Genomic DNA, 1108880 nt, shown 5'->3' on the forward strand with positions numbered 1-1108880 from the left:
ACAATCAGCACAATTTTCAGATCCCTTTCATCACTGCACATAATGTTATTCAGCGTTTTCATGGTAACTGAATTGTGCATCCAAAAAAATGTTTGCATATCCATAGCTCAGTATACAAGGAGTGGCGATTCTATGCATTTGGACAAAAAATCTTAAAATTGTCCCCTCTACTACCTCCTGAAGTAGGTATGGCAGATTCCTCCTCAAACACCGTGTATAACTACCACGCATTATATCTTTAGAAGGCAGTGTTTGTACTATTATCGCTTAGAATATATGTTGGTTAAGTCGAAAATATAGCATTGGCCCCATTGAGAAATTGAAAAAAATATGTATATAGTGACCACGATTTCAAACTGAACAAGATAATGCTTGCATTAAATCGTTAAAATGTATGTTGTTTGAGTCAACGTGGCACGATGCAGCAGCAGCCCCATACATGTATTTCTCTATCATTCCGTCAAGTTTATTTTCCTGCGATATCCTGCCTCTTTCAGAATACTTATAACTTCTCCACTCCACGTAATAGTAATTGCCAAACTTCTTCAATACCCTCATATACGTCTATTTCGACCACGCATTATCTTTCTATAACACAGTACTTATTCTTTATATCGTTACAAATGTATTTTGTTTAAGCCGATGGGATAGCATTGGTATATTCTGAGAAATAGGAACTGTTAAGTACATAACGACAACGCATTCCATCTGTACGGGAAAATGATTGTATTAATATCGTTAAAGATATATGTCGTTGTGTTGGTTAAGTAAATGTGGCGTGATACAGTTGTAGCCACATACACATATTTCTATATATTTCCGCCAAATTTATTTTCCTGCGATATCGTCTTTCCGCGAACCTGAGCGCGAGTGCCTTTTCCTCCTTGTTGCACTTCGAGAGGCGAACGTATGGCACTATCTTTCCTTTCGCCGGTGATCACGATAGCCTTGCTCTCAGGACAACCCTCTCTTTCTTCTTGCCCTCAGCCCTCCCTTGATTCCTAACTCCCCTGAATACCTCCCCCTTTCCCGACGCCTTACCCTGCTCTTCCCCTTAATTTCCCCATCCCCTCGTCGGTATATACAGGGGTGAAAGAATTGTCTGGATTGGAGCGAATACCGATTCTTTACTTGGTTTGCAAAGGCAGAGCAGATTCGGTGCTCAAGGAACCATTCTCACAAAGGTCATCGTAACTCTAGCAAAATCTGCGGTGTACCATGACTATACCCTGTATTTTAAGCAAAAAGTAGATTTCGTAAATTACTTTCAACCCCTAAAAAAAGAAATTAGTAAAAATACTTCCATAACTCCTAATAAAGCTCCCATCGGGCTAGTAATCCACTGAAGGAATATGTAAGGAACATCCTTTTGGTGTACAAGGATAGCCTAATCGACTCAATTAGTGGTGAGCATAATAAAAATGCTCCTTAATTAGATTATTAGTAAACTAGCAGGCCACCCGGCGTTGATCGGGAACGATAGTACCCAGAGAAATGGGAAAATTGGAATTCATGGTCACATAGTAGGATTTTAGGGTAAAGGAACAAAGCAGGTAGGATGGTGCTACACGTACGTAACATGCAAACAATGGAATAAACGATTTCCATGTACTGCGCATGGGAGCAGGTCATCGGCTGCTCCACAACATTGATCGATATGTGTGTATATACGCGTGTAGACCAAAAATATCTTATGAACGAACATCCTAGGAGAAAGGTTTGCACCAAGAGGATAAATAGTTAGGTGTATTATATTTTGAGTTATGCTTTCTCATTGAGATTGCCAAGAGGTGTATCTACCCGGCAGGATGACCAACCGCGCAAGTTGTGTGACGTGACGTGAAAAACGGTAATGAGAAAACGACGCAAAAGACGTTTCGAGCGCAACAAACAGTTGCAATACGGGGTTAGGAGCATATTATTCACCTATGCACTAACTTTGGTTGCAATCCGTGCAGCCGTATGGAAATGCCTATCGGACAGATGAACAGAACATCCTCCATTATATATAATTTAGGTATATATGTGTATATCTCCCCTCCTACTACCTTCTCCCCTCACCCCTCCTCTTCCTTCCCCTCCGCCACGACTTCCTCCCCTCTCGTCCGATGGCCACACTTGCGCTGTGTTTTTGGATTCCGCTGCCAGGGGAAGGTAGTCTCTTCTCCCCCATCCGATCGAACGCGTCGCGAGAAGTTTCACTCCCGGAAAAGGGAAACGGAAAAGATTTATAGAGAGAAAAAGAAATAATGTATAGCACACACAAATAGGAGCGACGTTTTTTTCCTCTCTCTATCTCTTGCTTCGTGGATCAACCTTTTTCGTGAGCTCTATCTACCGAGTTCGCGCCATCAGATGTTTCGGAACTTGGAACGTTTTTGATTCTCGGCGACTCCACAAGTTCTTCCTTTCACCCACGACGTCGTTTCTCTCCCCTCCTCGGACTTGGAGAAGAGAAGCACGTATTACTAACTTTCGGCTCCCTATGGAGACTTGACTCAACTACCTTGCTTGAATCCTTACGTTGAATAATCTTTCCTCGCCCATTTCTTAGACCTTTGTTACCCGTCGGTGGTGGTGCTTGTTTCTTGACTTGTTGGTGTTCGTCTCCTGGGCGATCGAGGAGCCCCTGGACGTGATCTCCACTTGGTGTTGCCGGTGTCCTTCTTCAGCTCCTCGCGTGATTATTAAGAGCGACTGACTTCGCTGCAACACTGTCCGGTGGGTGTCTCAGTTATGCCTTCATCCCTCTATCTCCATAATCGTGCCTCGTATGTAGTGCTTATGAATGATCTGTGAAAGTGATTTACGCGCGTGACGGGATATTTGTTGTGTTAGCCGGTTGATTCGATGCCACGAGAGGCACGTGTTCTTATCGCGCGTGGTGCGCGCTCCGGCGAGGAAGAAACGGCACTCTCCTGCCCAAGTCGCCGCGGCTACGAGCCGGTTGAGTCCGTACGCTTTCCTGACGTCTTCAAATCGTGTTTGAATTCGAAACTCTCAGGAATACTCTGCTGTACGTCGTATTATTTACCTAACACTTTGCATGTTATGGATGTAAAATTACCCCACGCAAGATCCTTCGATTTTTACTACGGGCGTATAATTAGGCCATCCGTCTTTTGAAAAATCATAGTTTGCCATTTTTTAACGAAGTTGTACTATTTTTTTTTGACGAAGTGGTATTACAAATGAAAAATATAGAATCATAATTCATTCTTTAAAATGATACCATAAATCTTTTTCTCTTAGCAAAGGTTAGTTGTTAAGAAATAACACAAAAGTATTGAAAATAGCCAGCACTGGGATACTAATACAGTACTAAGGTCAGCACGGTGAGGGTTAATTATCCAAATACCCAAAAATCAGGTTGTTGTGATCAGTAATTAATTGCACCATTGCCTAACAATTTGTTTCAGATGCTCGATGGTTGATTTTTCCAGTATTATACCTTGTGAAAAATTTTCAGCCCTGTAGAAGCAGGTAAATTTGAAGAAACATGGGCCGAGAATGAAAAATATACAATCATTTTGACCAACACTCGTAAGGTGTACGTCCTATTATTTACTGAACGATCCAAATATCTCGTTATCCGTAAATGTCACGAGTTATTAATTAATTTAACTTTTGACAACTTAGCATTCCATGGGAACCTTTTGATGTTTCTTCAGTGTAGTTCACAATACGTTGTACGTACTAGTCGACTGTTTCGAGTTTTCAGATTTTTTTCTTCGGTGATTTTTTTAATTTCACCGCAGAAAATTTCTGATCCGTAAAACTTACAGTTTGGACTGGAGGTTTGTTTCAATCCGTGAATCGGTTTTCAGCTTATTATATGCTATTAATTTATTTAATTTACATTCGAAGTTTCGGCGAATTTATGGCCATATTCAAGGCGGAGAATTTTCACATAGTAAAGTATGGTGAAAAGTCAGACCTTGAACCGTATTTTAAATGTTCTGTTATATAGTATCGGTATAGTGATGAACTCATGCCGCCGTTTGCGGTAGTTTAGGTACTAATTCACTGACTTAAAATTTTTTCTTATGTCCTCTAAAAGTATTTCTTGTGTGAAATCACTCTCAAGCCTTATAAAGTATACTGGAAAAAAATTGAACAGCCAGGAAATAATGCCTATTTTACCACCAAGGACATCTAAAATTTGAATATCGACCGTAAACGCCCACTCGGACACATTTTTGATCAATTGTCAAAAACCAATCTTACAAGGAAAGTGTCGACAACTTTGATTTTGCTTTATGGAATCCGAGTATGACTAATATATGGCTGCATCAGATTTTTTCGCTGCAGCCAACTTCTGGTATAACTTGCAGAGAGTAGCTCTAGTGTATTCCTTCTGGTTTCATTGAAGATAGAACACTCATTTTGATCCCTTTCAATGGGAATTCTAATCTGAAAAGAAGGAACCATCTGACATTTCAATTGAACTCGAAATGAAATCTCGTCAAAGAGATGTAAGCGCGCGACTCTCTGGATTGTTATGAGGATTAGCTGTAGAGAAAGGGAGGAGAAATTCCCGTCTAGTGCTTATGAAAGACTATACTGCGTGTCTTGTATGAAATGCGGCACGATGTGATGTAAGATCTTAATATTAGTTGAATGAAACATTGTAAAATTCCACAGGATTATTTCGATCACGACGAGTTTTGTTGTTACAACAAATGATAGTGTTGTTGATAATTGGCACTTTGATTATGTTTTTTTTAACAACTAAACGTGTACCTTTGGAAATACCTATCGCAATGTTTCCTTTAACTAGCTCTACCGCGTGATTTCACGGTTCTTGATCTAAAAATATTTTTATGACGGTAAATTTTGAAGAATTTTTCATGTTTTCGAACGGAGAGAACAGATCAATAGAATTCAGTGGCATATTTCAGGAGGCGAATCAGAAAATGGCTATAAATGAGGAAGTAGTATTTGTTTTCCGTCACAGTATTTGACGATTGATCGCAATATGCTCCTAATAGGTGGTCATCCCATGCCAGTTTTCACGCTATTGCCAGTTTTTACGAGCGTACTCAAAACATTTGAGTGAAAAATAATTCGTAAGTGCCATCGACCTCCTCATTCACGATAAATCTAATTTTGCAAATCTCTACTGAGTCAGATTTTCTCGCCATTTCTCACTTCTAAAAATAACTTGGTAAGAACGTTATGTAATAAAAGCCACTATTACCTAGTTTATTGGAAAATATTATTGTCTCATCCTTGGAAGCCATCGTTTAAACGGAACGACGTAAAACGTGACACTGAAAATTGGAGCTTGTCTTAGTTGTTTCAGTTTGCGCACGACGCTCTGGTTGGGGTTGAGAGGAGTCGTAATCTTTCAAAAATTGGAACAGTGCTTAAGATATAGGCATATAATTTGATGGTTCCAGTTCGGGGAAGAATTGTCACAGCTATGAATATATGGAAATACTTGCTTTTTAATGACTTAGCCGAGTGACTTTTGAGACAAACTTCTCCTCTGTGTACACTTGGTGGTGAATGAGAAGTATTACGTTGAAGGTTTACAGCTTCGGGAAGGCAGTGATTTTGGAAATTCAACTAACTGTGGATAAGAAGTCAACTAAGCTGACAAAAATTCTATGAAATCAACGTTAAAAATATGAATAAATGAGGAAAATGCAGTCATTTATCGTATTCAATATATTATTCGGAATATCGTAAAATATTCCGAAATGGTGATTTTGACGTTTTTAAGCTTTTGCCAAATTTTTCGGCAGGATAGTTCTTATATTCCGTTCGGGTAGTTCATATTACGAAACTGTTCAATGTTTTATTCACTCATAAAAATATTTTATGCAAAATTACTCCCTCAATGCTTCTTAAGTACTCCATGGAAACCTAACTTAATCGGTAGAACACTTTAATAATTATTTTATTTTCCTTTTTAATTTAATTACTTTATTAGAAGACTGTTAGTCGAAGTCCGATTTGAGCGTCCAAATTCGTGCGTGCGACTTCATTTTTAAGAGCCCAAATCGGAAAGTGTACACGCAAAAAGTTCTACCTCCAATATCAAGAGAAAATATATTATTTATTCCAAGAGTATTACTGAGATCGACATTTATTATGCTTCTCATATCATTCAATAGGAATGTTTTAGTAAAATGGTCTTGGAGCTAAGCATACAGCTGTAGCGTAATAGTCGTGAAGATCATTCTATCCTTCAAGATAAAACACCAATTGTATTTGGAAGTACGTCAAAGAATATGATTCATACACTTTAATCAGCTTTAGTAGATTTTTGGCCGTTCCATGCCCCTTCATAATTTGGAAAGCAGTATCGGAAAAATTATTTTTGTATCTTTTAGAAATTTTATTTTTCGCTACCAGAAATAAAAAACGGTGGCATTTCGGTGAAAGTATTTCATGTGCTAAAGAGTCTATTTAACCTGCTGACACCGAAGGAAACAGTCATCTGATACAATTAAGAGAAAAATACCCATTTGAAAGTGAATTAGGAGTACATGTGAAGTTTATGACTCAGTGAAGGCAGTGAATTTTTGTTATTCTGGTGAATCAAATATTTTATAGCAATTGATGTGCACCAATCATCGGGGATAATCGGAAAAAGTTCTAAAACTTAAATCAATGAAATCCATGGGCGGGTATCCATTTTTCTTCATCATCCCTCCATTTTCTATGTATTCCAATCAACGCCAACATATCAGTTTTCGTAGAATCTGGGTTATGGCTATCCACCTTCAAAACACGCAATTTTGAGTGGTACGTAGTACCTACGCGTTGTTATCCCTGCAGGTTACTTAATGACGATAAAAATGTAAGAAATCTCACATACCCCAATGAAAAGTTACAGTGCCTCTTAAGGATGAAAATCGATTGTATCCCTTTTCAGCTGTCAACTTATACATCAAAGCATGGAACTTATTTTGATATTCCAAATTTATATATGTAGACAAGGTATAATAATATTGTAATAAAAAGAAATCAAAAGTCTTGAAGTTTCACCGGACGCACGATGCATGATTTTTCGACTCTAAACAAACTGAGGGACTAGAGAGAACTAAGAACTAGCTGCAGATGAGAAAATTCAGATTTTACGTTGATACAGTGGTCATTAAAATTCATTTTTCAATTATTTTCAAGTTCAGATGTAAATCCACCGTGAGAGATGAATTGGACGCACTTAGACGACTCCTTCACAGTGCGCAATCCGTTATCATTAAGTGTGGCGCAGAAGGAAACATAAATTCAATTTTCAAAATCGCTTAAGCATTCCCTTATATTGGGAGATAAACTCATTGTAGTAACTTTTTCCCACCCTAAGAAGCCGAGAAAAAAGCTTGGGGATTAGAGTTTTCTCTCTTTGAATGACGGGTATGCAAGTGAATATTTTGTGTCTAAGCAGTGCTAACTAAAAGATGCAGTCATTATAATGTCAGCCATTGGATGAGACTCAACTCTAGTTATTGATACTAGAAATAAAAACCATAGTATTAATTTGCATTGGTTGGAAATTTTTGTGGAATCTGTGACGAATACATTTTTTTTGATAAAGTAGCCTTTGCAGATAAATTCCAGAGTGCACATACTATCCGGTGAAACGATTATCAAAAACTGGGAGAGTTAGTGATGTATTTTTAATGTTAATTATTATGCATCATTATTACACATTACTGATTTTTACTTTAAAAATAACTATTATTGAGGTAACCTTGAGGAGCCTTAGATGAGAATCTCAACTTACGTGAGGCAGAAACTTAATCACATGCTAACACGATAGAATAATCAAGAATGCCTTGCGTAATTTTTGCGCTAACCATGCCATTTACTCCGAAATCAATCCTTTGAGTGAATTTAATGGACTAAGGAAGGTAGTTTTTGCATCGGTTAAAACGGAGTGGTTGTTTCATCATATTCTTGGGAAAACTGCGAGCCCCTATCTTCGAGACAAGAGAAATGTTAGCTTTTTCCGCGCTTTCGTTTTCACGCGCATGAGACCTTGGTGATCCGAGAATGCGGGATGTTAGTGACGTTCCCTTGTTCGGTCGCCTTGGCGTCCCTACCGCTTGGGGCTACGCGGTAATCGCCCCGGTGTCTCCCCCGCCGCAAAATCGTGTCTCTCTCCGGACGCCGATGCTTTGTGCGCGAACCCTCATTTGGCCAATACTCAAATTACAATTTACCTTAATTTGGACTTCATAAAATAAAAATACTTGTTCTATTCCACAAGTTATTTTAAATATTACGACTCGGGTTTCTGCATACCATGCTATCATCAGGGTAGCATGATGATAGAATGATATGCAGAAACCCGGGTCGAACAAAGTATTTTTATTTTATGATGAAGCAGTTCCAAAAAGTAACGCCGGAGACCGTGTCTTATATTAATTGAGACTTCTTTTTAATTTCCTTTAAATACATTTCCTTCGGACTAGAATGAAGTGCCTTTTACTATACCTCTGCTAAAATGGTTTTTCCTTCTGGGGTAGTGATTTATAACTTTAATTATGTTTTGTTTCTTACAACTGTTCAACTTAAGGCTGGATGGCGATACTTGGTGGAACTTCTTATTATTATGTTTCTCACAATTGTCCCAAGCGTCCACCTAATTCCGCTCGCATTAAGTAGCTCCGTGAGCCATTTATGGTCTAGCATTGCCTCAGACTGTAAAATGTATCACTATTGCTGACATAACTTCCCAAATAAACTTTTTTCCATCAGACTTGGTTCACGTGATTCGGTAATACCTAATTTTGGCCATCTACATTTTTAAGTATTTTGTAGCGGCACCGAATTTCCGCGAAGTTTTTTTCTGTACAGGTTATTTTCTCATACTTGAGACATTTGTTTGAAATTATTTTTGCTAGCAGCAAACTAGCAGGTTTCCTTATTCACTAATGCGTACTTTTATTGATATGAATCTGCGCGCTGTAAATTACCAAAAGATGGGATCGTAAACCGATCTTTGAATTACATATAGCAATATAGTTATAAAAATAATGACACCACCATGTTTCTGCATTAGTTATCACCTACTTTCCAAGTTCTCTGCTGCGAAACATCAAGCCCCCCCTCCTCAGCCAGAGCTCTTCAGGATGTACTTAGATAAATGTTCTCCAGTTTAGATTAACAAAACGTGTTAGATATTACGTACACATTCTCATTAATCCATGTAATATTAGAAGACATTTAATCAGGATCTTTGAGTAGTATTTTTCTTAAGAAGTTCTATCATTAATGTTCAAAGGACCAATAAGTCCACGAAAATAAATGTTCATTATTATTTATTTATTTAAAAAATTCAAAGTCTATGTATCCAATTTGCTTTTTGATCTCCACGCATGGAGGCGTGGAAGCCTATTGGGTAGAGCTAGGATTCTGATCGAACGATCTCGGGTTCAAGTTCCGCGTGAAGTTTCCGGGCATCCCGAATCACAACTCAAAATACTCGAAGCACAATATAGCTCAGGGAATGAAATTGGCTCTCCTACCCTGAAATGTGTACTAGTTGCTTAGTAGGGGGTTACCTCTAGCCTCACATATCCAAACCAAAATTCGGGTTGCATCACTCATGGTGAGCGTTGGATAGTGGATTTCGTCTATGACGGCAATACTTCTTTTAACCCCTTGCTCTGTAATGTCGAGTGTAGCCCGTCATGAACATTCGACGCCAAACCGCGCAATGACGAGTGTATCTCGTCATTGGATTTTCATAATTTTAGCAATATTTATAGGAACAATATAATTATTTTGAAAGCTTAAAAATGTTATAAATACATAGTACGCATAAATAATTCATATTTCATGAAACATGGTGACATTGGAAGGATTAAAATGATTTTATTCGAGCAGCGATAGCTGTGTTCCCCATGTTTAATAATCACATTTTATTTTACGGTTCTACGTTTATTACTCATTACAAAATACCATTTCATTACCTACCATTTAAAAGAGAACCACATAAACAAATAACTAGGGAATAGGAGCAGGATATTCAGAAATTTAATCGAATTGGAAGGGGTTAGCAACATGCGCGAAGAGCATCCGTTTTTGAATCGCGCAGCCTCGAACCTGCCTACTTCCATACAGGCCGTTTTACACAGGGCACGTAATTACGCAGGTTAGAACTGCATCAATTTCTCATTATGACGTGCGATTTTGCGAATGAACGAAGGAAATTAGAACAGGGCTATTTTCCCATCTCACGTCCATGCATTCTCGCGTGCGTTCTAGCAATTCACTTTTTACACGACGCAATTTCGACTGCGCCTTTGTATGCACACACGCCATATTGGACAATTACGTGCCCCGTGTAAAACGGGTTTAAGTAGCGTCGCCAACTTGACCCCATGTAAGCTTCCACGTTTTGGTCGAACGCATAGTATATGACTGCCAGCTGCTGTTTTCCGAGGAATATGATCTTAGCACTAAAATTAACTCCGCTAGCCTCGTGTTTGCGGTCGTTCCGACGGCGCGTCGGCTCGAAATGAACTTAACCGCGTGGCAAACTGTCCTCGACGATGCTCATAACAGTCCAATTATCGCCAGAACACTCGCATAGACAGCGGGGTGAGGCTTCCTTCGGGCAAATAGGTACTCCACCTGGCTCTGTAACAGTTGACTCACGTGGTGCACTTTGCGGCTCTCGCGGAATGTTTGTGTCATGTGGGTCGTGTCAACACATAATGGGTGTTGCATTATGTTTGCCCTCATGCGCGGATTTTATAGGTGCGACTCGTGCACCGCTGCGTCATTGTTTGTGTGGGCACGGATGCGTTTCTTCACCGAGGCCACGAATATTACAAAAAGGATCCTCAAGATGGCCTATACCTGGATGTGTTGTCACCCACCGGGTTGAAAGGAGTTCGCAAAAGTCGCCACTCGCGTCTCTGACGGCAAAAGCGATCCGAGTTTGACGGGGAAATAAGGTATAATTCATCTACATACTATCTCGCAAACTGCCTAAAAAGGTGTGTGGCAGGGGAGTTAGGAGACCAGTCGTTTACATATAAAACGCAAACACTCATACAAAATTACGACTAGCATTTATCAAAGTTCTTTATGGGTGCCGAACAGCGGCGTAGCCAGGGGGGGGGGGGTCCGCCCCCCTCGAGATATAAAAACACAATTGCTTAACTGGCTAAAGCACTCGACCGGGAATCAGGGGATCCTAGTTCGAATCCCGGTGAAGGCGAATGATTTCTGTGTATTTTTCGTACAGAGTGTTTCCGTCTTGAAAAATACCGCCCTACGACTCGTCGGGAGCGTTTGTAATACCATTCCGATTTATGAAGACAGTACTAGCAAATTATTTCCAAAACCATGAAATAAACCACCGAATGCGGTAGAAAAACAACATAAAATGGTATAAATAGTTTCAGTTTAATATTACTAACACCCACTTTAATTTCAAATCATGTGACCATTATCACTTTAAAGGTCTATATTCTGGGTCAATATCACCCAACGCAAGTTGTTATGTACCTAAATCTCTCGCAAGTACTTATGGGTCAATACTTTTAATTATGGTCGCACTGATTTTCAAATATGTCCGTGGGTGTATTAGTACCCGCTGTTACTTTTAGGAGAGGTACAGTGAAAGAAAATAACAATGTTATGGCTTTGAATTCGCCATTAAAGGAAGGTAAGCCTGTCTATATCACCTATAATGTTTTATAATTTTCGAAGTTAATGGAAATTTCCCAACTCACCAGAGGAGCTGCAATGCAAACAGTGAAATACGTCGAATGCACGATAGTTTGATTGGATAGGTAATTGTTGAGTAGTGTTTGAACAGGACCTTTTATGATGAAATAGGGCAATTGTTTAGACTGTTCCGCAGCGCAATGAAGAGAAGCTTTTGATAGATTGTTTGCACATGCATTATTTGCCGGCTGTTTGGACTCCACGCCGCTATTCTATTCACGATTGCATGGAGAAAGAAGCGCTTCAAGTTGATTATTTGAACAATTCAAAAGTATTTATTTGTTGGAAATGTAGTTCTAGTTATTTTACTCCTTATCTGGCTAAATTAAGAAAGAAGAACTTTGTACTTAAATACTATTAGAACATTACAAAACTAATTACCACACAACCTTAACATTGAATTATCCCAAAACAGTTTTTAGCTACGCCTATTTGATCCGAAATGGGCTAAGTGGTACCATTTAATAATGTTATATGACTAAATACCTGTATTCTTCGTCGGAGAAAAGTCGAACTATAATACAGTTTTACAATATAGACAAGAATATCTAAAGATACTTCACCATGTGCTCAGGGTACTTTCACCAAGATCTCTCTCAAAGCGAATGTTTTTCTCCACCATGTCCATAAAGATCCCCCTAGAGTTTTGTCGTCGAGAACACGGTGCCCTTCCGTGAGAGAGTCCATTGGAAAGGGACATTCCAATTGGATGATACTCCCCCCTTATCTAACTCAGAGGACAAACGCGGGCGGAAGGAAAATCGTTGGACCCTAAAGAAACCTACCTTCATTCCTTTGGACTCGGAGAAGGACACGACCCGTACTCAATCACGCACCCCCTCTCGCGGGCAATCCTCGAGTTAAAGGGGAGGGAGAGATTGTGCACGTTAAGCGCACGCGATATCAACCTCGACTTCAGCCTGCGATGCTCGTTACCGTTTCTTTTCCCACAAGCAGAGAGACATACTTTGAATTCGAATACCGCTCGCACTCGGACAGCGGATTACGGCGCGGGCTGAAATCGAAAACAGCGTCCCAATAACTGTAAGAATAGGGTAGTTTCCTTCATCAAAGAAAACGAAAGGCATTGATTGCGATTCATTACCCACCATTAGTGTATTCATAATACACAAATTATTTGGTTTTTGAAATACCGGTTTAGACGAATGGCAAGGGTCAAATTTTATCCTCATTTGAAAAAGGCCAGATTGGCGCCCATGCGATTCCACTCCAGGTGACGTCACAGGGACCTAGTTTCTACACGAGAGGATAGGAGTTATACATCGTCTGAGGTTACCGATGCATGCATGAGGCACAGAGCTCAGGGAAACGTGTCTTAATAATCACCTATTAAAACTGGCTAAGTTCGGAAAGTTTTCTGCGTTTGATAAGGTATTAATAAACCTTTTTTAAGCCAAGCGCTACCTTTCAGCAAGGTACTCAGCTATCCGCTAGCATCCTGCGACGTATCAGCGCTAAGCCTCGCCTCAAGGTCACCTCACCGGGCGGGAGGGGGAACCAGAAATACGACGTACGGGAATATTTCCCGACATTCATACTTAAGCGTCGCGTTTTCGCGCGCTTGAAAATTTTCACTTTTCATTTAATCGCGAAAAATAGATGTTGTCGTTTAAAAATCTAAAAGCGTGAAATACGTACTCCAGGAGTAATAATCTTTCGATTAAAGCAATAAAAAAATAATAGGAAACCACCCTATTGATGCGAAGGCTTCCGTGGTGCGCTGGTAATGTAGGCTGCATTTTCCGGGTTTCACCGCGTCGTGGTTGCGTTGGTGACAACAGTTTCTCCTGCATTCCAGCAGGCGTCTTCAGGTCGAAGTCCCCCTAGAATTTATATTGAGTAAGAATTTGTATTGAGTATGGAGGTTCAAACTTTCCACAGTTGTATTCAACACTTAATTTTTCCTCCTTACCAGTTTACATAAATTGCTTATTTAAAAAAATACATGGCTTACAAGTTGGACAAATTCCGCAGAAAAAACCTGCATTTAATGTTTTTCGAAATTGAAAGTATTAAAACTGGTCGTTCACTTTTTTTTCGTATGTTCCGTATGTAAGAACCTCATTAAAATTTGGAAGCATGGAGAACCATGGGTAAAATGTGGCGTAGTACCTAGTGGATTTCAATCAATACTGTTTGAGTTCATCTTTGTTTATATATCAATATAAGTCAAGTTAAATAGCCTATATTTAATAAAAAAAAAGTTTTTTACCTGATATTTTAGGCGACGGAGTGTGATCTCCAAATAAATTGCGAAGAGTGTTGTCGTCGTATATACTCGTTGTTACAGCATTGTTTTATCTCATCAATAATCAAACCCACGTCCTCTCCTAACTTATTTGGTGTAAAGCCTTGATGGTTTGAAGGCGCTTGGTCTCCGCAGGCCTGATTCAGATAGCTATATTGAATGATATGAAAGATAAAAGAGTAAAAATAATTAGTGAGTAGAATAGAGCAGGAAAAGATGGTTTTCTACAAAAAGAAGAGTCTTCTTACAGCTGAGCATACAAGCATAGAAGTAAGGAAACAATTCTTCAGATGCTAGATATGGAGTATGTTTCTCTTTTGACGCGAGGCTTGGACGTTGACGGCAGAGGAGAAGTCAAGAGTGGAAGCGTTCGAAACGTGGTGCTAAAGAGAAATGACGAAGATAAAATGGATTGACCGTTTAAGTAACGAAGAAGTGCCAAGAAGAGTGGGAGAAAAGAGAAGCCTCCTAAAAATCTTATGCAGAAGATGGGGCAATATAGTCGCCCATATAATGAGACATGATGGCCTGATGAAGGCTATCGTAGAAGGATAGGTTATGAAAAGGTTAGCGGATAGGAGAGAGAAATGGAGAGCTGCGTCAAACCAATCTTAGAATTGTTGACTGATGATGATGAAAAACTTATAATGGAATACCATAAGGTTAACCAAGAGTTAGTGAATTTTGAGCGTTTCATTTGTCTAGTTAGCGTTCGCAAATCGCTGGATAAATGGTGCGAATTCGGTAATTGTGGATATAGAAGGAAATTTATTAGCCTATAGTGACATAAAATCAACGTTATGTGAAATAGTGATGGAAAAAATAAGACTAAGCAAACTGTACTCGGTAGCCAAACTGCTAAATTAAGGTCTATTGGTAACATTTAAATTTACCAGCTCAGATTGATGGCCAAAGGTGTGTAAAATTGCTTTTAGATATAATTAGTAAGCATGCTACCTATTGCTGATTTTTATTCTCGTTTCCTAATCTCATTAACAATTATAACTATTTGATTTTGATTTAATTGTTGATATCATTACCTTTACTTTTCAAACAGACATATCATACTCTATTAGAGATATTTTACTTATAAGTCTCTTTTTTAATTTCCTTCAACCACTATCTTCAAAATATAATTCTATTCCTCCGCCACATTTGAAATTTAAAGATAAAATAAAATCGTCTGAATTATTTTTGGATCCAGCTCACAAATTTTTGATCCATTAAAACTAAATGAAATACTGAGGAAAGCAGTGCAATTCGTCATAAACAACTACCAGTGAACGGTAACCGTTACACGGCTTATAAACGAATTAATTCGGGAGCCACAAATGACTTGGGCGCAACGATAAGCTTATATTGCTGCGGAAATTAAAAATAGATCGATACGGAGAATATTATCATTGAACCGCATTCTCCAGGTCCGACAGCTACGATAAACTTATAGAGATATTTCATCGAACGGATAGCTCTCGAAATGCATTTTCCCCGAACAATAAAGGACTTAGATAGACGATAAGTCGTACTCAGGGAATAATGTCTCAGCTAAATGTTTTAGTACTATAGTAAAATTTAACGAAAAACGCCTCCCACCGCACGCTTATTGAGATGATTTTGGGGTAGTATTTGGATATATAGATGTCAATTTTTTATATTTTTCTCCAATTTCGGCAAAGCATGTCTCAGTAATGAAAATGATTAATACCTTCCTCTTTTGTTGATGGGGTGGAAAACTTTTATCAAAGCATTCATCATCGCGGCTAATCACTTTTTCCCTTATATCCGATTCTTTTGGGGTAGACTTCCCATGGGAACGCATTCCCTGCTTTTCCGCAATGATGATTTTGGAACGCCCAAGAAAGTCTATACACTCCGTGAGAAAATCTTTTGACTTTTCTCCCACCGTAGGGAATCTTCGGAGAGAGTCTTCCCGCTACAGCAGTTTACGAACTCTGGGATGAGTCGGGCTCGTTCATTTTCGCCAGGAAAGTTCGACCGCGGGCCGGCCGCCTTTTGCCCGAGATACACCTCAGGGATTCGACAGTCTCCAATGACACGACCGAAAAACGAGGCTGCTGAGATCCTGAGATAGCTTTCCGTCTTTCTCCCCGAAGTATTAGCGGCGTTATATTACCCACAGGGCGGTCATTCCCCCTACTGGAAAGGAAAAATACTTCATTCGATTTTTATCCCAGCTGAATGAACTGCTTTTAGCTGCAATAGGGTGGTTTCCTATTATTTTTTGATATTCATGTACAGAAACAAAATTAATTATCGACATACCTTCTAAATTTGTCCAAAATTAAAATGTGACGGATTTACTGCCAGGTAAACCTCCTACGTGTTATGATTTCAAACATCTTCAAAACTCCGTGAATCTAAGAATAATCTGAAAACTTTTAACAAGGCTCTGAATAACGTTTCAAATACTGATTTCATAAAATTCAACCATTCAGCCGTTTATCTATCAAGATAAAATATTTCCAGCCTAAATTTTAATTTGAGAGAAAAAGTTGACATTTTCATGGAAATGCCCATTAAAATACATCGTAAATTCGATTCTGAGTTTTGACAATAGGGTGGTTACCTTTTATTTTTTTATTGCCTAAATGGAAAGATTATTACTCTTGGAGTACGCATCTCACGCTTTTAGATTTTTAAATGACGATATCTATTTTTCGCGATTAAATGAAAAGTGAAAAATTTCAAGCGCGCGAAAACGCGACGGCTAAGTATGAATGCTGGGAAAAGCCCGTGTGATGTCATTCTGGTTCCCGCTACCGCCGTGTGAGGTGACCCTGGAGCGAGGGTATGTGCTTTGCTGCGATGCAAGCTGCTAGCAGGTAGCGCTTGGCTTTAGTAAGGGTTATTAATACCTTATCAAACGAAGGAAAATTTCCTACCAAAGGCAGTTTTAATAGGTGATTGTTAAGAAATGTTTTCCTTAGCTCTGTGCCTCATGCATGCATTGGTAATCTCAAACGATGTAAAACTGCTATCTACTCGCATAGAAACTAGGTCCCTCTGACGTCACGTGGAGTGGCATCGCATGGGCGCCAATCTGCCCGTTTTCAAATGCGGTTAAAATTGACCATTGCCATTCATCTAAACTGGGATTTCTAACACCAAATAATTTGTATATTTTGAATACACTAATGATATGTAACGAATCGCAATCAATGCCTTTCGTTTTCTTTAATGAAGGAAACTGCTCTATTGCTGATAGACGGGCCCGGTAGCGGCGGGGTACAGTACTTTCCTATCAAAGGGAGGATTGAAAGGTTCGAGTCCCGTCTGGGTAGGTTACCTAACAGGTGCATGGTTGTGTGTATAATCATCTATTGTAATTTGCTACAAACCCCTGATGTAATGGCCAAATAGTGCTATTTTCGAGGATATAAATAACCATAGTGAGTATCTTTCCTTTCATCCTTGTGTCCTCATCCGTTTCTTCTGTTGGTGAGTGGTAAGCTGCCCCAGTGCCATCTATTGGTTACTCTTGTGGGCCAAAGGAAAGGGAGTTTTCTGTGCATAAACCGCAACCGAAATCATGGTAAACCTAAGCGTCCCGATAGCGTAACTGGTAGAGCACCCGGCTGGGAACCGGGAGGTTCTGTGTTCGAGTCCCAGTAGGCCGCATTTTTACCCTCGAATTACTGGCTTTTTCTATCTACCACAGCACCGATGTCCTCGTCTTATTTCAATTGTATGGTCCTATCCCTTTCTTTCCTTGTCCATTAATTTCTTTGTATGATTGTGCTTAAGGCGCCGTGTGAATGAATGAAGGAGTATATATAGAGATTTCGACCGTTGTTGCGGTTATTCATCCCCAAAATTCAGCAGTCAAGACCATTCAATCAATAAAAACAAGGAGGCACCGTATTCTAAATTGTTATCACGATCTCGGGGTCATGAAATGCTTCTACTACGCGTTAATAGCGCAGTATATCACATAAAATGCTCTACAGAAAAAATTTCATGGATATAAGCCTTATGACGATTACTCTATTTCTGCACTTCATCGATGAATCTGAAAATGGTTCTTCCATCACAGAAATAGCGATAGAAGTCCCTTGATTGTTTGAGTTTCCATGTGTGAGTAAAATGTTGGAAGAGGAATATTATTCAGGTTTATTTATTATTGTCACCTACTAATTGCTTTAAATGCATGATATTAAGCACAAAGGAGATCATCTACCCAAAATTCACCCATTTATGCAAGTAACATTAAAAGTTATTTATATATGATTGTAATTCTTTGCGTCGGTTCTTCTGTCTCTGGTTATTATATCCTTGCTCGTTAATACTAAGCGATTATCCGGAAGGGTGGACGTAGGACAATGGAATTAAGGAGGAAGAGGGAAATTTCGCGAACGCTCGCCCCCGGTATTTCACTTCGATAAGCGCATTGAAACAGCTTTAGACACCGGTATCATGCCTAAATGGGATGCTTGAATAAAAATCTTGCAGACTGAACATTACCCTAATCTTGGATCTTTTGAAAGTCAGTGAAAATAAACACGGATTATATTTTCTTCTTTTAGTGCCATCTTGATCGCTCCTTCTCTTGTCGTTTCATTAGCCCAATTTGATCATTCTTTAATTATTTTAATCCATTTTAAGTTTCCTCGTTTTTTCCCTAGTTAATTATGCTCCCGTGTATCTTCCGTCATCTGATCTTGCCTTGAGCTGACTATTATTTCTCATATACCCCCCAATGAGGCGAGGTGGCTCGAAAAATCTAGGAATTGTGGCTTCAATCAAGCAACAAACAGTTCGTACGTTTGCTTCCTTCCTCATGAGGTTTTGGGTGATTTTTGAACGAATATTACGATAACCTCACTCGGATATGGTATCTAAAAAAATGTTAATTTTGTCATTTATTGTTAAACGCATTCATATAACATCTCATTTCGAGTTCCATTAAAATGATTTCCCATTTCAAATAAAAAAAAAAACTCTCGGCTTGTGTAAGGTAATCGTCTTTCACGTAGTGAAGGCTCTTCGGGTGCTCCTCCAGGTAATCTCATCCATGGCCGCCAACGTTTCGGGTTACGAGTCGTACTCCATCCTCAGGGCTGAAGTTTTATAGTTTCAGCCATGAGAATGGTTTAGGACTCGGTGAAGCAGAGCAGCCTTCACTACCAGCATACAGCAGAAACGAGTACCCAGGGCGGGCTCGCGGGGTCACACTTTGGAGGGCCGGGACTGTAAGTCCGAAACTTTTCGCAAGGGATGGCAATAGAAACTAAACGAAAATAAAACCCAGTAAATTTCAACAGTTTCGTTCCAAAGAGAGAAATGTAGAAAAGAAACGAAATGGATTTTAACCCGGGGAACTAAACTCAGGGTCGATACGAAGTCGGAGTCAAAGCTACTTCGGATCGAAACTAAATTAAAAATCAGGGACGAAGCGAAACGTAGATTATGTTTCGCGCCGGAGGGACCACTCGATTCACCTTCGGACGGTTTAGTTTCGACCCACAAACCGAGTACGCAGAACGGTTGATTAAAGTAGAGGTTCGGCCTACCGGCATTAGATGCATGGGGCACTTATATTTTTACTACAAACAGGAGGACGGTGAGCACAAACTAGCCATTCGATTCGATTTTAAGCTTGATATTTTCACCTGTCTACATGTAGGTCAAACGTAAAAGGTCGAATCATGCCCTCTTATCCCCCTCCAATCAACTTCTGGGATCGAAAGTTAGCTATGAGCAGCTGAGTTTCGATCAATGTAGTTTCGTTCCTGGGAATAAAGTTTCATCCTGGGTCGAAACTAAACTCCTTAATGAATAAAGTTTCTTCTCCTGACCTTCCTTATTATAACAACAATGTAATGTTTATGCTCATGGAGTATAGGTCATGATAAATTAAACTCACATTTGGCCAACGTTTCGGAGATTTATTCTCCTTCCTCAGGGCTCTTAATTATAATGAATGTTTACAAAGAAAATAAAGAAAATAAATTAATTAAGTGGTTACAAAAAATTGAATACAATTGTGCAGTACAAATTCATTGGTAAATTACAAATTGTGTACAGAATTAAACAACATACCTGTGATAGAAAAGTTTCGTTACTAGGCTAATCATGGTTACTTATAAATATTGATTCATTTGTTAACAAATGGTATCTAGGTAATGGTATGGTAACTCCTTAGTGATTTTAATTTCGTGCGGGAACGAAACTAAATCTAGCACTCGTATTTTCTTTTCCCTCCGTGTTGAAACGAAACAATTTCGTTTCGTTTCACTTGCCATCCCTGCTTTTCACCTCCTTCGGGAGGGGAAGAACATTTGAAGGACAAAAGAATAGGACGCGCCGCGACGACGAGAGCCCGATAACACCTCTAAGGATAGGAAAGGATAGAATGGGATAGAAAACCTCACGCCGTCATTAGGGCTACCTGAGCCTATAGCGAAACCAAGATTTGGTGCTCCTACAGAAATGGAAGAATATTCTATAGATAAAAATATTCCACAGTCATTTCTGTAGGTCACTCCCTACTACCAGTATACACCTGGAATTCATCCGATCTTTTGATCATCTTTCAAATTACTCTTTTAGAAATTACCAGAATTACTAAAAAATCAATCCGCCTCCCACTAAATAATACCAGTGGTTCCCAAACCCCCTGGGGGGCGGTGCTCTGGTCTATAGGGGCATAAAGAGCCAAGTGGGCTAGTAAAAGTTTTTTCTCGCCTGAGTTCCTTTTATTGTGTATTAAGTCTTTCGCATAACTGTGCAATGAAAAATTGACATCAATTGGATTCCAAGTAAACATTTGATTAATAATTGTTTTTATTTTAACTATCACAATGTTTGGTTTTTTGGCTATTTACAAATGTAAATTTATTAAACAAACATTTGGTTATTTAGTTTATTATTCTAATTATTATTTTAAAGTTATCGATTAGGGGGCGTTGAGTATAGGTTTATGGATCCAAGGATCCTGGAAATAGTTTGGGAAACACTGATTTATCCTAAGCAGAGGTATTCCTCTCATTGCACTGCTCGGATACTACTATTTCCCCAAAGCCTCTTCATTCCTACATTTTCGGATGCGCGGTGTTTTTATTTCGGAGAATAACGTCTTCCTCTCGCTTGCTTCTCCTCATTCGGATCTGTCCTTAGGGGATTTGTATTCCTGCTCCATTTTCCCAGAGAATTACCGCGCGCAAGCTGTCTTATTTCCTCCCTCTCAGCACAAAAAACACGAGTGTGTTCCCAAAAAAAATCGAGTCGAGTCGAGTGAGAGGCTTGGGCGAAAAGGCAGTCTCTCTCTACCGCCGTAATTACCCCGGAGCAACAGGCGTTTGTGAACTTAGAGGCGCCGGGGCATGCGAGCCAGGGTCCCGGCTGCGTATGGGGGACTCCACCGGGCGCTCCCTTGAGGCGCCGCCCGTTCGCCGTTCCCCTTATTAGCCGCCGAAGATTACAAACATACCCATACTCGGGGAAATTAGTTTTTGGGTTTATGTGCCGGAAGTCGGGATAAAATGGGTGCTGTGTTGGGGAAATGTGGTCGAAACATTAAAAAAGGTCATCTCCAGGAACAACAGGGAGAAAAAGTTGAAGGGAAATAGTTAATACTCTTTTAGGGGCAAGAAGACATGCTCATTGCTCAGTCTACAGTCAAAGGTCGAAAGTTAAGAAAAATTTAATGGGAAATAGTTACTACTCTGTAAAGGGGACTAGAAGGATTGTCTGACTTGCTCATATTTGGGAGAATAATGTCACATTTATAAAATCTGATGATCCAAGCGTTATGGAGCGGAAATTTTCCATACTAAATCAAATGCTTGTAATTTTACGCTATTATAAACTTTTATTCCGACCTAGGTTTCGATATTACCACATACTCTTCAAGGTAAAAAAATAATTTTTACCTTTAAGTTCCCATTTTAGTCACCGTTCCTTGTTCTCTTATTAGCCGCCGAAGATTACAAACATAAACCATACTCTGGGAAATTGGGTTTTGGTTTTACGTGCTGGAAGTCGAGATAAAATGGCTATTGTGTTGGGGAAATGTGGTCGAAGTATTAGGAAAAGTCATCCCTTGGAACAATAGGGAGAAAGAGCTTTAAAAAGATAGATATTAGTCTGTGAGGGTACAAGAAGGATTCTCTGACTAACTCAATTTTGGGAGATAATTATGTTACAATTATGAAATCAGAAGGTCCATGCGTGATGGAGTAAAAATTTTCAATATTGAATTAAACACTTGCAATTTTATAAGACTTTAAAATTTTATTCCGGACTAAATTTCAAAGATGATGAAGTAACGTCGAAAACTAGATCGGGATAAATATTCTAACCGTGGAAAAACGAGCATCAAATAATGATATTTTCACACTATTCGGTGACGCGGTTTTATCAAATATTCGACTTTTGAATACGCAGCACAGATCGTCCGTGATTCTAACTAGATCCGTTGATATGATTGGGTCTTACATGAAGATTTACACATTAGGTTGTTTCAATTCTCTAATCATATTTTTACGAAAACTTATCATTAACATTAAGCATTAAAATATACGACTCCACGGGAATAGCATTAAGAAGAATGTATGTATACTTTCAAATGCACGCGAGATAACTATTCCTTTTATGAAACTATCTGTTCCATGGCGAAATTTACGTTTTTCATATTCTAATTTTAAGTAATTTCCAATTCTTCATTTAATTTAAGGTTTCCAATAAACGCAGTAAAACAGTACTAATGATATGACCTTCAATATGTATATAATAAATAAAACAAAAGAATTGCCGTGCTCGCCATCCTCGCAAGTTTGATGAAATCGTAGATGACGGTTGCATTAAGATTTAGGAGCCTTGTTGAAGTAGAATGACTTGCAAAGTGTTCAGAGTTTTTTATTTATATTGCCGTTTATATTTAAAATTGGTGGAATAATGCCTATTCAGCAATGCAGTATTCGAGTGAGGTATTTGAGATAAAAATTAGTTATTCGTAATTCGACATTCGAATTCGAGAAAAATGCTTTTCGACCCATTTCCAGTTAATGTATATTTAGTAAATCTGGTACAAAAATCACTGACTCACTTGTTTTGATTTAATCCTTTACCTAATCTCTTTTCTTTCAATGCACAATAATTTGCCATTGTATTCTTGTTGCACCAGTTTTGTGAGGCACCGATGCTAGCAGGAATCTTAACCTCTATGCTGGAATAAACCAATAAGTTTTCTACTTTGACTAGACATTATCTGGGCACATACTGCAACGCTTGATGTAGGTAAAACAAAAAAACAGATTATTTTCCTCATAATTCAATGGAGCCCATGGTCAATTTTAAGTTAATAGAAGAAGATTCAAAACATTTTGTGCATTTTTATTGTCTTGCTTTTATTCATGTACCAAAATGCCATCAGCAGTTACTTTGCTCCCTTTACAGCTGCACATTTACTTTTATTGAAGGATGAGGGTTTGTTGAGGAAGTCTTTTCAATTCTTCTCACCGTCGAAAAGAACTCACTTATTCTTCGTCATCCGAGAGAACTCGACTGGCTTACCGGCGAGTATGAGCCGTGACAAAGTCTCGAAATCTTTTAAATTAACCCCAAGAGCTGACGCTCTCTGCACATCAGTCTAACCGATTCAAATTTAATCTCGCAAATTTGTCCTCCCCCTCTAACTTGGTTGGCGCCCAATGAAGACACCCCTTTAAATCTTCCCATTCCATTATAAAACACACCTACCTACCCTCTCTCTCTCTCTCTCTTCATCATCCAAACGCACATTATACCGCCCTCTTCCGCCCCTTTTTGCAAACACTGTGTCGGAAAACTCTCCCTTGTCGGGGGAACTCTCTCTCCTGCTCCCACCTTTTCCGCGAAGGCTCATTTATCACGGGGAGCGTAAATAAATTTTTCCCTTCAGAACCGATCTAATTTGATCTCTCTCCGCGCATGTAGGTAGAGAGTGAAAAATCGGGGGGGGGGGGCTACGGAAGGTGTTTGTATGTGTCTCTGCGCCCCCGTTCTTCTCACAGCGAGTACCAATGATAGTGCTCGAGAAGAGTGTCCGGCTCTCTGAAAAATTGGGTCAATATTAGGAATAATTATTTTCACTGAATACGAGGCATTACCAAAAGTTAAAGTGAATTGTTGATCTATCGCGCGGTGCGATTTTTTTCAATAGTAGTGTAACACTACCACATTGCGTAACACTACTCACCTACTATTTATTTGGTTTCGTGTTATCTTAGGGTATAAAAACACACTTAATTATAAAACAACATGCACAAAATATCACTTTTACACTTTTATATTCAGAATATCAAGAAATAAGACTAATTGGGCCCAATTTACAATCGATCATTATGACAAACAGATTGCATAACTTCCAATTATATTCCAATGGACTTTTAACTCTTCCCCTTGTGTATTGGTTATAATCATTCTAGTCTACTTATCGGGTACACTGCTCGCGTCTCCACTCAAACACTGCCGGATAGTACAGTACTCCACAACTCCACTCTCTGCCTGATATCCTCCTCTGCGATCCCTGTCTCTCGATCACGCGTCCTTCCTTGTATCGGTTCTCTCTCTCTTTTGGGCGCCTCCTTTTTCTTTGCGTCCTCTCTTTTTTTATTCTGCCGATCTTCTAAAACACGTCTTATACGTAGCTCTCTCAACACAACGACTCCCGCTTGTGTATTTCCTCTCCGCGTCCCTAACTACCCATTCTTGCCTCATCACTACCGTTGTTAATTTCAAATTATCTCAACAAACAACATGGTGGCTTGTTTACATTATGTTACAGTAGGCAACACTGAGTGATAGTGAGGGCAGCTAGTACCAATGAAAGTGCTCCAGCAGGGTGCCTGGCTCTGTGTAAAATCGGGAATACCGGGATAAATCAGAGAATATTATTTTCACTAGAAACGAGGCATGATCGAGGAAAAAAAAGACATTCTGAACTGTCTGTTCTACAGTCTATCTCTCTTATTTTATTTATATGATCTGACCTACTGTAGTATGTTGGCGCTCGTAAGATATGGTTGACTTCCTCGGAAAATACACTACTCTTGAACTTTTTTATTTGGTTTAGTATAATTTTCAGTCTATAGTCTGACTGAGATATCTACTCCCCTAATCCCCCCATAGTTATGCCACTGCTGTAGAGTGTCGAAATCTGGGTCGGACCATAATAAAATTTGTGGAACACAGAATAGTATTAAATGGCCAATTTGAGCTGTATTTGGAGGTATGGGAATTAAATAAAATTAAAAAAAATAAAAATTAGTGTATTTGTGATTATATTTCCTGCTACACAAGTACACCAAATATTGCCATCCACCCTGAAGTTGGTATGGAAAACCATTTAATAATGGGGAATTTTGAAATTCCCAGCTGCTGGACACACAGTTGCGGTAATATCGTGGACCATTTTAGATTCCTCGAGAGCGACCCCCCCCCCTCCAATACCGTCACACTCAACCCTCCCCAACCCACTATGAAGGCCTTTCTCCATCCATGACGTCACGCCTCAACCGCGCGCTTATTCATCTCTCTTACCCTCCCCCCGAATGTCGCCATTTCTCACCCCTTTTGCCGTACTCGCTCGAGTTCCCCAGTTCGCGCTTCTAATATTCTGCCTACTCCCACCTTCATTTCACTCTTCCCGTTTGTTATCATACGCCCTCTCTCTCTCATTTTCCGAACCCTGAAACAAAGGAGTGCTCTCGCGCGTGGGCTACATTTTACTCTGAAAAATTCGCCACCCCTTCCAAGTATTATTGTGCTTCTTGTACTCCTTCCTCCGCGCATATAGGGCTTCCATACGCCCTGTAAAAGCCTCATTGTCCTGAATTTGAGCATATGTCCCGATGTCCTGACTGAGCTTGAGGAAAAACCCGCCTTGTTTATCCTGTAGGTAAAAAAAGGAAGCAAGTTATTCATGCATTTAAAAATAACCTTGAATATGTTAAAATTTTTATAGTTATCTGAAAAGAAAGTGTTTAATTTAAATATGTTTTTTGTTATGTATCATAGATATAGAACTCATAAATAGACTAGATGACTTGTAGTGTAGCCTACCAACCTATATAAAACTTAATGCATGTCTCTCAAGTGTATTATTATTTATAACAGCATATGGTAATATAATTTGTTAGTATGCCTGACGTTTTTTGGACTGTGTGGTGTGCATGTGGGAGTCGAATTGCGTGCTGCATGCTGGTGATTGATCACCCCCTGCAAAACACCCTAGAGGCATCATTTAGCAAGTTTGATTTTTGGTAACTTGTTGTCCATCCTCCGCGAATATAGGGTTTCCATGCGTCCCGAAAAAAGCCTTATTGTTCAGAATTTGAGCATATGTCCCGATGTCTTGACTGTACTTTAGAAAAAAAATCTTCCTCAATATCCTGAAAGTGAAAAATGCAAGCAAGTCTTTTACACTTTTAAAAATAACCTTGACACAGGTAAAATTTTATAGCGGCCTGAATAGGTAGTGTTTGAATTAAATATTTTTAAAACTTATCTCTTTGGTTTTTAACATTGCCATCATGTAGTAAAAGTGATTTTTGGTAACTTGTAACCCTTTTTCCGCATGTAGGGGTCTTCAAATGTCCTAGAAAAGCCTTGTTGTCCTGAATTAAAGCATAGCTCCCAATGTTAAGACTGATTCTTTCGCAAATATGAAACTCCTTGTTTATCCTGAATGTAAAAAGGGAAGTAGCTCATTCACGATTTAAAAATAATCCTTGAAAAAGATAAACTTTTATAGTTGCCTGAATAGAAGTTGTTAAAATTAAAGTATTTTTTTATTTTTTCTCTCTTTGGTTTTCAGAATTATCATTATATAGCAAGTGTGCTTTTTGGTAATGGATCGTTTGACATCGAACCAGAGAAATGAGTTCCTAGATATCTCAGGCTTAGGAACAATACTTTGGTATTGAGCATGAGGGTAGTGATGAAAATGTCAATATTTTTACACGAGCAAAAATAAAATGTTTTCCCGCAGGATGAAATGCTTCCATGCCATCGGCGCAGATGATAAGAACTTGTCGAAGTTGGTATTTTATATTTTATCTTAGATCTTACGATAACCCTATGCATGATCGATAGTAATATAGTCAAAAAATTACAGAGATATGTAGTTTTTATATTTTTCAAACCATCCTCTACTCCTCGAGATGATCGTGGTGGAAATACATCCGACTTCACCTTTTCCAAGGTAAGTCGATGACGACACCAACTCCTGCCTTGCGGGCCACCGCGTATTAGATAATCATGGGCCTCGCGCATCAGCCTCGCATGTTTCGCTGTTGTTACATTTACATGAGGGATTCCTCCCTCAGAACAGCGTTTTTTTCTGATCGAGGTAATGCACCGACACTAATGACGCCACCAAACTATAACAAATGAGTGGCAACTGATAATTAGCACAGTTGAATGAGGAATATTTGTGTGTGGGTAAGTGTTCCAGGAGGAATCTGCAATACTTCAGGAGGTGGTGATGGAGATAATTTTAAGCATTTTTGTCCATAAACATGGGGTCGCAACTCCTTAAGTTACTGAGCTATGGTTACGCAAAACGTTTTTTTAGATATCAATCGCAGTTACCATGGAAACGGTTAATCCCTTTCGAAATTTTATTTTATATTCTCGATTTTAAATTTAAATAATTAAGGTTGGACAAAAATGTACGATTATAATTATCTGAAACAATTTATCTCAAAATGGGTCAGATTGTGCAATCGTATTACTCATACGAGCTCAATGCTCTTGTTCAAATAAGCTAAAAAATTAATTGTTTCAGATAATTACAATCGCACATTTTTCTCTCAACCTTAATCATTTAATGTCCTTAAAAATCCAGAGTATTTAATCCCAAAGAAGCTGGATACCCTAGAACAACCTTTTTCGCAGTAACTGCTAAGTGTGTTAAATCATTTTTGCGTTTGAAATTTTCTTTATTCTGCCAAATTAAGGTAGTTAGTGGGCCTTGGTAAAAGTAACAGGAATATGATGAAACTTTGGTCATAGATTCTTTGAAAGATGCACTTTCAACGATTCAAAGAAAGAGAAATTGCCATTCCCGTTTTTGAGATATTTGATATTAAAATTAGGATAATTTAACGTGGGCTATTATGGGGAAATAAGGGTTTTTGGACTATCGAATCTGTTTGTAACAACAAGTTGCTTTGCATTCATTAGAAGCAAAATTTTCTGACAAATCTAAATATGTACGGAAAAGTATATGTCAATGAATATATATTATAGAAAAATATTTACGAAAAACTGCCTGAAATTGGCAAGGCGGCTGGGAATCTCCGGTACCAACATCGCAAAACGAAAATCACTACACCGAATTCGCCTAAATTACGCAAATACATTTAGTTTCCTGGCTTTTATCTACGTTTTGCATGTCTTTTTTTTATAAATAAATATGTATATTTAGAATTTATCAGTTAGATTGTGAATATTTAGTCAAGGTGTGTCGTCAACATTTCACTGCGCAAAGGTTGGAAGCAGTGTTGAAAATAGTCAAGTTGACAATTGTAAATACCGTTTTAAAATAATATTTGACGTTTTCAGTGCGCTGAGGTACAAAATTGCAATCAAATTTCCTTCCTTATTATGTTTTCTTTTGTTAAAAATTTTTGGGGACTCTTTTGCGTACATAATGGGTAGCTTGAGTGCATCACTTGACTTCAGCCGATACCGCTTTAACTATTTTAACCCTTAACCGGTGACCGCTGCGTTTCTAAAATTATGAATATTTTCAAAATTACTATTTTAAAATATCTATAATCCTCGTGAACGTCATAATGTTGTATAGTAAGGACATATCACTCTTAAAATTTAACGTTCTTATTATTTTTTTCCGAAAATTTGCAACTGAATTTGATGAACGGTCTGTGAGACCTCACGTCACTACATTGGAAAAACCAATAAACGTAATGCTGGTGGGAATGATTCAAAAAGTTGTTAAAAACAATTCCTAGTGAATTTTCAAGAATAGTATCAACGATTAATTTGCAAGGAAGCATTTTAGTGGCATTACGTGGTTAATTAAGTACTTAATTTAAAAAAGTACGATAATAATAACAACTCAAGTGTTTTTGATATCAGTTTTTTGATCCTGTTTCTAATAACGATTTTTATTGAAAAATTGGTTCGTATTGGGAATGCATAATATTAAATATAAATTTCAGAATAGTTAATCAGTCAAAGAAGCATTAAACTTAGCAATAAAAATGAATTTGCAACGTTTTATGAATTTTTGTTTTATCGCGGTTTCCCGGACCGCACGTCGGTAGTAGTGTAACAAGAATTGTACGTCACTGGTTCAGGTTTAATTCAATCAGATTCGATTTCATGGTTTAAGGATTAAAATGAAGGAAAGACCCCATTCACTATGAAAAGGAATGAGAACGATTTAAATTTTACTTTCTTTCGTGCTCTAGGAATTTTCGATTCGTACTCCGTCTGTAGCAGTCATATCCCGGTTTATCCGTGAGCGGGGCGAGCACCACGCGCTGTAAAAGTGCTTTTCCACCCCGTCATTTCACCCATCCACCCTCCAGTGGGTGGGGATCAAGGCGTGAGCGAAGCAGGCCGTGCGAATGGCGCCAGGTGACTGGGATCGGTGGCTCAGGGCACGTGGTAACGAACGACCCACGCGGACGAGGAGGGATGGCCTCAGCGGGCGGACAGATACATTCACTCCCCTTTCACGCCCAAGCAGGCGATCGAGACGTGAGGGGCATTGATTCATGCCCTTGGTGCGACGCCATCCCACGGGGATCTGAGCACTAAGTACCCTCCCCAACGCAGTGCAGGCGACGGGGCGAGGTTAATTAATCTACCCCATGAAGAGGGCCCATCACTTGGTCCTTTTAGGACTTTTTCCCCGACGAATAGAAAGAAGCTTTCGCCTCGATTAAGGCTGGAGTTACGCTACGATACGCCGAAATAATCCTATGATTTTATGTACGTCCTATTTAGTAGCCACTAAATTTGTGATCATACTACCATTTTTTCACCGGTGTTAACTTTAATTTCGCGCATACATATAGTTTCCAGGCAAACTTTTCCCTTCCATAAGGCGTTCTTATATTCGATCTTATTCACATAAAATAATAAAGTTTGAAACAGCGATGAGAATCATAATACTTTACAGATGATTACGGCGAATGATTCTAGAATTTACTTGAACATTAAAAGAAAAACTCATTATATGTAATCCCTTCGCCTCCTGCATTTACCAAGAAATCTTTCTTTAAACATCGTTCACGTAAAAGATAAACTATTTGAAGTGTTATTTTGATAATGGCTAGATGGGTTATTGAGTGGATACTTTCTGCCCGCAATATACCCACCCCAACACAGTGCAGGGGACATGGCGAGGTTTATTTATCAACCCCATCAAAATGGCGCATCACTTCGTAGTTTTGGGCCTTTTTTTCCTGACGAATAGAGTTACGCTACGCTGAAATATCGCTTTATTGGTATTCGGCGGTTTTGGGAACGTTATGTTCATCTGAGGGTTTGGAGTGTAATTTTAAAGGAAATTCAGCGATTCATTGCTATTTGATTGGAAATATATTGGGAATCGCAAAAGAAGAGATATGGAGATGACTTTGGTGTTTGGGACCTGCCAGTGGGCAGAAAACCAGTTGATGGTGATGATGATGGCTGTTTTAAACGAGTGATAAGTTACGACAAAAGAGCGTCAAGCGGTAGTGATGCATTGTGATACTTTTAGCTTTAGCAGGAACACTATGAGTATGCATCATAACGAGACTGGTTGTTTTTGGCCTTTTTTATAGAGGCGCATAACTAGTTACTAACTTACGTTATCATCTTGAAACTTTGAGGATATTTAGTATGGAAAGCGTTAGTTTATCAGCAAGTAATGTAAAAAAAGTTTCACCCTCAAAGATGAAGTTAAATAGCAAAATTAGAGTACCCAGAAGATGACAAATTCAATATTTATAAATATAGTGAAGTAAATTTTCCAACTCTTTGAGCCGACTGTGGCAATATTTTTATGTAAAAAAATGATTTACTTGTATTACCGTATTTATTTGCTAATTTCTTGGAAAATGGGAGAGTGATTTTTTATCCTGGTTCTTGGGGGGTAAGATAAATTATGTTAGATTTTTGGTCAAAATTGCATATGAATTGAAATAATAATCATTAGTTTTCCCTATTATCACTATTTTATTTATTATATTTACATAAGTACCTACTGCCATAAGAGTTCGGCTAAGAATACGGATTTTAAAATTCAATTTTCATAAAATGTAATACAGAAAGCCTAGTTTTTGTGCCAACCTGTGGAAGAGCTACCTACAATTAGAAGATTATACGCTTCATTATTAATGGGAATTTCATGCTGTTATTTCTTGCTACAACCTCCTAACAGGGACTTTTCGCTTTAAAACAAATGCGTGCATCTAACATGCTGATTGATCAAAATAAAAAAAAGCTTCTGAAAGGCATCCTTTTAAATTAAAAACATTTTTTTCCTATTGTCCGTCTTCATTTAACCCTTTATAACCCAATGCTGCTTCTAAGCAACATCAAATATGTTTAAACTTTCAGCTCTATTTAGGAGATATCTGAACTAAATATTATTTTGTAGTGTAAATTTTAATGACGAAATATATAGCTGCCAGGATAATTATCATTGAGTGTAAAATTTTCAAGTTTTCAGAATGAAAAATCTTGAAATTTGATTTCTCCCAGAAACAGCTCTGGGTTGGAAAGGGTCAAACAGTTTTATCCGATAATTACCCGCCTTTTCATTGAGATATTACGATTTTTCAGTTTGTATGGTGATGCTGCCAGTATATACTTCTAAAGGCTCCATGGTAACCTATCTTAATCATCTGAATAATTTAATTATAATAATGCCATCTCGAAATGAGTTCGTTTCCCTCTGTTTTCACTCTCCCTTTATCCGGCTCGGAAATATGTGCCCTTCTACGTGTCAGTGGTGGTGGACTCTTGGTATTACGCGTCGGAGAGACGGCTGCCCGTGTTATGCTGCGTGGCGTGGTATGCGGAGGAGGCGAGGCCATGTGACACTCTTTGAGGGAGATGGGCTGCTGCCGGCTGTGACCAGGGGTATGCGTGGTGCGGGAGGAATTTTTTAGGGGCGCCGCCCGTGGGTGGGTGACGGGGATCGAGCGGTTGGCTTTGGAGGTCGTCCTGTACAAGGAAGCGCTGGGATGAGAATGCGAATTCCTCGCGCGTGAAAGGGAAACAGGGCGGGGAAATTTATGTCCCGAAGAATATGTATGATATATGTTGCATTAGGTCTTTCCAAGAATATTACTGTTTTAACAAAATTTCTTGAAATTATGGTTTATTTATTTATCAAGGTAGTTTTCCATGAAGTAATTAAGAAGCATTCTGGGAGTCTCCTGTACCTTCAAGCACTACCCTTCCAATTCACTATAAGGCCTACTCCCTATCTAAAAATCCTATTCTCCTCTTTCCTCTCCATAGTTTTCCTAACATTCTACCTTCTAACACCGTTTTCAACTACCCACTAAGTACTCGCTCTCCTGCGTATCTTATCTAGATTATCGAGAGATATATCACGATTTTTATTGGGCTACTACGCATCTTCAATGGTCAAGTCTCAAAAATGCATCAGCGATGCCTTAAAATATTGTGATACAGTAAATCTTGTTTATGAATAATTTTCTATATCCCATTCTAACTAAAAACCTTATTTTCTTCCGTCTTCTCCCTCGTTTATCTAAAATTCTACCTTCTAACACTGTTTTCAATATTCCCTCCCCGCTATGTACGTCTAGGGTGTATTGAACACCCACCCGCGAGAGATTGGGGGTTCTCCCGTGTGAAATTTTCTAACATTCCCATTTTTTACGCATTTTGGTGACTGAAATTTCCACTTTATTCCTAAGAAAATGAAATTGAACAATTTAAGATATTTATTAAACTGAAATACAACTAGACAAAAATATTAAATTAATAAAAATAAAATGTTTTGACAAAATTTGGGGGGTCATGTGGACCTTGTGACACTCCTCTATCTAATCTATCACTAATTACTTTAGGGATTTTTTCCTCGATAATTATTGATGAATGTCAAATCTGCGGGCAGATTCCAAGATTCCAGTCATATAGGGCGCTTTAAAATTTCATTTATATTTATTCAATACATTGGAAAGACTACATTTGAATACTTGATTATTTTACGTTGAATAATTTAAATGAAAATTTCTCTCATTATCTAAGAATTGGACTTTAAGATCATCATTTTGCTTCCGACTTTCTTATTACACTTTTTAAACGTATTTAATATGGTTTATATGCCTCGTAGGATATGGTGTTACTGTATGAAAATTAAAAAAAAAAAATTGCGTCATGTACTTTAGATATTACGAAATTACATCGATTTTATATATTTCCTTTGCAACCATCATTTTTCTATGAATTTTAAAGGATTTCTGTGGGAAACTTTTTGGTCTTAATTGAGTGTAAAGCGGTGTTAAACCTTAATTTTATTTTTTGTGCCCATTTTGGTCTTTAAAATTGTAATATGTGCGAAACGATACTTGATAAAGAATTAACTCGACTACTACAAAATAGGTCCGATGTTTTATCAACGCTGTAGTCTGAAAACCAGCCGTCAATATCACAAAAAGCAGGTATAAAATTGGAGTGATTAAAATTCGTCCTTGGCCAGTGTTTCAAAAGACACGAGAAAAAATCATATCCGGTGGTTCTAAACTTATTCGCGTTGGACAGCGAATGGTATCGATTTTATGTTGGGAAACGAATTTAATATTTATCTCACGCAGGTTGATTAAAGCAGCTGACACATTTAAATAAAGGAGGCGTTGTTTAATTGAACGGTATCTATAGTGACTGCATTTCTATCCGTCAATTAAGTGACATGTTATCTTACAGAATCGATAAGTCTGTAACTACGTTTGCAATCTGAGTTGATACTTTTTAGGTGGGGTTGATATTTATTTTTTAAATTTGATCGTTTGGAATTGTGGTGAAAATTTATTTAGGTTTTTAGTGGATGAAAACTCGTAAACAGATAGAGAATTGAACCTTTTTATCGTAGACACGGAATCTAGCGGCAAGGAATTTTCGCGTCATTTCCTGTCACGTACTTGTGACATGGACTACATAGAAACGTTAGGCGGACTCTGTAGACATAGTTTGTTGGCTATTTTACCACTATTGACAAGAATATTGATGAAATAAGCTGTAGATATTATTAGATTTTCAATCAATTCAGGAAAATAATAAATTTGCTTGATAAAAATTTACCATTGTTGACCACTACACTAGTCTTGAAAATGATACAGTGTGTCGAAGACAGTCGACAAAAAAGTTAATTTATAGGAAGTAAAGTTATTATTTTCCTAAGTTAAAATGGAATTCTACTATATATAGGCCTTAACCATTCAGAAGAAGCGAGCAGCTTCATAGCATTTACGAGAAGCTTTTCGTTGCTGATGCATTCGGTGGTACAAATGTGCTCTGTATTCATAAATGATAGATTGGAAATGTAGTTTACGAGTTGAATTGGGTGAACTTATAGTGACTACAAGACTGTTATGAAGAGGATGCTCACAAGGTACTCGGGTGAGGCAGAGAAAGTGAATGGAACAGGTGAGCGAAAGGAAGCAGTTAGCTTTAGCATCGCAGTCGTGTCGAGGCTGTTGCCTGAGCGATGCTCATCTCATGGGGAGCGGAGAGAGTCAGAGTGGATGGAATGGAGAGCAGCGCAGAGATACTTCCTCGAGGGCTGTTCATTTTCAGATGGGATGGGTTCTCCACGAGTGGGAGAGTTTTATGGGCTTTCATTCCCCTGCTGCCATCTTTCGAGGAGGAGAGAAAAAAAAACTAGATGGGAGAGGGGAGAGGTTGGATAGGAAAGGGCGATATTGAAAAAATCTATATCGGAATACGATAATTTTTCAGTATCGATAATTGGTGATCACTAAGATCGTGACGATAAATATCGTATAAATAATCGCCTCCCGAGAGAATGTCACGATATATCGTCATGCGATATATCCTAATATTTTCTCGTAATGTATCCTCATGTGACAATATGTCATCGTGGTATTTTATCATGCGATAAATAGGGATATATTCAAAGGCGGATCCAGAAGGGGAGGGCGCGGGGGCACGTGCCCCCCCAGACCCTTTAAATATGCAGTATTTTTAATACGGTTCCATTATCAGTGCGCTCGTTTTGTATTACGAAGTATCCTTGTGCCCCCCAGAACAAAATCCTCGATACGACCTTCCTATTGCCCCCCCCCCCCCAGAAAGAAATCCTAGATCCGCCCCTGGATGTATTTATTGTCGTGATATTTTACCTCGATTATGAGGCAAACAATCGTAGAAGAACAACTTGTAGAGAATTAGGACAAGGTGCGATCCCGAATTAGCTCAGGTTATGAACGATGTAAAGGAGGAGAAATACGTCAATTTGAAAAGGCTAGCGGATAAGGAAGTCAAATGGAGAACTGCGTAAAATCAACCTTCGTTTTGTTAACTAATGATGGTGATGCCACCTGGCCTCAAGTTTTGATTTCTAGTATCGAGCTATTATTATTATTATTATTTAGTATTCTTCCTATTAAGATAGATTTGCTTGGATATTTAGGAAGTATTCTAGCAGTCTCTCCTTCTTTCATGGACTTTTCTCTTCTGTTCACATTAAGGCCTACTCCCTTTCATTCTATCTAAAAATTATAGTATCTTCCTTCCTCTCCCTCGTTTACCTAACATTAAGTATGCCTTCTAACATCGTTTTGAACTACCGACTGAATACTCGCTCAATCCATAAATTCTATCTCCTGCGTATCTTTTTTAGATTATAGAGAGAAGATATATCACGGTTTTTATTGGGTTCACGCAACGCCTACGGTTAAGTCTCAAAATTGTATTAGCGATACCTTAAAATATTGTAATGCAGTGAAACTTGCTTATAACGAATTTCAGATGACCATCGTTCTATTATTTATGAACGTGATTTCGTTATATCCAACTTGCTATCACAAGATTTCCGGCCAATAATCCGTAGATCGTCTTTATGAAAGAAACTGGTACGTAAAAATTCCCCAAGGGACCAAAGAATAGTACGTAATAGCGAGGATTTCATATCATCCGTATTCGTTATATGCAGCGAAATTAACATTGGCGATCATAGGAAAGTCCAAGGGATCTGGAACTCATCTCGTTATGGGCGGGATTTCGTTACATGCGGGACCATTATAAGCGATTATTACTGTATTTTCCGATGTTTAGCAATATCGCCCATGACTAGGTAGGAGCGGCTTCAAACTTATCTTAAGGTGGTTTTACATGGGGAACGGAATTGCTCTTGTTTGAACTGCATTCCTTTCTAAAATGGCGTGGAATTGCGCGAATGCATGAACGAAATTAGAACGGGCTATTTTGTCATCTCACGACCACGGATTCTCGCATGTGTTCTAGCAATTCACCGCTTTACACGACGCAATTTTGACTGTGCCTTCGTACACTCGTCAGATTGTGTAAATACGTGTCCCGTGTAAAACGGCCTTAAGAATTGTTGACCACTGATGATGATCACCCTGTACTTCATCTGACTATTTTTTTCATCATCGCACACGACTGAAATTTTTATTTTTACCATCGAGCAATATACCTATCACAATTTTTATTGTGTTGCCATGCATCAAACATTGTCAGAACTCAAATTCGAATTCAAAAATCGAAGTCCAAGGGAACTCCTCACGTTATAGGCGGGATTTCGTTGCATGCGCACTCGCTATACGCGAGTTTTATTTTATTTTTAGATATTTTGAAGTGTCGCCCAGGCCTACGTAGTAGATGCGTCGAAACTATTTCAGGTTTTTTGACCGGTGTTGATGACCCTGTATTTCATCCAACTCAAAATTTTTATTTTTACTGTTGAGCGATGTATCGCGATTTTTATCGTGTAACCATGCATCGCCAATAGGGTAGTTTCCTTCATCAAAGAAAACGAAAAGCATTGATTGCGATTCGTTACCCACCGTTAGTGTATTCATAATATACAATTTATTTGGTTTTAGAAATACCAGTTTAGGCGAATGTTAATGTCCAATTTCAACCTCATTTGAAAAAGACCATATTGGCGCCCATGCGATGCCACTCCACGTGACTTCACAGGGACCTAGATGCCATACGAGTAGTCAGGAGTTTCACATCGTCTGAGATTACCAATGCATGCATTAGGCACAGAGCTCAGGGAAACATCTCTTAATAATCACCTATTAAAATTGCCTATGGTCGGAAAGTTTCCTTCGTTTAATAGGGTATTAATAATCCTCATTTAAGCCAAGCGCTATCTACTAGCAGGGCACTCTACGCTACAGCCGTGCTCGGCAGCAAGCAGCCTGCATCTTTGGCGTTTATAGCCTCGCACCAAGGTGGCCTCACACGGCGGCGGCCGGAACCAGAAATACGTCACACGAGCTTTTTCCAGCATTTAAACTTAGCCGTCACGTTTTCGCGCGCTTGAAAATTTTCACTTTTCATTTAATCGCGAAAAATAGATATTGTCATTTAAAAATCTAAATGCGTGAGATACGTACTCTAGGAGTAATAATCTTTCTATTTTGGCAATTAAAAAAACAGGAAACCACCCTATTGTCAATACTCGGAATCGAATTTACGATATATTTAAATATTGTGATATTTTCCGATTTTGACATGTCGCACAGGCCTAGGTAGAAGGTCGCTAAGGGAGCCTATGGTGGCCTCGGTAGAGGGGTAAGGGATATAACCCCTTGTGTACAGGGGGTGAAGGAAAGGAGATTAGGGGGTTTAAAAAAGGAGGAGGAGAAGGATGTGGAGGTTGAGAAAGGGTAGGGCTGTGCAGCTGGGCCGGGGATAATCAATGCGCAGACTCCGTTTTGGGTTCTGCGGAAAGAGGGCGGAGGGTCGGGTTGCTGAATTATCTCGCTTCCCATAGCGACGGGGAAAAGTTGACTGTTCCCGTGGAAACTGCGAGATTGGTGCGGCGCCTCGTTTGGAATCGATGGCGCCACTTTGGATTCGGATGTGGCGACGTCGGTGGACGGATTGGGAAGCGAAAGGGGGATGAATTCCCTCACGTGCGTCGTAGGGGGCGCGCGGTTGCTATGGTTCCGGATTTTTATGTCGAGTAGAAGGTAGAGGAATGCTAGGTGAAGGCATAAGCCGCGATCACAGTCAGTTGAAGCATATGTTGCGATGTTTGTAAAGAAAAAGACACCAGAAACAATTTTAATTTCGTGGAAGTTTTATTTAAGGAAAATATTAATACTCTCGAGCAGTCGTATTAACACTCTTTATAGGATTTTTATATCGAGGAGAAAGTACATGCTAGGTGAAGGCTTAAGCCTCGATTACAACCGGTTGAGGTAAATGTTGCGACATTGGTGATTAGAAAACACCAGAAACAATTAGAATATCGTGGAAGTGTTAATTAAGGGAAAGATAAGATCAAATCTCTGAAGCAGTCGTATTAAAACTCTTTATAGGATCGTAAGTCAAGGAGAATGCAGAGGAAATCGAGGTGAAAGCCTAATCCTCGATCAAAACCAGTCAAAGAATATGCTGCGTTGTAAATAAAGAAAAATAAAAAAGAAACAATTCGAATTTCGTGGAAGTATTCCTTCAGAGAAGGATCAGTCCTTTCGAGCAGTAATATTAAGACTCTTTATAGGATTTTTATATCGATGAGAAGGTAGAGGAATGCCAAGGGAAGGCCTAAGCCTTGATCATAACCAGTTGAAATATATGTTCAGATATTGTTAAAGAAAAAGGCACAGTATATAATTCGAATTTCGTGGAAGTATTTCATAAGAGAACGCATCAATCCTCTTGAGCAGTCGTATTAAGACTCTTTATAGGATTTTTATATCGAGGAGGTGCATAAATTCCAAGTGAAAGATTAAGCCTCGATCAAAACTACTTGAGGTATTTGTTGCTATATTAGTGAAAAGAAGACACTTGAAACAATTCGAATTTCGTGGAAATATTGCTTAAGGTACATCACCAAACCCATTGTGCGGTCTTATTAAGATTCTTTTTCTTCGTATCGCTCGTTTAGATCTTACTTCTCCCCATTTGGAATTTCTTGAGCAGGTGTATATAATAAACTTTTTTACTATATTTTCCAAAATATTGAATACATTTATTCTATATTTCAGGAAATAATGAGGTGAAATTATCAAATTTTAGTAAGAGAAAATTGCTTACAGGAGTTAACTCTATATCCCTTTTAAAATTCAAAATGGTAGCATAATTATTACGCTTCTATATCGTCGCAAGAAAATGGTTTATTGAATATTTAATAAGATAAATTTCTGGCGAATTTTATTCCCTTTTGGAAAGAAATTTAAGTGACAATCAAAGAACGTCGAAAGTTTCTTGTACAAATTTTTTCTCCGCCGATTTTTTCTTAAAATTTTCGAGATTTTACCTTTGTTACTCCATATTTGCAACAAAGTTATTGCCTCAAATCTACTTCAACCAACTTTTCATCACATTTGGTAAAGAGAAAGTTTCATTATGTGCCGCAAACAATTTATAATTACCTGTAATATCACTATGTTCATGTATCTAGCTTTCCTCTGATTTGGGTTGGGCTGTTGTCTTTACTTTGTCTACCTATTCGCAAAGTTTCTTTCAAGCTCATTTTTCTGGAGACTGAAAATACTGCCGGTCTCTTTTCATCTCATTAAACACGCCAAATTTTAGCATCTTATGGAACTTAGGTTCTTCCCTATGGAACTTAGCTTCATCCCTAAATTATGCCATATAGCATCGTCTTCCGCAATATTGCTCATCTCTGATAAAATTTATCTAATTCGCCTGCCAGTTCCCAATTGCATCATTCACTTTTAAATTTTTATTAGGACTTTTTATTCCCTTGATGCAATTTATAAATCAACAATGCGATTGTAAAGGTGAAGACTTACAAAAGAACTTTTTCTTTTTTTTTCTAAACGTCTGCTCCCATTAACTGTGTTGTTCGTTGTGGGGAAAAAAGCAATGTTTGCTCCACAGATTCCTGTACATATAAATTTATATTCCGTCTTTCAATTTCTCCAGATATCCTTATTTCTCCTTCCAATATATTTTCAGGCAGAAAATGCATCTTAAATAAGCTGAATTCTTGGATCCATTGTTGCTTATCGAGTTCATGTCTCAAGTATAATGATATATATTTCATTTAAACTTTCTTTTTTTTTATTTCTCTCCAATCATCAATTTACCTTATTTTACTGATGCCATCGATTTTTCTCCATAGCTTCTCGAGCAATATTCTCATCCATAGAAACCATTTTTGTGTCGTTGTATTCCTGTGGACTTCTTTAACTGTCAAAATATTTCCCATATGTATTTCTAAGGATTCCAAGGAAAGAATAACTATTTAAATTAGTAACAGGTCATCGTCCGAAGACTTTTCTATCCAAAGACAACGAATATGATGTTTTTGGTAAATGCAGGTGAAACGTTTACCTAAGTGTGCCATCTTACACCTTTTCTACTTCCTTAGCGTCTGCAGACAATAACTTAGACACTCTGACAACCTTAGATGAGAAATCCTGACACAAAAAGTTCCATTTGTTTGTCTCCGGATGAGTTATTTGTGGGAATAATATTAAGTTGAAATTCACTTAATAATGCGCTGAGGGTACAATGCATATCATCAAAAAATTCAATCTAATGATACATAATTTTAATAGTAAAGCGATGAGAGCACAATTATCATTATCTTCAAATTTTATCCTAATGATACAAGTCTAATATTTACCAAATATTCTCATCTCCTGGCCTGCCTTCTATAAACAACATCACCGCACGCATGGGTTCGCAGACAGCGAGGGAATGACTTTTATAACCAACTGCTTAGGTTCTCTACGTTTTTCCCCCTGCTTGAGGGAGTAGACCTTCTCAGGGTGGTGAAACTTATCGTTCGTGGGGTAATTAAGGCATTCTGTGGGGACAGCGCGGCTTCCCTTTACGGCGAGTCGAGGTTCCTGCGGACGGCGGAGGCTAATCTCGCTGTCATACGTGGGGTCACTCTGCGGTGCGGCATCTGCGCCGCAGGGATCAGAGGATAAGGGGCGTGTGCCCCTGGCTGAAGTAAAGGGAGCAAGCGGCCTTAGGGTGGGCTGCTCGTAGGGAGGGCGCGAGGAGAATACGAAATGGTATCTTGGTAACGGCTCGGGTCGCGGATTGTGTGTCTCTCTCCCTGTCGAGGGTCGTTGGAAGGTGGATACAAAGCGGCCCAGCATAGAGAATAGCGGTAAAATGGGCCAAATAACTTTCCCGACAAATTGAGTAGTGCCACTCAATTTAAGGAATATTAGGGATTTTACTTTAGCATAATCAAAGCACGGGGATCGGGTTGGTGTGATGGTTAGAGTGTTGGCCTCCCGCCCCGAGGACTCGGGTTCAAATCCTTGCGGTGGCAGAGTATTTTCAGAAATTGACCGATACCTGCATGATGTGTGAAGGACATTATAAGCGCAATTCTCCGTCTGCCGGATGGGACGTTAAGCCGTGGTCCCCTAGGTGCCTCTCGTCAAGAGCAAGCTAATGCTGACGCCGAGTTTCTCTCCGCCCTTCCTAACTTACCCATTCCTCATGGCGCCAATGACCTTACCTGTCGGTCGTCCCCTCCAAACACCATACCATACTATGAAAATACTTATCTATTTCCAATTTTCTTTGTTCCTACCGATCCAGGTTTTGGCACGTAGTGAAAATATGCAAATCCATTTTGATGGTAGAGATAACTTGAGATACTTTTTCACTCGTATTATTTTTCTATATGTTTTCTGTGAAAAAGTACCACACCTTTTTAATTCTTTACAATGGGTTTTAACAAAGTTAGGCCTGAAACCATCGAGTTTAACACTGTATTTAGTAAAAATTCATTAATTCGTCGTTCGAAAATGCGTCCAAATGCCAAAGAGTGCCATCAGGAGGACGCTAATGATCCTAGCATGATGCCTTGCGTGATCTTGAGGGAAATCTGTCTGGAAGATAATAATTTTTTGGTTGCGTGAGCGGAAAGCGCTGTCGTCATAAATCACTGGGCAATGAAAGCATATACCCTTCCGTCTTTAGAGTAATGTGTTTTTAATTCCTTATGATCTCCGTTCAAGTCAAACAAAGGTTTTTGCGGCCATATCAGGGTGAGAAATCACCGCTTAACGTTTATTTCAGCATTATGAAGGCCTGTAATCATGTCGTAGTGAGAATTTTTCAGTCATGTATCAGTGACGTCATGCTAAAATTATAAAATTAGCAGTACCGGAATGCACTTTACTCAACTTATTTTAGCAGTGAAATATTACTGTATGTTTTTTATTGCTATTTATTATTTAAATGTTATTACAAATATTTTTGTTTTGATTAAAAATGTGTATAATAGAAATTTTGAGGCTACAAAATTGATAAAAGTGTTATTTGACTATCATGTCTTTTGCTAACTAGTGACAGTATGGCGTTCCGGCACCATGACACCTCCGCCATGTATGTTGTTCGAAGGCCACGCACATGGAGCAGATTGACATGGTTAGAAATACATTTGTTCATTCTTCAATCAAAGAAATTTCGTGAACGCAGACTTTTCATATACCGTGCCTGATCGCCATGAAAAAAATTCTTCACATGAATACCAACTCATTCTCATTGTTTTTTCTAAAATTATAGAAAAAAAAGCCTTTGGTACAATACGCAGTGATTGTCTCTGCAAAATTATTCCCATGGTTAAAAAGTGAAAATATGCTATCCGTGAGAAATACAGTTCAACTTCTTTCTTATTCTTTTCTCATTTTTTTTAACTGTTATACCTCGTTTACTTGCGATGGAGCGTGATTATCTGGAGCTTTGCAGATTAATTTCCAATAATCCTCGTTCAAGTAAAACAAAGGCTTGTATGACCTTATCATGTTTAGAGATCCTAGGTTTTAGATAGAGCTCTTAGGTCACGTTGTGGCAGGAACTCATGTTTTGGTGACATTTTCCAATCATGGAATCGGGGAATACGCCTTGAGTGTCTTCGTAAAATGCTGATAATAAATGAAAAGAAAAACGATGCTATATATGCCATTAAAGTCCGACTTGGATTCTGTTTAAGACTATGCATGTTTTTGACATGTGCTCGTGTACTTGCATTGGATAGTAAATGATAATATTATTTGCTGTGAGAAACTGAGCAATGCCCAAGAAAAATGGTGGCCAAACTATTGATGCTTAATTAAACTAAGTCTGCGTTGTAGGTGGTGAAATAATTTCTTCCGTTTTCAATCGTATTTTAAACCTTCTCTTGTTCTATACCCCATTTATTTGCTTCATGTTTAACTGTGTTGCTAAATCCCAAACTTTTCGTTAATTTAATTTCTTTTGACTTTTCAAGTTAGGTCGGTCACATCTAAATCTCGATCTCTAAAATAATAAGGTATATATAAGGAAATGACGCACGACGAAAAAATCCTTATTCAGCCATTGCCTTGCTATTACAACTAAATGCGAGTTGCCACCCTCTTTCCATGAGCTGTTGATGTCATCAGAGTTTCGGCTCAAATCCAGTCTCAGCATTTATGAAAATATAATTCTTGAATTGAAAAATGATTTTAGTAACAACCAATTTCGTCACTTTGCGACATATTCATGTTCAAATACTGGATATAAGTGGAGTATGACCGAATATTAATTGGGTATTGACCTTATATTCATTTTATTTGAACCCGACGATGTCGCACTTCGATGAAACTGGTTGTTCCTAAAAATCACTTGTGAAATTTATCGAGTTTTCTATTTAACATGAAGCAATTTCACCCAGTCACGCCTCAAACCATCAATTCCAGAATTGAACCAGATTATTTTTAAAATCCATGTTTTGTGTGTTTACTTTGTGCATTCGTGACATCATGGATCAAAATGTAAAATTATCTTGCTATTACAAAAAAATGCGAGTTGCCGCCCTCTTTCCATGAGCTGTTGACGTCATCAGAGTTTCGGTTCATTAGCTCATTCACAGAGAGCTCCTCATTGCTGGAAGGAATCCATCACTGGAGTGTGAACCACGTCAGGTCGATGTGAATGTCCGAAGGGTAGCTGAGACGCGATGATCCTCTCGGCAAGAGTATGTGACGTCATCAAATTATCTTCAAAACTTTGAGAGACGTCGATTGTTGGCCCTAAATTGATCAAGTGGTGGGCTAGGAATAGAGAAACTGAGGAATTCGCGACTCTTTATTTCTCGAAATTTAAAAAAATAATTAGTCTCTTCGATGATAATGGCTATTTAAATTTATATGCATGGCCTAATCTTTCTTCATGGATTTTTCAACGGTTCATATTAAAATAGTTTTTCCGTCATGTTACTTACAAATAAAATTATTTTGTAATCATTTGAGATTTTTAATTTATTTTGACCCCACGGCATTCGCGCCATTATTTCCCTGACAGATGTATTAACTCTGCAAGCCTGTGTCGTATTCCTTTTGATATGTATTCGTTTTTAATTAAGGATGAGGGGAAAAGCAAGATGACAGCCCCTCAGCATGTTAAATGTTCTCTTTCAAAACCTTTTCCCTTTCACGTGATGAAAATGGTAACCAAACTCGAAGCAATTCAATTTCTTTTGATCATAAATGGAAGTAATTAATTTACTACAAACGCAAACATAGAATTGGATCGATTCGTTTTTGAGACGATAAGCGATCTTCAGTGAGTGTGTGAGTGAGTGACCCTGGGGTTAATTTTATTTCATGCGCTAAAAGTGTGTTGGTGATGACGCAAAAAACTTTGAGGACTAAATATTTTCAATAACATTCCAAGTAGCATTCTTATATTTTTTAGGTGCCACTCACGAAGAGCAACTAAAAAGCCGCATTGAAATGCAAAATGTGTGCTAATTTCCCAGAGAATAGTAAACATAAATATTGAATATTCCCTGCCAGAGCCTGGTACACTCATAAGTAGGCTACCATATATTGGGCGGAAAGTTTATGAATTACTTAACACACTAAATTCATTAAAATATGTAGTTATTACAAGTAATCACTATTTTCTAAACATTAAGTTTATTGTCACGTAAGTTCAAAAGCTTTTAGAGCTAATTTCGATTTGTCACTTCCTCCCACATTTAATTCTATCTAGTTATTTCTTCTCCAACTTTGGTTTCCAGTTAAAAGTTCTCGTAACAAAAAAGAATAATAATTATGTTAATTATTGCGAGTTTCAGTTTGGCCATTTCAGGTTCTTTGGGGCTGCAATAGTAAAACAATTCGTCTATGAAGTAGAATATAGTATTTTTCTAGCAATCCTGTTTTTAGATTTCCCGCAAGCCTTCATGATCGAAGTTCATGATGCCCTGGCTTCCCTACGCAACGATCGTACGAGGGCTGTTTTTTCAACCTCCGATAGCTCGTGAACAGAAGGCGAAGAGATCGATGAAAAATAATTTCATTGCTAATATTGAGCATGGAAAGAATTTGGGAAGGACATATCAAAACCCAGCGTTGTTGGAAAAAATGATCACCTGTTCAAGATAAAGTGCCGATCACAAAGGACAAATGCGAAGCAGTTCTCCTTCTTGAATAGGGCCATAAGGGACTGGAACGATCTACCAGCAGAACTATTTGAGTCCTTCCCGAAAAATTGAAATAGTTTTAAAAAGCGGCTGAAGAAGTAGGGACCAAGGGCTTTGTATAATGTTTTCTATTGTTTTTTTCAAATGTTTTCTATTATTTTTTCAAATGTTTTCTATTGTTTTTTTTTTCAATTTTTTTATTATTTTTTCAATGTTTTCTATTGTTTCTTTTTTTATTATGTAACTGTTACCACCAGGCTAAATGCCTACTTGTAACAATTTTAATAATAATAATAATCGCCTCGGCGATTGAGAAATTGGTCGTGCCTGTGTACAAAGTTAACTCAAACTTATTCATAGGATTTTGCCGCCATTGACTTGTAATAGATTTTGCCTTTGTCCTGATGCTCATCGCTCGTTTGAAAACGCTTCCCCCCTAGCCACATCTTCATTTCATCGTCAAGATGGAAGTCACATGGCAAATGTCCCATCGAAATTGCTCAGTTTTCTGGCTGTCGCTTCGCAGTGAACACTTGGCGGTAGAATCAATCGAGGCAGCGTAGTTAATGAGATTGCTACTAACTAAACTAACTAACAACTTACGGTCGAAAATGACTTGAGCGTGTGGTGCGGAGTACTCGCAATGGGGAACATGCACAATTTTTTTAAGTACTGGAATAAGAAGGCCTCTACCTCAAATGTGCTCGCCGAAAATTTCGCGTATGAATAATGCTTTTCAGCTGAGCTATGAGTCTTTAAAAATTGATCTCCATCGGCTGCTTGAAAACACGACGTCATCGGAGCGTGACGTCACGGCATGGAATCCACTGATGACAGACTGTAGAAGTGGATAGAAAATCGATCTACGAGGGCTCAAATGCAAATTTGGCGAAAATAATTGCTGTTGTAACGACAAAATGCAGGCTGTGAATATTTTGGGTTGCCAAGGCGTTGTTGAAATAAATAAAGGGGATTGTTTGGGGAAATTTGGTAAGCAAAAAAAATCAGCCGCCATAAGGAAATCGAGCTAAAGTTAACTGAGGTATTTTGCTTTCTTAAATCCCTCTTAAGTCAATTTGCCCTTTTAGGAACTACTACAAAGCTCGGCGAAGATTTTTACTTCGATATCTTGCATTCAAGGCTATACCACTCAACTCTCTTTAGCGAAGTGAATGGTGTACCGTGCAATGACGTCAGAAGGCGTTTCAGGTCACGTGACTTCAAGCGATATTCGAGCATTTTTAATTAGCAATTATTGACGTTTGCGTAGCGCTAGGAGAGTTTTGGCTTATATATTTGGACTCATGAGAAAATTTCCTATTCAATGAGACTAACTAGCATGATGAACAAATTTCGTGCATGTTCCCCATTGCCCTATCTGCACAGTACCGGCCTGTCGTTTGTACAGTTCTTTTGTTGGGCGATCCGAAGTAGAAAAAAAAACAGTACCTCGTATTTGTGAAAACGAGTTGGGCCGTCTTGCAAGTAGTATGTATAAGGTGCTCGAGGAGAATAGAAATGTACGGGATTTGCTGGGGCGGAACTAAAATACAGCCGGAAGATCCCTTCCTCGGGCGCTGACGTAAGACAACAACCCAAGAGAACCACCCGTCCCAATACATTCCTATATCTTTCCTTCTGAAAGAATGAGACTGAGAGGAAGAGAATGGTGGAAAGAGGGGTTTTTCTTCGATTGGATATATGATTTCCGTTTCTCTTTCCGCCAGCCTTTTCTTACGGTCATGCTGAAATATATGTACGATTCCACAATAACTTAATGGAGTAAAAAGATTATTGTCAAATATAAGCGGCATGTTTTGCACTGGTTCAGTTCATCATCATAAGTCAACAATCCTAAGACTAGTTTGACGCAGCTCTCCATTTATCTCTTCCGTTCGTTGAAAATTTTAACTGAACAAATATTTAATTTATTCCTTTTAGTTCGCGATAATATATGTTACTAAAATAATTCGATTTTGTATTATTAATCAATCATGCCAACATTTAAAAAAATGACCTCGCAACCCATTCATTTCGTTGTCATGTACGCTAAGTTAGATGTTACCACCGTCTGGAACCCATTGCTATAGAGGGTTTGGAATGGGGAGAGGTTGGGAAAATAAGGGGTTATTCTGGTTCCTGGGGAATTCAGGCAACTGGAAAGAGCAGGGTTTTGGCGTTGGGTGGTTGTGGCAGGGGTTAGGGGGGGATAGCGCCCCAGGAACATCCTGGACGGGACCCAGAGGCGCCAGCAAGGGAGGTTTTCTGGGAGTATGGCGCCCTGCTACCGGTGAATAAAAAAAGAACGAGAACCACCCCTGTCGCCTCTCTGACGTCCGAAAACTCTCCACGTGTTCAACCGCCCTCTCGCATACTCCTTCCGAAAAACTCCTCCTCACGAGGTAGGAGGAGCTCTCCCGGTATTTCCTCAATTCCACTAATGCTTCTCAGTTCACTCAGCGTGCATGACAACGTCGGCATTTGTATGTTTCCAACTTCCTATCCTCTTCGTGCTAATAGATTCAACGGTGTCAGACCAGATGTTAAGGGAACATGTTACGAGGATTAATAAAAAGATTTTTGCAATGTCCATTTAAGACTTTTAATTGAGTACATCGTGTTTCAACGCTAATTTGCCATCATCAGGTACACTGGTTTCTGTAAGGTAGAATTTATAGATATGTAAATAATTTGATAAAAAAGGATTTTTCATTGCTCATTTGGACTTGAAATTGAGTACACGGCGATTTACATATCAAAATCAAATAACAGTTGCAATAAAAGATCAGACATCGAGCACCTAAGCAAAATTTATTATTATTTAATTCATCGAAATTAAAATTGTTTAGTATAATTTAGATACCATTTGTTAACAAATGAATCAATATTTATAAGTAACCATAGCTTTGTTCGCGTCGCTTGCTCCATCTGCACCTTCTGCACCGGAAGGTGCAATGAAAATCAGGCGGGTGCAGGAAGGTTCAACTCGTGCGACGCGAACGGCAACGTAACAACAAAAATGGCGCGGGACATGATTATAATAAACATTTTCGAAGAGGATTTTTATGAAGACTGTAATGCTATTTTCCCAGCTTTCATTCAGCCGCAGGATAGATATAACGTGTTATTCCAGTAATTGTTGCATTTACTCGGGTTTGTTATGATTCTGGTTGAACTAATATTGAACACATTTGTTTATTGCTTGTTTGTTGTTTGATTGTATTGGCATTGCGTTGCAAATGCCTCTACATCTTCCTTTATTAAGAATAAGGTTTTAAGCTTTTGCAATTATGGCAAATTTGATATCGATATCCTAGACCTAAGTTTATTAATTGGTGTGAGAAAGGTGTCAATGAGCTGAAGTTACTATTTATATGTAAACATTGCCTTTTCACTTCATATACGCCTTTTAGTTATGCTAGTTGTTTTTGTTAAAGGCTATTGCATTTTTATTACGCATTAATTTCTTTACTCGATTACTTCCAGTAGATGGGAAAATTACTTGACAACTTTTTTAAAAGGATTCGTGACCACCGGGGCTAACAATTTTGCTAATCTCGTTCGAATTTTTCGGGAACACGAAGTGGTCCGTAATGAAATTCTTAAGTGTAATGACCAAAGGCAATTTGGTCATTTGGAAGGCATTGTCCGAATATTTTTGTGTCTGGCATTTCCTTCGTACCTATACTGCCCATATGAATGAAAGGATATTTGTTGCTGCCTCATTCCATATTGATCCAAGTGGTTCGTTGGTTCAATGGCCTCAGGGTCGTATATATAATATAAGTATTACCTCTGTATTCCCAAGATCGTCGAGGAAATCTTTGCCCCTATCTAGAATCTGAGATAGTATTTTTATCGTTGTAAACGACCATCTATTTCATAGAAATCATGGTGAAAAATAATGAAAAACTCGTTCAATACTGCGGAAAGACTAATTAACATTCATGAATCGAACTAACGGAATATCAGTGGATTTCATTGAGAAGGTTGGTGGTGTGAAAGACGTCATATTATTCGAAGTCATAAGTGGTCAGTTGTGGCAAAAAAAACATTTTTATTAATCACAATATCACCTACCATAGCGACAAATACCACTCCATCCTCATCGAAGAGTAATTCATTGTGCTTGTCTACATTGGTATAGCTGTCATTTTAACAACACTACATGGATCCACTCACGATACTGTTTCATTCACGAGAAAAGAATGTATACCTACTGTAACGTTTTAAAAAATTGCTATTGGATTGGCATCAGTCTTCCGTGGGAGTTATAGTAAATGTATAGTCGACGACGCAAACAAATCGTTTTAGAAAATTGTTTATTGATAGGTTACTATGCTAAAACTAAGGTATTTTTCATTCGAATAAGCACTTTCGCCACGTTTAATGAGAAGCGTCCATTTCATTTGACTATATATTATAAGTTCGCTTGTGTTTACTATTTAACCACTTGAAAAAATTTATTATTATTAATATTTCACCCAGTCTGATGTATTTCAAATATCAGATGTTTTATTTCCGAAGAAGTAATGTCAAAATGAAATACCTTCCAATTATCTATCATAGCCATTTGCTTTCCGCCTGTTTTCGTCTGCTATTACCCATGATTCCTGAAGTTGCACCTTTTGCTCCACCTCCGAAGCTGGTGCAAAAGGTGCAGATAAAAGTTGCACCTTTTGAACCTGCACCCGCGACGCGAACAGCGTTCGTCACTTGCAACTTCCGCGACGCGAACGCAAAAGTGGCAGAAAGGTGCAGGAAAGTGCAGAAGTTGCAGCGACGCGAACAAAGCTCATGATTAGCCTATGCCTCGTTCACATTACGATCGTCCGAGCCGTCGTCGGAACTATCGTGCATTCACATTACGATGGTTGAAACCTGTGCTGCTCTCTAGTGCTGACATCTAAAGTGAACGGGAAATTGATGATTAGCAAAGCTGTTGAGGTTTGCATTGACAAGATGTTACTGTTTTCAACGTGTATTTACCGAATAATTTTTCTTCCGCTCATATTCTTCCTTCCTAGGACAAATCCATGAAAATAATAGAGCTTCACGAGCTTTTCGTCCTTCTCTTGTCGCTTCCGTTTCCGGTCTCCCAGCGCCTAACCATAGTAAAGTGGCAACGTTCGGAACTACGTCAACTATAGTCAGAACTTGCATTCACACGGCTAGTTCGGTCAACTATCGTTAGGACGACGGCTCGGACGATCGTAATGTGAACGGGGCACTAGTAACAAAACTTTTCTATCACAGGTATGTTGTTTAATTCTGTACACAATTTTTTAATTTACCAATGAATTTGTACTGCACAATTGTATTCAAATTTTTGTAACCACTTAATTAATTTATTTTCTTTATTTTCTTTGTAAACATTCATTATAATTAAGAGCCCTGAGGAAGGAGAATAAATCTCCGAAACATTGGCCAAATGTGAGTTTAATTTATCATGACCAATCTTATCTCCAAGATTTATATCTCCAAGAGCATAAACATTACATTGTTATTAATGCTACTGCGTCATAATCAAATACACTGGATATTAAAAGGCAATATTTTAATAAAGGAAAACTACGAGGGTTAGTAAAAATATGATTTTTCAATGCCCACTTAGAGTTTTAATGGAGTACATAGTGATTAAATGCAACTGCATCATAATCGGGTACACTGGATTTTAAAGGGTGGAATTTTTCTATCTTTTAGATCTACCCATGGAAAACCAGTGTCGACTTAAACTTATAATCGAGAAAAACGCGTTTCATTGATAATGCATCATCATCAGGTAGTTGCAGTGATTTTAAAAAGGAAAAAAAATTAAAATAATAATTTAAATGAAAAAACATTCTTCCTTTTAATAACCAGTATACCTGACGATGACGCAGTAACGTTGAAACACAATGTATTCAATTAAAAGTGAACATGCAAAATCTTCTCTTTTCAACGCTACGTTGTATCTATCAGGTATAATGGTTTTTAAAAGGTAGAATATTTTTAAAATTTAAATTCTTCATTTGTTCCTAACGCGTTGTACTTAATTAAATGTCTGAGTGGACATTGAAAAATATTTTCTTTGTTAGTCCTTTTCATTCCTGTACCTAAGTTACAATTCTGGAAAGGTAGAAACACGGAAGCGATCAGGGGGCAAAGGCTGAATAAAACCACTCGTAGTACTTCAAATACCTAAGGAGACGTTAGTTAAGGAGCATCAAATAGTCGATGGCATTGCAGGAAGTACGTATGAAAAAACATTCTACGACACCTGCTTTAAAACAACTCCGTTTCAAAGTCAGAATTAGCAGTGACTAACTGAAGTATCAAATTACTTCTATAGATTACCTTTTACGCTTCTGACCATATTTTTTATCTCAAGAAAACTAGTGTTTTCCCTGAAATCAATGGTGGCACATTTCTCTTAACAATTTAAAGCAGTATTAAAATATGACATTCATTGGAAAATTAGGAATTGGCAAGTGATTTTCATATGCGATACATTTACTACCGTATTTTCTAGAATTATAGACGATCATATGAATTCCTCTTTCGATTAGTTTTCTATATTTAAATTTCTACTGAGGCAAAGAAATATATATAAATGTGAGAAAACGTAAGTTAAAAGTAAGCAGGAGTTAAAGATGAAGATTATTATCTCTGGTTCATTCATTTATTCTTTACGATTTTTTCATTCAGACTGTATCGGGGGATATAATTGGCTCGCCATAAACAAGTGTTGACATTAATTAAGAAAAAATGATTTTTTTCGTAATCTTCGACGAAAGATAATACCATTTTAATTACAGAATATCTATAAATACTGTGTATCGCATAGGTGAGTGAATATTATTGAGTTTATGAATACAAACTCCCGGAATTGAACGTGAAAGTAGTTTAATTAAAAAGTTTTCCATTCACCGAGTGAAAAAAAAAACGGAAAATATTAAGGGAAAGGCTTCATATGTAGCAAAATGAAGTCGTCATTACGAATGAATCCCAATAAGGAAATATCTTATATCTTTCTCATTGATCCAGTGTCAGCGTTTATGAAAATATAATTCTTGAATTGAAAAATGATTTTAGTAACAACCAATTTCGTCACTTTGCGACATATTCATGTTCAAATACTGGATATAAGTGGAGTATGGCCGAATATTAATTGAGTATTGACCTTATATTAATTTTATTTGAACCCGACGATGTCGCACTTCGACGAAACTGGTTGTTCCTAAAAATCACATGTGAAATTTATCAAGTTTTCTATTTAACATGAAGCAATCTCACCAAGTCACGCCTCAAACCATCAACTCCAGAATTGAACCGGATTATTTTTAAAATCAATGTTTTGCGTGTTTACTTTGTGCATTCGTGACATCATGGATCAAAATGTAAAATTTGTTGTATTCCACGCAGTATGTAATAAAACACTCAACCGGTTTCGACCTTTTCAGGTCAATAGAAGAACCGAAGCAATTACCTACTGTTACCATGAATCGAAAAATATGGCTACTTTCTCTTGTACAGAAAAAATATTACTTATATCTCGTTGTTTCTTGGCAAAAAAGGAAAACCATTTTTCATATAAAATTAATTTTTGCTCGTTTACTTAAAAATTACTCAACCATTTATTTTTACACCAATAATTTTTTTCTGCAGATTTGGAGAAAAAAAAATAACTTGCTAGGTTGCTAAACATATATACTTAAGTTTGTAAAGGATTTTTAGTGGAAATTAGAACAAAAAATTAGCAATGACTAGAATACAAGTTTAAAAAATGTCAGCTGCCCAAAAGAGCGGTTATTGCAAATAAATAATATTACGACATCACTCAAAAAACCATTCACTTTGATTTACCGGTTGGATACTTTATGCACTATCAGGTAAAGCATGTTATGGTACACTCTACACAAACCATATGGTGCTAAATCGGCTCATCAGTTTCCTTAAAAGTGGTGGCTGCCGCGCAGTGATATATTTTATTGACTGAAACTGATGCTTACTTATTTCCGTGGGATATAAATTTTTCTTCCTTAGTTTAAATTCACATGTTGGCCTTAGAAATCTCTTTCATCACAGAAATTACTACTAAAACGCTTAATGAACAGTTAAATTGAATAAATTTAATGCAACATATTTCCTTTCGACATTATTAGAGGTTCACCACTTGATAATGACGTAAACCTCTTGATGTAAAGAGGAGAACCTCTTGACAGTGACCTGAAAAGGCCGATACCGGTCGAGTCTTTAAATAAATATTGTGTGGAGTACTACTTTTTCTTAACTTTTTAATCCATCATATTATTTTTTCTGCATTCCCTCTCACACCGAAGGATAAAGTGTTGGATTACTCATAGTATTTCTTAAATGGCTCAACCGTTTTCGACCTTTCAGGTCATTATCGAGAGGTGAATTTCATTATTAATTTCATTAATAACGAACATTCACCTCTCATTCATTCATAATTATATCGAGTCTATAGAAAAAATGTCAATATTGAAAGAAGAATTAAGAAATTGGTTGTATGAGAATTATATGCTCTAACATGTACTTTGGACATAATCGGGATGATGTATATCTATGTACATATGTATTCATACACAAAATTGTATGTGATGTGCATATTTGGGTTCTTGAGTGAATGTATCCGTGTATGTCACAGATTCTTTTTCATTTATTTTTGAGTTTTCTTGTGGGAGTGGAATTACGAAAAATATTTGATTTAACTCCGTATTTTTATTTTTTTTCTATACAAACTATCTTATTCACAGGTAAAATTTTCCGTCCACCGAATACCAGTTGACTTTTTATGTAATAGTCCGATCTTTAGGTTAAAAGTGGAACCTGCTGACAAGCCTTGTATGGCTAAGCGGGACCCTATCATTTTTACCATGCATGTTAATCCGAATTTTGCATATATATACTTTTGTCTAGCGAAATATAATATTTATGATATGCTACGAATATGTACCTGATGTTTTTCTCAATAGGAGATATTGATGCATGGTCTGTGTTAACTAAATAAGCGATAAAAATACAATAATGTTTATTTTGTATACTTTGTATACTTGTTCTTAAACTTGTCATTATTATTATTAAAAAATAATTTATAGCTGTAAGTGAAATAAATTATAAAGCTCTTCTTGTGGACTTCACCTCTTGATAATGACCTTTATAAGGTTGAAACCGATTGAGTGATTTCATCAATGCTGTGTGGAATACAAAAAACGTTTACTTTTATAATATATAAGATTATTTTTCTCCCTATTCCCTCTCATATCGAAGGATGAAATGTTGACGCTGGATCGTGGAAGATGAATGTATGTGAGGGGAAAAGTAGAGTTGGGGTGGTTTCGGGAGCATGTGGGGAGGATAGCTTGAAGAGAGTGCTTAGCACAAAGTTTCTCCAACTTTGAGGCGGGTGGCGACGATGGAGGAAGGGTTGAGTGAAGTAGTCGACGCCAGAGTGTTTTGCAAGAAAAGACGATTCGCCCCAAAACCTCACCTCCCCCTCGCCCTACCCTCTCTCCCTTCGGCCGGAGAAACTCCCGATTCGACACGTTCATCGAAAAGTTCCGCTAACCTAACGCGTCGCATTAGCCAAACTCCGTAATGATAGTGATAATAACGACGTGGGGGATTATGGGCGAGTCTGAATATCATCTGCGTTTGCCGCTTTTCCTTACCCTTTGGATATAGCTTGAGGGTATTCTGCTTACTGCGTCGTACCGCAAACGCCAAAAATGCTGTTCCTTGCATGTTGTTGTTGAGGTTTCGTGGATTTTATAGTAATGAAACTCGCTTCCACTAACTCCTTGGTGTTTTTTGTCATATGTATTTGAGGCTTCATGGATTCCATTGTAATGAAACACCCTTTCACTACCTATTCAGTGTTCTTTGCCATATACTATTGAGGGTTCATGAAATTCATGGAAATCAAACATACTGTTTCAATATTTTTGTCAAATGTACAGTATTCACAAGGAACATTTTGTATTCTTCACAGTTTTTTCAGATTTCCAACTGAACCAGTGCTAAACATTCCGCTGATATTTGAAATTAATCACTCTACTATATGAAGTTAATGTTGAATCGAACAAATATTTCAGCATGAACATCAGTGACTTTCAATAACTGACAACGTGCGTGATTTGGTAGTTAAATCTTAATAGTGGATAATTTGAAGAAATACTCGCCAATTATAATTATTAGATAAATGTAATTCCTGTATCATCGTTATGTGAATTTGACTGCTGCTTCTACCGGGCTATTAAGCAGTAAAACCAAAAACTTAACAAGTATTTCCATAGAATATGAATATTTTTATACTCAGTTTTCCTGGTGAAATGAAGAAGGGAAAACATTTCGGGAAAGGCTTCTTTATATAGAACAGAAAAAATTATCGTTGCGCAACAATCCAACTGCTAGTTTCTTAATTTTGCTTGAAGAAGCGATGTATTTTACGAATAATATTTTTTCTCATCTAAAACCTGATTTTTCACAATGTTCTTTCTCACTTATTGATATTCATGCACCCTGGTTATTCCTAATGCGTTCAATTTTCCACTTAACCACCCGCTCATTGCATAAAATTTGTTTTTATTATTTCTATCGGGCCAAAAAACTTCCATCATTGATTTTTCATCATAGGCTTTCAAAAATACTAACTAAAACGATTCAAAAGTCATTATACTTAAATAAGTTCCTTCTGCGACTTCAAGAAATGTTTGTCTGGCGGAAATTGTTGATGCTTTAAGATTTTTTCTGAACTTTTATCTAATAACTTAAAATTTTCACTCTAATATTGCGTCTTCCTGAAGATGATCTTCCATACAGTAAAAAAGAGGAAGTTAATGTAAAAATAGAACCTCGCATCATTTCTCAATATTGGCAAAAAGAAACTGAAAATTCCATGCACAAAGTAACTTATTTATATAAGCGGATGTTTGTATATCCAAAATCGGTGGACTTCAACACCGTTTCACCGGCCACGAAATTTCTCTCATTTATATATTTTTCTTAGGATAAGATTTATTTTGCCATTTACTTGCTCCTAGATTCGTTGAAGAGCACGTGCCGTTATAGTTTATGTTAAGCATTGAGTTTGGTGCTGCGGTTATGGGTTTTTCTTTTTGGAAGTAGTTTCACCCACGACAAATGACTATGATTCTTTTACCGCATGACAGAATAAAACATGTGCCCTACCATTGGAATGTATTTCTTTGTAGGGTAGTGATGGGTAACAGTCAGCAAGATTCCTTTTCCGAAATATTTATCATAATGCCGGGATGATGCCATTTGTAGTGAATCATTTTCATTTGCGTGACCGATTGTAGCAGACGGCTGCGTTCGGTGGAAGTAAATTCACGACAGAACGTGAGTTTTTATAATTTTTCAATTTTACGCAACGTTTATCTAAACTGTGGGACGGCGTAATTTTTTTCTGTGATTTTGGCTTTTATTTGACTACTAAGTTTGTATAGCATTACTTTATATGCATACTTTGCCTCGATAATTCATGCAGCTACCTGGTTCGCATCTCATCATATGGCTGTGTTATGGCACATCAAGTGCTTTTGGGGTAAGAGTCCTGGGGCAAGTGTCCGCATGTGGACTCTTGCCCCATGGGCGCTGACACCTGCCCCATTTTATACCATTCATTTTCGTATGAACTCATAGCTTCTACTATAAATATCATATATAATTTGTAAATATCGTAGATAATTGCATTGAAAGAATATGCGGGTCTGTAAGAGAAAAACCGATTGAATGAATTAGGACAACAAATTTTGTAGGAAGCTACTTTGAGGCGGAGCAATGGATTATCATATACCAGCTGGTCAAGGAATTAGTGAATTGTCTTCGCGTTAACGTCCTCAGGCGGTATGTGTAGTACAAATACATAATGTAAAGATTGCTAATTTAAAAAAAATTACTTAATATCAGAATTTTAGATGCACTTAACTGGTATGTACATATGCATAATACTGTCAGTTTTCTTAGCTACCTGTAACAGAATCGAAACTTGAAGCACGTACGTGGTGGAAGGGCTCCATACTAATAATGAAAGGCACTTTGTTTCTTCCACAAGTTTATAAAAATTTATATTTTATGACCGGTTTAGGCTTTAACATCAAAAAACCCAAACCTCCTCCCTCCTCCCCCACATTAGCAACCATAGTATATCGATGGCTAAGTTCTAGCAACACGTATCTCAAAAATAGCAGATTTTCAGAAGAGCAAAAAAAAAACGATTATTATTTGTTTCTTGCACACTGAAATTAAAAACCAAAAGTTCATAAAATTGAAAAAGAAGCATTCATTTGCAAACAAAGAGTTGTTTTTTGCTTGTATTTTATTTTTTTAAATGTCATTACGATTTGTTTAAGATACCTGCATAAAACCGGCAGAATTTGTGATACGTGTTGTAAGAACTTAGCCATCGATATATAAACCTGCTCCCATCACATATCTTCTGTATTTGATGATGGTGTAGTTGCCGATACCGGTCATAAAATATAAATTTTTTTAAACTTGTGGAAGAAACAAAGTGACTTTCATTATTAATACCTGCTATAGGAATGAGTGCATATTACCCTGGCTCTCATTTTTCCGAGAAAGCGTTTGAAAAATAAGCTTGCAAATTGAGCACCTTTAGGGTCTCTTTTGCTAACGAGTGATTCGGGATTCCACAGTTCAAATATTTATATTTGACTGCCTGAAACATTTTAAATAAAATTAAAAACCCTGATTATCACTGTGGAGGTTGTGGAAATTGTTCTGGGATCCACTAATTGTTGATTTGATAATGTGTTATGAATATAAGCCGTGGAGGAAAGAACGTTGTACCACATATTCGGGAAAGGGAAAGTTCACATGTAATTCACTGTGATTAGTGCTCTAGCCCCTTAAGGATAGGACACTTGCTCCACGTGAGGGGCAAGATTCCTATTTGTATTTCTCTCACATTTTGATAAATAACGGTAATTCTTTATTTTATCTCCAGGAATGGAAAATAGGCAATGCAGTACATGTAAAAGAGAAAACAGTGTGTTAAAATTAAAATAATTGTTTGAACCTGGAAGCATAATTGTTATCATTGTTTGTTCGATGCGTACTCTTGCCTCTCTTTCCCTTAATTGTCTTAAAAAGTTTTTATTTGGTAAATATCAAAAGTTTCTCATTAATCAACTTACTTGTACGAACCTTAAATTTCTGTACGTGAAAAAGAGATAATAATTATTAAACTATATCTTGATCAACTTTGTGGAGTTTCGCCATACTGATGTGAGAAATAACAACTTAGTAATAATAAGACGTTATGTCGATAATTACTATCAATATTACTCCAATCATCAGTGACAATAACTTTAAATTGTATGATTTTTAGCTGGTAAGTGAGTTAGCAAAATAATACCGTTTACATTCGTATTGAAAAGTATTTCCATGTAGTAACGTTACCATATCCATGTATGCTTCTTTAAATTACTTTTTAATTTAAATATTTCTAACCCTGAGCTGTTTCTGGGAGAAATCAAATTTCAAGATTTTTCATTCTGAAAACTTTACACTCAATGATAACTATCCTGGCAGCTAAATATTTCGTCATTAAAATTTACACTAAAAAATAATATTTAGTTCAGATATCTCCTAAATAGAGCTGAAAGTTTCAAAATTTTGGATTTTGCTTAGAAGCAACATTGGGTTTTAAAGGGTAAATACCGAAGAAAAAAGCAAAAAAGTATATGCTAGAGTATTAATGGTAAGATAAATGCTGGTTTTACTTGTATTTCAATTCACTCCCATTTTCACTAAGTAAATATCTGAAAATCCTATTTTTAATTAAGTGTCACACAATTATCTCTGTGACCAGCTAAAGTATATATTCTTTACCACCTGCGATGATAATAAAAGATATTTCTGTACTACTTTTAGTGTCTTTTGCGTACATACTTTACCAAAGAAATATAGAAATAAAGGAGTTAGCTAGTCAGATTTTGCCAGAGTCACAAAAATGAAAGGGGTTATTATTTTAAAATAATTATCGGAACGGTAAAGTGGATTCAAGCTTTGGGAAAGTAGCTCCCGAGTTGCGAACTCTAGCGCATGAGGGTTTGGCGGTACTTTGCTCCGTCATACTCGTGAAATGGGGGAGACGGGGGCTGTTGAGGAATATTAGGCTGTCGAGGAGGCGAGAGGGAGTTGTCTCCATGGTGTTGGTTGGAGGGTGCCAGATGAGGGTACCCCCAGCAGTGCTTCAGTTAAAACTTTCTCCTTCCGAAGCGCTGGTGGGCGGAATATTTTACCTTCCCACCTTCCCCGTCTTCAGAAAACCGTGGGAACACGACATCAGGGTTGTATGGTGGGGCGGAAAAGGGGTCACGCGGAAAAGGGCGCGAATCGAATACGAAGCTCAATGAAAGGGTAAAGCAAAGAGTTGAAACTCAGTGGAGGTGTTGATTCATCTATAACATCGATGCGGAAGAAAAGAAAACCTTTATCTCGACGTTTCTTTTCCTTGAGGGAAATATTACCATCAACAATGTAGATCAACCATTCAAATATATCATTCCAACTGAAATGACTATAGTAATTAGGAAGTCCTAAGAAGAGTAAGATGGAAGAGAAGCCTAATGAAAACCTTTATGAGAAGATGGTAAAACCTTATTGGCCATTCTTTGAGTCATTATAGCCTGATGAATACAGTCGTCGTAGTACAAGTATATAGCAAAAACGAAAATGAACACATCGTATGAAATATTTGGAATAGGTAAAGAAGGATGTGAAAGAAAAGAAACACTTAGGTGTAAAAAGATTAGCTGATAGAAGAATTGAGTGGAGAGGTTCATCAAATCGATCTTTGGATTGTTGACCAGTGATGATGATTTTAAAAAGATATTTTCGGTAGTAATACCTGATTTAAAATAGCTCAGTGCAACATTTACATTTAAACTAAGGTCGAAAAATTCAATTTCTACAGAAATAAGCAAGGTTTAAATTTACCAATTAATTGAGGAATGAGAAAACAATGCTGAGAAATAAAATCAGTGGCGGCGTTGATTCCTTTCTAACATCGATGCGGAAGAAATAAAACATTTACATTAATGTTTCATTTCCTAATAGAAAATTTTTTGTCATCGACATAGGCCAACCATTCAAATACATTTCATAAAATTAATTCGACTTATATAATATTTTTAATGATTTCAATAGTTAATTCTGCTTTGAAGGGATTGCTAAGACATAAATGAGAATTTAAAATTAGGTCGAAAATTTCATATTCTACGGAAATAAGTAAGGTAAAGTTTTACAAAAAAGAGGAGTAAGATAAAATTGCAATTAGCGAAACTCCGTGGCTGTGTTGCATTTCAAGCATCGATGTGGAAGAAAGAATAAACTTTACCTCAATGTTTCTTTCCCTAGTGGAAAATATTACCGTAACCGACGTAAGCTAACCATTTAAGGGTTGGTTTTACGCATATCTACGCTCAACTTTCGTATTTTCTCAGGTAATGAGTTATATTTACAAATGTATTCTATGTTGCAACATCAATAATTATTAGTAACGCATCCAACGAGTTTCCAATTATTGAAAAGAAAAACCAGGTCAAAATATTTTTTTTAATGATGCCATATTTCAAATAGAAATGGAGGGAGTATATTGTGGCTGCTTCTTAAACAAATTCTAGCAGATCACAACACCCAGACTTTTTTATGTTTGTCGTGACTAGCCACGGTGATAACTTTACGGGAGTCACCCGAAATGCACAAATTGTGCGAAAAATCCACAGGCAGAAAAAAGTCCGCTTTGACCGGGATTCGAATTCGGATCCTCCGATTTCCGTTATAAATGCTTCCGGTCGAGTGCTTTAGCCAGTTAAGCTACCGAGGTGACATTTATGACGGAAATCGGGGGATCCGGGTTCGAATCCCGGCCAAGGCGAATGATTTTTTTCTCTGTGGATTTTTCGCACACAGACAGACTTTAAATTCCATCCAATTTCAAGTGTATCAAAATACCGAAATGGACTTAGAAAGTATTGAGATTGAAACCCTTTTTGAAGTACTGAGCCCATGCATGTATCTTATGCTTTCAAATACTTCGCATTAAACTAGTTCAATTTCAATTATTTTGTAATGTTTTAAGAAGTGATATCTGCTTTAAAAGAGATTGATAAATCAAGCGTTTGAATTTCAACTTTGGTCGAAAATCATGTTCTGCAGAGATTAGTAAGGTTCAATTTCACTAAAATAATATTTCAATGTGCGGTGGCCACCACCTTTTTTTTGAAGCTGGTGGGAAGATTTATCACCATATGGTTAAAGCAGTGTGTAAAGTGTAGAAAAATATGTTATATTTGCTATTAACTACATCTAGTTAGTGTACCCTACCGATAAATAAAGTGCATTGTTGTGAGAGTGATGTCGTGATATTTTTTAATTTAAATAAACACCGATTTGGTATGCAAAAATTTTGTTCTTTATTTCTAGATAGACCTCATTTTTACTTTCATCTGCTCTAAAAATATCATACAAACCTCCGTATAATTGTTTCGTTGCCTGAAAAATAAAAATTGATTTTTTTCCAAATTTGAATAAAATAAATGATCTATTTTCAAAAAACACAACTGAGTATTTTTAATTGAACAAGCAAAAATCAATTTTATTCGAGATAATAATTCCTTAAAGGGACGAAGAAAAATAGTTAATAATTTGTTCCTAACACGAGAAAGTAGCTATATTTTTTGATTTACGATACTATTAGCGTTGCATTTCAGTTAAATTTCTATCGACCATCTGACCTGTTGGCGGGTGCAGAGCAAGAGGGTGGAAAGATCCTGCTCGAATGCCCTTGTTGGTTCTGATTCGGGGAAATATGGAGGGTCGGGCGTCTTTAGCCCCCACCGCCCGACTTATAAAGTCAAATGCGGATCGGCTCAACACAATTTTTTTTCTCTCCCAACTTCCAAGTTTTCCCCTCCGAGGAGTCCAAAGTGGTTCGTCTGGTTTAATTAAAAAAATTCCTTGCCAAGGGAAAGAAGTTACCCGTCATCCTTATTCAGAAAACGCACTCGATTTTGAAATTTCGGTTAGGGCTGTTGAGCTTTATTTCCCTTCATTATTTGTTAACTCGACGCGCCTCGTTTCCATATTTTCCCTTAAATTCTCGAAGCGCTACCATTTTTTCAGGATTGCGAATTTAGATCTGGTAATGTTATTGCCATTGAGAGGTGCCCATCATTAATTATTAAGTTTTCGTTTATGTATACAATGTTAAGGTTTTTAATTTTAATGAATATTTTTTTTTCGGAGCAATCTCGTTATGGAACATAATATTCTCATTTCATGTACAAAGGAACTTACCTTAGGCACCAACGAAGGCAAGTGGCCCCTTAAGGAGCTGACCGCTGGATAGGTGTAGGAAGGCTTTCATGAATTAGTTATTGCTAAACGATTCATTGATCGAATTTCTACCGAAAATCATCTTGCCTATCAGACAAGAGTTTCGAAATATTTTATCTATGGAAAAATTATAGTCCAATTAAAGTAAACAAATATTTCCACATTTATTTACTTTAAATGGACTATCTCTAACATCAATGCGGAAGAAATAAAACATTCACCCCAATGTTTCATTTCCTAATAGAAAATTTTATCGTCATCGACACACGCCAACCATTCAAATACATTTCATAAAATAAATTCGACTTAAATAATATTTTAATGTTTTAATTAGTAAATTCTTCTTTAAAGAAATTGGTGAGGCCAACATGCGAATTTAAAATTAGGTCGAAAATTTCATATTCTACGTTTATAAGTAAGGTAAAGTTTTACAAAAAAACATATATTGAAATTCAGGGAATTAATTAGAGCAAAATAGAACGAAATTTCAAATGCCCGATTATTGAATGCTTTAAAATCATTGTGCAAAATTTAAAAATTATCCAAGAAATGGGGAGAGGGTTAAAAATCAGTTACATCGACGAAGCATGCAAACATACGAAGCCAATTACGAGAAATCGTGCAAAAAGGTAACAGTTATGTCACTGTGCTTTTACCCGCGATTTCAGATGCTCAATCCCTCGTCGTTAGAGTGGACGGTGCGAGTGTGGGTACTTCATTTAGAGCGTCCTCTATTGATCCCTGCGAGACCTTTATTTTCAAGCCGAGAACGAAGGCAGGAGGTGGAAAGGAAAATACGAGTGGATGTGTTTTTACGAGGCATTTCGACTCTTCTCATCAACCTATAGCCAGCTGAGTACACTTTTCCGCTCCTGCGTGGACGATTCTCGCGCATGCGCCTTGCCGAACGGTGCCCGAATCATTTCCTGGAGTCATTTCATGTAGCATTCAGTCATTCATTCCGTTATAGCAGAAACAGAGACGGATTTGAAAAATATTCTGGTTAATATGGGTAGGGTAATGGGTAGATATCAACTGAAAATAAGCACAAAGAAAACCAAGATCTTAGAATGCAGCAGAAGAGAAGAAGTCAAGACTAACATTAAAATAGGGAAGCAAAAACTGATAGAGGTGGATGAATTCTGTTATTTGGGAAGCAAGATAACTAGTGACGGGAGAAGTAAGAAAGAAAGTATCAGCAGAATAGCCCAGGCGAAGAGAGCATTCCACCAAAAGAGAGACTTGCTTACAGCAGGAAACTTAAGTATGGAAGTAAAGAAACAATTTATACGAACCTACATCTGGAGTATGCTCCTATACGGAAGTGAGGCATGGACAATGACCGCAGCGGAGAAAGCAAGGATAGAGGCCTTCGAAATGTGGTGCTACAGAAGAATGATGAAAATCAAATGGATCGACCGAGTTAGTAACGAGGAAGTCCTAAGAAGAGTAGGAGAGAAGAGAAGCCTCATGAAAACCTTAACAAGAAGACGGAACAACCTTATAGGCCACATCCTGAGACATGATGGCCTGATGAAGACAATCGTCGAAGGACAAGTGGAAGGTAAGAATGGAAAAGGAAGACCTCGAACAAAATATATGGAACAAGTGAAGAGAGATGTGAAAGAGAAGAAATACGTAGGTGTGAAAAGATTAGCTGATAGGAAAATAGAGTGGAGAGCTGCGTCAAACCAATCCTAGGATTGTTGACCAATGATGATGATTTCATGTAGACTTTGGGGGTGTAGAAAAAGGGGTTTGGAACTCAATCTGGAAACCATCGGTGCGTTAGGGAACTAGATTACGGAAGGATCTGAAAATCAGGTGATTATAATTTATTTTAGTCGAGAGTAAAAGTGAGTTTCCAACCTTCAAACAAACCATAGGATATACAGCATATCTCTGTTGCAGCCAGCGGCGGATCCAGATAGAGAGGGTAGGGCATAGTCCACCCTAGGGTCAATTTACGCTGGATAAAATGGTAATTTTATTCAATTTACGAATTTATACAGTACAGCTGAGTCCCGAAAACTCAAATCGCTATAAATGTGCATAATATTTATATTTGTTTAAAAAACTTAATTCTTTTATAACTTTGTGATGATACAACCTTAAAGTGAATTTGCAAGCCTCAAAATTCTCAAAATAGTCGTAAACTCCCGGAGCCCCACTACTCCTTCAAGGCCTCCCACCTACAATCTTCCTTGTCCCTATCCTGGATCTGCCAATGCTTTGTTGCTTCTTGAGGCTAATGGGAAGATGAAATTTTGATCATTGTTATATTTTTGTTCGTTTTATGACCTGTGCTGGACTCCTTATTCTTAGAAAACGGCATAGATTAGGCGTATACCCCCCAGAGCCAACATTGGTGCTGACATTCTGCCCTGTGGATATACAGCATATCTCTGTTGCAGCGGCGGATCCAGATAGAGAGGGTTGGGCATGGTCCACCCTAGGGTCAATTTACGCTAGATAAAATGGTAGTTTTATTCAATTTACGAATTTATACAGTACAGCTGAGTCCCAAAAACCCAAATTGCTATAAATGTGCAGCCGTTATAATGACGTATACGTTATAAAAATCCGTACTTTCGTTATAAAAAAAATAATAATCATTTGAATACTTAGAATTATATTTATACTGCAGAGATGAATTTAGAGAAATATTAGTTTTTTTTATCTATCCAGTATACCAAAAAGCGAATAAAAGCATACTGTCATGTGAACTGGAACCGCATAGGTAAGAGTGGGATCGTTCGCTGATGATATTTTAACCCTTTTCAACACAGAGCTGATTATGGAAGAAATCTAATTTCAAGATTTTTCATTTTGAAAACGTGAACATTTTACACTCAATGATAATTATCCCGGCAGCTAAATATTTCGTCATTCAAATTTGCACTACAAAATAATAGGTAATTTAGATAACCCCTAAGTAGAGCTTAAAGTTTAAAATTTTTTTGATGTTGCTTAGAAGCAGTATTGGGTTATAAAGGGTTAACCTATCGTCTGGCGCAATGTTGTATATTGCTGAGATCAGGCGAAATGTTTCTAACAGGTAAAGATGTGAAAAAACAGTATTAACTCTTAGCATGGATCACTGGTACGCATTTAAAGTTTATAAAGCACCATTATTAGTAAAGTCAAACACTAAAATGATCTTTCGTGCTATGCATAGACCTCTTTGCATGCCATCCTGTCCCGGACCGATCCAGCAAGGTGCGATATAGCGTGCTCTATAGGCTATTGCGTAATATTATATGCAATGTATTTTAGCGTATCAGTTCTGTAAGATCAGTGTTTTTTAATGCGCTATATTATTTATCTAATCATGGTTTTAGCTTGCTTCATTGTGACATAATTTTGCTTAATTATTCTGAACAATCTGCTACTGATCTGTCGGCCTAAATGCGTAGAGTGTGTCAAACAAATTACCATATGCGTCAAGGGTCTATGCCATCTAGTTTCGCGGATAAATAAAAAAAGCCAAAGTTGCTCCTTTCAGGTCCATTGCGCCAGACGGAGGTTAATTGTGTCTCGAACTAATAATACGTTCTTAGGTTTTTGCTATTATTTCGAAAATTCCCTAAATCATCTAACCTAATCTCCGAGTTAGTAACATGATTGGTACAATTTTAACGAATCACCATTAATATGCGCTCTTTAATCTCTGTAATGTGTGTACCGGAGACCTATATTTTGAAAAAAAAATCATTGTTTATCGAACAAAAAAGCAATGGAAATGTTTCTCGTGCGCGTAAGAAAGATTTATTCATCCGTTCATTGGACACCCTTTGTCAGTTTATTGCGTTGTAAATCAGCGTTGTGGCTTACCCCCTGGATTTAGGCCCAGCATTGAAATCCCGTGGATTCAAAACCCTCCCGCTGTTTCGATTAATACGCCCTCTGGCATTACCCTTGAAAATTGCCCCGAGAACGGTGACAGGTTTTGGGGGAATTGGAAATTGCCCTTTTCCGAGGAAACAAACAAATCCTTTCATTCAAGCCTTGTTTCCAATTGTCTGTCACTGATTGACACGTTTCCATATAGAAAGATTTAATCCACTGATTTACTGCCTCCCCTCCTGCTTGAGCGAGCGGATCGATTGGGAATCTAAATTTAAGACAGCCGTGGTTTTAAATTTTTTTGCCCTTTTTAATTTTTTTTAGCATTTTTTCGTCCCTAGGGTACATAAACACAACGCACGTTGATGCGTTTCAGTGAAGAGGAGATGTATAAATAAAGGTTTTCAGGTAACATGCTAAATTGTGTAATTACAGAATAGTAGTAAATTATTGTAAGAAATCAATGGTTCGCGAGTCCACTTCGTGGAATGGTGACATGATATATTGAAAAATAAACGTTAATATATGAAAATGTAAAAAATTATCTTCTACTAAGTACATATTGAAAACCTCGCCAGTTTTGACCTTTTCAGGTCATTATCTAGAGGTAAAAGAAGTCGGAGAACTTCTGTGGAATTTATTTTTACATGGAAACTATATTTTTGAATCTATTATATTTTGAATGTATAATAATTTCTAACCGGGGGCAGAGTTGGGTTTTCATATTTTCGAGGGTTATTATTTTTAAATATACATGAATGCGTAATTCCGATATATATTCATCGGCGGTCACATTTAGTAGATAGTTTAAACTGAAACTGATGAATTATTGGTAATTAGATCAAATTTGAGCCATTTGTTGGTTAGGTTTGGACCATCTCCTGCAAATTTATTGTTCGTTAAAAGTCGCCTTTTTTGATCCAGTTTTGATAAAATAACCCAATAAAATCAAAACAAATTCGGTTTTATAACACGAAAGGGACAAAAAAATCGTATCTAATGAGGCTGTTTATAATGATTTTTAATGGGATTTGAACTTCTTTAATAGCGATTACGATCAAAGGTGAACATAAACGGAGCAAAGTTATTTGAGAACGTAACTTCCACCAATTTCACTTCTTAGTTTCCCATGTGTTGGTATAAGTAGATATTCACTTTTGATTTTCGTGTAAAGTATCACATTGAAGTAATTGTATATCGTGGTACAGATCATTCATGCTAGAAAATCTGTTTGTTTATCAAAAAGATGAAAGTTCAATCTCAACACTAGTCTATCATGACTTATCATTCATGATTTATCGTTTACGGTTTCACCAATATTGACGAATAATTTGCTTAACTTGATATTATTCACATTCTCCTTAAGTCACCATTCAATTTTTTCACTATTTTCGTAAATGTTTCGGCTAGTAATGGAAAAAGATAGGATTCATTTTACTAACAATGAATCGGTTTACAAAAAAGCGATTGAAATTCTCAGGCAAATAAATCTATTGGAAGAACATAATACTCATTTTTAGGCGAAGATCAATAGCTGTGAAAAAATCATTTCGATGCCATGAATGTGCTCAAATTGGTTTTAAAGCTCACATTCGCTTCACTCGCACTAAGGTTCTTACATTTTTAATTACACTCGATGATGATATTGTTTTTATTTTCGGTAAAAATGAATTCTTCACAAAATACATTCTACCCAAGTGTCTGGATAATTCCCAAAATAGTCTGCAAATGTCGTAGAAAGTCAGATTAATATTGGAGTGACCAGCCTGTTTCTGCAATTGACAGAGATTTATAGACGGATTTAGTGGGAGGGCTGGGGCACGTACCCCCCCCCCCAGGTTCTTAAAAAATAGACAGTATTTTTAATACGTCTACGTTTCAGCGTTTTCATTACGTCGTTTTGTTGCGTGTATTACGGAGCCACAGTCTTTTAATTTTAAATTAATAACTTTCATATGAAAATGAAGAGAACATTTCTTACGGTGATTGTTAATCTCAAATATTAGAATACCGTTTGCCTGTCAGGACCTTGCATATACCTTCCAGAAAAAATCCTGGGTCCGCCCTAGCATATATTCGCAAAAATCATATCCTCTACAAGGTAACCTCTTTGAGGTAGCAAACTGCGCATGACTGAGAACGCAGAGTCCATCTCTTTGGAGGTGTTTTTCTTCCCTCGCGGTTTTCTCTGAAGCATGAAAAGAGGAAGTGATCCAAAAAGGAAGAGGAAGTTTGACGGGACGCATCCAATGGCTGACCTCCCCTTCTTTCCTCACCCGAGATATGGACACACGAGAGAAAGCAGGAACAACAGGAGGATCGCCAACCCTGCACTTCTCTGCCTGCGAAGCATCACAAAAGCTTCCAAACAACATCCCATCCCACGTTACAACCCGAGCGTAGTTCATCGCGGGCGAGAGGTGTTTGTTGGTGGACCGTCGGGATGGGATAAGGGAGTTCTTTCTCCGGCTCCATCCTGCTGGGATTTTCCGGGGGAAAGTTTTCCTCCTTCCGCTCCTTCGCATCTTTCGAAGGATTTTTATTTTACGCCCTTCCTTACATTCTTCAAGCCTCTCTCAGTATCTGACTATCTGTTTCTCACCGAGGAGATTAGAACAAGATATATGAGTTATAACCGAGGTCTAATCTGTCATTTAAGAAAGCGCATGCTCAGGTTATTGCTGACTTCGTGTAACCGCACATCATCAAGTCCAAACTAATGCTTTGAATAGAACATAATATATGAGTTTTTACCGAGGTCTCATATGTCATTTAAGAAATGGCTCATGGATTGGTCCTGCCTGACTTCTATAATATTATTATTATCGTAATCAGTTACGATTAAGCAACTGGCCAGGTGGTAACATGTAAAAGAAAACACAAAATATCCACAAAGTCACACATAAATTAGACTATGTCCAAATTTTAAAAAATCAATTAGAATTTCTAAAAAAAAATAAGACACTTTTTCAGCTTTTTCTTAAATATTTTTACATTACCAGGAAAGGGCTAAAATAATTCTGCAGGCAATCTGTTCCAATCTACAATTGTTTTATTGAGGTAAGATTGTTTTATTGAGGCCTAGTAACTGCTTGGCAGCGGCGTTGCGAGAGGATTGCAGGTGGTTCGGACTCCCCCCGAAGTATAAAAGCACACTAACTTTGCATCACAAAACAAAACAAAATATTGAAAAATCATGAATTTACAAAACATTTCTTTGAAAAATGAAGTTTTTTCGATTTTTGGAAAGTGTTAAATTTACTTTAAAAACCTCTACTTAGTTCTCAGTTTTTCAAAAGTTTTCCCCTGGTTTTAGACCCCCCACCGTGCGAAATTCCTGGCTACGCCACTGCTGCATGGCATTAGGTATAAACTTTTCCCATTATTTTCACGTGGTTTTGGTACTATGTTCGTGGATACATCTGCTCATGGAATTTTGATATTACGCATTTGATTTAATTATAGTTAAAACTTAATATATATTGGTATATATAAGTCGGCTGTTGCCGGCATGTAATCAGTCTTGAAGAAAACATGAAAAAAAGACGAAAAACAAAAGTATGAAGAACCCTCAGGACAGGTTAAAAACGGATTTGAAAACAACTGACACGGAGATGGAAAATTGACCAAGATGGAATGGATGATTTTGCTCGACTCATCATGTAATCTCCTGAATGCAGTTCTAAGTTCTTCTTTTAAGTCGTATAACCATTCTTTATTGTAAGACTTACCCATTTAACGATTGCTAAGACAGCAAATGAAAGAACCTGTATATATCCACACTATAAAAGCGTAACAAATTCACCGTATTTGATCACTCTAGAGTATTTTTTCCAAAACTAAAACCAGAAATCAGATGCTTATTACTAGGTGAAATGATTTTAACTTTCAACAATTCAAATTTATTCTATGAGGAACATAATGAAATGACGTCTAGTCCTATAATTTCCCTGAGTAGCTCAAAAAATAATAAAAGTAAAAGGTACTCACAGCCTCGAAATAGCAGCTAAGATTTCTGCATGAGACAGTAAATCTTTGGCTTAAGCACTCCATGCCGTGTTTAATTTTTCCCTGCTGTGCAAGAGTAAGCACTTTATCTCACACACATCTTTAAATCAATATCCCATCTCTATCTAAAATATTTCTGTGGCAGGGATATAACAATGCATTAATCAATGGTTGAATATAGTACTGCGTTTTCTTAATTCTTTTTTTAAAGCCAATTTTCCCACAAGAGGAATTCAGGCAGGACGTTTATCGGCTGAAATATGATGGGTCATTTTTTAATTTCAGCATTAAAATTAGTATAACGGGTTCATCAATAACATCTGTGAAATTTTTACTGCTCTAACGAAAAATTGCATGTGCATGACATTTGAAAGTAATTTATTACTACGTAATATTCAGAATATAATGCCCTCAAGTCAAATAATCTTCCGAAGTCTCTCGAAATGATGAAAGGGACAAACTACAGCCGGCTCTCAAGCAGCGGCCAAGATTTCTGTGGCAGACTCTAGACCTCACAGTTTCATTTCCCTTGCCTTAAGCGATACGGGTCGTGTTTGTTTTTTCCCTGCTAAGCAAAAACAAATCTTTTTAATCTCGTTTGCGTCGACCGCCACGGGTCTCCTGTAGTCTTGTGGTAACAGAAACCACATCTCCAAATTTCATTACTACCGCGACCTCATCTCCTCCTGAGCCTTGGCTGGGCACTGAGCAAAAATCTATACTCGGAAGCCGTACTTAAACGTCACTTTTTTCCCTAGGGCTTTCTTTTTAGGGCATTCTTTTCCTCTTTTAGTAGTGCTCGTTTCACTAGCGAATAATAATTCGGTCTATGTCTTCCAGCTTTGCCTAAAAACTCAGCCCTTAGATGGACTTTCTTTCATGGGAAGAAAGAAAATATGGAAAGTATTCGTGCTATTCATCTTGCAATTTCTGGATGTTTCAGGATGTGATAGGGAAGACAATTTTTAGAATTTTTTTCCTGCACACATGGGATCGAAACTTCTTACTATGGCAACGCAAACTTCTTTTGGATGTACTTCGCAGTTACCATAAAAACGGATTTTCTATAAAATCAGTCTTTTTCGACATTTTAGTCAATACTCTGGATTTTAAAGGGAATTAAATAACGAAGGTCGGACGAAAATGTGAGATCCAATTGTCTGAAACAATTTAGCACTAAATGGGTGAGATTGTGCAACCGCATTGCTGATACTCGTTCAAAGCTCTTTCTTAATTAAGATCAAAGATAATTTTTACAAAAACGTGGGTGCATGTATGCTATGAATTCCTAGCTTGTCGCCTTGTTTCGCCCTACATAAGATTGGAATCTATTGAATTTGAGAATGACGATGAGATTTAAATACATTAGTTTCATCAAATTTGGTTAAATTTTGCTTTTGACAATTTTGAAATTAGTGTTTCTATTCCTGAATGTTATTCCTGGGACTAAATTTTCTAAAATAATATAGCAGTAGCTTCTGCAATCAGATACTCCGATTTAGTACTGATTCGCGTTATTCTGTTCAGGTATAGTACAGGAATTTTGTTTCAATTCAATATTTTATGAACTTTTCAATCTTCTTGAATCCATACCCTTTGCATATCTTATGCATTTTTATTATTGCGAAATCCTATTCCGTGCCCTAGAGGCACCGGAATAAAATCCCGAAGGGAAAGTTCATCCTTGGTTCCTTCCGCACGGATAATAAATTCGGCATTTAATTCCGAGTGCTTCACCTTAAAACGCATAAACATCCCCCGTTAGGGAGACGTTAAAAGAAACCGAAGCGGCCCCGTGTCTGCGGTCACTTCAGCCTGGAAGGGAATCACCCCACCTGCAAAGGAGGAAGAACCCTGGAAATCCTTTGGGTTATGCAACCCACGTATCTCCAAAGCGCATTAGGTTGCCTACTTCGGTCACGCACGCTCCACACTCACACAAGGTAACCGGTTGACTTGTGCACGAGACCGACCGAGTGGCCTGAAGGGGTTGGTTTTTAAGGTTGCGGGGGAGGGCGACCTACATCGAGGAGGATTCCATGGTCATTGGGCCGACAGAGAAGGGAGACAGCGGCCCTCCATTGCCTCACCTCTCTCATCGGTCTCCTCCTTACTCAGTTGTACGGAGATAGAACCGAAGAACTAGTGTCGCTGTGCCGATATTGGGATGTCACAGAATTACCCTTCCTAAGGCGCGAATCATATGCTGTACCGATAGTTATATACCATAGTTGTGCTGAGATCATTGAGGCCTTTACATGAATAAATATTTGTACAGTATATCTTTGTACATAATTTGTACATTATACCTTTGTACTGTAAAGCGGTCTCACATAATCACCTCGCCGAAGACGCGAATATTGAGTGTGAGTTCAAAACTCTACCAACCAGCCAGTTCGCGAAAGCAAATAAGATAAATGACCATGTGTATCATTGGCAATGTCATATGCTGTTTGTGAGAAATAAGTAAATTAATGAAAAACTAATTTTGAACAAGTTTCAAGAAACGAAATTTTTAAGCCTGCTGCATCGAAAATATTTGGAAAATTGTACTCAACATCTATTTTTTTCAGCCAATCTGGTTGCATTTTGTATCTTTTTTGTTTTAAATGATTATTAAAAATGCAAAATAATGCGCCCCCGTGAATTTTAAAACAAAACAAATACAGCAAATTTAGTTTCACTTATCAATAAAAAGGTACAATTTACTTAAAAATATTACAAATGATTAGAAAAAGGTTCGAAAGGCATACGAAACATTCAAGAAGAGAAGTTGATTAGGCAATGAAAATTGTTTGACATAAATGTGTTAAAAAGCGCCATCAGTTTTGGCGATGAAACGGATTTGAACAGTTTGCAGAAGTTAAAATTGGTCGGTATTTTCGCCGAGTTTATATAGGCCTCGTTCCTCGCTGCTGTGCTGTGATCGGACAGTTTCCTGAAACACTCTTCCAAGCATTAGTTAGATATTTTCCGTCTTCCCTATTAAAATTTCTTGGCGTTTTTGAGATTTAGATATATTCCCTTATCAGCCTGAGATAATATATTCTTTCCTTGGCGATGATATTGGCTTTATTAAATTTTGCGCGGACGCCTGGTGGGATCCCGGTGAAACTATTTTCAACCCATAACAAACAGCTCGGCGAAAACCCGAAAGATGGAAAGGTCAACGAATAAAGAATGTCATGGAAGACTACATGACTACGAGAATACAACTAACGCCGCTGCTGGGAGCAGATCGATCGCCCTGATATTCACGACGCAACAGCTGACATGCTGAGACGTGACAGTTAAATCGATGCTCTGTTTCGTTGCGTCATCACGCCCTGTAGGACTCCCAAGCCTTTGATTTGATGTTGAATCGAAAAATCTCGTAGATTTCACAAAAATATTTTTAATAGCGACAAGTTTCGTCGCTGTCAGAAATCGTCAGGTTTAAAATTATTTTTGTAATTTCAACAAGATTTTTTCGATTCAACATGAAGTAATTTCATGAAGTCACGCCTCAAACTAATATCAATTTTTATTGATTTGAGTATCTAGGGAAGGCATATGGATAAGCTCTTCTTCATTTTGGCCAAGGTTCTCTGAGAGGAAATGTTTTTTTTTCTTGTTGTCTTTACCACAGTAGGTTTGAAATATCAAAAATTTCTTAAGAATCGTCCTATACTTAGTATCACTTACTCATTGAATCCACGCGAAAGCTGATTTCGCAAGGTTTACTTTCCGTCTTTGCATCTTCCTAAGATTTTTAATTTCCTCCCGTCCTTACATTCTTTGACCTTATGTCTATCTTATATCTTACCGGTTCTCGTAGTGCAAGGAGATTAGAAATTGCTACCGAAGTTTCATCCATCATTTTATAAAGCGCGTGGTTCGGTTATTGCTGAACTCTTGTAACTGCAGAGCATAAAGTCCTAACTAATGCCATATATTTTCTTTATTTTCACGTAGGGATCACTCCAGACGAAGAGAAATGCACATGATTAACCCACATTCAAGGTGAGGAAGCCAGTTCCTGTCTATGAGTCATCTCTCACTTCGAGGAGTTTTGTTTGGGGGTGTACAAAGGCTTCATTTGAAATGGGAACCCGGTAACCTTGGGTCAGAAGCCAACTACTCTGCCCACTAAGCTACCATATTCGTCCCTTTTACCAGCTACCTCGAACCAAACATGTAATTATTCTATTTATTCAAGTATTTGTTGCACGTCTCGAGGTATCAAACCTGGCTTCCCTTTAGGAATCCAACGTTCCAGCTACAGTTTTATTCGGCCGCCAATAAATTCGATAGCACTAACATGCATGGAAGGAGCAATATTCACCAGGACTAAACCTTAGGTATCCAGATTCTTTACATGGGACTTGAAACCGGAACCTCGAATTAGTGATGCGCACTACCTTCAGAACCACCATGCTTCTCTCGAGCGATAGTTTAAATAATAAATCTATTCTAAAAAGATTATTGCAACTTACTGTTGTGACTGCAAGGGCTTACTTCATAACAGGTAGAAAATTTTGGTTGCTGGCTTCGTACACATACTTTCATACTTCGGTTTACTCTTTTTCTATGCTACCAAAAAACTTTAGGGTCATCAATCCTGGTTTCCTTACACATATAGAGTGGTTTATTCCTTCTCATTGTCTTAGCTCCTCTCTGAGATAATCTCTTCCTATGAAAAATTCCTTTCTATTACGTGATGTATGTAACTGCCATCATTTTCTGTGCACTCTGAATGTCAGTGGTAAATGATACGGCAGTCAATGTAGATTTCAATGTTTTCAGAATAATAGATTATAGTGATCCCAATTTGTGATATAGTAACAGGTCATCACTTTTTACTGAATTATACAGTCACATGTGGTGCGGTGAGTGGAGATATATTTTTTGTTTAAAACATAATATATATGTCTGAAATAGTTTGCTTAAAAAGAACGGCACATTAGCTCCTAATCTACCCCTTCAGCAATGTCTGAGGGCGCTGTAAGCCACCGCATCGCTACGCCTTGAATGGACCCGCGTGCAAAAGATTCGCCGTGATTAAGGGTAAACCAAGCGTGTGAAAGGGTTGGGAAACCCTTTTTGCCGGAATGCCACCAAAACCCTTTCCTCCGCCCGGCAATTTGCGGTTCGATGGTCACCCAGACGTTACGCACCCTATTACCTCCATCGGTATCGGCAACCCCTGTTGCCCAATGATTCGAATCGTGGTTTCATCGAAGTAAACATCCCAAGCGATTGGAAACGTGTGTCCATTGGGGAGGAATTTAATCACATGATTGCTTCCCCCCAGAAGCGCTTCAGTTCAACCTCGGCCAGGGATTTAGTGACGCTATATTTAGAAACTAAGAACTAGGACTAAGGTACTAGTAGGTATAAAAATAGAGCAAGCTAGTACAAAAACTAAGTTTCCGTTAAATCACAGTGTAATTCTAATTTTTTGGAAAAAAATCCATGTTTGACTTTATTTGTATCATGAATTGTCACCTTAGTATAGCAAAACCGTACGGCCACAATAATTTTAATTAACATACAAACGGCTAGTATATTTAACTTCATAAATTTCTTCACACATCAAATGGCTCTAAATATAAAAGCTAAAATAACATTATTTTTGCTGGAAACTCAACTAAAATGAACACGGAAGCCATAATCTGCTATAAGTTTTGCTGGATTTCACACAATTACTTATACCACTTCTTTTTTAACAGAGCGCGACCCGTGTTTCAATGAATTATCATCATCTTCAGGCGAAAATTATGATTTGTTTATCTTATTATTGTTACCTAGTTACTTGATGAGTTTAAAAAAAACCAAGGAAATTTAAATTATAGGAATTTACAGGAATTAATTTTTTACAGGAATTTTAAATCCAGGAAAACTTGTAATGGAATACTACAAAGTTGATCAAGAGTTTGTGAATTTAGTTAATTATCTGCTAACTCAGCAAAAAGACAAAATCTATTAAAAAACAATGAAAATCTACTTTTGCCTTCCACTTAAATAAACGACCGATAGATGATAAAAGCGACACTACGCGTTCAAATGATGAGACCAGGAGATTAACTACTATGGGCTGCAGTCTACAGTTTAAAGCGGCCCTTGGAATTCGGAGCCAGGGAATTTGTTCAACTATCAGTCGTTTACCAAAAGTATGCTCGTGTGGGTCCCGCTTCAGTAAGAAAGGCATGCATTCCTGTGTGGAATCTTGATTTAAATAACAAAGTGTGAAAAGTTTTTCGATACGAAATTAGGAACTTAATAAAAAGTAAAGACTTTTAATGTAAGGGGTGCTACATGCAATGTAATGAATTTTGAAGGCAAAATTTCAAGAAAGGTGGTGTGTCAAACAAAATTTATAGTGATATTTCTTGGGCAAAAGACTCATTCGTATACCATCAGTTCCACCACCTAGTTTTCTCATCCATATCTAACGAATGCTGTCACATTTGCATTTTTATGTCGCAGTAAACTTTTCTAAATGCCTTATCGATTGCCTTAAATGCCTTACGTCATCTTGATTGCGTTACAGCCTCATGTGTTGATTATAAAGTACATATGGAATTGGATTGCTGGAGATAATTTTTGTTCAGATAATTTTCGATGCAGCGAGTTTGCAAGAATTAGTTGTATTAAATGTTTCTTTTTTAACTGTCTGAGATTTGTCTAGTTCATTTTGCCATCTTTTGTGCTTCGTAGACTTAAGAAGTGATTTATCACCTGGCGCCCTAATTTGCAAAAAAGCTTCAGTATCTCTCCAAGATCTGTCATGAAGGAACTAAGTAGTCTGGGCACAATTTTAGGCGAAATTGTGACGCTATAGTTGATGCAGTCTATTCAATCACCATTTAAAATGCGTGTTATTAATTTTTCCATCAGATGGTGAAGTTTGTTGCACTTCCCAAGAAGAAATCATCTCGCTATCATTAGCGCCATGCATCAACGGAAGTTTGCTTCCGATGAGAGGTTATGAGTTATGACTCATAATTGCATTAGAAAGTTGCTATTTTTCCCAGGCTTTATTTCTTTACCTCGTATTTATTTTCGTCTCGCCCACATATTGATGGAAAAATGTCGGTATAAATTTTTTTTTTCGATCAAGCGATTCTTAATCAAAATAAAAATCTCGAATTGTAAACAAATATTGAGAAATGAACCGAAAGATCGAAATTGATCGGAAATATCGCCGGTATTCAATAAAATACATTATGTACATAAACATGTTTATGATAAATTCGTAAAACAATGAAAAAACGCATTATACATGCAGGAATAATTTTTTTTAAGTATACTTAGAATACAGCGAGAATTATTGGGAGTTAAATTTACACATACACGCACATTTAAGTTTCAGGATCACCGCTAGGAGCCATTTGGCTTGACTTAAATTTTTGTGAAAGAACAGCTATTGCGATGCTTTCTCGATAATCGAGGCCGTGCTTTCCAATTTTACAGGCCGTGGAGAAAAGTATTTTGCATAGGAAGGATGAAGTTATCTTCTTCCTCTAGTAGTGACGCTGCTGAGATTAAAATGAAATGGTCAAGATCGAAGTTAAAAAAATACTTTGGATCGAAACTCGAAAATCAAGGCTCGATCCCGATTTCGTCGATCTCAATTCACGACTCTCGATTTTTGAAACTCGATTTCGACACTCGATTTTGACAATTGATTTCGACACTCGATTACGATCTCGAAACTCAAAAAAACTCTATTTTCAATATTAATTCAAATCCAATTTTCCATCACTAGACACAAAGCATCTTCTTTGCTCCTCGCTTCCATGGCGGCCTTTCTATCGTAGTCTTCGAACTCCCATCAGCTGTAATTACTGCCACCATTCACTCAGTCCCTCTCTCTCCTAATTTCCTCCAGCGACTTCCACGCTCAACTTACCACTCACCCTTTTCCCTCGACGCTCAAGTTTCTACGTAGGCCACGTCGAGGTTACAATATAAGTCCCTTTCTTTCTGCACAAATGCATATGGTCCTGCTGAATAGCACTTTCCCACTGGTGAACACTATGGGGTAGTTTCCTTCATCAAAGAAAATGAAAGGCATTGATTGCGATTCGTTACCCATGCATTTGTGTATTCATAATACACAAATTATTTTGTCTTAGATACCCCAGTTTAGACGAATGGCGATGGTCAATTTTAACCTCATTTAAAAAAAGCCACATTTGTGCCCATGCGATGCCACTCCACGTGACGACACAGGGACCTAGATTCTATACGAGTAGATAGGAGTTTTACATCGTCTGAGATTACCAATGCATACACGAGGCACAGAGCTCAGGGAAACATTTCTTAATAATCTCCTATTAAAATTGCCTTTGGTCGGAAAGTTTTCTTCGTTTGATAGGGTATTTATGATCCTTGTGCGAAAAATCCACAGAGAAAAAATCATTCGCCTTGACCGGGATTCGAACCCGGATCCCTCGATTTCCGGCCGAGTGCTTTAGCCAGTTAAGCTACCGAGGCGTCATTCATCCCTGTGGAAATTTCCACAGGGATGAATGACGCCTCGGTAGTTTAACTGACTAAAGCACTCGGCCGGAAATCGAGGGATCCGGGTTCGAATCCCGGTCAAGGCGAATGATTTTTTCTCTGTGGATTTTTCGCACAATTGTGCATTGCGGGTGACTCCCGTGAAAGTTATCACCGTGGCTAGTCCCGGTATACTTAAATTTATAATCCTTATTTAAGCCAAGCACTACCTGCTAGCAGGGTACTCTACGCTGCCACCATGTTCGGCAGCAAGCAGCCTGCATCATAGCGTCGTTCGTAGCCACGCACCCAGGTGGCCTCACACAGAAGCAGACAGAGGTCACAGGGGCTTTTCCCAGCATTCACTCTTAGCCGTCGCGTCTTTGCGCGCTTGAAAATTTTCACTTTTCATGTAATCGCGAAAAATAGATATCGTCATTTAAAAATCTAAAAGTATGGAATATGTATTCCAGGAGTAATAATCTTCCGATTTAGGCAATAAAAATAATAGGAAACCACCTTATTATTCTTTAAATACCGCAGAGACCAATTTAATGCCGCACTGAAATGGCCTTCTTTCCTTTATTTATACATTAAAATACCGCACTCAAATAGCCTACTTTCTTTATTGTCTTCCAATACCAATTAAAAACTCAATTATTTGCGGAGGTGAGCATTTATTGAATTGCGATTAGGAAACTCGTAGAACATTTAAACGCCAACTAATTTTATATAATATTATATATATGATAAGATATAAATATAATAAATTAATATATAGTATAGAAAAATAAAATATAATTTTATTATATATATTTAATATTAATATTGAAATATGTTACACTTCAAATATTTAAACGGTGTTAGTTATTGGCGTACAGCAGTTTTATTCATTATTATTGATTTTTACTCGTCGAATTTTTTGCATTCTATTGGCGACTCCTCTTTATTTATCTTGAATGTGGTATTAGGATGGTCCGTAATTTTCTATTCATTGAATATTAATTAAGGCCCTTATTATTGAATTGTGAGTCTCACGCTGACTTGCATTCCCACCATACTTACCTGTAGAGCAAGCAGATACCTAATGCCTTCCTCCCACCTCTCCCTGCATCCGGTGAGAAGAGCGGTGGGAACTGCAAGCGGGCTGACGGCGTCGGTGGGAAGGAGACACGACGTGTGGAGTTGGTTTGTAGACGCCTTGTGGAATGGTTGTATCTTAACTCGAATAAAGAGGAGTTATGGAAAGGACCGGGAATTGGTTATTAATTCCTTAATTCCCTTCCTCGCGTTCCCTCTGCGACCTCCGGCGGACCCGAGAGACTTTACAGTGGTGTCAGAAGCGCGATCAAACCGGAGATCGTAGATATCGCGAGGAAGCAGCAAGAATGGCGAGTCGCGTGAGTTTTGGGGGGCATGAAATGCCGCTGCAGAGTGTCATTGATGACTTCGGGGAGAAGATCAGCATTCTGGCTAAGGAAAACGAGGAGCTAAAGGAACGACTCTGCAGCGCGACTCAGAGCTCTGCTCCGTCGCGGGGAAACAAATTCTCGCTCATCAGCGGCATCGATGTATTCACTGGCCGCCCCGGGGAGAGTGTTGTAGCTTTCATCGAGCGAGTGGAAAGCGTGGCAGAATTGAGTGGCTGGACCAGCGAAGAGACCCTGAAGGCAGCGAGAGTGCGTTTGGGCGGTGACGCAGCAGAGTTCTGTCGTATCAAGGAGGAGTGCTACCAGGCGGCTGATTTTTCAGTTTTTAAGAAGTACCTCCTTGATCGATATCGCCCGAAATTAACGGCTCGATTCTATCGCGAGCAGTTAGGATCGGTGAGACTAGGGCAGGGAGAGGACTTAGAGTCCTTCGCGGACCGGGTGAGATCGATTAACTCTCACACGTATGAACTTCCGACCCACGCTGACATGGCTGCCGCGATCAAGCATGAAGCCGACCAAAGGGCCCTGGACGCATTCCTTCGTGGTCTTCCCGGTGAGCTCGGTCGTCTGTGCCGCTTGGCCGTGCCGGCGTCGTTCGACGCGGCCCTTGAGACGGCTATTCGGATCCGCGAAGCTGATCGCAGTCCGCGAGCCCCCTCGCCGGTCCGCCGTGTTTTCCGTTCCCCAGCGGAGGCGGGGCGGAGGTGCTATGAGTGCGACTCTCCAGACCATCTCGCGCGAAGGTGCCCCCGCCGGAGGTGTTATGCTTGCGGAGCTTCTGGCCATATCGCTTATCAGTGCCAGCGGAAACCCTCAGAGAAGCCTTTAAATGGCGGCGGGTCCGGAGGCGCCACCCAGGCCGGACCCCTGTAACCCTGTTCCTTCCACGGTTAGAGGCCGCTAAGCGGACAGAGGATTTAGTGGTGGCAGTTAGCGTCGTGGGAAAAGACTGCAGATTTTTGGTGGATACCGGTGCCCAAGTTTCCTTGGTAGCGCGTGGTGTGAACGGGGGTGAACGAATTAGAAGATCCCCATATCGTATAAAGGGCATTTCGGGGGAGACTGTGTATAACCATGGTGTAGAAACGGTGAAATTAGTGCTGGGAAAGTGTTCTTATAGTATAGATATGATAGTGGTAGATTCGGTGGGAGAATATCAGGGGCTTTTAGGGTTAGATTTCTTGGAAAAATACGGTGGACTAATTGATGTGAGTAAAAAGACGATGAAATTGGGTGACGTTTACGTTTCGTTGAGAGGCAAGTGCAGCGCGCCTGAAGGATGCGAGGAGAGGAAAAAAAAGAGTGCAAGGGTCGTTGGAGTGGACGTTGAAGTTCCTATTAAATTAACTGATGAGACAGTGATTCCGCCCAGGAGCGAAAAATTAGTGTGTTGCAGACTGTCAGATGACGCCCCTCTTGAAGGAGAATACATTACAGAGCCAGAGGTGATAACGGACGCACACAGTTGTGCTGTAGCGCGGGGTGTGTGTAAGTTTGAGAGAGGACGGGAGGTTATGGTAAAAGTAGGGAATTTCGGACTGGATGAGGTTGTTTTGAGACGGGGAACAAAAGTGGCAACTCTCCATGAAGTGGAGAAAATTTTTAAAGGTAACTTCACAGGCATAAGGCACGTCCGAGCAACGACTACCGAAGAGCGAAAGATAGATTTCCGGGAGAAGTTAGCGGATCTGGATGAACCGGAAAGGAAGGCGTTGCTACCCCTGTTGAAGGAGTACCAGAGTTTATTCACTGAAGGAAAAATACCTCCGGCCACAACAATTACCTCTCACAGAATCCCCACGGGCAACTCTCCACCCATTTATCGCCGCCCCTATAGAGTGCCATATCACCAGAAGGAAGTGATTCAAACCCTTGTGGACGAGCAGTTACGGGCCGGGATAATTGTCCCTAGCAGTAGCCCCTGGGCTTCACCAGTCGTCATTGTGCCAAAAAAATCAGCTGACGGCACCCCATCTTATAGATTTTGTGTTGACTTCCGTGGCCTTAATGCAGTGACTACCCCAGACGTGTATCCCCTGCCAAATATAACAGAAACGTTAGACTATTTAGGGAGGAGCCGTTACTTTTCCACGTTAGATCTAACGAGTGGTTATTATCAGATCCCTATGCATCCTGACTCCAGAGAGAAGACTGCCTTTAATGTAGAGGGCGGACATTTTGAATACAACCGCATGCCTTTCGGATTACGCAACGCCCCTAGCACGTTTCAACGCATGATGGACGGCGTTTTGAGAGGACTAAAGCCCACACAGTGTCTCGTCTATTTGGATGACGTCATTGTATTTAGTTCCTCCATGGATGAGCATGTTGAAAGGCTGAGAAGCGTGTTCGATCGGCTGCAAGAGTCAGGTTTGTCGTTAAAAATTGAAAAGTGTCACTTTGCTAGAGAAAGGGTAAGGTATTTGGGACATGTGATCGACCGGGAGGGTGTTCGTCCGGACCCTGAGAAAATAAACGCGGTTATGAATTTTCCTTCACCAAGTAATACCAAGGAAGTGCAATCGTTTTTGGGACTCGCCAATTATTATAGGCGCTTCATAAATAATTACGCTGTGGTCGCAAGACCGCTAACGCGGCTCCTCAAGAAGGGAACTAAATTCATATGGACACCTGACTGTGACGCGGCGATGGAATCCTTGAAGGCGGCCTTGGTAAGCACTCCGGTGCTCGCCTATCCTGACTTCGCAAGGCCATTCGTTATCTCCACTGACGCCAGCAACTTTGCGGTGGGCGCGGTGTTGTCGCAAGAGATAGACGGCGAGGAGCATCCCATCGCGTATGCATCGCGGCAACTTCAAGCAGCGGAAATAAACTACACGACCACGGAGAAGGAGCTGTGCGCGGTCGTATTCGCGGTTCAGTATTTTCGCCCTTATGTGTGGGGTCGCCCATTCAAAATAATCACGGATCACGCCGCCCTCCGATGGCTTTTTAGTCTTCGCGATCCCAGTAGTAGATTAACCAGATGGGCGCTGAAATTAGCCGAATATGAGTATGAGGTTATTCACAAGCCAGGAAAACTCCACCTTAACGCCGACGGGTTAAGCCGAAAGATACGAGTGATGGAGGTAATGGATGATGAAGATTGGAAGAAGTACCAAGCCGAGGATATGGAATGCCAGGAGTGGAAGTCGTGCGAGAGTTTTGAAGAGAAAAATGGACTGCTGTTCCGATCGACAAGTGAGGGATTAAAGGTGGTGGTTCCTGTGAGCCGACGGGAAACTGTGTTCCGCCAACATCACGACCACGCTCTGTCAGGACACCTAGGAGTAAAGCCGACTATTAGACGAATACGACAGATGTACTGGTGGCCCTCCCTTGATAAAGATGTGAGAGAGATGATTGCTAGCTGTGTTCCTTGTAATCAACGTAGCCCTTACGGCAAGACGAGGGCACCCTTGAAGAAACTTCCAGTAAGTACCTCCCCATTTTCCTTCATCAGCATAGATATTGTTGGGCCCCTGCCGCGCACCTCGAACGGCAACCGGTTTATACTTACCATTCTCGATCATTTTTCACGATATTTAGAGATGGTGGCCATTCCCTCACAGACAGCGGAAGTGGTGGCCGACGCTCTACTTAGGCGGTGGATTTTGAAATTCGGTGTTCCTGATTATATACTGTCGGATCAGGGCCCTAACTTTGAGTCGGCTTTGTTCCAGAATTTGTGTAAATTTCTAGGGGTATCTAAATTACGTACATCACCCTTTCACCCCAGCTGTAACGGAAGGTGTGAGAGAGTGCATCGAACCATCTCGCAAATGCTAAGCCACTATGTTAATGGAAGAGACAATAGCTGGGATATGTTGTTAGCGTTTTCGGTGGCCGGATATAATTCATCCTATCATAGTAGCACGCGAGTGACTCCGTTCAAGGTGATTTTCGGTCGCGAAATGAAGACGCCCTTCCATTGCTTAGAGACCGTAGAGACTAGTACGAGAGATTCATATGTGGACGAACTGAGTGATCAACTCAAGCAGATTTGGAAAGAATGTTTGGGGAACAGTGAGAGGGCCCTTGAGTCGCAGGCAAGGCAATACAACAAGAGGAGCAGGGATGTGAACTACCAGCCGGGTCAATACGTTTACCTAAACGACCCCTGTATAAAGCCCGGCAGAATCCGCAAGTTCCACAAACCGTTTTCGGGGCCTTATAAAATCCTTGAGGTGCTCAATGACTCTAATCTACGTTTGCAGCTACGTTTTAGGACTATCGTGGTGCATAAAGACCGCGTTAAAGCACATAGGGGTGTGAGAAATAAGGAACATGAATTCGCAGACGCAATCAGGGGCGAGAAAAGGCGTGGGCGTCCGAGATTACTGATGGCGAGTGGGAAAGGAGTTGAGGAAGCATCAACGTCTCCAGAAATCGTTTCCACCTCCCCTTCTTCCACTCCAAATGCAACAACGAGGAAGAAAGAAATAGTAACAGTTTCCCTCCCTGTCCCTTCTTCGAAAATTGATGCCGTTTCCGATTTGGAGAGCGAGGCATCTTGGTCGGCGGTTTCCGATCATTCGGAGGACGAGCGCGCAGACGAATGGAAAGCCGACCGACCACGCCCACTCCGAGCAGAGCAGCCGTTACCTCAGCGTTCGCCGTACCCGCTGCGAAGTAGGCGGCGAGTTGCTGATAAAGACAAGGAAGACCCCGTGGAGATTGTTGACACGTCGGCGGCGACCTTGCCCGTTATGACCTTGCCTTCCTCCCTGTCCCCACCCCATTTTGAAGATAGCGCGGACCGCGCGAAGATAACGCAGACAGCAGCGGAGACTCCTTCGACCACCATGCCCCCTGAAGCTCTCCCATCCCTCAGTGCAAATTCCCCCCAAGTGTGTCCCGGTGCATATGATGAGCAAAGCAGCGAGAGTAATTGTGAAAGTACGACGCTAGCCGTTTGCCCATATAATTTGAGGCCACGGCCATGTTAAAAAGTGAGTGATGAGGCCATTATGGTGTTGGCCGAGTGTTTGCCCGAGGGGCGTTGAGTGTTTTTGAGTGTATGTAAGTCTACGAATGTAGCATCTATGTAAGTGCGACGGGACAGAGTTTTCCATTTGGATGATGGAGTACTGGTTGAGAAAAATATTTAAAATTGGTGATTGCGTTATGTCTTTTCATGATTCGAACAGTGATTTTGTATGTTCTGGAATTTTGAGTTGGTAATGGTATCATCTTTGCCCAGTTGATTGTATGATAAGTACAGTGTTTGTGTTGATTCAAGGGGGGTTATTGGGTTTACTACGAAGCACGCAAATTGTTCAAATCTCTTTCTAAATGACTTGTGCTGACTTTGAAGGGGTTACCATAATCAATATAGTGTGGGATTGTGATTTTCTTCATAGCGTTATATTGGGTTTTGGGTTCATTGTGGTGTTGTATTCCTGTCTTGTTTTTTCGACATTTTATCCTATTCTCCTATCGGTGGTGACCAATGTCTTATTTTTTATTTTGACTTTTCAGTATAATCGATTGTTTGCAATTTTTATGGAGCTGTTAATGTTAAGTGGTATAAATCTCTATGTGGTGTGGGAATGCAAGTGGTCGGCTGACAGTTAGAAAAATTTCACTATGTTCAATTTTTCTTTTGGAGGGGGGAATGGTGTGAGTCTCACGCTGACTTGCATTCCCACCATACTTACCTGTAGAGCAAGCAGATACCTAATGCCTTCCTCCCACCTCTCCCTGCATCCGGTGAGAAGAGCGGTGGGAACTGCAAGCGGGCTGACGGCGTCGGTGGGAAGGAGACACGACGTGTGGAGTTGGTTTGTAGACGCCTTGTGGAATGGTTGTATCTTAACTCGAATAAAGAGGAGTTATGGAAAGGACCGGGAATTGGTTATTAATTCCTTAATTCCCTTCCTCGCGTTCCCTCTGCGACCTCCGGCGGACCCGAGAGACTTTACAGAATATTAATTTTTGTTCATTGTTTAATTATAGTAGATGATTAATTTGAAACTGTGTTAAGTTAATATCGTAGTACAATACATTCCGTCGAAAGAATAGGACTAACGCCGAATGAAGCGACGTAATTGGGAGCTTCGAACATTGGCGGGAGGTGGTGCCACTTGGGGGTGACGTGCGCTCACTCTTGGGGCCGTATCTCGGGAACCACTGGTCACAATTGGAAAATATTTTAGACGCTGGATGTAAAATGTCCAATGTGTCGTTGGATACTAGAGAACATCATTTGAGGAATACCAGCGCCTTCTTATCGCTATTCATGCCCGAAAAACTGCCAAAAAATGCCAAAATTTCTCAACTTTGACTGCGATGCGATACGTCTTCCCGTTATCCAATCGCAATAATAATTTTTAGGATATGTTTTTACTCCAATTACGATAAAATAAGGGGGTGTCCCGAAAGAAATTCGAAAAATCGAAAATAAGTACCATCCTAATGTGGTACCTATCTCTGTTTTTAAAGGCTGTTTCCCAGGGAATAGTTTTTATAATGGATTTCAATTTGATTCCCATAATAATGACAATTATTTCCATTCCCTTCATGTCCCCTTGTGTTCATTAGAGTGATAACTTCCTTCCTTTATCTTTAGATTAGGGACACAATTCTTATCGAACCTTAATTTATATTAAAACTGATATCTGTTTTTGAAAAAAAAACATTTTGCATACCTACTGCTATAATCAGAAAATTGCATAAATTTTATCCTTCTAACGAATGACACTGGAAGGCATTGAAAATCGGCCCTGACACCATTCCTGCTGTGTTCAACCATGTAAAATTACCTCCTAAATCCGAATATGAACTCCGTTTTTCCCCATTACCCACCATTTTCGGGGGAGCTCCCCCCTCCAATTTTTATGACTTTTCGGTCATTTGGAGTAATTAAAAGGATTATTTTATAGTATTAATTTTTTTCTAGGAGTTTTGAGGGGTGCAATATTATAAAAAATTAATATTTATGGTAAAGAGGTAGTTTTAGGGGAAATTAGTGCCCGTAAATTGTGTAAAAACGCATTAAAAATGATCAATTTTGCCATTTTTTCGCGAATTTTCACGTATTTAAAAAAATTTCCAGCTTCCATTTCACATCATCCTCCCATGAATGATAAAAATATACGACAACAAGAAACAGCATTAACAATAAAAATATTTTGTTGCATAGCATAGCAACAATAATTAAAATATTTCGCAATAGCTCGGAAGATTCACTTTACAACGCTGGCTCTCGCAGTGCCTCTCCCTGGAAAGGTTGATCATTTTTAATGTGCTTTTTAAATCAGTAAAGGAAACTAATCCCCCCAAATTTACACCCTTACCATTAATTATCGTATTTTAGAACTTTTCACCTCTCAAAAACCTAATAAGAAATGTAAATGTTGATATAATCCTTTTCATTCCTCCAAATTATTGCACAACAGATGAAAATTAGAGGGGGGGCTTCCCCCCGAAAATGGTGGATGATGGAGGAAAACGGATGTCATATTCGGATTTAGGAGGTCATTTAACATAAGAATCAGTAGGAATAGTACCAGGGCTCGAGAAAAAATTATTTTTTGCCGTCCAGTGTAATTTTTTGCTCTTGATTTGGTTCAATAATTTTTTCTCGAGCTCTATAACTGAAAATGTATAGGATCGGGTCTCAATAAAATTATTTTTACCACGTTTTAATACACTCTCTTTCTTGTTTTTTCTTCCGGGAAAAATCTTGCCACTCAAATTTCGACCACTTCCCGATTAACTAGAGAACTAAAAATTTCAGGATAGCTCAGAACTGGATGACAACGCAAAGGTATTACACGTATATCACGATTGGAAGAGTACGTCGAGTGATATTTACAAATAAAAATTAAATATGGAGTTCTAAAAATGGTCACTTCATTCTTTCGCTACACTTATATTCGCTTTCGCTGGGAGATTAATCCGATATATAAATCATATTTGAAATTTTCAATAATTTAAATTTCCGTGGGAAGTTATTTTCTTCTTTTCAACAAAACGTGGTTTTTATAAAAGTGTTATTTTTATGCTTAAATATTATTTCCTTTTTTACCCATACAGGTTGGGAGCGTCTGACTGAAAGAAGCTGTTGCATTCCTACCTCTTCTTGCTAAGGAAAAAAGAAACCCCTGCGTTTTCAATCTCAGATCATGCCCTCTTCATCCTTGGGGACCCTGGATTCCTCGGTGGACACTGCCAAAGTTCGGCTCCCTTTCCAACCACACGAGGAGGCTTAGCCACCGGCCGGCTCTATCGCCTCATCTCACCAACTCCTTTATGTGCTTCGTGCCCCGCCGCTAGGGGCCCCTGGTGCACCTGCACGTCTACCGTCTTCGCCGCTTGGACGACTCCCGCGCCAGCCGATCGGTTTCACAGAAACTAGGACGGAGGATGGCGGCTCACTCTGGTGGACCTTCCAGGCAGCGTTCGCTCAAGGACCGGCTCAGAGAGGGCATCACCGGCAGCTTCTCGTGGCAGTGAGTACCTGTTCATTGTAATTTTATTTTTTAAAGGAAAAAAAATGAATGAATCGGAATCATTTGATCGCTTCAGAGATCATGAATCTGCGAAAGTAAGTATTATCTGCGGAAGTTTTCATTTATTTAATTGCGAGAAGGGAACTTGAAGAACATTTAAACACTAACTAATTTTAATTCTGATATAGATATGAGAATTGAAATATGTTACTTACATATCAAATATGTAAATGGTGTTAGTAATTGGTGTGTAGCACTATTATTCATCGTTATCGATGTTAACTCACGGAATTTTTTGTATTCAATTCGCAGCTCCTATTTTCTATCCTGAATATGGTGTCTGCTTTAATTGGTGCATTACTTTACGTGTAGCACTTCATAGATCGGATTTATTTGTTCACTTCAGAGATCAAATGACTCCAACGTGTTCTTATCACTTCAGAGACCAGTATATTCAAGAGAGCTCAAGGTGGCTGCGTATTAACCATAGGCTGAATCAACTATAAATACCCAACTGATAAAAATGTGATTAGATGAGGAATTTACCTTGCTAATGAATAGATTTCCACCGATTCCTTGCACTTTTGCTTCGTATTTAATTTGACGAAAAAGAATATTTTGATCGAAATAATTAATATATAAACAACGCCGCTGTGTTGGTGTATCAATCATATCCATCACATCAATATTGATGGTTTCCGGGTAAATGTGCGTCAAGAATTTAAAATTATAAAAAATACGAAAAGACTAAAAAAAAACGTTGGAACTTAAAACCACCAAACGGCCATTTAAATTCTTGACCATTTAAAATCCAACCCATTTAAAAGTCTTGACGCGGATAACCCCATAAAGCATTAAAGAAGACAAATATGGACTGCGAAAGTTTTAGTAATTTGACAGATCCGTCACATTGTCTCATTTTTTCCATATTGGTTGATTTTCAGATTGGTTTATTTGTATCAACTCAACGGTTACGCCTTGATGACCTTTGGGGCAAACTGCTTCTAGTTACGGAGGTATTTCTAATTACTTTGATGGGATGCATGGGTCGCAGAAGACCTTCATCAAACCGATTTTCTTCCACTCTTAATTTTATTACCTACGCAATTACTATTACGGGCTTAGAAAACTTTTCAATAGTTGGTTAATATTGGTGAATCTATAATTTCAAACATAAGCAAGTATTTGAGAGTTTAAAGTTGGCGCCTGACGAACAGAGATCTCGGATAACGAAATATTTAGTGGCTTTTTAATCTCCTTGACGATATCATTCATACATTTTCTGATCGAGGAATAAAATACTGGATTTTTTGCGTTAATCACTCAATATTTCCATTATCCTGGAGCATAATTATCCTCAACAAACGAAATCAAGCTCTTACACGTTCGCCGGTGCGACTAATGGGCGTAAAATTTTTGAAGATAAAACATTACTGAATAGGTCTGCTGCACAGATAGATATCGAATTGAGTTGAATTTTTTAGCACCAGAAAAATGCATGCTGAAGCTAGGACTGCTGGGGATGGATTTGGGGGGAGGGGGGGTTGCTGTTGACGGGGTTCTCGTATTGTCAAAACGCATATATATATACGGTCTAAAGATGGTATGCATACAAAAAGGCCGCAAAATTTTTTTTTACATATTAAATAAATGTTGAAATACGTAGCTATGAAAAGGCTAGCGGATAGGAGAGAGAAATGGAGAGCAGCGTCAAACCAATCTTAAGATTTTTAACTTATGATGATGATGAGAGCTTTGAGGCACCTTTTGGCAACAAACGACGCTAACGAAAGGCCTCAAGATTTTCACGTGCCAGCACTTAACTAAATTCGAACACCTTCGATTTTGGAAAAAATAAGAAATTAAATTGATTAAAAAAGTACTATTTAAAGCCAATAAACTATTTTCTTCGTGGTCAAAGAATGATTTGGTTACTGAAAACAAAATTGCAATATTTTTTGCTGTACTAAATGATAAATTGCCTATACATTGATCAATAAATTTAAAAAGATATCTGTTATGAATTCACATTTCTCCTTTTGGGTACTGGCCGCCCGTTTTTTTTTTTTAATTTGAGCTTTGAGGCCTGCTATGGCTACTCTTACACTTCAATCACAAGCCACGAAAAAAAGACCTTAAGATTTTCACATGCCAATTCTCAACTTAATTCGAACGCCTTCGATTTTGGAAAAAATAAATACGCAGCTATGGAAAAATAATGTGAAATGGAGAAATGGAAATGGAGGAATGGAAGGAAATGAAATGGAAGAAATGGAAAAAAATAAATGGTATAATGAAGCAGAATAATGAATAAAAATAACTCTGAATGTTGGACGCATAACATTTCTCTCTTCGGGTCTGTTCTAATTTTTTTTACTGATTACATCTATTAGTATAAATAATACTTTTCCTCTTCTATTCTTGGCCTTGTTTAATAACTTTTTATGATATTTCATGGAGTATAGGTCAATGTAAACCAAGTTATAGCCAACGTTTCGATTTATTTAAAATCATCCTCAGGGCTATGAAAGAGAAAACATGAACAATATAAAATACAAAGATGACAACGATATATTTTTACATAAAAATGTTACGATCGCGTTTTTATACAGTAATATAATTTGTATATCGTTGTCATCTTTGTATTTTATATTGTTCATGTTTTCTCTTTCATAGCCCTGAGGATGATTTTAAATAAATCGAAACGTTGGCTATAACTTGGTTTACATTGACCTATACTCCATGAAATATCATTAAAAAAATACATCTATTTACATATCTTCCTTATATTGGAATAATGATATCTTCTTCTGCTAAGTGTGTCATTCCGTTCCGGCATACAAAGGTGCGATTTTCTCCTGGAGCGCCATCCCAGGCGACCAGACCAGGCATAACCTAAGACTTGGAAAAGTTAATACGATGAGCATCGTTTGGATGACGCTATTATCTCCCAGTGTTTTTTTTTCTTCTCCCGCGGGTATTCCTTGACAATGGCTCTGCAATCCTTTTTGGGAGATAACGATGAAAAGGTCACGACCCCAAATGAAATTTGAAATTAGGGGAACGTTGACAGTGATCCTTGACCTTCTCCCCCCTACTGTTTTTATTCCCTGGAAATATGGCGATATGTTTCCACAAAGGAATGAAACGAAAACGCTATCTCGGTCTTGTTGTGGTCCAAATATTGCTTTTTATTTCAAATACGATGCATGACTGATTTCTAATTAGGTTCTTGAGGCACTCTAACTTACTCATAACATATGAATACTTTTATTAAAGTTAAGAAAATCACCTTTTCTTTAATTTTTTGAACTTATTGCGTGAAATCAATTTAGAAACTTCTTACCAATGTTTTTCAACACATCAGTGAAACTTCGCCAGTTTTGACGAGATGCCATTGATCATGGACCGTAATTTTAAATAATATACAACCTCTTCCTCTTCGCCTCAATAGTTCGAAAGAGAGTTGATACTCCATTTAATATTCGTAGTGAAGAACTGAACTAATTGCTGAACTTGTATCACCTTCTTTAATCAACGATGGATAAAAATAACTATGTTGCTTTATTTCTCTAACGAATGAGAGTAAAATTCTTTTCCCCGAGCAAAGAAGCTACCACGATGAGATAAGTCTTTACAATCAAACCAAACTCTCTCCCTTTACGAAGTTGGTGGCGTTGAGTTAATCACTGATAGACGTACGTTATGATTCCATGTTGCTGCGTGGGACATTTAGCGGCCTGGCATTCATTGAGCCAACAGCGCTGATCGAGAGCGTGAAAGATGTATAATAAAAGCAATTCAGGAAACTAAGTTGTTAGCTAGCCTAATAATTTAACGGTAGTAAATCTTGTTGGTAAGTAGACAGATTCAGTAACAAAGAGAGGGGAAAGAGAAAAGCGGGATAGGAATGAAAGTTGAGTTTATGTCTCGGAATCATCTCGTGTGATAAGGATCTTTGGCATGTAAGTGGTTGAAGTTATCGCTCTCCTATTGTACTCATATTTCTTCTACGGAACGAATACTTTGTAATCCATATTTCTCGTAATAATTGTCCATACATTATTCCACATTGCCGTTTAGTTGCGCTCTTTTCGGGGCAATGAAGATAAATAAAAATTTACAGTAAGATTATACGACAGCAAATATTGATGTCAGAGAAATATCATTATAAATTTTGTGCGGGTCATTGTGCATACTGGTAGTTAGTACAACTGTGCGTGCTGGTAGCTAGTATAATTAGCTTGGTGGCAGCAATACCTCCGAAATACCATTTATTGTGCATTGTGTGCTTCATAGTTAAGATACCACAGCAGCCAGTACATTCTATTGTAGATTTGAACGTACCGCTTCCGCGGCGGTAAGGTATCGTAATTGCAATAATGATACACGAATACACCGTAAAATAATAAATGGTTTGTGCAAGCCAAGTTAAGTCTCGCAGTCTCATTTTTAAGCCACATAGTTGGTTGGTAAAATGATCTCATGATAGATAGCTGAAAATTGAGCATTTAATCCTTTGACATTTTCCGCCGTGAATGTAACTTCTTCTCCTTGCAGCTAAAGAAGGAGAAAATGCAGCGGGAGATACCTCCTAAGAATTCCCGTTAAATGCTCCTCTAGGGATATCTTCACCGCGTTCAATTACATGTATACTTATAGGTTCTGGTTTGAGTTTTAATTCACCTCATCAATCTTGCTCCTATACTGCTCTTTTAAAACCCGCAGTGGAGTCCAGCTGCTCCTAAAGCGAGGAAAATGTGCGAGCACCAATTTGCTCTTTTCACTCCCCCAACCACTTACTTGCGTCTCTCTCTTACGGGAAATCTCCAATTCGTAGCCGAAGGCGCATGAAAAGAGATGTTGGGAAGGCGGAGCGAATTACCACGCCGATGCTGCGGTAACGAATAGGCCGTAATTGAACCACGTGTAATGGTGGGGATAGGGAAGAGTTTCGCTCGTAAACGACGGCTTTTTCGATTGCTGGGTAGGCGGGCGTTGGATGCGACGGATAGGGGTGGTAAGCAGTTTGGCCTGGTTAGGAGGAATATTTTGCTATTCGTAATTTTCAGTTTTGTTCTATGCTAACTTCTTTATCGCTGATGTTTTGTCCTCGTTGGTTGGCGACCAAACACTTTTATTTATTTATTCTCAGCAAAAATATCCGCCACAGTGTGGACTTGTGACTTCAATATCTTGTTCAGTAAAAGCTGTCCCGAAGTTAGCTCTGAGAAAATGGCTTGGCGGGGGAACTAGTTAACACGCCTGACCGTCAAACGGGAGATCCGGGTTCGAATTCCGGTCAAGTCAAATATTTTTTCATGGCGAACTTCATCCTTTGGTGTATTTTCTTTAAATGAATTGTCAGTCGATCTGAGTCGAAGTCTTATCATTCATTCGCGCTATAACCGGTATATTACAGCGAGAATATAAGTCCACGTTAAGAAACTATCAGAATCCAAGTGATTATACTGATATCCCATTGCTCCTAAAGTATTATACGTGTATCCTTAGAATGAACACGCGTAAAATAATAAACATACATGGCTTTGTAAACATTTTCGCGATCCATGTGTTGCCAATTGACAACATTTTGGGTTAGTCCGCGTCTTGTGGCTTAGAAGTCAGTGTTTCTTCCCCTATGCCGGGGACTTCTTCAGGACACATTAGTGAAATGGTGAGGATAGGGAGAAGTTTCGCTCGTAAACGTCGACTTTTTTGGACTGCTGGGAAGTCGGGCATTGTATGCCACGGAGGGGGTTGATGTTGGTAAGCCGTTTGGCGTGGTTAGGGGAATCAAAGTTGGTATTCTAATATCCCAATAGCCCCTAAAAAATTATCCATCTACACTTTTGATGAGGACATGGGTAAATCAGAAACCAAATTATTACGTACCATGATACGTTAAACGAATAGCGTGGTAGTCTAGTGGGTTCAGTACTTGGCTGTTGATTATGGGGGTCCCAGGCTCAAGTCCCGGTGAAACCTTCGGACACCCCAGACCAAAATATTTGATCATGGTGAATCAAAAATCAAGTCCTGTTCCACAAACTTTAATTTGATATCGACAAGTTTCAACGGCTATAGCGTCTTTATCGAGACAAATCACATAGCGTCATCATCAATAGAAGACATTGTTTGTGTTGATAATGACGCTATAGCCGTTGAAACTAGTTGACAGCAAATGAAAGTTTGTGGAACATTACTTGGTTTTTGATTCATATGTATGGTGTGGTGTTCACCATGAACATCTCATCGCACCACCTAGTAACGCCAAAATCAGTTGATTTTATTCCAAATATTTGAATTGCGAAGTATTAGTTACCTGGAGAGGAGTTCACTAGCCTGCGACCTAATATGGAGCGAGCTTTACCCGCATTTTATCAAACCAACATTCGGGATATATGGTGTTGTATATGGGGGAGGCGACCGATAGCTGTGGTCATTTGCGCCATGAGGTGAGGGTATGGAAGGAAGGGTGGAGAGAAACCCGGCGTCGGTATTAGCTTGCTCTTAACGAAAGGCGCCAAGGTGACCAAGGCATCCGATCCGACGGACATCCCGTCCCTTAGCGTCCCATCCGACGGACGGAGTATTGCTCTTGAAATGTCCTCCATAAAACATTAAAGCAGAGATCGGGCTGTCTATGAAAATTCTCTGCCACCGCCAGTATACGTTATGTGGAATTAGATAATGAATGTATTTTTCTAAAATCATTAAGCCTACAATGGTAAAACCACAGGACGTAGATTATATTGTGAATCTGAAACGGAAGTCCAATTTTGGAGGAAATATAGGCCGGAGTAGCTCTCAGATTGGTCCACGTTAACCGGTAAAATATTTAAAAAATATAAATATAAATACTTGCCGGCAATGGAAAATATATCTCACTCTTCTAACAATTTTTGTATCGTTTCAAAGCCGCTATAGCACGTCGCCTATTTCGGTCTACGTGAACGAATTTCCCCGGTTACTCCCACAGGAATGCCCACTTAATCTCCGGCTATTCCCTCCTCCAATTCGCGCTGCGGATAAACGACGTTTTATTTTATCGCTGGAATATTTTTTTGGTGGTAGTAAATTAAAAAGAAGAGACTAGAATTTTATACAATTTAGAATATCAATTTTTTATATTATTATTTTAAAAACATTATCTAACCTTTTATGCAATTTACGTATCAAATTATGTACTCATATTCATTCCTAGTCCTAATGAGGGCGTGTAAATATATCGACACGTAGGAAAATTTTTATTTAGTCCTTGAAGACCCATTATCTAAAACCCTGAATCAACGTCAAACATAGAGGTCAAGAAAAAGAAAAACATAGTGTGATATAGATGAATACTTCTCGGGTTCTCAGCCAGGTCAATTCGGTCTTGTACGCCGACGTTTGCAGAGATGACTTGTCTACCATCTTCAAGGCCATGTCACTCTTTGAAAGTGCAATTTCACACTAAAAACGCCTGCGGACAGAATTAATCTGGCTGAGAATCCTGGAAGAATTCATCAATAGTATTCACCAGGAGAAATTAAAATCGTTAATTGAGTAATACACATTTTTTCCGTAAAGAATGTCCCTGATTATTCCCATTAGCATGATGATTATTCATTCGTTATGTAATATTAAATAATGTATTTATTTTTCTTGAATATTCAGCCTAAAAATGTAAAAACACTGGAAGTAGATTTTTTGTGAACTATAAATGGAAGTCTAAGTTTGGAGAAGTGGCTCTCAGAATGGTCCACGTTAACCAGTAAAATATTTAACAAAATGTTAATATAAATGTTAGCCGACAAAGGAAAATGTACCTCACTGTTCAAACGATTTTTGTATCCTCTCAAAGCCGGTATAGCACATCGCTTATTTCGGTCTGCGCGAACAAACGTTCATGATTATTCCCATGGGACTGTCCACTTAATCTCCGGCCATTTCTTCCTCCGATTCGCGCTGCGAATAAATGACGTTTTATTTTATCCCGGGAATTGTTTCTTCGCCCCCTTAACGTCGGATACGATCGTTCTCGTTCCAGGTAAAAATATCGCTCGTCGCCAGCACATCGCTCCCATGAAATCCGCACCTTCCCATCGCGTTATGGAAATCGGTGGAATAAAATTTTATTGAAATCGTTGAGCCACTTTCAGTCTCGGCCAGGATGTTGCTGGCTGGCAGGATGAGAATATCTCCTGGGGACATCCCATAGAAGGAGGATTGCCTCGCGCAGAAAAAAGCAATGCTACGCCGAACTGTTTGTTATCGTTCCATTTGAGTCACTGTCAAATCGATATAAATCCATCACTTTAATTGATGCTGGATTAGCTAATTGAATCCAAGAATCCATTAGTAGAAATAAGCGTATTTCGGCGTAAGCGAATAATCTTTCAGAGTGATTTTATGGAATTAGGATTTTATTTTTATAAGAGTGCTGTACTCTTCCTTTTAGCTTGTCTAGGTGAATGATTGGATGTAGAAAATTCTGAATACATATTGATTTTTTAAAGAGTTTTTTAAAAGTAGTGGAATACTTAAATAATTAATTTAAAGCATTACACAAAACCATCTTTCTGAATGTACATTTTTAAATCATATCGCAAAAACACCCACGATATGATATTTAAACGTCAATTTTATACAGTTATGAAAAATTAAAGTATAAACTTATTGGGTTCACTTATATATTTGATTTTATTTCATTTTCATAGTGTAAAGGTTACACTAGTGTTCATGAAATCATCAGATATATAGTAAAAATTATATTGTAAATTTAATGTAATATTAAAATAATAGTTCCATGGGACTTTTTCTTGGCCTATTTAGGATATTATTGCTTGAAAATCCCACGAAAAGAACATAGGTTTTAACTAAATCTAATTCGTTACGGACACTTATGATATGCGAAGGATCTTGTCTTGTTATCTTAAAAATTCATGATAAAATTTCATCGCAGTATTATTTCTATTCCATAACTAGCGTATTTATTTTCCACTCGTCTCAGGGAACGGGATTTAGTTATTTTTTCGGGAGAGGGTGACGGAATATCTGCGATCCTATTTCTGTATGGGAGAGCAGGAATGCGATTGGATTCTCTGGATTCCCAAGGCTTGCTCGCACAGCCAATCGGAAGGATTTTGCCCATCCTCTCACCCCCGTCTTCGGCTTACCATTCCGAATGAGCGTAGGTGTACCTGCGTCCTCAAAATAGCCTTCTCTACCATTCTGCACATCAATCCGAGCATTGTGTACAAGTCGATTTGTGAGTTACAGCGGGCGGAAATCGAAAAATAACTGTCCAATACCCTCATTTGTTCGTCCATTCATTTCTTATTTTAAAAAAATCCACCGAATGTATATATATCGAATAAATATTTAGGTAGGAAATAATTATAGCCGAATTTCTCTTTTATTGTATTCAATGAACTATAAGAAACCATTAAAAACGACAAAATTAAACAAAAACTAAATCGTAATTTGATAATATTTCTAAGCTTCATGGCATGTGAAATATACATGACAAGTAAAAAAATTCAAAATACAAAAAACATAAACCACAGACATTTGGATTTCCGAGCCACCTCGCCAAGCACTCCTCTGCGCAGATTATGTACCACTACCATGAAACTACTGCGCAGACCACATGCCTACATGAAATATACAACAAAACATAAATCACGGACCTTTGGCTTTCCGTGCCACTGTGCAAATCACTACGATATCCAGTTTCCTGTATTGTCATGGCAATTGTAAGTCGGAATTCCTGATGTCCTTGGTTCCATTCCCAGTCCAGGAGAATTTTTCTCATGTTAATTTATGTATAAATCCTCAATTGCTCGTAAAATTGGAGAAACTTGAATATTCAAAAGCTTTTTGTATCCTATTAAAGCCGCGATAGCACGTCGCCTATTTCGGTCTACGTGAAATTATGTCACTGATTAATCCCATGGCCCTGTCCACTTATTAATCTCCTACCATTGCTTCCGACTCGTGCATTACTTTCATTGTTCCATTAATTTCTATTAGGGATGAGTCGATTACAAATGTATATTCACGATTCCACTGATTCTCGGTTACAGATCGGAATCGATTGCAATGATTGAAGTCGATTCCGATTCCTTCGATTTCAGGAAGATAAATATTTTGAAAATAGACCATAAGATTGAGTCATAAAGGCCGCCACACACCTGAGCCATTGTTCACTTTACATTATCAAGTTCACAATTTATGTCTAAAATAGTTAAAGTATTTATTATTTTATTTCAGCTGAGGATATATTACTATGATACTAATTCGCTATATTTAATAAATATATATCTCAATCATAATGCACATCAATATGATATTTCTTTCGTGGTGATATAGTAAATTAGCAATGTTTTAAACTCTAATAAAAAATCGCGTTGTTTCTGTGAACATAGACCGTCTTTAAGAGCCGATCGCGATTAATGATTATTTTAAACCAAATTAATATATCTGTAATATAATCATGAAGGAATAAGAACGGAGTTCTAATCTCGATATTCGCACCATTTTATGCTTAATGATTAAGTCAAGATCAAGCTACAGTCTATTTTTTTTTAAATAGAATATAAGTTTGGGACACAAAGTATGCGACTGCCATTGCGCACTGTACAGTAATAAGCTAAAAATTTATGTCTGAAACAGTTAAAGTGTTTACTATTTAATTGAAGTTGAGGATGTGCTGCTAAAATACTAATTCGACACTTTTAATAAATGTACTTTTTGGGTTAATTAATTGTCTTTGTTATTTTATTCCACTCAATTCTTAAATTTTAATGACAGCAATTTGACTGACGAATGAGTATCCCTCCTGTTAGTATGAATAAGAAATCGATGGAATCGGAATCGAAATTCGGGAATCAATTTGAAAGAATCGGAATAAAAAAGTGGAATCGAGTCTACCCTTCTTTCAGTTATAGTTATTTTATTTTATGTTTTCAAGAAATTATTATAAAAATATGGTCTTTTCACAAAGCTGTGCCGAAATATTTATGTTTTCATTAAGTTTACATATAATTATAATGCGTGAAAAATATTTTTTTTGTTGCATTTTTTCATGAAAGGTGAATATGTTAATGAGGTCTGCGATCCTCGATCTGAAAAGCAAAAAGGAAAAGGAGCAGTATAGAAAATTCTTTAAGATGTAAATGGATATGGGTGAGGGTCGAAGTAATCCTTATCTCGCTGGAGGCAAAGGAAAGTGTGAGTTCTAGACGGAGCCTGGGGAAATTCCTTTTTCGCCGATAATTCACCGCTTTTCTCAGAAACTTCGAGCGCACACAATGGTTCTCTCCAGGACTGTCCCCTGTCCCACATGGGCCCAGTATACCGAGGGCATTAGATTACCTGCTCGGTTGGAACTGGTTTCGTATAAGTCGTGTCTGCTCCGTAGGCCTTTCCCAGACTCTGAGATCCCTATTCCTACCTTTGTTATTATTCAAATTGCTTGTTTCTTATCTCTCTCTGTATTGGACGACTTCTTCCAAATTACCGGCTTCAGTCGACAGGGAATAGCGCTGAAATGTTTCTCTGCTGCTTATTACCCCACCCTAGAATGAAACCAGTTCACCTGAAGGAGTAGACTGGTTCCTATCTATCAAACCTCTTACGCTAATTGATGGTTTGTAAACGGATCAAATAGCGTTCGCGTCAACCCAGAATAAAATGCTGCCATATCAGACTGGATGACTCAATTGTTAATTCTATGTGCTTTTCATGCTTTCCAATTTTTGTCCATTTTTGTTCAATACATTGTTGTAGTTGATGTTTTAATCGTAGTATATCTTTGTTTTCGTAATTAATTCGTAAAAAAATCAAATTATTTGGCATCTGTTGTATTTTGTACAATTCCCATTCAAATAATCTTGGAATCTTAGTAATTGATAGAATCAATAATAAAAGGAAATTCTGTTCATTTTCATATCTTTATTCAATAGTTATTAGTTTTTCCAATTAGGGTTCATGGTCTTCCTCAAGGCCTTTATCCCTAAACATTATCCCCCAAGATTGTCAATAAGGTCCTCCATGTCTCGCCAAATGCCCCATCCGATATTCTCATATGCTAACGACTAATTTCCTTAAGCTTCTCATCTCCTTATGTTATTTAGTCATTCCTCATTTGGCATTCTGTTTTTACTGTTAATCTTTAGAATAGGTCTCTGAAACCATAATTCGAATGATCTCACTCTTGACTTATCCCTCAGAGACCATTTTCACTGCCATCAAAAGGCCACAGTTCACAGATAATCTTTGAGAATCCTTTTTCTAGCATCAAACGTCTACATTGTGACATTAAGGGTTGATTTTAGACTGGAATGGCGAAAATTTGTATGAAAAAGTCGTCAAACCTTTGTCAAAGAATCACGTTACGTATTGGAAAATTTTCTCGAACGATTTCAGATCGGCAGTGTTGGATCGACTATTATATTTTCAGCTTTTCGCCATTTTAGCTCCCTTTGGCGCTCTCATTTAATCGCTTCCAAGATTGAGATTGGAAACGTGTCGTTAAGTCACAGAGAAGAGGGGGGAAAGTGGGGGGGGGTAGGGGTTGATAAGTATGGAATAGAGGAGGGTTGGAGGATGCCGTTGGGCGCGGCAGAAGGTGCGTGGGTGACGTCGGAAGCACGCGAAGGGTGCGGGCGGAAGCAAAATCAATGAGCGCGGCGTGGAAACCCCTTTTTGGGGAGAGGGTGTTCGAGGAATGCGGGTTGTAGAGGGTTCGAGGTAGCAAGAGGCACATGAAGAGGGCTGAATATACCCGCACAATAATACTAAATATTGAATGTGTTTTAATTCGGAGAGAACACCATATTTTGCAGTGCCCAGAAGCAATATTTTGCTTTTACATTACTATTAGTGTTCACGAACATGGAAAACCGAAAAAAACCTAGAATACTCTGGAAAAATTTGCTATTCTGCTAACAGTAGGGTAAACTCAAGGATTTAATGAAAAAGAGAGATGCAATTTTTATACAAATTTATTTACAAAAGTGCCACACAGTTCGACCTTCATGAAATTTTCAAGTAAAATGTATAAGGCTTTTAATTGAAAATTACTTTTAATTGTACTTGAAAATTTCCTGAAGGTCGAAACGCGTTTCACATTTTTTGAAGTGGAAACATTGACCTCTCTCTTTTTCATTATACCAGGCTGTACCATTCCACAAAATATCGCCTGCCTCAGTTATACCTAATATGAATGCAAAATAATATTAAATTTCTATTGGGTTTGTTCTTATTCGTGGAGAGCACCATTCGTTGCAGTGCTCAGTAGCAATGTTATTGTTTTACAAATATAGCCAATGTACACTTATTTGGAAAAACGAAAAAACCTGGAATACGAAGTTAATTGTAAACCTCAGGGAATTCGGCAAGTGTCCAGGAAATAAATTATTCTGCATGCAGCCTCCGGAATAAAGTATTACAATACGCTGAAAGTAAAATAATAATCATTAATAGACATTATCTAATTTTACCGGAATTATAAATTTCTTTAAAGAATGCCTGAACTAAACTGAAAGTGAATAAATTTCCATTAAAGGGATTTTATACCAGGATATTTACTCACTGAATATCCCTCACTTATTTACATACTTACAGCTCATATTTAGAAGTTAGCTAGCAGCACTGTTTCTGTTCTGGAATGAAAGCATGAAATATTGTTGCAATGTTTTTCACAGTGATAAAATAAAAAAATATAAAAAGAAATCAATTTTACGTAGCGAATTGTGTTGTTAACTATTCTTTTGAACTTAAGAGAATATGGATAAAAGAGACATGATAGGGATAAGCAAAGCAGTTTTGTTGTAAATGTTCACACTCTGGCAATTGTAAAAAGAGTATAAGGAAAAGTATGTTTTAACTATTTGCGGAAACGGTTTTTTGAGTAGTTATCAGCTTAAGTTATATTTAATATGTGGACTGTTAATAGATCCTCATATAGCTGGATATATCAAATAAGGTTTTAATAAGTTTTCTCGCAGCTTTTAAATTGACTTGACCGCTATTTCCTATGTCAGTCAATCCTATTCCATGAACAATATTCAGACAAAAAGATTATGATTAGCACGAATTAGCACACTGGAAAACTAATAAATTTCCTCGGAATATTTGGAAATCTCAAGGAATTTTTTATTTGCTACTCACTGGAAACCGTTTTAATACCCAAAAGTTTAAATTTTACTTTCACAAGTAACGTATATTATATATCTTTACCTATCTCCTCGTTGACATTTTAATGGTACTAAAAATACTTCAGAATGGTGTTTGTTATGTTGTATGTTATGATGTTGATGTGGAGTTATTTTATAAATAAAGCGGACTTCCCCGCGTTGTATATAGATAGGATTACCCGAGAGTGCACATGAGACGCGAATATTCCACAGTGGAAATTCTTTTTGACTTGACCAGGAACAGAATCCGGTATATATGTAAAATCTAGGTATGAAATACGTTCAAATCATAATTTATAATCGATATCGAAAAATGCAGTATTAATAAATATATTTCATAGCATTATATCGTTTCAAAAATACTTGAATAGTACATGCATGTATATCAAGGTCTCCGTATATAGATGCACGAGTAGTGATTCTCTTTTGTTGATTAAAAAAACCGGCTCTATTGAGGGTGCAGCCTCCTCAGAAACAGACTGATGATTGGAGGACCCTAGAGGCCAAGGGGTTCTAGTGCAATGTTTATGATTTCGGAATCTCCAGAATTATAAAAATTACACCGGTAGGGTCCTCATTCAGTTATTTATATCGTCTAAACGAAGTAATTTAGCAGATATTTTTTCCGAAATTATTGGAAAAGGTTGCGTACCGCGGGGCTTATGGTAAGTGTGATGCAAAATCTTCCCCCAAGAGATCGGAGTGTAACTACATGCATGTTCCGTGGGACGGGGTGGACTCGGTGCGGCCATGGGTCGCGAGGGCGACGGGTTGTCTGTGGCATGAGGTTTAAGCCTTCCTCTGCACGAAAATGGGTCAGCTGCAGATCGAAGGGCCGACCGCCTCCACCACCCACATTGACTGGTTCCCGGACCGACGACGCGACGGGACGGCCAAACCGCTGCCACTGCCCGGCCCCAAGTTTCACCCGCACGCCGAGGGGATGAACCCGTTGACCACACCCTCGCTTCGCTGCCAGTGGCGATTCGTGTAGGGAAAGAAATCGAAGCTGTGGATAACAAAACAGCACCATCCCCGCCATGGGAGAATTTCCAGTATTAGTTGAAGAGCTTGAAGCTGAAAATATTTTGTTTCCATTCGATATTATTTTACCGATGATTGCAATTATATTAAAATTTTTTGAGGTGTTGCTTTCTTTAGACAGTTAATCCGCATGGCTTGAGGAAACTTTTTTTCCGTCTTTGATTGAAAAGACAGATGGTTAGCCAGCATTGAGAAATACTTGCTCTCAGTAAGAATTCACTGATGACAAGTATTATTGTGTCTTACTGAAACGAAGTCAAACCTACCTACAGAGATTCGTGAAGGAAAAGACATCGAAGATACGAGTCCCAAAACAGCACGAATACATCCAGGAATGTTTTTAAGGAAACTGTTTTCTCAACACATTTTGAAATCAAAAATCGTAGAAGAACAGGTGGAAGGGATGAAGGCAAGGGATGGCCCCGAATGAGTTTCATGGGACAGGATATAAAGGATCTAAGAGAGAAGAAATGCGTCGCTATGGAAAGGCTAGCGGATAGGAGAGCGGAATATATAGATAATAGCTACGTCATGCCAATCTTAGGATTGCTTACTAATGATGATGAACTTCAAATCTAACATTTCCCGCTCATCCACAAATAATAACTTCAACTTTTCTTCATGGAAAAGTATGTTACACCCTGAATCATCCTTTTGCAGGAAATAATGGTACAATTCTCGAAGTGCTTATGACAGCGGGGTTTGTTTTTAACTATCGATTATTTTTCATAACAGCAATTATTTAATGATGATTAACATATCGGTGCATAGGTCTGAGAATGTAATGCAAAATTGTGGCCAACATTTCTACGCATTTATTATATCAACTTTAGGACTATGAATAATAATGAGTACAGTAAATTAATACATGAAGGCATGAATATTGTTGCAATGTTTTTCACAGTGATAAAATTAAAAAAAATATAAATAAATCAATTTACACAACGAAATAAATTACATAACGAATTGTGTTGTTAACTATTCTTTTAAACTTAAGGGGATATGGATACAAGAGACATGATAGGGATTAGCAAAGAAGTTTTGTTCTTAATGTTCGCATTCTAACGATTGTAAAAGGAGTATAAGGAAAAGTATATTTTAACTATTTGCGTAAACTGTTTTTAAGTAGTTATCAGAGTTCTTTGCATTGTGAATGTGCTTTGTTACATATTTTGTTGCCTTGTGTGAAAATAGTTCTTTAAAATTTAACAAAGGCATTAAAGTTTCATCGGCTCGCTGGATTTCCTACCTTCAACGTTAGTGCACACTCGCTACCTCGTTTGTAATAACTACTGAGATCTGATTACTACTTTCGCTTTTCAGGGTCACTCGTTACTGTTATACCATTTATCTCGTGATCATGAATAACGTGTCACGCAGCCTATAAAGCGTTTTCCTTGCTGAATCAATGAGCACGAGTTCAAGGATTGAGCTGGTAATTGTGCGATTAAAATTGATACCGATATTTTCGAAGGTGACTGTTATGAATGCGTGTTCAACGTAGCTAATCGGAGCAGAACTTTTAAAATATGGCACCAATTTAACGTTTTCAAAATATCTCCTATTCCAGAGACATACTTATTCCTACCATACTCATATTAATACTTACCGCGTCAAAAGTCCGGCTGCTTTAATATCTTCTGCCGAAGAGAAGCTCTTTTTTAGTCTTGAAGGCTGGCAGTAGGATTTAATATTTAACTATTGCTTGGTTAATTGGCTAATTGAACCCGACTGTTTTCATACTCTTGACGCCAAAATTTAAATTCGTGTTCATCGTATTCTACCAAGTATATTTACACATTTTCTTGGGATGAAATATGATTAATGAATTCTACCTTTTAGGAGACGATTGTGGATAGCTAGATAATTTTGAAAACTTTTATACGACTGCTTTTTCCCTATAGTTTGTCCGCGTTAAATATTTTCAGTTAGTATTCACTTGGTTGGAGCAAAAATTAGAGCGCATTTATTGATCATTCCATTTTATAGCCATGCACTTAGGTATTTGAGCCAATTGGATTATGTGGTTAAAAATATTATCGTTCTGAGGCGCTCATAACTGTCATTGGGGAGATGCAAGATGTTAGAAAGTCACCCCGTGGATTTATTTTGCGTGCAACTAGAACTCTGGTTATTATTATCTGGATCAAATCTTTATTTCTAGATGATCAAAATGTATCATCATCGCATACCTACAAATTCCAATATGGTGCCTTTATTTGAATATCAGCAGTTATAACTTTTCATTATCATCAAGGAAAAGATGAATATCTTCTGATATCACATAACCGAATATAAAACCCGTTGATACAAGTATAACTGACCACTCATATGATGGAGCGGCCTTGCTACGTAATGAATGGATGCACGTGAAAATACGCAGGCTTAAAAGAAATGAAAGAACTACGCCCCCTTAGGCCAGAAATATTTAAGATCATATCATGACCACTGACATGCGAGGCCAAAGCTTTTCCTAAAACTGTCGATGATGATTCATTACCACCCTTAACTGATCTCAGAGCTCTCTTTTCTTTTATTAAATTGATGTTTCTTTTATTCTCCCGCAGCTGGCCAGGCGAGAGAAATTTGATACACTTTTTTCACTCCCTTTCATGGCTAAGGCTGAGTTCTTACAGACCCTTCGGCTGATGGCCTTCATATATTTAGCACCAATGGTCAATGCCATATTTTCAGTTTGATTCAAGTGCTGCGGAAGCCGTGAAATCGATTTGAAAAACAAAGATATGGATTTAAGTTCACGCACAAGAAGGGTATACGGACATTAACTGGAGCGAAAATGTTCCGTGTTAAGTCAATTTTACAACGTCATACCCTTCATTTGTAATCCTTAGTTATTTTTCGCTCGATGACTCCCTCCATAGTTCATTATCGTTCGTTTTCTCGCAAAAAAAAACGCTGTGAGAAATAACAAAAAAAGCGAAAAATCCGTCTTCATCTGTCTTACATTGCCTCTCTACTGCTAATTTAATCGTACCAGGCAAAATTTGGTGGAATAGCATTGTAAGCAATAATTAAAGGCTAGGAATTTTGTTCTGTACACGGTATTAATAGACTGAAACAAGCTGCTCATGTAAGATCTTAGATTTTCTCGACGAATCAGGTGCAGAGAGGATTCTCAGGTTCTCCATAGTGTAATTCCCTGCATGTCTCCAGACGTTTCGAAGAACTACTTGTTATTCATTCACAGATAGGTACCAAGATTGATGTACCCGTAAATGCCAGCAGCTACATCAATCGAGACTCAGGATTCAATATCAGCAATGCTTGGATTCCCACCATAACCTCCATCATATATATTTACTATCTTGAAAGGAGAGAGTCAGAAAATACCCTGAGGATGAAAAACAAGTCGTTCTTCGAAACGTCGGGAGACATGCAGCCAATCACCCGGTGGAGAACTCGAGCATCATTCTGTTACTTGAGGAGCTTTGGAGATTATAGGCGTTACAGAGCCGTGCGTTTTGGAGATGATAGAGGACTGAAAACGAGTAAAAAAAAACATCATGGAACTGAAGTCTTTACCTCCGGAAAAACTGAAATTAAATCGTCGTCGAAATAACGACAAAGTTGTTGAGCTCAAATACAAAATATATTAAGGCATAGAAAATAGTAAAAAAAATATACAGCATTAACATAATTTGCAATAACTGAGTTACCCCGCATAGCCACGGAAGGGTTAAGCATGTATAGCTACCGGACATGGTAGCTGCCTGAAAGTATTTCTAAATGTTTACCTTGAAGCGACTTAAGTAATCGTCGATTAAGAGCAATTAACGATTATCACGAAAAAACGTAAGAATTAAAATTCTGATAAAAGTTACATTTCGAAAAAGTAATCGTTACAAGTACACATCGCTACAAAAGTAACCGTTTTAAGTACAAATTATTGCAAAAGTGATCGTTGTAAGCACAAATTACTGAAAAAGTAATCGTTAAAAGTACCAATTACCGCAAAAGTAATATACACAAGTACAAATGACTGCAAAAGTACTCGTCACTAGTAATTAGATTGAATTTACTCGATTACTTACCGACACTGTCCCTGAATCTCCCACCACATTCTCTCCATCTCATTCCTCGTCCCCACTTGCCGCTTCATGCAGCTACTCACACCCCTATTTCCAACCCCGTGAGTCGTCACCATCGCAACGCCAGACTCTCGCGCGAGGCCCTGAATATAAAGCAGGCATTCCATCTCGACGAGCCCCACCAACGAGGATGCTCTTTTCCGAATATCAAACCACCCTTACATCTTCCTCCTCTCCTCTACCGAACACAACTCTGCTTCCACCTTGTTCGCGCTGCCCGTGTTCTGTTTCCGCAACGAGTCTTCTTCCTATTCCGTTCTTTGGTCTCTTTTTTCATTCGAACCTTTTTCCTTCTCTATGTATATAATTTTCTCAGTCTCTCGGTGGCGATAGGTTAAAGCCCTCGATGGACAAATCGACGGTCGCGGTTTGAGTCCCTTCTGTAGAGACACATTATTATTATTACTATTATTACCAAATAATATGAAGAAAATAGAAACTATTAGAGAATTAAAAACAAAGTTAAAAAATTATCTACTGGAGAGACTGTATAACTGATGTATAAAAATTGCTCAGATGTGTATTCTTGCGTCGAAATATTCAAAGGTATTATTCTTTTATGCTTTACTGATACTGATTTTTTTGAGGATAATATTTAAATGATTATGTGCATATAACGGTGGCTATATATTATATATATTGTCTGAGTGCAAACATATAATGAGTGTATTGAAAGGGTAAAGATTTTCATGGAGCCTGGTGATAAGCAAAATGCTTAGCAGGATATATTAAGATATGGAATCACTGCCAGGGAAATGGCGTCAAATACTTAGTTAAACACAATTGTAAAGAACCAAAAGAGAATATTGAAGTTAATTGATACAGATGGTTTCAACTATTGTTGTAGTACTGACCTTAAATCGCTGTGTACTAAGAATGATATATTAACTGTGAATAAAATGCTGAATTGGCTCATTATTATAGAGAACTGTTTCAAAAAAGAGCAAAATTCAATGTAATAATACACTTTCTATGGATAAACGTAAAAGTCCTTCATTGAAAATGTATCCTTACAATAACATGTATGGTAAAAGGTTGCCTAAGTAAGTTGTACCTCATACCTTTAATTGTATGTTAAAGGCTCTATATAATCTAAAATCTTTGGCCAAAATTAAAAGATAAACGAAAGAATGGTTAATTAGTGAAACTATAAACTTATAATTTCTGTAATTAACCTGAAATATACAAATTATGTTAAATTCTCACATTTCGGTTTCAAAGTTCCTAAAATATTTTTGCGTCATTTTATTATATTTTGTTTATGAAGCTAAAACTTGAAATGTAATATAAATGCTTTCAATGTGCCACTATGTAGGATAAATGGAACCTTCTGACAAGCCATGTGACTTAGAAGAACCAAGTTGTGTATGGTATTAAAGTCAGATGTTAAAAATGCGATGCTTATGAATTCGCAATTGAATCTGGGCCCAGTGGCTACGGTGCTCGACTCCTGTGAAGAGGTTTTAAGGCTGAGTTTCATCTGAGATACTGTTTTCATAATTTCTTTCTATTTTTCCTTTTACAGAAGCCTGCTTTTCACATTTATTTTCGTAATTTTTGCTGAAATATTAATTTTTTTCTGTGCGAGGAATTGTTTTTGTGCTCATGCGGCATATGATGTTTTCCCAATTTATCTTACGGAAGGTTCGTTTGAATTATTTTATTTCCTTGTCGCAACGCGGCGCATTTTTAAGATATATAAATACTTGGATTGCTTTTATATTGTAATTCGGATATGTGACCTTCTAAAATTCTTGCAAGCCTAGTTTTCGAATCATTGAAAAAGAACCGTTGAAATCCAGACAGAGCGAGCCTGGGAGGGAATGGGTTCTTCCTCCGGAGTTGGGGACGGTCAACCATAATTTCAGTGAGCGGTCAGTTATTTAATAAGAGGCTTCAGAGAAGCGTCTTCTTGGTAAATTTTGCATTTTCACCAAGGGAATTATCAATTTTAACCATCAAAAACAATAAAGTTTCCGGGTATGTTTTTTCCTACTCTGGTGTTAAAAGTTCAACTAATGACGAAATTCGATTTGAAAACTAGGCATGAATGGTAAGAATGAGTCCAAAATACTATATTTCAACATTAAAGGAAACCAAATGCATGTGTATCTTAAAACTGCGTCGTGTTGCGACACGAAAATAAAATAATTCAAAGGAAGCCTCCGCGTGAAAAACAGGAAAAACATCAGACGTCGCTAGTGTACAATAATATTTCCTCTTTGTGCTTTATTTTCGGCCGTGGAGGGAAAATTGCTGTACCGATGACCCGTTTGAGGAATAATGTTCGCAAAAAATGACAGAATTTTGCTAGCGGTTTTAGTAATTTCATTATTCGACCTCTGGGACGCTACGAATTAAATTAAAACGGCAGCTGTTGCTTCAGGCGGAACCGATTTTGATTAATGTTCCGTGGAAATCAGCAGAGTTGCCGTTGAGTGAAAGTGTATCTTCAGTCTGTCTATTTATCATAATTTTTTTCTTTTGAGAAGGACGTCGACCTGAAACGCTGAATTTGTTCTGACCTGAGAGTTCTTTGTGAAGGGGAGTTTCCATACGGGCGTTTCTTAGTTTGCGAAGGCATCAAGCGGTACTGTATCTCGAAAGTAAGCAACGGATTTGGCTTCCTTGATGCGGAAATCGTTTAAGCAATACTAGATAAATAATTGAAATCCGTAGTACCTATGTACAAATTTCTTCACACATATTCAGTCATATAATGCTTATCCCTTGGCGGTCCTAATGTATTTTCAATTCGAGTTCGTAAAAAAAGAATAATTGACGAGATTTATTGCTGGCCTTTTAAATGTTCTAATTTTATTTTTGAAAGTAAAAATCCACTGGTTGTAGCATTATGCATGTGAAATCAAAGAGTTTACAAATTTTTATTCTTGAAAATTTTCAATGTGTGATGCTTATTAACACTTTGAGACCGAGCGTCATCTGTACATGACGCGCCGGACTCCGCCCATATCCGAGCATCATCAATATATGACAGCCAACTACGCCGCAAGACATTTTCGGATCTGGGCAAATTTAAAATTTTTACCGTCGGGCTGAAAGTGTTAAAACGTTTCTCGCAGCGTCTTGTTATGTTGAGCGCAGGTCGACGTTGGAAATCATGCTAGCACTAACACGTCGTACCACAAAAGGGATAATGGGCTTGCTTAAAGAACGATAGGGAATAGGCCTAGTTATGAAGAAAAAAAGATAAGTTTTCTTCCATAGGTGGAAAAGGAGGGAGTATTAAATAATCCATAATCCTACTTTAATTGGTAGAATATTTATTTTTGTGTAGAATATATTTTTTTATGAGCACAATTTATGTGTACTGAAAATTAGGACTTCCATGATCATGTTGGGAAAACATATATACCTACGGTAAATTGGAGAAAAATGAGGACCAGATGAGTATTTGAACATATTTGGAAGCATAAAAATGTTTACAAAAATGTTTTGTTATGTTCAGAGATCTCTGAAGCAGGAGATGAAGAGTCATACTTTTCTTTCTCAAACACTTATAGCGGTCTAAACCATTGGTTGAATATTCACATTTTATGTATCTATCCACGGTAAGCACATATCCAAGGACTATCATCTCAACGACTGCATCGCTTTTAAATGATTTCGGAAGTCCGACAAGGACGCCCTCAGGCTCCCTCGCATTTCTTACCACTCTCTTTTCGTCGTCGGCAAGCCTTTTTCGGAGTCCCCTTGTCATCTAAGCCACTCGTGAACGCTCGTGCGACGTGGGTTGTATGCCTATGTCACCTCTCGCACTGTCGGACCGAAACACTGCTGCCTGATGTTTACCTCTCCGCCGCGCGAGTGAGACTGAGGGATTGGAATGACATGGTCTGACAACGGCGTGCTTTCTACGTTCTTGTCCGTTGGCAGCTTGGAGAGCAAGGATAAACGGATACGCGTGGGAATGAACTCCTCTGCTCTTACGGGAGAGTCGCAGCCTTGTTCACGCGTTGGAAAGGGGCTGATTTTGATTCAGGTGACGTCTCACTGGTAGACATTGAGGCAAAAAAGAGTTCGCACGCCCCGTGCTACAGGTTAATTTCGATTCCCACCCCGCGCGGTGATCCTCACCTGTTTTTCCGTCGGCGGCGGTCTTGGCGACAGTAGGTATGTGTCTCCTTTACCATTCTGGATGGATTCGCCTTGAGTCATTATTCCTTTAAGAGTGTGGCACATGAGGCAGCTAGTAAGCACAACGAAGCCAACGTTCAATGTTGATTGTTTTTGCATTTTACTGAGAGAGATAAAGTGATTTAACGCACTCCGTAATAGTGTAAAACTTTTTGTTGTCTTTATGTGATGCTTTCTACATTGATGGTGGTAGTAAATCTCTATTCTTAGGCTTTGGTCTGATCATTTATTTCAGCACCATCCCATTTTCGATCAGCAAAATTTCTGCTCGCGATTGTGAAGATAATTAAGTACATTGTTCCTATGGTCGTCTCCAGTAAACCATTGAAATATTTTGATGATACATATACTTGTTTCTTCAGAATGACCCGTACCCATATAAATATAGACCTTGATGGAAAAAATGAATCTGAAGGAAAGTAAAATATTTTTAGACGGAGGGAAGTGGAATGAATTAATAAAATGTCATGTTATAGTAAATTTTGTGATACTTGCATGTTACTAACTGGCAGTAGGCGTCCATATTGAATTCCCATTTCACATCCTTGTATTTCCGTTCGTGGGCTCATTTCAACCGGCTTCAAAAATAAACTAATATAGAGGATTAAGTTATTGCAGGATTATCAATATATTGTGACAATTTGAAAGCAAAAAGAGTGCGGATTTACTTTTATGAGCTTCATACGCTCCAGTGACGTCAGGAAAACTTAGCATCGCCGGAACGCAATTTCCTTAACTTTTTTTAGAAGTGAAACATTAATCTGCATTTTTTATTACAAGCTATTATTTACATTTTATTACAAAATTTTTCGTTTTGGTTACGAATGCGTATATTAGAAATTTTGAAGCAAAGAAATTTATAAAAATGTTATTTGACTATTATGTCTTTGTTAACCAGTCCTGGAAAGGCGTTCTGGTGCGTTAAATTCGCCTTGAGCCTTGAGTCTTGCGCTATGACACCACTGATATGCTCAGAATCTAGCCCTATAGCTACGGGGGGTGTAAATGGGATAAGGGTTCTTATGAACACTACGCGATTCAGGTACTGCAATTATCATGCGAAGAAAGGTGTTACTAGATTATTTTCTGTTTTTTTTTTAATTCGAGGAGGTTAGATATGCTGAAAGAGAAATTTCAAATTCAGTCATTATTGTGATTCCCAGAAACTACTATCGGCGAAAAAAGGTAGATGGCTGAGTTATACGAATTAGTATGAAATTCTGCCGAAGCTCGATAGGGCCGTGTCATATATCGTTTTAATCATACATACAGAGAGGGTCCAGTGTTCCTCTTCAAAATTCAGAAAATGTTTAAGCTTAAGCTATTTACCGCTCACCGCAGTGCTTAGAGCTACGTGGTACTCTCTGTCCATCGACTATTACTATCTGAATTCCTATTTTCGCAATTATTTTATAAGTAGAATATCATCATTTGCCCTCATTTTATGTGCAGATGGGCAGGGAAAGTACATGCCCACATGTACTTTCCCTGCCCATCCTTGCGTTGATATTGACTCCCCTATAGATTTAAACGACAAAGTAAAACGTCTGTAAAAGAAACTGACGTGGCTTGTAATAACTGTCAAATTCGTTTCATTTGATTCTGGACTGGTTAATTCATACGATGGCAAAAAAGCGTGATTTTACTGATTCCGGAACGAGAATTTTCCTCGTTCATACATTGCGGTCACATGCCCATCTCAGAAAGAAAGGCGCCGCTGCTGAAAATGAAAATTCTGCGCATGTACGAACATTTCACCGCAATCTCCACTTTAGGTATTCCGCTACTGAGGTCGCCATAGTAACATGGCCTAGTTTTTCTATTTTCTTTCGTTGGATTTCGATGTCATTTCATGTTCAGCCTAGAGTTAATGCGCCAGCGACCTAATTAATAACGTAGCATCGATTCCGTTTCATAAAAGTCGGTCGCATCTAATTAAAGCTGGTTTATTATCGATATTGTGTGTTGCTATCATGGCCATTCATGCCTTACTGGGAATATTAGACAGCCTGCGCTTGAAAGATATTTTTACTATAAAATCAACTGATCTACATTATCGCAAGCATATTTTTCCTTGGTGGCTCTGTATGTTTTCGCTATATAATGAAGAATTATTGCACAAGGAGTAAAGAATTTGGTCTAAACTTATAATTAGAGCAGAAATTGATTTATTTACTAATTACATTGATGAATAAAAGTTAACTTGAAAAAGGCAGCAAAAATATGATCTAAAATGTGATAAAATCTCTTCTGACAAATGTTTAGATGTGCTAATTGCTAACGGTACATTGCCAATGTTATTTTTCATTAAATTCTCTCTGCGATTTTTATGACTTGGCTACTTCATTTTATTTGACTTAATTTTCACCTAATTATGATTTTATTTTATGACTTTCTTTGCTTAAATTTGTTTTTTTTTTTAACCTGAAATATCTCATTTAGCTTGTTAATAGCCTTAAGCGACTTGAATTCAGTTCCCAGAAATGTCTATTTGTTATGAGTTTTTCTAGGAATTCATTACGAATTACCCACTGGTTTCAACATTTCAAGTCTCTTATTGCTCTGAAATCAAAAATTAATTCAATATTACGGCATTATCCTTATTTCCACCGCAAGTTTTTTTTTTGAAGCACGGTTTGATGTTAGTATATTACCTGAAGAAATTAGGATTCATTAAGCGTATTGTGGGAAAATTTTTCGGATGAGAAAGTAAATCAAAGGTACTATTTCGCACTCGTCCGACCGCGCCTCGAATATGCAGCGAGCATATGAGATCCAGTGCAGAAAGACTTGAACCGTGAATTAAAGAAAATACAAAGGAAAAGAAAGCGTAGTTCCTCAAAAACTGCTATTGGCGTACAGACAGCGTTACCCACATGTTAAGCGAATGAGGCTGTAAGCCGCTGGAGATTTGGAGGCTGCGCGCTTGAGAATGGATATCTTTAAGATCGTCACGGATAACATAATATTAGAGACCCACTATTTTTCCAGGTGCGATACATTAAGAGAGATATTTAGCCGAACGGATAGATATGGGAATTAATTTTTCCCCCGAACCATAAAGGACTTTAATAAAAGCTAATCTTAATTTCGCATTTATTTTTTATGTGTAAATGGCTGGTGTCCAGCAACCCCTGCCACACGCCTTTAAGGCGGCTTGCAGGGTAGTATGTAGATGTAGATGTAGAAGTATTGCAACTAAATTTCCGTTTTTCTAAAATGCCATTTTACTGCATTATATTTTCGATACGGTTCGTGATAGCAGCCAAATTTTGCAATCCAATATAAGTAATAACAGGATTATAATAAAGCGGTTAAACTTTAATTTGTGGTCCAAAAATTTTATTATCATAGGTTTATTTTAACAACCTTTTTTTTGATATTACAATTGAAGGAAAAAGGGCACCAGTTTTTGATTAATGAATCATAGTCTTGGAACCTCAAAGCAAAAATAAATTTGTATGTACATTGCAAGTATCAAGTAATTAAGTACTATCTTCAGTGTCTGTGGAGAAAGCGAAAGGAATATTACAGGAATCGCCCATTGGATATCCGTCATATTTATGCCATATTGAATTTCATCATACATTCATTAAAATTAAATTTAATTACCAATATTTTTCAATTAAAATCTTTAAATTGGTGCTTTGAAGAAATTGCAGTTATTTTAAAAAATCAGTTTTGCACAGGACTTAATGACTAGGATAATTATTTGCCATCAATGCTTGTCTTTGACACCACGTGAAAACTTTACTGCTCTGAAATTTTTGAAAGGCGAGTAACAAAGTATCATGCAGTAAGGATTTGATTAAAATGGATGGTTGCGGAATTCATGTAGCTATCGCAAAAGTTTTATTTTTGAAAAACTAAAACTCTCTTGCATTCCGGCCGCTAATTAATTGGAAATACGGCATAAAATAAGCTCGAGCAAGCGTGGGAGGCATGCATTGATCATCCACCCCATCATAACTATCCTTTCTGGATTTTACCAGGCGCAGTTTTTCCCCTTACTTTGAATACTGTGTCTGGCTTTTACACGCCCACTCGTAATCCTCAAACGGCTCCAATGACCTCGGTATACATTTTGGACTCATTTGGAAGTTTTGGTACGTAGGAACCGCGGCTCATCTAGAGGTTATTTACATTGCCTTCGCAAATATGTTCAGCATCACTCCACAAAATCTTCGTAACTGATTTCATGGCCATGGTTAGATCCTTAGTATTCTGATTCACTTTGCTAGCATGACCATAAAAGTGTATACGTTACTTTTCTAATCAATAAATCATATTGAAAAGGGAAACGATTTTTTCACATTTATGAGAGCTATATAGCAGTTGAAACTTTGGACTTGCATACTTGAATACGGTTGAATTCTACTTAGTTGCATTGTTTTCACCTCATGAAGTTGCATAAAGTATTTACTGCCTACATCTAACCTCTTTACAGATGCGTTACTGTGCTCACATTATTTTTGAATACGCAATACATTTATATTTGTCAGGATTAGCATTAGATACTCTAAAGATATTGATTTCAGATTGCATTTTAAGCCAGAAAATAAACAATGAATGTTGCTGGTGTTCAATGATACCCGTATTCCAAATCAGACTAACAGTGAAAAGACTAATTTAACACTCCCCTTATTTGAGTTTTCCATCACACGGGATGCCTCACATAAGGCTGCATCAAAATGCATCGCATTCCACCCAATGGCAACAAATACCTCGTTCCCACAATACTTCCCTCGCTGAAAATAACATGTACCATCATGAGCCTGCTGGGTGACGTTTGAACTTGTTTTTTTCATTATTATTTATTTTGCATTGTTATGGTTTCCCCGCAACGAGGAGTCGGAATAGATCCATGCTCTAGCGGAGGGGAGCAGCTCACATATCTCTCTCTCACTCTGACGAAAAAAAAGGGAAGTAAGCGTTTAGTTTTGTGCTCGGTGTGGTTCGCATGGAAGGATCTATTTCCAATTCCGGCCGCACGGGTCGTCGCGCGCTCTGCGACTCAGCGAATGGAACGACGGCGGTAGATGGCAGCAGTGGTTTTGGATGTTTAAAGGTAGTATATGGGGCGGATTTACCCATAGGCTAAGCAGGCTTCCGCCTAGAGCCTCAAGATCAGGAAGAGCCTACATTCAAACTATTAACTAAATTAAAAGTCATTGTTATAAAAATAGTGAACACTAAACTCTGAATTGTAAACGAGGAGAAATTAAAAGAAATATCATTTGAAATGCTTGAAGATTATGCGAGGATTTCTTCTGTTTACTGCATTTCATTGTCGGCTAAATTCATAATTAGCTTTAGTATTTTCTACAAGTCGCATAAATATAATGAATGTAATGTTGCACGTATTTTCAGTGAGCTTGAATTTCAGGAATGATTTTTTTTAGTTGTTAGTACATACCTTCAGCCGCAGTCTAAATTTCCTTAACTTCAACTTCAAAATGATCAATGCGTATTTCGTAAAAAATGAAAAAATTGATGTATGAACTACAGAAACTTTTAAGTGCACCACGGCAAAGTTTGAGCAACGCACGTGGATGAAGAATATCTTGCTGCTGTCACGAGATATCTTCATTATTGGGGTCAAAGTGGCATGAATATGTATTATGAAACAGCAGTAAAGCGTTAGTTTACAGTTTATATTTTCTTTGCTCCGACGCTAAAATTATCAATAACTGAAATAATTCATTCCGGAGTTTCAAATTAAATCAAATTTATTAAGTGTAGGTACCTCGGCAAAGTTTAAATAAAAAAGTTAGTCGAGATGGTCTGGTCCTAGACTCTATTTTGGTATTGAGCCCCCTTAACGATGATGGCAGTGATATAAAGAAAAGAATGAAAAAAGAGAATGTGAGAAAAAACGATAGGAGAAGGAAAGGAGGGGGTTGAAGAAAAAAGGCTGAAGGGGGCTGAAAAGCGCTTGGAGCCATAGTAACGATGATGACAGTGATAGAGAAAAAAATTCTCACTATCGCTAAGTATTTCATATAATTTTGCTTTCCACTCATAGATGACGTAATTCGCCCTCTCCACATTGATCAAGTAGTTAATGTGCAAGTAGTAAATATTTACTGCTGTTACGTGATTTATCCATTTTTGAGGTCGGAATTCCATGAACATATGTTGTAAAACAGGAGAAAAGCGTTTTCTACAGTATATATTTCCTTAACATCAACACTAAAATGATCAAGAACGGGAAATTTTCATTTTTCAAATTTCTAATGAACTGAACATTTTGAGTGCACCAAGGCAAAGGTTAAAGTTAGAAATCGAGATAGTCTAGTTCTAGACACTATTACGTCGAGGTAGTGACGATGATGACGGTCATATAGGGAAAGAAAAAAGAATCGAAAAAAAAGAGAATGCGAGAAAGAAAGAGGGGAGGAGAATAAGAGGGGTGGTGAAAAAAAAGGCTGAAGGGGGCTGAAAATCGCTGATTACTCCACGGGGGAGTTCACCCTTGCAACAGGGACATCTGGTTGACTGCGGCGTGTGGGCGTGTCATTGAGAGGATGAGGAGAAAGAAGGGTCGGTGTGTGGGGAAAATAATAATAAAAAAAGAGGGAGAAGATGAAAAAAAAAATTGAAGGGAGAATGGCGAAGAAAAGATGGTGTTGAGGAGAGGGGGGGATGTGTTTGCGAATGTGTTCGTTTCTATGTGTGCGTGTGACGTCACCGGAGTTAAACATGCCTCCCCCTCCTCCTCTTCTCGCTCAAGGTCGATGCTATCGCCAATTCAAATGTCGCAGGGGTTGCATCAGCGGAGGGGAGTGTGAAACGGGGGCAGAAGATTGGAGATTGGGACGCGGCAGGGGTGGCGAAAAGGGGTCTCGTGCTACAAGCGGTTCCTCCTTCAGATTGTCTCCGCTGCTCAACTCTTCCCCGTGCCTCATTGCGGAGCCGAAATCAACTCTGTCGACGCTTTAGTTTTTTTTCGTGTTGACTACGATAAATTTTCCTGTCGATGTTGTTGTCATCAGGGTATATTTTTGGGTGTTTATTCATTATTTACTTCAATAAGTTTTGGCCCACCGAAATGATCTTGCTGGACACTTAGAAAATCATAATCCCGTTTATATGATCAGGGTATTTTTTGCTTGATTATTCATTATTTACTTCAATAAGTTTTGGCCCACATAATTTATCTTGCCGGCGATTTTGAAAATCATAACCCCGCCAGTCGCGAGTAAAAATATATATTCCCGAAATAGATTTAAACCCACTTTTTATATTGTTATTTAAGGAAAATTGAAGAATAATTATATTTGATTTTACTTTCATTCTCATATGTATACGGTGATTATATAACAATTATAATTTTTAATTTCTCGTGAATTTTAGCTAGTACCTATACCAACAAGCACTCTCAGAGCGACCTTCGGGATGGGTTTCATCCGACCGGCAATCGGGAAATCCGGGTTCGAATCCTGGCTGAGTCAAATATTTTTTAGCCAAATGTTTTTCTTCTAAGCGCTTCCAAGTGTTTTGGAAACCTGTGTTCAAAACCATCAAAATAGCAAGGCAAAATCTTCAGCAACACGCCAACCAATCAGAGCGCGCCCATGATGACAGGCAATCAGCAGTCACCTGACCATGCGAGTGACTGTAATAAGCGAGGAAAAATCTCACTCGACACTAACAGCCCTGTGACCGATGGCCGAGTCGGACATCGGAACGCCGGCAGTTATGCAGCTCCTGACCCGGTGAGGATCCCGAGAGCATTCCACGAAGTCTATTCGCCGGAAAAGCACTAAATCTTTTTTCATGGTTTATATAATTACTTTGCTTCTTCCACGCAAAATTATAATTTATTTTTGAGAACACAGAGTAGTTTTATTATGTTTTACAACTCAACGTCAATTGAAGGAGTAGCTATGTAAATATAACACGAGTGAAGTTTTACAAGTATGCTAAGCCATATTCATAATTCATTATACGGAAAACATTATTTTTTGCGCGTGAAAATATTATGCCGGCACAAATCTGAAATAATTTCACCGTTTATTACGTATTGCGCATCCTTTTATTTACGATACATGCTGTCATTGATAGCTTCAACATTGCGCACCTCATTGTTCTACTTCCAAGCGTTTCTCGGCTACCCCAACAGCGTCATTGTCTCAATTTTGCTTACCCTGTCATCCCCATGACCCCCAAAAAAGCACATTTTTTCCCCTGGCAACCTGAAGAGGATTGTGAAGGTGAGGAAGGAAGTTCGGGAGAGAGGGTTATAAAGGAGGGGTCCAAGTACATGAGAGTGGTGTGGAAAATATCCTTGTCTTCCCCTCTCAACTTCTCTGTCTTTCCCGACAGCTTCTCCAACTCCAACGGCCGTCGTTTTCGCATAATGCCTTTTGAGTTGGAGACGCAGGGGCAGAGGAAGGTGCGAGTAAAGCGGGAAAGGGGTTGGCGAGGGAAAATGTAAAAGGTTTTCCGAGGGAAAGGGTGATGGCACTGTTTAGGGGTGATTGCGATTCGGAGAGAGAGATTTCATCGCAAATGGGTGGGCGAAATATGGATCATAGTGTTGGAAAATGGTGTCGTTCGAAATCGATTTTTCGAGAAATCGATTTTTAATCGAATTCAAAAGCTAGAATCTTCTACAAAGATCTAAATTTTAACCAAAAGATCGATAGATCGATAAAATCGACGGTTTATGGAGTGGGTATGTAAAGATAATACAAGTGAGGTTGTAAAATAAATACCATATTCATATATTCCAATCTATTTTAATATTAAAGCAGTTTGTGGAAGAACATATTTTATCAATTTTTCGAGCAATCGATTTTAATCGACATGAGAAGCTCAAATTACCAATAAAAATTGATATGTAAACCTGAACAATCGATGTATCGAAAACAATCGACGGTTTGTAGGAGTTATGTAAGGATAATACTAGCGAGGTTATATACTAAATGTCATATTCATTGTGGAACTCAATGTACTCTATGCGGTTGCAATCTATGAACAAAATAATTTTTTGTGCAAACAAATGTGGGATAGCAATACGGAGAAAGATTTCATTGCAAATGGGTGGGTGAAATATGGATCGTAGATGATCAGTGATGGAAAATGTCGGTCGAAATCGATAATTCGAGAAATCGAATTTTCGAGCAATCGATTTTGAATCGAAATGAAAATCTCGAATTTTCAACATAAATAGAAATTTTAGCCAAAAGATCGATTAATAAAAAAAATGTCGGTTCTATAAAAAAATGAAAATAGTTTGTACAAAAACATGTTAAAGTGTCGGTATAGATCGATTTTTCTGGTAAAAATAGCAAATGAAGCCTCAGCCTTAGAATAACAAAATGAAAATATTACCTACTGCTGAAGGTCCAAATAAGCAAAAAAAACTCACCATATCGTGAGTCACTAATTTCCAAACTCCTCACGTAATCTCTTCTCCAATTAGGTCTCTCTCTTCTCCACCTTGCTTCCGTACGTGATTAGCTCCGGTAATAACATGACGTTGTAAAATGTACGCATTGAAGCGTAATAAAAAGTTAACTTGCGGGAAGATTTGGACGAGATTTTTGCGCTATCTAAATACTGAATCACAAAATCATTTTTCACGTAAACCAGTAATAAATTCGGCTTTGCATTTCAAGAATATGGGAATAGATTTCTTAAGCCATCATTTTCGGCATCACACGGTCATTTGGTGTGGACATACGTTGACAGAGGTGGGCAATAGTAAATTTGAAATTTTCAGAACGACAGGGAATTGGAAACGAGTTATTCGTCGTGAAAAAAGGACAGGTAAATCGGTAGCAATACGTCCTCTTATTATGGTTTCCTTGTTTCTAGACGTAGAAATTTATTGTACTGGATACCACAGCATCAATCAAATGCAAAAATATGGTAATATAGACAGATTCTCGAGCCAAGTCAACAATTTTCACTAGTTAACGTATTGCATCTTTCGTTGCGGAGTAAGAACTGAAGGTTTAAGTATATTATGACTCTTACAGATATAATTTTCACGCTACTAAGATTCAAACAAAGGCTAATAATTTCCAATGAACGGAATCAATTTTACTCTATCAAAAGTACGTTTTAATTTACTGACATCCTGTATGAAAATTCGCACCTCATTGATGATAACTGTATTTGCTCCGAGCTATTTATATTTTCATTTACTTCCAATAATGGATTAAAGTAATGCTGTTGTTCCTCTCATATTGTACACCAAAATGATATTTTTACTTGAGGATGTAGTAACTTAGCAATTTATATGGTTGTGTTCAAGTGTAGAGGGCATTGTTCGTAATTCAGGCCTGTCCTAATTAAGAGTGGCTAATTTTTAATCAGCAAATGGTATTTTCATATGGTAAAATAGTAACATGGCAATGCATAAAACTCTAAGTGATAATTATGTTCCCGTTGTTGAGAACGTTTTTTTACAATTAAGAGCCGATCGTGATTAAGACCCTTTTTTAATAAGGAAATTCATAATACTGTCCAGGAATTCTACGCCGCTGACCCGAGTACTAACCTTGATATTCACATATTTTTCAGCCCGAATAAGACAAAATTGTCTCACGTAGAATTTTTATGCACGCGTTGATGAAATAAAAAATATCAGGCTATGTCTTTTTTTCTGACCGGTCGGATGGTGCTATGCGAATGTTCGCAACATGAAAATAAAGGGTGTGGATGTAAAAGCAGAAGGGTGGAAGAAGGATATTTTTATTTTTGGGATTTTATTAGGGATGAGTCCATTGCAAAAATCGATTCTCGATTCCATCGATTCTCGGGCACGGAATCGAGAATCGATTGCCGAAAGTCGATTCTGATTCCATCGATGATAGGAACATAAATATATTGTAAATAGACTATAAGCTACGGGCATAAAGGCCGCCACACACCTGAGCACATACGGATCTAGGGGGGGGGGGGTCTCGGGGGCACGTGCCCCCCTCAGACCCTTAAAAAATATATATAAGATTTTTAATGTAGTCCCATTATCACTGCGTTCGTTTTGTATTACGAGGTATCCTGGTGCACCCCCCCCCCCCAGAACAAAATCCTGGATACGGCCTTGCTTTCCCCCCCCCCCCCCCAGAAAGAAATCATGGATCCACCCCTGCACCTGAGCCATTGTACACTGTACATAATCAAGTTCACAATTTATGTTTGTAGCAGTTAAAGTATTTATTACTTTATTTCAGCTGAATATACCTATGATACTAATTCGCTATGTTTAATAAATATACATTTCAATGATAGTGCACACCAAAGTGATATTTTCACGTGGTGAAATAGTAACTCAGCAATGTTTTAAACTCTAATAAACGAGGGGGAGAGAAGCCAAGGGATACAAGTGATTTATTTTCTAGACAGAGTAAGGCACAGAAATTGATTGAAGAAAAGTATAAAAACTTGTTTGCTAAGGAAAACGAGCGTCTCTCTGTTCTGCGCTGACATCGAGTGGAAAATCAAATGCACTACTAAATATCTAGTTCATATCGTTTGTTTCCGTTGCCAAATTTCTATACCCAATTCTGCTTAGAGGAAAAAATCACTTGTACCCTTGACTTATCATCCTCCTATACGTTATTTTATTCCTTTCATTACTTAAACTTTATTTACAGCAAGGCTACTGAAATATCATTATCCCACCTTTTCGTGTGAATAAAAATCGATGAAATGGGAATCGGGAATCGCTTTGAAAGAATCGGACTCGGAAAAAATCGACTCATCCCTAGATTATATGGCTCCCTAGGCCCTGGAGGGTGGGAAGGGGTGGTTTGTACATGGGTGCATGTTATGGGTGGGAGGGGTCGATCCTCTTCCCTCATCGTGAGGCATGATGGGACGGGGTTTATTTCACACTCCGCTTGAAGACAAAAGAGGAGACCGTCGCTCTCAGATCCCTCTGTCGGAGGAAGATTAAAGCGGCCGATCTAATCGAATGAATAATAACCCGCAAACTACGTGCCTCCAGGACGTCCATTATGGGTGCGTGTCTAACTATTGAGCCGCATCGCTGACGTCTGGACGTTCTAACCGCGAGGTTTTGGTGGTGGGAAATTGTAGCGATAAGGATTTTCAGTCGGCAGCTGTAGGTCTAGCAATATGGTGCGAAGGGCCAGAGTTATAAAATCGCGTTCACACAGATTCGATGATTTTTCACGCGTTTCATTTTATTTTCGCGTGAACAATCGAACATGGTAAATCGTATATAATACTAATAGCAGGCCACGCGGATTTGCTCGGGAATGATAGTACCCAGAGGTGTTGGAAACTTGGAACTTGGAAGTCGTGGTCACATGACAGAATTTTTAGGCAAACAGACTAAGCAGGTATGATGATGTCATACATGTGTAACAGAAAACAATGGAAAAAACGCTTTACGTGTACCACACACGGGATCTACTTGTATCCTACACAATATTGATTATTTTGTGTCCGCTCGTGCGTAGATCAAAAACGTCGTGTGAACGCATACCGCAGCAAAAAGATTTGCACCAAGAGGATTAATAGATAAGGGTAGAATCATGGCCACCTTTAATACTGGCTGGAACATGCAATTTGGCGACAGCGCTTTACGTGACGTCAGGGGTGCTACTCTGCACATCGCCTGGGGTGCGGTGGATCGGCCTCTCAGCTGTTGACGTTAATGCGGTTTGACCTCCGTCCACCTTCCCTAAAGTTAAGCTAAAAATTACGGTAGGGTTGAGTTATTCGAGTAGTTATATTTCGTATTTTAACAGCTATTTATTAAAAGTAATCGTGAGAACTAATAACAAGCCAAGGGATACGAGAGATTATGCACGGAAATATATTTAAGTACTGCGATCGACGACCCAGAAGTTCAGACCAAGAAGGAAATACCGTTTAGTTTACTACTTAACCCATTGGTTGTTAATATGGAAGAACACCCTATAAAATTTATTGACTTAGAAATAAAGAGCGGCTTTTAAATAAACATCATTTCACCTCCCTGCATAACCTAAAAAATTAACATGTTAAAAAGTAAGGAGTTATTTTCTAGCACCTTTCGTCGCGGTATTTCAGGAGAGAAAAATAATTTATGAAGTTCAACAACATTTATTTAAAATAAAAATCAGATATATACATTTTCCGGTAAACATTTCATATTGAAGAGGTCAAACAACCTCACAATGTCACAAGACATGGCCATCAAAGCATAAATATTACTCCAGAAAGTGGAATAAATAAAAGCTGCCACAGGTTCTTAATTTCAATTTCAGCTGGAAACAACCTCCATAGATCTTGCCATTTGAAGTTCACCAATGAACCGTCACCAGCAACAGCTATCAGTTTCACAGGCACCACATTACCTGAAGAAAAAAAACATGATCAGTACAAATGTTAGGGCTAATTAGAAAACTTTGTGATATAAAAAAAACTAGTCTTAGCATTATATAAATTGGACAACGTTTAAAAAATATGAAGCCACAAGGAAGATAAATATATATTCAATCTAATATTTCTAAACAACAAGATCAGTATAATGAAATATTAACGACTTCCGAATTGGAAAAATGTCTCAACAAATAACATTATACTAACATTTAACTCAATACTTATTAAAAGAAAATGAAATTTTACGAACGAGAGGAAATTATTGAATTAATCTTGATAATGGTAGCCACAACAGGTTCTTCATAATTGATTATATGACCAAATTTTCAAGGTTCACTAACAAACGTTCACTCAAAAGGGAGTTTTAGCTGCAGAGAAAATTATTATATTGTTCTAAATACTACATACATATATGTAATTTCACTCAGCACTCATGGATTTTCCAATATACCTACTGTATTGGAAGGCGGCTAGACGTCAATTTACTAAGTATTTTCAATATGAAAACTTATATCGTCATTTCCTCAGTAGTTCTTTCATGTTCTACTAATTCATACAATATTCGTTCATTTCATCTTTAATTATTTCCACAGATTTTCATGCTTCACTGATCGCAATAAGGAGTTTTACCTGCAAGAGAAAGATGGATTAGTTAAAAAATACCACGTATAGATATATCACTCAGTACCCTTGGATTTTCAATATACCTAGAGTATTGTAAGGCGGATAATTATCAATTAAGGTGCCCTTATCGATACGAGAACAAATATTGACATTTCATCAGATGTTCTTTCATGTTCCACTGATTCATAAAATATTTGTTGATCTCATTTCCAAGATTTACATCTACTTATGTTCACAGGTTTTCATAGTTCACTGATCACAACAAGAAGTTCTACCTGCAAGGGAAAGATGAATTAGTTCAAAATACCACTGATATATTCCGTATCACTTAGTAGCAATTGATTTTCCAATGTACCTTCAGTACTAGAAGGCGGCCAGATGTCAAATTAGCATGTATTTCGGAAATAAAGATAAATATTATCATTTCATCAGCAGTCTTTTCCTGTTCCACTGATTCATACAATATTTCCTGATTTCATTTGTTAGAAGTACAACTCATCTACTTATTTTCACAGATTTTCATGGTTCACTGATTACAATAAGAAGTTTTAAGAAGAGGAGAGGGCCTGAAACACTGTGGGAGTAGCACCAGGGGACTACTTTAGGTGATCTAACTCGTAACTTTTCACTTCAACGTTCTTATTCATGTAAGTTACTCGGTGTAGGATATCCTGCTCAGCAAAATGCTTGACGCAAACTATTGCGCTTGAAGAAAGATTCCAATCCTTCCGAGGGATATTCTTCAGCCACTTCTGTCTACTGCGTTCATCTTTGGTGAACTGGAACACTGTCACATACCCCTTGTTCTTGGTGGATAGGTAGTTGCTTCTGAAATATGGCACACGATAACGCTTGGGCACCTTAAATGAAAACAATGGAAAGTTGCATGAATAAAAATAGTTTCGCTGATCACAGAAAAAAAGGAGTGCATTCATGATTAGTTTGGAAAATATGAATGACATTAGTACCTAGAAACATTAATAGAGTTAATGAGTAGCCATTCTTCCTTCAATAATATACGACGTTATTATAGACACAACTACACATAGTTATTCATAAGGCAACCAAATATAGCAATCACTGTTAACCCAAGAATAATAATATTATAAAAAACAATGCAGCATTTAAATACCCGACAAATACACTTCGTTTCATTTGTGTTCTCTTAATGTTCCTTCGTGGCCGGCCGCCAAGAGACGCAATGCTTTGGATGAAATACTGCTGAATAGCCACTCACAATACACTGAGAATAACTTTTAACTATTTTACTTGCCGTAAGGCAAAACACAGTACAGAAAAATAATTCTTTTTCCCCATTTAAAACCAGTATTGTTGCACTCTCAATTCCACTCCATTAATGGCCGGCCGGCATGTGATCGCAACACTTTTGAAGTAATAAACGTGATTTTCCTCCTTCACCTCCCAAAAATTATCTTTAAACTATTGTACGTACCTTTAGCCAATGGGATATCCACAAAATAAGTCCAGTTCTGCCTTTTTAACAAGAGATTTAATGCTTCTTTGGTTACACGGACACTCTTCACGCATAAGTGGCCATGCTCTTAAGCAAACACAATCGCACCCCGGCACAGAGTTGCCAAAATTCCATGTTCCGGCCTGTATTTAAGGAGGCCATGGTAGAATCCATTGAGTTATATTTTCCCTTTGAGGTGTCAAGAGATGTGCCTACTTGGCAGGATGTCAAATCAAAGAAGTTGTATTACGTGACGTAACAAATGATAATGAGAAAACGACGAGAAAAACACGACAGGAACCACCAGAAGTAGCACCATGGCCTTTTGGAGCACAAGATTAACCTACGTGATAACTTTTGTAGCAATCCGTACAGCCGTTTGAAAATTCATACCGGAAAGACAAACAGAAATTCTCTTTAATATATGCATATGGATATACTGGTGCGTAAGGAGTTGATGATTTGGAAGGTATGAGGATGTGCCGTCAACATTAGGAAGCATTGGCAACGCTTATAGAAAACATCATTCGAGAATAGGTTTATAATTATTAGGTTGTCGAGTAATTTTCCCGCTGTTTCTTTACATTGTAACATTCCGCATATCATTAAATATCTTTAGTTCGATGTATTAAGTGATTTGAAAGAAGATATTTTATTATAACGGAATCTTTGCTTTGTTTTTGAACATAAATTTCTCTTGCTTTTCAGATCATTAAAATGGGATGTCAAGTTGAGAAAAATGAACATTTTCGACACCTCTGTCTTTTTACTTTTAATTAAGGCTCAAAGGCCGCAGAAGCTTCACGCAACAATAGTACTGTATATGGAAAGGGTGTTATAGCTGAAATAACGGCTCATGATTGGTATAAGAAGTTCAAAAAAGGATATTTAAACCTCAAAGATACACCTCTTTCTGGCAGTCCAGTTGAGTTCGATGAAGACAAATAATAAAACGGCGGGAACTTAGTTGTCAACCTTTTTAAAAAACCATCACCAGAGGTTATGGCGTTGATGGTCAATGAAAAATTACTCTAACAATCATAGCGTTATTCTTTAGAGGAACTGAGTCTCTTAGGCATGATTTTTGAATTGAATTTTTAGTATTAGGGCCCAGGTTTAAATCGTGACGGTGATGGAAACGCTTGATGGAGAAGAAAAATCCCTTGGGTCCTGTATATTTGTTGTGTAAATAAAATCACCAGCACAGCGCTGCATTTGTCGGATGACGCATGAGCCCATATCTTTTGGGTGTCTGTTGATAAGAACCTTATTTCCACACAATAGAACATTTGCCAAAGCTACCAACCGCTTCTCGAAATAACAAGATGTTTAAGGCTATTCATATAGAATTGGCTATTGTCTAGAAAATGATGGGATGCGTAGATATGTTCGTTTTGGGGACATTCTAAAAATGACCCAGGAAAATTTATCGTGTGTCAGAAAATAATGTTTGTCACTGTTATTTCAAGCCTAACTCATTTTATTGCGGTTTAAATACCTACGAAAAGACAGTTTAAATCAATTTGAATTTGAGCTAATTGCCACATTGCTAGAAATGCTTATTAACTCTTAAATGCTGTATCATCCCTATTTTCCCGAGAATCGACCATGAGATACCGTAACTTACAACTCAAAGAAATACGCAAATGACTACCAGCAGGTTTGTATTGCTGCCAGGCACGCAATGGGTCAAGTTGTAACCTAAGCGCATATGGATAGACCAAACCGTAGAAAACGAGATTAAGACGACCTATGAAGAGACTCTTTCCCGAAGTATATGAGGAATGAATTTTTCTCGGGAAAAATCCGAGTGGAAGTCCGAGAAAAATTCATTAACAAAGACAATTGGGCTATGACGATTGTATCCTTCACCCATGATTCAAAGCGTCGAAAGAGTCTTTAGTAAGTAATCAGAGGAAGTGCAACATGGCTGCTGACGAATGGAAGTGTTTTATACTTTCGAAGCAAAATGAGCGACAACCTACAAAAGAAACTTGTAAACTTGAAATAACATATTGAAGAAAACTCTGAATTAGCTAGTGATAAAACTTGGTTGGAATGGAATGGCAACAACAGGAATAATTAACGAAAACTAAGAGATCCTTGGCTAGGGATGATACATGATCGACATTAGAATGCTGAGGAGCGCAGCCAGAAATATGCTGTGATATACTAATCACCTGAGCATACCTAAATGAAGAATTCGAAACTGATTGGAATATTTAAGCATGTTCAAACGACCTAAAAGTAAGCTTTGGTGTAGATATAAAAATTTAGTTAGAACTTGTTAATGACCTTGTTACAGATGAATGTTTAGAAATCTTCGGCTTTTACACAGTCAACAACATCGACCATTTCTGTCAGTTCATTCACTTTAGACAGCCTAAGCTTGAAATTGTAGATTTTTTCTTTGGTAAAATTATGTGAATGGATATGCGCAAATTGATATAATTAGATTTATCGATAAGAATTAATTATAATTCTGCATCGCATACGTGATTAATACACGCTATGTGATGAGAACCGACTCATATCGATGACACGTCCCATTTAACGGAGGTGGCTATTTTCATGGCCCCGGAAGACCTATTGACTCGTTTCATCGTTGACATCGATTGCGTGGCTATTCATGTTCGGTGATGAGATTTCCAAGAAATCGAAGGAAAATATCACGGGTGGTGGGTCACAGTGCGTGGAGCTGCTTGCCTGCTGCGCCTCGAAGGCCGGGCCACGCCACGCTGGAATATCTCTTTGTTTTTATCTTTCACCAGTCCTACATAAAGTCTATCTCTGGCTCGTTTCAATAGAAGTAATTAAATTTTAAATGTTCGCAATTAAGTCGTAGTGTGGCTTATGGGGAGGGGATATGATTGGGTAAAAGAGTGAATTTTGGGTTCGGTGTGTTGCATTTGTAGACGGTTCTTGCTTGAACTACATTTTTCCCTCACTGTTATTACTATTATGTTTTGGCGGTTTTGAACCTTCGCGGAAGGTCCTCTTTACACTTACTTTACTCTATTGACAACATTCCGTTCTTTCATCATTTGTGACTGACAGACACCACGCGTAGGAAGGGACCCGCCAAAGGGGCTGGTTACCGCAATCTTGGGTCCCTTTCTCCCCCGCGCATAATGTGTTCCCTTGTTACTGATGTTATACCGCCCCCTATTATTTCATTATTATTATTATTATTACATAAATTGTTACAAGTCGACCATAATGTCGGGTGGTAACATAAAATCAGGAAGTACATAATACAAAGAAACAGAACCAGAATACATATCCATGATAAAAATAATACCCTAATTCTAATCTCATACAACTAAGAATTTAACATTATCCCAATAGAACAATTTAAAAACAATCCATTAAATACATTAATTCTAATATAATACAACTAAAAAATGAGCATTGACCCAATTTCACTCTCTCTTTTTGAACCATTATGTACTTAATCAATAGGCAAGAGCTTCACACTTCTTCCTAAAAATTTTGGCATTTGAAGGGAAGATCTTAAAAATCACTTCAGGTAGGTCATTCCACTCTTTTATTCCTCTATGTAGGAAGCATTTTCTCAAAATGTCTATTTTCTGTTTTTTCAATTGAATTTTAAATTTATGGCCTTTCCTTCCTATGTAGCAGGGTGAGCCCAGCTTTAGACCTAATTCTTTCCAACCCTGCTCTTTTGTGAATGCTTTGTATACCCCGTATAGCCTATTAATGGTTCTTCTCACTTTTAGAGGTTTCCATCCTAAGCTCCCTAGCATTGCTGATACACTTTCCTCTCTTCCATGTTTCCCTAGAGTGTACCTGGCTGCCTTTCGCTGAACCCTTTCAAGCTTAGAAGATTCATTGTTATAGTAGGGATCCCACACCGAAGTTGCATATTCAAGTACGGGACGAACCATGGTCATGTAGGCCATTTCTTAAGTTTCTCTTTTGCTCTCTTTCATATTCCGCATGACCCAATGCAGGGTTTTAAATGATCTCCCTACCACCTGATCAATATGCACTCCCCAATCAAGATTAGATGTGAAATTAACCCCCAAGTATTTTAAGTCCCTAACTTTGGAAATATTTTCCCCGAGCTAGCTGTATGACCGATTCTCCGTCATTACGAGTAATCCATTGTTTATATGCCACAAAGTCTCTCCTATCGGCCACGTGTTGACAAAAGACTCTTCTTTTTTATTTTCGGCATAATATGCGTGCTCTCTTTGGATCCTGTTTCTCACTTTTCTGCATAGGGATTTAATGTAGTTCGCTTCTTATCTTTATCCATTTTCGAACGCCGTAAAGCAGGTGTATCTGCTGTGTTTTGCGGAAGTTCCTCACTGTAGAGGTGGCGTTGTGAGCCGATCCGCGCTCCGCTACTCGCCAATGTTCCTCCTTCTCTCGCCACTTAGTACCACGCCCTCATACGCCACGCCATTGATATTTATTGTCCTGGATCTTCGTTCGCACCCTTAGGGAACGTTCGCGCGAATCCCCGAGAGCGGCCTAAGAGCTTCAGGATGTCAAGGTCACCGGTTCAAGTGGCGTGGGCGTGGGGGATGAAATTTATTGCGCAGGCGCGGAGGTGACAGTTAATGACCGAGATGAGTCCCTCGTGCGCTGAGGTTGACTTGCGTTGAAACCTCAGGATCCAAATTACGGGAGCTGATAGTGACATTAGCCTGTCCTGTAGCGTTACCTGCTACGAGAAAGGTATGCCACCTTGCTGCCTAAAACTTCCCCACGAAGTATTGGAAACAGACTTAGGAAATTAGATATACATGAATATCCATGAGAAAAAATTCCCCTCAAGCGGGAATCAAACCACCCATCTTTGGCTTTCTGGGCCATTGCGTAAACCTCTACGCTATCCAAGTTCCTGAATTCGCAATGCAATTAAACCGAGGCTCATTGTACTAGATATTAAGAAATTAATATTCGTGAACTGTTGATCAATTTATACTTGGGGTTTATTTCAATAGAACATTGAGATGGTAAAGCTGCGATGCTTTTCTAAGTCTTGTCATGTGATTGTGATAAAATTTTGTGATTGAAAAACAATAACTTCGTACTTCCTTATAAAGTAATAAGAAAAGGCAGTGCTCGACATTTCACTTCACCACAAAGTACAAAACACTTTGGCAGTGAAGTATTTAGTAATTGGTGATGAAATGCAACGTACAATTCGGTGGAAGTGTAAATTTATTGCTTTCAATGACAGTAATTAGCGAATTCCACCAAGCCACGATTAAGACAACAGTATAAATTAATAATATGTCCATAGGGTTCCACAAATTTGCATCTGCTCATGGTTGGAATTTTAAAAAATATTCTTAATTCACCACCATGGCCAGTTTTATTGAATATCGCCTCTTATGTTTCGTATTGTAACAATGACGAATTTATTACGCTTAGGTTGGCATGATTTCTTGCCTAGCCTAGTACCTAGTGGCTAAATATGGAGAAAAAATCAGGTTTTATGTTTCTTATCAGTAAGACGTAAATTATAAAGCTCTAGAGAGATGTTGAGAAAGAGGTTCGGTATGGCGAAGAAACGAAATGAAGTCGCAAAATTAAAATATAATTGAAAATATTGAAGATTAATGCGTAACATTGTGGTTGGGAACGAACATAAGTGGGCTTCTGTTCCATTGTTCATTCCATAATCGGGAAAAAGTTACGAGTTTACTTAACTGCCGGTATCACGTTGGTATTGTCACTTGTGAATCACTTTTTTACGGAGCAGAAATATCTCTCAGGACGCAAGCCCGGAATTTTGCTTTTATGGTCTGTATGATCTTATCTTCTTGAATATGTTTCTATGATTCATTATGCCTCGGCGGCGCCGGGGTAATGTCTTCGTCTACCAACGTAAAGGTCACGGTTTCGAACCCCCCCGGGTGGATTTCTCACCGTTACAGGGCATGATTGCATGTGATTACCAAACAAGTATAGTTTAATAAACTACTATCTTGTTCTAAATTTTCTTGTAATGAATACGATACTCTCATTATTATTAGTATTATTATTATCCCTTACTTTCGTAAGATTTATTAAGTTAGTTAGTTCCTGATAATGATTGCAAGATAATCGAAACACGTGAAGTAGAGTTTAAATTAAAATTAAGTGGGCCGTACGATATCCTTGTGTCCACATTTACTCTCCGAAAAAAAGTTTACTTCATTCTCTCCAGTCTTCTACAACAATCATTTTGATCCTGTTGCGAAATAGGGTAGTTTTCTTCATCAAAGAAAACGAAATGCATTGATTGATATTCGTTACCCACCATTAGGGTTTTCATAATATACAAATTATTTGGTTTTAGAAATTCCAGTTTAGACGAATGGCAATGGTCAATTTTAACCTCATTTGAAAAAGGCCAGATTGGCGCCCATGCGATTCCACTCCACGTGACGTCACCGGGACCTAGTTTCTACACGATAGGATAGGAGTTTTACATCGTCTGAGATTACCAATGCATGCATGAGTCACAGAGCTCAGGGAAACATCTCTTAATAATCACTTATTAAAACTGTCTAAGGTCGGAAAGTTTCCTTCGTTTGATAAGGTAGTAATAATCCATATTTAAGCCAAGCGCTCCCTGCTAGCAGGGTACTCGGCTACCTGCTAGCAGCCTGCGTCGTATCAGTGCTCAAGCCTCGCCTCAAGGTCACCTCACAGGGCGGCAGCGGGAACCAGAAATACGTCACACGGACTTTTCCCATCATTCCTACTTAGCCGTTGCGTTTTCGCCTGCTTAAAAATTTTCACATTTTTTTTAATCGCGAAAAATAGATATCGTCATTTGAAAATCTAAGAGCGTGAAATGCGTACTCCAGCAGTAATAATTTTTTGATTTAGGCAATAAAAAATTAATATTAAACCACCCTATTGTAAAAAAACCTGTGAGAGAAACTTGGAATGGAAAGGTAATCAAAACATGTAAAGTTTTCCATCTCTGTTAATACCTACTTGCTGAGTGTGTGCGGATGAAAGAGAATAGTCGAAATTTCCTCGTCTAACCAGGGATCGATCGTGATTCACTGGCCTCTTTCTTTGTTCCCCCGGGTCCCAAGATCCGTGCATTTGGAGTTGAAGGCATTCTCTCTCTCTTTCTTTCCGAAGGTCTTGAGGATTCCCTTTCCTGGTTCGACTTGATGGGTAAGGGAGGGGCTCTTAAATTCCAAACGGTCCCTTTTGAGAAACGTTTGAAGGAATCGAATCCTTTTATTCATGGAATTCCATCACATTGTAAACGCATTCCGCTTCAAGTCCCGCTATCCTCCTCTCGCTCTGATTGGGTGTAATGCAGTTGATTCAATTTCGCCGACGAGGACGTTTTCAAGGAATTCCTGCCATTCAGTTCTCCTCGCTTTTTGCATGGAAATCCGCCATCGATCTTTCCCATCAAGGCATTAGTGCGCTGGCGAATTGGATAAAGAGGGAGAATTCTCATGGCATTGAAAACCTTTTAAAATGAAATGGCGAATTACATTGACATTTGGGAACAAATTATGGGAGTAATTCATGCGAAATGAAGCGAATATATCCTCATTTGATCGCGTTTCCCGTCCAATATGTTTCTTGGAAGAGCTGCTCTCCGTTTGTTGTCAGCTTCTTTCCCAAGATTATATCATTGCAGGTATTTTGCCGGTTAAGTAAGGTTTCCAAGGATAGGATCACTCCAGCCTCTTCCCTCTTTAATTTCTCTTTTCAATTTCAAATTAGATCTACTCACTTTCATTAAATCTATGAATCTTATTCTCTTCCTCCCTCCCACACCCTTACCAAGCATTCTTTCATCTATGATTGATTTTTATCATCCCCTCCCCAATTTGTACTCGCGCTATCCAAACTGTCTCCTTGAAGAATGATCTCAGGTTTTTCCGTCGTTTTGTATCGTGGAAGGTTACTCGGGTTTTCCACCGTGTCAGGTTCACCATTACGGCTGACGTTTCGATAAACAAAGTCGTCCATCGTCAAAATCCTCTCTCATCAGCTCTTTTTTTTCATGAGCGCCTCCTTAGCCAATTCAATTTTATTCCCTATGTCCTTAGTGCTGTGTTCGTTATTATTAAATGTGTTTCCCTGCTGAATTACTCCACTTGCTCAAGTTTTTGACTACCTACCTTTTTCTTGAGCCACCCCGAAAAGTTTCGCCTCCCGTTTTAATTTTTCATTCGTTTATTTTATTTGGCCACCATCGCCTGCCGTCGTGCGCCCAGAGATCGATGGGGTCCTTAGATGGCGCTTATCGAGCTTCTTTTATTTTCTCCTTCTCCCCCTAGGAGGATGAGTTTGTGTCTTGAGGACGCGGAGAAAGTGGAGAGGTGGGTCCAGAGCTGAGGCAGAAAAAAGTTAAGATGCTTGCGGAGCGCGTGCTGCATTTTTTTATTTTTTATTGCCACCGGCGCGACCTTGGTAGGGGGCTCTCTCTGCGGGATATCACTCTTGGCAAAAAAAATAATAAAAACAAAAACTAAACGAAAATAAGGCGACCACCTTGAAGGAATGCGTGCGCTAATTTTTTTCGGAATCGCTACCCTTTCAGTTACGACGACGTCCCGATAGCTTTGGTCATCCGAGGGAGTGGACTGTGTGCTCGTTCATTTTTTTCGCAACACGTTGTGCCCTGTCCGCCCGAGTGCCGAACTGGAGTAAGGTCAAGTGGACGTGGGAGGACACCGCCGATGAAACACACTCGACCGCGACCTTCGGGAGTTTTCATTTCGGCGTTCTTTTTTGTGTTGCGCTCCCTTTTATCATTATTTTTCTAACTAGCAGGCTACCCGGCGTAGCTATGGAAGAATAGTACACAGAGGAGTGAGAAACTTGGAACTTGCATTTCATGATAATAGGGGATTATTATGTTTTATCTTTTATCATGTAAATAGGCGTGCATACCAGGGAGGATGACCAACCGCAGAAGTTGCATGACGTGACGTAACTAACGGTAACGTGTAAACGACGCTAAGTGCACGTCGGACGTAACCGGAGGTAGCACTAAGGGGCTCTGGAGCATGAGAAACACCTATTTACTAACTTAAATCGCAATCATTGCAGCCGTATTGAAAAGCAAAGTGGACAGACAAACAGACATCCTCTTTCATATGTATATATAGATTTTCCATTCCCTTCCCAGGATCGCGTGCTTGAACTTGAATCATACGATTATATATTTTATATCCTTTCCGAGCGATAGCTCCAGCGATCGCTCCAATGAATTGCGGAAAATGCAAGGCAGTGATAATTCAAGGCAATAATGCGTAAATGAGCTAATAAATCATATAAACCACTGATTTAACGTATGTGAGACCATTGTCAACTAAAAAAGACCACTTTGAACACGGTAAATAGCAAAAGTCATACTGAACGAGATACCCTGCCCAGTGGCGCCGCCGAGTAAAATGCGCGTGAAACGGCAACTGACATAACGCTTATCGCCATGTACTTGAGTCACTTTTAATGGTGCACCCTTGGCTGGTACCGTCTTTCAGCCAATCAGAAGGCACGGCCGCTAAGGGCGATTATTGCACCAATCTTGGCTTTTAATTGAACGGCATTTGTTAATAAGGAAAGTGACGGAATAAGGGATGGAAAAAGGGACAGTGGGAATGACCCTGTGATTCAGAAAATGATGGATCGAGCGATCATTCTAGGTCTCTGAAAACCTATCGGTGAAGATATGTACCTGCGATAGGTTTCGCCGAAGGTTCGCCGACGACCGTTTTACACGATCATTTTTCCGCGATGGATGGATGACAATCCCATCCCTTTTTCCACCACTCGACACGTCCCTTCCTCCTTCACTGAAATCATCGATGACACCGTCCCTCTGACAATCACAACGCACGGCCACTAACAGCGACCGTAACGCCACGCTTGGATTTTCATCGAACGACAGTTTGGTATACACGCATGAGCCTCAATTAGGGTCTGCGACAGTAATTATTCTACGATTACCTGAATAAAATTGACAAAAGATGTTGCAGCTGTGGTCTATTTCTCTAAAATTGATGGCCTTAGTTCTTACTGTGTGGAAATGTTGGCATATACATGCTTACTCTGAATAAATTATTGTATATCGTATTGACGGAAAGGTGAGGGGAATCGAGCTGGTGTGGTGGCTGGAGTGTTAGCTTCCCACCTCGTGGGCTCGGATTCAAATCCCGGCGGTGGTAGAGAATTTTCAGAGACTGCCCGATCCCTGCTTGAATGTTGTGTGGAGGACATTTCAAACGCAACACTCCGTCCGTAGAATGAGACGATTAGCCGTGGTCCCCTTGGCGCCTCTCGTTAAGAGCAGGCTAATGCCGACGCCGGGTTTCTCTCCAGCCTTCCTTCCTTACCTACCCTTCCCTCGTCGCGCAAATGACCTAAGATGTCGGTCGCGTCCTTCAAATACTATACGTACTCCATTCATTCATTAAATTTTAATGACACCAATGCGACTGACGAATGAATATGCCTCCTCTTAGTATGAATAAGATATCGAAGGAATCGGATCCAAAATTCGGGAATCAACTTGAAAGAATCGGAATAAAAAACTGCCCGATCCCTGCTTGAATGTTGTGTGGAGCACATTTCAAGCGCAACACTCCGTCCTTCGGATGGGACGTTAAAAGCCGTGGTCCCCTCGGCGCCTATCGTTAAGAGCAAGCTATTGCCGACGCCGGGTTTCTCTCCACCCTTCTCTACCTACCCTTCCCTCATGGCGCAAATGACCAAGGCTATCGGTCGCCTCCTCTAAATACCATGCCGGAACTGTGGGATTGACCGTGAGATTCAGAAAATGATAGCTCGAGTGACCACTTTTTAGTCCCTGGAAACCTATAGCTGGAGCTATCATTCTGAGGGACGTAAAAAATGATCGAGTGATTCAGCCTTTAACCGTCGAGGGAGAGAGAGGACGCGCATGCGTGCGGGAGATATTCGCGTAGGGGCTTCCTTGATTGGTCCCGACGGGGTACCTCAGCGCCGTCATGGGACTCCCGCAGGCATTACATGATTGGCCTCGGCCACGCATTCGCTTCGGCAAAGGGGGGTGATGATTGATTATGAGGCTGGTGGATTGCAATAGGCTGGCTAGGATACGCTTAGTTATACATACATGCACTTCAATTATGGGGCGTGACTATAATTAGACTACGATTACCTGAATTAAATTGAAGAAAGCTGTTACGGCTGATGACCATTTCTCTAACAGTGATGACTTATTGTGTGGAAAAGTTGGTATATTCATGCATACCCTGAAGAAATGCCAGTATATCGTATTTATGATGTAAATGGTAATATTATTTTCACTACGAAAACTTTAATAACGCCTATCTTAATCGAGTTGAAACGGATATACGTTTAAAAAGATTTCTGCAGTGTATACTTGCACCAAAATTAATTTTAAATTTAATCAATTGGCAAAAATGACCATTCTATGGTCTAAAACTCTGGAGTTATTCATAACACGGAAGAATAAACTCCTTAAAATGATTTTTCGGAATAAAAGAGCCATAACTAAAGAGTGCTTGGCCAAAGTATTTCTTTTATCTCTTTATTTCGGCTTAAAAACAAGACTTTCAAAAATTGTGAGAATCAAATAAAAAACAATGACACTCAAATTGGATTTTAAAAGGTAGGTAAGCGATTAGATAGTAGGTATTATTTAAGCATTGACGTTCGAAAATAGTTATGCTGAATAATTGCAGCCATAGCATGCCTACCAATTTATTGATTACAAAATTCCTAAAAATGGAGAAATGACTAAATTTCCTTTAGTTACCACCGTTTTCCTACTATTCATTATTGTTAAGCGGCGAGCGGTTGAATTATCTTAGATGTAACAATGTTTATTTTGAGATTGGAAACCTACGCTATCACCTAAATATCATTTATTAGAATTCCCCTGACAAACTACTACTGTTTACAACTAATTGACATACGCAAGATGCAAATATCTCAACTCTTTTGAAAGCAACGTTAGTGACTGTGTTAGTTAAGGCCTGCCGGGATATTAATGTGGTTAATACTTTGATTCTTTGCTGAATTATCTCGGTTGAATATTAAAATAAAAGCCATTGAAATCTCTATTTTTAATAAAGCGTACATTTTAGTTTTTGATAAATTTTATGCAAGTCTTGAGTGGAATGTTTATTTTGATGCACCGAATTTTCTTTTTTACCGCAGTTTTTTCATAACTTGACCTGTTTTTGTTAATAACTTCAATGCCTAAGATGGTATTTAGGGATAAAAATTATAGAATCGCGAAATTTTAGGCATTATAATGTGGATTATTTCTCCGGTTTCCAGCCATTTCTTTTGAGTGTGTATTTATTAAAGGCAGCACAATGATATAGGCTTCCGTTATATTATGCACGTGCTCGTTTTTAATTCTTTGAGGACGCCGAGCGTCAGGAAAAAGTATGCAAACTATTTCTTCGACTGTAACATTGACCCATTTGTCAATAGTTCATAAATCTACCGGCTGTTTCGAATGTTCGCGAAATGAAAACATCGATCGTGAAAAAAAATACAGCGAGTTTTACTCTCTCGGGTCCCAATTAAGGCTTTTGGAGGTCGACAAACCGGTGGCTTTTCTGTAAAGGATTTTAATGCCCGTATCTCAACGGGAGACGTTTCATTAAATCATATTGGGAGATAAGAAAGAAACCTTGGTAGTGATTCAAGCCCAGGGTCAAAGGGAGTGGACGACAATGACCTTCTCCCATTTTTTTTACGATTCGCGGTGGACCTTTTTGTTTATCATTTTTTAATTACCCGATGAGGAACAGATAAAGTTGCAATCCAGTTTGGTTGCCGGCCGGCGCGATGATCAGCCCGCGGACCAACCAGCCCGCGCATAAATGAACTTGTGGGACTGCTGCGGGAAAGGAGACTGAGGAGAGTAGGCCCAATGCCATCTCATAGAAGGCTGATTATTGCTGCCGCTTCGGTCGCATTTTAAACGCGCGAAAGATCCACAGAGAAAAAAATCATCCGCCTTGACCGGGATTCGAACCCGGATCCCCCGATTTTCGGTCGAGTGCCAGTTAAGCTACCGAGGCGTCATTATTCCCTGTAGATATTTGTGGACACTACCGGACAAGGTGTAGCTAGACTGCTGAGCATATGATGCCACAAGCAGTCCAAATCGTGCGCACAGCGCCACAGCCGGAGAGCAGGCCCGGACATAGAACACAAAGAGGTGTTCGCTCTTCACTAAAGTATACCGGGACTAGCCGCGGTGATAACTTTTACGGGAGTCACCCGCAATGCACAATCGTGCGAAAGATCCACCCGTGATTTTTCTCTGTGGATCTTTCGCACGATTGTGCATTGCGTGTGACTCCCGTAAAAGTTATCCCCACGGCTGGACCCGGTATACTTTAAACTAGCATTTTAATCGGCTTTCAAAAAAGTCCGCGGCGCGGCGATGAGTGCAATGCGATCCAATTTTATTCCAATATTTTGCTGCATAATGTTTATAATTGCGAGGAATAGCATTGAAATGTTATGAAATTGATAGATCACGTCACCACGGATATGAATTTTGGCTAACACCCCAAAATATACCATATTTCCCCTTGAAACTAAGATCACTTTGTGCGACGCGAGTGGTAACTTTTGTAAACAGATTTAATTGCTCGGCGGTTGACAAAAAATGTAGAGGTCGACTTGACGATCCTATTTTACAACTTTCGTGTCTGCGGGAATCGTCTGGGGCGGCATTTATGTTTTTTTTCGCTGCTTTGCGTGGGGCAGCTGTCCGGCGTTGTATTCAGTGTCGTGGACGGGAATAGTGTCGTTATATTCTTAAATGACTGTTAAAATTTATGGAAAATATAATAAAATATTAGTAATTAGCCATAGTGAGAAATTTAGCGTTCACAAAAAACGAAATTTTCCATCGACACTCTCGTTTTCGACAGAAACACCTTTTCTTGGCATAATTAAACGAAATATTGTGTTCCTCCCGTGAGAGATGACGTTTACAGTTGAATTCCGCCTTATTAATTTCTTTCTTTCTGAAGTTCACTTATAATTAAATTCTGGAACTTCTTATCTATTTCCAACTAAATTTTGATCAGTTGAATTATTGGCATAATTTTCAATTCTAACAGTAGCGAAAGAGTTGCTTTGATCTTATTCCTCAGGTGTAAAATGGAGAGAAAAAATAGTTGCATTCCGAAAATTGTGAATGAACGTCAATTATATAGCTACCACTGCACGGCGGCATTACACCGATGAGAATTCTCTGTTTCAGTGGCGCCGCAAATTTTCAGGCTCTAGCGGCTTGGCGCGGCGGCGCCCGAGTCTACGATAAAGAACCAAACCTTCCGCGCGAAAATCTTACCGTAATTTAAATGTCTTTCCGCACCTCAATGCGTGAGTTAATACCTCCCCTAGTCTTTCGTCTGAGGTGACTACTACTCTAGACTTCTTGACAATTAATTACGACGGTGTCCTTCGCAACAGCATCATTTCCAATATCTCGTTTTCCCATCTTTATCTCCGAGCATTGTTGGTACCGCCTCCATCGAGAACCTTATTTTCTTTTTCCACCTAGAAAGTTTTTATCGCGGCATTAGCACCTGGACTGTCTTTACCGCGCGAATTGCGTTATACGCCTCGACCGTTCTATCGATGCATTGACTTCTGTGGGATTGTTCGTCCTAGATGTTATCCTTCAGGCGGCTCCTTATCTGGTATATCTCAAGCCAGTCCCATTCCAGCGAACGTTCCCAACACATGGAGGAGACGTATCACTGTTTAAGTTCTATCTCTCCCTACCTTTCTCGCTTCATTCGTTGTAAAGGTATTACGGGTGCACACCAATAGAATACTGCTGCAAATAATTCTTTCCGTTCTCTGTTATCTCGTTGGAATTCAAATTGGTTTCACTCATATTTGTCGCCGGAGAGTTGTTGACCATGTTTCACGCCCGAGACTCAATTCTCTCGCTATTGAGGGCTTCATGCCTTCAGTTCGTTTCTCAATATCTCTCCCTCGAATCACGCGCCTCTTTTGTAAACCATTCACTCTGCCAGGCTTCCATCTTCTTGTTCCTCTTCGTCAGACTTAGATTACCGTTTTGAGTCCGTGTCTGTTCATTGATGCTCCCATCTTTGCATATCATCACCCGTGTACTTCTCAGTTGGGGTATTGATGGTGGCAACCTTTCTATCACAGGCTGTGACATCACAGCTGGTTTCCGAGAGAAAATGACCTTGTGGGTTTTAAGAAAGATCTGAGGCTTTCCCGGCGTATGATGATGTTGAAGTTGTTTCGGGTTTCCCACCAGGTGAGGCTCTCCATCTCTGCCGACGTTTCTATGGCCGTGTTATCCATCGTCATCAGGGCTTGTCTCCGAGTTCAAGTTCAACAATCATTTATTCCAAGAGATATACAATAAAATAATATAGTAACATAAGAATATAATAACAATAACAAACAGTTAAAAAGTATCTCGTGTAACTGCTTAGGCTTGCGCCTCTTCAGCACTACTAGGGTTGAACACTGGTACCTACGGGAGTGGTATTGGCCTGGCATTTACCCTAAGGACGGCGGGAAACCCGTAAAACCGCCGTCAGGCCACGACGGCACAATAACCTATGAAATATCATCGTGCCAAGGTCAAACTACGTTAATATAATTACAAAGAATAAACAACTTAAAAAATAAATATATGGATAGTATATAAGTTAATAAATAAATAGTCTCTACTTATAATTCAGTGGAATTGATATAAATAAATAAATAAATAAATAGTTTTTTCACTGGTATGTTGCCGAGTGATCCGACTTATACAGTTTGGACTCCTGGTCAGGTGACTCGTGATAGATCCGCCTTTTTTCCCGGGCCTCTCTGATGTATTTAAGCACCGATATCCAGGAGTTGCTTAAGCTGTAACCAGCATCACGATTCATAGTGTTAGTCGCCATTCAAATTTCAATTGCTTTCTTTGCCAGCCTTTCTCAGAATCTGTCTACACGACAAAGGACCTTCCTTCGTGTTCTCCCAGTAAGAAAAAAATTTTGGGTTTTACTTATCAAATTTCAGGGTGTTAAACTTGCGCAAACTGGGACTGGAGTTTGCCGTTGACCTCTCACATTTGAATGAAAATTGCTAGACATACTTTCCTCCTTAAAAAAAAACTATTTATAGGTTTGGTGAAAATACAATACCAAATTAATAAATGTTATTTTCAAATGGCAATTTTTCACGTACACTAGATTTTCGTCATAATATTTTTTGGGAATAAATTATCATGAACAGTTGTTTGAGCGATTATTTTGATAATAAATTTTTAAATCCTAAATTTTATTATTGTATTATTTACTTTTCTATTGCTTCATCCTCTCTAGTATTTAATGGTTTCTGTCGGATCTGGAAATATAGTAGTACGGTTGTAAATTGTTATTTTTTTCGCCCTGTAATATACATATTATTATGAATGGCTCAAGCATCTTAGCCTAGCGCGTAGTCTCTAGCTGCTCCTAACCTACTTCTTCCAATAGCTGTACGATACTCTTGCAATAGCAAGGTTGGACGAAAATGTGCGAATATAAATGTCTGAAACATTTATTCTTTGAGCATAATTTGACAAGATTTCTAAGTGAGTATCAACAATATATACCATCATAATTATATGAAACAAATAATGTCAAAATGGGTGAGGTTGTGCATTCGTACTGTTGACTGTTGTACTAAAATTATCAAAATAAGTGCTAAATATGAGTATCAAGAGTAGGATTGCACGATCTCACCCATTTAGAGATTATTAATTTCAGACATTTATAATCGTTTCGTATCATTATCGTTTTTCTTGGTAACTGCAAAGTGCGCCCAAAAATGTTTGCGTTTCTATAGCTCAGTAAATATGGGGTTGCAACCCCATGTTTATGGACAAAAAATGCTTTACACTGTCTCTCCTACCACATCCTGAAATGTTGAAGTATCCTAAATATTTCTCCTGAATCACCCTGTAAAGTGACATTATACTTGTATCAATCACATCAACTTCCAAATAATTGACCCATCTCATTCTAGTGGGATTTGGTATGTAGAGTCGCTGGTCGATTTCAATGCACTTTGTTCCCTCTAATCTCAATTTTCTCCGTGTATCTTCCTCGCATACCGTGATATTCATTGCAGGCCTTCGGATCTCATTCTTCTTGCCTCGCCCTTCCTTTTCCAGAGATGTCACGCCATCTCCTACGTCTACATTTCTCGACGTTATCCTAGCGAGCGTCGACAAAAAGCGTTCCTTTTCCGAGGGTGATTGCTTCAGGGCGTACCAGTTCATAGAAATCGTTCCTACCTGCGGTTCTTACGAGCTTTTGTGAACAAACACATAGATTGGAAGAGACCTGCGTCCATGTTAATCTAGTTGGTTGCCTAGTGCCCAACGCGTATCCTCGACAAGCCAAATCAGATAAATATTTTTTTAATACGCGGAGTACAATGTTTAAAGTTACGCGATAGGAGTGGATTCTTTTCAGTTCTTTGAAAGGAGAATGAAATCTGTCCTCTTTTATATTCGTTTGAGAGCAACTGCACGGCCACATAAGACAAGCTTTTACCCTGAAGGCTGGTTAATTTTTATGTCCAACATGCCCCAACTGGCGTAAATGAAAATTCAGTCTCATTCGAGATATATATAATATTTATTTGAATACTAAGGGAACTACAAGAGACTTTGTCCAAAATAGTCCTTAATAGTGTTTGTGAAAAAATAAGGTTTCCATCATTTTTATATGCTCAAAATGCTTTTAAATTAAGTAATTCAACATTTATTGGAACTTGCCGTGTCTCAAGTGCTTAACTAAAAATGTTAGAATAATATATGTTGTGGAAAGAATTTATAATTTGATTATTACCGTGTGTACGCGAATATTCTTTGTCTTAGTTGTTTCAATTTGTCAAAACTTCAAACTCAGTTAATCTCGGCTTCTTCAAGCGAAAGAGTTTTTCTTACTGAACATGGTAGATGATGAGGACGGCTATTAATTCATTGCTGTTTGCATAATGGCTATTTTTGCCTGGTTATCCTTAAACTAAAACTGTCATTTTTTGGAAGCACCCTCAGTTAACTTCAAGGTTGAAGCTGTCACAGCTGAGGGGACTCGTAAGACAGTGAAAGTTGCATTGAGATTCCATGCATGTTAATGTAGTCCTTCTGATACCATTGATATTATATGAATGGTGACAAAAATTCAAGCTTCTGAGAATAAGGCTGAAATCTGTCACTTTAAAAAATCATCAGTTCTCATTATAATCACGATTTCCATGAAAACTCTTGCGAGAATTCCAATTTTTTACCTAAAATTGCAGCCAAAAAATGAACATCTTGCACGAATTCTCTGTCTGCTAGTTCTACTTGCTCTATCCCAGAATAGCGGAGAGCTCAACGTAATACTATATCAAATAAAATAACTTCTCCTGTATGTCCCTGCCTGGAAATAATGCAAGGCGCGATTTGAAGGCCCAGATGCTGGCCAAAAGTGCATTAAATAATTATCAGCACCTTGTGATACAATTCAGAAGAATCCCCAACGACTTATCTCATTTCGACGCTTACAAGATGAGTGCCCTTCTCAACAATGTAAGCTTTAGCCTCGATTTATCCTAATGTGGATAAATGTGTTTCCATTTATTATGTGGGGAAGACGGAAAATTATTTTTTAGGAATGCCAGCTTGAGGTCACACATACTTTGGATTCGGAAAAAATTCGAATACATTGGCTTCCTGTGATACGATAGAGGTAAACGGAGTGAAGTATCCACAGTCACCTATTTTTGCCATTTGGAGAATTATTTTGTATTTAAGCATAAATTTTCAGATTTTCCAAGTAGATAACGACTAAATTAGAGCTGCTGTTGTCATCTGTGGTCAATAAATCTCCAAATTAATCCAATCACCGTGCAGTGCAGTAATGTTCCCATTTGTTATCACAAGGATAACCAATAATAATTGGTGAACATTTTGCTTTCGTTCTGATTAAATATTATCCAAGAAAAGGAGAGCATGGCCTCGATTGAAACCATATCTTGTGTTACGGCAGTAAAAAAACTCATACCGAAACAACCAAAAAGATTTCATGCATACGTCGTTTCATTCATTAGGCAGCTAATTATATAATTCACATATCAAATTAAAGGTTTTCTATTAAAAATCTATTCCCGAAAAAATGTTTTAGAGCAAGTTGTTTTCAGTTATTTTCAAACATACTTTGAGTAGGAATTAGGTCGAATAAAATCAAGAGTTTGCCACTAAAATTTATTTTCGATACGTTCGAGGGTTGTCTGCTATAATAGCATATTTCTCTAGATTATGTGTGGGGCTTCCCACCGGGTTAGGCACTCTATTTTTGCACACGTTTCGATGAAATACTTTTCTCCTGACCTTCATACATATAGAAAATTAATAGAAGTTAGACATTGTTTATTTTATTCCACCAAATTCCTGATTCCAATTCTGAAAATATTGAAAATGAAATACTAAAAGCAGAAATATTTTTTCATGGAAACGTCGGCAGAAAAGGAGTGCCCGACCCGGTGGAAAGCCCGAGAGACATTCACATCCACCATTCGTCGGGAAATAATCAAATCCTCCTTCATATTTCGTGGCTTTTAAATACACGCGTTTTGCATTTTTTTACCACGCTCGTTCCCTTCCCTGTCTTTGAAGTTCGTGCTGTCAAAAGTCGGAGCACGATGCGGAAGCTGGGTGACTCTTGGATTAGTCGCTCCAAACGTGCAATATTCTCCTCTTTCTCGCCACAGTATTTCTTTCTCCTCCGGGTTGCCGCAGTGGCGGAAACAAAACGGCTTTGGCTTATTAAGGAGGGCTCTATAAAAACCAGTTTGTTTCCAGGAAAAAAATAGAGGAGAACGAACCAGTAACAAGCCGTTCAAAGTCACACACGCGAGGATCTGGTTTTATAGTGGTTTCAGACGCAGACTTTAGAGATTTTTTTCTTTTCTCTTCCTGAGTGACTGCAACCGGCGTCCAAAAATATATATTGTCGCCCTTAAGGACGTCCCGCGGTGCCTATCCCATCTAGACTCAACCCTGTCCAGTTTTCTGCCTTACTCCATTATCTGGGTCAGCTCCCATCCAATGGCAGAAGACAGCCGCTGTCCTTCTGAGCAAAGCCATGGACTTGATGTCCTATTGCAGTATTTTCGGCTTCGTCTCTTGAATGATGCGAGTTGAAAAATAATGTCTCGTAACTGTGCTCAACATACTTAGAAAAGTAACTTTATTATATATAGCTGCATGAAGCTTACATTTCTTGCCTATACAATGGAAAGATATTTCTTGTATCCATTTGAGTGTTTTTGATCTGATATTTTTTCGCTCTCCAGTTTTTGACAGCTTACAGGTCTTTGATGCTACTGGAATATTGTAGAATCATCGTATAGAATTTGGAAAACAAGTGGTCTGTACGTAGACTTTTTGGCGAGGAAATGAACACTCGCTTTCTGTACCCCTCACTTATTTATTCAATAGACTTGCTTTGGATACAAAAAAATGGAAACCGTATTTTCAGAGTTTTAACCGGAGAACGTAACTTTATTCTACTGCTCCTCTATTTTATCAGTACCAAATTTTTCCCAAGAATGGCTGTGGGTGAAAACATTTTAAAGTAATTCCATGGGCATTCGTAAATTATTATATTTTTAATTCCTTTGATTTAGGATAGGTTGCGATGAGTAGGTATAAAAAAGCTGAAATTTTTGGCGCAAAATTTAAGAAATATAAATCTTGTTTCATGGTAAATAAAAGCAGTGCTGATCATTCACCTTTATCATGACGCTTTGAAGCCTCGAGGAAATTTGAAAGAGGTACTACTACTCACCTTTTGGTGACGTGACAAAAGACTATCATCGGGCGTTGCAAGGTACGCGCTTTATCTCCTCTGATAACACTCTCGTCAGTCAGAGTTATCACCTGACACTAGAGGTCACTTGAATGTGATCCTCCCTGAATGAAGTTGACATTTCTCTCTTTTTTGACCGTAACGTAGAGGGCAGTAAGATATGTCATCAGCTCTCGTTTCATTTTTTAAGTCTATTTTTTCATCCCTTAGTCCTCCTGTTTCTTTTTATTTGTTTTGGCAACTCTGCGGCCTCTTTTTTTCACCCATTGAACCGTATTTTATCTCTTCCATCTCCACCACTGTCGTAGCGACATGTCACAAGTAAATATCACATCCATCTCCGCCGTTGTGAGCAGCCTTTTTCGTTCGCGTTTTTTGATATCTGTCATATGACGACGCGACGAAGTAAAATCCTCGCTTGATGAGAGAGTCCATTAGTTGGTATCACACCCATATAAAATGCAATATCTTAGATAGAAAATAGTGTCTATAAATAATGATAAATAGTGTCTATCGCAGAAGAATTTATATAATTTTACCCCGTGCATGGAATTTGGCACAAAAAAAATGTTTTGACTTAGTTGGGATTCAAATTAGGATCTATGGATTGTCGATCAGGTTTTATATCAGTCACACCATCTATATTTTTTCATGGTGAATTTTATCACTGATAAAAATAATTTTTCAACCATGAGCGCGACAAAGTTACTTTTTTCCTGCAGTGGGTAAGTAATTTATTAAACTAGAAAATAAAGTGGAGCCGAAAAGAGACACACAAAATATGGATAGAATGACTTTGGGAGGCTTAGGGCATGTATAATACACTTTTGATCACCGTCCTATTCACCCGGGTGTATTGAATGGGAGTGTTTTTTAAATTCAAGGTACTAAATTCTGGGTTGCATAGCTGTTTGTCGCAACAAAATATTGAGAAATTATACGCCTTGAAACACAGTTGGGCTTTAAGGTGAAAAAATTACAATCGTGGGAATGTTTACTTTCTTATCAGAAGAAAGGTTACGTTACCTATGAAAGCGCTTCAGACCTGGCGTGATGGAGATGCGATAATACCATGGTAAAATATAAACAACTATAGTTATTTCCACTCTTTCATATATAACTCCACCATGGACCATAGTTTTCACAATCTAATCATATTCAAGACGGTGAAACGTTAGCTTGCCTTGTAAATTGGACAGTTTAGTTAAAATTGTTAAAGAAACTCACGAGATTGTTTTCTTTCAATCTTTTGAGCGTGAGAGGATTTGCCATTTGAGACCCCTTTACTGCGTCACCGCTGAGATACTTGGGTAGCAACTTCGCCCCTGGAGAAGTTGACCCCGTCGCGTTACCATCGAGAGTTGAAATTTTTTTTTGAGGGAGGTAGAAAATGATGTGGGGTGTCCACTTTATTGGCTAACAAGAATTTAATTTCTGAACCGTGTCTGGTTTTTCACTGTCACATGATAATCTAAATTTAACGCTGCATATGTTTTGGAGAAAATTTTCAATGGCAAATGGGAAAAATCACCTCAAGGTAGTGTAAAACCGGAGAAACCGGTTGCAAATTCCATTCAGATCCGAAGGAGACGAATGCATATTTATGGCATCATCCGCGAATAAGCTTCGACGTTATTCTTGGTAACACTCTGCATTTTTACAAAAAATAAAAAAATATCGTGTACCTCATGAAAACATTACCGTTTAAATACTTATTTGCCTATATTTATTCCGACGATAGTGGTAAAAGTTACATTTTTATATGAAATGAAAGTTCTTCCGGTTACATTTTCCTGCTTTAAATTTGATGGAACTCTTTGCTACTTCGACTAGGTTGTGAATTCGTATTGAAATTTAAATTACTTTTCTTCTCCGTTTGGTATGAATCCTCCAAATTTGGATCCAATTTGGTCTGAGATTTTTTTGACGTTTTGATAAATGTATTTCATTGCTAAAAGGTGACACTGAATAAAAAATTCACTGATTTGACGCTTAAACCAATTTAATCAATAAAATTGGATACTATCGATTATGTCGTTTTGTTAGCCCACAAACGGTCTATTTCGTGTTTATTGGGACGACCCATTACATTTCGTAATGAATTTTTGCAATATACATAGAGAAATTCAAATAACTACCCTTTCTACTAAGATTTTCTAGCCTAAAAGGACGCTTGGAATGTAATTGCCTTTTATAATTAGCTCAAAATCACTGCTGATTATGTTTTTCGGGTGCATCACTTTATCTGAGATACTAAGGATAGATTTTTGTATTTGTATTTGTAAGGGTTCATTTTGAATATCCTCTACGGAATAACTATTCTTATTCCCTTATAAAAACTGGTCAGCAACGGTCACGAAACGTCGGGCAACAAACCCAATGAGTATGCGGGGAACACCCGAAAAACATAAACAGCTGTAATGACCCGCAAAAGCTACAATGAAGAAATAGCTCATAATCGTAATTCACTCCTTAGGCATGGTTAAAAATTATCTACAAGAGAAATGCAGATGCATCAGATTTGGTAATATCAGAGTAATTTCTGGAAGTTTCATCGAAATATTTTACGAAACTCCAGAAGAGACTCTGTCATCTATAAAAATCCATGATTAATGGAAGGATAGTAGCAGTAAGAGACTCGTTATTAACGTTTCAGCCGCACCGGTAAACCAAATTCACCACAACAAAACGGTTTACACTACAATAATTTTCTTTGCGAATTTTTGCGTTTTGCGTGTTGCTCTTTTTTAGCAGAAGCTTAAAATTAACAATTTTGATATGATTCGGAAAGACAGAATTTTTTAAAACAAAACAGAATATATATATTTTAAATAATTATTTAAGAACTTTTTATATTTTATAATATAAATTTTTTTCGGTTATTTTCGTTTTTATTTATTTTAATACAAATAGCAATTTCAAATTTTTAATTTTTTTTTCTGGAGGAAGAGTTCTCGGGTTTCCTGCCGCGTCCGAGGGCATTTCAGCACCGACGTTTCGAGGGCGAAGTCTGCCATCGTTTTCAGTGTGAATTCATTACAGTTCCCCAAAGAAAATAAGGCAGGCAAAACGATCAAGTGGAAGCAGGAGAGACTTCATTCAAAGAAGTATACATAAAATAAAAATTACGAAAAATTCTTATGAATGACGTCCCACCGTCATGGTCATTCACCCTGAAGACGATGGCAGACCTTGCCCTCAAAACGTCGGTGCTGACAAACCCTTGGACCCGGCTGGAAACCCGAGAACTCTTCCTCCAATCTATTCGCCGGGAAAACCTTGGATCCCATTTTTTCCTGTTTTTTTTCCATTTTATTATAGTGCACACATTAGATTGCTTCATTAAACGTTTTAAACAATTGACCTTAAAAAGCTATATGAAGGAAAGGCTCATAGAAGAGTAAATTGTTTAGGCATAGCGTATGTGGTTGCAATTAATTAATCATGATCCCAAATGTATGTAATTGGAGAATTTGAATTCATAAGATAGTTTTGGATCCAAAATCTGGTCCCGTGCACTGAATAATCGCTTGCCCTTCCAGCTTCTTCCCCGCGAGGCCGACCCCTGTAGACTTGTTTACATGCGCTTGGAATCCACCGTCCAACGTGAACGACCGTGGCTTATATATTTCGGGCCGCGAGCCAAGCGACTTATTTTTTTATTCCTTCTGACGGGAAGGCTATAGGCGATCAAGGTCCTCTCTTCCTCCTTCTTAAGATCCGATTCCTTACGAGTGGAGAGATTCCGAGTGACACCCGACAGGGCACTTAAGCGATGATTCAGGACCGCCATTGCGCCATCGCTGGTAGGTTTTTTTAATGAGGAGAAAAGAACTGCTTTTAATGTGAAACCTGCTCATCACCCTAGGGGAGAATTTTTCGTAATTTTTATTTTATGTGAAATTCTTTGAATGAAGTCTTTCCTGCTTCCAGTTGATCATTTTGCCTGCCTTATTTTCCTTTGGGGAACTGTAATGAACTCGACCTGTTTTGAGAATGACACCTCATTTTCACGCCCTCCATCGTTAAAAGCAGGTGTCAAAGTTAAAAGAGTTCGCATAGTAATGAATCACGGTGACACTACCCTTTTTGTACCTTTTTATTGGATAATCATCGTGTTTTCACCTGTTTGAAGTCCTTAATTGTTAATGATATTTGTAGGATATGAAATTGACTGGAAGCAACGATATCTGAGAGTTAAAGAATTGAGTGCTGTATTATTTTTCCTGATGGAAATTATAACAGCTCATATAGAAATAAATAATAAGCGAAATTATACGGTCATTTGAAGCAAGAGAGTATGATTTTTTAAGGAATAGAGGATAGGAACCCAGCGTCAAAATTATTAAATTTATGTTCACTTTTCAAACAAGCATTACATTACTATAACGACAACTATGCGCCAATTTTTAAATATCTTTCTAAACTAGCTAGTTGGGATAAGTTTTACACTCCGATAGAGCTAAATGGTAACGCGTCTTCGGCGCAGCCATCGTCGTGACATACGCTACGCAGAATATCGCTTTGTTTATGTTACTCAAGTTCCCAGTTTTGCAGTTGTCGGCTGAGTATTTCAGTAAAAGTTGGTTTCACAAATATATAAAAATAAGGTGAAGTAATGGCACAGTATCGAATGTAATTAGGTTGGGACAGGAATCTGGGAAGGCTCATGTGCAATTTTTGGAACTTTTCATCGTGAGATAACTACAAATCTATTTCAATCGGCATTGAGAATGAAACTGTCAAACGAGCCCAGTATGCGAAACCGAACCATGATACCGAATCTCTTTTTGATGACTAGAAACGTGAATTCAGTCGCCATCTTCTCCACCGTCTGGAACCTCGCTCCAGATGTGTCTCGCCGTAAGATCGAATTCCTAGCAATGAGCGCGGGGGGAGGAGAGCGAGAATCACTCACGTATGTGCGATGCGAAGCGGAGAAAATGCCAGGAGACGAGAGGAGACAGGCGATGCATCCGGCGAAGGACTTCGCGGAGAGAGATGCAATCAGATGCCTACTATCTCTTAACTACGCTCGTGCATCTCGGAGAGACGTCTGCTTGGCATGGGACGCGCAAAAAGTATCGCCCAGTCAGCGTCATCATCGTCAAACGTCGTGTGAGGAAGATGAAAAAAACACAAAATGTTTGAATAAATCAGCCCAGAAGGTATTGACGTCGCTGTGTCGAGTCTTTCGATTCAATGCCTCCGCTGTGGTGGTCGCGTCCATGGACTCGTTAGGCACGCATTGAGAACCAATCGCGCAATCTTTACACATTATTTCTTTTCTTACCCCTCCAACAATTCTATCATTCCTCTCTCCGCTTCTCCCCTCCCCAAGCTATCCTACGGAGTGTCTCTGCGGGCGGCAAGTGACCGTTGAGGTCGCCTAAGACGGCAGAAAGGGCGGAACGTAATAAGCCCAGAGTTTTAATGAATAATATAATTTGTGTGAAAGCGACAAAGATTGAAAGGGCATAATCCGAGATCACATATACCCAAGAAACATAGGGATATCTTTTTGATATCATTTTGCATCTATTTTTTATCAATCAATTGTAAAAAAGATTTCACTGGTTATATTGAGGGTATTTCAAAATGAATAGCAGGGTTATAAACAGGGGTGGATCCATGATTCTTTTCTGGGGGGGGGGGGGGGCACAAGAGTCTGACAGGTCTTCTCATGTTTGAGATTAAAAACAATATACTACAATTACATTGGACAATATTCTCTTTATTTAGGTTTGAAAGTTATTAACATGAAATTAGATGACTGAGGCTCCGTTATACACAATATAAATCGTACGTAATGATAACCATATGAAAATTATTATCTACTTTTTAAGCGCCAGGGGAGTCACGAGCCTCCGTGCCCCTCCCCTAAAAATCCGCCTATGGTTATAACGCTTTATGATATTTATTGCAATTACATACAGCTGCAACTCAAACAGTTTTTTGTCGTCATATTTTTTCACATAATATTTCATCCATTTTTATCACTCAATTGTAAAAACGATATTACTAATGATATACTTGGTGTGTTGAAATGAATAGCGGGGTTTTAATACTGTATAATATATATTTAATACTTAATTTACAGCTGCAAATCATATATTAAATGAAAGAGTAACAATTACGTTTGTTAGGAAAAATGCGCATATGTCCCCAATTTTTCCGCCACCATCCGTTAGAAGGAGCTAGTATAAAATACTCGAATGACACTTATCAACGTTTGGGAAGAACACATATATCGTGTTGATGTGTTTCGTGTGACGAATTGTGCTCAAATTGAACACTTGTAGGCCTTTAAGTTAAACCGTTTCAGTTTATCTTTCATTTGATGCATGATCCATAGTGGCAAGCTTAGTGTAATAAGAATTTGAAAATTAGTTATAGAATAAACAAACGATATCAATTAAATATTCAGAAGTGCATTTTATTTTCTACTCGATGTCAGCACAGAGATTTTTGTGTGTTTCTTCAAACAATTGACTTTACCTAACTATGTTGAGAAAAAAATCACTTGTACCCCTTGGCTTTTCATCCCCTCATTTGTCTTAAGAAACTAATCTCAAAATGGGTGAAATTGCGCAATCTTATTGTTGATACTCGCTCAAAGCAAGCATTTAAAGTTATGCTAAAAAAGTAATGGTTATAGACAGTTGTAATCGTGCATTTTTGTCCGATCTTAATTATTTAATTTCCTTAAAAATCCAGAGTATTGAATAAATTTTCGAAAAGGCTTGAAATCCGACAAAAACCAATTTTCATGGTAACTACAAGGTGTATCCAAGAAAATGTTTTCGTTGCCATGGCTCAGTAACTAAGTCGTTGCTATCTCATCTTTATGGACAAAATTACCTAAGAATGTCTCCCCTACTTCCTCCTAAAGAATTACATATTCCTCCTGAAACACCGCGTGAAATACTAAAGCATTGAAAATTTTGGAGAAATACTTATTAACACCACAGTAGTGTTCCGAAAGTCAAATCGGCTCCCTCGTATATTCCGTGGAAATAAAAACCTGTCGAATTTCAATCATATTGCTAACGATTCACTTCAACGTTGCCTATCCTTCAAAGTGTTTCTGAAATTTGTCAACCACCAATAAAATATATTTTTGACAAATAATTGGTTATGAATTAACAACAAGAAGTTATCGGTAACGTAGTGATTTCAGCCGAGTTGCAAATCTATTGCTTAGAGGGAAATACCGCACGATATTTGTTACAGTAGAAAAAAAAAATTAAAATAAAAAAATTTACACATCCACAGTGATACATATAACCAACCCTGGTTTCAACTGCTAGTCACCTTGGCTTACTCGACACCTTGGTAAAGACACCTAGCGATGTATGCAAGAGACTGTTACTATATATTTCTGAGGCATTTTGCATAATTTATATTTTTCTGGGCAAGCTGCGAATCAACATATAAATAAGTATATACGAGTTACAACCTCATGTTTGTAAGACCAAAAATGCTTTAAATTGTCTCTCCTGAAGTATTTAGAACTCATCCTGTAACACCTTGTATATCAGAGGTCTTCTATCTTTTTTAATGCAAGGGCCAAAAATCGATTTCACGTCGTCCGGAAGGCCACAATGCTCCACGTCACTTAACCACCACATTAATAAAATAAAAATAAACATATTACTTCGAAATGCAATAATGTTTATTGCTTAAGAAGTTCAATCAATCAATGCGATTTTTGACATTTTTATTTTTGACGAGTGTATCGATACTTGGTTCGCGATACAATATTTTCCTTAACTTCTAGGGGCCGTAAGAAATTAGCCGACGGCGCGGTCCGCGCGCAGGTTGAAGAACCTTGTAGCAGATGAACGCCGGACGTTAATAACTCAACTCAGTCCGGCCGGAAAGGGATATTTCCTGTACGTGGTGTGTCTGTCTGAGGCCATGTCTCATGAGGGATGCGAGGCGAGTAAATAGGCGCCCGAGGAACCTAAATGGCGTCGAAAAGCTATTGGTAGGGGAGTTGGACTCGCGTCTCGACTGCCGCTTCGAAGAGGAGGAGATAGTCCGAGGACTCCCGCTGTCTTTAAATGCTCCTTAAAAGGCTTCGAGATTGAGAGCAGGTGAAGTATACTCGCACTTTAAACGTAGGCTCTTCTGAAGCACTCCTGCCTACACACACGTCCGCTGAATCCATATTAGTCAACGTTTCCGATCGGGAAAATATGATCTCTCTGTATACGGCGGCTTGTATACGCCGAAAGGGAGAGAGGAAAGTCTTGGAGTGTGTGTAAAAGCCCTTGTAACGAATAGGTGTATGAAATGTTGTGGTTTAACGGCTATTAAGTCCAGGCAAGCGTTTACCTGGGGGCTCGCAGCTGAGTTCATCCATCCATCTAGTCGTTCCACGTTTCAACATTGTGTTGTGTCCAGCTGAACGGTGCGTGCAAGGTGGACTTGCAGATGAGGGATCGAGATTGGAATTTTGGAATGGGCGCGTCGAGGGAGAAATAGATCGGTGGAGTATATGTGATAGTTCAGATAGAGTTTGGTGCGAGAAACCGAGTAAAATACGTAATATAAATAATAGCAGCGGGCGTGACAAGGTCGAAATCCCTTACCGTCAGAGTCGAAGGAATAAAATCTTCGCTTTTTCTACATGATAATTTATTTTGTCCGACCATGGCTTCGTTTCCGCGTAACATTTTCGAGATGTTATAAATTTCGGCTAAGATGGGAAATAAAGGTGACCCCCTGGCAAGGCAATGACTTTGAGAATGTTGGGCTGTAACGAAACCAAATGGACAAAATAAAACACCCAGTGGAAAAAGCGGTTTTAATGTCTAACCTAAAAGCCCAAGTCCTTCATCGAATGACGGTAAAAAAATATGACTTACGGAGCTGTCATTTTTAGAATTCGCCTTCATAAATTAGCATTTTCATGCATGTTTTTATGAACACTCTAGTCTAAACATACTAGTTTTAAGTATTAGCTAAGTTATTACATATTGGTTAAGTATTGCTCGAGTATTGCAACGTCGATCACTCGTAACCCCCTGTCAACAAAATTTATTTCACTTCATTAATACAAACGAGTAGCCTTCCATCTCTCTTCAAAAATCCCCTCCTCCAATCTAAACAAAACCTTAGCAACACAAAATTTACAGGTTGAAGGTCTTTAAACGCAAGCTCACCAATATACATAGGTATATCGAACACATAGGCATTATATAGAATTTATTTGGACGTTACAGTATAAATCTTTTAGGTGAAAAACGAATTCAATGTTCCCTAGACCGTATTATATATTATATAAACAAGCCCAATATCGGACTACTGATCCAGTTATTAGTTGCAGTTGCAGGCAAATCACATCATATGCATGAAAAAAGCGCCAGTTTCGACTCAAATAGCGGAAAAATGAATTAAATATATAAGGATTGAATTATCCTAATTCTCAGTGCCCTAGATTTTCTGTACAACCTCGATGGGTTTTGAATCGCGCATTCCTACCTCTCAAATGCATTACTCGAAATAATGTGGTTGATGCGTAAATATCCCTGAAATTGTCTTTAATTAGTTACACCTAGTTAATGAGCATTACATATAAAATTGATAAATTCAGTCCTTATGTGGTGAAAATGATCTATTTTTGATGTAGAATAAAGATCTTTTACATTTAAACATTAATTAATTTTAACCCCACAGCGTGTTACACGGCTCTGTGGCATACTCGTGTAGTATGACGCCCATGATAATACCACGGGAACTGAAACGCACCCTGCGGTTCTTAAAGAAGTTTTGTAGTAATTACGAAAGTCTAATATATATATCATATTCAGAGAATTTACGTCAAACCACCTTGCGATGCTTGGAATTTACTTTACGTTGTTCATATTTCAGAAATTTAATTTATCCCCATCAAAATTTAGGTTTAAAAGAGTCATTTCATTCCAGGTCTTCACTTTCCTTACATTCGTTATGAATACAGCTCATTGAATGCTCAATTTAGTTTTAAATATCCCGTTTTAACAGATTTCCGGAAAGGTAATTTGTGGTAGAATCAAATGGAAAAATTATTGGAAGGAAGGGAAAGTTGATTAATTTCTTTGAAATCGTTGGTGATGAATGGAACGTGTTGTGTAATAATTTATTTAACTGATCTTACTACAGTAAGATTTAAATTTTTTATTTGCACACGGAAAATGCTATTTTTATGACAACATACGGAATTAATTGCAGTCAAAGTTTTTTTTATTGACACTTCAAGAGTACATTTGTTACGAACTCTCGTTTTTCTACAATGATTTGTAAAATAATGCATGTTTTTTACTAGTCGTGATGTTCTTATGGCATTGAAATCCTTAACTGCTTTATTAGAATAAATTGTTGGAGTTGGAAAGTTAGGTTGTTGGAATTATTTTTTTAGGGCAATTATTTCCGATACTTATTGAGCCAATCATATTTCAAACGTTCTCAACGCTCCAAATGAACACCTTTCCCATTTTATCACCTAACTTCACGAATGAAACTATTACTAAACGGTGCCCCGCTAGTTCAAAATAAAGACCGTTACGAGAAACACCTGAGGGTACGTTAAAGGGACTTTACATGGCTATCCGAGCCAGTTTTCTCTTTCTGGAGTTTTCTCGGCATTTATTTTATCCGTGAGAACTTGTTCTATTCGCTATGATGAAAGCCGCGGAACAACTACATTCACGTGGTCACGAAACTTCCTTTCAAACCTCTCCGAAGAGGCGATCTTTGTTCAGAGTGAAGTTGAGAGGGGAGGTAAAAGGTGAGTTTCTTGGAAAACGTATGTGATAAACCTTTCTGCTTTATTAGTATCGGGTGACGCTTTGGAAGTCCGATAAAACTGGAAGGCAGGTGTGTTTTCTTGAATTCCATCAGCTTCGTTTATAACTTTTTCTAGCCTCTAAAAGATATTTTCGTTCCATCAAAAGCGCTCTAGAGCTTGGCTTTTTCGCGGGATCAAGGATAGTAAGGGATAGTATTGTTTGGTTCATTTCATATCGTATCCCGTTCCTACTATGCATGTATAATTATTTTATTTTTTTTCATGTATTACTGTCATAAGTTGTTCACCGGAGATCCCATAGTTTCAATCCATGCAGATTAATTTTAATAGCCTAACTCCCCTTCACACGATGGGGTCCTCTGCTCCCCCAAAATCCGCAAGAAAAGATCTGTGGCCTTTCCTGCTCAACCTACCATGCCTAACAATTTTTGTCCGCAGTTTGTTCCTAAAAGATCGTTTTCTTCGGTCAAATCTAACCTACTTTAATCGAATCCTAGGAATACCAAGCAGTTCTCGGCTTCCATACTTTCTGACTTTTACAAGATGTGGACTAATGGCTTCTACAATGACTTTGGTGACATAAACAAGCTTCTCCGTGATGTTCAAATTCCTCATTACCGTCGGTTTTTTTGACCCCTGAATTCTCCCAAAATTATAGACATAGAAGCAGTTCGCAACAATGTAATAGTTTAGAAATTTACTGTGTTGACAATTTTTCCTAGGGTTTCAAGCAGTTTTAGAGGGGGTGGATTCTTAAACCTTTTGTCGTATGTTGTCTCGTCAACCCTATAAGCATGTATGAATCAGCCAGACAGTCAATGGTCGGAAGTTGGTTTTAAAGTATAGTGATTAGATGCTTCTTCCAGCAACAGAGGCGCGCTGGGGTGCGTAATTTCTAATTATTCACGCGATGAATTTTTTCTTTTTATCGCGATCGAGCAACCATGATGCTCGGAAAAGAGGTTTAATTTTTTTATTGCCTGACCTTGCATTGTTATTTATGGTTTTAAATTAAGATACATGCTTTCGAGTTTCACGGAAACATATTTCATGCCTGACTTTTAGGTTCAGCCTGAAGCATTTTTTCATGCAGAGCTCTTGACGATTCATTTTTTCTCATTCATGATTCTCTCCCTTCATCTTTTTCTCTTTTTAAAATACCTAATGAGGTCACGGTTTCGGGCTACTTATGCTTAAATGTCAAAAAATGGCCATTAGCCGCGGATATCCTGCGCTAATTTTTCAAAAACATTGTGTTCTGCGACCAGAAAAGTACTCTGTTCCAACGGCAAAGTCTAATTTACAGTTATTTTTAAATTATCTCCAAAAAACGTCAAGTAAATTTTTTGAGATATCATTGCATGAGACTAAAATCAGAGTAACGTTTTTCTTAAACAGACGACCATTGTGTGGAAAAGATTTAATTTATTATTAAATCTGTCAGTTTTAGATGCATACGGCTCGCACTCTGCATATGAATTACGTAAGAGAGTTTTTTCAGAGAAGGGAAAAATGCTTTGATTTTTTTTGCTCTCGTCCTCTTACCTCACGCTCTTATGGGGAAGTACACTCGATCAACAGGTGCTCATTTACGTAAAATGGCGGTAAACCGCATATCGCACGTTATTGGAATGCCGGCAAAATAATCCACCGGTTTCATTCAGAAGTGCCCGCATATTGCTTACCTCATTAAATTTCCCCTAAAGCTAATCGCAAAAATCACATTTAGCAAAATAATATATCATATTATGGAAAATGAAATAAAAAACTTTATTGAGTTCGCAGAACCTTAAACCCTCTTGTTAGCTGCTGCTTTTCATTAGGAAACTTCCCTCCTCGATGGGAATGCGCCATCGTTATTTCGATTATAAAAGCGGATAGCAAAATTGACGTCTCAAACTATCGCCCAATGTCATTGTTCCCGATACTTTCTTTCTGTATTTCCGATACTGTGAGCGCATAAACCTCAACAGGATGAATTATTTCTCCTCTGGTCCATTCTTTTTTAGTTTTATATTGCTATTACATATTTTTTCTTTCATTTTTCCGAAAAATTTCGCTGTAAATTGGCGTTGCGGCTGTATGTGAAAAATAATATAAGCAAATACATAATATATTTAAAAAGCACTACCGGGGTAAACGCCCGTTACATAATTACCCGTAATACCCAGGTTGCGCTTTTTATTATATTATTGAACCTAACAAAGTTAATTTTTTTATTTTCCACGGTGGAAAGGTTTTACACTAGTAAACAGGAATTTATCAGTTATATCTTTCATATTGTTTCCGAACGAGCGCCTACAGCTTTTTTTGCCGAGGCTATTATTTAAAAGATCTCTCTCATTGTATTACGAATTTAGTACGGGATTCTCTCTCCAGTATTGCTAATATATTCCGGTTCTTTCATCAGTTTAGCTACAGCTGACATTATTTGACGCCAAAAACATAGACTGACAATCATATTGAGAGTCGCTTATTTTTTGCATTTAGCATTCAACTAACAAAAATTTCCATGAATAAAGAAAATTCCCGAGATCTACCTTCTGTCATGCGAGGATGAGAGATCGATAAAGTTGTATTAGCACAATAGACAACAATAGACTCATAAAAATATCATTGTGCGGTGATTTTTCGAGGTGTTACTCCGGTCTTAGTTTTCACGCACAAGAAAATACGAATAAAGTCGAATTTATAATGATTAGAGTTCAATATCTTTATCCATGAATGCTTTATAATGTATATTTAATTCTCTGAAGTACTTGAAGAGTTTTTAGTCTCATTTTTTGGGAGGATGGAAGTAGTATATTACAAAAAAATAAATGTTTTACCTTTTGTTTAGATTTTATCTAGAAATCTCATTCTTGCCCTGGCTTCGGCAGATATTTTTCATCCTCCAGAGCTACGCTTTAAACAGAGCTTTTATTGGTCATGCATTTTAGAGTGACTACAGCTAAACCTACTCTTCGCAATATAAATCACTCAATCAGTCTTTACTTCTTAGTCATCGATATCCTCCCATTAAATAAAAAAAACTCCGAGTCCTTCCATTAGCGAAAGGAGCTCTTTCTAAATCTATCTTTTCCATTTATCTAATATTTATAAGTAGACCTTCCTCCCGGGAAACAAGTAAACAATCTCACTGAGTACGTAGTCGAGAAGGGTTGGGGAAGGTTGGGTTGCCATGGCGACGGTGACGTGGACGAACAAGTCGAGGAATGAGTAAAAGAGGACAGTAAATCGACGGAGAAAAAATAAGGATTGGTTTTCCGACCTCTACCTCGAGTTACCCCTTGTCGGAATTCGTAGTATTAGGTCGTCTTTGTCGCAGCTAATTCATATCCCTTGAGGTCCATTTATTCCATTCCATCAGAGAACATTATTTTAAATATCTATATTGATTTTCAAACATTACTACACATTTTGTTTACATTTATATGCAGTTTTATAGTTTATATTTAAATGCTTGACGTTTCCTCATTATTTTTGTGCAATTGGTAATAGTTTTGTTGGTGGTTGTTTTCGGGAATTGCTGCGTAGGTAACGTTTTCTTACTCGACGTTTCACTCATCCTACTGGGAGCATTTTCAAGAGAATGGGAGGGAAACCGTTCTCGTCCCGAGCTTATATAGAAACAACCGGTCCAATAACGATGTATAATACTCTCCTGTTATTAGTTTTCCCTTTACCAAGTAATTGATGTAGATAATTGCGCATATTCCCTATATATCTTTTTCATGATCAGTCCGGCCCATTTCATCGTCATCGACTGCTTTGGAGCCCGTTCATCTTCAAAATTCAATCGCTTTACCTGCTCTTTTGTCCCTTAAGTGTTGTGATGAAAACAGTCTCTGAGTTGACCATACGGTTACGTTTTTTTCTCCACTGTGAGTAAACGCGGCTTGCGGTAAAATCTTGCCAAGATTTTTTTCACGAAATTTTCTTGTAAAATTAAAGCAATTGCTCATTACGATATGCCTATGCTAGACCTTTATCGCGCACTTAGATTCCTCTACCACTTAAAACTATATCGTGGATTTTGCCAATCATTATGGGGAAAGGCACTACCACAGGACGTCCGGTACGATGTTAATTTTTATGGATGTACGGCCTGGTTAAAATTCAATCACCCAATTGTGAATTGTTGCAAACACAAAAGCAGATGTGGTATGAACTTTATGCAACTCAGCTTTGATTTCCTTCCGCGTTAACCCTGTCAAAAACAAGTGTTTGATCACCGCACGAAACTCCCTTTTATCCATTTTTATTGACAAACTAAAGTTGTTCACTACAGTTAAATTGGTATCAACAATGAAAGTATGGGATGGATGTAATGGACTAGTCACGAGTACTGATTTCTGATTAACGTTAATTTTTGATACTAAGAGAGCAATTTCTGGGAGATTCTAAGGAATTGAACAACCCTCGCACTACCTCCACCTCTTTATACTTTGCCCTCCGTACTGGGGGAAAATGATAATATTTAATGAAATTTAAAAGCAGGACTCGCTTTAAACAGAGTTATTTAATTATGTATCTGACAAGCGGCTTAGTAAGTTTGAGACTGGCTCACTGGTGGAATATTCCCTTCGCATATACGGCAGCGAACATTCCAGAAAATGCTTCTAGAATTATCTGTCGCTCACAAGATCTTCTCATACTAGAGGCCAATCATCAAGGGGGCCTCCGAGCTTTCGCCTCAGTATTTTTTCTACGTCTGCTCTCGAGGAAGTGAAGGTTAGAGCAATAGGCTTGCACCCCATCCTCTCATGGGACCGCTATCTCATTGAAGCGCTCTATGACCAACGAGTCATGCCTAGAGCGAAGACGAGACTGTGAGCAGTCAAGTTGGATAACACGGGGCAGCTACAAAATGTGGCATGCGGTGAGAACGCTCGCTATCTAAGCGAGCAAAAGCTTCGCAAAAATAAATTACCGCTCACCTGGGCGCCCCGTGAGGCAGGAGGTGTAATCTGCTATCCTTTCTCTGCAGCAATTCAGTGACCGGTAGCGGTCAGCCCCTGTCCACGTTGGTCTCTAATCCCCAACGCTAATGCCTTCTCTCGTATTCTGTCAGAAGTTTTGCTTAGGAGTATCTAATTTCTCCGCAGTGTTACATTTCCTCCCATTACTTCGCGCAGATAAGGAAACTATATGGAAAGGTTTTCAGCCTTAATCGATGCAATTTCGCCTGTTTTGACCCTGGAACTTCATTCTAGAACATGTTCATGCTCGCGCCTGCGTGTTCACTGGGTAGGTTTACAACCTTGCCATTTTCTGCGTTCATGCTCTGACAAATTATATAAATTTACTAAAATTATCTCCTCTTTAATTCATGTAACAAAACATTGAATCTCAGAGCATTATTATGGCCTTTTTACACGGGGCACGCAGTTGCACAATGTGACGTGTGCAGGACGTCAAAATTGCGTCGTGCAAAGCGGTGAATTGCTAGAACACATGCGAGAATGCGTGGACGTGAGATGAAAAAATAGCCCCTGTTCTAATTTCGTTCATGCATACGTGCAATTCCACGCCATTTTAGAAATTAATGCCGTTTTAACCGGCGTAATTCCGTGTCCCGTGTAAAACGGCCTTCATGAATGGGAAACTTGCAACTAACGCGCATGGTGGCTAAGTGAGTGGGGCGTTGGACTGCTGATCGGGGTATTCCAGGTTCATATCCCGGTTGAAGCTTTGAGACACTCCAGTATAAAATCCCTCGAAGTGCGAGGTGATCTAGGAAAAGGAATTAGCCGTCCTACCGTGAATGTATGGGGCGAGCTCTATCCTCACCTATCCATACCAAACTTTGAATCACCGATTGAGTGAGGGTTTACGTAGCATTCTCAAGGTTATCATTTTCAAGGATATATAGATTACATTCTACTATATATTAGTTGGTGATGCGGAAGTATTATATTCAAATCATGTTAAAAACAGGGATGGCAAGTGAAACGAAACGAAAACTTTACGCTTTGACCCGGAGCGAAAATAAAATACGAAGTCTGTGTTTAGGTCCGTTCCCGCACGAAATTAAAATCACCAAGGAGTTCAGTTTAGACCCGGTACGAAACTTTAAATCAAACGAAACTTTGCGGCTCAAAGTTAAGTTTCGATCCCAGAAATTGAGTGGAGGAGGATAAGCGGGAATAGTTTTGACCCCTTACATTTGACATACGTGTAGAGAGCTTAAAGAATAGAATGGCCAGTTTGCGTTCACCGTTCTCCTGTTCGTGGTAAACATATGAGTGCCCCATGCATCTAATGGTGGTAGGCCGAACCCTGTGGCCGAACCTCTTCTTCAACCATACTTTGTACTTGGTGTGTGGGTCAAAACTAAACCGTTTGAAGGTGAAGCGCGTGGTCCCTCCGGTGCGAAACATAATCTTTTGTTTCGTTTCGTCCAAGAGTTTAAGTTTAATTTCGACTCGAAATAGTTTTGACTCCGATTTCGTTTCGACCCTGAGTTTAGCTCCTTGGGTTTAAATCTATTTCGTTTCGTTTCTAAATATCGCTCCCGCAGCTAAACTATTAAAAAATGTTTTGTTTTTCACTTCGTTTCGTTTTATTTGTTTTACTGGTTAAAAACCTTGAGGCCATCATGGTATGCAACTTGTCGTGGCAAAATCATATACTAGCCATCAGCAATAAGGTTAATATCATCAGCTTAAAATTAAAAAAATATCTCCGAACCCTTCATATAGGTAAGCAAATTATCTCCTCTCTTATTTTCCCCCAATTAGACTATTGCTTTCTTATGTCCCATGAACTTACTGAAGAGCTTATTGTTAAGCTAGAACGTCTACTGAATGTGTGTGTAAGGTTTATCCTTAAACTAAAGAAAGATAATCATATCTCCCCCTATTTCACCAGGCTTACATGGCTAAAGGCCAAAATCAGAAGAAATATTTATAAATAGTTTTGCCGAAATTGGGGGCAAATGTTGTCTTTTCCAAAGAAGGTGCTAATGCCGAAATGTATCCTTTAAATTAGTATGTAATTCATTTTTATTTGTATCGTGCTTTTATTTTCTTCTCCTTCCACTAAAATGGGAGAATTGCTTGTATCGGACGGTGTTAGTCGTTATCGATCTCCATCATCGAAAATAACTCCCTTCGTTGTGGCGTAAAAAAGCTCAAAATCCTCGGTCGTAAATTGATACCACACGAGCATAATACTAAAACATTTTTTCCTTGTGGCTAAACTGCTCCCCGCTCTGAGTTTCAAAATGCGGTGCTACCAGCTAAAATGGGTGGCCGTCTCAATGTGTTCTGCCTTAATAGCCACTCCGTCGGTGCTTTTAACTGGCGAAATGGTAGTTTATCGCCGGGAGGGAGTCGAGGGACTTCATCTGCTGAGGAATTCAATATAAAATGCTTAGAATGCGGTCCTGCCTGCTCCAAGATAGGCCTGGTGTGCGGTATGGGAAACTCTCAGTCGTTTGAGAACTCATGCGGGCAGATCTACTCGAGAGATACCTCTGATTAACTGCTGAGATACGTTTTTAGGGGCCTATTATCGCGAGTTCTTTCACCATATTAATGTAAATAAAATGACCCTGACCCCGTGTTGTAAAATAAACGGCTACGTTGGTAAGTAAGTCTTCTGGCTCTCCTCCTCTTTATGTTCCCAATGATGTCTTTGCACACGTCAAGTTCTAAGCTCTCTGAAATAGTATATTTGTTATTGGAAATAAAGAAATAAAACTTTGTAAGGTTCACTATTACTCATAATTACTTATAACAGTGAACCTTACAAAGTTTTATGTCTTTATTTCCAATATGGAGAGGTTTCACAAAGTAAAGCCTGAAGTTATCAGTTAGATTTTTGTTATTGTTCATAACAATGTAACAGCTTTGAGGATCACTGTGTTATCGATCTCAAACGTGCATAAGGGAGTGAGAAACCAAGGGGTACAAGTGATTGTATTTTCTAAACAGTTAGGTAGATAAATTTAGGCAAAGAAAACAAAAATAATCTAGTTGATATTTAGTGGTGCCTTTGATTTTCCACTCGATATCACCACAGAACAGGGACTCACTCGCATTTCTTGGCAACCAATTTTTGGTATATTTCTTTTATCAATTTCTGTAACTTATTCTCTCTTTTAAAGAAACTCTTTTGTACCCCTTAGCTTCTCACCCCCTCATATGTACTTTGTTGTATGTTCTTGATAGACTAAGACGTACAAGGACAATAAATGTACATTCTAATCTATTCTACTTTCTCTAAACGTTTAGTCAGTGCGGGAAAGGAGAGTTTCCTAACTTATTACAGCTCACATTCATCTTCTGTTAATATAATTTGCTAAGTTATAGCAGTTATGTGGCAAATTTAACTGTTTTTCTTGTCTGATGCTTGCTTCGATGGTTTGTAACAAGTACGATTCCTCAGGGGCTGAGATTGACCGGATTGAGGGTTTAAGATACGTTTAAGGGGTCTATAATCACGAGCTCTTTCACCATATCAATGTAAATATTAAAATAAAATAACCCTGACCCCGTGTTGTAAAATAGATGGCTTCGTTGGTAAGTATACATGTCTTCTGGCTTGTCTTCTTTTTATGTACCCAATGATGTCTTTGCACACGTCAAGTTCTAAGCTCTCTGAAGAAGTATATTACGAGAAGTGATTAGTTGTACTTTAAAGTGTGAAATGGCGTTGCATGAAAACTTGACCGGTCAGATATGACTCTATATTTGCCTCTGGAAAATTATTAATAAGCGAGCATCCCAGGAGCATCATCTGAAGTATGACTCAAGATATTTTATACGGCTTAAGACGAGGCCACAATTTGGAAAAAGGAATAGGAGATAAATTAGCAAATATTATGCATGTGTGACACCTGTAAGTAGAATCAAAATACCTTTTTAGAATAATTTTATTTTGTAATTTGATGGCTCAATATCGCTGGAATGCCTCAGTGGTGAAGCAACATTACTTGCTGGCTATTCAGAGGTGTTGGACTGCCGGGGTTGAAGTTTTGGGCGAACTATTAGCCAAATTGATACGATAGGAACTTAAATTAATTTTATCAGAAATTTTAGTTGTTTCCGCCGTTTACAGTTAGTTTCCTAAAGCCAATTTTAAATTTGTTCTTTAAAATTTCTCTTTTTCATCTAAAAGGCAAAATTTGAGTAAAACTAAACTCTTAAGCACAAACTTTAAGAGAAATGCAATTCAACAAGCTTCAATGAGCCATTGTTTTGTTCGGAAGCTGGTCATACGTTCGCGACGTATAAATTGTATCGACCTAAGATATTCATATAAAACAGAATTTAACATCAATTTTTGAACAAAAAGACCTGCTATAAGAATTCGTCTAGAAAACATTGACGTACGCGATCTCAATGAAGGTACTTGAAGTTTTTCCATCAAAATGCATTTATACAGTGACCCACTTTGTAATGTGTCCCCATATATTTTCGCGTTTTGTCCCACGTTTTTCCCCCAAAACACAGGTTATGAGTCACCACTTTCCATAAGGGAAGATCTCAAAACTGATGCTTTGAGGGGACAATTCCTTTTCCATTGTTTCACTCGAAAAGCCTCAGCGAGACCGTAATTACATAGGTTCCTCAACGTCCGTGAACCCACCCCACACGTCACTTTATACCACGAGGAATTTTATCGTCGATATACTCGGTCGTTATCTATGTATAGACACAATGAATTCGCAGACCTAGGGGCCTAACCTCTTCAAATCTCATTCTCCATTTGTTCCGGCATTGTTTTTCTCCATTTCGGAGCATTAAAAAAAATTGAGAAAAAAGAGGTGCGCTCTTTCGAATCTTTTGAGTTTTTAAAGGAGCCATTTCTTTGGCGAGCTCAATAAGGTCTCCGTCGGGAGATAATTGAGTTTTGCGAAGACTTTTTTGCCTCTATAAAAAAATATCGTACCCACTTCTTTCTTTCCCTCATTCTCGTGGGACATTTCCTGCGATCGTTACATTTTAACACCCTTCGACTTCGATGTCATACTTAAGGATTCTGGCTGATTTGAGGTCAAACATGCAGTGAATTTCTTCGTGTTGCTTCGAATCGTAGTTCTTAATACACCGGATCCTATCGTCGGCAAAATAACTGATGGAATTCGGAGATTCTACTTGTACTGTCTAGGCAGTGTGTTACATAAATTACCCCAGTGCAATCAAATTTTTTTAGCACATTGTAAACATATAAATACCTTAAGGGTAGAATATTTAATTCGCAAAAAAGTGGCAGGGAGCGGTGAAAACTGTTTTTGAAACTAATAGTTCTTATTGTTCTTTTCTGGAGAGTAAATACGGGTTTAATTGGGCACATATATACGCAAAAATCTAACTAACCAAATCAAAGCTTAATTCAGAGTATACAAGAGGACATGGCATGTCTGCTTTAAAAAGGTAATTGGAAATTTACTTCTTAAACAATAAAAATTAGTTAAGCTATATCTTAAGACCGAAGATACACCAGAAATATGCTCCTCCCACTTCAACGTGTAGTCTAGACTTACTCCCAGAAAATACTTAAAATGAGTTCCAACTTCAACCACGAATTCAGAGTTAACTTTTGCGTAGCATTTTTGGCCTCAATATATAATAATATGCTCACTTCTTTTCTTTGTTTCATTCTCTTGGGAAATTACCCGCCATTGTTACATTTTAACACCCATCGACTCCGATCTCATATTGAAGGCCTGATTTGTGGTCAAACATACATTGAATTTTCTCAGCTTGCTTCAAATCATAGTTCTTCATTCATCCGATCCTACCATTTTTTTGCCTAACTGCATTTTGTTTTATTATATTTAGTCGTCGACGAGTTTTGTTGCAGTCGAAAGATTCCACTCACATGCCTTTTCTTTTAAATTAATGGCAAGAAATAAATGATAATTTAATTACTCAATAAAAACGCAATGTTAGCCATTAATATTATTATAGTATTCTACCGATTAAGGTAGGTTTCCACGAAGTACTATCACGCAGGACTATCTTACTCCAAGTTCAAAATTTGCAGTCACATCACTAGAGCTGTGCTTATGTAGCTTAATTATGCCCATCAATTCGGCAGCGGTATGAGGAAAAATTAGCCGTGTCGAATATATGCGTAAGATACTCACTAAGAATAATAATGCAAGCGTTCTCACCGTAATAAAAAGCATACAAAATTGAAAACGATTTAGTGCTCTATAATGCAGTTTATTTACAAGCCATGCCAGCATGTACTCCGTGTGAGCAGGATGGAGTCGAAATTAAAACGAATTTGACTAATATCATAATGAACTCCATAAGTAATTCCATAATGCTATTTCGTAGTTGAAGTGAATTTTTTTCATAAAATTGACGCATGATTTATTTTTGAAACCTATTAACGATAGCCACTCTGCTTTTAAAACTTCCAAACTTTCAGTACAAAAAGGTTCTCAGAATAAATTGAATCAGCTTCAGTCTAAAGCTTAACTTTGTGAAACTTAATTATGAGCGATAAAAAGTGATTTCTTTTCGTCGACGAGCTTTATTATAGTGGAACGATTTTAGTCTTATGCGAAAAAAATCAAAGGTAATTTTATTTTCTAAAACAAAACGCAATGTTAGCCGTAGGAGCATAAATTTTATGTACAGCATTGTGTGAGAAAAACATTTATTAAAACATTGCAATGCTTCAAGAATCTTCTACATCTCATCCAAAAATGCTGAGTTAACTAAAAACAGGTTTTAAAAATGACATTTGAACTCAATTTTTGTTTTTTTTTGTCGTCTCTATGCGGCTATCATATCACATTGGCGTTTTTTATTCTAAGAGTTCTATGAGAGCTGGCTATTATAGCTATTTTTTCAAATTATTGTCATTTTTCACCTCAATATTACAATCTAGGATGTTGACGTGTTAAGATTCTTGTCTTCGAGATGAATAATGTAGACATAATGGAATAAAATTTTCCTTTTGACTTTGAGCCATCGCATTTTGCTCGAAACCATTACAGCTTGGTGTTCACCTGAAAATTATGTTTTAATGCTGAAAATCTGGCAAGACTGTCCTGTCTGAAAATTCTTCACATTTCTTGTGAAATCTTCGATAGCACATACATTTTACAACCACTAATTACAGTAGAAAAAGATGTCTTTGAGCATTATCAGACATTCGTGTGTGACTTTCAAGCGTATTCTTTTTCCACTCGTATTGCGTGGAGAACTGTTAGTATGAGTAACTATTCCACCTTTGATTTTTGTTTATTCTTACATATATTCTGAGGTAAAGAAACATGAAAAGTGAAGGAAAACGCTTGATAGAGTGTTATAGTGACAAATATATTAGTAAATTAAAAGTTAATAGCAATTTTTCAGACATGCTTCAGTTTTTCTTCACCAACAGTATTAGTACAATGCATAATCCTCACGTGACCTCTAAAAACATTCCGTTTAAAAAAACCCTGGAGGGGGAACGAAATGTTTTCAGAAAACATTTTTATGCCAGATTTCATGCTTTCCGCTCCTAGGGGGTGAAAAATCTAGGATTTTTATAATTAAAGAAAATATTTTTTTTGAAATACTTTGCGCTCGCTGGATTATTTTGCAAGACTGTCCTGTCTGAAAATCAAGGCTTTCAAAATTTTCAATTGGTTCTCGCTCAAGAGTGCCTATTCAACCCATTATAACCCAGTGTTGCTTCCAAGTAACATCAAAAATGTACACATTTTTAGCTCTTTTCAGGAAAGATTTCAATTATGTGTTCTTTTGTGCTGTAAAGTCTAATGGCAAAATATGTAGATGCCACTATACTTATGGCTGAGTGGTAAATTTTCACACTTTTTAAATGAGAAGTCTTGGAATTCAATATATCCCAGAATCAGTTTTAATATTTTGAGAAATCACCCTAAGATAATACAAAATGTATCGAAAACGGCCGTGAAGAAATATCAAAATGTTGCTCAAAAATTGCCAGTAACTTTTAATTGAATGATTTGTTAGACTTCTGCCAGATAAAGGCTAACACTACTTTTTTTACTAGTGCTTTGAAATGTTTGAGAATGTGGAGGAAAAGATTTGAAGGAAATGGGAGAGGGAGAGAAGAGAAGGAGAGGGTTGATAAGCTTTGAGAAATAATACGAAATGTATCCAATCCAGTCGTTAAGTCAAAGTGCTTCTCAATAATTTCCCACAACTTTTAATTGAATAATATGTTATAATTTCACCAGATTAAAGCTGAAACACCTCTTTTCAGTGGATAAACTTTTCTCGGGATTCCCATCGGGTTAAAAACACCAATTTATTCAACGTTTCAAGCTCCAATTAGGGGTTCATCCCCAGGGCTGCTGAATGTCGCTTGATTTAAATTATGCTGATTATAAATAAAACGACGTTCAGCAGCCCTGAGGCTGATTCCAGAGTCGGAGCTCGAAACGTTGGCGAAAATAGAGTCTTTAACCTGGTGGAGATCCCGGAAAACTTTTAATCTACATAATTTGCCGAGAAAGTATCAAATCTTATTTAACTCTCTTTAGTATTGCTATGAAATTTTAGAGAATGTGGAGGACCAGCGGGGTAGCAAGGACTTTTTTCAAGGGGGATCCAAATTTAGGGAGAAATTTTTGAAAAACAGTGTGCTAAGCACAGGGTTTTAGACTAATTTTAACACTTTTTATGATAGAAAAAATATTTTTCAAAGAAATTTTTTTTGGTAAAATCACAATTTTTCAATATTTTTTTTCTTTTATGAAGCAAAGTAACTGTGTTTTTATATTTCGGGGGGGGGGGGGGGTGATCCGGACACCCCGGACCCACCCCCTCGTTACAACCACTGTGGAGGACAGCTTTGAGGGAGAGGGGTTGAAAAGCTTTCGTCACCATCACCCTATGCGCCTGGATTCAATCGATTCTCTTCCGGATATGTCGCCAGTCGTACATCATATCACTGCCCACTGGTCACATCTCGGTTAACCTCCTCCGTCCGGATTCCTCTTCAACATTTCCTCTCCTCGCTCATTCTCATCGAATCCCGTTTCCTGAACAGACTCGTTTCAAGTTTAGATAAGCCCCAAGTTAAATCTCGTCCCGGGGGGGACAACATTTGCACTACCCCTCAAAGGCTTCGTAAACTATTGCATGTTCAGCGGGAAAGTAGGGGAAAATAATATTCATATAGCCCCATAAAACCACGCTGAAGTTCATTAACCGTTGTAATATTTATTTATTTTTATCCAAAAATATTTATTATAGGTACATTTGCACAAAAAAATCATAACAATATTCTTAAAATCTATCTACACTACACTACACTTTTACGTATATTTTACCTTGTAAAAATAAGTTTTCCTGGATATCAGACAATTACTTATACCACTTATTTTTTTGCGCTCTGATAAAAAATAAGTGGTATAAGTAATTGTCTGATATCCAGGAAAACTTATAATGGAATACCACAAAGTAAATCAAGAATTAGTGAGTCTTGTAAAAATAACTTAAGTGCGCAATTCGTTTACCTAGATATTATAAATTATAAATGTTAACAATATAAGTCCTCCTGAGCCACATGGGTTGTCAGGAGTTGCCTGCTTACATAGATGCAGTTAAGTAGATTAACTTCATTTATTTAAGTAAGTTAACAATATAAGTCCTCCTGAGCCACATGGCTTGTCGAAAGGAGTTGCTTGCCGAAATAGATGCACTTAAGTAGAAGAAAACGCATTAACATGAAATGCAACAATAACACATTTAAGGAACTCAAGTGTTACAATCTATATGAATTTCATTAGGTTATAGTTGATTTTCTAGTAGGAGCTTCATAAATTTTCTTATTAATTCAACGATTGTTGCAATGTTTGGTATTTTATCATTTATATAATTGAGTAATTTTGATATGTTTACCCGTAACATTCTGCCTCAATAGTTGGTGTGTGTTTTTGCAATGTCATACATTTATATACGTCTCAAATTAGTAGTATGTTTTAAGTCTTTTTATTTTTTTTAATTCCTGCTTATTTACCTGAGAATTCCGCCAAGAACCATGCAAATGAACCTGGTGATGGGAGTCATGTGGCATTTGGCATCCAATACAGCCACCATCTTAGTATGAGAGTATTTCTGACACAAAAGGTTGGAATTCAATCCGTACCAAGCCAGGAGTGAGAGATTGTGGGTTGTTTAGGCAGTTCCATTACCAGGATCACCCGTAATTTCTCCCTAAGTCCAATCACTGAGGAGTAGAAATAAGCTGAGAATTTCTGTCCATCTAGGCCACTATACCGCCGTATGTTCAACTGGATGACTCTATATGATTACCCACGTGATGAACTCATCTAAAGTCATCATAAGTTTTGCTTGACCAGTAGCTTCCCTCACGCTGCCTTCTATAATCAAATTTACAAGGGCTTAATAAGTTATTCTTACGGATATCCCCGCGGTAAGAAACTCCATGATTACCTACCAGCGAATGAGATCTTGTTTGCTGCTTTCAGTGCTGAAGGAAAAATTGGCCGTTTTAATTAACCTCTTCCAGAAGGTCAGGTGCTTGTAGGCTCGTGGCTTTTTCGTAAGCTATAATTTATAGCTCAGGCATTTGATGAGCGATTTATGGCTTACTCATCGGGAATTGCTTCATTTTGATCTCATCTCGATTGCTCGTGCTGTAGAGTATGCCTCTGGAATTCATTGATGAGAATTTTTGTGTTCATCGCCTGAAACGAAGGAACACCCTATGCTTGAAAGATCGAAAATAAAAACTGTAAACATATAGGATTATACAAAAAAAGTCGAATATGAGGCCCTTTTCAAGCTAAAATTAAAAAATGAATTTTTGGAGGAAAATGAGGTCATTTCCTTAATTGAAAAGGTCATTTAATCTATAACGTCAGAGAATTTTTGGATTTGACCGGACATTCGTCTGAATGAGCCCAGGAGCACTCTGCTCCCAAAGGCGTATTTTAGTAAAGAATTAGCCAATTAACGGATGCATAAGACGAGTTTCTGACTTTGCTAGGTATCGCCATCGAATATTGTAGTACTTAATATTTTGATAACATTTATGGTATCGTAAATACTATCTAAACATTAAGTATTGAAATTCTCAGCCCAATTTTTATGCCTATATATTTTAATTTTAATATGTAAGTTAGTATTCTTCCTTGCATGGAGTTACCCGTGACCAAATCGGTTTGAACATTACTTTAGATAATTTGCTTTTATAAATTTAAACATTACTAATCACCCGTAAATATTTACTGTATTTCTCAAAAGACTTTTTTTAACTAAAGATTTTTTGTTGAAAATCTTAGGAGTGACTGCTCGACATGACGACTTTAGTAGAATTTTACTCGTCTCTGCTGCAGTAAAATAAAGAGAATTTTATTGCAGTGAATTAGGTGGGATAAAAAATATCCCACACAATGATATTTAAGTATGAATAAATTATTTCTCAAACCACGATACATTATTTATTTGGTAATTTGAGGAATTAAGTACTATTTTGTAATTATAATGTAATTTCGAGGTCTCATAAAATGAAATTGATCTCAATTGAGCATTTTGAAATAACTCGGAAAAAATTGTGTCTACTGCAATTATCTTAAAAATAAAGGGCAGTATAGAGCTACCGTCTAATTGTTTCATTGGTATTTGGAAGAACTGTGTTTTTTGGAAGAAAATTTTTCTTTTAGGACGTTTTCACACCATTACTTTTAAATATTTTTATGACTTGTTTTGGCGTTTTCTTCACCTGCTATTCCTTTGCAAAATACGTTAATTCCCTTATCAGCTAACCTTCAACTAATATGTGTATGACCCCCTGACATCTTCGTCTCTGACTAGATCCTAATTTCTCAGTTTTCCATCTTCACACCTCCGTATAGGGATCACCTATTTTGATGCATTTCTCGTGTGTGTTTCTTTAGCACGTTTATTGCTGAGCTAATCAACAAAGGCACCACTGAGGTAATATAAGAGAGAGGGGACAACTTAATTATCTATTGTTCACTTTGGTTTGATGCTTCTAATGTGTATTCATATCTGTAATATTTAAGTATGAGCTGTAAAGGTACTATTCTCTGATTTGGTAACGACATGTTAGGACGACAGATCATCAACGTAAACCGCTGAAATGATAATTTCAACGATTGTATTGCTTGACTAGTAGGAGAGGGTATGCTTACAGGTTATTGGTTTCTGTTAAAAATTTTATTACCAATAATTTGAAAACTCACGACTAAGGGGTCTATCAAAATTTTAATTCAAATTATTCACAACAATTTGATTTTCTGAGTTTTTACATTTTCCATTACAATATTCAGTTTGAGAGTTTAAAGTTTGGCCTTGACATTTCAATTTAGGCTACTGCTCTAATACGTTGATCGTTGTGTCTCTTTAGTTTCTGAGCGTGGGACCAATCTTGAGATGACGAAATCCGAGATCATGTGATGGATCTAATTAGGTTTCTGTGGCAGTAGAGTTTGTTTTCATGTCGTCCATTTCGATTGGATATTTTAATGTTATTAAATTGAATAATCCCGGAGGATGCGGATCAGAATTTAAATAAAATCCATTATATTATCCAGGATGGAAATTGAAAACATTGACATAGTGAGTGAAGTATGTATTTTAGTAGCCGTCCCCATTTTCCATTATAGCACGGGAGTCGAGGTTTCAAAGTTGGCCCGCTGTCATGAGCGCAATAGGGTAGTTTCCTTCATCGAAGAAAACGAAAGGCATTAATTGCGATTCGTTACACCTTATTCCCCGTGAAACTCGGATCAATTTGTCCATCAGCGACGAGAGTAGCGACTTTTGTATTCTCATTTAAATGCGCGGTAGTTCACGACATGTTAAGAGCCGGTTTTATGCCTAGTTATTGCTAAACATGATATGATACAGCCTTCCACTTTGCTAGGCAGTGACTGAAACTTATGGTAAGCTTGAAGTATGATCTTATAAAGACATTAAAAAGAACTTTCAACCACCACCAATGAAAGCGGAAGGCTTTGTCATCATGTGGTTAGCGTTAAACTGGCATTATAACTCTGGCCCTTATAGGCCTACTTGAGGATCCTCATTTTTAATGTCGTGTGTTCACTATTGGAATTTGGACGACCGATAACTTGCCGATTTCCCAGCCGCCCAAAATTGGTGAAGGTGTGCAAGGAGCTAGGGTAGGCCTCATAATCTCAAATGTAGAGGGAGCATTGTTGTCAGCTTTCCTTGTTTGTCGAATGTTAAGGAGCAGGGATGGCAAGTGAAAGAAAATGAAAATTTTTCGTTTCGATCCGGAGGGAAACGAAAATACGAGGGCTAGGTTTAGTTTCATTCCTGCACGAAATTAAAATCAACAAGGAGTTTAGTGTCGACCCGAGTCGAAACTTTAATCCCGGGAACGAAACGAAATTAATCGAAATTCCGCGACTCAAAGTCAAGTTTCGATTTCAAAAGTTGAGTTGATGGGGGATAAGAGGGAATATTTTCGACCCATTACGTTTGACATACGTGTAGAGAGGTTAAAACATCGAGCTTAAAAATCGAATGGCCGGTTTGCGTTCACCGCTCTCTAGTGGTAAAAATATGAGTGTCCCATGCATTTAATGTCGGCAGGCCGAACCTCTACTTCATTCAACCATACTTCGTACTCGATGTGTGGGTCGAAACTAAACTGTTTGAAGGTAAAGCACGTGGTCCCTCTGGTGCAAAACATAATCTGTGTTTCGCTTAGTTCCAGAGGTTTAGATAAGTTTCGACCCGAAGTAGTTTTGACTCCGATTTCGTTTCGACCCCGAGTTTACCTCCCCGGGTTTAAATCCATTTTGTTTCTTTTCTACATTTCTCTCCCGGGAACATCTACATCTACATAATACCCTACGAGCCACCTCTAGGGTGTTTGGCAGGGGGTGATCAATCACCAGCATGCAGCATGCATTTGGACTCCCACATGCACACCACACCGTCCAAAAAACGTCCCGTATAATAACAAACTATACTACTATATGCTGTTAGAAATAGAATATAGAATAGAAATTCAGAAACATGCATTAAGTTTTACATAGGTTAGTAGGCTACACTACAAGCCATGCAATCTATTTACGAGTTCTATTGCTGCCGTTATAATCTCTTATTGATCGTGGAAAAAATGACATTCGGAATCTGTCTGTTCTACAATCTATCTCTCTTATTTTATTTATATGATCTGATTTTCCGGAGTACGTTGGCGTCCGCAAGATATGGTTAACTTCGTCAGAAAAGACACTGCTCTTGAATTTATCTAAAAGGTTTAGTCTATTTTTCAATCTACGGTCCGACAGAGATTCCCATCCGAGTTTATCTAAGAGGTCAGTTACACTAACAAGACTATCGTAAAGACCTTTCACATACCGGGCAGCTCTTCTTTGCACGCGTTCTAACTCTGTTATTAAGCCTTTTTCATGAGGGTCCCAAAATCTGGCAGCGTATTCCAAATGTGGTCTAACGAGGGAAAAGTAGCTAATTTCTCTCACTTTGTCGTCGCACTTTCCTAATATTCTTTTAACAAAACCCACGAACTATTAGAACGAAACTATTAAAATTTTTCTGGTTTTGACTTTCGTTTCGTTTCCCTTGCCATCCATGGCAACAATCGACAGTCTTTGTGTTCACGACGACGGCGCGACGCCATCCCGTTTTGGTGGTTGCCAACTCCGGCCCCGACCCGAGAGTGACGTCAGAGGCGTGGTGGGAGGGGCGTGGCGGGGGTGGCGAATCAACATGTGATCGCCCTAGCACGTTCGCCAATTCCCCGCTCCCGAAGTCGGTCACCTTGGCAGCCAGGGTCTCGCGCCGTGAAAATGATGATGGCCTTCTGAAGACGACGCTCAATAAAAATGACTCCGCCTCTGTTTTACCCGTATCCATCGATAACACCGCGAAAAAGTGTTTTTGTTCTATTATAATGCATAACGACAGTTTTTTTGCAATTGTATGACAGATAGGTTGACATCATGGGCAGACATCAAAATTCTTGTCTTTTATTTTTCATTTATGTACAGTGGCATTTTTTTTAATATTGTAAAAAATATCATTGTAAAAGTTGTTCAGACCTTCATGTTTTTTATATATTGTAGCCATTATTCGTAGCCCCAATGAAGATATAATAAAATATCTAAACGTCAGTAAACATTTTGCATTTTATTTCATTGACCTACACTCCAAGATATAATCAATTACTTAATTAAATATTAATTTGAGGTCATGACGAAGAAATCGATTTAAAATGGGCTGTGGAATCTACCTCTTTGTCATCATAAGAAAAATATATCATTTTCATTTTAAAAATTTTGGTCATGAATATTCTGTTGCCTACTCAAAATGTATCAGCCTTTGTAATGCATGGTATTAACTTAGATAATTTGTGGGCGTTTTATCATTATTTTCAATCGTTTCTTATAACTTGTAGATATAAGATTCTGTAAAAGAGATAAGGGACTATGCGATAGAAGCTTTTCATATTCAACCTCTTAGGGATCATAAAAAATGTAATTTACGTGTATTGCGTAAATGATTTTAGTTATGAATATTTGCTTGCCTAATCAAAATGTATTCGCCCTTGATATCCATGGTAATAAATTAGATAAATGATGGGATTTTTATCATTTTCAATCGCTTGTTGTAGCTTGTAGATATCAGGTTAAGTAAACGTGACAAGGGGAAATGTGAGTGCTGTTTTTCATATTCTGATATTATCCATCATCAACATTGACCTCATTAAATTGGATTTTATCATTCAAGATGACATGAATCACTATTTAAGAGTAAATAAATTTCTTTTTCGAGGTAAAACAAAGCATCTTAAAGTCTTTCTAGGTGTGGGAATCCAATTGAATGGATAAATAGTATGAGTAAATGGGGCTCATTGATAATCAGGCGTTGATTAGCTTGCTGAAGTAGTGGATACGGAGAAAAAATATTCTTTAAATATCTTGTTAGTATTCTTTAAATATGTTGTACCTAAGTAATCCAGATCACATCCCCTCAAATAGTCGAGTAAAGTCATACGTTTCTTCTAATTCTCAATGACACTTAATCAAATGCCTTTTTTTCGAAGAAATCCTATCAAAATTCACCGACTCATTATTAACTTTGTGGTATTTCATTCTAAGTTTTCTAGGGCATTACGCTATTACTTATACCACTTATTTTTTAGATGGGGCGACCCGGGTTTCGATGAATTATCATCATCTTGAGGCGCAAATTATGATCATTTCGTATCATCAAATCATCATCATGATTTAGGCCTGAAGATGATGATACTTCATCGAAACCCGGGTCGCCCTATCTATAAAAATAAGTAGTATATGTGATAGTGTAGTATCCAAGGAAAATTATAATTCCTATCCAAACTTCCCCAGTTAAAATTTTAATAATCGCCAAATTATTGACCCTTCAAAACTCAAAAGTAATCAATTTTACTCCACATCACAACTCAAGTAGCTCAATTACTTTGGACCCCATGGAGTCTCCGTTCTTACTGCACCATCTTATCGTTTACCTGAGATTCCACTTCCTGTCACATTAATCACATTTCCTTTCCTTGGTTCATGCTTTTATAACAGTGCTTGGTAAATTTCCCATGGGCTATTTTTGCTCCATGATGCAGGTCCTCAAAGCAGTTAACTTCTATGAGCGGCTGCGTGCAGCGAAGTACGTAGATCTTTCCGATAAATTTGATTTATTTGTTGGTTACAGCCAGCAGCGTGACCCGAGCAATGAGGCTGGAGGTGCTATAATTTGATATCTTCTAATGAATTACCAACACTCTCCCTGGCAGATTTGTAGCTGTTGCTTTAATATTTGCTCACCAGAGCTTTCAGGATGGAGGTTCATAAAATATGTCCCACTATTTGAGAAGTGCTCCTGGAGCTCAACCTCTTAATTTTAACGAGTAATTGATCCTAATTCAAGTAATGGTTACTAAAACTTCCTTAATCTTTTACTCTCCTCTACTGATCATCTTGAGGTATTACTTAGACAGCCAATGTAACCCAAGTGATATATATGTGCCGTTTGAAGAGAGAGCCGAGGAAGTTACTGATAATATTATTAGAGTTTAATCAAATAATAAGCCTTCATTCGTTTACGTTTGTTGTTGAATGCAGAGATTGTCAACTATGTGCGTTCTGTATTACATATTACATAAAAATAAGAATCCATGAAGAGACTCGTTTTTATCGGGCAAATGTAAAATTTATTTCTCAATGAATATTATCTGCTCTGCAGCCATCAAAGGTTTAACTTTTAAATTACTTTCATAATCGCATATCATATTGTTAACTCTTTCTCTGGAATGAATCTTGGATGTCATTCTCATATTATCACTAATGTAATATGCTCCATATATTTGAATTTGCCTCTTGGTGAGAATTTTCAGGTGCTTTACATTCCAGTAGCAGGTAAATTGTACCGAAAAATTAAAATACACATATTGGCGTGCGTAAGTGTTATTTTTTTGAACAGTGTTATGTAGTACAATTATAATGAGAAAATGCTTACTTCGAGCAAAGACTTGGACTAAGGAATGGAATTTGGGATTATGGAAAAATAGTTTTAAGGAGAAATTCAAATTCTAATACTGCTCTTTAGCCCGTAAAATCAGAGTTCAAAATTTCGATGAACGATTACAATTTTTACGGAAATAAATGTAAATCTCATCGCAGTTCACATGAAATGCAATAGAGAATTACATGCAATCGAGATTTTGCACTGATATGAGGGTCAGCCTTATTGTAGCCTTTTGTAGCCTTATTGAAGCCCTTATCTCCTTTGCGATGCAATTCTTAATGGATGGAAAGGGCGCAGTGTCAGGGAACATTAAGTTATCGTGAAATTACCAGTGTAATAAGACTCCAGTATTTGGCGTAGTGGCCTACATATTATCTCAGGAAAGGTGGATGGATTTAATTCCGGCTGCAATTGTATTTTTTCCAAGTTAAATCATCAATGCATCATATTACCATCGATTTATTAGGCGTGGTAAGGTGTTTTTAGGATGAAGCTTTTGATCTGCACGATTGGAGTTGATACTGCAGGCTTAACTGGGTATTTGTGTACATTTACTAAAATGTGCCATCATTTTCTGTGAAATTACGCCGGTTGTATCGACAACTGAAAAAGGAATAGTAAGCATCGGATTGTTTTGATTTTAGTTTACTGCTTTTTGAAGGCTTTGGATACAATTTCGAGAGTTGATAAGTTTCTAGTAAGGAGATTGAAAGTTAAATAAAGATGCAAACTCATCTCATTGTTTGCCAAATTAAAATTTTGGTGAGACATTATTCTACCAATACATGGCATAGTATTTCGAGGATTCGAACGGCAGTTGGTACCATTTGCGCCACGAGGAATAGTATGAAAGGAAGGGTGGAGAGAAACCCGAGGTTGGCATTGGACTGCTCATAGCGAAAAGCGCCAAGAGATCATTACTTAACGTCCTATCCGACTGACGAAGTGCTAAGCTTGAATAGGCCTCACAACACTCAACCAGGGATCCGGAATCTTTGAAAGTTCTCACCACCGGGATTAGAACCCGAGCCCACTGTGAGGGAAGCCAACACCAGCAACCACATCATTCCGATCCGCGGCTATCAATAATAATTATTTATTGTATTATATCATTTCTATATATATTCATTACAAATTTATTGTATAAACAATAGTAATGACATTTATTGATATTTGACATTTAACGTAAAAAATGCACGATAAATGAATTATAACTTGTTACAAAGTTAATGTATAAACAAAAGAATTTCGTGCATTCATTAATCATATATTTCTATAATTAATCGTCACTATTTTAGTCCTGCCAAGTCCGTTTGGTATTGTCATTGGATAAGTCTTTACAAAATTTATCTGCTGTATTGAATAATCATTTCATGCCCTTAATCAAATTGTTTACATTTATAATGGCATTTTCTCTTTTGTTTTTTCGTACAGTATGCAGTCTTATCTGATTAAATGTTGCAATTGGCATTCCTTTACTGTTATCACTTCATATAAACTTTTGATATCCATGCTTGGTATTTGAACGGACCCTTTTTTTTCTTCCATATTCAAAATACATTTTTTATACAATATGCAATTATGTCCAAGATTAACGTTGACTACTTTATCTACTACTTTGAAAGTAATTAAGTAGAAGTATCTTTATCAAATAGGATTAATAATTCTTTTGATTTAATAAGTATTGGGCGCGGTTACCAGGTCATTTCCAGTTGTGGGGCGTAGTTGGCACATCGCTTATACAACAATCAAGGCCAAAATGATCCATTGCTTATTCGCCGCGCGCATTCGGATATCCAATATGACGCCAGGCGATCCCCATGGAACCAAGCCGAAAAAGGGCTCGTACGCTAATTCGGAGTCCAATTCACGTCGTGACCGAATGTTTTGAAGACGTTAAAACGTCACGCGCTTCGACACTATCGTAACGCTTAGTTTTATTTTTTCATCCGGTCTTCATCATCTCATTCTCATTCTTAACGTCCGTTCAAGGGAGGCGCGAACGAAGGTGGGGCACTACAGCTCCACGCATACTCGCATTCTCGATATGTACCGCAGTGTTGCCAAATGGAGGCGAGCATATCTGTATGATGCATTGGCTTTTCTCTCAGCGCATCTGCGCATTCTATTATTCTCTATGTGTACCGCAGTGTTCCCAAATCGATGCGATCTTTTTTCGTATGTTGCGTTGCCTATTCTCTCACCATTGTATCTTCAATTTGCAGACCGCCTATACCTACCCTGTGCCTATTAGGTGCTCATGGTATGTTTTATTTGAGACCATGTTAACTGCTTCCGTGTTGTGTTAGCTCTCGTGTTAATTCTTTTCGTGTTAACTCTTAAATGTTCATTGCGAGCAGAACGACACTATTTAAATTGAAATCTAGCGATAAAATATCCCCGCAATGATGAAATGATTTATTGATGCTCTGGGAAACTCACAAGAGCAGAAAACCTAAGTACAGAATGCATTACGCTCAAAAGTACAATAATTTTGAAATAAGGGTGACATAAATGAGAGTAATTGAAAACAAAGACTCAAACAAAAATTAAATTAAACAACGCAAAGATTCTTACAAACAACTGTGATACGGTTTTAAATATTCATATCATTCCCTCTTAACAGATTCTGGGTAGGAGAAGCCTTTTATTAAGGGGAATTCCCAAAACTTGGATGCAGTAATAAGGAAGGAATGAAAGCATTATTTAGTTGGTACTTGGGATATGTGGAGAATGTTTAGGTCTAACCAAGTTATTCTGACGGATATACTAGTCCTATAGGTGAATAAGATACAGATGCATTCAGGAATTTGAGTATGAAAGAGGTGGAATAGAAAAGACCCAGGGAGTATCTGATTAGTTCGGGAGCCAAGAGGCAGCTACTTCAAGGCAAAAAAGTACTCATAAACATGATCTCCGCAAAGATCGAAAGATACGGATGACAAGTTGAGAATTATTGCAAACGTTTAGTTAAATTAAATTCAGGTTGATTAATTTAATACAGCATATGAGCAGTTCAATTAGTTATTTAAAAGGTCGTAAGTTTTGCCTTTCAACGGAAGATTTTCGGTGCAGCCAAATATCCTCACAAAAGCACCGATTTACTGCACAATCTGAATCGGAACCTTCAATGCCAAGGTTTTGTCTACACGATCTAGTGCAGTTGTACCGATTGTACTTTAGTACGTCAGGCAGTAGTATTTTACTTGGAATTAAGGATATCATAACAAAGATTAACCTCTTACTTAAATCTATTAATTAGATCAGAATATTATTAATATAAAATTTGAATCAGTTAGTTGGGTTTGATGAGTTTGCTCATTCTATCGTTATAGTGGCTAAATAAAAGTTAAATTGTTGGATGAAATAAGGATCTTTTTCGGTGAATGCAAAATCTTATCAATTTGTTTTCAAATGTGTTACGCATATGTACTGCGGCGCCATTTCAATGATTTCTTCCACGAAAAGCAAGTTGCCTTCCCTGTCAATTTGTTAATTATAGGTGGAGCATGACTTTCGGAAATATCTTAGATGCAAATTTTAACATGCAAGGGATTGAGCATCGCTTTTGGTGCGTAGATAATAACTGGGACAAGGTGAGAATTGGATGTATGAGAGGCGCGGCCTTCTGTATAATCTCCTGTCTTGTTTTCTCTGCGCGGAGGTAGTGTCGCAATCAGTTAACGAAATAAATATTGAGATAAGTCTTTGAATAATGTTTGATTTATGCTGGCCCATTTGAGCTATTTTTTGGAGGTAGTTGTCCCTAGGAAATAAATTTTCAATTCCATTGTCTGATAACGCATTACGTATTCATTACCTATCTAGTTTTTACCTTATTCCTTCGATATATTCACAAACCGTGAAGCGTACAGTTTTAGATAAATATTTTGTTCCCTGTGCTCATTGCATTTTCCGAGGCTAATAAATTTCAGTCAAAATATTCAGTGATTCTGATCGAAAGAAAAACTTTAGACTTCGAAGGTGGAAAATTTTCGCAAATGAGAGTCACCTATTATGACAACTTCTAAGGATTAAATGGCCCCATAGATAAAACACCACACCTTACATCCGACGTACAAGAAAAAATCATTGCTTAAAGCCACTATTGCGGTTACTTTTACAGTCATATATAGGTTTCAGACACGACCATATTAGATTAGGCATCGCCTTTTCATTGTTTCAAACGGAAGGCAGGTTTGGATTGGTGAAAAAGAGAGTTCACCCTAGACTAAGCCGCAAGGATGTATGACGGCTTCGATTTGCAGATTAATGGAAATTTTTCAGGTAAACTTCCGGTGTGTCATATATATAGTAACCAAATCCATAAACTTTTAACATGCACTTACGACTTTATTTAGGGAAAAACACAGAACGCCATCTTTTGCAATACAAAAGATATTAAAAAAATGTCATTCAATATTTGAAGCCGCCAACAGCGTTTACATTTGCTCTTAAATGATGCCTTCGCACTAACAATGTGAAAGTAATATGGGGGCTGGTGAAATATTCTCGGGTTTACCACCGGGTGAGTTGCTTGTAGGCCGACATTTCGATAGCTACCTTTGCCATTGTCCTAAGGGCATGACGATCAGTGCTGTAGTTGGAAAAAAAATTAGGCGGTACTCACCAAAAATTCCAACAGCTGAACATGTATTACACATCCGGCAGCGAAGGTATTTTAACCGGTACGCTTAAAACGAGTTTGGATTTTAGGGGGTACGCCGTACCGACCCAACTACAGCACTGATGACGATACGACAATGGTACCTTCTTATATAACGGTCTGTTTCGCGCCAAAAATTGTCAGGTTGCTTTTGATTGCCTCGTGCTGATTTTTTACCTTTTTCTCTTGATTTTTCGTTGTGCTGGGTTCCAGGCGGAGATTAAACCAATATAAACCAATGTTTCTTCTAAATAACATGATTATCATAACCTGTGGACAATGGCAGAGGCAGCTATCGAAACGTTGGCCTATAAGCAGCTCACCCGGTGGAAAACCCGAGAAGATTTCTCGCGTATTACACGCCGGGAAAGAACAAAATCGTATAGTAGCTTGTTCCTTTTCCTGGGCCACCTCGCTCTAAGCATCTTATGGTCCAAAGGCCTCACCAAAAATATGAACCGGGAACCTTCGATCAGTATTCCTCCGATTTATTAATTGGCCACCGCCTTTTATTGTCAAAGTATTCTACCGATTAGTGTAGGTCTCCATAGAGTGCTTAGTAATAATTCTGGAAGCCTCCGTTTCCATCAAGTACTTCCCTCTTCAATTCACTGTAGAGGCCGTTTTACACGGGGCACGTACTTGCACAATCTGACGTGTGTATGAAGGCGCAAAAGGCAGTCAAAATTGCGTCGTGTAAGGCGGTGAATTGCTAGAACACATGCGAGAATATGTGGACGTGAGATGGCAAAATAACCCTTGTTCTAATTTCGTTCATGCATTCCCGCAATTCCAAGCCATTTTAGAAATTATTGCAGTTTTAACCTGCGCAATTCCGTGCCCATTGTAAAACAGGGCCTACTCCCTTTCATTCTATCTAAAAAATCCTATTCTCTTCCTTCCCCTCCCTCTACCTTACATTCTACTCTCTGACACCATTTTCAACTTCCCCCCACCGCTAAGTACTCCCTTCTGTCTCCTCCGTATCTCATCAAAAAGCTGCTATAGCTATGATAAAATTTAAATCGTTTCTCGATGATAATCTCTTGCCGTGATGCGATAAAATGAATTCCCTCGAGAGAAGCAATGCCATCTCATTATCAACTCGTATCCATTACACTGCAATCAAAAACAATTTTTGCTGTCATCAAAATGAGGAGCAGTCATAAATTTCACTTCCTGACCCACAAAGTGGTTTGAGATGCATGGTCATTTCAACTTCGCGAGCGCAGAAGTCTTGTCTATTTTAATGATTGATCAACCCACCAATTATCGTTTTACTAATTGCAAGTTTTCAATCTCTTCTGTTAATCTCTAGAGAGAGAGAGAGAGCTACTAAAGCTTGTCCCCGCCTCCCTGATAGAGGTTACATTAATCAATACCGTAATATCACCGCTGATGACTGGTTGAGTTTGCATCGGACGAGTTTCTGACCGCGGCAGAAAAAATATTTTAAGCCTTAAAACCAATACCATTAATTTTTTTGGACGCTTATCCAAATGAAAATGCTAAATCCCTCCAGAACTGGTTGCGCGTTGATTTGATGAGGGAACGTTGTTTTGTGACTAATATTCACTTCTGTTGGCGCTGTGCCCCTCAGGGCTCATTAGGCTTGTCCTCGAGTGTGGAATGGGGAGATTCCAAGGCGGAGAAACGGTTAATGAAACGAGTTCGCTCGAAGGAATGCATGCATTAAATTTAATTAAGAGCTTCTATTCAATCTCCTTTGGATTTCTATCAGTGATAGTTTTTATCTTTCCGAGAAAACTCCCAAAGAATGGTTATCTATAGTCACAAAGGGCTTAATTAATATTTTAATAATTTAATATATCGTCCATAGCCACATATAATAGCCATTTTTTCTCAATGACTAAAGGCCTGTTTACACGAAACATTAACACGTACCAGTTAATCTGAATGAACGATTTTTGGGGGTCGGAAAGGACCAACGGAACACTAATGCATGAATCATATTAGAACAGGTTTTATTTCCTGTATATGCAATCGTACATGTTGGCTGGTTACACAGTGCATTTTCGTGATCATTGACGCGTTCATACATTTAGACAGTAGCTCGTACGGGTTAATGTACCCTGTAAACAGGCTTTAATTTATCATGATAAATTCAAACATGAACTTGATTACATTCCACACAGTATTCATTAAAAAAATCTATCGGTTTCGAACTTTTCACGTCATAATCAAGAGGTAATGAAAAAATCAATAGACAGACAAGACAGTTTATGTATATTTTTGTAGGATCTCACAATAGCTCTATCACAATCAGCAATTTATCATGTCACCATTCCACGAAATGAACCCGCAAACCATTGATTTGATTATTTATCCCGATTTTAAACCTCTCCCCTTAGGATCATTATTTGGTAAAAGAGCACTCTTATCAAACAGAACGAGGATAGTGAATATTTCCTCAATTGCTTCCTTATCACGCTTCATTGCGCAAACAGATAACTCGATATGTTCATGTTTTCAAGTAATTTCCCTGTTCAATTATGTTGTATCATGTATTCACTCAAGGGTGTAACCATGATCAAAACTAGAGGGGTGGGGGGCTCAAGCCATTGTCGTTCAAGTTGTAATATTTTAGCAGTGAAAAGGTGAATAAAACCAACATTGTAAGAAAATTAAAACAGCGCTTTTTTAGATCTTTAAAATATTATTTTTTTGAAAAAACAATTATTTTAGTCACGTATACCTTATAGTTATATTATTTTTGTGGGATCAAAGGAATTTTGTTGAAAACTTTCGTTTCAATCCAGTCCTAATTTTCCTTAAAGTTTTTTTTTTGCGATTTTTGCTTCTAGGGGGGGGGGGGGAGGGCTCATTTATACACCTAATGGTTTTAATGTATACAACTAATGGCTCTCATTATTGATGTATCTCGTGAAATAGTTTCGTGGTGAAAAATAGGCAAATCTCTGCTCTAAGAAACGTACTTTTTGAACCCTTATTGAGACTTCACAATTTTGGTGCCTTAATTCAATGTGTTCTTACACGCATGAAATACTGAGCTTAGAGATGGTCCAAAAAATGGTGGTATTTGTAATGGAATTCTTGCTGGAATTATGAAGATTAAAGTTTGCCAGTAAAGTATGGCAATGACAACAGGCCTTACATTACGAAGAGAGAGCAATCTTCGTTATGAAAAGTCTCTCTTCGAGGCATGGTATTTGGAGGTGGCGACCGACAGCTGAGATCGTTTGCGCCATGAGGGTAGGTTATGGAAGGAAGGTTGGAGAGAAACCCGGCGTCGGCATTAGCCTGCTCTTAACGAAAGGCGCCAAGGGGACCACGGCTTAACGTCCCATCCGACGGACGGAGAGTTACCTTCGAAATGTCCTCCACACAACATTCAAGCAGGGATTGGGGACTCTCTCAAAATTCTCTGCCACCGTCGGGATTTGAACCCGAGCCCACGAGGTGGGAAGCCAACACTCTAGCCACCACACCAATCTGATCCCCGTCTCTCTTTGAAAATGTTCTAAGTTAGTTTGAGAAAGGCTGAATATATTGATTCCTTTATTACGAAGGCATGGATATCTTCTGACGTAAATATACTCAACGCAAAGTTCTATTTGCTTCCTCGCCGTAGCCGTGTAGCCGTTTTAGTTTTTTTTTAGACATTCATGGACGCTTTTCTCACCATATCTTATTTCCCTTATAGCTTTCTGGTCGATCATAACTCCCATGCATCACAATCATCCTGGATAAAATTTCATAAACATTCGAAAACAAGTTAAAAATAAAATTAGAAAACCGCCTTTCTTTCCAAAAAAAAATTTAATTCCAATTCTTCTCGACTCTGCTCGAGCAAGGTCATCGAAGGTCTCTCAGTCGCAAATGAAAAGCTGGAGAAAAGATTTTTTAAGGCAGAGCAAGAGATTTTTAGGGGTTGGAAATGGCAAGAAGAAAGGATGGGAAGTTCTTGTCGAGGATGAGGCTTTTTTGAATATTCGAGGGGCTGAAGCAGAAAGAGTTGCGAGGGAAAAAGGATACCATGGAGACGGAGAAGAGAGGCAATGAAAGGCGAAAGGGAATGGGGGGAAGAGATTGGCCGGGTGAAAGGGAGCTGAAGGAGCACTGTCGACATGAGGACAGTGCGAAAGAGAGAGGCGGGGACTATTATGGGGGTTTATGATGTGGTTAGCAATCGAAGGGGTGTGTTGTGGATTTTTAACCCATTGAGTACCAACCGATTCTCTGCGCACTATGCTTAAAGTTTCGAGGCATTTTTGCTGATTTTGCAGTAGGTTAGGAAAAAATAGGTCTCAAAAACAAATAAACTAACTAATTATTTAAGACTAAAGTTTATAAGTTGTTTATGATAATTCATGCAAATTCCCAGTGTAACTAGCCATGCTAAGGTGATTGATTACTGATATGATGAGGGAAGAATATATTTTGCATTCATGATATAATTTTCTATTGGTCCTACGTTTTTCTGTTAGACCTGAACGTTTTCCTGTGAATAAGTAGTGATATTGTTTACAATGTATTTAAAATGTCTGGGAATGTTGTATGGCTAGATACCCGGGTATCCATATTTTGGATGGAATATTTTATGTATTTTGTTCCCTCCTACTTTGCTTTTTTATTTTTTGTATTAACTGAGCCATGCTGTCGTGTTTTTTCTTAATGTCTAAAATCTAATAATCTCTCAAAAGCTTTTTCCTTAATGTTTGTGCTCTTGTAAAATTGGCCAAAAAGGCCGAAGATAATGAATTAATTATATGTATTGAATAAGCTGAAGGTATATATTCAAAACTTTAGGAAATCTTTATTTATATGTGGTTCATCTTCTTAATGCATTATTTGACGAATTTTTGGTAATTTGATATAATTTATATAATTTAAAGAAAAAAGTGTATGTTAAAATACAATGAGTATTGACTATTGAATGTTTAGTGAACTACCAGCATCTAAAAGTGACATTGCAGGAGCACTTTTCACGAGAGATAGGTGGAGTACGATAGCACTGTGGGTTAAGCGGGTGGGCATCGTTGGGAAACACAAGGCGAGGAGGGTTAGGGTAATAATAATAATGATAATGGTAATAACAACAACAACATCAACAAAAACAACAATAATAATAATGACAGTAATAATAAAGAAAGCCAAACTATAATTGGTGGGTTGATCAATCATTAAAATAGACTTCTGCGCTCGCGAAGTTAAAATGGCCACCAAAAAAATTAATGGTATTGGTTTTAAGTCTTGAAATATTTTTTCTGCCGCGGTCAGAAACTCGTCAATTCAAACTCAACCAGTCGTCAGCGGTGATATTACGGTATTGATTAATGTAGCATATATCAGGGAGGCGGGGACAAGCTTTAGTAGCTCTCTCTCTCTAGAGATTAACAGAAGAGATTGAAAACTTACAATTAGTAAAATGATAATTGTTGGGTTGATCAATCATTAAAATAGACATACTTCTGCGCTCGCGAATGTAAAACGTCCACCTTTCAAATAAGTAATCACTTTATAGGTCAGGGAATGAAAGTAATGCCTGCTCCTAATTTTGATGAACTAAATGTTACTAAGTTTAATCGATTCATTAAATAGACACAATTGTTTTCTGAAATTTTGTAGGATAGGGGGGGGCGAATTTGAGGGTGGGAAGAGGGTAGATTTTCTCCAGATGAAGAAAGATGGAGCTTTTATCAGGGGGGAGAGAAGGGAGTTCTGCTACAGAAATGTAGATGCTGGAGGATTTTCGGGGTCTTGGGTTGGGAAGGGAGAGAGATGAGAATAAAAGCGAGACTTAGAAATGGCCATTATGTGGGGCACAGAGCTTGCATCTCACTCATTTCCTTCCCTTTCGCTGCGAAACTCTTCCTCCTCATGCTTCTCCCTTCCCTACTGCTTTTAAAAGCCCCCTTCAAACCCCCCCCCACTGATACCATTGTCCCCCCCCCCATCCTTCCGCCATGTTTACCACCCCAACCCTTTACCCTTGGACCGAGGCTTCATCCACACCCCAGAATTTCTTCTCGAATCTGAAAGTCTTCAACTCTACTCCTCTCTCTTTCTCTCCGAGATTACTAAGTCTTTTCTCTCTTTCTCAGTGAAGAAAATGGCGTCTCTTTATTTTTTTATATCTTTTTTTTCGTTCCCGAGATGAACAGATGGTGAGTAGAACAGTGTGGTCGTGATGGAGGATCCTCCATTTTAAACGGCGCAGTTAACCTCAAGTTTTGAGGTTCTCATCTTCACTCTGCTTACGATTCAAGACATCAGATGACTCATTGTAAGCACAACGGAGTTGGCGAGGTTGAATCAGTGTTTTTTTTTGTTGATAGGATGTATGAAGCTTCTTCGAGTTCTCAAATCCCAATTTTAATCCTTTTTAGAATGGCCAGTAGATCAGTAGATTTACGCTAACAACTTTTGTTAATATTCGCTGATTGCTTTATTTCGTGTGAAGCGTTTCGACGCTAAGGTGTCATCCTCGGGTATCGAAGAGAGAAGGTGGGTACTCGAGAATGACGGCTTTGCTTCGAAGCGCGTCGTACCAAATAGAGCATTCTGTGAAGAAAAATTCACTAACTCATTCTTTAATGCGTCGAATTTCATTATAAGATTTCCTGGAAAATTTACTTTTACTAACTACTTTTAATGTATGACCTCTTACTGAAAATTCTAAAAAGGATGAAAATTGAGGTTTGAAACTCGAAGAAGCATCATAAATCCTGTACAAAAAACCTCTGATGCAACCTCGCCAACTATATTGCACTTAAAATGAGTCACCTGGAGTCCGGATTCGTAAGCAGTAGTGATATGAGTAAACGTGAAATGTCCAGAAACCTTATTCTGTGAAAATCTATAACGGTTACTTATCTTCATTCAGTATGAATTTTCACCGAGTAAAAGCCGTCTCTATCGATTTCAGTAGATCAGTTGCTTGATTCATTCGTATGTCTACATCTACATAATACTCCGCAAGCTGACTAAAAGGCGTTTGGCACGGTGTATTAGGACAACAGCCGTTGAGAAATAAAAAGGAAGTGCTCTAAGGTAATTACGACTAGCATTTATTGAAACCCTTTATGGTTCGGGGGAAAAACGTATTCCCATATCTATCCGTTCGGCAACACATCTCTCTTAATTTATCGCTTCCGTCGGACCTGGAAATATAGTGCGGCTCTAATACTATGTTCTCTGTGTCGCTCTTAAAGATATCCAGTCTCAATTGTTCAAGCAATCTAAGCCTAGCTGTCAGCCTCCGAGTCTCCCAGCCAATTCGCTCAGCATCTGGGTAACGCTGTCTGTACTCCCGTAGCAGTTTTTGACGAACCGCGAAGCTTTCCTTTGTATTTCGTTCAGTTCGCGGATTTAGTCCTTCTGCACCGGATCCCATACGCTCGCTGTATATTCAAGGTGCAGTCGGACGAGTGTGAGATAGCACCTTTCTTTTATTTTCTCACCCGAAAATCTTCCCGCAATATACTTGACGAATCCTAATTTCTTCAGGGCTATGCCGCAAATATTTCTTTTGTGTGTTCCCCACGATAGGTTCGAGGTTAGCGTAACTCCTAGGTACTTCACTTCATCCGTTGACATTATCTTAATACTATTCACAGCATAAATATAGTTAAAGTTGGACGAACTCTGCAAAAAATGTACCGACATGCATTTGCTCAGATCAAGTTCGACCGGGGTTTAACTTTCATTAGTTTACTTCTAAATTTTCAGAATATGCAATACGTCATTTTACACTTAAAATGCCTCATCAATGAAAATATTTGGCTTGCGTGGCAAATTCTTTTCAATTTATGCATTTTATTCATGCAACTACTGAAATTCTGTGAAAGAACCCTGGACCAGGAGTAGAGGGGGCCAGATTGCGGCCTCACTTGGCCAGTAAAGATTTCTCGGATTGCAACGGGTCAAGTCCTCCGCATCTCTTTCAAACGTTACGATAAGCGACTCGCCCATCGTCTTCAGGGATTCAGGAATCCAGTATTTTTGGATTGAATTCCTTAATCCCTGAAAACGATGGGTGAGTTGCTTATTGAAATGTTGGATGAAGATATGGAGGACCTGAGGCGAGAAATCGTTATTTCTGATGATGACTAAAGTTTCAACTTAGTCATGTGTAGTAATGCAAAATACAAAACTATCAGTTGAGCGTGAGTTATCCATCCGAGTTGAAGATAAAACAGCAGGATTTAACGATCCCTCAAACTTTGCTTGTTTTGGGTAATTTAAATCGCTCTCTCTTAGATCTTTCTCCCTCAGACGAATTGAAGATTTGGACATGAAATGGCTTCTCAATCCACTCAGGGAGATTGCTTAACACCATTAGAGAATGAAACCAGTAATTCAACTCGAAGCATGTATACGTCTCGCTATGAATTGACCTTGCCTTCCTTCTGCATCACCTCAAGATATTTCCCATCAGGTCATGTCTTGTGTTGCATAATTTGTTTTCATTTCCTTATAATCCATAATTACTTTGAAACTATGAACACGGCTCTTTCGCTGTCGGGCAGAAAGTGTGCCAAGTTCACGCTCCACTTAATAATCAGGGCTATTCGATATCCAGTCCCAATTTTGTTTCTTCGAAGTTTCTTATCTGATTTTCTTATTGTATAATTCCGATAATTTATGATATGGCGTGATGCGATTTTGAACTTTCTTTCGTCAATATTAAAAATGCATTAGTTTGATATTTAAAAGTTAGCAATACAGTTAATTTGTATTTGCTATCTGTGCATATTATTTTAAAAGCAAGGAATTAGAACGATGGCAGTCGAGTATGCATGAGCAATCATACCGACTTTGATATATAATTTAATCGTATTCTTTAATAAATATCTTTCAATAGACACATGCTTAATAGCATTGCACCGATTTTGACCCAAGCATTAGGCGAATAAATAAATATTTAATAATATACAAATACATTCATGGGTTACAAAATAAAGGGATAGGTACATATAGTAGAAAAAGGACGACGATAACTATGCTATGGTAGATTAAAAAAGTCAGAAATTAGACGGAAAAATGCGGCCTGATAAATATATGTTTAATGCAAGTATTAGATGAAAAGATACTATTAAATAAAAAATATTCTGTACATAATGAGGCATTTTAAAATATATTTTTCTATTAAGGAGAAAATAAGCGCATAATTTCAGAAAAATCATTTCCTCGAATATTAATTGCTTTGTTGACACTATTTTCGATCGGACTCCAACTGCGTAGATGTGGAAATGATAATTTTGTGTTACCTTTGCACAATAATTGAGTGATAATGTGTTGTTGTACACTTCTTTTATGTAGAGGGATTCGACTATAAGCGATTCCTGTACCAAAATTCGTCGTGAGAAGAAGATTAGACCCAACGTGCTTATTTGTATATGTTTAAAGGGTAACATAGTTCAAAGGGCTCTAAAATTAACTATTAATTCTCTCGTTGCAAATGTTTTTGCTGGAGTATTCGTTCACACGATGTTTTTGGTCCACGTACTAACGGATATACATGACGATCAATGCTGTGGAGAAGGGCTGATTCCGTGCACGGTATAAGGAAATCGTTTTTCTATAGTTTGCTATTACATATGTATACCACCGGCATACCTGCTTCGTTCCTTTCCCTAAAATTCCTGCCATGCAACCATGAATTCCAAGTCCCAAGCTTCACGCCGGGTGGCCTGCTAGTATTGGATAACCGGTGAGCACAGGGGAGCGGGTGGTGGGCGAGGCGTGATGAACAGCCGTAAGGAAAGATTTAGTGTGTCATTTTTTTCTGGGAACGTTGGGGGACTATAATGGGATTAGGAGTTAGTGTTTTGCGAAGGTCAGGAAAGAAATCATGGATCCAGAGCTTACCTTTTTTCCCCCAGCCTTTCTCTATTGCAATTTTTTTTACGATCTCCGGAGGATTTATTTTTTATTTATTCTCATCGCCTGGCCATTCTTTCAGAGTTATGGACGATTAATCTTGTTTTAACGTTTTCTGTATTGCTTAATTTTGATTTGGGATTGAAACTGGAGAGATATTTTTCAAACTCTTCAAGTTGCGTTACTCGTTATGTTGGTTGAAATTGTCGGTGGGTGGCGAAATTCATTTATCATATTTATCCATCCTTCTGTTGTTTTTAAACATCCCAAACCTATTTGCATCTCCATATAAAATTTCTATTCAGATGGAAAAAGAATAGTTTCGACGAGTAATACTTAGCCTGTTTATCATCTTACGTACTTTCTTTTGGTTACGAATATCCTTTTGGCGAATGATTATCAAAATGATTAGGTGAAATAGGCGATTAACTATCAAATTAGGCAAAATGAAGAAGAATTTGCCCTTTTTTTGTTTACCTAGTTTTTACTGAAGATGCTAGTGCATTAGCTAAGCTCTCATACTCTGCAAAATAATTTTCTCGATTACTTAACTTTTTGTTTAAAAAACTATTTAGATCGGACTACATCTACCTTCCGTATATTTTGGTTACGAATATCCATAAATTAGCTTACCTTAGAAATGTCTTAGCTTTCACTGAATATGCTATGTGATAAATTACAGCAGCTCTTGATGGGAGTTTTGTGCAGCCAATCATAAAAAACACAAAAAAGATCATAGAATTTTTAGAGAGAATGAATTGGTATTGGCCGTATTGGAAGTTGAAAAGGTAAGTTCAATTTGGGCGTAGAGAACAGTAGGAATTATTCGAAAAATGCCCCATGTGAGCCAAATTTCCCTGCAGTTATAAGAATGAATATCTCAAGCAGGCTAACTAGTCCCAAATGAATTTGAGATATTCTATTATCACTAGAAGCACCAGGCCCGTCATTTTTGCGGTTAATCTCTATTTAATTTATCATAATGCCTAATATATTTTTCTGTCTACATAATTTTTTCTGAAATTCATTTATTATTTAATGCGCGTATTCTGTTGAAATGTAATTTAATTTATTTCACATAGAAATGGAGTTAAACCACCTTTCTACCTTAAAGGAACAACACCCCACAAAATATTTTTTTCAATTTACCTAGTGGAAGTGAAGACATTAATTTAAATAAGGATGCTTAATTTTTGTGAATAATTCCATTTCTTGAAACTTGTAAAGACCCCGCTGGAATGGAAGAATTGAATTGGAAATATCATGAAACTCTAGGTTCACCTTATTCTGATATTCATCATGTAATTATGGTTTGTTATGAACCTCCACAGTGATCTGGGATATCTTGAGAGTTACCTGTAATCAAGGATCGGCATTTAGGGCTCAATTGATTTCACAATTCTGAACTTAATGTGGTTTTAATCTCTTGAAAGAGCTCCAAAACTTTCTTTCTCGTAAATTTTGAGCTGTTAGCGTAATTTTAAAAATCTCCCTAATAAAAATAAAGATGGATAAATAGCTTATCGACGAGAACGTTTTAGTAGCTCCAGATATGAAGTGTTCCTTCCTATCCGAGAATTAAACATGAAGCTTTTTATGGCCTGTTACAATAAGCCATCATTTTGGTAAAGAAAGACATGGCCTTATCTCTGTCGAAAATGGTACTTGAATTTTATGCATCTCGGTCATTAAATGTCGCTCAAATGTTTCGTCTGATTAATGATTCATGTCGCCCCCCGAAGGGCTGTAAAACTGAAGGAATTTCAATGCGTGAGCGGCGATTTAACGAACGGTGGTTCGTTTATTGCGCGCAAAAAGCGATATTAATCGGAGATGGTAAACACTTTTAAGCGTTTTTTTTATCAAGACATTTTTCGTGGAGTTCGCCTCGTGTTGCGGAGCTTCAGCATTTCCAAGTTGGCCGCCAGGGACTGAATGGTTTAGCGGAAGAGTTAAGTATGAGGGTGGACAATTGCTTCGTTGTTGAAGGATTTGGAAGAGAACTTGTGAGCAAAGACCTCAACAGGTTTCAGCACAATCTTCACCAGAAAAAATCAATCTTTATTATATGCCTATAACTGTGGCATCTCAAGGACCTTTCGTCTTGGCGATGATGCAGCATTAGAAGTTAACTTTTTGGAAGTAATTCTGTCAAGTTCAAGGGTGGAATTCATTAATTATAACATGATATTGATTGGGCACATGTGCATTTAAATCATAAAATATTTTTATATATCAATGCTACTTATCTTAACTATTTATTGTTTGTTGAGTTCAACTTTTTTACATTTTGTATTCTTCCTCAAACTAATGGATACATTTTTCATTTTTTAAATGTTTATCGTATAAGTATAACATATTGTAAAAATGTGGAATCGCTGAAAATTTATTAAATATTGTTCTGCTTTAAAATCAAGAAAATCCCATCGATAGTATCCAGTGTAAATGTACTCTCTAATATTTTCTTCAAGATATATTTTATGTTATGTTTTCGCTTAACCCTCTGGTTACCGAGCGGGGTCCTTTAGGGACCCCACACTTGAAAAATTGTTAATAAATAGGAGAAAAATTTTTTCACGTTCATGAGTCTCCAGGTATGTGAACAACTTTTTAAATCCGAATTATTGGCCAAAGTAGGATCAAAATTACGTTTATTTGGAAGCTGTATCAATTAAAACACGGATGGGGTCCCGGAAGGACCCCACTTGGTAACCAATGTTCCAAACTGAATGTTTGACTGTTTTGCAAATGTGTGCGTGTACAACTGATTCATTATTAATAATTATTAATATATGTTACTTCTATTCATATAACTAATTTAATTATAAACAATTGACATTATTAAGTATTATTTTTTTTCTCTGTCATCAAGCTTTGGATTTTGGCGATTTTCATGAATGATATCTGACGAAGAAAATTTTTAATATGGGATTGTTTACTTAGCCTACTGTCAGTCGTCTCAAACTGCACGAGTGTTTGAGTAATATTACAATTACCGCACGGAAAGAGCCTCTTCATAGCTTTTCCCCACTTCTCTATCTATATTGTGGTCCTCTGCCCTGCTTTGCGTTCCTTCACTCGTGATCTTTAGCACATGTCGTCCGTGCGTATAATCCATACATTTTCCCTGTGAAATACTTTGTGATTGAGAGTGCGTGTTCTTCTCAGTGGTAATTCTCTGCTCGTTTCAGTTATACTTATATCCACTATTACAGAGGTAATTCGCATTCGAAATGTTTTGACTTTATTTTACATTTCGACAAGTTTGCTTGCTGGTAAATATCTGCGGTTCTTCGATCAAACTTTGTGTTGTAATACCATTTACGCATCGAAATTTCGACTTTTTTCATCGATCATAACGTCCAGTTTGACTTCTTACCGTTGTGAAAAATAGCAATCATACATTGTGATGGACCACTAACCAAGTTATATGTTTACTACCCAGGTTTTGCATCATTTCGCATCAGCATGTATACAAATTGCGTTGAATACCGGTAAGAGAGGTATTGGACACTAGGTATCGAAGGGTGGTGCTGAGTATAGGAGGCTGGAGGGGTGTGGGAGGGAGAAAAGGTTGGGGAAGATAAAGGGCTGGCCTGGGTTTTCCTGCATTGAAGGCCTTCGCGCAGCGGGGGTGTAGCAGTTGAGAAGACAGAAGTGAAACATTAGCAAGGAACGCATCAATGCGGTGTATTTTCTGAGAATTCATATGAACAGTAGGCGATAGTGATCAGCAAGTCCAAGGTATTAGTAAGCTCCATGCTGTGCACCACTATCAACCCAATGGGATGGAATGCGGGGGGACACATTGTTTCCTCACTTGCTTGGGCTTGGGTCTCGTGTCCCCGTATTTACTGATACCAAGAAATAGTTTTCCCGATGCCAGTGCAAGTGCCATTCCACTCCCTTCGTCAATCTTTCCTCCAAATCATCAGCCTTTTCATCAATGGTTTGGACTCGCTCATAACCATTGACTAATGTGCATAAAAATTCTAAGGAAGTTGACCGAATTGATGAGTTCCTTGCAAAACCTTCCCATTCCACTTCTCTACTACACCTCCACTGCCCAAATATCCTAAACGTAGGAAAACCCCAACTGGCCTTACTCGGCCCCATACCTTCCCAACCCTTCTTCCTCCCACAACCCCTCTTCCTGCCTTCAAAACCACCCTTCAATGCCCGATGCCGATTTCCTCTCCCACTGGAATGCACTTGAATTTTTATGTATACGAACGTGAAATGAGCATATTCAACATTCCAATATTTTTTTATGAACGATGATATCTAAGGTGTTATAGTGGAATAAAGGAATTCACTAATTTGAACGCTTGAAAAGTGTTCAATGAGTTGTAAGTGAAGCACCATAAAGAAAATAACTGGTCAATTTGAGTATTGATGAACTGGATGCATATATTGGAACACTATTGACTGCAGGTGCTCTTCGTTGTGCAAAAGAGAATGTAAAGGAGTTGTGGTCAACTGATACCAGCATTCGTAGAGCTTTTTTTCACAGCAACTATGTCCCGCACAAGATTTCAACGAATCACGAGATTCATGCGATTTGATGACAAAGATACTAGGGGTCAAAGAAAACAAATTGGCAAATTAGCTGCTGTCCGTAATGTCTGGGATAGTTTCGTTAGAATTGCCAAAATATGTTTGAACCATGTGATTGCGTGACTGTTGATGACCAACTGGTATCCTTCAGAGGAAAGTGCCCTTTTAGGCAATATATCAAATCCAAACCAGGGAGATATGGGATAAAAATCTGGGCTGCAGCTGATGTCGAAACTTCGTATCTCTTCAATCTGCGAGTTTACACAGGGAAATTACCTAGGCAGCGAGCTGAGAAGAACCAAGGGACTATAAGAGCCCCAATAGATTGGTCAAAGATATCATTGAGCCTCTATATAATACTGGCCGCAGTGTCACAAAGGACAATGTTTTTACTTCCGTGGAGTTGGCACTCTTTTTTGCATTGAAAAACGTAACTCTTCTAGGAACAAAGAGAAAGAATAAGCCGGACACTCATTATGACTTGAATAGCACTAAAGATCGTGAAACTTTTTCTTCTAAGTTTGCTTTCTTACACAAAGAAGGCCATGGTCTTGTACATGCCAAAGAAAAATAAAATGGTGTACTTGTTAACATCGCTATACTTGGATAACAAAATATATGACAGTGAATGTAAAATATATTTGTCCACGAAATATTGATTTTAAGGTAAATGTAAGATGCTGTAAGTGTAAAGTGATGTTTTTTCAGAACATCGCCACGAGACTGTCACAATTGTAAGTAGTAATGAAGGGTGTAATTGAATTTTCCTCTCATTCACAAACAAATTTTGTTCACTAATTAATATTTTTATGAAAACATTGCATAATTTTCTGTATTATTATGGTGTGTTCTGATCTTTAATTAAAAAATCAATAATTGAGTTAAGTAGCTGAATTTTCATATTTTTTGTAAACAATTTTTTGTTTATTTATAAACAATTTCATGCAAAAATTGTTTAATTTTTTGTAATATTATGGCCTACTATGATGTTTTTTCAATAACATCAATGCATTGATGAAAAAAATTGTTTTTATTTCCCTTATTCATAAACAAATATGTTGGGGTCCCAAAAGGACCCCAACGGTAACCAACGTAATAAAATGAGGGTCGGTAACCAGAGGGTTAAACGTTGGTCGGGTATTGAAGAAAGCGTCATCATTAGGTAAGTAATTTCGTATAAAATGGAAACTTAAAGCACGTACGTGGTGGAAGGTCTCCATATTTATAATGAAAGACACTTTGTTTCTTCCACAAGTTTATAAAAATTTATATTTTATGCAAATAATGGTGTAATAGCCTAAACCGGTGTCTTTCATCATTTATAATTTCGTATGCTCGTATTGTTATTGATTTTTTTTAGCTGCACATCCTTTTACATAGTAATTTGTTAAATATATATTTTAAATTTTAAAATCTATTTCCCACACTTTCAATCTGTTACTTACGACTTTTTCACCACTTTTACTAAGGGGTTTACCTTGCGCCCCCTACTCACGGAGGAACATAAAAAATTTTTTTTTTAATAAGGTGTACTCGTCAGTTTTAGTTCGCGCAACCTGGGTTTCGTAACATTACGGCAACACAAGCCTCCGACTAATAGTGTAAGCAACCTTTTTTGTCACCTGAAGATTCATCTACGAAATCAGAGACGTGCACACAATACTTAGCAAGAGAAGATATTCAAAGTGTAGTTACTTTACTTTCGTTTATACATTTGTTGGTTGAAGCATAGGAGGCATATGATTCCTTTTCCGTTCCGATTATATTACCGTAGAAATGATAACTTTTGATAGCAGTATTATATGTACTACAACGTCTGACATAAATACCAATTTAAAGTGATGATTTCGCGGGTTTTAAACCAGTTAAGGTCCTCCATATGTCCTTTCGACGTTTCGATGTGCAACTCGCCCATCGTCTTCAGGGATTGCGGAATCCAATGAGACATCACAGAAACCACACATCACATAATACCAATTCAGTTATCTCGAAACCTAAATTTTGATTTTTTTTTGCGAAAATGTGAATGACACGTTATGGTGAATTATCATTTTGTTGAAAGTTTTTTGTTTTGCATAAGCGACAACAATAGATCAATGGTGCCACGGCAAAATAAGCAGTGCCGGTACGCACTTTCCTTAACTTTTTTTTTAACAAGAGAAATATTACTCTGTGTGCTTTTCAATACAAGCTATTATTTACATTTTACGATAAAATGTTTTTATTTGGTAACGAATGTATATATTAGAAATTTTGAGGCACAAAAATTGATGAAAGTGTTATTTGACGATAACGTCTTTTCTTAACCAGTGCCATAGAGTAAACCATAAGCGATACCAGCGGATACGAAAAGGCGCTGGGGGATGAGTGAGCACCAATGGTGAAGGGATGAAAGGCTTGGCGCTCTGGTGGCTTACGAGGAGAACGGATGAGTTTGCGGCCTCAATATCGTCCTGCTTTAATGGCGACAATACTCCCATCGATGACATCTCTCCTTTCCGTCCCTAAGCCCTCTCGCTAAATCCTCAACTGTATGAAAAGCCCCCTTGATTCCTCCCTTTTGCTCCGTCCCTCGCGCTGTTTGGTTTCGGATCCATTCTCTCCCTTTCATTTTTCACCCCTGTCTCCTCTTCGCACCCTTATCCTAGTCGATCTGCTCTCCCCCTCTGTCGAGAGAAATTAGAAGTGTGGTGAGGCGTTTTGAGCCCTGGATTTTTTTTGGGGATGCCTTGAAAAACAGCTATATACCATGCTAGCTAAACCTACCGAAAGTTTTCATGGCCATAATAAATGGTGAAGCATTTCCTTGAATGGATATAAAGTTTTCAATTGAAACAAAAGAATGTAACCAAATACTGTTGTCGCTGTCAGTCAATCAGACTCATCAGATCTATTATTGGGGGATCCCTTCAGAAGCAGCTATTTGCCATACTAGTAAAACCTGCAGCAAGTTTTCCTGCTTGCGATGTTACTTTGCTTCAGTATATCTGCACTATTACAAAAAGTGGCACTTATTAATATAGGAATATTTTGAAAATATATGTCTGTTCTCAAAGTAATAGGAAAGTGTATTGAATTAAACTTCAAAATCACTTGTGACAAGAAATAGTCACAATCACAATTTATTATTAAAATTAAAGGTTGTTATCGATGAAAAATTCTATGGATCGTATGAAAAGAAAAGGACCACTTTTTCGGGTGAACAGTTTTTTTCAGCAAACAAATCTACTGACAAATTTGGAGAAAAAAATATTTAGTGGTTAGAATTAGAAACTTCATTTACTCTCCCGTCCAATACCAGAAAAACCAGCTAGAAGTTTTCCTGTTTGCAATGTTTCTTCGCTTCAATCTAGCCACACACAAAAAAGGCACTCATCCATGCAGGAATATTTAAAATACCTGTCTAGTCTCAAAATAATACGAAAAGATAGTATATTAAATGTCAACCTCATTTATCTGTTGTCAGAAATAGTCAAAATGACCGTTAATTATAAAATAAACGCTTTTTATCAATAAGGTACCTGATGATGATTGCAAGCCCATTAAAATACGTGTGATAAAAATTCCATTTGAAAATTTTCGAAGAAAATGGACGATTTTTTTTGCACAGCTTTTTCAGAGAAACATCTGCTGACGGATTCGAAGCTCAAAAGGTTTTATGTTTAGAATTAGAAACTTCACTTATTCTCACATCCAATGGAAAAGCCCCATCCCTGTACATTAAGAGAAAGTAATTTTTAAAAGAAAAGTATGAATCCGCTTATTCACCAAACCCAATGATTAGTATAGATCAGCGGGGGATAGGAGAGGGGATGCTTCTCATTCAGTAATATATTCAAAACCTAAAAATATAAAAATGCCTCATTTGCATCCCACTTTTCCTAAGTCGGATACTTCATTGTGGTTTTGGGTGATAAACTCCAGAGAGACTCTATCAACGACAAAAGGAATCGCTCACTGTGGTGTTGATAACAACTAACCACTAAAGACAAATGTGATGAGGCAGAGGAGAAGCAAGGAAATTATTATCAGCAGAATAGCTCAGGCGAAGAGAGAATTCCACCAAAAGAAAGATCCACTTACAGCGTGAAATTATGACAGAGAGGTAAGGAAACAATTTACCAGAAAGAATTGATCGACCGAGTAAGTAATGAGGAAGTCCTATGAAGAGCAGGTGAGAAGGGAAGCCTCGTCAAAACTGTGATAAGGAAACGGAACAACCAACATCTTGAGGCATGATGGACTGTTGAAGACAATCGCTGAGGGACAAGTAAATGGTAAGAATGGAAAAGGATGGCCTCTAACAAAATATATGGAAAAGGTAAGGAAAGATGTGAAAGAGTAGGAAACCCAAGGTGAGAAAATATTAGCTGATCGGAGAATTGAGTCGAGAGCTACGTCAAACAATCTGAGGATTGTAGACCGGTGGTGATGACTTTGCCATGGCAGGGACACAAGGGAAAAGGTGATGGCAAGAACGGAAAAGGAAATTTTGAGCAAAATATATGGAACAGGTAAATATAAGTAAAAATAAGTAAATAAAAGAGAAGAAATACGTAGGTGAGAAATGATTGTTCTGATTGGAGAATTGAGTCGATCTTAGGATCGTTCAACAGTGACGATGACTTTACCATGGAAGGAATATGAGGGACAAGTTGATGGCAAGAACGGAAAAGGAAAATCGCGAACAAAATATACGGAACTGTTTAAGAAGGATGTAAAAGAGAAGAAACGTAAAGTAGGTGAGAAAAGATTATCTGAGAGGAGAATTGAGTTGATGGCTTCGTCAAACCATTCTTTGGATTGTTGACCAGTTGATGATGTTATATAAATTTCCTCTCGAGTTTCTCACGCGCAAAAAATCTCCCTTTTTTAAGCTGAATATAGTGCAATCGTTGGCCATAGCGTTGGAACGAGCGTTATAGTCGGCAAACGGCCGAATTGGGTGGGCGGGGGCCGTGCCAGGAATTATGTCGTGTTGCGCAAACGGGCCGTCGCCACCTGTGAGCTCCCGAGTGGAATTCCGCCCGAAAATCGCCCCCCCGAGACCTCCTCTCTTTTCGAGACTCGGCTTTTGACGTCGCCCTTGTCCGGCACGTCGTCATTATGTCCGAGGAGGCGGCTTAGCGCTCCCGCGTCCTTGTGGTCTCTCGACCGCTCTCATCGGCTGGCCCGAATTCAGGTCCATTTGGGATATTCCTCCACCCGCACGCCTCCCTACGTGCGATTCCCCATCTCGCCCTACCTTCTCGGAAAAATCAAGATAACGGAGAGGTTAAAAAAAAACAACGAAAGGCCTCATTGCGTTAGTTCCTTCTTCAGCTCGTGTGGTTGAGGATTGTGGATTCAAGGTGGTTTGGGCCCACGCTTTTGGAGTATCCCTTATAAAGTAGCAATGTAGCGAACAAGAAAAACCTACCAGAGGTTTTCCTGTCTGTTATATCTTTCCCTTAGTATAGCTGTAAGTAAAAAAGAGCTCAAAAAATTTTCCAAAAATATTGAAAAATACATTAGAGCATAAAACATAAGCTTCTCATCACTCGAAGAAGAAGGCTTGGGTACTTATTAGGTATATTAGAAATTAGTGTAGAAGAGCCAAAGGATGAGTAAGTATTGGCGCGAAATATTAATATCTAAACCTAATCATTACTCTCCAAGTGATGAAGAGGTAATTTCTTAAATTTTTATTACATATTATACTGTTTTTTTGACAAAGCGTGTTTTATTTACATCCACATTTATTTTATTTTTACTTTCCACATTTTCGAGGTGAATCATTTCATTGATCAAACAGAAGTTGTTAAAGAAAATTCTGCCAAAAAATTGTAATTCACGCCATCCACAGAAAATTTAAAGCTATTTTATTTTCTGAGTGGTTGAGGCCTTAACTTTGTAGAGAGTCTCCTGTACCACTAGTCTTGAGAATCATAGAGTGTATCGAAACTAGTTGACGACAATATGCGTGTGTTTTTAGAAAAGCAAGGTTGCTATCTTTCCTAACCCTATATTATTTTCCACATGGAAATTTAGTTGTATATTTATAGCGTAATGAAGCAAAAATTTTAAATGTATTATTACTGAATAATTTATTATTATTAGAAGCAAGCAAATACGCAGAATTTCAAGCCAATCCGACGATAAGGAATGGGTTGTAAATAAATTACAAAATTCCATCTATGAAACAGACGTAGCCAGTTAAGAGAAAGCGTGTAATAAATACTCTATTGAAATAGGGATGGGGTACAGATTTTGCGGTGGCTAGAGTGTTGGCTTCCTACCCCCTGTGCCCGTATTCAAATCCTGGAAATGATGGGGATTTGTCTTGGACAGCCTGATCCATACTGAGTTTTTTTTTTAGGGCACAAGTGCAGCACTCCGTCCGTCGAATGAGACGTAGAGCTGAGGTCCTCTCGGTGCCTTTTGTTGAGAGCAGGATAATGCCTACGCCGGGTTTCTCTCCAACCTTTCTTCCTTACCCTTCTCTATAATGACCTTAGCTGTAAGTCGCCTCCTCCAAAGACCACGCCATTTGGAAAGGGGAATATTATTTATTTATATATAATTTACTGCTGGAATTTTAACACCTACTTAGCCCCCCCCCCCCCTTGTTCCTATCCTGGATCCACCACTGCCCCAAATCATCACTTAAGGTTGTGAAATAAAATTTTAAACTCACACACGCATCCCATCAGCCGCAGTTCCATCGCTTCTCCCAAAATTCTCGGAAGATCAAGATAATGGTGAGGGCAAATGATGTATGGAAAGTCCTCTTTGCGTTCGTTGCGTCATAAGGTCATGCATACTGGAATCGTGAATTCATGGTTGGTCCGTTTGCGAGGAAGATTGTGAGCACGATGCCGGCGTTTGCAGGGCGTATCAACGTCAATTCAGGGTTTGACTTGATCATAGGTGATGAGTCAGAAATTTTACATCAATCCTGAATGTCTTCGATTATAAAACACGAAAACTACGAAATAGGTGGGGTTCGGGTTGGTGTGGTGGCTACATTGTTGGCTTTCCAGCCCGTAGACTCTAGTTCAAATCCAGGCGAAGGCATCGAATTTTCAGAGGTAATCCGATTCCTTCTTGAACGTTGTGTGGAGGACAAATAAAGCTCAGCATTCCGTCTGTCGGATGGGACGTTAAGCCGTGGTCCCCCTGGCGCCTTTCGTTAAGTGCAGGCTAATGCCAACACTGGGTTTCTCTCCATATTTCCTCACATACCCATTCCATCATTGCGCAAATGACCTCAGCAGTCGGTTGCCACCTCCAAATACTATGCCATACGAGCTAGGTCACACGTTTTATTTTGCACGAATATCCTGTTCGGTGAAAATAAAGTACAAGGGTAGTTTTCTTTATAGCCCGCGTTTTATAGAAAGGTGGAATATGTCATGGGAGAATATGTACATATCACCGTAGTATAATTTGAAACTCGTGCCTTGTCTTCTAGCATTTTCTCTAAGCATCTAGAACATGAGTGAGCTACCCGAATCAACTCAACAGCGAGGTTTCTCTACCGTTTTTACCCGACTGAAATTCATTGCCGACATTAAAGGAATTTATGCAATGTTATTCAAGCCAATATGACTCCTACTTCTGTATTTCGTAAACCTGAATTCCAACCTTTCCCACACGTCACATCAAACTATCAGTTAAAGATTTCAGTATCTTCTTCGCCGTCTCCATGGCTTCATCTCTATAAAGCCTTCACCTTATAGTTTCGCAAATTCCGCGTCAAGTCGATCGATGGGTCTATTCCTTCCTTATCTTACCTTTTCCATTCTTAGCTAGACCTACATGAAAAATGGTCGAAACATTTAATTACATCACTGCGAATATTTTATCTTTATAGTATAGGTTAATCAGTAAACTTCTTTTACTTGGTGTTGCTATTTCATTCATGTTTTTTAAGTTATTGTATCAGCGTAGATATTTAATGAAAGTTTAAAGACACGCTTACATCAGAAAGACCAGATAAAGAAAATGAGCTCCAAGCGTCGTAAATATGAGTAGAACAAGGGGAGAAAAAAATTTGACGTTGAAACTAAACTTCGATAAATAATGTTCAGTCTATACCCTATGATTTTCCATTGTTAAACGTTAAAGAGTTGGGTATGAGTTTGAAAAATATTCATCATAAATCATCCATGTTGCTGAATAAATTTAAAATGGAGTTCCGCAGTTATTATAAAGGTTTCTAAAAATCTTGATAAACGGTATTCATCTGTAAAATTTATCATTAAAATACTAATTTTATAACTTTATGTAGGTACTGTAGAATCTTTTGTAATTTAACTTTTCCAATGAGATGGGTTTTAGCGGTAATGCTACCAGTTAACTCCAGAGTTTTTTTTAACTTTGTCTATCCTATCATGCCTCGTGCGACAAGTTGTCTCTGCCTTCCTCCAAACATTGGAATCAAAGCGTTACCAACCTTGTCGCCCGAGCGTCAAGAACGTAGCGTGAAGTGGACCTGTTGTTTACGGATAGGATCTTCCGGAGGGTAGGTAGGAGACGCGAATGTTTACCGAGAGGTTCATGCTTTTCCTGTGTGAGGCGTTTTCATTTATTTACACTTCTCAACATTTTGCCTTTCTCCATTCTTTTCTTCTGATATTTCTTCCGAGTTTGTGAAAATTATTCCGGGAAACTGAAGGATTATCCGATGGGGAGTGCTAAATTTCTCGGTTTCCAACATAAATTAGAAAAATACCTGAATTTAATTGTCCCCTTCGGGGAGACTCCTCTATGTTAGATATTACTGATCGTAAGCATCTGCATGTATAAACGTGAAATAACTTGCGAAGACCAAAATCTGGCTTAGGTCTAGTGTGTGGATCACGTTGACACTCATTTTAAGAAAATTGTTGCTTCAAAAATTCTACGCAACTCAGCACTTCAACAGGCATTTGATCTTTCATATAATAAGGTGTCCTTCGTCATCATCATTAATCAACCATCCTAAGATTGGTTTGACGCAGCCCTCCATTTCTCTCTCCTATCCGCTAACCTTTTTATAGCGATGTATTTCTTCTCTTTTACATCCTTAATAACCTGTCCTATGTAACGCACTCTGGGTCGTCCTTTGCCCCTCTTTCCTTTCACCTGTACTTCTATTATTCTTTTTATCAGACCATCATGTCTAATTATGTGGGCAACTAAGTTGTCCCATCTTCTGCTTAAGGTTTTTAGAAGACTTCTTTTTTCTCCCACTCTTCTTAGCACTTCCTCGTTTCTTTCACGGTCGATCCATTTTATATTCATCATTCTTCGGTAGCACCACATGGTGTGAAATATTTTATTGATACATTAAATTGTTTCTTCTGAATGACCCTCAGTCATATAGCTACAATGGATTTTACACTGGATGAGGTCATAATCTAGTGCTTTTACGCGACAAGTTCTACGAGTGACCTTGATAGACAGGATGAATCTTCAGAGCAAGCATCTTTGGAATGAAGGAAAGTGAAAATAATCTGTACAGTACCATTCCCTGTTTACTTTCATGTTAATTGCAAAAATTTGCCGAAAGTAGGCGTCCATATTGAGTATCCGTTTCCTATCTGTCTATTTTCCACAGTTGGCCTATGTCGACCGGCTTCAAATATTGGCTAATTAGTTTCAGTGGCGTAGCTAGGCGGGAGGTCAGGGTGGTGTGGACCCCTCCACTCCCCGAAATATAAGAGCTCAATTACTTTTCTTCACAAATGAAAACAAAATATTGAAAAATCATGAATTTACAAAAGGTTTCTTTGAAAAATGAATTTTTTCGACTATGAAAAGAGTTGAATTTAGTTTAAAACCCACTACTTAGTATCCTGTTTTTCAAGAATTTTCTCCCCTGGTTTTGGACCTCCTCCCCACAACGAAATTCCTGGCTACCCCACTGATAAGTTCATTTAGTTATTGCAAACTTCAACAACAGGTTTGTGACAATTGGACTGCAAAAAGGAATGCAGGTTTTCTTCAAGAGGCTCACATGCTCAGAATGGTAGGATGTAGCCAAATGTCTCAGGTGAGCAGAAATGGTTTGAGATCATATCTTGGATAAATTTGGGAGTTGATGAAATTTTAATTGAAGATAATAAATAAATGTTTCGGTACCAATCGTGATTCTTGACATGGCAAGGCTACGAAACGTCTTTTATTAAGTCATCATTGCTGAAGGGAAGAAGTGATCCTCGTTGATGTACGAACCCAGGCGCGCAGCTAGGAATTAAGGCTAGGGGGTATTGGGAGCAACTAATACTGAGGGTTATGGAATACTGGAATAGCGGGTACCTTCCCCCAGAAAATTTTTCAGATAAATGGTTCAAAATGGTGAGTTTTACGGCTTTCTGAGGGATATTTTTTATTAACCCTTACATTATTCTATAAGTAATATTTATCCAATTAAGTAAAGTGGATTAAATTTAAAAATTTCTCTGAGTTTTTTTTTTTGGGGGGGGGGGGATGATCTCCGAAACCCCTCCCCTCCTCGCTGAGCCACTGTACAATTATTAGATTCGGGTATCGGTACGCTACCTGTATACCCTCCAATTTGAGGCATTCTTCATTTTCAATTCATCGAAATGCCATGGAAAATGCCATTCATTGACATTTGAGGATATGCAAAAACAATAGGCACGCTAAATTTGCGATTTACTTATTACATAATAAATAATTACAATAAAACAAGCAGAGGTTGTACCTAGCTTCAATTACATAACCATTTGCCTTCTGTACTGTGTACAGAAAATAAAGTATTCAAATCACGCGGTCATTATTCGATGCCTCCCCTTGTGAATGTGAGATGATCAAAACTGATAAACAATAGAAAGTAATGCTTTCGTCCTGTTTATTGTCTGGCAGTTAAGTATGCTCGTAGGCTCTATTAATGCATACCCCACGGTTCGATTAAATTTATTTGTAAGGCTATTTGAGTTTAAGAAAATATGTTACGGATAATGGGATCAGAGATCGAAATAGTTGAAAGTAAAAACCACCTCGACAGACTGTATATTTCTGTTTCATAATTTGTATGAGTTTCAGGCATTATTTGTTACTTATGGATTAATTTGTGTAAATGAGGGAGTTCTGTATTGCTTGGTAGTTTATCTGTGTTGTTATAGGGGAATCAAAAAATGATATCTTCTTTTTCTTTGCAAGTATTACCCATAGACGCGATAAACGTATTTTTATCAAAGAAATAACTAAAAAAGAGGCCAAATTTTCTCACATATACTGGCAGCATTAGTGTTGACAAATATTTTTCCCCAGAATTTCCAGGAAAGGAAAGTTTCAAGTTGATATATCTCTCAATTTTTACACAAACGACACATAATTATTTTATCACGATATTCAATAAAATGAATTTTACTTATTACTCCATTCAAATTTGACGTGAACGATCTACCTTGTATTCTGTGAGGTTTTTATTTGGCCCAGCTGTTATAATGGAAAAGAAACTCATATCTTCTTTTTCTTTGCAAGTATGACCCATAGATGCAATAAATACATTTTGATCAAAGTAATAGCTCGAAAATCGAGGCCAAATTTTCGCACGTATATTGGCAGCAGTGGTGTCGAGAAGATACCGTGATCAATGCCTACTGAGACGACCAAAAAACACGGAGAAGCTCCAGGTCTAGAAAGTCATCCGGACGAGTCAGTAAATGCAAGAATAATTTCATTTCGCTAATGAAGCGGCCTGAGAACGAAGTCGCCAATACCAGCAGCTGCTGTATCCCGACCAGAAATCAAAAATTTCGCTCCACCGACATCAAAGTGACTCCTCTTCTGTGTGTGGCATTTTCTTTTTTCGACGGTTGTATTCAAATGAGCCAAAGCGTCCCTTCGTCATCCCTGTGGTTTTGTCTCGAGGAGTCGGACTTTTGTTTGTTTTATCCGTTCTCCATGGTAACCTCTCTCCACTCCTCCCCCTCCCATCTAGATCCTCCTCGGATCGCTGAGCCTTCAAAGTCAGTCCAGTGGAGCTCTCGACTCCTGACACGGACCGTCGAACACAAAAAAACATGGTTCTCGTACGGAATATGGGGTGTGCCTTGGGCGAGGCAGTGTCGTGTACCATCCCGCCTGAACAAAAAAAAAAACAAATGCGCGAAAGAAGTGAAAAAAGGATAAAAAAAGCTCATGCCTTCGACCTCTCTTGGACAGCAACCTCCACAGCGCCTTATTTGGGGTTGATTTAATATTTTTTTAGGCTTCAAGCTACTCCACCCATCTTTCATTACTTTTCTCCGTACCTCATCTCATTGTAGCAGTTTCATTACAGGTCCACAATTCCCCAATTGTAATAATAATACCATTTTTTTAAAATCATTCCTTACTCACTTCTTGCTAAGTCACCTCTAGAACGATCCTTTTACAGCGATTATATACTTTTATTACTAACCCCATCCACATTTACTACCGTAGATGAATCACATGAAAATATAATGAACTTAGGAGTCCTAAGATTTGTTCTTCATTCATGTTCCTCAGATTCCGAGATTCAGATCCTTGCAAATCCCAACGACATCAACCGAAACTCAGGATTCCATATCAGCAATGCTAGGAGACCCATCATGACCTCCATTTTATATAACAAAAAAGGCGGGAAAAGCAGAACACGCCAGAACCAATCATATTAAACCTGCCCTATGGATCCATAGGGGTGTATATATGTATACCGGGCAACCTTGAGAGACGGCATCCCCTGCGGATGAACAACAAGTTGTTCTTGAAAACGTCGAGAGAGTCGAGAAATTCAAGCAGCCAATTGTCCGGAGAGGACAATTATCCCATCGCGGCGGCGCCTCTATCCTTTTTCCTTCCTCTCCAGCCCCTCCCCGGGTGACCGGACGTATAAGCCACGGGCTTGGTTCCTGGCCCCGGTGTGTTGTAACCTCTAAGGGCTCCCCTGAGCCCTCATTCTTTGTCCGGAAGAGAACTCGAGAATCCTACAAACTACTCGTGGTTCAAATCTACAGTGTTGTATTCAGGCCTGTTTCATCTGCTTCGCAGCCTTGATGACTTGCTTGTGTTAAAAAAAAGGCGTATTTTTTATATGGCATGGTATGGTATTTGGCGGAGGCGACCGACAGCTGAGGTCATTTGCGCCTGGTCATTTGTGAGGGAAGGAGTAGGTAAGGAAGGGTGGAGAGACTCCCAGCGTTGGCATTAGCCTGCTCTTAACGAAATGTACCAAGGGGACCACGGCTTAAAGTCCCATCCGACGGCCGGAGTGTTGCGCTTGACATGTTCTCCACACGACACTCAAGCAGGGATCGAGCAGCCTCTGAAAACTCTCCGCCGGGATTTGAACCCTAGCCCGCCGGGTGGGTTGCCAACACTCTAGCCACCACACCAATCCGATCCCCATTTTTTACATGATATTAATATATGGAAGGCAGAAAACTACAATGTTCTACTCATTGTCACCCCTGCAAAGCATTCATTAATGTCGGAAAACTATTTTTTTGCTATAATTATAATCTATTGCTCTTCTTCTGTCCACAGTTTTAATACACGGAATAGAGCTATTCTTGTATGATCTTTGATCTGCCTGGCATATGTGGCGCAGAAACGATTTCCAAGTTCTTCACCGGGTTGCTGATTGCATCTGCCGACGAGCGAAGACCTGGACGGCATACCTCCTCCTTTCTTTTATCATTCTGCCGAGAACTATTACGTTAAAAATTTACAACGAACGAGAAAAAACTCATGTCATAGTCCACTCTTGCATGACCACCTCTGCAACGCTTTCTTCACTGCTGATTTATTATTATTTTTCCTTTCGGCTCCGACCAACCCCACCACCTCACCGTCCCTTTTCCGATGTAACAGCCGGACCGCCCCATCGCACCCCGCCTACCAAGTCCACCTACACGCGCGGACCCTCATTATCCTCCTTTCTCCGAACCCTCTTTCCCAACCGCATATATTGCACGCCTCACGCCCGATGCTCAAATGAATGCGAAACTAGGGAGGAGGCGGAGGAGGAGAAGGCCCCACCCTCTCAGCCAGCCATATAACGTCGCTGTCTATCCCTCCCTCTCCCTGTGAACACCCACCCCCTTCCCCAATCTCATCTCCCAGCAGCGGCATCGTGACCTTCACCCACATTCGTCACTCGTTTCCAACGCTATTTTTTTCTCCTCCCCCTCCTCCTCGCTATAATCACCCCTTCCCCCTACCAGAAAACATACTCTTTCCTCCACCTATCCCTCCCTCTCTCTCTCGTGTATATAATGTATCTTCCCTCCACCGTTCACCGTTTCTCGAATCCAAACACAGATGCAAGGGGAGTGCATAGGGGAGGTCCAATTCCATTCCATCGATGGCTGATTGCTGTTGCCACTTCGGTCGCATTTTAATCCGTTTTCAAAAATGTCCACGGCGCGGTGGTAAGAGGTGATTGATTTGATGAGCGCGGTGGGGTATTACTTAATAAATCATTTCAATTTAACAAGAAGTTGTATCAAACTGCACATTCGTTCATTTCTAATTGCCTTCTGCCCTATGCAAAAAAAGTATAGCATACGAATCACGAGGTCATTGTTCGATGCCTCCCGTTGTGAGGGCAAAATGAACAACTCTGATAAAAACAGTGTTGTGCTTTCATACTGCATATTGTCTGGCACTCAAGTATGTTCCTAGACTCTAATAACAAATCCCACTCGGTTCGTTTACATTTCCTTGTAAGGCTATTTAAGTACAAGCAAATATTATATAAATATGATATCTAAGATTGAAATGGTTGAAAAAAAGCAATGAAAAACTGTTACATTCGGTCTCGTCATTTTTCAATGCCTTTTTTTTCAATATTTTGCTCTATTATGTTTGTAATTGCGAGGAATAGCATTGAAAAGTTATGAACTTGATAGAACGCATAATCATGCAGCTTATAAATGTAGATCAAATACGTTCATTATACCTTATTTTTCCGTGAAAATCGGATCAATTTGTCCGTCAGCGACGCGAGTGGCGACTTTTTTAAACCCATTTAAATGCGCGGTGTTACAACACATTTAGAGGCCGACTTGAGGATCCTCTTTTGTAATATTCGTGTACGAATGCACGATAAAGACACACATAATGCAAACATATTCATAGGCAATTAGAGGAGGAGGAGATATTATTAGATTCGGATATCGGTGCGCTACCAACATACCCTCCATAATGAAATAAAACATAAGGAATTAAGACCTTAACTTGGATATATTTTGGAGTCGATAAATTTTCATTGAAGATAATACATACATATTTCGGAACCAATAATGTTTTTTGATATGGTAAGGCTTCGAAAAATCATAAAATAGTTCTTTATTGCTGAAGAGAAGAAGTGCTCTTGGTTGATACTCGAACTAACGAGTATAAGATTTGGATATCGGCAAGCTCTCCCAACGTATTAATACTTATCTTCGACTTATGCAATAACTAATAAATAATACCAATATACCAAGGAGAAGTTATACCAAGCTGCCACTACATTATCTTTTCTATTCGCTTTTTGCACTATGCACAAAAAGTGTAGCATTCAAATCACCCGGTCATTCTCGATGCCTCCCCTTGTAAGATGAATAACATTGATGAGCCACATCGCGTAATGTTTTCGTTCTATATATAGTGTATTCCTCCTCCTAATGTATTCCCCACTTGCTTCCCTCCATCTCCTGTGTATACCGTCTCTTCCCCGCCGTTCACCGTTTCTCGAATCCAAATACAGCAGCATGAAAAAACACGCTCACACATAATGCGTTCACATTCACGGGTATGGAGGGAGAGATAGAGGAGTGGTGGGGGCAAAGGTGACGTTTATTCATCCATACGTAAGATACAGAGGAGCGTTACGAGTTTGTTCGTCACTTCTTCACTCGTCACCTAGCCAACGTTTCATTATTTCCTATCAACGCGTAGCGTCACCCAGCCTGACTGACTGACGGTGTTCAACTCTTATCGCTCTTTCTCATTTTTTTATTGATACTATTGCGTGCATATGAATCATTTTTATTTTCATAAAGAAGTAATAATACTTCTTTTCTTTAATTATTTTTACTTAAATTTTAACTTAAATTTTACTTTACTTTAATGCTTCGTTTTACGTTGGAAACATAGTTTAAATTTCACTACTTAACGAGCTTTTCCTCGTGACGTAAAGAGGTTTTTTGAAGAAACAAAGTAAGCATTCTTCATGAATATGTCAAAATATGCTCCTCTTGTTGTGCTCATCATTGAATGATGGTCACGAAAAAGATATTTTTCATCTAAAATTCGCGGATGTTACACTTGAGGTTCTGCATTCTACCATGGCTTCTATAGCAGAACTGTCTCGTAAAAGAAAAAATGTATGTTGCACTATGATTATATGAGCCGTTTTGGCAAAAAAAACTGATACAATGTTAACGATACAAAACGAATAATGATAAAATAACATCTAGGTACGAAACCGCGCTACTTTTTGTGTCATTAGCAACTGGGTGTTGTAATGGGCTCGATCACTTATACCCGCAATTGATGTTCCTCAAAAAATAAAGTGGATGGAAGTGAAAGTGAATTGAAAGCAAAATCAAACGCAATCGAGCTATTCTTTCATCGGCGCAAAATAACAAAACTCGAAAGTTGTTGCCCCGTCTTTTGAGTTGATGACGTCATTAGTTTCGCCTAATTAACTCGATCAGAGAGAGAACCACTCATTGAGGCAAGAAATAGCTCGCTAGACTTCGAACACCACCAAACCACCAGGGGTAGAGGCCGAGGAGTAGCGGGAGGTGGTTAACTGCTCCGCAGGAATTGTTGGCGTCATCCACTTATCTTTGTAAGGGTTAAATGGAGTGATTTCCGTAATGGATAGCTCAAGAAGTAGGCGACGGATAAAGAAATGGTTAAACATGGGTTTCATTATTTTTCATATTCTATCACAGTCGACAATAATGAAAAATCAATAAACGAGCCATTTGTGCTCAAAATGAGTTAGATATATGAAAAAGGCACGACGGTCGAAAAAAAACAGCTCAAAATAGCGTTAAATTGTAAATATAAAGAATGTTTTATCTACATACCGTATGCCCTGAATTTTCTATAACCTTTAATGGATATCGACTGTGAATGCAAGCCTATTTTTTAATAACGTCCGCGAGAATTACTTGTTTTGAAACGCGAAGGCGCAAACCGTACTCCTTTACTTCAAACATCGTTTATTATCTTTCTCCATTTCTCATCATTTAAATGCTTTTAGATCTCTTCATTGTTTATGTTTAATGCATTATGAGACATTTTTACTCGGAACTTAATATTACCTGCCCCATTGTTGCTTTACATATCTGTTAAACTTATGCCCACATAATTCGTATGCCTTTATTTTTCAAGAGAAGCATTTTTTGTGTGTAAATAGACACTCTCATTCGAAAATTATTTGAATTCATGAGAATTTCTCGAACGTGATGTGAATATGTTACTAGAAAGCTTATCGACACCCATTGCCTGAATATTTTTCGCTATGTTTTCGATTTATCTTTCATCCTTCCTCAAAAAAATGGTAATATAACCCGCTAATTTTTGCAATCAGAGAGAAATTAAATAGAAAAACGTAAATCATAATCTATCGGAGAGTATGCTTTCCGTAATATCCTCTCAATTCTCGTTGCAAACAAGCAACAATGCGTACCCAGCTGCTAAAATAAATACTAAAAGATGATAACTAACATTGAATTTTAATTTATTCTCCAATACAGTACTTCTGGACAGTTTTTTCATTTCAAAATGCATAAATGTGTTGCGCCTTTCACTAACTATTGGCGGGTGATGACGAGCCTAATAATTCCAGGGAAAACTGTTAAGGTACCCTCGATATCCCTGCAAATCTCTTCTGAAGTGGGGCAAAGGTTGTATGTTTTTTCACTCAACGACGAATCCATCGATCAATCTACTAATCTCACGCCACCATCACGTGAGAGAGTAAGAGAGAGCTTCTTTATCCATGTTTTTCACCTCTCGAAGAAATAATCTTCTCTCCCGAAAGAGTAAACGGAGTAGAGGGTGAAACTGAATGCCTCTAAAACCTTTTGTTCCTTTGAAAAAACCATCCCCGGAATAACCTTTTTTATTGATCTCCCGGGCTGAAAAAAATGACGCCGTCTCCATAAAATATGAGGTATCCGTCAACCCTCTGCCTTGGCGCTCAGCCTGTCTCCCGATTTTCCCGGAGATGGATTTCCTGGGCGATAGGCGCCGACAAACGGACCGCAGGGAAAAACGAACGGAAAAGTCGAAATTCTCGGAATCCTCGGATAAAAAAAAAAACAATCCAACTTTGGAAAATACCCTCAGCATTTCATCTCTTTTCAACCGCGTCCCGTTTAAAACTCCTCCTCCGAAAAGCCTTTCAAATATCTGTGTGATATGTCTCTCTCGCAAGGGAAATTGATTCCCAAACCCCCTTACCCCCCCCCCCCCCCCCAATTCTTACATCCTCTTGGTTTTTCAGCCTCATTTCCCCCGGGAAAGTCGAGTTTTGGGGACATGAATTTCAGAATCTCCCTTGAATAGGTATGAACCTGATTTCGATGTATCCAATTCCATTCAAACATGATGATTCTTATTGAGGAGCAATGGATTTATCTTATGAAATGCTTTTCCCATTAATCAGGCTGAATATGATGATCACAAATATGTCGACGTCAAATATGTGACTAGGCAACCCACCGCTTGCGCCCACCCTGATTTTGTGGGTGAATAAATTAAATTACACGCCTATAAAGAATTTTTACATTCCTTTTAAAGCTAAATTGGGCGTAAATTGAATTACACAGGCCAACAGAAAAATTATGTTTGAAAACTTTTTTATTTTAATAGCTGATCTTTATAGATTTTTATGTGCCGAAACCAAACCTGGCCTTAGTTTTTTTCTATCTCCCATAGTTTCCAAGCAATATGTACGTAATATTTAGTCTAATGCCCCTATACGGTATACAGGAAAATCAATAAAACACTGTGTTACATCATAAAATTGTTTGTATTTACTGTTCACTTCATCGTGATAAAATTGTTTGTATTTACTACAGCGTGATACTACAGGGTTCACTTGTCAACTGGAATTGGTCTACATTTTCTTTCCCTTTTTTCCTTGAAGCTTCTTGCGTAGCTTTTTCTGCGATGAATCGCTTTCTGAACTTCTCGGTGAAGTACCAACAGTAATCCCCCATTATTTTCGTTCATTAGACCCACTTTTTCAATTTTATTAAACTATAAAAAAGCTGTTAAATTAAAAAAAATTGCTTGATTTCATAAATTTAACTGTAAAATGTGTATAAATGGTGGGTGATACAACTTTAAAACCATCTTATTTGGATTCAGCAACTTTAAAAACATAAGAATAAGGTATTTTCAGTAAAAAAGGTTTTTCATTGTTGGCCTGTGTTATTGTTGGTTCCTATCAATATTAGAATATATTAGAAGTGTAAAGTAGGTTCCAATGAAGTTGATTTTCCAACACGGGAAATTTTTAATTGTAATGTTTTTAAGCTCGAAAATCCAGTTTAATTTTTTACTAAAATCAGTCCTGTAAAAGTTTCCTTTAATTTCGACGCCCTACATGAACTCTGTTTTACACATCTTCCGACTAACCCTCGTCACGTCGTTACGTCATCGTGCTAAAGTTATCGGGCACCGGATGAAATCATTGTTCTAATTTGAAAAGTTGGAACAAAGTTTCAGTGATATTTATATTCATGGAAATGTTGAATTTTTAGGAATTGGGAGCAATCAACTGAAGTCCTTTTTATGAAACATTTTGGGTGAGAAATGGAGAAAATTTAGGTGGTTTTCTGGTCGGAAAAACAGGTTAATTAATCATTTTCGTCGAATAAATGCACACCGTAATGAGTTTTAGAAGAGTGGAGTATAATTAATCATCATCTAGGGTTACTCCTAAATTGTAGGCACTCTTTTCTCTCCTCGCTAGCGATAAAAATGCAGAATGTCGTTTGTGTGAGAAAACTCATACTCATGTAGCATTTGTTGAATTAAATTTTATCCATCTTATGAATTGAAAGTTGGTAATTTTACCATGCCAGGCTACTTTTTGCGTGAATTTCCTTTGAAATTATTTACGATTAATGGCGAGAGTTGACATAACACGGGAAAAAACAGTTTAAAAATTCATGGCATCATGTCAATTTAAGTAACAAAAGTAACTTCTTAAGCACTCCATGGAAACCTACAATAATCGGTAGAATACATTGATGTTTGAATTATCTAAGGTCTATTCTCTCCACAAAGATGGATCGAAGCCATTAGTGGACCCAGAGTGGGGTTAAGGGGGGCTGTAGCCAGGAATATCGTTCGTCCGGGGGGGTTGAAAAACAGGGTAGTAAGTAATGGGTTTTAAACTTATTGTAACACTTTTCACAGTCGAAAAATCTTCATTTGTTAAAGAAATATTTGGTAAATTTATGATTTTTCAATATTTTGTTTTCTTTTATAAAGGAAATTAACGTTTTTTTTATATTTGGGGGGGGGGGTTCGGACCCCTGGTCCCCCCTTGGTTGCGCTACTGGCCGTAGCCCCCCTATTGGGTATCCAATTGATACTAATAGTTATTTTGCTCGGATACCCACTACTGCTGAGAGGTTACCCTCCACAACTTCCACATATCCCCCGCTACTTGCTATCCTGGATCTGCCACTGATCGCTGCTGAGGAAATCGCTGTTGAGTCACTGTCTGCTCACGCTGCGAGCATGGGCGAACTTCTCGTGAGTAGACCACGCATCAAACTGACTCAGTTGCTCCCCACGCTTTCACCTCGCTTCGCTTAACCTTCCTTACAAGCCTCCTCCCTCCACCGCGAGCCCATACGTAATAATAAACCACGCCCCCTCTCTGCTGTCTTGCTCTTCCCGGGGATCCGACCCGTTGCTTGGCGTGATCGCCTGTGGCTGAGGTGAGGTTCTTCGCCGCGATAACAGGTGGCTCCCCTTCCCTCTGTCTCACCCTCCCCCTCTCTGCCACTCCTCCTCGAACATGAGAATCTTGACGCCAGAGTCATCTGTGAATATACGATAACTTGACACTCTTGCTACATTGTGTAAACTTCGTATTTTCTTTCATCTTATTGTGTTCTTCAGTGAATTTGAGCAGTTTTTAGTAATGATATACTAGCGGTTAAGGTATTCTAAAAATAGGATTTTTAACATCAACCCTTACTTGTAGCTATTCCAACATTGAACTTTCTGCTGCGTTATAACTGATTGCTTGGTTCCTAAGCGTTGACAGCAGAGACATTGATCCATATTGCTTCTTTTCCTCGCCTTCATTTCTCATTCTCAATTCTTTTCCATACCCGTCTGACTACTTCATCTCTTATTACTGATGTAGCTGTTCGGAAAAACAAAGCAATCTATTAGGGCGGTACAAAATTTCAAATGCGAGCATCTGCAATGCATACATATTATTACTTGTACTTAGTTAGTATTACTAGTTCTTAGTATTAGTTCCATCTACCATTAATATTCCTCTGAATCTCATTAAGAAGTTTTCTCTACTCACCTGCTATGTGAAAAACACTTCCTTGTTTTTTTCCTCTCCATTTCCTCTTCTCCATTCTCCTCCATACCCAGGTGACTGTATCAACTCGTATGACTTATGTATGCGTTCTACTTAGTAAAAATGTTCACATAGTAAGTACTTAGTTTTTCCACTTAGTAAGTATGATCGAAGCATGGCTCAGGTAGATGTTCGGTGACAATGTCACCATCGGCAAAAAAAAACAATCTATTAAGGCCAATGCAGAAACTTCATCTGTAAGCCTTAAAACTGTAGTTAACCATGCTGACAATCGCTGTTAAAAAAATTAAGCACTAAATTACCTACTCCCGATGGGCGTAATATTGCTGACAACCCTTAGGAACCAGGCCTGAGTTTTTATGTTTATGACCGATTCTCATGAAGGACCGGCAATTTAATTTATTCCCATGTTTGCTCTAAAATATTTTGCCGCAAAATAATCCGGGCAGAGAAAAAGCTATCCTGCCAGCAAAATAGCATGACTTTTGCTAATTAGTATGCTTAGTAATCAAGGCAGATTAAGCTTCAATGAAGAGGGTCTCTGCAAGCATCATAGGTATGTAAAGAAGAAATTTTCATATCTACTTTTTTTTAAACCTTTCCCTTTCTCATCATCGGCCAGAGTGATACTTGTTATGACGTTAAGATCATTTAATGCCAACCAGAATGAATTCAGGTTATTATCTTGATACATTTTTTAATATAACGAGGTGATAAATGTATCTAATCGGCTCTTATACGCATTCCAATTTCTTTCTTTTCCCAAGATGTCATAGTTATTTGACCGGTGGTCAGTTGGGGGATCCGGAGACCCCCCGGAATATAAAAACACAATCATTTTCCTTCATTAAAAAATATTGAAAAATCATGAATTAAAAAAATAATTCTTAAACAGATGAAGTTTTTTCGATTATGAAAAGTGTTAAAATTAGTTAAAATCCCGTTACTTTTTTCCTTGTTTTTCAAAAATTTCCCCCCTCGTTTTGGACGCATCCGAGAGAAATTCCTGGCAACGCCACTGCCAGTGGTTTCATAAAAATAGTTTCAATCCTCTCAGTAATGTATGACGGGCGCGCAATACCTATTTAATGAAAATTCGTTGTAAGCATCCTTGGTTTGTTTTTCTTGAAATCGCTGTCGACGCTTTTTTAAGTTTTTGGCTGACAAGGCAATCAAGAATTTCAAAAGTCAAGTTCGTTTCCAAGGTAGTCCAGATATTTCAACTTTTATCGGAGTAGTAATTGTGGTCATCGGCGACAGAAAGCTTCATTTTGTGCAACTCCCCAGTCATTGAGTGCGTCCGCTCTGCAATAATCTCTGCATATTTTTTGCTCAATCAATTATCGACAAATAAGGTGACCGTTATGTAAAGAGAAGTGCGGCTAAATATATCTCAGCCACCATCTTGAGGTCCTTGCCCTAGAATAAATGAATTTATTGCATTAATCGTCCCCACAAGCTTCAGCACTTGTCATGATAAACTCTCACGCGGTTCGATAAAAACAGTTTGTTCTATACACTTCACTCCGTAACGTCAGCATTCTTTGATACCTTTATGAGTGTACTTCCAAAGAGAAAGATCTTATTTAATGCTGTGAGGAGGGAAATTATATCTTAATCTTAATCATTTGACGTGTAAATGGTGTTTTTATGGTTTTTTGGTAAATGGTCTTGTCATGGCAAAAAGAACTAGAATTTTGTTTCAAGATTTTCGCAGCTTCCTTTATCTATCTTGTAAGTCCCTTTCGGGAAAGGCAGCGTGGAAAATGTTTTTCGCTCAAAGTTTCCTGAAAGAAACTTAAAATGTAGAATAAGATTTTCCTTGCAAACATTTATTTAATTTTTGAAAGAATTATATTCATCAAAATATGGTATGTTGTTTGGTCGGATAAAAGTAAAAAACGTTAAGCATATAATAATATGGGAGTATGGTAATTTACCAAATAGAACGCTTCGCTTCCAACCTCAGGGTCCTCGGTTCAAATCTCGGTTGAAGACCTTAGACGACCCAGTTTAATAGGTTAGTTTCCTTCATCAAAGAAAACGAAAGACATTGATTGCGATTCGTTACCCACCATTAGTGTATTCATAATACACAAATTATTTGGATTTTGAAATACCGGTTTAGACGAATGGCAAGGGTCAAATTTTATCCTCATTTGAAAAAGGCCAGATTGGCGCCCATGCGATTCCACTCCACGTGACGTCACAGGGACCTAGTTTCTACACGAGAGGATAGGAGTAATACATCGTCTGAGAATACCAATGCATGCATGAGGCACAGAGCTCAGGGAAACATGCCTTAATAACCACCTATTAAAACTGGCTAATGTCGTAAAGTTTCCTTCGATTGATAAGGTATTAATAATCCTTATTTAAGTGAGGCGCTACAAGCCAGCAGGTCACTCTGCTACCTGCTAGCATCCTGCGTCGTATCAGCGCTCAGAGCCTCGCCCCAAGGTCACCTCACTTGCGGCAGCGGGAACCAGAACGAAGTCACACGGAGATTTCCCAGCATTCATACTTACCCGTCGCGTTTTCGCGCGCTTGAAAATTTTCACTTTTCATTTAATCGCGAAAAATAGATATCGTCATTTAAAAATCTAAAAGCGTGAAATACGTACTCCAGGAGTAATAATCTTTCGATTTAGGCAATAAAAAAATAATAGGAAACCACCCTATTCTCCGAATTGCGAGGCGGCCCTGTGAAAATAACTGCCGTCCTTCCAGCCTGAATGCTCGAAACTTTAACGCAACTCTGTAACAGCGTGTAGTGTGCTCTGCTCTTACCTATTCCTTTCGCCCTTTGGGTTGAATGAGTGGTACTTGTTTTCCCCAGAGTTCACTAAACTTTCATTAAATATCCACCAATGTTATTTTTTTGCATAAGAAAAGTTAACCATCTTTTGATCATCGATTTGAATTTCTGTCAGTAGGATATTTTATGCAAATGTAAGTCGATCAATATTCTCAAATCACGAAAATTACTCCTACCTTAGTTTGATGAATTAGAAAAAAGAACTATAATATAAAGTGTTAAAGTGAAAATTACATTTTACAGCGGTCCGATTTGCTGGCCCATTTTCCTCACAATCAATCTAGAGACGGGGAAAATATTGTTGATATTAGATGAATACACTGTTTGCTTATTACCCTTAGTAATGAAGAACCTTAGTAACAATTATTTAAATCTAATAGTTGAAGCATTTATTGAACGAAATATCACCTGAAAGGTTTCACGTTATCGGGATGCATTTTTCATTAGCGTTTTCTATGATTTTGCATATGCACCAAGTATGATTAATGAAGTTTGTCCATTTTGCACATGCTCCATTAATGAAATTTGACGATTTTTTCCATCGATTTATGTGTATTTCTATATACCATATCCATGAAAATGACTAATCTCCATTTGAAAAATTATTAACGATAGCAGTTTAGCGAGGATACAACCTGTGGTTGGTAGGTTTTGATACCACCTTTATTTGGTCTACCACCTTTTATCTTCCACAATCGTATACTCTTCTCTCCAAAGGATTATCCCATATGCATTATTTGATGTCTCCGTGATGAATAACACAGGCCAACAAAAAAAAAACTTTTTTTTTTTGGTGCCGGGAGTTTTTGAGCTGATATTAACCAAATTAGTGGTGCTGAATCCAAATATGATATCCGTTTCTATGTAACAGCTCTACTTTTTTAAATACGGCGCATTTTATGATTATATTCTTTCAAATTTTTTATATATTTCAGAAAATATTTTTCAAATTTAAGTCCATCTATAAATAAACTTATTCATAATCACTCTGCAGTATTTAATTTGAAAATCACCTTTATACCTTTGAGAAAGGGGTTGGGGAGGATTTGGCGTGTTTGAAGAAGGAGGATACAGGCGCACAGAGCTGAGGCAGTGGGAAAAGATACAAATGAGGGATGGTGGTAACCCACGGTGGAAAAGGACCTTAGTCATAACTGTAGAATAACGACACGTGGGAAGAATCACAGATAAGTGGAGAAGAGTAAAAAAGGGGGGATAGGGTAAAGAGAGAGTGTCTTGGAAAATAGAGAGGCGGGAGTAAGTAAGCAGTAAGGGGATTTCCGGAAACAAATGGTCAAATTCTCAAAGTTTTTGTAAAGCAGCCTCTAAAAATGAGCTCAATTCGAAGAATCTGTGTTAATCATTGTGATGTGCTTTGTTACATTTGTGGGGAATATACTTTAAAAGAAAATAGGAAAAACATTACAGACTTTGTGAAACGTACATGCCTAGGATATTTTGGTGTTCAGCTTGGTAACCAAGGTAAAAAGTAGGCACCGCATGTTGTGTGTAAAACATGTACAGAACATCAGCGGTATTGAACTACAGGAAAAAGGAAAAGTTTAAAGTTTGATGTGACAATGGTTTGGAGAGAACCTACAAACCATATTGACGACTGTTATTTTTGCATGGTAAATGTTTCGGGAATTAATCAAAACAACCACACAAATGGAAATACCCAGATTTGCCTTCAGCTAGACACCCGGTACCCCATTCAGAAGAAATCCCAATCCTAATATTTCAGACATTACGAGATGTATGTGATGATAAAAATGAGCCTGATTCTATTGACGATAGTGACAGAGACTACGAGGCACTATCAACAAATCCTCAACATCAATCAAGATGAACTAAGCGAACTTGTTAGAGAATTGAACTTACCGAAGGAAGCATCTGAACTACTAGCTTCAAGGATGCATGAAAAGAATTTAATGGAACAAGGTACAAAAAATTAATTTTTATCCCACAGTTGAAAAGGATCTGCTACCCCTCTTTACTCAAGAAGACAATCTTACATTATGTTTAGACGTTAGAGGTCTTCTGAAAGGAATGGGACTACCGCAATATGAAGCCAGTGATTGGCGTTTGTTCATTGATAGCTCCAAGCGTAGTTTAAAATGTGTTCTTCACAATGTTGACAAGTTTGGCTCAATACCAATCGCTCATTCAACTGAAATGAAAGAAGAATATGATACAATAGTATTGGCCTTACAAAAGATAAAATACTAGGGACATCGCAAGGTGATTTGTGTAGATTTAAAATTGGTGAACTTTCTTCTTGGGCAGCAATTTAGCAACACAAAATATCCTTGTTTCTGGTGCCTCTGTGCTAGCAGGGACAGACAAACCACTGGATTAAGAAGGAGTGGTCAAAAGGAGAAAACTTAATTATTGGGTAAAAACATTATTGCTGAGTCTTTGGTGAACGGGAGAAAATCACCTTACCGCCCCTTCATGTTAAACTAGGCTTAATGAAGCAATTTGTAAATGTTCTTGACAAGGATGGACCATGCTTCGGCTACATAAGAATAAAAATGCCGCAGATAAGTATTGAAAAACTTAAAGCTGGTAGTTGTGATGGGCTACAAATCAGACACAGATGGGCCACAAAACTGCTTTTGTCAAGCCATTGAATGAGATTGAAAAAAACAGTTGGCTTTCATTTGTTGACGTAATAAATTTTTTTCTGGGAAATCATAAGCGAGAGAAATTATCTTGAGCTGGTAAACAATATGCTCACTAACTTTAAACCACTTGGATGTAATATTAGCATAAAAGTTCACTATACACAGTCACTTAGACTGTTTTCCTGAAAATTTAGGCGACACAAGTGAAAAACAAGGCGAATGATTTCACCAGGAAATCAAAAAAATGTAAGATCGCTACCAAGGAAGATGGGATAAACATACGATGGCAGATTACTGCTGGTGCTTAAAACGAGACTGTTTTAACAAAGTGCACGCAAGAAAATCGCGCAAAAGGAGCTTCCGTAGTGTTGAGTGACGTTTTTACGTCTTTTTTTCTTTAAATTGTTTTATTTCAGTGAAAAATGTTACTATTTGTATTCAATTGTATTGTAAAACTATTGTAATTGTAGGTGATTTAACATTCCTATAAACAAATCAAGTCCTTATATTTTGTGGGTTTTATCATTTATGTAATATCATCATATTGAACATTTTTTTACGTAAGTAACAACATATCTGTATCTTGAAAACTAGAGCTGATAGGAAAAAACTAATATCATATTTGGATTCAGCACCCCAATTATACTTGGAATCAGCTTTAAAAGCTCCGGCACCAAAACCACTGTTGACCTGTGTAATCATTCATTCAAGGCGCACTTTCTGCACGGACGGATTAAGTTTGTTGTGAGAGCGTTCGTCACCTTCCTCGGCGCTTTGATGGTATGAAACAACTTGGTATAAATAACGTGTCTGCTGTCTCATATTCTTGGAGAAGTGGATTTTAGATATTCATTAATTATTTTTAAACATCATTTCTTTCGCAAGTGAGATGAAAAAAAAATTGAAGAGCCACCTTAAATATCATAATGGCATCAAGTTTTCTAGAATTTACCGGAGGATGGGGGTGGCCGTCCATCCCCTTCCCAATCACTCACTGTCTTTCTGTTTACCTGGATTCACATAGAGTATTTTAGTAATTACCCTTGACAGACCAGACCCCCCCTAACGCGTAGAATATTCCCTCTTTAATTTACTGTACGGCCTAATCCGTTTCATTAAATAGAATTGAAGAAGAGGTTGGTATAATCTTACTTTTCTGATGATTATTAAAAGATCCTCGATAATTATCTTGGCCACACCTCAATTTAGAAATTGGGAGTAGTAATAGGGTCGTCGAGGAATGGGGGAAGAAAGGGCTATAAAAGGTGGATAGGCAATGTCGTAAGACTCGTTGTTTGCGTGAGGAATTCAAGATAGAAGGGGATATGGAAGGTGAGGTAAAAATAGGAAGAAAGTGCTCCGATTAAAGTCAAGAGATATACATTTGTGACAGATGAATAAGCAAATAAGAAGAAGGCCAGGAAAATAAGGCTGAAAGGGTGAATTGAAGGGTTGCAGTTTACCACTTTGGTATTTTATAACGATGAATAAACGTTAAGGGGATCGGGTTGATACGGTGACCGATGCCCACACAGTCATGACAGCGGTCGATTAAGGATGTGAAACAAGAATTATGAAGGTGATGAATTATATATTAGCTGATAGAGGAATTGAGTGGAGAGCTGCGTCAAATCAATATTCGAATTGATGAATGTTGAAGGTGATAATGATATTTAAATGTAAAATATCATGGTGCCCTTACACATTAACACACCCTTACATTGATATTGATCCACCGGCTATTATTAGTGGTGACTTGCCACCCCGTGGGCTCGGGTTCAGGTCCCGCCGGAGGCAGAGAATTTTCAGAAATCGTCCGATCCGTGCTGGAATTTTGTGTGGAGGACATTTCAAGCGCAACACTCCGTCCGTCGGATGGGACGTTGAGCCGTGGTCCCCTTGGCGCCTTTCGTTAAGAGCAGACTAATGCCGACGCCGGGTTTCCCTAATTCCCTTCTCTCCACCCTAGCCATCCCTCATTCATTCATTCATTCATTGCGCAAATGACCTCAGCTGCCGGTCACATTCCCCAAATACCAATGAACTTCAATTCAAAATAGCTCATTTAAAAACCCATATTAAGCCAGGAGAGGGTATCAGTACCCAAACATTACCATTTTCCCCACCCCTGTGATTAGGTTCGTCGCACTAATTTCGTATTCCCTATTAATAATGCTTTTACTCTCTACTTCAAGGTAGCTGCTGTATTTGATATCTTTCCTGCTCAAATTAAATCGTCGATCCGTCTTAATTCTTTCTCCTCATAAGCTCTGACATAACCGGTATTTAATCCACTTCCCCTGGAAGGTAAATTTTTGGACCCATGCAGAGAGCCTCGTCTCATATATTTTTAGCCTAAGCTTATCTTTACCTTAAACCGCCGCCACCTGAAAACCACTCATCATCAATTAGCATGTTCTCTGCCCTAATTTTTTTCTTTTTTCAACGACTTATGGAGGCCAGAGTTTGATCGCGGTTAAGTATTACGGATTGCACCTCCTGCCAACCTGAGCTAACTTTTGAGTGCGCGCTCCCTGGTATGTTGGGAGCCTCGATTAATTGCCGATTAGCATCCCGCAGAAGCTCTCATGATGCGAATTTATCGCTCTTTATTCTGTCAAGCGAGTCAAGAGATCCTGCCGGCAGTGGTACTTCATCATCATTTTTGGATTAATTTTTCCGCTTCTTACAGCCCCTCCTCCCGCGCGAGGTTGGACATTTTATTCCCTCTTAGTTTCCATGCCCGTGACTGATATTTATTATTTTTGTTTGCGGAAAAATAAAAGGATACCGCTCCCTGCGTCATATTTAATTCCGGGACCAAGTGTCAACATCTCTTTTTTTGCGTTCTTCCTGCGTGGAATGGATTCGGCAAAATAAATTTTCAGACAATATTTATCTTCTTTGCATCCCCGTCCACGTAAACGCACTGTTCTCTGAAACTCTTGCCAAATATTTTAGTAATTCCAGGAGAGGGTACTCAAATAATAAAGGGAAAACGATATTTGACAAACAATGATGTTTTCCGTGTATTGCTGTACATATTTGGTCTCTGGGAAACTTAACAATTCACTCCGTTAGCTGTTTGCAGATCTAGAATATGGGTATAATTTTCCAGGCAAATTTATTTGCAGAGAGTGAAGCGCTATTATTTTAAAATGTACATAATTCAGCATATGTAATCGCGGTTGGTTATTCAAATCACAAAAATTTCATTATTTAACTATGGAGAACCTGGGATTATATCTATGCTAAAAATTATCTTTAGGTAGAATGGAATTCTGTATTGCAAGGCAATTTTCAAATTATCGAACATTAATTTCAAATTTGTGGTCATCTCTTTCTCCAAAATTATAATCCATTTGGATATAAGTTCAGTTGGATTCCCTATTCATATCCCTGCTTTCTAGTGATCAACTAAATATTTCACTTCTCTACTTATAGTACCTGCAGGAAATTTTAGTAATTTTTCTAAGTTTTCTAAATTTTGCCTTCCGGCTATGTTACTTTAAGACTTAGCATGAGGCAATAATTTCATGTAATATTTAACGCAAACCATTTTCTGGCCAAATAATGGCCCTTTCGAAGTATAATAAGAATCTCGCGGATTCAACGTGTCTGGGAAATTTCATTCGGTGTTCTGCAGAAACTGCACCGCTAGTGGTCGGAAAAGCGCCTCGCGCCCTATCATCGAAAAGGACGCCGATTCAGTGCCCTCTTGGGCTGTTATCATGGAAATAACCCCCATCCCTATGTTCTTCTCCTTTCTGATTATAGAATTGCATCAACGCATTCTCTAGACACTATCCTTTCATATACCTATGTTGCTGTGTGCCGATTTATGAACATTAAAAAAATATAATAGAACTAAACAATTTTGATATTCAAATGTATGTGTGCTGTGCAAGAGCGGGATAGAGAAAATAAAATAATGTCACAATATTTCCAGGTTCGATGGAAGCGATAAATTAAGAAAGATATTTAGCCGGACGAATAGATGTGGGAATTCGTTTTTCCACCGAACCATAAAGGACTTTAGTAAATGCTGGTCGTAATTTCCTTACAGCACTTCCTTTTCATTTTGTATGCGGCTGGTGTCTTAACACCCCCTGCCACACGCATTTTAGACGGCTAGCGGGGTATTATGTAGGTGTAGATATAGTGAAACCTCTGTTCACGCCCAGTCTGATTTACGGGCAGCTCTGATTTTATATAATGATAATAATATTATTTCCACTTATTCATAACTTACAAAGTACATGTACAATAAATAAAAGAGTAAAGTAGAACATAAGTATCCCTAAGGCTAATCTGAATTGGGGTTATCATCATATCTGAAAGCAGCGGCTAGTGCTGCTTATGAACATTAAAATAAAACATAATAGGAAAACAACAATTTGATAATCAAAAATGTATGTGTGTGCTCTACAAGAGCGGAATAGAAAAAAGAAAATTCAAAGAACAATAAAAAATAACAATGCAAACACAAAAGCAATCAGGAATTTAAAGAATAGTTTAACAGCAGTATTCAATTTCCCCACAGAAAGATATATATGAGATATGTATAAAGATGGAATCTCTGTTATATGAACACTCCTCCTTATGGACTCAGGCACCTTGCTGGGCACAAGTCTTCTCTTATACGGATATTATCGGCTTGTATTTTCTGACCCATCCCTTACAAATGGAAATGTTTTCATTTAAAAATAAGGTTTTTTGAATAGCTCAGGGAAATTGGAGAGCGGAAATTGAGAAGCCAGGGAAGCAACTTGCACGTGGGAAACGAACGATGGGGTTGTCCTGGAATGCATCCTTGGAAATGCTAATCCAATACTTTAAGAGCACCTCGTCCAGAAGCACCGAGGACCCTTGAGTTTGCGATCACCTATGATTGGTATGTGGCAGTCTCTAGAAAACTCGTAGATTTAAAAATCTTGCACTGTTCTCTACGAGAGGTACGCGGGCGTAAGGGTAAATTGTTTTCCAGTCGACGAAACATTTTTTTACGAGAAAAAGCGCTTGAAGTTGCATTAGTTGGCTAAAATTCTTACAATTTAATATTTATTGGTGAAGTAAACTGTAAAAACTAGGTTTTTAAAATATTACTCCTCCAATTTACGGACACCTCTCACTTACGGATACATTTTTAAGGATCTTTTAAGTCCGTAAGCGAAAGGTTTCACTGTACTTGTGTGCGATTATCATCTAGCCCACCGAAACCATGGTAAATCTAATCGTCTTGGTAGCGAAACTGGTAGAACACTAATGGTGGCCGTTTTCCAATGGGGAACTTGCATGAATTTGTTTTATTTCATAGGCGGACAGAAAATTATTTTCTGAATACAACAAAGAAAACAGCATGTAAATCTGAGTTTTCCTTCGCGAGATATTTAATAATAAATATAACGAATTTTAAAGCGCGGGAAAAACTCCCTCACCCCCCAAGCCACTGCCGACGAAGCCTCGATGACGTCAAAGGTGCCTAAACATCACGCGAAGCTATTGTTGTGATTGTTTGTAATAGTTGCCAGCAGTTGTGAGAGCTTCGTTTGTTAGACGTGTTGATTATTTTATATTTAAAGATAAATATCCGACGATAGAGGCTTGGAAGCCCTCGTTTTTTGCATTATTTATAATATTAATATCTGAGTAAGGGCATAAAATATAAAACTGGAGCAGTTAAACCAAAAATTTGATAATACCTAAATAACATCGTTGTAGGAGTCTGAGCCACGGACATTGGAAGGGGGATACGTTAATTGTAAGTTGATGTTATCGACGGCATATCATTCATTTAAGTATGTAATTAGAACGATTTTGATGTTTACTAATGTCCGCTTAGCTTTTGTATGCAATAACTTCATCCGTTTATTCGAAGGTACCGGAGAATTCGTCGTTTAGGACTGTCTGTGCTTGTATTATGGGGAGAATTCCAGTCAATGCAACTTTTGCTCGCTGATTGGAGACATCTAGGAACATTTTTGTGCCAAAATAGTGTTGTTTTCAACGTGACATCTCCCGTTAAGCTACTACTACTAATCACAGTGCCAGTGGTTGTAATACACAAAGTTTGACAAGGTTGAAAAATATTGGCCAAGAGTTATCAGTGTTCCATCGTGATTGAATTGTAAAAAGTGCTATTACGCTATCGATAAATGTCTAACAGTAGTGTTAAAATTGTCAGTGGCGTGCTAATCTCAGTTGTTCACCGTAGATATGACATTTCACGATCACGCTATTGAAATAAAAACTGTGTGTGAAGTTTGTTATTCCATTATTTCAACGAATAGTAGTTAGAAATGTCACCTGTGTCACTTGTGTGGGCTAATTGAAGGGTTTAAATCAGTGAATAAATAGTTGTATTCATCATAACGAGTTCTGTTACTGTAAGTTGTACGTGATGAATATAAGAATGTGATGGTGACATCCAGTTTTGATAAGAGTATTTGCCTATTTCCCACTATATTTTTATGGTATATTCTAGTATATTGTTTATGGATTTACCTATATTATTGAAATAGGTTGTAGCTTGTGTGTGTGTTAGCAGCGGAACCGATTCGCGATCTCACATGTGGATTGTGTGCAGACTGTTTTGCTGTGAATTCGTACCGTAGGACGGATAGGACTACCTTCTCCGTTAATCCGGCGTTGCCAAATTACACAGCACAGCTTCCTCTAATGTCAACAGCACAGCTTACGATCGTTATCCTCCAGTATTACAAGTTTCTTTTAAGACTCGATTTGCCGCCGACGTATAGCAATAATTTGTCTTAACAAATTCCATGAGGGTCGTGGCATCAATTTTTGGTGTCCTAAAAAAAGGCTGGTGTCCTAACACCCCATGCCACACGCCTTTTAGGCGGCTTGCGGGGTATTATGTAGACGTAGATGAATTTCAGGTGTACTATTCGAACGAGTGGCAACGTTATCATCCATTTTTCTGATAACCAAAACACACGAAGTGAAACGCTTGTACTTCATCATCCCGATGCCGCATTATTAATATCCCAAGTAATAATCTAGGCACAATAGCAATAGGAAAACTTGCCCAAGAATAACAGAACAAAATAAAGTGACGATGAGCGGCTAAATACTCCCTCAAAACAAATTTTACACCATGCGTTCAGCGTATTTCCCTACTCCCTATGGTTGTTTAGGCACCTATGACGTCACGCCTGGCCTCGGCAACGCTCGGGTGTCTTCGCGCAGTGGTCGGCTCAGAGAAATTTTTCTCGATTTTAAATGCAATTTTTTTATTTCTTTTGATGTTTAATGGAGAAACTGAAGGTATTTTTGCGAGCTAATGTATCCATTTGACTTATTCAAAATAGTTTTTAGAGCAATCTACGACCCATGCAAGTTCCTCATTCGCAATTATTAACCCTTCGTGCACTTTTCATTCGTCAACTTACGGATGTGACGACAGCAAGGGTGAATCCAATCGGCGAGGGCGCAAGGGAACGAAGGGTAATAAGGGAACGCGGATGCTCCCTCGTTAACGTGCCCAAGTAGGAAGTGGGCGTGAAAATGGCGGCAATGGAAAATTCAGAAATCTTGAACTGGAGTTGTAAGTAGTTTTGTGTTTATTATGTGCAATGAGAGCGTCCAATCGGTGCCAGAAAAGTCAAAATACTAAGCAGTATAAATAACAAGCGTAAACAAACCGATAAGCAGGGTGAAATTGATTCTTAAATCAACTACCAGATGTCCTAACACTACCTTGCGCTTCACATTTCGTTACTGTCAATAGTTCGCATTATTTCCGTTCACACTTTACGGCGCCAGTAGAGCATTAGTAAGGGAGCAGGGTGCAAGGGAGAAAGGGAACGAGGGAATGAGTGTATACTACGTGGATTGGAAAACGGCCTATAACTGTGAGATTTTGGGTTCAAATCTCAGTCAGGCCACATTTACCCTCTGATTTCTGGATTTGTCCATCTACTACATCACTGTTGTCCTCACTTTTTTCTTCTATATGTTCCTATCCCTTCCTATCCTACCCCACGAATTTATTTTATATATTTGTTTTTAGATGGCACCCCTAATTGGCCCCCTTGTCCTTTCCTTTTGAGTCTCGCTTCCCTGCATTCACTGCGCCACAACACACGCCACATTCGCGTGCGAGCGTAAAGTTAGATTTATTTTTTTCTTCCCCCCACCGTAAATTTCTCTTTCCACCGATAACCTTGAACTCGTTACGATCCTGTTTCCTGCGCTTGGCGGGGATAAAGGACGTCCGCGTGCTTTTGGTCTTCTTGGTTTCGTAAACTTATCCCTGCATTCAAGAGCATGCGTCACACGATTCACTGGAAGATTTTTACTCGAAACCTCGATGAAAGGGGTCTTTTGCGCCGTCTCGGGAAAAGGGTTAAAAAATTGGACGGGAATGTCTTTTGATGATGGGGTCCCGAAGAAAATGATATAGAGTTAGTTCTCCTGGTTCCATTCTTCTTGTGTGTTTACGAATAAACTCCGAAGGAAGGTAGAAACGTGAGGCTATACATCGGCAGAGTTTCATGAAAGAAGAGAGAAATCCAAACTCCTCGATTTTTTTCGAGTGAAGACTTATCGGGGCCTATGTCAAGGCCTTCTCATGCTTGATATTTGGGTCACATCTGGACGTGTCTTTGGAAACTGGTTGTAGTTACAATATTAGGGTCATTTCCTGTCTTATTATTGCTGCTTATGGTTGGTCCATTAAATATTCATTGCAATCTTCATTTCGAGTGTTAAAAATTGGATATTTTTCGTACATTTTTTATGTATAAGAGTGCAGTGAAGCAATTTCATTTTTTACTTTTTTTAAATTGACCTGTGATTGCTAATGGATTGAAGAAAAATTAAGGTTATCATATCCACATGAACTTTGAAGTTTTCCGGTAGATGAATGTAGTTTGAAATAGAATTTAACCGGTTTTTAAGAAGAATTACACTTCAATGCATTTATCAAAGTAAATGTTTTAAAATTGAGACACTATTGTGGAATAGAATAGTTTAGTATTTTCATTCAAAATTCATCTTTGAAAGCTATGAATTAAAATTGTTGTAATCTGAGAAAACAAGTAAGCATCCAAAAACAGTTAGCGACGATCTTGTGATAATTGGTGGTGGATAATTCAATTTAAATACGACTGATTTCTATGTATTTTTATTTCTGGAGTTTTACACTAATATTTTCGCCATTTTCATTAGACTGTAATACGGAGTTCGTCATCGTGAAGTAAAAGCACTAATACCTAATGAAAAAGGTGTAAATATACAAGATACGTTCGAAATGTTGCTACTTTAAGTTACAATAAAAAAATAAACAACTATCCTACTACATTTATCATATCTTCAGAATCACAATATCGATAGACTGCGAGAAAAGGAATCGTGAAGCAGAAAAATTGAAGTAAAGATGAATGAGTATGAAATTTAAGTACTACGATGGTAATCGATGGTAGTGCTTAATCAATAAATTAATAGAAACTACAGCGTTCATAAGTAATGGCTATTATATATATATGAATGTTCAAAAACACAGTCACTAAACATAGACACGAAAAAAAAGAAGAAAACACTCACACGAAAAATAAAACTTTTTTTTCGTGTCTATGTTTAGTGACTGTGTTTTTGAACATTCATATTATGTGCTACGTTGCATCGCATTTCTGCAAAACATTGAATATATATACTTACTTATATATATATATAATTACTTCATTCATTCACACGGCGCCTTAAGCGTAAACATACATATAAATTCAGAGGTAAGGAAAGAAAGGGATAGGAACATGGAACGGAAAAAGGACGAGGACAATGGTGCTGTGGTAGATGGATGGAGGTCTTTCCTTACCTCTGAATTTATATATATTTGTATTTATATTATTATTATTGTGCTGAATTTGTATATATATATATCCATTGGTGGATTTAAGGGGAAGAAGGGGGCACGTCCTCTCCCCCCTCAGACGCTTTGAAAATAGACAAGATTTTAATACGGTTCTTTACGTTCGTTTTGTTTTGTGTATTACGGAGCTTAAATCATACGATTTCATATTAAAATAAAGGGAATATTCGAATATTAATTATTGCCTGCTGTTTTTAGACTCAAATATGAAAAGACCATTTGCCTGCCTGGCCCTGGGCCTCTGGCCCCCCCCCCAGAAAATATCCTGGACTCACCCTAGTTCGAATCCAAAGTTTCAGCATCTTTTTTTCGCCTAAGTTTTCCTTTCCGCATTTTCCTCCGGGAAGAAATCTTACCAACTCCAATTCGACAGTGTGCCATAAATGAAATTCAAGGATGAAATTATCTATTCAGAAAACTAAAATGAGTCAAAGAGGTCCATATCCCGGGGGGCTCCTCCTTGGGTCAAGATCAATGAGTGCCAATCAACTTCATTTTGGTCCGATTCTCGAGCACTCAACGCGTCTGGGAAATCTGATTCGGGTTTCTGCAGAAATTGCGCGGTTAGTGGTCGGAAAAGCCCCGTGGAGCTCTCCCAGGAACTTCAAAACTTTCCATTCCAAGAGGAAGTCTTTTCTTCGTAACCGAAGCATAATTAAGAGAATTTTGCAAAGGAAGGACAGTGATTTACAATTTTAATTGGCCCTCTCCGTTGAATTGATGGCAAAAGGTTTTATTGAGGCAGAATTAAGAATCAATTTTTCTTCGCACAAGATCCACGTACTTCGTAATCGTGTAATGAACTTTCCTTAAATGGATTATTTTTTTCTTCTGTTAATACTTCTTATTTGGAAAAGGTCAGAGGGACTTCCGGTTTAACCATAGTTAAATAAAAGTAAAAACAATTATTGTGGTATATAACTGTGATTTTCTCGTTTAAAACTTCGGAGTACTTCAAAAATACGCCCCCAAATAATTAATTCATAATTTTCAGTGGCAGAAGCGGTAATTAAACGCATAGAATGCACCTAAAAAGGTTGGAATACATCTTTTACTTGCGAAAGCATTGCCTGGCACCCCGCCACCCGTCAGTGGTATGAGCACCTCTTTATAACCTAGGTCATTCTTTTTGTGTCAGTTCTACTTTTATTTGCTCCAACATTTCTGCTTAACGCTTTCTTTTCTCGCTGTTATGTTCATAGTTTAGTACTAAAAATATTATAAGTGCAGCTGGCTATTGGTATACAGTATTATATTATTATACAGGTAAAAAGTTGGCTATTGGCAAGGAGTTAACATTATATTTAATTAAAATGGTTTAAATGAAAAAACGTCATCAAAATGAATCTAGACCAGTAAAATTTAAAATAGCAATGAAATTAATTTTCCAAGATTAATTTTTTACACCTCTCCTTGAAAAACTTTGTGCTACTAAGGCAGGGCTGAAACAGTCCTGTACGGAGTGTATTCCATTCATTAATCGCCCTGTTGAGGCTCGCGAATTTTTTTACGTTTGTTCTTTGAGGCCGGCATTTCATCTTGTCATGGTGATCTTCATTTAGAAAAATAATTTAAGCATTCGATTGTTATGACATAACTTTCGACATTTTTAGTCTTTACTATAAGACTATGTTTCGATCCAATTAAATTAAATTTCAATTTTGTGATTATTTATGACGTGTTGAGAAGCCAAGGGGTACAAGTGATTTTTTTCTTAGCACAGTTAGGTGAAGTTAATTGTGAGAAAAAATACACAAAAACTTGGTTGCCAAGGGATACGAGTGAGTCTCATTTCCGTACTGACATCGAGTGGAAAATCAAATGCACTACTATACAGGTGGAACGAAACCCTTAGAACGGGCTCGCGGGGTACACTTCCTGGGGCAGGGACTGTAAGCGATCAGCTTTTCTCCTCTACCACCAGAAGGGGATGGACGAGAAGGATAAGGAAAGGAGGCGCCGCCGCGATGAGAGCCCGACGACGACGCCTCCAGGGGAAGGACGGGGAAGGAAGGGAGAGGACGAGGAATCCTGCACCGTCACAAGGCGGGCAGGTCCTACCATCAGCGAAACCAAGCATACGCAATTAATATACTAACGATCTTGGAGGAGTATTCTATGAGGAAGAATACTCCAACGATCAAATCGTTAGATACACTACTATACAATTGATCTCGTTTGTTTTCTCTACCTAATTTCCGTACCGAACTCTGTATAGAAAAAAGAAATCACTTGTACCTCTTGGCTTCTCGGCCACTCACATTATGACTATATTATCACATGGCTTTAATATTGGAACTCCTAAGTCATGAATCCGAAGATCGGTGTAACGGAGCTCTCCTCTTCCACTCTCTTAATGCAAACCTTTTCATTTTTATGCATTTCTTCTCTCTTACATCCTTAACAAATTGTCCTATGTAACTCACAAGGAGTCGTCCTTTCCTCTCGTCCACGTGTCCCTCGCCAATTGTATTCTCCAGGCCGTCATTATACTTGCATTTCCTGTACGAATAATACAAATGAGAAGCTTTCTTTTTTCCTCTGCCCGTCGTATGCCTCATTGTTTTTTCATACATTCATGGGATCATTGAAAAATGTTTGTATAGAAATAGTGCTGTTTTTTTAATTAAGCACATACTATTCGCTTCGTGAAGTCATGTACTGACTATATTTGTTTCATTTGAGAGGCAAAGCGATATCCATGGAAGCGTGAATAAGCATTATTTGTAGCGGACGGTTTCTGCTGGATGAAAGAGTGGAATTAATCTCCCGGGGTTGTTCCAGATCTTGCTGAGGAGATCGGATCGGGATTGCTATTCATTTGCCGGCCCTGTTTCCATGTCCTTGAAGGACTTTCAGCGTTATGGAACTTTTATGCCCTGACTGAGATTGCGAGATCAGTAGAGAGAGGAATTCTTTCGCATTAAAGATCAAGACTATATTCACGCTAACGATTGGAAAGGATTTCAAAAGTCTGCACTTTCAAATGAACCTCCTCGATCCTGGCGTACTGACATGGGGACTGTTTTGAGGAGGACCAACGGGGAACATGCATGAAATTCGTTCATCATGCTAGTAAGTCTCACTGAATAGACAACTTTCTCACGAGTCCAAATATATAAGCCAAAACTCTCCTAGTATTCCACAATCGCCATTAAGTGTTCATTAAAAGTGCTCGAATATCGCTGGAAGTCACGTGACCTGAAACGCCTTCTGACGTCGTCGGACGGTACACCATTCACTTCGCTAAGAGAGTAGAGCCGTAGAGCCTTGAATACAAGACATCGAAGGAAAAATAGCAATTATTTTTGCCAAATTTGCGTTTGAACCCCTGTGTCGACCAATTTTTTATCCACTTACTCAGTCTGTCAACAGTGGATACCGTACCGTGACGTCACGCTCCGATGACGTCGTGTTTTCAAGCAGCCGATGAAGATGAAGAATCATAACTTAGCTAAAAAAAATTATTCATCCGCGAGATTTTCGGCGAGTACATTTGAGGTAGAGACCTTCTTATTATAATTATTTTAAAAAATTGTTCACGTTCCCCATTCTATCCGATAGAAGTCTGATTCTTGGGCCCGGAATATTATATTCGCGAATACTACAAAAAAATACCCTCAAGTAGGAATCTAAATGTTTTGTCACTTGCCCCGTATTTTTAAATGTGTTTACAATAGTCGCCACTCGCGGCGCTGACGGACGATTTGATCCGGGTTTCACGGGGAAGTAAAGAATAATTTCGGGTATCAATCGAAATTTACGCACATTTTGACGTGATCTATCGAATTCATTACTTTTCAATGCTATTCCTTGCACTGACAAACATCATGCTGAAAAATATTGGAAAAAAGTGGATCGCATTGCACACATCATCGCGCCGCAGACATTTTTGAAAACTGATTAAAATGCGACCGAAGTGACAACAGAAGTCAACCTGCTTTTGGATGGAATGGGGCCTCCACTTGACTAAGTATTAGAAGGAGGATTTTTCCCTTAAAAGGCATACCTAAAGAAGACCGAATGGTGTAGACCCTATTCCATGTAATAAAAGGCTAATATCTGTTGCCACTTCGATAGCATTTTTATAGGTTTTTCAAAAATGTCCGCGGCGCGGTAATGATTGCAATTCGATACACTTTTTTGCGAATATTTTGCAGTATTATGTTTTTAATTGCAAGGAATATCATAGACAAAGCCATGAATGTGATAGATCACATAATAATGTGCTAAAATTTCGGTATTATTTATTATTTCCCCATGAAAATGGGATCACTTCGCCCGTCAGCGACGCGAGTGGCGACTTTTGCAAACCCATTTAAATGCGCAGTAATTGACAACATATTTAGAGGCCGACTTGAGAATCCTCTTTTTTATATTCGTGGGTATTGTGTGCAATACATTGAGGTTTGAAATTTTTACCGCTAGCTGAAATTAGATTGTTAGTTCAATACTTTGTGGCAGATGATAGCATCATTCTTTCGCATTAAAGATCAAGACTATTTATGCTGACGAGTGGATAGGATTTCAAAAGTCTGCTCTACAAATTTACTAGTCATATAATCAAAAGGTTTTGAAGAAATACTAAGAATAAATAAAATTGACTAACTCCAATTTAACTATGTGGTATTCCATTATAAGTTTTGGTTGAATAACTTTTACTCATTCTACTTATTTTAGGACATGAAACATAAGGATGATGATATGATAATATCCTACGCGTGGCATAGCGTAGAATAGTCTAAGTGAAACTGACTATTGCTCGTTTTTTTTAATTTGACCAGCTTTTTGCTATTTTTTTCTACTTTTCCCTGGTTTGATAACTGGGATGAAATCTTCTAAAATCACCTTTAATTTACAAACGAATGTTAATATGCACTATCGGTGATTTTCTTGAGTCTAATCAGTTTTTATACTATTTATTTTACTCATTTATTTATTTAATCCGGTCCACAAACAGCACGAGGGCAATTACAGAGGACTACAATAACAGGAGAAACAATTTAATAATATTAAGCAACGTAACCAATGATGAACAAAAAAATATTCAACAGTATTTACAAATAAATAACAAATATTGGTAAATTTCATAGTGTGTAAATATTTAATAGCTACACAGACTTGATACGTGCGTTAATGAATGAAAGATCCTAACCATGATAACAATAAATCGATGTCTCTGCATACTCTTGGCACAATAGGCTAACCGATAAGATGAAAAAAAAATATATATTTTTTGCGCGTGACTCGGTGGATATTGAAACAGATCCCGAGCGGAAAAGCGATTAATAATTGTCGGGAAACTTCGATGTGCTTCACATTTCGACGGTCTGAAAAGATGGGCGGGGCTGGAGGGAGAGACTGATTGGAAGGACGAGGAACGAACGGAAACAAGGGTTGAGGGGACGGAAGAGGAAGGGTAGAATGGCGAACCGATGACGGGGTAGCAAGATGGATAAGGAGAGTGAGATGGAACTTATTTTGGAGGCGAATTGAAAACAAAAAGAAAAAAAAAAGGTTTCCATGACTCAGGATGTTGTTTAAGAAAAAAAAATGTGATGAAAAAGTTGCGAGCAAAAAAAAAGAATATCGGAGCGAGCTCTTTTCCTTCCAACTTTGAGACAAATGAAGATTAATCCTTTTCTTTCTGGATCTGCCCTTATGTCTCCCATCAAAATCTCCATTCTTCGGAGAACAGTTTCTTTTCTCATCCCTCACTCTTTCTTTTAGTTAAGACTTCGCCCTCGCCGAAGCCAGCCACGAGCCCTTCCCATCCCCTCGGTATACGGTATGGATTTCCTAACTTTCCTCGCGAAAGGCAACCTTCTTCTTCTCCATCTACTCCTGGCCCGTAAGGAGAGGCCTCGCCAGAGACGAATTTATCTTGTCACCTTCTCAGCCACAATTTTCTTCCCCACAAGACACTACGGATTCTGACGCGGGTCTAGCTACGTCCAAATGGATGGCCAAATGGAAGCCGGAGGAAGTAATGCTTTCAGGGCGACGAAATAGGAAGTTATTGAGCTGGCCTCGAGGCTAAATTCAGTGAGAAATCAATCAATTTTGACCGTTAGTTCATCATCGCCGCCCTCAGGAGGGAAGGAATTGTATCAAAAATATTCTCTCTTGTTCGCGTTGTAGCAATTCGGTAACCAATCCATCGCACGGGAATATGTGGAAATGAAAATCAATTACCTATAATACTGCATTACAGCAATAACAGGTTTCATTTTTTTAATTACCTAAATCGAAAGATTATTACTGGATTATTATATTTACCTGGAGTGCGTATTTCGCGCTTTTAGATTTTTAAATTATGATATCTATTTTTCGCGGTTAGATGAAAAGTGAAAATTTTCAAGCGCGCGAAAACCCGTCGGCTAAAAATGAATGCTGGGAAAAGCCTGTGTGACGTCATTCTGGTTCCGGCTGCCGCTGTGTGAGGCCACCTTTGACAAGTGGATGGCAAGGAAGATCTCGAACGAAATATATGGAACAGGTAAAGAAAGATGTGAAAGAGAAGAAATATGTTGGTGTGAAAAGATTAGCTTATCGGAGAAATGAGAGAAGAGCTACGTTAAACTAATCTTAGGATTATTGACCAGTGATGATAATGATAAAAAAAAAAAAATTCCGTCAATTTGGAGTATTTCGGCACACGTCGCTTGTCTCTGGATCGATTGAGCATTATCTTGAAGTCAGTAAGTACTAGCCATTCTAAATTCAACTCACATGTGTCCGATGTCAAAATGAGAGGGCCAAAGATTTGGCAGGAACATTAAAAATGATGTGGCTAAAACTACTGCCGAGACAGGCACATTGATGGAGAAGAGGCTACGAAACCGGTCTCTCGGGGGACGACGTTACAGCCGGCTTTTCATAAATGACGACCTCATCAGCAAGTCGATATTTTCGGTGCTTGTACAAATTATTTTTCAATCAGATCTCACCCTTATTTATGTCCCATCCTACGCGCTCAATATTTCTCAAGGAGCTTTTTTTTGGCATGAAAGGAGAAATCGTTTTTCTAGAATCCCCAACTTCATCAATCAATCATTCATCAAATTTAACTTTTTCACTGGATTTCTTGAGTTAACAAAGCTAACTGGTTCGCAAAAAGGTATTACTTGTCGGAATTATTGTGTCCTATATATTTTTAACTATAATCAAGAAGTTGGACTCGACGCGTTACAGATTGGACTCAACAGAGATATCGTGGGACGCCAATTTGTAATCATTCATGAAACTTAATTACTGCTTACAGATTTTCGCCTCTTTTTCAACATTTTAAAATAGGCTCAGTCATGGAAATCACACAATTCAGATTACTATAAATTAAATTCAGTGATAACCATTTAAAAGAGTCGTTTAAACGTAACATATTGGACGTTTTTCAATCTGGTCGAATAGTGGTAATATTATTTGCTGGTTAGTTTTAGAGGTTTATCCATATTTTTTGTAATAATTTATCCTCGGCAGCCAACTTTAAACCTTTAATAGTGGAAATTATCAAGGTTTGGGGCAACTTGTTGCGTAAATGTTCTGTTTAATGAAATACGAAGCGGAGTTAAACCGTATGTTTTTCACCATTACCTTGAACATGCGTGAAGTCTACAGCGCTTAAATCTAAACGCTGTCAAAATCCAGTTTATTACGCGAAAGGATGAAGTTCGACATGAAAAAATATTTTTTCATGGCGAACTTCATCCTTTGGGGTATTTAACTTTGCACCCATGCCCGTGACTGCGTACAAAGTTGTTTCTGCAGTGCTTTCCAATTTATAACATTGGCTTCTAGACGAAAGTTATTAATCAAGGGAAAAAAATCTCTACACAACAAATAAACTATACACAATTTTGGAAAATTAAAGACTAATCTGATTATAAAATATTTTGTTTTTTTTTTTTACAATTATCCGTGTGTGTACAACCTAATTTAAATATAATTCATGATTTCTAAACTATATGGTATACAGTTATCACTAGTTTTCATGTCATATTGCCAACATGTCTATATTCTGATAATGTGGACATTTCATTCATTCAACAACAGAACCCCTCCCTGGCCCTCATTAATTCACTAAATGAATTATGAAATATTTTGATGATCTAGAGTGTGGAAATGAATGAATTTTAAGGTGCTGGGTTAACTATACCCCCTATTGTAAAGTCGGGAAAGGTAGGCGTTGAATGTAGTTTAATCGTCTTCGACGGATGACCTAGTTCCCTCCCATCTGATGCGGGGGCGTCACATACGTCGGTTTTCGCTTACCTCGAACGCAGATCTATTTTAATAGTAAAAAATGGTATTTTTGGATGGAAAAAATTCACCAGCCCTTAACAATCAGTTCTAAAATAAACGAAAATCTTTCTTTCCAAAAATACCAGGTGTTTCAAAATGAATATGGTATTGTATGATATTTGGGGGATGCGACCGACAGCTAAGGAAATTTGAGCCATGGGGGATGAGTAGGTTAGGAAAGGTGGAGAGAAACCCGGCGTCGGCATTGACAAGTTATTTACGTAAGGCGCCAAGGGGACTACGGATTAACGTCCCATCCGACGGACGGAGTGTTGAGCTTTTTGTCCTCCACACAACGTTCAAGGAGAAATTGGATTACCTATGATAATTCTCTGCCTCCGCCTGGATTTGAACTAGAGTCCACAGGGTGGGAAGCCAACACTCTAGCCACCACAGCAACCCGATCCCACTCTCTCTTCGAAAATGTTCTAAGTAAACCAGTTGAGAAAGGCTGAATATGTTGATTCCTTTATTGCGAAGGCATGAATATCTCCTGACGTATCCACTGCACCAACCCGAACCCCACCTAGCCCGTAGTTTTCGTGTTTTATGATCGAAGACATCAGGATGGATGAAAAATTTCCGACCCATCATCTATGATCAAGTCAAATCCTGAATGGATGTTGATACGCTTTGCAAATGCCGGCATGTTCCTCACAATCTTCCTCGCAAACCGACCGACCCTGAATTCACGATTCTCGACTGCATGAGCTCATGACGCCTGCTCTCAACGGGATGAGCCAAGTGGACCACGGCTTGACGTCCCATCCGACGGACGGAGTGTTGCGCTTGAAATGTCCTCCACGCATCATTCAATCAGGGATAGGGCAATCCATGAAAATTCTCTGTCGCCGTCGGGATTTGAACCCGAGCTCACTTGGTGGGAAGCCAACACTCTCGCCACCACACTAACCCAATCCCCTTCAACATGAATAGCGGGATTTTAACGCTTCGTAATATCTATTACACAGAACTAACAGCTATGAATCATAGATCGATTTGTTTGTTGACATTAGTAAGTATGTGCGCGCAATGAATACGTCACCATTCGTTAGAAGGCGCTAGTAGCAAAGATGGCGACTTGTGAACAGAAAGATTTTTTGTATTTTATACTTTGCAAATACAGAATCGTGCAAACGTGCAATCTGTATTTGTAGTTAAATGCAATCTACCCACTGCAAGGTGAAAATCTTGAATTAATAAACAGGATTTCAGGAATTGTGGAAAAAATTACTAGTGAGACACTGGTTGAACTATTTGAGTTACTCTTTCATTTGTGGTTTTTATTTTAGTTAAATAAATACTACGAAGTTTAAAACCTCGTTATTCATTTTGAAGCACCCGGTTTAATATGAAATATTGTTGGAAGCCGGCGACACTGCATAAAGCCATATTCAGTGTCGAAAATCATTTTTCACGGCACTTCGCATATTCGTCGTGAGGACTTGAATTTCAGAGGAAACTCAAAGACGATGTATTTTAGTTTCGAAGAAAATATAGGTCTCAAAATATCTTTCAACAAGAACCATCTATTTTTCCGTGTCTCGAGCGCGAATTTCTCCGGAACCCGAAGTTTCACTTTGCAAAAGTCCACTACTGAGTTTTGCACACTTCTGTTCCATAAGTTTTATTCACAGGAGATGGTCGTTACTTTCGTGGCAATTAATATGAACTTCTCGACTGAGTTCAAGATGACGCGTGATATGAAATTTTGGGGCCTCATTTAAGTTTCCCTTCTTTGCGAGACAAATTGAGCTACTTCGCAAACTTCTCGGAAGTGTGTGTCTTCTTTGTCAAACATTCCTTGCAGGATTTGATTCTCTTTACTACATTTTAAAATCTTTATTTGAATTCCTTAAATATTCAATAAAGCAGTTGTGGAATTACTCGGTTACTGATATCAATTATTTGGTTCATTGAAATTGGAAAATATTTTATGCACAATAAGAATGTGATATTCGTGAGAAACTTTGGGTATTTGTGTTAACCAACTTAAGATCTGTATTCCGAAAATTTTATCTAGGAACTTATTTTACAAAAGACAATATTTTACAAAAAGTTTGGAAGAGAAAAATACTTCATTTTATGGATTGCAAAATTACGTACATAAACATTGGTGACAATTTTTTTTGTCATGTATGATATAAATGGGTTACTGAGGCAACATAAAAATATGTTTACTGTTTGTTACTGATGTTTGAAGCATGTTCCAAGAAAAGAGAATTTAGTTTAGAAAAGAAAAAATATTTAAGAATCTTGTGCCACAAATTAGGTCGAATTTTGATCATGCACTTAGGATTTTCACTTTCATTATTTTATCGATGATTATTATTTTTACTATCTTAATCATTGTAAAATGGTATTTATGAAATTCTAAACACAAATACCCAATTGTCTGATCTCAAGTGATAGAATATGCACAATGAGATAGTTGATTAAAAGCGGATTCAGCCTTGTTATAAAATAAATTAGAAGATATCTTTTTATAATGCTCATTAAAGTATATCTTATCCTGATAGAAATCGTATTATTGACAACATAGCTTTATTTGAAAGTAAATAGCTTTTTCAAATTCTTGAAAGTCAATGGTTGGATCCACCATACTGCCTAAAACCCCGTTGGTAATATGTTTATCGGTTACCAAGCCATAAAAGTACTAAAAATTGCACTTTAATAATGTGAACGGTTAGAAAAAAGGTTTCAACTGAACAAGACTTCTTCAAAATCCTTATTGGCTCGGAAAACCTGTAATATTTCCATTCAAGCTTGGCCTATTATTTTGATTAAGTAAGTTACTGGAAATCCAAAATCGAATGCAATCGGTAAGAAAACAAATCACTGAAGTAAACAGAATAAATTTATTTTTCATGTATGTTAGCACCAGTCATGTTTTAATCAGAGTATGATGGTAGCCCCAAAACTATTCCACCAAGGGATACCTATATATTCCGCAATTATTAAAGGGTTTTTGCGATGTAATGTATTTTAATATGAAAGGAATAAAATTATACTATATCATTTTTTTTCCAAAGAAGTGTTAGAGGGTAGAATGTTGGGTAAACGAGGGAGAGGAAGGAAGAGAAAAATATTTTTTTAAGGTAGATTGAAAGGAAGTAGGCCTTACTGTGAAATGAAGGGGGAAGTTCTTGAAGGAAGGGGAGGCTCCCAGAATGATTCTCAACTACTCCATGGAAACCTACCTTAATCGGTAGAATGCTGTAATAATAATGGTTCTGAATATTGCGGCAACGAATCTAAATAGCTATGCCGAAAGAATTCTCTCTGAGACTTCCGTTGAGTATACACCTTTATTAAATGTTGCTATTATATCCTTTCCTCAATTCGCTATAACCTCAGTCACTCGCACGTTTGTGGGTAGAACCAACGCTTGTTGCTGTCCTCATTAAATAGTGTCAGCGCTGCCAACGCCAACAGTTTTCCGTATTGCGTGGGCCATCCACAGCGTCTTCATTTCCCTTTTCCTAGGTTAATTAGCGGAAAGTCCCTTGAGTCTAAGGCTACATATACTATATTTACCTTCCGTACTGCTTCCGAAGAGGCTATCTACCCATTGTACAACGCAGGATAAATTAACGTTTCGCCCGATCGCTAATTGACTACATCCAGATGTAGAGCGGCTATCATTAACCGAACAAAATTCGCTAACTCTTGATTAACTTTGTGTTATTCCATTATAAGTATTCCTGGATATCAAGCAATTACTTATACCACTAATTGTTTTACAGAGCGCGACCCGGGTTTCAATGAATTATCATCATCAATTATATTTATGAGTTATCCTCATCATTAATTAATTTTTTTTTTGTTTTCAACAAATCATAATTTGCGCCTGATGATGATAATTCATTGGAACCCGGGTCGCGTTCTGTAAAAAAATAAGTGGTATATGTAATTGTGTGATATCCAGGAAAACTTATTATTGACCGTTTCTTTTCAAAGAAAATAAAAGAGTATAAAAATATGTACTTCATTTTATAGATTGCAAGATTACGAAATTACATAACTAATAGTAATAAATTGTTTTCTCATGCAAGGTATAGTTGAGTTACTGAGGCAGCATTTATAAATTTTGATCATTTGTTACTGGTGTCCGTAACATATTTCAAGAGTATTTGGAAGGAAAAATATTTTTCGATTTTGCTCCGCCGATTAGGTCGAATTTTTAATCAAGTACATGGGATTTTTATCTTAAATTCTTGGTTCAATGGTAATTGTGAATATTTTCAATAATCTTAAAGTCATATTTACGAAATTTCAGCCTAGCTGTTTCAATCCAAGGGATGAAATTTGCACAATTACATAGATGAAGAATAGCGAACGCCATAATATTCAGCCTAGGCATTAAAAAAATAACCAGGATAAAGTACAATTTTTGAAAGTATATCTTTTATGAGCATTAAAGTGTATCCTTTAGCAATTGAAATCGTGTTATATGCATCATTAGTTTATTTGAAAATAAATAGCTTTTTCAAATGGATAAATGTTTTCCGGTTTAAGGCCGCGAAGATTCATTTTGGTGGACGACAGTTTCGGTTGCAGTCCAGCTACCGTTTGCGGGTTTTAATGATTTAGAAGAAGCTATGAATTTAACATTTCGTCCGATCACTAATTGACTTCATCCATATGTTCCGAGGAGATCCATACGTCGGTTACTTCATAAGAAACCGTTAAGCACATTCAACTCTTCGTTCCGAGTGAAAAAGTTGTCGCTTGAATTATCTTTTAAAATTTTTCTCCGTCATTCGACTCGTGCCTCTAAATTGGCAAGGCAGCCATCCCCATAATTAAAAAGCGATTCCGGCCGGAATTAACATTAAGAGTTGCGGGCCGCGAAATCTTGATTAATGTAGCCCTCATTATAACCGGAACGTTTTGGTATCCATTCGCATGATTTTCGAGCATGAGTTCTCGCAATCAGTAGTCATTTGTTAACGCTTAGTCAGCAAATTCTCACTTTTTTTCCCCCCCGAATCACCTCACGCTGAAGTTTTCCTCGGTGGAGAGGCAGCTTTACAGAACTCTATATTACTAGGCTTGTGAGGTGATTGCATGGATCTAAAATTCAAGGAATCGATTCGACGAATAGCAATCCGATTCAGACTTCTGCTAGTAAAAAATTTTAATTAACCATCAATGTCACAATTTTTTAATCTCAACATCTGGCGCGTTCGTGGGCGTATTAAAATTCCATCGGTAAACCATATTCACCCCAGCCAGCCCGTCAGCAATGCAAAAATTGTGGAGCGCGTTTGTTTGTGTTGTGCAAGTAGTGTGTTGTTTGAATTAGCATTAAAATATATATTAATACTGAGAACATCGATCAAGACATTTTTATGCAAAAAACTATTTTCAGAGCAAGTATTTTTTGCTATTTTCTATTATGTTGTCTATTTTTTCATTTAATTTCGTTATTTTTTCTATTTTGTTAGCAAAGTTTTTGTTTCGACCCTTTAAATTTTGATATCTTGCGGTGATAGCCCTGAATTTGGTAAATCTCTTACCAAAAAGGTTACCATTGTCGTAAGCCTCCAGAAAGATGTCGTAACTGTAATTCATGCTAGTGGTTAAAAATATTGAAATAGATTTTGCTATAGAGGTAGTTTTGGAACGCGAATTTATTCCAAATTATTAATTGAACTCTAACCAGGGTTAGACACATAGGTAAGCTTTTTTTACGAAGTTTTTAATCAGTTTTTCGATGCATTCAGCTAGATTTTGTCGAGTTATTACTTTTTTCGTCATTTAAATTCCATTATTCAGTAATCCCAATATGCAAGGAACACTGGAAGGCTTATATTACTTCCCGCATAATTCTACTAACATTCGGACCTGAAAATCATTTTGAATCAAATGAGTGTTTTTTTCCAACACTCAGTTTTAATGGAAAACTCATTCATTATTAATCCCAGTTTTCTCCGTGGAGTTAAAAGGTTTATATAATCAAAATTATTGACGTACTTTATAAAATGGACTCATGTTATATTATGCAACGATATAATCATATTCATATATTTCCTACCTTCATCCCTCAAACTAGCTGCATGCATAAACTGAAGTGACATCTTTTTCTAGTATAGCAAAGACAAATTTGGAAATCAGATTCTCACTCAACTTACTAGAGAGAAGCTTCAAAATAAGCTCCATAGTTCAAAATACCATGCCATTTCCCTTACCTCTTGAACCATGTGTAAGAAATTTGGAATTCAAAATAATCCATTATTAAGGCAAGCAGTTTGCTATCAAAATATACTATTGTTACCACAAGTTGCAGGTTATCAAATAAACTAGTGTTAAATTAAATCACCCTTGAAGAAAGCTGAAACATTCAAGTGAATTTGATACATCTTTTCAAGTTTCTCATATAATTTCAGTTCAAAGTAATTGGTATATGCAGCGATAAAAATAAAAAGTTATGTATTCCTGATTTTAAATGAATATTAATGATTTATTTAGATCTCACATGATGACTTTTAATTCCCATTTAAATGGTGTGCCTCATGGTGCGGGTAATTCGTAAAAACATGCAATAGCCTTAAACCATAAACAGTGGGCGTGGATTACTTATAATGATAATGAATGAAATATATAATTAAAGACTCTATACGACGTCAGTAAGATATGTTTGAAAATTAGCTTGTTTACCCTCTATGAATGCTAAGTGCAATTAATAATTCCAAAATATATGGATGGTTGACTAACGCATTTTTTGGTAGTCATGGTAGCCTTGAATCTGCCTGAATGAACATACTTTACCTAATTGTTTTTGGTTTTACTTTAGTACATTTATGATAGTAACTATCTTTTTAAACACGCAAGCATGCACGAGGGAAGTGATAATTTTGCCGATAGCAAGGTAAAATCTGCGTATTTCTTAAAACAACAAAAAAAACGGATTAACAGGCTGAGTAAATCTGGAAAATCCATGCCTTTCATGAAGCAAGCACCTGAAATCGTTGTCTTCCTCTCAATTTTAAATATTGTATTACTATTGGCTTCAATCCGGTTATGAACCTGTCAACGTGTTGACGAGTATCCATCCTGAAATTTGATGACGCTACGTTGAAGGGGAAAGTGTGGAGGGAGGTTGAAGGAAAGGTCGCGAACATTTCGCTGCTGACGTCACATTTCGTCGCTCGTCGAGTTCGAAGTGCGCCTTTAAAAGGATACAAGGTGTTACTCCATGCTCGGAATTTTTGGGTCAGGATATTTTTTCCCCTGAAAAAAAAGAACATGATTTTCGTGCACACTCCTGAGCTTTCAATCCCCTAGATGAGGAAAAATACATGTAGACTGTGAAATATGACGCGGGAAATAATAGTCATGAAAATATATCTACATACGAGTACCTATATAAAAGAGGATATCTGTTTGTTTGTCCGCTATGCTTTTCCATACGGCTCCACGGATTACAACTTAATTTATTACGTAGATTAATATCATACTCTCAAAGTCTTTAGTGCTGTTTTTGGTTGCCTCCAAGTGGTACCTTGCTTCGTTTCCTGATTGCTGTTTGATACGTCACGTCATAAATCTTCTGCGATTGGACATCCTGCCGGGTAGCCACTCCTCTGAACACGCTCGAAGAAAAAACACATAACTTTAATTAAATATTCAACACTTAACTATTAATCCTCTCGGTGCAAACCTTTTTGCCGGGGTTTGCGTTTGTTCAGGACATTTTTGGTCTATGCACGTTCGGACGCAAATAATGAACAAAGTTGTGGAGTAGGGTATATCCTGATCCTGTGCACGGTATAGGGAAATCGTTCATCATAAACCCCCGCCGAAAGCGTCCTGGTAGCGCAACTGGTAGAGCACCTGCCCGGCAACCAGGAGGTTCTGGGTTCGAGTCCCAGCCAGGCCGTATTTTTACCCTCTGATTTCTGGCTTTTGTCCATCTACCACAGCACCGTTGTCCTCGCCCTTTTTACAGTCTTTATATCAACTCACCAACCTGTCTGTTTGTCTGGTACAAATCTTGTAACTGAAATTTGACTCACTTCCTGTGAAGCAAAAACGCTGAAATTTTGCACACTTCTTCATTTCCGATGACAATACATGAAAATATAACTTTTTCTCTCCAACCCCCCTTTAACCACCCCCCAGTCAACCTATAGCCCCCCAAAACATGTTTTTGATCAAAGAAGTTCCAAATGGTCGATTTTCGTGTTTTGCGACCACAGTAAAAGTTATCCACCATAAAATTTCCCATCGACTCAGCCCTAGCTTGGGGGATTCGTCTTGCTTTACTCGGCGAGACCCCGCTTTCGAAAATTTTTCAAAGTCCCTCCGTCGTCTCGGGTCCGGCTTCGGACTTAAAAAAAAATTTCGTCCGAATTCCGTCGTCCCAGGTCCGGACTCTGGACTGAAATTTTTCGGCACTTACAATTAGATTTTTTTCGAAAATCGTCAAAAAAATTTTCTTCCCTTCGCGCGCGGGCAGATTCGTAGTAATGAATATAGTGACTTTTTTAATACGTCACTTTTGGTTTTTCGGGGTCACTGAGTTTTTTTGCTTTATGTCATATATAAACGTTGCTCATCCCCTGTAATCTAAATATAAAGGCTGGTTTTTAAAAAAAAATTTTTTATAAGAGCTTATTTCATTATATGTTCGTATCCCTTTAATTGACAAGTAAGAGAAGAAAGGGATAGGAAAAAGCACGAGGACAACGGTGGCTTTAGTTGAAAAAAATTATCACCAGTTCAAGATAAGGTGCCGTTCACAAAGGACAAATGCAAAGCAGCTCTCCTTCTTGAATAGGACCATAAGGGACTGGAATGACCTACCAGCAAAAATATTTGAGCCCTTCCCAAAATATTTACATAATTTTAAAAAGCTGTTGAAGAAGGTTTCCTTATGATGTTCTCAATTTCTTTTTGCATCGTATGTTCATGTTACCACCAGGCAAATGGCCTACTGGTAACAATGTAATTATGATAATAATAATAATAGTAGTAGTAGTAATAAAGTTAATAAATCACAAGTTAATTGATACCAAGACCCCATACCATGAATACCACCCCGAAACAGTGCTTGAAAACAGCGTATTTAAAATATACTACGATTTGCCTATCCAAATAGATAAAATTATAGTTAATAATAGACCAGATATAATGTTGATTGACAAGAAAATAGAACATGTTACATTGCTGATATTGCTGTACCACTGTCGCATAACATTGAAAAGACATTAGCCGGAAAAATAAATAAGTACCAAGATTCGGCAATAGAAATAATAAGAATATGAAATATGGAACAGATTTATATAGCTCCAATTGTCATCTCTGCTATCGGTATGATCCCAAAACATATACAAAACAGTTTCAAAATACTCAACCTTCATCCAAATACATACATCAAATTACAAAAGGTTGTAAAAATTTTAACCTTTCATATCTCGATAAAATTTCTCAATGCAATAGAACAGTAAAGAGTTACGTTGGTGAGAACCCGTGCTCTTTAAACAAAATAACCCAGTGAAAACTGAAGAAAATTTAAAGAAAAAAATAAATAATAATAACAATCCCTTATGTTCAGACAAACCGAACACAGTAGTGCCTTTTTCTCCCATATATGAGAAAATGCGCTAAAAAGAAACTCTTTCGACGTTCGTGAAACTGTCTTGTCTCCGGATGTCCATCTGTACTTGTCCGTCCATTTATGTAATTCCTCCACGTCTTCTCAAAAAAAATCCTCCATAATTTCGGTGAAATATATTCCCTTTCCCTATCTTCCTTTTCCTCCTCTACTTTCGTACATATTTCACCATGTCCCATCCTCCCTTGGGGCAAAGTAGGTACACCCAAATTCCACGGACGAATAATCACCATTGAGAATAACCTTCGAGTGCATGAAAAAAAAATAATGACTAAAGAGCTGATGTTTATGTATGGTGAGGATAATGACGGAGCGAGAGATGAAAAAAATATATCAAAAGGATCAAATCTCTTCCTCCACCCCCTGCCATATTCACCAACCTCCCCAATTTTTCGGTGCACATAGCCCTCCAGAAGCTTAAAAGCTTTGTCACCATTCGTTGGAAAGTAGGACAAATTGACAAACTCCACCAAAATCAATGGAACAAGGACGGGAGCAGCCAGTTGGCGACTCGCCAGATTGGAAGGAAACAAAAGATTGGGGGGGGGGGGGGAGATGAGAGGGGTTAGAGAGGGAGGCAGGTGGCGCCTCCGTTCGCCCCGTGGCGGGGAGCTGAATTTCGTCCCCACGCCAAAAAAACTCGCGACTTCTCCCCACCCCTTGCATATTCACCCCCTGCCAACCTCCATTCCGTCCTCCTACCCACTCGGATGCGTGCTCTTACTTCCGCCTAATTGCCCGATTACTTTCAACCCAAGGATCGCGGTACCTCAAATGCTCCATAGGCATATTCAAGGGACTGCATAGAGGAGGCCAAATCCATCCCACTGATTTCTGTTGCCACTTCGGTCGCATTTTAATCGGCTTTCAAAAATATCCGCGGCGCAGTGATGAGTGCAATGCGATCCACTTATTTCAATATTTTGAAGTATGGTCTTTGAAAATGCGAGTAGTAGCGTTGAAAAGTTATGAATTTGATTGATCACATTACCGTGAATTGAAAAATTCAAATCAATCACCATGAATTTCTCCCTCAAATCAAATCACCATGAATTTCTCCCTTCTGAACACTCCTAACTATACTTAAAATCCCTGTGAAGCTTGGATCCAATTGTCCGACAGCGAGTGCGCTGACTTTTGTAAACCCATTTAAATGCTCAGTGGTCGACAACACATGTAGAGGCCGACTTGAAGATCCTTTTTTTTTAATATTCGTGGGCATGAGAATAAAAGTACGGCAGCAGCAGCACATTCATGGTTTTGCTTATATTTTATATTTTGGGGTAGTTTCAAGGTCGCGGAATAATCGATGAAGGATTCGTTTGGAGGAAATTTTCAGCAATCTTGGTGGTATGGTGTTAGGAATAAGGAAGCAAAGAGTAACTATAACTGCATGCATGAGCATTCATATAAGTCATTTTTTTGTGTATGTTACATAGTTTATTCACTCACTCAGTGATTCAACCCGAAGGTTGGTTTGTTTGGGTTAGGGTACAGCTCACACCGGACTAGGCCACTGGCGTGTGATCTTCACAAATTCAGGGTAGTTTATTTCTCTGGGCCACATCGCACTTCGAAGAGTTTAATTCGGGGTGTCCGAAGGCTTCACCCAGGACTTGAACCAGGGATGCCTTGATCAACAGTGAAGTGCTCTACCGTCTAGGCTACCACGCTCCCCGAATGCCAAATATAGTTTCAAAAAATTATATCTTTGAAACAGGTTTTTCGATTTTCACTTGAGCCCATCTTGAACATTATAATAATGTGTAACACATTAGTCTCAGAAATAAATTTCTTACTAACATGAACGTTCCCATGGGATAAGACCAATTCATAGCATGCTATTTGGAGGAAGGGACAAACAGTTGAGGTCATCTGCGCTCTGAGGGAAGGGTGGAGAGAAACCCGGCGTCGGCATTAGCCTGCTTTTAACGAAAGGCGCCAACGGAACCACGGCTTGACGACCCATCCGACGGACAAAGTGTTGTCCTTGAAATGTCCCCCACACAATAGGCAAGTAGGGATCGGACAGTCTCTGAAAATACTCTGACAACACCTGGATTTGAACACGAACCCACGGGGTGGGAAGCCAACTATCTAGCCACCATTCCAACCCGATCCCCTGTAGTAATGCTACAGAACCATTCCCTTGATACGTGGGAATCGGGGGGATGTAGAGTAGATAGTGTGTTTACTTCCCACCCTGTAGGCCCGGGTACAAATTACGGCGATCAAGGAGATTTTTCAGGAACTGCCCGATCCCTGCTGGAATACTTAGGGGAATGAATTTTAAGTTCAGCAATCCGTCTGTCATATGGGACGTTAAGCCGTGATCTCCTTTGCACCTTTTGTGAAAAGGTCGACTTTACATAGTTTAAACGTTCTTCTGATTTGTAACCTCTTCAATATGATAGCTTTATTTATGTGATTTTACGTTATCCACCAACTGTCGTATATTTTAGCCAGTTTTTTATAAGCACTCTTAATATCCTTGCATACCCTAATACATCTCTAAATTCTTTTTCTCATTCAAGCAGTAACAAGCTAAATTATTTTTACGCAATGAAAATGCTGAGGTGGGGCATGCGTATCGAAATTTTTTTAGCACGACTATTCATAATTTTTAGAGTATACACTCGAACTGCATCTCTAATAAATTTTGGTGTAACCCCATTTTAATATTTGGGTAGATTCAAGGTGGAGGAGTAATCGATTAAGGATTTATTTAGAGGTTTTTCAATTTTTCTGCAACCATCCATTACATTATGTAACAATGATTCTCCTTGATACTTGGGAATCGGGTAGATATAATGCAGGTAGCGTTTTGACTTCCCATTCTGTGTGTAAGGCTTCAAAGGAGATTTTTCAGAGATTGCCCGATCCCTGCCTCAGTGCTTGGTGGAGTTTATTAAAAGTGCATTTGACGGTCTCGGTGGCGGCGGCGGGTAAAGTTTTCTCCTGCCACACGAGAGGTCGCGGGTTCGAGCGAGGTTGTCCCTTTTCATTCCACAGGTGTTCGTCTACATTTAATAGTTATTGACTCGTTGAAAAACGCCGATGTAAAAGGGCAATGGTGCTGCTTTGCATTGTGTAGGAATAAATTTTTAAATTTATCTAAAAAAAAGTACAGCTCTCCGTCCGCAGGATGTTTTAAGAGATTTACTGAGTACGTACTTGGGATTTTTAGACGTTTATTCTTGAAAATTCTGTTGTGATTAGGATTTTGAAATTTGGCGCATGTAAGACTTATACATATTTATTATTTTTCCACGCATCATGGGTCGCTAACATTGACTTGCATTGCTAAAGAGATCACCTGCAGGTCGCTGATAGGTGATATTTTTCTCCTGAAGAAATAGGATCAAATTCTATAAGGCCTAGCTTCATGTATCTCATCTCCGTTCATTTTCGCCATAGCCCGGGGTTTGCAACCTTTTGAGAAGGAATAGCCAAAAGTTATGCAACCAAATGTGCAGCTAAATTTCGACTGTGCTATAATCTGACTACTAGCAATGTATTTTTTATAGGGACGCTCTATCTACCATCCTTGCTTTATTAATTCTTTTTATTTTGTTTGCAATATTTTTTATGTTTTGAAAATTAAATAATACAATTATTATTTTTGCGCAAGGAACTACAGCGCTGCAACATGGGATCGTAAGAGCCGCAAATTGATATCAAAAAAGCCACATGCGGCTCTGGAGTCGTAGATTGCCGTCCCCTGCCATATTCCATCAAAATACGAGGTTTTATTTGTATACTTCTGTATTTATTTTAAGTCTCTTGGTCCTAAGGATTCCTTTTTCAGACTGTATATATTTTCTGGTTTATTCTGCCAGAACTTTTGGTTAGTAGTGATACATTGGCAGTGTTAGTGCCCTCTAACACGAAAAACTCGGCTAACAACTGATAAAGTTCATTCTTCACTTGGACTAGTGTAGCTGAGAACCGCCATCGCTCTTTTTAGAACTTAAAAGTCTAAGATAATAATCACGTATAGTCGAGTCTAAGATAATAATCATATATGAGCTCCGAGTAGTGCTATCTGCAATCTTGAATCGCAAGAGGATGACAGAAGCGTCGTCGACTCAGCCAATAGACGTCTTCGACGATTCTAGAATGAGTGTAGGTCCCTGATTGTGGAGAAAGATATCAAACGGGTTTATTCCTGGAAGATTCTGGGGAAAGTTTGATGTAGATAAAGAAGCACCGCTGGAGGCCGCTACATAGAACGTGACTCAATTCCAACGTGCAAACCGTCTCGGTCCAGTGAGCACTCCAGCTCAAGTCGAGTCTAAGTTGTGATTCATATCATGGAAACTCGATACCCTAGTAGGGAAGGTACACATGCGGCGAGAGTGGGATCTGATACAACAAATAGTGAGCAATAAAAAATATTTTTTGAAATTCTTTTTTGAAAAACTTTTGTTGGAATTTTGACAGGAGTTTTTTTTTTTTTTTTTTTTTTTTTTTTTAAGATAGCCTTAAGATAATTTTGAAGTCCTTTTCATACGCACACGTTAAAATATTTTCTCTTAAATACTGTGCTGTATTTTGTATTGCTTCCAACTCTTTGCTGAAGCAACGCAAATACCGATATAGCATTTGGGAAGGACTAATCGGTGAATGTAGGCTTTGATGTGGGGACTCATGGAGTTTTTTTTATCCTTTTTCAGTTTTTATTCTGCCAGCTTATCGACTCTGAATATTTCTGTCATCGGAGATATAAATATATAAGCTGAGCAGAAAATTAAAAAATAGCATACACAAGAATGATTGTGATATTACACTTAAGTGGAGAAATGTGTAAAACAGAGTGAAATGCGCAAAAAATGAAACGGTTTTACTATATATCTCTGTATAGAAATATTCTGTTTGAGCATAGAAATCGAAATAGACTACCGCATTTATTTTTATATGCTCTCAAATTCATGTATCTAAAATCCTGGAGAGGAAAAATTTCTTTTCTAAACTTTGCAAAAAGTGCCAAAAACAACGAAAGCGCCACTAGTCTTCAATTCCAGAATTATATAAAATTGAAAAATCTGCTCATCGCATCTAGTGGTTAGGTCCCATATCGAGTAGTACTCCTGACTCTCGAACATGTTGGAGGACCACATCTTCGAAGTATCACCAGTTATATAAAAAAGCAGATGGCATTTTATTGTGACGGACGTTGGAGGCCGTATGGCTTTGCTCTGAGTCGAAGCCTTGAATGGCTTGACTGTGCGCCCCACTATCTCATAGACGATGATAAGGCACGTGGTGGAATAAGACGACACCCTCCTTCTCAAAAACACACCAACCATAAAATCACAATAGCCGGTGATACTTCTGCTTGGATTGACGTTTGTCGAATAAGCTGTAAAAATGATAAACAGCCTGTTTCACGAGAATTAAAACATCCTTTAGGAAAAACGTTTACTCTCTGAAGTCCAATTTATTGCATTTATTATTTCATCATCTATATTTATTAATCATCTAACATTGGTAGGATAAAATACTGGGTTTTACCTGAAGTTAATTGCAATTTAAACGTTTGCAAAAGGTAAAATGAATAGATTCACAGATAAGAGAGCGGAATGGAAAGCTCCGTTGAACCAGTCTCACGATTGCTGACTTATGGTGACGATGAAAAAATCGTATACAGTAACTTATTCTAGAAATAGATGAAGGGCTATTTTTGGTGATAAAGATATGTTTTCTAAGACCGACTGCCTTAAATGCAAAACTGAAAGTGATAACATATTTTAAAGGGGCCGAAAAAAAGTTATGCATGGCAAAAAATTTGCCTTATCCATAGGTCTAATGGAAGAGACTTCAAAGCAAAATTGGTAATGAGGAAATATCTACTCGTCCGTAGCAATTAAGGGAAGTGCGGAAACGACTTTCCGCATGTATTCCGCTCTATTTAGTGAATCCACGTGGAACCAAAAACGTTTTTCTGGTTCAGTTATCAATTTAACTAAATGTTTAACTAATTTTTTAAAACTAATTTAGTTAAATTGATAACTGAATTGATAACTGAATACATTCTTAATTATTTTTCTTTTGGAAGATTTTTCAAGCATAGCCTTAATTTTCTAATTAATTGAGTGACTTGAATAAAAATTATAACAATTATTACAAAAAAAGTTTAGAATTCTAGTTATCAATTTGTGCACTCTGTCAATAGTTCTCAGCAATAGCCTGGCGCTAAAATTGATAAAAGTTGGAAAACGTATTTATTTTTACTGTTTTTGCAATAGAACCACATGAGTATTTAGGGATCAATGAGGAGGCATTTTCCATGATATTTTTGCAATATTAAATGTCATTTCAACGCTAGTAATATTAATGTCTGAATATGAGTGGTAAATCGTTTAATTTGAAATAAAATATTATTTAGGTATCATTTTACTAGCATTATTTCATAGTGGAATAAAAATCTTATTTGCTCAGTGTTTATACAAAAAAGTTTACGCAAAAATATTTTACAAATTTATAGAATAATATTTGTTTTCACAAGAACAACTTAGTTAAAACACGACAAAATAATTAACTAGTTGTCTCTGCTTGAGAGGATCCTATGATGCCATATTATATTTACGGAGCATCTATACCTACTCTTTATGTCTTTTATTTGTTATCCACGTAAAAAAGTATTAATGCAAATAATACATTTATTTCTCCTGTAAACTTTGATCCAGGTGGCCAGTATTTGAAATGAGTATCTATGCATATAATGGGGTTTTTCCACTTAAAAAAGCTACTGATTGAGTCACCTCATATAAACTTCTGTACTGCTAATGATTACATTTCAATAACGCCATCGACGCGAGTTGTATTCCAATTTATTTTCCACAATAAAATAACTGACAGCACATTCCTCTTAAGGTGATGAAAAGTAATGGTCTATGTAAATCAAATTGCGTGAAAATGCGTTCGAAATCCATTAGCCTAATTTTCACCGTTAAATTCAAAGTTTATCGCAAAACCTCTTTCCATCGTCGCCTTCCGGCTGAAGAATTTTATGCTTCATGGATGATGCTGGCTATCAAAACATTTGATCATGCACATGCAGAAGGATCTCGCTTATGCACGCTGGTCGGAGATGTGGCGTTTGACCTCATCAAACTGATTATGTTGCCGCTTGCATAGTTATTTCAAAGCGTTCCAAATGGGTGAAGTTACCTCGGAAACACCCGATTAACCTTCATTAACGAATCAAGCCGGATAATCGAAGCGGCTAAAGTGGACGTCGGACCTTCAGCTATCATTCCATTCAGACCGTCAGGCATTCTCAAACACTCACCACGTCATTGGATTTAGTTTATTGAGTCTTCAAGTTTAATAATGATCTCCGTAAATTGGCCGAGTTTAGCTCTAACCGACTTCATTTTCTTATTATAACCGCAAGTGAAAGAAGGCCTGCGGGCATAACTTCTCGATTCGAACCCGTCCCACCAATGATTTCGTGCACCGCGTGAGATCAAATGCATTACTATTTTAATCGCATCGGCCTTGAAAAACGCGGCTCTACATTAAGTTCGAAAGTACGACTAGACTTTATCAATTATTGACGGAAAGGTATGAACCACGAATAATACAAAAGAGGACCCTCATTTGTTGCCACTCTCCGCACATTTAAATGGGTTTTCAAAAATCGCCGCTCGTGTCGCTGACGGCAATATTGATCCCTATTCAGCAGAGATATAACCTATGATCGGATTAATTTTATTCAAATTTTTACTGCACCAAAATTTATATTCCTTGTGATATGGTCGATCAAGTTATAATTTTTGAATGCCCCTTTCTTCGCAACTGCACATGCTATGCCGCAAAATATCGGGAGTGTGCACCCATCGCCTATCTATGGACATTTTTGAAAACCGATTAAAATGCGACCGAATTTGCAACAGAAATCAGCCTTATATGGAATGGAATTGGACCTCCTTTATGTTGTGACCATGGTAAGAACTCTTTTTGGTAGATTTATCGGAAAAATTAGAAACAAAAGAACTTTTTTTTACATCCTCTCTCTCTTTCCATTGACTGACACTCTTAAGAGAACGCAATACACCCCTTTAACCAGTATCTTTTCACTATTCATAACGTGTTTAAATACATCCCAATCGTTGTGTTGCCCACATTTTCTGGTTATAAAGAGTAAGGGATCAGCTTGGATTATGGCTAAAGGGATGATTTAAAGTGCAACTAATTCTTGGGGATCTGGGGGGTATGAAATACCAGACAAGGAACGCCAAGGGAGTTGTGGGGTTCCTCCCCCAGAAAATTTATGAGATAAATGGTTCAAAATGTAAATGGAGAGTTTTACGTCTGTGTGAATGGTTCAATGCTTTGGTTGTGAGTCATACCTTCTCCTAATATTAGTTACTAAATTTGTCACATTAAAATATTTTAATAAAAAATATTCCCTCAGCCCTGGGGGATTTAATCCCGCAAAACCCACCTCCACGCTGCGCCACAATAAAGAGTAGAAAAAGAGTTTAGCACTTTCTTGTAAACATTAACCTGCACCCCATGTTTGAAAAGGAAGATGCTGACGATGATCTATCATTCAATATTTTGCAATATGACCGATAATTGATTTAATTTCTAGGTGGCCTAAGGTGCCATTCTGCCTCAGTTTTGATGTAAAAAATTCACTCAGTATATTCCACACCATTAAGTCTTTGATCTCCTATCAGGGCTCATTTGCGCAGCATTTATTTTCAAGTTAAATTTACCATACCGAATATATTTGGAATTTTCTGGCTTCAAAGGCATATTGCCTTTATTTGGTAGGAATAGATTAATACCATAGCTTGTTTCATATATAGCGTGTATGTTCCGTGGTAGATGTTTGTGGAAGTAAATTTTAATCCTTTGGCCCACTTTGGTCATGGTTCACATCCTGCCAAACACGCCTGAAATTTGCATGGTCAATGTGCAGCTAGAAATTAAGGCTAGGGGGGTTTTAGTTGAAATTAATCCTAGGGAGTCTGGAGGATATGTAATACCCGCCAGTGTATGCAGGAGGTGCGGGTGCCCTCGCTCAGAAAATTTTTAAGATGAATGGTTCAAAATATTGAGTTTTACGGCTTTCTGAGGGATGTCTTATAAATCCTTACACTATTCTAAAAGTAATATTAATCCAATTAATTTAAATGGATTAAATGTAAAAATTTCTCTGAGATCTGGGGGGGGGGGTTAATCCCCAAAACTCCCCCCTCGTTGTGCCATTGTGCAGGGTTATATGCAGGGATGGCAAGTGAAACGAAACGAAAATGATTCGTTTCGACCCGGAGGGAAACGAAAACACGAGCACTAGCTTAAGTTTCGTTCCTGTACGAAATTAAAATCACCAAGGAGTTTACTTTCGAACCGGGACGAAACTTTACTCCTGGAAACGAAACTAAATTACTGAAAATTCCGCTGCTCATAGTTAAGTTTCGATCCCAGAAGTTGAGTGGAGGAGAATAAGCTCTTATAAAAAAATTTTTTTTAAAAACCAGCCTTTATATTTAGATTACAGGGGATGAGCAACATTTATATATGACACAAAGCAAAAAAACTCAGTGACCCCGAAAAACCAAAAGTGACGTATTAAAAAAGTCACTATATTTATTACTACGAATCTGCAGGCGCTCGAAGGGAAGAAAAATTTTTTGACGATTTTCGAAAAAAATCTAAGTGCCGAAAAATTTCAGTCCAGAGTCCGGACCTGGGACGACGGAATTCGGACGAAATTTTTCCAAGTCCGAAGCCGGACCCGAGACGACGGAGGGACTTTGAAAAATTTTCGAAAGCGGGGGTCTCGCCGAGTAAAGCAAGACGAATCCCCCAAGCAAGGGCTGAGTCGATGGGAAATTTTATGGTGGATAACTTTTACTGTGGTCGCAAAACACGAAAATCGACCATTTGGAACTTCTTTGATCAAAAACATGTTTTGGGGGGCTATAGGTTGACTGGGGGGTGGTTAAAGGGGGGTTGGAGAGAAAAAGTTATATTTTCATGTATTGTCATCGGAAATGAAGAAGTGTGCAAAATTTCAGCGTTTTTGCTTCACAGGAAGTGAGTCAAATTTCAGTTACAAGATTTGTACCAGACAAACAGACAGGTTGGTGAGTTGATATAAAGACTGTAAAAAGTGGGAATAGTTTCGACCCATTTCATGATAGAATGTAGAGAGGTTGAAACATCGGGCTTAAAAATCGAATGGCCAGTTTGCGTTCACCGTTCTCCTGTTAGTGGTAAAAATATGAGTGTCCCATGCATCTAATGGCGGAAAGCCAAACCTCTACTTTATTCAACCATTCCTATTACTCGGTGTGTGGATCGAAACTAAACTGTTCGAAGGTAAAGCACGTGGTCCCTCCGTGGTGCGAAACATTACCTGCGTTTCGTCTCGTCCCAGAGTTTTAGTTTATTTTCGACTCGAAATAGTTTTGACTCCGATTTCGTTTCAGCCCTGAGTTTAGAACCCCAGATTTAAATCCATTTCGTTTCGGAATGGTATGGTATTTGGAGGAGGCGACCGACAGCTGAGGTCATTTGCGCCATGAGGGAAGGGTGTGGAAGGAAGAGTGGAGAGGTACCCGGCGTCGGCATTAGCCTGCTCTTAACGAAAGGCGCCAAGGGGACCACGGCTTAACGTCCCATCCGACGGACGGAGTGTTGCGCTTGAAATGTCCTCCACACAGCACTCAAGCAGGGATCGGGCAATCTTTGAAAATTCTCTGCCACTGCCGGGATTTGAACCCGAGTTCGCCGGGTGAGAAGCCAACACTCTAGCCACCACACCAACCCGATCCCCTCCATTTCGTTTCGTTTCTACATTTCGCTCCCGGGAACGAAAACGATTGAATTTTTACTGGTTTTGACTTTCGTTTCTTTTGCCATCCCTGGTTTTATGTAGATGTTACGCTTGTGAAACGTCACTTATCACGGAACGCCCCCGTCTGTCAAGGAGAAAATCTTCTCTTGGCTGAAAGAGGGAATGTGGGCGTGCATGACCGTATGAGTGAAATGAAATATCGAAGAGAAATTACTCCCTTCTCTTCTCACTCGTTTACTATACATCGCCTACGCACGGGATAAGATTCGCACACAGACACACTGGCTCGGTTAACGGTTTGGAGGGGGAGTGGTCGACTCGATAGCTCTTTTCCCCACCCCACGCCTCCTCCTCTTCAACATCCACTCATAATCAGCTGCACGAAGTTGCCGTGCGACGGCGTGTCCTTAACCTGCATTGCTCCTTTGACTGTGAGCACTGCTATTACGCCTCCGCGTTCAGAGCAAAAATCAAGGGGATTACTCATTGAGGGGCCTTTGATTTATGCTTACAAATCGCTGGCATTTTACTGGATTTAAAAATAAATTGCTTCGTCTGTCTTTTTTATCGATGGAATCTGATAATTGATTTCTAACCCACTTCCTATTGTGAAATTTGGCCTTTTCTTGCCTCTGATAACAATACAATATTCAATAACCAGTCTTTTAAAATTTTATTCTTCTGTGCTCTAATCAATTAAAAATATTTGCGCAGGGATAAATTGCTGAAAACTTTCTCAATAAATGGCGTTAATTATCTGGAATCCCTGTAACAGCTTTTGTTAAATCGATTACATGGTTACATTACGCCATTAAAAAGTAGAAAATAAAAATAAACTATATTATATTTTAAAAACACACTTGTAAAAAAACTGGATACATTGCTTTTTAAAAGGTATACTGTAATTTTTAAGAGTGGATTGAAGTTACATTCATCATCACTATTAGTCATTGATTGCAATATTGGTTTGATGTAACTCCCAATTCCTCTCTCCTACCCGCTAGCTTTTTCATAGCGAAGTATTTCATCTTTTTTACACCCTTTATAACCTGTCCCACGTAACTCATTCGGGGCCGTCCCTTGCCCTTCTTCCTTTCCACCTGTCCTTCTGCGATTGTTTTCATCAGGCCATCATATCTCGTAATGTGGCCAACTAAGTTGTCCCACCTTCTCCTAAAGGTTTTGAGAAGACTTCTCTTTTCTCCCACTCCTCTCAGAACGTCCTCATTACTTACTCAGTTGATCTATTACATTTTCATCATTCTTCGGTACAGGTAGCATTTCTAAAGCTTCTTTCAAATCAAACCTTTGATTTCTCCGCTGCTGTCATTGTCCATGCCTCACTTCCGAACAAGAGCATTCTCCAAATGTAAATTTTATAAATTCTTTCCCTTTTTTCTATGTTTTTATATCCAGCGCTAAATAGATATTTCTTCAAGTGGAATGCCGTTTTTAACTGCCTTTGCCTACTTTCATTTTAAAATGGAATGGAAGAAAGATTTGGTTGGGAATGGATGTTGGGTGTTGGTTGCTAGTTGAGAGAGTAGGTTCCTGCAATCCGGATACCAGATTCATCTCAGGGGGGTGCTGGACCTTGGCGTTCTAATTTGTCATTCTCGATCGATGATCTCGTGGAGATATTACCAGCATGAGGTACATTTAGTGCCAGACCATTCTAGTGGTTACAGCTTTGAAAAGCTGCCCCGAACGACCTCACCGGGTTAGGCACCCCGTGGAGGTGAATCTTTGTACAGGAAACGAATTTCCAGGACGTTGCGGTCTTGATCCCAAATTATAATCAAAGCTACGCAAGGCCTGTCAGTGACGGCTGACGCTGGGAGCGCCACGCTATTTTCAGTTGAATCCGTGGGATAAAAGGTCTTTTGAAGAGACAGTACAGGCTGGCTCGAAATACGACGCCCTTCTACTCCATACATTGATTTCCTTATGTTCTTTCCCAACGAAATTCGGTGCGAACCGTATGATAAAACTATGGAAATATATTTTTAATGTAAAATTTTTCGGAATTCGATTGGGTAATTGCCATGGGATTTATTTCCCCTGCTATCGTGAAGGCTTTTTAAGCCAAAATTTGACTTAACATAATTGATCTCTCTTTTGGTCTGAAGAAGCAAACTGAATAACTGGCGAATCACATCTCGTGGAAATGATTAGACAGGATAGAAGTAATGAGTAGTAAGTAGTAAGCAGAAGTAAGCACTGCTTACTTCTGCTTACTAAGCACTAAGCAGTAGTAAGCAGAAGAGTAAGTAAGCAGCAGATTTCTTACTACTGCTACTTATTACTGCTTACTAAGCAGCAATACATTTTTATGCATTAGACTCGTAAAATTTTTCATATATGTTCTACAACCTCTCCATGACTACATAAATTATGGAATTGAAAGAAAAGTCTGCAAACAATTTTGATGTGAAGGCTCAGTATGTTCAATTTCCATTTATGAATTCAAAACTGACTCCGATTTATTTTAAGTCAAAGCATTTACATGATCTTCAGTTTTCACCCACAAAGCCTGTTTTGTGTTCTACTTCTTAGAGTAAACCTAATAATTCTCTTCAAGCGTAGCAGGGACAATTTAAGGGGTCGAACTAAAATGTGACCTCGGGAAAAATAATTGATTGGCAAGGGGAGAATGTCCTATAAACAGATTACCTAAACGAAGATCGCTCAGTCAAGCTGGTGGTTCGAAAAAATATAGTATTGAGCTTCACGCTGAAGAATACGGTCAACATTTCACGTTCAGTATCGGTAAATATGAATTGACTCCAGTCTATCCTGAAAATCCATGATTTGAATAAGGTCATTTCTTCATCCCTGTTCAGAATTTTCAAGAAAGATTTCCTTGGATATAGTCCAAGTCATAAAACCATGATAATAAACCAAATAGTATTTTGGAATAGCTAAACAAAATATTGCAGTATTTACACTGAGTTTATTTGAGCACGATACGTTTCGCTGGTTCAACAATTGAGAATTTCGTTGTTCATTTTTTACACTGACCTGTTAGTAACAACATTTGGAAAATGAATTTTTACAACAATTGAACGATGAATTTTTTAACAATCGAAGAATTAATTTTTACTCTTAGTTACTTTTAGTTACAAAGTTAGTTTAGTTACTTAGTTAAAATTTTAACTCTTAGTTACACGTCTAGCGGGGATTTTGCCGCATTTTTCAAAAATTCGAAATAGCGCGTTAACTGCGTATGGATCACTGTTGGCACACTTTGGTTTTCCATTTCTGTACTTTTTCCTCGACCAAGAACATATGTTTGCGTCAATGTGACGAGCGGTTAGTGCGTTAGAATCTTACAAAGTAGGAACGGTGTCCATGCGGGTGATTTGTCGCTAGTTTCCGTTCACGCTATACCATAGAACTTCTGAAAATATGCCGCTACGATGGAACCATATAAGTATAATTCTTTTTCCAATACTATATTAAGTAATGTTGCACTATTTCTATATGCTGCATCCTCCTAAAAAATTATATTTGAACGTAAACTAGTGGTTTCTGCACGGGAAGTTAAATTGCCAATCAAGTATTTTGCTACGAAAAAGTATTTTCAAAATGGAACTGCGAGAAACTTTTTTGATTCTCCGCACAATTTTTGTCTCCTATTCACATACAATAGTCAATGCAATACTGTAATCAAAGCGTGTTGATAGGCTGTAATACTTCACCAACTCGCTTCCTAATAAATAGCTCATTAGGCCCATAGGTTGTTTCATTACTTTTTGGCAATCAATTTGTTTTAATGTATTGTTACAACAAATGAACAACGAAACGCGCTGTACTCAAATAAATTCATCGGAATTACAGCAATGTTTCATTTAACTAATAGTAATGACTTCCACCACTAAACGCCAAACTTCATACAAAGTATTTAAAATATCCAGCAAATGTAGTTGAACTTGAACTTTGCACTCTTTTCAAAGTGAAAAGGATCGAAATCTTTCCTTTTGCCTGCTGGAGGGAGTATACCAAGGTGCCCCCTAACTTGCGGCATAGGAATTTCCCAAAGACGAAATTCGCTCATCGATGGTGATGCATTTTTCGTTCACTCCGTCACACACCGTTACCCAATTGCCCTTGAACGCACAGACGCCGAGACAGATGGTTGACAGCTGAGGTCACCGCGCCCTCGGGATATACATTTCTCGCTCTCTCCATCCCTCGCTGGTTACGTGGAAAATTCGGCGATCGTGGGGCGTAATGCCTTCACACTATGAGAACAGGATGGTCTATTTTGACCCATATGTCATGTTGAAAATGAAACTTAACTCCGATTTTCTATCCTATTCCTCTGAAAATTCGCCACTTTGTGTATCATTACGTACTAATACTTTGATCGTTTCGAAAGGAAATTTCGCAGAAATGTTTATAGTGGATGTTTTACCTAGAAGGACGGCCATGGGTCCTTTTGACCCATACGGCATGTTCAAAATGAAATTTAACTCCCGCTTTCCATTTTATTCCTCTATATTAATTTATTATATTTATTAAACTTGTGTTACAGCAGTTATAGTTATAAGTTAACCTTATGTTATTTATTTATTGAACATGGCATACGAGTCATAATGACCCATATATTTCCTTCTAGGTTCATGCTTGAAATGAAATTCAACTCTCGCTTTCCATCTTATTCCTCTATATTCTAAATATTTATTAAACTTATGTTACAGCAGTTACAGTTAGAGTTATTGTTAAATTATGCTGTATGTTTCTTGAATATGACATACGAGTTATAATGACCCATAGCTGTCCTTCTAGGTTCATGTTCATAATCAAATTTAACTCTCATTTTCCATCTATCTCCTCTGATAATGATGCTTTAACATATATTTCTTGAACATGACATACGGGTAAAAATGACGCTTCTATTTCGTTCGAAGTAACATTCAAGTCTCATTTTCCATCCCATTCCTATGAAATTTCGAGATATTATGAGTGAATTCTTGTACTATGCTAATCATCTTTATCAGCTGGTTTTCTGCCCTTCGTTGGCAAGTCCCAAACACCGAACTCGACTCCACCTCACTCTGTCCTAGGCCTCCCCTTCAGTTTCCGTGTGGCGTCTTCCTAACCTCACCGCATCTGTCATCTTCAGCCTTCTTCTTCCTCTTTTCTTTTCTCCTTCCACTATTCCCTCAACTACTGCATTCGAAATTCCCTTCCCTCTTAAAATATGCCCTATCCAATACTCTTTTCTCTTCATTAAAGTTCTCAATAATGCTCTATCCTCCATGATAAATGCTAATATAAAAGAACTATGCTAATATAAAATAACTATGCTGACATTGGCGGTTTTAAGGGGGGCCACGTGCCCCCCCGGACGTTTAAAAAATACACAATATTTTCAATACGAGTATCATTATATTTGTTTCATTTTGTTTATTTCAGACCCTCAATCATTAATACCAATAAATTTCGTACCAAAATAAAGAGAATATTTTCTAAAGTAATTGTTGTATTTTGTTTTTTATCTCAAATATGAGAAGACCCGTCGGACCATTGCGTCACCCCCCAGAGAAAATACCGGATCCGCCCCTCTATGCTGATATAAAAAGAAAATATAATATGAAAAAACTATACTAATGTTAAAAGAAAATTCCGTAATGACTCGTATACAGTTTTATAATGGCTGTTATACCTGGAAGGATGGGTGATTCTGCTCGATTTGCCTCCCCGGTTTCCCCTTCGGTTTTCCCTCTATTTCTTTCGTTACACCCGGGGTATTTATTAACGGATGAAATAACACGTTAGAGTACATAAAGAACAATAGCTGAAGCCTTTTCATTCCATTTCTATGTTATTCTCCGTAAATATAGATCATATTGCGTTGCGAGTTGGGTTATTCACATTTTAATATAAAAGATGGTTGCACTTTTCCTCAATTATTTAACGTGTATGACGCATTTCGGCTCGCAGATGATGGCTCTGGTTCTGCCTTGTACCAGGTAATGGCACTGTGAGCCGAAACGCATCGTATGCATTAAATAATTGCAGAAAAGTTCAACTTTCTTTTCTTTGAATGCGTCAAACTTTCACTATTAATTCACCGATTAATGCTGGCAATTAAATAGGATAATTACCAGCAATAAGCAGGGTTAATTGTAGTAAATAAGTGGAATAAAAATTATATTCAACAATATATTATATTTTAACAAACAGCGTAACCCCGATACCGAAATGTGTTCATGGAATTGATTAAAGAAGTGATATGATAGTTTATCATTTACTGCAATGAATTTATCTTGCATCAATGCCCGAGTGAAGTGTTTATTCTTATTTTGTGATCTTTTGTGGGTCGTATGTGGGTCAAAATAGTACTTAATCGAACGACTGCTCCTTTTTCATTCCTTAATTAGAGATCGCTCGGGGAAAAATTCCTGGTAAATCAATTATCACCAGCGTCCCGCTTTGTAGCCGGGATGCAATTTAATTAGCATCTTGCTCGTTCGTTCCCTCTACCATTACGTCCGGTACGGAACTTCATTTCCTAGATTAATGTCACCACGCGCCTGACAGTCAATGACACGGAGACCACATCATTGCCCCTATAAAACCCTTTGAATGACGTGGCATTAGCACGCCGATGCAGGCACTAGAATATTTCTTTCATCGATTTGCCATCTAGCCATATCTAATTTTGAGCGCATAAAGAGCTTCGCACCATGGGGATGGCGTCAGTTTCATTACCTAAGGCATTACAGTTTTGCGAGTGCCATAAATATAAGTGACGTGAAGGTCACCGCGAAAGTTGGTCCCGCCCAGCTGTTCACTTAGCCCATTTGAAATGTCAAATTCAGCGCCTATTCTGTGGCTTAAAAGAGAGCCCATTACTCCTTCTTAACCGGTCGTGCTTCGTCTTTCATTCGCGTCTGGTTACTCGTTCGAAACTAATCGTACCATTTTGAAAATTTTATCGCCTACGTAATAGAAATTTTCTGCTATTGCCAGTATCTTAACTCTCTGTTTCTGCGGGTCAATATATTGGCCTTTGCTTCTCAGCCGAAAAGTGCCACCAACCGAAATTTGAGGGAGTTAATTGTTCAAATCATTAACTATCCAGCGACTAAAGTCTTGAATAAAAAAATCAGGATTACTTATGCAATTAAAAATTTATGTAATAAGAGTACAATAACATCATGTTGATGTACTTAAAAAAAACGGGACAGTCTTGAAACTGGCCGACAGAAGTGAAAACTGAAAAAATTACTATGCATTTATTTTTTATATAGATTTAATATTATTAAAGAACTAATTTTTACAGTAATACTCATTTTTCAACAAAAATTGAAATTATTTTTTTCAGCAAACTGTTTATTATTAAATATATATTAAAAATACGATGTGTATGAATAGAAAGTAACATCATTTATATATTAAAATATAATATGCTTTTATTTAATATGCTTTAAACCTATAATTGTTCACTATGCACATAAAAGAAACTGCCTTAAATTGTACTGACCTGTATTTTTATAGCGTGTACACTCTTCTGCACGTTCATGCGAGAGCTCTTTATATTTAATGAACTTATACAATATACACTATAGATTTTTATTTTCAATTTTAATATTTTTAAAACAAAAAGACTTTAACAGTCTATATATTAACAAAGTGTATTATATATTAATTTCTATTAACAGTCTACAAAATAATACACACTGTATAGAAAAAGTACATGTGTACAGTATAGAACTAGAAGCAGACAGATGCCAGTATTCAGTATGTGAAAGTATAGCCAGTATAGTAGGTGAAGCAACCTATGCCATTGCATACACTATACACACTATTTATCTCGCTGTAGCGATCGCGGTGTCGGGTCGGTGACGCTCACGCGAATTCTATGCTTTTTCCCCATCCCGCAAAAGTGCTTAACGCCGCTAAAGAAGTTTTCACTTCATAAATGACGTTGCAGAATTTTTTTCGGAGATGTTTTATTTTATTTAAATGCCTTTGTCATTTCTAGTTTTTTTGGCACTACAAGTAGGTGGCACTAAGAGGGGTCAATATTTAAGTACGGAAACGTACCTTATTTTTACAACGGATAAATACGAAATTTTAATCTTGAATTACTTGAGAATATTAGAGTCTATTGTATATTCCTTTAAATTTTCAAGACGGTAACATACGTTTTAAAACGTAATATGTTGCGATAAATATCGAGCGAGCAAGAGTGATGCGTCTCCTTAACGTATCTTTGGCTTAACACATTACGGTTGTAACTTACAAACCTAAAAGTTTCAACGCTTAATGTATATCTTTCGAACTCTTTATTTTTTAGTGCATGAAGCGTGTGTTATAGATTCCTCTACTCGTAGAAGATTATGAGCTGGTTAAAATAAATGACCCTCACTCGGGCATTGATACACGATAAATTTATTGCTGCAAATGGTAAAATATCATGTAACTTCTTTAATCAATCCCATGAATACATTTCGCTATAGACACGAATCATTCGTTGCCATTAGAATATTTGACATTTTAGAACACTTGACATATTTTTAAACAAGTCGAATGTTACCGTAGATCTACGCGGCTTTCCAAACTCATTTGACTAGTAATTATAAAACTATTCCAAAAGTTAATACTTGAAGATGCAATGCAATGAAGATGAATGAACATATGCATCAATACCTCTATGAAAGTTCTAGACGCTAGACGTTAATCAAATCTATGTACGCCAAGCCTTGAGGTTACAAAAACTCCTTTCGCGGATTATATTTCATCGATTTAATGACTAGGCAGTCGTAGGCGTTGCTATTACTCGTCTCATTCTTCATTAATAAGCAGCTGAAGGGATTTTCATTAGGTTGTCATAATAATTGCTCCGGACATGTGACTACCTCCTTCCCAGAGGTTGTCAAACAGCTGGGGGGAGAAAGAAGTTGGTAGACTTGGCGGAAGTGAAGAGTGGCGAAGATTACTTCGTTAAGGTATGATTGGATTCGGTCGAATTTAACTATAAACCACGCTGCTCTATTGGTGCCGATCATTATGCATTTTTAATCCTGCGATATATTAAGTAGGTTTCTCTGAACATAATTTTTGCAATTTCTCACAGTATAACTATTTACGATTAATGAGTGGGGAGGGGACGTTGAAAATGTTCTAGGATGGAATGTCGAGTAAGCGAGGGAGAGGAAGAAAGAGATTGGATTGTTAGATATAATGAAAGGGGGGAGGCCTTACTATGAATTAAAGAGGGAAGTACATGAAGGGAGAGGAGGCTCCCAGAATATTTCTTAAATACTAAATGTAAACCTACATTAATCGATAAAATTATGTAATAAAATAATGTCAATTTTATTTACTCAACAATAATATGTACTGACCTGTCTATCATAGTTAATCCCTGGAAGATTTGGTATCCCAAAGAGATCACTTGAGTATCGAAGTTTGATGCCGCTGATAGAAAGTGTCATGTATTTATTACTGTATTATTAATTAACATAAGTGTTTATCACCGGTTAACGTAGATTTACGTGGAGCATTTTGAGGAATACCCCGGCGTATCCTCATTACCCATCGTTTAATCCACACATGGTTTACAAATATAACACGCCCTCCTAAAACTTCCGACTGCTTTAAATTTAAAAAATTAAAATTAAAACTACCGAAACGCCGTTGTTATTATTATTAAGCACTGATTGTTTATAATTAAATTATTTATTAAGCCAAATATAAGCACTCATTTCTCTTATATTTCAAGTTTTTGACCCCCTACTTTTATCTTTAGCCTTGCATTTCTTACTCACGATACTTTACAAAAAAGCAAACAGTTTTGGTCTTCTTGCGATTTGTTTTAATGGCACGTTCCTCGAACCGTTTCCCTAATGCACCAACCAGTACCTGCAACCCTTCCGCCGACTGCATAATCATTGCCCGAACATATGTTTCTTCTTTGAAACTAAGTCTTCAAATCCGTATTCTCTTCGGTGATATTTTTCACATGATGGGTTCGGTTATAACTCCCCTATTCGCTCTCTCGGGAGTTTAAGTGCCCTTATCAAGATTGGCCGCAAAATAAACGCAACCTGTTGCTGGTGCTGGCGGAGTTTGCTTGGCGTTGCCGTGGCCGTGTGTCGCCGTTGCCCTCGGAAGCCGGTTCAGGGAATCAAGGGCCCTCCCTTATCCTCGAATGAGCTCTCATTGAATACTTAGCAAAGTAAGTACAATCATGAGGGTCAATCATTGCCGGCTTCGCCGGTGGGGTAAAGTCCTTTGAAAGTTGAAAAACCCGTTGTAAAGGCCAAAATGTGCTGTTTACGGGGATATGGGAAATAAATAAATAAACAAATCATGTTTTTCTCATTAATTGTTATGCAGTTTGACCTAATTTTTATGAACTTTCATGCCAATTCTCATAGTCTGTTCTTTGATTTGAATTAAACAATGATTTTTTGGTGTTGATGGCCTTATATTCCCTTCCCGATACTTTCGGCGATAAAACGATATAAATGAACAGTTATGTATCAAAAGAAATTGCTGAATAAAAAAGAAAATCTGGAGTTCGGTTATGAGGTATTGAATATTAAAGTTTATACTCTCTAGGTAGTGGTTGAAAGTTTTCGTTCTAATGCACTTTATTGCACATAATTTTAAAGTTCTCTCCGTTTCCTCTCAAAATCTATATTTGAATATTATAACTATGTTAAAACTTGAGTTACAGAGGTATTTATACAGTTAGACATGCTAAAATTTCTAAAATTCTACCTCAATTATGCATTGTAACTTTCTTGTGAACAATTTGAAAAGGTTACAAATTGGTATTATATCCTGATTTGCAGGGGCTACTAAATATGCAAAATTTGACAGGAATCGGCCATGATCATATTAAAAAAAGTGTGTTGAAAGCGTTATTGCAATGAGCGTAGTTGTCACGCCATAGCCGTCCCTTTTCTTTTGTATTCCTTGGGGCCTTAAGATATGGACTACTAGAAAATGAGGAAGGACATTCACCCCTTCTAATCAGCATTCATTGCATAAAGCTGAACGTGAAATCTCATCACAATTGGTAGCACGCATGGATGTGAACGATGAATGCATTACGATATCGAATGTTTAGCATTGGTAAGAAGACAAGAGATCTGAGTTCATTTTTCCTAAGATCATCGAAGTATAACATGACTATTTCACAATGTTAAACTATTATTTTCAATCAAAGTTCCACTCCTAGATATATGAGATTCATTGTGAAATAATAAAGCTTGAGGTTAAGGCAAATATTATCCATGTTTGGTCTTCAGCTAGCCCATATATTTATGGATTATGGCGTGATGTTTAAGCGAGTAATTCGTCAACAAAAAGGAGCGACCAAGTGGTAGGAACGTGACCTCTTAATAATGAAATATCACGAGGAAATTATTGGGGGCCGAATCATAAACCACACTGTTAATATCTTAGCCATTTGCTTACCTTGCTTCGTGGCCTGGCTAGTATAAATTTTCATTTATGCATTCAGTTGGGTATAGTTGATAGGTCCCTAAAATGAAATATTTATTAAACTTAAGTATCAACATATTTTTCTTTTCAATAAAACTAAGGAAATCGATTTGGCACAATGCGATGACTGAAAGAAACTCCACGATTTCCATATTTTGCATTCTCTAAAAATACTATACTTGTACGTCAAATAGTGATTTCCATGTGCGAAGTGAATCTGCCTAAATAGGCCGTATCAAGTCTTTTGCTACGAAAAAATACTTCAACATTTAACTGCGAGATACTACTTTAATTCTCTGCTCCATTTTTGTCGACTCCAATGAAATATTGTGACCGGAAATTCATGATTGCCAAATCATAAATTACACTCTTAATATCTGCACAATTTGCCTACTTTCATCCGTGGCCTGACTAATATAAAATTTCTTAAATACATTCCCACGGTGTAAGTAGGTAAAAATATATGATCGATTGGAAAGAAATATTTATTAAACTTATGGTCTTGCCTCGGTGGCGGTGGGGTAAAAGTTCTCGCCTTGTACAACGAAGGTCGCGGGTTCGAACCCCACCTGCTTCAGTTGCTCCTATCCATGACCTGAGTGTCTGCGTATTTTAATTGTTAAATGTTATGAAAAATCCAATGGCTAAATAACAAAGTTTTCGGTGGTGTACCAATTAAAAAATAACAAAGTATATTTTTTCAATAGCAACGCTAACTGACTTGGTACAATCTACTGACTGAAGGGAACTCCACGATTTCTGCACTTTATCTCTTTAAATGCAGGAATCACATCTCAACGCACGGTAGAGGAGCTGTTCGATTTTTTAATTCAGGCAGCATGGTAAGGTACACTATATAAAAATAAATGCAGGCCAAAATGATTAAAACACCATTTCATAATGATAGGCGTGTTTCCTTTTCTAAACCTCTAGTCTTTCGTAACGATTGTTTTCTTCCCGCGGACCTAGATAATTTTATTTTGAAAGGCGGACCATAATAGTCCGTTACGACACAAATAATATCTTGCTAGTCTCCCTCGGGGTATTTGTCATCGCGAGCGCACTCTTACAACGATGGAGAGACCCATTTCACGGGTCACATACTTAACGCGCCTGATAAATTTCCGTTGGTATCACTCTCCCCACTTAAAATTTGCTCTAAATACACCATCCATCTACGGAGGCTGCTAACCATCAAAGAGAATGGGTTAGCTTCGAATGACCACATATTCTACGGTTCTCGTGTGGCTGCCAAATGTCGTCGTAACCGTGAACTTGCATTCCATCTGGAAAGGAACGTAAACTTTGCAACTTTATTTCTATTATTTTGGCAATGCGTAGTTCATATTGTTTCCATACGTAGTGCAATGTTTTTGTTAGATTTTACGAATATTATAATTTAATTCTTTGTATTCGTTTTCTTTATACAATGACTTTTTCATTTAATGGTCCTTCCTTAATGAGTAACCTTCTTAGGTTAGTCATTAAGTAAATTCTGAGGCTCCAGATGAGTAAATCTATCTAATTATCCAATAATGGACCTGCATTTTAGGCCACTGCAACAAATTGGGTGACATTGACGAAGTAGTTTTCAAATTATTCTAGAATGAACAAGGTGTTGCGTTCACGCAACGATGGGAGAACTTCAGTAATCCAGGACAACGGCGGTAGCCATTAACAGCATTTATTTTCGCACTCAATAATAAAAACCTTTTCTATAATACGTTCCATTTTTAATTTTCTTGATTAAATTAGTTTTCATTAGCAACGCACGAGAAAATCCATTTATTTAAGTGCGATAAATGCGAAATTAAGTGAAGAAGTCAACAATGCCTGGCCCGAGAGCAGAGCTTGTAGAAGGGGAGACTACGTCGGTGATATGAGCAAAGAAAATCTCTGGGTTTGCGAAACTTAACTTTTTCCATGTTCCTTCGCCGTAGGCGACTCTAGGCTGCTAGAAATCGGAACGAGTGGCACAAGAATTGTAATCTATTATCTCGATAGTCTGCCTGTAGTGCCCCGGTGTGTTTTTTTCACACTAAAAAATCCCAAAATGCATCATTGAATTGTAGGCGGTTTGCACATGTATATTCTGCTTCGCTGTGCATGGTATAAAATTTCACTTTCACGCAGTTTCCCTTTTGGAAGTATTAATGTAAATTCGGGTAAAATAAGATGAAAAAATATTGCAGTCTTATTTTCCTATCATGGTTATTTTGATGTCATAAACTAGTATTGATGTCAACGCACTCTTTGCCACACGACACACGTCCATATTTTTGCAGACTAACAACATGGCCCTACTATCTCAAAAACACTCGCTGTCCGTCGTAGGTACCTGGTGTGAGCACCCTCCCCCCCCTAGCTACGTCGCCGTTCTTGCCCTTACGCCGGCACTGACTGTTGGTGCGTAATAATCTGCCTGCCCGCCGGCTACTTGGAAGGAGCGAACGAAAGGAAGTAATGGAGGCCAGTGCTGACGGTACACATGTGACTCCGGATTGGAGGGAGTGGACGAAGAGGAAGTGGACGAGGAATACACCGGAAGAGACGTCCATCCCAGTCGCATAAGGTGGGAAAACGATTGCAAAGGGTAAGCGGGTCATGCAGTATCAGTCCCATCACACACGCAGAGGGCACGAATATTACAAAAAAGGATTTTTTTCTTTCTCTTGACCTCTATGCATAATGTTTACACATTGCCTTGGTTTATTGGTCATGCATATTTTTAAATGCAAATATTTTCCAACGTTTCTGTATATTTAAACACCTTAACCCTCTATGCCCCAATTTTTTACTTGTGCATGTGCAGAGATCTGACAGAGAACACTCTCAGAAGGAAAAAAACAAACTAAAAGTAATACATGAGAAGGGATTGGGTAGGCTAACTGTTACTTCGAAGTCACAATGGTATACGGAGGCCAAGAAATGAAAAATAAATAACAAAAAGTGCATAAATGCGGTATGTTACCTCAAAGTCACCCTGGGGCATAGAGGGTTAATCAGGGCTATGAATTATTATGAGTACATACTTTTGTTGCATAGAAGGATTATAAAGGAAAATTAATCATTATTTAACCAAGCAAAACTGATGAGTAACGATGCATTATACCAGCCTAGCTGTGGAATGGGACCTATCCCTGGGGGCAAGGGAGCGAGTTGTGCAATATCAGCTCCATTGAACACTCACACCGGGTACCTACGACGAAAATCGAGTGTTCTTGGGATAGTAGGGCCATGTGGTTAGCCTGAAAAATATAGACGTGTGTCAAATGGCAATGAGTGCGTTGACATCCATATTAGTCCATGACATCAAAATAACCTTGATAGTAGAGTAAGATTGCAATATTTTTTTCATCGATGTTGCCAAATTACCCTGGAAGTAAAACACGAATTTACCAGCCTCGGGATCTACCATCACCCCGCGCCAGTAGTTAAGGGTTAACTTGAAACCTAGATCCGCCACTGCTTACTTACTACTCTTACTACCGCTCGCATCCATTCGCCTGTCAGAAGACGCATCGTCCGTTTTTCCTGACTCCCTTTGGGTCGGACCGAATCAACACAACTCCCGTGACCTCCTTTCCCATCTCCCAAGACCACCGCCATCGCCGTCGCCGCCCGCCGCGAGATTCTCGGAAGAGAGCCATCCACATCCGAGCCAGCCTGAAGGAGGCACCGTTACGACTGCACGCATCAAATGAGGTACTAACGTCGAACAGCTTTTTAAATTTAGCTTTAGCATAGCATTGATGGAGGGAGTACTTTGCTGGGAGGGGATGTTGAAAACAGTGTTAGATGGTAGAATGTTGGATAAACGAGGGAGAGGAAGGAAGAGAATAGGAATTTAGATATAATTAAAAATAGGTAGAATTGGAGAGGGAAGTCCATGAAGGAAGGGGAGGCTGCCAGAATGCTTCTTATGTATTCCATGGAAACCTACCTTAACCGGTAGATTACTTAAATAATAATATTGTGTAAATTATCACTTTCCACAAAACTCAGCATATGTTATGTTAACATATCAATCGAAATCATTAAATTTTCCAAGAGGGTAGAATGTAGGGTAAACGAAGGAGAGGAAGGAAGGGAAAAGGATTTTTAGATAGAGTGAGAGGGAGTAGGCCTTACAGTGAATTGAAGAGGGAAGTACATGAAGGAATTGGAGGCTACCAGAATGCTTCTAAGGCTTCTAAGTATTTTCCCTTGAGCCGGCACTGCCTGCAGTTGCGTGTCTAAGGGTGTGCTCCATGAAAACTTACCTTAATCGGTAGAATACTTTAATTATAATAGTAATGATAATAAAATAACTAACATAGCTTGACTCAGACTAGATGAAATAGGCTCTGCATATGCACTTAATGACTTATTATAATTGCCAATACTAGTCATGTGAATTCATTTCTTGGTACGTTATAACTCATGCACGAATCACTTCCTAAGCTAACTCTTTGTTTCATATTACTATCTCATAGTTTTATTTTCATATTAGCATGTTTGTTTCCTTAGCACTAATTAGTTTCTGGTCGGACCGCACCTCGCCGTCTTGTGTGCTTAGTCTGTGCCCGGTGAAGGAGGGTGGGTCTGATTAAGGCTGAATGAGTGCTGCATGCCTGGTGTGTAACTACCCCGAGTCACACACCCCAGAGGAGACTTGCACTGTAACACGTTGACGTAGATATTAAAAAGTTTGACGATTCTTCTCCTCGGCAAACATACTGGTGAAGAACGATGATGTTCATTTTATCAAATGATCAGGTTACATAGATTAGAAGGTGTTTTCACTATTTCATGTGGTGCTCGGAAAACTTCATTAGACTCTATTGGAATCCTTTGACAATAACTTTGATTTAAAACTTCTTCTTCCCGATAAACTCAGCAGTAAAGAACGATTTATTAAGATCCATTAAATGCAATGTAATATTAAGCATTGATTATAAGGTAATTGAACTGTTTTCGTGTATACCCAGTAAACTTCACCCAAACTCTTTGGAATTTATCGCTCTTTACTTTTTGAATTCCGAAAAAAATTGATGAGAGAATTTTGGAAGGCAAATTACATCACGCATGTATTCGGAAATTTAGTTGTTTGCAACGCTCGATGTCCAAGTTAAAGGTGAGATCTATGAAATGCTACTTATACTTCTGTTTTTAGTAATCTTTTTAGGCATAAAAGCCAATTATCGAGTCCTTCTTTAATTTCAAAATAGGCAACTATATCCGCTACATTTTGACTAGCAACCACTGGATCGCAAGGTTTCGTGCGAACTATTATTTCGGATTTTTTATTAAGCAATTCACGACTTGGTCATCAGTCAGTCTTCATCAATCTGTAGCAGACACAAATGCCTCAGATAAGTAATTACAACTTGCATCTTCGAGGACTCACGTATGGAAGAAAACGGCTTTAAAATTTTACACCAAACAAATCCAACCTTACAACATGTGCAACCTTAAAATTACAAGTTAATAAAAGTCCAACTAATGTGTAAATTTTCATCAAAATAACTGCTTCTGTCCAGACTACCATGTTTCTTATTTTACGAAATAAGTTGAACAAGGGCGGATAGAAATTGTAGTATTAAAAGTATTTTCAATACTACCTATCCCTATGGCGCCATTATACTTCAAACGTCAACATTCACAACTAAAAATAGGTCAAACAATTATAATGACACTTTAAATTTTATAATACAGGCTAAAGTGAATCACTTTCTCGGATAGATTTCATACATTTTTTTTCTCCGCTTGGACTATTGTGTAACATTTCGTCTGCCTATTTTCGCCACCCCTAATTGTTCACCATTAGTTTTGTTACTATGGGAGCCCGACATACTATCATCTTGAAGTTTATGTGTAACTGCGAAATCTTTCTTGTTACATTTGCCCATGCATGCGTGAGATTTGGTAACGGGATATGTGATCGCCAGGAGGTGAACGTCTCATGACTCCGGTGAGGAACCGCTCTGGATGTAAAACCTTCTTTATGGGAAAATTCAAAATAATCGCGAGTTTTTATCTCTCTCGACATAAATTTATTTGACATGTGCGCATATAGTAAGTTAGTGTAAAAATATCGCCCCTCAAATAAAAATGCAATTTCATTTCCAAAGTCAGAACGGGATAACAAAAAAATATTTTGTTTGAAATATTTTTGAGTGAAGGCATATAACCACGAATGCGATATGCCCATCTGCCATAAAAATAATCTGAGGATTATGTTACCTTCATCGCGTGATGATTTACCCAACCTAGATAACGGCAGTGTATTCATTCTAGTGATTCCACAACCCCTTATCGCTGATTTTATATGCTTCAAGCGCGGTTAATATTTTGAAAAATAAATTCTGAAACTTGATTATCACCATTTTTATATCAATTTTATGTGGAGTAACGCAATTTATGTAAGAAAACTGTTATTCGCAGTGTACTTACATTCGCAAATATTTTATCATACCTTAAACTTTTTATCGCAATAGAATTAAGATTAAGAAAAGGAGATTCTTGGGCATATTGTAGACATGTATTCATTTTGCTCGTTTGTATTCAGTATCGCAATGCCTACCTTAAAGTATTCATTCACGCTTAATCTTGATCTGAAGACCAGGAAAATATCTATAAATTTAGATTCACCCTCACCATTATGCATCAACAATCCTAAGATTGGTTTGACGCACCTCTCCATTCCTCTCTCCTGTCCGTTAGCCATTTTATAGTTGTTTTTATTTATTCTCCTTTATATCCTTTAAAACCTGTCCTATGTAACTCATTCATGGCCGTCTCTTGCCCTTATAAAGTTACAGCTGTCCTTATATGATTGCCATCGGGCCATTATGCCTGATAATGTGGCCAACTAATCACGTGTAAATCAATATAAAATTAAAAATACCCCCTATTTTTTCCTGTTCCGCATATCTTCACAATTTGCGACTGCAGAATGTTTAATTTAAATGTTTAACCAACCTGAATTTTTGATGATTATTCTCTTTAAAAATATTATATTTAAAAGGAAAAATAAGTTTTTAGTAGAGATAAATGCTGAGAGTTCGTAATGCAGTGTTCCTGCCTTGTTATATTTAAATATTTACATTTATTCGGGAGATGTTTCATTACTCTCGCTATTTAACGAGATAAAGCATTCAAATATTTCATGAAACGGTATGTGGCGCCCTTGGCCGGGCGACTCGACGTATTGGCGCTAGTTGACGCGGAATGCATTTCATAGAACATTCGAGACGCCGCAAGGTCGGCGCGAACTTGTATATATACCCCAAAATTGTGAGAATAAAGTTCAGTGTGTTTCCTCATCCGAGCTACGCGTGTCATTCCTCGAGAAATCTTACCTTACCTCCGCAGGTATTTATGTATTTGGGGTCCTAATATGCTCTCCGAGTCACTGTTAAAGATCACCATTCTCAATTACTCAACCAATCTATCTAGTGTACAACCTTCGAGTCTCCAGCGGCTCCCAAACTAATTTGCTTAACACTTAGAGTGCCGGCTGCTAATTTTAAATTCCTACTGAAAAATCCAGCCATTTTTACTAAATTCGCAATTTTTTTTAAAACATTAGCACCAAAAATATATTTATATCGATGTGTATTTCAATAAAAATGGACTTTGCTCTTCTTTATGAATGAGTTGAATAACATTTATTGCTAACTTTTAAATATATATTTTTATAATGAAAACCTACTGTTTTTGAAAAATAAAAAAAGTTGCAACAAATGACGTACCGCCATAAAATGCATAATATTTTTCTTATGCTCAATTTGAACTATTTAAACCATGAAAATCATACAAAAGCATTGTTTCAAGAAAATCATTCAAAATCCTGGATGACAGAAATGGTCACTACACCCTCAACGAACGGTTCTTTCTTCCAAAGAATTTTCACACAAAGTAGGCTGAGATAAGGGTGCCGGTAGCTCCCGAGGACTTTTCGTCCTCAAGACATTAAAAGAACTCTTTTTCCATCGAGCAGTTGATTTTTGAATTAACAGAACCACTAAGCGGTAAACTGGAAAAGTACCATGTGCGAAATATTACAGCTTCACGCAAACAAAGTCAATAAAACAGATAGACGTAATATTACGTCCATGGCAATCCTCAGAAGGATTAGCAGGACGTAATATTACGCCAACGGCACGCATAGTATTAACATCTGGGTAACGCTGTATGTACACCCTTTGCAGTTTCTGACGAACCGCGCAGCCTTCCTTTGTATTATATTCAGTTCGCGGATTAAGTCTTTCTGCACCGGATCCCATACGCTCGCTACATATTCCAGATGTGGCCGGACGGGTGCGATAAGCACCTCACTTTTATTTTTTCATCAGAAAATCTTTCCACAGTAAGCTTCATGAATCCTAGCTTCTACAGGGCTCACAAATATTTATGTGTGTTCCCCATGAAGTTTGAAGTCGCACAGCTTTCCTAAGTATTTTATTAATTTCGCGAATTAATAACAGCTGCCCCGGATCCCATATCCTCGCTGTATATTGTGCTTATCTGGTTCATATCTATTTTTGGTGATATTCTTCAATGTTAATAAATGCAAGAGGCCCTGCATATATATCTCTCAATACTTTGAAGCCATTCGCGGGGCTGAACATCGAGCCTAAGCACGACCTTCAGCAAAAGAAGAACGAGGATAACGTAAGATTTGTTGGGTTCCCTTTGTATCCTAGAAACCTTGGGCCACGGAAATTTTCTCCACGAAAAATTTCGAATAATGTACCGTTTAGTCTCGGTGTAAGAGCATCCCGCTGGAGGGAAACCCATGATCTATGCTACCCAAGGTTGATTCGCGAAAAAAATTGTACCTTTTGTACCTCCGCCTACGTTTCGAATGCAGCATTAAGGTATTCGACGAGACCCTGACTTTCCAATCCGCGATTTTTCTCCACCGAGCGAAACGCGGGCCATTGTTGAGCGTTCTCTCAAAATGCGCATGCGCTAACCATGCTCCGTTGACTTCGGGAATACCGTCGACAATGGATATGCCTACCTCCGCCCTCGTTTTATGGACAGATATGCATAAAGAAAACTGGTGGTGCGTGAAAAATAGCGGCCGAAGATCTGCTCGGATGTTTGCTGTTACATTTAAGCGCCTTTGTGCGCCGTTTCTATACGGTGAGGCAGAGTTTTTAAATTCTCTAGAACATTGGAAAATATTGGTATCTTCATAAATTGAGTTTTTTTTCTTACTCTAGACCTCTATGTTTAATTCTGATTCAGTGTCTTTGGGTATAGATGTTGGGTTTTCTTTTCAATGCAATAATTTAGTATCTTCGAAAATATTAATTAAAATCTGCATTATGTCATGCGAGTCACGTTTAATTTATTTCAAGATTCGTTGTTTCGGGCTTGACTTCATGGAATTGACTTAATGTGGCGAAAACGTTTTACTTTTTATTATTTTAATTTGCTTTTCCGGGTGAGACTAATAACCAGCATCTCACTCACGCTCTACGTTGTAATAAAAAAGATAAGATAAAAAATAATGCGTAGGTGTCTATTCTTTTAGGTGGTGTGTGTTCTAATTTAGCATGCATAGCTCCGTGCAACCGAAGACTTCAATACTCTTTTAGAGAAGGGTGAAATACATAAACAGTGAGTAATAAAAATAAGTCTATCTTTACAAGACTACAGTGGAAAATGATATGCCGCTGAGAATTAAAAGTGATTAATTCTCAAAAATAGTAAAAAAAAAAATCAGCGCATCTTCAGAAAAAATAAAGAATGAAAAAATAATATTTTCAGTCCTCGTGGATTGATGCGCAGCTATTGCAATCCTTTATAGTGCGAGGATATAATGACAACATGCCATTATATCCTGGCACAGTCGCATTATAACCTGTTATCTATGATTAACTTGAAACAGGACGGTTAAGAAATTTTAAAAATAACACACCTGGGTAGAATTGCGTCTTTTGATGTTGGTGCCAATTTTTACTGATAATTTTCCGTCAAGAAATGAGTACTCGTCTTTTTTCAGTGAGTGCAGTTCAAGAAAGAAATTCTCATATTTCGTTTCTATATCCCGGGGTATCTATGATCAATATTTACTTACTATTCTGACCTTTTCTCAGCATTCTGCTCCATTTCTGGCGTCCTAGTGCGAGATACTAGCATCAGCGGTGTACCCTTGACATTTATGTTCTATGCCGAAGGGGACTAAGACTCTAATTCTTTGGATTATCCTTGAAATATCTGAATCCCAAGTCATCATTAATCATTGCCGCACCTGAGAGTCTTTCTATCTATTCCCACGCGTTGCATAGACCACGCATGAGGTTGCAATCAGTGGAACGGCTCCACACGCTTTGCAAGTGGCCCTAGTGATAGCAGGTTCCCAGTATTTACAATAGATTATTTTTATTCGTGGGGAATAGAATACCGAAAAGTTAGGAATTCGATATCAATACCACGACTGAAAATAGAACGACAAGGAAAAGTGGAGGACCCATATCCCACACAACGGATTGTGGGTCTCGCGATTGCAGTAAAAAATTATATTAATGATTAGTTAAAAATCATATTTAGAGAATATCAAGTACGGTATGATAGGAGGAAGAGTATTTTTTTCATAAATTGGGCGAATCATGTATAAAGGTTATATTCTACTAGTAATGTATTGGTAGGAGTTTGTCCAGATTGACTGATTGGTTCATCACCGAACAGCCCTAACTACCATTGATAGAACCGCGACAGTGTGTGGATGTATCTGTGCTGCGGTGACAAAAGCCACACTAAGGAAGCATTTTTTAACTAACAGTTTTTGCTGAATTTTCACCACTAATGTTAAATTGTTCTCCCGAACGAAAAAATTGAATTTTATACCTTTTTTTCTTTTACGTAATTAAATTATTTTAAATCAACGTTTAGAACTCACAATAGATATTTTACTTAATTTATTGTGAGAAATATCCGGCATAATAAATAATATCGGTTCCTAAGGTAATTAATCATATTCTAATTGATTTTAAATGCAATTCTAATCCAACGCTCTGTCTTCGCAAGAGTGAAAAATGTGAAGATGATAAGTGTTAATAAACACTATTTCTAGTCCATAATGACAAAAACACTGAAATGCAATCAATTAATATCAGGAATAACTTCTCATTTATTTGTTGATTGACTCCGTCTTAATATTTTAGCGAAAGCCTCGAAGGGAAGAAGACATGAGGCCAAGGGGAAATGATGTTTAGATTCTATTACCATCAATTCCGTATCTGAAAGCGAAAACGTGGGCGAAGCGATGCGATAGGCGATGCTCATCACACGTACTAAGGCCATAATGATTGAATTGAAGGCTTCAAACCGGTTTAAAGCGAGTAAAACTAAATGTATCACAATTTCTTGGCAAACTTCACTTGAGCCATTTGTTAGCGCTCGGTTATTCGAGAGAAAAGGCCAAATAAAACCGAGGCTGCTGTAAATTTATTATAAAATAAGGTACATGCGTAACGACGTTTTACAACTTAAGATGAGTGCAAAGGTATTTGCTTTGGAACGTATTCAATTCCATATCGTTGCCCCGGGCATTTTTTGTCGACCAGTAGTAAGGAGAGAATGCCAATAGAAGAAATAAAAAGAATATAAAACAGGTCTTGTACATCTCGCATCCTATTCCTTGGGATAAAAGTTTTTTCTGTGATTCATACAATTACGACCCCTCAATATTTACACAGCCCAGCATCGCATTTTTGCGATTTCTAAACCAGTGATAGCTTTTAACCTTTTACCGGTGATGCCATAGAAAATATATTTTCATATACGGTGCTCACTTTCCAGCGACATTTTATTATACAAGAGCTCATGTTTCTTCCAATAGATAAGCTTTTCGCTATTATCACAAAAGTTTTGTTCTCAGCGAAATCGCATGTTTCAAATATTTTTTAGCTCACGAACACTGGGAAAAGACCCGCGATAAAGGTCTTAGTAACATATTTCTTTAGTGAGTGGGTAAACTTTTCTTTGGACTCCCACCGGGTTAAATTTTCCATAATGGCCAACGTTTCAAGGTCCGACTTGGGACTCATCCTCAGGACTGCTGAATGTTGTTTTATTTGTTTGTTCTTGCTAAGTCTCATTGTTACAATAAATTTAGTTAGTTAAAATATAAATAAAAAAAACTAAAAAGTATGATGCCAGTTATTTTATCGCACCCATATGTAATTTATGAAACAATATATTTCCTTATGTGACCTCTTTCAAAAATTATGTCCTTTCCCTGTAATAACGAGCAAATTTGGTCAACTGCATCATGATTGGCTAGCTGTGTGACGCTGGATGTCGTTAGTTTCGGATTTTCGTCTTCGCGAACTTATCTCACTTAAAATGCCTGACGTAGAACAGGTTTCCAATATTGTTAATGGAATACCCGGAATCTCCATTGAAGTCATTTTCCTGCAGATTTATTTCTATTGCTTCCTATTCCTATTTTTACGAATTTGCATTCCCAGAAATGGATTTTGACGCTATTCTGGCACTTAAAAGCCAGTTAATAGTAAATAAAAACAGCATTCTCTTAATTTCAATGGGAAAAAATAGTATGATGAAAATTGAGAACCTCACTGCTTATGAAATTTGATATTGCATTATGGATCTATTATCGATCACATAGCGTTTTTTTTTTACTTGAAACTGAGCTGAAGTCTAATAAAAACCTCTAAAATAACCTTTTCGAATAACCCTTTCAAAAAAGCATCAAGTTCTCTTTTACCTTCTGACACCTTTATATTATGTTTATATAATATTATTACACAGAGTATGTTGTAAATAAAGCAACCAATGAAAGCGTAGAGTTTTATTACGGCAAAAAAACTTTGGTTTAAGTAATATGAGTATTACTTTATCAAACCTTTCACATACGCTTTCCACGATATACGCGAGCTTTGTGGGGCCCCCTAAGCTCGGGGGCCTCGGCGATCGCCGACCAACCGACCTGGTCAGACTGCCCCTGATGTTGGTGGCTATTTCAGAATCATAAAATAATAAGATACCAGAAAGTGAGTTTCTTTACTATGAAAACACAACGTGGGCAAAGGTAAAATTATGTCCTGGCGTTTGGTAGACGCCACTGGACCAACTGCGTTAATTGTGTGGTCTTGGTTCACACGGTGTTCGGCAGTGGCAGATTTTTTTAATATTTTTTTAGTTAAAACGAATAAGTCTATGGGATTTACACCGAGTGTGTCCCTTCGTAGACGACAGTTTCACCTGCGAAGGATCTGGCTTCTCCGAGGTCGATGAAGTGCAGAGAACGGCATGACGGTGCTGCGAGCAGCTTTTATTTGCGCTCATCGATGCTATGCGATTTTTTTGGATTGTCCAACTTATTTTTTTTCCGTATTCAGCTACCCTTGCCTAAATTTTTAGACGCCGCTCCGTCCATTTATGTCCCAACTATTAGTTGTATGTATAGATAAGTCCTTGAAGATTAATTCCGCATTCGTTTTCAAGTTTTCGAAATATTTTGTAGACTTTTCCTATATAATGTCTGCGACATATTTTATTTCATCCATTTTATATAAGGCCTCGTTATTACGCCACCATTTCATTACCAAGATTGATCTCAAACACTTTCGCTCCTCGATAGGTATTTATTTTTTCGCGATGGGAATTATTCGCTGAAGAGCAGATAGATGGTATCGACCATCTTTTATACACATCCATCGTAGTCAGGCATCTCCTCTTTGGTCCATAAAGGAGGCCGGAGACTTCTCATTGGTCCGTCTTCCCTGGCACTTTCGTTTTTCTTTTTCTCGCGAGTTGGTTTGAGCTCGTGGAACTTTAGCCCTTTAAAGGCCGAATCAACTAACCAACTGATTTTTATTATTTATTGCATAATATATTCATTTTGCAACTAATTAAGAGGTATTATGAAATAAAACCCGAATAAAAATTTTTGAATGCGGTTTCAAGCATATTTCCAAATTGGAACAAGCCGCAAAATTTTGCAATTGCTTGAAAAATAAATATACACTTGATAAAAAACCTAAGTTTAACATTGTAATACATATTAATCTTTAAAATAAATGAGCATTTGTTACTGGAGAGCGAGTGTAGGGGAAAATATCAAAAAAACAGCATAATCACAGTAGAGGTGATGAAAATAACCAATTTCGACAAGGTAAAATTAATGACCAATGAACATACAAGTCATAGATTTCACTTTAAAAAATACCACCCAATACCAATACTTTATTTACGTTACAAAATCTATAAAAGAAATCGCAGAATCGAAACATAATTTTCATGAATTTTTACAAATCTCTTCTTAAACAAAACATCCTTTAAAAAATCTCTTCTTTCTAAAACATTGGGCTGTTAACGGTTAACTCATGGATAAGAGTACTCAAACCAACTCGGGAGAAAAAAGACAAATCGAGAAGCATCATTCTGAAAAAGTCAGCTACAATGCCGACGAAACTGACGTCTACAAAGATGGACAAACGCTCCGCATATCTCGTAAAACTCTCCGCTGAATCTTCACCACACTGCGAAAGCTTACAAAAGAATATTATTTTAGTAACAGTTCTTACCTCTACTTTGACTAACATGAATTGCTCGAGACAAAATTTTGACGAAATTTGTACCCCTAACGCCCTACCACGATTGAACTCCTCTGTATCCGCAATATACAGGGTGTTTCTAAATGAATATCGGGCTTTTAACGCCTATTAATATTTATTACATTTAACTTACAGCTATAAATCATACATTAAAAGAAAGAGCTACTCAAACCGTTTTCTATGATAGCCTATAAATGTTCAATGTGTGCCCTATCCGTCATACGGCACACATCAAGACGAAATGCGAGTTCCACCCAAACGTCTCTCGAGTAATTGTCGCAACATCTGCTTCAATCATGTTCCATTAATTAGGAAAGGCCGCTATGCAGTGGAGGCACAGATTTTATTATTACCTGGAGAATCACAACCGAACTTAGTATGGAACACATGTTACACAATAACGACAGATTCCATCTTTGCAAACTGTAAAGGCCGTTTTACACGGTACACGGAATTGCGCAGGTTAGAGCTGCATTAATTTCTAAAATGGCGTGGGATTGCGCGAATGCATGAACGAAATTAGAACAGGGGCTATTTTGCCGTCTCGCATCCACGCATTCTCGCATGTGTTCTAGCAATTCACCGCTTTACACGACGCAATTTTGATTGCGCCTTCGCACGTACGTCAGATTGCGCAATTCCGTGTACCGTGTAAAACGGCCTTAAAACACAAAAGTCTTACCGTTCAATGGTCGCCATCTTTGCTACTAACGCTTTCTAACAATGGCGGCAGAAACAGTGAGAGCACATGCACATTGTTGCCAACAAAACAATACTGTTTGAGTTTCTCTTTTATTTGATGTATCATTTATAGCTGTAAGTTTAGTGTAACAAATATTGTAAAGCGAGAAAATCCCGATATTCATTTAGAAACACCCTATATGTTGTCCTACCTTTGGTACTCGATAATGAGTGAGAAAGATTATTGAAAACCCCGCCTGTATGTCGCGTGATCGCGTCCACTAGCTGAGCTCGTGCCAGGAGTAGAAATTAAAGCGTTCCAGTCATTAAAGCCATGCGTGGAGTTCTAATGTATTCTTTGAGGGAGTGATTACGTCATACTCGCGTCTACTCTTTCCTCTTCCATTCATTAAGAGGAGATTCATAAGCCGTATCTCAGGCGATATATCAGTCAAGCTTCATCACAATGGCTCTGGAGTCCGCAGAATTTATTTTCCGAATTAATCAAATCTCTTCACGATTCAATGATTTAAACTTCTGTAATAACGACTGGGAGAGTAGTTTCCTGTTAGCCTGGCTGTAAAAGTGGGCGCTTTTGGTTACGGGGTGGAGGGATTATGGATTAGTGACCACACCTTGAGTTTTCGTAACCACGCTGTTAGTGCCATTCGAAAGATTTCGCATTATATTTTCCATTTTAACTCTACATGAGGGACGTTAATTACTTAGGCACAAGTGGTGACCTTAATGTCGGGCCAATATTTTTTCTGTTGAAACTAATATACAAGCATTAAATTGGTAGCGCAAGGAAGTGGAGGAGATGGTCAATTTTTTCTTGCATTTTACGTCATGCAATGTCCTGTCCTTCTACGATTGTTTTAATCAGGCCATCATGGCTTATAATATGGCGTACCAAGTTGTCTCGTCTTCTGCTTAAGGTTTTTTGAAGACTTATGTTTTCTCCCACTCTTCTGAGCATTTTCTCATTACTTACTCGGTCGATCTATTTATCTTCATCATTCTTCGATAGCACCGCATTTTGAATGCATCCAGTCTCGACTTCTTCGCCACTGTCAATGTCCAAGCGTCGCTTCCATAGAGAAGCACACTCCTTATGTAGCATCTGATGAATATTTTCCTCTACTTCTATGTTGTATTCTCAGCTATAAGAAGATTCTTCTTTCTGCAGAAAAATTTCTTCACTTGCGCTATTCAACTATCAATTTCTTTCATACTTCGTCCATCGCTGGTTGTTCGGCTTCCTAGGTGACAAAACTCGTTCTCCTCTTCAAGTATTTGCTTCCCTAGTTTATTTTTTGTCCTGACCTCCTCTCTTTTGCAGCATTCTGGTAACTTAGACTTATTTTTGTTGATTTTCAGCCGATATCTGGCCATGGTCCTCTCCATATTTTTCATACTTATCCAAATTTTTGGCGACTGCCTAGGGTAAATAAAGAAGGTCACAGAGGAGAAGAACACGAGGATAATAATAAAATAAGCTTGGGAAGAGGAGAAATTAAGGACCTGAGGATGAAAATGGATTACGATGAATAAATGAATGAATGAAGGAAATGGTTATGAACCAGGTTCAAAGTATGGATAGACAGATGAAAGCGCTATGTAATTATAAATTTCTCCCAGGAACAAGGAGGAACCTTAGCTACTTAAGGGAGCTCTCTTATTTTACCCCTTTAGATGCTGTAAAAACCGCTGGTTTAAAAGGAAAAGAAGACAGAAAAAAGTCACATGCGACTCGTGCTGTGCTTCTCTCACGAGCTGTTGCATCGGAGCCCTCCTTGTGACATGGCCTTTGAACGAAGCAAAAATGTTTCCCATCCCGCAAATCGTTGACTCGAGCCCGTTTGTGCTTGCTAAATCAACGGAGCATGGCTGCCTATATGGCGGGTAACCCGGGGAAAGAGACACGGTCATAATGAGGGCGCCACCAGACCGAAATTACATGCAAACACCACCCGCTCTTCTTTTTTTTCTGCGGGTGGGACGAAGACATTATAACGATTGAGGCTTCAGGGACTTTAAAATGAGGGTAAAAAAAAAGAAACGAAACGAGTTGGGTACATGATTCTTCGAGGAATATTTGCAAGAGCGTTCGGAGCTAGAAAGAGAGAATGATGGAACGATAAGGAGAAAGGTGGAGGCACTAGTGGATCTGAGTCGTTCGTGAGTGAAACGTACTTCAAGAACGACTCATTGTCAGGAACCCATTGAGCCTGATTGCGATCATTTCTCTGAGGCTAAACATTGTTGAATTTTATTTTATCGTGAATGAAAAAAAAGACTTGGTTATATTTCACCAATTCATTTTCAGGTACAATTAGTTTCGACGCAGCGGCGTCAACTTCCGGTACCCATCGCCCCTGCGTGTGGAATATAACAAAGTTTTTCTTTTCATTTACGACCGAATTACAATATTCGTCATAAATAGATCATTTAGTATATTAGAACCGTGGCGATAATGAAGGGGCGGGAGTATGATCCCCTCGAAAAAACATTGAAGAAAGCAAATATTCAAGTGGTTTCCAATGAACGTTTTTATTTCACTAGATCAAAAAAGAATTCTTAATGATAAATGGAGATAAAGCCATTGTCTAAGCAGTAGCATTATCGCTGAGAAGTTTGACATACCACCAATGCGCCGCGGGAAGTCATGAACCTCCACGCCCCTAAAAAACGACCACTCCACTCCTGCGTCGAATGAAGGGGAACAAATAGCAAGGAGGATGCATAGAAGAGGCTTCAGTCCGCCTCGAAGAAGATTGATTAATGATGCCCATTCCATCTCTTTTTAATCGGTTTTCAAAAATGCCCTCAGGGCAGCGATGACTGTAGAGTGATCCATTTATCATGATAGGGTGGTTTTCTGTTTTTTTTATTGCCTAAATCGAAAGAATATTACTCCTGGAGTGCATATTTCACGCTTTTAGATACTTAAATGGCAATATCTATTTTTCGCGATTAAATGAAAAGTGAAAATTATCAAGCGCGCGAAAACGCGTGGTCTAACTATGAATGCTGGGAAAAGCCCGTGTGACGTCTGACTGCTGCTGTGTAAGGCCACCTGGGTGCGAGGTTATGAACGCCGCTACGATGCAGGCTGCTTGCTGCTGAGCATGGCAGTAGCGTAGAGTATCCTGCTAGCAGGTAGCGCTTGGCTTATATGATGATTATTAAAACCCTATCAAAGGAAGGAAACTCTCCGACCATAGGCAATTTTAATAGAAAATAATTATTAAGAGATGTTTCCCTGAGGTCTGTGCCTCATGCATGCATTGGTAATCTCAGACGATGTAAAATTCCTATCTAGTCGTATAGCATCTAGGTCCCTGTGACGTCACGTGGAGTGGCATCGTATGGGCGCCAATCTGACCTCTTTTAAATGAGGTTAAAATGACCATTAACATTCGTCTAAATTGGGATTTCTAAAACCAAAGAATTAGTATATTATGAATACACTGATGGTCAGTAACGAATCGCAGTCAATGCCTTTCGTTTTCTTTAATGATGGAAACTACCTTATTGTATAAAACCCACCTCCGACCACTTACTAACGGTCTGAGTGAGTGATTCAACTGTTTGGGATGGACGAGACGAAATACTACAATAAGTCATAGAATCGATCCCCTTTGTAATCGTTTGAAACCATATGAAATTTTGGGAATACTTAATTTTTCTCTTAAAATAAAAATACTTTGTTATGTTCCACACTATTTTTCAATTTATTATGACCCGGGTTTCTGCATATCATGCTATCATCAGGAAACAGAAATGAAACAATTAAAATAATAAAGACCCGATGACCCGGGTTTCTGCATATCATGCTATCATCAGGTCTTTACTATTTTAATTGTTTCATTTCTGTTTCCTGATGATAGTATGATATGCAGAAATCCGGGTCGTACCTTTTGAAATAAATTGTGGAATACAACAAGCTATTATTATTTTAACATGAAATAGTTCCACAAAATAACGCCGGAGACCGTGTCTCACCTTAATTTTTCTATTTATTCCAGTTTTGCCAAATCTCTCTATTTTTTGGGAGCATTTAGGGAGGTCAAAAATCGATTTTCAAAAATATCATTTTTCGAATCTAGGCAAAGTGATGCGTAGAAAAAAAAGAATTTTTGTACCGATCGGGAGCACTTTAAATTTCTGAAAAATTGTGCAATTTCAATATTTCGTGAATAATTTTCTCAACAAGAGCTATTACATTGCTACGTGTTAAGGTTTAACTTGCTCAAAATTTGAATTAATAATTCTCAGGTTACCAACGGATTCATTTCGAAAGATTAGTAAGACTGATCTCTGTGCCACAGCCGATTAATCGGCTCGAGCGGAGACCAGATTTAAAACCACAACACGTTAATACATATTGCTTTATCCTCATCCAATATATTAGCACACTATAAATAGCCAAAAAATACTTTTTAGTAAAATATAAAAACATTAATGATTACTAAAATGGTAACTTCATATTATGCTTCTTCAAAAAGTGCCGCTAAATTATAAAATATTACGTTGGGACCTTTCGCAAGTACAACCAATTAGACCAGATTTAAAATCACAATACGTTAATACATATTGCTTTATTATCATCCAATGCATTAGGATAAAATAACAAAAAAAATTTTCTTTTTAGTAAAATATAAAAGCATCATATCGATATCTAAAATGGTAACTTCATATCGATGGATAAAATCTAACAACACGTATCTCAAATTCGGCCGGTTTGAGACAGGTGTCTCAAACAAAGTGTAATGACACTACAAAAATAAAATACAAGAAAAAAACAACTCTTTGTTTGCAAATGAATACTTCTTTTTCAGTTTAATGAACTTTTGGTTTTTGATTTCAATGTACAAGTAAAAAAAAATGAATCGTTTTTCTGCTCTTCTGAGAAATTGCTATTTTTGAGATACGTGTTGTTAGAACTTAGCCATCGATATAGTTTTTTTCGTAAAGTGCTACAGAATTCTAAAACTTTACGTTGGCACTGTTCGCTAGTACCACCAATTTTTGGAGGCACTAATAGGGTCATAAGAACGGTTTAATAGAGTTATAAGAACGATTCAACTGCATGAACCGAAACGTGTGACTCAAATCATCGAAATGAACCGGAAGCCCCATCTCTAGGCATTAACTAAGAGAGAAGAGTAAGAGTAGAGAGAAACCTTGAGAACGGTTATGGAGGAGATGGAGGGGCCTAGTCGGGTGGGTGAGAGGGGTCTTCATAAAATCCGGGGGGGGGGGGAGAGGAAGAAGGGGTGAAATAGAGGGGGTAAGGGGAGCGAAGACAAAGGGCCATTCAGGTGACACAGGGTATAAAGGGAAGATGGAGGAATCGATTTGAATCAGAATGAGGTAGATAATGGCGGCCTTCGGTTTAATGAGCGAAGATGCGGTTGTGAATATTTCAACGGAGGGGTGCGACCAACTGGAAAATGGTGTGGGGGGGAGTTGGGTAGGGGAAAAGAGGTGGAGTCATGTGACGGGTAGGATTTGCTGTTACTTAAACGATTTTACGGCCCCACAAAGCGAAGTAAATACCGGTAATCGGCTTTGACGTTGGATCGTTGGTTGTTTAAGGTGGCGTCTGATAGCAGGTGTAATTTGCGCCATTATTGATTGGAAAGGCAGGAAGATGTATCGAAAAGGAATCATGTCTTTAAAATTATTATATAAGAAAAGCCTATCTTAACTGCAGTTAAAAATAATATAATGAGTAAAACAATGATATTGAGAGAATTTCAGGTTAAGCGCGATATAAAGAAGAGTAAAATGAATTATTTTAGTAATATTATGATGTCAGTAAAGAGGGCAAAAATTTAAAGTTTTAATAATTTCATTAAAAACAGTTTTTTAAGTTTCTTAGAAGAAACACTGTCAAACATTCAATCCTAAGACATGCGTTATTTCTATAAATCTAGTTATTTATCATCGCTGTGACCTACTGTGATTCGAAGCAGCAATCATTGCTGGATTGCCGTACATAGCAAACTATAATGCTCTCACACAATTACAGTGATGGCTGTATTCCTGTAAAACATTTACTTATCAAACTCGAGTACATTAATAGTAGAGTATGTTTTACAAAATGGTCAGTATTTAACTCCACCGGAGTACTAAAATTACTTTAAAAGGGGCCTATATCTAAGAGAACTACAGTGGAGATAAGTCAATGACAGCATTCGTATTAGCAGTGCCACTATACGAGTTAGAAACATGGATATTTGGCGAAGCTCATTATAGAAGTCTTTAAGCTCTGGAGTCATGGTACTGGCGGTGTGTCCTGTAGGTCAAATGGATGGTTAACAGGAGAAACAATGTGTACCAGAGAAAACGAGAAGAAACTGTTGAGCCAGTGAAGGATCTGATGGGTAGGCAATTCCATAAGTCGTAGCAATTAAGTGAGGAAGATAATAAGGGCAAGTTCCCTTGGAAGACATTAAGACAAATATTTTGAATTAATGAAGGATGCCAAAAGGAGGATGATCATCAGGAAAGTGAAGAAACTGATTAGTTAAAGGGAGAGTTGGAGGGACTAAGTACACCAACCTTAGGATTGCAATACTTCGAAGAAAATGTCACCTCAAGTGATTTACATCTACATACTACACCGCAAGCCGCCTAAAAAAGCGTAGGACAGGGGATGCTAGGACACCAGCCGTCTACTTATTAAAAACTAAAGCTCAAACAAAATTATGACTACCTTTTATCTAAGTCCTTAGTAGGTAGAGGGAAAAATGAATTCGCATATCTATCCGTTCGGCAATGTATCTCTCTTAATTACATGTTTTGAAAAAGAGTATCGGTTACATTAAAAAGAAATCGATTTAGTAAAACAGAAAGATGGCAATTTTCCACAACTTTATTTTATAAATTAAGACGCGTTTCGATCGTCAGGTCATTTTCAAGTACAATGCGAAATTGTTGATAAAGACTTTCGCGGGGTGGTGTAGCATGCGTAGCAAGGTTTTCGGGTTGACCTCCGCGTCGTTTCGAAACGACATGGAGATCAACCCGAAAACCTTGCGGAAAGTGGGTGGGAAATGTGTCATTGGATTGTGCACTTGGGTAATGGGATGGCAAGTATTGGAGCGTAGCCCATGAATGGCGCAGCAGAGAATAGGAAAAAAAGGGTACTGATGTGCACCGTGCGCCATATAAGGATGGCCATATCATTACTCATTAGTCGTAACCACGAATATCACAAAAGAGGATCCTTCATATCGGCCTCTAAATGCGCTTTCACCCTCCGCGCATTTAAGTGGGTTTACAGAAATCGCCACTCGCGTCGCTGACGGACAAAATGATCCGAGTTTCACGGGGAAACACGGTATAATTAGAGTTTTGAACCGAAATTATTATATATGATGATGTGATCTATCAAATTCATAACTTTTCGATGCTATTTCTCGTAATTACATGCATAATAATGCAATATATTGGAAAAAAGTGGATCGCATTGCACTCATCACCGCGTCGCGGAAGTTTTTGAAAACCGATTAAAATGCGACCGAAGTGACAACGGAAATCAGCCTTTTATGGGATGGAATTGGGCCTCCTCTACGCAGTCCCCTTGGTCTCAGCAATTACGTGAGGAAGGGCAAGTTCTCCGTGGGAGACATTAGGAGAGTTAGAAGCTTGGAAGAGTTGAAGGAAGGCCTAAGGTGGATGAGGATCAGGAAAGTGAAGGAACTGGTCGTTTCACACAATAATAATAGTGAAAACTGTACAAATAAGTACCTATCTACATTGCGACTCTGCAGAACCATCACTGTAAGTATCAAAAATTAAAATTATGAATATTTTGAAATTATGAAAATTTTGAACGCAATATAATTTAACATATATATTATATAATATTACTACTATAATATATAATACAAATTATATGATGCAATATATTCATTTATGAATAATAATATTGAATATAATTTGAAAATTTTGAAAATATTGCCTCATAAAATCTTCTTTTTCTAGATCCCCTAACTTTTTACACATTCCTTGTTCCTTTTTTGACTTCACCTGTAGGTGGAACTTTGCTTAACAGCCTAAATAATATCGCTTGAGGTGGCTACAATAGTTTTTATAGCCAAGGCAAGTTTTATTCTATCAAAATTCAATTTAATTTCGTATGTTGCCCTTCATTCACTACGCTGTCATGGTTATATTGTGATCGCCCATATCCAATCTTAATCGAAGCGCCAATGTTTTTTACAGCGTTTTTTTTCGAAGAACAAATTCTCCGTTATTGAATGGAATGGATTTGATATCTTGTCAAAACTGTCGGGTATCCAATACACATTCAATATCTGTTATAAATCGGACATCACGAAAAATATTTTTTATTTTTTTTATTTTTGAAACTAGCTCGCCTAATTGCCGCGTTTCAATTTTGAGATATGTTAAGTCGTTAATTTGATCTTATATATTTTCGTGATTCTGCTCTTTGAAATAAGGAAATTCCAATTCATTCTTTGGTATATATGTCATGAAATTTCAAAGAATTTTAATTAATAATGAATAATGTAGAAAATTCGGGCTTTAAAGCGCTGGCCGTCGACAGAATTTGAATTTTAACTTGTTGAAGAAACCACGTTTTGGCTTGGACTTCAATCTCAGTATAAGATATAGCTCGGATGGCTCTTTCCGTCAATGCAATCTATCAATTTAACTCGCCCAATAATTGAGAAAATATGTTGAGTTTAACGTTACTTTTTTATATTAGATACACGTTTAAAATTTCTTCTTTCGTAAAAGAATGCTCTTATTTCACGCCGTACTTGAATAAACCGGGCTAGGAAACAGCCAAGAGTTTGGATCACATTGCAAAAAAAATGCAATGGTCTATGTGCTGTTACATGACAGGAAGATATAATTTTAAAATCCTTGGAAATGCCTCATTACCCAAGTATATACCAGCCTTACTATTTCCTGGATCCTTCCTAGTATGCTTATTTGTTTACCTGTCCTAAGTACTCATCTCACGATCTAATTCGAAATACTACTACACACGAGTGTCCCTGTCCTGATTTGAGGCAACGTACCTAGGCGGGACTCGAACCCACGATCTTTTGATTAGCAGGTTTACCCCGCAGCCACCTGAGGCCGCTTGAGAACCCATGTACAAGAGAATACGTAACGCCTTTCCATATGTTGGGAAACTTATTTGATCTGTAGTACCTTCTTGTAACACACATTCCCAACAGCTGAAGGGTTAATATGGAAGGCTTTGTTGACGCAAAAAACCCGCTACGAAAAGCCTTCGCCTATATTCTTCCCCCGATTATTTTTTTCAAAAGGAGGACGGCAAACGCCTTCGCGATTTGGAATCACAAAGGGAAGCGTGGATCGAAGGAAAAAAAGAGAGAGATATATTATATCGAATGCAGTTGGGTGGATAATTCACGACCGATGTTTTGAGCTGGAAGCCGTGAAAAACTAATGGTCTCCCTCGTCTCCACCGCGCATTCTATTTCGAGGCGGCGGGAGGCGACCAGGTGATCGACGGGTCGTGTGTCGTTGGCCATGCGTCAAGTCACCGAACGCCGTTCTTTCCTTCTCAGAAGGTTTTAACCTTATTTTTCCCCCCGGATTGTCTCCGACAAATCGCCGGACAGGCCTTCACTCGCGTTTGATTCATTAGCTTTTGCGTCAAGCCACGTCGCGTCGGCTCCTTACCGCCTTGAAGATATTCCAGCTAGGGTATAGACGGCCTTTTAGCCCTCCATTAGAACCAATAGGCTTTTGAGTTTGACAGCGAGGAGTCGTAATCTGTCTCGTCTCTAGGCTAACCAAATGTGTGATAGGGAAACATTACAAAAGCCTTGTTCTGCTAAACTTACGGAGTTAAGTACGCAACAACACGAGTCAATAGAAATTCTCTCATCGTATTTTATAAAAAAGGTTTCGCCATCATGGACAGCATCCACCTAGATTAGAAATCAAAGTATGGGATTAGAGAATGTGAATCATTCAACCCATATAATTTTAGGTTATCTCATTTTCCAGGTGTTAGAGCTGATTTTAGAGCCATTTTCATGTTGCGAACGTGAGTTCACTTCAATTATGGCATGTATTTGATAATAATTCAAAGAGTAATCCAGTGATTACCAATTTTTACTTTTAACAAGATTCTCAAGGCCTAGCAAACTTTTTAAACTGTTTTTGCCAAAAAATTGGTGTGTACTTTTAGCATTAATTATCATTATTCGTATAATTGAAAAGTAATGAAGAAGCAGGAGCAATTTCCACAATTTTAAATTTATTGGTACCTGATGATGCTGTAAGCGAAACCGGTAGTACCAATAAATTTAAAATTGTGGAAATTGCTCTTGCTTCTTCATTATGTTCCGTTTCCACTCCATCTCGACTGAAACCTCAGATTATAATCGAAAAGTATTGGAACAAGAAATTATCTAAATGTTTTGAAACGCAATAATCAGAGAATAGTGCAAGAAGAGCCTATTTTATATTGATTTCAGTGTATGTGGCACATTTATACGTGCATATTTTGAAATTTATTTAACGAAATTACACTCGTTTGTTTCTGGAACTAATCTGTTTGAAATTTTCATCCAACTTTGGTGTTGGAATTAAAAAAAAGAGCACTTACTCCAGGTTACCTAGGGCGTCCCTATTTTTCAGGCGACGAAATTTTAGCGAACAGTGCTGCTATCATCTTCAAGCCAAAGGCAATAACGCTGTAGGGAACCTGGGAGAATGGAATCAGCATCTGAGTCCCGTTAAAGCCTTCATTCATGCAGGAAAAGAGCATCGTCTGGTTCATGGCAACTTAAAAAAAAAGGCGTAAAAATTGGTCGAATTTGCTTGGTCATTAGCTGATAAACGCTCAAATTTTTCTGGAAATGAACTCATAAAAATAAATGTACTTTTTTATGTAGAGAGACGTATCTACACATCATGTGCTTTAAAAAGGCATATACCTCCCAATCGATTGGTCTTTTTTGGTACCGTATTACTTGCTTAAAACTCACGCATTGATTTCGAAATTTTCTGGCTATATTAAATTGATTCTGGTTAACATTCGACTGTATCTCAAATTTTAAAATTCTTAATCAAAAATTTCTCAGGTGCAATTTTCATATATTTGAGTAAAAGGCGAATGCCGATAAGAGTCTACTCTTTGTACTAAGACGTTTTCACTTTGTACGAGTAGGGTAAGTAAGTTTTCAAGAAGTTATACGTCACCAAAAAGAGAAAATACGTCAGGTAGAGAGGGAGGTAGAAGCCCTTCTAAGATCTCTTCCACAGATTTCTCAATTGATGCGTGGTTTTTGCTGTTACCATCATGTACTGTTCTGGTTAGCAATAACTCCTGCGGCGCCAAGTTAATAAGTTATAAACGATAGTTAAGGTGTTGAAATAAGAATCAAGTTTGATCTTCTATGCGCCCAATAATCTTCGCCATATTAAGTCACCAATTCGATGAATGGTTCGACCCAGTTCTTCACTTTGCTCTCCTATCTGTTCACTTTTGATATTTACGCATTACCTCTCTTTTTTCATCTTCAATAACATGACCTATGAACCTTGCTCGTGGTCTTCCTCTTCCTTTTTTCACGCCCACCAACATCCCGGGAATATTTCTAAATTTGATGTTTATTACTTTCACCACAGGGCCTCAATGGAGCGGGCGGCGTACCAAGCATTTTATCCAGCCGTAAAATGAGACTCCATACGATGCCTCACTTAATGGGTAAAAATAAAGTCTCAAGATACCTAATGGTAACACGTTGAAGGGAATGTGTTTGAAACACATATATTTCTAGGATACCCAAAATAACCTATCTCTACTTGTCTAATCTCTACTTGAAAATGCATAGTTGTTCGGAAAGGTTCCACTTGAAAAGAAGACAGATCTAGAGTGGAAAAAACCTAACTTGAATTGAAAAATGCAATTAAAGGAGGCCCAAGAACATGGCGGTTAAGCAATATCTCTTGACATTTCGCGTGCATTTTATTTGGCGGCGGCACTATGCAGCAGTATCCTAAATGATTGTTTACACGGTACGTTAACCCGTACGAGTTAATGTCTAAATGTGTGAACGCGAGAATGAACACGAAAATGCACCGTGTAACCACCCAAGTTGTTCAAATGCATGCGCGGAAAATAGAACCTGTTTTAATTTGATTCATGTATTCGTACATGTTCCGTTGCGGTCCACCAATATCATTCACACAAACCGACATTAACTCGTGCGTGTTAATGTATCGTGCAAACAGGCCTTTAGAGGCGGTATCTCGTTCAGTGTGACTTTCGCCATTAACCGTAATGGAAGTGGTCTTTTTTAGTTGACAATCGTCTCGTAGGTGTTAAATGTGTGATTTAAATTGTTTATTGACTCAGATACATACTACTTTCGTGTATTTCCTCGTGAAAATTGGATATAGATGACTGGTAGCGCCGCGATGGTCGAATTATCCGGTTTGAAGGACTAACTTGATAATCCTCAAGTGCAGGGGTCGGCCACGTTATGACACGGAAGAGCCAAAAATTATGCAACCAGCTGCACGATCCAATTGAAAGTGCTTTAATTTGACAACCGGGAATGTATATATTATGGGGACGCTTTATACTCACTCCTTCTATAGTCATGTTTTTTTAAATCCTGTTTGCAATATTTTTTTCGAGTTTTGGAAATAAAACATAATTATTATATTCTTCGCATGTGAAAGGAATGCCACAATTTGACATCAAATTAGCCGCGGCTCGCGAGCCGCAGGTTACCCTAGCGCAGTGATTCCCAACCGGTGGTACGCGTACCCCTAGGATGTACGCGACGATCCAGTCGGGGGTAGGCCGATAATAATCAGTAATGGCAAAGGATGTGTTCCCTAATAGTAGTCGGGCAACAGTGGCACGCCGTAAATCTTAACCAGGAAAAATTTATGCATAATTTATGGGGTATTTGAAGCAAGGTTTCAATTTTTTTTTTTTTTTTAAATAGAAACCTTGCTTCGACATCTATTTTCCGCGACTAAATGAAAAGTGAAAATTTTCAAGCGCGCGAAAACGCGACGGCTAAGTATGAATGCCGGGAAAAACCCGTGTGACGTCAGTCTGGTTCCCGCTTCCACCGTGTGAGGCGACCTTGGAGCGAGGATATTGTGCGCCGCGACGATGCTGGCTGCTAGGAGGTAGCAGAGTACCCTGCTAGCAGGTAGCGCTTGGCTTAAATAAGGATTATTGATACCTTATCAAACGAAGGAAACTTTCCGACCTTATGCAGTTTTAATAGTTGATTATTAAGAGATGTTTCCCTGAAGTCTGTGCCTCATGCATGCATTGGTAATCCCAGACGATGTAATACTCCTATCTACTCGTATAGAAACTAGGTCCCTGTGACGTCACGTGGAGTGGCATCGCATGAACGCCAATCTGGCCTTTTCCAAATGCAGTTAAAATTGACCATTGCCATTCGTCTAAACTGGGAATCCTAAAATCAAATAATTTTTATATTATGAATGCACTAATGGAGGGTGACGAATCGCAATTAATGCCTTTAGTTTTCTTTGATTAAGGAAACAACCCTATTATTTATAGCTAAAAATGCCACCTACCCGTAGTGAAATTATGTAATAAAATGTGCACGTAACATTTTTGGGGGTGCAACATTAGCCATAGAGGAGTACGGGAGGAAAAAAAATGTTCGGAACCGCTGCTCGAGCGCAATATTCGTGGTATGAGCATACAGGCCGCGTTGTGTGCGCGGAGCGCAACGAACCATTTTGAGAGGAGGCTTAAATGGGGTTGGAAGGATGCTCCCCATGCCCCGGAGGCCTTTGCCGTGACGGGACGACAAACGATTGCTTGAGCAAGAATGAGGGAGGGTGTGGGTGAAGCGGGGAGTATTAGGGAGGAGGTGAAGGGGGGTCTAAATGTCTTCTCCCCCCCCTTTCTTTTGTCTCGCCCCGTTCATCTCGAAGCGGTGGAACGCGGCGGCGACATTAAACAACCCAACCCGGGCACAAAAGCAGGGCTCGTTCCCGTTTTTCATTATCCTCCCATTCGGGAGAGAGGACTATGGAAGGAGTTTTGTAGTGAAAGATACGCAGTACTTACTTGCATAGCAGCAGACGCAGTCGGTCGGCAGGACAAAGGCCCAACGGGAGGGAGCGGTCTTTGGTCCGGTCTTTTATCTCTTTATGCTCCTAGGGGCCGATCGGGCAATGCACACAGATGCGTTTCTGGCGTTGTGGTCGAAGTATATGAGTACCGCGAGCACGCACGAATACTCAACACAGTGGGAAGCGCTAGTCTTAGATTGCTTGAACAATTGAGAATGGATATCGTTAAGAGCGACATAGAGAACATAATATTAGAGCCACACTATATTTTCAGATCCGATAGAAGCGATAAATTAAGAGAGATGTTTTGCCGAACGGATAGATATGGGAATTCGTTTTTTCCTCGAACCATAAAGGACTTTAATAAACGCTTGTCCCAACTTCGTTAGAGAATCCAAGTAGGCTTCCGCGGAGATAATGATGATATTTAGTGATTTTTCCGGGTATTCTTCCGCGTTCATCCATTTTGTAGGACAATATTTCGCCAACGTTCCAGTTGGCATCCTCAGGTCCACTGAAGTGTCGATGCAGAAAGTTGTCCTACAAAAATTACTAAATACACATACAAATAAAAAAAACTAGTTGAAATATTGTCCTACAAAATGGATAAACGCGGAAGAATACCCGAAAAAATCATTAAATATCTTCGTTAGAGAGCTTCATTTTTTGTGTGTATATGGCTGGTGTCCTAACACCCCCTGCCACACGCCTTTTAGGCGGCTTGCGGGGTATTATGTACATGTAGAAGTCAAAGAGGTAGGATTTTTCCATATAAATGCGTACGAATTATGCATTTTTCAATCAAAGCCTGGTTTTTTTGCTCTAGTTCCACTCTTCTAGTTCTAGTTCACTCTTCTGCCCTTCCCCTGGAACATTTACGGACAATAATACGTTTTCAAGTAAAGATTGGACGGGTTTTTATGGGTATACTACCATTTAACGTGTTTTTACGTACGTTCCCCGTCACATGTTACCATGGGGATCGGATTGGTAGGTTGATCTCCCACCACGTACCTCGTTTGAATCTCGGTGATGACAGAGAATTTAAAGAGACTGCTCAATCCCTGCTTGAATGTTATGAGGAGGACATTTCAATTTAATCCGACGGACACTCCGTCCGTCGGATGGGACGTTAAGCCGTGGTCCCCTTGGCGCCTTTCGTTTAGAGTAGGCTAATGTCGAAGCCGGGTTTCTCTCCACTCTTCCTTCCATACTCTTCCCTCACGGTACAAATGACCTCAGCTGTCGATCGCCTCCTTCAAATACTATACCTGGGTTGGGTAAATTAAAAATTAATTCATCTCTACATAAGCCTTAATTACACCGCAATATTGAGATAATATGGTAAAGTAGTGTTGTTTAGTGTGCCAGGCAGTACAAAGCGATGGATCAACTCAAATCTCCACCGATGTGGCTCATAAGAGACGGTCCACTCGCTCAGGATTTATATGAATCGCTAACTGCGGAAAGGCATCATCTCCAATTTGAACGATTTTTCTTTTTTTCTTCTTTAAGTTTGTCATTTCAATTAGTCAGTTTTTATTTGTCTTTGTCATATCCGCTTGATGTTATTAGAATGACATGTTTCCTTTCTGTGGGAAACGTTGAGTCTAGCACCTAGCAACAACTTAAAGAGAAATGAAAGAGCGTCCAACTTGGACATGATGCTTCTAAGCAGTTCACGATTCATATGGTTTCGGGTCAAAAAACGATATTTTAAATAAAATGATGAACTATCTCTTTCTGCAATACGATCAAATTCTGTATAAAGCTCCCTTTAGTAGTATCATCACATTATATCTACAATGACGAAGTCGTTAATACTAGATTAATGAACTTCAAAATTTGTTTTTCCTCAGAATTTTTATTAAAACGCGACCGTGGTTTCAATGGTAAATGTTATATTCTGGCGAGGGATACATTGGTGCATCATCTTAAATACATTCCTCAGAAGAATATTACGTTAATTGTCGTTACCGACGTCGTGTTTTAATAGAACCCAGAGGAAAAACAAAGTTTAAATTGTATCCATCGAAAATATTTAGCAAATTCCACAAAGTATTGCCGGAAAACATCAACTTAATTAAAACTGTGCTGGGTAAATTACAAATAATTTATCAGTACTTATGCCTTAATCACACTGTAAGACTGAGAGAATATGGTGAAGCACAAATTCTTAATGGGCCAGGCATTATAAAGCGATGAATCAAGTCATTAAATCTCCATGGCTCATAAGAGACGCACCTCTCGCTCGGGATTTTGACAGTCCCGGGTGAAAAATTGAGTACCTTTGGCCCACCCTGTTTTTTTTCCCTCTTTCCCCGAGTAGAGGAAAAAGGATTGTCATCATCGATTGCATCTTGACTTTTCCTCTCAAGGAGCGATGTCAACTCAAGACGGCAGAGAGCCCGCTCCGGTATTTTTTTCGCATTCATTACCACGCCGGAAAGGTTTGCTGGGAGATCATTATTTTCCATTTTGAGTGGGGAAGAGCTCCCACTGTTTCACGTCTCTTTCTTGCCACAGGGACCCCACCTATTTCCACAATGGAAAAGACTTGACTTTCAGCCATAAAAAAATTCTCCCTTGGCAGTGATTTAATGTTTGGGTAGCAGGAAAGGACGTCGTCCTGAATTGCGCTAGATGATGTTGGTGCAATAGTAATTTAAATTGAAGGAATTCGGGTCGAGACGTTTGAAAAGTGGAACAATACAGAAATGACTGCCGAGCGTTGTCTACGAGTAGTGTTCATACTCAATGGGTGCTTTAAAATTCCCATTTATACATTTCAATTATTATTGCCTTCGTTTCTTTATTCTGGGTGACGGGGTGAAGTCCTCGCCTCGTAAATCGAAGGTTACGGGTTCGATGCCCGTCAGGGTATAAGTTGTCTTTGATTATCATGGTTCTGTCGTATTATAAATACCAAGTAACTTTCTTCAGCTGTTTGGCATGAGAGTATTATTTTAATATAGATAATTACATCTAACTCTTATTTTAATGCTTATCGGGCACCAGGAAGAGATTTGCGTTAGCAAAGGAGGCATTCATAAGCAGGAAGGAGCTCATACGAGGATCTTTATGTAAGAGTTCTAAGAAAAGACCAATGGAGAGTCTGATCTGGAGTGTAGCACTTCACGGTGTGGAAACATGGACACTAGGGATTGAGACGTTCCAGAGGAGGGTGCGGAGAAGAATAAAGAAGGTGTAGTGGATGGGGAGGAGGAGGAACAAGGAAGTGTTGGACATGGTGAGTGAGGAGAGGCAGCTTCTATATGAAATACCGACGGCACGGAATGTACGGATAGAGTTAGCACTTAGCGGGGAGGGGATGTTGAAAACAGTGTTAGAGGGTAGAATGTTCCGTAAACAAGGGAGAGGAATATGGCGAACAGGAGTTTCAGGTATATAGAATGGAAGGCATTAGACCTTAAGTTACCAGGAAAGAGAAGATTTTGAAAAAACACGATTAGAAGCAGCAGTAATTAAATGAGCTCCACAATGAGAATTGGCTACAACAATTGAAGTTGAAGTGGATGGAAAAAGCGGAAAAAGAAGGCCTCGTATGAGGAATACAATGTTTGAAATGCAGGTGCAATTAATGATAGCTGTAAAATATAGACAACATACTTTTGTGAAAAGAATATTACAAAAGAGGATCCTCATGTCGGCCTCTAAATGTTTTTTCAACCACCAAGCATTTAAATGTGTTCACAAAAGTTGCCACTCGCGTCGCTGACGGACAAATTGATCAGAGTTTCACTGGAAAATAAGTTACAATTAGGGGTGTTAATCAACATTTATATATTGAATGATGATGTGGTTCATCAGATTCACAACTATTCAATGCTATTCCTCGCAATTACAAATAATATGCTGCAAAATATTGAAAAAAAAGCGAATCACATCGCACTCATCACTGCGCCGCGGGCATTTTTGAAAACTGATTAAAAATCGACCGAAGTGGAAACAGAAACCACCCTTCTATGGGATGGAATTGGACTTCCTCTTTGCAGTCCCCTTGGAAAAGATCATTTGAGTATTGAGAAAAGAGGCGCTTCTAACCAATCGCGAGATTTTGTCCTTCGATTACACCTAGCTTTCTCATGCCATTTTCTGTGCCTGTCGTTGAATTGGAAGAAAGGAAGAGGACACTGTTTACACACGAGAATCAACTCGCGTCCGTTCGAAGCGTTTGACTTTCAAAATTAATCCAAGCACGCGCTCGCATCTTAGAATCGAATGCTATTGCGTACTTCGACGGTTTGTCAATCCACGTTCTCCTCGTTCGTTCTCCATCGTGCCTTCGCCCCTGTGTGTGTCGCATCAGGCTGAAGGAGAAGCTTTTAGAAAGGACTGAAGGAGATTTCAGGGCAACTGAACTACACAAAATGAAGCCTTAGATACTTGATAGCTCGTATAGGCCACACACAGCCTCATTGAAAATCAAATCGTCGATGAAAAATGGTATCAACGATTTGTCCTATATCTTTATATGAAAACTCTTCGCAATGCTTCATAGTTATTTATATGTAAGATATAAAGCCTAGTAATATCTAGCTACAGTTTCTTCGATATTGCCGTGCAAGAATCAGTAGAAAAACTTATAACGTAAGCATTTTAAATTATTTATCTTTTTAGCCATTAATGAAATAAGGTAGGCTGTTGACATTCGATGGTAAAGGACAAATTTCCAGGTTCGACTTGATATCTTCATTCTCTGGTCAAAAATTTTATAAATGTATGTTGAAAAACTAAAGGACAACTGAAGTCCATTTTTCCTAAACGGGGGGAAATTTTTGAAAAACAGGGTACTAAGTAATGGGTTATAAACTAATGTTAACGCTTTTGATAATCGGAAAAACTTCAAATGTTAAAGAAATATTTTGTAAATACATGATATTTTAATATTTTTTTACTTTTATGAATGAAATTAATTGTGTTTTTATTTTACGGGGGGGGGATCCGGACCCCCCACTGCCACCCCCCACCCTGGCTACGTCACTTCACATCACAATCCTATCCATTCTCTCGTCTTCCTTTCCACCACTCACAGTCAGTGTCTTGTAGCAAATATATAAATTTATGAGCTAATCTTCCCAAGTCATTTCTCTTCCCGGAGGCTAGGGTCTGCCTTTCAAATTTTGGTTCGTTTTCACGAAAGTCGCGCGCCCTCTGCCCTCAACCCCCGGAAAACTTGGACCTGCCTCCTAGTCACAAACAGTGGCGGATACGTATGGAGTCATAGGGGGCATTGCCCAACACTGTAGATCTACAACTGTAACTTTGAGGATTAATCACAAAAGGACTAAGGTAATGCGGTTTTGTAAAGCATTGCAAGCGAGGAATGTGAGATTCAAGATAAAAGTAGGTGGGGAAAACCTTGAGCAGGGAGAGCATTTCAACTATTTGGGCAGCACATTAGAGGACAACGGATACAGTAGTAAGGACATCATGAAGAGAAATGCATTAGTAAAGGAGGCGTTCATGAACAGGAAGGAGCTTCTGAGAGGATCGCTATGTAAGAGTTTAAAGAAAAGGTTAGTGAAGAGTTTGATCTGAGGTGTAGCCCTCTACGGTGCTGAAACGTGGACACTGAGGAAAGAAGACGAGAGAAGATTGGAGGCATTCGAGATGTGGGTATGGAGAAGAATGGAGAAGGTGAAATGGACGGAGCGGAAAAGGAACGACGAAGTGCTGGATATGGTTGGCGAGTAGAGGCAGCTTATAGATGAGATACGGAGACAGAAGGTATGGATGGGAGGAGTTCTTAGCGGGGAGAGGATGTTGAAAATGGTGTTAGAGGGTAGAATGTTAGGAAAACGAGGGAGGGGAAGGAAAAGAATAGGATTTTTAGAGAGAATGAAAGGGAATAGGTGTTATTTTGAATTGAAGAGGGAATGCATGATGGAAGGGGAGGTTCACGGAATTCTTCTCAAGCACTCCATGAAAACCTACCTTAATCGGTAGGATCCTTTAATAATAAACTTGATTATTTTAATTACGATTAAAGTAAAGGTAGCTCAAAATATCTTTTGCGCCCCAACCTCTACTTTTTTCTGTATCCGTTGCTGGTCACAATTATATTTTAAATGAACTTAATTACGGGTAATTCCTCAGACTTTATTAGCAAACCGTTACTATAAAATATTCGGAATTTAATTAGGTACATTAGAAAATGGCAAATAAATGACACAATCACAGAAGTGCTGATTCCATTCAAGGTGTGCCTCAACGTCACAAAAACAACAAAAGGAGATGTGTGCCTCATTTCGTGGCAGAAGTGGTTATTGTCCGTGAATCTTCTTCCAAGTACCGTAAGAAACCAAATGAGTTCAGCGAGGATGATGGAGGCCAGTGCACATGAGGACATCATCAAAGTTGAGATTGGCTACTAATTTATCACACTTTAATGGGGACATCCGTATATACAATGGGAACTTAGAACTGCTTGCATTACAAAGTAAAGTTTGGACAGGCCATTTGAGATTTCCGTAGTAGCTCCAGTTTCACGTCATGAATTTCCTGAAAAGAGACAAGGAAACCTTTCGTTAGAGTACTGAATTCTGTTTGGCTCGACAAGTACGTAGTTGGAGTAACACACACCACGGAGGCCACATTCATGAAATTTTTAAAATTTTGTAGACCAGTTACACTAAATTTCCTGCCAGTTTTCGGTCGGGGTAAGTTAAGCGTTTCAACTTCCCCCATTACGTATGACTTTGCACTCCAATCCCCGTGCGCCAGTTTAAAACGAGTAATTGTTTGCGTAATAGGGAGTCTTTCCGTAGGGAGGGATGGGAAACCTCGAAAGCTACCTTCGTCAACGAAGTCTAGCGTAAAAAATATGTACCATTACTTGGACATATATACTGGACTTATTCATGGACAACCTCTAGGACTACCGTAGCTAAATTTCAGCGGTAATTTCGTATTTAAATAAAAAGATCTTATTTCTATGTCAAGAGAAATGCCAAATGATGATTGAGTGAAATAATAGTTGCCTATTCAGAGTGAGATAAAGTGATAACATTGCAGCAAAAGTCATACTTAATCAAAAATATCTTTTTTATTTCAAAGGAGTAAATAAATGATGATAGAGTGAAATAGATCCTATTCAAAGCGAGTGAAAGTGGTAACATAAATGAGAGAAAGTCATTATATGGTGGCAAACCTCATGTTTATTAACCAATATCTTTCATTTATGTCAAGGTAATCAATATAGATGATGACACAGTGAATTATAGTGGCCTATTCAAAGGGGGAGGAAAAGATAACATTGAAACAAACCTCATTATTTACTCGGTGATGAGGTGAAAACAAAATAAAACGTATAATGCGCACCACTATAATTCATGAAACCAACTAGTCGGTGGCCGTACCGACCACCTTTTTGGTGTCGGCACGGCTACCGACAATCTCCCGTCCTCACGTCGGCGCCGCACCGATCGGGTTCGTACAGAATCGCACGACTGCTTGCCGGGAGTCGGTGTGACGTCGCACCCGACGAATCGGTGCCGCACCGATCGGTTTGGAGTTACAGAATACGGTCCTAGTTCAGAAATCTGCCGACAGGAAGCGCTATCATTATGCTTTATTACAATTGTGCAAAGGTTTTCACTCATGGCTGTTTCTGGCAGTTTGGTTGCGTATATATTGATTAAATTGACCATATATTACAATAGTTTAATTAATTTCAATAGTGCTCATAGAAATTTTCAAGAGATTTTAATTTTCATCTCTTTATACTGACACAATTACTACCAACATTCCTTTTTATCTTTTCATTTTTACATCAAGCTTAGTATTTAGAAACGAAAATCCACAATGGTATTTGAAAAAGAGAATATGTTGTGACATACATATTGTCATATTGCCAGATCCAGAAATGATCAAACTCGATTTGACTCTATACTCGCGAGTAGTTTTCAACTCGACTCGAGAACAAACAGCACTACTCGCACATCCCTAGTAATAGTACTATGGTAGGTAGTTTTTTGGACTTATTATCCCTCCAATCTCTAAATTCTACTTAAGTGTAATTATGAAGAGATGAGCGTCTATTTCGTTATTTATCAGTGGCCGCCAACTCACAATAACGAAGAAATTAGCGATTATCGCCACGATGGTTAATCTATATTTTCAATTTTATTTGTAGCTTACCCCTACAAACAAAGTAACAGGTATTAATTCTTGAGGTGCGTGTCCCGGAATTTTGGTGGCTTAGGGTTTTTCCAGACATAAGTTGATAATACCACTACCGCATCGAAATTACGATTCACTTACACGAATGTTTTATTCAAGAATAATTCAATGCACAACATCATTTTTAACAAAAAACTCATTTGAAAAATCAAACTTCTATTTAGAATCATTAGGTTAAAAAAGGGAAATAAATGTATAGGTATAAACCATAAAAAGTATTGGTTTAAAGTATACCGGGACTAGCCGCGGTGATAACTTTTACGGGAGTCACCCGCAATGCACAATCGTGCGAAAGATCCACAAAGAAAAATTGACTAGAGAACTTTCCACTGTTTCACATTTAACCTCACTACTAACCCGGTCTTCGACTTTTTGGGAGTCATCATCATCACAAGGAAAGTGAACAACAAAGGTATGTGTTATGTGCTCATTGTTTATACCTATGATCTTCTTGTTTGAGTTCACGATAAAGTTAAGGTAGTAAGGTCGACATGGTAGAACTGTTCCACTACCTAACGGTAAATAAAAATGCAGTTTGCCCTTTTTTATCACTATTTAATGAGGCGACCGGTTACGATAAATTGTATCATTTTCGAGGCTTGAGTAGAGTAAACTCGATGTGACACCTAGTAAGAAAACCGGTCGCCTAATTAAATAGCAGGAAAAGTGGAAAGTCACATTATATCTACCGGTAAACTTGTGCTTTCAGTTGATAATGACGCGCAAATCCTTGTAAACTGTGTATGAAAATAGTAGGAAGTAAATGTATAACATCTCAAGGTGCTCAGGTATAGATGTTGGAAATTAGCAACCTCTTGCATTACCAAGTGATTATTTTCTTTCGTAAGGATGTTCGACCAATCGAAAAAAGACGATCGGTCGAGATAGAGTGACCAGTCCCCTTGACGTTTAATATTCATTTATGCTGTGGTCGCTGCCGACCCTTGTGAGAGGCCCTGCCCCATGGACTCCAAAGTCTAGGTTAGGAGTCTCCAAACTTTCAAAAGTAATGGCCACATTTTATACTTCCCGCATTTATGCGGGCCGAAGGAGTAATAAATAATAAAAAACAAATCAGTACCAGTAATTTAATTTTCCCCAACAATTAGAGTGTAAATATAAAATTTAAAAATATATATATTAAATATAGAAAAATAGAAAAAAACTAGAGTAGACTAAATAGATTCCTTGCTTTAGTTTTATGCAATTCTTTAAAATCAGGTTTCAGATTAGATGAACCAATTGTAACCAACACACAGGGATTTGTTAGGCGGGTTTGATGAAATTATGTATTGGGCCGGATGTGACCCGCGGGCCATAGTTTGGAGACCCCTGGTCAGGGGCCCGTGGACAACTCCGTACCAAACCATATCCAGGATTTATTATCCGAACTTCGATACACAAATTTGGTTAGCGTCATCACTCACCTGTTTCCTTTTCGCCTCAGCACGATGTTCCTGAAGAATTTCTTCCTTTATCAAAACATCAAGCTCGTGCTCTCGCTTTTTCAGCTCCAAAATATCCTTCCGAAGCGTATGTAGCTCTCTGTTGTTTCCCGTCTCCTCATTCAGTTTTGTCATCCTTTCCTCCAATACTTTATTTATAGCAGCTTTCCTCTGGCGTGAAGTTGTGATATTTGAGGATGTAGAACCCGCCAACAAACTCTCAACTCTGATATCCTGAGCTGCAACTCTGCTAGGCCCTTCCGTCCCTTTAAAAAATAGAAAAGAAAAATAGTAATCCTTTGTCAACATTTTTCTGCACGCCGAATTCAAATAGCTCTCCTCGAAACGTTCTCCGATGAAAAATTTATACGACCAATTTCGTCCTTTATTAATTTGTAGTTCTGTGCAAAAAAATCGATTTCATTTGCAAATGCAACTTACCTTGTCATTCTTTATGAGAATATATGCCTACTACATATTTGTGCTAACCTTTTACTCTCATAGTGTATCAAGCCGGAAGTTGGTTTCAATACGCCAGGGTAGAGTTCACCCCAGACTAGGCGACTGGCGTGTGAATTTCGTACGTTACGGTCAGAGAGGCCAGATTTCGCCCCACGCTACTTCGCACTATGAGTACATTCTTTTAGTGGTGTCCTAAGATTTCCCCTTAATTTAGCAGCCAAGCGGTACTTATAAAAGGCTACCAAGCTCCCCAAATGAACCACAGATGCAAAAACTTGATAAAACGACACGATGCGTGCCGCTTTGAAGGTTATGGCCTCAAAGCAGGGATGACAAATGAAACGGAACGAAAATATTTCGTTTCGACCGGGACGAAACTTTACTCCCGGGAACGAAACTAAAGTCAACGAAACGCCGCTGTTTATAGTTGAGTTTCGATCCCAAAAATTGAGAGGAGTGGGATTGAGAGGGAATAGTTTCGACTCGTTACGTGTGACATACGTGAAGAGAGGTTGAAATATTGAGCTTTAAAAATCGAATGGCCAGTTTGTGTTCACCGTTCTCCAGTTAGTGGTAAACATATGAGTGCCCCATGCATCTAATGGCGGTAGGCCGTACCCTGTGGCCGAAGCTCTACTTCATTCAACCGTACTTGGTGTGTGGGTCGAAACTAAACTCTTTGAAGGTGAAGCACGTGGTCCCTCTGGTGCGAAACATTATCTGCGTTTCGTTTCGTCTCAGAGTTTTACTTCAGTTTCGACCAGGGGTGCCGACTTACAACAAATATTGGGGGGGCCCAAACCGGGGATCTTGCCCCGGAAAATATTGTAAGTAATGAGTTTTTAGTTTTTTAAGCATTTTAGAAGAGTCATATTATCAACATTAGAGCCCTGATAAGTCGAATCTGGATATGTAGACAATCCGGGGAAAATCAGCAAGCCAGATACATTTTTTCCTCACACCCATAACGAATTTTGGAGGGGGCTCGGGCCCCCTCAGGCCCCATGGAGTCGGCGCCACTGGTTTCGACCCGGAGTAGTTTTGACTCCGATTTCGTTTGGACCCTGAGTTTAGCTCCCTAGGTTTAAATCCATTTCGTTTCGTTTCCACATTTCGCTCCCGGGAACGATACTATTGAAATATTACTTGTTTTGACTTTCGATTCGTTTTACTTTCCATCCCTGCCTCAAAGGCATAGAACTACCGTTCAAGGAGAGGAAGTTTTGGGGAGAAAAATTTGAGGAGGAATTAAACTTCTCACTTTCTTAGGAGGGGAAGAGCTTACCCTGCACGGATCACAAAATTACACGTATTCAGGCTTAATTGTTTTTCAATTTGGTGCGGAATAATTTAAGAATAAGAGCGAAGGCCAGCTTAGGTCCATGAAATTATGGATAGATTAGGCTGTGCTATGACGATATTCGAGTAAAACGGTCAATGTCAATTGAGCCTTGCCTTGCCTCAGAAGCGACCAAAGGGGAGAAATTTTGTAAAAGGACGAATTGCCTACCAAAGGAAATTTTGACTCATGACTGTGGAGATGGCGTGTAATGGGTGAGGTTGCCGTATTATTCCTTCCAGGTGTTACCCATTTGTTTACCATCACTTGTCGCATGTTAAACGTGTCGTAAACCTTCACCAAAGTGACGAGTTGTTAGAGGGTGGAGAATTTTTTTTCGCTTTTCCAAATAAGCGTTAGATTGATTATGGTTCATATAGCTGTTGCGTTCATTGTTCTTGAACGTGCTTGAGCGATTTACTAGGAAACAAAAATCGCGCGATGGGGTATTATTTTATGACAAGAGTTGGTCAAGGCAGATGCGCATCAATACTTCCACTGCGCAAGCCCTCAACAATCGTACACCGAATCAAATCCGCTCACCTATAAGCCCAACAATACGAAAGCGCTTATTGTTAGCTGGCAGTAGCCGGAGCACAATCACCCACGAAGCTTGAAGAATTGGAGGTGAGCGTTTATGCTCCGACTACTGCCAGCTGAGCGCATTCGTATTGTTGGGCTCCAAGATGAGCGGATTTGATTCGGTGGACGATTGTTGAGCGCTTGTGCAGTGGAGGTATCGGTATGTGTGGTTAGGAGAGCTCATTCAAACAAGACTGAAACATTTTATTTCTAACCACCTAGGGTCAACAAAAACCTTGATTCTACATAACCCAAGCTGAGGCAAAAAACAGAAGGAATTTCGCAAGGATTTGTCATTGTATATTTACCTTGGTCATCAAAAGCATTGACGTTACCCGTGAACGGATAGAGTTCCCATAGAATACTGGATTGAAAGAAATAAGGAGTAGATTTCAATCAAATCTCGGCATGAAAATGTAATATCCCAGGTCGACAAATGGGTCTATGAACATATAGGTTGAGATATTGCTTACAACTTTCAAGAATTGAAACAAGATATACATGTCATGATTGCAAGCTACGTAGACACGAAAGAGTGCCTGTGTTGAGGCAACCTTCAGATGATATATACACACTTAACATAAATGTATAGTACATAACAATTTGCAAGTTATCTCATTGTAAACAATCATTCATATAAAACACACTATTACATCAAAAGTTAAGTACATCGGAACACAGAATAACTTCTGTAATCTTCCACTTCACCTTATCTACAGGAAGAATGGACGATATATTGATTTCGGATTACATTACAGTATTTATAATCTTTGCGGAAACTTAGGGCATAGTGCTGATGACGATCTAGAGACTGGAAGAGTCTATTTTATTAGTGGCGCCATATTGGCCGGTCTTTCTTGGGCTCATTTTCTCTTTCATTTGTTACCAAAAGTTTCACTCCCTCTGCTCTGCTTCTCAACACTGCAAGCTTTCGTTAGGAATGCATTTAACTCCATAAAGGGGTCTCATGATTGCAAGGAAGATCGCATCAGTGACATGATGCGTTTTAACTCATAACGCTCCTTAATTTCCGCGAATAAAAATTATGTCCATGGCTTCATATTTTTTTGCATTATAACACGATTTTTAGTGTTCGTGGCGCTATTCACGATGTTCTCACTATTTTGGATTTTGTTTGGTCGTTAAAACCACAGCAATAAAATTCTAGCAAATATGAGATCTCGATAATACGCATTCTTTAAAATCAAAGAGCTCTATTCGAATAGCCATAGCAATAAACCATTAGTGATAAACAATTACTGTGTTAATAATATAATGCTAACACATGTACAACAGGAATGGTCAAATCAAATTGATTATGACAGCGTAAAAAAATCATTATAAAAAAGCTTACAGTACCTTCTTCCGTCTGTTTAGGGACGTTTACTCCTTCAGTGCCTCCGACGTTGTGGGATTGCAAATCGAAGTCTTCAACGTTCAACTCCTGAAGTATAATTGAAGGAAATTCTCCGGTTGGGTCTTCTATAGTGACGTTCGTGCCTCCTCCAGTTTCAACTATTTCCCTCACCCTCGTGGCAAGGGTTCGTTTTCTTCTCATTTTTATGTTGTCCCAGGCTTTCCTGAGCCGCTTCCAAGAGCGCTATTTGTTGAAAAAAACATTGAAAACATCTTCAATAATATAAATAAAATAAAAAAATTTCATGTAGCACTTTTGATGCAGAATTTCCATGTTCATTCCACGCGTGATAAATGGCCTGTGAGCAACTTTAAGAGTGTTAGGAAAGTGGTTAGCTCTCACCAACCGGCAATGTACTACATTTACCCTTCATGGTCTCAAAAACATCCATAACACGAGCACACGTATGCAATCCGTGTAAGCTTCAACCAAGCTTTCTATACAGCACAGCACCGAAAAACTAATTGTAAGTTCAACTGATTCAGGCATTACATAGTGGAAGCTCGAATTATTTGAATGACAGGTAAATGCACTTCTCCAAAGTAATATTATTGTGGAAAAGTGAAATTGCCTTTCATTTCAATACCGCAACACTATTTTACATCCGCAGAATGATAACACTTGTGATCGGTTAGTAAGTTCCATTATTAACAGTAGTCCAAAATTTCACTTCAATAGAACTACGGGTAAATTATCGTTTGATTAACGCATGCATGAGTTTATAATAGCTTTACGGCACTCAATCATTGAAAGATACTGTTTGAGCTGTGGTGAATGGCGTGAATAAAGAACTGCCAAATGTATATTTTCATGTAAATAATTTTTTCACGATACGTGGCACTTACTTGGGTGACGTTTCCATGACTGTTAAATCTATCAGCCACCTTCTGCCAGCATTTCATTTTTGCTTGAAGCGTCGCCATATCACATTTCTTAGTATCTATTATTTCCCTGTCCTTCTGCACCAACGAAATTAATAGGTTCCTCTCACGATTGGTCATCCTCTCGTGCCTCGTCGCCACTGTTACGATGTTAGACTTGATTCCTTGAGACATACTTGCAATAGATGGCCGCTGTCACGATTAGTCCTCGCTTATCCATGCACCAACGGAAAACTTGGCAATTCGTTCGAGAGTTTCTTATGCCCGCTGAAAGATTGTTGCGAGGTTACCTCGACGGAGGACGAATGCCAGCTTACTAAAGGGAGCCTCCCGGTCGAAGCAGGGCAGCTGCGCAACTCGTTTTGAGTCCCCCCCCCCCATTTCCCCTCTCCTCTATTGCCCCGTTCACACTACGTTCTTTTTACGCCGGTTAGCCCCGACCATGGTTACAAAATGAGGTGTGAACGCAAGTTACCGTTAACCGTGGTTGGGATTCTGACCACCGTTTTCCGACTATGGTTGGCGGTAGTTTATGCGTGTGTGAACGCAAGCTGGTTAGAAAAAGAAGAAGGCGAAGCAGCAACAAGGTGGGATAGGAGGAAAGAAAACAGAAAGTAAAGCATTCGAAGGGAAGACGGCCATTACTATTGAATTATATCCGTCAGAATTAATTCTAAGGAAAGTGCTATAGATTCATTCCGTAATTAGTTGAATAGTATTACATTTTATACTTGATGTAAGTTATGCGATATGCTACAGTTCGCCGCGAATTAGCCGTTGGCTCGCATTGTATTGTTACGGACATATTTAATAATCTCTATAAATATTTTGCTGGAATAATGTTAAATGTGCGAAACTACGTTAATGAAAATCTAATGGTCACAATGATTTTAATGTTTTGGTAAGAGTTCTTTGTCCCAGTTTAAAAAACGATCTCTTATGTTATCCTTGAACAAAAGTTCCTCCCATACCAATAAAAATATCAGGCTAACTGCTAGTTATATATAACTATAGAATATAAAGTTAGAAACGTCGGGTGATAAGTACTAAATATCACAAAAAATACCACGTTCTCTCTCTTATTTTATAAGTTTAATTCCAACAATATTCAAGTCACATTTCTGCAAGTTATTTTTCCACTATTGAATTGAAGTTAAATAGTTTTAATTTATGGCATAGCATCAGATTGGATCATGTCCTCTGTCAAAATCTAAAAACAATAATTGCTAAGACTGCAATGCAGCGACAAGTGTATCTCAATTCCAATTCACCAAAAGTGTGCCTCAGTTGACGCTTAAGGCTCAAGATAAGGTCCTCTTTTCTTCACCTACATCAATGATTTGTCAACACATGCGAATCAAGGGAAAGTAGTAGTATATATTGTTAATACCAACCAAATTATTACTAATGATCACTTTAATGCGGATTCAATAGAGCAGTAGAAAAATGCAAACCACGCTATCGATGAAATGATTAGTTGGACGAACACATCTGAATTAACTTCTACGTAGCAAGGAACAATTCCCGACGACGCAGGAATGCAATTATTTAATTCATGTGCAGCTCATCGTTGAAAATCTTTGCAATTAACACAAGAACTTTTTCCTACACATTCCCTATTTCCTTCCAACAGGTTATTCGCTCTTGTTCATTCATTTTTCACTTGGACTTACTTTACCTCTCATCAGATGTCGCCAGTGTATAACCATGTCTAACCATGGTATGTGTTAACGCACGCTGGTTCTGACGTCATCTTACGCTGGTTGAGATTGATGGTAGTGTGAACGGGGCATATGGCGGGCGATAATCAGGAGGGGGAAGAACTTGTAGCGCAACGGTTTTCGAGTCTCCCTCCATCGCCGGTCGCTTCGTGGAGGAGAGGTAAAGGGGAAAAGGAAGCGTTTTGAGCCCAGCTCCACTGTAGGTGCCTCTATGGAGGGGAGGTTGAAGAGGAGGTAGGGAGGGAAAGAGCTTTCCTCGTGTTGACTGTGAAGGCGGTAGGGAGAGCTCTGTTTCCAAACCTCTACGCCGTGAAGTGGTGCCATGGAACGATGCCTCGAAGATAGCGCAACACCGCTACACAAGTTAACTTGACAGGATAACGAGGAAAACGAATATTACAGTAGAGCGTTCTGCCCGCTAGAGGATTCTAGGAAGTCCGCTGCTAGAATTGTTGTCACTACGCGCGCATTAACATCAGATTTCAAAATCGCCACTCGCGGCGCTACCATTCATCTATATCCACTTTTCAATAGAAAATGCACAGCAGAAATATGTAACTCAATCATATAAACCGTACATTTAAAGATGCGATTGTCAACCAAAAAAAGACCACTTCCACTAAGGTTAATGGCGAAAGTCAAACTGAAAGAGATACCACTGTGTAGTGGCGCCGCCGAATAAAATGCGCGCAAAATGGTAATAGGCATAGTGCTCAACCGCCATGTTCTTGGGCCTCTTTTTATGGGATACCATAAGCTGGTGCATAGGCTATGAATTAGGTCTTTTGGTGGGTAAGAACCAGGGACTATTGAAGGAAACACTACTCACACGGCCAGTGGCGCCGACTCCATGGGGCCTGAGGGGGCCCGAGCCCCCTCAAAAATTCGTCATGGTTGTGAGGAAAAATGTGTCAGGCTTGTCGATTTTCCCTGGATAGTCCAGGATAGTCCAGATATCGAGATTCGAGTTATCAGGGTTTTAATGTTGATCATATGACTCTTCTAAAATGCTTTAAAAACTTAAAACTCACTGCTTATAAAATTTCCCGGGTAAATTCCCCGGTTTAGGCCCCCCAGTATTTTTTTGCAATTCGGCATCCCTGCACACGACCTAAACCCCGCTGTCTGTAATGAAAAAAAGCGCGTCGGTTGTCACCCAAGGAAATGTCAAGCAGTCAATATGTAAATAGAAGAACTAATACGTTTCAAACTATCTGACGTATGAAAATACTCCTGCCTTGTTTTGAGTGACGGAAAATTATGTCTTCGGAAGTAAATGTTTATTTTTTTGGTGGATAAATAAAGTGGTGTGGATATCATAACGTTTTCTCTTTTTACTTGGCTTAAATATCAAGTTATTTGCTCATTTTCCGGTATTTTGACAGGAAGCCATACAAATAATACTGCATCACATTTCTTCTCAGAAACGCAGTGGTATTACTATTACTATTACTCGGTATTCCCATCGATATTTTTTAAACGTAACACACCAGTTCCCCTCAAGTTTCACTACTTTTTTACCGATTCCAGAGATAGAAGGTATAAAATATATATTATAAGTTATATTGGATACAACATGTTACTTTTTTCTAGCTATCATCAATTACCAGTTTCTTTGTGCACCTATATATTGAGTTATAAATGGCATAAACATGTGCATTGCCTTCACTTAAGTTTTTTTTATTTTAATAATATGAACTTTTTCTTTCTTTACAGGTAAGTAGCCTTCATCTACTGGTCGATCCTTTTTCATTCTGCTGCACAAGACCTTTGCTGATTCTGCCAGTAGTAAGTTTATTTTTTTTCAACGTTATCTGACTCAGATTTTTTGTTTCCCTTCATTCGACAAATTTGGTACGTTTTCGATATTTTTCAATAATAAGTGCAAATGATTTGCCATTTGATTAAACGGAATGAAGGTAGCTTTTGGTGGATAGACTTTGTATGACACCACCGGACGTAAGCGTTTTTGCTATTCTTGTAGGCGTATTTGCTTTCTTACCTGAGATCCATAATTAACACCGCACCTTTTTTTCCGTTTTTCTCAATCAATTTTTGCACTTCATGCATTGAATTGGCCTACTGTCTAAAGACATATTTATGTTTATGTGCTAGATACTTTTGCCACGTTCACTGTGTCACAGAATGGAGCCATCCAATCGATACGTTACAGTTGTAATGGGATATGATGGGTTTATTATGACCACTCATACCTTATTTTGAAAAAAAAATTTTCTGCGAATTCTTTTATTCTTTTTTGCTTTCAGTAAATATGGTTCGTTATCAATATTATCAATTATAAAGGCATATGGTTTGCAATTTGATAAAATTCATTTCCGGTGACTTTTGCCGAGTACACTATCTTTGACACCAACTGACTTAAGTGATTTTGCTATGCTTGAAGTTGTATGCACTTGCTTGCCTGTGATAATGAAGTTTTTAAGGTTTCAGATTTATGATTATGTACCTACGTATATTATTTCCTGTACCCACCTTCGGTGAATCATGAATTCTGCTTATTTATTTTTCTTTTCACTATTATACGTAGGGTAAAGAGAAGGAAATCGGACTCTCGTAGAATATAAGTTCGGCGAGTCTCCGTATTTTGCCGGATACAAATAAAATTAAATGAGATAATAATTTAATACTATTAGCCGTTTACCAAATTTTGAAATAAATATTTGAATTTTTATGGTTTTTCTGTTCATCCATAAATATCCACCTTTATTGAGATTGAGTCTTCTTTCAGACTTGCCTTACAGAAGATTTGTTTTCTGGCGTAGTCGGAATTTGATGACAAAATTTACCATGTACACTGGGATATAGATTATCTTTAATCACCTATGCGCCGAGTTCATCCTTATTTTAAGAATGTATTGGGTAATATATCTTCATTGTTATTTTAAACGGATTATATGTAGTGACCGAACTAAAACGTAATCGAGTAAGCATGCGTTCATATATCATTGCTCCAAGTAAAGGTATGGATCTCATTTGCGTGATGGAGGGTTTTATCACATTCTATCAGAGGGTTTTACATTTAAATGGAATCCCTTTGCTGGCGCAACGTCTCATTTCAATATCATCATGTTTTTCAACTATGAGATTAAAGAATAACAAATTTTGTGGAAGCCCTTGAATTTTTATCGATTTATACAAAAAGCAATATTAATAAAAATAATGCTTCAAAGCAAGAATATGTACTGTATCGATAAAGCTGTGATCTTTGTGATCTTTTTGATCTCTTTTTACTTTCCAAAGAAACATTTCAGGCTTACCTTCAAGTATTTAGTGAAAGTGTAAACTTTTCCTTTCCTGCAAGCGGAATTCTTACATGGAGACATCACGAGAGAGAGATGTTCGGAATCTAAATGCCAATGTAATATTCTCAAACCACACAGGTAATGTAGGAAAATTATCGCGGCTTTTTTCTCCATAGATAATGGCAAGTAAAGATTTGGCTCAGCATAACTTGCCTCGAGCAAGAGGTTTACTTTGAAATTGATGAACAATCTATCAAGCTTGTACCGAATCGACTTGGGCCTTTTGTATGTAGTCCCCTTGATTAGTCCAGTGAATATTACAAAAGAGGAACCTCAAGTTGGCCTCTTAATATGTTGTCGCCCACCACGCATTTAACTCTTCCGTGACCGTGCGGGGTAACTCAGGTACCCCGCAAATAATGCTAATGTTGTATATTTTTTTTATTTTTCCCCCCGTTATTTTTTGTATTTTTGCTGAACCAATGTTTCGTTATTTCGGTGACGAATATTTTTTTTACATTTAAATTGTTTTTGAAAATTTCAATTTTTGTGACGGGGTGACTGAGTTACCTCGTACAGCTGTTGGTAGTAAGAAAAAAACCTTATTTATTATTTGAGTGCCAGGATAAAAGTCGAATACAATAAATTTTATTGGCTATGTACCTTTATAGCTTCAATGACGCCAATGTTCTACATGATGGCACCTTTTGTCCTTGTTTTTTTTTCATAGTATGTTAGTCTATGAACAGTTACAATAGAAAAATATGAAAGATTCTTCCCATTTCGCACAAAATCAATGTTAAAACCTAAATGAAGCCTACAATGTTTTTATAAATTATGCAAAACAAGATAATATACCATTGAAAAAGAGACCATGGCGTTCAAAAATAGAAACGACTAAAATACAACATTTATTACTATATATGATTTATAAATGGGGTACTTAAGATACCCCAAACAGTCATTAGAGTAAACAGATTACCCCAAACAGTCACAGTAAACAAACAGAAAGTTTTCGATGCACAGTCACGGAAGGATGAGATGGGTTTTACGAACTTCACCAATCGCTTCGACGACGGACAAAATGGCCCAAGCTTCACGGGGAAATAAGATATAATTTGAGTTGCAAACGCAAATTTATATACGTGATGATGTGATCTTTATCATTCATAACTTTTCAATACTATTCCTCGCACTTGCAAACATTATACAGCAAAATATTGGAAACGTAGGGGACCGCATTGCACTCATCACCGCGCCGCGGACATTTTTGAAAACCGATTAAAATGTGACCGAAGTGGCAACAGAAATCAGTCTTTTATGGGATGAAATTGGGACTCATCCATGCAGCCCCCTTGATTAGTCCAATGGGAAAACAAAAAACAGGGATTGAATGTGTTAGGAAACTGTCGTCTTTCTCGTAAGCCTCTCGTTCCATTGGAACGCCTGTGTTATGCCGTAGTGCGCTGCCGACCGGTGGCCAGGCGAATGCTAGAAAGAACGACTCGCATTGAAACGCTTGTCAGGTTTATGGGTTATCCATCGACGTTCCCCTGACGCGCAATTAGAAAGCTTCGATGTATGCGGGCGATTTGCAAATGAGGGCCTCCTATCCAAACACAATGGATCGCAAACAGAGACATTAGAATAGCGTTTGCCAGCGCGTGAGTCTGATACCGATAAACTGGCCCTCGCTTTGCCCAGAGATTGATCTAATCAAAGGTGGGTGTTGCGATAAAGACCCGGGCTTAGCCTGCATATGCGAATTTGAAGTACATACTTAGGCCACATGCTACTGTAATATATTGTTTCGCTTCAATTGAAGACAAGGGTGGGCAATAGGAGGCAGCTTACTATATTTTTTCGTGATATCTTAGTTGCTGGTTACCGACATGTTCAAATTGATGCTAGGTATAATTTTAGACTTCAGATAGGCATTTGATAAGGATTCGTATTTAAAGGTGATTCAAAATTTCGAAGCATACGGTGTAGATAAGCACGTACTAACTCAGATCAAGAATTTCTTAAACGATCGTGAACAGAGGGTTGTTTTCGATGGAGCTAGCTCGGATACTAGTCATCAGGAGTACCTTAAGGAAGTGTCATAGGTCCTTTTTTTCCTTCTTTACCGTAATCGCATTACCATCGTATTACGGGAAAAACCCATCTGTATTCAGGGTATTATGTAAATGTAAGGGACAACGTTTTCTCTTGCAAGTTTTAAGTAATGAGAAACGTAATATCAAATTTAAGTTAGCAAATGCTTAGGTATATGGTACTTCTGTGAGATTTTGACATACATCCTCACATTTTTACAAAAGGAAAACGCTAATGAACGTCGTCAGGAAAATGAGACATAAAGCAATGAAAACCGTTGCCTGAGCAATCACTAGATCATATTTATATAAGCAGTTAAGTACTAAATCAAGCAGCTTTGCAGAGATTCTTTTGCCGGTAAAAAATAGTTAATCTTTAAAGCACACCTCCGGAGATTTTCTCATATCCTTGGTAAGTCGGAGTTTAAAGTGTTTGAATAAAATTAGCTTTTGGAGATGCAACGTCAATCTCATGACAAACTTTGGATGAACTAAATGTCGCGAAGAGCAGACATGGCTGAGGAAGTTCGTTATAAATGTTTTGAATATTCATGACAAGCGCACGAAAAATATTCAACCTTTATGATTCATAACATCCAAAAATATTTTCATCATTATTTGACAAGTAACCTGTTCCGGTAACTGATTTCTCTTGCCTCCTTTGGAAATAACAACATGGTTTGACTCCAAGGAATTTGCTTTGAATTTCATAGACATCCATCCTAGCTATCATTACTTGCTTTTGTGATGACAAGAAGTGTCCAAGGCATTGTCGTTCATAAAGACATAGTTTTCGATGCTTTGAATATCTTATCTAACTATATATTATGTGAATATCTTGAAAGTTAACTTTTTATCAATGAAACTCGGATATGCGATTTAAGACAAAAGTTGTTGTGTTTACCTCTAAGTTTCTTGTATTATTTCCAAATTATTTTAATACTTTATTACAGCGATTTACAAACAATAACCCACATTGCTCCTTCAAAATAAAGTGTAAGTTTTTACCCGTGGAACCTTCTAAATATAACGAGGAAAAATTTGAAGTTATCTCTCGAAATAAAAAAATAAAGTGGAAGCCTGACTACATTTTTATTTATTACGAGAATTCTATTAAAATATAAAAAAAACTTTAAGCTAGAATGAGAGATAAATTGAAAATTTCATGTTGAATAGCCAGACCGGGAAGCATTGATACTGACATAAGAAGCTAATTCCATCTAGAAAGAAATTCCGACTGAAAATCTCATTCTTCTATTGTTCGCTAGATACGTTTTGACGGTAATCAGCTTCGCTGAGTGCCTAAGCGTTTCCCTCTTTAGTGCCTAATCGAATTTCCCAATATGGCGAACAAATATGCTTCGATGAAATTCAGCGCTCTAAATATATGACCGGGGGACGACAACCCCCAACCCGAACCCCTGTTATTTCCATTCCATCGCCCCAAGACAAATGTTTGTCCTTAAAGGGGACCGCTTGGAGGTTCTGGGAAGGAGGAGAGCGCATGATGGAGAGTGACTTAATAGAGATCCGTCTGCGAGGAAAACTAAAGGAAGACAAATGGGGATATTACTGAGGGAGTGGGTGCAGTTACACAAGGCTGCGGGACTCTCTCGGGTTAAGAATGCATTGTTGCCGTGCGGTATCCGCGGCGTGTGACCTACTACTACCTGTTCTCCACCTGCTGTGTTTTTTTCCTAGCCGAGGCTTTTTTATGATTCACTTGCGGGCCACCCGGCTTTTCTCGGGATGGGTAGTGCCACAAATATAACAAGAGAGGGTCCTCAAGTCGGCCTCTAAATATATTGTCATCCACCGCGCATTTGAATGGGTTTACAAAAGTCGCCACCCGCGTCGCTGACGGACAAATTGATCCGAGTTTCATGGGGAAATAAGGTAAAATTGTGGGTGCTAACCGAAATTTATATACACGACGATGTGATCTATAAAATTAATAAAAGCTCAATGTTATTCCTCGCAATTACAAACATTATAATTTAAAATATTTGCAAAAATTTACAATATTGCTCTCATCACCGAACCGTGGCCATTTTTGAAAACCGATTTAAATGCGACCGAAGTGTCAACAGAAATTAGCGTTACATGGGATGGAATTGGGACTCCTATATGCAGTCCCCTTGGATAGGGCACAGAGAAGTGAAAAACTTGGAATTCACGGTCAGACGGCAGGATTTTAAGGTAAAGGAACAAATTAGTAGTGATGATGGTGTATTTGTCACAGCAAAAAATGGAATAAACGATTTCTGTATATCGCGCACGAGATCAGCTTATACCCAGCTCCACAACATTGATCGTTATGTGTCCGTACGTGCGTAGACTAAAAACGTCGTGTGAACGAATACTCCATCAAAAATATTTACACCGAGAGGCATAATAGATAAGTGTACAATCCTTTGAGCTATATTTTCCAATTGAGTGTGTATAGGGGTCCGCCTATCCGGCAGAATGTACAACCACAGACGTTGTATGACATGACGTTAAAATCGGTAGTAAGAAAACGACGTAAAGGATGCGTAGAACACAAGCAGACGTAAAACTACGGCCTTTGGGAGTATGAGATACACCTATGCTATGATAACTTTGTTTGAAATCCGTGCAGCCGTATGGAAAGGCATAGCGGACAGGCAAACAGACATCCTCTTTTATACTTATAGATTTTCTCTTGGGCGATGGAAAATTATGCCATTGTATAAGTTTTTATTTTTAGTGGATGAATGAAGTTGTGTGGATATCATTAATTTTTTATTTTAAATTGGGTTTAAATACGAAGTTATAATTCTCATTTCCCGGTATTTTGACTGGAATCCACATAAATAATTTTTAGTGTCTCACAATTCTACTTTGAAAAGTAATGGAGCGAGTTTGAATATTTGCATCGCTATTTTTCAAACGAAAAGTGGTAGTTCTCCTTTAGTAGGTACCATTAGTTTAGTACCGATACCAGGATAGTACCTGTAAAATATTTAAGGGAAATTATGCTGGATGTATCATTAATATTTACTTGCTATTGTCGAGTAGTGGGTTTTTGTGTGGTAACCATGGCGTGTAACCAACTAGTACCTTTTCTGCACTTGCTGTTTGTTTCCTAGCCGAGTAATTTATTTTGTCTTTTGTAATATCCTTTTCTTTCTCTGGTGCCACCCTAATGCAATTTACCACGTCAGTGAGATCTTGATTTCTTATTTCAACTTCATTGCCGGACAGTTTGACGTTGGAAAAAAATTGCGACCTTTCCAAACTGGATTGAATAGGAATGAAAAATGAAGGATTGTTTTGAGGAAAAGGTATGTGTCTGTCCTCGCTTATCCTCTTTGAGGAGAGGAACGAATGATTTATTCGTATGAATTGGAGCAAATTAATTCAATTTGCAAACAATTGTAGTCCATGGACATGAGATTCAAACAGCATGTCTTCCGTCAGAATTCCATCATCTTGATCTTAAGGTTTTTTTCACTGTAGTCAAGCACCTTTTATCATTGCCATCTTCTTTCTATTTATTCCTGATGCACAAAGGCAAAATTGGTACTCGAATTTTAATGTACCCGTATATAATATATTATATTTTATAATATTTGTACAATGTCCAAAGATCTTACGGTAAGATCTTTGATTTTTCCGGCGTATCAGGTGAAGAAAGCATTCTCGGGTTCTCCACGGGGTATTTGACTGCATGCTCTGCGATTCTTTGAAGAAAGACTTGTACTTCATCCTCAGGGGATCTTCTGAATGAAGATCACTTACACGGATCCCCAATTTGGAAGATCCCCTGAGGAAGAAGAACAAGTCGTTCTTCGAAACTTCGGGAGAAATGCAGGCAATTACCATGTGGAGAACCCGAAAATCCTATTTGTACCATGTATTTATACCATCAAAACCATCAACCATGAATTTTCATCGTTATCAACAGTCAACAATCTCACGATTATTTTTACACTTCCAATTTAATCTCCTATTCGATAATTTTAGCTGAAATTATTCTTATGTTGAGCATCCTCCATCGTCTCTCCTATTCTTATTTTCCCGTTCCTCTCTATTAATTCTCCTTCAGCAATTTTCCATATCAGGCTAACCACATATCTTATGATGTGGCCGAAGATGAAGATATCCCTTAGGATTTTCAAAAGACATCTCTCCTCTTCGTAAAGGGTTGCACGGTACATTAATACGTGCAAGTTAATGTGTAAATGTATGAACGCGTGATTGAACTAAAAAATGAACCGTGTAAACCCCCCAACTTCTGCGAACACATTAACAGAAAATAAAACCTGGTCTGACTTGGTTCAAGCATCCGTACATGTTTCATTCCGACCCACCAAAACCATTCATGCCATCGTACATTAACTCGTACGTGAAAGTGTATCGTGTAAACAGGTCTTTACGAGCGAAGGACTTCTGAAAATCCTAAGAACTTCGACATTACTCACACCATCCATCGATTTCCATTTCGTCATTCCTTCCATGATGAAACATAGTGGTTATCTCCACACTCAATATCATATCATCCTACCTGGGTTAGGGCAGCTCAGTGTCATCTTCTTGCTTGGATTTTATTACAGTGTTTCATTATTAACATTAACAACCTCAAAAAAGTCACGCCTGAAACAATTTCTTGTATTTCTCTCGATATCAAACGCTTCCAAACATGACTCATCTGCTGTTGTTACTGTTCAAGCCTCACTACCATTAAGATGAATCTCCTGATTTTTACAATAACTAATTTCGTTCATACTTACGTTCAGCGCTTATATACTTGGCTTTGAGAGGATTGTTCTGTTTGAAAACTGCAATTTTCGATAGGGGTATTCTACTGACAATTTTCCTCTTTGCTTCCTCGGTCGCTGCTCACTCAGCTACCCAGGTTGTGGAACTGCTCTAGCTCCTCAAGCAGTGGCGTATCTAGGATTTCGTTCGGGGGCGGGGGTCCAAAACAGGAGGGAAAACTTTGAAAAACAGAGTACTAAGTAGAAGGTTTTAAACTAATTTGAACCCTTTTCATAATCAAATTAACTTCATATGCCAAAGAACTATTTTCTTAATTCATGATTTTTCAATATTTGTTTTCTTTTATGAAGGAAAGTAATTGTGTTTTTATATTTTGGGGGAGGGGTCCCGGCCCCCCGGACGTTTCCAAGTTTAACATTGGCTTAGCATCCTCTGTGGCCAACCTGTATTTTTGTTTCCTTTGTATTGATTTTCAGCGGGTGCTTAGCCATTATTATTCTCCTACTTGCTAGAATCTTATTCAGATATTCTCTTCCACCTCTGCTTTTTCTTCGGTGAATGGCAGCTCATTATATTTTCGCGGCTGCTGTGGCTCCATTTTTTTATTTCATCCAAGGTTGTTTCAAGGAAAACATTGGCGATTTTGTAGAACGAAGCGCAACCTTGCCTTACTCCTTTTTTCTCTCGCTTCTTTGCATCTTGATCCAGATCTAATCATAGAGGCTTAATTTTAATATGAATTGCTGATAATGTTTCCGATAATTTTGTGACACGACATTATCTCTATTGATTGCAACCATTGCGTTCCAATAAAACACCATCTCTTAGTCCACAAGCTTGATTAATTTTTGGATAGATTTGAACGTAGGTTTTTGTACGTTCTACGCTACAACATACGTTCAAAGCTATCCAGCCTCTACGGGAAGGAAATTCACCAGAAGAAGCGATTATTTTTGTTTATTCTCCTTCATTTTCTTATCTACGAACCGTTTTAGGCAAATTATGCTTCTCTTCTTCTCTTGAATTTTCTAAATCAGTATCTGTCAGTCTTATCTCAAATATTCACACTTCCTAGTTTCCTAATTTTAGGCATGGGAACTATCTTTAATTTTATTTTATTTTGACTTTATTTTAATTTTTAGAAATTCTTTACCTGTCGCAAAGGATGTAATGAGTTTGATCGCGATAAATTGCATGTAATTTTATGCTTTTTAGTTTACTGTCGCATCTCGATAGATTAATTTGGTAAAAAATAAGGTAAGTAATTTTTAGCCACATGCATCCATTTAAAATGAATTCGTGAACTTCTGTCATAAGGTAGAATTTCGTAAGTCACGTTCGCAGGCATTTTGTTGTATCAGTCACTTTTCTACCGAGTAAATAGAATCATAAACCATTCTAATTTATGATTCCTTGAGATTGACCGTATGGTTTTTCAGTATATATCATTGTGATGTATGAATAAGAGCTTGCAAACATCACGCTCCCGTGACGCGCCAAGGCGTAGGTAAATAATTTTCCTTCTTTCGTCGGATCATCATAGAAATTGGTACTGTCGCAGAATGAACAATGATAGTTTGCTTAAGATGCGCGATTGAATTATCCCATTAATGTGCCTAAAAAAGGGGAGAAGGCCAAATGTGAAAACCAAGATGGAATAAATCATGATGATGTAAATACCTGAACGTGACCGTAAAGGTATAAGTATATATTTACTTGAGTTTTGTATAATCGACCTAATTTTTTCTTTTAGAAAACTTTTCATTCCCTTATAATCTCACTTCATTTTACTTCATTCACTTCACAATTCTTGGAAATGCTTCTCATGTCACAAAGGATATAACGAATTTGATCGCAGTAAGGTTTACATTTAAGTTTCTGTACTTCAATGTATTGCCACACCTTGATAGAAAATAATGAGGTATAAATAAAATTAAGTAAATAACTATAAACCACATGCATCTTAATTCAGTGCAGAGGGATATTTTATTAAAGATTTCAGTTATGAATCGAATGAAATCAAATGAAATTCCAATTGAAGTCGTGAACTTCTTTTAAAAAATTAGAATTTTGAAAGTCAAGTTTGCACGCATTTTGATATACATTAATCACTTTTCAATAGAGTACGTAGTATCATAAACCATTTAAATATATGATTCCCTGAGATTGTGCGTTTGGTTTCTACAGTGTACCATTGTGATATCTGAAAGATGACTTGCGAACCTCAAGCTTCCGTGGCGTAGGTAGATAATTTACCTGCTTTCGTCGGATGGCCATAGACATTGATATTGCCGCAGAATGACACATGATAATTTACTTAAGATTTGCGATTGAATTCTGCCATATATGTGACTAAAAGGAGTGAAGGCCTAGTGTGAAAACAAAGACTGGAATAAATCATGAAGCTACGAAGACTTGAACGTGACCGTAAAGGTAAAAGTATATAAATTTATTTGAGCTGAGTGGATGCTATGATTGTGCTGTGGGAGATACTCTCTCGTGCTATAAATAGTACGTTGATTTAATAAACTTGACAGGTCAAGGCAACGAATGAGCATGGAGGTGTGGGATGATGGCTTATGGTTTGTGCCAAATGGGCGGCGACGTGCCCTCCTTACGAACGTTATTCAGATATTAACATTGAAATAGATATTTCTTATCTCTACGCGTTCCACGATTGTCCTTGCCTCATGAACCGATATGGACTTGACATATAAGCCAATTAGTTTGACGTTACGGTGCGGGTTGCCCGTTTTCTACTCTGAGTGCTTCCCATAATGGATATCCTTGACTGGCTATATCAATCATGCATTATGAGGACAATATAGTTTTACAAATAGGCCTAGTCTTCTCCCTCAAAGGCTATATATGTACCAGAATCTTGTATCACAAGGGTACCCTTGCCTTCCTATGTCTATTACAAAACTTTTTCATTGCAAAATTGCTTTCTGGATCCAGGGCAAATCATGAAAAAAATGTCTGTCGTACCATACACAATCGTGAATGGAACATAATATTCTAATATTCTAGCAGGCCTATTGGCCTACAAACCATCGGAATATTACTGCAATACTGAAATGATCCTATATTTGTGTACCCATAGAGTGATTTTGGAAGTAGAAATTCACCTTCCATCAAAAATGAGACTTATAAGGTTAGATTTTTTTGTTATTAGATTAGAGTCATTAGACTTATTGGATTAGTCACTAAATTAGTCTTTAGACTTATACGACAAGGGAGAAATAGGAACTGATCAAACTTCAATTCTCAATTCCATGATAGAGTAATCTGTCATGTGAATATTTGCGTTAATTATTGTGGCGATATATCGGCTGCTGTCATTGGTAATCGGTCCGGGGATAAGGAATACCCCCCCCCCTAAGAGAGTGGGGCGTTCTCATGTGTAAAGTGATTTGTAGGGAGTGCTATACTGTACGACAGGGGTCTCCAACCCTTTTTATTGCAAGGGCCGTAAATCGATTTCACATCGTCCGGAGGGCCACAATGTTCCACGTCACTTTACCACCACACCAACAAAATAAAAAAAATATATTTTAAAGTGCAATCATTTTTATTGGTTAAAAAGTTCAATCAATCAATGCAATTTTCGAGTGTGTTTATGACGTGTGTGTTGATATATATTTTATGTTGCGAGGCGCGATAAAATATTTTCTTTATCCTCTTGGGGGTCAAGAAATTAGCCGGCGGGACGCTTGAGGCCTTGGGGCTTGCTCTACCATAATTTCAACTGGAACTTCTCTCGTTTGAGTATTGTAGCCATGTTTTTTTATACACTCTATTTACTCTTTTATGAGAATACAAAAACTATTAAATTAAAATGAAAACTTTTTTATAAATGTCGAATAAAAATTTTTGGGCTATGTCACCGCGTCAATCCACAGGGCCACAATGTTTCATGTCACTTAACCATCACACCAATAAAATAACAAAAAATATAAAATTTTAAAGTGCAATAATTTTTGTTGGTTAAAGAGTACAATCGACCAATGCAATTTTCGAGATTATTTACGAGATGTGTGTTGATATATATTTTATGTTGCGTGGTGCGATAAAATATCTTCTTTATCCTTTTGGGGGTCAAGAAATTAGCCGGCGGCCTACGTAATGCCCAGGTCGTATTGACGCGGCGACATAGCCCAAAAGTTTTTATTCAGCATGACGAGCACACGCGAAAGTTTTCACGAAGAACTTTTTTATAAAATTTTTGGGGGATCATGCCCCCCTTTACCCCCCTAAACCCACACCTGGTTTATTCGTATTTGTCGACGCTTCATTTAAACCTCGAGAAAACCACTCCTGGTTTGGGTGATTCCCGGGAAAATTTCAGAGACCCTTGATCTTAATAGCGATCAGTCATGGAATTTCTTGACGTTTACCTTAACGAGCGATGTCCGAGTTGACCCGTTGCAGTCAAAGGAAGGTCGCAGAAGACGAAGTATGCGAACGGACGATTGTGGTGATTGATGGCTGGCAGGCTTGTGATCTGTAGTTACAAATGGACTATGATCAAAGATCAGTACCGGTGATTAGTGTCACAATTACATGTAATAAATTTGATCGGTGCTCTTTACGCAGGTAAACTACCGAGATTTTCCTCGCATTGGACGAGCACGAGTACGAAGATTGCGGTTCTAAATATTGCAGTTTCATTTTTAGAATAGGTTTAGCTTTTATTTCATATTCTCGTCCTTCAGGATGAACAAAAATGTTTTCAAGCTTATATGGGATGAATTTGTTTTACGTTGGTCTTGGATTTGTTGAACATTTAACGTAAAAAATTCCCCTATGTATTAATCTTACTTGATGAAATTATTTTCCTGGTGTTAGTCATGGCCATTTATTTATTGCTATTTTTAGATCTGGAAATTCAGTCAATTATATTTCTAGGTCTCTTCAAAATGATTTATAGCTCATATTAAACGAGTTAAAATCTTTTATACTCTTGCACGCTCTTTTAGACTAGACACATGGAAAAGGAAACACTCAAGTTATTAATTCTTTGAAATATAATCTCATAAGTGCACAATTATAGCAGCAGCAGAATTTTGAAGTTCGGTTTGGGCAAATTTTAAATGTATGTGGGGAGTACTAGTTTGTATATTTTTCCTTCGTGGTGGATAAATTTTATGCAAAAACCCATTCGATATCCATTAGGTTTGTAAGTCCTCTAACCCATCATTCATGAGAGATTCACCAGACGTTAGGCGCTGGTTATTAGTGATAGAATATAGACCCTTCCTTCTTTTTTCTAGAAAACTTTATTCTTAGTGGCAATGCTAATAATATCTTGTTAAAATTTTCTTTGTAGACTTCAGAATGGAAATAATTCATGTTCCTGCTCGACATTGCAATAAAATTTATGAAGAGGCCTAGAAATATAATTGACTAAATATCCTCATTTAAAATTAGCAACAAATGACCCTGACATACAGAAGGAAAATAATTTCATCAAGTAAGATTTATACGTGGAGACATTTTTTACGTTAAATATTCAACAATGCCAAGATCAACGTAAAATAAATTCATCCCAGATAATCTTGGAAATAATTTTCTTCGTCATGAAGGACGAGAATATGAAATAAAAGGAATAACTATTCTGAAAATGAAACTGCCATATCTGGCACATCTATATTCGGACTCGTGCTTGTCTAATAAGAGAAAATCTCAGTAGATTACCTATAAAATATTTTCTGTGCTTGAAAAATGGTTGGACAGCCGAAACTGATCAAAAAATAAATATATGGTGGAAGTGACAAAGCGTCTGTTATTGATAACTCTGTTCGGTGGTAGCAGTTTTGAGGGCAGTCAAAGTATGTGGAAGCTAAGCATCTGTAAAGTAGTTCCGCTGCAGGGGCGGATCCAGGATTTCTTTCTGGGGGGCACAAGCAAGGATGCATCCAGGATTTTGGTCTGGGGATGGCACAAGGATACCTCGTAATACAAAACGAACGCAATGATAATGGGACTGTATTAAAAATCTTGCATATTTTAAGGGTATTGGGGGGGGCACGTGCCCCCGTTCCCCTTCCCCCTAGATCCACCTATGTTCCGCTGCAACGGAATCTTGCTTACATCATTTTTTAAGCAAAATAAATGAATTAGGATTGAGTCATGCACATGGCGTGTAGTGCTTGTTTCTAATCTATTAACGCGTAAACACTTGCAAGCCAAATGAACAACTTCGGCACGTAACTCAACTATCCACTGATAATGTAATTTTCTCTAGTCACGCCATCTCTTTATGCTGAATAAAAATTGTCCGCGCGTAAAGGTTGTTAGGAAGTTTTCACGGAGGGGATTTGCTATTCTTCCTCGGCGGTCGACCGCACGTTTAGCATCTCTTCCCTATCTCCTCCTCACTCATCACGCACAGGAATGCACAGTTGCGCGCGACGTTCTTCTTCCACGCTAATCCGACACGGGACGCGAGATTAACTTGACTGGTTCGACGAAAGGGCTGTCTTCATGCGGCTGATCTATTCTCCCCACATTTAACCTGCCTCGGTAGGTAAGAGATTCTGTTTTCCGCACAGATCCCTTGCCTTGTCCGTGGCTTTCTACATTACGCAAATCACCCCTAACCCAACTTTCCTGACCGCGAGCGTCCAGGCTTCGCATAGTGCTGCCATGCCATCGGCATGAAGTCGTCTATCGGATTTTAAGTAGGTATAAAGTTAAATACTACACAAAGAGACCAAGAATATACCACAAATTAAGAAAAATATCTCAAATATGTGTTTATTATTAGGAAATACTTTAAATAGATGTTTTTGTAAATAAATAGTTAAAATACATGTTTATTGTAAATAAATAGCTTGTATATATGTTTATTATACATAAATTCTCTAGTCACGCCATCTCTTTATGCTGAAAAAAAATTGTCCGCGCGTAGAGGCGAGAAAATTCGCGTAGACGTCGCGTCGTTAGTAAGTTTTCAGGGAAGGGATTTGCTATTCTTCCTCGGCGATCGACCGCACGTACATGATGACAGCCCTTTTGTGAATGTTGCAAACAGTGTGAGGCAAACTATATTTAATTTTTTTTCATTCGTAACAAATACCAAACATATTTTTTGAAACTCATTTATAACGCTCTAGTAAATACCAGACTAAAACTGTAACAGTAACAGAATAACTATATTCAGTTGGGGTGCTGCTTATAAAAATTCTATAAGATCCATTGTTGTACTGCAAAAAAGACTTCATCGTGTGATTTAAAAAGAGCCGTCTTGAAAGTTCCTTCCCTTTATTTTGTAGCATAAGTTTGCTCCTTTTAAGACATCTTTTTATTTACAAGGTTTAACGTCGATTTTTTTATGAGAAGTGGAAAGTGGAAGTGAAGAAGAAGGGGTATTATTATACACCCGTCCTTCCCTCACCCTATGAAGATCACGTATTTCTTTACCTAGACCTTACGCTGTATAAATGTTGTTTCTTGTTTATAGGCCCAAAAGTGTATAATTTATTACCTGATTCATGTCTGAAATCGAAAAATAACTCAAATATGATAAATATAGTCTTGGTTGTTTACAATGCAAGGTATGGAGGATATTTTTCTTTGATGTAATGCCATGTAACACATGTATGTTCGTACTTTAATTCAAATGCTGTGTCTAAAATGTTTCTATGTTAGCATGACCTTTTGTAAATGATGATAGCCATAAACAGGTTCTACTTAATGGCTACATAAAGTTACTCCTTTTATCAATACTATTCTGTAATCAATTCTATTCTGTACTTTTTTATTTTTAGAGTAATAAAGACAATTTGTTTATTTATTTATTTGAATAGCTTAAATGCATATTATTAAGAATAAACAGATAAAGTACATGTTTAATGTAAATAAATAGCTTAAATTTATGTTTATTGTGAAGAAATAGCTTGTATACATGTTTTGTAAATATATGGCTTAAATACACGTTTATTAAGAAAAAAATAGCTTAAATATATGTTGCTATTATAAATCTTATGCGAAACACACTTCAAGAAACTAAGTCAGTTCATTTCATCTTTCATACGCCAACACATGACCTTGCATCTAGCACCCTTTATGACAGTCATAATATGTGCGGAAAACGGATGCACTCATTTTTTCTTATCTCTGGCGCGCTTCCTTTTCGTGATTTTATTTTTTCTCTCCTTCGTCACGTTGCACGATTTAAGTCGCAGTGAGCAGCACTGGGCGTGAATACGCATAAGATCTCCGTGGTATGTGCTTCTTGGCTTACTGCCTTCTCATCACTGGAGAGATGACCTCAGACAATGGCGCAGGTAAAAAGCGCATTTGGCAACGGCTGATCTTGGTTTCAAACTAGAAGGACCAGACTCGTCACTTTGAGTGGCGACCTCTGCTTACTTAATCAAAATGCCTAGATTTTTTTCAATCTTCTTCATTTATTTTGGCTTTTAATTATTTTTTTGGTACATATTCTATTAAATTTCAATATATATTTTCTGTTTAAATTAATTTTCTAATCAATTACTTAGCTCGGAATCGTAACCCCAAATCCAATTTGGGCCAGTTGAGAATTATTATGCTAAGACACAAGAATCTTCAGACACCTGCCATCATCCCATTGATTTTTTTTAACTTTTGAACTCTGTTACATTCACTACATAGAAAAATCAGGCCCAGGATGAAAGGGCTAGTTTTAAGGAAATATTTATTATTTATTTTTTGAAAATTCGTAGTTTTTCACCTTCCGCCTTTTTTATTGTTACGGAAAAGGTCCAAAATAAAGTGCTCGTATCCTTTTATAGACATTGTGTGAACACTTAATTTTACAATACTATTTGATGGTATGAATTGGTTTGTGCGTGATATCACTGCAGCTGATTACCTCAAACACACTTCCAATTCTTGCCCAAAAACATTTGGTAGCAATAGAATATCCTAGGAGAACCTTTTGTTTAAAAAACCTGTGTGCTTTCTGAGTTGGGGAATCCAAATGCCTCGATAGGAAAACAGTTGAGGTTTATTTTATCCATTTTATTAAATTAATAAGTAATTCGTTTTGACTATATCTAACTCTCACAATAGTTTTAGTTAAATTCTTGGAACTAACGAAGCTTCACAGATAGACGGAGCATCCTCTGGTGTCTTCACTTGTTTTATTCAGTGTCCAAGTGCGCATGAAAAGATAAGAATACGCGAATTATTCCCTCTGCCGTGCCGTCCAGTCGTTAACGTGGCGTGCTTTGCCCGTGTTACTGGCGTGAGGTTTTAAATCACGATGCGAGATACCATAGGAATGTTTTTCGCACCGACTCGGTGGCAAAACTTCGCGTAACCTGAAGTCCGCTCTTTGTAGGCATCTGCCTACCGCATCCGCCGTTCGCCACTGGATATAATAAGATAGCGCCGCAGCAAAACCTGCCGTCTGGTCCGCGATTAACCATTTGCAAGGCCTCGTAAATGTTTGATATGAGGGTGCGCCTGTGGAAGGCATAATCTTATGCAAAAAGTTTGACTACCTAATCTTGCTATTTTTCGCCTTCGACCTCCTCTTAAAAACCAGTATCACTCGTGATTCACCTTCATTTCTGCTGGAATTATTTTCGATACGATTGATGCTATTTTGCTCTGTCGTAAGAAGAGTAGGAGAGAAGAGAAGCCTCATGAAAACCTTGAAAGAAATACGAAACAACCTAGTCGACCATTTCTTGAAACATGAAAGCCTGTTGAAGACAATCGCTGAGGGACAAGTTGATGGCAAGAACGACAAAGGAAGATACTGAACAAAATATATGGAAAAGGTTAAGAAGGATGCGGAAGAGAATTAATATGTAGGTGTGAAGCGATTAGGTGATAGGAGATTTGAGTCTGCAACTGCATCTTTTATCAACCGTTATGTTTAAAGCATGGAGGGTGAAGAAACGAATTTTAAGATTCAGAGGTTAAATTCAAAACACAATATTGGTGAGAAAACAGCGTTAATAAATACCTCCCTTTATGTCGCCTTGAATACTGGTTTATCGCGAGGAACTCGATAGAAAGCGTGGCAGTTATTGGAGACTCGTGGGATTGTATTTCTTTTCGAAAGGTGGATAGTGGAAAGCGATTGTAAAAATGAAAGCGTACCTAATTTATTTTTTAATTGATTTAGGCAGTCTCCTTAAGCTGTAGTTTCAGGTATAATCTCTGACATGAAGTATAGCTGGCGGAGAGACCTTTTCATCGCTAACTCTACGTATGCTTTCAGCAACAAATTGGAATAAACTCAAGCGAACTTAAAAGAGAGACTTATATCGCTAATAGCTATTACATTCCTTTAGCTTCTTCATATCGAGGAAATTCTTTTGCATTCTCCTTTCTTACATGGTGCCCATTCCTCATTGTTATAAAATAATGCTACCGTAATATTCTACTGTATAATTTTATGTACTTGCTCATTTTTCTGTGACCAAACAGGGGTTAGGTGGAAGTAGGGACTTCTTAGTCTCAATCTCGCCCGAATAAAGAAATTTTATTATTATATTTTTTTTGATCGTTAATTGCTCTAAAAGGAAATACTAATTAAGTAATCTTCTTACTGGAGTAAATGCGAGATCATGAGGTGCAAATTTTGAGCCTATATATTGGTTATTTCACTGCTGTATTTCATAAGGAAGTTACGATTTTAAGACGTTCAGCTGGAGTGAAAGAGGAGTGGGGAGTCTTTCAATACCTTCTGCGCTTCCCATTCCCGGTGACCGGAAGTGGTCCCGACAGCGCCGCCGCATTCAAAAGGTCAGCCTCTCGTTTACTGCTCCGTAGGAAAGGTTGCTGCGGCGACATCGGCCTTTGGTAGGTGCACGCGACTTAGCCGCGGCAGTGTTTTTGACGCGCTAAATCACGTCGAGAATCCACGTAGGGATTAGTTTCATTCTTTTTTATTTTTAGAAAGTTTCCCCGCGACACGAGACGCACTCTCATGCTAGCCGTTTACATGCGACTTTGTGGGTAGTTTTAGTTAAATTCCTCGGTATTTTTTTTTTCCTTTTCTACGTCTACTCATAGATAATACCGCTCAACCCACCTGAATAGGCGAGTGGCAACAGGTGTTGGGACACGAGCAGTTAAATTGTTCGTGTTTACATTAGACCCTCTTTTTTCGACATTAAGCCGTTCCGGAGGACCGATCATAAGGCGAATTCTATCGTATGTTAAATCTACATTTCCTCCGAACGAGGCATCAAGTGAAAAAAACATGAAATTAAAATGTTCTTGTTGACAGAAAAGGTGTTGTATTAAATAATTGGTGACATAGGTGCTGAGAAAGAAGGAATAAAATCTGCAACTTTTAAATTTAAAAAAGCGTGCTAAAAGTCAGCTTAGTATTTTAGCTGAATCCACAGTAATGCGGGAATTACTGACTTAAAAAATTAAATGCGTGCACTAAGAGTTTTGGCTTCCTTTTTTATGAATAAAATATCAGCAACTCATGAAACGTTGCCTTTATATTTTCATTACATCATGGTATTTTAGCCATAGGAATTTTCACCAACTTCATTTTCATAGGTGATTGCACTCACAGAAATAAATTTATATTACCAAAAGAAATAAATACCCGCTCAATTCATTCGGAGAATACCTAAGAAACATATTTTTCTTTTCCATCATATGGAATGAATATAAAAATTCAGTAATTTAGTTTCAAAACAAGTTCAAAATGAAAATTATTACATTTTGTACCTTTATCATCAACATGTAAATTTCCTTATGGTTTGTCCCCAGTTTAAAAGTATGGCATATGGTATATGGACTATGGTATATTTAACGAATTGGAGTACGGATTTTTATAAATTTCAACTCTACTGGCTTTAATTTCCTGAAACGTAAGTAATAATCAAAAAGCTAGATGATAATCAGAAAAGCGCTTTTGAAAATGAATTATAAATGTGTGCAATGTGTATTTATAGAAGCCGAAGAAAAAAGGCTGTAATTATTGCGAATCAACTCTGCAAACTTCTATCCGTAATTGCAATTTTGTGTAAGAATTTTCGGAATTGGGTGATTATTATCTTTTGAATAGATATGATCTATTATGGGATTCGTGGGAGCAATGATCCGAATCATACTTTTTCATAAGTCTATAGCATGTTTTTTATGTGCTCTCATTTTTTGTCGGAAGGATAAAAAAGAAAAAAATCACCTTTCTCATCTCTCCGTCTTTCTCTCGATCTCTCTTTCTGAAAAAACAAAAAAAAATATCCCGAGGAGTGTCGATGGAAAATAATACCGGGCGACTGCGAATGGTGAGTTCAACTTCTTCTGTTCGTGTGCAGTGTCGAACGATATCCCACTCGATATGAACAGGCCGTTCCAAAATCCTCTCATTTTCTCCTTTCTTTTTTTCTCGCATTTCCTTCCCTCTCTGCTTCCCTTATTGTCTCGGACTCTCGAAATCTTAAAAATCTTTCCTTCCACGATCAGCGCGTCCCCATTGTTTTTTCATATATTTTTTCCCGTAACTTGGCAACAGCGTTCACTGGCAAGAACTTGATTTTTTTCTCTTTCTCTCTCTTTTGTTCCTTTCTCACTTTGAGTACAGGGCTCGGTGGCGGAGGGGTAAAGTCCTAGCCTACTAATCCAGGAGTCGCGGGTTTGAATCCCACTTGGGTGGATTTTCAACCATTCAGGGCATGAATGTATGTGCGTGTCCATCAAAATAATTGTAAGAAATTACAGTATAGTCCAAAATTCGGTTGATAAGTAAATACGAAATTATTATTATTATTATTTTAATTGCTATTTTTATTATTATTATTATCATTAATATTATTATTATCTTTTTTCCTTAAATTATCTTCAGTTTTCACGGAGTAGTTTTACTGCAAAGAGCACGGGTTTTCACCTAGGTTACTCTTTACTGTTCTATTGCGTTGATAAATTTTCTCGTGATATGGCAGGTTGAGATTATTACAGCCTTTTGCAATATGACGTATGAACCTGTTCCATATTCCGTATAATTTTATTTGTATTGCCAATTCTTGGTACTTAATTATTTTTCCAGTTTTTGTTTTTTCGATGTTATGCGACAGTGGCGCAGCAATATCAGCTATGTAACAAGTTCTACATTTCGTGTCAATCAATATTATAACTGGTATATTATTGACTTAGTATAGTTTTATCTGTTCGGATCGGCAAGTCGTAGTAAAGTTTTAATAAGCTATTTTCAAGCACTTTTACGGGGTGGAAAACAGCTCGGGGTGGTTATTATAGCTTCTTATAGTTATATAGCTTCTTTTATATTTGATGCTGTGATGAGGGTGACAGCTGGCAGTGTAGCATATAGACGCCTATTAACGTCGTTCAGTTTCACTTGGTTCTTCACTAAGTATCAACCCAGGAGAGGGCGCGTGGCGAAATGTAACATTAGAAGGCGCGTGGGGTGTCACCGACACCCCAAAAAAATATTTTTTTCTCTTTTCTTGAAATGATAGAGTTATGCTATGTTCTTTTTTTAAATAGGTCCACCGAATTAAATAAAGAAGAACCATGCGGTGATACACACCCCGCGCGCCCTTTTCCGGGTTAAGAAAATTTGATATCTGTCTACGATTGATAAATATAGTTTCTACTACCTTTGGATACACACGTATCCCCTTAAGCTTTATTAAATTTTCTTTTCCAATGGATGAAAACAGGCCAGTCACTAAGGATGTATAAGAGAGAGTGCAAATGCTATTGTATTTGCAATGGGAAAACGGATCAAGAGAAAATTAATAAAATTAAATAATATGTCAATTATCAATATCCGATACCCCTCTACGATGGCAACTTGCATTTTCGACTAAGTTTTTCTTAAAATAACTTTTTTCTTGTTTGCCCAAGATGGAATAGTAGTAGTAGTAGTATTTTGTTTTTAGGGTGCCTCGACAACTAAGGTCATTTGCACCACTGAAATCAATAAAATCAAAATTTTAAAAGATGCATTTAAAACCATTCATAACAATTTTGAAATAAAAGGGGTAGTCAGATGATAAAAAGGTTGGAATTTCGACGCTGTTAATTAGCCCGGTCTCCATTAAAAACTTTATGACTCGGCTGACACTATCAGGGTCGTCTCCTAGGATGTGTCCTAGGTCTCCCCCGATGTTCAGCCGATGGAGCATAGCATAGCACGGTATTTTCCACACTCTGTCAGTAGAATAGTCTAGTCAAAGTATTCTGAGTTGGCTCATTTTTCTGCGAGTTTTAATACGAGAAATACTACTGTAAGTCCCTTAATTTATTCAAAACTCCAGTTAAATAAAAATTAGTTGTGCTACACTCTTTTTTATTCCCGTGTCCTTGCTTTCAATTCCTTTGTTAAGTTTTTCCTCCTCTAAGTAGGCAATTTGTTTTACCATTTTCTGTTTTTTTTCTGGGTTTTCACTTCTCTTTATGTCGCACCTAATTTAGTAGCAAACTTATTTCATACAAATAAACATATTTTCGTGGATCAGTTGTTTAAAAATTGAAGTAAGGATTTTTAGTCAAAATTCTGTTAAAAACGTTCGTTTTGAGATAGTAGATGATGCAGCAATGAAGTAATACTCTCATTCACGAATGATAAAACGCATAGTGTGTAACTTCTTTCGACTCGGGTCAAATTCACTGTTAAGTTGCAAATTTTCTAGGCATCAAAGGCTTGCTCGGATATTTTCTTCAGCTTAACTAGTACTCTTGGTGAATTCGTCTCCTATTTAATGATCAAACAATTTGTCCGCAGCAAAGTTACATTAAGCTCCTTAGCCACTGAAGCTTATTTTATTGCGCCACTAACTCCGTGGGAAGAAATTCAGAACTCTCATACTTTCAAACAGACCGTGAAATGGACTAAAAACTTTATATACTCACAAACATTCAACCTTTACGACTCTTCATTTGCATCTCCACATCAGGGTTTGCTCAGTCAAGCATTGAGATCGGTCTTAAATGGAGTACAAATGAGCCATTTTTAAATTATCCTCAGAAATAATTAACGTGGCAGCTATTTTGTCTACTGATAACAAACTTTTGAACTCTTTCTTGGATATCATCAAACCCCATTGATTATTCAATGCGTTGGTTACTTTAAAAATGATACTATTAAAGCCATGATTAATTTAACTCATGTTCACCCAAAAATTTTTCTGCTTGCGATTATGAAGTTTTTTAGGTACGTTACTCCTACGGTTGTTTTAAGCAATTCAGCGAAATATTTTGGTATGTTTCTTCACAATATCAGTGGCTGTATACCTTCACTGGATGGTAACGTGGCCAGAATCTAATATTGTTCAATTTCTACGAGTTGCCTTGATAGTAAGGATGAATCTCCAGGTGAAGCATATTTTTGGATGGATGAAACTTAAAATAACTCACACAATGCCATTTCTGATTTACTTTTATGATACTTGTGCATAATTTACAGAAAGGAGGCGTCTACATTGGATTTCCGTTTCGTACTCGTCTCTCTCTCTCTATTATTTCGACTGGCTTCAAACTAAACCAATAAGTTGTTTAAGTTACTGTAACAACACTATTGTGACATCGACATCCTCAGCATGGTTGGATTTTAGACATGGCCATGGTGGGCGGAAATGCAAACGAAAATCACCATCTCTTCATTTCAAATTCGATTTTGGGCGAATACGATATTTATATTTAGTCAGCTTAAATCGTAATCGTTCTGAATAAACTATTACCGTATATTAGCCAATCGCTATCTTCGTTACTACCACAAAATCCCCAACCAGGTTATTTAGGAGCAAGAGATCGAAATCATTGTGAGAGACGCTGATGTATGGAAGTGGGTTATAAAATATAATAATATTTATTTATCCATATTTTAAAATAAAGACATTTGCAAGAAGTAAGGATCTTTTGGTAACATAGGAGCTGATGCTGTGTTTAGGTTGCCTTCATTATGTTATAATCCTCCTTACATCGGTTCATAAACAGTGGAAAAAAGTACCAACATTAAAAAATAATACCTTTAACAAAATATAATATGTAAAGTATCAAATTTGATTTAACAAAGGATTTCTTCAATTTAAGTATAATTAAACAGCCAATTTTTTCACAGTTTTTAGAAAAATATGAAGATTTACAGCCCTTTTTTAATCGGATGGTAATACATTGTAAACCTTTGGCCGAATGTATATGAAACCTTTTTCTGAGGGGAATGGGTCGGTGTGGTGGCTAGAGTGTTGGCTTCCCACCAAGTGAGCTCGGGATCAAATCCCCGTGGTGGCAGATAATTTTCAGAGAATACCCAATTCCTGCTTGGGTGCCTTGTGGGGGTCACTTAAAGTACAGCACTCCGTCCTTCGGATGGGACGTTAAGCCGTGGTCCCCTTGGCGCCTTTCATTAAGAGCAGGCTAATGCCGACGCCGGGTTTCTCTTAACCCTCAGGGCGCAAATGGCCTCAACTGTCGGTCGTGTCCTGCAAATACCATTCCATACTTTTTCTGAGCGGTGACAATTTGTGCCTCGTTAAAGGTGTTTACACTCTACGAAAATACCTCTTTTCCGGCGTATTTGACATTGGTAATTTTGTTCCACTCATCGTAAAAAATATTCTAAGTACACAGGCGGTATCCCCGACGAAGCAGGTGGTATATCTTCTGTCGAGACGGGGAGTTCAACGGTCTACTCGTCAGTATTCTCGTCAAAGGCTTTCGGCTCATCCTTTACATCGGGTCAAACTCATTCGCCCTCATCTCCTCCTGGCTTTCTTGCTTCATTCTTCCTCAAGTAGGCCTTGCCACTGACGGGCAGTTAGAGCCACTTGGCTCCAATCGAATCCATTCCGCTCTCGTCGCGACGCGGAAGTTGGAAATGGTGTATCAAACCTGCTGCGTATCGCGTGCTATGTGCAATAAAATGATAGGGGTATCGCGGTCTAATTCTTTACGTAGTAATTATCATGTGAATGATGAAAGCGTGGTTGGTGCATCTACAGAGTGTTTCACGAGGAATCTGCAGTAATTCGTAAGGTGGTTGAAGAGACAATTTTTTACCATTTTTTGTACATAAGCATGGAGTCGCAACTCCTTAATTACTAATGATACATCAACCTTCGGATTGACTTTCCGAGTAGAATGCATGGTGTTTTTAGAAAATATGTTTATTTTATAGTGGTCAAAGCAGTGAGACCCAGTGTATTAAAATACTCTAATTTTGTATTCACTCATTAGAGATTCTAAGTATCAAATGGGGATGTATAATTTTACACAAGGCCCGCGGAGTCATTTCCAAAGTGGCCCGCTCGGCAAAGTGGTCCGTGCCGGCCTCTGCGGCGGCGGGATAATGCCCTCGCTTGCCAATCCGAAGGTCGCGTATTCGAGTCCCGCCTAAGTAAGTTACCCTAATCAAGGGAATGGATATTTGTGCACGTTTGATTTTTACATGTTATGTCATAATCCCCTGTGTAAAAGTGAAATAGCGCTGTTTTCGGTGGTTTGGAAATAAATTCACTAGTGTGGGACCCGTATGAAAAGGGACAAACAGAATCCATCGAGAAGGTGCAAAGAGAGGCAACAAGGTTCGTCATGGGGAAACACAAAAAGACCGAAAGTGTCGGTAAAATGCTGAAAGTACTGGGATGGGACACACTAGAACGGAGAAGAAAAATAAATAGGCTTTGCGCACTCTTCCGCACACTGAAAGGGGAAAAGGCATGGGGGGAACTACGGAAGAAGATTGAATACCCCAACTATATTGGTAGGCATGATCACCAATACAAGATGAAATGCCGGCCGCAAAGGACTAACGTAAAGAAATTCTCGTACCTCAACAGGACTCCCTGCAGAACTGTTTAAGCCCTAACCTAGCAACGTAAGGATTTTCAAGAAGAGGTGTAGAGGATTTATATTGGAAAATTAATATCATTGAATTTTAAATATTCACTATCTAGTTTCATTTTGGTAATGTATTTCTCATTTGCAATATTTTTGTTTTTCTTTTTATTTTGTATAAACAGTTACCACCTGGCAAATAGCCAACTTGTAACTTGTACATATAATAATAAAAAATAAATAAATCATCTAAGGTGGATACTTCTGTCTACATACTATCAGGATAACTGCCCCAAAAGACGTGCGGTGATTGGTGCTCGGACGTCAGTCGTGTACGTGTGCGATAATGTGAAAACAATTATTTAATCATCAGTACCGAACTGGTTTCAAATTGCCCTAACAGCAAAAAAAACCTCAATATTAAAGTGCGGGCTCACATTTGGATGAGCTTATTACAATGATGTAAGCAAAACAGTTGCATTTGCAATTTAAAGTGGAAATATTTTCAGGATTGTTTATGCATGAGTTAAAGTGTCAGCGATTCTATTTTTTCCTATGCTAATAGCTGACAATCTCTCAACGTTCATAAAAATTTGTGCAATTGCTCAAGCAATTTAAGCTCAGCGCGTAGCCTCCGAGTCTCCATCTAATTCGTTTTTATTTATTTATTTATCATGTTTTATGTTCACCCAACATAAATACATAATTACTGGGTGAATAATTCAAGAATGTAACTAAAAAAAATTGAAAATAAATTGGTCACAGCCACAAAAATAGTGACAATCATGATAAAAAATGCTGAAGAATATTAACTAAATACTATCGCAGTCGCAAAACATATTATTAACATCTTTTACAAATCAGTATTTCTTTTGATACAAGTCTAGATCGTTGAAATTTTAGTTGTACACTACAAAAATCCTTCGTTTTGACGTATTGGAACAATAATTTGTTTTAACCTTTGATATGTAAAATGCTCTTTTCAACCGGCTATTAAAATTTGGAACTATAATTCTTATTTCCTCCAGTAACTCGCAACATAGGCCCTTATTGATGACATCATGCAGAAACAGCAGATCCTTTATGATTTTTCTATTTTGCAGGGTAGGGAGACCAAACACTTTTAACAAATCACTATAACAAACATAATTTTCGAAATGCGGATACACATGATATAATACAAACTATAGAAATCTTAAAAATCTCTTTTGAACCTACTCTATCATTACAATATGTTTCTTTAAATAGGGGTTCCAAATGAATAACATCTATTTAACGCTTTGTGTACGCCCGTTACAGTTTAAGACGAATCGCGCAGCTTTGATTCTGGTATTCTTCTTGATGAGTAAGATCCTAAAGCCTTGGGGGATACGTTCGATTTGAACCCCATCCACCACCACGGACGGCATTCCGAATGAGACGCTACTGTAGTGCGTGTGTGTTATTGATTTCGACGCATTTGTCACGCTACCCCGTGAAACTAAAGCCATTGATCAATATTCATTCCCCCTGCCCGGAACGTGCTCATGCATGATTTAGCACGTATTATAGGCTCCGAGGTTGGCGAGCACCTTCCTCGAAAGACAAAAAAATAACGCGTTTTGGATCTGCTGTGGAACGCAATTAATTAATGTTATCTCCTCTCACTGTTCACAGCAGTAAAATTTAGACTCGGTGTCGACATGCGTGCAGTAGATATGGCACGCGCTAAGTTATACTTTTGTTTGTTCATCCATTTCGTAGGCAAGGATACAATTCTAGCCTATTAGCACGGTCTCTGTCATTGACGTGTTCATTATAAGAGATACATGAGGAGCGGAAGAGCGCAAAGAGGTGAGAAATAACGATACTCTCGATACTACCAGAGCTAAATGGGAGTTCAAAGTATACCGGGACTAGCCGCGGTGATAACTTTTACGGGAGTCACCCGCAATGCACAATCGTGCGAAAGAAACACAGTGAAAAAATCATTCGCCTTGACCGGGATTCGAACCCGCATCCCCCGATTTCCGGTCGAGTGCTTTAGCCAGTTAAGCTACCGAGGCGTCATTCTTCCCTGTGGATATTTTGTGTCCGGTAGTGTCCGAAAATATCTACAGGGGAGAATGACGCCGCGGTAGCTTAACTGGCTAAAGCACTCGACCGGAAATCGGGGGAACCGGGTTCGAATCCCGGTCAAGGCGAATGATTTTTTCTCTGTGGATGTTTCGCTAAATGGGAGATTTGAAAAGCAGAAAATAGAATATATAGCCATAATATAAAGTTATTCTGTTGTTTAAATAATCCTGATATCATATGGTAATCGTATTATGATGCATCTAGGTCAAAGGTAAGGAATGAAAATTCAAAATATACTTCATCCAATGGGACCCCGTGTTATAGATAAGACTTTTCGTTGACGTCATACTTGCGGATTAAAATCCTGGAACTAATGCCGTCCCATTTGCTGAGTAATCTGGGAGAGGTGAACATATATTCCAGGTTTACCTCGATAAGACCAGAGGAAAAATAGAGAATATTCCGAAATTCTAATCGCTGACCCACGGTGGTAATCCCTTTGACGCGGGAGCATGGGATTGGCGGATCGCATCGGTGAATATAACGCTGCTCTCCATTTTATTCACCACGTATTTCATCGGAACCGGATTCCCAATGAATTCGATGAAAAATTATTTAGCGATTTAACCTAGTTTCTACGATCCAGTGGAAGTTTTTGAGATTAATAATTTCAGATCAAAACCGAAAACAAGTTTTGCTGCAACACATGGTCCTGGGTATGATGCGTGTAAAGTATTTAGCATTCGTAACAAATTTATTCTCGAAGGCTTCTATGATATGTGTTTGTGCCCGTAGCATGAAATCGCAATGGCCAGTGCAGAAAATTTCGAATACATCGTATCATCATAGGATTCCGTATAATTTAAGGATTATTTAATATAAATTATTTACTATTACTTCATTCATTCACACGACACCTTAAGCGTAAACATTCAAATAAATTCAAAGGTAAGGAAAGAAAGGGATAGAAACATATCATAGAAAAAGGACGAGGACAACGGTGCTGTGGTAGATGGAAAAAGCCAGAAATCAGAAGGTAAAAATGCTGACGTCCCAGTCAGTTAGCATTTTTACCCTCTGATTTCTGGCTTTTTCCATCTACCACAGCACCGTTGTCCTCGTCCTTTTTCTATCATATATTCCTCTCCCTTTCTTTCCTTACCTTTGAATTTATTTGATTTTTTAATATTAAATATATGCCCTACTACCACCATTCACAAAGCAGCCTAATAATATTGAGGAACATATGTTGATGGAAAACATATCCAATAACTATTGGAAGAAGACAAAAAAATAAATAAAAAGCTGAACTCGGAATACAATAAAAAATTAACATAAGTAACAATCAGTTTCCTATAACAATACCAATATAATTAGATGGTTAAAATAAACATACCTGCAATCACTATCAAGCCGATAATTTAAGAATTTCATCATTGCATTTGACAGCACTTTCTCCGAAAAAGTTTACATATTATGTTTTATCTTCACCAAGATGAAAGAGTATTGAGAAGCTACAATAAGTATAGAAGGCAGGCTAGTATCTTATGACAAAGATTGCCGCTAAACGTGTTCCTGGAGATATCTTGATGTCAACCTTCCGCAGGAGATTAGGGCTAACGATAATGCCTTTCTCTGTTATAAATAATAACATTATGTCACATACGTCACGCCTGACCTTCAGTGGCTGCTGTCCAAACTGGATTCATATCATTGCAATAGAAGCTTGAAAATAGTAAAAACTCAGTTTACATCCTTTGAGTATGAACACATTATCAGATTTAGTGTTGCCTCAAAATTTTCTCGTGAATGCGCAAAAAAGTACACGGCTGTCCGTGCAAAAACATAAGTATTTAAAATAGTTCACTTAAGATACTGCGTACGTTCCCTCTGACAATCAATATAATCAACATAGTCATTCTAGTATTATCCTATATACCCTTGTGAATAGAATTCAGGGGATCCTTGCTTGATTTGTGGTCGAGACGACTGTTTTATACTCTGTGGTAGTTTTGAGCATTCTGTAATGTTGCGGATGAACAACTGAATATGTTTTATGGCTGATTAGAGCGCGGATGTTTAAAGAATGTATGTCTATAAATATTTTTTTCGAATTAAAATATTTTGTAGTTTTTTTGGTCCGTAAAATTTAAATAATTCTTTGGAATCAATTTTCTTTCACGTTTATGGAAAAAAATGACATGGCCATGCAAATTTAACATCATAAAATCACACATCAGCATTTGGCTGTCAGTTACCATCAAAGGTGGATCTAGGGGGGGGGACGGGGGCACGTTCCCCCCCCCCCCACCCCCAGACACTTGAAAAAATATACAAGATTTCTAATACGGTCTCGTTATCATTGCGTTCGTTTTGTATTACGGGGTATTCTTGTGCCCCCCAGAACAAAATCCTGGATACGACCTTGATTGTGCCCCCCCCAGAAAGAAATCCTGGATCCGCCCCTGGTTACCATTATATTTGGAGCTTTTAAGGCATTGAAAAGTTTAGCTATCGAATTTATACGCTGTGATTACTTCAATTTACCCATCAAAACTTTTTAGCATTTCAAGTAAAATGGGGACAGAAAAAAATAGTGTCTTTCAAATTGTCTTTGACTATTTTGATACGAAGGTGTCGTCCTCTGCTCATGAAGTCTTTGAGTATGCAGAAAACTTTCAATTCAAAATAATTGTCCAATTCGAAATAACTTATGTCACTATTGACATTCGTGGTAAGCAGCTAAAGTTAATCGAATAAAATGTAGACTATAACTTTTGTTTTTGAATTAAAGTTTTATTCAATTTTATTTTACATAGAGTGAAATATTTTTAACGTTGACCGATGTTTATATTAACTGTGATTTAAAACATAACCTAAATGAAAGAAGTTTGTAAGGGCTTTGTAATGTAAACGAGATCTCCATTCTAGTAAAATGAGTAGTGAGAAGTTAATAAAGAATCCTATATCTTTTCGCATCACATGTATTATTTTATCCGGGAAAATAAAGAGATCATTCTCTACTCAAAGATGTAAGATTGTTGGAATTAAGGATTCTGAGTGGTTTTTATACACTCGCTCTATCTCGTGTAAGAGGGTAATAATTGTGAAAGTATTTTTAATAAGTGAGGATTTCATAGAGATGAAACATTGGTTCGTAGCCAACTTATTAAACGTTGCATCACTCGGACTGCGTGTGATAAACTTCCGGGAGTGAAATGTTGGTACTCAGCAGGAAGGTACCCTATGCCTTTCTACGTTACGCATTTGATTTGCAAGATGATACTCCACTCTCCATGCGAAGGATGGGGAGATATCTCTCGGGTTACAAAGCACTCGCGAGTTAATATGCACATTCCTACTCGAATTCCTAGACGGTGAATCATCGGACGAGACGTAGAAATAGAGCCGTAGATGAGTGAATCTTTTGAGTGGTGGGGCAAAATTAGTTGGACGGATGGCAAAAAATTTTCCATTGCTGTCCAATTGTCCAGTTCCTTTTTACCAGCTTTTTAAATGCATTTTTCCTTAATTGCTTCGTCTGTTTGTGTTTTTTGATTCTGCAACCTTGTAATTTATTTTTTGATCCAATACCTATTGTTGAGTCGCCTTTAAATTTTCATTGCAGATCGCAACCAGATTAAAAATGTATTCTTACACTGTTCCTTAGACTTCTGAGGCAGTATGAACCACCTTTTTTTGACAAGTTATATTTTATCTTGCCATGTAAAATGCTAATAAATGCCTTATATTCTGCGAGAAAAGTATTCAATAGACAAGTTATAGAAGCGTTCTTCAATTAGACAAGATGGGAGAGTAAGAAGAAAGAAACTTCTCGTTCACAAACAAGACAAACTTCTGCCGAGCGGGTTACCGTTTCCCCGCTACTCCTCAACATTGAACGTGGGTCTCCATGAAAAAATGTTCTGTTGTCATTGTTGTGAGCAATTCCTCATTACAGAGAATATTTGAATTCAGCCTAGGAAGAATTAACGAAATGGAATTCTATTGACGTCACCAACTCACGAAAATTGAGCGAAAACTTGCGCGTAATTTTATTTTTAAACTATTAGAGAATTGTATTGATTATATGATAGGATTATAATAATATGTTTATCATATGATATTTACTGATTATGCCCGCGTAGTGAAGAAGGACTTGAGCAAGAGGATGGCTCTGTGAGCCGGAACGCGTCGTACGCATTAAAACATTGCGGTAAGTGCAACTACCTTTTATTTCAACACTGGAGAGAAGGTTGATTGTTCCCGCGGTTCTTGTTCTTGAGAAAATTTCGATGGTAATAATCATTCACGGTAGTTATAACTGTCCTATGTTACTCTTATTTTAAGAATCTTATCTCACTTTTGAAATGTGAAAATTTTCTACTTAATCATAATTGCTGTGGCAGAAACATATTTTGTCATTTAACTTTACAATACAAAAGGACACGCAGTTTAAATCTTTAATGACAATGAATGCGGCTAAAAATGTATACATTTTTGATGTTACTTGGGAACAACAATGGTTTATAATGGGTTTCCCATAACGCATAATTGACACCAAAATCTTCCCTTAACTCTGGCAGCAATATATTTCGTCATTAAACTTTACAGTTCAAAAGGACACGTAGTTTAAATCTTTACTGAATACAGCTGAAAATGTATGCATTTTTGATGTTACATAGAAACAACATTGGTTTATAATGGGTTAACAGAACGCAAAAATGTCACCAAAAGCTTTCCTTAACTCATAGGTATACCTTATGCAGCGATCGTTGGGTCTCGGGTGAAAGTTTGAAGAGAACGGATGTGCTTAATGATCTCGGCCGAAGAATATCTGGTGCAATTCCAATGGAGATTGAGTCATCTCCCTTGGATTACAGATTTCCTTTTCCTTCGTTGGGATTGCGCCATTGTGTGGAGGATTTCGTGGTTGCTTAATTGAGGTCCTCAGCAACGGGACGAGGATAGAGGGAGGCTAGTCTCGAATATCCAACTTAAATTAGTTTTCGGCGAAGCCATTTGAGGAATGATATTTTTTCCTAGTTTATCCAGCGTGTGGAGATGAGAAACCGTAATCCGGTTCTGATGATGGCTTTAACTATCTTTTTTCACTCTTAATAGGCGATTTATATGTAGTTGTAACTGATTATATCCGCGAAGCGAAGACGGGACAACTTATTTGGCCACATTATGAGGCACGATAGCCTGATGAAAGCAATCGTAGAAGGACAGGTGGAAGGAAAGAAGGGCAAGGGACGGCCCCGAATAAGTTACGTATGGCAGGTTATAAAACGATATAAAAGGGAAGAAATTCGTGGATATGAATAAGATAGCGTATAGGAGAGAGGAATTTAGAGCTGCGTTAAACCAATCTTGGGATTGTTGACTTATGATGATGAGTGTTACAAGGATGTTATTTATTTCAAAAATCTTTCCCTGATTTACGGGAAAACTCCTATTTTTGTCGGACAAGATTAAAGTCATAAACTAAAAGTATCTTAGCCTGCGCTACAATCAAAGCTTGGATTCTTGAGACTTAAATGGTAAAGCCTTGAGTCGGCTCATTGATTATCCTCATATTCCAGCGCATATCTTGATGATCTTTGACCCCAGCATAACCTTTTAGGGCATAAAAGGCCATTAAGTCAAGACTGTAAAGCTTAGAAGATGGATCCACAGGCCTTAAATTTGCATTCTGATATTTTTCCTGCATTTCCTACATTAATTATGCTACCAAGTATTTCTTATAAAATCAAAAAGTATTTTCAATTACTGTGGGTAGATTAACATATTTTATCGTGTAAAGACTATTTTTACGAAGCCTTCACAGGTAATTTTGGTCTTGAAAGCCTTCAGTCTTTTCTACTTATCTTTCGTTAGTGTCCACGTTTCCGCACAAGTTAGCACACTACAGATAAGGTTCTTTACTGGAATCAACTCGCACCGCTAATGTAACGCATCGATCCTTTCACCGAAAGGTCTGATCTCTCAAAAGTCTCACTAATTTCTCGTCACTTTACCAGTAGCGGATACAGAGAAAACTCAAGGGGGGCGCAAAAGATATCTTGAGTTACCTTTACTTTTATCGTAATAAAAAATAATCAAGTCACATGCAGAGCTTCAGAAATTTTTAATCAAAGCGATTATACACGTATTCAATACAATGCTATCTTATAATATAGAAGTTACAATTGTGGTTCTGCTGTGTTTGGCAATACGGGTGGCCCCGCAAAGGGGGGCGCGCCCCCATCTGTATCCGCCACTGTATTTTACACGAAGCAATTTTGATTGTTCTTCTGTAGGTACACACATCAGAATGCTCGCGAAAATGAGTCGCGTAAAACGACCTTATGAGAGAGGTTGAAAGTTGGTAATTGTCTGTCGAGTTATTTTTAATTAATTGCGATTTTTGTTCCAAATTAAAGTCGCCACTGCTTTTCAAGGAAAACTTCACAGCTCCTGTTGAACCCAATAGAGAAAAATGGCACGGTTTTCTCATTCTTTTTCTCTCTCTATATAGATATCTCTCTCTTTCTCTCTCTCTCCCTCTCTCTCTGTGCGAAAATTTTGCTGTAAATGCTTATTGCCCGTCCGTGGGAATTTGGGTGGTTGTTTTCGTTCCAGATTACAAAATATCTACCCAGCCGAGGTCTTGTTTGCACTTACACCTTCTCGCTTGCGGGCATTCATTCGTGACACTCGCCCATTCGAGACAAAAGCTTCACCAGTGGATTTCCACTCCCTCATATCCGTACTGGCGCGTGTCGATTCTCACGCAAGTGATTTCTAGACTTTCGTGGTGGTAAACATCCTCAATATTCCCGCAAACTATCTGCGATCGGTGACCTCATCGAGCTGCATCAGATAAGCTGTATTGGATGACAATATTTTCAAACACTTTCAGGAAGTTGAGAAATCACGATCTATTGGGTAAGAATTTAGGAGAAGAGTTCACTGGATTTAGAAATGGATAAACTTTTCGAGCGGGTAATATTTTCCTTAGAATGCAGCTGATCGGAAATTAGAAATCAATTCCAAACTTCAAATTTTCTATAGAAATTATAAAATCTATCTCTACAGTAATACTTTCAATGATTGTCACTTTTAATTGGTATGTGCAACATAACTATAACCTTACCTGATGACATCAATTACTTAGGATTCAAAAACAAGTTTTGAAAATGCCGTTCAGTATACACTGCTTATTATGCAGTCGGTAATTTTCCGGCTCATCGCCTGTAACACTCTACCATTTTCATTGTTAATAAGAGTAAATCCTTATTGATTCTACATTAGTACCCATGAGATGATGGGTTCAGAATTTCGCGTGTTTAAAATTGGGAATTTTGTTAACTTGCTTAAAAGGAAGAGAGTGTTTAGACTGAGGAGGGAAATGATTAATATATATCCTTATAGATTCTGGAAATTAACCCGAGAGAAAAATTTCATGGGCGTTAATTGAGAGCTAAAAGTCGGCTTTGAGGTATAAAATAAGTCAAATTTTATGCCGTCACAGGACTGTTTAATACGGAAATAAATTAATTATCAAAGCATCGACTGCTAAAGTACTCAAGTGTCATCCAAGTAAAACTTTTATAATAATTCAAGAACTCTTTCAACTTTTATATAATCTAGGAATTCCCAGAATCGTATTCCAATAACTTCATGAATTTGTGTTCTCGAATGTCAGTCTTCTTGGATCGATTGATTTGGCATTCTTTCGGTTTGCATGATATAATTAGCATGACCACGAGGACACAAATACTTAACAATGTTTTCACTTACAAAACAATTCGTGACTAATTTATCAATGAACATATTTATATTCAAGGGGAAAGCAGCTTCAGGTCCCATCCGACAGACAGATTCCTCAAGCTTAAGAAAGAAGATCACGATGGCCTTGTAGGTAGAGAAATTCTGACTACTAATTCAATATATACCTATATTTAAGCAAAAATCTCATCGTTGAACATGGCCATTAGTTATGGCTGAGTTTAGCAACCAAATGGCGCTTATGTGTTGCGATCAAAATTTTCATGATTATGTGGAACGCCATAGTTAATATTTTCCCGTGTTATTTTACTGGGAATCGAGTAGGCTGCTGTGATTTTAGCAAAGATAACCACTATCAAGCCAATCACTCAGAGCCTCAACCAGAAGACTAGTTTGAATGATAGAGGGTGGAGATCACCCCACGGTAAGCAACAGGCGTGCAGATTTTATACACCCAGGGTTAAGGGTGAATGTACTTTTGAACTTGGATTTGACCCTGAATCATTGAATTAGAAGCCAGAATTTTTCTACCTACAAGGCTGCCATGAACCCGCTTTTTTAAGTTTGAAGAATCTGTCTGTCCGATGGGACCTTAAGCTGCGTCCCCGTTGGAGTCTTTTCGTTGCCAGGGCTAAACAGATGCCGAGTTGGTATGGTATGGTATGGTATTTGGAGGAGGCGACTGACAGCTGAGGTCATTCGCGCCATGAGGGAAGGGTATGGAAGGAAGGGTGGAGAGAAACCGGCGTCGGCATTACCCTGCCCTTAATGAAAAGCGCCAAGGAGACCACGGCTTAACGTCCCATCCGACGGACGGAGTGTTGCGCTTGAAATGTCCTCCACACAACACTCAAGCAGGGATCGGGCAGTCTCTGAAAATTCTCTGCCACTGCCGGGATTTGAACCCGAGTCCGCCGGGTGGAAAGCCAACACTCTATCCACCACACCAACCCGACCCCCGATGCCGAGTTTCTCTTCATCCTTCCCTAAGGCGCAAATGGCCAAAGCTATCGGTTACCTCCTACAAATTTCTTACCATCCAAAACAGAGTAGCTCCAGCGATAGATTTTTAAGGAGAAAAGAAATGATGGAAACATTTTTACTTATTTATCCAGTTCTCAATTATGATGTAGCGAGGCCAGAACACCACTAGGAAAGGAAAGATACATTTTCAGGAAAATTCTGGGTTGTAACCTGGGACTCTTCGTAGAGATGGATGGTCTCTACTAAGGATGCCAGGTTATTACGCACACACACACTTATGTGGTGGTTAATGGAAATGTTACTTCCACGCCTGGGACCACCACAGACCATAGACACTACCAAGAAGTATCCTTTGCGGGGCTGTAGTGACCTCGCTAAGGTAATTTGGGTTATAACTCGTCCTCCTTTGCAGACTCTGCTTAAGGATGCCACGTTTTGCCACAATCACACTCACAAGCACTCAACATAATCACTGAAACAGGCACTAGGGCACGGATTTCTGGTAAACCGCTCAAAGAGAGCGTGGTCAGGATAACACTAACACTTAGACAAACGAACGAGGGTGATCGCGTTTGTCTGCCTCCGTGGCGGCAGGGATAAGTCCTCGCCTACCACACCGAAAGCCGCGGGTTCGAGTCCCGCCTGGACAGGTTGTCCATTCCAGGATATGGTTGTGTGTTATCGTCTGTTGCTGGTTATTAAAACTCCTGATGTAAATGAGCTCTACGGCCTCTGTCATCATCATCACTGGTCAACAATCCTAGGATTGGTTTGACGCAGCTCTCCACTCAGTTCTCCTATCAGCTAATCTTTTCACACCTACGTATTTCTTCTCTTTCACATCGCTCTTTACTTTATATTACTACTTACTTTACTTTACTCGTTCCATATATTTTGTTCGGGGTCTTCCTTTTCCATTCTTGCCTTCCACTTGTCCTTCGACGATTGTCTTCATCAGGCCATCATGTCTCAAGATGTGGCCTATAAGGTTGTTCCGTCTTCTTATGAAGGTTTTCATGAGGCTTCTCTTCTCTCCTACCCTTATTAGGACTTCCTCGTTACTTACTCGGTCGATCCATTTGATTTTCATCATTCTTCTGTAGCACCACATTTCAAAGGCCTCTATCCTTGCTTTCTCCGCTGCGGTCATTTTCCATGCCTCACTTCCGTATAGGAGCAATAGATAGGTGAATCAAATAGGCTTCTCAAATGGCCGTAAAATTTGACACCACTCGTCAAAAACAAAAAAAAATAATAGCCAGAATACCCTCCTGTGGCAGTTTACAGGAATTACTCATTGTGCTGTTTTCGGGGGTAATTGAGATAAATAAAAAAAATAGTGAAAAGAAAATGATCGTGTGATTCAGATTTCAGGCAAAACATCCTCCCACTACCATCTAACTGTATCACGCTACACAGTGGGATCACTTTCACATAAATTTCGGACATGAAGTAAATATTTGTCCGGTAAGCTCCAAAACTTATGGGGACGCTGTCGATCGCCTCCCCCAAAGATCATACCATCTGATTGCAAGGCAATCGATGCATGTGTAGGAACGTTCCTGAAATTAAAATTGAGTGGACAGTAAGATCTATATGTATCATTTAATATGCCGTTCCTTCACGCGTCTCCGGAAAAAAGTTGACTTCTCTCTTGGATTCCACACAAAATTTAGGCCGCGATAAAAAAATGATGACTTAATGTCACTGTAAGAGGGATGGAAAAATGTAGGAAGTGTGCAACGGAAGGGGGAGGAAGATTCGGAATGGAGGCGTTATGTTGCACACCGACGATTTAGTTTGGATAGCGTAGAAGGAGAGAATGAGATGGGAGCTCAGAATTCGGAGGGAAAACAGTCTTAAGCCGTGTCCCAACTGGTTTGCCAATGGGCCCCATGTATTTGGGCAGCCAACCTGAAAGGAACATCAATCGGGACATCTTTACGCAGGTGCTGCCATCTGCTGAGCCTTAGGCCAATGAAAAACAAAAAATATGCGGAATGATTTGAACAAATGATGAACAAAACACACATTCTTAACATGGGAAAATGATTTTGAGTTTTGGATGTGGGAGAGGAGAATTTTATCACGATTTTATAATCTATCGATTTTATTGTATTAGCCAACCTTGTTGTTTTATTAACAGTAAAGTAGGGGTATTCTTTTAAAGTCGTAGATTACTTCAATATTCATTAACTCATGATTATCTTTGCGGCATTTCAATATAATTTTTCTTGGGTATTACACAATTACTTATACAACTTATTTCTTATAAGACTTCTTTTTCTTCTTTCTTCTTCTTAAAGAAGTGGTATAAGTAATTGAGTAATATCGAAGAAAATTTACTTCAATATTGTTTATTTATGTAAGTAGTAGCTTCGTTTGTTTTGAATGTTTAGCGTACATTAATTTACTTTAGTTTATAATATTTCAGTCGTTCTCTCAACCAAGTACTTTTTAAATTTGCTAATAATTTAGAATTTTACTTATGTATTTTTAAGGACAGGTTTATTTGATCTATCCATACGGTTAGCATCTAACTTCGTAATTATTTTCTAAATCGTTACAAAGTTTTTCATTTACATTTTTAACCAACTTATTTCAACATACATATATTTTACGTACGTAAATCAGGTTTTGACATTTCGTACTTCCATTCTTATCATCACATTAGATTCTAATTTTCGTGACTTTTTCTGATTCCAATTTCGGCCTTTGTCCAATAACGCCGAATTCTCTTGTCTAGTTTTCACTAATTTCTACAATTCTTTTAACGCTATTTACTTATTATAAACAGAACAAAAATTACCAAGTACTCGAATAAGTCTTAAAACATCAACGCTACTTGCAAAGGGATACTTCCCCTGGTTGCCTGGTTCCTCTGATATCCTCCTGAGGAGGCTTTTCACGCTTTGGATCATGGGAGAAGTGGGGAGAAGGATGCACTCGTCGATGCCCAAATCTGGCGGCCAAATTGGCTGCCCAAATTCCCTCCCTGATACTGGCTAACGAGTTGGGACATCCTTCCAATATGGCGCCATGCCCAAATCCTGGGTTTGGCATAGCCAAATGGCCTATTGGGACACGGCTTATTAGTGACCGCATCTGAAGATGTGGCCAGGACACGAAACGTCATCTGAAATCAACTTCGACGGAGAGAACGATATTTGACTCAGCCGAGCGATGAAAAGATTCAAACGTCGCGTCGATGTATTGTATGCATACGCCAGGACCGAATTGGGATTAGCGAAAGTGCAAGAAGAAGAAGAAGAAAGATGCAGGAAGTGTGCAACGGAAGGGAAGGAAGATGGTATGAGTTACGAAGACGATTGAGGTTGGATATAAACGTGGAAGGAGATGGGAGCTCGGAGTGCGGAGGAGGATGGGGCGACAATGGCGGGAGTGGCGAGGTTCGGCCACGGGAAGAAGGGGCCGCTGCCCCCCTTCCGCTCTTAGCCCCCTCCCCCCCAAAGGTGGGGGGCAGCGTTCTCCTTGAGGTCGACTGGTGGGCTGTGAGCTGGCTCGCCGTTGTGAGGGCACGCCGCTGCCGAGGAGGGCGGGGCGCCCCGCATGGGGCCGTGGAGGGGCGGGACGGTGGTAGGGGGTCGGCCGCTGAGGCTTCCGCCGCCGCCTACCACCCCACCACACACGGCGCGCTGACAGTGACTCCGTGGCGATAGAGGAATACGCACGCATTCCCTCATCAACTCTTCCGCTATTTTTTTATCGTCCGAAAAAACTTCCGAGGCAGACTTGAAGAGGTTGAGCTTTCGGCTTTCCAACCCCCCTTTTCGATAAGCTCAAACCTTTGCCACACTTCACTAGTACCACCATTTAACCCCCTGATAAATCCTTAGTGTTTACAGCCGGGAACATGGTACGCCCAGACGCTGCTGCGGGCCGAAGGATTGCAGATCGACACCGGAACATCACCGAGGTCCACCCATTAGGAACCCTCTGAAGTCATCCGGTATATTTTGATAAGGGCGCACTTGAATATTCTCCCAGTGGTGTAGTTGAGACGCTGGTGTGGCCCACAGGACTGCTGGCATCCACCGGAACAGCACCGAGGCCCACTCAAGACGGACCCTCTGAAGACATCCGGTATATTTTGATAAGGCCGCGCTTGAAGATTTGCGCAGTGGTGTAGCTCCGAAGTTCTGTCCGGCGCTATCCTTTGTTTACATCTCTTGGGCGACTGGAGCTACTGGCAGACCAGTCTGCACGGAACCGGTGTCCTTGCCCACAACAGTGTGGCTAGTGGACCGCGAAAACCTGGGGCGGTTCCTCAGTAGGAGTGATTTGTTTGGAAGCCGGTGAAGCCGCTGTTCATCGAGTCCACGAGCGGGCACTACTAAGTACACTAACTCTCGAAGGCGTTGCTTCTCGTGTTCGATTTTCGGGTGCCCCCCTGCCGGTGACTTGAACGGCTGATCCCGTGAGCACTACCCACCTTTCCGTCGTCACCTCGTGCTTGTGCAAGTGTGTGTGTGGAGTGTTGAAGCGTGTGAGAGATTATGGGGAGATAAAATATGTCCCAGCTTGTTCTCGCGCCAAGTGTCCCTCTATCTTTTAAAAATCAATTTGACTCGAGAGTTTCGGTTCGCTTGTTTCCGAAGTGTGGTCACCTCTCCTGAAAGAGATTTGAGTTTGAGATAATTCTTTGGGCGTTGAAAGCTTCGGACGTTGTCCTTCTCCTTCCCTTCCCATTGGCTCTTCGACGCCTTTTGTTTTGATTCGTGTGTTCCTACGTTCTTCTTTTCGGTTGTATGCTCCCCACGTGTTCGTTGAATCAATGATATTCTTGTGTCACTCGATTTAGTCGAGCCCAAACAGTGCCGTGGATTGTATCGCTAAGAATCCGCAGGTTTTTTTTCGTGTTGCGCTATGAATCTAAGATGCTCGATGTACTTGGCATCCTATTCATAATTTTTAAATTTCGTTTTTTATCTTACCGAGATCATTGTTTAAATAGTTCGATTGATTCTCTTCAATCGGTTAACGAGGTTAGTCCGTTCATTGCTTAAGGCAGTGTTTTAGAGAGGAATTTTACCACCGGACTCGGACCGCCTCAACCACCACCACCACAATGTTGCAGACCACGTGGAGTACCCCGTCGATCCCCGGTCTCCTGAGACGAGAGTCCTCTTCATCAGCATCTTCCCCTAGGGGATCTCTACGAGGGAGCATAGACTCTCCAGGACTGCTTGTCGCCACTTCTCCAGAACCGTACCTACGGGAACCGGAGGAGAAACCACGCCGGAGGAAATCATGGCACCCGAAGATAGAGAGGAAACGGAAGAAGGGAGTGGTGTCTACGACATCTCCACCGCCCCAGGTGCCGGGGATGCCGCACCACAAACACAAAAGGGTGTCCTGGTGGAGCATATTTGTGCCGGATCATTGGCCAAGGTGAGAATCGTGTTTTTTCCCTATCCTCTTCATTGGCGTACGGATGTTACAATTTAGTGTCATCCACATGGCCTGAGGCGGCTCCTCAGTTGGAGTGATTTGTTTGGAAACCAGTGAAGGCACTTCATCGAGCCTATGAGCGGGCACTACTAAATATACTAACTCTCGAAGACGTTGCTTCCCGTGTTTACTTATTTTTTTATATTTTACTAATTTAAAGTTTACTAATATCACCACTCGAGCGATGCGGATTTCTCAGAGAAATAAGCTGTTTTTAGGACTGTTATCCGAAATGTATATTTAAGGTCTCATGATCTAAATTATTCATAACTTTTCAAAGCAATTCCTCACGAGTGCCAATACTCCATTGCAAACACGGTCGCTATATGCTCATCGCTGCACTACGGATATTCGTCTGATTAAGACTAGGATGAGTGGTGCATGCATAATGTGGATATTACAATTCAGGATTATCTAGTCGGCCACTAAATGTGATGTAACCTACGCGTATTTTACACTTACCGTGCTGACCTTAGTGCTGTAGATCTCTACCCCAATGCAGGCCAAGTTCAATGCTCGTGTGTTTTTTTATGGACCAACTTTGAATCGAGGAATAGATGTTTGGTGTAGTTTTAAAGATTGAATTTGGCTTTTTTTATTTGTTCATATAGAGGTTACTACCACTTTGTTAAAATATGTTAGACTACGATTTTTCAAAACACGGATGGCGTAATATTATGCTCATAGCACGCTTAGTGTTAAATAAGCTTGCTGAAATCGCCAAGTACGTTACCGGCGGTCGAGCGATCCGGATTTTACAGAAAAATGAGCTGTCATTAGGATATTTACCCGAAATGCTTAAGTATCCAAAACCGTATAACTTATAGTAATCGTAATTTTATTTTTTATTGTGTAATCATTTACGCTGTGGCCGTTGTGATGTGTGTTTATGGTTGGCCTGAGGCCGGCAAAGGAGCGTGTCTGATTACGGCTAGGATGAATGCTGCAAGGCTGGTGTGGAATCACCTAATACCACACATCCTAGTGATAGCTTGCACGGTACCTCGCAGACGTATGAGTAATTTTCCAATGCCATTCCTCGCGAGTGCCAATACTCTATTACAAACATTGGGGGATGAATAATCGCTCTACGCTCAATGCTGCCTTGCGAATATTTTTGAAATACCGATTAAAAATGTGAGCTAAGCGGTAGCGTAAGTAAAGGTTCTTTGAGACGGACTTGGGGGGCCTTCTCTATCTAGTCCCCTCGGACGTTCTTGACACTCCGTCTTCGTAGCCGTAACTCAAGCCTAGAGCGGTCTACTTGCCATCTTGAGGTTGATGCGCCCGTTTCTATGGCAGCGTAGTTTCTTTTTCAAAGCTGGATCCCAATGCACGTGACCTTTGGTGCAGAGTTACTCCTATTTTTACTCCAACGATGATACTGTTATTATTTCTTTGTCGTGTGCGGTTGATGGACTTGTCGAAATGCGGTCGCTTCCGAAGCATCGGAATGTTTTTCCAACATGACGTGTCGTGATCACGAACGAAATACTTACAGTTGTTATCGTTTCTTGTTGAAGCCTAATCATTTATGTTTACGTTGCGCTTAAATTACGTTGATTCGTGGCCTACATTTCCTCCGTTCGGGAAACTTAACGGACTTTATGTGAAGTTAGGAATGTATATTTTAAATCCATGAGTTCATGACGTCTTTTTTGTCATTCCGATTAGAGTTGTGTGGACTTCAATCTGCGCTAGTCGGTGTCCAATTTTTATAAATGTGCGTGTAATTATCTGGAGCCATAGCGTGCGAAAATATTCATGGTTTATCCTGCGTTTATAATGAGTTTTATTTAGTTGCAGCGCTATGTTTGATGGTTATTGAACTTTTTGTGGTGTATTTTATAAAATAGAGACAGCAGTAACGATTTGACTAATGAGTTAATATGATCAATCGAACAACCATAGAATTGGAATTAAAGAAATAAAACTTTGTGAGGTTCACTATTATTTTAATATGGGCACGACTCGGGTTTTGTAACGTAGTTACATCTTGTAAGATGACACATGCTGCATCATGAAGATGTAACTACGTTTCGAAACCCGGTTCGTGCCCATATTAAAATAATAGTGAACCTTACAAAGTTTTATTTCTTTATTTCCAATATGGAGAGGTTTCACAAAGTAAAGCCTGAAGTTATCAGTTATAAACCATAGAATTTTTGTCATCAAACTGACTTGCTGGATTATTAAATTATAACATGCACAATTCATATTCACAAAATAGGTATGTAGCGTCGTTTAAATACTCACTGTACTAAACTCACTGCACGCACAAATGCACTGGTATTATTCGTGCAGTTCAATGTTGTCTACTAGCTAATAGTTCTATAATTTGGCGTGGATTCCTTTATCGCTCAGTGTGGGTAGATACTCGAAAGGCTCGTGGAAGTGGTGTCGTCCTTTTGGTCTTGAAACAAGCTCATTGGGAAAACAGGTTTTCGATTTATCTAGATCTCGTCTCGCGTGCAGTAAGCCATGCGACAACTGTCCTAGCGATCATCGTTGAATCATTGTGGTCGTTGTCACATTTATACCTTGGTTCTTGGGAAATCCATCATGAGACAGGCTAGATTTATTTGTTTCTTAAGCACATAAATTTTCTAGCGTGTTTTAAGAAGAATGTATTCGAGTTTTTCAGGAAAAGCAGTGAATTTTTATTTCGACTCCCCACACTTATTGTACTAGTAATTTAACTCTTGTCAAAAATCTGCAACGAATTTTTTGCACAGTCATTAAAGTCTCTCTACGTTAAAAGTGATCGTATTTGAATTTAATTTCTTTCGTTTTATTTCTTTGGCTAGCTTGTTGAAGCCAGGTGAGTTAGCTATGGTTATGGTTAAGTTGTCGCAATGAAATGACTCGTGAAATATGAAAAATAATAAATTCAAAACTTTCGCTGATAAACTATGTGCGGTAGTTTTCTGGAGTAGGTGGAGTGCCAATAACGTAGGCCATAGATTGCATTTTAGGGATACATAATGGGTTCCTTTTTAATCCTTTATTTGTTGAAATGGCCTGGGAAGTACGAGTATTAATATTTCTAGTTTGGTTTACAGTGTCTTACCAGAGCTCGTAATTGCATTCTGCATTGGATTAAGGGCCCTCCTAGCCCATTTCAATCCTTTTTAGAAACGCTGAAACTCTTTTTGCCTCAATCGAGTAGTAAAATTATTATACAGATAATATTGATAATATTAATTACAGGAAATCGTTAGTTCCATTTTATGGCGCTAAGATACTTTGCTCCTCACAGAGTGAATATTTGCTGGAAATATGGAATTTGGCCATTCCATATGCTTAAAACTTAAATTTTGTCTCAAATGGTTCACAAAATTCTCCATAAGTTTATACCTCAATCGTCTCCTCCCGCGACCTCCAACAGAAAATTGCATGTTTGTTCATCTTTCTTTCAGCACGTCCTGTAATTGGGACCTTAAACTGATCGATAGACGGTTATATCTCCTATCCGCGCGTCAACATTACCAACCGAGCATTCTTTTTTCTCTCCCTCTTACTCCCATACGTATGTGATTTAATAGCTCATTTTTTTTCAAATGTGACATTGGATTGAGAGTTCAAGTATATATATTTCAAAAATGGGTCCCCACTATGTGTCTATCAAGGACGTTGTGGTGAAGCGGAGAGGAAAAAAAGGCGGCTGAACCACTCTATGACGTCGAAGCGAAGGTTTTGCCTGAATGCGAGCGAGAAAACGCAGCGGGAGAAAACGGTCGACGTCGGCCGACGCAGAGGTTTTATTTGGATTGTAAAATGTCGAGTGAACACCACAAAACGCAGTCGAGCAAAATGATATCAATTCAGGATGACACCGATGGACAGTGAGCATGTCTGGTTGGTAGTACACTCGCGAATATCACAAAAAGAGGATCTTCAAGTCGTTTTATAAATATTTAGTCAACCACCGCACATTTAAATGGGTTTGCAGAAGTAGTCACTGGCGTCGCTGACGGAAAAATTGATAAGATATGAAGTGATAGTACTTTTCACTTTTCCACTTAAAAATTTATTTCAACAGAGTCGACATGTTTAACTGCACTGCAGAATTATCAAGACTCATATTATTTACTTACTGAGTCTTGATAATTCTGCAGTGCAATGAAACATGTCCACTCGGCTGAAACAATTTTTTTATGTGGAAAAGTGCAAAGTACTATCACATCATATCTTACAATGGATCTCCACAAAGTATCTGCTTCTTCAATTCAATTTAGACAAAGTGATCCTAGTTTCATGGGAAAATAAGTTATAATTAATGGTGCTAACCGAACGAATTACATTCATAATGATATTATTTCTCTAATTGGTAACTCTCCAATGCTATTCCTTGCAATTACAAATATTATGTCGTAAAATATTGGAAAAAAGTGGATCGCAATGCACTCATCTCCGCGCTGTGGATATTTTTGAAAACCTATTCAAATACGACCATAGTGGCAACATAAATCAGCCTTCTATGGCCTTAATTTTTTACCCATTCGGATAGAGAACGTTTGTGCCTATCAGACACATGCGTGAGAGAGCGAATGCATTAATATGCTGCATCAGAAAATCGAAGATTTAGTCACCGTATATTTACTTAAGTGGAGAAGTAAAATATCCATGATTAGGAATATATAGGACTGCTAAATTTAGTGCAGTTGCTCTATATATGCCTTAAATGATCTCCAGTCTTGGAAGGTATTTTTTTCCTAAAAAAAAAAAGAACTCAACCATCTCAGAGGTTTTTTATTTTAACAGCAGGCCACAGGGCGTAGCGCGGGAAGGATAGTGCCCAGAGAATTAGTAAACTTGGATGTCATTGTCACATAGGATTTTTATGTTTTCTACTTGAGCGAGTTAAGAGGTGGGCCTACACGGAAGGATGTCCAATCGCAGAAATTGTATGGCATGACGTAACAAATGGTACAGAGAAAATGACGTAAAGAACGTGTCGATCGCAACCGAAAGTTGCGCTACGGGTTTTGGGAGCATGACATCCCCCTACATACTAACTTCGGTCGATGTACGTGCTGCCGCATGTAAACGCATAGCGGACCAACCAACTGATATAGGAAATAATTAATCCATGGGGGCGAATATTTATAATTCCATTGCCATTACTCCATTGAAATGCCGTGCATTTCAGACGCGCCTGAACTTATTTTAAACGTGAGTGAATGAGAATCTTGAGTAACGCCTCTACTTAACCTTAAAAGATAACGTTGGCGATTTCCGCAGGAGAATTTATATTCCCTCCTCAGGTCTCGCGGATTCTTTTGTAATCCGCCGAAAAATATGTTGAAACTTTGGTCGTGGGAAAGAAATCCTTGGCTTGACTCTGTAAGTGTTGTTCTATCGTCCTTCATGGTGGAGGCTAATAATTTCCTTGACTCTCGCAAGAAAATGGGGCCAATTTCAACCTCTATTTCCTTAAAAATAACGACTCGTGAATTCAGACAGTATAATATGGATACCTCGACTTCAATGAGGGAGGTTTTTAATGCTTAAAAAGCAATATTACATTAAATATTCTCATGCAGCTTAGCTGTAGAGGTTCAAAGTGAGGGAATGGAGTTTTATGTCCGCACGATCGTCTCTTTTTAATCTTTCTTTAAAGCTGTTCAAATATTTTAAATGATGGAAAAAAGGATGTCATTAATTTATGAGTTTTAAGGGATTTTGTTACTGGTTAAACCTATGGCATAGTATTTGGTACTTAATGAGCCATAGACAATTTTATTTCCGAGAAAAGAATTGGTATCGACAGCAACTGTTTGATTATTTTTTGTATTATTCGCATTTAAATATTAAAAAATGGCATGAATGAAAAATACGTATTTTTTCATAGAGTTATTTAAAGTAACTAGGAAACCATTTCTATCTCCCATTCCCGGTTGTAGATGCCGTATCTTCTCACTACATTCTACTACCACGCTCAACACAATCATTCACATGATGTCATCCGTCTAATAAATGAGTTTAGTCTACAGCATCAATTTCATATTTTATGTTATTTTAATAGGACGGCCCTTTTTAGGACGTTTGCCTGTATCACATATATTAAAAAAGAGACTTTAGAGAAAATACTGAGCATATAATTAGAGATTTGAAGTGGAGGTATTCCTGACAAGGATGTACTTCATACGCCCCGAAAATTTCAAGGTGATACCCAAGGTTTTACCAAATTATTCTTCGCGAAAAAACTATCAAACTCTATTTATGTATATTCTTAAATTAATGTTCACCAGCACATGTGCCCCTGCAGATAATGAAAAATGTGGCGCGAAAGTTGTTATTACTCTAATACTTGAAGGACTAAAAATAGCCCTTAAAAATAGTTATGAATACGTCCCTTAAACTTTTCATGTGTGCAATGGCATGGATTACACCCGAGTCTTATCATACCTTTCTTTCTGTAGAATGTTTCTCCGAGAATAACCTCATAATAGTTCTATTCTGCAGACTCAAGGCGTTGTTGACCCTTCCCACTTATATGTAGGGCCTTGGAGAGAGGTTGAATAAACCAGAGATACCAACGCCAGATGTAGTCACTTTCAAAAATAAATTGGTAGCGGAACGGTATGCCGCATTGTTCAACATATAGGCGCTGTGCTGGGTGAATTGCGGAAGATTGATAGTGACACGTTTGGCTAACAGTAGATTAGAGGTATGTAATGGTGGGAAAAAGGGCTACTTGACTTTTATCTCCAGTGTTCCCATTACTAAAACGATCTTCACGATATTCTCTTGGCTTAATTCAACGAAGCAGGTTTATTCAATCAGTAATAGATCAGTTGTATCCAAAGTTAATGGTTCAGGGGTACTTCCGGATGTGTTATGCATTCATTAATTCAAAAGTACTTCCTAAACCATCTATTGAGTGACGAATCGGACAGAGATAAGGAAAATGGCTATCTATTTTCAATTCAGTTTGGTAGATCGATAATTGATGATACAATTATTATAATTTATTCGATCAATGCGAAAATTTACTCGTCCGAATTAAGATATGAAGCTCCAAAATTTTAAACGGAGTGACGTAAGTGGATTCTTTAAATACGTGTAACACATATACAACCCTTGACAAAACTTAAGGAGAAGCATATCTGTGTCAGCTGTTTCACTCTTCGATCTTTCATTAACTAGCAGTTGGAAGTCATTTCTAATTTTAAGGTTAGTTTTATAGTTCCATTTTTAAAGAACGATCGATTATAGGGCATATTTATGTAAAGACGTTTGCTCGAGTGATTAATATGTTGTTTCATTATTTATTAAAAAATATGGGCCTCCATGCGCTGGGCTTTGTGCTAATTATGCATTTGAATTAATAATGGGGTCAAAAATTTGGCGATGTATGTAGTAACGAGGTTAAAAAATAATTTAACCGCCACCCAATTAAAATACTTATAAGGAATAATATTACCAAAAATATTCCGTTACAGATCGATAGTGGTACTTTTGGTTTATTTTCATTTTGTTTTATTTTCTAAATAAATTATATGGGTTACTTTAATAATGTAACATTATTTATTTCCATGATAATCAAATTTATATTGCTTAAAGTAGATTCCTAACTGAACAGTTCTAGCAGCGCTATCTATTTTTACATATCAAGAGTATTAATAATGTTGCACATATAAAATATTTTATAACAAATTTATTATCCCGTTATTAATGTTACTAATTCGTACTTCTATTTCATTATATTTTATTTAAAAAAATTTTTTCAAATACTTTTTAATACCATATAATTATTTTTTCGCAGCGTATTCAATTTTTTTAAATAGGTAACGTCATCTTTCGATTACTTATTGATTTTATGACTATAATACCTAGTTTTTTTTAGCTCTAATGCGTGTAGCATCTTGCAATATCATTTTTTCCCAACTCTAACTTTTTAAATGAAAAGTTGTTGCATAATTTTAATTAAATTTCGTTTCCTGATGTACTTCATGGTCCGATCACTTGCTTCTGGTGAACCTTCTTATTAGATTTTCGACCATCGTTACGTTTGCAGAAGATTTTCTTTCTCACAGAACTCCTCAATGCTTTTTCTAGTGAGAGCCGGCATCATTGTTCTTGAGGCTTTCTCGGATCGTTCTTCTCACGGTACGTCGTCTTTTAGATAATCTCTCGCTGCTGGGGTATTTCAAATTGCATTAGCCTCGCGACGAAATTCCCTGATAAGTTTGTCCTTTTCCCCCCTAAATAGTCAACGTTTCCCTGAACTCCTTACTCAGAGGTTTACTTGGCTTGGCGAAAGCAACGCGTCCGCAATATGTAAAGCCTTGGAAATCCTCCAGACCTAACCTCCACGCATTCATGAAATGTTTGGACGAATCCTTTCGGTATATCTGCTTTGGTTAAGAGCGTGAGAAATAACTTCAGGTCATTTCGCCCCATTTGAGAGGCATATGGACGGAGAACTTGCCATATTCACTTTCGCTGAGTCATACCGATCGCTATTGAAAGGAAAATTGTTGGCAATAAAATAGCAAGAATGAAAATAAATTAAGCCCATTGATGCTAGAGGCTTAAAATAGCCCTTAAAGAATAGTTAATGCCTTCCGTTAACTTTTTATGTGTGCAAGGGAATTCCTCCCGAGTTTTATCATAGATTTCTCTCAGTAGAATCTTTCTCCTAGAATAACTTCAAATCTGTTTGATTCTGCAGCCTCAGGGTGTCATTGGCTCAATCCATATTAGCCCCTTTAATAATCAATTTGCCATCGAGGCTCCATTGCTAATGTTACCACTGTTTCATTCTACTAAAACTTTCCCAATATTGTGACTAACACTGGAAAACTAAAATTTCTGGTCATCAAGTTATTGACAGATAAGTCTCGGAGGGGATCGGGTTGGTAGGGTGGCTGTATTGCTGGCTTCAAACCCCGTGAGCCTGGGTTTGAATCCCGGAGGTGACGGAGATTTTACAGAGGTCACCCTTTTTTCCTGGATATAGACAGTTACTTATACCACTTATTTTATAAGAGCGCGACCTGGGTTTCAATGAGTAATCATCATCATCAGGCGCTAATTATAATTTGTTTATCTTGTTGTTACCTAGTTACTTGATGAATTTTAAAACAGACGCCAGAATAGGTGAAAAGGATGGGTAGAGGTATTCATTTATAAGGGTACTATCTTGATTTTCAATAATTTTTAAAATTTCTAACTGTTCCCTAGAATCCAGTTCTCGACGGTCATTGCAAAAATTTAAAATATTCATTTTAAAGTCGCTTCTGTGGCAGTTACATATTAAGTGCTTAGCAAAATTACTCTTTTCATCTTTATTATGTTTGTAAGCACTTAAATGTTCTTTTTTCCTAATTTCAAAACTTCTTCCTGTCTTCACTTACTGTTTCTTCTTACAGTTTTCACAGAAGCGACTTTAAAATGAATATTTTAAATTTTTGCAATGACCGTCGAGAACTGGATTCTAGGGAACAGTTAGAAATTTTAAAAATTATTGAAAATCAAGATAGTACCCTTATAAATGAATACCTCTACCCATCCTTTTCACCTATTCTGGCGTCTGTTTTAAAATTCATCAAGTAACTAGGTAACAACAAGATTAACAACAAGATAAACAAATTATAATTAGCGCCTGATGATGATGATTACTCATTGAAACCCGGGTCGCGCTCTTATAAAATAAGTGGTACATATAAGTAACTGTTTATATCCAGGAAATAATGGAATACCACATAGTTAACCAAGAGTTAGTGAATTTTAGAGGTCACCCTATCCCTAAGCGACTGCTTTGTGGAGGGCGCTGCAAGAGAAGCACTCCGTCTGTCGGATGAGACGTTAAGCCGTAGTATCTGTGGCACCTTTCGTTCATCATCGTCACCACTCAACTATCCTAGCATCGGTTTGACGCAGGTCTCCACTCAATTCTCCTGTCAGCTAGTCTTTTAACAACGACGTATTTTTTCTCTTTCACATCTTTCTTTACCTGTTCCATATCTTTTGTTCCAGGTCTTCCTTTCCCGTTCTTGCCATCTACTTATCCATCGACCATTGTCTTCATCAGGCTATCATGTCTCCAGATATGGTCAATATGGTTTTTTCGTCTTCTTACATAGTAAAGAGATGGCTAATGCCAACACCGGGTTTCTCTTAATCTTTCCTTCCTTACCCTTCCCTATAGCAGTCGATAGCCTTATCAAAATACAATACCATACGTTTTTAATGTTAAATATTCACACTTAAATTGTTGGAAAAAAATAAATAAAGACAAAAGTGATGTTAACTTGATGGAGTCGTAGGTATTGCATTATATAGCAATATCATTATGTGTCAACGTCACAACGTAGTAGGGTTTGACTATAATAGATGTTCACTACTCACTAACCTCCAACTGAATTTTCATTCCATTGTGCCTTGTGAGAGTGGGTTTCTTTCATCGCGAGACCGTCTTTCAATTGACAATTCTTCCTGCTCATCCGAGTTAGCATCAAGCAATTGGGTCACGTCGCGTCGTGCCTTTGAGCGGTGAGCTCTAATTATCCCATGTCCTCTCGCATTTTTCTTCCGATTAATTGCTCTCAATTGGTTGTCCTACTACTCGGCGCCCGCAGTTTTAATAACCAGTTTGCCATCTTAAGCTCCGCCGATGGCTTTGTAAGGACTTCTTCGATACAGAGAGGTGACGATCCAACGGATGACCGATCTTCCGCTTGTTCTGAGAGCAAAAGTTTTTGGAGAACATTTGGAAAGATTAAAATATAAAGGCTCAATAAAGTTGGTGATTTCCGGCGTTATTTTGTGGACTGTGGGCACAACAGGTGCTTTAATAAAAATTATGTGGAGAAACAAAGTTTAAATGTTATTCATCCAAATTAAGGCTCTTTAATAAAATATCATTTTTATCACAATGAGTTCCATTTCACTGTTTTGTTACTCTGGAAAATGATGTTAAATAATATAAATGCGTCGTGTAGTGCAAGGAATAAAGGTTTGAATTTCGACCGAAAAATTCTCTTACATTTATAATGGAAGGTACCAAAACATCTCACAAAAAGCTTCTGTTTTCATGGATAAAGATATTTTTGTGGAGTGCAAATATCATTGGTGAATCCAAAAGTTTTTTCAAGTGCCATTTTATTTCATATATCTCGCATATCAATTTAAATTTATTCCTAGTCAGATCTGAGGATCCGTGTAGTAGCTTGTGGCTTCATCCTACACATTAGCTCCTCGTTTTTCAAAGTGGACTAGCTCAAGTTCTTCGTGAGTAAACCAAAATCTCTCATAGCACTGTGTAAAGTCTATTTTGCTGTTAATCATTCGTTTCGGGACACTTTCAGCATTTCAACAGCATAGTTGTTTGTTTTTCTTAATACGTTTCTATTTTTATAAAAATTAAATGCCTTGTTTTAAGTTCCAAAAATCCTAATTTATAATGGTTTACTGCGGCATTTTTCAACTTGCCGTTCACTAAGACTGAGTTTTGGCTGTGCTCGCATTGGTTAGTTATATGAGGGAGGTATTGAGCGAATGAATTCATAGTGCGATGATATCGTTTCACTCTACCATTAAGGGACGTATCACTACTTCTTCACTCACGAAAAAAGATAGGACGAGCTGAATTGATGCGCAATCTATCCTCTTAATTGGGGGATCTCGGTTCCCACCCAGGTTCGGATGTATATTTTCATTGGTTTTTATCATGTTCTTTCCGCATAAGTGTCAAAGCTATGGTTCCATAGCACTCCTTGCTTATATGAAGTGTTCTCCCTCTTCACTTGTGTTTTATACTTTACACTTGTCTTTTTTCCACTACGAATTACTCGTTCAAAACTGAAAATTTCTCCGGACTTAAATATGCTCCAAAATGACACTCAAACCTCTATCCTCAGTACCGTGATATAAATCGGATCCCACTCCAAAATGAAGAATAAAGTTCGTACTCGCATTCCAAGCCAACGAAAATTCAGTAATTTCTCAATGAAGGGTTCCATAAAATTTTAGCTGCAATGGTTTCAGGCGTTACTTGATGAAACTCCTTCATGACTGTTCGGAAAGAATACAACTTGGCTAGTTTCACAATAATTTATTCACTTGCGACCGGTTTCAATACAGTGTATAATCTTCTGACAAAGTTTAAAAATATCGCAGACGTTAAATAGGAGTATGCACAACGAAAAAAGAGGGCCATCTACAGCACCTGCACGTACAAACCAGCATTCTACCCCCACCAAGCGTAATACTCCTTCTCCTCTCCCATACCCCCTCACGCACCCCTTCCCCTTTTTTTCCTTCTCCGTCATTTTTCCCTCTAATTTTCCTATTTCCAACAATAATTTTTAGGTTATGGATTTCAATTATAAATAATATATGAATAAATCGTTTTTAAGATATCGTCGGTGTAAATAAACGTTATAGTAGCGGAGATAAAATTTTTGCAGAGTAGTCATTTCACCAGAACTCTTTAGCTGCGCAGAATAATCCAGGCTTCTCTGTTTTTTCATCTCCTCGGATCACATTACAGTCGCTGTTCGTAATTGACGCTTTTATCCACAGCTATGCGGGCGGGCGTTTCCTGAAACATGTTGATAATGTCACTGAGCTCCTCCAGAACACTCACATGATATTACAGTAGGGGAGGGGGGATTTGTTATGAATCACTGATTAGTGTTGCTATGCATTTTACGTACGTAGATTAAAAGTTCCTCCGCGATATTTAAGGCCGTTCTATTTTGTTTTATTTTAATTTTCTTGCCTCCCCTTTCTCACCCTTATAGCTAGGCAATGAAAACAGGCACATGCAAGAATGAATGTAGAATTTGCAGCTTTGATGGGTAAATTAACCCTCACTTGCCGGACTAACTTACCAACTGATTTTTATCATTTTTTGCATATCCGATTTACTTTACAACTAATTAAGAGATATTATGAAAGAAAACTCGAATATTTAAAAATGTGTTCTCAAGCATATTCCCAATTGGGAACATGACACAAAATTTTACAATTGCTTGAGAAATAAATATACCCTTGATCAAAATACTAAGCTTAACAATGTAATATATATTGATCTTCTAAATAAATGATCATTTGTCGCTGACGGGCGAGTGTAAGGAAAAATATCAAATAAACCGCATACTCGCTACAGAGGTGATGAAATAAAACCAATTTTGAAAAGGTCTAACTAACGAGTGAGGCTAGATCTAAGTAAATGGCTTAGATGCATAGCCTTCATAAATTATGTTTTTTTCAGCTGCTGTTTTATATAACTTGGATGTCACCTAATACTTTCAACACAGAATATAGCATAAAAGGAGAAAATTTTCTCACCGCTGAATCCACATTAACAAGAATCCCTCTGTATGGGTAATCCAGCGGTTAATAGGACACCAATCTAAACCGCGATTGGCAAGATAGGCGTCATGGTCTTATACTAGAGGCAATTTCTTTGAGATCGTATATATACGATTGGGAGATCATAATTTAGTCAGCCACTCTGATTTTCATTCAAAAATATTACGGACAAATAGTACCAATGGTATTGGTCAGTCTCTCAGCACTGTTTATAATGAATCTTTTTAGTTGTATTTTTCCAATTTTTTCCATAGATAGAAATGCCAGTAAAATATATTTTGATGCTTTCCCGGCGAATAATGTGGGTAAACTCTTTTCGGGGTTCCCGCCGAGTTAATTTATCCGCATTGGCCAACGTTTCAAGCTCCGACTCGGGGCTCATCCTCAGGGCAGATGAATGCCGTTTTATTTGCTTATGGCTTCTAAGTCTCATTGTTACAATAATAATTTTAGTTTATTAAAATTAAAGAAATAACAAAAAGTATGAATCAAGTTCCTTTATCGTAACAATGAGACTTGACAACCACAAACGAATAAAACAACATTCAGCTGCCCTGAGGATGAGCCCCGAGTATGAGCTTGAAACGCGGGCGGTTATGGGAAAATTAACCCGGTGATAATTCCGAGAAGAGTTCAATTGTTTCTCACATGTTTTCATTGAATTTTACTCACCTTCTGCCTTGCTCTAGCTAATTTCCTAGCACGAATTTTTCTTTGCCTTTTGATGGTTTTGGTTTCACCCGTTTTTACAGCACTTCAGCGTTCCATACTCTTCGGTTAACTAGTTCTCCATTTCACAATCTCTGCTCCGGAATAGGGTTGATGTGATTGGTTTTTCAGAACGGCCACGAAGAACTGCTGCACATTACGTTTTCTAAGGCGTAATGGATACATTCATCTTGCCCAGCCTCTCAAAAATAAGTACCCATTTTTCTTTCCTTGCATCATTTTCCTCGCAATGGGTCGTTCGAGCTCCAATATTTTCTCCATTGTCCGATGCATGCGACCCTATTGGCCCCAATTCGCCTGAGTCCTTTATCCTACGTTTCCTGTGCCTGCTCCTTTGTTGAGTCTACAGTGGTTAGTTTTTTTCTTCTCTGCGATGCGAGTCACTCCGCCTAATAATAAAGAATGATCGCTTCTGCTCTATCGCCGAGCCAAACAGTGATGGGCCAACGTAGATCAGGATCCTTTCAAGCGTTCATTCATGGCATATTCTGCCTGACCCAAGATGGTTATAATGCAGCCTTCCAGTTTTCCCTTCCTCAATCTTGTTGCTTTAGTTTCTTGAGGCTATTCTTCCTTCTATTCTTCTTGATCTATCCTAAGCACAAGTCTCTTAGCCTTCCTCGAGAAACCATACCTTCTAAATTTTCATCCCTTATATTTATCACGTTATCATACTTTAACCCCTTTTAAATCCTTATATTTCTAACTCTCAGATTTTTATTTATTACTTGGATGGATAAACAATGATATTGCACTGCCCAAAAATTTAATTCTCACAGCCCACCACACGTGCTTCGATTGCTATACAATCATCATTACGTTCTTGTCATCCAGAGAATAGAATTGTACATGATGATGATTGCATAGCAATTGGAACACATACTGTGAACTAATAAAATTAGTTAGCTGTACGATATCTGCGTTTATCATTCAATTTTATTCCACGATACCTCTCAGAAAAATTTGACTTCATTACTTGGAATTTTATTGGATTAATTAATCAATGCAAGTCGAAATCATTACTCACACATATAGGTAATCGAACTTCTACGAAATGCAAAATAAAATTTATCCATAATATCCATCCATTATCTACGCCTTAAATTTGAAATGTGCAACAATTCAAAGTGGTCGTTAAAAATCAGTTCATGCCCCACACTGGAGCAGAGATTGTGATTTCGAGAGCCAGTTCAACGAAGAGTATGGAACACTTGATAAGTTATGTAGTGATGTAATTTTCATAGGTATCTATCGTAGGTCCTTATTTTCCTGAAAAACACGTTACACTGCAGTAGTTTCGTCATATACTAGTATTATATGAACTTGGAAACTAATGAAATACTTTTAGAGAGTGCAGAAATTGATATTGCCTGGTCGAAATAGAGTTTTTCAACTTTTATTTCACATTTTTACAGCTATCATTTTATTCGATTTCTCCTTTTCCAGAATTTGAAGGTGAAACTCGCAAGAGAATCCACTATTGACCGATATATACTATCTTCCATATTTTTATCATTCATTTACCACTAATCAAACACAATCATCTATCATTTTAAGTTTAGAGGGGATCTGCCGGATCAATCAGGTATCGATTGGGATCTTGGATCAAAGCGCTGTTTGAGAAGGCTGAATCTCACTCCCGTAAAGTTTAAAGGAGGGCTTGGAAAGCGTAATTTCACTTGGGTGGATGCCGATTATTATTGGAAAATTGAATTGCATCGAATCCGGAGTAGCAGTTAACCTCGTTAATCATGCTTGATTTTTTTCATTTTCATCTTTGCACTTCATGAAATTACACTTTCGAGAATCCTCGAAACTTAAAACGAATTTTATTTTTCAATAAGCATGCCATTTTGTCGAACACCGCGGTGCGATTCCTTGACAAATTGATTAGGTACACAGGAAGGACGAGAACGTTTTTGTCCTAGAAATGCTTTTAGAGCAAAGTGCAAAAAATTCTTAAGTTAATTAAATTCGTTTAACTAGTTTTTGTGCCTACATTAAGGTGAAAATTCAAGATATTAATTTGGGTTTCAAATAGTTCGACCCTCACTAGTAATTTAGGGTGTGAATTTTACTAATTCAGTATCTTTCGTCTAGAATTTCGAAGTAAGGAAGTGATATCGTATCTTAATGTTTTCTTTTACAAAGCGACATAATCATTCCATCTTTATTCGAAAAATGCATCGGAGATGCTGGAAAATTTTTCCACTGTTCCAAAAACGTCACAAATGTGATAAATGACTGTGGTCAGGTTTTGTGTAACCTATATGTTTCGAGGAATCAATGAATATTGATCATAGATATATTAGTCAGTGTTGATTTTTCAGTAGTCATTTTGACCGACAGATTCAGTAGCAATGAGGTTTTCATTATGTTTTAGTAATCACAGTCAGCCCTCTCGCTAGAGAAAGTGACGGTTTTATACGTCTTTCTAAAAATAGACTGAAAAGATGCCATACTGAATCTAATACCAATAAGACGAAATAGATTAAAATATGACCGCCTACTCGCAAAGAAAAAAAAATTGAATGTAAATTAAATGAATTACAGTAATAAATAGTGGAAACCTTGAAACTTATTTTGACTAACTTGTTAGCACTTTTAAAGAAGTTAGTTTACATTGAATACCCACGCTAAAATTTGCATAAATTTTTATTCAAGAGCCTGTCAAAGTTGTATCCACAGTTCTCAACTTCGATTATTAATACCCATTATCAGGAACAAGCATTTCTCCTGGCTGTAAGAAGTAACGAAGAGAAAATTAACTATGTCTTATTTTCATGCGAATACGGTATTTCATTAAATCTCAAATAAATGCATTTTTTTACCTTTTAAGTGCGAGAGTCTCTCAAGCTCATATCCGGGAAAATTACGAATGAAGACCGTGATATTGACCTCGGCAGTTAGCGCCTGTTGTGGCCTCACAAATATTTTGTTCGCGGCCCATTGCCATTGTTTTCGAGAGCGTGAGATTCCGTGAGATCACGCGTGTGTTTGTCTGAGCCAGTCTTGAGTCATATGAGTGTGAGACATTCCAGATAGGTCATCGGGTCCTTTCTTGCCTAAAGGTGGTTGGTTATTCCAGTTGCTTTCCATAAAAATTTCTTTCAGTTCACCCTTGTATTCAATCTTCCACACGAAACAGAGCCAAAAGTTGTGCTCTCAAATATTGTTGATCTTAGTCAGTAGAAGTCATTAGTTAAATAATACATTGCAATATTTACACTGGATTTATTTGAACACTATACGTTTTGTTGTTACAGCAACATTCACACAATCCAAGAACAAGTTCAAGTTGTCGCAACAACTAAACGCGTCGTGTTCGAATAAATCCTGTGGAAATATTACAATGTCTCATTGAACTAATATTATTAACTTCCACCACATCATGCCGCATTTCAAGCCGAAAATACAATACAAGTCAGTTCTCACAATAATCCAGTCGTATACGGTTTCTTATATGAATATCCATTACTTATAGCACTTTTTAAAAAATAAAGTGGCCCGGGTTTGACGAACAACCATTAATATGAGGCGTGAATTATTTTCTGATACCTACTACAATCTAAAATAAAACTATTATTTGCGATTAGAAAACAAAATTCGAGCTTAGTAATAGAGTCATGCTTGAGTTATAACTTGCCAAGCAATGCATGCAGATAATCCCTTATGCACTCTGATCGATTTGTCCGTCAGCGACACGAGTAACGACTTTTGTAAACTCATTTAAATGCGCGATGAGTGAAAACATATTTAGAGACGACTTGAGGATCCTCTTTTGTAATACTCGTGCCCCAGACGCTCGTAAGGAAGTTTGTAACATGAATTTCAGTGCCTTCGAGTCTAGCTATCGGTGGTCTGTTCATCGTATACTATATTATTTTACGCAGGAGCGGATCCAGGATATTTTTCTGGAGGGAGGGGGGCAAAGGCGTCTGACAGGACTACTCATATTTGAAATTAAAACCAAATTACAACAATTACTGCAGAAAATATTCTCTTAACTTTGATAGGAAAGTTATTAATATTAAATTTATGATTGTGGTTCCGTAATGCACAAAATAAAACGAGCGTAATGATAGCCGTAAACTCGGCCCACTGGCGCACTGTTTCGGTCTTAATCTTGTATTTTTTAAGCGCCTTGGGTGGGGACGTGCCTCCGAACCCCCTAAATCCACCGATGATTTTGCCCCTTCTTATCTTTGATGTATCTTATTCTCGGCGAATCATTTTGGTGAAGTCTTAGACGTATAAATAATTACAAATATAGTAAGTTATTAACGGTACATTCTTTACGGAGTCTTTTTTACCTAGTTCAAGTCAAACTAGCATTCGTCAAGTATACAACTGCAGATGAGGATGGAATTGTGACTATCGTATGACGAATACGTGCGTCGTTCCCTGCCGAACAGAAACCCAGAAAGACCGGGCCCCGACGGCGCACTGTTTCCGTCCTATTTCTTTCTCCCTTTCATCAGCATTCCTCTCCCATCATCCGATTCGTCCTTTCCCTTTGTTGACCTTCGCTGGATTCCGGGCGAGGTTAGGGCCGACCCAACCCGCCGCGTCACTCGGGCGAAAACCGGCATGCTTGTGTGCGCGCGAGCTTCGTGGAATCAACGGAACGGTAGACGACGTGAGCAGCGCTTGGGAGATTGTTGTGTGGGTAAAAAGGGGAAAAAATATCCATTAGTCTCTCATTCAGTCGAATTCCCAGATGTTCGGAAGTGTGTAACATGAATTTCAGCGTCGTCGAGTTGGCGTTAGTTATAGGTGGCCTGTTCGTTATATAGGTACTTACTGTATTTTTTGCGGCTTTATTATCTTTTATGTGATTTTTTCTCGGCGAATCATTTTGGAGATGTCTTCTCAGAATTTCCTCCACTAAAATCCTTTATGAACTGCCAACCTTTCTACGAACGACTCGCCCGTTATCACTAGGTTCAGTGCACTTGAGTTAGTTGATTGAAACGGGTCAATTGAACGGTTCGTATCAACGGTTTTAATTTACTGAAAAAATACTCACTCTGGTGACGATACACGAGTCATTCATAGAACGATTGGCGATATACAGGATGTTTCAGGAGGAATCTGAAATACTTCAGTTGGTGGTAGGAGAGACAATTTTAAGTACTTTTAGACCATAAACATGAGTCGCAACTCCTTAGTTTCTGAGCTATGGCAACGAAAGCATTTTATGGTAGCTCTTTACAGCTACTATGAAAACGATTTTTTTCGAGTATCAAGTCTTTCCGACATTTTATTTAATATTCTGGATTTTTAAAGAAATTAAATAATTAAAGTAGAACAAAAATGTGCAAATATATTTGTCTGAAACATTCTTAAAAATAGGTGAGATTGTGCACGCTTAAACCTCTCGTTTAGTTTAGCTTACATATTTTTATTTTCATGTCCTTCAGTAATGTACTTTTTTATGCTCAATATCTCCTTATTATAACCTAGAATGCTTTTTTTAGGATTGGGATCAGAAAGTGGGGTGGAAATGTTCGCTTATTTGCGTCATTTTTCTTCTCGTGAAACTAAAAGCGGCTCAGTGAATTAATCTCTGCAGAGTTTGAGGAAAAACGGCAAAGGTAGGATATTTTTAGCTCCCTTAATACGTTGCCTACTGGTGGAGTGTTTAAATGCAAAGGGACAACGTGCCTGGGCAGAGGTGCTGAGATTGAAAATATACGTCAATTTGGCCGAGCTACCTTTGGTTTAAACATGGTTAAAAAGCCAACGTTTAAAATAAAACATTACCTAATCAAACGTTACGTTGAGTCCATTCATAATAAGTCACGAACAACAGCTGACGACATGCTATCATATACCTAGAGCATGTTTCAAAATTGTTTAAGTTGACGCACCTAAATGACGAGAATCTTCGTTATCCACCCGGAACGCTTTGGAAAAAAAGACGAGAATTCTCGCCATCCGTGAGCAAAGTGTTAATTATCAACATTACATGGTGTACGAAGCAATCATAAATGAATTTACAAACAACTGCTCATCCGATGCGGTCTCATTTTGCTCAAGTCCGGAATTCCACGTTAATTCCCCATCCGGTTTAGAGGGGTTATGCTTGACACATATCGGAATTATTCCGATTTGCCTGTCATTACGTGCGGTTGGTTCCGAGTGCATGGTAACGCGATCGGAATTGGTGTGTTTAAAATTTTTCACTGCGAGAGCTCATCTCGTTTTCGGGGGGAAAATATTCTAACACACTAATTCCCGATCGCGCTCAACCACTCGTATTCGTCCCCTCGTTATAACAACCGATTATGAATCAAAAATACATCCCCTTAGGGTGTGCGCTTGAGACAGATCGGAATTATTCCGATCGGTTTACATTCCGAACGGTTGATTCCATTTAGCTCAAAATGCGATCGGAATTAGTTCTGTTCGAAAAGTTTTATTCCAATGACGATATGAACCGTCGTTGTGAGTTGCAAGAGTGAGTTATTAAAAAAAAACATTCCGATCGCCTCGGAACCAATCGGAATCAACCGTTCGGAATTCAAGCAACTGGACATCCATGGCGGTGGACGATAGTCAATAGTCAGTCCACTCATCGTCCTAAGAGCAATCTAGTCTCTCATATCAATATGCATTCCATTTTGACTATTATCAGATATAGAGCATAAACTAGTGGCGAAAACCACTTTATTCTAGTACTATGTACCTCCCAAATTAGTCTCGCTTTTAGCCGGGGATGGTGCCGTAGGAGGGCTCGAAATGTGGTAGCCGAGGAAAGTAGAAAAATTTCAAATGTTCGGAGAAATCCATAGGTTACTTCATAAATGAAGCTATTGTTAACGCCTCGTAATTAATAAGAATATTTGATATAAAACAAATTGAGATATAAATAGTGAGTGGCATCAGCTGAAAATTAAACGATAGCTTGCGTGACTGTGTAGATCATTAATTTTGATTCCGCTAACACGTGAATTTTTCCTTTAGGATTTTTGTTATTATTTGCATGAATTATGCAGGTGGTTTCGCCAGTTCCGGATCAAATTCCCGCCCCCATTCATTATCGTGAAGCATATGTGCGTGTAAAGATTCGTATTTCAAATAACTTCTTTCTCGTTTAAAAAAAAAGGTTTTTTACGAAAACAGCCTTTTTTTGCATATGAATGTCAATAAAAATTAAAGATTGAATCTACATTATTATTTAGTTTTGCGTAAGCAAATCATCTGTAAAATATGCCTTAATATAAAGAAAGTATGCACAAACTGAGTTGTGTATGATAGTTTATAAAGGGAGAGGAAACACGATTGATGCTACAAATAGATTGTAATCTCAACATTTGCAACTAGCAATATTGCAGCAGTCAAAAATTGTTAATCGTTGTCATTTAGTAGAATTCGGGGGGAAGTAAAAATATTTACGATTGTGAAATGGATTTAGGATGCAAGAGATTCGTTCTAGCGTCGTAAAATTATTTATTCCGACCGGCGGCGTGACGTCACAATAAATCCGAAGGACGATCGGAGGGCGTTGATATATAAGGTCCCTCCCCCCCCCCTCGATTGTCTCTGCCCCCTCTACCCTTGGGGATCCACGCGCTTTGACTTTGGACGTCCCCGTCGAAGCACGCAATGTCACGACCGCGCCGCGCTGCTGTGGGCGATCACGCATGGATGCGTGAGGCTTGGACTCTCGCCCGCCCCCCAAACAAATTGCGTTCCTCACTCGCCTTCCTCCTGACCTCCAACGCCTATCTCGCCTCTCGTGGATTAGGTTGGTATCCTATAACCAGCTGGTTTCCCAATTCAGCAGGTTTCTGGTTCTCGTGGCTGCAGCGGCGGGAATATTTTGTTGCGGAACCGGCCCTTACTCGACTGATGTGCTCAAAGAAGTGCCTTGACCAGGATCCTTGGGCATTACGGGTGACTCCCGTAAAAAGCTATCACCCTGGCTCGTCCCGGTATACTTCAATCAATAAATAAGAATGGTTTTCATTAACTGCGGGTGGAATTATGATCCATCAATTCCAACTATATACACGCTGCGTCATCAAGTTACTCTTCTACGTGTCTTTCGAAAAATGAAAAGTTTTAGTTTTGAAGTATTATATGCATGGCGTAAAAGATAATTAATAAAATTCAAAATTTTAAAAATTTCTACTTGCAATTAAGAAGAAGGAAATTACCACAAAAATGGAAAAACATATACATTACCAATAAAAAAATATGAATACCTTCACCTCTTCACCTTGTGCACTACTTTCATGAATTGACGTTATAAATTGCTCTGATTCATGTTCTTGTTGTTCATTTTTAAGATTTTGCTTACACATAAAATCGCTTCTTACACAAATGCGCTAAGTAATTATTGCATTGTTAACTAGCTGGTTGGGGTGAAGATAGTTTACCGGGAGAGCTTTTAACGCGCCAGGTAACGCCTGGGATAATGTAAGTGCCTTCTGCTAGGGATGTGCGAGTAGTTCTTTATGACCTTGAGTCGAGTCGAGTATGGTAATTTCTGGACCAGGCAGTACTACAATGCATGATCCAGCATATCTATGGCTAAGTTATTACAACACGCGTCTCAAATTCGTCAGGTTTTATACAGGTATCTTAAACAAAGTATAATAACATTAAAAAGTAAAATACAAGCAAAAAACAACTCTTTGTTTGCAAACAAATGCTTCTTTTAAAGTTTTATGAACATTTGGTTTTTAATTTCAGTGTACAAGTAAAAAAATAAATAGTTTTATTTTCTCTCCTGAAAAATTGCTATTTTTGAGATACGTGTTGTTAGAAGTTCAAACAATACTTATCCCAAAAACGTACGTATCACGTGGCGTTAATACCCCTGGGTTAACACCCCTTTCTAACTTAGAACTTAGCCATCGATATTCTCTTTTTCCAATCCCCTGGCACACATTATATTCTGAATGCTTATCCTGATGTAAAAAGGAATAAAATGATGAGGAACGTTGATGCTAATTGTGTCAGCACTAGGAGATGAATGGAAATTATGCGTCTTAAACAGTTGCAACAAAGTCTAAATAAATTAACCCCTTGTTATACTCGTATGTCGAAAATTTAATTAGTACGTGCATCCAAGCGACTTGGAGGAGCCCTGAGTAAAGGTATTTGCACAATACTTGAAAATTACTTACGTAAATAAATCACTTTGGCTTCGACAGCTCTGTAACAGAAACTTGTCGACTCGACTCGAAATGTCGAGTACTCGCACGTCCCTACCTTCTGCACATGTGAACAAGTTTGAAAAAGTAAATTTCAGAATCGCACGATGAAACACAATCGAGGAAATTACCTACAGGAGCTTACCTTTTCGGAGTCACCCACAAGTTAATCTCAACGATGAAAATTCCACTGGAAAAGTATGCCTTTGCCGAAATTCAAACCCGGATTACCCGCCTTCGAATCATGGGAAGGTCTAATTGGCTGAATACGACAGCAACTTTAGTTTTGCGCTTCTTATTCCCGCCTAAAATTTTTGTTTCTTTTAAATTTAGTATTCACGTCTAAGAAATAGGTACCATAATGTAAATATATATGTATAGTTATTTGCCTTTCTAGGTTCAGATTAATTCGAATGCTATATCCTTCATCACTTTTTGCTATAGATGTACTCTATAGTTGCGAGGCGATAGGTATTGGTCATTACTGCTGATAATCTACTGAGGCAGTATTGAATGGGCTAAGATTGGCCAAATTTAAAATTACGATTAGCCACTTTAATTTTTTTTTCATGGGATCTTCAATAAAACTACGTATAAATTGTTACTGTCAAAGGTAATTTGCCTAACATATCTGGTTAACATGGATGACTACATTTATTTTACTAATAAACTGTCCGCAATATCACTGTGAAATTATTTCTTCAGTTCGACTAAAGGCCAATTTTTTCTGTTCTAATTCTTTTTTCTTTCCTTATCTCTTCCTCCGTAACTTACAAATGGCGCTATATAACATGTTTTGCTGAGGCGCTCAACGAAGCGATACATTGTCGATAGACTGAGCTGTTTTGTCAATGATTTATTAAGTTATTTCCGAATGAAATGCGGAAAATGCGATGTCTTGTTCCCTTGAGACTACCTCAACCATACTAATAGTAACCTGGTTGATGCAGAAAAGTGGAGCGCCCTACATCCGAGCAGAGAAACCCGAGAAATGTATTCTGATCTTGTGAATGGCCGTTCAAATTTCTTTGAAAAATTGTATTCAACTGCGGCATTCGAGTGAGAATTTATTATTGGTTTCTTGATTTCGGAGAGAGGTATCGGTATTAATCGTTTCCCAAGATTTCAGACTGTGATTGATGGAAACAAGGAAGTAAAATATCAAAGCCAATTTTTATAATTAAACAGTTCACTGGAAATATGGATTGGAATATTCTAATGAACCGAGGATAGTATCAGTACCGCTAGTTAATAACTTGACATAATTTTAGCTATTTAGAACCAAATATTCAATTATTTTTATAAACCTGGAGATAATTGGAAGGCAATTTGCTGTTTTCTAATGCACTTTGTTTAGAGTTGTAGACGATTTGGATAAGCGTTTATCTATGACACCTAACGGTTTTCGGTTTTTAGGTGGATAAAAAATTGAAGTATTTATAGAGTTTTTACTTAGATGTTTACTTTGTGTTACCCTTGTCTTGTGCTACCTTAATGATATCTATTTCCGCAAGTGCAATATCCGATTTGCCACATCAGTTGTTTGCATATGAAATAATATCTACCATCAAGTTTACCAGCCGTCCAGCAGCTACAGGTAATAAATATGTATTCACAACGAAAAATTACGCATGGAATGGAGATTTTCTTTACATTTAATAATAAATTCCCTTATATTCAAAGCACAACACCACGACCAACGATTAGTCCTCTCAAATCCTCTTCAAAAAACACTTCGAAACCGGTTTATCCCTCGAACTCGGATTTTGATGGGATGTTATACCTGGAAAAGAAGGGGCCGGTTCTGAGGAAGGTAGGCCTACCATGGCTAACTGCCAGAAATCTGGATCGATCCCCAAAATTCAAGGCCTTCCATCGGTAGTCAAGGCCGAGTGATAGAATCCCGGCTGAGCGACAGTACCAAAAACAAGTGCCATACTAGGAGAAACTTTTTGTCCACAGAAACAGTATTACGATGTAGTATTACAGATTATTCCCATGAGATACTAGTATGATATATTGATGGAAATATGACGGTCGAAATCGATTTTTCGAGCAATCGATTTGAAATCGAAATGAATAATTCGACTTTTCAACTTAAATCAAAAGTTGAACCAAGAGAGTCGATTGATTGTTACACTCAAACCTGCTTTCGACACTTTTGACGCTAAAATCAAATTTTATGCTTCACTCGTGATTTATGATCATTTGATGGTACAATCGTGTATAAAATGTGTATGTACTTGCATGAGTTGCTAAGTCACTCTCGTCAACGTTAATCAAAAGTTTAACCAAGAGATCGATTGATTGTTACTCTCAAACCTGCTTTCGACACTTTTGACGCTAAAATCAACGTCTCGCAATATGATTCCCATTCAATTTAATACAAAACCAACAAATACTCGATATTATCTCTTATTAAATATTCTTTATTAAAATCGTATATTCGATATTATAATTTAATAATTTTGATACACATCCCTCTTGAAAAATCGCTAATACTCATTCCCTAAGGTATTTTTAACGCAAAAGTTGAACAAAAGACCCGTTTATTTTCGTCAGCACATGAGGAACGAGAGATAAAATTGGGTAAAATACGCAATTGATTGGTTCCCAAAGAGCAGGTTCTAAACTGGAATTACGTACAAATAACCTCACCGAAAACCCGCGTTTGCCCTCATTTGTTGGCACAGAATGTCTACGGATGCTTTTTTTTTAAACGTCTGAGCACGTTTCGGGAGAGTACGGAGCAATTTTGATCATGTGACGGGAGTGGAGATAAAAATCTTTCATTTTCTTAACGGCCAGATGGGACGATCTCCTCTCCACGGATCGCAAGGGCGTTTTCCTATCGACGCACATCTGTGCTACGGGGACGGAGCCTGCCGACCGCCACCGCCCGCTTGTAATCGCGGCGCGTCGTTACCGCCGGCGCGCCCGCCACCTGCACCGTGGCAAATCCCCGGCAATCATGCATCACGTGCTTTTCCTCTTAAAGCAACCCTCTCTTCCATTCGCCTTTTAATCCCTTGCGCTGAAATAACGAGTCTAGCTAGTACAGTAGCAAATATTTTGGAGGTTAAACAATGTTAAAACGTACATAATGTACGCATATAATTGTTTCAGGCTTGACTTTGTGGAAATTCGATATATGCATGATAAAAACTACAACTGTTAATTTCCACACTTAAATTCATAACTCAACTACCGACCGTGGTTTCAAAAAATTATGTCATTTTCAACGGAAAATTTTGAAAAATATGTATATGACATATTGAAACCATGGTCGGTATTTGAGTGGTGAATTAAAGTGTGCAAATTAACATTTGTAGTTTTACCATCCCATAGTGTAACGAATAACTCACATTTCGTGAAATATGATGCATTCGAAGAAATAAAATGATTTTATAGGAGTAGCGATATCTGTGTTCATGATGTATTTTACTCGACACTTTAAAATATGAAATAATATTAGCTCTTCATGAACTTTCTATGACAAATCTCGCAATGACTAATAAAGCACATCATCAGGTTTTCATAATTTTATCACAATGTAGGGGAACAATATAAACATTTTGAAAGCAACAATATTAAAACATCCATAATGTAAATAAGAACTCACATTTCATCAAATATGATGCACAGGAAGTAATTAAATGATTTTATACAAGTAGCGATAGCTGTGTTCTTGGTGTGTTTAACTTGGTGTGTTTAACTTAACTTGTGTTACTTTAATGAAGAAGCAGAAGCAATTTCCACAAATTTTATATTTATTTTAAGACCGGTTTCACTACAGCATCATCAGGTACAGCATCAGCGTATCACCAGATGATGCTGTAGGCGAAACCGGTCGTAATATAAATATAAAATTTGAGGAAATTGCTCATGCATCTTTATTATGTTCCGTTTCCACTCCAACTCGCTTGAAACCTCAGATTATATAAGATACTTTAAAAATGAAATAATAATCACTTTATATTTCACTGTTCCACGTTGATTATGAACTAAAAATATGATTCCATTACTTACCATCAGTGGCGGATCCAATTGGGTATCCAATTTACACTTGCTAGAATGGTAATTTTTTTCGGACCCGCAATACTGCAGGGAGGTTTACCCCTACTTAGCCCCCCCCCCCCTTGTCCCTATCCTGCATTCACCTCTGCCTTCTACTCCATCTAAAAAGTATCACGGAAAAAATATATTGAGGATAGGAGCACGATATTCAGAAAGTAAATCGAAGGAGAAGGGGTTAAGGAAGTGAGTGGGGTTCGGGTTTTCGTGGTGGATAGAATGTTGGCCTTTGTGACGTCTGGATCCAGGCGGCGCGGCGGCAGAGATTTTTCAGAGACTGCCCTATCCCTGCTTGGGTGATTTGTAGGGGCACTTCAATTGCAATGCTGCGTCCATCAAATGGGACGCTAAAGCGTGGTCCCCTTGGCGCCATTCGATTGGAGTCAGATATTGCCGACGCCGGGTTTCTCTCCGCTCTTCCCACCCTTACCCTTATCTCATGACGCAATCGGCCTCAGCTGTCGTTCACCTCCTCCACATACAATACCCGTGAATCCGACAAGTAAATAAAATATTACTTTTATTAAAATTTCAAAATACGCTCTTAGAATTAAGGGGTTGAGAAGCCAAGGGGTACAAGTGATTTATTTTCTCAACAGAGTTAAGTAACGTTGATTATTATAAGAAATACACTAAAATTGCTTGCCAAGGGATACGAATGAGTCTGTTCTGTGCTGACACGGAGTGGAAAATAAAATGCTTTACTGAATATCGAATTGATCTCGTTTGTTTTCTGTACCTAATTTCTGTGCCTAAATTTGTATAGAAAAAAAGAAATCACTACTACCCCTTGGCTTCCAACCCACTCAATTTTGTTCCTTCGACTGACGCAAAAAATATATAAGCATGGTCAAAATATCAGTCGGAGCAATAATGTCAATCCAAACTTTCGGAACTCTGACAGCGCTTAAAACTCGAAAACAGCACCTCCAGATTTATCAACCTCCTTGCTTCTTATCCTTGGAGGCCACATTGTTTTCTTCATCGCGTTGCAGCTCACTATGGCGACTGAGGTAGCATTTAGGTACACCCGTCATATTCCTCCGGCCTCATCCAACTTACCGTTCGCGCTGTCTCGTGCGTTGGCAACTCTTCCCACTCTACCCGTCCAACCTTTGAGCGCAAATCATTGCGGGTATAGCTGCCGAACGAATCATGTCATGGCGAGGAATGAAGGTTAAGCATGGAATATATAGATGCTTTGCACCAGAAGTCAGTGTAAGGAGTAAGCAACATATTTTCTCTTTCGAATATTTATAAAATATTCTACCGTTTGCATGGAGTATTTAGAGGTACAACGGCAGTTTCCCCACACTTCAATGACTTTCCTCTTCAATTCACAATAAGGCCTCCTCCCTGTTATTCTGTCTTAAAATCCTTTTCTCTTTTTTTCTCTCCTTCATTACCTAGCATTCTACCCTATGGCACTGTTCTCAACTTCCCCTCCCCTCAAAGTACTCTTAAGTAAGACCTACTCTTTTTCATTCTAACACTCCTATTATTTTTCTTCCTCTTTCTCGTTTACATATCATTCTATGCTCAACAACCCCTCCCCGCTAAGTACTCGCTCCAACCATACCTTCTGTCTCCTCCGTAGTTCCTCTAGAAAACTGCTTCTCCTCACCCACCATGACCAGCACTTCCTATTCCTCTCCGTCCACTTCACCCTCTCCACTCTCCTCCACATCCACAACTAAAACAACATCGAATCTTCTCTTGTCCTCCTTCCTAGATATCCACGTTTCCGTACCGTAAAGCGCAACGCTTCATATCAAACTATTCACGAACCTTTTCTTTAAACTTTTATATAATGATCATATCGACAATCAAATCAACCCCATAATCACTTTGCCGGCGTAGTTTAGTTTCCTTAAAGATCCCATTCTATGAAAGAAGGTCAGAAGTTTAGGTGTGCTGTTGATACCCCCTCGCGATCCGCGTAACACATGTATAGGCCCAAGGGGACTACACAGAGGAGGCCCAATTCCATCCCATAGAGGGCAGATTTCTTTTGCCACTTCGGTCGCATTTTAATAGGCTTTCAAAAATGTCCGCGCCGCGGCGTGGTGATGAGAGCAATGCGATCCTCTATTTTCCAATATTTTGCCGTATAATCTTTGTAATTACAAGGAATAGCATTGAAGAGTTATTAGTTTGATAAATAACATCATCATGAATGTATATTTCGGTTTACACGCCTATCTTTTATTTCCCCGTCAAACTCGGATCAACCTGTACGTTAGCGACTTCTGTAAACCCATTTAAATGCGCGGTGGTTGACAACACTTTAAGAGGTGGAACTTGAGGTTCCTCTTGTGTAATATTCGTGTTTAGGCCATTAGATTTGTTTTTCAATGCTCTTATTTACGAGTAGTAGTCAAGATAAAAGATTGTTGATTGTTCGTTTTTCCTCGTCTAAGAGCGTGCATTTTCTAGACACTTGAGTTCCATAATTTTACATCTATTGAAATAGTTAGTATCCGAGTTGAGGGTACGTAACAGATATCTTAGCTTTTCCTCTCAATGAATCTTTATGTTAAACTATTACGTAATTACAAATACCTCATTCATTTTTACTCCAAATGACCTTTGTCAATTTTGAATGTGAGCAAATTTTTAATTCCAATTTAGGTGTCGGTGAAAAATGTTATTTTTTCAAATCAGTTTTCTCATTTTGTTAGAAGAATTATGGTCACACATCAATCACTGAATAAATAGAATTTAGCGAAAAATAGCCAAAAATGTGGCTGGTTTTAAACAAAGCCCTTTTCATTACAAACTTAAGGAGTTAATTCAAACTAAATATATTTTTTGGTAAAGAAGTAAAGCTAGAAATATTGAAACATAATAGTCACCTTGCAAATAGACATCGTTCAGCGTCTAGAACTCTTCTGAAATTGATTAAATTAAACTTCTTCAGACATGGAAAAAAGTTTTGAAATATGTAATACATATCTGTTCATACAAGGCTGAGAAAACCAATTGGTAACCAGAATTTAATAAAATACGGAATGCATTTATTTTCCAAACGTAGTAATAATGTTTTTTAAACTTTCATCTCTCCATTGATTGTGCAATGCATGTGTCCACCTGTGTGTTTTTATCATTATTTAGGCCCTACGCTATTTGAAATATGAGGCCTTTGAAGTATGTAGTCCAGATTCGATATCAGTGCCCAATATGATTTTCGAATACCTAGAGAGTTTAGCTGAATTACAACTAAGAAGTAAATGATGAGAGAAATAATGAATATTCGAATTTGAATCATTTTATTAAAGCGACCTTCTTTCTGGTTCGCCCAAGAAAGTCGGGGCCCTGAGCTATAGATTGCTCATATAGATTACACATAAAACCTTCACTGTACGTGTTTCCTATTCCTCTGTTGATCCTTCTGTTTTGAACGTACTTATTTATAGATTCGGATATCGATCCAAGCTAGTGGCTAAATGTCGCGACTACAAGTGGGCCGGGGGCAGTTGGGTTCTATTCTCAACAAGCGCGAGGCGTTGGAAGACATTGCTTCTGTTCCGATGGCACCTGAGCCCTCTCTCTTACGTTATGCCTCGCTTCTTCTGCACTCAATCTTAGCCTCTTCCCCAACGCCATCGTGGAGGCTGATTCGGTAAAAACGGGCGGTGTTACTATAGTAAGCTGTAATATTCTCCCATGTATTTTGTCATCTTTCGTACTCTATTTCAACATTATCCCTCCCTGTTTTTATTAACGTTTTTATAAACTCGCTTTGTTGTTGATGCGTAGTTTTCCGCGGCGTTGTCTAGATGATGTCTCCATGTTCCTGGGCTTCACCGCGTGGATTTTTCTTTATGACGACAGTTTTTCCGGTATTCCAACCGGCGTCTTCAGGTCGACCTGAAGACGCCGGTTGGAATACCGGAAAAACTGTCGTCATAAAGAAAAATCCACGCGGTGAAGCCCAGGAACATGGAGACATCAACTCGCTTTGTTGTTTGCTGTCTAGTCCGTGTCAAATCTTGCCATTCAATTTTGACCCACTTTCCATTTAGCTATCAAGCGGATATTTTTAGAATAGTTCGGAATGATAATGCAATATTCTAACACTTTCATTATGATTTTTACTGTACCTTGATTGGTATTTTGAATTAAATGAGGAGATTAGTTCAAAACATGGCCACGAGAATCTGATGGCAGCGCTGCGATCATTTAAGGGAACGAGAATGATAGAGTCGTAGCAGTTTTTTTTGCATCAGATTACATTGGAAAATTGATTGAACTCATAGTATAAAAGTTTTCTTGCATTCTTTATATTTCGCGATTTTAAGTTATTTAATAAAAAATATTTTTATTTTATATTATTAGCACTTTGGTTCAATACAGTCATTATTTTGTGCTGGTGACTTCTTCTTGAAATTAAGTTTGTGGATAGCAATAATATTCAATATTATCAGATGAAATATGCAGAGAAGATGTAGGTTTGAGAAGATTAGTTGATAGAAGAATTGAGTGGGGAGCTGGGTCAAACCATTAGTCGGACTGATGGCGATTAATGATTTCTTCATCTTTTAGTGAGCTGGGCGTCATATGATACATAGCGTTCGCATCAGTAGGGTGACACCCGACCCTCCAACGCCACCCCTCGGTGCTTCCTGACACTTACCCTCCTCTCCCCTTGGAACACTCTTTTCCCCCGGGGATGGTCCGACCAAGGCGAAGCGGTGCCCCTTACTATTTTATAGCCCCTTTTTATTTTTATACATACTAGGGATGAGTCGATTCCACTTTTTTTCGATTCCGAATCCAATTCCGATCCTTTCAAATCGATTCCCGATTCTCGATTCCGATTCCATTGGTTCTAATTCATACTAACAGGTGGGATTCTGATTTTTCAGTAACATTGCAGTTATTAAAATTTCATTCTTGAATGACCTAAAATATCAAAGACAATGAAGTGACCCAAAAAGTATATTGATTAAAATAGCGAATTATTATTTTATTGATGTATCCTCCGCTGTAATAAAATAATGAACCCTTTAGCTGTTTCAGACGTAAATTATTAACTCAATCATGGATATTGCACAATGGCCCTGTTGTGTGGTGGCCTTTATGCCCCTAACTTATGGTATATTTTCAAAATAGTTATCTTCCTGGAATCGATACAGATGGAATCGACTTTAGGCGATCGATTCTCGATTACGATCTCGTTCCGCAGTTCTACGAAATTTCACGAGGAAGAATTACAAGGGTGGATTCAGGATTTTTTTCTGGGGGTGAGGCACAAGGGTCAAACAAGCACGCGGTCTTCACATATTTGATATTAAAAACAAAATAAAACAATGACTGTACGAAATATTCTCTTAATTTTAGCATGAAAGTTATCAATAAGAAATTAATTGTTTTAGGCTCCGTAATACACATAACAAAGTGAATGTAATGACAGCCGTATTAAAAATATTGTCTATTTTTTAAGCGTCTGGGGGGGTGGGGTACATGCCCCCGAACCCCTCCCCTAAATCCGCCTAAAAAGTAATATTTCGTCATTTGCAAGTGGTAACCGCCATCAATACGAAGAACGGAATCGAATTTAGATGATGGATTCTCGATCCCGATTCCGTGCCAAAGAATCGGTGGAATCGAATCGACGCTTGTAATCGACTCATCCCCAATTTATATCCCCGGGCACGCTTCCCCTTCCCCTTCCTCTTCACCGTGAGCGGCCGAGCGACTCATTGGCTCCGTGACCTCCTCTGACCTTATAACCCCCATAAAGTGAGGCGGCGGCCGTGTTAAGGGGAGGAGAAGAAATCCTAGTCTTACCTCTCCTCTCCTTGATCCGCAGGGCTCCGAAGGGTTGATCCCTATAAAGGCACGCGAAGAGAGGAGGGGAACGGGCTAACGTGTTAAGGCTTTGCAAGAAAAGGGATAGAAAGGGGGGGATTGTTGGAGAGGGAGGGGGAATCTAGACCCTGATCCGCGGACTACGTCCTCCGAATCCCCAAGTGCTCATCGCGACGCGGTGGAGGTGACGCAAGTGCCGCCGTCAGGGCGCGGTGGACGATGGGATAAAAAGACGCCCAAGTAATATAGGCTAGTATCGGCGCACCGCTTCCCATTTAAAGTGATTCCGTCGTGAGTTGGGTGGAATACCGTTCTCCTCATTTTCCGTGATTGTCGTGGGAGAAGAAGATATTTTGGTATTCGCTATTGATGCTTAATCAGTGATTCATGTTTCGTCATCATTAGTCAACAATCGTAAGATTGCTTCTACGCAGCTCTCCATTTTCCTCTCTATCCGCTATACGCTAGTATTTTCATAGCGACGTATTTGTCTTTTACGAAATTGTGTAGGCCTTAGAGTGAATTGAAGAAGTAAATGCTGGAAGAAAAGGGAGTCTCCCAGATTACTTCTTTAGTACTCCATGGAAACCTACCTTAATCGGTAGAATGCTATAATAATAATCATCCTTTATAACCTGTTCTATGTAATCGAAAGTGGCTATTCGGGCTTCCAGCCGAGTGGTCTCCCTCCATTCTGAATGGAGGGAGACCACCCGGCTGGAGGCTCGAATACCCTTTTTCGAATATATTCGGCGGGATCAGATTTTTGTTCTATGTTATGACTACAGTCTACGTGATGTCCATTGTTGGGTCAAAATATGTAAAAGTGAACCCATGATAACACGAAGGTCAATTAATGTATGGATTTCAGCATCACCACGCATAGTTTATTTGTTTCTAGTATGAGCGAATGTGCAGCACGTCCTTACAATTCAGAGAAACTGACCACGATCCCTGGACATGTATTTTGGTATTTGTAAATGTGCGCCTCGTGGGCTCATAACGAGTTCTTCATTTTCTATGCAACCCGTTGAACTTCATCATCACCGTTTATCAACCATCCTAAGATTGGTTTAAGGCAGCTCTCAATTCCTCTTTCCTATCCGCTAGTCTTTTCATAGGAGCTTAAACCTCCTTTTTTAGATCCTTTGTAGCCGTACGTAGTGTGTTACAGTTAGTAGATAATTATTAGTTACAATACGCAGTTGTTAAAAGATTAGGTGATTGAATGGCGGTGAATTCTTCTCGGGTTTCCATCCGGGTGAGCTCCATCTCCATCGCTGCCGTCGCGACGTTTCGATAGAATCCTTTTCTATCGTCATCGGCTCTGATGACGATAGAAAAGGATTCTATCGAAACGTCGGCAGCGATGGAGATGGAGCTCACCCGGATGGAAACCCGAGGAGTATTCACCGCCATCATACGCCGGGAAAAAGTGAAATCTCACATAGGTGATTGAATAATTGAGTGGAGACCTGCGTCAAACCAATCTTAGGAATGTTGACCCGTGATGGCGATGATGAGCAAGATTACAAAGATATCTCTTTTCATAATTTTAACGTTCCGGATAGATTTGGACGAGTGTCTGTATATCTTGATCATCGTTTCACAACTACCTTAAGATTGTTTTGACGCAGCTCTTCATTCCTCTCTCCAATCCGCAAGTCTTTTCACAGCGACGTATTTTATCTGTTTTACATCTTTATGACTATCCTTTATGTAATATAAAATAGGTTGTTGGGAAGGAAATGTCCGTGGTGGTGAGTACGATGGTGGCAGGTGGGGAGTGTAGCTTCCTTTTTCCCTGACCTATCCACCGACCAAAGGTTACACCTATCTAGACAAAAAAAATTTATTATTATTATATATTTAAAATAGGATGTCTGTTTGTCTGTCCACTATGCATTTCCATAAGGCTGCACGAATTGTGATAAAAGTTAGTACATGGGTACATCTCATGCTCCCTAACTCCGTACTGCTACTCTCGGTTGCGTCCGACGCATCTTTTGCGTCATTATCTCATTACCGTTTGTTACGTCACGTCATACAACATTTGCGATTGATCATCTTGCCGGGTGGGCACATCTCTCGACACGCTCAAAGAGGAAGCATTAAAATCCTATGTGATAATGAAATCCAAGTTTTCCACTTCTCTGGGTACTATTCTTCCGAGCAACGCCTGGTGGCCTGCCAGTTATTATTGAAGTATTCTACCAATTAAGGTAGGTTTCCATGGAGTACTTCAGAAGCATTCTGGCATTCTCCATCCTTCCTAACTTAGGGCCTAATCAATTGAAAATCAGTTCTTGTGCCAGTAGCATGTAATGTAGAAAATACTTAGCCTGTAGCATGTTCAAAACATTGCTGCGCTAAGTACGCTATTCATTTGTTGTCAGGACGGAAATCTGGAGACCGTTTAATAGGTCGAATCGCCGTTATGACACCACCTCCTTCCTGGTTAACCTCTCTTTCTCTCAGTGAGGCAACGCCCCCCTTTCCTCCCCCTACCACCTATCCACCCTCTTCCTCCCACCCTCCCTCCACCCCCTTACGTAAGGGAAGGTTACCGGTTTAAAAAATCGATGTAATAGGAAGCCTCTCCCCATTGTGTGCGACGCGAAGACCGACGGACGTCTCTGGCCTTCGCGGGCTGTTCCCTACGGCGGTGAATGAGTCATTACGTCTTTTACGGTGGGACCTTGCACGGCCGAACTTGGATTAATTAAAAGCTACCCTCCATTTCCCACGCGTCCATTTATGCGTTACGATTCCTTTTCCTTTACGATTTTCGCTTTATGATTCCGAGATAGGGCTGAGGGACCCAGTCGTTATCGTGTGAGAATTTGGGCGATGCAAGGGTGTTTAATGTCGAGGATGTAAACGCAGGTAATGACCGGAATGTTTTTTCTTTCTGTAATTTGGTGCTGACTTGGGATTTTCTCCGACTGATCGGAAGCTATGATAATTGGGTTGTGATCTCGTGATGAGTAGTGGGGTTCTTCACTAATGGCAAGCTATTAAAACGGAAATGAATGATGAATGTTTTAGGAAGCACAGTGCATACAGTAATTTCCCTTAATGCAGGGTGTTTAGGAAAGAATGACCTTATTTTACGTGTTTACGTGTTGAATAATTTTGAGCGTCAAAGCTTACGATAAATTTTATGATGAAGGCCAATATTAACCCATATAGTAAACGGTGTTGTATGTCTCCTTTTCTGGAGTACGGTATTTGTGTGTGATGATTTCCTAACGATTCAAAAACATTTGCTGAAACGGAAACTACCGTATGCAACCCTTACATATCTTATTTCGAAATGTAAGTTCATATACCCATTAAATAGATCAAATTCTGGAAAGCTACGAAAGTTCAGCATCGGCTCACTGACAAATTTTGTAAAATCATGCATGTTTTATTTACTTTTTTAAGGTAATTCCGCTGGACTTCATGGTCCCTAAGTTAAATCCCAATTTAAAAATACAGTATGGATTTACCGAATTATTCAACGTAGGCCGATACCAAAAATATCGTCATCAAATCTAATATCCTATTTCGACAACCAAAATATCACTCATCAATATCTTACGGCATTATCTTTTTATCTTTTTACTCTCTGTACTGTCTGCTTAACAATTATAGCACGTCATGGAATTTAGTTTCAACCTCAGGTGATAAGCTGTAGCACAGTCGAAATTACTCAATAAATCTTTACAGCGGCACTTAAAATTGTTCCATAACATTTTTTGGCACCCCGTATAATTTTTCAAAAAGCCAATTATCGCAGCATTCAGGTTACAAGTTACCTGCCTCTTTCTGCCATCATAAAGTCACCACTCTGACGTTTCCATGACACTGATTGGTATTCATTTCCTATCTTTTGCGGAAAGGATAGCTTTGAAACGTTTCGCATCTTAGGGGTCATGAGCTGGAATTTAATCGCTGTTTGAATAACGGTAATTCTAACGCATTGTTTCATTGCCTCTATAATCGCTCTTCGCTTGATATCCTTACTGTGATTCGGCTTTCGTGGCGGAATGGATTTACCGTCTCGGTTCGGGAGGAGAGTTTGTAGCTTGCCAAAAGCGACAGGCTGTAACGGAGATTCGTCTTTTTGAAGTGTCTTAATTGGGTCAAGGGGCCTCTCTCTCCCGCGATGAAAGCGCCCCCGTATCGACCATTGTAATCACGATTCCGGAGGGGCTATTACGTTGCACGAATGATAAATAAATAACGCACGGAGACACATTCGATTGAGGTGTCGTAAAAAAATATCGTCGAGAGGAGAGAGATGGAGTTAGTTCACCGAATATTTTCGAATGGAAAAGATTTAAGGAGGTCAAGTTCGCCCTGATTGAATTATGCATGTCCTTGCGCAATCTTGAGGTCAAGTTGTCGTTGCGAAGTCTTGTGAGTTACTTCTGCGTCTCATGTGCTGGCACGTGGTGTGACGATGGTTGGTTCTTGATGTACTCGGATGAGCCTTCTTCTGCCCCTTGACATCTGATCGGAGGCTTTATCTCTGGTGAAAAATTTTTTGGTTGTTTTATAAATGATTCCTCGAGACTTTATCGTCCCTAAGTTGAAATCCAATGTTAAAATACTGGATTAGCCGGATTATTTAATGGTAGACCGATGTAAAAACTTCCGTCACCCAGTGGCGCAGCGAGGGGGTTTTGGGGGATAACCCCCCCCCCCCCAGAGCTTAGAGAGATTTGTAAGTTTAATCCATTTTACTTAATTGGATCAGTATTACTTATAGAATAGTGTTAGGATTAATCAAAAATCCCTCAGAAAGCCGTAAAACTCGCCATATTGAACCATTATTCTTAAAATTTTTCTGGAGGAGGGCCCCCGCAACTCCTGCTTACCCTGGCGGTATGCAATACCCCACACTCCTAAGTATTACTTGCGCCTAAAACCCCCCTTAGTTCTTAGTTACTACTAGCCTTAATTACCTTGCCTTAATTCTTAGCTGCGCCCCAGCCGTCATCAATTCCATTATTCTATCCCAGAAACCAAAAGAATACTCATCAATATTTTAAACTATTATAACGTCTCGTATCGGTCAAATAAAACCATTTTGGTCGACTTTGTTCCAAAATACCACCGTCAGGTAATATGCTGAAGCACACTCAGATTTACCTAGCAAATCTTTACAGCTAACCCTAAAAAGTGATCAGGCTAATTTTATGATAGCTTATATTATTTTTCAATTCAAGTTATCTTACCTTCTTTTTCTATCAGGAAGTTACCACCCTGACATTACCATGACACCTAAAGGTATTCATTTCCGAACTTGAGCGGAAAATATAGCTTAAAAAGGTTTCGCATTTCAGGAATCATAAGCAGGCTTATCTTTCTGAGTCTTCGGATTAATACCATTCAGCGGCCAAACTCGTTATTAAACCTTATCACTATCTTCTAGAACGTTTAAGGCAATATAGATGCTCGTGGTGGAATAATTAAATGTTTTGATGTCCAATGAAATTGTCTTTGAAACTAGCGAAATACTTTTCATACTAAGACGTATTATTATGAATTCAAATTTTTGTATATTTGGGGTACGTGCAATGTAGACAAAGTTTTACTCTAAATTCCCGAAAATTAAAAAAAAAATACTTCAGTTTTAAGCTATTAATGCGTCATATTACATACCGATAGAGAATGTGCATATCTATCAATATGTGTTTATTCTATTCATCCTTATTAGCCCCAAGATAGATGTGCGCTCATGAATCCATGAAAAGTAAATACTCTTTCGTGTAAGCGGATCGCGTAGACTTCACTAGGCGTAACCTGGCATAACTATGGAGATGGCAACTTGAGGAAAACGGCTACAGCTGCCAGTCGAGTGGGAGTGTTGCTTCCTCTTCGGAGTGAATATATGCAAGAGTGCTCATAGTGGATGTGTAATTACCATAAGCTAGCTTGTTGTCAGAAACCAATTTGTTTGGATTCTTTAATCGATTGAAAAGTTTAGTCATCGAGAGCAAATTAAAAGAATACCTTTTTAATTTTCCAACATTTTTTTTCACAGTACTTCTAGTTACGACGCAGCGGCGTCATTTTCTTGAAACTTTTGTAGCTGAGGATGACGCTTCTGTGTCAGAACTAGTAGTACTGTAAAAATAAATTGGTGGAAAAGTACAAAGTGTTTCTTTTCATTTGCTCAAAATGAACTTCCGCAGAATTGAGCCTTAGGAAATAGACGTTTGAGTTATCGTATTTTTAAAAAGTGATCATTTCAATTTTTTTATAACCTTACTGTCTTTTTTGACATTTCAAGTATGATAAGAACAAAAAAAACAGTATTATGTCCTTCGAATAGTCGAGTCTATATTGATCTTCGCTTTCGCTCGCCTGCGGCCTCGCATGGTTGTTTTTTATTAAAAGTAAAGGCTTGAGGTCTTTTCAAATCACTCTGCCAGCTCTTTTACAATTTTTGCTGAAACTTCTCACGCAGCACCGTATCTTCCTCCATTTTTCGGATAATAATTCACGAAAAAGTGAAATTGCACGATTTGATCAAAATTAAAATTGCTCCGTAATAACGGTTTCTCAGCGTATTGCGTGGTCTAGAATAGAAAAATTACAGTTTTGAAAAATCAATTTTTGACTCCCAAATGTCCCCTAAAAGTATAGTCATCTAGCAACACTGTAATAGATTGAAAACTTAGTTTTTCGACAACTTTTCATAAAGTTTCAGAGGATTTTAGAGCGGATAGATTCTATGACTTTTTTGTCACATCTCGTCTCTTTCGACCCAAGCATCTTTATGAATCGGTTAGTGAGTAATCAAAAGTCGGTTTTACCGTATTCAGATACTAATGTTGAAACTCAAGTTTTGGTATCTCTATGGGAAATGGAAATATTTTAGAAAAGTTAATACCAATAATTAGATAACGTTATAATATTGATGTTTCTCCTTCTTCAAGAGCACTGAATTTTATTCGAAAAAAATACCATGTAAAACGGACTGAAGCTGGCGAGATGCAGTGGAAATAATGAAAATGCTGGTTGAAGAAAACAAGATAGCACTTTTTCCACAAGTTCTCAACCGCTAGGTCAGGCACAACTATGTTCTTGGTAATGACTTAGCGGTTGAAACGCGCAGTACCAATGTAAAACACGCGAAAAAATTGCTATCTTCTTTTCTTTAACCAAACACCTTGTATACAAACGCTGTCATCGTGGTTAGCTAAATATTCTCGTTTGATCCATCACGTGATCTCGGAATCATCCCCTTAAATCTTGATCCCTTGCTCAATAGACGGTTTTTCTTCTTTATATTCGCTCTCACTGTTAGTGGTTCTAGTCTTCCAGTTGGAGAGAACACATAAGAATTGTTCATTTCGTGAAATGTTCCGAAACATGATTATGGCTAGTTTCTGAGTCTTGGGGATTATTTGGGTTCAGTGAAAGCGCGCGCGGCTTGGTTCTGGCGCTGACAGCGGCGGAAGTGAAATGGCCCGGGGGCAGGAGGGCGCTCTCGGTGGCCTTCTGGTCTTACGCACGGACGACTGAACCCGGCTGGCCCCAGCGAAAAAGCCTCCGGGGCACTAAAATGAGGGGAAGAGGTAGGAGTAGGGCTCCTCTCGGAATCTTTTCTTTTTTCTGCTCCATCATTCCTTTAAGCACCCGGCATCTTGGCCGGTGCCCCAAATCGTTGGTATTCTCGGTCGAATCGGAATTGGGATTTCTTTTCATCTGGACACTATGACGCAGATTAGTCACCTTCTTTATCGCAATGGGATTCATTTTGTAATACTCCATTAATCCATTATTAGCCATAATATGGATTTAAAGGCCGTTTTACACGGGGAACGGAATTGCGCAGGTTAGAGCTACATTTATTTCTAAAATGGCGTGGAATTGAGCGAATGCGTGAACAAAATTAGAGCAGGAGCTATTTTGCCGTCTCGCATCCACGCATTCTCGCAGGTGTTCTAGCAATTCACCACTTTACACGACGCAATATTGATTGCGCCTCCGCACGTACGTCAGATTGCGCAATTGCGTGTACCGTGTAAAAAGGGCCATAAGTATAGGCGTCTGGTATCCTCAATCGCCTTGGTATTCGGATGTATTTTTTGATATGGATAATATGACTCAGATTACCCACCTTATATATACCAATGAGATTCATTTTATAATCATTAATATACTTTTTATTAGCCACTATGTTAGAGGAGGCGCTTGATATCCTTAGTCGGTTCGCAATTGGGATTTATTTTCATCTGGACACTATGACAACAAACTAGCCAACTTCTTTATCCCAATAATATTAATTTTGTAATACTCCATTCATCCATCATTAGCCATTATATCGTTTTGAGTGTAGTCGTTTTGGTATCCTCAATCAATTCGGAATTTGGATGTATTTTCATGCGGGCACACAATGACACAAATTAGCCACCTCTATATCCCAACGAGATTCATTTTTTAACCCTTAAAACTCTTTTTATTAGCCATTGATACAAAATTATTTGATATCTTTAGTCGGTTCGGAATTGGGTTTTGTTATCATTTGGACACTACGACACAGATTAGCCACCTTATGTATCCTCTTGAGACTCAGTTTTTTATTCTCCATGCATCCATCATTAGCCAATCTGTCGATATACACGTGGAAATTGGTTGTAGCCCATAGGTAAAGCGTTTAGTTGTTGAATGAAGGGTCGCGGGTTCCACTCCAAGTGAATCTCCTGCAGACCCCAAACATGGATATGTCACAGGCTATTACGTTAATATCTTTTGCTCCTTGATTCTTTTAAAACCCGCTATTGGGATTTCTTATCGACTGGGCACAATAAGACACAGACTAGCCACCTTCTCTATTCCAATGGCTTTTATTTTGTAATACTCCATGCATCCATTATTAGATGACGTAAACAGTTCACGGGTTTTAATCCGGGTTAAAGCCTCCATCTCCGTCCTTGCCGGCGTTCCGAGGAATGACTTATTCATCGTCATCGGGTGTGGATCTGGATCTCACGTTGTATAGCGGGCCAAATGCGCGCATCCGCTGTCCCAGTAAGCCATGTTTACCACGACCACCCAGTTTACAATACAATGAATGCTTTTTTTAGCGTATTTGTGTGTGTTGGGAGCGTAGTGTTATGTTTGCGTCATCAGAAACAAAAATCCGAAAACGATTGGTAACATTTGATGAAAAATTCATTACTACATGAGAAATATTGGAAAATATTTGGAGTTAGTCCATTTTTTTTCATTCATATCAGAAATTTATGTATCGATGGCTAAGTTCTAACAACTCGTATCTTAAAAATAGCAACTTTCATGTTATAATACATTGTTTAAGATACCTGTCTCAAACCGGCCGAATTTGAGATACGTGTTGTTATAACTTAGCCATCGATATATTTACTTGTTTTGAAGCAAGCAATTTTCTTAACGTTCATCGCTTTTATAAGTTTTCTTTTCTATTCATTTTTTAAATATTTGGATTGATATTTTTATTTTTTTCTCGTAGAAATTTATCAACAAAATAATATAAAAATTGACATTTCTAGGCCAGTCGAGTCGAGTGGCCAGGTTTAAATAGGAGTAGGGCCTGGTAGGAAGAAGGAAAAAGTTTCTCTAACGCCTTTGACTTTGATTCTCGGAAGATGAATCATAAAGCTGGCAAATGTCAAGAAAGCTATTTTGTTGAAGTGGATCTATACTCCGCGATGTGTGCGAAGAAACGAAGTCGTGATTCGAGCATTTATTATTTATTGGGAGAGCTTGAGTTGCAAGGTGATGGCACGAGGAGAAGTAAGCGTCAAAATATATGGAGGTGATCGGTGGTACGGTAGGAAAAATCGTGGTGGTGGGTTAGTATAGTATAAGGGATATTGTTGCGAAGGGAAAAGTTACGAGCATGACGGCGCTGTGGGCGTTCTGAAGCTCATGGATCACGCAGCTTCTTCGGGCTGCCACCCGCGGCGCTGCGGGAGATAGATCATGGACGCTCGTGGCATGACACGGTTCAATTCTCTTCTCGCGTCAGTTGAGAGCTCTCTCATTCCTCGAGTACCTCCCCCCTCCACTCATCCAACGCCCGTCTTCACAACAATGACCACCGCGAGGCCTCCATGCGGCCAAGCAATCCGCTTTACCCGTCCGTACCTTCTGTCAACGGGATTGGAAATCATCGCGTCTCTGGATGCTCTGGGATTAGCGATCCACCATACACGATCCGGATAATATTCAGTGCAGTTCATTAAATTCCATTCTTCTCTCTCGTAGCCATCGCGGTGATAATTCGAATTTGCTTTGATTGATCGAGGGAAAGATTTTCACTCATTTCTTTAGCCAAGAGAATGGTAAATTTTTATTCAGCTTCAAAGTAATGGCAATAATTATAACTCCCCGATAGACTTCATCATTGTTCGACACCGTTGAAAAAATGCAATTTGCCTATTGCCATTTAAACGACGGACGTTTCATTTTTTACCTAATTTTGATTTTTTGCATACTTACATTATGCAGTGCTTTGAGGTCATCAAGCTTGAATATTTTTGCATTGAATTTGATATTATTGCAGTAGAAGCTAAAGATAACACAATTAACATAGCAAATTGCTCAAAAACGCTGAAAATACCTGCGTTGGGTATTTTCTTGAACTTACAAAGTGAAAAGACTTTTTAATAGAATATGCTATTTTTTCGATTTAGGCGGATTAAGAGGGGAGGCACGAAGTCACGAGCCCCCCCCCACCAAGATGCTTAGAAAGTATGCAAAAAATTGTTTACAATTATCATTACGTTCGTTTTATTTAGTGTATTTAGCCTCAATCATTTAATTTCATATAAATAACTTTCACATTAAAGTAATGAAAGCATTACGTACAGTAATGGTTTTATCTTGTTTTTGACCTAAAGTAAGAGAAGATGGCTTGCCTGCCAGACCCTAGTGTCCCCCCAGGAAAAAATCCAGGACCCGCCCCTGTCACTAGGTAATATTTTAGGTGCATGGTACTAACGTTTCTACGGCTAAGTCTTCCGTTGTCCTAAGGGGTAGAAGGTAATTCCTGAAAACAATGGCAGACTTAGCCGTCGAAACGTTAGGACCTTGTAGCCAGATCAGTACCCGGTGGGAACCCGACAATTATTTCTCCATAATATTATATAATGGTCAAGTAATTGAATTACCTGAATTACTTGAGGAGGGTTACAATTTTGGGTTCTTCGTGAAGGTTAAATTTAAAGTAAGGATTTCCAAAGGAGTTATAAAGACAGAATCTTTCGCAAGCATAAGTTCCGATTGAAGTAAGGAACATTTTCAGCGGTGTAGGACTTTTTACTCCATTAATTGCGCTCTCATTCGATTTCACTGTAATAATTTCAAATTCCATTCACAGAATTTCAGACTTCATGAGCTCAAGGCAATACCCACCGTGGGAATGTAAACATTGAGATTACCGTTAAAATTGAAACGTCTCTTCGTTTAGATGCCATAAGCAATTTTATTGAAAGGCAACCTCGAGAACTATGCATTTGGTAAGCCGGAAAGTATGGAACAAGTAGAATTAAATGGGACACTTGTGTCCAATCGCGATTCGAGAAAAAAATCTCGGCGACGGATAAGCCAAGGACAATCTTTCCGGACGACATTGTTGATGCGTCGTTGATGTGTTCGGCGCCATATCGGTTTACAGCGCCCCCAACCCCCAAAACAATCAAACGGGGCTCAACGGGTATGAATTTCGCATTCATCATCTTGTGACAACGCCATCCGCGAATGGATGGATCACCGGCGAAGTTTCCGGCCTCAGCTACGGCTCAATGTCCGTCAATCGTCGACGGCCACTGAGCCATAGTTGCTAAGCGCCACATCTGCATAACAAGATTGTTATTATTAAAGTATTTTACCGTTTAATGTAGATTTCCATGTTCCAATGTGGAGTTCTTAAGAAGCATTCTGGGAGCCTCCCCTTCCTCCATGTACTTCCCACTTCATTTCACAATAGGGCCCACTCCTTATTGGAAATAAAGGAATAAAACTTTGTATGGTCAACCATTATATTAATATAGGCACGACCCGGGTTTCGTAACGTAGTTTTTTTTATCTTCAGGTGACTGATCTTACATGCATCTTATATTTATACATACGTCAGAGTCCTCTATATTGCCATATAATGAGAGTAGTGTTGAGAGAGCAATCTAGAGGACTCTGACATACGTATGATAGTAACGAAATCTATCGGAAGGGAATGGGGACTGGTTGAGAGGGCGGGGGTGGGGGTTAAGCAGGGAATTCGGGGCGGGGGGGAAGGGGCAGCCTTGATTTGGGACGAGTGTTTTTCTTGTGAGGATAGGAATTTGATCAGCGGGGTAAGAGCGTGTGAGGAGACGTGAGCTAAGGAAGGTAGCGGTGTTGGGGAAGAAAGAGAGCATTAGCGGGGTAAATTGAGTTATCCAAATCGCAATAGTCTATGGTAGGTCAATGAGTCCCGCTGAGGATGGTGCGGGCATGGGTTAATGATTTCCCCGAAAGATAAGGGTCACTGGGGGAATTTTAGTAGAAGCACCAAAAATGAAGTCCTCGAAGGGCCAGATGGGCTAGGGATAATAAAATGGCTCTCATACTCTGAACACGTGATTTTTTACTTGTTATTAGGTAAGCGATTGTGCTTACGGTAAATTGGGCATTTTAGTAAGAAGTTTGCATTTTAATAAAAAGTTTCTCTAACGACTTCAACTTTGAGTCCGAAGCACTGCGTAGTATCATTTCTTGGAAATGTTAATGGTACACAGGTGGATAGGCATTTAGAAATTTAAATTTTGTCACTGTAGGATTTCACTGATGGGGATGGAAAAGAAGGGGAGTACTTGTTCGTTAGCATGGTGGGTGTCATTCTTTAAATGTTGTATTATCTCCAACGTTTCTAGGGCATCGAGTCTCCTCTTGTTTCCTTCTGGGTCGCGCCCATATTAATATAATAGTGAAACTTACAAAGTTTTGCTCCTTTATTTCCAATATGGCGAGGTTTTACAAAGTAAAGCCTGAAGTCATCAGTTATATTTTGGAAGTCCCACTCCCTTTCATTCTATCTAACATGCTTTCTTCTCTTCCTTCCTTCGCTAAGCACACGCCCCACTCACACCTTCCGTCTCCTCCATATCTCATCTATAATCTGCCTCTCCTCACCCACCATGTCCAGCACTTCGTCGTTCCTCCTACTCTCCGCCCATTCTTCGCCACACCTACATCTCGAACGTCTCCAGTCTTCTCTCGTTCTCTTTCCTAAGTGCCCACGTTTCCGCACCGCAAAGCGCTACATTCCAGGCATTACTACAATAAAAATCAAAACGAAATAAGAAGCGAAATGATATAAATCGCTCTCTATTCTATTAATGAAGCTAATATTTTTATTCTGCTTTCGAAAACATATTCACCACGCAAATCAGTCGAATTTGCGTGCGTGATGTATAATGGTTTTAATAAAATAAGTGTTTGAACCGTTCGGAAAATATTTTTGGTCGATCTTTTGACATCTACAGGTATTACCATCTTTGATTCATCCTGACAGGATAAATTATTTATTTTTATGAACATTCTTTAACATTCACAAAAGTATACTTCCCAACTATTTTTTTCGCCGTATGAAATCATTGCCATCACGCATTCACCATTGATATTAAGTTTTAGGCATTCAAAAAGTTTTGCTGGTGGATACAAGGAGGTCAAATGTGTCTGTGATGCAGAAAAACCAAGTGTCAATGTTTCTTTATTCTTTTCGCTCAACTCTTTTCAAAATTTCTTATCTCTCTCGGTCACGTTTTATTTTTATCGTCTTCAGTGCGGTATATTCTAGTTCCATCCCGAGTCCGTAGCAGCCACGTCGCTCCACAACCCGTCGTTGTTTCCTAATCGCTTTCTTTCCCTGCCGCAACTAATACGCTGTTTTTCATTCAATTCGTTTTTATAATCAGTCTTCACGGAGCAAAATTTTATGATGAATAAATCGGGAAGTTTAAATGGAAGATGATGACAACTTTCTCATTAATTAAAAGATTTGTGAAATACCACTTGGCGTAAGACTTTCATGCTTGAGTGTATTTTTCCCCATTTTTGGCAAGATTAGGTTGTATCTGCCCTCTTTTTGAACAATAACTTTCATTATAATTCAGTGGCCCCCTTCTAAACCTTCATGTTACGTCTTCTAGTGGAATTACTGGCATGTGCATAACGATATATTCCGGTGCGATGATAGGTTCCGGTAATGTACCGTCGACTCGTTGCAAGGGTCAGCGCTAGGGCAAACATCGCATAAAAATGAAACCTCTTTCAAGTATTCTTCGCTGTTGTTTTATGCGAAGTGCCCTTTGTCTTATGGGGACGCGCAATTCCCACAGCCCGCGTGGCTATTAGTCGCCAAGGCCAAGGCCCGACGTCCACGTATGCGTGATGCTAGTGCGAAGCGGTGTAAGGGCTAGACGAGCAGTCGTAAAATGTACTGTTAAACAAGGTCATCCCCATCTTATTTTCACAATGTTGGCGAATACCGTAGGTTTGTTATTTTTTAGAATCCCTTGATGGCGAAGTGTTTGATCTATTTTTAAGGCGTTTTTGGTTTCGTTCCGTCTGACATATCGATATCGCAATTTTTATGACAATAATTGGCATAAGCACATGAGATTTTTTTATCATCCAAAATATTTTATTTCACATGGAAGTATATAATGGATTTTGATACTGCTCCCATACAGTGGCGAAGCGAGGGGGGGTTTAGGGGGATAAACCCCCCCCGAAGAGCTCAGAGATTTTTAAGTTAAATCCATTTTACTTAATGGCATTAATATTACTTATAGAATAGTGTAAGGATTTATAAAATATCCTTCAGAAAGCCGTAAAACTCACTATTTATCCTAAAATTTTTCTGGGGATGTCCCCGCACCTCCCGATTACCCTGGCGGGTATGCTATACCCCCACACACCCCAATATTAATTGAGCCGGAAACCCCTCCTAGCCTTAATTCCTAGCTGCGCACCTGCTCCCATGTGATAGACCATCAATTTATCTCTTTGGCTGGGTTATACTTTCAGTTAAAGCAACTATTTTGTGCTGCTATTCGATACTCTGGATCATGAAGTCGATAATTAAATAATTGCATACAAAAAATGTTGGTTACCTTCTTTTCCCTTAATTTGTTTATCGATGGAGAGATATAATTGTCAGTAGGCAAAAATTTCTCCACGCATATGAATTGAGTTCATGATTCCTTATTTACATAGTTGCGATTTAATTGAAGCTTGAATTCCTCTGTGTTATTGATTTCGGAGGAGTCTTATGTTATTCAAATAAGGATTCATAGATGATCAAAAATATCATTCTATGATTTTGGTCACATTGAATCAAAATAAAAAACTAAGAAAGTGGGGATATTATCATGCTTTATTATCATTATAGGTTTGACTCTTATTCTTGTTATAAATTCCGGCCATACATTTAGTTTGTATAATGTAACAGTCGTATTTTGTCATTAACTTTGCTTTTGATTGGATTTCTATAAGCGAAAAATAACTATATTTTCTATATTTTACGGTGTCGCCATCAACCTCAATGCCTCTATTTCTTGGGGCATTTGAGGGTCGAAACATTGACGATAATGAGGACTTTGGACATCGCCGGAAGCTTGTTGATGGCATCAAAGTCATTGTGGCAGCCGCTAGTCCACTCTTCAGTTGCAATCTGAATCATTTCCACGCCTGGACTAACGCTCTTCCTTTGCCATTAAGGTGGTTGGAAAGCGCTTGTCCATAATCAGCTTGCACGGCCATATTTCTTCCTTCTCGTCTCCCATTTCCGTTTCGCTGGAGTCCGTTTTCAGCAAAAAGTCTCTCTTGGCTGACCACGCTCTATCCATTCGCGCACACGTGGCTCTCACGCCGGTGCGGCGAAGTGGCGAAGCGAGGAATTTGTGCCAATCTCGCTGAAGAATCGAAAAAATTCTCGCCAGACAGAAGTCTACGCCTTGGAAGGAGATGCGCGTGACGGGACTTCCGCATCGATTTGCGCTTGGAGTACGATCCATCGCCTCGAATCGCGCTGTACACGCTCGCGATGACTCTTGAGACGTTGGCCGACGTCTGAGCGAGGCGGAGTTGATTGAACGACGCTTTGGTCATTTTATTTTCATCGAAGAATGCGATCGATTTGATAGCTTTGAAACTGTTGGAAGCAGGGATGGCAATCAAAACCAAACGAAAGCAAAACCAATAAAATTTCAATAGTTTCGTTCCCGGGAGCGAAATGTAGAAACGAAACGTAAAATTAAGTAAAACCGCGGAACTAAACTCAGGGTAGAAATGAAATCGGAGTCAAAAACTGCTTCGGGTCGAAACTAAACTAAACCTCTGGGACGAAACGAAACACAGATTATGTTTTGCGCCGAAAGGACCACTCGCTTCACCTTCGAACGGTTTAGTTAAGACCCACACACCGAGTTCGAAGTATGGTTGAAAGAAGTAGAGGTTCGGCCTACCGCCATTAGATGCATGGGGCACTCATACTTTTTTCAATTAACAAGGAGATCGTTGAACGCAAACTGGCCATTCAATTTTTAAGCCCAATGTTTTAACATCTCCACACGTATGTCAAACGTAATGGGTCGAAACTATTATCTCTCATCCTCCTCCGGTCAACTTTTGGGATCAAAACTTAAGTATGAGCAGCGGAGTTTCGTCTAATTTACTTTCCTTCCCGGAAGTAAAGTGTCGTCCCGGGTCGAAACTAAACCTTTTAGTGATTTTAATTTCGTGCAGGATCGAAAGTAAACTTAGGCCTCATATCTTCGTTTCCCTCCGGGTCGAAACGAAACCTTTTCGTTTAGCTTCACTCGCCAACCCTGGTTGAAAATGGGTTGGCCGCCATCGTCTCCGTGGTGGGCCGTTAAATGCACTTTTCGTTGGGATTTGCAAGGTAAAATGTATAACATCGATTTATAAAAATTTTCATTATCATCTTTATGAAGGATACATCAATCCACTCAATCAGCCATATTTTGTTGTTTCCTCGTTTATAACTTACGTTGATTTTTAACTTGTTAATAACTTACGTTAAAGTTATAAAATTTGCTGGTGTAGACAGTAATAATAGCACTTTATTTAAAACGAACAGGTAACACCAATCACTAGGGTATAATAGCGTCAAGTACTATGTGCAAAAATTGTTGTATAATAAAATTAATAAATAAAATTACTAGATAAAGATAGTATAAATAAGTAGTCAGCCTAACTAGGTAAGTAGTTTCCTCTTAAGACTTCTTTATGAGTCGGAGACAGTATAATCATGCCTACATTTGCTTTACTCTAATATATGATCTCGCTATGAAAATTCTAGGGGGCTCTGCCCCCCGTGTCCCTGCACCCCCTGTAGGTCTGCGGCCTTTTCAGGTAGCTCTGCCAGTTCTTACAATTTTTGTCTTCTGCTTGTTCCTCAAGGATAGTTTTTTCGGTGATACCTAGCCTACTTACATTGAATCCTAGGTATACCAGACAGTACTTAGCTTCCAGGATTTCTGACTCTAGCAAGATGTGGACTAATGATTGCCACAATGACTATGGTGCAATTAACTGGCATCTTCGCAATCTTCAAATTCCTCTGTACCATCGATTTTTTGACACCCTAAATGCCCTCAAAAAGTGGAGGCATAGAAGCAGTTGGCATAAATTTCATAAAGAGAGAATTTATTGTTTCGATAATTTTTCCTAGGGTTTCAGACGACTTTTGAGGGGTAGATTATTTAGCTTTTTGTCATATCTCGTCTCGTTGACCCCAAATAATTGCAACCCCTTCGTTCACCCCAACAAAAACAAAAACGATCAGTCAGTCAGTCAATGATCGGAAGTGAGTTTTATAGTACATAGATTTTGAATGTGAGAGAAGCCTGAGACGATATTTTTTTATACGATACACGGGTAAAAGTTGACGAGGGTCTACGTTACATGTCCTGTATGCCTGAAAGTTTCAAGCAAGAGATAAGTCAGAAAAAATGGTTTGTCGAGCACGGGTAGTTAATTCGATGCCTTAAAGGACAAACTCCTCTAACTTCCCTCGTTCCCTTAACTTCATATTCTTACTTCACCTTAGCAGGGACACGGGGCATGATGCATCCAAAAAGTTGCAAATTTCGAGGTACGCCAATCGAACGATGGTGTCGGTGCGGTGAACTATCCGTGTCCTTGTGCGAGCACCTTTAGTAGGTGGTGACAGTGGGAGAGTTGCGTAACTTCCGTCTGGCCGTAGAGGACGCCGGGTGGTTGGGTGGGTGGCAGAGGGGGTGGGGGGAGGGAACTGTCCATGATGGCCTGCATCCCTGCCTTGCTCCAGATTACGACACTAGTGCACGGTGACCCTCAGACAAGGCGCGCGCTGACAACTCGCTTCGGTGTAGTGCAGCCCATTATAATTTGCTACCTGTCAGCAATCATAGCTGTGGACGAAGTTTTACAGATCTCAACTTCTTCACTCGAGCAACCATATACACCGGATACCAATTGACTGAGCTTTCTTATTCGGCGACTATTGAAATGCATTCATAATTATTACATTTCCTTGTTTTTTTATGGCAACTAAAATAATAAAATCTGTCACGTTCCCGTCCGATCTGTCCGACTTTGTTGTGTCTATAGATTATAAATGTTTTTTCAGTTACCTTCTTTATTTTAACTTAAAAAAAACTGCGCCCCAGCAACTCGCTTCGCTGTTATGCCGCCCATTATAATTAGTTACCTGTCAGCAGTCAAAGCTGTGGACGAAGTTTTATGGACCCCCTCCTCCTTGCCTCGAGGAATCCATTGCATACCAAACTGCTGAGCCAGGTTATTCAAGCACTGGTGAAATTCATTCATCGCCATCTTATATACTATTTTGTGTCGGTTGTTTAAAGTTTATATGTAATTGTTTGCTCCACCTAAACTGCAGTTAATTTAAGAAATTTCTAGGTCAAATTTAGCACGACATTTATAAGCTTCCAAGTGATTTAACCCATTATCACCCAGAACAATGTCTGCAAACGATTTTAAAGATATTTAGAGTCTAAGCTTCTGTGTTCATCTTAATTTAACCTTTTAAAGTATTTATAACATGCAATCATCTAACAGTTTCCACCATATGACCGATGGCCACATGATTACACTAGGCAGTAGTAGGGCCAAAATCCAATGTTCTAAATTTTATTCCAGCATAAAACAGGATTAAATATTCAGGGAAAGCATATTTTTGGAATAAGGAAAGTTAATATTATCTTTCCAATGTCCTCCTGCTTTTGCTTCTGTTATAATCGCATCTTATCAATGAGCAGTAAGCGTCCATATTGAAATTCCGATTCACAGCCCTTCTCTTTCAGCTAGTGAGGTTGTCTATCTGTTTAAAGAAACTGATGGACGGATTTGGTTAACAAAACATTAAAAAGTATAGTTGTGGCAATTCATTACAAAATACTGCCTAGTTTTTTATCCAGATAATCATTTGCCCAGAACGGTAGGATGGAGGTACATGGGTAATATGGGCGGAGATGGATTCATTCAATAGTTACTTATTTACTCAAGCACGATTTTGTATTGTAACTATGATTTATGAAAAGGACTTCCGCTTCAGACTGAGGATTAAAACCTACTTGTGGCATAGTTTTGACCGTCAAATTGATTCAAAGCGGAAATTAACAAGGAATTAATGATTTTCTGTATTCTTCCTTATGAGACAGCACAATTTTTTTCAGGTATGATGCCTTGAATCAGGATTGTCTCCAATAAAACTTTACGATTTTTTCCCTAGTAGTAGTGTCATCTTGATTTGACCACCATATTAATTTAAAGAGGAAACTAACAAGGAATTCATGATGGTCCGTATGAGATTACCCAATTTGTTTTGAAGCTATGTTTCTTCAAATCAGGAATCTCTCTAAGAAAGCTAGTGTTTTAATCCCTAGTATTATAGTATCATGCTTAAATAGCACTTAAAGTTCAAGCTATAAGAAGGCAGCGCATAAGCTTTTAGAAAGACTACCCCATACTGCAACGGAGAACGTTTGGGAACAAAAAATATTTAGCTGTAGTTATTAGTTTCTTAGCATTTAAAAACTACTCTATTTTTATAGCTGGTACTAGCATCATTCGCGAATAGCATTTAAAAAAGCTTAACACCAAGCTATAAGAAGGCAGTGCATAAGTTTTTAGAAAGACTACCCTATATTTCAACGGAGAACGTTTGAAAACAATAAAAAACATATGCATAATTTTAGTAATTAGTTTCTTAGTATTTCAAAACTAGTCTGTTTTTCTGCCTAGTATTATTTCTATCATTTGCGAGTAGTGTTTAAAAAGTTCAACACATCAAGCTATAAGAAGGCAGTGCATAAGTTTTTAGAAAGACTACCCCGTATTCTAACTGAGAACGCTGAGAAGTATTTGCCATTCTATTTAATAGAAAGGCATCATGAGAGGATATTCGAACTGAGCCCCATTTCAAGGCGGGATCGTCATGTGCTGTTTCCGACACGTGTTTAGGTCAAGGCTTCGGTGAGAGTTCTCTCTTTCCAATTTTTTTTCTTCCTCGAGTACCATTTCGGGAGGCTCCATACAACTCAGCTGCACTTTCCAGAACTCATGGGTAAGACACCCTCGAAAAGAATATGCTCCCAACATAAGACGAGTAGTGTTCCTATCGCTTTTTATTTTCTTTTTGCTATTTTATTCCCATCGCACTTTATCCGTCGCGTCTTAGCATTTCAAAATGGATTAAAAAAATATATAATGGATTATTTTTCTCTTGTTCCCATTTGGCTGTTCGAGAGATGGAGCAAAGCTGTCTTTTGTTTTTTTTTTTATGCGGACCTTTTCGTCTTGCTTTTATTCCTACTCTCCTAACACATGCCTTCTCAGTTCGCAGCGCACGCGGAAATATTTTTACGGCTTGTCGTGGCGATAAAGTTTCAAACGTAAAGCGTATGCATTGACTGCAAAGTACGCTTTAAATGCATGCACTCATGCGAAAATGCTCTGAGCATTTTCCCATGCTTGTCAACTTGCGGAAAAACACTTTCCTCCATTCATTTATCCTGCCTATACCTTGCCCTTATAACGCGAAATAAATATTGAACGATATCGGCTCGATGAATTTTTTCGTGAAGATATAATTTGCGAATTCTCAATAATGAACTTGACAGCAAGAGAACAAGACGGAAATTTCTCCGAATACGCGGATCATATAATCTTGCATTTTGTGTTCAAATGAATGCCTTAAATTCTGATTACCTTACTAAAATGAAACTTCATGCGACTTTTGTGAAAGCCAATTACTAAAACACATGGAAATTTTGATATCTCAATCCATTTTGTTGTCGAAAAGCCGATAAAGCTTTGTTGCCAAAGAATGCGCTGAGATGTGTTTATTAATATGCGTACAATTTCGTCATTAATACCATTAAATAGATAACAATTCAATCGGTAAATTCAGAAATAAACAAGCTTTAATGTGATGTACCCTGTCAAAAATTGAATGATCGAGTTATTATCGGTCTTATTTTATTTTAATGACATTAAAAATTTACAATGCAATAAGTAAATGTAGAAATTAACAAGCTTTAATTTGACTTACCCTTATACAAATTGAATTAGCGTTGATTGAGTGATCGGTCTTCAAACTCTCGCAACAGAATTTTTCAACTGAGAGTAGTTGCATGTGCTCTTGCGAAAGTGCTCATAGCATTTTCCCATGCGTATCGTGGCGCGAAAAAAATCAACATACTTCCCTTTCTTTCTCTTTCCTGCAGCGAAGGGCTTGCTCTAGTGGCACTCCTGCAGGAAGACAGCCGTCGCTTGGGGGGGAATCAAACCTGGTTCCTTTTTCCGTTTAGAAAGGATAGTGTGAAAATAATCAGCCCGAACAGCTTTTTCTTTTTTCTTTTCCACCGACCACCTATCGCTCGGGTCATGTCGTGACTAGCGTTAAGAGCCGTCTGCAAAAAACGCGCCGTAATCATTATCCGACTCGGCAGTACCTAGACGTGTTGTTTTCTTTTGAAGGTAGTGAAAGCTTGCAGACTTTTCTGCTCGCTCCTTTACTCATTGTCTCCGATAATTGATACTGTACGGAGTCTGATATGCTTTCAGTCGCAGCTCGATAACTTTGATGGGATTTCCTGATGAATTACTTTTAAAGATGAGTTACAAAGTTTAATGTCTCTTAGAAAAGAAATCGTGTAAATACCTGACTTTCCGGCTTTTATGCTCGGTAACTCTTTCAGCAGTTTTACACTTGTAACGTCGTAATTTTGGAAGATGTTAATGGCTATATTGAAAAAAGATTGTATTTAAAATAATTTAATAAACTATGCGTTAATATGCTATCTGATTTTTTTTACTTTTTGCTCACAGGAAAAGCGATGGTATATCATTGGAAGGGACTCAAGGGGTAGAAAATTAAGAAATTTTATGGTATCTATCCGAGAAAGGAAATTAAACTATTGATTCCAAAGAATATGTATTTAATCGGCTATCGTTGGGGAAAATATCTTTAGCTCTTTTCAGAGCTTTTTCACGTTATACAGTGCTTCGGTATAGAAATACGTTTCTTTACTCGGGTATTATAAACGGAATAGGCTGTACAAATATTGTAAATATTTTTAACAGACTTAGGAAATCTTTGAAAACTTAAGTTAAAACTAACCGTCAGCGGCTACGGGTCAGTCAAATTCATGGTATTAAGGAAAATAACATCTCATGTAATTACTGACTTTCATAGATGACTTATAAATATTAAGTAAAACATGTTTAGGTGTTTTCGGTGTAAGGTGCTTTTTATTGCAAAATAAAAGAAACAAAAAATTGGCTGACCTGAATTTTTGGCCTCGTTCGTGATGAATAATGCCGAAATATAGGACTGAGGTGCTAACATATGTTTTATGAGCATTGGCTGATCTTTATCGCCATTTTTGGTATTTTCCCGCTAAAACTAAGCGATTTTTCGGTTGAGATGATGTAATTGGAGAAAAACTGTTTAGATTTGATGAAGGATGAGGATTTTGGCTGCACGAACAACCTTCAAATGCTGAAAACTCATTAGGTTCGATCACGATTTCCGAAATCCTAAGTTTCCATCCGTATTTTCAATTTACTAGCATGACCGACCAGTAGAGGATTTTTTTCTATAGAGTTAGTGAAAGGAACGCAGAATAAATATTTGAAAAGACGCTTAAAGTTTCGCGGTGAGGGTAAATTTTCGGAATTGTATCAGAATAGTTTTACTTTATAACGTTGAAACGAATTTCTGAGTGTATTTCTGTATCCGATTATGAAGGTTGGGCTACCTTTTATTGTATTTTCATTTTAATTTGTTGGGATCTTCGCCGTGAGTTTTGAAGTAGTGAAACTCTTTATCAGTTACCACACAATTTTTTTTTCTTTCAGATGGTACTTGGTTGATCTATCATATACAAGGGGGCTCCAGGATTTTTTTTCTGTGGGGACACAAGGGTCTGACACGTCTTATCAAATTTGAGATTAAAATCAGAACACAACCATTGCTGTAGAAAATATTCTATATATTATGATGTGAAAGTAATTTATATTAAATTAAATGGCTGAGGCTCCGTAATATACAAAACAAAACGAGCGTAATGATAACCGTATAAAAAATATTGTCCACTTTTTAAGTGTCTAGGGCGCCCTAAATCCACCTATTATCTTAGTTGAGGGAATTTTGGGACTCAGTTGTGAGTTATCACCACTGTCTCGAGAATGGAGGTATGCAAAATGTACAAAAGGGCTGAATATTACTTCTACGATTAGGAGACCGCGCATTTGATAAAAAATTAATAAGTAACTTGGGCTATGGAATATGATATACATTGACTGTTAAAGAAAAGTTTGACTAATGTAAAAGTATTGGTGTTGTATATTATTGGTCAGTTATCAGGCAAAGATTTGAAATGTCCACTCCATAAAGAGAAACACTCTATAACTCTATTTTATGAGTTTTAATTTAGATAGACAATTTAGATAGATCTGTAGAATTTAGACAGAAAATTCTACAGATAACTTACACAGAAGATTTCTCTCATCTCAATTTTCCTCCTAGGTGCAATAACGAGGAAAGGTGATTTTTCAGCCGTTTTACATGCATTGTTTCAATCGCAAGCTCAGATATTTCAAACAATCCATTACGAAGAGTGAAATCATGAGGAGACCTTAACATAAATCAAGTGTTCAGGTTTTACATTGTGGAACCATATATCTACAGTGCGAAATAAATCATTAGTAATGTTCCACAAAATTTTACTGTTCCCACCCTTGGTTTAAACTACTCCCTATGTAATGACACCTTGATAATGACAATCTTGTAGTTGAAACCCAGACTCGAAACAGTAAAGATTTGTGAAATATTTTTATTTCGCGCTATGGAAACTTAGTACTTGGAAATTAAAACGTGTCAACTTAAAAGCCCCATCATAGGCGTCAGGTAATACTATACCCATAAATGTTATAAATACGATTCTCCAATCCCGCGACTCCATTTATTCCCGCCGGTCGCCATGAATAGTGGCGCTCCAGTCGTTAGGATACATATCAATATACGTATAAGCCCGCAAGAGATACGCTACGTGGCGAATTTAAATCAATTATTCCTGGCAATTAGGTAAGCTTGTAGATAGTTGACATGAACTTAATTTTTAGCAACAAACGATTACTTGAAAGAGTAATTAATTGCAATTAGAGTTAAATCGTAACAGAAACTAAGCGCTTGGAAATGGAAACGTGAAATCGGAACGGAAACTTAATATTCCGAAATTAACACGTGTCAGCTGAAAGTACATCTTATGCACCGGTTACTATTAATGGAATTATTTAGTAAATTATATGGTAAATTTAATCGTTTAATGTTAAAAATTTAGCTCGTAGATAGTTGACATGAGCTTAGTTTTTAGCAATAAACTATCACATTCGCCGCGTAGCATACGTCTTGCGGGCTAATGGTATATTGTCAAGTATCCTAGCGATCGGAGCGCCATTATGTACAGCGACCTGCGGGAATCAATAGAATCGCGAGAGCGGAGAATACTGGACCTCCTACAGTATTAGAAACTCTATGAGTATACCTTATAAGTGATTCACGAGGTGACGCTAACGCTATTTGACAGTTTAACACCGTATACTGTTATGCTTTACCCTTCGGTTCACTCGGCAGATCTCTTTGAATGGACACACAACCGCGCTGTCATTGGTTTTAGCCTGACGCGCGTCTCAAAGACATTTTAATGCATGCGCATGCTTCGCTGCCCACTCGCTTTTCTCTGTGGTGATCCGATCATTAATCAGTATTGATATCGCTCCAATTCATACCTTGAATCACGATCTAATGAGACAAATCAGATCTCCTATGACTTTATATTGAATCTGGGGTGTATCAGCTCACGATCGAGATAGTCAATGCTGACTAAGGCCATCGTTACTACATCCATATACTACCCCGTAAGCTACTTCAATAGACGTGTGGAAGGTGGTGTTAGAACACTAACTGTGTACAAATAAAAAAGATATGCTCCGACTAAAAAATGCCAAGCATTTATTAAAATCCTTCATTTTTCGGGCGGAAAAACGAGTTCTCATACTTGTCCGTTGGGTAGAATATCTTTTATCCTTTCTGTCGGACCTGGAGATATGTCGGGGTTCTAATATGAGATTCTCCGTGTCGCTCTTAAAGATATCTACTCTCAATTTCTAAAGTAATTCAAATCTAAATTACCTACGTTACTAATTACGTGGCCCAAAAAAGAGCCACAAAAAACTAGAATTAAGTGCTTTTCAAATATGCCAAATGACTGATGTTTTTGGTGCTTCAAATTTTTTCTATTCAATTTTTTAAATATATGTATTTACACTTAAGCATTTGAAATGAAGCTGGATTTCGGGGAAGATGATTTAAAGCCTCCTTTAGTTACGGAGGTCTGGTGTTGGCCTCCATTTAATCGAATTTGATGATTATATTAGATTAAGATCAGTTCAATCATATTGCATTTCACTATTTTCCTTCTTGACCTGTATCATCTTGTAGAGGCACATCTTAAAGTGGAAGAGGTCAACTTCAAGAAATATAAGCTGTTTGTTATAGTAATAACAAAAAAATTAGAAAGAAATTTTCCGTACACATTATATATTATTTCTCCAAAGGGTCTTTAAATACCATAGTCAAGGATTTGTGATTTATGGAAATTTATTCGCCATAACTTAGCTTAATATATTAGCAATAGTGTCGGTCGTAAAGAACTGTGGAAATTAATAAAACTTTTTGTGTTATAGCGAACGGCTTACAAAACTTTTCATTCTGAGTAGTAAAGCATTGAATCAAATACACTTAAAAATACCTTGAAACTGACCGTAAATTGATTTTCTATCTACTAATTCTATGATATGTATGTCAGCTTTCCAATAATTACCGTTATTAGAACAGTCGTCCCCTTTTCACTGAAAATGTAGAAGCTGATGCAAACAAAAACTGAGTAAATGTGAAGAAAATTCATTTGATTTAATGTGGGAATTAAGTATGATTGAGGCCTGAGGCGATGAAGTAGTTATTCATTCCATCGAAACATGTTTAGGAAGGAGGGTCATAAAGAATCATAAAGCAATCGAAGATAACTTTCATTAAAAAGTTTTCTAAGTTCGAGATGCAGCTTCCATTTTCTTAACCATTGCGCGTGATGGAAATTAATGAATTGGTAATAGAGGAGAGTTAATTCAAAGTAACCCAACATTATGACTCACTGAAAGAAATAATAACTTATCTCGTAACTGAATTGAAAATTGTAAGCTCATTTTGCTGGGTTTGGTCACTTCCATTAGCTGCATCGTCGATTCCAGAGGATATTTCAAGTAATAGTTGACGCACCGATTTTGCGTTTGAAGATGTGTCGATATCTGTTCAGGGAGAAGAGTCAGAAAGCAATCTAAGATATCTATCATTCAAAAGTTTTCTAGGCTCGAGATGCAACTCCATTTTCTCCGCTGTTGCAAGTAATTGGCCAAAAAGGAATCGGTAATAGAAGGGAGTGAATTCAAAGCAACCCAATCTATGACTCATTGAAATAAATAACAGCTTATCTCGTAACTGAATTCACAATGTTAAGCTCAATTTGATGTCATTGGTCCCTTCCATTACTTGCATCGTCAAATCGAGGATATTTTAATTAATACTAGACACACCGCGTTTGCATGCGAAGATGTCTGCTCAAGGAGAAGAATCAGAAAGCAATCTAAGATAACCATCATTCAAAAGTTTTCTCAGCTCGAGATGCAGCTTCCATTTTCGGTCCAGCGTCCGCTTTTCTTTACCATTGCGCGTAATGGAATTTAACGAATCGGTAATAGGAGTGAGTGAATTCAAAGTAACCCAACAATATGACTCATTGAAAGAAATAATAACTTATCTCGTAACTGAATTGAAAAGGTTAGACTCGGTTTGATCGGATTGGTCCCTTCCATTAGCTCTGCATCGTCAAATCCAGAGGATATTTCAATTAATATTTGACGCACCGCTTTTGCGTGCGAAGATGTGTCGGATCGATTTATCACTCCGTCTATCCATCAGGTCGTAGCCCATTTTCGGTTTGACGTCCGCTTTGAACTAGAGTTTGAAACCTGAGCTCGGAGAACCTCTTTGAATCGCGAGAGGTCGTGACGGCTCGTGAGGCGAGGGAAGTGGAGCGTTTACCGCTTTCATTATTTCGGGTTGACGTGATTAGTCCATTCATGCACGAATCTCTAATCACGTTCTCCACGATACCCGCCTACCCTTAGCCTATACACGCTCTCCTGCGAGCCCCTCGGGCTGCTGTTTGAGATCGACCGTGTGGCAAGCTAGGCCGAAAAGAATTCGACTAATGAAACGAGTTAATGTATCTAAGTTTTTTGCTTATCCAATGATTGGCAGTATAATGCCGGTACGAGATAGTGCATGCCTGCCGTTCGTTTCAATTCCGGAGACCTATTTCCATCGCTCACTCATTTGGTAATGAATGGGCTAGCTCATACCTAAGAATTTTATGGTGACGTGACGTATTTTATTTTTTCACAAAAAAATGCAAAGTTTTCGATAAAAATATGAAAAAATATTAAACATTGAAAATATCAAAATCAAATCATTTATAACTGTTGAAAACAATTTAAACTTTCAAAAATGCATAGTGGTTTAGACAAAATATCAGTAGTTATTAAGAAATTAAATGAAAAAATTGGGGATCTGGTATGTCCCCACGCCAGCACTAGCGTCTCAAAAAACCGCGCCAGTAGTTAATGGTAAATACACCTCCAAAATCCAAATCCAATGCAACAGAGTTGCTATATAATGTAAACTTATCGTGATGTTACTGCCGACTAAATACATATCGCCCTTTTGGGCGAGAACAATTAGCAATGGCAACTAGGGCAGTATAATATAATAGAATAGAATGGAACATATATTTATTTATCCTAAAGGGATACCGTTGGAGAAAAACACAGCACAATTTACAATGATTGGCTCATCGAAAAGCTCAAAGTACATGAAAAAATCAAGTGATAACGATAAAGAAGTATGATACACAAATAACAATGATTTAGCAAGTTTTAAATTTAAAAATACACGTAATGTGTAGGCTATATTTTATGTGGGAGTTCATTTTCGCTCTCCGTTGAGTAGAGCTATATATAATTTATAATTAAATGCATGGTTGGAGCCCTTCTGTTTTAGATCCTCAGGGAGAGAATTCCAAAATGTAGATGCCGTTGCCAGAAATGATTTCTGGTAGGCATTTGTACGTAAGTCGATCAGGAGTGGTCTATTAATAAATTATGATGATTACAAGTGAAATTATTTATATTTCTTTGTCATTGTTTTTTCCAGATTCTATCTGATAAGGCTGAATTAATTTTATGACACCATTTGGTAACTCGTCACAGATAGTTTACTTTAGGTAGCAAGTTGTTTACGTGGTATGTGGAGAATTGTAATCACAGTGAGAGTTCAAATAGAAAAACTGTAATTCGTCTTTCTAATTGTGTGATTGAATTTCTATTGAACATACTCCTAGTGTTTGCAACGTAGTAATAGTGTACGAGAGTAAGACAAATGTAACATCTTTTCTAAATATAAGACACTGAGTATCACTTAGATTTTCATGTGCTGCTCGCCCTAAACAGCCTATCGGGCGTTACCAATTTTGTGCTCATGAATATTCATAAAAGATCCTACTCGAAATAATTTTTCTCGTTTATGGACTATGGACTATACGGAGGAGACAGAAGGTATGGATTGAAGGAGAACTGAGCGGGGAGGGGATGTTGAAAACAGTGTTAGAGGGTAGAATGTTGGATAAGGGAGGGAGAGCAAGGAAGAGAATGGGATTTTTAGGTAGAAGGAAAGGGAGAAGATCTTACTGTGATTTTAAGAGCAATATGTATGAAGTAAAGGGAGGCTGCCAGTACACATCTTATATACTGCATGCTAACCTATTTTAATCGGCAGAATACTTTAAATAAATAATGTCATATTTGAATCATACTTACGAGCACAAACCGTAAAATCATATTTGATTTTCTCTTCATTCAGGTCCTAGGGACTCATAATTCAATTATTATTACAAAATGCAAAATGAAGTAATATACACCACATCACTTCCCAATGGTACTTACGTCAATGCAAATAAACGAGGTATCTATGACGCAACTAGTGGCGTGGGGACATACTGAGCCCTCAGATTACTTTGCACAATGTTAACACTTCACAAGGGTGAGATAGACTGACAGAAATAAGTTTGGTAGTAGAATTGAAGCTACTAAGTAGCTAAGCGATGTTGCCAAATCACCCAGGAAGTAGAACATAAATTTACTAGCCTGGGGATATATCAGCACCCCGCGCCAGTAGTTCAAGCAATAGGGTAGTTTCCTTCATCAAAGAAAACGAAAGAGATTGATTGCGATTCATTACTCACCATTGGTATATGTGTACATAATATACAAATTATTTGGTTTTAGAAATCCCAGTTTAAACGAATGTTAATGATCAATTTTTAACCGCATTTGAAAAAGGCCAGATTGGCGTTCATGCGATGCCACTCCACGTGACTTCACAGGGACCTAGTTTCTATACGAGTAGATAGGAGTTTTACATCGTCTGAGATTACCAATGCATGCATGAGGCACATAGCTCAGGGAAACATCTCTGAATAATCACCTATTAAAACTGGCTAAGGTCGGAAAGTTTTCTTGGTTTGATAAGGTATTAATTGTCCTTATTTAAGCCAAGCGCTACCAGCTAGCAGGGTACTCAGCTACCTGCTAGCATCCTGCGTTGTATCAGCGCTCAAAGCCTTGCCCCAAGGTCACCACACTTGCGGCAGTGGGAACCAGAACGACGTCACACGGAGTTTTCCCAGCATACATACTTAACCGTCGCGTTTTCGCGCGCTTGAAAATTTTCACTTTTCATTTAATCCAGAAAAATAGATATGGTAATTTAAAAATCTAAAAGCGTGAAATACGTACTCCAGGAGTAATAATCTTTCGATTTAGGCAATAAAAAAATAATAGGAAACCACCCTATTAACACTCCGTATTAATACGCTGTGAATCGTTTCTCTGTTACACATTGAGATTTGAGATGAATTTTCCATGTCTGTCGTCAAATGTTATGCTGCTGATAGTTTAGCTACGCCAAGAAAATAGATTTCATTTCATTGGATTTTTTTCCTTTGTTACAGTACATTATTGTACTTTATTATTTTTTAATCGGGATTCCTTCCTTAGATAGATTTTGAGAAGGTTATGCTGCTAATATTTTAGCAAGGCCAATTAAGTAGTCTTAAAAACTTCATTAAATATTTTACTTTTTTTAAATTACATTATTGTAATTTAGTCTTCGTTTATCGGGATTCCTTTCTGAAATAGGTTTGGAGAAGGTTTTGCTGATAACAGTTCACCTAGGTTAAGAAAGTAGTCTAATAGTTAAAAAATAATCTTAAAAAAATCTTCGAATTTTTTTAGATTTTCTTACAAAACACTATCGTAATTACGTTTTTCATTGGGATTCCTTTCTTCGATAAGTTTGAAGAAAAGAATGATATGAGTTTCCGGATGAGAAGACAGGATCAGTGCCAATAGGGTCTTGAAAAGGAACGAAATTAAATCGGAGTAAACGTCGGATGAATCCAGTGAGAGAAAAAATACAGATATCTGTTGTTATTGTTCAAGTGTTTATCTTTATTTTTCCCTCAAGACTACGTTTGAATATTTTTCTTTACGCTTTTCCCTACATCGGATATTTGCATTTCATTTCCTCTCCAATAACGTTTTCAGGGATTTTCCTCAAAGAGACGATCCATTGTGAAGAGAGACCTTCTTATTTTTTGTAGGTGAATCTCGATTGGCTGGCTCAAATATCGTTGGAAAAAGAAATGAAAGATCTCAAAAAACGTCTTCTTCCCAACTCGCACCTGGGAAGTTTTGACTAGAAATATTTAATCGTTTCTGCAGTAAAGTTCCCTTCAGCTTTTCTTTCCTTTACTTTTTGTTGAGTACGGTTCGGTTGTATTGCTTTTGATATAGCCGGATTTATGCTTGGAGGAAAATAATAAAGTGTAGGATATGGTATCGTTTTTCAAGGGACAAAAAACAGGAAGAGGGTCATCGATCCTCCATGATTCCACGAAAAAGATAAAACCTCAAACAGTTCCTTTCATTTTGTTTTCTTTTTTTTATCTTCTTCCTTATTTATTTTTATTTCACATCCGAGAAAGTTTTTGGGTGTTCCCAGGGCTTCCAAGAATCTTCTCTTTCTAGAAGGAAGCGTTCCATCCCTCTGCAAGTGGCTAATGTATTCACACATCTTCCGCGTACTTTTTCGAAGGTCCTTAATAAGAAGATAGATACATAACTTAGTGGCGTATTTGACCTCTGTTTTCTTAATGTAATTGATGTGGAAGGAAATTTCGCAGTACTGAGTGTTTCGGCATATTTTGCTGTGAAGTTTATTTTATTACTTTTCAATAAAATCAGCTACTTTTCTGATGACATATCTCCCAATAGGAACGAAACCCTTGGGTTGGGTTCGCAGGATACACTCCTGGAGCAGGGACTATAAGCGATCAGCTTTTTTCCTCTGCCACCAGAAGGGGAAGGACGGGAAGGAACGAGGAAAGGAGGCGCCGCCGCGATGGGAGCCCGACGACGCCTCCAGGGGTAGGACGGGGAAGAAGGGGAGGGGACGAGGAATCCTGCACCGTCACAAAGGCGGGCAGGTCCTACTACTAACGAAACCAAGCTTATGCAATTAATATGCTACCAATTTTAGTAGATTTTCCTATGAGGAAGAAAAATCTATCGATCAAATCGGTAGATACATATCTCCCAAGTGTGCCTTCTTTATAAACTCAACACTCCGTTTAAATACAATCTGAATCGTCTCTCTGATATAAATTGAGATTTCAGATGACATCGCCATGTTTGTCGTCTGAAGTCAGGCTGAAAATAGTTAAGCTAGACTGAGAAAGTAGTCTGTATAAAGAAATCATTTCTGATTGTTAATGTGTCACCGAATCTCAATGTTGTTACTTTAAAATATCTGTCGCAAATTATTTTTGCTGGAATACCAGGGTTGTTACTTTCCACTTGACGGCTTCGGTGGCGGATTTCTTTCGGCTTCGGCCTGCAAAACAAGAGGTCGGGGGTTCGAGTCCCGCCTTAATAGGTTACCCCTATCCATGGAATGGTTGTTCATGCCAGTCAGGAAGTTTCACTATGCACGAAAATGCATGAAATCTCTTGGAAAATGACATGAAAGGCATGGAAAATCATTTGCGTCGTACAATTTATTTTACTATTTTTCCTCATACCTGATATTATGTATATTTATAACTTCGATACTTGAATATCCCAATTACAGCTTTCCATTCAGACGTTTATGCTTAAGTGTGACTGTGAATGTTACTATCGTGAATTTTGAGTAACTGGTGATAAGGTATAATTTCACTACACTTAACCACATTTTCATCACTGATTAAGATGAATTTTCCTTATGGTACAATTTATGACGTTGACTAGAAAATAGTTAGTCTTGCTGTTCCTGGAAAATCGGGAAAAATAGTATTTGTATTTCAACGGCATATCTTGGTATTTGAATGATCTTGATATTAACCAAAATTTACGTTTGGAGTATACTACTCTACGGAAATAAGGTATAGACAATGACATGGCCTTCAATAAGTGGTACTACTGATTAATGATGATCATAAATGGATCGACCAAGCTATTAATGAGGAAGTCCTATGAAGTGTAGGAGAGAAGAGAAGCCTCATGAAAACTTTAATAATAAAACAAAGCATTTCTATAGGCCATATCTAGAGACAAGATTAAGACAATCGTGGAGGTACTTGTAGATGGAAAGAATGGTAAAGGAAGATCTTGAACAAAATATTTGGAACAGGTAAAGAACTATGTGAAACAGGAAGAATACGTAGTTTTGAAAAAAATTAGCTGATCGATGAATCGAGTGGAGAGCTGCGTCAAACCAATCTAAAACATTTTGACCAGTGATTATGATTGAAACGTCATTTACTCCATCGGTTTCTGCGCTTTACTTAAAATTTTGTTTCCTTCTGAATTTACTGCCGCTCGTACTCTCTTTACAACGATTACTTTACCGTTAAATACCTAGGAATTTCAAATTGAAGTAAAAAGAGCAGGAATGAGTGAATGAACGAGTTTATTGAGATTGCTTCTCTTATCTAGCAGATAAAATTCAAAGCTTCCGCGTTGAAAAATGTCAAGAGCTTTGTGCTGCACCGATAGAATTCTTGATGCATTCCATTGCCTTCGAATTGCAATCGTGTTTTTCTCATGTTCTACGCTTTTGCCCCTCCCCGCGGTCGAGTTGCTTGCCCCAATTCACCCGAGTTTAATTTGCAAAGTATTCTCGTTGCCCTGGAAACGGGACGTCGAAAAATAAAAAAAGATTGTTTTGTTCGAAATGACATCTTCGACCTCCATTATTGCCCTTTGGATGTTTGTGTGTGAGGGATATCTTGTGGAAAACGTTTTCCAATGTTCCGATTTGCTGAGAACGCTGGACTGCGACGCTACTTGAGCGTTTGAATGCTGGGAAGCCGATATTAGTCCTCGGTGGTATGGCTATTCACTGATCGAGGAATGCCATTCTATCTCTCGTAATACATATTTCTCTCCCTTTCTCTTCTCCTCTAATTTTAATTCCTTTTTTAATTTTAGTATGTGCGTAGGATTTTTTTAATCAATTTCCTTTTGTTGGATTAATGAATAAATATATTTTGGTAAATCACTCATCGAGAATTTTAGACTATTACCCTGCATATTAGTCATTCCACGCCACTTCAAACTGGAGTTGATCCTTGACCTTTGCGATGTCCATAAATATTGGTACAAATGTTTTCCTCCTTAAGTAAAATACACCATTTTCAGTGTTTCAAGATGCACTTTATAAATGTATCCCTCGTTTTTGAGATCATGGCAATTATATTTCATCTAATAGGTATATATTGTTATTATGTATAAAATCTGAGCATTTCCAGGTGATAATGGGCAGAATTTTACTCCCTCATTATTTTAATGAAAATCAGTAATGTTTATATCTTACACGATTTAATTTAATAATTCTAATGAGCTTTCCGGAGCTAATAAATGAAAAACATTCTCGTTAATTATCCAACGTATTTGATATTAGGTAATTCATGTAAATATTTGAATGCATTCCTTAAATGGGTTTTCTTCGCTTCGTAGGATCAGTGTTAGTTGTATGCATAATACCAAATATATTATAAATATCCCATTGTACCTTCTAAAGTATTGAAGCATATAATTAAGGAAATATTTTGAAAAATCAACATTTCCTACATGGTATGTTATCTCGAGGAGGCGATCTACACCTAAGGTCATGCGCACCATGAGAGATGAGCATGGAAGAAATGGTGGAGAGAAACCCGGCGTCGGCATTAGCCTGCTCTTAACGAAAGGCGCCAAGGGGACCACGGCTTAACGTCCCATGCGACAGACGGAGTGTTATGCTTGAAATACCCTCCATCCAACATTCAATCCGGAATCTGAAAAGGGATCAGGGATCTCTGGGAAAATTCTCTGCCACCGCCGGGATTTGAACCCAAGTCCATCGCGTGGGAAGCCAACACTCTAGCCGCCACACCAACCCGATACCCATTTTTTTCATTATATTTGTACGTTTATCACGAAAAAATACAAATTCCTACCCCCTTTCGTTTGGAGACCTAGGTATAAATTGGATATCTCTATAGTATTCTACCCTCACTGCCAGCTGCCGCATTCTATTTCCGTTTATCAGTAATTTAATTGCTAATATTTAAATGAACCATTTTCTTGAAGTGCTATAGTTGAGTTTTTTGGAATATATTTGATCATTTTTACCTCCTCGATAAATTGTTAAATTCAGTCCAGGTTTAGCATTTATGGTTTTGGGAGTCGATGCATACCGGCCGTTTCCCTAGACAGTACTCATGGCTGATAACTCGCGCATTGCTGTTATTAAAAAATTTTTCTCACGGCAAGATATGTAATTATAGTGGTTCACTGCATTCCCAAGAGCCTTTCCTCCTTTTAAAGAGCGGCAAGTGGGAAAGTGATTCACGGTCATTCTGGCCGTTGTAATTGGGCTGAGGCTATTCTCGGAAAATGGGGTGCATTTAATGAGAGTGCCATGCGATTATTATAGAAGATATTTATGTCATGTGGCGGAATGCTCATGCCGGTGATTTACGCGATCCAATTACTTCTTGAACGTTTTTTTTTGTAACGCTCGTTACCTCTATTGCAACCTCTGTTTCAGCAAAGGCTAATCCTTTTTTTCGCTATATTTTTTCGAGCCTTAGACTGAATTGGATTTTTTTTCGACTCGCCCTCAAATTTCTACCATGTGCATAAATCGTGAAAGAGTACTCGGGATTTCCACCGGGTCAGATTCTCCATCACGGCCGACGTTTCGATGGCGGCTGACGTGAAGGAGAACCTGATACGTTGAAAATCCCGAGTGATATTCCACGATCCAGTAAGCCATTGAAGCCTGCGATTATTCTTCATGTGTATGAATACTTTTCTAATACAGGGTTATCGTAAAAGAATGGTGCGGTTTCAGTAAGTTATAGGAAGATAGTTTGAATAGGGTGGCAGTAATTTTTCAGAGGCTGCCTGATCCCTCCGTGAGTACCTTGAGAAGAGCACCTCCAGTCTAGCACTCCGTACGTTAGATGGGACGTCAACCCGTAGTCACCTTGGCGCCTTTCGTTAGAGGTAGGCTAATGTCGATGCTTGGTTCCTCTCTTGTCGTACGACTAAGGGTGCAAATATTGAAAATTGAAATTTATTATTTACTAGAAAAATGCTGTTTAGGACGGCAAATTCGAGAAATGAAATACATAAAGTGTGAGTAATTCAAAGCCCGAACCCTGGTAGAGCGCCTTGAGGAGGGCACTTCAAGGGCAGAACTCAGTCCGTCGGATGGAACGTTAAGCCGTGGTACCCTTGGCGCCTTTCGTTAGAAGTTTGTTTTTGTCTACGCCGAGTTCTCTGTTGTAGAGAGACTAAGATATTGATATTTAATAATTATGTATGGAAAAAATGTTCGAAGGGACAAATAAAAACAATATTTTAAAAATTAAACTGTAAATAATTCTGTTTTATTTGATTGTTCAAAATCGCATAATTCTTTCGTTATATCCCTGTATTTAGTATTCGAAAAAATGCAGATATCCTTATAATTTGGTAATCTGCTACCTGTGTTTTTACTTTGCCACTAAAACGGGTTAATTACAAAAAAATTTTCATTCAATATTCACATCCTATTCAATTTAAATGTGTCGAAAGTTGCATTAACGGTTATAAATTTTGAGTAGAAACTAGATTAAACGATTACTTTGGCGATGGTCAGTTTGCCTTCCGGATAGTCTGTTGCCCCTGCACGTACCTAACAAGCCCCTGAATGTTATAAATGTTCTCATTAATGATAACTTATTTGGAGCTCTCCACGTGCGGAAACGTAGATGTCAAGGGGACTCCATAGAAGAGGCCAAAATCCATCCTAAAGAAGGCTAATTTCTGTTATCATTTCGGTCGCATTTTAATCGGTAAAAAAATTCCGCGGCGTGGTGATGAGTGCAATGCGATCCTCTTTTTCCAACTTTAGGCATTACAATGTTAGTAATGGCAATGAATTAACATTAAGGTTTTATGAATTTGATATATCACATCATCACGTATATAAATTTTGGTTAAAATCGCTGATTATACCTTATTTCCCCGTGAAACTCGGACCAATTTGTCCGTCGGCGAAAAGAGTGGTGACTCTTGCAAACCCATTTCGTCAATTTAGAGAAAATTCATTGGAGACAAACAGGGCTCTACGTACAACAAACCCCTCTGAAGGAAGGCTGGGGGAGCGCAATGCATCATGGTAATCGCATGACCGTAAAACACTAACTTCATGTCTACAGGTCCATCAAGAAAATTAAATTGACTCGATGAATGATTTGAGTGCAATACTACCTCCTCGAAAATTAAGCATTTCCATTTTCCATTTCCTCTAGAGCGGAAGACATATATGTAGCCACTTTTCTTCTCGCAGCTATAGCAGAAGTGGAAAAATTCTACATTCGTGTTTTTGGTTTGATTTCACGGGAACAGCGAAGAACTTCTGGGAAGAATAACAGCACGATGGCTCAAAGTCACGAAGGAAAGTTTAGACACGGTCACATCGTGGACATAAAAACTCCTCTCCTCAGATATACTCATTTCGACCTCACGAACTGCGCACATTCTGAATGATCTGTCTCTTCAGTACGTGCCTGAGTACAAATACTGACCGAAGCTACATAAAATCCCTCACTAGAGAAGAGCAGGTGAAACGACGGATACGCAGAGGCACGTGCAACAGGTAAACTCATAAGCGCTTCGAAGGAATCTATTGTTCTGTGGTATTGACGTGAGGGAACTATACCTAGCTAAAACACAAGATAGTACCTCTATGCGGAGAACGATGACATGGGATTTCAAAATATTATTTATCGAAAAGATTTATCAAAGTCAAAATCACACGTCCATTCTTGTTGACTGCGTTATTTATGAAATAGGATAAAGCAGCATTAGGACTCTAGTTTTGAATGAGGGAAAAGTTTGATCCGGATATTCTGTCATTACAAAACGGCACATTCTGTGCCTCCATTGCGATGAATACAAAAAAAGGTCCTTCGTCCACCTGAAGGTTTCATGTTAATTTTTGATAGAGTAAGAAATGACACTAATATGCAAAACAAAAGTTGTTTCTACTCTGTCAAGTTTATACTAATCGATTCTTAAGTGCTACAAGTAACTCTTTTGTTTCTCTGAAAATATTTAAATATGACAATTGATACTGTATTGAGCGTTTGAATAAAGAGCAAGGGGTTTTTTCTTTTCAAAATCTTAATATTGAAGCCTATATATATAATGATCTAAAACCAATATTGTATTTTTAACATATAGGCTACCTACCTACCGTTGTTCATGAAAATATTGTTCTAGATTAATGTAAAATAATAATACCAAATTTTCCAGAATAACAAAATTTAATTTTGCACTGTTGGGAGATTTTTATAACAAATAATTTCATTTTATTTCCAAATAATTTAATTTTATGTAATTAAAATATAATTTAGATAATACTGCTCCCTTAAAATTTTTGTATCATTTGTCCCCCTAGAGCGCATAAAACGCACAATCAAAACCGCTGAAGAGGTGGTATACAGCTGGACCATTACCCAGTATATATTGGGGTCATAATTTTGGTGGGACGATCGAACATGGACAATTCTGACTTGAAGAAGCTAGTAGGATGGCTGAAGAAACTGCCGGCGTCTTAAGAGAAGACTACACGGAAGAACGTCCAAAAGCCATTGCCAATATGGAGAAACGCCGCGGCGACCTCTCATCCTATTTGATCCCAAGGAATTTAAGTTCCACTTATCGGGTGCCGCTGGTGTTGCTATACTTACTGGTTATGCATATGCCATTTGACGAAGAAATAAGTTGATTAGTAGCTGCTTTCGGACGTTCCTCCGCGTTGTGTTGTCTAAAGACGGCGTTTCTCCAGCCATCCTGATGGGGTCTTAAGTTCAGAAGTATCGATACACTAAAATTGCCCGTCTCATATAGGAGCTTTCGTGTCGTAGGTCGGCTATGATTGTTCGTATTAATTGCAGGTGAACTCTGATTGGTCCTTTTCCACAACACTACCCGGAGTAGCACCCGAAAGCCGTTAGTTATGTGGAGAAACGCCACGTAAACCTCAGATCCAAAGAAGTTCATTGCTTTTTTTGCTTCCTATTGTCTTCAATTTGCCATGAAGGAGGTAGTAGCGATGTGTAGGGGTAGAGTAGAGTTAGGGGGAGGGGTTAGAATAGAGGAGGAGGCGATCAGGGGAGCAGGCAGAATCATCCAAGGGCATTGAAGAATGCATGATGGGAAGAGTGTTGCGGTCGATCGATCCCCGAACCCTTTCTCCGCCGCTCAACATTCAAGGGAGGAAGGGTCCCTTTCACCTGGCCAAGGGGAGTGAGGAACTTCGGGTGAGGGTAACTAAAGGCGATAGTGGTGTCGCGACGGAGCATCATTGGTCCATCGCCCCGGCCGGTGCATGCATGTACGTTGCGAGAATATTGGAGGGTATTGGTGATTATTTTTCGGGTTAATTCCGCGTCGACTCATTTTTTGCGGACGACAGTTTCGTGCGCGTTCCAGCTCCCGTCTTCGAGTCCAAAACGTTCGGGTTCGGGACCTGGTACACACCCGAAACTGTCGTCCACAAAAAATGAGTCGACACGGAATTAACCTGAAAAATAATCATCAATTTAATCACCGCGAGAGTCTACGTGATAATTGGAGGGTATTGTTTAAATTCCTCCCCCAAGAAGATGAAGATAAAATAGCTCGACCGAGTAGCTAATGAGGAAGTTATTTTTTTTCATGGCATACAGGCAAAATTTGGCATAATCTCCCTGCAGGAGTACACATTTTGTCACAATGTCGATGCCATGAATCGATGGCCGTGGCGAAGACTTCTTTAGGAGTCTATTTTAACCATTGGAAAATCATGCGAAAAATCCACAGAGAAAAAACATTCGCCTTGACTAGGATTTGAACCCGTAATTCCCGAATTCCGGTCAAAAGCTTTAGCCAGGTAAGCTATCGAGGGGTCATTCTTCCCTGTGGAGATTTTTGGACTATACCAAATAATGTGTTCCCGGTATTCTTAAATTAAAAAAAAATGGGAAAATCGCATAAGTAGTTTTGTTTTGTTTTCACTCGATGTTCCGTCTTCATTAAACTATCGCAACCACGGACGCACTTTCGACACATCCATAACTCCATCGCCATACATATCCTTCAACTGTTAATGAAATTCTACTCGTGTCACACCACGATAATTCATAAAACTAATTGTTTCACAAAGCTGTTCTTGTTTGGAAAACGTCGTCATTTCAAGTATCTTAAACAGTTCTCATTCCAGGCGCTGCCGAAAAATTTCTTTCTGTCCTACAGTTCAACCATCTCTGTCATGTATTGACAATGAGTGCGTACTCATTTTAAAACGATACTCTTGTTTTCATTATACCTAGCTTATTTTAAAAAACTATCGCAGACATAGATATTAACATGACGACTTATGTCATGATGCTATTTCAAGAAGAAGAAAAAACGACTTACCGTAGTCGAGTAATTCCTAACTTTGAGGGTTGCTAAAATTACAATCGCGTGGGAAGAAAACGCGCCTAGCTTACCACTGCTCATAAACAATCTGGCCTCCCGCACCGTCCGTTAGGCTGAAATTCGTTACTAATCGCATGAGTCCCAGGAAGAGCTAGGACTCCTGCTGCTGTATATGAATGCATGAGAGAAAAACCGAGCTCGTCATCTTACCCGACTTTCCTATATTTAAAAAATTGTCAGGGTGTATACATTATATTCATATATTATTATACTTATTAATATTTAAATTTATCTGAAATATGAAAGTTTTCCTTCCGTATTTATTCATTTGTTGGTTGAATCCTAGCCACTTATTATGTTCCTAATTCTTGTCTAATCACCGAATATTCCGGTTTAAGAGGTCTTCCTCTCACACTGTCGTATTTTTGTCATTTAGGTGATGTATTAAAACATTTAAGATTTGCGTCATTATCTTGATATTATAATTGTATACCGTGTACACCTTTTTAATCGTCTTCCTCTATCTTGGAAAGAAAAAAATGCTAATGACAAAATTATCGTCGCTAATCAACAAGTCTAAGACTGGTTTGACGACCCTCTCCACTCAATTTTCCTATCAGAAAATATTTTCATACCTACGTATTTCTTCTATCTGACATTCTTCCTCTAAAGCCTACTCGCTATATGTTTCCCAACTGACATAGCAGTACTATGTCGTTTTGTTCGATGGATGTTGACTTAGTTCGGGACCGTGGGACGATGCATGCGTGGGCGATGAACTTGATCGTTTATTTTTGCCCCACCCATCCGTCTGCAAGCTATTGTTTTTTTCGTCTAAATTCATCCCGTGGGAGTCAGTGAACCTGCCAGCAAGTAAGCCATTCGCATCTGTGGGTGGTGTATGCGCGGGAGGTTGGTTACCTGCAAACAATAAGAGAAAAAAAACCTGTTTTCGTGGAGAGAATCGTGACTGTGTGGGAAGATTGTGGGGTTGGTTTGACGACCCCTCTGGCAACGAATCACTGACGTGCCTCATCGGATCTCTTATCTGGACCCATGTGCGCGGCTTTGCTTCATTTTTAATTCATTCAACTCATAGCAGTAAAATTGTAATATTGATACGCTGCAGCTAGCGATGTAAAAACGATTTTTCTGATAAATCGATTTTTAATTCGATTCTGATAAATCGATTTTTCTGATAAATCGATTTTTTTAATGAAAAGAAATGAATGAATGAATCGAAGAAACGAATGAATGAATCGAAATGAAAACATTTTCTTCTCAACTAAAATCGAAATACGAAAAAACACAGACCAATTAAATGAAAAAAGTCGACCGTTATTTTCAGAAAAAAATAAGTAGTACAAAAACACGATTATTATTTATTAGAATAGTCATCAAAATTCATATCTTAGTGGTAGAGGAAATCCCAAAAAAATACGCTAAGAATACAAGATAGAATTTTTATTAGTAAAATTAAAAAAAACCTGAGACATTTAGGTTTTGGGATCACTGCTTGGAACCATTCGTCTCCTCTAAAATTTGTAAGAATGATCAACTGATTGAGATGCTCTCTCGATGATGATGGACGTGTCTTACTAATTTTACCGGCCTTAAAGGAAGGTCTTTCACTTGGGATGAATGGCATTATCATAGACCGGTAGTGACGTTGCTAAGATCAAACGGAGTAGTTAAGATCGAAGATGAAAAAATCGAGTTTGGATCGAAACTCGAATTTCATACTCCAACTTTGACTATTAAAAGTCGATGTCGGTCAAAATTAAAATCCATTTTTCTATCACTAATCCAGTGCCCGTTCTTTTACCTTCCTGAGGTACTTCTTCCTCCCATCCTTCTTCATCTGCCCTGTGTAAATACTTGTCTATTGGTCTCCCTTTAGGGACCTTACCATCAATTTTTCCTTCTCATGTACCTGCCGTGTCTCTTGCGTGGAAAATTCTCCGTGTTCGTCTTCGGCGTTCGGTAAAGTTGGCCGTGAAAAGGTTTTTTTTTTAACCACGGATCAAATTTTCTCAACGGAGAAAAGTTGTGTAATAATACTAGGTTCTCGCAAACAAAATTTAAAAAAATCAAATGATGCTAACCACTGCCGTCTAAAGTTTAAAATTTTACAAAAAAATCAGGATAATATCATAACCGAATGGTTATGGAGACCAATTTGTTGCTAATACGGGATAATTAATAATATCATTACAATGGATGCATATTTATAGATTACTTTACTGAAAGTTGAAGTTCACCGGACGAAATCTATGGCTCAAGCAATGCCTATGGACGAGTTTCGAAGTAGTATGCATCGATCGCTCTACACAAAACATTTTTGCCGAAATTAGTAGCACATAGAGGTCGTGTGGCGTGATTTACATGGTAAGAATTATATTTTTGCTATCCTTCTGCGGTAAAATAGTATTTCATGATTTTATACTGTCAAAAATTTGTATCCACACACCTGAGATTGTTAAATTTCCCTCATCAAAGGTTTTTCAGGTCATTACGAATGAACTAAAGAGTCTAATCTAACCTATAAATTTTTTCTTCGTTAAGCCAACCCCGTCACATGTAACAGATCTTCGTGCATCTATTTTTCTTGGTTTCCATCGATACAAAACATGAATTTCCTTAATTTGCTAATGTTTATTTAAAGTCGATAAATTTATTTAATTTTTTTCTGAATAGTTCTGTGAAACTTAATGTACCCTTTATAAGGGTTATAAATAGCATCTACTCATTTTTTTCGTGAAGGCTTGTTGTTTTTTAATTGCTAGCAATCCACACGTGACTCCTCTCTCTAGGTAGAATGGATCACTTGTGTCGACAGGTTCTTCTCAAAGAACTCGGTCCCAAGCGACATGTAGCTAGCTAATTATCTCAATGGAGAAAAGAAAGCGTACACGTTACATTTCTTTCTTTAAGAGAAACAAACTTTAAACGGGAAATATTTGGCATCCAACGCCGAAAAGTTTTCAAAAGAAATCTCTCCGTATTCGCTACGAGATGAGGAAGACGATAAAAAAAACTTCTCGGGTCGAAAATTAGGGCACCTCTTTCCGAAACCTTCGAAGCAGACAAAAGGGTTCGGGAAATTGCCTGTCTCATTTATTAACCTTGCCTCGCAGGATGGTAATGTAAAGCGTATGTGTCAGAAAAATAAATATCCTTGAATCAGATGAGTATAATTATTATTATATTCTCTATTTATAGCTAAAACGATGTCGAATTTTCCATTTTTCCAGTTCGAGGCGATAAAGGTTTACCATTTTTTTAATGTGAAATTAGAAGCTTTTTGAAATTGAGATATAGATTTATTTCCCTGAGTTCAAGGATAATGTTTTATTCTTATTACGGATATCTTACTTATTAATTTTTCCTCGTATTTGTCACTATCATTGGTGATAGGCCCTTAAAATGCTAGCAAAATTGTCAGAGAATTAAAACTCGGTGTAATCAAAATAATTTCAGTGCTACAACATACAAATGAACAACTTTTTTATTTTAGGATTGTTGAATATTTGCCCTTAGACAAATTGAATTTTTTCTCACAATATTTTAGTTTTCGCATTATGTTTTCTTTGAAATCATGTATTTCTCACCAAATGAATTCGCTGTTTTTGTAACTCTACTACTCTTGCAGTAGTGATAACTTATATCATGAAATTTTTCCATAGTTTGCATTATCTGATGAGGGATTTATACGTCGAAATTCGATTAGGCAGATTAAATTAATGTGGAATGGCAAATTTATTGATTTTCCATGACAATCCTACGTAGAACTCATTATGTCGTGATCAAGTTCAAGGAAACTGATAATTATCCTAAAATGAGTGATCAAAAATAGCCATATTCTTTTTATCTTGCTGAAAACGATACTATTGTGTATGGTTACATCAGTGGCCTGTCAAATATTTGATCATTCAGCCCGGAAGGATATCAATTCGACTCTGCCTGACGGCTTCTGCGGGGCTCCATCTAGTGTTCCTATCCGTGCCAACAATCTACCTCCCTCAGAAGCTCAGGTGAAGTAGAGAAGCAAGATTTCCTCTCATTGAAGCTTTCCAGATGATCTTGTTTCGCCGAAAATTTCCCCTGCAGCTACCTTCAATACCCAAGGAAGTGTGGTAGAGAGAGAATCATTTGAAGGATAGAAAAAACTCAAGCGAGCAGCGTCTTGGAAGACTTTAATTCTTTATTATTTTTTTGGCGGTATGAGATCGCAGTTTGTGCGAATAGATAGTGAGGACCCACACCCGTTTTTTGGATTTCAGCCCGAGGGGGGACAGGGTGATGCGAAGGCTGAGGCCCAATCAACATTCCCTCGTGGCTACACGGATCGAAACAGATAGGTAGTTTTTTTTAACTTTCAATTTTTTTGTATTTCATTCAAGTTAAAGGTTTATGAGGACTAAGGGAAGTTACACTGATGAAAAGCATTATCATTATTATTATTTTTTATGATATTTTCACAGCATTTTTTCTGGTTTTAGGCGAAGTACGGGTTTCACAAAGCTCTCTCGTCTTTTTACTCTGTGCTGAAACATTTTCTGACAATCCGACATGTATTTAAAATTGCTGCTTTTTGTATTGTAATGAACAAGTTTTTCGGCAGTCCAATAGATTTAAAACCTTGATGGATTCAATGAGGCACTTCTCCTGTGGCAGAGATAATTATTGGTATTATGTGTACTTTATCTGATTTCCATAATCTCTGAATTTCATCTTTAAGTTCTTCATACTTTCCCATTTTGTTGACGTAGGCTGTCGTGATGCTATGCGAATTAGGTACGGCTTATTATTATTGTTATTATTATTATCTTTTTTTCCCTGAATTGTCTCCAGTTTTTACTTAGTTGTTTTAGTGTAAAGAGCACGGTTTCTCACCAAGGTAACACTTTTCTGTTTTATTGCGTTGAGAAATTTTCTCGTGATATTATAATTATCATCATTGTTATTATTAAACACAGTATTTTTGCTGGTTTTAGTCGAAGTAGGGGTAAGTAAGAATTTATGAATATAATTCACCAGGAAAATTTAAAATCGTTTATTATAAACAAATTTGTTTTGACGAGGGAGTGAGGGCGTCATTTTTATATGAAATATTCAGCTTATAATTCCATGAGAATCAGCTACGTATATTAAGACGATGATAGTTCATGCATTATTTCATCTTTTAGCATTGTCACAGTTATGTCCTTATTTTGCTGCGTTTATCTTCCGTGGAACAATTAAGATTTTTCGTAGAGATTGTTCAATTTCTTTCTTTCTATGCCATTTATTGTGTAATTCACTTGAAACTATGTTTTTTTCTTATGCCTGATGTCATTACCACTGCATCCACGAATCTTCAGCATCTCCAACAACCTTCGCTCTGGTTCTTCTCTAAAAATTGACTAAGTGTGTCCAAGGTTTCCTTTCCCTTCCATTCCTTAAGCTTTTTCTTTCTAGTTTTGTTTCACCGAATTCGTGATACACATTACATCCAACACGCCTCGTGCACTTGTATCACCGCATCGCTATGTTAATTATCGATTCGGGTTTAAGGTGAAGGTACCCTTAACTTTGGAATGGTTTGGTGAAAGCATCCTCCGAGCAATTCTTTGGCCATGAAATGAAATTAGGCCACCTTCATTGTTGAAAAAATTTCGAAGGACGCGCTAAAAACTGGAAGTTTGTATGCTTCAGGGGTGACTTTTTGAGGATGGGATGAATTTTGGGAAGAAGAACCTTCAGTCAGAAGTCAAGACGACCATTTCGCCGATCTCATAGTTGATCGCGTGTTCTTATTCACTCTTTCAACCGTAGAAACTAAAAGTTTATGTTTAAATAATTTTTAATTATTTATTGTTGTAGTTGGATAAAAAATGAGTAAAACTATATATATGATACGACCCTATGGAGCTTCGGCAGAAGTTTATACAAATGCTTAAAGTGCAGCGATCTACCTTTTTTAGCTGTAGTAATTTTCCGCACTTTTTAGTATGCTCAACAGGTTCCAATGTATTCACATGATTACTAAGAGCTGTTTCCTTATCAAAAGTTAGATATCAAGATATCTCCTTGATAAGGAGGCAGGCTTTGATAATGATTTGTATTCATTGAAACCGGTTTAGCATATTAATAAGTGGTGAAAATTACTTCAGCTGGTTGTATCATTACCATCGATAAATTTTTACAAAGTAAACTCGTCGGCATATCAAAGGTAAAAATTAAATACCACAATGTAGCGATCATAAAACATAATTACAAAAAAACTAATTTTGTATGTTCCACAATTTTTTTAATAGCCTGAGCCAGGTTTTGAAACTATGCACTATTTGCATCCTATCCATTCTCTAAGGAGAAAAAGAAAATTTGGCGAGCTATCTTTATCAAAACTGTATAAATAAGCTCGCAAAATTTTCACATTTGAGAATGACATAGTGTGCAGAGTTGAAATCAGGGTCAGGCTTTTAAAATAATTTTTGAACATACAATGTTAGTGTGCCTGTGATTATGTTTCATGTTAAACAGTTCCATCAAATATTTCCATCCACCCTTATGTTGGCTAGAGATCATAAGATTGGAGCACAAATAAAATAAATTCATTGAGCGCTGGTCTCGTAGTAATGCCGTACAGGGTAATACATCTTTCAAGAGAAATACAGTATCCCATAAACTTTTAGTTGTACTGCTACGAAATAAAAGTCAAGCATTATAAAAGAAAATATGCATCAGTTCTGTACTAAAAAAAGTTCAAAACCTAACCTTTTTGGTAGGTATGTATTCTTTTTGGTTTTAATTTTTCTCGCCTAAGATAATTTTCTATCCGGAAACATAGAACGATTTGCTGATTTTCACTTCACGTTAACCAATTGTTCGAGAAATAACATCGACTTTGGCAACTAACACATTAAAATTAGAGATAATTGGTGATGGAATGAATTTTTGTTGATACCAGTAAAAAAATTCAATTATGGTATATATACATTTCACATTCTACGTAGATTATAGCGTTCTCTTTCATAATTATGAATTAACATGGAAATTTTCCCGGACCCCCCTTAGTCCTGGGGTGTTTCCATAAGGGCCTCAAAGGGGGGAGGGCCCCCAAATAGCCGGTAAACCCCCCTCTCCCCATTTCAAAATCCAGGCTATGCTGCTGACGGTAAACAATTGTTCAACTAATGAAAACATTAAAATTAGAAATTATTTTTGATGGAATGTATTTTTTTGTAACCAGTAAAAAGTCAATAATGGCATATATACATTTCACATTCTTTTTAGATTATAACGTTCTCTTTTTTAATTATGTATCAACTCATTTTTTTGTCACATCCATATTTTCCTCCCAACATTTCAACCGGAGTCCAATTCACAACAGGCCCTTCAAATTGCTTATTACGACTGGACACTTGAACAGTCAAACCGGTCCCCGGGCTGTCTACGCATGTTGCAACATCCGGTCAATTAGCTCCATAGGAGGCTGTGAAACGCAATAAGAAATAAATGACTATCGCTCGTGATTAGAGACTTCCTGTGCCATTTATTTTATACATTTCCGTTGCTGGTGTCGCTCTCTCGTGATACCCGTCCGATTTACTTTCGAAACGACTTTTTCTCGCACTTCAAGGATTTAATGGCTAGTTTTTTTTTGTTTCTTATTTTCGCGTTTTTGTTACATTAAAAACTTATTGTTCCTTTGATGTGTTGTTCACGATTCTTCCGCATAGATAGCTCCGAGACGGGAATTTTTTCACCAAGTTGTTTTCATTGTAGATAGGAAATTTGTGGGGGAAAAATTACCTAATTATCAACGTGAAAAATTCTATTATATCTTTGTTAATGTGAAGTAAAACCGAATTTTTCAAATAAAGAAAACATATATCATTGAATAAAATTGCTATTGGCGTGGCATAATAGAAGTCAGATTATTATTTGACTTTGCAATGGAAGATGAGCTCTATCCTTTATATATTTTTAATTTGGTTAGCAGCTGACATACCATTTCACTCCAAAGGGTGAAAACAAAGAGCTGCATGAAGTCCATGCACGTTCAGAAGTACCAAAAAAATGCTTGACCCGCTTGGCATGAGCTGGTGACGTAATCAACTTGTATGCGTGACGGTTATGGCTGTAGGTAGCGAATAGCTTGAGAAGTATGCGTCGCGTCGTAGAGAAAATCAGAAAGATAGGGATCGTTATATTGCTCAAAATCTAACACAATTGACAGTTAAAATTTGGTTTACGAGCGCATTGATAGGACAGATTTATTACGCTTTTCAAGGTATTTCAAGCGTGCTGACAATTAGATTATATTTTTACTTCTGCTGCTCCATTTCCTTTTAGTGCTATCTTAATTAATTTTTTCTCTATTTTCGTTGCGTGATTCCCGTAGAATACATTTTTCGCTTCTTTGGTGTACCCCTCATGAAATCAATTGAGCTCACGGATATCTCTGAAGGGTTATAAAGTCAAATTGTAGCCGTAAAATCTCCGTACGTAAATTTTTATTAGCCCCACTAATTTCGATGATTTGGATTGAGTTTTAAGGTAGCCGTGGAGACGCACTGTAAAATGGAGAATGGCTTCAGGCTGTGATATTTGCGTAATTCACCAGCAGTTTTGAAACAGTTTATGAATCACCTCTGGTTTCATCAGGAACTTGATTTAGTATGCCTTGGATCTTATTCGAGCAAATAACAAGCGCATTTGGAATGTTTTCGCCGTGTTTTCTATCTTTCCTCAGCTGCGTACAACCTCGTTAGGTACATCCCGCTCCGTGCTTTATGCAAATTGGGTGTAGAACGCAGAAGCAACTCCGTTTGATTCTGCGTTCTCAGAAACAACTTTTGTGAACGCGATAAATTTGGGTGATATTTAAATTTAATTTCCAGCTCTTTATTTGTTATTTACATAAAAATTCGTTAAACATTCCATTCAACACTAGCCTCCAGGGTATTCTCTCTTTAAAATTGATCGTATTTTGTATCCTGTCTTCAGATTTCCATAATTTATATTTCAGAGAATAAAATTAATGAATCCAGTAATCTCAATTGAAGTTGAGTCAATTAGAACACTTCCAGAAAAATATTTACCTATCCAATCACTGAATCTGGAGTAAGCCAACGTGTTTCCTACCACTGAAGATGAAATGTCTTTCTCGCCATTCAAGTGATCTACTCTCCTCTGAATAAATACTTTGGTTCTTAGGGTTTTCGTAGTGTGGTGATGATGATAACCTTACTGACCTTTGCACGCCTTGAAATGTTTAACCATTAAAAATTGTCAGGCCTGATTATTTTGAATGTATCTGGACCTTTTCAATTATTCATTACCTTTTATACTTTTCCTATAGTACTCAGTGGGCGTTATGTTTAAAAAAATGCCTCTGAAGCAATATGCACCCTGGTATTTTGTGTTTTCCATAGTGTGTTTTAAAATACATGATGTTTATTTTTTGTGATGATTAGGATTAAAGATATAGTTGCTATATTTTATGTAAGTACATTAGTTAACAAATTTTCAGCCTGCTTTTTAATCTAATTTATCGATTTATATGGTAAATACTATTATACTTTAAATACTAATATGGTAACTAACGCCTTGCATTCTTTCTTTCTAGGTAAGTGTTTCATCATTGCCTGGTCGTTGCTGTTTTGCGTGATCGGGAATAATAAGTTTGTTAAGGGTACGGATAATGTAAGGAAATTTGTTGACATCGACAGGTAAGGGAAAAAATTGCACTTTTTTTAAATCTGATATATTTGGTATTGGTATATCGAAAGAAAAAAACATACCTATTACTTGAGGAACTGAAATCTCTTCCTGTTTCATTCTCCGAATTATTTTTCTCGTGGAATTAATGTTAGTAAGATTAGCTAAAAGCATAGTAAAACTCGCTTATAACGATCCCGAATGGGACGCCATCCCGCCGATAAAGAGGTGAGTTCGCGGGCCCTTCGACTTTCCAATGATCGCCAATGTTAATTTCCCCACGTGCAACGAGTACGGATGATACTAAATCCCGGTTATTACGAACTATTCTTTAGTCCCTTGGGGAACTATTTCCTCTTTTATAAATAAATTAAGGCTATCTTGGCCACTTAATCATTCCTTACTTTATCATTAGTCGTTCTTACTTGTGGTTATCACCGCACAGTTCTGCTGTTGAACTTAAAATACTTCCCTTTAAAGCCGTTTGGGGCATTAGTTTAATGTTACGAACCTGTTGCTTAAATATAGGCGATTTACGGAATATTAGCCGGCAATCCTGGGGTGTATTGGGCAAAATCCTCTAATATGAATATAATGAAATCCCATTCGTAATAAAATAGAGCGATGGTCCCCTGAAATTCGTTAATAGCGAGTTTTACTGTATTTCATTTTAAAACGAATCGTTAGCATATTGATAAAGTAGGTGCAATTGTACATAAAGGGTCCTTTCCAGGTCATATCACGTACTCTTACCCCTCTTAGTAATTGGAAAAAGCATTGAAATAATTTTTATTCGAAATAAGTCAAATAATAGAAATCGAAGAAATAGTCAAATAATGTCTAGCTCATTGCCGCCATGCTATATCTTCTTCAAATATCGGGTCTAGCCTTGGGGGACACCGCCCACAAAAATCTTCAAATTTCAAGAGAAAGAAATGACACCACTAACCCTGAATATGTGATATCACACACCTTCTGCATAGTCTGGGGTGAGCTCTACTTTCATCTCAAAGAGAAGGACGCATCACTGAGTTCCTTCATTAGTCATGCTAATGCCACTAAGGCAGCCCACTCAAGAGTTGATTCATTCTCGATTTCACACCATCACCACTTGTGTTTGTTATTTGTGTGTAAAATAATCAGTCTTCACGGTCCTTGCGAATAAAGAAAATCAACCTGGCGCGATGGGTTGCGTAACGAGATGATTTAGGTGTGAGATCATTTGGAACGGGAAAAATCATCATCTCCTTGAAGCATTTAATGGGAAATTAGGGTGCGGAATAAAGCGCGCCCGGTGACGAAATTTTGGAACTCCCCATTGTGCGGTGGAAGGAAAAGGAAAGGTTAGCCGCGAAGTCCGTGAAATCTGTCGACGGAAGGTCAAACAAGTGCGAAGCGGGGAAGGGCGGACTTTGAATCTGAATCTTGCCGAAAGGGTGACCTCGAGATTGCCGACGAGGTCAGCATAGGGTGGCCCCAGGTCCCTTGGGTCGCCCTCTCGGCTATTTCTCACTGCCACGCCGATCGAAAGGGAGTTTTAAACGTTTGTAAGATGTAAAAATTACGAGAGCAAAGCAACTTCCCAATCAATGTAAAACCACGAGGGGAAACATGGTGAAAAACTTAGGGGTCATTATGAGCAATACGCCAACGTGGAACGGACATGAATCCACTATTTCTAACAAGGTACATAAAACATTGGCACAGATCAAACAATTCAAACGCCTAATCCCAATACAACACGACGTACGTAAATAGTACGACAAAAATTGGCAAATACCTTGCTGGTTCCACATATGGACTATTGTTTCCTTGTTTTTTCCAACCTAACTGGTGAATTATATCAGAAGTTACAACCATTGTTAAATTCTGTGATTAGATATATATGATATAAATATCCAGTAGCAAGTCACTCCTTACTACAAAAGTTGAAGTGGTTGAAACCCCAGCAGAAAACTAAATTCCTGCTATGTTTTTGTATGTAAAATATTGTCATCGATAAAACCTGATTACCTTTATAAAATGATTACATATCACCAGAGTGAAACTTGCCGAATAGTAAGAGCTAGAAGATGATTTAAATTTCCAAATTACCGAACAACGGTGTACTAATTGTCAACTTTAAACTCTGCCATAAGGATATGGAATGAAATACCGGACAAGTTTTTCAACTGTAACACTGTAAATCAATTAAAAATGAAAATGTTTGCTTATTTACTTGAAAAATATAATTGTAGTTAAAATACTGTAATACTATATATCATTAATACTGTAAAATTATTTTCACTTTTGCTTTGTTGCTCACTGCTGAGACATTTGTAAAATGTGATATGTTCCATAGTACAAGGTCCTAGAACCATAAATTTATAATTATTACTAAAAAAAACCAGCGCTGAGGGAAAAAATTAGTGAGGTTAGTTCAAAAAGTAATGCAACACGTTTTTTACGGCCAATTATGGTTGAAAAAACTTGCAATTTCTTATGGGACATTATCAAACATTCCCTCTTTTTAAGCATTGACTTCCGATCGGTGACCGCGCTGTACGGAGGTGTTAGACTGAAGAATTTAACGGAGGAGCCAATGGGACTGCATAGGGGAGGCCCAATACCATTCCATAAAAGGCTGATTTCTGTTGTCACTTCGGTCGTATTTTAACCTATTTTCAAAAATGTCTGCGGCACGGTTTTGAGTGCAATGCGTTCCACATTTTTCCAATATTTTGCATTATAATGAATGTCATTGCGAGTAATAGCATTGAAAAGTAATGAATTATATAGAACACATTATCTTGTGTAAGTAAATTTCTCTTAATATCCCTAATTATACCTTATTTTGATTTGAAACTCGGATCACTTTGTCTCTCAGCGACGTGAGTGGCGACTTTTGTAAACCCATTTAAATGCGCCTTTGTTGACAGCACATTTAAAAGTAGGCTTTGGGATCCAATTTTGTAATAATCGTAAGAAAGAGTTACAAATTACGAGGACAATTCAGAAAGTAACCGCCGAATCGCTGTAAAAAAAACAAACCATCACAGAAGGAAAAATTATTTTCATAGCAAAAGGTACAACTCTCCTCTATTTTTAAAAGTAGTTCATCCCATTATTCAAGCATTTGCCGTATCGATTAACCAATTTACCAATTCCTTGTGCAAAAAATTGATTGTTTGAGGCGTAACTTGGTGAAAGCGATTCATAATTAAATTAAAAAGAAGAACTTTGTGCTTTCACATTAATATTTATTCACGACCATGGTTTCAACGTTAGGGAGGGATGTCCCTACCCCTCCTAGCCTGGTATAAAAGGATGTGATGGACTTCTGTAGAGTTCACCTGATGATGACGTCTAACGTTGAAACCATGGTCGTGAATAAATATTAATGTGAAAGCACAAAGTTCTTCTTTTTAATTTAATTCCTTATGCGTAAAATACGGCCATACATAAGCCAGTATGTCACAGCTTTAAGTTCCTCATCGTCAGCATAATGTATTCTCCCGAGCCAAATCTTCATTGCAGTGACCAGATTGCAATGATCAGAAGGAGCCAAGTCCAGGATCACAGGATTGCTGCAAGAAGAGGAGAGGTTTTGCATTAATTCTATTGGGATGTGTTTCAACATCCACCCTATAGCTCGAACTTGGCTGCTTCTGATTAGATTAGATCTTTGCTAGTTTTTTTTTACTGCGACTCGGATACATTCCTAATTACCGTCGTATATTCCATTTTAAGGAAGATTTGATAAGTTCACAGGGAAATACCTACGGTTAACAGAAATTTATGGAGGTTATAAAGAAAAATAAAGGTACAAAATCATGTTTAATCCGATTCTTATTTTTGGTCAATACTTCCCCTACACTTCAACCGACTGTGGTACCATTTTCGGTAACTAATTTAATTTGAATCTTTTATACTTCTGATTTGAAATTTACTCAAAAATCAGTTCAGTGACTTGCCTCAACATTTATTTTTACCACGGTTCTTTTTGCCTTGAACTTTTGTGAAAGTAACACTTATTTTAAAGAAGATTAACAATTTTGAGTGGTTACGGAAGTGTTGCAGGAAAAACCTACGTAAATATTCAACTTTTCAAGTTCTATTAATGATAAAATATAATAGTAAAGTTAAGGATCATCACAGGACTGATTTTTGAGTAATTTGTAAATAAGAAGCCGTAAAACAATTCACATGAATTTCGTTGGAAGAAAATGATAAAACGTTCGGCTCAAGCGGTGGGAAAAGGTGTTGAATAAAAAATTTAAGGATCAAATGAAACATTTTTGTACCATTGTTTTTCTTAATGACCTTGATGAATTGTATACCTTTATCACGCATCTAGTGCTATAAGTGTAAAAAATATTAAACAAGAAAAAAAATCGCGTCGTGCTTCTTTTCTTCTGGCATTCTGACTTCTCCTTCTAAAATGTTCTCTCTTCAACCCTTTGGCAATTAGGAGACCCAGCCAACTGCGACCTCAGCCCGATAGAATTGTATGCTGGCAACGAAGGCCAAATAATTCCGCTTAAGGTCGGTGTTAGGAACCTACAGGAAAAGCGTGGGTATTTTTTTGTTCCTTGTTAGAGAATTTTTCTCGAATGAAAAAGGCACGTTGAAAGAATTCGCTGTATTTCTCTGACATTCACTCCGGGTGGTCGCTACACGTACAATGACGACATTCGGCACAAATGCTTGGAAACCTCGGATTCTGAAAGTGCGGATGCTCTTGAAAAGATTTTTTTTTTAGCTAATGGCTCCCCAAAGAAAGAGCCGCCTGATAAAAAACCTCAGCCCACGCCAAAATATCGAAGGTAGATCTTTTTGTAGGTACAACTTTAAACTCTCGGGAAACATCAAACTGATTCCTTGTTGAGGAAAACCTAGAATGAGTGGCCTCAAAAGTTTTCAAAATGCCCCTCAACCTGCGTGAAGAAAATCGGTTATAAGGGGTGAACAGCTGAATATTTGAAAAAATTGTAATTAAGTCGCAAAAAATTTTTAATGTAAAAGTTTTATGTTCATTAAAAAATTTCTTTTAGCTGAGAGTTTTGAAATTAATCCGATTGCATTGACATGAGTATCGTTTGAGTGAAGTATGTTCTCGGGACAGATCTTGATAATGACGTGTAACCGTTGAAACCAATTGATGGAATAAAATAGTGTGGAAAATAATTACAGCTTTTTGTATCTTATTACAATGAATTTCCACGAAGTGAACACGTCAAATATCGATCTGAAAAAGGAAAAGTGTGGTTATCAATACATTAGGGTGAAATTCTACCAAAAGAGAGACCTGGTTACTGCGAGACACTTAAACATTGAAGTAAAGACACAATTTAAGAACCTACCCTTGGAGTTTGCTAACATATCAAAGTGAGGCATAACAAAGACAGAAGCGGAGAAAGCAATAATAGAGGCGTTCGAAATGTGATGCTACATAAGAATGATGAGGATCAAACGGATCGACCGAATTAGTAACGAGGAAATCCAAAGAAAAATAGGTAGGAGAGAAGAGAAGTCTCATGAAAACCTTAACAAGAAGATGGAACAACTTTATACGCCTCATCTTGTGACACAATGGCCTGATGAAGACAATCGTCGATGGACAAGTGGATGGCAAGAACGGAAAATAAAGACGTAGAACAAAATATATGGAACAGGTAGAGAAGGATCTGAAGGAGAAAAAATACGTAGGTGAGATAAGATTAGCTGATAGGAGAATTGAGTGGAGAGCTGCGTCAAACCAATCTAAGAATTGATCACCAGTGATGGTTATAATGATGATGATGAGGGTGAAACTGATCCCAGACTAAGCCTTCTCACTCACTCAGCGTATCAAGCGGAAGATGAGGGTACAGAGCTCACCACGGATTAATGCGTAGGTGTTCGAATATCGCACATCCAGAGAAGGGAGCCATAAACCTTTCCTTGTCCATCTCGCACTTCGAGGTTTTTTATTTGGGAGGTGTGAGAAGGCTAAGATATATGCAATTACTAATGTATAAAATTCTTTTCTTTTGTTAGTCCCTTCTAGTTTTCTTTTGGAGACTGAACGTGTGGTCAATCACCATTTCCACCTGTGCATCTGTCGTTATACATCTACATATTACCCCGCCAGTCACTTCAAGCGGCGTATGGCGGGGAATGTTAGAACACCAGAAGTTAACAAGTAAAAAGGATATGCTCTAACGAAATTACGCCAAGCATATATTAAAAAATCCTTTATTTTTTGGGGGAAAAACGAATACTCATCCCTATCCGTTTAGCATAACATATCTCTAAGTTCATCGTTTTTGTCGGATCTGAAAATACATTGGGGTTCTGGTATGATGTTCTCTGTATCGATCTTAAAGATAACTATTCTCAATTACTCAACCAGTCTATGTCTAGCACACTCGTCTGAGGTACCATAGAGATTCAAGAGCCATCTCACGGTTATATTAAAAGTTAGGGGGCCAAAGGAAATCACAAAGAAAATAGTATGAAGCCGCACATGATAAAAGTCGATATTTTATTGCCCATCTCTCGCTCCTTCTATTACGTCCACTGTTTTTTTTACCACTGCCCCCATTCGGTTCACGATCCTTCTCCCCGCTTTGCCCTTTACTCCTCTTACGACCTCTTTTTTTATGAGAAACCTTTTTTATGAAAAACGAAAATCTCCCCGTCCCTCATTTTATTTGGTCACTAGCAGGCCACCCAGTGTTGCTCGGGAAGGATAGTACCTAGAGAACTGGGAAACTTGGAACTTGGATAGTGATCAGATAGTAACTTAATATTTTCTCTTTGAGCTTGTCAATATGCGTGCCTACCCTTCAGGATGTACAACCGCAGAAGTATTATGATGTAACGTAACCAACGCTAATCAAAAAACGAAGACAAGAACGCAACTGAAAGCAGTACTGCGAGGTTTGGGAGCATAAGATGCACATATATACTAACTTGGTTGTAATACGTGCAGCCGTATGGAAACACATAGCGGACAAACAAACAAACATCCTTCTGGATGATGTCTCCATGTTTCTGGGCTTCACCGCGTGGATTTTTCTTTATGACGACAGTTTCTCCGGTATTCCAACCGGCGTCTTCAGGTCGACCTGACGACGCCGGTTGGAATACCGGAGAAACTGTCGTCATAAAGAAAAATCCACGCGGTGAAGCCCAGAGACATGGAGGCATCATCTAGACAACGCCGCGGAAAACTACGCATCAAAAACATCCTTCTGTATACTAGCAAGCCACTCGGCGTTGCTCGGGAAGGATAGTACCCAGAGAAGTGGGAAACTTGGAATTCAAGGTCACATGGCAGGATGTTTAGGTAAAGAAACAATGCAGGTATGATAATGGCATACATATGTAACAGCAAACAATGGAACAAACCATTTCCATTTACCGCGCACGGCAACAGGTTACAACCCGCTCCACAACATTGATCATGATGTGTGTCCGTACGTGTGCAGACCAATAACGTCGGGTGAACGCATACCCCCGCAAAGGGGATTGCAATGAGTGGATTAATAGTGAAGTGAATACCTTGAGTAATATTTTAAGCGTGAGCGTATCAAGAGGTGTGCCTGCTCGGCAGGATAACCGAACGCAGAAATTGCATGACGTGACGCAACAAATGGTTATGAGAAAACGACGCAAAGTACGTAACGGACACAGCCAGAAGTAGCACTATGGGCTTTTGGAGCATGAGCACCTGTGTACTAATTTTGGTTGCAATACGTACAGCCGTATGGAAGTGCATAGCGGACAGACAAACTGACATCCTCTTTTACATAAATACATAGATAATCTCCTCCCTCTGTAAACAGTTCCCCCTTTCTTCCGTGTGGTACTGCTCTTTAATCTCGTCCCTCCCAACCCAAATCTCCCCTTCCTTCCGTGTCCTCTGCTTTTTTCCTCTCGCGATCTATACGAACACACGCTCACAGGCTTTACTTTCCACGTGCCTTGGGGGTGTATCTACGTTGTGAAGCGTTGGGAGCGGAGGACATATCATTTTCCCCGGCTGAATCTTATCGCATTCATTTCAACTCTACTTCTAGATCTGCATATAAATGTACACTTTGCCATGCAAGTCACCTCTATGGTTATTTGGTTGAGATGTTAGGTCACCAGCCGTAAATAATTAGATTAAAAGTTAAAGAAAGTGTCTCCAATGAAAGAAAACCCTACTGTGGTAAATTTGGTGGTTTCTGATGATACATTGTGGAATTTGCTGATCATTTTGGCAGAAAAATATTCAAAGTTTGTTTTTCCATAGATTTTTATAAACACACGGCAATGGTTTCGACGGTTAACGTTACATTAAGAAAATGGCGTAAACAGTCAGCGTAAAGATGTACAAGTAAATTGTTTTTGCTCTCAGAAGACGTATGTCCTGGAGCAATAAATATCTTTCTTTATCTATATCTAAATTATTTATTATCTTTATATAAATCTAAATTTAAACCATCGAAAGTGTGGTCGTGTTTTAATAAAAATCCTGTAGAAAAACAAAGTTGAAATCTTATTCAACTAAAAAAAACCTTCTATGGTAGTTTACGAGTGTATTACTTCCTCGTCAGGGACTATCACAGCACAACCACTAGTGGCAAATCACTTACTTTAGGATATTATCTTTGGCTCGGTGAATATTTTTTCATTTATGGCGATAAAAGTTATTCCATTTTTACAGCACGTCATAAGCACTTTTTTTAACGCAACACAAATGCACAAAAACGGTTTTATTTACGTCAAAAGAAATCTTTCAAAATGCAAACTTGCATGCAAAATCATAACTTTTTTATGAGTGAGAATAACGTGCGTTGTTCACTGCGGGAGGTATATGGACCAATTATTTCATGAATAAAGCCTTTTAAGTGTAATTTTTGAAGCTTGGCCGTTGTTCAACGGAAATATTTATCCAGGCGTATCTGCTTATATGGTTTCAAAGTAGAAAACTGTGGTTGAAATCCTATGGAAGTCAGACTTTCTGTTTGAAACCATAAAATTATTTATAGGTTCACGTCGAAAGACGTCTTCGGTGACGACTTCAATTCTTGTTGTTGATCGCTTGTATGTGGCTCCCTCCGGGATGGGAAAGAAAAGACGCAGGAGGAAGGGAATGGTGCTTGATTTTGATGGCGGTGTCGCTCTTTTTTTTCTTCATGTCTCACACACACAACCCCACCAATAAACACAAAGCTTTATTACAATCTTTGGCAAGGGGGTTGAAATCCTTTGAGTAAAAATAAGTGAGCCCCCTTCCTTATGCCAGCAAAAAGTCAAAATGTATACCGCAGGCCTTCGATGGGAAGGGTATGACTTAGTACGAGGTTAGTACCATGATAATATATTCAACCATCGTTCGAGTTGAATCACTGAGTGAAAGAAGATAAAAGAGGCTTTAAATCCATTTTTAAAGCCATTTTTCTCTCTTTTTTCTTGTTGTCCAAACCTTATCCATCGCCCTCTATTTTCTTTTAAATATCCATATTTCATTAGGTAGAGCCATTGTTAGACATTTGAAATAATTATTCACCCATTTTTTCCTACCTGCCATTAAAATGTAAAAGGAAATGGGGAAAAACTTCAGCAGGTAGACCAATTCCACTATTTGGGCAGCGTATTAGAGGAAAACAAATATAGTAGTGAGAATATGATAAAATCATTACGTTTGCAATGGACGTGTTCACGAAAAAGGAAGGAGCGTATGAGAGGGTCGTTATGTAGTATAAAGAAAAGGTTAGTGAAGATTTTGATCTGGAGAGTAGCTCTTTACGGTGCGGAAACGTGGGCACTAAGGAAGGAGAACGAGAGAAGACTGGAGGCATTCGAGATGTGGGTGTGGCGAAGAATGGGGAGGGTAAAATGGACTGATAGTAGGAGGGACGACAAAGTGCTTGACATGGTGGGTGAGGAGAGGCAACTTTTAGATGAGATACGGAGGAGACAGAAGAAGGATGGATGGAGCGAGTACTAAGCGGGGAGAGGATGTTGAAAAAAGGTGTTAGATGGTAGAATGCTAGATAAACGAGGGAGAGGAAGGAAAAGAATAGGATTTTTAGATAGCATGAAAGGGAGTGGGTCTTATAGTGAATAGAAAAGGGAAGTGCTTGGAGGAAAGGGAGGCTCCCATAATGCTTCTTCAGTATTCCATGGAAACCTACCTTAATGGGTAGAATAGTATAATAATTGAAATGTCTTAGTAACAACTGTTGTCATTGAAACATAGGCTTTCGCAGTGAGATTCATTGTTATCAAACTCTTGTCCTAATATCGGAAAATATTAAGCTAAGGGGGCTTAAAGCAAAACTCCTGTATTCCTGGCTCCATTCTTACCATGACAGACCTAGGAGAAATTCAACTCTGTTTACGCTATATTTTGTTAAAAATGGAAAAAAATCACTCTAGGTATTGAATGCGAGTGGTCAAAACTTGTTCAAATAGTAGCCGTCACCTTACGTGTGTATTTTAAAATGTTTTCAAAAACAGGCTGACGCCTTTCAGAGCTAGATAGGGTATAGAAGATGTATTAGGAATAAATGTGGTTCAGTTGTGAATAATTGGAAAAATAATGGTCGAATTTTAAGTAGCGTTGAATCTTAAAATAGCTCATTTTCTATGAAACTCTAAATTTAGATGTGTAAGTTTTGGACACTTTTCGTCCTCAATTTTCATCATCAGTAAATTGTGCTAATTTAGCTTTGGATTAATTTTTGATATAACTATTATATATTGCTATCGATATATTTTCGTTTTTACAATATGAGCTTTAACGTTACAGATTTTTTAGCAATGATTCTTTTTAACTTGATTATCTGTTCAATTTATTACACTTTTATTAAATCTTTAACTCTTCACAAATATGCATCATAACCTATGTATCCATCTTCTTGTACATGCATAAATGGCTTTGTTTGATAGCTAATTATTATTCAAAATAATAGTGATTTGGGTGATTAAAGTGATATCGTTTTTTCTACACAAACTTCAACGTTTCAGACGCTTTAATTATGATTCTTTGTAACTGGATTTTCTATTCAATTTATTCCATTCAGCTTATTAAAACAACTTGTCTGTTTCCACACTATTTTATTTTTACCGACCATGGTTTCGGCAGCTTGTGCCATTGTCAAGGTCTGGCACAAGCTGCCGAAACCATGGTCGGTAAAAATAAAATAGTGTGGAAACACACAAGTTGTTTAAATAAGCTGAATATAAAATATTTCCACCGCATCACGCCGGGCACTGTATCTTTTATTCAATTTATTCCACTTTTAATGGTATCGTATTTTTACATATAAAACAATAAAATATCATTCATTTCTCATTTAACAAATTTTAAAATTATTTTATTTTCCTGTTTTGAGTGCCTTTTCGACGTCGTGGATAAAGACAGACGTAGATTCCGTATGCTCTCTTTGGAAGCTCTAAAGTGATTCTCGTAAACTCCGCTCTCCCTGTGTAGGTTTGCTTGAAATATTTGTCATCCTTTTGTCCGCACACCGTCGAACCTTAGCTTGCGCCCCTTTCAGCTGATTCTTCCTCCGTTGCTGAGGCATTCATGACCGGCGAAGGGAAAATCCTTCGCCCTTCAAACCCTTTCTCGTTCTCCGGAATCTCGGTTCCTTCGAGGAATGTAGCGGAAACCCTCCCCTCACGCACTTAAGGGCGGATGTCCCTATATCATGCGCATCGCTCCGGACCACGGAAAAGCTATCCTCTTCCAGAGCCCGTTCTCTTGCCTCGCAAACCTTTTCTCTATCTCCGCGTTTCTTCGTTCCGTCCTCGCCCTATTCTTCTTTTCCAAAAGGTCACTTCTATCAATCTTTGGGAAATGATATTATGCAATTTTTAGTAGTAATAAGCTACCTTCCCTTTCCCATAAGCATTCTACGATGGTTACTTTAAGTAATATGATATTAATAAATTCCAATAGTAACATTATCATAACTCAACAATCCTAAGATTGGTTTGAAAATGCTCTTCACATCAATACCTATCTAAGAAAATCAGTAATTTTGAAATACTAGAAAGCGATAATATATATACTTATACAATTTAAATAGGAAGAATTTTATTTTACAAGAAAATGCACAAGAATTTATTTACTTGTAGTACTATGATTATTAATGAATTTTTTGTACAAGAAATTATGTACTTGTAAAAAGAACTCGAAGGAATTTTATTTTACAATAAGTTGTTCAAGAATTTAGATGTCTGTACAATTATGCGCCCCCTCTTTTACTTCCCAAACCTTTTCTCTGCCTCCGTGCATCTCCGTTCCACCCTCGGCCTATTCTTCTTTTCCCAAAGGTTCGTTCTACTAATCTTCGGGTAATACTGTTCTTTCATTTATAGTAATAATAGATTGATATCCCGTTCGCAAGAGCATTCTAAGATGATTATTTTAGGGACTGTGACTTAATTGCATTCCAATTGTAATGTTATCTTAAGCCAACAATCCTAAAATTAGCTTGACGCCGCTCTCCATTCTGCTGTCCTGTCCGCTAGCTATTTCATACTGACGTAGTTCTTCTCTTTTACATTCTTTATAACCTATTCTATGTAACTCATTCGCGGCCGTCCCTTGGATTTCTTCTCGCCTACCTGTCCTTCAACGATTGCCTTTATCAGACCATCACGCCTCAAGTTGTCTCATTTTCTTCTTTGGTCTTTTAGAAGACTTTTCTTTCCTCTCTTTCTTCTTAGCACTATCTCATTACTTACTTTGTCGATCTATTTTATTTTCATCATTCTTCGGAAGCATAGCATTCCGAATGGTTCAATTTTTGACATCTCCACTGTTGAAATCTCAAAATTCGGCTGCAACTTTGCGAAAATTTATGATGAATGCCAATAAACACACTTTTGAAATTTTGATTGAATTTATTAATTTTTTGAAAGGTACTCGAGAATGACGCCTTAGCATCTAAACGCGTCGTACCAGCAAATAAATTCAGTGAAAATTTACAAAAAGTGCTTATTTTCATTCATGTAAATACTATTGTTTACTTCAAATCTTATTGAAATATTCGAAGATACGAATTCTCCATCTCAAATTTGTAGTGCTGACTTCACACCCTGTATGCCCAATATCAAATCCTACATAGAGATTTCTTACGTGTTGGTTTAATTGAGCGTAGCGGGGGCGGCATTTCAGATACAATGGATGCGTTTGTAAGTCGTGGTTCCCTTGGCGACGTTTAGAGCAGACAAATGCCGAGCCTGGGTTTCTCTCACTGCTTCTGCAACCTACCCTCAAGGTGCAGATGACCCAAGCATTCGGTTTGTCGGTTTGGATATGTCTTGGCGATAATAACTTCGTTTTATTAACTTATACAAAATCTATGCTTAGAACCATACTCCTCCATGACTTATTTCCTCCATATGGGGTCGAATTTTCTTTTTTACTTCGTATATTCGTATTTTAACAATTTTGCAAAGATTTTGACCACCTTTTTGTCTTTATTGATAGTTAATTTTAAGGGGATTCACATAACTTACTTTCATCTTTACAGAAAATTGTAATATATTTTTTTTACATTCTAAAATGCTCATTTATTGTTATCGCGCCGTACTTATTAGCACTCCACCTCCATTTTAACCGATTAAAAATTAAACTCTTAGTTATAAAACAACAAAATGTACCAGTAAGCAGTGAGCTACAATACAATCGTACTACTCCTGGGATAAATATTTCATAAACCCAGTGCTTAATACTGGAAATGTGTAGAACTTGTTCCTGATAAATTAACTCCAAGGGTTCCTTGTAACCCTTGAAATCATTAAATGTCTCTTGAATTGATAAAATCAGCTCTTGCTTTTTAATATCGTTAGAGAGAGGTTGTTTGAGCATTAAAAACTTGCTGGTGTAGCGTATTTTTGTCGCAATATATATTTACTTTGAATTATTTTTATCATAGTTGAGTTATTAACTGCTAACTTTTTAATATATTTTCTTTAGGAAGCATCAAAATGTAAATATAATATTTTTTTAATGTTTAAATTTAAAAACTAGCTAACAAAAAATCATATATTTGTACGATTTAACTCCTGCGATTTGTATAGTACAAGCTCCTATCTACTTGTTTTCTTCACTTCCTCTACACTGGATAGATAAATCGCACAACATCTTGACCTACATTTCACTCGCCTCCGTGCTTTCGAAGTACACCCCTGCGAAATTTATGATAGGGATGCATAACATGATGCGATCAGGGATATATTCCTGACAATATCCTTCTAAGGTGGAATCGTGGGCGTAGAGGGTGGTATAGGAGGTGAATATTTTGTGGGCAAGAGAAGGATTTTATCCCTTCCTATATATCCCTCCTTCGAGAACCCGTCAACTTCCCCCACCTTCGGATGGCCCGAGGGAGATATAGGGACTCCATATCAGGGCAGAGGGAGGTTATGGGCCTAAGGAAGGTAGCGGGGAGGGGATGGTTAAGTGAAGCGTGTGTCCGGGTATCCGTTCGATAGAAGCCACCGCCGGTGTTGTGTGTTTATTTTTGGACACCAGCGTCGTCGTATCGTTGACCAGGAGAACACCCCCACTTTTACCCTCCCACCACCCCTCTTCTTTGTGGCCGCGCACTTGTAGTCAGATGCGAGAACCTTAAAAAAAATCTCATAAATCTTGGCCTATAAGTAGCACGGTGATATTTTTACCAATAAATCTTTTATCTGTACTTCACCATACACCGTTTTCCTTCGTTTTCGTGCGGGAACATAGAAACAGAATAGAGTTATATCTATAAGTAAAGTGGCATGAATATATTTTACTACTTCATTCCATTTCTTTGCCTTACTTTGCCCCCATTTCTTCAGCTTTTGAGCATGTAGGTAAAAATAAAAAATAAAATACCTCTTGAATTTGGTATCTTATATATTGGCAATGAATATTTTTTGCTTGCTTCACTATGCCTTATTTTACTATGTGTTTTTAGCAATAAATTAAAATTTAAACAGTAAGTTAATAAATCGAGGCTATGTAGAATTTTGATTTTTAAATGATTAATCTTATATCTGTGCTTCACCATGAATCGTTTTCCTTCGCTTTCGTGCAGGAATATAGTAACAGAAAAAATTTATAACTCTTAAGTAAAGTATAATTAATATATTTTACACCATTCTTTTACGCTATTTGCCATATTACATTCTATTTCTGTGCCTCACTTTTCCTCCATTTCTTATGCTTTTGTGGAAGTACGTAGGTACAGAACGAAATAATAGTTCAGATTTTAGTATCATGTTTTGGCAATATATATTTTTTCTGACCTTCACTAAGCCTCATTTTAATGCTTTTGAGCAAGATATTGAAAATATAATCAGTAATTAAATAATAAAATTTTGATATTTTTACCAATAAATCCTTTACCTGTACTTGGCCATGCATCGTTTTCTTTCGCTTTTGTGCAAGAATAAAATCATATTAAATATAAGGTTATATATAGAGTGAAGTAATATGTATATATTTTACATCCTTTCCATCCATTCGCGTCCTTTTGAATGTTGCATCGGTAAATTGCTTGCATAAAAAGGATTTAAATCGTACGGGTCACGTAGGTCCTGCCGAGTGATACTCGTATAGTATGAAGTATGCGTCATGCCTACCTAGGAAATTAAACTCCATCGTAACATTATCAGTCTTTCATGTTCAAATTACTTGAAGGTTTTATAACATGTCGCATCGCATAGCCTTTAAATACAATTAAAAGCTGTTTAATAAAATTATGGATCACTTAAAGAGCAAAATACTTGTGTTGCCTAATAATTCATTCCTCTCAAGGCTACACTAGTATTAATAAGAACGAGAATAGTTGTAAGTTTATCTTTGTTGTTATCATCATCTTTCTGGGTACCGAAGTAAAGTCTTAAATTCTGTGTCGAAGTAGCTCTAAATGCGAGATAATAACGCGATTAAACATTAAATTAGGTAGTTGTACGATTATGAAACTTAGCTGTTTCCACTATTAATTAATCTTTACTCAGATTTTTTGAGATTTGAATGTTTTTTATTTTATAACCTTTTCTTTGCTCCCAATTGGAGTTTCACAAAAAGAATACATTGCCCTTGATAACTGATGGGAGTAGGATTCTCAAGAGTTTGACGGGGTCAAATGATTAGTAAATGCTGTAATAAGGGTGGAACATTTTGCATGGAAGTTTATTAAAGCGAGAACAAAGCCTTTATTTATCATATTGTGGAAAATCACTTAGCTTTATACCACAAAGTGGAATGAAATCGGTATGGCATCTCGTTTTTCGTAGCTCGATTTTAGTCCATGGATACGAAGGAATTACATCTCGATTTTTTACTCCATTTTCTTGCTGTTTTTCTCTCTCCCTCGACGTAGCGAGGAGAATTCATTTAAAAGGCTTAAACAACAGAATTGCAACTCGGCCGTAACAGGACTGATAAAAAGAATGAAAAAAGCTCCCGACCAAAGCTCAAGCTGAATTACACTGCTCACGGCTTGGATCGCCCGCGGAGCGAAATTAGTCCAGCAGGAGCAGAAGGAATTCATTCATTGGGAGGGAAATCGACTTTAGCACCTCCGCACCGCCCTAATTTAAGCGGGACGATAGCGATCCGGCATCCTAAGCCCCGGTCCCCTTATTGCCCTGAGGCGTTATTCCCCCTGGTACGGTGAAGCTTGGGCTTATTTACAGGGTCCAAGATTCGTCGCGGTGGTGTGAGGACAAGGATTGTCCTTCCTCCAGCATTTTAGGTGACCTGAGCGAGGAATCTCGTTAGAATGGAGTGGAATTTCATAATTTTAGGATTAATTGGGTGAGGATTGAGGAATGAATGGTATTCGAATGCTTTGATGATTAGGGAAGAGCATTATTCTAGCAATGAAAGACACTTCGTTACTTCCATAATTGATTTAAAAATTAATACCGGTGTTACGCCATTAGCGATTTCGCAAAAAAATTTAAAAAACAAAAGAAATTTTCATGTACATGTCATGGAAATTTTCAGCAATGAAAGACAATTCGACTTCCATAATTTATCTCAAACTTACCACCAGTTTCGGCTGGTCATTATCAAGTACGAAAAAAATTAAAAAATTAAAAGAAATTTTTAATGTACTTGATAATTTCGTGAAAGCCGAAACCGACATTAATTTTTAAATAAGTCGATGGAGTAACGAAATATCTCTCATTGCTAATATGAAGCTCTTTCACCATGTACATTGTGCGATCTTCTAATTTCGATTCAAGAACATTATGCATTTCTCCTTGTTATTGCAAGCATAATATTGAATTTCGTGTGAGAACAACGGCGAGAAGGGAAGGAAAGAATGTATTTTTACCTGATACTGCAAATATATTATTGAACTTTGGGTAGTTTGTGTACAAGTATTTTCGTTCCTCCAGCATTTTAGGTGACCTGAGTATGGAATGTCGTTAGAATGGAGGGAGGGTAGGAATTTGATAAATTTAGGATTAATTGGGCAAGGGTTGAGAAATGAATGGTATTTGTAAGATTGGAGGATTAGGAAAGAGCATTTAGCATTTCCTGTGATATTTAAAGCAGAAATAAGTGGGACTGTGTTGAGAAATAAATGGTATTTGAAAACTTGGGTGCCTAATGAAAAGCATTATGCATTTTTATTTGATTTTTTATGTAAAATATTGATTTTTGAGTGGTTATTTGTATTTGATATTGCGAGTATATTATTGAACTTAGTGGCGTGTCGCTGGAGAAAGGACTAGGATTTAAGTAAAGCGCTAATTGAAGTCCTCGTTTGAGATGCATAAATAAAGTTATTGAGGATGAAAAGGAAAATAAAGAGTTTGCCAAAGAAAAGATTACCTCATTGGGGAATAGTGTCAAGCATTTCAATGCATTACAGTGTTATATTGAAGAACACTATAGTTATGTACCTAAATATGTTAGCGTAAATTCGCAAGCTTTACAGTGTTTAAGTATGAAATTAAAAGACCCTCCATAAAACCCATATATCAAGAAGTAAAAAATCAAAACGAAAGGAAATAAGTTAAGTTAAAAAGAATAGCTGAAATTATTGATAGTTAATAAGATAGCTCCTAAAAACTTTTTTTAGGACGTTAAGGCGATTAAAAAACAGGAGTATATTCTTGATGGACATAGTGATTAAACCCAGATATATTTGTAAGGATACTCCCAATCAGATAAACTTGTAATTGTTGCATGTAAATAAGTCCACATTAGGATTTTTTCATGATCATCATATTATATATAAGTATGCAGCTGTGGAGCAAAAAGAAACTTAACTAGAAGTTAGTTATAGCATGAACCTTTTTCCGAATTCCGCAGTATAGTTATCGCAAACTGCAACCTGAAAATGTGCTATACGAAATGTGCTCGTATCTTCGTGAAGCTAGCACGGTAACTGAGGTGGAATGATTGCCTTGATTATGATTTGTAAAGAGTTGAAACTTAGGTCGTTAAATAAAAAACTTCTGTGAAATATAACCAAATGAACCTATTTCCAAACAAAGAATTTTAAGGTTTTACGCAGGCGGGAAATTTGGTGATGAAAGTATTAGAATGAAACCAAAAAGCATCGGGATATATGATCTGACGCGGGTAATTAAACGGTTAAGCGAAGCCACTCGGCAGTGTGCAAGGTGGAGCACTTTATGGGGACGCTAACCCCATACGCCTTAGTGGCACTAAATCATTCCGCACAATTAAACGTGGGCACGAAATTCCGAATGCTCCCACAAGGTTCACTTTCCCTCTCCACTCCACTCGACTTGATGAGCGAGGTCAACCGAGAGCAAAATCTGCCGCTAGCCTCACACCTCGCCGGGTTGAGGATAGGACACGAACGAGTCCCGAAGTCCTTTCGTTTAAATAAATAAATTAATTAAATAAATAAACTTTATTGGCTCTAGGAACCCTTTCCTTTGGAGCCTAAATAAATACATAATCATAAACACTTAGACTGAGAAGGTTAACATAAAAAAAAGAAGAAATCATGAAACACTCAACCAACCAACTCAAACAACCACCTTTATACAGATTTCCAAGAACATGAAACAAAATCAAAAACCATTAAAAAAACATGCAAACCCATAAATTGCAAGTTGTGGACGCTTATATAATTCAGGTATCATAAAAATAAAAAGAAAACAAAGACTTTTTGAAATTATTGATCGTTGACATATTTTTTAACTCTTGAGGAATCGAATTCCATACATGACATGAATTAATATAAAATGAATTTTGGTACATGGTTGTTTTTATGAATTTCGTTCTTTCGTTTCATTTGACGCTGCGTAATTTACATGCGTTGAATTATAATTTTTGTTGCAGAGTAAACTATTTTATTACTCATTTGCAGGCCACCAGACATTGCTCGGTGAGGATAGTACCCAGAGAAGTGAGAAACTTGGAGCTTGGAATTCATGATCACATAGTACGATTTGCTTTGCTATGTGTTCTGATTTTGTGATGAAGTTTTAAAGATTAAGCTGAGGTAAAGCTAAATTTTACCCACGTTTATGACTGTCAGGTTCAATATAAGATAAAACGTACCTATATAGAGTAATAGTACTTATTATTCCTCTCGTTTGATACTTCGAGTTGTGATGGAACTTCTTGAAATATGTTGCTGCACATTTTCTTGGAATCCAAAGACGTATATTGTTTCCATTGAAACGGGTCGTGAGGAAAGGGAAAAATTGAATTTGGGAATAACAATTCTGTCTATAATGACTAATGACTTATTTATTCTAGACACGCGTACTTTTTGGCCTATTGCGATTTAAATGGTGGACATTTTTAAAAAAATGTGACCCCTAAAGTCTTCTCGGAGCGCAATTTCTGCCTCGTTATTAGGTCCCCGGCTGGAAATTGGATTGGTCCCATGGGGAAATGAAAGGGATTAAAACAAGTATGGGGCGAAAAATTAAATTTGTGTTGCTTAAATGCAGGCGTCGAGCTCTAACTACTCCTCTTCCTCTTCTGTTTCTGGGGTATCCTACGTTTATAGTTAATATGTCATTGGCCTAATTACTCGCTTGATTTTACAAAATTCATGCTCGTAGCAATGATTTGTCAGTATTTATCTTCATCTAATGCTGCGTGAAGTGTATATTTTGGCCTTGATTGTGATATTTGACGTCGTAATCATGGTTGTTAGTAGTGAAGTCACAATCTGGAATGTAAAGGCACAGAGTGGAGTTTCTTTCCATATTAGTGTGATGGCTTTAATGAAATTTGAAATTTATTCCAGCGCTGAAAGGAAAGACCAGCACATGAGTGGTGAAAATCAAAGAGCAAAGAGTCAATTTTTATGAGAGAGCAATTGTTTCCATGTAAAAATTTCATCAACAATTTGTAAAATGCATAATTCATGTGTGTTATTATTTTGATAAAAGAATTTCTACTTTTTCTCCTCTTCATATATTGTGGAAACATTACTTAATTTTTATAATATTTGATTTTGTTGAAAAAAGAGAGTAATAATTTTGCAAGCTCTTAGTAAATTTTTATTTGCCATTATGTAAATGGGATGAGGTCTTTTTTAAGTCAACCTGTTGATAAAGGGCTAAATATAAGATTTCTTGAGTTTTCATTGGCAGTGCTGAAAAATGCTATTTGTTATTATGATGTGCGGTTGCATATTTTAGGCTTGAGAGATGGGTCAGCATTTTTTATCTGCGTGATCATATCTTTGTAATTTTGGCACTTAAATACACCAATGTTATGAATGAATGAAGCAGGTTTTCGACACTGTGATAGATACCACAAATTCTGAACGTTGGATGGCACTAAGAGTTAAATTTTTATTGTCCTACTCTGATATGTTGTTATCAGCAGTGACTTCATGGCAAAATTAGCAGTGCCGGAACGCACTTCCCTTAAAATTTTTTTAGAAGTGAAATATTACTCTGCTTATTCTTTTACTACGTTCTTTTATTTTATAAAGTTATTATTTAAATTTTATTCCAAAAATTTCTTTGGCTACGAATGGAAATATTAGAAATTTTGAGGCAGCAAAATTGATAAAAGTGACTATTATTTCCTTTCTTAACGGCGTTCCGGCACCATGACCCCACTGGTTATCAGGCGTATAATTCCAAGTACGAGACCATAGGATGTGGAACGAATGGGTACTGAAAAAGAGATTAATGTATTCATCTTCCTCTTTAAAGTTATTCAAGTATTATTTTGTTTTGATATAATTACGTCTGGATAAATACCTGAAGCTAAGCTGACACCCTTCAATAGTTCTTGATTACGTTGCCTACCGGGTTTACGCCAGTTCCCACAAATTAATTGATGTTATTGTGAATGACATTTTTATTATTGTACCGTTTTATCCTCGTGTCTAGGCATCGGTTTGAGTACATTTTTTCGTCCCATCGTTGAAACTAGAGCCCCGTTCCATGAATTAATTATTTATTCCATTTACACCTTAATTACTTACTTGAATTTATTAGTTTTTTTAATTTGTGATCCTTAAACTTCATTAGTGTCCTTTACACCAACCATTGAAACGTCATGATATTTTGCTTGTTTAAATGTTTCTTCCGCCAAAATATCGTTCTTGTGTAAAAAAGTGTTTTCGTAAGTAAGAGATATTTCACCTCTCTCACTCCGTTGAAACTCGCGTCGACCGTGCCTCAATGTGTGGGCTTTTAAATATTCTTACTCCATCGAGTCATGCACGGAAAACCAGGAAAAATGGGTAAAATGTAGCGTGTTGTTTTGTTTTGTTGATAATTGACTCCTACTGTTTTTCTTGTGGTGGTTTTATTAATGTAGTTAGCACATAAAGAAAACAAAACTATCTGCGCGTTCACATATTGCACAGGAATACCTTCACCTCCTATCCCAGCATGTACTCAAAGTACTCTTTGTAAGTAATGAGTTTACAAATGCAGCGTTGAATATTAAGTGTGTTCTGGGAACTCCACCTAAATGATTTCTAGGAATTCACTTTACGTATGCATGTATGGAATATACAGCACTGGATTTCAGGAGATCAGAATGAGATGTGAAATCGTAGAATCCGCCTGTAGGAGTGGACTTTTCTGCTAACTTCATTAAAATCTTAACAGATTATTCCTCCGGCATGCACAAGGAAGTAATATACATTAAACACCCATTCCCTGTAGGATCCTAATTAGAGGAAGTACGGTTGATATATCATATTCAGTTATTTTTGAATTGCATGCGTGAAATTGAAAGAAGAATATCAGGATCAATTAGGCGGAAATTTAGTCGCTTCTCCGTTTAAAATGACTTAGTTAAACGTTATGGATTTTTATAGCGAATGAATATTTCTATATAGTGACTATTAATTGCATTTTAAAAGTCCTTGTTCAGATAAATTGTATAAATTCTTGACAAATTGCTGTAAAAAAATTTTTGTGCCGCATTTTTTAAATGCGTCTTTAGGTCACTATGGCCATGCGCATTTTTATGTTTAGATGGAATTGATTAGGAATTTAACGTTGGAATTGAATGAATTATTCAAGTAACAGTTAAAATTCAATATTGCGAGAGTTAACGCCTTGATTTTTTCCTTGCCAATCTATCTTTTCCGGTTGAAAATCCCTAATAAAATATTTCACTACTGAGTTATTTTTATGTCAATAGAGGAAGTAAATTCTAATTGTTATATTACATTTCTCATTTTCTTGCGCCATTTGCTTTGCATTACTAATATCTCTTCCAATGCGTATTTATTGAGTAATGCTTTCCTTAAATTACGATGGTTTTATAAAAATAATACATTGTATATATATTGCAAGATAATTTTAATACCACGCTACGTTAATGAAATCGTAAGTAAGCCAAAACATAAGGTATTCCTCGCAACTCAGCCATCCGTGATGACGGATTTGGCTAATGGGAATGTAATGGTGTTTGGTGAAAATGTTCCGTGGAGTTAATGATGCCTACTCGTGAGTTAAATGCATTCCGTGAAGTTATCTCGCGGGGAGTATACGTGCATCTGCTATCAGCATTCCGCGGACGTACGGATGGACGATTATGGGAATGTAGCTCTTATATGGCAAATTTCCCCGTTTTGAGCTTGAGGTTTCAGAGCTGGAGATTCCAAGCAAGACGATTTCGTCGTATTTGGGGCTATACCGACTGCGTACTTGCATTCCGCGAATGGCTATCGCGGGTATGGAGCTGTTTTGCTGGTCGAATGTAGTGAGTGGGTCGGATGACCTGGAGAGAAGGCACTGGGTTGTCATCATTCTCGATTACCGGTAATGTAGATGTATGCGCGGTTGGTGAAAGCATCGTTGCAAATCTCACCGGTAGTCACAGCACTGCAGACAAAAATGACGCCCTTGTAGTAAATTTTACGCAGTTTTTATCATTTTATAACTAAAAACGCATTGATGACGTAGGTCATCAGCACCAAGCATATTGTATGTACTATTCACTTTTTTTTAATCGCATAAAAGACAACAATGAAATTAAAATATGAATGATACTGAAATACCAATTTTATTTTATATTTTTATTTGATCAAATCTGTATTTTTTTAAATGTAATTATTTTTGTGTACACATGCTACACACCGTAAGTACTATTAATTCCCAGCGCATTCATTATCCCACTCTTTGGAAAAGAAGAAATCTTGCTGTAATTTAATGTTACGTAGGATTTTAATAATGATCTATGTTTCAACTGACCCTATCTCCCGCTTTTTAAGTTTTAATTTCATTCAAAATAAATACTTTGACTTCAGATGCGACATTAGTCAGCTAATAATTCGGAAGAGATAGAAGAGGAATAAGTAAGATTCTTGTGATTCAGTTTTGCTTTAATTGTTTCGTTAAAACGTAGCATATTGCACTTTCACTCTGAGCGGGAATTAAATTATAATTAGCATTTATATTTCTTTCAAGCATTGGCAAGAATTACCATTATCTACAGCTCAGAGAAATTTATGGACTCATAAATCCAACTTTCAACACACATATTACGTGCGATGACGCTAATTGTTTTGAAAGGAAGATGGTAGATTAGCAAACCTAGAAATAAGAGTTGCTGTAATTACAATGTTAGAAGTGATCAAATGGATATATATATATGGCATTGTAAATCGCTTTATCGTAATCAGTAGTGGTTCCAGAATAGGGTTTAATGGGGAGGGGGGAAAGTGGCGGGTAACCTTCCAGCAGTAGTGACGGTCCGAAAAATTTACCATTTTATCTTGTATAAATTAGATACCCCATGTTGTGGGCTATAGCCCACGTTACGCCCTCTCTAGATCCACCTATGTCCGTCTTTTATAATTTAAAAAGAAGTAGAGTTGGAAACTTAATCATTAGTTCTGTGCCTATATATTTATATTATTCAATCCATGCCGGTAAATGTCGTGCAGAGAGAGTCAAAAATTCATTAGTATTTTCATTATTATACGAAGGCTTTGTATAATATTTGTGCGCCTATTATGACACCGTATTATCGTGGTTTAGGCATAATCCTTTCCGTAAAATAATGAAAAATAATAATAATGTTTTATTACTTCCAAAAACTGAAAAAAAAATTTTAACAAAATATTTATAGGCTTTCCCACACACAACGGAAGCTTCAGATAATCTCTAAGAAGTATCTGTGGTGAGCTTACCATCCCAGCCAGAACTCATAGCATTAAAGAAATTTTATCGTTATAAAATATATCCAGAAACGCTTCAGTTGCTTCATTTTAACAACTTTTTCTGTATTTTTTTATTTTTTAAGGAAACATTTTAACATGTTTCACATGATATATTTAGGCAACTTTTACATAAAATGGATATTTATCACAGTTTTGGCAATTTTCCAAAAGAGTTTTCATTTCACATACTCATTGACAACTTCTCATTGGCGCCCGTAATTTTACTGACTGCAAACATAGATATCACTCGGATAAATCCTCTTAATCGTTTGTCATGCGGGAAGCTGACTTCCTTCAACATTATTAGAAGCTTTGCTCTCCGGCTGTGGCGCTGTCCGGACGTTTTTGACTGCTCGTGGCATCCCTTATGCAGGCTTCCGCGGGTCGATGAGTATGAAGATACGTCTCTTTCGGGTAATACACCGCGTGGGTCCATTGTTCTCGTCCGAGAACGTATCTATCGTATCTTCATCGCTATCGACGTATCTTCATGCTCGTGGCATCATATGCTCAGCAGGTCGTACCACCTTGTCCGGTGTAGTCCTCAAATTTCCACAGGGGAGAATGACGCCTCGCTAGCTTAACTGGCTAAAGCACTCGACCGGAAATTGGGAGACCCAGTTCGTACCCCGGTCTAGGTGAATGATTTTTTCTCTCTGGATTTTTCGCACAATTTGTGCATTGCGGGTGACTCTGTAAAGATATCACCGAGGCAAGTCCCGGTATGCTTATTAATCACCTTTGGCACCTACTGACTGCTTTGAGAACCACATAGTACAACAATGGGGTGTATCATATTATCTGGTACACCATGCGTTAGAGAGGAAGAATAGGGTGGTTTCCTATTATTTTTTTTTACTGCCTAAATCGAAAGATTACTAATCCTGGTAGCAGGGTACTCTGCTACCTGCTAGCAGCCTGCATCGTAGCGACGTTTATAGCCTCGCACCCAGGTGGCCTCACACGGCGGCAGCTGGTACCAGAATGGCGTCACACGGGCTTATCCCAGCATTCATACTTAGTCGTCGCGTTTTCGTGCGCTTGAAAATGTTCAATTTTCATTTAATCGCGAAAAATAGATATCGTCATTTAAAAATCTAAAAGCGTGAAATACGTAGGAGTATTTTATTAGGAGTGAAAAAGCGTGAAATACGTAGGAGTATACCTATTCCAGGAGTATCTTTCGATTTAGGCAATAAAAAATAGGAAACAACCCTATTCTTTCTCCCCAACGCATGGTTTATCAGATATGATGCACCCCGTCGTCGTTACACTATGTGATTCTCGAAGCGGTCGGTAGGTACCAAAGGTGATCACCTTCTGACCTGACCTTCACTTTTCATCATATATTATGCAAAATGCAGTGAAGGGTTAGGAACATTTGCGATGCTTCGTGGTGAAACCTTCTTTGGAAGGTGAGGAAATATTGGTTTGAGGACCGTTTGTAGAATATGGTGTGCGTATGGAACCTTAATGCAGGGGGCGGGGTGTTAGCTGCCGCGTGGATTTAAGACCGGGGGCGGGAGAGGGCGTGGTTTGGAGGCCGCGGGAACCGCACTGGGTGATCGTGCAGGTGGAGGCCGTTCGCGACTCGAAGGGAACACACATATATTTATGCGCGTGGGTTGACTCCGATCGGCTGGGTTTCTCCAACACCCACCGGATTGATTGATGCCATTTTTATGTAAGTGGAACGCGCGAAAAACTTATTCCATCCCACCACAACTCGGGGAAGACCATGGGAGTGAGTTCCCTGTGTGTTTTTTTTCGCCATTCTTTTTATTCTTTTTTTTGTAGCCGCGGGGTAAGATTTGGCTTCCATGCCGGTCGATAAAAAAAATCGTCACTCCCTTCGGGAATTCGGTCTGGGGGATACGAGAAATATGGTTCCTCTCTCGTATTTTCCTTTCCTTACTGTACGGGAGTTTCAGCATTTTAAATTGAAGACAGGATTTTTCGCGCAGTTCTTCTAAAAAATATACGTAATTTAGCATTATTATTCATGTGCGTTTATAAATTTACTAAGTTCAAGGCAGAACAAATACCCAGTTTTGAATAAGTATTTTCCAATTCCGTGAGAATATACTTTGACCCTCTGTCGCTCGGCTAAGTCACCTATTTCAGCTGCAGGGTAATATTTGGCCTGAAATGTTATTACATAAATGCAAGCTTCGGGATATATAATTATAAGCAAAATGAAGCATACCAACGAAGGTTCTGTAGATATGACTTGGATTAATTTTCAGCTAATCTTGAAGTTTAGTGATTTAAAGTCAGTATACAGACCCTTGCAAGCGTTTCGGACTGATTTTGAGCTTCAGTGAACCCATCCTAAATCTAAGCGTGAATAATTACACTAAGTTAGTGCTCAAACTCTTATTCATCTCCTGTTAATTATATGAGAGATTCTCTGCATTATCAGTTCGACAGGTACCGATGATGAAAAACTTATGTTACATCATTATTTTTAGATAATTCGTATGGATTGCGGTGTGAAGAAAAAATCTCGAAAAGTCATTGTTTCCAATGTTTTTATATTTTTTATCAAATTATACGAGAGCCTTTATTATCATATACCCTTCTTTAAATGGAGAGAATGGGAATGATAAAAACTACTAGAGGAGACTACATTCAGTTTTTAACGCATAACAATCACTATTACTTATTTAAAAATACCAAAAATATTTTTTAAAGGATTTCTCAAAATTTCTATTGATGTGTACGAGCTAAAGATATTATACGATTTCATTTATTGTTTTTCTTTGTCATCAGAATGACATGTAGCCAATTTTCCGCAGTAATTCAATTCCATTGACATTTCATTCCAATGAAAATTTCATGATTTTCGGCGCGCCATACTGTGGAGTACCAATTAGGTATATCACACCCATTCCTATGTGACATGCATTGAAAACCCGTCATTAGCGTTTCACTGCGCGTCCCACGCATAGTGACGCCACGCTACATCTATGATGCCTGTCCCTTATTCTGTCAATTTGCTTGCAAGTCCTAATTTTTTTTCTTAATTTTTTGTCAGATTCATAACTTTTTTTCACTGGCATAGACCTTAGTGAAAAAACTGGTGAAATTTTCATTCAAAACAGTTAATTGGGATAACTGTTGAATAACTGTTGAGTCCAACAGTAGCTCCTGAATCCAACTGTATCAGCTGAATTCATCAATAACTGTTGGATTTATCAATTACTGTTAGAGTTAACAGTTATTGTTAGTTTTAACAGTTACTGTTAGTTTTAACGGTTACTGTTGATTTTAACAGTAACTGCTAGTTTTAACAGTGGTCCCAATTTACTGTTGGATTCAACAGTTGAAATTAACTGTTGAAAATATAACTTGGTGTTATTAATTAGTTAATTCATAAAAAAGGAAGTATTTGTAGTCAAAATCATTTCATTAAAGCTTATTTATTCTTAAATATTGTATATCAAACTTTGAAAATACATTAATCTCCTCTCTTTTCTTTTCAGGTAAGTGTTTCCTTGCCATATTCTGGTGAAAGTTGAGTGTGAATCATCGAGTATTTATGACACGTGTCTATGGCAGAAATGAGAAGCGTCAATGAATTCACTGTACGTATGAACCTTACATTTAGTTTCTTTTTGGCTTTAACTGTAAGCATATGCCACATTTATTGGAAATGGATCCTCGTTGGCAGCGGGGTAACGTTCTCGCATGCCAAACAAGAGGTCGCGGGTTCGAGCCCCGCCTGGGTAGGTTTCCCCGGTCAAGGGCATGGTTGTTTGTGTACGTTTACTCCATACATTTGTTGAATACCCTGGTATAATACGGCCAATAAGAGCTGTATCCGGTGGTTTGAGAATAAAAAAAATTATCACATAATGTTTCTGGGAGGTTTGACACTCCTGAAAGAAATAGCAATTCAAAATGAATAGCTCCAACATGTTTATATGTTGATGAATTCTTCTACTTTCCTGATGTTTATGCGATCGAATTTCTTTATATTATTCAATCAATCTCTTAAGTTAGTTTTAGCACCTTTGCCGAGGAACATACAGAAATACCTTCCATCAAACCTAATATTTCCGTTTCATTTCCGGACCCAGTTTTACGCCTATAAATTGTGTAATTAATAATTACGTTTAGACTGTTTCAAATCGTCTCGGTAGGTAATTGATTCACGTGATAAACTACCTTTCACCGTGGAAACATGAACTTGTTGTTGTCCTGGTAGTTAAGAAAACAGTTTTCATTCTTATCGAAGCAAATTTTTTGCAGGCCAAAATATTTTCTGTAAATCTTCAATCCCAATGAATCTCAATTATTGCATTATTTCCAACCATTGTACCACATGGATATAGTCAATGTCCGTAGAAAAGCTCAGCAACATTGTTTTGCTATTTCGTGAATTAATTCGCGCACATTCTCCGATTAGTTCAACCCTAACAATACTTTAACGCACGACTCTTACGAGTGGTTAGATGTGCATGCGTGAATCATGACTGGAAACTTTTTCTTGCCGTTCTACCGTTCCTAAGTATTATGGCTTGTGCAATGCATAAACTTCATCTTAATATCTTGCAGTTGGAATGATTGATGAGCACAACGATTTTTTCAGCATATATCCGAATGCGTTCAACGCGTAACGTAACATCTCTTGCAGCAAACGAAAGCAGTAGGATGAAGGATGATAATCAAGATTCATTTTCTTAATGTGCCACTGTTGAGATAATCCGTGCTGTTGAAGTAAAATGAAGCTCATTTGGCCTTTTCACTGGTGGAGGGAGACGAAAGACATGTCATTTGCATCAAGGGCGTACCCAGGATCAAAACTTGAGGGGAGGCAAGCCATGGTTTTTCAAGTTATAGGTAAGATTTAAGAATGGAAAAAGTGAATAAAATCAACATTTTAAGGAAAATTTAACAGCTCTTTATTAGTTTTTAAAATTATTTGCATGAAAAAATATTATTTTCCTTAAAGACATATGCGATTTCTGCTTCTATGGGGGGGAGCAGCTGTCCCCTCCTTCCCCCGCTGGGTACGCCCATGATTAGCATCGATAGCTTTCGCCACTACTTCAACGCAAAAGTTCGTTATTAAATCAGACTTCTTTATTCCTAACCCACGAATACAAAATAGGTATTTGAAATTTATTTGGGCTTTATAACAGGTCACATGTTTAATTTCTTCTGGCGATTTGAGAGAGAAAATCGAAAAAATCTGGTTAGTACACGATAATTTCTTTTTTGAGATTGAAAATTCCTATTAATACTCAACACTAACGGTCTCTCAACTGATTAAAAAGACTGAAAAATTTTCCTAAGAGGTAATCAAAATCGACAGGTCTACATTCGTTGTTGCTTCCACGACTCCACCATAACGAAAATTCCATCTAAAAAACTAAGTTCTCTTTTCTTATAATCGGATTTTCTTCTACCTCTTTTGAGGAAATTTATTGAAAAAATTTTTATACCTATTATGTGATACTTTTTCAGCACTGAGACGTAATGACTTCATAGATTTTTAGCTGAATTTAGAAACTTCAGTGCTCATGAAGATTCATACCATTTTCATTAGGGTATTTAACGCTGAGGCTAAAGACTTCCCCGGGTTACGCATAGGCACCAAAAATCATTGCACGAATACCTATAGCTTGCATAGTCACCGTGACTCGCAATTATGGAGGATGAGGATTCATAATCATAGTTGGCACTACTTACGGATGAATAACTGTGAACTATTAATACGTATGAACTATTTTAAGCTAACTGCGTAAGGCACTGTAGATGAATCTGCATTTAATTTTGCTAATTACATATATGCAACATATTTTCTCTTTTATTCTCCTCAAGTCGCGATTCTCTTTTAATATAACGGTACAATCTCCCATGAGTAGACGGTATTATCGTCGTTAAATTTCAATATAGTATTTTTTACTACATTTTTGCATTAAATGTTAGAAAGTAAATACCACGAACACATATAGAATGCCCTGCAATTGAAAAATTGTTGTTTTTATAAGCCTTGCGAAAAAAATATCGGAAACTTTAAAACTTTTGAATGGCTCCGGCGTACTTTTGAATGGGCTTCAAATGTATTTCAACCAACAGAACTGCGTTCTTTTTTTCGAATAAACTAATTTAAAAAGCGAGCTACGCGTGGAGCCCCAGAGTTTTTTGCAATGCGGCGAGTTGGAGGAAGGCAATCTATTTGCTATTTCCCAATTCTCAAATTCTAAAACTAGTGTTCTGTTCTGCTGAATGGGGTATTTATTTTTAGGAATAGCCAAAAATCGAAGTAATTTTTTTTATTGAACGAATCCACTTTCTTATCGATTCAAGTTATTTTTTGCTGCAATTTCTTCCGAAGTGTTCTGGTCCCTTCTTTCATGGGACTGTGGCATCTGGAATCGATGGAGGTGGCCTGAATTTTGAAGTGAAATATCTTCCACTCGGGTCTTTTCGTGCTTCTACAGACTCATCCATCATCTTGCCATCCTCCGCAGTCTACGTAGAGTTTTCCTCGAAAGCCTTGAAAGATTCTCCCCCTTCAAATAATGTCGGAATTTATTCCTAATAAAAAGAATTCCCATTACCCTGATACCCATAAGCCTATTTCACCGGTGACCTGATTTTTTGGAGAGCACTACAAATATGATTCTCCGAGGATTTCAGCGAAAAGTTCAACCGATTTCCATATCAGCGGTACGCAGAATTCTCTACTATCTTTTTTTTTCATTTACTGTACTCTTTTCCCTCTTAATGTGTTTACCATAGGTTTTATAGTTTGATTGTTGAAGAAAATTCTCGTTAGACGAAAAGGATCATTTTTATTGAGCCGTTATTCGGTACATTTGTCCCTTACCTCACCGATATTTAAGTCTCTTCTTAAGAAGTTTGTCAAAAATGAATGTGTTCTCATACTTAGTGTAACATGTGTTCCTTCTGATTCCAAATATTTGCGGTAAGGAAATTCGTTGGCATAAATGTGAAACAGGTAGAAACTTTGGGGACAGAATTCCAAATTCACTTACAGGGGATGATGCGTTATTAGAAAATTCGAATATAAATATAATAAAAATTTGGAAGGGGTGGTTTTTTAGATTTTTGATGTTCCGTGGATATTGTTTAGATATCCGTGTAGCTGTGCTATGATGCTGAATGGTTATTCATTGAATATGTAAAACTGGCAGCTTTGGATATTCTCTGGATATCCATACAAGGTCATACGGATATGCTGAATATCTTATGGGTATTAAGTAAGTTATTTTGTAACATTAAATGCATATTGTATGGATATTATCTACCGCTTGGGTAGTAACAGAAAAATATTTTTTATATTGATTCGTGGGGATTATAGGGGTCTAGTTGGTAAAGCAGTGGGCTATTTATTAAAAATGTCCCGGGTAAAGTCTTCGGACACCCTCAAACATAAATCCTCGAAGTTCAATATGGTCCAGGGAGAGGTTATGGTCCCCTACCCTGAATAAGTGAAATCCTCACGCCTCCAGCTTGTTCTGGGGTGAGCTCTACCCTCTACTGTCCAAGAAACCCTTCCTGTTTAATCAATTTGTGTGATAGGTATTACTTCCTGATACTTTGCTCACTGTTCTATTTTTCACATTTAGGTTACATATTTTTATGTATGCCCTTATACTGTGAGCCACAATAGTGAATAAAAGTCCATTGTAAAATATGCTTGCTTTGATTTTTTATTATCGATTTTGATTGATTTATAAGTTTCCTATTTTATAAAGCTAGAAAAAGAAGCTTGTTAGAACCTATAATGAATCTCCCTGGAACACACCTCTGAGAATGGAGATATTTTTTTCCATAATTAGGTTACACTGGGTAAAATATTTTCATGACACCGTTGTTTCTTCAAAAGATGCTTAAGATTTTCCGCAGTCACTAGGTTTACTTTTTTTCCCTACATTTTGCGGTGTTTGTGTGTTTCTTTCTTTCTCGCCTTTTACCTGCCGAAGCCGCGGTTGCGTATTTTGGCTTGGAAGTCACGTTTTTGATGCAGGCTCATTTCTACTATCTAGGCTTTGAAAAAACATTCCGTCCAAGCCATTCGCAAACGGAGTGATACTGACTCGTAATATTCTTTTACCATTACCATCCCGTCACAGGCTATATAATAGTAGCATGTAGTCCGATGGTTCGTCCTAATGACTAGTGTACAGTGGTTTTTTAATGGTTTAGCGGTTGTATATTTTTAGGAGATCGTGGTGACTATATAAGATGTAATAGACATTTACCAGTTTATATACGTGCATACCGAATTATTTATTGATGATTATGACATTTCAAAGCCTGGAATGTATTGATAGCGTGAAATAGGACAAAGGGGAAACCTCAAATACACTTGTCCATGCAGAAGTCAACTTAAGTATACCTATACGTGAAACAAAATGTGGAAGACCAACCAGGTTATATGAAGTCGTCCGTGGGAGTGTTTTTTTTTAAGTTCTCGTTGCATGAAAATAAGAATCTTGAAGGATTTTGTCTAGGAATTCCTGTATTTTCTAGGATGCTTTAATTAGTGCGTAGCTAAGAATCACTAGATTAAGGTTTAATAATTGTTCTCCATTTCTGAAGGTTAGTATTTTCTAGCACCCTTTCTCCCCAAGCGTTCCTCACCCATGCCGCACTTCTATCTCCATCCTTTCTCTTTCGACCGGAACAACCTTACGCGATACCATTCCACCAAACTATTTGTCCTCTTTCTCCCCCGAACCACGCTATTCTCCACCTGATCCTTATCCCCCTTGGGCTGCAGAGGACTGAGCAATGCGACACCCTCGGTGCGTGTCCCGATTCACCGCCTCATGCGGACCCACTGCGTCGACCGATATTGCTATTGCGAAAGGCCCGGCGGCTGCGTGGGCCCAAAAGCGTGGGCCCCCGAACACTCGGCAATAATCTTGAAACGAATGCATTGGAGCCTCCCCGCTTAACGACATAGGTAAGTTCCGACAATGACCGAGCCTACAGGGAACTCCATCATATGTTGAATCGGCATTATATCCGAATTAGTTTTGAAGAGAATGCCATGCCATGCTAAAACTTTTTCGCTGACAAAATCTTTGGTCTAAATTAAAAGAGAAATTTGAGCGAGCATCAACAATGTCACCCATCAAGGCCTGGTTACACGGTACATTACCACGTGCAAGTTAATTTACGTTTGCGTGAGTGATTTTGGTGGACCGGAACGGAAAATTTACGAATGCATGAACCAAATTAGAATAGGCTCTATTTTCTGTGCATGCATTTGCACAAGTTGGGTGGTTATACGGGCCATTTTGGCGTTCATTCTCGCGTTCATACATTTCGACATTAACCCGTACGTGTTCATGTATCGTGTAACCAGGCCTTTACACAATCTCACCCACTTTCAGATTAATTGTTTCAGACAACTGAGTGGGTGAGAATCCGATAGGTACAAGTGATTTCTTTGTTTCTATACAGTGTTAGGTGCAGATATTAGGTATAGTAAATAAACGAGGTCAATTAGATATTTGGTAGTGCTTTTGATTTTCCACTCGATGTCAGCACAGAACGTAGACTCACTTGTATCCCTTGGCAACCAAGTTTTTGTATATTTCTTTTAACAATTAACTTTACCTAACTCTGCTGAGGAAAAAAATCGCTTCTACCCCTTGTCTTCTCACCTCCTCAATCTCCACTGCACAAACTCTCAACAATCGCCCACCGAATCAAATCCGCTCATCTAATAGCCCAACAATACGAATCCACTCAGCTTGCTGTAGCCGGAGCATAAACGCTCACCTCCAACTCTCCAAGCTTCGGTGAATTTGATTCGGTGGGTGGTATTTCAGTGTTTGTGCAGTGGAGGTATCGAATTATAAACGCACAATTTCGTCCATCTTTAATTTCAAGTCCTTAAGTATCCAGAGTTTGAAATGAAATTGCTGATTTTCCAAGATAAACTGTTTCCACGGTTACTGCTAAGTGCATCGAAAAAATCTTTACGTTGCGCCAATGTTCCTTCTGAAACACCCTTTATTTAAGGGCTCATACATTTACCCTTTTTAACTCTCTGTTGGTCGCGTGGTGCATACCAGACGCTAGGCCATTTTCTTTGCTTTGCCCACACTTTATTTTCATAGATAGGGAACTCACATTCCATGTATCTTAATATTTTATGTTTCTGAAATAGTCACCAATATGATTATATTTTTTTTTTACATTTGTGGAATTCATTTTGATATTTTGTTGTTTTTTCTATTAGACGCCAATCGTCAACTTGAGTTCCAATACTTCACATGATTATAGCTTCGTGATATTCATCGCAACGTTTTTAAATACGTTTAGAATTCAAATAACAACTATATTAAAGCATTACATTTTGGATATACGTCTTATTGCTACGAATTTTTAATGGTAATCAATTAAACACCTGAATAAAATTATTATTGTGAACAATTTATAATGGTTCTCACATAATTTGAGTTAACTTTGGCTTATACATCGGTTCCCCTCTGCTATATACGTTTATGGTGGCTTAATACATTGATCTAGATGCATGACATTTACTGCAAATATACACGTAACAATACTGCGGTTGCATCGAATATTAACTTTTCAATCCGATAGGAGATATTTTGGTTCAAGTTCAACTGAACGCGCTATCAGTATAAAATGTCTTCAATTATTCTCTCTGTAGTCAAAATAATTAGGTTATTAGCAAACTCCGTACAGGAAAAATTTGAAAAAATTGTTTGCATTTACTGTCCATATTAAACATGTAGATATAATTTCGATGAAAGAAAAACTGTAAGAAACGTGAAAATAAGTAGTATTCAGTCTTTTATTAATAAAAATATCTCCATCATTAATATGCATAAATTTGTTGTCCATTCATGAAGATAAGTATTAAGTGAATGATTTATTTTAGTTAAAACTGATATTTCAATTTTCATGCATTTTGTTTAACTATTCCAAAATTGTGTCTGTGAAACGCCGCGCGACAAATAGAGTTTCCATAAGGTGTGACGCAAACGACTGAGAGGGTTAAAGGCCTTCGAAGAAAACAAAAATGTATGATGGAATCGATTTTTTCTAATACTGATATTATCAGATAACACGATTTCCCAAGATAATGCTGAGATGGAGACAACGCCCCCGAAATTCATTACTTTAAGGCAGCGGTTCCCAAAGTGGGGGTCGCGACCCCCAAGGGGGTCGTAGGCCGTTCCGAAAGGGGTCGCGAGATACTAATAATATGGTGAACAACGTACTTAACGTACTTGGACGACCATTTTTAGGGGGTCGCGGCTAAAAAGAATGAGCTAAAATGGGTCGCGGAAAGAAAAGGTTTGGGAACCGCTGCTTTAAGGTGTTGTGAAAATTTACAATTGATTAGGGAACATTCCTTATTCAATTACACGGTGAACTACTCCTTGGAAATTTTCTGAAAAAATTCTTTGTAACTGAAATTCATCTTCTTAAATAAATTTACCTACGTTTGCGGGAATTTTCTGAATGAAACATAGATTATTAAGTTCCGAAGATGTGATTTACTTGTTTTAGTTAGTCTTTGAGGTTAGGTCAATTAGTCTTCCCAAACAGTCCCTTGCGGAAGTTTCGAACTGAATATAAGCTTCAATGAACCCATCATCAGGGTTAACGTGAATAATCATAATAGTTTAGTGCTCAAAAAGCTCATTCACCGGATGTGAATTATTGCAAATTACCTCCATCATCAGTTCGAAAGGTATGATGAATGACTAACATTGCATCATTTTTTTAGAGAAGCTCATTACTTATTTTCAGTCTAGGACAGTAGTTTCATAGTTCCCGAACGCGCCGGAACGCCGCTAATATTCAAACAATCCATAATAGTAAAATAACACTTTTATGAATTTTGTTGCCTGCAAATTTTTAACATACACATGCGTAACCAAAACAAATTTTTTAAAAATTAAAAGTAAATTATGGATTATATTAAAAAAAGAGAGACTAATATTTCACTTAAAAAAATGTTAAGGAAAGTGCGTTCCATCAATGCTAATTTTGTCATGACGCCATTGGTCTAGGACTCCTCTCACTTCCTATGTTCAATTTATTTTTTGCTTTCATGCATTTCAGTTTCAATGTATGGAATCGTTTCAGGACTTAACGTGGTGGACATTCATACGGTTTTAATATTTTACGCGGTGGGAAATGGTTTATAGTCGTGGTAGTGATTATTTTCAATAGCATTCCTCATAGTTTAAAGAAGCCTACTATGCGTTTCTTTCCTAAGGGCACGTTTAGAATATAGCGCACATTGAGATACGGAACCAGGCGGACCCGCATCCCATTTTCAGCTCACCTCAGAGCGTTCGATTTACTAGCCAAACGCTCGCTGTCATATTCGTATAAATATATTTGTGAGCAAGAACAAACTCTCCTTGGCACGCAAGCGGGTATGCAATAACTATAATTCATCAACAACGGTGCGTCGCCAGAGGTATATTTGTGATGGATGCGTGATGTTACGCTTTAAAACTCTCGCTGTACGCGCCACCTGGGAACATAAAAAATAAAGATTGGGTAACGTTTGCTGTGCCCTGAGGTGAATAAAGCATCTTAATGTTATGTATAACGCCTATTATAACGGTCCAATTTATGTGGTGAGACTTCGTAGGAAAAGTAAAACAGTGGCAATAACTCACAACTTTATTGTATACCAGTCATAACACGCATTCAAATATTTCGTAACTATTAATAAAAATTCGAAGGCGAAAGTAGGTAATTTTTATAATGCGGGTTCATAAAATAAATTTCGAAATTAATCGGTGAAATTCATTTTGTTACGTGGACCATAAAAGAAAAAAATCGAATCCAAAGTTTTTATAGTCACTGGACTCTGGGGCCTCTCTTTTAAATTGGTTGCATGATAGTTAATATTGATAAAAATATTCTTAAGAATCTACCACTAGAGTTCCTTAGTTATACAAAAGTCCCAGCTTTGGGATATACTAAGGCTACTATCGATTTGAAGTGGATCAGAGGGTATGATTTGATGCCATCTTATCCGAAAAGGTTAACATATTCTGGCCATTTCATGTGTGATAATTCCCAGAGGCCGCTCCAGGATTTTTTTATGGGGAGCAAAAAGGTCTGACAGGTGTCCTCATATTTGAGATTTAAAATTAAATACAACAATTAATGAAGAAAATATTCTCTTTACTTTGGTATGAAAGTTATTAATGTTAAATTAAATAATTGAGGCAATGTAATACACAAAATAAAATGAACGTAATGATAACCGTGTTAAAAATATTGTCTACTTTTAAGAGTCTATGGGGACACTTGCCCGCTAAATTTTTATTTGCTTATGTTATGATTATGTCAATTCCCATGATCAAAGAACCTGCTCCGAATTACTTCGATCGCCGTGCCGTACATTGGATAGCACGCAGAAATTTAGAGCAAAATTAGTATTTGAATCATAGTCTTAAGTGTTTTCTATATTTTCAAATTACTGGACTTGCAAGCCTTTTGTAAAGTGTTGTTTATTTAGACTTAAACGTAAATGATGATTGAACCCTGCGAATTTAGAGGTCTTGTCCGCCCGATGTTCGTTTCCCTTCAAATCATTTTATGCTGTGTTACTGAGATATATTTTGCGTGAGGGTATTTCCTTTGTCTTGTGCATTGTTGATGTATTTGTGTAACCTGATTAATGAATCTAGTTATATTGTAGTCCCCTTTTGTCCTAGAAAGTTACTGTTTCAGAAAATTCACTGAATAAAAGATACATTTTCCGGCGTAATTCGGTGGAAATCTTTTAATATTTTACATAATTAAAAGTACTTGTCTATGTCCACTCTTCTTTATTTTTATCCATCCATATTTAGGTACATAATGCCATTTTCGAGGTGGCATTTCAATCTTCACCCAATTTCCATTCCAATTTCAAGTGCGTTACGGGCCGAAATCTGGATCGATTGGAGTAATTATTGCGGAAATATAAAAGTACTTTTTGTTTTATTTCAACATCCGATAGCTCAGCAAAAACAGCATACAAGTGACAGGCTGGCACTGCGCAGGTAGGGCAATTGGGCGTCCTCCATACCACACCCTCAAATCATTTCTGACCATAAGTTGTTAGTTTTAGGTTAGTAGTAATCTCCTTAACTACACTACCCCAATTTATTCTCCCGCCAAGAGTGTACTGCGGAGAGACATTCAGACAACTCGCCGAATGGCTTCAGCGAGATGAGCGACTTGAGATTTCTCGACCTTAATGCCAATAAAAGAGATTTTTTAATGCACTGTGACTAGACATTCATGACAACGCCCGTCGTCTCAGTGCTGATGCAGCCCAACTGCTCCTTGGCCAATTTCGATGGGAAATTTTTGTTCACCCGCCATGCAATGTCGACATAGTATTGTGTGACTTCCATTTTTACGCTGAAATGAAAAAGTGGCGAGGAGGGAAGCGTTGTCAAAGTTAGCGGGCGATGAGCTACACGGAAAGGAAAAAATTGTACCAAGTCGTTGGCGGCAACATCCTATGAAGAAGGTATAATAAAGCTTGACCACAGACACGACCAATTCCTCAATCGCCGAGGCGATTATGTCAAAAGGATACCATAAGTGCGCTCAACATTTCGTAATGAAATAATTTTAAATCAATTCGTCTTCTGTTCATGACCCATCGGAGGTTGAAAAAAAACGGCCCTCGTATAAAGTTAAATTCACTGGAGTCATCTTTTGTACACCATTCCAGTTCCCACAATATCCCAAGCATATCCCTCGGACGGTGTAATACACACCTACGCAAAAAAACTAAAAAATAGAAGTGTTTTACTCGCATATGCAAATGCCCTTATCATTGTGCGAGTTCGCCAAAGGGCGTGACACAACGTGATGTCTCAAATCTGGTTGTATCGTGAGAGTAAAATGAATCGCTGCTACAGGCTACCCTATTTACCTTGCGGTTTCATAAATTTGTCCTTGGGCCTGACCATGAACCTAGCGATTGCTCATGTCGTGAGCTGTGATCGCGTTTTCGCCGCTGTTTGTTTTCGAATGGGTCACGATAAGATCTCCACATGCGTGCTGCCCGGTGTTTTTTTGGCTCCGCTCCCCTCTGCGGCCTCTACTCTTCCTTTTATGGGCTACCTGGTATCGTGAAAGGAAGATCGAAGTGTCTGCTTTGAAATATATGTGCGTTTAGCATTGAATCCGCGCCAGCGTAACCCAGTCCTTGTGCGGGATCGAGTCAATTCAAGTTTTGCATCCCCGTCAAACCTTCAATTTTTTGTGTCTCTATTCATCCTTGGTGATAAATCCTTGCAGCAAAAGGATTTTCCCCACTTGTGTGTAACAAATACGGTGACTCCACAATTTATCGATAATTTCATCTAAAAAGATTAACCAAATTCCTTGACCTCTCTAAACGATGATTAATGTAAAATTAAAATAATGTTGTTTCTTTTATGAAAAATACACATGTATCCAAGTCATGAAATTTTAACTGTGAATTCACGAAAAAAAAGTTCATTTATCGTGTTAATTTCAGAGTTTGTGCCTATTTAGCAGAAAAATGTCAGTTAATAGTGTATTCGAGCTAGAATTTGCTATTATTCATTAACATTCATCACTTTTGTTAGAATGACTCACCCAACCAATAACCACATTGAAATTTTAAATTTGATAAAAACTAGGCAAAAAAGAAATACCTACAGTTATTTCACACTTTGACATGAGCCGGTAGACAGCTGTTGGTGTAGCCTTTAAGGGTTGGCCATCATTGGATTACTCTTTTGAATGTACGATTTTTCCACCAAACTTATTTCTTATAGATCCATCCCCTCTTCCACGGATATTACAGCAGAGGATCCTCAAGTCTACCTCTTGATGTGTTGCCACCCACCGCGCATTTAAATGTGTTTACAAAAACCGCCACTCACGTCGCTGGCGGAAAAATTGACGGAAAAAAATTTTTAACCTAGCGTGGTATATATAAAGCTTACATTCAGGTTTTTTTCTGCCATATGCTTTCATTATTTTTATTGTCGATAATTTTAGGGATATTTCTCGGAAATACTTATGCTATTTAAGCGTTATCAGTTAAGAAAAACGCTTTGAGTGTGTTGCAATATAAGTGTATTGCATTGTGTTGGTGTTTGTATACTTACGTATCTGCTGGTAAAAGTGGAAATCAAAAATTAAACTCAAAAAACATTTTTGTTTCGCTATGATATTAGAATATAAATAATAAATATACAAAATTGTCACGGCTGTAACAGCATTTTACAAATTCTTAAATGAATTATAGATAAAAAATCAAAAGAAAATGACAATGTTTACACCTCTATAATTTTAAGTTAATTTTTTGCATTGAAAATGATTTCGGGCAATGCAAGATTGATTCTGGGCTTTAGGAGGAAGTAACTATGCTCAAAGATTTCTCTTCTAGGTCTAGATATACTAATATTACCACTAATTAAATTAAGAAAGAAGAACTTTGTACTTTCACATTAATCACAATGTGAAAGTACAAAGTTCTTCTTTCTTAATTTAATTATGAATCGCTTTCACATAGTTACGCCTCAAACAATTAATATTACCACAATAAACAAGTGAAATGAATAATCTTTAGTTTATGAATGTTATACCAATATATAGACGAAGTTTATCCCACCGAGTATAGTTTCTGACATTTCTCGTGCATGGCGAAACGGAGGTATTTGGAGAAATTTTCATTTACGGTCATTCCTCGGAAAAATAAAAGTTTCCCGGTAGGTGTTACGTTTTGGGATCCCTCTCTCTGGGCGTCCGATGATAATGGTGTGTTGGTAATAGATCCGCCCTTCATGCGTGGGTTTGAAACATCGGAGGAGGCCCTTGCGATCTATCATCTCATCTGTCAGACGAATGACCTTCGACTTCGGGTTAAAGACTGGTTTTTAATCATCGGAACTCGACGAGGAGCAGGCTGCGATTGAGCTACAGCGAGCGAACGCAACCGCCAGCGCTCTCTCGTGACGCTCCTTCCAACTTCTTCCTTGCCACCATGACGAATCTCCAGTTGATATTTGATCCAAGTTTTCATTCGCTCGGAGGAATTCCGAATCAAATAAACTACTTAACATTAACTAGTAATATATATTTTCTGTGTAGTAGAGGGATTTATTTCATAAATGTTGTGCATTGTGATAAATACCTTTATTCCATTTTAAAGACTGACTAAACGCTATATTATTAAATACTTCTTCTTAATTTGCATCGCCTGTTTCCTCCATTGTAATTTGTAATTGATTTATATCCCACTTCCTATTGTCGGATCGGCTTGAACTTTAATTCACTTCCTCGCTTCCGATGACAATGAAATATTAAAAAATCAGACACTTGAAATTTTGTTTCATTGTGATCTAATGTATATAAATAAATAAATGCATTTATTTTATGCTAAAACTAGACAATAGGTTCAAATATTTTTTTTTAATTCTCTGAGGCTTTGGGGGGGATCTATCCCCTCATCCCCCTCATGTTTACGCCACTGCTCCTCTGCACAAGCACTCATCAATCGCCCACCGAATCATATCCGCTCATCTAGTTGCCCTAGTAGTACTAGATGCTACTAGCGATCAAATTCCGTTAGTAGCATCTTGTACTACTAGGGCTACTAGATGAGCGGATTTGATTCGGTGGGCGATTGTTGAGCGTTCAGTGGCGGTATCGACATCTATGATGAATTTCTCAGCTAAATAAACCTGTCTGACAATCTTCGACTTTTACATAACTTTAATGATCAACGAAGATCGCGTCTTGACCACAAATGATACTACATCAGCGTTCTACACGTGATTGGGTTCTTACGCAATCATCCTCACGTACTAACAAAATCCCATTTCAGACTGAGATATATATCTTTATAAGTAGTGGCGGGGAGAAAGATCAAAAGGAAGAATATGGTTGGGGAGGAAAGAGGTAGGGGAAAAATTGGGGGGCTATGTAGGTGGAGACCTAGTTGAGATGATTACGTAATGCATGCAACCAACAAACTCCGGACTTGAGTCAAGGTACAAGGTAAAAATGGTATTGAAGAATGAAGTGGGGTTACACATCAGTTAGGGGATTACATCGAAGATAGTACAGTGACTAAAAAACTCATTTTCGTTTGATAAGCCAAATTGCTTCCGTTCCTTTGTTAGTTCCTGATGATTATTTTGAAACACGTTTCGAAACACGTACTGCACCCTGTTTTAATAAAAATTCGTGGACAATAAGTTCGTTGATCATTTGAAATGTCGTTTCACGACATCTCTCCGAATAAAAGTTGACTTTATTTTTAAATAACTTTCCTCGCCTTGAACATTCTTTCGTAATATCTGTGCCGTTCACCCCTTCCCCACGAACGTGGTTTCCCCTCATCCAGCGTGGGAAGTTTTCAACAGCTCAATAGTTTCACGGAAGAGGGGTTGTGTGAACATTTTGTGAAGTCGCACGAGAGCTGGGGAGCAAAAAAGGTCGCGTATTAGATCGCTTGCGTGATGTTCCAACCCACTCACAGTCTTCATTTCATCACCATCACCGTCGAAATTACCGTGAGCAGGGAGTAAAGACCCCTATGCCATCACGCTAGCTTCGGTCAATAACTCGCGGCAGCGCCCTACCCCTGGCTGAAGTTTGTCTAAGGTAGTGCCCACATCCTGCGACAGCCCCATGTAATTTTATCCTCTTGCTTTTAAGGTATTTTTTCCATTACTTGCTCGTCCTCTATCATATTGCTAGAATTTTGGAGAACTAGAATTTACATTGCTAGAATTCGGAGCATCAATGGCACCAGATAAAACTTTGACGAGCAGGATATAAGCAAAAATTATCAGTTACATTTGAATAAATACTCATTAATATCATCTCTTTAAAGAGGTTTTCCTGGCGTTTATTATTAATTCATGAACTTCTCCAGCTGATCCTCGTAGTTCTCTTTTGGAAAGTTTGTAAGGACAAGAAAGCATATAGGTGTTTTTTGCTCTAGAAAATTGTTTCCTGCACTGAATATTTTTAACATTTTAAAATCCGAGAGTATACTTGTCATTCTATTTAAATTATATACTCACCCTCGCAGAAGTTGAAAATTCAATCTAAAAGCGAATCTCTCGTTCGGTTTAATAATTTATGATATTAGTGATGAAGGGGAGTTTTTCGCGTTGTAACTGTTGCATAATAATTACAGTATTTTGGGTATGTTTAAGACTTGCTGCTCTAAGATTCGAATAAAAATACCGGCGTCAATAATGAACAGTATTATGGCGAAAATTTATTAAGATAACTCAATGTAAATATGCAATAAACATTGATATTCATAAAAATAAAAATGCCTCATGTTAACTTGCCTTCTCATTCAACTTAGTCCGTCATTCGTCAAATAGCCATTACTTGTAGGATGATTAAGGTAGACACGCATTTTACCCGTCTCCGCATGAGAAAGACAGCTTTCAAAACGGGACGTAATATGCGCGTGGGTTTATTTTTTCGAAAACTATGATTTTGACTTAACATCATTTTTGGTTTCAACGTGGTTCAAAAACCGTATATATGTCTACTGTTTCAGTAGAATTCTGTATGTTTTTGCCGAACTTCAAAGTATTTCCTGCATGATTTTACTTAAAGATTCACCAAGATCTATACAACAAATTTCTAAATCAATTGCAAACAGGATCTTTTGTTAATTTTCTAGTCTATTTCCATGAATACCTAATGCCATGCCTAATAAGATGCATTCTAAATTTGAGTATTTGTATTATTGTTATCTTAACGCTTTGAGGTGCTGAAATTTTCGGTCATGAATTTTGTTTCTATGAAAAATGAATGGGAAGGCCAAAAGACAGATTTCAAAAGTGAACTCATTTCTTGAAGTGCATAGTATATTATTAAAGGTTGTTGGGTCATCATTGGCACCAAACAAAACCAACGAACAGGATGTAAGCTAAACTTATGAATCATGCTTTATTAATTACTTATTGAAATACTCTACTTAAAAACATTTTGTGTGTAAAACAATAAGACTACGTCAAATTATATTCACTTACTGATTTAAAAAATTGATTCTGAATCTCACAACTGAAAAGTTGAATGAATGTGATATAACCCGAAAATTTCATCGATATTGGGCCAGTAGAGACTTGAATAATTCATCAGCTTCGTCTTATGTACTAACTCCTAGAATTTCCCAGTTGTCAGTATGAGGTTGATTTACCGTAAAGAATTGCTTCATGTGGTCGAAAAGTTGACGTCATCCCATTGTCGTGTCATTTTTAGCTGGAACCTTAATTCTTCTTATTTTAAAAAGAGTTTTCCTGACGCTAAACGTGTTTTGTGACTCGGTATTTGTCCCACTCCCGTTTTCATATTTCACTCCCCTCAGCGGATCAGATCATGAAGATATTCGACGCAAGACAAATCACTCAATTTTCCTTCTCGGTTCGAAGAGCGACTCATTAATTTTCACTCTATATATGAAACTTGCTCTCTCTTTCATCTTCCTCCATTTGTACAGCATCATTCCCTCGTAGATTTCAATAAATGAATGAATGTAATCTTATATTTAACGAATAATTGCTTATCTGTAAGTCTATCACCTAGCCACTATTGTTTTCTTCGTTTTCAATCAATAAAGAGTAGCCACACATAGAATTGATAGTCAGAAAAAAATTGGTGGGAATTTTAATAAAAATATATTATTTCAATCTATAATATCCATTATTGTATGGAAAGAATAGTCTTCATTAATTCGTTTTAATTGTGCTGATAAGTAAAGATATGGCGTAACGATAAGTTTCGATTGCGAAGCAATGAATGGTTTCTTAACTGTTAGTCTTACTAGCTTTCCGCTATTTATTTTCGTTTTCAATCAAACGTGAGTAGGTACAAATAAAAATTATAGCCAGAAAAAAATGGTGGAAACTTTAATAAAAACTATACTATATCAACTTTTAATATCTTTTATTGCACGGGAAGAATTGTCTATATTCATTCACTGTAGTTTTGCGCATAAGTTAGGATATGAGGCTAAGCTTGGGATAAGTTTCGGTTCGAAGTATACACGTAAAGAACAGAGAGAGCTTTTGCAATTGCACTGAAACTCTCCTTTTAGGCAGTGACTTCGAAGATAAGTGAAGTGGAAAGGTAAAATTGAGTTGATAGTAGGTTTGGTGCGTTCAGACTAGTCAACTGGAGGAAAAGTGGCATTGATTTTATTTTACGCCGAGACATCCCTTAGGCGTGTCACTTTAGTCCTTCTGTCATCTACGCATTTCTCAGAATTCCGTCTCACCTCGTCTTCTTGGATCCCTGTTTGCATTGTCGTGATTTTGAGGTCTCTCACCCCGAGACTTTCTTGTGGGCGTGGTGAAGTGAATTGTTTATCCCAGTGAACATTGTCGGGTGGTACTGCCTTGGGTGGAGTCCTTAGGGAATACATTCTTGGTTTAGAGCTTTAACGTCCTCCCTCGTGGACAGCCGCAAGAAATAAAGGAGCATGAACACGGGATAGTATCTTTCATTGTTTGTTTGTGAGTGTGCAGAGTTTTTTTTAATACTGATGTTGGTTCCAGGAGATGTCGTTTATCTTCTTGCGCTTGCTCTGCCCACGATAGGGACTTGAACGAAGAATTTTATTTGAGGTCGAGATATAAGTAAGAAGGGAATTGCGCAAAGACATAGGTATAAGATTTTATCGTACCTTTGTCTCCTCGTCTAAGAAAGTATGGATTGAGGGAGTACTTAGCGGGGAGGGGACGCAGAAAACAGAGTTAGAGGGTAGAATGTTGGGTAAACGAGGGAGAGAAAGGAAGATAAAAGAATTTTCAGATCGAATGAAAGGTAATAGGCCTTATTGTGAATCGAAGAGAAAAATATATGAAGGAAGGAGAAGCTGCAAGAATGCTTCTTCAGGTCTCCATGGAAACCTACCTTAATCGGTAGAACAATAATCGTATTTATCTCTTCCAAGCTAGAGTCTCCATTTGGGCAAACATATTGGTACTTCAGATCATGATATCGGATGAAATAATTGGTAATCAATCATTTACCTTTAAAATATAATTTTAATGCTTAGATCATCTTTTTAAAAATTACATGATTTAGAAATCCATGATGTTGTTTGGAAAATGGAAAATTTTGTTTCTGGGCGTGATTTTTGGAGGCCTTCCATTCGGACAAATAATTTTTCCTGGAATACACCGTTAACTATTTTTGATCGCCATTTCGTAAACCAGTTAATTTAAGCTATCATTGAATTGGTCGGGACCTGACCTCCTTGGATTACGAAGCTCACTTCGTCATCTTTTTTCGCAGGTTTTATTCTGATAGATCTCGCTTTCAGTTTGCCAGTCTCGAGTTCAAATCTTGCCCTGAGTCTCCAAAAAAGATATGTATTCATTCATGGTGCCTGCCTTATTCGTCAAAATACACGACGTTTAAATTACATCAATACCAGAAAATTCAATAAGGTCGTGACTGAATTTACGCGATGTATATGCTGTTCTGAAGCAAGACCTCCTCTGGTCTTTCAATATTGGAATATCACGGTGGACGTGTTAGTTATTTATACCTGCATTGGCATAATACGTACAAATTTTCACTTTTTAGGCCTCGATGTTTAGTACGGCAATCAGCGTATCATGAATGACTTAAGTTTTGAGGTCTCAAAAGTTTGTATAAAAACAGATTACGCAATAAAATAGCATGTTAAGTACAGGAAGGTCGCCCGTTCTACCTTCCAGTATCAATGCGAGGTCAATCAATAAGAAATCGCTCCAAAAAGGCCTTTTTGCTCTTTCTTTTACTCTTCGCGTGGAATTTCTTCACGCTTGGGACGTTACTGACCTCGTGGAACGAAGAGGCGACCTATTTTTTTTTTTTTTTTTTTTTAATACTTCAGATGAGAGGTGAAATTTTTGCACGAATTTCAATTTTTTTCTGATTTCTGAGTACTTTAGATTTAAGGGTGGGATGTTGCATTATTATGTACTTTTATTTATTTGCATATTTGCTTATATTACTTTTTAAGTAGGATATCTAAATTAATTATTTTTAAAGAGAGCATTAACTCGTATAGTTATTAACAATTATAGAGCTTTATTTTCTGCCGTAAATAAGAGTATTGTAGGAATCTCTGATTTCCCTCGATGCCTATTTCAAATCGAACTGTCACCAAAAATGTACCTTTGTAAAGTAATAAACTCTTCAAGTAAAACATTTGACAACTAGAGAATTAACTTTCCGAGATGGCATTATAGTATTGGTTCATTCTCCTTAGAGAACGTGTGTATATTAGTCGATCATTGCTGAATATGAAGTATAGGCAGAGAGCAGTGGGGTAGCCAGGAATTTTGTTCGGGGAAGTGGTCCAAAACCTGGGAGAAAATAAAAAAAAACAGGGTACTAAATGGAGAGTTTTAAACTAATTTTTATACGGTTCACTATCGAAAAAAACTTCATTTTTCAAAAAAATCCTTAGTAAATTTATGATTTTGCAATATTTTGTTTTCTTTTATGAAAGATATCCAGGAAAACTTGAAAGTGTATTTTTATATTTCGGGGGGGGGGGGGGGGGGGAACGGACCCCCCGGACCTTACCTCCTTGCTACGCCACTGGAAGAGTGATTGGTCAATTCCTTAATGCAACAATGAAATCAATAAATCAATGATCCGTTTTGTAGGGTTTTATGTCACTAATTGTAAGTAGAGCACCATTGCTCTCCTCGAAGTTCACGTTTCTTTCGTAGATGTCACTTTGGCCGCTGCGAGATGTAAGCTTATCCGATAAACTTCCTTTCTCCCTCTTCGGCTCTTTACTCAAGGATAATTCGCCCAGCGGCTGTGAAGTTATTCTTTGTTTGAATTTAATTCTTTGAGTAGCCTCACGCGATAAGTTTCTCATTTAATTGGCCCAATTTGAATGTAAACGGAACTTTTTAGTATTATTTTCAAAAGGCATCTGCATCATACACCTTTTTCGGTAGTATTGTCTTTTTCAGCCGTGTATCACTCCCTAATACATGCGCAATCATACTGATTATCCCAGGGCATATTAATCGACTTTTTCTTCATTTTCCTTGATCTCTAATGTAAATTCTTAGCGTGAGAGAAAAACATGAGGCTGAATTTAAAAATTCTAGATGCAGAAATTTTTTTAAATATATATAAATGTTAGAATCTATACAAACGCAATGTAGAGGAAAAAAATAGAAAATGGGTATTAGGATTTTTTTGTTACCGTGACATATGGGCCAAAGTGACCCATCACTTCACTTACTTCTATTGTTAAAAGGCGAAGAATTTATTTTGGAGCACGAGGAGATTTTGAGGTAAGATTTACAGTTAATGGAATGAGTGGAGAAGTCAATGATGACAGTTTTTATCTGATATAAATTATGAAAGAAAATTTTTATACACGACATTTAATATTTGAGAGAATATGGTAGGACTAAAATATTGAGCAGTAAATAAGATAGGGGGGATCGGGTTGGTCTGGGGTGCTAGAGTGTTGGCTTCCCACTTGGCGGGCCCGGGTTCAAATCCCGGCGGTGGCAGAGAATTTTCAGAGACTGCCCGATCCCTGCTTGAATGTTGTGAGGAGGATATTTCAACTACAACACTCCGTCCGTCGGACGGGACGTTAAGCCTTTGTCCCCTTGGCGCATTTCGTTAAGAGCAGGCTAATGCCGACGCCGGGTTTCTCTCCACCGTTGCTTATCTACCCCTCCCTCATGTCGCAAATGACCTAAGCTGTCGGTAGCCTTCTCCAAATACCATACCAGTAAATAAGAATGTCCCCGTACCTCGAGTTGGATATCTTCCAACAGAAATTCCTAATCTTAGAACTGAGAAGCAGTAGTGAGTGAATATGTTCATTTGTATTTTTGATAACGTTGAATTTAATGGATGAAGATCGATAAAATATTTAAATAACTACGTCCTTATTGTACAACTACGTATTTCTGGGAAACGGAGGAGAGGAAATGACATTAAATATACGCAGTGCACCTTACCCTCTACTCTACCATAAAAGTGGAGAGAATCTTCTATCGCATTCATTCGAGTCTGTGCTCCAATTCTGCGCGAAAATTAACTGTTGCCTTAAGGCATTCGGATGGTGTATAGCAGTTAAAATGCCTAGGATGTCTGAAAGGAGGACGACGTTGAATTTCTGGAATGTACAGCGTTTTCTCTCATTCAGGAAAGTCCTCCGAGGAGGAAGTAGTTAATTTTTAATGTTCTAAAATGCGGAAAAGGCTGAATGAAATTTTTTAAATTCAAAACTTTGTCTCTCTGACCCAAAAAAATTTCAAGATGGAATTCTTTGGAGGTATAAATAATTTTGGTGCCTTAATTTACTCAGAAATTCCCCAATATGTTGCGAATAGTAGAATTAAAAACCATCATCATGTAACGCCTCAAGATACTTATTTTAATTTCATTTCCGGATTTTGGCACTGTTGGGAATTAATTTTGCAGTTTTCTTATTCGAATGCATTTCGTTACGAAATTATGATGTGGTCACCTCCTAACTCCAAACCTTTTACTCATTTGGCATGATTTTTAACGGAAGTTAATAATTTTTGTCTCATTGCTTGATTGTATGCAAAATTTTATTCTAATTTCTTATTTTTCCATACCTAATTAGGTAATATTTTTAGCCAGTTATTAAAACTAGTGAAAAGCTATTATTTATGATATTTTTTATGATGCCATAAGTATGTAGAATGGTTTGTATTTGGTTCCCTAGGAATGAAATATTTTTTTGTCATTTTGTATTATCCTCGGAAAATCTTGATTTAAAAAATTCCCCGTAGTCAGTGGCGGATCTGTCGGGAGGGGGGGCAATTTTAGGGGCTATAGCCCCTTAGGGTATCCAATTTACACTAGATAGAATGGTGATTTTTTCCGACCCCCACTTAGCCCCCCTTGTCCGTATCCTGGATCCGCCACTGCTCGTAGCACGTCATTTCGTACTACATCAAATTCCGTTATGTGATCATAGAACGTTAAATATTGGAAAATTTTAATTTTCCTCAGTGAAAGCTAATAATTACTACGAGTAGAGGTCACGCATTTAATGCTGATGCATCATAGTCTCATAATTTCCAGTCAATTAAGTTTCTCTTCGTTTTATGGGCAACGAGGGCATTGCATCCAAAGATTATGGTGACCCTCGATAACTTCTATACATCTGTGCACTTCTCTCGAAAGAATTTCCGCATTTCTGATGAAGCTCGAGAAGATCTCCTTACCATGAGTCTTCGGTAAAATTCTTTTTCGCAGATTGCGGTATAATTTTTTTTCTCTGATGTTCTGCTAAAATGCTGCTAAAACTGCTAAAATCGTTTTTGTTTTATTTAAGTGACAAAGAGGCCCTAAATAGGACGTCGATATACTCTAACACAATACCAGGTTCAGTTATTTTCACTGATACGGGGACTTTTCCACCTGACCTTTATACTCCCTGAAAGATGACCTTTATATTCCCCATATGTAATGGGTCAAAATACAATGCCGAGATCAAACTCAAAATAGGAAAAAAACCCTGCTCGGTCTTTAAAAGATACTTTCTCTTCTCCTCTTGACCTATGATCCCATCCAACTCTGGCTTAGGTCAGTGCAATATGGGAATCAATGAAATCATAACTCCGTTTATTTTTGTCTGGCAATGATAATGCACAAGAGTTAAGAGAGAAGCAGTCTAGTCAATCATAGAGAATTTAGCGTATGTTGAGTGTGATTCATTCCTCCTCGATGAATCCTATTTTATCTTTCTTCATCGCGAATTCCTCGATTTCACCATTTTGAAATCATTAGAGTATATGGAGAAGAACTCGTCCACAGTTACCTGTATCTTTGATGGTTGAATTTTACATCGGAGAAAATACTGGTGGATTTTTTTCAAAATTGAGATACAGAAAAATAATGAAAAGGTTAAAGTGTGCGTACCGAGATTATGGCATGAAATTTGGATGCATCGCATTCACGGCTTTGTAGCAATAAAATGAATTAAAAGCCATAATTTCTATGCATAAGTTGTATGTGAAGGCTTTTGCGGTAGTAGTCATGTCGCTGTCCATGTTAATACGCTCGTTGTTATTTTAGCTATCGATTCAAATATATAAACCTAAAAAATATTTAACAGTGAAAACTATTAATAACAACTGATTATTTAATTATTAAATAAAATTTAAAATTTATATTTTTACACGACCGGGCACGTGGCGCACTTTGTCCACGACATATGCATTTATATGATAACTCTTGAATTTGGTTAAAATGTATCTTTATTTTTGAAATTAGTTCCACCTTGTACATTTTTTCGGTGATGCAAGTATAAAGGTCCACAGGTGGTACACGGCTGGTCGCGCGGCGTAGTTTATACGCCCCGGGTGTCGGTTCCTCTTGCCGATCGAAAAATAAATTAGCTACAACACTTAGAGATTCGAAAACTCGCACAATAGGCAGTCAAAGTGCATTGTAAGAATACACGAGGCCATTCTAGACCCGGATGCATGTACAATGTTGAAATCCTTTGTTTTCGAAGAATGGCGTAGCCAGCGCGCTCGCTCTAGGGTTAATATGTCGAACCTGGTTTTGAAATAAAATCAGCGGTATCCAAGATATCTAACTTGGGTAAAAAAATTTTTGAAACTGATAGTGACACCTCCTGACAAACGCAAATTTAGGCGACTTGCGGGGTAGCATGTTAATGTAGACATCCTTGGAAGACGACTCATGTCGTTCGAATGTTCCTTTCAAGCAGTGGTGAGTGGTTCGATCGTTGTCTTCGAAGGTTGATAATACCGTCGTGACGGGCCGAAGGTACACCCTGGCTCAGCCTTTTCACCAAAGTCAGTACTCCGCCCTTCGCGTGGAGTTCGAACAAAAGAAAGTCCAGGATTATCATAGCCTCGACATCAAGAAGACGAATCATTTCCTATCGACTCGTAATATTTTGTCTTTCTTCGCAGAGAAAAGTTAGGTTATCATAAACTTTCAAAGTTAGGTCATCATATAACTTATGACTTCTGGCTAAACTATGTAAAAACTCTCTGTTTTATAAAATAAAAGAATAGAATTTTGCTTAAAAAAGTTCACTTGCATATTTATTAGGCACGTCTTGTGTTTCATAACATGGTTACATCTTCAACCTGGCTCAGGCAGTTGGCCAATGTTCAAAGTATCCCTCTCTTTATTTATCGGTTTCATAACATAGTTACATCTCGAGATGAATGCGAATTGTACTGTCATCAGAAGATAGTAAGTGTGCAAAATTTCAAACCGATCCGACACTTTAAAGTGGATTAAAAATCAATCACAAGATTCCATCCATTGAATTCTTGCCTCATTCATATCAGGTGAAGGTGTAACCATGTTATGAAACCTGTTACGTGTCATATTTAAAATATGAATTGAGCCTAGCAAAGTTAAATCATTTTATTTTAGATTAGATTATCCAGTTGAAATGGCCAAGTTATGCAGAATTAAACGTAGTGAACATTTTTACCGTGTCTCAGATTTTTACGTAAGTATTTCCTCCGGCCACAAACCTCTTTATGGGGCTAATAAAGGTAGTATTAATTTTATTCTAACTTTGGTTATATTTAAACTGAGAGATTAAAAATCGATTGCAATATTCCATAAATGGAATACTTGCCCCATTCATTTCAAGTGAAGATTTAACCATGCCATAATAACTGTTGTCGGGCCTTTTCGAATAAAACATTGGACTAAAACAGCATTCGAGGAGCGTTCGAATGTAGAAACAAACATTCAAATGCTCCTCTTGACATATCTGCTGCTGCTTCTCCCATAAAGTAACATTCTTCCTATGCTGGGCTTGGCAGTATTCGAAATATAATTATAGTAAAATACGTATTTGAAATACATTTGTAACTTTTATTTGTTATTTCAAACATACGAGCTGAATGTATTTGTATTTTAAATACATATTTTGATATTTTCACATTCTAAAATAAAAAATACATACGTGGAACGCTTTTGAAGTAGCTCTGATAAAACTTCTGTCACAGTATGCTTCAGAGATTACTTCGTTTTCGTTAGAATCGTTTTCTTCATGTTTGCAACTATTCTTTACGTGCCAAGGAAGGTTATATTTTTTGAAGATCTCTCATTTTTCATACAAATGTATTTTTCATTTTAAAATGTATTTAAAATACTGTTTTTTAGTTTGCTTTTCAAATAGCCAAGTTAAATTTTTGTGTGTTTTGTATTTCAAATTCATTTGGAGCGGTGTTTTGCATTTTGTATTTCGAAAAATTCTCTGTCTGGATTTATCCCAGCTCTGTCCATATTTAGGGGTATGTAGGGGACTGTCAGTATGTAGATGTAGTCATCCTCGAGGGAGGGACGACTTCAGTCGTTCGAATACTCCTCTCAAGCGATCTCCGTCTCATACCCCCTCACGCGAGCAGCGATGCAAGCGAGGTCCTCCGTCGCACCGCCTCAAGGCGCGCGTGAGCCGCGTTCGTAATTTGTCTTGGTTTTGCGTCCCGGTTACCGTGAGTGAGTGGGGGAATGCCGATGGGTGTTGCCGGGCGCGGAGAGTAGTCGCACCCCGCGGGAGAGCGGTTAGGTGCATCCGCACTCATCGATTTCCCAGAGAGGAGACAGCGAGCCCGTCCCTATTTCACGCCTATCCACGCTGCTCTCCCCCAGCACAATACATACTCACAAGAAAACATCGCTAGAGTGATGTTCGGGATCTGAATACCGATATTATTTTCTGAAACTATACAGGTAATGTTTAATAATGCAAAATAAAAACAAATTTTTATAAAAAATGTTGTTATTGCGAGATAAAAAGAATACAAAATACATTTTGGTTCAACCATTTTTTAAAGATCTTTGATGGGAACAAATTTGTTGCTATGACTTTTTCATTCTCATTTCCTTAAGTGATCGCAACGCCGCCATCGGATTTCGGTGGGCATTATTTGAACTAATCTCCACATTTAATTATAAATTCCGAATAACGATAGAGAAACAGTTAAAATTACAATAAAAGTGTTTGAATATCGCATTACTTTCTTGCTTTGAGATACTCTGAATATATTAGCTTGATAGCTAATCGGTAAGTGGGTTAAAATTGAGTTGCAAGATTTGACCAGGACAAGATGGCAAACAACAAAGCGAGTTTATTAAAACGTTTTTAAAAGTGTCACGGCTTTCTACCCAACAGGCTCGGAAGGCCTTTCTTTCTCGGAAAGCCTTTTTCGATGATTGGGAACGTCCGATTTTCCGTTGCTGAAATCATCGCTTAAAATCCTACAGCCAATCGGAATGTACGGCTGCTAACAGTGATAATAACGCCACGCTGGGCTTTTCATTTTACGGCAGTTGTAAATACGAATGAAAATTTATCGTTTCGACCCGGAGCGAAACGAAAATACGAGGCATGGGTTTAGGTTCGTTCCCGCACGAAATTAAAATCACCAAAGAGTTTAGTTTTGACCTGGGACGAAATTTTACTCCCGGGAGCGAAACTAAATTAATCGAAACACCGCTGCTCATATTTAAGTTTCGATCCCAGAAGTGGAGTGGAGGGAGAGAAGAGGGAATAGTTTCGACCCATTACGTTTGACATATGTGTAGAGAGGTTAAAAAACTGAGCTTAAAAATCGTATGGCCAGTTTGCGTTCACCGCTCTCCTGTTACTGGTAAAAATATGAGTGCTCCATGCATCTATTGGCGGTAGGCCGAACCTATACTTCATTCAACCATACTTCGTACTCGGTGTGTGGATCGAAACTAACTGTTCGAAGGTGGAGCACATGGTCCCTACGGTGCGAAACATTAGTATCTGCGTTTCGTTTCGTCCCAGAGGTTTAGTTTAGTTTCGACCCGAAGTAGTTTTGACTCCGATTTTGTTTCAACCCCTTAGTTAAGCTCCCCGGGTAAAAATCCATTTCGTTTCTAACTATTGAAATTTTACTGTTTTGATTTCATTTAGTTTCGATTGCCATTCCTGTAGAGAACAATACGGAAGTATTGAAGGCTGCTCGGGTGCTCCACTGAATTAATCTCTTCCAAGGTTGCCGACGTCTCAGGGGTGCGCGTCGTACTCCAACAGTTATTTCAGCCCTGAAGATGGAGTACGCATCTTGCCCCGAAACGCCGGCAGCCATGGAGATATAACCCGGTGGAGAGCCCGATCAGCCTTCTCCATCAGCATTTCCGCATCATAGCTTTTTTTAACCATACGCATGGTCGGTAACGATATACCTTATGTTAACGGCGAAGTTGCAATTCATTCGGATGTTCGGACTATTCTAAATATTCGATTCAGACTGCATGGCAACAGAGGGAGATAATATCACGGTGTGGATTTTGCAGCTCGCGATACGAAGCGCTTTCCCAACATATACATATACATTTGAGTGTGTGAGTACTTTCAGACATGTGTGTTTCATGCATGATATCTTTTTTTCTCTATCCCCCTCCCGCCGGAACTGCTCATTTTCATTGCTCTTATCGCGACAATGCGGGAGGAAGGGGATGGGTTGGATGTAACACGTGTCCTGCACCAAGAGCAGCCAAAGACATCCAATCCTCTCCATCCCGTCCACATGTTTTTAACCGGAGCTGCTATGGGATGGGAATGAATCCTCCAAATACCAGTCGCGGTTTTAATAATAGATCCGCGAAGTTCTCCGTCTCCGACCAACCACAACCGTTCTGTTTTATATCCTTTGTGCTCACTTTTTTATCGTGGTGAAAAATCACTTTTTCACTGGTGTGGTGAAAAATTTTGCACGTTTCAATTTCAACTTTGAAGGACTTTTTTTTCCAATTTTGGGAGTTGATATAATTGCTTAGGGTGGATGGCTACTGTCAGCAGAAGGTTTGTAGTCAGAAGACAAAAGGTAGTGCTCGTGGTGATGGTGCGCTAGTTACCGTTGAAATAGGTAATATGAACTATCAAGCTTTCAGTTTCTCTGAATTTACAATTTTATAATATAATATTTTCTCTTTAAAATTACGAAAATTCTCCATTGCAATTACCGATCGTGGTTACTGCGTGACTTAAACCATGTTAGAACAAAGGTTTCCGCGGCAATGGCTTTACCTCTGCATTTTTCTTGGGTTCCTTTCCGTGTAATTTTGCTTGTGGACCGGGAAGGATAGCCACCATATTACTGTCCACAATCCAACTTACGTGGAATAAAACCCAAGAAAATGCAGAAATAATCACAATAATGGTTGATCTTGGTCACGAGGATAGCTATTAAAATGTAATTATTTTAATTTCAAAAGTTATTGTCTGTACTTTTGATGAATATCGCTGCAACTATCGATACGGAGAGGTCTCAGGAGTGCCAACGCACGTCACGATGGTAACAAACAAAAGAATGATTGATTGCGAAGAAGATATTTTTTTGGCTTATTTGGATGCATTTTGGCTGGGGAAATGCATAGAGGAGGCCCGATTCCATCCCATTACCCCGTTATCGAAAAGTTGAAATTAGACATGGAGGACCTGACCCGGTGCAAAACCCGGGAAATCTTTACTTCTATTTTTCGTCGGTAAAAAGCCATAAATTATATCATCTGGTAACGACACTTGAGGGACTTCCCTCGTTAGACCTATTTTTTTATAACATGGCGCGGAAAAAGATGTATCGAAATTCGAGTGTGATAATCTATTTTTATCGCTCGACCAGGCACAGCTGCGAAATAGCCGGTTCCGTCTGTGCCCGTCCCTCCTCTCATGCGAGGAGGCTGCGTGCCCTTGGGGTGACGTTGACCCCATGCCCTCTCTTTTCCCCCCTCCCCACTTTCCCCTACCTCTCCGACCACTCCTCCTTTTACTCTGACAATCGCGGCTGGATGCCGTCTCGTGTCGCGCCCGCCTTCCGCCATCCAAAGCGCCCTCTCCCGTCGAAACTCGATTTTTGTCAACCCAGAATGGAAGTATGGATCTTCCACTTGCGGTCCCGGGTTCGATCCTCGTCCTCGGAGGCTGATCTCTCCCATCACAACGGACCGAAGGTGCCCTCTGTCTCAGCTGGTTGGCTGAAGTGAGTATTGCGCCCTTCCACTCGGAAGTCGTAACAAAAAACAAAAACACATCAAAGATTGACTTAGGATTAACTTCAGAGAAAACGCAGTACACCCTCTATAAATTTTATATTTATTTTTTATCTTTCGCAACGAATTAATCTATCAAAACACTTATTTTATAGTCTTGATATTGCCAAGTTTTGCAGACTAGAACAACATTTTCATTTATCTCCAAAATGTTGTGTTTTAATAATTTGTCAACAACCCATTTCCTTATTAGTGTTGAATAGGCTTTAGGTGGGATCAGATAATTAAAAGGGGATGGTTCAAATTGACTCGAAGAACAGCCTTTCATTGGGTCAACATTTTCCCGTATCTAAAATGTGCTGCGTGCAAATTTCTTTTGCTGTTACAAAATAGGAAGTAGGCATAGAACATTATAAATACCGTATTGGAGGGTTCTTAGTATGATGTTAGCATGGTAATTTTCTAATAATCATTTCCCACTGCTTCTGACTGATATCCAAACACATCAAAGACTGACTTGGCCTTAATTTAAAATAAGACACGGCTCCCCCTTTCTACCAGTTGAATTTTTTTCATATTTTTTGCAACGAGTTACTCGTGTAGAAAACTTGTGTTATAGTCTTGATATTGCCAATTCATGGAGATCAGAATTTGGTCAACATTTTCCCGTGTCTAACATGTACTGGGCGTTAATTGTTTTGCTGTCACAAAACAGGAAGTAGGCATAACCTTAGAAAAATATTCTGATAACGTGTCGGAGGGTTCTTGGTATGAAATTAATTCAATTGATACCTTGCGGCGTAACTTTGTGAAAGCGGCTCATTATGAAAATTGAAAAATAAACTTTGTGCTTTCACACGAAATATTTATTTTCACTATAAATGTGGTAAATAAATATAATGGTTTAGATAAATATGTCATGTGAAAGCAAAAAGTTTCTTTTTCATTACTCATTCTTTGCATGATTTTAGTATGGTAATTTTAAGTCGCCACGTTTATCACTGTTTCTGACTGACGTCGAAACAATTTAACAATGATTTCCTTGGCCAAACAATGACCGATTGCGACCAATGTCCACAAAATTAGCATGATTTTATTTCACCTTCAAATCTAAACAAAATATTTCCCCACTTCTTTATATCTTTGACCTTGCTTTATCGTCGGTCAAGTTCCCCATCTATTTATATTTAGTGTCTTACGACGCATTTTCGGCAACTTCTTTTTTGCCCACAGTATTGTCTTTCCCGTAATCTTTCCCAAGTATCGCAATAACCTTATTCTTAGCCACACTGTCCATACCGTTTTATTTTCCTCTTCTGCGTCTCAGAATAAGCCTGTTATTGCCAGAGTTTTTTTTATTTTTTATTCCTCAAATGTTTTATAAAACCAGGAAAAGAGCCTGTTGATCTCAATTAATGTGTTTAAATTAGATATTATAATCGCTGTTTAAGTAGAAATCCTTTAAGTAGAAATTAATCGGTACTTCGATTAGAAAACACTATTTATTCCCCGGCAAATAGCGGCCGTTTATCGGATTGGATTTTTTTTAATTTTCGGAAGTACATCGAATTGATAGTTGAAAAATTTTGTCAATTTGACCCCATGTAAAGACGATATAGCATTACTAAGACAGTCATTTGCAGATAAATCCGGAGAAGTCCGGGAGGGATTCACTCTTGAGTTGATTTATTTATTTACTCTTGGTAAGAGCATTCCCGATACACATTACTTTTTTTCCCAATGCTACGTAATTGTTAGAGTAAATAGAATAGAAGTAGAAGAAAAGTAGAATAAATTGACTCTAGGAAATAGGCTTGGATGGGGAAAATGGTTAATGCATCGAGAAAATATGTGCGGTTCATAACACGTAGTTGAGATAGTAACATTTTGTGGCTCTTTGCAGACTGCAATTGTTCAGTCATCGCCGAGGGTGCTATAAAATATTTTCCATTCGCTTATTGCATTTCAATGCGTATTTTGCAGGACATTATGGAGGCTTTAGAAAGGATTTTAGAAATGAAAGTGGGTGAACAGATGGTGGAGTCGTTATGGTTCACTGACGACCAGGAGTTGCTAAATCCATTGTCAAAGGCCTCGTCGTCATTGTAGGAAGTTGAAGATAAGCGATGCAAGAAATATTGAATGGTCATCAATCATAGGAAATCTGCGGTCATCATATGCGGTTGCGTTGTCTCCTTAGTAAAGAGAGCGAGGATTTATATTTCGGTCAAATACATAGGCATTTGTAGAAGTTATACTATAACGAATTTGGGTCTTCAATCTCCTCTAATGCAAGGGTAAAAACTCGATTTCACATTAGCATTCAAATAAACCATGTTATTCCCCAATATTTTAGCCACACAACACTATTTTTCAACTTAATCTCCATTCACGGCTTGACGCCACCTTTAAGGTAGGGCCTGCATGCCTGCAGTGTACTATTTTACTGGTCGATGTCAGAGGCAACGTCGCACTGCAACAACTTCTTCATCATGCCTGTAGAGGCAATGATAAAACACGCGTTTGCCAATGACCCACAGTACTTTTGTCCACCGCCAGATCACTGTAGGTATGCTGCAAGCGCCTCTGAACAAAAGAAACTCAGTCACTGCCCGTTGTAGGGGACGTACCTCCGTTACAGACCCCATTTTAACAGCTCCGTATAGCAACTACATGAAGTCAACGCAACCATGCGAGACGAAGTGAGAATGTTTGAAAATGTTCCACAAGAAATTTCGAGTTTTTTTAATCAAAATTGGCCGTGAAAAAAATTGCATTACTTCTTGAACTTATAAAACTTATAATTGAACTACTTATTGATGTGCTGCATTACGTATTGAAGTCACCTCGTACATAGAGTGAAGTCCACTGCCAGATCATTTTAGACATGCTGCAAGCGCCACTGAATATCTAAGCCACCCTGGTTCTCCCGCCAAAAGAGACTTAACCATTGCTCGTTGTAGGGAACGCACCTCCGTTAGAGACACCATTTAACAGCTCCGTATAGCACGGTCACCCATTGGAAGTCAATGCGACTGTACCAGACGAATTGGGAATGTTTGCAAATGTCCCACAAGAAATTTCAAGTTTTTAAAATCAAAATTGGCCGTGAAAAGAAATGCATTACTTATTGACCTTATAAAACTTATTATTGAATTACTTATTCAAGTGCTGTATTACTTATTGAAGTCTCCTCGTATATAGAGTGTAGTCCACTGCCAGATCATTTTATACATGCAATTTTCCGCAAAAAGAAAATCACTGCCAGGCACGTGCTGGACCCCTTTTAAGGGCGGTGGATGGCCGTAGCCAGAGGGCGCCATCACTATGCAGGGGGAGGTCTGGGGGCGAGGAATATAACAAATAAATTTTGAAATTTTAATCCTTACACTCTTGAGATTAAATTGAATCTTATCAGATTGAATCACATTAATGTTAATTATTGTATGACCTTAGGTTAGCCTGGCGTATCATGTGCAGAAAGGTTTCTCGGGTTTTCCACCGGTTGATGTTTTCCAAGTGTCTGGAAAATCCCCTGAGGATGATCAGCAAGTCGCTGCTCGAAACTTCGGGAGACATGGAAAACATAAACCGGTGGAAAGCACGAGAAAATTTTCTGCATTTTTAATTGTAATTTCCTTTCATCAACACGGTGTCAATTATGTTTTTAAATGAGACATCATTGAAATTAAGTTACCTTCTCAGTTTTGGCATTCCGACTAAATTTTTCAGTTTCGGAACTGGAGGGAGCAATAGATTTTCAGGCTGGAGGGCGCACCGGGATACATCCCTGTGTACCGGCGGCCCAGCACGGCCCTGATCACTGCCCGTCCTTAAGGACACACCTCGGTTACAGACGCCATTTTAAAAGCTCCGTATGACAGTGTCACTTATCGCAAGTCAATGCAACTATACGAGACGAAGCAAAAAATATTTGAGAATTTTCTATAAGAAATGCCAAGATTTTTAAATCAAAATTGGCCCTGAAAAAAAAGTGCTGAATTACGTATTGAACTCAACCCGTATATTTCTCCATCTTTTCTTTCTCCCTCCTCTCACTGTTTCCCCAAGGGAATTCATTTCTAACCTCATACGGGAGACGCGAGGGAATGGATCCATTTTCTCAGAGTGCATGCTCTCACGCTACTTCACACTTGCGATCACACTCGCGACTTGCGGAGGTAGCGTCAAATATACGGGAATACAAACACCTCGGAAAAACCGTTTTTCCGAAACACAATTTCACATCCTGGTGCCGGTGTCTGTCATTTTTTTATGCTTTTCCTATCCATGCAAAAAAATCCACAAATAATAATCGTAAACGACTACCCGTGTGCGAAATTTTTCCAAATATTTGCGCGGTTTATTACTATGCGCACTCTAATGTTATTGCTGTTTCAGGTGGTGGTATTTTTATCTTCGTCTGCAGATGAAAATTACTTATTATCGTCACGTAGATAAATAGAATTGATATCTGCGTGATGTTAGTATCAATTAAAACAGCAATACGATTGGATTGCGCACAATAATGAGCCCCGAAGTTATTTGGGAAAATTTCGCATACGGTTAGAGTCGTTTATGATTATTTTTTGCGGAACTTCTTGACGTGGCACAAGGAGTTTCGCTCTTGAAGTAATGGCTGTATCTTTTCTCACTCGATTTCAGCGTTTATGTAGATATTACCTTGAGATCGTTAGCTTTTTCGCTACCATTTTAACTACCATTGGTGACAGCGATTAATTCGTGAAATATTCGACTGCGACAAGTGTAGATAAGTTATCACTTGGGTGAAATAGTCTCTATCATTTTGGACTGGGCTGTATTTTGGTATTAAGCTGCATTACCGCCTTCCATACTAAAAAAATTCAAGGCCCAGTTTCTTTTCACGTCTTCGTTGAAAGCTAGAGCTTATCAAATATTCAGTCTACAATTTTATTTATATTTTATTCCATCTCTGCCGTAACTGAAGTTTTTGAAAGAAAAATGAATTGAATGCAAAAATAAATATCAAATTTCACCTATTAAAGAGCTGTTTTATGGGATTTATTAGTAATCTTACTGGTGGAATGGCTGGAAAAATTCTCGATGTGAACCTATCTTAAACGGTTAATTATATTTAATAATAATTGTCTGTCTAAATTGTCAAGATTCAAGATCACTTTTACTCTAAGAATGCTCTCCCAAATGATTTTATAATATTTCCTCAGTAAATTCATAAATATAATTTAAAATATTAATGGAAACTATTTCGCGAACTAAAAGATATTCTTGTCATGAAAATTTAGCAAAGTACCTCTCTAAGTAGTACTCTACTGCCAGCAGTGGCGGATGTATGGGGTGGGGGGCTAATAGCCCCCCTTGGATATCTAATTTACACTAGATAGATTAGTAATTTTTTCGGACCCCCACTACTTCTGGGAGATTACTCCTTACTTACCCCCCCCCCCCTTTTCCCCATCCTGGATCCACCACTGCTTGCCGGTGCGACTTTTTATGATACGATTATCAAATTTGCAATTCATTCATTTAGGACAACGGTTCCCAACCTTTTTTTCCTCCCGTACCCCTCTATACATATATATTACACTAATATTGTACTCAAAAAAGTGTAACGTACACATTGTATTACATAAGTTCACTACGGGTAGGTGACACATTTTGTTATAAATGAATGGATAAATAGGAACTTTGTATTAAATATCCCATATTATATGCATACATATTCCTGGTTAGCAGATACATAGTTCCTGGCGTCCGCCATTACTGATTATTTTCGGCGTACCCCCGATCGGATAAGGGGTACGCAAAATTATCGATTTCATATGTGATCGAATCGCCAATATCACATGTGGGAATCAATTATCCAATTTTAAAATACACGATAAGACATCAGTGAGCAATTACTTACTTGAAACCAATTTACTCGTGCTCCATATTGGCATTACGTAGGATTTAAACATTTCAGTGCAGTACCTGGATATGTGCATGTAGGTTGATGGTGAGGAGTTTCCGAATTGATGCAAGCCTTGGAGCGGATCGCGTATCAGGCATGCTAATTGGGAGGTGAATTCTCCGTATAACGAGGGTGTCGCGAGTAGACTTTGAAATCGTGAAATCTCTCCCATTAGCATTCGTCGGCGTATTGAGCTTCGTATCAGTAATTCGACACAGAACGCAAATCATTGAACACTTGACATCACGGTTGAACTGTGGATAGCATTGTCAAAAAATGAGGCAATCGAAATCGCACATCCGTCAATCAATTCAAATTTATGTGGGTATTTCGTGGAAAATGAATTCAGAGGACTAATTTCTTGACGTGGCACGTGGAGTTCAACTCGTGTAGTAATGCGTGTATCTCTTTTCATTCGATGTGTTTATATCGATATGAGTTCCACATCGTTCGATTTTTTAGTATCATTTATTATTATAATTAATGGAATGAAACGCTCTAAGGCAGAGGTGGGCAATTTTTTGGGCTAGAGGGCCACTTTGTATGAGCGAAGGTTCTACATCTACGTAATACCCCGCAAGCCGCCTAAAAGGCGTGTGGCAAGGGGTGTTAGGAAAGCAGTTTACAAATAAAAAGGAAGTGCCCTAAGGAACTAATGACTAGCATTTATTGAAATCCCTTACGGTTCGGCGGAAAAAATAAAGTCCCATATCTAACCGTTCGGCAAAACATCGCTCCTAATTTATCGCCTCTGTCGAACCTGGAATGATAAAGCGGCTCTAATATTATGTTCTCCGTGTCGCTCTTAAAGATATCCATTCTCAATTGTTCAAGCAATCTAAGCTTAGCGCGCAGTCTCCAGCGGCTCCCAGCCTAATTCGCTCAACATCTGGGTAACGCTGTCTGTACGCCCGTGGCAGTTTTTGACGAACCGCGCAGCCTTCCTTTGTATTTTATTCAGTTTGCGGATCCCATTCTTCTGCGCCGGATCCCATGCGCTCGCTGCATATTCAAGGTGCGGTTGGACGATTGCGAAATAACACTTTTCTTTTACTTTCTCACCCGAAAATCTTCCCACCATACGCTTGACGAATCCTAATTTCCTCAGGGCTATTCCGCAAATATTCCTTACATGTGGGTAAACTTTTCTCGGGATTCCCACCGGGTTAATGTTTTTATATCGGCCAACGTTTCAAGTACCGTCTCGGCACTCATCTTCAGGGCTGAATATATAAAGATGAGTGCCGAGACGGTACTTGAAACGTTGGCCGATATAAAAACATTAACCCGGTGGGAATCCTGAGAAAAGTTTACCCACATTATTCGCCGGGAAAGCATTAAATCATATTTCATTCCTTACATGTGTTCTCCTTTAGAGGTTCGAGGTTATTGTAACTCCTTGGTACTTCACTTCGTCTGTTGCCCTTATGTTGAAACCATACATAGCATAAATATGGCTGTAGTTGGACGGACTCTGCAAAGAATATACCGACATGCATTTGCTCAGATACAGGTTGCATAGTTTCCTATGTTTCCTAAATATCGATGTAAAATGAAGCAATGGTTGGAATGGAGCTTTGAATATCACTAAAAATTAATATTGTCGATTGGTGAATACGCTGAAAATTTTGGACAGGTACGGTCAATAACGAAGGAGTAAATGATACCTATCCATATATCTTCATAAGGAAACATTTTTATCAATTATTTATTATTAATTTTTATCAAGTATTTATGCATAGTAAATTTCTGTCTCAACATTATTTTAAAACTATTATCCCCGTAACCATAGTAAGAGGTTTGCAATAGTATTTCCTCCGTGGATACGCCCAGCCGGTCTCCGTTCATTCATGCATGCGGCCGCTTCCACGGGCCCTCGCATCGGAAGAGATATAAATGCGTGAGGGGGCGTTCGCTTCGGGTCGCGGCCGACGGAAGGGGCCCCATGCACGCTGCTTCCCGCCTCCCCTCGCTCTAAGGAGTGGAAGATATACATGTACGGACTCGTCCAGCTGGCTGTCCACCCATCTGGAGGCCCCTCACTCTTCCTTTCGATGGTCTGGTGGCCCGGACCGAATTTAGAATCGCCATGGAATTCGGAGGAAGTTCCTGGGAGTCAAAGCTCGGCGTATGCCATTTTAATGTAACATTTCAATGTCAACTTTAACCAATGGGAGGTAAAAATGGCTGAGATTAGGGCTGCCTCAAATCAACTCTAGTTCTAGATAATAATTAATTTCAACTGCTAATTAGATCGTGTGAATATATCCGAAGTGGCTGCCGACGTTTCTGGGTACGAGTCGTACTCCAACCTCAGGGCTGACAGTTCCAGTTCATTCAGCCCAATTTATTGAGTATGAATTGTACCCTGATCAGTGGCGCAGCGAGGGGGCGGTTTTGGGGGATAAACCCCCCCCCCCCCCCAGAGCTCAGAGAAAATTTTAATTTTAATCCATTTTACTTATTTGGATCAGTATTACTTATGGAATAGTGTTAGGATTTATCAAATATCCCTTAGAAAGCCGTAAAACTCGTCATTTTGAGCCGTTATTCTTAAATTTTTTCTGGAGGAGAAATTGTTTTCTGTTCTTAAAATTTTTCTGGAGGAGAAATTTTAAGAATAATGGCATAAGAATAATTTTCTGGAAAATTTTTCAACTCCTGCTTACCCTGGTGGGTATGCAAAACCCCTAAACCCGTAAAAATTAGTTACCCTAACCCCCCCCCCCCCCTAGCCTTAATTCCTAGCTGCGCCCCTGTGAAGGACTACCCATGGTGGAGATTGCTCGGTGGGGCATCCGGCCAACTTTTACTACCAACATACACCGGGAAAGCATCATGTATGTTATCATACCCGAAGACAGGTTAATCCGAACACCAATTTAATGTGTAAAAATAAATATCTCAAGTTCTGGTTTTTCGATTGAATGCAGTCATGTACGAGAAGGAAAATAGACACCCACTGATGCTAGGCTAAGTAGATTTTTGCCTTATGGTGATGGTGATTGATTTCAAATCGCTTTCGGTTTTAGCAGAGGATGCGGTGAGACAAATATGTTGCTTTCTTAACGGTACTTAATTACCAATTCGTTTCCCTTCCACTCACCCGATATTTCTTTTTCTTAGCTCCGCGCATGGCGCCTACGAGACTGAGCAGCAATCTCATTTTTTTCAAGGATGGGAACAATTATACTTCCAGGTTTGCATTTCCTTTAGGGATAGTTTGAATCTTTCGCAACTCAATCGGAATGGATATTAATTGGCGCGGACGAAGTCGGTTGTTATGGATGAGTGGCTAGAAATTGGAAGGCTCAATAGAATCTTGGGATAAGACGCGCCTTTAGAAGCCATCACCTCGAAATTTTCGTTTTATATATATAGTAGACCCTTGTCAACTTTTACATTTGTCTCAAATGTATAAATTTCTCATACGAAAATAACATACGCATCTTTGAGTCTCTTTACTATAGTCTTGTATACTAGGAGAAACCACTGCTAGAGCCAAAGATATGGAAAAGAAACTCGACGAAACTATTTTGAAACTGAAAAATACATATTTAAGAAGGCTCAACTTCTGCTTCAAGATTGATTCCCTGGGGTGATGAATCTTTAACCATTCATTCGCGTTCGCAATCTTGTACCTCTCGACTTCCTGCCGTCTTCTTTAAGATATTCATTTCGCTCGAGGGATAAACCATCATCCCGACAGGAAGTCTTTTTACGGTTCACGTGTAATTGATGGGTTTCACTCGCTATTAAGGACCGCCACTGCGGCGGCGGTGAAGAGATCCTCGCGTAATATGCGATCTTACGTTCGTTCGGACTCCAAGGAGATGATGTGTAAACAGCGAGTAACGAAGGGATGAATGAGGTGGTTGCTGAGAGCTGAATACTTGTTTATGGCCCAAAATTAGTGGCTTAGACAATATAATTTTGTGATCTCAATGCAAGGTTTGTTGAATCCCACAACTGTACATTGGGCTGAAATACAAAAAGGTGGCCTAATTGTAAAAGATTAGTTTTTTAATCTAGCAAAGAATATTATTCTTTTCCGGATTTTTTCTAAATACTAGTACAAACGATGACTTAATTGATTTTTCATAATTTTTACTCGTCAAAAATATTTATGGGAAAAATTGCACAATTTTTGCAAAATAACCTTCACTTCCAATTCTCTCACGAAATCTTCAAAACCCAACCTTTCGCTGGGCCTACTTAAGGAAAAACTCAAATTTCTAAATATTCATCTCCTTATTAATGTGTTAATGTGCATTTTTTATGAAAGATATTTAGCAGAATACTCTTGGCCATCTTTTCACGATTTCAACCCACTGTACACCGTCTCTATGCGATTTGCGGGCTCGAAATCCTGTTCATTCCTAATTTGGATTCTCGATTGCTGTTGCAGTGGTGAGAAACGATATTCTTGTTTGTCAAAAAACTGGGTAATATTTTAACAGTATGTCGCAGAATTAAATCGAAACTTGAAGCTTGAACGTGTTAAAGGGCTCCATATTGTCAATAGCAGCCACTTTGTTACTTCCACCATATTTCTATGACCGGTTTCCGTTGTTAGTAGTAGTAAATTTGGGGTTACGGGTGCGTCGACAACTAAGGTCATTAGCAACACGCGCAATCTAATTGCATCATATTAGTATATTGTATTTCTTATTTAGTGTAGTACAGTTTAGAATATTGTTTGATTAAGGTTGTATTAGCCGAAACCGTTAATAGAAATTTAAAAAAATACTTTGTGAAAGTATCAAAGTGTCTGTTATTGATAATGTGTCACTATATGAAATATGGTCGTTGGCTTTCCCAATGAACTGATTTCAGAAATTCCTCGCGGGTCGACGTTTCGATTATCAACTAACGTATCAAAACTTCTACCGTGGATTACAAGAGCAAGAGAAACCCGAGGAGAATAAGTGGAAATACTAGTGCATTATACTTCGTAGACTTTCTACCAAAACTTTAAACTTTGTGTCACGTTGAAAGAGTTCAAACGTATTACACCGTGCTAATTCATGCTTCTTGGATCATATTTTAGATAGTATAACATGCTGCCTCTTTAGTTGCTTTACCTTTAAGATTATAAGATAGTCATGAATTTAATGAAGTCTATGTAATATTTGGATTTTGCGGTTGCATGTAATATCCACCTCCCTCTCCGCATGAAATGTTTTTGTGAAAATAATTTTATTTCAAACATTTCAGACTCAATACTTTTAACTTATTTTGATGCTCTTACGTTTGCATTCGCCGGCAGGAATTTTTCAAATTCAAATACATTTTATTTCCTTTGATAAACAGATGTTAGTCAGTTCTTATCCTTAAAACGTTGGCATTTATAAGTAGCCTTTTGGCGGCCAATTAATTGTTTCACAGTTCCGATGGAGACTTCTTTAGTTGAGCTAGACAAGGCTATTCATTTTGGATAATCGTTGGACTTGACCGAATTTTCACTTCAGTGGAGAGGCCTCTAAAATTTGAAAGGGACAAAAAAATTAAATAGATCGAGGAAATGTTTGACAGTATGAGGACCGCAGGGCGGAGAAATTTCAGGGACAACGTTTTCGAGGTGAAGGGATTTTGAATTTGAATGGCAGTTTTTTTTTTACTGAGCAGTGTCGTTTGTGAATAGCAAGGATAATGGGCAGAGCTGGGCATTGTTTCAAATACAAGTATTTTAAAATTCGTATTTGTAATACATTTGTAATTTGTATTTGGTATTTCGAAAACACGATCTGAATGTATCTTGTATTTTGTATTTCAGGTACAGATTTTTGGTACTTCTCCATTCTAAAATAAAAAATGGATTGGTAAATACTTTTGAAGTAGTTCTGATAACATTCGTATAACATTACGGATCATATATTACTTCTTTCTCGTTAGAATCGTTTCCTTGTTTGCAACTATCCATAACGTGCCAAGGGAGGTTATATTTTTTAAAGTTCTCTTTGTTTCCATACAAATGTTATTTGTATTTTAAAAGGCATTTGAAATACTATTTTGCAGTTTGTTTTGCAAATAACCAAGTCTAAGGTATTTTATATTTTGCATTTCAAATACATTTGAAGCAGTGTTTTGTATTTTAAATGCATTTAGAGCTGTATTTTGTATATAAAATACTCATCAGTCTGTATTTTGCCCAGTCCTGATGATAGGAGAATCATATTCTCGAGATGAAAGTTATAAACCTTATTTCTCTGAGTCACTGCTTAGCAATGAAAACGTTAACGCCAATGTTTCCAAGCACTATTAATTTGGTGTTCCACCTGTTTGTATTGGGCCTTCAGATCCAACAATATGGTTTATGGATCCAACAATATGATTCCGATATGGTTTCCTTTCATATCAAATCTTCCCTCTTGTTGGCGAGAAGGCTGTCGGTGTGTTAGATAGCAGTATTTCTAGCCTATTCCAGTTCCCACTTATTTTATAATTAATCATCCATACATTATATTTGAAAAATTCTTATTTGACTTATCGGCGATATTTCTTTGTCGGTCATTTTACTAATAATTTTTATTCATAATTTTTTTTGACTGAAATAACAACATCTTTACCATCTCTATTCTTTTTTCTGTCGAGGTATTATTTCCTCAATAAGTGAGCCGAAGTAAGTATTTGAAGATTTTTGATCCCACCATTCCATCCTGTCTGTTGTCATTCTGCCCTCGTAAGCACATTCTCTTGATATCATGTCACATGGCTGCTATTTTTAACTTTGAATTTTAATATAGATAATTGAACTGAAAAAGTTATAGTAAAACTGACTTTTTACACACACAATTCTTCATTTTGATCCGAGTAGGATCCTCTAATTATCAACATCGTGTCATCTTGATGTGCTGCTGAATAGCTAGTGATAGTTGTTGTGACAGTTGTGACCAGAAAATAATTGAACCCTATGAGATCTGGTGCCGGAGGCGGGTTTTGAATGACAAATTGACGGATAGGCTGTGGAAAATGTACCGACGAGTAAGATAAGAACAGGAAACGAGATCACCATAGACCAGAGAAGGATCGAGTGGATAATCTACGTAATCAGACTCACCAAATCCTTCAGAAAAAGTATTTAGGTAAAAATAAAGGTAAATATCCAAAAGATAAGTTCCTTGATCTGATATAGAAGAACGCAAGTAAAAAATTGTAAGGAAACTGAAATAAGTTACTGGGGGAAAGGATAAATGGATGTCTGCAGCACGCTAATCTTATGATTGAGGTGATATGAATGAATGAATAGCTGAAACACGACTCATCAAAATGCAATTGACTGAATTTTAACATTTTATCGCATAGAAGTAAGGAAATTATTCATCACATGATATATATGGAGTATTTTTCTCTATGGAACCGAGGCATGGACGTTGAGAGCAGCAGAGAAGTCAAGAGTGGAAGTAATCGAAATATGGTGCTATCGAAAAGTAATGGAGTTAAAATGGATCAACCGATTAAGTAATGAGGAAGTGTAGAGAATAGTGGGAGGCAACAGAACTCTTCTAAAAACCTTAAGCAGAAAACGGAACAACTCATTTGGCCACGTTATGAGGCATGATGGCCTGTTGAAAACAATCACAGAAGGACAGGTGGAAGGGAAGAAGGGCAAGAGAAGACCCCTGATGAGTTACAAAGGACAGGATGTACAAGATGCAGGGGCGCAGCTAGGAATTAAGGCTAGGGGGTGTTTTAGGTGCAACAATATCTGAGGCCTGTTGTATACCCACCAGGATAAGCGGGTGGTGCGGGAGCCCTCCCCCAGAAAATGTTTAAAATAAATGGTTCAAAATGGTGAGTTTTATGGCTTTCTGAGCGATAGTTTATTAATCCTTACACTCTTCTATAAGTACATTAATCAAATTAAGTAAAATGGATTAAATTTATAAGTTTCTCTCAGCTCTGGGGGGGGGGTTATCCCCCAAAACCCCCCTCACTGCGACATTGACAAGATGTGTAAGAGAAGATAAATACATCACTATGAAAAGGCTAGCGGATAGGAGATAAGAACGGCAAGCCGCATCAAACCAATCTAGGGATTGTTGACCAATGATGACCACGATCTACGAGCATTTTTCCAATTCTATAAGGAACTTGATGAATTATGAAAACAATTATCTCGGCTCATGGAGGATATGATTGAAGAATTGAACGCCTTCTGAGATTTGCGGTCGATTAAAGTTGTCCTTACTAGCGGTAATCCTTGCCCGCGACCTCCGTGACCGCAGGGGGCCTCCCTGCCAAGGATTGTGCATCCAACGATGCGGTCAAAGCTTTGTTGCTAGGCGACCGATCACGGAGGGCGTCGTCGCCGCATCGGAAGGCGCCTCATGTTGTCGGACTGAAAGGGGAGGAGTGCACGGAGAACGGGCTCTGCCTCCGACCACCCTTCATATCCCCTCGTCCGCCTCTCACACTCCTCCCAGTCCACATAGGCCAAGTTCGTGTCGGAGTCCCTCCACTGTTCCCCCTTCCCGCTGCGGAAGACGATGGTAGGAACCGGACTGCTTCGTCTGCCAACCGATTAGTCTCCTCTTGGTCGGTGGCTGGGCTAGCTGTAGTCGACACGGTGACCGTGGAGGCAGGCTACCGCGGTTTCGCAAAAAATAGTCGTCTCAGTGTGTAAGTGCTTCCGTGCAAGACCTACCTTCCTGGGATATTTTTAGCAATCTCCACCGCCGTTCGTCGTCTGCATTTCTCCACCTTACGAAGAGGTTCTACAGGTGATTCCGTGTTCGGTCTCCTCTTTCAAGCCCGGAAGACACTTCCTGGTTTCAGCTCCGTATAAACACCCGGCAGGTCAGGTCACGCCCATGCGCCAGGATCTTATTCGTGCCCTTCAGTGTATGGTTTGTCACTTAAGTAATTAAAAATATTTTTGGGCTATGTGTAAGGGGCCACTCGATAATTAACGTGGCAACTTAGCCCAAAAAGATTTTTAGTTGCCATGATGAGTTCCCGAGAAATTTTTTACGAAGTTTTGCCACCTTTTCAAGTATACGTCATTCTTGAGGGATATTAAATTCATTTGGTAATCGAAAATCATCAGTATCCATATTATTTTCATTTTATTAGATGTACAGCGTAGCTAGTAACTCCCCTTGATGCTGTTGGAAATACCGAAAGGAATTTAATGCAAATTAAATGTGAATGAATGAGAGAATACCTTCGTGGTTTCCGCATGTTTTTACTTCGCCTTTGGCCGGTTTCTTTGAAAACCTAATATTACTCAATGATGGTGACCTTGCGATGAAAAGAGGAAAAGTTATTGTTACATAAATAACTCAGGTGATCTCGACGTTATTCGCTCTTTCATTCTAACCACTTGTCATTTTGTTTTCCCTCTTCTTTCTCTCGCATATGCTGTACTGGGTTTGTTTATTTTTATATCCTTTGCCCTATTTATTAATATCAGCTCCACCCTAATATTTCCGCTCTTTTTGCTACCAAGCTACTGTTGTCACTCGCGTCTGGTCCACATTATCTTCGGATCATGTAAAGAGCTTTCCGATTGGCATTTTAATTTCTTTACCCAATTGGGAAAGGACATTTACGGTTTTAATTCTAAAGGGTAGGTTTCCGCGGTTAATATTAATAACTGCCCTATCTTGTTCTTCGGGGTGAAGCTGCGTCAAGTTGTCACTGTTCATATCGTTCGCATACCTGTCCGACGAAGATGGAGCGCTGTCTCGTCTCCGAAACGTCGGCCAGGTGTGTGAACTGTGACAACTCGACACGGCTTCACTCCGAAGACCGAGATAGTGCAACTATTAGTTTACGACTTTATTTCTTTTATGTAGTGATTCTTTCGTGTCTTAATGTTGTTGTTTGTTTTTGGGATTCAGTATTCACGTATCAGGTTTTTTAAATCTTTTTCTGACGATGTTTCTCGGGCTTTCTCTAACGTCTAGCCGTCCCACCATTGCTTAACACTGAAACTAGTTTCCCCCACGTCAAAAAACAATCTTCGATCTAGTTTTTCGGGGATTAATTTCTCTTTCGTATTGGCTATTTTCTCTGGTCCCAGTTTTGATTTGACCTTCGGCCGCTTTAATGCGCTGAGGACCGTGTTCTTTTTATAGAACGGCCGTATAACCGGACTGTTCCTCCCAGCCCCCGGCACAATGCTTCTACGACTCCCACCTGGCTAGACATTCCCTTCTCGTGGATAGATATTCTGTTCACGCTCCACCTCTGGGCTCAACCCAAGGATCGGCTAGGGTTAAACACCTTTATACGACGATAAAGAACAAACTTTCCCCCAATTTGCATGACGAGTATTGTCAACAAACTCTCCATCAGCTCTCTCCTGAGCAAATAACCAGAAGGTACAACGTTGAGTTCATGTGCTTATCTTCGTCGCAATTGACCGAATTTCTTACCACTTTAATTTTTTTATTTCCGTGCTTTTTCCTTGTCCTCGTGCTCTTATCTCGTTCAGGATATCTCTAAGTTATCGTTTTTTGGTGCCGCGTTATTTTTGCAAATGGGATATTCCTGAATTAGCCCACAGTTCTAGTCAGACCTCTCAGTTTATTCCATTGCGTGGAAAATATATACCTGAAGTCCATCTAAATCTACTTTTCTTTCTTGAAGGTCCGTTGTTTATTGTTTTTCCGTCATATATTTACTCTCATATCCGCTGTTGCCTTTAAATTCTTCCGCTAAATTTTCTTTTTTTCTTATTCTAGCCTTTAATTTCTCCAATTATGCACTTCACTACAATATACAATATTTCCTGCAACTTAAGATAGTTAGCTGCACGTTTTTAAAACTATTTTTGCGTTTTAAATCCATGTATTATAATAGGAAGAAGAGACAATAGCAATTGGATGATTTAACGTAAAATTTTTTTGCACCGTGAAATGCATGATTTTTCAATGTGTTTAACCATTCTATCTGCTATACATGCCTTGTTTTCATTTTACTATTATTGTCGCATATCGTTGGCCAAGTTCTAACAACACATATCTCAAAAATAGGAATATTTCAGGGGAGAAAATTATTTTGTTAACTGTTTATACTTTTATTTGAAATTAAAAACCAAAAATACATAAAATTGAAAAGAGAAGCATACATTTGCAAACAATGAGTTGCTTTCGCTTCAATTTTATTTTTAATTAACAGTATTAGCAGTATTAACTCAGCCGGCCAAATTTTGAGATACGTGTTGTTAGAGCTTAGACATCGGCATACAGAATGGTAATAATATTCAGCCTAAAAATGTTGGTAGTATGCAAAGCTATTTAAATGTTAACTCCACCATTGTAACATTAAATTTACAACCATCAATTTACCATTGCACCATTACCTTATCTATCTTGCTTTTGAGCACACCTCTCAAGTTTGCGACACATTGGCAAACGCTTCGAAAGCCAACTCGACCGCCACTTTCAGCAGATATAGGTACACCTATTCTATGCTAAAGGTAAGGTTTTCTCCTACACTTTCCCCCGCTCTCACTCTCTCTCTCTCTCTTTTCTAAAGGCCGTTTTACACGGGGCACAATCTGACGTGTGTACAAAGCCGCAGTCAAAATTGCGTCGTGTAAAGCAATGAATTGCTAGAACACATGCGAAAATGCGTGGACGTGAGATGGAAAAATAGCCCGTCCTAATTTCGTTCATGCATACGCGCAATTCCACGCAATTTTAAGGCCGTTTTACACGGGACCCGTAATTGCGCAGGTTAGAGCTGCATTAATTTTTAAAATGGCGTGGAATTGCGCGAATGCATGAACGAAATTAGAACATGGGCTATTTTGCCGTCTTGCATCCAGGCATTATCGCATGTGTTCTAGCAATTCACCGCTTTACACGACGCAATTTTGATTGCGCCTTCGCACGTACATCAGATTGCGCAATTCCGTGGACCGTGTAAAACGGCCTCTATAAACTAATGCACTTCTAACCTGCGCAATTACGTGCCCCGTGTAAAACGGCCTGTAGGAGTTAATTTTAAAGCAGGAAGCATCGTTCAGCAATACTTTAGTTGCCCTTTTTGTTCCTGTTCTTGGGATGGAACTTCCCTGATCTCAAGTCCTTGCACTTCACCCTCCACAGCACTTCCTTTGATCTTCTTCCTCTTTTGTTTTAGCCTTTCCTCTCCCGCGGTCGTCTTCATCTCAACCGTGGAGACCCGCCTCCCCTCCTTCCTCTGATCTTCCGCTTGACCTCTTCCCCGCTAGAGTGAACACCTCCTATTTTTCTTCCCCCTCCCTTTCGTGGGATCTCCTTCTGAGCTTGTAATTCACTCCCGCCGCTTTCGTCTCGCCTCCTGATCACTCTATTGGTAGCGCATTGGCGCTCTCACTTCCACTTTGATTTGTCACCCTCACCTAATCTACGGAAAATCGTCGAAATTTCCTTCCTAATAGGATTTTATTTTCTTTTCTGTAGAAACATTAAATCACTGTTTCACTAGTATTAGTACCCGCCCGCCTCTGTTCTGCGACGTTCCTCATCCCTTCCCTTCCACTCCTATCCACTCCTTGGAGGCGTCGTCGGGCTCCTATCGCGGCCGCGGCGCTTCCTTCCTTGTCCTCTCCCTTCCGAGGTGCAGAGGTGAAAAGCGAGAGCTTAAAACCCGGCTCGAGAGTATAACCCTACGAACCCGCCCTGGAGTCTCGTTACCACTGTCACCATCACCTGCGACACATCCGGACAGTCTTTTTGAGCCCTCCCGGCCTTATACTTACCGACATTTCAGCTCCATCGCCCCCCACACCTTGAGACATATTCACACGACACATTAACACGTGCGAGTTATGACTGCACGAACGATTTTTGTGTACCGGAATGGAACATGTACGAAGGCATGAATCAAATTAGAGCAGGTTCTATTTCATGCACCTTCATTCGCACAAGTTGGGTGGTTACACGGAGCATTTCCGTGTCCACTCACGCGTTCATAAATTTATACATTAATTCGTAAGGGTGAATGTGCCTAATAAACAAGCCTAAACGCTTCAGCTCTATCGCCGCCCTCAACTGATACCGTTTTCGGTAGCGCCTTGCCACATTTAGGCGAGTTAGAAAAGCTAAACCCTTCTATTTTTTCACTGTTTTTTATTTGAATTGGGCACGTTTGCTATTTTTGTTCACTTTTTATTATACAATAACATGGCACTCTTTGTAATGGTATGCTGTTTATTGTATATTGTAAAAAAATGGAAATACTGAAAGCAGACCTACAAAGTTTCCATCTAGCTTAATATGGGACACGTTTTAAGAGTATAGCAAGCAAAACGAACGAATTAGAACGTTTTTGCCTCATTTTGACGTGTTAGAAAAGCGATACGTCCATAATATTTTGCTATTTTCATAAGCATTCTGCTAGCTAACTTTTTTATTCGCTTTTTAATGTGAGTTTTAAGTATTTAAACTGAGTTTCCCGAGAATTTAAGGAAGGACGTTATTTATTCGCAATTTCCACGTAGAGCAGAATAACTCTAGATTATGGAACTAAATATAAAAATAAATTTAAAACCAAAATGTGTTAAGAAGTGGGTTTTTTAGGTAGGAGTAGTTATTTAGGTTGGTAGGATTAGGCAGGTTTAAAATGATATTAAGTATTTCAGCCATATATTGAAGTGTTTTGAAGATTTAACTAAAATCCCCTTGCGAGTCAGAAAGCGAGGCTGTTTTTGAAACGCCTGTTCGAGGCTTGACTACAAGCAGTAGGAGATGTAAATTTGCAATGATCCTTCGTTTACTATTACTGTTTTTAATTTTTAGCAGAACCTTGATAGATTTTGTTTTGTAAGATAATGGAAGCCTGTTAATGTTTTTTTTTCTTTGTTTCACTAAACAATACAGCTAGTTCAGAAGTTAATTTTTAAAAACAGTTCCTAGAGTTGACATCATAATGTTTACATCGTATGGATTCTGAGCAAAATGGAGGAGCAAAATGAAGCAAATTCAAAAAACTTTCAAATGGGTTTCTTGATCCACTTCTTCGTCATTGTCTCAGATAATGAAGTTTTTGTTTCCATTGGCCGAATTCCTTTTCTTTTTATATCGTTACTTTTGTCTTTGAGATTATGTTGACTTTGTTTAAGGACATTTCAATTCACAATCTACCCCATTTTTCCAACTCTTTTGCCCTTGAAGTAAATTGTCCTCTAACTATCTTTATGGCATAATTGAACATGTTACTCATTACTGTGCGATATCTTATCTCAAGAGATAACACTGAGCTAACCTATGGAGCATTATTTCTTGAGCTTCCGTCATTTTCCCTGTGACTTTTAGTTTCGGTTCATGTCAAGTTATCAATGCGTGACAACTACAGTTTCATTTTTTAGCTGTTCTTGAATTTTTTTGCACCAAAGTACTTGGAGTGACTTTATTCAACATTTTAGTTTCTGTTTATCGACATATGGTCAAGTGATTGGTTTCTGTAATTCGTATATTTTAGTACATCGTCCTCACTAATACCTTGAATATGTTTAAATTTATCATTTTATCCCCTTTTTTCCAAGCCCACACCAGTGATGTAGCGAGGGGGGGTCCAAGGGGTCCACACCCCACCCCCCGAAATATAAGACCATTTATACCTTGCTTCAAAAAAGAAAACAAAATATTTAAAAAATCATGAATTTACAAATGATTTCTTTGAAAAATGATTTTTTTCTATTATGAAAAGTGTTAAAATTAGTTTAAAAAATAACCCTCTAATTGGTACCCTGTTTTAAAATATTTTCCCCCCCCTGGCTTTGAACTCCCTCCCCCGAACAAAATCCTTGGTTACGCCACTGGCCCACACTATTAAAGAAAAATAAACTAGCCCTTAAATCTTAACTGACGATATTATAGGGCTCATCTGATCGTTCATACCCGCTTTGTAATTGACGCTGGCCTAATTTGTGTAGTACTAACAATAAAGCTTATATTCAAAGTTTGTTCTCCTTTTTCTAAGTTTTTTGGTTTCCACTGAGTTCTTTTAGAGAGTATTACCGTTTCAAAAAAAAACACATTTGTTTTTTTCGCAAGAATTTGAAGATTCTCCTGCTATTACTGTAGTAGTAGATAATTAGGTTCGATTGATGCTGAATTAGGTATGTGTTACTTTTATTATGCTAATTTAATGCTCCCAAATAAATAATGCCGTAAATACCTTAGTTTTACTCTATTATATAATCCTAGCTGGGTTATATTTCATTATACAATGATTTTGTCGTATTTTTCCCTTTTCTCGGCATTACTCCCAATGGTCTACGACACCAACTCCTTGCTCAATTTCACCCTCGGAGTGGATCAGTGACCCCTATTTTTCCTAAATCATAGGTTTTACTGAAAGAAACCTGTTTTAAGTTATCTTACAATATTAAACTCCCGTTTTAAGGCAAATGCAAGCATTTGTTCTAGTACATAAATGAACAACTTTGCCACCTTACAATTCCTTTAATTTTAGCGAGTCCTTTACTCCGCGACAATGATTTTGATTATTTATTTATTTTCTGAAGGCAATAATTTTATTCCTCGCCATTTATGTATTCTATCTCCCTCTTAAATTTCATTCTATGTCCTTTATGGCTGTCTTACAAATTACATCTGTAATTTTATCCCGACAATGGAGTCTTTCACTATCCGATTGAAGGCGTAGTCGCAAACTCTTGATTGCCGGAATGATCTTCCCCAGGGTACTGCATAGAGGAAGCCCAATTCCAACCCATAGAAGGCTGCCTTCTGTTGCCCTTTCGGTCACATTTTAATCGGCTTTCAAAAATGTACGCGACGCGGTGATGAGTGCAACGCGAACAGCTTTTTCCTATATTTAGCGGCATAGTATTGTGTGTTATTGCGAGTAATAGCATTGCGGAGTTATGAATTTGATAGATCACATCATAATGTGTATATATATCGCTTAGCACTCCAAATGACTATGAAATTAATGCCTCGTTCGGATTACGATTGTTCCAGCAATCGTTGTAACTATCGTGCGTTCACACAACGATGGTTAAAAACTGATCTGCCCTCTAGTGCTGACATCTAAAGTAACGAAAAATTGACGGTTAGCAAAGCTGTTGAGGTATGCAGGGCCAATATATTAGTGTGTTCAACGTATATTCAACGAATAATTTTTATTCCACCCATATTCTCAAATATAACAGAGCGGAGGGAGCTTCACGAACTTTTCGTCTTTCTTTTTTCGCTTCCTTTTCCGGTCTCCCAGCGCCTAACCATCGTAAAGTGGCAACGTCCGGAACTACGGTAACGTCCGATGATTTTCGGGCGTATTACTAGGGCAGCGGCTCATGTCTAAAGGTAAACAAACAATCGGTGTCGTTCGCTAGGTCGTGTTGATACATTAATTATCGCAACAAATACTCTCATATCGAGCCAAAAGGAGAACCGTATTGTCTTTTGTAATATTCGTGGATCTTTCCTAAAACCTAGTGTCTATTTCATAAATCAAAAATCCTCGTCTTTCACTTATCTATCTATTTGACCACTCAAACCCAAAAAGGCTTTTTGGCCTCGCCAACAGCTTCTCACAGTCTGTCTCGGACCTGAATCAGCTCTAGTGTTAGGCTGAGCCTTTTCATGTATTTCTGTAATAGATCTCCCCACCGAGTCTTAGGCGCAGTGTGGAGTCCAACTCGCTCTTGATCACGTGGCTAGCCGTTCTTAAACTCCTGCATTTAATTTAGGCAATGATGTCGTAGGCTTCGTAGAGGACTCTCAAATCTCTGCTGATCCGTATCCTCCAGTTGCTTTAGTCACACACTGGGCCAAGAAAAGAGCGAATAATTATGTTTTCGAAGACTAATAACTTCTTTTTTGAATGTGCTGTGGTTTCGGATTCAGCCGCCAGCGCTCAATACTTTTCGAGATATTTGCGACGAAAGTAATATAAAACTATGCAACCTGAAGAGCAACTATAGACCCTCATATTCCGTTGCTGGGATGAAAAGCATTGACGGTGTATTGTTGTTCTGCTGGATGCATATATTTAGGCGTTTTATGGTAGGTCCTTTTCTTCCCTAATACCTCGAAAAGTATTGAGCGTTGGCGCTTAAAACCAAAATTATGTCTCAACGGTATCCATTTCCTATCACCTAGAAAATTTTTAACAAAATCCGGTGGTGGCACTTGAGGAACTTTCCTAGTTGGTTCAAATAATATGGTTTTACATACGGTGACATTAATCCTCAAATCACCTCTTCTTCCAGCGGCCTTGCCCAATATTTTTTCCAGTTCCGATCCGAACAACCCCATACTCATCCATCCCCGTTCTCGTGTGTGACTTTGAAAGGGTGACCTTTGCCCTCGCACGCATTTGTGGTCTCAGACTTCGCCGCGTCTGTGCCCCTTTGTTGCTTGCCCGCCTCCGCAGACCGTTCTATCCTTGCGATACATACGCCCTCATTGTCGGCCACTTGTGGGCCATCTTGCGAGTGCACTTCGCCAGGCCAAGATAACGGAACGGCCATCCCTGGAGCCACCCCAGACTACTTCATTGAGTCTTTATATTCTGAGCCCGAACCCGAGGACCTTTGAATATCTGGAGGCACTGTTTCCGATTTTTTTAGCGTGATATGCACGAATGTTATAAAAGAGCAGGAATAGAAGGATCAACAACTTTGCTATTTCCAAGTGATAATTTAATGAGACCGACCATAGTTTCGTCCCAGAGTAACATTATCAAGATGAAGATTGTAGGTAAATTGACAGTATACCTATATAGCAGGTTAGGTGGGGAAGTTTCCGGGAGCGACGCGAGTGGCGACTTTTGTAAACCCATTTAAATGCGCGGTGTGCGACAACATACTTAAAGGCCGACTTGAGGAACCTCTTTTGTAACTATAATTAATATTAGCGGGCGTAACTTGGTGGAAATCCATGATCACAAGAATAGAAGGAGCAAAAACTTTGCTGTTTCCACATGATAATTTATTGAGACCGACCATGGTTTCGTTACAGAGTAACATTATCAAGGTGAAGATTGCAGGTAAATTGACAGTATACCTATATAGCAGAAGGTTGGGTAGGGAAGTTTCCGGGAGACGTTGGTTAGGCGGAGGTCACCCCTCCACCCACCCCACCCACAGAGACGCTTAACCTAACTCCGAACCCAACCCCTACCTCCCCCTAACCAACGGCTCCCGGAAATTTCCCAACCCAACCTTCTGCTATATATACTGTCAATTTCCCTGCATTCTTCACCTTGATAATGTTACTCTGCGACGAAACTATGGTCGGTCTCAATAAATTACCATGTGGAAATAGCAAAGTTGTTGATCCTTCTATTCCTGCGATAAATGGATTTCCACCAAGCTACGCCCGCTACTATTAATTCTAGTTACAAAAGAGGTTCCTCAAGTCGGCCTCTAAATATGTTGTCGCCCGGTTTACAAAAGTCGCCACTCGCGTCGCTAACGGGCAAAGTGATCCGAGTTTAACCGGGAAATTAGATATTATTAGGGGTGTTAACCGAAATTTATATGCATGGAGTTGTGATCTATAAAATTCGTAAGTATTCCATTCTTTATTATGCGAAATTAAAACTTTTTATTGAAAAATATTGGAAAAAATTGGATCGCATTGCACTCATCACCGCGCCGAGGACTTTTTTGAAAACCGATTGAAATGCGACCGAATTGGCAACAGAAATCAGGCTTCTATGCGATGGAATTGGGCCTCCTCTATGCAGTCCTCTTGTTGATCAGAATTCTGCCATCTTAGTTTGACAATTTTTGTTCTCAGTATCTGACCTATATTTTGAGTTGGCTAAGTTTTTTCTACAAATGCACTATGTTATCGAGGCCTGCCGCCGTAATCACTTGTGTACAGGCTGTGAATTCCATCGGAAGAGTTCCGTTCATTCTATTATCAATGCATAAACTCGGTCTTATGAGCCACTTTACTGGTGGGGATATTCTTGTAAAAATACTTTTTATTATAATTTTGACCGTATGTGATCGTTAGATTTCCATTGACTGTGATCAAATTAAGTTTTGGCACAAGTAGATATATACAGAGGGGACATTAGGTGGTTGTACAATAGGTTTCTCTGTAATGAAAAATGCGCACGGCGGCCATATTGAAAATAAGTAAAATTATGCTGTAAATTCAAACCAAATAGTGCTAACGACTTACCATCCACCGAAAAAAGTGGGTTTAAAGTTCAAAGTAGCCTAATTATTTCTTTACTAATAAAGGGAGAGCAAGGAATGCCAAATCGCACGCACAAATCCGGCAGTTATTATGTAAATAACTGACAGTCTTGTTTTCTAAATCCGACCGACGACATCGAATCACCTATTCCTTGGACCTGCGCCAACACCACAAGTTCTTATTAAACTTTTTCGACAATTTCGTTTCGCATGCAAAATAATACTCGAATATAAGTTTAGTTTCTTCGATCAGCAATGTAACTCAAAAAAAATTATGAAATTACTTAACTCACAGGGTCTTTAGGGAAACTAAAGAAACTCAACTTTGCTCCCGTCATGCCCGCATTGTTTTTGCAGTTAATAATAGCTGAACACCAAGTAAAACCTTTTCTTCTCGTCTTATTTTCCACTTCCTTCATTTTCCACGTTTCTATAAAACACTAGCACACTACGTGAAAGCATTGAAGAGTGGAGGAATAAAAAAAAATTCGTGCGACATCACTCCGCGCCAAGCGCGAATGATAGCAACGATGGCAACCAAATAGCAACTCAAGCCACGTATCCTTATTTAGAACATGGTGAAATGCGCAATGAGCTGATTACCGCCTTCAGCCGTGTGTCCTCTCTGTATATCCCTACTCTGTGGTTCTGATGTTAGTGCAGGAAATGGCTAGCCCCTGTTAGTAAAAGTTCATTTTCAGCTGAGCTACTTGTTCATCATGACCGTGCTGAATGATGATAATTTTTCCTAGTAAATATAGTTTGAGACATAACTTCACGAAGCTTGCCAATAAATTGAGAAAAAACTGTCCACTTCGTGCTTTCGTAAAGGTGTTAATGAGTCTTACGGATAGCATTCATTGAAATATTTTAGCCAGCATGTAAATTTTTCGATAGCCATGCGTAAATCTTCCAAATTAATGAGTGAATATGCATCGAGATATACAAAAAATGCGCAATGGAGACGTATATATGTCGTGAAATTTTCTTTCACTTACGTTCGTATCGGTAGTAAATATCATCTATCGCTTTTAAAAACTATTGCTGATTTTTTTACGAAACCTCTTAAATTAAGAAAACACAGTTATCATATTTATTTCAAATCTCTTCTGATTCGTTCTGTCTTTAAATCCTATGCGCATCTGATCCTTACTGTGATCTGTATCTGATCCTCATTGAGAGTTTGAAAGGTAGTCTCAAGTGAGATTTTCGGCGCTCGACGACATTTGAGGAGTACCTTGAGAAAATCTCCAGTCGTTTCGCTAAGCTGGGATCTCTTTCCCAGTATCTTATCCCTTGGATGTAGCTCGTCTTTCAAGGAGAATATTTGGGGAACGAGAACTGTCGAGAATAGTAAAACAAAATTATTCACCTTAACTACAGGACATCCACACGTAGATTAAGATTAGTTTTTCAAATATATTTTAGTTAAGACATTGCTGTCCTCATTTGCGGGAAATATTTCAAATTCAGATTGCGTAATAATTGCGTAAAATATGCAATATAAAAATGGATATTAAAAGTTCATTTTTACTTTAAAATAAATTTACTTTCCGATTACTTTAGAGTAAATATTTTTCCCTTCCTCTGTCTGTGGAGTAAAGTCGTCACTTCCAAATAATAAGTTTGTGGATTCGAGTCCCACGTAGTTAGGTTACCCGAGTCCTAGGCGTGGCTAGTTGGTTTTGTACATTTTTATAGTAACTACGTATAAAAAAGCAAGCGGATCAATAATAGTGTTTAACCACCATTACTAACTGAGCAAGAATATCAGCAAAATTAATTCTAATTTGAATTTTTTTACAATTGAGACCATTTTGGTGTTCACCCGTCGCCATCGGGGTGATAATTTTGACCTGTAATCCCAATCATCCCCCTTGATGATCAGTTCCATCCATTTTCTCCTTAATCTACTTGCACTTTGATGCACACATTCTCGTATTTTTCGCTCTTTCCCAGTACTCCTCAACTTTCATATCCATTTATACGGTGCTTACGATCATTCACACGATGGTGTATGTATTTCCGGACAGATTTATTTCAAAACGCTACCCTTGTGCGATGAAAACAGACATAAAAGATAGACGAAAAGTTGTCGAAAACCGTTTAAAGGTCACTACAGAATCATTTTTCCATATGGATTATATAAATAAAAAAGCAATAGTTGCATTGTAGGTCTTCATTTTAAAAGTCACTCCTTTCAATTATGCACTAGAGCAGCATTGAGTTCAGCCGACGGGCGCTTGAGGGCAGCACGGTCGTCATCATAGTGGCGTGAATGCTTTGTACGATCGTGCCAACGATTGTAATGGAAAGGAGTATCACGTGATTCCGACATTCTTTTGTTCGCGAAGAGAACGGAAAAAAGAACTAAATCAGCTGAAAGAAAGGGAGAGGTCCAGATTTCTCATCCTTTTTTGGTCTCGAGAAGTACGTATTATAGGGTGGAAGATTTCAGATTTTCTTTCGCGTTCTTTTCTCAGCCCTTTTCTTTCAGAACGGAATAATCTTTCCATCCTTTCCGGTCCTCTTTTACACCACCCATTCGTGAACACGTTCTCTTTTCATTAGTCTTGCGCGATTATAACAATACCCTGTACCCTGACTCGGCCCGTCACCCCTATCTCTTTCTTCTTCGCTCACCCCTCGCAAAGGTTTCGAACCCTGAGTTCTTCTTTCTTCATAATTATCTCTCGCAATGTTCTTCTTCCACGTTCACTCCGTTCCCATTGTTTTAACTCGTAGGGTTTCCGATAAGTTATTATCCACGAGAAACCGCATTCAAGTAGGTGAATAATGAGCATTGATTCTGTTAAACCTTGTTTTTTTGTGCGTTTCACATTATCTATTCGAGAATAAGTCAATTATTATCCGCAATTTACTTACATCTTTGTTTTTTTTAGCAGTATATTCGTTTTACGTTGATGACGTATGCTTCGTTTCTTTGTTGATATGTCTTAGCAAGATTCAAGCTGCTAGGTTAGTTTCGTGATCGCTGTCGTGCTGTTAGTAATGGCTGCTTCGCCTTCTATTTGCACCAAGGGGAGAGGACCGCCAGCCTCAGCCTCCGCCTTCTATTTGCCGGCCTCGGTGGAGGCAGGGGAAAGTCCTCGCCTGCCAAAGAAGAGGTCGCGGGTTCGAGTCCCGCCAGGGAAGGTTGCCCCTATCCAGGGTATGGCTGTTTGTGAACTTGCACTTGTTAAAAATTGTGCGAAAAATCCACAGAGGAAAAATCATTCGCCTTGACCGGGATTCGAACCCGGATCCCTCGATTTCCGGCCGCAAATTTCCACAGGGGAGAATGACGCCTCGGTAGCTTAACTGGCTAAAGCACTCGGCCGGAAATCGAGGGATCCGGGTTCGAATCCCGGTCAAGGCGAATGATTTTTCCTCTGTGGATTTTTCGCACTATTTGTGCATTGCGGGTGACTCCGTAAAAAGTTATCACCGTGGCTAGTCCCGGTATACTTTCGTAAGTCCAGAGCGAACACCTCTAGTGTTCAAAGTTCGGGCTTTGCTCTCCGGCTGTGGCGCCATGCGCACGACCTGGACTGCTAGTCGCATCATATGCTCAGCAGTCCATACCGCCTTGTCCGGTATAGTCCACAAATTTCCACAGGGGAGAATGACGCCTCGGTAGCTTAACTGGCTAAAGCACTCGGCCGGAAATCGAGGGATCCGGGTTCGAATCCCGGTCAAGGCGAATGATTTTTCCTCTGTGGATTTTTCGCACTATTTGTGCATTGCGGGTGACTCCGTAAAAAGTTATCACCGTGGCTAGTCCCGGTATACTTTCATATGTTAAAAATTGTTGAAAAGCCCCGATATAAGGCCAGCATGAGCTTTCTTCGGCGGTATGAAAATAAATAAATGAAAATAGTAAAAAAATAAAATAAAGAGGAGCAACGCTCAACGACCCATTTTTTGTGGTCGGAAGGCATATCAGAGGCCGAAACTCATCGAAGACTTTCGATACAGTAAGGAAACAGTGTATTCTCACAGCGAAGTGTCTACGAATGGCTTGAAAAATTCCAAAATGGTCACACAGGTGCTACACATGATGGAAGAGCCGGACGACCGTTTGCCGCCAAAAATGAAGAAAACATTGAGCGTTGAAATGATTCTCTCAGACAGGCGAGTAACTATTGACGAAGTGGTACATTGTCTGCAAATTATTGACGGTTCTGCATACGAATTTGGCTTCAAATTTAATTTGCGAATTTTATGCAAAAGTCGAAGGCAGTATTGTAGAATTATAAATGTAAAATTTCATAACGACATTGCAGATAATAGTTGACTTACCCTCGTATTATTATTATTATTGTTAAAGTAATCTATCCATTAAAGTAGGTTTCCGTGGAGTACTCAGGAACCATTCTGGCGGCCTTCCCCTTCCTTCATGTACTTCCCTCTTTATTTCTCAGGCCCCTTTCATTCTATCTAACCCAACTTTCATTTTACCTACTTTCAACTTAAGTACTTATTTTTTAGTACTTATTACAGCTTTTAACTTACACAACTATCACAAACTTTCATTCAACCAACCCCCTTTCATTCTATTTAAATATCTTCCTTCCTCTCCCTCCTTAACCCCGACATTCTACCCCCTTAGCACTGCGTTCAACATCCATTCCACGCAAAGTACTCACTCCATCCATACCTTTTGTCTCCTCCGTATCCCATCTATAAAGTTATATTAAATGAGGTAAAAATAGGCTGAGTATTTTTTGCTATTTAACAAAAACTCTCGTTACGTACATCTTAGATCCCATGGCGGTTGTATTGCGTGAAGATTTGAAGTCTTCCCCTTTATTTTAGAATTCTTTCTTGCAAAAAAAAATTCGTACAGAAGCCTCTATCATTATCTTCTCATGCCACTGTCAAATAAAGACAGCCTTTGATTTATGGAATCTGACCTCTCGTTTGTCACTTTTCTCGCTCGACCGTAATCTATCGGTTCAAGAGAGCCAATTCTGCCCCCCTGCAAAAATTGACGTCACTTTTATGGACAAATGATTCAGCGGCGACGATCACTCTTCAACTGGTAGTTATTTTTTTTTTTGTTCGTTGACAGCCTTGGTTCAATGCAGGCATTGTCGGTCAGATAGTCCATATTTTGTCGTGAGGGAAACAAATAAAAATCAGAAAGCTCGAAGTGATACGGTTTTCTCTTTTTCTTTCCGTTTTGGTGGCAAAAAGGGCAAGTGATTATTCTCATCTTTGAATATTTTCTTATCGCCCAAACTTTCTTTTTTTCCTCCCAGTTGCCATTGTTCGGGATACAGAGAAGATATTTGTAAACTCCTGCTCTCAGTACTCCGAATGTGACCCAAGTGGGTTGGTCACGATTGAATTCTTAGTGAAAATAAACTTGAATGTGTATACCCAATTTCCATGTTCACTGACCATATATCAATCACCGGATAACTCCCTCCATAACTTGATTTCGCATGGGAACACTGCGAAAATTTACAAAAGGGTTGCTACTTTCTTACTCCAATGCCTGTGGCTTACCAGTGATCGGAGTTATAACTGTTCTCGAAGTTCATGGACTACCAAATTGGACACTTACCTATAAGGTACAATTCTAAATTTAGTGGATTGTTTGTGGCCATCAAAAGGAACCAAGTCCCTCTAAGTTTTCGACAGCATTAGTTTACGTTTGCGGAGTTTCTCTTTACGAGCGAGTTCCTTCCTTCCACTGTCAGACTCGTGCGAGGGTTTTTCTCCAGTTTCTTCGAAAAGTTCAACTGTTTCCAGTGTTTAAGATTCAAATAAGTGCTGCAGCTATCATCTTTAGAAGACATCGGTCGTCATGGTGTTCGTTACGGGCGCTAGTTGTGCTCCGTGCACCTCCAAGACTCGTTTGGGTGAAGGAAAGGTCCGCAATGGCGACGGTTTTACAGCTTGTAGCCGACATGGTTGTCGCCCGAACGGTGCAGGATCCTACAGAGTCTCCAATGGTGCCTTCAATGGAAACACTGGTGTGAGAAACGGGAATGGAAAACAGTACAAGGAACACGAGGATGATGAAGAATCTGAGGAAGAAGAAGGGGACGAGAGGAGGGGACTGCTTTGCAACTGCAGTGTAAAGTAAGAATACGAATCTGTTTAAACTATACATGGTTAACCTCTTCCACTTTAATTTATTTTCTGAATATCGTACTAATATTCTCCATTTATTTTTTCTTTGGTTCTTATTTAAATGGAGTGCTATGTAATGAAATGATATTTTGTAATCAACCTAGAACAGTGACATGTAGAGTTATTATTATTTCATATTCTGAAGTATCTAATTATACATGCACAATGTTCATGCATAATTAGATGCATATATGTAAAATATATATTGTACATCGATAACACAGCTGTCGCTACTCTTGTAAAATCATTTAACTAGAAAATTTCTCGGTTTTTTCACCAGTTAGTGTTCTCCATGTCTCCCGACGTGTCAAGTAGCAACTTGCTGTTCATCCTCAGGGGATTTTCTGAAATGAAGAACTAAGAAAGAAAAAAATTAACATTTCAGAAGATCCCTAAAGATGAACAGCAAGACGTTGCTCGCAACGTCGGGAGACATTGAGAACATTAACCGGTGGAAAACCCGAGAAACTTTCCTGTACTTGATACGTCTGGAGAACCTAACCTAATTTCATGAAATATGATGCATTGAAAGGATCATATTTCATGAAATATGAGGTATTTATGTAAATTTCGGATGTTTTAGTTTTGTTAAAATTTCAAAATATTTATACTCATTCCCAAAAGAGGGCTAAAATTATGTAAATCTGATGACAAGGTTTCAGACGATTGTAGAGGGGTCGATCCTATGACTTTTTGCCGTATCCCCTCACGTACCCCCCAAACATTTGTATGAATCAGTCAGTCACTCACGTCAGTGGTAGGAAGTAGGTTTTATACTACCTAGATAGATAAATATTCCATCAGCAGTTTCCTATCTCAGTCTCTAATGCTGTTAAATTTGGGTTCTTTCTACAGTTCAATGTAAAGTAAGAATACGAATTTGTTCGAACTATATGTGATTAAGCCTTCCCCAACCCTCACAGAATATGACTGTATTGTGAGTTTCTCATGCATTATGTGCGCATCCTTGGTGAAGCTCTTCAAAGTACTGCTTACATATATATTTCTGATAAATATTCCATGAGCAGTGTCCCATCCCAATCTCAAATGTTTTTATACCTAATTTCTTTTCTCGGAAGTGTCTCAAGATTGTGCTATATGCATACCCGATGAATCGCTGTTATTGCTGCAGCATTCGATCTATTTCTCTTTGGTTCGGTTCAATGATTTATTCCTTAGTTAGTCTTTCTCGTTCTCAAGTCCTACGATCTGACATGTATCTTTCCTTATTTTATCTTTGAGGGCTAAAATGTGTCATATTAACCATGGTTTTATTTATTTGAACGAGCTTTCGTGCCAGTTTTTCTTCCAGTGCTTATGAGATGGTTTTCTTGAGATTATTTCATCTATTTATTACACGTTGGGAGTCATCAGTGGCGTAACTATGGGGGGGGGGGGGGAAGAGGGGATAGATCCCCCCCAAAGCCTCGGAGAGATTAAATAAGTATTTAAAACTATTGTCTATTTTTTGACATTTAATAACTGCATCTGCTTAAAGTTAAATTTTTAGTGCCAAAATTATGCAAAATGTATTTCCAGGCATGTCATTTTTCAAAGATTTTCTCGGACCCCCGTTACCTGGGAGAGGGGTCGTCACCCCAGGCCATCCCATCCCCCAAAGTATATGCCTAGTTAAGCCACTGAGTGGCATCCTTAAGTACATTCAGCTTACCGTCAATGGAAGTATACATTTTACATTTTTTACATTACATTTTTTCTCCATCCTCAATATTATTCATCCACCACTTCGAATTTTACGCGAATGCACCTTCAATATTCTAATTAAGTTTATTGTCACTCACCGTGAGACAGGAAAGAAAAGTATTGCCTCTTACCTAGAATAGTTTTATAATCGTGATTACGGCGCTGAAATTGTGAAAGTTTTTCGTGATATGTATCAATGAGAGAATTTGAGGAAATAATCCATCTATAGCGAAAAAATTATCCATTATTATAACTAAGATATCTTCAATGCGCGTAATAGGAGCTAGTAATTGAACCCACGATAAAAATACTCGCCCTATAGAAACGCGTACAGAGACAACACAGATACGGAGTACTCGAAATAATTTTAATTTGTACCTCTTTAATTTTTTTGCTCCCTGCAGCACGATGCTTCATCAGATGTACGAAAACTGTTATCGGCATATTTACCATCATTGAAGCTTGCGTGTTATCGTGGGATATGGAAACAGTTAGCAAAGATATTACTATAAATAGAATTAAAATCCTGATGTTTCCTTGAATGATTAATGAAATTTCCTATCGGAATTAACAACATAAAAAACACTATCGTCACACTCAGCCAATCAGACCGACCCGACTCATCACGTAATCTAGGATTTTCCGTGTCAATCTTGGGCAAATGCGCAGAAGCCGATGTGCGCTCTAGTTATTTCTTCCCCTGATTTCACAACTCGGTAATGCTAAAATTACCATTCCAGTTCAACTCGACAATTGCTTCGCTAACTTTCTGCGTGTCTCTCCAGGTGACCTTTGGTAACAGGAAGCCCCGCAACGAAGCCGCAAGATGCGGGAGATATGCTCGCATATCGAAGAATTCCGATAGCCTTGATTCCGCGTAAAAATACCCATTGCCTCAGTCAAGGTCGGTCTTACGCAGGCATTCTCCAGCTCGTCGCCGTAAAACCGTTTCGGCGAAGTAGAATTAGAACGGCGCCTCACCATATGGCAAGCTCTGAGAGGAAAGGGAAATATGGAGGCGATCGAAAAACTGTGTGGAAAATGTTGATAGAGGCTTCCTCGGAGCGGTTCGATAGGCCCAGTTTGGCTTCTGGGTTGTCCTCCGCGTCGAGTCATCTTCATGGCAACAGTTTCGCCGGCGTTTCAGCAGGGATCTTCATGTTTGAAGTGTCGAATGCGAGTTTTTTTTCGTGTTAAATAGGTCTTGGTTGTAGCCAAGTGCAGTGGAGGACAAAGTGCTGCTCATGCAGTGCTCTCCTCAAGGCACTTGAGCAGGGATCGGGCAACCTTTAAAAAATCTCTGTCACCCTATCCCTACTATCTTCCTATGAACTACTGAAACCGCACCATTCTATTATGATAAACTTGTTCTTAAAATACTCCACATATCTCAATCTCTTTCATGACCAGTTTAATAGCGCAATTACATCACCCAGTATACCTCATTAACATCATCAACCGGATCAGATGCTGTTACTAAGTGTCGACCCCCCTCATATTTGGAGCTTATAATGACAGATTTGATAAGTTTTATTTTGCGTATTCTATACCATTACATAGTTCAACTATTTTGGTAGTACGTTAGAGGAAAACGGATACGGTTGCAAGAATATCAGGAAGAGAATTGCATTAGCAAAGGAGGCGTTCATGAGCAGGAAGGAGCTTCTGCGAGGTTCGCTGTGTAAGAATTTAAAGAAGAGGTTAGTGAAGAGTCTGATCTGGAGTGTAGTGCTTAACGGTGCAGAAACGTGGATACTTAGGAAGGAGGACGAGAAAAAACGGGAGGCATTCGAGATAAGGGTGTGGCGATGAATATAGTGGGTGAAGTGGACGGAGAGGAGGAGAAATGACGAAGTGCTGGACATGGTGGGTGAGGAGAGGCAACTTTTAGATGAGCTACGAAGGAGACAAAATTAATGGATGGAGCGAGTACTTTTCGGGGAGGGGATGTTGAAAACGGTGTTAGAGTGAGGAATGCTAGGTAAACGAGGGAGAAGAAGGAAAAGAACATTATTTTTAGATAGAATGAGAGGGCATAGGTTCGTATTGTGAATTGAATAGGGAAGTGGTTGAGGGAGGATCCCCGAATTCTCCTCAAGTACTCCATAGAAACCTTCCCTAATCGGTAAAATACCTTAATAATAATAATAATCCCATTACATGCTGAGGAACTTGCTTATTCACAGGAGGGTTATGTAATCAACCTTGCCGAGGTCTTGAGTTTATTAGGTCATGACGAATGAATAGTCAAAGAGAAAGGTTTATATAGGGAGAGGACAACCAAGAGGTCTCCAATCGAATGAGTTATACAGTTTGATATTGAGCTCCCGCGATGGAAAAAGAAGATAGGGAGGTTCAAGGAAGAGGAAGGGATGACCAATCAACACTGTAGCAGGAATGAGTACCTATCCATTGACCTCAGGAGGAAATGACCGCTTCCAGCATTGCTCGACCTTCGTTTCCACGAAAAAAAATGACGATATCACCTTCGTAGTAGGTGAAGTGCAGGCACAATAGAGGAGAGCATAGTTAAGTTGCTTACGAAGTGTACTTTTGAGACAAATTTTATTGTTTCCTCAGCGTTGACTAATTCAAACACTTTCTTTAATCCGCTAACTGTTCCCTGAATATCTTCGAACCCTTCTAACTTATATCTCACGTGATGAATTAAAAAAATAGTTAATACGCTGATGAATATTACCTTTTGGTGCACTTTTTTCGTATCCTCCGCGTTGACTAATTCAAATACTTTGATCCACTAACTATTCCCTGAATGTATTCGAACCTCTACAACTTATATCTCACGTGATGAATACAACTTATAATACAGCTTATATCTCACGTGAACTTCAGGCATCACTTTAAGGAAGTCCATTATACAAGAAATAAACATACTTTTCCACTATTACTTTTATTTTCCTGACCATTTTCAGCACTTCAGGGGAGCCACCCTCAATTCAAGGGACTAGCAATTCACCGCATGGTAGATATCTCATAGTGTGCACCGGAATGGTTAAACATCTGCATTATCTCATCCTCAATACTGAATATTTGGAATAAATTTCTATTCGATATGTTTGTAGCCGGTTATCGTTCTTAAATTTGGAAGTGCAGCACTTGGCCTGATTCATAGCAATCTCAATGTTATTGGCTATGTTGTTTCTACAGTAACTTTCTATGGTGCGATTCATGAGAATTTTTCCCGAAGGACAAACGTGGTTTCCCTAATGTAACTGCGTTCGTCGTTCACCATAGATGGCTCGACAAAAACATGACCAAGGTTGTTGTCACGAGAATACAGACGTTCCGTCGTCAACGTGACTTTTTTGTGAAGCCGACGAACTCCGAAGTCCGTGTTTGCGTCGCATCGTACGGTGTATTCGCCCGTTGTCGGTAAAGTCTAATTTTAATCTTGTTTTCTGTAGGTTATTCATCACGGTGACTTCCAAATCTATCTGGAGTTTCTTTTTTTAATCGAGACAGTTGACTTAGGAGCTCCACAAATTTAGTACTTCACCCTAGGAGAAGATGACACTGCTGATATCTATTCATAGCTATATGTATTACGTGTTCCTCTAGCCTTAGATCGATTGTTTACGAGTTCTTTTTTCTTCATTGTAATAAGATACAAACAGCTGTTGTGATTTTCCACATTATTTTATTTAGCTCTTAGTAAACGTTGAAACCGGTTGAGCGAACTTATGAACTCGCCTAACTTATTCGCCGTACCAACCCGTTCGTTGCAACGAGCTCATATCTCTAGTCTCTTTATGTACACGCAAATGGGATAAGAAAATCTTTTGCTTATTTATTATTGATGCTAAGATGTTCTTGGTTGATTCACATGTGCTTCAGTTTCATACTTAAAACTCGGTCTTCTTTAATTTTAGCTTAAACTTCAATTTTAGCTAATATTTAGTCAAATTTTAGCTTCTATTCATAACCCCGCATTCTTGATCAAAGAATGACTGTACAGGAGGAAAGGAATCATAATTAGGGATGTTAATCGCAATTCATAGTCATGATCAGTGGCGTAACTATAATATGCTTTGGGGGAAATGGTAGAACAATGAATTTTGAAAAAAAATGGAATCAAAGTAATTTTAATGATATATATATAATGTATTAAGTAAAATATCAGCTCTTAAATGGACCAAAATACCTGTCTCTACGTCATTAGTGGGGAGATGTAAGGTATTACGTGATTTAAGATTACGTGATGCAAGAAATTAATTGCTCCTAAGTATTTTTTTCTTCTAATATGTTCATTAAATATTCGGTTTGAGGTAAACTTATACCCATAACTTTTCAGCAAAATTGTTGAATTTAATTTTCAATCGTTTATTTTTCAATTGAGATTAAATTACCCATTTATTAATACATTTTACGTCGGAGACTTCATCCAGACTCCTTTTGCCCATAGCAAACTGGTGTATCTGAGAAGGTGCATCACAGCATTCCTCCAGAGGAAGATTTATTCCCATCGAGTCGTGATATTTTTGCCACATCTGCAATCTCGCATATCATCGTCAATCTTTCCATGTTGATTCTGACAGGCTAACTAGATGGACGAGCAATTTTCTTGGATCTTCACATATCTCCATGCGCTCACGATTCGATTCTTTTCCACCTTGTAAGTGCGTCGCCTTTTTCCACAAGAAAGTTGGAAACATGCTACAAGTAACGCGATCCCCTCGTATTCCAAGAAAAGCGCACAGAGTGGACGTTCAGTAGCTTAATATGGCTAATGTGGTGTTTGCACCTGTCCTGACGTGATTTATTGCTATTCGCCGTACCAACCCGTTCGTTGCGGCTAGCTGACCGGTTGACCCGAATGTAGCTGGTTCGAACCTCTCCTTTGGTATCGTCGTTGCGTGAGTAATGAATGGGTACCGATCTGTTGACCTTAGCTTGGACGTCAGGACGGTTGAATTTGGTGTAGAGAGTCCTGGTTGAAAACTAATGCTAAAATCATTCTTTATTGCGACGTTTTTATTATTAACTCGCTTTGTTGTTTGTCGTCTTGTCCGGGTAAAATATAATGTTTAATCTCAATTGAATGGGTTAGAAGCCAAGGAGTACAAGTGATTTCTCTTTTCTATACAGAGCTAGGTTCAGTAATTAGGTACAGAAAACAAACGAGATCCATTAGATACTAAGTAGTGCATTTGATTTTCCACACGATGTCAGCACAGAACAGAGACTCACTCGTTTCCCTTGGCAACCAGGTTTTTGTGTATTTATTCTAACTATTAACTTTACCTACTCCGTTCAGTAGTGGTGGGCAAAGTCGATCATTTTAGTGATTCAATCATTTTGACTCGAGTCACATAAATGATTCAATCAATTGATTCAATCATTATGATAGAAAAGACTCAAATGAATCATGATCGAAAAGACTCAAAGGAATCAAGATTGAAGGACTCAATCAATGAAAGTAATAAATTAATTTGAAATAATCGAATAAATACTGCCCCCTCTGCGAAGAGCATTGGTAACGCTGATTGCTATCCATATTATCATTTCATATACTATTTTGATTGTGAATTCCTTTTTGAGTAAATGAGATGGCAAAAATGAAGGAAGTAGTGTCATGAAAATATTTGGGTAGGCAAAACTGCCACAGTTTCTCAACACTAATAATATAATTTCAAACTATAACACAAAATACACCACAAACTTTACATGAATCTGATCTGCAGGATAATTTTATGAACGGCACAATAAAATGTTAACAGCTGCAACTTCTACTTCTTAACATTCTCCTACAAGAGTAATCTTAATATTTTCCTTTTACGTGTAGTGGTGTAATTAATACTTATAACTGCTGGAAAACATATAAGCAAAAGATTACACAAGTATTCAGTTCTTTATAACATAGTATTTAATTTTCTCACAACTGTTTCTGCCCTGACGAATAGAGATCAAGCATCGATCGTTTCAAATTTTGAAACAAACCGGAAACCGGGATGATTGATATGAAACCGGAAGTCGGAGTGATTGATGATTGATGATCGACTTGTTTAACGAAATGAATCACGAGTCATTTGATTCACCTAGTGATTCAATCTTTTTGATCGAATCGTTCATGATCGACCCATTACTACTCTGTTGAGAAAAATCACTTGTACCCCTTGGCTTCCAACCCACTCAATTTAACCCATTTTCCGATAAGCTGTAAAGCTGAAATTTTCGGGGTAATTCAAAACCAGATGACGATGCAACATTTTAACATTTATTTTATTATGATTGAAACTCTGTCGACGATCAAATACGTTAACAATTTTAACTATATTTTTTAAGATATGATGAAAAGCTTCTAAATCTATTCAACTAAGAGAATTTTCGTGCAATTTTGACTGCGACCTTACAGTATGAATTATTGAAAGGATTGATATCCTATTTCATGTAATTTTTGTATGAGTCAGTTGATTTCTTTGCATCAGAGTGACCTTTTTAGGGCAATTTTCTAATTAGATCCCAGCTTTGTTAAATTAAGTTAGTTGAACACATATTTGAAAACATTACAGTGAATGAAAATTCCGCAACCAGAAACATCATATTTCAATGTGACCAAAGTTGTAACTTAATTCAGAATACAACATCAAATTTATGGTAGTCAGCGTACGTTTATGACGATGTTTTCTGAATTATTTCGTAAGTATAGCAAAACCCCTAGTCTTATATTAATTTTATTTTTAATTATACTTATTTGCTGATACCTAATTTCCTGTTTTCTTTTCTTTCTAGGTAAGTGTTTCCTCATTGTTTGCTGTTTACTGTTCTGCTCCTTCGTAAGTTATTCCTGCCCTAATTTTGTGGATTGTTTATTTAGTAAATAATTGCGGGATAAGAATTAAGACTTTCTTATTACAAGTCAAAACTGGCCAAATTACCATAAAATAAAATGGTGCGAGACATGAAAAATTTAGCCTCAATGAAAAAGAGTCAACATTGAATGGGATAGTCGACAAGGGGAATTTAGAATGTTCAAGGAATATCTTGGAGTGTAAAACGACTGTGGTTACAGGGAAACGTGCTTTAATTCAGATGAGTAGTGTTATAGTGTAGTTTACTAACTCCGTACTCACGAACTCATCAGTGGATAGAGATTATTTTAAAACTTCTTGAAAATGAAATACTCTTCAATTCTCGCGACTTCTTTATTTAAGCGTTATAATGAAGAGACTACGCTATTTGCAATTTCTATACTTAGACAATTACTGAGCTAACTAAAAATCTGGATTTTTAGTGCATTTTCCAGATTTTTATAGCAGGGAAATCCTTTTATTTTTTACTTTTTTGGTGCCGTCAGCTGATAGAGATCATTTTAAAGTTTCTCGGGAGTGAAATAGACTTCAATTCTCGCGCCTTTCTTTATTAAAGTGTTATAATGACTGGAGTGCGCCACAGTCGGCTTTAACGGTGCGCGGTTAACCTCCTCGTACAGTCGGACTCGCGCGCGGCTGCGGAGCGCTTAATAATTCTACCTCGTGGGGAAAGGGCGCACGACCTCTAAGCACGGGAAGTGGTTGGCCCTGGGAAAGGGCAGGAATCACGGGGAGAGGCGTGCCCGGAGCAACAGCGGTAGGAGACGAAAAGAGAAAAGGAACGAGAGAAGTATACGCACTTTGTAAGGACGGAATGTTAGGACCGCCTGCCTCGGCAACGAGTGGAGGTACCAGAGTTCATAGGGCAATATATGTTTTATTTATAATAATATTTACCACTCAGTGCAGCTAGGCCTGCTAAAATTTAAATCAAAGCGGTAAATAATCAATAAAATAAATAATATTCGCACAATTTTCACTGTGATCTTTAAGCATGAATTTTTGAAAGAATTAATGGCCGATATCATGGATGAATTCGATGATTATTTCATTAATATCCATCGCTTAGTGTTGGTAGGTAATAAAATTTTAAAAACAATCGTGAAATTTTCACTGCGTACCCACTTTGCAAGGATGTAATGTTAGGACAGTCTCCCATCGCAACGGGTCGAGGTACCAAAGTCCGTAACGCTATATTTATTATGATATTTATCATTCTGTGTTGCTGGGCCTGCTAAAATTTAAACCACAGAGGTATATAATCAATTAAATAAAAAAAAGTATTCGAGCTTTTTTCACTTCGTACGCACTTTGCATGGAGAACATATTTTTAAATGCTTTCACGAAAGTAGAATCGCGTAATGATGAAATTACTTCCCGAAAATTTTTGTTGAAGTTAATTCTGCAATTTTTGGCATTGAAAGACGTCTGAAAATGTTCAAAGGGTTTCAGGCACAACATGCGTTCAATTTTGACGAATATAGAAATTAAATTTATGATATAAGTTGATATTAGTTTAGCCTGCGATGGCGTTTATCTTTGAAATGAGTCATAGTAGGATAGCCTGGAAATCTCACGGCCTGGTCCCGGGCAAGAGAGGATGGGTTGAAGCCGGGGAGAAACACGGGCGCGCCAGCGGCAACCTCCCTGAGGTCCTCAGGGTTACCCCGGAAGGACACGTTTCGCCCTCACTCGCCTCATTTTTTTTCAATTATTTTTTTTTCTCCCGTCGATCGCCCATTAACTCGTGCGGGGTCTTTCTAGCGGACGCGCGGGGAGGAAACGTTTTGTTTCCTCCAGAAGTCCACGGGAATCCGTCGGAGTCAGTCGTGCCAGACCGCTCAGCTGTCTGTGCTCCTGCGAGAAAAGGGGCGTAACTTGAGCTGGTGTCCAGGAGTGTTTTCTTGCCGGGCGGTACCACAGAAATCGTATTGGGTCGGTCGCCATGAGGAAGAATTACGTCGTAGCCTGGCAGTCGTCGAGGCCCAACATTTTCAGGTAGGACCTTAAAAAATACGGCGCTTCCAAATCTGAATTGAGAGTGACTCTATGACTTCAAGAAGAGTGTGCCCATGAGGCCTGCAAATAGGAGGCCCAATTCCATCCCACAGAAGGCTGATTTCTGTTGCCACTTCGGTCCCATTTTAATCAGTATTCAAAATTGACCGCGGCGCGGTAATAATATTTTTCGCAATGAGATCCGCGTTTTTCCAATAGTTTGCAGCATAATTTTGGTGATTTTGAGGTATTGCATTACAAATTTATGAATTTGATAGGTTAATTCATTGTGTATATAAATTTCGGTTTACACCACTAATTCCCTAATTATACCTCATCTCATCGTTAAAATCGGATCGCTTCGTCCGTCAGCGACGCATGTAGCGAATTTCGTAAACACAATTAAGAGCGCGGTGGGTGACGACAAATTTACAGGCCAACTTGTGGATCCTCTTTTGTGATATTCGTGAGTGTGCCTCACATGCAAACATCCTGCTGAGCCATTACATTGTTCGCCTGTTTACACGGTACATTAACCCGTACGAGTTAATGTTTCAATGTAAGAATGCGTGAATGAACACGAAAATGCACCGCGTAACCACTTAACTTGTGCAAATTTACGTACAGAATATGAAACCTGTTCTAATTTAGTTCATACATTCGTGCTTGTTCCGTTCTTGTCCACAAAATTCGTGCGTGTAAACAGACATTAACTCATGCGTGTTTATGTATCGTGTAAAAAGGCCTTAAGAATGGAGAAGGTGAAGTATACGGAAAGGAGGAGAAACGAAGAAGTGTTAGACATGGAGGGTGAGGAGAGGCAGCTTTTAGATGAGATGAGGAGGAGACAGGAGGTATGGGTGGGCGGAGTACTTAGCGGGGAGGGGATATTTAAAACAGTGCTAGAGTACTCCGTGAAAATCTACCGTAATCGGTAGAATACTTTAATAATAATTTCTCATTTAAAACTTCTCTCTCCTCTGAAAATTTTCAGAGTAGATTCTTGTCAACATTTGCTAGTATATATACAATTTGAATATTTTACTTCTGCATTGTCTTAGGCATTAAAATTTTTTACACTTGAGGTACAGGTAAATTGAAATCTGTATCTTTATATGGTCTTGTCTGCAGAGCCTGTAAATTCCAAGGTTAGACAGTTTAATTTATACCAGTAAAAATATATTGCGAGGTTAAGCCGGTATACTACCGTTAGAGAGAGCTTGATACGTTTTCACGTGTTGAATCATTAAAAACTCGACAATGTACGCTTGAATTTTATGAGGCTTTCTATTAGGTGGAATCCACCAATGGGAGCAAGGGAGGAGTTTCGAAGTCTGACTGAAGCTCTCTGCAATCGCGTGCACTGAAAAATAATCCTTAAAATGGAGACACGCTAACTTAGTATTGGTTCTAAATGGTATCAGCAATCAATTGGATACAGTAAAATGTTAAGGAATAACAAATCTAAAAAAAAATCCAAACCTTTTCGTGGGGGATAATTTCACCATACTTTATTTTAGCATTGCTCAAACGCTACTTTCCCTTTCACCGCATACCAATCATTTCAGGTCAAAAAGTCTACTTTCCACTTTTGTAATGATTGATTTTACATGGACTTCTTTTCATGTCGGTCTCGTGTGTGCGGATTCCAGCACCGTTATGTCTGAAAATTTCGAAGCTTTGATATTGACCTTGGAATTCATACTGCCTTGGCTTTAAACTCTTTTATTTCCATTCACTACTTGTGTGCGAAATTCATGATGAATTTAGTAAAATGGAATAATTTCATTTGAAATAATCTTTTTTTATTTGTATTTCCCCACTATACCTCCCTTCGTACACTGTGCATTTCATAGCCTACAATTTCCATCGCAGATTTGAATGATGGCGCGCTTTTAAATGATCGATGACAAAATGATACTATGAAAGTGTTGCGCTTCTAACCCGGATTTTCAAATCATGTGTCTCATTGCCCTAAGCACCAATGCTTGGTCACTTGAATGTCATGGTCATTACACTATTTCCGCAAAATACTAAAGGGCTAAGAGGGCGTGGTGTTTTTGTGAATATATAGTGACGATTTTATCATAAAAAATCACAAGTCCACCTGAGCATTTTGCCTTTTATACGTAGGAAAATTATTATCATTCCCAGTATATACGGAAAAATTCCAAATTACGTCCCAAATGCGAGTAACTACTTCTTTGAATGTGATATTTTCTACATCTCCATAATACCCTGCGAGCCACCTCTAGGGTGTTGGCAGGGGGTGATCAATCACCAGCATGCAGCATGCATTTGGACTCCCACATGCACACCACACCGTCCAGAAAACGTCCCGTATACTATCAAACTACACTAACGGATATGTTAATATGAAAGCATTTACCTACACGCGTCCTTAACAGTTCGAAATCTGTAAGTTCTGTTGCGGCGTTAAAGTTGTTTCCCACTACGATGTACAAGAGTAAGAGGTCTTGTTGAGAGTAAGATTCACTCGTACCCAGAAAATCTTTTTTCGCGACAAATTGCTAGTTAAAAATTACGATCATCATCATCACCCTAGGATTGGATTGACGCAGCTCTCCACTCAATTCTCCTATCAGCTAATATTTTCACATTGCGTATTTCTTCTCTTTCACATCCTTCTTTACTTGTTCCTTATATTTTGTTCAAGGTCTTCCTTATCCGTTCTTGCCATCCACATGTCCCTCGACAAATGTCTTCATCAGGCCATCATGTCTCAAGATTTGGCCCATTAGTTTGTTCCATCTTCTTGTAAAGGTTTTCATGAGGCTTCTCTTCCCTCCTACTCTTCTTAGGACTTCCTCGTTACTAACTCGGTCGATTACAATATTCGATTACGATATCAATACGAATTACGAGTATACGATAAGAATTGCGACATCACCTAGAAATTTTAAGCAACTGTGCAGTAGGCCCTTGAAAACGATTAATTAATCAGAGAAACATTAATAGCTTTGGAATCAAAGCGAAGCGAAGAGAAAAAGATACATTATCCGATACTTTCATTTGTTAGGATCAATAGGGAGGGCAATTATAAAATCAGTAGAAGGAATCGTTTGGAAATAAGTTGGAAATGAAAATTATTGAAGTTCGATTTTGATCCATACTTCGAATCCAATTTATTCACTTTTGTTAGGGTATTTTTTTTAAGATTACCTGCCTACTTACACTTGTTTTTTTTTAGGAAAAGCTGAGTTTCAATTTCAGTGCTCGCGGAGTTAGAAAGCGTAAGATTTCTCATGTTACCGTGACTCACTTGAGTAACTAGCTGGATTCCCTACATTCCACCCTGATGCGTCTTCTTCTGCGTTTTCGACTTTCCATTTATCCAAGTGGAATGAGTGGACGAGGGCCCTGCAAGAGTCTCGTTTGACCGACTGGCGCTGTTGCGGTTGAAAAAAAAAGCACCTTACTTCAGCGAGACTGCACGTCCTTGAGTCGAGGGCGTCGTCCCTGAAATGAGTCAGTGGCGGGCTCTGCCGGGGAATTAGAGAGTTTCCTCAGCCGGCATTTTATGCGCGTCCGTAAACTTTGAACAAAAATTTCGAGTGCCCTTCTGGTTCAACAGAAATCACCAAGGTTACCTCGTGAATATTACGGTAGAGGACTCTCTAGTCGGCTTCAAGATGAATTCACACCCACCGCGCTTTAAAATGGGTTTAGAGCAGTCGCCACCTGCGTCACCTATTTTTGGAAAGCGATTCGAATTCCAGGGAGAAAGAAATTATGTTTAGGGATGTTAATCGCAATTCATAGTCATGATCAGTGGCGTAACTAGGAATAGGTTTTGGGGGGGGGGAATGGTAGAACCTTGGGGGCGACCTCCCTCCTTGTAACGGGAATTCCCGGAAAAATTTTGAAAAATGGCATGCCTGGAAATATATTTTACATCATTTTGGCACTTAAAATTTAGCTCTAAACAGATGCAGTTATTAAATGTCAAATCTAGATAATAATTTTAAATATTTTGTTTATTTCTCTGAGGCTTATGGAGGGGATCTATCCTCCATCCCCCATATAGTTACGCCACTGGTAATGATAATGTGACCTATCGAATTCGTAACTTTTCAATGCTTATACTCAGGATTGTAATTATGATGTATTTTAAACCAAAGACACCGAAAAAGCCATCCCTCATGGCTGGGTTATATATTATCTTGTTCCGTTGGAGTTCAGGAATTGGTGTATATTTACTCATAACTATCGACATAGGTTATTTTGTATAGTAATTGGATTTTTTTAGAAATGGATGCTACGTCTTGAAGGATATCTGTTGGTCATATTCCCCCGTAAGCTCGCCATGCATTGACGCTGATATTTATCCCTATTTTCCTCTCCTACAGACTCCAGATAGATATTTATTTCCAAAAAAATAACATATCAACATATAATTGGTTCAATATTTTAAACAAATTTATTCTTCAATTGAGCCGGTTTTCCCTGTTTCTCAGTTTGCCAAAATCACTAAACTTTTCAAAATTCTTTGAGTCGAAATTGAAATTTCATTTTTTTAAAGATGCATGTTTGATGTTATTTTTACTCTTCCCATGGTATGCATCACTTTGTGCTTCTAAAATATACCTATCAAAATGGGTCATTTCGGCCAATGAATTTTTCTAACTTTTTGGACTTTTCCGTCTTCAAGATGCACATCCTGAAGGACTTGAAAACAGAAATGTTCGTTAAGTAAGGAAGCTTCATTAACCAAAATGACCCATGCACGTCCATTTCAGTCAAAACTGCTATCCTCACAATGTTGAAAAGACGGTTAATACTTCTCCTTTGGTGACTATACTTATGTGATTTTCACAGAGACACCATGTGCTAACTTTTCTGGAAAACGTTATCGATTGCGTTGTGCTTGTAAGTCTTTTGGGATCTAAACATTATTTTTAAATGATTTCTACATGTTTTTATCATAATAACTATCAGCTTTGAAATCTCGACGATTGACCTGTGTGGTATCTTTACTTATCTATTTCTTCAAGACGCCAATAATCACCGTTGAAACTTCTAGGAAAAATACTATCTCATATGTAGACCATTCGGTCATTTCTTTATCTCATAAGGGATTAAGAAGTCGTAGACCTTGTATCATGTATATCGGACCTGCTAATAGATCATCATCATCATTAGTCAACAATCCTAAGATTGGTTTGACGCAGCTCTCCATTTCTCTCTCCTACTCACTAATCTTTTCATAGCTACATATTTCTTCTCTTTTACATCCTTTATAACCTGTACTATATAACTCATTCGGGGCCGTCCCTTGCCCTTTTTCCCTTCCACTTGTCCTTCAACGGTTGTCTTCATCAGACCATCGTGCCTCAAAATGTGGCCAACTAAGTTGTCCCGTCTTCTGCTTAATGTTTTTAGGAGGCTTCTCTTTTCTCCCACTCTTCTTAGCACTTCCTCGTTACTCACACGGTCAATCCATTTTATCTTCATCATTCTTCGGTAGCACCACATTTCGAATGCTTCCACTCTTGACTTCTCTGCTGCTGTCAACGTCCAAGCCTCGCTTCCATAGAGAAACATACTCCATATGTCTGCTAATAGATACACTTGAAAAAAGTTAGGAATGAGTCTTTATTTAATATCCATTTCCAGCTACTCTAAATATCTATATATTACAGCAAATTACAGATAATTAGAAAATATCTGGACCAATATATCTGCCCCAAATAAACGGCTGCCTTATTTATTTGAAGCACAACGATAATGTGCTTACATGGTCCTCGGCATGTTAAAATTATAAATTCATCATGGATCATTTGTTAATTAAAACCCAATATTGTTCTGTTATCTAATAGTTGAACTATAATCATGAAAATTCTTAGAGATTCGATGAATTCGAGCATAGGGTCGATAGAAAGGGCCAATTCGACGAAGCGATTTTTTTTACGGAGAAATAAAGTATAGCTAGGGCCAGTGGCGCAGCGAGGGGGAGTTTTGTGGGATAACCCCCCCCCCCCCCCCCCCAGAGCTCAGATAAATTTTTAAGTTTAATGCATTTTACTTAATTGGATTGATATAACTAATAGAATAATGTAAGGATTAATAAAATATCCCCCATTAAGCCGTAAAACTCACCATTTTGAACCATTTATCTTAAAATTCCGCAATTTACTAATCTCGTACCTACCGCTTATCCTGGTGGGTATTCCATACCCCCACACACCCCGGTATTAGTTGCACCTTAACCCCCGCAGCCTTAATTCCTAGCTGCGCCCCCGGCTAGGGCTGTTAATCGAAATTAATACAAGTGGTGATATGATGTATTTAATTCATATCTATTTAATACTATAGTTCTCGATTTAAAATGTTGTATAGTTAATATTTAGCAAAAATGGATCGCTATGCAGTCATCTCCGCGCTGCGGGCATTTTTGAGAACCAATTAAAATGCGCCCTAAGAGGTTACATAAATCCAGCTTTTACGGGATGGACTGTATTTTCCTCTATGAAGTTCCCTGGATATGTACATACGAGAGCACTCTGAGAGAGAGAGGTGGCTGCACAGTAACCCTAAGCTGAGGCTGATATTAACACCCCAAATCCCAATTATGTCATAATGCGCCAAGGGTAACATTATGCCTATATTAACACAATGCGGAAGTGCCCAGAAAATGGAAGCTTCAGTGGAAGAAACGGCGACTTCCTTTATGTAATCACCTCGGTACATGCCCGGAACTAGGGTGGGGTAAGGGCATATGCCCGGGGAGGCAGATTTCAGTGGGCCACAAAATTTGAAAAGCTTATTAAAAAAGTAATCAATCTTTTCAAAATTATTATGCCACTGTCAATTTTGCCTGATTTTATTTGATTTTGTTGCACATTTTATCAACTTAATCACACTGACATTGTACGCCAAATTGATTTCTTCATTATAAGACACGACAAGAATAAACGTAGATATCTCATGGGTATGGAGTGAGTTTTTTTTACAGTCATGTCTATTATTTAATTTTATGAACTAGTTTCCCGCTGCGGGATAGGAGGCGCGAAAGCAGTGAATTTTAGTTTGTTAATAGAAGTGTTAGTTACAAATGTTGTTCATAAAGAAAACTTCTAATAGCATGCATTATGTGTGCAATTTTAACTACCTTATGTCGAAAAACAGCTTACGTAGGTATTATTTCTCATTGGCGTGGGAAGTAGGAACAGGACGAGGGGGGCGGCCAAAATGATCTTTGCCCCCCCCCTTGACCAAACTCCTAGTTCCGGCTCTACCTTGGCATATGCAACCCAACCTTAGCCTCCACTCACCTCGATCGCCACCCATTCACCTGCCGACGGGGCGGGGTCGCTGCTTCCGGCGTCGAAGCCGCTTTTATTTTCAGTATCATGACCTCTCTCTCTCCCCGCCCACCGCCTGTCATATCTCGTTTGTGTTTGCGTCCGTGGCGTTGCGAAAGCGCGCTGCCGTTGACCAACATTTCCCAAACTCAGACCAAATACACACGCGCCCCATATCTCGAAGAAGGGAAGTCTATTGGATGTTGGGAGTCTGTGCCAGGAAGGATAGTCTCTCCTCCCGTTCGTTTGTTTTTGGATATCGTCGCTTGAGTCACTGCCCGTCGTGAAAGGTCTTTGATGCTATTTCGTCTCCCATATTTGTTCTTTAATCTGGTCTGGATAGGTATCTGAAGTTCAGGCAGTCCTTGTCATCGTCACGCTTCTTCTAGTCTCACTTATATACTCTTCATGAAATTATTATTGTAGCATTCAACAGATCAAGGTAGGTTTCCATGGAGCACCCATGAAGCATTCTGGAAGCCTCCCCTTCTTTCATATACTTCAAAACTTACACCTCTAAATTTAGAGCACTGCAGGAACAAGTGACTTTGTACGCAGTCACGCGCACGGGTGCAAAGTTAAACGCAACACCTGACCGGAAATCGGGAGATCCGGGTTCGAGTCCCGGCTAAGTCAAATATTTTTTCATGGCGCGCTTCATCCGTTGGTCTAAATTTCGAGTTTCATGGAAGATGAACTATTTTAAGATTCAACCATTATTCCTCCAATTCTTCACAACTGAACGAAATTTATAAAAAATACACCTTCCATGCAATATCTAGCTCTGAATGGCGTCAGTCTGTTTTTGAAAGCATTTTAAAAGAGACACGTAAGTTGACGGCTCCTATTTGAACAACTTTTGACCACTAGCATTCAATATCTAATGTGATTTTTTTCTATTTTTAGCAAAAAAAAAGCGTAAACAGAGTTAACTTTTCCCTGGGTCTGTGATAGTTCAAATGAACCAGGAATACGTTGCCTAGAGGTCCCATTAGCTTAATATTTTCCGATGTAAGGACAATAGATTGACAACAATGAATCTCGCTACGAAAGCCTGTGTTTCAAGGAGAACAGTTGTTACTACGACTTTTCAATTATTATATTATCCTTTCGATTAAGGTAGGTTTCCATGGAATACCCAAAAAGCGAATAAAATCAACTGATTTGGGCGTTACTTGGTGGAACGATGAAGTGTTCATGGTGAAACAAAACCCAGTAGGTACTGTTCCACAAACCCAGTACTGTTTTTATTATTAGCGGTCAACTAGTGGAAGTGGAAAGTATATTGTTGCTCAAGGGTTGCCAGGTTTTCATTCGCCCGGCTTCAGCTCTGGTGATTCCTAATTAGTTGATTCCAATCCCTCCATTCCTTCACAAATTTTCCGGGGAACCGGTTTCCAGTTCTTACGTAGAGAATATCATCTACATTGGATGAAATCTCTTCTATATAGTTTCATTTTAATTTTTCTTTTATTTACTTACAATTAGTATGTTTGGGTCGTTAAAATCCTCAATTTGTTTTTTTTTTTGTTTAGATGATCTTTTCAGCGTATCCTAGTCGGTAGCTCTCGTGTTTCTTGATGCAGCAATCATAGGTACTGTCCGTTTGCAATTTCTTTTTACCTCCGACTTGCTCTCCTTAATTGCATTCTTCTGATCTTGGATTATTTAAATTGGCACTTGTAAAACACGTATTACTCTCGCTCACATTGATTATTTCAATCCCCGCACCGTTTTCACTGCGCGTTTATTTCTTATAACTAAAGTGCAAATATTTCTCGGATGAAAAATCATTTCAAAATCCTGATCCCGATCTTCCAAAATTATAATGTGTTAAAACCACTTGAACTAATCTGTTGCTTGGACAGTCCTCTTACTTGGAGGAGTTTTGCTGAGTTTAGATGAACAGAATTTGTGTGTCATTGCGGGTGACTACGTATAGGTAAGTCGCTGAATAGAGGGCGGTTATTGCTAAAAGTTAATTCTTCTAGCCGGTTTTGTAATGTCTGATTAACGCTAACCACAAGTGGATTCAGCGCTTCCCTTTACTCGGTGGTGCCTTAAAGTTCTTTCTAGATTTAAGTCAGATATTACACTGAAGCTATTCAGAATTTTCAGCCTCCGACAGCCTTTCAGCCAGTTAAATTAGAATGCTGATCATCTTTTAGTTAGAGTTAACCAAAACATTTTGTAGCCGGCCCTTAATGTTTTTCTTATCTCTGCCAAATTTTGCAATTTTTTTTCAATAAACCCTATCATCTAATGGATTTTCGTGGTCTTGGAAGCTGCGCACTTCATGGTAGCGTCATCAATCATCAAAGCGCATTAAAGAAAATTAAAATATCTTCCTGTTTGCATATCTTCCTCCTAGTTAAAGTGTTATTAATTACTCTTTCTCGTGATAATTTGCTTTAAATCAACTCCCGAAGCGAGCAGATAGTGAATTTGGCGTGAATTCCGAGGCAAGTCACCGAAAACCACTTTCATTTTCACTTTCGCTTGCGCAAACGATTTGTTTTGAGTTCTCGTTTACAACATTGTTCATGCTTGATTTCAGATAAAAGCTTTCGTCAGGTCCGATTATTTTCCCAGTCGGACGTTGACATCGTTTTGACATGTCTTGTACGGCTTGCGCTTCAGTTCTGCCGAATCACTGTTGATAGAGCATCAAGAAACTCGCATGTAAGTGATGACATACCTTGAGTATTTTGAAATTTCCGCGTGTCTAAATATTAATATTACGGGTTATTTTCAATATTGACGTAAATTATTCATAAGTTGATTTCAATTTTTAAAACATTATTTAAAATGACTTATGCTTCAAAATCATGATATTATGGTGGAAATGATCGTGTAACAGTGCCTGGAAAATTATTCTTGACTAGTCCAATTAAGATTAGTTCTCATGAAGTTGTTATCCAAGAAATTATATATTTTTAAGGCAGAAACATGCATATTGTGTGGAATGGTTTGATAAAATTACTATCAATGCATAATCAAAACTTATGTGTATCACAGCCCTGTTTCTTTAACTTGGGATATCTCATGTTGCCCCTACGCATTGATTTTAGATTTAGTAACATTGAAAACATAAGTTGAAACATAATCCGCGCATGTGTTAATAATTTACTTTTACCGAGTAAGATTATTTTGAGTACTGACCTATTCTTTTTTAATGAGACTGATTTAAAAAAATGTAAATATGATTTGGAAATATAATGCCGAGCCAAGAATATTAGCTTCCAGATGATGAGTTGCATACGATTCACTCTAGTTGTTTGCCACCACAGTGAAACTCTTCGGCATATTATTGCTTCAATCGTATGTGATGAAATTTAAATGAAACTTACTGATGTTTAAACATTATTAGAATAAAATTTTCACTCCTCAAGAATATTTTTCACCCTTTTCTGCTTTTATGCCGTTAGCCCTGAATCAATGACCTCGGTTTGTTCACTTTTATTGCTTCAGAAACATTTTATTTCAGGGATGAGTTCAAGGTATTCTCGGGCGTAAAAAGGGTCAGTTGACTTCGTACAAGTTCAGACCGCGCCGTGGTCGTTGGATTCTTGATTTAGGTCATTAGTATAACTCACCGAGCAACGAAGTTGGATGACCTTCACCATGGAGCTTCACGGAATTCGACTGAATTATTTACGTCACTTGTCTCAACTGCGCTTATCAGATTAACAACAATTATTACGCATGAGCCCATGAATAACGGCATATTTTAAGTGGTAATGAAGAGCTAGAAAAGAAAGGGCTAATTTTCAGCCCCTATTTTTCAAGTTATTGTAAACTTTCTGAGAAAATAAAAACCTTGTTTTTCCAGTTTTCTTCGACGATTAATAGCTGATCGAGTGTCTGAGCACATCCATAGGAAATTTTGCTATAAAAAGAGTATAAACTTCCTCTTATACTTTGTAGAAAACCTGTTTGTAATATAATTTTTAGTGCAAATGAACCTGTGTAAGTATTCGTTAAGTAAGTCTAAGCAGGGTATTCATACTAAAATTTTCTTTCGCGATTGATTATATTATTTCACTTCACTTATTTCCGTATTTAGACCTGAGTCCCCTGTGGTTTTACTAACAATCAAACAAAATAATGTTTGGTATGTTATGGTTTACGTGAATCGGGATGCATCCGAACTGTTTCATATCAAACGAATGGGACGGTTTAGGAACATTTATATAATAAAAATAATCAGATACCTCAGTATTTCCGAAATAAAATTGAATTTTTCTGTTCCTAAAGCGAATCAGCAATACAGCGATGTATAGGAATTTAAGTTGCCTATTTCGAGGCAGAGATTATGTCTATTAAAGTTACGGAATGAAGAAGCAGGAGAATCGTTATTTTTAAACGGAAGAACATGAGGTAGATAGAATCAAAAATAAGCTTTGTTATACTCCACACAGTGTTTCTAATAAATTTATCATATTGTATTTATAATATTATAGTATTTATAATTATACTGCAGTATTATACAATATATTGTGGAATATAAAAAAGTGTATTTTTAATTCTATCGTATCACTACTCCTCGAAGCGAACCATTGATTTGAAGTGAGGTAGAATGCAAGCCGACCTACAGAAAGAGATAAGAGGCCGAGTTGATACAGTTTAACTTTTATAGAGCAAGTACAAATATGTTTTAAGTTAAAAAAAAAACCTATTGTATACTTTTTGGGTAGCTTTAAATCAGTCATGCAGATTCTTGATAAGCGAGGTTAATTTTTTAATTGATATTACTCCAGGAATCGTTGGTTAGGTGGAATAAGTAGAATGCATGCCTACCTAAAGGAAGGAATAAGAGGCTTAGCCGATGTAGTTCAACTTTTATAGAGCAAGAAAAAGTCTCAAATTTCGAAAAATTTATCGTAAACGTTATCGATAGCTTGGTTTCAATCGTGCAGATCCTTGATAAGCGAGGCTAATTTTTTAATTGGTATTACTCCGGGAATCGTTGGTTGGGTGGAATAAGTAGAATGCGTGCCAACCTATAGAAAGAAATAAGAGGCTTAGTCGATCTAGTTCAACTTTTATAGAGCAAGAAAATGTCTCAAATTTCGAAAAATTTATCGTAAACTTTATCTATAGCTTGATTTCAATCGTGCAGATAAGCGAGGGTAATTTCTTGATTGATACTCCTATGCTTCTCTCCGTGTTGTCATTCAATCTCTCTCCGCCTACAGCCTGAAGCAATCCACCGCACGTTGGTCGTTGCCTCTAGCCAAGTGTTAACTCCCTTCTCTCATACTATTCACTCCCACGCCGAGTTCGGACATAAAGCAAACGTGGAAGCCGCCTCTCGGCGAAAGCCGAGTCTTTTTTGTCTTCAGTTGGTCACCGAGACTGTTACTGCTTGTCACGGGACGCGAAACCGGGCTGAGAGTTTGAACGTAATATTTTACCTCATCTCGCTCCTCCTCTCGCCATTTACTACAGTCTTGAAAGCAGGTGGGCCTGAATTAATTTCTTTGTATTTTTGGTTCTTTTTTGGGTAAATTATATGCATAGCCATGGACTTTCATTGCTTCCATAAGTTTTACGCCCGAAATTTTCTCGATGTAAGTTGGATAGAGAGGGTGAGAAGGCAAGGGGTAGAATTTATTTTATTCCTAAACAGGATGAGGTGCAGAAATTGATAAAATAAATATATACAAACTTGGTAGCCAAGGGATACGATTAAGTCTACGTTCTGTACTGATATCGAGTGGAAAATCAAATGCAATACTAAATATTAACTAGCTTATTTTAGTTTTTTTACCTTATTTCTGTACCTAACTCAGTTTAGAAAACAAAATCACGTGTTCTCCTTGGCTTCTCAGCACCTCAATTTTAGGCGTGCATGATATCAGCATTGTATTTACATTACAGATTATAAGAACCGAATAAACGAGTTCACATATGACTGTTGAAGGTACGTCGATAATTATCCTGGATTAAAATTTCTTCCTGATTTCATATCTTTTATTTTACCTACCATGCATTACACACAATTCCTTAGCATCATAAGTGACGCCGAAAGACTGACAACAACCCTAAAATGTATTATGTAAATTACCAAAATGCCAGAGAGATGAAACAACAGTAAAGATTTATCTCTTATATTGATGTATATTTGATATTTTTGAGGTTCCTTCCAATAAAAGTATTAGTCCAGCTGTGAGATTAATCATTTAATCATTAATCATTTCTCTTTTCTGGTAAGGATAAACAAAACACTTTAAGTCAAATATAACCGTGTGCTATAAAAATGTACAGCTTGTTTTGCAAATAACTCGAGTGGTGGAATGGAGGAACTGTATTGAAGATAAGCTGCCAGTTTCAAATTTGCCATGTAGATATTTTACACTCTTGCCTCTTTGGTACCTGTTGGAAGGAAAAATTCTTATCGCCACCCTTTCAGAATCTCTCCTTTCTTCCATCGTCACCCTTTTACCTTCATCATTTGCGTAATGCCGTTCAATCTTTACCTTTACCATTGTAAGTTATTCTAAAGTAAATTGGCCCTTCTTTTACTCCTCATGATTATTATTAGAAACACTGTGAATAGGTGAAAAAATATGCCGTCAGGGCTGTTTTGATCTGAACTCCAATTTAATTGATATTTTAAAAGTAATTATTAGGGTTTAGTCTCATAACTACTTTATTCTTTGCCGTACTTTTCGTACCTATTTTTTTCTTTTTTTAGGGCTACAATCAGTTCAAAATAACATCGAAAACATACATATCACGCTGACGTACGTTGGCCGTATTACTGTGAAATCAAGTAGGTACTAATTCCCTATTATTTTATTCGGAGAGTATTTGTACAGTATGCAGTACTTCATTGATAAAATAGAGCTACCAAATTACATAAAAACATTTATTACATTATATTTACGAAAATTTCTCGGGTCTTCTACCGGGTGAGTTGCTGGTAGGCCGACGTTTCGACGGCTGCCTTTGCCATCGTCCTCATAAAACCCCGAGATTTCACCTGTATCATACTTCGGGAATGAAAGAAATCATGTATTAATACTTACTGCTTTTTTTAGATTTTACCGAGGGTAAATCGAAAACATTCGGTAACATATGGATGAAAAAGGTTGAAATGGAGTATCATCATATTTTTCTGTCAATTTTGGACATAAATCTTTTGACCTCCCTCTGAACTTTGGGCATAAATCTTCTAGTCCTTTTTTATATTTTCTCTGATCTCCATCTTCGATCGCATCCTTGCTTTAAGACGCTCACGATGATGTAATGGTATGAAAAAACCTCTCGTAGGACATAAGGTGGAGGGTCCATCGACAAGGTCGGCTGCGGAGGAGGATGGACCGAAGATGAAACGTCCTCTAAAGACGATTGTAGCTAGTCCTCCAGAGGATACAGTCTGCGGACAGGAGAGGGGAGTGTTTGTTAAAATGGGATGAGGGAGGGGAGGGTCCGACGAATGTCTTATCCTAAATAAAGAAGGAATGGAAGTGGAGGGGGGGTGGGTGAGCTGTTTTCTTCCCCTCGCCTCCCCATAGTATTCCCTTCCCCTCCAAAGACCCCCACCCCATTTTAAAAGAGGTTACAAACGTGGAAGGGGCTCTTCGCAACCACCACCTCCTCCTCTGCCCAGCAGTCACTCAACCCAAAGGAGCCAGTCGTTTCCGAGTCGCGTAGCGGATAGGCTGGTCCAATCCGTCGTCGAGTTTCGGCATCCCTTCCACTCAGGACATCTTTTAGTTCTTCTGGGATTTTTGGCGTACGTGATGGTAACGGATAGGCCAATGGTGCGCTGAAGAGCGGGGATCATCGAATATCGAAGAGGATTCTTTCTCCTAGAGGAATTGTTCATTGAGTGCATGGAAGACGGGTTCTTTTAGCTAGCTGAGGGTATCTTTCTATCGCTGAAGAACCACTTGGCTGTTGGTGACTTCAACGAGTGCAGCGGAAGAGAGATATTGCGACGTGAAAGCAGTGATTTTTGCCTTTCACAAGTCTGTTACCGTTGAAATGAGTTATTGAAAAGAAGTAATTTTCTCAATCTTAAAAGGATTGAAGTTGGAGTTGTGGCTATTAATCTGTGAAGATAAGCTTCTGGATCGGAATACTTATGTTCTGACGTAGCAGTGAGAGCCCCTAGTGACTTCAACGCTGGCATAAGAGGAAACACGAAGTTGGTAGAGCCACACAAGCTATATTCAATCCATCACTGGAGCTTGGAACGGAGTAATTGCCCATATTTGGAGTGTACTGATCATGAATAGGTGGAATATTTTTAAATTACCGTCGCGTGTTCGGATAATGGACGCCTTCAATGGGCATTAAAGTGAACGCCTTCGTTTCAACCTTAAAGTTTTTTGCGTGCATATATTAAGGGTTTAGCACAAAATTGACCCGTAAAAGAGATAAAATTGAAAATTTCAATTATCATCGCGTGTTTTGATAGTGGATACTTTCAAGAACATCAGTGTGAATACCTTCATTTGAACCATATAGAAATTTAGAAAGAAAGCGTTTAGAACATCGAAAATTTAGATCTATTATATAAAGTAGCTGTTTAAAGTTGGATTGTTTTAGTATTTCCGTTGTCAATCGCACGACTGGTTTGGAATTGGACATGTGGAAGTTAGTCGTTCTTAGTACACCATTTAAAAATTTGCGAGGGGCGTCAAGAAAAGAGAAGGCGAGGTAGAAGGTTGCCGAATCTTTGGGAGGAGAGGGAAAGCAAAGCTGGAAGATGAGTCGGTGAATAAGAAGAAAAACAGGAGCTTGAGAGGAGAGGCAGCTTCCTACCGTCCTCATTCCGCTAAGGACCTCCTTTGCCGGCAGACGCTTCATTCTCGCCTTGGCGACCAAGCGGTGGAGAGTTGGTTTTCACTTCCTCGCAAGCTAGCAGGCTAATCCTCGCGGCGTCCGACTTACTTCGTGCTCGCTATTGAAGGTGGGATCTTCCGATTGAGGTCTCCTGGCCATTCTCTTCCCAACAACGATCGGACCATCCGGTTACGGTTACGCCTGGTGAATAAGCTACGTTAAAAGAATACGAATTGGATCTCATAAGTTATTCGTGCTCCAGGATAATACCCACCGGATTTTACTCAACGTCCAACCAAAGTGATTGAAAATATGTGCTACATTTTGTGACGAAGTGCATGTGATATCAACTTATCTTTTTGAGGAATATTGATTATATTCATGCGTGCCGATATCAGTGTGTAGACCAATCTTGCTAACCTGTGGCAAAGTGAATGTGATATCAATCTATGGTTTTGAAGAATCCTGATCATATTCATTCGTGCCGATTCTATAGAGTGGACCAATTAAGCCTACCTTCCTGTGACTGTGGATTGAAAAGTTCTCAATTGTGTGATTCCACATCTTGGAATATCATTGGGTGAATTGTTTTGTTGAAATTGTGTTGGTGACTCTGGTGAATTTACGTGATTTTGTTTCCAACTAGCGATAGATGCTGTACGTTTCATCTATTCTTTAAGCGCCGGGAATGTGATCCGCGCCGAATATCTTCTTCTGTTTGTTTCCTGAGATCAAAGCCGAAGGATGAGATTCTTGGGAAAAGGATTTCCTCGACTGAGGTAAAGTGTTTAGCGCTCCCCGTCTTTCCTTAACCCGCGGATAGTTTGCGATGGGCCGGCGGGCAAAACTCCCGAGGTGGTATTGGCGTGGCTTCGGTGATTGGGGTATTATAGCGCCCGCCACGGCGCCACACGCGATGAATATCCGACCCCTTCGTGAGAAGAAGTTGTTTACTAGATATTTGTGTGACAAGTGAGAGGGAAATGTTGCACGCTAGGTGGTTTTGATTGTTGGAAAGACGATCAGTGAAACGTCGATTTATGATATGGACTAATAGTGGCCAAATTTGTCGAGTGAATTGAAGGATTATAGTAATTAGCAACGAAATGTTTTCAGCGATGGAAAATAATGATCGTTTTCATATTCAGCCTCCTGAATTATACCCAATCAGATCTTGTATCTTTTTCTTGTTCTTTTCTCGTTTTAGTTCCATCAAGTGCATATGTGAAATATCATTTGCTTTCTTTTTCAATGCCAAGACGATGGAATATTGCGAATGATTATTACTTTTTCGTAGCTTTTCTGTCTAGTGTTCTTCGAAATAATAACAGGGTTATCTAGTTTGGTTTAATTGCTGTTTTTCGGGTCAATCAACAGATAGGTATTTGCATTCCGTTTTGAATTGCATTGAATTTGAATGCATTCTAGTATTCCATAAACTGCCGCGTTTACATTTCTCTATTAAAGAGTCAATTATGCTATATATTTTTGTAATTTTACATGGAATTCGTTTTTTCATAATTTCCAGAAATGAAAAGCATTTATAAAAGAACAACTCACAGCAATCTCAGAATTGTCATTAGTACAAACCTAAAATGTATACTGGACAATTAGAAGCTTTTTAATAATTCCTCGGCTCATCTGGTAAAAATTGAAGCCCTGATTTAAAAAAAATAGCTCGAGAGCATTCAGCAACATTTTGAAGTACTTCTTTAAAGCTACCAAATGCAGCGCTTCGGCTTTTCTACGTGAATAGATATTTTACTTATTTTAGTGCCTAATTATAACAAAAAGAAAAAACTGTTAAATTAGCCCCGAAAATATGCATAAAAGTTGATAATTCCGAGTTCCAGCCGATTGAAATAAAGAATTTTTCTAATTCTTGCCTGCGATATATGCGTGATGGTGAAGGGAAAAGTTTCCAAATGAGACACGGAGGAGAAATGTTTTGATGAAGCGAGTCGTGAGCGGAGCGGGTATGTTATTAACAACGTTCATTATCATAAGTAAAGCCTGAATCACACGATCATTTTTTTTCGTCGCGACAGTGATCACTATCGCCATCACTGCGCAAAATGATCGTCGGCGGCAATTGTTTTTCGCGATCACGATGAGGATTCCCATCGCTATTTTTCATCACTCGTCCGGTCGCTTTTTCCGTCGCTAAAACCGTCACTAAAACCCCATATCAGCCAATCGGAACGCATTCCCCTATGGAGCGATTGCAGCGCAACGTTTGACAATTGTGGGAACGACATTAATAAACAAACACGCTATTTAATTTCGTGATGTGGGTCTTATGACAACGAGCTGTGATATTAGAAATGATGCGAAAAGCGACGGCGGGAGTGACCGTGTGATTCAGAAAAATGATCACTAGAGCGATTGCTTTTCGCGACGGGAAAAGTGATCTCGATAGTGATCACTTTCGCGACGAAAAAAAATGATCGTGTGATTCAGGCTTAAACAATCATAAGATTGGTTTGACGCAGCTTTCCATTCCGTTCTTCCATCCACTAGCCTTTTCATAGCGTTTTTAATCACGTATTTATTCGCTTTTAAATTGTTTATAATCCGTTCTATTTTACTCAAGCGGGGCAGTCCTTTGCCCTTTTTCCCTTCCACCTTCGACGATTGTTTTCATCGGGCCATCATGCCTCATAATGCAGCCAACTAAGCTGTCCCGTCTTCACCTGAAGGTTTTTAGAAGACTTTCCACATGACCTAATCGGTCGATCCATTTTCTTTCCATCGTTCTTCGGATGCACCATATTTCGATTGCTTCCACTTTTGATGTCTCTGCAACAATCAACGTCAAAAAAAGACTTATGGGGAAGTGCGTTAGATAAGCGAGGGATGGGTGGGAAGATAATAGATCAGATGGAGAGTAGGCCTTGCTGTAAGTTGAAGAAGAAAGTTCAAGCTGGGAGAAAGACAGGCTGGGGTAATCTAAAAATTGGTCAATGTAAACCTACATTGATCGGTAATTTACTTTGATTATAATGACCGGAATTCCCAGCATGTTTTAGCGCAGGAGCGAGGAAAAGGGAGCGGATCTTAAAAGTAAGCCTGGGGAAGCAGAGGTACAAGTGTAGCGCTCAAGTGTAGCTGTGGAATTCCAAGAAGCCGGAAAGAATTCGACACGTAGTGGAGCATGAAGCTAGTAGCCAACACTTTTTCACCGTCCTTACGCAAGTCTCATCCCGGATAAGACAAAAACCCCTTCTAAACACCCTACGTCAAATAGCTGAAAACATTATGTTCATTGAAATCATTCAACAAGTTCCAAAGTTGGAAACGGGAAGAGTAAACTTGAGTCCTCCAGTGCTATTCCTTCGTTCTCGACAACCGGTTCTTAGCGCTTGGAGGAGATGATGCTTCATTTTTACCCGTTCGTTCAAAATCAAATTTAGTCAAACATGTTTTATCCTATCCTCCTGAAATTATGAGACTTTCTCTACTTTTTACGATACGAGTGTGAAAAGAAAATTTTGTAATAACTATAGAAAATGTTATTATGCATTATTAAAGAGACAATAGACAAGGAGAGTCACACCCTTACCTTCTCTCTTCATTGAGGTCAGGTTTTTCTTTATTTTCATCCTATACAATTCTCAGATATTAAATTTTTAGACAAAATAACATGTAAGAATAATAAACATATGTATGTGAAAACTTTTTACTCCATTTGAATGTTGATCTTTGATATAGAAGACTCTCCTGCTCTGCGGTATGCCTAAATGACGAATATTTTCTTATTTCTTTTAGCTCATATGGCTCATCTTACTATTACGTATACAAGCCAACCTTCGGGTTGAATCATAGAGTTAAATTGATGGCATACCTACTCTCCTACTCTTCTTAGGACCATTACTCTCAGTCGAGCCATTGAGTTTTATCAAAATTAGAACATTATCCGTCAGAATTTAGATGAATTTTTGTACTGAAACGAACTGTGCCCGTCTTGAGTGTTGTGGAACTCTCTTACTCTAAATTCTCTCTTCTATTTCCTACCTTACATTTCTCCTCTTTTCGTTTGAATACGCATTGATGTAAACAAATTTTTGTTCATATGGAAAGAAGCCATTAAGAAATTGACGTTTCAAAAATTACTTTGTAAACTTCCTACCTTATCTTTATCATCTTTCCGTTTTAATTCCTTTACCTTCTTTTCCTATTTTGCACCTTCTGTAACGGACGGTAAAATATCGGCCGGTATTTTACCGGCTATCCAAAATTGGTGTATGAGCAAGGGGTCTAACAATAAGTAACTTTAAGACTTGTGAATAAGACTTTGTAAGTGACTTTAGAATAGACTTTTATTCTCAACAATAGACTTTTGGAGTCTCGATATTGCCCTCTTCAACGCATTAGATCAGCTAGTAACCGTATTTTCTTTGCCTAAGCCTGTCCTATATCCGTGGATACTAATCTAATATCTGCCTACTTGGTCAGCCCACGGTTTACTGCTGTAATCGACTTGAATTGTTTCCAAGAGGCGCTGCCAGCGTCGTAGCCAAGAGAGTGTCCGGGGGTCCGCCCCCCCCCCCTTGAAATATGAAAACACAATTATTTTCCTTCATAAAAGAAAAAATATTGAAAAATCGTGAATTTACCAAATATTTATTTAACTAATGAAGTTTTTTACAATTATGAAAAGTGTTAAAATTAGTTTTAAAACCCATTACTTGTTATCGTGTTTTTAAAAAAATTTCACCCCTGGTTTTGGACACCCCCTACCGAACGAAATTCCTGGCTACGCCACTGGGCGCTGCCAATACTTTTGATCGGTGAGTAAGAGGGTGAACGGGGCATCACGATCGTTGGCACATAACTGTCGTGATCGTGTTGATCGCCGCTTTCGTATCCGTCTGCCGATGGGAGGACCGCGCCCCCTTTCTAACCGTCCCGTGTTGTCACGCGCCACGTGAAGTTCCCTCCCGTTTCGTTTTCTTTTTCCGTTCCATTTCATTGTCCACGGAGCCCGTTGCCCTGATTGCCGTCGACTCGCGGCCGATTACTAACGAGACAGTCACGCGTTGGCGCGAGAACGCGCTTTCGACGCGGTCCGCTCGCTATGTTTTCTTCCCGCTTCACGACTTTACGTTTCTTCATGCACATTCTTTCAGTCTTCTCTCAACCACAACATTGAAAGTGTTACAGAAATGTTCATTCATTCAAACATATTCAGATATGCTATGCATTTCTCAGCATTATTTTTTTGCCTCTCTTTGTTTGCGGGAGAATTAACAAATGATTTTCATACATTCAAGCAAATAGGCTATGCTTTTCTTAGAGTTATTTTTTTTGTTGCGTCTCCTTAGGTTGTTTTAATCGGAGAATTAACGATTTGGTAAGTTTACACAAAACATTATGTATAAATTTAATTGGGAAACTTACTAAACCGTCATTATTCCCATTAATATAGCGATAGTCGAGGTCCGTTCGCTATGCTTCCTTCTCGTTTTTGGCTTCATATTTCTTCTGCACTTCACGCACATGTTATCGAAATGTTTCATTCACTCAAACTAATTAAGACAGGCTCTGTGAAAAAAATAATACTTTCTCGAAAAATAGTGTGGGTAAACTTCTCTCGGGATACCAACCGGGTTATAAACTCAATTTCTGGTAGAAATGCAGTATTTGGTGGGAATCCCACATTAGAGAGAGGTTTACCCACCAGATTGGCACTGTTTTCCTTTCCGTTGTCTCTCCTTGCGCCGCTGTGTTAATAAGAGTAATAACAACTTGTTAATTACCTACAAAGCGTTTATTATTTACGAGTTAGTAAACGTATGTATAAACGCATAAGGGAAACTTAGTAAACCGTTATTATTCGCATTAATATGACGATATTCCGCAAGATTGAGCCATGGACGATTGGACCTGTTTACGTTGGTTGAATTGGAACACGTATTATGACAAAATAAGTTTTTGGGCTACGATCAAGTTCTATTTCAATAAACATATGTCAACTCGTGATACGATGGCGGTAATAATAGCCCTAACGTTTTCGTATTTCAACCAGGGAGGTAAGACTACGCTACAAAAACAAATACAAGGTAAAATTGCGTTTTCATACGCCTCAAACCGGCATGACACTTCACAATTTATTGTCCAGTCCATTGGATATTGGATTGTGGTCCAACTGTCACTCAGCAATTTCTAGTCCAATATCCTTTTCATAATATTGGACACAATTTCTTTGCCCAATTGCCCAATTTGGAATTTAGAACAGATTCTATTTTCTCGCGGCCAATCTTCCATCAGAAGTCAGTTTTGTTGACTCCTAGTCCTAGACTCCCAACAGAAGACTTTTGTTGACTAGACCAAAACAAGAAGTTCTTTGTAAAACATTCGGTCGGCTGTCGGTTGTAAAGCATTCGGCATTTATAAAACAGTCGGCTGTAAAGCATTGGTTACGTTCCGAGAATTCACTTCTAATTTCTATAATGTGGACGAAAGGAGTTGTTTCATTATGGATTGAAGCGTACAGATAACACGAATGCTTACCCAGCGTAAAATAATCGAAATACAATGGCATTCTCTGGCGGGACATTAGAATGGCCAATTAAACATTATTTTAAATTAGAACATTATAATGGCCTATATTGGTGAAAATATTGATACGTGATTAAGTTTTAAAATTTGTAATATTAAAGCTTTCATCTTCCTATTAAATACTTAGAACATTCTCTGGCCATACGGTACGTAATGCCCAATATTTTAAACAATATTGCGCGCCGATATATCGGCCAATAATTGGAAAGTGTCATACGGGTCCTCAGCGTCACCGGGTACACTTGGATATTTTGGCTGGGTCATCTTTCAGGGGGTGAAAAGACCCCAATCACACTTGTAGTCTTGCATAATATGTGTTACAAATGCGCCACGTTTCTTGTCGGTTTGTTTACCCCACTGCTTGTGTGACGCAAATCTCTTCGATCGAAACTTGAGGCATTTTCTTATGCATTATAGCCAATTAAATAATCCCTTCTAATCTCCAAAATATCATAACCTGCAAAGTTAGTAAACATGTTCCAAGTACGATTGAGAGCGACGAAATACAGGTGAAAGAGGTGGATTAAACCGAGATGGATTTCACAACAAATTTAGATTTTATTTTATTCCTAAGTTTTAAAATTTGGAAAATTAAAGCTTTCATCTTCCTATATAATACTTAGAACATTCTCTGGCATTGCTTTATTAGTTTGAAAAAGCTGTGTTATTTATTATATCTCTGAACGTTTGACGAAATCAAATATGAATTTGGGAAGCAACTTGGAAATTTCTTTTTGCGGATATGTTAGTATAGAAATGTAAACTCGATGAAACCAATCACTTATCAATATGCGATATCGTAAACGGAATCGTCTTCCCCTTTTTTAAACTTTGAATTAACATTTAATTTTCAATTTATTCTCTCATCGCTAAATTATTCGCTCTTTAAGTTTCTTCTAACAGTATGAATTGTAAAATGCCAAGCCTACTATCCAGCATTATTATTTTGAATTACTGACATTCCTTATTTATTAGGTAGCATATTGTGTTCTGAATGGCTGAAATGGACCACGGAAGGGAATGAATTTCATAGGCTTCAGACTTTGGTTTTTTTCTGGTCAGAGGCCTTTGAAATGTGGTGCTACAGAAGAATGATGAAAATCAAATGGATCGACCGAGTTAGTAACGAGGAAGTCCTAAGAAGGGTAAGAGAGAAGAGAAGCCTCATGAAAACCTTAATAAGAAGACGGAACAACCTTATAGGCCACATCTTGAGACATGATGGCCTGATGAAGACAATCGTCGAAGGACAGGTGGAAGGCAAGAATGGAAAAGGAAGACCTCGAACAAAATATATGGAACAAGTAAAGAGAGATGTGAAAGAGAAGAAATACGTAGGAGTGAAAAGATTAGCTGATAGGAGAACTGAGTGGAGAGCTGCGTCAAACCAATCCTAGGATTGTTGACCAATGATGATGATGACTTCTTTTGGTTGACATTAATCATGATGTGCATTTGGAATTATAAATTATAGTTTAGGTAATCCCTACATATTATGGTTTCTACTTAAAATTTTTCCTCGATGCTGCCTAGAAATTCTACGAGAAATTTTGGCTTGGTATCATGACTAAACTAAGTTTGTTTCTCTCGATTCACATATAGCCTTCTAACGGACATTACTCTCAGTAAACTACTCAAAAGCTATACACAAGTAACGTCACTTATTTAATTGCTCAATGTCAAATTCGGTACGTTTCGGAAAACTGGCGGTAATTTTGTATCATCATAGGTGAGACAAATGTCACGTAGATCTGTCATGTCACGCAGGATCTCTATTTTTTGCCTCGGGGCAGGCAACGCTCTTCCTAGATTTATCTAGCTTCCAAGTTCCATTCCACTGTTTACGGGCACTTTTTCAGCTGGTAGTTCGGAAAAATATCGTTGGTAAAAAAAGTCAACATCGGAGCCCTCGTTTTAACTGGGACGTGGGCGCATGAGAATTCTCAGCTTTCAACGATTTCAACGGTATTCTCTGAGACGTCACTCACTTCGCGACGACAAAATCCGAAGAGGAAAATTTGCATACGTATCATTAATCTTATGTAATGGTATTGCATCGGTAAATTATACATTATTTAACTTCATTCATGTCGTTCAATTTTTAATTAACTATTTTATTTCAATATGTAGAGGTGGGCGTGATATATAATTAATGATGAACGCTTTGTTTAGTGATATAAGGAATGCAATTTTCGAATTGAAAGAGGGTGGCATGAGAAATGATATTTCATGATAATTGATTTAGTTAGAAGTATTTAGTGTGACTAAACAGTTGAAGTTTGTATTGATGAATGATCATAGGGTTTATTGCTGAGGAATATACAAGTACCAATGTCCAATATGAGTATGTTTCGCTTGCCTTGTGTGAATTGGGTAGAAATTTTATTGATTAGAGCAACGAGCAAAATTCAAACAAAAATTCTTTGAAATCAGCTAGATGTGAACGAAATAATTTAATCTCGGGTACTAAAAATTTTTTGGAGGTCAAATTTTCTTTTTGCGAAAAAGTTTTCGACATGTACAATGTTCTCAGGTCCGATTTTTTTCAAACCCGGTAATATTAACCACTGTCGCTAGATCCATGGAGTGGAAAATTTCTCGACTTATATAATGTTCTGAAATGAAACTGTTTTTCAAAACCAAATAATATTAACCACATCAAGACCCTTAGAATATAAATTTTTCGACAACTGAAAATGGTGGAGGTAGGAGGCCTACACCAATGAGGGAGCTTTCATTGTAATAAAAATAATTAACCAAATATTACAACAACTTTCGAGTTTATTTCAGAAAAAAATTAAATGTTATTGAATCAGTCGTTTGCTTTTACGAGGTTTGAAAATAATCAACAAATTTTGGAGCAAATGCAGCTCGCCCGCCACCCCAGAACAACTGGCTGAGTGGGACGCCACTTCAAATTTTACCTTTTGGAAGCCAAAATTCGTGGCGAAACGTATATTTTTTCAATCATGCGTCGTGCAGTTCCCGATTGCACGTACGATTCACGGTGGAGTGGAGCCCAAGAGACGCAATCGCACGCCACGCGCCTCTGCCTTCATCTAGTGGCTCTCGTTCCGTATCCCTCGTTCGCTCTCGAGTGGCGCTGTTGTTCCACTGTGCCTCGTTTTTATTTCTTCCTTTTTTTCCCCTCGTGCGCTTGGCGCGATTCACGTGTCGACGCACGCGCATGCGTGGGGCCGTATTAGCTCGGCGTCTTTTTTCCCGCGCTCGCTTTAGAGGTTAAATCTTCCGATAGCTTTTATTTCTCGCACTTGAAATTGATTCACTCTTTCCGTGATAGAAAATTAATTATGTGTACTTAAGGTACAGCTTCTTTCTTTCCATCTTCTTTTCACTCAACATTGCTCAAGTGAAAATTAACGTAGCTAATGCTTGTGCTGATCTTAATTGATTTTTAAATTAAATGAATTAAAGAGAATTTCTCACTCGGTAGTATTTTATCTTTTTGATGACGCATTGCGTTGTGTTAAACTTAAGCTTTCCTCTCGAAAATTTCAGAGCGTTTAGAGTAAATCTTATTCAACATTTTCCAGTATCTTGAATATAAATTTTTTGCATCTGTGAAAAACACCTAGGTACTAAAAAAATCACAACGAGTGAGAAAGAATTGTCTTCTCAAATTATAAATGTAAGCAACATTGCGTCACGCCAAGTATGTAACACCCAAGTTTGACAAGCTGAAGTGTTAACCCTGTGCGAGAGTGCGAGAAAGGGCTTTCAGCATGATAGAAGTTTGAACCAATTTACAGCCGTCAACGAGCTCATCTCAGACTACTAAGATGCTGGCGTGTGAGATTCACAAATGAAGTGCATGAGGATCAATTCCTTTACCTTTGCCATCTCGAATTTCGAAGAAATTTCGATTTGAGGTATGAGAAGGGAATACCCGGGATTTGAACTCTGGACCTATATCCAGATAGCCAAATGCTCGGGCCACTAAGCCACCAATATACCTCATTTATTTACTCATTTAAGATAAAATACAAAAACGTCGTTTTGAGAGACTGACAAATGAAACCTACACATTAAAAAAAGGGATTTGATTGGCTATGGGCAAAAGGATTTTTAATTGAAATATGAGCAACAACTATAAAAGTAATAAACGATTGAAGCAATCCGTGATTCTGATAATCGCCAATACAATAATGCGTATAACGACAGTAAAAGTCACTCCAGCGTTCGGTCCGAATTCGAAGCTTTTGTTGTAATTTTATCATTTCGCAAGTATTTTCTTTATCAAAATGCGCTCGAGAGGCATGTGTGAAAATGTCAAGTGTTTCTTTTGTTAGAATGGGTTCATTCATTATTATGAAACTTATATTTTAATTTGATAGTTGGATATTTTTAAGGGGCGTGTTAATACCATTTCTTTGAAAGTTGGGGAGGGTATCATCAAGGGATTGGGGTTACTCCTGGGGATTATGTAACCCACATTGACCGCTAGGAGATGCATGGGGATCTAATCTGTAAATTGAAAGAGGGGAAACGAATTCTCGAATCATCTCTCAGGGTGTATGAAAATGAGCTCGAAGTTCTCCTATCAAATTCAGCTCTGAGATTTAAATACTGACTTTATCATCATTTGTGCAATAATGGACGAAAATATAATCTAACATTGGGTGATTTTACCGTAATTATCTTACATCGTGGTGCTAAAATAATATTTTTTTCTATTGCATCCATTACCTTACTAGCACTTATTAATGATTGAAACTTAATGTAGCATAAATTTTATATTTATGTTTGTTTTTTTTTGCCTTTTGATAATGACCTGGCCTGGATATCACAGTTATATAATTACTTCCGATAAATATGCTATAAACATTTTCTATACCATTGAAAAAAGTCTCCACGAATTCCATCAATTTTTAGAGGTTTTATTCAACTCATGAGTAATGGTAGATTAAGGCTATGATTCGTCCACCGATGCAATAGCAGAGACACATTCGTTGAGAGTGGTGGATCAGCCGGTGAAGGGAATGGATGCGAGGTTAAAAGTGGAAATGTGCGGGATAGTGAAATTTAATCCCATTGTAGCCGATGACAAATCGAGAGTCGGGAAATGGAGGGAATTTAATGGCAATTTTCCAATGCCGTCCGTTTTACGATCTAATGAATGTTGGGGGGCACTTTCGCGTCAAAGCCCTGAATCGCACGTGAAATGAGAGAAATTTATCTCTCGATTATTGCGCGGGTATTTTTACGGTACGTGTCCGATTTTTTCCGGCACTCATCACCTATCATAGACATCCATTTGTCCTAATATCCATGGTGATAGGGCTTATGATAATTCGCCATCGAGAGTTTTAATTGTTTTTCTATAACGGTACATCATGTGTCATACACAAGTAAACACAATACCTATTTTCACACGTGCCGTGAACTTTATTCATTTTCTTTTTTCGGTTTTAGTCTTGTTATTTCACTATTTGTGAAATAAGTTGTAAGGGCTGCAAAATTGCTATATTCAATATGCATTTTGGAAAATCGGAATACCTCCTTTGATAAAAATGTTTTACTGTTTCCTCATTTGATATGAATGAGTCTGTTTCTGTGATGAACTTAAGAGAGCAAATATTGTGATTATGATATGATTTGAATATTCGATGGTGATGTGGCATTATCCAAGTAGTGATTCAAATTGTCGAAAGCATCAAAGTAGCAATCGTGGACCAATTCTACCGTATGCTAAATGGATTCTTGCTCTCGAGTTTCTTGATCATAGTTTTTTTTAATTGACCCTTGCCTAGCCGTGAATACGAAAGCATAATTTATATTTTTGCATTTAGTATTTAGCGGATGTAGGACATTATGTCGCCATATTTGATAATAATTTCATTCCAAGGGTGTTAAACTTATTTCCAAAAGCCCATCTTCTCTCAGTTATTGGATAGTACACATATTATTATTATTATTATTATATTGTACAAGTTACAAGTTGGCTATTTGCCAGGTGGTAACAGTTTATACAAAAAATAAAAAGAAAAATAAAAATATTGCAAATGATAAATACATTACCAAGACTCCCTCATAATTTAAAATACTCACAAAATAAGTATTTCTGTCAATTAAAGACTAATAATTTCAATTTTTTGTCATAACTTTACTAGTCATTAGTGAAATTGGCATAATTAATATTTGTCGGCAAATATGATTTTGAGGATGATTTCTACTAGCCATACAATAAGAGGTGGAAACTTTTAAATAAATAACTTCTTATTCATTAAATTTGGGTTTAAACAGATGAGATTCCAGCTTTATGAGGTAAAAGGATTCAATATGAGATCAAAGGAGCCTCTCCTCACCCACCAAGTGAAGGACTTCGTCGTTCCTCCTCCTCTCCGTCCACTTCACCTTCTCCATTCTTCTCCATACCCACATCTCGAATGCCTCCAGTCTTTTCTCGTCCTCCTTTCTAAGTGTCCATTTTCCGCACCGCAAACAGCTACACTCCAGATCAAACACTTTACTAACCTTTTTTAAAATTTTTACATGATGATCCTCTCATAAGCTCCATCCTGTTCATTAACGCCTCCTTTGCTAATGCAATTCTCTTCCTGATATCCAAACTATTGTATTCGTTTTCCTCTAATGAGCTGCCTATATAGTTGAATTGCTCTACCTACTCGAGCTTCTCCCCGCCTACTTTTATCTTGAGAGTTACATTTCTCGCTTGACATGCTTTACAAAAGCTAATGAACATTGTCTTGCTGATTTATCCTCATCTGGGGTGATTACCTTCTGCAAAAATGAAAACCTGCCTTTAAATGATGCATTTACGCAAAGTAAACACGATGGCATAAGCATTTATTTCACGAAACTATCATATTATGAGCGGAAGTTGTATACATTATGTAGAGAATGTCCCAAATATTTTGCCATTTAAACATTCCGCGGCATATTTCAATGCTTCTTCTATACAATTTATTTGTGAAAATGGCATTACTCTTGTTTAGGTAATGCATAAATGAATTTTTTCCTAGGTGAAAACTTTTTTCAATTAACACCAAGAAACCACGTTCAATTCGCGTTTAACATTTCGAGGAAAATTAGACATTGACGGCTTTAGTCGGTAAGAGAAGTGATTTCTTTTCCTCCTTACACGAAAGTTTTGAGACCGCGGAGCGAGACAAGACTAAGTTCGAGGGAAATGTAGTTCGCCTCCTTGGTTTTTTGACAAAACCTCCTGAATCTCATACCCATTCAGGAAAACCCCATTCAGAACGATCCTCGCATTAAGGACAGGCAAATCGTGTAAGTATTATTTATTTGCCTAATTCCTCGCATTTTCACTTGCATCCTTCCTCCAGAAAGCTGTCGAATCCCCTTGACCGAAGATGTGAATGAGATAATGAGTAGAGACAGGTATTACCGCCATAGGAATTCGCGCATTTTTAAGGAGGAGGAGCTTTGTTACTATGCAATTCAAATGGAATTCTTTTCGTTTGGGTTTTCTAAATAGTTTTGTACCAATAGACCACATCCATGTAGGTTAGAAAGCAAAAGGAGTGTTCATATTGAGGTTAATCGATCCCTTATATATTTAAATTTGCAGGTTTCTCCAGCTATTTGAGCCGACATGAGCACCATTTCCATGCAACTAACATTCCCCATCAAAGACGCTATCCATATAGGTTAAAAATCAAAATTAACGCAAAGGTAATATTGATAAGACATCCTTTAAATTAATAATTCAATACTGTCTCCCGTTTTTTAGCCGGTTATAGCGCATTATTCATGTTACTAATGTAATTTGCCTACAACTAGGCCACTTATTCACTAATGTCTCAAATTTTCCTGCGTTGAATAATGCCATCTTCTATCATGATTTCAGTTGTCTTAATGTACCATAAACCACTTTTTTGTCAGGAAGTCAGCAGTAGTAATAAATATTTTTGTATACTTAACAAAAGTACGCAGTAATAGCCTTTAAACAATGTTTATTCAAATTGATTGATGAAATTTCCGCCCAGAAAGAATAGTTTTGAGACCTTCAGTCAATGAAATACACTTAGCAGATCATATTTCACAATTTGCATAAAAATGACGCAAAATTCTTTGTTTCACACCTACATCCTTAAATATCCCGCCATGAATCTTGTTTTCTCAGTATTCAATTGAGATTTTGAATTGCAAATTAGAGGTGCCGGTGTTTTCTTTTTTTCCGCGAGGCATTTTGACAGTCATCACTTCGCAATTTTTACGAGGCGAGTTGAATAAATCGTCTGTAGGGTTGGGTGGGCTCCAGTAAGGGAGGACAGTAATTGTGAATGCGTGACTTATTCGTGCCACGGTCCCAAACGATTTCATCAAGTTAATCCTATTGGAGGTCGCGACTCAAAGCCGTCTTTCTTACTTAGCCCACTTAGAAGCCTCAAAGAATTAGAACCAGATCTTCAACCTGAATAAATCAGTTCTCCTCCTTAAGCCGCGCGAATTCACAGGATTATATATTGCAAAAGCAGAAAAAATATTTATAGCTCTCTGGTGAATAATTTTGTGTCCTAAGATTTTGAAATTTATTTTTATCCTAGGTATTTGCTGGCTAAATTATATCTGGCTGACGTAAGGATTGAATATGTTCATATATTCTGAAACTAATTTATCCTTTAGTCCAAAAAAGCTGCGGCATTCTTCTTATATTTATAGTTCTTGCATAATTTAGGACATAATTTAGGAAAATTACTACCGTTACCTTCTTTATAATTGCTAAATCGTCTTGAATCTGCTTAGTGAAATATTAAATTCCCGCATAATCAAAATCACTTGAGGTATTGAGCCTAAATCAGGAAACGTAGGAAAAGATGTGTCTCTTTTGAATACAAATAAGTTGGTTGAAGGTTCACCTACGGTAACGAAAACGAAGCAATAGGCTTGCACTTCCATGTTGAATATTTTCTTACTGACAAGATTACTCAATGGATGAGGATTTGACATCAAGTCACAGGGTGGGCTACTGTTACCGAATGTATCACCTTCCTCCTTCCAACAGTTGTGATAAAATTTAAATGTTTCCGATGTTCTTTCTCATATTTACTACAGATTTTCGTACTTTGCTGGTAGGTATTGTTTTATTATGGAGGAGTAGGGTAATTCATTCAAAGGCAGTGTGCCAACGACACAGAATTTGCCGCTGCGCAGATTCTGCTGAAAATAAGAGCGTGAATCAGCTTGCATGCACTCTGTGTAAAAATGTTTACTCGATATTCAACCTTATTTTTTCCCTTCTTAATATTAGGAACTTTACTACTGGTTACTTTTTGACTCTGGGAACTCAATTTTTAATTTTTTGTGATTGGTTCGAGCCGCATAGGCTACTCCATTCTTTAATAATTATAAAATATAAATAAACGCAAATGCTGCGGCCCAATTTTCATGAGATGATGACTTCAATGGAGTTTGAGTTTATTTACTTCAAGGAGAACCTTTCATTGAGGGGAGTAATTGCTCATATAAAGAGTATAAATAACAGCAAATCACGCAAGGCCGTTGCATAAGGTCAGGGAGTAGCTGATATATGGTAACTCTCTCAGCTTACCTGCATGTGAGACAACACAGCTACCACTTAGTGACGTCATCGACTTACCTACGAAAGGGTTAAGACCTCTCTACCAGAAGTAGGTGACAGATCGGAATACGGGAAGATGCTCTTTTCTTTTCTTACTTTTCAAATTCTGTCACAATAAACGATAAAAAAAACCGGTGATCGAGTTCATTTTTGTCTGTGAGGGTGATGGCCAAGCGTCAAGGCAACAATCCTGCTAAATGTCGGACGTTTTTCAGTTGGAAAAGAGCCTTGAGTGAAGACGAAGTGAGCGGCTGGGTACTCTTCCCAGTAATTAAGTGGCACACGCCACTCGCAGGACTTTTCTGTCCAATTTATCACTTTGTCCCGCTGTCTTCCTCGGCCACTCCTCGTTCGAGTCCTTTCGAGTGCTTTGCTTTCCGCATGCTAATGAGAATAGTTTGAACGGAGTTTCGCGGGGATTTTGCACAAGCCCTCCAGTTCCTTTTTTTCTCATCTCATCTCTTCTGTTCCTCGTCATTCCTGTTGGGTGCTCATCCCAAATGTTTTAAGGGACCAGGGAAAGTGACGACTAACAGTCAAACAGCGCGCGGGCTCGCAAACGGGGTAGGTTTGAGTCGTGCGACAGGGATGAAGTCCTTCATTAGTTCACAAGGAGAGTGACAGTCGCCTATAGCCCCGTTTCGCGGGCTAAGGTGACTTGACGAAAGATGAAAAGTGTCGCGTCATAACAGTGTCGCAGTCTGTATAGAAGAGGATTTGCGAAGGGGAAACTCTCTCTTCGCCTCTCCAGTAATACCTTACTCCCTCTTTTACATAATGAAAGCACTTGTCTATTTCCACACTTTTTTTTATTTCTACCAACCAGGCTTCGGCTCATAGTGCTATTTTCAATGTAAGTTCTACCGATTCAGGTTTCGGTAAATTTTGGCATTTTCAAGGTTGAATTTTCAATTTTATGGTTAGCGCTAACTATAAGATGATAGAGCCTTACAATTGCTTGTCATATTGCAATATTCTTGCCACCACCAGATAATTTCAAGTATGTATTATCTCATAGATAGCGCTGACCAGAAACGAGCGTTCATTTGTTTTGGGATTCTTCCGGATAATGCGATAATACAAAAATTATAATAAGATAATGTCTTATCCCTATACTATCTTTTGAAACGTTAGGAGCGGGGTTAGCGCTAACTATAAGATTACACAGCCTTCTAATTGCCTGTTACTAAGGAGAAATTCTAGCCACCGCCAGGCAATTGGAAGTCCGTATCATCTTATGGTTAGCGGTAACCAGGGAATAGAAAATTCAACATTGACAATAGCATAATGTGCCGAAACTTGAGTCGGTAGAAATAAAGAAGGATGGATATCAAATAGAGCTTTCATTATGATTAATGTCAAAGATTTCCACGCAATTACGCCGAAAAGTGTATCTTTTATCCTTATTTCTTCGGGTATACTTATCTATTATCGATTCTCGAAATTATTATTACGAGCATTACTGTAGAGGATTCTTCTGTCGGCCTCTAAGGTCTGGTTTTACAATGTCTGGTTAACGCTAATCTTAAATAATGTAGATTACTAGTATTCTACCGATTAATGTAGGTCCCCATGGAGTACTAAAGAAGTAATCTGGGAGCCTCACTTCCAGCACTGCCTTCTTTAATTCACGCTAAGGCCTACTCCCTTTCAATCTATCTAAAAATCCTATTCTCTTCCTTCCCCTCCCTCGTTAACCTAACGTCATGCCGTCTAACATCGTTTTAAACATCCCCTCCCCGCTAAGTACTCGCTCCATCCAAATCTTCGGCCTCCTCCGCATCTAATGCAGATAGTGATTGAAAATCGAAAATGGAATATAAATATTCAAAGATGGTGGAAGTCGATATCGAGCCATGATCATCAATTTTTTGCTCCAAACTCGATTTTTCTTCGATCTTCTTCATCTGGTTTGATCCCGTAAACGTCACTGTTGGCCCAGGATAACGTCATCCGTCCCATGTGAAATACGTGGGATGGATTATTTTTTATGTCAATTTTTTAGACAATTTTTTTGTCTTTAGTGGATTATTTCGATTTCCCTTATTGAATAAATCAATTTATTAAAATTACAATTACCTTTCCTGAGAATATTTTCATTCTTGACGAGTCAAATGTGAATTTTGCGAAAACGGTTAAATGCTACGTTTTTCAAAATAAAGGTACCCTCAAGCTTAGTGTTAATTTATTTTGGAATTCTTCCAGATAATGAGATGACATAAATAATGTAATAAGATAGTGTCTTATCCCTATTACTATCTTTTGAAACGTTCGGAGCGGGTACAAGGCGTAAGTGGACTGGGTAAGTGGTTAAAATGGTTGTGAAAGGGACTGGAGTCCTTCATTAGTCCCGTGGGGGAACTGACTCCACTGCGGGGGATGAGATATGCCCTTTCGGAGGTCCTCGGAGACTAGCGAAGGACGAGATGTGCGATCGACTCGTCAAAACAGTGTCACCAGTTTTCAAATGAGAGATTTCTCCACCTTCTCCCTTAAGGGCTTTCAAATCTTTTGAAGAACCTTCGCTCCCCAAGGTTGGGATTGACCGTTGCGTTATTCACCTGTTTTTTCACCCTTGTCTGGACGAGATCGGGGAGGTTATATTTGAATGTATTTTATTCGTCAAAGTGGCACGCAATTTTTTCAAGTCCTCGACGAAAAATCGTTAGCCTTGGTGATCGTTTTTTATGTTTTTGTCTTTTTCCGATTGTAAGAAGAGAAATAAATTTTAAGCCTTTCCTTTTCGCTGTTATTAATTTCGGGTTTTTATAGACAAGAGAAAGGATAATATCGAACGCTCCCCGTAATATTTCGAGTCAGATTTCGGTCGAGCGATATTACTGTAACGAAAGCTAAGATATTCTACAGAACGATATTGGTAGACTTCATAAGTAATAATCCTGAATGATATCGAATGATTTTATATTTTCCCGGTAGTAAATTTTGAATTATTATAGGTAAGAGATTGGTTAAATATCTAAAAGCCCTCCAGTTAAATTTGGAGTCATATTTCGGTGTAGTGATTTAACTGTGATGATAGCTAGGATATCGTGCATTTCTATAGACTTTAAAAGTAATCCTGAATTATATCGAATGATTTGTGATTTTCCCGGTGGGCATTATGTGGATGAATTTCTCGAGTTATCATCAAAGTCAATGAAGTTTATCTTCGACATCTACGCCACCGTATTCAGAGGTAAAGTTCTTCGCTTCAAGGATATATTATTCATCCCAGAAGGCGATAGTCTAGTTTGACCCAGATGAAAATACGCGAGAATTATTTTAATGAAATTTTGTAAATGTCTTAAATGAATTCTTCCAAAATCTCCTATCATATAAATTGATTTATTTCATTTATTACAATTACCTTTTCAGAGATTATTTTCATTTTAACGTGTCAAATGTAATTTATGTAAGAATGGGTCTTCACGACGTTTCTTTTAATATCAGTACCGTCAAGCGTAGTGATGATATGTTCCGGGACGCTTCCATAAATTTTATCGTGGGCATGTTTTTCCATTAATGAGCTTTATGGACGGCAAGAGTGGGTTATACGATTTTGACAGTACTAATTCCTGGATTCCGTAATTACTGAGAGGTTTACGTGCAGAAGTAGAAAACTTTCTGGAAAAGTTAACGACTGCTTTCGGAGCTTAATTTCCACTAGATGCACCTTTCCGTATTCTATGTATCTTATTACGTTTGTGTGCTCAAACACTCTCTATCCTATTTCATTCCCAAATTGGAAACATTAACTGTATTCAAATAGGGCTATGTGCACCCAGCGTAAATTCGACAGTCACGGTATAATTTTACGCTGATGAAGACAATGACTCAGCATTAGTATGTATTTTTATAGGACTCAATACACATACATTTTTTCTACTAGAAAAAACAAATTTAAGTGATAATATATATTCTTTTTAAAAATCAGTTCAATTCCGTAGGTTTTCAATTTGATTTGTGGTTATTAAATATGTTTCACAGATATTTCATTTTAATAAGAAATATATTTCACTTGATATCAGATCTTTTTTCGCCCTTTCTAACTCAGAGCTGCCTCTGGGAGAAATTAAATTTCAAGACTTCTCATTTTGAAAATGCGAAAATTTTTTACTCAATCATAAATGTTGTGATAACTAGATATTTCGCTAATAAACTATTAAGCACAAGAAAGCACGTAGTTTAAATCTGACTTGAATAGATATGAAAATTTATACGTACATTTGTGATGTTGCTTAGAAGCAGCATTGGGTAAAATGGGATAATATATATCACTTGAAATCACATCTTATAGTTCTAAATATGGAAAATGTGCGTAAAGTTAGTTCATCGAGTAAATTTAGGCTGAGTTTCCTGTAAGTCTAAAATCATGTCCTTGTCTACTTGCGGAATGTCGTGTCCTTTGCGTCATGCGACATATCCCATGTCTAATTTAGATCAATATCTGTATTTCTGCGAAATGCAGATTTTTATCTGAATTTCTGACTCTAAAAAAAATGATGAAATTCCAGTCGACCGTTAATATTACATTGCGAGCCCGCGTGCTTCATTTTCGGAAGCGATTCACAAGAAATATGTTTTATTTTTTGCCAATTTAGAGAGAGTGGACCAAATTACCAAATGGTTTTAAATCGTTTGGCATTAAATATTCCCTTTTTGATAGACAAAATTACTTAATTGGAGCAATTTAGTTGCCTCATCAGCCAGTATGATTCAAATTTTATTATGACGAGCCATTACGATTTAATTTTGATGTCTTTGTTCTATATTGCTTTTTCTTCTCACCGTGGTCGAAATATGCGTAGTCTAATAGTGTTACATATAGGTTAGATATTCTTTTTGCATATTAAAATAATATTTATGGATTGGTATGCATGTTTTTTTATAATAGATCTCTTTAAGTGCATAATGTTTGTTGATAACTCCAAGAGACAAAAGCAAGCAAGTTTGAAGTATGGGTAAAAATGAGATATAATTTTCTCCAAAGCTACGGTTTTACTGGCGTACAAATTATTCAATGTTTATTACGTTACCATTGTTGACTGATTATTCTACGTGGATTTTACACTCTAGGGTGACTGGTAAAGAATTTAGGGCATGCACGATCCTTGCAACATATTCCCATGAAGGTAACGTAGGTATTCAGTTATTTTTAGTTATTCTCCGAGATTGCAACCGGCCATGCACACACAGAGGCGCAGCTAGGAATTAAGGCTTTCAGGCGCATCTAATACTGGGGGGTCTGTGGGTGTGGTATACTCGCCAGGGTAAGCGGGAGGTGCGGAGGGCCTCCGTCAGAAAATAAATTAAGGTAAATGGCTCAAAATGGTGAGTATTTACGACCTTCTAAGGGATATTTTGTTAATCCTCACACTATTCTATAATCAATATTAATCCAATCCAAGGAAAATCGATTTCACTTAAAAATTTCTCTAAGCTCTGGGGGGGTTTTGTCCCCCAAAACCCCCTTCTCGCTGCGCCACTGTGCACACATGCATGGCATGCACAAGTCTTGAAATGAATTCGTAATAAAAAAAATTATTCAGTGCTGTTGAAGTATTCACAAAAACGCAACCGGCGACGAATGTAAAGCATTCATAAACCTTCTGCAATACGATGCCATTTCATATATATGCCCCTACAGAACCTCACCCTTTGTGTCCATTTAAAGTGTCATGCACGACATCCTTTCAGCATGTACACATTCTATATTCCAGTCATCGTTTGTTTCACAGCATCACGGAGTCATCCATTCATTATCTCATTCTTGTCGCCATGGGTATTTCTCCACGGTATCCCACCATGTGATATCCCGCTGAGCGGGGAATTCTCAACTCTCGAGTCATGCTTGCCAACTTTAATATATACGTCCAACAGAACAAAGGGATGGCTCTGTGAGTCTTTTACCTTCACGCGTGATGTTGCGAAGGGATGTTACTTCATTTTATATTCTTCGATAAAATTAGAATGTGAGAAATAATTTTCCTGGAGGCCATACATGTATGACCAGTTAAAGTTTCGAAGTATACCTCAACATCATTAAATAAGTAAGAAAAAACGCATGCATTTTCAAAGTTTCATGGTGGATGGTGGAACGTTAGCGAAGCCTACTGATCTCGTTAAACATGCATTTCTGCATTAGTAGGTGAATCTCTGCAATTTATTAATAGGTACATAGTTTTTGCTTGAGATGAAATGTTTATATTTGTATTCCATCCAGTTATTCATTTTAGTTATGAACGGAGAGGTTAAGTTTCACGTAACTGCTTCATTGAAATCGTAGTTGTTTTGATAAAATAGTTCAACCCTGCATGTCAGGAATGTGATTGCAGTACCAAAAACTATTTTTTTTATATATTTTACAACCCATTTTATTAGTCGAATTTCTAGATATTTTGTATGGGTATTGATTTCCCTTGTAGCGCAATATCATTTATATTTATATTTTTACTGTGTTGAAGAGATTTGAAATTTTTTGCGTGGAAAATTGAATTTCTCTGTATTAAAATATTTGTTTTTCAAATTTTATTTAATTCTTTGCTTGCATTGAAATGGATGGTAATTTTTCTATGCTTTCGCAATTTTAGAGAATTAGGCATGCGCGATGATGATTTTTACATGCCTATGAATTAGTGGAGTTATGCTTGTTTTATTCCTGTCAATAAATATGCGTTAGTTTCATAGCTGCTGAATTTTTCAAAAAACTAGCCAGTAAATTTAACTAGTATTTTTTTATTTCAATTCATATGTATATTTTTCATTGTCTTTTTGTTTCTTGCTTACCATATTTTCTCTGTTCGCTCGTGAGTTTTTAGCTGCCTGGATCACATTAAGTAATGTTGAAAATTTGGCAAAGTTATAAGTTGCTTTTGATAATTTTTCTAAAATTGTTATTTTGAGTTTTGAGCTAAAGCTTTTTCTGTTTCATTTTACGCTTTTGAAAGACAAATTTTTTAGTTGCTATCGTTATTTTTTGAACATTTGTTTTGATTGTTATGCTTTTGATTTTTTTCTGTTTTATTTTACGCTTGCTTCTTTTCATTAATTTTTGCTTTTATATCATTTTTTTCTCGCTTGCGCCCGCTTCTTCCCTTGATCCGCAATGTTCAGAGGACGCCGAGCCTCGCAGGATGTCACTCGCACCAGCGACAACATTGTCCCATGGCTCAGGTAAGTTGATTATGCATGCTGTTCCCGCCGTCCGCAATACAATTACCATAGATTGGCTCTCCGAATCCTAATTTTCTTTTAAAAGGACGCATCACATCTACTCGACCGGTCGCATTTTGTCTTTTTTTATCATCGATTTACCCTTCTGAAACTTGAAAAACATGAATCGCTTATATATAGTGCATGCACGTAAAAACGAGAATGAACTTTGCAAATTATTGAATGGAGGGATAATGGTAAATTTTCGTGCAACTTCTAAAATATGTTTACATATATTTATTTGCACCTAAATATGGAAATAAAATGCATATGCGACAGTTACAATTTGGGTGTTTTTGGACAAAAATTCAAATCGTACTGAAAAATTTGACGCGATTTATTTCTTCATGCACAGTATGTTTAGTTGGTAAATAAAATCATTGCAGACCTAAAAGGTTTTCAATATTGAATGTGATAATATCAGCTATTGTAGAATTTTCAGTTATTTGTTTAAGTTAACGAATTGTTATTTTCTTTTGTAATGGGGGTGATTTAGGACATAAATTCGCAAAAGATCATAGAAAATACACGGGGTGAACTTTGAATTCATAGGTATTGTAACTCGCTTCCTTTGAGGGTGACCGGGGGAATCGCATGTCTACGGAAGTAGAGGGTCGTGGAAATGAGGAGTATTCATTCAGAATTGTCATTGATGGATATTACACATAATGACTGCGGTGGTAATAACTGCATCCACGACGTTGGAAAGTCCGAGTACACTCACGGTCGGTATTAAAAAAATTATTCACGCCTCTTCATTCATTTCCACACTAGATCCGGTTCGTGAAGTACGCTGTCGCGTCGAAGTAGAAAGGGGAGGACGGCTATGAGCGGTTATATATCTAGCTGCACTAGATATAATCGTTGGCCACCAAAGTTAAACTACTGTGCTCAGTTTATGTGGTTTCTGCCCGTGTTCTTTTAATTTCGAGTAGTCTTCCACTTTTTCAATGTTATTTTTTTAAGTTTGGACAATTATATATAGAAGTATTTTTCCCAATCCAGAGAAAGGTTTCATGGAAGAGATTTAATAGTTTTAATTACTTTTTGTGTTTGTTGTTGATTAATAAAACAGAAAAGGTTTTACTAGCATAATCCGCAAAATATTAAGATAAATAGAAATTTCAACTAACGAAGACGTTTCATGCTTTCTCCCATTACATTTTTAAATAGATTCAATAACTAATCAATGTGAGATTTTTCTTAGATTACACGTCATGCAATTTTAAAATTATTATTAACATGCCATGGATTTGAAATAAATGGGGATGAATGAATAATGAAAATAATAAAGAAAAAAAAATGGAAATATAGTGTAACGCTGCGTTGCTTAGCCATAGCGACCGAGTTTTTAGATGGAGCTTTAGAACTCAATCAGGAGACCAGGGTTTTCCAGTCAATTCAAATTTTTTTCTCGGAGGGTAAAAAGAAAGGAATTTATGGTATGAATACCTGGGATGGAATTAAATCACCTCCATAAAGTGCCCTTTGCCACCGCTCTCTTCAATTAATATTATTTCCCTCCGGAATTGATTTCGAAATGCCGAAATTCGATTTTGAAAATGATTACTTAGGATTCCCTTCATGTTTGCGAAAATAATAAGCACTATTTTCCTTTCCTTATAATATGGTTGCCATGTTTCTTGTCTCGCTAATGGAACAGACCTGGATTTCTAAGTTTCTAAGCACGCATTCCGAAATTTATGCCGTCGTGTTCTGCTATCCTCGTCGACATTCGCCCACAAACAGGTGAAAAAAATGGGCGTTGCTCGAATGTGGTTCAGAGATAATTCTAACGAACAAGTATTCAGATCACCAATAACTTCTCAATTTACGCTTGCCCATGCTTATTCAAGGCATCAATTTACAACCGTTGTTTTTTAGAGGAATATAAATATTGCAACCGCTAGTGCTGACGTGGCCTAACATGCTAATGGAGATGTGAAACTAATAAATGGCTCTCGTCAAGGTGTACTTTAGGCTCCTGATAGTAGAAAAACTGCTGCTCTTCATTAGAGTGCTGTGGGGGAAAAGGTGCTTAAATTTAGAGCAAACGTCTTATATATCTGTCCAAGAAAAGTAAACGAGCGTGCCAAAATTGGGTCAACCTTATGGATAAACTTACAAGGAGTGAACTTCTCTTCGCACTGCAACGCACATATCATCATGAATGAGGTTTACTAGGTTTCAAGAGTCAACATATATATGGATGGCTAAGTTCTAACCGCTCGTATCTCAAATTGTGTAGTTAGAACCGGCCGGTCTGAGACTGGTACATTTAACAAAGTGTTATCACATTAAAAAAATTAAATATGTACAAGCAAAAAACAACTCTTTGATTGCTAAAGAATACTTCTTTTTTCAGTTTTATGAACTTTTGGTTTTTAATTTCAAAGAACAAGTAAAAAAATTTATCTTTTGTTTTTTCTCCTGAAAAGTTGCTATTTTTGAGATACGTGTTGTTAGAACTAAGCCATTGAAATGATTCTGAGTATGGTTACTCTATTCTTCGTTCACTCCCGTGTAAATCTCTTAATGGAGTATCGGTAAGCCCTAGTTAGAAAATAAAACCGTCGAATCTATGATTGAGGAGATAGGGTGGGAACGTATCCAGTTACATGGAGGGTTGAGCTGGGGGAAGTCGTAGGGTGGCACTAGAACTCGAGTTTATGTCAATCTTCATCAATTGAATATAAATGGTGCCACTCATGCGAAGCAGTCACATTAAGCCTTCCTCTTAAAGATTTGCACTGAATATTCCATTTACTTAAAAAGAAACTGGATTAAATATCTGATTTGCAGATAATTAATACCTTTCCTGAGTCTTAGCAAGTTTTCCACTCATACGAGAATTTTTCAGGATGCCAAGTAATCAATATTCACCTACTTCGAGCTTGTAAAAAAAATATTGAAAGCTCCATCCTATGTAATAGCACTTTCAGTAGAGTGGTGGTAATTGTAGTAACAGTATGCTTATTGGATAATATTATCATTTTCTGTGGTCAATACTGTCAACATGAAAGCAATTTTGAAATTGGAATCATACAAATAAATTATTTTCGTAATTTTTAAAGTTATTCAGGCTTGTTGGATTAACAAAAATAGTGTTTAAAAGCCTCCCTTAAAGATAAAAAAACTTATATTTGCCTGAATCTATCTATTGTTATACTCTCCATTCAATGGGAATTGTTTTTGTCGGAAACGTCCGAAGTGTTCCCATGAATGAAAGAGATTATGCAGTTTCCACGGAAACATTATGCAGTATCCTATGCGGCCCCCATTGATGATTTCATATAATTCAAGTGTGAAATTGATGCAAATTATCAAAACGTGTCGTTTAATGCTGTGAATAAATCAATTTCGGAACCTGCAAAATCTCGTTTACCCAGTTTTACTAAAATGCTATTGTCTTCCACCTCATATTCCGCATACCTAGCCTTCAATTCTATTGTAGATGACCAAATTATAAAATTACTATACCGATTAAGGTAGGTTTCAGGAGTATTCTGGTAGTCTAATACTTACGAAGTTTTCTAGCTGTCTTCGTCGACTTCCCCTTCTCCATTCTCCTCCATGGCCACTTCTCTAACACCTCTAGTATTTTCTCGTCGTCCTTTTTAAGTGTCACGTGTCAAGCGCTTCACTCCAGATCAGACAATTGCATAAATTATGTTAGATTATTTTCTATCCAAATTACGATGCTGGGGGAGTGTGTGGTAGTCCAGTGGGTATAGCACTAGGTTTCTATCGAGGATAGCCAGTTTCAATTCCCTACCCTCCAAATCAAGCTCTTCACATGGCCTTTTCTTTAAACATTTTCACAATGATACTCCCATAAGCAGATAACCAAAATTCAAGGAAAACATATAGTCGTAATTTCCTTTGGTGATTAGATTTTTTCTAATGTGCATTTATTTCTTTTCTTCGCTCAGGAGCAAGAGCAGGAGCGTGGATCATGGCATGGGCACGCCTTTCGATATGGACTCCCTACGGAGCAAAGTGGACGGAAGATTGGAGAGTGTGGGAGAGGGCACATACCAGAAGAAGTCACAGACCAACGCACCAGCACAAGGTGAGTACCATTCATCAGCCCATGAAAAACACGTGGAGTGCAGTTTAGCTTGGTTATAACGTCATTAAAGGGGACACACTATTATTGACTACATCACTAAACACATGCACTAAAATGAGTATAAAATGGTCATTAAACTAATTGAGAACCTTAGTAGCCAAGTGGGATAAGTTCAATTTTTTTAGCTTAGTCCAATGTTCAGTTTTTAGCTGTATTTACACCAATAATCTCATTAAAGTACGTATTTAATGACAAATCGTAACTTTTCATTTCTCCTGTATTATTGATCAATGGAGATATGTGCAATGTATTTTTTTATTTTTGGAGATAAGTAAAGGTAATGGTTATTATTACATTCCTTAATAAGATTATTGATGTAAAGAAAACTAAATTTATGAGTAATGCTGTTGTGCTATTTAAATTTAAAACGTTGAAGAGTCGTCAAAATGAAGTTTTTTATTCAACGAATACAGTTTTATGTTTAAGTAAAGCCAAGATACAGTATGTTTATAAAAATTCAAAATTTATACAAGCACACTTAAATGATGTACTACTGCTGAAAGAAATCTGTAATTTTCTTGTGGACAGTCCTTCGTTGCTTAGAACCGGATTTTGTTGACGTTAGTTACGAGGTTTTGAAATCTATTGACCCGAGGTTTTGTCAATGCTTAAACTTTAAAGGAGAGACTTAGGAATCAATGACATTATATCCGTGTTGACGTTACTGTACAAGGAGAATTTTTCTCGGAAATCTCACTACCTTATCCATATGGGTCTCTTAAACTCAAACGAAATACCATTCTTCTACCTTAAAACCTCTGTTGTAAACAGTTCTATGTCTATATATCGCCTAAACATAGTGTATATTATTTTCACCATTGTAAAACATGACGCTGATTTAGTTTTGAAATGTCATAAGACCACTGATTGTGTGCAGTAAGTGGAAGTAGCGTTAATTATATTATACAGTATTTTACAACCATTTTTATCGATCAGCTCCTTTATTTACGATTTTATACTTCTCCTTTGGAGGTTTTAAGCTCTCTTGAGTCTCCCCCCCCCCCCCCCAACCTTTGGCGTACCGTACTGCCGCAAGGTATATAGACCCTTCAAGGGTCTTAGAGCAATGTTGTTTCCCGTACAAAATAAAATAAAAAGAAGAATTTTTCTCGGAATGCCTCACCACCTCATCCCTACGGGCCTGGCAGTGTGTTTTTTTCCATAGGTTTCAGGCATTATTGATTGGTTGCTATGAGGGGCCTGTGAGTTTTGCTGAGAAAACCATATAATATTTTTCATGTGCACACCGTTTAGACTTACTAGTCAAAGGAAAGACCACTCTTCTACTTTGAATATGTGTTGTCGATAGTTGCATATCTAAGAGTCACCTAAAAGTAGTAAAAATTATCTTGACAGCTGAAAAACATGAGGCTGATTTATCTTTGAAATATTATAAGAAAAACCTCTGTTTGTATGTAGTTAGCGGAAGTAAGACCAATCGTTATATTAACGTCACATTATAAATTACAGCATTTTATAATCATATTTATCTATCAGCTCCTTTATTTTCAATGTTTTACTTCTCCTTTCGAGGGTTTAAGCCCATCTGAACCTCCCTCCCATTATAAACTCTATGCATTCGCAAGGTATCTAGATCCTTCAAGCATCGAACAGAAATGTTGTTTCCCGTAAAAAATAATATCCAAAGAATAATTTTTCTCGGAATATCTCACTACTCGGAATATCTCTCGATGTTGGTCTGGCTATGTGTTTTCTTTCTATAGGTTTTAGGCAGTATCGATTTATTGAAATGAGGAGCCCAGGGGGTTGGATTAGAAAACCATTTAATCGTTTTTGTCATGTAAACATCGGTTTAACTTAAACTCAAACGAAATACCTCTCTTCTAACTTATAATATGTGTCGTCAACAGTTCCATGTCAATGCATCGTCTAAAAATATTGTACATTATTTTCACTATTGTAAAACATGAGGCTGATTTATTTTTGAAATATCATAAGAAAAACCTCTGATTGTGTGTGGTAAATGGAAGTTACGTTAAATATTCAGTATTTTAACTATCATATTTATCGATCCTTCGAAGGGCTTAAGCTCCTCTTAAGCTCCCCCCATTGAGGAAAGTCCGCTGAATACCTTGCTACCAGAAGGTATCTGGATCCTTCAAAGGTCTATGTATAAGCAATGTTGTTTCCCGTGCAAAATAATTTTTCTCTAGGAAGAATTTTTCTCAGAATGTCTTACCACCTTATCCCTTTGGGTCTGTCAGAGTGTTTTCTTTGTATAGGTTTTTAGTATCATCCGCGGATCATGTATTTTACTCCCCATCTGATGTGGGTTCGTCTCTCGCGTGGTTCCGAAACCGTTGATGCAATATTCCTTGTGCCTTTTCATCGTATTGAGGTCCAGATCGAAAACGCCTCGATGTGGTCACCTCTCGATTCCGGGAAATGATAATGGGGGCTCTGCCGTTTTCTTTTCCTGGGAATCACAGGCTGTTCCGAGGATCAAAGGATCAAGAGCACATCGGCTCTGATGGGATCCTCTTTTCGGCTATACATCTCATGAAATATTTTCCACTGACTGCGCGTCACCAAAATAGCGCACGTCGTAACTTGTTCTAGATGTTCATTCATGTAGTGGAGATGGCGACTAAAACTTTAATGGTAATTCAATGGGAGAATTTGTGTCCAATCCCAGGAACGTACATAAGAATAATTTTCTTCGGAATGGATTGGTTTGGAAGTTTTTAACTGATGAACTTGTTTTCATGATGACTTTTCTCGGAATGTTTACTTTGTATGGCTTAACACTTTCCCGTCGAACACAAGGCATTAACTCATCTCGGGTTTGCGTGAGAGTATTATAAAGTAGAGATATTAATGCATCCAGAAATACACCCGTAATACTGTGAATATGCTTACAAAAATGTTTTCCACATGAACTTTTAATGCATAAGTAATATACAATAAATATATCCTTAAAATAAAACAATTGAATTGAAATGAAATTGACAAAATTCAAAAAATAAAAATGGTTTGAAATAAAATACTTATTACACCTCTAGTGAGTATATATTGAAAATTCAACACGTTTCAATACATACTGGATCAGCCGTAAATTGAGTAGCGAGGTAGCATGTTATTAATCCACATAGAAAATTTAACGATCTATTTTTTCACCTCTGTTATCATAAATGAACCATAGCTTTCACTTGCGGGAATGGCACAAATTCGCGGGGCTCACTTTCAATTAATTTTTAGGAAAAATTCATCGTTTCCTTTTTGTCTTTGAATATATTATGATGGGAAAGAATATCCACGAGTTTATCCCGGCGTCTCAGGGCGGATAGCCCTTCACCGTGTGTTCTTGGAACACGTGAGATAGCAAGTAAATGGAGCTCTTTTCATTCAAAAATTTACGCGAGGTTCGCCCGCGTCAGTTGTGTGGATTCCGCAGAACTCACTTCTTTTGTTTCTCATGCGCATCCCCTCGACTCAAATGACAGCGCTCCTGATTGCCCTTGGCGACGTGAGGCGGAATGTGAACCCACATCTCCACGCCTTGCATTTCTCGGAACTCGCGAATGTATATGTTTCTCCGCCCTCCATCAAGGCTTTTAAAAAAGAGACAGCGTAGCCACGTTGATGCCAAGAATGCATGTATATAACATTCCTAATCACTTCTGGTGAAAACCTCTTGAAAACGCGAGTGGCAGTTTGGACACTTTATTATCTCCGTTCGGGGAGAGATTATTCTCCGGAACTCGATTCCGGGTGTCGCTTTTCATTTTTTTTTACATTTTCCCGCGGCACGTCTGTGTTCCAGCATTTCCTGCTACTTATCTTATTCTGCCCTGGGAACTGTTACGTGTTCATAAATTTTGGAAGAATGACCTGCCCCTCCTCCTATACAGCCTCCCTCCGCTTCCTACCACGAGTTTTTTTTTCTTGTGTTTTTAATTTTTAACACACTCTCCTGGCAGCGCATATAGAAAAAAAACGTACAGCATTAAGGACATCAGGAAGAGAATTGCGTTATCAAGGGAAGCGTTCAAGAATAGGGGAGGACTGATGAGAGGATCATAGTGTAGGAGCTTAAAGTAAATGCTGGTGAAGATGCAGATCTAAATTGCTGCGCTTTACGGCCCAGAAACGAGCATTCCGGAGATGGAATGCAATGGAGTATGCTTTTCTGTAACTCGAAGAGCTCAGTTCAACTTGGGAGGAGAGAGAAGCACAGGTTCATATTACGCTACACTTAAACCTAGCATATCAGATAGAATGATTAAAGATGCTAATAAATAACATATCACGACATAGTAGAACAGAAAGCATACTTTTTGACAAATATAAGAGATCTATGTTCCTCACAGGCATTTCTATTCTAGCAAAGGTGACGTACCAAAAACTCATCGCGGAAAATATGTATAGCTAATTCCAGGAATTGCTTAAAGAGGTTGTACGGATTTATCAGATGAAGAAAACTGAAGTTGTTCCAACAGAACTTTCACCAAAAAAATTTGCAAAAGTCTGGTAGTGTTAAAATCGAACTGCAAGATAGACATCGAAGGACAAAAGGCGGAAATATTATCAATATATATCATATTGTATGATAGATTATTTTTGTGAAAATCACAGTTTGTACAGCAACATGTTTAGATTCATTCGAAAAACACTCAAAATACACATTTTATCTGTAGAAAAAATAACTGAGAATACATGCTTGGATTATTAGTAGCAAAAAATTACAAAAAGCACGCACATTGTTTTGGACCGCACCGCTTTGAACGAACTCGGCTGCAATAAGATTTTTAAGAATGATAGCTGATTGAGATGCTCTCTTGATGATCGAGGGCTTGCCTTTCCAATTTTACCGGACTTAGAGATGTCTTTCACATAGGACGGCTGACGCCTTCATAGGCCGGTAGTGACGCTTCAAATTGTAAGATAAAACGAAATGATAAAGATCGAAGTTGAAAAATCTAGTTTAGATCGAAACTTAAAGCTCATGGCTCGATGTGGATTTCATGGACCTTTGACTATTAAAAATTGATTTTAATCGAAATAGATTTTCAATTTTTCGATTCTAATCCAAATCGATTTTTCGATTTTAATCGGTATTGATTTTCGATTAGAATTGAAATCGAAATCGATTTTTCCATCACTAGGTTCATCCTTTTCTCTTCTCTACTTCGTAATTATTATCATTATAGTATTCTACCTGGAGCCTCCCTTTCCTTCCAGCACTGCCCTCTTCAATTCACTGTAAGGGCTAATTCTTTTCAATCTATCTGAAAATCCTATTCTCTTCCTCCCCTCCCCCGTTTACCTAACATTCTACCCTCTAATACCGTTTTGAATATCCCCTCCTCGCTAATTACTCGCTCCATCCAAACCTTCTGTCTCCTCCGTATCTCATCTAAAAGTTGCCTCTCCCCACCCATCATGTCCAGCACTTCGTCGTTTCTCCTCCTCTCTCTCCATTTCACTTTCTCCAGTCTTCTCCATACCCACATCTCCAATGACTCCAATCATCTGTCTTCCTCCTTCCTTAGTGTCCACGTTTTCGCACTGTAGAGAGCTACACTTCAGATCAAACTCTTTACTAACCTTTTCTGTAAACTCTTACGTAACGATCCTCTCAGAAGCTACTTCCTGTTCATGCACATCTCCTTTGCTAGTGGAATTGGCTTCCTAATATCCTTACTACTGTATCCGTTTTCTTCTGCCTGCTGCCTAAATAGTTGAATTGCTCTGCTCAAGCTCCTGCAGTATCCGATCACCTCTCTTTTTCTCCTCCTTCCCTCTTCACTATACCACCACGGCAACCCAATTCCATTCCCTATTTCCCGCAAAAAAAAAATCCGACGTCCTGCCCCGCAACACGTTTCCAGGACCTTTGCAGAGAAAAGGGAAGATTTTATGGGGCGGAGTCGTTGAGCGTGGCATGCAAGGCGGAAAAAGGCGGAATGGAGAATGTGTAAGGAGAAACCCTAGGATATGAAGGAGAGTCGTGGAATTGGAAGTTGGAAGTGGTGAAAAGAGAAAAATGAGGAAAATAGGTAATGTGGGATGGAGGAAAATGGCTAGAAAAATGGCAAATAGATGAGCAATACATGACAGTGTTATGGAGCTTCTGCAGATTCTACTTCTGTAAGTTAATTATGAAGAAGAATGGCTTACAGTGGAGCAATGCACGGTAATGATATAGAGGTTCGGCAGATTCTTCTTCTGTAAATATTTAGGCACAACTTAATTAATTGGGTGTTTATCTTTAAAGTGATCGATCCTCTCATATTTGATCAATTAGTCGGAACATTAGACCAAGACCTCAAGAGTTCTACGACCCCCAGTCGGACTCTTTATAGGTACACAATATGTATGAGCGGAATTAGTGGCTAGCCTTTATGACATAACAATGTGATTTTCCACGTGATATTTTGTGGAAAATCAGACATGATTATTTCAATATGGACAAATACCTCTCCATGATGCTGGAATATTTTAATTTTATGCATTTTATTCTTAGGCTTTTCCCAGGAAGCAAACGTTTTCTATGTAAAAGCAATGCTTATTCCACATCTTTTTAACGGCCACCTTCTTCAACGGCCATCGGCCTTTTCCTAAGCAATTAGTCCCCTTCATTTATTCCCAATGATACCGTGGCTTGTCAGCTGCATGGTGGAACGACATGATGATTTTTTTTTGTAATTCACTACGTAGAAATTTTTGCACTTTCCACCATGTTTATGTTGAAAATTGGTTGGCTAGAAAGACTCGGTTCCGACCAGTTTTCACATGCTGTTAATTCGTCAACCAATTTAAATGCGCGCCGGTGGACAACACATTAAGTCAAGGGGACTTCGTTGAGGAGACCAGATTCCATCCCATAGCAGGCTGATTTTTGTTGCCACTTTGGTTGCATTTTGATATGTTTTCAAAAATGTCCCCGGCGAGGTGATGAGTGCAATGCGATCCTTTTTTTCCAATATTTTGCACTACAACGTGTGTAATTTCGAGGGATCTCCTGATCTGGTCACCGGAAGTTCAAGTGTGAGGTATATCACGTGGATTTATCGTATTTTAAAGCATATGACGCATGCGCAGAAGCTAGAAACGACCATATTTCTCCATCCTTACTCACGAGTGCGGCTGAACGCAGAACTTTTTTTCGCAACTCGTTTGTTCACTCGCAGAGAAGATCGATGTCCACATCTCCGTGTCACGCGAAGTTTTTTTTTTTTCGTGCGTGTCTCCTGCGGAGAAAAAGCGTGCGCTTTCGTGCGATATTTCACGGGCGACTTAGGGTGACCTTAAAGGTTAAGGTCACGCGTTTTCCACTCATAAGACTCTCCGGAGTCTTAATCAATTCGGATTCGGTTTATGATGGAGGAATGAAATTATTGAGGTTGAATGCATTATCTTATGATTTAAGTCGGCCACTTATTTTTATTGGCACTTCACCAAAGCTGGCAGGAGTGGGAAATGTGGCATAAATATTCAATTGGATGCTTGGGTACTCGATTAACAACAATGGCGATACTGGACATCCTTATCTCTGACCTCGGCCAATGCTGGTCCACCCTGATTCTCCGTCGGTTACCGTCTGACCTATGTGGAGGTAGAAGATGAGTCTCCTATCCCTCCAATATGCGCCCATTTTCTTAATAATACCCATAAAATATACCCTTTTATATCTTTTTTAAAATCCACAAAGCAAGCGTACACATAATGTTTATTTTATAGGTTCTTCTCCACTGGAGTCCTCATAACCTCTATTGCATCAGCATAATTTCTTCATATAAAACTGAAGAATGATGTAATTGCTAAAAGATTAGGTCATTGGAGAATTGAGTTGAGAGCTGCATAAAACCAATCTTCGGATTGCTCGCTGTTGATGATTAATTCAGTATAAGCATTTTTCATAGATCAGTTCATTAGGCCAGGCCTCACGAGAAATTAACACGCAAGAGTCAATGTAAAAATGCGTTAGCACGTAATAGTGAAAAAGAAAATACATCCTGTAACTATCCAACTTGTGCGATGTGAATGAGCATAAAATAGAACCTCTTATTTAGTTCCAATATTTGGACATGTCCCGTTCCGGTCATCAGAATCTTCATATTAATCATGTATTAACTTCTGAGAATTATTTGATCGTGAAACCAGGGCTTAAAATTGGTAGGTATTTCATAATCTGCTCAAATATTTTGCAATAAGGTAAATGACGAAAAAGAGATGGGAATGTGTAATAAAGCTACGTTAGTATTAATGTTTTCGACTCTTTTACACGTTCAGATAACTTAAAATTTATCAATAACTTTTCAGCAACTTTGGTGCATCATGTACTCTCTACAGCAATGGTGTAACTGGGAATATGATTTGGAGGTGATGGGATGGTACACCCCCCGCAGGATCTGCGAAAATTTTTGAAAAATGACGTGCCTGGAATCACATTTTACACATTTTGGTGCTAATTATTTAACTTTAAGCAGATGCAGTTATAATGTGTCAAAACTAAACAATAACATTAATATTTTTTTTATTTCTATGAGGCTTTGGGGGGGCAGTGGCGCAGCGAGAGGGGGGTTTTGGGGGATAAACCCCCCCCCCCAGAGCTCAGAGAAATTTTAAAGTTTCACCCATTTTACTTAATTAGATTGATATTACTAATAGAATAGTGTAAGTATTTATAAGATATCCCTCAGAAAGCCGTAAAAACTCACCACTTTGAACCATTTATCTTAAAATTCTGCAATTTATTAATCTCGCACCTACCGATTATCCCGGTGAGTATTCTATACCGTCACACACCCAGGTATTAGTTGCACCTGAACCCCTCCCCCAGCCTTAATTCCTAGCTGCGCCCCTGTTGGGGGAATATATCCCATCATCCCCCCCCTCCATAGTTACGCCACTGCTCTACAGAAAGATGTTTTGGTTGTTAATTGAGTATTAAAACATTTTCCATAATCTACATATAAAAATGAAATGAACTTATAAATATAAATCCATTGTCTACCTAACGTAGTGAAAATACCAATGATAAGAGGCTTGTGCGTAAATCTGTATGCATGGAAATGAATTCGCTCCAACCACCGTATTTCTGATTGATTGTTGACTGATTAATTCTCCTTGCCGATAAATTGCTGTCTAGGAAGGTTACATGACCTGCGAGAGGAGAATCCCAAGTCTGATGTTGTGAGAATTGCAGAACTCAAATGATAGTCTGAACGTGCGAAAAAGCGCCCTCTCGTGTGTGTTTAGAAATTTTTGAAATGACTCAACTTGGATACGGGTTTAGAGGAATTCTTCATGACGAAAATTTACTGGAAAACAAAAAGGCATATGCTATGGCATACTCATATCAAGCCATGCGGAACGGTTGGTGACATTAATCGCTTTTAACTTGATGTCTTCACGGTTGGCTGCACCTATTTGTGCATTGGAATACGCTCAATGCTCTCTATTGGACTCGATCTGAAAAAAATCAAATAAAAAAACTGTGAGTATTAGCACAATTACACCTATTTGCCGGGCGGCAATGCACGACATAAATAGGACTTATATATCCTCACGTGAATGAAGTTAAATGTTGCAGTTACGGTTTCATTTCAACGGAAACGGTATTAAATTCCTGGATTCACTGGATTATTAATCATTCCAAAATAGAAATTTGCGACCACACTGATAGATTATCCCGGTGTCGAAATGATGTATTGTCTGTCGGTTGAATATCATCCGGAAAGAGTGGGTTTTGTCTACTAATAATTTATATTAAAGTCCGCCGATCTCGATGGCTTCGCCTGCTATCTCGGGTTCGAATCCCCCTGGGCCCTTTATCAGCTCAGGGCTTGCACGTAGAAAGTCCGAGTGGTTTGAGTCCCTGTGACCCAACGAGAGTACCTATATATTCATTGCATTTCACTGGAGGTAAATCTTGTAACATTGTATTGAATTATATTTGCAATATATACTTTTAAATATGATTTTATGTCTGGATTGCTTCTGCTGTGGTCTCTTGCAGCAGCGTATATCTCATTTTAAACTTAAAAGCCTTCTTTGAGATTCATTTTTCATTCATTTCATTCATAAAAAATACATTATATTTGTCATAACTGTCTTCCGTTCTCCAAATCCTAACAGTAGATTCTTCGCAGTAAAATTTTATTCCATTTATTTCAAAAGTCTACAAGTTATTACTGTACTTCAAATCGGTGGCTGTAAATTTCTGAAATATCGCCATCTACACTCCTTTTACGTTTGTCAACGATGTGGGACAGTTTCAGGCGTCTGATCGTCCTGCAGAGATAATGATTTGCCGAAATGAAAGGTCACAGGGTTATTTCGTTGTGTTCCGACTTAAGATAACGTTGTGACGCGAGTTTTAAGTGCCATGCGCGGACCGTGAGTAGAATTACAGACTTGACAATCCAAATGAACGTTTTGCGAAGGAAAGAGGTGATTGATTAGTAGCGTCCCCTTTACGTAATTCCCTCTTGTTCTGCCTTTAGAACCTCTTAGGATTCCCTGTTTTCTTTAAGGCTTCTCTTGACGCCCTTGTTCGTTTTTCTTAAGATGCTCACGACATCTCCTCTCTTCTATTTAGTCTTCAAACATTATCACCGTCAATTCCCACTGCGAAGGTCCGAGTTCAAATCCCGGTGGTCATAGTGGGAGATCTTTACTTATATATTTATGTATTTATTCCCATTTTACCGAAAACGGCACATTAGCTTTTTAAATCGTTTTTTTTCAACACTTTATCCGTGCACGAACATTCATTCCCTTAATAGGGGCAGTCTACCCAGGAGGATCTCGAACTCACGACCTCATTTTTGGTAGGCGAGGATATTACCCCACCGCCTCCGAGGTCGGCAAAAGAATCTGGATTTAAGAATCTAAACCTTATCTTGGGCTAAGAATGAATACATATTGGAAACATGCATGAATACCTTCTGGAAATTCTCGTTGTTATAGATCGGGAGCCAAAATAGGCGGGGAAAACTTCAGAAATGTTTACGATCTTAAGTTTAGCACCAGGCGCAACAGTGGCTCGGTTGGGACCGTGACATTGAAAATTGGGGAGGCAAATCTTATTTCATGGAGTTAAAAATATCACCCTATTCTTATCGTACGCCTATGTTGTGTAAATTAGTGCCCGCCAGCATTTAAATAAATGCATTTTATTCCCACAAGTTTATGATAGCAAATATATTTTCTTGGACATTAACTCACCTTAAAATGTCTGACTTTATGCCATCAATCGTTTTCCTTATTTTATAGATATCCTAAGCTAAAGAGCTGTCTTTTCAAAAAATGTGTATTAAATCTCTCGTAGAAATTGAGAAATGCGCTACGAATTTTTTTATCATGCTTCAAAAACATTGAGATAATATATTATTTTACAACTTACGCATCTATCGAGACCATGAATACGGAAAAACGTTAATACATAGAAATGTGATGTGGAAATTAAAAATCATTATGCGCCAATTAAATAACTTCATGGAGGTCTCTAATAGATATTGATTATATTAAATCACAATAAAGTTTTCTGAGGCTAAAATCCTTAAATACTGAATAGTTTGCGAGGGATCAAAGTATTACTGTAAAACGTATACGCTACAAATATATGCAAAATTTACTCGAATGAATATCTGGTTACTCGATCCATAAAACACGTAAAAGTTTTTTCCTGAATACCCGAACAATTTTATTGGACCGTAACGAAAGATATGCGAATGTATGAACCGCTATTCTATGAATGCATGCTAATGCATGAACTGTGCTATTTTCTGACCATGCGTTCGCTCAAGTAGGGTGATTACACGTTGAATTTTTGAGTTCATTATCGTGCTCATGCATTTGCTCATCATTCATGCGTATTGATTCAATGTGTTACCAGGCGGTAAACCACTAAAGATTCATTTTTTAAATATTTGTGTAGATTCAGATCACCATTGAAGTAATTAAATAATTGTGTATTATTATTAAAGTATTTCTCCGATTTAGCTAGGTTTCCATGAAGCACTTAAGAAGAGATTACTTCTGCTGCATCTCTTCCCTATATTGACTTCCCTTTTCAACTAATAATTAGGCCTATTCCCTTTCAATCTATTTAAAAATCCTATTCCCTTCCTTCCTCTCCCTCGTTTACCTAACATTCTACCCTCCAACACCGTTTTCGACATCCCCTCCCCGCTAAGTACTCATTCAATCCATACCTTCCGTATCTCATCTAGAAGTTGCCTCTCATCACCCACCATGTCCTGCTTTTCGTCTTCCCTCTTCCTCTCTGTCCCCTTAACTATAAATAAGCGTGTGCCACCGCTAAAACCAAGACAAGGAGCTTAGGTGATTCAATGTTATTTTTGGGCACGTACAACTTCTTGATCCTTCGTCACGGTGCATTTAATAATTCCTTAACGCTCCCGCAAGCAGAGACCTCTCCTTATGGCTTCATCGGAGAATCGCTTCGTTATTATTCTCATCGGAGTGTAAACTGGAGTACAAAACTTAAGGTCTTCGCTCCCTTTCTCCGTCACTCAGTACAGAAGGAAAAAAAGTAATTAAAAAAAAGAGGAAGTGAACGGTGAAAATTTTCGCTCCGCCAAGTTTTTCGCAATCGGTGCCTTGAACCTCTGACCTTGAATCTTCTCCTCCTCCTCCTCCTCCCGTGCGCTATAATTAAAACGCGCTATTCTTACGGGCGTAATTTACGCTCGAAGCGGTCGGAGGCGGCGCCACATAACGATTTCGGGTTTCCGGCTCACCTCCAGCGTGCCTACGCCACGACTCGTACGGCATGCTTTTAGCGAATGCGATTTTTATTTTTGCATTCGCGTAAGAGCCTGAGACATGAAGCGGTGTTGTTGGCCCATTCCATTCCGCTGAAATTAAAGAGGTTCCACGGAGGAAAAAGACGAAGTAATTTTCGTGAAAATGTCAAAATATGCCCTACTTATTGTACGCGCGTAACCTTTTGACCGCCGTCAAAACAAAAAGTCCGTGCTATGTACTTACATATTTTAGTATATGTATTTTTTAAATGGCATATAAAATTCAGCAATGATGTTAGAGGGTAGAATGCTGGGTAAACGAGGGAGAGGAAAGAATGTAATAGCATTTTTATTAGATATTATGAAAGGGGTCAGACATTATGAATTGCATACGGAGGGAAAACTTAAATCCTATACATGCAGTACAATTTACTTTAATGAAACCTTCTTAAGGTTGAAAGGCCTTCGAGATGTTGATGTGGTAAAGAATGGAGAAGGTGAAGTGGACGACGAGGTAGAGGAACGACGAAGTGCTGGACATGGTGCGTGAGGAGAGGCAGATTTTAGTTTCGATACGGAGGGGACAGAAGGTATGAATGGAGCGAAAAAGTCATTTTAGGAATAATTCATAGATAGGGGAAAAGTAATTTAATAGGATTTAAGTTTAAAATCACTATACCGGCCATTAGAGAAATGAATTCATTCAAATTTTTACGTTAATTTGTTCTTAAATATGTGATTGTACTTGCTTGTAAAAATAGATAGGGACACTAATGATGTAAATCAAGTATACGAAATATTTTTTATAGACTGCATGTATGATAACAGTCATAGTAATATGCAAGTGAGGCCAAGGTATGTTTCAATCTGGTTGTACGCATTCTCTAGTGAAATCACATTAAAAACCTTGGGAGATAATTCCTCTTAGCGGTAATCAAATCGGTAAACATATTTTTATTTAATGTTCAAGTTTAAAATTTCTGCAGAGAAAACTGGAGGAATGATCAAAAAATATTTTTGAATACAACTTCCTTATTTTAGAATATCGATTTTCCAATCATACCTGCTGCGCCTCTTCTGCTTCGGGTATATGCGTTCTGGATTTAGATTCCTGTGTTTATAAATAACCGGACCATATTGAAAAATCAATGCAGTGGCTGAAGTTTCTGCTGATCGCAGCTCAGTGATTTTACTGTTAATTTTGTGTGCCTCTCCGATAGCGGTATTTTTTCGGCTTTTTTGCAAAAGTGGATGTCTTAATTTGTATTTAAAAAAGCAATTAAAAAGCAACAATGAAATTGGATAATGTGATTACACGTGCAAGTTTCAATAAAGTTCAATGACGAAAAACAGTCGAACGCGGTTAAAATCCGTTCAATAATATTATCTATCTCAAGCTTAAGTCCCTGATATTAGAGGTCAGGAAGCTGGTAATTTTACGGATGATAATTTTTGATTAACTGACACTGACCTATAGTTCATATTTTGGATTGAATTTATTAGCGAGAGGTTGATTCGATAATAAAGGTATTTACCGAATGATTTTTTTTATTTTAAACTGAAATTGCATTTTTATTCATGGATAAATGATAACTAAATTTACTCACACTGTGCTTCGATCCGTAAGCTGGTTTAGACTAGTGAGGCCTCAGCACACCATGTACTTAGTCACTGTGTTTTAGCTTAGGTTCGAGCTCAGGGAAGACCCTGGACTTAACCTCATGCGCGTTACCGCACATTCAGGGTAGGAGGACAAGTTTTTTTCCCTGGGAAACGTCGAACCACAAAAATGTTTGTTGGAGTTATACAAAGGCTTTTTTATTTTATTTTTATTTTAAAGAAAGAGAACCACATACAACATACAGTTGGCATTTTATAGTTGCCAGGCAACAATACATAAATGAGAGGACGAAGTAATATAAAAATTAGATTACAACAATTAAATTTTCAAAAACAAAAGGACAACGAGAATCTGTAGGGACAGCCTGCTTCGGTGACAGATAGGATAGGGAAAGGCTTGTGAAGGATTTCAATGGAAGTGCTAGGGGGTCCATGTGTGGAGGGAGTGAGTTCAACACTAAAGTAATGCGTAAGAAAAACGAACGATTAGTGAGTGAAAGTCTAGGAATGGGCATGTGGATTACGGGATGAGAACGGGTAGGGCGGGGTGGAACTTGAAAATTGATTCCTTCTCCCAGGATATGATCGGCAGTCATGCGCTCAATTCACGTGGTTAAGCTCTTTGCCCTAATCCTCCCAAAATGCTGAAAACTAAGAGCAGTCAGTCTTTGTGACTTTCTACTGCTAAAAGTGATGGGCTAACTACTGTTCCAAGTGACTTAGGAAAAATTGATTAAAGGAGAAGTGATGGGGTCTTTTGCTCATACCCAACAATTTGGCTGTAAATCGCTGAATAAGCTTTTTTAAATTTTCATCGATTTAAAATATTCTAATTTAATATTTGCCATTTCCATTAATATTTGGATATATTTAAAAAATCGCACTCGCTAAAGATGCTGTCTACTCTGCTCGTCGTCATTTCTCTTCAAAATGTTGTGACCTAATGTGGATCAATATTTAATGATAATAAAGACGAGCTGCTAATTAGCTCACTGTAACACCCATTACTCCTCTTTTCTGCACACTTGCTGTTCAATTGAACAGAAACCAATAACTTGGAAGTAAATTAAGGGGAAAATGTGAGGACTATGTGGGGTGTATGTAATGGTCAGAGGAGAAAACGTGGGTAGAAGGAAATAACTTAGCCAAACTTAGTACTAAAGAATGATCACAAGCTCAAAGTAAAGTTACGCTCACAATGAACGAATATAGATAATTTTTGTTGCTAAAATAGGGCAATTCTTGACGGAAAAATTTACCATAAAACATTTTCGAGATTTTTCCAAAAAATTCAATTTTTTAAGAAAAGGTTAAGGGAATGGATACAAGTGGAATGAGTGTTAATAGGGTGGTTTCCTATTATTTTTTTATTGCCTAAATCGAAAGATTATTACTCCTGGAGTACGTATTTCACGCTTTTAGATTTTTAAATGACGATACCTATTTTTCGCGATTAAATGAAAAGTGAAAATTTTCTAGCGCGCGAAAACGCGACTCGTATGTATGAATGTCGGGAAATCTATCCGTCTGACGTATTTCTGGTTCCCGCTGCGGCCTTGTGAGGTGACCTTGAGGCGAGTTGAGCGCTGATACGATGCAGGCTGCTAGCGGGTAGCTGAGTACCCTGATGGCTGGTAGCGCTTGGCTCAAATAAGGATTATTAATACCTTATCAAATGAAGAAAACTTTCCGACCTTAGCCAGTTTTAATAAAGGATTATTAAGACATGTTTCCCTGAGCTCTGCGCCTCTTGCATGCATTGGTAACCTCAGACGACGCATAACTCCTATCTTCTCGTATAGAAACTAGGTCCCTGTGACGTCACGTGGAGTGGCATCGCATGGGCGCCAATCTGGCCCTTTTCAAATGAGGATAAAAATGGACCATTGCCATTCGTCTAAACCGGTATTTCTAGAACGAAATAATTTGTATATTATGAATACATTAATGGTGGGTAACGAATCGCAAGCAATGCCTTTCGTTTTCTTTGATGAAGGAAACTACCCTATTGTCTTATTCATTTGATCGATTCTGTTACCAGTGCTCAATGTGCCCACCTGCCATTATTGTCACAAAAATAATAATCATAATAATATCATGTAATCCAAGTGTAAAGCCTTACATACTGAGTGTCCATTTCATTGTTTGTCTCCAGTTTATAACAACAAAAAATCGCTCTGCGCGTAGCACAATTGTCGTTCAACCTTATATAGACCCTTTGAGGAAATTTGTTACGCTGCGTTTCAATGAATGCTAGAAATTATGAGATCGCGAAAATTCGAGGAGCCATAGTAATCACTCTTTGTCGTCTCATCCTTGTCTTACTTGCACCCTACTGTCGGTGTCAAAATGATATGCCGCTGTAGTTTGCAAATACATATTTGGGCTTGTGCGCAATCCAAAATAATGAATACTACGTCATTGTAAAGAAAATTTTATTTTTAATTCCGATGTATTTTTTGTTATGTGAAATAATTAAAACTATAGACACGCCAGTGCAATAAGCAAGTAATAAATAAGCCGTTTTGTCAATTTCATGAACTTTGTAACTCAACCTAGGGAAAACTACTACGTCTACAGCATTCATCCTCCACAAAAAGTTGCAAAAATTTATGAAGATCAAGAAAATGGCTTTTGCGTGTTTTTGGAACGCATATTTTGTCCTTAATTAACGAAAATGTTTAAACATCATCTACTCCTAGAGTTAGTTTTTTTAGTAAGGGAGTCTCATCTCCGTGGTCCCCGAAAACTTGGGGGGAGGGAACTAGTCTTTCGGACTTGACCCTCATAGTTCCCCGCCCTCTCTCTCTCTCTCGCAGGTATGTATACAGTACACATAACAAAAGGAAGCAGGGGCAGGAGCAGTTAGTTGGTGTTGATGATGCTTCCACAAGAGTCGGAGCCTCAACCCTCGCGACCTTGCCTCCCCTCTTTACCTTTCAACTCCCCTCCCCTCTTTCCTCATTCCCCTTCTCTTGTGTATACCGCCCCTCCTTCCCCCCTCCCCTCAAACTTAGCGCCCTACCTCCTTCTCCTCCTCCTTTTGCCCTGCCAGTCGATGTGGGCTTCCGACATCGAGCGCGAAGCTTGGCAACAGCGCCGTGGCGCAGCTTTGCGGGCGTCGCCACTAGGGGCGCAACTGCAGCGTCGTCCTCATCCCGTGAAACCATCGCGAATAAAAATGGTGGGAGGAAAGGAGGGGTATATTTTGTAGGGGAGGGGGGTCGCTTGTGTGTGTTGTATGCACGAGGTGGAGAGGTGGTGGTAGACTTGTGGAATGAGGGGAACAAGGATGGTGTACAGCTGGAGGGAATGAGGGGAAGTTTCGGGGTAGGAGAAGGAGCAGAGTGCGTGGTGGTGGTCGTGAGGAGGTTATCCCAGTTGAATTCAGTCGTGGGTGTGCTGCACACTGTTCGGTGTGTGTGTTGTTGTCTGCCTTGCCGACATTCTCCGTGTGCGGAGTGCGCCGCTCATTTTTTAAATTTCGTTTCCGAGTTTCGTCCTCGCGACGGAAGTGTTCAAGACGGTTCATAACAGTGTAAATATTTCGTATTTTTGTGGACACTTTCAAATAATTCGACTTCCCCTTTTCCCCGCACCCTCTAGACTCTTTCGGGAGCATCATAACCCCCCCAGTCCCCTTGATACAGCGTCAGCTGGGGGCGCACATTCGACGCTGGAGGATTTATGTATGTTTTCATGAAGAAACACACAAGCAGTTTGGAACGGGGAACGGCATAGTAAGCCGGTATTCGAAGGACAGGAAAGTGTTCGCGTAGGAGCGAGGAAGACCTTTCAAGTCTGAAGTGCGAGGAACCTTGAAGGTGTCGGAATAAGGTAGAGGAGAGAATAACGTCTTGGGAAAGAAGAGACAGCCCCATCGAAACGGAATTCAGCAGTCTTTTGCTCCATAAATTACGGACCCGATGCATTCGGCCGCCATGAGGTACGTTGGCTTGTCGTCACGTTCTATTTTTTTTGCGCAACTTTCCGGCTATGATTTTTCTTCTGTCTACGGCCCTCGCCGGATGTACACAGTGAGCCTTTGTTTCGTTTTTTTTTATTTCTGCTGCGTCGTCCGAAAATAGCTCGGAGACTGCACTCACAACCCCGCGTGTCGAAATACTTTCTCTCTCTTTTCCCGCCATGGGTCTCCGTCCCTGGAGAACACAGCTGAGCACTGTTGTTTTCCTTTTGTGTCGAAGCGTGCGGTAGGTGCGTCATCCCGGCGTGCGGCGTGATGTGACACGCCTACCCCGGAAACGTTTAGGGGTCGCTAGCACGCTCCAGATACGTCTGCACCTCGTGCTGGGAGATAGGTGTGTTGTCAGCGATGTCTACAGGGCGTTAACGTGGGTATACACGCGATAGCGTTACTGTTACCCTGGTAATTAATGGATTTGTGCTCTCCCTTACTTTTTTATCTTGCAATTTCCGTCGACTTGAACGTTTTCACGCCGTTTTCGAGAGGTCTTTTACCTAAGATTTTCTGTAGAAAATGATGTGAAGTCGGTATTATCGATTGGTTTGCGAAAGTAAAAAATATGCTTGGAAGTGTACGATCATGGTTATTTTTACTTAATTCCCCTCAAGTAACAGCTGACCCCATGAATTTAACGCGTTATCCATTTAATCTCTTGGTGATTTTTATGGCAGTCTTCTCGTAGACTTCATAGCTTAACGCGTGACTTTGGAGAATGTTGCTTCGATGACAAATATATGAGAAAATATATTTCACGAGAAATTTTTAATGTTAACTTAATATTTACAGGTTTAAATTATGGTGTCAGTGTGAAGGAAACCTGGGCGCATAATATTTTTTAAATAAAGTGTGACGATCATAAAAATATATAATTATTATGTTTCTGTGTTCTGAGTTATCTGTCAGTAATTGCTCTCTTGGCTGTAATATTCCCAAAAATATTTGCCAACAACCTCAATGAAACTTTCAAAGATTCTCCCTCTAAGTTTCTTTTGAACGTATCACCAGTGGAGTATTTAAATCCTTTTTAGGCTAATAATGAAGGGCCTCTATATCGTTTTTATCCTCGAAATGCTTCTTTATATATTTATATGCATGGGTACTGCTAATTACCATGCTCATTCACATCATTTTTCGTATTATTTGTATCGATCTTGTCTCAATTAAACCTCTTTGATTGCTCTGTAAGCTGTAATCTTTTTATAATTGTGTGCATATAACCGTAATGGAATCGTGTTTGCTTCTCCGTCAATTATAGAATACCAAGGAATCAACTCCTCCTCCAGATGATAATCATGAGACGGTATACAGTTTGAAAGCTCAAACGTTCCTTATTATTCTTACTTGAATAGGGACTGCTTGTCTTCATGCTTACGTACGTTTTATGCTATTTTCTTTAAATTTCGACTGCCGCAAACATATCCTATTGTTTCCTCATAAACATAAGTCAACAATCCTAAGATTAGTTTGACGCAGCTCTCCATTCCGCTCTCGTATCCTTTAGCCTTTACATAGTCACGTATTTCTCCATTTTAGCTGTCTTTAACCTTATGAAACTCATTCAGGGCCGGCCCTTACTTATCTTTCCTTCCACCTGTCCTTCATTTCACTCCTCATGAAATTTGTCTCCCATGGAGGATTAAAAATCCATTTAGACTGTCAATTACAAGTCGCTATTCTACCCCAGAAGCTCCTAATGTTACTCCTTATTCATCTTCATTGAATATGTTTTTATTTTATTTATTTATAATCAAATGATACGAATAAAGCAAGACTGCCAATTTAAAGTGCACTTGTAAGTAATAAAAGTCAAACAAATAAACTAATTATAATTTCAAATTAAAAAATAGCAAACTTATTTCCGTAACCATAACTTCAGTATTTACGAGTTATACATTCATTTTGCGTTAAATTATATGATGCCAAGTGAGTAAAATTTTTAATTGATAACGGAAAATGGATCAATATCAGTCGGGTGAGAATTTACCAGGACAGAGAGTCGATAGAATAGAGATCGGTTAATTACTGATAGGCAGGGTATTGGCATGTCAAGTACGGAGCTCGAACGGGTGTGGCGGGAAGGTATTCTAATGTTGAAGAAGAAAAAAATATCTGGAGTGGGATTTAAGGGTATTGCAGGGCTGGGCAAAATACAAGCTGAGGAGTATTTGAATTACAAAATTACCCAACCTACTCCGAATTTATTTAAATACGAAATACCGCTCTAAATGTATTTGACATGCAAACCTTTGACTGGGGTGATTGAAAAACAAACCACAAAATAGTATATTAAAAAACTTGTAAAATACAGAATGCATTTGTAGAAACTAAGCGATCTTAAAAAAATATAACCTGCTTTGGCTCGTCATGGATAGTTACAAACATGATTAGGACGATCATAACGAAAACGAAGTAATCTCAGAAGCATAATGTTGCAAAAGTGTTATCAAAGCCACTTTAAAAGTATTTTACAAATGATTTTTTTATTTTATAACTGGAAAATACCAAAAACCTTTATTTGAAATACAAAATACAAGATACATTCAGTTAGTGTATTTGGCACACCAAATACAAATTACGAACGTATTTCAAATATGCATTTTAAAATATTTGAAATACTGTTTAAAATATTTGAAATACTGTTTAAAATATTTGAAATACTGTTTAAAATATTTAAAATACTTAGAAATATTGCCCAGCTCTGGGAGATTGTAAATGCTTACTGCCGAACTCACGTGCATTTTCTCCTTGAAATTTTCCGTAACATACTCCGGATGTTCTATCGACGTCTTCCAGCGTTCCTCTCTTGACGTCTAGTGAAAGGTTGAAATCGTTGGAATACGCGCTTTTCTCTCCGCCGTTTGCTCGGTGACAACGCCAGCCAGCTTCTCTCACTCTCTCACGTCACACGTGCTTAAACATTCTCCGCGTCCCCATTCCTGTATATGGCTTTTCCAATGCGTGCGCAATGGTTGGCTTAAGCGAAAAAAAAACAAAGGAACATCTGACTGACAGTTAAAAGGCGGTGACAATGGTGGATGCAGTAGGCGTGACATGCTACGTCAACGTCACCGTGGAAAAAGCTGCTGAAAGTGGAAACAAGACGGGCCTGGTCCTTACTGTTTCTTTCGAGGGGATAAAAGCCTTAAATCGAATCACTCCTCCTCGAGGATTATTTTATTTTAAACTCGAATTATTCTTTTAAAAGGTTAACTATCCTTAGCACAATTTAGGGTAGTTAACAAGCCAGTATCGCTTTCATGTCAATAGAAATTTCGATGCTTTATCAGAAGTATACGTAGCCAATATGCTTCTGCAGGGATGACGACTTACAAAAAATATTGGGGGGCCCATACCGAGGATCTTGCCCCGGGAAATTTTATAAGTTGTGAGTTTTAAGTTTTTTAAGCATTTTAGAAGACTCATATGATCAAGATTAGAACCCTGATAACTCGATCTCGAAATCTGGACTCTTTGGGGAAAATCGACAAGCCTGACACATTTTTTCCTCACACCCGTAACGAATTTTTGAGGTTGCTCGGGCCCCCTCAGGCCCCATGGAGTCGGCGCCACTGTGCTTCTGTAGTATCTTGGTGGATTGATTGGGTTCTCTATTTAGGAAGAAGTTATGGATATGAGAAACCAATCCAACCCCAAGAAATTGGAGCAACACCAATCTGCCAATTAACTGAATACCTCGTCTAGGTAGCTCCACAATGTATATATTCTCTATGCAATTGGCGTCCGAATGAATGACGAATTATACGAGCACTAAAATTTCAGTAACGCTTGAAGTACGTCGTCGACTAGGTGTGGAAGAAATGAGCCGGGTGGAATAATTGAAAACCAGTCTTCAACAGTTATTGAGAGAGAATACCTGGTGCAATAAAACACGGCAGATTTGACTGAAGCTAGTTTAAAATGCAAGGTTGCTTATTATCATTGCTCGCAAGTGCTCGTATTTCATTAGTTAGTTGCAAATTATTGACTACTCATGACAGGTTCAATTACATTGTACATAATGCCTTTTGAGAGGTTCTTCAATATCGAGGTAGCGGCCGCATAACTTCTTCTGATTATACCGATTGGAAAGTGTCATGTGAGGAGGATCCTACTCGGTTTGTCTGGGGATCAGGGTAAATTGAACAGCAGATGATTTCCTACACATTTGTCAAGTTCACTTACTGCCCTGGAAGCCATTGTAACTAAGTGGAAAGTATTTTCCATGATGGATCGGTCCTTCCTCTTGCTGAATTACCTAATTGTCCATAACCAGCTTCATCCAACCGTAAGAGTCTCTCCCTTTTAAATAGCTGTTTTCGTGACGCACTGTGTATTTCAAAACGTAATGGATCTTATTATTTCCAGAGCAGATAGAGTTTGACGTTTGTCATAAATTGCCTTTTTGATATTCTTGAAAAACATAAGCATTTCCTTAGATGTTCAAAGGCTAATGTTGACATTGCACTGCTTGTTTCACCTTGATAATGTCCTGGAGTAGGTTTTAATCGAGTAAAATATCACGGAAATGGAAAAAAATAAGACCGGTCGATCGAGTGTGATGCGTCTTCTTAAAATTCCGTATAATAATTCTATAAATTCCGTAATAATTTCATACCGCAGGGGGGATATCTAATCACGACTCTTGGCATCAGCAGGATCGAAAAATCCATTTAAGAAATTCGGCTATTGTTGCATCCTCTTAATGCTGTGGCTTTTAAAGGGCATTTCCATAAAAATGTTAACTTTTTCTCTCAAATTGAAATTTAGGCTGGAAATATTTTATCTTGATAAATCGACAGCTAAATGATTGCATTTTATGAAATCGGCATTTTAAACATTATTCATAGCCTTATTAAAAGTTTTAAAATTATAATTAGATTCGCAGAGTTTTGAAGATGTTTCAAATCATAACACGTAGAAGGTTGACCAGGCAGTGATTCCGTCACATGTTAATTTTGGGCATATTTAGAAGGTATTTCGGTAATAAATTTTGTTTCTGCATGAGGACATCACCTTCATAAATGTTTTTTGATCACGCAGAGTTAGAATGTATTCATTTTTTGTATTTTACAATTTTACTGAAATATCCTATTGCGTAGTTAAAGGTAAATTCTCTCTAAAGATAATTCCGTCACGAATGAAATTGCCCTACAATAATGATCAGACCCCTAAAATGAGCTTGAAAGCTATATTTTAGACCAGTGGTTCCCAACCGGTGTGCCGCGGCACTAAGGGGTGCCGTGAGATCTTTTGAGGGTGCCGCCAAAATTTCACATTACATATTTGTATCGTAATACTATTTTTTATTTAGGCAGAATCAGTGTAAAAAGTATTCTCATATCATCTAGGACTAGGTATAAGGTGTTGTTGCATGCAAACTCTCGAAATTAAACAAATAAATAAATAATAATAAAAAAGCTACGGAGATTTTAAATATCTATTTCCTTATAAGGGTGCCGGGAACTTTTGAAAGGCTTTCCAAGGGTGCCTCAAACAAGAAAAGGTTGGGAACCGCTGTTTTAGACGGAGACACCTACAATTTTACGTGGATACCTCAAGTTGAAATTTTTTGCTCTGTCTTCATTTTTATATCTCATCTTACATTGGCTTAATTTATTTTTAATTAGGTATATTATTACCACAAATTTTCGTTAACTTTGACAATCATAATGTCCTGATGCCCTCGCCATTTTTTTCCGACGTTCGAAACTCACTCCTTTTTTCGAGTTGCGTGTGTCGGTCGAGTAGATCTTAACCAGTGCGGTCATAACCTTTGACCAGCTAGCCTAGTCAATGCAGATAGTTGCGATTTATTTCCGTCTTTTCATATCGTTCTCTCTATTTGCGTAACATTCATAGACACTGACTCAAAGGATAACTCGGGATTCAAAGTCATGACCTTTTCGGTTGCCAAGGCGAAACACTTGAGGGACCTAAGCAATAGAAGAAAGAGTTGAGGGACGGTTGAGTTGTCTATTATTTGGAGGATATTACCCTTGCATTAATTGCGACTTTACTTTTTTAATCGTGTACAGTCAACACATCTTTACAACGTGTGTATAATCGCCAAGAAAATTCTTCCGCAAAATTTTGTAATTAATCACATTTTCACGAAATTAATCTCTTCATATTGTTCTTTTAATGACGATCCAAGATAACGTTCATTCTACGTTTTCTGGAATTAAATTTTAAAAATTACGAATATGATTAGGTAGACCCATGAAGGGAATCTGTCTAAGCTTAAGATACATATGGAATGCACCTGCAATTGGAATTTAATTTGATAAAAGCTGATAAATGGCGCGTATTATATGAATGGCGCGTATTATAATGATATATTATTAATTTATGTATCCAATAATATTGAGAATATACGTGATACCACATCTGAAGGTATGAAATATCCCAAAATCTGAGTTTACTACGCTACCCATGAGTGAGCCCTCTTTGCAGGCGACAATATGTTGGCCAAAGTTTTCTGTAGCTAAATAATTCCGTCACGAGACCATAAGTTATAATGTCTATTAAGTTTTGGACGAGTGATATAAATAAAGCTTTGGCGTTAGTGACGCGTCCTCTTACGTACTTAAGCGGCAGCATCAGCGCGTGCGAACGATCCATCCCCCTAGATCCATCTACTCTATTCCTCTCAAATCCCTTTTCAAACGCCGGATCCGAATGGGTCTCCCTCTCCTCCTTTTAACTACGATGTGCTCGGAATCTGCTCTCCACCCTCATCCAAAAATGGATGACGGGAACGTGGATGTGATGGATGGATGGGATTTTGGAGTACCCACCCCCCGCCCCCTCTCCGTACATCTTCCCTCGCTGTCTCGCTCAGGCATCCAATCCTTCCCCGGGTGCCCTTGCACTCCCCGCCCGCCCTTTGGCGATCAGCTGGTCCCGACCTTCCCCTTCGCGGAACCCCCTCTCCTCTCCCTCTTTCCCAGTTTGCTGTGTCAGTGCACCTCGCCCCCCCCCCCCCTCCGCCCTCAGCTTTCTCTCTTCGATCCTCACACACCCTGGGTGCGGTAGTCTCCGATTCCGCGGCAGTGTGAAGTCCAGTGGTGGAGCTTGTGGAATCTAGCTTACCGGATATTCTATATAATAATAACAATTGCTTGCTGCAGATGTTAAATCCATGTGGAAAATACAATTGGTAGATGTATGCGCAATAGTCATAAAAACAACAGGAATCACACCGTGTGAAGTGCCACATCGATTTTAAAAACTCAATCTGGAAGGCATTCTAGGAAAAATACAAAAATTAGTCATCCTGGACACTTGTCATATTGTCCGACGGTTCCTATCTGTAGAATAACTGGTATAACTGGACAAAACACAATTGAACTTGACTTAGTCCGTTCACTGTGAAGAAACCTTGCAAGATAGCAGAGGGGAAAATAAGATGATGATAATAATAATGTTTATTACTCCATTAAAGGCGCACGCTATCGTTGTAGTCAGCCATTGAGACTCATTACATAATCTCGCAATAAGCCTTGATAAATTCCTCTCGGGTTTGGCTCAGGGGAAGGCTGTTTGATCAAGGTCAACGTTTCGATGAGAAACTCCCTCATCGCCATCAGGGCTAAGATAAACGATCTTTTATCGCTATATGCGTTTTCAGCCTTGGTCTCATACGCAGTTGCCGAAAATCGGTCTAGCATGTCATGACTCTGAGGCTTCGACATTACTTTGACAAATGCTCACAGACACACACAAAATGTAAGGAGCTTTTGGTATCCTAAAAGACGGACCTGTATATAAGTTGCCATAATTACACAGGGTAGAGAAAAATTGTGTCACGAAATTTTAACCCTTGATAGCTGATGCCAAGAGGAACCAAAATTGCTAATTATGTTTAGGCCGAAAATGCACCATTTTTAAAGTGCATAAAATCTGAGCCAAGCGCTCCGATTGGCCATGAGTTTTCCCTGTTGCCGGATGCCTTGGATACAATGTGATCTCTAAAGTCAGGCAAAGCATTCGAAGTCTGGAGTTGTCCAATATATCCGGCAACAAGGCAATCGGAGCGCTTAGGTCAAAGTTTCTGTTATAAAAATATGGTGTGTTTTCGGTCTAACAATAATAAGTAATTTTGTTTCATACTGGTTTCAGCTACCCGGGGTTAAAATTTCGCGAAACGTTTTTTCCTCGCCTTGTATAATCATTATAATGTTTATTACTCCAAATTAATTACAACCAAAGACGTATACAAAATGTAAGGAAATTTAGGTAACCAAGAAGGCGGACCTGTGTGTAGGTTGCCATAATTTTATATTATTATCTTCCATGCATTTTTTTATAAATAGTGGAAAAAATATCATGTACCAGCAATCCTCATTCTTGGCTTCTCACCAAAGAGTGTGTAGATCAAATATTAATATAAATGAGTTATACATAATCAGTTAACAAGTAGCTTTAATGTAGGCACTTAAAATTGTTATGAGATTGTCATGGTATCTCTGGATGATCCTTTATGTATCTTTCATTAAAATCATAATATATTACTATTTGACGGTGGACTTAGACAGGTTCTCCTTCAAGGCTACCTTAACTCACTATAAATTTGCAATAGAAATGATTTATGTTTTATGGAGTATTAGTGAACTTAGCAATGAAATGAAATTGATTAAGGAAGCCCATTGCTGTATTTAAGGAAGGAATTGAGGTCGCCCGTGGAAGCAGCTGATGCGATAATCCAGTCCTCCCACGCGCACTACGCCTACGCCCGGCGCCGCGTCGCCTCGCGATCGTAGTTTTTCGGGGCGTGCGTTTTCTTGGTCCACGCCCAAATAGCGCGTACTCTCCTCTCTACGCTGCCATGTGCTCGCTCTTCCCCCCCCCCTCCTCTCCCCCCCCCCCCCGTGCTGCTGCTGTTGTTTCCCCATACGCAAGTGCGTGAGGAGACGGCATCCCTTCCACCTACCACCTCTGTCCTCTTCCCTAGATCCTCTCATATTTTCTGCCTTCAGGAGACTGGCTGATCTTCCATTCCCATTCCGCCAAACCCAGAGGGACTACAGTTGAGGGGGTGAGAAGTCTATGGGGGGGAATCCAGGGGGTCCGGACCCTTTTCCCCCCCTCCCCGAAATATATAAAAAAAACAGTTACTTTTCATCATATTAGTAAACAAAATGTTGAAAAATAATGAATGTTCGAAAGATTTCTTTGGAAAATGAAGTTTTATCGATTGTTAAAAGTGTTAAAATTAGTTGTAAACCCTCAAATTATAATTAGTACTCTGTGTTTTTTCCAAAATTTTCCCCTCTGGTTTTGGATCCCCCCCCTTCGAACGAAATTCCTAGCTACGCCATCGGGTACAAGTTCTCTCTAAACTGAGAGTTCGGTACAGAAATTGATAAAAGAAATGCATAAAGACTTGGTTGCCTAGGGATACAAGTGAGTCTCTGTTCTGCGGTGCTAACGAGAGGAAAACAAATGCACTACTAAATATGTAGTTAATCCCGTTTGTTTTCTTTGCCTAATTTCTGTACCTAGCTCTGTTTAGAAGAAAACATCACCTGTACCCCTTGGATTCTCATCCCCTCATATGCAAAATAAGATCGAAACATCTAACATTCGATTTTTAATTTGTCGGCTACTGCGAAATTATCATGATACTAGGAAGAGAATAGGAACGTGCAACGTTTGGTTTTTAAATATTGTTATTTAATGTTGCCAGGGAGTCGTTGATGAAGATGGTTAGGGCAATTGTGGGAAGAAAAGGAAAAGCGAAAGTTGCTTGAAGGTGTGACTCTAATTTGAAGTACATAAAGAGGTTTTTGGAAAACAAACAATCGTCCGACTTTACAGACGTTGACTCATTTCAGGAAAAGCAATATATCAAAGTAATTCGGTATATGTAAGGGCAAGATAAGTTACGACGAAAAAATAATATTCCCCAATTAAACATTCTCCCGAAAGTTATATAAAATAAGGCTTTCGATAGTTGCCGTCCTCTTTTCATGCGTTGGTGACGACGTTATTATTTTGGCACATCGAATCGTTCAGGAAAGATTCTTCATTGAGCTCACAAGAGTGTAAATTATAACGAACCACGCGAGAACAAGGCAAAAGGCTAAAAGTTTTACATTATACTTTCGACAGTTGCCGCCCTCTTTTCATGAGTTGGTGACTTCATGATAGTTTTGGTTCATTCAGTCGTTCAAGAAGGACTCATCACTGAATTCACAAGAGTTTAAACTGAAACGGATCTCACGAGGGCTCATTCACAAGGATGAGGAGTAGCTGAAAAGCTGTGATCAGCTCAGATGAGTTTGTGACGTCACCAACTTATCTACGAAAGGGTAATCGATTTTTCGCCGGGAATAGCTCGAGAAGTTCTCGTCTCATCTAACGATGGAAACTGCTGTCTGCCAATTTTTCTTCAAATTTGTAAACATCTATACTTCGATATTTCGATACTTTCTTCCGATACGTGCAACACTACACGAGAGCTGTGAATTCCCTCGCTCCCCTACCCCTGGAGGGACTGCTCCCAGACCGCACCCCGCTCCCCCATCGCCGTCCCTACTGCTCCTCCACCAACGTGCCGCGCCGCCTGCCGGTCGATATCGTTGGGGCGGTGTTTAGGGAGGGCTCTGAGTGTGCGAGTAGGTTTCCTAGGGGTGGCTGTGGGAATCGTGAGGGGGGGGGGGGGCAAGTTGGGACGGTGGGGAAGGGTATAGCTAGCTCGGGAGTGGAGAGGAGAAAGGGGGGTCTAGTAGTCCTCCAATGAATGTGTGCGAAACGTGTGAGCTCTCCGAAGGGTGGATCCTTTTTGCGGATAAAAATGTGGAAGGGAACAGCTTGGAAGTTCGCACTCTGGCCTAGAGGGTAAGCGAGGCGTTGCTTTACGTGGTTTTCACGACTGGGAACCGACGTACCTTTCAGCCATAATATTTTTATTGAAGTATTCTGTGGATCTAGGTTGATTTGCATGAAGTACGCAAGAAGTATTCTGGATTATTAATATTAAATTATTCTGACGATTGAGAGAGTTTTCCATGGAGTTCTTATGCAGTATTCTGGTAGCCTTCCTTACTTCATGAACTTCCCTCCTCATTTTGCAGGTCCTACTCCTTTCGTTCTGTCTAAAAGCCTATCCTCTTACTTCCTCTCCCTCGTTTGCCTAGCATTCAACTTTCTTACACCATTTTCTGCTGGTAACTCAAATGGTATCTGTAAACATGAAATGAAATATTTCAGTACTCAAATCTCTCTGTCAAGTAATATTGGACCCAAACTTTAGCTTACAAATTATGAAAATTTCGCGGAGCAGCCATGCTTACTTGGAGTACTTAAGAATTATTTTGGCAGCCTTCGCCTCCTTTATGGACTTCCTACTTAAATTTACAATAAGGCAAACTTTCTTTCATTGTATCTAAATGTCCAATTCTCTTCCTTCCTCTCCCTCGTTTTCCAACGCTGTTTTCAACTACTCCTCCTCGTTAAGTACTCGCTCCACTCATACCTTCTGTCTCCTCATTGTGTCGTCTAAAAGCTGCCTCTCCTCACCCACCATGTCCACTATGTCGTCCTCCTCTCCATCCACTTCACCTTCTGCATCCATCTCCACAACCACATCTCGAAGGCCTTTCTACCTTAAATAGGTTTAATTTAAGTATAGTACTTGTTGGATTGGAATTAAGTTTTTCTGGTGAATAATGTTTAGGGTTCTCTTCTTGGGCTCTGCACAATCTTATTGGCTTTATTTAAGAAGAAGAGCCAGTTATTAAAAATCCTTCTTAAACAGCCTTAATCCAAATAATTTCAGTCGTAATAATGGCTTTTATCTGTGCTATAATTGGACACATATAGTAAATTGCATAAAACACATGAGTAGAAGAACAGAAAATATTTCAGAGGCAAATTACGAAGATCAGCCAATCAGACGGCGCCTAAACTTAGACTTAATTGTTGAGCCTGTCCAAGGGTCAGTTCAATTCAGTGTGAAATCTGACACGCTGAGTAAAAGACGCCTTAATAAAAGGAAGCAAGTCGTGTTCCGAAACGTCGCACAGTGGACTGGAGTCGAAAAAAGATGGCCAAAACCTCAAAAACGATTTTTTTGAACTAAGAAATTGAAACTTCGTATAATCATTTGCAAATAAAATGTGCATAACTTGCACAATTTATTCTTTGCTCTACCTTCACGTTAACAACATATATGACGTCAAAATTGAACAAATTTATCAAAAACAGATCACCCTAGATTTTTCTGAAAATTGCCAACTATATTCTCGTGCTGTGGTTTACGGATGGTTTTATTAACAAAAATGTTACACTATGTTAGCAAACACTTCGTTTTGTTCCATTTGGTGGTTTTTCAGCCATTTTTTTACAGAAGCGTAGAGAAAAAGTAGATACTTATGCCGAGTGAAGATAAACATGTTCTGAAAATTGGTCACCTTATGTCGACTATTTGACGAAATATCGTGGAAGCGTGATAAATAATCCTGCGGAAGTTTACAAAGTTTTTCTTGCTGATTCAACATGAATTATTTCACCGCCTACTCCCGTTGATGGTGAAAGTTCGTTAAAATACGTTTTGACTCATAACGACTTCATCAAGAGAAATTAAAGGATAATTATTAATTCATCATCGTCATTAATTATTGATATGACCTGATGATGAATCTATGCATCAAAACGTATTGTAACTAACTTTAACAATTAAAAAAAGTTGAATAGCAAAATAAGTTTCATTTACTACTATTCATTATGTCATAACTCCCTATCTCACCAAATAAAATTGACTGAACAGGTTGATACGAGAAATGAAGTATACGTCATTTCCATTTCATTTTCAAAGATTATTATACCATGCCGAAAATAGATCACGGAAGATAAAGATTCCATATCATATTTTCTAGAAAATGCATTTGAGAATATGCATTTTTACACACGTTCTTATGTCTACATTTGTCTAAAATTTGAAAAAAATTGATTTTTACTTAAACATACGTCCGTAGTTTTGACAAATATATCTTATCTTAGGAATCATGATAATAATAAAGTTTTGGGGCCGTATTTTTATACTTTTTGAGTTATTAGCAAATGAACGCTGCAATTAAAGTCAAATCAAGTTAGTTACGTAAAAATAGCGACAGGTTCGGCTCAAATAGCTGTAATAATTGATCGCTCATTTAAAATGTACCTATGTACATTCTTTGTATGCAAATATGGCGTTCTTCCTCCTCAAGCAACCTCCACAGAACACTCGAGCAAGGACCGCGTAAACTCTGAAAATCTCTCCCTCCGCCGGCATTTGCACCTGGGTTTAGGGGGTGTGAAACTGGACTAGCAACCAAAGCAACCCTATCCCGTCTTTTTTTTACCTTATCCTTTTAAAAACAAAAGGTGTAGTGGCCCCATCTTTACAAAAAAAACCGCGATGGTACGAAGAATAAGGAAAACCGCGTCGGACGAGGAAAATAAAAAAAAAGGATTCGAAATTTGGGCGTGAGTGCTGCAAACATTCGTTTTGACTGGAGAGGGATTTGTGGGGGTTCCTGGAGTAGAAAAGGTGGGGGAAGATGGGGAAGGGTTGGTTCTATTTTTTATGTTTCCACTCATTCCAGTCCTTTTTTTATTCGAAAGGTGGCGCGCGGTTGAGAAATTCGGGGAATTGGGAATGTTGCTGGTGGGGAATTAATAGGGCACAAGGAAAGGGTTATAGGCAGGGAAGGGATTTGGTGGAAAGAGGAAGACAGATAGGGAAGGGTTCGGGGGTCTTTCAGATGAGTTGGACATGTTGAAGGGTAGGGGAATATCCGAATGGCCTTCGCAGAAATGGTAGCGGAGTTTCGGCAATGCGGTGCATCGGTTAAATGTGATTCTGACCGATATTTTGGTCGCTGATGACCTTTATGGTATATATCCAATGTAGGACAGGCCAGGGCTCTTTCGAAACGGGGCTAATCTCATTAAATTAGTAAATATTTAAATAAATAAAAGATAGTAGTACTTTTCCACAAAATGCTTTACTGCGTACAACGCTCACTAAACCATCATCTGGTACAAGGCACTGCAAAACATTTGAAAATCACCTTTATACCCTTGAGAAAGGGGGTTAAGGAGGATTTGACATCTTTGAAGAGGGGGGTGGGGTTTCTGGAAAAGTGCTATGATCTTTTATTTATTTAAATATGTCTAACTTCCACCAATTGAAGCTTGAATATGTTGAACTTAATTAATAAGTAACTTGAGCGATACTTGTAATAGTCCACCTATCACTGCTCAGACCACTCATCAATCGTGATATCTATTTTAAATTAATTCCAAATTTTATTAGACACAACTACTTTCCTTGCTACTGACTGATGTTGAGAGAGATTTGAACTATTATTAAGTTATAGCTTTTCTTAGTCGTGTTACGCCATTTCAAGTTTTTGTGAACCAGCACGAACTCTTTCCATGTTTTCTATTCTTTAGGTACGCCGAGTGAATTTGTTGTGAGCATGGCATAATCGGTTTTTTAAATCCGTAATTTTTGGTCTGATTCGAGTTTGTCTGTTGTGCTTTTTTTAATTTCGTTGGCATATTTATCACTGGTTACTGTCGATTGTTTATACATCCGTAATTTTACGTCTGATTCGGGTTTAACAGTCGTTTTATTATTTCGTTTGCATATTTATAACAGGCTACTGTTGTGGTGGAGATAAATAAGCTATGGGATTTTCAGGGCGTAACGAGAACCGATGGTCCCCAAAAAAATAATTAATAAATTTCGATCAATTTCATAAGTTTTGTATTGTAATTGGCACCATAGATTACTTTTAAATCCGTAAGTTTACGTAACTAATGATTTTAGGCTTAACTTTGTGAAGCGTTTCCATAGTGGAAAACGAAAGAATAGTCTTTTTAAAGCTCACTAACACTTTTGAAAAAGCACACAGTTAGCCTTGCTAAGTTTTTTTTTCATTTTCCGTTCAAGTTTTAAGTCTGATTCAAGTTAGGCAGTCGTATTTTTTTATTTTATGAGAACATTTATCAAAGGCTACTGTCGTAGTGGAGATATATTTCCCATGGGAATTTCAGGGCGTACCGATGGGCAAATGTTGACCGATTTCAAAAGTTCTCATTTTTTTCGGGAAATGCGGAGTCGCGGGAGCAAAGGAAGGAAGATGGAATGCTTGGTAGCAGCTAATTCTTCTTATTTCCCCAGATGTGGTCTGGAGTGGGGTTTCCGAGAGGATAGAGCGGTTTTCCCGTCGGGAGATGGAAGGGTTGAAGTCGGGGCGGGCGGGAGATAGGGGCTCCCTGGATCAGTGGGGATTTGGTGGGGGGAAGGCCGGGGGGTCGCTGGTTGGGCCGTGGGTTTGCCGTCGGAATAAGCAATCGATGAAACAACAGGGAGGGGCAGGGTTTGGGCGCCTCGAGGTACCTACACGAAGCACGGACCCCAACGGGTGTTTTCTTTTTTAATTCGGCCAGCGTGCCATCATACATGTATGACTCGCACCTGCTAACCTATGATAGATTAAAGGTACTAGGGCCGCAACTGTTTTCGTAACAAACATATTAATTCTTGCGTACATGTTAATATTTTGAAAGTTCCATCATGGACGATAACTCGATAATAAAATATATAATAAGTGTTCAGGCTTCACTTGGTGGTACCACATATCTATAGTGCGGAATATCTGGGTTTCAATTACGACGATAACTGTCATTATCAAGGTTCCTTACCTCGATAATGACTCTCTAGTATTTGTAAGCCAGGGTCGGAATAGTGAAATTTTGTGGAACACCTCCAAGTGAGCTATTTTGCTCTATCTTTATTAAAATACAAATAACAAATGCTATTTTTTCATAATTCATTGTATAACTCCGCTACCGGCCATGGTTTCTACGCTCTGCCATTTTGAATGATCATAATGTGAAAGGTGTTTCAGGAGGAACCGACAATAAATCAGGAGGTGGTATGGGAGACATAATTAAGCATTTTTTGCTCATGAACAAAGAGTCGCAACTCCTTAGTCACTGAACCACGGCAATGCAAACATTTATTTGAAACACTCTGCAGTTACCACGGAAACGGTTTGTCCTTAAGTATCCTGCTTTTTCGATATATTATTTAATACTGTGGATTTTTAAGGACATTAAATAATTGAGGGTGGACGAATATCTGTGGTTATAATTCTCTGGAGCAATTAATATCAAAATGGGTGAGAATGCACCATCGTGTTGTTGATACTGGCTCAGAGCTCTCGTTTAATTAAGTTCAAAAATTACTTGTTTCAGACAATTGAGGGAGTGAGAATCAAGGCGGTATAAGTGATTTTATTTTTAAACGTAGTTAGGGACGGACATTGATAAAAGAAATACACCGAAACTTAGTGGCTAAATTATACGACTGCGCCTCTGTTCTGTGCCAGCATCGATTGGAAAATCAAATGCACTATATATCTAGTTTTTTACGTTTGTTTTATATACTTAATATCTGTACCTTAACCTGTTTAGACAATAAAATCACTTGCACCCCATGGCTTCTCACCCCCTCAATTATAAACGTACTTTCTCGTCCAACCTTCAGCGTCCTTAAAAATCCAGAGTTTGAAAATAAAATGTCAAAAAGGCTGTATAGTGTATACCCAAGAAGAGCATTTTTGAGATGGTATGACGCGATCCGATTCTTGAGCTATGCTATCTTTATGCGGTAATTTAGTCGTACGTATGCAATGTTTGTGATCGTTGGGCCCATCCGTTTCCCGGGATACCTTTGGCCCGGGGCCTGCATGATCGACTGCTACCGCTGAAAAACTCGTAGGCTCTCCCGGAAACCTCGTGGCGACGACCCTTATGTGGGTCGCGACCCAGGGACTGTCTTTCCCTCCTCGGGAATGGTATCATGGTTGCCTGGATGATGTTTCTACTCTTTTTCATCCACAAAAACTTGTATCAGTTCGTAGTATCATTATTAAGGTAATTTAAAAAATTCCAGACTCAAAACTTCAATTACTCCGGCAGTTTTGTGGCATATTTTTTATGTTTCTTCGTGTTCCTTTGGAGATATTACTTAAGCGCGCCTCATTGTATCGCTTTAAAAATAATTTTACTGTAAGATTTAAATGTGAACGTATGAATTAATATAATGCATCCATGTCATATATTATCTCATTATTTATTTCGCATGAATTACCATGGTGGCCCGGTAGTTTGGATAGAAAGTAGTAATTTTCATCGCTTTGTTTTCAACATTTTCGTAATTTTTCTGGCATTTCCTGAAGGCTTTTTACGACGTTGAGATGAAATACTTTTTCACCGACCTAAGGGCTGGTTAAGGACGATGAAACATTATTTCCTTGAAACTTCGACCGAAATGGAGTGCCTAACCCGGTGGGAAGCCCGAGAGACATTCACAGCCACCATTCGTCGGAAAAAAATCGAATATTTCATATTTATTGCGTTGTTGACGTGGTAGTTCTGATAGAAATTCATCATTGTCATCTCTAACATCGCGAAATTCTTCAATTATCTGACTTTTGCTTTTCTCATTTTCGGTCGTAAGTAGGTATCATCCCTCAATGACTCTTCTTCTTCTAGTGATTCTTTTTGTTTTACTTCGTTTCCTCTTCAAGTTTCGAATTCGTTCCCTTAACACGACCCTATTCGCGGCGAGAGAGAGAGAGAGTAATTCCCGTGTTTTGATTCCGTTCCCCTGGCAACGGCGATGTTCGACCATTAAGGGAGATAAGGATTTGTGGGTCGGCGGTGACACTGTTGTCGTCATGCAGGTCGCGTCCTCTTTGAGTCATTCCTTCCGAGAGTTATTGGCTCCCGGAGCTAGCTCATTTCGAAAATAGAACTGCCTCGCGGTCATAGTTCCAGCGATGTACGTAATGTGAATGAGAAAATAAAACCTCTGGGGTACTTCTTATTTGCATTCTGTTCAGACGTAAAATGTATGAGATAATATAAAATTACTTCATTGATTCACACGACTTCTTAAGCGCAAACATACAAATAAATTCAGAGGTAAGGAAAGAAAGGGATAGGAAAATATAATAGAAAAAGGACCAGGACAACGGTGCTGTGGTAAATGGAATATTAAATATTCTTGTTCAAAAGTTTCAAATCCTAATGGTATAGAGGGCGTAAGTCTACAACAGGGGCGGAATTGGGGGGAGTTACAGAGAATCATGACCCTCCCACCTTATGTTATTAAAAATTTTAATTTTTATCGGGTTAGTAGTTTTTGTATCCTTATATAAAGGACTAAAGGGAGTTTATATACAAATGTATGGCTACAGTTATCGAACGTGAGAGACGTGTTAGTTGCATTTAAAGTAAAGCGTAGCACTCCCTACGAAACATTTACAGTCATATTTTTAGTCACAGTTACGTCTACCAGCACTAACGTCGTCGTGTGGTTCTCCACTTGCAAAACAGAAAACATAAATTTCTCTGGTAGTTTTGTGATATCATCTTTATATTTTTCTTGTGTTTTAAGCACATGTGACACTGAAATATGAATGTTTTACTTGCATCCTATATATTTAGCGGTCTGAAAGATCCATGGAACTTTGTCTCCTCACACAACCGTATTGAATAAAACCTAGAGATGACCGAAACCTCTTGTTCTTTAGCGGGATCGAAAAAAAATGACTTCATCACGACTTGCTTATCGTTTTCTTTTCATTATTATCATAATCAAACCAAGCATATGCTCATGTCGACCGTGATGATATCGCATGAAGCTTGAATGGCGATCGTCTGTATGATCCTTCGTTCAGCCGAGAATATTCTGTGACTCATCGTACAAGCATCTATAGTCCGCTTATGATTCATTTACCTCTTCGCTATGAGGCAGTTTGCTAACGCTTTTACGCTTCATCTGGTCGAAACGCTTGTTTCCTTCTGCATTATTTTATGAGACCGGGACTCATTTGCCCTCTGAAATGTCTATTTTCTTCTTATAACTCTGTTGATCCCTTGATATAATAAACCTGTGATTATGCCATCTACGAGGAGCATTTATGAGTTCAAAAAATTTAGTAACATGTCTTAAAAAATTGTATCTTTAATGTCACTAAAACAGCCGGTAAATTTTCTGAACACACTGTCATCCATCCGATCCTGGTTACAAAAAAATTTTCATTATCAATTTTATTATGAACATATACTTCTCTGTTTTAAGTATATTTGCCTACGATCTACAGTCTTCTTCATGTGAGGTGTAGTAGGCTCGTATATAGCATTCACTAGTGTAAATCTGGGTCGATTAATACGAATTTAAGAGTTAAAAACATTCGTTTTATATCTTGAAACATTTTGTTCGAATTTCATTGTCTCGTAGATGTAATAAATGATATTTGGACGAGAAATAAATCTAGGAAATTTTAATACATAGCTATCGTCTGCTCATTTAATGGACACATTCATTGGTAAGTAGGGGTGGGTAATTGGAGTAGGCGACCGACAGCTGAGGTCAACTTGCGCAACATGGAAGGGTATAGACTAAAATGTGAAGAGAAACCCTCTCACAGTATTTTATTGTAGTAATACATTTGACTTTTTCTCATTATATGAGAAGTATCCCGTTTCCTGCGGTACCACACATGCAGTAGGTTACCCTGCGTTAGGAACAAGACGTGCACGCCAATTCAAATGGAGTTTATTGAGATTAAAACGATATCTCGATGTAATTTTGGTATTAAAATTTGGCTTTGCAGATACAGGTTTTCCGGGGTTTCAATCGGCATTCAGGGTTGTACTGCAAATCAGCAAAGGAATTTGAACTAGGTGCACTCATGATGTGCATCGGGTGTAAACATTTTAGTTTTATTTGTTGTGGAAAGTTTGGGTTAATAGTTAATTATTTAGGCGTTTAAAAAATTTGGTGACATCTGGAAACATTGTATCTTTAATATCACTAAAACAACTTGTTAATTTCCTCAACATATTGTCATCCATTCGATCCTGGTTACAGGAAATTGTCACTATTATTAAAATTATCAATTTTATTCTGTACATATAATTCTATGTTTTAAGTATATTGGCCTACGGTCTGCAATCGTCTTCATGTCACGTGTAGTAGGCTCGTATATGTCGTTTACTAGTGTAAATCTGGGATTGAGATTGATTCTTGGGAATTTATGAGTTAAAACATTCCGTAATATATCATAAAACATTCAATTTGAATTTCATTGCCACTATCACAAAAGCAACTTAGAAATCTCAAATTTCAATACATTTCAACCGACTGACCTAAGTTACGGGAAATTTTCAATTTGATTAACATTATCAATTTACGTAGAACCATATGCTACTATTTTAAGTGTTATAAGTAGGTATGTATGAAAATATCACATACTATCTTTTAACATTGATCGTTATCGTCGAATTCAAAGGATATAGCGTCGCTTGTATGTCTTAATTTATGGATTTAAAGCTACATTATATTGAATGATTATGAATACATCGAGGGCCTGAAGTAATAATAATAATAATTTTATAATAATCATATGAATTCTTGAAAGGATTCTGGTCTAAAGTCTCGTTAATGTTACGTGTAGTAAGCTCGCATATGCATTTTACTTTTGTAGATTACGCTGCGTTATTGCCGTACTTGAACTATTATTTTTTTCCCGAAAGCACTTGTGCGATTAGTCCGTTTAATGGCTTTGGCGTGGTCGCAAACCTTTTTCTCGCTCACTCTCTCTCGCTTCGCAGGCGATAGTTCGTTACGATAGACTAGAAAAAAATGAACGAAACGGAAAGAAAGCTTATTTTTTCCGTCGCGGGAGGGAGCGGACGTCGATCCCCTCCTCCCTTGTTGCTTGCTTACCCAATTGACTCAATCGCTCTGCGTTTGAAGCCTTATTTTCCCCCGTCGTTCTAGCGTTTCCCTTATCAGCCGGCGGCGTTTGGCCAATTTATGGAGCTCCCCAAAGGGGAAAAATGTGGGCAAACTGTTCATGTGGGTGTACGCGTGCCTTTAATTTATTATTTTTCTCTCTCTCTCCTTTTTTAAATCGCGCCTCCTTCTGCTTTTTCCGCCTGATTTCTGGCTTCCATTAAACAATGCGGTGCAAGCTTTTTTTGCCAATCATTCGTATTTTTCAAAGAATCTTTTTCAATTTTTTTCCTGGAGGATGGCTCCAATGAATTCTTCTCGGGTTTTCAACCGGATAAGGAAAAATCTTTCGTTTCGTTTAGCCGTTTCTATTAGCACCTTGTCACAAGGAATAAATACCCTGAGCATTTCGTGGCTATATTTTCTGTAGTTTGGGCCGTGCGTAAATAAGTTAGTGAAATAGTCAGAACACGTTACCATATATAGTAGATTAATAGGTTGAATGTGCATGTGATAGGCCGATGTTCCGTTGGTAGACCTTGGCAACACCTTCAGGGAGATGACCTCAGGCAGATAACCTTGGGCCCTGAAGATGTTTGGAAAGTCTTCCAACGAAATCTCCACCTACAACACGCAGTCCCTAACCCGGTTTGAAACTCCAGAAGAAGTCATTCCATTCTTATTTTTATTTTTTATCATTAAATGGTTAGATAAAATTAAAGTGTTGTTTCAATGTCACAGACATAATATTAATCTGTAAATGCGTGATATCGAATACTTTTAAGTTGCCTGACTATTTGTGAATCTGACATCACTTTGACATCGCTGACCTTCAGTTAATCACTCCAACGCTGCATGAAGTGCTCTTAGTGATGAATATGAAATATTCTATTTTCATTAATTGGCTGCTTTTGGTATGTGTGGGTGTCGGAAATATTTCTCTGAAATGAAATTCTTTTTTTTTCGTGGGATACTGTTTATGAAAAAGTGATTCTTGATTTCACATCGGCGTGATTGCGGTATTTGGTATTGCGCAATCGATTTTACTCCACCTTCCCACGTGACGTTGTTATTAGCTGGCAAAGATATCTTTCATAAAAATGCTCCTTGCCTTGGCATGAGGCCCATAATTATAATAATACTGTGAATACTTGAAGCGATATGATTGGAAGGACGCGAGTAATACAGGGTTTGGATATTTAATTATACATGCAGGTATGTGAATAATGGGGGCATTTTGCTCCACTCTGCTGTCAGCACTCAGAACAAAGTCTGTTATTATTAACGTTTATTCTAATAATCCAAGATGGACGTGCGAGAATCAATTTTGGGGGTATTTTTGCCATCTTGAATCCCTTAACATTGAATTCCTCCCTCACTTTTTTTTCATTTTTAAATGACATACTCTCAGATAATTTATTCAAAATTTACATCATTAGGCGGGAAAGGAAACGCTTTAGTTCTTTCGTTCAACTTTTCTTCACATTGATTTCCTTCTGGTTATTAATTTTTTTGATAAAAACTTTATATTTCTTAATTCTCTCAGGAATAAACGTTAACTACAGCGACCAGCATGGATTAAATACGTGTTCAAAAATGGACTTTAATGCACTTTATACCATGAAATTTTCGCCGACAGTGTTTCATTTTCAATCACTTACTTTAAAGTTAACCCGACGATTTCAACGAGAGTCATTTACTGCTATTTTTATGTCAAATAACAATAATAATAATGAATATAATAATAAGCATGCTTGACAGCAAATTAAATGGGTTTATAAAACTCGTTTGAGTAAAACGGCATTGAAGGTCTAGCTTTTCCCTTCGTTTTCCTCGGACGATGTTGACCGTGGAGAAATTCTTCTCCTCTCCCTCCGGTCCATGCGAAGGAGTCAAGTGGACATACATTGTCCTTGATCCGTGCCCGAGTGCTTGTTCAACCTCTTGTGAAGCGCTCAATTGTAAATGCTGTGAGGATCCCGAAGGAGAGATTTCAGATGGACCAGCGCCTGTGCCATTTCGCCCGGATAAAGTCCACTATCCGAAGGAGTCGTTTGGAAGTAAGCCTGTATGGTGTCCTATATGAGACGAAGTCCTTACCTCGACTCAAAGCCTTGCTGCGGTGCATCACAATATCACTTTTCTTTGGTTTGTAGTTCGCAGCAAACCCTCTCAACTGGTCGTATAATATTTTTTTGGTGACGTAGTACCTCTGAGCGATTCGAATTTCATAGGGAATAAGGTAGAATTTTTTTTCTCACGGATAATTCGTGCGGATACAATTAGAGCTGTTTGCCGAAATTTACATTCGTGATGATATTGTATGATATATAACGAGTTCATAACGTTTGAGTGTTCTTCTGAGCGATTGCATATATTCTATTGCAAATATTGAGAATAAGCGGATCGCTCCGGACTCGAAGCACATTTTTGATAACCAATTAAAATGCTGCTTTTGCGGTCAAATAAGTCAAGTGCCTACGGGATGGACTGTCTTCCTCTGTTTATTGCAAAGGGGCTTCATTGAAGAAACCTCAATGAATCCATCCCATAGAAGACTGATTTCTGTTGCCACATTGGTCGCACTTTAATCTGTTTTCAAAAATGTCCGCGGCGTAGTGATGAGTGCAATGTGATCCACCTTTTTTCTAATATTTTATATTCTGTTTTTATTTTTATTTCTTATTATGTTTATAATGGCGGGGAATGGCATTGAAAAGTTATGAATTTGATAAATCTTTTCATATTGTGTATAAATTTTGGTTAACACCCCTAGTTATTCCTTGTTTCCCCGTGAAACTCGGATCACTTTGTCTGACAGCCAGTGGTGCCATGGTCCCGGAACGCAGTTCGTTAATAAGTGTTTCCTCAAAATTTCTAATCGATACATACGTAACCGAAACAAAAATTTAGTAAGTAAATATAAATAATGACTTGTTATAAAAATACACGCAGTAACGCAGTGGCGTAACTAGGAATATGCTTTGGTGTGGGATGTGGAGGTTAGTTGCGAAACGGGGATTTAAGCGAAAACTTTGAAAAATATCATACCTGAAAATGCATATTTTTGAAAAATGACTTGTCTGGAAATACATTTTACATAATTTTGGCACTTAAAATTTAACTTGAAGCAGATTCAGTTATAACATATCAAATCCAGACATGAGTTATAAATATTTTTTTTATTTCTGAAGTGACGGATACAGAAAAAACTCAGGGTGGGGACGCAAAAGATATTTTAAACTACCTATACTTTTATCGTAATGAAAAATAATCACAGTTACATGCAAAATTTATGTAAAATGATTACACGCATATTCAAGATAGTGCTATCTTATGATATAAAAAAGTTACTAATATGGTTCAGCTATGTTCAGAAATGCGAGCAGTCCTGGAAGGGGGGGGGGATGTGCGCCCCTCACGTGCATCCGCCATACAGTGTAGTATTTCACTTATAAAGAAAGTTTAGGAAAGTGCGTTCCGGGACTGCTGATTTGCCATGTCGTCACTGCTGTCGGCGACGCGAGTGGTGATTTTGTAAACACATTTAAAAAGTACGGTTAGTGACAACACATTTAGAGACCGAATTAAGGATACTCTTTTTTTTAATACTCGTGGTTAAATCAATCCCATTGCCGAATGGAATGGGAAGACAAAGAAAATGACGAAATTGACAATGAAATAAGGAAGAAGAGGATTAGTGGTTCTCCTTCAAGCTCCTTCGCTGCTGCTGCTGGCCACCCATTCATTTTTCGAGTCCCCGCGAGCCATCACTGTCCATTGTTGCTGTCTCAAGGGCGCGTTTTGCCCATGGGGGCATTTTCGTCCGTGACGTATGTTTCGCTCCGTGAAAAGGAAACGCTTTCCCTTCTCCAGTCATGGCAGTTGTCTTGTTCTTTTATTTTTTCATCTAGCTCTCTTCATGTCCCGTTCATCTCATTCTTTCCTCGGCGGGAGGGCGTTGAAGTATACGGCGGGAGGAGGCGGGGGGCTCCATCGCGGTGTTGCCGATTTCCCGAGGAATTCTTTGGCTCGGGGAGTCGTGAAATTTTTTTTGCCAGCCCGCGAGCGGAAAGTAAAAGTCAACGTATACAGTTATTTACGCTTTCATGTGGAGTGGGATCTCTACAAGCAACCCATTTGGATGCTCCTATCCTAACTTATCGTGGATTGCACATGAGGAATATAAATTTTAGCAAGTAGGGTAGTTTCCTTCATCAAAGAAAACGAAAGGCATTGATTGCGATTCGTTGCCCACCATTAGTGTATTCATAATATACAAATTATATGGTTTTAGAAATACAGGTTTAGACGAATGGAATTGGTAATTTTTAATCTCATTTGAAAAAGGCCAGATTGGCGCCCATGCGATTCCACTCCACGTGACGTCACAGGGACCTAGTTTCTACACGAGAGGATAGGAGTTTCACATCGTCTGAGATTACCAATGCATGCATGAGGCACAGAGCTCAGGGAAACATGTCTTAATAATCACCTATTAAAACTGGCTAAGGTCGGAAAGTTTTCCTCGTTTGATAAGGTATAAATAATCCTTATTTAAGCCAAGCGCTACCAGATAGCAGGGTACTCGGCTACCTGCTAGCATCCTGCGTCGTATCAGCGCTCAAAGCCTCGCCCCAAGGTCACCTCACTTGCGGCAGCGGGAAACAGAACGACGTCACACGGAGATTCCCGGCATTCATACTTAGCCGTCGCGTTTTGGCGCGCTTGAAATTTTTCTCTTTTCATTTAATCGCGAAAAATAGATATCGTCGTTTAAAAATCTAAAAGCGTGAAATACGTACTCCAGGAGTAATAATCTTTCGATTTAGGCAATACAAAAATAATAGAAAACCACCCTATTTCGGAGCTCTAATTTTACTCACAAGAATTGCCGAGATAAAATATCTCAACTCCCTGAGAATTCCGAATCACTCAGAGGTCATCTACGAGAGGGGAGACTTTATTGAAAATTTAAATGCGCAGTGAGCGCCTGTACAGTCTGGAGTTTGAATGAGGAGACCTACAGCTTAATCCATTCGTTCCACGGTGGGTAAAATAGGGAAAGAAGGGTGGAGATAAACCAGGCGACGGCATTAGCCTTCTCTTAACGAAAGGTATCAAGGGGCTAACGATCCATCTTATGGACTGAGTGCTGTGTATGAAGTTATTTGCAGCATTCTATATAAGTAATTTATATTTTAGATAGAGCATCAAGCTGTGGAGAACGAATCAAAGGACATCAGGAAGCGAATTGCATTAGGAAAGGAGGCGTTCATGAACAGGAAGGAGCTTCTGAGAGGATCGTTATGTAAGAGTTTAAAAGAAAAGGTTAGGGAAGAGTTTGATCTGGAGTGTAGCTCTCTACGGTGCGGAAATGTGGACAATGAGGAAAGACGACGAGAGAAGATTGGAGGCATTCGAGAAGTGGGTATGGAGAAGGTGAAATTGACGGAGAGGAAAAGGAACGACGAAGTGCTGGATATGGTTGGCGAGGAGAGGCAGCTTTTAGATGAGATACGAGGGAGACAGAAGGTGTAGATGGGAGGAGTACTTAGCGGGGAGGGGATGTTGAAAGTGGTGTTAGTGGGTAGAATGTTAGGGAAACGAGGGAGGGGAAGGAAAAGAATGGGATTTTAGATAGATTGAAAGGGAGTAGGCCATATTGTGAATTGAAGAAGGTAGTGATGGAAGGAAAGGGAGGCTCCCAGATTACTTCTTTAGTACTCGATGGAAATCTAACTTAATCGGTAGAATACTATAATAATGATAAAGCTGTGGAACCTCTTTGGATAATTAGGACAACTCGAGGCATTGTCTGTCATCTTAATTAGAAGCATTCTGTTTAATATGCATGAATGGGATTTGAGATTTTAAAAAGAGACTAGTGGGCGTGCGAGCAATGCATTCGGATGCTCGCATCTACCCTCCTCTTGAATTTTACCCACTGTGGAGGAGTGTTCTATGAAATATGATTATTGGAGGAGGCGATCGACAGTGAAGAACATTTGTTCATGAAAGGTAAGGGTAGAGAAAGAAGGTTGGAGAGAGATCTAGGGACAGTGTTGACATGATCTTAACGTAAGGCGCTAAGGTTACCGCGGGCTAACATTCCATCCGATGGAACATTGAAAACTATGGAACATACTTCCACAATCACGAAAACAAATGCATGCTCATGTTTTTCTAATTCATCGAGTTGATTAAAAATCATGAATCATTCTCTTGGTTTTCATACATAGGAAAGTGTGTTTGCAGCTTATGCGACGGTAAAATAGATGACGCAAGGGGATATGTACTCAAGTTTAGCACTACAAATGGAGAGGATGTATGAAATTCATTGGAAGTGTTTGAAACATTGCATTTCTTGTGGTAAATATTGAGCAAAAACAGAAATTCCGTGGCCCGTTCAAACGGCTTTCGGTCCTTGTAAACCGTAGAATACTCGAGGTAAAGCTTCAATTGGGTTCTTTTCTAGGAAATTGGTCCCAAATAAAAGCCTTCCATAATACCAGGTAACGAAAATGACATGGATCTACCGTTTTTTATGTGTCAGTGAATTTAAAAGTTGTAAACTATCAAGAAAGAATACTGTGAAACTGGAACTGTGTTTGGCCAATTTTCTCGCCAATTACCTAAACTAACTCATTATTAAGTTTTTCGCGCATTTTAATCCCTTTTATTTTTCAGTTTTAATCAATTCAGTTTATACCACACAATTGCCAAATTCGCTCATCATTATTTCTCTTGATAGAGTTGTAGCGTGCATAATCATGAAAACATTTTTCATGTCTTTTTGGCCATTCTCTACTTTCTACTATGCCTATTGCATCCGCACCAATTACTCCTCGAATTCCATGTGCGGCGATTTCCCTATTTCAAGCGATAAGCCGGAAGGCGTAGTCCGCCGGCGGCCACTCGTGGCGCTGGTGTAGTTCTGGGAGAAGCTGGACCCGGCGCACATATATCGCGAGGAGGTAGTTAGCTGCCTGCAGTAAGTGGGTGTGGAGCGAAACCACAGGCCTGGTCCTCAGTGTATAGCTAGGCGCTTAGGCGGAGATATTATGCGATAAACGATTGTGCACCTCGTATTGGTCGATCTCTTCTCCATGGTAACTGTTCACAGTTGCATTTTTGGAGAATTTCCACCCTTATTCGGCCTCGTATTTGAAATGTATGTCTTAATTTGAGAACTTTAATGTTTTTTTGTTCTTTCATATATTCTCCAGATGACGATTATGACAAAATGTTTAAACTTTCATCTAACACTTTGGTAGTAGATTTAAATCATAAGTTTTTTCTCTCAGCGTTAATTCTCGGGAAAAAGTGTTTCAAATATAGGCAGTGGTTTATGGGTTTATTCACCGATCGAGTCTCACCATCTGGACCACTCGGTTTTGTCCTTTTTAGCCATAAATTACTATTTTTTGACATTTATGGTATCACGTTGAAAGTTTCAGGGTACGGTGAGTATAACCTGGTCAAATCTTTCCTCTATCAATAATGTAATATTATTATATCTGTTGAGATTTACAAATTTTAGATGTAGTCAAATATTAACAATGGTCTACGCTAAATACCCTGAAATTTTCAATAATGTGACATTAGCTTTAAATGAGTGACTAGTCTCGGAAAAAGGCCGATTTAACGGGTAAAATGTGTCCTTTTCACTATAAACGCATGCCTGTTTCTTTAATGAACATTTTGTTTTTGAGAGTTTGACGAATATTTTTTGGAAACTAAATGAATCGTTTTTTCATTAATCATTTACAGGCATCGTTCTAGCGCAAATACGAAGATTCGGTGTTCTTCTTAGTCGTAGTGCCCATAGTGTCTTAATATCTTATTCGCACTGAAGCTTCATAATACTTCAAGAGTAAGTAATGCATTACGAAAATGAGTTATTTGAACTTAAAATTTGATGTACGATTCGGTGACACACTTACATATGGTGGTTATATAAACGAATTTCGGATTTTATTTTTCATTAAATTGAGAGGAAACTACATTAGCGTTTCCTGACTTCGTATGAATTTTCTTTCCATTGAAACCCTCGGTGAGTGGTATCTAACATTACTTGCTGTAAATAACGATTTGATGGAAACAAATGCTGACCAATTCTTTGAAACTTTCTGAGAAAAAGTAATATTGTATTCAAGCTTATTCTTAATGGAACTTAATTGGTTTTATTAAAAACTCCATGCCAGCTTGAGGAAAAAGTTCTAAATAAAGACGAAGATAAAGATTTAAAACCATGCTTTAAACTCGAGGACATTTATCAGCCAAGCACATAGGCGGATTTAGAGGCGGGTACAGGGGCACGTGCTCCCCCCCAGACGCGTAAAAAAGACAAGATTTTTAATACGGGTATCATTAAGTTCGTTTTATTTTTGTGTAATACAGAGCCTCAATTTAATTTAATATTAATAACTTTCATATTAAAATGAAGAGAATATTTTTTGCTGTAATTTTTGTGTTTCGGTGGTGTAGACAGAAGGGAGATATGGGAGATGGACCCCTCCGAGAAATAAAAACAAAATCAATTTGCTGCAGAACATAAAACAAAATTACTTTGCTGCAGAAAATAAAACAAAATCTTAAAAAATCGTGAAATTACGAAAGATTTCTTTGAAAACAAAAGTTTTATCGATTATGAAAAATGTTAAATTAATTAAAAACCCTTAATTTAGTTCCCTGTTTTTCAAAAATTCGCCTCCCTGGTTTTGGATCCCTCCGAAAAAAATTTCAAGCTACGCCACTGTTGTGTTTTGTTTTAGAATTGAGAAAACTTGTCAGACCCTTGTACCCTCCTCCCCAGAAAATAAATCCTGGATCCGCCTCTGGCCATGCACAATGCTTATTCGACTAAAATATATCTTGCCTAAGAACGCCCAAACAAAGCATTTTTATGGCGACCAATAAAACCTCCATAAATTATCCTGAATGTTCTGTGTGGCTCATTTCGCTCATAAAACCAACGCGTGAGAAGCTTCGTTCGTCTTATAAGCAAATAAGGTGCATTTCTTCCGTGTACTATGGAAAAGTGGGGAGATTATCGTTTGCTGATATCTTGGGCCACATTTAGTGCTCGGATACGAGCAAAGCTGTGCTTGTAGTAAAATTTAATTCCTTTTGAAGTAGTTCTATGCGTTTTCCATCCCGTTGAATGTTGCTGCGGTCAAAGTTTTTATGAGTTCACGTCCGCTTTGAGCACAATTTTGGCTTACAACGCGAGTGTTGTATGTGGTAGAAATTCTGCGGGTAAATGCACAAATCTAGAGGCGCTTGAAATGTTTGGGCCGGAAAGTTCCTAACTTAGAATTGTTGAGATAAGTATGCAGCCCCATCTTCTGATGTTGCTGTAGCTTTAATACGAGAGGCTCTTTGTTTGAACAGAATATCAAAATCACGCAGTATATGAGAATTAGATCAAAATATAACTTCACAAGTTTTTTCTCTATTTAATTTCTAAATTTAATGTTATTTCAGTCTTGGCCATATTGAAGAGATTTTCCCGAACAAAAGGCCTTGCTTATTTCAATTCCTCATATTAAATAGGCGTTCCATTTAATTTTCTACATATAGTTAATAATTTTGGGAGGTAATTCACATTTCAGCATAGAACTGTTCAGTTATATATGCAGCCCCATCTTCTGATTTTATAGTAGCTTTAATACTTAAGAATCTTAGTTTGAGCAGAGTACTAAAACAAAAAACAAAACTGGACTTTATTCACCCTTTTGCAATTTCCTGAAATTAATTCTATGACATATATTTCTACTGCTTCGTCGCAATTCAAAAAATATCTTGTTCCTTGAAAGCACGGAAATTATAAAAGGATAAATCGTGAGGAAATGTTTTGATGCTATTTTTTTATTGCTAACCCATATTGGTGAGAAAATAGGTCATTACTTAGTGCAAGAAATCCAATGTCTCGGTAAATCAAGCCTGGACGACTGGGGATTACTGAAATAGTTTCGGAAGAGCCTCTTTCAACTCCTGATATTCATTTATCGATTTGAATGGTGAAGGTACTTGGAGTTATGAGGACCAGTCAAGGACGTCAATATGCTCTTTGCTTTGCTTCTTAGTGATGTAATTAGCGTATCCTGGGGCTCTCCTGAATTTTCCAGTTTATATTACCAATAAAAAGAATAAAAATGGGCTCCTTAGGGACTTTTATTGGAAGAAAAACCTTTGTATAATGAAAGCAGTTCAAAGATAATAAGTGAATTAAAATCCGTCAGTAATTTAACAGGCCGCGAGCATTATATCGTTCCGGAAAATAAGTTTATGGATAGAATTCGTTTTAAAAAGGGACTCTGTATGTAGGCTAATTACTCACCAAAGAGACTTGATTGCTGTTCAAATTAATTGGCCTTATTAAACCGTCATAGCATCAATTATGAGGTCATTTTTATTCCTGGAATTTGATAAAGATCAACCCCTACAATATTCAATATGAGATTTATGTACGTGGACTGTGGATAGTTGCATTTCGGAATCTTCTGGTTATAATACCATAGGATTAGCTGTGTTTTATGTAGGTATTGATTTTTTAGGAAAGAGGAATATGAAGGGGATTGAAGGGAAGGTTTGGATGTAGCTAAAGATTAAGTTAATTATGTTGTAAGGAGTGTATTTCTAACTTGTACTTAAAGCAGGCAAGTGGGTAATTGGAATTGCTAGTATGAATATTTTTGCTTCTCACTTATACCCTTCAAACAGTAGCCTTGTTCAAATATTTCAAAGCTAAGTATTTCGAATATTCTTCATGTTTGTAAAGCTGCATAATTTTGCTATCTAATAGGCTCCCTGCAGTCTACCATCATGCAACTCAAGTAAGTGTTGCAAGTAGCATACCCCAAAGGATGACAAGCCCATAAACGCCCCTGCCGATCAGAATTGTTGGATTTCTTCCTGTGATACACAACACTATAACACTTTTCACAACGTTTTGATCAAGCAATAATATGTTTATTAAATTTATTGCAACCGTTGACTTATTGCGATGTAAGAAACATGAGTCTATCATCTCTTGAATGAATGCAATGCAAAAAGTAAATGTGGAAGCTTGAGGTATACTTGTTGATAGGTATGTTGTTTTTTGTATGCATAGTGTGGCATTGAATAGTCTTTGTTTATTGAATCAGTGCATCTTGTATCATTGAAATCAAGCGATATCCCTCAATGGACGACTCATTTTCTTTGACTTGGTATTCTTGTCCGGGAGCATATTTAGTGTCGAACACGCTTAACATTCTTTGAAAAAAGAATTTTCGTGACTAATGGAATTATTTTCCAAAAGAAGAGTAGTGCACATCTATTTTCTACCATCCCCACTAAAATAGAAGAAAAAAACTTGGAAATGCAACGTGCACAAGATGCATATCTTCAAACCGAAATATCGTTGTGAATTGAAGAAGGCAGTCCGAATCGGGTGGGGGAAATAGAACGGTTATTTCTGAAAAAATTTCATGTAAATATACCTTTACGGATGGCCTACTTGAATGGGGGGATAAGTTCAATAGATTCAGGAATTATATGGTAGAAGTTCTACATATTTAAAGAAAAGATGGTAGCTCTAAAATTAGGATTAAAAACTAGGATGAAAATATTTTGGAAACTACCATCTTTTATTGAAATAAATTATTCCGGAGTAATTCGTAAATGCATCATAAAAGTCCACCCTAACTGTGAGAATTTTTCAACAATAATTGCATTGTTTTTGCAAAATTTTTGATGCTCCATCTTCGCGTTGGGACAACATGAAAAGGCGACTTTAAGCAGATAGTAGCATCCGGTGTTATCTACTGATATCTATTTTAAAGTGCTGAAAACGTCGGGTCCCAACGTCCTAGTGAGAGAGAGAGAGAGAGAGAGAGAGAGGCCCTTAATGGCGAACCTGCCCGGAAAACAAACGCTCTGGACTCTCTTAATGGCGTCCACGAATCAACGACGTAGGGATCATTGGCTCTGGCCCTGAAATTGTTGACGCGTAAACGAGGAAAGGGTTCACTGCCTGCAGAAAGAAAACATAAAATCCTCGCAACGTCTTGGTCTCTAACTGAAGATCTCTTTTACTACGTGCGCCGAAGGTCAGATGATTGTCTTCCTCATTGCACCGCTCTGTCAAGCTCCTCCTTCGTCACCTTTTCCCTTACATTGTTTTATTCCGGTTACCGCCGGATACTATATCAGTACATCGATTGCTAAGTTCTAACACACGTGTCTCAAATTCGGCCGGTTTGAGGTAGGTATCTTAAACAAAGTATAATAACATTTTAAAAAATAAAATACGAGCAAAAAACAACTCTTTGTTTGTAAATGAATGCTTCTTTTTTCAGTCTTATGACCTTTGGGTTTTTAATTTGTGTACCAGTAAAAAAATTAAGATTTTTTTGCTCTCCTGAAATAATGCTATTTTTGAAATACGTGTTGTTAGAACTTAGCCATCGATGTAATTTTCAACCTGTCTTTTGGTTACTTCGTTAACGCGCAGAGGACCGGTGACAGGGCATGTGACGTGAATATACATCCAAATTAGTTCATTAATATCTCTCATAATATGTGTTCGCCAGTTGAGCTACTGAATTATTGCGTGAAAATGAATTAACTTTGTGTATATATTGATTTCAGGCTAATTTATAGTTACCCTGCGTGTAAAAAAAGTACACGCCTAAACTACCACCTTTTTAGATAGCCAACTTAAGTGGTCACTTAAGGTACTAGTGTAGACCCGGCATATGCGAACGCCACAATGATTCGTCGCCAGAAAAAGACCGGCCTAGCGTGTGAGGGTTGCGTCCCCTTAAAGGATAAGCGGAGGAAAGCACTCGAGTCGACGATCCGCGGGCTTCGCAAGGGCGTCCGATGCTGCTGCTGACGAAGGCGAGAAGGCGTGGGTGGAGGAGGAGGGTCAAGGGCGAGGGGAGGGAGAGAAAATTGATTCGTTTTTTTTTTCTTTGCTCTGCGGGGAGTGTTCGCCGGAGGAAGGAGTCGGGGGAGCGGGGGGATGAATTAAGGGGGGGAGGATGGGAATCTCAAGGATTCCGAGGCATACGTTCATTCATTCATTCCGGGAGGGCGAGCGGAGAGGAGAAGCGGCCAAGTGCTGGTCATGACGGCCATCTATCCTTTGTGAGCGAAGCGATTAGGCCCAAGCGTGATGAGATGGTGGGAAGATAAGGAATATTTTGAGGATATACTTCACCTCTGATGGCTTGAACGATCCAGAACTGTTCAGGACGTGGTTATATGCCGCTAGCTTTGCCGGTTAGCCGGTTTCGTAGACTTCCGCTTTACGATGGATTCAACTTATGACGGATTCGGCATATGATCTGACAATATTTGGCTTTATCCCTTTATCCCTTTCCACCTCAAACATTAATTTTTTTGTTCCTCGAAATACCGATGTTCACATTATCCTGCTACCATCTGTAGGTCACTAAGTGAAACGAAAAAAAGAGGGAAGCGTAGTCGGGAACTTGCACGAACTTGACACGATCATTAAAGTCCGGTTTGACGACCAAAATGAATCTGATTTGACCAGGGTTAAGTTTTAAACGAACCCGCACGATCGTGTGGGGTCGGGAAAATCTCCCCAGTACAATGTTAGAGGGTAGAGTGTTAAGTAAACGGGGTTGAAGAAGGAATGGAATACGATTTTTGGATAGAAGGAAAGTAGGGATCCCTCCTGGGAAACCTAGCTTAATTGGTAGAATACTTTAATAATAATAATTACTGTTTCTACTCGCATAATGTGACGTCTTTTATCTAATTCTAAGCATGTATTGCTAGTGAAACACATTGTTATCCCATAGCAACATTTATATGTGCTGATGCTTTCGAAAGTGATGTTTCCTCTTCAGGAAAAATGCCTATTCGACATACGATGAATCTTACTATCAGTTCTCTAGAATGCATTAGTACCGTAAAGTGAAGGTCTCTAATTCAGGATTCGTGCATTTGGATGGGTTAGGAAGAATATTACTTCATAATCTTACCTCAATCCATGGCTATTTTAAGTAATGCGAGATATCGAATGATGAGTACTGTTATTATTTTCGATTTTTCTACCTGCACGTATCGGTTTAATTAAACTTCGACCAGAAAATCATTTATGTCCATGAAGAGACGAGGTTTTTCACCCGAATCGATTTTTGGACATTTGCTGATCATAACTGATTGGAGTAACTTTATAAATATTTGGAAAATGTTGCACATATTCATTATTCACCAGCCAGCTTCACATAAGTACACAGTATTTATAACAGCTACGGCATATTGTCGGAAAAAGGGTCTCGCTCATCTTCCCTGCCAAAAAATGGCGCCCAGTATCCAGTTACTGCTCCATCCCTTAGGAAACAAAGTTACGAAAGGAGCGGAGCTTTCCTAAGCCTTCTAATAAATAAAATAAATGAATGGTGGATAAAAAAATGAACGTACTGTTTAGTTACTTATAGGTTTTCTGGTCACTCCACATCGTGATAAAATCCATCATAGGAATATCAAATTATCGACTACTGGTAATTTAATGCAGTTTTCCGCTTTTTAAGCTACTTAATGACACCAATATTTAGTGTAATTAAAATTTTCAATTTGTTCACCATTAGATGATGAAAAGTTCCTCCTCATTGGCCAAAGTGCCAAAACTTATAATTGATTAGTTACGTCAGTAGTTAGTGGAAAAACTTTTTCCTTAACAATTAAAATATCCGTCACTTCCATCACGCCATTCCGGATATTTAAAAAATAAAAAATATCTCTGGAAGTACTTCCAGTGGCTGTAAAGTGCACTCAGAGAGATGCATTGAGTCCAAGTCCCCCGTATTCACTCCAAACCCTAACCGTTGCCCCCCCTCTCACATAACCCCGGCGAGTACTTATCTCCTTCAGTTCCAGGCACACCCTAGAAATTTAACGGCCCCAGGGCACAATATGGTCAACTTCTGATCCCCACCCTATTCTTTTATACTTCTCTCTTCTTCCCCCCTTTCTCACCCCTGCTTACTCCTCCCATCGTACCCTTTTTTTAATTTGCTTAGAAACCAGGACCCTGGAAAATTTTACGAGCGGCGTGGGCCGCAATTTCGTCTGCAGGAGGGTCGCGGAAACTCGCGAAATCCCTACTACGAATGTGCTCGCTCACCAAATTTATGTTGTCGTCGACTTAAATTATATATATTAACCATGACAACCGGGTGTGAAAAAATGCATTCAAAAAAGTTAAATAAATGACATTGCTTTCACCCAACACACTGTAAATAATAAACCTCTGTTTTTTTTAATAACTTTAAAGCTGTATCGTTAGAGAAAAATGGATACAGCAAAAAGAATATGAGGAAGAGAATTGAGTTGTCGAAAGAAGGCGTTCATGATCAAGAAAGAGCTTATAAGGGGATCTTTATGTAAGAGTTTAATGAAAAGGTTAGTGAAGAGTCTGATCTGGAGTGTAGAGCTTTACGGTGGAGAAGCAGTGTTAGGGTAGAATGTAGGATAAATAGGGAGATGAAGGAAGAGAATAGGATTTTTAGTTAAAATGAAAGGGGTTGGGGTCTTACTGTGAATTGAAGAGGGAATTACATGATGGTAGGGAAGGCTACCAGAAAGCTTCTAAAGTAGTACTCCAGAAGCCTACCTAGTTAGAATTATAATATTTTAGTCCTTTTTACCCGTTGAAATTCAAATCTTACCTTCCAGTTGTTATCATATGAGGATTTAATAATAGTTATTCGCGCTATTTTACTTATGCTTGTTATTAGATATTGGGTTTCCTACCACACTCTTGCGACCTTAGGAAAGGAATCATTCCAACCCCTTCTTCGAGTTTACCGAGAGGAGCAGGACCCTGGAAAATTTTACGAGCGCCGAGGGCCGCCCCTGCAGAAGGGTCGCGGGGACTCCCGGGAGAGGCTGAGAGAGGAATTGCCAATTGTGTTCGTGAGAGCTCTGGGCGAGATAAAGATCGAGCAGACTTCGGTCGTCTCACACCAATCCCCTCTGCGCATGCGCGGCCAGATTAATTTGGTGCGCGCTTAATCCGCGTGGGGAAATTAATAAAATGTCAAATTTCTCCCTCTCGACCCGTCATCTTGCTAGCTGAAATATTATCTATTCCTTAATAAGTTAACCCTATGTTCTCGAAATCTTCAGGGTTTGCAGAAAAGAAACTTGTCAAACCTTGCATGTGTCGCAACTTTGTACATTTTACCTTAGTATTTTCTTAGATGTATTTTTTCTAAATGTGATGAAGAAGAATATTGATCAAAGTATACTGATTTACCTTGAGAATTTCAATGTGATGAAGTTAATTCAAAGGAATAATTTGACGCTAAATAGGAGATAAAAGGTCGTTAATTGGTGATACACTATCTTAAGAGAACGTAACACTCTCTCTACCGGCCGCATTTTGTCTCTTTTTAATGACTGATTACCGCCATTTCTTTCGCTACCTTCTTGAAATTTCTCAGGGGTTATGGACAGATTGTGTCTGTTTCTCGAGCATAAAAATACTTGCACCTGATAAAGTACTGGGGATAAATTTATAAAGGCAAATGTTGATCAGGGTCACCTTTGTTGGCCTGCAATATGTTTTGAAAGCAGTTTTAATCGAGTTCTGCTTCACGAAATAATGCCTATTGAGCTGGAGGTACACGTTCTCTTAAAGAGACACATTTCCTCGGCGTAAAGCACAGCACTTGTGAAGTAATAATAGCGGTTAGTCATCTTACTATTGTATAGAAACTCTCTCTAAATATTTACTTGTAATAAATGTTTACACTATAGAATGTAATGCCCGTACTTAGACTCTCGGCCAAAACACCGTGCGAACGTCCGTGAAAAATCTCGACCTATCTGTTATCACCATAAGTAAAGTTGTTATTTTGTCATAAATGGCGTAAATCTTTCTGTTTATTATCAACTATATTGAACCAGTATTTGTAGCTGTTGCGTGTTAGCTAAATTTTTGAAATTTAAACTAAATGAGTATATGGTGTGAAATTGAGGTAAAACATCAGTACTCACAATCAGTCTATTTTTCCTCAACGTAAACGCTAAAATGAGCGATTTTCGTGTGTTTGCACAAATTCATCTTCATCTACATTTACATAATACCCTGGAGCCACCTCTTCGGTGTTAGGCAGGGAGTGATCAATCACCAGCATGCAGCATGCAATAGGACTCCCACATTAACATCACGCGGTCATAAAAACATTGCCCATTCTAACAAATTATACTTCCACATTCATGCTAAGGCAAAACTTGCTTATTGCTTATGAAGGCAATCTGCCTATGAACAGTGGCAGATACAGAAAAAACTCAAGGGGGGGGGGGGGGGGGGGGGCAACATATCTTGAGTTGTCTTTACTTTTATCGTAATAAAAGATGATCAAGTCACAGGCAAAGTATATGAAAATTTTATTTAAAGTTATTATAAACATGTAAATGACAATGCCATCTTATGATATAAAAAAGATACAATTGTGGTTTTGCAATGTTCGGCAATACAGGCGGACCCGCAAGGGGGGGGCGCGCGCCCCCTGCGCCCCCCATCTGTATCCGCCACTGCCTATGAAGGTAGAACATTCCTAGTATTCTGTTAGAAGTACTACAAAAATTCATATACATGCTTTAAGGAATACATAAGTGAGTAAGCTACCCTACTAGTCAAATAACCTGTCTGTAAGTTTCTAACGCTGCCGTTAAAGTGTCTTGTAGATCGCGGGTAAAACGACATTCTAAATCTATGTTTTATAGTCTTACTATAACAGTCTATACTATTATTTTGCTTTTTAATCCGCTTAGTGTTATCCTTCTTCCTGGGGTACTGGCGAGAAATGTAGAGGGTATTTTCATAAACCGTAGCAACTAGGTAAAAAACAATACAAAGCTTATAAAATCAACTGATTTGGGGCGTTACTTGGTGGAACGATTAGATATTCATGATGAATCAAAAACCAAGTACTGTTCCACAAACTTTAATTTGCTCTCGACCAGTTTCAACGGCTATAGCGTCATTATCAAGGCAAACAGTTTTACTGTAGCCATTGGAGCCATAGCCGTTGGAGAGGAATGGAGGATCACAACCCTGGTGTATGATAGTCTGTGTTACCGGCTAACTATGATTGAAATAATTCAGATCATTATGTAAGTAAAAACTGATTGTCTTGATAATGACGCTATAGCCGTTGAAACTAGTCTACAGCAAATTAAAGTTTGTGGAACAGTACTTGGTTTTTGATTCATCACTTGGTTTTTGATTCATCACGTGAATACAAAGCTATTTTATTACATATCCGTATGCGTGTTTTTTTTAATTGACGAGGTTAAAATGGTTAATATTGACAAAATATTTTGAAGTTTAATGAAATAAGTTATAGCAATGTAATAAGTTATAGCAAATTAACTAATGTACAACGTAAGTGCTAATATATTGGCCCACCGCGCTAAAAGGGTTAAAATACCTTAGATATCCTGAAAAACGTAATTGCATTATGGTGAAGCTAAGGTTATGAAACGGAAAATTATGATGGTCTGCTGTGAAGCTTTTCTCCGAAGTATTGAGCTTCCATCACTTCATTTATCCCGGGTGCTGACCGCCCAGCAAAGGGTGATGGTTTTCCGGGTCGACCCCTGGACCGCTGTTGTTCGCTCCTGTTTTTTTTGCCATCTTGCATGTTTTCATTGCCCTCTCCCCGTTCATAATTGAACAAATTTGTGATCGGTGCGGAGGGAATAAATTTTCCTCTTTCCCGGAATAATCAAGGGCCTCGAATAAACGAGGAGAATTTTCACCGCTGTCGTTGAATTCTTGGAATTCGTTCGCCTGGGTTTGGAATGCAAAAGTTTCCGCTGTCATCGTTTAAAAAAATTAAATGACTTTAAGCTTTTGTTGGCGGACGGCGAAAAAAATGTAGTTCTCATAGTGCTGGTGAACAAAATTCCAAGGGGTTGTTCATCATTATTTTTATTGTAAATTTTGATAGAATTTGAAACATTAAAATATTTGTATTTTCCCGTTTTTTTTAGCCGTCACCTGCTTCTCGAAAAAGTCGCGTCGAAAAAAATACCGGCCTTAATCCTTTCGCAGATAAGTTGTTGACATCATGAACTCAATATTAGCTGTTCATCGCTTCTTTGCTATACCTAGGCCTTGTAGAATAGTTCTACCACTTCAACCGAACTACCTTACCATGCTGATGACGTCGTTACTGATGGTGATTTTCGATCCTGTTCACCCAATTTTAAGACTCGTAAAAAAATTTGACGATTCTAAATTGTCCATTTCGACTTTTTGACGTTAATTTTCCAATTATAATGAACGTTATAGGAACTTATTCATCTTAAGAAACCCTAATGTCTCTATTCTCGTTTCTATAATAAAATATCTAAATTTAACATAGCCTACTTACGGCGGATATGCTTCATTTCAGTTCATAATGATTTCATCCTATATGGGGCATTATATCCTCATAGGCATGGGAGAGCTCATAAGAGCTAACTACAAGAGCGGAGCCTGCGTATTCGTTTTGAAGTAGGCCAGGTCCACCAGCAATGTGTCCCGAGACGCAATGAAATGTAGGCGCCATCTCCTGGACTTATTTGCTGGGGTAATTGAAAACGGTCGTCTACTGTTTTTCGCTAGAGGGCGGCGTAGTAACGCCGTGCTTTAAGCTCTGGTTAGAGAGCTTTTTCGCGTCGTCTGCGATGACTCTATATGCGTTGTCACCCTTCCTAACGGGGCCTACATTCAGGGTGTTTCAGGAGGAATCTGCATTACTTCAAGGGGTGGAAAGGGAGACAATTATAAGCATTTTCTGTCCCAAACATGAGGTCGCAACCAGTGTCGTAGCCAGGAATTTCGTTCGAGGGGGGTCCGAAACCGGAGGGGCAGGGTTTTGAAAAATAGGGTACTAATTAGAGGGTTTGAAACTAATTTTAACACTTTTCTTTATCGAAAAAACTTCATTTGTCGAAGAATTCTTTTCTAAATTCATGATTTTCAATATTCTGTTTTCTTTTATGCAGGAAAGTAATTATTTTTTTATATTTTTTGGGGTGGGGGGGTGCGGACCCCCGGATCTTCCCCTTGCTACGTCGCTGGTCGAACCTACTTAGCTATGGCAACGTAAAAATATTTTTGGATGCTCTTTGCAGTTACCATGAAAATGGTTTTTCTTGATTATGCAGCCTTTGTGACATTTTATTTAATGCCCTGGATTTTTGAGGACATTAATAATTTAGGTTGGACGAAAATATGCCATTATGATTGCCTGGAACAATTAATCTTAAAATGCGAGAGATTGTGCAATCACATTGTTGATACTCGCTCAAAGCTCTTGTTTAATTAAGCTCTAAGATTCTATACGCCTTTATATCTCGCGCTATATTCTTGGAATCCATGACTATATACTATAGACCGTGATTGTTGAATTGAGAAATTCTGAGGTTAATTTCTCGAATTTGAGATAAAGTCAAATGTTTAACAGGGTCTATTCTGGTGGACCCGAAATTTTCAGAATGGCAGAACTAGTTTAACACAAGTAATTCATCACCAAAAAACATCGATCAGGAGGTTAAGGAACTTATACTTCTTTAAATACTTTCGCTATATCCTTAAAACCTCCCAGTGCGTGCTGTAGATCTTTTCTTTAGCATTTTCCCGTTGCATAGAGAAAATACTGAGTTTAATTCCTCAAATTTGAGGCAAAGTCAAATATTTAGCCGTGTAAATTATGCTTGCTCTAAAAATTTCTGGATGGCAGCACAAGTTTGACTCAAGCATATCCGTCGTCAAAAAAGACCGGTGGAGAGGGATAAATGGGTCCTCATGAGATTTTTGTGGAACTTCGATTGTCATGGCGAATAAAAAAAACAGCAATCAATTTTCAGATGTCGAGAATGTGGGGAGGAAGTTATCGGGGTGGAGTTGTGATGAGGTTGATGTTAGCCCTGTTCTTAAACATTTGCGTTTTGAATTGAGAAAATACTGAGGTATATTCCCAATATTTTAGATGAAATCAAATTTTTAACGAAGTCTAATCTTAGATCTCTAGAAATTTCGAGATGGCAGCGCAAGCTTGACGCAAGTAAACCGTCCCCAAAGAAGACCGGTGGAGGAGGAGGTATGCATCTTCTTATTCTGCTCCAGGAACTTCGATTGCCTTGGTGGAAAAAAAATTGAGTCATCAATTGCCAGATGGCGCGAGAGAGGGGAGGAAGGTATCGGGGTGGGTTTTGTGATGAGGTTGATGTTAGCCCTGTTACGACCGTCATTAGGCTGGATTGGAAGGGAGGAGGTTTGGGAGGGATGTAATGGACCACAACGGAAGAAGAGCGTGACGTCGTTCGACTCGGGCAAATTATGAGTCGTTCTGTCTTTTAACCTTGGGTTTCTATGGAGACGGCTGGGAAGGGTCCCCGTCTGCTTCGCTCGACAGGCGAAGGGTAACTCGGTTGCGACGGTGAAAGGGAACAGTGGCAAGAAGTCCATCCAGTTTCTCATCTCTCTCTCTCTGTCTCTGTGTCTGTCTTTACCTCTCCACCTTGGCTCATTTGAATGACGATCATCTCCTTGAATTGATTTCCGCGAGGGCGTTAATTTAACGAGGGATTCCTGCCTTGGAACGGTCTTAAGGAGGTTAAGCTGCGAGGCTATGCGAGTGAATTAAAGTAGACGTACCTACTCAATCACTCGGCGAATTAACCCTAAGTTAAATCCAAATTAGAAGCTATGGCGTGGTTGGAAGGGCTCCATAATAGCAATTAAGAGACTTTGTGACGTCCGCAGTTTATTTAACGCAGAACGATCGAATTCGGCTGTCAAACCATATTCAGGTGTATTGAAAAGTTTAAATGAAGGGGTGAAAAGCCAAGGATAACATCTGATTTTTTTCCTAAAACAGAGTTAGGTACAGAAATTAGGTAAAGAGTACAAACTAGAACAACTAGATATTTAGCAGTGCCTTCGAATTAACACTCTATTTTAGTATGATGTTGGGCACGATATGGTGGATTAATATTGGTAAAATTAGACATTGGAATATTTCCACTGAGTTTCCTTATGACACTACGTGTTTTATCGTTGCAAACAACATTATCAAGTGTAACAAGTCTTATGAGTTCCTCCTTATGTCCCTTCAATATCCAAGACATATATAAGGAGGAACTCTTAAGGTTTGTTACACTTGATAATGTTGTTTGAAACGACGAAACGCGTAGTGCCATAATAAAACTCAGTGGAAATATTGCAATTTCTAATTTTACTAACTCTATTTTAGCACAGAACACAATCTCACTCGTATCCCTTGGCCAGCACGGTTTTGTATATATCTTCTGTCAATTTCTAAATCTGTGTAGAAAACAAATCACAAATACCCCTTGGTTTTTCATCCCCTCAAATATAAAACTTGTTTAAGTCGAAATTGGAAGCTATGTCGTGGTGAGTAGGACTCCATAAAAGCAATGAAGAGACTTTTTAACGCACTGAGTATTTTTTAACGCAAAACTATCTGTTTCGGCGGTCAAGCCATCTTCAGGTACATTGAAAAACTTAATGATAAAACGTTTCATTCAATGTATCTGAAGATGACTTGACCGCCGAAACTGGTAGTTTGGCGTTAAAAAAACTCAGTATGTTTACAAGTCTCTTCAACCCAAATGTAGGTTGGGCTAGGTGATGGTAGAGCTCCGCGCAGACTAAGCCAGTGGCGTGTAATTTCGCGTTTTGAATCCTTTTAAGACGTTGGGTATGACAGTGTTTGAATCCATCGTACCCCTCTGTTCCAACAAATGTTTAAAGATTAGGACTTTAACATGTATTACTCTCTTTAAAGTGCCATTTTTTCTACTTTTTAACAATTTTTAATGTAAAACTTTGTACTTACTCCGGTATGATATTGGAAATCTATTTTGGTGTGATGCGAACGCGTGAGTGTAGCAACATCCAAAGCATGACTTCATTTAAACAAAAAATATATGCATACATTCTGAAACTGTACAATTTACGCAAAAATTATATTATTTTTGATAGTTAACTGTTAGAATTGAACAAAACATAAATTATTTGATTGGAAAAATGAAAGGAATCAAGAGAAAAAAAATAGCTCTCCTTATCCGTCCTTACTGCATGGATAAGAAATAACGAAGATTCCCGTGATACGTTCGCGACGTGTTAAATTGATGACGTCAGCGGTGTTCTATGGAGGTCATGACTGAATGGGGGGATCGGCGTTTTAAGTTGAAAGAGGGAAGAAGGCCTTGATGACGGACGACCCTCCTCCTTATAATTTCACTGCGGCACCAGTCGACCAAGCTTCTTGATGGCCATTTCGCCCGCAGTCTACTCCGCATGGTCCCGCATAATGTGTTCGTAATGTGATGAGCCTTCCTTTCTTATTGCGCCCGGAGTTATATATCAAACGTGCATTGTCTGTGCGTCGTCGTGGGAAAATACGCCTAATCGATGCATTCAATTGCAATGCTATGAAGTGGGAAGACGAGGTCGAGAAAGAGAATAGCTTAGTGAGGATGGTTTTGTTTCAGTGCTGGATATATATTGAAGTTTTCACTGACGTATTTAAAAACATAGGAAAAACTAGATGAATTTTTAACATTTATTTTAGGCGTGGTGCTTAATATTTCTTCTGTAGGAATCCAAGGATATGCCTAATAGAAACCGTTGTTTTTTTATCGCAGATATTTCGTAATTACAGGTATTACCTGTATATGTCATGGTGCAGTTAAATTTTGATTTTTCTTCAAAAATTCTAAATAATTTTGATGGAATTTCTCTGAAAATGGGCAATGGGCAATGGGAAAAATTGCATTCTTTTCAAATCATGAGTAATGTTGCACTACTAATCGCTTTCCACTGCTCGATGGAATGTTTCAAGAAACGGTCAAGTTTCACTGCTTCTTGCTTTTGAATGTTGAAATCACGAATATCACAAAAGAGGATCCTCAACTCGGCCTCTAAATGTTTTGTCACCCATCGCGCATTTGAATGTGTTTACAAAAGTCGTCACTCGCGTCGCTGACGAACAAAGTGATCCGAATTTCACTGGCAGGGGCGTATTTATGGGGGGCGGTTATAGCCCTCCCCTTGGGCATCCAATTCACACTAGATTGAATGGCAATTTTTGTTCGGACCCTCAATACTTCTGGGAGTTTCCCCATGCTAAGCCGCCCCCCCCCCTTGACCCTATCCTGGATCTGCTACTGCTGGGAAATGAGGTTTTATCAGGGGTGTTAACCGAAATTTATATAGGTACATAGTGATGTGATCTATGAAATTCATGTCTGTCCTTTTCTATTTCTCGCAATTAAAAACTTAGAACTGCAAAATATTGGAAAAAAGTTGTTCGCACTTCATTCACCACCGCGCCGCGGACATTTTTGAAAACAGATAAAAATGCGACCGAAGTGACAACAGAAATCACCCTTCCAAGGGATGTTGTTGAGCCACATCTGTGCAGCCCCTTTGGTTAAAATAACGAATATTACAATAGTTAATGGAGTCCCCTCGGTTGACATGATGGACATAGATTTTAATGTCGCTGTATATCCTGGCCGTGGGCGAGGTCAGAAAGTGAACTTAACTGCATCGTATGATTTATAGGCGCCCTTTCAGTAATAGGGTGGTTCCCAATTTTTTTCTGCCCAAATCGAAAGCTTATTGCTCCTGGAGTACGTATTTCACGCTTTTAGGTTTTTAAATATTTATATTTAAAAATCTAAAAGCGTGAAACGATATCTACTTTTCGATATTAAATGAAAAGTGAAAATTGTCAAGCACGCGAAAACGCGATGGCTGAATATGAATGCTGTGAAAAGCCCGTGTGACGTCATTCTGGTTCCGGCTGCCGCCGTGTGAGGCCACCTTGTTGCGTGGCTATGAGCACCGCTACGATGCAGGCTGCTTGCAGGTAGCAAAGTACCCTGTTAGCAGGTAGCGCTTGGCTTAAATAAAGATTATTAATACCCTATTAAACGAAGGAAACTTTCCGAAAATAGACAATTTTAATAGGTGATTATTAAGAAATGTTTCCTTGAGCTCTGTGCCTCATGCATGCATTGGTAATCTCAGACGATGTAAAACTCCTATCCTCTCGTGTAGAAACTAGGTCCCTGTGACGTCACATGGAGTGGCTTCGCATGGGCGCCAATCTGGCCTTCTTCAAATGAGGTTAAAATTGACCATTAAAATTCGTCTAAACTGGGATTTCTGAAACCAAATAATTTTTATATTATGAATACGCTAATGGTGGGTAACGAATCGCAATCAATGCCTCACGTTTTCTTTGATGAATGAGACTACCCGATTATGTTGCCACGGATCTTCTCCAGTAGTAATCGTCGCCTCCAAAAATGTTCTCCCTTTTCGATCGTTGGTCTGCGTCCCTCCCCCGGGGGGTAGGACTCGTCGCTTGACGCGGTTGACGCTTTGTTTGATTTCCGCTTCCCGTTCTGTCGCCGACGTCCGTAAACTCATTAGGGATGCACGAGCTTCCTCTCTCTCTCTACCCCCACCATTCAAACGCGTCCACCAGTCCCGGCAATTGTTACCGAACCGCGATTCGCCACCGTTAATACTGGTTCGTCCGGCTACTGTACCTTGCTCACGGTGGAAAGAGGAATTACTGCTTCCGCGGGAATGTGTGGCTGGAGAGGCGGTTTGATGTAACAGAAAAACAATGGGAGAAGTAATCAATCCTCCGCGTCTAATTCATCCGGCGCTCGAGTTTTTGCTCGGAGGTTCTGGACTTGGAAGTTTTATTTGACCCCGAAGTACCCCAGCTGAAACGATCTCGGCTGCAAATTCATTTTTGAGTTTAAATTGCAGGGTACCGCATTATAAAATCTTAAGCTATTAATTCTCCATTCTGTAAGAAGCTAAAATATATCATCCTGTCTCCGGAATCCTTTAAGGCTCTCAATAGAGATTCTCCGAAGCATTCCGCCTTCCATTTCTGTGAGCATGTTTTTCTGTAGAATTCTGAAAAAGTGAACTTTAGTGCATAAGTTCTGTAGAATCCTTACCAGTTTCTGCATGCTATAAACAAGCCTTCAATATCGACCTCTAGCTCTCTGAGATGGTCATGAAACTATGTCATGGTATTTGGCTACTATAGTTCTTCTCAATTAACCCCGTCACATAAAAATCAGCAAATGTAATTCTCGTCCGAGGTTGTTTCTTATGGCGACTTAGGAAAGTGTTCGTTTATTATCCTCCAAAGTGTCGAAGTTAGTATCAGGGGTTAGAGGTTCTTATTGAAAATCATTACTTTCAAATAAATGTGATGAAAATTAATCGTTGAAGGACAGCTGAAGTGTAAGAGTGAAGACCTTGGATGAGGATTATGAAGAAGGTGACGATGGAACAAAATAGAATAATTAGTAGTCATTAAAAGACAGCTCATTAGAAAATGTATTGGAGAGTTTCGTCAAACCAATCTTCGGATTGGTGGTTGTTCATGGTTTCCTCAAAATAACTTTATAGCCTTTTATTTAATATCATTTATGCTCAAATATTTTATCTATATTTAAATATTTACTCCATTTGAAAAAAAGATAACCGTAATTTAGAAATTCTTTCAATTTATCGTGATGTTGTCCATAATATTAACTCAGAGGGTATTTCCGCGAAATGCTACTCATCGATTGCATTCATATTTTGTAGGAGTTTTTTCTATAATGGAAAACTGAACCGTGTGAAATCTCAAATGAATTCTTCTCTAGTTTCCAACCGGGCTAGGGTCTGCATGTTGTGGGCCGTCATTTCGTTGGGATATTTATCCAATATCTTCAGGGCTGATGATGATTTTATCTCTGACATCTTCAGTGCTGATCTGATCTCTTCACCCCTCATTTCCAATTAATCGTCGGAACTCAGCACGTAGACCTTAACCCGGTTGGTAACCCGAGAAGAATTCATTCAAGTCATTCGCCGGGAAAAAAACTCTGATTCGTGTGAAATCTCCTTTGCCGTCGTGGCTATAGAGCCGAGTTGTTGCTATTTGAAAATGGTAGCCACATGCGTAGTATACATTTTAATGCAGGCAAAATGGTCGTGGGGCCTTGGCTACGGCCGATTCCTGGCTATTAGGGGGCCCTGAGTGTAAAAATATGTACTCTTCTCTCTCCAACATTGCCACGCTTTCACAGCTGCAACCGACGCGACGCCTGGACTCGAGACAGTAGAAAACGAAGAGAAAAACGCCACCTCGTGGGCGTGTCGTCTCCCTGTCTTCCTCCCTCCGCATTCTCATCCCTCGGTCGACGTTTCATGAGTCGCATGTTAGCGGGAGGAGGAGTTGGATTGGTGGAGTATTATATTCGAGGAGTGTTTGGAAGTTTAGCTTTCCCCGGTGGCAAAAGCGCGTCGCAAGCCATCGCGACGTGTGTTATACATCGATATCGATATTTTTTGTGTGTACCTACCCACGAATAAGTTAGAAGTTATCGTAACTCCCAGATTATTTACCTCATCTGTCGCTTTTATGCCAACATATTCACAGCAATTGTGCGGGGATAGTCAGACGATGTGCGCAGGAAATGTACCGCCGTGAATTTGCTCCGTTTAAGTTGGAGTCTCCACTCTTGGCTCCACACATAAACGTCGTTAAAATTCGACGATAGTGTTTCAAGGTGGGAGTGATCACTAATTTCGCGATATATGACGAAATCGTCAGCAAATAAAGGTATTTTACTGCTAATTTGGGAGCAGAGGTCATTTATATGTATACATTATGAACTAAATGGGGCCGATTACGCTTCCTTGTGGGACACCTTATGTCACTTTAAAAACATTACAGCTAATTCCCTCAGGAATTACTTTTTGCTTACGAACACTTCACTTGTCGCCTACATTAGAGCCATTATGGGTACAGCGTTTATATTTAGTTTACGTATTATGAACAAAATGGGTCCGATTACTTTTCCTTGAGGGATACCTGATGCCACTTTGCCTTTTCATCCCTCGGTCGAAGTTCCATGAATCGCGCGTTGGCGATATGAGTTGGGAGTTGGGGTTGGATTGCTGAGTATTGTATTGGATGAGTGTTTGGAAGCTGGAGCAAGAAAGGGTTTGACTTTCCTCAGTGACAAAAGCACGTCGCACGCCATCACGACGCGTGCCAGCCATCGATATGCCTATGTGTGGCGCCACGCCATTCCCCTCTTCTCGTCGTAAATAAAAAAAACGCGACGTAGTGCGAGCTCGCCTGGATGGGCTCATGCGGGCCTTGCAGGCGTTGGAATGAGGGTTTCTGCATGGGGACTCGACCGGTGTTTGTTCGCGACGTATTATCTGCAAGGAATTGAGTTTAAAGTGATGTATACCGCATAATAAAATCCTTAGCTATCACGTCTCCATTTTGTGGGAAGCTGAATTACATCATCTTGTCTATGGAATCCCTTAAAGCTCTCCAGAGGCACTTAACTAAGGCCTTCCGTTTCATTAAGCATTTGTCTCTTAACTCTGTAAAATAACTCTGTATTAGAACTCTCTAAAAGTGAAAGTGAACTGTTGGAACATTAGTACTAAAGAATTCTTGCCAGAATATCATTGCATGGCTGGAGCGTTTCCTTAATGTGTAGAGATTTTTGAGAAAATTGTATTTGGTGTTAATTATTTGATATCCCAGGATAAAAGTGAAAATATATACTTCAGCTAGTTATGCTTATAGATATTCTATTCAGTTTTTACTTGAAGTCTTTTGGAAGAAGATACATATTACAGAGCTAATTTTTCTGAACAAACAAACATTTTTCTTAAGTATCTTTAATACTTAACAAATTATAAATCTTAAAAAAATAAACTCATTATTAACGGATCACTAGAAAAATCAAGGCACATAATCTTTTAAAAGTATGGAGATGATATAATTTTTGCTGGAGTCTCGGGGCAGAAATTAGTCAAACCGTGCTTTAGAGGAGAAAAATGTAAGATAAAATTCTTTTTTTGGCATTCTCTAATCCGAGATCATTAAGTAAATTATTTATACTTAACTTTTCTTTCGTGTAACTTGGAACTAGTATTTTACAGCCGTAGTTATTAATATGGGCTCTAAAACATCAGCGAAAACCGTTTCTGCAACCTCAATTCAGCTCATAATTCAACTATAATTGATTACAAATGTGATTGAAACAACCGTTGTCTTAGCCTTCGTCGTAACATTTGCGTGGTCTCCTCAGATCAAAATGTCTGTAGGTTTCATTGAATGGAAAGGTGATGCTGCATAAATATTTTTTTGAGTAACGTAGGATTTATTACCGGTGAAAGTCGTTCCATGCGGAGACGGGAACAAATCAGCGAGTCTCTACTTAAAGGTCGTCTGGTTGATGGGTCTGGTGTCGCTTGAATCGTTTCGGTTTGTCATTCAGCGTAATCCTTGGCCTGGACCTCGAACTGCAAGCCATGCTATTTCCTTGAAGATCTCGAGGGCACATTGTTTTTATGCAGTGATTCCTATCCAACGATGGCGTAAATCATAATGGCGAGGGAATGTGTCCCGTGTAACATTTTATAAAGAGTTACTCACTGGTTTGAGGAAAAAAAGAAACCTTTTGACTTGTATGTACGACTCATTGATCTTATGCTGCTGTAACTTTGCTCTCTCTCTCCTAATAAAAATCACCTGTATATAATGTGACCCGAGTTTTATAGTTTTTATCAGGGTTTGGGAGTTTTTGTTTCCTCTCAATACATTCACCTCCTCAAGGAGGAACTCCGAGAGGAAATCTGAGATCCTCCTCCGAGAGGGGAGAATAGGAGAAGGGAGAAAGACCAAAAACTCTCACGCGTTTCTGAAGCCAGAATACTCCCTCCCGATCGAGGAAGAGGACATTTTGTCATGGAGGAAGAGCTATTTTGAGGATTATTTCAGGTAACCGAATGTTCTCCTCTGGTTAGAGCTATGCTGTGAGGACTCTGGGAGGAAATGAAAAGTGGGTCCCAACCGCCATTAGGGTCCCTCGGCGCGAGAGGTCCGACCCTTTCCTATTGTCCGTGTGGGGATTACCGCGGCCCATTCCGGCTCTCAGTGTCCCACTCAAGGAAGGGGCTCATGGTCACTTATTTGTTTATAAGTTAAAATAACTAAAAACTTTCATGTTGCATTTATTGAAAATCAATGCGAGGAATTTCATTCTGTATGTTCTGCTGATTGGTTCCAAATTTTAAACGGAATTCTAGCGTTCATATTAACGGAGTTGATCATCACCTAGAACAATTTTTGGAGACGCTAAGGTTAGATGTTTAATTGTTATTTTTATAACTTACTAGCAAGTTTATAGGAGCGATATTGTAATGATTTACATCTAAAAATATACGTTACTCTGTTAGCTACATTCTAAGTGTACATTGGCGGTGAAATTCGATAGAATATCCGATTTAACTTCTATGAAAAAAAGCCCTCGTAATGTAATAAAATATGATTCTCTCAGTTCTTTGTCGTGAGCCAAAATTACAGCGACTATTTTTAATAGCCTCTTGCCAACCTTTGAATACAAAGGTATTATAAACGAATTTCGCTATAAATACTGATTAATGCATATCCTAAAAAATCGTAAATTTAACCCATTTCTTCCCAACGTTGCGTGAACGCAACGCAAACTTTGCGATTTTTTCTCCGCAATTGTTATTGATAAGTAGTTAATTATTTTAATATAGGTAGTTCATTGCTTTCTAAAATGTTATGAATTTTTTCACGGAAGAAATTTAATAACTTTTATTTTTACAATGGCCTTTTCATTTATATGTAAGTCGTTATTTTAGGTTATCTTCAAAGTTTACATTTTATGTTAAATCTTAGACACTCGATGATTATATCTCTCTGCAAGTACAATGATGCATTTTTATCCTAGGCCATTGCAACAAATTGGGTGAATTTGACTAAGTGGTTTTCAAATTATTTAAGAATAAACCAAGTGTTGCGTTCACGCAACGTTGGAAGGACCCCGGTAATCTAGGGAAACGGCGCGCCGCGGCCGTGTAGAGCGTTTCTTTTTGGACTGAAAAATGAAAATCTTATCAAGAATATGTACCCTTTTTATGGTGAAACTTTAGTTTCAGGCAATTGTACAATGTTTTAGTCCTACATGTACATCTACATAAGTATTGAAGGGTCTTTACTAGGATGTTTGACAGGTGGTGAGTTTTCACCGAGTTGTGACTGTTTGATATTTTTAACTTCACGTATCGAGCAAGATTAAATCAGTGTTTACTTGTGCTATAGTGGAAATTTACTGTGACCTAAACAAAGGATGCATAAAAACTTTGCTGTAGAGTTGCCCACAAAATATAATGATTTCTGTAGGCGTCTGCAATTTCTAGATATACTGGCATCCTAAGTTAAGAACGATCTGCTTACCACAGCTGACAAGTATGCAAAAAGCAAGTGAGTATGTGAGGGTTAGCAAATAGATCGTAAATTCGTATTTACGTGGTGTTGTTGACTAGGATCCAAAGGGAAGTTAGTGGGAGGGTAAAAAGCATAGTTAGGCTGGGCGGGGATATCCCGGCACCAATGGGTCTCCGTGCACAGCGGGGGTTGGCGAGTGAGCAAAATGAATGGAGAGATAAGAGGGATCACACTATCTCAGTATTTTCTGAGAAATTCATGCCCACTGGCCACTGACGATAATGAGCTGGTAAGGCTCCAAATGAGGGTGCAGGTCATTTCGAAAGAAATTTTTTGAGAACCTTGAGTGACTATGAATGCATTGGGATACCAAGAAAAATATTTCTTGGTATTTTGACTCAGGTAAAGGGCTTTCTGGGTATTACGGTATATAGAAGGGGCGATGTTCCGTTCCATCTGCTTTTACTATATCTGCGGTTGTCTGTTGAACAATCGTTCCCTCCAAATTACCTGAACTCACATTTGCAGCCTAAGTTGTTCACAGCCCTGCGTGTCTATGCCAAAAATGCCTCCGAAAACTATCCCATATGGCCCAAAAACTGCGCGGAATAATTTATAAGTGCTCTCCAAAAATGTTTCAAATATAGTTAAAGTTACTAGTCATTTTAAATTCAAAGTTTTGCCATTTCTATCACTTCTACAGTTAACTCTTTCGCTGCTGTTCAATCTCCGAAAATCGTCTCCTCACATGCGGCGAAAATGTTAAAATGCGTTTCGTGGCCCCATGGAGCAGGTACTTCCAGTATGGGTGTGGTGCACACTCCGAAGGGTCGCTAATCCGCGGCCCTATCCTCGACGAGCTCATCCACGCAGGACCGTCTCCTCGACCCTACCAGCGGGGGGCCTACCTCCCGAAAAATGACCACTCTGACTGCGATTTCTAATTCAATTACTCAATCTGATCATCAAAAGTAATTGTTTTCATCGCACTCCTGCCAATCAAGCAATCAAGTACGTCTTTGAACCGTGTTTCTACGATGAAAAATAACGATTTTGTTAACTTTTCTAGAAACGTGGCTGCGGACAACCGGAAAAATGGCCATTTCAGCAAAGTTAACAAAATCGTTATTTTTCATCGAAGAATCACGGTTCAAAGACGTACTTGATTGCATGATTAGCGGGAGTGCGATGAAAACAATCATTCTTTGATGATCGGATTGAGTACTTGATTTTCAACTTGCAGTCGGAGAGGTCACTTTTCGGGAGGTAGTCTGCCTGCTCGTAGGGTCGAGGAGACGGTCCTGCGTGGGTGAGCTGGTCGCGGATTAGCGACCCTTCGAAGTGCTTCGGCGTAAGTGCTGACCGCATGTCTCCACTCTGTCCAGAGCTTTGCCTCATGTGCCGTAAATACTTTTTTTGTATTGCTCTAGCTCATTTGGGAGGAAACTCTTTTCGGAGGAAAGCCTTTTCATTCTCCTCTTCACATATGTTGGAGGAGAAAAAAACTCTCAGAGTTTTTGTATTTCCTCTGAACAGAGTTCTCCTCCCAAGAGTTTCGGAGGTAAGGAGTTGGGAGGAATCCCTCCTGACTTTCCTCCAAGGAGGACTCCCAAACCCTGGTTTTTATGGAGGGGCCGTCTACTTACTGTTAATGTGTATGCGTCAAATAAAAGCTTTTTTCTGGCATTTTGAGTGTTGATTTTTTAATTTTATGGTGACATTAGAGGCGTAGAAAATGGAAGATGGGGTATCCCACGTCCTACCACAGCAAAATTGATTTAAAAAAGCGATATTTTGTAACCAACTCAAAATTCTCTCATAAAATAGGAAATAATATTTTTTCCCAAATTTTGTGTGACACTGACAAAAATATGTGAAGATGAGCCTCATTAATAGTTTTGTGATTGTCGTGGAAAGATTTTTTTATTAAGTATGTAAATAACCATCGTAGGTTTTTCTGTCTAAACTGGTTGCACCTTTGCAGTGCTTAGCGTCTCATATATTTTCTACATCTCTTCCTTAACGAGGTCTTCATTTTTTTCTTACCTCGTCAACGCCCATGGAACATATACCTTGAGCTGCCATATGGGTGTTCAAAACCAAGTCCGTCCTACAGACAACAATGCTTCTTCAGATTACGCCCAAAAGCCAACAACTTGTCCTATCTCCGTTTGGGATCTCATAATAAATTTTGAAATAACATGGGTGTAATCTCACGGAAGAAAAGCAAATGGAGATACTCTCTGGCATTTCATGCGAGATAGTCACCACAGAATTAATTTAATGTCTGAAAATCATAGATAGAGTGCGTAAGTTAACTGTCATGTTAATGTTCGCATATTTAATTGTATAGTGCTGTTCTCGTAGTTGAATTGAATATTCCCTGACAGGATAAATCTTTTTCATCTTACGCTTAAAAAATGCTTCTGAGAAACTCACCATAAACACGAGGAAGGGAATTTGTAAGGTTTGGTATCTCTGCGAGGACATTTTCTTGGATAGTGCCGTGATGAATGATAGGGCTGAAAGGAAAATTCAATTCTATTTCTCTTACATCTTTATATTAAAAAATTTCATTATTTTGGTTGCATTCAGAAAATCCTATTGGATATGGTTATTGGCATTCTTTAATACCATAAATCTCTCTGTCCCACCCGACCTTTTGTGGTCAAATATGTTTTCATTTCGGCAACAATAAGTTATTCTGTAAAAATGAAAGGTCTTACTCCTTTGGCTCGGAAAATTTGGTGCAGCCTTGAATATCTGGGAACCCCTCCAAATCCCTGACCTTACGCACTATTTTCGTTGTGGTACCCTCGATTTTTCTCCAAAAAAAAAACGTTTGAGTCATATCCTTTGTATACTCTACTGAGTGTGTAGCATATGAACCTCTGTTAAACTTCCTGCTGAATAACTTTTTTTAATTGAATGCATTTACGGAAAATTATGCATCAATAAATAGCTCTTTCATTTAAAGTGAATTGTCATTCTTGTGTAGATAATGAAAAAAATCTTAGGATCGGGTGAACGACTGTTACTTATTTAGACGTACGCTAGTGTTCACAAACTACATTGACCCTTCCCTATTACGTTAATTACCGTATTTATTGTTTACTTACGTATTTAATGTCGCCTTCATCTTCAAAATAATTAACTTAAGCCAATATTTGCAATTTAATTCCTTTAGTTGTGGAGGTTTTATTTACGTTATCTTTAATTGTAGTTTGTTTTCATACATGGACTTGTGGAATATTTATTGCTCGTACATTTTGGAGGTAATACAATTGTTTGAATGTTCTATCATCCATTATACCTGTAAAATAAGTTATTCATTCGTCGTTATTCAAAATATTAAGCAATAAATAATTACTTCGCTAGCATATTGGCTCATTGTCAGACATGCGAGCCAGAATTTCACTCGTAGTTACCAATGAGCAGTGGAACTGAAGTGTTGACGGAAGAAAATTTATGGCGTTCGATGAAGCAAGATCTGGATATCACGGTAGCGATCGATGAAAGTGGCTTTTCATTTGGATTCCATTCATTTGTGTGTTTTCTGGAAAAAGGGATAATACCTACGGGAACAAATGTAAGGCTGTCGTGTGTATTTTGGCATTCATTCGTCTTGTTCCTTGTATTTCGGATACATGAGATGGAATATAAAGAAATTGATCGATAGCACTTATTCCAGCTTCCACATATAGCATAAGTTGTCACTTTTACTGTGTGAATAAAATTATAGTGAGAGTTGAAGAGTTCGTACTCATACCAAGTCGTCGTTCGGTGAAGTTTTAAAATTATCAATTTTTTTATTTGCTCATTGCTATGAATTACTACCAATATTTGCAACTTTTTGTGGATATGTTAGCTAAAGTCTTCGTTATTATCTTTGGAACTTCTGTAATCCATTCTTTATTAACGAAGCAGTCAATTTTATCATCACATGATAAAAATCTCTATTATCATTTAATATTTACTGACGCTTAGCTTTTTTCGGTTTTCTTACTTTTCGAGGCGTACTCCATAGTAATATCAGTATGTTTTGACCAATATTATCCGTACTGTGAAAAAATTGGTAAGGAAATACGGAATGATATTTATCTTTTTAAATTTCTATGAGTTTAGCCTCTTGATTTCTACTCAGCATCATGTTCGATGTCGTAGTTTTTTCTATTTTCATTTATAAAACCTTCCCTCTTTTTAGTGGTTTAAAGTAGTCAGTCCCCTCCATAGAGGTACAATCTAATTTGTTAGCGTTCAGAGGAAAAAAACGCGCATGATCTGTTTGGGGATGCATTATTTATTCGAAAGCATTTCTCGACGAAGGATTTTTACGGTGGTCTCGTAAGGGTCCTTCGGACCTACCTTGTTTAGATCGTCTTTTAAAAAAACTCAGATTTTCTCTTAGCTCGCGTTCCTCGGTAAGAATTGTCGTCTGATCTAAAGCGACCTTTGGGAACCAATCATTTTTTTAGTTCATTAGCTCGGAAAGGATTTTTTATATGCATGCATAACTACATCCTCAGAATACCTTGACTTCAGTTTTCTCGTGTTCGGTTTTCGGAACGAATTTTATTTTATGGACTTGATATTCTGGTTTTCTTTGGTCGCATTTTATGTCACCACGATGAAGTCGATTACGCCGAAGGCGCCTTGATCCAAACTCTCCATTTTTACTGCTGTTTATCGACATGCAATAAAATTAATGGCATGAATTCGCCCCGCTGCCTGTGAAACATTACGATCCCTCTGTAAGGAAATAAATTTTTGGGTCGCTCTGGAGCGCTGTGTGTTGTCACGTTGAACGCCAGAGGCTAAATTCCCTTGGGTTCAATTAATTTGGAAGAATGTATATGAACGTTTTACCTCTCACGTTTACTTTTTAAAAAGAGAGAGTTCGTACACGCCTTCATTATTATCCTAGCATTTTTTATTTGCTTGAGTGAAAAAAAGCCTTGAAATGCGAGGTGGCCCAGAGAAAGGAACTGGTCTTGAGTGAATGTTCGCATTCCAGTGGCTTAGTTCGTGGTGAGCTCTACCCTCACTTATCAAAGTAACCTTCGGGTTGAATCAATGACTTGAGTGTGCGAGTGAGTAAGTGAACTCTTCTATCTGAAATGGATTTTCACAGCCACTGAACCATTCTAGTTTCTCTAGATGTATCTACTTGAGCTATTGTTAACGCTACATTTAATTTGAAAAGGCACTCAAGAGGGATAATGCGTGCCTGGAATCGTAGCACAACACTGTTATGATACGACCTCGGATGACCCAATTTGTTTCCGTTGATTAAATCCCTCATGATAGTACCGATTTAACTGGCGTTACCTCTTTCTCTTGTGAATTTGTTTTTTAAATTTATTTTGCGACATTAAATTTAAATAAAATTTAAGTTTAAAGTTTCACGGAAGGAAACTCAACCCTGTTGATCCGCAACTCTCTCGCTCTGAAATCCTGACTGGTGATTCCTAGTGGTGTCATGGTGCCGGAACGCCTTTCTAACACTGGTTAGCTAAAGACATAATAGTCAAATAACTTTATCAATTTTTCTGCCTCAAATTTCTCATACAAACATTCGTAACCAAAAGAAAAAAAATGTAATAAAAACACAGAGTGATATTTTACGTCTAAATAAAGTTAAGGAAAGTGCGTACCGGTACTGCTAATTTTGCCACGAAGTCGCTGGTGATTCCTGATATTTTCTTCAAGATTGACAAAGAAACGGCGAAAAAATTATCAGCAGAAACATCATAATGTTTTTGAGGGCTGAAAACTTTGATGAAAGTTCTCTGCTATGAAATTCCGTGGAAACATTCGATCGGGCCCCATATTTGACTGCGCATATCGCTGTTTACGCACTCCATCCCTTTATGCCGTGCAAGCCGATCTTCGTCTGACGTTTCTGATGCTCTTTTGCTAGCGCACTCATTTGTCTGTTTGGTGCTGGTCGCATGAATCGATGACAAACAAAAGGCGGATCGACGTTCGCAATTGCGCTCGTCGCCGTTCTCTTATTTTTTTATCCCTCCTGGAATTCAACCAGTTCCATGTTTCACACGCTCGCGATGTTAGTTGATGACGGCCGGCCTGGTTCGCTATTTTTACGGTGGTATTCTACGTCTCTATGCTGAAATATTCGAGGCCTGTCTTGGATTGATTCTCACACACGAGGATGTATAATTCTATCGAGTTTGAGGCTTTAAGAATATCTAATCGAGCATCAAAGTTTTTTTATTCCAATTTTGTTATTTAGTTGAAAATGGTGTGTCGAAGATGGAGATTAAATTAAAGTTTTTGCTGATCACAACTGTATAAGTAATTAGTTTATTTGCGTTATATATAACGTAACATATCATACAGCCGTAACCGTTATGAGCGCTTCAAGTTTTGATATCTTGGACTGAATTGGTTGGAGGACTGAAGAAAGGGAATTTAGCTGTAGTAAAAGCGGTATGAAAATTTTATCTTTAAACGTATTCAAACAACGATCATCATCTCGCGCAGGGTTTACATTTTGTAGCGTATGTTTTTTTTTGCGGAATGTTATTTGTTTATTGCTCACGCTCGATATCGCAGAAGGTTTCAAAATTGTGTGCCAACTAGAATTGTTTACCCACTTGTCCTTTAGAAGATTTCGTGGCAAGCTATTTTCTCTCTTAAATAATTCAGCTTAGAAAATGTTCGAATTTCTCTCTTCCCTTTTTAAGATTTGATAAAAATTTCGTTCATGCTATTTAATTGGTCATCCAGAAGCTGTTCTTCAAGGAATTTATTTTCATTAGGATGTTATTTACGAGTAAAATTCAGGGATTTTTAGTTCAATTACTATAAAGAATTCGTATTTGATGGCCAGTATATATTTGGAATCTGTATTCAACTAGGAATATATCCAATTGAGAATGGCGTTTGAGACTTAAATTACTTTTGCGAATTTCATTTTCTTTGGCAGTGGTGGTCTGCCTGATTGGTAATTTGTAAAATTGTTGATCATTATGGAAAATGTTCTCTGACCTATTGGATTTATAAGTGAAGAAATTCAGTTTGAAAGGACATAGTGAATGATTTGTTGGACCTCGTGAGCAATGGTCAGAACTAAAATTTTCATTAAGGGGAATCAGGGGAGTGGAGTTCTCAACGGGGAGAGGAATGTTGACTGGAATGTTCAATTAATCATCTTCTGTAAAAATTCGACGCCCAGTGACATTCGGTTTCTTCTTTGTTCGTATGCATACCTGACAGAAAGATGTGGGAAACGCTTGTCGCAGTAGAGTTCGTGTAGGTTAATGTTTTTTTAAGCTGCTCTTAGAAAAAGAATGTAATGATACCCTTTTTTAATAATGGATACTGATTTACCGACTGTGTCGGGAAATTTGAACGTGGAGAGGCTATGAATTAGTCTTAATTTAATTGTGATATGTATCTTTATGTACTTTCTCACGGTAAGTACAAGGGTGATTGATTTGTCGAGTAGAAGATGACGTTGAAATCTATAGTCTAGCTTGAATATAATTATATAAACGTAGTTTTCTTTACATGGGGCCAAAGTTATTTCATTTGCTGGCCGCTAAAATTTTAAAAATTATATCACTAAATAAAATGTTAAGACTCGCCAAAGACTGGCTTTTATCACAACAAATATTTGTTCACTACTTTGATGTTATGTCTTCAAAATACTCATGTATTATTTACTGCGTTATCATTTTCTTTTATTGGTATAAATTTTTGTTGTTTGATGGTGGTTCAATTCTGGTCCTATGACCTTGTAGACCACCTAAAGTTCCTTTTCTTTGCTATCAGCTGTTATCAGCTGTAAAATCAAAGTGTATAGCAGTAAATATGTTATTATATAAAAGAATATTTCAGCTTAGAAAATGCTCGAATTTCTCCCATCATTTCGGATTTTGTTTTAAAGATATTTGTAGAAATTTCGTTCATACTACTTAGATTCCCATCTCCAACCTCGTCTTCAAGGATTTTATCTTTTTGAGGCGGTATTTACCAATCGAATATGTGTTTTCATTATTATAATGAATTTGAATTTGAATACTGGTATTTTTTAGAATGAGTAATTGGAATATATAAATTTAAATATACTTAGATATCGCATTTTGTAGTCCATCCATTCGCGGGAAAAAATTGAAGTGATTTTTTTGGTGGCTCTGAAGTTCTCCAGAGAGAGTGTATTGTTATTTCAAAACTTTGGTTAGAGAACCGGTCCTATTTTGGAATTCGTGGTTTCAATTGAGTTCCGAGAATGGCTTCTTATGATGAAATTGTAAAACCAGAGCCCTGCAGGATTTGGTTTTTTTTACTGTCATAGCCGAAAAGCGTCGACGGATATCCTGTGACCGTCGACGGTTTGGTCATTCCATTCTCACAATGACCTCGACCGATAAAAGCTTGGTGGCTCATTTTTTTACTGGATCACTCCCAGGAGACTCGAAACAAAATAATCTTTACCATCAAACGCGCACTTTTTTAGGGGAAAATATTTGATGACCGGCGGACAGGAAAGAATAAATTTCAAGTTTATTGGCGGGACATCAAAGCATGGAAATGTGACTGGAACTGACCTCTTTCTCACGGAATGTTTTACCAAACGTTGAAAACCGGCTGCTCGCATTAAAATAATAACGCGTTACCCTGTTGCTCCCTTCCATTTATGCCTGCTTCCTTCTTGGTAGCCGTATTTTTTTTCACGCCCAGTGTCAACTTTTATGACACGAATTCTTCAAGTTCAGAAAATAGTTACAGCAGCTCTTTCCCTCACTCGGCTGGCCTATATCTCGAGTGGAAAAAAATGTTGACCGAAAAAAACAAGGTTTTTTAAAGGGAATTTGTTGCGAAAAAAATGTACAGATGTTTTTTTTTGCTGTTGAGTGACGAAAAAAGCTGAAATGTCGTTACAAGTACCCGAAGAGTGAAGTTTGGTGGTTATGTCGCACAAATATCACCCAAATTTGAGACCAAGGTCTCAGCCGTTGTGGTGAGAATGAAAACTTCATTTTTCTTGGGCCAAACGAGAGGTCGCTATTCGATTATGGATATTAAATTTTGTGCTAATTTTAGATAAAACTCTGCTAAAAAACTAGAAATTCTTTTGTTAAATTTAACCAACTATAAATGACTTTTCCTACTTGTCCATGGTTGCTTCAGGAAAGCCGCTATCTGATTATGGGCTTTAAATGTTGTCGTAACTTTATTATACTACTCTACTAACAACTACAGATACATTAGTTAAATTTGATGAGCTATGAACAGTTTTTCCTCTTCGTCAATAATTCCTCCCGGGAAGTAATTTCAAGATCTCGGGTATATACAATTTATGAAATATGAAACCCGTAAATAACGGTACCATGTCAACGGTATAAGTGTCCTTACGTACCTGCAGCACATCTCCCAATAGCTTTGAGGCTCGTTTTCGTGTATTAATATATATTGTTGGCATTCTACCGCTTGGACTTTGGTTGTCCAATGTTCAGTCCTTAAGTCAAGGGTTTTTCCTTTATTGATGGCATATTGTGTGGAAAGGACATTCAGTATAGCACTCTATTGGCGTCATGTGGTCTCCCAATCCCTATCGTATTAATGGTACAACAATGTCACCGGACTTCATGATACCAATCGATGCGCTCTTGCCATCTTCGTGTTTTTTCTACACCGGGTGACGATGATGTCAGATTTTGACCCTTCTTATAGAAATAAGCGGACGAAGTAAAAAATTCTATTGCGAAAAAAGGGCTTTCGTTAACGGTGCAGTCATTTAACGCTCAATTAGTTTGCTCTCCCTATTGTGTCATGTTTTTCTTCCATCCCCTCACTATATTCCTTGAAGTGTAGTCCTATTTTCCTATCTACTTTCTTTTCTTCACTGCTGTGCCAAACAATTATCTGTTGTTGAATGCTTACAAAGTGTTATTTTATACCAAAAAATATAAATTGTGGTTAAAATCCGTAATAATATCCTATTTCTCAGTGAAATTCCGATCGTTCTGCCTCCAGCGACGCGACTGACGGATATTGTTAACCAATTGAAATACGCAACCAGGTGGACAGCACATTTAGTTAAGGGGACTGCATACAGGATGCCTAATTCCATCCCATAGATGGCTGATTTCTGTTGCCACTTCGGTCGCATTTTAATCGGTTTTCAAAAATGTCCGCGTCGCGGTGATGAGTGCAATGCGATCCACTTTTTTCCGATATCTTGCAGAATAGTGTTTGTAATTGCGAGGAATGGCATTGAGCTTTTATGAATTTGATGAATCACATCATCATATGTATATATTTTGGTTAAAACCGCTGATTTTACCTATTTTCCGCATCAATTTGAGTGGCGACTTTTGTAAATCCATTTAAATGCGCGGTGGTTGACAACACGTTTAGAGGCCTACTTGAAGATCCTCTTTTTTTGATCTATTCGTGCATTTTGCGGCCGACTTGGTTTTCCTGTTGTAATTTTCCTGATAGCAGTTCGACTATTCCCCTGTCCGTCTTGATTGAATGGAGCGAATCGATTTGGCCGTTCACTTTAAGGGAAATTTTGGGGTGGGGTGGTAAATTTCCACCCTTTCTTGTCCAATCCCCTCAGAAGTTCCCCCGGCATGCTCTTATCGTATTCAAGAGCTGGCAGGGGTTTTTTCTGGAGAGGTCTAAAAGGGTAGCCCGTCCCTAGGGACTACCCAGGGTAGAGGAAGCCGACGAGTTCTCCATAGTAATTCCGGTGATGAGGTACGGAGGAGGAAACAGAATGTCAAAGCAATCCTCCGAAAAGGATGGATGGTATTACTGAGGACGCATCCAAGCTGTACAATCACCGCGTTTCCTAAAGATGGGGGAAATTTCGTTTGATGATACCGGCTGGAAAAATTATTTCGTGATTTCTATGTTCGTGGGAGGGAAACAGTAGGAATTGCACGCTTATGTTAAATTAATAAAAATACTCGATCAAGGTTGCTCGATAATTGATAATATTCAGGTTTTGGTGAGGTATAATTTGATGCTTTCACAGTGAATAATGCGGGTAAACTCATCTCAGAATTCCTACCGGGTTAAATTGAAGCGATGGAATGGGAAAGGTAGTAAGCCAGAAAAATCGAAATTCCGTTTTATCATGAAGAAAGCAGTAAATGCAAATGTCATTTGCATGTACAAGGTAGAAAGTCCATTGGAAAAAAACTTTGAACAATAAAATGCCTGGAAATACATTTTACATCATTTTGGCACTAAAAATTGAACATTAAGCAAATACAGTTATTACATATAAAAACTAGACAACAGTTTTAAAAACAATTTTTCCTCTGTGGTTTTGGGGAAATGGGTCTATCCCCTCATCCCTACCATAGTTATGCCACTGCATTAACCTTTTCTGTGCTAAAATATTACAATTTTAAAGACCACAGCTTGCCCTCCCCCCGTTGTTTAGATCCTGGGTACGCCTTGTGTCGATCGGTGCAGTACGTTGATAACAGGGGTCATTATGCACCCTAGCAGTCCCTAGCACCTTAATTTGATAGCCTAGTTTTGAAAAACAAGCCACTCGTTGAGAAATCATATCGGTCGAGGAGGAATAATGTGTCGCCTTAAAAATCCGTAACTGTTTTCCTTAACTCTTTTCGGCAGCGTGACGTGCGAATTTAGGTCCTAAATAGACGAGTGGTGTCCGAAACATCTCGCGAGGGGAAAGCAAACGCCCTTGTTATCCTTAACCCATAATTGGACATGCATTTCACTTGAAGAAGCCGGAAGAGCGGTTACGTGGCCCCGTCGAGGAAGCATCGGAGGCGGCGAAACCATGCGTGGGATGCCCTTGAAGTTTCCAACCGCTTGAGATATATTTATTGCGACCGTTGAGGTCAGCGCTGTTCAGTGTTGAGCGGTGGTTCACCCTGAATACTGGGTCCAGGTGTCACTATAAAACGAGAGACAGCGGAGAGGCACCAATTATTGAAAATCAGAGAGTGAGAACTGTGCTATCGCGGGTGGTGATCTTCCATCTGACTGATTGTCCCCTTTCCTATCCTGCCATTAATGGGGTCATAGGTATCTCGCGGTGCTCTTTGAGTGTGTCCATGGAGCTGGCTTTTTTCTATTCAAATGGTAGCAGCTTATAATTGGAAGACTTCAACTACGCCTGGCAAGTTGATTCTTCGTGATTTTTTTTTCGAACACTGGTACATGCTGCTTTCTTCAAGTGGAAATTTCATGATATTTTAAACAATGAGCGTCAGGGAAACAAATACATCCTCCTATTTTTCTTTTACCTAGAGCTCTTCGAAGCTTACGCTGCTCTCAGCGGACTTCGTCGTGTATTTCCATTTTATTCCTTTTTTATTACGCGCAGATGCAGCGCCCTGTCTTTATGTTTTAGGGGATACACAACGAATAATACTTCTATGTTCTAACTTCCCGTTTGGAATGAAATTCAGACTTTTCTATCTCGAATTTTTTAACATTGAAACCCCAAAAGGCAAATTTGAGATTTTGGTTTGGAGCCATATGGTGCGGTCAAAAGGTCAAAATTGTGCTTTCGCTCGACAAAACATATGATCTTTTCCGAGTAGTTTGCCGATTTTCATGAATATTGCTCGATGGGAAGTGAATAAAATTAGACGTCAAATATGACACACGATCAATGGGACAGTATGTACAATATGTATGATTTTTACTCATGCGCGTAAGGCGATTTTTGATAGGAACGCCGGATGTTCAACAACTCTACTCGATTCTGCTAGACGTAGGGAAACCTTCCGGGAATCCTGAAATCGTTTTTTCCTCCCGGCCAGGTACTTGTACGCTTTCAAAGAAATCCTGAAAGAGTGACGATGTTTTGAAAAGAGCTTTACGCAACCGCTGAAAAAAAATCCTCTTTCGCCGTTCGGTGGCTTGGCCCCGGCGTTTTAAGGCGATTTGCGGCCGTGTTGGAAGCCGTCGATGCACCGCTATTCCAAGGGCATATGTAATGGCCCCAAGGCTTCTGGCCGTGCGTACACGTAATACCCCTCTCTTAGACCCGATAAACAATACCCTGAATCAGAAGTTCCGGAGCGGCCACTGAATGTCTGGGAAGAAAGCGAGGTGGCCCGATTTTATCTTTCTCGCGATAAGGTTGTTTTATTCCATAGTGCTGGGTAGGGTATTGAAGTACAGTTCTCTCAGTGGTTTCCGGATTAGCTGGGTCAAGCTCTTTCAAGATGGCGTTTCGTTGCTAACTTGATCTGAAGATGTGACCAGCATAGGCAACGAAACGTCATCTTGAAAGCCACGTGACGCAGCCAATCCGAAAACCAAAGACACAGTAATAAGGAGGCCCAATTCCACCAAATAAAATTCTGATATCTGTTGCCACTTCGGCCGCTTTTTAACCGGTTTTCAAAAACGTCCGCGACGCGGTAATGAGTGCAATGTGTTCCACTCTTTTCCAATATTTCGCAGTATAATGATGTTCGTATAGGCGAGGAATTGCATTTAAAAGTTATGAATTTGATATATATAACATCATCAGGAACATAAATTTCGGCTAAAATCTGTAATTGTACCTGATTTCCCCGTGAAACTCGGAGCACTTTGTCCGTCAGTGACGCGAGTGGCGACTTTTGTAAACCCATTTAAATGCGCGTTGGGTGACCATACATTTAGAGGCCGACGTGGGAATCCTCTTTTGTAATATTCGTGCCGGAAGCCATGAAGAGAATTGCAATTTAGCTCTGCAAAAGCCGCAAGTAGAAATATAAACGCCTCTACGTGGAGAAAGTTTCAGGACTCACTTAGCGTTGATCTTATTGAATACCAAAAATCACGTAAGACCATTAGGCCAAGAAATGGTCAGATCATGAAATACAGTTGGCATTAAAAGTTGAGGTACCATTATTAGAGTAGATTTCCGTTTTAGTACAGCGAGTAATGAGTTAGTAAGTACGTTAACCTATTTCATTTCCGCCCAGAGAACTTTCTGCTTGCGATTGCGAATATGTTTAAGTTCGCTTCTCGTATGTTTTCTTCAATAATCCTGTGAAGTTTTTTTTTTGTGATGCATCGACTTCTATCTTCATAATGACCCGTAGCCATATTGCGATAATACTTTGGGTGATAACGAGGGCAGAATTTAATATTGTTCAGTTGTCCATAGTGGCCTTGATAGAAAGGATGAATCTTTCGGGAAAGCATATTTTTAGAGGAAGGAAAGTCAATGTAATGCATGCAATGTAATTTTCTGTACATTTTTATGATACTTACATGTAACTTACTTCTTATTAATTACTACTTTACTTCATTTCCTGAAGAGAAATCAAAATTTGATAGGCGGAGCCTAACCGTTCGCTTTCGGGAAATTAGTCGCTATCAAACCTCGTGGTGTACGCTTCGTAAGCTGTGTTGCCAAGTGGGGAGAGGGTTCTTGGCCAAGGAGGTTGTAAATATATGTAGGGGGCACCACTGTTTTCGAACGTGGAGCGAAGTGTGGCCGGAATGGGGGTGCTTGGGTAGGACAAGCCACGCCCATTTGACCAAAACACTGAAAATCCCATAAGGGTAAATGGTTACTATTTGGTGAAATATTTGATCACAACTCGTTAATACGTTAAAATAAACTATGGAACGGATAATTTATAACTTTTTTCTTTCTTCATTGGTAGGCTTGTCGAAGTTATGACTCAAAAATCTTTTCACAGAGAAAAATTACTATCGATCACTTCGGCTACGTTCTACAATTTTTGCCAATACAATATACCTACTCATTTGGAAGTTATTGAGGATTATCCTTTCGCTGAAGCCCATGAATTGGTCAGCTACCACGCGGAATGAGGCACCGTTGGTGAATTAAAGACATTCAGGGAGAATGCGTTTGGTTTGGCAACACTGTCCCACGAGCAGATTCACGATGTTAGCTCGACAGAGGTCTGAGAGCGTCTGACTGAGGCCACGCCTGCTGTTTGCTGATTGGCAAGGCGAAAGTCACGTGACGAGAAACTTTCCCTCCCCTCACCCCCACTTGCCATACCGGCTCAGAGCTCCCTCTCAAAGATAAAATGAACAGAGAATTGTGTCGCTGGCCCCACCTGCGACGGCGCTCGAAACATTCCGAGCTTGCACGACTGGCCCAGTCACAAAGATATTTGAAAAATTTTATATTCTGGTGGAGTGCTCTGTTTACTACTGTTAGCCCACATATTTCTAAGTCGCTCTTTCCTTCGTTTTACTAAGGGACCGTCTTGTCGCGTCACGTTCTCCTACTCCCAGTTCATTTCTTCGTCGTCTTTCGGCATATCGATCCATTTCCGGCGAGCGAAATTTTCCTGCCCTATATTTCCGAGGTTATCTCTCTGGTACTAGGAGCGTTCAACCCTGGCGGACACTGCGCTGGCCCCATGCTTCTGCCGGGAAGCTCTGATAATTTTTTCATCGCTGGTTGGGTGAACGGCCTTCCTCGGACGAGACTCCTCGGCGCCGTGCTGTCATCTTTATCGAATTACGCCGGCAAATGTATTCAACGCTGAGCCTCTGGGTCTCTAGTTCACATCCAGGTGAACTGTTTTTACTCAAACCCCTCTAAATATCTTGTGGGAAGAATTTATCGCTTTCTTCGATAATTTTTGTCGCGAATATTACGAAAGAGGATCCTCAAGTCGACCTCTAAAAGTGTTGTCACCCACCGCGCATTTAAATGCGTTTACAAAAGTCGCCACTCGCGTCGCTGACGGACAAATTGATACGAGTTTCATTGGGGATGAGCTATTATGAGCAGTTTTAACCGAAATTTGTATGCATGATGATGTGACCTATCAATGGCGTAAAAGTTCAATGCTATACCTTTAAATTAGAAACATTTTAATGCATAATATTGAATAAAAAGTGGATCACATTGAACTCCTCACCGCGCCGCGGACATTTTTTAAAGCCGAAGTAGCAACATAAATCAGCCTTCTATGAGATGGAATTGGGCCCCCTCTATGCAGTATCCTTGATTTTTGTAATGATGGTAGAGCGACGGCTTTCGCTGGATTTTAATAATCTTTCGGGTTCACTACTGCATGGGATTTCATGGTGATTACAACAGTTTGAACGGAAGGTTTGAATAAATGGTTGTCATTGTCATGACCTATCGGTAGCCAATATGTCAAATTCTGTGGTCGGATGCAGTATGAGGTCGAAATTTACGAAACACGAAAATGACGTAAAATAAATTTTGTAGAGTTCAAAGAATTATATATAAATTGATGTTTGTCTTCATCACGAGCTACCCGATATCTAACGTATATCTACGTTACGTGTATGGTCCTACGTAGTTTCAAATCAGTTTCAACGCATCAGCAAATGTTAAGCATGGCGCAACATGGAGCGACGGAAATGGCTTAAATGTAAAGTCAGTCTAGGAATCCAAATACTATGAAACCCACTTCCGACCACTGAATGGCTGATTCATACAAATATTGGGGTAAACGAGCCGAAATACGAAAAAAAAGTCGTAAAATCTGAAATAGCCTGTGACCCTGGGAAAATTTGTTGAAACACTAAATTATATATATGATAAAGAGTTTCCAACTGCCAATAATCATAAAATATCATAAAGTTTGGATTCGTTGAGGTGAAGAGATCTCGCTCTCTTCAATGTCTTGACTCTGCCTCATATTTACGGACTAGGCTAGATGAATACAGCTCCTTTAATCCCGACCGGGTAACTAGAGATTATATCTCACCAGCCCCACCCATGTGTGTAATATCCATTATCCTGGAGGAAACTACAGTGGCACAAAAGTTCATCATTTAACTGTAGCTCCTTTAGTAACTGTGCGTTGATCAACACCAGTCAGAGGGATAGAACTTCACTTCCGTTGAATTCCGTGGAACCGTGGCTTTTCCATTCTGATCTCATTTCTGATTTCAATTTCCGCTCTTCGTCCGCAATAAGAATTTCGCTTGGGAACTTAATCCTGTTCTTCTGGGGGGGGGGGGGGGGGGCTGGAACCGATTTGTTTGCTCGCTCGTCTTCCTGCACGGATACGAACTAAACTTGGATTATTGCTCTTGCTCGCGAACTTCCGCTTAGCAAAAATAAAATTTATCGACAAACACGCTACGCAATTGGTACTACTTTATATATAGGCATTCTATACGAAGTTCTATTATTTTAGTACGAATTTTAAACGTACGAAGACCAACCGTGGGGAGTAATATTGTATAATCACTTTTTTAAGGCCAATTTTTAAGTTTTACTATTGTAATTTATAATAGTGTTTCAATTTATCATTTTACGTGTTAAGTTGATAATATAATATTGGTTAATTAATAAATTAATCATGGAAATGACTTTGAATTCGTGTTTATATCTTGATGGGACAAAGGTCCGGGCTCATCTTAACAAAACTTTGTAGTGGTTTGGCTACTTGGAGTATATCTTTTATGTTAAGCTACTGTACGATAATTCCGCTTTATTAATTGAATGGCATTTATTAATTGATTTTTCTTTATTTCCAGGTGAGTGTCTTGAGGTAGCTGCCTGTAATGTAATCCGCCGCTACCGAGTGAGTTATTTTATAATTGCTTATTATTGAATAAATGATCAAATATTATTTCCTTTAAAAGTTTTCCAGTTCATCATTTAATCTATTGCCTCTACTTCTTAACCTGAACCGCTCCTTTGGGTGAACCATCCTTGAGTTGACCAATTTTTTTCGAGTGTGAAATCGAGTGGCTCTTGTTTTTATTTTCGTATTATTAACCTATTAGCTACCGTAAAAACTTTGCTTATGTTATTCCAAAGGATCTGGAAACCATTTTAAAGGTTCCTATATGAAATGACCTCCATGCATTTAAACCTCGACATTAATGAAACGTATAAAGAGGTACGCAGGTGTGCTTACTGAAGGTCTTAAATAACAAGCGTAATTTCGATTTACAAGCATTATGCTGAAATTTTATTTCTTTAAACCTTTCATTATGAAGCAGTTTTAGTTACTTTAGGATTCATTGCTCCATCCTTCTTGATTTATTTAATTTAAAATGGATTTTATTTAAATTTTATGTCTGTATTTATTTTCTAAGAATGTCCTTCAGCTCAATAGATATGATGAATTACAGGTAATTGTGCTAATTTCAGACTTTTCTCGAGTTTTATATTAACTTAGGGATTTTACTGTAGGGAATTAAGAATGCTTATGGAACCTTGAGTTAAAAATAATAACCATCTATTTAGCGTTTCCTTATTTTGCCGAGCCGCGAATGGCTTATCCATTCATTAGCCTGGAAAATTAGTGAACTCATCAGGGAATACGAGGAATACTCTGAGTTTGAAAATTTTATGTAAGTAGTCACCCTAAACTTCTGTCGCGAAGTCGTTACGCATATATCATCATTGTATTTTTCCACAAAAAACCCAGCTCTCTGTGGTATTTTCCGCTGAAAGGAAAGGATTTAATTTACTAAGGAGCACTTGAAAAGCCCTTTTTAATATGTTCAACCTGCCTCCTCGCGATTTATCCTTGAAACCCGGCGATTTTCCCCACCTTTACACCGGGATATGTGTGTGTGGGGGTAACCTGGCAACAGGAGGATTGTCAACACGAGTGGGAGGGAGTTTAGCGAACTAATTGTTCGGAGCTTAATTAATTCGCCGTCCGCCATTTGTGGCGCATGAGAGTGTGAGTGCATATATCCGAGTTTCACGTCAGACAAAAGCTCAAAAACTCGAGGGCGAGTCCCCCAAGACTGCTGCAGCAGCGACGTCGACTACCTACTGTGACGTTGAAGAGAGAGAGAGAGAGAAGGGTTTTTAGTAGTTGCTACCTGGGTAGAGAGGGCCCCGTGCTCCACTCATCAACAGACGTTGCTGCTGCGCTGCCGCGCGGTTTAGTGAGCACACTCGTGGCGACAACGCTTCATCACTCAGCCGATCCTCGAGACCTGAAGAACTCCACAATTGTAGTCCTTTTACGTACTCATCCGCTCTTATTCACATTCAACCTCTTGCTCTTTCCCATTTCTCCCTTGCGCACACTCTTCAGCAGTGGCGTAACTATGGGGGGAGGATGAGAGGATAAATCCCCCCTCAGAGAAATAAAAAAAAATTGCCTAGTTTAGATGTACACCAACTGCATCTGCTTCAGGCTAAATTTTAAGTGCCTAAATGATGTGAAATGTGTTTCCAGGCATGTAATTTTTCAAAATTTTTCTGGGAATTTCCGTTGCCTTGCGGGTGGTCGCCCCACAGGTACTTCCAACCCCCAGCATAAGGGGATAGGTCCCCCCCAAAGCATCAGAGAAATAAAAAAATAAATATTTACAACAATTGGCTAGTTTTGATATACAGTAACTGCATCTGCTTATAGTTAAATTTTAAGAGACAAAATTATGTACGATAAACGGTATTTCCAGGCATGTAATTTTTCAAAAATTTTCTGGGAATTTCCGTTGCCTTGCGGGTGGTCGCCCCCCAGGTACTTCCAACCCCCAGCATAAGGGGATAGGTCCCCCCCAAAGCCTCAGAGAAATTTAAAAAAATATTTAAAACAATTGTCTAGTTTAGATGTACACCAACTGCATTTGCTTAAAGTAAAATTTAGGTGCCAAAATGATGTGAAATATATTTTCAGGCATGTCATTTTACAAAAATTTTCCGGGAATTCCCGTTGCCTGGGGGTGGTCGCCCTCCAGGTACTACCATCCCCCACTTACAACCCCCCCATCCCATACCATCCCCCCCAAACCATATTCTTAGTTACGCCACTGCTCTTCTGACCTAATTCTGCGATTTTATAGAATGTGTCCCCGTGGGGCCACTTGGTCTGTTCCGCTCTGCCTCCCATCTCCCAGGACTGGCTAGATTCTCACCTCATCTTAATTATCACTGGTCAACGATCCTCCTATTGGTTTTTCGCAGCAGCCAAGACGATGCGTTGCTGGGGGGAGGTCTGTTAACCCTCCCTGGGGAAAATCTGATAATTTTAATCTCTAGAAATCACATTTAATGATGCATAATGATTTAATTATAATGATACAACGCTATAAATGAGCATCTACGAATATAATGTGTTCACCCTCAGACGCTAGCTTTGTTGTCAGGCCGGTTTCAAAACTGTTGTTCATAGTGTGGCTTCACAAAACCAATTGTCAGTATTAGTTTTACTTCCAAGTATGGGTGGAGTAGAATACATTTTTTTATAACTTAATATTTTTCTGCTGAAATTTATTGGTTTTTGGGGGCACCCTGCGTCCTCGCCTGGCTACGCCTCTGGTCGCATATCTTCAATCAATTATCCTATCACCTTATCTGTTAACAATTTGGTGCTTCCTCTTTTTAACATCCTTCGATATTATAATAATAATTATGAAGTTGAGATGCCTTTTAATTTAAATAGATCTTTGTTTTTAGGCTATTTACGGATGGCATTCATTTAATAACATTTTTATTTGTTTGCAACTTTGAGAACTTCATCATAATATAATAGGGTTTATCACTCTCTTTGAAAATTTTCAGGGTGTATATAGTAGACTTTTGCAAACATTAGCCATCGTCACGTATCAAAAACAGAAATTAAAAGATGAAGAAAGAGTGGCTATTTTTTATTTTCCGCTTGCCTACCCTGATATCTTTTTTTTCCGTTTAGCTCGCGCTAACTCTTGTAAAATCATGCCACTCATCGACAAGTGACTCTTGTTTTTATTATCATCTCAAGTCCCCATTGGATATCAGGAAATTTTGTCTTTTTTACTTCCAAGTAACTGGAATTAATTCTTAACGTACATCAATGAGAAGATATTCATGAATATTTAAGCGATACGTCGTCTCAACTTTCCATATCGCAATATCTTTAACACCTCCTCATATTTGGAGTAGTGATGTAGCAATTGTCTCTATCATATTCCCTACTCGTTCAAACTAGTATTTGCGTTGACTATTCATTCCCCTCTATGTTTGTCCGGACTTGACAAAAGACTCCAGCTCGGCGCTACATCCTAGTTCCGCGCAAGCGCTGTGCTCCACGTTGTATTTGCCTTCATTTGCTTAGTTCCCTTTTGTGCCTTGCCAGCCAGCGTTTTCCTTTATCTGGTAAGCTGCGAGAGAGCTTTTCGCTTCCCCCGGTTGGAAGGTGCAAGCACGCTTCTAGTGCATGTAAACATTCACGCGTGCGCACCTGGTCACGCGTTAGCTTTGGCAGCCGTTTTTCAGAGGCAACAAAGGGAGCGTTGTTCTACTTTTTCCCCCTAGAAACGGAGAGATTATTTATAGTGGACGCTTCAGCCCCCCCGCTGAAGCTTCTTTTATGCAGCCTCTTTTTGTGCATTTGAATCGGCTTTTAAAAATGTCAGCGACGCGGAGTTAAGTGCAGAACGATACATTTATTCTCAGAATATCAGGGATGTCATGGTGCTGTTTACAAAAGGCAAAATAGTCAAATTAGATTAGGTTGCTTCAAAATTTCTTGTATATTAATTCGTAACCAAAATAAAAAAATGTAATAAAATGCAAATAATAGCTTGTAATAAAAAACACACTCAGATTAGTATTTCACTTCTAGGAAAGTGCGTTCCGGCACAGCTAATTTTTCCATGACGTCACTGCAGAGTATGTAATAATGTAATATAATATTTGCAATCTCGAGGAATGTAATTGAGCTTATGTAAATTTGATCGGTCTCAATATTCTCAAATTTTTTTTGTTATTTTCCTAGCTATTATTGCCTCTTTCTTTCGGTATTAATTTCCCTAAGTCACACTGAACAAATGAATCGAATTAATAAGATTTGTTTCACAGAAACTCTATCTCAATTCTTCATCCTGTCGAAAGCATTGAATGAGATGGGATTGTTTTAGCCGCAGTAGTGTTGGCGTCCTACCCTGTGTCTACCGTATAAACCATGAACATTAAAAAAATTTATATTAACAAATTATTTGTCACGAAGAAAAGGTGCTATACGACCGGTTGAGCGGGTACGATGCGTTTTCGTATGCCGGCATTTAAGTATTTCTTTCGCATATGCGTGAGTCAGTGTAAGCGCAAATTTACCTCATTTTATGTTTCTGGTAACGAGAAGTTGGTAATGTCTATTTGCGTCATAATCCAATACTCTTTTCTGGGAGGAAACCCCGCCCTCCCCTTCTTCGTGCTCCGCAAGAGAACCCGTCTGTGCTAACTCAGCCAACTCTTTTTTGAATGGATTTTTTTTTACCTCGTAGGAAAAAAACCTTGACCCAATCGTCTTTCTAGCTTTCCTCTTCTAGTCTAGCTCCTAGTTTGGCGGAAATTCACGCCATTCAGCGGAAAATATTTCGTAGTGTGGTGCTTTATAGTTAGCTGTTCGGGAAATGATATCTATTACTTATCAAGGCGTAAATCTTGGATTATTGCCAGAATCGAATTTTTAATGGTTCCAGTTGTACAGATTTCCAAACAATTAAAATTTATCGTACATTCGTGAACTTAGCGATATCTTTGGATGGAAGCGGAACAAATGTTCTTCAAGGAGTTAATTTAATAGATACTCAATGTAGTTTTAAAAAATTCAGTCTGGGACATATTACAAATTACAAGTAGAAATCAATTATGAACCTATACATCTTCTTTTGAGGAATATTATGTTTCAATTTATCCCAAGAACCTTTGTCGATCAAATGCATGGAAAAACAAATTTTCATTTCCCTGACGTCTCGGGCTTGCAGTAAGAAAGGTCATATATTAAATAATCGAAAAACGTCAGATAAAATTCTTTCTGCTTTCATTGCAGCGAGTCAAAGACTGCCAAAATTTACATGTCCGTCCTTCCATGTAAAGTAGACGTAGCATGGTTTAAACTAAGTTATTTATTTCAATGAATATATACGAGATAGAGTAACATGATGAACCAGAGTAAATAACATAACAAAGTAAAAAAAACATTTCGTATTGCCTTCCTTGTTTAATGGCGAAAGTTATTAACAAAGAGTATTTGTTAGGCCGCTCGCTCGTGGAAATACATTGTTTCCTATGCCAATTCACGGGGTGGATTGAACAAAAAGTTTTATTTACTTCAATAAGTGATCAATATTGTCTGTTATAGATGCGCGACTGTCGTTTCAATCAGCTAAACTCTCAATTTATATTCTTTATTTGTGTGGTTTTGTTTGAATTGAACACACCCACTAGCTGCCTGTCGAAAGGAAATAAGGCCAATGATGGAATCGCTTCGTCATCTGTCGCCCACTTCTCGTCGTCTGCCCTTGCTATTAGCACTTCTTATAGCAAGCGCACGCTCTTATTCGGCCATCTTCGTAATCCATTATCTGCAGATTTTTTAAGGTGGGAGAGACAGATAGGGGAAGGGAGGGAGAAATGTCCGCGACCTATTTCCGAGTACTTCATCAATTTTGAGACTCCCTTAAGGATGTCAGAAGAGAATTATGAATCATCCTCATGACGTTTTCAAAATATACTCTTCAGATTGTACCTCATCTGATGTCGGCAAAAAATTACTTTACGTGATATATTTCTTGGAAATTGCGTTAGAAAAATCCGCATATATGCACCGGTTCTTACGGCAATACGTGTCTAAACATAAGAAAATTGTTTATTTACGAGCTAAAAAAATTGTTTATTTTATGAGGTGAAGTATTTTTCTTATGTTTAGACTCCTATCGCCGAAAGAACTGGTGCATGAATGCGGATTTTTCAAATGCAATTTCCAGAAAATGTAGCACGAAAAGTGCTGAGTAAGAAATTGACAAGATAGTCGTTTTATGCTAAAATTCAAGATGAAAATTACGATTAATCTGGTCATCGCCCAACTTTTTGAAATATTAGCGAATGAATGCTGTATTCGAAGATAAATCAAGTTATTTACAAGAAATTGGTGGTGCTGTTGGCTTTATAGTTGGGAAAAAGATTAAAAATAAAAGGATATCGATAGTCTTGGATCAAACTAGCTCTTGATTGATGTCGTTTGTGATGGTAAATATATTGTTAGCCACCTATGTATGCGAAAAGAATATGTTTTAAGTCGCGAAATCGCGAAATTACTCCCCAAAGCCCGCAACTTCTCAGGAGCCTGATCAATACCGGGCGAGTCGCAAGATGAGCAAGACTTTTTCGTGACGTGCGTATTAAGTATGGCGTCTTACGTAGCCGACTGCTCATCAACGTCTGCTTTTCTTATCGAGCTCCTTTAATCTCCCGACAGTGCTAATGTGTCCGTCCCCTTTTCCTACATTTTCGCCCGATGCTTTAAGAAATCTGGGCCGCAATCAGTGAGATTGACAATGGGGACCGTGGGAGTACTTTCAGGGTTATGTTACATACGGAGTTGTCTCCTTTAAGCGCGTTGTCTCCCGCCGCTAGAGGAGTGTTAGTATTTTTTCGCCCACCACTCTGTGAGCTGTGTCAAGGATATATATGAACGCGGAGCCCATAGGTAATGAAGCGGCGAAAATTTCGTATCACAGCGGTCATGCAGCCTTGTTTACTCGCCGAAGAAAAATGCTATTGTAGTTTAAAAAAATATAAATATTTTTATTAGTACCACTATCAATATAATTATAATAATAATTACCCGTATTAAAAATTTCCCGTATTGCTGTAAGAACCGGTGTGTATATACGGATTATTCAAATGCAATTTCCCAGAAATATACTACGTTAAGTAATTTTTTTGTTACATCAGATGAGGAGCAATCTGAGATACAATTTTTTATCTTAGTATTGTATTGTACGTTGAGGAAACGGGGAGAACCATTAATACCAGGATAAAAGAACATATAAGGCAACTTAGGCTCTGCCAACCGGAAAAATCCGCGGTTGTATAGCACGCCATTGAATCCGACAATACGGTGAAGTGTGACGGAGTGAAAATTCTCTGTCGTGAGACTAAATTCTGGGAAAAATTAATTAAGGAATCCACCGAGATCCGGCTGACAAGTAACACCCTCAACCGTAACGACGGGTATTCTCTAAGTAACGTATGGAAACCGGCACTTAGGCAAATAAGATTGGCTGCTTCCCGGTTAGACCTTCCAACCGATGAGGACTATATAAGTTTGCATACTTCATCCACTCACCATTATCCCTGAAGATGGAACCCGACTCGTGTTCCGAAACGTCGGCAGAGTGGAGATAGACCACCCGGCTGGAAGCCCGAATAAACTTTTTCGAATATATTCGCCGGAAAAGCATAAGATTTTACTTTACTATTGTAGTAGCTATAATATGATATCTAACAATTATTATAATCAAAGAATGTGTGTGTAGGGTTCCAAGAGTACTAATACGTGTCCCGCAGTAGATTGCCAATAAATGCTTTCGTTATTGCGGAGGTAGAAAAACAAAAGAACTGACGATTGCGAAGGAGAAATAATTTCATTTCCCCTTCTTTATGAGAGCTTTAATTAATAATATTTTCGCTCCCTTAATAAAGTTTGTAATTTACGTAGTAAATTGTGCTCTTATTCATTTGTGAAAATCGATTCCGTGCGGGTATTGATGAGTAGTTTTGTATGAGTCGATTAAAGATTGATATCAGTGCCCTCGAAATGGTTTTCTTAGTTCTTCGATGGCTGTGAAAGTGCGATCATATCGTCTGTTGGAGCGTTGAAAGCTCAGTTGTTCGATTGGCATTTATCTAAACCAAGAATGACATCCGATCCATAAATCTTCTGACTAATAGTCATTTTAGTTTAATGTGACATCACTTTCATCGAGAAAAAATGCGCGTCAGAGCCAAGATAAATTTACTGTGTGTTTTATTTTAATTATTTTACAGGTAGGTGTAGATGATTTAATCCAATTAGATCCAATCATTTCTTGACATACGTGAGGGAAAGAATTTGTAATAAATTTTAGCCATTAGCGTCAAGATGAGCCCGGGCCATTACCTCGGTGTTGATCGTCTTCTTTTTTATATCCTCGGTTTCTGGTAGTAACCAAATTTAGAGCAAAGGGGTTGTAAGAGACGAAGATCCAATATAATTTTGCTGTTTTTATTATGAAATTATTTTATAAATACGTATAAATAAAATTTACAATTTGGAATTCTTTGCTAATTTTTGAGAAATAAGCAGTAATTCAGTTGAAATGAATATTAGCCGCTACCACAGTGTTGCGTTGCAAAGGATAGCAGAAAATAAGTTTTTTTTGCTATCCTCAGTGCTTTATAATGACCAAATGTGGCGCAACTGGACTGGTTCCCATGGGGATATCCGACTCGGTGAGGTCGGCCAATAACGAGATTGGGAACGGAGCCAGGTCACAGGTCAGCTCTGCCGCCGCAGGCTAGACGTATGAACCGTCCGCTCGCTGACGCAACCCAGCCTCCAACGTAAGCTCCGAGCTAGGACATTCGGATGCTGCCGAATCAACGCTGAATTTCCTGTTTGCGAATTATGGCGACATACAGCTCGTCCAAAGGAACGATAAACATCAGGCACGCTAATATAATAAAATGATGATGAACGTTTCTTTAATTTTTGATAGCTGTGTATATCTTGTTCATTCTTTTGATGATAGGTTTATTTGCGAAATGTTTTTCATTAAACCAATCAATCCTTCTGTCTACATTTCAATACCTTTATTTCCGCAATCTTTCGGCTTGAGATTTTTTAAAATGAACAAATGTAACTGAGACTGTTCGACACCTTTACCAAACTTGATTTTTAAAAGTTCAAGTTCGGTGAAGTAACTTTGGTAACAGATTCCACTATATATGCTCATTAATTTATAAATATCTCAAGCCCCGTTTGTGAAAAAATAAATGCTACAAGTACTTTACAAGGGAATTGATTTCTCTATCCCTAGATTGAACTTCCTTCATCTGATCACAATAAGGCCAACTACCTTTCATTCTATCTTTAAAAAATCCTATTCTCTTCCTCCCACAAGCCCGCTTACCTAGCCTTCTTATCTCCGAAGCGACATTTCAAATTCCCTCTTAGCTAAGTACTCGCTCCATCCCAGCCCAATTTCTCCTCCGTATCTCCTACAGAATGTTTCTGCTCCACGTCCACCATGTTCAGCACTTGGTCGTTCCTCTTTCCCTCCTTCCACTTCACCTTCTGCAATATTCTCCATACCCACATCTCAACGCCTTCAGTCTTCTCTCATCATCCTTCGTGAGAGTCTGTTTTTTCACGAAGTAAAGCGCGAAATCCCTGATCAAATCCTTCTATAGTCTTTTCTATACCTTACATTTACATGAGGCTAGACAAACCGCCGGTCCCAGAAAGCATTTCCTTGCGGTTTGCATTGTCCAGCGCTTCAACCTTATGGCTGGGTTGAGTAAAGGAGGATAGAAGTCCTCCCGGACTAGAATTCATTTCTAATATCTTTGCGACTGAAAGGCTAGCCCGATTCTTTTTTTTTGGGGGGGGGGGGAGTGAGGGCGTAGGGCACGTGACTTCCTGAAAACCAACCAAAATGTGATAGGCGGAGCTCAGCCTCCGCAAAATTCAGTCGCCTTCAGACCTCCTTGGTGTACGCATCGCGAGTAAATTAGCTGAGTTGCCGATTGGGAAGAGGATTTTTGAGTCTTTCGTTTCCATTCAATGACAGTGTGTTCGGATAAAACAAGGCAGCTCCACGCCTTTCTCTCTCTCTCCATCCCACATCCCTAGTGTCGCATGTCCCACCTTCTGCCGCGACGCCGTTCGAAATATTCCAAGCTTGCACGAATACCAATGGAAAAAATATTTGAAAAGGATCATGGACATAGATGTGTAAATGTGCACATAATGAGAGGAGGCAGTTGCTACCCTTCCGCGGGCTCATCGGCACCCATACACTTTTCCCCAACCAATTAGGGAATCCATCCACGATGTAAGTACTATAATCTTATTCGCCCAGTCACCTCCCGAGGATGGTGGAGAGGAAGGAAGTGCCGCCGTCGCGATAGGGAGCCCGTCGACGCCTCCTGGGTGAGGTTAGGGATGGAAGGATTGGAATAGGGAAATCCCAACGCCGTAATTAGAACGACATGGGCCACTATTTGCGAAGCATTGATTTGATGTATCTACAGAAATGGAAGAATGTTCTATAAATGAAAATATTCCACATATATTTCCGTAGATGGTAAAATTTGACTGGTCATAGCGGTCAACGTCCTCTTGTGAATCAAGCGTAGGTAACTCGTGCGAAAATTTCGCACTTTCACTAAGATTATATTTTGAATATATTTACCTGCATATGTTACGTTTCTTTGGTTTAATAAATGGATTTAACGGGTTCTAAATTATTTTTTTTAAAGCACTGCAGGAAAAAGTGACTTTGTACTCAGTCACGCGTACGGGTGCTAAGTTAAATACACCAAAGGATGAAGTTCACCATGAAAAAATCGGGAGATCCGGGTTCGAATCCCGGCTAAGTCGAATATAATAAAAAAATGCGTGAAGTCGATTTACCTCGAGCTAGTAATCAACATGGAATAATCTAAACTTTTAAGTCAAATGAATGAGTAAATAGTGAAATTTGAGATTGAGACTGTATTTTTCGTCAGAAGCCGGTGATTCAGCGTTTAAAATGATACCTCATTTATCACTGTAGGTGCAGTATTAACGACAACGTCAGACTGGATCACGCTGATATGTTCACGTTGTCGCTTCCGCCATTTGACTTATCCGTCCTTTTCCCGCTCCGAACTTCCTCCTCGCGCCGCTTCCCCATTTGACCTTCATTTTCGCACCTAACCCTTTCCTCTATCGTCTCCCCCCCTCGCCCCCCTTGAGCTGATGTTCCTCGCCCACCTGTCTCTGTGTGTGTTTCTCTTGTGTTTCCAAATGAGGTCACGGCCCATCTCGCGTCGCCCAAGAACGGGCTCCCGAGAATATATACATGTATGCATGCACCGGCTGGTCCAACTTAAAAATACAACCTTGCCTATGGAACAGATCCATGGGCGCACTACTTCGCTAACGAACTACCTATCTCGCTGACTCAATACTGGATGTCAGACTAGTAGAAAATCTCGTTGTTTCTTTTTTTTTTTTTTTTTTTGAGGATTTGGAATTCAGTTAAACTCGTGCGGTGGTTTTTTCCGTACATTATAGTGCTCGGTCGATATTCATTTTTACAGTGCCAAAATGTATGTCAATAGTGGATGTAGGCGATAATGTGTGGAAATTACGGAGATTTCAAGTGGTAAATGAGACAATCTTTGTCCATTCGACACAGCTTTATATACACCCCTATCGATTATGATGACAAAGAGTCTATTTAACGTTTACCAACTTCTCCTCATTGCCCTATCCTAAAGAATGATGCTTTATCTTCAATCGGTCGGGATTTATTTAAATATAAGTAAATAAATAAATGTATTGGTGTCGGTGAACTCATGGGAGTACTATTGAAATTGGAAAGTCCGAGATAGCGTGATATATCTCATGGTTCGGATTACCAGAGTCCGACCACAGCTTTATTTTTTATGTCGTTTATTTCGATTGTAAATTTTATTCCATTGGTTGCTATTCTCCTAATAAGGAAATTTATCAGTATTTTAATGAAATCTCTCCTTATGTTTTTCATTTTCCAATTTTTTCTGTTCCCCTTACCAGTAGCGCAGCGAGGGGGAGGTTTTGGGGGATATCCCCCCCCCCCCCAAAACTAAGGGAAATTTTAAAATTTAATCCATTTTACTCAGTTGGATAAATATTGCTTATAGAATAGCGTGAGGTTTTATAAAATATCACTCACAAAGCCGTGAAATTCACTATTTTGAACCATTCATCTTTTAAAAAATTTGGGGTAGAACACCCGCACCTCCAGTATTAGTTGCGCCTAAAACTCCCCCTAGCCTTAATTCTTAGAGTCGCGCCTGCCCCTTACTGATACCGAAGTTGTGGTTTCGGCAGGGGTGGATCCAGGATTTTTTTCATGAGTGGGGCACAAAGGCCTGATAGGTAAACGATCGTTTCATACTTTATATTTAAAAAAAAAGATGTAACAATTACTGTGCGAAATATTCTCTTTATTTTAATATAATAGTTATTAATATGAAATTAAATAATTGAGACCTCGTATACTCTAAGCAAAGCGAACGTAATGATAACCGTATTTTTAAAAAAATCTGTTATTTAAGCATCTGGGAGGGGCCCCCTTCCCCAAAATCCGCGTATGGGTTTCGGTGTTGATCTCGGTTTTAGTTTCCTGAAAAGCCATATGGAGCGCTCAAGTATAAATTAACTCGGCGTCTTTTAGAATTCTGCGTAGGTTTCCGAGAGCGTTTGATACTAACCATCTGCTGTCACTCAGCTAGTAGATTCTCTTTTTCCATTATTTCTGTTGTCATCTGGCAACAGTCTACGACGCCCCGACAGCGCTCGCAGTAGTGGTTAAGTAGGCCACCCCTCTGATCCGAATAAATCTCCTATCGCCATATTTTCATTCGTGTCACTCTCCGTTCCCTCAAAAGATTTTATTCATCGTCACGCGATACACCCACGTTCCATTGGGTCCTCGCTCTCTCTGATTGTTTGTAACTGTTGATTTTTTGTCCCAGAATATATATTTTTCTTGCGTGAAACCGACGTGACAAGATCAAATTTTGCCGGAGTAAATATTTTTCCGTAAAAACGCCGGTTATCTCCCCAATAACTTTCGATGAAAACGCCCCTCGTAGTGTGTCTTACAATCCAAGGAATGACGTATCTGTTCCGTGGCGTAAATAGGAATATGCTTTGGAGGGGAAATGGAGGCTTAGAGGGGCCCCCCCTAGACAATGGGGGTCCGAGGAAAATTGCCTACCCCCGGGAAAAGTTTTTGAAAAATAACTTGTCTGTAAATACATTTTACATCATTTAAGTACTTAAAAGTTCACTTTAAGTAGATCGTTACTATATTTCAAAACTAAACCATATTTTCAAAGAAATTTTCTTTTTCTCTTAGAGTTTGGGGGGGATGTAACCCCCTCATCCCCGCCCCCATACTTCGCCCAAGATGGCGCTGGGCGCAATAACAAAAGACAACACGCTATGCGCAATAACAAAAGACAACACGCTATGCGCATGGAAATGAAACAATGATATAATGTAATACATAATTTATCAACCTTTAACATAAAATTGTGCATCACCAAACACAACAATGGAAGCAGTATCTGGGGTCAAATTGCTTTTACAAAATACAATTAAACGATCTTCAGGTTTAAACTTCATACACCTCTTAGAAGTTAACACATTCAGTAGTACAATGCTCCTTCTGATAGGATTGGAAATTGTTTGTTTGAATAGTTTTAAAACACAAAACATCAGATGTAGGAAAACTCTCCAAGCCACCAATATTCATTGTAACATTATTGGGAATCCTTGCAAAGGAAATAGTCAGCCAATAGGAACCTTGTGCATTGTGATCGTTACCAACAGCAAAAGTAAACTTAAATCCAAATAGAGTTCCCGCCCCGTCACTGTATCTACCTACTTTTCCATACCAAATGTCGGTTTCTTCACCTCGCCAAGGTTCTATTTCCCCGCATCCTTATTGATTTTGCCTTAAGCACTTGTCCCTCGGCCTTCCTTAGGGGCTTTTTCATTTCATTCATTTTCTTTTAATTTTTACCTCCATAATGTTTCACTCGTGACTGCTTCGTTTCTTAACATGGAAAATCCACCGTTTTAATATCTTGCGTATGATGCTCTCCCTAGTGCCCTCTCTTCTCACGCAGGGATCGGGCTGGTGTGGTGACTAGAGTATCGGTTTCCCACCCCCTGGCTTCGGGTTCAAATCCCAGCGGTGGCAGAGAATTTTTCAGAGACTGCCCGATCCCCGCTTGAATGTTTTTTGGAGAACATTTCAAGCGCAAAACTCCGTCCGTCGGATGGGACGTTAAGCCGTAGTCCCATTGGCGCCCTCCGTTAAGAGCAGGATAATGATGACGCCGGGTATCTCTCCACCCTCCCTAACCCACCCTTCCCTCATGGCGCAAATGACCTCAGCTGTCGGTCGCCTCCTCCATATACCACACCATGCCTTTCTTCTCACGCGTTCTTGTGTGTATCTTCTCGTTGTTTTCAGTCTTTGAATCTATTTCATAATCTGTATACTTCTCCAGTCCATTGTATCATCTTTCATGCACTGTATTTATTATTATTATTTGTGGAAAATCCTGTGGAAGAGGTGGGACACTTTAGTCGGCCACGTTAAAAGGTACTTAAATGATAATAATTTCGTCTGTATCAACCAAATTTTGGACTATTGTCATGCAATTAAGGAAAGTATTCTAACAATGAAGTTGATGCACACGCACATAAATCCACGTCCTGGGTAGGAGAAAATCTACCAGGCGGGATTCGAACCCGCGATCCTTGGATTCGCAGGCGAAGACTTTACACCGCCTCCGCCCAGGCCGGCAATGATGGCTTGATGAAAACCATCGTTTAAGGACAGGTGGAAGAGGCAGAATAAGGACAAGAGACGGCCTCGTATAAGTTACGTACAACAGTTTTTAAAGGATGTAAAAGAGAAGAAATACGTCGCTATGGAACGGCTAGCGGATAGGAGAGCGCAATCTTAGGATTGTTGACTAATGATGATGTGGAAAATCCTAATGGAATTAATTTGGAGGACAGGGATGACCTCAATATGGCATGACTTGTTATACCGTGTAGAAACATTCAACAACTCCAGGCGCTCGAGACATTTATGCGGTAATTGTAGACATGATGATTATTGATTTTAACTTGTCCTCCTCTTTGCTTCATGAAAACGCATACTCATCTAGTACCATGAAGAAGGTAGATATCATTCACCAGGCATAATGTCTTTGCGGTAGCTCTAATAGACTAATGTGTCATACATGAAGCTTATGGACGTTTCTGGACAATTATTTTTTGCGCGGCATGATGGCTTGAGGTATTATTATGGACGCCTTAATATAGCATGATGCGAGAAATTAGCGTAGCTTGTGAAGATGCAAGTGGAATACATCAAGTGTGAATCATGGCGCCGTAAAAAGTTAAAACAGGTTTGCTCCGTCGTAAATCAGGACATGAAAAATTTTCCTTCAAAGAAGTCTTTGTGTTATCTCTCCTCCCCATTTGCATCAGGAATATAAATCAATATAAGACGAAGTATCTACGACGAGTATCTACGAATTATCTCTATAAGTTTCAAGTTCAATGTGTCTTATTTCATTGGTGTGAATATTACAGTACATTCCGGTTAATTGGGGGCTTCACGGCTCCCGTTTTCCCGAATCAAGCGGCTCCTCCATTTATCCGTTCATCACTCCGTAAATATTTATATAAAAAAGTACGTAAATATTTATATAAAAAAGTAGAGATGTTACGTTGAAGGCCAATTGAAAATCAATGTACAGTTTTGTGGTGTTCCTTTTAATTGGACCGCGATTTAAAGTATATACTATAATAATAGTAACTTCTTGGAATCGACATATTGAAAAGAAAAAAAACTTTTAATTCCACGTGAATTTTGGAATGTGGAATTATTATTTATTTTTTACTTTTCATTATGTCATTCGTATTTTTTGGAATATCTGTGCCTAATAGCTCCGAACAGACTAAATTCAAGGAGCTTTTATTCCACCAAACTGTTGAACAACTCTCTGTTCCTTTTTTTGTTGAGCATACGCACAGCCCCAGTGTGGCAGTATAAGTATAATGAAATTTTGTAGTCGCAAAAGCGAAAGGAATGAAGGCGATCGGAAAATATCCAGCAAAGGCGGAAAGGGTGTAACGGGCTAGCTTTGGTTACTTTCGATAGTTAAAGAGAAACCCTTAAGGGACCAAGGGAGAGGGTCCGAACTACCTACTGAATGTTTGCCCTTCTCTTCCCGGGTGACCCAGTCCAACGTATGTGTATCCACGGAAAACTTTCAACGCGAGAGGCGTTGCTAAGCGGATCTCCATATTTCCCGTCCATTATCAACCCGAGCGCGAAACGTGTTCCTGCGGAAATCTCCTAAACAGAGTTAAATGGTGGCCCGAATTATTCCCAGCCACCGTTCCAGAATCGCAATACGGAGAGCAAAGAGGCAGTCCCCCATTCCAATAGATGTTTGGGCGTTATGATTTTTCATTTCTACGTGTCCTGCCTGTGTTAACAAAATATCTCGATTTTTTCCTTAGTTACCTCCTCAGGGTTGGGGATTCCTGTTGACCGTTCAGACAATATTTTTTCAGAGTTTTGAATTTCTGTTTCCTCGATTTTCTACTTGAGTGGCGATGTTTGGTATGAAACCATGTGTTCGCTGCTTGAACGCTATCTGCCTTGGGCCTTAGGGTACGGATTGTTTTTAGGGCATTCGTGGAAAGAGCTAATTAGGCAACGCCCGTTCAAAGGTCTTTGAGTTGAGGCTAATCGTGGGCATCATTTTATCTCGAAGCGTTAATTAACGTTGTAAATTCTATTTATGTTCCTTTTTTTCGAATCCGTGGGATCTCGGAATTAGTGGAAATTGAGCAGTCTTTTCATCCATGAAATTTAAAATTATCCATGTCTTATCATTGGAAAATATTTTGTATGGTAATTAAAGGACATTTTTAATTTCGCTTATTTTTGTTTCTCTCCTTTTGATTTGGTGTAAAAAAGTTTTTGATAACTCACACTTGCGATAGACAATACTTGCTTCAATGAAACGATAACCTTTTATACCATGACGTCATGGCAAAATTGGCTGTGCCGGTACGCATATTCCTTTATTTTTTCAGAAGTGAAATATATGACTGTGGGTTTTTTATTACAAGATATTATTTACATTTTATTACATTTTTTGTTTTGGTTACGAATGTATATATTAGAAATTTTATGGCAAAGAAAATTTATAAAAATTTTATTTGACTTTTATGCCTTTTGTTAACCAGTGCAGGAACGGCATTCCGGCGCGTTTCCTCACCATGACACCAATGCTTTTATACGAAAATTAATTTATTGCGGCTGTTTGTCGTAGCATATTTTGTTAAATTTACACCTTAAATGATGAAAACTCATGGGAAGGCAGCGTGTCACACGTTTGAAAGTATCTGCTTCAGTGTGTAAATACTTTAACTGTTAATCGTTATTTTTGGAAACATAAAATTTTTTGTAGCCAATCAGTTGTGTTCTTATTTTTCTGCTAATTATTATCGGTACCGTGCTCACCACAATTCCTCGTTAAATGCAACGTTTTTCTGGTAAATCTCCGAGGATTCTTTGTATTGGGATAAATGAGCCTGGTTGATCAGGTGGCGAGTTTACTCGAGGGAAGCAGAGGACCTATAGCAAGCCGATCGACTAATTAAACTGGGGAGTTCAAAACATCATTAGGGACTCGCCTCGGCTCGCGATGGATTTTCTCCCCAAGCTGACCAATGGTCGTGAGGTTTGTTTCTGGATGAGATTCGAAAAGGTGTGTTGTGCCTGTATCAAGTCTTCGGATGAGAACACCTACCCAGTATACTCACGTATAATAGGAGCACATTTTTTCCTGCAATCACAGCCGAGAATAACGGTGCACATCTTAAACGGATTCCATAACTACCTGTTCTACTCGCAATTTCCTGGGATAGTTAGGCTATTAGCATATATACTAGAGGTATGTAACAGACACTTTGTTACTTCCACAGCATATTTTTTTAAATTACGACCGATTTCGGCTGTTACACAATTATCTAGTACAGAAAATGTCTGAATAGCAAAGTGAAACGAAATAACAAATAAGTTATAGGAAGTGAAGGGAAATAATTTTTTTAAAGCGTCTGTTATTGATAATATGGACTCCTTCCACCACGGACACGCTTCAAGTATTGATCTAAAGGTATAAATTTGTGAAGTTTAACATAACTGATTAAGTCGAGCTTAACTACGTGAAACCTTTCCATCATGGAAAACAAAGGATTGAAACTTTGTTGGGTTCACTTGTACATTTTAATAGGCACGACCCGGGTTTCATAACATTGTTACGTGTTCAAGTGAAGATGCAACTATGTAATGAAGCCCGGGTATTGCCTATAAGTGAACGTAACAAAGTTTTATACTTTACATGGTGTTTAGCGACTTACAGGGTGATTCGCAAATTTATCCTCTTCCATTCTTATTATGGCCTATTCCCTTTCATTCCATACATTAATCAGCCCTCTTCATCTCCCTTCTCCGCATGCCTAACATTCTTCCCTCCTACTCAGTTTTGAGCATCCCCTCCCAGCTCAGCACTCGCCTCATCTAGATCCTACGTTTCCAGCTTTTATCGTCGTTTTTCCTTAGCGTCCACGTTTCCTCACCATGAAGCGATACAGTCCGGAACTATCTATCAACTAGTTTTTTCTTTAAAATGCTGCGATCCTCTCAGCTCCTTCCCATCCATGGAGCATAGGTCAAGGCATTCTTTGGTAAACCAATTCTATTTCTGATATTCTCACCACCATGGGTACGCTCCATAAGTATGCTAAATAAAGTACTTGCCTCCGTGGTCCGTGCTCATGAAACAACGCGGCGTATATTATGAAATGCCGTGGAATGCCTCGTTCAATACAAGTTAACCGCGGCAATGAAAACGTATAGTGTCGTAAATTGTCGTGGAATTGACATTATATAAGGAAAGCTCGACTTCCTCATTGGATGTAGCCAATAGCAAGGAGGAAATCTGTATCTATCGAATGTCGAATAACCCGTCGAGATTCTTCTGCAGTCGATTTAATTAATTCTGCGGAGGCAGATCTGTGACTGTTCGATTACTTCCTTTTTAGGTCGAGGCCATAATGAGTCAATTCACGCAAAATCATTTTGTTCTGAACCGATATTTGGACCTTAATAAGTGGAATGTAATCGGCCCCAACTTTATGAAAATTCATTTCGGATTTGAAAATAAACTTCCCTCAATCTTATAAAGAATTTGTCTTGATAGACGAACGGTTTCATCAAACAGTGATCATCATAAGGTCTGACAACAATAGAAAATAAATTATTTTAAGCTAACTTTATATATTGGTCGAAAGTACGTGCTAATATGCCCTTCATCTCGACAGTATTTCATGATAAATCCCAATGGCATACTTTTTTGACAGACGTTGGCTCTGAGTGGAAGTATACGCCTCTTACGCTTGCTGTTATACGATTTAATTGACGCGGCGAAATCTCGCAATGTGACGTCGAGGAGGAGATGAGGAAGGATTTGAGGCCTTTTCGCGTGGGAGTTGGTCTTTTCCCCCGCCGCCACTTCTCAATCTCTCTTCTTTTGTCCCTTCTGGTCTCAATTTCCCCCCCTTGGGGCCCCTAAGGAAGAGAAAATGACCTGCCAGTGACGGGGGCTTTTGCGGGCAAAAGCAGTCATTTGTTTTGGAAGAGGAAAATGTGGGGAATGGGAGTCTTTTGCTCGCGATCGTATGAGAACCTTTCGGGCTCAAGTCGATATCGGGATGGAGGGCTTGTTATTGGAACTAGTTTGTGAAGCCGGCTGGAAAGGAGCATTAGGGTTGGGAAGGGAGCCGGTTAGACCGTTTCCCGTGACTCTTTCGTCGGGAGATGAAGCTCAGAGCTCGGGTGCCTGAAGAAGGCTGGTCCGAAAAGCGAAGCATGTGTATGTTTCGAGAAAATTTCAAAATATGCTCTTCTGAATATTCATCGATTGATACCCACGGAATTATAGTCTTTCCCTGCTAAAATTTCGATGATTTTAATTGAAAATCCACATTATTATAAAGCTTTATAGAGATTTACTTGCCAAATGATTCGAAAACGTCGAGTAAAGCTTAAATATTGTTGTCGTTTTCCTAAAAAAAATGGAATGTAATGCTTGTTATACGTATGAACCACAGTGAGTGTATATAAAACTTAGAGCGTGTTCGAAAGGGACAATGACAATAATCAAATTAATATCGAGCTCAATGGATAACCTAGGACAACGATATCGTATGACAAGTGACGTATTGCATCCCCCGGAGGAGACATAATCAATGTTTGTTTTCATACATGACGATTTATTTCCTAGATTTATTGCATACTTATTTATCGGTAATAAATTTGGAATATAGAGAATTCCGTGAAAATATATAAGTAGAGATCATGAATTTTTTACGACCATATGAAAAAGGGCATATATGTGGCATATAAATCTGTCGCATGAATTATTTTTCCAATTACGTGAGGGTAGGCATTACTTTTCGAATTCTATTTTTTCGAACTTTTGTTATTGTGAGTTAGAAAGTGCGTATCCATTTCCTTATATTTTCCCTTTTACATATCAGTAGGGAATGTTTCCTGCTAGCTCTTTTATTACAAAATGCTCTTTATTAATTAAAGGGCATTTTTATAATGAAAAACTTGATGCACCATATCTTTAGAGGCGGAACTCTAGTGCAGTATAATTATTCAAGTCTAATGTTTAATTTGCACCTTACTTAGCATTGGATTTATTTTTCTCGAATATGTCTTATTCCATCCTTAAAGCCCTTTATTTTGTTATTAAGTATTTAATCATGTCACTAAATGTTTACTTTGGAAAATTGTCAGTTTTCATTATTTATTTTTTATTATTTAATGAATGTATTCATTTTTGCCTTGTTGTGGGAAATTCTGGTGAATTCGAAAACCACTATTAGACTCACGCTGAAATCAAGTTAAAAATGATCATTTATCATTATTTTACTTATTCCATCAGATCATTCCCTTCATATCATAGTATTTTAAACTTGAAATTAATTATTGTTTAATATAAAAATGTCTACGCATCCTTAAAAAACGATGGAAATATATGTATACCAGATATATCGTGTTCTTCCTGGAAAATTTCCTGGTTGGCTCTTGGTGATTTAATAACCTGGTTATTTGTTATTGAATTAGAAAGTTAACCCTACTTTTTACGTGTTTCATAGAAGTGATAAGATTTTTTGGCTCATTTAGGGTTCTTTCTTCTTTTTCTACTCCCATACCTGTCAAAATGTCGAGCATGCTAAAAAAGACATTTTTTTAAATTCAGATGCCAGGAAAAATGCGATTTAAATGGATAAATAAATAATAATAATAATAATAATGTTTATTGTTCCACACAAATATAAATTTTAAGAAATAATTGGCTTCAGGAACATAGGTACCCATTTAGAGTTAATACTCCGTTTTGGGGTTACCGACTCGTTCTTAAGTTAGAGTGCGTTGGTACATATTACACAAAAAAATGTTACCATGCTGGATCATTCGTATTGAGAAATAATAAGCTCCCTAGCATATGAAACATGTAGAATATGTAAACATAACGTATATAAATAAACATATAGGATATGAAATCACTAACTAACATAAAACAATCATTGCATCTCATCCCATTCATCACAATACCTCATTCACATCAAATGTGAAACATCATTATAAGCAAACAACCAAATACTTACCCTTTTTCAATATCTCTATACATTCTTTTCGTCAGTTATGTATTTTGGTGACTCACAGTAATTTTTTGGTCCCAAGAATAGGTAACTTGGTGTAAATAATTTTGTTCTTGGTCTGGGTATATGAAAAGTATTACAATGTCGGAGATTATGTGATATTGGTAAGCTATTTCACCACCTCTAATATAAAATAGTCTAAGGACCTTATAAACAAATAAATACCTCAAAGGTGAGATGCTTATTTTTTTAAGTAGGGGAAGGGAATGAGTTAAGTTTGATGCCCTTAGCATTACCCTTATCACCTTTTTCTGAGATACCAGGAGTGGTTGCAAATAAGTCAAGTATGCTCCACCCCAACACCCAATTCCGTATTGTAATCTTGAATTTACTAATGCATAGTACACCATTCTGAGAACAGACAATGGGCAATTATACTTCAATAAGTAAAATTTCCTAATTATAGATGTCATCTCTGCTCTAAAGCGATTACTTTAATAAGGACTTCGGTATTTTACGATGACTTCATTGGAAATTATAATTTCTTTGTAGATCGTTACCGTATTTTCCTTGAAATGCGTTTAAATTATGCTTAGCTCCGCTCGCAATATGGTTGCGTAGTCCTGGAGGTGTGACCGCCTTCTTAGCTGCGGTAAACTCCAGCGATGCGGAATATACGTCTGTCACATTCGCATTAGGAGTTCGGAGTAAATTAACTTTGTAATGCTCTCTCCACAAAACTTTAAGTTTCCTTCCAAGTTCGCCCCTGAGCGAAAGGCTTTCCAAATATACCTTTTGCTCTCCCCTTAACGCTGTAACGCCTAGGGCTATCTCCGATACGAGATCGTATGGGTGAGAAATATCCATGCGCACCTTTCACCGTCTTGCGGAAGCAAGTTCTCTGTTAGGTTTTGACACTTTATAATTGGATTTCTGCGTCACTTTTTATGAATGCAGTTGGAAATAAATAGCTCAATTTCTCTCCTCTTTATCTCAGGAAACTTTGAATATATATTTATCATGACTCACTCGGGGTTTTTTTACCTTTATTCTTAGATATCCTTGTAAATTTATTTTTAATCGACGATTATCTTTTCTTATCAATTAGTTATCAGTGGGTTTCTTTAAATTTATCGAGCACTAGGGTTTAATTTTCACCGTACTTAGCATTGGGTTTATGTCTTCTTTGTGCCTTTTCCACGACCCTTGTCATTTCGTTATTTCAGCTTTGAATTACGGATATTAGTCTCAATGCCGTATCACAATTCTATTTTCGTACCTCCAACAATTTATTAAGTAAAGATAAATATTATTAGGCTTTCATGAAGTTTATTAATTGATTTCAAATCCTTTTTAACATGAGAGATTTTGAAAGTATCTGTCCTTATCAATTTTGATTAGTTTTTTGATCTTATTATTTAGAATTCTCTATATCTAACAAGAGCTATGATCTAAAAAACTTAATAGTTTTATCAATTAGAGAATCACAGTTTTCATTAAATCGTTGCTAAACCTTTTTGCCTATTTACCTTTTTGCACCCTTTTTTACGTATATCCTTACAAAAATCTTTTTTTTAATAATTATCGTGTTTTACAAACTATTTTGTTGCGCATGTATGTGCAATAAGTGTATTTAATTCCATAATACTAGGCACATTCTTGCCTCTTTATTGAATTCAGCTGTAGAATCATACCTTTTAAAAGTGCTGGAGAAACAATAACCTAGGTGGTAATACCAGTTTATGATTATTGGCTCTTAATATGAACTACGTGGAAGTTTGCGATTCCTGTTCTGTTAGTATAGATTGACATCGATCACCTTTTTTATGTCATTGAAGCATTGTTTAAATTTTGATGGCTTTGAACAATTGTGCTGCAAGTATCAATCTGAAGAGGATAATTTAAATAAGAAATTAATTTATGGAAAGAATCTAATTTATTAGTCACTTTTGTTGTCACCACTTAATTTCTCATTAATCGCTTATTTTACCGAAAAATAAGAAGTGTATTAAATTATTATAGAACAAATATGGTAAAAAAAACTTTCTATAACATAGTGAAAGCCCTTGTCTATGTCCACACATCCTTATAACTGCCGACCCAGGTTTCGGTATGTAATGCCATTTTCAAGGCATGAAAATTGTATTATGCACCTAAGTCTGCGTCGGTAAAAATAAATAAGTGTGGCAATTGAAACAAAAATTCATTACATTTAGTATCAAAGATTTTAACCGAATTATGCCGGATACTGTATCTTTTATGGATGTCATTCACCGGTCTCGTGTAGACAGTTTTTGCGTTAGCTTTTTTAGTTTTTAACTTCCTAAACCTCTGCTCAGTTTCCCGGAAGAAGTAAGCTTCTATTTCCTGCGCTTCGATCATATCCAGCCCTTACTTCTACATGTACTCCGATTTTTACCCCCTCTGCCGGTCTTAATCACCCCCTCTCCCTTCAAACACATCCCTCCATCCCCGTGACCAAACCTTTCACGAAGACGGAGAGAAATCCGATTGGCAAACAGCGAAGGAGATTTTTTTCTCCCTCTCTCTCCGCGCTCTACTGGCGGAAAAGTTTGACTCGACGCGAAGAGCGGGGGTGATACCGGGGGAGGCACGAAGGGTGGGGGAGGGTTTGGGTTGGATTACCGCTTGTGAGGAAATGTAGGAGGGAGAGTACTAGTATTCTATTTCAAGAATTTCTATTAGTATTAGCCTTTTAATTCTATTAATTGATGGTATTAAAAATGAACTTTGTAATATTACACTGAGTATTTATTAGAAACTACCCTTTTCGACCTTCGACAGAACCTCTGCTGCCTCTTGATAATGACATGAAAAAATTGAAACCGCTAGAGTTTTTAATAATTACTGTGTGGAATATAAAAAGAAATATTTTTAATTCTATCGTAGCACAATCCCATGAAGTGAACTCACGAACCAATGATTTGATCCATTGATTGACTTTATCAATATTATCTTCTCGACTCCCGCAAGAAATGCATTAAATTCTCTGTTGACCATTTTCCTTATTTCTTTTCAAATTACTCACTCTAAAAATATCGTTTGAAAATTTTATACCATAGCGTGGAGAAATGAATCTGCAATTACGTAGAGTGTGTTAATATTTTTCGATTTGCTTCGTTTTCTTTTTGTTGCTATGTTTTTATATTTTAATTGGAACCATTATTCACTGTTATTTTCAATTTCAACGTTAGAAATGAAACGTGAGGTAAGAATGTGGAAACGCGAATTCAAAGTGTGTATGAGAGTGAAACTACTTTTATTTAAACCCGCTCTAAACGAAAGAGCCATGCTTTAATTATTGTAAAGCCATTTTTTATCTTCACCAACACCAATCAGTTCAACCAGTTCAACGGTTACTATGTATTTGTGTTGATGAACTGTCCGAAGCTTATTTTTTCTTCTTCAGATCTTATTCTAATTTGTTTCAATTTACGAAGTAATAATTTTTTTTAATTCATCATCGTATCATTAAATTTGTGACACAAAGTGATTTCTCATATTCGACGATTATCTTGGTGAAAGGTTCACACTAGGTGTTCACACTTGGCTTCTTTTTGGAGTAGACTCTTCAAGCTTGCTTGAAACGGAACAACTTAGCATAGACTAATGCGTTCTTTTGTCATAATATGTCCTAAAAATGGAGCGGTTTGATGGGTGGGTTTGTTTTACTTCTCAAGTTTCAATTGCACCTTCGGAATAAATTTTTACTGCCACCATGTGTGCCGTTTTCTCGGGAATATGCGTGCTACCGGTGTTGGGGGTTAAAGTGAGGGGTGTTTTTACGGTTGGATTGGGGCGTAGACACAGGGGGATGTTTGCCCTACGTGACTGGCCGGACAAGGCCTGCGTGTTCGTGTGCCACTGTGGGTGTTGCCATGGTTTTATCCTTGAGACTGCTCCGCCCACCTTACACTAATCCCTAGGAGAATATGGATCGCCGATGCTGAAATCTAAGGAGATACATACGTCGTACGTTTTTTTTTAGGATTTGGAAGAATGAAATGCTCCAAGCAGGCAGCGTATAACTTGGTTTTATCAGGTGTTAAATCAGGATTTTTAATGAGATGCCTGGAAATTCATTTACTACCAATATGTGTATAACTTGAATAATTATTTTGTTAAGGTTTCATTGACCGTAAATAATTTTTAAATATACGTTTTAGTTGTTTCCTTGAATATAATTTTTCGCAGCTATGTATCGTTTTAATGTGGTCGGGTTTTATCCGGCCTTATATTTTGAAGCATTATTACATTTTATACGATTTTATCTACTACTTTTAAAATTGGATATCTATTGCTAACCGTAACCGTAGGGTCTGTAAATGACATTGTAAGAAGCTTAATTCATATAGTTAAACTTTCTAAAACTACTGGTGAGGCCAGTACCTTATGCAATTCCATTGTTGTAAAGTTTAAATGAAATCCTTTTTTATAATCCCACTTGTGAAAATTATTTGCCGAGTAAACATACCTCACCATACCTAAGCCTCAGTATTGAAAATTTCGATGATGCTCCCGTTTAAGGAAACATGTGTTATCGTTAAATATTTTTTTGCGGAGAAATAGTACTTTATCTTATAACAGTAGACCCTAACTTTACGATATAAATCCTTTCCGGAGGACTGATCATAAAGCGAATTCCATGGTATGTTGAATCGGATTAATTTCCTCACTAGGATTCAAAATTACATAGTATCATCGCACGTAAATACTGCTACGTTAAAACACGTGTTTCCTTTTCAAATAGGGCGGATAATGGAATAATTGATTGCACATTTTGCCAACAGAAATAAAATCGGAGAAAATTGAAACTGTAAGCTGCATGCTCAAAATTGGCTCGGATGATATCGTAAGTCGAATTCTTGGTGAAGTAGGAATGTAATGTATCAAACTTTCTGTTAGGTTGGGTAATCGCTTTTTGTGAAAATCTGACTTCTGAAATAGGAAAGTTTAGGGTTAGTAAAAGGTTTCCCGTAAACTCTTCCGCATTCGGTTATCCAAATGAATAATAATATTTTGAGATAGTCTTCTTAGAACCTGCGTATTTACTACTATTTGTGCTTCTATAACCCAATTCAACTCTGTCCAAAAGCATCGCTAGTCCACCGCGATACCAAACACCCGTAGCCATAAGTCTGTGAAAGGAAAACTCCCTTTTTTCCCCTGAAACCGTCCCTGCTTGCCCAACCACACACAGACGCACACCGTCACAGAAACCCTTGAGCAAATCGATAGGGAGTAGACAGGGATCGGGATTGTGAGAGGGAGGAGGGGTAAGGCCGGGGTTCCCTACAAATGAGGGAAGGGCAGGGGGTGTGGAATGATAGTAGGGGAAGGGGAGAGATTTATGGTCGGATAGGAAGAAACCAAGAGCAGATAGAGAGGGAATGAAAGGGGTGGGAGGTTTAAATATTAGATATACGCTGGTTTTCAATTTTAATAATTCATCTTAATACATCTATCATCTCTACTTAATATTGCACAAGCCAATACATAGTGCCACTAAGGTATTTGTATTTATTCAAAGTGCTTAAATTGTTTTCTGCCAGAAGTGGAAATATGCCGAGCGGATGTGATAAATGTAATTTAAGGAGTGAGTCATTTGTAGTAGCAAACAGACCTAAGTTAACATTATATAAACGCTGTCTTCTTTACATGGGGCCAAAGTTATTTCATTTACTACCCGCTAGAATAAAAAATAATAAATCCTCAAATGTAATTTTAAGACTTGCCAAAGACTGGCTTTTCTCGCAAGCAATAATTGAAAATTTATTTTGATTTTATTTATATAAAACACTCTTGTATTATTTACGGCATTATTATTTGTTTATTGGCATACATTTTGTTATTTGATGTTGGCTCAATTGTGGTCCTATGACCTTAGAAACCACCTAAAGTTCTTTCTCTTTGTTATTTTTGAATTCAGATGTAAAAACAAAGTGTAGGAGAAAATAAATTATTATTATATACACTTTTTATTATTGCAATAGCTGATGTCTAAACTTGCTCAACCGTCCTGTCAACTTCTTTCTTGCTGTAGCCCACCATTGAATCCCCACCCTCAGATATTATGCGCGTGACGCTATCCTTTCCTCTCTCGGGATCTCTAACATACCTAGCCGCCATGTCATATCTGATCTCATGTTTCTGCATAGAATCTTTAGCGGTTCTCTCCGGACAAACAAAATTCTCCCTCTTTTCCGTTTTCATATTCCTCCTCGCCCCTTACGAAATAACTCTCTGCTTCACATTCCGCGATTCCGTCTTTCCACATCTCAACGCTCTCTGTTCTACCGAATCCCGTCCTTATTTAGCACCATGTCTTCAAAAATCCCTTCCCTGGACCTCTTTTCTTCTGCCACTATTCACTAATCCTCTTTAAAATGCCATCTGAATATTTTACCATTGTCTAATCCACAGTGCCCCTTCTTATGTTTAAAAATTTTGTTTTCTGTTAGTTTTTATTTATTGTGCTATTGCTTGTTATCTTTTAGCTATTATTTGTTTAAGTAACAGCCAATGTAGAAGTCTTTGTGCCGTTTTTGGTTTTGAATTAAATTAATACAATAAATAAATTGTACACTAACATTTTCAGTAGAAATACTAAATCGAAAGCACTTAGTTAATCCAAAATATGCTATTTTATCTAGTTCTCCGAGCCATTCTGAATGATTCCGGTCTGCCTTGCCATCTGTCAATTGAAACTGTAGGCTCTGTAAACCCTTTCGCTATTTTACGTCCTGATCCGTTTCAGGTAGTTTGGCTTCCCATGTCGCGGGAAGCCTACAGCTCACTGTGGGTATTCATCTCCTTCCTTCTCGTCTGGTCTAATTTCTTTCGCCCTTGGCACAGAGGACGCTCCGCGAGCTGGTTGTTGCAATCAATAGCAAGTGCCGGAGGAGGAGGCGCGCCCACCGTCTATGCGGGATTTCGTGGGGGACCCAGGGCAGAGGCCGACCCGCACGTCTTTGCTCCAAACGTCAACCGTTGCAATCCGCCACGTCTATTTTTTTTTTCTTAAAAAATCGTTTCAGGCTTGACTTGGTGGAAATCCGAGATATCCATTATAAAAACTACAAATGGTAACTTCCATACTCAGATTTAAAAGTCCACTACCGACCATGGTTTCGACATTCTATTTCATTTTCATTGATTTTTTTATCAATGTGTGGACATTACCATTTGTAGTTTTTATCGTGGCTCCTTTCTTCTTATATCGAAATATTTTCGATTGGTAAGTGAAAACTGGAGACTGCTACGTGGTAGATAGAGTGTTCGTGTGAAAAATTTACTTTGTGGAAAAAGGTACCGCTTATTATTACATTCCTTATGTGAATTTCTTTAGGATTGAGTCAAAATATTAACCTTTTTATTGCTTTGAACGTACCTGGTACGTTCGTGAATGAATATTTTCTTCCTCCCGGCCATACGGAAAGCTTTTTCGCCGCATGTGAGGGGTAGGTTTTCGGAGATTGAGCAGTAACAAAAGGGTTAAACAACTTGCTAGGCCAGCGATTCACACTGTTATGAAAGCGTAATAAGGTTTTCAAAGGTTCTATAACTCCTAAAATCTGCGAAACCTCTTGATTTACCTTCTGTCGCTGTAAAACTGCTCCTTCAAATTGAAAAAAATATGTCGGTGAACTTCGAAGAAAAACTACACTTTGGAATGGAATATTAGCACCACCGAAAAGTTTTATTGAAATTTAAAAACACTTCCCATATACAACTTAATATAGGAAGAGGTTTAGGACTGCATTATTGGTGTCCTATGTCTCTTACAGTGTTTATCCGACCCCATCGCATTGAAAATTTAAGTTGTAATCGCAATTTATCCGTTATAGATAATGTAAGAACCCTTATTGTGGCAGAAGACTTTTGAAAATCTTTTTTCTCAATCATTACTTTCTGTTATTAAAAGAATTTTCGTGTTAAAAATTAGTTTTCTTTAATTAATCTGCTCGAAGCAGTTGTGATTTTGTTCTTTTGAGCGTCCCTTTCTTATTTCCACGTTATGGGTTATTTAAAAGAGTGTCCATGCCTGTTAAAAAGAAAATTAAGCGGCTTGAAATTGTTCCTTTATTACTCAAAAAATTCATTTACCTCATTTGTAAACGACTATAAATCGGGCCCATATTTGCATCTTGTTTGGATGCTGCATGAGTCTTTAGTATGTGATCTATAAATATCAGGATAAAAGGCTCGTGTTAAAACCATATTTAAAAAGAAAGTGAAGTATCAGCGTTCGTAGTTGACCTCATTTCTCGATAACACCGGTGGTATCTCGTGGAATTTCATCCTGTTGCGCGTTCGAAGATATGTGACCACGTGGCAAGGTCAGCTAGTAGTAGTTGAGAGTATTCCATGTAACCTCAGAGTAGTTGTTATGACGAGAGAAAACTGCCGCTGTTAAGTGATGAAAGGAAAATAATGTCGCCTCTTCTGTTACCATATTTGTAGTGCTTTTTATCAAAGTCGCGTGTTTTTATCCCTAGTTTTCCGTCAGCGAAAATGTTGTTCCAAGACCCGTCTTTCTTTCGTTTCTCCTGAAAGTGGTGTTGTCCTTTTCATCATTCCCCCGAATATATAATTGGCTGCAGTGGAATGTGTTTTCAATGCCCCTCTAGCGGTTTTTATTATTTATTAAATTATAATATTAAGTATCGTTATTATATCATTCATTTTATAAATTTTCTGTGGTTGCGATTGAGGAAATATTCATGGATTATCAAATTTTTACGCAGTTTTATTGTCAATTGAAAATATTCACTGTAGGAGTAAAAAATGCATAATTCAATCAGGCTTATTTCCGTAAGCTTCCCTTTGGGTAAATATTCTTAAAGTTCTTCCAACTTCATTGTACCGAATAATTTATCACCGTTGATTGAATATGCATGGCACAACTCTGTGACCTTGTCGATTCGCTAAGGTATCAATGTAGCCTCTCAAGCGAAAAATATTGTAAATAAGAAGAAAATTCTGTGAAACAGGTTTTTGTAGAATATTGGAACAAAAAATACGTACTCGGTTTCCAGTGTTTAGAAGGTGTCATAGCTTCTCTTAAGTATTTGGGAATTCAACCGATGAGTGGCCCATTTAAACGGCTTTTTTTCAAGATTCACCGAAGAAAACTGTAGGTATTTATTTATTGGTTCTGCTCTTATAAAACTTATCCTACGTATGAAGATCCCCTCAAAATTCGGTGGCCAAAATTATTATCTCTGTTTAAATGTCTATTCATGGAATGAGCCTCACTAATGAAAATTTTCTTCTCCGAGAGTTTCACTTTAAAATCCCACGATCAGAATGCTTCCAGCTCTCTGCCTTTGTCGTCAAGATACGCTCATGGAAGCAAACATGGCCTCACTTTTTTGCGGCCCGTGAGGGTGAAAAATATCCTGCTTGAGAAAGATATGAAGGAAGGGTTCGCTCAAGTTCGAAGGGGTATGTTTTGACTCGTTCTTCTTTATTTCCTCCAATCGCGTGCAAATAATTGGGGATCCCCAGCCATCGAGAGTCGAATAGGGGAAAACGACGTCATTTCAAGGCCACAAGAGGGGCGAGTGCTTGATACGGTGGACAATGTGAGACCGAAAAAAATCAATGAATGATTTTCTTTCATTGCTGAACAGAATTTCGCACGCGAAAAGTATCTAGTGGATCGTGCTGCAGGTCGAGCTGATTGGTTGATATGAATGAACCGCAATGAAATGATAGGTGGAGTGAGCGGCAGGGATCGCTCCAATGTTAGCGGTTTAGTGGCTTCGTCCACGTTGAGCTCTACCCGTGCTTATCTAAAATTGTTTCAGTGTGGAAGCGTGTAACAATAATGTAATTTATTGTACACAGATTGTTATATTCGATTTGAGTATTTTTTTATCACCAGTTTACAGCTCAGAAATCATTAAAATGTCTTTGTATAGTAATGAATTGAAATCGGTAACAAATTAAAATATACAAACCCCTATCTATCTAAACCTATGTCATTTTGGGAGCGTATAATTATATAATTTAGTGTTCGCAGATTTTTAAATCCTAATTGAGCGTTGTTAATAAAGATTTTACAGCTCAGCAATCAGTGTAACGTTTTAGTAGAATAATAAATTGAAATCGTTTACAAATAAAAATATACTACAAATAAATAACAGAATACCTTACATTTAAAAATAAAATTTATAACATTTGCTTTTTAGATCCTATCTTATCTTTGGAATTAAATAACTATATCAATTGCAGTTTTATGTCGAAGTAAAGAAATAAATTGAAAATCGTTAGAAATGAAAATATACGCCACAGAAAAATGTACAACACAATGTATCTTAATGTAATGTAATCTTAACTGTTTAGAAATCTTGGCTTCCAATCGAAGTATCTTGAGTTCATGTCTCAGTTGAAACTTTGGACCCACTCAAGCATAATTTCCCAAAGATCGTAGTCTGTATTGGAGCTGGCCTTCTTTACCTTAATGTAAAAAAATACACTCACCTGCGACTTAGTCTGGTTTGAACTGTACACTTACCTATCTCTAAAACCTTTGGGTTGAATCATTAACTGAGTTTTGGGGAGAGGTTGTTTGCCCTGTGTTCAGTTGGAGTATTTGTACTCGGCCAATGACGCTATGATATTTCTTCCTGATATGTTGTTGAGTAAATTCAACGTCATACAATCAGATTACTCCTATGGTGATCCAAAGTACAAAATATCAAATCAGTACGATTACAGTAAGTGGCTTAAAATTTAATTGCAAGATTCCAACCAGGAAACAGACGGACGGAGCAGGTTAAGAATAAGCGTGTAAAATAATACTTGATGGAGCGGTAGTGATACGTCATCCGAAGTGTAACTCATCTCAATGCTTTAAATCTAGCTCGAACGTCCCCCACATAGAAAACACATCGCCTCTTTTAAAAGAGGTTGTTAATTGATCGCGGGGAATTTTTACGCTGGCTGCATATATTCCAGATTCCTCGCTTGAAATCGGTGACTGTTTCGAGTCCCAAGGTCTTTCGCTGAGTCATTTGTCGTTCGATACGCGATTTGGAGGAACGCTGGCTCGGTCACGAGGTCCCTCAACTTGTATCCGTGTTGCCTCAGCGGCATGTGCGTTCGTGAGAGCGAGCGAATGTCCTAGAAACTTCGGAATATCGATCGCGACTGGTCGAATTCAGAGGCGGTGTAGAGGAGGATCACCGTTGGGACCTCGGAAGTCTTTCTTCATACAATTATTCATCATTATTTTCTCACTTGTTCATCTTCATACCGTTCTTGTTGATTTTTCATTGATTGTTTAAACAGAAATTTTACCGAGCTGGGTGAAATATTCGGTTGTTTTCGGCAATGGTCCGTCCTCCTTTAGCAATATTGGTTATCCTCGCTTCCAGAGGCGATGTACGACGATGTTTGGTGGGCCAGGAGGGTGAAACCCCCCTACGGGAAAAATGTGATTATTTTCATCTCTAGAAATCGTTTTTTTTTTGTAATTTTCGCACTTAAAATCACTCTATTCATGGGTCGGTGGGAAGCTGTTTTGCTAAAACATGTTGGTGGAGTAGAGTGAATTTGTTTTATATGTTTATATTTTGCTGCTAAAGTTAATTGATATGGGGGGTGCGTGCCCCCCGAGCCCCCCTGGCTACGTTACTGCTCGCTGCGTATCTTTAATATTCAACCTCAATTGGCATCCTGCATTTTTCTTTTCTGTGAATTTATTCTTCTAATTCTTTGAAAATTTACTGGTGATCAAATTCATGTTTGTTTTTATGATAATGTATTAATGACCACGAACTCTATTCGGTTTGCATGTGAAAATTTTGTGTAAGGAAAATGATTTGTGGGAAAAAGCATGAGGATAAAGGTGTAGTATCCTTCAGATAAAAACCCACATCAGAAAAATGCCCATAAAAGAGTGGGGCGCGAAATCCTACTAAATGAAAAATATTGTTTTGTTACATGCAAAATACAACAGTTTTGAGGTAAATAGTATCCCCAAATATTACCCTTGCAAGTAAGAAATTAAATAAGTCTATATCTACGCACCAAACAATAATTTAACATCATGAAAGAATAGAGAATGGGGATTTAATATCTAATATGATGAAATCTGTCTTTCCGAACGGACGTGAGCCGATATATGAAATGCAACAAATCGACATTTCTGACTCGTTAAGCGTAGTTGTTAATTCCATCAGAAGATGTCACCCGTGTGCTGAACTCCCAGTTTAAGTACATACGGGAGGAGGGGAAGGTCGTTCACGGAGGAATTATCTGAAAGTCATCTTCTCAAATATCGTCAGTTACTCCACTCCACCCGTTTGCTACGTTACATATTTTACTTTGAGATAAAAAATCACCATTGCTCGATCAGTCGTTATGATCCGTGTGAACTTTTTGTAACTTATGCTATCACCTTGACATTTTCAGCGTAGATGCATCTAAATACTGCTTCGCAAGCTGCCTCAATAGGTCTGTAGTAGACGATATCATGACGCGAGCCGTTATTATATACGGATATGCTGAAAAATTAGGTTCGTTGTCCCAGATTTGAGTTCGATCTTTAACAGGGAGGAAACACTTTATTGTTTGGAGGAAAAAGTTCCCATACCTGTTCATTCAATGAAAATATCTCTTAAGTTTTATCTTTATTTTGAGCCTAGAAATGTGGTGCTGTTCATAGATGTAATTTTTTCATGTCGCTGTGTTAGTAATCTGTTCCGAAATACTCCAGTAATCTAAGCTCAGCCCGTAGTCCTCGAGTCTTTTAGGTGAAATGTGGGTTGCCCGCCAGCTAGGATATAGTTGGTTAAATCCGATACCTCCACTGCAAAAAAGCTTAGCAATCGCCCACTGAATCGAATCCGCTCAGCTGGTAGCAGCCTCACCTCCGAAGTTTGGCGAATTGGAGGTGAGCGTAAATTCTTCGCTGTTGCCAGCTGAGCGGATTCGTATTGTTGGGCACCTAGATAAGCGGATTTGATTCGGTGGGGTTCGATTATTAAGCGTTTTTGCAGTGGAGATATCGATATAGTGCCTCATCATTTATGCGAAATTTATGCACCTGAACGATGCTTCTCAAGTTCCTTTCCGCGCACTGGACATTGAGAAATGCTGGAATTACGGATTGGGTTGGATTGGTTTCTATACTTTTGGCTTCCTACCCTGTGTTTCCGGATTCCAATCCCGGCGTTGGCGGAGATTTTTCAGATATCATGCGATTCAGTACATACTTTGTGGATGGCACTTTAAGCACAGCTGTTTGGTTAGGACGTTAAGCCGTGATCCTCTTGGTGCCTCTCTTTAAGAGCATGCTGAAGTCGAGTTTTATTACGGTCTTCGTTACTTACCCTTCCGTCATGCGCAAATTACCTCGGCTGTTAGTCACCCCTGCAATATACCATACTAGGGTGGTCCTTATGTTCAAAGTTTTCTAATTTCTTTAGGGACGCCCCCAAGTTTTGTTCCATTTGGTGAGAAAATAAATCGTGAAAATTATTTTTGCGATCGGATCCCGGGAAAACGTGCCGCATCGCACTTAAAGTTGCGAACTTTTTGTATTTTTACGTATTTAATGCAAGCGGAAGGGTTAGTTAAATATTATTGAAGGGTTAAGGGAAGTTATTTTGTGGCTAAGCCGACGCATACGGAAATTGTACCACGGAAGATGTTCTAGGATCCTTTTTTGTATAATCTTCTCCCTTATTAATGCCATTTGTCTTAATTCTTACTTCCGAGATTAAAGTTGCTTCCTTTTTATGGCGAGCGCTAATATATTTAGTGTTTCACACCGTCAACATAAAACCCGTCATTTATTTTATAGCATCTGCAAAGTGCTCGTTTGTTTGCATCAGCTTCTCAGTATAATCTAGAAGTTTAGTTTTTCCACCAAATATTTTCAAATTATCTCTTGCGAACCTTTTAATTTGGACCTGCAAATTTTAAAAACTGAGTATATACGCTCTTTTTTAAACGGACATTTTACCGAGCTAGGTAACGGACTCATTACTTAATATCGACGGTGATCTTTTCACATTATCTATTATACCCGCTCCATATATTTCGTGTTCAACTTCGGCTAGCGCCTTTATTGCTTTTTCTCTTAGTAAACCATTTTATTATTTGAAAATGTATTCACAATGAAGTTGATGTTTTCAATTTCACCTCACTATTCTGAATAATATTATGAATTAACAGGAATCGTTTTCAGTATTGAAAAATTTCTAATGTGCCCGCATACTTTAGATTTGCCACTATTAGCGTCGATCTCTTTGGTTATATTGCTATTTTGACATCTATTGATTCATTTTATCATGGGTTTTTGTCACACTAAATGGAAAGGAATTTTTTCTTCTACGTTCCTAAAATATATACATTTAAATCAAAGAGTCTGAAAATAGACCAAGAGGTTGTATTTATTATTCAAAACTAGTTTTAAACCATGCAAATACAATTCTTTAATTGTATGATTTACGGTTAATTATTATAATGACTGAAAACGGAAAAGGAAATCAATATTAAATATGATGAAATGACTTGGAAGTTATACTTTCTTGCAGAAAATAGTGTTGAAAATAGGTTGTAAAATTTCTCAGTTACTTACACAACAACTGGAAGACATTCAATGTTGAGCCTAGTGTTCTTAGGCTCATTGAGTGCATTAAATTCCAAGATCAACTTGGCAACATGATGGTGGGAATGAGCACGAACAAGTTGGTTTAGTTTCGAATTGCCTCTTTGCAATGTGTTGCTCCAGTATCGGCCATGCTTCCCATAATATTAATTCAAGAGTCATCTCCAAGGCTACAAATGAGGATGTTGGAATGATTGTGATGTCATTTTGAGTGTAACACCCCTCCCAAACGAATAAGTTATACCTTATGTATCAAGAGTGACCTTTTTAAAAATTCACCTCTGATAATCCATCCGACAAGGTAATCTTCCGGATCGGTCCTCATGAAAGCATTGTGATGACTAGTTTTAAATGAATTCTGAGTTACTCAAGATTTAATTATCAGCTATTGTTATGATTTGTTGTTCTGTTATGGTTCTAATATAGTTTTTTTTCTAATTTCAGGTGAGTTTCCTTGATGATTTATAATATGCCGCTTCGGGATAATGTGGTGAGTCCTAATCCTTTTTGGGTTTATGCATTCCGAAAGAAAGTTCGTACATATCGCTAGTAAATTTAATTTAGCTAGCATATAGCTAGGAGAAGAAAAAGAGACGTGGAGCACAATACGCTGCAGAAATACGAGGTGGTTAGGCCCAGACATAAGTCAAAGTAAATGCATGTTAATTATAATTTTGTAAAATTAGAAGGAAAGGTTCCACTAATAAGGCCCACAGAAAAGTACTTGGGGCGACAAAAAGGGACAAGGAAAAAGATAACGTCAGAAAATTTAAAGAAGCTAATTTGGGAAAGGGAGGAATAGGCGTATGCAGTTATTTAATCTTAGGGTTTCATAGTTATGAGTGAACACAAGCATAAAGGATTATTTACTGCCCAAATGGATTTTAAGATTTCCCGATCCCAACTAATAGCATGCCTCGAGAAACACTTTGTTTTTCCTTATCTGCTCCTTCTCTTTCCCCAAAAGCTAATCTGACAAAAGCAAGTGGTGAAGGAAAAGAAATATTTTTTAATATTAAGGAATGTGCTTTGATATACATCCTATACGGTAATATCATCCGACATGAATATCTTAATATCTTTTCATATCAATGAACAATATCTTTTTTTCAATGTACGTGATATAAACATATCATACCATTGGGTAACGGATATTATTTTTTCTTAGGTGGAAACAAGTTTCGTACTTTCCCTGGGGCTTCTTAAAGAAGTTGATGAGCTCCCGCTGAGGCTATGAAGAGTTAAAAAAGTCTCCGTTGAAAAAAGAAACCAAAGAATCTTCCCTTAGGGAGTATATATTAGTTTTTTGTTCGTAAAAAGAAAATAATCTGTTTTATTGAATATTGAAAAATGTCTGGAATTTCAGTTCATTTAACTGGGAACGTTAGGCCTCCAATATAGTCTGCTGATATTCGTCGAATCGATGGATAAATGTCTTCCGAAGGTTGTTTTGATTCCGTATGTGATTTCAGTTAAATACCTCTAGCTACCAAATGCTACTGCGTTGACATGGGCAAATTTTCGATGACCTCAGTCGTTTTTTAAAGGTAAACCGAGTAGATACTTGTGCTTTATTAGTATAACACAACGTTTCTATATTTTATGTAACTCGATTGTAAATAATTTCGCTTTATGAAGCATGAAAGTAGTGATAATTGAAGTGAGTCGCTCATGTAAATCAATTCTGTTTTAAATTTTTTCCTGATAACAAAATTGCGAATAAAGTTTTATCGTTGATTTTTTATGTTATTTTTTCCGTTCTCCCCACTTGAAGAGTTTCCTACCAGTAGCTATTTGTAATTTCCATCATGGCTTCCAGTCATATCTAGAAAGAACGGCGTCCGAAATACTCTCCGCCATCACTTACTATACAGTTACACCAAGATACTTCAAAAGTGAAGAATGTAGCGAAAAGCACATGTGATTATTGACATTGTCCTGCCAATAATTTGCTACAGGTAGGAATCTTGAGTATAACACGAGTATTTAATCGCAATGTTGTAAATTATGTTAAATTTTATGTAAAAAAAACTCGAGAGAATTTCCTCAAGTGAATCATAATGAGTAATAATAATTATTTTGAAACTTAGCGTTTCTATTATGATTCGCTAACAGAAATTCTCTGGATGTTGTCAATTTTATGCTCAATAACCTTTAGCATTGTGATCCAAAGATTCGTGTTGTACTCGCGATTCCTAAATGTTAATTGAAGTTATTCTACAATTTCTGAATTTCTGTTATCTATATTCTACAATTTTTACCGTGGCAATTTCTGTGAGGAAAAGCTACAAAAAAACACGATAAAATGTAGTCGCTGCAGATATATGGGAGCGAAGTAAGTTTTCCATTCCCAAAAAAATATTGCTGTTATTTCTTCTTGCGTCAGTTTTATATTGTTGTTTATTCATTGGCGTGTTTTTAATATAGAAGGCCACTACGACATTTTTAGAATATTTTATAACCTTCTGATAGACGCAATACAAATCCTACCACTTTCGGACGCAAGTCATCTGTCTGATTTAATAATGAAATTTTTGTGCAGGCGTAGCAGATAACGTATGAAACTAAACTTTCATTTTTACTTGTGTATATTTTTGTTTTTAGACAACAGTTCAATGTATCATTGCACTTTCATGTTACAAAACTGGAACATGTAACATTTTTTACAAATTTGTAACTTCTTGAAGACATTATCAGATTGATTCTTTGTAACTCAGTTAGGTAATACCATTTACTAACATCAAATATTTATCAGTCTGGCAAAATATTCAGACTTCTGTTGTCTATTACATCATCTCACTGATTAATTGCGTCTGTCAGAGGGTTAATAAACTGTACTCTTATTTTGGATAACGTTGCTCCTATGCACTTGGATTTCCTTGCCTTCAGAAATCCAATATCGGCCACAGGGCTCTCAGAACTCGCTTATACCCCAGCGAGCCGAAACGTACCTACCTGTTTCTGTTCGCGGGGGTTGGCATTCCTGACCTTCCCCAATGGAACCCCTCCTCAATCGCGTCCCCTGGACTCCATTCCCTTGATCCACAATCCATTCAATCCTGCGCGCAACCTACCCTCCCCATTCGTTGTGTTTCCCGGACGGACGTATCTCCCTCTCACGATATAGACTACTTTTCGGTATCGGTGCATTTCAGTTTGAAGTACTGAGTAGCGATTATTTTGTGCTTATAGCTCTATCCACTTCCAAACACGATTCGCAGTACTTGCGATCCCCTGCATTTTTACTCGGAAAAAAATCACTGAATTATTTTCTTGCTTCACAAGTACGTAATCTATAAACAAATGTTATTTTTGTGTCCAGATTTTTGTGGCAGCTCTTTATACCACCTCCTATGCTTCTTTCCCCCTCTTATATTGTATGTAACATTAATCCTTTACAAAAGGGGGGGCGAACAGTGTATTCATCCCTTAAACACTTTTCTATTAGCTACCATACCTGCATCTTATTCAATGAAAGAGTCTGACTGGTCTTCTCATTGTTGAGATTAAAAACAAACTACAACAATTACTATAGAAAATCTTCTCTTCATTTTTATCTGAAAGTTATTAATATTAAATCGAACGGTTGCGGTTCCGTAGTGCACAAAATATGACGAACATAATGATAACCGTATTAAAATCTTGTCTATTTTTTAAGCGTCTGGAGGGAGCACGTGCCCCTGTGCCCCTCCTCCCCTAAATCCGCCTATCCTACAATATGACAACGTGTGCGTTACTGGAAGGGATATTTAGATAGAATGGAAGGCAGTAGTACTTACTTTGAATTGAAAACAGAAGTGCATGAAGGAATGGGAGGCTACCAGAATGCTTCCTAAGTACTCCATTGAAACCTACCATAATCAGTAGAGTAATATAATATAGGAGTAGTCTGATTAGTTTAAATTTGGTAAACCAGCCCATTTTTGCCCATCTTTTTCTCGATTTTAGCCCTCGCTGTGTTATGGTGTACTTATTTGTTTGCCTTCGTCCGGGGCAGCGGACCGTCTCTTCCTCCTCCCCTCCCTTCCCCTCTCACCCCCACCCCTGCGCCTCTCTCGACAATCGATGATGTCGTATTCTCTTTGAACCCTTTCCCCGCCCTCTGCCTCCCCATTGGTTTGGACGTTTCGTCACCGGAAAACGGATTCCGAGGGAAAGGTTTTCATTTTATTTTTTTCCATCGAGGATACCTTTGATGCAAATGTAATGAGACCTAACCAACCTTTTGCGTTGCATTGAACCTAAAGGGATGTCAGCGGTAGGTACTGTTTCTGGTCAGGTAACGTCATTGTCGTGGTATTGCGATCGTGTTTGTTGTTTTACGACTACATGCCAACGTGTGTGCGTAGCTGGAAGGGATCGTGGATTGAGACAAAATATTCCTCATAAAATGTTGTACTCCCACATGAAGAGGATATGATTAAAACAAAAGTATAATCAGCTTTATGTTGCGCATATTAGTAATATTTCATCATTAAATACTTGTTGGAAATGATGTGTAGAGATCGACACTCGTCCCGTTTTATAAAAGCGTGTGACAATCAGCGGCTCTTATTTTACTTTACAGGGGCACAAGTGGTGAATTGTTATGTATATTTATGTTGAAATCCGTTGCCTACTTTCGTTTTAAATTTGGGGGCTTTGTATCATCATCCTGTTTTCCATTTTAATTCTCTCAGCTAGGTTACGTGATATTTGATGGCGATGGACGCTTATGCCTCCAGTGCACATCTCACAATGCTAGATTCAAAACTCAATATAGTCGACCTGAGAGTTGAACTCATTTAATTGATTTATAGGGGAGGGTTAATTTTGAAGGGAGACCATTCTCCGAAGTTGACTAATATCTTATGAAGGAATTTTGCTCTTTTCCTCTCTGATTAAAAACTTTTTTGTCCCCAAAATTTCCAGGTTGAGAAAGCTGAATGTCTTTAGTCTCGACGTACCAGGGCAACAACAAGAGATAAAAAATAACTCATCATAAATATATTAAATGTACAACTGGCTCTCCCTTACTTTTTCGCTGTTTATTTTTTATATTCTCTCGGGAACAATTCTAACTTTTCCCGTTCGTCGTCTCTATGGTCCTTTTTTAGTTTATTGCTAATGCTATTCCGTAAGATATTGGAATAAAAGTTAAAGTTTATCTATTCTTCTGTAATAAAAACACATTAGCGAATAGTTTGTTTTGAGGACCCAATTTGTATCGTGTGATCGAAAAACCAGAAATGTGAACTCAGTGGTCACGAACGCGACTTGCTGAAATGGAGATATATGTAATAGGACTAATCCTTTCCGCTCTGCTGGTCTTTTTTCGCGACAAATGATTATGCAAAACTTAAGCCATGATGTTGAACGTTATTGGTTGTGTAGATTGGACATTTGTCTGCGACCCAAATTAGGAAACCTCACTTCCACAATTTTCTCGGGTGTGAATGTCTTATATTTACAATAGACAAATGTTCACCGTATGTTATCCTGCGTTCTCTGAAATTTTCAAATTTACTACTGTAACTTTAAATTTTCAAAACTTTTTTTCCACGGAGGATACAAATATAGATGTGATGTGGCATGGTAACGAATGAGCGAGTAGGTATTTAATCACTTTATGTCTTTATGTTTTTTGTCAACTTTTTGTAATTTGTAATCTCACCAACAAAGTACTTGCAACCCCGCCCAAGAATTTTCTACTAATTTTAATCCTAATAATTACGTTAGGAGTCTTAAAAGGCCTCAGAAACCCTGGAACATAAATATAACTTTCTATTTCCTAAGCAGGATTTAATTACTTACTGACCCATTATAACTGGCGGATTTCATGCGTCCTCTAAAAAAATAGATGTTTTTTTTCTATCCGACTGCCACTTCGCACTGATATAATGCATCAAAGCCGACAAAGTTTAATCGATTATTATGGGAGAATAGTATATCACTTCTTTCTCTCTCGTGATATTAATTTTTTAAGCATATAAAGTGCAGGGTATCCTTAAATTCTAAAGATTGGTTACGCTCGTGTCCATCACGGTTGAGTTAACAGGGGCTAATTACGATATTTTGATCCCACCTGTCAGCTGTCAGAGCGAAATAGGTTCTACTGAATCTTTCGTGAAGCGGTCCGATTGAAATTCTTTTGGCGTGGTGAACATTACTCGAAAGGACTCGCTATCCTTCGTCGGACATGAGATGTGGAGACGGGAACCTTGGCCGGAAAAGATAATTTAAATCGGTCAAATCGGACGGATGGAGGAGATCGCGCGAAAAATCGAACGCGTTCATATTCACACGCGCGCCGGCCGACCCTCTTCTGTTAAAGTGTCAAGTGGCGTAAGTGGTTTGACGTCTCGACGTGGGCGCTGCCGTTGAGCGATGACTCTGCGCCGCGCCGAGGCCTGTCTCGGCCACCTCCGTCATTTCGCGTCTTGGAAGGAGGGGGTCGGGACAGAGTAGCGTCTTTTGTCCTCCGGTGATCTCGAAAGTGGACGTGTGGGAAACTCGGCGACGCGTAGATATCAAACGCTTACGAGACGCACGGGCTGCTTTGGCCTGTCGCGTCTATCTCATACCCTTGAAGGTGGAAAATGGAAATCCATTCCCATCAATTTTAGAGACTCAAAGGAATGAAGACTTGAAGGACTAGAGACTTGATCTCTGCATTTCTTCAGGGTTTTCTTCCGCGTCAGCTGGCAGGATAGCCAGCGAAACTGTTGAATAAAATTACTTTGTTTAATTCCACACTTTATTTTAAGTAGCACGACCCGGGTTTTAGCATCTAATGCTATGCTGACACCCGGGTCGTGCTAAACAAAGTAATTTTATTTTATTTTATTTTATTCTATGATGAAGAAATTCCACAAAGTAACGCCTGAGACCATGTCTTATATTAATAGCGAAACTGTTGTCTATTAACAAGCTGACGCGGAAGAAAACTCTGAAAAAATGCAGATATCAGACCATCGCCGCGGGAGCCTACGTTCTGACTAGAGACTCTGAATCTACTCGCTTGGGCAGTAGCGTAGCCAGGAATTTCGTTCGGGGGGGGGGGGTCCAAAACCAGAGGGGAAAATTTTTGAAAAACTGGGCACTAAGTAATGGGTTTTAAACTAATTTTAACACTTTTCATGTTCGAAAAACTTAATTTCTTATATTAATATTTTGTAAGTCCATGATGTTTCAATATTTTGTTTTGTTTTAAGGAGGTAAATGATTGTACTTTTTTTATATTTCTGGGGGGGTCCGGACTCCCTAGACCCCCCCTGGCTACGCCACTGCGCTAGGCTTAGATTACTTAGTTATTAAAAATAGTGTACCTTTAAAATCAACAAAGATAAATGTATATCAAGCCGAAGTTCGCCATAAAAAATTTATAAAAATTAGGTCCTAATCTAAATTTTAGGTCCTCACTGTGGTCCTATGTGCGACGAAAACAATAAAATTGAAGATAGTTTTTTCATTGCGGATAGCTATGGAAAATAACCCGGAAAAATGCATTTAATCTATATATACTATATAATCCCCTTCTGATCACTGAATGACTTACTCATACAAATGTTTGGGGTGAGCGAGACGAGATGCGACATTAAGTCATAGAATCGACCCCCACTAAAAACGTCTTAAATTCTGGGAAAATTGTCGAAACAATATACTAATCTATTACAATGTTGTCAACTGCCTCGAATTCCTTTACTTTTTTGTGGGCAATTGGAGGTTAAAAAATTGAAGGTAATCGTTTCTATGTTAAGTATAAAATTAGAATTCGTATGATTTGAGTAATGCAGATCTAACTTTGCATTTTTTGTACGTTATTTCATTTGCGTAATTATCTCCTCATTTGCCTTTCTCTCACCTACTTGAGAACGCAATCGTATCATAAAACTCCAAACACGTTTAACTCCTTCCTCTATCTGACTGCAAACCGCCGAAAAGCAATTTTGGTTTTTTCCCTAATTCATATTCATTGGCTCCTATTGCGTTGTCTTCTTTATCGGTGTCAAATTGAAGGAAGTCCTGCCGAGTGCGAAAAAAAAGACTTTATCTCAAGTGAAAGAAGCAGTCCTGTTCGGCTCTTTGTGAGGTTATCAGAGCGAACGAATTGATTTACGACGTGGAGAATTTTGTGTGCACGCGATGATGCGTACCGTTGCGGAGCCGACCATTAGTTTATAACACTGCAACGGTTAGCGCCTCCGTCGAAGGTATTTCATCCACCGTCTTCTTTTCATCTTATTTACTGCGGAGAGAAATGAAAAATGATGCATGCCCTCATATTTTCGTTTCCATCTGAACCGGGAGGTAGATTTTATAGCTACTGATTGCTTTTAGATTGTGCGCATACTAATGACGGCTCTGGAGCAGAAATTGCTCCATAGTCAAATTTTTATTAGAGTATAGTAAATAGTACCCATCGCTATTTAAGATGGAATTACTTCCATAGTTGTATACATAATCTGTTTTATTCTATTTCCTCAAGGCTTTCGTAAAACTTGCTCTACCCACTTTAAAATAGATATAATATCGATGGCAAAATTCTCACAACACGTATTTCAAATATAGCAACATTTCAGGAGAGCAAAAAAAAACGATTATTTTTTTTTACTGGTGCACTGAAAGTAAAAACCAAAAGTTCATAAAACTGAAAAAGAAGCATTCATTTACAAACAAAGAGATTTGTTTTGCTTGTATTTTTTTTATGTTATTACACTTTGTTTAAGATGCCTATCTCAAACTGGCCGAATTTTAGATACGTGTTATGAGAACTTAGCCATCGATATGCTATATCAGCTTTTATTCTTTGTTACTTTTTTGTGATTCGTAACGGGAAATCTCAAATTACCTATCAAATAGGTAGGTACGTATCGTGTTTCTTGTATAATTATTTGAGAATAAGTTTTTGCGCGTATAACTAAACTATGAATCTTATTTAGTGCTCAACTTATCTGTTTTTATTTATTTCCTTTCGTCTATCACAACGGATGCGGAAGCTTGAAAACTTCGCCTCGAAAAAATTATAGTGTACTCTAGCAGGAAGCTATTGGAGTCTGAGAGGCTTCAGTCTCACTCATGCAAAAGTAAATAAAGCAAAAAGGAATTTTCATTAAATTATAAAATGATGTAAACAACAATACACACCAACTATTGCCAAACATAGCGATGTAATACAATGAGCCTCTTCACCATGGTGAGGGGTGTATGAGGGCATCACGTGATGTAGGACATCTTGGCCCAATGGCAGCTCATATATATGCAAGCCAAGGGGTACAAGTAATTTCTTTATTCAGTATAGTGTTAGGTACCGAAATTTGGTATAGAAAACAAACGAGATCAATTAGATGTTTAGTAGTGCATTTGATTCACCACTCGATGTCAGCACAGAACAGATACTCGCTCGTATCCCTTGGCAACCAATTTTTGTGTATTTCTTCTAACAATTGAATTTACCTAACTCTGTTGAGAAAAAAAAATCACTTGCACCCATTGGCTTCTCACCGTCTCATATTTCCTCTCAGGTTGGGAGCAATCTTTTGCCGTAGCAACGCATCTTCTGTTTACAAGATCGAAGGGTTGTTTAAATTCACTCGGTGTATTTCGTCAGTCGGTTCTTATGGCACTATTGTTCCTGCCTGTCTGTACCACGTGGCACCACGCTGAAATTCCGGCTACAATTACTCGTGTATGCTTGACTCCTCTTTGTTATTCAAATTCGGCTTATATTCATTACTCTCGTGACGGAGATTGCGGGCGTAAACCTCGTTTTATTGTTTGACTCACTTTTTCGCCAACTCGCTAATGACGAACTGGCGTCACCGGCTTAAAACAAACGAAGGCGACCGAATTTTCGTGAACAATGTAGACACAGTTTACGACATTTGGCGCGAACCCTTCTGCTTTACAGTCTTTTCATGTGTTTATGTCGAAAATACTTCTCCGGGTTGGTGTTTAATAGAACTCAGCTCTCGGCTTAATTTCTCAAGCAGAAGTCACCGTTATATTAAATTCTGAATGCATTAATATTTTGTGGTAGGCCATATTTCGTCAAATACTCGTTTAATATACACATCTAAGTTTTTGTCAAAAACACTTTTCCAGCTAAATTCAATTATTGCGTGGGAACAAACGAAATTGGTATTTTACCCTCCGTGTTGGAGAATTTACTGAATGCCGAACACACTCGAAAATTTAAACCCTGTGAGTCTTTTCATTTCAAAAAACATTTTATGGATTGGCGCGTGGTAAATATACCTTAAATTCACTTTTCACTGTTGAAATCGAGTATAGCTTAACGGAATATTATTCATACGGGCTGATTCGGCTCTTTATAGGTGTTGATTCTTTACGTTGCTTAATTTTTTTGTCAAATCACTGTCAATATTTCCTGATTTTTGTTAAGTTTTGGCCATAGAAAAATAGTTTCCAATGAATGCTCAGACTATATTAAGGCACCATTGTTTCAGTTGTAGTTAAGTAATTAACGAACACTATTTTTTCCACTCTGAATTCCCTAGCGTAAAAAATTAAATAATTCTAATTTTATATTCATATTCGTATGAACAAAGATTGTTTCTATGTTTTGTGATTCTATTTTACTTTTTGCTAACCTCAACTGTTGACTCAGCCTATTTATTTGATTTGACGTAATTTTCAGAATAACTTTTATTTATTCCAACTTGTATTATTCTGATTCTGTTGATGTTTATGAAACTAAGCGATGCGTTGGCTCATGAAAGGAAGATCGTTTGTTTTTGATTGTTCTTGAAGATTGTTTGCTCCGCAGTTTGTATTACTAGACGGATTGAGTCAATCACACCAATCAGTATCTTGTCTTATCTCTGAAAGGGTGATTTGCAATTGGAAATCAATTAACTTATGTTATTAACTAATTTTATACATAAATCGAATGGATTCAAAATGAAATAACTTATGAGAAACAGAAGTGGAGATGAGCCTCATTTTTATGTCTTCACGTGAGAATTTCCGCCTCCATTCTAGTGACTTTTATGCTTTTCTTTCATTTGCTTTCCCAGTAACTTCGGCTCAATGACCGTTCCGGCCAAAGCTAAGGTATCATGCGCTTGAAAGTTATTTCTGGTGAATTATCGATTGCCCTAGCGCTCTCAAATACTCGTAGTTCTCGGAAAAGAGGTCATTGCGTTAGTTTGTAGTTTAACTGGCTATTCGGTGCGACGTTGCCACGGTTTTACTTGTGCGGTAGTAATTTTTTCTGCTAGCACGAGCAGATACGAGTCTCAGGTATTTAATTTTCATTTTCGAGTTTATTTTCTCGGAAAAGAGACAAAGTAAGGGATGCAGTATACTTACCTCGAAATTGCGGTAGTAGACTTTTGTCACGTTTTGGCTGTAAATAAAGTTAATTTGATTGTTTTGTGTTTCTACTTTACTTCATGCTGAATTCAACCATTGTTTCAGCCCTTTCATTTTATTTAACGTAATTTTCGTTATAACTTTCATATACTCGACCGAGTATTTTTTATTGTTATGTATATGAAACTAATCGAAGTGTTTATTTCTCTCATAGCATCTTTCACGAATGGAAAATTTTGTAAAATCTAACTTTTGTTGTGTTTTTTTTGTCTTCTTTGTTCAAGTTTCATTGAAAAAAACTCGTTTTAGTCTATAATTATCACTTCATCTATTGATGTCGAAAAGGTAATAAAGGAAAAAATTAGAGGATTCAACTATCTTGGCGTTGATAAGGGCGAAAAAAGCTATGGTGACTATCAGTGGTTCGGTCTGCTAGGGCGAACGATAGTCCTCAGGCTGTCTACAAAGAAGGGAAATTATCGCTAATGAAACGATCAGTTTTACTCGACGAGCAGGAAATGAAATAGTCACCATGTAGAGAGATGTTAATATAAGGTGAATTAAAACTTATGGCTCCCGAATCATTTATAATTTTTGAGTGGCTGACTTTTGGCTCTTTATTCATATAAATCTAACCTACTCCTGTTTCATTTTTAGTTTTAAAACAGTGCTTTAATTGGAAATTTATCTATCCTATTTCAATTGTTTTCACTTGAGCCTTCCATCAAATTTTTGAGTTAATTGAATAAAGTTATAAACATTTAACCCATTTCCAATTCCACGGACACAAGTGGACAAATATGTATTTTATCCAGGGTAGTTTATGCTAGCTTATCTGTAAGTCAATCGTCAAACAATAGAAGAGAATTACTCCACAGTCCCAAAACTCGTTACCCCATCTTATTTTCTCTATGCTGGCTTACAGTGCGCCGATCTCAGTATCTCTTGTTGTGAGCATGTATAGGCAACTATAGTCCTGAATGTCTATGGGGCTATTTGGGTTATTTCTAGTCACAAACTTTGAACCTTTACAAAGTCATATGTTTGATATTAATTTTTAAGGTATCGTGTGGATCACCAATTTTTCAACAGCATTCGTGCGGGTGACAGCTTACAAAGTTACCTTAAGCTAACTTAAGTTCATTTATTGTAGCCATACTCGCTCGCCGCTTGGAGATCTATCTGTTGAACCATCTAGAGCTCACAAATGGTCCCACAGTCGCGACTGTATTTACTGTGATCACACCGTTTGCAAGGAGTGTGAATTTATAGGTTTCTCACCCGTGAAGAATGTAATTGCGTCTATTTTCAAAGTGATCGATACCCATTAGCCTTTCGAAGAAAATCGAGATCATACCCTTTTTTGGTAGGTCTTCTAGGGAAAGCTATGGCTGGGAAAAAGATCAGTGGAGGACTAGGACGGGGTTGTTTTACTTCCAACCTCTTCCACCCTCCCGGGAGACCGATGCATGGGGTTTAATTAATCTCGCCATCGTAGCCATAAATCTTTCCCTTACCCTTGTGCTCAAATAGGGTAGTTTCCTTCATCAAAGAAAACGAAAGGCATTGATTGCGATTCGTTACCCACCATTAGTGTATTCATAATATACGAATTATTTGGTTTTAGAAATCCCAGTTAAGACGAATGTTAATGGTCAATTTTAACCTCATTTTAAAAAGGCCAGATTGTCGCCCGAGGAGAAGGAAGAGAATGGGATTTTAGCTCGATTGAAAGGTCTTACAATGAATTAAAGAAGGCAGTGCTGGAAGGAAAGGGAAGCTCCCAGATTACTTCTTTAGTACTCCATAGAAGCCTACCTTAATCGGTAGAATACTATAATCTATATATATATAAAGTCGTTTGATACGAATGCTGCTTCATAGGGGCTTTTCTTACTTGATTTTGAGCATCGGTCAAGCGTCGGTCTGGCTTTGTATTAAGCTGCCCCGTAAACGGGCCAATTTTACGCAACAGACTTGGACCTGAAGACATTTTTTTACGGTTAATAACACAAATAGCCGGCAACTGAATGCGTATAATTTTTATTTCATTAACTGCTTTATAAAACCGCAATGCCTAAATTTTCTTAAGCTAAAACGTAAGAAAATTCATTGAAAAAAATCCGCATACACGTGCTCCGATCCACCCTGTGTAGATTCAATAAAGCAAATGTATTTCTGGCAAGCAATTCTGATACTCATTTAATTAGTGTTATTGAATTTGTATCCTTATCTTATTATAATAAATTAAATATGTGTAAAAACGATACAGCCTCTCTTGATTTATAAATTGTTTAATTAAACTGTAAGTTCATTAATTGTTAGGCGGTACGAAGTTCGCCGGGTCAGCTAGTAATAATATATAGGCATTCTAAACCAAGTTCTACTCAGGGTTATCATAGAAAGAATGGTGCGATTCCAGTAATTCATAGGTAAGATGGTAGGGATAGGGTGGTAGATATTTTTCAGGCCTTACGCGATCCCTGCTTGAGTGCAGTAAAGGAGGGCTTCAGGTTCATCGTTCCGTCCGTCGGATGGGACGTTGAGCCGTGGTCCACACGGCGCCTTTCGTAAAGAGCAGAAGAGCAGTCCAATGCAGGGCGTGGGTCTCCCTCCATTATCCTTTCCTTCCTTGATTCGAAAAATATATGCCGGTCACATTCTCCAAATGCGTAACTATATTATTTATTTTGTTTATTTCAAACGATGTACGCGTGCAGGAGTGGCACTAATTTACAGGGAAACATTTTTTTCAAGCTTGAAAGAGGGCACGTAGTTACATATTTTCGATGCGCAATTATTGTTCCTTGTGCCATGATGACAGATTGACCTTAACACATTCGCGTCGGGCCCCGCCGATAGGCGACGTGCCATGTTTTCCCAAGGATCGGCCACCGTCTTTTGGCGTCTTGAAACACTGGTGATCCAAAATGAAATTTTTTTGGTCGCCCGCTCGTCACAGCTCTCTCCTGAATTTTACCCGGTCTTTGCGGTAGAATGTTAGGGAAACGAGGGAGGGGAAGGAAAAGAGTAGGATTTTTGGATAGATTGAAGGGGAGTAGGCCTTATAGTGAATTGAAGAAGGCGGTAATGGAAGGAAAGGAAGGCTCCCAGATTTTTTCTTCTTTAGTACTCCATGCAAACCTACCTTAATCGGTAGAATACTCTATTAATTAATTAATTTACATAGGACTACATTCTAAAATCTGCCCCCCATTCTCAAATGTCATGCTTCGGAAATACAATTGAAGCCTTCTAATTTTTCATTCACTATGTCATTTGATTCCGTGTATTCCTGATGCGTTTTTTTACCCTTTTTCCGTGTATCATATTTCCACAATTATATTTACACAATCTTTCAAGTCGCTATCTTCAAAAAAGTCAAGATAACTCTTCCTATGTATCAAACCATCATTTTACCTTTTGGAGACACTTTTTGGCTGTGTGCATCGTACAATGTACCTATTTTATTTTTGTTTTCGCGGCATTGTTATTCAAGGCATATATTAAAGGGGAAACGGCAATCTCGTCCGCATAACTACTCGTCGTTTTCAATGGGTTAAGCCCTTACCAAAGCCGGAAGACCGGTCAGCGAAGTGTTCATTAACCCTGGCGAAAATGCAGACTTCCCTGCCACCCTGGTACATCCATTTTCTAACTCACAACCGGAGCCGTACTTTCAAACGATATGTGACGTCGTAAGAGATAGCACTCTCAATGCTGCGTCTGCAATCACGGCGTCTGTCGCGTGCATCACATTTTAAATTAACGTACGCCCGATGATAGTTACATGATCAATATTTCTGGTCATCTACAATAAATGGCTTATCTACAATAAAATCGCAATCTACAATGAAATTACTTATCTAAAAACCGTGAATTTGACGACATTTAGACCGTGAAAACCGGGAAGAAACCGTGAATTTTAAAATTTAGTTAGAGTGGGAACCTTGAGTTAGTGAGCAACATACAAATCAACATTGAAGAGCCTAACATCGAAAGGGGTAATGTTTAATTTATTGCCAGGTTGCTCACATAGCTTGGGTGGGAAAATGTTTGCATAATGTGATAATGACATGGATCGATTGTGCAAGGGAGTGAATAATGAAGGGAGGAGAGAAGAAATAAAGGTGAGCGTTTGATAATACTCGTTGTGGAATTAATGCATGGAAATAACCTTTTGCTTATATCTCCCGCATTGAAAAACTTATTGAATTTTCTAATCGTACATTAGTTAATAATTTTACCTTGTAGTGTAACTTTGTCTTCTGTAAAGTTTGGTCAATAGTAAATCAAATGATTGTTTTTTCTTTTACAAACGGTTACCTTTTTTATCTGTAGTGCCTAAGAATATTTAACCTATAAAATACATAACTCTAAATGAGTACTTGGCCAAAATTCTTATGAACACTTTTTAGGATAAAGTGTTCAGTTAATCAGTGTTACATATTTTGATAGTTCACACGTCTTTAGTACTTAAAATATGCAAATGAACGGACGATTTGTTTGCGAGAGAATAAATTGCTTTTTTTTACTTGTGACCTAATTCTAGCAAAGTGATATTTTATATAACTGTGACCTAATTCCTACGGCATCAAACTGGCATTTTATTTTACTTGTGACCTAATTCCAGTAACAGTAACGTGACATTGTGTTTTCATCCTTTTAACATGTTTCCATCAGAGACATTGTCCTCTGTGGCTATCAAATCCCTTGTATTTGGAAACTCTTATCCTTAGGAAATTGAAAAAGGAAGTGCCTAAGCTTGAATATCTGTTTAAAGTGGATTAACGCATTTTTGATGCTGAGGTTGACGCTACGTTTTATTTATCGCACCCAGAATGTGTCGCAACTCGTTGCAACGTGAGTGTTCGCGTCAGTTGGGTTATTTAGTGGAAGAGCCCTTTTTTCTGTTTTTTTTTTCCCGCGTAATTAATGAGGAACATAACAGTAACTTTCAACTCCTGGCGCTGGCCCTCGTATTTTAAATGTGCTCACTCCTGCCCTTAATTACTTCACACTCCGCGATATATCCCTGCTCACCTTAAATGTCGCATATTTTTTTCCCTTGCCTAACTAAAGAATGGTCAAATAAATATGGCAGCTCTCCGTCGACGGTGTCGCGTGCTGGCTTGCGCGTCGCTGCTATGCAACAATTAATTACTCCGTGAACAAAGCCGTGTTGGGCGAGTAAAACAGAAATGAGTTAAAACATGTGATGTAGTAGTATATAGTTACTAAGTTTTTCAACCCAGAGGCCGGCCGATTTGGATAGGTGTGGCTCGAGCTCAACCCAGACTAAGCTACGGGCGTATTAATATCAAACATTCGTTTAATAAATATGGGAGATTTCCGTCGACGTTGTCACGTGCTGGATTGCGCGTCGCTGCCATTCAACAATTAATTACACCTTGAACATTAGTGATGTTGGATGAGTAAATCATAAATGCGGTAAAATATGTGATATAGTGTTGCATTGCATAGTTACTAGGTTTTCAACCCAGAAGCCGGCCAGTTTGAATGGGTGAGGCTCGAGCTCCATCCAGACTAAGCTTGGGGCGTGAGAATATAACACATTCAGGTTAAAGGGGCCACTTACATTCTCTGGGCCTCTTCTTGTCGAATTCTAGCTTCTTCACCCCTACAAAGCATGTTTATTCATCACGCGTTTGGGAAGTGGTGAGGAGGCGATCTAGAAGTGACCAAAGAGAATTGCAGAAGCATTTATAATGAAAACGGTATAAATATCTATTATATGTTGAAAATATTATAAATTTTAATTTCCATGGTCATCCTTCAATATTAATAAAATCAGCTCAGATGAATTTCAATTCCCCTTAAGCCCAGATTAATTTCGCGTCGTACATTTAGTTTATTCCGCAAAACGTGCATACAAAGATACTTTGAAATATCAATTTAAAATGAAAGTAACGAAAGAGCTCGTTCAGACCAAATTTAAATTATTTACAATGCTTACATTCGAAAATTTAAGACAAAAATGCGAACAGAAGATATCAACCGATTTGGATAAAAAAATGATTCTTGTAATACCTTTGTTTTCGAAGAAAGTTAACATTGTCGTATGAGGTATTTGCAATGGGTATAACTTAGGTCTTAAATTGATATCTTAGACCAAATATGTCAGCTATATACCTTTTAACTATCGAGAAAATAACCTTTTTTCTTGTCGCCGAAAACACTTTGGTGTGGTAGGCTGCCCGCCAACTCATTTTACGCTATTCATGCAATGATAAACGCGAAAAAGACATTATTTTTTATTATGAGAAAAAAAACGTGGAAATCATTTCTGAAATCGTCAAATATAGTGACAATGATAGGAGTTTCCCTATTTATGCCATGCATTGTCTCCTCTAGGGTAGCAAAACTGGCCAATTTAGTGCAATAATGAGTTAATGTAAACCCGTTCGTTATCCCGACTCCCAGGATCTTCCTAACCAAGCGCTCACCTTTATATCGCTCTCCTCCCTTCTAAATTCATTCCTTTCTTCCATCGATTCTTTTTACTTGTCATGCAAAAATTTCATCATACAAGCTTCGTCCTATCTGTCTGCTGATTGAATATTTTCCTTTCTCTAATGGTTAATTCTTTGTTAGTTTTTATATTATTATTGTGTTTTGTCTAATTCATGTTTAGTTATAATTTTCATTGTAAAACGGTGAAACGGTTTTATGTGAAAAATTATTTGCATAAATTAATAAATAATATTTTTGTGGCCATTTCCGTTCTCGGTACGCAACTTTCCGGGTATTACGGTTCGCTCCTAGAAAAAAGTGACAAAAACGAAGGTCTCTAGTATCTACCCCTTGCAGATCGGTCGAACATGTTCATTCAAATTCCCGTCCCCTTCCCCTTTCATTATTTCTCCCAGTCTTTTCTTTTTATTTCCATTTTCGGCTGAGCCCCTCGAGGAATATGGCTCGGGAGCGATCCGGAAAAAATCAATATGGCGGGCTGCTGCTCGTTTTTAGCGCTTTTACAGATCCAGGCGTCGATCTTGGGGCCCGGAGTGTACGAAGGGGATGGTACTAACGGAGCGACAGACCGTGGGAGAGAAAATGCTTAAGCCCGTCTTTTCCATTGTGAGAAGCGGAGAGGAAAAGTTGAGCGGATAGAATAGATTTCTCATACCTTCAGACAGTGTGTGCAGTTGATGTTAAACGTAATCAGAAAGCAATCGCGTAAAGGTAAAAGAAGTATGCAAAGTTGCTTTCCTATGTAATTAAATGAATCGTCATCATAAGTCAACAATCCCCTTGATAGCGTGAGTATTATTTATTGTTAATAAATGTAGAATATGGAGATTTATATGCAATTACTTACTATAATAGAGTTGACTTCTTTGCGACCGTATGAAATAGAGCATATTTGTCGCATGAAATATTTTTCATTATACACAGCGGTATGTATTACTTTCCGTGTTCCATTTTTCAAGCTTTTGTATCGTGTATTAGAAATTACGCGTTGATCTTTTGTTTTCCCCTATCATATTTCTGTTTCCTCCGAGCTCTTTAGTTATAAATTACTAATTCCTGAAAAGAGCACATTCAATTAATGAAAACATTTGATGCTTCATCTCATTAGATTCTGAACTTGGAGTAAGACCTATTTAAGTCATTAAAGTTTGCAATCGTTACCGTGAATTCCGTGAATCATAATCATCATAAGTGAGCAATCCTGAGATTGGTTTGACGCAGTTCTCCATTCCTCTCTCCTATCCTCTAGTCCTATTTCTCCTATCCTATTTCATAGCGACGTATTACTTCTCTTTCACATCCTTAATAACCTGTCCTGTAACCCATTAGGAGTTACCCTCCTTCCCTTCCAACTGTCCTCCTACGATTGTTTTCATCAGGCCATCATGCCTCATAAGGTGGCCAAAGTTGCCTTTTTCGTATGGTTTTTAGAAGAATTCTCTTTTCTCCCACTCTTGTAGCCTCCCCCCCCCCTAGAGGCAAAAATCGCAAGTCTTTAAGTAAAATCAGTACTGAATTGAAACGAAAGTATTCTACGAATTTTCTTTAAACCCACGAAAAATTATGTGTGTTAGTATAAGATATGTAACTTAAATAAAACTATTTTTTCAAGGAAATAATCTCATGAAATAATGAAGCGCTGTTATTATTTTCTTAAAATTTTGGTTTCATTCACCTTTTCCATGCTAATGTCACAGCTTGGTCTCCCCCTCCCCCCTAGTTATGATCCTGGGTACGCCCTTGCACTAACTCATTACTTACTCTCTCGATCCATTTAATCCTCATCATTCTTCGACAGCACCGCGTTTCGAATCTCTTGGTTTCTCTGAATCTCCGCTTGAAGTTATCGTAACTTCCTGATACTTTACTTTCAATTCAAGGTCTTTACTTTTTTGTTTTTTTTTTCCGGTAAATTATTCGTAAGGCGTATTCCTAGGATTACTTTGTGAAGTAGAGCCCACGGGATAAGAGATGCGTGAGATAATTTTCCTTTTCAGATATGATTCTTCGAATGATTAATATTTTTTGCAATCGTTCGGTGCGATTTTCGGAAAAAGTTCGGACCCTCTGTTCTGCTCTTACAATGTAGGTTAACAAGCTGGTCTAAAAGTAAATTTTCCTGAGGAAGGGCTCCCTAGGAGCGCTTTGAATATGAAATGCAAAATAAGGTGCTTAGCGAAGACTTCCAAACTATCGCCGTGGTTCTTTCATTTTCTGATGGATTTTATTTTTTCAATTAATTTTTATCTGCTATAATGCATGGTACCCCTTTACGTGAGAAAATTGGAGTGGTCATCAAGGTAACGCTTCCTTTCAAATTGTTGAATTATTTTAACCCGCAATGTTCTTTTATTCTTAAATTTTAATGACGCACCTCGTATTTGTCCTTCTCTTCCTAGATCTTCCTGTGAGACTAACTGCACCCATATCTTCGGCCTTAACTTATATGGTATGCCAATTAATCATAAAAACTGTAGTCTTGTTACCATTGAATTTCTTCTTTAAGAGGTAGTTACAATTTACGCCGCTAAGACAAGCATCTCCTGAAGAGTCATGAGTAATCTTCCTCTTTTCTGGAGAGATTTCCTCAGAATTAAGCTTGGAGAGGCCAATTTACTTTACGATTTATCGGTAGATAATGAGAAGGACATTTTGAAAGCAGTATTTTATATAAAGGGAGTGGCCAGGGGGCCAGACCTTCCCCCCACCGACCCCCGAAATTAGGAAAATATTCAAAGTAGGAAAACATAAAAAAATCGTGGAATACATAATTGCCGTTTTCTAAATTAGTATAATGAATCTTGCGCGACAGCATGACCGCGCCATTGAGTGGTACTCCTTCGTATTTTATGTAGCCGTAGACCCCCGCGTTGCGAGTGGTTCGACTTACGATGAATCCGCCGTACGACTTGAGCTAATATCTTGCGCGCTTTTTTTTTATTTCAAATTTCATCGATTTTGCTTCCTCGTTGTGTAATTAATTATGTAATTTACGCCTTATATTTGTCAATGAAACTCGTTTTACAAAATACCAGCATTTACATGCATTTGTTCTCTTTTAACTTATTCCTTCCTCGTCCGGAAATAATACAGATCCAATAAACGCTGGAATTAGCGTTACAGTCGGTTCTCCAGTACAGATTAATATTATTTATCTGTTCCGGAGTTTCAAAAAATTTACATATAGGAAATATTTTATCGTGCCCTTATTAAGATGTCAGTTGTAAAAAAAATTACTTACTCTATTTCTCATCATTTAACAAATACAAGTACAATCAGAAGAAGTTGACACATTTTGGAGATAGTTTATGGTCCACTTAGTAATATGTTTGATTTATAGTACCCTACAATGGCGCAATTATGAATACTAATCCCATTACTGTATCACGAAAATTCACTTCACTTCTTTCTCAGTTTAAGTCTTCAGCTCATCCATCCCGCCCATTTGAGTATTCCCTTACCTCACACTCCTCTCCGCTGAATTCCGTGACTTCGCCTAGCATCCACTGCTGCTGTATTCATAATTCATCCCTCCCACGCTCGAGTTTGTTTGGGTGTATTTACACCTGTGTTTGTCTTCGAAACGTGTTAGCTTCTTCTTTTCGTCTTCACTAGCTACTTGTCTTCCACGGTATGCGGGGGTGAGCCGTGTACTGCTATTCGTTACGTGCCCCTCTTCTTCCTCTACTGTTTCGTATCCGTCTTTGTACTCCCAGCCCGTGTCTTCATAAACACACTCCTCTGAGGTCGACCTAGTTCCCCGTCGTAGTTGCCATATCCGGCCGCCGCTGACCGGATTGGCGCTCGTGCACGGCTCGCTAGCACAGTGTCTCGTAGCACAGCGTCCTCGACGTCTGAAAGTCGCATTCGGACGAAAAGTATACTACCTTCCTCCTCATTTTCTCTCTCTTTTGGTGCTCGATTCAAATGTCAAGTTCCACGAGTGAGCTTGTAAATGTTTGATTATGGTGGAAGGAATCATCATCAGTTATGACGACTTATCCAGGAGGTGGCTGGGGAACTTGGTAATAGAAGAAGAAATTACCTGACTACGGTCATTCGTCGACTTATTGGACGGAATCGTAGTGACAGCAATATATTTGACACATTGATCACGTACATAGTGGACGCGTAGTTGTCGCCCACCAAATGGCAAATGGCTTGGATACCGAGCTTACCCCGGACCAAGTTACTGACGGTTGAATTCCACAAATTTTCTATAACGTTTATTTAACTGTCACGTAAGTTCCGCGGGTGGCCGGAAAATGTTTTATTCAGGTGAAACCAGTGGCGTAACTATGGGGGGGATGAGGGGGATAGATCCCCTCCATAGCCTCAGAGAAGCAAAAAAATAATAAAGATATTTTCTAGTTTTGACTTATAATGTCTGCATCTGCTTTAAGTTAAATTTTAAGTGACAAAATGATGTAAAATGTGTTTCGGGCATGCCAGTTTTCAAAACTTTTCCGGGTCCCCGGTTTCCCCGGTGCCTGGCAGGCGGGAGGTCGCTACCTCGGGCCATCCCATCCCCCCCAAATCATATTCCTAGTTGCACTAATGGGTGAAAGAGTTATGGGAGAAGAAGGAATTATGTAGAGTTGTAATCAAGGTAGCCATAGAACTTAAATAATTGAGAGAAATTACGTAAGTATTAAAAGAATAGCTATTTGAAGAATTGACTTGGGATCTGAGCCTGTGGCCTGTATAAAGACTTGCAGGGTCACGGATCACGTGACGCTGCACAGATTGTGCTAAACGGTGACTGGACGGCAGGAGTTGAGAAACGCAAATTTCAGAGGAAAGCTATTCTTACTACCGAAAGTATCTTTAGGGTTGCAATCTTGCAGCAGCTTAAAGGAAGTAAGAAACACCAGCACTCCATTGTTTTAGACGGTATGAAATATCTCATTTACTGGAAAAATGGAAGAGATACTTGCAGGCTCACTTCTCACTTATAATACATTCCTGAAAGAACAGCCGCTAGCTACTCAACCGGACAACTCTGGTTTGTCCCCAAGGGTAACTCATTTAAATTAAAGTGTTCGAATGTTTTTTTTTTCAAACTAAACGAATATTAATAATTATTATACATTCGACGGAGTATCACTGCATCGCTGCCGCCGAGCCCAACGTAATGCATACTACGGTACTTATTATTTGTATTTCTTTATTTCCTAATTTCAAGGGTAGAGGATGCCTGCCTACCCCACCCCTGTAAACGACCCTACGCGAAGCCAAATCAGCGTTATGATTGTAAACTCGTCATCATGGAGTTATTTATTGTTGTTATTTTTATGTTTCGCCATAAAAATGGCGGGAAAATTTGCATAACTCAGTGTTGTTACTTTGGATGATGGATTGACTACTGTGAAAAAATAGTTCTAACCTTATTTTGTGCCTAGAAATTTATTTGATATTCATCTAGCAAACTCACGGGTCTTTGTGTAAAATTATGTTCAAATCCTATGCCGTAGCTCTCCTCAGCTAACAGATGTTTATTGATGGGTTTTGGAAAAATATCTCTTCCATTTTTCCAGTAAATGAGATATTTCACACCGTCTAAAACAATGGAGTGCTGGTGTTTCTTACTTCCTTTAAGCTGCTGCAAGATTGCAACCCTAAAGATACTTTCGGTAGTAAGAATAGCTTTCCTCTGAAATTTGCGTTTCTCAACTCCTGCCGTCCAGTCACCGTTTAGCACAATCTGTGCAGCGTCACGTGATCCGTGATGCTCTTTGCGCAGGTTTCCTTTGAGCTCGATATAATCCAACCAGCCCTATTTTTTTCTTAGGTCAATTCGTGTGAATGGCCATGACGCTGTTGAGGAAAGGAAAGTGTTACCTTTTTGCCGAACGCGCAATTGCGCAAACGGGAAAATTCGAAGAAATAGTTTGTCGCTTCAGGGCTCTTTGATTGTCGTGATATGCTTTTTCTCTTCCCGACCGTGGCCAAGAATCCCGTGGAGTGAATGCCCACTCTTAGTTCATCGAATACCATTGCGCTGTCTTGTTCGGAGGGCGATTTAGGTGAATAAATAACATTAAAATATAAGAATATTTTTTACAAACGACAAATTTTTCTCGCGACTACTTTTCGATAAATTTTGATGTAAACAAATTTTTTGTTATGATTATCATTCTCCTTCGTATTACTTAGTGATCACAGCGCTGCCAACTTACTTTGGTGGCCATTTTCTGAACTAATCCCATATATAACTCAAAACTCTAAATTAAAATCGAATTACATTAAATTACATTACACTAAATTAAAATCGAATTTTCTTTTATATTTTTATTATTTTTTGGGCGCATTCCATCAAACAATAAGCTTATTGAGACACTTGATAACGTTAAAACTAGAAGAAGTAAGACCATAGGAAACACCATGACCATTATATTCAGTTAGGTCCTACGTGTTGCGGTAATTGAATTGCAGTTGGTAGCAGAGAAGCTTGATGAGGGATGTGTATGTTATTGGAATTTATGGATCATCATTTCAAATGTATGTTAATAATGTGTTATTATTTTCCCCTAGCCTAGTCTTAAAATTACTAAATAGCTGGGAGATGAACTGGTTTACTGTGGGAAGTTTATCAATGATAAGGATATCATGGATATCTCTTATAAGTAAATATACATTGTTCAGTAAGTGATTTAATATGTATAAACTATTAAATTTCTCGCGATTAGTTTGAAATGATGTTTTTCTTCATTATCTTCTGTCCAGTAACTTGAAAATTAATGTTAAAAGCACTCAAATCGAATCCCATTCGAATATCACCGATCTCGGTGACTAGAGAATTCGATTTATGTCAATTGCCCGATTTCCTCTAAACGGCAATTAATTAACTCTTGAGTGTCAAATTATCACAATGACTGAACTGATTGGAGTCCTGTCTCTATTTTTTGTGATTTGATTTTCTCGTGGAGTGTGCCACTTAATGAAATTTGTTCGTAGTTATGTATGATGGAGAACATCCAATTTACTGGGATTTCATAAAACTGGTGCGTTTAAATGTCAAATCACATTGGAAAACTGCACTATTTCATTTACGATTGATATCGCTCGTATCGATTAAGATAGATGAAAGTTTAACATTCATCTTCACGCTCCAATTCACCGAACTATTTGCATTAATTCATCCATGACATAGTAACAGGATTGATAGGAAATCGGTAAAAAAAATTCATTTACGTTCAGCTATTGTGTACCAGTACGCTTTGTCTTTTTTCTGAGAACCTTCATTTTCCAGATGCTTTCCTATTGCGTGTAAACGTATAAAGCCTGGCAATATATTTATTCATTTTTCTTCCTAATAGAGTTGATTTTGTTTAGCCGAATAATTGCATTCGATTTTGAGGAAATTCGGAAAATATACGAACCCCTCTTTCAGCTTTATCATTCCTTTTTTCTGAGTACTTTCATATTCGAGATGCTTTCCAATTACGCTTAAACGTATGAAGCCTGAAAAAATATATTTATTCATTTTTCTTCCTATTTGTCCTGATTTTGTGTAGCATTATAATTCAGTTACAATTTTAGGAATTTTAAAAAATATACCATACCCTCGGATATTCTGGTCAATTTCGAGGTATTCCATAATGAACCGAGGTTAGTGTTAGCAACTCTGTGATTAAATTAACTTCATCATCTGGTCACGGAAAAAGAAATTCCTGGTCATCGCCCGTGCGTTCCTATTTTGGACATAATGAAGTATTTTGTGTTGTGGAATTATTTCCAAGAAATGGAGGTATCAACTTGTCATTGCTCGTCTTTTTTTGGTTCGTAAATATCTAACGTTCGTCGAATAGTTGAAATGCTATAAAATAACAATGCGGCATATATAAGTGTATTAATACCAGGAAATATTTTATCTGAGGCCACTTTTTCTAAATATTAGGATGATCATTGATATGCTTTTGTCGTGTATTATTTTAGTTTCTCGGTATATCTTCAGCTTTCATTTCGTTCTTTTTTCTCTAGTAGATACTCTCATATGCATTGTTTCATTTAATCGTTGATGGGACCTGTAAATCAGTATGGGGAAAATCCGTTTATAGTTTTTTAATACTTCGACCTTTCCTGCTGTGAGAGTAATTAATCGATCCTTTCTGTTAATGTGGCAACGCATTTAGCATAAGAATGCATGCAGGGCGTTTGAGGAGGAATCTGCAATACTTCAGGAGGTGGTAGAGAGACAGTTTTAAGTATTTTTTTGTCATTAACGTGGGATCGCACCCATTTTGGTTACTGAGCCATGGCAACCAGTGACGTCATGGTAAAATTAGCAGAGCCGGAAATTTCCGAAAATTTTTTTAGAAGTGAAATATTACTCTGGGTGTTTTTTTATTACAAATTATTAATTAAATTCATTTCAGAATTTTTTGTTTTGGTTAGGAATGTATATATTAGAAATTTTGTGGCAACAAAATTGATAAAAATGTTATTTGACTGTCTTTTGTTAACCGGTGCCGGAACGCCGAGCCTATGACCACTGATGGCAACGCAACATTTCTTGGATGCACTTTGCAGCTACTACGAAAACAGTTTTTCTTGGGATACTTGCCATTTTGACATTTTATCAATTCTCTGAATTTGTAAGGGCATTGAATTGTTAAGTTTAGACGAAAATATGCGATTATAATCGCCTGAAACAATTAAACTGTTATCTTAATTAACGTATCGATAATTTTAGCGATTATCAACAATACGATTGTGCAATCTCACCCATTTTGAAATTATTTGACCCCCACCTCCATAAGTATTGCAGATATTGTGCATGAGATTTCTCTAAAGCAATCTTAAACGAATAAGTCAGAAAGCAATGGAAGTAATGAGTTGTGAAAAATCTCTTTTTTTCTGCATGGTGAAATGCGCGGTATGATGGGCCTCGTTTGAGAAACGCCATGAAGTTTTCCTGACTGCATCCTGGAAACTGTTGGTGCAAAATCTATTTTTGTGCAGGGACTCACTTACCGGGTTGACTTTGTAATATGCGTCGGAAAGAAATCACTGTGGTGGATAGTCTGTCGCTGAGTCTAAGGACAATAAAAGACTTCGTTAACGCAATGTTTGTTTTTAACGTACAAGTGCTAATGTCTATTTTTATTTTCTATCGCCGGAGAAGCTTTTAAAAGATACTATACGAATTGATTCGCATGAACATTCCTTACACTGCTTATCCATTCGTTTATACTCTATACCTCTATACTCATAAATTCACTAGATATATGAGGGAATTAGAAGCCAAGAAGTGGAAGTGATTTTTTTTCTAAATAGGACTAATTGTAAGTTCAGAAATTGATAGAATAAATACACAAAACCTGGTATCCATGGGATATGAGTGAGCCTCTGTTCTGTGTTAACATCGAGTGAAAAATCAAATGCCCTACTATGCATCCCGTTGATCTCGTTTGTTTTTCTTTATCTAATTTCTGTACCTAGCTCTGATTAGAAAAAAATATCACTCGTACCCCTTGTCTTCTCACCCCTTCATATGAGATATAGCTAAATTTTAAAATAGGTCCAATCTATACCAGTAACGGGTACAGAAAAACTCAAGGGGGGTGGTCGCAAAAGATATTTTGAGCTACCTACCTAGTAATAAATAAATAATCAAGTTACATGCGAAATTTAAGATAGTTTTATATAAACCGATTATACGCATATACAAGCAATGCTATCTTGTAATATAGAAAAGTTGCAACTGTGGTTCTGCAATGTTTGGCAATGCGGGCGGCCCCGCAAGGTGGGGGGGCCGCCCCCTGCGACCCCCATATGTATCCGCCACTGATCTATACACCCTACACTCTACAGCATGTAAGTTGTAAATAATAAATGCGTGTGATAATTGGCTTGTGGAGTGGGAGTAATGCGTCGTCCTTGGTCCTGGGTGTAGCCTCAAATCCCGCCATGCATCTAATTTCTGAGAAATAAACATTCCACTCCTTTAATATTTGGCTTTCCGTTCCTTAGCCTTTCCCGGTGCAACTTCTGTCTGCGGTGGCTGGTGGAGCACCTTGACCTCGATAGTGCGCCTGTTCAAGAGTCAAGTGATTGCATTCATTGTCTTCTCTTCGTGACTCGGCGAACGGCCTGAAATCCTCTTTGACGGGAATTCCTTTGGCCTGAGGTTTTGCGGCCTCGAAATGATTTTTCTTAATCAGAGCAGGAGTCCATTTAGCTCGTTCGTTCATTGACAACCTGGAGCCGAGACCTCGTTGAAAATAAATTTTCGAAAAAAATATCGTCCGTAGTATATTTTTTAAAAGTGTAATGGGATAAAAATAATTTCATATCCGGGTTCATTTCTCCCTTCCAAAGGTTGATTTAAGTCAACAGGTGGGAATTACATTGCCATCTTAAATAAATGAGTCCCCGAACTTCATTTCTTCCTTGAATTCTTTTGTCAGTTTCGAAAATGGATTAATTTTGATTGTATGGCAGCTTTTTGAGGCTTGTAAGCCTTTAATGGTGTCCTAATCTTCAGAGAAATTGCTATTTTTAAGGAATAGCTTTAATTTCTTCCCAAATATATCCCATTGAGTATTCTTTTTACTCACTACTTAACTTAATTTACTATTGCTATATTCCAATAAACCAATTCGTTTCTGTGTTAGGCAGTTATGCTCCATTCTAATGGTACCAATGTTTTCGGTTCTTTTAAGCGTAATTTTGAAGTTTCCTATGGTGATTGTTCAGCTACCTGTTATAATTTCCCGATGTGTGTGTATAGTCATATCATGTCGGAATGGAAATAAAGTATCATAGTGAGGAGGAGAGGTGATATTGAAGAGATTGATGGGCTAGCTCGATCGGACGATTACTAATAGCTTATCTGTTACTCCCCTTCTTAATCCCCCTTTACAAGCGATCGGCAACCTAGCTCACATCGAAAGACTTTTTCGATGTCAAATTTGCGGTCTTTCAAGTTCCATACGAAAAAAAATAATTATATTATATTATTTTATTATCAATCTCAAACAATATTGTAAATAGGATAAAAAACATTAATATAGGAAGGAGAGAGGATAACGCGTCCTTGAAAAAAGAAAGAAAAGGATTTTTGAGATAGAATGAAAGAGAGTAGGCCTAATAGTGTATGAAAGAGGGAAGTGCTTGAAGGAAGAGAAGGCTCCCAGAGTTCTTCTTAAGTACTCCATGGAAACCTACCTTAATCGGTTGAATAGCTTAATAATAATTACCTTTTTTATGTCTGACTACAATATCGTAGTATATTAATTACAGTACCATAAACAAAGTAGTTGAAGGAAGAGGAGGCTCCAAGGGCATACACAGGATCAAAACTAGGGGGGGGGGGGGGGGGCAAGACATGGTTGTTCAATTATAGGTAAGATTTAAGCTTGGCAAAGGTGAATGAAATCAACATTTTAAGGAAACTGTAACAGCTCTTTATTAGATTTTAAAATTAGTTGCTTAAAAAAAATTGTTTTCCTTAAAGACAATTGCGATTTTTGCTTCTGGGGGGGAGCGCAGCTGCCCACTCCTGTCCATCACTAGGTACGCCCATGGGAGGCTCCCAGAATGCTTCGTAAGTATTCATTCCATGGAAACCTACCTTAATCGATAGAATCCTTTAATAATAGTAATGTGCACAAAATGAAATAGCGCTATCATTTCTTTATGGGTGCCTCTAAATTCAGTGGCGCACCGGAGAGTCCTCCATCGTTGTATTCTTGGTTTGAGCCTTAAAAGGAAGTTTTTCTTCGTTTGTTTCCAAACGCGAATCCGACTCCTGCAGCTCCTCTCTCCCACCTTGAGGGGTAGTGCGGATTTCATTCCGTGAAGTTTGGTGGAAGGAAAAGGGGTCCCTCTGCCTTCCCTGGAGTGAATTTCTCGGAAGCGAAGGGGAAAGCAGAAGCCGTAAATCTCAGCCCTCGAGAGCGAACCATCGAAACCCTTGGAGTGTGACCCCTCATCCGCTTTCTTGTTATGTACCCTGTCCCCTGCACTGGCCAAGGGTTCTACCTTTCACCTCCCGCCTCTCTCTCTTACCCTTTTCCTTCCGGAACTGACCCCTGATCCCCATTTTCTCCCTGTCCTAGTCCACCATCTCCATTCTCTTGACTTTATTTCTTGCTCCTCATCCTCTAGCCGCCTGAAACATCTCCAAACTACGGAAAATGTGATCACCAGTAGAATTTTCGGCTCTCCATGGTTTATGAGCAATTAAAACATTAGAAAGGACCTTAATTTAACTCCACTATTAAACAACTTAAAATCTCTGCTTCTATGATTTTCAAAATCATTTCATTCGACGTACAATTAATTGCCGACTTCCCTGGCTAAGATAAAACATCGTCGTCACTGGTCAACAATCCTAAGATTGGTTTGACGCAGCTCTCCACTCAATACTCCTATCATCTCATCTTTTCTCACTGACGTATTTCTTCTCTTTCACATCCTTCTTTACCTGTTCCTTATATTTCGTTCGAGGCCTTATTTATCGGTTATTTCCATCCAATTGTCCGTTGACGATTGTCTTCATCAGGCCATCATATCTCAAGGTGTGACCTATAAGATTGTTCCATCTTCTTATTGAGGTTTTCATGAGACTTCTCTTCTCTCCTACTCTTCTTAGGACTTCCTCATCACTAACTCGGTCGATCCATTTGTTCCTCATCATTCTTCTGTACCACATTTCGGAATTCTCTATCCTAGATTTCTCCGCTGCTGCTATTGTCCAGGCCTCACTTTCGTATAGGAGCATACTTTAAATGTAGGTTCTTATAAATCGTTTCTTTAATTCCATTTTTAAGTTTCCCGCTGTAAATGGGTCTCTCTTTGGTGGAATGCTTTCTTCCATTGGGCTATTCTGCTGATAATTTCTTTCTTGCTTCTTCCGTCGCTTATTATTCTGCGAAAAAAAAACAGAATTCATCCACCTCTACCAGTTTTTGCTTCCCTATTATACAATTTTTTAGATAAAGCATAAATTTCCCCAAAATTTCCCTTAACCCTTCCCATGATTCCAACTACTACCAAATTTGAAACTTGAAATTGAAACTATGACATGACGTCACCTTAATTTTAATTATTTTTGAAACCAACAGTGGTATTCAGCGTAAGGAAGTTAGCTTAAAGGAGTTAGTCCTCCTCCTCTAGCGCCGGGCCCCAGAGTCTTAGCGGCGGAATTTGTGCGGTGAAATACTTTTCGTATCGATTTTCGATTGCTCGCATTTGACCACGATAATCAATACAAATGAATGGCCGCCGCTTGCGGGAGCTGCCAAGCCAAAACGTGACCTCCCATCACAGTCAAAGGCAATATGTTGTAACAGTTTTTTACTCAATAAGGTATTTGGTCCACCGTACGCCTTTTTATTTGATTGCAATACAGAATCGCGATATGGCAGTCTTCTGGAAAGCCTAAAAGAGTAGATAGCTTAACAGGCCATCTAATGAGGGCAATACTCAAAGGGCAAGTGGATGGGAAGACAGGCAAAGGACGGCCCCGAATGAGTTACATAGGACTGGGTATTAAAGATCTAAAAGAGAAGAAATACGAATATATGAAAATTTTAGCGGATGATAGAGCGGCGTCAAGAGATGCATCAAATCAATCTCAGATTGTAATGATATGACTCAAGTGGGCGTTCAAGCACATTCTTGAAATATTTCATTCAAAATCTTATTGAGGTAGTTGGACTCACAGCGGCTGCTGTGGTGCGGAATTGAAAATTATTTTTTTCTGAAATGTGATATGAGTCTTTCATTGGCTGGATCATAATATTTTTCTTACTTTTATTTGAAATTATTGTGAAATACTTAAAGTGCACTTATGTGCTAAAATGAAATAGTGATATCATTATGGTAAGGTTTTATTTTTTCTTTTACAAAGTCTTGTGTTGCTGAGTAGTACTACTAAAGTGACTCGCGAGATTTAGTAAATCTATTCATTGATGACCCTTGACTTAATGGTCGCCGACTTGAGAAGATTTTTGAATTTTCTTAAGTGGACCGTTTTCATTCTTTGTTAATTTTTATTTACATTCGATTCATCGAAAAAACCCAGTGTCCATTGAAAAATCAATGGCCGAAATTTGTGCAATTGTGGCAAAAAATATTTGGTGTCAATAATTGAAGCTATGCTGCTAATTATTGCTTAAGGCCTTTGAAGGAAAACCATAAAGGGTTCTCTATTCTGGTCTATGAGACAGTAAAGACGCCAGGGGTTTTTGAAGCGGTAAACACTGAAGAATCCCTTGTAAAAATTGGGGCCTTAATTACGTGACGGATAATGAAGACTGCGTGTAACATCTTATCTTATTTCCGATTTTTGTTACTTGGTTCGCATCTGTATCTAAGCATCCGTAAACAGAATGACAGTACCTATTTTACGTGACCTATCTTTTGCGCATGGCCGTAGGCAGAAACGTTTTTGTAAGGGAACAGTAATGACTAGACAATCTTCTTCATTTATTTCCCTTTTTAGTGATATAATTTTCTCCTGCGCACCTGTAATACACGCTAATAAAGTGGAACGGGGCAATATTTTTTGGGGGATTCACTCGGAGGGAACATAATTAAGAAGCTGATCTTTCCAATATTTCTGGGGAAATGAACCCCTTCACCCGCTTGCTGTGGCCTTGATTTTACGGCAGAACACAAGGTGCCCATAATATGCAATAACTTTGCCCTCTTCTGAGAATTCCCGAAGAAAGGTCCCTATCTTGTTACTAAAATCCAAGAATTTGCGCGGACGCCGCTTCCTTAACAACGCTTTGTAATGTATAATTAAGCAAAAACAATAATTCGACGGAGCCGCGGCCGTAAAAGGAGCCCTTAGCAAACAGAGAGAGGCTCCTGTTGGGATATGCTGAAATATCCCGGCATTTCTGCGAATTCTGCGCTTTCTAGTTTACTCTTTGGCTCCCCGGTTCGCAGAATCCAAGATGGAATTCCTGGGATTTGAGGTTGATTCAAGCCCCTGGCCCAAGGGCCTGGATCGTTAAGAGCCCTCTCTCTTTTACTACCGTAAATTTAAAAGGAGCATCTGCAGCATAAAGCATTTAATGTATACCGAAGAATTAAAGTTTTTTTTGGGAATTTTCTTCTAATTCGTCGGCCTATTCGGGGCGGTGAGGTGAAGTCTTCTCCTACCGAACCGAGGTCCCTGGTTGAAGTCCCGCCTGAGTAGGCTTCCTCTATCCAAGAGATGGATTTTCGTGTAATTTTAACCTTTACTGTTTCGAGTACTGTTGAACGTATTGAAATCCCGATATTAAGGCCAAATTGCGCTGTTTTCGGTGGTCATAGCATCATCATCACTATTCAACAATCCTAAGATTGGTTTGACGCAGCTCTCCACTCAATACGCCCATCAGCTAATCTTTTCACACCCACGTATTTGTGGTGTAATAAATGAAAAAATAAATAATTATGTCAATAAATTGTTTCATGCAGTATTTCTTAACTTCTCACGAGTCCCTATCGTTAAGTGAATTTCATTCAAGTTCTACTGTTTGAAGAAATGACTATCATCCACTACTTTCCTTAATTTCCATTTTTAGTGATATCATTTACTCTTGCGTTCTTGTAATATTCGCTTGACCACCTTTATTCATTCACTGGCTAGTAGTGAATTTTTACCGCTGTGCACCATTTTATTCGCTGCAAAGGTTACGTGTTGTCAAAATATTAAATCATACTTTCATCGACATGGAATCGTGGAAAAATGCAATTATTTTATTTCAATGCAGAAACATTCCACTCCAGCACGCTTGAATTTTCGGTTTTTATTATTTTCTTTTCTTTCGATATTTTACTCAGCCGCATTCTAGTGCAGTGAATGCAATTTTTTTCCACTCCGAGCAGTTCAGGGTTCCTGGAAAACGTGTTAAGACCCAGCCTCCTCTATCCCCTGTGACCAAAAACGATTCCGCAAAAGCCATCGTGAAGCTCCCTTTCTCGCCGCATGTCCTCTAATCTGCCCCTGTTAATTTTTTTTCGCGGGTCCATTCCATCCCTTTCACCGAAATCCTATTCCCTTTTTTTCTCCTTACCCTCGTGAAGGGACATTTTAAGGGGCTGGGCCGTCTAGTCGGCAATGGCCGAGTGCACTGAGCCTAGGGGCCCCCACAACGCTCGCGTCCATAGTGAAGCGCTATATGAATGAAGTGATAAAATAAGACTCAGATTACTAGAACCATTTCTTTTTTGCTATTATAACGTAATACGCTATCATTAGTTGCTTTTAGAGTAATATAATCACAAGGAGACATCGCCAAAGTGATGTTCGGGATCTACATGAGGATGTTATTAACTGAAACTATATAGGTAAGGTAGAAAAAAGTCACGGCTTTCTTCCACATAGGCCCGGGTTCGAGAGATATTCGCTTGTAAATATTTCGCGCAGCATGACGTCCCTTGAGTAATCGCTAACCTCTTAACTACAGCCGTGTTTTTCTCTCTTCTAATTTTTGAAATCACAATTACATTTTATCCCCATTCGTTTTATTTAGTTACTTCGCGATTTTTTAAATGTAATATCAATTTGTGGATTTTAAACGAAACTCCGAATTGTGCCTTACCACGGCGATTACTCAAGGGATGTCATGTTGCGCGAAGTCTTTACAAGCGAATATCTCTCGAACCCGGGCCTATGTGGAAGAAAGCCGTGACACTTTTTCTACCTTACCTATATAGTTTCAGAAAATAACATCCGTATCCAGATCCTGAACATCACTTTGGCGATGTCTCCTTGTCAGTGTAAAAAGATTACGTAAAAAATAAAATCAAATAATTACGTCACAAGATAAAAGAGAACCTGATACTTTTTAGAAAGGGTTATTCGAAAAGGTTTTTGAGGTATTTTTTTTAGATTTCAGTGCAGTTTCAAGGACAAAATTCACTAAATAAATGATAAAACCATATAACATAATTAAATTTTATTAGATCTGAAATGCTCACTTTTCTCAATATTTTTTTCTTGCGAAATTGCTATTTTCTATTAATTTTTAACTAGTTTTTAAGAGCCGCAATAGTGACAAAACCGATTTCTGAGCGTGAAATTTCCTGAAAATTTTCCAGGGGAGGGCCGCAGCCGAGGGTCCATATTCACCCTAGACCGCCCCCGAACATTTTTTTTTGGGCTGCAGAGCGGAGTTTTAACCCCTTTCTTGTACCCTAAATTCAAATTTAGCCTCATCCGAGACCGATTTTTTTTTAGGAATGAATAAATAAGAGAAAAAAGTACGGTGTTCATAGAGCAAAGTCTTTCTTTAAATCCAGTGTGTGGGTTGCAGAATGAGCGTTTACATTTCGCACTGTTTAGACTCCCTAACGTAAATTGCGTGCGTGCTTATAATTTAGAGACAGGTTGATGCATGAAGTTTGGTTTTCATCCTGAAATAGGTATGTTTTCTCCTGGTCTTTTGTTTCAACGTGTTTTTTTCCCGTGGTATGTTTTCTCTCTTAATAATATATCCTCTTAACATTTCATTTTTGTTGACTTCAAAGGTATATGAGGAGTGTTAGTTTAGCAGATTCAATTTAATCTAAAGCTTTAACATTAAGCTAATATAGAGGATCATACAAAGGTTAATAGATTCCAAATGTAGAGGGTAAAAACTTTCGATTCTCCTTAGAATCAAAACTAATCAAAAAAATGAACTAATCCTATCATATAGTCTCTCAATCGCATGTAACTCCAAATATGGTGATGCAAACGCATTATCGTAATAATAGTTACTAAAGTTTCGGTGTAAACGTTTGTTACAACTTCTTACGGTTTATTTATCTTATTTAAATCTCTAAAATGACGTTTTTTTAAATAATCAGTGAGTATTTTTGTTGACTTCGAAGGTATTATGGAGTGTTTAGCAGATCCATTTCAACCTAGAACTTAACACCAAGCAAATGTTGAGGATCGTATTGAGGGAAATAAATTGAAAAGGTAAAACATATCTTATTGAAAGGTGAAAAATCGTGATTTTTAATGATCAGTGAGAAGACAATCCTTATGTGCTTGATTATCATCATATTTTCCCACTAATTATCGCCGAGAGCTGTTTTATCTCTGCGTCTGCTTGAAACTACTTCCTCTCGTTTTCACTTATATTTTTTACCCTTATATGAAACTCTTCCGTACGTTCTCCGAATAGCTTTCAGGTGAGGTTTCATCATGACTCTTAAGTTATGACACTCCTAACATGAGTTTGTAGCTTGAACCCCAGTTCTCTGTTGAAGCGTATGTATTATCATTTTCTCGTAAATGAAATTTACCTCTTTCATCTATGCATTTAGCTGTAAAATACAAGCAACTTTCGTTCTACTTCGCTGCATGTTTACCAATCATAAAGGACCCTTTTTAGGATCCTCGCTCCCAATAACCAGACCCTTATCCTCTCACCCGAGCGTCCCTGAAAACTCTCCTCCTTTCGCGTTGTAACCCTTTTTCATCGTACCCTTAAAAAATACCCTTCACTTGCTTTTTAGCTCCCTCTCGTTCGCAGTTTCTTGAGGTTTGAAAGCAATCCCTTCCCATCCTACTTTCCCTGCTCCTTCCCTATTATTCCACGATCCCCTGACCTTCCCTGTGATAAGGCGCGATCCGCATTCATCTCTGGAGCAAAACCTTATATCCCTACTGCCTACTTGCCTCTCTTGTGTACACAGCACCCTGTCCCTTAACCTCTCTCCCCTTTCGTAAATTGGCCCAGCTTATGATTTCAGACGTGAGGAAAGAAGAGGGGCTGATGGGCGTTGCCTTGAGCGAATTTCGGCATCGGCTTTTACACGGCTTAAAAAATATCGATGACCTTCGATTTACATCTGGGCCCAGGAATATTTGAAGCTTAATCGATGGTCATTTATGGTTTTCGATTGTCGACAGTTGTTATCTACCGATTCGATCGATAGATTTTTCTTCCTCATAGGAAAATCTACTAGGATTGGTAGAATATTAATTGCGTATGCTTGGTTTGGCTTATAGTAGGGCCCGCCCGCCTTTGTGACGGTGCGGGATTCCTCGTCCCCTCCCTTCCTTTCCTATCCTTCCCCTGGAGGTGTCGTCGGGCTCTGATCGCGGCGATGCCTCCATTCCTTTTTTCCTTCCTCTGTCCATCCCCTCTCGAGAAGCACGGGCGTATAAGTCTCAGACTTGGTTCCCGGTCCTCGAGAGCGTAACCTTTGCGGGGCCCGCCCTGGGACCCCCGAACTCACTGTCGACAGTTGTTGTTTGTCTTTAATTTTAGGCCTGGTTAACGGGTCACAGTAAAATGCTATGTAAGAAGTTCCGAACCAATATCTCGCTACCACTATCAACACAGAAGTAATTATAATAATAAATAAGTTTATTCATCCGTGGAGTCAGCATTACAAACATATTTTACCTTTAAAATGAACAAGGATAAATTAGGAATCTCTTTTAGGCATTAGGAACAGTAGAATGATGTGTAAGAAGTTCCGAACCTATATCTGGCTACCACTGTTAACACAGAAGTACTAATTATCGTAATAAATAAGTTTACTTAGCCGTGGAGTCAACATTTTAAGCATATTTTACCTTTCAAATAAACAAGGTTAAATTAGGAATCCCATTTAGACATTGCCTGTATTGAAATGGCTCAAGAAAAATTGCAGTACGAGCTGAAAGAAATACGTAAACAGAAACGGGATACGAAGAATAAATAAATGCATGAAACGAAAACACCATGCTGTTTTTTCTCAACCTGTCGTGCATACAAAATGTATTAATTATAGATTGTACTATTAAGAAGAAAATTCATGTGGATTTTCTACATTTAATAACCATTTTCGAATTTTTCCATTTCAAGAGATGGTGACAGTTTCCGGACTGACTTCAGCTTCACCTTAACGGATCGCGTGCTCGTTGCATTGACACCAGTATTCCATTCTTTAAATTTGAGTGATTATCTATGGGTTTCGATTGTTGAAAGTCATTTATGGATGAGAATAGTCAATTATTGTTACTTTTTGTCTCCCTTCAATCTTTTTTATTACAATTTTTGGCAATCTATCCCCTGGGAGACTTGCATTTGTGACAGGTATGCTAGTTGTAATATTGTGCATTGTTAGGGATATGTCTATCCTCTGACTCTTTAAACTGTCCTGTCAAAATTTTAGTAGAATTACATCAAATATAATATAATATTGACCCATTTTTCTTATCTATTACAGGTGAGTCAAATGCCACATCCTTAATAAGTATAGCCTGGAATCTTGAACGTAAGTTGTAATACCATTGATTTTAGTATGCATCCTCCAATGGATTCAGCTGCGTTGGTTGTTCCGTTCAGCAAGTGAGAAAGTGTGGATAACTCTTCGACGAATGCCATGTTCAGTACGGCACTAATCGAATTCGTTAAAAATTAATGAAAAAATCCATAGATATAATAGTAGTGAAAGTTAATAAAGTAGCTTTAGAAGAACCAGAACATACCAATTATAAAAAAGTGAATTTTCCACAATTCTTAGCCATTTCTCTTCAACTGCAATCCGTTTAACCAACTCTCGGCCTAAGCTTAGTTTATCTTCAAGTTTTGGGATATTTTTGTTAGGCTTTGAAATATAAGCTAATCCAATTAAGGGTAGATTCTCATTCTGTACAATTTCCATCAATGGTATTAACAATTTTGGCATTCTCTGAAAAAAATAATTTGACGCAAGTCATGACTTTTATAACTTCTACGTCTCCCGATGATATATTTACCGGTACCGCAGATCGTGTTATCCTTGATGAGGAATAATAGCTGGGACGCCTCTACTAATATTTAATTAAGAATTGGAAGTAAGGAAATAAAACTTTCCTTACTTCCAATATGGAGAGGTTTCACAAAGTAAAGCCTGAAGTTATTAGTTATATTTACTTAAGAAGGTTAAAATTACTTTTTTCTTAGCATGATCTTCCATTCATTATTTCACCGCGCTGCGTTGTAAGAAAACGACTTAAGGGTGGTATTTGATAGTGTTACTTCATCATGATCTCTGCCCATTATATAAGACTCCTTTACAAATACTATTAATAGCATGAGCATATGATGCTGAACTAATAGCGGTAGCATAATATGTATTATAATTAATTTTGAATAATGAACGGCGAAAGCCTCATGCGATATATTTGGTCATTTAATTAAGCGTTAAAAAGAAAAGGTAAACGAAAATGTGTAAATGAAAAGTTGGAAGCAGAATGAGTGATGTACTTTCCATCTGTGTCCTTTTGATCTTTTTTTTCCTTTCGCTTTGGCAATCTATCCCCTGGAAGAAATGCCATTGCGATAAGCATGCTATTTGCAATTCATTTGTCGGGATATATACATCCTATGATTTTTCAAAAATTTCTAACCATTGCGGCTGCTCAGGAGTTTTAGCTTGTGATAATCTAAAGTTAAATCTATTTCCATCAATCATGTTTCGATTTACTAAGACCGAGATAGAATTTTTGTTGTTTTTTGGGATCGCAGCATCCAAAACTCCTCTCTGACAATGCTACTTTAATGGAACCCGTTTACAGTTCAGCATTAAAACATAGCTTTTTATGAATAAAAACTTTTGGGCTATATCGCCGCGTCAATTCTTGGGTGGCCCCAACGTTTCCCGACTGATGCTTGTCACTTTCTCGAGAGATTCTGAGTCCCTCAAGGGATTCCAGAATCCCTTAAGAAAGCGACCAGCATTGGTGGGGGAACGTTGGGGCCACCCAAGAATTGACGCGGCGACATAGCCCAAAAGTTTTTATTCATAATGACGAGCACCCGCGAAAGTTTTTACGAAGAATTGCATAGCTTTTTGTCGATCGCACAAGTCATGCATTCCTCTCTACACCGACAGCATATTCTCTCTTGATTCGATGCCTAGGCTCCCTCTTGAGAATAGAAATTGGCTTATCTGGCGGCCTTGAATCACGGCCTGGCGAACTTTCCCCGCCGCCGCCGTTCAGCCTTCGGAGATTATCCCCGGGAGATAAAGTGACCCTTTTTGGAAAGGGGTATCCGTCAGCGGTGTGGTGGGGATAGGTGAGGGAACCGAAGATCGCGTAAACAATTCAGTGGCCAATTAGTCAAACTTCCTGAATCAATAGTGTGCGAGGTACAGCAGACAGAAGGGAGGCTTGTTTTGAAGCCAAGCGGGGAATGTGGATAGCAGAAATTGTAATTCATGAAGGTCTGTTCGTGGCATGGTCGAATTAAATGATGGCGGGGACGTGGGACTGATTGTAAACTCCGAGGAGCATCTATGGAGGCCTAAGAAGTAAAGCGTCAGTAGTGACATCTATTATATTGAGACAAAATCCGCAGTCGATACCCGTAAAAAAAGAAATTATTCGATTAGGGTCTTGATAAAAGATATTAAGCTTTCCCGGCGAATGCTACAGATAAAATCTTCTCGGGTTCAGCTCCGGGTAAGGTGATTTAAAGGCAACCTTGACCTTAAACAACCTTACTCGCTACGAAACCCGAGAAGATTTTATCTATAAATAGGGTCTTGTTTGACGTGCATGGAACGAATTAAGAATGATTTCTATGTAAATAAGCTTGTAAAAATTACGAGATTAGCAGATTATAGAGTAAAGTGATAATCTTCGGCGAACAAATCACCGCATCATTGACTACTCACTCTGCCAGTGATTCAAAACGAATGTCGGTTAGGTGAGAGTAAAGCTCTTCCGGACTAAGCAACGGGTATACGAATTTCACACTTTTCAAGGTCTTTCAGGGAGTGCTTCTTTGGTCTACTACCCACTTGGAATATTGTTTTGTTTTTGGGATATACAAAGGCCGGGATTTGAGCCCGGGGCCCATCGGTGAGAAGCTCATCCTTCTACCTACTAGACTATCAAGCTACCGGCATCACGATGGTCCAGCGGGTAAGACGTTAGCTAAGCTAAGTCTACCCAACCTTTGCGGGAGTAAATCAAAACGAAAAACTGGTTGTTAGTGCAATTTTTACCCGCTACAAGGATTTTTACAATAAATTTGGTGTTTTGGAAAAAGAATTCGTGAAATATTTAGATTTGGTGACTGTTATTTCTTAGTGCTTGAGGTGGAGGAACTGCACCCGGATACCATGGGAATTAAAATGTCTCAGAAAGTATGGAGGCTATAAAAATCGCATAATAACTCAGTAAAAATAATGCAGCATTAGAATTTTAGGAGTCTAGTTTTTAGGGTTATGAGTTTCTCCTCGGAAGTGAGGCATTAAAAATGACAGCAGCGGAGAAAGATAGAAGCCTTTGGGAACTTTATGCTTTATCTTAAAAAAAATTGTATAATAGGGGAACAAAAACTAGTAGATGTGAATAAATTCTGTTTTTTGAGAAGCAGGATAACAAGCAACGGGAGAAGCAAGAAAGAAATTATCAGTAGAATAGCACAAGGGAAGAAAGCATCCCACCAAAAGGGAGAACTATTTACAGCGGGAAACTTAAAAATGGAAGTAAAGAAACGATATATAAGAGCCTACATTTGTGGTATGCTCCGATACGAAAGTGAGGCCTGGACAATGGCAGTAGCGGAGAAAGTTAGGAAAGAAAATTTCGAAATTTGGTGCTACCGAAGAATGATGAGGAACAAATGGATCGACCGAGTTAGTGATGAGGAAGTCCTAAGAAGAGTAGGAGAGATGAGAAGCCTCATGAAAACCTTAGCAAGAAGACGGAACAACCTTATAGGCAACATCTTGAGATATGATGGCCTGATGAAGACAGTCGTCGTGGGACAAGTTGACGGCAAGAACGGAAAAGGAGGACCTCGATCAAAATATTTAGAACAGGTAAAACAGAATGTGATAGACAGTATATAGGTGGGTGTGAAAAGATTATCTGATCGGATAATTGAAAGGGAAGCTGCGTCAAACCAATCTTATGATTGCTGACCCGTGATGATTATGAGGCCCTGATCCCATTGGGCATAAGAATGGTAGAGTATTACAAATTATAGCTTGAGAGATGAGCGCATCCAATCAGAGGTGTGCGCCGTCGCCTACGCCGAAAACCAGTCCGCGTCGCTGCGCTGACGCTGAGTCTGCTCAAGATAAGATTCTGAATATCCCAGAATACGCTCAATACAGGATGCATAAACGATATTAAGAAGCAGTTTTCCCCATCTCAATTCTTGGAGCACAATTTCTTATCATTATTGACCAATTCGTGAAGATCACTGACATGGAGGTGATAAAAACTCACCCGCACGCCGCGCCGCGTCGTAATTTTACCTAAAATAGCAACAGAAGTGGATGTCCCTTACTGATTTTGATCGTCTGAATCTGATTTTGGCATTATTTTTACGATATCTCTTCATTTTAGCATTTTTTTGAGCTGTTATTATTTAAACAATTTTTATAAAATCTCGATATAGATGTCATTGCGATTGGCGATAACTTGGTGTTCATGGAGAGCTTAAAATAGTATAATTTTAAGACAAAAGATGTACAAATTGTTGTTAAAACCCAATATAGAATTTACGACATGAAATTGGTGAGATTCGAACCCGCGACCATCAGCATAGTTGGTGAGATACCAAAATCGGAAAAAAATACACTCACTCATTTTTGGATTCCATGTTTTTGATAAGTCACACTAGATGAAATAAAATGACTGATATTAAGGACATTGAGGAAAATAATGTTCTAATTGCAATATAATCGCTTTCATGTATCACAAAAAATGAATTTTAAAAGAATAGTCGTCTGATGTCACTCCATCGGACTCATTGTCGCTCTGCATGTCACTTAAAATTAGCAAATTTTCACCTCACCTGATAGACTGACTTCGTTTTTTGTAACTCCTGATGTAATTAAAGTGTATGATTCAGTTATTTAAAGGAGACTTCGAAAGATATCTTCATAATTTAACATTATTGAGGATTTTCTTGTACGTTGCCCTCGGAATTTCCTCATGTCTATGTTCCTGGCCTCCAATGCTTCCTCCGTTAAAACTTCAATTGTAAGAAAGGATTTTTTGGAAATTGCTGTTCCATGTATCAGCACTTTATGTACCATGAGCAGCATATAATACCAACCATAATCGATGTAAAGCTCAGCTATTTCAATGCAATACTGGCAGAAGGCTTCATTATGTATCTCATAGCCGCAGGATGGAGATTTTAATATCACTGTCGGTCTATGGACAAGTCTTTCAAAGATACCTGTCGTGAAAATTGCAAATCACATTAGTAATTACATTTCATACACATAAAGCATTTGTTCGTAGATTTTTCAAAACTATGGAAACGGGTCCAATATTTCTTACTTATTGATTATAATTTTATATTTACACGTAATTTCATCTTGTCTGAAATGAAATCCTGGATTAAAACTCCACCTTTAAAAATACGATGATTGAGATTAATGAGTCATTATTTCTATATACTGCATATATTCGCCGACTGCGCATACACGGTATTCATTTGCACTCACTAGATGCGATAGGGAGATATTGATATACTTCTGGAGGGAATTTCATTTCCTTCTGCAACCAGCTTTTGAACGTCTCATTGAAATGCTCATCTGTCCTCGAGCTTTGATTCCACTTTCTTAGGTATTTCGAGAAAACATTCTTCGCGCAAAACGCGTTAGAATATTTTTTGCATGCTTGATTTCATTCAGTCGAAATCTTGTTTTCAAATACTCCGCGACATATTCCTTCTTCTTCGCTTATGAATATTCTTTTCTCTCTGTATTTTTATTCTACACCGCAAGGTACGAAATAATTTGCGGCACCCATAATTCAAATTTAACAGGTGTATTTACGGCTGAAACGATGAAAGTGATTTCTAAAAGTTGTCTATTTTTAACCAATAATAAACCGAAAATTATGAGTTGACAATGAATAAATGATATAAAAGCTTATATAGACTTGCCTCTGAGTTTCCGGCGCATCCTGAAATTTGAATGCCAAACATTGGCAAACCAAGTACTTTAATTACCTGGACAGGAGAAGTTTCTCGAGTTAGCCGGGTTAACATAGTTCGGATCACAGCTCTTTTTCACTAAGAAAATATTAAGTAAAACTGAGTTGGAAATATTCACCACATCCATGCAATGGCTCTGGTGAGGGGGGCCGTCATCCTCATTCCATTATTATTAAAAAAAATGCACTTGCAAGATGCAAGATTGGTGGATTTAGCCGAATTTTTCCCTCCGAATTCAATCCTATCTACGTCTATGGGCTGTTTAAATGATCCTGTGAACAATTCTTGGCATTAGGGAGCATTTATTTCTCTTATCGCCAATTTCTTATTTCGGAATAACGTGCTGACAACGCTGTACGGCATGTAAGGGATCTCTTCTCTATAAAAATATGAGGAAAGTTTTGCAAAGATAAGCACCTTGTGGTTACTGTAAGGTTCTCGCATAGTGACTCAAGTGGTCGCTTTTGATCACTCATAATGTTTCTCATTAAGAGCATGAAAACCGGCCTTCAATGGTTTCATGAATATTTGAAGGTGAGTGCACAAACAAGAAATGTGCATACGATAGGCGTGAAGAACTTGATGTGTGTAATCGTACAGGATGTAGAATCATGCTAAGTATACACCATGCAAGTTTGACCACCGATACAGGAATATTTGAGCGATAATGCCACTGTCTCCCGCCGGCCAGCCGCCCTCAGCGGAGCGGTGCACCGCTCAACTTAAAACCCTCTAGATGTCGGATAGGCAAGTATAGGCAAGATTTTTTTTCTCCATCTTGTTGTATATACTCTTCCTACGGATTCAGCATAGAAATCTTCGAGGGGCACGGAGGGGCACAAAACTATATCGACACATTTGACTAAAAATAGGCTCCAAAATAGCTAACTATATAAATAATTAAATATTGTTATAAAAAATTCTGAAACGAACAAAAAATAATATAATATTGTAAAAAAATATGAAAAATTACCGTATTAAAATTGACAAATGAATCGCTTGAAATTATAATAGAAATTTATTAAGTTGATTTACCCTAAAATCGACTATTTCTACGCCTCGGGCGTTTTAGGCTGAACATGCCCATGTTTGACGGGTTACACAGGTCAACATAATAATCACACAGACCTATCAGGTACGAAATATTATAGGCCATATCCTGTAGAATCCGAATATATAATTCAAAACTTCCTCGTAAAAAGTCGAAAAAATGACTTTTGGCCAGCTTTTTTCGATTTGGGACCACTGTGCACAGTGGGCCAAAATCCAAAAAAGCTGGCCAAAAGTCGAAAAATGAAGTTAGAGCAAATCAACCAAAAACAGTTGGTATTCATTATTAAGCATGTACTCTATAAGATAGGATACCATACAGAGCATGGAATACGTTAATATAATTTTTACAGCTGTTTAAAGTAGAGCATGTCGGAGTGATTTTAGCGACCAAATTTTTTCCGTTGAAAATAGCTACATTTGTAGCTTCATTACAGTGTCGTTGTTACGAATATTGGTTTCAATGTATTTTTATCCATAAAATTGGTCTTCATAAAATGAATATGGACAGTGTTTGTTTGATTTTACTTGTTAATTCATATTTTTATAATTTTTCAAAAACTGTGTTGATTTTTCATTGAATTTCATTTTTAACGGCAATTATCGTTTGTTTATACATCAGAATACACGGAGTTATTTGCACTGTGAGATAGACAAAAGCATATAGAATAATGTCCAGAATGCAGTTTTTGCGATAACTTGCGATCCTAATTTTAACAACCATATTTCTGTGAATCCACCCCGGCCGCACGGTCCACTGTGGCGGCCACGAAACGGCGGCGGGACTAAGCGAAGAAAGGATATGATATCCGTGCATAAAGACTACGGAATACTAAAAGTCCAATGACATTTGTCACTTGAATACATATTTTATGAATAATTGTCATATTGTTTTTGCACATTATACTGTAAATGGCTAAATTCAACGAACATCTCGTCGCAAATAACAATTTCTTGCTATATTGGTGACTGGCAATTCTACGATTAGGTCATTGGAAGGTTCCTCGGCAGAGTTATGGCTAAAATATATTTGAAAGGATTTTCTCAGAATTTCGGATTTCCCTAAAGCATCATGGGCAGGCTGCGGTCGAGGGGTTTAGGAAGGTCATGCACGTGCAGCGACAGGCGCCCACGCCGAATGGTTGAGGATATGCGACCCTCCGTACTTACTGGCCCGACATTGCTGGTTTTACAACCTTACCAGTAATGACTCTTTTCTACTTCCCCTAATTCATCGGTAGCTATCCCATGTTATGCTTTTTACACTTTTGTGTCTCTTTTTGCCGACCCTTACCGCCACTTGTTCCGACAAATGGAATTCTTAGTTAGGGTTTTTCGGTTGTTTTTGCGTACCACATCCATCAGTTGTCCTAGAGAGAGTGTCGAGTGAACATCCACTATAATACTGGATTGATCTGTTCAACGTCAGAAGCGCTTTAAAAGAGGATATAGTTACCTACTTGTTCCTGGGAACCAAAGCCTCCTTGCACCCGCCTCCGTTTCGTTGTGACTTCAATAAGTGTTCGTCGCATCCATCGAAAAAGATTTTACTTTCCATTGTAGCGAGAAGCAGTTCGAAGTTAAGCAAAATTTTTAAAATGATTCCTAGTTGTAGTCCGCAATTTTTTTTGCTACCCATGTAAGAATGATGATAGTTTGGTTTTCGATGGAACTGATTACCTGATATTTTTTAATGTCTTTTTCATTCAAGTTTTTGACAGTGAAATTATTAGCTAGTATTTCTTCAATATTAGAATTATAAATTATTATGGTCTCTACCACTGGTTTACATTTATGTTGCATTGCACTCAACTACTTATTATTTGCGGTGAATTAATGGTATGTACCCTTATCTGACGGTTTTACCCTTGGGTCTTCGCGCGGAGGCCGCGTGCGGACGGTAATAAACCTAACGGTTCGCGCGCTTTCCTAGCCCTTTTCACTCGGCGGCTGCCCACTTGTGTCCCCAGATTTGTTCTTTTACTTTGAACACGTGCAAATTTTTCCAATCTAGAAATTTAATTTTCCCAAAATAAGCCGTCTAAGCGATTGGCTCGCTCATTTCTAGCCGAGTCAGTTTCCTTTCAGTATTCCTTGTCGAATTGCCGAAGGACGTCCACAGAGTAGTTGCTCAGTTATGGATACAACGACAGTGACTAGTCAAGATTTACATGGTGTCGTCTTGGCAAATAGAGAGGGAACTATTCACAAGGTTTTTATAAATGGAGCGGGAATCGTGAAATATGACATTCTTCCTATTGGGCAGCTTTCCGAAGAGGCATTGGAAGCCCGACACAAGGATTAGAACATTAGAAGATTAGAAAAAATCGGGTAAAACATACCAGAAAAGTTGACTTTTTGACTCAAAATTTACCTTATGCAAAACTATTTGATAGCTTTAACGTTGTTAGCAGTAGAAAAAAATCTATTTTTCCCTTGATATTTCCTGAGCAGAAGATAGGCGTGCCCCTGTAGAGTTTGCTTCCCGCATCACATTCGCCTATTTTAATTGTTATCGCCCTTCTAAACAACATTTTGGCCTACATAATACTAAATACGTTAAATTGCACATTTACAATACACAAATTGTAAAATGTTTCGTTAATTTACTAATAAATTAGACTCTAGCGACTTTTGGCCAGCTTTTTTCTATTCTAGCCCACTGTGCGACGTTATTAATTTTGGCCAGCTTTTTTCGATTTGGGACCACTGTGCGCCGTCGCCAGAAAACTATTACCATCAGTACACGTATCTAATTACGATGACGTAGAGTTAGCCAGCTTTTATTGTAAAAAAAAATGAGATTGGTGGGAAAAAGGTGGATCAACTGAGTAAACAAGAAGTGCTAAATCAATTATCCTGGCGGTATTTAATGGACGATAGCTGATTCTGTCATTTCCTCTAAATGATAGATTAAGCCCTCGGCGCCCGACAGTACTCCTTGCGCAAATGAGATAACGAAACTAATTCTGATCGCTACATCCCAGCTCTACGTTAAGATCTTTCTGTGTAATAAAAGGTTCCTCTCGGGCCATCTTCTCCTCCAATTTATGCATGGAAGATATTGTGTCGCCAATGTCAAGTAGGCAATGAAAAAAAATGCATGTACATTATATTGATAATGACAGATACACTTAACTGTAGCCGCCTGCCTAGCAGCCGCAAAACTAATTCAATCGGGCTTATTCACAAGATCATTTTTTAACCGTCATATCTCAAGATCATCATAACCGTCGTGTCACTTTATCCTTGAATAAATACGAGAAATACCTGATTACCGTGTACCCAACCAGTGCACTAGACTGCACTTGAAAAAATAATCATGTATTGTGCAGCTATGTGTGAATAAAAGTAGTCCATGTGCAAATGAGATAACGTGTCCATGTAATGAACCGCTGGCAGAAAATTATGCACTTATTTACGACGTGAATATCTGTATGATATTGAACATGATTGCTGAAACCATTATTTTCTCTATCACTTGAAAGCGCATTTCTAATCGTACATTGACTTAAATGTGATTAAATGACCGTCTGATTCAGTCTTGAATGCACGTCGCTAGCTTAACAAACGTCGAGGGACAAGTAGACAGTAAAGGCCGTTTTACACGAGGCGCGTACTTGCGCAATCTGACGCGTGTACGAAGGCGCAGTCAAAATCGCGTCCTGTAAAGCGGTGAATTGCTAGAACACATGTGAGAATGCGTGGTCGTGAGATGACAAAAAAGCCCTCGTTCTAATTTCGTTCATGCATTCGCGCAATTCCACGCCATTTTAGAAATTAATGCAGCTATAACGGGCGCATTTCCCCGTGTAAAACGGCCTTATGAATGAAAAAAGAAGACCTGTAACAAAATATATGGAGCAGGTGAAGAAGGATGTAAAACAGAAGAAATGCGTAGGTTTGAAAAGATTAGCTGACTGGAGAATTGAGTGGAGAGTTGCGTCAGACTAATCGTAGGATTGCTGAACACTGATGATTACGATGATGAATTTGTTGAAACTTTCAGCGAGGACCTGGAGGATTTTCATTTCGTTCAGGCCGAGGATAATGATTTTTTCCTCAAGTATTCGATCGTAATTGCGCTTGTGAACATTGACTAATGTTCGTTTAGATGTAGCATTTTAAAAATCAGCCTAACTTGCCTGCACATCTTAGTTAGTGGTGATTACACTCCTTCCATTTTAGGAATCTCTAATTTTATAATACAATTTCATAATGTTATCCACAGTATTTTTTGGGATTTCTTAATGAAGTTTTACGTCACCTGAATAGATGCAATCTTGAAACTAACTTAGGGACGAGCAATACATAAATGCGTTTTCATGCCTTTCGGATACTAATTGTAGTCACAGGACGTGTAACACAAATATCTCGTCGACATTTTAAGCTTGGAATATTCGAGAGGGAGAATGGTACATTAGGTCATAAGTTCTTCTCTAAAAGAGTGCGTCTACTGTAGCTTTATGGGCGTAGTAGGTACAGAAAAAAGCGTCGCATGTAAGCCAAGGTTATTTCAATGCTTCATTCATTTCAGAAATGAGTGCATGTCCATGGTGAAGATTGTCAACTGTCACATCGCCGTCACTTCTGACGTAGCCTTTTGCTCTGTAGTAAATAAATCCTCTCCACACTTTCCCTTGTCAGCCACGTCATTCCACTTTCCCTTGAGGCATTTTCGTAGCATATTTAAGGGGTCTAGTCTGGGAAACAAAATTTATGTTATTTTATCATCAAGAAAATTTTGATATTTTTAAAATATTATAACGTTTTTATAGGCTCGCTTTTTTGTTTGTCATCTTGTGCGGGTCAAATCTTGTTACTCAGTTTTAACCCACTTCCGATTAGCTATCAAGCTGAAATTTTCAGAATAACTTAGAACCAGATGACAATGCAATATTTTTACACATTCATTATGATTTTTACTGTATCTTTATTCTTATACAGAATTTAAAATTAGTTGTGGAAATTAGTTCAAAAAATGGCCACTAAAATCCAATGGTGGCGCTTCAATCATTTAGAGCAAACGAGAATAATAGAGTCAAAACAACAAATTTGTTTACATCGAAGTTCATTAAAAAATTGATTGAAAAAAATTACTTGTGTACTTTTTACTTCGCGATAAAAAATGTTTTATGATAATTTATTTTTATTTTGCATTTTTATAACTGTTCTTCATTGATTGACGGCCACAAAAGATGGACTTAAGGTGCTATATTTTCAGGAAATTGCAAATGAAAATTTGCATATCAAGACCGATTCTTCGGGAGATACTTGTCTTACTAAACAGAGAATTTTGATTAATGGCAAGAATTTAATGGTCGTTTTGAGAAAGACTGATAAAATTTTCGTTTTACCAAAAGAATCACCATAAACGTATAAGTTTAGCTCATCATCGGTCAGTCTTTTTAGTTGTTAGGACATGAATGCTGTATTGGAAATTAAATTACTTTAGTTAGATGAAAATAGCTCCGCGGCGCTTTTTCCAAGCATTTTAAATACCTGTACTTCATTGACTGACGGCCACAAAAGATGGACTTACCGTGCCGGCACTTTTTCCCTGGTCATGCAATAAAACGAGTGAATTACCCACAGTCTCTTTACAATTGTTTTTTTTCCTTTATCATCGATGGATAATCGTTTATTATGGAATACTAGTTTTATTAACTTATGCGATAAGTAATTGTTTTGAATCGCCAAGTCAATATTTAGCCTTCGTAAATAATAAACCCTCACCTATGTGCCACAGCTCCCTTCTGTGCCACATCAGCTTTTCTTCCCTTGAGGTATTAGTGCTGCGCACTAATTAGAACTTCCTTAAGGTTGGCGAGGTTACTCAAGGGCGACGTACGAGGACTGTTCATAAAGTACATAGGCTGTTTGAATTACCAGTGCCAAGTTAATTCCTGTCAAATTCGCTTGTTGTCTTCATGTTCGTGGAGGTAGGTTGAGTGCAGTCCAGTTTTGTGATTGCAATTATCATTAGAGGAGCCTAAGACAAAGACTAACTTAAGAAAGAATAAGCTTGAAGAGGTGAAAGAGTTTTCTTACTTGGGAAGCCGAATTACCGGCAGTGGACGAAGTAAGAAAGAAATAGTCAGTAGAATAGTGCTGGCGAAGAGGGCTTTCAACAAAAAGAATAATCTTCTTACAGCTACGAATAAAATCATAGAAGTAACGAAACAATTCATCAGATGCTACATATGGAATATTGAAGGATCTAAGGTTTTCCCGGCGAATAGATTGGAGGAAGAGTTCTCGGGTTTCCACCCGGGTCCAAGGGTTTTTCAGCACCGACGTTTCGAAGGCTAAGTCTGCCATCGTATAAGAAGTAATGCCATCACTTTATTCTTTGGGCTAGCGGCAAGCTTAATTGTTTAAGTGATTCATATACATGCATTACTTCCAAAGCAAAACATTTAAGCTTGCAGTTAGCCCACTGGAGAAAGTGATGGCATTACTTCTAATACGATAGCAGACTTAGCCTTCGAAACGTCGGTGCTGAAAAACCCTTGGACCCGGATGGAAACCCGAGAACTCTTCCTCCACCGTATGGAGTATGTTTCTCTATGGAAGCGAGGCTTGGGCGTTGACAGCAGCAGAGAAGTCAAGAGTGGAATTATTCGAAATGTGCTAGCAAAGAATGCTGAAGATAAAATGGATTGGCCGTGTGAGTAACGAGGAAGTGCCAAGAAGAGTGGGAGAAAAGAGAAACCTCCTAAAAAACTTATGCAGAAGATGGGGCAATATAGTTGCCCACATAATGAGACATGATGGACTGATGAAGACAATCGTAGAAGGACAGGTGGAAGGGAAGAAGGGCATGGGATGGCCCCGAGTGAGTTACATAGGACAGGTATTGAAGGATGTAAAAGAGAAGAAATACGTCGCTATAAAAAAGGTTAGCGGATAGGGGAGAGAAATGGAGAGCTGCGTCAAACTAATATTAGGATTGTTAATTAATGATGATGATGAATTATCATTAGAGGTTGCTTAGCTACGCGGTTTTTAAGCGTATTTTTTAGCGTTAGACTTTTGCAAAGAATATTGGCGATGATTCCCGAAATTGAGGAAAATCCGACTAGGGAACTGATTGACGTCACGAGGAATGAAGCGTTCCAGGACTGTTTCCAAAACTGGAAACACCGTTGGGAAAGGTATATACGTCGGTAGCGGATTACTTTGAAGGAGCTCCAGACATCTAACTTCTAAATATAGTTCGTTTTTTACGACGCCAGTTTACCCATTTTTAAACAACCCTCGTTTACAAGTCAGAAGAGACCCGCATTTTCTTTCATGATGGTAATGCTCTATAGTCTGTGAAGGAAAAAGATTTTGCCGAGTATTTTTTGCTCAGAAGCTTCTCGTATGAGACCTTTTGGTAAAGAAAAAGCATGTGTTAATGAAATCGGTAGAATGATGACTCAATCGGGAACCATTTGACACTTCTGCTTAGGCGTGATAGGTGAAACTTAACACAACGTGACATAGACCATCTCTGTGTTAGCCAGGAAGTATGCGTAAAATGGAAGAATAAACGTTGTTAGGTTCACTGATATATTATATTTGAAAACGTACTGCCAGGCTTTCATAACATAGTTAAATCGTCTGTTTCGGGTCGTGCTTTTTCAAACATATTAGTGAAACTAACAATTTTTTTTCTTTCATTTTTCATAATGGGAAGGTTGCACACAGTTTAGCCTGAAGTCATCTGTTATAAGTATAGGTTTTGAAAATATTTCACGGAATCAACGTTTTATCTTACAAAAATATTAGCTGTCTTTATTCTTGTTTACAAGTTGTATATACCCGCTCGGGTAAACGCATGGTGAGACTAATACTATCTACAAATGTATGGTGCAGTTGTGGGAGGAATTCTCGGAAGGAAAGGAATCATATTGTCTGTTTTTCCACAAACTCGGAACTATTTGGAGTGCTTCCATGAATCGGTTACAAAGATAATTGTGTTTACTCATCTACTTACCTTGATACAGGCGTCGCATAGTCAAGGCTTTGGATTAGGATTTTTTCTTTAAGTTTCTTAGAATGAAATTTTGCTTCAAGAAGAATGGTCTCGTAGAATATGACTGTTTGCCTGGCGACTGTTTGCCATTTTCTCTCAACTTCTATCTTTTTAATTCCCCTGAAAAAAGTTTTTCTGACGATTGACTGCACAATTCCCTATCCTTATCGTCTCCTCTTGTGAGTGATCAGTTGATTGTTTAAGATTCATCATTTTTTCCCTCAGATTTTGTGATTAAATTCAAATCTCAATCGAGATAACAGGAATTTGAATTCAGTTTTGTTTTAAAGCATCATAGGTAATGTAAATTTTCGTGTTATATCATTTAATTATTGTTTATAAATTATATTTTTTACAACTCGTAACGTTGGAAATGTTTTGGAAAGCGTCTCGTTTACTACTAAAAAGATAAATTTTGCGTGATTGGACTGACTGTCATAAAATGGAATCTCGTGCATGCTAAAATGATGCTTTAAAAATGGTTTTTAAAGGTATTAATGATAATATCACCTTAATTCAATGACAATTCTGAATGCGTCATCAGTAACTGATACATTGGACTTAAATTCCTAGCAGTCTATTATAGCATGCATTCCTCGGACTAATCCTCAAATATATTTTTTGGATTTTTAACAAATGAGACCCAAATGGCGAGCTCACTGACAAACTCATTTCTTAAAATGAGATTCGCTATAGTCACGAGGAAAAAGTCGCTAGGGGAGGAGTTTACCCAGCGATTTATCGTTGTTTATATTCTAAGCCCCCTTCTGTCGGTCCTCGTTGCGAGGCAACGGCACGGAGTGCGACGGATTGGCTCGCGCCTATTCGCGACACGGGTGTAGCCAATGCGAGAGCAGGCATGAGGAGAGAGTTGTGGGGGTGAGGAAGGAGGAAACGGCCATCCAATTACATGGCTTTCTCCGAAATTGACTCTCCGTGCACACTCACGTGCTGCATATACAGGGCGTTTCCCGCAATGAACGGGACATATTGTGTTTGTCTCTCTCTAGAATATCAATGGAAGTGGGCCTTAGATATCCATGTTGTCAGAGCTCTCTTTTCGTTGGACGGCGCGGCGTGCGTGGAAGATAATGGTGTGGAATCAGGTGTTAAAACGTTAAAGATTAGTTTATAGTTGAAAACGAGGAAGTAATCGGTCTTAGCGCTAGTTTTTTGAGCCTGCATTTCTACCGATATCTTTGATGAAATATTTTGATGCTGTATAGGTTTCTTCATCTAATATGATCGCAGTATACTACAAATTTATTGCCGTGCAAATTTTGATAGTATTCTGCGTGCGATTTCGTTTATTATTGCTGTGCAAAAAATTTGATAGCATACTGCGATCATAAATTAGAAGAAGAAACCTAGGCAGCATCAAATGTTTCCTCGAAATATAATCATCTTTCATGATTATTTAATTTTCATGTCATCAAATTTTTTGCGCGGCAATAAATTTGATGTAATAAGAAATGTCTTGGGCTTTATGTAAAAATAACATTTACGAGTTGAGTAATATTTCAAAGACGAATGAATAGTAACAACAATAGTAATCATATTCTCCCGCCACTGAAAAAGAAAGTCGTCACCTTAAAGACGACTTTTCACCTAATTATTGCATCAAATTGCGTTGCATTGAGACAATTGTAATTATCTCTTTACTCTTGTAGGTTGCGTGATTCATTCGCATATTTTCAGTTAGTTGAAAATATCTGGGAGTACACGCATAGTGAAATGGGAGTGGCTTGAAAACCTACTGACCCGTTTACCTCTGGTCTCTAATTATTTCAAAATTATTGCGTTTTTTTACACTTGAGGTATTTATTATTTATAATTTTATTGATGGTAGAATCGGCAGTTGGGTAGAACTGGCAGTCACTTTCACGTTAGTGATACAAATTTAAAAAGTCAGTTTTCTTTATAAGAAAGCGTTAACGAACTCGCCTGATTTTAGGTCGTTAAAATCTCGTTAGAAGATTAATCAAGTATGAATTGAATGTGGAAATGAAAAAATTAATTGAAGGGGTTGTTTGTGAAAAAAACTTCTTAAATGCCCCTAATGTATTACAAAATGTTTTAGCACCATTCACCTTGAGTTAGTATGGCTTAATCTTGGTTTTGTACAGTGAGGTACAGGGGGCATATGCCACCCTCCAAATCACTAAATTTTAGCAGAAAAATATTAACCTATGAAACAAATTTATACTACTCCACCAATTAATATTAAAGTATTCCACCGATTAAAGTAGGTTTCCATGGTGTACTTTAGAAGCATTCTGGTAGTTCCACCTCCCTTCATAGACTTACCTCTCCAATTCACATTAAGACGTACCCCTTTTCATTCTGTCTAAAGATTCTATAATAACTCTTCCTTCCTCTCCTTCGTTTACCCAACATTCTGCCCTCTAACACTGTTTTCAGCATCTCCTCCCCGCTAAGTACTCCCGCCATCCAAACCTTCTGTCTCCGTATCTCATCTAGAAGCTGACCCTCCTCACCCACCATATCCAGCACTTCGTCGTTCCTCCTCCTCTGTGTCCATTTCACTTTCTCCATTCTTCGCCACACCCACATCTCGAATGCACCCACTCCTCTCTCGTCATCCTTCCACAGTGTCCACGTTTCCGCACCTTAAAAAGCTACACTTCAGTTCAGACTCCATCAATATGTTTTAGCAAGACAACTTCCCAACGACCCATCAAATGTGTAATTTTAAGTGCCCAAATAGCATAGAATGTAATTTGTGAGATCGTTTTATCCTGAGAGGAAAATGAAGCGCCCCTTATAAAAATTTATTGTGTTTGGCGTATCTTTGGCTCTCCTTTCGCTATTTAACTTTGGTTATGTCAGTTATTGGAGACCTACATACGTTGTATTGGTGTTAGAAAAATACCCATTTTGTGCTCGTTTTTCGCTTCGTTATCCATTTTTTATAGCATTGGGGTCAGTGGCTTACGAGATATTTGTATTATCAAAATGCACGTAGGCATCTCCTTCTTTCCTTATCCACAATTGAAGGAGGCCTGTGATACATAACGTTGGTGGCATGATCTTACTCTAAAGGTGATCTTAAGAGGATGCATCGCTACCTCATGAGCGGTTGTATGTCGTCTTTCTTTACTACGAATACCTCGTTTAAATCTTGCGTTATCGTCTTGAAATTTTGTGGGTTAGCACAGTAAAAACTTGCAAACATTTTTGCATCTCTCACATATAAAAAAATGTTATCTGTAAAAGTAATGATGTTAAAGTTTTATACTGGAGGTTAAGGCAAGTGTTAATCCTCGTTAAAAGTTTTTTGGGTGCTCGTCATGGTAGTTTAAAATTTTTTGGGCTATGTCGCCGCGTCTAAGGGGCCACCCAAAAATTTACGCGGCGACTTAGGCTAAAATTTTTTGTACTATACTAATAACAAAGGTTAACTTTTTATGTAAGTTAAGTTTTTAACGAGCAATTCGTCGCTAAAAAAGACCGGTCGATTAGAAGTGATGCGTACTATTAAGATTTCATCACCCCAACCGGTATAAGAATGCGGTGATGGGCTGATTATTATTTATCCACGATATACCTCCAGTAAATTAAGAATAATATCACATATTCTGATATTTCACGAGTATTTAATGTTTAGAGGAGTGAATTTAATGATGATTGTGTTAACGGCCATCGATACAGTGTAAAACCGTGCATTTTAAGCGGTGAATTTGAGTTAATCATTTTGATTGTGTTATTTACAATGATAAAAAGTCTCCGGTATGTGAGGAAAATAAGATTTTACTGAAAGTAGAATTTCTTCTGTGGTCATTGAGGTCGTTTATACTGATTTATTTCAGGTTAATGTCTTCTCTTTGAATCGCTGAATCACTTTCCCAGATGAATCCTGTTAATGTGTTTATTTCTATTGCACTTAATCTGGATTTGAAATTTCAACTCGTCCTCATTTTCTTCTGTATTTGTTTTTATCGTGAAGGAATCGTTCACGTTCCATTGTTATTTCCCAGACGGCGCTGAGACAATTCATCTCTGTTTTATCTAAGATTCAAGTATTTCACAGCATTATTTATCCCTTATAATCTAACCCTTTCCTATGCATAGTTGTCACAGTAACCTAGTTTTACAAATTCTTGTCCCCGTTTACCAGATGATGGAGTATCCTTGGCCTTTTATTCATATAAACTAAAATTTGTGTTGTTTTATTCTAAAAATTGTTAAAAGCATCTGCCGTAGATTTAGTACATGAGGCACTTAGTCAACTTCTCAAATTGGACTCCAACTAAATTTATCGATGTGTATTTTTATGGGTTCTTCAGATGATGCAGTGGTGATCAGGGTACAACCCCTACCTTTGAGCCTTTAAAAGAGGCACCTATATAATAATTTATATATTTTTTTAGTTACTTTTTGTCATTAATTGTGCTCTATACTGTGTGAACCCAACCTGGGTTAAAATTTTACATAATTTATGTAAATACATATTAATAAAAAATTATTATTTTGTCCTAATCTCCGCTGACTCCCCACCCCCAATTTCAAAATCCTTGCTGCGCTACTGAAACGATACCATTATTTCAAAAACCTTGAAACCCTCTTATTTACCATATAAAACTCGAAAATTTGAGCTTACCCTTTGACCTTGAAATCTTAGTTATCTCGGTTTTACTACGTATTTAGCCCCCACTCCGCGTTGCTAATTTCTCCATTTGCAGTGTCTGCTGCCGGCTTAATTCTCCTTCAGCATGTCTCGTACAAAGTTGACGCTTGTTGTGACTTATCTTAGCCTTTTAAAACATTGATAAGGTGCGTGATAATTTTCCGTTTGCGTCAAGTGTATCGTACATTCTCCACTCTTAATTGCAGAAGGTAGGTAGTGACTTGTTTTGCATTCCCATATCTTTGTGAGTACCTTTTGATAAGGTCGGCGCAATGCACTGCTATCAGTTCGTCTTGTTAATTGGTTGAGCTCAGTCTCCATTTAGTTCGGAATTGATGGTGAGGACTCTAATCATGTGGATAAGGAGGTGATCATACGATATCCTTGGAATCAGAATCTAGAAAGATCTATCTATTCTTGCTGCACCCTATAATACTCCACGGAAATTAATGCGCCTTACATTCCATTTTTTCTCAGTGAACTATTATGTAAAAACTTCAATTATTTTACAACTGAAATCGATTGATAGTAATTGATAGATAGATTGATAATAATATTTTGAAATAAATTTCCCTCAGGATTTATTGAATGGTTTAGTTTATTCTTGAACCCATGGTATCATCATCGACTACGTCCGTTCACCAGGTTACTATTGAAATTTTCTATTGTAATAAGAAATCATGAAGTTATCGTTTGTACCGGATCCAAGTGACGTCAGCCATATCTTTTTAAAGTAATTTGAGTTTTACGTGGAGAATTGGCCTTTATTTAACTTCGGTCTTGCTTTTTGTTACTATTGATAGGGATTTAATGACGGCAGAGACGGTGTATGAAGAATGTGTTTAACTGCGTAGATTTATGGAATAGATTAATTGAGCATGTTAAATTAAACAAGATCGTTATTTACTTAATAAATTGAATTTTCAGTGGTGCCACAAGTCTTTTGGACGGCTGAATGATTGGCAGTATCGATTTTGAGACTGTGATACCAAAGATAACTCTTAAATACGCAGATAAGAGGTTCCACAAAATCCAAAGATTCAATTTCGCGATTATCAATCGAAGTCAAAATCATTCCATCGAAATAGTAAATCACATATGAAATCCGTTTAACAATTATGCAAGGTGTGTCAAGGTGAAGCTGTCAATGTTTTTTAATTCGCCTTTTCTAGGTCCGGAAATATATATCTACGAACTTTTCATGCAGCCACTTCTAGATTCGTTTTATTGCTAAGAAGGATGTACATTTATAGCTAGATAAATAATTCCTTGGTTTTTAATGTCTTCGTCGCAGATGTAAGAGTAGAAAATTGACTTCTTGAATCGCCTCAGAGCTGATTATTGTTAATAATACATATATAAAATAAGTATATAATATGAAATAAGTGTTAAACGAGATAATCGCTCAATTCACCTTACAGGCAAATTTTTTTTCTATCAATAGTGAAAACTGGACATCTTAGAGATGATAGTGAGTCAATTGACAGCGTCAACAAATTCTGCAAAAGCCACTTTTTTCGGGTGTATAAAACACCCTGAATTTATAATCATTTGTGTTACTTCATTGAAGGTGAAAGCAGTTGTGCACAGAATATTTACTTGAATTGGCGAGATATGTCTGAAAACTATTGGTAATGCAGATTCTTTTGGCATCAAGTGATACGATGGATCGATTCTATTAAGGATGATCTCACTGCAGACTTATAATTCTTACTAAGTTGCACGTTCCTTTTTCATGTATCTCCACGTTACTTGGATGCTAAACACATAATTATTATTTTATATGTAAACATATAAATATTTTCCACCACTATAGTGAGTGCACCTCTTTGGCTTTGGTAATATGAAAGCAGTCATTTTCAACTGATGGATTACTTGAACTGGATGCTTCACGTTTAACTCCACAACTACTTGACGACTCGTGATATTCCACGTTCCATCTGTGTGCATAGTAAAATTGCTACGGTTCTTCAATGGGCGTGCTGGAGTGGAAATTAAGTCTTCATAGCATATATTGTACCTATAGCAATGATATTCAAAGCATACATTGCGTGTATGCGAATCACATCTTATTATATATATGAGTGTTGAGATCGGCGATTTAGTAAGAATTGACGATCTATAGAGTGCGGCTCGTTAGATTGCTTGTTAGGTTTCAGTAAAGGTCGCTGTTATCCATTTGACGTCATTAAGCAGGAAAATTTCTCTAGTAATCCTCTAGTAATGAATCGGATGATTGGTTGGTAGCTGCTTGAATGGCTGTTATCTTCTGTCATTCTCCTCTATCCTACTACCTTTTTTATCTTCATAGTGACTTCATCAGACCCTCCACAATGAATCGGAGAATTTGTTTTCCATTTACTTGATTATCGGGGATGGCCGATTGGATCCCCCAATGTTTTGTGACATTCCTCTCTTAATCTCTTCGTGTTTCAAATAAATATAGTCACTATAATATGAGAACTACCTCATATTAGGCTCATTTACTCGGAAATTTCAACGATCGGAAATTTTTTTCACTTGGGTGCGATGAAATTCCATTTGTGTCAAAGTAATTTGTTAAGTCTAAGTATGAATCATAGTTGTAATTATTAATAGTAGTTATTGGGCAATATAGGAGAGTTGACTCCGAATAATTGAAAGTGAGTCGAGGAAAATGTGTGGCTCTAGGGTTTGGTGGACATAAGGTATTTTTAGAAGAATTTGCGCTTGTACGATTCGTCATCAACACTCACTTATCATGTGCGCTGGGCAACATCATTCTAGATTTTTTCCACAAAAAATCTTGGTTGAGTAACAATTCCGGAGCCTTTTGCAACAAATGCGAATTCTATTCTCAATATCATTTTCTACTCTATTTTGGAAATACGAGGTAGTGCTGGACGTGAAATAAGTGGATGAGCTTTTTACTATGATTGAAAGACAAATATTTAGCCAAAAGTGTAGCTAGGATTTTTAAATTGGGCCCCTCCGGTGTGTATGGAAATTACTCCAGGGAAAATGGTGGTCCGGGAAAATTTTGGATTTTTTTGTTGAAAACGTGATTTTTAGGACTCAAAAAACAGTAATTTTCAAAGAGTATTTATAAAATAAAGTAATATAGTACTATAGGGTAGGGTTTGCAACCCGGAAAACCCACCGTGGCTATGCCTATGTATGTAGCCCATCTTTTGAAAACTTAGACAGTGGTTACAGCTGATGCTCTATTTAAAATGCATTGCACACGATAACTTTTCTCAGGGGTTCCAATACCTTACAAGGTCACAGCGGGGAACATTTTCGGGGGTGGAAGGGGTTTGGAGAGGAGAACGTATTTTGAGGGGGATTCACTGGCAGGGGCAGGACCCATGACTTCATCTTTCTAACATTTCAGGGGGTGGATTGAACCCCCCTCATCCCGCTACGGGAATTAGTAAAAACATTATTTCTCTGCGGTGTACATTTTCATCGTCACTGGTCAATAATCCTAAGATTGGTTTGATACTGCTCTCCACTAAATTCTTCGATCAGCTAATCTTTTCACACCCACGTATTTATTATATTTCCTATCCTTGTTCAACTGTTCCATATATTTTGTTCGAGAGCTTCCTTTTCCGTTCTTGCCACCTACTTGTCCCTCGACAATTGTCTTTATCAGGACATCATGTCTCAATATATAGCGTATAAGGTTATTCCATCTTCTTATTAAGGTTACCACGATGCTTCTATTTTCTCCTACGCTTCTTAGAACTTCATCATTACCAACTCGGTCGATCTTATTATATATCCTTGGCAAATATTTTAATTTTCTTACATTCTTCTCTGGGACGTTTTTAGCTTTTCGGTCTCATATTGGGTCAGTCTCGTAAGGCCTCGTTAAACGCCACATTTATATGCACTTGTTAAAAATTACTGTCTGATTGATAAAAAAAATGTTTTATGCCGTTATGTAGCCATACGTAGCAAATAATCCCCTTAATCATGAAAAACGTCCTTGATGCATGCAGTCCGGAAGAGATGCATTCATTTTTTGAGCATTTGCTCTCCCTCTGAATCAATTGCTCCACTTTATTCATACTAAATGCTTGAAAATTGAGCATTTGCGTATGCTCCGTAATTAAAGTGAGCATTTGCTCACGCGCCGCCGCCAGCGCTGAGCAAATGCTCCCGATTTTTATTCATACAAAAGGAAGCAAATGCTCCAAATCCAATGAGCATAAGCTTTAGCTCACTTTTATTCATCCGGGCTAATGTCTGTCTGTATGAACGATTTTTGTGGACCGGAACAGAACATGTACGAATGCATGAACCAAATTAGAACAGGTTCTGTTTTCCGTTCATGCGTTCGCACAAGTTGGGTGGTTACACGGTTCATTTTTATGTTCCTTCACGCGTTCATACATTTAGACATTAACTTGTAAGTGTTAATGTATTGTGTAACCAGTCCTTCATATACCAATCCCCAACGGCTTCTTATCGGGTCAAACACGCCTCAGGAATCTCCCGCTTATGATTGGATGGCATTCGCGATATCTATGTTACGCACGTGTTTTCTCATTCCTCTTTTCGTTCGTACCTTCTCTCCCTCCTTCACGTAACTCCTCCTGTCTTCCCTCCCTCCACTTTTACCGCTGCCGCTGCGTCACCTTGGCTGAGGAAACACGAGCGAGCCAGTCAGTTGCCGACGCTCCTAGCGACCGTCTGGCAGTGTCCCGCTGAAACATCAGAGCTCGGCTTCGTCCATCTGGACGGACGTGGTCGTGTGTTCCTCGCGCTTTCTCCAACGCACCGGCGGCGTCTACCATTCGTGATCACGCCGCAGAATTCATTTTTTTCGTATACCCCACCGATTCAGGTTTTTTTTCCCACCGAAGAAGAGACTCGTCTCGGAGCCGGAGAAAAATAAAACAAACGACTGGATTTATAAATATATGGTGTGGTGTGCTCTCGCGTCCTCATCACGTTCTTTCCAGCACTCTGCCGATTTGACGATCTTCATTTGTTATTGAGTGTTTTCTTTTTCGTTTTGTTTCCCTAGCAACCGTTACTAGTCCACGTGTTTTTGTGTTTATCGTGAAGTTCATCGGAAGGATATACCAAAATTGAGTGCCGCCTGATTGCAAATCACGGTTAATTGACGCTGCATCGTAATACCTTTCGATATTTCTGGTTTTCATCCGAATTATTTAATCCTTTCTGTGTTTTTTTCGGGAATCGTAAACCGCAGAGTGGTAATTCAACAATCAACACCTTCATAAGTGTGGTGAACAGGTGGATATTTGACGAAGCCGCCATATAAGGCTGCTGTCTGTGATTTTTTATTCGAAAACATAAATATTTTAGCCCAGTGAAGCGTATGTTTTTATCGGTTCTATAATTTTCATTCTGTTACCTTTTTGTGATCATTTAAGAAATCCCAAGAGGAGTTCAGTTGGTTGGTGTCTCAACGGATTGTTGTTGCCTCAAGTGTCGAACGGGCAGTCACCTTCCTAATATCTTTGGAAGGTGAATTCTCATCGGCAATAGCGCTGTAGCCGTGTGACGCAACGCGCGGTCTACTTTGGAACCTGGTCGGAGCGCTGTTGCAACCTATCTCACGTACAACACCGTTGTGATCGCCTTTTTACGACCGGCTTTTACATTCGTTTAATTATATGACCGGTGAATCGTTCCTTTTTCAATTCTTACATTGAAACTGTTAGTTTTTTGCATTTTTGAGCAAGTGACTCGTAGGGTAACTCTCCAGTGATACTATTTCATCGCCGGTTGGTGAAGGGAGACAGTGAGGTATAGCTGTGTTGTTTCACTTCTTCAAGAGGGTCAGATACTTTGGCCTGCTAAGATATTCCCGTGTGTGTTTGTGTGCAAAATCTCCGTGTTGATTCTTACGAAGAGCGGCAACAATGGATGTGGAGTTGTATTCCCCAGTTCATTATGGGCCCGACGCTATTCGAATCACGGATGATGAGCTGCACGAACTCGTCGCGTGGTACTTGTCAAATCGCACAGGTACGTCGCATTCAAAGCTCCTTCCCTTACTACTTTTCTAAATAAATTCCGTTTCCGATACTGCTTTCAGGTTTCAACTATTCTGACTCACTCCGCTAATCGTGTGAGGTATTTGAGGTGTTTGTGCCGGTGATCGCCGGCGCAAGCAATGCTTAAAAAATATGATATAGATAATTATTGATTGAGAGAAACTTGATTTAAATCATTTATTCGTTTGTGGATATATTTGCCATTTTCTATTGATGCTCTTACCAAAAACACTTCCCACTATCTCGCAGTGTTTAAGGATCTAGATATCACATTGACGGGACGCGTCCGGGCGTTTAAATCCTCCTTCGCTCCCCCAGACCATTACTGATAAACCTCCTTACCTACCGCAGTCACGGGAGAATTGCTTTGTACTTCAGCACGCTCAATTAGGTAAATATGACGAAGGTGTTCTCTGAAGCATCGACGTAAATTATCGTAGAATCTCAAACCCACGATTATAATAAAATTCAGGTCGCTATACTCCATTATATCCAACTGGGGGGAGGATATGGGTATAGTCAGTGGCGAAGCGAGGGGGGAGTTTGGGGGTAAACCCCCCCCCCCCCCCAGAGCTCAGAAAATTATTAAGTTTAATCCGTTTCACTTAATTGGATTAATATTAATACTTATAGAAAAGTGTAAATATCAATAAAATATCCCTCAGAAGGCCGTAAAACTCACCATTTTCAACCATTTATCTGAATGAAATGATATTTTGTAATTTGTAATAAACGTAGATTCGTGAAATAAAATGTGTTCATTAAACATGAAGAACACAGCTATCGCTGCTCGAATAAAATCATTTTAATCCTTCCAATGCATAGTGTTTCATGGAAAATGAATTATTTATGTATACTATGAATGTTTTAACATTTTTAAGCTGTCAAAATAATTATATTGTTCCTCTAAATAGTGCTATAATCATGGAAATTCGATGACGAGATACACTCGTCATTGCGCGGTTTGGCGTCGAATGTTCATGACAGGCTACACTCGTCATTACTGCGCAAGGGGTTAATCGCTCACAAACAAAAGACTCCTGCCCTGCCCAACCCTCCCGGCGTTCGACCCCTCTTCCCATTTACTTTTTGGTCACGTTTCGCCCGCCCACCTGTGATTCAGACCGACCGGGGAGGAATGGCTTGGATCTCCGCTGGAAATGGCAACGAAACCAAAGCATGTACAGACAAGACGTATCGGTGGTCATGTGTTCCGTGGCGCGATTCATCACCGGTTGCTGCTTTACCACTACGAAAGCAGTTTTCACCCGTTTACCCGTCGTGGGATAACGGAATCGCTGTTTAGCAACAAGAGGCCAAGTTCAGCGTGTAGCGAAATGTTTTGTTGTTGCAAATGTTTTCGTTCGAGAGCTTCCATCATGAACATAAACAGGAGCGCCCCATTGTATTATTTACCATCGAGGTCCCAACATCATTAGGCGCCACAGACGTCATGCTGTTTATATTCTCACCTGAGGAGCCCATTTAAGATATGGTTTTCGGCTATTTATTGGGGTTTCATATGTTTACTTGATTCAACTGGAGCCAACTGCTATTTTAGAAGTCATGCAAATATGAAACGAGTGAAGACAGCAGTCTAGGGCTAGATCCTCGTAACTCCACATGAAAAAGATATGATGCTGCGACCAATATTTTGCCTTCTCACTCTATCCACGTACGTTCACTCCTTTATGATGGTTTATACTTCACTTTCAACTGTCTACGTACGTACTGTTTACATATTTAATTTTAGATGATCCGTCATACAAAAACACAGTCAATATTTGGTATTCTACCCTTCTAGATCATTTTAAGTGCCGGTTCTGATCGCTGTCACTCTGTGCTAGATGCCATGAGTTCAATCTCGAACACCTACTCTGATTATCGTACCTTTCCACTCTTTTATGGAAGTTAATCATGCCTGACGTCTGATCAGGGTGTCTCAACACCTTAAGCATTTCCCTCTATTTTTTCCGTGGAACGTTACGTGGCTGAATGTCGCAAGCAGCCTTGCGACTTGTTTTTCACAATACTCCGGTGTGAAATTAGCCGGCACGTTGATAATTCAAATGAAATGACTGACCCGGAGAGCGAAGCGCGTGGGCCCGTTGGTTACCGAGGGAGACGAGTTTTAACGCATGTTCTTACGAGGGTTTCTTCAGTCTCCCATCCATGGCCCTATGGATCATATCCAGGGTGGAACAGCATTACCTTTCCGTTTAACAGGCGGACGTGAACACTCGCCTGATACGTCATTCCATGAGCCAATGCTTAAGTTTATTTTGGGACCCCATTTCAGACCATTTAGAGCGTCGTCACGCGTGAGGGATGAATCACAACAAATAAGATAGAGAACCGTTTTATCCCTCTGGAATTGAAGTATATCTCATTGATTATTTAAAACATGTCTACAACCTTCCACAAATGAGTTTTCGTTTCCAATTTTTAATTAAGAAACACCGTATTACCCTATTGGAAAACCAGTTGGTTCCCATAAATTTTCGATGCATAACGTAGTGGGGTTTCAGTGCAGATTATTTGTAGAATTTAGAAATGGTTCTAAGCAAGAGGTTATTTGTTGATTTAAATTTTATCCTTAAAATTCTTGGAAATTTAGTAAAATTTTCGGCTGACTGGTATTTACTTGAACGACCTTAATCAATCATTGCGATTGAGATTGCACAATCGTTTTGTTTTTTCTTCTCGCTCAAAGCTCTCTTTTAATAAAGCTCAAAGGTTAGTTTCAGACAATTATACTCTCACATTTTTCGTCCAATCTTGATTATGTAATATCCTTAAAAATCCAGAGTAATAAATTAAATGTCGAAAAGGCTAAAAATGCCCAAGGAAAATTGTTTGCATGGTAACTGCAAAGTGCGTCCAAAAAAGGTTAGCGTTACCTTTGCTCAGTTACAAAGGAGTTGCGACCCCATGTATATGGACAAAATAAAATGCTTAAAAATTCTCCCATACCACTCCAGAAACACCCTACACTACTTTGATATAATGTTCGTTCTACTGTTATAATCGTGAAAAAAATTAATAACTTATATTCGTCACATGACTACACTTTAAGTTGTTGCGTGTGAATGTCATAATTTGAAAAAAAAATCGCGTCAGCTACATGAAAATGGCGCCATTTTCGGTTCAAACAGCCGGATAAAGTGTAACCTTTAAAATATAAGTATTGGATGTACATACCTCCTTATTGTCTCACGATTTTCGCTTTATTCTCAATATCAACCTTGAATGCACGAAAGTAACGACGCGAGACAGCTTGCTAACTTTGATTGACGGATAGGGTAATCGCCGTTTAATTCTTTGGCCACGAAAGAAAAAAGATGGAAATTGTTGCGTAGGAGTTGGGTGAGATGGTGGGTGCATTAGGTGTGGTCATTTTTTTTGGAGGCGAGGTCGCGTTTCGCAACTGTTTTTTCCTTTGGTCGGCGAACTCCACCAATTCAACCTAAGTAGTGACGTAATCCTAAGAAGCATGGGTCCATTCTGTAACTGCTGTAACAAAAATCTGGTGGAGCACAATTCGTAATAAAAAATATAAAGAGACCAAACCATTAGAAACACTGTTATGATTGAATAATTCCGTATTATTGGGAGTATAAGTAGTCCCTTTAGAAAAACTCCAGTATTTGGTTACTTAATCGTACTTAATTTACAAAAATGCCGTAATTATGCATTATACTATTATTAAATGCCTTTGAATGTGTGCTTGTATTGGTAAAATTGTGCTGGTAAACTTGAAAAATATAAAATTGAAATTTGTAAATAGAAATAAGGATATTAAAATGGTGCACACCATTTCACAGATTCTGGGGTAAATGTGATGTATAAGTAATCGAACGAAAAAACGTTCACGTCTACTTTTTATGAGTTCAATTTTGAATTGAAAGTGAATGCAGCTATTGCAAAATATATTTTGGACGCTGAAGTAACTTTTCTTAAATATATTGTTTCCACAACCTCGTTATTTTAGGGAAGATGAGTTTGAACACAAACAGCAATTTCATTCATGGCACACGAGTTAACTTTTGGAATGCTGTGTTATTATATTCTTTGCCTGGTCCTAAATGAAATATTTCTAACAAAAATGTCGGTTGCCCATATATTTTTTTAACTGAAATTATGTGTTTTACCGTATTCTTCCATCATAAAATCAAATGTTAGTATAATTTTATTAAGGTAATGGAGCGGAGTGTGCTACGCTAGATCACCAACCTTTTTGCTAGTGTTTTTCCATCCTTTTTTTTTAACTAGAGCCCCCAGTCCATTTCTTTTGAAACGCAATTTTATCCCTGTCTTTACATATGCCTGTCTTGTCCTTGAGCGAACTACCACGTACTGCCCAGGTAATTAAGTTGTTCAACGTGTTCCAATTTATAACCACCCACTTGTATGTAAGTTGAACATAAATTGGACCAGATTAACCAATATGTGTATCTTGATAGTACATACGTCGCGGGGGAAAGGGTGAAGTAGTTAAGTACTTTGGAAAGATAGCTACTCTAGGAAAGAATTTTTATGCAGAGCGTCGATTGGTTTTGGTTCATGGTCATCGTATAAGGTTTAATATTCATGTCCGTTCTCTTGGCTTCAAACGTTCACTTTCGTTCTCAGACATCCAGTGGTGGTAATCATAAAAGTGGTTTAGAATGAAAATGACCCTGCTCTGAAAGCGGGTAACTTTCCCGGACAAGTCGTAAACTTCTTTAGCGTGTCGTTGACCTCATACTAGTTTGCCGTGTTGCGCCTTGCAATGTACACGTTCATTCCCGCGATACATTCCTCCTAATATTAAGTTTTCATCTTGGATGTCTTGAAACCAGTTGAATTTTTAAAAAATTGGTTAGATTTTTAGAGGAAGAAATACTCTCGTTCTCGAACAAAGTGATTTAATAAAAAATACAGTAAAACTCGCTTTTAACGAATTTCTGAGGACTATCGTTCTATTTTGTCATAAATGGGATTTCGTTACATCCATAATAAAGTATTTTGCTCTATGCATCACAGGATATCCGGCTATTATATCATAAATTGTCTTTATTTATGCAACAGATCCGTAAAAATGAATCATCGTCCCACCCTTTCCATCAAACGGCCGTAAAGGGAAGAATTTTAATATCAACGGTAGAATTATGTGGTGATTGCCAAACGTGAGAACAACTGATGTTAAGGCAAGGAACGGTAAAGTATTTAAATATAGCTTTTATTTATTTATAAAAGAGAAAATAAATTCCCAAGTGACCAAATTATAATGCGTAATAAAGAATCAGAATAGAATATCATCTGAACTCGTTACATGCGGGGAAATTAACATTGGCGATCACAGAAAAGTCCATGGGACCGGAAACTCACCTCGGTAAAGGCGGGATTTCGTTACATGCGTGTTCGTTATAAGCGATTTTTACTGTATTTCGATACCGTAAGTTTGTTGTCGGGAGATTATAGGTATGCAAAAAGGTTTATCAAAATTCTAGTAAATTCTTTTTGTTGATTTACTACTTAAATTTTTTTAAGTATATTTTTGCAAAAGCATTGTTGTAACCCTTCCTTTTGTCCATTTATCAAAATTATATTCTCGTTTTCATTTCAAGCCTTGATACTTGACACTCATGCACTCTGATTGGATTTTTTCGGGATGTTTTTATGCTACTCAAATGTGTTTTGTGTGTTTTTCGAATGAACAACAAGCATACTTTTGTACGAACTGTTTATTTTTTTGAAAGAGCCGTAGATTTTTTCGATTAGAGCATCTTTTGGTTTAAATTTCGATTTTAGTTGAAATATCGAGACTGCAGACATTTATGCTCTCCATAAATGTCTGCAGTATTTACTCCGACAAAGCCCATTTCCTTCTCCTGTTATGTCATGGATGACCTAGTCAGCATGTTTTTCTTCCTAGATTACCCCTTATCCATCCTTTCCAACTTCCTTACTCTGAATGCTTTTTAGGCATTTTCGCTCACAATAATCTCATGTTTATACGACACACTAACCGAAACTGAACTCAAAGAGCAAGCTGAAGTTTCCTCAGGTTTTTCAGCTAATACTCATTGTCAGTGTACCTCTCGCTATTTCCTTTGTCCTCGGTCATCTTCGTGTAATTAGACACGTTTCGAAGCCTTTTTTTTTCTACTACTCACATTTTTTTCCTAGAATCTACACTCGGTGAATTAATATTTTATCACTATTTTTCAGTTCATTAAAATCTTGCCCCATAATGTTTATTGTGGCTTATCTGCCTGTCATTATGTTTGGTAATCACCAGTTCGTTACCCGCTTATCAACAATATCCATGTGATAATGGAAATCTTTATCACTCCCCCCTCCCCACGTCAATCCTCATTCCATTATTTGCAGCACTGATAAGGTCTGTTTGGTTACCATATTATCAACCGTTTGTCTTCCTCTCGAAGGAGGAAAGTTAACAAAATCAACAAGCATAGTCGGTTACGCTCCCGTCTCGCTGTTCAGCAAGATATGAGTGCATCTCTTTACGCATGCGTGAATTTGGTTTAATCTAGACTGAATACCACCATACGAATGCTAACATGGCGAAGTCCCTCGAGTTTAAAACTTATTTCCCTGCGCTTACTACGTGGTACTACTTTTTTCTGTACCTACCATTAACCAATTCATTATTCAGCATTTTTTCGGAAGATCAAATTAGCCATGAAATCGTAATAGAACCATAATTTCGTATTATAGTCCTCTTACTTTTTGCCAGTGGCGCCGACTCCATGGGGCTTGAGGGGGCCCGGGCCCCCTCAAAGATTCGTTTGGGGGGGCGGAGCCCCCTCAATAATTCAAGTTATATTATGCTTTGTGAAATCACAAAAATATATTGTTAATTTTTATTTCCCATGTTTGACGATAGTTACCTTTTAAATAAATTCAACAATGTGTGTTGAAACAAATAATTATAAGGTTAAGCAGGTTAACTGAATCAAGTAGTGTGAATCATGGTAGTGTTTCGGTGCTGCGACACACTTTGGATTTAACCTCTTCCCGGGGAAAGACCTCCGATATGGGCCCCCCCAATATTTTTCATAAGTCGGCGCCCCTGCTTTTTGCTGTGATTGATCGTGTAATTTTTTTCAAGTCTCAAATTTCATGGATACAAAAGAAGGCACTTGAGGCGACACATTTGTCTAAAATTTGCTTATTCAACATGGAATGACTGATTCGTTCAGAATACTGACATCTATCGCTTATTGTGTCGATGTCTTAATCAGATCAGGATTGATTTCGATCGAGATGAGTGTGTGGTGTTGGCTTGAAGTGCATGTCGAAATATATATCGTCACTCAAGAAAACGGCTTTCCGCACCGGAGGCCTTGGTAGCACTTAGATCACCCCTGCTAATTCAAGCTTGATTAATGGAAGTGGACGGCAATTGGCTTTCATTTCACGATCGACTCGGAGTGTAACGAATTTCGAGTTTATTAATCGTCTTCACTGTCGAAGTATGTCGCGCAACGAGATATGAGTTTACTCATCTCATTACTCGTGCTACATAATACGTCATGGCTTGCCTTAGGTTGTTGGCACCTCGCTTGAATATACTCCCTGCGTAGTTTCGGTGGTGATGATTGGTGAGGCTTCTGAGACAGCGTATCGGAGCATTGCCTACTTCAAAGTGCAACGAAACGTTCATTTGCAACGAAAGTCAGCGTTCAAATGACGTAACAGTAACGAAACCTGCCTCACCGGTCAGTTTTCAGCCGTCATGCCTGGAATTGAATCGAATTTCTCTTGTAATAATTGTAATTTTCGCATCAATGTTTCCGGGTTTTCCGCCGCGTCGATTAATCTGCGTGACGACAATCTCACCGGGGTTGCAGCAGGCGTCTTCAAGTTTGAACCTCCAAACCTGAAAACGTCGGCGAAACTGTCGTCACGAAGATGAATCGACGGGGAGGGAAACCCGGAAACTTGCTGCGCCTACTACACTCCGCGGAAGCCTACACCAGCATAGTAAATTTTGTCTCTTTAAAGCAGCCACTTTTTTTCACGCTGTGCTAGTATTTATGTAAGCACCCTGCGAAATGTTTTTCGACGAAATACTTCGTTCATCGTTAGGTAATTTCTATCTGCTACTCTGGAAACTCCACGCTCTCAAGAGTGTTTCGTCTCGTCGTATTTTTCTTGCTGCAAAGTGCCGTAGTTTCCAGTCAAAATAGCTGTCTCCTAGGCGCTGTGTTTTAAAATTGGTTTCATAGGCAATGGTAAAGATCACTTATTGTAAAAGATGTACAGAGTCATCGCAATAGGATTTTTCAATTAGGTTTAGGTATAGGGGTAGGGTTTGGGGCACATTTAGGGTATCGTTTTTTTTATTATTTTTTTTTAGGTTCGTAGTCCCAGAGATGATTTAATGGAGGATTATTTGTGGCAGAAACTGATTTCCGAAATTTTTGTTGTGCATTTTTAGGTATGTTAAATTAGAGGTTGTTTCTTGATCCTTCCGAATATTGTGACTGCTTGCAAACCACGGAGCGCTGATGATTCGTCTTTCAAGAGCGTCTCGGGATCGGCACATCCTTAATTCCTGCTCGTCCCGCTTTTTAGAGAGCTTGAATGAAGAAACAGCCGCCCCTCCGGTGCTGGCAACCAGTATTGCTTCGTTTATACCCCTATCACGTCCTGGAATTGAACAGTTTCCTCGGAATGTCTTTTGAATTAGCTTTTCTCTATTCTGGGGCGTGAAGTTGTATTTCGTCTACTCTCCGAATCGAGAGGGTGTGATATCACTCCAGCTATATAGACCAGTCTTGTTTCGTGACGTATTACTTATTCAAAAGTTGTGTCATCATTTTGAAAGTTTGTGTACGTCAAGTTGAACTATTTAAAAATATATCGGTATCTTAAATATGATAATTTTACCCCACTATAACAAGGAGTTAAAGCTTCTTTCTTTTAGCGTCATTTAACTGCACTCATGAAAACCACTTCCCAATGTCTATCAAAGCTTCTTGTGAGCTGTAATAGCTAGTCGTTTCGTCTTAGTCATCGATTTTGCCCCGATCTAATCGTCTCCAGACGCGCCTAACTTGTTTGACCTTCATTTGGAGCGAAGTATTGCGAAAAAGTAAATGTGATCGATGAGCTGACCTTGAGGAACCATGGGGTTCCCTGCCACATAGTGCAGATATGAAATATTGCTCTCATTTTTTTAATTTCGTTCGTCAGAAATGTGTCATCGTTGAGAATTCCGTCGCGTCAAAGCGGAGGGCATCTTTTAAATATTGACTTCCGTTGTCAAGAGGACGAGTCACTCCCTCTCCATGGTGCGGTGGTGTTTTGTCTTTTCGTGAAAAATTACTCGTAAAACTTAACTTTGCAGTCTTAAATTCGTACGGCATATATAGAGTATATCTTTGACAAAATTTTTCTGTATCTGAAGGATAAAATGTTTTGGTCTGGAAAATATTGAATATTTTTTACCTCTGGAAACACAGTGAAGTTAAATTTCAAAGATATATTAGGAAATGTTGATTAGAGCCTACATATTATCACTTAATGATATCTAGATGGTAACAAAAGTTTTTTTTTCATATATTAATTAATTTATTTATTTATTCATTTTATAACTATGTACAAACAACAATAATGTTCATACAACAGTTTAAATTTTCAAAGGTAAACAAACATTCTGGTCCCGCTAAGCCAGTATGAATGAATGAGTAATACGTAATCTCTGGTAATACGTAACGACATAATCTTCTTCAAGTGGGAATTATGTACCTATTTTCTAGAGAGGATTCACAATTTTATCGATATAATATAAATGACTATGATAAACGAGTGTAAAATATAATTGGAACGAAGTTTTGAAAGACGATGAACTGTTTTTTAGCAGGAGGTCAGTGAAATAAGCCCTAAGAAAGAAAACCCGACAATGGTTAAAACAGAAAAGCTACATGAAAAAGATAGTGATTTAGAGTTAAATTTTCATATACAGCTTATTTTAATGAGGACGCATCACTGTCATTTTATAGGTCTTTCCCCGTGAAGTATGACTTGTACTAAGCTTGAATTATCACCTCGAAATTTTACCTCTGAATTTTCTCGGGGGTATTTTTTTATATTTGAAATATGGATAATTATTGAAAGTGATCTGCTCTGTACACCCAGAAAATCCCATAATGATAGCTTAAATAATAAATGAGTAATTAGCTCGACAAGCAACACGATGAACTAATACCGAATTAGACCCGTTGAGAGGAAACGATTGGTTCTCTGAAGACTTCCATTTCCCGTAACCAGGGTTCCCAAATAACCGGAAACCCACGGACATGTCATGTGATTTAAAATTCTGTTCTTCCGATGGAAAAATTTCCGCAAATATTTTATATGCTCTCTTAATATGTTGAAATGTCCATAGGAATTTTTCTATTGAATTAAAGTTTTAAAAATATCTCTGTAAGATCCGTGGCTATATTTTAAATTGGTTGGATTCTTTTGAAAGAATCAATTTGTTACCCATCAATTTATGATTGATGTTGTTCAATATGTTGTCTTTGCGAGAACATATGGAGGAAATCGCAAATTTCTATGAAATCGGGCGCCCATTCTTTAATATAGTTTTAATTGCATGATTTCCTAATACCGTACCTTTTTTATATAGATTGCCTTTATTAGCATATGGAACTTCGTCCTTCTAAGCCATATGGCTCGTCAGAAGGTTCCATTTATCCTACATAGTGGCTCATTGAAAGCATACCATTTATATTACATTTCAAGTTTCAACTTCATAAACAAAAAAAACAACGTGATGCAAAAATTTTTAGGAACTTTGAAACCAAAATATTATGATTTAATATAATTTGTACATTTCAGATTAATTAAAGAAATTACAAGTAAATATTTTCACTAATGAAACATTCTTTCACTTTTCTTTTAATTTAGGCCAAATATTTTAGATTACATAGAGCCTTTGGCATACAATTAAAGGTATGAGGTACAATATACTTCAGCAACCTTTTACCTCGCATGTTATTGTAAAGATACTTTATCAACAAAGGACTGTTACGTTTACCCGTAGAATGTGTATAATTGTTGTCTTTAGCTATAAATTTTAGAAAATCTTGTCGTTCACTGTTAAAATGTTACTGACTATTGACTGAAAAGGAGCATTGGAAAGCATTTGGGTGGAATCAGTCATCTTTGTCACTCACATTATCCTCAAGACGAATTGAAAAGATTTGCTGTACCGGATAGCTTGACAAGAGCTAACTGTGAAAGAGAATTTTATCGGCCGATCAGCCACGGTGGAAATTTCAAGCCGTGTGGCTGGGTATTTATAAGTCGAAAAAAATCGATGAAACGGTCGCGGAGATAAAATTACGTAAGATCACCTTTCTACCCGTTCTTTGCTCGCTTGCCGTGCGAAATGACCTTGGGGTTGAGGGAAAGCTCTTTTGCAAAAGATTTTTTTTTGTAGATGAGTCAATTCCCGGTAAGGTTTTCGTGAATTTTGGCGATATTTTTTCAAATCTCATTTGGTAATAGCCATACGTTATTTTACTCTGGTCGTAATTCAGTGCCGTGGACTTCCATACTTATAAGTAATGGAAATGTAGGCGCGAATACTTGTTTCTTATCCTTTCTGTCTTTTTAGGATCATCGACCTGAATTTCAGCAAGGCTGACCTTAATGACATTAAATAGATCTTTAGCAAAGTTTTTCCTTTATTTTCATCGGCAATTTATTTTTCATGCTCCAATTGAATGAAAAATTATCATTAAGGCAGATGGAATTTGGAATCATCAATAATATCGTTTAAAACTGGGTATCCGAACAGTTGACTTCTGATCGTAGCTATATTGACATTTTTTATAATATGTAGTAGAATCTCACTGCAGTTGATTATCTTTAGGTTATGTTTTAGCGTTAAACCTATCACATTGTTTTCGTCATTTAAGGTGACGCACAATTATAATCGCATATACTTTAAATAATAGTACCTAAAATGAATAATTCACTGTCATTTTGATTTTTTTTTTAAGTTAACGTTATTGTTAGAGGATTCTGGCTCAATTGGAAATTGAAAATTGGTCATTTGAACTTGATTGTAGATTTGCAGGATCGTTTTCATTATTTTATAAAAATATGTCACGCTAGATTGAACTTGGCGTTTCTTGTCTTAAAATGAACCGTATCAATCATAGACGTGTACGTAAACGAATATATTCCTTCATTCATAGCAAATATCGAGCATCAACCTTGAAATCGATTCTAGAAGTCTAGTGAGTCTTATGTCTCTCGATGGATAGAACTATTTTCCTTCCTACTGGTTAATTTCATGAGAAATGTTAGTTTTTCTCAACAAATGCCGGTCCCTAATGAAGTTCCACATTGAAATATAATGAATTTGAACTTTTCCACTGGTATTTCATACAATTCAAAGCAAAATGACGGACGCCCTTTTTGAGTTTACCGCTCCATGTTAACGCCAAGTTCGGAAGGCGTTTCCAAAAGCTGCAGTTGGGTCCAATAATCAAGATCACTTGATGAAGAAGAACAACGACTATGCATTACCATTTACGAATTACGTTCAACGAAGGAGACATCTGGCGGACATCGCCGAGGAAAAAAACGAGCATATCATTTTCGTAGTACTTACTCTTAGAGCCGATGTAATTAACGCGGCGATGACTGCTGAATGCCTCCTCCGTTGGAGAAAGTTTGCAAATTGTCATATGAGAACGTTGTCCTATGTCGTCAAGTGAACTTGATGTCAGGTTTATTAACAGCGCTTTGGAAAATTCCCATAGTGGAGGTGTTGTGAACCAGGCTCATAGCATTCAATTTTAACTACTTGATCGCGTCTTATTTGACTTTCAAAATACTAGAGGAGAAAGCATTGGATGATACCTGTAATCTATGTCCCTCCTCATCACCCAAATTACTCCTATGCTATGAGCAAGCATGCACCTTGGCCATTTTTTTCGTCTTTATCTTTTAGTAATGTGGGTTGTAAGGAATGCGGAAGATCTAAAGGAACATTTTCTCCCATCATCTTCGTTGACCCCATTTCCCAGATGTCTCCCGGTAGCTGTAATGAGCCGCTGCCGCGATAATAATCTGCCTGGCTCCCCCGGGCGCCGTCGTTTCTATTGGAGATAATTGGGATAAGCATGAGGCTTGGCGGCGGTCAACAGGCGCCCGTCTGAACCAAAATCCTCTTTCCAGTCCGGTGATACGGTTCAGAGGGTGAAGAAGGATATTGTATTTATTTCGAATTATACCTATATACGGATCCAGGATTTTTTCTGGGGGGCCACAAGGGTGGGATAGGAAAACGGTATTCACATATTTGAGATTAAAAACAATATATAACAATGACTCTACGAAATATTCACATCCCGGCAGTGTCAGAGAATTTTCTGAGACTGCCCGATCCCTGCTTGAGTGTTGTATGGAGGACATTTCTAGCGCAACACTCCGTCCGTCGGATGGGACATTATGCCGCGGTCCCCTTGGCGCCTTTCGTTAAGAGCAGGCTTATGCCGACGCCGGGTTTCTCTCCACCCTTCCTTACCTACCCTTCCCTCATGGCGCAAATGACTTCAGCTGTCGGTCGCCTCCTTCAAATACCATTCCATACGAAATATTCACTTTATTTTAATATGAAAGTCATTAATATGAAATTAAATAATTGAGGCTCCGTAATACACACAGCAAAACGAACATAATGATAATGGTATTAAAAATCCTGTCTATTTTTTAAGCGTCTTGGGTGGGGAGACGTGCCCCTCCCCTATACCCGTCTATGTCTACTTATGAATATCAATTAATCAACGTTAGTTACAATTGGTTTTTGTTCACTCCCATAATCTTGCCTTCTCAAGTGCCTAGGAGATATCGCGAATATGTCCGCGATTTGCGCCCGAATTCGCATCGCCGAGCTTCGATAAAATTGCCAAGGGAATTGAATAATCTGGATGGCGTAGAAGCCTGTGTAGTGGCCCGGGAAGCCTAAGGTCCCGGTCCAGGGGAGTTTTATCTTACGACAAATCTGGTGAATTTCACCGCTGTTCACGCGGCAGGCTTGAAATAAACCGCACTTGCATAATGCCTCTTGCGCAACTAAATTTCCAAAGTTAACCGTGAATAAGACTGAATTCTTCAATTTTACCGTCCTATTAAGGGGGTAGGATTGCGACTGCGCGAGTCAAAACAAATACTTTTTGCAGCCGCTGTTAAATGAAATGACTTGTTGTGATAGAAGATATCCATCGTGGTTAAAAAAAATGAAAATTTGTTACAGATATCGTAGACAATTCAATCCTTACAGCTTTAACTTAATGCTTTTTCCAGTTCATTGAGCCGCACTTAATGTCATTATCCTGAAACTCCCGTGATTTGTCTTCAAATACAGCATTTGTTAGCAAATAAATGAAAAAGTTAATTCGGGGAGGGGTCTTAGATTTATTTTGGTTATGATTCCAGGCGTATATGAAATATAAAGCTATAAGTTTTTATGTATACATCTCGCGGGCGAAGTTCTTCAACTTGCTCTTGAAATGAGCACAATACGTTCAGCTTCTCTTTTTTATATTTTATCTATTCACTAAGCCAGGGGTCTCCAAAATACGGTCCTCGGAGGGCTTTCATCTGGCCCGCGCACTCGTTTCAACTAGCACGCGATTCTCGCTCGTATCGTTGGTGTCGAATACTTCAGTAATCGGCAAATTCGCTATCCGGCCCGCGGGACGATTCGGAACGTGGAATGTGGCCCTCGTGGCCTAGTAAATTGGAGACCCCTGCACTAAGCGATGCATCTCAACTAGGCTTGGTAAAATTTTCTCCAATCTGTTTTTTTATTTGTTGAATGTTTAGGTCTGTGCAAGAATTGTCTTGCGTCACGGCAAGGAAGTGTTTTTGAAAATCGATGTGAAGGCGTAAATCAAAGGTATCAATTTTTGATTAACTGCTTGGCTCGTACTAATGCAATTAGCTTGCATCCACGACGATTATGATTCCCTTGAAGTTTTTAACGGGAGTCTTTTAGGACCTTCTGGATGAGTTTTCAACCTTCGATATGCGGTCTCATCCTGAAAGGTGTGTCTAGACTGGAGATTAAACTACGAATCCCGATCAAAAGAGAAGGGATCATGAGTAGAGCTCTTGATATCTACTTGGTAATATTACATTTTATAATAATCTGGTTACAAAATGCAAATCAGAAATCTTAAATTAAGATGACAATATTTGGAAATTCTTTGGACAATAACTTGCGGTACATTTGCATACCGATCCAACAATTATCGAGAGATACGTCAGAGGAAATATATATTTGAGTACCTTTTGTCTTCTACGCATTACAACAAGGTTGAAATGGCAAAATTCAAAATCACGTGAATGGGTTTGATTGGCTGACTGCGACGATAATGTCTCCTTGTGTTGTTTATTTCGATTTCGAGGTACAGAAGAGAGAGGTAATGTTGGAGAGAGTACTCAGCGGAGAGAGGATGTTGAAAACAGTGTTTATGTGCAGAATATGAGGTTAACGAGGGGGAGGAAGTAAGGGAATATTTTTAGATAGAGTGAAAGGTAGTAGTTCTTATTGTGAATTGAAGATGAAAGTCCATGAAGGTATGGGAGGCAGGCTGTATGCTTCATGAATGCTCCATGGAAACCTGCATTTATTAGTAGAATAATTTAATGGTAATAATTTCGATTAGATTTCGAATGAATTTAATACTGAATAAGAAGGACATATCTATTGATTTAAATTTGAAAAAAATTAAGTATTTAGTATTTTACTTTTGCCTATTTCCCATAAACTACGGTAGTTGGGATTTCAATGATGGCCATCTTTTGTTTACATCGAGTCCGTCATGCGCGATCGTGTATATATTTCCTACTTGATTGATGTCACTTGGATATCTTATGACAATGTTGGCGGACAATGAAGGAAGTTCCTGTAAAAGACCGTCGTATCTTATTCTAATAAAAAAATAAAATGACCGGAAAATGTCTTCTTAATTGTAACACAAACATCTAAATCTCATTTTAATGTTTCCTTCCATTTTATTTTTTGAATACTTTGTTCGGCGTTATTTAATAAAACGCCCACGAACCAGCCTGCAGTGAACTTTACTGAGTCACTCGCAAGCGTAGTCCAAACGTATAGACCTAGCTAAAGGAATTTATCATGCACTGTAGTTACTCACTCGTGTATTTGATAATTTTCTGGAGGAAATGAGCATGATTGAGAATTTTGTGCGAGATAACGTGAAAAACTTGTATTGTATACCAATGCGTATTCAATGAATTGATAAAACCTGTTACTCAGTTAATCGCTTAGGATTTCTCATCCGACGCCTGACTTTGACCAAGGGTTTTATATCTCGGAAAAGAGGATTAATTTAATGTTTTGCATGATAGAGTTACGTAAGTGTAGCCTTTAATTGATATCATCATCAGAGGTAAAAATAATTGTGGCTCTTTCCCGTAATTACTTTCATTATTATGATCATATTTTGCAATTATTTTTACCGGAAAGAAAATTATAGCTTTGGCAACAGGTAAAGAGTCGTTAAATTTATTCTTTCGATTTTTCCAGAAGGCGTAGATGTTAAGATACTCAATGACATTGGAAAAATATGTTATGAAAACCATTGGCTATAGCCTTACCATGTGAGCGATTATTTATGAATATAATAGATTTTATAATATCATTTATGGCTCTACAGAGCAGTAATGTGTTAGTATAGTGGAGGTAAGGGAAGTAAGTAAGTAAAGTAAGGGAATATTTTTAGATAGAGTGAAAGGTAGTAGGTCTTATTGTGAATCTATTCACAATAAGACCTACTACCTTTTAATTATTTCGTATTAAGCAAAGATGTAGTATTCCTTCGTGAAAAATATTCTTATATTTATTCACACCGTTCTTCATCGATCAAGGTCTTTTTATGAGACTTCTATGGGCTGTCCTTGTTTTTAATTTTTTCCTGACTGTGAGTGGTTGGAAATCAAATCTTTATTTTTTCATAATTTTTCCCAATTGTTACTGATATATTTAGGACCGTTATTATTTTATTGCTTCCTCTGAAGGTGTCAAAATGCTTTTTTATATGGCAAGCCTGATTCAAGGTCGTCTGCCCAATTTGTAAGAATACTTATATGGTGTTGGATCGATCGGGTGCAAATAAAATGTTTGCGATTTTCTTGGTGACTGACAGTTGTCTCTCTTCGTCCACAGAGCCTGCAGATGGCGTTAAGGAGGTGTGCCTCACCGAGAGGAAGATGGGCAAGAACGCGCAACCGATGAACACCACCACATATACGGTAAGCTTATTTTATCACCTCCATTATTCTTCTTGTCCGTATTATTCCATAGCAAACTTTGATCTACCGGTCTGCATACACGCCTATGTCTCTACCAATGAAAATTGGGGGGTTGAGAAGTCTAGGGGTACAGGTGATTTTTTTTCTCGGGGTAAGGTGGAGAAATTTAAAGATGAAGTATACAAAAAGAAAGATTTTGTGCTCTCCCGGTGAATAGACTTCGTGAAATGTTCTCGGGATCACCACCGGGTCAAGGACTGTATAATTGTACAAAATATTATCATAATAAGTTACATTATTATGTTCATATTTTGTAATTATTTTCACCGGTAATCGGCCGGACATAGAAACTTTGGCAATAGGGTAGTTTCCTTCATCAAAGAAACCGAAAGGCATTGATTACGATTTGTTACCCACAATTACTGTATTCATAATATACAAATTATTTCGTTTTAGAAATACCGGTTTAGACGAATGGCAATGGTCCATTTTTATCCTCATTTGAAAAGGGCCAGATTGGCGCCCATGCGATGCCACTCCACGTGACGTCACAGGGACCTAGTTTCTATGGGAGAAGATAGGAGTTATACATCGTCTGAGGTTACCAATGCATGCATGAGGCGCAGAGCTCAGGGAAACATGTCTTAATAATCACCTATTAAAACTGGCTAAGGTCGGAAAGTTTTCTTCGTTTGATAAGGTATTAATAAACCTTTTTTAAGCCAAGCGCTACCAGACAGCAAGGTACTCAGCTACCCTCTAGCATCCTGCGTCCTATCAGCGCTCAGAGCCTCGATCAAGGTCACCTCACAAGGCGGGAGGGGGAACCAGAAATACGTCACACGGAGATATTTCCTTACCCGTCGCGTTTTCGCGCGCTTGAAAATTTTCACTTTTCATTTAATCGCGAAAAATAGATATCGTCATTTAAAAATCTAAAAGCGTGAAATACGTACTCCAGGAGTAATAATCTTCCGATGTAGGCAATAAAAAAATAATAGGAAACCACCCTATTTAGCAGTTCCGGACCCGGTGGTGATCCCGAGAACATTTCACGTAGTATACAAAAATTTGGTGGCTAAGGGATGCGAGTAAGTCTTTGTTCTGCGCTGAAATCGAGTGGAAAAACAAATGCACTGCTAAATATCTTGTTGATCTCTCTTTTTTTCTTTGCCTAATTTCTGTAAGTACCTAACATTGTTTAGAAAAAAAACGCTAGTACCCCTTGGCTTCTTACACCCTTTAAATTAAACTTCCGCCCGCATTACCTGTATTGTCTCAGACTCAACTTTGTGGAAGTTCATTTTAATAAGAAGATGAAAAATCTTTGTTTCATTCCACCATTTTTTTAATAATCGCACGCCTAGTTTCGACGTAGCGGCGACATCATCATATGCCTATAGGTATCATATCACCATCAGGTATCTGATGATGACGCCGCTGCGTCGAAGCTAGTCGTATCATCGTAAAAAAATGGTGGAATAAAACCAATTTTATTTTCATTTTATTCAACTTAAATATTTATTATTTAATTCATGCAATTATTCCGCACCGAAATATCCCTACCATGGTTTCATCAATTGACAGTCATTTTAAGGTATAATGTTACAATGTTTACCTTGAAAATGACTGTCTGAATTTGAAACCATGGTCGTTTAATTAATTAATATGTAAGTAGAATTTTGCAAGATTTAATTTTCTTTTGTGCTGCAATGAACTAGTAAGTTTTAAAGTTTACTTACGTCACTATCCTAAGTTCCAGGTAACAAAATTAGTATTTGTGGTCGCGTGAAAGTGAGTGTAAGATTTTCGGAATTTGAAATGGCTAATATGCATGAGAACGCATAAATCTACTCAAAACTCGAGAGCATTCAGTGACGCCGACTTACAAAAAATATTGGGGGGGCCCAAACCGGGGATCTTGCCCCGGGAAATTTTATAATTAGTGAGTTTTAAGTTTTTTAAGCATTTTAGAAGAGTCATATGATCAACATTAGAACCCTGTTGACTCGAATATCGAGATCTGGACACTCCGGGGAAAATCGACAAGCTTGGCACATTTTTTCATCACACCCATAGCGAATTTTTGGGGGGGCTCGGGCCCCCTCAGGCCCCATGGAGTCGGCGCCACTGAGAGCATTCCACATTATGCTCGCAGTTCAATCATTGTGGTTTGCTAAAATTTACCGGAGAAGTGAATGCACACAACGGCGTTTACACGTGCTTTCACGCAAGTGTAATATATTAACTTCAGTGTTGGCAATGTAGACGGAGAACAGACATGTACTTCTGAAAGATTACCTGGAACCAAAAAACTATTTTTTTTTTCGATTTAAAGCTCTGGCGTAATGCAGACAGTTAATTTATTGAACTTTTGGGTATCAATGAAAGAGTTTTTGGAATATAAGCATATGTTTTCTTAATGTTATTCGAGACAAACCATTTTCGTCTTAAAATTATGAGAGTCCATTTTCAAAACTCTTGAGGTGCATCATGATCTATTAATCTTTATGTAAAATGAAACATGTATCATCATACGCGTTTTATTGTGCTTAGATTCATATGAGGGAAACTTGCTGTGTCATTAAACTTTTAATTGTTTAAAAGGATTCATGAAGCAAACAAATACAAGGTAGTATATGGAATTTATGAAGTCCTATTCAGTCATCTCTCCTGTTGCGGAAATTGAAGAGCACTTTGATAATTTCCTACTAGACTTGGAATTTGTCTTCAGTCATAGAGTTTGAAAATACCCTGGTATTATTCATAACCAACCCCGTTAGATAACCTTAGTCTGTAACATCCGCTGCCTAAGAATTTCGACACACACAAGGTTGATCACTCAGAGGCTCGTGGCATTCATTTGTTACTTTGAATGTTACTCGTGGAATGAGTGTTTCGTCACATTCCATTACGTATCATTCCCCACTAGGCATTGTCCCCATTACGCTTTCGTTCTCGGAGAATCCTACTAGTGACCTCCCACTCCTTCCTCACGTACTGGTGACCAAAAGGGGAGTACAGTCACAGGAAGTGACATCATTCCGAACTTGCGATTTTTTTCTAGTTCAGTGGCTATTTATTTTTGCTTCAAGACCTTGACGTACGTAGGTTTTCGTTATATAACCGAGGAGTAGTTTATATTTGGCCGTCCCATCTTAATTCGTTTTGTGAATTTGATAAATTAGCTTCTTTGATCAAGTAGGGTAAATTTTATCTTATACATTTACATGAGTTATTTCAAATGCTGACATTACTCTAATTTTTTATGATTAACTTATATTAGTCGAAGTTCTAGCGTATTTTTAGGTTCCTAAATTGATCCCAAATTTTAAAAGTATTTTTGGAAAGGAAAGTAGTCATTGCTCCTTATTCATCTACATCTGTCATAAAACCTAGCGTCTATGCGGAGAAATTACTGGGCAATTCAGGTCAATAAGTACTTATAAACAATATAAACCAAATACTGAATGAGCGCTAAATTATTCTGACCAATGAGTCGTGATAGTATGAGATATTCAAGTGACCTCCCTCGTCGAAACGAAATATTTACTAACGTGAGGAATAAGGTTGAAAAGTTATGATTAGATCACATCATCTCGGATGTAAATTTCATACAGCAGCCGTAATCAATGATTCTTTCTCCGTGAACTTTGGATCGCTTGGCCCGCCAGCGACGAGAGTGCCGACTTTTGTAAATCCACTTAAATGCGCGGTGGGTGAAGACATCTGGAGGCCGACTGGAGACCTCTAGTGTAATAATCTTATCTCTTTTACGTATTTATTAGCCGGCCACCCGGCGTTGCTCGGGAAGGATAGTACACATAGGAGTGGAAAACTTGGAACTTGGAATTCTTAATCACATAGCAGGATTTTCAGGATTTATTTTTCGAGCGTGTCAAGAGGTATGCCTTCCTGGCAGGATTTGAAATCGCAGAAGTTGTATGACGTGACGTAACAAATGGTAATGAGAAAACGTCGCGAAGGACGCATCAGATGCATCCAAAAGTAGTCCTAGGGACTTCGGAAGCATGAGATGCACCTATGTACTAACTTTGGTTGCAATCCGTGCAGCCGTTTGGAAATGCATAGCGGGCAGACAAACAGATATCCTCTCTTGTAGAACATATTTATCTATTTGTATTGAGTGGACAACTTTTCCCTCTGTTTCTGCAGGTGGAGGCGTCGGACACCCTGACGTCGGTGGCCGCCCGGTTTGATACCACGCCGTCGGAGCTGTGCAAGCTCAACCGCCTGGCCTCGCGGCTCATCTTCCCGGGGCAGCTGCTGTACGTTCCCGCCAAGGGTGGTGGTGAGGATGGGGGCGAGGAAGGCGGAGACGGCGGGGGCGGAGAGGAGGGCGGGGCCGGGGGCAGGCGACGCAGCTCCGGCTCCTCCGTCACCACGCCAACGGGAGACCGGAGGCCCGGAGATGAGGCCGAGGAAGAGAAAGGTTGGTTTTATGTATATGAGGACCCCAGAAGCCATGGGTTACAAGTGCAATTTTTATAATTTTGGAGATTGGTGCAGACAATGGTTGGTGGGGTACTCAATGTTGTAGTGGCAAAGGGAATGCAAGTAAATTAAACTCACAAGTATTGTTAACTATTGTGCATCTTCGAACATATGTGTAAACCACTGTTGCCACAAATTTTGAGTCAGAAATTCATGTTCTTTTTTCCCTGAGATTTTCGAAGTACAACTTGAATTATTTTATAGGTGCAATGTAATAAATGTGCAACATATCCATTTACATCTAGGTAAATACTTCGCTTCAAGCTTCGTCTATAGGCAAAAGTTTGTACAAAATTTGATGAAAACTCAATAAATCAATGACAATTTATGCATTGGAAGCTATCGGAAGTGGATTGAAGTAGATATTAGGACACTAGCCATTAAAAAAAGAAACAATTCACTTCTGTGGGTTAAGTGTTATGGTTAACTCTTCCTCGAATGACTTAGGGAAGGTACGATGGGAGAAGGTCAGACACCTGTCTGCTTCACGTTATACGGCAAGTTTAATTTTTAACTACAGACCGAAATGAAATCCTTAAGCTGAGGCGCTGTGTTGGCCGCTATTTCTTCGATGAGCTTATATTGCCCTTCCTTTCTTTCCCCTACCCCTCTCGCAAATTTCACCTCCTCTAGTGTACGATATAGAGGACGTAAGCTTTCAAGAGTACTATAAACAACCCCATGTTGACCCAGGATTTCTTATCCCCTCACCCCCGGAGAGAAGTCGTCTGTTGCATGATACTATAAACCACATGTTAATGCCTACCGCCGTAAGTTTTAGTTTAATGGATACTATAAATGAGGTCAACTTTTTTTCGGTAGAGATATCGTAGAACATCATAGTGAAACGATGCACAAAGATAGCATGCTGTCTACTTATTTTTATTTAGAATACTTTACTACAAGTGTTTTTACTGGCTTGAAGTCATAATTAGGTACTTTTTGATGGCTGTAAGCTAGTTTAAACACATGTGGTAGAGTATATTTTATAAAACAAAGATGCGATAAAATATCTTTAGGTACGTTTTCTTTTTTAAACCATGTTGAATAATTTTTAGCGAGTACGGTACGCAACAAGAATTATAATTTAAAATATAATAGAATATAAATATAATTTTATCAGTCTCACATATCCAATTGCTTTTATCATAGAGTAAGTATATTCTTATATATTATACTTACTTTATGCTTTTATGAACTCCCGCGTAATGGGAAGTAAGTACCATAATCGAAGTTATATATATAAATATATATTTACTTCCGTCATAGCTTGCTTTATTCATTTTTAATTCTAACATTTTCTTCAAGCTTAAAGCGCATTAAATACCCGGTGTGTGCACGCTTACCTTGGTATCCGAGGTCATATTGTGTAATAGCTTCGAACGCCAGTGAAATAAAAGAATGCTGACTCTCATGATCAATCGTAATTAGAAATATATTCCTCGCGTGTGTGATTTACGCTAAGAAAATAGCATTTTAAGGTATAAATGATTTTTTATTATTTTCCCCTGATATCTATTAGTAATTAAATGTGGTTTTAGTTTTATGAAAATACTGAAGGTCGCGTTTCTGATTTTAAGCTATTCAAATTGAGCGCCAATTCCAACATGGCGACTGCCCGTAATATTTCATTCAAAACGAAGTTTGATGAAAGGATGCAGGACGCAGAGGAAGGTGGGTGGCAAAGTGAATGTATATGTGGCTTTTTTCATTACCATTTGACATAAAGATTATTCAAGAATAAGGTACAGAAGAATTATTACGATGACAGCAACTCGTAATCTAGTTGTGATCGTGGAGGATATCGTATTTTGTGATGTTTACTTTCTTTTATGTCATTGTAATGCCCACTGTGCTCTGTATTACTTATTCCATGCCGTTATTACGTATGACAGCCTTGGATTATGTAGCATAAAATGTTTTCAGACCCTCCGGAGTATTTAAATTGTTATTTTATGGAGTAGCATCTTAAATCTCAAGGTTGCGAGAATTCTTTGCCTTATTTTCGTACTGGAAAACGTCAATCTCGTAGTAACCTTGATACTTTCACACGCCTTATACACTAACCATTCGGATATGGTGTCTATTTTGCGAATTAAGATGTCTACGCTGTCAGACAAATAGCATCCTTGTCTACGATGTCATTATATCATTCTAATCACTTCCAGAACTTTTGGATATTCTGCGACCATCCTCTCCTAAGCCGTGTTTAGAGCGGATGAGATCCAGCCCATCACCCCCTCACGGCGTTGGCGATGGAACTGAGGAGAGGCATGTGGATAGAGAATGCCTTGAAAGGTTTCTTAAGATCAATGTCCGGCACATAACAGATGGACAGGTGAGTTGTTTTCCCTGATATAATGATCTATTTTTCCATTTACACCCTTGTTTCTCGCAGTGAAAGTAGTGCAAAGTACTTGATATCAGGATTCATATAAGGTGCTTGTCATGTACAGCTTTCAGAATACTGTTGGCTGAAAGAATTGGCTTAAGACATCCAGGTTATAGGGGAAAATATTTGCTCTATCCAAGGAAGTAGTACATTTATTCAAGTGTCAGTACATCATCAACTAATTACTGGAAATGTTTTGATTTGCAGGGTGTTGTTGGAGGAGTGCTTTTGGTGACTCCTAATGCAGTGATGTTTGACCCTAATGTCTCAGATCCTCTTGTCATTGAGCATGGGCCAGAGTCATATGGTGTGATTGCTCCAATGGAGTATGTCGTGAATGCGGCCATCTACTTTGATATTGCCCATATGAGGGTGAGGCACATGTCTAAGGATACCCCCAGGTAAGTCTTCTTTCTCTTCCTCGAATTTTTTATATATGAGTGATAGCTAAATTTTTTATCGTTTTATTAATGTTTAAATGGAAAAGTTACGGTCTATGAATGTTTTGCATCAATTCACGATTATCATATTCCAGTCATAATTCTATGAAGTATAGAGCATTTCATATTAATAACTGAATCTAGATAGGCTGCATGGTCTTAGATTCATGGAAAATCCAGGGTTCTTCTATTACATTTGATGTGCCTTAATGATTAGTAGCAAATTAATTGGTGAACCTTTATCTCTAACTAAAGTCATTTTTGCTGCTCCCTAATGAGCACCCTTGAAAATATGTCTTGCTGGGGTCCAGAAATACGTGCTTCAAAGTGCTGGAAAGGTTCTAGCCATCTTTCTGATTCATGTTGTATGGCCTTTTGGATATTTCCACTACTTCTCTTATTTTTAGGGAAATATCGTTTTTCTTTGGCCAGGATTTTTGGCTTGTAAAAGTTAATTACATGACCTTTGTGGTGCTGAACTAGTGTTATGATCTTTCAGGACGGACCTTCCAAAACCCGAGATCTATCATGGCAGGGGAAGCAGCCACATTGATGAGGAGTGCCCGTCCTCACAGCACTCCCCCGGGAAAGACTCCCTACTCGTCAAAGATGAAACGTTCCCGGAACTTGCTCCGAGGTCCTCCCCTGAAGGCGAAGATGAAGAGGATGAGGAGCTCAGTCCTGAAGGCAGTGTCTGCTCTTTCCGGGAGGTTGGCGGAGGTGCTGCTGATGACACAACAATACCATTCAGGGAAGGAAATGCTTTTCCTAAGGCTTTCGAAAGGGACCTGGTCACGCCCCCGACAATTCTGGATGGCAGCAGCCACCCGGTGGAGGGAGCAACTTCTAGGGGTGTCTCTGGTGGGACTCCTGACCTCTTGAGAAGGGAAGCCAAAGGGCCCGGAGCTAGCCCTGATGTCTTACCAGCTATTGGCAATGCTAAGGGAGAAAGTGTTGATGTAAGTTAAACTGATTCACTATGATACTATATATTGATTACATATATTTTTGAGGGAGCGCTGGGGTGCACAGGTATAAGGCACGTCCATCAAAAACATAAGTTACTTCACAAGCATAAAATCAGTGTACATATATATCACATATAATAATCACTCATAACAAAGAAAGGAAAAAAAAATCACATTGTATAACATTCCATCAAGCCCTTAACTCATGTAAATATTCCTCCAAAGAGTAATATGAACCTGAAAGAAGGAACCTTTTTAATTGTATTTTAAAAGCATTAAATTTTTTCATAATTTTTACATCAGCAGGGAGTTTATTATAAAGTCGTACCCCCATTTCCCTCGGGCCCAGTTTGTTTAAGTTTGTCCTTGTAGTAGTGTATTGTATGTCATGCTTGCATCTTGTGTGATGGGAGTGGTGGTCACTATAATTACCTTATTTCTAGGAGAGCCCTGTCTCCCTCATATATACACTTGAATCATTACCTTTTCCACTTCTATTCAACAGAAAATTAAGTATAGATGACCCCATTTTTTCACTCCTTTCTCTTGCTCCTAAGTCTATTGAAATATAGCTTCACTTATTTAATAACTTTTGGTGAATTGATGTGTTGATGTTACAGTCAAGAAAAATTAAAACTAGTTCATTAAAACACTATTATGTAGCTATTTTCAAACTAAGTTAAGAAATAAAAAGAGTATTTAGTTAACTGAAGAGGTATGAATCTCAAATTCACATGTGAAGAGAATGTAATGGGTGGTAATTCTTGAGTAGTGCTTAGGTATAGTATTTACTTCATTTAAGCTGTTAAAAATCATGCTAGTTGCTCTCATATACAAAAAATATCCTTCCATGTTTCAATATGCACATAATTTTTGTACCAATAAGTCTTGGAAATTCATAGTTTATCTTAAAGTTATCTTGTTTAACATTTTTACTAAGATTCTGTAGTTGATTAATAAAAAATGAGGGGAAACTTTTTTTTAATGTCAAACTGGTGGTGTATAATTGTTATGTATCTAATTGTTTGAAGATATAAAGTCTTTCTTTGTATGATGAATATTTTCCTCCCACCTCTTAACATATTCATTGTGGACTTGATAAATAAATTTTTGTGGTCTGCACACCACTCTAGGGGACAACTTTCTTTGGTCCATGTATCCAAAAATACCTTGCCCATCTGGGTCCTGACAATGGCTTTGTCCTTTAGTCAGCTTCCTTCCTTCGTTAAGTGCTGTCCAGTTTGTACCTAATCATATCTAGAATTGCCTTGTTCAAACTCGAGGAAAGATATGGACCTGTACTTGGAAGGATTTGATAAACTATGTCCCACATTCAATGTTTTATGAGGCTGTCATAAAATCCTGTCCCACCTATAGAAACATTAAAAATACCTTTCTTTGTTCACAGGAAGTGGATGCAGTCACTGGGCAGTGTGGTGTTGTTGTTACTTCAGGAGAACCCAAGTCATTATCTTTGGATAGCTCAGGGGATGGACAAGAGCAGAGGGTTAGTGTAGACATGGAAGCAGTGAGTGCAGAACATGGAGTGGATGGGAACTTGGAAAAGTTGAGCTGCCATGACTCTGGGATTGATATCCGTGAGAGTTCTGGGGGAGTTACCGCAGTTGGTATGAATGTGAGTGTCAGTTCGGGTCGCACACCCACACCGCCAGCTGTGTCGTCGAGGAAGAAGGCATCGTCTGTGTCGTTTAGTTTAGACTCTGGAGAGGGGCCGCATCCAGATGATGTGGATGCAAAAAGTGAGGGGGCAGAGAAGACCAAAGTAGTGCAGAAAGCAGCCACCGTGGAGGATGTGGAGAAGCAGGAGAGTAGAAAGACTAAGGTGAGCTTGATTTTTATACATCTATAATAGTATAATTTTATCCAGTTTGCTACCTACAAAGTTATGTACATATTAACAGAATCACAGTGAACAGTGTCAAAAAAAAACAAAAATAAGTATACAATAGCTGAGAAACCTAGGCAACATAGTAAAAAAATTAAAGTTCTACAGTAGTTTTGAGGTGATGAACTCAAAATGCAATAATTGACTCTATTGCCTAATAAGTTTTTACAAAAAGGTCCTAGTTTTTGAGCAAGCCCATATGAGTTCATGACCTCAAAATACAACAGTAGTCATTTTCAACTATTAATTTAGATCAAGTAATTGCACTGGGCGTAACTTGTTGGGAATCCTTCAATTTTTTCGTGTTTGAAACAAATGACCTTGAAAACCATGGTCATCAACAGTGAACAAGCATGTTAAGGAAAGCATAGTTAATGTAATTTTAAACTCACCTTTAATGAGTGCTTTTTGTCTAGTACAGTTGAGTCAGCCAGTATTTTCAATAACAAATAGAAGGGTTTATTGGGAGGATTGGGGGCAGCTTGAACAGACTCAGATAAATGACCATATCTTCTGACCTGTGCTTCTAGGCTCTTCTTATCTCTATGGTGCAAACTCTTTCTTTCCTGAATAAGACTTATGACAGCCCTCCCTTCTTATACAAAATATGTAATCCCCTCCTTACTTGTTTGAAGTCGCATGCCATTCCCTTACAGTTCTAGCCTATTCTATCATTATCCTCTCAATGCACTCTGGTGGCTGGATGCAATGAGTTAGTTGTGTAAAAGAGTATTCACCAGTGTGGGTAAGTGGGTGGGTCTCTAGCGCGCTCAATGTCAGCCGCAGTCAGTTAGGAAGAAGGGTGTAAGGACAGGAGGAAGGGGAGAATTGCAGAAGTAAGCTTTGGATGATATACATTGAGCTGGTGATGGAGGGTGTTAAGCTGCAGAGTTATATAGGCAATAATAGATTAGTTAGCTGATGGAAGAAGTGAATAGAGAGCTACACCAAACAAATCTTTATATTGATGACTGTTGATTATGATGGTGATTTGGGGCTGCATGAAGAGGAGGTAGAGTAATTGGAGAGTGGATGTTCCTTCCACTGTGTGTTTTGTAGGGGTCCACATCGTGATGAAACAAAAATTGCTTTTTCTATGATCCATAATCCATAAAAATATTGATATTTGTGAATGTCATTAACTTCTATTGTCATGTTGCCAAATGGGGCTGTGCCAGGCCAGCGCTGGTTACCAGGAAGCAAAGTTTCATGCACAAGACGTGGCAACGCAGCATTCGTTTGCTTCGGCGTATTTTTTTAATGCCCATATAAAATCAATACATACTACATAAAAATCTTGTATTTTTGGATCATAGAAAAATTGCAAATAAATTAGGAAGTGTTTCTATTAATTTTATTTTTTCTTTCGGGGTAAACTGTAGGACTAGATAATGTTTAGACATTTTCGTTATTTTACAACAAAATATGCGTTCTAAAAATACACATAAGCCATTTTATTAATCTACATTAATGTTTGCCACTTGTTGTGGAAGATGAATGTTGTAGACGTAGTAGTTTTCCCTAGGTTGAGTTACAATGTTCATGAAGTTGACAAAACGACTAATTTTATGGTGTGCGGAGTCATTTATTGCACTTGCGTGTCTTGATTTTTGAAATTTGTATTAAATAAAAACTATATCAGAATTGATTTCCTTTTCCAGAAAAAAATTTCCTTTAAAATTACGCATTATTCATTATTATGGCATGCACTGAAGTCCAGATAAAAATTTGTACATCATTTTGATGCTGACAGTAGGCTAATCACTTTGCTTTATTAATGTTCATTTATATTACCTATTACCTTTGCTGAATCAATTTACCACTGTTTTATTTCCCTGGGTTTCCTGGAATGTGCCATCGTTATTTTCCAGGCAAGGTGAATTTTCATATTACACGCATATACCACTGAACTACGTCAATTATTTTGATTTATGTATGTACAGTTATTACCAATTGTTGCTGAATTTTAAATTTATGCTTGTGGATTTCCTGAAATGGATTTTTGTTATTTTTCAGGTTTTTAAGCGCTTATCTTACCCACTGTCATGGATGGAGGGTTTTGGTAGTGATAAGGATGTTTCTAAAGATCCAGGCAGTGGGGGTAATCCACCTAACTCAGCACCACCGCAAGCTCTTCATAACCAGCAGCAGCAACATTCTTCTGTATTTTCTAAAGTTTTCTCAAGGTAAAGTCCGTTCATATATTTCCTTTCTTGTGTTTTAGTGTGGAATTGAATTTTATGCGTTTATAATTCATAGTGTCATTAGTTGTAAAAGTGTCACGTAAATTTACTTAGATGGTAAGAGATCAATTTAATATCTAGTGGTGACTCCTGTATTATTATAGCAAATATGAAGCCAGAACCAAGCATCTGCATAGTTGCCATTGAAGATGTAAATTCATAATTCACTTTCTTACTTAGCAGTCATATCAACAGGCAACATTTCTTAATTCATGGACATGAGAAAATGATTCTCTGAATAAGCTATGAAAATGTAATCCCTGATATTGAGGATCATTAATTATAGTGTTCTTCTCCAAGTTTGAAATCCAGCCCTAACAGTTATTGATTGGATTCTCCGTTATGCTGTAAATCATGTAGGATTATTCCGAGAGTTGAATGATATTATCTCAATCATTCTTTCATCTTAGGATATGTATGAGTAATGACATTTTATTTTTAGTATTTGAACTTTCAGGTCACTTGTTTGTGTAATTCTCTTTATCTTAAAGAGTAAAGTTTTTACATTGCTGTGGCATCTTCTTTCCATTTCTAATCAATTGAAACATATACTTTATCATATTCAATGTTCTTAGGTTAGTGTAAAAAAACCTATGGAACATTAGTTTAAATGTATCATAAAAACTGGTTGTGATGTATTCAACCTTGGAGTTGAAATCATTTTGAGGAATTGCTCATCCTCGTTCTGTCATCCTTGAGCTTGATTAACCAATCTCTGATGAGGTGCAGTCCAATTTGTTCTTGTACTCATTAGCACTAGTCATTCGTCATTTTAAATGTGCCTCATCTTGTTTTGAGGTCCGAATATTTACCCTTCAAGGATCAATCTGTCCAATTGATGGATTGTGCTGGTGCATTTGTCATGAGTTGAATACAGATTGGTTTTGCCTTTTATCACTGTCCCGACCCTATAGTTCCCCAATGAATCTAGTGGAACTTGGTAGTGGTCTCCTATTTGGGGGCTCTGAGGACTCGGGCACCTCACTAGGGGTGCCCTCTCCCGGGCCCACGCCTCCTGTGGCCCCAATGGGCCCCAGTTCATCCCTGCCCAGGACACCTCGTCCACCTCTGCCCCCTGGCGTCGTTCTGCCTGAGCCACGGTCTGAAGGGGAGGGTGGCTCGAGCACTCCGCCCCCTTCCATAGGGTGAGTTCACGTGTGGTTCTCTCGGGAATGGACCTGTAGCCGAGACCACCATTCGACATCACACCAAATGGCAGCTGTGCTTGGATTCGCTTATGTGTCGCAACATAAGGATATGCAAAATTATTCACTTTGTTTTGTGTGTTGGTTTCCTTTTGCTTGCCTTCATTGTGCTTCACCTGCTTATGTTAAATACCAATGACCGTACTAAATAACTGATCAGTTTGGTTCTTTGGCTCTCCATTCCACCAATTCTTTCTTTAGCTTAGGAATTGAAATCTAAAAATCTAAATCTAAAAGTATGAATTGGTACCAAAAAAATCGGTGCAAAATATAATTTGAGAATTTTTCTTGGGGATAATTTGCATAATGTAATTGCATACTTTAAATAGTGTGATGATATGGATCCAATCACTGGTGAGGTAACTTGGTGTGTTACCTATTTTAGATAGTCCCTAGTTGTCAATCAAAAATGATTTATAGCTTTGGAAAATCAAGGAATTAAAAGGAAACACATGATTAAGAAGTGGGCCTGAGAACCATAATGCCTGAGAACCATAATGCCTGGAACCAAACTACAATTGGAACTGACAAAACATTTGAACTTGCCCATACTAAATCATGATAGCATAGATATGTAGTTATTCTTTTGCAGACGACGGCTCTGTTAGTATCAGAGTTCTTATTTATTTTGTTAACCTTTTTTATTGCACCTTTTTTTCCTTGTAGGTTTAAGTTACGTATCCTTATTGGCTATTTTCTACCCCTTCAGTTTTGCATTTCCAAGATTATATTGCTGACATAATTTTCCATCCCCTCTGCTTGAATAACATTTGTTGTGTGTTGAATCCAATGAATCTTAGCCTTGAGTTCTCATTCCCTTAGCCATCTACCCACTGCTGCCATTTGGTGATTGAAGTTGTGCCTGTAATATTTTATTACATATTTATTTGTATCTTTTGTGAAAATAATGTCAAAATAATTTCGTAATCAATTCTTTCACTGCCACTAATAGAGAAAAATTTGCTGTTTATTATTGGGTCTTGCTTAATTCATTTGTTTAGCTAAAGTTGAAAGGTTTATTAAATAAAAAAAATAAAAGTAAAATTGTTATGACTAGTTGTCACTTCTTGAATTGTTGAAAAAATATGGGATTGTATTTCTCAATGAATTTTTAATGGAAGCATATTAGGTAGTATAAAATGTTTTGATTGTAACGTAACTCAGTGGAGTTTGTCAGAGTGGAATTTTGTTTTTTATGAAGGGTTGAATTGTAGCTTTGGAGAGAAATATTCTGAAACTTATGGCCGTGGATCAATGTATCCTTAACTTTTAAACGGCCATGAAATTCTATTTTTGTTGGGAAAATGCATAAAATAAATTGGAATTGCTTTATGATAAGTCTGATATAAGTTATGAAATATCCACTTTTTTACGTGTTTGGTGGCCACAGAAGACAGATTTTCCTGTTGTTAACCAATGGGAGTTTTATTTCTTTCATCAGATATATTGACTTGCTGGCAGTGATAGGGTTGATTTTAACATAACTGAGATGAATTTACTTCTGTGAAAAATGTAATGAGCCTTTGGGTTTGGTACAGTTATGAATACCTATGGTTTAAAATCCTGCCTGCTATTGTTGATCATAAATTTGTTTAGCCTAAAATATGGGCGATTAATTTTTTTCCACCTTTCTTGCTTGTCCTTGTTTTCATTGATAGTAATGCAGATTTTCCAGGCAGCATTTATTTTCTGTATAAAAAGTTTTTGTGACTTTGTATACAAGAAAGGCTGTGAAGCATAAAATATTTTAATTTCAAGGAATTTTAGTGTTGAAAATACCCCTCTTATGTGGTTATAGATTTTGAAATCTTTATGAATTCTGTAATAATGAAATTTGCTCTCTATGGTGATCAGTGGTGTATTATTTACTGTAGATTATTTTCTCTGTCCCTTGTATGAATTACATGAGTGTTCAACATATTTTTAGCTGGCAGGATTTTCACTCTCATATGCAGCATTAAATACACAAGAAAGTTCTTTGGATTTTCTGTTTGCTTTGGTTATTCCCACTGTTATGACAAAAGAATAACTGTCCAAGTTGCTCCTTAGTGTGGTATCCCATAGATTGTTTGTATATGGTTGATCTCGGAAGCCAATGGGTCAAAGTGCAAATAAGAAGGTTTGTAGATAAGCAAAGTTTTAGCTCCAAGCCATGAAATACTTTGTATAGTTGGTGTAAGAGTACCCTTATGAATGAAAGTACCAATGGAGATATGCATTTGTATCCCATTGTGATTCAATGGAGTGCTATTTTTTCTGTAGATTTCTGTGCTTGTAACTTTATATTGGTCAAAAATGTCACTTTGACTCATTGACTGCTGGGATCCATGTGTGTATGATTTGCTGTATTTTAATGTTACTCTGTGTCTCTGTTTGTTATCTATTTTTAAAAGTAGTGCTTTTTCATGGCTTTTTTATGATATGTGCACAGCTATTTTATTCAGACTAAATGAGGTACGTAACTTTTTGCATTGTAATTTAAGTTTTACTTGTCCTGTATTTCTCATTTTTATTAGAAATCTTATTGGGTTTTCAGTAGTTTAAATGGAACAATATGTTTTATCAAATGTTTTTCGTATAATTTTTTGTGTTAATTTTTATTTTAAATTACAGTCAATGTTATGTTTTTGGTAGAACTGAAATAGATAAGAATTGTAGCTCAGTAAATGCTCCTTTTTAAGGGCTGTAAATGTGACATGCTGCATTTTCTTTTCTTAAAAAAATACAGCATCATATTCTGAAATTATGATTTAGGTTTCACTTTTTTTTCTCCACGTCAGATATCATCCTTCACATCTGTTTGTTGATTCTGATTTGAAGTCTGGTCTGTGTACCCTATAGTTACCTGTATGTATGTATTCTCTTTCAAATAATTGATTGTAATTTGTAACTCATCAATATCGTTTTTGTTGTCACCCATTATTTCCCCTAATATCTTTTCTTCTTCATTGCGCTAGTTACTGGTCATATATCTTGGGATGCTGTTTTGTTGGAATACTTATCAGAGCATTGATAATATTGTTGAAATCTAGGCTTGATATTTTCCTTTGATAACTACTGTGCAAATGACTCTCAGGTTTATTTTGAAAGCCCTATTTGGAAAAGAGAATTTTTAATTGACTTATCTTTGCATCAATTGTATCCTAGTTTATTATTCTATGCTATCACTCTCAAGTGCTTTTCATCGTAAAAATTTTTATGTAATTATTTAAAGTTGCCTTAGTATAGTTAAAAGGGACATGCACGTAATCTATGTACATATATTAATTTTTGGTATTCTATTTTATGTCCATTGGCTGTAGCTGTCAAAGCAAAAAATATTAAAATTATGTTGAAATCATTTTTCGGAAGAAATTAATGGCATGTAGATAGTGGAATTGGAGTTGATGTATGGAATGTTGTGATTTTAGTTCTTGGCCATGTTTTATAGCAGCAGCAACCTTATGCTTCCTGATGCATGTGCAAATTTTTAGATGACAGCTTATTGCTAATTTTGACATCTAATTTTGGTCATTTTCCCTCATGAGATTGAGTTGCTTTGAGGGACTGCTGAAAATATTGAAAACTGCACTTTTTAAAAACGGATCTGGAATTATTGTGCCAGAAATTTAATGAAGCAAGTTATATTTTTATCTGACTTATGGGTAAGGATGTGCAATTGCAATGTTGCATTTTTGAATGCTCTTGAGGTAGTTGATTGAAATCCATAGTTCTTTACAGCATCGCAGTCTGGATAAATAATTGCAGTCACATAAATTGTGTGGTTACATAGTCCATTTCACATTTATTTTTGGTACTCTTGGATTTACTCAGTTATCAGGTTACTAAATAAGTTAATGTAAAGACTATGGATTGCCCTATGATCAGAAATGAAAATTATAATGAAAAAAATCCCACACAGCTTGCTTTTGTAGATATTTTGTGACATATTATAGTTACTAATGAATTGACTTAAGAATACAACCTCTAATATGCAAACACTAATGCTACTGTTTTCTATATTTATGTGTAATATCAATGCTCTGCCTTTTTATTTTCATATGGACGCATGTTTAAAATGAAAATCTGTTAGATGAGTCTGCTTCATTGTATTCATGCTCCATGACGTAGCTATTCACATATGTAATCCTTTATTAATGCTGCATTATGAGTAGAGGCTTATAAATTCAAGGGCAAATACCTCATGGTATAAGATAGATTTTGAGATGATAGTTTAATTGCTTTCAATCAATTTCAGTCATATTCTATGTGTACTCTTGTGTAATTGGCCATGATTCATGCTGTTATATTTGTAGATTACTATCACTCTTTTATTGTTGCTAAGCTCTGACAGAAGAAGATGATTCGTTATCAATAATGAGAGTTATTCAGGTAAAGATGTCTTATTGACCTTTCATGTACCAGATGAACGTAATCCTATAAGTAACAATCCTTTTATGTTGTACTTTCTGCTACTTTGGCATTGAACTTGTTAGCTGACACTGTATTTGCAAATTTGCACTTCAGACTTGAATGTCTCACCTGTCTTTGTTTTAGTTAGTTTTAATCTGTGAGCACTGTGATTTAAAAGATCCTCGTCAGCACCATGCCATTATGAAGCTCTTCACTAAATGTTTAACTTATCAAGAGAAAGCATGTTGTTGTGTATGTGTATATTCGGATACTTTGAGCTTGGTCCTTTTGCATTCTCTTATCCCTATCGCTCAAACTGTCTTCTGTAATTTCACTCACTACCATTTGCATCATATTTATGTGTTTCAACCCTTACGCCCAGCGCACACGAAATGACTATTTTGTGACTAAAGTTGGAAACCAGTTGCGTCGGCAACCAGTTTACAACTGAAATAAAACTTCTGCCCGCACACGATTGTACTGACAAAGGGCTGGTTGTGAATCAGATGCGTCTATTGTGCAATCAGTGAGGTGTTTATTTAGTGCGGTACGTGTTTTTAAGGCCTTGACTTGGCCGTGTGCGCTTACTACATCGGTCTCAGACTAAGATGACGTTGTTAACTATTATCAATATTGAAAGCGATAGATAGTTTATGGCTGCGCTGAACTTCATGCTTCTCTACTGCTCCATAGAGCTTCATGTTGAGTTCTTGATCACCCATGTTGATTTTGACATTATACAGCCGGCAAAACACTGCTTGGTCTCGTGCAACTCGAGTCTGCAAGGCAACAGCAACCGCAGGCCCACGATTGTATGCGACTGTTCTCATATTAGTTTGAGATCGTCAAATATCAGTCGTTTCGTGTGCGACTCCTAACTCCAATACATTATCGAGGTCGCAAAACAGTTGCATGGTCAACTGGTCTGCAACTGTAGTTGCAGAACAGTCGCACCGTGTGCGCTGGGTCTTAGACTGCGGGAATGTTTCTAAACATTTTGTACCCAGATTGCGGGAAAAATATTTTTAAAAGTTTGACCATTGCTCAACTACCTAGTGCAGTTTCCCAAAAATTTTATTGCTAACCAGGTAGAGCCCAAGTGCACTTTCCTTCACTGTGGGGATCACTAATTTGGCTTAACTCCCTCATGGCAGGGGGTGCCTCCTGGAATTTCCTATCATGCTGCCCATTTCCTATTATTTCCTTCCTGCTCCATGCTGTTAATATGCCTACAACAAGTGCCCAAATGTTGGCCCATCCATTGGCTAGAAAGAAAAAAGGGTTGCCCCGGATTATAAGGGTTCTCTCCTTGTGAGACACTCGGTCAGGCTAGAGGAAAACTTTTTTCTTGGTTCTGTCCCTCACAGGGTGGTAGCTAAAATCATGTACTTGCGCAGCTCAAGGGTTAATCCTTCTCACTGCTGTGAATGTGTCTAGAACATTCTCTCTGTAGTGCGTTGAGGGTCAAATTTCTCTCTTCTATTTCCATGCACTCACTTCATCTGGGTTGATCAAGTGGCTTCATATATTCAATTGATAGACTTGCAGTGAATTTATTACACATTAATTTGTGTGAGGATTGGGTTGGTACATATTTTAGCTGGAGTGTTGGCTTCCCTCCCTGTGGGCCTGGGTTGTAATCCTGGCAGTGTTGGAGATTTTTCGGAGACTGCCCGATCCCTGCTTGAGTGATGGAGGGCATTTGAAGTGCAGCACTCTGTCCATTAAACGGGACGTTTAGCCATGGCCCTTTTGGCTCCTTTCATTAGGAATGAGCTAATGTTGCAGCTGGGTTTCTTTCCTCTCTTTCTTTCCTGCTTCTTCTTTGTGTCGCAAATAACTGAAGCTGTCAATTACCTCCTCCTAATGCCTACCTTCCTATTTTCTTCTATGCCAATAAGTAATCTTAAGTTTTTGAAATTATGGAGACCCAATCATTACACTCACCTTTCAACTATCGTGAAAGGGTAAAGACATTTTTCAAAAGAGAAGCATTTTTGTTATGTACTCTCTTCTTATTTAAGCATGGTATTGCAGAAGTGTTTCTAGTGATGTGTATCTCTGTGCTTGAGTGATCATTCCGTTGAAATTGTGCGATTACACCCTTAGTATACTTATGTGTATGTAGTTGTATGATTTATTGTGTACCTTTTCACATGTGTATTTCATGCAAGTGCTGTAGCGTATCTGTAATGAACATCTTGGTACATATTATATTTTTCATCATCACTCAGGATGTTACAAATAATAAAGGTTAAATGTCATTTTTATAAGCTTTTGATGAGGCTGTTGTGATTGTCCGCTGTATGCAACTCACACAAGTTATAAGCTTGTTTAATTACATTTTCTCCTGGAGTCTATTTTGTGTCAATTATATCAATGATTGTGTGGGCAAGTACATATTTTATTTAATGTTAATCAAAAAAATCCCGCGTTCATTCTTCAATTTTTTATGGAGTTCCATATTTCATTTCAGTATCTCTTGGAAATTTTATATGACAGAAATTGATGTTGAACGTGATTTCTTATTCCTCATGTTACCTACATTTTTCATACGCCAGGTTTTATTCTGCAGAGTAGGCTACTGTGTAATGCTTCTCGGATGAGTGACTTGTAAATCTTACAAACTCTGTTGAAGGAACCTGTATCAATTCTTTTTGTCATCTTCTTGATAGCTCTGGCTCTTTGTTACTACCTTAAACCTCATAACCAATGTGACTTCAATATTGTGATAGTTTTCTCAGTTCGTAATCATCCACCATTGTCAGACAAATTGATAGAGTCATGTAATTACAGAATCTTTGGAATTCTGGAGAAGCACAAAAAATTCTAAACTAACCAAAACTGGTGCAATGGTATTCATAATTCTTTGGATTCAAAATTTTCATGTAGATTCATTTGGTTTCATTCATAAACGTGATGCCCTCATTAAATACTTACAGAAAGATGAAGAATGTGGAATTAATGTACAAAGTAAATTGTTCCACATACTCATTTAATGTTACATATATATATATTTTTCTGCCAACTCTTTAAAGGTGTTTTTTTTTTCGCTGTTTATTTTGGGTGACTCATGCTTTCATTGTGTCCTAGTCAGAGTGTGCATAGTGCATCATTTCATTTTTCCATATTTAGTGTTTTTTGGTATTGAAAGTGATATATGTTTCCCACTGCTATTGAAGTGTAAGCATCTTAAGAAATAATTTAGTGACATAGCACACACTGGAGGCCTTATGTGTGTTAGATATGCATTTATTTTTGAAACTGTTATCTGTGCATGTATGGTTGTCATTATTGTGGATTACATCAGTAATGCTTTGATCATCTGCTTTATTGTTCACATATTTCTATCACACTGTTGAGTACTATTTTTACTTTTTTCTTCCTTACCAAGTCTATCTGGCTACTTTTTGGAGTGATTTTTTTTATTACTACTTTTTTCACGGTAATTGCACTGTTTTTTATCCATATTGCATTATTTTGTAAGTAATGCTCAATTTTTCAATCAATCACTTTCCCTTGAAGTATTTCTCACTTTCCATATTTTTGTACGGGGTAGTAGTGACCTTGGCACAGTTTTATGTTTTGTCCCTTTTTGGCAAACCATTTTTTCTTTCATTTTTCACACATTTTTGCATTATTTTTGTCCATTTTGTTGATATTAACTCCTATAGTTTTGAATGTTGCATAGTATGAAAATGTTCCCTTTCAAGTTGAAATATTCTTAAATCCCACCTTAATTTATTTCTGATTTCATTGGTTTTGATTGTTCTTTTATTTCCATTTGTTAGGCGGTCATCCATGGATGTCGTGCGTGGCCGAGGTGATGGTTTTGGAAGGAAAGCCAGTGGTCTGACGATTGGATCGGGAGTGAAGCACCAACATCCTAGTGTTCGGTTGGATTACCGAAGCATGGTGTCTGTTGAGGATATGCCGGAGCTGTTTGTCTCCTTCGACAGTGAGTATGGGCGGCTGCCCCTTTTTGCCTTCTTTTAACATGGCTGTGATATTTTTTTATATTCTTCAGACTTCAATCATTTCATTGATTGTTGGGCATCATCTCTTCATCGTATTCCTACAGCATGGTGTATGAAAGTACATATCATCGAGGATGTGAACATTATCAGCTTTTTAGTGCACAACTTAGTTCTGTACTTTTAATATTAGATTGCTTTACTGTATCTGTACAGATGAAGTATGAACTGATGCTACATTATGACTTCATTCTAACATTTTCATCAAAATTCAGGTGCTGTTTTACCAATTTCTGAATTTTATGAGATGCTGTCAGTTGAACCCACTGGCAGCCATTGGAAACCAATCGATTGCCTGTCTTTTTAATCATACAATTTAATAAAATTTGGTTGGTTAAGGGATATGGATGTAAACTATACCTACCTAAGTATCCTGTGTCAATGAAACATTTACCATTTATGGAAATTGATGGACATACTAGGGACATTATCTTTGTTCTTTCATCAACATTAATAATGACATACATATCACCCTTACTCCAGTATCAGAGTATCCAGCCTCGTTAAATTATTATGTACACCTTTTTTGTGTTCATCATTTATAACTCCTCTGCTTGCTGTATTATATTGGTTACGTAAGATGTGAAAGAAATGATCACACATTCACATTGCTTCCTACTCATTTTTCAAACTGTTTATTCATATTTAAACAAGTTTTTTTCATTTGATGAAGAAAACCATTTCATATCATTTTTATCTGCGCAACAGTTGCATCCAGTGAAATGGAATTCTTGAAGTTGTTTATTTCCAATTATCACAAACTCTTGTCATTCACAAGAAGTATGCAAAAAATTACAATTACGTATGCAGAATGCATCTATACCAATGAAACATAAAAGGTATGTTCCAGGAATGGGTTTCAAAATTGGACACCTCAAACAATCTATCTTTAGCTTGCCTGAAAGTCACTGGTTTAAAGCCTGCCTTGGACTTGGATGTTATTAGTGAAAAGTTTATATCAAACCAGTGGCAGGAAATCCTAGAAGTCGTACAAAAATAATATTTGCATGCATTATGAGTCATGTCTCTGAAAACTTGCTCTCCTGTCATAGCATATTGGATAGATTATCCACCTAGCACAACAAACTCTAAAAATTATTTTTTCGGATAATAATTGCGTGGTTATTTGATTTTTCTTATTATATCATAAGGTACATCTTTTGATTGCTGCTCTTTATTGGTATTACTATATTTTTGGTGGTTGGTGCCCTATCTTTATGATTAATGGCCAATGTTTTGTCTCTTTTGCTGTAGGCTTGAATAAGGCTAATATAATTTTTATCGGCATTAATGTAATCATCACATTAGCTTTTAGGAAATATCTTCCTAAGGAACGGGAATATTTGCATTTATTTACATAATTTGGATTTGGTGATACCTGGTAGAAAATATGCACTCAGAGCTCTTGAAGGTCAAGCCAGGCCCAGGTGCTAAGTACCCATACTAGTTACAACGTACATCCGTAAAAATCAATGGAGACCTTCCAGGCTACCGGGATTTTTCCTCTCCCTCCTTGGCCATCTATATTGGTTAAGGACATGGGGACAGGGTGGACAGAGGGGTCAAGGGATAAAAGCACCCTCTCGCCTCCCCCATAATGGTTGTAAGATAGGGTCCTTAATTTACCATCTCTGAATTCACCCTCCAGAAATGAAATCTCTCGTCAGGTTAATCCACCTAAAAAATTATGCTTATATCTTTGAATTGGTAACTTGAGCTTTTTGGATAGAATCGCCTTAGTGCCCATTTTTCAGCTTCGGTCTGATCTAACCAAGAATAACAGATTTATTTTTCTTGTTCTCAATTTTTTAATGTTGATGAACGCCTCAGGGTTTAAGAATGATATTGTTGGCAAAATTATTTTCAAAAATTTTGATATAGTTTTATTATCTTCTTGAGGGCTCTTTTGCAAAGGAAATAAATCTTTGCAAAAAAGCCCCGAAGAAGATCTTAAAAATATATTGTTGGTAAATAAGTTTGCATATCATTATCATATCATCTTAGACCTATACTCTGAGATGGTAATCAATGCCAAGAATAACTTTTCCATCCAAATCAAATCTTCATGTTTTATCTATTATGTATTTTTATCTTGGTGACTTTTTTCATGTACTTATTGGTGAAAGTTGCTCATTTTTTAATGTTTGTACTTTATGGGAGATATTTTATGAGTGAGACATGTGTTTCGGTAATTTTATATGTCTAAATCCTTTATGTACCTAGTAGCATTCAGTATATAATTACTTCAAATATGTTTTACTCATAGACCACTGAGTTGGGATATACAGGAGGGACAGAAGGTGCTGAAGCTGAAATCATCTTAATGCTTTACATAATTGATTTATGGTTGATCTATATGATAAAACACTACTTTTGGAAATTCTGTCTTTTCCCTCCGTGTAAATCCTTATTGTGCCTTCACTGTTGGTTACGGTATGTGTAATTTGGATGAGATAACTAATATTGAACAATCTATTAATGTAATTGCAAAATGACGCCAATGCTGCTATCAAAAGTTCAATGCCCTCCATGTCCTTCTTTTTATAGATGCGTTGCACAAATAGTGATGACTGAAAGCATGTAATATGTACCAAGTATGCAATGGCGGATCCAGGATTTTTTTTCTGGGGGGGCATAAGGGTCTGACGAGCAAACTGTCTTCTCATAATTGAGTGGTTTGGAAGCCAAGGGGTAAAAGTTATTTCTTTTTTCTATGAACAGTTAGGTATAGAAATTAGGCATGGAAAACAAACGAGATGACTTAGATATTTGATATAAAACAATTGATTTTCCACTCCATGTCAGCACAGAACTGAGACTCACTCGTATTCCTTGGCAACCAATTTTTGTATATTTCTTCAAACAATTAACTTTAACTAACTCTGTTGAGAAAAAAATCACTTATATCCCCTGGCTTCTCAACCATTCAATTGAGTTTAAAAACAACATACAACAATTACTGCACGAAATATTCTCATTATTTTATTATGAAAGTTATAAATATGAAACAAAGTAATAAGTTACATGTTTAATAATGATGATAACATTCAACCTCCCTTCTCACCTGGGCTATGCTATTTTTCGAGCGCTGACTAGAAAATGAGCAATGAAGGGCAAATGTCTTCTTGACTTGGGCTTAAGACTTAAATGATTGAGGCTTCGTAATGCAATAAACAAAACGAACGTAATGATAAGCGTATTGAAAATCTTGCCTGTGTATTCAGCATAAGGGGGTGAAGGGCCATGCCCCAGTGTCCCCCTCTAAATCTGCCTATGTAAGTATGTGTGAATACAGAAGTTGATGTAGGCTTCATTTAGCCCTCCCGAGTCTGGACAAACCTCTATTATTTTTTTATTTAGCTTCCGCAGGTCATTATGGTTGTAGGTGATTTTTTTTAGCATTGCCCTGCATACTTATTGGGTTTTTTATCCAATGTTTTGTGGTTGTTGTTGGTCACTTTTTCTGAGAGAATATTTTCAGTAAAAGTGACCAGCAAAGGCCACTTAACGTCTGGCAACAAACCCGATAAGTATAAGGGGTGCACCCAAAAAAACATGCTATCGCCAACCACTATCTCTTAGAAGCCCTAAGTACTAATATCCTTAAAACGCAAGGGGGCTCAGGTAAATCGCAATCTGTGCAATTGAAAGATTGGATTACTGGCATATTTGTGGCCAGAAAGACTTGGAAAATTCATGGATAATTTTGATTAAGCCCTGATAGGCGATTGATAGGCTACTTGTGAAAAAAATGACAGTGATTTCATTCCTTACATTTCACTCTCACCTACATTCACATTGGTTTCATTTTAATTACATACAGTGAAACCTCTTATTTACGGCCTCGAACGATCCTCGAAAATGTGTCCGTAAAAGGGTCTGTGCATAAGTCGTAGGTCACCTAAAGAAAACCCTTTTTAAGCTTAATACTACCCCACAAGTATTGTAGTGTATGAATTAAAGCCAGCAGAATGAAATTCTTTTATTTAAAAAAAATTAATTTTTGAGAGATCGGTCAGATAATCCGTGGCAATAGTGTCCAAAAAAGAGTAAAATTGTGCCTGAAAACAGTCATCTCCATGAGTGAGAGAGTAGGTATACGAGAGGTTCTATCCTTATACAAATGTACATCCTTCTGCCAGGGAATTAAGTACTGTCCTGAAGTCAGAGGTGCCCGTGAGCAGAGGTTTCACTGTAGGTATTCATCATTGTGGGACAGTCTGATTGTACCCTAGCTAAAGTCACCTTTACTTCACATCCTCCCTGCTCATGTTTCAATTAGGTATAATTAATGTTTGCAAGGTTCAGTTGTGAACTGACTGTTATCATTTGCATGCAAAAAACTTCTTTGGTTGAATTTTTGTTCGCCTTTGAATACATTTCTTCCATTTTACAGGATGAATTCAGACTCATATGATGGAGATTTCATTTTTCAGTCTTGATTGTGATCTGGATCACTACCTCATTATTATACCCCTGATGATTCTACCTCATGATACCTACCACCTCATTGTTCATCATAGAAATTTGTTTGTGTGAATGTGTTTGTTATTTGTCCAGGTTTTAACTTCATGCATTGGAGAGACTAAATGACACCGCATTCCATATGGTGTTGAACATGAAATTCAGATTTTATTATAACCGAACGTCTTGCCTCTTTAGTTGTTTCACTGTTTCTCTCTAGGGGATTGGAATCACATGATTGAATGGCATCAAAGAAGATTCTTAACTATACATTTGAGATTAAATCATATTTTGTTAATATTGTTAAACTAATGGATTGATATCTTTTTGTTTTCCAATGGGGAGTCAAAGCAACTAATTTTCCTCTGCTCGAAGGCTTGGGTAGGTTGGTTTATATAACAAATACATTTTTTTCTTTTTTTCTTTCTCTTCTATACATTTCTTCTGCTACTGTGTGTTATGGCACTTAATTTCCATTTTCTTTGTGCCTTCGGATGGAATCCCAACTTTTCTCTTTCTCTTCATAAGGTTGTCTACTTGCAGTAGCTTGTAAAAATGTCATTTTCCAATTCCGTCTGTGTTAATAACTTGTATAATTGTTATTTTATGTATGGTGTTTGTCAGTGTTCTTTACTGAATGGAGTTTGTTCCTGAAGTATTGAGTATTATTGTGAAATTTTGTGAAGGCTTCTACAGTTTTATGGGAAGTAATCGGGCATCCCAAGTCTCGGCTGTTCCTCTTGATGGTGACTATATAATTCAGAGATTAAAGCGAGCATGATTTTGATTTCAATGTATTTCTTTTAAAACTATCTGTTAAAAATTGATTTAAAACACAGGATTAATTTCTGTGACTTTTTTAAGATCATTGTCCTGTTTGTGCTGTATTAGTCATTGTTGATACCATGTTAGTTCTTTCCTTAATAAAAAATACTGAAACCATTCATTATTAAAGTTGAAGTTTTAAGCAGTAAAGCGATTGGAATGATGATGAAAATGTAAAACTATTCTGCGTAACTGTGAAACATTTTTATTTTGAGTGTAGTTCATAAATTATTACCTCTAAGCCGGACTTGACTATAATGCAAGATAATATGATGCACCATGTCGTGGTCAGTAGCATATTAAGGGAGGGACCCCTCACCCCACTTACTTACTAAAAAAATTAAAAACATGGTAATTTTTAAGGTGGCTCTCCAATGTAATTTTTTATTTCACCAGCCTAACCAACAATGTTTAAAATAGAGGAAACGCCTAATAGCCACTTGTCTATGCTGATCAGACATCAGACACATTATTGCTCTGAGGTATTGCTTACAGCCAAGGAACAGCTGTAAAGTACATAGGTACTTCCTTGACCTCCCTACTCAAAAAAACAAATACCTAAAACCACTCCTGGTCATATTAGCAAAACTACTAAAATAAATAACTGCCAGTCCCACTTTTTATTCGATATTATTTTTCTGTTAAAATTTTTATCTCCATTACATATTTTGTTCTTTCATCTTTATATTTTATAGTGCAGACATTTTCAAATGTATGACTGAGTTAGTATTGATTTGATTATGTATCCTTGGCTTAAATTATTTTTTGAAATTATTCAAATGGTTGCACTCAGTGAGTTTAAAATCAGCGTGGTGAGCCTTGATTTATTGGTTTCTTCTGTTCTTTTCTATTTTGAATTCTCTTCTTGTTTCTATCTTTCAAATATATTCTAGGAATTAAAATTTCTGAAGTAATTTGCACTATCATACTCACTCTCCTTCATTGTCTCAAGAATTATAAGTCAACCACAAGATGATATTGTTCAATCAGGATGTATTGGCTTATCGCCTTAAGGAATTCTACCTGTAAAACTTGTAGAAGTTTGCTAATAATTTGACCTATTAAAACTACTTCTATTCATTCTCTCGGAGTTTTAACCTTTACTTATTTTTGATCACATTCCTGATGGAAATTTTCTCTTCTATTATGTGTAAAATGTTGGTAATTATGACACATATTTGGAAATCTCACTTTAATTATCATAAGTATATTTTGAGCACCCTTACATTTGCCTCTTTACACACAAGCAAGTTTCAGTTCATGATATGTAGTGGAAAATATTCTACATGAACAGTTATTGTTGTGTATGTACTAATACCTATTGTTCCCTCTTTATAGCCTAGATAAATGATATTTTTAGAGCAGTAGACAACCTTAGTTTTTTTCAATAGTAATTCCTTTGCAGCATGACTTCCCAAGTGACAGCTTGATGTAATTGGACTGCTATCAAGGGAGCCTTTATTTCACCATTTGCATTTTGCATGCCTTGAGGAATAAGTTGGAGAATTGCTGGAAGCTGAATATGAAGTGTAATATTTGGCATAAAATGTTGACTTGAAAGTGGACTATGAGTATTTGATTGTGCTTTTATAACTTTATCATGTTCTTACAAGAGAGTATTTAATTTTTTTTTAACTACATTTTTTTTATTACACAAATTTTAATTTTCAGTTTTCCATATTGCGATCAATTAGTGTTAAGGCTATTGCCATCAGGACTATCCTATTTATGACACTTGTAGGTGGTAAGCTCTGTAGGCATAGAATGAGTTAATTTATGCATGTTATAATTTATATATTGCTTTAATTATTGACTAAAAATAAATCATAGTTTGAGCATGAATTCTAAAGCTTCAGGCCTTTGACCGAGTTGAGTAGATTTTTTAAAAAATCATTGCATGCACATTTGTTTTATAAAATTTGCAGATAATCGCATAAATCCCTACAGGTGATAGGATTTTGTTGGGTGGTTGAGTTGCAAAATATATTAATTCTTCGCAATGATTTCAATGCCACTGAAATAGAGTTGAAGGTAGAATGTTGATTCACATTATGGTGTCTAGGTTTTCCATGGTAGAAAGCTCTTGACAGCAATCAAATGTTTGATTTTTATTTCTGTTGGGGCTTTTTAGTTAGATAATGAAACTTCATTGCCATTTTAATTTAGTTTGAATGTCATGGGTCTCAGCCTGTAATAATAATGATTATTATCATATTTTTATTTGCCCAAAGACAAAGGTACATTTGTCAAGGTATAAGGCACATCAATCATATACATAAGTTACTTATCAAAAAATTAATATAAAAAACACTCTATTTCCAATCTGGCATGTATCACGTAAAGCATATGATCATCTTCTATTACTATTGTCAATGCAGTACACATTAATGTCTGTCTTACGTCATTGAAGTAATATGGTGATAACTCTTAGTAGTTGGGCATCTAGCCTAACAAAATGATAGGCTGGTCTTATTTTTATGGCTAATTCTGTCATCGTAAGGACATACATATATATATGCACATTTGAATTTATCACGTGGCAGAGTTTTTTTCCAATATCAGGGCAATTGTACAGGTACAAGTATGTATTGTTAGCTTGAAACTACAGTTCCTTTTCTACCTAACTCAAATGGGATCAATAAATTGAAATGGGTCTCTCATGGTTGTGAATATTATGGTTGACTTTGCGATTATATTTTTGATGTGCCAATGTGTCCTTTCTTTTTAAAGGACTTTTGAAATTGAATTGTACTATTTAATAATTGAGATCTCATGTATGATTTTGTTTTAATTTGCTAATGCTTTGCGCTTTCGATGTATTCAGATCCTGTTTGCTGCTTCATACAAAGTTGAAGGCAATAGATTTCTGATTTCAATTACACATATCCTTTTGTGGAGCATCTCTTTCTTCAAATTTGCTATTTTTTTAGAGCTTTGATAGTGTGTAAAGTATGTTTTTTTTAATGCCTTGAAATATTAAAAATATATTTATTATCTATTAAAATTTGTTCAGATTTTGCATGCTGCATTTTTGAGGTGTTGCATTTGATATTTTCTTTGAGATTACTGGTGTATATATGTATTACTATAACTCATATATTTAATGATATGATTAATCAAATGTTAGAGTGCCAGAAATGCATACATATATCCTATGTTGGTTTTTTGTAAAATTCCGGTACTCATTCATCTTTTTAAAGACTCAGTGTTGATATTTATGCTGTCACATAGTTGATTGCTCATTGCCCCTCTAACGTACCTGATAAATTTTTTTTATGATGGACATAATACATTTTAAGTGTGATATTTCAAGTATGCTTACACAATATGGTTTTATCCTGTTGAACTAATCACCTTTTAGGAACTAATGTTATTGCCTTAACACCTGTGCTTGAAATAAATACATGTCCATAATGCCTGATGGAAATTTAAGGCTAATTTGTGATATCTGCTATGGAACCTCTTTTAAGAAGACAGAGAATTTGGTGTTATGGAGCTGAGAAGTCAGTAGTTATTTTTCCACTAATTAACTTGTTTTGGTTTGGCCTGCTCTATTAGGTCATAAAAACTTACCAAAACTTTTATTTCAATCAGCAATTTCGTGGGTTTTTCTTATGAAGTACCTAAACATATTTTTTATTAGGTATTATTGCATAGAGTGCATTTGATTTTTTGCCATGTTTGATTCCTGAGGATACAGTTAGAAGAGCTTATTTTCATCTTTGACCTAAATGATAGAATATTAGTAATAAAATTAATCTTATTTAATAAAATTCATGGGGTTAATGTATTCATGAATTCTGCAGAAAAAATAAAATCAATTGTTCAGATACAATGCAAACTTGGCAAGTTTGACTGTAAAAAACAACTTGTGCTTGTAAATTAAAATGAAATAACCATCCAGATACTTACACGGTAAGAGCATTCCTATTTTAGGAAGATATGTATTCTTTTATGGTAGTTCTCTCATCGAAAATGTTGTTATCTCCATTGAATTCAATGCTTCCATTGCTTTTACTTGTGTGCATATCAATCGATATGAATATATATTTTTGTAGGAATCTTCCGATTTAGATTTGCACCTCAATCATGCAGTAATGAGCTCAATGCAGTCCCTTCCTAAGGAGTGAATTTTATGGTGGACATAGCAGATATTACAAATTTGAATGTCTTAAATTTCCTTTGAGGGTTTGAAACTTCAATAGCTAATCCTTTCTTGTGTTCTAATGTCCAATATCCATTTTGTGTGGTTAGAGCTGATACCGCGGCCAGCGCGTTCCTGTGAGGACCCACCCCTGTACCTGCGATTACGTATGGGCAAGCCCAAGGACCGAAAAATCCCTCGATCAACCCCAATCATGTCTTATGGCAAGAAGAAAATGCGCCCTGAATACTGGTTCAGTGTCCCACGAAACAGGTAAGTTGATGACATTTAATGTGACTTTTTAAAATGTAGTTTTGGTGTCTTACATACATGAATTTTGATGAATCGATTCCAAATGTCAATTCTCGGGCACAGAATATGAATCGATCGCCTAAGGCCGATTCCGATTCCATCAATTCCAGGAAGAAATTCGAGGAATATTTTGAAAACAGACTAACGCTTGGGACTTAAAGGCCACCACACACTTGGGTCATTGTTCACTGTACATTATTATGTTAACTATTTATGTCTGAAATGGTTAAAGAGTTTATTATTTTATTGAAGCTGAGGATAAATTACTAAAATCGAATTTGCTATTTTTAATACACATACATGTATACTTTTTGGGGCACGTATTTGTCTTCATTATTTTATGCCATTCAATTCTTAAATTTTAATGACAGCAATATTGCTGCCAGCGTCGACACACTGTTTGGGTTATGTTGTCAATACTTTCTCAAAAGAAATTAATTTCATCTAATTCCATACACATGATCTTGCTTCTTGTAATTGATTCTCCAAATTCACCTTGCATTACCAAGTTATTTCAATGAACGTATGTTGGTTTGTGGACCTCATATAAAGTCCATTTGCTGCTCCAAGGTTGATTCAATCTTGAGCCTATAATTTCTGATTAATACATCACATTTGGGATTAGACACTTCAATGTTGGGCCTGTGCATCTGGTGTTGGGGCTTTGTCAGCTTCACGTGGGGCCTATGCCAGACTTGTTTTTATTCACAAGATTTTCTTTTGCCTAATTATTAAATTCATTTCATGACAACAAGACTCAGTAAGTGCAAGCACAAAAGCACAAGCACTTGCATCCTGAATGTAGGTACTCAGGAATCCAGTGGCACGAAATTTCCACTCGTATGAAATATACATTGGAAATAATACCACTGTGTACTTATTCCAAGACTATGCTCAAATCTAATAGCAAAACAGAACACTAATAGAAAATTATAACAAGAATACAAAACATATTCTACCCCTCATCACATCAGCATGGCTAGTTAAACTGGGAATTGCCATGAACTAGCATGAAGCAACTTGTACAATTTTTTGGTAAATATGTACTTGCAATGATGGCAAGTTTCTTAGTTCTATTGGTATTGAATTCCATATTCTGGAAGTTGTTACTATGAAATAATCATTCAAGTGAGAAGTTCTATGTTGGGAGATATGAATGTCAATATAATGATTCCTGGTGGGTATTAAATGAATACATATTTCTTTTCTAAATAATTATTTACTTAAAGTTTTGTTCTATTTATTTGTTCAGGGTGGACGACTTGTACTCATTCCTCATGCTTTGGGTACCCCATCTCTATGGTGACCTGGACGAGATGGACCCTGCGGAAAGAGGTTATGAATTGGTCGAGTCTGACTCCGAGCTGTGGGAAGAAGAGGAGGATTGTGCCGAAGACGAGGTGAACGGACGGAAAGGAGGCAAGGGCAAGTCGAGAAGAGGAAGAGAGAGTGACGGAGACATAGGGGAGCTGACGAGAGAGTCGTGGGAGGTGAGTAGCAAATTAGCCCCACTGAACATCACCCCTATCAGGCAAATAACCAGGGAAGGTGCCCTAAAGGCTTCATTCAGTACTCCCCGAAATGTTTTCAGCTTCCCTAAAAATACTGTGTGCAACCTGCATAAACCAAGGTTATTCAGTTAGCATTTAAGCATTTGCATTACAACTGTTTGATTACAGATGCGTATTGTAACAATTCTACCTCATTCCCTCAATGAAGTGGTCTATGGACCAATGGAATTTCCTCTCTTTCGGTATATGACAGGGATGGTTGACTTGCATTTGGCTTAGCTCCCATTACCTCACCTAAAATAGGTGGATATGATACAGTCCCCTATCAATAAAATTTGCCATAATCACTCAAGCCTTGACCATGTTTGTCCATCGTGGACATGATCACCTTGGAAAACGTTCTACATCCCAGCAAATATTATGTTGTAAAAATCATAGCTGCTTTAAGGGTGCTAGATGCTGGTTGATGTATATTATGTATCTTCCTCCCAATTAATCTTTTGTGTAACTTCTTTTAGGGACTATCTCTCAAACATTTGTTGGTGTAGTATTTTGACTTTGCAGTTGAATACGAGATTTTATATAATATCAGGTAGATTTTTATACATTTGGAGAGATGAGCTGATAAGAAATATTTCATTATTAGCTATTGTAGCTAGGATTTTAAAATAAGATAATGTGTATGATTTTACCATCAGTGTTGGCTAATCTCCTACCATTAAGTAATTCTATTTCGAATCCTAATTTATTGCCAGTCATGGCTATTTTGATGTCCTATTGCCAGTTCTCCACAATGCATACCTGCTGTAATTATGATTAATCTATAAATCGTCAGTGATAATGGTTTCATTTTGTAAACAAACAATTTACAAATTTCTCTTTGAATGGTTAGGATTAGACAACACAAAAACTGTATTAGAGGCTAGATATTGTTACTGCTGAAGCTTTAATTTGGGTTAGAGCTCATTCTTTGTTCTCATTGGCTGCAATGCTGATGTTACAATTTTTCATAGACTTTGGTGATTTTTTTATTGAGCTATGAGCAGAGACATAATAATTAGTGAATTTATTTCTTTGGAAAAGTGTCAATTTTTTTTGTCATATTTTTCTATCAGTGTGGAATCAAGCCAAAATCTAGTACGATTGTATGTGTGCTTCTACTTCATATGTTAGAAGATGTAAATTCTCATTTCTTAATTAAGGCTCATTTAGTTTAGTATATGATGGGCGTTAAGGAATTACCAGCCCCCTCACATCTTTCATCTTCTTGCCCTAAAATACTAACACATTTATCTTTCCTCCCTTTTCCTTCTTGTCTGTTTCCCCCTGTTCCATGACCTCGTTCCAAATGTTTCCATTGTAAATCCTTCCCGTTATTGTCCACCTTCCTATCTTTCTCCACGTCTTTCTTCGACTGTCTCTCTGTCTATCTCTCTATCTCACTTTCTTCTTCCGCCAAAATCCATCTTTGTGCCATCTCCCCTGTTCATCTCTTCATCCCAGGTTATCAAGGCTCCATACGTTAAGCTCTACAGTATATTGAAGACCCAGACTATCTCAACTGAGTCAGAAAATCCAGAGGTGGGAGACCCAGCCTCTTTTATTATTAATGTCATCATCGCTTAGCTTTGTGTAGCACACCAGTCTTGTCTCAGTGGAAGTGATGCATATATGCCAATATAACAGCAGCCATAATGTTTTATCCTATTTTTTTTTTGCCAGTCATCATAATAACATTAATTTCATCTAGTGGGATTGATTTGAAGAAATTTACGTGCTCACTCTTGAAGCTTTTTTGCTGTAGAATATCTCCCCAAGCAATTGACAATAATGCGTTTTACCCATTGTGAATAATTCTGTTCTTTACTTATATCAGTTAAAATCATACACCACTTAGTATAAATCTTAGTATTCTCCTACCAGACTTTGTATATTGTTTCAATTTTTAAAATATCATTTTGGAATTTCACTGGTTTAAGGGAACATCATTTGAACCAATTCAAATTGTTTTTGAGTAGCGTTTCAATCATATGGTGTTCTGGATCCCTTGATATAATTTTATTTTATCAAAGCTGCTACCAGGTTTTTTCTTCCTTAAAAATAGGGCAGATATTAAAGCGTCACTTCTCCTGAAAAGTACTTGCTAACATTGATATAGGCAAAACTTTGAGCTGGTTTAGGAAATAACTGAGTAGCCTCTTTATTTTCGAATATTGTTTCAGTATAAATCCTCTCTCCTGTAATTCCTTGCACATATTCTATAGTTAGATGCTTAGCTAGTAATCACTTTAGTATAGTTTTGATGTGAAGCATCATTAGGAGTAAATGTATCGGTAGTGTCACTGGCTGAATCAGTTACCAGTGATACTTACATTAGACTATTTTAGTGTCAGTTTCTCAAAAAGGTAAGTCAATCAAGTGCTTAAAATGTGCATCGGCAATGTTTTGTGTGTTGTTTTCAGGTGTGTGATTCATGTGTAAACCGGCAGTTTTTTTTCCTGAGTCTGCATATTTTTAGGCTTCTTGTGCTTAGTGATTGTATTCCAAGCGAATAGGGTTTCTATTTCAGGCTCTTCATCAGTTATGGTACTCTCATCATTTTACTCTTTCCAGTTTCCCTGAAATTACCTAGCGTATGAGTAAGTGAAATTCTATCAAAGACACATTTTTACGAGTGCTTAAATAGTGGGTAGGCCATTTACAGTTTGGTGTGATTGCATTACTATTTAATAGCTGCTAATTAAAGTAGAACTTTACCATATTGCAGTAATGAAGATAAATCAACAATTTTATTAAATGATTTTGTTTGAATTGAAGTGGATTAGAAACAGGATTCAAAAATATCTTGGAAGAATGGCTACACCATGTATTGACTATACATATGCCATTTAAAACTCTCTGAGTATCATTTTTATTTAGTCATTAATTCAGTCAGTTCGTTTAATTAATTTCTATCATTTCACTTATTGTAGTTAATTATAAACAAAGATATATTGCCCTCTAATTTTATGATAACAGCTTAAAACACGTTTTTGATTGCTACACAATCATAGGCAGTATCTGATGATGATTGTGTAGCAATCAGGTACAAATGATGATAGTTGAGCAATCGAAACATGTATTGTAAGTTGTTATAAGAAAATTAATGGCCACTGGTCAACAATCCTTAGATTGTTTTGACACAGCTCTCCACTCAGTTCTCCTATCAGCTAATCTTTTCACACCTACGTATTTCTTCTCTTTCACATCCTTCTTTACCTGTTCCATATATTTTATTCGAGGTCTTTCTTTTCCCTTCTTACCATCCACTTGTCCCTGACAATTGTCATCATCAGGCCATCATGTCTCTTGGTGTAGCCTGTAAGGTTGTTCTGTCTTCTTATTACGTTTGGTTTTCATTAGGGTTCTCTTATCTCTCACTCTTCTTCTTTACCTTTTCCATATATTTTATTCAAGGTCTTCCTTTTCCCTTCTTACCATCCACTTGTCCCTCGACGATTGTCTTCATCAGGCCATCATGTATCAAGATGTGGCCTATAATATTGTTCTGTATTCTTATTACGGTTTTCACGAGGCTTCTCTTATCTCATACTCTTCTAAGGATGGGCAATACGATATCTTTTTTTATCATTCAACATGTTGTTCCACGACATCTCTCCACAAAAAGTTGACTTTATTGTAGTTTATTTTTTCCGATGCGTGCGAAGTGATATATAAAACAGCACAATTCAATATAGGCAACCCGAATATCTCCTGAGCATCCCCGTACCAAATATTTGGTTGCATTCCTGTTCTTAATGTTGGAATTGGTACCTGGAATGACCTCCCACGACTCGAGATCGCCCCCAGAACCCACGTGCTCATTCCGTCCCTCATTTTCGACCCCCATCCCCTCGACCCCCTCTGTCTTTCCACTCGTCTCCTTGTACGGGAATAGCCAAGTAAGAGAGAGATCGCACAAGATCTCGATCTTTCGAGTGAACACCGTGCCACAGTTACGTCTGTGAAGGAAGACAAAGCGATAGATCTCGTTTCACCCCTTTGTAAAAACTCCGCATGCTCTCCGAATCACATAGAGTGACTTTAACGGCCGACGCGCCTTCCGTGGTGGTCTCTCCTCGTGGCCGATGACGAAGCAGCGCTCGGGTGGAAACATTTCGGTCGAAATCGATTTTTCGAGAAATCGATTTTAATCTAAATTAAAAGTTCGATTTTTCACCGAAAATCGAAATTTGAACAAGAAGGTCGATTAAATCGGCGGTTTTCTTTTTTTAAATACAGTTAGTATAAAAACATATTTATCTTTCATTCGAAAGGCACTCAAAATATACATTTGAGTAGTAGAAAAAAATCCCAAAAATTGACTCAGAATACATGATTGAATTATTTGTAGCAAATATTTACAGATGCGGGCTCATTAAAGTTTCAGGATCTCCGCTTGGAAAAATTCAGCTCTTCGGCAATTAATTAAGATCAACTGATTTGTTGATATCGAGGGCTTGCGTTTCCAATTTTACTGGCCTTGAAAGCTGTTCACTCGGGACGAATGACGTTATCATTGGCCGGCAGTGACGATGCGGAGACCACATGAAATGGTCATCGTCGAAGATCGAAGTTGAAAAATAGAGTTTGGATTGAAACTCGAAGATCATGGCTCAATTTCGATTTCCTTAATCTTAGGCCATTAAAACTCGAGTTTCGATTTTAGTCGAAATAGATTTTTCCGTTACCACTCGGGTGCGCAAGCCAGCGCGACAAAATTATCCAATTTCCCCTGGCCGCCTTGTCTCGTGTCTATCGCTTCCTTGACGAGTCACATGTTCTCTCCCGGTCGTGTTTCGTAAACTGTGGGACAGAGACAGCTCACTCCGGTAGCTTCACGCGCGTAACGGTCTCAAGAGTATAAGGCCAGTTTATATTTAAAAAGTAGTTATGGGAGCTAAAAGCTAGGGGAGAAGGCCGATATTATATTACATAAGAGATAATAAAATCATTTCTGTGATGTATAGAAATATGTTAAATGAAACATGTTGTTTGTAGAATAGTGTAATTTTAATTGCCCCTCTTGATCCATAGTTTCTAGGCTGAAGTCTATTTTGCCTATAGGAAATTCCTGCCACGATTACTATACTTATTGTTAGTGATTGCTTGATAAAATCCTTCGTAGGCAAGGTTAGAAAAATAATTTCACTCTCTCGAACTGAGCTGCATTTTTTTCGTAATACCTACCCATATACCTACAATGTGAATCTACGATCCTGTGTACTGAAACTCATGCACGAAGATCATGCAATCATGATGAGCATTCGCCCGTGTCATTTTTTTATTGTCATTCAACCAGCCTAGTAAATCGTCGTTCAGTTTGGTCAGAAATTTGAGAAACGTTAAAGCTGTGCACGCAGCTGTCACCAACCACAAATTAGTGGTCTAGCGGTTGGGAACACGGTTTTTTTTATCCTCTTGTACTTTCTCTAACTCCTACTGTTATCGAGCTGGTATATATTTCCTTTGTGGTGATTCATTCGGTGGCCGTAAGAGTGCGCTATAGCGAAATGGAGCCAACCTTTATAGACGTGCATCGTCGGTGGCACTGCTTTTTCGGAGCACGTCCCGAAGGTAAACGCAATCCAAGTAGGACTGCACGTGCCGCGTTACCACACACACACTGCAGTGGTATACTCGTGCTTATGCTGAAGAGAATCATCGTCGGAGACCCTCTAGGTGCATGCCGCGTCCGCCTGTTTATAAAACTTCGATCATTCCGACTACAGCCATTAAAATATGAGGGATCGTCAAGTATTCGCGAAAATAAGAGTGAAATTTTTAACTCCTGAAAGAGGTGCAGTGTCATTATCTTCGAGCGGTAATAATGTTTTTGACCTTTATTTACTGAAACTGAGTACAAACTTGAGACCGTTGTAGGTACTTAGTGATTCTTGGTAATTAAGAAGCCGAATTTAAGTCAACATTTTTAAAATTACTTCTTATGCATCTCATAAGTGCATCGCCTTATGTTTGAGTCGTAGTGTAATTATCATCACCTTTTGCCATTTTTTTTAGTTGAAAGGATAGCGGTACTGAAGGTGGATAACTTAGCATACACCAAATGGGACCAATTTAAAAATATTCGAAAAGAAATAGGTTCGTGCAAATCAATAAAAACAAAACCGCTTTGCCTTATTTTTATAGACCCATTTGTATTTAATTAATCATGGCGAACTTCATCCTTTGTGTTTATAAAATTGAGTATCCCTCTTCAATTCACGATAAGGCATTCTCCTTTTCATTCTACCCATAGGAAAGGCCCAGCCTTAAAAAATAGCGAAATTAAGCCGACTTTTCGCAATTTTCGACGCGTCACCGTCACCGCAAGAAAACCGTCACGGTGTTTTAGGGTTATGTTCGTATATTAAGTATGCTTCTGGTGACAATTGCACAGTCTTCTCCTGCCACACTGAAGGTTGCGGGTTCGAATCCCGCCTATGTAGGTAATCCTTATTCAGGGAATGGTTTTTTGTAGTTTTCCTATGTTAATTGTTGTAAACCCTCCGATTTAAAGTCCAAATAGGGCTTTTTTCGGCTGACAATTTCCATCACCCCGACTGAGTTCGGGGGGATGGAAATTGTCTGTTTGTCTGTCTGTTATGTGTTTCCATACGGCTGCACGGATTGCGACCAAAGTTTGTACGTAGGTACATCCTATGCTCTCAAACGCCGTAGTATTACTTTCGTTTGCGTCCGATACATCCTTCGTCATTTTCTCTTTACCGTTTGTTACGTCACGTCATACAACCTGTGCGGATGGACATCCGGGAGTGTAGGCACACCTCTTGACACGATCAAAGAGAAAACAAAATCGTATATGATCATGAATTCCAAGTTTTCCACTTCTGTGGGTACTATCCTTCCTGAGCAATGCCGGGTGGCCTGCTAGATGTTAAATAAATTTGTATAATCTCACCGTCGCTGTTTACAGTTTTTAATTGGGATTTCTTTCGTCTCTCAGTGATTTGGTTTGGACGTCACGTCCGGGCCAAATTTTCGGTCCTTTTCCCTCTCCTTTCAGGAGCCCCGCCCCAAGGTGCATCCTCACTTCCCCCACCTATAATTCTCTCGTTCCCCTCCTCATTTCACTCACGTGGCCATGCGCCTCGCACCGTGTCGCTAAGGAGACGAGGACTCGCCGTCGGCGCGACAGTCTCTACGGCTGGCGACCGAACTGGCTGACACATCTCTCTTTTTCTACGTTTGAGGTCACCTTCCCGTCATGCGGATGCGAAATGGCCGTCTGTGAAATTTCTTTACCAGTTTAATGTCGATCCTCTTGAAATCCTTTTCGGATATCTTGAGGGCTTGGAGGATCATAACCCGAATAAGTTCAGGGGTGCTATAGCCAGTCAATTTTAATTACACATTTTTAGTTAAATTGAACATTTCAATATTTCCGAAGGAACTCTTGCGGAAAAATGTTTCATTTAACTTATATGAAGAACTTCCGCGACATCGCACCGCATATCACACGAGTTAATATCATATCTTCAATTGTACTCTACCATTATAATGCAAGATATTCGACAGGTTAAGTTCCCTTATAATGAAGAACGATGTCAGTTTCCATGGCCCCCAGACGATATCCCCCATTTTAATTTCTTTAGCACCATTGGAAAAGCTAAAAAGATACCTCTTGTGCATCAGAAAATATACATCGTCATTGTCTTTCGGGTTTTAAAACCAAACATTGCCGAAGTTTCTCCTGGAAAATAGATTTCCTATGTGAAATTAAACATTTAATTGAATACTTTCGCGAATATGCTTACATTTTTATCATAAGATTGTTTCTAATAACCTGAATTTGATTGGCAGTGATCATTATGGACCCTCTCTTTCGATTAATCTCTGTTGAACTTCCCTCCTTCTCTCCCGTGTTGTTTTATGGTTCCGCGCTTGAGTAAGGCTTCGTGTTGCCTTTGAGTCCACTTCCACTGCTTTCCTCTTTTATTTGAAATCCCATCCCGTTGACAACGTAATCAAGAAACTTCTTTCTTGACCTTCCTCTCCCTCTCTCGCAAAAAATCTTTTCCCTCCACCATATTTTCCAAGAATTTTTATGTCCCAGAACATGCTCAATGAATCTAATCTTCCATCTGGGAGGAGAGCTTTATATAATGGTGTGGGCGGTTGTCTTAAGGGAAAAGCCGGAAAAGTTCACGATATGCCGCACGTACTGCATCCTGGTTCACTCTAAGAAAGGCATATGTTTCAGCACCGATAATGATCATGCCCGCTTTCTGTTCACCAAAACATATTGTGAATGAATATGGCTTGACAATGGTTGTATGACCATGAGCTTAGGATTATATTATTACAAAAATGTGAAGCGTTGTTTAAGTTAAAAGTAGTCAAATATGAACTGGAAATTATAAATTGTCTGATATTATTGAAGATTTAGGTTACCTGTCGATCACTTTGAATAATATTGATGGAATAGGTTTTCAAATCGTGACATTATAATTTGACCGCCTTAGGAAGGTTTTCGCTTGATGATACGATTCAGTTTGTTTTTTCCCCGTTTTGTTCAGGAGCTCGAGATGTTGCGATTGCACTCAAGGTGATTATGGGAACTTTGTATGTCTTCAATCGAAACTCGAAGGTTGAAGCTTGTATGAGGTTAAAGGGCTCCATATTAGCAATGATAATAGGATATTTATGGGTACAATAGCAATATCGGGTAATTATGCACTTGATAGTGGCGTAACAGACGAAACCGGTTGTAATGTTTAAATAAATTGTGGAAGTAAGGAAGTGTTTTTCATTGCTTGTATGCCTTAGTCCACTTAAGAATCCATTGAGTTGTATAAGGTCCAACTTTCTTATCATTTTCACTCCTGTTACGTTAAGTAATTTCCTCCCTAATCTCAGTCCCCTCTACAGAATAATTCCATTGCAATGCACGTGCTCTCCTTCGAACCTTTCGTCGGCTAGCAGTTACTCTCTTCTCTCATTACTATTTCGCAATTTTACTCGCATCCGTTCTCTCAACTTGACCCAGCGGAGTAAACACACGCCTTTCGTGCTCTTCATTAACAGCAAACGACTGAGTACCTCCTACATACCTCCTCCTATTCGTCTGAGCTTTAATATTTATCCTGGCACACCCGTGCTTTACTGCTGGTGCTCTGGGATTTATTGCAATTCGCGAACAGAAAACAAATTGGCGAATTAACCGCGAAGTGAAAAATTGCATTACATTCACCAATGGATAACGTAACAGTCCCACCGCATCGGCATAAGTACCTCAACATGAATCCTTAATCTGAACTTATTCCGTATCCAGAGGAAGTTTTTCTAATTCACTCTTACAAATAATTTGAATGACTACGATTCAGTGGACTCTACCTTGAATTAAAGTGAACGATACAATGCAGTAAGTAGCATACCGGATTGTGACGCACTAGTATTGATAACGACGCGGTATAGTGTGGAAATAGTCTTGTTTATTTCGTGTGGTAAATTGTGGATTGCATAGAAATTATCGAGTGAAACTTATTGATTAGTATATCGTTGAATCCGCTTCGTGTTATCATCAAAAACTGATTCACAGTTTATATTTTGCTGCATTATAACCTAAATTGTTGATAACAATGCATCAGTCTTTTAGTTTTGAATGAGTAATTTATATTAGTCAAATCGTCAGTTATCGTAAGTAAAAAATCCTAAAATTGGATTAACGGAGCTATCCACTCTGCCAGCCGTTTCATACGGAAGTTTTTCCTCTCTTTTACGTCCTTAATATATTTTCTCTTCTAATTCAAACGGGGCCATCCCATTCCTCCGGTCCAACCGTCCTTCCACGATTGTCTTCAGCAGGCCATTATGCCTTACGATGTGGCCCCGTCTTCTTCTGTTACCAATGAGTAAATTTTTGAAGCAGGATTTCCATAATCTATCTTTGATAATTTGATAACCTGTCTTTAAGAGCTTAATATTTTGGAACTTAAGGAGTTTATCGACATCTACATAATACACCCCTAGCCGCCTAAAAAAGTGTGTGGCAGGAGGTGTTAGGACTCCAGCCGTTTACGCATAAAAAGCAAATGTTCAAAGAAAATTATTACTGGCAGTTATTAAATTCCGTGATTGGGGGAAAACGAGTTCCCATGTCTATATGTTCTGCAAAATACCTCTCTTAATTTATCGCTTCTGTAGAACCTGGAAATATAGTGGGGCTCTGAGATATATTTTCTGTATCCTAAAGATATCTATCCGCAATTGTTCAAGAAATCTAATTTATGCTTCGATTTTTTTTATATTTCGCGGGTATATTGAGTATTCTATTATTTTTACGAATACACTGCCAGCGACGCTTGTTGAGACTCACGGTTTGTGCGATCGCTATTGTCTCAAACCTCTGAGGTGATGGTTCGAATCCCGTGGAGGTTTCCCAGTGCCTATCTCGTTGGTGTTGGGCGTGTCACTCGTTGCATTTAGTCCCCATTCAACTTTCACTGCGCAAGACCTTGTACGTTTTTTGAATCTTTTTTTCTTACAAAATCAAGAAACTCGTTATCTGCCGAATGCCTACCAATAGTGTAGGTTCTTAATATTTTCCACTTTTGAGTGGTGGAAGCGGAGAGAAACTGCCAAGGCGCGTGCTACAATGAAAGCTGTTTCATTTTAAGCATTATTCGTTCAACCGAAAGGAGAGGACAGATTTTCATTGGTTCATTGAACGCAGAAGTGCTTGACGCCGATGAGTCATCTATAGACCTCCCCCGCGCGACGAAAAATCCAGTTCGTGACTGACAATCGCGGATTCGGGGCTTGGTGAAAGCCAATTTATCATCGGGGAAACACATGGTGCGAACTTTTATGAACTCTTGAATCCATGCATAACGATACAGATTTTCGTTTGCAAACGTTTGGGTACTGTAACTAAGGTTTCGGGATTCATCGTCGTCATTTTCTAGGTCCAACAGAAACGATTAAATGTACGGATTGGGATAGGAATTCGTTTTCCCCGCAGACAATACAGGACTTAAATAAATACTAAGAGGAACTCAGTGATGAATTATATGTAATACATTCCTTTTTTTTGTTAAGTTTAATGTCCTAACACACCCAAACGCAGACCCGTTGAGGCGGCTTGAGGGGTAGCATGTACATTAGGGGCGGTCATCAAACAACTTTTCTCGAAATTCAAAATTCGACCTGTGTCAAAATGTAGCCCGAGATACCAAATGAACAGAGAAAAAATTTTGTTCCTGTAGGTTGATATCCTACGGTGGCGCCAGAGCCATTTATGTTTATCCTAGGCACAACCCGCACACATGCGCTCTTTTTACGCTATTTCGGCGATAAATTCGTGATTCAAATGGTTTTTCAGCCGATTTTGCGCTAGTCACGTCTGAAATTGTCGAGGTAAGCAATATAGATCGAATACTCTCGTTTTTTATTCAATCACCGGTATTAAAATGCTAAGAAACGTAAAAAAAAGTTGAAAATTTCTTAATTAATGGCATATATTTTAATTTGGTGTACTCGTATGGGCATGATCGCAGTAATTTGACCCCAATAATCCACGCGTATAAAATAGTGCATGTTGATGATTATTAGTTCATACTCCGGAGATAGTATTGTCGTAGCTCTTCAGTCCATTCTCTTATCAGCTAATCTTTTAACTCTTACATGATAATTCTTTTTTTAAATCCTTTATCACCTGCGCGATGTGTCTGAAGTATACATTTTTAACGGATTTAATTTTTTGCGACCAATTTTAGTATTCTTGATAACTTCAGGCTTTACTTTTTGAAACCTCTCCATATTGGAAATAAAGAAATAAAACTTTGTAAGGTTCACTATTATATAATTATGGGCACGACCCGGGTTTCGATGTAACCAAGTTACGAAACCCCGGTCGTGCCCAGTAATTAAATAGTAGTGAACCTTACAAAGTTTTATTTCTTTATTTACAATTTATTTTTTTGCCTATGTTGGAGTGACGCGCAAATGACGGGTGATGCGTCTTCCTAAGAGGTGGTGAGTGGTATAGTAAGTGGTTTAGGAGGAAAGACTACAGGGCAGAGGCACATTGTGTTCCCTATTTACAATAAAAATCTCAAGGTGGTTGCTTAAGTTTTAAGCAAGGAATACGTCACGAAGGAATGCAGAATACGACCGGTAGAAGGGGTGATTCGTCTTCTGAATGATATGGTGGGGGAGTATAAGTGGTATAGGAGGAAAGACAGTCGAAAGGAAGTAGAGGGTGGCAGTGACGCAGCGTGGGTGGGAGGTTTGGGGATACCCCCCCCCCCCCCAGAGCACACAGAAATGTTTGAGTTTGATCCATTTTACTTAATTGGATTCATATTACTAATAGAATAGTGTAAGGATTAATTAAATATGCCTCAGAAAGCCGTAAAACTCACCATTTTGAACCATTTATCTTAAAATTCCACAATTTATTAATCTCGCACCTACCGCTTATCCTGGAGGGTATTCCATACCCTCACACACCCCGGTATTAGTTGCACCTAAAAACCCCCTCCCCCCAGCCTTAATTCCTAGCTGCGCCCCTGGAGGGTGGTGACCTCTTCCGGCGATTGCATAGGTTTTAAGCTAGAAATGCGTCAGGACGGAGAGGAGGAGGGACGACGAAGTGCTGGAAATGGTGGGTGAGGAGAGGCAGCGTCCAGATGAGATGCAGATGAGACAGAAGGTATGGATGAAGGGAGTACTTAGCGGAAGGAGATGTTGAAAATGGTGTTAGAGGGTAGAATGTTAGGGAAACGAGGGAGGGGAAGGAAAAGAATAGGATTTTTAGATAGACTGAAAAGGAATAGACCTTATAGCGAATTGAAGAGAGAAGTGCGTGAAGGAATGGAAGATTGCCTGAATTCTTCTTAAGTACTCTGTGGAAACCTACCTTAAACGTTAGAATACTTTAATAATAATTTCCTTGTATTGGGGACAATTTGTCATTTGTATTTCATTATAATTATGAAGGAATTACATGTGGTAGAACCATAAAATGTAATACCTCATGAATCTCAACTAAACCTCCTTCCAGAAAGGATATGATTTCAAAATAATTTATCAGAGCCAAAAATGTTTATGAAGCTGTGTGGCCTCGAAGGACCTTAGTAGAATACGTAAATGATAATGTAAGGAAGAAATGCAGAGTGAGACCGATAGAGCGGGGGTGATGCGTCTGCTTAAAGGTGTGGTGGGGGAGTATGTATAAGTGGTGTAGGAGAAGAGACGAGAGCGTGTAGGGAGGGAATCGTTGAGGTCCGGGAGGAGTCCTCTCCCTTTGCTATCTGTTGTTCCACGGGCGGGGTGGGGCCTGAGTTGTCGGGCGGCGACCCCCTTCCCGCCGCTGCGAATGGTGGAGGGCGGCCGGGGGGAAGAGACCGCTGGGAGAGAACGCGCTCGCTCTCGAGGCACGCGTGAAGGCAGTTTCCCTTGCCCATCCTCGCGTGGCGGATGGCCGCCGAGGTTTCGGTCCAGAAAATCGGCGACCAGGGCTCCACCCATGAGGTCCGTGCTGGCGGCAATGGCCGCCTCCTCTTCAGGGGGAGGGAGTTCATCTTCTACGTCGGGCGGGGATCGACGCCGGGTCGTGCCGGCGTCGCCCCGGGGTTCCCTCCGCCGATTTCCCGGCTTCGAGGGCGTCTGCAGGCTATCGTTTCGCCTTGCGGCTCACGTCACCTCGAGACAGAGGTTCTTCGCGATGGACCGACTTGCCGGCAGCGTGGCGAGGATCGTGAGTAATTGTGTGGTGTACCACCCAAAACCTCACACCTTCAACTGCATCTACATAATGCCCTGCGAATCACCTCTTGGGTGTTTGGCAAGGGGTGATCAATCACCAGCATGCAAGAGGATTCCCACATACGGTCATAAAAATGTCACGCATGCTAACAAATTATGCTTCCCCATTCACGCAAAGACGAAAGTTGCCTACTGCGTGATGAAGGCAATCTTAGTGTGAAGTGAGAACGAATTTAGTGAGTTAGTTTAGAAGTTGTAACCATTGTTTCGTCTCGTGAGGTTTCCGCAAATCGTGATGCGGAAGTGGTCGTGAAGATCGAAACGTTGGCTTTGGAAACGTGTATTCACAGCCAGTTCGGTTCCAATTTGTTATTCCAGTGTGTCGGCTGTTGTTCTTCGGTGGCGACTTCCGGGTATGTGTTTTCGTCGTGCGGCAGCGCTTGAGTGTCCTCCATATGATAAGCCTCATTACCATCTGCATTATCTATTAGAGTCGGCAATCACAGAAAATGTTTAACTTCCCGTTCATTTGGGAACTAATACATGTTTAATGTGTTATGTAGGGAGAGTGTGGTGGCCCAGAGGTAAGAGCGTCAAGGTGCGTTAACAGTCTGTAACATGTTATATAAAACAAATTACGTATAGCATATTTTATGAAAAAATTACAAATCCGTGTAACATGTTACATGTAACATTGTGTTCTAAAAGAAAATATCGTGTTATACAACAAGTTTATTGGTTTCCCACACGAAGCGCGAACTTGTTTTATAACTCGATATTTTGTTTAATAACACAATGTTACATGTAGCATGTCACACGGATTTGTAACTTCGTAAAACATGTTATATGTAACTTGTTTGATATAACAAGTTTCACAGTGTAAACGCACCTTTAGTCTGCTGTAGGTTCCCAAGTTGAAATTCTGGGTGAAGTCTTTGGACACTTCCAATCAAAATCCTTGATTTGTAATTATGCGGTTTTTTGTATTAATTCGTGGAGATCTTGATGGCGTAGTGGATAGAGTGTTCGGTTATTTATCGAAAGGTCCTAGGTTCAAACCTTGGGTAAAGTCTTCATACATCCCCAAACAAAAATCTGATGAGTGCAAGGTGTTCCAGGGATAGGAACTGGTCCCCGTAATTTTGTGTGTGGAATTTTCATATCTTGGTTGGGTTTAAACACTGAGTGTGCTGGTTTTATATCGTGATTAGCCTTTCTGTACGCCACAGGTTGCTCTCTAATGGGTGAAAATTTATCTTCAAGAAATAAGAAGTGCTAAACAGGAAAGAATGTTGAGTTCGAATCCTATCTCCTAACTAGCCTCAGGAGCTTCGCCATCTTATTTTGACTGCTGCAGCGGAATGGTAATGCCCCTACAAGTAGACTCGGCTCCGGTGGCATAGAAGTACGCATTTATGTACGTTACCTACTTGGCAACCTAACCCTCGTCATCGTTACGTCTAGAGGTTTACCTTCAATGAGTCCTAAAGAGGTAGTCGTGATGTTACTAAACATTGACTTCGGAAACGTGTGAATAAAGATACGAGCGGAGATGTGTTATTTCAGTCACTTCCTTCCTTTTATCTGCTACTCGTTAGTATCTTCCGCTGTCGATCGTGAGTGTGTGTGTGTGTGTGCAAGTAACGTATAAAAGTAAGCAAATTGTGGTTAGCGGCTCGATTTTAGCAAATTATTAAACCCCTTTTCTTTCTCCATTTTGAAGCATCGCCCAACCGGATAATGCTTTCTGATCTGTGGTAATACCAGCGTCTTTCGTGTTCTCTTACACGTTTAGTAGCTGCGAGATATAATTTTGACTGTAACAGAACCTATTATTTTAGTAGGTGGAAGTGTAATTACATTCATAGTGGCGGCAAACAGTTCGTCTCTCAGATCGACTGATACTTTCAATTATCCGAAACTCGACTACTGTTTGTAAGAAATTATTCATCGCTTCTATAATTGAAATGATTCTGGCGCGTCCCTATCCGTAGCTTTCCACGCGGATTGCATTCTTTAATTAGTGTTTGCGATTTTCTTTCTCGGAATTCGCTCGAGAAAACATTCAACGGAAATCTAACCGTCGATTTCTGGATTCAAAAGCCAATGCGTATACCAGTAAGCAACCAATTCACTTCGATTATTTTCGGCATTTCAGGGTAATTTTGGAATTAGGAACTTTTCCTTGTGGGAGTATAGATATGTACTTCAATCCCTGTGAAGGCGGAAAATAAGCTATTGATGAGAAATAGAGTTTTAATTCCATTCTATTCTTTGCGTAGATCTTCTTCACGAACATCACAGTTTCCAATGGTGCAATAGAAAACTTCGCTATCGCTATCAAAGACAATGGTATCAGGTCTTTAATTTTTCCACCCTGCTAATTGTATCGCTTTGCGTCCAGTAATCGAGGATAACTCAACTTATTTTTAGACTAAGATAAGACATTGGAAATTGCACCGATTTAATATGGCGTGATTTGATCGATTGCAAATTGTCATGTGAGTAAGAGAGCATGCCTTTCGTTCTGTCTCGTAAGCATGAAGTTCTTTGATCGATGTACGATTCAGATGAGTTCTTATGCCATAGACAGGCATTATTATTCCACACCTTGATACGCCAGCGATTGCTAAGGTTTTCGGACTTATACGCCTGCATATTATGAGGAACCCGTTTCAGGGGATTAAGTTTTTGACGATTGTTTTCCTGGATTATAGAATTATTTCTGCCGTTGCTTAGAAATCAGGACCTTGGCTTAGTGTTCAATCTTTCTGCCCGCGGAATAGATTTCTGGGCCAGGCAGTGCCAACGCCCTTGCGTCGTCTACCGCTTGGTTTCGTTAGAAAGAGTGGCGTCTTGTGTTCTGTATATTTTGACTGCGCGATGAAGAAGGTGATTGGGCCACCTCGTTACTGTGACTGCGACTCTTTCACCAATGTTCAACATCTACTTTCATAGTCACAGTAAGTGGACGATCGAGATGACGGCTGGCGAAGCATTTCGGTCGACTGAGAGTAAGTCTTTCTATGTGAACTCAAGAATGTTGCAATCCAGGTTCCAAAATTCTCCTGCTGGATGAACCGATTAAGTAAATATTTTATTTAAATTGTTTGAGCTACGCTCACTGTGAAATCATCTGTGCGTCACTTCCGTTCACTCTTTTTTGTGGATGCATCGTGATAGTCCAAATCTGTTGCGTTTAACCAATTAATCCCCAGCGTTGCGTTAACGCATCATTATTGAATTCTAATTCTAGGAACAAGTTTCTACCTCAGAATAATTTTTTCTTCGATTTACTGACTTTTTTAAAGTATCTCTAGGTCTAATTTCGTCATTTCCACCAACATTTTCATTCATACGACTGTATTTTTACGAATGATGGCGTTCGGCATAAAAATCGGTGCGCACATACGAGACACCCTAGAAAAAATGACATTCCCCTGCATGTCCGTTAAAAAGCAGAATTGGGCATTTCCTCCAAAGGAATACTGATAACTCCCGGGGAAGATGTTTAGTGTACAAATCAAGATAAAAAATAAAAGATGTATCCTAATTTTTAAAAATTACTTTTTTACATTTATTTACTGGAGTTTTTCCCAGCGTTGCTTATAAGCTGCATTTTGTAAAATCTTATAATATGATATAAATATTTTTTTTCCAAAAATTCATCTTAATTAAGCCAAAATAAATCAGAAAATGCGAAACAACTGAAGTTAAAAGCCCTACGTACAGTCTGGGGAATAATGGGTTAATAGGAATGCCGTAGATACATTCGCGCTTGGTTACAAACGGCGTCAACCGGTGTAAGTCGTAAATGGCTGAAGGGTCGCGTTAGATGTGATGCAGTGCTTAGGGAAGGATCATTTGAAGGTATTTAACTTGATTGGGTGTCTTGGTGTTCCTTTCCAATGTTGCCCGTTGACACGTTTGAAAGTAGAATTCCAGATTTCGAAATGAGGAGAGTAAGGTGAACCTGTTGTTTTGTCGCTGCAATCATGTCGTTGGACATGTCGAAACAAATGTTTTGGCGATGAATATTTGTAATCTTTTCTTTGCAGCTGCCCGTTACTCTCTCGCATTAGAGGAAATACGTGCAATAGGTCTGATAATTATCATTGCTTATTTTTATGCATCTTTCTGAATCTTTGATCAATCATCAAATTTTAATATTTGAATGTAGCCTACGTTTTGATAAATTTGTATGTCATATTTAGGGCATAAAATCCACATAATAACAGTACAATAAATTAAAAAGTGAAGAGGCAATAAAGTTGGTGTATGGACTTTACGAAAATGTTTTAAAAACTTCACTGACAATTTTAAAATCATATAATTGAAGCACAAGCAATTTATCATACCGTACTCGATCGTATATGTAATTCATTCAATTATGGTGAACATAGGATAGTTTGAGGAACCGCTTTGGTTCGAACAAAATCATTGGATGTGGTTATCATAATTGTTATTATCTCGTCAACTCAATATATTTCTTCTCCTGCGCGCTAGTGGACGAGAGATGACGAGAAAAGCCGAATCCTGAGGATTCTGAAGCGAAGTTGAAGTAATGTTTATTTTGGGAAGATTTCATGGTCTTTCCATTGGCGTCATGAGTTCGGAGCCTTTTTCCTTCGCTTTGACCAGTCATCCTTTTTAAATGAAAACTCCCTCTTCTCGTGTGCCATTCTTCTTTCAATTTCTGCCGCTCGTCGATTACCCGATGACCCATCCTGGATGGTGGAGTGTGTCTTGCCTAGTGTTTTTAGTGCTCCATTTGCTTCAGTAAAGGTGCTAAGCGCTTTCAGACGCGTCGAGTGGAGGAGGAGATCGTCCCGCAATGCCCTGAGGGTGCTCTCTTGTGTTCCGTGATGATGATTATCCGCCTTCTCGGCCGTGTTAAAGGCACATTACGTCATGCCATGCCGTTGGCACTTCTGTTTTCGCGTGCTCATGTTTGTTAAATGAGACACGTGATGATTAACCGAGGTTCAAATTGTTTACGCGTCATTATTTTTCCCCCGAGGTTTTGCGGGTACTGAACCAAGAGTTGGTGTTTATAACGGTAAAACAAATTCAAATTGATTTTGTAGAATGAACGGTACTGTCCCTGACTTATCTTATATGGTGTATGTAATTACAAGGATTATAATATTTATAATTATAATGATTATAATGCATCAGCTAAAAATGAATGGTGCTTCAGGCGGTTGTATGGAATATTATTCACCGCAGTCACCTATTTAGATCAATAGACCATCACCTTAGGAATTTGAAATTGTCACTTCGATGAATAAAGGAGGAAGATCTTTGTCAGAAAAGAATTCTTCACTCGGACGAAACAAAAAAGAATCGCTTTGGTTCGAACAAAATCACTTGGTGTGGTTATCATTTTTGTCATTACCTCTTCAACTCAATTAATTTTCCCTCTTGCGCTGAAGTTGACGAGAGATGAAGAGAAAAGGCTTAACTCTAAGAAGTCGAGTGAAGTTGAAATAATGATTATCAGAAAAATTAACGTGTAAATTCACCGTAGTTGTTTCACTTCGAAACCGTGATAGTGGATTGAGTTATTTTTGTTCCGTGGAATTCGAATTGTTATCCTTGCCCGTACGTGATCCATATAAGTTATTTATCATGCTCTTCTCTCACCGATCTTATCATTGTAGTTATCCATTTCCTTATTAGATTGGTTTCGTAACTAAGTCATTCAAGACAAGCGTTAATAGCCTCCTTTTTAATTTTGTCCGTGCGAGGAATTCTTTATGAACAATGATCTTCCTCTTTAATTCGTCGAAATTATCATTTCAGGTTCTGAAGGTGATGGTGTATTGATCTAGATAGGCATTTGCGGTTGATGAGATTCCATGCACCGCCTGGAGCGCAATTTCTTCGTAGCTAATGCATTAGCTTTTCATCTTTCGTATCTAGTAATTATCTTCAATCAGCACCGCAAAAAAGAAGGTAGCTAAGAACTTTCCCTTGATTGCTATTATATATCTTGAAAATATTGTCTGCTTGTGACAGGTTTTCGCGAAAATATTTCCTGAACTAAAAAAATTATACCTCCCTCTTCTCCAACGTTTCAGCAGTTCGTTTCGTACGTACGTAATTATGAGTTCAATTAGAAGTGTAATTCAGGTGAAGTGTTAGTTTTTTTGAACGCAAAACCAATCTTAAAAAATGGTCGAAATATGAAGTTAATGAAATGTAATCCATGATTGACTGACGCTGACGCCATTGCTTACTGATGTTATGCTAGGAAAGCTTGTCATTGATCTGTAATCTCCATGTTCCAGGTCATCATTTTTTTTCAAATACCAATGTTGGTTTCCCATTTGTGAATCCGTAATCTGGGAATTTAAAAGTCTTAATTATTTTATCTTGAAATCCTTGAAAAAATAAAATATTCCGGAATTTTTTATAGATGGTATGGTGACTGTATCAAGGAAGGTTTGAGCCATTGGAATGCTTGTTTTAAGTTTGCAAGTGTGAAGCGTGTTCCATGTTCGAAAGCATTAAAGAACAGCTATTCCCGAATAAATTGATATACTTCATGTTTCAATATCGCATGAAGATTTTTGGCCGCACATGGGTTTTAAGAAGCTCAACTCGGTATATATTGAAATGACCGCTGGCAAATTCATCCCGTTTTTTTGTGTCTATACATTTCACTAATGGAAATATGTCAGGTGGAGTTGTGTTTGGTTTTTTTGGTGACATAGGCTAATGTGATAAGTCCAGTCATCTTTTCGGTGAAAAAAAATTAGCCGAGGGCTTCTGGATAAAAAAAACAGGGGATCATGTATGAGCCAAAATTGGAACGAGGAAACTACCGGGACGGTTTTTGCTGAATAATAATAATATAGTTTACTTCCTTTGGAATGTGATTAATAGCGTAAGTAATTCGCGCCTGATGTATGAGAAGTTCGGAAAGAGAAGGAAGAGTCGAGGAGAAGGCGGAAGTTGAAACGAAGTAGCATTTTATTTGGAGTGTGGTTGTAGACATCTGGACTTCTTAAAATTCACCCGTCCTAATGTACGAATAAATTGAAGGTTTTTTCTTAATAAAATTCCCCTTTTAAATAGTATAACTTGCCAATTTAAATTTAGAATGAATTAAGTATCATGAAAGAAGAATTAGGTAAGCTTGCTAGTCATTCGCCAGGTATTAACATAATTCCCATTTTTGCTTTTGCTTCATAAGAATAATTTTTCTCTGGAATTTGGTTAATTTGTATGGTTCGACCGTTTCTTTCTCAGCAAATTCCCTTCTTGCATAGACCACCCGGCATTAATTTGTGATGAAAAGTTTTCAAGCGTGTGTAGGGGCCACCATAGTTTATGCTTCGATATTTTTCAATCAGTGAATATTACATGAATCATTATATTCATTCACCGGGAAAAGTTGAAGTGATAGTCTCAGTAGCTTCGAAGATGTGTACATAGAAAAAGTGGATCGTCTCAAAATTTGCTGAATGGACGTTTTCTGTTTTGGAAATCCCACAGTAAATTCGGTTATGCGGTACATGAACGTGCACGAGTTATGTGGGAATGCATGAACGATATTGGTGGACCGGAACGGAACATGTATGAATGCATGGACCAAATTAGAACAGGTTCTATTTTCTGTTCATGCGTTCGCACAAGTTGAGAGGTTACACGGTGGATTTTCGTGTTCATTCACGCGTTCATACATTGAGATATTAACTCGCACGTGTAACCAGGCCTTAAATCTGAATTTTGCTGAGGTTAACGAAATATTTCTCTCGCCCGAATAAACTGATACCGTATAAACCCAGTGCATAATATGGTCTCGGAATGATAAAACTTAACCCCTATCCTTTCCTGATTTTTTATGTTGACCGAGTGGCCTCTCTCTTCCGTGTCAACTTCAAACCCGCTAGGGGGAGGGCTTCTTTTCCATGGAAACAGGATCATAAAACGGTTACCTTAATGAAGACGTGCGCCCGCCTCGGCGAAATGAACACCGTGCGTTCTTTTGGGTTCAAGCCCACAAAAGTAATTTCCCTTCTTCATCCAACCGTTGCGGCCTCCATCATCTGGCAGTTTTAGTGTAGCCGCCAGTTTCAGACGATGAAATTATTTGCACATTGAAAATGTATGGAAACGTGGGAAAATGAAAACTTCGCCATCCGATTGCCAGCGGTTCTTCGTCACGACTCCTTTAGTTGTTTCCAATTCCTGTTAAATTTTTATTTTCGGATATTTTTATGGTAGGATTCGCGTAATTTATTCACATTAGCAAACTCAAGAAAACAATGAATGACTTGAAGTGTAGAAGTAATGGATCTCATGAAGTTTCCTTTAAAATTACCTTCATTACAGTATTAATTCGTTACATTTATCTTTACCGGTTCAGCAATAGAATATACTAAAGAATAGGAACTGAATGATCATGACTGTATATTCCGTTGTGAAGCTTGTAAAATTACACATCCGTTTTAAGTGCATTTATGAATGGTTTTTCCTCATTCTCATCGTTCCATGCAGTCGTTATTTCAGGGTATGGATTTAAAGTTGCCATTTCATATCGAATCTAATAATGTGACACTTTGGGTTAGAATCCATATTCAAGAATTTAAATTCGGTCCTTCCTTGATGTATATATCCATCCGCTTTTCATTGGATAAAACTGCCGGCTGAAAGTTTTCATTAAGTGGAAATTCGTGGTTTATTTGGAGTGAATTCGGAATTATTATTATTCCAGTCGGAAACGGCTCCAGAGGTGTCGATCATGAAAATGGATAAATGAAAGAGCTACTTAGTGCATATACAAATTATTGTTATTGTACTATAAAAATAATCTGTATCGTTTTCAGTCTTGAATTTTTTTATCCGCCTAATGGACGAACTTTATAAGGCGGAGCCTCACGAATAACAAATAACGGATTTATTTTAATGAGAAATTATTGAAGGCCTCTTGAGCTTTCTCTTTCTCCTGTAATTAGTTTTAGTCATCACATGGTTCGAAAATGCGTCTCGGGCGTTGGAATCTCCGGGAAAACCTTCTCTCCTAATCTCCGAAAATTCCGGGCCTAAGAAGATTTCGATGGAATTTTCCCGTCCTTGCCTTGACAAGGCAGGGTGATCTAGACTCGAGTTCTGTGTTTGACCGAAATACAGCCAGGTGAAGGACATTCAGTAGAACTGGGAGAGCGTTCGAATTCGGTAATTTCGCCATTTATATGCCTTCAAGCGTGCCAGCGCTTCTGTCCTCATGTCTTTCTGTGACATTATTGAAATCAGGAGTAAGCGTGTTACTTAAGTAAGGTTTCTCCCCGTTATTCCCATGCTTTTTTCGTCTTGTTTTTCATGCTATGTTCTGCCCGTATGGGTAACTACTGATTCCGCATATATGCAGAAATACGGGAAATCGGCGTCTAATGTAAAATTTTATCTCGTCGCTTTTAGATTTTGGTAAGCCTGATTCGTCTCAATTTTAGACTGCCGATTTCCAATTTCTTATTTTTAATTCAAATTGTGTAAGACGCCACTCAAAAAGCTTGAAGCGTCGCAATGAAAGCCGTAAAGGTTTTCGGATTCGGTACCGGAATGGAATCATGTGATTTAAAATATGTCGTATGTGGGCGGTGACGTAATGAAGCGCCTGGCAAGGTGAACTCGTTGTTTTGTACTGATGAGTGGGATTGTGGTATTGGAGGAGTGCTGTAAATGATTTTTACGAGGGAAAATAGAAGTTGGGATTGAAGGTTTGACCTTCCGGAGTAGTTATGCTCATGGTTATTAGTAATCCCGTTTATAGTTCCAGTTCAAGAATATTTTAAAAGATGATTCTCAAGTCGGCCTCTAAATGTGTTGTCACACACCGCGCATTTAAATGGGCTTACAAAAGTCGCCACTCGTGTCGCTGGCGGACAAATTGATCCGATTTTCACGGGGAAATAAGGTATAATTAGTGGTGTTAACCGAAATTTATATACATGATGATGTGTTCTATCATATTCATTACTTTTCAAAGCTATTCCTGGCAATTAAAAACACTAAAATGCATATATTGGGAAAAAGTGGATCGTATTTCACTCATCACCGCGCCGCGTGCATTTTTGAAAACCAATGAAAATACGATCGAAGTGGCTACAGAAATCTGCTTTCTATGTGATGGAATTGGGCCTCCTCTATACAGTCCCCTTGGTTCTTTGTAATCCATAATAACACATCCGGTTCATCGCTTGGTGCAGCGGTTAATTTCCATATCGCATGTGGATGTATTGGACCATCGCGTTTATTAGAATTGTGTAAGAGCTACAAAGTTCGCACTGAAGAATCGCGACGGACCCAACTCCGTGCAAAGCAATCCCTTCAGTGAAAGCTTCGTTTTCTGTTTCAGAAGCTTTTTCGTCGCAAGCCCGTCAGTGTTGAGGTTCATACTCGTAAACTTCTAATTTTATCATTTGAGAGTCAATCCGGGCCACTTTCCCTCCTCTTGAAGGTTTAATGTTATCTCCACTTAACTTTGGACGTGTTGACATCGCAGCTCTTCTCATTTAAGCTGCTGGTTATTTAGGTGATACCTGTGGTAATAATTTGAACTTCAGCGTGATCTCGTTGTTGTTGAAAAGTGCGCAGGTTTGCCAATCTTATGTAAACAGAATGGATGAATGAGTTTTTCGGCGTTTTTAGCGAAGAGGAAGGTTTGGAAAATGGGATGATTTCAATAGATATGTTAACATATCATGCTGATTGTTTTTTTTTATTGGTCCTATCCCTACTATTACTATTGAAGTATTCTACCGATCAAAGTAGGTTTCCATAGAATTCTTACGAAGCATTCTAGCAGCCTCCCCTTCCTTCATGTACTTCCCTCCTCGATTCACTGTAAGGCCTACTCCCCTTCATTCCATCTAAATATCCTATTATCTTCCTTCCTCTCCCTCGTTTACCCAACATTCTACCCTCTTACAATGTTTTAAACATCCCCACTCCGCTACTTACTCGCTCCATACATACCTTCTTTCTCCTCCTTATCTCAACTAGAAGCTGCCTCTCCTCAACCACCATGTCCAGCACTCCGTCGTTCCTCTTCCTCTCCGCCCACTTCACCTTCTCCATTCTTCTCCACACCCACATCTCAAACGCCTCCGGTCTTCTCTCGTCCTCCTTCCTAAGTGTCCACGTTTCCGTACCGTAAAGCGAAAATTAAATACTAATCGTGATTTCACTCAAATAAGTTGACCGAACAAGGTTTAGTATTTGGCCTATTATCAGTGTCTCAAACAATGGCACTGGCTGCCGAAACTCTGTAGATAAATTAAATTGTTGTGGATGGGTACTATTATTTTTCATTTAAAGTGGTCTCCATAGTGATTTGGGAGAATATATATTGATTATTTCATCTTAATTTAAATATCGGTTGTTAATCTGAACGAATCTGTGTTTAAACCATGTAAAGTAATATGAATAGGCTTCTTCCCGCTTCATGGAGTAATTCTCGATTACGCTACGGGGGAAAATTTTGACGAATCTTTTTTTTATATCTGCTGATTCGTAATTTTATCGATGCTCATTTATTTTTTTTTTTTTTTGTTTCGTAAAAATGTATCCAGTGATTTGGAACGCTCCCGTTGCAGCGAACAAAATTAGCTCCTGTTTCACTTACCTGTAAATCGATTGCTGTCGTACGGATTGATTTCCTTTCGCGCCCTCTGGGATTGACCCTTTCGGAATCGATTTCAAATCGAGCGCGCGCTCATGAAGTGCGTTCATTCGCGTCGATCTCGTGAGTAATTGCCGATTTCGATGTCCTCTTCCCACAGCGAATTTTCCCTTGCATTGGTTGATTGGGGAGGTGGAGGCATTTGAAAAGAGGCGTTGGGACGGATGCCCAAGTCATCTGCGGAGATCTTCCTCCCTCTCGCTTGGCATTATTGATTTCGCCTAGAACAGGTATCTGTCTTCGTCCGAACGTAATTGGATTGGGCTTGTTTCTTTCGGACGCCGGTTGCCGCCGCAGTCCAACCATAATGTATTTTTTAAGCTCATTTTCACACGGGTAGTTATTAAGAACACGCATCACTCCCTCCAGTCTGGTCGCATTTTTTCTTTTTCTTTTTGCTACGAATTACTCATTTAAACCTTATATACATCACCTTCAAGCTTTCAGAGCATATAGAGTAGGACCTCTTCAATATTTGCCTCGATCTCACGTACAATCATTTTACGTCGGAAGAAATAGTGAGGTAAAAGTTGCATTTTTGAGATACTGGGAAATTTTTATGAGGGGCCTACTCAATATGTCCTGAAAATTTCGATAATTGCGTAAGATTTAAACGAGTAATTCGTCGTGAGAAGAAGATCGGTCGAGCGAAAGTAATGCATACTCTAATGAGGTAATATGCCAGTCATTTACAAGGTAAGGTCACTGGAAAAGGCATGTGTAAAATTTCGTTTAATGATACGGACGCTTACCTGTACCTCAATCCACATGTTTTGGGACAAACTTCATTTTTTAAAGAATCGTAGTTTTTCGATTAATCGATCTTTCGGTTCATATTTCGATTTTTGTTGAAAAGACGAGCTCATATTTTCGATCATGAGTCGATTCCTTGAAAAATCGATTTGGACCGAAATTTTTTCCGTCACTACACCCAAGGCCTTAAAGCCCGTGACCGATCACGATTGTTTGAGCTTACCTTTGTCCAAGGGGACGCACGTTTCCCTTAAACGCCACCGACAAGGAGTGTTTGCCTGCGCTTCAAAAGCCCGCTCATCAACTCATTCGGGCTCACCCGGATACAAAAGGAGAGCTTCATTTATTTTCTTCCGTGCTTCAAGTAGGAGGACAATGGGACTTATTCTCCCTCGTTGATTTTTTTTACGTCTTTACGTCGGTTCTGGTCCATCTCGGTGGTCGGACGCCGGTAATTTGTTATTGTCTGCGACTCGGATTCGCGCTGTAGGTCTAAAAAAAAATCCATCCCCTCTACGGTTGGGGACGAGAGGATTAGCGTTCATCCAGGCAGGCGAAAATGAGGTGCCAACGAGGTGGTATCGGTGGCTCTATTGTTGTTGGCCTTCTCGGATGTTTAAAGCTGTCTCATGGCCTTTCTCCCTAGTTGTCATCCGAGTCATAAAGTTTCACAGCTAACGGACTGGAGCTACTTACGTTCTTGGACGAAATTTTGAGCATCCCTTTTGATGTATGCTATTCTATGCTTAGAAAAATATAATGCAAGAATGGTTTGTTGCAAAAATAAGGAGGCTTGGTGCTGGAACTCAAGAGTTATCATGGGAAATGAAAACAGCGAAGTAAATTCCTTTGAATTTTATTGATTAAAATCCATATACTTTACCTTCTTCGTATGAAATTTGGTTACCATCCGAGTCAAAAGTTTCCCACCTGACGGAGTGGCGCGACGTTCTTAGACGAAATTTTTACCATCCTTGTTGATGTATGTAATTCTAAGGCCATATAAATACAGAGCAATAGTGGCATACAGGCTGAGCAATAACCATAAGCCGAAGCTTAATACCGTAACTCAGAGGTATTATGGTAAATGATAAAAGCGGCGTAAATACCTTTAAATTGTTTTTTTTTAATGAAAATTCTGATACTACTTATTCTTCGTGGGTATTAAATTAGAGGGAAATTCAGTTTCCAGTTGGAAAAAAACAACATGAAAACAAACGCTATCGTCGCTATCAGCCAATCACTCCCATCAGAGTTATCATGTGATATAGGTCATTGGCATTTCAATCTTGGCTCCTTGCGCAAAAGCCTATGTGCGCTATTGTTTGTAATTCTTTAGAGATAATTTTTCTCCTCCTCAAGAAGATAGTTTTGCAAATTATTTCGATCTTCAATTGCGTGTACTTGGAAGAAGTCAAAGTTCGTCTATGAGACTAAGTAGCTCCAATTAATTTATATTAGTAGTTACATTCATAGCATTTACATGCACCTTTACTCCTCTTGTCCATTTTTTATTTTGTTTTATTATAATTTCATAATCTAATTTTTATACCGTTTATAAAATTATAATTATAAGGTAGCTTAGTCGTATTAAAATGGGGCGCGTAATATTACGGCGATGCTCAGTAATGTTAATAATGTTGTTCAAGTGTGGAGTATTTTCTGGTGCTGAAATTTTTCAAATTTTCTCGTACAACATGCGTAGGTGATTGGACAACTTCCCGAGTGTAATGAGCTTGCGCCATCTCGTTATGAGTTACCGCCGTAATTCCTTGTTATACTGAACAGACTTAGCTGATGCGTGTGGCTCCGGGGCCTTACGTTCGTATGGAAAGCGATATGTGGCACGATGATGCATGCTGATAAGAGCGTTCGCAGTTATTGTGAGGTTCAATCCCCTTGCACCGTCCATAATCCATAAATTCTCGGAACTCGCCTTGCGTTCTGCTTCGATGCAATCGTTCATTTTTACCCCCGAGGCCGTTCAGGGTGTGCTCGGGAAGAGAAAAAACATTTTTCTGCACCTCGCTCTTTCCGTGTTGGGAATCCACCTGATTTCGAAGTGTCACTGGCCCGCAAACGACCGAGAAATGAGTGCATATTTTGACTTGTGTCCGGTGATTTCGACTTATTTTTTTATATCTATTTAATAAAAAAGGAAAAGAATCATTATTCCAAATTTCATTAGTGTTCAAATTTTGTAACAAATATAAAAAAGATTTAGGGTAACCTCAGTGGTTAAAACACCTGTGTGGAAACTACCATCTCTAAGTTTATTGCAACGATAGTCACACCTAAATTTAATTTTTTATACAATATAAATATATACCATTAAATAATACCCGTGGTAAAAAACATATCATGTGAATGAATGTAGTTGCCTGAAGAGATATGTAATAGAATACAAGATTTTTTGTTACATGCTCGTTTCAGGAACTGAAAAATAGTCAAAAGTACCTATAACTTTTGTGCACATGGAGTTAGTATGCTGGCTCATTGTGGTTCAGTATCGTATGCATGGAGAACAGAATTCTGCGGTCTTTATTAGGTTCTAGTACTGATGGTGGAGAACAGTTCTGTGTATTCTCTCACATAAGGTTTATTTTAAATTGCATTCGGAATTTGTTGTTGGGGGTAAAAAATGGAGAGTAAAAGAATACTTGATCATTCTGAAAATTAAAGTTTTTAGAGGGACATTGTCTATAATGCAGAGGTCCCATTCTGTATTAGGGATTGTGTTTGCTATCTTAGGTCTGGGAATTTGAGTCTGCCGATATTGACCAACAGTGCCGCAGCGAGGGGGGAGGGTTTTGGGGGATAAACCCCCCAGAACTCTTAGAAATTTTAATTTTACTTAATTGTATAAATATTACTTATATAATAGTGTAAGAATTAATAAAATATCCCCCAAAAAGTCGTAAAACTCAATATTTTGTGCTATTTCTCATAAAAATTTTCCGGGGAGGGCACCGACACCTCCCGTATTCCATACCCCCCAGTATTAGTTGCTCCCAAAACCCCCCTTAGCCTTAATTCCGAGCTGCGCGCCTGTTGACCACAACGTGAAGGAATACCTACGCAATAAATGGAAGGAATTTCGCTGAAAACTGGTTCCAGTAGGACGAGGGTGTCGAAGCTATAATGTTCAGTTCGGGGATATACTCTGAGATCGTCCGTACGGTTTGGTTTATCATCCATCATAACTCCGAAGACTTTCTTTCAAGCTGTTTCATATTTTTGAGTTTGAAAAATAATTTTTACTGGCAGTTCCCCTCGCGTTTCCCAAATGTGCCCAAGGGACCCACGCCCTGTTCTACTCCACCTCTTCTGCGATGAAAGTTCACTCTCGCTCTTGGGTTTACTCCTCCCCGCGCTGGGAATTCCTATTTATACTGACCGCCCACGCCGTGGACAGTTTCAGAAATGCCCGTTTAAAGTAATGAAACGTAATGGAAAATAAAAACATACTTTGTAGATCTCATTAATATATATTTTGAAATCGAAACCCGGGTTTCATTGCATAGTTACATCTTCAGGTGTAACTACGATAAAATCTGAAGATTTAGATATGTTTTTTTCTCGTGCCGTTATTTAAAAAAGTATATATAAGTAAACCTTACAAAGTTAATTCTTTTATTTTCCTTAATAGAAATAGTTTACCCAATTAAGCCCGAAGTCATCGGTTATATAATGGGACATTGCTTTCTTTTTCTTGTAATATCAGTTACAATATACATCCCCACGATTGTAAATATTACATAGTAAACGTTGACTATAAATTTTCATATGAAATCAGAAGAACTAAGCGCGATGGAGAGGAATTTTTCCATATTGAAATAAACACATGCAGTTTTCCACGATTAAAAAGCTTTTACTTCCCAACCATTTTGTACCTTGAAGATAATGTAGTAGCATTGAAGCCTAGGTCGGGAGTAAAAGTTTATAATCGTTGAGAATTGCATTTGCTTCTTTCAATATAGCCGCTCTCATCTCATCGCCGCGCTGAATATTTGTCGCAGGCATTTTTGAAAACTGATTAAATGCGTCCTAAATTCGGTTAAAGTGGCTACGCAAAAAAAAAAAAATTCAGCAGGTCGGGCTGGTACCTCATCTATGAAGTCCTGTTTTTTAATACACTACCTAGACTCTTTTGGTGTTGGTATTCATTCTCCTCTGTGTGTCCATGTGGCCAAGAGGTGGGTGACTTTTCCTTTAGGCCCCACACCTTTCGGAGGAATCCGGGCCGCCGGCGTTGTTTCGTTTTGTTGCTCCTCCCGATGGCTCTGCCCTCTTTTGTCTCACTCCGTCTCCACCAATCTTCCTCCCCCACAATTCCCCATTCCACCCTGGGGCCCCCGGGGGCCTTCCTCCCCCCCTATCCCCCTTATCGTCTCCTTTGCCCCGCAGTTGTTCAATCCAATCCACTCTTTCTCCTGACCATTTCACATCCCAGAATCCCCCTCGAGGTCTACTTCACTCTCTTCGTCTTCTACCTCTTGTCTCTCTAAAGCCTTTTTTTTCCTCTCTCCTTACAATGGAAAGGATTTGCTTCAGGTGCGTAGAAGGCAGGGACCGCATTTGGTGTTATTCGCGAAATCATCATCGAAACCCGCTTGGGAGTCGTCGAGACTCGGTGAACTTTTCCTACTCTTTATAGCATCCATTAAATTCGTTTATTTATGAATTAATAAAATATCGCAAGTCTCTTAAACTCAGGTGTTCCCATCCGTACATGATATTTAAGCAGACTTTCGTGAATAACATTCATGTGAACGTCTTCTTCTTCGGTGTCTCCCGTGACAGCGACGGACCAAATAGAATACATAAAAAATAGATGCATAGAAAATTAATCTGTATACACGTATAATTACAAAATTAATCCGATGAAATGGCTCCTTTTGAATAACTGAAGTTCTGAACGCAACCCCGTTGAACAATTGAACAAGTGAAGTAATAAGCTGCTTGTTAATGCTATGGGCGATCATTATATACATTTTAAATTTCCCTTTAAAAAATTGTTGATTTCGCTATTTTTTTTATCGTTCGTGATGATGGTGTTTTGAATCACATGCCAACAGAGCTAATTTTCTTTACTAGGTATATGCGACCTCTTATGTTCATGATAATTTGTTGGGAGTTTATCGGTGTTCAGAGAGGTGCGTTATACTTTTATATGACGTACAATGCCTCAACCACCTCCTCATTTTTCGTTAAATATGGCATAAAATTTGGCATTAATTGCTCCCAAAGAGCCTTGGTAATCTGCTGAAGTGAGCTTAGTAGTGAAATGTGTGATATTGAATGAGCATAGTCAAAATGTCCCAGCCACCGAGGTGAAATTCTATATGAAGTAGGAAAGCTTATACTAAAAGGCCAGTCCACAGTTGTAATCCATGGAATCATTTTCAGAAAAAAAGAAGATAACAATAAAGAGTAAGGTGAGAATGATTATTCTATGCATTTTCCTCGCTGATAAAGTCATGAATCATGATCTTTCTTAAGTTCGCTGGCCGTTTGTGAAGGAAAGCTTGTTGCCAATTGCTTTATGAGTTGCAGTTCCGTATAATCGAAAGAATAGAAGCCAGATTAAAAAAAGCTTTAGTGATGATATTATCATTAAGGTTATCGAAAAAAAATGACCGCCCAGATGCTCGACGCCAACCAGTGATTAGTAGATTAGTTTCCCATCAACCTTTGCTTTGAATTGGATGTAGCTGAATAATTATAATTCCTCGCTAGCGGCTGACACATTGAAAATTAATGCATTTACTGGAGCATCTCTTTTCTTCGTGAAGATCTGGGGGAAAGTGGTTGAATAATAGTCGATAGAGATCAAGATATTAACTTGAAAGTCGTAATTAGCTGTCAGCGTTAATTTAAATCGACCGAAAGGTAATTTTGAACTCTGTTTCCACTCTCTGCGTCGAAACAGATTGGCAAAGTATATGTGGGGGTCTCTTATTTATACCGTATTAATTGATGCTGGAACTTCAAGTGTCGTTATATGTATTTTGAAGTTTCCTAGACTATGTCGGTAGGATAGGTATTTTTGTAGTTGCTTGTCCTTAATCTAGATTTATGAGGATGAAATTTTGTCAATTTCGTTCGGATTTCATTGCTGTGAATCGGTTTCATTATAATTATATCAATACGATGGTATTTATTTATTTAGGTTTGTATTAACTTTTCGGTCGTTCGGTCGTCCCAAATGTTTAGATGTAGATGCCTAAGTAAATCGGGGATTATCCATGGAACATCATGTATCGGTTAGTTTCGGAAGATACTCGTAATATCGTAGAACTTCAAAGTTATCTTGTGATATTTCCCATAGCGTTGTCTTTTTAACAGTCGACAGTCCTAGCACATCTCCTTTGCGAGGCTCTAGAATTGAACTTTCTCTCAGATTCTGCCCACCCTTGTAGCTCGTGGAAAACTATACCATTCATTTAAAATGTAATGGAAAGAGACAAAGTTGGGTATTTTGCGTCCAAGATGTCTAGTCTTAGATTCGTTTTGGTCAAAATAGTTTTTCTGCTGGAAATTGGATCACATAGTCGTAAAAAAAGTTCATATTTTTCTTCTTCGTTCTTTTGCCTTCTCATGACGCGCTTAATTTTCCATCGCCAACTTCCTGCTCTCCCTATCTCTCGAGAATATTTATTTAAAAAAAAGGAAGGTGGTTGTAACGGAAGGAAATAAAAACGGCGAGATAATACCTTGCGGAGTGATTAATGCTCTGGCTATATTTTTCCATTTGTTTTGGGCGCTAAATGACTCGTGTGCCTCTTCCCATCGTCTGTACCTTCCGTGCGGCGGCTTCCCTTGATACAATTGGCCCGCCTCCCATCCGCTGCTACTGCCATCTCTTATTCGTTTTCGGAAAATTATTTCAGCCTTCTCTCCGCCTCGCTAATTCTTATTTTCTTTCGTATCTTTATTTTTTTGTGTCTCGCATTGTCGTCCTGTTTCCTGCCTTCTTTATTTTGCCCCGGCGTACGTAATTTCTTAAGGCCGTTCTACACGGGGCACGGAATTGCGCAGGTTAGAGCTGCATTTATTTCTAAAATAGCGTGGAATTGCGCGAATGCATGAACGAAATTAGAATAGGGGCTATTTTGCCGTCTCTCATCCACGCATTCTCGCATGTGTTCTAGCAATTCACCGCTTTACGCAACGCAATTTTGATTGCGCCTTCGCACGTACGTCAGATTGCGCAATTCCGTGTACCGTGTAAAACGCCCTTTAGTTCCAGGGCGAATTATTGTCAGGCTCTATATAAAGCCTGTATCTCACGATCATTTTTCCATCCCTAAGAATGACAGCTCCAGCGATAGGTTTTCAGGGACCGAAGGAGTCATTGCTTGACTCTATATTTTATGAATAACACTGTTATTCCAGCTGTCCCTTTCGTCCATCGCTTATTCCGTCACCTCCCGTTTTTACAAATGCTTTGCATTAAAAGCCAAGCGAGGCGGTCTAATCGCTCGCTCTAATCGTGTTTATCTGTTTATCTAATGATAAAAATGATCGTCGAGATTCAGCCATAAAATTGACTGTGGTAATAGTGGAGCGTAGTTGGGAATATTACTTTGTTTAAAGTTTACCCTCATAAATTAAAACGTAAGCGTTTTCTTTCATTCCATTTTAACCTGCACATCAGTAACACACATCGTTTGATATTTGTGTGCTCTAACTTTACTTTCGAAACAAGTAATGTTGTCATTTTAAAGAAAGTATAAGTATATCATTTTGGCTCTCGACGGATAAGTATTTATAGTGCTGAGAACCTTTTGCAAGAAATGATAAGTGCTCTCTGATTTTATTTTTATTTATTTATTTAATCCAGTCCAAAAACAGCACGAGGCCAATTGCAGAGGACTCACAATAACAGGAGAAACAATTTGATAATATTGAGCAATATCACCAATAATGAACAAAAAATCTTCAGCAGTATTTACATAACAGCAGTATTTACATTAAATAACAAAGAATAGTAAATTTCATCGGGTGGTGCGAGGAATAGGGGGAAAATTACGATAGTGATGGTGCAAGATGAATGAGGGATGAAAAAAAGGAACAAAATTTGGAACACAAAATTATTAAGATAACCCTCTTTTGAAACTATTAAGTTAACCCTCTATAAAAAAGTACTTATTTTAGTCGTCCTCGACATATTTATTAACGTGAAAATCTTTCTCCATTTCCCAATTATTGCTCTTTTCTGTCTTTCGGCATCATTGTTAATCCACTAGGCGTAAAAATTATACATAAGTGTTCGCACTCGTCCACTTTCGTAGCAGAATTTCACTCACTTTCCCTCCTATATTATGGTAAGCTTCTGCGGTTTTTCAATCTTCTTGCTTTTTTGATCCTATTGTGACGTAGGCCCACCGCCGAAATCCGTTGTATTTTTCTTTCTCTCGAGGAGTGAGTATTCTGTTGCAACCTTAGTTCTCTTTTAAAGTTAAGCCCTGGACCTGTCATCTCGAATCGGTTGCTCCGCGTATCGCAGCGTGGACCACAATTTCTTCTTGCTCGAAAGCTGACCGCAGAATAGTAATTTCCACCCGACTTCTTACGGTTTGTCGCTTATTAATTCTGGGACCTATTATTAAAAAATAAGGCTGGACGTAGATTGTCGATGTTTCTCTGCGGTGGGCCTGCCTCCAGAAGTAACCGGGTTGAAGGTAGGAGGAGTGGGAGAGAGGAAAAAAAAGGATCGGTTGGCAAAAATGATCAGCTTCCCCGCTTGTGTGACGGGGGCTTTCGCGGGAGAGGTTCCTTGCGAAATTACATCCGTGCGCCTAAAAGGAATGAAAGAGATATGTGGCAGTCTTTTTCCTTTTCTCGCGGGCCTTCTACAGACAAGGAAGTGTGAGACTTAGCATTTAATGGTCACAGTCTATAACAGACTTGGCATTGTAATTATTGGGGCAATGGCTGTTTAAGTACTAGGAGGGACACAACAGTAAAGACTAATTTCTTAGTCACAAACATCCCCATTTTAAAATTTTTTGGGTGCATTGATTAGACTATTCAACTATTTAGCGAGCACATTAAAAGGGAAATGGGTACAACAGTAAGGACATCAGGATGAGAACTGCATTAGCAAAGGAGGCGTTCATGAACAGGAAGGAGCCAGTGGGATATAGCCAGGGGGAGGGTCCGAGGGGTCCGGACCCCCCCCCCTCCGAAATATGAAAACACAATTATTTTCCCACATAAAAGAAAACAAAATATTGAAAAATCATGAATTTACAATTTTTTTCTTTAAAAAATGAAGTTCTTTTCGGTTATGAAAAATGTTAAAATTAGTTAAAAACCCATTACTTATTGTTAGTACCCAGTTATTCAAAAAATTGTCCCCCCTGGTTTGGGACCCCTCCCGAGTGAAATTCCTGGCTGCTCCACTGGAAAGAGCTTATGAGAGTGTCTTTATGTTAGGATTTAAAGAAAGGTTAGTGAATAGTCTAATCTGGAATGTTGCGATTTACGCTCGGTGAGATACGTAGGAGACAGAATGGTTAGATGGAGCGAGTATTGAGCGGCTAGGGGATGTTGAAAGTAGTGTTAGAGGGTAGAATGTTGGGTAAACAAGAATTAGATATCTAGATATAATAAAAGGGTGTAGGCTTTAATGTGAATTAAAGAGGGAAGTCCATGAAAGAAGGGGAGGCTGTCAGAATACTTCTTAGTACTACATCGAAACCTCTCTTAATCGGCAGAATACTTAAATTACAATGCGATTTTAGAATTCGAAACCAAACAAGTGTCCAAGGGTATCTGAAACCTACACATCGCTGTCACCAGCATGGTAACCCTTTGTCTTTCATTATTTTCTCCACTGGGCACTCAGAGCGCATTCAGATGCTAATATTTTTTGCCATGTTCACTCAATGTCGTCAAAACTCCCAACTGCCAGGCGAAGTAATCCGTACCGTATTTATGGTCGGAACTGATAAGAGACGTTAATAAAATACCGTTAGAGCGGTAGTGATGCCCTCTCTTAGAAAGAATTCAGTTTGATATATCTAAAATATCAGAATATGTGATGGGAGGAGGCGCTTCGCTTAGTTTTTCCTTGGGTGTGACCAGGGCCATGGGTGTGACATATTCGCTGGAGGGAGAGTGAGATCAAGTTACAACTTTTTCTTTCAAGTATGCGGACGTGTTGGAAGAAGCGTCAACCGTTAGCGTTTTGTTTTAAGATTCCGCTCTTGTCTTCACCTGTGACGTTCTAGTCCCGACTTCTACTATGAATTTACGTGAGTGGTATACTTATTTACGATGATGCTAACTTTCGACACCCTATGTCTAGTGCCATTATTATTCCGCGTTTGATTGTGAATACATACGCAACATCCATTGATGAAGCCATGCTTTGGTACTGATAAATTTCCGAATGACTTCTCTCTGTTGGAACTCCAAGAATATTCAAAGTACCTTTGTACCCACGATTGCATAAATATTTCTACGTTTCCATTCGCGTAGGGTGGTTATGGCATATAAATCGAAATATTTCTCAACGATGAATGGCGTATATAGGAATCTGTTGCGATCAAAGTTAATGTACAGCGTACGTATTAAGTATCATAATTTACATCGATTTTAAGAATTTATTTCATCAATTGAGAATTTATCCTCGTAATTTAGAGAGTTGGTTAGATTTCCGTCTTCGCATCGGATGATCGTATTTTTTCAGTTATAAGCTTATGGTCAGTTTTACGTTTAAATGTCATTTAAATATGTGACTTCAAGTTTGTTTTCAATTTATCCGTGTTTTACCATTACTTGAAATTCAATTTTTGGAAATTTAAATTTATTTTTTTAATAAAATATAGAGGGCACATATTAGCGATTTTAGAGCGCAGAGACACTTGTATTACATATTTATGTGCTTGTATATGTGTAGGTACTTTTATATTCGAATTCGTATGTGCGCGTAAAGTGAAATTAAAATAATTTTTGTTTAACAAAGTTTGTATTTCAACTCATCATTGTATGGAACTTACAAAAAATTTGTATTTTATTTTACGTTATCGTGCTGTTCCTCCCAATAATGTTTATTGTGCCTTTTAATTATATTTCCTTACATTTCTACCAAGCCTTTTTTCAATTATGAATTAAAGGGATGAATATTAAACGTTCGCGTTTCCCGTTGTACTCTTCATCATCTAAAATGCTCGTATGATGAACGGCCATTTGTATTCCGAAACGCATAAAATATTGAAGTAGTTTCGTGGGCTACACGAGTTCAATTGGCCTCAGGTTTCCGTTTTCTGTTCCGTCTATTTTGATGCATTGAGAGCGAATGTTTCTAGGTTCTCGCCGAAGGTAGGTGGGGGTAGAACGGAAGGCTTTATTTTTCATTTTTTAAGGTTCGGGTCACGGGGACGCGTATTTTCATTCCCAACGCCGCCGCTGCGAGCTGCTTTCTAATGGGTCCAATGGATCCTCCCGGCCATATGAGGTCGGCAAATGGTCTCCGGTGGAAGGTGACACATCCGAGAAAGAGAGAGAGAGACGTTTTGCGGTCCCCGAGGTCTTGTCGCATAAATTGCGCTCACCGCCATGTTTCTTCCACCTCGATCGGAGCAACTGTTGAAAAATGCTAATGAGAGGCCTGCAACGAGTGGGACGGCGCCGGTTACTTAAATGTTCTCTTTTTTTGGGATGATCGGGATGTAGAAAATGCGATGTTTATCGCCTTTGAGATCGCATTGCTTTGATCCATTCATATGTGAAACGCATTAAGAAACGGAGTTGTCGCAGGTTTTTCTGGACGACCGAAGATTTCCAATTGAACGTCCGACGAATTCTGCGTTATTTTTTTCTGGAAGCTCTTTTCGTCTGTAAAACATTAACTTTTATTCGTTTGGGACGCATTTAAAAAAAAAAGGGCGTAACCCCTTTACTCCGTTTCGGAAAGTTTCCTATCGAGCGACCGAAGATTTCTGTCCATTTTTTTCCTGAGCATTTTTAGTGTCCGAATACTTTTATTATATAGATGCGAGCTTGTTTTATTTTACTTTAGTGAGACATTTAAATGGAGATACTATACTTACCCTCGTTTCTTAAAGCTACTGCAGGTTTTCTGACCGACCAAAGATTTCCAATCGACCGAGCGAAGATTTCCATGTCATTACTTTCCGGAAATTCCTCTCGGCTTTCGAGCTTTAACTTTTATTTATTTGGTAGACGGTAGGTAAAGAAGGGCGTTGACGCGTTAGCCCTCGGTTCAGAAAGTTTCCAATTGGCTGACACAAGATTGTCATTCAACTTTTTCCTTCAATATATCTTTTAGCTTCCTAAATTAAGGCTGGATGGCGATACTTGGTGGAACTTGGTGACAGGAAATATAATAAAAAATACGCTGCTGTATGCTCCACAGAAGTTTACTTAACCGACCCAGGTTAAGACATTAAGTTTCGACATTACACTATGTCATTTTCAAAGGTGCTAGTAAAGTATTTAGCCGTTAAGTGAACTTCTTTGGAACATACAACAGTGTATTTTTCATTATGTTTCCTTTTAACTTCCCGCCACCGTTATAAAATACATGCAAGAATTATAATTTTTTGTAGGAGACATTTGAAATGGAGTTTTAAATTTACCCTCAGAGTGTGATACCCTCATGCATTCTATTTCTGAAGGTAACCTCAGGTTTTCAATGTACTAACCTAAGATTTCCACTTCACTTTTTCTAAATGACTTTCACTCTTCGGCCTCCGTTACTAGCAGAGTTTTCTAATTATGAGATGCATTAGAAATAGATTAACCCTTATTGAGGGAAGTGACGTGAATTTGACAATAATTATTGATTGGCCTTAGATTTCCGTGTCAAATTTTACCCTAAACGTCTTCAACTTTCCGACCACCGCTATACGAGATATTACACGCCTTTCATCATTTAGGAATCATGTTTAATAGAGAATCACCATCTCCAAACTTTTTCAATATAGCCACATCCTCATTCTGAGTGACCGACCTTAGATTCCCTCGACAATTTTTTCCCTAAACATCTTTTTAATGTAGACGCAATTATTTTAACATATTTTGTAGAAACATTTCATATGGAACTGCGCATTTGTCCTCGTTTTTCGAAGTGACGGGACCTTACAGAAGTTTCTTGCTGACCGACTGAAGATTTCTCCTCAAATTTCCAATTTTGTTGACCAAATTCGGAAGACCATTCAATTTTAGGCGTCTAAGAAAAAAAATGTCTCCTTAAGTCAAAATCTAAAACTTCTCGGATGAGACAAACAGTAGCCGTTGTTTCGTTGAAACAACATCGATTTTAAATTTTGGAGACGATTAATTATTACGATAACCACTCTTTGTGGAAGTGAGGTAACTAGTTTCCTTTCTTCCGAATTTCGGCAAATCCTTAGTTTTTTTGCATGGGAAGGAGGGTTCAAAAATGGCCAAAATTGTGTTTCAATAATTCTTGGACGCTCCCTTACAGATGTAAGGCAATTTAAAAAATAATTTGCTTTTGTTATCGTAAGCGATGAAGTGCTTTGAAAGTTTACCTTGCAATTTCTACTTCCACGGAGAGCGGTAGCTGAAAGTCGATTGTCCCGCGCAAGGAGGAAATCTCCGCCCGCGAAACATACTGTGTGCGAGGTGTCTCGTTCAGCCATTGGCGGCGCCACCATTGGCGTGAGCGCCGTCACCCGCGCTCACCGTGCTGCCATCTGTGCTCTGTCGCGGTCCTCTTAATTCGTGAGATGAGTTAATCGGCGCGTTTTGCGATGTGACCTTTCGCTCAATCAAGGTTTCGCAGCCTTTTACTGTCTCCGGGCCAATAATGTAGTTTCCTTGTTTAGGACGATAATTTGATAACCAAGTAAACTAGTACATTCTATTTTTGTGAAGATGTTTACGTGTATTGATTGGATGTGGGAAATCAAACCACAGGCGCTAGGAAAAGGTCATGAAATAATAGTATATAACCGTATCGGGCTTAATTTTGTGTGGTTCTGTTTTTATTCTATCAACTTTTAAAAAATACATGGTAAATTTCCATTTAAATTTTAATTACTTGATCGATTCACGTTTCGAGGCCTTATATCAATATCAAGGTTATGTTTCCAAGACTGAGCTCACCCTCATATGCTCATAAGGGAGGGTTATTAGGAATGAGACTTAAGAAGAGGGTGGGTAAATACACGAAAGAAAAGACTCAAAGTTGAAACATCCAGCAATCCAGTAAAATATCTAGCAATACCTGGGGATTAGCGGACGGGAAGGAGTACATTGTGCGGTGATAAGCCAATAAAAATGTAATGATATATCTACCGCTCCTTGATGCAAAGTGCTATCGCAAAAAAAGTCATTCCAATGAGGGGTATCTTTAATTTCTAGTGTACAAAAGTATGTCAGAATACCTACCTACGAAGCCGTATCTCGGCCAATAATTCAATTTTCATTTTGTGAAGTCGATTTTCGTTCATTTTTTAAATTATGAATATTTTTGGGAAAAAATTAGCGTTTTATCTCAATGTTCTATATTTTACCGAAGATAAAGTTCGCAAATGATTTTATGGACGAAATTTCAGGTACGATTATTTGGCTCAAATTTTACACATACGTTTTTCTAGACTAGAAATTCAAGATCCGCATGAATGGAATGATATTTTTGAGATTCTACTTTGCGTTTAATAGCGGTTGAAATGGCGGGCTATGAGCAATTTCATATTGCTCTATGAAATCCAACTTGGGCCCTATTTCACATTGATGTAATATAGCGACTTCACAGATTGGAAGTTATTGGAATTGGTTTATTATTTTTAACATGGTCGTGCAATTTTTATCTCATGTTTCCATTATCTTTTTTTGTAGAAAAAGGTCTTCCTCTAATCATTGGTTTTAATCAGTACCTTGCTCCGCTGCTGATTCAGGGGCATAACATTCAGGTCCACCGGGAACTTTTTTCGTGCTCCGATTCGCTTCACCTTTTCTTCGGTCGACCTACCCCTGCCGTTGAATCTTAGCTGATGCTTTAGTCTTTCGATCGGGTATTCAATCTTTCAACTTTTCAGTGCTCCAGTTCCGTATTTATGTATCTTGTGACACCGTTGGAATTTGATCCGAGAAATTTTTCTTCGCCTTTTAGAGGGTGTGGCTTTTGTTTTTAAGTTACGTTGCGAGTATGACGAAAAAAGACTGAAGGTGTTCGAGATGTGAGTATCGAGAAGAATGGAGATGGTGGACTGGGAAGAAGAAGAATGAGAAGTTACGAACGAAGTGCTTGGCATGGTGGTCGAGTAGTGGGAACCGCTAGATGAGACATGAAGGAGAATGACGGCTTTGTACGAGCGTATACTAAGAGGAGAGGAGTTAAAGATACGTGTTAGAGAGAATAGCGTTAGGTAAACGGGGAAGGGCCGGAAAGACGATGTATTCAAACACTAAAAAGAGAAAAATATATCTAATGACGCGTTTTTATGGAAGGGAACGTACATTATTTTCTATTTACTAGTTCTAACTTGGGAATACCTGCTTGCGTTAATTTTGCTGCCGAATTATTTTACCTTTATTTTCTCTGTGTCGGCTGCTAATGCCAAATGCCTCTGTAACCATCTCCCTTTCTGTCACGGACATACCAATGTTAATGGACTCTCAACACATTCGATGGCAGTTCACGGCCAATTATTCTGTTTGAAATGTATATCGTTCTTAGCTGAGTCGTGGTTCATTTTATGTATTCATCTTCAACACCGTGGAAACAAGACTAGGCATAGAGAACCAAAAGATAGCTATTATAGGTCTTTGTATAATTTGAGGCATTTAACTAATTATTTAGATGATATATGGTTTATAGGTAGAATGAAATGGAGTAAGCCTAATTGTGAATTTGAGAGGGAATTTTAATTTTATAGAGGAGAAAGGTCGGAGTTATTTACAAAGTACTCCCTTGTAAACCTGCTTAAACCGGTAGAATAATTAAATAATAATCACTTTTATCTCAGTAAGTGGTAAAAATTAGTTTGGATCGTGGTGATCTTATGAGTTGAGCTTTTGCGTGCTTTCTGCAGTTCAAGTATAATGTCTTGGGATACCCCTGAAGGCATAAAATACCCTCGAAGTAGGGGGTGCGCGGGAGGCCTAGGGATAGTAAACGGTCTCCACACACTGAGCATGTAAAAATACTCTTTTGCGTATACTGTGCTGAAATCTAGCCTCACGTTGACTTACTAACTTTCGGATGGAAGCATTGAGTGAGTGGTGAAATTTTTGATTTTGTCTTTGGCCACGAGTAGCATTTTTTATAGCAACCATTATTAATTCAAATTTATTTTCATAACGTAATTGAATGTAATTTTCGAATCCAAGCTTTTCATAGGGTTTCTGAGTTTTCGTGTAGTATTTTCGGGATTTACTTCGGTTTAATTCGTTCTATATCGCATGTGAGAAATTTTCAAGGAAAACTTCACGCAAATGCTTCGCCGTGAAGAATTACTTCGTGGTTACTAAATTTTTTCCTATTCACATGCCTTTGACTTCGACCGTGTTGAGTTCTTTCCTCATATATACAAACCATCCACCAGGTTCGACCTCAGAGTGAATTTTTTGCCTTTTCTGTAACATATTGGCTAATAATAGCAAGATGGTGTAATAAGTGATAGTGTTTGGAGTCAGATCCTTTTCAGCTTTAAAACAGTACTGTGCTCAAGGCGTTGCTATCCGAAGGGAAATAACTCTGATACCGCAGCGTATCTCAGTTCCATTAGAGTCATCCTCTTGTAAAGTGAATGTACGCGCAAGTGATTTGTTTTTGAGTAGGTGCAGTTGCACTGGGCAAATACCCCTGCGTATCCAAAACAAACCCGCGCGCGGCAAAACAAAATCGTTAGGCGACGAAAAGCAAGCAAAAAAAATGAGAGCGACTCATGGCGCACGTAGCGTGGAAATAACAATAATAACTGTCGGAGTGCGGCCTTGATCCGTCTAATGGGAATACATCGAGGTAATCGAATGGGAATTCGATGCAGCCAGGAGTGCCGTAGAAGTACGGTTATTTTTTTCAGGGATGCCACTCCCAGTGCGATACACGGGCGTGCAATATATAATACATAATTATGTATTTATTGAGATGATGGGTTCTTATGCTTCCTAGGTTCAAGCAGAGTGTATACTTTATCGTGTGAATTATAAACTGAATGGAGTATTCTACTTATTGCAGATGTTAGGTTGAAGATGAAAGAGTTTAAAGATATAAAACTACCTAGCACTAAGGTCAATAAGAAATTGATGATAGGACAGTAAATTTGCCAAAATAACAAGACGGCAAAATTTTTCTTGTGGTCCAAGTATTAATTTTTTGCAATTTGAATCTCATTCATCATCACTGGTCAACAATCCTAGGATTGGTTTGACGCAGCTCTCCACTCAGTTCTCCTTTCAGCTAATCTTTTCACACCTACGTATTTCTTCTCTTTCACATTTCTCTTTACTTGTTCCATATATTTTGTTCGGGGTCTTCCTTTTCCATTCTTGCCTTCCACTTGTCCTTCGACGATTGTCTTCATCAGGCCATCATGTCTCAAGATGTGGCCTATAAGGTTGTTCCGTCTTCTTATTAAGGTTAATATCTTTAAAAAAACATGATATAAGGTTTTTAAGGGGTTACTCTGAATTTAAATGTCAAGATTTCGGAATACAATTAAGAGATATTATGAAAAAAGTTATCAATAGCAATGACTTTGAATATACATATAGGATAACCACTTCTATATGAGATACGGAGAAGACAAGGTATGGATGGAGCGAGTAGTAGCGGGGATGAGATGTTGAAAACTGTATTGGAGGGTAGAATTTTAGGTAAACGAAGGGGAGGAAGTAAGCGAATAGGATTTTTTTAAGATAGAATGAAAGGGAGCGGGCCTTTGAGTGAATTGAAGTGGGAGGTACATGAAGGAAGGATAGACTGCCAGAATGCTTCTGAAATACTCCATGGAAACCTATCGTAATCGATGGGATACTTTAATAATAATAAAATAGCCAGAACCTTGATTCATCGTCCCTTACGATTACGTAAACTTTTTAATGCTGAGGTTCCAAAATACAACTGCGAGGTATATTGAAAAAGTTATCAACGCAACGAAGGCTTTTGGGAGAGATTGAGAGGCAGAAAAAAATGGAAATATATTTAATATAATTTCGAGGCATGTTTTTTTAAGTCAGCTTATAAGTCAATGTAACCTGGAAATGCTTTACCTTATAGGGTATCTGTTACCTTGAGTGGTTGTAAATATGCTTTAATATTCTGATTGGAGTTAACTTATGGATGGCGTTCGGCAGGTAACGTACGCATTGTATCTGCGTGCGTCCACTTCATCTGCGTCTGTACCTTCGTCACATCCTGTGTGACGCTTCACCTCCTCCTCTCTTCGCTTCTCTCCCTTTAAAGCGCTCAACGCTCACCCGTGCGTGGTCTCTTGACGGGCGGCATTAATTTTTCCCTAATTAGGAATTTTATGCGGCGGGGAGGCGATTCCCTTCCGTGGTTTCACTTCCTTCACCTGCCTCCCACGTTTAGCGCATTGCGGTAAATTGTGAATGGGATAGGCGGAGCTCTTTTTCCCATTGCTTGAAAATTGCCCAAGATAGTAAATGATATTTTTCGTAAAATAATGAACTTACGTTTGTATACGTAGGTAAAGTGTATACGTCAGCGTACATTTCCGTGAGTATATCTAATAATTAAAATAATCGTCATCGTTGTTGAGCTTTCAAAATTATGAAATTGGTTTTCCATGTCTAAATATTTTGTCTCCTTCTAGATCCCATCATTCCTGTTTCAGTTTTTCTCCAATTTTACTGTACCCCTAAATAATCCTATGGCGGCGTTGCGATTATTTAAAATAACTAGAGTGATAGAGTCAGACAACAAATTTATGTACATCAAAGTTCAAATTGATTGATTGAACAAAAATTAACTTGATGTATTTTTATTTCGCCATACAAGCGTTGGTTTTTATAAGAATTTATTTTTATTTTGCAATATTTCTTATGGTTTGGTTTTACTTAAGTTGACTGGTTCTCCTTACGCAGCCCCAATTCGCGTGAAATTCTTTCCATTCCACCTCCTCTTCTAACTCCGTCACGAAATGGATGACTCCCTCTGCTCCTTGTCCCATCGATCAACGTTCGATTCCGTTCGTGAACCGGTTATATTGAATCCCGAGATGGGATTCTCGGCGTGTGGTCGGACTCGTTATTTCCATCAGTTCCCTTCGGGGAAGGCCCTCACTTGACCCCTCCCGCGGGGGAGACGCGCGCGATGCTCAAAGGGGAAAACGTCGAATATATTTCGCCCCGAAGCCCTGCTCATTGAATATCTCCTTTTTTATGTTCTCCTTCAAATGCATGTCCGGTGATCTCTCATGTTCGCCCTGCTCGAAAGTTTCACCTAATTATGATTGATGGCGCTCTCTTGTATCCGCTGTCCATCGCCCTGAACCTCGGAATCGTGACTTGGAGGGCCGCGGGCAAGGGGACTTCATAGAGGAGGCCCAATTCCATCCCGTAGAGGGCTGACTTCTGTTGCCACTTCGGACGCATTTTAATCTGTTTTCAAAAATGTCCGCGACGCGGTGATGAGTGCAATGCGATTTTTCTTTTTTATTATTTTGCATTATAATGTTTGCGATTGCGAGGAATTGCATTGAAAAGTTATGAATTCGATAGATTTCATAATATGAATAAAAATTTCGGTAAACACCCCTAATTATACCTTAATACCCCGTTAAAATAGGGATATCCCCCAAAATATCAATTACCTACAGATACTCAGAAAAAACATTTATTGCGCAAAATTCTACCACTCGGACTCTATTTTTTCAGTTGGATCCCCTGATTTTCCAGACATTTGTCAAAGCGTGACACAAGTTTATGCGTATCCTCTTGGCAGAATGTACCGCCTGTGTAGTCATCCATGGGCGGATACAAGATTTTAATTTTCAAATTATTGAAGCTCCTTAATACACCAAACAAAACGAACGTAATGATTACAGTAAAAAAATGCTGTCTATTTTTTAAGCATCTAGGGGGGACATGTGCCCCCGTGCTCCCCCCTCCCCCTAAATTCACCTATGTAGTCATCCATGAGGAAGCATGTTCTTTTTTTTCAAAACGGAACTTACTTTCCGAACGTTCCTCTTATATGGGGTGAATTCTACCCCAGTGGTTATTTGCTCTATGGTAATTTCAACGCCTGGTGTAGCCCCAGAGAAATCAGTTGAGGTGGTTAGATGTCCGAGATATGTGATGTATGGAGGAATTTCAGGTTGTATTAATGTCAACCAGCGTTTTCATGCGCGTGGAAAATATTGGTTGCACCTCCAGAAGTATACGGTTTTTATTTGGCTTAATTGTCAATTATTAATTGCATGTTATTAATATATGAGTTACACAGAAACATGTCACAAATTAAATAGCATCATGGTATTCTTACGAAGATTTTTTTTCTTCGTAAGGCAAGTTTCGAAAAATTGATGTCATCATCAGGTTCATAGATTAACATTTTTTTCCATATTCCTATTTATATCATGCAGGAACCTGGGTTGAGTAGTTGATATTTGAGAGAAGAAAGAAAACACTAGTGAATTGAATATATCATCGACGCCATTAACCACGTAGATTTATTGCAGTAATTGCCTCGTACGTTAAACTTAATCTACAATTCCTTCATTCTACCCTGCTACACCTACGCTTTTTTGTTGGTTTTAATCTTCGATTCGAAATTATGTATCATCTTCATTTATTGTGTTCTGATTCAATTTTGCGTAACTACTACTTTTTTGGAAACGAAATCCTGAAAGTCCGAGGCGGTCTAAGGAATGAACTTCCCCCTACCCTGATTTTATCAAATTCATTCTTGTGGATAAGTTTTTGGTGCTTCCAACCCTACATATACAAACCAACTTACATGTTGATACAATGAGTGTGTGAATTCATACATTCCAGAGTTTATTGTGGTGGTCTAACATGAATTTGAGTAGGTTTCAGGAAGGAACCCTCACCTGATGATGATATGCAGCTCATGGCTTTGCTTGCTTGTTTTTTTCGTGGGATTGAAATGCGGCCTTTACCTCAGTCATGATATACCGTCTCGTCAAATCCTAGGATCATCCTTCAATGGAACTTTCGAAAACGGTAATGGTTAGAGGTTAACATGTTATGTGCGTTGACATTGATGCTTAAAGTTGGGGGACATTCGGGCGTCATAATGAAGGGGCAATACGTGCACCCACGCAAGGAAAAAGGTCAAGGCAAACCTTAATTACCGCTAAGAGAAATACTCAAATACCTTTTCGCAACATTTCCGTAAAGCATTCCAAAATGAGCAAATCCTCCTTTCATTTTGGTGGTTTTCCTTTACCTTGTAATATTTCTGGCCTAATGATTTTTATGATAGAAAGGTAAGCCTATATAAGTAAGTTAATGGTTAGTGATGGGAGATGAAATGTCGGGGCAGTTAAATTTTGGCAATAGCAATAACTCCCATCTTAATTGGTCATTTGGGGACTACCATCGCCGCCGGAGTGAATTTTGGCGCGCTTGAAGTAGTAGATCGTTTCTCCTCAAAGTGATCGTCTGGGTTTGATGATAAAGAATGGTTGAATGTGGAAAAAAGTGATACCATTCCTCTTAAATAAGCTTAATAGGTCGTATACGCATGGCTTATGTTGATTCCAGTAATTACTTTCATCTCTTTGAACAACAAAACTTATTCGCAGCCAGATATTGACTTCATCAATATTCATTAATGTGCTTTTCTAACGTACACTGTTTTAACTCCCCTGTGGTTTGAGAAGTTGAAGAAGCTTCTTCGTAAATTTTCATCGGGTTTTATCATAATGATAAGTAGTTTCGGATGTGAAGAAGCACTATTTTATATGTTAAGTAGGGTAATATTACGGATAAATTTTTATATCCAATATATTTGTTTCCTACCTGCTTATCAGATGTTGTTAGGGAGTTTCTTTATATTTTTTGCCTTTCAACTAAAGCCATTGTTTCCTAAACGGAACTTGTCCTCTAGTTAGAAATTTGAAATGAGGAAATATTTCATTTATCATTGGGCCTACTACGGCTTTTGCTAAATTTTTTCTAATATTAGATGTTTTATAGTGTATCATATTCTATTCTCTAGGAAAATTTTACTTGATGATTCCGGTACTTTCAAAGATGTACTGGGAAAGTGAATTTTTCTCAAAACTACTGAATGGTCTTTATTCGTGTTGGAACTCTGCGCTTCAATATTTCTCTATAGATCAATAATTTCGAAATTTTTCATAGGAATAGCTTTTAACTAAGCCCAAGATGTATTTTTTCCTTCGCCTTGTGTTGATAATAGCCATTCTAACGTGGTTGATTAAATTATAAGTTCAAGGTTAATGGTGTGAAATTGCCATTGTTTCTTAATCGAGGTCACGATGGATGAATGAAGCGACACCTAGGTGCAATTGAACTATGTACCTTGAGAGAAGGAGTAAATAAGCACGTGCCTGCGGGGAGTGTGATTTTATAATGTATTATATTATGGGAGTGCATTGCCGAGTTCACGTTGCGTGCCAATAGAACGAGGAAGTTGAGGCCATTTGTATAAATCTATTGAGGCGCAAAGGTTGTCAATTGTTAATTGTATTCGAGTGAGGAAAATAGCTGAACGTATGAAAGTCTCGGACGAAATCAGTGGTCGGCGGGTTGGCGTGGTGGTATGTAAGCATAAAAAAGTACCTATTTTTTGTTATATTTCTTAATTTTTTTAATTATTCAACTGTTTGTTATTTAGCACTTAACTCACAAAATATATGGTACATAAACAATATCCGTGGGACGGCCAAGATCAATCTAAATTTTGATTGAGTAATTTAAAATAAATATATTCCATGTAATTCTACTTTTAAAATTAACTTTATATTTAAATAAGTAAGTAATCTCCGTATTAGGTATAGGAGATCGATAGGAATTACTGATATAAATCTAGGCGGTGGGCAGCGTAAACTTAAAAATTTGCTCCATTTTTGAGAGGGGGGCCGTACCCTTAGTCCTTCTGCTTATACACGCCCTTCTAACAATGTAAGAAGGTTGTGAATTATCGCAACCAAATAGCTCCTGTGAAACTTGGATCAATATACTTCCTAAGATTGTTATTAAGACAATACCTCTGCATTGTTACGGTAGAGTAGGTAATATGAGAATGTATGGGAATTTCTTGAGCTATCACTCCGGGAAATATTCCATCATCCTTCGATCACGAAGGCGAGATAAACCGTTTTTCCTCCGCTAATGACTACATAATCCAGAAAAAAGGATATACGTCGATGAAATTTATTATATTTTTTGTATGCATTGTATCGTGTCGAGTGGTTTGGTGGCCATGACGAGAATCAGGTTGGATGAACGACGGTGGTAAACAATCATTAGCCTCGCTTTAGTTGCTATGATGAGGCTGCTAACAACTTTTTATAATCGATGACCGCGTCTATACCGGTATTTTATTTTCTCGCTGAAATGTCTTTTTTTCGTTATCGAAACCGTTTGTGTGTAAGTACAGTTTCTCTGTTGCATTTCTGTAGCGGAGATGAACGTTCGTGCGTAGAGATTTCACTGGAAGAATAGAATCATCAACGAGAAAGTAATGTTATTGCGCCGCGACCTTTGCTATGTTCTTTTGTTTTTCAATTCCTTTTGGTCACCGTCGAGTGTATACCGCAAGGACGCCACCTCTCCCTTTGTGGCGCCAAAGCGCTACCCTGACGTCACATCCGTACAGAGGGCGCAAGAAACGGCGAGGGCCGCGTGCTGACTTTACCTAATGCGTGTGTTTACTTTTTTTATCCTGACAACCTCTCTATCTCTCTCCCTCCTTAATTAATATTCCCTCCCGTCTGTTTATTAAGCGATGATTGAATTGGAAGGATGTGCGCCTTGCAAGGCTGAGGCGCACTGCGTCGTTTGATTGTCTACACCTTGATTGTCGTTATTGTTCGAATCGAAATTTTAAGCCGTTGCGTAGTGGATGTTACCATGATTAGGTGTGAGTAAAACACTTTGTTGCGTCTGACTTTCAGAGGAAATATGCTCAGGGCTGCGTATGATGGCTGCATAATAGCCAAAAGACATCACTGAACCCATGACTTCCGTATTATAATTTAAAATGGTCACAGCGAATAGAAATAGTATTTATCTAAATGCTGATATGTATCCTTCGTCATGATTATTCATTTTAAGGGAAATTAAATTTCCACTCGAACTGAACGATATGAATCGAAACGCTGTGGTCGTTTTCAGGCAATCAGACACTTCACATAAGTCACTTGATCTCGGAGTTTGCCATTTCAATCTTGGTCAATTGGGTAGAAACTGATTAGCTCTATAGTATATATTTCCTTTGGGGTGGTAAGTCACCATGACTTGTGTAGTGAAACTGGCATTCGTTTAAGGCACAAAGTTTTTTTTACGTGCGTCAATAATTTTTCGCTTCAAATTCCGATGATTTGGTGGTGACTGACTAGCTAATTGGATATCAAGTTTCGGATTCCGGAGAACAAGTTTTTATTCTGTATACGTTGACCATTTCTAGGCGATAACATAAGTTCTGCGCTTATGAGAAAGAAAAAATAAATTCTCCTGACTTCATGGGAGTCCAGGCCCCTTTCTCCCCACTTACATGAGATACCTACTGTTTCGTGTGAGAGATTATGTACGAATAAAAATCTATTGATCGGTTTGCGAATATTTCCTTTTTCTATTCAAATTTCTCTTTCATTAATGTCTTTGTTTTGATCTCTCCTCGCGCTTGTGCCTGCATTACGAAGTCGGCGCACTTGCAAAGGCATTCGAATTTGCGTTGTAATTCAATTTGGTTTCCGGGAAATCCCCGCTTGCGCCCATCGACTCACAGGTAATCGTTAGAAGGCAAATGAAGAGCACACAGCGTACTTTTCTCATCTGCGAATACAACAATGTATTCAATCGCTTTATTCTGATCATATATTTCTCTACTTCTGTTTTATTTTAAACATTAACAAGTTTCGAATTGAGCACGAACTTTAATAAAATAAAAAAGGTTAATACCGTATCAGCTGCCTATGGTCGTAACTTTTCGATTTGCGTTTCCGATATGGATGTCTTGTAGTATCATTAATTTTAACATTATTTTTTTCTATCACTACAAAATGGAGTTTTCGTTTTCAATTTTTTGTCGTTGCATGTTCATGACTAAAAAGATACAGTCGCACACACTGCTGCGATCGACTCATGGACCTTTGATTCTCACAATCGTCCATTCATACCCTCAATTTTCAGTACAAAGGCAATCCCTGGCAATCGGTAATCAACCATCTATCACGATCGATGCTAAAGTAGTCGGTAACGGTCGTAGACGTAGAATGTCTTCATGGGATCATCGGGACAGCATTCTCATTTCAATAAATAGAAACATCAATATCGATTACTGGAACAATTCTTTTTAAATTAATCAAATTATCAACCTCATACCACTAAACTCCTTACCAGTGGATTTCTGATTCCGCTTCCTAAAGTGAATCCAATAAATGGTGCCTCTGGTTATCTTGAAAAGGGCCTCTAGAATTTCGCTCAATACAAGGGAAATCATGCGACTTTGTAATTTATAATGGAGTCTCTTATTTTGGATGAGATAATGACTTGGAAAATAAATTACTTGGATTGCATGCAACAGTTTTTGCTCTTCGAAAATTCACTACCCTTACGTTCGAATATTATAGATTTTTCCTTGATAATAGATGCGAGTCGACATTTTTTTATTTGTCCTGGACTGGCTTCGACTGAACTGGAGGTGGATACAGTGATGGAAAAATGTTAGTCGAAATCGATTTTTCGAGCAATCCTTTTTGAATCCAAATTAAAAGGTCGACTTTTCAACAAAAATCGAAAGTTGGACCAAATGATCGGCCAATCGAAAAAACGAGTCTGGATCGAAACTCGCCGGTCATGGCTGGATCTCGATTTTTTTTCAATCTTTTACTGCCAAAACTCGATTTTCGATTTATCAAAATCGATTTGTTTAGATTGATCGCACTGTGAAGCTAATACCGGGTTCTCTGACTATCGCTCTGCTCCCATCTCCATGGGCAGTAAGGGTCGAAGGGCCTCCTCGGTCGATAAAACGACCTCATCCGGCCATTGTGATTGACTCAGCCGCGGGTGTTGGCGCAGTAGGCGTCAAATGCATAAGCGATTCCCATCCCCCACCGTCGCGGGTATAATATCGCAATATCGGAAACAGGATGCCTGTGTCGCAACTTGCTTCATTCTACTCCTCGTGACTGAAATTCATCCTGATGAGGTCCTCCTGGCGCCGTCTTACGGTAGATATGAGGTGAGGAAGCTTTCATGTCTTTTTTTCTCCATCAATACCATCTTGTGTTGGAAATCTCGTTCTCTCCATAAATGTAATTTTTTTAACTCAGTGCTGCTTATTTTTCTTTGAAAGAACGCATTATTCCTACTCTAGCGATCTTTTTTCGTTACGTTTTACTCGTTTAATATTTGCGCAGACAGCTGTACTCATTGTTTGGCCTCTTGAAGTACACCCTTGTCAACTTTTGCCTTATCAGATTTTAACAAAATACTTCTGCCTTTTAAAATTTTAACAAAATACTTCCTCGGACGAAAATTTTTATTGTTTTCAATAGAAGTAAATGCTGTCACACGTATTTTCTAAATACCCTGAAATATATGTGCGATAACATCAGTTTTTAAGAGTTTTTCGTTTATAAAAAAAAGACAAAATACGATCGAAAAAGGTGGATAGATGGTGATAAAAAGGTGGATAAATGGTGATGAAAGGGTGGATGCGTCCTCGGAATTGTAGCTAAGGACATTGGCTGATTTAAAATTAAAAGGGATCACGGGAGAAGGTGAACAAACTTCTCTAAGTTTGATTTCCTTGACAGAGGGTTTAAAAGTCCTCGCTACCCTAAAGCTTGCGGTTTAGAATCCAGTCTTTATGGATACTTTATCAGCCAGGTAATATCGTGCTTCCAACTATTTATAGACGGCCAAATTAAGTCCAAGTTCGAAAGGATCAATCATTAGTAATCATAACCAACAATTCCTGAGAAAATAGGCAAATGGAAGAACCTCATTTTTGTGTTTCTTCAGTGCCAGATTTTATTTCACTCGTACAGTCTGCGATCAGTTAGTAGTAGTCTACAGTCAGAACTCATGAGATTAGTTTATCACTTAATTACGAATCATTATCGCCTTCTATTTTTACTTCGCCCGATTTTCATATTCTTGGAAAACGTTAAGTAGTTTTAATGAAGGGATTTAGAACGTGCTAATTGCCCTCCAGTCTAACTGAATGTTTGCGACTGGCCGAACTCATTCTTACAATGATGATTGCCAGTCCTATTATCTTACCACACTTCGTCAACACTAATGAAGCTATTTTTCTTTAACGACATTCGGACGATCTTCATTAGGTTATCCGGAAACTTACAGCTGATTTTGGTTTAAAACGAATGAAGTTTTTTCTCTAGTATTTTTTTATTTTCGAGTTATGCTCCGATTGCAATACGTCAGAATGAATTATTAATTGAACCATCAAACTTCACATCGGTCATCTGAGTTTGTTTCGGTAAGCATGGACTGCTCTCTTCTGAAAAGCCTCACTTTTATGTGGATGATGTAGATATTAAAATCTTGCTGGTATTTCTATATCTATAGAGGTATTTTCATCACACATGTGCCTAAATAGACGAAAGAAGAACGGATTAATGATAGTTTTCGAATGCTCCTGTGTGTCCAATGTTTAAACTTACAGTGTGATTATACTGAACTGAATTTTGGCGACTTTCCGTGCACTTTCAATTGTATACCGATAATAATTGACCGACCTGAGATCGCACCACACTTCATCAATCAACAATCACATCGCTCGTCCCTAAGTTCCTTTCCGTAAACAGGGATTGTTTTTTGCGAAAATCCTCACTTTTTAGTGAATGGTGTAAGTATTTAGAAAACCAAATAGTGTCTTTATACCTATTGTGGTATTCATTTCGTAACCTCCCGGACCCAGAAGTGGGGGTCCGGTTGGTTACAAGCATTTTGAGACTTTCAAGGCTTGTAGCTGCATTTTAAGTTTGTCTTATCGATACTTTTCCAAAAAATTAAGTTTTTAAAACAAACAATTAAGTACATTTTAGTAATTTTTTCCTTTGAATTGGATACTCCAGGGAGAGGGAAGCTTTAGCCCTCCCTTGCTCCTCTCTGGATACGCCACTGAGCGTAAGTTAACTGAACTGAATGCTGGCGACTGTCCGAGCACCTGCAAACAATTTATGAATAATTGATCATCCTGTGATATCACCATACTTCATCAATTAACCATCGCATCGATCGTCTTTAAAAGCCATTTTACACGGGGCACGTACCTGCACAATCTGACGTGAGTACGAAGGTGCAGTCTAAATTGCGTCGTGTAAAGCGGCGAACTGCTGGAACACTTGCGAGAATGCGTGGAGGTGAGATGGAAAAATAGCCCCTGTCCTAATTTCGTTCATGCATACGCGCAATTCCACGCCATTTTAGAAATTAATGCAGTTCTAACCTGCGCAATTCCGTTCCCCGTGTAAAACGGACTTAAAAGTTGCTTTCGGTAAGCATGGGCTGATAGTCGCGAAAAGCCTCGCTCTTAAATGGATGATGTAGGACATGCGTTTATGTGCGGGTGTTGACCGCTCCGTTCCTTTTGTGCATTCGTATAAGTGGTTGGGCGAGAGGAATGCGATGACGCCTCTGGAAGTTGGAATGGGATGGGATGATGAACCGAATTGGCGGGTGGAAGGAGGAAGTTATGACGCGCGAGTGGGCGATATTCATAAATGCAATTCGTTTCCGTGACGCCTCTCCGCGTTTGGCGGACGTGATTGGAATCACAGCGTGGAGTTAAACGTGGGGCTAAGTGCAGTGGACCGAGGTCTGTGAGTCCTCACTAGGCTAGGCCTATTTTTTATAATATTTTTTTAAGGTTGCAAGCGGACACCTAAAATCTATTTTGAAATGAGCTAATTAAAGCGTCTTGGCGCATCCATAACTACGGCAGTGCTTCGTTTATCCGTTTTTATCGGGACCGGACAAGATCCGCATAAACGAAAATCCGAATAAACCAGAAGAAATAGTAAATTCAATGAAAACAATAAGTATTGTTCAGTAGTATAAAAACTTACCATTTATTTATAATGATATCGGTATATTGGAAATATAATTTGTTAGTATGCGTAACGTTTTTTGAACTGTGTGGTGTGCATGTTGGAGTCCAATAGCATGCTGGTGATGATCACCCCCTGCCAAACACCCCAGAGGTGACTCGCAGGGTATTATGTAGATATCGGCCATGAGCACAACTCACTACACAATAAACTACATACAGAGAGGAAATGTATTTAGTTTTTGTTTACAAATAAATCGTCTATCTTCCTTTTCTTATATTGTGTGACGTTTAACCGCTGCTCGATCGCGTGATCGCTTGCCGTGTCAGGGTGTCACCCCCAGCCCAGATCTTGGATCTGCATAAACCCTAGAGCCGGATCATTTCGATCCGGATAAACGGGGTTCTACTGCACTTAAAAATCGCAATACCGTTGAAACCCCGTGCACACTAGATTAACTTGGAATGACGTGAATTTTTTAAATCGGGTCTATTACTGACGTATTCCTTCGATTTCAGCACTAGCCGCTATTGATTGATAAACTGAAGGTAGAGGACTGAATGTAGTTTTCACTTTATTTCCTAACGAAACGACCATACTTCCTACTGGTTTACTTCGAGAGAAATTTGAGCTCCACTCAACTAATGGCTACGCTTAAAAATTTTTCGCTATTTTCAATTGTTGTGAACCAAAAGACGCTCGTTTAAAATTTTCAATTCCGCGACTGTTCCAAGAGAAGTTGTTGAGAACAACCTTTGAGTTAATTAGTCATAAGGTTGAATGCCATGTGAAGGGCCATGATATTTGGCCAGACGTTTCGTGATCCACTGCTAGTCTCGTAATCATGAGAAATAATATTCATATCCCAATTTTTAAATTGCCATATAAGAGTCACGAAACGTCGGCCCTCATCTCCTGGTGCGAAACGCCGCATGCACCCGAGTATGTAATTATCATCATTAGCCGAGAAAACTTCAATCAAGAAAGGCTTTAGTTTCATCAAGTATCAGTCTAAAAAAGAGATAATATTTTTTTCTCCTAATATTAATGAAGAAATATCTGAGGTTTTCCCGGCGTATGATGATGTTGAAGTTATTTCGGATTTCCCACCGGATGAGGTTCTCCATCTCTGCCGACGTTTCGATGGCCGTGTCGTCCATCGTCATCAGGGCTTCTTTCATCGTCGTCATCATCGTCAAGCCCTGATGACGATGGACGACACGACCATCGAAACGTCGGCAGAGATGAAGAACCTCATCCGGTGGGAAACCCGAAATAACTTCAACATCCTAATATCAATCATTCTCCGGACAATCTTTTTTCTTTGAGATTCCACAGATGCAGTAATTAATACGTGGTAACGTTGGTCGTGATATTTGTATTCCTTTTTATTTTTGAACTTTGAAATCGTCTCACATTAATTCTTTATTGTAAACTTAACAGAAAATTTTCCTTGGAGAGACCCGTTGATGTAATCTTAATAATAATAACCTTATGTAATTACTCGAGGTAGTCTCGTGATTCGTGAAACTACTACCATGAAGGAATTGCTAGTGAATTGTCCTACATGTCAAATGTGGAGATACAATGTCCTTTTTCATCCTTGCGTGTGACCAGGGAAAAAATTCGACCTCCTGGCTGTTCTTTGCGTGTCTCCTCTAAGCATTTTTTTTCAATTACTGCATCTCGCTGGGCGCAAGCTCGTGCCAGTCGTTAATCAACTCTTGTCAGCAATTCTACTCCGAGAATTTAGTGAACATTCGTCTTTTCTTCGGGCATTACTCCCTGTGGTGTCGTTCGCCGTGATGAAGTTTGCTTGGATTGACCACACCCAGTAAGTTGTCAATCTTTTTTACCGTGAAAATTAAATAAATGTGTATTATCAGAGCGTGGACACTCGCAGTTGCGGAGACATAATGCAAAAATGTCTGCATGTAACAGCTTTCAGTCTGATAGGAGGCTGCCCATTATTATAGGCGGTATCATTAATGTTGATGTACCTATTTAATTAGGCTGTACTTCTTTTAATGAGCTACGTTATTCTCCATTCGTTTTGATATTTGGTGAACGTGCCCCCTTAACGAAGAAAATGTCTATTTTATTACATTTCATTCCTTGATTCGGAGCTTTAACTGAACTCGTGAATGCTGAAATAGTTTCATTCGTCGACTGTTTTAATTTTATTGAGATTTAAAATTGACATGATAAACCTCTGCTCGCATTATTCTCGACTATTGTTTACTACGGCGTTCACATACCGATATTGCTCGAGTGCTTGGTTTACTTAAGGAGAAAAATCATGGGGCATAGATACATTTATCCCATTTTTTAAATACACAGGCCATTACATTTCTAGTTGCTTGCAAAAATTATTGGCGAAGACAAGCGGAATGAATTTTTCACAAAACTGTCTTTCTGTATTCATTTATCTTGACTCTTTATCTTTCTCCAAGCCTTCACCATCCTCCTCGGCTATCTCTTCTCATTATTATCTTCGTTCCCTAAACTTTACCTTCGTTTACGTATCAAATAATTATTTGCCTTCGTATAATAAAGCTAGAACACACAAAATATGCCATTAGGAATGCTAATATAATTAAGAAACAAACGTCAAGTAATACATACGTTAGTAGACTACACTACAAGTCAACTAACGTATTTGTATGTTCTGATGCTGCCGTAATATTCTCTTATAGATAGTGGAAAAAACGACAATCTGAATCAATCTTTTCTAGTCTATCTCTCGTATTTTATTTATTTGACCTGATCTACCGTGGTATTTTTGCGTTCATAAGATATGGCTAACTTCGTCGGAAAATACACTGCTCTTGAATAAAGAATAGAAACGTCATCTCCGGTAATCGATAAAAATCTTGCAAATCAAAATATAAATCTAACCGCTGACGCAGTACTTCTAGCCTAATATCCTCTGAGTCTATCTGTGTTGGGGGATAAGAAGCCTCTGATCCGCTTTACGAGTTCTGTTTTGATGTCTATATCTTTTATTTTCTTCTCGTGATCACGTCTACCGCAGTACGACGGTAAATGAAGGATATGTTTCCCGCCGTCTGAAAAGAACTAAAAAAATATCTAAAATACAATGAAAATATTTTGCTAATTAATGCAATATGGCAAAGGTTAATTTTTTTAATTACATAAAAAAGAGAAAGAAGTAACAAAAAGTAATAAAATATTAAAAAATAGCATCAAAAAGTATGATAATTATAAATAAACAAAAATATTTATATAATATAATGATATCATTAATGTTATATTAATGTAATGGCTACAAAAAAGTCAATATTTCTGTATTAAAATATTTTAGTTAAAGTTTATATTTCACACGAACAACACAATATCCCCACCACAGAACACGTGCGCCATTTTTTTTAAATTGTTCATTGTAAACTGGCTGGTTGGGGTGAGCCTATCCTTTGAGCTTTAAATCGCGCCTTCGGCGTGACTAGGACGTGACTATAATATAATAAAAACATCTTCTCCGATACATAATGATCTCGCAAATCAAAAGATAAGTTGAACCACTGACGTAGTTCTTATAGCCTAATATCCTCAAAGGTTGAGTCTGTGCTGTGGGATAAGAAGCCACTGATCCGCTTTACCAGTTTACGTTGTGGGATGGGGACCTCCGTTGCGCATCGGTTGGGCAACACTTTTGCGCAGTTGACCAAGGTCCCCGTCCTCGCGGTGTGTGCCGCTAGGTTCCACTTCTTATTTGACGTGTCCCGTCAGTGCTGGACCGCTCATGAGGGTGGAGGCCGTATGTACGCGTTCAGAGTTGAACAACGCCCTCTTTTTTTTGGAATGTTGCCAGGGCGATGCAGTCGTGTGTGTGTGTGTGTGGGGAGAAATAGAGATTGTTGGATCGTTATTCACCACTTTGATGGCTGCATCCGCTCCCAACTCCCAACATGTTTTTGTTACGTGTCTATGTCAAGTATATTCCCACGGTTTTGCATTTTGCCTCGCGTTCAATAGTGTCTCTCTCGTGACCGCCCACTGCTAGCAGCTTGTCCGGACGAGAACAAAAGCGAACTCGTGGTACAATAGTCTTGACCATTGCGTGCTTATAACGCAAGTAGGTGCCCACGATTGTATAGTATTTATAGTCTCATATTTTGTTTTTACGAGGAGTCTATGCTCTCATTTTTGCTGTTATAGAGTCACCTCTGGCCGTGTATTCATGGTATCTATGATTTTCATTCTGTTAGTGAACCATTTCTTACACGTTACTAATTTTTAACAGAGGCATAATTTTTAGTGATAGGCTCTTAAATATCTGTTGCGATTTTTTAAATATCATTTGATTTCCTTTTTCTCTTTACGCGGGGACCTTTTTAGAGGGTGCGTCCCTCCCTCTGCGTCCGGGCGTATTTGGTCATATTTCGCGGCGCATTACCCAAATTTTAAAAAAAGTTGAGGGATTCTGGCGTTACCTTGCGGAACTCTAATGAGTTAAATACTATCAAAACTCATCATACAGCTCTACGAGATTTTTAAAATTATTAGTATTTAAAAGTATCAAAAGTTTCATGGAATTGTTAGTAGTATTTTAAGAATGTTTACTACAGTTAAAATCACGTTATAATAATGATAAAAATGAAACAGATCTTTATAAACGTCTGTTTGCTTCGTAAATGTGAAAATTTTGCTCATAAAAAATTACTAAGAAATTTTTCAAATTTGTACGCAGGAAAATGTGTACAGGTTTAACCGTATTTACCGTGAAAACTTGAGGATAATAACATAGATGTTAGACGTGTAATTAGTTACGGAATAATATCGGTAGAGTAGCAATAATGCGCTCTCTTAACTGTATCCACTGTATTCGTATTTTCTGTACATTTTGCAGACTACAATATTTCGCATGTAAAAAGAACTATCCTCAGAAATTGCTCCCTACTTACAGCTAATATTCAGAAAATCCATCAAGCAACGCGAAATACCCGATGACTGGAAAATTGCCAATGTAACGCCGATGTGCAAAAGTGGAGACAGTCAAGGTACAGCCATCTAATTACAGACCGATATCTTTAACGTCTATCTCATGCGGATTCATTGAATACATTGTTGTCAGCTCTGTAATGAAACACTTCGAGGCGCAAAACTTGTTGAAGACAACACTCCAGTAGACGCGTTTTTTCTTGATTTCAATAAATGTATGTGATAAATTTTCCTACGTAAAATCGTAAATGAAACTAAAATTTTACGGCCTAGATGATTATGTCATTCACTGGATGAGATAACTTTTGTCCGAACGCGGGCAAAGAATTATAAAAATATTCATGACATTTCGTCTTGTTTCCTTAGTCGGTGGAGAATTTTTTTTCTTCGAATTATCTCGTTATATATTAATTGTGCGGAGCATATTTTTTCGTTTCCTTCTCCCTTAATATGCCCTTCCGAATGCTTTTTTCTGTTCCAGCGTGAAATTTCATTATCCATTCATCATTTGTTTCGCTCGGGTGAGAGCATCCGCGTGTCATTTAACCTCTCGAATTGTTTTCCGTGAGAAATGTCGTTTTGGGCGACGCGTCGAACCATCATTCCCTCTTTTTGGAACAAATTGCGTTCTGCTGCGACACTCTTCTGTCGCCTCCGTGGATACTAAATGCGATTTGCACGCAAGGGCCCTGCGGTCACGTTCTCTCTTTTCTTTATTTTCTTATCCGCTTCATGGAGAAAAACGTGACGAATTGGACGCGAACTTTCTCATGAAATAGGAGGCGGTATCAAGCTAATATACCCCGCTAATCGGCGGGTTTCAGAACTTATCCGTATTACATGCCCTTCGCTGATTTTTTGTACCGGTCCTGTAAACAGTATCAATCTCAATGATGGGGTTTTGAGGCTCTACCATTTGCGGTAATTTGCCTGATATTTTCTGTATAAGTTTTGAGCGAAATCAGACTTCTCTTACTAATTAGGTTTCTAATTGCTTTGCTTAATTAAGCTTGAAATTACTTTATCATAACCTTGCAATTCGCATTCCATACTGAATCCATCTCTCCTCCTCTCAATGCTACGGTCAAGTCATTGAATATCCACTTTTTAAGAGGACATTTCACTTACGCTCGACCGGTTGTTTTTTGTATCTTTTTTGTTTGTGCTTTGGAGAAGATATCTAAAACCTCTTCGTGTAAACATAAATTGTACGACCGGTTTCGCTTGTTTTAGTGTCGTCAATCGAATTATGTTTTTGGGTGACGTGGGTATTTCTAATGTAAAACTTAACGTCTCCAAATTTTCGGATTAGATATAATATAACCTTGTCAAAATTTCCCTGTTTCTAGAAATATAAAGATGTTACATCTGTGAGGATGCGGAGGTAAAATTTTCAAATTTGAGATGCAGGAAAATGACGTTAAGGGTCTGCTTTGTTCAGAATTGATCTTGTGAATATATAGGTTTAATCTTGCCATCAGTAGGTAGTGTGCTCTTATGAATAGCTTTAGCAGAAGAGTTCACTTGAAACCATGTGTCGTTGCGAAAAAATAGATATTCTGGTCCTTTTCAGCTAACGGTTGCTGCTCTTAAAGCCAAATATTTTCACCCTTCAGTGTTGCAGTCATTTCAGTGTCAAGCGAAGATTGCTTCGACACTTCACGGCCATTGACAATGATTATCGAGGTATTTCATTGAATGGAAACTTCTTTGTGATATTTTCGGCGGCAGATTTGACCTTCCTCTTGAATTACGATCGAGTTAAATCATGAATTCCTGTTTTGTTCAACGATTGCGAAAATTCTTTTTAGTTGTTTTTTTCTTATACTTTTGAAATTCTTTCGCTGCTGATAAAACTTCTTTTCCCTCGGCTTCCGGTCGCGGTCCAGAGGCTATCTTTCTGGTATTTAGTTCCGCAAACGCATCTCATGTTTTTGGGATTCCATGTGCAAAGGTTTCTGGGAATTTTCGGTCAGCAGCATTTACGTCACAGCGTTTTAAGTTTCCTAATTCCTCTTCTCAGTGTAAACAAGTTGACTCTCGTTAAATGGAGTGCATTGTTGTTGATCGTAAGAATGTTTTCGATCAGGTAGCTGGGGTTTTCACCTTCTATCGATATTTAGAGGGCTTCGATGTTATTCTTCGGATGAATTGTTGTCTAGTTATTTGCTCGCTTACAAGCTAGTGGAGCATAGTTGATATTTATAAGAAATCATGTCTTAACTGTCGGAGAATTAACGCTCTAGAGTGAAACAACTATTTTATGTGCGTAATATTGCATTCAAGTGACTATTCAACAGAAATTTGACGAATCACCTCGTTGAATCTTGTTGAAAGAAGTTTTAACGAAATTTCCTTTAAAGTATCTGGTACTTATGGACCATTTTAACTTATGCCCATATTTGTGAAAGTTCCACGTAAATCCTCCATGTGCGAGCAGACCCAGGGAAATTATTTGGTCCTCCTCGCCAAAAAGTGTAGTTATTCACTTGCCTATGGGTTGGGGTGGATTTTTAATGTGGTGAGATCTACCCTCACCTAACCACTTCAACCTTCTGGTTAAATCAATGAGTGACAACTGATGGGGAATTTCTTGTTGGAATATTGCCAACTTCGTAATTAGTTTGGTTCCGAATGAATATCCAAGTGTTAAAAACACTCCCCTCTCATTCTTAATTTGATCGTTCTCATTACATCTACATCTACATAATACCCTGCGAGCCACCTCTAGGGTGTTTGGCAGGGGGTGATCAATCACCAGCATGCAGCATGCATTTGGACTCCCACATGCACACCACACCGCCCAAAAAACGTCCCGTATAATAACAAACTATACTACTATATGCTGTTAGAAATAGAATATAGAATAGAAATTCAGAAACATGCATTAAGTTTTACATAGGTTAGTAGGCTACACTACAAGTCATGCAATCTATTTACGAGTTCTATTGCTGCCGTTATAATCTCTTATCGATCGTGGAAAAAATGACATTCGGAATCTGTCTGTTCTGCAATCTATCTCTCTTATTTTATTTATATGATCTGATCTTCCGTAGTACGTTGGCGTCCGCAAGATATGGTCCGCATTAAGTTGTACCAGCCTCATAAAATCTTAATCGAGCTTCTGTTCAATCAGCGTTTATTGCAGCTTTAAAAAAATAACATTAGCGAGCATATTCTCTTTGCGAACACGGAGCTACTCTGGTGCAATCGCCGTTCAAGTTAGTTTGAATCAGTGCAGTAATCGTCCATTATATTATGCGCTGTCGATCTTCCCCGCTCGTTGACATCCCCTATCACGAATATTACAATAGAGGATTCCCTAGTCGTCCTCTAAATGTGTTGTCACCCAACGCGCATTTAAGTGGGTTTGCAAAAGTCGCCACTCGCGTCGCTGACGGGCAAAGTGATCCGATTTTCGTTAGGAAATAATAAATAATACCGAAATTTTAATACATTATGATGTGATCTATCGAAATCATGGCTTTGTCTATGATATTCCTCGCAATTACTATCATTATACCGCAAAATATTTCGAAAAAAAAAGGTATCGAATTGCAATCATCACTGCGGCGCGGACATTTTTGAAAACCGATAAAAATGCTACCGAAGTGGCAGCAGGAATCACCCTTCTATGGTATGGAATTGGGCCTCCTTTATGCAGCCCCTTTGTCACTTGTGTGTGCATTGCGGATTAGCGTTTAAGTGCCTAGATAAGCATTTCAAGGCTCGCTTCGATTATTTTTGTTTGTCGAGCGATGCGTCTGGGTTGACTGCCGTTTTGATTCACCTTGACCCGAGGAAGCACTCCTCAGCGATTCTTCCGCTTTCTCCTTATACATTCACCCCGATTATTCAAACCTCTTACCATTGCTTCCCCTCCCCCCGTTATATTCATCCGCACGTCACCCGATAATGTGAGATCGTTTCCTGGTGACGTAGAGAGACATTTCGGCAGCCTCTCCCTAACAATAAATTTGAGGAAGGCTTTTTTGCGCTCCGTTCCATTCTTGGCTCGCCCGTTTCCGAAAGCCAAACGATGCCAAATTGATTGATCTCCCTTTTTTTATTTCCTCCCACTTGAACCCTATTCGCGATTTCGATTCCATGACGCATTTCTATATTAAGCCGTAAAGCCGTTAAGATTTTTTGCTCCTGCCTTATTGCGACACTGCAAACATGTGTGACATTTTATCCCCGATGCCAGCCCGCATTAGTTCTTTTATTGCAGAATCGCGCTCACATTATTTCCCCTTTTAGGTCAATCTAAACACTTTGCTTTTTGGCATTCTTTACTTATTGATCACAATAATAAAGAGAGAAAGTGTGGATGAACAACTTGATGTAATTCGCGCCCACGTGTCCTACCTTACTCGAAACGTAGATTTTATTATCGTAATGAAAAACATCGTGAGTGACTGCGTTACATTCTCAGCATCACATTGCATATAAAATAAAATGTTCAGGATTTTTTAATGCAGCTTATAGAAACAAAGAGGAATTTGCACTTGCGAAATTGGCTTACATTCATATGCGTAGCTGTGAAAAATGTGTCGATATTAAGTTAATAGTCCCTGGCTGTGCAATACGTAGATTAATTTTCCAAAATTACTGTTTTTTTTCCTCTCTGAATATACGTGATTGCGGTGTTATATGCCACATTCCTCCACGAGAGCGCCTGATAACTTAACTTTATAATATATAATTACCGCAGAAAATTGATGCCTTCTTGATGGATGACTCGATGTTTCTGCTACTTTCCTATTAATTCAGATACTAATGACGGGTAATTAACGATAGCGAAATATGTAGTGTACATAATAATGTTTCTTTGAGTAGGCAGTTTTGTTATTGAATACCTATTTTCTAACGCATTTTAAACGCAGTATAATTTACAGTTCATCCACATATAACCCTGCAAGCCGTCTACAGAGGCGTTTTGCAGGGGTGAATCGTCACCAACGTGCACCAGAGAATTAAAATTTACATCCATTACCATACTTATTACCGTACTCATATCATACTTAGGAAGGCAATCTGCCAATGAAGCTCGAACATTCAAAAAATTTCAGTTAGAAATGCTTGGAAAATTCAAAAACATGCATTATGGACAGCATTAGTTAGTGAGGTACACTACCAGTCAACTAGCCTATTTTATGTCCTAAGTTACTTAAATATACATCCATTTCATTATAAACAATACGGATATAACACCCGAATTATTATGGAGCCAAAGAAGACCATTGTGTCGTCAGATATATTGGTCAGTTGACCGACTCGCCGTCAATATCTCGTTCGCTGAAGTTTCCGCTCACTCGCGAGCGGGTCCGAGAAAGGAATCGAAGTGTGATTTAAGGGTGACCTCAACTCGGTTGATGGGTATCTCCGAGTGATTTGTGTGTAACGGGATGTGTTGAACGCAAAAGGACTCATTAAGGATCGTCGCGATTTAATCTAAATTGCCTCGGCTGCGAAGCCAAGTCGTGTGTCGAAAGGCCTTTCACCGGACGGCGAAACGTATTGTCGGTGGCGGTCTTCACCCTTCGTTGCCTCCTTAATTTCGATCCGTCTGCAGACGTATTCGAATCGGTCTTTCCAATCTCAAGGAGCGATGAGGAAATGCTTTGAAATAAAGATATTGAGAGTATCCTGCCGTTCAGTATGTCCTTGCCCCTTGTCCTTCCCAAAGTACAATTTTCATCGAAAATTGAGATGATATAGCAATACGCGAGCATTATAATTTGTTTCAAAAACTTGAAGGTTTCTAGACATTCCCGGTCAACAACATGGGCTTCGGAAAATCGTGAAAACATGCTACTTTACATTGCAGTTCTGTATTATAAGATTTTTCATTTACGCTCATCAATTCTCTATTCAACAATTCTTAAGGCCATGATGGCGCTGCAAGTATTAAAAATGTAGTTGTCATTCTTATATTGTTGGACACGCTAAAATTTCAACGAATTTCCCAAATTAATTTTCCTGCATATTTCTTATCAATTGCTGTTAATCTACTTTTAGTTTTAGTATTTTTTATCGGTGCCAAGAGCCACTAATTGTTGTAAATTTGGATAGTTCCTCTTCCGGTATTATCGGGTTGAAGTGTGTGTGTGTGTAAAAATTATGTGATGACCCTTACACAAATACCCAGTAAATTAGGTGTATATCCAAAGACAGGTGATCTTGAGAAGGTCCTAACTCTATCCTGCATATACCGCATTCGCTTTTCTGATTTTTATAATTTTTGAATTGATGGTGGTGTGTCTGAAGTTAAAGAAAATATGAAGGAGAAAAGGAAAAACTGCCTTTTGAAAACCATTACGCCAGTAATTAGCGTGGATGCTATCGTAAAGGGGACAACTAAAACTCATTTTTTAGCCCTTGGTAGTGACACTCAAACAATTTGGCCACATTCCCGAATTTTGTCGATAGTTTTCAATGCTATTTAGTACGTGTCTTGAATTTTTAACTAAATTTAATTTTTTTAGTGCTTGACCCAAGCTTTTTCATGATATAGAGAGAAACTGTGTTCGCTCTTGGTATTATGCCAAACGTACGTAATTTGGAGGAAGTGTGCAGTTACTGTGCGGTGAATCGTATCCCTAAAGGGGATAATTTCTCCTAGGATATAGGATAGGGTTTGATAATATATTGGGACGTGACTTCGGTCATGGATGCATTTCTGCAAGGGGAAGTCGATTCGTTATAGTGCATGTGATCCCACGAAAACCTCTCTGTTTCCCCAGGCCGCCCTTTCCTGGGGCAGACCTCTTTCCTTTCCTGGGAGAAATCCCCAAGGAAGGAGTGCTGGAGATATCGGAAGACGTCTCTTTCCTCCTCTCATCTCAGCTGATGACTCGACGATCGGAATGTTTGTCCGAAGATCTTGGGAGTCGATGGCGGAAAGTTTGCCCTGGAGACAGACGGAGAGGTGCGTGCGTCGCCATTCATTTGTTTTTCAATCCTTCCGCACTTGGTCATCGTCTGTCTTCCAATTGCGAGCGCGCGATGACGTCCGTCGTTTTTCTTTGTTTGGTTTGCTCGGTTGTTTGTCGGTTCCATCATTGTTGTCCTTCGGAAATCCGAGAATCCTTCTATGATGAATTTGAATGAGCGGAAAACATTTCGAAATGACCCCAAAGAATTGGTCGAAATTTCGAATATTTAAGCGACCAAATTATCGCATTATATTTGTTCCGACATTCTGTCACGTCATTGGTGGAGTACGGTTCGCGGAAACTATGACAACACTTGCCATGCGCCTGAAAACATCTTTATCTGAATGGGGATGGCCTCAAACTGCAGCAGCCAGACGTCACACGGGCTTTTCCCAGCATTCATACTTAGCCGTCGCGTTTTCGCGCGCATTAAATTTTCACTTTTAATTTAATCGTGAAAAATATATATCGTCATTTAAAAATCTAAAAGCGTGAAATATATATTCCATGAGTAATAATCATTCGATTTAGGCAATAAAAAATAATAGGAAACCACCCTATTCCCTGGTCCATTCCAGTACTTACTTTGTTTTTCTCATGATTGCCTCACAAGGGCTACCTTTGGCCTATTGGGCATGGGGGTCGTACCGGGTGGTCCTTCACTCCGCTAGTCTTTGTCCCCAGGGGTTATGAGGACGCGCAAGCTTTCCCACTGGCTCAAACTCCTACGCTAATGGGATAAAAATGTTGTTTGCCGTCATACCATGACAAAATTAACAGAGGTCAGTTCGTAAGTGACTCAGTCGAACGATCTCGCATCGCGTTGACTCATTGGGTACCTGTCTAGCGGTGTGGTTTTTACGAGTGAGCGGGTCCCGAGATTCGGTCCCAGCGGGGGTAATCCATTCAGTAATGCTGTGGTCCAAAGAAAAGGAATGAGTGAGGGATATATCTACATCTGCATAATACCCTGCGAGTCACCTTTAGGGTGTTTGGCAGAGGGTTATTAATCACCAGCATTCGAGAGGATTCCCACGTGCATACCACACGGATGTAAAAATGTTACGCATACCTAATAACATTATACTTCCACATTCCTGCAAAGGCAAAAGTTGTCATCTATTCATGAAGGTATACTGCCAATAAAGCTAGGACACATAAAACATGCTGTTAGAAATACTAAGAAAATTATGAAATATTCTTTAAGGAATACATGAGTTAGTAGGCTAAACTACAAGTCGACTAATATTTTTTTAAGTTCTAACGCTGCCGTTATCATCATATAAATTATTACAGAAAGGCCTTTTTCTATCATTCCGTATATGCTCCGTTAATACTGCACAAACAGTGATAATTGAAGTATCATTTTAAACGTTGAATCACCGGCTTCAGACGAAAAATACAATCTCAAAGTTCTCTAATTACCCATTTATTAGACTTAAAAGTTTCGATTTTTCCCTGTCGATTACTCGCTAGAGGTAAATCAGCTCCACACATACGTTTTATTCTGAACTTCAAAAAAAGGTTTTAAAACCATTTAAATCAATAACTAACGCAAAGAAACGTAACTTAAGCAGGCAAAAATATTATGCATAGAATATCCGTATAAGTGCGACATTATCGCCCGGGTTACCTAGTAGTCTCTTATTGATCGTGGAAGAAACGGCATTCTGGTTATATATGTTTCTACAGTCTATCTTTATATACATGACCGGCATCACGTACGATCACTGTTTCTGCAGCTTGGGGAGCTCCCGGCTCGAAGCTAAGGAGAAGCATGACTAACGCCCAAGGCCTTTCACCCTTTCTACTCCGTATTGATGAGATTGCTGCTGATGGGATGCCTCGCTTGAGAGATTTTTCGAAGTATGCGTGTGTTGAAAGTATGGAGGAAAAGGAATAATTTCCCAGTAAAAAGAGTCCTTGGAAGGTCCCTTGACGCGTTTCATCCGTTGTCTTAGAAACGATAGGGAAACAAAAGGTGCAATCGGTGGCGAATTAAACTAACGATTTAAATGTCCTGCTGCAGTTTGCACGTCGCGCGGTTTCGAAAGCTGGAATGAGCTAATGGCGGATAAAGGAGTTAGTTTCAAGACATCTACATCTACATAATACCCTACGAACCACCTCTAGGGTGTTTGGCAGGGGGTGATCCAGCATGCAGCAAGCATTTGGACTCCCACATGCACACCCCACCGTCCAAAAAAGTCCCGTATACTAACAAACTATACTACTATATGCTGTTAGAAATAATAATTGAATTAAGAAACATGCATTAATTTATACATAGGTTAGTAGGCTACACTACAAGTCATGCAATCTATTTACGAGTTCTATTGCTGCCGTTATAATCTCTTATTGATCGTGGAAAAAATGACATTCGGAATCTGTCTGTTCTACAATCTATCTCTCTTATTTTATTTATATGATCTGATCTTCCGTAGTATGTAGGCGTCCGTAAGATATGGTTAACTTCGTCAGAAAAGACACTGCTCTTGAATTTATCTAAAAGGTTTAGTCTATTTTTCAATCTACGGTCCGACAGAGATTCCCATCCGAGTTTATCTAAGAGGTCAGTTACACTAACAAGACTATCGTAACGACCTTTCACATACCTGGCAGCTCTTCTTTGCACGCGTTCTAACTCTGTTACTAAGCCTTTTTCATGAGGGTCCCAAATACTGGCAGTGTATTCCAAATGTGGTCTAACGAGGGAAAAGTAGCTAATTTCTCTCAATTTGTCGTCGCACTTTCCTAATATTCTTTTAACAAAACCCATTTTACGATTAGCGCGATCCCAAAGCAGAAGTTCTTTTCTCGTGTGCTATAAAATAATTTGATTTTCTTTTTTCTCTTATCTTGACCTCGTTTAATTAATGATTAAATAATTCCTGGAGTATAGGCCATATTTAACGCAAAAAAGTTGTTAGTCAATGTTTTAGTTTATTTAAAACCTTCATCAGGGATATGAATAAAAACATGAGAACTCAATAAAATACAATGATATACAATATTGTTACATACATAAAGGTTACAATAGTGTTTTTTACAATAATATAATTTTTTTAAATAGAAGAGAATACAGAAAATTTTTGACGTACCTTAGTTTTGCATATATTTGTTTATTGATCGTAGATAACTAAGCTATTACCAAACCTAGTTATCATTAATTTCGATTAATTAAATAAAAATAAATTTTGCTAAGGCTTTCAATGTCTGTTTTTTTATTACAGCTGTTAATTGATTTAGATATGTGAACCATTTCTTTGAAAACTTTTCTTTCTTATTTTCCTCTATTTATGTAACAATATTGTATATCATTTTATTTTATTGTATTCTCAAGTTTTCATAGCCATGATAAAGGTTTGAAATAAACTGATACGTTGGCTAACAGCGTTTTTGTATTAAATATGAGCTATACTCCAGGAACTATTTAATCATAAAATAATTTGCAATAGTAGACTTCCTCCAAAACAGCAAAATCAGAACACACTGAATATCGATAGCACATTACTTATATTTTTAAGTGAATACTTTTTCCATATATTTGAGCCGACGTTGGCGCCATTTTTAATGTAACTTTCGTGGTTCGGCTCAAATGGCAACAGTCATTCATTTACAATCACTTCCAAAATTATGCGGTGCGGTGCCTTTCATGTTTTTTGCCAATTAGTGAACTTCAGAGCGGGTTTGTTTTCACAAGGACAAATATTTCAGCTTCAATGAATGTTTTTCATCATCTGACTTTTTCCTCCGCTTAAGTACTTTGTAGTATAGGAAAAATACTTTTATAAAAACTTCTGTATAGATGCTGATTTACTTATGTAATTTCCAAAGATATAAGCGTATTTTTTAGACATTCAGTGGATAGAGTCCGATAGAACGAGGAAAATTCTAAATTTAAATGAAAACAACAAATGCTTAGTTTCTTAATTTTAACCTCCTTCAATAGGAAGAGTGGAGGGAACGTCCCCAAGGTTTTTAACGAGTATTATAACTTTGTATTGTCAGATGTAAGGCAAGTGTTTTTAAATACAACCTACCGGTTTTTGTTTTAGAATCTTGAGAAAAATCTTTCTCTTGAGGCCCAATGCAAAGTCGCATTTTTGAGTCCGATTGAAGTAGTCATTTTTATGTTCCATGCTACGAGGCATTGTTAAATCTTGAATCTCGTTTTTTATTTCTTTTACATTATTTAGCTTATTCTTCAATGAATTATACATCTTAAAATCACGTTTCGATTCCGTCCGATTATATAACTTTTCTCTAATTAATAAAACTTTTTCATCGTGAAAAATCAACGACGTTCCATTCATGATAATTAATTTCTCCACATCTACTTTCTCCGAATTATAAATGTTAAAGGTAAATTTATATTTTCCATACTTAATCCAATTGCTTAGAAGTGTAAAAAAATAAAATCAAAAGGAACAGTGTACTGTAATTATATTTTAAAATCGACCGTCCATTTTGGTGTCTGCGACAACGAGACCAGTACCTCTCTTTTCTCTTACTTTGACACTTATTTCTACGTGCAGGTGCACTCTTATCAACCTGTGAAATACACCGTTATGCAGTTCAAACATCCTATTACCCAACCTAGTATTTAAAAAGCCCCATTTCGAACTTTCATTTTTGGACTTAAAATGGGGCTTGGCCCCACTGTGCGTCACATGCAAGTAGACATCGTTACGTCCCATGCAATGTAGGCGTTGTTACATTCCATGGAAGCAGTCATTGTTACGTCTCATGCAACGTGGGCATTGTTAAGTCCCATGCAAGTAGGCATTCAATACCTTCCAGGCTCCGTGAAAAGTTAAATACTCGCTGCACATTGCATTCCCTTGGCATTTTTCACGCAGAGGAGACAAAAACGATAAGTTAGCTTCTCTGGGCACGAAGTGATAAAAGCGTTATGTATGTCATCGTGAGTATTTGCATGTTCGTACAGATTAAGATTTGTGTCTGCGGGTGGATTTCTTGCGCGATTTTTTTCAGCCGTGTCTTATTGGTGGTGATTTGCATGTCGCGCGTCGTGGAGGGAGTACACGCGGTAGTAGGCCGTGTCTTTGGAGGTCACCGCCTCCATGCGAAAGATAGCCTCTCCGATTGTCGCAGGCAAAAAGGTTTCGAAATAGGAAACAAACTTTCTTGCGCGTGCAGTTATTCGCGCTCATTCGAGCCATTTTCGGCGCTGCAAGCATATGAGCTTATAAGAAAAGAGCCTCGTTTATTCTTTATGAGCCTGATGCCCTCTCATAGTAAAGGTGCTGTGGGAAAGGATGTGGGTGTGGTAGTCATCGTGTCGCAATTAAGTGTGTACCATATTGTATTGACTCATTCGGACATTAGTAATTGAGACATTCTAACCCCAATGCAGAAGTGAACGGACAAAATCTATATTTTTTGCGATTTTGAAATTATAAATATGTTCTATACTACCTCCTGATTAATGTGATAGTTTCTGAGGCTATTTTATAAATATTTGTCATTGTTTATTGAAAGTAAATGCAAATAAATTATATCTTCGCAATTTTCAGCTTTATGGTATTTTTTTCTTGGTCGAAGTCTTAAAATGCCAGGGTTATGACGCTTTAATTTTTTTACGATTTTTATTGTCGCCTGTTATTATTTATAATCTCCTCCTATTCTTAAACAATTTTAACGAATAGAAAATGGCCATCTTTTAATTCGCTCGCACTGAAATTTCTTGCTCTGTGTCATACCTTCGGATATCCTCGGAAATCGTTTCGTGGTTTGAGATCTTCCCAATTTCCAGTTGATATCATTTTCTCGTCCTTCATTTGAGTTTTAGTGGCTTGCATAAGACGTCTCTTTCGGAACGCGAGAAGACCGATTCTGATAGTTGACTTTAATTACTTAATTAGCTTAATTATTTTCAGTTGTGATCATCGACGCCTTTAGTGCATTTCACAATATAAATATTTCTGTGCTTGTGCAAACTTGCCACACATGTCCTTTCATTTTTTTTACTCAAAATACTCTTAAACCTGTTTTTCCACGTGTTTGTCTCGTATTAATTAACTTTTCGAGTGCGGAGTTGGGTAGGTGCATGATCGCACGTGACGTGAAACATTTTCCTCAGACTTTCCCCGTATCGACAATTACGACGAGCTCCGTTTGATAAAGGCGACTTGACTCTGTATAGAATTTCAGAGAATATTTATTCCATTGAAGTGTGATCCAGCGATGATCCGTCCATTTCCGCTAAATACATTCGCCTTTCCGTAGTTGCTTTTTGAAACGGTGAAAAATTGACTTATTACTCTTGTTCCAACGTGAAAAATTTTACTCTACTCCTGTGGCCACTTAAATCCAAGTTGAAAATTAATGTCATTAACAATCGAACATGGATTGTTGGCGATGCTACCAATCCAAGTTCGATTGCTCGATCCTCGCCAACAATTGCCAACTCCTCTATCCTCCGCCATGTCAACTTTTCCTCCAAGTCTCCTCATATCTTCAACCACATGGCCATTCCATCTTACATCTTTGTAAGTCTTAGCCTTTTCAGTGGGCGCCATCCTTCTGATTGATCTCTCCACACTCTTCGTATCATTGCATCCTCCTCCCTTCATCTTAAGGCCTGGTTACACGATACATAAACACGTACGGGTTAATGTCTAAATGTATTAACGCGTGAATGAACACGAAAATGCACCGTGTAACCACCCAACTTGTGCGAATTCATGAACGGAAAATAGAACCTGTTCTAATTTGGTTCATGCATTCGTACATGTTCCGTTCCGGTCCACAAAAATCATTCACGCAAACGTTCGCAATCGCAAACGCAAAATCATTCACTTGTGCGTGTTAATGTACCGTGTAACCAGGCCTTTACACTACCAAGCCACCTAATTCTTCTACTTTTTGTCGCAGCCACAATATCTGGTCTTCTGTTCAGGTTTATGAGCACTCTATTCATCAGTGTTCCTCATGTACAAATATGTTCCCTATTTCCAGATGATGGCGTGGGTTTGAAATGAGTAATTCGTCGTGGGAAAAAAAGACAAAATACGATCGTGTGTGTGTGATGCGAGGCCGTCTCCGCATTCCCGCAATATTAGCGTCGCCCTCCGCTGCGCCTCGCGGCCTCAGCGTCGGCGCCGTGCCGACTGCTGCGTTGGATTCGTCTCGGACGCAGCATTCGTACATTCGCTGCCTTATCGACCCGCGCGCACGCCGAAACTTTTTTATCGTCATCTCTACTCTCGCTGCAGTGGTGTCTCGACTCTATAGCTTTCTCCTCCTCTCCTCCAGCAGCTGTTGCACTCCCGAACGGAAATACATATATCGCACGCTTCCGCGTAGTGTTCGAGAAAGCCACCTCCAGGGGCTTGGTGGTGGTTGAAAGTTTCCTCGGAGAAAATTTTCTTTTCCGTTCCAAATGGAATAGGGGTGGTACTTTTCAATTGAATGCATATTAGAGACACGCAAGACTCCCTCTCGTTGGCATTTTGTCTATTTTGGTGCATTTTTTATGCCATTGAATGTACGGCTCGCGAAGGAAAAATACCAGGATTATGTTAAAAATCTGTATGTTAGTATTCCCTTTGGAAGGGAGTATGAGGTATTGTGAATTGAAAAGGAGAGTTTGAGGGGATACGGTACGGTGTCATTCGTAAAATGACTTGCCTGAACCGATACAATATCTTAATAATAAAAATGAGTAGTCCATATGTTGACTTCTTCATTTCCATGTTAGATAAAAAAAACCTTAGGGCTATGTCGCCGCGTCAATTTTCGGGTGGCCCCAACGTTTCCCGACCAATGCTGGTCGCTTTTTCAAGGGAATGTTAATTAATTTTTAATAAAAGATTCCCTTGAAAAAGCGACCAGCATCGGTCGGGAAACGTTGGGGCCACCCGAAAATTGACAAGGCGACGTAGCCCAAAAGTTTTTTTATCTAACTTAGCGAGTACCCGCGACAGTTTAACGAAGAATTCTTCATTTCCCTCAACGATACCGAATTTGGATTTTTAATACTTGCCCCATATTTTGATTAATACTCGGCCACCTGTAACCCTCGTAGACAGGCAGTATTTTTTTATTTTCTTATCACAGTGGCAATATTTCTTGAACCATTGAATCCCGTAAACTGAAAATTCTGAAATTTTTCGAAAAATCCGTGATATTCTACTTTTTGATGAACTCTCATACCCACGCTCCGCGCGATCGGGAGATACTGCCCGATTAGAAAAATATGGTCTTCGTTTTTTAAGGGGACACATCTTACGGGTCTTAAGCTCGTTCGGTCTTTCTTGGTGACGGATTGCTTGCTGAAAAATAATGCTATCATCACTTCTAGAATGTTGGTTTCCCACCCGATCATACTTTCGCTTGGATCATTCCACATGATCATACTTTCTTGAGAAACTCAAAGAGAAAGGCGGGGTTGTTTTTCTAGGTATAGGTATTCTGCTTCTTTAAATTACTCATAAATGCATGTGTTTAATTCTGGATTACGCTGGATATCGTGTTTTGTTTTTCTCGATTCCCACCGAATTAACCACGCGATTGCAGCGCGAGAGACGTCATTCCAGAATAAGCACCAAGTGCCGCTCGGAAATTCGTATGCAAATGTTATCAAATTGCAACTCGTTATCATGTCTGTCCTCCTGTTTTCATCAGCGTTCCCCGGAAGACAGTAACCTAGTGAATTAATCGTGGTTTCGCACTTCGCCGTGTGTGGATTACGCCAGCGCTACTCGTCGAGAGTCATTTGTTAAGCTTTTTTGAAAATCTTTTTCCGCCAACTCAGTATGGAAATCTGCAAAACCAGCAAATATTTTCCTGCATTGCATTACTCAGCGGAGGTTTATTTTCTCATCGCTTTCATCATCTTAAAAAATGTTGGCAGTTTCTCGTCTATCGCTTTCAAACATTGCAAAATGTATCAAGAGAATAATTAGTGTTAGTTTAATATATTCGCTCACTTTGCACAAGGTTTTTGTCCGTATTATGTTACTCTTCCGCTAACGTATCATCGCAATGTAAGCTTTCCAGCCTTGCTTACTTTGATTGCCTTGCATGCGAACGACATCACAAATATTCTATATCGCGCGGTTTGGAGTTTGAATAGCGAATCGGTTACGCAACTCTACTTACAGAGTCACTGAATTCGTTCAAAAGGTTATCGGCACAGCTTCCTGCTTTTCATACCGAAAGGGGAATAATTTTCCCTAACTTTTATCCGTTCGATGCAAAATTCACATCAACGTGATTCAGATCCAGAGAGCATGGATGAGTCGCGTTCATTTTACGTGAGTCACGTCTATCGACTTGGATCCCTCACGGAAGTTCATGCACTATATTGAAGGTCGGTGCATGGATTTGTCATCCGTTTTTCATGATTTTTTTATTTTTTTCAGTTGATACTTTTGTAATCCATCGAGAGTTGTAAGTTGAAGCAGATGTTTAGAGGAGACGAGTTTCTCTATGAAGTTGGTGCAGAGGTAGATGCTGGATAAGTGTGGGTGTTAGGCAGGAAATAGGCTAGTGGATCATTATTCTCCCTGCGTATCAGTTGCAGAAATTATTCTCGGGTTCTCTTCCAGGTAATTGGCTGCATGTCTCCCGATGTAACGAAGAACAGCTCGTTCTTCGAAACAAAGCTTCGTTCTTCAGGGGATCTTCTCGGATTAAGCGAACTTCGGGGTACATGCCGCCAATTATCCGGCGGAGAACCCCAAAATCCTTTATGCAATTGGATTATGCTTTATAAAGCATCAAGTAGCAGAGAAATATGTAATTATTTTTTAAATTAAGCATTATAAAGGGAGTATTTGAGAAGTCATAAGATGAGTTTCGAAATTAACCGTATCTAACTGTAATTTTTGTTCGTGTCGAGGCGGATTGAATTTGCTCATTAAATGGAAACCTTTTTCCTAGATAAATAAAGATCTATCCCCCCTTCGCGGAAAGTGCAGTGGCAGGAAAATATATTTAGAGTTTTCTATCTTCCAACCACGATGCTTCCTATTCTGAAACACAACCTTCAGTTCGTTTGGGTCACCTTCCGTCATTACCTTCAAAATTTCCCGTGGTCTCAAATATTAGCGCCTCTTTTTTCAAGACCTTCTGGCAGATTTCGAAACATCCTCCCGTTGACGATATTCGAATAACCATATCTACCCGAGCTGAGTGGACACTCATTGTTTAATTCGCATTGTTATGGGAGGAGCGGCTGAGTGCTGTTCGCTGTTATGCCTTAGGGTAGCTTAAGTACAAAACTAAATAAAAATATAACAATTAAATTGCTATTTTCAGTAAAATAATCACTAGAAAAGAGATTTTAAAAAGTTTTAAAATTTATCAATTGCAAATCTTGCTAATTGTGTGTTAAAGTGTAATGTACTCAATGATTCAAATATTTAAATTATGTTATCTTATAGTTTGTAAGTTTCTCCTAACACAAACAACACACTACACGCGCAATGCAAACAAATGCGCATAAAAATTATTCATTGTTAACTGGCTGGCTGTGGTAAGCATGGGTTACCGGGGCAGCGGAAATGCGCCTTCCGTGGGTACATAACATTTATTATATAAGAATAACGGCAAAAAGAGGTTTTTTAGAATTTACAAAAGATCTAAGAAATTCGCAGCTGCGATTTCAAGTGAAAATGAAAAAATTCCAAATGAAATACCAGATTGGTAGCCAAAAAATATTAAAAATTAAAAAAAAACAATACAAATATTATATTTTTGAATTTACTTTCTATTTGTTAAATTATTTCCTGTATTTTGTTAAAAAAAATTCCGTTTTATGTTTCCTCTTCACACGAAGAACATTTTATTATCGACAACGCTAACATGTGCGCCACATGTTGTGAGGGCGAATTCAATTGTTGATGTTGAAGGGACGAAAGACGGAAGTCGATTTTGCCAATGAAGCCGATTTTTGATCAGTGTCCCTGTGATATGTGATTAAACGAAGTCGGTGCATCGCCATTCCCTAGCCACGTATCTTAATCCATGGTTAATATTTTCTATAAGCAGTGCGAGAAGATTTACCTACTTGTTTACTTTTTCGGCATTCCGTACAGAATTTTTCGTATTAATAGGGATTATTTGAGGATTTTCACAAAGATAAGGATTAAAATGCCTAAAATATAAAATCGCTACGAAAAAAAATCATTTGAGTTAACTGGCACATCGTTCGATTCCCGTTGTATGGCTCTGAAGCTCCTATTTTTTCTCGAAGTTCGTGTTGTCACTACCCTGCCAATGTAGAACGCCTACTTAGCTGACAAAATTCCTTTTCACTAAGATTGCATGAGAACGTTGCATTAACAACCGTCCCCTACGGAAAGGAAGTTAATTTTTTATGCAAGCAAGTGATTTTTTATTCAACGACCGGTTTAGGGTGAACGACCGGGATCAGTCGTGGGGAACGGTGGTAAAACTTCGAAGGCTTCATGATCGTAATCCTTAGTGAAATAACCGTGGAAATCTCGTAAAGGAAATACTTAAATCTACGGTTTACTTTGCAGGCTTATTTCATTTGGCGGAGGAATGTGTATCCTGCTAAAAATAGCGGACCCAGTAGATAAAATTTTAATATCCCTCAAGAGAGTTAATATTATGGCTTTTTCTTATAGCTCAGAGGTCATGGGAATAAGAGGCATTTCCTATGGTTGTTGAGGGAAAAGGTTGCTTCTACATAATTCCCTGGGAGCCACCTGTTGGGTGATTGGCAGGGGGTCATTAATCACCAACAGGGGTGGATCCAGGATTTTATTCTGGGGGAGCACAAGAGTCTGACAGGTCTCCTCACATTTGAGATTAAAAACGAAGTACAACAATTCCCGTAGAAAATATTCTCTTTATTCTGATGTGAAAGTAATTAATGGTGAAATTATTGAGGCTCCGTAATACACAAAATAAAACGAACGTAGTGATAACCGTATTAAAATTCTTGTCTATTTTTTAAGCGTCTTGCCCCCGCCTCCCCCTATATCCGCCTATGATTTCCAGCAGGCAAGAGTATTCCCACAAGCACACCACACATGAGCATATGACACATAAACTACTTTATCTTACCTATGAAGGTAATCTGCCTATTTAAACTAGAACAAACAAAACATCCTATTATTAATACTGATAACCTCCACCCCCTTTAAGAGAGGCGCACAAAAACGTGTAAGATGGCCTCAATAAAAAGCTTTTAATAAATACTCCTGCAAAATTGCTGTTTTTGAGTCCTAAAAATCACCTTTTACATCAAAAATCCCAAAATTTTTCGGGCGTGCCCCCATTTTCCGAGGGGAGTTTACTATACACCCCAGAAGGTCTCCTAAATCCGTGGTAAACCCCCATTCCAAAATCCTGGCTACGACATTGTAACCATCCCATATAATTGCGAAGATAAATTGAATTTACAATGGTTCTCTCTATCTAATTGGAAAGGTAGTTTATCTTCCCGCATTAAGCGTCGTCGTCGTCGCATAAAATCCTTTGAAATTCATAAAAATAAGTGTTATTTCTGTTCGTTTTTTTTAAATATCTCCGAGATTGCACTTCACGAAGCTGGGCCTAGATCCTTTGAGTCGACTCCCGCGGTAAACTAAGTGAGAGATGGAATCTTTGTTTTTTTTCATATTTACGCCTCTCTTTAAGACGCTGACCCATTTACACGTTTTGGCAGCGATATTGCAATTGTGATACCGACTCTCCATCAGGTCGATAATTTGCACGATGTACATTTTATCGCTCCCGTTTGTCAAAATGTGTTCACACAATTTTCCATTCGTCGAAATCTTCGCTGTAATGTAATCGGTTTCGGTTATATTATATTTTTATTTATCCGGTACTCATCGTTTGCAGGTGACCCAAATCGTGAGATAAACTTAATGATGCAGTAAAAAATATTGGAAGCTTGACTGGCTGTCTGGGATCTGACTAGAGACGTGTTCCTTCTAGCAAAGTTCGTGTAATGTCATCGTCGTGAACTACGTCATTTTGTGAGCATTTTTAAAACTTGAGTCCTACTGCTGGTCGGAGAGGTTTCAAACATTTTTTATGAAGAATTTTTTGTTTTATCACTTGGATATTATATTATTGGCATTGCTTACGAATTTTCAAGTTTTTTTAATGAGTTTAACAGTATCCTCAATGGAATTTGTGGTTGTCTCTGCCCTTTTTAAAGAGTGAAAATTACAAGTGTTTCTTTTAGATTAAAGGTAGATTTCCATTATTTCTGCAAATGTGGTTTCTTTGTAGTTTTGATTGTTTTCATATAGGCCTCGTCTGTCATTTCTGTCGTCTTTCGCGGCGCTTTCGGTGTTTTCTCTGGTCTTTTAAAGAGTAAAAGTAAAAACTGTTTCATTACGTACTTACGTAAAATTTAGTGTAAAGATATATATCCATTATTTCTTCAGATGTAGTTTCTCTGCAATATTGATTGTTTTCTTGTTTGGTCTTTTCTGTCGCGGCACTTTCGAAGTTGGAGTTTTCTCTGCACTTTTAAAGAGTGAAAATCACAACTGTTACCTCACGTATTAAAAGTTAGTGTCAAGATATATCCATTATTTCTTCAGATGAAGTTTCACTGCAATTTTGATCGTTTGCTTGTCTAGTCTTGTCTGTCATTCCCGACGTCCTTCGCGGGAGTTTCGAAGTTGGGGTTTTCTCTACCGGCATCGCAGGCAGCTGCCGAGGAACTTGTGCGAGGGAATTCCGGACCCCCACCCCTCTTGCTTTTCTTCTATTGCGGTTCCCGAACCTCACCCCTCCTGCCCGGTCATACCCTCCCCTCCACTCGTCATCCGCTGCCTCTTTACGACTTGGCGGCTAAGGAGGTGGGGGTCGCCACGCTCCGCCAACGGGACAGTGGGATGGGGGGGAGCAGCTGGTGTATGGGGGCTCAGGGAGGGGGAACGTAGGGGAGGTAGCGCTCCGTGGCGCAGTCCTAGCATAGCCCGCTCCGTACAGTTCAGTTCGCTTGTTGGCGTCCGAGAGCGCAAGGGTAGCAGGCGAGAGAGAGATCAACATTGTTGTTTCGCGTGTGCTTCATTGTTGCCCCGACGCATTGTTGTGTGAACAAAGCAGTCGTCCGCGTTCCAGAGGCTAACTTCAACGGTTTTGGCAGTGTCTCGTGTGTGTGCACGCTGGATTTTCGTCCGCTGCATTGTTTACGAAGTTTTACCCGCTGACCTCCAACGACACGACAAGCGTCGCGGCGATTTTAGTGAAGTGTTCATCCGTCTATTTATAATTTTGAATAATCAATTCACCCTGTGGTCGGTCCGGGAACCCGGTCAGCTCTGGCGCAGTCAACTGTTTCAATCTCTCGGAGGTGGCGACCAACGGTCAGCCTCGAGATGCCGAAGACTCCGGCCGCGCTAACGCGGCTTGCCCGCTACCTCAAGATGAGGACGAAGGTATTATATTTTGTTCTATATCTGAAATCCCCCTACTGTCTCCTCGAAATCCGGGATTTATTCGCATAGTCGGCTTTTTTCTCATGTGGAACATCACCTCTGTTGTTCCTCGCCTTTTTAGGTGTGTGGGTTGTAGATATCTTTCGCTTCATGACACATAACGGTCGTCTTCCATAATGGCAAGGGTTGGCAACCTATTTCGCTTGCAGGCTGCACTTTCAAATACTCCTATAAGTGGGACGCAATTTTATATAAATAATTCATGTACCGTATCGTAGCAGTCTCTTTGTAAGAGATGTTTTCATCTAGCATGTTAAAACAGCAACTGGCACATGGCCTAGTTGGGTTTTGGTGGCGCAGCGCTGCATTTTCTATTAGTGGAGAGATATACATATGTACTATTTTTTTGCTGAAGACATCAATCTTGTGTCATTATGTCGGTGGGAAGTTACATATTTATTTACTTTTCCCTACACGCTACCTATGTGTGTACTCCAAGCCCGTGCGGTAAGCCCATGCCGACTCCTGTGATTCGTTTTATTGTTTTGTTTGCGTCCGCGGGCTCTGAGAGCCTTCTGTCGCATGTGTGTATGTGTCCGTGCGAACCTCGAAGGAGTTCGCGAAAGTTGTTCCCGTCGGGTTTTAGCCTACTTTTCGTTCTCGGCGGTATTTAGTTGGCTTTCATTCCATCACGCGCACCGTCGCGTCGCGAAACATTTTGCCCATGTGGCGTTTATTTCGGTTCGCTTCGGACGATTTGCGTGACCCTGTTGTCGTCGCACCGAAACCGGTATTTCGCCATCACTGTTGCCACTCGAAACGGAGGAATGTTGTTGAAATAATGAGGACCCCCTCTTCCTAGATTCCTGTTGGATAGCTTAAGGGTAGTCTGGAAAGGTATCGTGGGAGATTCAGGGTGATGCAAATACTCCACACTTATTGTAGTGCAAAATGCGGGACACTGGCTTGGGCAACTCTTTGTTGCCAAAGTTAGCGTCTGTTTTTGTGTGTGGAATAAGTGTAATATCAGTGATACCTTATCATGAATTTACACGACTTCCTCAAAGTGCCGCCTGTAACTGTTTCCTATTTCGCATTAGATTTTTATACCGTGCAAGATTCGTGAATAGGTTCGTTTCGCTGAATGACTTCAAATTCAATTTTCTGGGTGCCCAAGTAAACGAATTTTGTGATGTAGAACATTAATTTGCTAACGTATGCGTCTGTAAAATATTGAAACAGAACATCTTTCGTACCCCGGAGGAAATATTTAAGTTGTCAGCGATGATTCATTGAATATATGATGTAATTGGTAGATTTTGAATCTTAATAACTTTCCATCATCAATTTATCGTCGTTAAAGACAATTACGTAGTCGTTGACAATCGGTTTATCGAAAGTTTTGTAATTATTCGGTTAAAAATACATTTCAATTCAAGACCTAAGATCAATTTTAAAAACCTAAATATTTAAGCTAGAGAAATATGTATAAACTTGATTTCCAATGAGTCGAAGGCGTATTACGTTAGTCAGAATCTATCCTTAATCAGATTTCTCGAGAAGTCGATGTGGTCTGTCCAACTGCAGAATATTGGCCACGGCATTGTTAGAATTGTTCTGAAAATTGTAAGGAAACATTTGGTCATATTTGCACTCCTTTTACTTATTGCGGTGGGTTGTTTTTGGTTGGAAAAGACACCTCCTTATCCTTAATTCTTTATGCTTTCAAAGTAAAACGGAAGAAAATTTTGAATCAAATGAGGCTATGGTCTAGATGTCTGCCAAGCCTCCAGTTATGCGTTGATATCGAAGACTTACACACCTCTGATAAAGCTATTATTTCGATTTAACGTTTTAAAGACGATATTGGTTACGCGTTTTCTTGAAAAGTTCCCTATCACTGTTGCTTCCTCGGTGGACAATTTTTTAATGCTGTTTCTTGACATCCTCTTCCTCACAAATTTTTCTTGCCAGTTGATTTCTGTTGTTGAAAGCATTCAAGTCTTGAAAACTGGTAAAGTCACTATTTTAATTTCCTTTTATCTAGAATATTTCCTTACGTTGTTGCTTCCGTTTTAGATATTATATTTTTTGGTTGTTGATTATCTATCTTGCCCTGCAATTTCTCTACTCGTTTCTTTGTCATCACTTTATAAAGACTGGTTCTTGGAAATATTTGGTTTCTTAGGAAATCAATTTTCTATGGCACTTATTTAATTTTTAATCTTTTATTTTGAATTCCACTTGTTATTTTGTGACGTTTCGTGATTAAAAGACCTGTAGTTAATTTCGAATGTGAAAAAATAGTTCTGTCGGTTCTGAAGTACGGCGATGAAAATATACATTCTCGATACAGAAATGTTCATGCACATTCTCGACACGGTTTTGATGATGTTTATTTACCACTTTTGAATCATTATATTTTGCTTTTTACGATTTCTTTTATCATATTACAATTTTCTAAGTGAAGGAACTTGAAATATATATGGAAATATGTTTTCTACAGGTGTTTATCGTATGTGGGATGATGAAATTGCACGTTAAAATTTCTGCATCTCTCGAACTTGAATGGTTAATTCGTGATCTGATGTGCTGCTTGCGCAATTTTCTGGTATTTTAGTTATTATATTATTATATTTTCTACATCGTTAAGTGTGTCCGGTACACAATTAACCCTTTTCTTCGTTAGACGCAACAATGCGAGCGCCCGACACACAACGTTGCTAGTAAACACCGCCGTCCATCCTCAGGTTCTTGACCATTGTTGTCTCTTTCGGTGGTTGAGAGCTGATTTCTATCAGGTTTCTGGAACGTTCTTTCTTTTCGGTGCTCTGCTCCCCTCTCAGGTATGTTTCTCTCTCTCTCTCCCCCGTGACACTTGGATGGACGTGAAAGCGCTTTTCAGAGCATACCCTCCAAACGTTGGCGTGGGTTCACGAGAGGAATCATCCTGGGGATATTTTGTCTTCTTTTCCCAGTGCCATCTTTTGCCCCACTCCGACACTCCAGGCTGTAGGAATTAAGTAGGCTGGTGCGGGAAACGAAGTTCATGTCATGTACACTCATCACTGGTCAACAATCCTAAGATTGGTTTGACGCTTTACACTAAATTCTCCTATCGGCCAATCTTTTCACACCTTCGTATTTCCTCTGTTTCGTATACTCCTTTACGTGTTCCATATATTTTGTTGTGGTGTTTGCATGTGGTCCTTCTTTTCCGTTCTTGCCATCTACTTTTCCCTCGACGATTTTCTCCATCTTGTCTCAAAATATGGATTATGAATTTTTTTTGTCTTCTTATAAAAATTTTCATAGAGCTTCCCTTCTGTCCTACTATTTTTGGGACATCCTCAAAACTAAGATTTCTAAGCATTATCTTCTAACTGAACGAAGTCATATTATGATCACAAATTATTCGCCTTCTTTAATGTAATTTATCGATATCTATTGCTTTTAATGAGGATTTAAGTGCTGCCGATCGCGGCGATATTTGTCTAATTTTTAGCGTAGGATAAATTGTTATCATCCCGGCGTTTGCAGAGTTGTGCCAGAGGTAGCCCGATCTCCGGTTGAGTGATGCAAATAGGGAATTTAAATTGCAACCGTCCGTACATCCACGTTGCGCTTTGGTCACCTTTCCTTGAAGCAGAAGCGCCAATTTATAATGGGAGGCTTCCGTGATGTGGTGCTGTGGGTGCTGTTAAGTTTCCAGGTTGTACTCCGCGTTCATTCGTCTTTGTGACGAAAGTTGCGTTGCAGCAGACATCTTCGGGTGTAAGGCGGGCAAAAAACTTGCATCCAGCACTTCGAACCTGAAGACGCGCCTGTTGCAACGCCGACGACCACCCGGAAACCTAGCTACGCCTGTTAGCCCCAAAAAATTTAGTGCATCAAACAGTAGGCGCAGCTAGGTTTCCGGGTTGTCCTCCGTGTCGCTTCATCTTAGTGACGATAGTTTCACCGGCGTTGGAGAAGGTATCAGACGGCCAAATAACTTGCATCCGACACTTCTAGCCTCAAGATGCACCTGTTGTCACGAAAATTAATCGGCGTGGAAATAGTGGCCCCTATCTACATCATACTCTGCGAGCCACCTCTAGGGTGTTTGGCAGGGGGTGATCAATCACCAGCATTGCTTTTGAACTCCCACATGCACACCACACCGTCCAAAAAACGTCACGTATACTAACAAACTATACTACTATATGCTGTTAGAAATAATAATTGAATTATGAAACATGAATTAATTTTTACATAGGTTAGTAGGCTTCACTACAAGTCATGCAATCTATTTACGAGTTCTATAGCTGCCGTTATAATCTCTTATTGATCGTGGAAAAAATGATATTCGGAATCTGTTTGTTCTACAATCTATCTCTCTTATTTTGTTTATATGATCTGATCTTCCGTAGTATGTTGGCGTCCGTAAGATATGGTTACCTTCGTCAGAAAAGACACTGCTCTTGAATTTATCTAAAAGGTTTAGTCTATTTTTCAATCTACGGTCCGACAGAGATTCCCATCCGAGTTTATCTAAGAGGTCAGTTACACTAACAAGACTATCGTAACGACCTTTCATATTCCAATAACCAATTTTAATAATTATATCCAATATTATCCAATTGTAAAAATATTAATAATTATATCCAATTTATCAAAACCTTTTTTCACATTTTAAACTGCCTTTCGGGATTTTGAACCCATCTGGCATTGTACTGAGAAGGGCTCTTTAAAGTGTTTTCAAGTGCCACGTCCTCTCCTGTGCTCTTCTTCCTCCGAACGGTAACTTGCGTGAATGAGTGGAATCGTCCTCGGGCAGTTTTTTTTCCCGTTCCCAACGCACTCTTTCACCCTTCTAAACCACCGCAGGGAGAGAGGCGAAGCCCGGCTTAGCATGAACGGAGTCGTGATTCGTCCCCCTCCGCCACTTCAGGCAGTCGTGAGGCACTTGCACGCACTTTACTCCGCTGCCCTTCCACCCTGAATACGCGATAGGCTGCCGACATTTCGTCAGGGAACCATTTTTTTTTTATAGATCTAAATATTATTCCGTTCAAATTTCGTCATTTGCTACATTCATGTAACTACATGGTACCCAGCAGGACACCTCGTATGGATTTGGTTATGTTTTTCCGTTCTATCAATCATGGCTTACGTTGTTTGTTTTACACGAACATGTAGAGCAAACGCCTACGCTAAATTATCGCTGTATGTTGATATTAACTCAATTTACTAGCTTTAAGCTGTATAATGAGAAATATCACTTAAGGGTTGTGTCAAACAAAGCAAACAGCTAAAACTTAAAAATTTTACGCGCAAAATATTACGTTTTTCATATTATTTCATGTTTTGTTGTCATATTGGATGGATATATATTATCATCAAATAAACTTGTCAATTTTCTGTGCGTTGCTGTGGTTCGTCCGCCATTTCGTTGTGTTTGTTTTTATCTTTGGAATCCAAATCTTATTTGTGTATTGGGAACCTTTGTTCACCTATTTTTAACTCGATTAAATTTCACATTTAAATTTTTACAAGCATTTTGGAATTTGGACACACCGGTAATCGTAGTATGAAAGACTTCTGTATTCAGAATTGCAATTTTTGGCACCATTCAGAGTTTGGCCCTCTGGGCTTTTGCAGTGAAGGACTTGAAATCCTCCTGTGTTCACCTTCTTCCAAACGGTCGCATGCGTGTCTGAGTGGAATCATCCCCGGGCACTCTTTCTTCCCATCTCAACGACCTCTTTCGCCCTTCTAAACCACTTCACGGAGAGTGGAGATGCCCGGCTGCGAACCAAATTGCGATTCCGCACACTTGCCTCCTCTATACGGCAGTCTCTGGATACCCTGTGGCCATTAATTTACGTAGAGGATACTAATTGTAAGTACAGAAAAACTAAATGCTATTTAAGTCAGCACTCGTACCTTATTTTGTTGTCCACGTTGGATATGTATTACGGTGTTGCCAACTACCTATATGCCTCCTCTTTTTGGGGAAATTCGGGGGTCAAAAACGATGGTAGATAATAAGGAATTCAAATATCGTAGAGAAGCTTGTTTATGGCGCCAAAGTCATTGTGGCGCCCATCAGTGCACACCTTGTGATAGTCGGAAAGCCTAGAAGTCAAGTACTGTTTGGTATTCCTAGGATTCAATTTAAGTAGGTTAAATATCACCAAAAAATAACGATCCTTAAGGAACAATTGGCAGGCAAAATTTTTAAGAACTGTAAGAGTGATAGCGAAAGCGAGTTCTCAACCAGAGATGCGAGAAGGAGAGACATACAGTCGTGAGTCGCGAATGGGGAATCGTTAGCCCTTAAGGTCATCCAACTTTTTCTGGTGGTTGTGTTGCAATAACCTGTGAGTCTCCTCGCTTCGAAAGAGTCGATTGTATCAAAGCGAGAGAGAAACGTGGCTTTCGTGATGCATTCGAGTCATTTGATTCAATCAGCGCCTAGTTATGAACCGGTGACCGTTGATCTTGATCCCAATCATTGTATAATAGCTGATATTGTATGCATTTAAATATTATCCTGCGGGCAACCTCTTGGGTGCTTGTCAGGGGGTGATCCATGCAAGAGGATCCCTACATGTACACCACACTGTCATATTAGTTTTCACTAGCTGAAATGTCATACGTTCGCGTACATGCAAAGCTTTCCAACTGTTAGTAATTCCTATAGAAAATCTCTCCACTTCATTTGGAAGTAACTCCGCATTCGAAACTTTCCTGAGGGTTTGTATTTTATTATTATTACGTACCTTTACAATTTGTATTCACTGCTTTAGGCCTCATGATTCGATCATCCGCTCAAAGTGAGCCAATAGGAATTGATTACAGTCAAAATAATGAATACACGCAATTTTCCATGATGAGTTCGTCTTGATTTGGGCCATACGATGAAATCCATCCGCAAGTTTGACGTAGCATATTCCTTAATGGCAATTAGTCCGCCATTATTTCTCACTAAATATTGATGGTTCTGACGGAACTACGTCCACCAGGCACGAAGTAGATCGGTGGGAAACCTGTGAAGAATTCCTATTCTCTGGAGGTCGTCCTTCCATAACCTGCGAGTCTTTGAGATAATAAACAATGCGTTTCTATGGACGCTTTGAACTCCGAGTCTTTCTCGCCATTCTTTCCATCGATATTGCCCCGCAGGCATGAGTATGAAATGTATTTGTTTTCCCGTACGTTTCCATCTCGAGGTGGAAATTTACGGGCATGAAATTCGAAATGAAATTTTCTGCGTCCATCAGCTGGTCGCCTGCAAACAGCCGTAGGCTTCCAGGCTGGACAAGATGTGTCGCATTTAATGGCCGTTTGAGTCGAAGAAAGTAGGACTCTTTCGGAATATATAAAATGTCGTGTTTTTCCATTCCCTCGCATTTCCACATTTGGTTGTCTAACGACCTTGTCGCCCTTCTTGGGGCTGTCCAAAGAACTAGATTGTGTGTGTATTTATATCTCCGTATAGTTGCTATATTATACATCTGTGTCTAATATTAATCTTTCAGCTGCATAGTCGATCTCTTAAGCATGTTCAACAGTAGCTTCCAATATTTACCTTAAGCGTTCCTCTTAGAAAGGAGAATTTCTCAAGTAGTTTTTCACAAATTGATTCATGCTTCGGTTTGTCAGAAGGCCTTACATATTTATGTCCCCTGAGATTTCTTCCATGGTGTATCTGTCTCTAATCTCAATCTTTGGGGTCAATTTTTGCGTTTGCAGTAGAACTTCATCGTAGCTTCTGATATTCTCCATACCGTTTTTTCATAGAAAGCGGTGATTCTTTATTATTTTCTTACAAATCGATTCTAGATGTTTACACTCGCACCGGCGATTAGTGCGGGAAAACTCATTTAGCGGTCATTTATGCTATAAACATCCATGTCGTGAGTGGTTGAACCGATTTTTTCTGTATTGTCTTTATAATTTATATTGAGTGTGAATCCGCTTGCTGACTCTGCGAACCGAATATGGCCAAGCCCTGGCTACTTCAGTTATGCTCTATCCTGGCACAAGGAAATTTCGACCTTTTATGACCATAATTGCATCTTGGTTTGGGAAAATCGTCGGAGAGAGTTGCCAAAAGTATACATATATAGAACGAATTATACATTGATTCACGTCCGTAACTTCTACAATCAATGCGAGAGTTTAAGTTGAAAAGAAATTGAGGGTTTAACATGATGAATTTACTGTTCAACATAATAGCGAGGTATTGGGTTACATCTTTCTGGGGAGAAAATAGCTATGAATCCTAACCTCTTAAAATCATCGGTGCATTGAAGGATGGATTGTTAATTTAAATTTGGAAGTGAACACTGGTTTTAACTTAAGTTGGGTAACAGTTAGCGGAATGGAGAAGTGCAGCTAATCCTTTCGGCTGATTTACGTCTTCGTCTACGATCGGAATGTTTACTTTTGTGTCGATAGTTGTATTATGCAATCATTGTCGCGTCAGAGGATGACCATTGTTGGAGAATGTGGCCTAGCTGGTTAGTTTGCGGGCCAGGATAAGAAATTGAATCATAAACTCTTGAGTGATGGCTTGGGATGCCGTTTTCCTGGATCTGCTGTGTCTGTTGGTCACGGCACTCTCAACGTATGTTTACGACAAATAAATTAACGACAGTGTGGGGATGCTTGAAAGAGAGTCTGCAGTCGTAATGCGATCTGGTCCGTCGCTATACAGCGTAACGCTGTCTATCTGGGTACGTGGGAAGGACTCATCTATCGCAATCAAGTCCTTCTTTCACCTCTTAGGGGTCACCTTTTGTGACTTATAACGTACTAATAGCGTGGCGTGAGTTCATCGATTGATAGGAATCAATCTGATCTATCTCATTCTAAAATCAACATGAAATAACTCTAACGTTAACTTTCGGTAGCATTTGCGTTTCGCGGCAGGGGTAAGTATGTTATGCCAAAAACGTATAAAAACGAAGGTAACTTAAATGAAAATTATTAAATAACTGCTTGGAGGAATTGTGATATAGAATAATAATAGCTCACTAACTCAATGATTCCACCTAAAAGTTTATTTGTTTTAGGTGAGAGTTCACTCCAGACTATGTAACAAGCGTGTGAAGGCATTATAGCTAGTTGAATGTGAATGCAAATGTGTGATGAAAAAATAAATTCGTGGATGATCGTAAAGATTTTAAATAGCTGTTCGTGGAGTAGGTACTTTTCTTCTATTGCCTTGCAGACTTCCTCATTCATACAGCCACACAGCACTTACGATATCAATGCTCAAAATCGTGTCGAAATATATTGGTGATAGTTAGAAACGATTTCGTACCCATTGGTACGATTTATAAGCTATTTTTTTTCTATTTCAGAAACAGAAAGGTGGGCGAAAAAAACAAATAGAGATATGGGGTTAATTAATGTCATCATAGCGGCACTTTCTTCCATATTCACGTCCCAAGTCTTTTATTCCTTTGACTACTTAGCTCTATTCGCAATCCAATTTGTGACACCGTAGGTGTTATTGCAGAAACCATGGTTAAAAATTGAAGCGCTGTGCCAGCCGCAAAATACCTTGCGGTCATAATTACACCACACGTGAAGCTCCTTTTTACACTTTTGTGGTTACTTGCTGTAATTTTTCTATGCATATACGTGTGTGGGTTTTTATTATTCTCTACCGTCTTTATTTCAAGGGAAAAAGTGCTCGAATGCACTTTTCAGAATATAAATACTTGACTTTAATATTATTGAGAAATCGCAATGTCATCATATAAGGCATTCTCAGAGTTAAAAAGCGAAGTTGGGGTACATCTACAGTGGCTAATTCATTACCTATTTTTTAAGCTAATTTTTTACCTACTGATGCGGTATTTTCTAGTAACGTGACTTGACTTCAATTACATCATTAATTTACTAATAACTCGAAGCTCCGGTGTCCATCCAAGTTTTTATTTTTATCATGATTATTAAGGTGTGACGAGATCTATATCATTACAATGAGGACTACTATTATTTGCGTTTACTTTTACAAGTATCGCCATAAGATTATGCAAAATAAAAACAAATTCTTTGAATGAAATTTCAAGAAAAATTCTTACGAAAAGCCAAATTGCGGTACCGTCAATCAGTGAAATGCTATTAGATTAGTGTATGTTTATATTTTCAATAAATTGACGCATAGTTCGTTCCTCGAACAAGCCTTATTTATTATACTAAATTCCTTCCTGCACTCTGTGCGTGATAAATGTGGTAATGAGTCGTTTTCGTGGGTTATAAAAAAGGTGGAAGTGTTGTCCTTGTGGTTTCCCGTCGCGCCGTCTCGCGTCCGCTGCGGCGAATTTTTTTCTTTTGTTTTCTAGCTATCGTCTACGAAACATTCTGCACGTGCGTCTTCAAAGTGTTTTTCCATCTCAGGATCGCATCGCGACCCCCTCGTCTTCTCTTGTCGATTTACCCGCCTTCGATCGTTGGCGTAATAATTGTGTTGATATACCTCTTTATAAGTCTTTACCCCAAAAAATTACCGAAAGTATGTTTGAGGATTGCCTACTCCTGACCTTAGCTCACTCCCTCAGGTCTTTAGTGGGTTGTTAATATGGTATTATGCCTTTGTGTGTCAAATATATGTAATCATAAGCATTCATAGCCCTGATGAAGGCATAAAGATATACTGAAATGTCGGGCAACATTTTAAATACAATTCTGAAAGATCTAAACTCCGAGACACTAATCAGCGTTGCAAATTGAGGTCAATAGAAAAATTAAAAAACTCATTTAAGTTGTAAATAAGACTCGCTCCTTTTTCTGGGCTAACAATTGCAGTTGCACGATTTATTTCGTGAACTTTTTTTGGCGTTATTTTGACTGGGTTGCACGACGTTCGTCATTTGGATTTTGGTCTTCGTGGAGGCCGTGATACGCGCAGTCCCCTCATCCTCAGAGAGAGAAACTTAGCGAGGAAAGATTTTCCACCCCTCTTCCCATTTTTTTCTGGTTCAGTGAGCGGAGAGGGCGTTTCCCCTAAAGCCCGTCCCCCCGCCTCCTCCCACGCCACGCGGCATTGCACTGCCTCGTTTTTCGTTCCGTCTAATGAACGTAACGTCAGCTACTTGTTCATTGTACGGAAATTTGAACTAATTTCTTAATTTTGAATTAGTACTGATTCCGGCGTGACTTAGTGGAAATTGCGATTAACTGTAAATGAAGATCTATGGCGTCTACACATAATTATGCACATTTTTAAGTAATTATTTTATTAAAAAGACGCATGCTACCTCGGAAATGGTCTTAGGTTGTAATTTTCTGCGGCGAATAACTCACTTAAATATTATGCTAACGTGTAGAAATTTTCAGGGAGTATATAATCGACCTTTTTCGACAATTGCCTCTATCTCACTTATAAACATTATACATCTTAGGAGATATTGGGGTTAAATTTTCAAATTCTAGACGAAGGCAAATTTAAAAGTTCAAATACATGCTAGAGGAAATTTTTGACAAGCGGTTACTTTAATGTCTTGGCGGTCGTCTTCGACTAGGAAAACTACAATTTGTGCGGGAGTAAAACTTCCAGTTATTGACGATCGTCTGTGACGAATAAAATGTGTACGTTTCTAAGAATGTATACTCAGTGGTGCTGTATCTGTTGTTGTCATACGTCCTTGTGGTGTCAGAAATGAGAACATACTTGTCGCTAAGGGAAGATTAATGTTGATATTATTCCTATTGCGTTTTATTAATTTTGCAAGGGTGTAAATCGTACCCTGCTATGTTGGAAAATCATTTATCTATTGGAAAAATAAGATTCAATGCGTGCGTATACATATTTATTTGTTTTTACCTACGAAATGAGGAAACAGCGCCCTGCGAAAATCTATTGCTTTGTTGCCAGTTATGCCTAAATATTTTATCTTGTATTTGTTTAATAACTTGATATATCTAGTAGATAAGTGACATCCACAAAAAATTATCGTATTTTGGCCCAGTTATTAGGCCCGCGGCTCCTTCGCGTAGTAGATAATGAAGAATAGTAAGTAGGTAGAATTAAGGTGCATAGTCCCTACGTATTATGTGTGTTGGGTTTGAGAAGTTCGATCAATAATTATGAATAGAAGTGTCATTTAGCCTTCTTAATGGTTGAGGTACTTAACTTGTGGTGTCTTCCGTTGTTTTTAGTGTGGACTGACAATTATTTTCACCATTAATAAACTCGGTTAAACGCATGAATGAGAGTTTGAGGAATTTTTGCAAAGGGAAGCCCGTTGTTATCATGAAGCTTGCTTGAAACGGGAGGTACCCAGTGCGGTCCTTCAAGCGAACGTGTCAATAGATGGAATGAGCGGAATTATTGAAGGCCATCGCTCGTTGCTTCGGAGTAATAATGGGAAATCCATGTCCCACCGTTTGTTTTAGAAGATTTAAACCCATGAGTACGGGAGCAACATATTATACCACGTATATTTACCCCATCGAACGTTTGGTTTCGTTATTTGGCGATTTTTACGAAAAGTCCTCCTTAGTCATTATGTCCTCACCCGTGATGGCTCGGCCGTGATACCTCCCTTGGTCCTTCAGAAGATCGCTCCAAGACGCTGACCATTTCTCATTTTCAAAACTATCCGAAAAAATGCTCTTCTAATTGCACCTCATCGTGATGGTCACAAATGAAAGGTTTCCATGCCTCATTTGTTTTTGGAAATAACATAAGAAAGCGTACCAGTAAAGTTGATGTAAATGTACACGTGTCACATCCGTTCAGGACCGGCTATAAAATTCAGGTAATTTATTTTCTACGTCGCTCGCGTAAACTAAACGTGTTATTCAATTGTTTTTCCATCATAATCGACGATGGAAACCATTTAAGATTTACTGAAAACCAATAGTAGTTACCTTAGAATGTGATGCTCACGCAATTGTCTTGTCTGGGATAAGATGTTTTTCAATCGCCAAATGTATTCAATTAAAGTAAAGAAAGAAAGGTCTAGCATGGTGATTATCCCGTAGATCCGGCGTGATGTTATATTATTTTTTCAATTTTACATGTGCATGGTTTTACTCCCTGTATTAATTCTTCTACTTCAGTGTAAACATCTTAATTTACATGTGCATTTATTTAAATTAGCCAGCAAGCAAGAGGGGTGTTAGGACACCGGTCCTGAAGAAAAAAAAGAAGGGGTGCGTTGGAGAATTTTGCCTAAGGGAGTCCCTCCTAGCCTTCCTTGAAGTACCTTATTGATCGTGAAGAAAAGAATTCTTGTGTATGTCCTTTGGGCAAATGTTTATGTACTTTTATCGTTTCTATGGGACTTGGAAACACATTGAGTTTCATGGGTCATGTTCTCCGTTTCAGTTTAGGGAAACTAAATACGTTCTTTCTGAATTCCAGAAATCTAGTCTGTCCAATAGTAGCGCAACGAGGTGGGGGGGTTTTGTGGGATAACCCCCCCCCCCCCCCCCCAGAGCTCAGAGAAGTTTTTAGTTAAATCTGTTTTACTTAATTGAATTTAATTTACTTTTATAATAGTTTAAGAATTAATAAAATATTCCTCGGAAACCCGTAAATTCACCAGTGTAACCATTTATCTTAAAAAATTTATGGGTAAGGGTCCCCGCATCTCCCGCTTACCCTGGTGGGTGTTCCATTCACCGACCCCCTAGTATTAGTTGCTCCAGAAACCCCCTCTATCCTTATTTCCTAGCTGCGCCCCTGCTGCCTAGTATAAGTAGAGATAGCGTCCCATGGTAGTGGTTCCGCAGTGCCGTATACCTAGGGCTAGGGAAGAGTCTTGGTTGTGAGAGGGTTTTTGGTTCTCCATCCTATTGTTTCCGGCTCCCCCTTCTCTTATCCCTAGATGACTCTCTTATCTCTTACAAGCCTCCGAAGAGCACAGCTGTCTGGCCGGAAAAATCAATCCCCTACCATGGTCCTCGGGGACATGTGCTGCAACACCCCCTCCACCACCAACCATCTTCTCTTAAAGTCGCAAATATTGGCATTGTCCGAGGAAGGAGACCTCTTGGCAAGGTTAGAAGGACATCTGCGATCTTCTCATTCGGGATGTGAGAATTTTCCGTGAGGCCATCTTTGAAGGATATCCGAATCTTTCCTGGATTTCCTTCACTGTCTCATCGTATACCTCCGATAATGTGGATGGAGGTTTTTATGCTGAAAATATACCTTGCTTTAGTGCCAACGATGATAGGAATCTTAAAAATTTGAGGGAATATGAGAGAAATTTCGTGGAATTACTCGTGTACAATCTTGTTGCAACAATGTTTTCGAATCTACCTGGGGAATTTTGTTTTGACTATTGTACTTTGTGGGATTTCGCAATACCTCGAGAAGGAATACCACAGCACTTTGTTTGTTCTATGTCAAATATTTTAGCATTTTTGGCATCCTCTGACTTAGGGAAGTAGTTATTTCTGATTTCTGCCGGTATTAAACCATTTAGTTGAAGGAGACGCAAGTGTTAAAGTCATTATTACCTTTTGACCTCTATGTACGAGTGAAAGAAATCGATAGCTCATCGAGAGAATCGATTGCAACGTGTGTATCTAGGTTAACACGTTTGGTTTAATTGATGACTCAAACGAAGACAAGAGTGTAATTTTATCCGAGCGATTTCTTGGTGCCAATGACGCGTAATTACTGCGGTATGGAGTCGCTTCCTTGAGGGTAGCCATGGACATTTGTCCCAATTTCTCTTTTCTGCTGTTGTTTACTTTTATTGCTTTCCTTGTCCATCATCAGTGATGATTCAAGATAAAGATAATTCATTCGCTGAGGATAAGGTTACCTAATTAAGATCCCCTAAATGTTCGTGTTCGACTGTTTAATTATACTCGTAAACATAATCAATTTATTGAGGTTGGTTGGATCTAGTGTGCTTGTATCGGAGTTATATAGACCAGTGAAGAATTAATTCCGCTGTCGGGCTTACAATTTTGTTTTATGAGGGCTTTGTAATCTTATAATTCGGAATAAAGTATGTTTTCGTATCATGTTGCTTCACTCATATCCCTGGTGATGGCATAAATGCATTAAATTACAATTATTTTGATACGCTATTCAGATAATTATACCAGTTCTATGTAGGAAATCAATTAGTCGCTCAATCTATCAGTGGACACTCATCGTGAAAATCCTAAATCTCACGCCCATGTGTTCAGCGGTCGCCTCCGCAAGCGTCTTCTTCTCATGAATTTGTTCGTTCAAGATATTTTTCATTTTATGTCAATTTAATGCGAGCATTTCAGAGGTGTATAAATGAAATTCCACCTATTGCGCAATTCCAATAACGTATTTTAGACTGAAGGTACTATTTGCCACGTGTAAAGAACTCAGTAGGAGTCCATTTCCGGCTATAATACGGCAGTAAAATTCCTCTAATAGTAATGGTATCCGCTATTACCTGGGTAACCTCTAGGCAACGACTTATGAATGTGACCCTCAGTCATGATATTGTTGGACGAAATTTCCGCTAGGAAAAATTGCTATACGTCCGGAGTGTGTGGGTACCTTCTTCACATTAGATATATAGTTGCCACTCGCCATTATGGTGGATCAACTACTCAAGCCGGCATTCCTCAGTTCAAACGTGACTGAGCGCGATCCCATAACTGTCATCCCGTGCTAGCGTGATCTTGGGCCAATCGCCCACTGCCAGTAGATGCTTGAGCGTAACCCGTTCTTTGCCTTTCATCTTGAGGGAGCGCCCGGTATGAGAATCGTTTTATGAACGAAGGTCACCTCCCGCTGTACAGTACACACCATTTGTCGATGTCTTTTCTGCTCAAAATATGTACCCTACGAAGAGCGCAATTATTGTCCTTGGAGTTATCAATTGATTTTCGTTGGTAATGGCCCAGGGAAGGGAACTGGCCCCTCTTCCTTGGATTAGTGTTACTCACATACGTGAGGGTTAGTCTGTGATGAGCTCTAAACACATTGATCCCAACAAGGAAGCGTGGTATCCCTATTAGCACTTGGATGCTTTGCTAAGGGCCATGTATTTCACGTATTGGTTTAATGCTTCGGACCCCCCATAAAAAATTCTCGAAGTGCCTGTTGGGTCAGGAGTTAGCCTCCCTACCATGAATGTGTGAAATTTAGTAGCCAGTGGCTTAGTATAGGATAAGCTCTACCCTATTCTTAGGAAAAACTAACCTTCGGGGTGACTTACTGAGTCTCTCTTTCACTGAGCACTGAAATCTTTTCGCTGAAAGGAATACGTTTGAGTACTTACCTATTTACAAAAATTTCGGAAGTTTCATAAACGTATGTGACGAAAATTAGTTGTCTTATTGTTAATGAACGGATGTATTATAAGTATGTAGCGTGTGCACATCATATGGCGACAAGGGCTTTTGTCTATTGCTTTTTCTCTGTGGCATATTTGGGATTGTATTTCTTCTATCACGTGTTGTGGATTTTAATTATTTATTTAAGACCCATGTGTGCTGTATCTCATTCATTGCGTATCGCTTTCAAGATCAAATGAAAATAAAATATATTTTTACTTGTGATTTACTACCATCGATGACGACTCTTGGTTTTGCTTACAGTTTAAGATTCCAGTTTAACGGAAAAATGCGGTATTACTATTTTTTCACTCCATCAGAATCATCAATCTAATTGCACCTGATTGCCAGAGAGTGTTTGACCCATAAAAAAGTCATGTTCCCTTTTAGCAACGATGGTCTGAGTACATGACCATAAAATTAATCATGCTCTACTTTTCGTTCACGCTATCTTAAGTATTAGCGGCCACTGGTACATGCACGCTAATGCTAATCATCGTGAAGAGCGACCTTAGAATTTACATAGTTTTTTTCCATTGTGTGATTGTGTTGCCAGAATATCGAACGTGTTCTCCATTCGTTCATATAATCGTATTTTAGCAAGCGCTCGTGAGCTCTTACGAATTCGCGAAGGAAGACTTCGAAGTGAATATTTACTCCACTGTAACAGAAGTCGTTTTCCTAAGAAATTCATTTGTAGGTTATTAGATACGTTGATAGATACGTTGATAGATACGTTGTTTCAAAATGGAATTCAAACAGCAATTAGAATGTACATTTAGGTACCTTAACTCAATGAGCTGAAACTGGTCCAACTTCTTCTGTTGAAGAAAACGCAATTCTTCACTTTTTGATGAACTATTTAAAAGGCTGATAATGTTGTTAGATGTAGCAACAGATAATACCAGTATAAGATCATATTGACATTTAAACTTTATGATTACCCACTAATTTTGGTTTTACTCTCCCTTGTTTTTTATTATGACGGAATGCACTAGTGAGTGTTCCCTTTTGTGTTAAAAATGTTTTCTTAATTTATTTTCTGAAATTCACTTTCGAAGTCAAAAGGTCAAAAATCCTCTTCGCGAATTTTCCTCCATTCTTTTCTCGTGTGCTGTTCTGATTCAGTTAAAAGAGTATTATCTGGAAAACTGCGGAATCTTGCCTTTGAATGTTTGTTTAACCTAGGTCAAAACAAACTCTTTTCAAGTGACTTTGGCGGCGCCGATGCGGACTTTTCCAAACAAAATTCCTCTGGAATTATGATCTGCTGTCGGAATCTCATTTTCGCTGAAAGGGAAATATTTGAGTACCTATTTACAAAAATTTCGCAAGTTTCATAAACAACGGAAAACAACAAAGTATAGGCCTGATTATTCCCTCAACCGGTAATTTCCAGTAATCTCGCAAAGAGGCCTTTTTTTCCTGCAAGGAGAAAAATATTTTGAACCATGATTTGTGGGAAGACATCGACACCTTTGTCCACTAAATTTTGTAAAAGAGGTAAACGTCAAAATATTATATCTAACCATGGCTCTTATTTCGCTAAGAAAAACTTTAAATTTAATTAGTCTCATTTATAGATCAAATTGCTATTCCTGTGGTGATGTGTTTTTAATAATATGGCGAGAGTTCGCACGCCAGTACTCATCGGGAGGACGTAAATACCTAAATTTTGTATTTGAGGGAGTCAGACTTATGACATAGACTCGGTATGAAAGCTACTTTTAAACATTATGTTGTGGATATGTGGATAAGATATTTAGATAAGTTGTTACATATATTGTCGTATTTATGTAGCTAATCCGTCCATCTCGCGTTCATTTGCGTACTTTTTTTTCGATTTATTCTTATTTGCAATTTTTAAATTCGCGGGCCGGAACGCCATAATGGAGACACGCGCTTTCTTCTATTGCTGTTGTCGTTCCCCAAGTTCAAATAGCGTTACTATCCGTCCGTAATGCGCTATTGTCTTTGCGTCCGCAAACGGTGCTATCGCTTTTAATTGCTCCAATTCTTCGGCGTTTATGTCACCCTATCTGATTTCTCTTATCTGCCCATTCTTCTTGCCTTGCATTGCAATTGATTCATTGCCGCTTGTATGAGCGGCCATTCGTTTACTTACCTCTTTCGTGTCCCGTGAATATGAGACACTATCTCAATCGCCTTTGTCTGCACGCTCTTCGTCTCGACTGTCATATTGATTAATTGCGTCGTTAACCTCGTATGTCATAGGAAACAATGCGGGGGTGGGTCGTCAGATTTTTTCTTCTCTTATTTCTTGCTCATTTCGTCCACTCCACGTCCACGAAATAGCCCTATTCGCAATAACTAGGCTCCTTGTGAGCCAGATCTAGTGATAACATATACCTTCATCACAGAACGAACCTAATTTTGTCTCCGAATAGAAAAAAATGTCTTCCATTTTACTCTTTAATTTCAAGAGATTGTTAGAAATTTTCTCGAATGAGGTCTATTCCAAATTTAGTAGCGCATTTGTCAGTTGTAAGCCAACTAACGCTTCAACTTTCAACTTCGTCGTTAGGCCAAATTGTTTCGATAAAGGCTTTAAAATTTCAAAGCACTGCAGGAACAATTGACTTTTTACGCAGTCACGCGCACGGGTGCAAAGTTAAATACACCGACGGATGACGTTCGCCATGGAAAAATATTTGACTTAGCCGGGATTCGAACCCGAATCTCCCGATTGCCGGTCAGGTGTGTGAACCAGTTACACCGCGAAGCCATCTTGGAGTGTGGCAGTTTTCATCTCGCAATAGCTGATAATTCTGTTGGTTAGGAAAATTGAATGAAAGGAAGTAGGCCTAATTGTGAATTGAAAAGGAATGTTCAATGCTGGGGGAGTTATATCGAGTGATTCGCAAATTGATTTATGTAATCCTACCTTAATTGGTCTACTACTGCTCTGAAAATTATAATTTTACTCGCCTAGGGCGTGAGGATGATGAAATCGGATAAAGTCGGCAATTGACGGAAACAGGAATTCTTAATACCCTTTGATTGAGTATTGTACTTGCATTCTGTTTTTTAACATCAATCCTGGTAATAAAATTCCCAAGTATTCCACGGTGAAAAAAGCATTGGTAGAAAGCCCATGTTACCATATGATGTGTTCGCGCTTAATACTTGTTTTAAATCCGACGATGTAGATAACAATACGACAGTCAATTTTCGTCTCATTATTCAGTTTTCAATCGGAGGGTGTTCGTAGAGCTCACCCTACAGTTTGTGTGCTCGCGCTTAATGATTAGATCCCTTGATGTAACAATGTTTACTGCCAATTTTCCTCTCGTAGCTCTAAGTGATGCAACCCGAAGGTTAGAGATTGCGTAGGTGATGATAGAGCTCGCCTTACACTAAGCCACAGATTCCCTGTAAAATGGTGATCCGTTGGCAATCGGTTCCATCGTCGCCGCTGCGTTGCGGGTCGGGACGTCCTGTCTTTTATGCTCTGCCGCTCTTCAGTCGTCATTGACGTTTTTTCCCGCCCGCGCTCCGCGTCTAATTCACGCCCCACTTGGGCATTGTTGCGACGTCCAGTGGAGGGACCGGTGGGTGGTTTGGATGTGACATGGCCTCCACCGCTGTTGATCTTCCCTTTGCCTCCAATTTAAACCTTCATCCTCCCATCCCCTCTTCCTCCTCTTCCTGCCCCGGTTGACGAGGATGTAAAAACGTTCCCATCGCGACGCGTGTTTACCCGTGATAATAAGATTTAATGTCGTTACGTTTGACCTTAAATGGTAATGCGCAAGCAAATGCGATACTTAGATACGGTAAATCCTACCCAGATGGTCTCCTGCGTAAGCGGCCGGCCAATCTTCCTTTATTCCGAACGGATTTCCCAAATAAGCAATGTAAATTCAACCTATTTTCAGCGGTCATCCATTCTTTCTCCCTATGATAACTTACTCAAAATACTTTGCGATCTCTTATGAGAATTTTTTCCTTCTACAATAGAGATCAATACGTTCAAAATAGTGTTCTCAAGAGCTAGAAATCATATAAAGTAAACACAACTATTGCGCGTGAAATTTGAATTGACAGTCAGGTAGTCTGGATCATCATCAGATACAAGAGCTTACCCAGGGTCAAAACTATGGGGGTGGGTGAAGCCATGATTTTTCAAGTTGTAGGTAAGGTTTTTTAGAAAGGAAAAGTTGAATGAAATCAACATTTTAAGGAAACTGTAAAAAAATTTCATTAGTTTTTAAAATTATTTGCTCGAAAAAATATTATTTTCCTTAGAAACATTTGCGATTTTTGCTTTTGGGGCGGGGGGCAGCTGCCCCCACCTGCCCCTCGCTGGGTACGACCATGACTGTACCCCTATCAGGTACTCTTGTGTAACAATCAAAACACATAAGTAGTAGTATGCTTTAATTAGTGGGCAAGGTGATATCTTCGTTGACAATTATTGTATTAATTTACCTTGAAAGAAAGCCTTCAGGAATTGTTTCCCTTCCATTACATTTTTATAACGTTTAATGCAGATTAGGTATTTTTTAAATTTAATGTCGCTAAGCATTTGAACTCTATCAGTGGCGCCGACTCCATGGGGCCTGAGGGGGCCCGAGCCCCCTCAAAAATTTTATATTGGTGGGAGGAAAATATGTATCAGGCTTGTCAATTTTCCCGAGAGAGTTTTCAGAGCCCTAATGTTGATCATTTGACTCTCATAAAATGTTTTGAAAAAACATTTAAACTCGCTATTTGTAAATTTTTTTATGATTTTCTATGCGTCGGCACTCATGAACTCCATTATATATATGCCCTGAAGGTATAGCGCTATAGGTACGTGATAGCGTTAGTTTTAAATAAGTAATGCGCCGCGAAAAAAAGACACGACCGGTTGCGCGGGAGCAACGCCCCCTTTCTGTGATACTTGAATATTAATGTCCGTGAGTCATAGATATCTATTCTGCCTCGCTTTCGCCGCAGTGTATCGAAGGAAATGGAACCGGTATGCCCTTTTTTGGGTTCTATGTATCGCATTTCGTGTGCGTAGCCCGTCATTCCAACCGGATGTCCGCAGGGTGTGGAGGGTCTCGGTCCGGAAATTATTCCTGTTTTTCTCGTCCTGCTGTCCTGACTCGTTCTTGCGGCACGCCTATCAGCGTTCAGTTCATTCATGTGACAATCTCATCGTGCATTACGCAATAATGGTGAACATTTTAGCCTTGGAACTGATCACGAGAAGGAATTGTGTTGGCTTAACTCTTGGCTTCCAGCACAATTTTCCCAGGCCCGTATCCCGGCTAAGTTGAAGGTCTTGAAATGGAATGTCTGTATTAACTCAGCAAGTACATTTAATGTAGTCGTAGATTATTTGTTCAAGGAATATTTACCCAATTCCTTATGATATATGAGCGATTACTAAATGGGTGCAATCTCAGAATGGGTGTGATTTGGCAATCGTATTGTTGATACTCTCCCAAAGCTCTCGTTAAACTAAGCTCAAAGATAAATTGTTTCAAGTAATTATAATTGTATATTTTCGTCCAACCCTAATAATGTCCTTGTAAATCCAGAGTACTTAATGGAAGGTCGAAAAGGCTAGTTCCAAGAAATCATTTCCATGGTAACTGCAAAATGCATCCCGTAAATGTTTTACGTTCCCATAGCCCAGTAAAAAGGAGTTGCAACCCCATGTTTATCGACAAAAAATGCTTAAAATGATCTCCCCTACCACCGCCTGAAGAATTGCAGTCTCCTTCTGAAATGCCCAGTATTGAACTCCTTTTGAGGTAACAGGAAAAAATCAATCTTTGAGCTTAATTAAGCGTTAACTATGGACCAATATCAACATATTGATTGCACAATCTCGCCCATTTTTACATTAATTGTTTCGAGCTATTATAATTCCAATTTATTTTCCAAACTTCATTTTATAATGTCCTTAACAAAACAGTATTAAATAAAATGTCGAAAAAGAGGGATACCCAAGAAAGCCGTTTTCACGGTAACTGCAGAGTGCATCCAATAAACGTTTGCGATGCCAAAGCTCAGTAACTACGGATTTGTGACCTCATGTTTATAAACAGAAAATACTTAAAATTGTCTACCCTAACACCTCCTGAAACGTTGCAGATTCCTCGTGAAACACCCTGTATATCGCGGTGGATTTTGTTGTGTCCTTCCATTGTTCCTTGGGAGATTGAATTGTTGAACCTGTCCGCTCTCTTTGTCCAGAACAATTTCGTGTCAGCCTGCGATATGATTGTATCGCTTCGCTCTCTTTTCACTTCTCAATTATGCTACTCTTGTGTTCCTTGGAAGTTGCGTTATTGGTCTTGACCTACTGCGATCATAATCCCTCGATCTGCGAGAACTATGCGCCCAGTCGATGAATGCATTGTGAAAGTTGACACTGTTTAAGAAACCGCTTTGCCTGGAATCGGAGTCTAGAATTAATTCCTGATTGGTTTCGATCCTTGAATTCAGTTCATTCGCGTTTGATGATAATCACTGCTTTGCCTCATTTTTATGCCCTTCAGTTTTACATATCAGGCGTTTTGGAATCGAAGCGCGGGAAAATTCAATGCTGTGGCCATTTTTGTGGACCCTGAGATGCATTAGATAACTGAGCAAGCATTGTAATAATTTTAATAATACTAAATTCATTTATTTTTCTAGGAGTGAACTCCTTTGGAACATAATATCGATTTGCAATTTTGTTCCCAGCATTTAATGATGAATAAGCCAATCAGGCAGTCAGGAAACGAAGAAGGGAAGTTGTCATATGAATTGTTAACAATAGACAGAAAGGTAACGCCGTTATCTTTCGTTGATGTAAAAAAAAGGACTGAATTGTTTCTTCTAACACAAAAAAGAACATTAAACATATCAATGAACAAATGAATTATTTCATTAACAGCCAACAAAAGTAAAAACGTTGTCATTCAAAAATTTCAAAACATAGATTCCTTCTTCTAATACAGCTATGAGCATCAATCATATCAATAAACAGAAAAATGTATTACGTGACAATTGAATTGGTAGACAATATTGGTAAAATAACCTGGTCAGTAAAGGCGCTAAGGCAATTTTTTTTACCTTTTCATTAATGTCCGTTTATTTGAAATGTATTTTGAGATATTGAGCTGTAATCACGTAAGTTGGTATTAAGTTTTTTTAGTAATCCCTCTGCGAACCAGTCTCGTTCCGATTATGTATTACGTGAATTGTGTTTTTTTCCGAACTATTTACTTATATTCACAACGTGTACCTCATGCTATGACCCTGTTGTATCCAAAATTTTGGGAATTCGACTCATATGCGTACAAATCCCCAAATGTCCGAATCCAATCTGCAGTAGTACTGGACGAGTTGATAACGATGCCTCAAGTGTGGTGTTATTTATATTTTATAACCTAGTCGTTACAAATGGGAAAATCAACTTCGTCGACCTGTCGCTTGAGGAATTTTGTGAGAACTATTTACTGTCACTCAGAAAGGGGTGTAATTCCATTTGCTTTGATTAATTACCAGTCGTATAAAGTGAATATCAGTCCTTAATCTTTCGTAACTGCACAGTGGCAGTCGCTGGCGTTTTGCGCGTCGGATGCAAGGCGTAAATGCAAATAATTTCTCCCGTCAGCCAGCGTGCGGCTAATGGCGCAAAGTCACGTCTGTCATGAATGAAGATTAGTTGAAATGTGATTAGCTGAAGCTCGATTAACTAATCTTCCTAGGACCTTTGCGCCGTGTGTTGCATGATGCAGTAGCGCGCGCAAAAGTTTTTTTTTTCATCCGGAGAAGACACCCGTGTGTCGGATCTTATCGTAAAAACGTTTTGCTCGTGAACATCAATCTCTTTTAATCAACGCTTAGGAGTGTGGCAACATCCTCAATTTATGCAGTTATGTATGTATGTATTTATTTATTCGATATTAATCTACGTGACAAGTGAACGGTTGGATGTTTTCGAAACACCTCGTCCGTCTCGCGGGTCGAATCGTGAAAACTCCCAGGAATGTGCTCGCCGAGGTCGCTTCGAGGTCACGCCGGGCGATGCGGTCGCTTACACAGGTCCTCATTCGTTGGAGTTATTCGCTGCCGATGTGGTCGCGACCAAATGCAACCGTGGAAGTATGGCGGAAATTGGCTTAGTCTCAGTAATCACTGTTGCAGCACGAAATTAAGGCGAACCACGTACTTCTACCTGAGCGAATCCATTTAACGGAGTTTCATCGGTAAAAATTGACTTTTGATAGGCGGAAAGGTGACAGAAAAACGTAATTTTCTGTTATAATTCCCTATTGAATGTATAAGATTTCATTTCGTTGAAATTTTGCCCTCATTGTACAAAAGTAGCTTCAATTGTGAATGAAAACATGTTGAACTGATGATCACGATTAAGTAAGATACTATTGTATTTTTTGCAACAATTAAAGACTGCTTTCGATTTGGAGACTTGTTCAGTTTTTTGGAACTAATTGAGCATTCGTCCCAACGTTATTCATTCTTGATTTCAATATAGTACCACTAATTAATTTAATACATCTGACTCTTCTATTTTTAACATCTTCATGCATTTGTCCGTTTCCGTGGATGATAATCGAGAATGCGGAGTATACTGAAGATTGGTTTTATAAATTGTTTGGTACTGCAACTTTCTTATTTTAATCAGATTCCATTCATTAGCCTATTTACTTACTACTGGTGTACCACCAACTAATCGAGTTATCAATTTTGCTCTATGATTGTGGAAAAAAATTATTTCGTTGCGGAAATTACATCATTTTAATATTTTTTATACCCATTTTTACCGTACTCAGTATTTTTATGCTTCCAGTGGCTATAAAAAATCGCATCGATAGTGCAATAATTCCCACGCCTATGAACCGTACGTTCCGCATCATTTGTTATGAAGCTGTCTGCCTTTTTTCATTGAGATATCAAGGTATTTCAACGTCTCATCCATTTTCTCTCACTTTGACCTCTGTATGTTTATATCCTCTTTTAGGCTGATTTGGTGTACTTATTTTTAATGTGAAGTGAATCGATGAATAACGTATTATGGATCCCAGTTTTGTATTTCGATTGGTTAAAATAATCGAGTCACTGATCCCTTACGGAAGACAAAGATGTAGGCTTTCCATTATTTACAGATATATATACAAAATACTTATAGATTGTCGTCCATAGGTATCTATTATGTCTGGGTATTATTTTATAATTTCCGAGTCCACTTTTATGTAGTCTTCCTTCGATATTATGTTAAATAATGGACTGAATGTAAAATATTTGTAATCTATAAGTGTAATAAATATCATAGGTAGTTTATGGTGATAAGGTTTGGAGACATAAGTTTTCAGAGAGGCACATAATTGCTCGGAAAGAGACGTGAAATATCGGTCACGTCAATTAATCGAAAACGATTACCATTTGCGTTGAGGTCATAATTAAGTTCGTATTTATCCTCAAATATGCTTACGGGCGGACAGAAAGGTATTTTATCAAGGCAATGGTGGTAACTATTCCCTTTTTTACGCAAAAACTTCATAACCAGCTTCACTCATTGTTGGAGAATTTCTTATAATGCTTAAGAACACACCATAGTTTCAGCCGAGCTTTAGGTTGAGACTAATGGTTTAGAGATAAGATTATTTTCATCATTTAAGACTTAGCGATACAGCAGTCGGAAATTTACAACTCTGTTTGTTTTTGGCCACATGGTTATAAAGGAACATATCGATAAGTTTTGGAATTCAACTCGCTGTGGTAATTAAGTTGTCGAAGCCACTAGAATTTTTTGTTTGGATGCATCTGTGGAAACAAGAGATTACGGAATGGTACTACACACCTACTATCGTCAGTTTTAGTGCACCTATTAGCATTTACGACCATGTTTTCTCCATTGCGATTGTTTGCCTCAAACAACTGACTGGGCGATGTATTGTCTGTCGGCCGTAATAAAATAAATAATAGCTAAGTACTTACTTACTTTGCGTTATTTTTGTGGGGTTTGGAATTTTCATCAATTTTATTTACCGATGAATTTAACAGAATTTGAATACGGCGAAAGGGATCCAGAAATTTATATACCCTGGCTCAGTATGTAAGTGAGTGAAGGTCCTGTTAGTCATTGAACAGTCTCGTTGTCTTGTACTAGCGTCAAATAGTGTGTGTCATAGTGTGACGACAGTGAATCAATGATTAGCTAAGAATGCGCTGACTTCAATCCTTTAGCTAACAAACAACCGTATAAGTTGAAGGCCAGATGATACGCTGAACTTCGAACGGCCTTAGTAGACGGCCACGAACTCGTCTTTGCCTATCAAGACATTAATCAGGAAGCTATTTTGAAAGCGTCATAAAAGTGACTTCACGGGGGCAACCCTTTATGTCTGCCTTTGTTTTTTTTTAATGGAACGTTAAGGGGGACAGTATCTCGGCAGAAAGCGTAACCCTCCGAAAGTAAATGCAGCGGTTGGTTCTCTATTTTTTTGTGAAAGAAACTTTGCAACACCGCATAGACTTAGCATATTTTATCTATGACGGAATTAATGATACGTTCTGTTTGGCTTTGAGATGGCATATACAATATAGAGCATACGTCCGCGTATTATGAGTTTTGTCGATACAGCCATGCTATACGTGCCAAAATCTCCAAATATCCGTAGGCATATTAAGCAATTATTGACTTATTAATCGTTAATGAAGTAATTTATAGTGTTTAAATTCGGCGATAACAGAAAAATATTTGTAGCTATTAAGTACGTGATATCTTCATTTTTGGGTCAAAACTGCCTTAATACATGAGTTTGAAAAACTTTGGTTTTAATTCTAATTTTCACTAATTTTCCTCGAGTCTACACTGAAATCAACAATCTCTCGTTATGGATGCATAAATTCATCCTTACTTCAGTATATATACTAAAAATAACTTGTGCCCCGTGGCCGAGATAAAAGTTACTATATAAATGGGAAATCGTGACGTGTCTGAATCGACTCTTTTTCGTCGAGGTGTGGAGCCACATTAAGGAGCTCCGTCGCCTTCTACGAGTGATTCATTCGACGACTATGTGACCTTATAAATGCATACCTAATATGCGTCTGTTTGTTGGCGTTACGGAATTGCTGTCGGGAAAATCGTATTTGGAATGTATTTGGTCATTATTGTCGCTTTCACTTTCAATAAATCCCTAATGCTTTACGCTATCCGTTTTGTAGGTACGCGTAGTTTATGATTCTGCGAAGAATAAGACACGTTGACATCGTAAATATCTATCTTAAACAGAAATGACTGTATTAAGAATGGAATAAACATTCATTTGGACCCACGCCAGACTAAATGATGTGTTGTTTAGCTTTGGACAGTGATGCGCGTAATGGTGCTTATAAGATGAAGCATGAGTTTTATGTGCGAATCCAAGGTTAAGTGATTACCAAGAGAGAGTGTTTCAATATTTTCCTCAGTTAAGCCCTGTATTTTTTGTGGTTACTATGGAACATTTAGCACTACTGAACACCATCTTAGTCGGTGTAATAGTAACAATATAGAATTCATTTTGGAATGTATTTGGCAGTCTACTACAATTTTTTTATCATTTTTATACGCGAATCGGCGCCTTGTGGATTCGCCAGGGAATTAATTAAATCTTATTTTTTACGTTAATTGTAAACAATTGTTATACTTTTCAACAATATTATTTTCTAAAATGAATATCATATAGCCCTACAAAGTGGAGTTGGAGGCCGTTAAATATAAATTGTTGAATTATTAGCTCGAGCTTCAATTGAAGCATGCATCCTGAACGAAGTCCAACTTTTGTCGACTTTTTGAATCGAATATATTTGTTTGTTTTTTTCGGTGATAAAATTATATCGGGAAACATTCGTTTTTGGAGTTTTCTTTTCTTTTTGCGTTGCTGTCGACGAGTGTAGTCCGGAAGTGGCTTATATCCTCCTGGCTGGTTTTTTTTTAAGAGTTCCTTCCTTCCTCCTAAACATCGTGAGCCAAGTTCGTCAGCGCGAAGTGAGTTGAAAATCTGCAAGGAAGGAAAGCGTCGCCAATAACTGAGGAAGACGCAGCTCGGTTTTGATTGAGCAACGATTCCTAAAGAAGTACAGGAAATGTTTTTTTTCCTCTTTCAATATTTTTTTATTTTATTGTTATTTTAGGAAAGGTCATACTTCCTCGTGCCCACTGTATGTAGTATGAGGATTTTTATTGTACTTTTTTGGATCCAACCGTTTTGACCTTCATTAAATTAAATCGATTTCCATTATCAAAAATGCTTATTTAACTTGAAATTTTTGTCCACCGTCGCACAATGTATCGCATAATCCTGATGATTTGTGTAAAATTTGTGCACCTTAGGCGAGAAAATAGTTACATCTAGTCATAAATACGGAATGGGGTCCTCTAGAGTTCACGAGGCGAGCATATGATGTAGCGAATGAATTTTTTTAAATATAGGCAGTTTTTTTCCGTGGAAATGATATGTATTTCCAATATGAACCGTATAAATCTCACCTCTTCTCAGCGGCCATCTCCTCAAATGATCTGGGGCCATACTTTTTGCAGTCAGCTACCATTCCTTGAACGACCAGCCCCTGACCTTTACTTTCGCAACATACTTTTTAATACGACTCGTATCTTGTGGTAATTGGTCTTTATAATCTAGAACTCTACGATTTGAAGGCGTTTCGATGAGTAGTGTCGCGAAGTGGCTAATATTCTCCTTGCTGGTTTTTTTTATAGATTTTTCTTCGTTCCTTTTTAACTGTCACCATCGTTGATTTTGCAAAAAACACAGCTGCTCGTTCAAATGCTACCGGACTCGCATCATTCATTCTGCTTTGCAATGGCATTAAATCATTAAATTTTAATTTTGTGACGAGTAAATTAAGTCATTTTCAGGTAATTAATTTGTTTCATTTTATCGTCGCTCATATCTGAGCACCTTCATATATTTCTTCTCTAAACAGCAGTCAACTTGATTATATCCGTTTGATGGCCCCTTAGGGTAGGTTTCAATGAATAAAAATACCGCTTGAATAGTGCCAAAGGACCTCGATGTTGACCTATGCAATGGAGTCTAATATTTTTCTTCGCGTGTGGGCATTGCTGATTGATAAGGAATATCTCACACATTTCATGTATTTTTATTCTCGTCATGAATCTTTCTACGTGTTCATGTGTTCTCGTCGGTGACCGAAAAGCGTGTAAGATTAATCTTTGTGCTAGCGGAATCTTGTCACTTGATACTTGCCAAAACCTTGCAGTTTCATGCCTTTTTTTGACGAATTGGCACGGTTTTCGAGGCTTGTCGTCAACTATACCCACATTCTACGGAGGTTTTTGAGTTAAAGTTCTGAAGTCCTTGACCAGAAAACCCGACACTCGGCCAACACTCGTCGAAGTTAGTCCCAAAATGGGAGACGTGAGATTCGGTATGTACGTGTTTTGCTTTCGAAAACCTGCTTCACAAAAAAACTAAAGTTCCCGAACATTCGACTCCTGAATATATTATAAATGATTAGTCCATTTATCTTTCGCCACGCTGATCGGGTAAGGGATCGAAAACCTCACGCTTCTTCACGTGCGACGTTATAAGTCTTTAAAAGGAGATTTTTCCGAGACACTGTCATTTTTATGAAAATTCAGTGTTTATTATGCTGACTTTCACAAAAAAGGCCTTCCGTGCTATAGTTTCTAAAAATTGTGCTGGAAAATCCTCATTTTTTTACATTTTCATATTGGAACTTGTACTTGTTTATGCCCACGACATATGTTGTCTGGCGCATCAATATCCCCTCCTTACCGCAAAGTACTATCCCAAATTCTGTGCCTATAATCGCACGTCAGAATATCAGTCCACAAAACCGTATCTCGGCCAATGATTCAGTTATCGTTTTTTTTACCTCGATTTTCGTTCATTCTTTTTTATTATAAATATTTTATGAAGAACACTTTCGTGTCTTATCTCGATATTCTAACAGTTTACTGAAGGTAAATTTCGCAAAAGATTTCATGGACAAAATATCAGCTACGATTATATGGTCTAAATTTTACTCGTACGATTTTCTGTACTAGAAATTCAAGATACGCCTGAGTGGAATGATTTTTTTTTAAATAACTTTGCGGAAAAGTCCTAAACTTTTGTAAAAACTGAAATAGCTTCAGCCATACCACTATAATCATGCGTATAATAAAAGTTAGTGACGTCTCCGTACTACTTTATGCCGTAATGGGAAAAGAACTATTTATCGTAGTTAATTTTTTCCCGGCACCAGTGTCAATATTGTACGATTACGTCTTTTTCTCACCGTGGATGCGTACATAGGCGGATCCAGGGGGGGGGGCACGGGGGCACGTGCCCCCCCCAGGACCTTAAAAATATGATAGATTTTTAATACGGTCCCATTATAATTTCGTTCGTTTTGTATAACAAGGTATCCTTGTGCCCCCCCACTGAACAAAATCCTGGATACGGCCTTGCTTGTGCCCCTCCCAGAAAGAAATCCTGGATCCGCCCCTGGATGCGTACATTTTCTTCTTCCGCAGTGAAGTGATTTATCGTTTCACATTTCTGGCGTAAATAAAGAAGCCTTTCGACCCTGGTGAAGATCAGGGACGAAATAAAAACGTGAATAGCGGATGCGTTCCGCTTCTTGGCGCGGACCTCCAAGTCGGTCGTTGTGGGTCATAGAAACGTGAAATCGTTCTGGTGGGCGAAACTTGATGTATTCATCGATTCGTTTTAATGACATTTTATATTTTCCGCTCTTATCGCACGGCAAGGATTAAAATACCATCACTTAATATCATTTTAATTATATGCACAACTAACTTAAGCATGTACATAAACGTTTCCCTTCTATTTTCATTCTAGCAAATATTATGCAAAAGTCAATGGTCATTTCAATCTCTAATTGTATGCGTGTCTTGACTTCTTTTTTGTGAATACTGCAATATTCTTTGTTCTCCGCGATTCCGCAAGGTAATAGCAGTGGCAAAGAAAATATTTTCATTTTTTAATATAATTTTCTTAGATTAACTCTATTGTTAATATTTTAGATGCGAGTTCTTTTTAAGATATCATCTTATGTTGTGAATTGATGATTATGCTATTATTACGACTCTCTCGGATATCTTGATTCAAAGAAATAGTGGAGATTTTTTCGTCAATATCTTAGCTACATTGAGGGCAATGCTTATTTCTTTTTACCCTCATCCATGTATCTTTGAGAATCTCTTTTTGTGCCAAAAGTATTTATTTCCATGCTGCGTATTTATAATATGAGAAGGTTTTTTTCGGGTTAGAATTGAATATTATCAATCCTCAGTGGTCTTGAGAATATGACGTCGATGCCTTGAAGGTACGGCTTTTTTCTCTCCAAACTGGGCTTTAACGAGGCTGTGACGTCAAAACTCCCAGTCATTGTCGAAGCTGCACGAATTCGATCTCTTCCTGAATAAGACCTCAGGGACGAGTTCCATTGTTGCGTTACGCCTGAAACTTTTCAACAAATAACTTTTCTACCGGGATTTTTCTGTGTTGTTTGATAACTGAACTTTATAAATGTTTTAAAAGTCCTGCGGTTGGCATCCCTCGAGGCGTTAGTTGACATTATATCAATGAGGTCAGAACCCGGTGTTATTGCTGAGACTTTTAATCACGGTACCTAGGTTTGTCATTGGAGTACCTCCAATATGACGCCTGATTAGTTAGTTGTCATTTATAGATTTCTCTTTCGAGGGCTCATTAGAAACTGACTTGAGTTTATTGAGTGAAAAATACAGTTATATAAGTCGAATTATTCTTTCATTTTTATTTCTGCGTAGTTAATACATTTTTAAATGACTTGCGCCAGTCTAAAAACAGCGTAGATTGCATTCCTTTATAAGTTACGCATTTGGTCTAAGTATACCTTTGCCTTAGATAATTCGTAATGATTCTAACATAAGATCTAATGCTTACTTTGCCTTGCATGGTGTTGTCATCGTCATCATTCAACAATCCTAAGATTGGTTTGACGCTGCTCTCCTTTCCTCTCTGCTATCCGCTAGCCTTTTCATAGCGACGTATTTCTTCTCTATCACTATAATGCAAAATGGATGCAGTTAATTAAGTAAGTCAATGATAATAGATTTTATTTTAATCCTCTTACTTTTCCTTCTTCCCGAGTGTTAAGTTTGATGTAAATAAAATTTCAAATCGAAGCAAAACATGAAAAATAACCTGGGACCCCTAGATCAGCAGCCAAGTGTTAGACAAGACTACGCCGAGGAACGCCCAAAAGCCGTCAGCGAGTAATTCAATTCTCTTCGAAAATCAGAATGATAGTTGGGGATGTTGGTCAAAGGATTTTTCCATTTTTACAACAATATGGCGTAGGAACACCCAAATTCACCGGAGCAGAAAATAAGTACACCAAAGTGTTACTTCAGAAAGTAGGCGCTGTACTCAATTGACTACCTCGTGCCCCTAGAAATTATGCACAATTGTTGTAAGATCTTAGATTATCCCGGCGTTTTCAAGTTGAGAAAGGATTCTCGGGTTTTCCACCGGATAATTGGCTGAATGCCTCCCGACTTTCCGAAGAACTACTTGCTCTACATCCTCAGGGGATCTTCTGAATTATTCAATGAAGAGCAAGTCGTTCTTCGGAACGTCAGAAGCCTATCATCAAAAACTAGATCAAAACTAGAAGAGGGCAAGCCGTGGTCGTTCAGCTGTAACATAGAACATGTTAAGGAAACCAAAATTTCAAGAAAATTATAACAGCGTACCATTAGTTTTTTTAAATCCTATACTCGAAAAAAATATTTTCATTACATGTTTTATATTTGTATTACATTTCTTTCACTTAAAGAAAATTTGTGCAAAACTTTCGTTCACAACTGAATTTGCTTTTGCTTCTTGGGGTGGGGGGTGCTACCCATTGTCCGGTGGAAACCCCGGGAATCCTTTCTATGCATGATTATTAATTCGTCGTTGTCGGAGAATTCTAAGTGCAACACCTTTTCTCGGTGTGACTCGCGGAAGAATGTCGTCTGGCAGCATAGTAGCGTTTTCTCTCCAGCGGCGGAGAATTCTCTCCTGGCGGTTCGACTCCTCCTCCTCCTATCTCGAGAACTTTCACTTTCTCTTCCCGCCGGTAGTTAGCTCTCACGCCCCTCTTCTTCCCCCACCTCCTCCGCTGCTGCTAATTGTTCATCGAGGTCTCCCCCGCCCCCCTCGCGACTGTCGTTTGTTTAGAATAGCCTGCCAAGGTGTTGCGCCACCAACTCGTCGTTGAGTCTCTCGCGGAGTCTTTTTATAAACACACGCGGAGACACGCGTGCGTTGTTAAAAAAAATCAAATGAGTGCAGTCGCCGTTCGTGTAAATATAGGCGTGAGAACTGTAATGCGTTCACGCCTTTTACCGCTTGTCAACGTCGTAATGAGTCCCTGGGAAATCATCCATCTATTCATGTTAAAATAGATGTTTGTATGTCCGAGATCTGTAGACTCCGTCTACCGTTTCAATGATAAACGTGAAAGTTGTCGCATTAGCGTAATTTTGGAGCGCTTCTCAAGTACTCCATGGAAACCTACCTTAATCGATAGAACACTTAATTAATAATATCTATTATTGTAACCGCAGGGCCGTATGTGATTCATTTTGGTCCTCAAGCTTAGCATAGGATTCAGATCAGCGGTTTCATTAATATCCTTTTTAAGAGTTCTTTTACTCAAGATGCAGGGTTTTAATTATAATCGGATGGCTGAAGGAATTGAGTTTTTAATTCTTTCAATCTATTTTCGGATATGCTACGTGCTTTTCTTTAAACAATGTTTGAAGTTCAATTATCTCGCATTTTAATGAAGTTGAGTGCAGAAAATTTCATAAAGAGCCTGTGTAAATTATTTAGGCTAGTAGTTGATGATTAAGTTTGAAATTTTAAACCATTTCCATCCTTATCGCTTTGAAAACTGGACGTTTTTATGAATGATAACAGTAATTCTTTCAATAAGAGTTTTTAAAATATATTCTGTGGTAAATGAATACACCCAGACCGGAAAACTGCTCCCAAGTTTGACTAGTAATCTGTATTACATTCATTCCTAAACCTTGACGGCTCATCGGCGCTTGTCACAGGAGGAAATGGTTCTGTGATGTGGTTGACCGAGCGGTGAAAACGTTTTCATGGTTTTGTTTTTGGCTAAACTCTATGGTCGGTGAGGACATGGTGGAATTTCGCCCGTCCTATGAGGTTTAATAGCGTCAATTGGCGGTGACGCGAATCTTATTACGATCCCGTGCTTCGTCTAAGATGCCGCACTGACCTTTAGGTGAACCAAGCACCTCGAAGGCCGGCAAAAATTGGCTGCAATTACTTCGTTTATCATCTTCCTGCAGTTTTATTTCCTCCCATTCAATTCCACAGAGGCCGCTCTGCTGCAATGTCATTGCCATTACCGTGGCAGGCATTATAGCGACTTCCTGAAGTAACTCGCTGGTGTGCTTTCTTTGTTTTAGCTTACTGAGTTAGTTGTTTTAACTTACTTAGTGCCGCGGTGAATTTTTTGGGTGTAAGCTATTTTGTGATGTAATTTTGTAATATTTTTACAATAACTCATAGGAATTGTTATCATCCATGAAAACGTCCAGCGTTCAATGCGATAGGAATGGAAATTTAATCTATTATTTGCCACAGTATCTATTGCTTTTTTATAAACAGCTTCTTTAGACGTTTATTGCAGTTAACTTCAGAGAAAAGTTAAGACAATTGAAATTAAAAATTAATTTTTGTAAGAATGGCGAAATATTTATGACGCAAGCTCCCTATATTATCATTCTGCTTTTCGATTAGAAGAGGGAAAATTTTTATAAATTAGTTGGGAATGCCGTGAAACATGATGATCTAAAAACTTTAATTATAACAGAATTAGTGGGCAATAATATTGTGGAGTTTCTTTACTCTTATTTTATTAACGCTATTATTTCGGATAATTTTAGTTATTTGAGGTTTAGCCAACGATGAATAATGAGGGAAAAACTCGATCGTCTTCTTGACAAGTTGGGGAAGGCGAGAAATCAGATGTTTCTACTTGAGCTGATCATCATTAACTGAAACATTCGCATGGTAAAAGACCCGTTTGTTCTGCCCCAGCGAAAACAAAAAATGCTATACATAGCTCCATCATTCGACAGATAAGCGAGTAGTTAGCGGTTTGGAGATAATGCTGGTTTCGTGACCATTGGTAGATCTCGCTGGCGGAGATTTTGGGGTCACGAAAGGTGGAATGAGTCTGCGCGAGTGGGCAGAGAAACATTAGAAGTCTCCCTGGGAACATTTGAATATGTCCAAAGTCCTGTGTGCAATTCGTGGAAGATGTGGAAAGAGGACAATAAAAATAATTCCGTATTCCAGAACCTCTTGACTCAATCTTGAATCTTGAGTCGAAATCAAGATGACTTAGAGTTGGTGTTCGTACTACCTCAACTCGGCTCACTTGAGCATTGTGGTAAAGTATGCAAAATAATACACTTACCTCAATTATTTTCATTCCCGGTTTCCTGCTCATCAAAAACTAGCATTGCTGGAGTGCAATGACACAAGTGGGAAGTTTTTTTACTAGAAAATTTTCATCTCAATAATCTGAGGTGATTGCGGCGGACATCTTGGAACTTGGCCGCTCAATTTGAGTCGAGACTCGAGTGAAGTCTTCTGATACCAACGTGGCAGCTGAGTCTAGTTTGAGTCAGGATCAATACTTAAGCATAGTTATAGAATAGAGGCTCTACTTACAGACACTCTTTGTGAGGTTGTGGAGAAGAATAGAGAAGGTGAAGTGAACTTAGAGAAACGGGAACGACGAAGTGCTGAATGTGGTGGGCGAAGGTATGACTTCTAAGAGGAGAGAGGGAAGAGACATTGCCTATATACATCAATCAATATAGGGAAGAGATGCCAGGGGAAAATTTTTGAAAAACAGGGTACTAAGTAATGGGTTTTTAACTAATTTTAGCACTTTTCATCCTCGAAAAAAAACTTCGTTTGTTAAAAAAAATATTTTGTAAATTCATGATTTTTCAATATTTTGTTTTCTTTTATGCAGGAAAATAATTGTGTTTTTATATTTCGGGGTGGGAGTCCGGACACCCCCCCCGCCCCCTCTGGCAACGCCGCTGCAAGTAAGCCAGGATTTTTACTTCAAAAGACAAAATCGCATCTTCGATGTTCTAAAAAAAAAAAATACCATCGATGGTGGTCAAAGGCGTAGCTAGGAATTATGGCTAGGGGGGGTTCCAGGCGCAACTAATACTTGGGGTCCTGGGGGTATAGCATAACCGCCAGGGTAAGCGAGAGGTGCGGGGTCCCTCCCCCATAAAAAAAAACTGGTTCAAAATGGTGAGTTTTACGGCCTTCCGAGGGATTTTTTAATTAATCCTAACACTATTCTATAAGTAATATTAATCCAATTAAGTAAAATAGATTTAATTTTAAAAAATTTCTGAGCTCTGGTGGGGGGGTTTATCCTAAAAAAAACCCCTCTCTCGCTGCGCCGCTGATGATGGTGATTTCAGTCAATCGTGCAAACCTTGATGACTTGAAGTTGTTGTTCGAAGGCCCTTTTGCGGTTCGAATATATTTCTCGGCCGGGCCGAATTTGAATCTCAGAACCAGATGGAGGCGCCATGATGATTTTGTTTTGTCACATAGTTTAGTAGGTGTCCGCTTCCCGTGTTTCCTGCGTACTTGACCCACTAGAGTGGCGAATCCGGCCAACAGTGTGGACGACGCACCTCGCTAACTCGCCTATCCCTCATACTTCTTTTTTTTTCCCTCGGTTAGCTCTATTGGACGCTAAATATAGTCGAGGGCCCATTCGGACTGCCTAGATAATAGGGAAACTGTTAGGAGACGCTGCATTGCAATCTTTTATGATGGACTCCCTCAGATGTCTCACGCAAAGACCTGAAATTTGGCCTTATCCAACACGAACATGAAGCCTGTCTCTCGCATGAAAATATAGGCATTAAAAATATCCGTATTTTATGTCTCTTACAGGTACATATAATCAATTACTAATATTAAAATATGGTAACGATTAAGGTAGGTTACCTAAGCTTAAGAAGCATTCTGGCAGCCTCCCCTTCCTCCGTGTACCACTTTCTTCTTTAAATTTACTATGAGGCCTTCTCCATTTCATTATATCTATAATAAAAATCCGATTCTCCTCCTTCCTCTCCCTATTTTACGTAACATTCTAACCTCAAACACTGATCTAAGCATACCCTCCCTGATAAGCAATCGCTACATCCATGCGTTCTGTCTCCTACGTATCTCATTCAGAAGCTATAAAATTAATCACCTCTGGAATATTTATTCAAATCCAACTGCTAAACACCGAACTCCCTAAGCCTTTCTCCCCAAATCTATCGCCTTCCCTGAAACCTAAACCTACATCCGTACTATGACTAAGTAAGAGGTTATGGTTCTGAAAAATATCGTTTAGAAAGGTACTGTAGACAGCCACAACGGCTGCATCTTAGACTGCCGCAAATGCAAGACATATCGACATGACGTAGCCCTCAGTCGTCTGTTTCTGTTGAAGACCGCTTTGTACTCTCATCATGTCATCGTGCTGCTTTAAACAAGCGCTTCTCAAAACTTCCAGTTTCTGCTCTTTTAAAGTAATCCGCATTGAAAAACAGCTTTTTTTCATAGTGACACCAGTTATGCCTTAAGATTTTTGACGAAAGTAAAACTTAGGTTCATCACCTTACTAATTTTATGTATTATTAGCAAATGAATGCTGTGATTGAAGTCAAATCACGTGGGCCACTTGAAAATGGCGCTATTTTTGGCTCAAAAAGCTGTAAAAAATGGTGAAGTTTATTGAGGATTGAATTATCCACATTCTCTTTAATTTCATTTTTATGTTTCTATCTGGTCAACACCTACGAAAAATATCTGTCTTGAATCCTGCTGTAGCGAATTTACCTCCGTGAAAGTGTTGCGTCTCCCTTCTTCTTTTGAAAACAAACATGCATCGAATATTAACGTGGAAGGTTTACTTAGAATTTATGTAGTCCGTCCATCCAACGCGTGTCCGGTGGCGGAAAGAAAAAAATATCTTTGAAAAAATTCCTATCGAAGAGATCGTGGAAAAAAATATTTGGAACAAGTTTCGAAGTTGATGCCCTCATTCAGATACGGCTCTTTTAAATCTCCATCGCGCCTTGATCGCCAACGAGGAAACATTTCGGCTGGGATGAACTTGGGTGTTGATGTTTGGTCCACTTGTGAATGCCATCTGCTCCCTTTTCTACAGGAAACGCCAAGGAACTTCCTAATTCGCTACTTCCCCATTTATGAAGTGAATGTATCTTGCCAGCAAATAGCCGAATTTCGCAGATGAGACGGGAGTTAAGCGTCAGCATTTATTTATTTTCGCGAATTTCTCTGTGTTATAAACTTAGTAAAATGAATAAACAGTTTTTTTTTGAAATAATATTTTTATGGATTCTAAACATACGATTCAGAACCTAAATTTTGTATTGAAAAACATTCCTAAATAAAAAAATTAAATTCCTTTAAAAAAAATTAATTTCATTAAGTTTAGGGCTCAAAATGAAACCATAATTCCCTTGGTTAAAGCGTCATAAATTGTTGGCGAAACTACCTCGAAAAATTCATGACTCATGTAGATTTTAATTATGTACTGTTCACGGCAATTTGGGGCAGTTATTTCATCTTTTTCTGTGTTCCTGAATTTACTTACACTCGAGTAAAGTTATATATTTTGGAAATCGACATTTTGAAATTAATGAAATAACTAATAACGCATGTTATAGAGATTAATTGATTATATATCTGGAATTCGATGATAGGTGAAATGTATTTATTTTCACGAATGGGAATACGGAAATTAAGGGCGTCGATAATCTTAGTTGCCTCTTCCACGGTCATACCACTTAGGTCGATCGTTGAGACCTCCAGAATGGTCCTGAGCTAGTTTAGGCCGGACAACATGGTCTGTTGGCCATGGAATAGTTTTTTGTTGCCCTTGTCTTGCGTTATTTTTTCTATGCTTGAACTTCTGTATAATTAATTTGGATCCAATAGAACTGCTGAAGAAAAAATTGTGAAATAAATATAATCTATTCCCGTCTTGTTATCGTATAAGTTCATTTTTACAGTCTTTATATCAACTCACCAACCTGTCTGCTTGTTTGTCTGTTTGTTTGTCTGGTACAAATCTTGTAACTCAAATTTGACTCACTTCCTGTGAAGCAAAAACGCTGAAATTTTGCACACTTCTTCATTTCCGATGACAATACATGAAAATATAACTTTTTCTCTCCAACCCCCCTTTAACCACCCCCCAGTCAACCCCCCCCCCCCCCCAAAACATGTTTTTGATCTAAGAAGTTCCAAATGGTCGATTTTCGTGTTTCGTGGCATTTTTAACATAGGGGTAGGCATTTAAAAGCATAGGGGTGGCATTTTGAAACATAGGGGGCTTACCATTCACTGAAAATTTAATAAATATAGTGACTTTTTTAATACGTCACTTTTGGTTTTTCGGGGTCACTGAGTTTTTTTGCTTTGTGTCAAATATAAACGTTGCTCATCCCCTGTAATCTAAATATAAAGGCTGGTTTTTAAAAAAAATTTTTTTATAAGAGCTTATTACTCAGTGTAGTTGGTAATATATTCTTTAATAATAATAATAATAAATAGTATGGCGTAGTAGAGGGAAGAATGGAAGATAATTGGAGGAGGAGGAAGAAAATATTTATAGATAGGATCGAAAAGTAATGGGCATAATAATAATTTTAATACTAATAATGCTTTTAAATCGTGGATGTTTGGATCAAAAATGCGCTCTCTATTTCTATATTATTATTTGCGAAATGGTCAACGTTTTTTCATAGAAAATTTAATTTTCATGTCCCAGATCATCGCAAAAATCTGTGGGGGCCTCAGTATGTGGTTTTCTGCCTTTAAGTGTGATAGAACCTTGGTCTCGTGTATTGAAGTGTCCATAATCTGTTTTCCATTCGGGCACGTGGTCTCTGACTTCGCCATCCCTCTCTGCTGTACCGAAGCGTTCTGTGCCGATGCTGTCCCGTTCGCACTGTTGAGTCTCTTTGCCAATCAACCCACGAGAGTTCCCCAGTTCAACATGAAGTAATAATAGAGCCGGTATTGCGGCTTCGGACGCGGCGTTGCCAAATGTCCCGCTGGAATGCACCCAATTGAGCGCAGCCGATGGCCGACCGCGCGCGCGCGCTCGCGGTCTGACTCCCTCGTCCCATCGTGCTTCGTTCCCATTCAATTGTTTTTTTTCTTCTTCTTCGCGTGCATTTTTTACTTACGTACGCGTTTTTTATTCAGTTCACCGATCGTGTGTGGGAGGATGAGGAATTGGCGGTAAGGGGCTTTGCTTAGGTGTTATTATTGGTTGCCCGCGGCAACTAAACTGTTTCGTGAATTGCGAACCTTTCATGATCGCTGTGTGGTAATCTATTTGTTATCTTTTGTGCGAATCGATGTCCCCTTCTTTGGGATGGCAGAAAATTTCTGGAATATTTCTTTGGATCTCCTATTTGTCGACTTTTTCCGAAATCTTTACTTTCGTGGTGTCGGCTACTTCTCTTTGAATGAAAATCACGAGGTAATTTAATCCATCAGAAAATATCCTCTTTCCTCCCGTATGAAAAAATTGTATAAACCTGTTTCAAATTTTTATACATTCTTATACATTGCCATGGTAATGTATACAAATTTGAAACAGGTTTATATAATTTTTTCATAGGGGCTGCTGCGGAAGGAAAGTAATGACAATAGCATATTAACATCTTGATACCTTATTCGTTTTTACCCTTCTTCGTATTGGTAACTCATAATTTTGTTTTTCCAAAAATGTCTGGATTATCAGGAAAAATGATATTGATAGTATTTTATAAAGCGCTGAGTTGAGATAAATGTCAGAGATTAATATTTATCATAGATCACTTAGCCCTCTCTCTCCCATATTATCTCTCTTCCATGTTTCTCCAACGACCTTAACCTATCATGCAAACATTCATTTATGCATCAAAGAGCGACCTCAATCGACATAGCTGATTTCTCCCCCTCTCATTCTGAGTGATCTCATCCCTGCTTAATGTTAGCATGCTCAGGAGCACATCCAAGTCTGATGTAATGAAATGACTTGTCGTTGATGATTCCATAATGATGCCTTTACTCTCCAGTAATCATTTGACTGACTAATGTTCCATGTCTTACTTCTTTAGGGAGGGAAATGTGTTCTTTATAATGACTAGTTATAACTATTGCCTGATTTTAATCACCTCGTGAGGATTTATGACATGCATTCCATTCAGCAGTCATAATCTATATCTTGTAAATTTAGGAGTGAAAATCTTGTTTGATCACTGTCGTGGTAATATTAGAGTGTATACATATTTTAGAGTTCTTATTATACCATGTATATTGGTGAGTGTTGTGCTCACACACAAAGGTTCAATGCTCGATGAAATATTGGATCTATGTTGATCACATTCAAAATAGAATAAATAATTTTCAGAATGAAATTCAAAAGTTCATAGCACATGCATCTTGAAGCTTCAAATGCTGTGAACTTTTTTAAATGTAGTAAATAGTAATTTCAATTGTTCATTTCTATTAGTGCTTTATACTATGCTGTCCTCCCTCCTGAGACATTTGCTTTTATGAGTTATCAATCCATTGTCACTATCTGCTATGCCCTTCTTTGTACCTGTCTTCATCCATAGCCACCTTTGAGTTTAGTGTGTGCTTGTATTTTTATGCCAAAGGCCAATGTGAACAAATTTGACTCTACATCTAGATATACCTCACTTACGTGATGTATTCATTTTCACCCATTTTTGAGTGTTCTCTTTCTACAAGCAAGATAATATTTGTAAGTCATTGAAGTTGGTGTTCTTAGTCTTATGAATGACTATGTGTTAGTGTAACTAAATTATCCTCAGTAGGATGGATAGTTTTAATAGGCTTTGAGGCATGAGTTGGTACTGCAACATTGATTGATGATCTAGGACCACTTTAAATTAGTCCACTAATAACACATAGGCATGTAGTAATGCAATTGCTTGTCCAGTGCACCAATATTTGTAACATTTCTGCTTCCATAGTCGTGTGAATGTACTTATCATTGAGGCTCTGTTTTGGGGGAGCTCCATTATCATGATTTTTTTTCATTGTTTTAGGTTCTGTCGATGAGCGAAGAACTTCGTCGAGCTCTGTATGCAGCCAGCAGTGCAGCTAGCCTTGAATCATCCGCTTCGTCAGAAGTTTTCCTCCCTGAGTTGGCAGGAACCACCGAAATTTTGTCAGAGGAACACAGGAGAAAACTCTGCCGCCATCTCCCAGCCCGTGCAGAAGGATATGCGTGGTCTCTAGCCTTCTCAACATCCCAGCACGGTTTCTCGTTGAATTCCATGTACAGGAAGATGGCTAGAGTTGAAAGTCCTATCCTTCTCGTTGTACAAGATACGGAAAATAATGTAAGTACTAGAGTCTCATGGCCATTTTACTCAACTCAAGTTTTACTCAATGCTTAGGTTGTTACTTAGCTCAAGGAGCATAAGTCTGGATTCCAGGAAACAGTAGGTGAAATTATCTAGCGAAAGATATGCTATTCTGCTGAAAAATTTGATCTCCTGAAGTTGATTCAAACAAGTATCCCTTTTCTTTACGTTTATTCACCACTTTATATTCTCATTATGAATTGTAGTAGTAGTTTTGGCGTTACGGGTGCGTCGACAGCTAAGGTCATTAGCACCACGCGCAATCGAATTCCGACGTAAGCATAGACTATAATATAATATTATAGTCTATATATTATTCGTATGAATTCTTTTAGTAAATTGGATGGCAAAGTATTATATATCTCTCATATTATCATATACATTTATATTCTAAAATAAAAATCTGTTCATAATTATGTTGGATTCTCAATACTGCAGCTAAACCTGTGGAATCTACATGTTTGCATATATTGATTGGTAATAATTACATTTTATTCGTATGCAAGTTGCTGCTGCATAATACTAGGCTGTCGTGTGATTCCAGGTGTCCTGACTGCATTTGTTTTCCCAATTAATCAATAAACTTACTGTGTGCTAAATTACCTATACAATATCTTTGTGTTAATGCCTCTTGAATTGTGACTACAGATTAATTTATTTAAGCATTCAATCGATTAATTCCTTTGTGTTTTCATTTGTAAAGGTCTTTGGAGCCCTCACATCATGTGCTCTGAAAGTGAGCGACCACTTCTATGGAACTGGAGAGTCATTCCTGTTTAAATTCGACATCGACTCCCAAGACACAACATGCACAGTCTACAACTGGACGGGAGAAAACATCTATTTCATCAAAGGGAACAATGAGAGTCTGGCCATTGGAGCAGGAGAGTGAGTGTCTCTTGTTTTTTACTTGATTTTGTTCAGTATTAGCTTAAATGCAGAATGCTTAAAAGGTATTGTGGTCTGAACCACTCTCTTAAGTTTCTCCTTCTATAAATGATCATTATAAATCTAGAAAATCTGAATATTTTTATGCCTCCTAGGCATGTCAGATGGTTCACCCAAGATTTAAGCTGTTTTTTTTGGTACACATCTCATTTCGATTTTTCTATAAGCTTTTGTGAGTTTAAAAATAAAATAAAAATCATTTCTGTGTTACCAACCCTTTCTAGTACAGAGCTGATTCTGGGAGAAATCGAATTTCAAGATTTTGCACAAGATAATACGTAGTTTAGATATTTCCTAACTGGAGCTAAAAATTTGTACATTTTTGATGTTGCTTAGAAGCAACATTTGATTATAATGGGTTAATGGATTGGATTGTTGATGTTACATGGCTCTATGTGGAGTGTCCATGATAAAGCAAACTTTAATGAATCAAGGGCCATACCTTGATCATTCAGGAAATTGTGTGAAAAATTTCTGTTATTTTTTTGAATGTTGACATGGATACAACTATTATTCACAAAGCCTGATAAATGTATTCACATGTACTGGTCCTAGCTGCAAAGTAGTATTCCAAAAACTTATTCCATTCAGGCTTACCTTGAATTCCATGTCCAAAAAATTGTGTGTGTAAAACCTGAGCCATATTATCATATCTGAAATTTCGTCCATATAAATCATATGTCGGAGTACCAGTTCACTAAGCAGCCGCATTACGGCCAGCAATTCAATTTTCATTCCTTGACACGAATTCTATTAATTTTTAAAAATCATAATTTCCGACCAAAATCTGCGACACTATGTCAACAATACCAAATCTCCTTGTCTTATACGCAAGGGGTTAAAACCAAGAAACGGATTTTCAGAGGTGAGACATGAAAATGTTGCTTTTTCATAAAATATGTATAATTAAAACAATTAATGGAAATCCAGATCCCAAAATGAAAATTAAATAATAGGTTGAGATATGGCTTTCTGGACTGGAAACTCAAGATACACCTACTTGGAATGATTATTTTAGATTCTACTTAATGGCCAGGAGCTTTCGGTGTACATATATTGAAGCATCAGTCAACATACATGTTTCGTAGGCATGACATATCCATCGGATCCATCCCTTGGGATTTAAATCGACTCCAAACTTTAAAAGAACTTTAAAAAAGACTTTTAAAGAATTTGAACGCATTTGTAGTGTTGGTTTAAATAAGACATTTAATGGAGTAAATGTTGACTGATTTTGACCAAATTTTGATATGTTGTTAATAATTAGCTGAGCTCTTACATTTGAATGAAGTATAAATATTTTTTAAGGCGATTAACGATGGAAAAAATTTTCTAAATAGCCACCAGTTAGCTTCCATCAGGTACACTATCTGGCCAGAAACTTACAAAAAAAAACTTGTGACATAGCAGTAGGATAACTGATAGATATCACTATGCATTCTGCATACTGGTTGTGGCGTTTGTGACCAGCTTCAGGCCACGTATCAGTACGCTTGTGGACGTGAATGGGTTAAACCAGTATCTCCATAGAAATCCGTACAAAAATTTGAATTTTCAAATGCAATGTTTAAAAGAGAATATTTTTAGAAATTTTTTAGTCTTTTTAGATTCTACTTAGCGGCTAATTGTAAGATTGCTCAATATGTGATTGTATATGTGAAGAGTTATCGGGATCACTACTGGGTCGGAAACTGCAGTACTGCTGACGTTTTGATGTCTGACCCAGACATTATCCTCCCGGCTATGAGTTTCAATTGAGACATTTTCCTAGCTTATATACAGTCACTCTGGTACCAGGTGACTGCTGATTGGCTGTCATCAGCGGTGCACTCTGATTGGCTGGCGTGCTGGTGATGATTTCTCTTGGCCTTTTTAATGGTTTTTGAGCACAGATTTCCAAGTATTGTTCAACGCTTACAAATTGTACCTGACCATTAGAGTGACTGTATATGTACATGCTAGGAAAAATTCTCATGCGAAACTCATAGCACTGAAGGCAATGGCCAAGTCGGAAATTGAAACGTCGGCAGTAATGCAGTGCCTGACACGGTGGCGATCCCGAGAACTCCTCACAAAGTCAATTTTCCGGGAAAGCACTAAATCTTTCTCCATGTGCTGGTATGTTTGTAAACATCAAAATAAATTGCTCGGTTATGACATGACTATTTCGCTCTCTTCCGCAGTGGCAAATTTGGACTATGGTTGGACGGAGATCTTTACCAGGGGAGGACACAGCACTGTGACACCTACGGGAATGAACCGCTCGTGCCCTCTGGAGACTTTGTGATCAAAACCCTCGAGTGCTGGGCCTTTGTCTGAGCGTCTCTCCTTCTCTCACTGCATCATACTTTTGTAGCCAGAGGATGAAGTGCATAAATGCCAGGTCATCTTTCAGTCTGTTGATATAGAGGGGATGGCAGTGGAGGCCTTGGGCATGATTTGCACGACGGTGACGACAATGATGTGACCAGTGTTGTTAGTTGGTCCTCTTGATCTGGTGGGACCACGAGAAATCCTAAGGATGGCATAACAGTTGCCCAACCCACCCTGGAATCTTGAAAACTGAGGTCAATATTTTTAGGATCTGGTGCCCATAACCCACACCTTTCCAATTTGTCTGGGCATCATCTGTCGGGCAGGACTTGAACAAAATAATAAAGAAAAAAAACCACCGTGACGGAATCAAAGTGAGGATTTCGACAGTGAAGAGAGTCGTCATGGTAATTTAATTGATTGGTTGCTTTCCTCTCGTTGAAAAAAATGGAGAATTGTGAGGTGTTCATATTGGGTTTTGTGTCACACTCTCCACCTACTCTTTGTTATGAAGAGCATTTATTTTGTGGCTCGCGAGTAATTGAAAATGGCTGAGCCGGTGAGAAATTTTTCTCTCTCTATTTATTTATTTTTTTGTTCTATTTGTGATCATTTATGTTCAGTGACAAACAAAGTCATCCGTAGCTCACTTAGCCATTCACGATATATCTAGCAAGGCAATGTGAATGGATGGCAAACTCAATGAAAAGAGTTTATCAGCTCACTTATAAAGGCTTTGATAATATGTATTTTGATTGCTCTACATTCTGCCTTATACAAGGGACAAAATGTTTATATCCTCACCCCTCTGGATTGAGTCAATATTGTCCACCGAGATTGTTGCATGATGCAGCATCATCCCTTTGGGTAACTTTTAGTGATTAAAAGTTGTTTACGACATGGAATATGATTCTGTGCAATTGGGAGCAATGCTTTCATAAATCTGTACACTGGCCTTAAGAGACTGCTGGCCAATTTCCCAAATGATTTTTTTTTTTTGAACAGAAATGAAGTGTGGCAAATTCCTGCCGGTGTTACTTTGAATTTTATTATGCTTTTCATTTTAGTAGCAAAAAAGAGACTTGAGCATTATTGTTGTAAACGTTTGGAGTTGATTATTGTAAATTTTAATACTTACGAATTGATTGCCAAATGTCTTCGGTCCGTCGTGGCCAGATTGGTTGGTTCAGCGTGATCTAGTAAAAAGAGATATAAGGAGCATTTCTGTAAGGGCACCTAATATTTGGGCTTTGAGTAAGTAGGTTGTCTCAATTACTGTGGGAAGTTGAAGAAGTTGCACTTGCATTATACTTAAAAGCCATTGATGCTTTGTGTGACCTGTTTTGGTGTTTAGGCAAGTCATAAGAAGTAATCCAATATATTATTTGCTCTTAGTGGATTCCTTATTCCGTAAAGAGAAGTGCAGTTCTGCTTCTTACAATCAGCATATGATGAAAATGGTTTGAGTTTCTCATACTGCAGATAGGTACTTGTTATTACAGCTAATGGCAGTAATTTTGTGCTAATACATGGGCTCCAAGTTTGCAAGAATGTTGGTGTAATTTAGTGATCTACTAGGTAATGAAGAATGCTTAAACAGTTTTTATCTATTGAAAAAGCGAAGATTGTCATTTCTATGTCTCATTAATGAATTTGATTGTTGAGGTTACATTGCACGACCTGGGGTGTCTATGATAAAGTATTCTTTAAAAAAAATTAATCCCAAATTTTAGTTTGCATCTTGAATTGTATCGGGTGTGTTGACGGCACTCGAAGTGAATTCCCTTGACATCGTGTATAGGTGCGGTAAATGCTTCTTCAATAGATGAGCTAAGGAAGAATATTAAATTTTAACAAATAAAAGATATATTTATTTTGTTAGGACAGTTGTTGCAATGGTTGTGTAGGGAAGCGAATCCTTAGAGTACTTACAAAGCCTTTTGGTCATGTGAGTGTAGGATTTGTGTCTGCCAAAATGCTGGTATAAACGTAGATGCACTTGAAACAACTATATGTTAGTTCCATCAATCGGTTAGTTGGGATTTGGCCTACCTGTTATCCTGAGCATGTAATACCTCAAATACCTTAAATGGATTGTCTTTGGTGTTGAAGTTCGATGCTAATTGTGATTGATTCTGCAAAAAAATCAGGGGCCAAAGGCTCAGTGTTAGTTCCTCTGCACTTCCTATGGACCAATGTGCTTCTCTCGATCTACTGTGTTGTGTAATCAGATGTTACTCAAATCCCACCACCCCTATCACAACCCTATACCCTCACCTACCATTCCTCTTAAGACCTTGTCGAAAAAGAAGTTCGTACTATTTTGAAAATGTCCTTAGGAATGGATTTATGATTAGAGTTTTGGATATTTCTTGTCATGCAAAAAAAAAGAGTGTTTACTCAAGTCAAAGAGATGTTCTCCGTTAAACTGAAATACCCTCAAGTGAATAGGTTTATTATACCTTTTCTTATTTTTTCTGGAATAGGAAACGTATTGAAAGTTTCTCATAATGCTGAATTTGAGGATCAGGAAGTCTTTATGGGTTGGTCAAAACTGAAGCTTTGTTTGGGCAATAAAGGAGATGACTTTTTAACTTCATTTGAGAATCATTGAAACAATTTCATGATATTTTCTGTTTTTTGTACTCGGAGGATTTTTGATTAGGATGAAGGTACAGGAAAAAAAAACTAAAAAAAAAAGGTCTTCAAACAGAAAACATCGATACTCTCTGTCAATTAGATTCATGACTGACCGATTTATTTCACTGCGTGTATGTTATCCTGTGAGCATGTGCGTAGAATGAAAGTGCCTCTAGAGAACAAAGTATGAAATGGTTTAATTCACCCGGGACCCAAAAGTCTCTTGTTGAAATGCCATTATGTTAACACATTGCCAATGGCTGTAAGCTTTTCATGGTGTCAAAGCACTGCAAATCCCTTTTTTGCTGGTGGTAATTATTTTATATGCAGAGCCTGTTGATGAATCTTAGAGAAGTGAGTTTGATTTTTTGCTGTGAATGAATTGCGTGCAAGCTTGTGAATTTAAGCAGTGAATGAAATGTACAAAGTGTATATAAAATAGATATCTATATTATTTACCAGTTGCAAATAATATGAAACATTTCTGTTGGTGGGAAATAAAGACCTTGTGGTGTTATCAATGCATTGTCATTTAAAACATGAGGAAGTTATTCCTCCCTGTAGCTCTTAGACATTTTATTTAATTAATTTTGAAAACTCTTCAGTTAATATGAATTTATTTATCATCAGCTTGACATAAAATGTGGCAATTAAACCTATATATTTGTATGGATTTATCTCAGTTAAAACTGACTTCTGAATCTTATCAGTGACATCTTGGCTCTGATTTCAGCCAGCTGCAAGTATATTGTGTGATGAATAAATGCGCCTTTATTTAAAATTAAACTTGTGTCATTTATCACCTTATGAACTTCCCGGTTAATCAAAATGAATGTAGTGAGGGAGATAATGTAAATTGAGCTTTTCTATAGGCTCCTTATTTCCTTGAGTAAAATATACAATCATTTCAAAAAGTCTGTATAAGGTAATGCTCCACTCACCACTTGAAGTAATGTGGTGAATATCTGTAAAAACGTTCAAGGTATGGAGCGCAATGCACAAGAACTTTGGCTCTTGCTGGACGAGATTATGTCACCAAGAGGCGATGAAGGTTGTGATGGGGCTGGAATGTTATATGAGTCAAAAAGCAGGGCCAATCGCCCCAGTGGAAAGAACGTGTAGCTGATGAACCCCACGTAAGGTTGCACTCACACCCATCATAAGTTTTATCTTTTGCGCTCCCAGTGGCTCTAACTCCCCCTCTGGATATAGATGTGTCAGAACAGGAAGTTTTGCAGCACTGTTCCAACAGGTGAACAATGCCAAGATACTGTTTTCATCGGAACAGTCGTTCCAGCCACTCACCAGACTTATTTAGGGATCTAATCTAAACTGATTCCAGGCTGTATACACTGATAATTTTCCCATGATAATTCCTTCCTGCTAAGCTTACAATTGAGACTCAAACAATCTGGTACATTACGTTATGCTATTATTTACTTCATGGATAAAAAAAAACATGCAAATGCTTTGAGATACAGTGGTGAAGCGAGGGGGGGTTTGGGGGATAACCCCCCCCCCCCAGAGCTCACAAGGAGACATAGCCAAAGTGATGTTCGGGATCTGGATGCGGATGTTATTATCTGAAACTATATAGGTAAGGTAGAAAAAAAGTCACGGCTTTCTTCCACATAGGCCCGGGTTCGAGAGATATTCGCATGTAAAGATTTCGCTCACCTTGAGATCCCTTGAGTAAAGGCTCCCTCTCAACCACGAACGTGGTGGTGTGGTCTAGGGCGTTAGTCCTGTAATCTACAGTTTGTATACTGGGTTCGAGTCCCAGGGTTACCAATATTTTTTCTCTCTTCTAATTTTTGAAATCACTGTTACATTTTATCCCAATTCGTTTTATTTAGTTACTTCGCGATTTTTTAAATTAAATATCAATTTATGGATTTTATACGAAACTCCGAATTGTGCCTTACCACGCGAATTAGAGGACGTAGATCTTTCGAACCCGGGCCCATGTGGAAGAAATCCCTGACACTATTTCTACCTTACCTTTATAGTTTCAGATAATAACATCCGCATCCAGATCCCGAACATCACTTTGGCGATGTCTCCTTGTCAGAGAAATTTTTAAGTTTAATCCATTTTACTGAATTGGATAAGTAGTACTTATAAAATAGTGTTAGGATTATTCACTTAATCCCTCAGAAAGGCATAAAACTCGCCATTTTGAACTACCTATTATTCTTAAAAATTTTCTGCCTTGAAAATTATTCTTAAAAATTTTCTAGCCTTAATTCTTGGCTGCGCCCCTGTTGAGATACATGTTTTTTTAATTAAAGATTGACTATAAAACAGCACCATACTGTAGTTACTACAATAAATAATAAAAACCATAATGTTATAAACAAGGCCCCAGCCAGCACACTCGCCGACGTTTATGTAAACGTCCAAGACAACGAAGCGGCAACAGTTTATCCTTTGACGTTGCGCCGTGGATGATATCAAGGCTGCTATTATGGATAAGCGTTGCAAAAAATAGCATACGCTATTCTGCGGGTCATTATAGCAACGACCCCGTATTATGAATGAAGCGTAGTAATAATTTTGTTCGGAATAGCACCATGCTATTTCTTGCGCGAGCTATTTGGAAGCTCCGCCTCTTCCCGTATGAAAAACTTTCTGAACAGTTTGCGTAACCAATGAGGGAGAAGATATTTTATATATTTTTCTGTATTTTACGGAATATTGACTTGAAATTATAAATAATTGCTTTATTTACATTTAAAAATTATATTAAACCTTGGAAATATATAATACGCTTTGAAAATCTCATTTAAGAAATCAGCTGTTTGTTGTGTTTGTGATAATTTCCCAATGGCTTCAGACAGGTGGGTTAGGTTATAATTTCGTTGTTATAATGATGATTTATCGGACATAAATATTCAATGATTTACCTATATCCGATCGGTCCTTTACCGTGAGATATATGCTATGCGAAATAATCATTGAAAGCTAAATATGTTTGATTTTCTTCGTAAATGTGTTAGGCTTCGAAGTCTGTTTGTTGCATATCAGAATTAATATGTATCAACTTTTATTGTATTGCTCGTGACGATATCGTTTTACTGTATGAACTAGAAGCTTTCGTTTCTAATGTTATCTATATATTATATGACTCCCTAATTTCAGTGTTCATTCTCTGTTTAGGAAATGAAGTAGGTGGCAACGTCACAGCTGTGCTTTCATGTATTATGATGGAATAGTATCGATATTTCAGCTGCATATTTGGAAAAAGCAGAGGGAGGTGATGGTGAATTTGAGGATGGATGGAACAGCTGTGAAAAAGTGAATCTAGCAATAGTGAATCGTGTGGAAAGTGCTGTTGTGTCAGTTATCATTGTTTTCGTATCAGCTGATTTTATTATGTGCTCACTGAAATTTTTGATAGACCCTGAACTGTGCCGATAAACTGAAACTTAATTGTGTGAATAACTTACTTGTCTATAGAGGAAACAATTTGTATTCAATTCCACATGATATATATTGCATTAATGATGTAGTGCATGGATATTCCATTAAACGTTTGTGGTGAATCATATTTGTTCGGAAACTTTATTGGTGTTCGGAGAAATCCTTTGTTTTCAAGCAAGTAATTCAAGTCGACTGCCCGTGTTTATAATTTAGTAAATTTTTAGTTTTAATTGTAGAAGGCAGCGAATAGTGGGGAAAACAATTTCGACTCGTTGCATGTATTTGTATATACTGTCCAATTGAGGAAATGAACGGCTGATCAAAGTATATGGTATTATTATGGTAATATATGGTTTTCATTGAAAGCTATAACTATTAATATATTTGGCGAGTTAGTGTGTTAACACAAGCTTGAAATTTTTCAAGAATCGACCTGATAGCCTACATTGAGGATATTTTTAGTAGCAAGTCAAGTGATGAAATAAAATTATGAATTGTAAATATGAATAAAACACGGAAAATTTGGGCTAATCGTAGTAATTCTTTGCATTAATTGTTATTGTTTTCGTACTGTCGATGAAGCAAGCTTGTGCTTCATATATTAAGCTCGAATGTTAATTCCTAACCAAATCACTTAACTAGTTAAATATTCATCACTCATGCTACTATTATTTAATTAAAATAAAGCTGATATCATTTTATTTTTGGCTATTATTCCATTTTTCAATGCTTGATTAGGTTACTTTAACCTCAGAAAAACAATTCGACATCGCAATGCGCACGTTTTCTGGTTGCAATACCGAATTGCTCGGCATCGAAGACCGCGTAATATTATAGCAAGCCTACCGGTTGCAATTCGCCGTTCATAATAGTAAATAGCAACGGGCCTATGCTATTCTGAGAATTACGTCTTCCGGTGTAGTAAAAACACGAATTGCAACCGTTCGTAATACCAAATAGCATAGGCGTTGCAATACGCTATATTATAGCAACATCGGTTGCAATAATGAAGAATAGCATAATGCTATTCCATCCATAATAGCAGCCCAACATGACGGCAACGCGTTGCCGTGAAGTTGCTCAGTTTGGACGGCTGCTTCATATCCTATTTTATGTGAATGCATTCGCTCTAATTAACGATCTGCTAGAAATAAAAGGTTTCACGACTTACGCAATTAACTTTGCATAATGTGTTTTATGGGATAAGTGGTATTTATTCGACTATTTCGTGGATTTATAAATTAATATGTCTCCAAGTCACTCGGTGGCGATGGAAAAAGATTGAGATAATATAATAAGCGTCTCTCAAGGTTGACGATTCTCTGGATATTTATTATCGGCGAAGTGAAATTACTAAAATACCATTGATAATTAAAGGCTGTACCATTACGATTTCCTCCTTCGCATGAAATTTTACGCTCGATCATATCGTCTGCTCACGACAGCGAGGCCATGCGAAACCATCGTGCGCGCAATGCGAAATGCACTTTGGGAAGAACGGGAAGAACCCGTTATCCGCCGTTGCCGGTAGCCATAGTAACTTTGGTACATAGCTTTGTTGATATGTGAATTCATGCTTTGTGTTCGTCGTGATGCTTTTCTCCTTTTTGAATGGTCGAGGGACGGTTTTCGTTCACCAAACCTTTAGTAAATAGATTTTTTCAAGAACTTTAATTTTACTTAAATTGTTCATTTACTTCATCCGTCAAACTTAACGTGGTTTCAGCTTCTCCATTTTCACTTTTCATTTCATTTCACCTTCATATCCGATTATCATGTCCACCCGTCGTACTCTGACCTTATTGTATTCCTAATTTTCACTGACGTGAATTTTCGTTTGTAATTTTCACTAACTTAAGTTTTCGCGAGTGATTTTAACTCTTGTTAAATCGTGTTCTTCAGTGAGAAAAAGTGTTCAGTGGTTACAAGTTTTTTTGGCTTTGGCTAGGGCAGTGCAAGTTAGAAGCCTCTTCGAGGGTTCAACCACCGTATTCCGCCAGGATTCGTGAAAGGTAAGTCTAGACTCTGTTTACCGTCGTTCATTATGAAATTCATTAACAGTACACTTAAGTTTTCATTACCATTGAGTTAGTTCTGTTGTGTTTCTATAGTATGGATCGATGTATGTCTGGTGGGTGCTCATACTGCGAGTTTGTGGGTGCACGATGGAACGCTCAAGTTTTTCATTCAATGGAGTGCAACGTTCAGTACTGCACGTTGGTGAGAACTCACCCCCTACCAAACACTCTTGAAATATTGAGTTGAGCAGTAAAATTTAGCATAATCGCAGAGATATTTCCTCAATTACTGGAGTGTGCAATCATTTAATGCATCACTATTAACTAGTCTTCATATACAATAATTAACTTTACTTTCAATGGAATTTTATGATCTCATGTTTTTAAGTAACTGAAGAGTGAACGCCTCATAGTCATGATTTTTTTCCTCTTTTTTTCAGGATGCCTTGGCAAGTGTTAATATTTCTTCCACATAAAAAAATTTACTGGCCTCACAGTGCAGGCTTTTGCATAGTCATGGGTAAAATTGGATGGAGATAAGATTATTGAATATTACCCTAGGCTATAACTGGTCTTCAGTGTCACAGGTCATAAAATGGCTCTCGACTCAGTGAGGAATGGGGTATCTTGGGCGTGAAGTTCTGCATGCCTCCATTTGGTGAGTTTGCAACAATATTTGTGAGCATTTGTTTTGATTAAAGGGAGGGTTAACATCTTTGACTTGCAAGGGCAGGGTGCCTTTTAAATGTATTCAAAGGGGTTGTTTCATGGTGTGTGTGTGTGAGAGCACTGACTTGGTTGTACATGTTAAACTAGTTCTCTAAGCCAAGTATTAAATATTTTTATTTTAGTTAATTTTGACATTGACTTCATGCTTTGAAATGTGTGGCTAATGGTGGCATTTTATAATAATCATCTTCCAGAGACTGTAGTGGCAGCTGTCGCTATTGAACAGAGATGGCTACTTGTGAAGACGGAGAACAGACATGGAGGCATTTTAGTCACTGAAATCAAAAAATACTGGGAAAGGAAAAGGACAAAAAAGAATTGAAAGTATCCTGATGTAAGTAATTCTTGATCTATGGAGACTGATGATGACAGAATACTGAAACCACCATCACCTGGTAAATGTTTGCATATAAGAATTTGCATTTTTGAGTGCTTTATCATGTGCAAATGTAAGTGTAAAGCTTATCTATTCTGTTTTCAGTTGCATGAGTGCCTCCTAAGAAGGAAAGGTTGCACTTAAAGATTCCTCAAACAATGTTGGAGTGAAGGAGCCTTAAACTTTTCTATAGAATTGGAGTGTTATTTCTGAAGAATCAGTGAAGTCCAATTGTTAGCACTTGGTGCACCCAATGAGGTCAGAGGTATCGGGGAAGATTTCTCAGGATTTGCACCAGGTAAGGTCCTCCATTTCTCCTTCCAATGTTTCCGCAAGCAACTCACCAATCGTCTCCAGGGATTCTGGAATCCAAGGTTGGATTCCTAAATCGTTTGGTTCTTGAATCCCTGAAGACGATGGGTAAGTTGCTTGTCGAAACGTTTGAATGAGATCTGGAGGACCTTATCCAGTGCAAATCATGAGAAATCTTCACTGCTATTGTTTGCTGGGAAAGAACCTGAAAGAGGAGTATTTGGTTGGTATTTCATTTACATTGTCAACTGTTTGACTTCATAGCCTCCTAAGTGTTAATATGCTCATGGTACTTTGTATAGATTATCACTTTGAGTCTTAATCTTAAGTTATGGTACCATCATCACCTCCTTGTTGATATTTAATTTTATGATAACTCTGGGATGTACTTAGAAATTAAAAATGCTGTGCCACTATGTTCAATGGTTCTCAGCAATTACCATAGATAATTAATTATCTGGTCATCTCATTTTTCAGATTTTATTTCATGAAGGAAAGATCTTCGAACATCATGTTTAAGAGCAGTCAGAACAATCAAATGAGGACTGGGCTTAACAAAAGTCAAAAACAAGTGTTCTACCCTAACATAGAATGAGTTAGCTGTGTCTTTCTGTTTGAAGGGACACTCAGAAAACAAGAAGTGCATTTTAGCTCCATTATAAATGTCTCATTTGGTAAGTATTTTTTTAATCATTGGTGCTTTCGATTTACTCTTCCCTTATCTTGGAATACAGTTGAATGAAAAGAGCTTTTCAGCATATGTTCATATTTCATATTCAGCATAATATCTAATCCAATTATGATTACCTTGCAGGGAGTGTAAAAGCCAAAATAAGCCTGATTTGATACTATCAGTGTGAAAAGAAGCATCAGGGAATGATCCCAGGCCTCAAAATACAGAGCAGAGAAAGGGAATAAGAAACGAGAAAGTGTTCTGAAAGGCAACTCAAAGGGGATCTCGAAGAAACATGATTCTTTCAATTTGCCTATCTCAGAACCTGTCAGTGTGGAAAGGCAGTTTTGTTTGTAGTCTCATAACATGATTGTGGGATAAGGTGAGGTCAGCGACTGATCACTGTTACGACAGACACAGCTATGTCATTAATGCTCCTTGATTTTTGCCTGACAAGGGAGAAGGAATGTTTCTTCACCTTCTTAAATGCCCTATTTTTTATGATTTTTCAAAATGCCAAATGCTGCTAGGAATAGGTCCAAGTTTGGTTGAATAGCCTTTCGTATAGCTGAAATAAATTAATTTTACTTCATTTCTTTCCTGTGAACCTAGCTCAAATGCTATAGAATGCCCTACCCTTAAACAGCTCCATGGAGTGGTGAAGCTTACGTCTTATTCCATATATGGAGGCATAAAATGCTGCAGGAACGCTAGGGTGTGTTAGCTTGTGGTGATCAGCTTCCTTATTGTCATAGAACACAGCAATTTAATAATAGGGCATTCATAATAGGGCATCGTGCTTGCTATGGCAGTGAACAACTGAATGTGTACATTGTATGAAGAAAACTTCTTTAAAAATAACATTTCCTAATTACCACATGCTAATGTTCCCTGTCACCACAACCTTGAATGTGTATGTCCTTGTATGAAATGGCTGTGTTCCATGGTAATTAAGTAGTTGACCACTAAAATGAGAGGCCACATTAAATAGTGCACACTGGTGTTGCTATTGCATTTCATGCCTCCGTGTTCGGAATAAGACTTCAATATGTTATGTCAAATATAACTTTACAAAACAATCCCCTGCCTGTTAGGATCTGCTGCAACAGAAAATTTGAAAGTAAATTAAATCTAGACTCCAAAAAATTGAATGCAAGTTTCTGTTAAGACCTCAACCCTTACTATGTAATTAATGATGTAAAACTATAATTTGTTTATTCTCCTATTTTGATATTGGAGTCATGTGTGAGATTGATATTTTTCGTACTGTTCCTCGTGGGGGATCTATTGTGCTTGAGGCTTTAACATAAATATTGCTGTAATTCTATAATTTCCACTTGAAAATGATCATGCTATCTTTTGGTTAGCATTATATTTTGTTTTGTATTGATGGAGACCTATTTCTTTCCATTTTCGGTTATGAACTACCCTGTAGCTCATTGTTTTTTCCAACTGTCATTTCCCCAGGTGGGGCTGCTCTGATTACAAAATCAGTTGCTCTGTGGTGTGTTAGGTGCTTTTGATATCATTGCTGTTGTGACCTCTTAATACCGTTTGCTTGAATATCTAATGGATTTTAATGTTTGCAGCGAAAATAAAAGTTTATTTTCAAAATTCTGTCAATGATTGATTTCTCTATTAAACCCAGACCTATCAATTATTATTTGAATTTATTGGAATACCCCGCCATGGTAGCAGTATCAACGTGGTATCAAAAAAAAACCCTAGATGGCGCCACAGGCGCGATGCTGCCCAGTTAGTTCTCGAAAGTGCCGGTAGGTGTCCCTTGTGTCTGTGACGTCACCGAAAAGAAACTGTTGCTTTATCGTTGGCGACATTTAACGGCATTTTTGCCCCTTCGTTGCTGCCTCGTTGCCGTCATGTTTATAGCAACGTATTCAGCCGTTTCTTTATCGTTGATGGAAAGTTGCCGTAATTTAAGGGGCAACGTCCTGTTCTGTGCTGGCTGGGGCCGTAGCCAGAAAATATTTTCATGGGGGTTAATGGAATAGTTGACAAACATAAAATTGTTTTTATAAGATAAATAAAATAGAGTATACGGTTAAATATATATACATATTTATTATAAACCCTTAGAGGAAAATATAAAAATATTATTATAAAATTAAATTTAGCTTTCTTTGCAGCGAACAAATGAATTAACTCCTCAGTGTCGATGTCAATTCTGCGGTCTCTCAGGAGGCTCATAAGTCACTCACCTCTCTACTAATTCACAGCATTATTATTTCACGCACTGCACCTACAAATTTGCTTAGATAATGGGGAACTTGCATGAATTTTTTTTATTTCACAGGCGGACAGAAAATTATTTTCTGAATACAACAAAGAAAACCGCATGTAAATCTGAGTTTTCCTTCGCGAGATATTTAATGATAAATATAACGAATTTTAAAGCGCGGGAAAAACTCCCTCACCCCCAAGCCACTGCCGACGAAGCCTCGATGACGTCAAAGGTGCCTAAACATCACGCGAAGCTATTGTTGTGATTGTTTGTAATAGTTTCCAGCAGTTGTGAGAGCTTCGTTTGTTAGACGTGTTGATTATTTTATATTTAAAGATAAATATCCGACGATAGAGGCTTGGAAGCCCTCATATTTTGCATTATTTATAATATTAATATCTGAGTAAGGTCATAAAATATAAAACTGGAGCAGTTAAACCAAAAATTTTATAATACCTAAATAACATCGTTGTAGGAGTCTGAGCCACGGCCATTGGAAGGGGGATACGTTAATTGTAAGTTGATGTTATCGACGGCATATCATTCATTTAAGTATGTAATTAGAACGATTTTGATGTTTACTAATGTCCGCTTAGCTTTTATATACAATAACTTCATCCGTTTATTAGTAGGTACCGGAGAATTCGTCGTTTAGGACTGTATGTGCTTGTATTATGGGGTGAATTCCAGTCAATGCAACATTTGCTCGCTGATTGGAGACATCTAGGAACATTTTTGTGCCAAAATAGTGTTATTTTCAACGTGACATCTCCCGTTAAGCTACTACTAATAATCACAGTGCCAGTGGTTGTAATGCACAAAGTTTGACAGGGTTGAAAAAATATCGGCCAAGAGTTATCAGTGTTCCATCGTGATTGAATTGTAAGAAGTGCTATTACGCTATCGATAAATGTCTAACAGTAGTGTAAAAATTGTCAGTGGCGTGCTAATCTCCGTTGTTCACCGTAGATATGACATTTCACGATCACGCTATTGAAATAAAAACTGTGAGTGAAGTTTGTTTGAAGTTATTCCATTATTTCAACGAATAGTAGTGAGAAAAGTCACCTGTGTCACTTGTGTGGGCTAATTTAAGGGTTTAAATCAGTGAATAAATAGTTGTTTTCATCATAACGAGTTCTGTTATTGTAAGTTGTACATGATGAATATAAGAATGTGACAGTGACATCCAGTTTTTGATGAGAGTATTTGCCTATTTCCCACTATATTTTTATGGTATATGCTAGTATATTGTTTATGGATTTACCTATATTATTGAAATAGGTTATAGCTTGTGTGTGTGTTGGTAGCGGAACCGATTCGCGATCTCACATATGGATTGTGTGCAGACTGTTTTGCTGTGAATTCGATAGGACTACCTTCTCCGTTAATTCGGTGTTGCCAAATTCAACAGCACAGCTTACTCTAATATCAACAGCACAGCTTACCATCGTTATCCTCCAGTATTACAAGTTTCTTTTACAACTCGATTTGCCGCCGACGTATAGCAATAATTAGTCTTAACAAATTCCATGAGGGTCGTGGCATCAATTTTTGGTATCCTAAAAAAAGGCTGGTGTCCTAACACCCCATGCCACACGCCTTTTAGGCGGCTTGCGGGGTATTATGTAGATGTAGATGAATTTCAGGTGTACTATTCGAACGAGTGGCAACGTTATCATCCATTTTTCTGATCACTAAAACATACGAAGTGAAACGCTTGTACTTCATCATCCCGATGCCGCATTATTAATATCCCAAGTAATAATCTAGGCACAATAGCAATAGGAAAACTTGCCCAAGAATAACAGAACAAAATAAAGTGACGATGAGCGGCTAAATACTCCCTCAAAACAAATTTTACACCATGCGCTCAGCGTATTTCCCTACTCCCTACGGTTGTTTAGGCACCTATGACGTCACGCCTGGCCTCGGCAACGCTCGGGTGTCTTCGCGCAGTGGTCGGCTCAGAGAAATTTTTCTCGATTTTAAATGCAATTTTTTTATTTCTTTTGATGTTGAATGGAGAAACTGAAGGTATTTTTGCGAGCTAATGTATCCATTTGACTTATTCAAAATAGTTTTTAGAGCAATCTACGACCCATGCAAGTTCCTCATTATTGACTTAAGTCGCATTGGACTACTAGATGTCCCTGCGACGCTATATAATATCGTTGTGTGAGCATAAAATATCTATTTAATTTTTTTCATTTCCAGGGGAGATCAATCCCCTTGGCCCCCCCCCCCTGGCTACGGCCTTGGTTATAAAAATAGTGATAGAAAATTTAAATGAGAACAGAGCTGTCAATCGAGTGAAAATATTAGTCTTTATTTAATTTTCCTAAAATGGAGAGTTTAAAAAACTATTTGTTACATTTTTGATGGTGTAAGTCTTGCGCAGGGACAGCCATCGGAATCGGAGTCTGAGTTATTGGACTAGTGTTATGGCACACAATTCCTCAGCTTTTCAGCTGCTCCATCAATATGTAACTATTCCGCTAGCAAACTAGCTCTGATACAACTGTACCATTCTTTTGGGCACATCTCTACCTCTATATTCCTATTTAAGGCCATCTTTATCCATAGACAGCTCAACTGCTGACCAGTGGCGCCGACTCCATGGGGCTTGAGGGGGCCCGAGCCCCCCCAATAATTCGTTATGGGTGTGAGGAAAAAAGTGTCAGGCTTGTCGATTTTCCCTGGAGTGTCCAGATATCGAGATTAGAGTTATCAGGGTTCTAACTTTGATCATATGACTCTTATAAGATGCATAAAAGACTTACAATTTACTACTTATAAAATTTCCCGGGAAAAGATCCCCGTTTTGGGCCCCCCCCAATATTTTTTGTAAGTCGGCGTGCCTGCTGCTGACTCATAGTAAAACCCCACAAATTACTCAGCAGTCTGTCCCAGAAGAAGAAGTGTCCCAGTCAGTCCCTGTTGAGTAGCTCTCCCTGCTAATTGTAGTTATCTTTTATATAACAAACGAATTATCTCATGGCTACACATTCCTTCCTCAGTTGCTGAAGTTGTCTTGGTTCTTCTATTTTGTTCTCCTTTTTTGGAACCAGATTTTGGCTTAAAAGGGGAAAAAAAAAATTAATAATGGAATAAATATACTCACGTATTTCTTAAGCATTTACTAAAAATCACTGAATCTCACTTAGGCTCCTTCTGGTTCAAGGGCCCGGATGACATAAAAATGCTTTGAAGGTAGTACTATTATATCATCACATAGTATTTTCCTTTACATCACTAAATCAGAAACTCAAACTTTGACTAATTAATGAATAATGACAGACAATGTGGAATACCTTGGGTTATAAAGCAAAAAACCAGTCATTTCGCAAGTAAATACGTTAACGCATGTAATATATAAATTCAAATATTATTTAATGCTATAGCTACATTAATCTGCTTCACATTCCTGAAAAGGTATTAAAAATCATTTCACGACTGCTGGTTGATAGGATTTGCTCAACTTGATTCACCCTTCACTAAAATTCACCATAAAACCACATGCTGCATTGATGAATGTTACCTTACCCAGTGGCGTAACTATGGGGGGATGAGGGGATAGGTCCCCCCCAGGGGCGCCGACTTATAAAAAATATTGGGGGGGCCCATATCGGAGGTCTTGCCCTGGGAAGAGGTTAAATTCAAAGTGTGTCGCAGCACCGAAACACTACCGTGATTCACAACACTTGATTCAGTTAATCTGCTTAACCTTATAATTATTTGTTTCAACACTCATTGTTGAATTTATTTTAAAAGGTAACTATTGTCAAGCATGGGAAATAAAAATCACCAATATATTTTTGTGATTTCACAAGGCATAATATAACTTAATTATTTTCTTGAATTATTGAGGGGGCTCCGCCCCCCCAAACGAATCTTTGAGGGGGCTCGGGCCCCCTCAGGCCCCATGGAGTCGGTGCCACTGGTCCCCCCCAAAGCCTCTGAGAAACAAAAAAGTTAAGTTTAAAACTATTGTCTAGTTTTGGAATTTAAAAACTGCACCTGCTTAAAGTTAATTTTTTGTGCCATAAGGATGTAAAATGTCCATCCAGGCACGTAATTTTTCAAAAATTTTCCGGGACCCCAGGTTGACTGGGGGTGGGGGGGATCGCCATCCCATTCCCCCCCCCCCCTCCCACCACCCCCCAAAAGCATATTCCTAGTTAAGCCACTGACCTTACCTATCAGATACCCAAAGAGAGAGCCACCCTGAATGAAAAAATAAATGGAGTATACCACATTTTACTAAAATGTAGTAAAATTTTCGAACTCATGAATAGTAATTTTTTTTAGGCTGTAGCTTCTTTTCTATTCTCCATTGAGTAATTAAAAGCATGCTATTCATGAAATGTAGCCAAGAGTTGTAATAATGCTTAACAGGTAACTACAGAAATAATTGGATGTAAAAAAAATAAAACTTTGTAAGGTTCACTATTATTTTAATATGGGCATGACCGGGGTTCGTAACGTGGTTACATCTTCAGGTCATCACCCATTGGCCTGGGTTGTGCCCATATTAAAATAATAGTGAACCTTACAAAGTTTTATTTTTGTACTTCCAATTTTATGGAGAAGTTTCACAAAGTAAAGTCTGAAGCTATCAGTTATACAGAAATAATGATAGCAGATCAAAACAGAGCAATAAAATGTAAATGAAAACTGATTTGTATCTATCGAGCCAGTCAATTTTCATCTTTCAACATAGGCCATTTGGAGAAACATACATAAATTTTAGAAAGTGTACCAAAAGTCACTATTAAGCATTAGTATGGTGGTAAACTGGAAACAAACAAACAGATAGAAACATGCTTTTTTAAAGTTGGAAATCGGGTGGCAAAAATACCAAATGATATTTGATTGACTGTCACTCCATCGCATAGAGAAATTGTATAAAGGAGAAATCGTGAAGGATTAAAAAAATTCATACAAGTGTGAAATTTTCCAATCACCGACTCATATGATTTACTTAAAAACCAATCTCTGCAACCATTTCATTATTGCCATTGGCAAATGTTTTGTAAAAATTAACAATAAGGGAAGGTAAAGAGGAAAGAGCAGAAAAGACTGCTTTATGTTTGTATACAAGCATGTCGATAATATTATTTGTTCGAAACTGGAAGATAAACCTCTTCTTTAACTTTTACTCTTGAAAATTATACTTACACTTACACTATACACTAAATGTTAATGCAGTTATTGCTGTCATTAAAGACCCTCTATGCAATTTCCCACTTTTCTTCATACATACCAAACATTATAGCATTTCCAATTCATTGATGTCAAGTACTGGTCCTATCCCATGAGTAGCTAGCAGAATATCCTATTTGTTTTTACTCTCTTATCTCACATAATCTCCTAGTTTCCACTTCCATTTGCATCGTAAGAATTTTACATCGGCAACAACTTGAAGAAAGTAAAAAAGATGATAACCTCCTTTTCTTTGAATTTGTAAGTACATATTAGCAATCAAAATTTGTAAGTATTAGCACAGCCTTTTATCTCCTTCGACTACGCCCATACACGTCCATCCTACATCATTGTCAATGCTCAACTCTCCACTTCCTTGAAAACTACATGGTGCCTTGCCCAACAAAACAAATGAAATGCAACATGCAAAATTCTGTTCCCACAACTCGGCCATACTACATTTCGTCTGCCTTGGACGAAGAGAAATCATCCTCCATGTCTCTGTAAAACTATCTCCACAGTTTCGTGTATTCAGCCACTGGATAAGTATATGTCTCGGTGCCTCACTGTTCCCAATTCTCTCCACTTTGTATCTGTCTTTCGGCATCACCTCAGTCACACAATATGGCCCCAAAAACTTGTTTTTGAACTTAAGATCAGTCCCAAACTGAGTTCTTCTCACTGCCGCAATATCACCTTTTTCATACACCATGACCTCCATACGGTACCGGTTGAACCCTCGCTGGTTCTCCTCCTGGGCCTTGGCAATGGACTCCTTAGCCTGCTTATGAAGGCTGTCTCTCCGCCTCCAATGGTCCGCTATCAGCTCCTCACCGACAACTCCAGCTCACCGACAGCTCCTCCGGCACTGCATCCTCCGGATTCCTCATGGGTAAACCTACTGTGTAGGGCCAGATCAAAGGGCAAATCAATCTCAGGAAAGTATGTTATATTCAATTTTTGTTTTTAATTTTTGTATTCATTAATTTCATCTTGCCATTCTACCTTATGGCATGGATGCTCAGAATATTCCTTCTGATATCACAGGTGTAATGATATAATTTTTTATTGCCAAGGGGGAGAGTGTCCCTGGATTCACTCCTGAGTCGATGGTGGCAAGGGCGGATCTAGGATTTTTTTCTGGGGGATTGCACAAATATTTGACTGGCAAATGGTCTTCATGTATTTGGAATTAAAAACCACATGCAACAATTACTGTAAGAAATATACTCATCATTTTACTCAGGGCCTGGGCCCTGAATTAAATCCGCCCATCTAATAGCCATAGTAGTACAGCTATCCCGAGAACATTTTACGAAGTCTATTCGCTGAGAAATCACTAAATCTTCCTTCATATGCAGTACATACCTATTTGCAATTATGAGTTGGGGGATTCATATGTATAGGCACAGTATTTTTTATATATGCATGCGACATAAAATTACTGTAAGAAATATACTCCTTATTTTACTCATGGCCTGGGCCAGTGGCGGATACAGATGGGGGGCGCAGGGGGCGCGCGCCCCCCCCTTGCGGGTCCGCCTGTATTGCCGAACATTGCAAAACCACAATTGTAACTTTTTTATATCATAAGATGGCATTGTCTTTTACATGTTTATAATCACTTTAAATAAATTTTCATATACTTTGCCTGTGACTTGATCATCTTTCATTACGATAAAAGTAAAGACAACTCAAGATATGTTGCGCCCCCCCCCTTGAGTTTTTTCTGTATCCGCCACTGGCCAGGGCCCAGGGCTGGAGCCCACAAAGCACTTGCAAAACATCAAAATCATAAATGAAAAAAACCTGAGTACATCTATTAATCAGAAACTATTTTAATTCGTTAAATTCCTTGACTAACTGGTTTCAAAATTGTTGTGATCTCATCTGCCACATCTCATAATCTTACAAAATGTCTTGTGAATAAATGGCAATTAAAAATAAATGGCAACGATCTTTATGGCTTGTCAATGCTTTAATTTTCCTCATTTTTTCTGAAACTTATGTGAAACAACTCTGAATGTTGTAAGGTTGAAAAATTATAAATCAAAATATCTATGTATCTCATTTAATAGGTACCCAAGCAGCAATCAATATTCCAACAACATCCAGACAATATTTTCGGCTTTAACGGATGACATCCGAGCAATATCCATTTTAATCTAATTAACATTGTGTGGGTATCTGTCTAATATCAAAAGGACCCGCCACACAATGTAGCAGGGATGTCTAACAGTGGGCTCGGAGGTCCATATTACAACATCTCTGAGATATCTTCGCAACATCTAATGAGTAAATAATGGGAGAACCTATTATGGTTCTTGGTAATACCCAGACATACAAACAAAACATTTGTGCTCTTAATTATATATAGAACATATGCTACATAAGGATACTGTTTGGAACAGCAATTTTTTAATATCATAGATATTACAACTTGGATATCTATGCAAAGTTATTTTTACAACTTGCATTGGATGTTAATTTCAAATTATAGCCAGTATTAACATAATATGCACGAGGATATTTAGTTATAGATGACAGTGAGCTAACAGCAGATTTAACCCAAACAGCAGATGATATCCATCGGATATCTAAATAAGGTTGATATATCCAAAATGTGTTGTTATCACAAGATGGGTATTTTGACAAGGTTACATAAATATGTGTCCTATCTTTTACCCTCAAGTAAAGACAAGTGCTCAAGCAAAGACAATGACCTCTCTATACTGAATGTAATGTACACTCACAGTTGGCTTGGATTTCGATAAATCTCACTTATCATACTAGCCTTCTTGGATAAAACAATGAATGATTGAGTGATCAATTTTTTTTAAATACTGTGGTCGGATTAAGGTCTTTGTTTTGACAGGTTTTTCATCACTTACCACAGACCATTGATGGTATGCAGTACCTCTTTACAATAAGGAGATGGGCGATTGATAAGTATAGGCACAGTTTTTTTCATATATTCATTACATATTTTTAAGCATTTCTTTCAACCTTACGTCAGGCAAAATATTGGAATTGATGAGTTCAGGCACCGGGGGTGCCGACTTATAAAAAATATTGGGGGGGCCCAATCCGAGGGCCTTCCCCGGGAAATTTTATAAAGAGTGAGTTTTAAAGTTTTTTTAAAGCATTTTAGATGGTATCTGATCTACATTAGAAACCTGAAAACTCAACTCTCGATAGCTGGACACTCCAGGGATAATCGAAAAGCCTTACACATTTTTGCCTCACACCCGAAACGTATTTTTGAGGGGGCTCTGGCCCCATGGAGTCGGCGCCACTGTTCAAATTAAGTTCATTTTGTGTGCCTGAAGTAGGTCGAAAAAACTCCCATACGTAGAGGCTTTCAAGTATAATACAAATAATTTCTCTTGCACCCACAGGAAAATCAAAAGGGAAACAATTAAGCTCCTCTTTTGTATTAATAAGATCATTAAGATGGTAGGTGCATATGTTAATGGATATTCAATTATAATGGAACATGCAGTTATTTTTCAAAGTATGATTTCAAATTTCAAATAAATAGTAATCATTGAATATTATAAAATTTTATTTTAACAAAGGACATTAGGTAAAACAATTTGGATTATTCTAAACGTTATAGTTCATTAAATTCTCAGAATAATGAATCTTTTCTTTTTAATGAAGTGAATTTAAATTGAGTGAATGGCCACGTCATGGCCATTCAATGAAGTGGAGTATTTCTGATGATGAAGTATTGACCAATTTTTTCTCACATGTTTCACTTTTCAAAAAGTGAGTAAAATTAATATTTCAATAATGTACATGACAATAGTTCACAAGCCTCTTTTAGAGGTTTGACACAGAAGTTTTTGCTTCGGCAAAAGAAGCCAAAGAAGTTTTGAATATTTCACAGTTGACTTACTATCATCGAGGCATTGGTTATACAACTTTCAGTAAATATATCTAAGCAGCGAATCCGATGTTTATTTTTTTATGTAGCTTCCAAATGCTGAGCCGACTGAGCGTATATTTGTGCTTCATTTTCCAAAGATCTACCTTCCAAGCTTCAGACCTATACCATTGATGCAACTTCCAAGCAAGATGGTTTCAGGCTGCTGGCAGCACTATTGAAACATCTGGAAGGAAAATACGATGCATTGAAACAAAAAGTTATTAAAGGTAGTATGTACTATAATGTAAAGGAATTAAAAATTAAGTTAGGTGAATACTGCAATAATCAACTACGAGAGCACAATTCACATAAATACGTTGTTATTGTAAATAAATTTATGAACAGATACAAATTACCAAATCGATTTAATTTGTGAGTGCATTGAGATACTATTATTTTCTAATTTTAAATTTAATAAAAATTAACAGCGGATATTCAGGACATAGGGGGACTGATGCAAACGTGGGAGCTTGTTGGTAATGTGGAAACATATTCTTTAAGGCTTGGGGGGCACTGTAGGCTAGCGGTGGCCGCATCAAACTTCATGGCCAGCTTCTTTATTAAGCCTGTACGAGCGGTGACAGTCAACTCATGGTTTATTGTCTGTGAAATACTTGTTCCAAGTTTCTCTTCAATCATAAAAATTTTGAGGCAAGTTTTTAAGTTGAATGTAATCACCTAGTCCACCAAGCTATTTCTTAGTGCTATATGAGTTATTGTTAAGCATAAAATATACTACAATCTTGTGTAATTAAGTAATCTAATAGCTGGAAAATGTGGCATAGTTTCAGCTTCATAGCGCAATTTTCCGACATTTTTCATTGTGCAATGTGGAAGCACAACATTGGGGTGAATGTGGAAACGTTTCCACATTTCCTTCACCTAAATGTGTTCTGCCTACTACATCACCTTTTCGCCAGCTTCAGGAGCCGATGAAGATTATTGGCCCCAAGCAAAAGTGTAAATGGGGAAATTGGGATGTCCGATCTATGAAAAAAGCCATTGTTTCCGTAATACAAAGGAAGAACATATTTTGTGCGCCGGTTGTGAAAATGAGAACTACATACGTGACTTTTGCGAGTGAACATTTTATTGAAAGTTGCTATTTTCTAAGCCTTTGCGTTGATTTCTCAATGAATAATAAGTAGATGATCTGATATTTCACTTTGCTATAGTGTTATAGCAAGAATACAAACGTTTCCACATTTCCAGCACATTTTGAGAATCTAATCAAATAGTCAATTAATAATTTACTATTATTTTTACGAAGTAAATGATAAATTTAGCATAAAACCAAAATCAATTATAAAGGGTAGTACCTTTGTGAGTATTTTCATGAATTTATAAAAATTCCATTAGAAAACAAGCTATTTATAACATAATTTAAAACAGGGTTTCCACTTTTGCACCACTCCCTCTATAAAAATAATTTATTTTTAATCACTTGCGAGTTATACTCAAAGCATTGACCTGTCACAAGTGAACATAAAAATTATAAAAAAAAATCAGCGTAGGCAGAAAAAGAGAAAGATATTTAGAAATTTCCAGAAGGTCTAATTCTGCCGTATTTTTCACTGCTGTAACATTTTAGATGTTTTTATGCATAAAAAAGTTTTGAACACGATTGACTTTAAAAAATGAGAAGAAATTCTGTTTGAATAATTTCAAGAAGCACAAACTGACAAGTAGTTTAAGAGTGCAGATGTTTTCATGATACAAAAAATGTATTTAAACAAGCTTCATGTGTATAAAAAAATATTAATCCAATTTTAGCAATGTAATCTTAAAAATACAATGAGATAACGAGGTACCTACTCATGCTAATGTTGATACTTTATCCGTCCAAAAATTTTTCTCATTTTTCACTTTTAAAAAACCAGAATAAATAATATCTCAATAATGCAACGTGGTAGCAGCTGACAAGCTTTACCGGTCCAAATTGATGTTATTACGCTCATGTATTTACGCGATTGCGAAACTATGAAATGTTTGTGCTTCCTCTGCACAATATTGGCAGTTTATTTTTCAATAAATGAAATGCTAGTGTAAATGAATAATAAAATTAAACGTAATAATAATGAAAAAGCTAATGAAATATGCGATACTTTGTGGTACCAGAAATCGTTCAAAATTATCACCAATCGTAAATTTTATTCAGAAATACTTCGAAATTGTAAAAAATTTGAAAAAAAATTAACATTATTATCGCAATTTTCAGGATAAATATTTAAATAAACAAGATTTAAAGCTTGGTCCTTTACCTGTCCTTTCTCCAAGGGAGAAAAACGGCGAATAGCCGATGGCTTCGGCTCATTTTTTACGGACTTCCTGCCTTATTCACCTGCATTTTGTCAGTCTACCCTTCCGTGGAACTGTCAAAAGCCCTTCGAAACATTTAAGAGGCAGCATCGAAAAGCCTTTTCCTCCTGAATTTTAATTCACTTTTCTGTTTCATAGTTTTTTATTGCTGATATTTGTTAAAGCTGTAAATTTTAAGTTTTATATTTAATGCATGGGCCAAATCGGCTGTTTTTCAATAATGACATAAACAATAGGTGTGACAGAAAATATCAATGGGGTAAAAAATATGCAGTACTAGCTGACCCGGTGAACGTCGTACCGCCTAACTATCAATGATCAATTCAGTTACACTATTTAAAAATGAAAAGAGGCTGTACTGATTTTAATAATTTTTGATTTATTATAATCAATTAAGAAAAAAAATCAATGAAAGTATAAAAATAGGCATTTTAATGGCTTGTTAGAAACATGTTTTCTTTATTTAATCTATATAGGGTATACCAGGACGCGGATTTATTTCAATGAATTTTCTAATTTTTATGTCTTGACTTAAGAAATTTTAGACAATGTCGTTTTATAAAGCAGTTAATAAAGTAAAACTTTTATGCATTCAGTTGTGGGCCTATTTGCGTTTTTAACAATGTAAAAAAATATTTTTAGGTCCGAGTCTTGCCCCGTTCCTGGGGCAAGTTTACGCAACGCTAGACCGATTGACTAACTGATAGCTTGACTGATGCTCAATATCTCGTGAAAATAGCAAGTTTACGCAACGCTATACCGATTGACTAACTGATAGCTTGACTGATGCTCAATATCTCGTGAAAATAGCCCCTAGATGTCACCATAAAACGTCATGACTTGTGGCGCGCTAGGTATATCTCGGTTCGGAAAAGTGCGCTGCGTAAATCTGCCCCGGTACCCGATGCGCAAACGTGCCCCGGTCTACCCTGCACACTCGCCTTTGTTCACATGAGTCAAGTACCTTCTGATATACAACAGTTTTTGTTTTGTCCAGCAGAAGAACAAATAAAGCGGATGGTTTACCATCACATGAACATGAAACATGTATTTTTTTAATCCAATTGAATTGGATTTAATTGTATTTTTTATTCTTTTTTTATAATTTAAAATGGAAATATTGCAATATTGAGTTGCAGTGAATGGAATTAGGAAGCATGAATGAACCATCTCAACAAAAATTGATTACAATAATGACCTAAGACTAAAGAAGGAGAATACTCACAGAAGAGAAAATTTCTAGGCAGTGTTAATTGTTTTGACGTGTCTGAAGTAATTGCGTTAAAAAGTGCCATCAGCCTGGACAGGAGATTGGAGTAGAAGAAGTTGATGAAAAAGGATCGATTTTTTTCTGGTGATTGATTCCAAAGAAGAGAAATGGGAAGAAATGTTAGAGAACCAGGAAAGAATTTCGCGGTTTTCATTGGCGGATGAGGAGTGAGGTAATGGGGTTTGCGGTTGTCTGATATGGAAGGAAATGGAGAATGATATCAAGAATTGGTGACGGCGGTGAATGCTGGAAAGTGGGAAGAGGGGGGGAAGCCGATTGAGACACTGAAGGTTGTAACATAATGTAAACAAGCCACCATGTTGTTTGTAAATAATTTAAAACTAACAATGGTAGTGAGGGACGGAGAGATTGTTGTGAGGGAAAAACGGGGAGTCGTGTATGGAGAGAAGGAAGAGATAGACGTGATAGAAAGGAGCGGGAGAAAAATTAAAGAGTGGTGTATTGTGCGGCCGGAGGAAGAAATACGGCAGAACCCAGGATCGGCAGGAGGAATTAAAGGACGCGGAGAAGAAGGATGCGTCTACGAGAGAGAGAGAGAGAGAGAGACCAGAGTAAAGGGATACGAAGAGCTCAAGACCCCCACACTGGTGCAGTTCATGGCGATGGTTCAATGAGTGGTAGTACGGATAATATAAATGGGATTGTGATAGTCATGGTGGCTTTTTGATGTTGTTTTTTTGCTCCCAAGTTTCAAAATATAGAGCTTGTTTTTTAATTGTACTGAAATTATTTGTTAAGTTAGTAGTGGGTATTCAAAAACGTTACAAGGTGATTGACTGGCTGCCCGGCGAGCAACCGTTGCGGCTTCCGCCTCTTTATGCTCAACCCTTTGAGTGTCCACCAATTTTATAGGTACTATGCTACAAGTGCCGAGGTATTTTTGCTGATTTTGCCGTAGGTTAGGAAAAAAAATCAGGCCTCAAAAACAAATAAAGTTATGCATTCAAAAACTTGACGAAATTTTTATTGTTCGCGGTTTCACCTTTCTAACGTATTATTTAACGTTGTAACTTTTAAAAATCTTCGCTCTTCTTTATAAACAAATAATTCCAATACAATTCGAAACAAACTCTATATTTTGAAACTTAGAGCATAAAACCAACATCAAAAGCCACCATGATATCACAATTCCATTTATATCTACCACCACCACTCTTCTGAACCACCGCCATGAACTGCATCAGCGTGGATCCTGAGTTCCGCTTTAGTCCTCTCCTCCCGCTCTCTTCTCCTCTCGTAGGCGCCTCCCCTTCTCTGCTTTATCTTCCTTTCTCTGCTACACCGCCACCTTTCTTAGTCCTTATCCCGATCCTTCCTTCAAACACGTCTGCCTCCTTCAACTCTCTATACACAACCCCCCGTTTTCCTTCACAACAATCCCCCCGTCCCTCACTACCATTGTCAGTTTTAAATTATATAAAAACAATATGGTGGCTTGTTTATGTTATGTTACAACGTGGATTTGGTAATATGACTCAATTTTTATAATTTAATGAAAATATTTAGCGTTAAAATGAAATGAATGTTGAATATTGAATGATTAGTAAGCTATCAGAATCTAAGAGTGACATTGCGAGAGATAGACGGAGCGATAGTGCTTTCCGGCTCTCTAAGCGTTAATGCACCCACGGTAGTTAGCCGGGTGAGAGTCTCCGCAAACGCACATTTGGAAGCAAAAACGGTCTTTTAAACTACAGAAACTTTTAGCAAGCGCTCCGATTGGCCGCTAGTTTGCCCTGTTGCCGGATGCTTTGAGTACATCGCAACCTCCGGCAGGGATAAGTCCTCTCGAAGTCATGATTTGTCCTGAGCAAGGAGGCTGTAAATATACTGGAGGGGACACCACTGGTTCCGAGCGTTGAGCGCATGTGGCAGGAATAGGGGTGCTCGGGGAGGATAGCCACGACTACTTTGACCAAAACCACCAAAACAATGATGATCCCATAAGAGTCAATGCTAACTATTTGGTGAAATATTCGGTCATGATGGTTGTTACTTTAAAATTAACTATCGCAAACGAACACAGTAAACCTTTTTTATATCATTATGGGAAGGCTTCGTGAAAATATTCCTCGAATACCGTTTCCCAAGGAAAAATTATTGTCAATCAACACGGTGCCGCTTAGCATAGCCGAAAATAACATTTTACAAGTGTAAAATATCCACTCCCTCGCACTTCTACAGGTAATTAATAAGATTAAAGCACATGGAAATCTCACTATGGCGGACCGCTCGCAATAATAGAACGAAAGCATGTTCACGAACATATATTAACACCACGATATGACTATATGGACAGTTTGACATATAAAGATGCAATGTTTGCAGGGCTATTGAGTTCCTCGTCTGAGCTCCCCTCCTTCGTAATTTGATGATCGGAGGAAGAATGATGCGCAAAATGGATCTAACAATAAGTATAAAATGAAGTTCAGCTACAGTAGTCCAAATTTATTCATGGTAACGCTACACCCACCCGTCTGTTGCCATTGTCTAATGGACCAAAAGAATCTGAAAGGAAAACAGATGCACACGAACAATACCATGTAAACTACTGTAGACTATATGGTCAAGGCGCTGATCAGTAAATAATTGAATAAACGATTTCCATTCAGTGCGTATAGGATCAGCCAATGCCCTCTTAAGCTAACGAGCCCTGATGCTGGAGATTTGGCAACACAGGACGTAGCCTGGTACTCATTTCCAGACAACGTTGTATATTGTTGGGATTTTTTATATTAGTTGCCAGCAGTTTTGAGAGCTTCGTTTGTGAGACGTGTTAGTTATTTTCAATTTAAAGCAAAATATCCGATGATAGAGCCTCGGAAGCCCTCATATTTTGTATTACTTACAATATTAATATCTGAGTAAGTGCATAAAATACAAAACTGGAGCAGTTAAACCAAAAATTTTATAATACCTAAATAACATCGTTGTAGCAGTCTGAGCCGCTGCCGTTGGAGTTGGATACGTTGATTATTATAAGTTGTTGTTATGGACGGCACCTCGTTCATTTATGTAATTAGAACAATTTCGATGTTTTCTAATATCTACTATGCTTTTATATACAATAACTTCATCCATTTCTTCGTAGGTACTAGAAAATTCGTCGTTTAGGACTGTCTGTGCTTGTATTATAAGGTGATTCCAACTTCATACATACGACCAAAATAGTGTTAATTTCAACGTGACAACTCCCTTTAATCTACTGCTGATAATCACAGTGACAGTGGTCGTAATGCACAAAGTTTGACAAGTTTGAAAAATATCGGTCAAGACTTGTAATGATAAATGCTCCAATCGTGATTGAATTGATAACAATGCTATTACGCTATCGATAAATGCCTGTCAGTAATGTAAAAAGTGTCAGTGGCGTGTTGTTCACCGTAGATATGACATTTCACGATCAAGCTATCAAGATCAAAGCTGTGTGTGAAGTTTTTTTTTCTAGAAAATCAACCGTATTAAAGAATAGCACTGATAAATGTCACCTGTGCCACTTGCGTGGGATAATTTAAGGATTTAAATAAGTAAATAAATAGTAGTTTTCATCATAATGTAAGTTGTACGTCATGAATGTATGAAAAGTAGTGACTTCCGGTTTTTGATGATTTAAATGCCTATTTCCCACTATATTTTTTTATGGCGTGTGCTAGTACATCGTTAGTGAATTTACCTATATTATTGAAATACGTTGTTACTTGTGTGTGTATTGGCAGCGGAACCAATTCGCGATCTCACATATGAATTGTGTGCAGACCATTTTGCTGTGAATTCGTACTCTTGAAAATACATTTATACATTTATAAAAAGCCATTGGCGCAAAAAATCGTAAGTCTTCATTAATGGGACGGAGAGTTTCTTTGGTCCATCGTCTTAGTATTTGATGGCTGCGTCTTCAAAACAATAGATTTGTATATATTTGCCTTTCATGTTTACATAGTTGACCCGATAGTGATTCTACGATAAAACTGGATATCCATTGGAAGCATGAACAAGAAAAATAAGCGGAGATAAGATGCGTCTTCGAAAGAGGAAGTCACCAATTCGTTGGTGTTTCTAATTAGTTCTCTCCATAAACCGTAAGCAGAAACTTGAATATACGTATCATACATTAAATCGTGGATCTATCAATCTTCCGGGTTTTCGTCGCGTTGGTTAGCAGAGGTTGACGAATGTTTCGCCGGGATTCCAATCAGGCGTCTTCAGATCGAAGTGAATCCGAGAAAAACTGTCGCCAACCTCTGAAAACCAACGCGGCAAAAACCCGGAAGGTGGAGAAATTCACGAATCCAGAACGCCACGGAAACCTACGAGCCAACATGTATTATACATGAAGTTGGCGCCATTTGAGGAGAGGCTGTTTTTAGTTCACATATATGTCGGTAGGTAGATGCTTGCGGCCGAATTTTGGGTTCGGAAGTTCCTCTGCCTTGCTTCCACAGCCACCACCACGAGTGAATTTCCCGTTAGCAAAGCGGGATTTCCGTTCGGACCCAAACCACGGTTGCGTACACGTGGGGACGACTCGTCCTCAAACAAAACAGGGTTGCGAATGAATGAATGTGCGTGTGGTGATAGTCGCACTGTCGTTGATGTGACGACAGGAATCCTTGACCATTTGAGGCTCAGGAGACTTGTGTGGAGTCGAGGTGATAGCCTGGAAGATGGCCGAAGGAATTGCTGTGAATCCTGTGAATGCAGTTGGGTGGAAGATGCCCGAAGACAATTCAGTGAATGCAGTCGGCTGGAAGATGCCTGGAGACAATACATTCGGGTGGAAGATGGCCGAAGACAATGCAGCCGAGTGAGTTTACTGCAATATTCCATCAACTTCAGTATTGTAAAACAACATTTGTTATTGAAATATTCCACCGGTTACATTATAGATTTCCATGGTTGGTGTCAACATGCATGGGGCAATGCATGATCGGTAAGGGCTCACACCGTCTCCTCGGATGGGCATGTGTTACGGCCTTTTTTTTCGTTGATTACGAAGAAGTAGGGTATTGCATGCTGCATGCTGGTGTACACTTTGGCAAACACCCTTGAGGTGGCTCGCATGTAGATGTTAAGGTTGGTTTACGTTGAATATTTTTCGAACAACTCCCGCCTTCCTCCCCTCCCATTCAGGCTGGAGAAAAATTGTGCAACGAAATTTTAACCGTAGATAACTGATGCCTTCAGGAACCAAAATCACTGATGATTTTTAGGTCGAAAACGCACCATTTTTTGAACTACGAAAACTTTAAGCCAATAGGGTGGTTTCCTATTATTTTTTTATTGCCTAAATCGAAAGATTATTACTCCTGGAGTACGTATTTCACGCTTTTAGATTTCCTTTTCCCTACCGTACACGTATATATACGTGTGGACGTTTCCTGACCCGGGAGACTACGGGCGTATATGTACGTGTGAGATTTTCCCGGTCAAGAAAACGAAACCCGTATATATACGTTTTCTAGCTCTCCCCCTTTCAGGACGGTCGTGGGTTTAGGTCGCCTTTGTCTCGGGACCCAACGCTTCGGGGTTTAGGATTAACCCTCCGAATCCGGGAGCAGGTACCCGGACCCTTCGTCTTTTATAACCCCTCTCAGCGGTAAGGGACAGCGGTCATACAATTGTTCATAGAGTCAATTTTCGAAATAAATATTTGTTCATTTCTCAAGAAATATAAACTAAGAATTGGATTGTTAGTCTTTTGAGCAGCGTTTAGAATTTTTAAACGAAATTCTACGACAAATATTAACTTATATCTCGAGTTATGTATAAACATCAACATGGAAATTGTTGCTGCGTTAAATGCTTTGATAATGGCCTTAGAACTTCGTTTAAAATTTGACAATGCTCAGATAAAAATGAGGAATTATATTCTATGTCTGTAATTTACGTGCAAGCAACAATTATCCATTTGCTAAATACATATAAGCAATACATAAGTTGACCGCGAATCAATGCCGCAGGTATGGTCGTAAACCCGGAAAGGAGGGAGCACAACTACTCTCGGAGTCCGAGATAATGCGGAGTCCCACCGTGGAGGGGTCGAAAAAGGTTCAGCGAGACCCTTCTAAACGAATGCCCTCCAAAAATGCTCCGTACCAAGAGAAAGAAGAGTCTCTTGGGGCTCGGTACAGCAGTCAAGCTAAGACGAAAACTCCGCGGTCTCGAAAGGGTTAAATGACGATATCTATTTTTCGCGATTAAATGAAAAGTGAAAATTTTCAAGCGCGCGAAAACGCGACGCGTAAGTAGGAATGATGGGAAAAAGTCCGTGTGACGCATTTCTGGTTCCCCCTCCCGCCTTAAGGCCGGGACACACATAACCGCACCGAGCCCGCGCCGACACACGGCCGCGGCACGGACGATTGTTGGTGACGGTGGTAGGAGAACACACTGGCCCGTCACTGCCCCGTGCGACGGCCGTCAGTATTGTCTCATTTCTGTTCCTAGCGTGGTGTGTTTTTCTGTTCTCGATCATGTTTTCAAACTTTCGGGACAGTGATCAAGCGGTGATTGCCTTGGCTCTAGATGAAGAGGAAAAAGAGGAAACTTTGAGGAGGCGAAGAAAGAGAACTTGGGAGGACAGTGCATAGAAATCAAGACCCATTGAGGGAGAATTTAATACCCTGTTTCATCGTCTCATGGATGATGAAGTCAAGTTCTTCGGATATTTTCGAATGACAAAAAATACCTTCTTCTCCATTTTCTCCTCAACAAGCTCCAAGAACATCTGAAGAAGAACGATACTTTTTGGAGGAGATGTATTCCACTAAGAGAACGTCTGGCTGTGTGCTTAAGGTATGTGCCCATATTTGTGCGTTTTTAGGAGGTGTACATATATGTGTGTGTGTATATATATATATATGTGTGTGAGTCCCAGTCAGGCCGCATTTTTACCCTCTGATTTCTGGCTTTTTTCCACCTACCACAGCACCGTTGTCCTCGTCCTTTTTCTATTCCATGTTCCTATCCCTTTCTTTCCTTACCTTTGAATTTATATGTATATATTATATATATAAAATCTTGATGAAAGCGCACTAAGCGATAATATAAGTATGTGGCCGATCGAGGCGAACGAACAAAAATTGTACTACTAAAAACATAGACACACGTAAAAAAAGGGACACTCCTGGGTTGAAAAGGCGTTTGAAACGCCCGGGCTAAACATCGCCCATTAAAAGCCAAAACAAACCCTACCCTCCCTTTCCCCCCTCTCCCTTTCCCCTTCTTCCACCCCCACTACCTCACCAAGGAGGGCGACTAGAGGAACTTACCCTGCCTGCAGCAGTTCACCTTCAGCACTGAAGATAGCGGATCAATCCGCTGAAACGTCTGAACGTTTTTTTTTTGTGAGTGTCCCTTTTTTTACGTGTGTCTATGTTTTTAGTAGTACAATTTTTGTTCGTTCGCCTCGATCGGCCACATACTTATATATATATATATATATATATCATAAAAAACCCTAGGGTGGGCAGTATCAGAACACACAATAAAGAATAGAAACTAACACTCACTAAATAACTAAATTTTCGGTGGCATTACCACCTTCCTCGGAGTTAGGTTAAAAGACTCAGCCAAAAAAATCTTGAGTCTTTTAACCTAACTCCGAGGAAGATGGTAATGCCACCGAAAATTTAGTTATTTAGTGAGTGTTAGTTTCTATTCTTTATTGTGTGTTCTGATACTGCCCACCCTAGGGTTTTTTATGATATTTACCTCGCCGAGGAACATTTCGAAGTGTATATATATATATATATATATATATATATATATATATATTTATATATATATATATATATATATATATATATATATATATATATAAATATATATATATATATATATATATACATACATACATATATATATATATAGTGTATATATATATATATAATATATATACACTTCGGCTTATTCTATATATTTACTTCGGCTTCGGCACTTATATCGGCTTATCCACCACTCCCCTTTGCATCCGAATGAACGGGCATCGCTCTTCATGCAATAGCGTTTCTTCTGTTTCTGCTTCCCTTCCAGTCGCCGTTCATGCTTCCTCCCACAAAGCTATGTTTGACCAATGCTATAAAGTGGGAATATTAGCCTCCCTCCCCCCATCTACCACCCCCCTAGAGCTGAAGGACTTGGAACAGGCATGCATATGGGCTTTCCGTGCGTTTTCTGGTCCAGGAATCAACCGCGCCCATTAGAAAGAACAACCAATCCCCGTCCACCGTTTTTCCTCCCTCCATCTTAGCCCTCTCCCTTGCACCCTTCCTTATGCCCTTTCCTCACTTTCCCTCCTCTTCTCACTTGAGAAAGATGGGCTGCGTCCCATCGAAAATTTGTAAAAACAACCTTTCCCCGTAAGTTCCTCACTTTTATTTTATTTTTCGTTTTTCTGTCAATTTCTAAGTTTTTTTGTGTGCCCACCCTAGGGCAAGAAGAAGTTCCTTTACATTATTTATATATATATATATTATATATATATATTTATTTTTTTTTCTAATTTCTGTAGTTTTGCATAATTGTATAAGAGAGTCACCAGTGGTAATAGAAACACAATTTCAAAAAATCAGTACTTTAATATCCAAATTTTTAATACTTAACATGTTAATATTATTATTTTTACAATTTAAAAAACGAGGCGTGGTTCACCGTATGCACGGAAAGTGGATTCGTTATTCGTTGGTTGCTTTCGTTAAGGGAACTATAATGAGGTGATTCATTGGTGAATGATGAACGTGTGGAGGAATCATTGTTGCCTGCGACGCTTTCATTTTTTGATAACTGCTTTAACTCAAAGTCTTGCACAGTGGTGAAAATTGAAGTTTTTACCTGGTTTAGTAATACGGGGTCCAATTAAGTATTAACTCTGATTTTTTTCTGCCTCTTTTTCGGCTAATATGTACGCCATAAGTTGGCTCGAAGGAGACTCTTGCGCCGGTTTTTTATAATTTGATCCCCTTCGTGTAGCATTCAATGGCCTAATAAAGTGGTTTCTTTTCCCAGAAATGGCTTGCGTGGACTCAGCTGGAGGAACTAGAGAGGTAGGCTGAACTGTAATCTGTGAACTTGTACCAGGATATTGAGAAACATCATTTTGGCTTTCAAGCTCACTTTCGGGATCATGTTCAGGCTCTTCCACTCTTGGGTCAAATTCGGAATCATCCCTTTGGTATTCTATTGATGGCACATTTGAGAGGGCTTCTCTTTCCACAATATGATGGAGCAAAAATTCCAAAATGTCTTCGTACTTGTACTTTTGTTTTTTGGCTGCAGCTTGTCCTGATTTTGTCTTCCTCTTCTGTAGAGTTCGACGGAACTGATCTCGAAACGAGGCCCACCTTTTCCTGCACTCTTCCGGCCCTCCTAAAAAATATTCTTTTAGAATAATAATTTTATGTTAAAATCTATCAAAATATTTTTTTTAATAAGACAAAATGAAGGAAGTAACATGTCAGCATTAAATGAAAGCAATGATGGGACTGAGAGCACCAGACTCCGTAGCAGGGCCTGCAATCTTCAAGACCTACCCCGTCTACGAGGAGGGTCAACAGGAGAAGCGTTTGCTGTTCGAGAAAAACTCAAGGATTTCTTTAACTCTCCAGTTGGAAGTGTAGAGTGGCAAGCGAGGGCTGCACTGCGAATATAATACGCCCAAGATTTAACGCCAAATGACATTGGACTTTAACGTACAAGTAGAGATAATATTTTGAACTTCAACTTTCAACTGTGGAAAATTCAACTGTGTTATTGCGTTAATTATACATATTAAATTTTTATTCTTTCTTTACCTCTTCTTAAACTTATTTATTTATATTTTTGTGAGTTCTTGGGGTTTAAGTCCAAATAAATAAAAACCAAATTTAGCCAACGCTTCGATTATAATTGTATATCATCTAAAGGGCTTGGTTATGAAAAAGAAAATTAGATAAACATATGGATAAATTAAATATAAAATGATAGTAGAATTTGGAAGCATAAATATATAAAATTACAATACTGTTTTTAGTTTATAATAAAATAAAATGACAAATTCAGTATTAAGTAATTGAGAAAAGGGAAACACAGGAGTTCAACGTAAATTAATTTGTGGTGCTTGTTTGTTTATGGTAACAATGATTATTTTGTAGTCCATGGTTACATTCAGAGAAAATCAATCAAGAACTGGGAATTTCCGCGCTTCTTCAATAAGTTTCTCGCTCTCCATGTTGCACGAGCCCGCACCGTCACCGTCAAAAAGTAAACTGAACTAGTCGGTGACGGTGCGGACTCGGCGCGGTCTCCAAGCACGATGACGGTGCGGGCACGGTGCGGTGGTGTGTGTCCCTACGCGTTTGAATGCATTGTTTTCCTTTCTCGCCGTATCACGTCCAACACTCGGCCGTGTGTCGGCGCGGGCTCGGTGCGGTCATGTGTGTCCCGGCCTTTATGAGGTGACCTTGGGAGAGGCTCTGAGCGCTGATACGATGCAGGCTGCTAGCGGGTAGCTGAGTACCCTGCTGGCTGGTAGCGCTTGGCTTAAATAAGGATTATTAATACCTTATCAAACTAAGAAAACTTTCCGACCTAAGCCAGTTTTAATAAGTGACTATTGAGACATGTTTCCCTGAGCTCTGCGCCTCATGCATGCATTGGTAACCTCAGACGATGTATAACTCCTATCTTCTCCAATAGAAACTAGGTCCTTGTGACGTCACGCGGAGTGGAATCGCATAGGCGCCAATCTGGCCCTTTTCAAATGAGGATAAAAATGGACCATTGCCATTCGTCAAAACCGGTATTTCTAAAACGAAATAATTTGTATATTATGAATACACTAATGGTGGGTAACGAATCGCAATCAATGCCTTTCGTTTTCTTTGATGAAGGAAACTACCCTATTGCTCATATTGGTCTCGAGTTTGTCCTGTTTCCGGTTGCTCTGGACTAGTGATGAGCGATATATTGCTAACTGTGATTGAATCACTGTTACTGAAAAGTAGCAATCACTGTTGATGATTTATTACTCGAAATCACTGTGATTGGATCACTAGATTCGGTGATGAAAGAACAGGCTGCTACCAAGTGATTGGCGATATATCGCTACCTGTGATTGAAGACAAGTAACCGATCACTTCCGGCTATAATAAAGGATGTCTAATTCGTATTTTATGATGAATAAGACATTATTTACGAAATATTCAGTTAACAGTTTGAATATAAAATATGTTAAAATAATACCAACGGGATTTTAATGATAGCCCATTATCAATTCCTTTACCATATCAAATTTACTTAATTATCGTAAAAAATATATAAACTCAGAATCAGAACTATTCCCTCAAAAAAATATTTTGCCTAATTTTCCAATTTTCAATAAGTTTATTCGTTCCTTTTGAGGAGAGCTCATTCATTGGAATTGGACAAAGTAGCAGCAAAAGCAGCGCCACAATTCACCGCTTACTTACGAGTAATTCTCCTCGGTAATCGCAATCACAGTCAAGAATCACCTTTACTGATAAGTAGCAGTCACAGGTAACGAAGTGATTGGAAAATCACAGTTCCGCTCATCACTACTCTGGACAACTCATGACTTCGAATGCTTGTCCCGTCGGAGGTTGCGATGTATCCGAGGCATCCGACATCAGGGCAAACTACCGGCCAATCGGAGCGCTTGGCTAAAAGTTTCTGCAGTTTAAAAATGGCGCGTTTACAACCTAAATATTATCAGTAATTTTATTTTCTACCGGAATTTAGGGTTGAAATTTCGTGACACAATTTTCCTCCACCCAGTATGGAACTCCCACTTTCAATATAAAATGAAACCTCGTTAAGGTAAGGCGTTTATTAAATCCATAAATCCCATTTTATTGTTCCCCCTTCACCGTTTAGCCTACATCCTCTCCAACACAGAGTTTTTTAGACTCCCTTCAAACCAAACACTCGCCACATCCAAATATCTCCATATTTCGATTTTACCGTATCTCAGGCTTCCCCGACGAATAGATAGTGGGAAGAGTGCTCGAATTTACGCTCCCGAAAAGTTGGTACAAATCAACCATTCGACCTATTAGGGAACCCGAGAAATCTACATCTACATTCTACCCCGCAAGCCACCTAAAAGGCGTGTGGCAGGGGGTGTTAGGACACCAGCCACTTGCACATAAAAGGAAATGCTCATACAAAATTACGGCTGGCATTTATTAAAGTCCTTTACGGTTCGGGGGAAAAGGAATTTGCATATCTATCCGTTTGGCAAAATATCTTTCTTAATTTATCGCTTCTTTCGGACCTGGAAATATAGTGGGGCTCTAATATTATGTTCTCCGTGTCGCTCTTAAAGATATCCATTCTCAATTGTTCAAGCAATCTAAGCCTAGCGCGCAGACTCTGAGTCTCCAGCGGCTTCCAGCCTAATTCGCTTAACTTATGGATAACACTGTATACCCGTAGCAATTTTTGACGAACCTTTGTATTTTATTCAGTTCGTCTTGCCGGCCTCGGTGGCGGTGGGGTAAAGTCCTCGCCTGCCAAACCGTAGGTCGTGGGTTCGAATCCCGCCTGGGTAGGTGATCCCTATCCAGGGCATGGATGTTTGTGTTGTACTTTGTTGATATTGGAAACCTTCGTTGTAAAAGGCCGTTATGTGCTGTTTACGGGGGATGTGATAAATAAATAAATAAGTACCGGATCCCATGCGCTAACTGCATATTCAAGGTGCGGTCGGACTATTTATAGTGCAAAATAGCACCTTTCTTTTACTTTCTCATCCGAATATCTTCCCACAATACGCTTGACGAATCCTAATGAAATCCTAAAGAAACGAAATCTTCCCACTCTCCATATCTCACCTAGAAGTTTCCTCTCGTCGCCCACCATGTCCCGCAGTTCGTAGATTTGAGCTTTCACCGAACGGTCAGAAAGTGGAGGAAGAGGTTCAGGAAAGATTTGGTGGGGGAAGAAAGAGCCAAGAGAGGGACGAAGGTCATTGCTCAGGAGGAATGGGGTAGGCAACTGCCAGACACAGGACTTGAGTACATATTACAAAAGAGGATCCTCAAGTTGGCCTCTATATATATGTGTTGTCGCCCACCGCGTATTTGAATGCATTTACAAAAGTCGCCACTCGCGTCGCCGATGGACGAATTGAACCCAGTTTGACGGAGAAATTAGGTATAATTAGGGGTGTTAGGCGAAATTTATTCACATTATGATGTGATGTATCAAATTCATAACTTTTCATTGCTATTCCTCGCAATTACATCTACATCTACATAATACCCTGCGAGCCACCTCTAGGGTGTTTGGCAGGGAGTGATCAATCACCAGCATGCAGCAAGCATTTGGACTCCCACATGCACACCCCACCGTCCAAAAACGTCCCGTATACTAACAAACTATACTACTATATGCTGTTAGAAATAATAATTGAATTAAGAAACATGCATTAATTTATACATAGGTTAGTAGGCTACACTACAAGTCATGCAATCTATTTACGAGTTCTATTGCTGCCGTTATAATCTCTTATTGATCGTGGAAAAAATGACATTCGGAATCTGTCTGTTCTACAATCTATCTCTCTTATTTTATTTATATGATCTGATCTTCTGTAGTATGTTGGCGTCCGTAAGATATGTTAACTTCGTCAGAAAAGACACTGCTCTTGAATTTATCTAAAAGGTTTAGTCTATTTTTCAATCTACGGTCCGACAGAGATTCCCATCCGAGTTTATCTAAGAGGTCAGTTACACTAAAAAGACTATCGTAACGACCTTTCACATACCTGGCAGATCTTCTTTGCACGCGTTCTAACTCTGTTATTAAGCCTTTTTCATGAGGGTCCCAAACACTGGCAGCGTATTCCAAATGTGGTCTAACGAGGGAAAAGTAGCTAATTTCTCTCACTTTGTCGTCGTACTTTCCTAATATTCTTTTAACAAAACCCATTTTACGATTAGCTTGACCGGTTATTTCTCGAATATGTTTATTCCACGAGAGATCATTATGAAGTCTAACCCCTAGATATTTCACGGATTCAACTGCCTTTAACTGGGTGCCCCGAATGATATAGTTACGCTGTAGGGAGTTATTCTTCTTCCAGAAATTCATTACGATGCATCTTTCCAAATTTAATTCTAACTGCCAAGCATCGCACCAAGCTTGGATAGCAGCAAGGTCATTCGTTAGTTCATCTATATCTTTGCTGGAACGGATTTCTCTGTAAACTACAGCGTCGTCTGCAAATAATCGATTATTATTAATTAATCGATAAATTAAAAACATTATAATGCAAAATAATGGAAAAAAGTGGATCAAATTGCACACATCACCGCGCTGCGGACATTTTTGAAAGCCGATAAAATGCGACTGAAGTGACAACATAAATCAGCCTTCTTTGGGATGGAACTGGGCCTCCTCAATGCAGTCTCTTCGACTCGGGGACGCAAGAGCCGATTCCAAACCAATTTGGGATATGTAAGTAGTACTTATTTTCCCATTTTCCGGAAGTGACGTCACATGTACACCTACGCAATACCCTGCGAGCCACCTCAAGGGTGTTAGGCAAGGGGTGATCAATCACCACCATGCAATAGGATTCCTACATGCACATAACGCGGACATTAAAATGTTACGTAAACTTACAAATTATACTTCCAAATCCATGCAAAGGCAAAACTCGCAAAATACTCATCTAATCTATTTGTGTGTTCAAACGCTACCGTAATAGTCTCTTATTGATCATGGAAAAAAGACATTCTGAACCTTTCTGTTCTACAGACTATCTCTCTTGTTTTATTTATATGATCTGATCTACCGTAGTATGTCACGTTTTATTTACTATGGTCTAAGTGAACTCGCAAGGCGGGTTAAGTGAAAAACACGACGGAATTATGTCAATTAGCTATCTAATACTTAGTGGTTTCAAAAAATTGTATTTTGCTTTCTTTTAAAGCGTCACACTAAGTGTTACATTACTAATTAACATAAATCCGTCGTGTTTAGACTCTTTTTTTCATGAAAAACACGTATAAATTAAAACTTTGATAAAAGTTCAACACATTCAGGCTTCAATTGTGCAAATCCTCCCCTAACCCCCCTCCTTTCTCAAGGATATTAAACGGATTTTCAAATGTTTTGAAGTGTCTTGTACCAGATGATGGCTCAGTGAGCCGAAACGCGTTGTACGCATTAAAAATTCTTGTGGAAAAGTGCGACGATATATAATTTATTTAAATACTTTGATAAAAAATTACAAATTACGATTACCTTTAATGCGATAATTTTCGGAGTAGATAGAGGACGGAGAGTACGCGGCTTCATAGTGCTGTGTGATGCTTTAATCTCTTACCAGCCTTCGGTGGTCGGACAGACTATATAGGCGAACTTCAAGACCAATAGTACGCAAGGGAACTGCATAGTGAAGGTCCAATTCTATTCCTTATAAGGGTGATTTCTGTCGCCACTACGGTCGCATTTTAATCGGTTTTCAAAAATGTCCGCGGCGCGGTGATGAGTGCAATGCGATCCACTTTCTTTTCCAATATTTTGCAGTATAGTGTTTGTAATTGTAGGGCCGGCCCTAGCAGGTGCGGGGCTAGGGGCGAACCTTCAGTGCGGGGCCCTTCACTTAAAATATTAAACTCTATACCCCATCTGCAAACTCGAGTATTTTGAATCCCTACCACTCTCTGGATGTGTTCCCCTCCCAAATTCAGACTTCGTAATTACGCCGTCGTTCACATAAAAACATTGCACAATAAAAATTACTGCATTATTATTCCTTTTTCATAATATTATTTTTTGATTAGCACGGACTTAACAATACAGTAATAGTTGAAATTGTGTTTTCAAAACTATCGTATATTTTAATTTTTTTTCACGAATGCGGGGCCCGGGGCGGTCGCCCCGCCCTAAGGCCGGCCCTGTGTAATTGCGAGGGATAGCATTGAAAACTTTTGAATTTGATGGATCACATCATAATGTATGTAAATTTCGGTCAACACACGTAATTATACCTTATTTCCCCGTGAAACTCGGATCAATTTGTCCGTCAGCGACACTAGTGGCGCATTCTGTAAACCCATTTTAATGCGTTGTGGTTGACAACACATATAGAGGCCGATTTGAGGATCTTCTTTTGTAATGTTCGTGCTAGTAGGGCAAAATCAACTGGAGGGTCACTATGAAGCTGTGCCACAACCAGTTTCGCTAAAGTAACAGCGGATACGTGCCAGCGTTTGAGCATTTTGTTATTTTAAAACCTAAGAATGTTTTTAATGTTAAGAATGTTTTTTTAAACCCTAGAATACTAAAACTGGCTCAGAGTCACGTGGTCACTAAAACTTATTATTTTCTCGACGCGATTGTTTCTACCTTACAATGAGGTTATTTTTTTGCCTTAAACCAATTAAGTTAAAGTTTTGTTATTGTTTAAGTATATTTTAAAGCTTAAGTCATACGTCTTTCATTGAAAATATAGTTTGATAATTTTTTTACTATGATTTATAATAAAAAATTGATGAAAGACCTTCTTTCTCTCATCCCCTTTTGGTATTAGGCGTCGGGGTCCACCAGCCACTTTCTAAACCTTCTCCTATTCTGAGCGAGCTTCTTCACATCATTCATACTCAGCCCGCGCTGGGCCCTCCACTCTCTCCGCATAACCTTCCCACCCCAGCCTTGACCTTCCTCTTCCTCGCCTTCCCTCCGATCTTGCTTCCATCACCTCTCTTGGCTTCCTATCCTTCTTCATCCTAACTAAATGTCCAACCATAACCTAATGCTATTCTTTCCAATGCTTCAATGATCGAGTCTCGCTGGAATTGTGCTCTGATGGTCGTATTTCTTACTCGATCTCTTCAAGTGCGTCCCGCTACACGTCTGAGGTATCGCATCTCGAAGCTTTGGAATCTACTCCTGTGTTTATATAGTTTGATGTAAGGTGCCGGGAAAAAATATTTAAAAACCATACGTTAATTTTATTAGAAAATGCATTTCCCAAAACTTTGGAATTTTAATTTGGCGGGTCGTAAAAATTACAGTAGTTCAGTGATTCAGGGTTTAGGCCTGTATTCAGGGACGCCGACTTACAAAAAATATTGGGGGGCCCAAACCGGGGATCTTGCCACGGGAAATTTTATAAGTAGTGAGTTTTTAGTTTTTTAAGCATTTTAGAGCAGTCATATAATAAACTTTAGAGCCCTGATAACTCCAATCTCGATATCTGGACACTCTGGGGAAAATCGAAAAGAAACACATTTTTCCTCACACCCATAACAAATTTTTGAGGGGGCTCGGTCCCCCTCAGGCCCCATGGAGTCGGCGCCACTGCCTGTATTACACAATAAACTATTTTATAAAAATTCTCTGGCAAATATATTTAGTAGCGTAATAGGTTATCGTTTATTATATATTTCTTTCATAAAATTAATAGATTGGCGTCACCTTTTATAAAAGATTTTGATGAGATATGTAGGTGCTGTATTGAAGACTTTAATAGCTTTCTCTGGCCGCGAGAAATCTCGGAGTGACCATCAGACGATCTTCAACGCTAATATAAGTTCTTCAATAAGTGTCTTTTTTATAAAGGGGTTACTTTTGATACGACAAAATCAAAAGTAGGATCGTCCATTCTCTGATAATTGATGTAGTACTTGACAGAGAAGGGTAGGTATTTATTTAATTTTTTATACATTTTGTTTCTTACGTTAATTATTAGTTTTGATATAAGCCATTTATAATGGCTCAACGAGAATTTTGAGGAGAATTAGTAGGAATTAATATGATTCAAGATGATGAATCGTTTTATTTGGCAAAATTATAAAAATGAAAATGCACATAAATCACACGCATATTTTTCGAAAAATGGTTTTGGGGTATTTAGTTCAAAAAGAAAATCTTAGATCCTTCATTCATGTACCATTAATTGTAGAATTCCGTGCATCCTGGAGAGCTCATTTTAGTATTGATGCTGAAGAAAAATTGACTAAAAACTAGCATTTATTCTAACTTTGCATGGGTATATTGGTATTAATTACTAACCGTTAGCAAATTTTGGTATTTTTATTATGATCTCGGGTTGCTAGGCTGTGATACACGCTTCGAAGGAGCTCAGGCAACCTGAATAAATACGCAAGTATTACTTTATTATTGCTTTTTTGTGTAAACTATGCAGTAAGCATGCAGGGAACCTAATGAATGGTGCAAGATTGTGATTGGTCACCCCTTGCCAATTATCCCAGGGAAGACTCACAGGGAGTTGTAGACAGGGCCGGGCAATATTTCAAATACAAGTATTTTAAAATACATATTTGAAATTCATTTGTAATTTGTATTTGGTTTTTCAAGTACATGACCTGTATGTATCTTGTGTTTTGTTTTTCAAATACAGATTTTAGGTATTTTCCCGTTCTAAAATAAAAAAATACATGTTAAAATACTTCCCGAGTAGCTCTGAAAGCACTACTGTAACATTATGCTTCAGGAATTAACTTTGTTTTCGTTAGAATCTTTTTCTTCATGCTTGCAACTGTCCATAACGTACCGGGACGGGTTATATTTTTTTTAATCTCTTAGTTTCCTTACAAATGTATTTCAAAAGGTACCAATTTAAAATATTATTTTTTTGTTCTTTTTGCGAATACGCAAAGGTATTTTGTATTTTTTTTTACTCCAAATACTCCTCATCCTGTATTCTGCCCACCCCTGGTTGAGGAGCAGTGTATTTTCCTATGAAGTTCGCCATATCTTACGAACGCCGACACACTACGGTAGATCAGATCATATAAATAAAATTAGGGAGATAGACTGTAGAACAGATAGATACAGAATATCCTTTTTTCACGATCAATAAGGTAATAAGGCAGCGATAGAACTCACAAATAGATTAGATGACTTGCAGCGTAGCCAACTAACTTGTGTATACCGTAATGCACGTTTCTAAATTTTCTTATTCATTCTAATAGCATCTTTTGTGTGTACTACGTTTATTGGAAGATTACCTTACTGAGTAGTTGGCCTTTGAATGAATGTGGTAGGATAATTTGTAAGTATGCGTAACGTTTTTTGGACAGTATGGTGTGTGTGAGAACCTTATTGCATGCTCCATGCTGGTGATTGATCACCCCCTGCCAAACACCCTAGATGTGGCTCGCACGGTATCATGTAGACGTAGAGATGTAGATTTTGCATTGACTTCGTTTTCGGAATCACCACCGTGACTCGTCTTTTTTCTTTCCAAAACGCCTTTAGTCCGGACGGCTGCAAGGACAAGAACCTCGAAGGCGAAGGGGACCACCAAGTCCCCACGCCGACGGTGTGCGGCAAGCTAGAAGTTGTAACGCAGCAACCAGGAGCCTCTGACTCGACTCCAGAAAAGCCAACAACACAGCTCAGCCCCGCGGAAGAAAGGAAATTAAAATGCTTGTGTTGCTGCGCGTGTGTGGGTTTTTGCTGCGCTGTTTGCGATGTGATTCTGAAGTGCATATCTTTAGTGGACGCGTGCAAGAGCTACTGACTCAAAAGAGACCGCGAGTGACTACTGGATGCCAAAATTACGCATAGAAATGATATTTGGTGATTTTTCCGGGTATTCTTCCGCGTTTATCCATTTTGTAGGACAATATTTCGCCAACGTTCCAGTTGGCTTCCTCAGGTCCACTGAAGTTTCAGAAGAGGTCACTTCAGTGGACCTGAGGAAGCCAACTGGAACGTTGGCGAAATATTGTCCTACAAAATGGATAAACGCGGAAGAATACCCGGAAAAATCACCAGATATCATCATAATCTCCGTAATGATGAATCTCTCATAATAACTTTGAAACCTTATGCATAGAAAGACGGAATAATGATTGTATTTCACGGGACAATACGACAGACATTCGATACATCCTAATCTGCGTTTCAATTGCATGATTTTATATTTGCTTCTCCTTGTATCGATGGCTTTGTTCTCATCATGCAGAGAAAAAACTATTTACCATGTTTTGTTTTAGGGATTAAATCGCAATTCAGAAGAAATACTTGGATTTAATGAACGACAATGCATCTTAAAATCCTCATAAAAAAATAAACTTCATTTGGGTAAAACTGATTTCATTGGTAGGAACATATTTCGACCTCAATACGACAGTTATCAGAAAAAAAACACACTAAAACTCAAAAAGGGTAAGTACTTATGCTCAAAAAGAATTTTCCATTAATCTAGAGAAAAATATAATTAATAAAGCCGGCATATCAACGCAAACTAAAATTCAAACACGAGACATAATACAAATTTAATGAAAGATATATGCATGAATGAGGAATATAAATTGTTATCATCCTTATAATAAAAAAAATCTTCTATACTGCCTTCATAAGAGGTAACGACACTAAAAATTTCGAAAGCACGATAAAAATCTATTGAAGTTGAAGTTTAGAAGAAATAATTAAACGGGTTTGAAAAATCAAAACTAACATAAGCGGGATTCCAGTTGCCGGAAAAGGGTTCTCATAAAGACAAAGCGGATCACATCTTCATACGCATGAAACGAGTGCCTTTGGCTATAGCATCATTCACGACAATGTTTCGCTTTAGATTTTTTCAATTAATACCTCAAACAGCATGGTAAAAATTTGTATCATGCTTAACCACTACGGTCTGAGCAAACTTAACTAAAATTAAGTCATCCCAGCTGTTTTTCTAGCCCAAATATTCTGTTAATTCCAATCGTTCCGTTAGAAATAGTGGTGACATTACATTTTATGGGTCTCAAGTAGTTTTTGAGAACGGATAGACTTTTCTTTACAGCAACTATTCATCTCTTAAAACTGTTTAGGTAGGCCACGAAAGACATTGAAAGTTCTTCAAATATTTCAACGGTGATATCTTGTATTCCTTTCCAACAAGCATAACACTGCATATTCGAAATCAACTGTACCACAGGTTTCACCCGGTACTGCTGGTTTTTTTCCACTGACTAACGCGATAAAAGTAATCAGGGAATAGAAAAACATCATTTCTTTTCCTTATCAGTAAACGTAATTCTTAGTAAATTTGGGTCTTGACAACTGACTGTATTCAATCTTTCCAGAGATAAACTTTCATTCATGTGAAATATGAAAATGTGAAAGTGGTGCTGGCCACCCAAGTGAAAATATACTCTACCTCAATTCAAACCACGAGCAGTGAGCAAATCTTGAATATATTAATTTCTTGATGGATATCCAATCTAAAAAAGTGAAATGATAATTTTTTTACGATAAATTCGTGAACACAGCAGGTGACCATAATTAATACTACTGTAATGAAACAAATTGGTGAAGAAGTATGAGCTTTTATTTACACGTCCACCATAAAATATAACCAAGAAAAGGTAATATCCACACTTCAACATAAGACTCCTCTTACAACCATAATTTCTTTACTAAAAATGTAACTTTCAAGGATTTCTCACCTTGAAAATGGCCTTAAGTGTCGAAATCTTGTTCGGCAGAGGATTTAAAAATTGAAGTGTTGAAATTACCATTTTTGTTAATATGTTATCCTGGATATATCGCATTTAGACTACGTCATGCCATAAACGATTTCATATGCTTTATTTACACTCCTATCTGGATATCAGAGCTCGGTCTTCATGAAAACGACAGCCACTCCGCTAGGAATTCCACAGAAACATTAATTGATCGACAAACTTTCAATTAATTTGAAACTTACTTAACAAAACTTAGACGATAAATGACTTTTGGATGCTCCATAAATATATATATGATTTAATGAACGAAGTTCAGATGAAACAATCGATCATTTTTTACACGCTTTTATTTTTATGAAAAATTCCGCTCACCTAATATCTACCACCTTTGAAACAACCTTCTGTTCCGATGAAACACGAGAAATATGAAAAAGAAAAGGATAATGTGAATAATTGCAACAAATTGTAGTAATTGAATAAGGTAGATGGTATCTTGGTCCATAGTTTTGAATCGGCAACTGATAATAAGTCACATTGCTCACGAGTTCTACACGGTTTCCATTAAAATTTTTGACGACAATGTATAGTTGCCGTGGTAACTGTAACATAAAGGTTAGGGAGAACCCCATATTACAAACTATCCGCAACTACATCGCTTTATTGTTGTCTGTTAACACTACAGTCCCTGTGCGATTTCTTGAATTCTTCTCCACAGAATAGGGTGGTTTCCTATTATTTTTTCATTGCCTAAATCGAAAGATTATTACTGCTGGAGTACGTATTTCACGCTTTCAGATTTTCAAATGACGATATCTATTTTTCGCGATTAAATGAAAAGTGAAAATTTTCATCATCATCATCACTGGTCAACAATCCTAGGATTGGTTTGACGCAGCTCTCCACTCAGTTCTCCTATCAGCTAATCTTTTCACTCCTACGTATTTCTTCTCTTTCACATCTCTCTTTACTTGTTCCATATATTTTGTTCGAGGTCTTCCTTTTCCATTCTTGCCTTCCACCTGTCCTTCGACGATTGTCTTCATCAGGCCATCATGTCTCAAGATGTGGCCTATAAGGTTGTTCCGTCTTCTTATTAAGGTTTTCATGAGGCTTCTCTTCTCTCCTACCCTTCTTAGGACTTCATCGTTACTAACTCGGTCGATCCATTTGATTTTCATCATTCTTCTGTAGCACCACATTTCAAAGGCCTCTATCCTTGCTTTCTTTCAAGCGCGCGAAAACGCGACGGCTAAGTATAAATTCCGGAAAAACTCCGTGTGACGTCGTTCTGGGGCCGTATTCTGTAACTCCAAACCGATCAGTGCGGCACCGATTCGTCGGGTGCGACGTCACACCGACTCCCGGTAAGAAGTCGTGCGATTCTGTACGAACCCGATCGGTGCGGCACCGACGTGAGGGCGAGAGATCGTCGGTACCCGTACCGACAGCAAAAAGGTGTCGGTACGGCCACCGACTAGTGGGTTTCATCAACTCCCCGGTGCGCATTGTACGTTTTATTTTGTTTTTATCTCATCACCGAGTAAATAATGAGGTTTGCTGCAATGTTATATTTTTCTGCCCCTTCGAATAGGCCACTATAATTCACTGTGTCAACATCTATATTGATTACCTTGACATAAATATAAGATATTGGTTAATAAACATGAGGTTTGCCACTATAAAATGACTTTCTCTCATTTATGTTACCACTTTCACTCGCTTGTAATAGGATTTCTTTCACTCTATCATCATTTATTTGCTCATTTGACATAAAAAAGATATTTTTGATTAAATATGAGTTTTGCCGCAATGTTATCACTTTGTCTCACTCTGAATAGGCAACTATTATTTCACTCAATCATCATTTGGCGTTTCTCTCGGCATAGAAATAAGATCTTTTTATTTAAGTATGAAGTTTGCCACAACGGTATCAGTTTCTTTCATTTGTAATAGGCAACTATATTTCATTTTATCGTCAGCCATTGATTCCCTTGACGATAAAAGAAGATATTTGTTAATAAGTATGAGGTTTACCGCAATATTATCATTTTCTCTCACTTGGAATGCGCAACTTAAACATATGTATTTCACCCAATCACAATTTCTTTACTTCCTCGTCATTACACTTCTTTTAATTACACCCAGTTCCATATTTTTATAACAATTTCCTAACTTGTTCCTCTAATATGACATTTACATTTGCTTTTGAATCCTACGTTCACGTTCCATGGTATGTTATTTTCGTCTGCTACGGTGCCAATGGCATAACCTTCCGTTGATAACATTTAGACGGAACTTACTTAATGACAACTATATTACCAAATCATGAATAAATAGCAATATACGGAACCAATATTTAAAAAAAGAAACTACGATCTCAAGGATAGTTTCAATAATTCATTCCAGCAACAACAATCTCCATCATCCAATCTCCAAACTTTATTGTGATGTTGTAATATTGTTTCCTTCGATTCTGTAGGTACAGCATTACTACCACACATTATATCAGCATTGTTAACAACTTATCCAATATCGTTTATCTTAATCTAGCAATAAGTCGTAATTTCCGCAAATAAAAAGATTGAGAATGACGACAACAAACTGTGCCAATGAGTCTTCACTTGTTTTTACCCTTCTTTCATTGGTGGAGACACGTTAGATGACTTCTAACTTCGGATATATTCGGATTTTCCCTGTTTGAGAAGGAGGGGGAACCGTACCGACTGGTTTGATACCGACGACCATACTGAATCGCTGAATTAGCCGTCGTCGGTATGGAAACCGTCGTCGGTACGGAATGATGTGCTGTCGGTGGGCTGGGTCAACGCCACCTTGGCTGGGTAGTAGGGCGGATCGCAAAAATCGATTTTTTTCAAATCCATCTGGCCCAATGAAAAAAAGTTGTGGGACCGATCAAAAATAAGGCCTGAAAATTTTGAGACCTGTACGTGAACCCCTGACCCTCGCTCAAATGCAATTTAGGGGAGGAAGGTCAAAATTCGAAAAATATAAACTTTTATGGTCTTTACCTATAGATTTTGTCGAGTTACTGCCCTTCTAGAGCAAAGATTTCGTGCATTTTGACGTATCTGCCACCGTTTAGCCACAAAATGCCTAATTTGAGTCCGCGCCCGCGAAGAAAATATTACAACGCCCGCGCAGCGTCGCGGATACAAGAGCTGCTAGCCGATCCCGTCCCCTCCCCGCTCGCTTCTCCCCCTCCCATGCCTCGAATGCAGCAAAATTCATCTCGCGTGTACTGCTAGGAGGGCGATTATCTTTGATAATATAAATCGGAAGATGGTAGAAGGTAAAAAACGGTGCGTAGTGAGACGACTTGTCCCTTATTTGGCGCCTCGTCGGCGTTAAACAAATCGATGTTACCAACTTTTAGAGAAGTGATGAAATATTTTTAGATCTGCGAACGCAGGAAAGGAGCCTGCGGTCTATGAAGACGCCTCTCGAGTGGCTATAAGGTGTGGGAACTTAGGATATACATTTCTATTCCGGTATTGTCCGACAGCTGTGTCTAAATGGATTTTGGGTGAAGGCCGCTCGCGTCCCCTCCCCGCTCGCCTCTTCCACGCCCCAAATGCACCAAAATTCACACCAAGTGCGTCGTTCTTCGTTAGTCTTACTAATATTTGATGTTTCTGCATCGTCCGGTGAGGAACAATCACGAAAGAATTACTCAATTATCTGCTTTCCAGTCTGTATTTCTTATATCAGCGTCATTCGTCGTCTTTCGCTGCTTTCAACAAACTTTTGGTGAATTCTTTGACGAATATCTCGTCCACATGTATAATAAAAAGAATATTTAACTTCAAATTTGAACGTTCACAAATAGATTTTTAATTTCCATAGCGCTAATCGCAGATATAGCCGAAGGAACCGGAGTCTCTCTCCAATATATCATCAGCGTGTAGTCCTTTACGTCGATATTAAAATCCAGCAATTAAAAAAATCTCGGATTTGTCGCCAAACGCATCCTTGCATCAACGCAAATTGGGTCCCTAGATTACCCTCCCAATGTTTATGTCGCAAATCCAAGTCAGCATAGTGCAATTAGCAAATAGAGCACTGTAAGGGATGAAATACGGATTTAATGCTTTCCCGACCAATGATGTGGGTAAACTCTTTTCGGGATTCAACAAAATTTATCTCTTAGGATGAGCCCCGAGTCGGAGATTGAAATGTTGGCCATTACAGAAAAATTAACCCGGTGGAAATCCCGAGATGAGTTTACCCACACTGCAAGGGATGTTGGAATTATGCTTATAGCAAAGGGATGATGCCTCCTTTTTTAATTTTGTGTATCTACTTTTCACTCCGAAAGGAATCGATAATCGCAGATTTTATAACTTTTGCTAATCCTCCGACGGGGGGGGGGGGGGGGGGGGGGGGCAAACCTCAAACCTCCAAAAGTGGGACCCATTTTCTTCAATTAACACCACACATTCCCCTCTAAACTTGTATTGATAAGTCCTCTTGCCTTTTTTATCAGACAAGAGTATAGTCTTTCGTTCCAATAAAATGGAGCCCTTTGATGAAACCTCTCTTTTTTATCCACAGTAGGCAGGGCTGGGCAAAATACAGGCCGAGGAGTATTTGAAATGCAAAATACCAAATACCTTGGACTTCTGTATTTGAAATACAAAATAGTATTTTAAATACTTTTTAAAATACAAAATACACTTGTAAGGAAACTAAGACATCTTTTAAAAAGTTCTACACATAAATAAACATAAAAATTCTAACATACACATATACATTTGAGATTTTTCAATATAAAAATTATCAAATGTTGCTCTCTATGAATGAATTATTCCCCTTGAGGAATACAAGTTTTTCAAAATGTTTGTCTGACAGAGCTCCCCTCACAGGGGTATGGATAAACCCAGCAAGTGAAAATAGTCTTTCCACTGGTGAAGATGAGCATAGGCATGTATTAAATCTGATGAACATTTTCTAAATATTCGGATAATTTTGTAAACTCGACAGCGATTTGTCAGTAGGTAGCATCGTTTTCTGTGTACGTAAGTGATTCTGGTACACTAGCTTTGATGTATCTTACGAAGTTATGACTTTTGCGTCGGCTAAAGTTGCGGGAACGATCATTGCTGTTGCTTGGTTCTTGCATATACCTCTATCACAGTTGGCAGACGCATTTTCCCCGAAGAAGTTCCAATTTGAGTTTATAGTCCTTAATGTTTATTTTATGAGGAAAGTAGAGATACAACTCGGCTAATTTCATTTTCTTCGGATGAATTGATGAAGAAATTTTTTGGTACTATTTTCCCGTACAAGAATTGACGATGTTGACTCATCGATATCCGATTATTCCATTTTTTCCTCAGGTGTCGAGTTTCTTTAGGATTCAATCGAGCAGCCATTATCTTTCTTTTCGTCAGCTTGTCTTTCAAACTACTTCTTCATTGGGGAAAACTTATGCTCCTCCTTGCACTTACACGCAAAAATATCGCAAAATTAAAAATGTTCCTTTAAAATTGTTTGAGTTTTATACTTCAATAAAACCCTACTTTTGGACTATTCTAATTTTCCGTAAGTTATAGTACTTCCTGTGGTACCGTTTAATCCATTTAGTCACATTCACAATAGAAGAGAAGCGCGTCACCATAGTTCGCACACCTTTATAGCCACTCGAGAGGCCTCTTCGTAGACCGCAGGCTCCTTTCCTGCGTTCGCAGATCTAAAAATATTTCATCACTTCTCTAAAAGTTGGTAACATCGATTTGTTTAACGCCGACGAGGCGCCAAATAAGGGACAAGTCGTCTCACTACGCACCGTTTTTTACCTTCTACCATCTTCCGATTTATATTATCAAAGATAATCGCCCTCCTAGCAGTACACGCGAGATGAATTTTGCTGCATTCGAGGCATGGGAGGGGGAGAAGCGAGCGGGGAGGGGACGGGATCGGCTAGCAGCTCTTGTATCCGCGACGCTGCGCGGGCGTTGTAATATTTTCTTCGCGGGCGCGGACTCAAATTAGGCATTTTGTGGCTAAACGGTGGCAGATACGTCAAAATGCACGAAATCTTTGCTCTAGAAGGGCAGTAACTCGACAAAATCTATAGGGAAAGACCATAAAAGTTTATATTTTTCGAATTTTGACCTTCCCCCCCTAAATTGCATTTGAGCGAGGGTCAGGGGTTCACGTACAGGTCTCAAAATTTTCAGGCCTTATTTTTGATCGGTCCCACAACTTTTTTTCATTGGGCCAGATGGATTTGAAAAAAATCGATTTTTGCGATCCGCCCTACTGGGTAGGGAAACCGACCGGTGCGGTACCGACGAAATACAGAATACGGCCCCTGGTTCCCGCTGCCGCAAGTGAGGTGACCTTGGGGCGAGGCTTTGAGCGCTTATACGACGCACAAATATGTATTAATGAAGCTTCCATGAGGTTACATTTCCTTCCAGTCGATAGTGACCGGATAGCCGTCAATCTCACTTTCTAATCGTCTAGCATCCGATCTCAAAAGAACCGGGTGTTTCAGAGTCTCCTTTTCCGAGCGGATCGGGAGACTTGACGCGGATTCTACGTCACTTACTATCGGCCAGGCAATCCGTGCGTTTCAGACTGGCTTCCTATCGACTCAAGGCCGGCTTTCCTATCGGATAGAAGTCGAGTGGGCTAGAGGTGCCGGAAACTCATTCCGGTGGCGAGTGGAGATATGTTATATTGCTGTTTTTTATTAAGTATTTGGCTATAATAAAATCATACCATTTTATTTCATGAGTGCTGACATATGTGGATATTATGATAGAGTAATATAAGTGCAAGTGACTTTAATTCTCGTGTAAATTAGGCGATAAATAGGCAGACTGTATCACTGACGGTACAAGTTCGTTTGCGTTGTTATTTGGACGAGTAATTTGGCAAAAAGAACGTGAAACAAGTTGGAATGCATGGCGTAATGACTTACAAATATGCAGGTAGCATAATGCATTGAATACGTGTCCGTGGGTTAGGAAGTATAACAATTTGTATAGTTTGAAATGATTCTGTGTATGACTTGGCATCGTAGTCACATCGAAATTAGACGTGGTTATGTACCTAATTCAGTTGATTCCATGGTACATGGTTTCAGTACATTCCATGTACATTCTAAATATTCATTTTAATACGAAATATTAGTTCAAGCATAACGGGAATAGCCACGATAACAACTATACCGAAGCTCCCTCATGCCATCCTTTTATTTATAGGTTACAAATTTCGGCCTTCTATCAACAACTGACGGTGGCGCAGCGGGTTAAGGCATTATGCAGCGAGGTAAAGATTATGGATTCGATTCCCTTTTGCAGCGAATATTTTTTTCTTTGTGGAGTTATCGCTCACTGAAATATAATTTAGAAGATGTATTTCAAGGTGCATCGATAGCAACAATTTGTCATTTTCGTACCAAATAAAATGGTGTTATAGAAATAACCGAGAACGTGCAAAACAGATAACAAACTAGCAAAATTATTTTGCGTCATTTTAGCGTACATAACTCGAGCCATTACTATTAATGGACACTATTCAACCTAATGTAATCACTGTATTTTCTTCCAGCGTAGCTCCACTTTCACGGAAAATTTGTAAGACGTTTACGGCATATCATGAAGGCCATAACATCATTTATGATGATCAATATTCATATTTAATTGAGATACTGAATGAAAATATGACAATTTGGTTACACAGTAAAGTAAGTAAACCATATGTTGTTGGAAAAAATGATGGATATCGCGACTGCCTGTAGTTTAGTTCTTAAAAACAATCAACTATGCTCTCACGAGAATGACAGAACAAACTCGTTCCAAATTTTCCTTCATTCCCGTAATTTGCTCAAAACGACAGGGTATTACGTTAAAAAAAACTACATACGAACAATTCTAAAATTATTTTACCCGGCAACAGCGTCAACTATGTGACAATGTATCAATTAGCACTTATTTATGCCCGTATATACCTTTCGCCTCCCTTGTGAAGTATCAAATCTTGCGGGAGGTTATTTTCGCTGCTCACTTGTCACTTGAAAATTGTGACGTTTTCTCGTTTCCCGGAGGAGGATGACTGTTGACGTCATACCAAAAGCGGAACGCTTTCCGATAGTATGTGTGAAACGCACGGAAGACGAGCGTAGGATAGGTTCCCGATCGACTCGGAATGAATCCGTTTCCGACGCCGCCAATCCTACGAGACTCTGAAACACCCCCAGGTACCCTAGAACAAGAGAACACCCTAGAGGTGGCTGGCAGGGTATTATGTATACATAGGCGTAGAACTATAAAAATCTTTGTCCTAAATTAAGTGTGAAAAAGGACTTTTTTTTTTAACTAACGGCGATAGTGGCACGGTGCTTCGTTAAAAACATGAGCACTAGCTTATTTTTCTCGTTTTACAAAGGAAATTTAATAATTCTAAAATTGGATCTCACTTGTAATTTTGTACTTTGTTACAATCGTTTTACAATTTATTTGTTTGGAGGAAAATCCAACCCCATTAAAATTGCCAAACGCGAAAACTTGCCAAAACTATTATATTTACTCTTCAATTGAAAATGTAAAAAGTCGGTGGTCCTACATGATGTTGGGACTGACTAAATAGTAAATTAAATCAAGGGGAAATTCCGTCTACGCATACGATTTAAGAGAATACCCAGCCGGCACAAACCATCAAATTTCTTTTTGGCAGCTGGATGTCATCCAGATGCAAAGAGTATGAGTGCATCCTTTTATACAGATGCCATCCATATGCCGGTCCACCGCCGAGGGGATGAACCGCCGCACTTAGAGAGATGCCGTGAGGATGAGGATGCACGAAAGTGCTGCCATCTAACGGCGGAAAATTGAACTCGGTCATACTAGTATTCCTATATTGCTTGTCTGGTTCTCTTTATCTCGTGATTGTTTTACACTACTCGGGATAAATCAGAGCACGTTTTATTTCATGAATATAACTTTAATGACTCAGCATAAAACAAGAGGCAGGCGAACACAGGAATACAGGCGTACACAAGACAACATATGAGAACTTCAGTACAACATTGCTATCCATCGGAGTCCAAAACAAACGCAAGAGTTCAAATCCAGGAAAGTAGAGGCCAATGAGTGCGCGAGGGTCGATACCGGGAGATTAGACAAAATTGCTGCAATGGTCAGAATAAAAAAATATCACTATAAAACACGCCCAACACAACACTCAATCTACGAGGTACAACATCGCTATCCATCGCAGTACAAAACAAACGCAGATTTCAAATCCAGGAGAGTACAGGCCTATGAGTGAGCGAGGGTCGACACCGGGAGATTAGTCAAAATTGCTGCAATGGTCAGAATTAAAAAATATCACTATAAAACATACCCAACACAACACTCTATCTACGAGGCTCCAACACGTCGAGATAGGGATAGATGGCTACAAGACGACAAGTCCATACCTACTGCTGTAGTCATTGGTAGTTCCGTATGTCCGTGAAAATCTTGAATACAATGAATAATTATAATAATAATAGTTCTTGAAATTTTATAATAATTAATGCGAGGACTTGCAGATATTTTTAAGTATTAAACCACATCATGAAAAATATGGCATTCATAGGCGCAACTAGCAAAGGATGGCAGAAGGATATTTGGTACCTAGCGCATTCTGTCACGCATTGCATCCACTTCACATATAGATGCGGTATGGGCTGTGCCGGCTGGGTACCCGCACCCCATTGGTTAACCCAGGCCAATTGAAGATAATCCCTGGAACGAAAATTCTTTCGTCACTGAATTACATTTATTCAATCCATGCAAAAGAGACAGATTACATCATATCGTGTTTTATGCGTTATAAAATCTGCTTAGGGTTTCCATTAATCGAAGTGAATTATGGACAACTAAAATAAAATTGATGGTTTGAGGCATGATTCGGTGAAATTATTTCATGTTAGATAAAAAACTTTCTAAATTTCACGTATGATACATGATACAAGGATAGTATGCTCTCATACTCTCCCTATATCCTGTATTTGAATCTGACCTTCTCGCACAGCGAAAAAACTGGTTGTTACTTAAATAGCATGTGAAATTTACAAAGTTTTTTTATTTAATATGGATAACTAGTTTCAATTCAGTCACGAGATCAGATCCGAGTTGCAGCCGCTAAGTATACCTACTAGTTAGGCCTAATACATAAGCGATAATGATAATTCACAATATTTTTTATCTCGTATTTATAATATTTTTACTCAAGCACTACAATTTGAAAAGATCCACAGTTAATTAATTCCTTGAATTATATTTACACCTAATACATTACTTACATTAAGATTGGTTATTGAAAAAAAGTACTCAATTTACCTTTTTTTAAGCTGCTTCCGCAGTAGTACTGTATTTATTAGAAGTATTTGTAATACATCATATTAGCAGCTACTGAGTGATATAATTAAAAAGATAAGTCAGGCAAGTATTTCACAAAATTTTTGTCCCTAGCAAAAATTGGAACGAATGGTAAACATGAACTAGGGAGCAGATCCCTAATTCGACTTCCTTGTCAGCTACTCAAAATACAATATTCTGAAAGATTAGAATTATGGAATGAAATAAGTGCCATGGGTTGGCGAAGCAGAAATAATTGATTTCATAGTAACAATAGTGTTTTTCGATGATATTTTGCACTGAATTTTATAGACTAATATTATATACTGGTAACATTAAATTTACCGATTAGACTGAATAAACGATTTTTAGCAATTACAGTTTTTTTCGATAATATTTTGCATTGAATTTGCTAGACAAAAGTATAATTTTGGTTAAATTATATTTTGTGTGCATGAATAGCGCCTTTTCATCCATAAAAACCCTTTGAAGTGGATACATCACCTTTTTCGCATTTGAGGTGAAATTTTCGAACCTACCCAAGAACATGTTTACAATAATAAAAATTCGTGAATATATACAATGAATTTTTTAGGCACAAGTTCCATCGATTTAATATAAAGGATCTCATATTTCCTTCTTCTAAGAGATTGCAAACGAAAATGATTGGTTTAGCACTTTTACGAAAGACAATTCGTACTTGTAATATTTCAATGGTAATAAAAAATATCTTGTAATCGTTTCCAACAACCACCACACTGCATCTTTGAATCCATTGTACTGTAAGTTTCACCAAGGGATGCCGAGTTTTCTCCCTGCTTGACGTCATGAAAGTAATACGGAAACATTAAATATTATATCTTTTCATTATCAATAACGTCACGCTTATTATAATTGGATATTAACGACTTGAAATATTCATTCGTACCAGAGATAAATTTTCATTTTTGTGAAAGATGAGGTCAATAACCAGTAATGGAAGTGGTGCCAGCCACACAATGGAAAATATTCCTGCCCTCAATTCAAACCACGAGCAGTGAGCCAATCTTGAATATCTTAATTTCTTTATGGGCATCCCATCTAAAAAGTAAAATAACATTTTTTCGATATAATTGTGTACAAAAAGGTGATCATAATTAATACCACTATGATGATACAAATTGGTAAAGAAGAATGAGCTTATATTTACACTTCCATGATAAAATATAATTAGCAAACGGTAATTTCCTCACTGTAATATCATGGGCGTACCCAGAGAGAGGCAGCTAGCAGGCAACTGCCCCCCTAGAAGCCAAAACCGCAAATGTCTTTAAGGAAAATATTATTTTTTCAAGCAAATAATTTTAAAAACTAATCAAGAGCTGTTACAGTTTCCTTAAAATGTTGGTTTCATTCACTTTTTCCATGCTTAAATATTACCTCCAACTTGAACAACCATGTCTTGCCCCCCTTCTAGTTTTGATCCTGGGTACGCCCCTGTGTAATATATATGACTCCACTAACGACCATGATTTCCATAGGCGGATCCAGGGGGGGGGGGGCACGGGGGCACGTGCCCCCCCCCCCCCCAGACCGTTAAAAATATGCTAGATTTTTAATACGGTCCCATTCTCATTTCGTTCGTTTTGTATAACGAGGTATCCTTGTGCCCCCCCTGAACAAAATCCTGGATACGGCCGTGCTTGTGCCCCTCCCAGAAAGAAATCCTGGATCCACCCATGATGATTTCCACACTATATGTCATTTTCAAGGATTTTTCACTTTGAAAACGACTTAGGGTGTCAAAACCATGTTCGGTAGATATAATAATATATATTAAACACTGCGGGTGCCAGTGCGGTCATTTTGACCGTTTTAGAATTACAAATGGTGTCCTCGTCCTTAACGATGGTTAAAAATTGACGATATTTCGTGATGTTTTAATGAATTTTTGGCCTCCGACCACACGCTAAAATTTTTTATCATCAGCGGCAAAAATTATGTAATATTTGCTGAACTACCTAAAATTGCCAGAGCGGTCATTTTTACCGGTATTATTTACATTCTGCTTACTATTTGTATCCTTTAAAATCAGATTTTTCCATCACTATGAGCAGCAGTCTCGTTAACAGATTAAATTCACAACTGATTTTCTGCATGCTTCTATACCATTTCTTCCCTATGCTATGCAGTTATATCCATAGAGGTCTATGGTTATATGATAGAATTATTGCATATACTATCCCAGAGTTTGCCTACCGAACTTTGTGTCAAAGCTGAAAGACTAAATTGTTTAAAATTTTATTTTTTTATTTGAAAATTTTGTTAATTTGGGATGGAAATGAAATAATTATAGCCTCAAATATAATATACGAAATAAATTACTTACACACACCTCCATTACGAGTGAGAACACCTACCGCTAAAAATGACCGCTGCTGGTACTTTTAGGCATGGGAAAAAGATGGCACCTCTACAGTTCAGCGTGGAAATTAGCATTTGTTGTTTATATTTGATCCAGTAAACATCGCATTTCCACCACGTTAAGCCTGAAACGATTTAATACGCTTTATTTACACTCCTATTTGGATACCAGAGCTCGATCCTCATGGCAACGACCGCCACTTCGCTAAGAATTCCACAGACACATAAACTGATCGGCAAACTTTCAATTAATTGGAAAAAAACTTGGACGATATAAATGACTTTTGGATGTTCCATAAGTAATTAAAGATTTAATAAGCGAAGTTTACATGAAACAATCAATCATTGTTAAATGAAAAATTCCGCTCACCTCACATCGGTCTCCTTTGAAACAACCTTCTGTTCCGAAAAAACAAGAGAAATATGAAAAAGTATACGAGTATTTGAAGGATTGCAATAACTGGTAGTAATTGAATTAGGATGAGGACATCGTCATCCATAATTTTGGAACGGCAACTTCTACGAAGTCAACTAGCTCGAGGGTATTGTCTGCATTAAAGTTTTTGACGACAATGTCGAGTTGCCGTGGTAACTCAAGGATGTTGTAAATATACTGGAGAGGGCACCACTGTTTCCTATCGTTGAGCGTAGCGTGGCTAGAATGGGGGTGCTTGGGTAGGATAGCCACGCCCACTTTGACCGAAACATTGATAATCCTATAAGAGCTATGCTAACTATTTGGTGAAATATTCGATCACGACCGTTGTTACGCTAAAATCAACTATCGGAAACGAACCCGGTAAACCTTTTTTCTATCATTATGGAAAGGCTTCGTGAAAATATGCCTCGAATATCTTTTCCCAAGGAAAAATTATTGTCAATCATCACGGTTCCGCTGTGCAACTAGCTCAGCCGAAAATAACATTTTACAAGTGTAAAATATCCATTCCCCTGCACTTCTACCGGTAATCAATAAGATTACAGCCAATGAAAATCTTACGATAGCGGACCGGTGACAATAATAGTACGAAAGTATGTTCACGACGATATATTATCACCACGATATGACTATATGGACAGTTTAATATACACATTAGTATGACGAACGATCGGAAAAATCCAACGAAAATCAAGAAGTAATTTTTTTCATTTTAATTTTATAAATCAGAGGCGATATAAGGAATAGAATACTTGATTATATACGCACACTGTTTGAGACTAAGTCCGAAAATTGTCAAACCAAGATGGCGGAATTCTGTCCACGCTTAAAACTCGAATACAGCGCCTCCACCGTGTGGTAACTGTATTAATAGGGAGGCCCAAATATAACAGACTATCCGCTACTCTTTCTCTTTATTGTTGTCGGTTAACACTACGGTCTTTCTGAAATATCTTGTATTCTCCTCCACAGAATTAGACTGGTATGGCATTTTTTCTGACCTAATCGTCATCTTACCTCAATAATACGCAGAAATTAAGCAAGTAAAAATATCTTAATCATCTAACTAGATTGTATACGATTGCATCGAAGGAAAAGCATAAGACTAGATTACATACGAAGAAGGAATTGTTTGAAAGCAAGACTCATTTAAGGAAAGGGGAGGAATAATAATTGGATTGGAAACGGTCGTCATAAGAGGTACGTAAGACGCGAATGAAAAGGATTGCAGTACAGAAAAGCTTGGAAAGGCAGTCGACGCCTTTCTTGAAGCAGTTCCTGCAATGTAGAAGTTTAACAATGGAAGCTTCCTATTTAAAATCCTTATAGGAGTAAATTTTAATACCTTTGGGAAATTGTAGGGGTAAAAAATTCACTAACTCATGATTACCTTTGTGGTATTCCATTATAAGTTTTCTTGGATATTACACAATTACTTATACCACTTATATTTTAAGGCCGTTTTACACGGGGCACGGAATTGCGCAGGTTAGAGCTGCATTTATTTCTAAAATGGCGTGGAATTGCGCGAATGCATGAACGAAATTAGAACAGGGACTATTTTCCCGTCTCGCATCCACGCATTCTCGCATGTGATCTAGCAATTCACCGCTTTACACGACGCAATTTTGATTGCGCCTTCGCACGTACGTCAGATTGCGCAATTCCGTGTACCGTGTAAAACGGCCTTTACAGAGCGCTACCCGGGTTTCGATGAATTATCATCATTAAAAATGAAAAAAATGCCGTAAAGAATACATTTTTCTTTACATTTATCGCCTGAAGATGATGATAATTCATCGAAACCCGGGTCGCGCTCAGTAAAAAATAAGTGGTGCAAGTAATTGTGTAATATCCAAGAGAACTTAATTGTAGGGGTATTTTTCAGGGGTTCATAGATTAGGATTGTCATAAAAATTGCTAAAACGTTCGCAGTCAGTGATGTTCAGCGATGTTTTTTATTTGGGTATATCTGCGTCACAGTTAAAAAATATGTACCGAAATCTTTGTCTTCGCTGCTCTTCAGGGCGAACTTTCTAGGGAGTTTCTCGAAAAAAGAAAACAATTTTAATTTCGTTATTTAACAAGTTAACTCGTTAATATGAAGGGATTAATTCTGTTGTGGTCATGACATTCAGTGGAGTAACTAGGAATATTATTTGGGGGTAAGGTCCGGGAAATTTTATTGAAAAATGACTCATCTCAATGACTAAATTACTTGATATTAATGAATGATCTTTAACTTGAAGCAGATGCAGTTATTTCACGTCAAAACTAGACAATATTTTAATTTTTTTTGTTTCTCTGAGGCATTGGGGGGTATATATACCCTCACCCCCCCAATAGTCGCGCCACTGACGGTATTAGTGATTTATAGCTCTTTCTTTATTAAAAAAGACCTAGGAGATAAAATAAAAACCGTCCAATGCATTGGAAATAAGAGTAGTTGATTTTACCGGAACTAGTGAGACAAGTAGTTAAAAGAAATTTTATTCTCAAAATGATTTCTGATTATTTTTTTCACCGGACCGATAAACGTTCCCACGATAGATTTCCATAACAGAGAGTATATCAAATGACGTGCGAAATTGCGAAATATTCACCATTCTCTTTGTGAATTTCTTTGAGATCTAATAATTAATCCTTTTAATTCTTTTCAGGATGAAATATTTTCGGACCATGGTAGACAGATTTTTTCAACCCCTCAGAGGGCGGCAAATTGGATACGAAGTTAAAAGTCACTCATTATTATATATTAATTAGAGAAAAGAGATATATAAAATTCACAATTCTCGAGAAACGATAAAAGTCAACAACAGAATCTGCCACTTTTTAAAACCTACGGTTGAATTGTATCAACTTCATAGCTGTCATTAGCCTCAATTGGGGAGCGTATAATTTCTACAACCAATTTGCAATTGATTTGATGGCCGCTTCGTTACAATACAAGAGAATTGACGCCAAAGCATTTGCATGATGATTAATTAACCAACTTTTATAATTAATCATTGATCAACCCGCTGGTCATTCGTCTGAAAGTTTATCTACTTAACTGAGTTAATATCTAAGCCGTTTCGATATTCTTTACATTTACGATTTATAAGCTCAGAAGCATTAATTGGTTGATACCCATATTTCTATGTTCTTAGTTCAGGGTTATGCAACTCTGGGTCTAATTATTTAGATAGCAAAATGAGTGGTCTATGCTCGGTGAGAGCCAACCCAAGGCGTAATTATTATCGTATACAATACTAATTTGTTTACGCGTATATTACGATGTGTGAATGGATAAATGGCCATAAATACCTCAACTGAATAAGCTTAGGCGGCTGTTGGCCTTCTTATAGCTAAGATGGGAAGGTATTCGAAATGAAAATACCACAACATAGCATTATTTTTCTTCTGAGTTGGCTCAGTACAGATATCGAAGGCACACGAAGGCAATTATATAAGCTCGCCCCAATTAGTCGACTCTTCTTAACGTTTGTGGATAGGTATGAAAAAAAACACGACTAAACGGCGTTCCACTGTTTTTTTTTCGTTCAATGTAGACCGGAAACTAAAGGTCCGGGGTTCCATTCCCTATCCAGGGGATTTTTTTCTCATCGAAATTCATGTATATTTCACCGCCGTTTTCAGCGGCAGGCTTCGAAATATTACACATAAGATTGAGAAGTCAAAATCCAATATTGAGAAGCCAAAACCCAACGTAGAAGTCAATCCATGCCTAAAAGTACCAATCAGGTTTTTTTAAAGAAACACCAGTTTATCAAATATATATATATATACCATATTCAAACTTTATCCATTTCCCACAATAACAGAAGGTGAAGTTTCAATGTTAGCATCCATTTTCTATCACAGAACATCCCTATGAAGCGATCTTGTGTATTTGTGCATATTTAATGACAGAATATAATGAGGTTGCACTACCCAAGCGGGCCACCTGATGGCGTTACGAAACTGTCTAGGGAGGTGCACCCTATCGATGAATGCAGGGCTGACGTGTGTTTGATCGTGTTAACAAAGGAGGTCACACTCAAGGCCTCCCGCGGTCGGAGCCACGCAGTGCGAGACCTCATGCGGGCAGATAATAAGCACACCAATGATTCCTTCCGCGAACTCGACGACGGGTACGACAGAGACAGATAAAACACGGGCTTCCTCCGTATTTCTCGGAGTAAATATACAAGCACGTACAGGGTGGCTACAGTGCAACTTCAAATAAAACGTTAGTATAAGGAGAAAACATTAGGTGTGAAAAGATTAGCTTTTAATATTCCACCAACATATTAATATCGCACAACAAGAGAGGATCCAGGATTTTTTTTATGGGGGGCCGCGGGGTTGCACAAGGGTCTGACATGCAAACGGCCTCTTCATATTTGACATTAAAAACGTACTGTTTGTAAAATTCGACATACTGTACGAAATATTCTATTAATTTAAATATGAAAGTTATTAATATGGTATTAAATGAATGAGGCTCCGAAATAATCAAAACAAAACGAACGTAATTATAACCGTATTAAAGATCTTATCTATTTTTTAAGCGTCTGGTGGGACAGTGGCGCAGTGAGGGGGGGTTTTGGGGGATAAACCCCCCCCAGAGGTCAGAGAAATTTTTAAGTTTTATTCTCACCATTTTGAGCCATTTATCATAAAATTCCGCAATTTATTAATCTCGCACCAACCGCTTATCCTGGTGGGTATTCCATACCCCCACACACCCCGGTATTAGTTACACCTAAACCCCCCTTAATTCCTAGCTGCGCCCCTGTGGGGGGACACACCCCCCCAAATCTTCCTCTCTCACACAACCTTGGTTTCACCTGTAATAACCGGTGGTCTACTTTACTATTAATTAGAAACACATGTCTTCGGGAACGATGAGGAAATCAAAGAGTAAATAAATAAAATAATTGCTCTTTTTCGCTTTTGCGCATTCGACCAAGATTGAAACGCTAAAACCCAACGTGATGTCTGATGGATCTCGAATAGACCGAATCTGATGACAGTTAATGTTTTCATGCTGTTTTTTTATTTTAAACTATACTCCCATTAATTTTAATACTTTCGCATAAAGAGAAGTTAACATAATCCGACTCCGGCGAAGATTGGGATGCCAAAATCCAAGATTAAAAAGTCCAAATACAACGAAGACGTCAACTCATGTGAAGATGTACCAATCGGGATTTTAAGGATACATCTGTTTTTAAGTACTTCATTTACAAACTTTTTCCTTTTCCCATAATAATACTGAAGCTGAAGTTTCAAGTTTCAGTTATAAGATGTTTAAAGTTACAAAAAGAAAAAAATTATAACTATATCATCACTGCCTTCATAAAATGTCATCAAAAATTTCTGAGACATAATCTATTTATTAATTTACGTTTCTGCTGACACAAACAAAAATCTACTCACACAACACAAGCAAATGTGCCCAATAATTGTTGCATTTTCAAGGCAAGCAATCTCTTCACCATCCTGCCCCAGCTTTCCACTTTCGCCAGGTTGTAGAGTTAAATTATACACCTCCATAATTCGACCAACATTCCCATACGGCTGCAGAAGTTCTGCAAGCAGTAAATAATGCAGAAAAAAAACTTGAAATATTTCAGATCAAATCCCCTCCGTTTTTATTCCTGTATCTTTCCAAATTATCCGGAATCCCCTATATCCTATCCGCCCGTAAACTACACACAAGTCAATCAATTCATCTCTAATAGTCAGTTAGCAATTTTAAGTTCAGGCTCGCGGCAACCAATGACACTTCAATTACAGATATTTGGAATTATGATCCGACAGTTCCAGCAACTTACGTACTGCCTCATCAATTTACTCTTCTATGAGTCTTTCATTCTAATGGCTTTTTAAATGGCGAATCAATGAAAATACTTGCTGTCGAAATACTATGTGCCAAATATAAAGAAATGAAAAAAATTTATGCACAAAACTGCAAAATTTCAACTGGAAATTAAAATAAAATAATAATTTGACAGTTAACCTAAATCCATGAAAATAAAGATAGCAATCCATACTTTTGAGTTTTCAACAATAAAATTTGACCTGATATTTTCAGCGGGAACATTTTTTTAAAGTACTACAATTAACAACTCTAAATGGGACGTTGCATTGAGCCGAGGGATTTAAATTTAGTATAAATAAGGTAAAATGAATCAAAAAAATAATTATTTGCAATACTCCTATCTATCTGTGTGGGACCGCACTTCACACTACCGATCAATTCTCAATATTTCTTTATTTCATTTGTGATCATACGAGATGCAATGAACGATCAATCGTTCTTGCTGTGAACAAACACAAGATGGACGTGACAATGTGCAAGTATAATGATTAACGTATCTATGAACAACTAAATAATTCTGGCCAAAGCAGCTACCCCGTCTTGGGCCACCTACAGTTGGGTTGAAGGATTTATAACATAGATTTAAAAATAAAAAGAATTTAAGCATTGGAAATTCATTACAAAAATATATTCTTCAATTATCCAGCCAATATTTTTCAATTGATTTAAAATTTTAGTAACACATGAACATTTTCCGCTTTGCACAGCATTGCATGAATGTTGGTGATCTCCACCACTGCCACTCAAAATCGCTGAGTATTACTCACATTTCAAAAGAAATAAGTCCACCATAGCAGATGACTCACTCAACATGAAGGTTGGTCCAGACAGGTGAGGCTAGAGTGCACACTAGACTAAGGCACAAGCGTGTGATGTTACAAATGCATAATAAGTATATTTCATTTCCCTGGGCCACTTGGTACTTTGAGGATTTAGGGACAGCTTCAACCGTGATGCGAACCCAAGACCCCTCGGTCATTAGCGAAGCGCTCTACCCACAACACTACCACACTAGGCGTGAAATTACCATCTTCCAATCGATATTTTATTTTTCACTGTTACAAGTTAGGACGAGACAGTCCACGTGTTTTCAGCGTAAACTACTCCACATGGACTGAGGGATTTAAATGTAATATTAATTCGGTAAAATCAATCCAAAAAAACATTCTTTGGGAAACTCCTATCTTTGTGCGACCAGCCTTCACAGTTCGGGCCAATTCTCAATTGTTCTCACTTTGATTTGTGGTCATACGTGGTGCAACGGGTGATCCATTGTAGTCGTGGAGTCTTAAAAACGTCTTAAACGTGTCTTAAAAAGTCCAATAGTCTTGAGCGTAAAATCAGCAGTTAGCAGTCGCAACTGCCACCGCCAGCATCACAACTAACGTCGCAGGACGTATCACAAGTCGTGTCGCAATTATTGGCGGCGTTGTCACTAGAACTGGTGAAGGTGTCGCCGCCTCCTCCCCCGTATGGGTCAGGATCGAAGTAGGCAGCATCGCTATCGCCCCAGCCCATTGGGTACAAACCCACTCTCGTCCTCGTCCGCCGCTTGTCCTTGTGATTCGCGGTAGGGTCAACGCCTATGCCCGGGGTCGGCTCCGAACAAAGGCACATGAAGAGGAACAAACCGTCCAGGAAGCTGCAACAACAAGATTCGTCTCGATGCTGTAACCTTATCTGGGGGGCACTGGAGTCTTTCCCAGAGTCCGGCTGCTTAGTGATCACTTCCGCGTCGCCCATTTTTGTTAAGTAGTTGTAGAAACACGTAAAAAATCTCGAAGGAGCCTTAATGAATCCTTACATAACAAGGGAGATGTCTTACACATGCACACTTTGCCGAGGATCCCAAAAGGATAGAAGTCTTGACTTTCGCTGTAGGAAAAAACTACACACGACCTCCCAGATAAGCAACATTAGTCCAACTATGCGCAAACATATGAATATTAAATCTCGAAGGTATACCGAACACTAAAAATCTCGAAGGTATAGCCGATGCTTACATAACATGGAGATTGTCACACTTTGACAAGTACCTTAAAAGGGGTTGAATTTCACGGCGGGTATACACAATATTTGTGCGAGCTCCTAGTTTGAAAACAATAAACCGACTAGGTGGAAACATATGATCAACAATTGCTAAAGCAAATAATTGATCAACAATTTCACAGGCGCAAGAATGAAATGCTGCTGATAACACACGACATACACCAAGGCACTTCGACAATCACACTGATTCTCTCGAGGTAACTGTCCCTTCAGGTTTTCGAATGCAGGTGCTGTTCCATTCCGACTGATTCCTCGTTGGAAAGTACGCATGACGTCGCGACTGAGGAATGAAAGCGGGTTACCAAAGCAGGAAAACTAGGAGCACGAGAGGTAACCGGGACACAAACTATGTGGAGTGATGAACTTCACAAGGAAAAGATTCTCCTGAATGCATCTTCCCGTCAGACGAAGTACGCCTCGAGGAATTCCAGTAATTCTAAGCAATAACTGGAATTACGTCTCCTTATCCTCCAGGAGGCGTCGACTTGTTTTCAAAATGAGAACCTGACCTCCGCAAGACTCGCCTGCTCGTGACATCTACCGGCTTATCCGTCTACTACGCGGCGGGAAGTCTGATCCACCCGTCCGGTTTTCGACGATGCCATCTTCAAAAAGTTACGCTCTTTTTCGTCGGCTATTTATAATTCTGGTGGAGTCTATGCATAGTCTACAATTAGTTATTGGGTATACAAAGTTTCTGGAATTACCTATGTGTTAATAAATCTCCAGTTAATATATATTCATCGCAGAATTTACAACATATAGTTCTCCATTGAAAAAAAAGGAGTAAGGTAGTATTCTGGACGGGAGGCAAAGGAAAAAATCGAATAAAATTGGTGTGGGCGTCCTTGGAGTTCGGCTATCCCACACACTCATCGCAACACCGAACGACGCGACCGTGGAACGACTGCTGCGAAAGCATGTCAAAAAGTACAAGGCCATCTTTCGGGACAGGCGCAAAATTTCTTGCTCCGATTATGTAAACCCCATATACTGCATTGAAATTTTCTTTTATGCATGATGATGGTTGAAAATTGAAGTAATAAACGCATTAACATCTTCATTGATTTATTTCCAGTAACCTTACCACCTAAATAGCTATTAGTATAAATTGGATACCCAATTGGGGGCTACAGCCAGTGGCGTAGCCAAGGGGGGAGGACGGGGGTCCGGAACCCGCCCCCCCCCCACCCCCCGAAATAAAAAAAACTATTATTTTCCTCCATAAAAGAAAAAAAAATATTGAAAAATCATGAATATACAAAACATTTCTTCAACAAATGAAGTTTTTTTCGATTATGAAACGAGTTAAAATTAGTTTTAACTCCTCTACTTAGTACCTTGTTTTTCAAAAATCTTCCCCCTGGTTTTGGACATCCCCCCCACCCCCCCGAAAGAAATTCCTGGCTACGCCACTTTACATACGAGTTGCCGATAACCTTTCCTTCTCTATCACTCCATTCCCTCTTTCCTATAATCTATATAGATAGGTGTTCTTCTTCCCCCAGCCCCTCTTCGCCTTTCAGTAAAAATATTTTGCTCATTTGTTACCAACAAATTTTACTTTTTTAGCCTCCTCACATTTTATTTCCCCCTTTCATGAATGCATTTCACGCCCACCCCCCCCGTTGACCTAAGTGTACCGAAGATTCGAAACTATATTCACTTCATGGTACGACAATATTGTACCTTTTTGGATCGGCGGTTTTTGAGTGCCTGCCGCTAATTTTAAAGTCCTACTGAAAAATCCGGCCATTTTTACTAAATTGGCAAATTTTTTTTAAACATTAGCATCAAAAATATATTTACATCGATGTGTATTTAAAAAAAATGCACTTTGCTCTTCTTTATGAATGAGTTGAATAACATTTATTGCTAAATTTTAAATATATATTTTTAACAATTAAAACCTAATGTTTTTTTAAATAAAAAAGTTGCAACAAATGATGTACCGCCATAAAATGTATAACATTTTTATTACGCTCAATTTGAACTATTTAAACCATGGAAATCATAAAAAAAACATTGTTCCAAGCATAGCATTCAAAATCCTGGATGACAAAAGGGTCGCTGCGCCCTCAACGAACTGCTCTTTCCTCCAAAGAATTTTCATACAAAGTAGGCTGAGATAAGGGTGCCGGTAGCTACGGAGGACTTTTCGTCCTCAAGACATTAAAAGAACTCTTTTCCATCAAGCAGTTCATTTTTGAGATGGCAAAACACTAATCAGTAAACTGGAAAAGTACCACGGGCGAAATATTACGGCTTACCGCAACAAAGTCTATGAACTAGAAAGACGTAATATTACGTAATATTCAGAAAGATTAACAGGACGTAATATTACGTCCATGGCACGCAAAGTGTTAATGTGCCATTTCGGATTTGAGGTGGTTTCGTACCATCCCATTTCGTACCTTAAAGCAGTGGCGTAACAAGGAAAATGCTTTGGGGGGGATGGAAGGGTCTTGGGAGAGATCTCTCCCTCCCGGGCAACTCCGGAAACAAGTCCGGAAAAATTTTTGAAATATGACTCACCTCAACGACTCAATTGATTTACTGCCGTGATTAATAAATGATCCTTAACTTGAAGAAGATGCAGTTATTATGCGTCAAAACTTGACGATAGTTTAATTTTTTTGTTTCCCTGAGGCTTTGGGGGAGATTTATCCCCTCGTCTCCCTCCCCTTCAACGGTGTTTGGCGAGATGTGGTGGAACATACTGCAGTTATAAATGTAAGTGAAAAAACTTTGACTCTCCCTCCCAGGTAGCCGCTCATCTCATCAACGAGGTCCATTCGTGCAATTTCACCCCAAAAATATTGGTCTTCGAGAATTAAGGACGTCGGCTCGACGCACTTGAGCAGTGGGAGATCACCAGAAGGAGGAAACGCAAAGTAAATCTCATGAACGACATTGAGTTCCTTAGTCATTCCCCGCTGTTAGCCCCAGTGGCGGATACAGATGGGGGGCGCAGGGGGCGCGCGCCCCCCCCTTGCGGGTCCGCCCGTATTGACGAACATTGCAAAACCACAATTGTAACTTTTTGTATCATAAGATGGCATTATCTTTTACATGTTTACAATCATTTTAAATAAAATTTTCTTATACTTTGGCTGTGACTTGACTGTGATCTTTTATTACGATAAAAGTAAAGACAAGATATGTTGCCCCCCCCCCCCCCTTGATTTTTTTCTGTATCCGCCACTGGTTAGCCCTGCCCCCGCTAAAACCTTCAACCGAACCCCAATTCCTTACGTATCCCAACCGCCTCCCCACTCCATTCCCCCATCCTTTACCCCCCAACCCCCCTCTCCCACTTCCACCAACTCATAACCATACCCCCTCCTTTCCGCATGTACATATACGTATAAGACTTCTTGACGTAAACCATGCATTTGTACCTGATGATAGCGATGAATCGCTGAAACGCGTCGTACTTGAATAAATACTGTGGACATTCACGAAGTTTTTTCACTTTCATTAATAACTATAATTTATCCCCCCGCCACTGATTTAAATTGAATGCGGTTCGAAACTATTGAATTTCGCACTTTAAAGTGTTTTCTCGTATCGTACCACATCCCTGCTTCTATGTTTTAATTTACCGCTGAAAGCAGATATTTCTTTGAGTGAAATATTGTCTCCGCCTCGGAGCCAGAAAGAATTCCGCTTGACAAACAACACGTTATCACAACAAGAAAGACAAGCTTTGTAGTGAAGAGCAGCTCACGGATTTGCGTCAAATTTTATACATTAGAAAAATAATTATTCCTGCAGCGATGTAACCATTTTCAAATAAGTTCAACAGATTCAGGCTTCAATTGGTGGAAGTTAGACATATTTAAGTAAATGAAAGATCGTAGCACTTTTCCACAAGAATTCTTGTGGAAAAGTGCTACGATCTTTCATTTACTTAAATTTTCAAATAAGACTAAATAGAGAGAAAAATAATAAATACATATTTCTATCTCTTCTACGAACTAGAAAGAATTTACAAAACGATTTATTTCGTAATTTTAATTTCCTCTCACTTATTTGTAGATAAAATAGGAGAAATATCACAATGGTGGATTTTTTATAAGGGCTATATCAGCCACATTGGGTCCCAACTAATATAAACAATGCTGAAATTGACTCATGGCACCACTTCCTAAAATTCAATATTTATTTTTTTTACGGGAAAAATAATCTACGATAGGGAATTGAATTACAAAATGGCTTAGAATTAGTATTACACGGCTGTTTATCGATCATTAAAAAATTCCAAAATTTTGGGGAAGGCCTTCCACACCCTAATGCTGCCCCCATCCGTCGGTCCAAATCTATATCCTCCTCAGAAATATCGCGGGCGATATAGACATATCGCTGCAAATTATTATCACTGGACAACAATCCTAAGATTTGTTTGACGCAGCTCTCTACTCAATTCTTCTATCAGCTAATATAAACACCCACGTATTTCTTCTCCTTCACATCCTTCTTTTCCTGTTCCATATATTTTGTTCGAGGTCTTCTTTTCCCGTTCTTATCATCCACTTGTCCTTTAACGATTGAAATTATAAGTATGAAGAATATAAAAAATGCAGAGGAATCAATCCATGAAAATTTCTTTTTTATTCTCGAGTTCTTCACTTGGTTAAATCGGCTTAACATCTCAATCATTCCAATAACCAGAGTACGAATCAGGGGTGACTTGGCCAGGATGGCCGGTCGGCGATCACATAGGGCCCCGAGGTTAAGGGGCCCCCACAACGCAAGCATCTATCGTGAAGCGTACATGAAAGATGTAATAAAAAGACTTTGATTACTTAAACCAATTTTTTTGCAATAAAAAAGTCTCCGTTTAAATTAGTTGCTTTATTTACAACATACTCAGTGAAAAAAAAAGTATATGAAAAAATTCATTAAATTAAGGTGCCAGAAGATAAAAGAGATGCTTTTTCGAAAAAGTTATTTTGGAGTTTTTTTTTTAATTTCAGCGCCGTTTCAAGGAAAATTTCACTGAATAGATAATATTACTAGTTTTCAAGAACCAGAATAACGTTAAAAATCAATTTTCGAGCATGCAGTTTCCTAAAATTTTCCGGAGGAGGACCCCGAATCCCTTGGGAAAGGAGGCCCCATAATGAGCGCCATTCCAAGGCATTAATCCCCTCAGACCGCCACTGTTACGGATGAAACCCTGAATGCAGGAAAATCATCTAAAAGACGAAGCTAAAACATTGAGAGGGCTTGAAAATTCACCTTTCAAAGAAAGAAATTTAAAAGACACGGCTAATAGATGGGATAAAAAGTTACACGCAGAAAACAATAATGGATATAGACGAAATACTGATAAGATAGATCGTTGGCACCGAGAACAGAGCAACGGAACTAGAGATAAGTAGATAAACATATTTAAGTAGATAAATAGATGAATAGGCAAGATCAACGCCATGTTTGACATAGCATCGATGTAAAAGCAGGTCAAATTACACGAAGAAAAATTTTCAAATTTGAGATACAGTCACATGTATCACAACGCACACCTTACGTACTCTAAAAATTTACAGAGGATTTCATACGTTGTAAGCCAGTAAAACCTCACCAAAAAAGACCGATCGAGCAGGAAGCATACATCCATTTAATCTTTCCTCATGTTAACTCGTAACAGTGAAGTCATTCGTGATCGCGGGTCTAATGCCGTTGATTACATCATCTAAGCCATTTGTACAGCTTGAGAAATGACGAGTGAATTGCCTTAAGAGGGGACCCCTAGATCATCATCAGCACTATAAAGAAAGATGCCCAAGGAAAGCACAGCTGAGCAGAAGTTTTCTCATCCCCGACGTTCGAACAGTAAGATCAATAAGAATGCTTTGAAAGAAAAGAATATACTATCGATACCATGAAGAGTTTAGGATGACGAGAGACATTAAGTTATTCCTTACGGAATTATATCTGGATGAATAAACCTGATGTTGGGATTCTTCAGCACGAGTAAAGAAAATAGTTATCCAGGGTGGAACAAGGACTATTTTTAAATAAAATTGGAATAAATAAATGTACATTCTATTCTACAGCTACAGCTAAAAATTAACACAACACCTTAGGGATATCGCCTACTTTTTCGAAATGGTAAAATTACTTGAGTGATCAATCGTAAAATTATTGCTATAAACTGTAACACTACTACGCATAGAAAGGAGTGGATGCTTTGAGTTGCAGTAAACAAATGAATCCATCATATTGAAATATTTCGCATGAATCGGTGTCCAAGTAATCTAATGCACTTTCAAATGTGATTGAAAGATGTCCGCATTTATAGCGTTAATCCACTTTTCAATGCGATCGTACAGCGTTATAAAGTAGGTATACATGCTTTGTTTTCTCTTAATTTTGGCCTCATAGTCTCCTCCTGTATTTTAACCATGTACTTATCATTTCAATTTTGTCATTTAAAGGACAAATTTGGATGAAGTTACTGAAACCAATGGTACAACAAAAGAAAATGCTATAAAACCTTGAGCGAAAATAAAATATTTAACAGATTAAGTTACTTCCGAAACAGCAGGTCGCGGAAGATAAATCGAAGGTTTTAAATAGTAACATACACATAGATTTGAAGCAAAGAAATACTTTTTTTCTTTGTTTCCCAAGAAGTTTCCAGTAATAACGCAGGTATAAATTTCGTCTCCCGAAACCCGCTTTTTGAAACGTATTTTACTGTACTCGGGCAACAATCTCAAATTTTACTACAGCCTACCAAACTCCCAGTTAAATGCCTTGGTGCCTTGAGTAGTGCCCGACAGTATGCACCTCGCGCTATAATCTTTGAGCTTATTTAAACGAGACCTTTGAGCAAGTATCAGCAATATGATTGCGCAGCCTCACCCATTTTGATATTAATTGTTTCATACAAGTGTAATCGTACATTTTCGTCCAAACTTAATTTTTTTAATGTCCTTAAAAATTCAGAGTATTAATAAAATGTCGGAAAGGCTGGATACCCAAGAAAACCAGTTTTCATGGTAACGGCGAAGTGCTTCAAAAATAAGGATAGCGTCACCACAGCTAGGGAGCTAAGAAGCTACATCCCAGCTAGATCCCATGTTTATGATTAAAAAATGCTTGAAATTGTCTACCTTACCACCTCCTGACGTATTGCAGATTACTCCTGAAACAGTCTATATACTCGCCGAAGATACGCAGATCCCTTCACGGTTAACAATCGGCTACTGGTGTAAGCAACGAAAACCTATAGCCAAAAATGAGATTATGTATATTGTTACATCATCCCAGATGTGAACAGTAATTACTTTGCTAGTTCACGAATATTTCAGAGGAGGATCGCACGCCCTTAAAGAGAGACAGAGGACTTCGAGAACGTCAATCAATCTAATGCTGGGCTGTACATAATGTCGAGGATTCCATAATCATAATTCTCCTCTCTGATAATGTCTACCGGCAAAATTGAAAATTATACCCGAAAAAAGTTTTCGCGCCAACTCACAGATGAAGTGGGAACTTCTCACTCCCCTTCAAATCCCTTCGGACTTCTACTGCCGCAAGAAGCGAATTCGCAGTGTATCCCCTCATCAGAAGTCGGGAAAATCTCGAATATGAACCATAATTTCAATTGTTTCCCGGTTACATGTAAGAATAAAATATTATTCCCTATCTCCTGTTTCGCAAAAAAATCAAAGCATAATAGATAGCATTAAATAATGAAGAAAAATAAATCTTAATATCCCCTCAAGCTAATCGTTTAATTAAATCAATGAACAACTACAGGATTGGTTGATATAATGCGTAATTCATAATGATTTTCTCATTTGTCGGGACAATTTAAAGCAGTGAAAATTTCAAATTTACAAATAATTCTGCGTATTTTTGGTTATATACTTTTATATCTCCATGCCTTACCATTTCGTCCAACAACCTCCATTGCATAATATTGCGCACCGTGCTTTATTGAGAGCATGTGGTACCTTAACCTCAAGGCATGAGTGACTATAAGAACGTATAAAAAACATATCATGGATTACTGAAATACAATCGAAATTAAAGACGAAATTCGACAAGGAAAAGGTAATTCGGCTACTTCAGATAATATACAGGGTAGACTTTGTTTAGACAATGCACACTTGAATATAACTTTAAGGGGAGTGGTTAAAAGTACGAAAATGCAAGTTAAAAAAAGCTGATGTACAAAAAAAATAATAGGTACACGTATAAGCGAAAAAACACCAGTCTAGTTCACATCATTCAATAAATTTGAAACAATTATTCGAAATTCCATCAACTTTCCTAGATAAATAAGGGAAAAAAACAAGCCCCGAGTTCCAATACATAGTTATTGGTATTAATACCACTTCGGAAATTCTCAGTGAAACTACCCTTTCTTGTCAGAAAAAAAACATCGTGAAAAACGAAGTCAGTCATTTAATGACAACACAGTTTACATGTAGATAATTAGCAAATTCGATACCGCAAAAGCACAGGCAAAGTCACGCAGAAATTGCCGAATTCTTGCACGCATACGAAGATCTCCAAGATTATCTTTAATGAGAGTTTCCGCGATTTCATTATTTTTTGAAATTATTACATTCCATCGTAAGACCATACAACGGTTACAAATCGTATAAAAATGTAAAATCACTTCATTAACATTAAAAATTTCGCAAAATCTGCAAGCATGTATGAGTCACGAAAATTCGTATTTGCGAGAATTGATGAGAGGGATATAAAATTAGTAAAATAAAAATTAGGGGCAATAATCCCCAAAATGCGAATATTTCCACGATAAATATTTTGGAAAAAGTGCCTGTATTTTTTTATTTCGTTAATAAGCTGGATTTCCACAAAATAAAGCCCGAAAAAAACTCTTTTAATCAAGCGATAGATACACGAATAGTCACACATGGTCACATGACAGTGAAGGGACTCTTTGCGCCGAGGCACCCACTTCTATCAATACCAATGAATTCCAATTCCATTTATTATATTTATCCAATTTCCAATAAATACCACTTCCGAACTTGTCAGAGAAAATATCCTATTTTGTCAGAAAAAAACACCGTGAGAAACTAATTCAGTCATTTAATGACAACACACTTCACACGTAAATAGTTAGCACATGTGATGCCGCAAAGGCAAAATCACGCAGGAATTGCCGGATTATCGTACGCATAACAAAAGATCCTAGATTATCTCTAATTAGAGTTTTCGCGTTTTCATTATCGTAAGAAATGTTTACATGTCATTGCAAAACCATACATCGTATACATATGAACAATCACATCACGCCATTAACGCTAAAAAAAATTTCGAAAATTTTACAAACATAAATGAACCAAGAAAATTCAACGGGTCTGGCAATCAATGGGTCCAACGCACAAGCTAGAAAAACATTAGAGAAATAAAATTGATAAAATAAAAATTAAGGGCAGTTTTCCACATAATGCGAAAAATTTCACGAAAAAAAATTGACTGACAATTTTGCGCAACGTTGTCAGTAAATTTTGTTCACCAGTATGCTAGATTTCCACAAAATAAAGACCAAAAACATTTTCTAACGAGCGATAGGCGTACGAATAGTAACACATGTTCACATGACAGTAAAGCGTCTGTTCACACCGGGGCAACAACTTCACCCCAAATTCGCGCAAACATTGCAGCAAGTGTAAATACAAGCGCAGAAATACGCGCAGCAAGAAGCCACTCTGTCTTTACAGCCTGATGAACTCGGTGGCGGCTCAGGCTGCACTTCGGTGATCTTGGCAGCAACCGGCTGCTGCGATACCACACCCTCAGGCAGCCCGCCTTCGTTCTCCATGGCGCCTTCGCTGAAAACCCCCCGTCAAAGACACTTCTACACTGACGTAAAGCCCCAAAGACCAAGGAAAACTCGTCTATTTCTATTTACGGAAGAGTGAACTGTACAGAAATGGGATACTGTGGAGTAGTGATATGCAGTCACGCCCTCCCTTACATGCACATCACATTAGTGATTTATCTCACGCCCACTCTTTGTTCAGGAATATCCCGCCTCGCGGTTCCATGGAGTTGGTGTCCTTGCGTCTCCTTGCATTCACAACATACTTCAATCAATAGAAATAGGATATGATAGAAGATTTTTGGAAGTTATTTGGCAGTCACAGACACTCAATTTCAAACACGTCCGCAGAGATCACTCTCCCTTTCACTACTTAACCTTGGAGGAGGGTTATCTATGACTATTTAAATGCACGTAAAACTCGGAACACAATGAATGTGATGTTCTTCGAGGCCTTCGGTTAGTGCTGTCGCGACCCCTCAAACATAAACACGAGTGCAGTGATCACTTTCCCTTTCCCAGATCTTGGCGTGGGGTTTCTGACTGCGTAAATCGCGAGAGGATTCGTGCACGCTTCCCAAAAATACAGCAACGCCCCAGAGGCCGGAGGAGGTCTTCGGGGAACCTCAGTTCAGCTGGGCTACTCAAGCCATCTACCGGCTAAATATAAAAACTCATCCGAAAATGTTTGACCCTGACTTCTCTGCAAGAGTTCTGAACCTCTTTTGAATGTGCGTGCCCCAGAAAAAGTGAAACGTCCATTAATTATATGATTAACATTATATGTAAATAAATATTAGGATAAAAAAATGAGGAAGTTGGGCAAAATAATATGCCATAGTGAAATACAATCGAGAAAATGAAAAAAATCCCAGAATTTTTAATTTATTAAACATTTTCCATTGCCTTAAATTATACGAACAAATGAGGAAAACCAATATTAATTACGCAGGTATCTACCAGATGAATTACAACGGCAAATGATCTTTTGCATAAATGGGCCCTCTTGAAAAATAGTCTTGAAACAAATAAATAGTTCTTTATCTCCATGTTCAACTTTCTACAGCAATACCTACAAAAAAGTAAATCTTTTAACGTGTGCCAATTATCAATGAAATTATGGAAACTGATCTTTTTGAAAAAAAGACGACCTGTTGAAACCTTTATTCTCACAACTCGAACGAATTAAATGATTCAACATTTTATTTGGGCTTAGAAATGCGATTATTAGTTTCGATTCCGTAAAATAATTGCCGATTCCGGACGTTAAACAACGATTAAAATAGTATACTATGAACGGTAGTTTTCGGAAACCTTAATCCACTCTAACCAGCCTTGAAACCTGATTTGAAAAGGGTTTTGAATAATTTGTGAACGATCATGCTGTTAAATTATACCATACAGTTAGTAAGTAAGAATATACTTACTCTATGATTATACCAATTGAGTGTGATGTAAGAAAGTATAAATTATCCACTTCGGAGAACGAGTTCACGATGGCACAAAATTGCACCCTTAGAAGAGCTCATTTGAGGACGAAAAAATTGCTAAATTGCACTTGAAAATTTTTAACATGCCACCAAGGATTCTCAACAGCGTTAAAATTAAGTGATTCCTCGATTACACCCAACTAGAAAAAAGGGCACGTCTTCATTCCAGTGGCGGATACAGATGGGGGGCGCGCCCCCCCCCCTTGCGGGTCCGCCTGTATTGCCGAACATTGCAAAACCACAATTGTAACTTTTTAATATCATAAGATGGCATTGTCTTTTACATGTTTATAATCACTTTAAATAAATTTTAATATACTTTGCCTGTGACTTGATCATCTTTTATTACGATTAAAGTAAAGACAACTCAAGATATGTTGCGCCCCCCCCCCCCCCCTTCAGTTTTTTCTGTATCCGCCACTGCTTCATTCCGAAGAATCGGTGAGTTAGAGAGGAACCATGGCTTGAGAACTTCAACATTGAATACCCACTAATCATATTAGATAAAAGTTCATGGCAACACTCGCATTTCAATTTTCGTCTACAATGCTTCTCGAGTAATGTTACTTTAAAATCATTTCTTTTTTCTTACAGGAAAAAAATCCAAGAAATTTTTATCCCGATTCGTCAATTCAATATTCACGGGTAACTGATCATTTCAGAAAAAAAATATCATAGTAAATTTGAACTTAATTTTCTACTATGATACTTCGTCATTACTATTGAGCTTTACGAACTTTCCTTTCTAAAGGTAAAGTAATAAAGGGAAAATAATATTTATTTGCAAGTTCCGCAGCACAGCACTAAATCGGGACTAGACTTACATACTCTTCGCGCGAGCAAAAAAGTAGAATCAAGTTTTGAGCAAGAGCGAAATAAGGGAGCACTCAAGGCTCACATCTCCGCAAGGGTTCTCCGTCTCGCAAGGGCTCCCAAGATAAAATCCTAATCGATGTCAAAGACGGAGAAATCTACGGGAAAAGGAAAGAGAATATTGACCTGAGTTTTTGGACGGTCCCGCCACGGAATTTGCAAACCATGATTTAAGACTATTTGTCAACCAGCACAAAGTTGTACTAAAAATTAATGCTATACTGAATACGTATCAAGATAATTATTTTTTGCTTTGCGGACATATAGCCCAAAATAATTGGCTAAGTCGACTTAAGACATCATTACGTGTGGCTAACTGGATCACATCTCTGACATAATGAATGGATTTATTTTCACTGCAATAAGATCACAACATTTAGAGAAAGAAAACAATACTGTTGCATGAAAAATATACTTTACTTAATACTGACTCGTTATCTTTTAACATTGCATTAATTATTGGCTCCTATCTCGAACACAATATATGACTTTGCTGACTGTGTGGAGATAAGATAATGCGGAGAAAAAATGTTCTCGTATAAAAAATATATTTGAAGTAACAAAAACATTGTCCGCCCAAAACAACCATATCTCCTGAGAAATTAATCCATTCATAAACTCGGTACATATCTCCTTGCATCTTCACTGGTCACAGAAAACGTAAAACAACGCTTTTTAGCGTCTCTTTGATCGAAATCATCAATTTGTCACACATATTGCCGCAGTAGTATTAATTATCCTTACCGATGGTCAGACACTCCGCTATGCACAAAATACAATAACCACAGCACTCACAGAGTTCACAACACTCCAATATGTTAAGAGGCTCAGGTTCACTCTTATTTCCATTCTTCCGCGGCTGCTCGACAACTACTTCGTCGCACGCGTTCGGTGATTCTGATTCTTTAGCGTTTTCCATTGCGCAAGCGCGAAGTTCTGTTTACGGTGTCCTTGGCTACCTCACCACCTCACTCATGTAGCTTGACAGCCATTGACAACGGTGGAGTTACGTCGTCAGCAACTAATTAACTGCGTTAGGTACTCGTAAATGGACACACTCCGTGTAACGTTCATTGCAGTCTGCTGAACACGAGTCTTCCTTCGTCCAAGTAGTTCCTTTCAATGGACTTGAGAATCCTTGTGACAGAGTCAACTTTCCCAAACATTCCTTCCATCGCCGTCCTTCGCGACTTAATCCCCCTGCGTGAAGGACGCTAGAACCCCCGAGCCATCTACCGGAATTGTGCCGAACCACGTCCTGCCACCTCGACCTGAAGATTTCCTGCACGTCTTTCAGCGAGGGAAATTAGAGCGAATTATGCAGTGAAACTATACTAAGGCACGTGGAAGAGATATTACACGGAAATTATAATGTAACTGAAAACATACGTAATTGGAGATCATATATTTTTCGACATTTCCTTTTAGTTAACTACTTTCAGTCTGTGAAGTAGAATTAAAGATTGCCTTAAGTTTCCCAACCGGTACACTTTAAATTAAACGACAACCATTCGTTGATTAACGAGTTTGAAATTAAAATAATGATAAAATTCCAACAAAAAAATAATTATATAAATGAGGAATACTATACCATTAAAATTGATGGATTTGTTGTAAACAACGCAAATCTCTGCTAACTTCGATACCAATTGGTCAATTGAAAATTAAACAATGACAAAGACTATATACAAGTCGACACCCAGGATCGGAGCAATAAAAGTTGTTGTGGAAAATTAATAAATGATTTATTTCGCACTATAGCAATATTCAAGAGGAGCGTCTCCGTCGCTGGTATACACAATACTTCGTAACTAACAATAAGCAATAGGGAAATTGCATACTTTTTATAGACAGTGTACTGATATACTACAGTGAATACTTAATACCGCAATATACTTTTTTCCGCTTAAAATTCAGTTTATACACTAGAAAATGACTCCCAAAAGTCTCCCAAGTATACCGCCCCCACTAATATTACGCCGTGACGTCATAATTCAGTATGAGTCCAAGATCCAAGCCCAGTAACGTCGTAGCTGCAGGTTTAAAAGAGAACATGGGTGAAATAAGGAAAAACTACAAGTGGTGCATTATTCCTCTGTGCAATAACACCCCAAAAAAATTTTTCGTCGGCATTCCCACGGAGGAAATTAGAAGAAAAGCCTCGACGCATGCCGTCCGTCGGGATGAGCGTTACGGAAAAATAAGACTATAATAAACGGAATGATAAACCCGTGTGATTTGTGTGCGAAGATAACTCTAATATAAATAATATTTCCATATTTCATCAACTGAATAACTTGAACCTGAGATTTTTCTATAATTCTGCCGCCGTAGAATAAAAACTTATAGAGATACAATTCTTTCTCGGTGGGTACGATAGACTCGAACTATTTATGGCACTTCTTCAACTTCAATTACGGTAGGACATAGAAAATTGCATGATGATTAAAATCAAGGGAGGAAATATGAAAATAAAGAGCAACGTTGCTCCTCATACATTCGACTGCCAGCCAAGAAGACAGCGTTTTCTCCTACTATCGGCGTCAAAATAATGTGCCGCTGCAAAATTTATTTCTTGGCTAAAGAGATAAAGCAAGGATCCATTTAAAGGTTGTCAGGCCATCGTATAAAGTAGGACTGATTTGCACCACAGGGGAAATGGGGTGTTTGAGGGAAAGTCAAACCCAAGATTGCCCTAAGAATGTGCAGTTCTCTCATATGTTGCTCTTTCCCCAGTTAAAACCAAATAAGAAATTGGATCGGGATGGTATTTTCACCACGGATTTCAGTGATAGTGAGGGTGCAGGTGAAGCTTATCTCTCTAGGATTTCCGATACGGAATTTTTAAGTGACAACGATCGCAATGACGATGAGCTCGTCTTGAGAGTAGGTTCCAGGATTGTGTTGGAAATTCGTGCATATTATCGCTACTAAATTGAAAATTAGTAGTCTGGCTCGCTCAGATTCCAGTGTTAAAGAGCTTCCTATCGCCTTCCAGGCAAGGTATTTTTAAGTTGAAAGCATCATTGACTGCTTCGAGGTGGAAAATAAGTTCACCAATATACTCTCGACCGGACTGCCAAAAGAATACACATTTCACATGAGTATACGCTTTCGCCAATGTTACTTGCAAGTCTCACTTTGTTATGAACTAAAAAACATTTCAGATGCACATCAGCTACCTTTCCATATTTCGGCATCGACTTTCGGCGCCGACGAAGTCTACAGTTTCACTAAAATACCCTGCGGTATCATGATGGAATCAGTATAACAGGAAGCTAGGATCAGCCTTAGAATAACCATATTCCTTCATCTTTACGCAATCTGTCGCTTTCAATGGAGGAGAAATAGATCAAATAATAGCCCTGAAATCACAATGAACAACTCCGATACGTCTGCACTTCAATAAATGAATCATAACCACGCCGTCGCTTGTATTCAAGTATGCACCACTACCATGGCCGTGCCTCCTCGTACTGAATAATGACGTCACTTTTCTACCAGCCAATCATCGGGCGTTTTCGATTCTCACTCGTATTTGAAAATTCTCGTGAACTTTGATGAATTACACATCGCAAACCACGTCATAAAATAATAAAAAAAAACTTCCACTGTGATATGAAAACATATTTTTATATAATTTTGGGGCTCTTGATTATATCTGAAATATATGATAGTTCCCTATTGTTAAGGAATAACAAAGACGGAAGAATGAAGAGAAATAATAATAAAGTACCGTAATATTTTTAGGGGCGGGCTCAGCATCAAATTTTGGGGGTCCATGGCCTTGGTCCGGGGAGTATATAATACGACAGGGGCGTTCTCCCGTGTAAAACCTTTTAGAATACATACATATTTTTTACGCATTTTGGAGCATAAAATTTATTTTCATTCTTAATAAAAGATGAAATTGGACAATTTTAAACATTTAAGAAGTTTAGCAAGGGAGAATGAATAAATAGCCAACTTGAAATTTAGGATTTGGGGGTCATAACCACTTTGACCCCCTCCTAAATCCGCCACAGAATATTTTATGCGTAGGAAAAGTTCTCGATCGAAGTAAATTTGGACTTTTTATGAAATATTTACTCAACGAGGGAAAAAAGGCGGACATGGTTACCAGACTTAAAGGTGTTTGACCCATAAGCTTCCCCTGACACCCTCGATTCTGAATCACGCCAAAAGAAAGATGGCAATTCACCGGAGAAATAAAATCCTCTGGTGCAAAAATATATTTTACTTGATAATGATTCGGTCTCTTTAAACATTACCTCAATGGGTCCCTATTTCGAAAACATGAATCAGTTGGGCCGCTTGAAAATATGATGATAAAAGGAGAAAAAAGGTCTCCTGCAAGAAATATGATTTACTTAATTTCATCGTATTTGCGAAGCATTAATTTGAAAGAATTAAAATTAATTTGAATGGCATCTTCATAAGCTCTGAGCCACTGTAAACGTAATTACGAGAATCTGGGTGGGCAAACATTGGCCGAGGAGTGATGGAGGGCTGTCCACTGTCGCCGTTGATTTTCAAAGTGTACGCAAAGGAGATGCTAAGAGAGGCGTGCGATGAGTTGGTAGTTGGAGTAAAAATAGGGTGGTTTCCTTCATCAAAGAAAACGAAAGGCATTGATTGCGATTCGTTACCCACCATTAGTGTATTCATAATATACAAATTATTTTGTTTTAGAAATACCGGGTTAGACGAATGGCAATGGACCATTTTTATCCTCATTTGAAAAGGGCCAGATTGGCGCCCATGCGATGCCACTCCACGTGACGTCACAGGGACCTAGTTTCTATACGAGAAGATAGGAGTTATACGTCGTCTGAGGTTACCATTGCATGCATGAGGCGCAGAGCTCAGGGAAACATGTCTTAACAATCACTTATTAAAACTGGCTAAGGTCGGAAAGTTTTCCTCGTTTAATAAGTTATTAATAATCCTTATTTAAGCCAAGCGCTACCAGTCAGCAGGATACTAGGCTAGCCGCTAGCAGCCTGCGTCGTATCACCGCTAAGCCTCGCCTCAAGGTCACCTCGCAGGGCGGGAGGGGGAACCAGAAATACGTCACGCGGAGAGACTTCCCGACATTCATACTTAAGCGTCGCGTTTTCGCGCGCTTGAAAATTTTCACTTTTCATTTAATCGCGAAAAATAGATATCGTCATTTAAAAATCTAAAAGCGTGAAATACGTACTCCAGGAGTAATAATCTTTCGATTTAGGCAATTAAAAAAATAGGAAACCACCCTATTGGAAGAATGATGTTTAAATCAGTGAGGTTTGCGAATGATCATGGGTTGATTAGCCAGTCAGCGAGGGGGCTGCACGATCTGGTGGATGATTTAGACAAGCAATGCGAGGAGTATTGCGTGAGTATTAATCACAAGAAAACCAAGGTCATGCGGTTTTGTAAATCCTTCACAGCTAGGAATGTGAGACTCGAGGTAAAAGTAGGTGGGGAAAATCTTGAGCAGATGAAGCAATTCAACTGCATGGGCAGCATTTTGTAGAAAAACTGATACTGCAGTAAGGGCATCAGGATGAGAATTGCATTAGCAAAGGAGGCGTTCATGAACAGGAAGGAGCTTATGAGAGGATCGTAACGTAAAAGTTTAAAGAAAAGGTTAGTGAAGAGTCTGATCTTGAGTTTAACGCTCTACAGGGCGGAAACGTGGACACTGAGGAAGGAGGAAGAGAGAGGATTGGAGGCGTTCGAGATGTGGGCGTGGAGAAGAATGGAGAGGGTGAAAAGGACGGAAAGGAGGAGGAACGACGAAGTACTGGACGTGGTGGGTAAGGATAGGCAGCATTTAGATGAGATACGGAGGAGACTTGCCATTTCTTAGCGGAGACGAGATACTGAAAACAGGGTTAGAGGGCAGAATGTTAACGAGGAAGGAAGAAAATAGGATGTTTAGATGGAATGCAAGCGAGTAGGCCTTGTTGAGAATTGAAGAGGTAAGTACTACATGAAGGATGGGGAGGCTCCCAGAATGCTTCTTCAGTACTCCATGGAAACCTACCTTAATCGGTAGAATACTTCAATAATTGGATTATAATATCCACGCCATCACATTCACTGTCGCAGCAGTCCACATTAACCATAAATTCATTAATCGTCACGGTCGAAACAAAATTTGAAAGCCGACAATATGCACCAACAACAATCAACGCAGCTCTCACAGAACCAACCACACATAACACAACAAAATTCCCCGGGACTCTCGTCTTTGACTTCTCTGTCCTTGCGTTCTCGCTTCTCCTCCGGCTCATCGACAGCCACTACTCCCCCATTCGTATTTCCCCCTTTGGCCACGATTGCCATTGTACCTGCGCGAAGTTATTCCGGGTACTCGTTTAACAATTCACTCCGTGTTGCGTTCCCTAATGTCCTCCACTCACTATCTTGTCCATAGAGTTCCTTTTGTTGACCGTCTCAGATCGAATTCACGTGAGACCGGTTTTATCATGAACCTTCACCACCATCGTAGTGATCTTTAAAGCCCTCCTCACCTAATATAACTGAGCTACGGGGAATTTGGGCAGGGGACGTCCCAATGGCGGGACTTGATATTGAGCCAAATCGATAAGTGCTTGTTTATATTTTATCCTTAATAAAAACGAGTCTTTTCAAAGATTCAATCAATTTTTAGGGCGAAAATTATTCTTAGCAATTAACCAATTAAGGAATGATCATGTTATCTATCTCGCTCTTCGTCTTCCTCTATTCGCACCAACAACCAATCGTATTGTCCAGCTCACGTCCAATCAGCATTCGTTTCGGCAAAAAACAAGTTGGGAGCGGAGGAAAATAGTAGCCGATTCAGGAGACTTTATTCCACTAAGTCGCTTGCAGATTTATTCTTATGCATTCTTACGTACGCTCATGCATAAATAAATCTTCTTGCAATAAAATGCGACGTCTTTCGCCGAAGGCCGCTGAGAATCAGTATTGATCAAACTTCAGTAAAACAGAAAAATCGATACGTCAACATCGATACCGTATAGAGGTAGGTCTATAGGCTGATTTAAGGGGGGAGGATTTCGGGGGCACACCCCCCCCCCCCCCCCCCCCGAAGTTTCCACTCCTGGTTTTGGACCCACTTAAACGAAATTCCTGGCTACGCCACTGTCTTCGATAGAAGCTTGGGATAGGCGACTGTGAAGGCGATCATTTTTATGAGTTCACCCTATGTAACCCAGAACTGCTTATGAGAGAAATAAAATTTCAAGACTTCCCTTTAAAAAAAGTGCTCTATTCAATCATATTTATTGTGGCAGCTACACATTTCGCCATTAAAATTTACAGCGCAATGGAAAACGTAGTTTAAATCTTTCCTGTATATAGCTGAACATTTATACACTTTCGATGTTACTCAATAGCAAGATTGGGTTATAATGGGTTAATAACAGCCTGGATTATCGTTTTCGCAGTCCCGCAACTGCTGAAATTATCCGCGAACACGAAGGTTGAAAATAATCGCGTGATTCAAGCTTTGGATTAACACATTATACGTGACTTTTCCAAGAACTCTGGGAGTTGAGCATGAAAACGCAGTCTGACCGAAAATGGGTTTTCTGTTCAAGTGATATAAAATATACACATGATTTTTAATACGGTTGTCATTACGTTCGTTTAGTTTTGTGTATTACGCAGCCTCCTTCATTTAATCTCATACTAATAATTTGATTTGATATTAAAATAAAGAGAATATTTCGTACGGTAGTAGTTGTATCCCACACAGCACGAAATGTCCACTGGATATCCATTGGATATCCACAATGTCCACCACATATCCATATCCATGGGAGATATCTAATATATATACAATGAATATCCATGGCTGGATATCCATAAAGAGTACAACAATGAACATCTAATGGATATCCATGGCTGGATATGCAATGGATATCCATGGGTGGATATCCATCAGAGTACACCCATGGATATTCATTAGACTTTCTATGATAGATGTATTATTGAAAATATTGAAATTACGGCATATGGTAATTGTAGTATAAATGTAAAAATCGATTTCTGTACGTTTTAAAAATGTGGAAAATTATATTTTAATGACAATAGCAGTTTCGTAAGTTCGAAATTTATTCTGCAAATTAGGATTTCGTTCATATTTTCTACACGAGCATGTTGCGGCATGCGTGATAAAAGAAGACTGCGTAATTTAATTGATAACATGAGAGATCGAAGGCTTCCCTGACAAATACTTTTATTGATCTTCTCGGGTTTGGCACTGGGTTAGGTTGCGTAAGGCCTTAGCCGAAAAAGATTTTATCAATGAGTCACGTAATGGTAGACAACAATTCTTCCTGACGCGACGAATACAATAGGAGTCATAAATGTCCACAGAAATCTCGAAGGATATCCAATGGATGTCTAATGTATATCCATGGTATGTCCAGATAGAGGACATTAGGATATCCATTGGATATCTAATGGATTCCATGGTTACCAACATGGATATCCAATGGATATCTTTGTGCTGTGTGGGATGTTATTTTTACTCTCAAATATGAGAATACCGTTTGCCTGTCAGACCTTGTACCCCCTCCCCCCCCAGAAATAAATCCTGGATGCGACCTTAGATATGTCGATTCATAAACCTTCTACCGAGGTAACTAAACTTCTATGTAACGTACGCGTGGCGATTACACTAATGGAGACGAGCGTGTATCGTTACTTAGAAAAGCATTGAGTGCAGCTTGGGTATACGGCAAGATAAGCAACTAGTAAGGGGGGATCAGGGGGGAGGGCACAAGGGTCTCTCTAATCTTTTCATGCATGAGATTTAAAACAAAACGTAACAATTAGGTAATGCAGGATATATTCTCTTTATTTTTTATATGAAAGCTATAAATATGAAGTTAAATGATTTAGGCTCCGTAATAAACAAAATAAAACGAACGTAATGATAACCGTATTAAAAATCTTGACTATTTTTTAAGCGTCTGGGGAGTAGGGGCACCTGCCCCCCCAAGTCCTCCTATGACTAGGATACATAATCAGAGTCAAGCGTTTGCATGGCCCACAGCATAGGCGGGGGCTCGTGCCCTCCCCCCCCCCCCCCCAGACCCTTAAAAAATAAGAAAGATTTTAATACGGTCCCATTGCCATTGCGTTCGTTTTGTTTTACGAGGTATCCTTGTGCCCCCCGAGATTAAAATCCTGGATACGGCCCTGGTCCACCGACTTAGGTTTCGACAAACTACGACCTTTTTTAGGATACAGGCTGCGCATCATCTGGTGTATCACAAAACAATGTGTTTCCGAATTTTCGCTCAAATCTGTGCAATATCAAGAAAACGCTGCGACTTCCTTAAGGGAAATACGTTCCATATCGATTGGTGGAATCTGTGTGGTACAGCCAGCGGCGCAGACAGGAATAGTGGCGCCTACAAGTTGGCGCCACTATTACTGTGAGGGGCGACACTCAGGGGATGATGAGTGCCAGGATGTGGGGGATACGTACAGATTACCCGAAACTGCGTGACTTCTTGCACCGTTCGCTTCCCTTGTGTGGTAGTGGCGACAGGGATAATCTCCTCTCGGACTTGTCGGCATTCGGGTGGAGACATGGGCGTGCCCAGCGAGGGGCAGGAGGGGGCAACTGCCCCCCTCTAGAAGCAAAATCGTATAAGCCTTTAAGGAAAATCAGGACTGGATTGAAACGAAAGTTTTCAGCAAATTTTCTTTAAACCCACAAAAATGCTATTAATATAAGACACGTGACTAAAATATTTTTTTTCAAGCAAATAATTTTAAAGATTAATAAAGCGCTGTTATAGTTATCTTAAAATGATGGTTTTTATTCACCTTTTCTATGCCTAAATGCTACAACTTGAACAACCATGGCTTGCCCCCCCCCCCACCCTAGTTTTGATCCAGGGTACGCCCTTGGGTGGAGATCAAATGGATCCGGATAATCTTGTTTATAATATCTTACGCTTCAAAATTCATCAATTTTCAAGTATTTACCTCTTAGCGTTTTAGTTCTCGGGCAACTTTTTCTGCCTTGATTTGTCAATCTCGCCATGTCCCATTCCCCGGCGAATAAAAAAACCCCTTTCTCTACCTACCTTTCCCCCTGTATTTTATTTTTGTCCTTTACTATTCTTAGCCTGAAACTAATCTTTGTTTTGATTGCTTACGTTTCCACTTTATGTTTATTAACGTGTCAATGTAAATTGTCAGAAATGCTGTATATGAGCAATTACCTAAATAAATAAATGAACCTCTCCGTGAGCCCCTTTTTGTGTGTGCCCTAGGATCAGGAATAACTGCCGTTAAGTTTGATTCTTACTTAACTCATTTTTTTCCAAAACTTTTTTATTTATTTCAACTTCTCCGCAAAGAACCTAAGCAATCATTTTAATTCAATCTCTCTCTCTCCGAGTCTCAACCCGCACGTTGTTTAAGATGGGCAAGGGAAGAGCTCACGCCAGATAAAGCCAAAGGCGAACGTAATCCACTCAGATACATCCATTTATCTTTCCTTGCGAAAAGTGTTACCTACCATCATCGATGTAGTGAAGTATTGTATTCGCCTAATAGTGCCACCAATATCGATTTAGGATTCATGTCTACTCCCTCGAATATAAACTTATGCCAATATATTATTTTCCTCCTATTTAAAAACAGGAAATTCTCGAAAATTAGGGTTAAAATTTTCGAATGGTTGAGGTAAGTTTACATGGAGCATTACGCGAATCACCCAAGCCTGTCTCCCTTCTCAAATTGGATTTCCTTCATTTATTCGTAACCAGCAGGCCACCCGGCGTTGCACGGGAAGGATAGTAGTTCAAGAAAATTATTTCTCCGGAGAGAACAGTCGGGGATCAACACAGAATTCACCGCGAGGTTAGAAATTTTTATGTTGAGCATTTTAGTTAATTATTTTTTAAAACAAAATATTACCGAATAATTATGGTCTAGCAGTAATAAATGGTCGATATGTACGAAGAGTATTTTCCATGCCCATCGGGGCCAAAATACTTTCGCAGGTAGCAGAATGACTGGGGCATGCTTCGTGAAAGCTATTCTCTACCACGCAATTTCTCGTGCAATTTTTGAAGCACCTCCTTTTAGCTGAGAGCATCTTGAGGAGAAATCCTCACCCCATGGCATTCAGAAGCTCATGTAGCTCGTGGACCATCTAAGCTCGCAAGGTATCATTTACATGAAGTTAGTTCTGCATGTAACCCAAGCATTTTTAACAACCATTATTTCAATTACCCTATAAATCAATTATCAAATCAGAGGTATTTTCCACACGTAACACAAAACGGGTAAATACGATATAAAGGATACCAATAAAAATAAAGAAACAAGGTATCAGAATAAAGCCTTTTTCACCATTTTTTCCTACTTCAGGGGATTCTGGTAGGTAACTCAAATCCTGTTTCAAAGAAGACAGAAATATAACTAAATTCTTTCGTGGATTCCACGGCCCCGAGATCAACGAGTACCACATTTTACTCATCTTTCCCTTCATCTAACATGGACCAAGTATTTAATCGGTGTATCAATATTGTTCGAACCGAAAAGAGAGCAAGGACCAAATAATAACCAAAGGTGAATGTTCGAGCAAAATGAGGAAACAATATTGTTTCTTGCACTCAGAGAGTAGAGCACAAGTTTTCAACAATTTCTGCTCAACTTATTCGAACTTATTCCTTTAAAAAATCAGTATTTGCTGGTAAAGGGGCTTCAGGTGTTCGTGGAAATCTCATTTATGCGAAAATTGATCATTATCTGGCACTTGCACTTGAAGTCTTTAAATTAAATTTCAACCCCCTAAAGGATGAACCACCGTAACAGACAAGCCCAATGGCATTTCCTGATTTGAACGTGTCATACCCATAGAGGTCCAGGGACATCTATGGTCATACCACTCGTCGAATGGTGACGATTTTGATGATGGAATCTACCTTTCGAAGAAATCCTATGGATTTCAAAACTGAAATTCGTGTTGAAAAAGTTAATAATACTAAGGATTGTAGTTACGAGGGGAGTAATTTCATAAAATGTTCACCAGGAACCATTCATCGTGAGGCCAAACCCTTTAATGTACATCTGCCAGGCGATAAAAAGCAACACTGCGCAACCGCAAAGTACGCAACGGGGTCATTCATTCTGACCCGATATCGCAACTAATTGAAATAATTCGGTGTATGGATGGGAAATTTTTACGACGAATAACAACTCTTTCATCAATCCATGTTTGTAAAAAAACGCTAAGGTTACCACCCACTTTTCATAAGTTGGTGACGTCATTAGAGTTCCGGTCCGCTAAATAATTTAGGAAGAACACCTCAATGATGGTGTTCCTAAGGTTCTCAATAGTGTAAACAGCAACAGACCGTGCGAGGCCGACGCGACGTGAGAAGAAGGGGAATAGCTGAAAAGCGGTGACCGAAGAGCATGACGTCATTAAATGATTTGAGAAAGAATTAAGTTCGTCGATTTTTCGCCGCGAATAGGACGAGAAGTGGACGACAGATCTAAACACAGAAAATACTTACGTCTCTTTATTTTTAAAATTCTTAAAACGACGGAAATTTTAAAAATTGAACTAACCCATAGAGTTTCCTAGTAGGCTTCCGCGGAGATTATGATGATATTTAGCGATTTTTTCCGGGTATTCTTCTTCTTATAAATGGATAAACGCGGAAGAATACCCGGAAAATCACTAAATATCGAACTAACCCATAATTCAATACGGCTTAAGAAGTCTGTTTCTACGAAGATATTGTGAGGACTGAGTCATCGGTATTGAAAATTAAAAATCTAACTAACAGATTTCTTCCGAGGCAACACTAAATTCTCTCCCCTCCTCCTTGGCTTCCTTATCCTCATCCTCCACCATTTCCACCCCATCTGCAAATGCAAATGAAGTGCGCTTTAAATGAAAAAAGGGATGCGAGTAGCGCGAGGTTTTTATTCCAGTTTCTTTCCACATAGCCGTGGACGAAAACCGCCCGTGTCCGGCTAAACGTCAGTTGTGTGCAACTTGCCAAGGTGGAAGTACGCCATGCTGACAAGTGCAATTCAAGCAATTGGGGGCGTCCATTACGCGGGGTGATTTTGGCGATTTTCGGACCCGCCTCCCTCCTTTGCGAGATATCGTGAGATTTGGCTTCTTCTTCTTCTTCTTCTTTGAAACTTATAGTTGAGATACGGAGAAAACAGAAGGTATGGATGGAGCGAGTAACTGGCGGGGAGGGGATGTTGAAGATAGAGGGTACAATGTTAGGTAAACGAGGGGGAGGAAGGAAAAGAGCAAGATTTTTTAGAAAGAATGAAAGAGAGTAGACCTTATTGGGAATAGAAGAGGGAAGTGCTTGAAGGAAGGGAAGGCTCCCGGAATGCTTCTTAAGGGCCTTTGGACACTAGGCCACCATGGAAGCGCCACTTTGGAAGCACGTTTGGTGGCGAGTAACCTTGAGTGGTGAGCCACTTCATCAGCCACCACACTTGCTTAGTTCATTGTTTTCTATTGATCGAGATGGATGTGGAATTAGCTTGTTGATTCGCTTTTATGTTTTTTTACTTGCGGAACAAAAGAAAAAAAACAGGAGAAAATACTGGATACACCCGTTTTTACGCTTTACATCTCTGTCCGAGTACACTTCACAATTCATGTCCCACAACGCTGGCCTGGTTTGCACTTCTAAGGTAAAACGTACCGCGTCAATCCTCACCACGATCGCAAGTTAGGTACACTGAAGAAAAACAAAACTTACAAAACTATTGGTGTCACCACGGAGTAGCGCTAGTGTGCAGTGCTCCATATGATTCAATGCTTTTCGGCTGGTAGCGCGTCAGTGGCGGTGAGCAGAGTCGGGGGAAACTCTGGCCACCGCAATTACGTCCGCGCTTCCAGGGGCGCGACCAAGCCACCAAAGAGGCCCAGTTTGCCGTTGCACATACAACTCAATGACTTTCGTGGCGGAGCTTCCTAGGCGCCACAATGGTAACCTAGAGTGCAAAGGTCCTAAGTTTTCCATGAAAACCTACCTTAATCGGTAGTATACTTTAGTAACAAAATAAAATAAATTCTCAACAATTCCTGTTCCTTTCCCCTTGGGTTTACAAGAGTGCGCGCCAAGTCCAAACAGTCTGGATAATTTCATCTTCGAGGTTCGATAATGCCATATGGGAAATTTCAATTCATCATCTAGGTCACAGCAACATTATTAGGGACCGCAAGTGCATATATAAGAATATCAAGTTAACGATAAAAACCATGAGTCACATATCAGAAGAATCCGTGCGAATCCCTTTACCGCTGATAATGGAGTGGGGAATAAAGTGTTTCATCGGCCATCAATGTCGCACTTTGGATTCTCTAACAACAGAAGTCCGACCATTGGGTCAATTCAACTACTCGGTATTAGCAATGATAAGACTCTTTGTTATGTCCACAATATCCCTTTCAATTTTCTCTATCATCGGACTTAAACAACGTCCATTTGTGGAGCCAAGAGTGGGGACTCGAACTTAATCCGAGCAAATGCATGTCGGTATATTTCTTGCTAAATTCGCCCAACTATTACGATGTTTATGCTGTGGACGGTATTAACGTAAAAGCAACCAACGAAGTGAAGTACCTGGGAATTACGATAACCTCGAACCTCTCGTGGGGAAATCATATAAGGAATAATTGCGGCATAGCTCTGAAGAAATTAGGATTCGTCAAGCGTATTGTGGGAAGATTTTCGGATGAGAAAGTAAAAGAATGGTGCTATTTCGCACTCGTCCCTCCGCCCCTTGAATATGCAGTGAGCGTATGAGATCTGGTGCAGGAAGACTTAATCCGAGAACTAAATAAAATACAAAGGAATGCTGCGCGTTTCGTCAAAAACTGCAACGGGCGTACAGACAGCGTTACACAGAATATGTTAAGCGAATTAGGCTGGGAGCCGCTGGAGACTCGGGAGGCTGCGCACTAGGCTTAGATTGCTTGAACAATTGAGAATGGATATCTTTAAGAGCGACACGGAGAACATGATATTAGAGTCACACGATATTTCCAGGTCCGATAGAAGTGATAAATTAAGAGAGATGTTTTGCCGAACGGGTAGAATGGGAATTCGCTTATCCCCCGAGCCATAAAGGACTTTAATAAACGCTAGTCCCAACTTCGTTAGAGCACTTCATTTTTATGCGTAAACGGCTGGTGTCCTAACACCCCCTGCCACACGCCTTTTAGACAGCTTGCGGGGTGTTATGTAGATGTAGATTAATATAATCAAAAATTCCGACCGGTTTCGGAAGTTACGCCATTATCAAGTACATAAAATATCCCTATATATCCCTATATTATATATAATTATGTAGCCGATCGAGGAGAACGGACAAAATAAACACTAATAAAAACATAGAAACACGTAGAAAAGGACACTCACAAAGAATCTTGCAAACGTTTCAGCGGGTTGACCCGCTATCCTCAGTGCTTCTTCCACCCCCACTACTTCACCAAGGAGGACTACTGGAGGATCTGCCTGCAGCAGTTCACCTTCAGCACTGAGGATAGCGGGTCAACCCGCTGAAACGTTTGCAAGATTCTTTGTGAGTGTCCTTTTCTACGTGTTTCTATGTTTTTATTAGTGTTTATTTTGTCCGTTCTCCTCGATCGGCCACATACTTATACTATCGCGTAGTGCGCTTTCCTCAAAACCCTATATTATATATCATATACGTATATTGATAATGGCGTAACAGCCGAAACCAGTCGGAAATTTTAAATATATTGCGGAAGTAACAAAGTGACTTTTATTGCTAACATAGAGCCCTTCGGCCACGTACAAGTTTAAGTTTCGAATTAATCAAATACTCGGGATGCATTGTCAGTCATTCAGACCTCAGCGCAGAACAGCACTAACATCCAACATAAATATTGCTAGACCTCCCGCGACTGTATTCCCGTATTAGAGGAAGGCAATATTTTCATGCCCAGCGGTATGAACTTCAAATTGGCATGTCCCCGTGAGACGTAAATACCTGCATTCTCAAGCAATATTGTAATTATAAATAATAAGGTTAAATATTAATAACACACACTCGAAAACTGACCATTTTTAATTAAGGAAACTTTGAGCCAAGCGGTCCGATCGGCCACGAGTTTGCCAGATGCTCTGAACTAAGGCAAAAGCAAATGCAGGCAAAGAATTCTAAGTCACGAGTTTTCCAGAACATTCGGCAACAGGACAAGCTCGCGGGCAATGGGAGCGCTTGGCTCAAAGTTTCTGTAGTTTAAAAATAGTGCGTATTCGACCGAAATAACAACAATAATTTTTGTTCGCACTGTTATCAGCTATTCAGGATTAATGTTTCGCGACGCCATTTTTCTCCATCCTGTAAAATAGGCCCACAGATTTTGGCTACCGAGCGCCAGGCTATTGGAGGCTTTCCGGGTTCAAATCCAAGGTTAAGCCTTCCGTTTCCCCAAAACCATATCCTCGAGATGTACCAGAGAGAGTAACTACTCTTCCCACCCCGAATACCTTATATTCACGCGCCTCTGACTTTGTCCGGCGAGAGTTTTACCATCACCAACTCAAACTAACCCTCTAGATGAAACACCGACTGTGATTCGAGAATGCACAAGTCGGAAGTAAGAGCACTTTCAAGTAAATCCATTTTCAAATTCCATATCATTAGAAGTCTGGGTTTAATCACCACAAATCACGACTACTTCACTACTAAAATTATATGGAAATGAAGCAGTAGCAATTTTGGTAAAATGTCCATAAAACCAAAGATGTAAACATAACCACTTCATAACATGCAATTTATTTTTTTTGATCGACCAACTACTTCTTCTACTACTTCAAAAAAAAATACTTTCCCCGATCTTTTCGATTCGTCAGTTTAACAATTACTGGACGTTAACTTTCAGCCTTGATCATTAAAATTATAAATCTCTACAAGACACTGTCTTCATGAGCCAATATCCGAGAAACGGTAAATAAAATGTAGAATCGTTAGTTCTCTTTTGAAATCCATTTTACTTACATACCTACTAAACTGCCACCATCACCTAAACTTTGGCGATTTCACAAGGTCGTACTTTCTGTAACTCCCTAAAACATGTTACCAAAAAATTCGTACACAAATTATTTCTAAGCCTTCATGTAGCAAACGAACAAGTCCAAACAAAACATCGGTAGCACGAAAAACTCGCGGAGTTCACTGCGGAATCTGGAGCAACATGTCGAATGCTCGGTTCCATCGTCGTCTTGTCTTTCTTGAGGCTGTTCAGCAGGACCATTCACCCTTTTATTTCCACCACAACATGTGCACGAGCAATCGAGTGCATTCCACCAATAGTAAAAGCAGGCGCACCACTCAATGTACGACCTTAAATTCGCACAACGTTTCCTCCCACGCCTTCCTTCGTATGGTCTTTCGCCATGCTTACTTGACGGTTGTTCGGTGACCACGTCCGCCCGTGCGTTGTCGGTCATTGCATGAGGACACCGTGGAGCGAAGTCCTACACCTACCCTCCTAGAAAACATGCAGGAAATAGAAACAGGTACGTCCAATTCGGGGGTGAAAACCACTCCAGTGCAAGAAATATACACACAATAGTAAAGAAAGGGGGTATCTCAAAGCATTTTTGTTTACTTCTTACCGGTTGTTGCCAATGCCACGCCACAAGAAACATAAATTCATTGGGGGCGTACCCGGACTAAATGGGAGACGGACGACAAATTTAACCACAAGCTGTAAAAGAATGAATACTACTCACGCTGGTCTCCTCTTTTCTCGATCGTAACGTAAAAATTTCGGATTGAAGGCGCGCATTTCATGAGTATTAACGCAGGCACGCGAATAAATTATCACATTTGAGTCAAAAACAGGTGACCATTTTTGTTGACGGTCAGTTTCATCACTTTTCCGTAAAGTGGACGCAACTTCTATTCAGATTCTACTGACAAGCTTAATTGTGAGTAAGCTTATCTCAAGTTCGTTGCTATGTACATCTTATCCGAAAATCGACAACAGCGGATAAGGCCATCAAAGACAAACGACAGGTGTGAGGGCTGTTGAGTACGAATATATCTTCAGCTATGGGTGGTATTAACATGAAGGCAACAGACGAAGTGAAGTACCTGAGAGTCACGATAACCTTGAACCTATGGTGGGGAACACATATAAGAAAAATTTGCGGCATAGCCCGGAAGAAATTAGGATTCGTCAAGCGTATTGTGGAAAGATTTTCGGATGAGAAAGTAAAAGAAAGGTGCTATTTACATTCGTCCGATCGCACCTTGAATATGCTGCGAGCGTATGGGATCCGGTGCAGAAAGACTTAATTCGCGAACTGAACAAAATACAAAGGAAGGCTGCGGGATTGGTCAAAAATCGGTACGGGCATACAGATAGCGTTACCCAGATGTTAAGCGTATTAGGCTGGGAGCCGCTGGAGACAGCATGCTAGATTTAGATTGCTTGAACGATTAAGAATAGATATCTTAAAGAGCGATACGGATAACATAATCTTAGAGCCGCACTATATTTCCAGGTCCGATAGATGCGATAAATTAGAGAGATGTTTTGCCGAATGGATACATATGGGAATTCGTTTTTCCCCCGAACCATATCGAGCATCAAAGACCGCATTTTCTGAGGTTTCCTCTCTCGTTTCTTTCGGACCTTCGTCCCGCGGGGGTCTACTCAACCTGGATGGAGTCATCCTGAAGAGTTTCATGTGCTTGACCTTGGAGTTGTCTTGTCGTCCACGCTTGGTTCCCGTGATCATATTTCTCACTGTATTGCATTAGGCAATGTATCTTGGGCTTTATTCAAAGATTTCCACTCTCCTCCTATTAGCCTATCGTACAGGGCATTCTGGTTTTAAAGCGTTGATGCTTTTTTTATTTTACACACATTGGTAATTTATTGAACAATTTTATACCCATTTCTTTGGGTCCAATTTTAGCAGCTCTTGTACATACGTGATTGTAATGGATATCATTTTTTGACCTTGTACGGAATTAGTGCTGTCAAGTTTAAGGGTGAAATTCATAAATTATTGGCTTCACATTGATTAGCCAGGAAGGAGCTTCTGAGAGGTTATTAGTGAAGAATCTAATCTGGAGTGTAGCACTGTACGGTGCAAATAGCGGACACTTAGGAAGGAGGACGAGAGAAGACTCGAGGCATTTGAGAAGAGGGTGTGGCAAAGAATGGAGAAGGTTAAGTGTACAGAGAGGAGGAGGAATGACGAAGTACTGGGCATGGTGGGTGAGGAGAGGCAGCTTTTAGATGAAATACGGAGGAGACAGAATGTATGGATGGAACGAGTACTTTGGGAGGGGATGTTGAAAACAGTGATAGAGGGTATAATGGTAGGTAAACGAGAGAGAGGTTGGAAAAGAATAGGATTTTCAGATAGAATGAAAGTGAGTGGGTCTTATTTTGAATTGAAGAGGGAAGTGCGTGAAAAAAGGGGAGGCTCCCAGAGTGTGCTCCATGGAAACCTACCTTAATCAGTTGAATACTTTAATAATAATATTGATTAGTGCATGTGTATTTAAACCACCTAATTAATTTAGTATTTTTTCTTATGATTTTTACTCATATTAACAATGTCTTGCTTGCTGCTTTTGGCTTTTTATTTGTGTTTTTCCTAAAGTTGCCATTTTGGAACATGGCTCCATTATGTATTTAGTCACTCTATCAGATAGGCCATGATAAATCCCTAAATTCTGTACGTATTAGGCTCTTGAGTCTCATAGGGTGTAAACTGGGTTTTGACTACTTAAAAGTTCCTGTGGCAATGTTGGAGGCTCAGTTCGGGCTGCAGCCACCGAGGATCAGGCATGATAACTCATTTGTATTTAAAACAGTGAATGGCATCATAGACTGCCATGATCTCCTGGTTGACATTAAGATACATACCTGCAATAACTCGTTCCAGGATAATCCTCTCCAAAAAATACAAACCAGTTTTGGTATTAGTACTATCAAGTTTAAGGGTGAATTTTGTTAATTATTGGCTTTATATTCATTGGATCATCTGTACCTAAACCACCTGATTATTTTAATATTGTTATACACATTTTTACTTATGCTAACTTTCTGTTACTTGTAGAGTTAAACTTCATATTTTTTTGTGTTCTCCTGAAAGTTAATGGATTATTTTGCATTTGAATGTTTCTTATATGTATCAGTATGTTATTTTTCAAATGGTGGGTTCGCTTGCAATAAATAAATAAACTAAAAGAGTAAGTATCAACCATGGGAATATACTCTATGGAAACTATCTGTAACTGGAACAATACATCAACTAATATTACTAAATCCAACAGCAAGTACACCAAACAGTCTAAATGTGCTTTTTCAATACATCAAAGTCTTTTGGGAGCTTAAAAATGCAAAAATATACTTGGGTGATACATAAGTGGAATATCAAAACACAATGAAAGCAATTGAACTAAAAAAAATCAGGGCCGCCCAGAAGGGCTGGGCGGGACAGTGTACTTGTAGACAGTGTGTCTTCATGAAAAGTTTGGTCTTCAGCTATGGGGTGATTTAAAACATTCAGGATATCATACGCCATTTTCCTAGAGAGCTAACAGCAGACATTTTACTTAGCATTTCCCCATTTCCAGTTATCGAAAATGAAAGTTTTGCAGTAGGGATATTACATGCCATTTTTCTTAAGAGCTAACAGCACAATGCTACACACACACCATTGCCCTGAAGTGTAATAGATCCCCTCGCAAAACAATTTTTTTAGGACATGAGTCTTCTTCTTGCACCAGGTATATACTTATTTCTAACCATTATCCTTTTAAAAAATAACCCTTGTTAATTTTGATACGAACAGTGCATTCCACCATACCATACAAGGTCAACAAAAATATCCATTACAATACTTTTAATATTACATTACAATTATATACATACAAGAGCTGCAAAATGGGGCCCAAAGAAATGGGTATCAATTCTTCAATAAATTACCAGTGCGTAAAAAAAGCATCAATGCCTTTAAATTAGAACTGAAAAGGTATTTATAAAATATTCCGTTCTATTTCATAGAGGAATAACTCAATGGCTCGACCTCTTAACACAATTGTGTATAATATATGTTGGTATGAATACGTCGAGCCCATATATCTTTTCACATAAATATCAGATCAGATCTCCAGGCAAATAAAGATATTATTAATATAGTCAAGGAGTCCCTAAGAAGCAGCAATGTATTTCCCAGAGCTCACTTTTCATTTACATTATTGGTGTGACCGGATCCGTGCAGTGACATCCCTGAGGCTCGAACACAGATATATGGGATCTTGCCCTTGGCGTTGGGTATCAAAAATGGTACATTGATTGCATTTAAAAAAAAGAAAAAGGAACTCTAACTATGGATGTCTCTGGGCTCTCTCACGGGGTTAGGCATTCTCACAGAGGCTGCAGATGGACTGAGCTACTAAGTGCACTAGTTGCCGTCGAGAGGGCTGCGTGGAATTTCCAAATTCCCTGAAGGGGATGGAAACCGATTGGAAGATCAGTATGCAATTTAGTTTTTGATATTTGATAATGTTTGCTCAATAATACCCATTGCTTGGGTTTCAAGGGCGAGGAACCAGAAATTTCCTGAGTCTGCAATGAGAAGCAAGTGGGAATTTGTGATTCTAGACATGGTAGGGCAATGTCATCAGGCACTCCCACATCAAAATACTAACTACGCTCCTTTTTCCTCGAGCTTAACCTCTATATATTCTTCCACTTGTTTGTACCATCTTCTGAATGATGTAGAGACCGTCAAAACAGTGGAGGTGTTAACATATTCTTTTGATTGAAACAAATTTAAAATGAGGAAAAGTAGGGACCTGCAAGTGTTCCACTAAAGGTGTTGATCATGTGTCGATCTCAAACCTCCACTTCTATTCCAATACGTCAGCCCGATAATCGTCTTCCTCCTCCAGATCTCCTATTTTATGACAAACAGGGATGTTTGTGCTCCTTCCTCTACCTCACAACCAGCCCAGTTCTGCGCAACATATTTTTGCGCATGGCCTCTCGATTTTGAGGCCATTACAATTTTGTACTCATTATTATCATCTGGGATCATTTGGCAGGATTGAGTTAACCAAACATGTAAGAGAAACACATGAAACAAACGACTACAACACAGTATGCTCAAAAAATGTCACTCCACTTCAAAATCAATCAAAACCCACCCCAATTTGCCCATTTGTTTCACCCGGTGCCACACTAATTTTTTCTATGACCAGAGGGAACTATAACCTGAGGCCACGTTATCCATCTGGATAACTAATCCCTTTTAATTGAGTATAAAAAAGCCTTAGCTCTAAAAACAAGCATGAGTTAACATGGGAGAAATAGTTCGATCAAGACACATTCAGAGCAAAAAATGTTAGAAATGAAAGCGTGCACTAATCGCGTATGCCCCACTAACAATAGCAATTTATAAGAATAAAATCAGAAATTGCACTGCAGATATTACTCACTCATGTCAAGGATAAAATTTTACCAGAAAAAAAAAAAACATTTGCAATGTTGAGATTAAATACCACACCAATGAAGACTAAAATCATTGAAAGGATCAAATAGGGAGTGTACTCCACTCTGCAACCACCCCTGATGACACTTTTTTCATACCCTAATCCTGCAATTCAGCACTTAGCTTACACCTAAGCATGCTGAAGTAATGTATCCATGGCATAGTCACATGCCAAATGGTTGTCAAGAAGAGTTGATTTTACTTACCAACAACAAAGATGCCCGATCTTTCCTTTTGGCCACGTTTTATAGACCACTTTTATACTCTCAAACTTGGCAGATGAGCAACAACCCTGCTTCAGATTCAATAAATTAAATAGTTAACAAATTTGAATTAAAAGATTGTTTTATTCTTCTGAGATTGAGAAATTCAATACATATATCTTTTTGAATACTACAACGGTACATAAAAATACATAAAATTCACTTCTCACATATGTATTAGATCAACGTATGCCACCAAAGAAGCTTGTCTGTGTTATTCTCCCATGGTGTTACTCAGAAGGTTTTGAATAGTCAACATATAACACATTTTTTAAAAATATGATCAAAATATACCATTAACATTCAGAAGGTAGTGAGGAGAAAAAGTTATCACAAAATAGCAACCATGCCATAATCCAGAGAGGAACACTAAAGTTACTTCACTTAATGCAAGTCACAATTGCATCAGACACATTCAACTATGCATCCCTTTACTGAGCTTGAATTATCCTTGGTATGAAATACCCTTACCAATGAATTAAAGCTATAAAAATGTGTACCATCAAACATTTCACTAAGTTTCAGTAATGAATTTCTATATCCTAGACAGAATTTTGAATTTCTGGTTGGTTTATAAATGTACCTATCTTTTCCCCAAAAATGTTGAAATAATTAAACTATTTCACTACATACAGCTACACCAAGAGACGATTTCTGAAATGACTATACAACACAAATGAATAACCTGAACTTATAGAGTAATTACCATCATGCATGAACATTGCTTTTAGACTGTGCTTCAAGATATAAGATTTTCTCTATTATCTTTCGCTACTGTTCTTCCAAATTTCACTAAAAATTTTCACCACACTAAAAAGATAGCCCAGTAGCATATCGATATTAATCTGAGATAGGTACACCTTAAAACAATATTCACCAAGACTACAACAAACACTGCATTTGTCTACAATCACATTTCATGGCAATGCAAGTTTTCATTCTCCAAGGCCAACTAAATCCTTGGGAAAACTTAGCTCAGTGAGTAAAACAAACTTGCTAAGGATTTTTAAATGTGATTGATGAATAAAATAATAAATGCATGAACATTTGTTTCACAAATACAACAAGGAAGACAATTCTTATAATTAAAAAAATGCATAAGTGATAACAAAACCCCCGCAATAGCACCAACCCAGTCACGCTGGTAATCACAGCAGACCAACAACCCAGTGGGGTGTCTTTTTTTTCCTTTACAAGACAAATGCTATCTCCCATATCTAATTAATTACTACAATTTGAATAAAAATGCAACCAGAACCAAAACTTAATGCACTGCATACAATCATTTCTTTGCCGTTTAATTTCCCCAAGTTTTCAGGACTGAATTTTAATAAATTTGTCAAATACATTTTTGACTTTGTATGTGCTACATTTAAGTCGAAAACAAAATGGTGCAATTCATTTCAACTCACTGATTACCCAAATTTGAAGGTATGACCCAGACTGTGCCCAGGTCGGGAGAGTACTAATTGTTCCACTAATGGGTGGATCAAAGTGAAAGTACAACAATATGAAATTCCTGATATGGATCAACGATATTCAAAATCCACTAGAACTGACAAGAGTAAATTTTAAATAGATGGGAAAGATAATATCTCATAAAAAAAGATTAATACGAGTTTTCAAACATATCCAAGAGCCAAAATTCATTTCTTAATGACGATGAATAAGCAGAAAAGAGGAAGCAGACTACCAGCAAGGCCCTCATTAGAACCACTCAATAGGTAATGAAAAAGTTAACCGTGTATAGGTGATGTTAAAGTTAATCTAGATTCTACAATACCACAAATTAACGTGAAAGGGTGTGAGAGGTAGCTGCAAAAGTAATGAAGGAGTCATTTATTTATACTTGACAGTCTATGTACTAGCTATCAGGGTCAACTAAAATGGTTCTACACTGAGCAAATGAAAATTTTCATGTGAAGATGACACAAAAGACTGAGGCATGTAATGACTTGATACAGTTAAAAGTTTAATTCATATTTAAAACTTACCATGTTTAAAGAAACGTTACCGATATGTTTTATAACCTCTATCAGATTCAGTCCAAGTATTGAATACCGCAACATTTACTTTTGCTGGACTATTATCTATGAATGTTACTTCATAGATTAGATTCATAGAGAGGTGATTAATTTTCAACAACGGAAAATCTGATTTCTTATCAGAAATAATATTTGCTATTATTAAAAATGGATAGAATGAAGTCTTAAAAGTTTAAAAATACTGCCCTAGGAAGAACATAATTCAAGATGATTCTTTCATTAAAATGTGAAATAAGATTGATGCATAGGGGTCAAACGTAACCTGTTAAAAAACAATTTACAAAATATAAAAATGTTGGTCCCTTTACTTTGCCAACGTATAAGGGCAACAACTTTTAACTCTTTGCCCTAACTGCTAGGAGAAAATTAGGTCTCCTTTATTTAAGATATTTCTTGATTTGAGAACATTTGTGAGAGCTAGAGAATTGAGAACTTCCTTTACATTAAGCACATCCAACAGTCATTAATTCAAAGGACGAGAGGAGAAAGACAAAAGGAACAGTCCTGAAAACTGACCAATGCTATGCCAAAAGAAAAATTAAATTCATTAACCTTTTCAAGTCTCTTTATGACCTGGGCCTATACTAAATTGAGATCAGCTGTTTGGATTTCTCCTCCAAGTACGCAGAGAAGGATATCAGCATGCTGTGTGCCATCTTGTTGGATAATTGTCCCATCCTCCAGTATAAACGTAGGGCCTAAAAAGAGGTAATATCAAAATAAAAATTTAAGTATGTAAAAGCAGAAAATGTAACTCATTGGATGCATACAAAATATACGTCAAGATTAAATTAATAGCAATTGAATTCTCTGATTTGCATATTCCAAGGCAAGGGATTGTTAAATCCAGGCCAATAAAAAGGCTTTCGAGTTACATGCTCTTAGCCAAGGCCCTAGTGGTTCATTTTTTTAGAACAGAAATGCACTTCATTGACTGTAGATAAGAACTGGGCATTCCATTCTCCATGTTACAAATACTGCATTCTAAGAAAAGAATTCCATGCCAGCTTTATTGGCAGTGCTGGTAGAAGCTTTGGAAAATATTAATTATAACAAGAATATTAATGCCATTGTGAAAATTTTAGTTTACTATATTTTCCATAATAACCATGATCAAAACAAAATGTGAGTACTCCACCATACTCCTAATTGGGTTACATGCTAAAGGCAGCAGTAATTGAAGCCAGTTACATGAAAATGGAACTATGATTGGCTAAAAGGATGATGAGTGTGTCATGTAGTTCAGCATTGAATTGTTTATAATAAATGTAGAGGTATTGGGGATAAACTATTCCAATCAAGTTAGTGCAGCTGCTATCGGTCTGAAAGATTATCAGTTTCTTTCTGATGCAACATTATTCAAACATGCCATTTTGCCTTCCACTCTTCACCATACAAATTGGAAAAAGTTAAAAACTCACGGGTTGCCCACCTAAAAGCAAGAGAGGAGAGTTGTAAGGTATGCAGAAAAGAGAGGTGGAAGAGAAAGTAAACAGGGATTTATGATTAAAAACTTTTGGGCTATGTCGTCGCGTCAATGCTTTGGGTGGCCCCAACGTTTCCCGACCGATGCTGGTCGCTTTTTCAAGGGATTATGGAGAGATGGGAATTTAAGATCTTTTATATAGGTGTCTGTGTCAGGAGGTGGAGGGAGGGGAGCCGGAGGTTGGGGGAGTGGGTTGCTGCTTGTTTCTTCTTATTACGGGTTGCCAAGTACGGCTAATTTAAATGCCGGTGTCTCTGTTGAAATTATTCTTATCTTCTTTGGATATTTCAATGGCTTCTCTTACGAGTCTCTGTTTAAAACCTTTAACTTTGGCAAGGATTTTGACTTCCTTGAGGTCGACGATGTGGCCAAGCGCTGCGCGTTCGGCTACCGCGGACTTTGTTGGTACACACCTATATAAAAGATCTTAAATTCCCATCTCTCCATAATCCCTTGAAAAAGCGACCAGCATCGGTCGGTAAACGTTGGGGCCACCCAAAGCATTGACGCGGCGACATAGCCCAAAAGTTTTTAATCATAATGACGAGCACCCGCGAAAGTTTTAACGAAGAATTATACAGGGATTTTTCAGCATGACAGTGAAATAGAACCTTTCAAAGGAAATAAATAAGGATTATCTTATGCACTGCAAATCATGCGACCAGGCCAAATTACCCTTTGGGCAGGAAAGCTGAATTGATTCCATCTGCAATTTGCATGAAGAGGAAGACAACTCAATATGTTTGAATTACCCTAGTCAGAATTTGGCATTAGCTTAACGTGGCAACAGAAAGGAAAAACATTGTCTAGAAGGCAAATTGTGACACCACAAACATTGTCAGGATACTATTTTCCCCCGTTGTACTAATACACAGTCATACCATCTTCCCATTTTCAACATCCCAGACTTTATCTAAGGGCAAAGCAGTCAAATATACAGATTTTAAGAAAAAATTCAGCGAGGTTTACCATGAAATAAAAGGGACTTAGTATAAGTATGTAGCAAAAATAGTCAAGTAATGCCTAATAGGTAGAGATCCGTGAAAACGGTTTTATTTTTTTCTAAAATTCGTTTTAAAACTGTGTGATTTTGGTGTTATAGAAAATCTTGGCGGTGTTATGTTACAATCTTGATATCGTAGCATCTGAGCTTCTCGGCAGTTGATGCGGCATTTTTTTAGAAAACAGGACATCAGGTTACAATTTACGAGTTATGCTACAAGTCTCACTTGTCTGAGTTGCTAACGAAGCGATATCTTCTCAGGATATTTTGTTTCTCCCTACTCGCAATCTGGGGGGTGTTTCAGAGTCTCCCTTTCCGAGCGGATTCTACATCACTTACTATCGGCCAGGTAATCCAGGCGTTTCAGACTGGCTTCCTATCGACTCAAGGCCGGCTTTCCGATCAAAAATTTTAAAAATCAAATAGGACATTTTCTCACCAGAAAGGGGCACTTCATCAACTGCTGTCACTTGGGTTAGCAGTTCAGCCGAGGTCATGGCCTTGAGACATGAGAGGCTTCCATCATCACTCACAACCACACTGGTGCCAGCCCCTTGAGTACCAGTTATTGACAAGGACGCATCCCCATCCTCAACAATGGATGCCTCCATCACAGCCTCTCCTGAGTGCAAACCTCCAGCTGCGACCGTTAACAGTATCTCAGCACCTCGATTAAATAAACACAGGTGATATTATATTTTGCCAAAACCCAAGGATAAAGTGACAGGACCTAAAGTACAGAGATCCCACATATACAGGAAAATGAGTGGAAATGAGAGTAAAATTGCTTTAGGATCTAGATTTATATATCCGCAGTGATGCAATAAATTCAAAGAAATTTTAAGTAGGAGAATTATGACCACCTGAGAAATTTACAAATTCAAAGACAGAGACATTTTAGAACATTACCTGTCTCAGTTCATAAATTCGACACAATGGAAGCAAAGAATCACTACCACCCTATTGAAAATCTCTATGGGATTTTGTTTTCCTATAGAAATTTGACGATGGGAAATGATTGTTCCTACGGGAAACTTTTATGTTCCTATAGGAAAATTATATGTTCCTATAGGAAATTTTGAATATTTCTATAGGAAATTCAAATTTTCATATAACAACATACAGTGGAAGCCCCTTATAACGAGTACGGGATATAGCGACAAGCTCGAATTAGCGACAGCTACCCAAGGAACCATTTTAAACCCTATGATTTAAATGTAAAATAAATTCGTATTAGCGATAATGGCTCGATTCCTCTCTTGCGCCATTCGTAATTACGACAGGTTGACTTTTTGACCACGTGCCACATCTCTGGAATTCAATGCTTTTAAAACGGCATTTTATCCGCCAACGTCGACATGTTCCGTATTCTCCTATTCTTCTTTCCTTAATAAATTTCTCGAGTACACATTTCATTGCTCTTTTGTTATCTCCCTCCCGCGCCTCCACAGTGAGGTTAAAAATTATTCCGCCCGTCTGCTAGCACCATGGCTGGTAAACACAAGTCCTTGGATTTAAAAACCAAAATGAGAATTATTGCAGATTGTGAAAGTGGAGAGTGTTCAAAGAGTGAAATAGCGAGGCGATTTGGAATTAATACATCGACATTGTTCACTATTTTAAAGAAAAAAGAACAAAATCGTTCGGCAGTGCTTAAAGAAGGGCGTCCAAGCACTCAAAAACACCTGCGGCCCGGAGAGCATCCGCAGCTAGAAACTGCTCTTTTATCGTGGTTTTGCCAGCAAAGAGCCGCAGGGATTCCTATCAGGGAATGATGAAGGCTAAAGCTGAGTATTTGTGTGAGAGGCTTGGTGAAGACAATTTTAAGTGCTCGGATGGATGGTTTGCACGATTTAAAAATAGGAAGGGGATATCCCTTCACAAACTATCCGGTGAATCATCAAGTGTTGACGTTAATGCTGTGGAAGGCTGGGCTCCGGTCCTTAAAGACTATTTGGACAATTACAGCCCCTGCGATATTTACAACGCGGATGAGACAGGCATATATTTTAACCTTCTCCCGGACAAAACTCTCGCCACTCGAACGGACCCCTGCAAAGGAGGGAAGAAAAGTAAAGACCGCGTAACTGTTCTTTTATGCGCCAATATGGATGGTTCAGATAAGTTAAAACCGTTCGTGGTGGGGAAATCCGCCCATCCCCGATGTTTTAAGGGAGTTAAAACTCTCCCTTGCACTTACGAAGCAAATAAAAATGCTTGGATGACGGCTGCTATCTTCACGCAGTGGTTACGAGCGTTTGATGCCAGGATTGGTGGAAGGAATAAAAAAGTACTATTATTCATTGACAATTGCCCAGCCCACCCACCAATAGAACTAAGAAACGTTAAAATTGTGTTATTGCCGCTTAACACTACGAGCGTTCTTCAGTTCCAGTCAGCATTCCTATCAAAAAGTGTGCGCTACTGCCGCTAGAGGTCTCTACGTCCGCTGATATTGCGTCTGATTGCGTGAATCTCTACGAAACATGAATATTGCTAACAGACAGACAAAGAGTGGACTTCATTTATCATTTGTCCTTCTATTTATTTGAAACAGTTTTTCACCCTTTCCACCGAAGATAATTGATATGACTAATATGCTTTTAGATGCCGTAATGCTGTTCGGTTTCATGATTCCGATAGCATTTGAGTCGGCTGTTTTGAAACACGATAGCAAACCATACAGGCAGACTTGAAGCATAAGAAGATTACTTCCACCTTTATTCCGCCGTTAACCTGAAAAAGGTAGAATTGCAATGCTCATGTGGAACCCTAAAATGTTATCACGCTCCTTTCGTCACCCAATTGCAGCAGCCACCCATCATTTTCACTACTACTCGGAAAGATAGAAGGTATGCATTTTTGAACAGATTCCGGAGTTCTAGCATTTAATAGTCTGATGCATAGCCATAACTGGTAGTTATGACATGCATATTTGGAGCATCTAAGAAATAAGGATAATAACAGCTCATAATGCACGTGCACTGTTCAGTACGAGTGAGTCTGAAGCTCGGACTTTTAAAATCGACTTCTTAATGCCTCGGCATATAGCATCCTGCATAATTAGATATAATTTGATCATAGATTGCAAGTGAATATGATCAATAGTGAATTAAATGTTCAAAATAATGATTTAAAACGGCTATCATGCTGCAATTTTCGCCTCTCGGCAGAAACAGCCGTGGTGACGCCTGATGAGTGATTTTTTTGTGACGATGTAATTGCATTCCGTAACAGCGACAACTCACTATAGCGACAGATTTCTCTGTTCCCAACAGCTGTCGTTATAAGGGGCTTCCACTGTAATTCCTATAGGAAATGTAGTTCCTATTTGAAAATTTAATTTTCCTATGGGAACATACAAATTTCCTATAGGAACAAACGTTTCCCATTGTCAAATTACTATAGGAAAAAGAAATCCCATAGAGACTTTTAATAGGGCAGCACTGACTTTCAATGAAAATTTCTCCTCTTGGTCACTCCGCAAGATAACATGCTATCCTCCGATAAAATAATACTAAAGATGAAATAATTCATAATGCCTAGATGGCACATCATTTTAATACAGTATCATAGTGTCCTTATATGCACCAAAAATATCTGAGATTCACGCTAGGAAGTTTTAGAGCTTAAGCAAACAAGGGATTCTAAATGTTAACTCACTAACGATCCTAACCAATTGTTTTCCAGGGGTAAGTGAACTTACTTTCCGCCATATCAACTGCTGCATCTCCTGCTTGAATGACAAAAGGAGCTGCACCAGCAGAGGTGTCCGAAGCTCCTGTTATTCCCTCAACAGCTCGCCTGGCATCATCACTCATCATCCTCGTCACCAACATCAAATCAAGGGCACCTACAGTGTCCCATTCAGCACGCATCTCTGGATGTCGACCAGCCAAGTGACGACGAAGACTCTGCCGAAGCCGCATTGACTGTCCACAGTATCGGCAAGCATAAAGTTGATTGTTGTGATATTGGCGGTGGTGAGTTCGTAATAGATGTTCCTGCAATTAAAAAAAGCAACTTTAGTTTTATGCATAAAAATATGCAAATTAAAATTAAAATAAAGAATTAAAAATCCAGTTTTTTTTAAAGGATATCTTTCCGAAACACAAACAAGTTTTTTCAATTTTGCCATAAGACAGTAGAGGCAATCAAAGCAAGAATGCTAACTGAACCATAGTTGACCATCTCTTTACCGCTACTGTTTCCAGCAGAAGGCTAAGAATTTGATAAGTGTCGGTAATATATTAAGTAAAGGGCATGGATAATAACAAGGTGAAAATATCTCACCATGAACCAAGCAATATATTGGGGTAAAGGTATGGGGAAGGTAGGAAAACAATGAGAGGAAGGTGCATAAGTGATTCAAACAGTGGGAGTGATTTTTAGTATTTTTAACGTTCCAAGTAAGGAGATGTCATCCATTCAATAGAATAAAGCACTGGAGAGACAGTAAACTGTAGGATCCAATTAATATACACAGAAATATCCCTCCTCCGTTATCAGTCATTTTTGGAGGCATATAACTGGCTTAAAACTGCAGCTATCATCCTGAAATTTTTAGTACGTATGAGTACACCCTACAACATCTGCCTTCATCTCAAATTCGAAAATTCTAACTTGGTATTTTTATTTCAATTTTCTTCGACAATTTTTTATACAATGAAACGTTGAAAAAGTTCTACTCTGCATATACACCCTGAGTATTTTCAAGATTATAACTTATGAATATTTAACTATAAAATTTGAATGACCACCACCAAAAAAGAGTCAAGAAGCAGTGACCCACTATCTTAAATCATACGACTTACTTAGGCTCCACCACAACGTATTTCACACACTCAAGTGCATTTTAAATGAAAGAGCACCATGGTATCAAACAGATAGCATACGCAATATATGTACAACTTAATACAACGTTTTGTCAAACAACAGCAAAAATAAGGCAGGCAGCAAATTCTTAAGACTTCTATCACCTCTGTTTCACATTTTTTTAAGTTGTAAACTGTTTTGGTAATGCTGTGGTGACAATATAAATCACTCAGCGACCGTAAACAGCATTGCATTGATATAGGCCCACTTTTGACTACATTAATCAATTATAACAATTAACATAGCTTCGATTAAGGCCAATAGGGTGGTTTCCTATTTTTTTTTAATTGCCTAAATCGAAAGATTATCACTCCTGGAATACGTATTTCACGCTTTAGATTTTTAAATGACAGTTTCTATTTTTTACGATAAAACGAAAAGTGAAAATTTTCAGGCACGCGAAAACGCGACGGCTAAGTATGAATGCCGTGTGACGTCATTCTGGTTCCCGCTGCCGCCCTGTGAGGTGACCTTGAGGCGAGGCTTGAGTGCTGATACGACGCAGGATAATAGCAGGTAGCAGAGTACCTTGCTAGCAGATAGCACTTGTCTTAAATAAGGATTTTTAATACCTAATCAAACCAAGGAAACTTTCCGACCATGAGCAGTTTTAATGGGTGATTACTAAGAGACGTTTCCCTGAGCTCTGTGCCTCATGCATGCATTGGTAATCTCAGACGATGTTAACTCCTATCTACTCGTATAGAAACCAGGTCCCTGTGACGTCACGTGGAGTGGCATCACTTGGGCACCAATCGGGCCCTTATTCAAATGCGGTTGAAATTGACCATTGCCATTCGTCTAAACTAGGATTTCCATAACCAAATAATTTGTATATTATGAATACACTGATGGTGGGTAACGAATTGCAATCAATGCCTTTCGTTTCCTTTGATTAAGGAAACTACCCTGTTTGAATTTTAAATCTCTAAAACCAAATGAATTGAAAATACTGGTTGAGTGAATTGTTTATGGGTTAACGACAGGTGCTCTTTCTCTTAAGACCTTCCTTTTTCATTGTGCCAACCATCATCAAACAATAAACCTGCACTATCTATCAAGAATGAATCATTAGCACAAAATAAGACCCTCCAAAACAGCTTCCAAGTTCTGTGAAATATTCTCTCTGAATCTGATTTCACCACCTTTCACTTTTCCAGCTGAGATAAATCACCTTTTTCACTTAGTGAGGCTTAGGAGCTACTATGCGTCTCTTTACTATTTGTGGCTCATTTTATGTTCATTAAGCAATAAAAATAAAGTTTATTAAGATGCACAGGCTAAAATCAGTCCAGCAAATGCAAGGCAGAGAATTTCATTTTTTCCGGCAGTTTATGGCAATAAGGCAGCTTTCCTTGGTAATGGCAAAATAAAAGGCTTTAATAACTTTTCTGGATGACTGAGGCGGATAAAAAAATAAAGGCATGTTTTTGTGACATAAATACCCAAGCATGGGTTGCTTTAGACGGCTTCTGACTTTTCAACCATCATCTATACACCGAATATTATGTCATTTTTGCCAATGAGCAATCGGATAAGCTATGGTACTGTATAGAATTGAAGTGTATGAAGTGGGCTACTAATGAGAGGCTGATAATTGAAGGAGCTTAAATGATGGAGTACGTAGTGGCCTAGAGAAGAAAAGCAAGTTTGGATAATGGTAGACATAGGTATCTCACCACTGGATACCACCCAGTAGACGATTACCATTACTCATTGCGCGAACACAACTGTTAATGGACAAACAATGAGGAGCAAAGAGATTTCACATGAAATACTTCTAATCAGTACTTCATCCTTTCTAATTAAGGAAAAAAATAAGGAAATAAGACTTCCTTTAGTAAAATACTTGATGCCACATTTGGCAGCAACTAAGATAGATGGCGAAAAAGAGCCAGTAAAAACCACACACCTTGACAAAGGCCTTGCTACAAAGGGAACACTGGTGCACCTTCCCCTGGGTATGCTCCAACAAATGAACAGCCAGGTAGTCCTTAGACATGAACATCTTGCCACAGTGGGGACAGGGATTCGACTTCTTTGACGTAGGTTCGTGTACAGCCATATGCTTCAGCAAGTTTCCCTTCTGATAAAACTCCTGCAGAGGAAGAGAAAATAAAAAGTAAGTAAACAATTCATTTCAGTATTGACCGTTTTTCCACTGCCGTGATTCCTACCCTTCTTCAGTGGCACTAAATTTCATTTAATGCACATTTCATTAAATTTCATGACATGTCATTACGAAGACATATATTTCTACAATTATTATTCTCATAACATGGGCTAGCAATTATGACTACTGGGTAATCATTTAAAATTGGGAGAATAGTAAGGGGTGAATCATACTCTGAGAATTGGACTACGGGCCATAGTCAGTTCACGCACAAACAATAAGTAGCTCCACAAACTGGAATAAATATTTTTCAGGAAGACTAAGGAAAGACATGTACAGTGGAACCTCGTTAAAGCGAGTACGGGCTATAGCGACACCCCCGCTATTACGAGAGATAGCCGATGCACCGTCAATTGACCCTATAATAAGCGTGTTAAAAAATTCGTTTTTACGAGACCCTTTCGGCGTTGGCTCTCGCCATAGCGAAGGTTTCACCGCCGGAAGACTTTCATCAAGACTCCTTAATCTCTGTAACTGCTAGCGATCTGTTAGAAATGAAGTTAATGGAGTGCTCAGTCTCAAATTTATGTGGTAAACTCTCGTTCGATAAATATAATGATTGACGAAACAATGCTTTAAATGATTTTTATTCAGTGCGGCGCTTATAAATTGTTTGAATAGTTAGTCGTTATTTGAGTAAGGAAATTTAGTGATGCAAAAAAACATCGCCTTTCGTCTGGATTTATGCTTACGTTTATCGGATAGGTGTTTATCTGTCGCCGCACCACTCCTGTTCCTGTATATCTGTTCGCAACAGATATATTGGCTATTATTTGCTCCACCTCCGGTAAAGCGACAATTCGCTATAGCGAGTGTTTTTTAGTGCACCGTGGGGTGTCGTTATATCGAGGTTGCACTGTATATCTTTATTATTTATAGGAAGATGCAAATCATCAAACTAACATCTATGTTATTTTCTAAGCTAAGAGTTATTTCCAGAGAAGATATGATCTTTTATGCTAGCCATTGCAGAACCAAACAGTGGGTTCTTGTATTTGCTACTCGTGTTTTACCATAAAGAATTTTGAAAATGACATTTTTTATAAAATGTAGCAAACTTAAGTTTCAACATCATGTTGGGCAAATTGATCACATTCTATGAATCCATATGTACAATGCATATTTAACTGAACAGGAATTTACTTCATGAGTTAGGGGACTCATTTTCAAGGCAATGCTTATCTTAAATTTGCAATTAGTTTCAAATTAAAGAAAACCATTGAGTACTATTTCCGCTCTTGCTGTTGAGCCCAATAATTCTAATTTCCATCTTTGTAGATAACAGTTTTGCATACAGCTGGTTTCTTTAGGTCATTGAAGTATGAGATCCCTAAACAGCAAAATAGGATGAAAGCTTTAACTAACCTTTCCACACTCATTACATTTGTAACGTCGCTCTCCTTTATGCAACAGCATATGGACCTCAAGGGACTTCTTGGTCTTCACTTTCTTATCACACACAGGGCATGGAATCTGAATATGGAGAGGTTACAAATAATTACTGCACTCATACAAACCTGTTAGGCACAGACAGGCAACTTATTAGAGAATTCACAATAGGACAACTACATACAAAAACAGAGAATGGAAATGAATTTCGGAAATCAAAATTAAATCATGAATGATCGCTGCATTCTCTTCGGGTTCGCGTTTCGCTGACTGCAATGTCAGCAAAACTGTTGTTGCCAAAAGCCAAAGGACACAGTGAAAACCCGAAGAGAATGCAGAGATTGTCTGATTGACACCGCAAAAATCTACGAACCTACATAAAATCATGAATACTCTACAGCCATATACAAAAATAATAAGGATGTGCGAGTAGTAGTTTTTGATCTCGAGTTAAGAATCGAGTCGAGTTGAAAACTACTTGCGAGTACATATATAGTAGAGTCGTGTATGGTAGTTTCTGAACCAGGCATTACAGCAATGCATGCTCCAACATGTTCTAATTTTTCCAATCCCCTTGTGAATTTCCTGTTCTGAATGCTTCGCCTGAATGAAAAAGTAAAAATTAATGAGGAATGTTAATGGTAATTGTGTCAGAATTAGGAGATGAATGAAAATTAATAGTAATATGTTGACCATTTAATTAATGTATGTATCCCTAATGCTAGGAAGAGCCCTGAGTATAGGCAGTGGCACAATTGTCATGCAAAAAAACCAATAGAATAATCTTCCTCAGATAGCAGGTTTTGATATGTCCATGTCATAGTATTACTGCCTGCAGAAAATTCTTTCGTTACATACTTGTGCAGCTGAACAAGTACTTTCTTGCCAAAAACACAACATTTGGAAACCTTGGGAATTATTAAAAATGATAACTATGATTTTTATGGTTCTTGGATCTTCATGTAATTTAAGCAGGGACGCCGACTTGCAAAAATATTGTGGGGGCCCAACCGGGGATCTTGGCCCAGGAAATTTTATAGGTAGTGAGTTTTAAGTTTTTTAAGCATTTTAGAAGAGTCATATGATCAACATTAGAACCCTGATAACTCGAATCTCGATATCTGGACACTCCAGGGAAAATCAACAAGCCTGACACATTTTTTCCTCGCACCCATAACGAATTTTTGAGGGGGCTCGGGCCCCCTCAAGCCCCATGGAGTTGGCACCACTGAATTTAAGTAGATCAAGCAATCAAAGAACTTAGCTTTATCTTTGTAAACCAATAAAAAATTTTCTTTACTTCTAACTTCGTTTAATCAAGCCTAGCAATTCTTGTTTTATAAGTTCAAGATGGAAACTAAACACAATAAATGAGTAAAAGAAAATTTAACATCGGACATACATAGTACTAAAAAAGGCAAAAAGATGGCACCATTTGTAACATCAAACACCGTGAAAAACTGCCATTGCCTGCTAAAACCTGAAAGTTAAATATACTTATCATAGAAATCTAAAAAGTTTTTACATATTCTCTTGACATCTGAGTAAATGAAGTAGTGTAGGATTCAAAAGTATCATTTTAGAAAGAATGAGCGATACAGCCGTCCACTCCCGATTACTCCAAATATGCCACCGGGTTGGGAGATGGTCAGACGCCGCTGCTGACAAAAAGATATTCGGCACTCATGTCGAATACTATAATGGTTGACTACGTACACAGCAAGCTGAAACTCCTAGGCCAAGGCATTAGAATGACTTATCAACTTTAAGAACGATATCATTTCGTGAGTTTTGCTTCTTGTTAGCAGATTTCTGAACTTACTGGCCTTTATAGCTCCGAAACAGGAACAACGACATGACATTCGTAATACTACTCAAGTCAAGTACCAACTACTCGACTCGAATTTTTGAGTACCCGCACATCCCTACAAAATCTAAATAAATAAATAAAATAAATGTACAAAAACAAATGCTATCACCAAAATACAAATGAATTCAGCAGAAGGCAGAGTTATAGAAAACACAAAACAGGATTCAAGGAGATACAGTAGATTCAAGAACCAGAACATTAACACATTAGTGCAAGGATTACATTACAATAACGCCTAGTATGGAAGTTGGAATGCCAAATGGTAATGCCAATGTTAATAACACCCAAACTCTTATTATTTCCGAAGAATACAATATCTATCCTTTATTTCATGGTCCTCAGTAATATCATTCACTACAGATATGAAATGAACTAATACAGTGTGTCCTCGTTTAACGTCGTCCCGTTTAACGTTGTTTCACGATAACGTTGTCCAAAAATTGAAACCCTTGATCATTTAATGTCGTTATTGCTTCGCGATAACGTTGTTCAAATTATGCGCGGCGAAAAAAAAATGAATGGCGAATAGGACGCAAGCGCATCTGATGTGAAGTAAATATTACTATTTTAATGCGATTGGTAATTTTCGTTCGACAGAAAAGGTTGGTGTGGGTAGCGTATGATAAATATGCGTCTGAGCGAATAATTATCGCCTCATTTACCCATTATCCGTTTATTTTTCTGATGCCAACCGAAAAAAATGTCCACGAAGAAGAGTGGCTATCCTGGCGGTTCTTCAGACGTGAAGAAAAAACGGCGATATTAGAACAAAAACTTGGTATTATTAAAAGAATTGAAGAAGGTGCAACTGCTGGAGAGATCGGTCGAGTTTTTACAATTAAAATTTCTTCTGTTACTGAAAATATCGATGTTTCGCCATTAAAATACTTTCTTTTTAGTTTTTATATTTCATTTAATAATGCCTTCTTCCCAACCTTTTCGTTATGAAAATTCGTTTCGTTTCGAATGAATCGTTATCATGCTGAAGTGAATAATCGGTAATGAATGTTACTCGCGATTTCCGCCGGGTTAAAGAATTCATATCATCACGAAAATTGACACGCCCATCATCCTCGTGCTTCCGAGTGTCAGATTCAGATTTTTTTCGTTTTGGCCTGATTCAGGTGTCTCCCGATTGGTCACAAAGTCTGCTTAAAGTTACGGCTCCGATAATTGGCCTCCTTGGATTCTCGCCCGGGAAATTCTGGATTCTTCACGAAGAAATGAATTGTTAGGAACGTGGCTAGGAACCAATTTAAATTTTTTACATTGTTTCTTATGGGAAACACTGCATCGTTTAACGTTGTTTCGCTTAACGTCGACTTTTTCAGGAACGAATCAACAACGTTAAACGAGGACTCACTGTACATTAATAAGCTTCTCAAGCTAGCAGCCATTTTTTACAAATGAAATTCAGTAAAAATATTCTTTCATCCAAATTTATCCCAGATTCAATGAGTTACTTAAGTGATACCTAGTATGGATTGCCAAATGAAATTGTGGTTAAATACATGAGCAAAATTCATAATTATAATCTAAGTTGCCTTCATTGTGTATGAGTTTAGCACCAAGTCATAATGCAATAATAAAACTAGAACTTTCAAGAATACTTATGTATATGATATCTCCCAATTGCATACCATGAATAAATTTTTGAAGGCTACCAATTACCTTTAATTCTTAAAACCATATCTTGAATATCATTTACCTGAAAATGACACCTTGCATGGAAGTCCAGGTCATTTGTAAGAAAATGATCATTGGACTGAAAACATTTATTGTAAACCGATGTCACTCATATTAAAAAGTAAGCATAGAAAAAAAGGAAAAGTATAAAGTATGTATTGGCAGAGCATTAGGGAAAAACAGAGGTATCCATAACATCATTAAAAAATACCAGTGTGTATTCCAGAAAAGAGTAAATATTGAGAGATGAAAGAAAAATTGTACAAGCCTAGAAATGCTAAGTTCCTAATGACCTTCAAGGAAAAAGCATTTCTCGCTCGGGATCCAATTAATATGCCAGCTTTAAAGGAAGATCCAATCAATGGACTTGACTGGATCTAGGGTGTGACTGGCCTCAACATCATAAATATCTAGATTGCATACCAAGAATATACTGATCTGAGAGAGAAACAGTACAGCCTAACACTAAACTTAAGATAGTGAATTTAAAAATATGAAGAAAAAAATCCAGGCAAAAGCTTAATTTTAGAAAAAATCATTGACGCAACCAAATATTCATACATTACAATCATAATAATAATAATAATACTTTTGTTCAACATTAAACACAATACAGTGTAATAGCCTCCATCAATACATGCTACATACATCTAAATCGTATAGTTCAGAGTATTACTCTAAAAATTCATTCGGCGAATAAAAAGCTTGCCTTAATATCCACAAGCGAAGAGCATGTCATGTTTAAACTTCGGAATAGTACACTTTCTTGCATACATAGAAGACCACGTGAGCAGAGGCAATTATGTGCATTTCACACCATACTAGAACTATCTGAAGACGTTGTATGCTAACTGCTACTGAATATTGAGGAAACAATTCAGTATTATAGCAACTGTCTAAATGGCCTAAGGCTACTAAGTCCAAATGGGAGCCATAGCTCCCAAAATAACGAAAACAAGTAGCCCAGTGGATATTAAAGGGATCATGCTTGCCAGCCAGCATGCAGGTTTTATTCTATACAACACTTTAAGTGACCATGCAAGCTTCTATCCTTGGCCTTTTTCTTGATCTAGTAACATGCTATCAGGGATACTAAATTTTTAATAGACTCTTTGGAAAACACATGTAGCACTGGCTGTTATTGTGATCATTCAGCAGCAAGAATAGGAGCTGACACATCACAGCTCACATTCCACAAACTTTAAGCAAAAATATACGAGTATTAAGGTGTATTAGCTGACGACCTTCCAATTTACTGACTCCTTAACAAATTTTCCCACTTTTTCCTTGACTTTACTAACCAGTTTTAAAGTCCCTGACTTTCCCATGATGTAACTGTATTTAGAAAACCTGGCCAAACAAATTCAACAGTGACAATCACATAAAGCTGAAAACATATTGAAATTTTTATAAGTTGTAGAGAATTACATGAGTTCAATAATTTTGTCAGGAAAGGCAGCTGAAAGTGAACAGTGAAACATGGTAGAGAGAAACATGGCAAAGCCAAGAGGAGTACAGGAATTTGCTTCTAGATTTAGTCAAAGCTAGCAAAACATGATAAATATTTGCCGATAAAGTATCAAGTATGCTATATAATGCAATGTCATCAAATAACTTTTTCAGGCCAGGTAGCCGAAAGGGAACAGTGGAAAATTTTGTTGCAATATTTGAATATAAAGGCACATTGACAGACGGTATTTAAAAATTTTCTGACTCTTCATCAAATTTTCCTGATTTGAGTAAGCAGTTTCAAACTTCCCGACTCCCCTATGACATGACTGAATTTAGTGACCTATAGCAATCCTGACAGAACTAGATGAATGTCGTCACAATGAGCTGAACTATTTCAGGACCTTTTTTGGTTGCAATAAAAATCACTAAGTTATTCAAGTTAGGAAGCAATCAATCGATTAATGAATTCTTGGAAAGCAAAAGCAGCCACAGGAAATGTGAATGTACTCACCTGGGGATCTTGATGGACTGAAATATGCTCCTGCAGCACATCCTTGCGATGAAATCGCTTGTGGCAGATATCACACTCAAAGCGCCTCTCCCCTGTAACACAAATCCATGACAAATTAAATGTCTAATTTCTCCATGTAGAAACACATTAACACAAAATGAACATAAAAAAAGACACGTCACATTTTTCACAAGTTGTATGGTGTTTTGGTAATGCTGGAATGATATTGTAAATCATGCAGCGACCGTAAACACCATTGAATTGTTTGATATTGGCCTAATTTTGACTACATTAACCACTAATGATGATTAAGATAGCTTCGATTAAGGCCAAATTTATTGAAAACACAAAACAAGTAAAATATAGGTAAAGCTGAATGGTTTAGGGCCTTCAATAGGTGCCCTGGGTCTTAAACCTGTCTTGAAGGGGACAAGGGTATCATCAGGATTGTACGAACATTGTTAAATCTCAAAATCTCAACCCCCTGACCATTTCCAGATAAAAATCTTCAATCCATATGGCCAACCTTATGTTTATCCATCTAGCTGCTTGCAGAAAGGGGACAAGAGTATCATCAGGATTATACCAACAATGTTAAATCTTAACCCCCTGACCTTTTCCAGATAAAAATCTTCAATCCTCTGACTTTTTCACTATCCTTTTATTAGAAAATTCTTTTCAACAGTAATTGTGGATAAGATACAAAATTCTATCTACATGTATTTTGACCTTTTAAAACCTGTTTCTTTACTATAAACACACAAAATATTTCATTGGGAACAAGATTTCAGTAGAATAAAGGTCAAACTACATTGTAAAATTGACAAAGACACATCAAACAATAACTAATTCGGGTCATTCAGCATGGCATGCATTGCAGTCAAATTTTTAAGAGAGAAACACGGCAAATCCGAGAATGAAGCAAGGGAATTATTTGCTACTAGAATTAGTTGAAGCTAGAAAAATATTATAAATATTTAAAAATAAGGAATGCGGTACAATCCAATGTTATCAGAACCTCAATTTTCTTAAACTGTATCAGAGTCGAAGGCGCAAACCCTAAACCAGCCAACATTTTGACCTGCCCATAATGGCATAAAATTTCCCTGAAGCTGTGAAGAGATTCCCAGATTTCCCTGACCCATTTGAAATCCCCTGACTTTTCCCTGAATTCAATTCAACTAAGTCCAGCCCCAATATTGCCCAATTTTGTTAATCTTACATGAAGCAGTTTTGTACTCGCAGATAGGCGAAGTGTTGCCAGGCTAATATGCCCCGCATGAGTCACTCTTAAAAACCACATGATAAACTTTTAGAGAACATAATAGAAAAAGTATTTTTCACCAAAACAGTACAGCACACCATGGTTCTTAACTAGTTTCTACAATTTCTGACTATCAATGGGAGTACAGCACTGTAAGGCAGTAAGAATGTATACCAAGGAGATGGGGGAATGAACAATTAAGGCTTGACAAATAATATGGAGAAAGCAATGTTCAATGGGTTGGAGAGGAAGAGAGAGAAGATGGAAACGACTGAGGATAATTCTGTTAGTTTACAAGCCATTTATACCTCTACTTACCTTTTTTATATTTTCTTATAATTAAATATTTTAGTAACTTAACAATGCAGTACTCCTCATGATAACCAGACAAGGCTGACACCAGACAAGCATAATTGAAAACCAATGGAATTAACAAAGTACATACATACATTTTCTATAAAAAATTTGCACATAGCATCATGGGCTACAGAGGAAATAAGTACATACCATGAAGCTGAACATGAGCTTTGAGGCTGTAAACAGTCTTGTACCGGGCACCACAAACTTCACAGATTAGATTGGTTTTGGAGGAGGCATCACTTCCGACACCACTGCTGTCCCCTTGTCCCAACTCTTCCCCTCCCATCTCTTTCCCTTTCCGCTTCCTTCCCTTGTAATCACCTCGCCTGGCTGCTTGGCAGCCACTGCAATCATGATTCTCAAATGACTCCTGCAAGAGGGACATAAGGAGCATGTTACACATTAAATAAAACCCAACCAACCATAACAAGTGAGCAATCAGGAAAAATAGCATTTACTAAACATGACTGGCAATTTCTCTTGAAAGAAGGCCCTGTTAAGGCCTGTTTACATGGTACCTATACGAGTTACCACGCCTAAATGTATGAACACAAGAATGAACACAAAAATGTACCTAGGGTATGCATGAACGGAAAATAGAACCTGTTCTAATTTGGTTCATGCATTCGTACATGCTCCGTTACGGTCCACAACAAAAATTCACGCAAACAGACAGTAACTAGTACGTGTTAATGTAACGTGTAACCAGACTTTAGAAATGAAATACTTTTAATTTAGTATGTACTTAATTTAATGATTAAAGATGAGTGATGGCAACTCTACTGCATCAATAACATTAGTGCATTCATATAAAACTCCAATGAAACTGAAAATAACATGAGGATCTCTTTGGAATGTTGTCCACCAATAGATTTACTAAGGTCTTCCTAAGTCTATAGTTCATTTGATCACTTATGTGCACTGTTTTGGTAATGCCAGTATGACAATAACATTCACCTAGCGACCGTTAACAGCACTACATCACTTAATTTAGGTCTACTTTTGACTACATTAACCACTGATGACGATTAACATAGCTTCGATTAAGACCAATTTTTTCAACAGATAGCTAAGAGCTTAATTCCTAAGACTAGTTTGGAGAGAGGTAAAGAATAGATTATACATCGCCCTGGCGAATGAGATCTAAAAACATTTCACAGCCACTGACTGGTATTTTCTAAAAAAAGAAAACAGAAATCACCAGATGCTTTATCCCAATAAATTCCCTGAGTTTTCCACATTTCCTGGACAAGTGGCCATCCTGCATTCATTCGTTTCCACTTAGCATTCACACATGTAAAAACTACATAATTTGCCAGTGGGGCAAAAGCATCAGTTTTTCAAAACACAATTAATTTCGATAAATGCGATGGTGGTTGGCGTAACATGGTGAAACTCCTTCATGATGCACAAAGGTTAAGAAAAGACTTAGCTGTTTCACAAAATAAAATATATTTGCGACCGGTTTCGATACAGCGTATCATCATCTGGCCAGATGATGATACGCTGTATCGAAACCGGTCGCAAATATATTTTATTTTGTGAAACAGCTAAGTCTTTTCTTAACCTTTGTGCACAATTAATTTCAACAACTCCAATACCTAAGAAGGCTGAATTGAGAAAAGGAATAGGTTTACTCACATTAAGAAAGAAGCTGACACTGCACTCAAAGCAGTGAAAGGTGGCAGTTCCGTGCTGGTCATGGTGAGTGAGGAGAGCTCGGTGAGATGGGAAATCTTCCTGGCACACTTCACACTTGAGACAGCGGTCAAGGTCACACTTGTGACCAACTGAACAGTTGAAGGAAAAAAAAACAATTCAACCAACCGTGACTTCATAGAAGCAGCCATGCATTGTACCCCTTTTCTATTTAGACATGTTTGCATGTTCTTTTGGTATATCCTACATGATAAAGAAATGGGAATATCACAGTGAATGATGCATGAAGAACAACTTGCACTAATGTCACTGGTGTTAAGCAACCCAATGCAGACCAAATGTTGCCAAAAAAGGTTAATTCTTGGGTTGCAGATCCCTTTTCCTGCTTAATTGGAGAGGAAATCTCAAACCTTCCTAGTGCAAGCCAAACTTGCAGCATCTGTCCATGTTTAGCTTCTTGTTGATGAAGAGGAATAACAAAGATATAGGGTCTATACACTTCAAATAAAAAAAAAAAAACTTTTGTCCCTTTGGGTCTCAGATTTTGATGATGATTTCTGTAAAATTTTTACTATTAACCCTTTTACTGCCACCCGGCCGATATATCAGCCCTCGCTGGTTGAGTGAAAACTGCCAGGGGCCGATTTATCCGCCCGAATTATGACTTTTTTTTTTCGTGATTGTGGCCTTTATAACAGCTGTAATTTATGTAAACCCCCATAATCTATTTATGGTTATAAGATATAAATATATCTTAAGAATTGGGGAAAAAATCTAGACGTATTATATAAAATTAAGTAGCTGAAAAATTGTTTAATCTGAAATGTAGCAAATTCCGGTAAATAGCCTTGGCAGTCTTCGCATATCCCACCCGAAATGGGCTGGCAGTAAAAAGGTTAAGATCCCCATTCCATCTGGTACTGTTGTGGTTGGAAATAACAGTAAGTTTTTCATGACAAACCATTAGTTATTTTCCAAATATATTGGCATCAGTGATTGGTATAACTCTGAAATTCAATTTTGAACCAATGGTGGCATAAAACCTTGAACAGTGAAAGGCTCATAACAATGGAATGTAAATAATGTTAAGTACAGGAGGAACTGGTTTGGGTAAGATGGCAAAATTACCATCACGCCCTCTAGGAAAACAGAAAGTGAAGATAAGCATCAGCTTAGTAAGTGTAAAGAGGAGTCCAAACCTAAAAATAAGTTGTCCCCATAGCTGCCCATTAAAACTGCCAATCAAATTTGCCGTTTATAGATATCTCCCAAAATTGGATCTAACTTTGATTTTCAAACTTGAAATGATCCCATTTTGATCCTGAAAAGCACTTTACATATAAACAAAAGGAAGCAGACAGTATGTTACACCCATGATCAGGAAGCAGCGGAAAGAGCTACTGGGAATGTATTGGAAAAAGCTTTAATTTTCCAGAAGGAAGGATCACATTAATTAACATAGTAGTTCCATGCTTCATAATAGACATGGACTACAGCAACTGATACAGATCTGACGATGTGTTAACAAGAAAATTAAGATCGCTTACAGCTAAAGGGTTAAAGAAATGATAATCCCAAAAAATTGACAAAGCATGGACTGGTGCATTATACAATGTATCGTTAGTAAATACACTCTAATGACCTAAATGAGAAAAAAATTTCTACACAACTGACTTTGAATAAAAAGTAAGCAGAGATTTACATGCTTACCTGACATTTTACGGCTCCTAAAACGGACACCGCAATGCTGACAGAAAAATGGGTGAGTATGGTCCCTCACGTGATTCCTAAAGGCAACTAAATCTTCAACAACTGACTCACATAAGGGACACATAGCTTTCTCACCATCTTGCAACTCCTTCACCTAAAGTAAAAAAAATCATACATAGAGAGCACGAAAAATACATATGGATAGGGGAAAAAAACACTCACTTAGTTTGTTGGTGCCACAATTTCATAACGTTCGAACCAGAACATATACCTAAGGAATCAATTATAAAATAATTAGTAAGAAAACAAGTTTGAATCTTGCTCCCTTGCCCATAGGCTATCAAAATAAATGTGGAATAAGATACTTGACAGTGAGGATTAAAGTTTAAGCTAATAAATCAAAATCACATTACAAGAGGACCATGTGATTCATGCAATAGATTGTAACTTCAATCAGGAAGATGACAATTTCATATTATTTTCCCCAAGTGATACATATATGTCCAAGGGTAGTGTCCATATTAAATGAAAAAAATAAGTCTCCATGCGATTTCATAAATTAAATTAAATTGTTATTCATTTAACTCCATTTCTGTATTTAACACTTCTTTCCTTAAGTCTGCCAACAAATAAGCTCATGAAAAAGTTTCTGTGATGCTAGGAGGGTTCTAATGTAGCACTAAGTGAGGAACAACAGTCGGCTATATTGAAAAATGGAGGGTGGAATGGAAGGTGAACAGATGATAAAGATTGCTACTGGGGAGATAAAATATAGCTTCATACTGGGTGTATTAATTAAAGAAACCTCTACTAATTTGTTAATTGTGCAAATAAATAACAAATTTCAAAAAATTAGAGAAGCCAAATTAAAACTAACACATTTATTTACTGTATTTCGAACTAGTAGGACTGCTACGACACAAATATTGCTTTTATTTTTTGGTTTCCGGGGTGAGGGGTTCCTTCCCCCTAAGGCCTACCATACAAGTTCAGTTTGGCCTCAAGGTCTGGACTGTTCAGTCCTGGACTGAAGGAAGAACTGACAGTGTGTGGTGATTCCTTGAGTTGGATCGTCAGCCGGATGGTAATCCAATGAGGTCTGGCCTCAAGGTCGCTTAGCATTGAGGCCGGACCTCATTGTTAGTTTGACCAGACCTTGAGGTCAAACTGAACGTGTATGGTAGGCCTGAGGCTCCAGCCAAACTGTGCAGTTCCGGCCTACCCCTATAGTTACACCACTGCTAAGCTTTTAAACGCACTGATACCATTAGGACTGACTGAACTGCTCTTTTCTATCTGCATCTCCATCATCCTTAAAAACACTCTAACATAGGTAGAACTTAGGAGCATACTTTGAGACAGCAGCGAAGATGTAAAAAGTTCCAAGCGACAAACCTGCTTGCAGAGAGACTGGTGCTCCTCAAGGGGTTGTGAGAGCAGAAAGCTCTTTTCACAGAACTCGCAGTTGTAGCTGAGGTCCTCGTCATCTGGATGGTGCTGGGAGTAATGGTTGCGCAAGTTATTCTGGTTGACGAATCCCTTACCACACACACTACAATTATACTTCTTGGTGCGACGAACAGAGCTCTTCTCATGTTTAACGCAATGGTGAGTATCCAAGGATGTCTTGGATGAGTAAACATGCTTGCAGATTTGACACGTAAACTCGCCTGAAAATAAAACGCAACAATAAGAGATGGCAAACCACAATGCAGGGAGATCAGTAAGTTTCAAAAGTCTACATTATGAGTAGGCTTATAGCCATGGATATTCAAGCCAGAAACTACAACTCAACCCATTTTCAGCCATCAGCCCACAAGCACACATTTTAGAAGTTTGTAGCAATACATTTTACTTAAGTTATCAATACCTTCCTAGAAATTTTTCATAAAACATAAAAGTTACCCGCAAGAAATTTTAGTTTTTTTTCCGGTGATTTATTATAAACTAATTTGTCAGTTACTCAGAGTAAAAGTGATGGAGATTCATCGATATAACTTTTTCTAACCATATTAATCATTTTAATGAAACTATTCATATTAAAATAATATTGTGTATGTTTCACGATCACGTGAATTAATTTTGGTTACTTAAAATCAACGTTTCTTACAGGGGCTATTTTTTCAATAATATCACATAAAGAATGTGCACTCTAAGAATAACAAGCAATTACTTTAAAATGACAACAGTTATGATTACCGTGCAGAGAAAAACATGAAGGTTTTTTCAATGGTTAACAATATGAACAAAGAGAATAGGGTTGGGTTCATTGATTACGTGAGGTGATTTTGACAAATTTTGGATCCCCGCTTCACCCTTGATGAGATTTGGCTCAATCCCCTTCCCCCTCCCTCTAATCGCACGTGAGATTGTTCAAAATGCGTATTTTCAGCATAAATACGTTCATCTATGCTTCATTGCATTGGATTAATTTAGAGAAAAAAAAAACAAAAACAATTTGTTTGATTATTTTTCATTAAGATTAGCTACGACTAGTACTTAAGGTTAATATCATAGTCGAGAATCACATTTTACACTGTTTCTTTCCGAAAAAAATTACGTGATATTTTCCAAGACCCCCCTCTCCCATGCGAGATTAAAGGCACTACACACTCCACCAGACCAAACCACCCAACTTAGTTGCCAACGTAGTTGGTCCCGACAGTTGGAGGGTGTGCAGGCATGTCGATCGACAAAAACAGTCGAACCCGACGGTCGGGCGGTTGGTCCTGTCAGACAATCCAACCACTGACCGCCCTACCCCGATTTCTGTGGCGTTGCAACGCCTGTAGCGTTATCGGCTATTTTTTCTAACATTTTGAGGTTTGATCTTGCCAAGCAACTCCATGAAACACACTTCACCCATCCTAAAATAATTTCGGAATTAATTTCCTTCCAATTCTCGAAGGATATTCATGTGGGTGAAACTTCAAGCAGCCACTTCTTCGCCCATACTCATCTCTTTTTTTGGATGTCATCAATGAGAACCTAATCGGCTGAAGCCAAACCCATTTTTTGATTTTTCGACAAATGTGGAGCCATTGCCAACACAAGCCAAAACGAACTTCACTCCACGCGATCACGTTGTGTATTGAGGAATATTTGGTTAGCTGGTCGGGTCGATTGGCTTGGATGTCTGCAGAGTTGGCCCCGACAGGGATGGTCATGGAGTTGGGTCGTGTCAGGTGATCAGGTTGGAACGTGTTTAGCACCTTTTAGAGGAGAATTGGCTTGACCCCCTTCCCTCCTGAACACCTCATGTAATTAATGGATGTCTTCTAACCAGTCACTATAAATCCACTTTATAACCACAAATGAACAAGCACTCAAAAGATTGCTTCCTATAGAACCTCAGCAAACCCGCACATTAAGGAGCCTACAAAGGAACTTAGCCGGTGACAGCCAGAGCACAACCGCAAAACCTTGAACTGATGCTAAGGCAGGCGGTGGGCCAAGGAGAAAAAAGAAAGATGCTTTGATTTCAAGGGATCCAAATTGCATATTTGAAAATAAGTACCTTTACCAAAAATCAAATGCAATAGCTTCAACCCAAACTTGAATTCAAAATTTGAAATGACAAAAAACCCTCAAAATGCAATGAAGCTACTTTTTAACGGCAAGCAACTTTGATGAAGGATTTCATTATCTAGAAGAACATGACTCCCAAAGGTTTGGCTCACAAGCCTTGAAAGTCAAAGAAGAATGAAATGATGTTAACTTTGATTTGATTGTAGTTAAACTCACTTTTGTGCTTGGACATGTGCCTCTTCAGGAGCTTAGGAACTGTAAATACTTTGGGGCAATATGAGCAGGAATACAGGTTTGATGCAACACCACCCACACAAACATGAGTCTGAAGACTCTCTTTCCTGGCAAACACCTGAAATAAAAATAATTACCGTATAATATCGAAACTCATTCTACCTGGGATGTTATATTCATGAAAGCATTGATTTCAAATTTCGGATTATTATTCAATTTCTTCAACAAATTTGGATCCGAAGTAAAAGGGCATTATCAGTGGATATTTGGATCAGAGGTATCCAATCTAAACATCCCTAGTAAGCATCATAAGGTTAAGACTACAAGTGAGTATCAACTATTCTCCAAGCACCACACATATTGTGAAAATTTAGCTGACAAATGCCTAGTAAATTTTTAGTATTGAAAGTGGAAATTTTGATGACTGTCGAAAGTCCAGGCATACGTCTGCAATGCTGTGTGATAGGATTTCAAAAAATGTTGCAAAAAATTATTTTCTGTAGCTTCAATGCTAAAAATAGGGGTGTGTTTCTTACACTCGTTTACGCAGTACACGTTTTTGATAGAATACAAGCAATTAGGTGAGCTTAGTAAATTGCATATTTGTAATTTCCTCAATAAAATTACCATACTTAGATATCTCAAAAAAAAAAAAACATGAAGCAAAATTCAGTTAACTTCTTTCTTGGGCATGTATTAACTAATTATATTTTTGATAAGAAATCTCATTAATTTTTGAGGAAAAAAATGTAAACTAGTCTGGGAAAACATATTTGTACTATTTTCTTCTCATTTCCTAATCCAATTAAGAACTACCTCAATATTTTCCCATCCATGATTGGTTACACAAAATATTAGTCATCTTAACATCCACACTACCTCATTGGTCAGTTTAATCAACAGTCTATGTTGTGTTCAACCGTACTCTCCTCATTATCACTAATGTTCTTCCTGTTATATGTGTAGGAGGGGTTTTCAATGAAGTGTAAAGGCCTGGTTACACGATACATAAACACGTACAGGTTTATGTCTAAATGTATGAACGCGACAATGAATGCCAAAATGCACTTTGTAACCACCCAACTTGTGCAAATGCATACACAGAAAATAGAACCTGTTCTAATTTGGTTCATGCATTCGTACCTGTTCCATTCCACTAAAATCATTCACGCAAACATACATTAACTTGTGCGAGTTAATGTACCGTGTAACCAGGCTTTAAGAAATTACAGCTAAAATACCAACTGGTTAATGTATGCAAGCTAAATACTCATGCAACAAGATGGTGTAGTGAGCTACTGCAAACGCTCCAAATCTGCATCTTCCAAAATCAGAGATGAGGGGAAAGATTTTTTGCTAAAAACCATTATGATTGCCCTCACTTTGATGCAACAGATTAATAATTTGAGTTATTATGAATTTTATTTGAGTAATATTAGCCTATTCTAGATCTTGAAGAGTCAATGATCTAGCTCTACACTAAAGAGCACAGGATATGAATGAACTTCATTAAGTTCATTACATGTTTCAATGTATGCTGTTTTGGTAATGCCAGCATGAAAATAAAATATCACCCAGCGACCGTAAACAGCAATTTATTTAGGCCTACTTTTGACTATGTTAATCTCTTAGATGACTAACATAGCTTCGATTAAGGCCAGTAACAACAGAACATCACGTTAAGAAAATCATGAGCGGGCCTCAGTGAGTGCATTTGTTTTCCACCACTGTGAGACTCCGCAGTATTACCAATTTGGCATCAAGTCAGAACTTAAAAAAATTTTGGCTCTAAACTGGTAAGTTTTCCTGACCGGGGACTACACAATTAACTTTCTTAAGAATGCTGGATCTTAAGTTTAAAAAAAAATAAATCTTTTACAATTTTCTAAAATTTTATATGATAAACTTCAACTTAATTTCTGTCACCTTTGCACAATCCATCACTATTATGAAGTCCCACATCACAATGGGCTGTACTTACACTGAAACCTTTGGATTTATTTTCTGAGTCTGCTTAACAAAATTTCAAATTTTGTTTATTTTGAAAATATTTATGTATAAGCAATTACTCACAAAATTTCACATGCAGTGTACCTGTCACATAGATTGAATTAATTGGCACTGATTGGGTAATCCTCATTGGTAAATACCGTATTCCTCCGAATATAGTCCCCCCCCCCTAATTTTGAGGCTTGAGTTTCGGGAAAAAATTAAAAAAATGGGTTTGAATATAGTCCCCCCCTTAACTTTTATCACTGGCATTTTTGGATAAAAAGGGGGGACTATACTCAGACACATAGGGTAATTACAATTAAAAATATCAAAATATAATAGATTTCACTTTTCGATTGGTCCTCCAGAATGTAAAGTAAGAGTCTACTTTACATTTATATTTTGTCATACGCATTATGACTTCAAAACTCTCTAAAAGAATAGCCCTGGGGTGAGGAAATATTGGTGCCATTTGGCCTCATTCACTCTGGGTTTGAATGAAAAGAATAATTCACTATGGTAAAGTGAGCCACTTTGCTACTCAACCAACTTCTTACACTTACCGCCATGCAGGAGACGCAAGTGAATTCTCCAGTGTGTTTGCGCAGGTGGCGATAGACATACTCGGCACGATGAAACTCCTTACTACAAATGTCACAGATGTACGGTGGACCCAGTTCCACTCCACTAATAGGCTTGTCTGGCTTCACAGATATTGTTACACAGCCAGCATCTTTCAGCATGGGATTCTGAAGAAAGTAGAAAAATTAAATTGACTTGCTAGCATCACAAAAGATCACAGAAATGAATGTATTTAACTAAGTTCGACTAAATGCAACAATGTATGCTGTTTTGGTAATGCCAGCATGAAAATAATATTCACCCAGCGACCGTAAACAGCAATTTATTTAGGCCTACTTTTGACTATGTTAATCTCTTAGACGACTAACATAGCTTCGATTAAGGCCAGTCAAGAAGGAATTTCAAGTGCAGAGAACCATGATTTGGCCTCAAAGAAAACATTAATGGAGAGGTGTACATTCTCAGTGACCACAGACCTTATTAAATCAGGGAGAGAAAGTCCTTCACTGACTCATGAAGTGACAATGCAGAACTGTTTATTCCTTTCTTAAGGGAGAGAAAGAATGCATTTCAGTAGCCATCACACACCACATAGTTGATAAAATTTGCTGCACTACTGTATCAATTTCATCGCATTGATATTTTATAAATCACTGGTTTTATCCCTAACATAATCCAGAAAAACCCTACACCCCTACTTTTCCCATTAAATGCCAATTCAAATCTGGTGTTCTAATCAGCATGCATAACAGCATTCTAATGCGATGAAATTTCAAAATTCCATAACTCAAGTCCAAAAGATAAAATGTATGGGGTTCCCTCAAATATGTTCACAAAAATCGATTTTGAAACACACAAGGGACATCCTCATCTAAACACATGAAAAATACATTCAAAAATTTTATGCGCTGAAATTTATAAGAAATGATAGAAAAAATTGTATGCTTAGCATGAAAATGTGCATTTTGAAAAAATTCCTCATGGTGCTGCTCAAAACTAATTATGCCCACCAAATATTTGGCACACCCAACACAAGCCAATGCTATAGTAAAGAAAAAGCAAGCATCTTACATCCTGCCCTTCAGGTATCCTAGATATCACAATGCTAGTCGTCTTGGCTCCCTCTCCTTGCCACTCGATTCCTTCCTCTATATTCTGCGACACAGCTTCGCCACATTTCTGGGCCTCGGCATAATGTGTTTCCGACTCTTGCTTCATCCCCTGAAGACCCAAAAGCCTGGGACGCCTAATTGCCACTTTATGTTCTTTCACTTTGTGGTGGAGCAGCTCCTAAAAATGCAAGCAACTTCTTATTTACACATAAGTAAGTACTTTGACCAATGAGGTGGAACATTCATCTACCAGATGAGCAATTTTCCAGTTTTTTGACAAAAGACAAAAAAAAAAATCAATCAGCAATAAGGCAATAGTTTTCAATAAAATAACACACACAAGGACATTGCACTTTACTACAACTTTTTACCCATTAGAAAGAAAACATACTACTCAACCCTTACATCACATGATTATTAAACTCTTAAGGAAAACGATGAACAATGTTTTCCACACAATTGAGAGTAAAATAAAAACAATAAAATTCTTGCACAGTGAAAAAAATTAAACAGCAATTAAATCAAGGCAAAACGTTTGACTATTACCAATTTCATCGATTTAAGCTATTGTTCTTACCAATGAAATTGGTATTAGGCAGTCAAGGAGCTCATCATAAATTATACTGTTCACAATTATTACAATATTTTTTATGAAAACATTATATTACACTCAGGTAATGCGTTGAAGATTAAAAAATTAATTTCTTAAAAAATGTGTTAAATTTTTAATTTAAAGATAAATAAATAGAGGGACTTTAACTGTGAATTGAATATAATTGACATTTGTACTTTTAATCCTCATAGTTCATGCTTTTTACAACTGTTTTAAACACTACTGTACATGCTTATGTTTTTTATGTGCCATATACTTGGCTACTGATATTTAATGGTGGATTTATTACATGATGAAAAGTAAAAACACTTAAAATCCACATGATTTTCTTAATTTTTTATAATTTCTTTAGGTACGACCAAGGTTTCGACATCACACATCATCATCTGGCTCATTCAAAATGAAGACAAAGAATATACGTACCCGATGATGACACACAAAGTCAAAGCCTAGGTCATACTTTAATAAATTCACACGGAATTACTTAGTTGTTTTTACTTTTCATTGTGGTGAGTCGATTCCATGAAGTCATGCCTTATACAACAAATTGAATTAATTGGCACTGATGTTGATTTCTCATTCGTAAATAATTACAATTCAAAATACAATGGATTTCACTAAAGGATTGGTCCTCCAGAATGTAAAGTAAGGGTCTACTCTATACAATTATATTTTGTCGTATGCATTATTGACTTCTTACCTTCTAACATGGAAAATAAACGTAATTAAAAACTCACCTTCTCACTCGAGAAGTTCTGGAGACAAAAATGGCATGGCCATGACTGTTGAGCTGCGCTGCGTCCCAGTCGAGGTTTATAGTGCTCCATCAGGTGCTTGGCAAACGTCGCCACCCCACTGCCTCCTCCCACACCCTCTTTCACAACCTCCTCACCACAAAGACGACAACGCCACTTCTTCTTCGCACTCTCACTTCTAGCACCCAGCTGTTGGGGAGCCAGCTTCTCCACTATCTTCTCAGTCACTTCCTTGTCTTGAATAGAATAGAATACATATTCAAGGTATTTGGAGAATAAGGCCTGTTCCCTAAGGAGGAGACGTAAGATAGGTACGTCTCCATACATCCTTATGGCTTACACCTCACCCCTCAGAGTCTTGAACATGACTGCTGCCAGTGCTGTGTATTGCCAACCTGAAGTGAGTGGTAGGTAATTCACTTGTCCTCATTTTCCATACAATTTACAATTTCATGTTCCTAATTGACACATTCCGACTTTCATAAGCAAATTTAGAGTTTCAGACAGTCAAGACTGTCTGTAGCAACAAAATGCACTCAATTATCTAGCACAGGAAATTGGATAAATATCTAGGAAATTTATGTTTGACTATACCAAATTCATTTTAAAGAAATCTGTAGGCAATATGTGCTTCTGGACTAATAAACAGTAAATAAATAAAAGTTAGTCCATGCATGGTGGCTCACAAAACTCAAACTGAGAAATTGAAAAAGATATAAGAAAGCATGGAATAACATCCTTCATCTATTAAAAAATTCAATTATATCTATAAGCAATATTTCAGGTAACTCTTTTATGAAAATTTTGAGTGACGGCATTTATTTTCCAAATTTGGACTTCATAGCCAGCGAGACAATTTCTAATGTTGAAGTTATCACCTTTCACTTCATCCATAACTGTATGCTGTTTTGGTAATGCCAGATTGACAACGATAATCACCCAGCGACCGTTAACAGCACTGAAGGACTTATTATAGGCCCACTTTTGACAGTGCTAACCACTAATGATGGTTACCAATGCTTCGATAAGGGTCACTGTTTAACAGCCAATAATGGCAGCATAAACTCACTCAGCAATTCAAATCTAATGTTAGTACTAACAGATTCAAGTAGAACTCACACTAGGCCACAGGCAGGGCTGGGCAAAATGCAGGACAAGTAGTATTTGAAATGCAAAATTCCTTAGACTTGGGTATTTGAAATACAAACTACACATTAGTATTTTAAATACCTTTTAAAATACAGGATACATTTGTACGGAAACTGAGAGATCTTAAAAATACCTTGGCTCGTTATGGATAGTTGCAAACATGAAGAAAACAAAGTAATCTCTGAAGCATAATGTTACAGAAGTGTTATCAGAGCTATTCAAAAGTATTTTACAAATGTATTTTTTTTATTTTAAAATGGGAAAATACCAAAAATCTGTATTAGAAATACAAAGTACATCCAGGTTGTTATTTGAAATACCATGTACAAATTACATACGTATTTCAAAATACTGGTATTTGAAATACTGCCCAGCCCTGGCCACCGGCATGGGAGAGCCAGAAAATCATAGTAGGGTGGTTGCTGCAATTTCCTAGGTACTCTGGAGCTAGAGGACTTTAGTTTGGGGTTTATGAAGGCTTCGGATTCGATTCTGGGATCCTTCAAATATAACTTCAATACCCGACTTACTGAGTACCAACCTACCCAACATAAGGAGGGAAATGCAGGCATTTTGGAAACAAGTCTATCCTAAAGGATATCCTATGTGTCAAGTCATTTACTGAGAGAATACTTTTTCAGAAAGAGAGAGGTTAGCAATGAAAAAAGTTACACATTGAATAAGTAGCCAAAGAGACCATCATATCAGTAAGTGCACTGCCATTTAGATGCTTTGAGGAAGTTCCAATGAAACACACAGTATTGACTGTGGCCCTGCTCACGGCCGACTTTTTAGTTGCCGCAACTAAATAATTGGGTCCGGAATTATTCCGCCATGAGTGAGTCAACTGTTGCTGGCAGGAATAGACCACGTGGGTTTTTAGCAACCTAATAGTTGCTTTAAAAAAGTTGCCAGTGCAGGGGGCCCTAAAAGTAAGGACCTGGATGTCATCATGGTAGATTTCATTTCTTATCAGACCTGGATGCAATTCCTTTAATAGAATCTAATAGCAAAAGCACAACTATTTTCCAGAATAAAAACAGATGCAATGTGACAAACGGAATTCCTAGGTAGGATGAATAGATATGGAGAAGGTGAAGAACACAATAATATGGCAGAAACAGTAACAGCCGTGGAGAGCTATCCAAATTAAATACCTCTTTGATTCATCTTTTATCAGAGACATTAACTAAGTCTTTAATTGCCAATGAAAGGTATACTAACAAGTGGACAGTTGAATTTTGCAAACTAAATAAGACTGGCAATAGCATAATTTTTTAAACAGTGTGTAGCCAGAGGCATAATTGTTTATCAATGGGCTTATCAATGAAATACAATTTAAGAAGTGCACTTACTGAGAAGCATATTCTGAACAACTTTCTTCTCCTTCCGGGGAGTTCCATACACATGGTCAGTGAGAGCATCTATCTTCCTCTGGAAAATAAAAAGATCAATACATGCAACAAAGTGTTACAGACACAATTGCTTTAATATGTTTAACCTTTGTATTATCGTGCATGTGCTGATCAAAGCTTGCTCACACTGTTGAGAGGGTTAAGGCTACAACTACAACGATGGCTGAAACACTATCACAATTTTATACTGCGGATTCGGAAAAACTTGATCCAACTGAATGAAAATTTGATTCAAACAATGCTGGAGAATTAATTACAAAATTTTCGCATGAGTTTGGTAGAGAATTGGATCCATATTGACTTTAGCATACGTTCAGGCAATAATGTACGCGAAAATTTCCTTTAATCTGACCCATACTATTGTGTTTTTCAGAATAACTGGGCAAATGGGCACAAGACATCAAACACTCCCAATAATGATTGTTTCCCCAGCAGACATCTAATCAGATTGGGTATTCTGGTACCCTGATTTCATGTGGGAATAATCATTATAGCGAAATTCTAGTTCTAAAGGCACAGAATTTACGATCCATGCGAAAATTTGCAACAGGCTCCCAGCCTCCCTAACCGAAGAACGTTAGATTACAGTGTGCGCAAGAATGACAAAATTGAAGGTATCATCCCTTCAAACCAAACATCACCAACCAAAAGCAATTAAAAAATAATAAGTATGGTGACGTGTACTTACTTTAACTGGCTGATCAACTCCCATTTTTACAGCATAATACGGCGCATACCAAACTTTAAGCTGCTCGCCAGGTTGTATTGTTTTCATAACTGTATAGTAAATATCTTGCTTCATCTATAAGATAAAATGAAATCCATCAGTTAAAAATGCATTAAATAAAACTTCACTAGTAGAACTGAATGATATGGACCTGATAGCACATCAAATTCTGCTCCTTAGCAGATGCAGCTGGAGCCACTAAACACATCCAATTGCAGTAATCTTCATCGCTCGTGTCTAAGTAATAGCATTCATCTGAATCTTTACTGAATATCTGTAATTGAAATAGGAACACACCTCCATCAACTATACGAATTGATCCACAGAAAACTAGTCAAATAGTGTATATACAGACCTTCAATGGAAATTCTATAGAGAGTTCAAGTGTAGCAGCACGTTTCGCCTGAAAAGGCCCAAACTGAGTACCACGCTCGAAAACACTTCTAGCCACAACAGTAGGAGATCCATCTGCTAAATTTTGAACTTCCAAATTCGCAGGTAAAGTTAGTCGGGCTTTAGTCTTGGTTTTCGTATCCTGAACCTGAGAATACAAAAGTATTTTACAACATTACGACATAAAACGAATTTCTTCAAATAAAAGGAGGAATAAGCAACTTACTGGAAGAAGATCACCCAGGAAAGGGCATGCCTCAGTACTGTGATTTTGTCCACATACATTGCAACCTGCACAGGCGACGTGAAAGTCAGTTTAGAATGCACGTAATCTATTAACCCTTTCATTAAGCAATTCTTATGGATAACTATCAAATTCTTAAGATAAGAACGAACACACAAGACACGTTACAACATTGACAACGTGACAACTACTTTCCCGCCAATTCACCTTTTATGTTTCCTATTTAAGTTTGAAAAGGTGAAAAGTGAGAGACGTACAAATATATTTACCTTTAAGATTAGGCTCCGGTCCAGCGGAGGCTGAAGGCAGTGAATTATCAAATGAAGGATTTGAAATCATACCAATTATTTATCATCAACATATAAATGTCAACTCATTAATTAAATCTAAGTAAACGAAAAACTTTTTCTATCGAGGCTACACGGCTACACTTAAAACCCGACGCTTTTCAAGATGGCAACGGCGAACTGCGCAAAGCGATTGCCATTTTCCGTTTTTATTTCCGTCTGCCCACTCAGCAATTACATGAGGCTAGTAGAAACGCGGGCCGTTAATTTGTGCACAAGAGGAAACAAAGTAATGAAAACATTGAATAAGAAGAAAAGAGACCTATTCCTATATATTAGGGCTAACATGAAAGATCATTTATTTTTAATGAGAATTTTGAATCCAAGGTGAATAACCCTGAGTTAGAGCTTGAAAAGTATTGATGGGCATTTTCCCCAATGAAAAAATTGTATAAAACTGTTTCAAAATTTTATACAATTTATACAATTACCATGGCAATGAATTAACTAAGTTAGTTCATTTGAGGGAATCGTTCACCAATGCATAGTTTAATTAATTTAACTATTCAATCGAAATATTCATTTTGAGTAGGTACCCTTATCGTCGGGGATAATGTTCAAAATTATTCATAACTTCCAGGGGCGGTTCCAGGATTTCCTTCATGGGGGGGGGGGGGGGGGGGGTCACAAGCAAGGCTGTATTCAGGATTTTGTTCTGGGGGGAGGGGGGCATAAGGATACCTCATAATACAAAACGGACGCAATGATAATGGGATCGTATTAAAAATCTCGCATATTTTTAAGGGTCTGGGGTGTGCACGTGCTGCCCCCCCCTAGATCCGTCTATGATAACTTCTAATAGTAACAAGGCCACACCATCGAAACCTCCGCGTAAGATACCTACATTGTCTATGGAAAGACTTTCGATTCAGTACAGTGCCGCAGCCAGGGGGAGACCAGGGGGTTCGAACCCCCCCGAAATATAAAAATACAATTATTTTCCTCCATAAAATAAAACAAAATGTTGAAAAATCATGAATTTTCAAATTATTTCTTTAACAAATGTTTCTTTTCTATTGTGTAAAGTGTTCAAATTAGTTTAAAACCCATTAATTACATTACTTTACACAGTACCCTGCTTTTCAAAAAGATCCCCCCTGGTTTTGGACACCACTCTCTCTCTCCCGGAACGAAATTCCTGGCTACGCCACTGATTCAATACTTCCTCTTTTTCTATTAAAAACTCTGGAAATGCATAAAATAGGCCCAAAAATACCGGAGATTATGGCTGAGATGATGAAAATGTGGAGAATCGTCTGCACCTCATCAATCAGGAAATGAGTTCCCTTAATATCCGAAAAGTAATATTTCAGGGTCGCACTCTGTCACCATTAGACATGGTTCTGTCTAGCAATAAACCCACAATCAACCAGTGGCGCCGACTCCATGGGGCCTGAGGGGGCCCGAGCCCCCTCAAAAATTCGTTATGGATGAGAGGAAAAAATGTGTCAGGCTTGTCGATTTTCCCCGGAGTGTCCGGATATCGAGATTCGCTTTATCAGGGTTCTAATGTTGATCATATGACTCTTCTAAAATGCTTAAAAACTTAAAACTCACCTCTTATAAAATTTCCCAGGACAAGATCCCCGGTTTGGGCCCCCCAATATTTTCTGCCAGTCGGCGTCCCTGCAATCAACTGTGGGTAAGAAATGTAACATCGAGCATAGGTTATATCTTAGGTTAAAATAGGATACCAGGATCGATCACATATGATGTTCATGAATGATCTGAAACTCGATGTCAAATCCAAGTAAAAACTTCTGGTATTTATCAAAACAGCAAGAATATTTAGTGAGGATATACGTAGGTATGGAATAGGGTAGTTTCCTTCATCAAAGAAAACAAAAGGCAATAATTGCGATTCGTTACCCACCAATAATGTATTCATAATATACAAATTATTTCGTTTTAGAAATGCCGGTTTAGACGAATGGCAATGGTCCATTTTTATCCTCATTTGAAAAGGGCCAGATTAGCGCCCATGCGATGCCACTCCACGTGACGTCACAGGGACCTAGTTTCTATAGGAGAAGATAGGAGTTATACATCGTCTGAGGTTACCAATGCATGCATGAGGCGCAGAGCTCAGGGAAACATGTCTTAATAATCACTTATTAAAACTGGCTAAGGTCGGAAAGTTTTCCTCGTTTGATAAGGTATTAATAAGCCTTATTTAAGCCAAGCGCTACCAGCCAGCAGGGTACTCAGCTACCCGCTAGCAGCCTGCGACGTATCAGCGCTAAGCCTCGCCTCAAGGTCACCTCACCGGGCGGGAGTTGGAACCAGAAATACGACGTACGGAGAGATTTCCCGGCATTCATACTTACGCGTCGCGTTTTCGCGCGCTTGAAAATTTTCACTTTTCATTTAATCGCGAAAAATAGATATTGTCATTTAAAAATCTAAAAGCGTGAAATACGTATTCCAGGATTAATAATCTTTCGATTTAGGCAATAAAAAATAATAGGAAACCACCCTATTTGGAATGGAGAAATGCGCCAGTGTGCGCTTAAATAAGGTAAAACCTCAGCTACCAGAGGAATGTTTAGTCGATGTAGAGATTCTTCATGTGGACAGAATATGTAAATGCTTAGGGCAAAAAGCAGTTTTACCTCGGACTTGCCTGATTGTGTGGAGATTCCTGGGTTCGAGAGTGATCGCACAATGTGGGATAGGGTGAACTTTGTTCCTTAGCATCCGAGCCTAATCCTAATTTACCTTTAGAATAGTTGAATATTTCCTGTTGGTGTAAACCAGCTGAGAGTGTGGCCCTTTGTATACCAAGGAAAAATTCGTTGGCATCAAATGAATGTCATCACTTCATTTGGTGTTGAGATGTGATGACTATCGTTCAGTGAAAAGCTACTTCAGTTTTTCATTTGATATAGATATGGCATGGTGATAAGTGTATACATCAAGGTACTCATGATATTCTGAGGATTTACCAAAAAGATCGACAGTTTGCTCGACACCATTGTATGGAAAAAAAATCCATTCATGGGAAAATTATTTACTGCCCATTCTGGCGCCTCATTTTGCCACATTTTTCTCGGAGAAAAAATGTTTTGCTCTTCGCAAAAGTTGCGTATAAATGGCATTAACATAGTTTTTATGCGTTATAACTTTTGCCTCAATGCTTTGTCATTTCTTCTAACACATGAAAAAAGTTCCTTCGAGAACTATCCATCACTGCAGTAGTACACTACGACGTAATAGGGTGGTTTCCTATTATTTTTTTATTGCCTAAATCGAAAGATTATTACTCCTGGAGTACGTATTTCACGCTTTTAGATTTTTAAATGACGATATCTTTTCCGCGATTAAATGAAAAGTGAAAATTTTCAAGCGCGCGAAAACGCGACGCGTAAGTATGAATGCCGGGAAAACTCCCGTGTGACGTCGTTCTGGTTCCCGCTGCCGCAAGTGAGGTGACCTTGGGGCGAGGCTCTGAGCGCTGATACGACGCAGGATGCTAGCAGGTAGCAGAGTACCATGCTAGCTGGTAGCGCTTGGCTAAATAAGGATTATTAATACCTTGTCAAACGAGGAAAACTTTCCGACCTTAGCCAGGTTTAATAGGTCATTATTAAGACATGTTTCCCTGAGCTCTGTGCCTCATGCATGCATTGGAAACCTCAGACGATGTAAAACTCCTATCTACTCGCATAGAAACTAGGTCCCTGTGGCGTCACGTGGAGTGGCATCACATGGGCGCCAATCTGGCCTTTTTCAAATGAGGATAAAATTACCCTTGCCATTCGTCTAAACCGGTATTTCTAAAACCAAATAATTTTTTATATTATGAATGCACCAAAGGAGTGTAACGAATTGCAACCAATGCCTTTCGTTTTCTTTGATGAAGGAACTACCCTATTGGCGTCAGTGGTGTCATGGTACTCCGTTCCGGCACTGATTAGCATAAGACAAAACAGTCAAATAATACTTTTATAAATTTTATCGCCTCAAAATTTCTAATAAATACATTCGTAACAAAAAAAATAAAATTAAATATTAATAATAACTTGTTATAACAAAAAACACAGAGTAATGTTTCACTTCTAAAAAAAAGCTATGGAAAGTGCGTTCCGGCACTGCTAATTTTGCCATGACGTCACTGGTTAGCGCATTTGAGAACGTCCGTTGAGCAATGGTTCGCTTCGTATCTTGAGCGATTGAGATCTCGCCTGCAAATTGGTCAAATACATAACTCGAATCCGATGGGATTTTGAGCCGAGAAATTTTATCAGTTGAGAATACAGACACCTCCGCCGATCTGAGAAAAAAATGCGCAAACCTCTGACATCTGCATACCACCCCCTATCAAATCCTATAAGCGAGCAGCGGGGGGTGTTAGGGATAAATGTATTTATTAAATTGACTACATATTTCAAGAGGTTAATTCATTTCAATATGCTCTTGGAACTTATGAAGAGACTTTAATTTTAATTCCTCTCTAAATTCTGACACAATAACCATTTATGTTATATATTTTAAACTTTATAAAAGAAAAATGGTTAAAAAACTATAGTTTTATTACGTGATGGATCTAGCGTGAATTTGGAAATAAAATGTTTGATAATGTTTTGACATTTTGGGCGTTGTAGTACACTCACTCATGTATAACTGAGGTAAAGGCCGCTAGTTATTAACAGATTCATAATTTTGTAATATTTATTTATATAGAACACTTCGACTGCAATGGGGAATGTCTTTCATTGCTAATTTTGGGCTGCAACTACTCATTTTCCATTGTTTAGAGGATGAATGAGAAACGTATAGTTTTTATGCCTTAATAAGGCTTATAGATGAATTTTCATTAAGCTACCATATAGGCAATGCGATGAACATTACCTAACGCGAGTATCATAGAAACTGTGTACGTAAACCAATACCTATGATAATCTAATAACGATTACTTGAGGCCAACTATTTTTTCGATTGTTTTATGAAAGGTGGCAGTTATTTGGCTTGTCCATTGGCAGTTTCGCAAGGTCATAAAGAGAAAGATCAATGTATGGGAATATTTAAGCATCAATTTTTTTAATTTGGGATTTTTTTCTATGAATTTACTTTCATTTGATATCCAAATTGAATATTTCATTGACTTCAGAAAATCCCCGAAGTTCATAAAACTTCATTTTTTGATAAATATTGACTTAATGTAAATTAAAATTTATTATTTGATATATTTATTTGACATATCCTGAATATGGTTCTATACTTCTCAATAAATCACAACTATCCTATGAGTGGGTCCATGACTGTGGCTTTTGACATGTTGATAATTTTATTATTATTGTGAGCAATAGGTTAACAACGTTTGAATGTAATGCTAACATGTTCTCATGGGTAATTTCGGATCTATATACTTACTTGAATTTTCTTTTCCCTTCTTTCCAGAATTAAGATTTGGGAAAATGTGTCTTCGAAAAAACGAAAAGTGAAATCAACAAGTGAAGAAATTCTTATCTTCGAATGTGAAAAAAAGAGGTAATGAGGCCTCGATGAAGGAGGGGTGTGAAACGTTCTTAATCATTGGGTTCATCAAGCTTATTCGTGTTATTTTTTGCATAATACTCTACTTTCGATTACGTGCGTCCTTTACACAAGCGTTCGCACTCACAAACTAATAAGGCATGATATGCAACAAGGTAAAGCTCCATATGAGCCTGAAAATTTCAGTTGAATGAACGCAATGCCAAGAGTCAAAATTAACTCAAGAGGTTAATAAATGAATACATGGTTAACTGGTTGACCCTAGTAAGGGGTAATGGTAACTGGTACCAAAGGAGTGAATAAAAAAGTAACAAAGAACAATGGTTAAGAACAAGGTTGAGTAAATCGAATATAAACAATGAAAAGTCAAAAATGACTCAGATGGTAAAAACTGAATACAAATAAAAGCGTGTAAAAAGTAAAATGGTTACAGAGACTAGAAGGTTTATAAACTGGTAACAAATCACGTGAATAAATGAGTCACAAAGGTCGTGAACAAGCTTGAATAATTATGGATAAAGCGCTAAAAATGGTACCAAAATGAGTACTCATATTCCATGGATATGAGTGATATTATATGTGATATGAACGTGTATGATTTATTTGTATTATGCGCTCAAATCGTAGGTAGGGGTGTGTGCATGCGTTATATTAAATTTTTCTTGTGTCTTGCTCCTTGTATTTGGGATGTGTTTTCGGGAGGGCAGGGAGTGAAGTGTTTTGCACATTTTTGTATGTGCTTACAAATCCTACCTCTCCACCGAAGCAAGTCATTTCTGGATTTGAAGAAAAGAAGTCAGAATACAACGGTAGAAGAGCACCTCAGCAAAAAGACGCGAAAGTGTTAGCTTTGATTTAGGCCCATAGGGCCGTGAAAATTCCGTAAAATGTCTAAATTTGAGGTATGATGCTCATGCAGTCATTTAAGCATTTTTTCAGTACTACACTATGGCATGCACTAATGCTACACTGTACTAAAAAACTGAATTTCATAGCATATGATTTAAGGAAATGGTTGGAATAAATGGGGAAAATATATGTTAGAAATTATAAAATTCGATGTGTTAGAACTTTTAAACTCAATCAATTCTTTTCACTTGCACTTTAAAGCAAATTTATTCCAGTTACCTTCAAATATATCATTTTAAATACATTAGTAAATAAATGGATTTATATGGCCTCATTCAGTACTGAAATCATGCCTTTCTTCAGATATTATTACTTCAATTAAATACTTTATACCGAGGAGCAAATCTCGCTGGGGTAGTTGTTTTTATTGTTAGTATTGGTGATTATTTCCATTGCAACAGGTGATAATGCTGAATACTGCGTTATCCTGGAGAAGAGGTTCTCGCTGTGCAGGGGCGGATCCAGGATTTCTTTCTGGGAGGGGCACAAGCAAGGCCGTATCCATGATTTTGTTCAGGGGGGGGGGGCACAAGGATACCTCGTTATACAAAACGAACGAAATGATAATGGGACCGTATTAAAAATCTAGCATATTTTTAAGGGTCTGGGGGGGGGGGGGGGCACGTGCCCCCGTGCCCCCCCCCCCTGGATCCGCCTATGTCGCCGTGTATTTCAAGAGCTGAAGACAAAAGACCTGTTTGAGTCGTGTTGTTTGCATCAGTGGACTTTGGACTATTTGTGTGCTTTTATGTTGTGTGCTTTTATGTTGTGTGCTGTTTGTTGTTCATTATTGTAATGTGTGTATTCTTTTACAGCTTTGCAGGAGATTTAGGCAGGAGAGTAGGATTTGATTTACTAGGGAATTAGATTCCCAGGACGTGCGTAGCTTAACAATCAGGAAATTAGGTAGCACCGAATTAGTACCTAGGTCGTCGACATGCGTATCTTAGCCAGGAATATTACTTTTAGTTCCAGATTTTTAGTAGGCCTCTGGGGGCCCCTACAATTGATAGGTAATTTTGGCATGGGGTGCGTCGCATTTGTGTGAATGTTGCTTGGTTTGAGTGAGTGAGTGAATATGTGTGCTTGCAGTAGTAGTAGTAATTTTGGTAGTAGTAGTAATGCTAACACTAATTGTCCCTTCCTTTAGTATCAATCCCTCCCAAACCTCCCCTCCCCTCAAATCCAAACCGCTCCCTCTACGTGGGGAGGGGGAGTAACAGAGGAAAGGCTATGTGTACCATTTAATCGATAATGAGATGCAATTATTTCTATCAGCAATCGCAGGGTGCATGCGACTTTTCTCTGGCTAAAGCAGTGTGGTATCCTATTGACATATCGAATTATGTGGATGTTACATGTACTTGGAAAGTGTATGGTGACATAATTTTATCCAATTTTTTCGTTCAATGATTTTTTCTGTTTAATTTTTTTCCTATTGTATTTTTTTCGTTCCTTTGATTGTAATACATTTGAAGATAATATTGCTCACGTCATTTTAATGTATTTGGCTTTTGAAATATCTATGTATTTTTGCCATTGCGTGCTCATGTATTCAATTTCATCCAGCTTCGGCATTAAACTTGTTTTTTTTTACATATTTCTATATCATCTATATAAAAATTTATAAATCATGAATTTATATCTGCCAACTCCTGATTGAGTGATGTGGTAAGATTTTTCTAGCGTGATTTATTTCTGATAATAATTTTTTCCTGTTGTATCGTTAAAGTTCCTTTGCTTTTATCTGTATGCCTATATGTTTTATGGTAATATTTCCAATGTGATTATGTACGTGCTTGTGGTCGGTTTTTTGCTGTGTTTATGTATTCATCAATATTTTTATGTGATTTTTTATTTAAAAACATTTAATTACCATCATCATGTGATCTGTTGCTTTTTTGCCCTTTTTTTTATCTCGTATGTGTTTTTGTAAATTGCGCTTTTCCCATATCTATTTCCTGATGTCTTTCTTCCAATGCTTTCGTTGGAGAATTCTTAGTTTCTCTAGAAGTGATACAGTAATCGGTTCATCAAAATGAACTTTTTAACCCTTTTCTAGGACCTTACCGCTCTTGAA

At 38.3% G+C, this 1108880-nt stretch overlaps 4 protein-coding genes, 3 long non-coding RNA genes and 3 other non-coding genes across 33 annotated transcripts; 3 read left to right on the forward strand and 7 right to left on the reverse strand.

Annotated features, from left to right (window-relative positions):
• Window positions 1-2202: 2202 nt before the first annotated feature.
• On the forward strand, window positions 2203-964499 carry LOC124160929 (TLD domain-containing protein 2). Of its 10 annotated transcripts, none has more exons than XM_046537059.1 (18): window positions 2203-2721; window positions 88793-89208; window positions 594514-594653; window positions 799804-799889; window positions 804066-804342; window positions 806573-806742; window positions 807004-807197; window positions 807736-808195; window positions 809613-810047; window positions 812127-812296; window positions 813268-813498; window positions 821742-821908; window positions 831528-831690; window positions 832982-833219; window positions 834744-834821; window positions 957497-957793; window positions 958521-958705; window positions 960949-964499. In XM_046537059.1, exons 2-18 carry the CDS (start codon window positions 89123-89125, stop codon window positions 961082-961084), a joined length of 3513 nt encoding a protein of 1170 aa, XP_046393015.1. In that variant the 5' UTR covers window positions 2203-2721; window positions 88793-89122; the 3' UTR covers window positions 961085-964499. The 10 variants fall into 10 exon arrangements, with proteins under 10 accessions (XP_046393015.1, XP_046393010.1, XP_046393013.1 ...); XM_046537054.1 differs by lacking the exons at window positions 2203-2721; window positions 88793-89208 and adding exons at window positions 366275-368021; window positions 590483-590542; XM_046537056.1 differs by lacking the exons at window positions 2203-2721; window positions 88793-89208 and adding exons at window positions 539813-540512; window positions 590483-590542.
• Window positions 314000-322523, reverse strand: LOC124160930 (myb/SANT-like DNA-binding domain-containing protein 3). The gene is made up of 4 exons (XM_046537066.1): window positions 322167-322523; window positions 321264-321504; window positions 317504-317787; window positions 314000-314396 (listed from the first exon to the last, which is right to left on the reverse strand). Exons 1-4 carry the CDS (start codon window positions 322374-322376, stop codon window positions 314328-314330), a joined length of 804 nt encoding a protein of 267 aa, XP_046393022.1. The 5' UTR covers window positions 322377-322523; the 3' UTR covers window positions 314000-314327.
• A 4147-nt stretch (window positions 964500-968646) lies between the features above and the next one.
• Window positions 968647-972866, forward strand: LOC124160931. Of its 15 annotated transcripts, none has more exons than XR_006865275.1 (8): window positions 968647-968788; window positions 969044-969153; window positions 969234-969361; window positions 969600-969817; window positions 970083-970222; window positions 970370-970799; window positions 971054-971250; window positions 971391-972866. It is a non-coding gene; the product is annotated as an uncharacterized LOC124160931 (long non-coding RNA). The 15 variants fall into 15 exon arrangements; XR_006865274.1 differs by having other exon boundaries at window positions 969253-969361; XR_006865279.1 differs by having other exon boundaries at window positions 969090-969153.
• Window positions 972867-990578: 17712 nt separating this feature from the next.
• LOC124160932 lies at window positions 990579-1005779 on the forward strand. Its single transcript, XM_046537067.1, has 2 exons — window positions 990579-991041; window positions 1005471-1005779. Exons 1-2 carry the CDS (start codon window positions 990902-990904, stop codon window positions 1005733-1005735), a joined length of 405 nt encoding a protein of 134 aa, XP_046393023.1. The 5' UTR covers window positions 990579-990901; the 3' UTR covers window positions 1005736-1005779.
• A 12248-nt stretch (window positions 1005780-1018027) lies between these two features.
• Window positions 1018028-1021283, reverse strand: LOC124160933. The gene is made up of 3 exons (XR_006865287.1): window positions 1020824-1021283; window positions 1018979-1019130; window positions 1018028-1018865 (listed from the first exon to the last, which is right to left on the reverse strand). It is a non-coding gene; the product is annotated as an uncharacterized LOC124160933 (long non-coding RNA).
• A 36723-nt stretch (window positions 1021284-1058006) lies between these two features.
• LOC124160253 lies at window positions 1058007-1059037 on the reverse strand. Its single transcript, XR_006865127.1, has 2 exons — window positions 1058771-1059037; window positions 1058007-1058526 (listed from the first exon to the last, which is right to left on the reverse strand). It is a non-coding gene; the product is annotated as an uncharacterized LOC124160253 (long non-coding RNA).
• A 4852-nt stretch (window positions 1059038-1063889) lies between these two features.
• Window positions 1063890-1100539, reverse strand: LOC124160935 (zinc finger protein 26-like). Its single transcript, XM_046537070.1, has 20 exons — window positions 1100318-1100539; window positions 1100031-1100095; window positions 1099767-1099952; window positions 1099563-1099685; window positions 1099373-1099486; window positions 1098625-1098703; window positions 1096103-1096356; window positions 1094712-1094930; window positions 1093622-1093807; window positions 1091049-1091184; window positions 1088700-1088974; window positions 1087305-1087458; window positions 1085577-1085725; window positions 1084083-1084305; window positions 1082312-1082403; window positions 1076769-1076876; window positions 1075143-1075328; window positions 1072062-1072359; window positions 1068795-1069022; window positions 1063890-1066564 (listed from the first exon to the last, which is right to left on the reverse strand). The coding sequence occupies exons 1-20, from the start codon at window positions 1100385-1100387 to the stop codon at window positions 1066446-1066448; spliced, it is 3264 nt and encodes a 1087-aa protein (XP_046393026.1). The 5' UTR covers window positions 1100388-1100539; the 3' UTR covers window positions 1063890-1066445.
• On the reverse strand, window positions 1073355-1073492 carry LOC124161634. The gene has a single exon (XR_006865407.1). It is a non-coding gene; the product is annotated as a small nucleolar RNA SNORA16B/SNORA16A family (small nucleolar RNA).
• On the reverse strand, window positions 1092595-1092728 carry LOC124161633. Its single transcript, XR_006865406.1, has one exon. It is a non-coding gene; the product is annotated as a small nucleolar RNA SNORA16B/SNORA16A family (small nucleolar RNA).
• Window positions 1093897-1094029, reverse strand: LOC124161635. The gene has a single exon (XR_006865408.1). It is a non-coding gene; the product is annotated as a small nucleolar RNA SNORA16B/SNORA16A family (small nucleolar RNA).
• Window positions 1100540-1108880: the final 8341 nt, after the last annotated feature.

The sequence above is a fragment of the Ischnura elegans genome, chromosome 6, assembly GCF_921293095.1.
Source record: "Ischnura elegans chromosome 6, ioIscEleg1.1, whole genome shotgun sequence".
In the NCBI taxonomy this organism is placed as follows: Eukaryota; Metazoa; Arthropoda; class Insecta; order Odonata; family Coenagrionidae; genus Ischnura; species Ischnura elegans.

Coding starts and splice junctions, on each gene's coding strand:
- LOC124160932 (XM_046537067.1), top strand. CDS start 990,902: ATGGCCGAAGGAATTGCTGTGAATCCTGTGAATGCAGTTGGGTGGAAG. Junction 991,042..1,005,470: donor GCCGAAGACAATGCAGCCGA/GTGAGTTTACTG, acceptor AAACGCCTTTAG/TCCGGACGGCTGCAAGGACA.
- LOC124160929 (XM_046537054.1), top strand. CDS start 367,699: ATGTTGCAGACCACGTGGAGTACCCCGTCGATCCCCGGTCTCCTGAGA. Junction 810,048..812,126: donor AGGAGAGTAGAAAGACTAAG/GTGAGCTTGATT, acceptor GTTATTTTTCAG/GTTTTTAAGCGCTTATCTTA. Junction 833,220..834,743: donor TGACGAGAGAGTCGTGGGAG/GTGAGTAGCAAA, acceptor TCTTCATCCCAG/GTTATCAAGGCTCCATACGT.
- LOC124160935 (XM_046537070.1), bottom strand. CDS start 1,100,387: ATGATTTCAAATCCTTCATTTGATAATTCACTGCCTTCAGCCTCCGCT. Junction 1,087,459..1,088,699: donor ACCAGTCTCTCTGCAAGCAG/GTTTGTCGCTTG, acceptor TTTTTACTTTAG/GTGAAGGAGTTGCAAGATGG. Junction 1,066,565..1,068,794: donor TGATGAAGTGCCCCTTTCTG/GTGAGAAAATGT, acceptor ACCTCTTTTTAG/GCCCTACGTTTATACTGGAG.
- LOC124160930 (XM_046537066.1), bottom strand. CDS start 322,376: ATGTCTCAAGGAATCAAGTCTAACATCGTAACAGTGGCGACGAGGCAC. Junction 317,788..321,263: donor CCCTAAACAGACGGAAGAAG/GTACTGTAAGCT, acceptor TATTTTTTAAAG/GGACGGAAGGGCCTAGCAGA. Junction 314,397..317,503: donor CTGAGGCGAAAAGGAAACAG/GTGAGTGATGAC, acceptor GTCTCTTTTCAG/GAAATTCATGACGTGAAACT.